We start from the raw sequence: 848,070 nt of genomic DNA, 5'->3' as shown, positions 1-848,070 counted from the left end.
TAGACTAATAGTTAAACCGAGCGCGCAAACTAGACGCTTAAGTAGTATCTATATATCTATTATAGTAAATAATAGGACGACTAGGCGTCTATTCTATTATTAGTAGAATTCGCGTATAATAATAGCGCAAATACTACGCTTAAGATATCGCTATTTCGAGTAGTATACGAGTTTAACTTAGACCTTTCTATAGAAACGTATAAGAGAGACGTAGACGAAGCTCGGGACATACTTCTTCGAAAAGAGATATTAGTAGTAAAGGATACTATAGAGAGGTTAAAGTAGAACTACGAAGAGCTAACTAAGCGCTAGTAATAAGTAAGCGAATCTTAGGCTAAGTACTTTAATTAGAAGTACTAGCCGATAGAATTTAAGGTTAGCGACTTAGTTCTATTATCTATAAAGAACCTCCGGTTAAAGGTACTATCGAAGAAGCTAGCGGACAAATTCGCCGGACTATTTAAAGTTATTAACGTAGTCGGGAAGCAGGCGTACCGCCTAGCCCTACTAACCGGCTCGCAGATTTATAATATCTTCTATATATCTCTCTTAGAACTCTAGCGAAGCGGCAATACGTAGAATACTAGCCTACTACTCGTAGACGAGTAAGGCGAATAGGAAGTCGAGAGGATACTAGAAAGCCGCGTAGAGAAAGGCGTAAAGAAGTACCTAGTTCGATAGCGTAGGTAGCTAGAGGAATACGATACCTAGGAGCCGGTAGAATATATCGGAGATTACGAGGCACTTAACGCATTCGAGGCGTAACGCGAAACTAAGTAGCCTATACGTAAGGCGAAACCGCGGAAGAAATAGTAATACTAGTAGTTAGTAGAATAGCGGAAAATTCTAAGAATTCTAAACGCTAAGTATCGCTAAGATACGAGAACTACTAAGACACGAGAATTTAGAAAACTAAGATATTACGAGAGGAGAGAAAGCATTTATTTATAGTACCTATAGGTATAGCGTATACTACGCGTAATAGAAGTATATAGCCTAGGACCGGCGAGACGTAAGAGTACCGCGAGAGCCTAGTAGAAGAAAAGCGCGAGGCCCGTAGGCTACTCGCCGGCTACGCCTATATCTATAGCCTTATTATCCTCCTTATTATCCTCCTCCTTACTCTCCTTCTTATTATCTACCTCGAGCTTAGAGAGCTCTCTCTCGTCCTAAGTAGACTAGCCGGAGTAGGCGGAGGCGACGGCGAGGTCTAGAGCCTTACTAGAGGCGCTAAGTAGGCGGAGCTTCTATTATACGAATTAGTACTATACGAGAGGAGTAGGCGACTAGTAGGATATAAGATATACCTCGTACTCTAGCTCGAATATACCGTACTAGATAGCGAGACCTATACTTGTCGCTACGAGCTCGTTAGTAGAGAGTATACTAGTAGCTAGCGCCTCGCTAGCTTTCTTCGGCGTAGAGAAGATACCGGCGGACTTGCCCGAGTTGCTCTATAGGCGCTTAAGAGTAGTAGCGATAGCCTCGCCTACGTTATCGAGGCGTCGGCGGAGCTACTAGAGGCGTACGGCGCGCCTGCTTATACGTAGCAGGCGGCGGTAGTAGCGCGCGCGCTACGCCTACTTTATAAGGTCGGGATAGGTAATATAGATATACTTATAGTTAGACCTACTATAGCGAATATAGTTTAGCTACTAACCGAGCTTTATATTACTATTATAGCGCGGCTCGACGGCTAGGTATAAGAAGTTAGCAGACTCGAAGCATACGATACGTATACGAACTACGCGACTTACGGTCTACGAGGTATAGGAGGTAGCGCTAGTTATTATCGTCCTCTGCTTTCGGTAGGTCGTCTACTATACGAGAGAGATAGTTAGCGGCCGGGGCAGCGGGAGCGGCGGCAGCTCTTCTTAGAGGTATATTACTTATAGGTCGCGTACGAGAGTAGTACTAGATAGTTAAGTATATAGTACGAGTTAGATACGAAGAGCTTACTAAATATAGATAGTTAATAAAGAAAACATACGAAGAGTATACGACGAATTTATAGTACGCCGGCGCCTTATAGCGCGAGCGCCGATAGTACGTACTATTAATAAGCCTATTACTACGGAGAGTTACTATATAGTAACTAGCTACGAACTAAGGCTCGACTCGATATTTACGTATATAAGAAGTAGTACGAACGTACTAGATACTATACTAAGACGACGGAAATATATAGTCTCCTCTACGAGCTAAGGTAGCTCTATTAGAGAGAGGAGACAGTTATAAGAGCTAGAGGTATATAGCTCGAAAGGCGTAGCTTGTTAGGCGTTAAGGTATAATAGCTAGTACCGCTTATACTTAGTATAGGATAAAAGCACGTAGAACGTATATAAACGAAGGAGGCAAGAATTATTCTTAATATCTCTAGACAGAGAGTCTAGAGGCGCTTAATATATTGCTATATTCTACTCTTATAAATAGGCGTACCTATCTCGCTATTAGAACGCTCGATCTAATCGTACTCGAGTCCTATCTTTAGGTACTCCTTAAGCTCGTCTAATTCTTACTCCGACTAGTAATATAGTAGATAGAATAGTAGTATAGTTCTAGGCCGTAGGTTAATCGTATACTCTATACTATTAACTAGCTTACTTCTTATTTCCTCTATTAGATTAAGAATATCGTTAAAACGATAGAACTTCTTAGAGATAGGCTTAACCTTATTATCTATCTTACTTAGGCTTACTATAAATACTACTAGTATCTTCTAAAGATCCTTAAAGAACTTATAGGCTTCTCGGACTTCGAACTTACTAAAACGATCGTTACTATATAGCTATTTATCTATAGCGCTACTAGCTAGTATATATTAAGTATATCGCTATAGACGGCCTAAGATTACGTTAGAAGTTAGTATATTATATATATAGAAGATACTATCTATAGATCGCTCCTTACTACTAGAGTCTACGATCTATATATATATATAGTACGTACTATAATAGTAGTCTAATTTACCTATAAAGATAGTAACTAGTAGTAGAGCTATATTCGGCCTTATTAGTAGGTTATACTATAGTATAAAGGCTCTTAATATTATATTAATATCTATAGTATCGTCGAGAAGGAAAGTAGCTAGCTTACTACCTAACTACGTTTCGACTTCTTCTTCTATACGTATCGCTAGTACGCTCTAAACTAGTAGAGAGTTATTACTATCTAGTTTAGTACTAGTAACTCGCGTATTATCTCCGGCGCTTTAGCTTTTTTCGCTCTCTACTCCTTTACTATAGTTACTCTACGAATAGCCGGCTTATTACTATCTTTCTTAGAGTTCGAGTAGTTAGGACTAATATAGCTAACCTCGTTATATATAAAGTACGTAGGTTACTAGCTCTTATCTTTACCTTTATCTCTATATTTACTTTTCGGCTTACTACTATAGGTATTACGTTAGCTACTAGTCGAACCGGAGGCTTCTTTATAAGAAGTATTACTATCGATACGCTTACGCTTAGCCTACTTATTCTTAGTATTACTACGATATAGCTTACGAGGTATAGCCTTCTTAGCTTACTCGAAGTACCTCGCTAGAGTAATAAGGTTAGTACGCTTATTAGGGATAGTATAGTTCTTAATAATATCCTTATATAGTAATAGCTTTAGTTTTATAAGGAACTAGCGTACTAGCTATACCTTAGTATAGTTACCTAACTAAAACTCTAGGTTACTAAAGTCTATTATAAACTATCGTACGCTCTAGCTCTTATTCTAGCGTATATTCTCGTATTCTATAGTTACGAGAAGTATAAAGTTCGCTTAATCCTCGATAATATTATATAGGAATTAATAGAACTAAGACTAGGTATATCCTATAAGTAGAACGCCTAGGTATTTATTATACTATATCTCTTACGCTTCGTCTACGAGGTATATATTACCTATAATTACCTTCTAGTAATCCGTCGGAAACCTCTTTAGTATAGCTATAAAGTTTACTTCGAGAGTATAGATAAATTCGTATACCTCCTTTATAGTTTTACTCTTAAAGAGCTTAGGCGTACGTAGCTTAATAGACTCGTATAAGCTATACTCGTTACTTTCGGAACGTACGCTACTCGTATAACTTATAGACGCGCCGCCTTACTAAAGTATTAGCTATCCGAGGCCTAGCGCTATTATACTTAGCCGTACTAGTAATTTAATTATCTATACTTCTCTTAGTAAGTATTCGTTCTTAGCCTTAAGAGTACGAATCTCTAGCTATTTACGTAACGTATTATTTTTAGCTTAGAGGCGCCTACGTATTATATACGCGTTACTAGCGTCGTCGGTATTATTTATATTCTTATTCTATTTCTTTTTAGCTTATACTATTCCGGATTCTAATATCTCTTCGATATAGTCTAATAGCTATCTATTATTTAGTATATCGTCGTTACGATTAGTCCGCTAGATAGATACGTTTCGCGTAAGTATAATAGGCCTTAATAGATCGCTACTCTCGATAAGATAGAAGAATTATAATTATAAGAGTAGAATATAGTAATATATTAAGCGCCTCTAGACTCTCTATCTAGAGATATTAAGAATAATTCTTACCTTCTTCGTTTATATACGTTCTATATACTTTTATCCTATACTAAGTATAAGTAGTACTAGCCGTTATACCTTAATACCTAATAAGCTATACCTCTCGAGCTATATACTCCTAGCTCTTATATCTTAGTAGCCTATATAGTTATTAGAAATTCTCTTCCTAATAGTCTAGAAATTAATAGATTTAAAGTATTATCTAAGGAAGCCTTTTTAGATATTTAACTCTTAGTATTATACTTTAGAGTTTAGAGTTATAAAGTAGTAGTCTATATAGATTCTAAGTCCTAGCTAGTAGAGATAAGATTAAATAAACTAATAAATAGAAGTAAAGATACTATATTTATTAGATATATTCCTAATACTACTAAAATATAGCTCTTCTAGGAGCCTAATATAAGGGCTATTAAAGCCTATAATACTACTACTTAGTTTAAGTATAAGAAAGGAGGAGATATAGAGCTAAATATTCCTAAGCTTAATTAAGTAAGTAGTATACCTATTAGAAATCTAGTTAGTAGACCTCTAAAGAAGCTAATAGTAGTTATACTTTCTATAGCTACTATATCTATAGCTATAGTAACTAAACCTATAGGTTCTAGCTAAATACTCTTTATATAGTTACTACCTCTACTAAAGAATAAGAAGGAGTACTAGAGGATAGAGAATCTAGAAGAAGAAAACTCTAGAGAACTATAACTCTAGTAGAAGAAAAGTAGAACTACTAAACTACTTAAGCTAAGCTAGGAAGTTAATAAATAAGCTAGTTCTAGTACTAGTAGAAGACTATATTCTAAAGTAAAAGAATCAAATATTATATAGTAGGACCTATAAGGAAATAGAGATTAGAAGAAGAACTAAAACTAAACTTATAGCTAAAAGAGAAGGAGATCTATCTTTAATAAAGAGCTAGGCCTAGAGCTAAAAGCTTATAGTATAGTAATAAGATAAGTACTTTAGAAGAAATAGAGAGAATATAGATAGAAGAAGAAGCCTAGTACTAAGTATTATAAGGTATTTCTTAGCTAAGTCTAAAGCTAAGAATAGAAGTAGATTTAGGAAGCTCTATTAGAAGTTTAGAAGTCTATATTTATAGTAATTACTTCTTAAGTCTCTATATAGAGATAAGAGGTATCTATTCTAAAGTTCTATAAGAAAGTAATTTAGGATTCTAAATAGAAATATATATAGAAGAATATAGTCTAAAAGGAACTAACTATATTAAGAAGTAATAATATCTAGATAGAGATAGTTCTATCTAAAGGAGTAAACCTTATTATATCTAAGTAAGTATTTAATATAAAGAGATTAATTAGTAGAGCTATTAAGAAGTTTAAAGTAAAACTAGTTATAAGAAGTTTCTTTTAGAAGTTTAGAGTTAATTTCTAAGAGACCTTTATACTAATAGTTAGGTATAATACTTTAAGAGTATTTATAGCTATAGTTTATAAGTAGGATCTAGAACTCTACTAAGTAGATATAAATAATATATTTACTAAGAGTAAACTTTAAGAAGAAATCTTTATAATTCTACTACTAGGAGTTAAGATTCTATCTAATATAGTCCTATAAATCCTAAGAAGCTTATATAAACTAAAGTAAGTAGTAAGAGACTAGAATAAACTCTATATCTTAAAGTTAAAATAGATTAGGTTTATATAATTAGAAGTAGACCTATACTTTCTTATTTACTAGGAAAGGAATATTCTAATTCTAACTTATATAGATAATATTCTAATTATAGTACTAAAGCTAGAAGATATACTTTAGTTTAAGAAATAGCTAGATAAAGTATTTAAGATTAAAGATCTTAGAGAACTAGAGAAAATCCTTAGAATAAAGTTAATAAGAGATAAATAAGCTAGAACTTTAAAGCTTAATTAAGAATACTTTATCTTAGAAGAATCTTATAAAGCTAGGAATAACTAAAGAGATAGCTAACCTAACTCTCTTACTAATAGATAGTTATAATAGCCTAAAACTAATAGGCTTATATAATAAGAGAGAAAATAAGATAGAGTACTAAAGCTAAACTAGTATCTAGATATAGCCTATAGTTATAATAAGACTAGATATTACTTTCTCTCTTAGAAGATTAAGCTTATATATCTTAGACTCGACTAAGAGGTATATATAAGCTCTAAAGAAACTAGTAAGATACTTAAAGTTATTCTAAGACTTAGAACTAATATTTAGAAGAAATAGAGGAAGCCTAATAGAATATTTAGACTCTAACTATATAATAGATAAAGTAGATAGAGTCTTAATTCTTAGGAGTATCTTCTTTCTTTATAGAGCTCTAGTTTCTTAAATAAGTAGGAAGTAAAAGTCTATTATAATATTAATAATAGAAGCTAAGTATATAGCTATAAGTATATATATAAAGTAATCTTAGTTCCTAGTAGTACTCTTAAGAGAGATAGACTATATAGAGTTAATAGGAGAATACTTATTCTAACTAACTATAAAAGTATATTCTAATATAGTAAAAGAACTAAAGCTAGTATAAATTATAGAAGATAATTAGATAGCTTTAACTCTTATTAAGAATATATATATCTATAAGAGATCTAAATATATTAATATTATATATAACTATATTAGATATCTCTAGTAGTAGAGGAAGGTTATAGTAGAATATATTCTAATAAAAGAAATAGTTACTAATAGCCTAACTAAACTAAAGAATAGGCTATAGTTTTAGGAGTTTATAAGATAACTCTAGCTTATATAGAGAAAAGTAAAAGGATCTCTACTCTAACTATAGATTAAACTCTAGACTTTAGAATTAGAGATAGATTTAAATATAGAAATATAGGTAGAAGACTATCTAGCCTAAGTAGGAGTATTAGAAAGTATAGTCTAGTTAGATATTCTAAGAGATACTTTAGAGATTAGGATTAGGTAATATAGGTTATATAATACTAGGTTATATAACCTAGCTAATACCTATCTTAGAAGTAAGATATAACCTATAACTAACTAATATAATTAACTCGGTTAGTTCCTACTTATTATCTCTACTTCTACTACGTTATATCTATCCGACGAGTACCTACGAGAATATAATTTAATAATTAATAGTATAGAAGGTATTCTAGGTATTAGTTATAGTATTAGTATTACTAGTTAAGGTATCTTAGAAGCTTATTAGATATAAAGAAATTACTAGACTATCGAAGAGTAGAATTATATTAGTATAGCGCTATAGAACTATTATATTTATAGTAGAATAAGAAGAGCTTTTTATACTATATTATATACTAGAACTATTATAGTTTATAGTTCTAGAGATATATAATTATAGGTATTCTACGAACTCTACTAGCTCTATATTATTATTAATAATCGGCTTATTACTAGCCGCTCTAAATACTCGTTTAGCGTACTATAGAGGTATCTAGTTATAAGCTATAAGAGGCTTATTAAGCTTAGCTAGAACTAGAAGTTAATTAGACGCTATATAATTAGTAATTAAGCTATATAGTTATATATAAGTAAAGTAGTAAAAACATTTACTATTAGAGTTAATTATACTACTATTAACTAGTAGCTTAAAGCTATATAGCTATATTACCTAGTAGTACTAGTCTAGTATATCTTTAAGTAGATAGACGTTAAGGTCTATATATATTAAATTAGTAAGTAGTTAATACTATAATAGTAAGTCGTTATACTAAATTCCTTTAATTCTTCCTTAATACTATCTAATATACTCTTAGATAGTAGTAGCTCTTAGTAGCTAGTATTATAAAGCTAAGAGTAGTAAAATAGCTTATATAGAATATTTAGAATAGAATATAGCCTATTTATTTATTTATAGATAGTATAGTAGTTCTAAATACTAATAAACTTATAAACCTTATACTATATAATTAGTATATATATATCGCTAGAAACGCGATCTTATTAGCTAAGGATCTATTATTAAAGTAGCTAAGATCGTTTAATTTATAGAAGTATATATACTAGTTATTTAGTATAGGTATCTATTAATTCTACTATACTTTAATATACTAATTTATCTTACTAGTACTATATTTAAATATCTTATTAAAAGTTAGGTATACTACTAGTATATCGTCCGGATTCTATAACTATTCGTAGTAGACTTTATAAACTATATAATAGATATTAGTAGCTAGAATTATCTCTATACTACGATCCGATTTAACTATCTATAGTACTATTCGAGTAGTACGTAAAGTATAGACGTATTAAGCGAGAACTAAGATAGCTATATAGCTAGTAATTCCGATATAAATCTATATAATATAGTATAAATAGATATTAATTATAGTATAGATCTAGATATTTTAATACTCGAATTTATAGTATATATCTATTAAGATTATATATAATAGTCTAAAAAAACATAAACAGCAAAGACGACGCAACCGCTAGCGATAGCTAGCAAACTAAAAAGATAGACGGGAGGGCTTCTAGTAATAGCGGCGGAGGAATAGGCAGTTAACTAAGGCCTCCGCCGGCGACGCTAAAGGTTACTCCGAAGGGCGCAACGCGCCCTATAAACCTAGTAACTACTATACTAATATACTAAATATAAATAGATCTAATAGATAGACTTAATAGAGCTAGATAGGTCCTCGAGACCGAAACCTTCTTACTTAAGGACTCTATCCTCTCCGCCTTCCGCGACGCGTACGAAGTCGCGTCTCTACTCCTCCTCCGATCTACTTAGAGCGACCGAATCGACTAGCTTACTAAAGAGGTAAGCAAACTCGCCGCTATAATACGCGTAGCGGCCCTAAAGACTACCCTCCCCGCGACTACCGAAAGAGAATAGGATACGCACTATATACCTACGGTTAGTTACGTAACGACAATCCGAGTACTAGAAGGAAAGGAACGCGAAGCTCTAAAGGAGAGGTCCTATACGGATATTCTTAAGAGTATTAAAACTGCGGGCGGCAACGTAGTCGGGGTCTAGAAAACCCGCGACAGGATAAGAGTGTTCGCTACTAACGAAGCCGGCCTAAAGGAACTAGAAAGAGACGAAAAGTAGATAATAGTTTGTTTTAGAAAGTCGGCAAGAATAGAGAAAGGCAGCTTCTAGCTACTAGTATATAACGTACCGATAACTAGTATATAAATAAACGCGAACGATACGATCGTATAGTTTGTCTAAAGTAATAGGACACTATACTCTAGCTTAGTTATCGAGCGAGTATTCTTCCTAAAAGGTCTAGCCTATAGAGTAGGTAGGAAGACGACGAGCGTAGTTATCGAAGTAAATAATATCGAAACGGCTAGGGAAATCTGCCTATAAAGTATTACCTACGAGGAGTACTTCTAGATAGTCGAACTATACTTCTCGAAGTATAGACCTACGTAATATAGGAAATATATATAATAGAGCTATATCGAGAAGTACTATAAGATAGAAGTAGAGTATAGGAAGTATATAGAGAAACACGAGATAAGTATATATATAGCTAGTAGCAATAAGTATACTAACTACGGAGGGAAATATACGGTATAGTAGTTAGAATACCGAGTAAAATAGATATAGAAGGAGAAGGCATAGAGAGCCTATACTACGCTATATAACCTCCTCGACCGAATAACGATAAAGACAAGCCTAATAATAGAGAATATAGCCCTACTACTACCCCTACTACTACTACCGGTACCTATATACGATACGGGAGATAAGCGCCTAAGGGCAGAGTCTCCGACAGATATAATACTAGCTAGGCAAGAGCTAGAAAGGCTAAGGAATATAGATATTATACGGATAGTAAGGGACTATAGCTAGAGTAAAATTACGAGCTTTATAGGAGGCGACGACTATACTTTCGACGTACGTATCCCTCTCTCTAGCGCGCCCGAAGCCTTACGATACGTAGTATCGACTAGGAACCTAATAGACGATAATATAGCAGACGATAATAAATAATATACCTACCCTAACTATCCTATAGTATAATATAAACTATAGTAGAAACAAGGTAATAATCCTCTTCCTATAGGTACTCGACCTAAAGAGATACTATATAGTTGCTATTTAAGAACCTTAGATTAATCTATCTACGAAACTAATATCCTAAATACCGGAGTACTATTATATTATCTCTAGATCGGGAACCGCGAGAACGTATACGTATATCTCTAAAGAAATCGACCTCTAGATATAGAAAGCTATAATAGTAGAAGACGATATCGTTATAGTTATAGTCGAAATATACTACGAAAGTATAGTAGTCCTTAACTACTATAATCTACCGTAACTAATAGAGAGCTACGAAGAGAGGACGCTCCCGACTATTAGTAGACTCCTTAAGGACAAATAGTAGTTTATAATAGTCGGAGACTTTAACCTATACTACCCGGACTAGTTAGAAGGCAACTCTCGACTATATCGGATAGCGTTAAAGCTAAGAGCTATTATAGAAACTAACGACGCATAACTAGCTATACCTAAGAGACTTATTACCTAGGAATCTCCGAGAAGCCGATAGATACTAGACCTCTTATAAGTTAGTAGAGATATATTCCTTAGCCTCGCCTAGTATAAAGTAGAAGAGGAACTAGATTGCGGCTCCGACTACCGGCCTATAGCTACCGAACTCCTCCTATCTTATAAGTATACCTAATATAAGCTGCGCCTATAATAGAAGAAGGCCGACTAGGAAGGAGTTAGAGAAGGCATAAGAGCGACTACGGACGAAGTTACTACTCGACGCCTAGACTCTACGACGGATATTAACCGGATAGCTATCGACCTAACTATCGCAATTACGCTCGCAATCCGGGCAAAAGTACTAGTCGTAAAACCCTTACTATATACTACTATATAGTAGACTACGGAATGCAGCTACCTTACGAAATAGACCTACTAGGTAAAGCGGGTATAGCGATAGAGCGGAGACGTTCTCGACTACGTCCTATACCGAAAAGCCGAGAATATAAAAAAAAGACAAATTCGACGCGATATAATATAAGTATAGCGAGAGACCGTCCGAGAAATTATAGCCGATAATAGCAAAGTATAGAAACTAGCGAAATAGGCGAGATAACCGAAATAGGCCGCTCTCCTCTAATTCCCTCCTATTCGATCCTAAAGCGGCTATCTATAAAATAGCGATAAGGGCAAAGCGAGAGCCCTAGTAGTATACTTCTTCCTACTACTAGTTAACGTAGACCTAAGCGATATCTAGCTAGTTTAAACCCTAATAATTCTAATCGACTAAGAGATTATAATAGAAGACGTACTTAAGGCAATAAAGCGACTCCCGAAAAACAAGGCACCCGGCTCGGATATAATTCCGAACGAGCTCCTTAAAGCGTATACTAGTACGCTCGCCCTAGCTCTATCTAATATCTTCTCTATATATACGAGACTAGGCTTCTACCCCGAAATATAGAAAGACTTAACTATAGTAGTCCTACGAAAGCCCTAAAAACCGGACTATATAGAGGCTAAGTTATACCGACCGATCGCCCTACTTAATATAATAGTAAAGCTCCTTAAAGCTATTATCGCTCGATATATATTAGCTATCGTAGAAGAAAGAGACCTACTTCTAGTAATATAGATAGGAGCCTAACTAAACCGCTCTACTCTATCTATACTAGAGTTAATAACTAAATAGATCTATATAGTATAGAGCTACTCGAAGCCGAAGGTAGTATTAATACTCTACCTAGATATCTCCGGCGCCTTCGATAAAGTCTCCTACGACTGCCTTATCTATATCCTACGCTAGAAAGACTTCCTACTATAGCTAATAAGCTTCGTTAAGTTATTCCTTATAGACCGTACGATAAGCCTCCGACTCGGTAACGCTATAAGTAGCAAATAAGCGATAATAATAGGAATCCTATAGGGGTCTACTCTATCGCTAATCCTATTCCTATTTTTTGCGTCTAAACTCCTCCTATAACTAGAGAGTAGAGATACGACGAGAATAGAGTTCGTCGACGATATAGGAATACTAGTAGTCGGTACTACGACCGAAGGAAACTATAAAAAGCTAGAACGGGCCTATAAGAAGTATTATATCTAGGCCGAGCGATATAGAGCTAAGTTTGCTCCTAATAAATACTAGCTAATCTACTTTATAAGGAAGAGAAAATAGAACAAAATAGCAAAGGTTACGATCGTAGAGTTTAACGGCGAACTAGTAGAATTACTACGCTTCCTAGGAGTCTAGGTAGACTCGAAGCTTAACTAGAAGGCGAATATAGAGGCTACTATATAAAAGGCAAGGGCGACTACTAAAGCACTATAGGGACTCTCGTAGTCTATATAGGGAGCCGACCTACTCTATATAAGACAAATATATAATATAATTATACGAACTATACTTATATATAGCGGACTAGTATAGGCGATATAATAGCGAGCGAACGTATAACTCTTCGAAGTCGCCTAGAACGTTAACCTACGCCGAATAGCCGGAGCCTACTATACTATACCGGTAGACGCGCTACGCTACGAAATAGGTACCCTACTAATTAAAGACTACCTATACGAAAAGACGTCCTAATATATCTAGAAGATAGAAAACCTAATAGTAACAAAATATATACGGCGTTAGTACTATAAGATTAGAAACTCGTACTGCCGATAATATATAGAAGATCCCCTCTAAATAGGCAATATCTAACTCGGCCGCGATATATAGAGTAAAGCGTAGCCTAACGAAGCCTAGAGTAGATATAATACTCGATACCTCCGGTAGGAGGAAAGCTAGAGAACCGTAGTAGCCTAACGACGGGAGATAGACCTATAGGCGCCCTCTATATAGTATATATAGACGAGAGGAGATAATAACCGATACCGGAAACATAAAGGGCTCTCCTGCCCCGAGAGTACGGCCGTAATACTACTCCGAATAGAGTATATCGGGCTTAATATATACCTATATACGAGGAATATCCTAGAGTTCGATAGCTCGGTATACGAGTACGGAGTAAGACGATAAACGAGGAAACATATCCTACTCTAGTACCCGAATACGGTATAGAGTAGGAACGAGTTTATCCGATTAATAGAGAGTATAAATATATAGACTATACTATTAACTACGAGGAGGATAAAACTAGTAGTATAACGCCTAATAGTACTTAAGTGCCTCTAATAGTTTATATAGGCAGAGGTAGAGCCGACGACGGAGTAGAGACGAGAGAGAGAGATAGGAAAAGAAGAGAGACGGGAAAAGGAGAGAGATAGGAAAAGGAGAGAGAGAAGAGTCTAGATCTAAGGAGAAATAGGTACTCGAGGATCGCTAATCTGCGATCTTATATAACGATAACCCGATACCTAAGGGCGCTATAACGGGCGCGATATATAAAGCGAACGGAAGATAGGTTTTTATATCGCGAGACTTTTCGCCCTCTAGATAAAGATATATAAATAGCTCTACGTAGACCTAGATAGGAGCCGGTTTAGGAATAAAAGACTTTATCTATCTATATAATAGTCTAGGTATAATAATAGCTCTATAGTATTTACGAATACGTTTAGTATACTTATAAAAGCTCTCCGAGTTAAGATTATATATAGTAGTATATATATAGTTACTAGAATCGTTAGTAGTATACTTAGTACTATAGTAGTAGTATAGAGGTTATAAACTATCCGATAATATTATACTTTATCTTTATATATATATATAGATTCTGCCTACTAAACGACTCTACTATAGACCTCTATAGTTCTACTAATAATAATCTAATAATTCTTTCTTTTTTTTCTTTTTATTTAGTATTATATTTATATTTCTATAAACCTATCTCTTTATATATTATACTATAGTAATAGGTACCGATTACGAATCCTTCTAGTTTAAGAATCTCTACTACCTTAGTATTAGTAGTATATATAAAGTTATATAGCTAGATAATATATAGTTATAGCTTCTATTTATTATTAAAATACTAATTAGACTTTTAAGTAGTATAAAGAACGTTCTAGCTTAATATAGTACGGCTAAGAGTGCGTATTAACATCGTAATACTCTTAGTAGCGAGCTTAGAAATAATTATAACTCGAGATATACCTACCTCTATATATTCCTTAATAAAGTTATACTATTAACTATAATTAATAGTATAGCGAGGCATACTATAAGTGTATTACGAGTGCTATAGGGCGTAATAGAGGTGGTAGAGTGCTATAAGAGGTGTTTGTTTTAATCGAAATTCGTAGTGGCAACCACTAAGGTTTCGGCCCCCGTCGCGCAACCCCACGTCGCGCGTCGACGTAATTCGACCACGCTCCATCTCACGAACAACATTCCCTCATGCCTCGTCCGCTGCCTCCGTGGCTCGAACTCATCCCAGCAGCGGAAGGCAACACTGACAGCGCGTCAACAACCACCGAACCTTCACAGACCGAGAACCTTCTTCCGTGGGACACAATGTCCTCCTCCAGCACTCCCATCTCGCCAGAGATGTTTGCCATCGCAATCAAAGACTTACCAGTCGACACTCTCTACGCCAAAGCTGCCGAGCTCCTGAACAGCATGCAACACCTCCGCGACTCCAACGCTCAAATGGCCGAGTTTGCAGATTCTGGTGACGAAGTGTGCAAGGAAGCTATCAGCGAGAACGACGTCGTTATTTCAAGAATGCAGGAGCGGATAGAGCTGTGCAAAGCTGAGGTCGAGGGCAGAGGGATGCGCTGGACGGGCCATGTACAGGCGGCAGAGGAGAAAGAGAATGGCGAAGCAGTGAATGGCACGTTGACAAACGGCCATGCAGAGCAGGATGAGAGTGCTGTGCCAGAGACCAGAGTTCCAAGCGGGCGATTGACGGATGAAGAGTTGAGAAGGCAATTGGAAGCTCAGATGGGCGATGATGGCGAGGACGGAGTGCACCTCTGATCGCCCATTTCCCAGCTCACAAGCCTGAGTCAGGACAAGATGCTGTTTGATCGCAGCAAAGCATGAGAATATTCAGAAGCAAACGTGGGCACGTATCCGTCAGCGTGGTCAAGGCTAGCGGACTACTCACCTCCCCAGAGAGAGCCTCCATCGCGCGAGCAGGGAATCGGGATGGAGCATGCACGCAACCTGACAGCGTTCTACCAAACAGCGAAACTATAACACGGATACCCATGTTCCAACACAGACGTTCGACATCGACGACTCCATAGCAGAATAAGGAAGAGGCTTTGGAGTGGCTGATCCATGGTGAATACACCAAAGGGGAGTCCGAGACACTTGGACAGGTGAATGAGAACATGGCCTGCACTTCGGACTCGCGTTTCGACTATATATTGGACCTTGTGCATCACTTCTATACTTTCGCCCGACTCCACTAACAGTCTCAAGTCGAATGGAGTCAGCACTTCCAATGGCTTCCCCGGCTACAGGACACTCGAGATTTGCGTCGGCAGTCTTCCTTATCACGGAACTGTTCGAGCAAATCTTGAGCCAGGTAGATGCGAAAACCCTACTGCTTGCTCAGCGCGTCGACAAGCACTGGCACGGGATGATTTCCACATCTACACCACTTCAGCAGAAGATGTTCTTTCGACCTGCGACTCGCGAACAACTGCCTACCATTTATGCTGTGGAGCGTCGACTAACCACCATACCCACAAACGCTTCTGGCCTCGGCCTACGACGAAAGTCGTACCTCAACATCCACAAGCTCGCCGATCCCGAGGACAGGGAACAACCAGACCACAAAATCATCGTTTACAACGCGCTCCTATTCGATCGCCAGATCTGGCGACAGCCGGTCCTGCAACCCAAGATTCGCCTTGCCAGAGTCTCCGCCATCAGACCATCCTGGGAGAGAATGCTCCTTACTCAACCTCCGCAGCCAAAACTCGTCTTGGCTTTCGAGAACAGCGATCCCTCAGTCCCTCGAACACGCCACGAGGCCACGCTAGCTGGAGATGTTCTGGTAACCAATGTGCTTATTGCCGCCGAGCGAGATCTCCTACAGGCGTATGGCACAAAGCATTTCGAGGGCTTGCACGAATATGCGACACCAGATCGCAAGGTAGACATGTACCTTGTGGGGAGCGATGTGCCTATTGCTGAGTCGGACGGGCTTGGGCTCAGTGAATTGGAGGCATAGAGGGCGGGCTGCTGAATACCACTGAAGCTGTACCTGATGAAATCGAGACATGGATGCTTGGCCATGGACGACTAGGCGATAAGCACCATCTGCTGGGGCTCACAATCGTGTTGGCACTCAGAGCGTGATTTACCTCTGACGTTGCCGCAGATTGGCATTGTAAGGTCACACGCTGCGATTTGTTCAGAGACGTCATTTCCAGAGACACTGGTAGCAGTGTAATGAATTCAAATATAGTCATCGGCAACAGACCACTGAATTCACCAAACAGGCCCTCTGCCGCGTACTTGGGACCCTGAGGTGCTGCACAAATAGTACGATACCATTCACCCATCCATAATCTTTACAAGAGGCCGGTCGATTGCTCGGCATTGGTGAATGGACCTGAGTGGGGCAGGTGAACAGAGACTGACCTGTGCCTCCACTATGTGTTGGCCCATTGGCACTATATTTCTTACTCTGTCACACCAACACACGAGACTTGGAGCCGACCTCGAGTACCGCATTCGAGCCTTCAACATCATTTCCATAACAAGATACGGCAAGGCAGGTCGGTCAATACACTATGGACCCTTTGCACATAAGGCACTAATTCTCTGCGAAGACGCACACTTCATTCGAGATGGACGCAACACGCCCGACTGCCTCGAAAGTTGCTGAAGATTCGCACAGCTCAGAGGTCTTCTACGTTACCGAACTGTTCGAGCAGATCATGATCCACGTTGACATGAGAACTCTTCTCCTCGCCCAGCGCGTTGATAAGCACTGGAGCACGATAATTTCAACGTCCAAGCCACTTCAACAGAAGTTGTTCTTCCTTCCAGCAACTCGAGCGCAACTCATTGCTCTCAATACAATCGAGCTAGGCCCCATCATCTGGCATCCCGAAGACGACAAATGGTGGCGAGCGACTCAGCCAGAGAATCGCTATAACATCTGCAAGTTCTCGAGCAAGTGCTTCATGACCGGAACGACACACTCTTCGAAACCCTTCCAACTCGCCATCTACAACCCGATCCTCTTCAACATGCCGAAATCAAATAATCCGGTCCTTCAGCACAAGATACGCAGCGAACCAACCTCGACTGTTCGACCCTCTTGGGAGAAAATGCTCATTTTGCAGCCTCCTCAGCCGAAGAAGCTGATGTACTTCGTGGACACTAGATATTCCTCGTGCCAGTACCACGCTGGCGCCCGGAATTTTCTAGCTGAGGGCGACGCCGCATTGCTCGAAGTCCTCAGTCTGGCAGAACAGTGCCTGCAGGAGAAGTACAAGTCAACCCATCCAGAATGCGTCTGCGAGATTGGAGGGCCAGGTCGAAATGCTACTATGCGCCTTTGCGCCGTCGCTGCGTCTCCTGAAGATGTCGAGGAGTTCAAAGTTGGCGAGCTGGACACTTGATTGCATGGTGACAAATGCTTTCGTGGAGCCACCGCATTGTCTGGAGGTGGTTGCTGAGGCATGAGCGAGGGACTGGACAAGATACAGACACACAGCAGCTGACATGGCCTAAGGTCTGCCTCAGAAGCTGACCATTACGGCCACTCAACGTATATTTGCGAGAGCGGTGCGGCTTATGCAAAAATACGCATACAAAACATGAAACCCAGAAGAGTATGTACACACAACCTCAGGATCAGTCCCACAAGTCTGCATAAGAGCGGAGTTGATGATCATGAGCTATCAGTGAATGGATCTGAGCGGGCCGTTCCACAAGATGGGGTAGGTGAATGGGAACAATAACTCGGCTCCCGATGACTTGAGTCTTGACTATAAATTCATTTCAGCTCTCACCACAAGGAACCTTCAGTGCAGCACTTGATCATCCTCGTCCGCCTTGTGTCGCTTTATAAGCTCAGAACTCATTCGAGATGGACGCAGCCACTGCTGCTGCTGTTAATACGACAGCCGAAGAACACACGAACCATGGACCGGTGGTCTTCCACATTACGGAGCTCTTTGAGAAGATCATGTGCAACCTGGACATGAAGACGCTCCTCCTCGCACAGCGCGTCGACAGGCACTGGCGCACCGTCATCTGCGCTTCGAAACCTCTTCAGCAGAAGTTGTTCTTCCAGCCGGCCACTCTCAAGCAAATGCTCTCCCTAAACGCAGTGGAAACTTGCCGGAGCAAATTGATTACCAAGCGCCCAGGTCGACGAGGCAACCACCCCAGCCTCTTCCACAATATCTGCAGTCTCGGTAGTGACAAGTCTCCCGAAGTGGCCATCTACAACCCACTCCTACTCGGCTATCAAGTCGGTCGCTGGCCAAACCTCTCACCCAGCATCCGGCGCACATCAGACTCGACCACCATTCGACCTTCCTGGGAGAACATGTTTCTCGTCCAACCTCCACCGCGCGACGTACACCTGACCTTCAAAGTTGGCACTCCAACAAAATATCGCATGATGAACTACCGAAATGAAGATCTTTCGGCCCTCAGTGTGGTCAAGGCTGCTGAGCGGCGCATTCGAGAGATCAACGAAGCAGATTCTGCCGGATATCGCGTGGATCTGGAACCAGGATTCCGGGTCGAAATGTATCTTGCAGTCGGCACGCTGCGCTTCGAGCAATTGATCAGCCTTGGGCTTGCTGGATTGTGGCATTAGAGAAAGGGCTACGAACCAGAACACCCAATGCAATGCATAGGCACTGAGCCACGGCCCACTGGAATTGTCCAGTGTCTCTGAAATGACACGCTAGCGTGGGCGCACAGAGCGAGATGTGACTCTGAGACTGGCTCAGTCGACGCCGCGAGCACTACATTAAGACTCTGGAAAACTTGATGGAACCACAGGCACGAGTAGCAACACGGAATCAAATGGAAAATCGTCATATGCGCTAGCCCGAACACTCCGCTAAAACAGACATGTACACATCTACACAATGCTCAAACCCCACTAAACTCCCTTTCCCTCAGTACTGATGCCCTTTTCAAAACCGCTCTGCCGTATGTCACATTTCAAATCATACACACAATGAACCTTTCCCCATGCTCTTCCCCCTAGCGCCCTCTACCACCTCCTGGGCACATCTTTCACCTGACCCGTCCATCCAACCCTCAGACTCGTTGGGAACGGGAAATACTGATCCCAATCCTCTGTCAAATACAGATGATAATGCCAGCTCTCAGGCAAAACCTTGCTGTCCCCAGGCACAAATTCCTTCATGACCTTCTTCACGCTGTGCGGCTCACTCTTCTTACCAACGGCCACAGGCATAGGCTTGAGGTTATCGAGTCGCCCGATGACTTTGAGCATTGTCGTGAGAGCTACGCGCGTCATGGGCAGACCGAGACATTGGTGGGGTCCGTGACCGAGGATGAGATAGCTGTCCAGGTCCCGCGTGAGGTCGAGTTTGTCAGGGTTGGGGAAAGCTCGGGCATCGCGAGAGGCGGATTTGAAATTCACCATGATGACATCTCCCTTTTTGATGTTGTGCGTGACTTTGCCTTTGTCGGAGCCTGGGAAGTTCTCGAGACCAGTGTCATCAACGATGGTGGTATCCTTGGTTGCGTATCGGAAAGCGCCAGTCTCACCATAGAGGCGAGCACCTTCCATCAGATAGTGCATGAGGGTATCGTCGGCTTCGGGAGTGTCGAGCTTGGCGAGCCGGTTGATTTCTGCCAAATGCGACTGGCCTTCGGTGAAGAAGTAGTCGAGAGCTTGTCCGAAAAGTTGGCCCTGATTTGGCATCATGCCTCCGACAGTGCCCATAATGTTGCCCCAAACGAGTTCGTCGACATCCATGTCCGGGTTGGCTTTGATGAGCTGAGCGATCATGTGGACGCCGTAGTCGCCGAGTGGTCCGTCGTTGGGTTTAATGGCATCGATGAGGAGTTCAGCAATGCGGCCTGTACGCTTGATGCTCTCCACTTGGAGCTTCATGAGCGCTCCGAGTTGTTGGCAGGCCTCGCGCGCCTTGACGCGCAGAGGGAACGACTTCGGTGGATCTAGGTCGAAGAAGACGCAAATGAAGACCTGGTCGGAAGTCAGCTTCCCGCCTCTGATAGTGCAGCTTTGAAGATCAGCAACTTACCGCAGCCATGATGAGGTACATCTGCGCCTCAGTGAATATCCCTCTGGGAAAGTCTTTGGTCTTCAAAGGCAGGCTGAAGAGCTCAGATCCGAAACGCACATGAGCCATGTTGCTCACATCGCGGATGATATCAACATAATTAGTATCGCCCAGCTTGTACGATTTCTCCTTCAGCAGTTCTGTAGTCTTGTACTCGTAGAAGTCACGAACGGCCTTCAGCCACTTCTCGTTGCCCTTTGGAATCGCGCGTGATGAGCCACCTTGATATACGGCCTTCTCCATAACATTTCTGGACTGGGTATTCTTGGGCCCATCGCCAGCGAGCATGAAGTTCTTGGCTCGTGGGCCCATCAGGAATTCCATTGCTGGACCCCAAGTCACCTTGAATGTTTCTGGATCCTCAGTGACTTGCTTTGCGGATGCGGCACTGAAGAGCACGGTCGGGTGATGACTCTCCTTTGGCTTGTCAAAGTTGTAAATGTGAGCTTTGTTGAGTCCCTTCAGTATGTTGTGCATCTCGTCCGGAACAGTCAGAGGGTAGTGTACGTAGGTCGAAGCTGGATTGAAGCTGTTTGGCAGCGCACGAAGGAAGAGCTTGTAGAACACACAGCCATTGTCGATCGTAAGATCTGACGAAGCTTCTTGATATCCCCAATTGGTGAGCAGTGCAGGCGTATACGAGCTTGTGTAGAATCTGTCGCCGCGGACGAGAGCAACAGCATCGGATAACACACCGCGAGATGTCGTGTACGATGGGCAGAGACCAGAGCCAGGCATTTTGGGATCTTTCGCGTCTTCGACCACGAGACCAGGGTAGAGTTCCACCTATATCACGAGTGGTTAGCTTTTGTTCATGCAGCGATGGCACGTGAAGTTCTGCTTACCTGGTCTGGAGTATCGTAGAGATGCTTCAAGGCATTCTGTACCTCCACGTTCTCTGTGATGGACTCAAAAGTCTCATGCGGCTTCAGATCAAAATGCTTTCGCATCTCATTCAAGGTGGCACATCTCCACGTTCTGGCCTGTTGGATGCCGAGAATTTCGACTGCCTTCATGACGGTAGGGACTTGTCTTGGACCCATGGCATTGGCGCAGTCCTCAATACTACTGGTCAACAGATTGGCGATGTCATCATCGTCGTACCTTCCTGCGAAAGGACCAGCTTTGATGCGCTCCATCTTCTCCTCCTTCAGCGCTGGGAAGTCACGCTCGTTGGGCATCTTGGATTCTGTCGTCTCCTGGATTTCCTTCAGCTTGCCCAAGAACTTGTACATATGCTGTGGCTTTGCTGCATCTGCAGGTGGTACTCCTGGAAACATTTCCCGGAACAATTGCTGTGTCCACAGGTCATCTCGACGAGAGACAGAAGAGTGCCATCTGGAGCGATAGGTGTAAGCAATAGTCACTGTCTCACATGTGGTGGCTTTGGCAGGGCTGAAAGTGTGTTTACCTGTAAACAAGGTTGAAATCTGCTGCACATTGATTACCAGTGGCAACTGGTGGGCCGTCAGGGATATTAATGCGCGGATCGAGTTGCCAGTTGTCGTCGGTTCGATTCAAATTCAGGATAGTCCTAACATAGTCTGTTGTCTTTTGTCAGTAGTCGTTTTCAATGTCATGATTTCCTGGCTTACCGATGAGGATGATGTTAATGTACAGACCACAGGTAATGAGACGAGCCGTCTGGAAGAGGTCGTCGTCACGCTTGTCGAGCTTGTCCTCGCCGTAGCGGGAAATTGTAGGCTTTTTCGGGTCGACGCTGAACCTTCCGTCTTCGTTAATGGCGGCGAGCTGCTCCACAACGTAGTTATGGTATCGATTGAAGCAGATCAGTATTGCTCCGACACCAGGTGGGAAAGTCAAGAGTCGTGTCTCGGAAAAGCAGTCGGGCTTGATCTTGCCATCCTTGAACGTTCGCATACGCTTTTGCTCTTCCCAATTGGACCCATACAATGGAGCCAGGTCGAGGTACGACGATGTGCTGGATTTGTTGTAATCATCGTGATCTGTGCGGAAAATGTCGTGAATGATGATCGAAGCCAAGTAGAAGAGCATCGAGGATATTTTGTTTGGGTGCTGTTCATGCTTGCCTTCTGGGCGGGCCATGAGCGAGTCGAATAGGATAGCAGGATCTGGCAAGACGCCGCCTTGTTTGACTTTGGGCGCCACAGTACGAGCGTAGGGCATGCCGGCCTTTCCAATGTCTGGGTATAAGTAGCTGTTGTTGCTCCCATCTGGCTGACGGAAGAGAAACTCGTCGCTCAAAAGTGTCTTGGGCGGGTGTTCAAGGTCGTCCCACAAGGTTGTGACCATCGTCTCTGTGATCTTCTTTTGCAGGAAGCTGTCAGGCATTTTTGTGGCCACGGCAATCATGCTTTCCATCAGATACTCCTTGTCATTTAGGGGCTGACCGAACTTGGCAGATTTGATAATCTTGAACAAGCCCTCTAGATCGTTGACATCTTGCCTTGGAATGTCGCGAAAGATCTCGGCCACGTCTTTCCATAAGCTGTCCTTCTCTGGCTGCGGCAGGTACGAGCCATCTCCTGTGTGTGTTGGTAGAGGTGCTTTCACTGCATTCAAAAGTGTCTTCATTTGTTGTAATGATTGCCACACACTCGTGCGTGCCTTGTCAAGCGTCGACATTTCTGGCTCTGGCGTGTGGTTGACGCCATTGGTTTCTGTTTGCATATTCGTCAATCGATCGTTCTTAGGCGTAGTAGTTGAGATCGAACTTCGTCTGTCATACCTGCGTCGTGACCCATCTCGGGACTGAGATTTAGTTAGCAAGGCAATCTTTCATGTGATCGAAACATAAAAAGCAGATGGTACAAGGTAGCTCCGAAAACCAGTGCAGGTCTGTCAATGCGATCGATCTCGCTGTCAATGTCCCTCAAAGGCGGCAATGGCTTCCATAGGAGCTGTTCCTTCCTCCTGGTCCGTCGTCCACTTTTCCGTGCCTTTACTGAATTCGTTCCTGGGTCTGGATGCATTGCTTGGCTCTGCGAGCTCTGATGCTGCGTAGCATTGGTAGTTTCGCGTTCGGTCGTTCCAAGAAGCTGCATCTGCTTGTACTGATAGCCGCGCGATTTGAAAGGCTGCCGCATGATCTGCGGATCCCGTTCCAAGGTGCTCAGACCATCGTTCATCTTTAGGTGTTGTAGGTACACGAGACCGGATGCTTATCAACGACTCTGCGTGTTTCGACACGAGCATCATTCCGTACTTGCTTCCATGGCCAAGCATAGCTCCTGCTTCTGTCTTTCGTCCGGTGGCCGGCAGGAGCGTCCAGAAGAGAAATAAGAGAAGACGGGCAACTCACCTATTTGTGATGACGTTGCTATCAAACGTCAATGGCAGGAACGATATACTGGCACGCTAAAGGGAAGGTAATGGTACAATGCGATGACACAAGAGCAACAACCAGTGAGCAGGAAGAGCAGACCGAGCGAGCCAGCGACTCGGGCAGGCGACAGTTTTGTAGAAGGAGCATCTCGACCTGCATATGCTATTTTGACTTTTTGAGCTCTAGCTGAGGCTGAGGCGGTCTTACCGACGCTCCGTCCGCACCCTGGTGCATCCTCCTAAAGGGTCGATGGAAGGGAGAGGGCGCAGAAGCCGTGTGCACTCGCGTTGGTAAAACGTGCGCGTTGTTTGGTCGAGGCCAGGCACTAGCACCTTAGAGCATGCAAGCCACCTCGTGGCCCTGAAGCTGTGGACTCATGGCGTCGCGAGAGCTTCAGCCTTCTCGCTCTCACCGATGGGCGAGCGGTGGGGTCAATGTCGGCGGCGTGGAACGAACATCCGCAGCACGAGCGGTGATTTGCGCGCTGTGCGACTTCAGCTGATCCTTCGTCAACAATGACGATGAAGATGCTTCCACAGGCGTTCGCAGCTTCGCCAAGGCTGGCTGAAGGAGCCGGTGAGAGAGGACAAGTGGGAGTGTGTGAAGGATACGACGGCTTCTCTGCCTACGCCAGCTCCACCTGCTAGCTCCCTGCAGACGTGCACATGTGCGAACTGCATCAGGCGTCGTTACGTTGCCTCGCACGCGGTCTGGACCAGCTCGGCCGAGAAGCAACGGCGCGAGCTCGACGCAGTATACCGGACAGGACAAGCAGTGGCATGCTTGAAGCGAGGCAAGAGGGGCAAGTGAACGCGATGGAAGCAGAGGCATTGATCTGTAGGGGAACACGTGAAGAGCAATGCAAAGTATGGCCATATTGATGTGTCGAGACTCTCATATTGATTCGGGTGGCAGAGGCAGAGGACCGCGGCCCGAGACGAGGCCGGCACGCATGTGCGCGAGGCCAATGCCAGCCTCAGCTCCGTCCATCAATTCTGCAACTTCGCCCACTGACGACATCTTCACCACTTGCCCAACATGGCTTCCAAACCGGTGACGCTGCAGGTCAAGCCCAGAGGTACACTTACCACATCCATGCCGAGGCATTCATCCAACTCACCGGTCCCACAGGCAAGCGAATTCCCAAGCTGCCCAAGGAAACGAGCATCTACGTGCAGGGCAGCACGAGTGACTTGTATCACCGCATCGCGGCCGAAGCCAAGTTCGACATCAATCGTCTTCGCATCACCAAGGAAGATGGTACCTTTGTGCCCAATGAGAAGGGCAAGACCGTCGACAGCTTTGGCCTGAAAGATGGCAGTGTCGTGCAGGTCAAAGATTTGGGTAATGCCCCTCATCCTGCAGAAATAACACCAAACGATGCTGACGACCCCCTTCACAGGCCTCCAAATTGCATGGCGCACCGTCTTCATCATCGAATACCTCGGGCCCCTCCTCATACATCCCATATTCTACTTCCTCCGCCCTCAGATCTACTCCAGCGCACCATCCGAACCTTCGTCCCTTCAGACTCTCTCCGTAGCCCTCATCTCCCTCCACTTCCTCAAACGCGAAATCGAAACCTTCGTGGTGCACCGCTTCAGCAATGCCACCATGCCCGCCCTCAACATCTTCAAAAACTCCGCCCACTACTGGATCCTCGCTGGAGTCTTGATCGCCTACTTCATCTACTCTCCCACTCACCCCACAGCAGGAGAGCTAAATCCTTTGATCGACTATCCGGCTCTTGCAGGATACGTCATTGGCGAGCTAGGCAATCTCAACACGCATCTTGTGCTCCGCAATCTCCGATCTCCAGGTGGTACAGAGCGGGGTGTCCCCAAAGGTCTGGGCTTTAATTGGGTGACATGTCCGAACTACATGTTTGAGGCGCTGGCGTGGGCGAGTATGTGCGTTATCACAAGATCGTGGACGACAGTCGTATTCTCTGCTGTGGCCATCGCAACAATGGGCGCGTGGGCGAAGAAGAAGGAGAGGAGATACAGGAAAGAATTGGGAGCCAAGTACCAGAAGAAGAGGTTCGCCATGATTCCTGGGATCATCTGAAGAGATAGGGTGCTGGAGGAGATATTGAGCGGATCGTTTATATGTTCAAAAGTAAATTTAAGCTACGCTAAAGAGTGTGTGGAGTAAGTGGAGGGCGAAGATCGTGGGCAAACGGGACGAGAGTCCGGTTCCGGAAGGGTTCCAGCTGCTCGAGGAGCAACAGAATAGTAAAAACGTCAAGATCTTGAGGCGATGCCACTCGAAAGCGATGACCGAGACGCGCTCTACTCGCACGAGGAAAGATCGTAAAAGTTCCAGCAGCACAAATAATGGCTCTGAGCTTATGAGATGCTTGGAGTCATTACTCCAAGTAGTTACTGCTCTCGGTCCCATTGCAAACACTACTCGTGGTCCGTTTGGACCTTTGTGAGCTCGGAAGCCGCCCTAGAAGCAGAGATATCAAACAAGGCCGTCAACATCATTACAGTCTACACAGAACACTGCTTACCCCTGGTACATCCCCCTCACAGCGTATACCTGAACCCCTCCAAGCCCTCAATAATTTCCTCTCCCCTATCAGCCCTCTTATTCGCCTTCCAAAATCTCCAATCCAACCACGCCGTGATAATTATTGTGAGTATGCCACAGCCAATTGTCGTCCACATACCCGGTCTGTAATTCGGGGCATCCTGGGACCGGAACACGGTTGATCCGATGATACCACCAACTCCGCCGGCACCGACCATTGTCGCAGAAGAGAAAGCCCGCTTCCATTGACCGCGGATATTGTTGGCTTGGAAGCTCATCATGCAGGGAATGTTGGCTTGTGGGCCGGTGGTGGCGAGGAAGACGCCGAAGTAGCGGACGGCGGGAGTTTTGGCGAAACCGAGCAGGGGAAGGCCGATGAGACCGATGATGGCGTTCATGATAATCTGTTGGAGAAATGGTAAGTTTTCTTGTGCTGGGTATATACGCCATGCCACTTACGAGAGGGCCACGAATGTGGTACTTGTCTCCGACGACGGCACATCCAAACATCCAGATGGCGGCAAGCACGTACGGCGGTGATATAAGGCATCTGGGATTTGTTAGCACTCGTCTCTGCTGCCGCTTGAGGCACAGCCAACGACTTACTCCGACATCGCGAGATCAAATCCCATGGAATCGTGAAGGATGATGGGCAGGAAGTAAGCGATGGCCTGCGAGCAGAGTCAGTATAGGCTTCGACATGATCTGAATCAGGCAGAGAAGTGTGTAAGAGGGAGATTCACATAACCAACCGTCGCAGTCAGCATGAACTGGACCGCAAATCCCCAGACCTTGATATCAAGACCATGGCGAAGATAACTCGAAAGCTTGAATGGCGTAGTAATCGCATCATCACGGTCCTTCTCAATCCGAGCAACGATGTAAGCGGCCTCTTTCTCAGTCAAGAAGGGTCGTACAATAAATCGAGACCTCTTAGCCGCGTTCTCCGGGAAGTCACTTATAAAGAATGCACCCCCAGCCGCCACGAGAACAGTAATCAGCCCTTGGATAATGAAGATCCAACGCCAGCCCGCGATACCAGGTTTTATGCCGAATGGTAGGTGGGGGTTCTTTTTGGTCGGTCCATAGTGCTGACCGTATTTATCTCCAAGATCGCCGAGGCCATCCATTTGTAGGAGACCGTAGCCTAAAATACCAGAAAAGGCAGCAGACAAGTTGCCGATAAGGAAGAACACGGCATTGCGCTTGTGGACTTCGTAGCGTGGGTACCAGCAGGACAATAAATAGGCGCATCCAGGAAAGAAGCCAGCCTCAAAAGCTCCAAGAATGATGCGGAGGGGAATCATCTGCCACCAGTGTATCACGAAGCCGAATGTCATCATAGTGAGTCCCCAGAGCAGGGTGATGAGGGGGAGGAACAGCTTTGGCCCGACTTTGCGGAGGACGACAGTGGCTGGGGGTTGTAGCAAGACGTAGGTGATGAAGAACACCAGTACGATCGTGGAGTAGCGAAATTTGATGAGCTTGAGATCAACGCCCATGCCTCCTACCACAGCAATGCCCAAGTTGGTGCTGTGTTGTCACTCGTTAGCTCTGTGCTCGTCATGTTTCGGTAAGATATGTAAATACCGATCCATCAGCGAGACACAATACATCAAGCCCAGAGTCAAGCATAGTCGCACATCGATGCGCCACATGAGCTTCTTCTTCTCCTCTTCAGTGAAAAGATTGAGGATATCATCATTCGAATCAGGAACAGAGCGTTCAGACTGTTTCCGCTCATACTCAAAGATCTCTTCCTTCTTGTGGTCTGCCATATTGGCGATGCTTGTGAGGCTCGAAAGAGATGCGATAGCCTTGTTCATATAGAAGGATCCTACCTCAGTCCCCCTTCTGGAGAGGGACTGCAGTCCGGACACTCCGACCACAGGGAAGACGCTGCTTGAAAACACTTTCCCATCCTAGTTCGGGCTTGACAGTTGTGACAAGCAAATACAAGGTTGCTTGAACCTAGATTCTCCTCTTATTTTTGGTTTAATCTCCGCCAACGCATACAGCGAGTGGATCATGAGAGACAATGTGGAGTGTCTTTAGACCTCTTGCTGCATGCGATCAAGAGCATACGGAGCATACATTGGCGCGATCTGAAGAATTGATCAACATTAGGTGTCATGTTCCCCGTGTCGCGGTGTGAAATCTGGTGCTTCTGCATATTGGTGATTCCCGTGAAGACTGCATTTTCTCTGCGGTGGGGACATCATCACCTGCGAGGAAGGAGTATGTTATCAATGGCCGGGTGCGGATGGAAGCGATTCCGTGTGAAGAACATGAAGCTGCTGTTACAAAGTTATCGGATGTTGGTAGGGTCTTCAGACACGTTCGGCAGCTCGCTGTATGGTCGAGCCGGGTAGTCTGAGTTTCGCACCTACCATCCTCACGGTATGCGGCCGAGAAGATGAGAAATCAGGTTGCATGGTGGACACCATCAAACATCGCCTTGCGATCGCGTTTTGAAGACGCTTTGAGAGGACGTGTGATTGCCAGAGAAGCAAGAGTGATGCAGTGAGCCCATGCGTCGATCATGAACCCTGGATGTAGACATCTCCGAAGTCGCTACGCCCTGTGATGAAAGCTAAACGTTTAGAAATTCGCAGTCATCACTCTGCACTCATTGCATTCACACTTCCGATCTCGTCCCAGCCTGTTGGCATTGCCCGTCCGAAGTAGTCGCGATGGCAGCACGGGTCTGCAGCAAGCACGTCAGTGCACTGTTGCGTGCTCGAACGTCCACTGGAGTTCCGCGAAGATGCTATGCGTCGGCTGCTACAGCACCTTCCACTCTGCCAGCGGGGCAGAGGCAGGCCATTGAGGTTTGTAGCACACTTTTCCGAAGAAAGAGCGTAACTGACAGCGTAGCAGAGAGAGGCATCGCTCCGCACACCAGATCCAGCCGCCGATTCTCAGACTGCCCGCCTCGTCGAATCTCATGCGCCATTTATGGTCCCCACATATGTCCGACCCCCTCCAGTCTTCCATAAGGGCGAAGGATGCTATATATGGGACATTGAGAACAGGCAGTACTTGGACTTCACTGCCGGTATTGCTGTCAATGCCTTGGGACACTGCGACCCGCAGGTGAGCAAGATTCTGTATGAGCAGTCTAAGACATTGGTGCACAGCTCCAATCTGTACTACAACCCATGGACCGGAGCACTCAGTCAATTGCTGGTTGAGAAGACACGAGAGGGTGGCGGCTTCGACGCTGCGCGAGTCTTTGTGTGCAACTCGGGAAGTGAAGCAAATGAAGCCGCGATCAAGTTTGCGAGGAAGTACGGAAAGAGCGTACAGCCAGATGGCAGCAAGTATGAGTTGGTGAGCTTCCAGGGCTCGTTCCATGGGCGAACAATGGGGTCATTGTCTGCCACCCCCAACCCAAAATACCAGAAGCCGTTCTCCCCAATGATTCCCGGCTTCAAGTACGGCACATACAACGACATTGCAGGCATCAATGACCTTGTGACGGAGAAGACTTGTGGCGTGATCATTGAACCTATTCAAGGCGAGGGAGGTGTCAATGTTGCTACACAAGAGTTCCTTCTGGCTCTGCGCAAACGCTGCACAGAGGTCGGCGCAGTTCTGATCCATGATGAGATCCAATGTGGCCTGTCACGAACAGGTAAGCTTTGGGCCCACGCTGCACTACCGAAGGAGGCGCATCCCGATATTGTCACCACCGCGAAGGCGCTTGGTAACGGCTTCCCCATTGGCGCCACTCTGGTCACAGAAGATGTTTCGAGCAAAATTGTGACAGGAGACCATGGCACAACATACGGTGGAAACCCGCTCGGATGTCGCCTAGCACACAACATTGTCACACGACTCTCCGACCCGGAACTACAGAAAGATGTTCTGAAGAGGGAGGCGCGATTCCGACAGCACTTTGTGCGCATTCACGAAGCTTTCCCGGATGTCGTGCAGGAGGTCAGAGGCCGGGGTCTGATCCTGGGTCTTCAACTGAGTGCTGACCCAACACCTGTGATCACAGCTGCTCGGGAAAGAGGCCTGCTTGTGATTACATGTGGTACAAATACCTTACGTTTCGTCCCTCCTTTAATCATCTCTGATGCCGAGATCGACGAGGGCATGGAGATTCTCGAGAGCGCCATGAACGCCGTCTTCCGTGAACCAGGTCACATTCCCGGCACTGATGGTCAGCAAGAGATGCGCGCATCCAGGTGAGCAGGTCCTACTGGGAATATCGAAGATATAATCCAAGCATCTGCCATGGCTGGGATCGATTCTTGACCGGCGCCGAGGTTACACAAGCACTTCGCCTCGAAGTCAGATTTTCTGCAAGATCGCACGTCACAATCAGTCTGCGGAAATCAGCCAGCTGCCTCAGACATGTGGCCGCTCCTCATGGACCTGAGCCGCAACTCATATTGGCGCCGCAAGTCACTACCTGGAGAAGCCTTCCGCGGCACACGCGATCCTCAGATCCGCCGTTGATCCATCATCACAGCATGCGGCATAAGCAGAGTATGCTCATTGCGCGATACCAAGCGCATGAGCATATTCATCAGCGCTAGGACCGGTATGGATGTCACACGCTCGGTGTTTTGTTATGCGCCGGAAACGTCATCAGGAAGATGTCTGTCCTTTCCACGCAGTTCGAGTGCGATGAGGGTCGTGGTGCCGCGTCGACTGTCATCATGGAATCGAACGTGCTCATTCGAGCGCGAGTTGATTGTAACCAGCGGTCTGTAGTGTATTGTATAGATTCTAGGCCTGGCACGAATCGCCTGTGAAACACCCCGTCTTCTTCGCCGAAAAGTTCTCCCGGCCGGTCGACTTCGTCATCGCCCAGACTCCAAGCCTCAAACGTCTCTTGGTACTCCCATTCACTGTTGCGCCATTGGCTCCCCAACGGAACTAAAACAAAGCAAGCGCCCGAATTAGAAGAGCTGCGGCGTCCGAGGCGTAGTCGTTGAAAGCTCGCAGGATCTCACACAATCGTTTGGGCAACAGAGCACACGATCGATGCAAGCATATCATCCCCAGCGACGTCGAAAGTCCGCGCGGCGAAACTCGTTCAGTTCGGACAACCACCCAACCAGGTACAATCGCAAAACGCCACCGCGGAAGGCGCGAATCGCCGCGAGCAGATCACAGATGAAACCAGTTCGTGTTTAATGCTGAGCCACCCCAAGAGTAAGCTCTGGTCTTGGCCGCTGCCCTTAGCAGTGAACTGATCAAGCCCATCAACTGACATTCCACGCGCTGTCGCATGCCCACTCTCCGCCTTGCTTTTTCCCCTTGCCGTCTCTTAATCCTTCTTTCTTATCCATTTCTCGCTTGCGGTCGGTGATAAACGAATACAACGTCATTTGACCCATATCGCAAAACATCCCAGCTCCAGTCTGCGGAAAGGGACCAGGTGCTATCATAAGCGGACAAGGCAAGAGCTAGACCTGGCAGGACCAGCCTATACCGGCCAACGCGACAAGGCGTGTGCGCGCGCGTGAGACGCAATATCATGATGAACAGGGATACGCTTCGGGGCGCGTCACGCGAAATGGGACATCCTTCGAAGAAACTTATCGCGGCATATGTTTTCGACTGGGTCATTACTGTCGTCTTCGCGGCAGCCGGCGGCTTCCTGTCGTTCGTCCACCCGACCCATCGAGCTTTCTCGCTCTTGAACACCGAAATATCATACCCATACGTGGAGGAAAGCATCCCGGCATGGCTGGTCGGTGTCATCGCAGGGCTTGCCCCAGCGCTCATCATTGCTGTGGTGGCCCTGGTATTTGTGCCTGGACGTGAAGTGCGACGGTTTTCGACGAGGTCGCAGGTACTGAGGTTGAAGCTATGGGAGTTGGAGAAGGGCCTTGCGGGACTATGCTTGTCTCTCGCGGTGGCATTCTTTGTTACGCAGGGAATGAAGAACATGTTTGGAAAACCGAGGCCAAATATGCTGGCGAGGTGCAATCCCAATGTGGAAGAAGTTAGTTCTGCCTATCGAGGCGGATATGGACAAGACATCAGTATGCGCTGGACCATGGTCGACTCGTCCATTTGCCAGGAGACAGACGAGGAGACTCTACAAGACGCCTTCCGATCTTTCCCCAGCGGACATGCGTCTTGGTCCTGGGGCGGACTCCTCTATCTTACTCTCTTCATCTGCAGCAAGTTTGGCATCGGACTACCACATCTACCAGTAGTCTTCTCGTCAACAGAGCAGAGACAATCCCCTACGAACGAACACGAACTCCTTCCCCTCCATGCCAACCGAGCACGCGGCTCCTCGATGGAAACCGAACGCAAGGACGCCGAAGACAGCCCAGGCGAATACGCAGCTCCCCACGCTCTCCATCAACACAATCGCTCCCTTGACAACAACAACTTCACCGCAAACACGAGCTACAGTAACGCCAACCGCAACAACTACCCAACATCCACATCCTCCAATCCCATCAGCGTCCGTAACGCAGCAGCCGCCCCACCAAACTACCTAATTATTCCAGCCCTCACGCCTATCGCCGTCGCAGTCTACATCTGCTCCACGCGCTTCGCCGAATACTACCATTTCGGCTTCGATCTCATTTTCGGCTCCCTAATTGGAATCGTCACCTCCTGGCTCGCGTTCAGATGGTACCATCTTCCAATCTCGAGAGGCCAGGGCTGGGCATGGGGAGCCAGATCCAGAGATCGCGCATTTGCATTCGGTGTGGGAACGAGTGGATGGGTTTCAGATGCTGGTTGGTCGAGTAAACGAGCGAGTCCTGCGGATGTGAGTGCTAATCCTGTTCCTGTTTGAGCACGGCGATTATGAGAGAAAGACGAGAAGATGGTGTGCTTATATTGTATTTGCGAACCTGTGCTGAGTCTTTTGTTCTCTTCGCAGATTGATATTTCGAATCGTGTATAGAGAAGTTGTTGTAACTTCTGTTCTCCTACTCTTCTCCGCATTGAAAATGAGAGGGAGTGGGGAGGCGGAAGTCTCGATTCGATTCGATTCGATTCGATTCTGGTTGTATGATTGATTTAGCGTTGGCGCAAGGTTGAGAATAATCGGACCAAGGGGCGGCGAGGGGGTAGGAGAGAGAAGCGGAAAAGTTGAAGAACGGACAGCGAAACAGGCAGAGGAAACAGTTTCGAGTTGTATTGGCACAGCGGACGATGAGATAATCCCAGTATTGGATATGATGAGGAAGTTATGAATTTCACGTTGAATGTTGGAAACCATTCTCATACTGCACATTCATGCCGTATGCTGACAGCACCATGCTCCTCTTACTTCGCAAGGCAGTGGTGACCAGGAGAAATGTAAACAGCCACTGAGCTCACTGTGCCATTGGAGACATGCTGCCTGTGGCACGGAATTCACCAATGATGCTTCAACGTGATGGTGATGGGAAGTGAGACTGCTTTCTATGTCAAACTTGACATGTCATATATTGTTACAGCTTGTGGCGGGCACCGTCTCTCTCTATACTAAAGAAGACTCTATAAAAAGGGCCAGCCAACGCCCTAGCTCTCGAGTTGAAGTGAGAGATCAGGTGATTTTAGAAACTCTTCATGCCGGCTAGATTTTGTGGTATCCCCTCTTTCTTCATGTTGAACGCCCAAGCGCCTCGCAATGCTTTTATCTTTTGGCCCGCCCCTCCCGGTAATTGAATGCTCTGTCTGTTGAAAAGACAAAACCCCTTTCTGTTCCCAGACGTAAAAAGTGGTATCTTGCAAGTTCCAAAAAATTCACGTGTTGAAGCATCGCTCATAAACATCATAAACATCTCTTTTGATGAGATGTGCCGTCTAGTAGCGGTACATCTCGGTCTTGAATGGACCCTCGATTGGCAGGGACATGTACTCTGCTTGGGCCTCGGTCATCTTGGTGAGCTTGACGTTGACGTGTTCAAGGTGGAGGAGAGCGACCTGCTCGTCGAGGATCTTTGGCAGAACGTAGACGCCGATTGGCATGCGTGGGACGCTGGACTTGACTTGACCCTCCTCTTGGACCTTGATTGGGCCATCGGCCTCGCCTTCGATGGCACGGGCGAACTCGACGTACTTGGTGGCGAACTGGCGGTCGCCAGCCTTGTACAACATGATCTGGGCAAGAACCTGGTTGGTGAAAGAGCAGGACATGACGAAAGAGCTGTGGCCAGTCGCGCAGCCCAAGTTGACGAGACGACCCTCAGCGAGGAGGATGATGTGGCGGCCGTTTGGCATGAGGAAGCGGTCGACCTGAGGCTTGATGCTGACAACCTCCTTGGCGGTCTTCTTCAACCAGGCAACGTCGATCTCAATGTCGAAGTGGCCAATGTTGCAGACGATGGCATCCTCACGCATGGCCTCGAAGTGCTTGCCAACAATGATGTCTCGGCAACCAGTGGTTGTCACGAAGATCTGGGAAATAGGAGCGGCCTCCTCCATGGTGACGACTTGGTATCCAGCCATGGCAGCCTGGAGAGCGTTGATAGGATCGATCTCAGTGACGAGCACACGGGCACCCATGGAGTGGAGAGCCTGAGCACAGCCCTTGCCGACATCACCGAAACCGGCAACGACAGCGATCTTGCCAGCAATCATGACATCGGTGGCACGCTTGATACCATCGACGAGGGACTCTCTGCAGCCGTAGAGGTTGTCAAACTTGCTCTTGGTGACGGAGTCGTTGACGTTGATGGATGGTGCGAGAAGTCCATTTGGCTTGCCCTTGTTCTTGAGCATCTTGTAGAGGTGGTGGACACCAGTGGTGGTCTCCTCGGAGATACCGTAGCAGCCAGTGAGCATCTCTGGGTACTTGGTGTGCACGAGAGCAGTAAGATCACCACCGTCGTCGAGAATCAGGTTGAGAGGCTGACCCGATGGGAAAGACTTCAATTGTTGCTCCAAGCACCACTGGTACTCCTCCTCAGTCTCACCCTTCCATGCGAAGACGGGAGTGCCGCTGGCAGCGATGGCCGCGGCAGCGTGATCTTGAGTGGAGAAGATGTTGCAGGAGGTCCAGGTCAGCTCAGCACCGAGGGCCTTGAGCGTCTCGATGAGCACGGCAGTCTGGATGGCTGTGGGCGATACGTCAGCGCTGCAATGGCACGATGTGTGGCGGCGGACAATACGAAGCGGAGGAACTCACTCATGTGCAAGCAACCGGCAATGCGGGCTCCCTTGAGGGGCTGCTCGGCGGCATACTTCTCACGGGTCTGCATGAGACCTGGCATCTCCTGCTCGGCCAGCTCAATCTCTCGTCGGCCAAAGGCCGCGAGGTTGATGTCTGCAACCTGCACCACCGCCCGTCAGCCATTGTTCTCGCGGGAATGCGGCGTTCCCGAGCCATTGCGTGTGCGTACCTTGAACTTCTGTGCTGGCTCACCCATTTTGACGGTGTTTGAAGGATGTGGAGTGGGATAAGAGGGTAAAAAGTAAAGTGAGTGAAAGATGAAGAGGTGAGGAGGGTTGAGCAGTGAAGCAAAAAAGTTGTTGTTAAGCTCCTGCCCCGCGCCGTTCAGCGAAGGGCAGAGAAGCACGGGCACCAAACGACCCACAGCTCCCGCCTTGCAACTTTCAGGGTCTGCGACGACTCGGCAAATGCACGACACACTCACACCGCAGCTGCCGCCCACGGTGAGCTGGATCAATGTGCTGTGCTGCTACCACAGTACTGCGGCTTCTAGTGCTGCACGCGACGTTTCTCGAAATGTTCTCTGCCTGCGTCGAGCAGTCACTGCCGCAGCCCAGCAGAAAGTTGCTGGCTGGCCTGCTCGCTGTTCGAGCAAAACGCACCGCGGCATCCGCAGCCTACACCTGCTTGCAATTCCCTATCCTAGGATCCTGTCTAGGATCGGGGCATTGCTAGTCGGTCACCGATTTCGCTCTCAACGACCAGCATATCTTCACATTGAGACGTCTACGGCAACCGGTCGGGAGAAGTGCACAGTTGTATTCTTATGGCCATCGTGGGCTGTGAATTGTATATCATTACACGTGCTAGAGCTCATACATCCTCCCACGCTATGCGTTGTACATCGGAGAGAATGAGCTATCAAGAGCTCCATTTCAAGAGAGCCTCCGCCAAAGCAGCTGTAATCAATCAAAGAGTATGCTCGCTGGCTTGCATCAACCCGGTTCCTTGTTCTACATGTGCTGTGCTTGCAGCGCGTCCTCGCGCGCTACAGCAGGTGCGGTCAGATCTCCGCTTTTGCTTTTGGTAGTCTTCTAGAAACGCCATGCTGAACGCCATCATGTGCTGTGAATCATAAAAGTTTTGGCAAGTGCGCTGCAAATGCAGCGGGTGAGGGAATCCGCACATTTTCCTGAATCGGTCATCGTCTCAGTGAATCAGTATATTAGGCACCATGGCTCACGATGGAAGGCTCATGTCTTGCATCATTTCGTCGAGGCCAGCGCCATGGCTCATCAGTGGTGATCCAGAGCCATCATGGTCAGTGGTCGCCTGTTTGCGTCGTGACAATCGTCGATTCGTTACGTCGTCATCTTGGGGCGAGTTGAAGATACTGCGAAAGGCAGGTTCTTCATCGCTCATATTTTCCGCCCCTTCGTGGTTCGTGGGTGACCGTCGCCGGTTCGGACTGGTGTAGAGGCCTTCAGTTTCACGCAAGGCATCTTTCACTTTGCGTTTCAGGCTACTAACATACGGCACAATGTGCCGAAGTGTAGCTGTATCGAAGGGCACTTTCTTGTTTGTTGGGTATATCGAAGACAGCGCAGGCGAGTCCTCTGTGATCCTCCTGGACTGCAGAGCTGCGATGACCTTTTGAGCCACGAGTTCGGAATCTTTTCGGGGCCGGGTCACAATTGTTGTGCCCTGCTTTTGACCGCGTGTTGGCGAGACATCCGCAGAGAGCTGGGGTTGTATCGCCTTCACGTTCGACTTGATCGGTGTGACTTCCTCGAAGGCACTTACATCGAAGCCAGGAGATGAGGGAGGGGTTCGGCGGGGTTCGATAGTGTGTTCCTCGCTTTCTTGGTCTGCAAGCTCGATCATGGCGTCCACCTCTCGCCACGACTGTGCATACGTGCCGGTCAGCATATTCAAGGCCACAGCTCGAATCCGCAGTTCCTTCAGCTCTTCAATCAACAGCCCCCACTCGCGCAGCAAGCTTATGTTGGCTACCACATTCTCTTGCTGTTCGCGAATAGATTTGGGTACGAACATAACATGCCCGCTGTCAATACGCCTCGAGTCGCTCTCGTTGATATCTTGTACAGGTTCGGGGAGTTCGTCGAAGTCGAAGTCATCGTTCCAGTCTTCTGTCACACCTTTGCTCCCGACACCCCATGTGCCAAATTTGTTGGCTACAACGTTACTACGTTTGTTGTCAAAATCAGGTACGACAGGCACACTGTGACTCCGTGCGTGCATCCCGCTGACAGGTCGGCGACCGGCCGGTCTGCTTCCTCTGCTGTCTTGATCCTTCTTTCCATGCACAGTACGAGGTCGGGGAGGAGACTGTTGAGGATGACTCGGACTCGGTTGTGGCTCTGACCAATCAAATAAATTTGGTTTTTCCATTGGCGAGTATCCGTTGCGATATGGCGTGGAATTCGCAGATCTCGAACTGGTGAATCGCAAAGCAGGACCAAAACGAAATGGCAACGTTTGTGTTGTTGTTTGCCCGCCAAAGGAAGGCATGGAGTCATGTCGTTGAATGCCAAGGCCTGGCTCAAGTCCACCGTCGTTGTCGGCATCCCAATCATCATCGTCCATATCGGGCGTTAGGCGCATAGTAGGTGGCGAAGACGAAAAGATGTGAGTCGCTCCAGGGCGTGCTGAAGGCGTTGAAGTAATGCTCTTGTTCCGGAGGGACCTTACTGGGGTGCTGACCACGCTCCCTTCCTCCTCGATAGTGCTGTACCGGGCGTTGTTGTGCTCATGGCCATCACTCAAGAAATCCCGGAGTTTGGTGCTCCGACCAGAGGAGAATGTTGGGGGTGATTCGTCAAATATGGTTTCAATGGGAGGCCCACGTCGTCCCGAACTGCTTCGCGTTGTCCTCGTTGGAATCGAATCGTAGTACACGTCGCTCTGATAGTCAGTGCTGTTGTCACCTAACGAGCGCCGCTCACTTTCCGAGCCGACAGTTGAAGCGATTTCTGAGTAGGTCGCAGAGATTCTTGGCTGCCTGGCCGAAGGCGCGAACGCGCTCTCCGGGGGCAAGCGATGATGATCCGGTGTGCGTGCGCCGGAGCCTGGCGCAGGCGCTGTTTCATCTTCTGAATACGGTGCTTGCGGCAGCTCGCCACCAAGTTGGAGGTCGACCTCGTAGGCGGGATCCGAGGAAGAAGGATGTTCGCTAGAAGATGACGAGTATATGCTGCGCTGCGACGATGTTGGGTCGGTTAAATCGCGGCGTTTGGCAGGGCGTTCCAACTCTGGCTCTATGTTCCTGCTCACGAGACCACCCATTGAAGCTGGCCTGAGTCTGCGGTTCGATCTGGCAGACCACGGTCTGCCATTGCTCGTTGATGGTCGTCGCCACAGTGGTTGTGGCCCTGTCGAGAGGAGGTCACCAATGGAGAAGGATCGTCGGGGAGACGCGCTTTCTTCGAAGAAAGGAACGTAATTGGGAAACGGCGAGGAAGCTGTACTCTGCGCCACGTTGACTTCGGTGGTTGCGTGAAAGGTTTCAAGTTCATCTGCAGCAAAGGGGGCCTCGACAGTAGACACGCGAACTGGTTCCTTTGCGGAGACCAGGGTTGGTGTGTACTTTCGATCAGGAAACATACGACGTACAGGATTCGGGATGCCTGTCGAATTTCGTCGTCTGGTCAATGTCGATTGCTCACGTGTCGCTTCGGGCGAGAAGTATGATCGCCAATGAGAAGCATTACCGGACGGAGAACTGGTACCACGGGATATGGGGCTATCCCAGCCTGAACCTGATAGCCGCTCGTGCAGCGTCGCGGAGCGCTGATGACTTGTAGCTGGCCTTCGAAATATGGGGATCCGCGAATTGGGCGATCCATGAGTGCTGCTGAGCGATGTTGTCCGCTTCACGAGCTTGTTGGCTGCAAGTGGACGTTCGTTCGTTGGTGGTGTGCTGTCCGCAACCATGGGAGTGGACGAGCCGGTGACGGAAGGGGTAATCGACCCATTGGAGTGCGAGATGGCGGCAGAAGGTGGGCGTGATGTCGGAGTGCGACTGGAGTCTCGAGACGAGGATAATGAACTGGACAGTCGGCGGAACCACTTGCTGTTGGCGGCTGATCCTGTTGCAGAGGTATTGGTGTCTGCGGCGACGCCGTGCTCTTCCTGCGTCTGCGGTCGGCGCGAGGATCGATCCATGCCCACGCTGAGGCCGGTGTAGCTGTGCCGCTTGGCTGCTAGTGTCGTGGAGGCGGTGTTGGTGGAGCTGGAGCGCGACCTCCGCCCATGGCTGCGTCGCGCGGGCAGCTCAGCAAACAGGTGCGGGTGGGCGTTGAAGGTCGACACGGCGGTGGCGGTCGCGCTCATGTCGGCAGCAGGCCGCGCCGTGCCTGGAATGCTTGCACTGGCGGGACCATGAGCATGAGCGCGGCGGTCGTTCGCATCGGTGTTGGCGCGCGGGTGGGACTCAGAGGCGGTTAGGACGAAGCCGATGCTCGCAAGGGCGGTGATGGTCGACGTGGCTCCGAGCGTCGAGGCAAATGTTGGCATGCCTCAAGACCGCACGGCCGGCCTGGGGAGGAGGAGAGCGAGGAGGCAGCGAAGGAGGGCGTCGTGGAGCATGTAACCATGTCTCGCATGTTTACTCGGGATGCTTAAGGTCCACCCTGCTGCTGCTGGCACTTAAGCGCATGGCATCTGGTTTCACAACGACAATGAGCGACTGGGACCACGCAGGAACGAGAGAGTGGATGCGATGAGGAGGGGGTGCTTGTTGGCGGAACAGCGCACAACCCTGGCACCAGAGCTGAAAGATCAATGCTAACTAACTAGTTCTCGAGTTGCAACGACATCACTCGTCCTTCCTGAGTTCGCCTATGCTATCCGTGCCGTCCGACTTCCTTCCGGCTCGCCAGCACCGAGAGTCTGCGCTCGCAAGTCGCGATCCCCCTGCACACTGGATGAAGGTTGTCTACTGTACGCACGAAATCTTCCGCTACATATCCTGCTTTGGCTGGCTCAAACTCTACAAGCGGTCGATCCACTCGTCGAACGAACTCGTTCTGACGCTTGGTCCTCGCCACGAAACGGCGGTACTAACGACCATCCTTTGGTACCCAGTTGCAGCCGCGGCCACCTGCAGCTCCCAGTGCGACTGCCTGATGCGGTTGCCGTCGCGGTAGGCCCTCACTGCCGTCAACCGGGTCTTTGGACGACAGCACCGCAGGAGGCGTCTGTCTTGCAGCCGTCACCGCATTGTTCTGCAGCACGAGATGGACAGCGCATGACAGACCGAACATGTCGTCCTCAACTGCTCCGAAGGCCGCTGGGAAAGCTGCCCGCCAAGCACCGGATGGATCATGGAGCTCGTTAGGATCGTCTCCAGAAAACGCCATTCGATGGAGTACTTTGGTGCCAGCCGGCCGACGTCGCACGAGCCGCAGCGTGACCCCGTAGCAATAGCACGGGGTGCCATGTTGAAGCACCGTGAACATTAGGCGTTCCTGGTCAAACTCCAGCGTGTAACTGTTGACAACGGTCCAGCTGTAAGGAAAACCAACAACAGCAAGGAGCAACAACTGTGCAACTCTCGTGGCTCGTACGAAACACAACGCTGAGGTGTATAGCTCGGATCCCTGCTCTTACTACTATTAGACAGAGTGCCTTGCAGTAGATCCGTCTCGCGGGGCGCCAGATTTCGCCCACTGCTCGGCATTATATCCGCTCAATAATCAACGCGCGACGCTTGCAGAGCACAAGATACTGTGTAGTATACCGGCTAATGCCCGTCAACATGTTCTTCGTATAGCGCAATGGGGTTTGCCTGCTGAAGCCAGCAAGGAGCGGCCGCAGGGATGAGCTTTGATGCCCTCTCGCACAGCCCAAAATGTAGGAACTTTGCGCTCCCCAAGGTGTGAACAAGGTTCTTGCAGCGAGAGATTTGGAAAGCGTCATTTCTCGGCCAACATCTCGCAAGTTGACAGAAGACATTATTATTGTCGCTGGTGTATGATGAAGGCCGCAAGCTCGATCGATCATTGGAGCTGCGGCAAGCGTACCAGTACTTGATGGATGAAGAAAGCGTTTCTCGTTTCTGCAGGCAACGGCAGCGGGACCCTCAAAGACCACCACTGCCAACATCTCAAACTCTGCCCCAAGCCTTACCCTCACATCGAGATCTGGAGCAACAGATCGCAATTCACCGGCTGGTACAGCACACGCGCACGGGCATTCCGTTTCGAGGCAGATTTCACATGCAAAGTTGACGTTTCGTCCGCCTCCGGTCAAGTTCGGAAATTATTACTTGCGCTCACGCCCAGCGACACGTCAGGTCCGATAGGCGACAGGTGCTAAGACGCCACTGCCATGCAGTCTGAGATACGGGAGCAGCTCCCGGACATCGATTCCGTGGTGGTCGATTACGCAGCTGGTTATCTAAATCACGCGGCTCGACAGTTCAGTGCAGAGGCCGACCCGTTGGCAGAGGCCGCAGCAGTGATAACGCAGCTTCTGATATCTGCATCTGGAGACCTTTCTGACGAAAACGAGGCCTCCGTCCAGAACTTGGTCCAGAAGTTCGTGTCACGACTCAATAGTCAAAATGGCGTTGACGGCGAGAGGCGACAGCAGGCGCCATCCGCCAAGAGGCTTGATCAAACCATTCAAGTAGCGTCACAACGAGGCGTATCATCTACGCTCGGTCTCACAGGTGGCACTGTCGACCTAGAGTCGGCAAACACTCGCAAGGTGGAGTCTCGTGTTGACAAGAAGAAGCTCGAAAAAGCCGAGCGCAAACTGCGCGCAAAGCAAGACCGTAAAGTCTTCAAGACTGTCGAGTATGAGGCCTCCCGCCTGCTGGACCAGCCAGACGAGCAGCAGTCATACGAAGAGTTCTTCATGGCTGTTAATCCTCTGCAGCTGGGCTCAGATGCGCAATCCAAGAGCAAAGATATCAAGGTCGATGGCATTGACATCTCCATTGGTGGTAAGCGTATCTTATCAGACACAAACCTGACTCTTGCCTATGGCCGTAGATACGGTCTGGTGGGTCAGAATGGTATTGGTAAATCGACATTGCTTAGAGCGCTCAGTAAACGTGAGGTTGGAATTCCAACCCATATTTCTATCCTACACGTCGAGCAAGAAATCACTGGAGATGACACACCCGCTCTGCAGGCCGTTCTGGATGCCGATGTGTGGCGAAAACACCTGCTCAAGGAGCAGGAGAAGATTTCGAAAGAACTTGCCGAACTTGAAGCAGAGCGATCGTCCATGGCGGATACGTCAACCGATGCTGCGCGCCTAGACAAGCAACGCGAGGGTCTAGACATAACGCTCAGCGATGTTCAAGGCAAGCTCGCAGAAATGGAGTCCGATAAAGCTGAATCTCGCGCGGCTAGCATTCTCGCTGGTCTGGGATTCTCGCACGAGAGGCAACAATTCGCCACCAAGACCTTCTCTGGTGGTTGGCGTATGCGTCTGGCGCTGGCACGAGCCCTCTTCTGCGAACCCGACCTTCTGCTGCTCGACGAGCCTTCGAACATGTTGGACGTGCCTTCTATCACGTTCTTGTCAAATTATCTGCAAGGATATCCAAGCACAGTGTTGGTGGTGTCCCACGACAGGGCTTTCCTAAACGAAGTTGCTACCGATATCATTCACCAACATTCAGAGCGCCTGGACTACTACAAAGGCGCGAACTTCGACTCCTTCTATGCAACCAAGGAGGAGAGGCGGAAGACTGCACAGCGAGAGTACGAGAAGCAGATGGCCGAACGTGCTCATCTGCAAGCTTTTATCGACAAGTTCCGTTACAACGCTGCCAAATCTTCTGAAGCTCAATCTCGGATCAAGAAGTTGGAGCGTATGCCCGTGCTTGAAGCGCCAGAGAGTGTCTACACTGTACACTTCAAGTTCCCTGAGGTCGAGAAGCTGTCACCGCCAATCATCCAAATGACTAATGTCACTTTCGGCTACACACCAGACAAAATATTGCTGAGGAACGTCGACCTGGACGTGCAGCTGGATTCACGTATTGGAATTGTTGGACCAAACGGTGCAGGCAAGACAACGGCGCTGAAGCTGCTCATTGGCGCACTCTCGCCCACTTCCGGATTGATCTCACAGAATCCACGCTTACGCATTGGATTCTTCGCTCAGCACCATGTTGATGCCCTTGATCTCAACGCCAGTGCCGTTGGCTTCATGGCCGCAAAGTATCCTGGCAAGTCAGATGAAGAGTATCGTCGCCATCTCGGAGCGTTTGGTATTACTGGCATGACCGGATTGCAGAAGATGGGACTCTTGTCAGGAGGACAAAAGTCAAGAGTGGCATTCGCGTGTATTGGTCTGCAAAACCCACACATCCTGGTACTCGATGAGCCTTCGAATCATCTTGATATCGAAGCAATGGACGCTCTCAGCACGGCATTACGTGAATTCCAAGGAGGTGTGCTGATGGTCAGCCACGGTAAGTTCTTCATTCAGACTGTCATACTCTCGGATCAGTCTGCTAATCGATTGCCAGATGTGACGATGCTTCAGAACGTCTGCACTAGTCTCTGGGTGTGTGACAACGGAACGGTCGAGCATTTTGGTAAGCCGCATAACCACACATACATATATACCATCAACTAACATCTGCACAGACGGTACTGTCAAGGACTACAAGAAGCGCATCTCGGCTCAAGCGGGTGAGGCAGGCGTGGTTGCTCAGCATTAGATGTTCAGATACTGCGCAATTTTACTTGCTTCAGCGAAGTGTAGACCAGGGAGGAATCGCCAGCGCTCAATGGACTTTTGGAACACACGCACGATTTGCATGCACACATACCTATGCTGGTGAAAAGTAGATCATAGAGATTGGGGAGTGAGCAGACACTAGACTAGACATGTTCACAAGCCACACTTGGCGAAATGCTCAAGCCTCACGCCACACAAATTTCCGCAAACCCCGCGCTCCTTACTCGAAAGCTCTTGCGAATTTCTCACAGAGACACCTCCTCCTCTCACCACACCACAAATTCATCACCACTGTGACGACAGGACACAGTCGTCGCGCACACTATCAAAGTGTCGCTCCCTTCGCTTTCACGAATCCTCTTCTTTTCTTCGTCACTCGCAGCCGGTTCTGCTTTCAACAGCTCAGCACGATCTGCGCCGAGAGTCCTTGCACTCTACACACAAACACAAATCCGGACATACGCGAGCAAGAAGAAGAAAATGCCTCCTAAGAAGGAAGTGAAGCAGGAGAAGGTCCTACTTGGGCGACCTGGCAACAGCTTGAAGAGTGGGATCGTATGTACGGCGAATTTGTGCGTGCTCTGCGCGTGCGCTGGGAACATCATTCTGACTAGTGACTCAGGTTGGTCTTGCAAACGTAGGAAAGTCGACGTTCTTCCAGGCAATCACAAAATGCCCATTGGGTAACCCAGCCAACTTCCCATATGCTACCATCGACCCCGAGGAAGCGCGCGTCCTAGTGCCTGACGAGCGCTACGACTGGCTTGTCGACCACTACAAGCCCAAGTCGCGCGTGCCTGCCGATTTGACTGTGTACGATATCGCCGGTCTCACACGTGGTGCGTCGACTGGTGCAGGTCTCGGAAATGCCTTCTTGTCACATATTCGAGCTGTCGACGCATGTTTCCAGGTCGTGCGCTGCTTCGACGATGCAGAGATTATCCACGTGGAGGGCGATGTTGACCCGATCCGAGATCTCGAGATTATCGCTGAAGAGCTTCGGATCAAGGACATCGAGTTCGTTGAGAAGGCATACGAGAACTACCAAAAGCAGACTCGCCGCGGTGGCCAGTCACTTGAAATGAAGAAGCTCAAGGAAGAGCAAGCATGCGTTGAGAAAGTGCTCGAGCACCTTAAGGCGGGCAAAGATGTCCGCAAGGGCGACTGGACTCCAAAAGAGGTTCGTTTCCAATTTCTACCTTCCCCTTCCTTACCCCTCCTTTATGATGAACCAGAGATTCGTCTCTATAATCCCAGCTCTTAGAAGTCTCACCCAACGCTTTCGAGGCATCATGTTAAGAAATCAGATCTGATCGAAGCTTGAACTACACCGTTACTTTGACTAGCTCTTGCTATACAACAGCTGCTGACGAAGAGATGCGCAGGTCGAGGCAATCAACCCACTGTTCCTTTTGACGGCGAAGCCTGTGGTCTTCCTTGTCAACCTGAGTGAGAAAGACTACATTCGCCAGAAGAACAAGCACCTGCCGAAGATTGCAGAGTGGGTCAAAGAGCACGCAACCGGTGATCCTATCATTCCAATCTCAGTTTCCTTCGAGGAGCGTCTATCAAGATTTGAAACGGTAGCAGAGGCAGATGAAGAGGCAAAGAAGCTGGGCACCAAATCTGCATTGCCCAAGATCATCACCACCATGCGCAAAGCGCTTGATCTTGGCTCTTTCTTCACAACTGGAACTGATGAGGTACGGCAATGGACGATCAGAAATGGCACCAAGGCGCCTCGTGCTGCTGGTGTGATTCACGGCGATTTTGAGAAGACCTTCATCCAGGCTATCGTGTACAACTTCAAAACATTAAAGGAGCTGGGCAACGAAGCGGAAGTAAAAGCACAGGGCAAGGTGATGACCAAGGGTAAGGATTATGTCGTCGAGGATGGAGACATCTTGCTATTCAAGGCTGGAGCTGCCAAGTCATAGATGGCTGGGTAAGCTATGCTGTGCCTCCGCAGGGTAGATTACATGCATGTTGATGAATGAAGACCTTGACTCTACGTCGGTCTTAATGAAGAATGCCACCATTTCAAGTGAATCGCAATAATACACTGCCGTCTCACCACATGACCACTACTACATTTCGTCCGGTATGACCACTTTCGCACACGCACCAATCCGCTGTAGCTCTGGCTATCTGTCACATGCGACGCGCGATTAGACTAGGTTTCACTAGTTAGCGCCGTAGTTCGCAGTCCACGTTTGCATCACCTTCGTCTCTGCCATCATTGCGCCATCCTGCTTCACCTGGCAAATACCCCTCCGGTCGATGGAACAGTCTGCGGCGACGACAGCATGAGTGCGAACTCTCATGCACCCACTCAATCCTTTTGTGCGGGCCTTCTTCCGAAGCGCACTGCCTGCGCAATGTCAGCCTATCGGCCACCACATCCTGCTTGTGCCCACGACCGAAGTCCTACTGCGAGCGAAAGATCGCGACACGAATACAACTTATGCTGACCTTGCGGGTACCGAGGAGTTCCTAGCCAGTCATGTGTTGCGCGTACCAGGAGGAGGACCACCGTTGAGCGGAGGCGGCGGCGGCGGAAATGCGCGAGAGAACAAGAACAAGGCGAAACAGTACACCACGATCAATGGACGTACGGTGGTGGTTAAAGATAGCTTTGTGTACAGCAACAAGGGTTTCAAGACGCTCAACCAGGCGCAACTACTGAGCGATGCCATCTACTATCCGGATGCTGCGGATGGGCAGCAGTGGCTGGTGTACTTCATATCCCGACCTCTGATGGGCACATATCAGGCGACACCGATAGTGCCTGCTGTGATCAGCGATGCGCCGAGTAAGGAGCGCAAAAGCGTGCTGGCAGAAGCCTCGGGGACCTCCGGCGCATTAGGGTCAGCGACAGTGTCAACTTCGCCGAAGAAGAAAGAGATTAAAGGCTTTGGGGATTTACTTGTTCAATTCCCCATGATATCGCGACAGATGCAGAACGGGCTGGAGAAGATCATTCGGGAGTTCATAGCGACCAACGACAAGCCACTACCGAAGCCTAGGTCTCGAAGCTCCTCGTTCGGCTCGCAGACATCGCGCCCGTCCATCAGTGATTCTGTGTCTTCACTCAGGTCCTCGCTATCAGGCACAAGCACTGTCCACCCTACCTATCTCGAGCTGGAACCCGAAGAGGAAACGCTCCGGACTGCATTGGAAACGGCCATTGTCGCGGCCATCGACTTGTTCCAAAATGTGGACAAGCAGCAGTTATCGATCCTGGGCGCGAGCACTGAGCTTACTGGGCCGGCTGTCGAGCGTATGATTGAGCGCTATGTGACTGAGCAAGTACACGACCAGAATCTGTTCCCTCGCGTGTGTAGCATCCGACGACCGGACGATTCCGACCTGGAATCGAAGATACGCAAAATGTCCGACATCGACATTGCTCAGGTTGGCATACCTGTCGATGATGGGATGCAGGCAAAGCGAGCACTTGCTGTTCGCCTGACCAAAGGTGTTCAATTGTTCAGAAAAATGGGCGTTGCAAGCAGTCCACAGGAGATGTTGGACATCCTGCTTGAGACGCAAAAAGTCATCACTGCGCCCGACGGAACCGATAGCTCGGGGCCAGAAGATCCTTCTTCATCGACTGTGGCTACTAGTCCCTTGACGATCAATGCCGACGTCCTCGTCTCAATGCTTTTGATTGTGATCATCCGCAGCGGCGTAAGGCACTTGCATTCGCGCCTGTTGTACATGCGGTACTTCATCTTCATTGACGAAGTCGAATGCGGCGAACAAGGTTATGCGCTAGCTACCATGGAAGCAGTATTGGCGCACTTGTCCAGTAGCTCCAATACTTTGAGGAAAGCCAGCAAGAAGAATCGTCTCCTATGGCAAGCCGTCAAAACAGGGGACGTGAAAGCTTTGGCTACTATACTGCAGGTTGACGACCTCCCGGTGCAAAACGACACCACGGACGGCTATCCGACGGCGCTCTCGTCGGATTCGGAAGAGGACGATTCTGCGGATACCTCACTTGATGTGATCGAGTCTATAGAAGGGTCTAGGTCTGACGGCGCTTCTTCAGAGTTTGCAGCAATGAATGGTTCTCTTCAGCACGTCTTCCCCTTCCAGAGACCGCCAACGCCCCCACCCGAGCTCCCGCCGCGCAAAGCAAAGAAACACGTTTCGATGGCATCTCTCCCACGAAGCCACTCAGCATCTTCTGCGTACTCCTCTCGGTCGCACTCCCGACAAAAGAGTGTTGATTCGGATGCTAGTTATAACGTTGGAGGCGACTTATCTGTTGACAAAATTGCGCAAACTCAGGATGCCGACGGCAACTCAGTGCTCATGATGGCAGTTGAGGCTGGCAAGCATGATGCTTTGCGGTTCTTACTGAGTCTGCCGGCACACTTCCGTGCTGATTTCATCCTTCAAGATGCCAATAACGATGGCGCTACTGTTCTCAGTGCAGCGATTCAATCTGGAAATGGAAGTGTGACAGAGGAACTAATACACTACCTGGAGAGCAATGTGTCAGAAGAAGAGCTACGAGGATACATCAGACTACAGGACAACAAGGGCCGATGCGTTGCTCATTATTTATTCCACCAGCCTCACCTGATAAAGCGTTTTGGGAAAAAATTGCCCTGGCGGCTAAAAGACAAGAACGGACAGACACCACTCTTTGCGATGTGCAGATCCTATGACCATGAGAAGTACCACTACATGGTTGAGGAGGCCTTGAAGTTCGCAACCGAAACACAAGGCGACGGCGAGCCTCTGCACCTGGACGACCATGTAGACGCGAAAGGGAACACCTTGATCCACGTCATGAATGATATGCAGCTCACCATGCGACTACTCCGATATTGCGATTCTGATGTCAATGCCGCCAACGACAAGCGCTTCACACCTCTGATGGTTGCCAGTAAATATGGTCGCATAGATTTGGTGCGAGCACTCTTTGGCGATCCACGAGTCGACATGACCTTGAAAGACATTCGCGGGCTTACAGCTGTCGAGCTGGCCAAGGATGACGATGTCAGGAATCGCATTGACGACCTGACGCTGCTGTCCTCGGCGCCAGGCAAGGACGGGCGCACTACGACTGTAGTCAGATCCTTCTTCGTGGAGGATTCCACTGTACGGCTGGTGCTCAAATCGGGCGCACCGAACGCGAATGGTCTCATTACTGTGACTACTTGTCGCAGGACAGTCGCCGACTTTGAAAATCTGTCAAAGTGGCTAACGATCGAGTGCCCTGCTAGCTGGATACCGATGCAGTTCAATCTGACTTCGCCATTTCTAATCCCATCGAAACCTTCCCGAACAGTTCTGAGGGACATACAGATCAGGATGGACAACTTCTTCCGCAATCTTCTGACGCACGGCACCTTTTCGACACACGAGCTTGTGTGGGAGTTCTTTCTGGTGCCAGAACTTGATCCGGAAATGCTTCTGGAGCGGAGCAAGCGCAAAGCTGAAGCACGCGTAGACAACGTCAAAGACGATTTCGAGCCAATATCCGACACGCATGAAGTCGAAAACTTTGTGGAACATGCAAGGGAACAAATCAAGGGTGTTGCCTCCGCCACGAAAAAAGTCATCCGCGAGACCAACAAATATCGCATGCTGAGCAACGACATTTCGGATGCGCAAAACCTGGCCTCATCCGCTTTGTCTACATTGAACTTCCTTCCTGATCAATACCACACTGCCATTGCACGGTACAGCAGACTGCTCATACCTAGCGAAGCCTCGCCTTTCGCAGGTCTGTACTACAATCTACACGCCTTCTACTCTTCCGCAACGGCCATTCAATTCGCCACAAATCGACCGGCGTACCTCATTGGATCCATGCAACAAGCGCAGAGAACAATAGATCGCAGTAAGAACAGCATCTCTCGATCCAATCGCTGGACGCCGAATATCGGTCTCTTTGAAGACGCGAAGAAGGCTGTGGCAATGGAAGCTTGGGACAAAGCCGCCAAAGCTCGGACAGAGCTCGAGACGCTCGGAAGTGAACTGAGATATACGCAGCAGACGATCGCATCGGAGCTAGCTGTCTGGCAAGAAGAGCATGTGAGGAGCGGGAAGGAGATGTTGAGGCGTTTGGCGAGAGACACGATTGTGAAAGAGAAAGCCAAGTTGGAGGGAATGAGAAGGGCGTTGAGGTGTGCTAGGAATGGCTCAGTGTCAGCACCACCAACAGCGCATCCGAACATGGCTTCCTCGTGAGACACGGCGATTAGCTTGCTTCGAGGATATGATCATGGAGTTAGTGCACACTGAGGGAACAAGAGAAAATGACATGCTCAACGCGAGGAATCTCCTCATGTGTCCCAAACGAGGTCTCATATCCTCGCGCCGCCTCACCCTACGTTGTCTAGGCCCATCAATGTTATCCACGCAAAGCCACCAACAAGGTCAAAGTAGCAGTAGCAATTATCACAGCCACAGCAACCAGCCGAACGCTCCTCCCACTTCTCGCCTCGACGAGCTCACCATTAGCTCACCTCATCACCATCATAGTCATCACACTCCTGCATGGCGCTTCCACGTGGCCATCCAAACGCATCCTACCACACCACACCTGGAACACTAACGAATGACCTTCCGCATACGCTCTGCACGCCTCTTTACGCTTTCTCGGCCCGGAAAATCCACAATCGGCGACTACGAGAAAGCTTAAATTTTTGCTCTCTCGTTTGTGGAAGACCCTGGCTAACCACAGGAGCTGAAGCTGGCTAGCGCCTAGTTCTTGTCCTCCTCCGTTGCGAGAAAGGATAAAGGTCGGATGGACTCAGCACCACATTTGTGTACAGCTTCCGAAGGCAGAAAGAATGTATTGATGCGAACGTTGTTGTTGAGTGTCAGTCTGGACACTTTGCAGGAAATGCAGCACCACTTTGACCGTACGAGCAGTTTCTGAGACAAGCTTGAATCTACCTGTTGTCGATCGACGGAACTAGTACCTGAGCTATAGTACCCTGTCTATTCGTTGGTCGTTTGATTGTTATTAGGCAGAACAGTAGTTTCTCGAACTTCTCCGTTTCGCTCGCGTGTGCAGATGGTTGCCGAATATCTTTTTGACGCGAATTGTCGTTACTACTCTTTTCAGGAAATGGTGCACGCATATTTATTCTTCGGCCGGTGAATGGCTTGTCAAGGGTAGAGGGGAGAGGCCGACTTGATCGACAGCTATAAGGACCCTTATTTTCATTTGCTGACACCGTTGCAAGCTAGCTAGCAGGCGCGAGATTCGAAGATAGGGATCCAGATGGTCGGCAGATGGTGTGCTGAGCCGACTATTGTGGCTGAGCTGTGCTCCCGGCTTGATGAAGAAGCAGAAACGTCTGACTGTTCGGAGAAGGTCGTAAGTAATTCGACAAGGGAAGCGGATGTCAATAATCTTTTCTCTTTTTGATGGCCGTGATAGGCGTGTTCGTAAAGCTATGAATTCGTTCATTGCGCTATTCCATACATCCCGGTCCTTCAATTGTCACCCGAAGATGTCTCTCGGCTTCTCCTATATCGTACAATAGATCTCACTTTCTCCCACTTCCTGGTCGAGATGATGCCGTGTTCCGTAGACTGCCAGCCAACCCAGAAAACGCCGCGCTAAAGATACAGTATTGAATCACGAAAACGACAAGTCGAGGTCTGCCTCATCGCCGCTGTTGCCACATCGCGATGACGGTTTTGAGCATCGCGATTATTTGTTCATTCCCAGCATTTGCCTGTGCCACTTGCAGAGGCGTTTCGTACGCTTCATTCCGTACGAACGGGTCAGCGCCATGTCGCAGGAGGACTTTGACCATGCTCGCTGATCCTGTGAGTATGGCACAGTGCAGCGCTGTGCTTCCGTCGGGCATCGTCTGATTGGGGTCTGCCTTGGCGCGCAGGAGCAGCTCAGCAACGTCAGACCGCCCTGAGAATACTGCCCAGCTCAGTGCTGTGGAGCCTATGTGCGAGACTTTGCTGAGGTTCGGCCGGTGTTGTAGTAATAGTGAGATGATCTCTTTGCTCGAATATTTGCAGGCGTACATAGTCGGTGTAACCTTGTAGGCATTGTCGATGTCCACGTCCGCTCCGTGTTCGAGAAGCAGGCTCACAATGTCGAAGCTGTTGCTTCGGCACGCTTGGTGGAGAGGGCTGCTGGCGGATTTCGTAGTGCATGGCGAGATTTCGGCGCCGCTCGCAATGAGGAACTTCACCGCAGCCAGCTGACCATTCGAGGCGGCTCCGGCAAGAGGTGAAAGGTGACCACTCTTGGCAGGCTTGAAGGCCTCAAAAACGCCCGGAACCAGCACGGAAGAGTTGACCGATGCGCCTTGGCTAATTGCGGATCGCATCGCTTGCAAGTCACCAGCACATGCTGCGACGAAGAGAGAATTGGCAATCTGGCTTGGCGTCCTGGCTGGTGATGTAGTAGTGCGTCTTGATGATGTCTGCAACGATGCTGGTGATGTTGTTCCTGGCGAAGCTGGAGGCGACCATTTTGATAATGCAGCTTGAAATGCAGGTACTGCCGGTGCGAGAGAAGACGGTTTGTGTGATCGAACCATTGTCCTTTTGGCATGTGAGGAGCTGGATTGCGGTCAGTACAGCATTTGAACGTCCAGTGTGTTCCACCTACTCTTGCTGAGCTTGCTGCTGCTGTTGTTTCACTTCGCTCTCGAACACACAGGAGTCTTGTCGCTTGAGCGTGTCTGAGTCGTCAGCCGCGCTTCGACGGATGGAGTGCTCGACAAAGCGCTCAAAGGAGCGCATGGTGTCGAAACCTATCTTGAAGGATCGGCAGAGTCAAGATGAATGAATATGGTTCAGGCAGATATGTGAAGTAGGCAGAAGTGCACAGGATATAACTCCCCGATGGCTTGCTGCCCGTTCAAGCCCATTCAAGCCAAGTGGAGCTCAGTAGTTAGCGCAGGTGCCGCCTCAGCTGATATGGGGGTGGTCTGGTCCGTGTAGAGTGAGGAAGGGTATCTAGTCCAAGGCTGGAGGTGGTGCGTTGCTGGTCAGGAGGATATATCACATCGCACGCATACTGGGCAGCAGCAGCGCATGAAGGCATTAAGAACAGATGCGACGCGGGCGTCAACACCACGGCAGGCCGGGCTTACTCACGCATGCTGGAGACGAAGCGGAGCAGCACAGTCATGGCGGTGACGCCAAGCACAGACGTTAGATTGCGCTGCGAGGCCGACCGCGAGCGCCCTCCGCTCTTTGCGCGGCAGCAGCGCCCTCGCGGCCAGCAAAACAGGCGGCCGCGAGCTGGAGAGTTTCGGTGAAGGATCATGCGGGTCTGGCGGCAGCAGCAGCTCCGCCCAGTCGAGGAATGCCACTAGGCAAGGTCGCGGGCGTACAGCGCATGGGTCAGCGCTGCACCCCTGGCGACTCCGTGCGGTCGTGGAGCTCGCGCGTCGCTTACGCTCCCGACGAGGCGGCGGCAGGATGCGCGTGGTGTGAGAGTTGTGTATCAGGAGAGCAGCACGGCAGAGTAGCATTCGGAGGGAGCAGCCCTACGTGATGCACTACTCACCATTCACGTCCTTCTCTCACATGTTGCTGCGAGCCAAGCAAAGGCTCGTGCCGCCCCCGCAGAGTGCCCGCGACCCGCAAGATCTCATCATGCAACTCAGAGCTGTGGAGAGCGCTTCGCTTCACCACCAACTTCCCAATCGCGTTGCACCGCCACACCTCTCTATCCACTTGCCGGACCGCCGCGTTGGTCATACCATTCGACATTATTGCGCGTATCGCTGCGTGACACCGTGCATGCGGACTCCATTCCAGCGCGCACCGGTGGACCTCCTCGCAGACACTGCCACCGGTGAATAGCAAGATGCTGAAGCTGAAAATCGGAGCCGGCACCAAGGCCGCACAACAGGGCGGCGGCGCCAGTGGAAGCGGCGATGGCGACAAGACACCACAGACACCTGGTGCGAGCACACCGGGCGGCGGCGGCATCAAACTGAAGTTGAACTTCTCACATCCTCCGACTCCCGTCGAACCAGGACCATCGTCGCTCAACCCGCCGGCGAGCGCCCCGGCGGAGAAGAAGAAGCGCGCATATACCAAAAAGGCTACTGATGGCGCGCCCAAAAGCAAGAAGCGCGCTCTGGAGGATGACTCTGCCGCCCCGGCTGCCAAACGGAAAATCTCCCTCAAATTGGGAGGACTAGGAGGGCAAGGAGGTTCGGCAGCAGAGGCCTCAGCATCGCCGAAAATCACGCTGGGGCAGAAGAAGACAAAAGCTCAGCCGAGACTGGTCGACATTCGCGCGCGTGGTAAGGTGCCACCGCGGCCGAAAGGTGTCGGATACGATTCTGAGGATTCCGAGACCGAAAAGGACCCCGCTGTCCAGCAAGCATTGATCTTGCGCATGCAGCCCGGACCAGACGCCGAATACATCAGGAATGCGATTGCCGAAGGCAGGATTGGACCATCTTCGAGCGGCGGTGATGCGGAGGTCTCAATCAAGTTCCTCGAGCGCAATTACAGGCGCGCTTACATCAAAGTGCAAGGCAGGATGTACGGGGCAGTATTGGTCGATTTACCATGCATCGTTGAGTCGATGAAGAGCTTTGACAAAAAGGGCTGGTGGAAGGTGGCAGACATCGCACAGATGTTGCTTGTGCTCGGGAGATGCGACACAGAGGAGCAGGTGAAGACGATGCCCCTTCCGAGAGAAGTGAATAAGGAGAACTATCAATACGCACACGGAATCACGCCGCCTATGCATTGGGCTCGGAAACGCCGCTTCCGGAAGAGGCTGAACTACAACGAGGCGATGAATGTCGAAGAAGAGGTTAACAGGCTTTTGCAGGCGGACAAGGAGTGGGAGGAACGGGGAGGCTCAGTCACAAGCGCGAGGATTGGAGACCTCCAGCAACAGCAGCAGCAAGAGCAACACGAGGATGTGGAAATGGGGCAGGCAGACCAACAGAACGGGGGCTACTCATTCGAATTCGGCGATGAAGATGCGGAAGGGGAGGATGCGATAGAAACAGTCGAGCACGACGATATGGAGGAGGGCGATCCAGATCTTGAAGCAGGACTGCAGGCTATGTTCGATGAGAACGAAGACGAAGCCGACGCATCGCAGCTGATTTCCGACTCACCTGCGCCTATTGCAGATCAAGGGGCTTCTATGGCCGCTGCTGCCATGCAGTCAGATATCGATGCTACTCCTGTGGGTACTCCAGCGGCCGAGCAAACGCAGGACGAGCAATCAGACGACGAGGACGAATCGGACGAGGATGAGGATTCTCCTGATGTCGTGGACGAGGATGCTGCAGCGAAGGCAGCAGAACGTGCCCAGCAGCTAGAGGAGGTTGCTGATCTGGAACGTGAGGTGGAGCGGGCAAAATACAAAGTCAACAGCATGTCGAATCAGCTGCTGCAACAACGCGAGAGGAAGAAGTTGGCGGCGCTGGAAGAAGAACTTGCCGTGAAGAAGCAGGTCTTTGGTTTGGATATGGAGGACTGAAAGTCATGCCGCATTGTCTGCAGCTAGAAACGCCTGTCATTATGCAAACGGCATTATGTGACATGCCGTAATGAAAAAGCACCCCGCGGACTTGCCGCGAGGGTAGAGTATCACTTCCCGAACTGTGTTGCTCTTGTCGCCAAGCATGGCATACTGATGCCTCTATTGTCTTTCTGTGCTTTTGCCTTGCTTTTTGCGAAGTCCGAGCGATCCATCATATTCCTAGTGACCGTTCGTCACCCCGTTTGTCACCTTTGTACCAATCACAACCTTCTCCAGTGCCTGCTTCACATCGGCAATCAAGTCATCGGCGTCCTGAAAATACAAGTTAGCACATAGTCAAGCGGATCGATAGCATATCAAAGACAGTACTCACCTCCACACCGCAAGAAATTCGTACGAGATCGTCGAACACTCCCGCAGCCTCTCTCTGCTCCTTTGGAATTCCCATGTGCGTCATGCTCGCGGGGACCTCTACCAAACTCTCCACGCCACCCAGACTCTCCGCCAACGTGAAGATCTGTGTTGCCTCGCAGAATCTGTTCGCGGCTTCGTTTCCACCCTTGATGCGGAACGATAGCATACCACCGCCCATGCCCTCTCGGTGTTGCTTGATTGCCACTTTCCTCTGCTTGTGGCTATCCAACCCAGGATAGTTGACTGCAAGAACATGTGGGCTTGCCTCGAGAGCTTGCGCGACAGCTGTGGCGTTCTTGGTCGCTTCGCGAGCTCGCAAGTGGAGTGTCTTAGCTCCGCGGTGTGCGAGCCAGCAGTCGAATGGACTGGGCACAGCTCCGATGGCATTTTGCAAGAATTTCAGACGCTCGTGGAGAGCGTCAGAGTTGTAGGCTGCCACGCCCATGAGGACGTCTGAGTGGCCATTGATGTATTTTGTTACGCTGTGGACTACGATATCGGCGCCGTGTTCGAGAGGATTTTGAACGTAGGGTGACATGAAGGTGTTGTCGACGACGACCATGATGCCATGTTCGTGGGCGATGGCGGCTACGGCGCGGATGTCGACGAGGGAGAGCGTGGGGTTGGAGGGTGTTTCGATCCAGATCAGTTTGGTTTCTTGTGTGATTAGTTCGGAGATGTCGAGCTCGATGCTGGGGGAGAATGTGACGCGGACACCGTGTGCGGAGGCCACTTTGGTGAAGTAGCGGTGCGTGCCACCGTATACGTCTGAGACGGACACGACATGGCTACCTGCTGCGAGGCTTTGGAGAATGATTGCTGTGGTTGCTGAGCCGGATGCGAATGCTAGCGCGTACTTGGCCTTCTCGAGAGCTGCTATTGACGTCTCGAAGTTCCATCTGTTTGGGTTGGATGATCGTGTGTACTCATGGTCGCCGACTGGCTTGCCAACGGAGGTTTGTGCGAAGGTTGTGCTGAGCGAAATTGGCTCAATGACAGCTCCGGTCACTGGGTCGTGTGGCGAACCTGCGTGAACAGCCAATGTACCAAACTTGTGCACTGGAGACGGAGCTCGCGGTGGCGTCTCAATGGGGCCGTGGCCGTTCAGCTGTGGAACAGTCATTGCGCCTCGTGCTTGTCCTTGGTCGCTTTCGAAGCTGTCGTGGAAAAAGTGTCGCAGAGCCTCAGGGAGCGGTATGCGATTCGAGGGGTCAATGCTAGGAGGACGCGCGGGGTCAGATGTAGGGCGCGTCTTCGGTCGACGTCAGAAATAATTTTTCGAGTCGCTTTGCGCCGGGCTTAAGAGTGTCTCAGCGTGGAGGGCGAAGGAACGCGATTACCAATGTCGAAGGCGAGGGAATGACAATGACATATACGAGTGTTGCGCCTGACCCGGCTATTGGTATTGAACTTCTTTTATTGCGTGCTTTCAAATCACAAATTTAGACTCTGCCCTCCATGCGGTTCACTTTGTCAGGACCATCTTTTGCCGAGGGGCCGGGCCAGTCGGTGTGACACTTCCCTTTCGAGCGCACAGCTCTGTGAACAGAGAGCCGAGAGTATTTTTCGGTACCGTTTCCATACCATACCGTCCAACGGAGAATATACACGGCGGTACCTGGAGCTAGTGTCAGAAAGATGCTGACATTGGTTCATTGTTGGATTGCATCATCCTCATTTGACGTCGACGTGCTCGACCGGCCGCCACAAATGGCGCAATCGACAGGAACAAAAGTACAGCCATTTGTAGAGACATAGAGGAGTGCAGGAACGCAGGAACCGCACATGTGGTTGGTGTGGAAGCCTATGTACCTGGAGAGAGTAGTCCGATAGTTGGGGTGCATGTCACTAAACGGAGGCGCTGTCATCTATGAAGCGTGCTTACGGGCCTCAAATTTGCACTTCCTTTGTTTAAATGGCATGAGCGTCGACATCTCAAGATGTGAACTTCACTCAAGTCGTGGTGAGCGAGAGGCATTAAGGACAAGTCGCAAAGGCCGGAGGCAGGCTTCCACGGTACATTATGAGTTGCCGCAAGTCCGGCCAGACAAAAGATGGTGCACGGAAATACGGTGCCTTCTTGTCAACGGGACCAGGACAGATACGTGACTGAAGAGCATGTGTGCGATACCATGCCGGAGAGGCATTTCTCGTGTGCTCGTCCACGTTACAATAGCTTGCTTCATGCCAATTGAAGATGATCGTGGGAGTAGAGGGTGTGAGGTGCCGGCTAAAGTGGTTTCTTCATTCGACATGGTTGTCAGACACTGGCAAGGAACAGTCGCGCGCCGAGCATCCTCATCAATGCTCTACCAAATTCGGGCCATCGTTGGTGTTCCGTTGGTGTAGTATGTGGCGCTGAGAGTATGGTGGACGCGCCAGAGAGTCTTGGAGTGATAGGCTTTCGGGTGGAGGCTGCGCTATGTCTGGTAAGTTTGGGGCCCTTAAGGCACAGAGCGTGTGCGTGCCATGTGTTTCGAGCAACCAGACTCGCCGGGGAGAGTCTCGACTTCATGTTAGGCGTGCTGCGATGAGCAGGAGGAGGAGGAGCCATGCCAGTTTCCTCGATAGCGCCAAGCCTCGACGCATCATCAGCGAAGTGGCCGAAGATGAAACACGGACATCAAATCACAGCGCTCCACACAAAGGCCGCGTCCCCTGCCTGGGGCCCCTTTCTGCTCAGAGCAACGACCTGCCGCACGCCCGCTGCCAATGCGATAATCGTTTCTGTTATACAACAGACTATTCACGACGTCTCGCATGTGCCACACACAGCAACAACGGCGCGGTTGGCGGTGAGATTGTGCGCAAGTGCAGCCGGGACAGCTGTCGAGCACCTTCCACCTGGTGGATGACATTCGCAGGCCGACTATGCCACCATCTGCCAGGATTCTCCAACTGGCGGCAGCCACTACTCTCGTATTCACCTTCGCCTACTTTCTCCTGACTCCGTCCAGCGTGCACCAGCCACTGAACGTCACGCGATGGCAGAAGACCGCGCCACTGGAGCAAGCCGCCAACCTCACCTTGGACGTCGAGATACTGAAGCAACTGAACGTGCCGCAAAGCTTCAAATTCCAGCGCCACTGTATTAATGCGAGGGAGAAAGACGGCCTGACTCGAACGTCACTCATCGACATCCCGCAGCCTCTCTTCAGCGATGGCGAATTCAAGGAGATCTTGCTGGATGAGAACTTCCAACCCGATCCGCAGTACATGGCGATAATGCCGCCGTGTGATTCTGCAACTGAGATCAACGTCCCCGAATTTCAATCACATGCCGATGGCAACACACGATCACTTATGCTGGGCGTTGCGACCACGATGAAACGCATCGAGGAGAGTCTGCCTACCTTCTCACGCTGGCTGTCGAATACCGGATCGCCTCTTGTTGTTCTCCTGGTCGACCAAACCGATCTGAAGAAAGTGGATCTGGACATTTTGCGGACGAATACCCAGGCCGAAGCCCTGGGCATTGAGCTCATATTCGAGCCGTATCACCACACGTTTCAGGCTGATAGCGAGGGCCTGAAGAATTTCGGACTCGCTACCGTGCTCGATAAGAATCGCCGAGAAGAAACGCAATGGTTCGGCATCATTGATGATGACACTTTCTTCCTTTCACTGCGACGGATGGTGGAGAACCTGGGAAGATATGACCATCACTATCCATGGTATATCGGAGCATTGACCGAAGGCCACACCCGGGTGGCAAAAGAAGGATTCAAGGCATGGGGTGGTGCTGGATTTTTCATTTCACCACCCCTGATGCGAACTTTGGCAGACAATGCTGTCGAGTGCACACGCCTGGATAAATTCTTTGGTGATTTGCTGTGGCGAGACTGTATTCAGGAAGTCACCTCGCCTACCGTCCAACTCACTGAGATGCGTGGCTTGAACCAGATCGACTTGTGGAAAGACTTATCTGGATGGTACGAGGCCGGCTTCAATCCTATCCTGACTGTTCATCACTGGAAGAGCTGGCACTTCTATCCTGTTGCCGTCGGCCACATTGTTGCAGACGTTGCCGGACCAGATGCGTTCCTGCAACGATATAAATTTGGCAACCATACCGTCTTTACGAATGGCTTCAGCATTGCCGAATATCCCTTCGGCTTGCCAGATCTCAACCTTGTGGAGTTGACCATGACCGAAGACGTGAATATCCATCGTCCGCCGGAGCAATTGGAGTTTCATCACAGCTTCGGACATACACGACCTAAGATGGAGCTGGGACGCGATAAGATCCAATGGAAGTTCGAGCACGCGGTGAAGACATCTGCGGGAGTGGTCAGGCAATTCTACACGAAGAGGGAGAACCATGACATTGATGTCAGCATCATTGAGATCGACTGGCGCCACGTAGGATGAAACTGAGCTTTGCACTGATTTCTGCGAAGTCCAAGCTACTCCATCGGTGCGAGCCTGGGGCACTGTGACGAATCGAAGCAGTATACCAGCGCCTGTCTAGGTCATGCCGTGTCTTTGACGCACCGCAAATCGCACCTGGTGGCTTGAAGCCTGTGACCAGAGGCTCGGTGGACGAAACCTCGACACTGTAGTCACTTGGATTGCAGACACATTTCTCGCCCCTTCACTCCCCTATGAGACGAGTGGTGTCACCAAGGACTGGGAAAGATCGGAAGAATATATCCGAGCATTCACAACGCCTGCCTGGCTGACACGCGCCGTGAAGGGAAAAGTGTTCTTGGGAGATTCATTAGAACAGAGATACCCTATTACCGGTTATGATAGCGTTTGTTGCATTTTCAGGAAGCATTTTCAGGCGGGATTGCGTAAGGTGCATAGATTCCTTCCACTTCGTGGCTCCTTTCTCCTTAGCGTTCTCTTCTAGCATTCTATGTCAGTTCACCAAATCGAAAGTATTCAAAAGCATGGGTCATGTTTGATCCGGATGAAGTAAATCACTCAATGAATTGTGCAATTCGCTCCATCTGTCTAGCGCCGATCTACCTGAGCAAGTAGAGATAACCCGCTGCCATTGTCGCTGCCTCTGCTCAGGCATGCCGAAAGAACGCCTTCACCTATGCAGCGCGAATCAACGTCTAACATGTAAAAGCAAACCGAGATCTATCGACGGAGCTCTACCTCTTCCGGCAAGGTATTCCCATTGCCGGGAAAAGGATATCGCGATGCATTCGAAAGTGCAATACTCCGATATACCACTGCCTCGACAAACAAGCCTCCCTCATTAAGCACGATCCTGTCTCCGTCTCAAGTTCCTTGTCCGCTTCATAAGCTTCTTATACTTGTGCTTCTTCATCTTCAACTTTCGCTGGCGCTTGACAGAAATCAGAAGCATGCGATTGAGCCTAGATGCACTGGGAGCATTTCGGATGAAAGATTGTCCCATTGGTCTGGCTGTCATCTTCTCTTGTTGGCGGAGGAAGTATGCTCTCTGGTTGCGCTGCATACGTTCTCGGAAGCCGCTGCGGTTGCTTTCCTGCGCAGGCTCTTCAACTACGGCCTGTGATTCCGGAATGCGGACGATGGGTGATGTAGATGCGGTATATGTCGTCTGCCCTGTCTCGCTGGTAGACTCCGTAAGGAAGATCGTGGTGGCGTAATGCTTCTGTTTTGGTTTGGAGGCCTTCTTCTTCTCCACAGCTTTCACTTCCTCGGGAAAGGGCTGTGGCGGAGGAGGTGCCTCAAATGGCCGAAACTGGGCGACCATCTCGTCCAATGTCTTCAATCGTGGCGGTCCGTCAAGATGCTTCACACCGTCGTGCTGCCCTGACTGTTCCTGCATGACTTCCCATCGCACGCCGTCCTCTTCTGTCTGCCCTGTTTTGATCTCCATGTCCTCGAATTGATGGCGCAGTGCGTACACAACATCTTCTGGCCTTCCTTCTGCTGAATTCCCATTCTCCCATGGATCTCGCGGTTTTCGAGACTCGAATATCCGGTCAAAGGCTTCGGTGCTCGATGGAGGCGGTATTGTGGATCCTAAGGAGAGTGGTCGATGCAACGAGAAGAAGTTGGATACGGAGAATTCTAGATACGAGCGACAAATGTCAGTCCAACCGCATCTCCTAGGGCCCGATTTACTCACCTGGATACTGCATGTGCATTCCAGGCACGGCAGGCAATCCCGCAAACTGATCCTCCTGCTTATCGGGCACTGCGGTAGTCCGCGAACGCTTTGCCCGGGTGACTTTCTTATTCCCTCGCTGCTGCGATGCCGGCTCTGTCATGACCGCCTTCTCCTCCGCGACGGGCTTTGCAGCTGGTGCTGGTTTGCCATCGCTCGCAGCGTTCTCCGGAGGGCATGATGACGCCTTACTGCTGCTGCTGGACGGCCTGCGCTGATGCGGTTGTTGGCGAGCGGCTAAGCACTGTGTCGTTCGCTGAACGGCGGTAGTCGAAGAGCTGCCCGGACTGGCGACTGCAGCGCATGTGCGGTTCGCAGCGCGGGCGAGCGATTTGGAGAACATGGCCTTTGTGGGAGCCTCGGTGGGTGATGCGAGGCTCTTGAAGAGTGCAGATGCACGAGGGGTGTGACGAGCTATTGTTGCGTGATGGGAGTCGGTCAAAGCAGGCACACCACCGAGTCTTGCCGCCGTCTCCACTTCAACCTTCAGCCACCTCGGAGTGCTGCCCACTACAAAGTACAAGGTCAGGCGGAACAAAAGACCGGACTACCTCTCTCACGCTTCACAGCAGTACGAGTACCACAGGCGAACTGCAATGTGACAAGTCATCACATAGGGCACGTAGACACATCTTACGCTCTTGGCTACCTGTTGATCTCGGATATCATCCTTCCCGAACAGATACAGTACACATCACATGCTTCGCGGCTGAACGTATTCCACTGTCTTACCAATATAAAATCAAGCTACAAGAGCTTTCGGCTGATCAGTTAGCTTTAATCATGGCCACATCTATCACAGACGAGAAAAGGCGTGAGTTGCCTTCCCAGGCTACGCTTGACGAAGTGGGCGAGATCAACATCAAAGACAAAGACGGCAAAGAGGTGCCGCTCAAGTCGCTGTACACTGGCAAGCCGGCGAACGAACGGCAACTCATCATCTTCGTTCGACACTTCTTCTGTGGCGTAAGTTGTTATGTCCGTCCCGCAGCGAGGCCTACACCAACACATCTCTAGTCATGTGAACAGTACATCGAAGCGCTCGCGAAAGACTTGCCGCCAGCCAAGCTGTCCGCTGTGAACACGACCCTCACCATCATCGGATCCGGAGAGCCTATTTTGATTGAAGGCTACGCAAAGCGCACTGGATCACCTTTTCCAGTTTACACAGACAACTCAGTCCAGATTTACAAGAAACTTGGCATGGTTAGCACTCTCAAAGGGTCAATGGGAGGTCCTAAGTATACCCACAAGGGGTTCTTCAAGAACACGATCGATTCTATGTGGAATTCTGTCATGTCTGGTCATCCACTTTCGAGTGGGCCACCAGCTCAGAACGGAGGCGAGTTGTTGTTTCAGAACGGAGAGTTGAAATGGTGCTCGAGAATGGTGAGTTTGATCTTCGACATGGGAGAGTCTTGATTGCTGATCGTGGCGCGCAGCGCAATCCTACTGACCACACGGAAGTTGACGAGCTGAAGGAGGTACTTGGCATCACAGAGTGATCGATTGCAGAATACCAGTCGCACAGCACAAGAATACCCTCAATCTGTCGTTCCATGAAATAACCATTTAGCTTCAACGCGCAAGGTTCACTCAAATAGCAGTGCAGGCATGGTACCTCTTACATGCAGACGAGTGTCGTAGGTTTGAACGCGTTTCTCAACATCAGCGCCAGTTCCAACATATCGCCCTCACAACAGACTCGTTCTTTCGTAGACCGCAGCCCGCTACTCAACTGATGGCCAAGACTTGAGATATATATACGCAACGGGTACTCCCGCTTGTTATTGCCATCGTGGCCGAGTGGTCTAAGGCGGTAGATTTAAGTCAGTCCACGACATGAAACTCTACTGGGGAGACCCGCGCGCGTTCGAACCGCGTCGATGTAGGTTATGAAGTAAAGTTGTCCTGCGAAGGACGTCCACTTACGCTTCATTAGGGCATCGTCACATAAGTACGAGATGCAATATCTCTACTAATCTTTTTTGGTTTCCGCAGCATCCTCCTACTTTCTCAGTATGGAAGCCACTCTGAAGGTGGAAGTAGCTACTCGACTTTTGAGGCACAGACCCGCCCTTCATAAAAGATGCCAGAAATGTCGTGGCAGGCAGCATGCCTTTCATTTGCCTCGTGATGCATCTACGGTGGCTCACACCGTCCCCATTCTACTAATCGAATCGAGTACATGTCTGAAAGTTTTGCAGTGCCACTTTCTGCAGGCTGTGAGGTGACACCAAACGTTCCGCCTCGTCAACTCAGCCTCTGGCTGCGGTTTTGTCTTCGGCAAAGGATTGAGGAACATGGTTCGCACTCTGCCTGGCACAGGCAGAGCAGTGTCGAAGTGCGAAACAACGGACGTCCCCTGTACGTTGCTGTTCTCCATTATTGGGTGAAAGTGTGCAGCAACAGGCGGCTAATGCAGGTCTGGAGCGAGGTCTTCACCGGAAAATGACGATGTCATGGAAGGCGCAACGTGAGGCCGCCAGATAATAGCCACTATGTTTTCGCTGACTTCGCCTCAGTATAGCACTCAACTTCATTGACTCCTACACACCGCACTGCCTTGGTAATTGAACATGGTGAAGTATCCTTGCGCTTTCTGCTGTCCTCTCTTCTGCTCCGCTGTGCACGTTTCTTCGTACTTTCATTGCAAGTCCCCAGGCTTGGTCGAGCTTCTGTAGCGAGAGATACGACTTACCCTTCGGCAGAGTGCTGCGCCGTGTTCTGATTGACCTACATCATTGAGGTATTCTAGCTGCCCGCGCAGCGACTAACAGGCCTCTGGATTATCGCCTGCACCGACGCCCGCACGAATTCTCGAGCCGACTCTCTCGAACGACGTTTCCGCCGTTGCTGTCGACGACTGAGCAGGGGATCGCCGCTCTATCCCACCTCTGCCCCTTCATAGCGCTCACTGGCCGCGACAACGCCAACACCGTTGCCATTCTGCCACTGCGATACATTGCCTCTCCCCATTCAAAATGTCCACGAGCCGATAGAAATCAAATCAAGCTGGCTCATCTCTTCTCTTCCGTTCGAGACTGACCCGAACAACACAAGCCGCGACTTTCGAGCAGTCTTATCCGCTGTGACAGCGCGATCCAGAAGGTTCGTGCAGCCCAGCAAGTGGTAACAAGCCAAGGCAACCGCGATCTTCGCAGTATCACAACTGGTCCACGCCATCGCTAGGCCACGGTCGCCTCCTCGTTTGCTCTCCGGCCGTATCGCTTCGAGTCTAGGTCGGCATGCTGAAGAGGAGCGGTACGGTCGCAACAGTATGACGCGAGCCAGTCAGCGCATCTTTCCGGGAATGAACAGTCGCGAGGCCCACTGGCAAATCGACGACACCTCTCAGCAGTGGCAGCTCGATCTCATTCGGGCCCGTGGTGCGTCTCCTGCGGCGTCTCGCATTGCGAAGACGCGCAAGAAGAAGTGCCTGGCGGAGGAAGACCAAGACCCCGCAGGCGCGATGGCCGTCGCGTCCAATCATGACTGGGCAAGTGGGCCGGAGCCGAAGGCGACCAGCCAGCCGCGGGCGCTCAGCCACACGACCTTCAATTATTCGAGCAGTCCCCATCCTGCAACACTCCCACCAAGCACGCAGAGCCGTGAGTCACCTAGTGGCCGTCAGCTGCCTAGCGCATTCAGCACTAATTCGCTGCCAGCATCAGGCGTCATCTGGAGCCCGGAAGTCTGTCAGAGCGCGCCGAGTCTTGGGCTGCTGTATAACACGTGCACTGCCGCACTGCCTCGACCGGGAGTCGCGGCCTTTGCACCGAGTGGGAATCTGTCGGCGTCGGTGCCTCAGGACGGGCGCATTTCATCCGTCGACTTGCACAATTCATCAACAGCGACATCGACGTGGCTGCACGACAACCAGTGGGCAGCAGGCTTCTTTACTGATTCCAGCGGTGTCGACAACTCGCATTCTTTGCCACCCCGTCTGCCGCCCAACCAGGGACCTCCGACCATAAGACTCACTACTGCGACCGCCGCATCCCAGCCTCAGGCCGCGTACCTCTCAGCATCGGCATCGCCACCTGCAGGCCGCGATAATAATCACATTCCGGCCTTTCTCTCACATCCGCATTCGCAAATGTCTCCATACATGGCGAATGAGACGATGGAACCCATCCAGGCGCCCGTGTCGCCCATCAGCCCGCGTCAGTCGCCGCACGACACGACGATGGGCGACCAGCAGCACCAACTGCCTCGAAAACGATCACATTCTGTCATGTCGCAACAGCACGATGCCGCGATAGTAGATGTGTTACATAGCCGCGCGCCTTCAACTCACTCGCAAACGGGCGCGTCGCCGACTGAAGAATTCTCCCCACGAGGCTCACGAGCTTTCAAGCGCGGCGATCCCCCGATGAATACAGAAGGTAAATACATATGCAACTTCTCGGACGATTGTAATGGCCAAGTATTTGAGCGAAAATGCGAATGGAGGTGAGTCTACCCTGTGGTGTCATCTTTGCACTGTATCTGACATGATCATAGTAAGCACATGGACAAGCACGATCGACCATACCGGTGTCCACATCCATCATGTGCCAAACTCCAAGGCTTCACGTACAGTGGCGGGCTGCTACGACATGAGCGAGAAGTTCACAACAAGCACGGCGGACCCAAGGCCCAGCTAGTATGTCCGTTCACGGATTGCAAGCGACATTCCGGAAAGGGCTTTACGAGGAAGGAGAACCTCAACGAACACCTACGGCGAGTGCACAATAATAAGGATGCGAGCTCTCAGCAAGACGCCATCTTGGAGCCAAATGGCAACGAAGTCGTTCCCGGGGCTCTCGATGGCGAAACCCAAGCGAGTACCATGACGACTACTGGCGGCGAAGACCTATCATCTCTTGAGCCGAGTCTGAAGCGAAAACGTTCTAATCCGCCTCAAGATCAGGTGGGATTATCCGCGCTGGACGAGAACAACATGATGCAGGAAATGCATCGATTACGTCAAGAGAACGCATGGCAGGCCGACCGCATTCGACAACTCGAAGCTGCAGCGGCCATGAACGCCGAAAAGACGCAGCGGCTAGAAGAGACTATTAGTCTGTGGGCGCAGCAACAAAGTCAAGCACATGCACAGCACGAGCAGCAGCAACAGCCGGAGCAACCGCTTATGCAACATCATGAGCCAGATCAGCAACAGTTCGCTCCACAGCACGAGGAGTCGCAGAACAATGAGCATCAACAACTCGCCGAGCAGCAGATTGCTGAGCATCACCTCACAGAGCAGCATCTGAGCGATCAACAGCTAGGGGAGCAACAGCTTGGTCAGCATGGTACTGTGGAAGGAGACATGAAAGCGGTATTCGAAGCTGTGCACGCAGAGGGAAGCTAGGAGCTTGCCGCCGCTCATGCAGCACCGTCACTTTTTGTCTACGGCACATTGCAAGGAGATTAGATGCTATTTGAGCTCATTCCGGTATCGAGTCTCTATCTCTATTGGCGGGTTGGCAAGGCCTCGTCGAGAATGAGGCGCAGCGTGCGCTCACCCGGCTTGTGATCGGCGGAGATTGGAGGATGTTTGGGGCAAGAAAAGCTGCTGCCTACTTCACCGACACAGCTTGTATTTTCGTCTTTCGTTATGTTTTGCGCTTCGCTGCTCACAATACCCCACAATCGTAGCGTCATAGAATGTGCTAATACTAAGTTGGTCAATCCAAGACTTTGGATCTTACATTGTGGTTGAGAGGTGACGTTGGAAGTGAAATGATATGCCTCAGGCAGATGAAATCCGAAATTTTTCTGTCATCACGCAGCTTCTCCAATGCTCTGTTCGCTACCCCTGGTGCCGTTGTGCCTCGCGCAAACATTGGAGACATTGCATCTCTGCACAGAATATCTGGTCACTTGTTTATCTGACTCTCTTACAGTGTACCGCATCCGCGTCCTTCACCACGGCAACTCATACCCTTCGCGATGCCAGAATTTGCCCGTCTCTTCGATCCCCTTCTCCTGCACAATAGCCCATAACTTCGTCGCCGCCTCCTCCGGCTGAACAGCCTCTGCGGGTGCCGAAGCCTCAGGCGTCAAATTCGATATCACAATTCCCGGATGCAACAGATCCACCACTATACCTTTCTCTTTCAATTCCACTGCCATGTTTTTACCGATACTGTTTACTGCGGCTTTTGAAGCACGGTAAGCATAATTTCCGCCTGTGCTGTTATCGCCTATGCTTCCGACGCGGGAGCTTACGATTCCAACCTTTGGGTTGGAGGATTGGAGAAGGTTGGGGAGGAGGGCTTGGGTTAGGAGGAGGGGACCGAAGGTGTTGGTTTCGAAAATGCGGGTTAGGATGTCTTTTGTTACGGTGGAGAGTTCGTCGTTGCCGGTTCCGGGGGCCATTACTCCGGCGATGTTGAGGAGGAGGTCTACGGGTTTGTTGACGAGTTGGGCGGCGAAGCCGGAGATTGATTCTGGAGAGCGGACGTCGAGACCTGTTGGTGTGAGTGGTGTGAGAGGCTACTGACTGGCGTCAGTTGGAACGTGGCTCTGCTCACGATGTAGGCGACACTGAAGGGACTGCAGTTGTACTCCCACTTCATGGTCTGCGGCCTGCGTGGACGAGTCAACTTCCCCTCTGCTATCTTGAAGTTGCTTCGTCACTTCGTACATGTACCTCATAGCCCTACCGGTCCTTGTCAGTCGCATGCTCGAGCCGCTGCTCAGCTTGCCTTACCTCGCTGATCAAGATATTGGCAAAGGCATGGCCAATACCTGAGTTAGCTCCTGTCACAACCGCCGTAGGCATCTCGCAGGTATTTTCCGACTGATATAACGAGCAAATGTGCTTGACTAGAGTGGTAGGAAATATGTTCACTTGCTCTTGATTCCGGCATTGATCCTGAGGGGACATCAACGTCATCGCTGCTCGGCCGCATGTGCTGCTGTACGCCTTTCTACAACAGCTGTGGCTCTGGTGCTGGGCATATAAAGTCAGCCGTGCCAAAGCAGAGCTCAACTGCTTTGAAAGCCATGGGCGGCTGGAGCCGATGCTGGTCTGTGTATATGATGAGCAGGAGGAAGTGGCCTGCCGTGTAGGTTGGGCAGCAGCGACCGGCACGTGACGCCCATGGAGCAGCCACGGGAATTGATGAGACTGAGTCATTGCACTGACGGCACTTGCTTAATGCCCGTCAATCCCCCTTGAAGATGAGCGATGTCCCATTCCCGTTTCAACGTTATAGGGAGGCGAGTGGACTAGTGCAGGAGGATTCCGACGACCTTGAGGTTGTTGATCTTTCCCTGCCGACTCATCATTCTCGGTGTCCGAGTTCAGAAGATTGCAATATTCTATAGCGAACAGGCGATCGTTTCAACATTGATGTCCTCACGTGGATCACAAGCTTCTTCGCTGGAAAGACAAAATTTCACTGAACAAGGCCCATCGTCGGCTGATCTCATGGTTAGGAGAGAAGTAGGCACTTCCCTGCACAAAAAGTATCAACTTCAATATAGCCGCGCAGAAACTACTGGCGCTGGCCATAGTACAGGCATTCCTGGGTTTCACCACGACCTACCGGTGCTGCGGTTTGATCTTCACTGGCGCAAGATCTTCGTCCTGACATGAAGATCAGGTGGTCGTGGGGTGTCCCATCTGCAAGTCATCGATTAGCCAATTGCTTCGACTCCTGTCTACGGTATCCACTCTATGCTGGCACAGCGACGTGGTCCGAGTGCAACGCTTCATTTCGCCAGGCATGTCAATGTGCATCACGAGCAAGTATGCGAATCGCCAGTCATGTCAGCCGCGGATAGAAACGTTACGGCGTGGATAGCGAGTCGCCTTGCGGACTACCGACGCATGCGCGGCGCTCTCCACAGACCATGACCGTGGATACCTCTGGATGCAACGACCTCTGAGTGCAAGCGCCTAATCAGAATGGCTCTCGGTCCATGACATGCTTTGCTGATTGGCTTAGCGACCTTCGGTTGCACTCAGAGGTAGTTGCATTCAGAGGTATTCAGGCTTATACTGGCGCGGCATCTTGGAATGCTGCTCGGACAGTTGCCTCGTCTGTACGACTGCCTCTGCGGCAAGCCGAGGCGCTTTGCATGGCAGATATCTCGTTTAGCAATGTGCAACATCGCCTGTTGCTGAGGTAAGTGCAGATGTGTGCTGCGATCCATGGAAGCACTTGCCCGCGATCGACCGGAAAGGAGCCTGCAGAGCAGGAAACGCATACCGCGGAGCAGCAAGCCGATGCATGTTGATAGCGTGAGAAAGGGCATCGATGCCATTTGGGTCGTGTCGCAGGTGATCGAGCAGAATCAGAGTATTTTCTTCCAGCTTCGCATGGCAATAAAGTGTGGTCATGGGACTCTCTCCGCGTTCAGACCACCTGTCCTGGAGTGGTGAAGCTCCGACCAGTTGTCGAGGAAGCTTATCGCAAGAACAGAGCGCAGCGCAGGAATGATTGCGGGTTCGAAGTGCCAGCGCGCTGCTCATGCGATCAAATTGCAAATTTGACATGGAAAGTGTCGGAAGTTTACCGTCTGCATGGATCCAAGCGTCTCGTGGCGTGATGTGACACGATATCGTCGAAGCTGCACGACTTGTCCGCGGTTTCGCTCCCTCGAAGGCAGTGTTGCATCTATTTGCATTGACCGGATGAGACGGCGGCTGCAGCAAGGCAATTTGTAGCACGTAAGCAGCAACAAGTGGTCGCTATTATTGCTGTACACGTTGTCACTGCTGCTATGCATATTGAAAAGGCTATTGAGTTTCTGGCGGCCACGTGCTCGACGCCTCGCTGTGTTGTATGCACGGGTGCAGATTGGTGTCATCGTACACGAAAAATCTCGCGTCGCTGTCAACGTGATCATGCTTTGCGTTGTGCGTCGAGGCGTGCAGAGCGCGTGCCGCCATGAGCACTGTTCCGTCGTCTCGTATGTGACAGAACATTCCATGCATGAGGCCGGTGTATCGTTCGACTCGGAAACTTGACCATGCGCCATGCCACCAAGGTAGGGTCAGATCGAGCTGGCCAACATGCTTCAATGTTGAGCGTTTCGTGCTATGTTTGTCGAGAAACACAACACCGGTGCCGACGCCTCGGATTGTAAAAAACATGACGCCAATCATGCATACCCCAGCAGGACATCGTCTCGTCTGCTTGCATGCCGAATCGCTTGGGATTCGGACATGAAAAAGGTGTGGCTTTCATTGGCGAAGCACGCCTTGAACCACGCGCGCAAAAGCCGCTCCTTCGCGCGTCGCTGCCCGCTGACGCTGCTGTGCTGTGGTGCTTGCGCTCGACGATACCGCCGGCAGTGTGGCTCGGCCAATGGTGAGTCAGACGTCGTCGTTGCGGTCTGCTATACGCCCATGACAAGTCGGCAGTGCAGTGCCGGCCACTACTGAGCAGGCCAGGGATATCAACAAAACCTGCTTTGCTTTTCTTCACCGCCAGGCTCACGGCACGCGTGATTCCTTGGGAGCGTCGTCAAGATCCAGAAATGTTCATTCGTGGTCGATTGGGCCGATGGAAACCTACTTTGGGTGTTTATGCTTCGTCGAGTCCGCGGCGGCACTGTTAGGTTCGCTGACTGTGTGGAGAGCTCCCCTGCACGAGCCGGGGGGCTGACATTTCTACGCTCGAGGGAAGAGTAAGGCATCGTATGGCAGCGACGCTATAGGCAACGCCGCGCTCGCCGCTGGCTACCGGTCCTCGGCGGTCACGTAGCTCGTTTAAGCACGGAAGCGAATGGAATGGATGGCATTGCATCGCATCGTCCGATGAGCATCACAGCATGCTCACGCCGCTCCACCGCTGCAGACAATGCTCCCTGGACGAGCGGCAGCCTCACGTGGGAGTCGGCTCATGTAACGATAAGAAAGGGAGCGGCTCCACTGCAGCGCACATCCTGGGCCGTCAGGATGGTGCGATCACAGGCACTCCGTAACGCCGGCGTTCGTGAGTGAGACTCGAGTCGCCGCAGCAGGCGGAGCTCTACGCGGGGGCGGGCGCGTTGCGTTGACGGTCGGCGTGAACTGCGAGCGACAGCAGCAGCAGCAGCAGAACCAACGGGCACGCATATTAGCCAAGGTGGATTCTACCAGAAAAAGACGAGCTGTCGGCGCAGGAGGAGCACGAGTAGTTCGCACCCAAAAAATAGCTCTCGCGATGCCTTCCCCGGGGTCCGCGTAGCCGGGACTGACACTACTTGCGGCTCGCTCGCTCTGCCAAAACACGGCGAACGACCACGGCCGGCTGCATGCATGGCATGGCCCTCGTGATGCTGCGCGAGGCATTCTTAGCCTGCCAGCGCAGCAGAGCTAGCCCGCTGGTCCTCTCGCAGGTACCAGCAGCAGTGGCAGCAGCAGCAGCAAGCGCTCACGGCCGAAACGCGCCAGCGCGCAGCGCAGCGCTGAGACACGAACGAAACCGTGTTCACGCAGTGCCATCGGCACTTGCACCCAAGATGAAAGGCAGTTTGTTGGGGCGCGCTGCGGGATGATGTCAACGCAACCGGGTCGGGAGCGCTCCTGCTTCCTGCACCGTGCCTGATGAGATTCGGGGTGAATAATGGAGCGTGCCTTGTCAGCGCTGGCGGAGCTTCTGCTGGCTGGCGTGGTGTCGTGCTGCGCGGTGATGCACATGCAACAGATCCGCGCGATTCCTTGCGCTGAGACTCCGACAGGCACGCGCACCGCCGCATCACCAGCCTGCCCGCCTGCCAGACCGACCAGCATCCGCCGTGGATCTGCAGCGACGTTTTGGCTGCACACGATTCGACGGAGCACAAGGTTTTCTCAGCCTTCTGGCGACGATCTCCAGGGTCAGGGAGGAAGCAGTTTTGGTGGCCCTTGAGCCTTGGGCCTGGCAAGCTGGCTAGTTAGTGCCGCTCGCTAGCTTTCTCGTGCTGCGTGCTTGCTCACTGTCTGAACGCAACGATTCACACATCACCGACCGCTTTTCCATCCTCGCCAACCTCACCTCAGTCATTCCTTCTCACCTCCGCCGCTACACATAGACCCCGGGCGCCAGGACGCGACCCAGCGACAGCAGCGCGCCACTCCCACCGCCAGAGAGGACAACACTTTTCGACAGCTGCCGTTACACGACCGCTCTGACACAGGCACGCTGCTGCTGCTCCTGCTGCGCGCGCACCTCATTCCTGCGCACCACGCTCTGATCCGAACTTAAAGCACCCCCACATACTGCTGCGGATTCATTCCCATTGCAATCAGCCCTGCATACTCCTGCTGGCCTGCGGCGCAGTGCACCGCAGACTGTGCCGAGCCCTGTCGTCTTCCTGCCTGGTTGCAGCAAGCGACAGATACAGCACGCCGCTCCGCAATCCTTCTCAGGCAAGCACGACTATACCACCAGGCCGGACCTACCGCGCTGTGCGCACTCAACGACTCCTCATCGCAATCAATTGCCTTGGAACCCGTCCAGAAAGTCAGCGCGCCCTCGCCTCCTCGGTGCTACCCGCAGACTCGGCCCCCATTGAGCGCTCCTGGGTTGGGATTCCATCAAACTTGGCGCCATCTTGCCAGGACGACTGTCTCCCGCTGCGCAATCCCGTCTCGACTCACCGGCTGTGCTCTCTGGTGTGACAGCATATCGTTTGGCGACGCTCTCTATCGCTGGTCACCATGAGCAGGCATTGTCGACTCGAATAACCCACTCCATCACCTACCTGTAACAGCCATGAACCTCTCCTCCGGCACTCGCAGCCAAGATGCCTTCTCGGCACGCACTGCTGCTGGTCCTGGATCCCTCCCTAAGGCGCACGCTACTCCTTCGCATTCTCAGCCGGCGAGAATCAATACAGCTATAGCCTTGACCATTACTCCCTCTTCAGCTGGCATGACTGCTTCGTCTGTCCCGAGTCGGAGCAGCTCTCTGCATCACATCTACTCAGTCAAATCGTATCGCAACGTATCTCAAGACTCTTTGGCTGAGAGCAGAATGTCTCCTCAGACATATCCTTCTCCCTCCTCGGTTCCACGGAGGGCGATGTCAGATCGTGCATTTTCAGAGCGCTCGCCTTCGCCACATACCCGCGTAGGACATCCTGGAGCGATGGCGGAGGCCATGTCTGCGACTGGTCGAGGCGATGGTCTCTTTCGGAGGTTGTCTCGAGGCGCTTCGAACAAGCTTAGACGCCGCGCATCCACCACGCATTCGCTTCGTATGCGGGACCAAAGCGCTGGACCCCTGCTAGTCCGTCGTCGCAGTGACAGCAATGGAGCTTCGGATTTTCAAGATGTGTCGGACCTGGAGCTGGACAGCAACCTGGATGATATGGACGAGTGCCCTCCCTACGTCAAGGATCGGAGCAATGCACTTGGAATCAACGTCGGGCGTCCTACCCTTGTGTCGCACGGTACGGGCAGCACATTCGTGGGTGGGATCGCGCCATCATCCTCTGCAATCCTGGAAAAGGGCACTTGGGTCTGGAAGCACACGCGGCGCAGCAGAAAGCGAATTCAATTGCGACTTGACTCAAGCTCAGCGAGAGTGTGCTGGCACGGCAAGCGACCCGACAAATCCTTCTTCATTGACGATGTCAGAGAGATGCGCGTTGGCGAGGAGTCTCGGAACGCTCGAGACGATATCAAGGTCCCTGCAGACCAGGAAGACCTACTTGTCACTATCGTCTATGCTGTGGCAGAACGATCCAAAGGCCGTAGCATCAAAACCATGCATATCGTGATGCCGGACCACTACATCATGAAACTGTGGACCAATGCGCTCAACATCGTGACGCGGCAGCGCATAGAGGTCATGAACGCATTATCCTCAAATCCGGAGAAGGCAGAGAAAGGGATGGCCTTGGCTTGGAAGCAGGTCATGAGCCAGAAAGACGTCACTCAAGAAGAGCGATTGACTCTTGCAGATGCCATGGCTTTGTGCCGGTCGTTGGAGATCAACTGCTCCGAATCTGCAGTCAAGACACACTTCAAGGCGATCGGTCGTGATGAACATGCAGCACTCACCTATGACCAGTACAAAGATTTTCTCCAGTCCTTCCGGGAGCGAAAGGATGTCACCCACATCTTCAAAAATTGGCAGCTTGGCACCGACCACGACATGGTTCTAGAAACCTTCTTGGAATTCATGCGCTACGAGCAAAAGGCTGATGTTGACAAGGATCGTGCTTACTGGGAAGCTGTCTTCCAAAGGTTTGCACGACCTGGAAACAACCGTCCAACCCTACCTGATGCTGCCCCACAGCTGTACCAAAAGGTGTGGACAACTCAGAGCTTCCAGACGTTCTTGACCTCATCATTCACATCTCCTCTTGCACCACTCGGCGGTGAACCCTTTCTGGACAGACCGCTGAATGAATATTTCATCTCGAGCTCACACAACACCTATCTGCTCGGGCGACAAGTTGCTGGCACATCGAGCGTTGAAGGCTACATCTCTGCGCTGGTCAAAGGCTGTCGCTGCGTCGAGATTGATTGTTGGGACGGCGATGATGGTCGACCCATCGTGACCCACGGACGGACAATGACCAGCAAGATTCCATTCGAAGACTGCGTGTCGGTCGTTGCAAAATATGCCTTCCACAGCTCGCCATACCCATTGGTCGTCTCTCTCGAAGTGCACTGCAACCCCGAACAACAGCTTGTCATGGTGGAGCTGATGCGCAAGTACTTCGGCACCATGATGGTCACTGAGCCAATCTCGAACAACACTGTCAGCCTGCCTTCACCAGAGGAGCTGCGCAACAGGATCTTGATCAAGGTGAAAGCATCGGCGGAAATAGAGCAACTGCAGTCGCTTTCGGAAGCTCCCACTGGTCGCAGCAGAGCACGGAGTCTCACGCAGACTTTCGGCCGCGCGCCGTCTACAGAGACTTCCAGCACAACATCGTCCCCGCTGGTTTCCGGTTCTTCGGCGACGAGTCCGTCTGAAGTCAATGGCGTTTTCACGCCCCGAGGATCGATTCCATCCGGAGTCATCACTCCTAGCAGTTCTGCAGACGACAGCGACGAAGTTCGTCAGCCCGTGGACAGGGCGAAGCGACGGGGCAACAAGACTCGCATCATCCACGAGCTTGGCAAGCTGGGTGTGTACGCGCAGGGCATCAAATTTGGTGCTGGCTTCCAGACGCCCGCCGGCAAAACCTACAACCACATCTATTCCTTCAACGAGAACACATTCGACGATCTATGCACGAAGAAGACGGACAACAAAGCTCTCTTGGAGAAGCACAACGTCAGGCACCTTTTGCGCGTTTACCCGGCTGCCAAGCGCGTGGATTCTTCCAACTTCAACCCATTGTCGGTTTGGCGCCGAGGAGGACAAATGGCTGCTCTCAATTGGCAGACTTACGATGTTCCTCAACAGATCAACGAGGCCATGTTCGCCGGTGGTTTGGATCGCTTGGGATATGTTCTCAAGCCGGACGAGCTCCGACATGCCAAGCATCAGCCCATCTTCGACGCTGTTGACCAAGGTCCCAAGGACCACGAGAAGAGGGGCAAGAAGTGCGTCAAATTGAGTGTCGACATCATCTCCGCGCAACGCTTGCCCCGCCCACGCAATCAAAGCTCGGGAGCCGGCATGAACCCCTACATCGAATTCGAGATGTTCTACGCGGAAGATAAGGAGCGCGTGATAACCAAGTCGGATGGCATCAATGACGCGTCAGTACCAGAGCTGCCTACCGAGAGGCCGCTACCGAGCCGCAGCCGGACAAGAATTGTCGAAGGCAATGGCTTTGACCCGCAGTACCACCAGAACATCACGACTTCGGTCGAGACGAAATTTCCCGGCCTCGTCTTCGTCCGATGGACCGTGTGGAATGCTCCACAAGGCAAAAAGTCGGGCTCCAACGGCGTGCTCCTTGCTGCATATACAGCTAAGCTCAGTAGTCTACAGCAAGGCTACCGACACCTTCCACTCTTCAACCCTCAAGGAGAGCAGTACCGCGACGCGAAGCTCTTCGTCAAGATCAAGACGGAGGCTCCAGTTGCAATTCAGCAACAAGATGACGAAAGCTTGTACTACGGCATTGTGGACCCCACAGCTTCGCCTCGATTCGACTCGTCCCGAGGCGCCTGGCCACGTCGCATTTTCAGTCGAGCTTCGTCACAACGTCGAAAAGACGCCTCCAGCGAAGTTGCGGGACCTTTGTCCCGAACTTCCAGCATGGACCGCGAGTCCTTGCAATGATCAAAGCACGTTTGACACTTTTTAATTCTGCGCGCATTCACGATACCCGTACCACATTCACATATTCGGCGTTCCACGGGCATAATTCGGCAAACACAGCTGGCATGCTGTTGTTCCATGGGCGGCTACATTGAGTTGAGAAAGAATACAGTCTTATACCCCACTTCGCAATTGCATTTGCAGGGCTCATCATCCGCGCATTCTCCACGTCTGGCGTTTCTCTCCCTTCTTGCACCTTCTTCGCACTTGGATCCTCTGTTCGGCTGGCTATCGAACTCTCCGCAAGAAAAAGAAGGGAAAGAATGCAAGGCGATGACGACTCAGACGCCCAAGTTGTGTTTTTTGGTTTTTCATTTGTTGTTTGTCTTCTCCTTCTGAAAGATGTACAACTTGGCACTACAAGAACAAGAAACGACACCGCACAAGGGCTGCGCTCTTCAAGAATGATCTCTGCATCATTTACGTTTTCTGTTGTTTTTCCGTTCTTCCAAACAACTTCTGCACTTCGCTGCGCCACCTCTTTGCGCTGGTCTCAAGGAGGGAAAGGAGGCACGCGTTGCTGTAATTGTATCACGAACCCTTTTGCCGCAAGTTGCAATTGCGGAGGGCGCGCCAAGAGACTACCACCTTTTGTTGTTTTTCATTCGGGTTGGAGACATGAAGGAAATAGAATAGAACTTCTGGAAAGGAGAGGAAAGTGAAGCATAGGAGGTCGACATTCGCTTTTCCACTTTTAGATCAGGCCTTGAGGGCGGACAGTTGGGGGAATTTGGCTTGAGGTACTATCAGCGCCTTGGGTCTTCCCTTCTGCCGCTCACTCAATGGCTACGAGAGAGACTCTTTGTAATTTCATGAAGATTTCTTCTTGGATGACATGGTTTTCCGGTGACTCATTTCCTCATTCTATTCCATCTGTGTCTTCCTTCTGCAAAGATGATCGCGATTCTATGCTATGCTATGCCATCATTGTCACCCCACATCGCGACACGTCACATCTGAACTATGGATTGCATGTTCCATGCTTCGGGCGGATACGGACAGAATGCACGCACAATCACATCGCTTTCTTGCGGTTGAGAAAACGATACGCCGAGTGCAAAGAATGGATTTCGTGGGCGGGTATGAGGTCAGAGCTGCAGTAGTGAAGGATTCAGAGCCTACTTCTCCGTGCAGACATACTAGTGGGGGTTGTTTTCTATTCATAGAGTTCCATTGAGAGCTAACAGATAAAGTGCGGGTACATTAGCTAGTTGGTCACGCGTTCCGAGCAGCAAGGCCAACGCAACTCCTTCTCAGTCTCGACACGGATACGAAGGTGCGAAACCGTCGTCGGCAAATCTCGTGTTCTGGCAGGGCCAAGAGCTGCGACCGTGCGTGATAACGATATGCTCGTACAGGATGCTTTTGTGCAAGAGGGGCTTTGGCGCAAACAGCAGCAGTCTTTCGGCATTCACTTCTTCGCTTTCTTGCCTGCTCCTCCATTCTTGGCCTGGCTTCCCTGAAGCGGCGAGGTCAAAACGTACTCACTGTCATCCAGGTCGACCTCGGCGTTGATGATCCACTGCGCGAACGCGGTCTTGTCGTACACCACGCGACCGTGTGTCTTGATCAGGTCCTCGGCATCGTCGTCTGTAGCATTGTTCTCGCCAAAGAAGATGACACTTTCCTTCGGTGTCGTTGCATGGCCTTTGTTCGCATTGCCTTTCAGGATCTCGGCTGCTCCAGCTTCGTTGGCAAGTTCGACCAATTTGTCCCAGTCTTCGTAGAAAGTGGCGGCTTTCACGGTGAAGAACAAAGTCTTCTGGGCGAAGAGCGAGCGCCGGGTCGCAGGATCCGCTTCGATATCCTTCAGGTCAGCATGGAGGTAGTCATCTGCGTCTAGCAATTCGCCTTCCTTGCGCGAATCGTTGATCCACGAGTCACCAACTACGGTCTTTCCTGCTACCAGTGACTGCAGAACCTTGAGAGTCCTCGGCAGAGCCTTGTCCCTTGTTACGCAGACGTAGTTTGTTCCCTTGCTTGGCGTCTCATCAACACTCTTGATCTTGTTTCTGGTCATCCACGCTTTGGCAGCTGGTGGCAAACCGCTAGCACTGAGCAGAATTTTGGGTGTTCTGCGCACTGTAGCAGATGGCGTGGCTGTTTGTCTCCGTAAGACTTGCTTAGCTGGCGTTGCAGCAGTCGTGGTGGAGCGCAACGATTTTCTCGGCTTCGTCTTCCTCTTGCCGGCTGCAGCAGAAGTAGGTGCGTCAGGACCGTTGACGCGGGAGGCTTTCGGTGGCCTGCCCCTACCACGCTTCTTGAGGGGCTGGTCGGATTGCACGGCAGGAGCGATCTCGTCGTCGCCAGCGTCCGTGCTCTCCTCATCATCGTCTGGCTCCCCGTTGACGCGGGAGGCTTTCGGTGGCCTGCCCCTACCACGCTTCTTGAGGGGCTGGTCGGATTGCACGGCAGGAGCGATCTCGTCGTCGCCAGCGTCCGTGCTCTCCTCATCATCGTCTGGCTCCCCGTTATCCATCAATGCAGCTTTCGGTGGTCTGCCACCCTTCTTTGCTGTAGTGAAAGGTGGTGAGACAGTGGCAGCTTCAGCTTCATCTTCGGCATCGGCCATCTCCACCTCTTCTGCATCTTCATGATGCTCTGTAGATGTCTGAGTCCCCGCTGACTGTCGCGAGGATTGCGTTGGGCTGGGCGCGGGCACTTTAGACTCGTTGGGCTCACCGTTCGCAGTTCGCACAGCTTCGAAAACCGCGTCGAGCTTCTTGGTAGCAGTAGGCGGGGCGCTCGATGTGTCCTCGCCATCATCCTCACTGTCCCTAGCAGCTTTCGGCAATTTGGTTCGATTTCGTCTCGCTTGGGCATCAGAGTCTGCATCTCCTGGGAACTCGTACTGGTCTGCTCGAGCCGTCAACTTGCGCTTGAGACCACGCGAGGCTACCTCAGGTGCAATAGAAGGCGTGCCGTCTTCTGCGTCGTTATCTTGAGGCTCCCCAACCTCGCGCTGCTCGTTCAGACCAAAAGCCTCGTCATCTACTGGAAGTCCTGGAGAGTGCAACGTAGTACTGTTGCTGCGTGTGGCATCGACCGGAGTTTCAAGTGGTTGTGTCGCTTGCGTGTGGAAAGAACTATCTGCTCCGTCACGGCGGTCGACTGCGGTTGACGGCGACGTGTCCTTCGAAGTTGCTCTCTTCTCCAATCGGACGTGCGGCGCGTTCAGATCGTCGCCGTCTGAATCGGTCTCGCTGTCTCGCGCGAAATACTCGTACTTAGCGGGAGGCTTGGTGCTGGGAGTTGCCATCGTGTCAGAACGCCGGGGACTTGGATTCTGGTCGTGTTGACGTGACAGCGCAATCTCGATCTTCACGTTGAGTAATCTGAGGTCGATCGTGTGGCCTGGGCTCAGGAGTATGGATTCGCCTGTCGAGGTGAGCACGTCATTACATCGATTGCGCGTGAAGCCGCAAGGCCAACATGCGGTGCTGCGCTGTGCTCTGGGCAAGAGGCAGCTGACTGTGATCCCAGTCGATTGAGCGGTACTTCGAAGGCGGGAGCTCGATCGTGGTGTCCTGAACGTAAGACTCGAGTTGAATGATTGGGCCGCGGACCTCTGCTGCAGTTAGTCAAGTGAAGTGAAGCAGATTGTGCACGACTCAGTGAGGCGTGCGGCCACGTCGCCTGCAGTCCGGTTGATCTCTGTCTGCTCCCGAAGAGTGATGGCACCGTTTCTGTAACAAATCTGCGTGTATGTGAAAACGGTGGGGTCGTCGTGCAACGAAAGGGTGACAATATCAGGCTGTGAAAGGAGGGTTCCGTACATGCACCGCAGCACTAGTGCCGGCTCTGCCATGGCGAAGACATCTCTGCATGGGAGTGTTGAAGTAGTGCGCCTGCGTTTGCCGCAGCTGGTGCCTGAGACGCGTGAGCGACGCGCCAAGACTTAACGGCTGCAAGTGAAGGAAAGCACGAGGCGCGCATCGAGCGCCCTCGACATTTCCACATTTTCTCAAGTGATGAAGCCATGAGAACAGCTATTTGGAAGCTGCCATATCGGTACGCTGGCCCGAAGTGATGTTCGAGATATCATGAGCTGGTCAATGCTGGTCCGTGCCCCTTCATATTGTTCTTTCTCTGAGACCTCGCAGCATGTCGCTCCTGCACCTCTTCAGATGCTTCCGGGCTCAAACATGCACCGCCTGCCGACCTGCTATCGCTCTTCTCGCTACACGAGCTGCAGTAGCGATCTGCGTCTGCATGTTGCAACGGCTGCCGTTGGACTGGAAGGTGGTCTAGGAACTGCCTAGGCGTGCGGCAAGAAGGCGCTTTCACGGAGCTGCCTCTCACACCTCCCGGCAGCTTCCATCTCAACACCTCAGTCTTCTGGACACCTCATTCCACTTTCCTCGGATTGGCGTTGAGCGGGCGTCGGCCACTTCGACGTGGTATTGTGCCGCGTTCACCTCCCGCAGTGAGTGGAGCGCAGCACTGAACAATTGCAAGCCAAGGCATACCCGCCGCCAACAACGTATTGTCTCAGGCTCAATCGTTCGAGAAGATACAAGAACTCCTCTGTTCCAGCGCAACGGCTCCTGTTTCTCGCTCTTTCATCACAGAACGAACGCGTGGCCCAAGCTGAACGAGAATATACCACTTTTCCCATCGCGCAACCACGTTCTTCTTTATCTGGCTTTCAAGTTGCCTCCAGCAAACTGCAGCTTCTCTGCGCATCCATCCCGGCACTGAACAAAGCACCAGCAAACAGCAATCATGGAGCTCGCTGGCCTGTCACCGAATGCCACGTTCGATCCATACCGCCAGGTCTTCACCATTATGATGCCAGATGGAACGACCGATATCGCCGTCCACATGGAGCACATCTTCCGACTTCAAGACACCACGGTCGACACGGGTATCATCTATGGCGTCCAGCTTGGCATTTCGGCAATCCTGATGCTGATCCTCGCCATCATGACCAGACCGGAGAAGCGTCGCAGCATCATCTTCTTTCTCAATCTTGGCTGCTTGGTGCTCCTGCTCATACGTGCCATCATGATGAGCATTGCACTTCACGGTCCCTTCTACAACTTCTACAACTGGGTCGTTAGCTACTACCACGACATCGATGGCTGGATTCGACTCTCTGTGGCTGCCGAAGTCGTCAACTTCCTGGTCGTTCTTGGTCTCGAGCTCTCGCTTCTGTTCCAAGTTCGAATTGTCTGTGTGACGCTCAAGACACGTTGGCGACTGGTCGTAACAGCAGTGACCACATTTGTCGCGGTAGCAGTATGCGCTGTTCGCTTTGCGACTATGGTCGTCAACGCTAGACTTGGCATCGTGAAGGTCGCCGGTAAGACCGACGCAGAATGGGCCCTGATCGATGCCATGGCTTCAGCTTCGAACATCTGCATCATTGCCAGCATCATCTTCTTCAGCGCCGTCTTCATCGCCAAGCTCGGACACGCTATCTGGCAGCGCCGCTCCATGGGCATGAAGCAGTTTGGGCCGATGCAAATCATCTTCGTCATGGGCTGTCAGACCATGTGCATACCAGGTGAGTGCCGCCAATTGACTGCTTCCGTAACAGATACTGACCTGCATACAGCGATCTTCGGCATTCTCACATACTTCGTATACGGCGCATCACAGATCTACACCTTGATGCCCGTAGTTGTCGGTACCTTCCTCCCACTTTCCAGCATGTGGGCCGCCACCAACACGAACAACATCAACATTGCCGCGCCACACCAAGTCAAGCGCAATCGCGACATCGCTCTCGGACCACGTACACCGGGTCACACTGCAGACAACGAACGCTCACAGAGCGAGAAGGCGCTTGTGTGTGATGATACTTTGATCGGTGACGACTCTCCGAAGAAAGTGATTCACCAGGATGGCACCAGCGTGGACGTGGAGCTGGGAAACGGGCCGGGCTACATCCATGTCGACCGCACCTACAGTGTCAGGTCCGACTAGGAGTCGCGTCACTACCAGGACGCGTCAAAGCATGATGGGGCAAGCATAGCGTCGTCTGAGTTGAGAGTCTTCTGATGGAATGGAAAGAACGCGTCGCGGGTGCGAAGTAAAAGACAGGCGAGCCCAAAACTGCTCATAATCAGCCTTGTTTCCCTTTGTCGATAATGATGGCATCTGGACAGATGTACCAAGCACAGCATACAACAAACGAGGTAAATTTTGGTTCCTGGGTTCGAGGTTGTAATGAGCGATGCGCGGTTGTGATGAAAAGGGCAACGTACATATCTGCTTGATGGACCCGCTGAGCTTGCCAATAATCTTCTCGTTCCCGCGTTCTGTGAGCTAATGTGAGCTGTCGCGTGCATGGCGGCATTTCTCTGGTGAAAGTGGCACGTTGACCAGAGGAGTGTTGCTCGGGAAACGTCCACGAGTGCTGTGATGCGGACTGCCGGGGGTTTTCCAGGTGGTGAGCATGTTCCTTCTCCACCATGCGTGTCTGAGCTCCTCGTCATCTCAGCACATACGTGTAGGTCCAGTGCCTGAGCATTCGAATACCAACTTTGTCTCGCTTTCGCGTACGTCCTGCAGCATTGCCTCTTTGAGCGTATCTCTTTTACCTGCTGCCATTTCCAACACGTACTAACCCACGATGATCGCATTCTCCTCTTTCTTGGTCCCATCATTCGTCTTAGCCCGGTCCGATTCGTGGCATGTCGTTGTGCTCGGAGAGTGTCGAGAGGTATTTGTTCAATTCTTGCACGCGCTCTTTGTGCGTTTTGACGCCTTCGCGTTGGAGTCGTTCCTCGAGCTAAAATGTGTCAGTTATGCGTCTTCTCCATTTATGCACCATGCGAGATGTAGAACGTACTCTTTTCTTCCTCCGCTCTTCATATCTCCGTTGCGCTTCCGTCTTACCGTACGTGGTGATTTCTGTCGCGTCGGGGGATTTGGAGGTATCGTCGGTGTCTGCGAGGGCTTTTTGGAGGGCGGATTGTGAGGTTTCGGAGTCTTTGGTTGCTGTCTTCTCGTTGTTGTCTGCTTCGGTGTTGGGTTTTGAGGATTTCTTCTTTTTCTTTTTCGATTTGTCGATTCCGGATGAGGAGCCTTTGAGCTTGAGCCCACCGCCTATGGCGGAGGAGTAGTCGGAGGAGGGCATTATTCGTGCATGAGTGGGGGATCGCTGCAGGTTCGAGACGACGTGAGAACTTGAGGGTCGATGGAAACTGGAACTAGCTATTTTGGGACGGAAAAGTGGGACTTTGGCGGATTTATTCTACGAATTGCACGCCTTTTTGGCTACTTCGTCTGTATATCAAAGCAGCGCCCAATCACTCGCAAAACACATCATTCGGCCCTCGTGTAATAATCTTCCCGAATCCATAAACATTACTTCTAATAATTTCGCACGTCTCAAGATCATAATCGTGAATCTCCTTGACAACAAGACATCTCAGCACCGGCTCGTCCGGCTGGATGAAGTCTGCTGTGACCGAGCCGTTCGCGTTGACTGAATATCGTGCATTGAGAACTCTGGCATTGATGGCTGTTGCAGCTGACACAAGAACGGCTCGAACGCCGGCGCCGGTGACTCCGAGAGAGACAGGGATAGTTGACTCTGGGCCTAGTTCGGTGTCTCTGAGGGAGGAGATCTAGTTAGATGACGAGGCTAGTAGGAGGGGAATATTTGGGACTCACTTGAGAAACGCGGTTCTGCTTGAGAGAAGAGCTAGTGGAATCTTCGCAGCATCTGCTATTGAATGCGATTCGATGGTTTTCACGAGCTGAGCAGTACCGGCAATGCAACGTTCTGGAGTACAAGGACCATTAGATCTTTGTGGTTCTGCGAGAGGACCTCCGAGGACTACTGTGGCACTCAGAAGCAGGTATGAAAGGATGTGGAGCATTGTTGCAATACTTCCTTCTCTCTTGTGAAAGTAGAGTCCAGAGCCGAAGCGTTTGAGCTGGCTGAATATCAGATTATACTGGTGTTAGAGCATGCGAGGGGTCGGTGGGAATAGCGGCATCAAGGACGACTTGGCCGATCAGCGCTACATTCGTCGTCCTGGAGGTTCTGTCAATGCACCTGGCAAGATCCGTGAGCGCTAGTGATCATTACTTGCGTAGAAGTTTGGTGGCAAGTTCGCTCGTGCTGGATGGGTAACAAGACTCAGCTTGTGCTCTTTGCGCAACACAATCCCTCTTTGTCATGAGAGTGTGAGGGATGCATCACCGGTCAATCGATAGGCTGGGCGACATTATTATTGAGCGCCATCGCCGTCATTCCTATCGATTTGCAATACATCTCCTTGTAGATTGGGTAGTGCGTCGTAGCTCGCGCCTCATGCCGATCAGCACCAAAAGTCGCTATAACCGTCGCAAATCCGCGAATCGAGTTGATCAGGAACTGTAACTACTACAACTTTCTTCTTTTTGGGTGAGCCGATCTTTCGTTCTGGCAAATAGCGTCCTGAGCCCCGCTCCTTGGCTGGTTGTGGAAAAGATATAGCGCGGTGTGGTAGTTAATATGTAGTAGAACGTTGCGCTCGGAGTGTTCGTCAACACCATAGCCGTCGCGATGTCTCCCATCGGCCAGATTTTGGTCTGCGTGCTGGGTTGGGCGCAAGCTGTGCGGAGTCAGAGATGCAATACACTACCACAAAATGAATATGCTCAGGCTTCACCAAGCAGTCAAGGCTTTGACTCTGCGAAACTGCAAGATGCGTTGAACTACGCCTCGGTCATGGGATCGTCTTCGATCAAAGTCTTCCGACACGGCTGTCTTGTTGGCTCAGGACTGCGCGATCCTCTCCTCGAAAGAGTACCAGAACTCAACGCGGGCCAGACCAAGACCGTTATCGCCTTGCTGGCCGGAATTGTGGCAGGTCGAGGTTGGGTCGATATTGATGCGCCCATCGATCAATATGTCGAGCCTGGCTTGGGGGATGCTGCTCACAGGAATCGAACTCTGCGAAACTTCATGAACTTGGTCGCCGGCCAGAGAGTCAACCACGTCACGGGACTCAATCTCTTCGCCGATATTTCTCGCTATCGCGAATACTTCTCCACAGAGCTACTCCGACCTGCTGGAGAGTATTACGAGTTCGATGAGATTACCCCTTCGGTGGTTACTCCTATCTTGGAACGCCAGGTCCAGCTCAACACGGGCACCAACGTAGATTTCCAGGATTTTGCTCAGACGGAGCTGTTCAACAAGCTGGGAATTCCACGCTCAGCTTATTTTTGGCAAAAAGATCGCGCTGGTGACACCACAGGATACTCCGGACTATGGCTTAGGCCACTGGAGTACGGGCGCCTTGGCTTACTGATGCTCAACGAGGGAGCTTTTGGCGGTCGTCAGATTGTGCCCGCCGACTTCATCCGCCAGATGAGGCAGGGCACCACCGCGAACTGCGGGTTTGGTGTCTACGCCTGGCTCAACAGCTGCAAATCTGGCGAGCAACAAGTCAATACGGACTATCTCACCAGGAGGCTGTATCCAGGTGAAGCTTGGGTCCAAAGCGCGCCTTCTGATATGTTCTACAGCCTAGGTCTCGGGACCAACACGTTTGTCATTCCTAGTCTTGACATGGTTGTGAGTCGAGCGGGTTATCAAGAGCTTGATACAATTCCAGGTGCCCTGAACCTGGACTTACACGGCGCGTTCCCTGGCAATGCCGGAGGTCCTGGCGAACATGAGTTCTTCCGCCGCCTGATGGCTGCGGTGACCGACATGCCTGCCGACGTGCGAGCGACGATCCAGAATTCGGGTCCTTATAATCGCCCCGCGGACAACAATGTTGACACCCAGCCCTTCCTGGTACCCCTGGATGCAGCTGTGGGTAGCTACCTTGGAGTCGGGCCCCATGCAGCCGAAGGCTGCAATGCTTTGCGATGCAACGGAGCGGACAATGATGGACTGCTTTACTTGCTGCAAATCCCGCGAACTGGTCTTGGTCTCATCGGACTGGAGCGAAGGCCATCAGGCTAGATGATGTGCTTGATGCAAGCAAGTTAGGTAGTATTTGTATCGTAACATAGGACTCCTCCTAGCGAGCGATTAGTGCATCGCGCAATTTGACCTGACGAGAGGTCGTGGATTGTCTTTCCATCGTGGCATGACATTGCATACCGTAACAGTTTGGTCTTGCAGTCGATCAAGCACTGCACAATGGGATCATGTTAATGCGTGACGATTGCAGTCTGGCGTCGTCGATTTAGCTCACAGACTGCATCTGTCGCTTTCATACCAATACCCGGAACAGGCGTTTGCCTCAATTGCCGGAGAGCACGCGCCTGGTGTGAAATGTCTCAGACTGGTGACACCGTCTCCATAACTGTCATCGTAACAACTGTTCTCAAGCAGTTTGTGGGGAGATCGTTGCGCCCTGCATTCGAAGATCGTTATGTAACGTGGAGTGGTTGTCGCACAAAACGTTGACCGAATGTTGGGCGTGAAAGAGCAATGTCCCAAACAATCACGGTGGATAGATTGTCAAAGGGTCCGGCTTCCAATGGTACCACTGATGAAGTGGAAGTGTGGTCCAGATGATCTTCTGCCCTGCAAGCGAACATTACTGCATAAGTCAAGTCGCTCCAGAACAGGCCACTATGCGCAAAGTGTAGGATCTGAATGCCCCCATCGCGCTCTGATCAGTATCTGTCAATAGCCAAGTTACATCTGTCATCGGGCCCACCGCGCATAGGTCATCGTCATTGCCACGTTCGGCAGCGGTGACACATGAGCGTTTGGAAAGAGTGCAGTGGGCTGGCTTTGTCGGTGCGCTGTCGTGACGTGCAGGTCATCTATCGAAAGACGGCCTGAAGCTTGCGGTCGATATCGATCCTGTGTTGCTGATCATGTCTTTGCGCAGAGTCGCAGAATGCCAAGTTTTGCGGTTCGATGATGCATCGGTGGATCCTCGGCGCGGTCGTCACTTGCGGGGTGGCTGGTAGTTCAGTGGCACAGCACGGCTCGTGCCCTGGCAACGGAGAAGAGCTTCATCGTCACAGCTGCATTTACACGGACGATTGCATTGTTCATCGATCTTGATTGCGCGCTGAACTGGAATCACTCGTGGCACCTCATGCTGTGCACACAGCACTGGGAGTACTGCGGCGCCAACGAAGGGGTTAGGTTGCGGGAATGCCTTCAAACAGTGGGAGATTAGATGTTGTACATAGTGTCGACAGCGCGCCACAGCGGGCAGGAGCCGTCCTTGGCTCACTTCCCGACGTCCAACCATAGGGGAGGAGTAGCGAGATCAATAGTCGGGCATCTTGTCGCAGCGCGGTGTCGTTCGCGCCTGAGTAGTGTGCGCGAAACGACGGCAGCAGGGAGCAAGCAAGCAGCAGCAGCAGCAGGGCTCGCGCCACACGCCGGCCGTTGCCATCTGGAAGTCATGCCTCGGCCGCAAGATTGCGACGCGCCGATGAGCTGCCCGCCGTTTGCGCAGCGCAGAACAGTCGCCGTTCGGGAGCGACGAGAAACATGTTTGCCAACGCAGAAGCGGTCTGCGCAAAGTGAAGTCATGGTGCTCAGTTTGCGCTGGGCCGGCGCTGCAATTCGACATGGTTATCAAGCGACGCGCCTATCAGAGGCGGCGAGGACAGAACGCACGCTGGCTCCAGCGCGAAACACCAGCCCCACGCTACTGACCGCGCTGCAGGAACCTGGCGCGGCATCGCGCGAAGTTGGATTAGACTTTGCGACCAATATGGGAAGCTTCACAACGCTGCTCGTACGGGGCAACCGACTCGCAGGCAACGGCCACGATCGCTGTCCCACCGATATGGCGGCGGAGCGCGAACGCGAGATGGGCGTGTTCCAGGCGCATCGTGCGTCACAAGCCGGGACATGTGAAGCGATCGTGGGCAAGCGCGAAGTGCAGTCACTGCAGCAGCAGAGGCGTGCCCGTGCCTCCCCATGATTAAAGCTCGCCCAACCGCTGTTCCCTGAGCCGACGACTCCTTCCCTCCCTCACCCACCAGCTCACAGCGTTCGCATTCCACGCGCCTCCAGACGTTGCTCTTGGTTCAGATCGCAAACCACATCCATCTCATCGTCGCCGCGCACATCGACTACCACACATCGATCCCAGTAGCATCACTACCACCAGCATCATGAAGGCCGCTTTCACCGTTCTCGCCATTGGCGCCACCCTTGCCGCCGCTCAGGACCTCGCCTCGCTGCCATCGTGTGGGGTATGCTCTTCCATTCCACGCGACTGCGTTGCGCAACGTCGAAGATCAATGGCTGACAGGACAACAGCAAACATGCATCAACAACATGCTGGCGCTGGCTCCATCGCTCGGCTGCCCAGACGCCCAGGCCGACTGCTTGTGCCGCAACGCTGACTTCGGCTTCGGTGTGCGCGACTGTGCCAACCAGGCTTGCGGTGACGCTGCTGCTGCTCAGCAGGTCATCGCCTACGGTACCCAGTACTGCGGTGGTGGGTCCTCCTCAATTTCAATCCTCCACAGCGATCCCCAGCTAACAAACTTTCAGGCGCTCTTGCTGGCGGCGACGACTCCAACGGAGGTGCAGGCGGTGCCGGAGGTGCTGGAGGTGCCAGCGGCTCTGCTTCCGGTTCTGGCGCAACCCCATCTGCCACCGGCAATGGCGACGACAGCGAGGAGGGCGGTGCTGCCGGTGCTGCTGCCATCACCACTTCTGCCTTGACTGCTCTGGTCTCTGCCTCTGACTCGACCTTCGTCACCACCACTGGTTTCACCACCATCTTCGACACTGCCTCAGGCGGTGCTGCGGGCGCCGCTCCAACCGGCACCAACAGCGATGGCCAGACCACCGACTCCGCTGGCAACGTCGTCAGTGCTACTGAGACTCCAACCGTAAGTTGATCCCCCAAGAAATTATCCCCTGAATACACAGACTGACTTGCAAAAGGACGCCATGGGAAGCGCAAGCGCTGCTGCATCCAGCGTGACCGATGCTGCCGGCTCTGCCGCCTCCAGCGCCAGCGACGTTGTCATGTCGGCGACTGACAGTGGCAACGGAGCTGCCATGATGACCGCTGCACCAATGCTTGCCGCTGGTGTTTTGGCCATGCTCGCGCTCTAAGCACATCGCTGACCGATTTCTTTCTTCATCAACATGAGGACGACGAGCGTTATCCGCGCTCTGATTACGACTTTACGATACAGCCGAAGTCGACTTACAGGGGCATTTTGCGAGAGGTTTGGGGCATTGCGGAATGATACCACACTTGGGCATTGAGCGAGCCTTCTGCCTCGCAGTCTTGTATTGAGCATATGCGTCGACGATTCTGACGATATAATATTTTAAGCGTTACTTCGAAGTAGCCATCAATCAAATGGAACAACTTTCGAAGCATTGATTGAGCGTTCCTCCATTGTCACATGTTTTGACTTCCCTGAATGCAACCTGGTGACGTTCACTTCCCCTGAACAGTCCTCATACATGACCACAGCCACCTTGACCGTGTAGTTCAACGTCAACGCCTGAGAACTGCTGACGCAGGCAGTAAATGCCGCCTCGACAATCGCCAGAAGGCTGCTCGAAACATGGAGCAAAGTCGAATCCATTGCAGGTGTTGACCGCGTGCCCAAGCTCCTGAATGGAGCGCCATCGCTTCACAATTGAATCGTGCGCATAAAGGACAGGGCTTGCAATGGCATCCCTCCCTCGTGATGCAGACGGCGATGAGGGCGATAGCGTTCTGAATGAAGTTCAAAAGAACACATACTAGAAGCCCCATACAGACCGCCAGTTCCTTTCATTCATGATTCCGAATGCAATCTGACTCTACTGATACACATGCTTCATCGCCAGCTCCGCGCTCAAATTTCCCAAACTCCCCGCCTGCCTGCCTGCCGCCTAGTTCAGAAAGTGGTTTAGTCACTCAACATGATGGTATTAATACAAAAAAGATTTTTGGGGGGTATCTTCCCATTTTATCCAGATTTAAACGCCAGCGCTCTTCTCTCATCTTTGCTTCTTTCTTTCTGGTTTCTTGTGCTTTTCGCCTCGCTAATCGAAAAGCAGCCAAAGGAGGGATGCTATGCTTTTGGCCCATCAAACTCGTAGATGCCGCCGTTTTTGCTCAAGACTGTTCCCATCGCAGGTATCACTTCTGCTTGAAAGGGTTCAAATGGTATTCTTTCGCCGTCGACGGCGATGAGTCCATCGTCTGAGCCTCCGACTGTTGTACCACCTAGCCATCTCCGAATCCTGGGTCCCAATTTCCGAGACTCTGCAGGCGCCGCGCGCGGGGTGATCCTGTAGGCGAGGATTTTGCTGTATTTTGCATCGGAAAAGTCTATCATCGTCCCGTCTTCGACTTTGAGAAGCATGCTCAGGCAAGTCGAGCGTTTGATGTCGCCGTTGATTGCCATCATGTCCATGCGGCCGTCGGAAGGTAATGCACAGGCGAAGAAGGGGGCATCGGGGGACATGTAGCACATGTTTCCAACATAAAAGTTTCCCAGTTTGGGCATGTCGGTTGTGATGAAGGATGCGGGAAGGGGATCTGTCGCTGTGCCGTATTTGAGCGTTGGGATGCCAAGTTCATCTTCGTTTGTGATGCTTTCGGCTTCGTCATCGTCGTGGAGTGAATTGTGTATATTCTTTGCTTTCGCTGCTTCGTGTTCTTGCCGCGCACTTCGATATCGGTCTTTGATTGCTCGCTTATCGTCCGTGTCGGTCAATACGCTGACCTCCGCAGGATATATCGTCTTGCCGAGCATCCTCACGAGAATGCCCCACGTGAATCGAAAAGCTCCCATCCAACGCAAACTCTCAGTCCCAAGATCCGTATCAGCAATCACGCCGACGGATTGGCTCAGAAAGCTGTATAATTTTCTGTCTCCTTGTGTGATGGCGACGAGATCCAGCGAAGTCCGGATTCCCTTCACAATCTCCAGGGCGGCCAGACTCGGGTAGTTCGTCCCGTTCAAGTTCAAGCTCATAGCATTTCCACTTCCACAGGGTAGCTGCACCACAGCAATCTTCCTCAGTGCCCTTCTCGCATCCCGTCTCTTCGCCAGCCCATTAAACACTTCGTGTGGCAGTCCGTCTCCTGACGCGCATGCCACGACATCAAAAGCATCTATGTCCAGCTTCTCCGCGATCTCCACAGCATGACCTCGATATGTTGTCCGCTCCACATCTATCTCGCAGCCTGCTGCGGCAAATATGGGCTGGATCTCCCTTGACCACAACTTCTCAGCATTTCCTGTTCCTCCGTAAGGGTTGACTAGCACCTTGATTCGCTTCCGCCTCTTGGTATGTACTGGATACGCTCGATCGAGCAGCTTCTGCAACCATGCTCTTGTATGAGCGTACAGACTCTTGTCCGTCACTGCATATGAGATCACACCAACCCGGCACGCTTTCCCTTTTCTCCCTATCGGCTGTGCATAACGTATCGTGACATCAAACGTCGATTCATCGAATTCCGCCCATAGTATATCGTGGAAGGGTATGGCTTTCGTCGTCTTCCCCAAACGAGGTATAAGGCCGCAACATGTCGATGCAGCCCGTCGATGTCGGAGTCCTTCGTCGAGCACGATCAAACTGTCTGTGCCGAGTGTGAGGGTGGCGTCGCGGTCCACGGTCAGCACCAAGGCATCCTGCGAGGATGACGCTGTATCAGAGGCATCGGGATCGTCAAACGGATTACTATCGTCAGCCTGGAGGTGAGTTTTGCGGGAATTGTCGGCCATGATTGTACTGGACTGCGCTGAGCAAGTGGAAGCGCGAGAGTCCGCAAATGGCGTATTGTCAGAGGGACAAGGAAAGGGGAGGATCCGGTGTGCACGAGAACAGGAATGTGGAGAGTTTGTGCTGAGACGTTGCTGACCCTCGCTTGGGGCCAGTTCGTCATCGGGACCCCGGCGCGCCGTGGAACGCGAGGGTTCAGCTCGCATGCCAAGATAATCGCGTGAATAGTGCTTGAATAGAACAAGGCAGGTGAAGAAGTCATGCGGGTATTCTATAGCGTCTGATATTCCATGCTCTGCTCCTACAGCTCGAAGACAGGTCCCACCTGTCGTCCATCTCCAGCCCAGTTTCTTCGATTATCCGCCAGATCCACTCTCCACCCCTTCCACTGATCAAGACCTCGTTTGACATCTTTGATTCTCTCCAGCCGTCGCTTCTGCTCTTCCTCTTGAGCGAGTCTGAAAGCCTCCTCGTCGAATCCGCCATCATCAGACATCAAGCCGAGACTCTCTGCTCTATTCCTAGGCGGTTGATTTCTTTCCCTCCCCGTGAAAGCATTGATGCCCGAATTGATCACATCTTGGAATGTGCTCGTCTGACGGGGAAGAGAGCCCTGCTGTCTATTCGTGCCATCAGGTGTGTACAGATCCACGTCCTTCAATCCGTCGTCGTTCATGCCTGGCTGAAGTTCGGCTCGCTTGTCTCTCCAGACTCCGCGTCGTAGATCAAAGTTCTCGGCCTCCAATGCTCGTAACCGTGCTTGCAGCTGACCCGTCTCGGTTTCTGATTCAGACAATTCGAAATCGTCCAAGTTGTCCGGGCGAACGTGAGAGCTTCTCTTATTTTGACGCTGCAGCTGTGATCGAAGGTCTGCAAGTTCTCGATCTTTGGCCTGTGAGGTGGCATTGGCATCCTTGTGCAACTTTGTCAAGGCTTCGATCTTCTGTTCAAGAGACGTTGCGCGTTTGGCAGCGGCCTCGAGATTGTTGTTGGCAGTGCGAAGATCAGACTCAAGAACGCTGATGCGCTTAGTAAGAGCTTCTGGGTCGTCTTTCGCCGATGCTGTTTCGTCGCTCGGGAACGAGATAGATGCTCGCAGAGCATCAAGTTCCTGCTTGACAGTCTCCGTCTGCGCTTCTGCCACCTTCGCGCGGTCCTCCAAATCCTTTGCTGCAGCATCACGCTCCGATATTGTAGAGTCCAGAGTGGTGATCTGGTTGCGAAGATTGGAAATGTCCAGCTCCAAAGACTGAATTGTCGAGTCCTTCGTCGCAAGTTGCTCGACCAGCTCCGGACTTGCGCTTGACGACGCTCTGCGTGTAGTATTCTTTTGCTCCTTTTGAGCCTGGGTCAGCTGTCTCTGGACAGTGGCCAGCTCAGTCGTCAATCGCTCAGTCTCCTTCGCCTTGCTGCGGAGTTCTGCAACCTCGCCGCTACCCTCACGCAGGCTTTCCAGCTCCTCCTCGGCCTTGCTCAGCTTCTTTGTGTTCTCCTCTTGCTGCTCCTTGAGCGACTTGTTCTCTTTCTCGAGCTCCTCGATCTTGGCCGTCTGCTTCTTGTAGAGCTCTTGAACTTCAGATTGCGCGGCTGATGCCTCCTCTTTGAATGATTTCGTTCGCTCTTTGCGCTTCACCTCTTCGCGGATCTCCTCCTCTTGCGCATCTGCCTCTGCATCCTCGGCGTTGGCTGTGGCATCCGCTTCAGCTGTCTCCTCGCCTGCGTCTTCGGTCTTAGTATCGGCATCGTCTTTCTTGTCGGCCTTCTTCTTGCCGCCTTTCTTGCCCTCCTTGGCTTGCTTCTTCTTCAATTGTTCAAACTAAACCGAGAGTCGCGTTAGTCAATGCGTCGCGAAAGCGCGTTCGTCATGCATACCCGCTTCTTGGCCGCGGCGAGCTTCTCCGCCTTTTCCTTGTCTTCGTCTGCCATATCGACTGCGGTTCTGAAGGGATCGTGATGTACGCGTGTTTGAAGATCAGAGCTCAACAAGAGGAGGGTTGACCTTGGCAAGCCAGCTGTCCAATGTCAATGGCTCGGCGTGAGACCTTCAACGATGATCTCACACCATCAACGCGACCACGACATCAAGATCTCGACATAGCGAAATTTTATATCGCGAGAACAATCAAGGTGCAGTCGGTGCAGGTAAGAGGTAGAGAGTGCGCCAGGCGAGACTGATGGCGGTGGAAGCTGAGAGTCCAAGATGTGGCTACACGCCATCGCGCTTTTGGCTCTGCCCACCAAGGCACCAAGCATACACATCTTGAGTGCTGAGCTGACGTTGAACACGAAAACAGACAGTAGTTATTGTTATTGGTTTTCCAACAATCAGCACGCGCCTCGTCGAGTCCCCCAGCAGAGCCACGCCCCTAGCTGGCCAACGGGATGCTGTAGTCTACCATTCGGCTGCGCAATTGGTAACAAGATGAGTAGCACCAGGACTTGTCCGATAGCGCGCGAGACAAAATCTCATCAGCGGAACCTCGTTCGATCACAAGCAAGTTGTTGAGCAAAGACCGTGACAACTGTGTCAATCAACACAAAGCCCTTCGCACTGCATCAAGATGCCCGCTCTGGCCGTGGCACATTGGCTTCGGCTGTCATATGGCCCGCAGTGCGTCTTGGGACACTTTGCACAAGCAACTGTCAACAGCACATGGCATGTATACGTCTGATGTACCTGGACTAACACATGGTAGGATGTCCTGGGAGGTGAAGAGTGCAAGGGCACGAGTATTCGATTCACATTTCGTTGCTATGCTACTGCACGGTGGACGACATGCACAGCACATCGCTGCCTTCATGTCCTTGCATCAAGTCGCAAGATTCTCTGCCAAAACCCCATGCAAGACCAGCTATCTCCAATTCCTCTCTTGAGCTCGACTCAGAGGCGAACGCTCATTGATCTCGGTCTCCGATGCTTATCGTGCTGGATCAAGTTAGTTTACGATCAATACGATTGAGAAATGGAACTCACGAGGGCAGTTGCAGCCGCAGTAGCAGTTGGCAGTGCCTGCACCCACGACGGATGAGTACGATGGTGTGCAGCATAGCCTCTGAGCCTGATAGCTGTTTCGACACGCACTTGCGCACGCTGTGGTGCTCTGGCACTTCAACCTCCAGTTTCGTGGTGGACAGCTTTGACGAGTATCGAGGTCACTCTCAACGGAGTAGTCGAATGGCGTTGGATTGCCAGAGACCACAGTAAGGGTTGCAAGAACCGTTGCAAGGATGGAGTTGAACAACATCTTTAATGCTGACTTTGGCAGATTGTTGAGCTTTGAAGTGTGGTGTTGCGAGTTGGGCTTTGTCTGGACTGATACAAACCTCTACGGCTACGAGACATCCAGCAGTCTTTTATACCACTTGCTGTATCGTGAATGCGATCTGCATTCTTCCACGCATATCGTGTTCAGACGCTGTGTCGCTGAGATCGATACTTGCAATACTCGACTGTGATGCTGGGCATGAAGTGTGCCTAACCCTCTTGCGGCGGACCAAGCTCCTGGGCATCTAGGCATCTGCAAGCACATGAACCATCCACCACCGCCATTGCATCGGAGGCGCCATAGAAGACTTCCCCGCATCGTGGCCTAGCTATTGAACAAAGAACGAGATACTGTTCGGATAGTTCGACGATCAAGTTCGAGGTGGGATCTGATAATCCGCGTAGTTCCAGGTCAAGACAGTAGCGTGACTGGGCGATTGCCCTAACACCTGGTCGTGATGGAATGGTCATTGGCCCAAGACTATGGCTTGCATACACGAACCCCGCAAGCAAAAGGAACAGTAGCACTATCTGGCCATCATTCCTGCTTTGGCAGGACTACTTGCTTGACAATAAGCTTGATATGCGCCGCTTTGCTCACTGGTGGTTAGGGCCACCTCGACATTCGACTCCATTGGTGATCGAGAGTTCGATCGTCTTTGATCGTCCGGTAACACCTTAGCTAAATGCGAAAGCCCATCTGTACTTACTATACTGGATCTCAGCCAAGCTTCGAATATCTCTCTTGGTACATACTTCGATCTCGCACGTGGCTTTGCGGCGATCAGTTTTGCTTCTACGTGCCACGAGTTCCCATGCATAACGATCGGTGCTTTTCACCGCGGCAGGAGCACAGATTCAGCACATCGACTCTTGAAGGACCGCCGAATCTCTCTATCTAGCATCGTAATACGACCGCGTCGGCCATACTCGCGCTGCGTCTACGCCTAACGCAATGCTGCACGCTGACCTCACTATTCTAGAAACAAGATCTGGAATCTTGAGATTGCGACTCACTCTGTCACGGCGAGGCATTTCGTGTTCTCTGGGCGACTGAAGGAAAAATCATACTGACGTCGGGCCTTTTTTTTTGATAACGGCCTCGAGGAATGTAGTCGTTCTTGCCACCAATTGAGTACCCACCGGCAAGCTCGTATTTTCCTTACAGTGCTGCTGATGGAGAAGCTGGCTTCTTCACTAGTTTGGAAGCGAAAGCAGTGCTAACGAGAGGTGAATACAACCTCACAGCAGAAAGCAAGATGGATGGAGGGGAGGGGTCTTTGATCTCCACTCATGTCTGGGCCCAAGCGAGTCGCAGACCCTCCGACCTCATGTCTGTCCTTTCGCCGAGCTAATATTTTTGCCATTTTACGCCACAACTCTAACATGTCGACCACGACACTTTCAAATGCGAGACTCTGTCGGAGCGGCGTACTCATCGACAACGAGAAGCTCGTAATTTCCACTGAGACAGGCAAGATCCTTCCAAATACTGTTCACGATGAGGGTAACATCATCGACCTTGCAGGAGCCATCATAGCACCTGGTTATCTCGAGCTTCAAACGAATGGCGTGAGAGGCTTTCACTTTACGCACTTTGAAAACAAGACAAAATATGCGGAGAAGCTTGACGAGGCTTCGAGATTTCTGGCTACTACGGGCGTTACTGGGTTCTATCCAACCATTCCGACTGTACCTGTTCAACATTACCACAAGGTAGGAGCGGCTCTCCTCTATGAACATAAGTATTCGCCAGAGGCATAATAGCTCCCCTCAATTGTCGCAGAAACCACATCTCCCAAGTTGGCTTCAGTATCCGTGCGACCGCAGCTCACATCGTCACAGCTTCTTCCAAGTCTCAAGCCTCGCACAGTCAAGAACGGCGCCTCTATACTCGGAGCTCACGTCGAAGGCCCATACCTCCATCCTTCAAAGAAAGGCGCCCACACATCATCACTCTTCCAACCTGCCACAACCCCACCAGAAGAAATCTACGGCCCATCCGGACTGTCCTCCCAGATTATCAAACTCATCACTCTCGCTCCGGAACTCCTCTCCTCAACCCCTCTCATTCGAAACCTCGCCTCAAAAGACATCATTGTCTCCCTCGGCCACTCCTCCGCAACCTACGCTGAAGGCCTCACTGCGCTCACCGCAGGTGCAACGTGTCTTACACACACCTTAAATGCCATGACACCCCTCCATCACCGCGACCCAGGCCTCGCAGGACTCATCACGCTCAGTCCCGATCCCTCATCCCCTCCTCCACCCTATTTCAGTCTAATCCCCGACTCACACCACCTCCATCCCAGCATCGTGGCGCTATTTTACCGCGCCTCTACCCAACACTGCATCCTCATAACCGACAGCATCGAACTCCTCGGTCTTCCCGATGGAACCTATCCCGGGAATTCTCAAATCGACACATCACAGACAAAACTCGGATCCAGAGTCGTCAAAACAGGCACCGATACTTTGATTGGCGGGTGCGCGACACTCGACCTTTGCGTGAGAAATTTGGTAAAGTGGACGGGTTGTACTTTGGCTGAAGCGGTGAGATGCGTTACAGAGAATGTGGCAGGACTGATGCGCGATGAGACGAGAGGGAGATTGGAGGCGGGAAGGAGGGCAGATTTTGTGGTGTTAGATGATGCAGGGAATGTGTTGCAGACGTGGATTGGTGGGAGGAAGATCTGGGACAAGATCAATGGCGAGTAGGAGGAATTGACCAGACGACGGCGGAGATATAATCAAATGATGACTGTAACAACTAACGATATCCTGGCCATTGTTGTGTCCAGTAACATATCTGCTCTACTTCTTGGTCACGCACACGCCGAACTTCGTCGTCCAATTCTGCGTTACGAGTATACATCTCACTATGATGCCAACCTTTTTTGATCAAGTGCACAACAACATCCAATTCAGGGTCGCTCTGCAGCGGCCCACCAGGGCGTCGTTTAGCCGAGACGGACATCTCTCGCCATACGTCCATCTCCCCGGCACTGTAGATAATGCGCCGTGCATTCGTCGGAGACCAACCACCAGTATATGTATTGAATGCTTTGGCGGTACGATGGCCTGATGCTGTATCTTCGGGCTCTTCATTCGGCTCTAGCGGATGGACTATCGTGCATCTCGTCTCAAAGTAGTTGTAGGTTAGGAAGCGACTCACCACCGGAGTTAATAAAGCCCCTACAGGTGGCCCAGTGACATATCCACCCATCATGTCGTTGCATAGAAGCCATTCATACATCTGGCCAGATTCGGGAGGGTCGCTAAGTCGGAAGTATTTGTCGTCCAAACATGTTCCGTCGATACACAAACTAGGGGCAATATGTTTTCGAAATCCTGCAGAGTAAGTCTGAAGAGCCCGAACGGTTTGCTCTGACGATGTAGCCCAGTCTGCCCGGGCTTCTAGTGATTTACCGAGTTGCTCGTATATGTCCTCCAGTTCCTGTTCGTAGTCCAAGCCTTCAATCCAAGCGCAGTAGGTCTCGATTGTCGTGTGATTCTGACCAATATCAATGCTTTCCCAGTCGCCCCAGTGCAAGCTTAGACTGTATATAAAGTCTGGCGTCTTCATCTCAGCAAGTCCAAAGAGTGTCTTGATTGCCTGCAGACTCTCATCGTCCCCGGCTGAGATGACATCGTCTATAAATCGGGTGACGCTGCTCAACAATCTTATACAGCTCTTTGGTCCATGCTCTATTAGAGGCAAAAAGTAAGCCCAGTAAGAGGGAATTGCCTGAAGAATAGGCGAAGCCGAAAGGTATGCCCAGAACGTGCCTGGAAAAATGTTCGCGATCCAGCCAGTCTGTGCTGCTGAATAGCTTCCACCTAATAACAATCAGTTTGGGTTCAAAATTCACAGCGAAACCTACATACCAATTAGAATCCAAGGCACGTCCTCTGCAGTGCTCGGGTCGTTAGTCCACGGAGCGATGAAGTTCTGAGCAAACCGTACCACGTCCTTCAGTGCATTGTCGACAGTTAAGTACTGCAAATTGACCTTGGTAAGGTTGCTGTATGGAAAGCTTGAGCCGAAATAGCGATGCTCGAGGATGATAGTCGCAGCACCAAGGTTTTCGGCAATGACGCCTACCGTTGAGAATTCGGCCTGGGTAATGATCCCATACTTGTCGATAGGAGACTCCCCGGGTAGGAAAACAACGATAGGTGCGCCGGGTCTCCAGAAACTACTATTCCACAGGTACGCCTGGGAGAAAAGCCCTAACCCCGGGTCGGTATGATCAATGAGCTGAGCGAAATTTTCTCGGCCATGAGGAGGTATTGACTTGTGAGATGATGTTGGCCTCAATGGCAGATGGCAAGCATTATTAGATCTGTGATTTTCTGCGAAAGGTACATCGTATGGGATGGGAGTACTCTGTGCTCCTAAGTTGTGTAGAATGGAGACGATGAAGTACGTGAGCATCGTGCTAAGCATCGTGCTGAGGATTGTGCTGAGGATTGTGCTTTTGGTCTGTGTGATGTTCAGACCACGCACGTTGGTAATCACGAGAATCTCTATCACAACGATTGTATCTATATATTGCATGCAATGACGATTACTGTCCAGCCTCAGAGGAGTGCTAGGGAGCCTTACCTTTGAAATATTGACCGACCGTTCCGGCCGACTTCATCCCAAGCATCAGCTCCTCTACTTTAGAGCTTGTTGGCGGCAGCTGGCACATGCCGTGAACGAGTGAAACTAGCTAAGAGGGTCGCCCTTTGAAGCACATTTTGCTTTTGCCACTACAGGAGCGTGGAGACCGCTGTGAGAAGCCACGGTAAACTACAGTGATTTCTTCGTGATACGGTATGAGGGCAACGTTGGTCGTACGCTCGGGTGAGTAAGGATCGGAGATCGCACAGAGAGGCGTAAGTGAAGCAGAGACAAACTTTTGTACGTCACATCATATAGCTTGGCCGTAAGGTCTTGAGATACTGCGCAGTGGTTTCCTGTGATGCTCCGCCCCTGGCTCGCGCAGAAGACGAAGCGAGCACCAATTTTTGAGAGATCTTGAGTCTCCTGGCCACTCAAAAATTTATGTTGCAACATTTGTCTGATGCAGAGAACTGTTTATAGATTATGGTTGGTCGAAATATCGGGATACAGTATTGTGGAGAGCTTACACATTGCCCGAAGCAAGCCTTTGCCTGAGCTTCGGTTGAACTCGCATCCTAATCGTATGCGTTAGCATGTGGATCAAGAGTGGTATCGAGTAAGTGGATCCAAAACTAACGCATCTCTTGACACACGCCTTGACCTCCGTGCCACAGGCAGGAGGGCAGCTCGGTTCACCAGCCGAAGACTCCAGATTGTCGTTAGGGATGTCGTTGGACGCGCGGCGTCTGCAGTTCTGGTATTTGACCTCCACCACAAGGAGACAGGCCGTGCGGTAACGTCCAACTGCTTCGCAGGCAGCTTGGTCAAATATATGGACCGCTCCGCACTGAAGTCTCTGAAATGCATTGTGCCGTTTGACGAGAACATCGAGCGCGGGGATGTTCTCCTCCTTAGCTGTATCGAGGGACGGCGCTCCCGCGCTAAGGGCAATCAGGGTAGCAGAGAGCAAAAATGATAGATGCATCGCGTAGAAGGACAACTGATCGACAGACTTGGTGTTCAGACGAGTTAAACAAGATAGTTCTATTGTGATGATGGGCCGTTAGAGAATGCGTACAGTGAGCAGCCTTTTATATCTCTCATCGGAGGGTGTCGCGACACAATGACAGCTCCTAAGTCGGTGACGAAGACACAAAACTTGCAACCCTATGCGTGATTGAAGTGGCCCACTTGCGGTACGAGGAGTCGGTCCAATTGTTCCCATGTAAGGTAGAGCGGAGACAGCTAGCCTGCATAGAGTTCAATACACCTCGTAGCATATTCACGCAGCGTATGTCGCATCCAGTCCCAACAGATACGGCGACCTTGTAAGTTGGACCGATAGAGACGTGGAGAGCTAGTCTCCGGTTCTAATAGATGCTATAACCTCATACGTAGACCGGTATAGCGGGGAAAGTTGGCCTGTGTAGAGTTCGATACAGCACGTCGCAGGTTCTCGCAGAGTATGCTGTATCCAGTCCCAACACCAGAATTGCTGGGGTAGGCAAAGCTCAATGGATGGGATATACCTACTGCTCCTTTGACAACAGTTAACTTCCAGTCACGGGTTCTGACGCGCCTCGAGGGATACATCGGGACATCCAGACTGTCAAGCATGCTGAAGCAGTGCCACTTCCTACCGTCGCACCTCTTCTGCCGGGAGACACTGATCCGGGGACAGATAAAGGCAACATCGCATTCATTGGTGTCATCAGCCCATGGATCGATCTTGGAATGCCAGATGCCCTTATCGCTTCGGGCTGAACGAGACGGTACCGAATGATGCCTTGATCTGTGCCTGCTGCTTTCGAGGCTTCGGTGCCTTCTTCGGGCTCGTCTTGACGGTCCCATACCATGGATCAATCTCTTGGCCATGTGCCTTGATGTACTCGCCGACCCTCATCGTCAAGTCTGCGTGCTTGCCACCGAAAGGGCCGGGAATGCTGGTGCTGGATCTTGAGCCAGGCTCGAAGCTGGGTGTGGTCATCGCGCTCGACTCTAATGCAGCTTGTACTGCTGGTGAGACTTCAGACGAGGTTAGCGGACCTTGACACCCAGATCCAGTCACTCACGAGTCCGGGCTTTGACACACGCTCGTGCCACGCGAAGTGCTCATCGCTCTGAATCAACCAGAATAGTGACCACCACTTTGCTCTTCGTCGCGTGCTTTCAACATCGCGTAGCCGACCTGGCCGCTGTTGGGACTGTCGTGCGAGGGCAAACTTCATGACTCGATGCTGCACAGTCGGAGCATGCGCCAGCCTTGCCCAACATGCATCGTGTTCTAAAGCATCAGAGCAACCGACAGCAAGGGACAACAGAAAGAACGTTAACTTAAGTTCTTGCCAAGCCTCGATCGAAGAACTTAAGCCAAATACTATAGCTGGGGCTGGTCGGGTGGGAACGTGCCCACCAACCAGGCCACATGCCTGCAAGATGTGGCACACGAGATCGATCCTCACCTCCTCCGCGCCCTTTCAGACTGTGAGGTATTTATCCTTTGCACCCGTCAGGACCATTGAACATGGCTCGTGCACTTGCTCGATTGGGCAAATGCGACCTGTCGCCTGCATATACAGTACGGATTCCAGGAATATTGTATAAACCCTAGGGTTTTCGGGGCTCTTCTGCGAACAAGCTGCCCTAAATCGATTGCCAAAAAGTTTGCAAGTGCCCAGAAAGTGAGATCTACTCTGCTACTCGATTCTCGTATGCAGGTGACAGAATGCACCCGGTTCCAAGGAATGTAAGCTCAAGGCTTACCGGGGCTCTCGTGTGAATAAGTTGCCCTAAGTCGGCTGTCAAAAAGTTTGCAGATGCCCAGAAAGTGAAATATACTCTGCTATCCGGTCCCTGTAGTCTACGCAGGTGACAGTCTGACAGATCGTACAGCGCTGGAGAGGTCCATCGGTGGATCGTCGCTTCCGCATTGTATTATTGTGCTCAACGGCGTGAAAGCTACCGCCATAGAAGAAGAGTGGTTCGTATCTTGAAAAAGCACTGGCGGGACATGAGGCATATCATCAGAAATGTGGAAGAGTTGCTACCGTCCGGCTTCGTGATAATTCGCGTCGTCAGCCTCCAGTTTCGACATCACTTTGTCGCAAAGAGAGAAGGCCGTTGAGGGCTTTCGGACAAGCGAGACTTCATGTCCTTGAAAGTGTTGGTAGACTTCGACTGGCAAGAACTGCTAGGCTGCGTTGGCCTCCAAGCAAGTGCCCCACGGCAGGCTTCCAGTCTACTAGCTCGGCCGCAGCTTACCACTACGCTGCTCACTACTTGCATCTGCCAATTGACTTCGTTCACGTCGCGGATAGTCGTCGGAAGTAACGCGGAATTTGAACACAGTGGACGTGACCACCACAGCGAATGGTTTGATCGTAGCTGGACGCTGCAGGAACTGCTGGCACCGTCGAGATCACACTTGCGAGTAAGTGCGGTAGAAATCATCAGAAATAAGACAGTTCTTCATCAGATCATAACACATTTTCATCTACAGAGGTATATTCATTTATCCTCGTCGAGCCCGAATCGTCAAACGCATTCCGCTTCCTGCTAGCCATTCCCATAATGGTAGCGCAAACTCTTACATCGCTCTTGTGAAGCATCTAGATGAGCTGCTGGAAAGCACGGTTCAATGGAGATCGGAGAGGCTTGACTTCCTTGTAGAAGTCAATGGTGGCGACAGCACGCTTGGCAATGCCCTCTGGAGTGAACTCAAACTTGGCGTAAACCTCCTTGTAAGGACCGGAAGCACCGAATCGGTTGAGACCGAATTGCTCGTGCGAGTACTTCTCCCAGCCAAGAGTGCTCATGACCTCGACGGAAAGAGATGGGATGCCGTCTGGAATGACCTTGAGCTTGTAGTCCTTTGGCTGTGCGTCGAAGACTTCCATGCAAGGCATCGAGACAACACGAGCAGTGACGCCCTTGTTGTCCTTCAGGTACTTGGCGGCCTCCAAACAGAGAGACACCTCGGAACCAGTAGACACGAGAGTGATTTGAGCGCCCTCTGCCTCGACTGCAACGTAACCACCCTTGATGCCGTTCTCGATAGTTGAACCCTCGAGCTGTGGCAGGTTCTGGCGGGTGAGTGCGAGGATGGATGGGGTCTTCTCCGAAGTGAGGGCGACGTAGTATGCAGCAGAAGTCTCGTTTCCGTCAGCTGGACGCCAGACCATCATGTTTGGCAGAGCGCGGAAGTGAGCAAGCGTCTCAATAGGCTGGTGAGTTGGGCCGTCCTCTCCCAGACCAATGGAGTCGTGTGTGGCGATGTAGATCACTCGGTGGTGAGACAGGGCAGAGAGACGAACAGATCCAGCAGCGTATGAAACGAAGTTGAGGAAAGTGCCACCAGCTGGAATGAGAGTACCATAGGCCGCGAGACCGTTCATGATACCAGCCATAGCGTGCTCGCGCACACCATAGCGGAGGTAGCGACCGCTATAGTCACCAATGCCCAGGCTTGGGGGCTGGAAGTCGACGGCGCTCTTCCAGCGGGTGTTGTTGGATCCAGTCAGATCTGCGGAACCAGAGAGAAGCTCTGGTACAGCCTCGTAAATGGCCTCGAGGACGGACTCGGACAACTTTCGCGAGGCGACAGCCTTGTCCGAAGGCTTGTATACTGGGAGCTTGTTCTGCCAGCCGTCTGGGAGCTTGCCAGTCAAACGACGCTTGAGGTCAGCGGCCAGCTCCTTGTGCTCGTTGGAGTACTTCTCGAGCAGCTGGTTCCACTCCTGCTCAGCAGCAGCGCCCTCAGCGGCGTGCTTGTGGTATGCATCATACACCTCTTGTGGGACAGCGAAGCTCTTGCTTGGGTCGAAACCGAACTTCTCCTTGACCTGCTTGCAGTCATCCTCCTTCAACGGGTTTCCGTGCACACCGCCAGTTCCCTGGAGCACGGAGCCGAAGCCGATGGTGGTGGTCAATCGGATCATGGATGGCTTGTCCTTGACCTCCTTGGCCTTCTTGATGGCAGCCTCAATGCCTTCGAGGTCATTGTCGCCGTCCTTGACCCACTGCACGTGCCAGCCGTAGGATTCGAATCGCTTGGTGACATCTTCGGTGAAGGCGCACTTGGTATCACCATCTGTGTCCTGTTAGCTCCGAGAGCGATGCTATTAGTGCCCAAGTAACTCACCAATGGAGATATGGTTGTCGTCGTAAATGGCAATCAGATTGCCGAGCTGCAAGTGACCAGCAGTGGAGGCGGCCTCGCTGGCAATGCCCTCCATGGCACATCCATCGCCGAAGAAGGTGTAGGTGTAGTTGTTGACAAGCTCGTATCCGGGCTTGTTGAAGACGGCGGCGGTGTGAGCCTGGCCAATGGCAAGACCAACAGCGTTGGTGAATCCTTGTCCGAGAGGACCAGTTGTCACCTCAATGCCGGGTGTGTCGGTGGACTCTGGGTGGCCAGGCGTCTTGCTGCCGACCTGGCGGAAAGCCTTCAGGTCGTCGATGGTGACATCGTAGCCGAAGAGGTGCAGCAAAGCATACTGCAGCATGCATCCGTGGCCGTTGGAGAGCACGAAGCGGTCGCGGTTCAGCCACTTGGGGTTCTTTGGGTTGAAGGTCATGAATTTGTTGAACAGCACATGGGCCACTGGGGCCATGCCCATGGGCGCGCCCGGGTGGCCCGAGTTGGCGGCGAACGTGGCATCGACCTGCGCGGATCTCGTTGTCAGCGGTGGTGCTCAATGGCGTCGTCGTGGTGGCGGGCGAAATGTTTCGAAAGTGTTGAGGCGGGCATGGCGGGGCACACTCACGGCCAGCGTCCTAGGAAACACAAGTCAGCTCGAGTCACGGCGGTGCGGGGCGGAACAGCGGACACATACCGGATGGTGTTGATGGCAAGCTCGTCTGTCTTGTTGTAAGGCATCGTTGCGGTGGTGAGTCGAAGACGAGTGGAGGAGAGAGAGTCGGGCTTTCTTGAAAAGAGCTCAAGTTTTGCGCTGATGTAACTTCCCACGCAGGGCGACAGGGTCCCCACTTTGGACGCGATGACTTTGTTGGTGCTCAAGCAGACGCCGACACGGTCTTACAACGGCAATACACTCGCCCCCCTCGGCGGCACTGCTGGCCTCGACACCGCGCCGCCGATGACGATTGGCCTCAGCACACCGCGACCTGCGACAGTGGCCGCCATTGCTGAGCAATCTCGTCGTTTGTGTGTGCACGGCAATTTTTCCTCCTCCACCGGCGCGCGACGGATCATCTCGCCATGACCAATGCTGACGGAGATTTTGCAAAGCACGTGTTTAGCCTTGCTCTCAGGTACCATTGGCACCTCAGTCACTCTCATCCGCCCAAAAAACTCGCTGAGTAGAGCCGCATCGGCTTCAGTGAACTCGGCCCCCATCCGCAGAGCGATCGGCATCTGAGCAGAGGAAACACTACGATGCCATCTTGGCCATCATCGTCAGATTCTGCAATTATGCTATATGTACATCTGGAACTGGAATCTCTATCGTCTACTAATACAGGACCATTGCGGTCTTTCCGCTTGAACGCTGCAAATGAAATGCCACTATGCTTCCATTCATCGTCGGTCATATAATTCGTGGAAATGACTCGCTTGCGGAGTCGCAACAGACACGCTCAAGAACAGATCGTCGCCTTTCCGACTAGGCGTCATCTTAGGCTCCCACAATGGGCTTCCCAACGATTCCGCCGGGCTCTTCACGTTGACTGTTGCGGATTGAGCCCTTCCAGCGCTTGGCGGGTTTGTCGGTCGGCCATAACCCTTCAATGGATTTTGCTGTCCGCGATGAGCGCGATTTTCATTCGGAGCCTGCGTCGCATTCTTCCGTGAGGTCGTATCGTAGGACGAGTTGCTAATGTGAAGGCCTTGTTCCAGATTGTGGGCGGCTGTATCGCCTCTCCGCTTCGCGGCTAAAGTCGAGCCACTCAATGTCGGAGCGTGTCCCGTGGTCCTCTTCACTTCTGTCAGCATGTCTGCTCTACTGTCTGTCCTTTGCGGGTGTCGAACAGGCGCGCCAGAATACACCGGCGATCGAGGAATAGCCTGATTGCTAGGTCTAGGAATTCTGGGATACCGGACATTCGAGATGGGCGACTCCACAACAGGACTCAATCGTTTGTCTTCGTCTTCAGGCGGTGTCGTATCATCCGGATTGGTGCTCTCAAATGAAGTCCGACGCGATATATCTGATGCGATCGAGTCCCTCACAGCTTGTGGCTGATACGAGGGCTGGGTAATGACTATAGCAGCGGGAGCGGGTCGCCGCACTTGGATAGCCTCCTCGATTGGCGTGGAAGAATTGAGGTCCTGAGGCGATGCGCCGCTATCTGCGCTCGCGTAATAGTCCAGCAAGCTTGTCTTGCTTGAGAAGGCACCTGAGTTGGTTCCCAGGCGTTGAAGTTCGCCATGTGGTTGCAGTGCTGGGGGTGGCGGGAGAGGCCAATTGACTGAATTGTGCGTGTCAGGCGTTCGAACAGGCTGCTGGGGAATCTGGATCGACAGAGCTGGCTGTGACATGCCTACTTGTGTTGCTCTGACGGGCTTGTTCTTCATTACCGCTGGATGAGCTGGTAAACCTGGGAACGAGACATCAGGCAGCTTTGGTGTGTGTTCTTCCTCGAAGACCGTGGCAGGAGTGTATATCGCTGGGGCGTACGCTGGCGATTTCGATGGTGGCGGCGGAGGTTGACGACCTGGTCGCTCGGGCAATAATTGCGACAGTGTTCGCATGCTTGTGTTGCTACCTGGACTGTCCGGTAATGCATTGGTCGTGCGGGACATTTTGCTCTGTTTGTGGCCGTACTCCCGCTCTGCTATCGTACCATGACCTGCATAGGGTGACGGCCAGAACGTATGATGCTTTTCCGAAACGGGTCCGGCGTTGTATCCATTCCACTCGTATGATGTGTTGCTTGTGTCCACATTGCCATGCACAAACTGCGAATGGTTTGCCGGCTCCTCGTCAGCAAAATCCCAGCTATGTCTCTGTGTGCTATTCTTTTGTCTTTTGCGTCGACGCATGCAAGATATAACATATATTAGAGCTACAATGAGCGTCACTGCAGAAACAGTACCGATGGCGATGCCTACAGCTTGCCCGCTCGACAGTCCCGAGTCATCTTCAGGACGGGAAGATGCGAAAGCTCCCGCAGTCGCGGCACTAGAAGAGCTGGTCGTCGCTGCCTGTGTTGTCGACGTTCTGACAACGGAAGAAGTTTTTGTTGACGTCGAGGTTGCGGAGGAGGTCCTTTTTGTTGATGTTGATGGGGCCACAGTCAGTGTCGTATGCACGCCTGGAGCAGCGCCATATCGGCCCGAACACAAGTTGAATGCCACCGCCGCGGCTTGCTCAGTTATCTCAACGCCATCGCAGCTTGGTCCTTTTACGCACTTCAGAGCGAGCTCCCCAAGTGAATACTCTGGTTCCGAATTTGAGGTAAAGCTGCATATGCAATCTGCTGCGAGACATCTTAGGTTGAATTGTGTCCGGATGAAGTTGTCTAGACAAGTGCGCGCACATGCAGGCACTGCACTTTGCAGCTCCTTGTCGAGAAGTGACTGTGTTGTGTTCGAATTGCCTTGTCTGTCTGATCGCGGCGCATTCTGGAGTGACGGTGTCGGAAGGCCCCACGGCATAGTGCCCAGTTGCTTCCAAGCATGGAGTCCGGTCCTAACGATTATCGAATGCAATATTACGGCTGTCCAGCAGCCTGAAGAAAGAGATGAAAAGAAAGCAGTACAACTATACCAATGAGATTCGTGCAGTCGTAGCAACAAGCAGCGTCATGGCCGGAGGCCCGTGGACGTGGCTACTATGTTCAATTTGAACGAGACGACTCACCTCGCCAGGCTGTCGTTGCCGCCAGAGACTTCGTCATGGGAGCAACCGTTCGTCATGTAGCCGCCAACAACGCCGCAGCCAGGTATCGAGAAGGATCGCATGCGGTCGTGAGTGGCGACGCATGCTCGAAGACTGGATGGGCGCGTAAATGCGCGCCTGATTGGCGCTACGGAGCCAAGACCGCCGCAACAGTAAAGACGCTGTGACGCGCCATGTTGGTGCAGGATCAAAACATCAGCTCTGAAAAATGATAGGCGATGGGCAAGATCTTCTATAGGTCTGCTGTTGTCCTCAGCGGCATCCGGCAAGGTGTCCAGAGACGCCATAGATCTGCTTGGTATCGTATCGTGCTCAAGCGAATAATCTTGGTGTCCGCTTTCATCCTGCGTTCGCCTTGATTCTTCGCGCCGCTGGCATTGGGTCATATGCTCGCATCGGCCTTTGGAGAGACACTTTGTGTTATTAGCTGACCTGATTCTCACTGCTCACCGTGTTCAAGGATGGGCAAATCCGAATCTTGTCCTTCCATGGCTGTTCTTGATACTAGCCATTGCGAAGATGTGTTCGTTGCGCGATTGTCGCAGACAACAATGCGCAATAGATGCTAGTCGTGCATCGGAACTTCCGAGGCCTCTTGATGGTATGTGTCGGTACAACATGGATACGAATGGAGAGGCAAGTCGAGGAGGGGCGAGATTTGGACCCTGCATGGTGAGCTCATCTGGCTCGGACGTCCAATTTTGTTTGACGGCCGCCGGACGCCGAACAGCCATTGACTCACAAGACTCTTTATTACTGTTGCTATCCTCTCACAACACAGCCCACTCCTTTCCACCTACGAGAGTGCACCCGACTATACGACATCCATCCTCCGTGAACGAGATCAGCCACCATGGCAGAGGGCATCCGACAGGCGTTTGCCCGCGCAAAGAGCGAGGGCCGGGCGGCTTTGGTGACATACACGACTGCTGGCTACCCCACGATAGCAGAGACGGCCAACATCCTGCTGGGGATGGAAGCCGGTGGCGCCGACATCATTGAGCTGGGAACGCCCTTCACCGATCCTATTGCAGACGGACCGACTATTCAGACAGCTAACACCATCGCGTTGGCCAACGGCACAACAACTACTTCATGTCTGAACATTGTCAAAGAGGCCCGCAGCAAGGGTCTGAAGGCCCCGGTCCTGCTCATGGGCTACTACAATCCGCTACTTGCCTATGGCGAAGAGCGTATGCTACAAGACGCCAAAGCTGCTGGCGTCAATGGCTTCATCATGGTGGACCTGCCGCCTGAGGAGGCTGTGAGGTTCCGCCACCATTGCAAGACCTACGGCTTGTCATACGTCCCACTGATCGCACCATCAACGAGTGACAAGCGCATGAAGTTGCTGTGCAGTATCGCAGACTCTTTTATCTACGTTGTGTCGAGAATGGGTGTCACCGGTGCAACTGGCGCCCTTAGCACAGGTCTTCCACAACTCGTTGAGCGCGTGCATCAATACTCGAATGGAGCGCCGGCGGCCGTTGGCTTCGGTGTCAGTACGCGAGAGCACTTCGTCGAGGTGGGTCAGGTGTCGGAGGGTGTCGTTATCGGCAGTCAAATCATCACTACAATCAAGAATGCGCCGAGTGGGCAAGGAGCGAAGGCTGTTGAGGAGTACTGTCACAAGATTACTCAGCGGAGAAACCCTCGCGTTAGCCCAGAAGCGACCAATGGACACAGTATTTCGACCGCTGCGAACACAAATGGTGACGGCAGCGGCTGGATCAAGCAGACAAACGGCGAAGCGCCGAAAGAAATCTCGACTGCAGACCCCACGAAGCAACCCGCGAGCGAGAGCAACCCGGCGAATGGCACAGTGCATGTTGATGGAGTGATAAGAGATTCGGACACTAAGGGTCCCGGCCTCGCTGATCAACTGGAGGCACTGAACACAGAAGAGAAGGACCCAGAGCTTGTTCCTTCGCGATTCGGCCAATTTGGTGGCCAGTACGTGCCCGAGTCGCTCATGGACTGCTTGCGAGAACTGGAACAAGGCTTCAGCGATGCTATCAATGACCCAGAGTTTTGGAAAGAGTTCAGGTCATACTATCCATACATGAGTCGTCCTTCGAGTCTCCACAAGTCAGAACGACTCACGGAGCTAGTACGAGAGGAAAGTCAGCCTGGTCATGGCGCAAATATCTACTTGAAACGTGAAGATCTGAACCACACCGGCTCACACAAGATCAATAACGCGGTCGGGCAAATATTGATCGCCAGACGACTCGGCAAGACAGAGATCATTGCGGAGACAGGTGCTGGCCAGCACGGTGTTGCCACTGCCACCGTCTGCGCTAGATTCGGCATGAAGTGCACAGTCTATATGGGTGCTGAAGATGTACGGAGACAGGCTCTCAATGTCTTCAGGATGAAGCTTCTGGGTGCATCTGTCGTTGCGGTCGAGGCTGGCTCTCGAACGCTTCGCGATGCAGTCAACGAAGCTCTCCGAAAATGGGTTGAGAAGCTCGACACTACACACTACATCATCGGCTCTGCGATCGGTCCTCATCCTTTCCCGACAATGGTGCGGACGTTCCAAAGTGTTATTGGAAATGAAACGAAGGAGCAAATGCAAGAACTGACTGGCCGTCTTCCGGATGCTGTCGTCGCGTGCGTTGGCGGTGGCAGCAACGCCACGGGCATGTTCTACCCATTCTCGAACGACCCGAGCGTGAAGCTTCTCGGCGTTGAAGCGGGTGGTGATGGCGTAGAAACCAAGAAGCACAGTGCCACCCTCACAGGTGGAAAGCCTGGAGTTCTGCACGGTGTGAGAACGTACATTCTGCAGAACGACGAGGGTCAGATCGACGAAACACATTCTGTATCAGCAGGTCTGGACTATCCTGGAGTTGGTCCGGAGCTGTCTGGCTGGAAAGACAGCGAGAGGGCCAAGTTCATCGCTGCCACGGACACAGAAGCTTTCATCGGCTTCAAGGTCCTCTCTGAATTGGAAGGTATCATCCCAGCCTTGGAGACCAGCCACGCCGTCTTTGGCGCCATTCAGCTCGCGAAGACCATGAAGGACGACCAAAACATCGTTATCTGCTTGTCTGGACGCGGTGACAAGGATGTGCAGTCTGTCGCAGAGGAACTCCCGCGCATCGGACCACAGATGGGTTGGGACCTGCGATTCTAGTTCACAACATCCTCTTCATCGCGTTTCTCGCATGCATGAATTATGACCGGCGTTCGGATCGCGGATTGGACAACATCATTGCGCTCTCATGCACTTATGTATAATGACGGCTTCTTCGCTTCAGTCTTGTTGACGATGTAAAAGTTCCATAGACGTCGAAATACGACTGACCGGCTCGATGCCGATGATCAGCTCTTGAAGGCTGAAGAAGTATTTCCCTACTATCCTTGCAAAATGTACACTCTACGAATCACGCTGACCTCTGGCAGCTGACATGTGTCGTAGAGCTTCGACGACTTGCTCCTCAGTGCCTGTAGGCACGAAGAGATGATCGTGATAAAATCCGCTCACTGGATTGACACCTATGCCCAATTTCGACGCCAACTCTGTCGTGATGGCGGCCAAAAACCCCACAGCATCCAGACTAGAGTGGACGTTCAGAGTGATCTGTCGACACTCGAACATGTAGTCGAGCTTCTCGGCAGTTGCCATTGACTTTGGAAGTATGAGGGTCCAGGCTTCCTTCTCTCTGAACAACATCTTCACGCCTAAATCGGATATCTTGAGAATGAAGTCCAGGGCTTGATTCGAATCCAAGGGAAGCTTTGAGAATACGAAAACTTCGTCGTCTAGGGTTGGATTCATCGATTCAATGAGCTTGTCGAGATTTCTTTCGCCTGAGTGGGACATGTTGCAGGTGGCAATCACAATACCGGAATATTCGTCTCTCGTATTGCCAAGAACTCGGTCGGGAAAGGTATGCGGCTGTCCTGATCTCTAGCTCGCTGATATGAAACACATCAAAAACCCAAGACCATCTGGATTGTCCCTAGGCATGGTGTAAGGCTGCTACGCGGATTCCACGCACGTCGTTGGCTGCAGTACTCCACACTTCTACCCCTCCCCAGTGGCTTCTTTAGTCGGGAGCGAGGGGAGCTCCAAGGGCGGTTTGCCCCACACTTGCTAACCATCCAGGCAAGCCACCTCTCGTTGGATCCAGACAACAAATGCATGCAGATCCAGTCAAAGGCAGCACCACACAATGTACGCTAAGTCAATGCCGTGGAGCAATGCTGCATCAATTGGAGCTGCCGAGGTCCTCTCTCCCTCCTGGTCGTCTTATCTCATAGCTCTACCCACATGCTGTGCACGAGTCGAGACGTACGATTAAAAAGACCCATAAGTCTACTTTGCAGTTTCTGGTTCTTTTCTTCGACATACCAATTTTTGTGTAACTGTAATTTAAACAACTCATCAAGACCACAGTAGCTTGGACAGACATACATCCACAATGGCAGCTCCAGAGATCCCAAAGAAATACAAGGCCGTCATCTACGATGAGCCAGGCAAAATCTCCACCAAAGTCGTCGAGCTCGACACACCAGAGCCAGGTCCAGGCGAGGTCCTCGTGAACCTCACACACTCTGGCGTCTGCCATTCTGATCTCGGTGTAAGTTGAACAATACCCCAAAGAGTCTCTCTCTCACGAGAAACTAAACACTATCCAGGTCATGACAAACCGCTGGGCAGGTCTCCCATACCCAACTCAAGCCGGCCAAGTCGGTGGCCACGAGGGAGTCGGCAAAGTCGTCAAACTCGGCCCGGGAGCAGAGAACAGCGCCGTCAAAATCGGAGACCGCGTAGGAATTAAATGGATTTCCGCCATTTGTGATTCTTGCCCAGCTTGTCATGCAGGACACGATGGTGTTTGCTTTAATCAGAAGATCTCAGGGTACTACACTCCAGGAACATTTCAGCAATATGCTCTTGCGCCAGCGAGGTAAGTGTTACTATCTCGTTGAGAAAGGATGCACATACTGATGTTCATTGGTATACAGCTACGTAACACCAATCCCCGAATCCCTCCCCTCGGATGCCGCCGCTCCCATGCTCTGCGCCGGTGTAACAGTCTACTCCGCCCTTCGCAAATCTAGCGCCAAAGCAGGAGACTGGATCGCTATTCTCGGAGCAGGAGGTGGTCTCGGACATTTGGCCACACAAATTGCCTCGCGGGGTATGGGAATCCGAGTCATTGCCATTGATGCCGGCAGCAAGAAAGATTTGGCCAAAGATTGTGGAGCAGAGGTCTTCATTGATCATACGCAAGGTAAGGCGGAAGAGGAGGTTAAAGCTGCGACGGGAGGATTGGGTGTTCAGGCTGTGTTGGTTTTGACTGCTGCTAATGCGGCTTATGCGAGGTGAGTTCTTCTTTTCTTCTTGAGGGGTTTTGGCTGGGAGTGACTGACATTTCTCTTTCTCCTATAGCGGCATGGGCATGCTCAAGTTCGGCGGTACCCTGGTCTGTGTCGGTCTGCCAGAAGGAGACCTCAAGCCCATTGCCACAGCTTTCCCACAGTTCCTCGTTGCCAAGGCACAGAAGATTGTAGGCGTTGCGGTTGGTGATCGTAAGGAGGCGATTGAGACATTGGAGTTTGCGGAGCGAGGAGTGGTGAAGACGCACTTCACTACTGCGAAGCCAGAAGAGTTGACAAGTATCTTTGAGAGAATGGACAAGGGAGAGATTAGTGGACGTGTTGTGCTCGATCTGTCGTGAGTGGAGAGGGAGGATAGGTAGTCTATCTCGCTTTTCGCTTCTCCGGCGGGGTGAGTTCGTAGGACTGCCATGTACATACGAGATTCAACTCGACGGAGGCCGATCATGGTTCCGACTACGACGTAAGCTTCAAAAGTACGTTCATTCATGATTTTATCATAGCCATATCTCTATGTCTGGTGTTGATCCTCTCTAATCACGCTTACCGAACACCTTGTCGTATCCAGTCAAGACATATCTGTATCGGACGGTGTTCTCAGACACAGCCTTCACGGCCTCTGCGCAGCCCGACTCAGAGATATCGACTGTCTGGATCCAGCTCTTGATGTTCTGCTTCGAGGCCAAATCGAACATGGCAAGCATTTCTGGTCGGTTACCAATGTGCGAGGCACCAATGTAGCAACCGTTACCAGCGAAGTCTTGTGCCATCAGCTCTGGAAGAGGGTGGTCGCCAAAGCCGACGTTGTGGAAGCGACCCATGACCTTCAGTGTGCCAAAGTAGTCCTTCAGGTTGAACTTGTGCGTGGCATCGGCGCAGTTGAGGATGAAGTCGAAGGTGAAGGCCAAATCCTTGTGCCAGCCCTCCTCGTTTGTGCAGATGAAGTGCTTAGCTCCCATCTTGAGGGCATCATCCTTCTTGTTCGGGCTGTGGGAGAGGACGTAGACTTCGGCTCCGAGAGCTTGAGCCCAAAGCACAGCGAAGTGACCGAGTCCTCCCAGACCAACGATTGCGACCTTCTTGCCTGGGCCGGCTCCGAGACGTACGAGGGGCGAGTATACTGTCAGACCGGCGCACAGCATCGGGGCTGCAACTGCGCTCTCGATGTTGTCTGGGATCTTGAAGGTGAAGTATTCGTGAGCGCGGATGTGGGAGGCGTAGCCACCTTGCGAGATGGTGCCATCTTTGTATGGAGCACCGTATGTGTCTGAACACAAATCTGTCAGTTCGGCGTCCGCTATCTTGAGGTCGCGATCACTCACCAATTGAGTTAGGGCAGTAGTTCTCCTGGTCTGCCTTGCAGTTGCCACAGGTGAGATCGGCTCCGATCTGAGCACCAACACCTACTCGGTCGCCGACCTTGATAGTCTTGACGTCCTTGCCAACCTTGACGGCCTTTCCAATGACCTGGAGACGCCATTAGTTTTCGTGGGGGACGCGTGTCTTGCTTGCAGTGATAACATACCTCGTGTCCCACACAGATTGGGAGTGGGCAGTCACCCCAGCCTCCGTTGATGGTGTGGACGTCTGATCCGCAGACACCGCAGCACTCAATGGCAATGTCAATGTCGCGGTCCTCAAACGGCTTCAGCTTGAACTCCTTCTTCTCGAAGCTCGTCCAGTTCTTCTGGTCGGCGATCATAAAGCCCTCGGCGGTCTCTGGGTAACCCATATTGGCGGTTGTGTTGGGATGTTTGTTTCCTGTGTCAAATTGAGAAAGTCAAGAGGTTACTCTTTCAACTCTGCAATTGGCAGGCACGCGGCTATAAGACAGCGCGTCCGCGGGAAAAATTGAGCAGAGGTGCAGCTGCCGCCAAGTGACCTCATCAATCGTCAAAGATAGGTGGGCTGGCTCATCGTGATGCCCCCAATTGTTGGAGGCCCTTCCAAATAGCATGGCCCTCAGACTGCTTTTAGAGCCGCCATCTACGATATTCCAGCGACCAGATTCCTCCTGAAGACTTGCCGGGGACGCAGTCAGCCTTACGCTACAGTGTTGCGTGCGATCTACGCCTTCTTCATCAGTGAGATTCGAGCCTCAGCGGCTCGGGTCAACTGTGCCCGGCGGGACCAGCTCCACACCGCGCTCCCCCAAATCTCAGCATCTCTCCACAGGCAGAATGTTGATGAGTCGCAGCAGCAGGCCCAAGACTTCGTCCACTTGTCAGGTGCTCCAGCCTCGCGTTTCGCTGCCCTACAGGGCAAGCGCCATCTGTGTGTCTCACTCCGTCGTTGCCGCCGGGATATCCGTTGTCAGACATCTCTCGTCCTCATCCCATACCATCATCTCACGTTCGCCCTGCACAGCCTTCGCGTGCGACGCTTCTGATCACTCGTGAGCGCCCGTCGTCTTGCTGTATGCGGTGATCCTTCGACATGTCGCACCACGTCGGTACACCGTCCGTGCCGTCTCCCCTCTCTTACCCCTCCACACGTGGTGTCGCGGCTCGAATAAGCTTCCAAAAGGACACGAGGCTTCGCGGAGAGTCCGGAAACGGCAATCCGGCGTGTGTATGTGCTTCTTGCTCGCTGTGATGGCCGGTCAGTAGGAAGACCAGTGTTGGCAAACCTGTCCTTTCTTCTTCTGCTCCCCATCTCAATTCATCCTTCCCTAGTCTGAACCTACCTCACCGGTTATAGATTGATCATCAGTATGTCACAACACGCTACGATTCAAGATAGCTCCCTCGACCATGCTACCGAGAACAAGCCTGCAGCCGAAAGCGGCAAGACGATGAAGGCTGTACGATTTTATGCCAAAGAAGACCTGCGATTCGAAGATATCCCGGAACCCGTCTGCGGTCCAGGTCAGGTCAAAGTCAAACCAGCGTGGTGGTAGGTTGTGCAACTCCAATCCTGTTTGAAGCGAGACTGAGTCGTGTTATAGTGGCATTTGTGGAAGCGATTTGCATGAATACCTAGGTGGCCCTAATCTCTGTCCAGAGGATAAACCACATCCCATTACTGGAGAGACGGTACCATTGACATTTGGCCACGAGTTTGCGGGTGTCATCGAAGAAGTCGGCGAAGGCGTTTCCGACAGGTTCAAGGTTGGTAGCAGAGTAGTAGTGGCGCCAATCATTTTCGACGGCGATTGTGGAGCATGTGCAGAGGGCCTTGTCAATTGCTGCTGGAAGAACGGCTTCATTGGGCTCAGTGGATGGGGAGGTGGTCTGTCCGAGCACATCGTCGTACCCGAGTACACGTTGTACAACTGCCCTGACAACGTCGGACTAGATGTTGCTGGTAAGTGCCGTGCATTGGGGCTTCTCAAAACCGACTGACGTCTTTCACAGCTCTGGTCGAGCCGTTAGCCGTGGGCTGGCATGCCGTGGAGTCATCGCCATTCAAGCGGACCGACTCATGCCTGATTCTAGGAGGAGGCCCGATCGGACTGGCCGTGATCCAAGCACTCAGAGCGCGGGGCTGCGCGCAAATCATTGTTTCAGAAGTCTCTGGTATGCGCAAACAGTTCGCCAAGGATTTCGGTGCTCATGTCGTCTTGGATCCCACAAAGGTATGTTGTCATTTAATGTATACTGCGCGCCGAGCTCCGAGCTGACCGATTCGAACAAAGGACGACATCGTGGCTGAATGTCTCAAATTGACAAATAATCGTGGCGTGGATGTCACCTTCGATGCCGCAGGTGTTCAAGCAGGTCTTGATCAGGCAGTGAACTCGTTGAAAGCACGAGGCACGCACGTCAACATTGCCATTTGGGAGAAACGATGTTCGCTCTTTCCTAACGACCTAGTATTCAAGGAGCGGAAATATTTGGGAGTCGCGACCTACGTCAAAGCAGATTTCCAAGCTGTGATTGATGCATTGTCAGATGGTCGACTGGACAATGCAAAGAAGATGATTACGAAGCGGATAGAGTTGAATGAGGTTCTCGAAGAAGGATTTATGACTCTGATCAACGACAAAGAGCGGCAGGTGAAGGTGTTGGTGAAGGGTAGCGGAGAGATCTGAGAGAGTGTGCCATTGGGGTGCTGCTTGGTAGATATGTTTGAAACGGGAAGTCGGGGGGAAGTCGGATCACGACATGAGATAATGCCATCAAGGTCGGAATTCACATTTGCAGCTGCCCTCGGTCGAGTGATGGCCGAAGTTATGTAGCATTGAAGCATCTCCATACTCAGTCTTGTATTCTGCACAGTATATCTGTATACTCCAGTACTGTAGAGGTGAAGTTGGCAAGAGCAATCGTGATGCGGAATGCCACAGCGTTGGTGGAAAGTAGCAGAGTCCGTGCGGCGCAATCTCCTATAGTTCAGACTGTGAACTGCCAACACACGCGCCGCTCCAATTGCAAGGCAACGTGATCGCGTTAGGCCGAGTGACGGGCACAGGCGCTCTGTGCCTTGGAAATTGAATGAATCGAAGGTGAGGTCGTGCCGTGGTCGAGCGGAAGGTTTCCATCATCGGATGCTACCTGCTCGGTGGAGCGCGTCGAGGTCATCAGCCATTGATCTGCTCGCCGGTGCATGCATGATGCCAGCTCTTCATGTGGACGCGTCGTCACTGACGAGAAGGTGATGTCGTGGGGACTGCAACGTCATCTGCAGCCAGGAACACTTTTTGCAAGGAGTTGCGCTTTCCTGCTGGCAGCTGCAGGTGGGCGTGGCTCAGCGCGCTTAGACTTTGTGGCTGCCTCACCAGATCCGAACACCAGCCAGGAGGATCTCCAGGATCGAGGTGGAAAATGACGAGAGGCAGCGAATCAGCTGTCTTTTCACGCCTCCAAAACAAGTTCAACCCGGGCAATTTCTGGTCTGGGCTAGACTGTGCGCCACAGTGCTGTCTCAAACGGTGACGTCGCGTGGCTCAAGGATCTGCACGGCACATCACCACAAGCACCTACATTTAATCCTCCCAGTCCGCCCAGCCCAGCACTTCCCGCATTCGAGCACCCTTGCCAGCTTCTTGCAACGTCCGTACAGCATACCCAGCATCAGCACTAGCCAGCGACCACCGCCATCATGGGTCTCGTCAAAGGAGGCTTCCTCAGGTTCTTCCAGACCTTCCTCTACGCCCTCGCATTTGCCTGCGCAGCAGTCATCCTCGGCATCTTCAGCTACTTCCTCGCGACCATCGCCGACCGCAATGGCACAATCTTCACATGGGTCAAGGCCGTCGAAGGCATTTCGGGCGCTGCCGTCCTGTACACCATCTGCGCTGTCGTCTTCACTTGCTGTCTAGGCGGCATTTCATTCTTCGCATTCGTCGCGATTGTAAGCTTCACCCGCGTCGCGTCGCGCCCTCCAATTCCATCTAACGGTCGCGCAGGTCCTTGATATCGCTTTCGTCGGTGGCATGATCGCCATCGCTGTCTTGACCAGATATGCTACGGACTCCTGCACCGGCATTGTCACCACTCCGCTTGGCACCTTCCCAGTACTGAGCACTTCTGATGGTTTCGGAGGCGAGGTCACGTACCAAGTCAGCCAGCGCACCGCCTGCCGTCTGCAGAAGGCTTGCTTCGCTGTCGCCGTCATTGGCGCATTCCTCTTCTTGGTCACCGCAGCCATGCAGACCGTCTTGGTCCGCCACCACAAGAAGGAGAAGCGTTATGGACCCAGCCCATCCAACAACTACACTTCAGGCTTCGGCAAGAGGAAGTTCTGGCAGCGCAAGCCAAAGAACGCCACTCGCGACGCTGAGATGGCCGGCGGCGCTGGTGGACTCGCAGTCCCTGCCAACCCAAACAACCGCGCTAGCTACGAGACTGGAACCACGGTGGGCAACAATGCCGCTCTGCACGACAAGGTCGATAACACCACTTATGCCCCACAGCCAGCCACATCCCACTCTGGCTACTACACGCAACCAACTGGCACTGGTGTGAGCAACCCATATGGCACGACTGGCACCGCCACCAACTACTAGGAAGTTCCTGCAATTTGATGACGCATCACACGCTCGCTGGCTAGTTGCCATATCACAGGTCATAGAATATTCGACCGCAGCGGAACCCAACCCTCCAGGATGGGCTTAATGATCGTGTACTACTATAATGATTGGACGCAGCGAAGGAAATGATACCCCATATACATATGCCTTAATCTAATGCAATACAATACGTTCAACCAATATTCATAAGCGCATTCTTTCTTAGGTCATGTTGAATTCCCACCAGTTGCTGTCACGGCATCCTGGCCGCGATTGTGCTAACTTGGCGACATGAGTGCGAACTAAACGGAAGTTCCGAAAAGCCCCTGGGTAATACTCGGAACGGAAAAGGGAAATAATTGAACAGTGAAAGAAGACGATACTCGCTTTATTGGCAACAGTGAACTCAGTATATGACAAAATCCCAGACGCCGAGCTAAAAGAGCAAGCAGTATAAACAATACCTGCAGGAGTTGTAGCCTGCAACAGATCGAAAACTCGCATCTCGCTCAAGTCGGCACGTCATTCCAGAACAGATCAGTCACTCCTCCAACCGTTCTCTTGCTCCTGTATCAATGGCGAAGCGACAACCCGCGGACCTCTTCGTCCATTCTCAACATGCGTCGCGAGGGTCGAATCTTTGTTCAACCTGCTTACTTCCTCCCGCAGGCTATCATCGTCACCCTGCTGTTCGATATCCCGATACATAATCGCAGGTCGCGGAAGATTCGAGCCTCTCGAATTCTCACTCGGTAATCGAATTCCAGAAGGCAACCATGTCGACTCCGAAGCAGCAGCAAAGAACAGAGCAAGCTGGAGGAAATGTTAGCACCTCTTCTCCAACGTCCACAAATCAGAGACAAAAACAACGAAGAGAGAAGAAATAACATACCTTCCACAAAAACACCCCCACAGGCACAACCAACAACATAACAGCCACTTTCCTCTCCTCACTTCTCCAAGGCTCCAAACAAGCCCTCGTCCTCTCCTCAAATCTCACACTACACATCTCTGCTCCCCCGCCTCCATTTCTTCCTTGCCCAGGAAACGGCCACGCCATATCCTTCATACTCGCGAACCCACAACATTCCAACGCATCTTGAATCGCTCGAATATGCCTTCCATCTTTGTTCTTATACAAACTTTGCCAGCGATCATGAAGCGGACACCAGAGGCCTCCGATGGGGGCGATATGGGTTCCGGATAAAGTGGCGAGGACGGTTTCGTAGATGAGGAAGAGGGCGGTGAGGGTTTGGAAGGTTTTGGTGTAGGGAAGATTTTTGGAGGTGGTGGAGGCGGGGAGGAGATCGGTTTTGAGGGCGAGGGAGGATTGGAAGGATATGAGAGTTTCGAGGACGATTCCGGCCAAAGGTGGGAGGGCGAGGGTCAGAGCTGCTTGGACGTTGGGGATGGGGAGGGAGAGGGTGTTGTTGCGGTGGAGCGCGTAGCCGGCGAGGATGGTGAGGAGGAGGAGGTACTGGGTTGGGGGTTTTGATGTTAGTGATGGGGGTTTTGAGAGTGGCTTGTGTTTTGTTTCTCGACTTACGAAGACGCTTAGGGTTGTTATGATTTGGCGGGGCGTGAAACGCGCCATCACACTATGGACTTGTTTTGCTGCTTGTTCTGTCTTCTTCTTGATCAGCCACACGAGACTGTCACCGCGAGGACGAATCCTTGAATGCTTTTGTAGATTGCTTCGTTTGCTCACAGCACAGAGTGAAATCAGTCGATACCTCTCGAAGCTTGAACTCGAATACAATCAGTTCTTGACCAGCAGTTTCAGCATGTGATGATATGTCTCTTCCTTCCTTCCATATGCAGGCCGTAACAGCATGACCTTCTCATCGTCACGCAATCGCACCTGCACGACTCAGAGTCTGAATTGGCGAATGCGGTGAAACAGGTCTATCAGCGGGGTAGAGTATGCATAGCACTGTGGTCACACCCTCTACCTACCTAGATGTTGGTAACGAGTACAAACTGCGCGCCAAAATGCTGTGCGGCAGATTAGCACGAATCTTTATCGATGATGGGATCCGAATCCTTGAACTTGGTGCGGAGTTCGACGCGCCTGGTTGGCTGGATGCAACGGAGGAGGCTCGAAGCTCTCGTGGGAAGAGGTGGGAGCTTCCCTGCTCGAGCTTGTGGAGCGCATGATCAGGAGTAGACTCCGTGGAATGCTGCGTGGAACGGATCGCTTCGATACGATGGCTGCATTTGTGCAGATACCTGGTCTATTAGAGCCACTCCGCTGGTGTACGGCTAACTTGACCTCTATGCACGAGACAGTGCTCTCGCTTCTCGCCGTACTCACGCCAGTAACCAATAGTTCATACACAAGCAATGTCTTTGGAGATGTGCGAACCACGCCAGGTTCATCATTTCGCTTCTCAGCCGCTCGGGACTGATGTCTTCCATCTCAGAGCCGCATCTTCTGCAAACCCTTCTCTGCATATCGCTTTGCATGGGAATCTTTCTGATCACATCATACGTCTTCCCATCTTCTGCTTGCCGACAATTTCGGAGCCCAATTCCTCGAGTGTCCCAAAGCATGAGGTCAGTCAGGTTGACATTGTCACTCAATTTCGGCAGCATGCTTTCCAGCAGACTGTTAATCGGATTCTCCAACTCTGCAGGAATGGCGCCATCGACAACCATATTCGTCTCCACTTCGCTGCGCTTTTCCGCAGAAATTGAAGATTGGCTGTAGGCGCCTCGAATAGCCGTATCGAGTTCTGACATCATCTGTTCGAAGTGCCGGAGTTCGAATGGCATGTCTTTCACTCGCTGAAGGGTCGCGCTGAGCTCTTGTTGTTCCTGAACCGATCGAGCGCGAGGGAGAACAAGCTGTGCTGCGTGTGTGAACTTGATCACCCACATCGTCTGAAAGCGTAACATCACCCGTGAATAGCTGCACAAAAGGAGATGCAGCGCCACGCTTCCTGAAGAGCTTATGAGATTAGAGAAGGCCTGTCTTGGAGCGAGGTCTGCGTTCAGACTACGCTTCGTCTCAACGAGCGTATTGACGATGTAGACCATGAGGTCCACACTCCACTTCACAAGTCCTCGAAGAGAGTGCACTGCATCTGCTGGGATGGTTTTCATATCCTGCCGACTGAGTGTTTGAGCGCAGGCTGTGCCAGCTAGTCGAAGGCTGAGCATGGCAAATGCATACTGGGCCGAAAAATTGCGTTCACCAGTAACTGCGTTGGTGCCGAGCGCCATCTGCGCACTAAGACAGCGTGGCACGAACGGCTCTTTGAGTACGATCATTTGTTGCCTGTTATTCTCTTGGCAGGATATGTCCGGCGTCCTTTGTAGCATCTTTAGAATCATCTTGATGACCATCGACCGGAGTTCAAACTCGGCGTTATTAGGCAAGAGGGCGAGTACTTCGTCCGTGGAAATGTTGTTGAAGCACAGGAATGCATACTGCCTTGCGAGGCACACTGTCGCCGCTTCAATGTACGCCTTATTGTCGCCACCGAGACTATCGTCTGCGACCTGCCATCCGTGTGTAAACGTCATGTTTTGCGTCACGATAGTCTTGTCCGGACGCTGCAAAGCTAGAGCACTACCATCAGGGGAGATGGCAACATTGAGGTTCTGTTCGCCAGGCATATGGTAGAATCCCGTTTGTGAAGCATTGGCCACTGTCTCTGTACTGCCAAAAGATCCCAATCCGGTCATGGTCACGCGATCTCTGAAGTCGACACTGCCGTCGCTGGCCGCAAACACATGGATTGTGTCGAATGCCTGCGAGGCAAAGGCCAAAACCATCTTATTGATCGTGACATCAGCCTGCCGTCTAAGAACTGTTGCCTGGTTCAGTACGTGATGAGCCTTTGCAGCAGCGCCTGGCTTGAGCTTCTTAAAGCTTTCATGTAGAGTAGGTGTATATGACTCTACTGTCCATCGCGAGATTGTGCTGCTGCAGTCTTGATTCTGTGAGCCGTCTAGGGGAAGCACGGCGTGTGTGAAGATAGCCTGAACAGTCGGTAGGGTAGGTGCCTGTTGGGCAGCTTCAGGGACTGCAGGTATAATATCGAGACGAGATAACTTTGCAACATCGACTTGCTGAGCGCGAACCTTCTCGACTGTTGTCAGGTGGTGCACATCCAGTTTCGGCGCCACTTGGGTGTATTGCTGATTCCCTCGACTGAGCTGACTTGCGTTCCAATGAATTGTGATCCGATACAGTCGTAGTTGTGAGCTATGATCGTATGTCACAGCCAGCAGGTCTGCGCCGTCTTCACCTAGAGCGGCATGTGAGATGTAGTCGTCGCTTGACCTTGCCGTGTGAAGCACCACGCTCGTGGACTGCCACCCACTGCCTTCATTCTGAAAGAGAAGAGTGAGCTCAGTTGAGCGACTGATATGTAGCAACGCTTGTCGGCCTTCAGCCGGATGACGGGGTTTCAGAGCATTCTGGTCTCGATGCTTTATTTGCGCTTCCCACTTGTCGCCGTGCTTATGAGCCACATCAAGGTACGGTCCCTGGAATCCCAGTTAGTCGTCTTTCAGTGAATTTCTCAATTCCGCACGTCCGCTCACTTTGAACTCAGCTGGAAATAATGGCAGCCAATGCAGGCCAACCACCACATTCAGCTCATGAGCTGCACCCTTCCGTGATAATTCACCTCCGGCAGCCGGCATCATCTTGCTCAACGCGCCAGTCAGCGTGTGCATGTGCACGACACCGGCACTGTCAATGACTGCAAGCTCTATACCGAGCCCATTGAACTCAACGTGGACGAATTTACGACCCGACGGGGCTTCGATGGTGTGCTTAGAGGGCTCGCTGATGGTCCAGGCACCAGTCTTTCGATGCCGGACCATGGCACGAAAGGCGATATGAGAGCCATCAGGAGTGACTTGGGCTATGCTTCCGGTATTTGACCAAGCCAGCTTTCTACCATGTTGTTAACACCGCACCGCAACGAAGCGTGCTGCTGGGGTCAACTGACTCACGTGCAGCAACCACGGCTCTGCATTTCTGCCACCCGCAAGAACAAAGGTGCTGGCAATGGTGTCGCAGGCATCGCTGCTACGAGATCATTCGCTGCATCGCCAAATAAATCGTCCATATTGGTGTCCATCATGGATGCGTCTGGTATGGCTCCGGAGTCGTCCATGCTGGGCACATCCATGGCTGCGAGTACGAGGCTGAAGCCAGCTCAATCGGGGCTGTTGATGATGGCCTTGAGATGTCTTGTACTACTGGAAAATGAAGACTCTGGACAATGGTCTGCGCGGAGTTACGAAATGGTCAAGCTTGACACCCGGCTGGAGTGTCCGGATGGCCGCAAGGCTGAAACCTCGCCGGATCTGTGCTACGCGCCAAGAACAGTATTCTCAGGAAAGCAGTATCGTCACTCCTGCCACGGTGAATAGAGCCTGCTACGAGACAATTGGATCGACCAGTATTGTCATCAGGAAGCCCGCAGAGTCATTGTCGCATTGCTGCAGCACAGTGTTGTCCTTGTAGAAGACGTGGTCGGCCTCTTGTTTACAATCATAACAATCGGCAGTTCCCGTGTCCAGCACGTCCGGCTACAACTCGACTAACGTCGTTCTACCGTTCCAACCAGCCTTCTTCACGACTCTCACGCGTGCCTCGCCCAACGTCAGCAATCGCGTGCCGGACCTTGCTCACTGGACTCGAGAATATCGCGCGACATCCTTACGATGCGATTGTCGCAGTAGCTGGTGCATTCCATCCCCTGTTCGCGCCGGGCGCATTGCTTCTGCACATCGCATCATACCGACTGCGCCTACCCGCCGACTGCCCCTACACCTTCACCATGGCCGCGTCCTTGAGCGACCCGGGTCCCTCCTCCCCCCTCAGCAGTGCGCCTCCCTCGTCCCGCTCCTCATCGCCTCTCTCGGAACTCTCGCGGAGCCCGTCGCCGCCGTCCGCCGACATCATGGCGCGCGCCCCATATCCCTCACCCCCCGCCAGTCAACAAACCTCGCAGAGCGGTTCGCCTGCGCCAGATGGCGGCATGTCTTCCGATAAAGACGGCCCTCCACCAGCAAAGCGCAGAAGGATATCAGAGAAAACAGAGCGTTCGACCGAGCACTTGGACTTGCGCGGCAGTACAGTGCGTCCCGACCAACAACATCAACTCGACCGCCTCGTCAATGTCCTCCATCGGCGCCAGAAGATTGTGGTCATTGCAGGCGCAGGCATCTCAGTATCAGCAGGCAGTGCGTATACCTCAGTGCGGCAGCGCAATTGACGCGTCCTTTGCTAACAACAACGCGCAGTCCCGGATTTTCGTTCCTCGCAAGGCCTCTTCCGCAGCCTCAAGGAAGAGTACAACCTCAAAGGCTCTGGAAAAGACCTTTTCGACGCGTCCGTGTACAAAGACGACGTGTCGACCTCGTCCTTTCATGACATGGTCAACACCATGTCGCGTCTGACCAAGGATGCCAAGCCTACAGCATTTCACAACATGCTCGCAACCATTGCTCAGGAAGATCGATTGCTTCGATTGTACTCACAAAATGTCGACGGCATCGACACTGGACTCGAGCCATTAAAGACGTCCATACCTTTGGCGAAGGGCCCTGATGGTAAATGGCCGCGCACTGTCCAAGTGCACGGCGGACTCGACAAAATGGTGTGCTCGAAATGTCACGACTTGGCAGACCTTGATCCAAGCTTGTTCGATGGACCTGTCCCGCCAACGTGCCCGCGGTGTGTAGAAGTCAACGACATCAGGGTGGGCGTGGAGGGAAAGCGCAGTCACGGCATTGGCAGAATGCGTCCGAGAATGGTCCTGTACAACGAGCACAATCCGGACGATGAGGCGATTGGAGCGGTCACAAAGGACGATTTGCGGAAACGACCTGATGCGGTTATTGTGGTTGGCACGACACTGAAGGTCCCCGGCGTACGAAGAATTGTGCGCGAAATGTGCGCTACTGTGCGAGACAGAAGAGGCGGCGTCGCGATCTGGATCAACAGCGACCCGCCACCGATCTCCAAGGATCTTGAGGACTGTTGGGACATCATCGTGCAAGGCCCTTGTGACAAAGTGGCTCGACACGCAGCCATGCGCAAGTGGGACGAGCCGGCCATCTCTGAGGAGTATTCGGAGGTCAGCGAGAACGAGGCCAAGAAGACGGCTGCTAAGAGAATGCGCGTGCAACTGCCACCAAGGAACAACGCAAAATTCGCTCCGAAACTGGCCCGACCTTCTGCTTTGCATAGAAACAACAGTTTCAAGCCTCCTGCAATTGGCGAGATGACTCCACAGAAGCCTTTGGAACGTGGTCCTGTTGACTGGAGCCCAATGCCGATGCCACGACTTCCAGTTGTCCAAAGCATCGAGGGCGATTCACAAACGGAGGACAATATCACTGTTATGACGGATCAGGCGGACACACCAATCGACAGTGGGCTTCTAACGCCAACAAAATCATCGCGAGGCTCGCCAGGGAAGAAGGCCATAGCGAAGGCAATCAACTTCCCAAATCTCACTCAACCCGCGAAAAAGCCGCAAGGCGCGAAAGGCGTCAAGAAACCGGTGGTCGCAAAGACCAAGAAGCAGTCTAACGTCAAATATTTCCCGGCAGCGCAGCCAGAACCGAGGGCGGCGAAGCCGGTTGTGAAACCGAAGAAAGCTGGGCTGAAAGGACCGAAAGGCAGGTCGAAACGTCAACCATCTCCCAAGAACACGTTGAAGTCGACATTGGGTGTGAGCAAGACGGCAGCTGATGCAGAACAAACATCCAAGGAGGCGAATGTCCATCAGAGTCCCAGCAAGCTTCGCCAAGTGAGCAACGCATCCTCGGAGCCCATGAATCCTGTTTCACCACAAGATCCTAGGATGAATCCGAGCCCAGTGCATTTGCACGAGCAGTGTGGGAAGCCCGAAAGGCCGATCAATCGCATGAGCATCAGCAGTCTTGTGGACTGACGTTTAAGCCGACGTCTTGAGGGGTTTGCTCGTCGTATATTTGGTATTTGAGAGCATGACATGTGTAGCGTTAATGCATGGCGAGGCGTTCTTTGAACGCAAGACGGAGTCTCTGACCAGAAGTCATGGAGGCTAGAAACCGCTGAGAGACGGCGCGGCATATTGCACGCATTGCTGGATGAATCTATCATGGAGAGTTACGCATAATGATCAGCGCGTCTGTAAGAATACAACGGACGCGTACAGAGTGCCGTGGACGCGACTGCGTTGCTGTGAGGGCATACGTTGTAGAGAGATCAGTCGCAATCACCGCTATACACGAATCGACTGTCTTTCAGTTCATATCTGGGTAGCATCTTCGCAACAATCACTTCTCACACTAACGCTTTTGAGGCCAATGATGAGCTTCCTCCTGCTGAATCTGAGGATGTAGAAAAAAAAATTGATCTTGGTATAGTGCTTGTCATTCCATCTGAAGAAGCCTGAGAATCCAATGCGGCTGAACCTTAAAGCGCGAAAGTCTCCACTTTCAACTTAGCCGCATGCATGATCCCATTGTCCATGCGCTCATGGAGCTTTCACAACATACTCTCCGATTCATCGTTCCACATCATCCAGTATGCGAGGCGGGAATGTGGCAGGCGCAGCGCTAGCGACTGTATGCGGAATCGCTACTGGTACGTACTGGACTACCACGTTGATCTCTAGCGAAACGCGTGAGGCGAGGTTGTCAAGATTGTGATACTGACATGCTATCTCATCGCAGCTTACACAACCTTTGTGCCAGCACTGGAAGAAGAGGCGGAGAGAAAGGCTGGGACATTCGAGGCGCAGCATGGGACTGAAGGTGACAATGCGAGAGAGAAAGATACACAATTGAGCAGGGCCATTCTCAGCGATCTGAAAGAGGCGAAGAAGCAGGCTATTGGGGAGGATCAAGGACGGGGAGGCTTTGCGTGGGGAATAAGGCAGTGGTTTTGGTCTTCTGGTGAGCCTGCGACCAAGACAAATGGAGACGGCAATACTGGAAAAGCAGCATCTGGTGTTACGGAGCGTAAAGAGGAGAATGGCAAGTGAAGCATAGAGAATGCACAAGCTTGCCCGCCTCTGCCACCGGACTGGAAACACGGAAGTCGAATAAGACACAAGATCGCGCTACACAGGCCAAACGACTGCAGCCGCAAATATGTCGTGAAAGGGTATCTGGTTTCTTGCTCTAACGGTACTACTCCGCCCGGCATATTGGCCCAACACCAACGCCCGCGCCCGCGCCCCAGCATTCGACTATGCAAAGTCTTCCTCCTGGCTTTGAATATTGTCCTTGACCTTCAACAGCAGCGTCGTCTTCCACTTGTCCAGCTTTGACATTTGGTCATACTGGAACAGCTTGTCCGCGAACTTCTCCTGGTCGCCTTCCTCCACAGCTTCGGCCAAATCTGCGAGTAGTTGGTGTTCTCGTGTTTGCTCAAAGGCCGGGTCGAGAACGCGGTAGGATTCGATGGCACGTTTCGTAGCGACATTGTCGTTGTTGGCGAGGTGGCAGATTCCGGCTTTGAGGAAGTACTCCTTGACAGACCACTTCATGAGATTGTTGTTGATGGCGGATTTGGAGATGCGCTCGTAGTTGGAAATCGCTGTGAGATAGTCGCCATTGAGGGCTGCGAGGTCTGCGAGCTTGAGGTACAGCTTGTTGGCGAGTCTGTAGCAGTGTTAGTACGAACATTGGTATTGTATGTTTAAGCAGTACGTACTGCTCAGCACCGTCTGTCTCAAACCAGCCTGCTGCAGTCTCGTATGCTTCCTGCGCCCGCTTGTCGTCTCCCAGGTCGATCTCGTACAGCTCCGCCAAGTTCTGCTTATGCGTGGCTGCTCTTCGGAAGTTGCCCTTCGTTGTGTAGTGCTGAATTGCTTGTTCAAGTACCCGCGCCGCATCCTCTGGCTCGTCTTTCTTGTAAGCCTTGTATGCCTCGGTCAAGGTGTTGGCGGCATCATCTGGCTCGTTGAGTTTCTGTTGTTGTATTTGCGCCGCGCGCTCGAACGCTTGCCCCGCTGCTTTGCCATCCTTCTGTAGTCTGAATGCGTTCGCGGCCTGTGTGTACAACTCGGCGGCCTCTTCCAATTTCTGTGTCTTGCCGCCGAAGAAGGAGAAGCCTCCGGAGGCAGCTTGCGCTTGTTTCTCTGCCTGATCACCCACCTGATTAGCCAAAGAGGTGGGATGGCGATACCGAGGGGTCTACCTTTTGCAGCAGCGCTCGTGGGTCTTGTGCCATAGTGAGGGTGCAGTGGTCGAGTTTCAGTAACGAGAGGACACGGCGGAAGCTGAAATCACAGCGATATGGGGTGAAAGATCGGTACCGTCCTGGCCAGCTGGTCTGTCTCGTGTCTGGGTGGTGTTGCCTTCTGTCCTTTGGCTGCGTCACTTTGTCTTGGCGCTGTTGGTGGACGGTGGACCCTTGCAACGCCCCAAGTCGCGTCGTCGCGTCTTTCGACCTCTTCAAATGTGCGTGTCTCTACTCTGCAAACGACAGCTCGCATTTCGACGTTCGAGCATGCTACAAAACATCGATAGACATGCTTACACAGTCAAATGAAGCGGTGGCAAGATTGTGGCGAGGTGGAGGATTCTGAAGACGATGAACTCGAACTGAACCTATCTTCTCCAAGCCCGGAACGACCTATAAAACGCGTGAGGCAGAAAGAAGATGCGGCCGATGCCCAGGACAACTCCGTTGCGCCTTTTGCAATCGAAGATGGCGCCGACGACGAGGACGAGATCGCGTGGCTGCCTGCGAAGGTGGCAAACACCTATGGACGAAAAGGGAAGCTAACACGGCCATCACGACGAACTCGAGCGACCCCGGCGAAAGCCTCAAAGCGCGAAGCTTCGAATTCACCATCGCAAGGTGGGCCGCCATCTTCTGGAGAGCGATCGGACTTCGGGAGCCCAGACTCTGCTCCAGAAGCGGCCGCTCCAAACAGCATTGTAGGACAAATCCCTGCCTCTCAAGGCGAAGCATCCAAAGCCATTCTTGCAACGAGGACGACGCACGAACAGACGCGCACGATCAGTCCACAACCTTCTGCAGCCCCCACGCCAGCTTCGAAGAGGTCTCCGGCTCCGACCAGTCAAAAGGACTCGTCTTCAGTGAGGCCCGCGTCCACGTCGTTGATCTTCGGCGACAACGTCAGCTCGACACAAAACAGCAGTCAAGAAAGTCTTCCCGATGCGCGAGAGCTGTTCGCAGCTGCAAAACCAAGACTCCCATCAGCTGCACCCTCGTCACCTTTGAGTGAACGCGAAGTCTCGCCACCGGCATATTTTGAACAGCGTAATGGGCAGATTGTGGTCAACAAGGCTAAGGCAGTCTCCGGAAGCTTGGAAGATGAGAACGCAGTTCACGATGAGATACTGCGAAACTCCATGCTCGTTCACACACAATCAGAAACGACGACCGGACGACGAAGTCTGCGAGCTCGGAAGGAAATCCAACTGCATCCGTACCTGATCGACAAAGCTAAGTACCAGAGACAGTGCAAGGAGCGTGGTATCAAGCCAGTGCGTCTCATTGACGCAGAAGCGCCGGAGGAGGAAAGCCAAGTGCTCGACAGTAGCCAGCAATCGCCAGTTGAACCACAGTCATCAAGCTCAGGAGGACTGGACGACGCCTTGAACTCACGGCCCAAGGCTTACGTCAGGCTGGCTTCACTCAGAAAAGAGCAATCTGTTGCAGAGTTTGCTACCGAACGTGCGGCCAAGCGAAGAAGGATTAGTCAAGGGAAAGGTCGTTCTGCCAGACTTGATATGCTGGATCCAACACGCTCAACTCTTGGTACTCAACGAGACAGTTTCTCAGTTCCTCCATCCCCTCCGCAAACGTCGAGCGAGACTAGCACTCCAGGACCACTGAGACAGCCTATGCAACAGACAGCTTCTGGTTTTCAGCGTCCTCGTGGATTGAGCCCTGCGCCGCTACCAACGCCACATTTCTCGTCCGAAGTCAAAAAAGGTCAAATCAACGAGAATGCCTCCACAGAATCGGTTTCGAGACCTCGCGGCTCACGCAACCGAACACACAGCCCTGATGCTTTGTCGAGCGCCGAGGAACGGGCGACGTCTGGGTCAGAGGCCGAGTCGGAAAGCGAGGTGCTAGCACGACGATTGCGTCGCGAGCAAAAGCGCATCAGAGGCGTTCTACCTGCTTCGTGGCTGAGGATCGACTTCAAAGCACAAAAACCCAAACCGATTGCACTACTGACAGGGCATCGGGTCAGCTCGACCTCACCTGAGCGCTGGACACCACAGCGCGGTGTTGCGCAGAAGATCACGTCAACTCACCGGAAAGCTAACGATGCCGCTGCCGTGAACATGTTGTCTGATGATGGTGGTGATTCGGATGATTCAATACAGTTCATACGTGCAGAGCCGAAACAGTCGCACTTGGCATTCGATGCAGATCGTCTTACCGTTGCTCCGAGCGAGACCGTCGATGATGATACCATGGAGAGCGATTTTGTAGATGCAATGCTGGCTGGCCGTCCTCGTTCAACTAAAGCCGAAAAAACGAAATCCCGACAGCCACGCATCACCGACAAGTTTCGAAAAAGTGCAGGAAATGCAGACATATTCTCAGGGGAGCGGGAAACGCGCAAGCAAAGCGGTAATGCTCGTGGTATGAGAGGGGGACAAGCGAGGACATCGAAGAAACCACGGCGTGCCACTGTACGGTTGAGCATTGCTGATGCTGCAAGTCCCACAACGTCGTCGGATGCCGGCATGCCACCATTTATTCGTCTTGCAAAGAGGCAGGCAAAGAGGCTCCCTGATCGAGGTCGACATTCGCCATCAAACAAGATCATCCACCTCGCGACCGCCGACGATACTCGCGAGGCTATGTCGGTCCTGCGTTCATGGCAAGACGGCACCCTGGCACCTCGACAAGATGGAGTTCATACGCAGCCTCAAGGAGATCACTCTCATGGCGACGCAGACGCCGGAGATGCATTACCGAGTCCAATGACTGAGCGGCAGCCTCTGAGAGTAGTTTCTGGAAATGCGGACCAGCCGCATGCTTTACCATCCGCTCGGAAAATGGCAACGCGGCGTAATGATGCCCGGAAAACAAGTATGCGCCAAACGCAACGCGCACGCGGCACACCACAAGTCCGGCGACCTTCAGGTAGTGGAGCAGATGTCACTCAACCAACAAGACGAGCAGTTGTGCCTTCACGGCCAGTTGTCTTGCGACCAGTGCAGCTCGAGTCATTACAGCATGATTTTGATGAGCGCCATCGAGCAGCTGTGTTTGAGCGTCGAATGCAGTGCTTGACTGAGAGTGTTGCTATGCGCGGGCGACGACCTCATACTACCGATTTCCAGCTTGCGAAATACTTTGCGCAAGAAGACAGCATATCACCTACAACTGAACACGACAGCCTTGCTGCAGCTGATCATATACCGCTAGCATCGGACGAACAACCAAAAGTTTTGCTCCCGCACAGGCGAAGAAAGCGGCAAGCTCGAAAGCTTGAGGTCGAAGAGCATCAGCATTGGCAAGGCGACGATGCGGTCATTGACTTCGTAGAAGACGTGGTCGAAGTAGAGCCCGTGACTGACATCTCGAAACCTGTGCTCCAAGGACTAGGTGCGTTCGGAACTGGTTATCCTGTTGATTTCGACGTCAAGCAGTTGCCGCCTCGACCCTTGTTTGGACCAGACAGCTTCATTGGGAGTGGTGACTTCTACGATGCGATAAATCTGGCATCTTTAAGCCTAGATTCTCCGCGCAATCACATCAGCGTACACTTGGACCGATCGATCGTTTCATGGTCAGCTTGGAACGAGGAAGTCGCCACATCATTCTCAAGAATACCTGCGGTGATCCGAGAAGCATTGAGTAAATGCCATGCTGGGTCAGCAGGGGCAAGCATTCCTGCAGAGGTGAATGAGTCAATTGCCTACCTTCTGCGCTCTGTTGTACGGTACTGCTCCAAGTGCTTGTACTTCGAGGACCCAGTCGATCGCGATGAATGCGTTCAAAGTCTTCAACGCCTCATTGGGGAGCTGGCGGAAGCCATTGCAGAATGTCATGCCGATGCTGCACTCATGCATGATACATTCTCACTTGTCATGCAGTATCAGGTTGTCTTAGCGGCTCAGGCGGTCCAGATCAATGCCAGACCGAACGTGCATCGGCAAACTGGGCCACCATTACTGGGACTTCTAGAAGGGTCCGCCAAATCTCTCGCAAAGCACGCTTTAGCGGGCAGTTTCGATGTCCTTCGAAACTGGTGCCAGGTAATGCGAACGACCGAAGACTGTATCGAACACTCTGCCGCGACTACGATCATCATCCTCGCCCACACATCGCGTCATCTTGGACATAATTCTACTGTGTGGCAGACGATTGGGGAAGTCCTGGACTCGGACATCCACAGCATGATTAGCGTCAAGGACCTTGACGGAGTCTGGCACAACCTGTTTACTGTGCTTCCTGTATTATACATCGATGCCAGAGGGGTAGTTGAGCGGAATCCTGACTCCATGCCGCTACAAGAAGACTGGACAATTGTTCGCAAATTGCTACAGCGAGTCTTCGAGCTTTACGAGAACACAAGCCACGTTCGGGGCTTCACTGCAAACTCATATTTGCGCACTCTGTTGCATCGCTGTCACAGGCTGGTCGACAAGTGGCCGTGGGCAAAGTGCGAGATGATGCTCTACAGCATCTACGACTTCTTCTCTAAACAAAGTCGAATGCTGCTGAAGAATGAGGAATGCAAAGGCTCGCCACAATTCCTTGAGGAGCTCAATCTTTTGCCGTCACTGGACATTCAGCCCGATGACTTGTCATTTCACATCTTTCTCAAGACACTGGTCAAAGGGCTGGTGGCGATGCGCGAGCGAAGTGTATACAATGATAGGAAGATCGGCTCCAGCATCACATATCGCATGATTCCGACCCATGGGCGCACGTATCCGAAGGAAAAGGACATGCAGCAGAGCGATGTCGATGCCCTTCGCAACCATCATGACCTTCTGTGCACTCTATACTATGCCTCGCCTCCGGGATATCGGCCTGGCGTTGATATACTCAGAAACCTCGTAGACCACGCCAACTGGCATCGCAAAGCATGTCAATTGAACGTCAACGCATGGACTATGCTCACTGTCTTCCAGGCTTCGACTCAGGAACCTGCTGGAAAACTACAGCCCCTGACCGTCTGGTTCTCGGAGATACTGCGACTGACGATCATGCAATACCGGCTCGCCAGATCTGAGGCCGAGCATGACTTCCATCATGCAAGAGGCATGGGAGCAGATATTGGCGAAGCGTTCTTGCACGGTACCATTGCCAACAACCAACTGCAAATTGCAACAACCCTCGCTACTGCCCTCGCTGGACTCAAGAGAGCAGTCAGTGCAGCTTCCAGCGTTGTTGTGATGCAGAAGCTAATGCAAGATACCAACTTCTGGACGATTTTTGAGCTTTTCGATACCTCACAGCGCCGCTTGCTTAGTACAGTGAAGGAAGCCCTGCATGTCATTGACGCCGCCTTTGACACTGCGCATCGACTGGCCGCATCAGGAGAGAGTCAGATCACTAGCAACGACAGTCAAGACTTCGGAGACTTTAGTGCTCTCGATGAACTTGTCGGGGCTGATGAGGCAGATTCGTCATTGCCTGCAACAACCGCCAGAGATCTTCAGGCACACGTCGGCTCTTTCTTGTCAAACATTTTCGGCGCAGACGTGCCCCCTGACGATACGCTTCTGGAGCACGTCGTTCGCATCTGGATTCGCATGGGCAGGGATCTGGTCAGCAATGGCGAAAAGAGCTGGCTGAGTTACGTTGATGACTACTCGCCCAACAGCTGGACACAAATGCGCGACACGAAGCAAAAGCGGAAGTTCACGCCGTACTACATGTCGCGCATTGTAGAGCAGCCGAACGTCGATGATGCCGCGCTCGAAAGCATCATCACAAGCTGGCTGTTGTCCCTCGTAGAACGAGAGGCATTACTCAAGTTTCAGCATAGCTTAACGAGCGCACTCCTGAACCGCTGTGAATCCGAGTTGTTGCTACAGAATCTCCCCTTTGCCAGAGACGTTCGAAGTGGGCGGTATATCATCTCGTTGGAGGACCTACGGCAGCGGCGACTGACTTTGATCTCATCAACCTTAAACAACATGCGGCGTGCTTTAACGCGGGTCAGACACAATGTTCCTACCCAGGCACAATGTGTCCGGACCCGATACACAGAGATGCTTCGTCGCTTGATGCAGACCATGAAACACAATTACCAGGAGTTGCAGGCTAATGGTAGCGCTGATGTCGCAGAGGGCAGCGTACAAGGTGCCTACGTGGAGTTTGTTCAACAGGTGGTCTCATTCTTGCAACAGCACACTGCCGACTTTTGTCCTGTGGACAAGTTCTTCACCGACTCGAGTGCTTTCCCTCTTCCAGCAGCGGATCCGACATATGTGGTCGGCAAGCTCAAGGGCTACGCTCTAAAGCTCGCTGAATCTGGCCCGCGAAGAGAGTTGACAATGTTTATGCAGTCCGTCATCGAACGCGCCGTGGTGGATCGACAACAGCAATATCTCGTCAGTCAGATAGCGACAGCCATGTCTGACGAGCCCGAGACGGGCGACAGCAGTGCGCCAACGCTACGATATGTGCTGCTGACAAGCATATTTCCAGCGTACTTCGATATAGCTCTCAGCTCGCCACCTGGATGGATGCTCTCACTCCCGCTACTGCAGGCTTGCGAACTCGTCGTTCGAGATGTGCTATACAACTTTGATATCGACTCTGACTCCAGCCTGAAAGCTACGGTCGCTACCTTGACAGCTATCTTGCGAAGCTTCAAAGGCCAGTGCGATACTGTCCTTTCACGGAACGACCTCGATGGACAGCCATCGGCTTTATGTGTCATCTCCGCTATCTACTCTGTCTGCTCGGCCGCATTGCCAATCATCACCTGCATTCAAAGGCTTTCATCATATGGCAAAGACCTCCTGAAGCTCATTCGAGCACTGTATGCACAGTGCGATGAGCTCAAGGATCACCTCGAAGGCGCGATGTCACTGGACGAAACGAATAGGACGCATCTAGACACACCGAGTCCGTGCCCCTGGCCTGACACAAAAGCTTTCGCCGAAAGACAAGTCCAAGAGTCCGCAAACTCCTGGTATGTTGCAGAGGGCAAACATTACGTCAGGAGAGGGAATCTTTCCAGAGAGGTGGAGGTACAGCTCGGAAGCGCCGAAGAGGAGGAAGCAGCTATGTTGCAGGCTATCGCTGCTTTCCAAAGGGCTTACGAAGCAACTTTCAGTGGGGGAAGGGTCAGGAGACAACAGATTGCCAGGCAGGATGCAAGTGGACTGGCGGACCTGATTATCTGAACGTCAACTTTGTGTACAGTGTATAGCGTTCCGAGCGATGTGGGAGTGTGAAATGAAATCATTGAGAATGAGTATGTTACACTTGCCCTCAGCAGACGAGTCTCGTGATATGAACGTGAAAGAGCGACATTCAGGCGCATTTGCTGATTCTGATACCCTCACCGTCATCCAGTTGAGCGCTCTGACAAAATCACAGGCAACGGGCAGGTATTGCAGCGTCAGCATTATAGCGCACAGATCACGCGTTGGGTACCTCCTAGGACGGCAATGCATCTTTCGTAATTTCGATAATACTACCATATGGTCTCTATAGACATGCAAGAGCAAATGTACTGTTGAGCCATCGCCTCGTTCTGCCGTCCCCATTCTTGACCGGCGACATGTGCCATCTATCTATTCATCCTCGCAGCCCAGCCATTCATGCTTCTCCGGACGCCCAGAGTCTTTCTCTGCTGCTGCGATAGTGCGCTCTTAGCGGCCAAATTGCTCATGGACGTTGCATGGAGTGTACTCGCAGGCTGGAAAGACTCGGAGTACCCGCCTGCCTTGCTCCCATGTTCTGCTTTCGACGCTGTCGTTGAATAAACCTTGGTATCATGATCCGGTTCAGGCTTTGCAGGTGAACTCGACAAGAAGACGTATGTCTCTTCTTTCTGCACCGCATCATCGTCTTCATCATGGGTACAGTCGTTGTTCTCGTGGTTCTGCCGTTGTCGTCCTCGACCTGTCTGCATCGAAGAAGCAGGTTTGGTGAACATTGGTGTCGAGCGTGGTTTGTGCGTTGGTAGACCGCCTTGCTTGGCGGTCATGAAGCCTGCTGCCGCGGCAGATGTGCTGCGAGTATCCGATATGTTCGAGATCTCACGCAGTGGTTGAGGTCTCGCGCTCGTGGTCGCTGAAGCCGTCGACTTATGAGAGATATCAAGTACAGCATCGCTTTCCTCGACAGAGGCGTTGGACTTTTGTTTCTTCAAAGCAGCCGGTCCAGTGCCAGTGTTGTTGCTATTCGAAAAGAAGCTCGCGATACTGCCTTGGCCAGCGATCTGCCGTTTTCGGCCTTTGGGTACAGCCGCGGATGCTGATGCTGACGTTGAACTCTCGAATTTATCTTGGTGTTGCTTCTGTTCGATTCGCTTTTCGACTTTCCGCAATTGTGCTTGTTCCATGAGTTCGTCATAGCGCGCAGCCACGCTGACAAAACCTTGCTGAACGGGCATTGTTGCTGTTGCAGTGGAGAATCCTTGCTGCACGGATGTCATTGTGTGCGTTTGCGCCGTTACGAACCCGGCATGAGAGAAGGACTGGCCAGGCTTCGCACGGTTCCATTTTGAGAGCTCCTCGGCAGGCTCCTCGCCATTCAGAGGCCAGTAGTTGTCTTCATCACGCTCCAGTGTCTTTCTCACCTCAGCCAGCTTCGCCTCGTCGGGACATTCTTTCCTCAGCGTGATCGATAAACTCGTCAGTGCTGCCGTAGGCAGACTTGGGCCATGCTCTTCGAAGAAACTGCCCACCCCTGAATGGGTGAGGAAAGAGGACATGTCGGTCGTCTCACGCTGGGTGTTCTTAACGGGGCAGCTCAGATATAGCAGAGCCTGCGCTCTCGTCATACCGACATAGAGCAAACGACGCTCCTCATCATTGTCGTCAGCACGTGAGTGTGGTATGGAGCCATTGTAGCATGCAGGAATGAACACCACAGGCCACTCTAAGCCTTTTGCGGCGTGTATGGTCGAGATTGTGATCTGTTGCACCTTTTCATTCTCGTCATCTGCCTTCTTCTCCGCAGATGCTGTCAAAGCGATGTTGTCAAGAAAGCTTGACAGCAGGTCTTGGTCTGTGTCCAGTCGTTGTTCGATATCATCAAGTACTGGCAGGCCGTCCAGCTCGACAACCTGTGCCAGGCTTTCAGGCTTGGTGATCTCCGCTGCTTGTGCCATGAGCTCTTCGACATTGGTCCAGCGTGCCTCGAAGGTCTCCTCCGCCTGGAACTTGTCCCTCAGATATGACTGCAGCTTGATCTTCTGCGAGATCAGATTGATCAGGTCCACCACTGATGGCGCTGCGTCTTTCTCGAGTGTCCACGACTCCACCTTTTTGCGACCACTGAGGATGACATCCACGAAACTTGAAAGTCCTTTCAATGTCTTCTCCATGATCTTAGTCTCCGACTTATGCCGCCCTTGAGCAATGCCCAGTATCAATGACCACAGAGACGTGGCTTTGCTTTGCGCCTCTGCTCGCCACTTCTTGATGGTAGTCTCTCCGATATGTCGCGAAGGCACATTCAAGATTCGTTCCACCGCTTCGCTATTGTCAGGCTGATGAATTACTCGCAGGTAGTCAACTACGAGTTTCACTTCGACGCGATCATAAAATCGTAAACCGCCCACCATGCGATAAGCAAGTCCCGCATTGCCCAGAGCCGTCTCTATGGCCCGCGAGAGCGCTGCTGATCGTAATAAGATGGCATAGTCGCTGAGATCCATCATGTTCCCAGAAATACAACGAGTCCGCTTGATTTCTGACACCAACCAGTCCGCCTCCGCAGTGGCTGATGGCAGTTTCCGCAGCACTGGACGCAAGCCGAAGGTATGTGTTGCCTGCAACTTCTTCGGTGGGCGGCTTTCATCCTGTTCTATGACATTCTGTGCAGCATGCAAGATGGCGCCGGATGATCGATAATTCTCTTCGAGATTGATTGTAAGGGTATCGGGCCATTGCTTTTTCATCCTTGACAAGTTCTTGATCTCGGCAGCTCGAAAGCCATAGATGCTCTGATCAGGATCGCCGACGATCGTGATGACATTATGTCTCTGCGCGAAGAGTGTCATCAGATCATATTGGATGTTGTTCGTGTCTTGGAACTCATCGATCAAGACAGCTTGCACATTCGCCACACATTGCGGGTGGCTTTTGAGCAAGAATGAACATCGTAGCAGAATGTCGTCGTAGTCGAGAAGATTTGAGGCTGCCAGCGTCGCCTCATATTCGTCAAACAGTCGCGTGAATTCTTGCTGATCAACACTTTTCGGCGCGTTCTTCGTCGGCTCGCCTTTGACTTTTCGAGACGAGATTCGACCGAGAGCTGGACCGGGCTCAATTGAGAGTCCAAGCTGCTTGATGAGCCGCTTCAAGATGGCCTTTGTGTCCGAGGTATCCGCGATTCCAAAGTCTTTCGGCAGACCAATGTGTTGTCCGTAGGCATTGAGGTATCGCAACGCCACCGAATGGAAAGTGCCCAGTTTGAGCTGTTTCGCCAACTCTGGTCCGACAAAGCTCGTGATTCGTTCTTTCATCTCACTCGCCGCTTTCACGGTGAATGTGCAGACGATGATGTTCCATGGCTGCAATCCGCGATGCGCGATCAGGTACGCGACGCGTGCTGTGAGAGTCTTCGTCTTGCCCGAGCCCGGCGGTGCCAGCACCTGTAGCACGGAGCTGTCAGAGGCCACGGCATCCTTCTGTGCAGGATTCAGGCCCTGCAGAATGTTGTCCATGACATGGCTTGTCGTGTGGTGGGAGAGATGTTGTTGATGATGCTCGAAGCGCGGACGTCGCGACATTATCGCGTTGACACGTGATTGCCTCGGCCAGAGCTTCCTACCTTCAGCCCTAACTACTCCATGCTCATGATGCTCTGAAGACTGCCAGATTGGACGCTATAGGGCTATACGCACGTCAGCGCATCGATGGAACCACTACTGCTGCGCCAGCAATCTGGAGCCTTTGTCGGTCAAATGTACTGCTCGCTCACTGTATCCACGTCCCTTCACCGTGGACCGTTTGGGGGCGGCAATCGGACGCGAAAAGAGATGGCCCCACCAGGCTCAGCCTCAGGTTCATGCAGGCACGCACCGCCAGTTTGTCCATCTCACTCACTGACGCCCATCGAGTCCGCGCAGACGGCTATCGGTGTGACACCAAGGCTTCGCCTACTCTGTGCGGCCTGGCCATTGCATACTGCGCGGACCGGTCAAGCTGGTCACCACAGCTTCAGTCGCACCCATGCTGTAGCACGGAGAGGATGCTTGCCGGGCATGCAGCAAGCAGCGCCTTCAGAATGTACAAAATGAAGACAATCCTACATGATGCTTCTTCGCAAGACACACCACCTTCCCACCTTCCTCCTTCAGTATTCGCCCAGCAAGTCCGGCAGTCAGCGTAGGAACCTTCAGCGTGGAGTGAACTTCAAGCCACTATCACACTATCGCTGCAGCTTCCAGCCCACACTCGCCTGTCAGCCTCGGCGCCATTTCTGGCCGACCTTAAGAATTGCGTTCAACTCGCCGTCTTATCACAAGATCGAGCAGCAATATCAGAGATAGCGTGACAACGGCAGCAGCGAGTAGCCACGTGCGAAGGCACTAGTTGTGTCGACACGGCTATTCTGGACACCAAGCGAATCTTTGTCGGCCAGTGGAAACCCTATACGGGAGTGTATTGTGAACAAGAAGATATCAAGATCTAGTAAGAATTAAAGGCGTGTTGCGCCTGAGGACGACTCCTTGATGGCTCCGTTACTTTCGAGTGCTCCCGCTGCAATGCCCACCGCTTCGTATGGCGTGCCAGAGACATGGGAATCGACACTCCTACGGGTAGATTCACCCTTCAGCAACAGCTCGATGCTGTTTACAGATTCCGATGCGAGTAATGGACGCGAGTACCTTACACCTGGCAGCTCTTACGTCGCATCAAGCGCATCGCCCGAAGCTTGTGTCCCTGTGAGGCCGCGAAAGTCGATTGTCACAGCCCTGCAGACAGCAAGTGAGCCCACTGCAAAATCAACAGCCTTACGATTCTTCGTGGTCGACGATCCGAAAAAGCTCAAGGACAAGACTCAACTCAAGGCCAATCGCCAGCATGTTATGCATGATTACCTCGACAAGGAACGGCAGAAGCCGACGAGCAAAGACATCCGTATCACCAAATCTGGAAATTCTAGAAAGCGGAAGCGGTCGAGTGTGGCTACAGCAGTGACAACTGATAGCGCTGCACCAAGCAAGGCTAACCCTTGCCCCCACAATACTTCATCTGCAGATCGCACACGCTCAGTACGCAATTCGTGCTCCAGTGATCAAGCACTGCAATCAATAGAGAGCAATGTCGCTGTGTCCCGGGCAGCCCGAATGCCATCAACTCAGCAAGACTTGATGCCAAAGCCGGTCAGGTTCGCCGACGATATAGCACCCCTCATCCGAGGGATCGCAGGTGGCTTCAATAATTCACGGTACCTGCGAGCATCGATGGAGAAGATCCCTGGTCCCAATTCGTATATTGGCAGCAACATACAACCATTTGCATGCTGGCCGACGCTGAACGATCCTTCGCTGAATGTTGAACAGCTCAAATGGAGTTGCAGTCGCAAATTTGGGACTCGCGGGATCAGTCTGCACTGGGTGCCAACGTTGCTCAAATCGCGACACGCATTTTTGAGCACAATCTGCATTTCGGCTTCACATGACGATATCATGATGAGAGGCCAACAAGCGCCGCACGAGCGTCTTCCATATGGCTCTACAGCAAGGCTGAAGGTCAGGTCGGAAGTCCTGGCTCTTATCAACCAGGCCCTAGCAGATCCCGAGACGCAGAGCACAGATGGCACAATCATTGCCATTCTACAGGTTTTAAACAGCGAGATGATGGGCTGTGACGATCAGATCATGCAGATACATCAGAATGGTTTGCACGATCTTGTCGGTCAGAGAGGAGGTCTAAGCAAATTGGGCCTCGATGGACAGCTGGCGAGCATTATCACCATTACGATGTACGTGATTGGTGCACTTCGTGAAACCCAACCACGGCTTGAGTATGTGAAACATGCGAGCCAGCCGCGGACTTCAGTACCTCACGCATCCGGGCAAATACCAGAGTCCCCTTTGTACACTCGGCCGACGGGCTATGAAAGCGTGAAGCGGGCGATACAAGAATCAAGCCCGACATTCGAGCTCCTGCAGCTCCTCCGCCGCCTGACGCATGCTTTCGTCCGAGAAACTACAAGGCTGGTGCCCGACTCGGGATTCAACGCAGAACTCGACAGCGTCTGTTCTCTGCGAGAAAGGATTTTCGCTCTCCCTTCGTCCTGCAAGATCGCCAAGTCCTTCAGTTCGGCGCACACGCGATCACAATATGAGTCGCTGCGGCTCACTGCTCTCGTCTACTCCCATGCTCTGGCGACTAGACTCCCTTTTTCTGCTGCATCAGCTCAACTAAGCCGTGTCTACAATGGTAACACGGGAAGCTGTAATCTCAACTCCGACCACTTACACAACGACGACATTGGAAGCCTAAGCTGGCACACTTTGGTCCAGAAAGCTCTTGTCACATCAAACCTAAGTGACTGCTGGGGCCACATGGCAGGAGTTCTATTCTTCATCACACTGATTGCTGGCGCTTGTGCGAATCCTGATTCGGTGGGTGTCAATTCTCAGAGAGAGCCCGGTGGCGAGGAAGATGAGAGTCGTAAATGGCTGGCTGCGGTCACCATACGATGTAGCATTGTGCTGAGTTTTGAACACGGTGGAGTGGTCTTGGACACGTTGAAAAGACTTGTCGGTATTCAGCAGGTCTTGGGAAGAGCCGTCGGAAAGCCTGGTCTTGTCGAATGCCGTGCAGTGCAATCGAATGCTGCCATGGAGCTCGATCGGAGGGTGTATGGCCCAGCGGAGCCGCCGAGAGTGCAGCAGACGTTTGCAGACTTTGCGATGGATTTCATGAAAGCTGCTGAGTAAGCGCATTGGCCGACGGTGCCATAACCCTGTTAGGTATTACATTCCTGTTATGAAAAGCCTCATCTCGTGGCGCAGATGCTGGATGGAACACTCGAACTCCATCTACACGTGAAGAGTCCCAGGTCAGGCTCGGATTAAGAGTCCATATCCAAACGCGAGACTCTTCAAATACAGCTTTTCTTTGCGCAAGATCTCAGCACTCCAAAGTCGACAATACTGACATTGAACATGTTCGTCGGTCACCTCACTGTTGGAGCATCCGCCTTGGGAGCCATGGGAACATCAAATCGGCTTGGAAGTGGTTGTGGCTGGACAGCGCATACCCCTCGGCACAAGCAAGATTAGGTGAACAACAAGTGAGCAAGATTAGGTGAACGTCAAGCAAGCAAATTGTGTTCAGCAACAAGGTGTATCATACCAGGACAGGGTTCACAGACCGCTGATTTGTACCCAGGTGAGCCTTGAGTCTAGTAGGCCCAAACCAGGTTGGATGCGGCTCGACATGGCACAAAAGCTCAACCGGTGCATTTCCTGAAAGTCCAAGTGCTATTTCCTTTCCGTTGCAGAACGCGCTCTGGTAGCAAAAACCTCGCCCAACATGACCGAAGAAATCGTCTCTTCTGATTACCTGGTGATCGGGGCAGGAGCTATGGGAATGGCTTTTGTAGACACCATGCTCACGGACTCCAAAGCTACTATTACCATCGTGGATCGATACCCTCAGCCTGGTGGACACTGGACTACAGCTTATCCCTTTGTTCGACTGCATCAGCCCTCAAACTTCTATGGTGTGAATTCGAGGGCCCTCGGCATGGACACGATTGACAGAGAAGGTTGGAATGAAGGACTATTCGAACTCGCGTCTGCACACGAACTTTGCGCATATTTCGATCAGGTCATGCACCAGACCTTCTTGCCCTCGGGCAGGGTGGCATACTATCCGAAGTGCGAATATGCTGGCAATGGCAGGTTCAGATCTCTGGTCACTGGCAAGACATATCGAGCGACCGAGTCGACTTGCATTGTTGATGCAACATACATGAAGGTTAAGGTTCCGTCGATGGGTCCGCCACAGTACGGAATCGGTGAAGGAGTCAAACTTGTGACACCCAATACCATGCCAGTGGAGTCCAGACCTTACTCCAACTATACGGTTGTTGGCGCAGGCAAGACGGGCATCGATGCATGCCTTTGGCTACTTGGGATCGGTGTTCAGCCCTCTGCCATTTCGTGGATCATGCCTCGTGATCAATGGCTCGTGGACCGCCGCTACCATCAGGCGGGGGACATTTTCGCAGAGTGGCGTTACTCGCTCGTTCCCAACCAAGCCAAAGCCATCCACGCTGCAACGACTGTTGACGACCTCCTACAGCGACTTTCGGAAGCTGGCCAGCTGATGCGCTTATCAGAGGATGTTTGGCCAACCATGTTCCGTTGTGCTACCGTCTCGCGGAAGGAATTCGCGGCCCTCAAGCAGATCAAACATATCATTCGACAAGGCCGAGTGCTCCAAATTGACCAGGATAAAGTGACACTAGAGCGTGGCTCCTATGCCCCAGACAGAGACACACTTTGGATTGATTGTACTGCCGATGGCCTCGCTCAAAGAGACGCTGTGCCAGTATTCCAGACGAATTTGATAACTCTCCAGTCAGTCCGGTATTGCCAGCAAGTATTTAGTGCTGCTTTCATCGCACATCTTGAAGCAACATACTCCGACACCAAAACGAAGAATTACCTCTCCCGTCCAATTCCTCATCCTAATCATGGCGTTGACTGGATCGCAATATCGCTCTTGAACTATCAGAATACCATGCGGTTGAGCGAGTATCCCGAGACGCTCAAGTGGCTGGCAAACTCCCGCTTAGACTGGTTCAGACATATGGCTCCGCCGTTGCCCAAGATTCCGGAAGAGAGGAAGGCGACAGTGGAGAGGATGAAAGAAGTGCGCGAAGGGATGTGCAGCAAGCTTGAAGCGCTGCTTGATACGATGGCACCCGAGGATGCCGCCAGAGTGAGGAAGCAGGTGTATAACAGTTCAGTCGCATCTCACCAGATCAGCATGCTTTGAGCAGCTTGTCCATCTTCCATAGAGGACCGCGGTCCTGAGGTGATGTATTAGAGTAATACAGTACAGCATTCTTCAGTGGATCTTGAACTACTCCAAGAACATCTGTATCTTGTGCTTCAGAAATGGTGTACTTGCTGACTTTCACGTGGATTATGCCCAGACGTTCTCGGATCGCATAGAAAACAGTAAGTGTTTGAGCGAAATTGCCATCTAATGCAGTATGCTGGCCTCGGTCTAAGAATAATTGGCAGGAAGTCGTCTCTCTTGAGTGCCTCCTATTGTTTGTGTTCTCTGTATGACGCCGCCGATAATTTGTTCTTGAGGTGGTTCATTGCGGCAATGTTTGTTATTTGAAAGGCAAACCTTGTGTTCGCACCAATGGAGGACTTGCCCAGACTCCAAACTCAATGGCGACCACCACCCACGTCACTGACGAACCAGGGTAGCTCACCGAGCTCATTATAAACGGAGCTCTGGCCGCATACCAACAGCATATAGTGTTCTTCAGAAATCCTTCGAGGACCCACAAAAGCATACCATACAACACGATATTGCTATACGCAGTCCATCATGGCCACCATCCGCACCCTCCAACCCCTCCTTCGCAGCGCTCCCCGCCTTGCAACCCGCAACATCGTCCAAGTCCAGCAAGTCCGCTACCTCAACAAATCCACCTCCCCATCCCTCTACGCCGCCCATGCAACCGTCACCGGCGCCCGCAATGGCAAAGTCACAGCCGAGAACCTGCAACTCCAACTCGGCCAGCCCAAAGACCTCGGCGGTAAAGGCGGAGCCACAAATCCAGAAGAGCTCTTCGCAGCAGGCTATGGAGCATGTTTCCAATCTGCTATGAATGCCGTCGCTCCAACGATGGGGATCAAGTTCCCCAGTGATAGTGTGGTTGATACGACGGTGCATTTGATTGGGAGTATGAAGGAGTTGGATTTGGGGATTCGAGTGGACATGAAGGTTAGGGTGAAGGGCATTAGCAAAGAGGAAGTGGAGAAGTTGGTGGAGAAGACGAAGGGCGTTTGTCCTTATTCGAGGGCTACTGAGGGGAATGTTGTGACGAATGTCGAGGTCGTGGTGGAGTAGATGGGCCTCCTTTGCGCGTAGGCGCCACGGCGATCTTGGCTTGTGGCATGTATGATATTTGACATGAGAAAATTGCCACGACACTGGATATGAAATTCCATAGCATTATGGCTGTTCAAGTCACTCTCCTATGCGTAGTCGTCATGCATGTAAAACGCTGGTGTCTTCTACTCCCGGCTATGGACCCAGGCCTTGTCAGGACGGACCTCCTGGACGACCAGCTCTGGCTTTCCAATGCTCAACTTCTGATCGCCATGCAAGTCCAGTGTAGCTCGAGCCATATACTTGGGCAGAGGATCTTTCCCGGCGAGATCCTCTCTCAAGTCGGCACCAATATCTGCGTTTCTGGCAATACGCGCCACGCTGGAAAAGTCTGCTGTGAACGATGCGCCGACACTCAACATTGCCCAGAGTCCACAGATAACGTTCAGCAAGCTGACACCCAACGCAATGCCATACGGTATCCAAAGTTTATGCGCATCGTACGTGTAGACGTTGCCGTGCACACGAAATGTGACATTCTGGGGTGGAGGTGCGTAAGGGGACGAATGGTTGTACCTGTAAATTGATGTTAGAAGAAATTGCAGTGACCAGTGCACAGATTGGACTCACAGCAGAGCATCAGAGCTTGCCATTGAGATTGTTGCATTGAAAAATAATTCTTCGAGCATTTCCGATAAAGGCTTTCGCGACTCTGGCTTGGTTTGCACTGGAGCATAGAGGCTCGCCGCGTCGTCGTAGGCCGGACCAGAAGTAGCGTTGCTGATGTTCGAAGCCGATGGCTGCCAAAGAGCGAGCTTCGAGATCTCGATACTTTCAATCAGGGAAGTAGAGAAGATCTCGGTCGAATAAGCGTGGCCGTCCATGTTAGCGGTGCCAAGTTTGCCAGTGCTGTACTGATAAGCTCCGACGAAAAGCGACATGAAAGATTGATAGATCGCCATGTAAGAGTGGCTCCGCATTCCTGCTGGACTGCGAGTTGGCCCTTCGCAGCCATAGTTGCAAGCATTCAGCACCAGACTGCCGTTGCTGTCGACTTCGAAATTGATGTTATTTATGGCGGGCACGAGTGAGGTCGGTTCGACACTGGACACTTGGATATGTTGCGCTTGGTTCGAGTAGGAGAAATTCAGTGTGTATTTGGCCGCTCCCAGCTGACACCTGAGAAAGACTGCATCCTCCATGTACCATTTAAACAATCCACGGTAGCTTTCACGGTACACCTTGCTGAGATTCCGCCAGGTGAAGCCCTCCCAGTCATCCAGACCTATGGGCTCTCCCGGTTCTTTCAGACTCCATTGTGGCGCTGTGTTGGTTTTGGTATCGAAGTAAGAATACTTCTCCGGGATTGAGCTGTCTCTGGCTCGAGGAACCACACCGAACCAACTGTCAAGTTGTGCGTAGTTACTCCGACCATTCAAATAATCTTGCACATTCAAGTAATATGTCTGGTTAGCATCGGCTTGTGGGAAAGGCAGTTTCCAGTTGCCATTTGGAGACCCCACCCAAGCCAGATATGCGAACATAGCCCTCGTCAGGTAAGGCCCTGTGTCCTGTGAGAAACCATGCGCTGGACCAGACTTTGCGTCGCCGGTCTCATATATAGCTTGTGAGATATTGTCTTCGACAGCTTCCCTCGTCTCTTTGTCAAGCGTAGTACATGAGAGCCTGGGCAGTTCCAAAGTTGACGTCCAGGATGCATTCGTGTCTGGGGGAGTAATTGGAAGGATCTCGCCACCTGCAGCAACGGCGCGAATTATGCGTTGCGTACTTTCTGCAGGACTTCTATACACAAGGCCACTGGTCGTGTTGACGTAATTACCATTATATGGCGTGACACTCCAGAATGCGAGGCTGTCAAAAGCTGGTTGCGGAACGTATACCGATCGCATAGGAGACGGTGTAATCTCCTCAAAGCTGAGTGAAAGCGCAGCTGGTGAGAAGATGGCGGCTAGAGGAAGTAACCTGCGGGATGTGTTAATGTCTGAGTAGATCATTGGCAAAGCGAAAGTGTGGTACCACGCAGTGATGGCCATCAAAGTGAGGCACGGATGCCTCCAATAAGTGGCCACGCAGCCAAGCGAGCGAATGTCATCCAGCGAGGAAAACCACCTGTCCAGCTTTTCGAGAGTGAACGTACCGTTCACCAAGGTAAGGTAGAAAACTTGCATGTATGCGATCGTCGCACAGAGTACCAGACTGGCCTTGAAGACAAAAGCAAAAGCCGTTCCACCGACAGAAATAAGCTGTTGCCGCGATGTCTTCCATCCTGCCATGGTGAACGGCTGTCCTGAGACTTGAGATTTGTGAAGGCTTTGGTAAAATGCATGATGTCCGATCCCTAAGCAGATTCCAAAGAGTAATGAGCCTAGCAGAAGAGCGAACGTGGGCCAATGTGTCCTGCGAGGGTAAGGGCCGGTATGCTGCATGATGGGTAGATGAAAAGACAGAAGGAACTAACGAAAATGCTGCAGTGCAGCTGCGGCAAGACGACCTGCGAGCAAAATGAAAGTGATGAGGCTTGAGAACCGGATCTATCGTGTAAGAGCAGTGTTGTGATCGGCATTATAAGAATATGTCTTCCTTGCAAGGTCTGGCGCTTAGAGTCAACTGCGCCGTACAGCGGCGGCTCGTTAGCTGTGCCGCATGCACATGGTCCTTGAAGTCTCCAAGATTAGCTACATTATTCTACTTGGCGACCCACGCAAACATGATACTCAGCCTATCTGCCATGCTCTCCGGAGGCGAAGAGCTGTCATTAGAATGAGATGGTGCAGTCACGTAGGAGGTAGTGTGGAGCGTGTCGGCTAAATGGTGCATCGCAGGTGAACACTTCGCGCCGGCCTTGACACGATATGGGGCTGGGCGGCAGTTTCAAGTAGTAAAATCATCCGACTGCGGTCGCAGAGTGTTGTGGGTGTGGTCAAAGATGAGGCGAGTGTAGGAACGAAGTGTAGGGACCTCGAGGCTTTCGTGCTTTCGTTTTCGTCCCACAAATTTCAACCTCAGGCATATCTGACTAATCACATAACATGTTATGTTCAATATAGGGAACGGCAAGGAAAGCGGCGAAGAAATGATTCATTGCTGTGTATTCGCAGTATCTAGCTGGCACAGTCCGGGGCCTTCGAGGCTTGGAATCCATTTTATGAACCCACGCTATGCAATAGCACAAGAAGAGATGAGAACCTCGGCGAAATCCATGCTATGCAATTTTGCAACCTGATCACGCAGGCTGAACATGCATTTCTAAACCCAGCCGACGCTATGCAGAAAAGTAGTCATCGTGTCGTCGTCACTGAACGCCTGCTACCATTCTCGCTGAACAAAAGGGTCCCATGAGGTACCAAAAGCGTTAGTGAACCTCGAATTTGGCCACTGCCTAGATACGACCAACGTTTTGAAGGTGTCGACGGACATGAGCGTGACGGAGAGAACGCTTGCGGTACGCAGCGATTTGCTCGCATGTGGTTCCCGCAGCGACCGCTCGCCACACGGTCTCATCTCCAACGTTGACACCGAATTGATTTGCGTGAGAGGCATCGCAAATGATACCGTTGCCAGAGGACGAGCCTTCACTAGGAGCAGAAGTGCTGCCAGTACCAATCGGAGTGTAAGCAGACGCGGTGCCTGCAGCTGGAGCGTTGACTCCAGCACCACTTGATAGAGAGAGCGTTGGGTAGCTGATGGGAGCCGACTCAACTTCTGAAGATGCCATGGTAGAGGTGTCTGCTGATGCTGCGGCAGATGTTGCGACAGAGGTCGCGGCGGATGTTGTGACGGGTGCGGAGTACTGGCCGTTGTTGTAACTGCTCGGAGCACCACCGTAACCAGCGGCAGAAGTAGCTTGGGCAGCGCTTGAAGCAGGTGCACTCGCGCCAGGGCCGCTGCCACCAGCTGGAGCCGTGTAAGCAGCACCATTGTCGCTGACTTCGGACTTGTAGCCCTTGACGTTCTTCGTCATAGCGGCTGCAGATGCTTCGCAGGAGGGACCAGTGGCGGAGGCCGGCTTGGCGCCTTCTCCCGTGATGATGTACTGGCCCGGGAACGGAATGATCTGGTCAGAAGTCTCAACACTGGAACATTCTGACGTCGGCAAGTTGATGATGTAGTGCTCAGGGAGTGAGTCATAGACATCGTTGTTATCAGCACCTCCTGTGACCCGAATTGGGGCGCAGTTCTGATAGATCTCGCGGTTCCCAATCTTGTTGTACCAGGTCCAGGCTAGTGCGAAGTCGCCATTTGGGAATCCCTGAGGAATCTTGAAGGTGAAAGGGTGCGAGCCATCATTGCCTCCGCCAGAAGTTGGACACCCACCCTCAAAGACCTGGATAAGCTTGAAGACCGAGTCTTTGGTGGGTTTAGCATCGAGGGAGATCGCGAGCTGACAAGTGCCACCACCATGAGAAGCACTGCCGTCGAATGAGAGCGTCTGGTTGTCGCCGACCTTCATCTCGTTCATCTCGGACGGCTCGAAATTGTAGGTCTGCCGTTGACACGGGTACTCATTCCTGCTCTGAAGTGGAGAGCTCGTTATGTCCTTCTTGTCGTAAGGAATGGGCGTCGCCATTTTCATGTGTGCGGATACCTGGCCGAGGAGAGCGAGCACCGCAACGGTGGAAGAGAGTGCGTTGGCGAACATCTTGTTCGTTGCTGTCGATTTCGTGCTTCGAGTCTGTTTGGTTGTGTGCTTGCAGTTCTAGACCAGCTAGAAATGCACGCAGTTGCTGTTGAGCTGTAGGTAGCTTGTGGAAGCTGGTGTTTGTTTGCAAGAGAGTGTGTTGAGGCTGTCTGTGCAGACGATTTGTGAGTTGATTCGAGTTTGAATAAGGGAAAGAGAAGAGAAGAGAAGGAGAGTGGTCTGTGGAGCTTAAAAGATGAAGTCGAAGGGTGTCGGAGGGCCTTTCATTCACGATCTATTGTGTCTGTAACACAATGAATGGCTTCTCGTTGTCGACCTTGGACAAAGGATTGGCCGCACAATGGTCGCATTCACGCGTTCTAGGTGGGTCCTGCAGGAAAGTGACGGGCGTCTCTTGAGACTCGAAGCGCTCATTGGCAAAGAGTGTACAGTGCTCGACGCAACTCGATGTTTCACGAACACTAAGCATTTCCCAAGCTTTGTGCCGATATGGAGGTGCGCTAGGGATTCAAACATGAGACGAGACCTGCGATTAGACAGAAGCACAAAGATTTGAAGAGAATGCGCATTGTGCCGCGCTCAAAGTCCCATAGGCGTTGTTGCAGATGTGTTTGTCGGCATGAGGTGCCGAACAGCCAGGCGCTCTCGTCGTGCGGTTGCAGACAAGACGCCCGACCTGAAACACGAGGTACGCGCCGCCTTGCTGCAGTGAAGACCTCGCTTCGGAGTCGCCCGCTCGAATGCCGTCATGCAGTAGTGAATCATGTCAGCGTATGCCCTTGATAGCGTGCGATATGCGATGAATCGATCGAGGCAGAGTGCAGGGTGCTTGTTGATGTGTATGCGTGAAATGCGAAGTGAGATGGAAAGGATAAGATGGATCGAGACGTGTTTCTTAGTCAGCTGGATTAGGGCTTTTCGGCTGTGTGCCGAGAACAACTCCACACGTCTCGAAGAAAGCGCGCTGGACAAGCAACACACGTTGGTCCCTTGCATGTCCGACATCCACAATCAACACCACAACCAACGTACTACCGCACCCAGAACGAACTTATCGTGATCGCCAGACTGATGCGAATTCGATGATGTCCATGTCGCCATAGTCTCCTAACGCGTTGCGCCGCCAGCTTCTTCGCGACTGAGAAACCCGCACCGCTCCACGATCGCGAGTAGAGAAGATGGCCACCGCAGCGGTCAATTCGACGCGTGTGAACGCACCACAGGCGTTTGTCTCGAGTTACGCTCCACGAATACGCACATATGGGAATTCCCTTTTGACGCCTGTGGTGCCACAAACTATCCTTCCGCCAGCACGAACAACGAAACGAGGCACGACCGTTATCAACTACGCCGACGATTTCGAAGATGATAGTATAGAAGACTCAGATGGCCCTTCGCGGCGCGCAACCGGCTTGCGCACCGCGCAGCAACGCAATGTGCCTGATCCTATGGTCGAGAAGGTCAAGGAGCTGGGCAAGGAGATTCACGCGCCAGTAGACGTGCAGGGCATTTGGAGAGATTGGATGGGGAAGCCTAAGCGGACCCTGACTGAGAGGCAAATGCATGTGCAGTCTGCACTGCCGACGACGTTGATACCCATCAAGATCGATTTGGATATTGCGCCTTTCAGGCCCGAAGCCGCGTTACCTACGCCTAACAATGCTAAGGATTTTGGGATTGATGAGAACCTCCCCGCATACAAGGCACCGGAGCCAACACCGCCGTATAGGCTCAAGGACACGTTTTTGTGGAATCTGCACGAAGCTCTAATCACCCCCGACATGTTCGCCAAAACCTTGGTCGATGAGCTGGACTTTCCTGTGATGCGCAAACAGCACATGATTAACGAAATTGCTACTCAGATTCGTATGCAACTGGAAGAGCATGCGCCGACTGCACTTCACCCGCTGTTCCAGCCCGACGCAGGAAATGGACCGGCCACCACCACAAATGCCCCCACACCGTCAATACGACCTGGGCCGTCTCGCGAAGACTCCTCCACGCCGCTGCAAATTGGCACGCCGATCAACAGAAATCTAGACCTCCCTCATATGAACGGCATCGAGCCGTCATCGGACGCGGCCACACCCAACGAAAATGGCAGCTCGACTCCTGCAGTGGCAGTGACAGCGACACCCGTCGCACGCGACTCATTAACATCGTCAGCTATCAACCCTGCGGACTCACATCGCTGCATCATAACACTTTCCATCAACGTCCAAAACAGGCTGTACACGGACAAGTTTGAGTGGTCACTGCTACATCCACCTGGATTTCCTGAGATCTTTGCTCGTCAAACATGTGCTGATATAGGACTTCCGAGTGAATGGGTCCCAACGATGGCACATGCTATCTACGAGGCCAGTCTGCGTTTAAAGAAGGACATGGTGGACAACAACGGCACTCTTGCTGGTGTGGTCGGGAGTGGTGTGGACGGTTGGGGCGTGCTAGAGAATGAAGTCTGCGAGTTTCATGGCACTGGCAAGACTTCGCTCGGGGTCGGCGCAGGCTGGAGATTGGACGAGGATGGTCTTGGCGCTGATTGGGAGCCAAAGATCGAAGTGCTCAGCAAAGACGAGATTGAAAAGCGTGAGGGCGATCGAGAAAGGCAGATCCGGCGGCAGCGACGAGAGACGGCTCGATTTACAACAACTCTCACGTACCAGACACAGAGCAGTGGGCTCAACGACTACTTTTCGGGTGGTCTCGGCGCGTCACAAGCTACGGTTGGCGGCGATGAGGAGCGCATGGGTAGAGGCGCACGATCGAAACAGAAGAGACGGTTTAGGAGTCTGTCTCCGGTTGGTCGCGAGACTCCTGAAGCCGCAGGCTTTGGCGGCACCTCCTATCAACTCACCGAAGGCGAGCGTCAGTATTGGCATTGTTCGCACTGCTGTGTGTGGGGCTCAGCGATTTGGGGTGTTCGCGATGGACCTGCTGGCCCAAGAGTAAGTTTGCTCCCAGCTGCTAAGCTTGATGATTTTCTAACGTGCGCGCAGACGCTGTGCAATAATTGCGGCTTGCTCTACGAACGGGACAAGCGCTTGCCACCCTGGAACGCCCGACTATTCGCACACGAGAAAAATCAAGGCTCCCGCGAAGCTCATATTCCACAATATGCGCAGCCAGCGCAACCTCAACGGCATATGTCTCAATTGCAGTCTGACGTCGCCTCTTTCCCGGTGTCGACGCCTGCGCAAACGCCCGCACGCCCTCGCGATGATAGCATCAACCCCAATTCTCATCTCTACACGGGCGCCTCAACCGGTGGTCAGGGACAGATCAGTGCGAGCACAATGGCAGATATCATCAATTATGCAGAACCTGGGGAAGACCTCGATTGGACCAAGATCACAGAGCCCAGAGAGAGAAAACGATTGCAGAACATTATTAATGGACGCAAGTACCGAGAGAGGAGACTGGCAGCTGAAGGGCACGGAGGAAGTGGTGGCAACTATCCTGGGGCCGCTGGTGTTGGTAGTTACCTCAGTCAGGGCTACGGTCAGCGGCAAAGTCTCCTGGCAGAAAAGGCGGCAGCAGCAGCGAGTGGTACCCCTGGTGCGTCGTGAGCATTCGGCTGAGAGTGGGCAGCGATGTTGTACAACTAGCAGACTTGTAGACTTAGAGCCGCATCACAACTGTTCTGACATGCGATGGGCATGATCGATGAAGAAACATTGACATGCTCAGCATCGCAGTGATCTCCTGCGACATTTTTGATCCTATGCGGCAACAGTTGTCCATACTCCTGGCCGATCACGAGACCACCTGCCGTGCTTCGCTCAGCGCGCACGCCGGCGAAAGCCATCGAACGCAGAAGCCAAGGGCGCCACGACGATCATGGGCATCTCGCAAGGGTCCACAGGTGCATCGTGCGGCAAGAAAGTCGCGGCCACTTTCTTTCCTATTTGGACCTGGATTGAAAGCGCGGTGAATTTCTCTTTCAATGTGCCCACAGATCAAGAATCTTGACTGGGCATCTGTACGAACGAGCGTCGTAAATCTCCTTGAAGCGAGCCCCTGCATATATTCAATAGGCAGATGGCTGATCTGAGGAGCGGGTCGCTTGACGGCCGAACCAGAAAAGCACCGCGACTTGTCCACCACTTTTCTGCGCCACTACAACCACGTCCACGTCTCCCACAGGCTTCTGCTGGGCCGCGGTAGCGTCGTTTTCAACAGAGCAGCTCAATTCGAACAGCAAGACGCAGTTGCTCTATCGAAGAGGGAGTCGATGCGAAGGCGGAGGAGGGTACGCGGACAATGAAGGTGCCCCGACAACTATCCGCCGCCCCATTTGCGCCTGAGGCGGGCGTCCGGCTATTCTTCACATGCCAGACGACCCTGGCGGTATTCAGGAGCCCCGCTCGGCGGCTGCATGATGGCACGTCAAGCTACCAAGGGCCCGTCAGGCACACGCTGATGGTCAGTGGCAGCTGCCGAGAAGGCACACTGCTACGCTGCGCGTTGCTGCTATAAGTGATTGCCGGAGGCCTGCAGGTGAACATTTCCCTCTCCCACGACGCACGCACTGAACACTTCAACCGAAATTGGCGTGATCACCGGCCGACAGATCCCCCTCGTCGACCGCGACTCTCCTTATGCGATCTCCTTGAAATAATGAGATATTGTGCTACCGCTCACACCACAGACAATGTCTTCGCCTCACGCCGTTTCGACAGCCTCCCGACCTGACCGCGTCGACTCGCCGCTCGCCCTCCGACACATCTCCTTCCACTTCGACAGCTCCGAGTCAGAGAAGAGTGCCCTGGCACTCATCGAGCAATATGACCCGAAATGGAAGACCGAGGAGGGACCAGTGGAATTCGTGCGCTTCACAGACGGCATCACAAACACGCTCATGAAGGCAATCAAGCGGCGGCCATGCATGACGGAGCTTGAGATTGACCGCAACGCCATATTGATGCGAGCATATGGCGAGGGCACAGATGTTATCATAGACCGTGAAAGAGAGCTTCGAGCACATAACCTCCTGGCAAATCTCGGCCTCGCGCCTCCTTTGCTCGCACGCTTTGACAATGGTCTGATGTATGCATTCATCCCTGGTCATGTCTGCTCGCACCTGGACCTCGCAAAGCCAGAGATCTCGCGTCAAGTAGCCAAAATGCTTGGTCAGTGGCATTCTCTGCCCATTGGTGCTATCACTTCTACACCCATCCTCGATCGCGAGCCCGAAGCCCAAGAGCACCTTGCGCCTGTCAATGGCAACAGCACACGCCCGTTTCCAAACACGTGGGCGACCATGCGCCAATGGATCGACGTCTTGCCCAAAAGCACCGAAGAGGAGAGAGAGCGCATAAAAATGATTGAAACAGAACTTCAATGGCTAGAGCCAAAGCTCGGCAGTACCAGTTTTGACGGCCGAGAATTCGTGTTCGCACAGTAGGACTCGCCCAGGAATATCTCACAATTTTCTGAACAGCCATATACTAACATATGTCTGGTAGCCACGATCTACTTTGCGGCAACGTGATTGTCGATATTCACTCCGACGCCAAAGAGAAGCCAGTCAGCTTCATCGACTACGAATATGCGACTCCCGGTCCTGCGGCTTTCGATATTGCAAACCATTTCGCAGAGTGGGCAGGTTACGATTGCGACCATGCCTGCGTACCCAACAAATCCCAGAGGCGCGAATTTATCCAGCACTATGTTGCTTCATACCGATACCACTCGATCCCTGAAGGCGATGCGACGATCGAGATTGACTTCCAAAAAGACATCGATACTCTTATGGTGCAGGTCGACTTATTCCGCGGCTTGCCTGGATTTTATGTACGCTCTACTGTCTTCTCCGAAACTGTTCGAACGTTTTTACTGACATTTGTGCTTTTCTACAGTGGGGCATCTGGGCATTGATCCAAGCAGACATCAGCCAAATCGACTTCGACTACGTGAAATACGCAGAAGGCCGCTTCAAAGAATATTGGTCATGGAAAGAAGAAGTTACGGGCGAGCGCAAAAAAGCTGGAAGGGAACAATACGTGCGAGAAAAGAAGTGGCAATCATCTTGAAGGAAGTAATGGTTTGTAATGTTCAATCTGGAGAATCTTGAACATGCAAGAAAGTCGGCAGATGTTCAACCACAATGCCGCAGAGAACTTGATATTGCGCATGAGTCGTTTTTGGGGACTTAGCGGGATAGGCAGGCGCTGGCTGGCTTTGGAAGGAAAGTGTGCGAACTGCATAGCGCGGGAAGTTCTTCTCCCGCGATGACTCTTGGGTCTTTGCAGGAGGGAAGGAGAGCAAAAATCTCATAAAGGAGCACGCGGCTCACAGGACGGGGATTCGGTCACGGACGTGGTGGCACCGGTATCGAGGCGAAGTTTAGTCCGGGACACGCAGGATAGAACACATCGCACAGCGGTATCTGCGCCAAAAAGACGTGTTGTCAAATGCTCACATGCGTCCCTTCTGTCACTTGCAAGTCAAGAAGGAAGAAATAGCAAGTGAGTCATTCATGGTTCAATGTCTGTTTGCGACATTAATTTCCTGTACATACATGTCGAGTCTATTCGACAATGACGACGCAGTGGTCTTCCGGTTCATTCTACACCCTTCATATCAAAACATTTGATACTCTTGCGAGCATTTAATAATCATAAGAATAACGTCTCTTGATCATAAGCTACAGCATTGCATGCTCTCATGCAAGTGCACATTCTCCAAGACTGCACGGGTAACGAGATCCTTTCCTGGATCGTCTGGCGTAGAGCCAGCAAATAAGTGCTTCTTTCGTGCATAGCCTCCGGTGAGCCAGATGAATGGCCAAGGGCAAGCGCTACGATCTGACTTCTTGGGAATTGTAATCTCCAAGACCTTGTGGCGGGAAATCCGCGGGCATGAACGGATTCAGTCTTGCTGGTTCATCGGCGGAGGTAGTTGGCATGGTGGGCTTCGTATAGTGTGGACTCTGAGTGGTTCACATATCTCTTCCACCTCAAGACGCGCCGATCCTCAGCGGCGTGGGGTCATCAGTGCGCAGCCATTCGCCATTGAAAGCGTTGATGAGCCAGTCCCGTAGCTTCTCATAGACCATGACCTGGCCATTGTGGAAGAAGATGCTGTGATCGCTGTCCGGGAAAATGTGTACATCGTAGTTCCTCACGTTTGCAAGATCGAGCTTATCCAAAAGTTGCAAGGTGTTTTGGAAATGTACGTTGTCGTCGCTGACGCCATGCATGACAAGGAAACGGACATTGCTCGACAAGCCGCTCATGTCCGAAATGGTGGCGTTGTCGTAGCCAGATGGGTTGTTCTGTGGCGTGTGCATGTATCGCTCTGTGTAGACCGAGTCGTAGAAGCGCCAATCGGTGACAGGAGCAACAGCCATGCCGTATTTGAAAGTCTCGCCAGCATCGAGTTCGAGACATTTCAATGTCATGAAGCCACCATAACTCCAGCCCCAGATGGCCATTTTGTCGGAGTCAATGTATTTCTTGGCTTTCCACGCTTTCGCGGCGGCGATCTGAGAGTATGCCTCCCAATAACCAATGTTGTCCCGAATTTTGGTCCTTTGCGCTCGGCCCAAGTAACCAGTACCAAATCCATCGAGAGTGACTACAATGTATCCAAGGCTGCTTGCAACAAAAGATTGGAAATCGACAGTGAACTGGCGGTCAACCTGTTGATATCCCGGTCCATTGTAGAGCCAGAAGAGCACTGGGTACTTCTTCTTCTCATCGAAATGTGGTGGACGGCGCTCAATGATGTTCATGTCAAAGCCATCAATATTGATAGTGGAGTATATCTCGATTGGGAGCTCCGTTCTCTTGGCCAGTTCGTTCAGGCGCGTGTTCTCCTCAATTGTGACATCAACAGAGATTTCGTTGTTTGTTGGGGTAGACTGCACTTTCTGCCATGGAATGCCAGGTCCTTTGCAAGTGAGCAACATGAATTTGCTTTCGGCAGAGAAAGAAGCATCATAGTAGCCAATTTCGCCAGTCTTTGTTACAGCGGTAACACTGGATGGGCCTTCGAGCAGCTTCGTGGTGTAAACATGCCGCTGAGTGCTGCCATCTTTCGTGCCAATGAAGTAAACAACGTTGGCCTTCAGGTCAATAGCAGAAGGGGCGCTGACAACCTCCCATGAGCCCTTGGTGAGCATCTTTGGCTCCGGGTTGTCGAGAGGTGTGAAATACGCCAAATGATCGAAATTGTCGTCAATGATGGTGTCGATGTAGCCATCATTGGGTCGTCCATTGGCGGGATCCGCAGGTACATATTTGGTGGTATGACTGACCTCAAACCAGCCACCATCAAGGCCCTGTACGTCCCGCTCGCGCACAGTCTTGCCAGTCCGCGATTCCGCATCGACCAGAATCATCTTGAGCTTGTCGCTCTCCCTGTTTGTCTCGCGGATGAGCACCTTTCCAGTTTCGCCAGCCCAGATAACTTCAGTAATGAGTCGGTCGTCGTCTGGGAAGTCATCCTGAATGGGTACATTGAAGACTTGTCCCTTGGCGACATCGTAAAACAATAGCTCAATTACAGACATGGGGGCGCCGGCCTTGGGATATTTGATATTGCGCACTTCCGGATAGTTCTCCTCACCAGGCGAGGGCTGTTTACCACTTGGCCGGCTGAAGAAGTACTGTACGGGGAATGTAGGAACTTTGCTTTCCTCGGTCTTGAAAAAGGCGACGTATTTGCCGTCGCCACTCCACCAGGTCGCGCCGCCATCTGCGAGTACTTCTTCTTCGTACACCCAATCCGGAATACCGTAGAACAAATCTTTGCCGCCATCGGTCGTGATCTGGTTTACAATGTCCGAATCGAGATGCCGGATGAACATGTTGTTCTCTCGTGTGAACACAACAGCATCGCCAGTCGGGCTCCACGACGCCAGCTGTACGCGTCCAGTGGTATTGGCGGGGTCGAGCGGTTGTCCCTGTTGTTTTTCAACATCGAATATCCAGTACCTCCCAGTGTTGCTGTGTCTCCAATTGCTCTGGTAGTCGCTCTGGACGAGAACTTTCTTGTGGTCGCGGTTCGGCCAGGCCTCGTGAACCATGACTGTTTCGCCTCCCACTTGGAAGACACCCCTTTGCATCAGGGTTTTGGCATTCTGTTTTTGCACCGATACGTCTTGTCCCCTGTACCGCACATCTTCGACAACCAGGTATTGACGTCCATCGGCGCCGCCTCGCTCCAGTAGCAAGCCATCCTCGCCAGCAGGGCCCGGAACCCATCGTATTGAGTGTTGTTGCGGGAACCACGAGCCTGACAGTACTTGCTCCAATGTGACCTTTTTACCATTCCCTGTCGTGCTTGTAGCGTGTGGATCGTGCGGTCGTTCGGCGTGTGTCAATTGCCTGTTCTGACCCAAGAACAGGAACAGCGCTGCGATCCAGCCTACGGCACCTATGGCAACCAGCACGTATAGTATGCGTCGCGCTTTCCGATCGACCGGCTTGACTTTAGTTTGCCAGGCAAGATCCTCCTCGTCACCTCCATCGTCTTCCTCCTTGGTATGCGGCCCATCGGCACACAAGGCTTCTTTGGCTTTGTCGTTCATGTTCTCGAGAACAAACGATGTGGTGCTGGCCGAAGAGCCCGATGGCCGTCCTTCATCGTCTTCGTAGGGGCTCGGCGTGTCTCGCGAGCGGTTCAGCGGCTGCATTTCCTCGCTGGCGACCTCATACTTGGAAGGCGCCATGGCAAGAGAGTTCAATGGAGGTTCAGTTGACGCGCGACATGTGTGTGTCTGAACATGAACAAGCAGCTAGGGGCGTGGCCTTTTAGTCCAGCAGCCGAGCTCAGCACGGAATGAGCAGCGTGTGGTGATGTTGGTGGTGCAATTCACCGAAAGAGCCTCTGGACTACCGTCCCTCGTGTCTCACGCCGCGGGTCACGTAGGAGGTATATCTATAGCAACATCAAGGTTTCTGGGGTCGCGACAGCCTACGTCGCCAAGCTCATCTCGGCCCTCCGTCGAGGTCGAAAATGGTGCACAATAAACACACTGGGAGCAACCTGTCCGCTGCCACGTTGCAGAACAAAGACGGCAGCAGACAACAGCATCCAGGCCACGTCTGACCTGTGCTGCTTCCGAAGTCCGGCATATCTGAGCAATGTCCATCGACCGAACTTGCTCCACCGACCAGGGTTTCTCCACGCCGCGCCCAGGACTCTAGAAGGTGTTCGGAGCTGTGAACGAGCAGCTAATCTCCCGCGACAGCTCTGAACTGCGGGAGAACTACAGTATCAAGGCTACCGCATCGTATACTACAGTCTGCTCCCAGCAGGTAGTCATCGGCGCTTGTCCACTGCCGCTCTGAGAGCGTCGATGACATGCCCTGGGTCTTGAGCGCCAAACACTGCACTTCCAGCCACAATCACGTTCGCGCCTGCATCAGCCGCCGTGTCAATCGTCTTCTCGCTCAATCCACCATCCACCTCGATGTTGAGATCTGGATATCGTGCCCGCAGAGCTTCCACCTTGGGCATCATGTCTGGCATGAACTTTTGGCCTCCGAAGCCTGGCTCAACTGTCATCACGAGGGCCATCTGCACAATGATCAGTGACGATATTCGAAGGGAGCGAATGTAACCCTTCACTCACCTCAGGCACCTCCTCTTTGACGTCGCTGTCGAAGATGTCGTACAGCACATCTACTGGGGTTTTGGGCTTGATGGCAATGCCTGCCCTCATGCCTTGGGCATGTATATATCTAATTAGCTCCTTTGGACTCGTCTTCTGGTCGCTATGCCCTTCCGGAGACTCCGCAGCTGTGGAAGATACGGCGGCCTCGTAGTGGAAGCAGTAGAGATCACAGCCCGCATCCTTGAACGACTTCACCCACTTCTTTGGCTGTGGTGCTGGTCAGCACGACAGCCATCCTACCGTATCACCTAGTGCTCTCTCCAGCATACCTCAGCGATCATCATATGGCAGTCAAATGTTCCCTTGCCCAGTGCCTCTTGCGGCCTATCCACATGCTTTCGGATCATGGTCACTACAGGCGCGCCAAATGTCATATTGGGCACAAAGTGCCCGTCCATGATGTCCACATGCAGCCAGTCTGCGCCCTGGCCGATCGTATCAGAGCATGCCTTGCCCAGAGCGCCAAAGTCTGCGCTCAAAATCGAGGGCGCGATAATGGCTGGCGGGGCCATGCTTCGAATGCGGAACGAGAGGCAGCGAAGTGTAGAGGCTGCTGTCTGCAGGTAGCGCGTGGTCTGGGCAATTTCCAGACAGCTTGTGCTCCCGCAAAGGCGATGTCGTGACAGGCGCGGACTGATGAACAGCAAATATTGTACTGTAGAGGCGCCGGGTGCCAGTCAAGCTTTTGAGCAGAGATGATCGCGTGGGAACGCGGTGCGTCATTTGCAAACGCCGACGAAGAACGTCGCGATTGCATCCGACAACCTAACCCTCAACACTAACCTCCACTTCTTCACTTCCACCTGAACCACGCCCATCGCGTGTCTGCTTCATCTTATGACTGCTAATGAACGCTGCCTAATGGCGCAATTTCACTCTCGTGCTGCGCCGCCAGCGTATGCGGATAATATGCCTTGGCCGCTCGATTGGCTGCCGAAGCGCCCAAGTCCTGTCAGCTTTCGTCCTGGGACACTTCATTCGATGTCGCACGCCGCAACTGCAGACGGCTGTGCCACAGACCTTCCCTCCCGCCGTGGCAGTCGTGGAGACTCATCCTTTTGAGATCCAACCAGGCTCGTGGCCGAGCGTGAGGCTCAAGTGGTAGCGCCAGCCCAGACCACGTCCTGATCGCAGGACCGTGGGTCCATTTAACCGCCCTGCGGAGGATAGAGAGTTGGCTGCGCTGGCGCTTGCTGGTCGACTGCGGCTTGCCACTGAGGTTTGTATACATACGCCGCGGGCCCGACCTGCGTAGGCCTCTGCCTCTGCTCTACTGCACCTGTTTTACGTTCGGGGTGTGTGTCAGCTACTACTCTCTTTTGTGCTTAGTTCCTGTTGTTCCTTCCAGTATACACTTCGTTGATCGAAGACTAGCACACAGTCACCGCAGGTCGGCCTACAATCATTCCAAAATCACACAGCACTCTCACAAGATGACGAACACGACATTTCTTCAGCCCGTTGCTTTCATGCCACCTGCGCCGGCTCGCAAGGTCAACGGCATGCGTAATACAGTAATCGAGGATGAATTCCAGGTCTCAGTCCGCCGAGCGCCCCCACAGAAGCTCCAGGCACGCGTACAAATCGTCTCGCCGATGAGCGATGATTTCCCAACTCCCCGAGCCATCTCCTCATGCACCACTGTCGAGAGCAGCCCGAACCTCAGCAGCTCCGATTCTGAGTCCGACCAGAGCTCTCTCTGGAGCAAGCGTAGCTCAGAGAGCTACGACGAGCTTTACGACATCACCGAAAGCGAGTCGGAAGAAGTGCCAATCAAGCTATCGACCTCAGTAAAGCGAAGGGTGGGCAAGAAGGATCAGAAGAGTCGATTTCCATCCATCGTCATTCCAAGCCCAGGACAGTGGCCGACTATCGAGAAGCTGAAGTCAGCATCGGCTCTGTCACCGCCCCTCAACATCAATCTTTCACCATCGATCCTTGCCCAACTCCAGTCAAGGAATCTGCGAGTGCCAAGCACATCTTCTGCGCCTTCTCTGGACGGAAGCCTGACTTCTGAGGAGCTTGCAGATTCGAGCTGTCCTTCGACTCCTGACATCTCCCTAGCTCCCGAGGATGAGAACACTTGGGAACCTCCAGTCCAGCTCAACCCATCCTCGATCAACCTCCTTCAGCACATCACTCGCGAAGCAGAGTCTCAACATCATGTGGTCCTTGAGATCTCACAAGAGGCCACCGCAGAAATGCGAGAGGTCGTCGATTCACCACCAATCACTGGCCGCTTCAGGATCGACACCCAGAACCTCTGCCCGCCCAGCGAGGAAGACGCAGATGACGAGCTATCTGCACTCTCCGTGCCATCTCCAGGAGGCTTCTTCGCATCGCTCGACTCGACCATGGCCAGGAAGACTTGGGCTGGTGCAGAGCCAACGCCAACCACGAGCACCGCGACAGAGTTCTATGGCGTGCCATTCCGCTCTGCACGCAGCTCTGCTCTGCCCACAAGCACCGCGACCTCATTCTACAATGTTCCATGGTCCGCTCGTCCCGAGGACACCGAAGAGCACGTTGTTTCAATCGCGTCTCCAGCCTCCACGGAAGCTCCAATCACCGCACGCAAGGTCATGTTCTCGCCAACAGATGTCATTAGCGAAGTTGATGAGATCGACGAGACCTACGAGCACACTTTGCAGCAGACGGCCACAGCCAATATCGATCGCACCCAATTGTGGCTCTGTGCCCAGGATGCATATATGGTTGCGATTTGCGAGGAAGACGAAGTCACCAAGTCCTTCGCCGACGTTGAGGACGCTTCACCCAAGACTCCCGAGCAGCCTTCTCCGGTCGCTGATTTTGAGTCGCCAAGCAAGAAGTCTGTCCGCTTCGCTGAGACCAAGGCAGTATCGCCGAAGAGCGGTTTGACAGTTACCGAGGACCGTCGTGTCTCTCCCATCCACGATGGTACATTCTGGGAGGCATGGCGCCACAACAAGCGTTCGCAGCGTGCCCGCGATGTGTTCCAACACCGTCAAGCCCGCGTAGAGGCAGAGCAAGTCCGACGTGTCAGCTTGCCAAAGAACCATGCTGAGCAATTGCAGGGCAAATTCGAAATTGTCGCTGCCGAGAGACCAGCACCTGCGCGACCAGTCTCCAACCTACTTCCTGTAGCGCCAGAGGACAAGAGAACCGAGCTCATTGCGACCGCCGACCGAGAACGCCAGGCACTTGAGCAGATCCAGTCTTCCAACTGGCATCTTGCTGCTCAGCGTGAGGTCAATGGAGGCAAGCTCCTCACCAGCCCAATCGTGTCAAGCTTCAAGAGCCGCAAGGACGTCCGAATCCTCGATCTTGCCGGTCAAGTCAACTGCAGCTGGGCCTGGTCTGTTGCTCAAGAGCACCCAAATGCCGAGGTTTTCACGACTGTTGCATCTGATATCGAAGCCCACGTCTTGTCTCTCGAAGGACCAATCAACCACCACGTCGTCACTTCTCCAAGGCTCTGGGAACTGCCCTTCGCTGATGGACACTTCGATGTCATCTCTGCTCGCAACCTTTACACCCACCTCAAGACCACCTGGCCAAAGGGTTTCGCTGCGGATGAGTGGGACTTGACCCTCCGCGAATGCCTCCGCTGCTTGAAGCCAGGCGGCTACCTCGAGTTTGACCTTCTCGATGCTGAAATGGTCCACACCGATGCCGTCAGCCAGGCCCTCGGCGTCGAATTCGCCTTCAACCTCAAGACCCGTGGCTACGACCCTGCCGCTGGCAAGAGCTTCCTTCCACGTCTGAAGCGTGCTGGATTCTGTGACATCAAGCGTGCTTGGATGGTGCTTCCTGTCGCCGATGTTGTTCCTCGATGGAATGATGCGGGTAAGAGGGCTACCATGTCCAGTACCACCTCCATCGTTGAGCGATCCATCAACACTGATGGCACTGTCATGCAATTCGAGCCCCCGCTCACGGGTAGCACGACCGATGTCCGCGCCATGACTGGTCTCGTTGGCGCGAGGATGTGGGAGCAATGGATGCTCAAGCTCAATGTCGAGATGGGACGTAGCGAGAAGCGTGTTATGGGTGATGTCGCTAAGGCTTTGGAGGAGGGTGGTAAGGGGAATGCGGGATGGAGATCTCTTGTTGGTTGGGCGAGGAAGGAGGAGTTCTAAATGAAGAATGTGAATATGCTTTTATGAGTCAGGAGGACGTTTCTGGAGAATGAGATGGAGAGGAGAGGTGTATAAAGCTTTTTATAATAATGACCGTAACTATCTTTGATGTTTGACCAGCGGCAGATATGCACGCATGCTCTCTCTGGGGTGTCACGCGTTGCCTGCACTGACACAGCTGTGAATGCGAATGTGGTGTTATTGGAACAACCGCAAGCCGTGCTGTCATTTGAGCATGCTGGCGCGCATGCAACCTTATATCTCTGGGTGGGAGGCGCGGGCTGAATCGGTGGATGGATCTGTAGCAAGTGCTGGAAGCACAGCAGAAGGATTTCATCTATGTTCGTAGAGCATCACAGCCAAACTGGCGTCTAACTTCGTGTCTACCCACAAGGTCGACAGCTTCTCAGCTCAACGTCAACCTCACAGGGCGCATCGCGTCGTCTTTGGGCATCCATCGATGGCACTCCAACTTTTGAGAGTGCTTCCGAACTCTATGCCCTTTATGGCATTACTCATTCCATCCAGCTCCGAACGCCGCGCTATGCAGACCCGACCCATGTTCAACATCAATTCCATCACCTCAAACAGTCTCGCCAGGCAAAAGGTTACCCTTGACACCGAACATCTTTCCAGTGACAACGGCGGAGAATCCATCCACTTGTCTGGCGTACTGCTCGACCTGTCTGCCGACCAGCAGCGACTCGAGGCGAGATGGCTCCTGAGGCAGCTTGAAAAGCTTTTGCCATTCATCTTCTGGAAGAGGTGGCTGCTTCTGCTGGACGCGGAGCGCGTTCTCCTGCTTGCGCTTCTGCTGCCATGTTGTGATCTTGGCCTGTTCTCGCGCAAGTGATCGCTGGTAGTACTGTGCGTTGTTGTTCTCGGTCTGGTGCTGCTCTATGCTATCCAAAATCAGATCGCAAGTCTTCTCCAGGAATGGGTCGATGGATAAGTCCAGGCTGTCGAGGTTTGGTGCCAGAGGAGTATCGGAAATCTCTGGATCCCGGGACAGCTCAGCGAGAGACGCTGGGAAGTCCAAGGCGGTCTTCTTCGGTGCCTCCTTCGGTAATTGGTGCAGGAAGCTTGTGAGCAAGTGTGAGTTGTGGATTTGCACTGGAAGCTCGACCAAGATATCCTGGAATCGCAAGTTGGACTTTTGAATGCTGCGGGTGTGTGTCAGTGTTATTTCGCGACAATGCGTGCTGCCAGTCTCACCTTTCTGTAGTGAATTTGCCCTCCTTGTACGCAGCCATGAAGCTGGGCGACAAGCGGTAAGCCTTCAGGCTCAACGACCCTTGGCTGCTGCGTGACACATCGAAGACAAGCGCCACTGTGCGCTCGTCCTGAGCCCGCTGGTAGAAGTATTGGTTCTCCACAAAGTTCTGGTTGATGAAACCACCCATGTTACAGCTGATATACCATCCAACATTTTGCGCATCTGTGTTCACCTCGCGCAGGAATTTAATCATCTCATTCTGGTAGGCGACATTGCTCTTGGCGCGTGGAGCGGCGGCGGCGAGCGAGGCGGCATCCTGCTGGTGATAGGGGTCGTTCGAGGTAGAGGCCTCCGGCACAGCGGCTGGGAAGGGGAACGAGTTCGTCACTTGGATCTGAGAGTTGACGTCGAGGCCAAGCAGGAAACCGGTGCTCGGTGTGGGATACGTCGTAGTCGCGTGTTTGATGATTCGCATGGCCACCAGCGCCTCGATCTGCACCTCCTTGATCGGCGAGTCCTTGTTGAAGTTGATTTCTGCCATGATTGCGGTGGCGGCGGAGCGGTGCGATGGGGTGGTGACTGCTCAACTCGTGGCCGTGTCCGTGTCGTGGCATTTCTTTGAATTTTGGGGTTCACTGGCGGGAGCCGCCGCCAAGACTTCGCGGCCTGAGCCCCACGCGACTTCCCCCGCTAAGGCCGACGACATACTAACTACATCATCTGCCAGTCACGACTATAAACATGCTTCTGTTCAGAGCTTGCGTTCTCGAACTCATCGTTTGCAACCATGTCGTCTAATAAGTCTGCTAACGGGGAGCTGGACCCAAACCAAGGCGGAGACTCGTCGAAGAAGACATATCACAAACAGCCTACTGGCAACGCACTTGAGACTGCAAATGCTCATTCCGCTGAAAAGGAATTGAAGCTGTAAGGACGGCATGACCACAACATCACAGTATTATTCGCTGACTGATATCTGAATTATTCAGTTATGGTAGTTGCTTCTGTCCATTCGTGAGTCGATCACATCGATGCTGTTGAACCTCATCGCTGAACGAGCTTCCGCTCAGGTCCATAGAGTGTGGATTTCTTTGGAGTTCAAGAAACTAGACTATCAATACGTCGAAGTTGACGTCTATCGGAAACCGAAACTACTTCTTGATATTAATCCTCGAGGTCTCGTTCCAGCGCTCCGACATGGCAATTGGGGCAGCTACGAAAGCACAGTCTTGATGGAGTACCTGGAAGATCTAAATCAAGGCCCGGCACTATTATCAAAGGATCCAAAACTTCGCGCACATTCGCGTCTTGTGAGTCTCTCGTGAGCTCAGTGACGCATTGGCAGCACTGACGCGATATCAACGATCCAGTGGTCCGATCACATCAACAGACACATTATCCCGCTATTCTACAAGTATCTCCAAGCTCAAGAACCGGAGAATCAGGTCAAATTCGCCCAGGAATTGACCGAACAGATCGCGAAACTCGTCGAAGCTGCTGATCAGCAAGGCCCATTCTTCTTGGGCCGCACACTGAGTTTTGTCGATGTTCAATTCGCGCCGTGGGTCGTGAGATTGAATAGAGTATTGAAGCCATACCGTGGTTGGCCCGACCCCGAACCCGGTAGTCGATTTGAGGTATGTTTACCGCGATCGGGCATATAATATTCGCAATTCGGAGTCCGCGACGAGCGCTGACGTTCGGCAATCAGAGCTGGGTCCAGGCGATCGAAACAAGTGAACCTATCAAGAACACGACAAGCACCGATGAGCTGTACCTGGATAGTTACGAAAGGTATGCGGAGAACAGACCCAACACGTCTCAGGTTCGAGACGCAATCAATGCGGGTGGTCACCTACCTTGATATACAACCAAGGGCGTAGGGTCTTAGCAGAGAGCCTGTCGTGTGCAGCTGAAGTCGCGTGCGTCAGGTAGAGATATCCTTGTCCACACCCTGTCTCATCTGCAAGCATGATGAGGTGACAATCAGAACATGGCATAGTGTACCAGTCGCAAGTTCGAATATCCTGTTTGCTGTGCTATGTCTCTGGTCAGTGGTCCATGGCCGACGTGAGGCTCACCTGTTCCTTTCTAGTTGTTCACTATGGCGGTAAATTGATCTCCATGGCGTGTGTACTGTACAGTGCTCGTAGCAAGAGACTAGAAGCGAAGGGCCGCGTGCCTCCGTATACTTGAGAATTGGTTCCTCGTGCATGATCCGCTAAAATTGATGCACCATGCTCGTGGCGGTTGATCCCATTCTGGCTATGTGATACACGCAGGCTGTCACCCGCGAACGCCTTATAGCTTGGCCGAAGGCCGGAAGCTGAGCGGGGTCTAGGATTGTTGTAGACACATGTCACTCGTCTCGCCTGCTCCGGCGGCTCAGGTCGTGGGCGCAGCGGGACATGCACAGAGCACTCTTCGTGTTTGGGTGCTAGACAAGACAAGGCGATGACCTCAAAGGGAAGAGCTGCCAGGCATGCTCTGGGGGCCTGTGTGAGATCTGGACGCATACAGCCCCAATACTGCAGCCGTGGAACGGGAGACAGGGCTCTTCTAAAGTGGATATCAAGCTTACCCCCTTGACAAGGCAATTGCGGATTTATCTTGTTCTATCTCGAACCAATTGGCAGCCTTTGCGTGCTCCCTAAGGTCGTGTCTGCCAATCAAACGGCAGCGGAGAGACCTTCTCGAAGGCGCGTTACAAAGGTGTGTGCTTGGAAGTTAAATACGGACCCCTACTCCCGTTCCACGGCTGCAGTATTGGGGCTGTAGGCGGATTTCTCCCACGCGCCTCAGGTTCATAGTAGGGTTTTGGTCGGTGATAGGGCACACCAGGACACATCAGACGCGTCTCCTTACGCGAGATTCAAAGTGAAGAGCAATTTTAGGACCCGCACACGCTGGTTACACGGGACTTGAGGGTATCCATTTATCTCTCGGCTGATGTCGTGGAGGCAAGGGCGCGGCAGCGCACAATGTGGAGAGCTGACGATGGCCCATCGGACAGGAGCTAGTTCCGCGGACGCAAATAGGCGATAAGAGAGCGCGCGCTCGCACAGCTGCGAAATTGAGATGTCATATCGAGCAGCTCCTGTGGTTGAAGATGTCCATCCCGGATGAAGCGGCATTATGCGTGCGGAGCACCGATGCCAACGCTGCCCCTAGCATGGTCTTCAATGCGGCATTGCTGGACGGTCATGAAGAATCTGCCGCCATGATATCTATCGAGGATCAATGCGACAATCAAGATTCATTGCCTTGCGAAGGATCTTTGCTCGAGTAGATACTCATTCCGTGAGGCTTCAGGACGCCACACATGCCTATTATGCCGACAACCTGAATAGCAGCGCAGGTCGACGCTGTGGAACAGTCGCCCATGTGTAGAGCAGAATGGAGGCAGCTCCGATGACGGGCGAGCGTGGGCTTCAGCCACCGCTAAGTACTCGTTACGCAAAGGAGATCGTCAACAAGAGAGTCCCTGCCTTATGTTAGATTTATCGACCCTGATGAGCCTCTGCGTCGGTACACGGGCTTGTGTCCGGCTGTACAGTCCCTCAAATCTGCAGGCGGACTGGCCATGCTTTCGAGTGCTTTCAAGCATTGTTTGTTGTCGTCAGGTACTTCAGATAGTTGCTCCGCAAGCGCGTTTCTTTCGAACACATGAAGTTGGCGAGCGGGATCCAGCACATGACTAGAAAGTGGTATGAACTTTCGGTGTAGTTACCCAGGTGGTCTGACCGTTCGATCAGTCCGTGAACATTTGCCGATGCCGCTGCGATGGGGAAAGGTCAAAACAACACATCCACATGTCCTAGCGCGGCTGCATTTGAGATGTATTGCCTGGATTTAGACTGGAGATCGCATCTGTGAAGACTAGTGAGTACCAGAGTCATTGCATACTGGCGCCATCGAGATAGCGAATCTACTGTATCGCGGGCCCAACAGTCGCGGGTCGCAATTGTCAGCTCCCGGGCGTGTGATTTGCCCAGCGCACCTCACCATGCTATGCGATCGAAGATTCACACGGAGGGGTTCCCGTCGCCAAGGTGCAGGACCGATAGCTACAACTCTATTCGGTCGGAACGAGGAGGCTGATCAGACCAGCGCACATACCGCTGATATGCAGTTGCGCTGGTCCGGGATGTCGTTGGCAGACGTGGCATCGCAGATGGTCGTTGCGGACGAGATGGCATGCGTTTCAGATGGAGGGCGGCGCGAGAGGGAGTTGCTTGCTGCTGCCACGCTGCCAACGAACGTGTTGTCCAGCATGTTGCAGGTCAATTGAGAATGGCGGGGTCGAAGCCGTGCCGCGAACTCTCCTCTGGTGACTTGCATGAGGGAGCTCACAGGTATCACGATGGCAGCAGCCGACGTCCAATCTGCCCGTTTCGGCCGGCGAAAAACTCTGCAGTGCGTGATGATTGCAGGTGCACGACTTCGGTTCCGGGGCGTTCAAGCGTTCGTCATGCTGATCTGAGGCTCTCGTGCGATGACGTCGGGTCGAACGCGCCAGAAGTTGGCCGGGCGGTGGGCTGTGGAGACGCGTCTGTGTCCCCTGTAGGATGCGTTCCTGATCAGGCAGGGGCTACCACGCGCCTGGCAGAGGCTGTCGAGCGGACCTCCGTTCCGTACAGAGCGGGCAGGGCACGATGAAATTGGGAGGCCGCGGGAGGGCGAGCAGATCGTAGATGGACGCACAACGTCGGGATACGCGGAGCAGGCACCGCGGACCACGGCGCAGGTGTGAAGCGGCGCGGTGATCGAAGATGAAGGGACTGATCGAAGGCTGAAGCACGTTTTGCGAACGGCCCGCCTGCAAGCGACCTGCAGAAGGCGGCGCTTGGCTCGATCGGGGACATGGCCAACCCGGCGGGTCGGCTGCCACAGTGCAGACGAGGCGCGCGTGCCTGACCAGGGCCGTCGGTGGCTCAACTCTGGCATCGCGACAACGGCAGCGTTTCGAGTGCGCGCTGCTGGCGGATGGCCTTGCCGGGTGCAGCGCAGGCGACGCGCGCGAGCAATGCCGACGTGGGCAGCGAGTCGTCCGCCTTGCTTGGGGGCAAGCCACCGACACGGTGTCGACAGGATGTGCCCGCTGTGACAGGCGTGTCGGTCGGCGACAGCAGACGTGTCGCAAGCGTCGCAGTCCGCACACGGCCATCCTCGACTGCTATATTGATATGGGAGCCGCGCTGCTCACTAGCCACGCGACGCGCCCACCACGACGACCTCGTTGTGGCAGCACGGCGGCTGTTTTCCTCCTCCTTGCGCGGCCACCTGCATCATGACTTGCGGTAGTTGCCAATCGCAATGCCCAAGACTTCCTAGCGGCGGCCAGGTCGGTATCGAGAGAGAGCGCCTATTATTCTCGGGCAAGCCGTTTCAATAGCGACAGCATACGAACGGCGGTCACAGGATCGTCGCAAGCCACCAGTCAGTGCCTTGGCGCGCCGTGCTGGCAGTGACATCGACACTTTGCACGTCGCGCCCGATCTCGATCGTGAGCATGGGAGCACACTAGACGCCCGGGTGGGTGCCAACTGGGGCGGTGTCTCTGATTTTTCGACGCCGGAGCATTGCAGCGGGACGTCATATCTTCACGGCACAGGACGGGGTATGCGAGGTGCTGCAGCGAGTGCAATGCTGAACGTGTTGCTGCTGGAATATCGCACCGCGTGAAGTCGCAACAGCCTCGCTGTGGCAGTAGAGTTCACGAGCCACAGGTGCAATCGGCGATCGCGTAGGTCTGGCAGGGTCGGCAAGGCTCAAGCTAGGTAGTTAAGGTTAGACGTGCAGGATGCAGGATGTGTGAACATGGAACTGTGCCCGTTACCCACTCTTTTCGTCTCGCTCGCGCAGCTCACCACCACCGACGCGCATAACTTCTGCGCTGCTAAAAGGCACCCTCACATCCAGGGTCCTGCTGTTGCGCTGACCCTCTCTCCAAACATCTCCCATGCTCCCTCGGCGCAGTCTGGGATGATGAACAATTACACTCTCTCGTCTGCTGCCGGTCTCTAACCTTGGTCCCGCTCCCACTGCCTGCATTACTGTACTGTTGTACTCCAAATAGTCTGCCTGCCCTCGAGGGTCCTCCATCCTGCTCTCGCACCACACCCAGACATCCAGAGACCGACCTTGCTGCCGCTGCTGCCCATACCACCACCGCACCAACACCTCTACTGTGCCTGCTCCACCTCGCTGCCAGTACAGTACAGCTCAGTCCCGTCAATACTCCCACGACGACAATCACAGCAACCACCTGGAGCGCTTCGCCAAGGCCTCATCTGCAACACGCGTGCTCACTCGTAGCTGCCCACAACACAGTGCTGTCCGCGGCACTCTAAACCCTCCTGCTCATCCACCCCACCTCACTCTGGACGCTGGCTCACACATGATGGACGGTAGAAATTGCATGTCTATCACATCACTACTCAACGACAGTAGTGACGACAGTTCGTCGAACCATCATCCACACGCCAACGCCAAGATCCAGCTGCCGCCGCTCAACCTCCACTCGCGGGCTTCGTCGAGTTGCGACTCAACACCGAGTCTCTCGCCGCAAACCCCACAGTTGTCGCGCAGCTCGTCAAGCGACTCCCGCGCCTTCTCAACTCCGTCACCGCTCACCCCGGCTTACAATAGCTTTGACCAGGCCCAGCACCTGGCGAAGCACCACCCGCACGCGAGCCATCAATCCCAGCACCACCAACGCTACTACCTGCACAACCACTCACACGCCAAGATGGACGATCACCAGAATGCCTCCATGTATCCGCCAATTCCCGACGCGACCGGGTCCATGCCGCAGGCCTACCCAATGCCACCCCAAATGGCTCCACAGCAGCAGCAACCGCCGCTACAAGCCCTGCCTCCTCAGCCGCAGCAGCAGAACGCCCAGGCCTTCCGCGCATCCAACTCGCCTGCCTCGGAACCCTCACGCCTGAGCACCGCGTCTGCGCAGTCGAATCAGAAGCCGCCGAAGAAGAACCAGTATCCCTGCCCGATGGCGAAGCAGGTGGGATGCAACGACTTCTTCACCACCTCGGGCCACGCAGCGCGACACGCGAAGAAGCACACCGGCAAGAAGGACGCGTTCTGCCCGGAATGTAACAAGGCGTTCACGCGCAAGGACAACATGGAGCAGCATCGAAGAACGCACCAGAACGGTCGAGGTGCCTCTCGCACGAGCACTGACGACTCCAAAGTCAAGAAGCCCAGCAAGACGCCCGCAAAGAAGACCGCCGTGAAGTCCGAGCCTGCACTCGAGGCTGCCGTAGAGCAGCAACTCGCCGAGCAGCAAGCCCAGGCCCAAGCCCAAGCTGCACAGGCACAAGCAGTGCAAGCCATCGAGCAAGCTCAACAAATCCCGCCACCAATGCCCATCGATCAGATGATGCTTCCGGGCTCAGGGCCGTACTTCCTCAACACCATGGACAGCGGGCCAGTGCCTAGTCTGCCCATGGCCATGCCGGACCTGACTACTCGGCCCCCACTCCATCGCGCCAGCCTCGCCTCGTCTCTCGAATATGTACCACCAATCGCACCCATGATCGATCCCGAGACACTGCATTACAGTTACCCGAGTCCGGGTCTCAGCAACGGGCTCAACAGCTTGGCCTTGGCAGCCAGCGAACACCGACGTATGACAGAGAAGACGCAGCAATCGCGCAGCCCCTCTCAAGAAACGCCTGATGAGAGTTCCTCTTAAGTCGGACTTCGCTTTAGTTTTTCGAGTACACTGGATTGTTTTTCAAGCGATATACCCACAGGTTTGGTTTGGTAGGAGTCTTTGACTTCAAGCGGGCAGCTTCAAAATACAGGGACTGTCCTGGTACACGGACGCGCAGGCCGTCGATGGCTGGGAGGATAGCCGAAGTGTCTTACACATGACCTGTGAGACTAATTCTGTTCTGTTACGAATATGAAGATGCAATGCACACGCGCAAAAGCGAGAGAGACTTCGAGGCCAGAAGTACAATCGCCACGAGCAGATGAGATACACTGAGTCTAATGACGAGGCATGATTTGTGGTGGAAATTTTGTAGCTTCATCGAGGTTGCTGGACTTCCTCTTCTAGTTACTACCGCCACGTCAAAAATGACAATTCACATTGTCCTCTCGATACTCTGCTCCACTGTTTCCCAATTTCTGTTATGTCCATCAGCCACCTCCACCATCACCACCTCCACCTCCACATCCACATGTAGAGGAGTCGTGAAGTCAGATTTTTGATGTGAGCTATTTCCAGGGTTCTTTACTCGGAAGCTACCTGCATATGTCCTGCAATGAACCCTGGACCAAGCTATCCAACCACGACCTTAACAAAAATTATTATACCTCTGTAAGCTTCGAGTTTCATTCCCAGTGTGATAGGTGCGACCGCAATACAACTTACGCCTCATCACATAGCTCTTCTGTCTAGGCCCTACTACACACGTTCACATTGCAACACATTTCGTCACTGCCTTACCAGATAGTATGCATCGCGATGCGATCTAGAATTGACATTGTGATGGGCTATCGATCGTCCGTACAGAGTAGAACAAGTAATCTCGAAGACTTCGAAACCGTAACAGAGAAAACCGACAAGTAAGGAGAGTCATTTGATTCACATCGAACGAAGAAGAGGACAGATTAGCATAAGACACACCAACACCGTGCAGTGTGTGCGCGACAGACCAAAACCAACGACGAACAAATCTTAAGCCACAGCGAACCCGAAGCGAAGATCGGCACTAGATCGAAAGATCGCGTGCATGATGTATGTACAAGGGTTCGATTTCTTTGGTTCCGGGGAGCGTTGGAGGGGAACAGACCGACAGAGGGAGCGGAGTGCAAAGAGAGAGAGTCTCTGTGCGTGCGCACGAACAAAGAGTCGTTGGCTTTTGTGTCGCACAATGCAGGAACCCGTAACTCTTTCCCCCGTCTGTGCTTTTGCGCATATGTCATGTCCAATACAACGGCGACTCTTAGGGTTGTAGAAGTTTAATTATTAGAAGAAAGGTAGCATCGTGGAGCATATAGACAGTCGTGCATGTGCATTATTTCCAACCTGGTGATAATTCCCTGACATTAAAATGTGATTGAGCCACAATGCCAACATGCAAGGACTGAGATAAAACCCGCCAGGTTGTTTCGTTGACAACGTAGCAACAAGCTCACAAGCATAAAAAAAGTCAATTGGGGTGATGAACGAGTCGTGGAAAAAAACGTTGATTCGGTTGGTCCCCCTTCTTTTGCTCGGGTGGCTTTTGAGGTTCCATTCTATCTTTTTCTTCAAGGCTTTGCCTCGACCGTTGGCACGGGGAGCGAAGCGGAGGCAGTTGCAAACGAACGTGGCTCGCACGAACCGTGCAGAAACGTTGAAGACCAATCCCTATCTGCCTATCGGCCGCTTGCATCTTTAATCGCGAACATGCCGGTCATCGATGGTTCTGCTGTGTACAAATTTATCGATTTCGCTGGATGTGCATAGACCTGTTTTTTCTGCTTTGATTAGGGAGCGATTCATGTGCTCCTACCACAGCGATGGAGATCACGGTGATGGGAAAGACAGCTACCATGATTCGCAGGACAACAAGTGGCAGGGTGTCTCGAGTATAGTAGAGGTCGTGCTTTGGCCAAGTTTGTGCAACCAGCACAGCTTCAGAGCGCTGGAAGCTGATACATAAGTCTTGCTCGTTGTGTCGCAGGCATCCTGGGCCCAGCGATAGCAGAGAGACGATATCAAGCAGGAGCACGCGAGCTCTCCGAGCTTGTCTTGTGGAAAAGCTGTTACCCATGAGCTTGATCAATGGCCATAGCTCCTCGAGCGTGATCACACGGCAGTATTCGTGGTTGTCGCCAGGACAAGGGTCCCTTCGGGGAGGCGTCCAGCGAGTTGACTTTGGCGAATGCAGCGTTGCTGAATTCAAAGCTCCATGCCCGAGTCGTAGTTCCGCCAACGCCGAGTGCCCTATATCACGTTGCAACACTTGCAACATCGCCAAAAGTTACTGATGTGATAGTACTTATAGGTGAGGATAGCACCTCAGCAGTTGGCAGAGCATCAGCCACCTGGTTGCACTCGCGATGCATTGTCACTAGCGTTTCAACGCTGACTTGATCGAATGTAGTCTGCAGCAGATTTTGTTGCTGCATCCGGGCCTTGGTCTCGGAGAGCTGCTTCGTATCGAGCCTTGAAGCTCTCTTCGAAAGCTTTGTCGACGTCTTCTTGTTCATCGTCCCGAGCGTCGGAATCTTCGTCGTCTTCTTCATCCTCCTCCATGTCCTCCAGATCACTGACTGTTTCTGGCTCGTCTTTCTTGGCATATTTTCCGGTGCCTTTTGCCTTCGAAGATACACTCATGTCTTTCATCATGCGGCTAACTTCCTTGTCTCGGATCTGAGCCTTTTGCTCCTCGGCTTCCTGCCGTCGCCGAGCCAACTCAGGTTTGTAGTCTTTCTCAAATTCCTGTCGCTTGGTCTCAACAGCCTCAAAGAAGTCATCTATGCCATCACCGCTCATGGCTGATACGCCGACCACGGAGAGGTGATTATAGAACTCCTCCAGCACCAAACTCATACTGTTCAGCAAAGGTCCCATGTAGCCACCTCCTTCACGTTGATCCTCCTCCTCGCGCTGCACTGCAGCCTGGAAAGACTCAAAGTCCCTCATCCACTCCACGGCGCCTTCCTCGGACTTGACATCAGTCTTGTTGAACACGAGCACCATGGGTAATTTCGTCTTGTACAGAATGCTGATGGCATACAGCATGTTGGACATGAATGTGCTGGTGTTCTCCGTGCTGCGCGGGGTATCGATGATGTATGCGATGACTGTAGGGAAGCTCGAGGCTAGCGAAGAGAGGAGGATGTTGCCCGAGGCGGACCAAACGAAGACTTCGATCTGGCCCGGCGTATCGACGATGATGTGGCTAGGTAGTGAGAGCGAGGTAGAGGCAGCAGAGGCAGCAGCAGGCGGTAGGCAGCGCTTTTCGAGGATGGCCATGACTTGATCGATCTTTGTGGTGAAGAGGTTCAGGCTGGTCAGGATGCCGCCGTTCGGACCCAAATTGTACTGCTTCATGACCTCCTTGTAGTTGACAGAGTCGCGAATATCAATGTTCGAGTCGAATGGCACACTGCGTACTGCTGGATCGAGGTTGACAACGTATGGCGGCTGCTGCTGTTTCTGCGTCTGGCACTGCGCGTGCAAATGCGCGTTGATGCGCTGCATGAAGGTCGTCTTGCCGGAGCCAGCCATGCCAACACACACAATCGTGCACGGCGTCGCCATATTTGCGCGCGTCTCCTCGCTGATGTTGGATGTGGTATGCAGAATGTAAGTTCAGAAGTCTGCGCATGTGAAGGCGGAACTTTCTGCGGGGACCTGCTTCACTTCGTCATTGCTCGCCAATCGTCTCGATAAATGAAACGCAGGTCCCGAAGCCAACAACTTTTCCACACCTTTCCCTAACCATGGCCGCCAGTCTCGAAGATTTCGAAAAGCAGTTGGCTGCAGGCAAGTCGCGCGACGAGGAAGAAGAGACGCACCGCGAGAGCCGACATCGTCACCACCACCGATCGCATCGTAGCAGACACCACGAAGACGAGGACCGAGAAAGGCGGCATCGCCGCAGAGATGAGGAAGACGAATCGCGAAGGAGCCACAAGAGGCGCCATCGCGACCGCGATCATGGAGATTCGGATAGACACCGAAAAAAGCATCGCAGCCGCTCTCCTCGCGACGACAAGAAAAAGGATCGCGACGAGGTAAAAGTCTTTGACAGCGATGGCGAGGATGCGTGGGTTGAGAAGGAAGCTGCGACCGCTCCGCCCGAGGAAGACATCCTAGATCAGCGCGACCAGAACCAGAGCACCAAAGTACAGCGTGATTCGTGGATGCAGGAGCCATCTGCACTCGACGTGGATTATGTGCAAAGAAAGCGGCCGCAATCACCTCCTAGCCAATTTGTTGGGGCAAAGGACAACCACGACTTCAAGGTCACCGAAACACAGGTCAATCAACACCTTGCAGACTTGCAAAAGGACTTCGATTCGGACGAGGGGGAAGGCGATGCGGGAGCAGTGAAAGATGAGCCTGCTCAGCACGATGTCAACTATACTTTTGGTGATGGCGGAAGCTCATGGCGTATGACGAAGCTGAAAGGAGTATATCGGAAGTCCGAGGAGACTGGGCGAAAAGTGGACGACATTGCCGAGGAGACCTACGGAGATCTACGGCTTTTCGACAATGCTCGCGAAGAAGAGCGCGAAATGGACCGACGGAAGATGTATGGCAAAGAGTACGTGGGATTGCAGAAGCCATCTGGCGAGCTATTCCAGGAGCGGAAGATGCAGGCAGGCATACATCGGGGGTCAAAAGATCAGAATGATTCTGTTCCAGACTTGACACAAGGAGGGATCGCGAGTGAAGTCGAACCGTCTTCCAAGACTGTTCCACTTGATCAGACTGCACTAAACCGGCTGAAGGCGCAAATGGTGAAAGCAAAGCTACGCAATGCTCCAAATGCAGCACAATTAGAGGAGGAGTACAACATTGCAGAAGCGGCGAGTCTCGCCAATCGGGCACAACCTGATGTGATCGTGCTAAATCAAGCCGAGAATCGCATGCTGGCAGGTGGTCGTTCGGGTGAAGTCACAGCTCTATCTGGCAAGCGCGCGCGCGAGCGAGGCACTGTGCAGGAGAATGAGGACATGTCCATTGAAGATATGGTGAAACAGGAAAAGCGTACTCGCGGTATGCAAGGCGGTGAAGGGCGAGCGTTCGCAGAACGCATCGCCAAAGACGGCAAGTTCAAGGACGACCTCGACTATATGGATGACAATGCCACCAATTTGTCCAAGAAGGTGGTCAAGTCAGACACGAATTTACGCAATGCGGCAGTTGGGGATTTCCAGAAGATGCAGAGAATCTTGGAGCATTGTCCGCTGTGCTACCACGAGGAGTCCAACACGCCGCCTGTTGCTCCCGTCGTAAGTTTAGCAACTCGCACTTATCTGACACTGGCCACCGAGCCAGAGCTCGCCAAGTATGGCGCTGTGATTGTTCCACTACAACACCGCCTGAATCTCTTGGAATGCGACGACGATGAGTGGGAAGAGATGAGGAATTTCATGAAGTCGCTTACTCGCTTCTACCATGCTCAGGACAAGAGTGTCATCTTCTACGAAAACGCTGCTTTCATGCATAGCCGGAAAGGTCACGCCGCACTGATCGCAGTACCTCTGCCCCATCACCTTGCTGAGAATGCGCCGGCTTACTTCAAGGAAGCAGTGCTCGCCTCGGATGAGCAATGGAGTCAGCATAAGCCGATTATCGACACGCTCGCTCTCACGCAGAAGCCCGGCTACGGGAAAGCAGCGTTCCGAAGAGCCATGGTCAAGGAGATGCCATATTTCCATGTCTTCTACACGCTCGATGGCGGAATGGGGCACGTCATTGAAGACGAGCGGCGCTGGCCAAAAGGGGATTTGTTTGCAAGAGAAGTCTTAGGGGGCATGCTTGACAAGGGCCCTGAAATCATCAAGAAGCAGGGCAGATGGGAGCGACACGACAGAAGGTTGGACAGCTTCAGGAAACGATGGGATGCCTTCGATTGGACCAAGGTATTGATGGACGCTCAGTAGGTAGCAAGTAACAGACTTGGTCGTGCAAAAGAGCACAACATGAGCTAAGAATACTGAACATGTACACCGCAAGGGCACATGCACGAGATTTTGCAACTTCTCCAGAGTGTTTCCAGGCCATCCGTTGGCTATAGTTAAGGCAATGTGATCTTGTGACCAAGGGCAGCATATCAAGAGACTCCATTCGGTTTGTAGACTTGGATGACCTGTAGTAATCATGTACCCCTCATGCGGTGTTCATTCTCAAAATCTTGTATACTGTTCCGTGTGAAGTCATACCCCAGCTTGGCGGACAGATCAATCCTGGACGCGTTTCGCCAAGAGTGCGTCACGAATGTGAAGCTTGCGACGCGACTTCGTCCTCACTGTCGACATGCGTCTTGGTGTTCAACGCGAACGTGAGGAGCGCACAGCCACACAGCAGCTCGATATTCGCGATCTGCAGCGAAATCGCAGGTGATCCTGTGCGACGTACCACAAGCATTTTTACGCGAACCAGATGTGCAGAGTTCCGCGCAACTTGCTGCGGGATGACGTTTGTATATCATGGCCGCAGGACCACGCACAATCGCACTCTTTGTTCCTTGATTGGAGCGACCGGCAAGCCATTACGCTGCCATTGAGCTCACTCCTCTCCACTGCTGCCTTACATATGCCCCTAGCTCTTTCTTCACCCACCTTCCTGCCCTTTTCATTGACAGCTCCTCTCGACTCTGACTACTAACCGCAGGCGGGCAGGCAGGCAGGAGGTGGCAAGCACAAGATCGTGTGCTCGAGGACACCATGGCGGACCAGCAGCCTCTTCAGCAGCATGCGCCTGGCGGGCACTATTCTGGCCAGAACAAGGTCCCGAACATTAAGCAGTTCGTGGAGAGCTTGGACAAGGACAAGAAGGAGCGGGACAAGCAAATCGATCAGAGGAAAACCCCTGGCGGCGCAGCAGAGGTCAGGCCTCACAAGAACGAGAAGAAGGACCCAGCGAAGGGGAAGACAGTCACAGATCCAACGACCGGCAAGCAGGTCGTCATTGAGGACGTGAACGATGCCTTCAGAGACCGCGCTGTCAATCCACACCTATCGGTTCCTAACGCGAACCTGGGCAAGGATACACCAGTGAAGACCGACCCTTCGCAGACAGGCGCGGAGTACAAGGAGATGCAAGACATTACCGCACCACCTGACCCCATCGCAGAGGGCTCCACGAGCGATGTGCCGATTCACGGCGAAAAGACGAACATTCTGTTCCACCCCACACCGAGCGTCAGCTATGAGGCTATGTTCAAGAAATTGGAAGGGCGTGGTTTGTGGTTGATCGTGGGTGTCTTCTTCGGAATCGTACTTATTGGACGTGTTTTTGGAGGCAGATATATTGGCCTCATCCCTCTGGGAGCCTGCGTGTCGAGCGGCATTTGGCTGTGGATCAAGGAGCTCATTCGATCGGGTAGAGAAGTCGAGTGGGATTCGGAAAAGACTCGCGGCGAGACCGCGACCGCCAATCTTCTGCCTGAGAGTGTGGAATGGATGAACACCCTGCTTGGAATCGTCTGGGGTCTTGTGAATCCCGATATGTTTCAGGCCGTTGCCGACACGCTCGAGGATGTCATGCAAGCTTCAGTGCCGGGTGTTATCGAGAACGTCAGAGTCGCCGAGATCGACCAAGGCAGCAACCCGATCCGTATCCTCAGCTTGCGAGCATTGCCAGACGATCATATGAAGGACATGAAGAAGGCAATCCATGAGGAGAACAAGAAGAACAAGGACCCACAAGAGGCAGCCGCTGATGAAGAAGGCGGTGACTACTACAACCTCGAGATCAGCTTCGCATACCACGCCCTGCCATCCGGCAAAAGGGCTAGCGATCGAGCACGAAACATGCACATGCAACTGGTGTTCTATCTTGGCATTAAAGGGCTCTTTGGGGTCCCTTTGCCCATTTTCGTCGAACTTCAAGAACTTGTGGGAACAGTACGCTTACGACTGGCCATGACACCTGAACCACCATTCCTTAAGACGCTGACCTTCACCCTGATGGGTGTACCTCACGTGTCTGCAGGCTGCATACCGATGGTCCAGAAGGGCGTGAACATCCTCAACCTTCCACTGATCTCAAACTTCGTCAACTATGCTATCGGTGCAGCGGCAAGCATGTACGTCGCGCCAAAGTCTATGTCTTTGGACATGCGTGCAATGTTACAGGGCGACGACATTACCAAGGATGTTCAGGCACTGGGTGTGCTGTGGATCCGCATTCATAAGGCCGTTGGATTGAGCAAGCAAGACAAGCGAGGCTCCAAATGGGGTGGCAGCGACCCGTACATCACGCTTTCGTTCTCCAAGTACGGAAAGCCAATGTACTGCACGAGAGTCATTACCGACGACTTGAACCCGGTCTGGGAAGAGACTACCGCTTTACTGGTGACGCCTGAACTCATCAAGGCTGATGAGAATCTTAGCGTCGAGCTTTGGGACAGTGACCGACACTCTGCTGATGATATCGTTGGCAAGGTCGAATTGAGCATGCAAAAGATGATTCAGCATCCTGGAAAGATGTACCCACAAGTGTCGCAACTCGCAGGTATGGACGAAGGCTCGTCTATGCCAGGAGAGCTGCACTGGGAGGTTGGCTATTTTGGCAAACCTCAGTTCCGTCCTGATCTGCGCACTGATGGTAAGAACAAAGCATTGCCAGAGACTCTGCGTGACAACCCGGAACTTCAGGACGAAAAGGGGGTTACCAATACCGCCACGGATGATGCTGTCGCTCACACACCTCCGGACCCACTGTGGCCAAGTGGCGTGTGCTCAATCATCGTTCATCAGATTGTCAATCTCGAGCTCGAGAATGTGAAGGGCACTCACGGAAGCCGCAACGGGCGCGAGTATGAGCCCGCGAAGTCATATGGCGAATCGACCGAGGAGGAAGGATCAGACCTACCGACATCCTACTGCACGATCCTGTTCAACGATGAGCTCATTTATCGCACGCGAGCCAAGGCGGTCAGCAGTAAGCCCATCTTCAATGCTGGTACAGAACGCTTCATCAGGGATTGGCGCAGCGCCATCGTCACTGTCACTGTGCGGGATCAGCGCAACCGTCAGCACGACCCTATCCTCGGCGTCGTGCCATTGAAACTCTCCGACATCTTGGAGACAAGCAGTCAGGTCACGAGATGGTACCCGCTTGATGGAGGCATTGGATTTGGCCGTATTCGCATCTCACTGCTCTTCCGCTCTGTTGAGACTCGCCTGCCACCGCCGCAACTCGGATGGGATGTTGGCACGTTCCTTTTCTCTTCAGCCAGAATCGCCGCCAAGGATTACACGCATCACGCTCGACTGAAAATGCGCACTGGAGGGTCCCTTGGTAAGATCGGACGCTCTTCCTGCCATGCTGTAAACGAGGGTGGTATGTCTGGCTACTACTGGGATATGGCAGAAGCACAAAAGCACAACCACAATGAGTTGATCCGACTTCCAGTGAAGCACCGCTACAGATCGCCGGTTGTGTTTGAGTTTCACATCGCCAACAAGCGCAAGGCAGACGCATATGCCGTACTTTGGTTGCATGAGCTTGTGGACAACCAAGAAAAGGAGATAGACATCCCCATCTATCAGACTGCTGCATCGTCACGTCTGACACAAAACTACTTCACCGACGAGATGATCGCTGGCGGCAACCTGCCCGGCTTGGAAGACCTGAAGGAGGTTGGGCGCCTGCAATTTGCGGGTATGTTCAAAGCAGGAATGGACGAGTCCCACGAGGCTTTCGTCTTCGACAACAACTCGCGCGAGACCTTCGAATCTTGGGAAGCTTGTCTTGCGGAAGGTGTACGAACGCAAAAGGTTGAGAAGGAATTGCCTGAGCGTGTCCAGACGATGCACGACGAATCCTTAACCAAGGGTCGCGATATCTTGAAAGAGGCATCCGAGGACGAGAAGACGCGATGGCTCACCAAGACCGGCACAGACTGGAGTGGCGCTTTCGGCGACGATCCCGCTAATTACATGGATGAGAATGGCAAGAAGCGACGCGAACCTGGTGTCGATCCACCTTTGCGCGAGGGAGAAGATCCTGATAACGATGGCATCGTCACCGCAGACGAAGAGGAGGAAGACAGCGACTCCGATCTCGGTATTGTCGATGCTACGCATGGAAGCCCTTCGAGTCCTTCTGGGAGACAGTCTATCGGAACCATGGAATCTGGATGGACCGCAGGTACTACAGACACTGCACAGTCACAGAAAGATTTGAACAAACAGAACAAGAAGACAGAAGAACGTAAGCATCGCGGTAGGATGCAATGGAGACCAGCCCGTAATTTGCGATTCGCCAAGAATGAAGGTATTATTGGGATTAGGAAGTTGAAGGGGAAGATTACTGGTGGTCTTGAGGGTCGTCAACCTGGTGTTGTAAGTGTTTTCTGAAATCGATTGATTGATTGTGTCCGGCCCACTAATTTTTGTCACAGGAAACCGAGACGGGAAGCTAGGCATAGTATAATCTGCACAGATTATGGCCGCATGGTTAGCGAGACGGCGCTGGGGTTGTGTGGCATGGGGTTGACAGGACTGGTAGGCTTAGCGATAGGACTACCCGGCATTCTCGCCAGTGTCTCTTACTTGATTCTGTGTTTTAGACGAGAGCAACGACATGCATGAAATGAGAATAGCAAGCAAAATATATGGAAAATTGAAACACAGCGAGAGATATCGAGGAGTGATGAGTTCAATATTGCCAGCTACGTACAGCGTTCTGTCTCCTCGAAAGTCCCATCGAGCCATAAAAGAACGACTTCTGGGACTAGGCCTCGATTTTCGCCAAAATTGCAAACGAGCAACAGATTCCCAGCGTCAACTCCAAAAAAGATGGAGGACACTTTAGGGGTGAACCAACCCAGATCCAGACAAAATAAAGAAACCTCCGAAGAGGTTTCAATTGTCTACAGGGAAAAGGATAACCAGATCGCTTTTCTTTTACTTTTTCCGTACAAGAATCTCGTACTTTTCCCGTAAAAGAAAAAAAAAAAACCGCACAGCATACGCATCTCTTTCTAGTGTTCAACGATCCAATAAAGGTATGTTTCTCGTGAAGAGAGTAATGGGGGTGGTGGGATCGGAACACACGCTCGTTATCAGTCAGCTCAAGACATGTCGGCATCGAACAACAATCCTGCGCAAAATGGCAGCAAGGAAGGTTCAGCAACAACAGTCGGCGAAAGAGCGACCATACGCAAGCAGCTCCCTCTCACGAAGATCGGAAAAGCTACTCATGCCATGCAGCTTGTAATATTAAGCCATGACAACACATGTCCGGCTCATGATTGTGACGCTTGAAACTCCCATTGTCGAAAAGTGCTTCTTGGGGTGTGTTTCGGGACGATTGAATGAAAAAGATTTTCTCAGATGATTCGGCGTTCGAAATGGACCTCGTTGCTGCATCTGCTTTTGGCCGAATGGAGCTGTAACTTTCTGCAGTTCTTGTGCTGCTCTCCCGGGGCAAGCCACGACAGGATGAGACAAGCAAGCAAGAAGGAGAAGAGAAGGTCGATTGGAAAAGATCCAGTACCAGCAAGGGTCGATTGAGCGGAATTCTGGAGGAAATAATTCTTTTTTTCTGATTTCGTTTCGCCGAAGAACACAGCGTTCCCAAGGTATCTTTGCAATGTAGCAGGTCGAACAACAGAGGAGCGGGATGGAATGGCGCGACGAGGGCGACTAACCAAAGTGAAATGCAACGCCTTTGGTGGTGATTCTCTCGCAAGCTTCCAGATTTCGTCGGAAAGATGTCGAAGTTCGTCCAGTGAAAGTGAGAGTGATGTCTCCTTTGAAGCAGGGTATCTTGCATCTTCTGGTATATCTGGTGAGGAAAGAAGTAAAGGGGTTTCAGCACCGCTGCTTTTCTTTTTAAACAAGAAAAAAATAGAACAGGTGCAGAGCACAACTCAAGAACGCTCACAAAAGAAGCGCAGTTTGCGCAAATTCCAATCTGCCTCGAAAGGGAGATTGCATGATGCGCCTGTTGTCCGCGCACAGTTTTGAGGAAAACGTGCAGCAGGACAAACAGAGACCGGAAGCACCCCTCGAGTCTGAGCATATTTAAAGTCTCAAGTCGCAGTCGCAGAGCTCGGATCGTATGCCACACGAATGACGCAGAACCCTCCCGGTCGACAACGGGAGGAGGAAAAGGTCAGGTGTGTGGTTGACACTCACTCATGACAGCGGGTCAACGTCCAGGATCTGCGAATGGATTGCGCTGAGGAGGTTCGAAACTGCTCGAACTAAAGAATGGATTCGATCGCAAGGGTGGTGGCGAGCCGGCAGGAACAGGGGTTGCACGATTCCTGTTGAGCACCGGCATTGGGGCTGGAGTCAAGGTGTAGGACTGGCCATTGTACAAGTTGGCCTGGTGGTTGCCTGGTTGGGTGACGTTGGCAGCTCGCTCATATCGTGGAAACTCTTTGAGTTCGACCTTTTCTGTCCTGGCGGACGATGAGGAGCGCCGAAGTTTCGGGGTGGCCGTGATGCCTGAACCGGTGTCCTCTCCACACATGAGGAAAATTGCCCTGCCTAGGCCCATCAATGCAATGATGACCCAGATGAGAAGGACACAGGTGGAAATGATGGCCTCTTGTCGTATTGCGGATTCAAGAGACCGAATGACGAATCGGACAGCGTCGCTGATCGCATCAGCTGCAGCTCCGTCGGGTCCAGTTGCCAGAATACTGGATTCAGCATCACCAACTTTGGCCATAGTGCCAAGTGAAAATGTGTCGTTCCGCAGTTGCGGGATGTCGATCTTTGCGTGCTCACTGACCCACGTGAGGCCTTTTTGAATGCCCTGAATCTTCAACAGTATCAGGCAATTGAGCACTTCCAAGATCGGATCGTACAAGACGGTGCCTCCGAAAGTTGTGTTGAGGGCGCCAGTCATCTCGTCGACGAACACATTTAAAGTGTTATTGACGGCACCTGTGGTTGTGTTGACCCAACCAAAGACGTCGTTGTTGATATCGGTGTTCGTGTCGTTGATGATCGCATTTGTACCAACAGCCCATTGCTCGCTAGCATTGTTGAGCTGAAAGATGACCTTGTCTGTGAAGCCGACAATCTGGTTTTCCAGTTTCGGTATCTCCTGCTTGAGTGCTTGCAGGAGAATGTATTGACACAGACAAGATAGCAAGCCGGCGATCGCCAGCGATAGGACGAACAGAGCGGGCACGGTGGTTGCGTACGCGACCGACCAGCGTACTAAGGCGCGGCGGCGGGCAGAGAATCTCTTCGAGATCCAGAGGCCAAAACCAGAAGTGTATGGTCGTGAAACAAGATAGACGGCGTCCATAGAGTCATGTGCTTCATCTTTGACGATTTTGGCTCTCTCTTGCATCATGCGCCAACGACGAATTTCGCGCCAAGCCATGGGCGCCATAGCCAATACTGCCAGTGTGATAAGTACGGCGTAGAAGGTCTTCTTTGCTAGGCGCTCGATGTTGACGAGGTCATCAAAGAAGTCATTCACGCCGTTGTTGTCGGAGCAGAATGTGAGCCGCTCCTTGGCGGGCACTGGGAACATTGAGCGATTCATCGTGTACCTTGGCAAGCTATCATTCAGCAGCTTCTTGACCTCCTCAAAGGGAAACCTGATGGCGGTTTGCGTGAGATTGTTGACTTGCGCAAATGTCGGAATAGACTTGTTCAGATTTTGGAGGCCTTGGTCGTAGCCGCTAGGTAGCTGTAGATTGTCCAGTTTCTGGATTGCGTCTTGGAAATTGACGGTCGGAGGCTTGTCGTTGTCTCCAGTAAAGAAATTGCCTATGTCGTTGATTCCGTCCATGAAAGCGTTCATAGCTTTCTGGAAATCTTCGGCGACATCACCGAGCCCCTTTCCCACGTCTTTGGCGGTAGAGTTGAGGAAATCACCCACGTCTTCGGCTACTGAGACAGCGACATGTAGACCGCCGCTGATAGCAAGGGTGATTAGACAGACGTAGGTTTGTGTCAGCATGTTGATGACAAAGACGACGATTTCCTCGACTCCGGTGATGCTGAGAACGAGCATTTGCATCAGTCCGTTGATGGCTTTTTCGATGCCCTCAGCGGTAAGTTCGTTCAAGCCTGAGCTCATGTAGTGTGGCATGCTCGCCATTGCGGAGCCCACATCTTCGACGGAAGTGCAGGCGCTCAGGGCTTGCTTTCGGGCAATGCCAAGATTGTCGTCCACGCTTGCGATGGCGAATATGGTTCGGATTAGTACGAGTAGGAGTAGAATGGTCCAGCGATTGATCCATGTCTGCGAGAGTCTAGCTCGAAGACCGAGGTAAGGTGTCGGGTAAGGTTCGTTTTGTGAGGGAGGTCGTGATGCATCCTGTGCAGCGTAGTAGTCGCGCGACTCATGGTCGCCAGCGGAAAGAGATGGAGGCGCAGGATGTGGTAGTTGCTGTTGGTTCTCTGAGGGTGCCATGGCTGGCGCCAACAGCGAAAGTCGGGTTGGCCTGGAAAGCGGGTTCAGTGTGTGTGATGGTCCGTGATGTCTTCGATCGATGCTGAAGGAACGCAGTAGATACGCGCCAGGCGTAGTGAAGAGAGTGTTGAAGCAGTGAATGCAGGTGCCGCGCTATGCAGGAAATGGTATGGAATAGGAAAGCGATGCAAGATGATGGAGTGGTGGCATAGTATGGAGAGTCGAGGGGCGGTGGCCGCACAATGGCGACCACAATAAAGTCACAATAAAGCAGCGAGGCGACGTACCATTGTCAATGACGGTCATGCGCATTGTAGGTCTTTGTATGGCCGTGTGAATAGGCGTTTCGCTGTTGAACATTCATTGTCGCGCGCGGTCCAAAATTGGAAACGCGCTTGTGTCGCCAGGCACGGGACCTCGTCTGGCGAAAGCTGCCGGCGCTTCGCAGCCAGTCGCGCGACGGGCTGCGAGCTGCGCTGAAGCAGCGTGAGAGGACAGTCCCGTCGGCGGGAGAGTGCAGTGCGACCAGAATGCACCGTGGAAAGATGGCCGTGCCGATGCATCTGGTCGACGTCTGCTTCGACCAGCACTCTCGCCGGGCGCGCTGTCCCACTCGCAGTCGATGGGGGAGTTCTTGCTGGACGCACTCCGCCCAGCAGGAGGAGTGCGTCCAGTGGGCTCGAAGAAGGCGGCGGGCAGCGCGCGGGCTTATGATGTGGTGGTGCTGGGGGCATGCAAGGATGTCTTCCCTGTTTCTTGCATGATCCGGATCCACCGTCGTCGTCGCCACCAGACCAAACATGAACCTCACCTTGCATATGCACGCCATGACGCTCTTCGCACCTACCACGTTCACGTCGTCTTCTCTTCTACTTGCAAAGCGCATCGACTTCGGAAGCAGTCACGTCGGTGATGGAGGAGCGACGCGTCTGGAAGCATCGTGCTTTCCGTTTTGGCGTTGGCGTTGGCGCCGATCCGAGCTGCCTCATCTCACATCATCTCCCGACCTCACCCTGCTCTTCTTCTCGCAACAACCACTCCCTAGGGGCCAACCCAAATATCACTCCTCACGACCGACCATCTCGTCGTTATCAGTCCACTGCTCTCCTTCTCCATCCATCCTCAAGCCGCTGTCCGTTGTCACTGTCTCTACCCCATTCGTACACCCTGCAAATCACAGGGCACTCCCCGGAGCACGTCCTGTCATGGATCTGTTATCTGTTCATCAGCCACGTCGGAGAAATGGCGTGGCTGCAACATCCAAGTGAAGGTGGTGGTTCGATCGACAAGATGATATGCGCCTCATCACATGCTCATCACAGCTTACATCTGGACGCTCGGAAAGCAGTGTATTGTCGCACTCGCGCCGTGCTGGGATGCACGTATCGTCTGCGAATGATCAGAAGCTGGGAATAATTTTCCGAAGCACAGCGCGTGCGTGACAAGTCGAAGACTGAATGAAAGCGAAAGAGTGGCACGCAGGCTTCACTCTCGCACGGCAAACATGCCCACAATCTTGCTTGACTACCTCACTCCATTGATTGACCTTGTAACCATATCTTGCACTCGCCTTTCCACTTCTTCAACCAACATTCCATCGTCCGCTGAGCCGAAGCCGATCACCACTCCCTACCGTCCCATCAGCCGTACCCAGAGCATTACCACCTTGAACTGGGGAGCCGCTCGCTTGCTGGCGCCGTCGTCTAGTCAGACTAACATCGACTTGTTGCGCTTGCGGCGCGCCCATTGCAGCCTACCTGCCTACGGAATTCACTGTTGCCAAACAACAATAACAGGCCATCTTTGGGTTCAGGCAACTCTGCCCCTGAACAACTCGACCCAGCTCACTATTTGCTCTCGAGCAACTTCAAACAACGCGCACATCGTGGCTGATTACGAGGGAAACTTTATGATCGACCTTTCTAAGCCACACCCGGTCTTTTTCTCGCGGGAAAAGCGACAAAAACACGTCGCTGATCCAAAAGTCGCTCATTGTTCGTGGAGAGAAGCGCCCGGAGGGTGACTATCAACGGACCGTGGTGTGGTTGACCAAGTATCACCATCCTGAATCTGGTCCCACCCACAAGCTATCCGCATGGCCCTCAAACTCGACCCCTATTGGCGTTCCGCCGTCGATGAAGCTCGGAAGGAGCGCTCCCAGCGTCCATCTAAGCCTTCCCCGGGTCGTAACACCAGCCATTGCCACATCCCGCGCGGCCCATTCGTTGTTCATCCCACCAGACGCACCGGCTACACCTTTGCGGACGGCCGCTCGGCGGTTCTAAGCATGCCGACCATCTTCAACGCTTTCCACGCACCTCATGAGGCAGTGCATGCCATCTCCAATTGGCCATGCAGGGAGGAGGAAAAATACGAAGGGGATGGACGGATTGCAACAGATATTCTTCACAGACGTTTCCCTGCCGTGCCCCGTGTGCAGGGAAACGTCACCGTGAATTGGCAGCAGAGGAACTTCATCGAGCCGTGTCCTCTCGAGAACTACTGGCGCCCGCTTCCTTCGGAGGTCGATATCTTCATGAGGACACACTACGTTCCGGAAGTAGAGTGCAGTCATGAGCAAGGTGTTCAAGCTGTTGGGCAAGAACTAATGGAGCTACTGGACGATGTGCAAAACAGCGCTCGTAAGGGCTTGAAGCCCACGGCTTCGCCTGCCCGCAGTCCGCTCGACCAGACTGACGGTCCACATTTCGACAGACTGTGCGATCCCGGTCACTTCCATCTCGTACCTCAGACACACGGCCCGCCCAGGCCTCACCAACTCATTAATGGTGTTGCCAACTCCCCGAACGGCAACGACACTGACTCATTGACGGAGACCTTGTTGTGGGCGCAGGCTCAGGGCAACGTACACTCTTCCGCACTCAACCCTGATGACCTCGCTGCCATTGCTGTCCCAGAGGGCTTCATCAGGCGCAATGAAGCTGCTGCATCTGACTGGGACAAGGATGCCCACTTCAGGGCCTATCTAAACACTCCGATCCCGCGAACGAAGCGGGCACCGCCAAGTGATGCCACTTGGGGTTCCGCAGATGCGCGTGCTTGAGCTTCACTTTCGAAGCTATCGAGCAAATGCACAATCACGGGCAAGGCTAGAGTCCTGGCTGCAGCTCTTCCACGGCGGAAGCCTACTTTGACTTTCGGCCATGATGTTTGCAACACAGAAATCTCCTTCTGATACGGGCGATGCCCCCAGACTCCTCTCTAAGTCAACCTTGGCACGCGATGTCACCTGCTTCAAGGTACGAGGTCCGCAAGTGATCACAGGCAATCACGGCAGGTAAGCAACCCCCCTTGCTACCCTGGATTCTACCCGATCTGGAACCACTGACAAGAACTACCGTGCCCTCACTCTTCGTGTGAGCTTTGAAGGCCGGGTCAGGTCTGCCTTGTTGTGTCTCATCTGACACCACCCACCTCATCACTTGAGGAACTACTCCACTCTCTCCTTGAATGCTTCCCGGACGAAGCGTATCAATACTTTATCTTGATTATGTGTTTTACATGATGCGTGAGCAGACCCTGTATTCTGATGCAAGGTAAGGGAGAGAGAGCGACAGAGGGAGGAAGAGAACGCGAGGTTACTTCACACGCGATTCGAGACGTAAAGGACGGAAGCACATCACAGCGGTCAGGTGACAATGAGCTCGTTCGCAGACAAGACCATAGTTCGCAACTCGCTCTTCAGAATCCTAGCATCATGTCTCATGAGTTTTCGATTCGGTTTTCCTACATATTTCCAACGTGAAATTTGTCGTCATACATTCATTCTATTCTTTCGTGCTGACTTCCAGGGGATTTAATGTCCCAACATTATGCTAAGGCGACACTTTCATTTGATCGAAAACTCCAACCCCAGGCTCGTTAAACATCCACCATCCCCGATCTCTTGACAACCTACCGCCTATCCTGCGCTCCAGATAGCTGCTTCTTACCAGCTTGCCATCGCGAAAACACTTCACGCAATGGATGAAACGCGTGGCGTCTCGAAGGCTCTGGACGCTGCATGGTAATCTGCTCGAAAGTCCTGGGCGGAGACACGGGACGAGGGGCAGTGGCAGGAGTAGGGGTGTTTGCTTCCAGTGCATGAAGAGTCGCAAGACGGTGTTGCGCCGTGTTTGGCGAAATGACACGAGGGGCAGGTGTAGGCGCAGGACGGGGCTGTGTGAAAGTCGGGGTCATGGGCGGAGAAGACGATGATGGCCGAGGCTCTGTGTGGAACGCACCAGGTCTTTCCTGGTGCCCCTCGTTTCTGGTGTCGCGTTTTGGGGGCGAGGATTGACGAATGAATGTCGGTGCGGCATCTGGTTGTATGTAAGAATCTGTAGGATTAGGTGTGTAATGGCACGTACGTCTCGGGAGTGGTTTTCGAGCAATGCTGTGGTGCGCAGGTGGTGGAGGAGGCGGCGGTAGAGGTCGATAGGGCTGAGCTGGTAGCTGGGAGATGCGTTGACCCTCGATGTCCGTGGAGTAGATTGAGAAGGACCGCACGGAACCTGCGACTTCGGGATGGTTGTGGTCGAAGTCGCAATTGTCGAATTGGCGCGTGAACCGAGTGTGGCGTGACAATGCTTCTGGAGGTTGTCGAAGCGGCGGTGAAGTCGGCTCGGATCTTGAAGGTGTCGGTGACGATGAAGTCGGCACTGATGCTGGAGGTGTCGGTGGCTCACAAATTTGCTGTGGCATAGGAGAAGGGTCTACTCGGCTCTGCTGTTTGTCAGCTGAACGTGGCAAGTGAATTCTCAGTCCGCGAAGGTATACCGGCAGATCTGTTTCATCTTCTTCTTCGTCAGCATTGATCGTTGGCTTACCTTCCAAGGCAGCTAGCGCTTTTTCGCGCTCATTTCTCTTACGCTCATCATAGGCTTGGACATAGTAGTCTGGGCTATACTCGAACTCAGTAGGACTCAGTGGCTGCTGAGATGGGAGGTAAGGTAGCGTGAACTGCTCAGGCAAAGCTGGCTCTTCTGTAAGGGGCGTCAATGGAGGAGAATCGGCACGTGGTATCGGAGACCTCAGCGACGGCAGGCCATGAGTTCCTGGCATCGACGACTGGTAAGCAATGTAGGGAAGGCGTGTTGCAGGCGCATTTGCCATCGAGTGACCTCGATCAGTCGAGGGTAGCCACTGTGTCTTACCAAGTCCGACCCCTGTCTCGCTTTGAAGACCGTCGAGCATATTGGCGCTCACAACGAATCGACCGCCCCTTCGCTTGGCAATGTTAGAAGGGTTGACCTGTCCTGGAAATTCTGCAGTGAAAGGCGTCTTTTCAGAATCGGTGCGAGGAAGCATTCCTGGTCTGGGCAGAGGAGTGGCGATCGCACTTGCCAACGGAGCTGCCGTATGAACCTCCACGCACGGAGGATGAGCGACATGAACAGTCCTTCTCACTCGTGCTGGGCTTCGCATCTTTGTTTCTGGCCCAATGTGCACAGAGTACACAACTCGTCTCGAGCGTGCCGAGCTTGGAGTTGCAGGTGTGGACGCGGAACTAGCGACGCTTATCCGTACAAATCGTCGCTGTTGAGGGCGTCTCCTGTACGGCGGTCTGTTTGTTAAGCGTCGGATGATTCTCATAAGTGCACGTCTAGTTCGAGCTCTTGGCACGAGTGAAGCCGGCACCACGTGTTCCGTTACAACAAAAGTGTCCGCTGTCAGCTGATCCGGTGACTTACTGGCAACAGTGATGAAGGAATGTCTTGGAGATGGCGTCGAGATATTGACAGTTTGCCGCCTAGCTTCAACGGTCATGGCGGTAGGGTTCATGACCCGGGAAAGGCGACTTGCTCTGTCCGCCTTCATCTTGAATGTCAATAGGATGTGATGGATGTCGATGAAGTGTGGTTGTATTTGGTCGGGCAGATCTACTATGAGCGTTTGCAATATAATCCTGGACCAGCCAGAATTGCAATCACTGAATTGACTCTGAGTAGATCTGTCGAAGTTCTGAGCCGAGGAGTGGCTCGCCGAAGCTCTAAGTAATATCTTCTTGCAACCCATCGTGGCGAGGGGCGCGAACAAAGGAATCCCCTGCTGCTTCCTGGCCCATTGTGATGAGACAAAGACCCGTACTCGACTCAAAGCCGCTAGGCTGCCATTGTATCGAGTTCTGACCATACTGCGCGCCGGACGCTGCATTGATCGTGGCAGAGTGCGACGTCAAGGTGTCGGCACGACTGTGGGGCCATTGTTCGTGAGATGTCGTAGCAGTCGTTTCGGTGCTGAATCCAACGACGGTTTCGCCGTAAACCGTGGCGGCTGAGCGTGAAAATATGCGTTTTACCCCCGCCCAGTCCGATTCCCAATCATTCTTTGGTCCAAGCAGAAGTTCTTCGTGACGTGTTGTCTCATCTCCCAACCCACATACCAGCTGTAACTCCTGCTGATCTCTCATTCACCGGTCTCTTCGCAACACGTCCCTGACTCCTGACCCCTTCTACAACTCTGTCCAGCCCCGTCTCCACCACCACACCACCAACTATCATCTCCCCCAGTACAGCATGTAGCGTCTCGAAGTTGAAAATGAGATCCAATTCGCAGACATTCTCGAACAGTCGATCTAGCGCTTCCACAAAGACCTGGATCAAATCGAGCAATGCTAGCGGAGACTCGGTGTTCGTGGATATGAGGATGAAGTAGAGTGTCGCGTAGTGGCGGTAGGTCACGAGCGATGGAGCGTCATTGTGCTCCGTGGGGTTGGCGGAAGAGGAAGAGGCGGAGGCGGGCGCGAGGAGCGGTGGTAGAGGGAGGAAATTACACGCGCTGTTTGGACGCGCGGAGACGAGGGTGAAGATCTCGGAGATCAAGCGCTGCTGGACTGCTGTATCCTGGAGGTAAGTGTCAGTGGGCAGTTTCAGGCGAGGAACAGGTGAGCTGTATGTACAAGTTGGGTGTAGAACTTCGTCAATCGCGGTTGCCCGTTGTTATTGAAGACCAGCACCGCGTTGATCATTGTGGCGGTGTTGTGTCTGTGCAGAGTCGGAGTCGAAGACGTGCGACTCTTTCACATGCGAGATGCAGCAGCGGGGATGTTGTCATGATGCTTGGCGAGCAGCTGTGAAGCTATTTTGCTTGAACAATCATCCGCTCATATTGCATACATTACATTCATACTCAATACATAGATTGTATGCTCCAATTCATACCCTCGTCACATAATCCGCCTGCAAGCTGATTCATGCTTTCCTTCATTCCTCCATTTCATCCTCATTATAGTTGACCTTGCTCTTTGCCGATCGTCTGCTCGCTGTCCTCGAAACTGCTGGTCTCGATGCTGTCGCTGTCTTTGCTGACTTCCTCATCACAGGCTCATCGTCTTCGTCGTCGAGCTCAGGGGCCTCTTCATCCTCACTACTACTAGGCGTGGGCACCGGCTGTGCCTCCTTCTTCACTTTGGACGTCTTCTTCGCTGCAGCCTTGGCAGCAGCAAGCGCTGCTTTATCCGCGGCTTTGGCTTCTGCTTCTTGCTGCTTGATTGCAGCCTTCTCGGCGTCTGATTTGGCCTTCTTCTTCATTGCAGCTTTGGCTTTCTTGGTTGCGGGCGTAGCCTCTGGATCAGATTCTTCCGATTCCTCCTTGACAGTCTTGCCCTCTCTAGCGGCCTTCTTTTCTGCCTCTCGGGCTGCATACAGAGCTGCTGCCTCTTGCTTCAACTTCTCGGCCTTTTCACTCGGATCCTTCTTCTTGACCTCCTTCTTCTTTGGGCGCAACCATTCTTCCATTGTAGGCGGCCAATATACTCTGCCCTCTGGTCCACCCATGCCAATGTCCTCTTCGGGAATCAACTCTGGTTCTGGCTCATCCTCCTTCTTTTTCTTCCTGTTCATTGCCTGCAATGCCATCTTGTTGTCATCATTGCGAACGTAAGGCAAGATATCATTGAATGTATCGTATCCTGGCAGCTTGAATATCCGCATCAATTCAAACACCGCCTGCTCTTTATCCTTGGCTTCGATCATCAAGTCCATGTCTGGAGCACATGGTGGGAGAGAGGCTACGCGTGGACTATGCTTGCGACGCTGTCGACCTGTAATGGCCTGAGGAGTCGGCTCCGAATAATGCATCTTCTGCTTGATCCCCTTGCGTGTCCAGGTAGCAGTTATCCGAGGGTAGAGATCCATGATATCTTTTGTGCCCTCGCGAATCTGTTCGGCATCAAAAATGATATTGTGGTGGTGGTAGTCCCTTTCCACAAGTTAGCGCCGCTGCTGTACATGAAACAAAGGCGACGCAGACTTACAAGACGAGTGGGATGTTCAACTCCTCGCACACCGGAAGCAGATCATGCACCGACCAGATCACATCGTCGTTCTCCAGCACCAGACGATTCTTAATACTCTGCTTCAGCTTGGCATAGTTTTCTCTGAACCTCTGTAACGTTTCCTCCTTGCCTTCGAAAAGACCTCCCATATGCATAATCATCACAGCGTCTTTGTTCATTTGCTCAGGTAGCTTCAACAGTGACAACAATTCGTCGTGATATTCCAAGTCTCGGAAGGCGTTGTCGATCACAGAAGGTCGCGGACTCCCCAGCTGTGTAAACTGTCCTGGATGTGTTGTCACGCGGTGGCCAAGTTGCGCGATGACTCGTCCAGCTTCTGCGAGCGCTTCTGATGCAAATGGAGCTAGACTGTAGCCATATTCTGGGTGCGATGCAAATGGAAACATCTCCGAGGATAGCCTGAAAAACTTGATGTTATATCGATCGTTCCAGCGAACCATTTTGATGATGTCCTTCACGTTTGCTAGTCCTAGCTCTTCGACGTATCTCTGTCCAAGAGCAACATCTACTGGCTTGCTTTTATCTGGTCGATTCTTGGTCGCATGCTCAGGTTGCGTTGGATCCTGCAGGGGGTGGCGATGCTCAAGTATAGATTGTATGCGACAAGTACGCGAGCTGAACTATGCGGTGAAGTAGAAAGTCAGAAGGCTTTCACGAGGCGATCAGGAACGGGATGCACTTACTATCGGTGGATTTGACATCCTCAGATACGTGTTGAGACAGCAGTATCCTAACCTTCCCTTCCATGGCAATGGTAGGTAATCACTGTTGACCGGAGGTGGGCGAGACAATGCCTCCTTGATCTCTTCAGGATCTGCATCTTCGTCTCCATCCGCCTCAGGATCACCAGCACTCTCTATAGGCTTCTTCTTGGTTGTTGTGGCTGGTGCCTCAACATCTGCTGTTGGCGCCTCGGCGGCAGCTTTCTTAGCTCGACCTTTCTTTGCTGGTGTCTTGAGCTTTGAATGGTCGACATCGCCATCAACAGCATCTTCTACCACTTCCTCTGCAGCCTTTTTCGATTTTCCTCTCTTCTTCGCCACAGGTGCCGGCGCCTCCACTACTTCTGGAGCATCGCTCAGCGGGCTGTCTCCACCTGCGCCATTCGTCTGACCTTTGACAGGACCAGGTACGATATTTGTGTTCACGTCGCTGTCTGGTGAAGCTCGCAAAGCGTCTGGGGCGTCGATAACATCGGCACTTCGATCTGGGTTCGTGATCGCAGAAGTCGCGGCTGTCCGGGACGAAGCTCGTCGTTTGAGAGGCCGTGGTGCTTGCTCACTGCTCGAAAGAGCCTTCGCTGGGTCAATTGATCTCTTCCTTTTTGCTGGTGGCATGATTAAGGATAGATGGCGCTGCCAAAGACGCGTCGAAAGTGCGGTTCGAAAGCTGGAATGTTGTGCTGCTCCTATAGTGCGAGCACGAGCGAGGACGAACATACAGAGACAAACAAAGGGAGATGAGAGGATGGAAGAAATTGATGCATGGCGTTTACACGCCTTCTGGACTCTTACTCGCAGATGCTGCACTGTTCACCTCGATTCAATGAACGCGACTTGGTGATGTCATGGTTGAGATGCAGATCTGATCGGATCTGGATGTGGACCTCGTCCCTGTTGGCACGCGATGAAGACTGACGAATGGCAGATCAAAGATTGGGTAATCATGGAAGATGGCATTTGTTGCGGTTCGGGTGAGAACGAAGCATTTCATATGCATTGAAGCGTGCTTTGTTCTTATCTTCTTGCTCGGAAACATGTTTTGGAGAATGGACGCCCTACATTCTTGGCATCAATGAAGTAGAAACCTTGACACCAGATACTGAGCACGAAACGACTTGTCGCAAGAGTCCTCATAGGAACAAATGACAGCCATTCCTTCCACTGTACAGATATTGAGATTCAATGTGTATATCGGCCAAAGTTCCAGACTGGCCAGCACTGAATCACTACTTTGCCTTAGGGTGCTCCTTCTGAGCTTGCTGTGCTGTCTCTTTCTGCAGTTCCTCCGGGCCTTTGCTATTCTGCTCAGCCTTCACAACGGTCTCCGACGATGATTCAAGTTCCTCGCGCTGCTTTGGGTCCTGTTGCTGTTGCTTCGCTTTCTCAATCTCTTGCGGTGATTGAGGCTTGTCCTCTTTCAGTCGCAGCTGCGGGCTAGAGCTCAAAGGTCGCTGGAATACAATAGATCTTTGCACAGCATTGCGTGCTGGTTGGAGACGAGTGAATGCGCGCATGACTGCTCGTGCGAATTCGTATGAAGGCGAGGTTGGGAGCTGAAGCTGGAAGTAAGTTAGTAAGGTTTAGCTTCGCCTGATGGAGAGCAGGACTGCGTACGAAGTAATAATTTACAGTTGAACTGCGATGTGTGTGTTGCGCGAATGTTTGGAGCTTGCAGAGATAGCTTTCGCAACCGTTTGCATATGAAGAGCTCCCGCGTAGCACCAGCTTCCTCGAAAAGCACATTACCGCGGATACGCTCAGTTGTCATTGTGACGACATAGCGCGCCGAGAAGAGCGGGTCCAGCTCCGATGGCTGAGAGCAACCAAGAACGAATATCGAGAACTCGTCTCGAGAGACACTGGAGAAGTTGTTGATCGACGCGATAGACTGGATATCGTTCATGTTATAGATCCTCGAAAATTTTGTCCAAAATCGGGTCCCGTTCCAGCTTGGGCTTAGGCTTCACCACAGCACTGATCGGGTTACTGCTGGGTGTGCCACGATTTCTTGCCAGTAGGAGGGCAATTAATAAGACGATGAGACCAGCTAGAACTATCCATACAGCACTCCATCGTTGCCGGCTCGTTCTTCGATTCTGCTTCTCACGCGCCTCGTATGCTTCCATCCGATGACGAGCAGCTTCTAATCGATCATTGAGTCGATCTGTCCTCTGTTTGGACTCTTGAAGCTGATCTACCAGCCCATTGATGGTCTTCTCCTGAGGCTCGAATTCTGCAAAGCTGTCGAAAGTAGTCTTCGTGTTCTGCTCGAGCTGAGCCGATTCCTGTTTGAACTTCGCATGCATGCTTTGACTCTCCTCTGCTAGCTGCTGCAAGCTCGAGACGGTGCTCCGGAGCAAAGAAGCCTTCTCGAGTATCGCATAATATGTATCGTCCAGCTGTCTGGTGCTGCTCATGGCCACATCTTCAACCAGTGCCAGGTCGTCACGCAGCACTTTCTCGCGCTTCTCGTTCTCCTTCTTTGCTTTCTCGATGTCTTCGGGCCTGACCTCCCTCTTTTTGGCTAGCTGGGCTTGCTGACGAGTCCATTCATCCACGTCGCGTTGCTGTTGTGATGCTCGATGCTGATGGCTATGCTTGCTGCCTCCGTGTCGTCCTGACTCTGCGCCTTTCTTGTCACGCCGGAGGAGGGAATCAAAGCTGATCGGGGGCTTCAGATCCATGGCAGACTGTACGGTCTCTTTTGCAGCATGCCGATAGCCATGCTTCTCTCCTCCAGTGAAAGCCCTATTGCGCAGGCTGGACGAATGCAACCGGCGGTGGAGGTGCGTGCGCTCATCAGGAGGATCTGTTCGCGATCGCGTCGGTGACATTAGGTCGGCAGTAGCGGTGCGCAACTTGGGCAGTGCCTTGAGCGGGCTCAGGCTTTCCTCATTTTCGTGGGCCATGGTTCCTCAGGAGGCCCAGGGAGTGACATCGTCCGCCGAGAGATTTCGGTTCTTGCCCCGGTCGACCACAAAAAGATGATCAATGCTAGCCTGCTGAACGCGTTGGCATGAACGAGCAGTTTGTCATCGCCTGTATTGGCGACATTCACATGCAGGTCGTTCTGTGACGCCAACTCGGCGTCTGCCTTGGTCGCGCCGACGGAACTTTATCCTTCGAGGCTGGAAGCATGTCCGAACGCCGTTCTCGAGGTCAATGGGGCATGCTCTAGTCGCGAATTATCCAACAACTGAGGACCACAGCGTACGGCCGTACCTGTATGAGGAGCCACGATCTTCCAACTGAGTATGAGCGCCGTTCCCACCGCACGCCGCGTGCTGCATTCTCTGCTCGCATCGCCTCCAGCGGTTCGCTCGGCTGTCGTTCGGCATTGCTACGAAACCAGCATCGTGACGAGATCTTTGGCGACGATATCAGCACGCGAACGCGCGGATGAACGCAGATTTTGCTCCGGCGCTCATTCTCACAACTCCACGGCAGGATATAGAACACCCTCGTATATATCCGGCGCTCGTTTCCAGTCGTCCAGTCCGATTCTTACCTCAGCGACACCACCCGACTCAACACCACCAGACTCTCCGAAGCAGAAATCCCGAGCAGGTCGTTTTCTGTTCACGTCGACACTCTTCATTCTGTCCCTTGTTACCGGCGCCGCAATGGCAGCAGCCCCAAGCCTGGATGCCGTCAATGGCTTCATGAAGCCTCCCACCGACGCCGAGACTCTCCACCTATACGAACCAGATACTCCCACGGCTGCAGAGATCAACGAACACATTGTCAATCACCCTCTCGCACAAAGGCTGCGAGCACAAGAAGGAATGCGCGAGTCAAGACCCCATTTGAAGATCCCACCTGCGATGCGCCCTCACAACCTGACAGGCGGGACATTACTTGGAGATAACAAGATTGAAGTGCCGCCGCTCAACTTCAGCGATGCAGATGCAGAGCTGCCCACTCTGACCCAGATCGCTTATCTAGGGTCAGGGCTGTGTGGGCATCCTGGCATTGTGCACGGAGGGTTGCTGGCTACACTGCTTGATGAGGGATTAGCAAGAGCATGCTTTCCAGCGTTGCCGAATAAAGTTGGAGTCACTGCGAGTCTGAAGATTGACTACCGAGTCCCATGCCCCGGGAACAGTTATGTGGTACTCAAGGCAGAGACAACAAAAGTCGAAGGCCGTAAAGCGTGGGTGAAGGGTTGGATCGAAGTTCTAGGCGAAGAAGATGGAACTGGCACCAAAGTTGTGGAGGCCGAGGCCTTATTTATCGAGCCTAAGCAGGCTAAGCAGATGGCTAGAGTGTACAGCACGCAATAGTGCGGGCCTATGCTTGGGTTGTCCGAGGATTGAACGTTTGAATATCACGCTTCGAAGCGCTTGGGTCACACTTTTCGGGTAGTCGACCCGCTGTCAGCCATAGACATAGAGCATCCAGAAATGCTGCAACGTAATTCCCTGACGAACAGTTTCTCCTTCGCTTATCTTCGACTTGATGTCATGCTGTGTGATCGATTCGGTGCAAAGAACTGTGCGAGTAGACCGGCATTGTCCTTGGGTCAAATTTAGAAGTTCGTGCCCTCAGGAGGCTGTGGTATCTTCTTGTTCTCTGGTGTGCCCATAAATCGGCGGATCTCGATCAGGATCGTCTCCATGGTGAAGTCACGCTTCCACGTGCTTAAAGAGCGTATCGCACTAAGATTGACCTAGGATAATCTCATGAGCATCACTTTCCTTCCCTAGCAGGGCGTATCTACTGACCTTTCCCGTTCGTGCGTCCACGCATGGCAAGTTGATTTTGCTGATGAAAGTGACCTCCGGTGGTTCGTCTGGGTACTTGTCACCACAGACGATCTTCAACGAGTAGATACGATTCTCGTGCACGCTCTGGTTTGATAAGATCAGCCAAGACTATATACGGTAGCACCAGAGATGGAGCATACATGAGGAGGCCCTAGGATTGTGCCATTCCAGTTCGTCATCAAAAGATCATCACCTTCATCGAGACCATATGAGCAAGCCTCTGATCGACTGTCAGATTTTCGTACAAGGTAGAAGGATTTTCCAAAAACAGACCCGCTCCAAGTCCTTTCTCGCCCTTCTCGAGCTCCTCGAGCAGCCTGAAGTTTCGAGGCACCGTCGCCATGTCTGCGCTGTGATATTTGTTGTGGATGGTGGGATGTCGTTTGCACGACGCGCTTGCCTGATCGTCGACTCGAAGCCCCACTATCGCGCTGGCCTCAGGCAGACATGCCGCGGCACATCCATATCCACCTACGCAAGCGAGCGCCAACACTCCTCGTCGCATTGGACTCGACGAAAAGCGGCAGCTAATATGGCAGCTCTCGAAAGCATCAGAGCACGCTTTGAGAGCTTGTCCAAATCCGCGCTCGTCGACGTCAACTTACCAAGATTTTCAGACGTTGACGTTGCAACGCTCATCCGTGACGGCAAGGCTACAGAGATAGGTCGTATCCCAGCCAGGCGGAATTTGTTCTTTGGTATGTCCCACTGGAGTACTGTAACTCACTACAGCTTACTTAGACGCAGGACTTTAAGACGAGCAAGCCAACATTCTCATTGTCCTGAAGACCACAATCAAGGAAAGCGAAGTCCGTGATATACTGCCCTATCTCGACTTGATCTTGGCAGCTCATGCTACGGATGCGGTACCTCAAGGAGGCGGCAATACCGCTTCGGCTTCCGGAAAGCATGATCTCAATTCCAGGACGCTGGCGGCAGATGGTTTCGACGACTTAGTGGTGACAGAAGAGCACACTTACGTGATCTGGAAACAACAATTGCACTTGTCTCGGCCGCGCGCTCGACTGCAGCGACCAGCGATTTACTTCACTGCCAACTTGAGGATCGCAGAGCAGCTTCATAGTGGTTCTCAAAGGCCCAAAGAGCAGTTGTTGAAGCCCTTTGAACCTCTACCAGCGAACGTTCTTGAATCCCTCGCATTCAGTCGGGCGCCAGGAGCGGCAGATATTTACATCTCCGAATCAAGAATCACGAAAGTGGCGCCCAAACCCCCAAACCTCACAGACACTGTCAAGCCAATCAGAGGCGCAAGTAGGCGGGCCTTCCCAGCAGTCCCAGCAGTCTTTACGCGCATTCGATATTCCACATTGCCTGATGCCATTATTGCCAGCCTGCATCTGGAGACTTCACACGTCATCGCTGGCACAACAACAATCCACAAAGCAGATCTTAACGTCACAAATGCGGACGTCAAGGATCTGACCAATGTCGCACTACCACTCGAAGCACGAGGAGCAGACGAGACAGTGCTACTTTATAAGGTCACGCCTCATACACAAGCACATGCAGAACGCAACTCCTTGGCCGAGAGTCCTGTATCAATATCTGTTCGAGCCGAAGCTCTCCTCGACCAAGGCTCAAGAATATCGCTCGAAATCGACTGGCAAGCACATATTGATCTGACACACACATGGCAAAAGCCTCATTACCGCTGGTCCCGTGCTGCGGGTCACTCATCATATCACAAGAAATCACTCTCAGCACATTCGATCACCAGACCCTCCATGGATACGACATCTGGAGCATCGACCGATCGCACAGAACATACATCAAATGGAGGAAGCATCGTCTTCAATTTCCATGCAGCGTCCACAACGTATGAATCTTCCGAATTCAAGATCTCAGTGCACTGCAACAATCGCTCCACGCGTGCGAAGAAGTTCGGACTCATGATGCTACATCCTCGAAGTAGTACCACTACTAAGCCTCGACCAACAACAGGGCATACTACAATCGCCGCAGCCACAATCGATGGCTCAACGACATCCGACCTTCTGGCCAGCTTGTTCAATGCTCCGGCACTGGAGAAGGCTAAACCGCCCGATGTACTCGATCTCAATCCCGACGCCAGGATCGGTCCTCTCCCGCCTGGCGCTTGTTTCGAAACGCACATGCCTTTCAAGGCGCTACGGTCTGGTGTACTAGATTTGGGTGTGCTGAGGATCATAGATCTGGATACGAGACAGACGGTTGATGTAAGGGAACTGCCTGATGTGATTGCTTTAGGCAGGATTGAAAGTGAAAGAGGGTAGCACAGTACGAGGTAACGGCGACTCTGGCAGTCTGCTTGATACGATACTTGAGTGTGGGTTTACAGATTCAATTCAAGCGGGGCGCTGAAATGGAACAGAATTTGAATCACTAGCCACATCTCTGAAATGGTTCCAGTTGTCCATCACTCGAGCTTCTCAACGTGCGGTGGCACTCCATTGAAACGCGGACAGGGAGACGACATTGTCCCAGCTAGGTCCAAAGCGTCTCGACGATTCGATCGAATGTCTCAATGACACTGGGCTCCATGGAATAAGACCTCAAGGGGATGAAACGAGTTGCTTGTTTAGTCGCTCCGTCGCAGCCACGTCGGAGAACTCGTCTGCATGCCCACCTCAAACAGCATTATTGAAGGGCCTCAATCACGCAAAAACGACAGTGCAGCAGTGTGTCTCTACACTGTTCGGCAGATCATGTCCTCGGCATAACATAATTGAGCAGCACGAGAGTGAACAGTTCCCAGAGCGAAAGTCGACAGTTTACAATTCTATCGTGAGCGCGAATTAGAGAACATCGGTCTTACGATCTCGAATGCCACGAGAGAGAACTCGTAAACATTCTCAGGTTCCACACCAGGTGGCTTGAAATTGGAGGTTTGGACGGAGAGGCAATGCAATATGGGTCGTAATTCTTTCTTTCTCTCCTTGTTGAGCTCACTACGTATGCCATTACTTCCAATGACGTATTGTTGAGCGCAACTTAGCAACTGAGTTCTGCCTGAGTGAAGTTTCTGCCTTTGAGTAAAGTTTCTGCCTTACTTAGGCAGCTGGAGCTGGAGCTGGTGCGGCCTGGTCAACAGGCGCAGCAGAAGCTGGGGCCTTGGCGGCCTCTTCAGCGGCAGTCTTGGTCTCGCCATCTTGGGCAAGGTGGGGAAGGTCGCCACGGCGAAGCCACAAGTCGATGAGTGGCTGCATGGGCTCGGTGTCGCGGTCGGTAAGGAGGCTGGAAGCGCGACCGACGTTGATGAAGTGAATGAAGCAGGTGTTAAGCTCGCGGTAGGAGTTGAGGTCCCAGAATTGGAGCCAGTGCGACCAGTACAGGTGAGCGTAGCAGCGGAACATTTGCTTGTACATGTTCTTGATCTCGGCCTCGAAGCGCTGAGGAAACCCAGAGGACTTGCCGAGCCAGTTGTTTGGGTCGTTGCTGAGTTGCTGTGAGGCCGGAACTGGTGGCGCCTGCGTGAATGTGGTGGTTGGGAAGACAGACTCGTCTTGGATCTTGCCAGCGACCCAGGTCTGAATGTGCTTGATGTACGTTGCGGCTGGGAGGTTGATGGGATTGCGGTTGGTGTCAATCCAGGTGTAGGTGGTCCTGCAGCGGCTGTCAGTGAGGTGCGCGACAGCGAGGGAGAGGGAGTACTTGCCCGCCGGCGGACATGGTTGGGCAAGTCTTCTCGTTGCACAGGCCCACTCCACTAGCGCGGTCATCCGTCTGCACAATCTTCACCATGCCGGTCAAGAGACGGTTCTGTTCAACGACTGCAAATGGATGTCAGCTTCGCGGTCAGTGATAGACTGTGATGTCAAGTACGTACTCTGATGTGCCAGCCACTCTCCGGACTCAACGTGCAGCGGGTTTGCGGCTAGAGTCATGAAGTTACCCTTGACGATGAAGCCGGCGTACTCGTCGCGGAAGAAGAATGGAGGCTTCCTGCCAGCCGGCTGTACTTGCTCATTGGTGGTCATGTTGGCTGGTGGTGCGCCACTTGACGAAGGCGTCTGACCTTGCTGAAGGTTTGGTGGGTAGAGTGATGATGGACTGTTCGCTGAAGGCGACGAAATGTTGCCGCGACTTGGTGGCTGACTTGGGCTCGAGCGAGTGGGGTTGGCTTGACGACCCAAGTTGCGACTAGAAGATGCAGAGTCATCGTCAGTAGGTGTACGTGGTCCAACATCGAAACGAAACGAGTTCTCGCCGATGATCAGCATGGAGGGCTTCGGCGGAGACTCTGGCTCCGGGGCGCGGCGTCGCGGTTGCTTGGGGCGATAACACAGGTAGATGGCATCGTCTGGCACGGACAATGGCGGCGGCGTCGATGGCGACGGCGGTGGTTCTGGCTCTGGATCCGACATCTTGGGCTGGACGGCAACTGCAAGCGGATCCGGACAATGTTTCCAACAGGTGTGTGTTGTGGTGAAGCAAAGATGAACACAGCGGCGCGACAAAACAACACCAAAGCTCACATCTTCACTTCTGTTATGGCAGCCTGATGACATGCAGTAATGTAAACACTTCATTGGCGGGGTGCATCGCCTCTGCGTGTGTTTACCATCGACCGTTGAGCAGTTCTTCACTTCGCAGAAGGAAGGTGCCCGGGGTCAATGTGAATTTTGCGTCATGCTTTGGTTTCGGTACTTGAAGCGTGACAACGATGCTCATGCGGACAAAGTAAATCTCCGGATTCCAAGAAAGATCGATTGAGCACGATGGTTGCGAGGTCGTCTGTAGCATTCAAATCCGGCGTCCCGCGAGCATTGATCTTGGTGCGTTGACATGCATCGTCGAGGTCGGCCACGAAATTGCATGTTGGTGACCTTTTCAAATCGACTTGTTCGATGCATGGAGGCGGGCCAGTTTATAGGAAGTGAAGTTGACGAAGATGCCACTTCGGACTGTCAAGCGGGCCATAGTCTGAGCAGATCATGCTCGTGTCCGGATCCCAACCATACAGGTGGACCGAGCAAGGGGCAATGCCTCGAGCAAAGCCAGGCCAGAGAGGGACGACGCATGTTCGAAGAGAAAATGGATCGTACCTTCGTGGGAGTGCCGCCTTCGCTCACTGTGCCTGCCCGCCGAGACTGGAACAAGCGGTATGGAATTGGACGTCGTGCTTGGGGTGATGTCGAGTAGAGGGAGGCAGTAGGAAGGTCCGGATATATCGACCTTGTCCCGCCGCATGCAGGCCCCCGAATTTCGTCCCAGTTTCACCGACTGAAATAGAGGAAAAGCTTATTCACTTACAGGTTGTTCATCCAGGACGACATGTTCCTGACTGCCTGCTGGATCGTCTCGAAAAAGGCCGCCGAGGCCGGGGGGAGAAAAGAAAGAGAAGAAGAGGAAGGGAAGAGGTGGCGGCGGGATGTCTGGTTGTGCGTGTGGCGGCAGACTGGGAAGTGTTGTGGTCTGGGTTCAGGAGAGAGGCCAAACGTTAGCCAGAGACAGCGTGCAGGCAAGAGCGCAAGGGTGTCGCCCAAACAAGGTTGGCGGCCCGCGCGCGCTGCTGCAAGAGGAAGTTCGCGACTCGCTTGGCCTTTGAGGATTGACGAACCTCTCGAGCTGCAATTGTTGTTCGTGTATTCTACCTACCGACCTCCTCACTGGTGAATCCTGGGCAGACTGAGCTCCATTGTCTGCCTCAGTTGGTTCTCACCTCCGCCACCTCCGTCTCCGCCCGCCGCGCCGCCCTCCTTCATCCACCCTCACCTCACTCAACCGACGGACGCGTCGCGAGCTAAAATGTCTGCGGAACAATCGCCTGCTGCCACTGGCATTGCAGATGAGCGAGCCAGCTCGCCCGCTGATGCTGCGGCGAACGGTGTCAATGGCGATACTTCGGACGGCGAGAACAATGCGCAAACATTGAGAGGGAAAGTTGCAGACGACGAAGAGGACGACGCTGGCGATGACCTGTTCGGCGACGAAGATGATGAGGTAGATGCTGGAGATGCAGAAAAGCCAGCGTATGTTTAATGAGCCAATGTCGTCGAGATGAGGACTGACATTCGATAGCCAACGCCAGCTGGATGATGAAGAGCTCGATTCTGGCGACGACATGGGCCGGAATGATCGTGCGCAAAACCAGGACGAGGAAGAGCAGCAGCAATTCGAGGAACATGAAATGCTATCATTGGATCTCGAAGTTGCTCGTCAGCCTGTGCCCGAGCCCAGCGACGGCGAGGTAAGATGGACGGACTAGATGCAACGTAATTGTGCCGCTGACATTTTCCCAGATGTATGTCCTCAAAGTACCCGACTTCATGTCAATAGACCCCGATGCATGGCAGGTCACCACGTTCCAGCCGCCCAAGACCGATCACCACTCCAAGAAGCCCGCTTCTTCGACCTTTTCCGCCTTCAATACCGCGATGACTACGATACGCTGGCGACACTCCCCGTCAGATGCATCACAATTACAATCAAACGCTCGCATCAACAGGTGGTCTGACGGATCTTTAACAATTCAATTGGCCTCTGACCCGAACACACAGTACGAGATTGACGGGAATTCATTGGCACCTCCGCAGCGAAACCCAGTACGGCCCACGCCGGTCAGTGTGACAGGAGGCAATAAGGGAGGCAGAATCGGTCAAGTATCAGGTGAAGGTTACGATCCGAAAAAAGACAGCTTCACATATCTGGTTGCACCCGTCGAAGCTGCAGATTCGCTTCGGGTCACCCACAGGATCACCGCTGGCCTAACAATCAAGCAGAACGAGAGTGGTGAGGATGATGCTATACAGCGTTTGCAAGCTGCTCTTGCCCAAGCAGCAAACGCGACGAAAGTGGGTACCGGTTCAGGGCAGCTTGATGCGGTTGATGTGGATCCAGAGGAGCAGCGGAGGCAGGCAGAGCAAGCGGAACGACAAGCAATGCGAGATCGGAAGAAGCGGGAGAATGCTCAAGAACGTGAACGCTTACGAACGGATCGCGCACTGGGCCGTGCAGGTGTCTCCTCTGGTCGCTATGGTGGACTTAACGTGGGCATGCTGGAAGATGACGAGATGGAAGGTGGACGTGGCCGTTCTGGAGCTGGAAAGCCTCGCGCCAAGCCAAGGCGGCGACGCAACAGCGAGTACAGCGACGACGAAGACTATGGCCACAAGCGATTCACGAATCGGGAGGATGACTACGACCAGGAGGACGACTTTGTCGCTCCAAGCGATGAAGAGGAGGTCATCGAGGATGACGATGACCCAGATGATGGAATCGTCGACGACCGAAGAGAGAGGACGCCAAAGAGAGATCGTCCGCAACCTGAATCGAGTGGAGCCGGAGAGGACGAAGACGCAGAGGGCGAGATTGATGATGATCTGCCACAAGCCAGAGTCAAGCGGCGGCGTGTGGTGGACGACGACGATGAGGACTAGGGCTGCAAAGTGTTGTATACCAAAGCGAGGCGTCCGGTTGGGTAGGAGAACATCTCGCAGCATGGAAACTGTACTACTATAAACTCCGGGGGGGCTGATGTATTCAGGTCCTCGGAAGCCCGAAGCATGAACACCATTTTTGTGCCCTTCCAAAAACTCATCACACATTGCGCAATCGTTGCGGATGCGTATGTGCGGCCGTGAAGTATTCCTTTTCTGCCACCCAGGCGGAATTCAACATCTGCACGTGGCTGCCATGCGATTCCGATTGCCGTACATTCGAGTCGTATTTGCCATGTTCGTAAAGCCACGAAAAGAGGAAGTTGAATACGACTGCCAAGGCTCTGCTGTTAGTAGTGCTGACTGCAACAACTTCGGTGGACATAAATGCCAGGCACGCCCATAGGACCAAGGACTCGACCACATACGTCGTAAGTGACTTCTGCATTCGGTCGAGCAATGGAATGTCACTCTCACATTACGGTGTGTTGATGCTTGCTTGATGGCATTAGTGATGGGGCAGCCCGGGTCGTCATTGAGGGCGTCAGCGGCAAACGGCTGCAGACTTGGCTGTTGTTGCTTAGGAATTCCGTATGCAGCGATGGCGGCATTGTTCTCGTCGGAACCGATGGTGTTGACATATAGGACGGACAGAGTGGGTGTGTACTGTTGCATCACTGTTATTCTCAAGCCACCTTCTCCGTGTCTTTCGCTGCATTGATTCTCCTGAGATTCCGCCACTACGCCATGGCATCCAAGCTCTCTCTTGAAAACAAGGATGCGCCTGACTCTGATCAGGAGAGGCAGTCTTCAGGTGATGAGCTGAACAACGATGAGCTCGCCCGCATTGAGAGACTCGGTCGCCAGAGGCCAGAGCAACTCACATCTATCTGGCAAGAAATCGGGTTCGTCTTCTCGATAACCGTTTCCCAAGCCCTCAACGAATACATGGTCAGCGGGTTCACCATTCTACTACCCACCGTCGCAAGAGAACTCTCGATCGATCCGACTTCGCAGACATGGCCCGCCAGTGTCTTCTCCCTCGTCGTGGCGTCTTTCTTGCTCCCGTTCGGAAGAATAGGGGACATGTACGGAGGATACCCGGTATATATCGGCGGTTGCGTCTGGTACTGCATCTGGGCTTTGATCGCTGGGTTCGCGCAGAACGAGGTCATGCTCAATGTCTGTCGGGCGATACAGGGGCTTGGACCAGCAGCGTACTTGCCAGCGGGGCTGCAGCTTTTAGGAAGCATGTATCGACCTGGTCCTAGGAAGAACTTGGTCTTTGCGATTTATGGCGCAATGGCTGCGATTGGATTCTTTAGTAGGTGATGAAAGTGCAATGAGCTTAGGAGAAGTGCTGACGAACGGTACAGTTGGACTCTTCTTCGCTGGCGTCGCGGGGGAATATGCTAATTGGAGATGGTACTTCTGGATTGGGACAATGCTCGGCGCCGTCGTGGTTGTCGCATCATTGTTCTGTATCCCAAACGACATGGAAGCGCACAAGCTATCCTACGTGAAGATGGACTGGCTTGGGAGTCTCTTCACCATCACGGGATTGGTTCTGGTGGTGTTCGCTATCACTTCCTCCAGCCATGACGGCTGGACCGCTCCATATATCCTGGCCACGTTCCTGCTCGGTCTGGCTTCTCTGGGGATAGCTTTTTGGATTGAGGGGTGGGTGGCAGCACAGCCTTTACTGCCATTCGAGATTTTCACCAAGAAGCATGTCCGTCCATTCATGCTCGGCCTCCTGTTCTCCTACGGCACCTGCGGGATATACCTCCTTTATGCAACACTTTTCTGCATGAACATTCTCGGTGCTTCGCCGATGTAAGTAATGGCTCAGTGTCTGCGAGCAAATCGACTTATTTGCTAACTCGATGTAGGCAACTTGTCGCATGGTATACACCAAGTGCGACCATCGGTATAATATTAGCGATCACGGGCGGCGCATTACTGCATAAAGTGCCGCCAATGATACTTCTGGTCATCACCGGCTGCGCGATTATTATTGAGTCGGTTCTGTTTGCACTCGCTCCGTCCGATGCCTACTATTGGGCCTGGATCTTTGTGCCGATGGTCATGATGACTCTGTCCATTGACATAGTCTTGTAAGTGTATTCATCCATTCTCTGTGAGATCTGTTCTGACTTAGCATTGTAGCACAGTAGCAAATGTCTTCTTCTCGAGCACACTCCGGAGAAGCCAACAAGGTCTGGCTGGATCGCTCTCCAATGTTTTGATGCAGCTTGGAATCGCTGTGCTACTGGGATTTGCGGAGCTCGTCGGATCAGAGACCGCGCATCAGGGTCTGAAGCAGAGTTACCATAATGTGTTTTGGTTCAATCTGGCATGCGGAGCCACGGCGCTTGTAATATTCGTGGCTTTTGTACGAGTGCCCCGACAGAAGAGCGACCTGACTGCTGATGAGAAGGCGCTGAAGTTGGAAGCTGAAGCAGTGTGAGATAGTTCACTTGAATAGCCAGGACTTCGCTTCAGCTCATCGAGCGATGTTTGCAGTCGCTGTTTCCAGTCCAACGCCTGCATGACTACCTGTAAATGGAAGCAGCTGAAAATGCCGACTACGTGTAGACTCCGTTCTAAGTGATCCTTGGCATACGTTGGGGATAGGCGTAGTCGAGACACGTCCACCTCCAAGGCGCAGCAATTGTTATTTTGATCGTAGCGAGTCCGGAGAGGATGACTTCCGCTGAAGTTGAAGCAAGGAGCGAGCCTGATATCGGCAGGGCTGGCAGCCGTGGTGCTTTGTTGCAAAAGACACTGCGGAAAAGCATGGTCAGGCGAATCAGCGGGCAGAGTGCACCGGATCCAAACACGCCGTCCACAAAGCCTCGTCATTTCTGGCCACCAGCACTCGCACCCCTGTTTGGCCGGCAGACGACTCCGCTGCGGCTATGCCGTCCAGGAATCGTAAGACAAATGTATCGTACGTGTGCCTGGTTGATGAATGCCACGCCTTCCGCCCACTTCTCCTCCCCAATTGACACCAAAACAAACCACCAAATTGTCGCGCCCACTGACCTCCGCTCCTCGCGCCCCGTGCACGCGATGGGCCAGCGTGACAATTGACTCAACGATTTGACTTTCTGCATTCAACCTGCACCAGAAACGCGACTGCGACATGGACTCCGCTTGGCGGCAAGGAGGAGCTGCGGGAGGCTGCTTACAGACTCCCACCTTTGGCGGGCCCTTCGACGCAGCACAGAACAACGAGGACTGGGAGGAATGGCTGCGATGGGATCCGGCTGCTGAGCCCACTTCGCCCGACGACACCTTCAACTCCGCTTCATCCAAGAACGACTCACCCCTCCAGGACCCCGTTTTCCCTGCCTTTGGCGGGATCAACGATGAACCTCTGGCGCCACCGCTTATCGTGGGCGACGACAACCTGGGCTTTGGAGACGGCACAGCATTGGACCCCGACTTCGCGCTCTTCGGTGCTGGCGACATCAATACCGGCTTCGACTTCTCCCAAAACACCGGACTAGATGCCTTGTCGAGCATTCCAAAGATTGATACCAATGTCGCCCAATGGACATTACCCTCGAATGCAGCAGTCGATCCTATTGCTTCCCTGGCTGTCGAAAATGCCCAAGTCCCGACTTCCGCGACCTCATTGACCGCCGCGACGCCGAGCTTGCACCAAAGTCCTGGGTCTTCCAATACATCACAGCGGGGACAGAGCATTACCTCCACATCGCCTTTGCCGCCAAAGAAGAAAGGAGGACGCAAGAGGAAGGCTGAAACGCAGCCGGAACCCAGCGGAGGCGATGGTGATGGCGACTCACCCGAGGGGGAGGATCATCCGAACAAGAAGATCACCTCACACAATGTCATTGAGAAGAGATATCGCAACAATCTGAATGACAAGATCATCGAGCTTCGACAAAGTGTGCCCAGCTTGCGTGCTATGGGCCGCTCCAACAAGGGAGACAATTTGGAAGATCTCGAAGGCCTGACCCCTGCACACAAGCTGAACAAGGCGACCATCATGGCCAAAGCTACCGAGTACATCAAGCACCTGGAAAAGCGCAACAAAACGATGGCTGATCAGATGGCTGCGCTGAAGGAGCAGCTGGCGAGAGTCGAAGCTTCCGTTGGCCAGTCGAGGCAAGGAAGCGCTCACAGCAGTCCGATCTCTGAGTCCGACCGATCCCGAGCAACCTCTTCTGCAGGACATGGCGCCTCGCCAAACTTTCTCAATGTGCCTCAGGATCAAACGCGCTTTGGACAGCCCATTGTGCAGCAACAGTATATGCAGGCGCAAGGCCAGCCAACATATGCTCGGCCCCCGAATCCACCCGTTGAGGCGCAAAACCAGCAGCCAATTGCTAAAGGCCATGGTAAAGGCTTCGTGAACAAGGTGATGCTTGGAACGATGGCCGGTGTCATGGCTATGGAAGGGTACAGCGAGCATCAACAGTCCGGCGAAGGTACTTCTGGATTGGCCGCGCTACCTACAGCACTCTTCAAGCGCGGCATGGAAGGTGGCATGTCATCTTCCTCCATGGCAGCCATGTCACGTCAAGCCCTGCTGCCAATGCTCAAGGTCTGCATGGTCGTTGGCACGCTTCTCTACTTGCTTGCTCCGTTACTGAACTTCTCTCCACGACGCAAACAGAAGATGTCTACCACAGTACGCCTTCCCAAGGCTCCCTCGTTGGCTTCACCGGTAGAAGTTCGCCGGCAGGCCTGGCTCACCGCCATTCAAACTGTATGGGTTCCCAAGCACTTCCTTCTAGAAGTTGCCGCAGTGGGTGCCAAAATGTTCCAGCTCAGCCTGCGTAGATTTGTCGGCCCGGAGGTCTTCATGGCACTCACCGGCACCAATAAGGAAGAGGAGGCAGCGCGTGTCAAAGGATGGGACATTGCCATTGATGCACAGCTTGCCGGAGGCGACGCCCAAGTTTCGTACTATCGACTATTACTGACTTTGATGGAGAGCGGTACCCTACCCGACTCACCGGCCAGACTCATGCAAAAGGCCGTCCACTTCCGCGTCTTCTTCTGGGAAGTTGCTAATGCGGGTTATGGCAACATCCTGGGATTCAAGTCCTTCACCGAGAAAGTCGGCCGAATCTACTGGGATTCTGCTCGCCGTCAACAAAAGGAACTGCTTGCTGCCAAAGCCCAAGGCCGTCCCACAGAAGAGGACGACATTGATCTATTGCCGGATCACTTGGCACGGCTCGTCGAGCTGGACTGTGACGAAGTGCTCAGCGACGAGATGATCCAACGTGCGTGGAATCTAGCGTGGAACAAACCCAGTGCACATTCGCTTGATCCCAACGCGGCCAAGGACAATGTGGTCGAGGATCACGCTATCCGCTCGCCCATCGACGCTGTTGCCGCGTGGTATGCGAACACCACCATCGACGACACGCTTGCGGATACACTGACTGACAACGCCTCCACGTTCGACATTGAGTACTACCTTGGTCTTGCCTTGAGCGTGGCGCCGCCAGCGTCTAGCACGCATGTGCGCGCACTAACCGCCAAGGCTGTACTGTCCAACACCAACCGTGCTGCAAACATTGTCGTGGCTTTGGACGCACTGCCCGTCATGTCTCCTACGGGCGGCATGAATCTGGTCAGCCATGCTCCCGCGTCGCCCGATGTTTTCACATCTTTGACGCTGGCTAAGTTGATTTCACTTTCAACTAGCTCGTCACCGAAAGCTGCCCGCGAGCGCGCACTTCGCGCCCTGAACGGCCTTAAGCTTGCTCCTGGCCAGTTTACACTTCTGACGGCCGTTGCTGCTTATCGTCTGCTTCGCACGCTGACCTCCGGCAACACTGCTGCTCGTGCTATGGGCGTGGAAGAGCTTGCTGGCAGCCTTAGGGTCTGGGCAGGAACAACCACCGGTAGGGCTAGCGGACTTGGGCACGTGGGCCGGACTAAGATCGTGAAATTGTGCTTGAGCATTGCGAGGGAAATGGGAGGCTGGGACGAAAAGGACAGCGGATATGCTTCGGCGGATGGTGCTCGCAGTCAGAGCGCCAGTCCGACGCGAGTTTTCACGTAAGCACGTGCAGGTCGTGAAGCAAAATGACATGACAGGGGTTTTGAATTGATCAGTTCTAGCAATTTAGCGAGCTGGAGCATTAGACATGTTCTTCTATAGATGTGCATGAAGCACGTATTTCGACCCTTTTGAACTGTGCTGTTTCATCTTGTTCCCTTCCGCACGTTGTTGATGGCTTGGCTCTCACATGCTCCCGCAACTGCGTCATTCACCGAGGCGCGCGTGATGCCTACCATCAAGCAAGCCGCTCCACCTCCACCTTGAGCATTCATCACATGAGTCTCGCAACTCGTACACCCACTTCCATGTACCTGGAGTAGTGCTCACCTCATCGCCGCCATGGCGGACGACTATGCCAGTCCGATCGCGAACCGCGACGAACCCATTCCCGTGATCCGCATCTCTTCCAACGAAGACGACGGTTACGACTCCTCCGATGCAGAAAGCGAGGTCACGACCCGCAGGCGCGACAGACTGCGGGAACGCGCGAGCCGGAGCACCAGTAGACTGCGTGAGAAATTCGAGAGCGGCGAAGGGGGACGACAAAGTCTCCAAGATCGGCTGTTTGCCAGCGTCCTCTCTCAGATTATCCCATCGGAAGGGCCTCCTACAGACGTCGACGACGATGAGGGCCAACTGCCTAAGAAAAAGGACCGACGGAGTAAGAAGTATGTTGACAAGCCTGAGTTCGGCCCTCGTCTCATGACCTACAACTTCCGCCGCTTCAATGCTCGCATCGGTGTCGTCTTCGTGTTTGAGAACATGCTCATCCGCCTTTTTACATGGCGCCAACCTACTTCAACCCTCTCCTTCCTGGCCATCTACTCCCTTATATGCCTCAAACCACATCTGCTCCCTCTCATACCACTCGGCGTCCTCTTATTCTGGGTTATGATACCCTCCTTCCTCTCTCGACATCCGACCCCTAAGAACGACCCTCGAATCGAACCGAGCTATCGCGGCGCTGCCACCGCCCCTGCGAGCCGCGTCAAACCCGCACCGGACTTTAGTACGGATTTCTGGAGGAATATGAGGGATCTGCAGAATAGCATGGAAGATTTCAGTCGGCTGCATGATGCTGCGAATGAATATATTACGCCGTACACAAACTTCAGCGATGAGTCGATGAGCTCGGGTATCTTTCTCTGGCTCACTGTGCTCAGCTGTGCGGCTTTTGTGGGGAGTGGGCTGGTGCCTTGGAGGGCCATTGCTTTGCTGGGAGGATGGGCTGCGGTGCTCAGTGGACATCCCCAAGCGCAGAAAGTATTGCTGTCGACGAGGAATATGAAGCAGTTGAAACAGCATTTGGAGCTGTTGCAGAGGACGTTGAGGAGTTGGGTTGAGCAGGATATTGTGATTCACGAGCCGCCCGAGTTGAGGCAGGTGGAGGTCTTTGAGTTGCAGAAACATCACACTGAAAGCGACACTTGGGAGCCGTGGCTGTTCAGTCCCTCGCCCTACGATCCGCTTTCCCCAGCACGAATTGCGGGCAATCGGCCGAAAGGCACGCAATTCTTCGAAGATGTACAGCCACCAAACGGGTGGGACTACAAAGAGAAGAAATGGAACCTTGATCTCTTTACGCGAGAATGGGTGGAAGAGCGTATGATTTCAGGAGTGGAAATTGAGACTGAGGGCGAGAGATGGGTCTACGATATTCCTCCCGAAGAAGTGGATCTGCTGGAGCTCCTGGGAAGCCCTGGCAAAGGGAAGAACAAGAGACGAGTCAAGAGTATTCCTAAGAGTGGATGGGAAGAAGGCACGGGTCTGGAGCGGCGAGGTGAATGGAGACGAAGACGCTGGACGAGGCTTGTCACGAAAAAGGTTGCCGAGCCAGCAGATAAGGCGAAGGACTGAGAAGCGAAGAACGTCCACCCACTGGTACTGACCTCTCTGCCGAGTGCGCGGCCAGTGGGCTGGAGGAGCCAATTCGACTGGCCCCAATCGGTCTGCAACCACATGGATCGGCATTATTCGACATATCGGGCCCATACCTCCGACCGCGCGGCATCGAAACAGTCAAGTGTCGAAGCTGTCGCGCCTCGCCAGCGAGGTGAGCGCAGTTCTCGTAATCGTGATTGCGAATCTGCTGAAGGAGCCATTCTCGGCTGGCTATGATTCGGCACGAGCATTCATCCACGCTTCTGTCGGCCTCAACTGTCAACCATTACCAGAGAACCTTCTGCTATCTTGTTCTATCACCAAGTGTTTCTCAAGAAAGCTTAGCGTCGACCTTATCATCGTTCCAGAAGCAACCCCAGACATTGCCCGCGTTTAGCCTGGCGAGGGCATGCACGGCCGGCTGCTTTCCGCTTCGTCCGACCACCTCAGCCTGGCCATTTACATGCTTGTCGGCACGGCTTTCATGCCTCACTTGGAGAGTGTGTCGGAGGGGCGAGGGTTGCGTGCTCTCGCAACTGCAAGGTTCTGTCGCTCCATCCTCATGTCTGGTGAGCGGCAAACATACCATGGGCAGTGTTCGCGAGCGTCGTTGTCGTGATTCAACGAATTCACCAGCGAAAAGATGCACAGACTTGAGATACGGGATGATCTGGAGTTGAAGAGATACCCTCGGAGTCTCATAGGACATACCTCGCTTCACTTCATATCTATTGACGAAACAAACCGAATCGCCATCCGTACAGATCCCTGCAATGCGCAGCTCCCAAGACTAGCTTGGTGGCCTCTAAGCTCACTTAGCTCTAACACGCTACCTTGGCTTCAGACTTTACTTGAATGAGTTGGTCATATCACACACTTGTTGTTCACGCGGCATTCTTCTATCGTTCTAGAAGAGACACCAGCGATTGTCAGCAACTTTCATTAGACTGGATGGTCTCGGGAATATCGAGGTTTGTCGGCTGAGAGGATGGTGTGATTTTGTATAAGACCTGTACCGCGTGCGCGTCTACATGCATGGTTGGTGCTATCTCCTGACATTTATTCCTCTCTCTCCTCGTCTTGCCCTACCTGTTACAGTGTCGGTCGTCGAATCGACCCTCGCCGCACCTCACGTGGTTGACTAGGATTCTATCCTACCTTGGAGCTCTCAGGATCACCCTGGTCGTGTTGCGGTATTTGGGGACTGCTCGGCGTGAAGCACGCCGACCCTGGTCGAAGAGAGGGTCTTGCACATATGCTACTCCCTTAGGCCGTCTGACGTTCGACTTCACCATTCACCTTCTGCGCCCAAGGCTGCTGTTTCACCAGCATGGCGGAGTCTATAGACGGGAAGAAGGAATATAACATCGAGCATGGGCCTGCTCCAGATTATGCTGGAGAGAGGGCTACCGATGTCGCCATCGGAGAGGCGAAAGCACTGTATGGCGATATACAGGATGCTGAGCAATACGGCTACGTACGTTTCACACTCCAACAGTCGAGTTTCCTGTTCGCTGACATCCCTCTCAGGTCGCGAGAGGGCTAAAGTCACGCCATATCCAGTTCATTGCTTTGGGAGGCACAATGTGAGATCATTTCACTCTGTGAGAAAGCTTCACGTACAGCGAAACTGACCTATTACAGCGGTACTGGTCTCTTCCTTGGTATCGGCAAAGCCTTCGCACAGGCGGGACCTCTCTCTGTCTTGCTTGGCTACTCGATAACAGGTATTGCTATCTTTTTCATGATGCAATGTCTTGGTGAAATGGCAACCTGGCTCCCTCTTCCTGGTGCGGTACCTCAGTACGCAGCACGTTACGTCGATCCTGCGATGGGTTTCGCTGTGGGTTGGAACAATTGTAACCACCTTCCGCATTCCTAATACCTTGACAGCCACGCTGACTCCAATAGGGTATTCGAACGCTTTGACACTTTGTGCCGAGATCAGTGCCGCTTCTGTCGTAATCGGTTTCTGGAACGACTCTATCAATCAAGCTGCTTGGATTTCGATCATCCTGGTCGTAATCGTTCTGCTAAATGTATTCGCGGTCAGCATCTATGGAGAAGCGGAGTTCATTTTCGCTTCGATCAAGATTATTACGATTGTTGGACTGCTGCTTCTGGCCCTGATTATCGATCTTGGAGGTGCACCTAACGGAGACCGCCTTGGTTTCAGGTACTGGAGGCATCCGTGGGTGCCGATGAAAGAATACATTTCTACTGGAGATGCTGGACGCTTCTTTGGATTCTTCTCCGTTCTGGCTAATGCGGCTTTCTCGTACGGTGGCGTGGAAATGGTTGCTGTCGCTGCTGGTGAAGCAGAAAACCCCAGGAAGAATATCCCCAAGGCTGTCCGACGTGTCTTCTGGCGCATTCTCTTTTTCTACGTGCTTGGATCTTTGGCCATCGGTGTCATTGTTCCTGCTGACGACGACCGTTTGTTGAGCGGCGGAGCCGGAGCTGCTTCTTCACCTTGGGTCATTGGAATCGTGAGGGCGGGAATTCCTGTTCTGCCTCACATTATCAATGCCGTCATTCTCACCTCAGCCACTTCCTCTGGAAATGCTTTCCTGTACACTGGCTCTCGCTACCTATTTGCCCTAGCACAGAACCGTCAGGCGCCACGGTTCCTTCTCACCTGCACTAGGACCGGAGTTCCGATCTACTGTGTTCTCATCACTGCCTCGATAGGCCTCCTAACCTATATGACCGTCTCAAGTGGTGCAGCCAACGTCTTCGGCTGGTTCCAAACCTTGACTACTATCACGTCCGTCATCACCTGGGTGAACATCTTAATTGCCTACATCGCCTTCAAGAAAGCTCTTGCCGCCCAGGGCGTGGACCGAAATACCCTGGTCTTTAAATCCAAATGGCAACCATACACCGCATACATTCCACTGGCCTTCTTCCTGATCATCATCGTCTTCAACGGCTTTGCTGTTTTCACAAAGGGGAGATGGAGCGTGCAGGACTTCGTGACCGCGTACATTTGTGGTCCGATTTACATCACATTCTTCTTGGTTTGGAAGGTTGTCAAGAGGACCAAATTTGTTAAGAGTTCTGAGGCGGATATCTGGACGGGCAAGGCGGAACTAGATGCGGAGGTCTGGCCTGATCAGACTCCAAGGAATTGGGTCGAGAAGGTGTGGTATTGGATTGCGTAGGAGGGGCGTAGAATAGTGAACGATCTTAGGAGATTGCAGATATGAGTATTCATGATGTGACGTTGATCAAGGTGAAGAGGGACTTCTTTCCCTAAGCTTCCCTTGTTGAGCTGCGCCACCTCGTAGCCAAACTTGACTCCTGGAAGACTGAATCGTGCTCACTCTCAAAAGTGCGTGAATTTGGGTATCATATTAGTCTACAGTCATCCCCAACCAGCTGCATTCCTTCTCATGCTACTGCCGATTCCATCGCCTCCACCCATTCTACGGTTGCCACTTCTTCCTATACAACCGTAATGAATCACCTCGTTATCGGGATAGACTCTCACAGCACTGGCACCAAATCTCTTGTGACACACTTTGCAGTGATCGTCTTCTCCGATCCTCACTCTCCTATTCTTCCCCAGAGGCTTCTCATGTGCGAGGTTATCAGGCCCGAGCAAGAGCGTCCTCTCCGTATTTGCTCGTCTCACGCCCTCGAGCCCACGAACAATCATCTCTTCTCGCAAAATCGAAGTTGCATTTCTAATTCGACCTCGGAAATAGTCTTGGAGCTCCTTGACTGCAAGGTCATCCGGCATGAGATCGAGCGTGCTACTAGCAGGAAGGCGAGCACCGTGCTTGCTCAAGAGATCAAGAGCTTGCGGCCACTGCTTCTCTTCACCCGCTGGGGGCCGCAAGTAGAGCCCGAGCAGGACTGCGAAGATATTGGATCTGTCATCTGTTTCTTTTGGTTCCACTTGGCGAAAGTGCTTCTCATGTTTCGTGCTATTGTCCAGTAGGCAAGCTTCTTGCTCAGCTTTATCTTCGAGGTATACTTTGTTGCAATACTCTTCTGCTTTGGAGAAATCTTTGATTTGAAACACATAAATCGATAATGCTTGCTTATGGTTTCCCATGGCGCTGAGAACGATGGCTCGCGATTCGAAGAAAGTAGAGTCGTCAGTCGGAAGTTGCTGAAACGTCTTACGTTTACTGTAGGACGAACTCTTGAGCAGAAAGGATTCGAGCTTCGATTTTGTTTCGTCGCGATCACTTTCTGCGATGTCCGGCTGCTTAAGCTCGGCGAGGTAAAGATCGATGAGCCGCTGATGGAATTCCCCATCATTGTCGCTGAGCTCGTGTATGATGTGCTCAAGGTACCGCGTCTCCAGCTTCCTATCGCTCTCGGCCAAGAACTCCAGCACCTTCTGGCGTGGTAGGCGCTCCGCATTATCGGTATCAGCGATAAAGATGTCCATTCCTACGTTTGGATTTTCTTCAAGAGGCCATCGTGCGTATTCCAGGATAAGATCTACTAGCTCAGGTGGTAGCTGTTTGAGATAGCCGGCAGTGCGTTCTGGGCCACGCATGGCTTCGGGTATCGTACCCTCTGCCTGACCTTTTCCGAACTTGCTCAGAAGTTCCAATGCTTGACGATGCATCTTCTTCCCATGCAGAAAATCGATGAGCTCGCTGTATCGGTCGCCTTCGTAAAGCGCCGATTGAACGACTTCAGGATCACAGAAGTTGTCGATGCGGAACAGAGAGCCTGCGAGTGTTGGTGTCGTGAGCATGTATACGCGAAATAGTGTTGTATCGACAAGCTGAGCAACTTTCAATAGCTCGCTCGACCAGTCGACCTCTTTACTTGGCGCCGCCAGAATCTCATCTGTAAGCAAATGGCCGAAAGCTGGCTTCCCAGTCTCTGCATCGAAAGTCGGCGGGTCTTCCTTCAGAGTGCCATCATAATTCAGGACATTCTGTACGTGTCGTCTCGTGTCGGCCAGAAACCCTACGAGGCACCTTGCTGCGCGTTTCAGGTCATCGCCTTCCAGTGGCTTGTCTGCCGTACTGCCTGCCTTGGTGCGGACACTCATATTATCAGCATCGTTGCGAGCAGGCGAACGCACTGAAGCGGCGTCTGAGTCTGTCTTCTTGTGGCTCCCAGTGAGCTTGCCAAACATGCCTTTGACTGGAGTGACTGGGATCGGTTTACTGCTCTCCTCTGCCTTGGAATCACCATTCTCAGCAGGTTCCGACTCGCTGGACTCCTCTGTTATTGAGCTGAGGTCGCCTGCAATGCTGCGAGGATACAAGGATATCACGCGTTCGGGCGTCGTACGTGCATCTGTGAAAAGATCGAGCGCAGTGCTATACTTTTGTTGATGGAAGAGCGCAATTCCTTTCAACGTCATGATCTCGCGTATGCGACCAGCCTTGTCATCGATCAATGTGTCTTCCAGAAGTTTCAGTAAGCTTATCGCCTCATCGAAGCGCTGCTTTTCGACTAGCTCTGTGAGCTGCGTTGGATAGGAGAGAGCATTCATTCGCCAGATTGTGCGATCGGAGGCCACCAGGAAACCTTTGCCAGCATGAGCCAAGCTAATGTAAGGTTGTGGAACGTGGAGGATGGTCGCGCCTGGAACACTGATGGTCTGCAGCAGGGACAACGTGTCGGGATTGCGTATTTGCAGCGAACCTTTATCAGGCGGCTGAAGTGCTAAAAGATATGGATAGCTGTAGCCGATCTGTTCTGGCGCAAGAGCCCAGGGCACTTGTCGCTTCTCGAGCGGCTTGCCATCAACGTTGACGAACAGAGTGTTTACGTCCTTGGCCAGAAGCACTTGATCTCCAGACAGGCTGGTGGCCATCGGCTTCGGTACCCAGCTCCCCATGCCCATATATCCCATGCCGCTGCTGCTCACCGCGCCGAAGCGAACGCCTGCAAGTTCACCTGAGCTTGCATCTGTAGCTGAATTGGCGACGCGTTTGCTGATGGGCGTGACCTCTTGCGACAAAATGTCAATTGTGCTGAAGCCTGGGTCCATGCCAGCGACCAGATGTGTGCCGTCTGCCCATATCAAGCTCTTGATGGTCGCTTCCAGACTGATCTCAGCAACATCTGGGACCTGCTCCATGTCCTGCCACGTCCAGCACAGAATCTTGCGTTTGGCCCCAACAGCGAGTCTCGACACCAAGCCCGGAACGTTCGTCTCTGGGTCCTTCACGACATTGCTCGTGACAGCGAAGCATGCTGCTCCCTTGGTGCGCTCCAGGCGCTCCACGAGCTCGTACGTCTGCAAATCGTGCAGCGATACGCACGCGTCGCTCAGACTGACCAGCAGGTTGGCTTCTTTGATGATGGCCAGCTGCTGCACGGGTTTCTTGCTGAACTTCTCCTCCTCGCGCAGCACATCGACCAGCTTGGTCTTGACCGGACTCGGCGGCGCATCTCCGTTGCCGTTGGTGGTATCGGTATTCGCGGACTCGTTCACGAGGAAGACCCGCAGCGCGCCGGTGCTGAGACCGGCCAGAATGCGGTCGCCATACGCCAGCAGCGACTCGACTTTGGCCTTGTCGCGCGATTTGACCTCGTAGATCGGCTGTGCTTGGAATGCCGAGAGCATCCTGTCTCGTTACCGGCAGACCATGATCGGTGCGTTGTGGAGGCGGACTGAGGTGGAAGCTCCAAGTGAAGCTGGTCGTGGTCGGCTTCCCTCTCCACACGTCATGTGCGCGGTGTTCGCGTCTTCAACTCAGCACTTCCATGCCACCACCAACCAACACACTCCTTTGACCACTCCAACGATCATTAGCACATGGAGAACCTCAGTCTCCATGATGCTGGCCCGCCAGGCGGCCCGCAGATGCCACCCGGTCCTCCAGGACCACCACGTATGTGAAGCCTTCCATTGGGCACCTAGTGAGCGCTGTGGACAAATCTAATGCTTTGCAGAGCTTCCACCGCAGATGTTCACGACTGCCGCGCAGCTCTTAGACCTTACCGACAGTGAGTGCGGCCGCGCGACTGCCGCTACATTGTGAAAAAGAACCAAGCGATACTAGCATACGCTTAGAGAAACTCATGATTGCCCTGCGCGATGGCAGAAAACTCATCGGAGTCTTGAGGAGCTGGGATCAATTTGGTATGCTCCAAGAGAAACGTTACAAGTCGGGCGTCATAGCTGATGGGCTGGGACAGGAAACCTGGTGCTGCAAGACACGGTCGAGCGCTTATTCGTGCAGAACCTCTATGCGGACATCGAGCGAGGACTGTTCCTCGTCCGAGGAGAGAACGTCCTTCTGCTTGGAGAGATTGTACGTCAAACACGACTGCACACAGTCTTATGTCAATGGCGCTTGCTGACGGTCTCACAGGATCTGGACAAAGACGATTACATTCCCGAGCCATTCGAGCAAGCTTCAGCAGAAAAGGTCTTCCAACTTAAGAAACAAGAAGAGCAAGATAGGAAGAAGAGTGACAAAATTCGGCAAAAGCGACTGGCCGAATTTGGCTTCGAAGGGGAGAACAGCGGGGAGATCATATTCTAGCATGAGAAGACGTGCTAGTCTGCTACTGCTACGTTACATACTCCTTGAACATTGCAGGAGTCAGTTTCCGAAATCGAAGAATGAGGATTTGTCCTTCCCGGTTGCATTAACGGCCGCGTGCAGACGGCGAGCACCTTACTGTGCGACCTGCACCACGTGAATGCGACATTCGCCCAGTTATGCTTGGCAGTATTGAATGCGAGCCTGAGGACGACGGGGACAAGGTGGCTTTGATAAGTCCAGAGATCACAGACTCAGATATATAGGCAGCCATTGTCACATGAAAGTCATGCGTCGGTGTCACATTCATTAAATCCCGCGAATCGACACTAACTTAGCTCTGAAGCTCGATGCGCGATGCGCTTCACTTCGGGACGTGCACGGCCTGAGCCGTGCGCTAGCGTCATCCGCACCTGCAAACTCACGTCGAAACTTCCTCCCTTCCACATTCACGAGCGCCATCACGAAACATCATCGATCTCGCCTCGATAGCACAAGCAAGCGTTCCCAACACAAGCACACACATGACAAGACCGAATTTCTGCACATGTTCACTTGCGCGGCCGCACGTGAGACGCTAAGCCAAGGAGGCGCGCGACTGCAATTGCGCAGACTCGAGTTGGGTGAGTGCCAAGCGTCCGCAGGTTTCGTGTTATCCCCATCACTAGGCAATAGAATTAGACCGAACCGCTGTGCACTTTGACGTGCCAGAGGTCTTCCTCCCGCTATCGGGCACTATTCACCTGTTTGTTTGCATGGGCCGCGAGTGAATGATCGCGTTTTGCCAAGAAATTGTGGGGCCCGAGCAGTCATTCACCTTCCACAGCACCGAAGTGGAAATCCAGAGTGCGACGGATGTCACCCGACAGGCAACAGCGGCAAACACTGCGGAAGAGCCCGATCGATCTGCTCCACATCGCCGGCAGTCCTTCGCGCTGAGTCAGGCGACCTTGTTTATATGACGGTCGCCCGCCTCCATCACTCGACATTGGTCGCCCGCGACACTAACGTGACCAGAGCCAGCCAACGCCTCGCCTTGCCAGCGTGTGCCTCACTCGACTGACATTACGTGGAAACACGCACAGAGCATTTGGCTGACCTGCTCGGAACAGGCAAAACAGATGGCGGCGACAACCACTAAAGGCGCGGCGAAAGGCCGCCGCAGCACAAGACTCTCAGACTCTTCCAGCAATGACACAATTGATGTGAAGCCGCGCTCTTCTGCTGGAAAGCTCTCGCAAGCTGCTGTCCAGCCGATGCAGCCACAAGCCGAGCCCGACTCGAGCGAGTCAAATGGCGACATCGGAAAGACTCTCTCGCGCGACAAGGGCAAGAGCAAGGTCAGTCAATCCTACTTCCCACACTTACTGCCCGAGCTGACATGAACTACAGGCACCAGTTGGCGAAGATGATGCCATGCCAGACGCTCCTCCACCAGAGCTCGACGTCGGAGATGAAGACGACGAGGTTGAAGAATACGACTTCTCGAACGAGCCTCAGTATGTCGAGGATACTGACGACGAAGATCTCGATGATGATGCGCGCTCTGTCATCACGCTGTCTTCGGAGCCTTCTACCCCCAACGAGCCCGAGTGTCCGATTGAACCTCGCCCTTGGGCACACTTCAGCGAGAAGCAGCGCGAGGTGTGGGAGCTCATGTACTCCAACGTGACTCCGTTCGCAATGAGTGGCAGCTGGGCGGTGACCGAAGAATATCAACGCGAGAAGGATATGGAGATGCTCCGCTATCTGGAAGACCACCCCCTTGACGACTGGGTCATCACCAAGTCGTTGGCACACAGCGCCCACAACCAGCTCTTGGAGCGTATGCGTTGGCGCAATTTCGGCATTCCGATCTACGGTAGAGATAGAGTACCTGTGTGGTCGCCAGATGGGTCTCGTCCTCCACCTCCACAAGCTGGAATGCCGCCATCTCGAGGCGCACGCCCAACACCACCCGGTCCCGTACCAAGCCAACACATTCCAGGGCCACTGTACGGCCAGCTCGTGCCTCATCTGCAACATCCGGGCCCGCACATGCACCCACCCATGCCGCCACAAATGCAACCACCTCAGCAACGCATGGGGCCGGCACCACATCCAAACCGTGGCCAGCTGCCTCCCGGTGTCTTACCCTCGCAACCATACGCGCACCCAATGCCTCCGCAGCATGGGCAACCGGGTCCTCATGCGGTTGGCCCCGCTCAGAATATGCCGTACAGTATACCGCTTGGTACCTACGTTGGACACCCAGTACCATCGACTTACACAGGTCCCCCGATGCGAGTAATCCCATCAGGACCACACATTCCAAAACCCCCTAGGTATATGATGCTTCTAAGACACGCTTTCAGTGCTAACAGTAGAAACAGAAAGCCACGCGAGAAGAAGGAGACCCCTATGGCTGGGACACCACCACCAGCAGCTCCTGTTCCACCGTACCCGGCTCGCACGAAGCCAGAAGAAGCACAGCGACCTATGAAGCGCGCACCTCGTGGTAGCAATAAGGCAGGTAAGCGTCCTCAGCGTCGCCAGGCAGAGGCAGAAGAGTTCCCATGGACGCGACAGATCGACTTCCCAGAGGCAAAGAAGAATGCCACTTGGGATGACACGATCTACGACAGAGCTACTCTGGACGACATGGAAGACACTCGGCGCCACAACATTCACCTTATAGAGGGTGTCGATTCTAGGTTGCAGGAGATGCAGCGTAAGTCTTCCATCACCGTGCAATTGCGAATTGTACTAATTATGAGACTATAGGTCAAGCACGCAATGCGAAGAATGCAAAGAACGCGAAGAAGGCCGCAACGGCCGATGGCGAAACGACCAAGGCTGATACTGAGGCCATCTCAGAGACCGAGGCCAAGCCAAAGGAGCGTAAGAAGCGTGGCTCAGCCAAGACCGACAACGGCGACCCATATCACTCCGGTTGTTTCTCGTGGTCCGACGAGGCATCAGAGACGCTGGGTAAGCAGCTAGGTTACGAGGTCCCAGACGACGCCATCGATGCGGGTATGGACGACAAAGTCAGCAACGAACAGATGGTAAAGCTCAAGATCTACTGGAATCCTGGCAAGAAGGGCGGTCCTGCAGATCTCGAGCAGGCGCGGTTCAGCGTCCGCGATAGCGTGCTCACTCGCAAGCAGCTGTCTAAGACGCTCATCCTTAACCGCCGTGCCGCCGAATGCATCGTCGACTTCTGCCCGGACCTGCTCTGGCGCGGCATCCTCCTCCGTGTCTGCAGCGAGGGCGGCTACGGCAACAAGGATGTCCGTGACCGTTTCTGCTACAACGGTTGCTACTGCGACAAGGCCACCATCACCAAGCGCATCTCCGCGGCTCTCGGTCAGAAGCAAGTCAGCCCCAATAGCAGACGCTATAACCAGGCCGAACTGGAGTGGTACGATGCCAATGTTAAGGACTTTACTTGCTACATCGAATACTTTGGTCGTCGTACTGGTCATCGCAACATGCTCAAGATCCAAATGCAGAGCGAGAAGCGCCGCGCTGCTCTTGAGTGGCAAGTCAAGGTCGACGGAGGTCCGTCTACTGTCGATGAGGCTCCATCTACTGTCGAGGAAGAGGGCAAGGCTGGCCCCAGCAAGCGTCGTAAGCTCGACGCTGAGGGTAGCCATGCTGCTTCTAAGGTGGAGGATACGGAGGAGGGTGAAGAGTACGGCGAGAGCGAGCGCAGCGATGCCGTCTCCGTGCAGGATTCCGATATCCTGGACGAGATGGATGAGACTGAGTAGAATGTGCTGGACGGTGCTACTGCGTGGTGATAAGGTTTGCTAGGTGAAAGGTCGTGCAGCCTGAGCGATCGTGTTTTCTTGTACTCGAGCATGTGTGGAAGCCACACCAGACTGTATTCCGAGGATTCACTGTACTTCGAGTCTGTCCAAAATGACACATTTGAGAGAAAAGTTCCCAATTTTGTGCTTAGCCTTCAGCATTTCGGCGCATTCCGTTGGGCTTTCTGCCTCTTTGTCGGCAGGAAAATCCCGAGTCGAGGTCGCACTGGTTCTGAACGACTTGCATGAAAAGTTGAATCACCCAATTTGTGCTGAGTTCGATTCACTTGAACCGAGACTCAAGTCATATTGCTGATTCGCAGCTGCTCTGTCGGCAAAAGAAGCTCAAATCGAGGTTATACTAATTTTGAATGCCCTGCACAAGAAAGCGATTTCTTTCAATTCTGCTCTGAGAAAGGCCACTCGCAGCCCATTTCCGAGTAAGTTTCCAGTTACAACACGACTTGGTCGACAGAAAAAGCCCGAGTCGGGGTTGTGTTGATCCTGAACGACCTGCACGAAAAGTAAAATTCCCTAATTTGTGATGAGAGCGCTTCACTTGCACCGGGGTTTCAGGTAATTTGGCTGAATAGAAGCTGCTTTGTCGGTAAAAGAAACCTCATACAAACTATGAACGACCTGCACGAGGGAGTAATTTCCTTCAATTCTGCTTCGAGAAAAGATACTTGCGCCGCATCTCCGACTATTTCGCCAATGACAACACCTCTTAATCGGCAAAAGAAGCCCGAGCCAAGGCCGTATTCATTCTGAACGATCTGCATGAGAAGAAAATTTTGTCCTTCATCTTTGTTCCAAAATGGGCCACTTGTGGTGAGTTCCGAACCGTTCTCCGAATTGTGTGGTGCTTTGTTAGAAGAAGGAACTCGAATTGGAGTTATGTGAGTTCTGAGTGATCGGCACTAGAGTGCAATTTCACTTCAAACTTGCAGGGCTTCAGAGCATTCTGCTAATTACAGTGCGTCTCAATGAGTAGAAGAAGTTCGAGTCAAGGTCTCCTTAAATCTGGACGACATATATGAGATGGCAGTTCACATCATCTTTGCTTCGAGGAAACTCACCTGCGTAGCCATTTCGGATTTTCCGCTAATCACGAGGCTTGTTGGGTGGCAGAATGAGCTGGACTTGAAATCATGTTCATCCTGAGTGATATAACATAATAGAAGTGGATGGTTCCAATTTGCGCTTCGAGTAAAGTTACTTCTGTCAGATTCCAGCTGAATCTAGTACCTGCCATGCTCCCTTGACGGCAAAAGAGGATTGAGTCGAGAGGTCTTTAGGTCTGAGTAGCCAAGTATGAGAAGTCAAGTTTCGTAACGTGTGCGTGGAGCAAACCTCCTGCGCATGACTCCGGATTATGTTGTGTTCCACAACGCTCTTGTGTGGGCAGAAGGCGTTTGAATTGAATCTGCGATTATTCCAGAAGCACATTAGCTTGAGATGTTAAATTCGAAGAGTAATACTTTGAAGAGATCGTGTGTGTAGGTGCTCTGATTATTGTACGGGTCATCATGCTGTTTCGTCACCGGAAGGGAGCTCAGTGGACACTGAGTGGAGTCTGAGTGATATTATGCAGGAGACTACCGTACTGTGGCTTGAGCTCGAGTCTCGATAGGTATTTTCTCCCTTTCAATAGTACAAAATTCGGTTTCTCCAGTTTGGTTCTTGCGACCGAAGGGGCCGTGTCTCCAGTCTTCCTACAAGACTCAACAGCCTGGAGATTGGAAATTTCTTGATGCGAGTACAGAGTTATGATAATCAGACTGATGAGGATGGACGCCCAGAAGTAGTAGTACGGTTGGGTGCTTGCCTTGGCGCACATCAGCCTGAGGCATCAAAACACGATATCTCCGACACGCGTGCTGCACCCGCGTCGTTCTGACTTCGACTTCATTCCACTGTCCCCGAATGCTGACGCCACATGGAAGTATCTGGATACCAATGGATGTACAGCTGAAATCGAGCTACAGTGATACAGTGAGCAAAGTGGCAAGAGCAATCGGCGATGGAACTGACCTTCACACCACCATTCCTGAGGCAGGCTTCCTGGTCTTTGATTCACTATCAGCTGGGCTCCGCTGTCCATCATGGAACCTCGCTGTACAGTACAAGCTTTGTGAACTCACTCCAAGGCTCGGAACGTGGCGCCTAGGATGAGGCTGACAGGCTATTGCTTTGCACCTCGTGCCAGCATTGTCCGGATTGTCCGTCGGTGAAGCCGCACGGAGATGTGATCGCACTGCTGGCCTGAGAACACTGGACAAAGGGCGCTGGCGCCGATATGCTGATATTTTACAAGTCCTGCGAGTCAGATGTTCCTCACAGTGTGGACTGTGAGACCGTTGGCGGGTCTGTCATATTCGCGCGGAAAGGAGTCGAGAGCACTGGATGAAGCCTACTACAGTGCCATGCCCGAAATCCGCAGAGCTTTCTACGTTTGCGCGTCATCCATCGATCCAGTTTTGACATCCTTCGCGCCGAAAATGGACCGCCCTGACGCCATGCCCGAGGCATTCGTATACAATTCTACAAACACCTCGACTCTCGATCGTGTAGTCTGCGCTGGCGGGGACTCAATCGCAGTAGGCACCAGGTCCACTTTGATATTGCGATATCAAAGTACTTCTCCACAATCAGTGACCAAACTATGCTGTGCCCGGGCATATTTCACGGCCGGGGCTGTAGCGTCTGGCCCTGGTCGTGCCACGGTGCCAACCGTTCGGGGAAAAGCATGAGGAACTCTCACAAGTCAAATTGGACTTCAGCACCACAGAGATGAGCACGTGCGTCACGCATTAAAGCTTCCTTCGCGCGTGCGAGACACCGAATGGGCAGCCCTCTACGAGCAAGGGCCTATCGCCTAGGTCAAGCCCGACTGTTTCCCACTGTGACAGCTTCTCCATTCTGGTATGGTGCGAGCTTGCCTCTCCAGACTTCAGCTTTACATGCAAAGGGCATGGCTCTCGCGAATCACAGCGCGCAGCTGTGTGATTAAGCTGTCTGCGAAGCGCGGGCTGTCGAATCTCTTGGGAGTCCGCCACTTTCAAGACGCTCTCATACTTCACTTGTAAGAGTGGACTACTAAACATAGTCCATCTTTGTGCCATGTCTGAACAGATCCCACCGGACTGAACGACGGAGTCCGTCAATTATGAGCATAGTATCGATGCGATGGACTGGAGAACGGGCAGCATATTTGATCAGCCGCAGGTGCGGAACGCTGGACAAGCACCAGCTTGTTGATATTTATCACCAAATAGACGAAAGCAGAAAACTTTACAGCCTTGCTTCCCCTCCTCGGCAGCGGCAAATGATTGCTATGCCTGTATACAGCACGATCGCCTTTGGACGGCCTGCACACTACAGATCACGCAAAATTCTGTGACTTTTGCAGCGTGTGGATGACGATGAATAGGCGCGTTGACATTGTCTAGGAAACGCCGCGCTCTGTCAGACGACATCTCAGAGCGAGCTACTCTGAAGTCCCCATTGACCCCATCATAAACTCGTTTGGCACAAGACGAGATGAAGACCTTGTCCTCGCATCTCACGCCACTCAACACTGAAATAGGATCAGTGGGCTTCAATCCGGTGGATTTCTCAGCGAGAGGTTTTGCACAGGCCGGCCGCAGCGCCATCGACAACCTGAAGAGTCCTGTGACGGCCAGAGGCACGCACTTCCCTAGAACACCCAAGACGCCCGCTGCATGCTCGGAAAGAAGATTCTCTGATGATGGAGAGAGGTCGATCAAAGGGCTCGGTCGTCGCAGAACGTCATTATCCATGCACGCTAACGAAGTGGAAGACACCGAAGCGCTCGCGTGCTCGAGCGAGGATGACTCCCCGTCCGGACTCGGAGTGTACCTTGGCAAGATCCGCGAGCAATCGATTGCTGTTCGGTACGCCATGTTCTGTCTGCCTGGTGCCATACTGCTGGCACTTCCGTTGGTCATCACTGGCACTCCTCCGCACGACCAGTCCCGTGCAGATGGCATCCGCTTGCTAGGACTGTTCATCTGGATCGAGATAATTTGGATATCCTTCTGGGTTCGTAATGCTCTTCATATTATGAAGTTAGGCTGCATCTGTCGCTTCTGCTAACAACATATACGTCCAAAAGGTCTGCAGGCTGGTCGCCCACGCAATCCCGTTTCTTATCCAGAGTGTATGCGGCATTGTGGGCAGCGGTATGTGTGGTTTCGTCCGCAGTCTGTATACAGCCGTGTAGCTCACGAGATCAAATCTTCCAGGCATGCGCAAATACTCTCTTGTTCTTGCCGAACTCGAGCTACCGACATCTATGCTCTTATGGGCGCTATGCGCATACTCTACGATCGACGTGATCAGCGTCTTCGACAGAGCTGCATATCTTAACGGCAAGGGGAAATGGATCAAAATTGTCAAGCACATGGGCCAAGCAAGCACCGTTGCTGCAACCATCTTCCTGGTTGAGAAGGTGTCTACACTTCACACAGCCGGCAATCGAGAAACCTCACGCTGACAATCTGAGCAGATCTTTATCCAGATGATCTCTATAGCCTACTATCGAAAGCAATACGGTGAGTGCAATGATGGTTTGAAAAGTCACTGCATTGGCTGAACTCAGATATAACAGCGCGCGATATCCGAGACAGCAAGAGATTGATTCGTCTGCTCGTCTTGCTCTACGATGCCTCGAGACACCTGTTCCCCGACTTCACTCCTGATTTTGCAGAGGAAGATGCAGATTTGCATCGAGCAAATACTTTCGACTTGCGTGCCCAGCGCAAAAAGGATGTCAGCCTCGGGACCAAACTTGCTGGTGGAGTTGTCAGGGCCAAAACTTATGTGGCATCCACATTGGGATCAACCTCTGATGACACTGAGGTTCCAGATGCCCATGTGCCAAATAATTCACACACCATCGTTACCAAGGCTTTGGAAACTCAGCAGTCCTCCGAGGCGTTGGCAAGGAGATTGTTTCTGTCGATATGCGCAGAGGGTCAGGATGCGATACTGAAGTGAGTTGTGAACACGCGTTGCACTCCACTTACCGAGTGTATAGCTGAGTCTATCAGGGAGGATATGCTTCGAGTACTGGGACCGGGGAAAGAAGCTGAAGCCGATGCATTTTTCAACATTCTGGATATCGATGGCAACGGAGACGTCAGTCTTGAAGAGATGACCTTACTGGTAGTCAATTGTGGTCGCGAGCGGAAATATCGTGCAAGCACTATCAAAGATATGTCTTCAGCAATTGGAGTATTGGATAGCATCCTCTGTTGCGTGGTGATAATAGGTATGTCCTCACACGCTCGGTGCGATAGGTTAATGGTGGTAGTGAAGACTGACATGCGATGCAGCTGTCTCGCTCATCTACGCCCTGTTCTTCAGCAAAGCTTTCGCGAGCAAGAGTATTCAGCTGTGGGGGGTTATCAGTGGTCTATCATTTATGATCAGCAATACTGTGCATGAGTTCTTCCAGTGTTGCATCTTTCTCTTTGTGAAACATCCGTGAGTTGTCCCTCCCCGTGATTGTCAGTGTTGCAGTCACTGACTTTTGAGACTCTCGCAGGTACGATGTTGGTGAGTGCATCCAATTCACATGGATATGGGATATCTCTGCTGACCTACAAAGGCGACTGTGTGGTGCTCATGACTAAAGGCGAAAAGCAAGGCCTTGAAAAAATCGTCAAGCACACCAGTCTGTTCTTCACCGTCTTCAAGAAAGTAGACACCGACTCCCTCGTGCAGGTCCCGCGTAAGTGATGCCTGTACGTCGAGCGATTAAACATACTGAGATTGCGCACAACAGACAACCTCGCCAACGACATCTGGATCGAGAATTTCACTCGCAGCCGAGAGATGAAAGAGCGCTTCAGCTGGATTACTTCAGGTACCTGCACCAACATGCAACAACTCCTCACCCTGCGTAAAGAGATGGAGAAATTCGTTCGCGCACCGGAAAACTGCCGCGACTTCTCCCCAGATGTCGATCTTGAGATCTCCGCCCTCATAGACATCCGTAATCTCGAATTACGCATCGAGATCCGCCACAGAGGTGACTGGGCCAACCAAGCGATCCGGCTGCACCGCCGCAACAAGTTTATGGTTGCACTTTGGGATGCCTGTACGAGAGTTGGCCTCGAGCAACCTGGTGGAGTATGGGGTCCTCACAACCCAGTTTTCACGGCCGAATATGGTCTCAAAGAGCAGAGCGAATGTGCAGAAGTCAAGAAGGAGAAGTACAAGGCAGCCCTCGACAAAATGTACCCTGGTGGTATGCAGAACCCTGAACTTGCGCCGCCGGATCAGAAGCCAGAGCAGACTTTGTATACTGGGCTGAAGAAGAGGAATCCTTATCTGCAAATTCCGGATGCTGGAAGAAGGCCCTCGATTTGGTCTCCTATATGAGAGAATGAAAGTTAGTGTACATCATGCGCGGCGCAGGTCTTTCTTGGATTTCCACAACGTTTCACCACGCTCTGCCAGAGTTGCTCTGGGGCCATTTTGTTAAGATGAACTATACAAGGCTCTAGGCTCTGGGCTTTGATGTCGCGAAGGCGCCTCTCCACTGACGAAGTGGTTGGGAGGGGCGTTGATTTACATATGCGCTGACTGTGAAAATCATGACACCTGCCTGATCTAGACAATGCCCAAGTCCCACCAAATCAATTCGCAACCAATAGGACCATTCGCTCCGCAGACCAACTGGGAAGCATGGTAGTACCAATACTTGTGCTAGGTTTGAGTTATGAGGATCTTGTGAAGATGATTTGGTCACGATGGCCACGACCTTGCTGACAGTCGGGCTAACAGCAGCCTTCAAACGAACTCATGGTTTGCCATCCAAAGCCTCGATTCGAGGTCTCTTTCTCCGCTCCCACAAGCATGCAGGTGCGAATCTGACAAGATAAGTCCCAGCGGTCCGAACGCAGACATAAATAAGTCTCGATCTCGTGGGACCTCTGACTCCCTACTGTTTTCCCCGGACACCAACATCAATTGCAACAACTCACAGAACGGACCCGAACGCTTCATCAAGTTCCCGCAAAACATGCTCCTCTTCCCGGCATTGCTTCTGTCAGTCTTGACACTCGCAGTAAGAGGAGCTCTGGGAGACAAATGCCTCGACGACTACAACTCGTGCCTCAATCCATGCCCCCATGTAAACGCCTATCCCAAAAGCTAGCAAATGAATTGTTCTAAATGAACTGCAGACTCCAGGCTTCATAAACAACTGCGAATGGGCATGCGGCAGAATCTATACCTCATGTGTCGGCATAAATTGATCTCAATTGAAATTGTTCAAAGGCTTAGCAAGAGACGATTGACCCTCGCATTGATCAAGGGCACCATGGAGATGGAGTGAAAAATGTATGGTCAATCCACACTTCGAGATTACTCTTAGTTCTCTATTTGATGGAAAATGTAGCAGCATGGAAAGGAGTCCTTCGAAATTTTGATCGCGCATTTTTGCTCCATCGTTCGTGTTGCAGACGTCCCGAGTCACCAATTGCATCTTCCTATTGATACAACATCGAACTAACAACTGTATCGAGATTGAGTTCTTGATGGTAGTAACGTCCAGTTGACTGTCCATGGTCCCGGTATTGAGTCTCTTTCTGCCATTGAGCATGTCGAAACCTGTAGCTTAGGGCTCACAAGCTCCAAATGCCAATACAAATACGACTCTATTCTCACACTGCTTGCATTCCTCAGCAGCAACTCGCCAAATCCTTCGCTCCTACATTCTTTTTATACACACGACCAGAACAACCAAACCCGCCGCCCACCAAACATGCACCTCTATCAATCGTTCTTACTGTCGATCGTGACAATCGTCGCAGCAGCTCCTTAAGGCACCGTCGAGGTTGACCTAGCTGCGGCAATGCAGCTATGTGACGAGGCATACAATGAGTGCTTGGATTTGTGCCAACTTGTAAGTATTCACCCTCATAGCTCGGACCACGCTCGCGCAGTTTCCAGGGTGGTGTGTCAGATGATTGCGATGCCTATTGCGGTTCACAGCCATGCAATCAGTTTGAGTAATGCAACCACGCCTGAGACTGTCGGTGAATACTTCACTATGCGCGATGTTGTGTGCAGGCTAGGCGGTTTCGGATCGAGTCTGGCAATGGAAGTGCATAGCTGAACGGCGTGACGTCTGTAAATCAAGGTCTCAATCGGAGGGTAGAAAAGGCTTCCGGGTTCTTGCATGGGTGAAGGACGCAGTGGTCAAGACAAGTAATGTATTGAACGTATCGAAGTTCAGAAGGGTTTAGTTCATGCTTGCGTAGACGGCGAATGCAGGATTCTCCAAACTGCGGAGGTCGGCGTATGATTAGTCTCTTCGAAAGCGTCTGCCACTCCTGCTCAACATCCGTGCCTTGAACCTTCTCTGTCAACGGAGGCTGACGTTCCATACGAAGACTGAACCCAGAGCACAAGCTTGAATTGAGTCATTAGTAACCTATGCTTTACTGTCTAAAGCCTCGTGTCAGCTCTTGGCCACACTTCGTAGCTTAGGCCTCAAGTGCCTCGAAAACTGATAAAGTCGCTGTCACAATCTCATCAGCACCTCTATCTCTCTCACTCCTTCCACTCTGCACCGAGCCACCGAGTGTACCATCCAACTCGAACGAACACCACGACCGTCCAGTTGATCCCCTCTCAAGACGCGCATTAATCCACTCCTTTTGTTGTCAACTTCGACAATGATCGCAGCAGCTCCTCAAGACCCACCCAATGGTCCAGATCCAATTCAGAAACCTGAAGATTGCAACGCAGTGGTGGACGCTTGCTTCGTCGCTTGTCTTGCCGTAGTAGGTTTCTCCTCCATCTTCAACGAACGAACGACGCCTACTGAAACCGCCTTATAGTATGAGCCCAAAGCTTGCGATCTTGCATGTGATGATGTCTGGCAGGCATGCATTTGGAATGGTGGATCATAGAGCTGGGTCTCGTCTCATCTTTACTGTTCGTGGCAGGTCAAACCAGTTGTAGACAACTGGGAGAGATTTAATTGCAAGCTGGTTGCTGCACTGATGCCTCTCAGCCTCAGTCTCGATTGCGATCAAGATGTAGACTGAATTGATGCTGTCGGTAAGGCTGTCCTTGACTTTGGCAACGATCAAAGTTGCGGTGAGATCAAACAAGTCAAGTGCAGTAGAATGCGCCCGACGAGCTGTTCTTGGAAAGCCTGCTCGGTGTCCACGCATGTACACTTGCCTAAATATTGTGCATGTCGGCTCGTCTTGCAGAACGCCCAAGGGCACGTTACTTGCGCGACCCGGGATCCAAGGGCTTGATATGCTATCGCATAGCCGCAATGTCTTCAATGTCTGGTATTCGGCTCCCCTGCAATCCCACCTCCATTTCCACCTCCCCTAAATCCTCGGACTTGATATTGACAACAGCGGCCTGATCATCCGCCTCCACAACAGTCTCCTCCTCCTTCTTCACCACAACCTCCTCTTTCTTGACCTCAATCTCAACCTCCTTCTTCACCCTCCTCTTCTTCGGACTGCCCGCCACAGCCCCAGGACAAACTCCTCGCACTCCCAAATCACACTCCCCACACCTCCTCCCAATAGGCAAACAAACCGTCTGCCCCAAGCCAACCAACAAGTGATTGATCTCATGCCACTTCTCCTTCGGCAACCAACTCTCCAACTCCAGCCTCGTCTGTTCCGGATTATTCGTCTTATGCCAGCCCCACAAATTCGTAATCCGATGCACATGAACATCTACTCCAATGCCTTCATCTTTGCCCCACGCGGCTGACATGGTCAAATACGCCATTTTGGGACCTACACCTGGAAGAGAAACGAGTCCTCCGATGGAATCAGGGATGTCGCTATTGAATTTCTCTTTCAGGATTACAGCGACTTGTTTGATGAATTTGGTTTTGTTGTTGTGGAAGCCGACTTTGTTGATCATGGAGTTCAGATCCTCGGGCGAGATGTTGAGGAGAGCGTCGAGATTGAAACCCCCGGGTAGGCCTTCTTGGAGATTCTTCATTGCGACGGCTGTTACTGTGTCTTTGGTTTGAGAAGAGAGCATAAGTGCTATCAGAGTTTGAAGACGTTGGTCTATGGGGGAACGATCCTTCTCGGCGAGAGACTCGCAGCCCATTGTATCGACTGGGGCCACAATGTTTTTGCGCATTTCTGATGTGAGGTTGTAGAGTTGCTCCCAGTTTGCGGGTGGCTCGACTTGGACTGTACCATCTTCGCTCTTGATCTTCTTGGAGGGTTGACGTCTGGCTTTGCGTATCCTTTTGACTGGCCCTCCTGCTGCTAACCCGGCTTTGTCGTCCTCCTCTTCATCCTCGTCATCCTCTGGTTTCTCAAGCTTGGGGGCCTTGCGTGGCGATCTGCGGACTTCGGTCGTGGATTGTACGCTTAGCGTGGTCGCAGAAGTCGCGGTATTTCCACGCTTTCTCTTTCGTGCGGAGCCATTCGATGCAGGCTCCGATGCCCCGGGGCTCAGCGTCGCTGGATCGGTGAGCTCGGTGTCGGACGTTGTCGAAGCGGTGCTCGTTTGGTCCGCATCGCCATTGGTGAATCTTCGCAAGGCATGCTGCGCGGCAGCTCTTCTTGGTGGTGTCAGCGCATTGACAATGCGTGCCGTATCTTTGGATATACGTGACGTACGCATCGTGAATTCTGGTGAAGCGAGGTTGTTGCAATAGGAACGATGGTACAGTCCAATGAGGTGCAGCTCAAGGGTAAGCTGCAGGGTCCAAGGAGAGGTGCGATCGAGTTTACTCGTTTTGGCAAGGACTAACTCATTGATCATTGTGAGCTAAGGCTGCACAGCTGGGACTTAAGGCATGGACAGTGAACAGATCAAGTGCTATGTTCCATCTCTATATACGAACACTTGGGGGTATCTCGCAACGCTATGTTCATGTGCTACCAAATATGCTGCCTTCCATGCTCTTCATGTAATGCTCTATCCCAGTGGGTTCGGCTTCTCTTCTATGTCCTTGAACTCTCCTTCTGAGAAAGTCCTATTCAACTTCTTGCTGTCGTCCTCGGCGAGCTCATCGACTTCGCCTATGGTCTCCTCATAATTGCGCTGACTCTTCTGCCAGCCTCTGGTCTGGTCTATCTGAACCGTCGAACCATTCGATTGTGGAACTTTCTCTCGAGATCCATTAATCTCGTTCATACTATTCATTCGCTTGCGGCCACCTGAGTTGATCATCGGGACATCTTCCGGATCCGGGTCTTGTTCGACCGGGTTCGTGCAGCCAACGGGCACACGGCAAATCTTATGGGCCTGGGCATCTGCTGTGCGCCAGACGACTTCACGTACTTCCTTGCCGACCTTTTCGATGGCATCCATAGCCCAAATGACATCCAAATGCTCGTACCCCTCGATGATCTTCTTGTGCACCACTCTAACATGAGGTTCTCTTCCTCTGTCAAAACGGCGGAGCAAACGCCGCCCATCAACGAGATCGTCAGCGCCAGCAACCCAGAGGGCCAAGGGCGGGAATTGGGAATTATACCATGCGAATTTGCCTCTCGTAGCGTCATGGTGCTGATGAGTGAGCTTCTGGCAATGGTAACTTGAGATATTGCGCTGCAATTTTCTTCGCTCCGTAACGTGAGGCTCGCGGTCAACGTAGTACTTTCGAATGATCTCATCGTCTTCTTCATCTTCCTGGTCTTCAAGCCTCGCTTCCTCGCGAGTCGCCAATATGCACTTCTGCTTCGCAAAACATTCTCTGCCGAGCCACCACCGCATGCTTTCAGAGCTCACATACGAAGGAGCAAACTGAAACATACGATCGCGTAGGCCTCTGTCCCACCTTGCGTCAGACCAGCTGAAGAGGTAACTGAAGACGTGGTACCCCATCCACGAATATGGCTTCGCCGGCAAATATTTGTGAGCCTCCATCATGATTGGGATGAACGAATGGATGCCGAAGATCATCCGAAAGAATGCCGGGTTCACTGCTCGCATAATCTTGAAGTAGAACTTGCCGATCAAGGGACCAGCGTATGCAGCAGGGGCAAGAGCGCAGAATACTGAGATCTTCTCGCCAATATCAGGTCGCTGCTCCTTTGCAAGCGCGACGAGCGTTTGAGTGGTTCCTTGGCTGTGCGCGATTAGCGCGAGTTTAGGAAATCCCGTCTCGGCCAACACGCGACTGATGAGAGCGGGCAAGTCCATAATGCCCATTTGTCTTATGTTCCAGCACCACATTCTGGGGTCGCCATAGGAGAGCGAAGTATGTTTCGGATTGAACCCGCAGCGGTTGTTGCCAAGCCAAACATCGTACCCTGATTTGGCCAAGTAGAAAGCAAGTGAATCATCGTCGTTGCAGCAGAAGGCACCAGCGGACTGTAGTAGTCCATGCATCATCAAGACTGGGTATTTCTTGGTACCATTGGAATCGCTGCCGGCTTTGAAGAAACCAGTATCGTCACGATCCGTGTGAAAGACCTCTGGCCCTTGAGGCCCGTGGCTCTGCGACGGAGAAGCCGTGTAGTCTCTGGGGTTTATGATGTGAATAAGCTCAATCAGAAAGCCGTCCTCCGTCTGGACTTCGTGTATTTCGGCATCGAGACCGACACGACGTGCGTAGTAGGCCACGTCAGTAGTAAGTGGATCTGGTCCGCCTTCGGTCGGCACAAACTCACCATCCTGTGGAATGCCCTTCTCACCAGATGGAGTTTGAGAGCATCGCTTGGATTTCAACCACGCCTGCTCGGCCTCTGTTCGTTCCTGCTGCCTCTGCCGTTCCTCTGCGTAAAAAGGTCTCTGCTTCTTGGGATCCTGCAGCATCGCTTTCTTGGTCGTCCCTTCCAGAATTTTTGGGACTGCATCTACAATTGCGCCACACACAATCGCCAGCAAGAAGCAAAGCGATAACACTGCGGAAGTGGCCCGAAAGAACATGCATTGGATCGTCCTCCTTACAGTAGGTGGTCCATACAGTGGCAGGGGCGGAAAGAGCGGATTTGTGGTCGAATTTGGAACAGACTCTCGCAGAGGCGCATCACTTGCCTCGTTTTGCTTTCCACTGTCTCCATCGGCATGTTGTATGCCATGTGTCGTCCCGTCTTTGCCTTCACGCAATGCACTTTCCGGAGGCGAACGCGCCGTCAGCCCTCGAGCCTCGTCTCTCAGTCTGTTGAGTTTCTTCGCCTCTTCGACAGATATTCCCGGCAGTCGTTGGCCTTCCGCTGTCTCCACGACCGGATCGAAAGGTGTAACCCACTTCGCCTCGACAGCCTGTGTGGAAGCGCTATTCTCATCTTCTTGATCAATTCTCAGGATTCCCAGCTTCTCGGCCTGTCGCGCATACGCTATCGCCTTGTCCTTCTTGTATTCGATGCCTCGTTCCGAGATCTCAGAGACTCCATCGGTGGACGTATCCTGGAGCACCATGGTCTAACAACCGGTGCCCACTATCCGACTCTGACGCGTGCGCTTCACAGCGATGGGCGGTTAGAATGGGAGAAGGTGTGTGGTGTGCAGGGAGCATGGGAATAGGAAACGGTGCATAGGAAATTAGTAGAAAGTACCTGTGCTCGTACTTGCTCTGGGGAAAATGGCTCGCAACGTGCTGATCAGGCTGAAGAAGCAGGACTATCAGCTCCGGGCGATTCGAGACATATAAGGTGAGTGGTGGATGGGGGCGTTGGAGGCGAGAGCACGTCTCAACTAATAAGTTGGCCCGTTGTTGACATGCATGTCCGTCTTTTGCGTGAAGAATGACGTACGCGGTCGTCTTGTGAAAGCGCCCCCCCCCCTCCCACACGCGGAGATTGGCTGCGCACATGGCAACAATGGCGCCGCGACCTTTGTGTATCGAAATCTCCTGCGCAGTCCACAACCTTTGTGTATCGAAATCTCCTGGGCGGCGGCGATGATGGCAGTGATGGAGAGCAGCATTGGTCTGCGATGGAGAGGTGAACGACGAGCACCCGCTCCGCGTGCACTGGTGTCAGCGTCAGCCATTCGTCTGCAGGGCCGTCGAAGCATGCATGGCCATGGCAGGTCGACAAGCTTTCGCCCGCGCGCTGGAGGAGGAGGCGCCCGCTGCCTTTTCGTGCCTCACCTGACCTGACCGTGCCCTCGCCGGCCGTCCCGAGGTGTGCTGGAGCTGCCTGCTGCTGATCGTGCTGTCTCGTCTGCGTGAAGAACGCGTCGTCTCGTTCTCATGTCTCGCTCCAATTCTCGCCAATCCATGTCCCCTTCGTAGTAGCTCCAACGCCCGCCGGACCCACCCAAAACACCTCGTGCCGCGCCCAGTGGACCTCGGCAGCCTCCCAACTGGCGTACCCTCGCCGAAGACCCAGCTTCTTTGCTGAGCGATCCCCTTGGTCTGGCAACGTCTCTCTATGCTTGCTCGGCAAGCTTGAGAGCGATTGGTACGTGTCGCTGGCAACAATGGCCTACGACGTGCCCATGCCAGGCTCGCTCAAGCGGAAGCGGCGGAGACGGCTGGACAAGCCGGCCATCTCTGCCAGACTCTACCTCGACAGCGGCCTGAAAGGGGAGGTCGGAGTCATCTCGAGCGATTTGGAGGAGGACCTGTTCCCGGGGGATGGAACAGAACAGGACGGCCAAGTGAATAAGCCTTACCATGCTGCCATCACGCTGTGGACTCCAAATGCCTCGCCCTCCGAATCGAGCTGGACTATCCTGCCCGTCCGGGGCCAAAACCTCAAGGAGAAGCCTTTGCCTGCTTCCACGATTCGCTTTCCTGCCGGCGCGCATGGAACGCAGAGCTTCGTGAGGATCGTCCAAGCTCTAGCGCCGAACAAAACGTTGCGACAGAACAGTGCGGTGGAGGTCAGAGTCAGCGATGTATTACCGATTCCATTGGACACCGTGTTCGTCACAGTCGAGACCGAGGCGATCCAGAAGCTCGAAGATGTGCAAAAGAGATATCGAGGTGGCTTCGCGAACGGTCCTACACAAGCGGCGCGGAAAGCTGGAAAGCGTGCAGTCACCGAAGGGCAAGAAGACGGTTCTTCAGCGGAAGACGCGGATTCCAAGGCAAAATTGTTGGTGAACGAGGCTTTGGGCAACGTGCAAATCGTACACGCCGAAGACTTCTTGCCATTGGCGCTTGCACACCCCGTCACACATACACCGGCTCCTCCTGCACGCATTCTGGCGTGCGAGCCAGTCTCGCAGGGCGTCATATCCGAATCTACCCAGATTGTGATCGTACCTTCCTCAGACAAACGAGCCAGCAACTTCGGCAACAAAGCTGTTCTGAGTCCAAGACTTGATGAAGAGTCAGGCGATGAGAGCGCAGAAGTCTTCTTCTCTGCCCAGGAGGAGAATTCACCCGCAAAGCCAATTGTCATATCCAAGTCCACCACCGATATGTCGAACTCTGAAGACATGTTCGATTCAAGCGCTGAGGAGAGCAATTTGTCTGACGATTCTGACGATATGATTTCCCTTGCGAAGCCGGGGCTTGCCGATGCTCCCTCTGGACTCAGCTCAGCTTTGACTTCTGCCACGCCCCGTCCTTTTGGAGCTCTCAATCGTGGTATCAGCACGCCTGGGTCCGTATTCTCCAACATGACAGCAACCACAATCCGAGGTGGTCAAGCTGTGCGAAACAAAGTCTTCCGGGCACAGGCTTTGCTCGAGCGTTTGCCAACGGAGCTGCTCCACCCAAAGCCTACTGCTGACGAAGATGATGAGGCAAGAGTGTACGTCGAAGCAACGGCTTTGGCTCGTTTAGGGTGCTTTTCAGGCGACTGGGTCAAAATCGAGCCTGCGGAAAGCCACATACTCCCAAGCTTCAGCGCTTTCGGACAATTGGATGATTCTGCATCGCTTGCCCGTCCTGTCAAAGTGTATACGCTCCCTGAGAGCCTGTCAAGGAAGCCAGCCCGGTACCAAGTGAACGTCAGGGGTGGGAGGAGAGATAGCATCTCTTCACTTGTGACAGCGTCAGCGAACGTTGCTACCATACACCTCTCACCAATCCTCTTGGCCAATTTGGGCGATCCAACAAACATCAGCATGACCACTATTGCGGCAAACAAACGCGCAACTCTCAAGAGGCCTATGACGCCGCGACCGCCATCTACCTCCGCTCGTATGCCGCCCACGGCATCCGAGGTCACCCTGCGCAAAGTGGTCACGCCGATTTCAACAGAACGGTCGCTGAACAACGCTCTGTTTGCGAATCTCAAACAGTACTTTGAAGAGAGACAGCGCATCGTCAGGCCAGGTGACTTGCTGGCGGTTCCAATTGACGAGTCATTGGGCCGATCAGTATATGAGGGAGAAGTTGAACAGGACGGGAGCAGCACTGGCGCTCTGCTATCTCACCTTGGACCTCTCAACGACGTTCGGGATCACGGTGGCAGGAGAAATGTCGCGTGGTTCACCATCGAAGGCGTCAGCGTCTCAAATGCAGATGATCAGGATGCGCAAGAGGCCGACGCTTGGGGCGATGCAGCATCAATTGACCCATCCAAGATGACTATGCGGCAATCTGGGGATGATAGACGCAAGTTGCCGTCAGCATCGAGCAATCCATGGCAATACTACCTCGGCGTGCGCAAAGTGCAAGCCAAGTCTGCTTCAGCGAACGCAGTCGGTGGTCTCCCTGAAGCTGTGCAGCCTTACATCTCGCCCCTCCAACGACGTCTTCGAGAGCTGATGGCGGTGTCAATAAGTCCTCGCGCCGTTCACCTAGGAATGCCACCTCTGACAGTGCTTGTCACCTCGACGCAGCGCAACATCGGCAAGGCCAGCACTATTGAGCGCGCTTGTGCTGACCTTGGGATGCACTTCTTTCTGATCGACGCGCACGATATTGTGTCAGAAGGTGGCGCTGGTGTCGACACTCAGGTACAAGGGTTATTGGAGGCTCGATGCGAACGGGCGCTCGATTGTGGAGCAGATCTCACGGCTATTTGCGTCTCTCATCTGGAACAATTAAGTGGTGACAAGGCAGCTGCGTCTTTGAAGAGCGTCTTGGAGACAGCGCGGGTCCTGGTCGCCACCACGACTGATATCGACAAAGTACCAGATTCTGTGCGTGGCCTCTTCACCCACGAAATGGAGATGTCCGCGCCAGATGAGGGCGAGCGAGAAGGTATCCTCAGAGATGTCATTACTGAATCTGGTCTGCCAGTCGCGCCCGAGGTAGACTTGTCATCAATTGCAGTAAAGACTGCGGCTCTGGTGGCAGGAGATTTGGTGGATGTCGTGGACCGCGCGATCGTTGCTAAGTCGGAGCGTCTCGAGACGTTGGCTCACTCCAAAGGCGGCGCTGTGCAAGCACCCATCACTATCAAGGACATTCAGCTTGCCGGCGGTGCTGCTGCCACCTCAGTCATTCCTGCTGATTTTGAGACTGCTGTAGAGCTGGCTCGTAAGAATTTTGCTGACGCAATTGGTGCTCCCAAGATTCCGAACGTCCAGTGGTCAGACGTCGGAGGCCTTACCCATGTCAAGGAGGCTGTCGTTGAGACTATTCAGCTGCCATTGTCCCGGCCTGAGTTATTTGCCAAAGGTCTCAAGAAACGCAGTGGTATCCTGTTCTATGGACCACCGGGTACTGGTAAAACGCTGCTGGCGAAAGCTATCGCTACGGAATTCAGCCTCAACTTCTTCTCTGTTAAAGGACCGGAACTGCTCAACATGTACATCGGAGAATCAGAAGCCAACGTGCGACGCGTCTTTCAGAGAGCTCGTGATGCTCGCCCTTGCTGTGTCTTTTTCGACGAATTGGACTCTGTTGCTCCAAAGCGTGGCAACCAGGGCGATAGCGGTGGTGTCATGGACAGAATCGTGTCCCAATTGCTTGCTGAGCTCGACGGCATGAGCGACGGAGATGAGGGCGGAGGAGGCGTTTTCGTCATTGGTGCGACCAACAGACCTGACCTGCTCGACCAAGCGTTGCTGCGTCCCGGACGTTTTGACAAGATGCTCTATCTTGGCATCAGCGATACTCATGAGAAGCAGGCCACCATTCTGCAAGCGCTGACGAGAAAGTAAGTTCCTTCGAAATTGCAGTGATATAAGCAGGACTGACATGATACCACAGATTCACGCTTGACCCATCGGTCTCGCTACCTCGGGTCGCCGAAGCTCTGCCGTTCACGTTCACCGGAGCTGACTTGTATGCGCTCTGCTCAGACGCGATGCTCAAAGCGGTCACGCGTTCAGCTCGCGAGGTTGATCAGCGCGTAAGTGCTGTAAATGCGGAGAGAGAGACTAGAGGACAAGGCAAAATCTCCGTCGGCTACTACTTCGACCACTATGGAACTGACAAGGATATCAATGTCATGGTCACTGAGGAAGACTTCACCATGGCTCGCAAGGACCTCGTGCCTAGCGTCAGTCTTGATGAGCTGCAGCACTACGAGCGCGTGAGAAGCATGTTCGAGGGCGCTACCAAGAAGCAAGACAATGCTGCTCAGGAAGCGCCATCTGCGCCGCCTCAACCTGGACCAAATGGGACGAGAAATGCTCGCAGTCAAGCTTTGGAAGCCATGAAGCGTGCTCAGCGAGGAAATGGACCGGCCACGAACGGTACTGCTTCATCGGCTGCACAACACAGCGGCTCGAATAATGCTCAACAAGACGACGACGACGACTTTGTCATCCGCACTGATCGTTTAACGCTGAACAGTACGAACAATACTCATCACAATATTGGCAGCCCAACAAAATCTTCGCCGAGCAAGGGCAAGGGCAAAGGAAAATCTCGCGAACCTGTTGTGGATGGCGAGCACCAGCAACGACAAGACCTCCCTGTCAATGGAAATGGGAATGCAGGAGTTGACGAGGATCTCTATGATTGAGCATGTGAAAGGGGGAAGACGAAGGTTTGAAATGAAAAGCAAGCTCAATTAATTCTTGTACATTGTTGCATATTGTAGACAGATGAGAGCAGGTTGAAAGTTGCACTCGCAATTTTGTATAGCATGAAATTCTTAGTCTCATCAATGTCTTTGACAATCTCGCTGCTTTGCTTCCTCGCGCTCTCGCGACTAGGATCTGTCCGCAAAACGCGAGCGATCCGCGGATGCTGACACTGTATACTGTACCAAAGCACACGCGGCTTGTCTCACAGTACACACCACGTAATGCACAATGTTCAGTAGTCCTCGCGCTTTCATCACAGCGAGATACGATTATCTGTAGAGAACCAGCGGGGGAGGACACAAGCCGACTTATACTCCCGCGAGCCGAAAGTTGCATCCGAGCCTCCAATGAGCGAGACAAGTCCGAAGATGACCACCGCCAAGCACGCCCAAAAGAGTCCAATGCAGCCATTTGCGTTCCCCCAGTCTGCGTGAGCTGAGCCAGCCGACCATTTCGAGCTTCGCAATTCGCCGTGCTTTTCCCTCTTTCCCGCTCCGAGCAAGACTAAAACAAGCAATCAAGCTCTAACTTAGGCCCTTGCTTTGTCTTTGGTCACGACTGGCTAGCTCATTCCCCGCAGTTTGGCAATGATGCAGATGGAGCATGCTTGCCCGCTTCTTTTGTGTTTTTGTGCCTGCTGCTGGACGCCCCATGTTGGCGGGTTGTGTGGAGTTGTAGAGTAGTTGGAGACGGGGTCGTTCGAAGTTAATTCGGTGAGCTGGGCTCTCCGGCAGCAGAGACGGGAAGCATGGGTGTGGTGATGTGTATACTTTAAATGTGATTGCGTTGGCCTTGTTCTTCAATATTGTCTGTCTCCTGTTGAGTCTTGCCTGTGAAGCAGTGAATGTTGCTGCTGCTGGATTCTCCTGTCTCTTCTTGAAAGCAGAAAAGAAGAGGCAATTGGGCCGCCGCTGGACCGCTCCACTCATCACCAGAAGGTCTCTTCGCATTGGACCTGGAAGAAGCGGGACTCTCGGCTTCGTATTACTACATCACGACTCCATCGCACATACCCTTTGAAGTTTTGAACTTTACTCCGCTTCACCTCGTCCTCGAGGCCGGAACGACACCATCTCATTTCAGCAGCCTGCGCAGCTGCGCAGAGAGCTTTGGCTCAAGCCACGAGAACAGGACAAGAACAGTGCTTGGACATCCAAAAGGTCGCCCAGCATGTTCCTCTCGTTCCTCTTCACGCCATGGGCGATCCTCGCGCTCCCAGCCCTGTTCTACCTCCTGCCGTACATTCGCAACTGGTCCATTCACGACATCCCAGGTCCGTTCCTGGCAAAATTCACGAACCTCTGGTACATGTACGAATGCCGCAAAACCAGGCGCTACCTCACAGTCTTCAACCTGCACAAAAAGCTAGGCAAATTTGTTCGCGTCCAGCCGGATCACGTCTCCATTGCGGATCCAGAGGCGATCCCGATTGTCTATGGCCACGGAACTGGATTCTTGAAAGCGCAATACTATGATGCGTTTGTGAGTATCCAGCGCGGCTTGTTCAACACCAGGAACCGAGCCGAACATACCCGAAAGCGAAAGACAGTCTCGCATACCTTCAGTGCCAAATCCGTGGGCCAGTTTGAGCAGTACATTCATCATAACTTGGATCTTCTCGCCAAGCGATGGGATGAGCTGAACGAGAAGACCGGACGAGGAGAGTATACGGAATTCGATGCCTTGCACTGGTTCAACTATGTGGCCTTCGATATCATTGGAGATCTCGCTTTCGGTGCTCCGTTTGGCATGCTTGAGAAGGGAGCCGATATTACGGAAGTGCAGTTGACTCCAGATGGGCCTCCAAGCTATTCTCCAGCCATTGAGGTACTGAACCGCAGAGGAGAGGTATCCAATGCTGTGGGATGTTGGCCTTCGATCAAGCCTTATGCGAAGTACCTCCCAGATCCGTTCTTCAGTAAGGGCATGGAGGCGATTGCGAATCTTGCGGGTATTGCTACGGCGCGTGTTAACCAGAGACTGGCTGCTGCTGAGCGAGGCGAGATCGATCGTGTGGATCTTCTTGCCCGACTTATGGAGGGTAAGGACGAGCATGGCAACAAGTTGGGCAAGGCCGAGCTCACTGCTGAGGCTCTTACGCAACTCATCGCTGGGTCGGATACGACTTCCAACACGTCTTGTGCGCTGCTCTACCATTGCCTGACGAAGCCCAATGTGGTCAAGAAGTTGCAAGAGGAGCTGGATGCCGCCCTGCCCTCTGACGACGTCCCCAACTACGAGCAGGTCAAGGACTTGAAGTACCTGGACTGGGTGATCCAAGAGACTCTTCGTATCCATTCGACTTCTAGCCAGGGCCTTCCTCGCGTTGTCCCAGTCGGGGGCGCGACCGTCGCTGGTCGTTTCTGGCCACAGGGTGTTGTGCTCAGTGTACCGGCATATGTAATGCACCACAGCACGGAGATCTGGGGACCTGACGCTGAGGAGTTCCGCCCCGAGCGTTGGGAGAAGGTCACTGAAAAGTATGTGTCCTCCATTCTGCAGTCCCCCGTCCTAACCAAAGCTGACGGTGTTGTGCAGGCAAAAGCTCGCGTTCATCCCCTTCTCTTACGGTCCTCGTGCGTGCGTCGGTAGGAATGTGGTAAGCCTCGATCGATTGTGTGCTGTGGTGGCTGCGACTGACGGTCCGTGTGTAGGCTGAGATGGAGTTGGCATTGATCGTTGCGACTGTCTTCCGCCGATACGAGTTCGATCTCCGTCAGGACAAGCTAGAGACGCGCGAGGGTTTTCTGAGAAAGCCTCTCGCACTGAAGGTGGGCATGCGGCGGCGCAACTGGAAGTAGTGACGGCTAGGCTGTAAGTGAGCGGGCGTCAGTGAGTTGATTCTGTACAGTATGGCGAATTGAGCGCATTGAATCGAAGATTTTACCTGATCATTTCTTTCCTTACCATCTCTAGAACCTACGGGCAAGATTCTGCCCTTTGTCGACGTCCATGGTCATTGACTATGGGTCGTACTGCTTGCTAGGGCAGCAGTGGGGCCCAATGGCTGACAGCCACAGAGAGGCACCTTCCTCGCCGCAGCTGGAGCGTCAGTGCTGCCTGTCCCTGGACTTTTGCTTTGGCTCCGCTCAAAGTTCATCTTCGCACACACACAAACACTTCTTCCATCAACAACATTCGACCAACACATTCGTCCACCATCAGAATATCCATCGCTATGGACACGACCGCCTTCGAGGACACTCCGCCCGACATAGGCAAGGAGCTGAACCTCCATGACCTTCTCGCTCGCCCTGACGACGACATCAACCTGCCCGTCAGTTCTTCCACCAACAACAGCGCCTCACTTTTCTCTACTAACAACCGTCCAGATCTCCGCCGCACTCGCTGCTGTTCGTCTGTTGGCCTATTTGGGCCTTGCTGTCGCTGCCTTGTGTGTGCTCATTGTCGCCTACTGCTTCACGCTGACTTGGCTGGCTCTCCTGTGGCTCCAGACCCATTTGCTGGTCTTTCACACCCAACTGCTGCGACTGACGATCGATACACCGCTGCCTGCACTGCAGCTCCGCCGTACCGAGGAAGCGAAGAACGATGCGCCCGTCACTGACGGACCCTCGACTGAGCCATCGGCCACCGAGACATCCTCGCGGCCCCTTGCCGAAGAGGTTGTCACTGAGAAGGCAACAGAGCCTTTCAACGACCAGGTATTACACAATGCGGCCCACGAGGGATATCACAATGCTGACGTTTATTAGACTGAAGTAGAAGCAAGCGACGAGCAGACTCCCGTGAGCCAGTCCCCAGCGACGGACACCACGGTCGCTCCAGTGGTGGCACCTCGTGCCAACCCATTCAAGGTCGCCGCCGCTCAACTCGACGAAGCACGCAACTTCTCGAGATCGGTCAAGACAGGCACCAAGAGAGAGCGAGGCTTGCGCCAGCAGAGCCTTGCTATCCAGTCCAACCAGGTGAAGCAGCCTACGGGCACGCCTGTCTCCGCTGTCACGACGCCTTCCCAGCTCACCAATGTCACGAACGGTAGCTCTCCGCCAGTCGATTTCGTGCCTCCACACAAGCGGAAGACCATGGAAGCCGAGGCGAGGAGAGCAGCAGCTGCTGCTGCTAAGACCTTGGTTGATCGCGGCAGTGTGTTGGACACTCAGCAGCCTTAGGAGGGCTTCGATGATACCGATACACTTTCAGCACCGAAAATGGACATCGACAACGTCGGTATTGCTGTTGAGAATGATCTGGACGATGCCAAAGACCAGACTGAGGAAACTTCTGTTGAGCCGTCGAATGTCAAAAGCACCCTGATCGCAAATGACCTCTCCAAGCGCCCGCAGACTGGCGAGGAGATCATCACGCCGGACTGCTCATACACAGTATGCAACGATACGAATCGCCAATACGACCACGATGCCCCACATACGATCCAGCCCCTGCCGTACGACCACAGGGCCGCAATGGTTAGCCCGATGGAAGAGATCTTTCAATCTGCCCGCCGCCAGCGGTACCCGAACGCAGCCGTCTACACCGCCGACCCATGGCAACCGCAAGGCCGTGAAGGTCTACTGATTGAGATTGGTCCGCCATTCATTCACATCGACGACACGGCTCAGCACGATTCGCAAGAGTTCAGCTCCTTCAAAGGCAAGCAAACCGTGGCTCGCAACTATGCACCCAATGAGGACACACCGCGCGCGCTCTCTGCGTTTCCTGACGAGCTTTCTTCAACAACACCAACCATAGAAGACAAAGCTACAGACGATGGAGAGTGTGATCACTGGGGTGTGCTGCCGAGGCCAACCAGCACTGTCGTCAACCGTACGCCACCTGGCCTTGGACCAGCTGTTCATGATCGTCAGACCTCATTTGACGCTCTCCTCCTTGGCCCAACACCTCACCTGAAGCAGCCCACAGACGAGAACGACAACGAGAGTCCAGTCACCGAGATTTGGAGCCCACAATCGGACTCCACCGCTTCCAAAGCTGATTCGCCTCACCTTTATCACGACGATGCCATCTCTGGAACACAGTCTGATGATGCGTCTTCATCTGGCTCCTCTGATGAGGACGCGGGCGAGGGGTCTTCCTCGGGCTCCTCTGAGGGTGAGATGGGGAACGGATCTTCCTCTGGGTCGCCTGACGAGGGTGCGTCGGACGAGGCTGCCGCTGGCTCTTCGGATGAGGAGGATCAAGGCGACCTACTTGATCTTTCGTCCAATTCTTCTGAAGTCCAAGATCAGCACGATCTGGGTGAATATGAGCCGCACAGCAGTCAGACTCTGACAATCCAGTCAGCCGCTGCATCTAGCGATGACATCAGACAGCAAGCCAGTGGAGAACGGGAGACAGAGAGTGGCAATATCACGGAGCTGAACAAAAAGGCCGCTGCGAAAGTGAGACGTGAAGCACGTCAACTGCTGAAGCGCAAGTGGGTTGAGCGTGACATTCTCCGAGTGAACCTCATTAGCACTTCCTCGATCGAGAACATACGGCGACTGGAGACTGCCACTGCCGCCTACCTGGATCAGCGCACTGTGCTAGCCGGCCTCATGCCTACCGGTACTCTCAACGAGCTGGACAAGGAGTGGTTTCCTGTCTTCCCGTCTATCGATCTCATGCGTCCAGCGGTCACCCCAGACGGCGCGCAGCAAATGCGACAGGATGTGAAGCGCGGTAAGCAGCGCCCTGATTGGTATCGATGAAGAGATTTTACTGACTAAGAGAACAGAGATGGCTGCCGCCGCTGCGGAAGAAGCCATTCGCAACCCCCCTCCGCCTGAGCCTACCCCTATCGAAAAGGCCACTAAATCAGCTGACAGCGCTCTTAAACTCCACTTGAGCGCTCTCGAGTACTCCCAGACTGTTGATAAGGGCATACCATTCAAGAAGTGGAAGGATACTGCGGACAAGAAGCTCACTCGTGCACACAAGTACTACATGGTCAAGCGTCAGAACTTGATCGATCTTTACGGTGATGCTGGACTGCCGGCCGACGTAGCTGACTTGTATCCATCGCTTGACTGAGCAGGAGAACAGCAAGATACGGATACATGCATCGAAGGGTGCGTGTGTTGTAAAGGCGACTAAGTTGTCATTATCGGGAGCGAGTGGTTAAATAGGCTCGAACCACGATTGCTCCTCGCAACAGATAGGGAAGAAAACTGTATGCTTCTAAGCATCACAAACTATGTTTCACTTTCCAGCCCTTTGCTCAGTGCCGTTGCCCTCTTAGCGGTCTTGCAGAGTCATTTCATGCTTCTGGATACTGCATTGTCTCGTTTTAATTCCAGTCTCAGACGCAATGTCGTGGGTAGGCGTCAATTTGTCAGAACGGCTTCACACTTCTATAGCTTGGTGCCATTTTCTCAAGGTGCCAATCCCGTTTTCACTGGCTTTCTCCTGATGAGAATTTCAGAGCAATGCTGTGCTTCCTGAGTAGCGAAAAGATCCGTTTTGGTTGCTCGATTCTCGATTCATGTCCACATTCGTCGGCACTCAGGTGGGGCCAATTTTAAGAGCGATGAATTGCTGCCAAAGCCTCGGATTTGTGGATCTCGATTCATTTCCATTGTTGTTGCCTTCCAAGAAGATTGATTGTCAGAGCGACGACGTGCTTCCAGGGCTTTGGAATCAGGACTTATTTCCGTATTCGTTGCCCTTCCAGGAGGAACATTTCCAGAGCGATAATGTGCTTCTAAGGAACAAGACCTTCATTTCACGTTCCAAATTCACATTCTTTGCTATTCTATAGAAGCATCTTTTGAAGAGCGATGACAGCCTAGGCACTTTGAGTGAGCCCAGCACCAAGCTAGGTCTTTCCACCGTCAAGCCGCAGAAATCCTCGCCTCTCCATCCTCTCCGATCTCCACGCCGTCGAATAGCCCCCCAGCACCACCAGTGTCCTCCTCTCGACCCCCAGAAACGTTGCCGCCATTATCGCCGTTGGGCACCTCCACCGCCCCCATTGCCAGCACCCCATACCGCTCCAGCAAGCTGACCACACCCCCCAAATGCTCCCGATGACTCTCTTTCCAGGCGCCAACCAATCCTGCCACATCGGCAGCCACAGCGGCATTACCGCCGAGTCCGGACGCGGAGAGCACGGCCCCGGCATTGGTGGCCACGGCATCGAGTGAGGTTTCGAAACGCGAGCCCAGGTCTCGAAGGGTGGACATTACCACCTTCGCTTCAGGGGAGAGTTTTTCGTAGACTCTCTCCATCGCTTCATCTGTTTCAGAGGCTTTCTGCTTTTTGGCACGCGTTGGCTTGGAATTCTTGCCAGCTTGCGGAGATTCGACTTGTGCTGTCTGAGTGAGCGAAGTGCTTTTCCGCTTCTTGCCTGGTCGTTTTGAGCCAGGTTTAGCGATTTCCTGCGCGCTGTTCGGCGATGATGGGATGGCTGGCGAGGTGGTCTGGTTCGGATTGATTGCTGCAGCCACCACTGAGTCCTCTTTCTTGTCAGGTTGCGGAAAAAGGTCCAGCTGGGCTTGGAGTCGCTTCATCTGCTCTTCCTGTTCGGTTTTATCCATGGGCCGGTGCTTCTTGCGTTTTGTCCTCGTAGTCTCTGTAGCCTTGGGCAAGGTCAGTGCCACCTCTTCGCTGCTAGATGGCCGATTGCCTGGTGTCTCTGTATCTCGTGTTGTGTTTCGCAATGGGGATGTGGTGTCATTGTCAACCTCTGATGCCGGTGATGCGTCCTCGTCGTTGTTTCCGTCCTCTACCACGGCATCGCCCTCGTCGTCAAGCTCACCGTCGACCATTGCATTCCCGTCATCTTCACCAACTTCCCTCTGTATCACTGCGCCATCGTCATTGTCAACCTCCAAGCCAGTCTCAGGCAGCGGCGGAGGCAACCCGCTGCCTCCTGTCTCGACGTGCTCTGGTAACCTCTTGCCCCCAATGGATCTATACGATCCCCGGCCGGGCAGTTTCTTCCCGCTCGTGGACAAGTGCTTAGGGAAATTCTCCTCGTGACTTGATGCATGCTCAGGTAGTCCCTTATCGCCAGTGGACGACTGGCCCGGCAGCCGCTTGCCGCCAGTGGTCGCACGTCCAGGTAGTCTCTTGCCGCCAGTGGTTGGACGTCTTGGCACTGTGTTGCCGCCTGCCGGCACATGTTGAGCGAGGCCGTTTGCGGAAGACATGTTGAAGGAGTCCCGGTCTCTGAGTGCCTTTGTGGTTGCCAGGCTGTTGATGTTCGAGTTTAGGTTACGCGCAGTAGCTAGTCGGACTTAAATGTCGCAACGAAGTGAGGTTTTCCAGTCAGCTCTGGCGAGCTCCAAAGTGAGCTTTCATGGGCTACACAGCGCAGGCAGACGCACGCGAGAGCTCACTTCGCCGTCGATCGTTCTGGGTCTCAGTGGTGGCAAGTTCCCTGCAATGGTCGAATGTTCATGACGCCAAGGGTCGTTTCGATGAACGAGACTGATTGAAGGCTTGGAAATGTGCCTCTACTTAGATGATCAATACCGCTGGAAGCAGATCCTTCTGGTCGGGTGGCATTGTTCGTCGTGCAGCAATGTCGACAGGGCTCCGCATCAAGCACGCCCCGTGCAAGTAGCGATGGTGACACATGGCAGTCCGATAACGTGGACGTCATAATGGTCGAGCTTCAGCGTTGCCTACACCAGTCTCTGCCATGACTGACTTGCCATTGACAGAGTGCTGTCTCCATACCGGCTCCGAGTATGCCCGCGCAGAAGATGCCCGCGCTATCTGACACTGATACGGCGCCCAAGGAGAACTCCCGCTCGTCTTCCGAGACATCCTCACGCACGGCAGCGAAGGTGCTGACATAAACCAGACCGCCAAGAAGTCCTTCCCACAGTATGATGGCGAATATGAACCAGACAGTGGGAATGAAAGGCCACAACGCTTGTGCTGTCAGAGCAAGGAGGTTGAGAACTTGAAGCCATGTTGGGATGTACAAGCTCCGAATTCGAATGAAGGGTAATGACGACCGCGAGATGAAGACGCCGAGCTGGTAGATCGTGCCATATGTGGGATAGAACTCTCGATACTCTTTGAATGGCGATTCGTCCAGTCGAAACAGAAGTGTGGGCGCCACGCCTTGGTTGATGGTGTATTCTGCTAGATAGACCAGGAAAAGTGGCAGCATGTACGGGATCACCAGGCTCTGAGCACGAATCAACTTGGACCTGAGATCGGCAAGTCCTTTCGATAGCCAATTCGCGCGGTGACCATATGCTGGCGAAGAAGGCCGGACACCTGGCGGATCCAGCCGACCCGTTTGTGACGTGTCGACATCTGCATCCTCCTCTTCGGCTGCTACGCGCTGGTATTGAGATTCCTTGCGGTGTGTGACCTTGAGCGGGCCTAGGGGTAAGAGCAGGAAGTAGGATCCCAGCATGGCAAAGCCCAAGACGCAGCTGGACAGCAATGTCGCGTGGACGCTGAAGCCCAGGGTCGTGGTTGCCAAAGTGTACGCTCCTGCTCCCACCAGACCTGCTGCTCCCGTGCCCGAGCTCCAGCTTGCCAGACTGAAGGGCCCATAGAAGTGCGTCAAGGCGAGGAAGTTGACTTCCCCCGCGCCTGAACTGATATTGGCCAGCACGATGCCAGCAATCTTGCTACTGATGCTGCCAGCGTCTGTCGTGCTGGGCGACAGCGCGACAGCCAGCATGCCACATGTTGCAAGGCCTACGAAGACGATGATGCGGAGGTGGTATGGGACGAGATGAATGAAGTAGGGCGTTACGATCTTGGTCGCGAGGCCTGGTATGATACAGCTGAGCAGCACGGTGGCTTTGGGGATGGACGGGCCGACGAGGTCGAGCGCGGCGGTTAGGATGATGACATAGAAGATGTTGTTGATCAGGCCTGTGCAGCATTAGCTCTCCGGTATCCCCCATACCGTTGCCGCATGCACATGTGGACTCACCGAACAACCAGAAGGCGATGCACACGCGCGCCGAAGCACCCTCGAACTTTGCCGCCAGACGGGCTTTGGTCAACTGCCACGACGAACTCGGCGCGCCAGGCATCGGGAGCATGTTCGCGCTGCAAAAGCCGCCGTCGACAACGTGCACACCGACAGGAGCGTCGACGGGCGGGTGCGTGAGATGTCCTACTCTCGACAGAAGCCGGCTGCAGCAGCAAACGCGATGAGGTCAGCTGGCGCGAGTGTTCACATGCAATTCTGGGCCAATCCACGATGCCGCCAGCTTCCCGCCCGTCGGCACATTCGCAGGGAGCAAGGGTGCAGCGAGCGAGCGTTTGCCCAGGAACGCCGATCATGGGCGGCCATGGCTGCTCTCCTGCGCTGCGCGCATCCACAACCCACTTCCCCGTCCGCTGTCTCTTTTCCCTGACGACTCGACGACTACTTGCAGCTGCCTCGCGACCGCCCTCTACACACACCACCCCTTCTACGCAACATCCCTTCGACCATGTGGCCGTGTTGAGGTATGCCCCGGACGTGTTGCGGGCACAGCATGCCCTCTTCGCACCATCGCAGTGTAGTCCTCACAAGCCACGCGAGCATACGACGGCGTCAACAACGTGTCGCTTGACACGCTCCCAAGACAAAGAGGCCGACAGGAAAAGGACAGCATGGAACGCACATCGTATGGCCGTCCGGGCGAGCGCCTACCAGGACAACATCCGCCGACGACGTCGTCTTCGAGTCACCCATCGCCGTACATGCCGTCGACCGCTCAACCTCCAATGCAAATCCCATACTCCGACCCTTTTCACGCGAATAGGGATCCGTTCATGCCTGGTGGAGACCGACGAGGCAGTGCAGGACTGTCGTCAAGAGCATGGCAGTTGACGCAAGGTACGTGATACAATGTTCTCAACACAACGCCGGAAGAAGCATGGGCATATGACAGCTGGCCGGCGGAGACGATGCGCAAGCAACTCGCATGTACCAGCTCTGGTACGGTGCTGTCATCAAGTATACTTGCACTCTGCCCGAAACCCTCGATCGCCTCGTGATGCGGTCAGCAGAACCACGGCGAGGCTACACATTCCCGACAGCTCCCTGCTGTGATGATGCCACATCGGTGTGGCCATGACCAAGAGCTGCAGCGAACACCGTTTGGGGAGCAGGGGCACGCGCACCATGCTTTGCCCTAGCGCCGGCAACAGCTCTGCTGCTGGGACAGCTCGCCAGAAGAACTGGGCTGCATGCATCATCACCGCAGAGCTCTCTCAACACCAGCTGCCTGTGCGATGGCAGCCCCCGGGCGACGCGTCTATCGGGCATCAGAAACGTGGAGAGCGGTCTGCCGTTGTGTTTCACACGCACAATACGTTTTCAGGACCGGCTGCATGTTTCGTGGGTGACAACAGAAAACCAAGGCCTGTGTCTGTGTCTCTAGCAGGGTTTCGGGCCACAAGCGAGGAACCAGCCCCACTCATGCAGCTAGCGAACTCAAACAGAGCTATGAGCTCAGACGATCTCGACTCGGCTAACTCTGCGCGTTTTGCGCTTTCCAGGTAATACTTCGCAACAGCACTCACCGCTCGATCACGCACCTCCGCCGCCCCCTCCACCGAGCCAGTCGGCGCACCCCGCCCCTCTGAGTGCCATGCCGATGCCACCGCCCTACGATCAATCGCGAAGACGGTCATTGGGCAATGCGGGGAGCCCGCAGTATGGAGGTGAGCAGAAGCTGTCGTATCTGTCGCAAAACTACGAACTCAGTACTGATCATGCCATATCAGCGCCGCTGGAATCGTTACCACCGCCTCCATCATACCCAACCCGAGCGATGCCACCACCTTCCTCGCCGCAAAACGCCCCTTCGTCTCATCTAACTTCTGCGCCTCGAGGGCCTCCAACTGCGTCACCATTCACTGGTATTCGCGACCTATCGAGCTCACATCATCGCCCTGGAATGTCTATATCGGCCATTCTAGGTGGTAGCGACGAGCACAAGCCGCCCGGTTCGCCCCATGGCTCTGCAAATGGCCCATCTTCGACCCCTCGGCCAATGCAACCCCCATCGCCAGGAAGGGCCAGGTCGTCGAGCATGCGCGAAAGTGGCGATCGCGGAATGAGGCGACACAGCCCGCTGAGAACATTTGGAGAACCTGCACGCATGGGATCAGAGCCACGAAGAGACGGTATTTTTGGCTCTCCACAATTCCGACGCGAGCCGGCGCATGGGTTTAGGGCCTTTCCTCCTCATGCGCAGGAGCCTACACAACATTTAAATGGACATGGCGCGCCTGCAAGGCCGAGCAGTCAGCCAGCTGAAGCGGATCGTTTACGTGGGTTGGAGGAGGCAGCACATCGTGAAAGCATGCTTGGAGGCAGGGCCACGAGTTTTCGACCTCTGGGCGATCCACAGCCCCCTGCACGCAGCGAGCCACCATTTCGGCCGGAGCGACAACCTTACCACAATGGTGTGACCTCGCATCCACAGGAGCGATCAATATTCAACAGCCCGCAAACAGAGCGCGACAGAGGCGCACCTGCTCCACCACGGTATACGCCGTCCGCAGGAGGACCTTTTGGAGGTCCGCCAAGGGAAGACGCAGCTCCCTTGTTTCGACCAGCATATCCGCCTACATCGCACCCAATAGTGGAGCCTTTGAGGGAATCCATTGAAGGGCGGGCGCAAGAGATGCGACGGCAATTTTCACGGCCATCACCACCTCCAGGAGACTTCCAGGGATATGACAGACCACGGAACGGATTCACGGAACGACCCATGACACTTGAAGAGCATCAGAGAATGGAGGCTTTACAACGGGAGCAGCACCGCAAGGAAAGCGAGGGCTCTCTTCGCAAAGGCATTCTCAATATTAGTCCAGAGTTGGATCGGAGAGGACGTAACTCGCCACTCCCGCAAGCTGTCCAGGGCGCACAGCCTAGACACGTGGGTCCCGGCGGTGACAATCCGGGGATTAAGATGGAGTTTGGCCGCATGTTCTCCGGGCTGGGATCTGGTGTCGGCAGTACACCTCACCCCGGACACCCTGCCAATGGAGCCAGCACACCCACACGCATGAGTCCCGCCGCTCGAATGTTGGAAGGGGGCGATCTCAGGCGGAGTGCAGAAGTGGATGTTCACAAGGGCCGAGGCAAGGCCGGTTCTAGGTTGGGTCGTCGCAACAATGGTCGAAGATCGAGAGACGAACTCGAAGAAGCTGAAGGCAGGAACACGCCCGACGCTCAGCGCGGAAACAAAAAGCCGAAGACCGCCGCTCAGAATCATCACCACCATCATCACGTTCACCCACACCACCATCATTACCATCATCACGAAAACGCGGAGGCTAGTAATGGTTCCCATGCTGTCCGGCATCCATCAAACCCACTTCCGCACGTGAATCCGATGGCTAACCAAGCGCATCATCACCACCACCACCACGCACATCCCGTAGGCCACCATCACCACCACCCACCTAAAGCGATGCCGATGCCGCGGAAACCAACATTGACTGTTGACAACAAAAAAGTGCTTGACGAGGCTGCGACCAAGCCACGCAAGCATCTTGGATCGCATCTGTACACGACCGAGCTATCTACTCCGCCTGCCGCGGATACTCCAGCCGATGCCAAGATTAAATACAGTAGCAAGATGAAGCCAATACCGGTGTTCACGGGTCACGAAAATTCCACTTATACTGTTCGTGTTCCACGGTACTATCTGAATTCCGTGGAAGGCGAGTCGAACGGTAATCATAGTCTGGAAGAAATCTGCAAACGGCGGCAACTCTGGGGGACCGAGATCTACACGGACGATTCGGACGTTGTTGCAGCAGTGGTGCACTCCGGCTGGCTGAAAGGTGATTGGGGTGAACTCAATGACGATATACGAGAGCTTTTCGATGAGACCTCAGGACAGACCAACGTAGACGGAATGCCTTTGTCACTGGTGGAACGACCTCCCAAACCGGTCAAGGTCCCAGATGGTCACGATGCTCATATCACTGTACTCATTCTTCCTCCGCTCGACTCGTATGCTGCCACGACTCAACATCATTTGGCATCACGAGAGTGGAAGAAGAAGCACGATGGTATGTCATATATGATACACAGCATAGAATTTGTGGACGAAGGGCCAGCAAATCGCTTCGTAGATCGCAGCGGGGCTGCGAGGAAGAAGAGAATCGCCATGGAAGAGGCTGCACGGAGGGAAGCTGCTGCTGGCCTTCTACTATTTGCCAGTGGCGGGTCAGGTACCGTGCGAGTCGGCGCATAGGATTCGCATGGAGCGATGCGATAAGTGAAGAGTGGCATTGTCTAGACAGGAAGAGGAGTTGCCAACGCCTCTGCAGCAGCCGTGAAGATGCGCGCACGCAAACTTAGCACTCTCCCTCGCGGATGTGGCAGTGCTCACGCGCAACTGTGACGAATTGGTCCAAGGAGAATACTGCTCAGGACGCTTTCATGCAGCGGATCAAAGTACAAGCTCCGCTGCTTACGGGACGAAAGACAGTTCAGTGGACAGCATAGAGTGAAAAGGGACGAGAAGCTCCGCAAGAGAGGAATGACGGCCAACGACTGATGCCGTGGCATTCCTCCATGACCAGCATGACGGCAAGCATGTGTTGTAGAAGATATATTATTATGATAATGAAGATCGGATTGTACAGACTGCTGGTCGTCACTTAGCTGCTCACCTGTCTGCGTCTTGTCAATGACTAATCCCGCCTATCCGCTCTCCAGATACCCTCTCTTTTCCAAACCAACCTTTCATGTTTAGTCACATCCACCAGTATAAAAGATGGAAGCGTGCAGATGTTCAACGAGAGCACTGGAATTGGTCGTCCGAGACCTTGCTGGGATTCATTTGCGTCGCCAGCGGGCACAGCTATACTTTAAACGATGTCGGTCCCTCAGCACGCGGACTTCTTTGCGCCAACATGAGACAACAAAGATAAGCACGACCGAGAAGGGCTTCATACCATTCGAGACGGCAGGGACGTCGAAGGAAATCGAAGCGCAGGACGCTGGGAAGATAGAGCTGGCGGCCGAGAAAGAGCAAGGCGGAGAAGTGGTCATAGAGTCCGCGCTCACTGAGGCTCAAGAGGAAGATTTGGGGAGACCTGCCATCCTACAAGGCGAAGGTGGCGTCATGGCAGTACCGGCGGTTGCAGAGAAAGAAGTTGGAAATGCACAGGAGACCACTGGGCCGACACCTGAGTGGGTTAAGCCAGTGGAACAGAAACAATCTGCTCGCGAGCAGAATGTAAAGCCCCGCAAGAACGGAAAGAGTGAGAAACCGATTTCGGAAGCTAGAAAGGCTCGCAAAGAGAGGAGACTGGCAGAGGGCAAGCTCGATCAAAGCAAAGCGTCACTGCCGTTGAAAAGCAAGGCGGAACAAATTGCGATAACCTCATCTCAGCAAGCAGCACAAGACGAGGAGCACCACGAAGAGGAAAACGAGACTGATCAAGTTCAATCCGTCCTCGCCAAACTCGACAGCGACCTAGAAGGTCCCTCCATCATCGAAGCCCAACAATCGCGCGCTGAAAAATTGGCCGCCAAATCGGCCGATAAGAAACGCAGGTCCCAACAACGCGCAGCACAGAAGTTAGAAAGCGCACGTCGTGCAGTATCCGACGGCGAAGCATCCAAAAAGAAAAAGCTCGAAATCTGGCAACGCGATAAATCTGCCCTCCAAAAGAAATTCGGCGAGAAAGCGTGGGCTCCGCGTAAACGTCTCTCTCCAGATTCTCTCGATGGGATTCGCGCATTACATGCCAGCGATCCTGGAACATACACCACGGAAATGCTCTCCCAACATTTCGAAGTCACGCCGGAAGCGATCCGGAGGATTCTTAAAAGCAAATGGAAACCGACTCCGGAAGAGGTTGAAGAGAGGAGGGAGAGATGGGAGAAGAGAGGCGTGAAGAAGTGGAGGGAGATGAGTGAGGTGCATGGGATGAAGCCGCCGAAGAAATGGAGAGTGTTGCATGGCGTGCCTAACCCGAAATTGGAGGGGAGAAAGAAGTGGGAAGATCCTAATAGTGAGAAGAAGGCGAAGGTCATTAATGAGAAGACGGGAAAGAAGGAGAGGTGGAGGAATTTGGGAAAGACGAGGGACGAGGCGGGAAACGTGAGTTTAGCAGACAGGCTGTAGGATCTTGTCGCAGATCTGAGAGCAGAAGCCAAAGAGCGATTTTGATCGCCAAGCCGTGAACAAGGCTTTCTTCAACCATCACGACCTATCTAAACATCATTCCCACTACTCGGCAAGCCCTCAGTCCCCCTCCCAAGGTCCTCTCCAAACCTCTCCCCCTTGACAAACAACGGCTTACAATCCTGCAACACAAAAATCATCCTCGCCCACTCCGTCTTACTCGGATTCCTCCAAGCATGCATCGTAGCCCTCTGCACCATAACATCCCCCCTCTTCATAACCTGCACCTCTCCCGAATCCAACACACTCTCAATCGTCCCCTCAATCACAATCCCATAATCCACCGACTGCGTCCTATGCATCATACACTCATAATGCGGAGCGAAATCTACATAGCGCAGAACTGTTCCGCCACCGGATACGAGGCCGAGTTTTCCTGAAGAGATTTTCTCTTGGTGGACGGTTACGTCGGCGTCGTTGTTGAGGTCTGCGGGGAATTGGGTGGTGAAGCCTACTGACATGGCGAGTTTGTCATCTTCGAATTTGGCCCAGTTTACGGGGTTGCTGGCGTGGATGATGGCTTTGCCGGTGGTCTGGTCGTGGCCTGTGAGGTAGGTTGTTGGACCTGGAAGATCGGTGGCGAGCTGGTTTGGGGTGGGTTTGCGGTCGTCTGCCATTGTGGGTGTTGATCGTGGGTTGTTGATGTGATGGCTTGAGATCTTTTGAGGCACTTCGAGCTTGTGTATTGCTTTCGGCTTCTCGTGGGAAGGGTTGGCAAGTTTACAATCTTTGGAACTTCTGTGCGAGCACTTGAGTTCTTGACGCGGGTTCGGGATTTGGGGAGCCTTTGAAGCATTGGGGATCAACCGGGAAATGGCTGTTAGGGTGGGGTAGCTCGCTCTTGGGCCGGGAAGGCGGTCGCTCCCCGAATGGCGATCATTGGTGTAACAGCCTAGGTAGGCAGGCTATGTTTCTTGTGCTGACACCATAATGGCCTCTTTGGCTCTAGGCCGCCCAGAGCAGATATCCTGCATAACTTCGGGAATTGACGCTGTTCGCGTCAATCAAGAGGGGTGTGATAGAAAGTCTGATTCTGGGACTTATTGTAGTTTATCTGCTGTATGTGTTTACATTTACGTTTCAATATGGCATTGGCACTGGCGCCAGGTGTCCGTCTTTATCATATTTTGCTTCTGGGTAGACAATTAGCATGAGACCTACCTTTAGCCAGGAGCCACTTACTGAAGAAGGTATAATTCAAAGTGATCGTATCGATATTCCTCATTGTAGGATCTTTGAGGAAGTCTGGATCAATGTAGAAGAAGACCGGCATATCCACGGTCTCTCCCTTGTTCAGACGTTGTTCTTCAAAGCAGAAGCATTGAATCTTGCTAAAGTATGGCGCGACCTGCGCAGGTGTCACACTGTATGTGGCAACTCCAATGATATCCTCATCCTTGCTATTATTGGTGGCTGTGTAGAATGCCAAAGCTGTCTCTCCAGGCAGCACTCTAACTTCCCTCTGCTGGGGTGTGAACTTCCAGGGCAAGATGTCGGATGTCGATCCTGCAAAGGTGATGCGCAGTCGTCGAGAGGATGTGACTGGCGTCAATCTGGATGCCACATCATCGTCGTCGGTGAGTGGCCCCGAATGCGCCGAGGACTTGATCGGCTGTCCTCCCCATCCAGTCTGCTGGCATATCGTCTTGTATAACGGCACGCTGCCGTAGCTGAGCGCGACAGTCCCGAGAATGATCGATAGCGTGTAGTAGAGGGTGTTCGCGTTCTTCTTTTCGAAAGGCTTGCGCATCTGCTCCATGCTAGGAACAGCGCCAGGCCGTGTCGACTGCGCAGACTTCTGGGAGGTCTGTATGCTTCGAGTCGTCTGCGCATTCCATTGCGGTCGTCTGGCAGATCTTGTGCATGACGAGCACAGCCATTGCCCTCGTCGCGTCGCTAGGTCCAGCAAGCTCCTGTATCGTGGAGGCGCCATTGTGTGATGGTGTTGTGTCTCGCTCTGTCAAAAGTTCAAGTCCAGTCGATGATGATGCGCGGGAGTCCGCACTGTCCACTTCTCGGTTCCGCTTTCCTATAGAGGCCTAAACCTTAGTGGTTGCTACTACGTAATCTCGCGACACCTTAGTATTTACTTAGTTTATTCACTATAATAGCAATCACTATTGTCGCTGTCGCATTGTCGTATTAAACAACCTATTTAGCTATCTATTATACGTCTAAATAATAGCGCTTAAGATCTTTATTACTTTACTATTTACTATAACCTCTACTATAAGCTTTCTACTATAGCGCGTTTAATACTATTTTAGCGATACTATTCTATAATTAGTCTATAGCTCGTACTATATACTCGTTATATATATCTAGCTATTTTCTAATATAAATTATTATACTAATAATCTTTTTATAGATATAAATATCTAGTATAATTACTACTACTATTACTAATACGAGCTATCTATAAGAGCTTAGAATTAACTAAGTTTTATAAAATAGAAGATAATACTACTACTAAACTATATATTTAAATCTATCTAGTAGTATACTTATAGTATACTTATTAATTTTTTAGATCTATTACTATCGATAAAGTTCTTCTTACTCTCTACTACTCTAAAACTATAAACTCTTCCGACTTCTAGTTCTATCTATCTAAGAAATAGTAAAGCTAGCTATATAAAGCTATAGTAAAGAATAAGTAGTAAAAGAAAATAGCTAGAAATAACTTTAATAAGTAGTTAGTAGCTAGTAGGATTATAGAGACTAATAAAGGAATAGTAGTACTAAATCTATACTATTAGTACTTATATAAGAAGTATAATATAATATATATAGTATTAAATAAGAATAATAAGACTATCTATATATATTATAAGCGCTATAGTAAAGATAGCTATAAAGCTAGAAGTACTAAGACTAAGAATATAGAAAGTAATAAGAATAGTAGTACTAATAATATCTAGTAGTAACTCGCTATACTAGAGAGTATATTAGCTAAGCTTTAAAAGAAAGTTACTATACTAGAAGCTAATAACGCTATATTAAATAAGAGAGTTACTAGATATAGTAAATAGATTAAAATATATAGTTAGTTAGTTAGTTCTTATACGCCGGTCTACCTCTTTTAACTAGAGTAAGCAGCACGCTCTATAGATATCGGTCGAGGGAAAAGCCTTCGAAAAACCCTCGTATATCCCTTTATTTGCAGCCTACGTAGCCGCTGCCTTCGCTTCTGTTCTCCTTCGGACAATACTAGATATCTAGTAAGTCCTCCTCTTACTAGGCCCTATCCTTCCCCTTCTCTCTCCTCTTATCCTCCTATACCTCTTCTCTTATAAGTAAGAATTAGTCTAGGACCCCTTCTTAGATAAGCTACTTTACTATTATATATAACCCTCTCTTTATATTAGCTAGATCCTTCTAGTTTGTAGATCCCTCTACCTAAAAGAGCAGGTGTCTTCTCTCGTTCTATTTTAGGCAGAATATATATATATGTTTTAGTATCTTATATCCCTGCCTATAGTCGTAGTCTAGTATAAATCCTAGGACTCTCCTTTTAGTAAAGTATTGCCTTATCCTAATATGCTCTGTCCTTAAAAGTATAACTATTATACTCTCTAGTCTAGTAAGTCCTTTATATAGAGTTAGTCTAATAGTAGAGGAGGTAGTAGTTTTCTATACTAGTAGTTGTTCCTCTCCTACTCTTGCCCTTCTCTCTTTCTTATTCCTTTCCTACTTTCTATCCTACTAGTGTTTAGCCTACTATACCTTATAGCCTAGGTATACCTATATCGTTGTTTCTTAGCCTTATACTATCTAGAGGATTTCCTCCTATCTAGTTTAGGTTAGTAGTATAGGTTGCCTAGTTCTCTTTCCTACTTATACTTGCCTTTTAATCTCCCTATACCTGTCTTTAATATACTAGTATATAGGTTAGGTGTCTTGCTTTTTAGATACTTACCTAGCTAGGTCCTAGGTATATAAATAGAGAGGAGCGATATTTGCTTCTCTCTCTAGGACAGCTATTATAACTAATTTATAGGCTCCTATAATATTCCTTAGAGCCTCCCTCTAGATCTTCTTAATAGGTTTAGTAAGGGTCCTATAGTAGCCTTATATACCCTCTAGGTTAGACTAGACTTAGTAGCTAAAAGTAATAGCTAGTCTTACTACTGCTATATAGAGGTACCTTACTTTTTAGAAGGATACTCCCTATATAGACTTATATAGTCTCTAAAGTAATTGTATTTAGTAGGCTCCCTTTTCTGCTACTTATTTAATATATAGGCTCTATTTAAGTTTAGTATCTACCTATACTCCTAGGAGTCTAAGTAATAGTAGTAGTTCTCTATTAAATCCCTAGATTTAGACTATAGCCTTAAGGTTATGCTTCCTACTCCTAGTAAAGTAGATTAGCTAGTATTTCTATAGGGCAAATTCTACTCTATATCTCCTTACCTATTCTTTATATTTCTAGTAGGCTTTCTTAAGTTGCCTATAGTTATCCTCTATTAATATACTATATATAAGGATATTAGAGTTATCTACAAACCTTATTACTAAAGTAGTCCCTTTATATAGTATTAGGAGTAGGGTAGAGGCAAAGAAGAGGAAGAGGATTAGGGATAGGGTAGAACCTTAGGGAATTCCTATATTTTAGGGCCTTAGTTAGTCTATAAAATCTCTAAGCCTTAGGCAGGTAGTCCTATCTTAGAGGAATAATTAGATAAAGCTAATAGTATAGTCTAGGAAGCCTTTTATTCTAATATTATAAAGTAGCTTCTAGTAGGAAACCTTATTAAATGCCTCTAAGATATTAAGGCAGAGTATAGATACTATAGCCCCTAGCTTAGTTTCCTAGATAGTTTTTACTTACTTAGTAATAAGGTCTAGTGCTAAGGTAGTAGACCTACTAGGCCTAGTACCTATTTGTTCTTCTAGGAGGAGCTTCCTTTCTTTAGTCTCCTTAGATATCCTCTTAGTAACTATAGCTTCTAGGACCTTTACTATTATATTAAGTAGGGCAATAGGTCTGTATACTCCTAGCTTTAAGTAGTCTAGCTTCTATAGTTTCCTAAGTACTACTATTATAGAGTGCTTAAAGGCTTTAGAGTAGTATACTATCCTTAGGTATATAGTAAAGAGTTTAGCTAGAATTAGGGAAAGTTGTTCCCTATACTCTTTAAGTAAGAGGTTTAGTATTTAGTTAGGTCCTAGAGCTTTGTTGCTAGGTAGTTTCCTAAGGACTCCTTCTACCTCCTTTAGTTAAACCTTAACCTTTATCTAGAATTAGGGTAGTAGTTAGGTATATTAGATATTACTTAAGTCTACCTCTCTTAGGTCTAGGAAAAAGTGTCTTGCTAGGATTATAGCTTTCCTCTTATTAGTGTCTCTATTATACTCTATATCTTCTAGGCTTAGGAAGTATAGTAGTTAGTACTCTTAGTTAGCTCTCTCTCTAGCCTATTTAGCTATTTTCTAGATTTTCTTAGAGTCCTCTATAACTTCTTTTATTAGTCTCCTCTAAGCTAGGTTCTACTCTCTCCTTATAGCCTTGCTTCTTATATATAATACCTCTAGGTATAGCTTATAGCTCTATTCTGTCTTATAGTTCCTCTATTCTCTTCTCCTTCTCCTTACTAGCTTTATAGCCTCCTTATATTCCTAGGTCTATACTATCTTTATATAGCTTAATAGTCTAGCTATTAGAACTGTCTCCTCTATAATCCTCTAGATAGAAGATTATATTCTATAGGCTAGTATATCTAGGTATTCCTTCGTATTAAGTAGAAGTTAGTTAAGTTAGTTAGTATCTTAGGCTAGGAGGTTATAGATTCTGTCCTAGTTAATAGCTTTCTACTACTTTCTCTAGCTTCTTCCTCTTAGCCTTTAAAGGTTAATATAGAAGGTTGTTCTAAGAGGGATATAGTTAGAGCTATATATCTTTTCTAGGAGGGCTTTATATTCTTAGATTAGGTTTTAGAGGGAGAGGCTAACAAAGACTAGGTCTAGTATTTAGTAGCTAGCTATATATCTTTCCTATATAATTGTCTCTAGCTCTAGGGCTAGCTATAGTTAGGCCTCTATAATTGTTTTAATAAGCTTATCTGCTATAGTATATTAGGTTTAGGTTATATTTCCCCTCTATTTTAGGTAGTAGAGGTTAAAGTCTCCTACTACTATATAGCTTACTTTTATGTCCCCTAGGGTTTGTAATAGTACTTCTTAGAGTATAGAGATAGTCCCTTCTTATCTATAGCTTATTAGCTCTAAGGGGTTATAGTAGTTATAGATAGAGATAGTTTATATAGGTATCTAGACTTAGATAGTTACTAAGTTACCTATATTATAGAAGAGTAGTTTCTAGTTATTAGTTCTAACTTTGTCTAATATAAGTATTACTACCCTTAGGTTCTACTAGGGTAGGAGGATTATAGAGTATCCTTTCTTAGCCTTAGTCCTACTATTTATAGTATTAAGCTATAGTTCTTATAGTACTATTACTATAGCCTTATCTATAGCTTAGCTATCTAGTAGCAGGGTTTAAGTAGTATTTAACCTATTAATATTATATTAGTAGATTGTTAGGGTTTAGCTACTTATAGGATTCTTAGGATTCTTAGGAGAGGAGCTTAATTAGGTTAATATCTATGTCTTCCTAGGGGGTGCTTATAACTCCTTAGGTGTCCTTATTCTCCTATATAGGCGGGAAGTAGAGCTTACTTACTTACCTCCTACTAGCTATTGCTACTACTATAGTACCTAGGGGCCTGCCTTTATATCTAATATCCCTCTATAGAGGCTTAGCTAGTAGGGCTTTCCTCTTAAGGATTAGAGGTTCTATAGTACTATCTCCTTATATTAGGCCTAAGGCTACTTCCTATTACTTTTTAAACTACTCTAAGAATGCTCTTACTTTAGCCTTTATAGTAGCTTTATAGCTATATTAGAGGGAGTATACCTTATAGTCTCCCTTATAGTTATAGTATTTAGTTTTCTTCTCTTTATAGCTATCTGTCCTATACTTCTCTATATAGTTTCTATATATTTGTTCTATAGCTTTATAGTAGGTAGTAATATACCTAAAGCTATTATACTTAAGGTATTATATAATCCTCTGCTATAGGTAGTATAGTTCGACTATATACTATATTAACCTAATTATAATACCTCTCCTATATATTTCCCTTATAGTCTGTCTATCCTATACTGCTATTACTACTAATAAGAAGTTAGTCTCTTCCCTTGCCCTCTAGTTCTTAAGCTAAAAGGCCTTCCTAATTTTAAGCCCTTCTAGGAACTAGGTAAGGTTGTCTTAGTCGAGCTAGACCTAGCTATTTGTATCTTCTAGCTTCTAGGATGTCTTAATGCTATATATAATTACCTAGGTACTTAGTATCTCTACCTAGGCCTCTAGGTATATAGCTTTAAGCTAGGATTAGTCCTTCTCTAGCCTACTTTTCTCTCCTTCTCTATAGAGGATAACTTTAAGGTCTCTACTTAGGAGTTTTTATATAGCTTTAAACTACTATACTCCTAGTTTCCTTCTAAGCTCTTTATAGCTTATCTTCTTTACTATTTCCCTTTCTTCTTAGTTTCCTATCCTTACTAAGATAGTTATAGATACCTAAGGCTAGGGCCTTAGTATTATATATTTAAATTAGGCTGTCTAGGCCTATATTTTAGGAGTAGTAGCAGCGGGTGTTAGGCGGCTCTAGAGGGTTTTCTAGATAGCTTAGAGAGTCTAGGACTCTTCCTAGCGGAGGGCGAGGTAGAGGAGGGCCTATTAGGCCTATTAGAGGAGGAGGAGAGTTAGAGAGGGAGAAAGGGTTGTCTAGATATCGAGGTAACTCTAGATCTGTTCTATAAGTATTTTTAGGTTCTTTTAGATTATTTGTTTTAGAGTATTAGTATTAGTAGTTGTTTTCTAGCCTTATTAGCTAGAGAGAGGTAGTTACGGGCTAATTTAGGCCGCCTAGGAGTTGGAGTCGCAACCTCCTCCTCCTAGGCTCCCTCCTCTACTCGCAGCGTCGCGGTGTCGGTCGGGGGGTATTGTTGCGTATTAGGAGGCCTCGAGGCCTCCCGTCGTCGTCGTCGTCGCCTACTAGGGCGCGTTTATGTTTTAACCTATATAATTAAAATATATAATTAGTAGTTAGAGTAGCTATATAGTAAAGCTAATAGTAAAGCTAAAGATATTTATACTTTATAGAAGAAAGTATAGCCTAATAGTAAGTATAAGGTACCTATAGATTAATAGCGAGTTACTATTTAAATAGTAATACTATAACTATAAGTCGTTTAATCTAATACTCTAGTTTATATCTCTAGAACTATTCTCTTAGCTTTAAATACTATTAAATATAGCTTCTAGCCTTCTTACTAAACTCTAGTATACCTTAAAATAATAGTTCTACCTATAAGTATACTACGCTATAGTATTAAGCTATACTAGTTCTTCTTTATAGAACTCCTAGTAGATATATATATATATACTACTTCTATTCTTTAATACTTAGCTAGTTAATTAGCTCTATTCTTAAGCTCTTAATTAGCTATATTAGATTATTATTTATTAGCCTTCTTTTACTAGTTAGGCTACTTATTAGCTACTTTATTTAGCTCTTAATTAACGCTTTTCTTAGCGTTCTAATTAGCTATATTATTAGTCTCTATATTAGATTACTATATAGTAGGTACTACTAACGCTATAGTAGGTACTATAGTAGGTACTATTATTATATTACTAGTTAAATTAACTATCTTAAGTAGGTTATTATAGTTCGAAACTATCTTTATAAAGAAAAGCTTCTTAATTTTAATAAACGTATTAGTTTTAATAGATAGAATAATAGTACTATATCGACTTATAGGCTCGCTAGTAACTATACTTATACGCTCTTTACGCTTCTTAATTAATCGATTATCTTACTTAATAGTTTAGACGAGAATTCTAAAAATATAACTAGGTTTATTAGCTTAATCTTTAAAGATATATATTACCTTTTTTATCTCCTTATTTTAGTAGATATATAGATTAATCTCGAATAGAATAGAAGTATTCTTATTAAAGTTCTTAATAAATATAATATTATAGAACTCCTTTAGTTCTTATAGTAAATAGTAATAGAGATACTAGAGTTTAATATAGTCTATTAAATTATATTCTTATAGATACTTATCGGATAGATATAATATAGTAGAAGTAGAGATAATAAGTAGGAACTAACTAAGTTAATTATATTAGTTAGTTATAAGTTATATCTTACTTCTAAGATAAGTATTAGCTAAGTTATATAATCTAATATTATATAACCTAAGTTATCTAATTCTAATTCCTAAAGTATCTCTTAGAATATCTAACTAGACTATATTTTCTAATACTTCTACTTAAGCTAGATAGTCTTCTATCTATATTCCTATATTTAAATCTATCTATTATAACTATAAGAACAGGTATATAGATAGAGAGACGAGTAGTCGTACGAGGTATCTAAGAGAGGCGCAGAAGCGCGAGAGACTAAATACTAGAAACAAGGGCGCTAAGCGCTAAGAAGTAAATAGATGCCTTAGGTATTAAGTAAACGGGTTACGTTTCGTAATAGTACTCCTTCTCTAGAAGAAGGAGCTCCTACGATATTTAGAATAGTATACGGCGTAGTCGCAACGTACGTCTATCTATAGTTTATAATAGTAAACGTATTAGTATCTATAGAGACGATGCTGCCGAAGCGCGTAGTAACTAAGCTAAGGTTATTATACGTACTACCGAGCCTAACCTATATCGTACGTATAGTAGTAACCTTCGCGGTGTCGCGTAGAGGCTCTTAAAGCAGTATAGACCTATAAAGCGGTTTACTAGGCTGCCTTAATATTATTACTAGAGACTTATCGTATTAATTTATAGTACTCGGCTCGTTAGAGGGACTATATTAGATTATTAGTACCGCTAGGCTAGTTTCTATCGGACTATTAAGTAATATAGGTAGTTATAGTTTATTAGAATACCTATTATAAAAGGCCGATACTAACTTCTTACTACTAAGGAGGATCTAACTCTATTTTATCTAAGACGACGTACTATCTATCTATAGTACCTTATAGTTAAGCGTACGCTAATAGACTTTCGCGTCGAGCACTTCTTAAACTTCCTATTCCTCTAAACTATCGCTATTACGTTCGACGATAACTAGGTATACGAGTAGAGCCTACTATCCTACTATTCCTCTATAGGTAGGCTATAATAGGCTTATATAAAACATATTATATATCCTTATTCCTTACGTAAGTTTAAGCTTATATACCTAGTGCCCGATCTTCTTAACTATCTTAAATAGGCTAAGCTACTTCGAGTTAAGCTTCTTGCTTAGTCGTTTAGTCTTAATATATCGCGTATCGAGCTAGACTTTATCGCCTAGGCGATACTAAGAGGATAGCGATCGGTGCGCGTTCGAGTATTCGGTCGTTCGCTACTAAAAGAACTAATAAGTAGCTCGAAGTTCTTCTAGAACTGCTTAGAGGAAGTCGTTAATCGTAGTAAGAGTATTAGCGAACTCGTTAGTATTATTAAGCTAAGGTACTTATTATATAGTAACCTATAGACGGAGAGCTGCTACTATAGTTATATTTAGATACCTACTAGTATTAGTAAAGAAAGAAGTTATACCTATACTTACGTTTACGTAGTTATTTAATACGAACTTAGCGTTAGGTAACTAGTCGACCTAGTCGTCCTACTAGTAGTTAATATATACGCGAAGGTACTACTCGAGTATCTAGTTAGTACGCTTAGATTAGCTATTAGTCTTAGAATAGAAAGTAGTAGAGATATTCTATATAATACTAAGCCGTATATAGAGGTAGCGGAAGAACGCGCTAACCTACTATATACTACGGTCCGAAATAATAACCTTAGGCACTCTATATAGTAAAAATACGTAGCGATAGAATAGCTAAGCGGAATAGTCGCTATCTAAGCTATTAGTTAGGATAAAATAGACCTATTTTAAGAGTATATCGGTTACTATTATAATATACTAATAGGTAACCTTATCGATACGGCTTTTAGACCTTAGTAATTCTACGATAAAATCTACTAAAACTTGCTTTTAAATGTCTAGAGGCGTACGTATCGTAGATAGTATTCCTTAGTAGAGAAGTCTCGAAGAGTTACTACGTTTATAGGTATAATAACTTCTAAGGAAGGTAGCTATATCTCTTGCTATAGTCGGCTAATAGTAATACTATCTCTATAGGAGTTTAAAGGTATAGTAGATGCCTTAATAACCGGCCGTAGGACTATCGTAATATAGTTTAACTATATATATTCTTAGATTCTTATAGTCGGGGATATATAGGTTGCTACCTATATATAATTTCCTATCTTAGATCGTATATTCTAATACTATAATCTTCTATTATTTAATCTATTAGTTAGGGGCGCTAGAGTTTAGGTTACTTTAGAGTTAATTAAGGTGTTTCTTAATAGCGTTCGAATCGTAAGCTTCCTATAAGAGATTAGACGTAGTAGTCGTTTCTCCTCCGTCTAGAGATAGTATAGTAATTCCTATATCTTCCGTTCCTACTACTAAGTAGTCGTCGTCCTTAGCGACTAGGTAATTATCGTCGTCGTTCTCTTCGACTACTAGACTATCTACGAGCGGAGTTTCTAGAGGTAGGCTATTACCTAGTATAGGTTCGTTAACTTCGTCGGTCTCTACTTAGACCTACGCTCGTATACGAGTAGCAAGATCTTTATAGTCGTTATAGTTCTAGGCAATTATAATAGCGAACGCTATAACTATATCTTTATTTTCTTCTACTTTCTTAATAATATCGAGATTGCCTAGCTTAAGTATAGTCTAGAACTAGTATTATAGCCTAGAGTCGTTAACGCCCTCTAGTAAATCCTAAGAACGCCGCGTTAAACTATTAGGCTTCTCGCCTTATTTCCCGAGTCGATACGTAATCTTAAAGTTAAACTATAAAAGGAATTTAGCCTATCGCGCTTGTCGGCAGTTTAGCTACTTCGTAGTTATAAACTATTCTAGATTCTTATAATCTAAGAGTACTTTAATATAGTCGATACCTATTAATTCCGGCTACTATTCTTTAAACGTCTTAATTACTACTAAGAGCTCCTTATCGTAGATATCGTAATTATACTCTTCCGGAGTTATCTTCTTAGAGAAGTAAGCGACTAGTCGAAGAATACCGTTAGAGTAGAGTTGCGACAATATACCTATAGTAATATAATCGGAGGCGTCTATTTCGACCTAAGTTAGAAGGCCTAGGATAAAATACGATAGAATTAGTATAGAGGCGAACTTAGCCTTTAGTCTATTAAACGTAGTAGCGTAGGTATCTGTCTATATCTATAACGCTTCTTTCCTAGTTAACTCTATAAGGCATTTAATAGTACCTATAAAGTTATAGATAAATCTCTAGTAGAAGCCTATAAATCCTAGGAATACTAGGATATCTTTAGCGTTCTTTAGTTATTCCTAGTTTAGAATAGCTTCTACTTTAGCTAGGTCTATCTCGATCCTCTCGGCCGTAATAATTAACTCGAGGAACTTAACGCGATATACGTAGAATTCGTATTTATTAATATCGATAGGCAGACCTATATTACTTAGAGCCTAAAGTACCTTAGATATATATTACTTATATAATTCCTCGTCCTTAGAGTAGATAAGGATATTATCGAGATATACGACGACAAATTCGTCTAGGAACTTCCTTAAGATACTATTTAGGTATCGCTAGAAAGTACTAGAGCCGTTATATAGGCCGAATAGTAGGACCTTATACTAGTATAGACTATATCGTATAATAAATACTATTATCTATTTATCTCCTTTCTTTATATAGATATTATTAAATACTATAATAATATCGAGCTTAGTAAACTAACGCGCCTTTACTAATCGGTCTAGTATCTCGTAGATTAATAGTATCGAGTATCTATTCTTAATCGTTAGAGCGTTAAGAGCTCTATAGTTAACGTATACTCTTAGTCCTCTACCTAGCTTACGGACGATTAGTAGAGGCGACGAGGTACTAGATAATAATTCTTTAATTATTCCTTTAGCTAGCTCGTTATTAATATATTTCTTCGTAACTATAAGCTGTTCTAGGCTTATCGCTTAAGCCTTCTTATATAGCGGGTTAGAACTCTCTTATAATTAAATAGCGTAGTTAGAAGGTCTATATTCTAGTATCTTAAAGTCTACTTTATAGCAGAAGACGTATACGAACTAGTAATACGTAGGTAATAGCTTGTCCTTCGGATTAGTTTTGCTACTATTGTTTATAAATTTCTCTATATCGTCGAGGTTTATAGTTCTTAACTCCTCTAGTAGTACTACTATTATTGCTAAGAGGTATTCTTCCCTCTCTCGAAACTCGTATAGCTATATTACGAAGATATCTTCGTTAGTAGGTATACGCTTTGCTATCTTAAGAAAGGCCTACGCGCTAACTCGCTTAATATTACTTATAGATATACTAGAGACGTTAGGCGGGTCGTATAGCTTCCTATCTTTAATAAGGAGTTTATAGACTATACCTCCTTAGTTATAGTTAAGATAATAGTTTAACGAGTTAAAGGCTATTATATCCTCGCCGAACTTTAGTTCCGGGTTATAATTACGGAACTATATTATGCCTAGGACTATATTATAGGTTCTAAGTTCTGTAATATAGTAGTATTCTTCGTCCGTATAGATACCGATAGTTAGGCTAAGGCAAGCTATATATATTATTGTCTTAATATAGCCGTTAGCGAGGCGGAGTCGCTTTAGAGCCTATAGAGCGAATATATCTTTAATTTTATACGCTTTAATAAAAGAGAGTAAAACGAATAAGGATAAAGTACTAGTATTAAGAAGAGTCTTTGCTTTTAGTTTCGTTATACTTATTACTATAGCGTTACTAATATAGCTAGTAAGCACTATATAGTTACTATACTTTAGGTCCTCGAGAGTATAGAGATATTTATTATAGATACCTTCCTTGTTCGTATATTCTTTATTTATTAAGTTTAGGGCCTTAGATACGCGACTTAGTTCTAAGGCTACCTATTTCCCTACTCTAGCGTAGTAGTAATTATAAGAGGTAGGTTATTAGATAGTAGTTAAGCCTATTAACTTATTATACTAAGCTAAGTAGCTTAACTACTATTATATAGGAAATTAGCTATTAGAGTATCTCGATCGATAGAGCCGAATAGGAACTTGCCCTTCGATTTCTCGAAGATATAGTCTCGGAAGTATATATACTATAGGTCGCGGTAGCGAGTATAGAGGTTACTTATAGCGACTTAGGTATAGGTAGCTTTATCGAGTTTACGAAGGCCCTTATACTTTATAGGTATAATATAAGTAGCTTCCTCGATAGTTATAGTAGCGAGGTTACTATAGTCGCGTCGGTTCTAATCGCTACGATTCGAGTTCGAATTCTAACTAGCGTAGTTATAGTTCTAGTTCCTATTATTAGCGTAGCCGTTACTACTCTAGTTCTAACTATTCTTATTATTACTACTATATTAATCTTTGCGTTAGCCGGTAATCGTATAGCTAGCTTCCTAAGTATCCTACTTACGACGAGCTCTACGAACGAACTTCTTATATAGAGTATCGATAAAGTCTTCGAGTGCCTTACGATATTATATAGTAAGTATATTCTATAGCTCGAGAGAGGTATAGTTAAGGACGCTAGCACGGGCGCTTAATCCTAGGTATTTTAGGTAGAAGTCGCTAAAGAGCTAGTTAGAGGCCTATATTAGAGACTTAAGTTCGACCCGGGCTTTAAACTAATCGTTTACGTCGGCGTAGGCGCTATCGAGGCCTTACTATAGATCTTCGGTTAACTACTAGGCGATCGGGTTAAGTAGGTTAATATACTAGTTAACGTAGTCCTAAGGCTAGCCTTCGGTATAGCTCTTAACGTACGAGGCGATCTCTCGGAAAGGAGTTTAGAGGCGGAAGCTAGTAGCTAATTTTGCTATTATATCGCTATACTAGATCTTATAGGTAGGGCCGTCCTTAACGGTATTACCGAAGTTAGTACGACTCTTAAACTTATTAGGATCCTTCTACTTCTTATCGACTTTAGAGTAGAAGTAGATAGAATATTATAAGTAAGTAGTAGAGGCAGCCGATACGCGAGGCACTACGAACTAACTCTACTCTAATACGCGAGGCACTACGAACTAACCTATTAGTACCTATATAGCGGTACCTACTACGTACTAATTTATATTATAGTACGCTCCTATAGTAGAGCCGGCGTATCGTAAGCGTAGTACTACGTCGCCTTCTTTATTATAACCTAGTTAAGCTATAGGCATTATAGTCGTCTAAGTTTAACGAAGTAAGTTAAGTTACGTATTAGTAGCGGAGAGCTATTTTTAGACCTTACTAATCTCGCCTTCTACTTAGTTAAGATCTTTGTTAAGCTATACGATACGCGAGTTTAGTTTATTATAAACCTTATTATTTTCGAGGTTAGCCGCGTCGGCTTACTATATTATCTTTACGAGTTCCTCGTTAATAGCTTCTTTATTAAGATAGTTAGTATAGACGTTATCGTTCTATTTATCCTCTAGCCTTACGAGTTTATTACGAAGCTCCTTAATTTCTACTTATATCTTCTTAAGGTTACCTTCGATACTAGTAGCGTACTTAGTCTTCTTACTTAAGCGCTTCTCGGCTTTCTTAATCTCCTTATATAGGCTATTACGCTCGTAACGTAAGGCTTTATTAGCTTTAAAGTTCTACTTAACTATAAGCTAGAAGAGCTTAGGTCTCTTCTTAACGGCTTCCTTAAACTCCTTAGAGCTATAAATATAAAGCTATTAGTCGTCGAAGTCCGTAGCGCCGGTATCTTAATCGATATTATCTAACTTAGAAGGAAGTAACGTAGAGTTAATATAGCCTCTAAAGTCGACGATCGCGCTATTATCTTAAGTTCGTAGGATATTAATCGAGATAAGAGTATTAGCTATCGCCTTTTTAATTAGTCGAGAGAGCAGGTTATTACGTAGCTTAGATAAACTACCTAATAAGGCCTCTAAGATCGAGGCTTTTCGCTTTAGAGATATAGAGATAAACTCTAGCGCCTTCTTTAGAAGCTCGAAGTCGGGAAGAGTAGAGAAGCTTATAGTACGATCGTACTTATATAGTAAGTCGTAGATTGCGTTATTAGAGCTATAGATCGATCCTAGTAGTATACGACGCTAACTAAGAAGGCCTATACTAAACGTACCTAGAGGTACTTATAGTATAAAGTACGCTCCGGTACCTAGCGTTAGTAGCTAATTCGTACCGAGATAGTTCTTAGAGAGAGTTACGAACGACTCGAGATTAGCGGCTATAAGTAGTATAGTAGTAACTATAGGTAGCAGCTACGATAGCTATAGCTACGACTAGGTTCGGCCTTCGGTATACGTCTATAAGTATTACTATAATATACGCTCGCGGCGCTCGCGCTCGCGAGTCTCTTATTCCTACTCGCTAGCGTCTATTACGTCTTAAGCGTTTTAGACGCGCTAGAGTTTCGATAGGACTTAGTCGGTAATATTATAGTTACTTATAGTAGAGTAGAAAGGTAGAGAGGAAAGCGACTATTATTACTTACTATTACGCGTATAGCGTAAACAAACCTTAAGATAATAGGTAGCTTCTAGTCGTATCTAGATAGTATATATACTTAGCTCTTATATAGGAAGTAGTATTAGGTAAACTCGAGTACCTTCTAGTACTAGAGGAACTCGAGTGCTCTTTGTCGCACTTTAGTTAGAAATACGCTCTTTATCGCGTATATTATTAAGAGTTAATACGCTTGTACTGCGTATTAAGAATAGTACGACTAACTATTATAACTATAAGAACGGGTATATAGATAGAGAGACGAGTAGTCGTACGAGGTATCTAAGAGAGGCGTAGAGGCGCGAGAGACTAAATACTAGAAACGAGAGCGCTAAGCGCTAAGAAGTAAATAGATGCCTTAGGTATTAAGTAAACGGGTTACGTTTCGTAATACTATCTCTAAATTATAATAAGTTATTAGATACTATAGTTATATAGTTAGTATTAGAAAGTATAGTCTAGTTAGATATTCTAAGAGACACTTTAGGGATTAGGATTAGGTAATATAGGTTATATAATACTAGGTTATATAACCTAGCTAATACCTATCTTAGGAGTAAGATATAACCTATAACTAACTAATATAATTAACTCGGTTAGTTCCTACTTATTATCTCTACTTCTACTATATTATACCTATCCGACGAGTACCTACGAGAATACAATTCGATAGTTAGAGCTATATACCTAATCTATTTTAGTTTAACTTCTTAGCCTAGTATTATAGAAAGGTCGTACTTAGGAGCTTATTTTCTCTAGAAGTTTAGTTATTCTATTTTATTTCTTTTCTAGTCTTTTTCTTTTAGACTATATATAGATTCCTAGATCCTAATTACTTATTATATATAGTAAGCTACTTCTTCTATAGTATAATTCCTAGGCTTAGTTTTATATATACTATAGTATTACTAATACTAGAGTATATATCTTTTATTAATTATCCTAAGGTCTAGAGTTTAATCTATAGTTAGAGTAGAGATCTTTCTACCTTTTCTTATATAAGCTAGAGTTATCTTATAAACTTCTAAAACTATAGCCTATTCTTTAGTTTAGTTAGGCTATTAGTAACTATTTCTTTTATTAGAATATATTCTACTATAATCTTTCTCTACTACTAGAGATATCTAATATAGTTATATATAATATTAATATATTTAGATCTCTTATAGGTATATTATAGGTAGGCTCCTCTATAGAGAGTATTTAGTTAGGTAATAAAAGGTAGTATATAAAGATTAGTATTTATTCTATAGAAGGTAGCGAACGAGCTAGCTCTATATACTACTACTAGAACAGAATATCTATATTCTAGTAGTTAGAGCTTAAGCTAGTTTATATAAGGTAGCTACTATACTATACTAATCTAATACTAGTAATCTCTCTTTTCTCGTATAAACTCGCCTAAAAACGTAATAAAATAATACCTCTAATAGTTAATAGCCTTTCTCTAGCTTATAATTAGCCGGTAGCTACTTCTCTATTCTAAATCGTCTTTAATTTACCGAATTCGAATCGCCTTATTAAGTTAATTTATCTCTTAACCTATCCTTAGATACTATACGTTATAGTTCCTTAATTAATAAAGGTTATTAAGGCCTTATTCGGTATTATCTTAGTTATAGTATCGGTAGAGTTCGTAGTTCTATTAATCTAGCGTACCTTATAAACCTCTCTAGCTTTATATATCTGCCTTAGTACTATAATATCGATTATTAAGCGTTTCTCCTTAGTAGTACCGAGCTTAACTATATATTTATAAAGTAAGAGTAAGTTAGTATAGACGATTAATAGTAAGGCTAGTTTATCTAGTTACTATAAGATTATAGATAGGATAGTATTAATACTAAATACTATATTAATATCGTAGCTAATTATTATAGGCAGAGACTAGATTTACTTAAATTACGTAATCGTAACGGGCCGTCCTATCTTAGTACCGGCGTCCGGCCTATATAGATACCTCGTCTCTAGGACCTCTTTCTAGACTCGTACGTAAACTTCCGAATATATAAGGTTACTCCGAACGACTCGTTATACTTTTACGTACTGCTTCGCGTTACTACGGACGTAGTTAATAAGCGCGTATACGTAGAAATTAGAAAATAGAACGCTATACTAAGTTACTACGGACTCGAGTATAGTAGAATAGTAGGAGGAATTAATAATAACTTACTCTAATCTACTTATAAGCCTTTAATATAGCAAATAAGTATAGTAGTAGTAAGGCGCTATAGCGTCGCTCGCGTCTAAGTATTCTACGTAATTCTCTTTTTAACTCTAGAGTCGAGTCGTAGATATTCGACTAAGATAATAGCTCGGGCTCTAGCTACTCTAATCTTACTAAGTATCTTAACTATAAAGGTTATATTTCGAGTAAGCTACCTACTATCGAGAAGATAGTAAAAGAAGAAGAAACTAATATTAAAAGCTATATTAACTTAGTATATTTCGTACGACTCGATAATATCTATAAAGAAGAAGATAGCGAGCTATTTATTATAATCGACTATATTCTTATAGAAAACGAAACGGATAATAGTACTAAGCGACTATTACTATAGATTAAGAAACTCCTAGTAGCCTAGTACTAAGGTCTTAACGTTATAGACTTTATTAAGTTAGTATAATAGGAGCCGATACTTACTTACTCGCTTATCTTTATACTATAGAAGGACTATTAGGATTTAGTTAGCTAGATTAAACTACTATAGTAGGCTAACGACCTTAATAAGAAGAAGCTCGAGTATATTTCGGAGTTATTTCGAGAATAATCTAAGCTACTTACCGCTTCTAAGTTAAGGATTAAAGAACTCGAGAAGCTACTACGTAATAACTTAGACGAGCGTATATCGGAACTAGCTATAAAGATAGAGAAGTACTAAAGCTAGCTTCGGGAAGTTAAGTAGGTACTTATTAAGTCTAAGAGCTAGGTAAAAGAGCTAGAAAAGGCGGTACTATTTACCTAGTAGGATCTTAATAATATTAATAAAGACTACTAGGATTAGATTAAATTACTAAAAGCTAAGGTAGCGTAGCTTAAGAAGAACTCTAACTACGCCTATAGCCGTAGCCGCTATACTTAGTTAGAAGAAGAGATAGAGCGTTTCCGAGAGACTCTCTACTATAGCTATAATAACCTATCTCTATCTAATAACTCTAGTACCGATAATAATAGTAGTTATAGCCGCAGCCGTCGCCGTCCGATAAAGAAGAGTAATAAGAGCTTAAAGAAAAACGACTCTATTAATATTTCTAACGACGAAGAAGTAGTAGTATTAAAGTATCGCTATACTATAACGGGCGATTATAGCCTAGTATAGTACGATCCTACGTAGTCTATTAGAGTTAAAGAATTGTCGCGTAATAAGGTCTAGAAGTTTACTAATAAAGGCGAACCTTTATATAAAGAATAGTAGTTATAAATAGAAAATAAATTCGATAGCGTTATCTTTAAAGACGTCGGTTATACTTTACGCTAGACTTATAACTAGGTTAGAGGAGAGGTTTAGTATTAGCTTAAGCCTATAGTACCTACTAAGATATAGGATAAGGAAAATATAGTAGATAACTTTATCTTAGTATAATATATAATAAAGTATATTAAGGAGAACTAGAGTCTTCGAGACGAGATAGATAAGGCCTATTAAGACTAGTACTTATTAAAGATAGAAGAAAACGAGAAGTTCTCTACCTTCTACTATAAGTATTAGATAGCCTATATCTATATTAAGCTCTTACTAGAAACTAAGATCTACCTATTTTAAGGCAAGCTTAACGATAACTATAATAGCTACCTTACTAGACTAGAGTTCTCGTCTATTATAAGTATAGTTAAGAAGTATTAGAAGATTAAGGTCGACTTAGAGCGTTAGGCTAATACTCGTCTAAAGAAGACTAATAACGATAAGAAGAATACGAAGAAGGATAATAAGAAGAGTAGTAGTAGTTATAGAGGTAGTTACGGCGGAGCTAATAAGACTAGAGGTTCTAATAATAGTAATACTACGCCGAAGCTACTTTAGAAGAATCGACTAGCTATATTTAAGAACTTACTACTACTATCTAAGTTATACTATACTACTCTAATAAAGGAAGGCAAGTACTATAAGTATTAATAGTATAGTTATATAAAGAACTCTAAGGCCTGCCTACTATTCGCTTATACTATACTACGCTAGGATAATAAGAAGCCTAACGCCTCTTCCTTAAATATAACTAAGGATACTAGTATTTCGGGAAATACTTAGTCCGCCCCTTAAGCGTAAGGAGTAGTAGACTAAATAACGAGTTACGAGAAGAGCTACTATTACTAAGAATACTAGTAGTAATCTTACTCCCTAGAATTACTAACTATATAGTAGTAGTAGGTAGAGTAAATAGAAATTATACTATAATATTTCTTAATAATAGTACTAACTCTATATATATAAACTCGTCTTTTATATATAACTCGAAGAATAATATAAGAATCGCGAAGCTAGACAAGCCTCTAGTTATAGGTCTAGCCGATAGTAGTACGTCTTTATATATAATTATAGAATACGCTAAAGTATCTCTTTAGCTAGGTAGTTACGTCGAGAAGGTTCTATACTAGGTAGCTTAGATTAACTATAATATAACGCTTAGAAAGATATAGTACGAAGATTACGACTCGAAGAAGAGATACTAGAATAGAGTAGTTATCTTCGATAATAAGTAATATCTAGAAAGCTATACTAATAGTAAGATAGTACGAGTACTAATAATTAAAGGAGCCCGCCTAGGCAAACTACTAGTAATAGAACTACCTATAGTTAGTATTAAGAATATTAGTTATAACGATACTATCGATATTTAAGAAATCGAGTTATAAGCCTATATAATAATATCTCGATAATAGAGCGCTAAGGTATACCTTATCTATATTAATCTATAAGAAAGCAACTAGTATAAGAGCTTAGCGGATCCGATTACTACGATAATACTAATAGCTTATAGGATAATAGTCCGACGTATACGATCTAGTAATAAGGTCTTTATATACGTAATATATATCGATAATAGTATAGTAGATATTATAGACTAAGGTCCTTTAACTACGAATACGCTATTAGTTTCCGATATAGAAGTATTTATATTAGATAAGGATAAGGACTAGTTACTAGAGAAGCTACCTATAGAATATAGCGACTAGAAGGATATATTCTTAAAGCGTATAGTAGACGAGCTACCTCTATACTATCCGAGTATTAATATAGAGATTAAGTTAAAGGATAACGCTTAACTACCTTTTAAGAGACTATATCTAATATCGAATACTAAGAACGACGTTATAAAGAAGTAGATTAATAAGTAGCTAGAGAAAGGTAATATATAGAAGAGTAACTCTCCTACTACTTCCCTAGTTATTATCGTTAAGAAACCTAGAGGTAGCCTACGAGTATATATAGACTACCGAGTATTAAACGCAATTACGGTAAAGTCTAGGTACTCTATCTCTCTAATATAGGGATTTACTCCTAGACTAGATATAAAGAGAACATTTTTAAGAATAATCTATTTTCCTCTTTTCCTATCTATTACTATATTTCCTATATATATAGCTATTAGATAGCTACTTCTAACTTTAATCTACTTTTTCCTTTAAAGAGGTTTTAGTTCTCTAAAAAGTAATTCTTAGTTAGTTATATATAATAAAGTATAGGAGTTAAGTAGCTATCTTAATAGTATATACTTACTTTTTACTTCTATAGTTAAGTATATAACTTTATTAATATTATTATCCTCTAATAGAGATTAAGATACTTTAGATACTATAGAAAGCTCTATATCTTCTTAAATAGTATATACCTTCTTAGAAAACTTTCTTAAAGTTTATCTCTTCTTAAAAGATTAGACTTTTAAGTTAAGTTTCTTTACTATTTCTTTTAATACTTCTCTATTTAGTAAAGATCTTCTTCTAAATATACTCTCTCTAGGTAGTATTCTTCTCTTCTCTACTCTACTAGCCTATTTTAAGTTAATAGTTCTCTTAGCTTTATTAAGATATAGATACTTAGTAATACTTCTAAAATACTCCTTCTTATAGAGGTAGTATTTTAGCTTTATACTTTAGATCTCTCTACTCTTAGTAAATATTACTATTTCTTATAACTAGTATCTATACTATATTAACTCCTCTACTTTAAAGAGTTAGAGGATTTCTTTAGAGTTTAAGTTCTTTTAAGCTTAGATAGTCTACTTTATACTTTTATACTTAGCTAGAAGTATAAAGAGTAGATACTTAATCCTTATATTAGAAGTTTTATAGTATAACTCTCTCTAGTTAATCTCTATAATCCTCTTTCTAAGATTACTAAAGTAGACCTATAATTTCCTAATTATATTCTCTAGTTCTATTTTAAAAGTTATAAATTCTTAGATAATAGCTATTATATATACCTATTAGACTTTACTATATTTCCTATATAGCTTTATCTAGATATTATATACTCTTATTTTATCTATTACTTTATCTTAGTTATCTATATAAAGACTTTCTATTAGAATATAGATTATCTTTATATTATCCTTCTACTATTTTAGGCTAAACTCTAAAAAGGTAGTACCTTTCCCTTTGCTTAATAAAGCTTTAGATAAAGCCTTAGATAACTTAGCTAGAGTAGGTACTAATAATCTCTTTAAGTCTAAAATTATCTAGAAGATTTCTTTTCCTCTAAGTATATTTTCCTATAGCTTAAACTATAGTTTCTAGTTCTCCCTTATTAGGATTAGTATTCTCCTCCTATCTAACTTACTTATTAAATCTATTTCTATAAAATTAAATAAACAAATCTAAACTCTAGAAATATAAGCCCTTTTAATCTAATTAGTAGCTTCTAGATTTCTGTCTTTTCTAGTTACTAAGACTCTTCTCTCTTAGATAAAGTATCTAAGAACTCTTCTCTCTTATAGGAGTTAGTTAGATTCTTAGGTAGAGAATCTCTAAAAGATCTACTTTCTTAGAAGAGTACTAGTAGCTAGTTCTAAGGTATTAGTAGTACTTAGTACTTAGGCCTAGTCTTATCTACTTAGGTACTATAGTCTAAAGCTAATCCTTTCCTCTTTATACTTCTTTAGTATACTTCTCTTTTAAAGTAGAGTATACCTTACTAGGCTTTTCTCTATCTTACCTACTCTTTAGAGACTTCTAGCTTATAACTAGAATCTTCTAAAGCTTTAAAGTAGTATAGATAGGATATGCCTCTAGTCTCTCTTATACTTTTTTCCTACTTCTCTATCTAGTTAATACTATAGGTCCTATAAGAGGTAATATATATTACTTTAAAGATAAGAAGGCTAACTCTTTCTACTTAGAGCTTCTCTATAAACTCGAGCTTATAACCTATTAATTTATATTCTCGTAGGTACTCGTCTAATAGATATAATATAGTAGAAGTAGAGATAATAAGTAGAAACTAACTAAGTTAATTATATTAGTTAGTTATAAGTTATATCTTACTTCTAAAATAGATATTAGCTAGGTTATATAACCTAGTATTATATAACCTATATTACCTAATCCTAATCTCTAAAGTATTTCTTAGAATATTTAACTAGACTATACTTTCTAATAGATACTAGTATAGAAATAAAGACTATATATATAAACTAGAGTCTCTAAGCTAGTATAATAGCGAAATCCTAGAGCTTTGTTTCGTTGCCTCTCGGCTAAAAAGGTATAATATCCGAGCTTAGTAAGTACGGATAGCTCTAGGTTATAAATCTTTAGTATATTACTACGTAACCTAGGCATTACGTAATATTACGTAACCCGCTCTTATAACTATCCCCTTCCTTAGAAGGCGACGCCCCGGCGCTAAGCCCGGATTACGTACTTAGAGGCCGTAGTATATTACGTAACTAAGAGTGCTTACTAAGTTATATTAACTCTAAAGCGATAGGTAAGGGACTATAGAAGTATATAGGTCGCACGCGTACGGAACCTAGTTACGTAATACGAGTACGTAATAAGGCAAATCTATAAACGTTATCTAGTACTAAGGTATTTAGCTTTAGTACGTATACCGACGCAATTTTAACTCTGCTTTTTAGCTCTAAGCGAGGATCGAACTAAAGACCTCGGATATACTAAGCTACCGACTTCGGCCGAACCTATAGTAGAACTATTAAGCTTAGATATTCTTATAATAGCGAAATCCTAGAGCTTTATTTCGTTACCTCTTAGCTAAAAAGGCATAATATCCGAGCTTAGTAAGTACGGATAGCTCTAGGTTATAAATCTTTAGTATATTACTACGTAACCTAGGCATTACGTAACATTACGTAACCCGCTCTTATAGCTAGTAGATAAGAGGATCGGGCTTCTAAGTAAGTAATTATATAAGAGCTAGAAGTATATAGCTCGAGAGATATAGCTTATTAGACGTTAAGATATAATAGCTAGTACTACTTATACTTAGTATAGAATAAAAGTACGTAGAACGTATATAAACTAAGAAGATAAGAATTATTCTTAATATTTCTAGATAGAGAGTCTAGAGGCGCTTAATATATTACTATATTCTACTCTTATAATTATAATTCTTCTACTTTATTAAGAGTAGCGATCTATTAAGACCTATTATACTTACGCGAAATATATCTACTTAGCAGACTAATTATAATAACGATATACTAAACGATAGATAGCTATTAGACTATATTAAAAAGATATTAGAATCCGGAATAATATAAGCTAAAGAGAAATAGAATAAGGATATAAATAATACTAACGACGCTAGTAATATATATATAATATATAGGCGCCTCTAAGCTAAAAATAATACGTTATATAAATAGCTAGAAATCTATACTCTTAAAGCTAAGAACGAATACTTACTAAGAGAAGTTACTATATCTAGAACGAATAAGCTATAAGTAGCGAAGTATATATTTTAATTATATCTATCTACTAACTACTATCTAAAGGAAGTACTAGCCGCTAAGTATAGCTAGTATAGTAGTAGTAGCTATATAGTTATACTATAATAATTACTTCTCTCTTTATTTTAAAAAAGTATTATTCTCGATATAGTATATATCTTAGTACTAAATACGCGAGAGTATATCTTAGTCTTAAAGCGTAAGCTCTCTTTATATCTTTTAGCTATCTTAATATCTCTAGACTAACTAGCGCTCCTTCTTAGTAGTAGCCTTACGTTTTATAAATCGAGTAGGAGTAGCTATAGTAGTCTCTTCCTAAGCTTCTACTAAGTAGCTCGAGTAGCGCTTAGTCTTCTCGATAGGCGTTTCTATAGAACTATCTATTAAGCTAGTTTTTATTATAGACTTAGCTAAAGTTAGGCCGGTCTTTATTATAGACTTAGCTAAAGAGAATTTAGCGGCCGAGGAGTTAAGCTTAGTTAAGAAAGCTAAGAGTACTAACTTTCTAGTAGTTCTCTAGCTCTAGCTCTTTAGTATCTCGATTATAGTAGGCTTACTCTTCTTTAGCTAGGCCTTAGAGATAGTCTATTAAAGATTATCGGACTTCTTCTTATAGCGAAAAGGCTTAGCTAAAGCTACTATAGAGAGTTAGAGCTCGTCCTCTAAATCTTCTCTAATCTCCGAAGCTAGTAGAGAGTTAATAGTACTATCGGAGTTATTATTAGTAGTATTATCTATTAGGTATAAGAATAAGTATAAGTAGAGCGCCGAGTTATCCTTCTATATCTAAGTAAGAGTCTAGTAGTAGCCGCGGATAGAATATAAGGAAAGAAAAAGGTAGTCTAGATATAAAAATATAGTATACTTAAATTTTAACTTATCTATTAGAAAGTATAGTCTAGTTAGATATTCTAAGAGATACTTTAGAGATTAGAATTAGGTAATATAGGTTATATAATACTAGGTTATATAACCTAGCTAATATCTATTTTAGAAGTAAGATATAACTTATAACTAACTAATATAATTAACTTAGTTAGTTTCTACTTATTATCTCTACTTCTACTATATTATATCTATTAGACGAGTACCTACGAGAATATAAATTAATAGGTTATAAGCTCGAGTTTATAGAGAAGCTCTAAGTAGAAAGAGTTAGCCTTCTTATCTTTAAAGTAATATATATTACCTCTTATAGAACCTATAGTATTAACTAGATAAAGAAGTAGGAAAAGAGTATAAGGGAGACTAGAAGCATATCCTATCTATACTACTTTAAAGCTTTAGAAGATCCTAGTTATAAGCTAGAAGTCTCTAAAAAGTAGATAAAATAGAGAAAAGTCTAGTAAAGTATACTCTACTTTAAAAGAGAAGTATACTAAAGAAGTATAAAGAGGAAAGGATTAGCCTTAGACTATAGTACTTAAGTAGATAAGACTAGGCCTAAGTACTAAGTACTACTAATACCTTAGAACTAGCTAGTAGTACTTTTCTAAGAAAGTAGATCTTTTAGAAATTCTTTATTTAAAAACCTAACTAACTTCTATAAGAGAGAAGAGTCCTTAGATATCTTAGCTAAGAAAGAAGAGTCTTAGTAACTAGAGAAAGCAGAAATCTAGAAGCTACTAATTAGATTAAAAGAGCTTATATTTCTAGAGTTTAGATTTATTTATTTAATTTTATAGAAATAGATTTAATAAGTAAATTAGATAGGAGGAGAATACTAATTCTAATAAGGAAGAACTAGAAACTATAGTTTAAGCTATAGAAGAATATACTTAGAGAAAAAGAAATCTTCTAGATAATCTTAGACTTAAAGAGATTATTAGTACCTACTCTAGCTAAAGCTAAAGTATTTAAAGCTTTATTAAGTAAAGAGAAAGGTACTATATTTTTAGAGTTTAGCTTAAAATAGTAGAAGGATAATATAAAGGCAATCTATATTCTAATAGAAAGTCTTTATATAAATAACTAAGGAAAAAATATAAACGCGCTCTAGTAGGCGATAACGACGATAGTAGAAGGCCTCGAGGCCTTCTAATACGTAATAATACCTCTCGACCGATACTATAATACTATAAGTAGAGAAGGAAGTCTAGAAGGAGGAAGTTACGACTCTAACTCCTAGGTAGTCTAAACCTACTTATAACTACCTCTCTCTAGCTAATAAGGCTAGAAAATAACTACTAATACTAATATTCTAAAACTAATAATCTAAAAGAACCTAAAAATACTTATAGAATAGATCTAGAGTTATTTCGATATCTAGATAACTCTTTCTTTCTCTCTAACTCTTCTTCTTCTCTAATAGGTCTAATAGGCTCTTCTCTACTTCGCTCTCTACTAGGAAGAGTCGTAGACTCTTTAAGCTATCTAGAAAACTCTCTAGAGCTACCTAATACCTACTACTACTACTTTTAAAATATAGGCCTAGATAGCTTAAATTAGATATATAATACTAAGGCTCTAGCTCTAAGTATCTATAACTATCTTAGTAAGGATAGGAAACTAAGAAGAAAGGGAGATAATAAAGAAAATAAACTATAAAGAGCTTAGAAGGAAACTAGGAGTATAGTAGTTTAAGGCTATATAAAAGCTTCTAAGTAGAGACCTTAAAGTTATTCTCTATAGAGAAGAAGAGAAAAGTAGACTAGAGAAGGACTAATTTTAGCTTAAAGCTATATACCTAGAGGCCTAGGTAGAGATACTAAGTACCTAGGTAATTATATATAGTATTAGGATATCCTAGAAGCTAGAGGATATAAATAGCTAGATCTAGCTCGACTAAGATAACTTTACCTAGTTTCTAAATAGGCTTAAAATTAGGAAGGCCTTTTAGCTTAAGAACTAGAGAGTAAGAGAAGAGACTAACTTCTTATTAGTAGTAATAGTAGTATAGGATAGACAAACTATAAGGGAAATATATAGAAGAGGTATTACTATTAGATTAATATAGTATATAGTAGAACTATACTACCTATAGTAGAGGATTATATAATGCCTTAAGTATAATAGCTTTAGGTATATTACTACCTACTATAAGGCTATAGAAGACATATATAGAAACTATATAGAGAAGTATAGGATAGATAGCTATAAGAAGAAGAAAATTAAATACTATAACTATAAGAGAGACTATAAGGTATACTCTCTCTAATATAGCTATAAAGCTACTATAAAGGCTAAAGCAAGAGCATTCTTAGAGTAGTTTAAAAAGCAATAGGAGATAGCCTTAGGCCTAATATAAGGAGATAGTAATATAGAACCTCTAATCCTTAAAAGGAAAGCTCTACTAGCTAAGCCTCTATAGAGGAATATTAGATATAAAGGCAGGCCCCTAGGCACTATAGTAGTAGTAATAGCTAGTAGGAGGCAAGCAAGCAAGCTCTACTTCTCTTCTATATAGAAGAATAAGGATACCTAAAAGGTAATAAGTATCCTCTAGAAAGATATAGATATTAACCTAATTAAGCTTCTTCTCTAAGAATTCTATAAATCCTATAAGTAGCTAAACTCTAATAATCTACTAATATAATATTAATAGGTTAAATACTACCTAAACTCTACTACTAGATAGCTAAGCTATAGAAGAGGCTATAGTAATAGTACTATAAGAACTATAGCTTAATACTATAAATAGTAGAACTAAAGCTAATTTATAGTAGAACTAAAGCTAAGAAAGGATACTCTATAGTCCTCCTACTCTAGTAGAACCTAAAAGTAGTAATACTTATATTAGATAAAGTTAGAACTAATAGCTAAAAACTACTCTTCTATAATATAGATAACTTAGTAACTATCTAAGTCTAGATATCTATAGAAACTATCTCTATTTATAACTACTATAACTTCTTAGAGCTAATAAGCTATAAATAAGAAAGGACTATTTCTATATTCTAAAAAGTACTATTATAAACTCTAGAGGATATAAAAGTAAGCTATATAGTAGTAGGAGACTTTAACTTCTACTACTTAAAATAGAGAGGAAATATAATCTAAACCTAATATACTATAGTAGATAAGCTTATTAAAATAATTATAGAGGCCTAACTATAGCTAGCTCTAGAGCTAGAGATAATTATATAGGAAAGATATATAGCTAGCTACTAAATACTAGACCTAGTCTTTATTAGCCTCTTCTTCTAAAACCTAATCTAAGAATATAAAGCTCTCTTAGAAGAAATATATAGCTCTAACTATATCTCTCTTAGAATAACTCTCTATATTAATCTCTAAGAGCTAAAAGAAAGAAGCTAGAGAAAGTAGTAGAAAGCTACTAACTAGAATAGAATCTAGGACCTTATAGTCTAAAATACTAACTAACTTAACTAACTCCTACTTAATATAAAGGAATACCTAGATATACTAGCCTATAGAATATAATTCTCTATCTAGAGGATTATAGAGGAGATAGTTCTAATAGCTAGACTATTAAGCTATATAAAGATAGTATAGACCTAGGAATATAAGGAAGCTATAAAGCTAGTAAGAAGAAAGAGAAGAGAATAGAGGAACTATAAAATAGAATAGAGCTATAAGCTATATCTTAAAGTATTATATATAAGAAGTAAGGCTATAAGAAGAGAGTAGAACCTAGCTTAGAGGAGACTAATAAAAGAAGTTATAGAGGACTCTAAGAAAATCTAGAAAATAGCTAAATAGACTAGAGAAAGAGCTAACTAAGAGTACTAGCTACTATACTTCCTAAGCCTAGCTAATATAGAGTATAATAGAAATACTAATAAGAGGAAGGCTATAATCCTAGTAAGATACTTCTTCCTAGACCTAAGAGAAGTAGACTTAAGTAATATCTAATATACCTAACTACTACTCTAATTCTAGATAGAGGTTAAGGTTTAACTAAAAGAAGTAGAAGGAGTCCTTAGGAAACTACCTAGTAATAAGGCTCTAGGACCTAACTAAATACTAAATTTCTTACTTAAAGAGTATAGAGAATAAATTTCTCTAATTCTAGCTAAACTCTTTACTATATACCTAAGGATAGTATACTACTTTAAAGCTTTTAAGTACTCTATAATAGTAGTACTTAGGAAACTATAGAAGCTAGACTACTTAAAGCTAGGAGTATATAGACCTATTACTCTACTTAATATAATAGTAAAGGTCCTAGAAGCTATAGTTACTAAGAGAATATCTAAGAAAGCTAAAGAAAGGAAGCTCTTTCTAGAAGAATAAATAGGTACTAGGCCTAGTAAGTCTACTACTTTAGTATTAGACTTTATTACTAAGTAAGTAAAAACTATCTAGGAAACTAAGCTAGGAGCTATAGTATCTATACTCTACCTTAATATTTTAGAGGTATTTAATAAAGTCTTCTACTAGAAGCTACTTTATAATATTAGAATAAAAGGCTTCCTAGACTATACTATTAGCTTTATCTAATTATTCCTCTAAGATAGGACTACCTATCTAAGGCTTAGAGAATTTATAGACTAACTAAAGCTCTAAAATATAGGAATTCTCTAAGGCTCTACTCTATCTCTAATTCTCTTCCTCTTCTTTGCCTCTACTCTACTCCTAATACTCTATAAAGGGACTACTTTAGTAATAGGGTTTATAGATAACTTTAATATCCTTATATATAGTATATTAATAGAGGATAACTATAGGTAACTTAAGAAAGTCTACTAGAAATATAAAGAATAGGTAAGGAGATATAGAGTAGAATTTATACTATAGAAATATTAGCTAATCTACTTTACTAGAAGTAGGAAGTATAACTTTAAAGCTATAGTCTAAATCTAGAGATTTAATAGAGAACTACTACTATTACTTAGACTCCTTAGAGTATAGATAGATACTAAACTTAAATAGAGCCTATATATTAAATAAGTAGTAGAAAAGGGAGCCTACTAAATATAATTACTTTAGAGACTATATAAGTCTATATAGAGAGTATCCTTCTAAAAAGTAAGGTATCTTTATATAGTAGTAGTAAGACTAGCTATTACTTTTAGCTACTAAGTCTAGTCTAACCTAGAGAGTATATAAAGCTACTATAGAAACTTTACTAAACCTATTAAGAAGATCTAGAGAGAGGCCCTAAGGAATATTATAGAAGTATATAAGTTAGTTATAATAGCTATTCTAGAGAAAGAAGCAAATATTACTTCTCTCTATTTATATACCTAGGACCTAGCTAGATAAGTATCTAAAAAGTAAGATATCTAACCTATATACTAGTATATTAAAGATAAGTATAAGAAGATTAAAAGGTAAGTATAAGTAGGAAAGAGAGCTAGGTAACTAGTACTACTAACCTAAACTAGATAGGAGGAAATTCTCTAGATAGTATAAGGCTAAGAAATAATAATATAGATATACTTAGGCTATAAGGTATAGTAGGCTAAATACTAGTAGAATAGAAAGTAGGAAAGGAATAAGAAAGAGAGAAGAGTAAGAGTAGAAGAGGAATAACTACTAGTATAGAAAACTACTATCTTCTCTACTATTAGACTAACTCTATATAAAGAACTTACTAGACTAGAGAGTATAATAGTTATACTCTTAAGGATAGAGTATATTAGAATAAGGCAATATCTTACTAAAAGGAGAGTCCTAGGTTTTATACTAGACTACGAATATAGATAGAGATATAAGATACTAAAATATATATATATATTCTATCTAAAATAGAACGAGAGAAGATACCTACTATTCTAGATAGGAGTATCTATAAACTAGAAGGACCTAGCTAATATAAAGAGAGAGCTATATATAATAGTAAAGTAGCTTATCTAAGAAGAGGTTCTAGACTAATTCTTACTTATAAGAGAAGAGGTATAGAAGGATAAGAGAAGAGAGAAGAGGAAGAATAGAGTCTAGTAAAAGGAGGACTTACTAGATACCTAGTATTATCTAAAGGAAAATAGAAGCGAAGGAAGTAGCTACGTAGACTATAAATAAAGGAATATATAAGAGTTTTTCGAAGGCTTTTCTCTTAACCGAAATCTATAGAGCGTACTATTTACTCTAGTTAAAAGAGGTAGACCGGCGTATAAGAATTATCTATCTATCTATCTATAAATAACTAAGATAAGGTAATAGATAAGATAAGAGTATATAATATCTAGATAAAGCTATATAGGAAATATAGTAAAGTCTAATAGATATATATAATAGCTATTATCTAAGAATTTATAACTTTTAAGATAGAACTAGAGAATATAATTAGGAAATTATAGGTCTACTTTAGTAATCTTAGAAGGAGGATTATAGAAATTAACTAGAGAGAGTTATACTATAAGACTTCTAATATAAGGATTAAGTATCTACTCTTTATACTTCTAGCTAAGTATAAGAGTATAAGATAGACTATCTAAGCTTAGAAGAACTTAGACTCTAAAGAAATCCTCTAACTTCTTAAAGTAGAGAAGTTAATATAGTATAGATACTAGTTATAAGAAATAGTAATATTTACTAAAGAAAGAGAGATCTAAAGTATAAAGCTAAAATACTACTTCTATAAGAAGGAGTATTTTAGAGATATTACTAAGTATCTATACTTTAATAAAGCTAAGAGAACTATTAACTTAAAATAAGCTAGTAGAATAGAGAAGAGAAGAATACTATCTAGAGAGAGTATATTTAGAAAGAGATCTTTACTAGATAGAGAAGTATTAAAAGAAATAGTAAAGAAACTTAATCTAAAAGTCTAATTTCTTAAGAAGAAATAAAGCTTAAGAAAGTTTTCTAAGAAAATATATACTACTTAAGAAGATATAGAGCCTTCTATAGTATTTAAAGTATCTTAATTTCTATTAGAGAATAATAATATTAATAAAGTTATATACTTAACTATAGAAGTAAAAAATAAGTATATACTATTAAAATAGCTACTTAACTCCTATACTTTATTATATATAACTAACTAAGAATTACTTTTTAGAGAACTAAAATCTCTTTAGAGGAAAAAGTAGATTAAAGTTAGAGGTAGCTATCTAATAGCTATATATATAGGAAATATAGTAATAAATAGAAAAAGAGAAAAATAGATTATTCTTAAGAAATATTCTCTTTATATCTAGTCTAGAAGTAAATCTTATTTCTTAGAGCTAATTTAGCTAGTAGTATAGTATTTAACTACTAAAATTTATACTTATTTTATTATCTAGGAAACTAGTTATCTAGATAAAACTATTAGAAGAAGTACTATTTATTAAGAAGATTAATAATATATTATAGAAGCTTATAATATTATACTTTAATTAAAAATAAGAAAATAAAGCCTATACTTTTAAAGCCTAAGAAAAGATCTAGAAGTAGTAGAAGCTTTAGTATAGAAAACTTATATATTTTAGAGAAAGTCTTCTTAGAAACCTATATAAAGTATCTAACTTAAAGGCTTAGATTTCTATTCTAAAGGAATACTAACCTTATAGAGTATATTCCTTAGTAAAAATAAAAAAATATAGAGAGAAAGAAACTAAAAGAAAACTCTAAAAGTTATCTCTAGTTTCTATTAATATCTATAGTTCTTTACTTATTTTAAAATTAGAATATAAATAGTAGCTTAAGATTATTAATAACTTCTTAAGAAAGAAATAGACTTTTCTAATAAAGTCTAGAGAAGATATACTAAGTATTCTTAAAAACTAGAAAGTAAAAGCTAAGCTATAATTAGAAAACTCTTTCTAAATTATAAGGAGTAATAGAGTAAGAGAGCTTCTTACTATACTAAAGTAGTAGGAAAAGGAATATAGAATTTCCTTCTATATAACTAAAGTATATAACTCTATCTAGAATAGAGTAGTTAAGAGGTTAATCTAAATCTCTAAAGACTATATAAGAATAATACTAGAAGATACCTATATATCTATTAAATTCTAGCTAGAAGCCTTAGTAGCCTATATAGTTATTAGAAATTCTCTTTCTAATAGTCTAGAAATTAATAGATTTAAAGTATTACCTAAGAAAGCCTTTTTAGGTATTTAACTCTTAGTATTATACTTTAGAGTTTAGAGTTATAAAGTAGTAGTCTATATAGATCCTAAGTTCTAGCTAGTAGAAATAAGATTAGATAAACTAATAAATAGAAGTAAAAATACTATATTTATTAGGTATATTCCTAATACTACTAAAATATAGCTCTTCTAAGAGTCTAATATAAGAGCTATTAAAGCCTATAATACTACTACTTAGTTTAAGTATAAGAAAGGAGAAGATATAGAGCTAAATATTCCTAAGCTTAATTAAGTAAGTAGTATATCTATTAGAAACTTAGTTAGTAGACCTCTAAAGAAACTAATAGTAGTTATACTTTCTATAGCTACTATATCTATAGCTATAGTAACTAAACCTATAGGTCCTAGCTAAATACTTTTTATATAGTTACTATCTCTACTAAAGAATAAGAAGAAGTACTAGAGAATAGAAGATCTAGAAGAAGAAAACTCTAGAGAACTATAACTCTAGTAGAAGAAAAGTAGAACTACTAAACTACTTAAGCTAAGCTAGGAAGTTAATAGATAAGCTAGTCCTAGTACTAGTAGAAGACTATGTTCTAAAGTAAGAGAATTAAATATTATATAGTAGGACCTATAAGGAAATAGAGATTAGAAAAGGAACTAAAACTAAACTTATAGCTAAAAGAGAAGAAGATCTATCTTAGATAAAGGACTAGGCCTAGAGCTAAAAGCTTATAGTATAGTAATAAAATAAGTACTTTAGAAGAGATAGAGAGAATATAGATAGAAGGAGGAGCCTAGTACTAAGTATTATAAAGTATTTCTAAGCTAAGTCTAAAGCTAAGAATAGAAGTAGATTTAGGAAGCTCTATTAGAGATTTAGAAGTCTATATTTATAGTAATTACTCCTTAAGTCTCTATATAGAAATAAGAGGTACCTATTCTAAAGTCCTATAAAGAGGTAATTTAGAATTCTAAATAGAAATATATATAGAAGGATATAGTCTAAAAGGAACTAACTATATTAAGAAGTAATAATATCTAGATAAAGATTATTCTACCTAAAGGAGTAAACCTTATTATATCTAAGTAGGTATTTAATATAAAGAGATTAATTAGTAGAGCTATTAAGAAGTTTAAAGTAAGACTAGTTATAAGAGGTTTCTTTTAGAAGTTTAGAATTAATTTCTAGAAGACCTTTATACTAATAGTTAGGTATAATACTTTAAGAGTATTTATAGCTATAGTTTATAAAAAGGATCTAGAACTCTACTAAGTAGATATAAATAATATATTTACTAAGAGTAAACTTTAAGAAGAAATCTTTATAATTCTACTACTAGAAGTTAAGATTCTATCTAATATAGTTCTATAAATTCTAAGAAGCTTATATAGACTAAAGTAAGTAGTAAGAGACTAGAATAAACTCTATATTTTAAAGTTAAAACATATTAGGTTTATATAATTAGAAGTAGACCTATACTTTCTTATCTACTAGGAAAGGAATATTCTAATTCTAATCTATATAGATAATATTCTAATTATAGTACTAAAGCTAGAAGATATACTTTAGTTTAAGGAATAGCTAGGTAAGGTATTTAAGATTAAAGATCTTAGAGAACTAGAGAAAATTCTTAGAATAAGGTTAATAAGAGATAGATAAGCTAGAACTTTAAAGCTTAATTAAGAATACTTTATCTAGGAGAACCTTATAAAGCTAGGAATAACTAAGGAGATAGCTAACCTAACTCTTTTACTAATAGATAGTTATAATAGCCTAAAACTAATAGGCTTATATAATAAGAGAGAGAGAACAAAATAGAGTACTAAAGCTAAACTAGTATCTAGATATAGCTTATAGTTATAATAAGACTAGATATTACTTTCTTTTTTAGAAAGTTAAGCTTATATATCTTAGACCTAACTAAGAGGTATATATAAGCTCTAAAGAAACTAGTAAGATACTTAAAGTTATCCTAAAACTTAGAACTAATATTTAGAAGAAATAGAGAAAGCCTAATAGGATATTTAGACTCTAACTATATAGAATAAAACGAGAGGAGAGCGAAATCGCTCCTAACTCGGGACGTAAATATATATAAATTAGAATACTATTTCGCCGCTCGATAGCTCTAATATAACTTAGCGTACGCTACGGCCCGCCGCTCCTTAACTCTCCTAGTTAATAGACCTTCGCGTAGGTAGTAGGCCCTATATATTATCTCGTAGAGCGCGCGCCTCGCTATATCTCTATACCTATACTAATTGCTCCTTCTCTCTTCTATCTCTCTAAGGTATATAAAGGCGCTAGATCGCTATCTCTCGAGTCGCTAGCCGGCCGGACTTACCTATTTATTCGTTATTCCTCCTTATATCTACCGCGCTCCCGTAGTACTCTACTAGTCGGCCTAGGTATAGTTGCTCTACTATAAGGAATCGCGAGACGAATAGCGTATAGTTCTATACCTAACGTAGGCCTTATACGTAGTAGAGTCCTCCTAGCTATAAGCTATATAGCAGAAATCGGCAACGCGCTTTCTTAGGCGGAGCGCTTTAGACGTATAGAAGTAGAGTTCGACGAGGCGGTATATATACGAAAGATTTATACTAAAGGAAGTAAGTAGCTATAGAGCTAGGTAAAGGGATTATAGTATAAGTACGTTACTAGTATAAGTAGATTACGACGTAGTATATAGTGCTCTACTAACCTAACGAACGTAGATATTATTAGATAACTAGGAAAGATGCCCTCGAAACGCTCTAAGTAATACCTATCGCTATCGTCTACTTATTCTTTTACTAGTTACTAGAATAGAGGTACGAGACTTTGCGAAGCGTAAGCACTCTATAGACGTACTAGAACACCTTCTATATTATATAGAAGACTAAGACGGGCTATATTATAATCGACTCTACGATTAAAAGTTAGATATATAGTATATATAGAGTATTAATACTCTTATCCTAGCTCGGTTTCTACCGCTTATATATACTATAGGTCTAGTAGCGTCTAGCGTAGGAGTTCCGATTATAGACGGAGAAGAGACCGAAGCCGATTATACGAGCTAAGGATAAATTTAAACTACTAAAAACATTATAGACCTCGCCTAAGTTTACGCTCGACTACGAACGGTTAAGAGTATAACTCGCTTTAATCCTCTAGCTTATAGGTATTACCGGCAACCGGCTAGGTACGCTCCTAGGACTCCGGTATAAATACTTTAAGCTTACGCTTCTTCGAGATCCTATAAGAAGTAATTAGCTACGGCTTCTAATCGAGCTAACGTTTAAGTATACTAAAGGTTACCTAGGCTTAAAAGACGCGTACGTAGTACCGCTATACTATTATCGGTATTTAAGGATATAATCCGGATTACTAATATATATCTTAGAAATATATTTAGTATTCTAGATATCCCGAGCGAACTCTACCTTCTCCTCTACTCGTAGATACTCCTCTTAAGTCTAGTATTTACCGACGAAGCCTTCGTAGCGCCCGGCCTTATAGGACTAGAAGAGCTTTTCCGTCTTCGAGTCCCTATAGGTCTTAACTAGCTAGAGTTGCCGATTAAGGACTCGAAGACTAGTATACTACTTTTTCGTAGACTAGAGAATACTATATATAGAGTTATAGTCTCCGCTACTACTCCTATAATAGATAATTAGCTACGTAGTAGACTATCTACGCTCGGTAGAATTATAGGATTCGAGTATATAGTAAAACCTTACTACTTCTATAGAGGTAATAGCGAAGCTCTAGATAGTAGTAGTAGGTTCTATTCTAGTATAGAGTAGATTAGTCGCTAAAGGCTTATAGGTCTTATTAGTAACGCGTAGCGGAACCTAATCCTCTAGTATACGAGCTTAGTAGTATTTTAGTATAACTACCTATCTCGTTATATTACCTAAGATATATATACTATCTACTAGAGCCTCGCGCTCTAGACCGAGGTTATAAGAGCTACGAGTAGTATAACTCGTACTATCGATCCGCGCCGACCTCGCGTATTAAACGAGACCTAAGTAGTATAAATTATACGTTACCTAGAAGTAAAGCTACTATATAGAATACGAAAGAGCTTAGTTAAGAAGATCTATACTAAGTATAGAACGTCTTCTAGAGCTCGAGGTACTTAGCTTTATAAAGCTTACTAGAGAATAGACCGATAGTACTAGAATAAAAGAAAAGTAGTATATAAGATTATAATAGCCGATATCCTATAGAGGTATTATAAGTAGCGATCCGCTATAAATATTACGAGTTAGCTCGAACGCTCTCCTATTAAGTATAATAAGAAGACGCTATCGAAAGTCTAGCTATATAGTTAGCTTAGTAAAGAGCAGAATTGCGCTATAAAAGCTCTCTTTACTTTTATAATATCCGATTATATCGAGGAATATCGATAACGTACGAATACTATAAACGTAGTATTAGCGCTAGAAGCTAGAAACCTATCGAATAGAAGATATATTATATAAAGTTAGTATATATTAGTACGTACGATAAAGATATAAGTATAGACCTTCTACGCGAAGTAAAAGCGCTATAAGATCCGTTTCCGATCGAATATACTCCGACGTAATATATATTCTATATCGGTAAGGCAGACCTCTATATCGATAAACGCTTAAAGAAATTCCGTAATCGTAATAGGCTTAAGAGACATTTTTATCGAAAGTACCTATAGTATTATATAAAGGATTAGCCTATTAGCTATCCTTACCTAAGGTACTATAATATAAAACTTACTAACCTAATATATATATAAAACTATACTACGAGGGTTCATAAGACGATTACGTAGATATTGAATATAGGAAGGGCTAAGTTGGTCAAAATCTGCTATAATTGGCATCAAGTGGGGTTCGAAATGCAGTATTGCTAAAACGCTATTACTAAAATGTCGCTCAGCTACTTTCTGGCGACAGTCTTCGAAAATCGCAGAGAACTCGACCGTTCGCGAACATCATGGCATGATATTCGCCGGTGACCGGCGGACAATCTCTGCCAAACGCCTGGTCTCATGTACTCTCTTGTAATTCCGAGTCCAGAAATGGCAGAGGTTCAAGAAGAAACAAGGTCAAGCGCATTTGAGCACTCTTCAAATTTCAGATCGAGTGGCGAGTGAAGTTCCTGGTCACAGGATCGCCCTCCCATTGTGATGTCAAGTGCTTGTAAACTTAAAAGCACGGCAGCTTGGGTTTCTGGAACTGTGCATACCGGTTCTCAGGCTGAACGATTGGGAGAAGTCTGATCCGTCTCCAGCGCAATTTATGCGGCGAGTGTCTCATTCGAGAAAATCTATGTCTAAACTATTGATGCACGCAGTGTATTGGAATAGGCAAATGTCCAGTATACAAACAAGCAACAACAAAGCCTTATCGCTCATGAAGACGTCTATGGATTTGCTAATTACACATCGAAGGGAATAATATAACAGCATTCCCACACCAAAGTTTGAGTCTCCTTCCCTTGCTGATCACAGATCAAAGGAAATGATACAGCAGCATTCCCGCACCAAAGCTTGAGTCTCCTCCGCTTGGAACCAGAAAAGGCAAACCTCGCCGAACTCAAGTCGCCAACGCCTGTGTCATTTGCAGACGTGCAAAAGTCAAGGTGCGCTTCCTGGTCAGAATTGTTGGTCGGCTGATTCAGTGGCCTTAATCCGGTGCTCAGGTCAGCGTGCCATGTGCACTCGCTGTAACGAGCGGGCACTGGCGTTCGAGTACGACGTCAGAGAAGGCATCACGAAACGGCAGCAACCACAGTATGATCTGGTGGACAGGCAGATCAAGCTAGAACACGCGATGGAAATCCTCTCACATCTCATCGATCTTCTCTTCAGGATCGTTGTGTAAATTAAACTTTGTGAAAAGGCATGGGCTCACTGATGGAGAGCAGCGCAACGCCGACGAGTCTCCCTCTGGGGCAGAGACTGGAGTCGTCAAGGCTGAAGCTGGCACGCAGACCACTACGGAAATCATGTGTTCCGTGCGTGTGCTAAGACCTTCAAATGCAAACGGCGTGCATATGTCCTTCTCGAGAGAGATTGGTCTCTATCGCGGCTGCGCAGTCTATCTTGGAGACTTTTCTACTAGCGAGCTGACCGCTAGAAGGTAAAGAGCTACCATAGGCAAACGTAGCATTTTTAAGGTCCTACGAAGCAATCCTGCTCTCAATTTCCCGACAAAACAATTCATTCTCCAGGCGACCTCTGCTGTTAAATAAGGATCTACGGAGAACAGCATTTCGCACAAGGAGGGCAACGGACAAAAAATACTTCAAGAGGCTCGCAAAACGCGGAAGGAGGGGAAAGCTTGTTGCCTTTAGAGTCCGCTTTGTATTCAGCACCTCAAAAATCCTCGGGGTGACGAAGGAAGCCCAAGCGGAGACAGCGAAAGTGATGAGCTATGACTCCGCAAATCCATTAGGAGATGGAAGACATCTAGGCAGCGAGTCTGGCCAGTCAGAGTCGGTTTGTGTTGCAGTCGCGCCGCGCAAATACATTGTGAAGGGAATGCCAGGAAAAAGTGGCCGAGTTCTGGGGGCGGCCAAGGTCGTAGGAACTTCGTTATTGCTAGTAATTGTTTTATGCTTTATTGAACCAACATCAACAACCGTGCTTTGCTTTATTGGAGCAATACTAACGACCGAGCCTGGAGTTCCAAAAGGAATGCCGACAGCCGTATCTTGTTTCATACGGCTGCTATCGCAATTCCTTATGACAATGTCTTTGCTGGAAGGCAACATGCGTAGTCGCGAGAGAATAATCATCGACGACGAATGCCGCCAACTGCGTCAGTATCGGCTATTTCTTAAGGCCGAGCTCGCTGCACTCAAATCGGCTCTGCTCGCGATTGAACCAACCCCTGTTCCTGCAGCCATAAACGAGGCAGAATATCCGCACCTGCGTGTACAACGCACTTCAAGCCGATGCAAACTGGGGAGGTCACCTGGATCAACTTTCGAGGCGCGAGAGGATTGTGGATTTCACGTAGAATACAACACCGAAACTCGGCGAGCTCCACGAAGGCGCCAACGGAAATGCGTCGTCCACTCAGACCACTCAAGATCTATAACGGTCGCTCATCAGCATCATTACAGTAGCCAACTCCTGCGGACCCTTCGCGAGTCGGTGCGACAGAAAGGGAGACATGCCTTTCGCGTGGTTAAAAAAAATTGGCGACTTGTACGCCCTCGAAAGTCAATAATTGGACGATTTGCGAGTGCCAAAGACACAGACAGCACGAACTAGTTCGGGATCATGTTCTCGAGCAGTGAGCGCATCAGATGTGTAACGTTGGCAGTCTGAAAATCCTCACTCTTCCCATCTTGTGTCCAAAAGCTACGTTATAGTCTTGTGAACCATCGCAGCATGGTTTTGTAGATGCATCAGGTTGGCAAGTTTCACATTGAGGCACACATGCTTCCGAGCTGCTTCTCTCCTGGCCACGTGACGTCTTGTCGATCGTGAAGCAACGAGTATATTTTGAGATGTGAGTGATTAACGAAAAGCTTTTTGGTTGCCCGGAAATTCCAGCCCAGCCTAGGCTCCGTTGAGGCTAAGGTCCAGCCAGCACTCGGCCCATAGCCACCAGCCACCCTAATGGAACCGACCAGAAGCCTGTGTTCAGCCTAGACTCTTACGAATCACAAAGGGGACCTGCACAGGCTAAGTAATTTGGGTTAGCTGTTACCGTTCTATGGGGAGTGCATAGATTTTAGGCCATACGAGGTTGCCGGTTTTGACACTACGTATACTGCTTAGCTTGACTTTCAATAGGGCAGGGAACAAGACATACACAGTAATACTTCGTTCCGTCTGTGTCGCGCGATACAAAGCGACACTGATTACCAGGAGGGCCATCTTTGTTCGCTGGGTCTCTGGCGGAAGGCAGACACTGCCAAGAAATCATCAGCACGCTAAAAAGTGAAATCACTTGTGAGCGTCCTAAAAATCTGCGGTACCTACTCTCCAGTAATATGATCTATCAGTATGATTTGGGCAATCTAGTAGACCATAGCCCCTTTCGATACAGTTACCGGCAGAAGCAATAGTAGCAAGTGAAAGGAGGAATATTGAAGCGAGCATGTCTCCGTAGACGTAATAATCTAGACAACTTGTAATTGAGTAGTGTGTCGTAAAAGGTTAGTCTACTAGAACAGGAAATGACGTGCAATAAATATATAGTAGATGTTGATACGTAGCCTAGTAGATCTAGCTACGAGCCCCATATTATAGAAAGTCGCTAGTGAGCTGCTAGACGAAGCTATTGGGGGAGGGAGCAGGGGGAAGGGCCTAAACGGCATGTCTTCCAGCAAGGATAGACGTTGTTATAACTTGCAGGAATTGATCCGGTAGCCGTATGAAACAAGGCACGGCTGTTAGCATTCCTTTTAAAACACGAGCCACGGTCGTTCGTATTGCTTAACTAAGCATAACACGGCTTGCTGCTGTTGCTCAAACAAAGGTTGACACAATTATTAGTAGCAACGTAGTTCCCACGACCTCGACCGCCCTGGTCTCGGCCACTTTCCTTGGCATTTCGTTGGTGAACTTGGGTTAAACTTCCTTGGCGCACCGCCGGAAGCACGAATGAGGAATTCGTGCTGACTGAACACAGGGTCGGTGCCCTGTTGATCGCAAGAGGTAAGCCGTGTTAGTAAGGTTCTTCGTTGCTCGATACGAGCGCATGCGTAGAGGCCTGGACGACTCCAGCAACCCACGTGAAAAGAGAAGCTTCGTTTCTGCACAAAAAATCGTTGTAAGCGTTCGGCAAGGATGGGCTGTTTCGATTTCACGTCTCTAAGTGGCCGTGCAGAGCGCCGGGTTGAGCTGCGAAGGCCAACCACTCCTTGAAGTGTTGGAGTGGTGCAACGGATCTGCTCTTGTCGCGTGCAACAGTCGTCGCAAAGCGAAGACAATCGGAACTAATGGCAGGACGGTAGTCTTTGAGAATGTCATGCATTCAGCGACCGGATAATCATATATTGAGTCATGGTTTCTATATATACACAGACAATACAAGCCAAATTATGCTTCGCACAAAGTCACTTTCCATGTAGACTCTCCCAGCCGCACACGTCACATGCAAACCTCCTTGCCGTCATTCACCAATCCCAATCCCTCGCCATCTCCAATTGTGCAAGATGCATCCTATAATCCTGCGGATCATCAAAATGCTTTTGTGCCCTAATCTGGCCATCCTCCTCCGGCTTGATAGGGTACGGACTATCCACGTCCCAGGTGACATATCCGTCTGGTAGGGCACCGTTGTAAAGAAACTCGCTTACATGCTTTGCGAGGCAGTTCAACATTTCTGCGACGGAGCAATGTCCGAAGGCCTTTACTTCCACTAGGGCATAGTCCTTACAGGCGTCGAAAGCTGATATGGCAGATACAAGTAGACAGATAGGATCATTGGATGTCGAAAGGATGAGCAGAGGATGCGCAGTCTGCACGTCAACTTGCTGTATAAAGTTGTGTGTGCGCAGGATGGTCCACTACTGGCGGAGATAGTAGCCAGAGTTCTCAGTTGGGATGAAGATAACACCGTTGGAGGTCACAAATTTGTCGGCTTCGTCGGCCAATCCGAAACCTCCGTTCTTGCCGTAGGCGATTCAGGTTGCGGTGACAGCGCTGGGCATGCTGCGCCACGATGCACTCAAAGCAATGATAGGATATGTCGAAGCAGAAACTAATAATTAAAGAGTTAATGCTATAGATCTCGTCCACCTTACGTTGCGCTGCAGCTGAGTTCTTTATTTTGGCGTTAATTAACATATAGATAGCGTGCTACTTTTATACGCAATATATCCCTTATTTTATAAGAGATACCTTTAAGCCTAGCGTGCCCGAGTTAGCTACTACCGGGTCGTAGGGATTGCGCGGGAACGGATCGTAAGCTTAGATTACTAATACTATCTTATTTCGTATACTTAGAGCCGAATAGTATAAGAGATAGGTAATAAGCTAATAGTATAAAGAGAGGAAGCTAATAGTATAAGAAGAGAGGAAATAAGCTAATAGTTTTAGAAGAATTAGTTATAAGTACGACCTAACTATCTAATTAGAACTATATATAATAAACTAACGAACTTAACGAACTCTTAAATACTAAGATTAGCTCTTATAAACTTATATCTAAGCTATTAAACTATAATAAGATATCTAACTTCTCTAGGAATTATATTATATAAGTTAGACTATAAATAAAAGCTAGGTACTTTATTCTAAGAAAGGAACGATTAGTTATTTAGTTTTCCTTAGTCTATAGTATTATAGATCTTATAAATTATTATCCTAGATAGGTCTATTAGTACTCCGCCTCTAATTAGAGTTATACTACTAATCTCTATTTACTTCTAGTAAAGTCTATAGATTTATACTTTCTTAATAAATAGTTTATTTACGTCTTCTTCTCTATATACTTATTCTTACTAAATCTAATAATACTATCTTCTCTTAGAGCTAATATTCTATACGCTCTAGTATTATAGGTTATTATAATAGTTATATCTCGATACTATAAGTATCTAGTCTACTTAGACGCTTATAGAACTAAGTCTATTATACTAGTAATACTTTCTAGTTAGACCTAGGACTATTCTAAGCTATTACGCTACTTAGAGCTAATTATAGCTATACTATTTCCTAATACTTTATTTTTAACTCTATTTTAGGTTCCGAGTAAGAAATTATATAAAAGAGTCGTCTATATTAGAAAGATATTTTAAATAAAGTATAAAAATAGAATACTTTCTATCTCGGAGTAAAAGTAGTATAGACTTTTACTTACTAGAACCTTACTATATATTCTATATAAAACACGTCCTACTATAATAAATAATATATTTTAAGTCTATTCTTACTATACTACTTCTAGTTCTATTTAGAGTAGATATACTTATAAGTAACTACTATACTAGAGAGTATATAGAAAAGGTCTATAACGCTTATATAGCTTATAACTCTAATATAAAAGTAAATAGATCTCTAGAAAGTCTACTTTTACTAGCTTTAACTATACTAATATAATATATAGAATAGCTATTACTATACTAGTACCTAAGGACGTTTAATATATATTTAGGCGAACCTAGATAGTAGTAACCTAACTCTATATAGTTATATAAAACGATATAATTATAGCGGTTAGTATAGAACGTTTAGTTAAAGAATTAGTTCGGAGGACTTAAATATTATATAGTTCTTTAAAAACTATCTACGAAGATATATTATTAGATATATAAATAACTCTCTCTAAGAACTATTATAAGTTAGTTACCTCCTTTTAAAACTAGATTAGTAGGATTAGGTAACCTTATTAAGTCTTCTAACTCTAAGTAGGCTACTAAGTCTTATCCTTCGTTCTATTAAAAGCTTAAGCCGAGTATTCTCTTATCTAAGATTACTACTTTAGATAGATATATTATATAGTATTTTAGCTCTTACTATATAGGTTAATTAAAGTTTAATTTAGACGAATAGAATTTACTTACTAAGTAAAAGTACTAGATCTTTATATTAATTTTCGGAATAATATATAATTATACTCCGAAGCGAACGCTTTATATAAGTATAAGCTCTATACTTCTTCGTCTTTAGCGCTATACTTTACGTAAATATAATAAAAATAAGTAATATTACTTACTTAGAATATATCTACTAGCTATAGTTCTACTAGTAGCTTACTATAGAGAGAGAGCTCTCTACTTTAGTACTATATCGGTTATACTTACTATATAGACTATACTATATATACGAGGTCTCTTTAATTATCTAGTCTATTACTAAATATACTATAGATATCGGAAGATATAGCTTAATATATCCTACCTATATTTATAACTATTATAGAACTAGCGATTATAGTAATAGTAGTTAATATTAAATTATATTCTCGTAGGTACTTATCGGATAGGTATAATATAGTAGAAGTAGAGATAATAAGTAGGAACTAACCGAGCTAATTATATTAGTTAGTTATAGGTTATATCTTACTCCTAAGATAGGTATTAGCTAGGTTATATAATCTAGTATTATATAACCTATATTACCTAATCCTAATCTCTAAAGTATCTCTTAGAATATCTAACTAGACTATACTTTCTAATACTTCTACTTAGGCTAGATAGTCTTCTACCTATATTCCTATATTTAAATCTATCTCTAAATTATAATAAGTTATTAGGTGCTATAGTTATATAGTTAGAGCTATATATCTAATCTATCTTAGTTTAACTCCTTAGCCTAGTATCGTATATACTATAGTAATATTAATACTAGAGTATATACCTTTTGTTTCTCTTCTAGGCTTTTCTCTTTTAGACTATATATAGATTCCTAGATCCTAGTTACTTATTATATATAGCAAGCTACTTCTCCTATAGTATAACTCCTAGGCTTAGTTTTATATATACCGTAATATCTCTAATATTATAGTACGTATCTTTTATTAATTATCCTAAGGTCTAGAGTTTAATCTATAGTTAGAGTATAAATCTTTTGCCTTTCTCTATATAAGCTAGAGTTGTCTTATAAACTCCTAAAACTATAGCCTATTCTTTAGTTTAGTTAGGCTATTAGTAACTATCTCTTTTATTAGAATATATTCTACTATAACCTTCCTCTACTACTAGAGATATCTAATATAGTTATATATAATATTAATATATTTAGATCTCTTATAGGTATATATATCCTTAATAAGAGTTAAAGTTACCTAATTATCTCCTATAATTTATACTAGCCTTAGTTCTCTTACTATATTAGAATATACTTTTATAGTTAGTTAGAATAGGTATTCTCCTACTAACTCTATATAGTCTATCTCTCTTAAGAGTACTACTAGGAACTAAGATTGCTTTATATATATATTTATAGCTATATACTTAGCTTCTATTATTAATATTATAATAGACTTTTGCTTCCTACTTATCTAAGAAACTAGAGCTCTATAAAGAAAGAAGATACTCCTAAGAATTAAGACTCTATCTACTTTGTCTATTATATAGTTAGAGTCTAAATATCCTATTAGGCTTTCTCTATTTCTTCTAAATATTAGTTCTAAGTTTTAGGATAACTTTAAGTATCTTACTAGTTTCTTTAGAGCTTATATATACCTCTTAGTTAGGTCTAAGATATATAAGCTTAACTTTCTAAAAAAGAAAGTAATATCTAGTCTTATTATAACTATAAGCTATATCTAGATACTAGTTTAGCTTTAGTACTCTATTTTGTTCTCTCTCTCTTATTATATAAGCCTATTAGTTTTAGGCTATTATAACTATCTATTAGTAAAAGAGTTAGGTTAGCTATCTCCTTAGTTATTCCTAGCTTTATAAGGTTCTCCTAGATAAAGTATTCTTAATTAAGCTTTAAAGTTCTAGCTTATCTATCTCTTATTAACCTTATTCTAAGAATTTTCTCTAGTTCTCTAAGATCTTTAATCTTAAATACCTTACCTAGCTATTCCTTAAACTAAAGTATATCTTCTAGCTTTAGTACTATAATTAGAATATTATCTATATAGATTAGAATTAGAATATTCCTTTCCTAGTAGATAAGAAAGTATAGGTCTACTTCTAATTATATAAACCTAATATGTTTTAACTTTAAAATATAGAGTTTATTCTAGTCTCTTACTACTTACTTTAGTCTATATAAGCTTCTTAGAATTTATAGAACTATATTAGATAGAATCTTAACTTCTAGTAGTAGAATTATAAAGATTTCTTCTTAAAGTTTACTCTTAGTAAATATATTATTTATATCTACTTAGTAGAGTTCTAGATCCTTTTTATAAACTATAGCTATAAATACTCTTAAAGTATTATACCTAACTATTAGTATAAAGGTCTTCTAGAAATTAATTCTAAACTTCTAAAAGAAACCTCTTATAACTAGTCTTACTTTAAACTTCTTAATAGCTCTACTAATTAATCTCTTTATATTAAATACCTACTTAGATATAATAAGGTTTACTCCTTTAGGTAGAATAATCTTTATCTAGATATTATTACTTCTTAATATAGTTAGTTCCTTTTAGACTATATCCTTCTATATATATTTCTATTTAGAATTCTAAATTACCTCTTTATAGGACTTTAGAATAGGTACCTCTTATTTCTATATAGAGACTTAAGGAGTAATTACTATAAATATAGACTTCTAAATCTCTAATAGAGCTTCCTAAATCTACTTCTATTCTTAGCTTTAGACTTAGCTTAGAAATACTTTATAATACTTAGTACTAGGCTCCTCCTTCTATCTATATTCTCTCTATCTCTTCTAAAGTACTTATTTTATTACTATACTATAAGCTTTTAGCTCTAGGCCTAGTCCTTTATCTAAGATAGATCTTCTTCTCTTTTAGCTATAAGTTTAGTTTTAGTTCCTTTTCTAATCTCTATTTCCTTATAGGTCCTACTATATAATATTTAATTCTCTTACTTTAGAACATAGTCTTCTACTAGTACTAGGACTAGCTTATCTATTAACTTCCTAGCTTAGCTTAAGTAGTTTAGTAGTTCTACTTTTCTTCTACTAGAGTTATAGTTCTCTAGAGTTTTCTTCTTCTAGATCTTCTATTCTCTAGTACTTCTTCTTATTCTTTAGTAGAGATAGTAACTATATAAAAAGTATTTAGCTAGGACCTATAGGTTTAGTTACTATAGCTATAGATATAGTAGCTATAGAAAGTATAACTACTATTAGTTTCTTTAGAGGTCTACTAACTAAGTTTCTAATAGATATACTACTTACTTAATTAAGCTTAGGAATATTTAGCTCTATATCTTCTCCTTTCTTATACTTAAACTAAGTAGTAGTATTATAGGCTTTAATAGCTCTTATATTAGACTCTTAGAAGAGCTATATTTTAGTAGTATTAGGAATATACCTAATAAATATAGTATTTTTACTTCTATTTATTAGTTTATCTAATCTTATTTCTACTAGCTAGAACTTAGGATCTATATAGACTACTACTTTATAACTCTAAACTCTAAAGTATAATACTAAGAGTTAAATACCTAAAAAGGCTTTCTTAGGTAATACTTTAAATCTATTAATTTCTAGACTATTAGAAAGAGAATTTCTAATAACTATATAGGCTACTAAGGCTTCTAGCTAGAATTTAATAGATATATAGGTATCTTCTAGTATTATTCTTATATAGTCTTTAGAGATTTAGATTAACCTCTTAACTACTCTATTCTAGATAGAGTTATATACTTTAGTTATATAGAAGGAAATTCTATATTCCTTTTCCTACTACTTTAGTATAGTAAGAAGCTCTCTTACTCTATTACTCCTTATAATTTAGAAAGAGTTTTCTAATTATAGCTTAGCTTTTACTTTCTAGTTTTTAAGAATACTTAGTATATCTTCTCTAGACTTTATTAGAAAAGTCTATTTCTTTCTTAAGAAGTTATTAATAATCTTAAGCTACTATTTATATTCTAATTTTAAAATAAGTAAAGAACTATAGATATTAATAGAAACTAGAGATAACTTTTAGAGTTTTCTTTTAGTTTCTTTCTCTCTATATTTTTTTATTTTTACTAAGGAATATACTCTATAAGGTTAGTATTCCTTTAGAATAGAAATCTAAGCCTTTAAGTTAGATACTTTATATAGGTTTCTAAGAAGACTTTCTCTAAAATATATAAGTTTTCTATACTAAAGCTTCTACTACTTCTAGATCTTTTCTTAGGCTTTAAAAGTATAGGCTTTATTTTCTTATTTTTAATTAAAGTATAATATTATAAGCTTCTATAATATATTATTAATCTTCTTAATAAATAGTACTTCTTCTAATAGTTTTATCTAGATAACTAGTTTCCTAGATAATAAAATAAGTATAAATTTTAGTAGTTAAATACTATACTACTAGCTAAATTAGCTCTAAGAAATAAGATTTACTTCTAGACTAGATATAAAGAGAATATTTCTTAAGAATAATCTATTTTTCTCTTTTTCTATTTATTACTATATTTCCTATATATATAGCTATTAGATAGCTACCTCTAACTTTAATCTACTTTTTCCTCTAAAGAGATTTTAGTTCTCTAAAAAGTAATTCTTAGTTAGTTATATATAATAAAGTATAGGAGTTAAGTAGCTATTTTAATAGTATATACTTATTTTTTACTTCTATAGTTAAGTATATAACTTTATTAATATTATTATTCTCTAATAGAAATTAAGATACTTTAAATACTATAGAAGGCTCTATATCTTCTTAAGTAGTATATATTTTCTTAGAAAACTTTCTTAAGCTTTATTTCTTCTTAAGAAATTAGACTTTTAGATTAAGTTTCTTTACTATTTCTTTTAATACTTCTCTATCTAGTAAAGATCTCTTTCTAAATATACTCTCTCTAGATAGTATTCTTCTCTTCTCTATTCTACTAGCTTATTTTAAGTTAATAGTTCTCTTAGCTTTATTAAAGTATAGATACTTAGTAATATCTCTAAAATACTCCTTCTTATAGAAGTAGTATTTTAGCTTTATACTTTAGATCTCTCTTTCTTTAGTAAATATTACTATTTCTTATAACTAGTATCTATACTATATTAACTTCTCTACTTTAAGAAGTTAGAGGATTTCTTTAGAGTCTAAGTTCTTCTAAGCTTAGATAGTCTATCTTATACTCTTATACTTAGCTAGAAGTATAAAGAGTAGATACTTAATCCTTATATTAGAAGTCTTATAGTATAACTCTCTCTAGTTAATTTCTATAATCCTCCTTCTAAGATTACTAAAGTAGACCTATAATTTCCTAATTATATTCTCTAGTTCTATCTTAAAAGTTATAAATTCTTAGATAATAGCTATTATATATATCTATTAGACTTTACTATATTTCCTATATAGCTTTATCTAGATATTATATACTCTTATCTTATCTATTACCTTATCTTAGTTATTTATAGATAGATAGATAGATAATTCTTATACGCCGGTCTACCTCTTTTAACTAGAGTAAATAGTACGCTCTATAGATTTCGGTTAAGAGAAAAGCCTTCGAAAAACTCTTATATATTCCTTTATTTATAGTCTACGTAGCTACTTCCTTCGCTTCTATTTTCCTTTAGATAATACTAGGTATCTAGTAAGTCCTTCTTTTACTAGACTCTATTCTTCCTCTTCTCTCTTCTCTTATCCTTCTATACCTCTTCTCTTATAAGTAAGAATTAGTCTAGAACCTCTTCTTAGATAAGCTACTTTACTATTATATATAGCTCTCTCTTTATATTAGCTAGGTCCTTCTAGTTTATAGATACTCCTATCTAGAATAGTAGGTATCTTCTCTCGTTCTATTTTAGATAGAATATATATATATATTTTAGTATCTTATATCTCTATCTATATTCGTAGTCTAGTATAAAACCTAGGACTCTCCTTTTAGTAAGATATTGCCTTATTCTAATATACTCTATCCTTAAGAGTATAACTATTATACTCTCTAGTCTAGTAAGTTCTTTATATAGAGTTAGTCTAATAGTAGAGAAGATAGTAGTTTTCTATACTAGTAGTTATTCCTCTTCTACTCTTACTCTTCTCTCTTTCTTATTCCTTTCCTACTTTCTATTCTACTAGTATTTAGCCTACTATACCTTATAGCCTAAGTATATCTATATTATTATTTCTTAGCCTTATACTATCTAGAGAATTTCCTCCTATCTAGTTTAGGTTAGTAGTACTAGTTACCTAGCTCTCTTTCCTACTTATACTTACCTTTTAATCTTCTTATACTTATCTTTAATATACTAGTATATAGGTTAGATATCTTACTTTTTAGATACTTATCTAGCTAGGTCCTAGGTATATAAATAGAGAGAAGTAATATTTGCTTCTTTCTCTAGAATAGCTATTATAACTAACTTATATACTTCTATAATATTCCTTAGGGCCTCTCTCTAGATCTTCTTAATAGGTTTAGTAAAGTTTCTATAGTAGCTTTATATACTCTCTAGGTTAGACTAGACTTAGTAGCTAAAAGTAATAGCTAGTCTTACTACTACTATATAAAGATACCTTACTTTTTAGAAGGATACTCTCTATATAGACTTATATAGTCTCTAAAGTAATTATATTTAGTAGGCTCCCTTTTCTACTACTTATTTAATATATAGGCTCTATTTAAGTTTAGTATCTATCTATACTCTAAGGAGTCTAAGTAATAGTAGTAGTTCTCTATTAAATCTCTAGATTTAGACTATAGCTTTAAAGTTATACTTCCTACTTCTAGTAAAGTAGATTAGCTAATATTTCTATAGTATAAATTCTACTCTATATCTCCTTACCTATTCTTTATATTTCTAGTAGACTTTCTTAAGTTACCTATAGTTATCCTCTATTAATATACTATATATAAGGATATTAAAGTTATCTATAAACCCTATTACTAAAGTAGTCCCTTTATAGAGTATTAGGAGTAGAGTAGAGGCAAAGAAGAGGAAGAGAATTAGAGATAGAGTAGAGCCTTAGAGAATTCCTATATTTTAGAGCTTTAGTTAGTCTATAAATTCTCTAAGCCTTAGATAGGTAGTCCTATCTTAGAGGAATAATTAGATAAAGCTAATAGTATAGTCTAGGAAGCCTTTTATTCTAATATTATAAAGTAGCTTCTAGTAGAAGACTTTATTAAATACCTCTAAAATATTAAGGTAGAGTATAGATACTATAGCTCCTAGCTTAGTTTCCTAGATAGTTTTTACTTACTTAGTAATAAAGTCTAATACTAAAGTAGTAGACTTACTAGGCCTAGTACCTATTTATTCTTCTAGAAAGAGCTTCCTTTCTTTAGCTTTCTTAGATATTCTCTTAGTAACTATAGCTTCTAGGACCTTTACTATTATATTAAGTAGAGTAATAGGTCTATATACTCCTAGCTTTAAGTAGTCTAGCTTCTATAGTTTCCTAAGTACTACTATTATAGAGTACTTAAAAGCTTTAAAGTAGTATACTATCCTTAGGTATATAGTAAAGAGTTTAGCTAGAATTAGAGAAATTTATTCTCTATACTCTTTAAGTAAGAAATTTAGTATTTAGTTAGGTCCTAGAGCCTTATTACTAGGTAGTTTCCTAAGGACTCCTTCTACTTCTTTTAGTTAAACCTTAACCTCTATCTAGAATTAGAGTAGTAGTTAGGTATATTAGATATTACTTAAGTCTACTTCTCTTAGGTCTAGGAAGAAGTATCTTACTAGGATTATAGCCTTCCTCTTATTAGTATTTCTATTATACTCTATATTAGCTAGGCTTAGGAAGTATAGTAGCTAGTACTCTTAGTTAGCTCTTTCTCTAGTCTATTTAGCTATTTTCTAGATTTTCTTAGAGTCCTCTATAACTTCTTTTATTAGTCTCCTCTAAGCTAGGTTCTACTCTCTTCTTATAGCCTTACTTCTTATATATAATACTTTAAGATATAGCTTATAGCTCTATTCTATTTTATAGTTCCTCTATTCTCTTCTCTTTCTTCTTACTAGCTTTATAGCTTCCTTATATTCCTAGGTCTATACTATCTTTATATAGCTTAATAGTCTAGCTATTAGAACTATCTCCTCTATAATCCTCTAGATAGAGAATTATATTCTATAGGCTAGTATATCTAGGTATTCCTTTATATTAAGTAGGAGTTAGTTAAGTTAGTTAGTATTTTAGACTATAAGGTCCTAGATTCTATTCTAGTTAGTAGCTTTCTACTACTTTCTCTAGCTTCTTTCTTTTAGCTCTTAGAGATTAATATAGAGAGTTATTCTAAGAGAGATATAGTTAGAGCTATATATTTCTTCTAAGAGAGCTTTATATTCTTAGATTAGGTTTTAGAAGAAGAGGCTAATAAAGACTAGGTCTAGTATTTAGTAGCTAGCTATATATCTTTCCTATATAATTATCTCTAGCTCTAGAGCTAGCTATAGTTAGGCCTCTATAATTATTTTAATAAGCTTATCTACTATAGTATATTAGGTTTAGATTATATTTCCTCTCTATTTTAAGTAGTAGAAGTTAAAGTCTCCTACTACTATATAGCTTACTTTTATATCCTCTAGAGTTTATAATAGTACTTTTTAGAATATAGAAATAGTCCTTTCTTATTTATAGCTTATTAGCTCTAAGAAGTTATAGTAGTTATAAATAGAGATAGTTTCTATAGATATCTAGACTTAGATAGTTACTAAGTTATCTATATTATAGAAGAGTAGTTTTTAGCTATTAGTTCTAACTTTATCTAATATAAGTATTACTACTTTTAGGTTCTACTAGAGTAGGAGGACTATAGAGTATCCTTTCTTAGCTTTAGTTCTACTATAAATTAGCTTTAGTTCTACTATTTATAGTATTAAGCTATAGTTCTTATAGTACTATTACTATAGCCTCTTCTATAGCTTAGCTATCTAGTAGTAGAGTTTAGGTAGTATTTAACCTATTAATATTATATTAGTAGATTATTAGAGTTTAGCTACTTATAGGATTTATAGAATTCTTAGAGAAGAAGCTTAATTAGGTTAATATCTATATCTTTCTAGAGGATACTTATTACCTTTTAGGTATCCTTATTCTTCTATATAGAAGAGAAGTAGAGCTTGCTTGCTTGCCTCCTACTAGCTATTACTACTACTATAGTGCCTAGGGGCCTGCCTTTATATCTAATATTCCTCTATAGAGGCTTAGCTAGTAGAGCTTTCCTTTTAAGGATTAGAGGTTCTATATTACTATCTCCTTATATTAGGCCTAAGGCTATCTCCTATTGCTTTTTAAACTACTCTAAGAATGCTCTTGCTTTAGCCTTTATAGTAGCTTTATAGCTATATTAGAGAGAGTATACCTTATAGTCTCTCTTATAGTTATAGTATTTAATTTTCTTCTTCTTATAGCTATCTATCCTATACTTCTCTATATAGTTTCTATATATGTCTTCTATAGCCTTATAGTAGGTAGTAATATACCTAAAGCTATTATACTTAAGGCATTATATAATCCTCTACTATAGGTAGTATAGTTCTACTATATACTATATTAATCTAATAGTAATACCTCTTCTATATATTTCCCTTATAGTTTGTCTATCCTATACTACTATTACTACTAATAAGAAGTTAGTCTCTTCTCTTACTCTCTAGTTCTTAAGCTAAAAGGCCTTCCTAATTTTAAGCCTATTTAGAAACTAGGTAAAGTTATCTTAGTCGAGCTAGATCTAGCTATTTATATCCTCTAGCTTCTAGGATATCCTAATACTATATATAATTACCTAGGTACTTAGTATCTCTACCTAGGCCTCTAGGTATATAGCTTTAAGCTAAAATTAGTCCTTCTCTAGTCTACTTTTCTCTTCTTCTCTATAGAGAATAACTTTAAGGTCTCTACTTAGAAGCTTTTATATAGCCTTAAACTACTATACTCCTAGTTTCCTTCTAAGCTCTTTATAGTTTATTTTCTTTATTATCTCCCTTTCTTCTTAGTTTCCTATCCTTACTAAGATAGTTATAGATACTTAGAGCTAGAGCCTTAGTATTATATATCTAATTTAAGCTATCTAGGCCTATATTTTAAAAGTAGTAGTAGTAGGTATTAGGTAGCTCTAGAGAGTTTTCTAGATAGCTTAAAGAGTCTACGACTCTTCCTAGTAGAGAGCGAAGTAGAGAAGAGCCTATTAGACCTATTAGAGAAGAAGAAGAGTTAGAGAGAAAGAAAGAGTTATCTAGATATCGAAATAACTCTAGATCTATTCTATAAGTATTTTTAGGTTCTTTTAGATTATTAGTTTTAGAATATTAGTATTAGTAGTTATTTTCTAGCCTTATTAGCTAGAGAGAGGTAGTTATAAGTAGGTTTAGACTACCTAGGAGTTAGAGTCGTAACTTCCTCCTTCTAGACTTCCTTCTCTACTTATAGTATTATAGTATCGGTCGAGAGGTATTATTACGTATTAGAAGGCCTCGAGGCCTTCTACTATCGTCGTTATCGCCTACTAGAGCGCGTTTATATTTTTTCCTTAGTTATTTATATAAAGACTTTCTATTAGAATATAGATTGCCTTTATATTATCCTTCTACTATTTTAAGCTAAACTCTAAAAATATAGTACCTTTCTCTTTACTTAATAAAGCTTTAAATACTTTAGCTTTAGCTAGAGTAGGTACTAATAATCTCTTTAAGTCTAAGATTATCTAGAAGATTTCTTTTTCTCTAAGTATATTCTTCTATAGCTTAAACTATAGTTTCTAGTTCTTCCTTATTAGAATTAGTATTCTCCTCCTATCTAATTTACTTATTAAATCTATTTCTATAAAATTAAATAAATAAATCTAAACTCTAGAAATATAAGCTCTTTTAATCTAATTAGTAGCTTCTAGATTTCTGCTTTCTCTAGTTACTAAGACTCTTCTTTCTTAGCTAAGATATCTAAGGACTCTTCTCTCTTATAGAAGTTAGTTAGGTTTTTAAATAAAGAATTTCTAAAAGATCTACTTTCTTAGAAAAGTACTACTAGCTAGTTCTAAGGTATTAGTAGTACTTAGTACTTAGGCCTAGTCTTATCTACTTAAGTACTATAGTCTAAGGCTAATCCTTTCCTCTTTATACTTCTTTAGTATACTTCTCTTTTAAAGTAGAGTATACTTTACTAGACTTTTCTCTATTTTATCTACTTTTTAGAGACTTCTAGCTTATAACTAGGATCTTCTAAAGCTTTAAAGTAGTATAGATAGGATATGCTTCTAGTCTCCCTTATACTCTTTTCCTACTTCTTTATCTAGTTAATACTATAGGTTCTATAAGAGGTAATATATATTACTTTAAAGATAAGAAGGCTAACTCTTTCTACTTAGAGCTTCTCTATAAACTCGAGCTTATAACCTATTAATTTATATTCTCGTAGGTACTCGTCTAATAGATATAATATAGTAGAAGTAGAGATAATAAGTAGAAACTAACTAAGTTAATTATATTAGTTAGTTATAAGTTATATCTTACTTCTAAAATAGATATTAGCTAGGTTATATAACCTAGTATTATATAACCTATATTACCTAATTCTAATCTCTAAAGTATCTCTTAGAATATCTAACTAGACTATACTTTCTAATAGATAAGTTAAAATTTAAGTATACTATATTTTTATATCTAGACTACCTTTTTCTTTCCTTATATTCTATCCGCGGCTACTACTAGACTCTTACTTAGATATAGAAGGATAACTCGGCGCTCTACTTATACTTATTCTTATACCTAATAGATAATACTACTAATAATAACTCCGATAGTACTATTAACTCTCTACTAGCTTCGGAGATTAGAGAAGATTTAGAGGACGAGCTCTAACTCTCTATAGTAGCTTTAGCTAAGCCTTTTCGCTATAAGAAGAAGTCCGATAATCTTTAATAGACTATCTCTAAGGCCTAGCTAAAGAAGAGTAAGCCTACTATAATCGAGATACTAAAGAGCTAGAGCTAGAGAACTACTAGAAAGTTAGTACTCTTAGCTTTCTTAACTAAGCTTAACTCCTCGGCCGCTAAATTCTCTTTAGCTAAGTCTATAATAAAGACCGGCCTAACTTTAGCTAAGTCTATAATAAAAACTAGCTTAATAGATAGTTCTATAGAAACGCCTATCGAGAAGACTAAGCGCTACTCGAGCTACTTAGTAGAAGCTTAGGAAGAGACTACTATAGCTACTCCTACTCGATTTATAAAACGTAAGGCTACTACTAAGAAGGAGCGCTAGTTAGTCTAGAGATATTAAGATAGCTAAAAGATATAAAGAGAGCTTACGCTTTAAGACTAAGATATACTCTCGCGTATTTAGTACTAAGATATATACTATATCGAGAATAATACTTTTTTAAAATAAAGAGAGAAGTAATTATTATAGTATAACTATATAGCTACTACTACTATACTAGCTATACTTAGCGGCTAGTACTTCCTTTAGATAGTAGTTAGTAGATAGATATAATTAAAATATATACTTCGCTACTTATAGCTTATTCGTTCTAGATATAGTAACTTCTCTTAGTAAGTATTCGTTCTTAGCTTTAAGAGTATAGATTTCTAGCTATTTATATAACGTATTATTTTTAGCTTAGAGGCGCCTATATATTATATATATATTACTAGCGTCGTTAGTATTATTTATATCCTTATTCTATTTCTCTTTAGCTTATATTATTCCGGATTCTAATATCTTTTTAATATAGTCTAATAGCTATCTATCGTTTAGTATATCGTTATTATAATTAGTCTGCTAAGTAGATATATTTCGCGTAAGTATAATAGGTCTTAATAGATCGCTACTCTTAATAAAGTAGAAGAATTATAATTATAAGAGTAGAATATAGTAATATATTAAGCGCCTCTAGACTCTCTATCTAGAAATATTAAGAATAATTCTTATCTTCTTAGTTTATATACGTTCTACGTACTTTTATTCTATACTAAGTATAAGTAGTACTAGCTATTATATCTTAACGTCTAATAAGCTATATCTCTCGAGCTATATACTTCTAGCTCTTATATAATTACTTACTTAGAAGCCCGATCCTCTTATCTACTAGCTATAAGAGCGGGTTACGTAATGTTACGTAATGCCTAGGTTACGTAGTAATATACTAAAGATTTATAACCTAGAGCTATCCGTACTTACTAAGCTCGGATATTATGCCTTTTTAGCTAAGAGGTAACGAAATAAAGCTCTAGGATTTCGCTATTATAAGAATATCTAAGCTTAATAGTTCTACTATAGGTTCGGCCGAAGTCGGTAGCTTAGTATATCCGAGGTCTTTAGTTCGATCCTCGCTTAGAGCTAAAAAGCAGAGTTAAAATTGCGTCGGTATACGTACTAAAGCTAAATACCTTAGTACTAGATAACGTTTATAGATTTGCCTTATTACGTACTCGTATTACGTAACTAGGTTCCGTACGCGTGCGACCTATATACTTCTATAGTCCCTTACCTATCGCTTTAGAGTTAATATAACTTAGTAAGCACTCTTAGTTACGTAATATACTACGGCCTCTAAGTACGTAATCCGGGCTTAGCGCCGGGGCGTCGCCTTCTAAGGAAGGGGATAGTTATAAGAGCGGGTTACGTAATATTACGTAATGCCTAGGTTACGTAGTAATATACTAAAGATTTATAACCTAGAGCTATCCGTACTTACTAAGCTCGGATATTATACCTTTTTAGCCGAGAGGCAACGAAACAAAGCTCTAGGATTTCGCTATTATACTAGCTTAGAGACTCTAGTTTATATATATAGTCTTTATTTCTATACTAGTATCTATTAGAAAGTATAGTCTAGTTAAATATTCTAAGAAATACTTTAGAGATTAGGATTAGGTAATATAGGTTATATAATACTAGGTTATATAACCTAGCTAATACCTATTTTAGAAGTAAAATATAACTTATAACTAACTAATATAATTAACTTAGTTAGTTTCTACTTATTATCTCTACTTCTACTACGTTATATCTATTCGATAAGTACCTATAAGAATATAATTTAATAGGTTATAAGCTCGGGTTTATAGAGAAGCTCTAAGTAGAAAGAGTTAGCTTTCTTATTCTTAAAGTAATATATATTACTTCTTATAGAACCTATAGTATTAACTAGATAGAGAAGTAGGAAAAGAGTATAAAAGAAACTAGAAGTATATTCTATCTATACTATCTAGAAGCTTTAGAAGATTCTAGTTATAAGCTAGAAGTTTCTAAAGAGTAAGTAAGATAGAGAAAAGTCTAGTAAGATATACTCTACTTTAAAAGAGAAGTATACTAAAGAAGTATAAAAAGGAAAGAATAAGCTTTAGATTCTAGTACCTAAGTAGATAAGACTAGGTCTAAGTACTAAGTACTACTAATACTTTAGAACTAGCTAGTAGTACTCTTCTAAGAAAGTAGATCTTTTAGAGGTTCTCTACCTAAGAACCTAACTAACTCCTATAAGAGAGAAGAGTCCTTAGATACTTTATCTAAGAGAGAAGAGTCTTAGTAACTAGAGAAGGCAGAAATCTAGAAGCTACTAATTAGATTAAAAGAGCTTATATTTCTAGAGTTTAGATTTATTTATTTAATTTTATAGCCTATAAAGTTCTATTATATACCTCTACGTAGTCGTAGGTAGAAATAGATAGCTTCGGCTATACTAGTAAAGTATAGAGCGGCTAGGTATCTATAAAAGTAGAAAGAAGATAATAAAAAAAAGTCTAGAATTTCGACTTAAGAAGATTAGAGAGCTTCTAAGAATATAAAAACGATACTAGTATAGTATAACTACTATAAGATTCTAATACTTAACTATAGAATAGCTCTTCTAGATAGTAAATACTACTATAGATCTAGAGGCTAGAGTAGTAACCTAGGCTCTAAATAGACTAAAGAGAAGAAACTAAGTATACCTAAAGGAAAGCTTTAATAAGAAAGAGTAAAGATAGTAGAAATAGAAGAAAGGAATAGTAGTATCTCTATAGATACTAGAATAATTAGCTACTAGGAGCCTTTTATCTAAATAGAAGACTTTAAGATAGACTAGTTCCTTTACTTTAGAGCTTTCTAGAAACTTTAATTCTAAAAGTAGAGTATCTAATATAAGCTATCTAACTCTATACTATACTTAGAGCTACCTATAAAGATACTTACTATTCTAGATATTCTATAAAAACTAGAATTTCTCTAGATATAGATTATATAACTAGGTACTAAGGAAAGTTAAAATCTAAGTAGAATTTATATAGAGAGATACCTACTCTAGGAACTAATAAGAAAGAGTTAGATATAGGAATAGTATAGATACTAGCGTAGAGACTAAGACTATATATATATACTTAAGTCTCTAAGCTAGTAGATAAGAGGATCGAGCTTCTAAGTACTAATAATATAAGAAATAACTAAAGAGAACTACTATAAAGGATCTAAACTATTAAGATAATATAAATTATTCTAAGGAGAACTAGAAACTATAGAAGTAGTAGGCTATATAGAGCTTACTATAAAATATAAAAATATAAGAAAGTTTTTCTATTAGAGTACTAGTATAAGAGCTTTTCTATCTACGAAAAATATAGAGCGTACTACTTACTCTAGTTAAAAGAGGTAGACTAGTATATAAGAATTATCTATCTATCTATTTAATTTTATAGATAAATAGATAAAGTCTTATATTTTTAAACCGGCTTCTATCTAGGTCTATATAGAGCTATCTATATATCTTTATTTAGAGAGCGAAAAGTCTCGCGATATAAAAACCTATCTTCTATTTACTTTATATATCGCGCCTGTTATAGCGCTCTTAGGTATCGAGTTATCGTTATATATAATCGTAGATTAGCAATCCTCGAGTACCTATTCTCTCTTAGGTCTAGGCTCTTCTTTCTCTTTTCTTTTCCTATCTCTCTCTCTTATCTCTACTCTATCGTCGGCTCTACCTCTACCTATACGAACTATTAGAGGCACTTAAGTACTATTAGGTATTATACTACTAGTTTTATCTCTCTTATAGTTAATAGTATAGTCTATATATTTATACTCTCTATTAATCGGATAAACTCGTTTCTACTCTATACTATATTCGGGTACTAGAGTAGGATATATTTCTCTATTTATCGTCTTACTCCGTACTCGTATACTAGGCTATCGAACTCTAGGATATTCCTCGTATATAGGTATATATTAAGCCCGATATACTCTATTCGGAGTAGTATTACGGCCGTACTCTTAGAGTAGGAGAGCTCTTTATATTTCTAGTATCGGTTATCGTCTCCTCTCGTCTATATATACTATATAGAGGGCGCCTATAGGTCTGTCTCTCGTCGTTAGGCTACTATAGTTCTCTAGCTTTCCTCCTACTAGAGGTATCGAGTATCGTATCTATTCTATACTTCGTTAGGCTATACTTCTTCCTATATATTATAGCCGAGTTAAGTATTACTTATTTAGAGGAGATCTTCTATATATTATTAGTAGTACGAGTTTCTAATCTTATAGTACTAACGCTATATATATTCCGTTACTATTAGGTTTTCTATCTTCTAGATATATTAGGACGTCTTCTCGTATAGGTAGTCTTTAATTAGTAGAGTGCCTATTTCGTAGTATAGCGCGTCTACCGGTATAGTATAGTAGGCTCCGGCGATTCGGCGTAGGTTAACGTTCTAGGCGACTTCGAAGAGTTATACGTTTATTCGCTATTATATTACCTATACTAGTCTGCTATATATAAGTATAGTTCGTATAATTATATTATATATTTGTCTTATATAGAGTAGGTCGGCTCCCTATATAGACTATAAGAGTCTCTATAGTGCCTTAGTAGTCGCTCTTGCCTTTTATATAGTAGCCTCTATATTAGCCTTCTAGTTAAGCTTCGAGTCTACCTAGACCTCTAGGAAGCGTAGTAATTCTACTAGTTCGCTATTAAACTCTACGATCGTAACCTTTGCTATTTTGTTCTATTTTCTCTTCCTTATAAAGTAGATTAGCTAGTATTTATCGGAGATAAACTTAGCTCTATATTGCTCGGCCTAGATATAATACTTCTTATAGGCCTACTCTAGCCTTTTATAGTTTCCCTCGGTCGTAGTACCGACTACTAGTATTCCTATATCGTCGACGAACTCTATCTCCGTCGTCTCTCTACTCTCTAGCTATAGAAGAAGTTCGGACGCAAAAAATAGGAATAGGATTAGCGATAGAGTAGACCTCTATAGGATTTCTATTATTATCGCTTATTTGCTACTTATAGCGTTACCGAGTCGGAGGCTCGTCGTACGGTCTATAAGGAATAACGTAACGAAGTATATTAGCTATAGTAGGAAGCCTTTCTAGCGTAGAATATAGATAAGATAGTCGTATAAGACTTTATCGAAGGCGCCGGAGATATCTAGATAGAGTATTAATACTACCTTCGGCTTCGAGTAGCTCTATACTATATAGATCTATTCGGTTATTAACTCTAGTACGAATAGAGTAGAGTAGTTTAGTCGGGCTTCTATCTATATTACTAGAAGTAGGTCTCTTTCTTCTACGATAGCTAATATACGTCGAGTAATAATAGCTTTAAGAAGCTTTACTATTATATTAAGTAGAGCGATCGGTCGGTATAACTTAGCCTCTATATAGTCTAGTTTTTAGAGCTTTTATAGAACTACTATAGTTAAGTCTTTCTACGTTTTGGAGTAGAAGCCTAGTCTCGTATATATAGAGAAGATATTAAATAGAGCTAGGGCAAGCGTACTAGTATATACTTTAAGGAGCTCGTTTAGGATTGTATCTAGGCCGAGTACCTTGTTTTTCGAGAGTCGTTTTATCGCCTTAAGTACGTCTTCTATTATAATCTTTTAGTCGATAGAGATTATTAGAGTTTAAACTAGCTAGATATCGCTTAGGTCTATATTAACTAGTAGTAGGAAGAAGTATATCGCTAGAGCTCTCGCTTTGCTCTTATTACTATCTTATAGGTAGTCGCTCTAGGATCGAATAGAGAAGAATTAGAGAAGAGTAGCTTATTTCGGTTATCTCGCCTATTTCGCTAGTTTCTATACTTTACTATTATTAGCTATAACTTCTCGGACGGTCTCTTGCTATACTTATATTATATCGCGTCGAATTTGTCTTTTTTTTCGTTCTTAGCCTTTTAGTATAAAATATAGTTAAGGACGTCTCTACTCCTTTACTATACCTACTTTACTCGGTAGGCCTATTTCGTAAGGTAGCTATATTCTATAGTCTACTATATAGTAGCGTATAGTAAGAGTTTTGCGACCGGTACTTTTGCCCGGATTACGAGTATAATCGTAGTAGTTAGATCGATAGCTATTCGGCTAATATCTATTATAGAGTCTAGGCGTCGGGTAGTAATTTCGTCCGTAGTTACTCTTATGCCTTCTCTAACTCCTTCCTAGTCGGCCTTCTTCTATTATAGGCGCGGCTTGCGTTAGGTATACTTATAAGATAGGAGAAGTTTAGTAGCTATAGGCCGGTAGTTAGATCTATAATCTAGTTCCTTTTCTACCTTATACTAGGTAAGACTAAAGAAGATATCTCTACTAACCTATAAGAGATCTAGTATCTATTAGCTTCTCGGAGATTCCTAAGTAATAAGTCTCTTAGATATAGCTAGTTATATATCGTTAGTTTCTATAATAGCTCTTAGCTTAGACGCTATCTAGTATAGTCGAGAGTTACCTTCTAACTAGTCCGAGTAGTATAGGTTAAAGTCTCTAACTATTATAAACTACTATTTATCCTTAAGGAGTCTCCTAATAGTTAGGAGCGTCTCCTCTTTATAGCTCTCTATTAGTTATAGTAGATTATAGTAGTTAAGAACTACTATACTTTTATAGTATATTTCGACTATAACTATAACGATATCGTCTTCTACTATTATAGCTTTCTACGTCTAGAGGTCGATTTCTTTAGAGATATACGTATACGTTCTCGTAGTTCCCGATCCGGAGATAATATAATAGTACCCTAGTATTTAGAATATTAGTTTCGTAGATAGATTAATCTAAGGTTCTTAAATAGCGACTATATAGTATCTCTTCGAGTCGAGTACCTATAAGAAGAGGATTATTACTTTATTTCTACTATAGTTTATATTATACTATAGGATAGTAAGAGTAGATATACTATTTATTATCGTCTGCTATATTATTATCGACTAGGTTTCTAGTCGGTATTATATATCGTAAGGATTTAGGCGCGCTAGAGAGAGGAATATATATATCGAAAGTATAGTCGTCGCTTTCTATAAAGCTTATAATCTTACTCTAGCTATAGTCCCTTACTATCTATATAATATCTGCGTTCCTCGGCCTCTCTAGCTCTCGCCTAGCTAGTATTATATCTATCGGGGACTCCGCTCTTAGTCGCTTATCTCCCGTATCGTATATAAGTGCCGGTAGTAGTAGTAGAGGTAGTAGTAGAGCTATACTTCCTATTATTAGGCTTATTTTCGTTATTATTCGGTCGAGGATATTATATAGCGTAGTATAGGCTCTCTATACCTTCTCTTTCTATATCTATCTTACCTAGTATTCTAACTACTATACTATATATTTCTCTCTATAGTTAGTATACTTATTACTACTAGCTATATATATACTTATCTCGTATTTCTCTATATACTTCCTATACTCTACTTCTATCTTATAGTACTTCTCGATATAGCTCTATTATATATATTTTCTATATTATATAGGTCTATACTTCGAGGAGTATAGTTCGACTATCCGGAAGTACCTCTTATAGGTAATACCTCGTAGATAGATTTCTCTAGCCGTTTCGATATTATTTACTTCGATAACTACGCTCGTCGTCTTCCTATCTACTCTATAGACTAGGCCTTTTAGAAAGAATGCCTATTTAATAACTAAGCTAGAGTATAGTATCCTATTACTTTAGATAAACTATACGATCGTATCGTTCGCGTTTATTTATATACTAGTTATTAGTACGTCGTATACTAGTAGCTAGAAGCTACCTTTCTCTATTCTTACTAACTTTCTAAAGTAAACTATTACCTACTTTTCGTCTTTTTCTAGTTCCTTTAGGCTAGCTTTACTAGTAGCGAATACTCTTACTCTATTATAGGTTTTCTAGACTCCGACTACGTTGCTACTCGCAGTTTTAATACTTTTAAGAATATCTATATAGGACCTCTTCTTTAGAGCTTTACGTTCCTTTCCTTCTAGTACTCGGATTATAGTTACGTAACTAACTACGAGTATATAGTACGTATCCTATTCTCTTTTAATAGTCGTAGAAGAAGTAGTCTTTAGAGTCGCTATACGTATTATAGCAGCGAGTTTACTTACCTCTTTAGTAAGCTAGTCGATTCGGTCGCTCTAAGTAGAGTAGAGGAGGAGTAGAGATACGACTTTATACGCGTCGTAGAAGATAGAGAGGATAGAGTTCTTAAGTAAGGAGGTTTCGGTCTCGAGGACCTATCTAGCTCTATTAAGTCTATCTATTAGGTCTATTTATATCTAGTATATTAGATAGATAGATAATTCTTATACGCCGGTCTACCTCTTTTAACTAGAGTAAGCAGTACGCTCTATAGGTTTCGGTTAAGGGAAAAGCCTTCGAAAAACCCTTATATATCTCTTTATTTATAGCCTACGTAGCCGCTTCCTTCGCTTCTATTTTCCTTCGGATAATACTAGGTATCTAGTAAGTCCTCCTCTTACTAGGCTCTATCCTTCCTTTTCTCTCTTCTCTTTTCCTCCTATATCTCTTCTCTTATAAGTAAGAATTAGTCTAGGACCTCTTCTTAGATAAGCTACCTTACTATTATATATAGCTCTCTCTTTATATTAGCTAGATCCTTCTAGTTTATAGATACCTCTGCCTAGAATAGCTAGTATCTTCTCTCGTTCTATTTTAGGCAGAATATATATATATGTTTTAGTATCTTATAACTCTACCTATATTCGTAGTCTAGTATAAAACCTAGGACTCTCCTTCTAGTAAGGTATTGCCTTATCCTAATATACTCTATCCTTAAGAGTATAACTATTATACTCTCTAGTCTAGTAAGTCCTTTATATAGAGTTAGTCTAATAGTAGAGGAGGTAGTAGTTTTCTATACTAGTAGTTATTCCCCTCCTGCTCTTACTCTTCTCTCTTCCTTATTCCTTTCCTACCTTCTATTCTACTAGTATTTAGCCTACTATGCCTTACTACCTAGGTATGCCTATATCGTTATTTCTTAGCCTTATACTATCTAGAGGATTTCCTCCTATCTAGTTTAGGTTAGTAGTATAGGTTACCTAGCTCTCTTTCCTACTTATACTTGCCTTTTAATCTCCCTATACCTGTCTTTAATATACTAGTATATAGGTTAGGTGTCTTGCTTTTTAGATACTTACCTAGCTAGGTCCTAGGTATATAAATAGAGAGGAGTAATATTTGCTTCTCTCTCTAGAACTATAGTTATAACTAACTTATATACTCCTATAATGTTCCTTAGGGCCTCCCTCTAGATCTTCTTAATAGGTTTAGTAAAGTTCCTATAGTAGCCTTATATACTCTCTAGGTTAGACTAGACTTAGTAGCTAAAAGTAATAGCTAGTCTTACTACTACTATATAGAGATGCTTTACTTTTTAGAAGGATACTCCCTATATAGACTTATATAGTCTCTAAAGTAATTATATTTAGTAGGCTCCCTTTTCTACTACTTATTTAATATATAGACTCTATTTAAGTTTAGTATCTACCTATACTCCGAGGAGTCTAAGTAATAGTAGTAGTTCTCTATTAAATCTCTAGATTTAGACTATAGCTTTAAGGTTATACTTCCTACTTTTAGTAAAGTAGATTAGCTAATATTTCTATAGTATAAATTCTACTCTATATCTTCTTACCTATTCTTTATATTTCTAGTAGGCTTTCTTAAGTTGCCTATAGTTATCCTCTATTAATATACTATATATAAGGATATTAAAGTTATCTATAAACCCTATTACTAAAGTAGTCCCTTTATAGAGTATTAGGAGTAGAGTAGAAGTAAAGAAAAGGAAGAGGATTAGAGATAGAGTAGAGCCTTAGGGAATTCCTATATTTTAGAGCCTTAGTTAGTCTATAAAGTCTCTAAGCCTTAGGTAGGTAGTCCTATCTTAGAGGAATAATTAGATAAAGCTAATAGTATAGTCTAGAAAGCCTTTTATTCTAATATTATAAAGTAGCCTCTAGTAGGAGACCTTATTAAATGCCTCTAAGATATCGAGGTAGAGTATAGATACTATAGCTCCTAGCTTAGTTTCCTAGATAGTTTTTACTTACTTAGTAATAAGGTCTAATACTAAGGTAGTAGACCTATTAGGCCTAGTACCTATTTATTCTTCTAGGAGGAGCTTCCTTTCTTTAGTTTCCTTAGATATCCTCTTAGTAACTATAGCTTCTAGGACCTTTGCTATTATATTAAGTAGGGCAATAGGTCTATATACTTCTAGCTTTAAGTAGTCTAGCTTCTATAGTTTCCTAAGTACTACTATTATAGAGTACTTAAAGGCTTTAGAGTAGTATACTATCCTTAGGTATATAGTAAAGAGTTTAGCTAGGATTAGGGAAAGTTATTCTCTATACTCTTTTAGTAAGAGGTTTAGTATTTAGTTAGGTCCTAGGGCCTTATTACTAAGTAGTTTCCTAAGGACTCCTTCTACTTCCTTTAGTTAAACCTTAACCTCTATCTAGAATTAGAGTAGTAGTTAGGTATATTAGATATTACTTAAGTCTGCCTCTCTTAGGTCTAGGAAGAAGTGTTTTGCTAGGATTATAGCTTTCTTCTTATTAGTATCTCTATTATACTCTATATCGGCTAGGCTTAGAAAGTATAGTAGCTAGTGCCTTTAGTTAGCTCTCTCTCTAGCCTATTTAGCTATTTTCTAGATTTTCTTAGAGTCCTTTATAACTTCTTTTATTAGTTTTCTCTAAGCTAGGTTCTGCTCTTTCCTTATAGCTTTACTTCTTATATATAATGCTTTAAGGTATAGCTTATAGCTCTATTCTATTTTATAGTTTCTCTATTCTCTTCTTCTTCTTCTTACTAGCTTTATAGCCTCTTTATATTCCTAGGTCTATACTATTTTTATATAGCTTAATAGTCTAGCTATTAGAACTATCTCCTCTATAATCCTCTAAATAGAGGATTATATTCTATAGGCTAGTATATCTAGGTATTCTCTTATATTAAGTAGGAGTTAGTTAAGTTAGTTAGTATCTTAGGCTATAAAGTCCTAGATTCTATCCTAGTTAGTAGCTTTCTACTACTTTCTCTAGCTTCTTCCTTTTAGCTCTTAGAAGTTAATATAGAGAGTTATCCTAAGAGAAATATAGTTAGAGCTATATATTTCTTCTAGAAGAGCTTTATATTCTTAGATTAGGTTTTAGAGAGAGAGGCTAATAAAGACTAGGTCTAGTATTTAGTAGCTAGCTATATATCTTTCCTATATAATTATCTCTAGCTCTAGGGCTAGCTATAGTTAGGCCTCTATAATTGTTTTAATAAGCTTATCTACTATAGTATATTAGGTTTAGGTTATATTTCCTCTCTATTTTAGGTAGTAGAGGTTAAAGTCTCCTACTACTATATAGCTTGCTTTTATATCTCCTAGAGTTTATAATAGTGCTTCTTAGAGTATAGAGATAGTCCCTTCTTATCTATAGCTTATTAGCTCTAAGGGGTTATAGTAGTTATAGATAGAGATAGTTCCTATAGGTATCTAGACTTAGATAGTTACTAAGTTACCTATATTATAGAAGAGTAGTTTCTAGCTATTAGTTTTAACTTTATCTAATATAAGTATTGCTACTCTTAGGTTCTACTAGAGTAGAAGGACTATAGAGTATCCTTTCTTAGCTTTAGTCCTACTATTTATAGTATTAAGCTATAGTTCTTATAGTACTATTACTATAGCCTCTTCTATAGCTTAGCTATCTAGTAGTAGAGTTTAGGTAGTATTTAACCTATTAATATTATATTAGTAGATTGTTAGGGTTTAGCTACTTATAGGATTTATAGGATTCTTAGAAGAGGAGCTTAATTAGGTTAATATCTATATCTTCCTAGTAGGTGCTTATTACCTCTTAGGTGTCCTTATTCTCCTATATAAAAGGGAAGTAGAGCTTGCTTGCTTGCCTCCTACTAGCTATTACTACTACTATAGTACCTAGGGGCCTGCCTTTATATCTAATATTCCTCTATAGAGGCTTAGCTAGTAGAGCTTTCCTTTTAAGGATTAGAGGTTCTATATTACTATCTCCTTATATTAGGCCTAAGGCTATCTCCTATTGCTTTTTAAACTACTCTAAGAATGCTCTTGCTTTAGCCTTTATAGTAGCTTTATAGCTATATTAGAGGGAGTATACCTTATAGTCTCCCTTATAGTTATAGTATTTAATTTTCTTCTCCTTATAGCTATCTATCCTATACTTCTCTATATAGTTTCTATATATATCTTCTATAGCCTTATAGTAGGTAGTAATATACCTAAAGCTATTATACTTAAGGCATTATATAATCCTCTACTATAGGTAGTATAGTTCTACTATATACTATATTAATCTAATAGTAATACCTCTCCTATATATTTCTCTTATAGTTTGTCTATCCTATACTACTATAACTACTAATAAGAAGTTAGTCTCTTCCCTTGCTTTCTAATTCTTAAGCTAAAAGGCCTTCCTAATTTTAAGTCTCTCTAGGAACTAGATAAGGTTATCTTAGTCGAGTTAGACCTAGCTATTTATATTCTCTAGCTTCTAGGATATCCTAATACTATATATAATTACTTAAGTGCTTAGTATCTCTACCTAGGCTTCTAGGTATATAGCCTTAAGCTAAGACTAGTCCTTCTCTAGCCTACTTTTCTCTTCTTTTCTATAGAGGATAACTTTAAAGTCTCTACTTAGGAGCTTTTATATAGCCTTAAACTACTATACTCCTAGTTTCCTTCTAAGCTCTTTATAGCTTATCTTCTTTGCTATCTCTTTTTCTTCTTAGTTTCCTATCCTTACTAAGATAGTTATAGATACCTAAGGCTAGAGCTTTAGTATTATATATCTAATTTAGGCTATCTAGGCCTATATTTTAGAGGTAGTAGTAGTAGGTATTAGGCGGCTCTAGAGAGTTTTCTAGATAGCATAAAGAGTCTAGGACTCTTCCCGGCGGAAGGTAAGGTAGAGGAGGGCCTATTAGGCCTATTAGAGAAGGAGGAGAGTTAGAGAGAGAGAAAGAGTTATCTAGATATCGAGGTAACTCTAGATTTGTTCTATAAGTATTTTTAGGTTCTTTTAGATTATTAGTTTTAGAGTATTAGTATTAGTAGTTGTTTTCTAGCCTTATTAGCTAGAGAGAGGTAGTTATAGGCAGATTTAGGCCGCCTAGGAGTTAGAGTCGCAACCTCCTTCTCCTAGGCTCTCTTCTCTACTTATAGCGTCGTAGTATCGGTCGGAGAGTATTATTGCGTATTAGGAGGCCTCGAGGCCTCCCGCCGTCGTCGTCGTCGCCTACTAGGGCGCGTTTATTTTTATTTAGTAGAATTATTATCTAGTATATTAGTATAGTAGTTACTAGGTTTATAGAGCGCGTTATACTCTTCGGAGTAGCCTTTAGCGTTGCTAGTAGAGGTCTTAGTTAACTACCTATTCCTCTACTACTATCGCTAGAGGCCCTCCTATCTATCTCTTTAGTTTACTAGCTATCGCTAGTAGTTACTTCGTTTTTACTATTTATATTTCCTATATTAGAATATCCTATTTAATTTTATAGAAATAGATTTAATAAGTAAATTAAATAAGAGAAGAATACTAACTCTAATAAAGAAGAACTAGAGACTATAGTTTAAGCTATAGGAAAATATACTTAGAAGAAAAGAAATCTTCTAAATAATTTTAGACTTAAAGAAATTATTAGTACCTACTCTAGCTAAAGTATTTAAAGCTTTATTAAGTAAAGAGAAAAGTACTACCTTTTTAGAGTTTAGCTTAAAATAGTAGAAGGATAATATAAAGATAATCTATATTCTAATAGAAAGTCTTTATATAGATAACTAAAATAAAGTAATAGATAAAATAAGAGTATATAATATCTAGATAAAGCTATATAGGAAATATAGTAAAGTCTAATAGATATATATAATAGCTATTATCTAAGAATTTATAATCTTTAAAATAGAACTAGAGAATATAATTAGGAAATTATAAGTCTACTTTAGTAACTTTAAAAGAAGGATTATAGAGATTAACTAGAGGGAGTTATACTATAAGACTTCTAATATAAGGATTAAATATCTACTCTTTATACTTCTAGCTAAGTATAAAAGTATAAGGTAGACTATTTAAGCTTAGAATAACTTAAACTCTAAAGAAATCCTCTAACTCTTTAAAGTAGAGGAGTTAATATAGTATAGATACTAGTTATAAGAAATAGTAATATTTACTAAGAGTAGAGAGATCTAAAGTATAAAGCTAAAATACTACTTCTATAAGAAGAAGTATTTTAGAGATATTACTAAGTATCTATATCTTAATAAAACTAAGAGATCTATTAACCTAAAATAGACTAATAGAATAGAGAAAAGAAGATTACTACCTATAGAGAATACTTTTAGAAGGAGATCTTTACTAGATAGAGAAGTATTAAAAGAAATAGTAAAGAAACTTAATCTAAAAGTCTAATTTCTTAAGAAGAAATAAAGCTTAAGAAAGTTTTCTAAGAAAATATATACTACTTAAGAAGATATAGAGCCTTCTATAGTATTTAAAGTATCTTAATTTCTATTAGAGGATAATAATATTAATAAAGTTATATACTTAACTATAGAAGTAAAAAATAAGTATATACTATTAAAATAGCTACTTAACTCCTATACTTTATTATATATAACTAACTAAGAATTACTTTTTAGAAAACTAAAACCTTTTTAGAGGAAAAAGTAGATTAAAGTTAGAGATAGCTATCTAATAGCTATATATATAGGAAATATAATAATAGATAGAAAAAGAGAAAAACAAATTATTCTTAAGAATATTCTTTTTATATCTAGTCTAGAAGTAAATCTTATTTCTTAGAGCTAATTTAGCTAGTAGTATAGTATTTAACTACTAAAATTTATACTTATTTTATTATCTAGAAAACTAGTTATCTAGATAAAACTATTAGAAGAAGTACTATTTATTAAGGAGATTAATAATATATTATAGATAGATAGATAATTCTTATATACTAGTCTACCTCTTTTAACTAGAGTAAGTAGTACGCTCTATATTTTTCGTAGGTAGAAAAGTCTTTATACTAGTACTCTAGTAGAAAAACTTTCTCTAGTAGAAAAACCTTCTTATATCTTTATATTTTATAGTAAGCTCTATATAGCCTACTACTTCTATAGTTTCTAGTTCTTCTTAGGATAATTTATATTATCTTAATAGTTTAGATCCTTTATAGTAGTTCTTCTTAGTTATTTCCTATATTATTAGTACTTAGGAGCCTAATCCTTTTACTTACTAGCTTAGAGACTTAAGCCTATATATATAGTCTTAGTCTCTACGCTAGTATCTATACTATTCCTATATCTAACTCTTTCTTACTAGTTTCTAGAGTAGGTATCTTCTATATAAATTCTACTTAGATTTTAACTTTCCTTAGTACTTAGTTATATAACTTATATCTAGAGAAATTCTAGTTTTTATAGAATATCTAGAATAGTAAGTATCTTTATAGGTAGCTCTAAGTATAGTATAGAGTTAGATAGCTTATATTAGATACTCTACTTTTAGAATTAAAGTTTCTAGAAAGCTCTAAAGTAAAGGAACTAGTCTATCTTAAAGTCTTCTATTTAGATAAAAGGCTCCTAGTAGCTAATTATTCTAGTATCTATAGAGATACTACTATTCCTTTCTTCTATTTCTACTATCTTTACTTTTTCTTATTAAAGCCTTCCTTTAGATATACTTAGTTCCTTCTTTTTAGTCTATTTAGAGCCTAGGTTACTACTCTAGCCTCTAGACCTATAGTAGTATTTACTACCTAGAAGAGCTATTCTATAGTCGAGTATTAGAATCTTATAGTAGTTATACTATACTAGCGTCGTCTTTATATTCTTAGAAGCTCTCTAATCTTCTTAGGTCGAAATTCTAGACTTTTTTATTACTTTCTTTCTACTTCTATAAATATCTAGCTACTCTATACTTTACTAATATAGCCGAAGCTATCTATTTCTACTTACGACTATATAGAGATATATAATAGGATTTTATAGGCAATAATATATTATAGAAGCTTATAATATTATACTTTAATAAAAAATAAAAGAATAAAGCTTATACTTTTAAAGTCTAAGAAAAGTTCTAAGAATAGTAGAAGCTTTAGTATAGAAGACTTATAGATTTTAGAGAGAGTTTTCTTAGAAACCTATATAAAGTATTTAACTTAAAGGCTTAGATTCCTATTCTAAAGAAATACTAACTTTATAGAGTATATTTCTTAGTAAAAATAAAGAAATATAGAAAAAAAGAAACTAAAAGAAAACTCTAAAAGTTATTTCTAGTTTCTATTAATATTTATAGCTCTTTATTTATTTTAAAATTAGAATATAAATAGTAGCTTAAGATTATTAATAACTTCTTAAAAAAGAAATAGACTTTTCTAATAAAGTCTAGAGAAGATATACTAAGTATCCTTAAAGACTAGAAAGTAAAAGCTAAGCTATAATTAGGAAACTCCTTCTAGATTATAAGGAGTAATAGAGTAAGAGAGCTTCTTACTATACTAAAGTAGTAGGAAAAGGAATATAGAATTTCCTTCTATATAACTAAAGTATATAACTCTATCTAGAATAGAGTAGTTAAGAGGTTAATCTAAATCTCTAAAAACTATATAAGAATAATACTAGAAGATACCTATATATCTATTAAATTCTAGCTAGAAGCCTTAGTAGCCTATATAGTTATTAGAAATTCTCTTTCTAATAGCCTAGAAATTAATAGATTTAAAGTATTACCTAAGAAAGCCTTTTTAGATATTTAACTCTTAGTATTATACTTTAGAGTTTAGAGTTATAAAGTAGTAGTCTATATAGATTCTAAGTTCTAGCTAGTAGAGATAAGATTAAATAAACTAATAAATAGAAGTAAAGATACTATATTTATTAAGTATATTCCTAATACTACTAAAATATAGCTCTTCTAGGAGCCTAATATAAGAGCTATTAAAGCCTATAATACTACTACTTAGTTTAAGTATAAGAAAGGAGGAAATATAGAGCTAAATATTCCTAAGCTTAATTAAGTAAGTAGTATATCTATTAGAAACCTAGTTAGTAGACCTCTAAAGAAGCTAATAGTAGTTATATTTTCTATAGCTACTATATCTATAGCTATAGTAACTAAACTTATAGGTCCTAGCTAAATACTCTTTATATAGTTACTACTTCTACTAAAGGATAAGAAGGAGTACTAGAGAATAGAAAATCTAGAAGAAGAAAACTCTAGAGAACTATAACTCTAGTAGAAGAAAAGTAGAACTACTAAACTACTTAAGCTAAGCTAGGAAGTTAATAGATAAGCTAGTCCTAGTACTAGTAGAAGACTATATTCTAAAGTAAGAGAATTAAATATTATATAATAGGACCTATAAGGAAATAGAGATTAGAAGAGAAACTAAAACTAAACTTATAAATAAAAGAGAAGGAGATCTATTTTAAATAAAGGACTAGGCCTAGAGCTAAAAGCTTATAGTATAGTAATAAGATAAGTACTTTAAAAGAAATAGAGAGAATATAAATAGAAGAAAGAGCCTAGTACTAAGTATTATAAAGTATTTCTAAGCTAAGTTTAAAACTAAGAATAGAAGTAGATTTAAAAAGCTCTATTAGAAGTTTAGAAGTCTATATTTATAGTAATTACTCTTTAAGTCTCTATATAGAGATAAGAAGTATCTATTCTAAAGTTCTATAAGAAGGTAATTTAGAATTCTAAATAGAAATATATATAGAAGAATATAGTCTAAGAGGAACTAACTATATTAAGAAGTAATAATACTTAGATAGAGGCTATTCTATCTAAAGAAGTAAACCTTATTATATCTAAGTAAGTATTTAATATAAAGAGATTAATTAGTAGAGCTATTAAGAAGTTTAAAGTAAAACTAGTTATAAAAAGTTTCTTTTAGAAGTTTAGAGTTAATTTCTAAAAGACCTTTATACTAATAGTTAAGTATAATACTTTAAGAGTATTTATAGCTATAGTTTATAAGAAGGATTTAGAACTCTACTAAGTAGATATAAATAATATATTTACTAAGAGTAAACTTTAAGAAGAAATCTTTATAATACTACTACTAGAAGTTAAAATTCTACCTAATATAGTCCTATAAATCCTAAGAAGCTTATATAGACTAAAGTAAGTAGTAAGAGACTAGAATAAACTCTATATCTTAAAGTTAAAACAGATTAGGTTTATATAATTAGAAGTAGATCTATATCTTCTTATCTACTAGGAAAGGAATATTCTAATTCTAATCTATATAGATAATATTCTAATTATAGTACTAAAGCTAGAAGATATACTTTAGTTTAAGGAATAGCTAGATAAAGTATTTAAAATTAAAGATCTTAGAGAACTAGAGAAAATTCTTAGAATAAGGTTAATAAGAGATAGATAAGCTAGAACTTTAAAGCTTAATTAAGAATACTTTATCTAGAAGAACTTTATAAAGCTAGGAATAACTAAGGATATAGCTAACCTAACTCTCTTACTAATAGATAGTTATAATAGCCTAAAACTAATAGGCTTATATAATAAGAGAGAGAATAAGATAGAGGACTAAAGCTAAACTAGTATCTAGATATAGCCTATAGTTATAATAAGACTAGATATTACTTTCTCTTTTAGAAAGTTAAGCTTATATATCTTAGACCTAACTAAGAGGTATATATAAGCTCTAAAGAAACTAGTAAGGTACCTAAGGTTATCCTAAGACTTAGAACTAATATTTAGAAGAAATAGAGGAAGCCTAATAGGATATTTAGACTCTAACTATATAATAGACAAAGTAGATAGAGTCTTAATTCTTAGGAGTATCTTCTTTCTTTATAGAGCTCTAGTTTCTTAGATAAGTAGGAAGCAAAAGTCTATTATAATATTAATAATAGAAGCTAAGTATATAGCTATAAATATATATATAAAGCAATCTTAGTTCCTAGTAGTACTCTTAAGAGAGATAGACTATATAGAGTTAGTAGGAGAATACCTATTCTAACTAACTATAAAAGTATATTCTAATATAGTAAGAGAACTAAAGCTAGTATAAATTATAGAAGATAATTAGGTAGCTTTAACTCTTATTAAGGATATATATATCTATAAGAGATCTAAATATATTAATATTATATATAACTATATTAGATATCTCTAGTAGTAGAGAAAGGTTATAGTAGAATATATTCTAATAAAAGAGATAGTTATTAATAGTCTAACTAAACTAAAGAATAAGCTATAGTTTTAGGAGTTTATAAAATAACTCTAGCTTATATAAAGAAAAGTAAAAGGATCTCTACTCTAACTATAGATTAAACTCTAGACCTTAGAATAATTAATAAAAGGTAGGCGCTCTAGTATTAGAAATACTATAGTATATATAAAACTAAGCCTAGGAGTTATACTATAGAAGAAGTAGCTTACTATATATAATAAGTAATTAGAATCTAGGAATCTATATATAGTCTAAAAAGGAAAAGCCTAAAAGAGAGATAGAATAGAATAGCTAAACTTCTAGAGAAAATAAGCTTCTAAGTATATCTATTCTATAATACTAGGCTAAGGAGTTAAACTAAAATAGATTAGATATATAGCTCTAACTATATAACTATAGTATCTAATAACTTATTATAATTTAGAAATAGATTTAAATATAGAAATATAAGTAGAAGACTATCTAGTCTAAGTAGAAGTATTAGAAAGTATAGTCTAGTTAGATATTCTAAGAGATACTTTAGAGATTAGAATTAGATAATATAGGTTATATAATACTAGGTTATATAACCTAGCTAATACCTATTTTAGAAGTAAAATATAACTTATAACTAACTAATATAATTAACTCGGTTAGTTCCTACTTATTACCTCTACTTCTACTATATATTATACCTATAATACGAGCCTATCCGACGTCTCTATCTAATACTATACTTTAATACACTAATTTATTTTACTAGTACTATATTTAAATACCTTATTAAAAATTAAGTATACTATTAGTATATCGTCTGAATTCTATAACTATTTATAGTAAGTCTTACGAACTATATAATAGATATTAGTAGCTAGAATTATCTCTATACTACGATCCGATTTAACTATTTATAGTACTATTCGAGTAGTATATAGAGTATAGATATATTAAGCGAGAACTAAGATAGCTATATAGCTAGTAATTCCGATATAAATCTATATAATATAGCGCGAATAGATATTAATTATAGTATAGATCTAGATATTCTAATACTCGAATTTATAGTATATATCTATTAAGATTATATATAATAGTCTAGGCGTAATAATAGCTCTATAGTATTTACGAATATATTTAGTATACTTATAAAGACTTTCTAAGTTAAGATCGTATATAGTAGTATATATATAGTTACTAGAATTATTAGTAGTATACTTAGCGCTATAGTAGTAGTATAGAGGTTATAAACTATCCGATAATATTATACTTTATCTTTATATATATATATATATATATAGATTCTGCCTACTAAACGACTCTACTATAGACCTCTATAGTTCTACTAATAATAATCTAATAATTTTTTCTTCTTTTTCTTTTTATTTAATACTATATTTATACTTCTATAAACCTATTTCTTTATATATTATACTATAGCGATAGGTACTAATTACGAATCCTTCTAGTTTAAGAATCTCTACTATCTTAGTATTAGTAGTATATATAAAGTTATATAGCTAAGTAATATATAGTTATAGCTTCTATTTATTATTAAGATACTAATTAGGCTTTTAAGTAGTATAAAGAACGTTCTAGCTTAATATAGTATAGCTAAGGGTGCGTATTAACATCGTAATACCCTTAGTAGTAAGCTTAGAAATAATTATAACTTAGAGTATATCTATCTCTATATATTCCTTAATAAAGTTATACTATTAACTATAATTAATAGTATAGCGAGGCATGCTATAAGTGTATTACGAGTGCTATAGGGCGTAATAGAGGTAGTAGAGTGCTATAAGATGTGTTTGTTTTAATCGAAATTCGTAGTGGCAACCACTAAGGTTTCGGCCCCCGTCCTTTCCTTTCCTTCCTCTCCACATTTCTTCCATCACATGCAACTCGCTTGCATACTCCCATTCTAGAATTCCATGCATTGCCAACAACGAGACTGCAGTGATGCCTGCGATATGTGGCGTATGTCACGAAGCTGAGTCGAAATATCGGTGTCCAAAATGCGAGACAAGATAGTAGGATCAACTTCCTCATTACAGCTCGAGCATCACTAACAGTTCGGCAGCTGCTCGGTCGCATGTAACAGAATTCACAAGCCGGTACATGAGGACGAAGCGTCTACCAACCCAGCTCTCACTGCTGCAGGACGTCCACAAGATTCGGCAGTTCAGGACAGCAAATCGACAAATCAACAAGATGACAAGTCGAAATCACATGAAAATTCCAAGTTCGACGGCTTCGAGAATGATGCAGAATTTAGACGGCTTTTGACCAGATATCCTTATCTTCGATATCAGATTCAGCTCGTATACGGAATCACGATAGAGCCTGGCCCAGAGGACGCTTACACCTGGGGAAAGCAGAAATGGTTCGACGATGGCAGCGCGCCTCAGCGACCCAAGACATTCAGGGGCCGTGGTGGACGAGGTCGTGGAGGTTTCAGAGGTGGCTATCAGGGCGGACGTGGTAATATCGCGGACGAGCTGCCTGTCGATGAGAGACAACATGGCCCGTGGACGCAAGTGAAAGCTGATAAGCAAGGTCTCGATTTGATCAAAAAGCTGCGAGAAGTGAACCATGTCGAGCTCTCCGAAGGCATGCGCGAATTTACGAAGCTGTGTGCAATCAGATTTGGTGGATGAATTGAATGAAGTGTGAAAAAAGTGTTCCGATACAGAGGAGAACCATTGAGCAAAAAGTGGACCGGCCTCGCTACAAATTGAACGTAGGTCTTCCAGTCGTCCAACAGTCGGGGAATCAGAACCAGTATAGCCCGCGACCCCACTGGATATGCTGTACACTGCACCACGGCTCGATCATGCTGAAGAAAGCGACACAGAATCGTGACTATTCGCAAAAGAGAGACAGCACTGCCATGCCTTGAACGACAGTAGGAAGAGCAAAGGCGAGAGCAAAACTGACAGCTTCACCACGAATCGAACATGGGTCTTCCAGTCACTCCACCCCCGCAGGGGCCGCCCGAAGGCAGGAATGCTACAGCCGGCATGCATGCGCGCCCTGCCGCATGCATCCTAATGGGCACTGGATGTGCTCGCCACTGCACCATGGAGCCATGATCTCATCTAGACCACATATTGGCGAATACATAGGCCCAAAGTAGAAGAGGAGGTGAAGTGCAGTGCTCAGCCTCCAAGATTACCGTCTGGAAGATGAGGGACAAAAGGAAGAGGGTCGACTCGTATGCAAGCCAAAGGGAAAGAAGACTATAGCTACGTTGCCCATTCGTACTATCCTGCTTAATTGCTATGAGGGAGCGATGGACAGCAAAAAAGCAACGCAGCCCCATGACAAACGTTGACCTCGCTACGAATCGAACGTAGATCTTCCACGCGCCCTTGCGGGTCGTTACAACCGGCCGAGCGATGCGGAAAATCCACGAAGAGTGCACGTCCTCACCAGAGCTGGATGTGCTTGACCATTGCACCACGAAGCCATTGTTATGCTTGGCTTCAATGTGAGCGAATTTATAGCTAGTCGGTTATGCTGAGTAAAGAGGAAAAGGTGAGACATGTAGTGATTAAGGAGTCTAAAGGAGATGTCAGAAGTGAGAGGGTCAATATGCTAGTCGAACACAGCACAAGACTTGTCTTCTCCTAACGACGCAAATCATTAGATGCCTTAAATACGTAAAGAGGATGCTAGAAATGACAACACAAATTTCATCTGGTGCAAAAGAGGACGCCCAATGTTCCATTCTAGTAGCTTGGTGATGTAACAAAGGACGCTCACTTCACCTACTCGGTACGAACGGGTGCGGCAGCATAATCAAAAGAGGCAAAAAGATGGCTCCACCACGAATCGAACGTGGGTTTTCCAGTCATCACTCCATCCTTCACAAGGCATGAGTATGGTCCCAACGAATCCCAGGCAGAACCACATTCTCCTCGCAGACTCTCCTTGATACTGGACGTGCTGGCCACTGCACTATAAAGCCGGAAATGGATTCGATGTGAGGGCAGCGAGCAGGATGTATATAGCCGCTTGCTCGAGATACTACTGCGAGGGCAAGAACGTCGGTGACGTTGAAAGATTTTGTGTCTATTGTTACCCTGAGGGATTAGCATACGACGATAACACGATGCAGTGATCAGCGGTAAGGTCTCACAATTGGAGACCGCAGTTGCGAAGGCTATCAGCTCGTAAATGTGGATATACCTGTTACCAGAGTTTATCGAAGTGGACGCCGAACTTCACAGCTTTCCCTCACCAAGGCTCAACCCTCGCCCCCGGCGTCCTAACCTCCATAACCCTCCTCTCCCCACGACCCAAATCATCCACACCCTCCGCATCCTCCCTCTCATCCCTCCTCGCGTCGCCATGCCCATCTGCCTCACCTCTCTTCTTGCCATCCCTCCAAACCCTCCTCCACCCAAACTTCGCCACAGCCCAAACCAACCCCATCGTCGCGCCGCCCACAATCCCCGTAGGCGCGACAACAAAGCCCACACCACTGACCACTGACCCGATAGCAGTAGTAGCCAACGCAGCTGTAATGGCTCCTACAGCTGCATACTTGGCATAACGGACCAGACGCCAGAAGATGAAGATGGTAACGTATCGCAGACTGCGAAGCAAAGCTCGTGTGCGGAATTGAGAGGGCTGATGAGAAGCATTCTTAGGGTCGAAGAGGTATTTGATATTGGATTTTGTGGTTGCCAGGCGAGAGTCTTGAGTCGGTTTCGCGTGGACGTGTTCTCCAGTCGTGGGTGTGGCGTCAGCCATCTTGTCTTGCAGGCTCAAAGGTATTCAATCTTGTCGGTTCTGTTTTCTCCCGTTCTTGGATTCAATGTAATTTATTTGATCATGTTTGTGTTCATGATAATTTGTTTCAAAATATTCGATACAGTGTGAGTAGTGACGACAGAGTGAAGTGATCTACATGTAGCAGATTTCGGGGAAATCACCCGAGGAATGGCCGAGGCCGTGCGAGAGATGCTAGGAGAGACTTGAATCGGTCGAAGATACATTATTTCACTTTCTCTTCTTACATGAACCGTCTGCAATGCGCAACTTGGGGTATAATATAATACATGCTCCAGAAGCTGGCTTGCGCCGCTTTGCCTTCAGACCAAAAGAACGCCTCATCGACTCAAAGAGATTCCAAAACGTTACTTCGTTCTCCATGTCCAGTTCTATCATCCTCGCAGGTTGAAAGAAAACTCACTGGCAGACGCGCTTGTCAGATGATGTGGTTCAGGCCCACCTCGCTCTCTGGCGCGAGTTGGGCTCGCAAGATGGTTCACGCTCGCCGCCGAGCTGTGAATGCCACTTCGACTTGCTGGTCGATGGTAATCAGCTTTGCCAGCAGCGCCTCTTCGCACGTCGCTCTTATCGTATGCGATTTGCTGCCGTCGTTCGCGAGCACTTGTGGAGTCCCATTCCTTTCCGCCAATGTTTGACGATACTGGAGGCGCTTGCCTAAAGCGTCTCCCGGATGAACCGCCGGGTAAAGATCCCTCCTCATCGACAAGGACCACCATCCAAACACCGACAGCGCCAGAATGGCCAAGAAGCGGGGTGCAATGTATCCATCGTGGACGACCTTCTCCTTCACCAGCTTCGTCAGGTCGGGTGAGCCATCTGATTTTGGCTGTCACACCGCGACCTTCACCCAGAGCAGCTGCTAAGTCTGAACGAACGCGGCTGGAGCCGCCAATGCGGTTTAGGAATGGGGATTGCAGGATTCCGGGCACTCGCAATGACGGCGAGGTAAAGAGAATTCGCAATGAGGGAGCAGGTCGGATGAGCAAATACTGTCAGACATGTCAGCTCATGGGCCAAAATCAAATCCCGCTGATTCTTCCAACTTACGTTCTGATACACTCCTTCCAGCTTGCCATTCAGACGCTCCTTCAGAGCCGAAGAGGCGTCGCTGGACATGCTGCGCTTCTTCTCCACCTCTTCCTGGCTAGGGTCTTTGAGTAACAGACGAGGACGATGTATACTCTCGCGATCGCTGTCATCCACGTATTCCTTGTGCATGCGGCCACCAAATTTGCGCACTGTGTCAAGCTCAGCGCCGTTGAACATTTCGCTGAGCTCTTGAAACTCGTCCTTGTGCTCTTCCTCAACTTCTTGGCCTTCGCGTTCGGCTTGCTCCTTTTCTAGTAGATGTACAAGCCCCTCCATTTCGCTGCAGTCCTTGATCAGCCCAGAGACGTCCACTTGGGCGCCAATGTAGTATCGGATTTTTCCGCGGCTGTCCATCAAAGGCGCGGTCATTAGAAGGTTCATGAACGGGCTGCCATCTCGTCGATAATTCACGAAGACCTCGACGTGCTCTTTGCCATTTGCACTCGCAATGGCCAATCTGCGAACTGCATGCGGCGAGGACCTGGGACCTTGCAAAAAACGACAATTCCTGCCGATCACGTAATTCATGCCGTATTGCGTTGTTCTCGTGAATTCCTCTGAGGCGAACACGATAGGATTGTCAGCCCGACTTGGATCTGTGAGGCAAAATACCTCGGCCAGTCCTTCGCTTGCCTCTCTGAGATGCGGAGCCAGTGTGCCAGTGATTCTTCGCTGTATACTGACACTCACGACTTGAGTCCAGATGTGAGCGATGTAAGCAGGGAGATCTTCCTGCACCAGCGATTCAAATGCGCGATTTGCCTTCTCTTCCAGTGTGGCGTTGAGTGTTGGCTTCGAAGGCTCGTCAGTGAAGCTCTGGCCCTTGATTGGTTCCAACGCTTCCGAGATTGCGTTGGCGTAATTGATCGCTCTCAAGGCCTTCAGCGCATCCAGGTAATATATCAATACAGGAATGCTTTGCGGTCGGTGTGAGTTCAAATACCCCGTGAATCTGAGAAGCAGGCGCGGGTCTTCAAAGATAATTCTTAGATGCTCAGCGCTGAACAATTGATCTGCTCGCTTCTCAAGACCGTATTGCTCTTCTTCTTGACCTTCTTCGATAGGTGCCACGAGATCCCACGATCTCGGATCGTCTTCCATCACCGGCTCCAGATACGTGGGATCAGCATTGTCGGGTCCTTTGGTTTGCAGGGGCGGAAGGGTATGAACTGATGTCGCTGCTGTTTCCTGTGAGAACATGGAGCCTGCACTGCTACGTGCCCCAGCATCATAAACCGGCTCGTCTGGGGTGTCGGGCGAAGGTGGGACGACTTCGTGATTTGCATCTTGCCATGTCGCTGGCTTCGCTGGCGTAGGCTGGAATGGCTGTACAATGGTCGATTTGTCATTACTGCTGCTACATCGCAGGGTATCAGCACGGTGTGCCCCTCGTCAGTTACTTGTTACTATACATGCAGGGACATACCTGGTTCTGGTGGGAATATGGATGCCTCGTTTACTGAGCTCAGCTGGCGCGGCGGCCATGCCAGGCGCGTCGTCCATATCGAAGTTTGGCGATTGTGGCAAATCCGTGTCGACGCTGTGAATGCTCTTTGATTGCGCTGCAGTGCCGTCTGACTGAGTCGAGCTCCGTGCCAGCGAACGTCGCGCGTGCCCAGCATCCTGACTGGTGGTGCCATTGGCCAGGTCGTTGAGTACTGCCGGTGAGTAGATGGCAGTGTCAACAGTGTCGACACTGTTCATCTTACTGCGGTCGCGAGAGAGCGATGTGCCGGCCTGCGGGCGATCCTTCTGGTTCTCCTTCTCCATTGCGCGCAGTTCTCGCCGACCGCTGGACGACTGTTGCGGGTACTGTTTCACATACTCGTAAGCGGAACTGAACGCCTTTAGACGAATCTCGCGCGTTGGTTTGAAAGGCATTGGCGCTCGTGCGCGAGCGTTGGAAATCGGTGGTGCGGGGAGTGCGGTCCAAATATGCAGGAACGCAGCAAGAAAGTGATGAGTTATCGCTCGCGCAAGCGGCTGAAATCGATCCCGGACGCGACACAGCTGCTTTGGTGCCCATGCAGCTGCGAGAAGTATATCTCGGACGGCGACTGGGGTGGTGATGAAACTCGATCGGAGCAGTGGAGGATGACGGATGGTGTGTGCGGTAGGGTCGCACAGCAGAAAGTGAAATAGAGTGCCGCGTGGGCTAGTCGAGTCTCGTATAGGCAAGGCTGAGGACAGCGAATATGGTGACGTATCTTACCAATCTGTAGACCGGAGCCATCGTTTCGTGACTCGGCGACTGCGAAGTTGGTCGTTTCAAGGATATCTTGCGGACGAAGCCTCCCAGGCCGATGGCGGAATCGCGTTTGGTGCTGGACGCCTTCGAAGCGCTGCTCTCATTCCGGCCGAGTATTAACGGCAGTGGCAGGACTTGCTGCGTCACCGAGGCGCGCGAGGAGTGCATCGGTCATTCGAGCATGTCCCGTTGGGTCGGTCGGTGGTCCGGTTCGAGGCTGACAGGGCCGATAATGCAGAGCAGCAAGAAAAGATGCGACAAGGTCTCGCGCAACGCCCGCCTGCAGGGTTGGCCATTGCTCTATATCTGGGCGTCTCGTAACCCACGGCGAGTGATCGATCCTCCTTGCTGTTGCGTCCAGCTGCATGGTGGGCGTGCACCGTTGCTCGCGCACGCAGATCTGCGGCCAGAGCACCGCGTTCCTGCGTGGAGCGAGGCGACCGTTGACAGACTAGAGCGGTGGCCTGCGCAAGTGCCACTGCGAGGACGACCATGGCCAGTAGCGACGCGTTCCGCACACGAAGGGAGCAGAACAGAGTTTGGTCCTGCGTTGCTCAGTGGCGGCCGGGCGGCGGCGCACGTCGTCTGGGGAGGTCTTTCCACCCCATTGACTCGTGCGCGCAGCTCCAGCGGGCGCATGGCATTACTCGCCGCACGTTGGGCACATCAGCAGCCGGATGGTATCGAGGGAAGAGGTGAAGTGCTCGCTGCTGCAGCTCCCTTGCGCAACAGCGCGGCCGGTGCAGAAGTACGCGAGGAACAGCCGTGCGATGCGCTGCGATGCGACGCAATGCTGGCTGACGATCCGGCTTGCAGCTAACGAAAATCACCAACCCAGCGTGCACTGTCCATGCCCCAATCAGGTTTCCGGGACGCCTCCAAAAGCCGATGCTCGATGTACGAAGTGCGTTCGACTTCGTTGTGCTTTGTGCAGCACGTTCGAAACTGCCTGGCGCGTGCTCGCGGGCATCTGTCACAGAAAACGTGGACAACAGCTTCCAGCCATCTGCCGCGCAGCTTATCCTGGTACATGGTTGTCTGAATCGTGGGAGCTGGGCGACTGCTCTGCATGCTGCAGTCCGTGCAACAGAGGACAGCATAAGGGGGCCTGGGTCACTGAGAGCACACTACAATTGGCCGCCTCATACGCTATGCTTGTCCTCGGGCTTCACATGCTTGGACAGTCGGACCCTCCCTACTCCGCATATACAGAGAGGTACATCGGAGGCAGGCTCGCGACGAGGCAAGACACCCTCTGTATGCATATCATCCGCATGAAAGGAAATCTCCATTGAACCTTTTTCGAACCTTCCAATTTCCAGGCGTACAAAAAACCGGTTCACCCGCGGCATTCAATCATTTTACTGCTATTGGCGCACTGTCTAATCGTCTGCCATCCTGACGCACGGTGTCACTGGAAAAATGACTTTGTAAGCACGCCGTGCGGCGAGCACAACGTGAAACATGCCGAAACTTTATGGCCGCCATGATATCTAGTCTCGAAGCTGGCTATCGTTTCGGTGTCGGTATCTTGCTTCCTCAACTACATGTCTAACCAGGTCTATCACAGTTGTGCCGTGTCATCTGCGTCCGTCGGGCAACAAGGCTTCCGCTTCAGCTTCAGACCGCTCCCTCGCTGAATCATCGGGTATTGGAGTTTCTTCGACAGGTCCGAAGAGCACAAAGTGTTGCAATATGAAGATGATGTCAAAGACGAGTGAAATATTCGCCAGGCCGAATTTGAGAGGGTTCCCCGTCAAACCACTCCAATCCGATTGAAGGCTACTGTCGATGACCAGTTGTGCAAGGCTGAGGGTGCCACCAGTGAAATCCAGTAACTGCTGTTCGATAGACCATCCTAATGTTGACCTTCTGCGGAAGTTTGACACAACTTGCGGGACGTATTTGAAAATGGTGTACATGAGCTTGATGTACTCCAAACCGTATACCACATCGATCCATGCCCATCCGCGGCCACCCTGGTCGCCACCTTTACTCACAACGATGAGAAATAGAATGGTCAAAGCTAGGAAGCCGCCATATATCAGGCCAAGAGTGACCTTCGTGACATGTCGGTGAATTGTAGCTTTTGGGTTCCAACCCCAGAGTCGAGGCCAGAATTGTGAATATGTCACAAAGCTCATTACCAGAGCAAGCAACCCAAAGGCGAGGTCGTTGAAGCGGACTGTTGGCTCCGGAGACGCAGGATGTCGTGCGGCATACTGGTGGCGGATCGTGGGCGAGTACAGGAAAAGGATGGTGCTGATAGTGTAGCACGAGAATCCAAAGCAGTTGAGCAGAGGGAAATCTGGCATCAATCCATGGGTCGTTTGTCGGCGCCAGTTCAGAACAGCTTGTGGGAAGAACGAGATCGTCCAGGCTGTGAAGTAGACCCAGCCGAAAATCCTAGTCGCCGTTAGAACAGATCAGAGGCGCGATTTATACTTTCGTGTACCAAGAAATGATATGCGCGAAGTGAGTAAGCTCGCCAGATGCCATCTCGTCGTAATGCTGTCCTCGCGCCGCCGACGACTGTGAGAGTGCGTGCGAGACTGTCTACGGAGAGCTCGCTATCGCCTGGTGAAGAGGAGGAAACGCCATATCTCACGCCTGCAGACTAACGCATTCCGTCATCGCCCATGTGTTGAGAAGAACCAGCACGCGTTCTGTGAGCAAGAATCCCGTGACCCCGATGTGGAGACGGTCGGATCCTTGCTCAGTCGTGCCTGGCCTTAGCTCGGGCCGCCTGAAAGTGACTCTCCACTTCATCGCATCTACGCGTATCTCGCTCGCCCATGGGGGAAGGCTATCGCCAATTTCACGAACTCGCCATTCGAACACTCTCCTACGCGTCGATGCCTCGATGATCGCTTTCGACTTGATAGTCGGACCTGTAGCGCCAGCGCATGCGCAGCAGTGGAGCAGCCAACAAGCGGCAGAAGCACGTTCACCCGCGCTTTAGTGACAGCACCAACGACGGCCAAAATGGCGGGCTCCGACACCTCTCCGCGACGCGCTGTTCGCACTCCACGCGCCCTAGCGTCAATCGAGCCCACCACGGAGCCCGCGCAGAAGAAGCAGCGATTGCGCTTCGAGCCAGGAGGACCAGGCGGAGGAGGACGTTACATCGATGAGCAGGGCAACGAGATGACACGCGCCGAAGCCGTCGAGCGCGGCCTCATCTCCAGCGCGCCAAGAAGTCGCTCGAGGAGGCCAGTAGGTGCGAGGCCTAACATAGTCGCCAAAGCGCCCAAGCATCGCACTTCGGCTGCTACAGATGGCCACACCCCTTCGGTAACGCGCCCGTCCATGACCACGAGACCGCGCCGCGAACGACCGGAACGATATGCCCCACCTCCGACCACACCACGCCCCCGATATAGCAATGCTGCAGCTGCGGCAGCTGCCAGCCAGGCTAGCGATGGATACAAGCCGCGAGAAGAGAGGAGTTGGGATGAATTCCACCCAGAGCTTGATCTGGCAGCAGGGCTTATGGTCTTCTCCGCAGACGAGGTAGATGGGAGGACAAGCAAACATGATCCGAAGCTACAGAACTTGAAATTGAACGGACTGGAGGTCAATGGAGACGTAGATATGCAAGACGCCTCAGACGATGAGAGGTCCGGTCGAAATGGCACACCCAACAGACGCAGACCTGGACGGCCACCGAGGAGGCCAGAGTCCATGTTGAGCGGCCTAGGTTCTCCGCCAGCACCACGCATACAGCCACTGGCGACACACAATCCCAAGGAACGTCTTAATCTTCCGAAGCCGTCCTACAGACACTACAACCACTTTCTGCAATACGAGGAAGACCAATTACAAAACAAGGTCAACTACGTGGACCGCACGATGGCTGGTGTGGGATATCAAGAAAGTGATCGGTTCGAGCTGCCTCCGAACGTGCTGATACGCTTGGCCGAGAATCAACATGTGGAAGATGAAGCAGATGTCAGCTTGAGGTTAGCGAGCGATGGACCTGCGGAAGTCGGTTTGGGACATCCAGTTGTTGGCAAGGTGGAATATGACATGGACGAGCAGGATGTGGCTTGGCTGGAAGAGCTCAACGAACACCGCAAAGCCGAGGAGCTGCCAGCGATCAAGCCAGCAATCTTCGAAATCACCATGACTCAGATCGAGAAGGAATACCATGCGCTCGAGAAGCGCATACCTAAGCCTCAGCCCCGGCACGCGCAGACGCATCGACCACGATCCAGTTCGCAAGCTGCAGTGAACGGAGATCCTAATCCCCCGGGAGATGAGCCGGATAGCAAATGCTCGATCTGTGACGATGGGGACTGCGAGAACGCCAATGCGATAATATTCTGTGACGGCTGTGACCTGGCAGTTCATCAGGAATGTTATGGCGTGCCTTTCATCCCGGAGGGGCAGTGGTTCTGTCGGAAGTGCAAGGAGATAGGTCGCGGCACTCCTACCTGCATCTTCTGCCCGAATGTGGACGGTGCCTTCAAACAGACGAGCACGTTACGCTGGAGCCATCTGTTGTGCGCCATCTGGATCCCTGAAGTAAACATTGCTAACATGACTTTTATGGAGCCGATCCAGGATGTCGACAAAGTGCCGAAAGGACGATGGAAATTGAGCTGCTATATTTGCAACCAGAAGATGGGCGCTTGCATTCAGTGCGGGAACAAGAATTGCTATCAGGCATTTCATGTTACTTGCGCTCGTCGGGCGAGATTATTCCTGAAGATGAAATCGCAGACTCAGGGCGGGATTGACACTAGTGCACTTAAAGCCTTTTGCGACAAGCATGTCCCGCAGGAATGGCGGCGCAACAACGACACTGACAATGCTACTATTGAGGCCAAGCGGTGGTACAAGCACGCTTTCAAGGACCGAAAGTGGGCAGATAGCCAGACGGCTGCTCTTGAACTTGGAGCCCCTCCCACACCAGACGGCGGTTTAGGGGGTGATGCGCACGGCACCGAAGACACTATTGCTGTCTCCAAGCGACGCAACAAGAAGGACCAGAAATGCAGTTGGCGTCTTGCTTCGGGCGCGCCGGTTGTGCCTCAGGTAGTCTACACCACAGTCGAAGCGAGTCTTACGCGCTTCACGATTCGCAAGAAGAAGGAATTCGTTGAGAAAGTGTGCCGGTACTGGACACTGAAGCGAGAGGCAAGGCGTGGTGCAGCTCTGCTGAAACGGTTACAGCTGCAACTGGAAGGCTTCTCTAGTATGGAAGTCACACGTCGCAGCTTTGCCGGCATGGGTGCTGCTGGTGGTCCCAGGCTTCAGAGGCGTATCGATTTTGCTGAGATGTTGCAGAAAGACATGAGCTTCCTGAAAGATCTCACCGCTCAGGTCAAGCAACGAGAAGAACTTCGCCTGAGGGAGGTCGAGCTTTTGCGAGAACTGGTCGACACTGTATACTTTCCCATCCCTCCTCTGCTGCGGCCAATACTACTACGAGCACAGAAGTGAGTCGAGCGATGACAAAACTACAAAAGCTGTTTACTGACTAGAACACAGGTTGGACGAGAAGACGCGGTCTTTCCGAACAGGCTTCGACATGCTTGCGCAAAGGCTGCGAGAGCGTTACTACACTTCTGTATCTGACTTCTCCCGTGACCTGTCAAAAATCTTTGCAGAAGCTCTGGCAGCCGTCGGCACTTCTGGAGAGCCAAGTGAGGCTGACATTGAGGCTATTCACAACCAGCTGAATGAAGTCAAGGTCGGCAGTGCTGCACATATGGCTCTGACACAAGAACAAAAGGACCTGAAACGCCTCGCCAAACGAATCGTCAAGGCGGTCAAGGAGCCTTTGGAAGCGGCCATGAAGAAGGAAGCCGAATTGAGAGGCCTCGAACTGGAAGAACAGCTCAGGAAGCTGGACTCGATGGGGATCTTTGCTTCAGCGACATCCAAATCCGGCGACGCAGATGGTGAGGACGAATTTCAAACACCACAGACACATCGTAGGACAGGTTCTGATATTTCGGTTGTGGCAGGTGCTGAAGAGCAAGACAATGTCGACACCGATATGCCAGATGCTGGAGCTGTGGAACAAGAGGTCGAGCCGGCCATCGCCAAGGACAGTATGCTTCCATTCGCCAACGATACCCACACACCAGCTTCGAAAGCTGCCAGCCATGCATCTTCCAACCTCAATATGTCGAGTAAGACTCGCAGCGACAAGCCGACGACCGAACCTTTGTCTCCGCCCATCTCGCGGTCCTCCTCACGCCCGTCAGGCGCACCCGCTTCTGCGAGCGGCGAGTCTAGCAATGCGAATGGCGAGAATCACGATGTCTTCGCTCAAGGCGGTGTTCCGTGGTACCTCGAGCCATTTGATCCCATCGGCACCACGATTCACGAGGAGCGATATACAGGCCGAGCCGTCTTACGTGCCATGTCCGAAGAACTCTCGGACATGGATGAGGATACTCTAGGGGAACTCGCAGGCATGAGCACGGATGCTACGCCGAATGAGAAGGTCAATGGTGGCTCTCATGCAGCGTCTTCATCTGTTTCGGGTTCTGGTACGAGGGCTCGAGCTAATAGCAATAGGAAGAAGAGGCCGAAGCGTTCGCATTGGTCTCGTTGAAGTGAATGCGACGCGGAAGATGAACGAAGGACGAAGGCATAGCGGGAGCCAGCACACACGTATTTGTATATGATAGACCAGGATTGCAAGCAGATGATACTAGCGCTGGAGTTGGAGGGACCTTCTGATGATTTATTTGCGCGGACCTCAGAGTGTGAGATGCTGACTTGCTCAGGAGCGAGAACATGTTTTGGCACAGGATTCTGTATGAGTATACAAGGTTGCTGAGGCAGATAGTTCTGCGGTAGATGGGGGTCACACAGCACCCGATTATCTGTCTGCAAGGCGGTATGCCCCTCATAGCCTCATTCTTGCTCCTTCATCGGCGTATGTCTCCTCAGAGACTCTTACCCAGCTGTTCCCATCTGATACTTGTAGCTTGCACCTCGTTCTTCCTTGTAAACACTTCTGGAGTATTGCAAGCGGCGGACATGCTGCTGAAATCCTCGTTCTTACTCCTCCTCCCCACCTCACGCGTCGCTTCATGGTGGATGTACACCCAATAAGCGCGTATCCTGATGTTCGATTCGATCTTCGTGCCTAGCGTCTTTCTTCCCCCATCATGTCCTCTTCTCCGTGGAAATAGAACCTAGTCTATCTTCGATCACTCAACCGCCCGCCTCCAAATTCGCAACCTGCTTCGCCAGCGTTGCAAAGAAGGGCTGTCCGTTGGCCATCTTGTCTCCTGCAGCTTTCCCGCCTCCTGAGGATGGGGAGCCCGAGGCTGGTTTGTATGGCGCCGCAGCAGGCTTTCTGTTGATCAGTAAGGCTTTGGCGTCTTCGATGTTGAAATTGCTGGTCTGTTGCTGCGCGGGCTGCGGCACTGTAGGTGATGTGCTGTTAACGGGGGATGGGCCGTTCGAAGCAGCGCGTTCTTGCTGTTTGGAGAGCCAGATGTTACGTGGTGGTGGGTTGCTCGTTTCTTGGGGCTTTGGTTGTTGTGCTGGGGGTTGTGTAGGATTGGAGGTCTGGGTCGGTGAGGCTACGGCGCTGGAGCGGTTGCTATTGCTTTGAGGTGCATTGCGCGAGGCAGGATTCTGATTGTTGTTGTTGTTGTTGTTGTTGTTGTTGTTGTTGTTGTTGTTGTTGTTGTTGTTGTTGTTGTTGTTGCGGAAGTTGGCGCTTCGGGTCTGCCACACGCTGTAGGAGACGGTGATGTTAGCTGGTGGTCGTTAGGCTGCGGCTTTGTGGTGTGGACTTGCTTCTGCTGCGGAGCGGACATGCTGGCGGAGGTGCTGTCAATGTGCTTTGTCGGGTTAATATCAGTTGACGGGCTTCCTCGCGTAGTCAAGAGGATGTGTCGAAGTGGTGTTCATGACGCTTTCTGGAAGCTCTGCCTCCAGCGGCGATCGGCAACGGAAGCTAGAGCAAGAGCTCTGACAGGGACGTGCCCTGAGGCATCAGCCAAGCTCATCAGGCTGAGATTCTATCACACCGGCCTTCTCCCCGTCGTGCTTTCACAGCTTCACCCGGACAATTCTCTCGCCCTCATACTGCACTGCTCGGGTCCAGCAAGATGAACGATGCATGGCTGACCGGCGTAAAAGGGAGAAGGAAGACAGCATTACACCGAGTGGTCATTGATTTGATTGTCACTATATCTGAGGGCTGATTTGGTGGCTGCCGCCCACTCCACGCGACCAGACCCGGTGGGCTCAGCTCGCGCCTGCTGGGAGATTGGGAGACTGCTTTTCGGCCAGCCCGTGCGTGCGACGACTTGCCCCGTCATCCATGTTCCTCGAGAAAAGCTCCATGGCTTGTCGGCCAGTCGCTCTGTTTCTTTCGCAACCTGAGTCTGGACATACGGCTTCTCTCACTACCACTGCTGCAAGAACATGCTGCAAAGCGGCCCCTTCACACCACACATCTGCGTGGCTCCGCGCTGCGGGCGGGAGGCTGCATTGTGGCGGAAATATTGGCTGCGAGATGAGTGGATCTGCTGCTCAACCAATCACGCGAAGTGGCGTCTGTCGAAGACAGCGTGCATCCAAATCCACCGCGATGCGCCCTTGCATGATCAGATCCAGCAGCCCGAGATCATTCGATAGTGTAGGAGCTGGAGTGCAGCTGGAGCGCGCCAGCTGAGGAACTCGCCCGCAGAGAGGCTCGATAGGGCACGTCGTTGGGGGAGGACATGGGCCGACAGGGTTCTTGCCAGCGCGATACTATGCGGACCGCAATGGGAAACGCGCAGCCCTGACGACTGTCTCCTGGCATTTCGCGATGGCCGTGAATGCACTTCCAACGAATGAGAGCCCCAATCAGCAGAATGGCGCACAGTCCGCGATGCCTTTTGCTCTTCACACAAAGAGCCTGGCTCGATCCCTGCCGCTGGCGTGCACCACAGCCGCGTGGTATTGATTTTCAGGCGCCCGTAGGCTGCATTAGCTGGTGATAGTGTTATTGCTCCGACCATTTACAGTAACCGAAGATGGTTCATGCGCCCAAGGCGAGCCCTCCGCGCACTTTCATAACAACGGCACTTCGCGACAATCATCATCTCTTTCTGATCGTCGTTTCTTCTGGTCAGCTTCTTCGACAACACCTGTGGACGCGGGCACACCCTCCAGGGATCTGCCCGAACGAAACATCCGGACCGTCGACCGACACACGAGGCTGCAAGGGATCCCATTAAACGCCGTTCTAGGCCTTTTCCGACTCGCGCACGTGTTACACCTATTCCAAGACGCTTGACCTTTTTTTGCGTTCAGACCACAACAATTGATCTTGGTCTGCTCCATTTCTCTTTTCGCAGGACTGGACCTGCAGACTGGACATGCGACGGCAGCACGGCGTATGGAATCCAGTGCGATGACAACGGCCACATGTGCCTTCTCGTCCCGCAGCTCAACTACTTCTCCACTCGCTGCTGTGCAGCCAACATGGCGCGGTCGGCATCAGGAACCGGTCAGGAATGGATTCAATCTGGCACATTGTAACACACAACGAGCTTCAACGATCCGACAAAGACGGCAGCAATCACGAAGCCCTTATCGAATACCAGGAAAAGCAAATCTCGTACAGAAATTTACCGTCTCGTTACTTTTCTGTTTACTCTTGCTATGTCGCGCATCTCATGCCCATCAACTACTGGGCCAGGACGACATTCTTCCAAAGGAGCTGCTCTACGACCGAAGAGCACCGCCACCGCCACCTCGGATGCATCTCGAGGTGAGAGATGAGGCATCCGTGCTAGCATCGACCACCATCCGACCCAGTGGCTCTGCTACGGCTACTGGCGATATACAAGTGGCGACGGAGACTGCAACGACATTGCCCAGACCATTCGATTCGAACTTGGGCAACAACTTCACAACAAGCACCTGCCCCACTTTCTTTGAGCGTTTTCTAAACGACCAAGCTTTCGCATCTTGTTTACCTCTATCATTACTTCTCCAGGTATGTGAGAAAGTATTTCTCAGAGAAAGAGCATCACTAACAACATGCGCCAGACATCCAGTGGCTTCTTCACAGCTTCACGATCTCTCGTACGACTCACGACCATTCTCGACAGCACATGTAACGTCGATTTTCCAACATGCTCGGCCTTGATGGCCAGCTATGCCCAACAAGTCAAGCAGACCGCCAATTGCGGCTCTGACCTCGCCATGGGCAACCCGAGTGTCGTGCAAGCATACAATGGCTTCCTAGCTTACGACACCTTGTACCACGCCGGATGCCTCAACGATGACAGTGGACGTTACTGTTACGCCAACGCCGTCACCAATTCATCATCCCCGACGAGCAGCTACATTTACTACCTTCCCCTTGGCGTTCAACTACCCGGAGGTTCACGGCCCGCTTGCACAACGTGTCTCCAGAACACCATGGCCATTTTCGCTCAGACAGCGAGCAACCATACTCAACCTCTCAACGGGGATTACCATTCTGCTGCGTCACAGATTCAGATGAACTGTGGACCTACTTTTGTTCAAGCCACGGTACAGAATTCTGGCTCCGGATCAATGCAGTCCACACTGCAGCCTCTGGCATTCCTCGTCACTATTTTGACTTTGTTGTTGAGCTTTGTTGGATAAAAAGCAAAGCGGCGGATCGAGCGGAGACGAAACAAAGTTGAGCGGAGAAGATCAAGCGCTGATCTTCCACTGACAAGGGGGAGTGAGAATCGAGATGCATTTGCATGGTATGGTACATGGCAACGACAGACGACTCTTCTACTTTCCATTTCGACCACCGAAAAATTGGATTTTGATATTTAGCGCGGCGTACTGGATCAGAAAGACTCTTCTTCGGCGGAACCGATACTTTCAATCATATTTATTGCATCTAGTGTAAAAAGCGACAGCGCACCGAGACAGATAGGAAAACGAGAGAGAGAGAGAGAGAGACGAAGGCAGCAGAGGATTTGTGTGGATGACAACGGAACACTGCTGTTTCCAAATTTTTGCATATGTGTGCTTACTTGTTCACATCATTCTAGCAACGGCATGACTACTTTCATATAGATCATATGAAGTATTAATAATAAGTATTACTATCTATTGATAACGAAGCTCTCGATGTACCTTTTTCCCTTCGACATCACATCCCTCACATCACAGGCGTCATCTTCGTCACAAACTCTGTCTTTAGTGACGACCGCATCTGCCGTAGGTGCCAGTGGAAAGCCCTAGCTGCCTACCTGCTCGGAGCACAACGAGAGTGCACGCGCGACATGGTACTGTCGCAAAGCTCACACCTATCGAAGTCTACTACTGACCTACTGCACGCCCCATCGAAACACTATTGTAAGCTCTGTGCTAGAAATTATCCACTTCATCCCGGCACCGAACTGCACCGCATCGTTCAAAGCCTCGCCAACTCACATGGCACACGCGCTCGAACAAAAGCTCCGCGGCTGCAACTACGAAGTATAATCCGATACCTAAATTTGACCAACTCTTGCTATATTTCGATGTCCAGATAAACTCACATCAGGAGCTTAATTCTCCGTATCTGGAGGCAAGAAAGCTCATCAGTTTTGGAGAGATAGAAAAACGCAACGAACCAAGATTGGATCGAGTAGTTGATGATATGAGATTTGATGAAGTCTTTCATTCTTTCCTCGATATATATACAAAACTTCCATCTCGAAACTTCCGCACCTTCCCTTTTTCGCCATTTCTCCTCCGACAGTATGCACATGAGAGCTAGAAGTGGTATCTCAGAGATTGGAAATGCAGTCAGAATCAGGGTTACTGAGAATCTCGTTTTCTCCTGCTCCGTTGGGATCGCGGTAATGATGTAATGGATAAGAAACAGCTATCAAGAAAATGCAGATGGGTGATGCATGCCACTCTCCTTTCGCGTCCAGCGATTGTCATCGTCGTCGTGGTAGGGCCCCTGAATGCGCCGTTTTTGATGAGAGATGAAGAAAAAGATAAAAAGAAAAGAGCGAATGCTAATGCTCAGATGCCTTTTTGCTGTGATGCATCGTGGGTCTCATTAAAGTCGTAGTTGTGGTGCTCGTGTGAGGGCACTTCGTAAGGGTTTCAGCGGGTTGCTGATGCGTGAGATCTGTAGTCTCATTTCCCAGGCTCGATGCTCAAAAACAAAACACCACGCCATGCACGTCTGTTGGACTGGTGCCCGCTGACGTTGTCTGTTGCATGCGATGCGATTTTGATTCTTCTTCATTAATGGTAGTAGGAGATTGTGCCGTGTGTGCGGTACCTTTGTCTCCGGCGTGCGTCATGTTGGAAACCAGCTTTGTGAGTTGCAGCGCATCCATTGAAGTCTCCAGAGGGAGAATTTGATCACAACCCTCGAGCATGGAGCTAGAACATTGCGGTTCTGCACTCTGGCCTGCGGAGGCTGAAGACGAGCGTTGAGAAGTTGCTCGTTGTAGCTCGTTCGTTGTACCATTGCTGAAGTTGTGGGCTTTGTAGGTTGGTGGCTGTAGTTCCCACTGCTCAAGGAGCTCCATTCGCCAGTTCAGTTTCATGCGTCGGCCGTCGACGACCATGACATCGCTTGCGCGTGGAGCATCAGCGTTGAGGATGGGCATGCATCTTCGAATATACCTCAGCGTTTGCTGCGGCGTGCGCAAATGCGGAGGCTGCCATTTCCCGTCTTCGTTGAAATTGGTGCTGGGCGTCGCATACATCATATCCGTGCCTAGCAGTGAATTGATAGTGGTGCTCGTTGTCTGCCTCACGTTTGGTGGACGCGTTGCAGCATCCGCAGTACGTCCGCTGGCAGGCGCGGGAGCAGCAAAGTCTTCGCGAATCATCGACAAATCCACTTCGTCTTCTTCGCGCCCAGGCGTAGGCGGCATCGTGGTCTGTGTGTCCATTCGTGGAAGTTCAGGCCGTGTGGGATTCATCGCGGCGAAAGCTGGGTACATTTGCCGGAAGAGACGCTCCTGTTCGGCCAGAAAGCCGGGATCCGCCATGTTGCCGTTGTAATGCGGCCGATTGCGTCTTCTCCTCCGTGGTACAGTGCATTGCCTCGGTATACTTCGCTCGTCGATAGCATACGAAATGTCAATTCCTGCGCTGATGATGTGGACCAGCTGGAAAATGAGCTCCTCGCAACTGTCAGCCAGTAGAATTTGATCCGTCTCCAGCCGCAAACGCATAATTATCTGGGGCACGGGCTTGTACAGGTCCGGGTCTTTTTGCCACGCCCTCCTTCTCGCTGAAGAAGGAATCAAATGCGCAAATCTCGACTGCGGGACCAAAATCATGTGTTCGGTATCAGTCGCCAGTCCGACTTCAGCGTGTTGCAATGTGTAGGATTTGAGCAGCTTCCCAGCCTTTCCGTCCTTGACTCTGTGGAAATTGATCATGGTCCCACGTACCACCACGTAAACTTCGCTCCACTCGCCCTCGCAACACCCATGCAGTGGGTTCATCGACTCCAGGTTCAATAAAACTTTGGCCTCTCCGCCCACCGTGCAAGTGTAGCTGGGCAGCTGTTCTCTGCCATCCTGCGACGTTCGTAACGGTCGCGCAGGAGTTCGTGCAGCGGCGGCGTAGGTTGGTGGTGTGTCGTTCGAGACGTCGCATTTTGTTTGGAAGGTGTTGTAATAGCTTGTCGCTCGCCGCGGTCTTCCTGGCCGAGCTTGTTCAGCAGGCTGATGCTGGTGATCCTGGGTGGTAGCTGGTCTGGCAAGCTCGGCACCGTCCGATGTAACTCTCCTCCGCAGCTCCCCCAGTGTCGACGCCATGGCCATGATTTCCTGTTTTTTTGCGCTCTCACACAAGAAAGGCAAGCGCAGTGGTGAAGTTCGCAGCTTCTAATACCCAAGCCAATGCCTCTCAAGCCCAAATCATGAGGATCTTCAGTCGTCGGTATGTCATCGGCTTCCGACGCTAGAGCTGCCCGAGCTGGATCCGCATCGAGTAATGTCGGCGGTGTTCCCGGTTTGCGATCACAATGATGTCGTCGCTCTTGACTCTGCTTTTGGGCGCCAGATGCGTGCGTTTTGAGAGAAGAAGGCAGTCGTCGGAGATGGGTGTCAGTGTGTATAGACCGTGTCCCGCCGGGCTAAAATCGGTAGGAGCAGATCCAGGTCTGGTGGTCTTAACACAGTGCCGCGTGCGTTAGTGAACGGGTCGCAGATTTGTTGGTGAATATTGGTAGGTTGGATGGTGAGAAGGAGGAGGTGCAGAGAGACATGTACGAGCAGCACAAAGACGCTACCGTCCCCTCTCCGCCGTCCCGCGTGCGCATGTGCACTCGTGGACAGGCGATGATCTAGAAACGCCACGGGCAAAGCCTGCTGAAGACCGGGTCCGTAACGACTCAACTTGGCGCCAATCGCAAGCTAACTGCCACCACGCACCGTCAATCACAAGAACACTGGACCCTGCAGGTCTCGCGAAGCAGCATTCTGCAGGGCCGCGGATTCTGCCTCTCACGTTTGCGCACATCTTCGTCTCCTCGGTCAGCGACGCATTCCTCATCGCACCCAATCCAATCCAATCCTTCCTCGCCTGCTTGCTTCCATCGCGCAAGTCCGCCCACGCTGAGCAACGCAATGCATACTAATCCGCGAGATACATTGGTAGAGTACAAAGCCACCAAGCATCTCACCATCTGGAGCGGTTCTGGAGCCCGTCCGGCTGCAACCCAGTCCTGTCTCATGCACGCCCAGAGACTTGCCGAACCAGCTACCTCGCTTTCCTGTTCGCGCGCGCACGCTCGCCTAACAGAACCTTCCAACGCTCGAGAGTTCGGCCGGACTCACTCACCGCAGCAGCAGCGACACATGGGCAGAGAGCTGCAGCTGCAGTGGTGAGCTGATGCGCTGACATGCCATCCTCTTCACACACATCTCACCTTATCGGCCCAGCGCGCGCGCGGCTGAAAGAAGAAGCTGGCCTGCCTACCTGCCTGCATGCATGCCTTGGATTCGCTGCGATGTATGCATGCGGCTAACTAGTCCTCCGCGTGGATTCTTTTTAGCATCTCACTCGCGTGCATGCTATCGTTGCACATGTTGCACCAACTTCTTGCGCTTACGCAACCGTGATCGCAAGGCCCTCCGCAGCGCCAGTATTCAGCTTGCACCAACAAGCTTACCGTTGGCACCTTTGACCTCTTGTCGCTCGCTACTCCTGTCTTGTCTCTCAACATCGCAGCGGTAAGTAACGGCCGCTCTGAGACAACGCACAAACCAATCGTGACCGGGATGCACCATCGCGACTCACAATCACACGGTTGACGAAGACAGCATCTTCGCTGTCGAGGAAACCAGCCATCTCTGCTGTCATTGTGGAGTTGGCATGTGGTTCACGCGATACCCTGGTCGGCATCACGCGACAGTGATGTAAATGCAATATGAAGCAGAGGCTCATTCTGCGCCACGCACAATGCGCGTGCATACTCGATTTTAACATTTTAATCTCGTCCATGGCATGCAGCGGCATGGGTGATTGCTGAATTCCTTCCCATTGGGATTAGGACACAACCAAGTGATCAAGACGCGATCGTGTCGCTCTCTCCTCATTTCTTACAAGACATCGCCGAGCACTCGTATGCTCCATCGTCCCAAAACGCTCATGGACGCCGTTCCAGAACGCCGCGCTACCTGAGGTTGCCTTATAGCACCTCCGCTTTCAGTATAAGCATTACATTTACAGTAGGTCGTGGTATATCGCACTACGATGGCTCAGGCACCGAAGACTGTGTTCGTCTTCTTCGTTGCTTGCCAACCCCCTCTTGCCGCTGCGCAAGCACCTCCCGAAGCGCCGGATCATCGCGATCCCTGTCAACGTGATGGACACGGACATGTCTAAGACTTGTTAGAATTGTGATCTTGAAAGCCGCGCGAGCCCTGCCTCACCTTTGTAAGTTGTCAGGCCTGGGATATCTGTGCTCGCGGTCGGGACAGAAAGGGCAAATGTAGCCAGGACTGTTATGCACAAGTCCATGCCGAATCATTTCATTTTTGCGTTTGAAGCCTTTGCCACCCTCACTGCGTGGGCAGTCTTTCACGGGGCAGTAGTGCGGTCGATTCTGCGAGTGCACATTTCTGTGCGAGCTATATGGGGTCAGCCTTCGTCCAGAACTACACTAGAATCTAGACACACCTGAGAAGATATTGTGTCTGGAAGGGCATCGCCGTACATCCAGGATAATCGCACTTGAAGCCACCTATCGGGACAATGGTCATTCCCGGAGGTGGCGGCAAAATCGGTCTCTGAACTCCTTCTGTCGGTATAGGTCCTTCGGTTGGCGTCGTCTGCGCGGTGCTGTATCCGTCCGTGCTTGAACTAGTCTGCCCATGACTTTCGCCTGAAGAGGAATTGGTTGGTATTGTTGGTAATGAAGGTATCGGCGGTGGGAAGTTGGGGTTTGCCTCAGTGGCTACTGACGATCGCCTTCGATCTGTGTAATAAGCTGATACGGCATATTGCTTTGGCGATCCGTAATGATGGCTTTCACCGGCACCACTTGTCGGGGACCGTGGCCCGGGAGGATAAAATGCGGTTGGCGATGTCTGTGCACTGTTTGCGTACGGCGGGAAAAAGGGCATCATGGGAGACTTTGATGTGGCGGAGCTGAAAGATTGACTGTGATGATGAGCGGCTTGTGCTACCCGAGAGTCTTGTTGGGTTGCTGCTTCGGCCAGCTCTGTCAGTTGGCCTAGCTGTCCGGTCAACTGCCGGAAGGAAGGCAAGCTCTGACCGGTCGGCGATGCTGCAGTAGTTTCCCTGCTGGGAGACGAAGGCTGCACAATAGGCAGAGTGTTCGCAGTGCCCTCCTCGACTGGTATGGCATGTTTGCGCAATGTGGGAGAGTTGGCAATTGAATCTCGAGAAGCTCGATTTGGCACTTGGTCCAGTGCAGGAGAGGTCCTGAGCTCGAGAGGAACGAGCACATCGCTATCCTGGGACTTTTGCGATGGCAATTGGGGTACGCTATCGGCACTGTTCTGTGCTGAATCGATTCTAGTCCGCTCCACGAGACTTTTCATTTCTTGCTGAGGTTGCGACGCCCGGTCGCTCTCCTGCATCGCGGCAGCAGCAGTGGCCTTCAAGGCATCACTGGTGCTGTTGCTGTGCTTTTCGCCAGCATCATTGTGCGAGCTCAGTTGCTCAGGCAAGTCGGGTCCAGCTTTCACAATATAAGGTCTCCCGGCGGCCGCATTAGATGACGACTTGTCGGACATTGTGTTCCGCGTGGAGAATGGAAGAGAGCGGCCAGGGTTGGTGCCGGAGATGGCCCACTCTGCCGTAGGTGAGGCTCGCAGATCTATACTGCTGCAGACTTCACGGATGTGAGTGAATGCAGGATGAATTGAGACCGGTGCTTCCCGATGGCCTTGGATTTCTCGTGCTGTCACGTCCGGTGCTGTGCAGTGACAAATGATACGCGACTGACTTTCGAATGGGCAGCGAACTCAATCCCAGGATGTGTGCCGCGTCGAGGCACTCGCGGTCGTGTGGGCAACCGGGCTCAAATCAGAAGAAATGGTATCTTCGTAAGCAGTAGGCTAGGAATACCGTTCGTGGTCATACAATATGACTGTCAACGTTCGGAGGCCGAGTTCGAGTCCATCCAGTGCGCTGCAATCGTCCGTAGGTCAGCTTGGGGCTTCCTGTGAACGAGTCAGTACGGTTTGCCGGCTGAACATGCTGGTCGCACAGGCCGGCGCAAGCAATGAAGTTGGGTGATGCGGCTCAAGCTCTGGCGGCAACCACGAGAGCAAGCTGCGAATGCATTAAGGGAAGCGTGCTGGGAGATGTCGGATGGGCCGCGATATGACCCGGCGGCTGAGCAGGTTCTGCGAAGTCGAGTTGTCGAGAACATGTACGGCGCATGGATACCGGGGCTGGTCGACGTACCTAGGCACCATGCCTCTCAGCCGCGATGACGTTGCGTTGTCCCAGTTTGGCGAGTGCGCGGCAGAGCAGGCGGATCCGTCGCAGAAGAATAGGTGTGCTTGCAGCGTGTTGCGCGTGCGATATGTCTCGCCAAATAATGAAGCCTCGTAGCTGCCAAAAGACCAGCAGCTCGGCAGAGATGTCGTGGTGTGGGCCTAGAACGTCCGATCACCACCCGCACCTCCAGCCACGCAGACGTCGTCCGAGCATAAAAGGGAACAGCAAGCAAGCTGTGGGGGCGCTCGATGGGAGCCTCACGTTCTCGCGCGCGGCGATCGAGCACGAAGCAGCGCTGCTGGCGGTCGTCCGCCCGGCGGCCAGGTGAGCGCGATACCGCTGTGGTTGTTTGCGCCGCGTCGCGGAGCGTGTAAGCTGACGGTGGTGACTGGAGAATACGATGTGTTGTACTGTCCTCGAGCGAGTGAGAGCGTGGAAGGTGCCGGGCGTGCGAGGCTGGAGCTAAGCCGCTTTCCGCGTTCGCCATTTTGCGGACAGCACGCTCTGCGGTGCGGAAGCAGGGTTCCCTCCATCGTCACGGCAGCCATGCACACGTCTGCTAGACTGCTCCAGGCAACCTGTGCGAGACAAGTTGCAGTGCGGTGCGTGTGGTATGTTTTGAATGCGACATGAGCCTCCACAGCCGCCATGCACAGATACGTCCAACCACGCGTAGGGCTGATGCAGATGATGATCGATGACGAGCACAGGGACGGCGGTCCAGCCACGATGCGCATTCGAGAACATCTCCTTTGTTTGCTGCTGCCCGTCTAGCATACGCATACCCCACTGATGCTGCTGAGAAGGCGTCTCTGGCTGCCGAGTTGCACATTCCTCATTCGGACTGCTCCCAAGCTCGACTTGCCCTCGCGACACAGCCCCATTCTCCCACTGGCCCTAGGGACCGGTTGTGCGCGGCAGATGATCTCCTCCAAGCGGAAAGCGCCTCCAAACCAAAGCAGCACACCCGCTAAGAAGCGTCCAAAGCCCGACATCCCAGAATATCACACGACTCCTAGTGTCAAGGAGGACGACGGAAGCATTCAATGGCCCGCCCCGCGTTCACAAATCGACAAGGCCCGCAGCATCATCTTAGAATCTGCCGAAGCGAAGAGCAACATCGTGCTCGTGCCGGATAAGGACGCTGATGGCTTATCCGCTGGAGCAATACTGCAGCACACCTTGTTACTATTGGGAGTGTCGCCAGAGAGAATCAAAACTCATTTGTTGACCAAAGGAAATACAGTGCACAGTGATGTTGAAAGGCAGCGCCTCGCCTCCTTCAATCCTGAATATGTCTTTGTCATAGATCAAGGCTCTCGACCTGGGCCTCCAATTGTGGATTCTCCTCACACGGGCCTAGTGATTGACCACCATTTCGCTACTCCCTCCGACTTTCCAGAAGGCTCTAACTACGTGACCGCGTGTCACTCCCCGCCAGTTGCTACATCTGCGCTGTTAACGTACCACATCTGCGAAACGCTACATCCTGAAGTCGCTTCGAAATGTGACTGGCTTTGCGTAGTAGGCACGCATGGCGATCTGGGAACCACATTGAAGTGGTCGCACCCCTTTCCAGACATGAACAGTGCCTTCAAGAAATATAAAAAGAAGGTGCTGAACGACGTGGTGAGCTTGGTAAACGCCCCACGAAGGACAGCAACGTGTAAGTCACAGCGATAGCATGAGTCAACAAGTGACATTGACTGATGTCCTTCACAGATGATGTCAGATCAGCTTGGGAAGCGCTCAGTGGGACTGATGATCCTGCCAGCGTTCTGAAGAACCCCCGCCTCCTCGATGCTCGAGCTGAAGTCAATGCCGAAGTAGAGCGCTGCACCCATGCTGCACCCAAATTCTCGTCTGATGGCAAGGTTGCCGTTTTTCGAATCAAGAGCGAAGCACAGGTCCATCCAGTTATCGCCACTCGATGGGCAGGTCATCTCCAATCAAACAAGCTTGAAATTGTGATGGTTGCGAACGAAGGATATCTGGAAGGCAAAGTGAATTTCAGCTGCCGCATAGCTCGATGTGCACGAGGCAGAGAGAGCCCAGTGAACATCATCGAAATTCTGAAGGCGTATGCCAATCTGCCAGAGATTGTTCCTGTAGAAGGGGGTGCTACCACGGAAGAGCCGCCTTCGGCGGTAACGACGAATCCAACTTTGTTGGAAAGAATGGGGGAGAACTTTGCGCGTGGGCACGTGCAGGCCAGTGGTGGTATCGTCGCAACTGAGGACTTTGAAGAGCTGATGAGACGCATGGAGGTCGGCGTGAAAAAGGCCAATGACAGCAGTCCGAGCAAAAACAAGACGAAGGAAAGTCCTGCGAAGCAAAAGAACACGCTGTTGACGTATTTCAAGAAGGGCTAATGATGAAGGGGAAACTGCCGACAAAGGTTCAATAAGTGCTGAAGGCCAAGTGCAGAGAATGGGCTGTTCTTCCTCATTTGTGCAATATTCGGGGCCTGCGTGCAGCTGCGAGATCAGCTAGTAATTGCACCAAGATCGGCTCGCAATACGCCTTCAAAGCCTCACGTGTACGACAACAGACAGTGGACAGTCGACAGTGGAGTAAACATCGGAGAGAAGAAATGTATATCCATAGCCAAGACCACTGCGACTGCCATACGGACATCGGATATTCGTGAGTTTGCGTGTGCCGGGCCGGGCGTTCTTTCCAAAGTTACCCGAGCTGTGGACTTTCGGACCTATGGTGATCCAGTTTCAGCGCCACCATCGTTGTAGGTTTACCGCATTGACAGCTATGTCTCCACCTCCAGTTCACGCACCCTTGCTGCCACCGACATTTGGGCGATTGATCCTCTCGGATCCGTATCATTGGGTTCTTAATCCCTAGCACTACACATTGATACAGTACTTGACCGGACGCCTCCTCTGGTCGCGCTTCCAGAGCGATTTTGGCTGCTTCAGCACGTCCACTCTTCCCGCGTCATGGCGGCTCAGCAACACGATGTTCGTCCTGACGATCCGTCTGCGGACGTCTCAACAGACAACGACGCGACGATGAAAGCAGCGGACCAGGAGCAGCGTTCTGCTGCTTCTTCGCCTCCAAACTCGGAATCGACAAAGAAGCCAAACATGTTCAAGAAGCTTTGGCAAAAGCTTGATCTCGACGTGCCGACCGTCATGCTGATGTTCAAGGCATCTTTGCCGCCTACAATTGCGGTCGCAATGTATCAGAGCCCCGCAGTCGCGAGAGAATATACCACGCTGGGTTACCTGATCGCTATCACTTCAGTTCTGGGCATGTGCATCATGCCAAGGGCTATGTTTGTGCAAACGATGTGAGTGACGCCGAACTCTTTCTTTGCTGTCTTTTCGCATGGTCAACACGTTACTACGTCCAATTGAAAGGAGCAGAACTTTTATCAATCTCAGCTCGTCCTGTACCGACTACTAACATGTCATTAGCACTCTGAATGTTCTGGGTGTATGCATTGGTGGTGCAATGTGTCTTCTCGCATTGTACTCTGCCATCCAAGCACGATTACACACAACACCAGCGGGTGCTCCCCCGACTGGGTACAATTCGAGCGCTTCTGCTGTGTTGGCAGTGTGGCTCTTCTTCTTTGTCTATCTTGCCAACGTTCTGCGAGCTGCTCTACCTCAGATGCAGTTCCCTGTCATCATTTTCTCAATATTCATTTCGGTGTCAATGACATACGGTAGGAGATATGCCTCCTTAAACGACGAATCATCTAATGCTCTACAGGCACACAGTTCCCTACAATGGACTACGCCCTTAGTTTCATGCAACGGCTCATTCAAACTTTCTTAACAGGCTTCGCTCTGGCAGTGGGAGTCTCATTCTTCGTCTTTCCTATGAGCTCGAGAAAGGTTGTGTTTAAAGAGATGGAAGGATATCTCAAAGGCATGAGTGGTCTATTGAAACTTCAAGGCGCCTACCTTGCAAGCTTGGAAACCTGGGAACCAGAGAATGACAGCGAGAAACCAGGAATGGATAAATACAACGACAGGAAGCAGAAGGGGCCAGCACCATTACTAATGACTGAACCTGGTAGAAAAACGAAGGCAGCTATGCAGAAAATACTCGAGCTACATACGAAGCTGCCCACGGACATCTCCTTCGCGAAGAAGGAAATTGCGATCGGAAAACTTTCGCCAAAGGATATTACCGAGACATGGAAGCGGATGAGGTTCATACTGGTGCCCGTCATTGGGTTGAACTCAGTGCTGGATATCTTGCAGCGACGAGCTGAGGAAGCGGGTTGGGAGAAGTCGAACAACAACGAGGCAGACGAGCGCTCAAAGAGAAGACAAATTGACGATCTACACGAGCTTATGAAGTCTTTGCACGAGCCGTTAGTCACTCAGGGTGCGCATCTCGATTCCGCCTTCCAGCATGTTCTCCATACATTGGAGCTCGCGAAGCCACCCAAGAAGAAGTCCGGTGATGAAGAGAGTGCCGACACTGGACCAATACCCGGAACAGCCACATATGCGGAAGGATTTCGAAAACAACTGGACGAATTCTACCACTCTAAGAAGCATTCCGTCGAAGAATGGTGCCATCAGCATGGATTCGACATTCCGGACGACTTCTTCGAACCTACCTTTGAGCGACCAGAAGAATGGACCGATGATCGTTCTGAGCATGCACGCGAACGAGACCAACGACATCTCTTCTTCGCTCTCTATGTTCACCATCTTCTCCACAAAGCCGGCGAAGCTGCCCTCGAGTTGGTTCTCTTTGCAGACGAGCGCAAAGCGTCTGGCACATTGCAGAGATCCCGCCTTATTGTCCCTGGGCTCAAGACGTTCAAGAAATGGCTTTTCTCTTGCTTCGGCAAAGACGACCTTCACGATGAAAATCTCCTGACAGCTGATGTCTCCACTGGCCGTGCTCTAGATCTAGGAGAATCCTTTGGCAAATCGAAGGATCCAGAACATCTGCCGCCCCGAAACGCTTGGGAGAAGATTGGAGAGACGATCAGATTAATTCCGCGAGCGCTCAGAAGTGATGCCTCGGCTTTTGGATTCCGTGTCGCGTGTGCCACGATGACAGTGGCCATTATCTGCTTCCTGCACGATTCACAAGCATGGTTTCTGAGGCACCGGATCCTGTGGGCGATGATCATGGTGCCAATCAGTATGACAAGGACAGCCGGACAGTCGACATGGTCTTTTGCGCTGAGAATTATGGGGACCGCAATCGCGATGATTGCGGCGTACATCATCTGGTACATCGTGGACGGCAAAACAGCTGGTGTGATCGTTTTCTTGTGGTTCTGGCTGTTCTTGGCCTTTTATATTCTGCTGAAGCAGAAAACACTGCTCATTGCGGGCATCATCTCTGTGAGCTCCGTCGTCACCCATGCGCCAGAGAGACTTGCTAACAATCGGATAGGCTGTTACCGCTATCCTCATCATCGGTTACGAACTCCAGACCCGCGTCGTGGGCATCGAAGCGAGCGAATCCAACGGCCAACCTTACTACGAAACTTACCTCCTCGCCCCTTACCGTCTCGCTACTGTCTGTGGTGGTCTCGCCGTAGCCTACATCTGGACCATCTTCCCCTACCCCGTCAGCGAATCGACTGAACTCCGCAAAGACGTCGGCGCCGCCCTCTACATGCTCGCAAACCTCAACTCCGTCGTGAACGAACTCGTCCGCGCCCGACTCCAGAATATCGCCGGCGACGAAGCCACCAAAGGCACCCGCGCCTTCCACCTCGAAAAAGCGCGTAATTTGGTGTTCACCAAAACTCTGACCCTCCTCACCACCCTCGAACAAAACTCCGCCTTTTCCAAATTCCAAATCCGCGTCGGCGGCCGCTTTCCTCATGAAGAATACACTGGCCTAATATCCAGCGTTCAACGCGTGATGCAATACATTACTCTCATATCCTACGCGTCGCGAACTTTCTCCCACCCGGAAGACAACGAATCCTCCTCACGACATACCGCCTGGTCGCAGGATTTCCGGAAATTACTCACGTCCGTCAACGCCACCTCACACAAGCTCACCTCTCTGCTGTCTCTGCTATCTTCCAGCATCACCGACGCCAGAGCTTTGCCTCCATATTTGGAAATCCCGCAACACGCGAAATATGTGCAACGTATGGAAAAAATTGATAAAGAGATTTTGAGTGTGAGACATATTGATGAGCCAGAATATTCCGCTTTTGCGGTGATTCAGATTTGTGCGCAGTGTATTAATGATGATGTGGTGAAAATTACGAGGTGAGCTTCTTTTCTTTCTTGTGCTAGAACGATCTTTTGGTAGTCGTGATGGTTTGCTGACTTTTGTGCTTTCTCACAGGCATGTCAAGACTTTGGTTGGAGTCATTGATTTTAGCTTCCATGTTAAGGATCGGGAGCCGGAAGGGGACGAGACGTCGATTGATAGTGGTGCGGATGAGAAGAAAAGTGGACAGTAGGTGTTTCTGTTGGATGTAGTGGCAGAATATACTTTTAATTGTTGATCTCGTGTTTGAGAGTCTATTCGAGCCGATGCAATTCACCGTCACGAGGAGCAGGCGTTTCTCACCCATGACTACCTACTGGATGCATACTCTGATATATGCTCTTCCTCGTAATCTTTTGCTCGCACTCGTAAACATGGCGTTCGACCATGTGGCGGCATATGCCGTTTCTATACTGTAGAGTCATCCGCTGTAGTGTCATGAATCGCACCTTCAGATGCTAATCGTAAATCCATCCTCGCAATTTTTAGGTAGTCAAGTCTCCCGCATCATTGAGTCATCAAGCCATCAACCACGTTCAGTCATACGCCTCCGAAGTGGCGTCCACGTGCGACCAGCTGTGTCGCCTTGAGATGGGCCGCCCGTGTTGCAGCTGTTCTTTGCGCTCCTCGAAATCGTTTGCGGCTATCGTTGAGGCTTGACTGGCAGCGGCAGAGTACGACTCCTTCACATTGTGGCCCGCAACTTTGATGTCTTTGAGTTTCTCCGCCCATTCGTCCACGCAGTCAAGTGCCTCTTCTGGAGACTCTCGGTGCGAGAGGAGGAATGCCTGGATCTCAGCGGGTGTGAACAAGTTGGCTTCGACCTTTGCTGCGAATGCCTTGGCCAGCACGTCAATATCTGGCTGCGAATCGAGCACCGTCTCGCTGTCGTCAAATTCTTCATCGAGGTCCGTGTAGATCTGAGTGAAGAGGATGTTGGCAACTTCTTGACTGGCATTTCCCATGAAGATTTTGTGATCGATGCGGCCGGGGCGGACGAGAGCAGGGTCTAGGCTGTTGGCTGAATTAGAGGTCATGATCAGCAGGCGACCTTCTGCAGCGCCGGCGCCGTCAATAACGTTCAAGAGGCCGGAAAGAGTCACGCGTTTCTTCGGGGTTAAAAGGTCACTGCTGGGCTTCACAATGTTTTCGCGTTCAACACCAGCAGAATCGACATCTTCCATGAGGACAACACACTGTGTTGGGAGCTCCGCGAATAGAGTAGCGAGTTTACCGTCATCCATCTCGGTGCTCGTGAAGGAGAGAATATAGAGGTCAAGACCGAAATGGCCGGCGAGCGCTGTGCTGAACGAGGTCTTGCCCGTGCCAGGCGGCCCGTGCAGTAAGATACCTTTGCGCAAAGGGAGACCGCGTTGTGCATACCAATTGCTTGTCTCCGGTGCCAAGTACTTCTCCACGCTCGCAATGATGGCTTTCCTAGTGTCCACCTCCATTGCGACAGTATCGAGAGTCCGTACAGGGCGAGAGATTGGTTGATCCCAGACATCGTTGTCGCAGGAATAGCGCGACACACGATAGATATAGGTGTACGACTCGTCCTTGTTATCGTCTTGGATGTGCTCAAGAAAGTCTCGCAGGGGTCCGTTGTTTCCAGTAAGCGACAGGCAAGAGATTTTCAGATCTGGTTTCGCGGGCAAAGAGCGACCTCTCCGGCCATAGTCATCCGATTCGGCGGGCTTCTCGGCCACTTCTTGATCTTCGAAGCGAAGCCATCGGCCATCGTATTTGAACCAGGAGGTCTGAGCACTTGAAATGTACTTGTATGGCGTTTCTGAGGAGCGTCCGTATGTGCCCTCCCGGACCAATGTGACGGAGCGGCCTTGAAGCGAGGAAGTTTGATCAGCGATCCAGTCCTTGACGTGTTGACGGACGGTATCGCTGCCCTCAACCACAACCTCAGCGAAGAAGAACGACGTGACGTAGTTGATCGCGGTTTGCAGACGCAGAGGTTTCCAGAGATAGAGGTAGGATCCATATCCGAGGAAGGCGATTGGTACCAGCGTGGAAATGGCCTTTGCGAGGAACGGCGACCGCCGTTGAACTATGCGCAAGGCATTTTTGCAAACCTTCTCAGCATTGAGGTCGAAGATCTCTGCAGTCCCGGAGCGAAGGCCTGTGGCCACTTCGAACAAGGAGAGGGACAGGTGGATCGGCATCGGCGTCGACGGGGCAGGCATGGTTGCGACGGTGCTGCCGATGCCGTTCGACTGGGTGCTTGATCACTTATGCCAGAGGATGGCCGTGGAAATGGTAATTTAGAGTGGAGTGGTGGTTACGATCGAGTGTGGAGAGGCTTGTGATAAGGTATTTTCGAAATGCACAAGATGTGCCAGGCAAGCACGCGGCCTCGGGAAGCTTGTGAAAGGCAGGAGTAATAATCGTAGTCGTTGAATGTGGGTCCGGGTCAAGCAAAGGCAGATGTTTGCCTTCAGTTGTATTGCTATGGAGCATGCTGAGGAAGGAGAAGAAGGGATGTAGGAGAATATGGCAGATGGTTGAAAATAGGTTACCTGAGGCGAAGTCTGGCATACGAGCCTTATGCAGGACCGCAGGCAGGCGAGCGAGTGAGCATTGCGGCGTGGTGCTGCAGTGAGTCAGAAATAAACGGTGTACACATGCAGCGGCGTGCGGTGATGTTCAGCTGGCATCGCTGCCTGCCTGCGCCTTCTGAGCTGCTGCGCGTCGGCTGAACCGAAGGGCCGCCCACTGCGGGACGCCGGTCAATCCTGACTGTGATGTGGCTCCATTGAACAGTCAGGGACACAATGCTGCCTGACGCTGCGAATGTTCTTCTTGTCGGCAGAATGGTAGGTCGAAGAGTGCAATGAGGGGAGGACGAGAGGTGGATGGAAAGAGATGCAAGAGTGGTTCCGCGCTCAACCGCCGAGACTTTGATCACCGCCATGTCCTCTGCCAGCGCCGGTGTCCCACCAGACCATCGAAACTCATCATCGACCAGATTCCCGTAGACGTTTCGATGGAACTGTGCACCGCTCTGACTACTGCTCGGCGATGTAAAAAGCTGCTGTCCGCTCTGCTCTGCTCAGTTCGAGAGCGGCAGTAGCCGGCGCTAACTAGTGCAGCTGGAAAGTGTTATGGAAGGTACGAGAAATCGCTGGAGTTTCAGTGGAGGCAGGTGCGCATGGCCGAGCTCCAAACTATTTCTTCACAGCTACACGCACCTCACCTTCTTCTCTGCAACTGAGATACCCCATTGCGCTTCACATTTCCCGCGCTCTTTGATCAAATCACCCTCCACACGACACACACACTTTGACTAGACTGTGAGTCTCTCGACGCCACCGTTGCTATAGGCGATCTAAGCCCGCGCTCGCAGCTCTTGCTGTTTGCTCCCACGAACATCCACTGACCACCACACAAAGACATCCAGCGCACCTCCATCAGTCACATCACACCACCGCGATCATGTCGGGCGAGACGTTCGAGTTCCAGGCGGAGATCTCGCAGCTCCTGTCGCTCATCATCAACACCGTCTACAGCAACAAGGAGATCTTCCTGCGAGAACTCATCTCCAACGCTTCCGATGCCCTCGACAAGATCCGCTACGAGGCTCTCTCAGATCCCTCAAAGCTCGACTCAGCGAAAGACCTGCGCATTGACATCATCCCCGACAAGGAGAACAAGACGCTGACCATCCGCGACACCGGTATCGGCATGACCAAGGCTGACCTCGTCAACAACCTTGGTACCATCGCGCGCTCTGGCACCAAGCAGTTCATGGAGGCCCTCTCAGCAGGTGCCGACGTGTCCATGATTGGCCAGTTCGGTGTTGGTTTCTACTCGGCATATCTCGTTGCCGACCGCGTGACTGTTACATCGAAGCACAACGACGACGAGCAGTACACCTGGGAGTCGAGCGCCGGTGGCACTTTCACCATCTCGCAAGACACCGAGGGCGAGCAGCTCGGCCGTGGTACCCAGATTGTTCTCCACCTCAAGGATGAGCAGACTGACTACCTTGGCGAGAGCAAGATCAAGGAGGTTGTCAAGAAGCACTCCGAGTTCATTTCCTACCCCATCTACCTTCACGTGCTGAAGGAGACCGAGAAGGAGGTCCCAGACGAGGACGCCGAAGAGACGAAGGAGGAAGACTCCGACAACAAGCCAAAAGTCGAGGAGGTCGACGACGAGGAGGAAGAGAAGAAAGAGAAGAAGACCAAGAAGGTCAAGGAGAGCAAGATCGAGGAAGAGGAGCTCAACAAGACCAAGCCAATCTGGACTCGCAACCCACAAGACATCTCACAAGAGGAGTACGGTGCCTTCTACAAGTCGCTCTCCAACGACTGGGAAGACCACCTTGCCGTCAAGCACTTCTCTGTCGAGGGTCAGCTCGAATTCCGCGCCATCCTCTTCGTGCCAAAGCGTGCACCATTCGACCTCTTCGAGACCAAGAAGACCAAGAACAACATCAAGCTCTACGTCCGCCGTGTCTTCATCACCGACGATGCCACCGACCTCATTCCAGAGTGGCTCTCTTTCGTCAAGGGTGTCGTCGATTCTGAGGATCTCCCACTCAACCTGTCCCGTGAGACTCTCCAGCAGAACAAGATCATGAAGGTCATCAAGAAGAACATCGTCAAGAAGACTCTTGAGCTGTTCCAGGAGATTGCCGAGGACAAGGAGAACTTCGACAAGTTCTACACTGCCTTCAGCAAGAACATCAAGCTCGGTATTCACGAGGACAGCCAGAACCGCTCTGCTCTTGCCAAGCTCCTCCGCTACCAGTCCACCAAGTCTGGCGAGGAGACCACCTCTCTCCAGGACTACGTCACCCGCATGCCAGAGCACCAGAAGCAGATGTACTACATCACCGGCGAGTCCATCAAGGCTGTTGAGAAGTCGCCATTCCTCGACGCCCTCAAGGCCAAGAACTTCGAAGTGCTCTTCCTCGTTGACCCTATTGACGAGTACGCCTTCACTCAGCTCAAGGAGTTCGAAGGAAAGAAGCTCGTGGACATCACCAAGGACTTCGAGCTCGAGGAGACTGAGGACGAGAAGAAGAAGCGCGAGGAGGAGGAGAAGGAGTTTGAATCTCTTGCCAAGTCACTCAAGAACGTCCTTGGTGACAAGGTCGAGAAGGTTGTTGTCAGCCACAAGCTCGTCGGTGCTCCTTGCGCCATCCGTACCGGCCAATTCGGTTGGTCTGCCAACATGGAGCGTATCATGAAGGCCCAGGCCCTCCGTGACACCTCCATGTCCAGCTACATGAGCTCCAAGAAGACCTTCGAGATCTCGCCTGCCAACCCAATCATCAAGGAGTTGAAGAAGAAGGTTGAGACAGATGGCGAGAGCGACCGCACTGTCAAGAGCATCACCACTCTTCTCTACGAGACCTCGCTGCTTGTCTCTGGCTTCACTATCGATGAGCCAGCCGACTTCGCCGAGCGCATCCACAAGCTCGTGTCGCTCGGCCTCAACGTCGATGAGGACGTCGAGACCGAGGCAGAGGCTGCCGCACCAGCTCCTACCGAGGGCGCCACCGAGAGCGCCATGGAGGAGGTTGACTAGATGCATAGATGTGTGTATAGTCAATTGTAATGTGTCATGGGTTCACGCGCGAATTGAAGAAGGCATAACGGCTTAGAGACAAAGATCAGGCAAAACGGCGTTTTTTTCTGTGTCCTCTTTTGGGTGATGCACAAAAAGAGGCATTTGGCATGCATCATGGGGAATTTGAGTGACGACTTTTTCTGTATCAACAGTATTAGCAGTTCTGAAATCAGAGACTTGTTAATCTTCTGCTTTGCCTCCACTTTTCCTGTTCTTATAACGTTATCGTGATCATTCAACGCTCTGTATGTGCTGATGATATCGTCTATGCTACAACTTCGCACCTCTATCCTTCCTGATCTCCGTACTATCCACTCTCACGCCCTCATCGTCCTGCTCCTCGACACTCAAATCTGGCATCTTCCTCGGCATGATTCGTCTAGGCTCCGTGCCTTGCACCAACGCATATTTATCAAAATTTGTAACTCCCTCGTGATCGCGAAGGAAATCCTCATCAAGAACGAGTTTCCCATTGACATCTTTCGCAGGCGAGCGAATTATAGCGAGAATCGCATCGGAAAAGATCTCGGGTTTGCGAAGGGCGCTACGGGCTTCGCGTGTGCGGTTCGCTTGGGTTGCGGCGGAGTCGATTGCTGCGGCTGGCCAGATACTGGTTATGGCCATGTTGGATTTCCCTTGTCGTTCGAAGTCGACTGCTAGACCCATTGTGAGGGTTGACATGCCGAATTTGCCCACTGTGATTGTGAAGTCAGCTGGCTTCTGTCTTTTGCTTCGTTTTGTCCTGTCTACTGAAGGAAGAGGGAGGAAGATACTCACTCGCATATGCCGTCTTTCCTTTCACGAATCTTGAATAGATCGGTGGACTCACGACCACGATCCTTCTGTGTGCATTGTCTTTCCCATCATTCCAGACTTTGAGAACTTCTTGAACTACGGCGTATAAACCTTCGGGGTTGATCTTTTGCATTAATTGGAAACGCTTCAGGTCGGTTTTGTCGACTGAACTCCACCAGATTGCACCGGAGTTGTAGACCACGACATCGAGACGTTGCTTCCATGCAAAGGATTTGGTGATGAGGGTTTGGATTTGATCTGGGAAGCGGTTGTCGCAGGCGATTGCGAGGGATTCGTGGCCTAGATTGGAGATCTCGCGGGCGACTGTGGTGATTGTGGAGTCGGAGGAGTTGGGGTCGGGTGGGAAGGGAGCATTGGAGGAGGGAGAAGAGGTCGATTTGGCGGAGACGATTACTATGGTGGAAGATTTAGCCGCGCAGTCGATAGTACTCTTCATTCTTCTCTTACCAGCATATCCATTCTTTGCGAGGTCTATTGCGACTTGTCGTCCTATACCTCTTGAGGCGCCAATCACGAGAGCGACGGGTTGGTTTGGGGCCATGCCTTTGGAGCTTCTCTGCTAGGATCTGTGTCTGTGACGCTGACGAGAGTTTGAGCAATGAAGAGTATGCAGACCTACTGAATGCTGAAAGAGAGAGTGTACTGAACTACTGTCGCAAGCACGTATATGTGTCTGTGAGCTGTAGAGTAATCATGTTGCGAAGCAGAGGTCCGAGGTAGCTGTGGTTTGAACCCTGGGTCGCGGTTGGCTTCGCTGATCAGTAATCAGTAGAAAGAAGTACATGTAATTGGATTCAACCTCTGGAACAGAGTGCCACAGGCCGCAAGGCCATTGAATTCACGCCTCGCGGCTTCGACTCGTGCGTAAGGCATCGCAGTGGCAGGAGACCCATGCAAGCCATCTGCCGCACCATTTCTGGTGTTCCAATAAGCTCCTTCGGCTCGCACTGAAAGGCTCTCGGTGACAATCATACAGCATATATGTACATTTGCAGAAATGGCGAGTCTCTTACTGTCTCGCTTCCTTGTCCATCTTGCCCCCCGTGAGCGACTCAGCAATTCTCCTGATTCTGTCCTTGTTGATACCGCTATATCCAGCCGCATCGTCCATTGCTCTATCCGATGGGGCATTCTTCGCCCTCCTGAGCATATCCTGTACACGAGCTGGCCTCCCTTCTGCCCAAATGGACTTCCCTGTTCCTACACTATCCCACGCGCCCATGCTGGCACCAAATCCGACGGGCTTCTCGGGTGTACCAAATGCCGCATCGACTGCCTTGTCCAGCTGTTGCGGAGTGACGATGAAGTCACGCGCATTCATGTAGAGCGAATGTAGGGCATCCATGCGTTCTTCCTGTCTCCGAAGGAGATCTGCTTCGAGATTTAGACGCTTCCTCTCGAGTCGTTCTTCGCGGGTAGGGTCAGGGATTGGTTTGTTGAAAAGAGCGTCCAGATCGAGGTTGTTGCTTGGTGCTGTCAAGCGTTCGTCTTCGCGTTCGGGCATGTTCAATTGTTTCATTCGTTCTGCTTGCTTGGCTCGCGATCGGGCAGCGACGCGCTGCTCCTCGCTTTGCTGGCGCGCCTTCAAGCTCTTCAGACCTTCGCGCAGATTTTGTCGTCGGAGCTCGCTCATCTTGACTTTCCATTCTTCTCTGCTGCGAGGAGCAACTTTCTTTTCTCGCGCTGGCGGCTTCGTAGCAAGAGCGATCTGCTCGTCTGATGAAAGATCTTTCGGTGTTCCGGCGAAGACATTGCGAGGGACTGGCAGGACTCCTTTCACTGGTGGGTTGTATGGCACGGTTTGCTGTGGTGGCTCAGGAATCTCCACGAAGCGAGGATGTTCAGGGCCGACGGCCAGCTGTCGAGTGGTGGTTGAGAATGGTCGAGCGGTACATTGCGGGCACTTCCACGCTGATAGCGTCGATAATGAGGCCCGGGGCGGCATTGTGGATGATTGTACAGCGCAATGTGAGATGGCTGCTCGATGTGTCTCTGCGGACCCCCGAGCGGGCTTGAGGCTCAACTGAAATCTTGGCAACGCGACCCTCAAAAAGTTTCGCTGCTGCAAAGTCCAGCCACTCTTTCCTTCCACCGCCTCTCACACAATAACTTACACCACCGCCTTGCCCGCGACGCTTTGAGTAAACAGTCGCCATGGGTTCGGGAAAGAAGGAAGCCGCCCGCAAGGAGCGGCAGGGCAAGACCGGCGATGGCATGGCCAACGTCAAGACGAAGGGCGAGAACTTCTACCGTAGCGCGAAGCGGGTCAAGACGCTGAACATGTACAAGGAGGGCAAGGCTGTGCGCAACGCCAAAGGAGACATTGTGCAGGCTGCTTCGTATCAGAGCAAAGAAAAGCCCAGCGCGCGAGTCGAGCCGAACAGGAAATGGTTTACCAACACTCGAGTGATCTCTCAAGATGCGCTTGACAAATTCCGTGGGGCGGTAGAGGCACAGAGTAAAGACCCATACAGCTACTTGCTGAAACAGAACAAGCTTCCAATGAGCTTGATCAACGACAACAAGGACAAAGAACGAAAAGACGGTCTCATACAACACAAGGCCAAGATTCGGATAGAGAGCGAAAAGTTCGGCGACACATTTGGGCCCAAGGCGCAGCGAAAACGACCTCGACTGGCGGTCTCGAATATCGAAGATCTCGCAAATGCATCTGGTAAAGACTTTGATACCTACGAACAACGGTTAGAAGAGGCCCGCTTGTTGTCAGGCGCAGGAGATGTGGAAGCCGATACCGGGTTTACTGGTGGCGAAGACTACAAGAACGGCGAGCTCACAACAGCAAAAGAACCCGTCTTTTCAAAAGGCCAGAGCAAACGAATATGGAACGAACTGTACAAGGTCATCGACAGCTCAGACGTGATCATCCATGTGATCGACTGTCGAGATCCAGAAGGCACTCGGTGTCGCAGTGTGGAAAAGTACATGAGAGAAGAGGCACCTCACAAGCACTTGGTGTTCCTTCTCAACAAGTGCGATCTGGTGCCAACCACAGTCGCGGTAAGTCTGATCATTTCTTCGTATCCCATTCTACACGTGTCCGCCATTGCTCAAGTCAAGGTTTGCTTCCGCCACTCCAGGCAGTTCGATGAAGCAGACCTGTTACAGCGATGGCAGATTGAACCCCAGCTCCACCCGATCCTCTGCCGTTTTGGCATGATCACCTCGGAGCATTTGTGTCTTGTTTGAGTAGCGATCCGGATAGCTTCATGCTTCATTCCCGTGATGGACAGCTTAGTAACGGGACGTACATTAACTCACCTCATCTGCGGAATTCTGGGCGATCGAAAAGTCGGATCAAAAGTACTGACATAGCATTGCTAGGCCAAATGGGTAAAGATCCTTTCCCGCGAATACCCAACTCTTGCTTTCCACGCCAGCATGACAAACTCATTTGGCAAAGGCTCCTTGATTTCTCTACTCCGGCAATTTTCTTCGCTCCACAGCTCCCGCAAACAAATATCCGTGGGTTTCATCGGCTATCCCAACACAGGGAAATCCTCCATCATCAACACACTTCGCAAGAAGAAGGTCTGCACCACAGCGCCTATCCCCGGAGAGACCAAGGTCTGGCAATACATCACTCTTATGAAGCGTATCTACCTTATCGATTGTCCCGGAATCGTGCCACCCAGCATTACCGACACACCCGAAGACATCCTCCTCCGAGGCGTTGTTCGCGTGGAAAACGTTGAAAATCCAGCACAATATATTCCTGCCGTCCTCGGCCGCTGCAAACGACATCATCTCGAACGAACATACCAGATCAAGAACTGGACCGAAGACTCCCGGCCCTTTGAAGAGAAATCCGAGAAGGAGCGAGTGACTGAATCGATTGAGTTCCTGGAAATGCTCGCGCGAAAAGGCGGGCGATTATTGAAAGGAGGTGAGGCTGATATGGATGGTGTGGCAAAGATGGTGTTGAACGACTTCTTGAGAGGCAAGATCCCTTGGTTCAGTGCGCCGCCCAAAGCAGAAGGTGAGGAGGCTTTGGAGAGCAAGAAGGAAGGGAGCAGGGACGAGAAGCTGGGCATCACGCACAAGAGGAAGCTGGGTGAGATGCAGGCGGAGCAGGAGGATGATGAGGATGAAGACGAGGACGGTGAAGATTTTGAGGGATTCGATGAGAATGGGGAAGAGGATGAAGGTGAGGAGAGCGCCGATGAAGGTGGTGCAACAATCCATGCTGGAGACAGTGACAGCGAGGAACATGAAGATGAAGATTCTCCCGATTCATGACGAAAGTAATGATACCCCAAATGCAATGCAGTAATAGCATGACCACGATGGTCTGCGGTTTCCGTCGAATTGTATGTCTGAAGCTGCACTCTATGTCTCTCAAGTGAGATGGCAGCATTAAGAACATCTAAACCGTGTTCGCTGGTGCCCGTTCATGTTGGGAATCTAACTTCACCTGCTCAGCTGCCCGCCAAGCTGACCGTCGGCATTACCTCGCTGAAACACACGTCTTCCCCATTCACAGCACGTCGATGCATCATGTGAACAAGTACAAAACGCTTGAACGTCTGACGCGCAGCACACCGTCGCGCAAGTCTCGCCATGGTTACGCGCACACCACGCCACCACGAAACTGCCGCAGCGCCCTGAAAACGGATCTGCCGATGAAGTCATCGAGCATGAGCTTACCGCCTCAACCTGAACCACAGCACGAGGCGACTTCTTAGCTGTCCTGGCAAAAGCACTTTCCACACTCTTAGCATACTTTTCGTGAAGCTCTCTGACACCTCACTTCCCTTGTTCGCCCCCTCATCCTACAGAGAAATCAGGAATTCTCTTTCACGCACGAGATCGGACGCACTTTGCTGCAACGATCACATTGAGCAGAACGCAAGCTTGCTAGACCTCCGAGAAATCGAACCATCACAATGTCTCAGCAGAACGAGAACGCCCACAAGGGAAACCACCCTTCGTTGGTTGGAGGCCACGCACAGTATGTCAAGGGTTTGGGAGAGGTACGTTCTTCGACATCCATGCAACAGCCACGACAAGCCGGCCTGAAGAAGACGATGCACGAGCGAACAACCTCGCCATGACTCTTCTTCGTCTGATCGCCAGCTATGCTGAAGCGAACACACAAACGAGGTCTTGGTGACTCTGTCGCTCAGCACTGCAGTCACTCTTTACAGCAGTCCTCGTCATCAGTCATCATACAAGACGAAACCTAGCTAACTCGTGCCTCCGCACTTCTAGGCCGGTGTCGCCGCCGTAACCGGCAACTCTGCCTGGCAACGATCCGCCGACCACGACAAATCCGCCGGTGTCGCAGCTATGAAGGCTGCTTCCGCGGAACGCGATCCCAACGCGCAAGGTATGGGTAAAGTCGAAGAGCTTGCGGGTAAAGCCGTTGGATGCGAGGGTATGCAGCAGGAAGGTGCTGCAAGTGCTCAGAGGCGTCAGAGCAACAGCGAGGGTGTGCCCAAGGGGCAGAGCGGAGAGGGAAAGACTTATTATAGCAGAGGCGAGGGTGTTGAGATCTAGAGTCATGTGAGGGAAGGAAATGGGCTATGAGGTGGAAAATGGATATGGAACACGAGTGCTATTTAGCTGTATATGATGTTTATGCTTTCATGAAATGAATACGACTGTAGGCTAGTGTATAAATCATATGCTGCCTCTATGGATTGGAAGTCTACAGGCTCTGGTCTGCTCAGCTCAGCTCATGGTCGATGCGGGAAAGGCGGAGCTCTGAGCGTCGACCTTGAGATACTCTCCTCACAAGCTAGTCTGCTGCGGGCTGCTTGAACCTCACATATCTGTCGCGTCTAGACAGTGACTTGGCAGGAACGGCAGTGCCACAGAACTGGATCTCAAGTCCAAGCCAAAAGATAACTCTGTTTCCTCATGGCGGCAGTACCGGGTCAGGCAGTTAGTAACCTGTACTCCAGCAGATGTCCCGACCGGTTTCTCATGCCTATAGCTGGCTGGCGCAGCTTCCAGTAAACGGATATAGTCCACTTTCCACGAGCTCTTCAACAATCGTGGCTGAGTTACTCCTCGAGCGACAGCTCGTGCAAGTGTTCGCCTATGCTGCGTCACCCAATCCTCTTCTTCTCCTTCCTCCTAACCCAAACTTCCTCTTCCGTTTCCCCAAATCCATTCTCCCCACTCCTAATCTCTACGTCCCACACTCCCAACTTGTAGTTTCCCCGGTCACTCTGTCCAGTATTCACATCAAAACTCCAGCCATGTTTCGGACACTCAATCCCCGCACTAAGCACAATTCCAAAATCTTCAATATCGTATAGACTAGCTCGCGATAGTGGGTAGTTCTGATGCGGACACGAGTGATCTATCGCGTGGATCTTGTCTCGATATCGGAATACGAGGATCTGGGGCTGAATGCCGAGGGTCGTTTGGGCGACGTCGGGAGTCAGCTCTTCTGCGGAGGAAGAGCCTGGACCGGCGAGTTGAAGGATCTTGCAGGGTGTTGTGATGGTGGGGGAGGCGAAGATGTCTTCGGGATCGGCGGGAGGTTTTGTCGAGGAGAGTTTGGTGTTGTGTTTGCCTTCTGTTGGGGTTATGTCTTCGATTGCAGAGGCGTGTCCGACGTAGATCCAGGGATTGGGTGTTGCTTGAGGGGGTGCTCGGTAGGGTTGCATTGTGATGGGAACTGTAGGTGAGTTGGAAGATAAGGGAAAATTAAGAATACTTATGCTGAGCGGGTGATGGCCGTCGGGCTTTGCTTTGGAGAGAGCTCGGTCGACGGGTGTACGTGGCTCGGAGCGTGTCATCTGGAACATACAGGTCTACTGGCCATTGAAGGTAGCAACGCTCTGGGAGGCTTAGATGCGAAGGGTTGGAAGACAAGGTGATCTGCGAAAGGTAAGGTACCTTATCAGTCGAGCAGCTTGGGGTCTTGGCAGATGTGCATCCTCTGTGAAACATTGAAGGGATCCCCGTGCACTACACAAAATGCACCAGGCTACACTACTATGTGATCGCAGTCTTTGGAGGTGGAATATTTCCTGTCCATCAGCTATCCACGCTGCTGAGCCGCTGGACATTCGTTCGAAGAAAGCGAAGAGCATCAAAGCAGATTTACTGCTCCGCCTTGTGATTGATCCATCCTGACTTGAACAATGCCCGAGAGCTGGAGCTCAGGCCGACATGGTATTACATGTGATCGCTGGCTACTATACACATGGCGCTCGACGATTCCATTACTTTACTTCAAGCGAATTTAGCGCCCTTTTCCGCCTCGCTCGTCCTCGAATCCAATCTGCACCGGTGACTCTGGGAACTCCTTCTTGGCCTTCGCTTTGGATCCCTCATCTTTCTGCTCAGTGGCAACGCCGCCAGTGTCATTTGCTCGAGCACTGCCATCTTACATCAGTAGTGGTCGAGATTCTGAGCGTGATATAGAACTCACCTCCTCCCTGCCTTGCTCTCATATGCTTGCACATTTGGTTCGTGGTCTTTCTCCAAGATATGCTTCTTGTTCTCTCTCGGCCCTCCTACATCAGATTTGTGCAAGTCGCCCTTCTCTCCAGTCGAGCCTGCCAACGATGATACCGTAGAGCTGAAAGGTCGCGTTCGGGCTACCGTTCTTGAGACCGTGCTAGCACGTAGGGCACTTGCGCGAGTGGCAGTGCGGTAGAAGGTGAGGAACTCGGATGGTGAAGACATGGCTGTTTTGTGATCGCAGAACACGGCGTGAAGTGGTGAAAGGACAGACGTGCGTGCAGACGTGAAAGACTGTACAGCAGCTTACCAGTTACACAAAGGCCATCGTGATGGGCTCGGTTACGCTGAACATGTGGTTGCTAGGCGCGTGGTGATGAAATCATGACTGCGGGTGCCGCACACTGCGCACATGTGCAACGGCTCGTCATCCAAATGCCGATTGGCTTTTGACTAGCGCCAGATGCAAGTGAGGCTCAAATCTCGCTCGCGCCAACTCATCTGCAAACATCACTCTCACGACCAGACGACAGCCTGCGCGAGACACCATGGCGGCCGCAGTCGAAGACCCCGAGTTCCCATGCTCATTGTACGCCTTCCTTCTCCAGCACGAGCGCACCGCATTTGGCTGAGAGGCGGACAGGACGGTACACATTCCATTCCCTACAAATCGCTTGGCTCTGGCCGCTCTGCGGACACTCTCCGTCGACCAGGAACTATCACCGCTCGTCAAACGACATTTCAGTCTGGTCGAACCAGTCTCCAACATTCAGCGCGATCCCTCAAAGACTCCATTCGAGGCTTCACTATGGGACACGCCGCCCGCACAGTCCACAGAAGCACCGTCGAGCATCGTGAAGAGTGCCAGTAGTCAGGATGATGAAAGAAAGACGGTGTTGAAGACTGAGTATAAGGCTACCACAAATCGCATGTTGCGAGTGTCGGTCAATGGCTTCTTCGAGTCGCTAGGCACTGTCATGCAGACCATGGAAGAGCTTGATCTGGACGTGGTGCACGCGAAGGGACTGGAGAGCCTAGAAGGCGCTCAAGGTGTTGAGCAAGGCTTGACCGGAAGCACTGGTTGAGCAAACGGCACCACCATATCGACTCTGCTGGAGATATGGAAAAGACTTCGTGATGAGATCTGCCTTGGCAATCGCGGATATGGAAGCTACCTTTGCGGCACGATTCCAGCATCCACAAAGCGCCTCATATTTCAGTGTAAGGTCCTGTTTTGCACCGACAACACAGTAAGAGATGAATGTGAGAGCCACGGGAAGATTGAGACGGACAGTCTGCGGCACAGCCAGTGCAAGGTGCCTGCGACTACAACTGCTCTTTGAGACGGACACCAGAGGTCACATCTCATACGTCGCTTCAAATATCACGTCGTGAAATACTGAGCCATCTCGCAGGAATTCCCATTTTGATCGATTTGAATGCCCAGACATTGCCCGCATGCTTATCCGCCGCTTCGGCCAACTTCATGGCCGAGTGGGCCCATGCTATCTTGTTTCTTCCTATTCTCTTTGCGAAAGACTCTAAACGTGTTCTCCGCGAACATGCTGTATGAAAGTTCACGATGCGCCCCGAACTGCTACTCGTCGCCGCCCTCCCAGCCGCATCGGCCGTTTTTGATGCAAGAGAAGCCACCATTTCATCGACTCATCACGCGTTGTTCACGGGCCTGTCAACATGCAGAGAAGTCGTGTCGTCATTCATCACTCGCATAGAATCTTTCAACAACAAGACGAACGCTATATTATCTCTTAACCCGAGGGCTCTGGCTATCGCGGATGCCTTCGATGAACGCTTAAAAGCCAATAATGGCTCGTATGGCGCCTTGTTCTGCATTGCCACACTCCTCAAGGATAATTATGACACGTCAGAAATGCCAACTACAGGTGGCAGCCAGGCTCTCCGAGACTCCCGGCCGACTGAGGATGCACCTGTCGTTAAGGCCTTGAAGAAGGCTGATGCACTTATCCTCGGAAAAGCTAACCTTCACGAACTAGCTCTTGAGGGCCTCAGCGTCTCTTCTCTGGGCGGACAGACTATCAATCCCTATGACAGCACTCGAACGCCTGGTGGTAGCTCAGGTGGAACTGGGGCAGCTGTAGCAGCCAGTTTTGCAGTCTGGGGTACCGGGACAGACACCGTCAACAGCCTACGATCGCCGGCCAGTGCCAATAGCTTGTTCAGCTGCAGACCGACGCGAGGACTGATATCTCGGAGTGGAGTGATACCTATCAGTTACACACAGGACGTGTTAGGACCAATTGGCCGATGCGTGGAAGACGTAGCGACTGCGTTGACTGTGATGGCCGGGACGCCCTATGATGCAGCAGATAATGCCACAGCTCTTGCTCCAGCTGGGATTAAGGGCACTAATTTTGTCGAAGGACTCGCAACTGGATCACTTCAAGGGTTGCGACTGGGGCTCCTTGAGGGTTTCTTTAATCGTACCCCATCTGCCGAGACGGATCCTGTCAATGAAGCGATGGCGAACACCACAGAGAAATTACAAGCTGCAGGCGCAGCAATCGTCTCAATCGCTGATGACATGTACGATACTTCTACGCTCGCAAACCTCGACACACAGCGCTACGAATTTCGCGAACTATTGGACGCCTACCTACAGCGACCTACACTGGAAGGCTCTCATCCGAACACGACTTCAGAACTCTACCAGAGCGGTGATTTCGTCGTTATCCCGGCGCAGTACGAGTATGTCAACACAGCACTTGTTAGCTCGACGGCCAATGCAACATATTCCTCCGGGAACCTCACAAAACCATCATACGACACCATCCTGACCGGGGTCCAGAACCTGACACTCGCACTCAAAAGCACCGTCAAACAGCATAATCTCGATGCAATCATCTACCCCGAGCAGAAGAATCTCGTTGTCAAAATCGGCTCTCCTTCTCAAAGCGGCAGAAATGGAATTTTGGCAGCTCTGACAGGGACTCCCGTGGTCACGGTTCCTGTAGGATTCAGTCCCGCAACGGAAACGGCGCCCGAGGGTGTGCCGATTGGAATGGAAATTCTGGGACTGCCGTGGACAGATAAAGAGTTGTTGAAGATTGCGTGGCAGATCGAGAATAAGCTGGGAAGAGTGAGGAGGAGCCCGATATGGGCGTTGGAGGTGGTTGAGAGCAAGGACTATGAGCGTGTGCCGATTGTTGAACCGAATGTGGATGATGTGGGTCGGGAAGCGTATCCTTTGGGGACTTTGTGAGCTTTTGAGCGTAGGCACGGCTCCACCTGAAGGCACTGATGGCATAAAGCTGTCGCAGCTGTCGAGGCTGGGTTCATGCTCAGATTCGTAGTCTGTGGAGTGCACAGTGCCTGAGGCATGAGCCAAGCATAGCCTAAACAATTATTTCCCCTTCAGGAAGTTTCTTTCACGAGGTGACGGCACGCCATCGAACGCTTCGATCAGCTTCGCGTTACCTCCTACAAGATTCACTTTTGTATTTGGCTTAGTGTTGCACAACTGCATGCTGTCCGTTAGCCGAGCTCGGTGCGGCGGTGAACAGACACAGTTGTTGTGCAAGTGCATGTCTCAACAGTCTCGATTCTCCGCAAGTTGCTGAGCATGCAGAGGCAGCTGAACATGATCATACGCCGGGAAATGCGAAGAAATCGCTGATAGCAGCTTTCATGTTACACTTCGAACAACCTCACGGGTTCTTGTACCTGGGCGAGATCTTCCGCGCGCCATTATTTCGCATCGGTTTCGGTAGCTTGTCCCGGTCAATGTCATTGAGTACTCGCAAATTCAAAGGATGTGAGTTCTTCATCGACTGTGCAAAACCTCGTGTTGGTACTGCACCCAGATACTTGAGCTCCTCTTTCGATCGGTGGGCGTATTCATTCGTCATGCACACGCCGCAGATTGTGCAGAATGTTTTGTTGAGCACGTGGTGACTGAAGCTGTAGCGGCCGATGTTTCCGGACTCGGCTGCGGAGAGCACGACTTGTTTGGCTTGAGGGTATATCCAGATATAAGCATTCTATTCAAAGTGGTCAGCAAGAGCTGATCGAATAGGTGATGTGTGCTGTACCCGGACGCAGACGCTGCATGTGCACTCTGCGATGCGGCTGCTGTAAGTATCATCAAGAGTTTTGCTCATAAGAGCTAGACCGAACCCACCACAATGGCAGGAGCCAGTGTATAATTGCTGTCCTTTGGCTGCAGTTGGGACTTTGCCTTCATATTCTGGCGGTGCGTAGTCACCTCCTTCGGCAGCCCCATCATGTCTTGTGGGGTGTGTCAACACTGCGATTGGCAAGCAATTTGGGCGAGAAATACTCACTGCTGCCTCTTCAGCGCCCAGATGTCAAGATCTTGGAGAACACGAACCTAGCAATTTGAATTAGAATAGACCTGCGCCGCTCGATCCAGTTTTCTTACATTGAGATAAAGGGCATCCCCTGCGGTTTCTTCTGCCATGACAATCGAAGCACAAGTCGAACAGAACTAATCGTTGTCACTATCGCTGCAAGCAGAGCTTGGGATATGAATATGGCACCGACTTTGTGTGCCAGCTTCTCTGGACCAAAGGTATAGCTGCTGAGAGATTTCATATCACCCTTTTCAACTTTCAGATCCTTGCGACTTGAAGGGACCCACAGATAGCCCTTTTGAAAGCAAATGCTACAGTTGCACTCCGTGACTGTTTGAATCCGTGGCAGATCGATCTCGAAGATGAACGCTGTACAATGGCAGTTGCCTCGATATGTTTGGATCGGCGCTTGCCCGGTCTCGCCCATCTTCAGCATTGTGAAAGTCAGGATAGATCCAGTATGATCAGGATAGACAGCGAGGCGGCAAAGAGAGGCGCTGTCTTGACAAGAGAGGCGAACTTGTCGCGTCTTCTCCAGTACCCGGTCCAAACCGGCGCCATTGACGTGGTCGGCCGCGCTAGTCAGTCCAACTGTGTCTCAGAGGAGCAGCGTCTCAGGAACGCGAATGACCTTCCCCTCATTCACGCAAAGATGTTTCGCATATTCCATTGAAGGATACCCTTCTTGTTGCTGTAGCCACACTGCATGAGTGGGGAAGCTTGCTTCTCGTTGACCAACCTCGCATGGTGGTCCAGCACAATCAATAGCACAACGTCTTTGGGCATTGCAATGCTCGCCAACAAGTTGTCTCCGGCAGTTGGCCTACACGCCAGGCTAATAACCGAAAACCTGCATATTACGACGTGCATCTGCAGAAGATCGAGCGTTGCACGCTCGCACGCAGCGTGCTCCGTGGAGGAGAGTACGCGGCACAGTAAACTAACTTTGGTATGCCACTTGCCAAGTCAACTCTCAAAAGTTACTTTGCTGTGCCGCGAACTGGAGCTCCGTGTTCGACCAACGAAAGGCTTTGGAAGCGAGACAGGATAATAAGAACCGCCAGCTGGTGACAAGTTGTAATTTTCGCAATCAAACAAGCTCCTCGACCATGCTGCTTTTCCCCTCGAACACGCTTCACTTCATTACGGTTTTCGCCGCGGTAAGCAGTCTCAACATCGTCCTTGTTGGATCAGTACTGCTTCCTGAAGACGACTCTGGAGGTCTCGGCCCTCAACAGGCGATCAACATCAAGCCTTCGGACCAATGGCAACAGGCCAGATTTCAGAGTCGCGACCGCGTCTGCTTCGACATGCCTCAGCTGTCCTGTTGCGACGGTGCGCAGGGAGAGCCTCAGGACAAGTGTACCGAATGCGATAGCAATCAGCTCACAGCGCATTTCAAGCTCGAGCCGGGCGTTTGAAATAGGCCTGTCGCAGCGAAAGAAAAGGAGGATGGAGAGGCAAACCAGAAAGTTATGTATGCTGATGGTCTCGCTTGGTGGCCGCCCTCACATGCGGCCCCCAGAAAGGCAAATATCATTACCATCGACGGCATCCGATGGTTCAAGATCAATTCGGATGTTCCAGAGGAGCATACTGCGATGCTCGAGGCTTGGTGGACGAAAGAGGGTGCAAGTTATGATGAGTTGCCTGACGAGCTGCTGCAGTATGAGGTCGCATATCCCACATGAGAACTCGGCTCGACAGAGTGCTCTTGGCGAATGAGAGGCAGTAGGCGGAGACTCTCCTGGCGCTGCAAAGGGACCTGGTCTGCAGTCAGTGGTGTCGATGGCAGCCTGCATTTTCTCTCGATCATGCCCACTCAACGAATGGTGACAAGCCTGCAGAGTGGCTCGGATGTTAGCAGATGGACAACTGATCAAGACACGCTTCCTGATGGTCGGCTCTCGGTCTTCCAAGTACTCTGAATTCTGGCCTGGACGCCTGGTTAGACCTGCAATGACAGCATGTTGCAGCAATCAAGAACCAAAGGCTGGAGGAGCCGAAAGCGGCCTGGTCCGGATCTCGCATTAGCCTCGTCAGTAGGATTGTCAGTAGGATCAATAATGCTCAAACCTGTCGCTTGTCTCGAGCTTTGGCGAAGCTGTCACAGCTGTGAGGGTAATGTACATGCACGCCTGACCACGCATCATCGCTCAGAGCACTTGCACATCTCGCGGCGGCAGCGACGGCCGAGCAGTTGACGTGTCGCGCCCCAGAGTATAGATTGCCTTGACGCATCGGCGTGCCAACATACTTGGGTACTGTCGAGAGGCGCGTCAGGCTATCCCAGCGAGACCTCCACCACGCACTTCGACAGCGCTGCTGAATGGAAGCCGCACAGCCATCGGGTAAATGTCTGCACGGCCTCCTGCACAAATCGTGGCAAGCAAGGTTCGATGATCATGCTTTGCGCGTTTCTTCCCGAATGCACAGCGCATATCCAGACTAGGCTCTTGCTCTTTTACCCACGCGGGACGTATGAGAAACGGAATCGGCAGCAGAAATACCTCCCGTTTGCCGTTCGGTCGCCGTTTTCCGCTCGTTGCACGCCGTTGTAGCTGTCCGCCACGGCAAGAACGCGGCGAGTGGCTGGTGGATCGGAGGACGACGTGTATGCAGGTCAAATTGATGATGGAAGCCTGGCACTGCCTGTTGTGAGAATGTCAATCTACCAGTCTGTACCTTCCAATTCATGCTGCGAAAGGGTGTGGAGACGGAGACGGAGGCGGCAGAGACCGACATGCCGGTCTTGGCAAAGATCATCGCCGCAACGTTACGTCGACTGCTTGTCCTGTGTCGCACCAGAGCACACTTCAGCCTGCGGATATGAGGTAACCCTACGCTGTACTCTTGCCACTACCTCGCGCTGCTGCACTGGCCGTATTGCTCCAGGGATGATCTGCCCTTCGTTGAGTTAGCTTAGGGCTGCCAAAGCAACGATTTGCGTCAGACTCCTTCGTCAGCTGGCGATGCTCGAGAAGACTCACACAGAGGCCTTCGCAGGAGTGCAGAGGATGTGGTGTGTGACGCTGACCTACGACTAGTCGACATGTCACCTTCACGTGCGACCACATGCCGTGACGATGGCGCATGCTCGCACGCGTCTCAACTGCCAGGATCACAGATGAATCGACATGCGGTGGTGGGGAACCCCAACAGCTCCATCTGCCTAAGCAGACAATGTTTCGTTCCGATTCGCCAAGACACACGTACGCCCGCCGATCAGGCACCCCATCAAACACTCTAAAGCAGGCTACGCCGTGCTCGTTGGCCAGGGAAGTTTGACTTCGAGCCAAATTATGCTCTGCATAAAATCGGCAACGTAGTGCCCGCCCTGAAAGCATCATGGAATGGTGCGTGTGTCTGGAAAGAAAAAAGTCATATAAAGGATGGCCAGCTCCTCCTATGCTCGATCCTGCCAGAATAAGCATTTTTGAAGTGACAGCCGCACAATGTTGGTCCACGATCTTCCCGTAATTGGGAGTCTGTCTCCAAATGAAATCGCCAAAATATCTGGTTCTTGTGTCCTACTCTACCTCCTCTACCATGTGGCAGCAGCATTCTACACGGCCTATCTGGGACCGCTTCGCAAATATCCAGGTCCGCCACTCCGCGCTCTAACGAACATTCCACTGCTGCGCGCGACTGCACGAGGCGATGAGGATCTTATCAACGTGGAACTTCACAAGAAATACGGGCCGGTGGTCAGAGTCGCGCCAAAGCAGCTATCTTATGCTGGGTAAGTTGTCACACAAAATTTCCTCAGGCTGCTGGGCGCACGCTTACCTGATCTGATTGTGTCTTCAGAGGAGCTCAGGCGTGGAAGGACATCTACGGACACCGCAAGCAAGGCCAAGCCAGCAATGACAAGTACCGACCATTTTATGGTCAAAATTTCAACGGTGTCGATCATTTGATTACTGCTGATGATGCCGACCACACTCGACAACGCAGAGTGGTCTCGCATTCATTCGCGGATCGAACACTGAAGGATCTCGAGCCATTGCTCATGCGCTGGGTCACGAAGATGAAGGACAGACTGGACGGTTACGCGCAGAGCGGAGAGAAGGTCGATCTTCTCAAGTACTACAACTGTGAGTGAATCACATCCAACGCTACAGCTATCCACGAAACAGCTACTGATCAGCATTTTAGGCACGACTTTCGATATCATGGTATGTCTGCGAAAATCTTCGAGCGATGTACAACAATTTTAACAACATCTAGGGTGATTTGACATTCAGCGAAAGTCTGGGCATGCTTGACAATGGCGACTACTCGCCATGGGTCAAGACCATATTCAACGGCATCAAAATCGGTACCAAACTGCGCACTTTCCGGGAATTGAATGCAGTCACAGACTGGATCTTCGAGAGATTTATCTCCAGGAACCCAAAAGTTGCCAAGTCGCGTGCAGAGCACTGGAACTATTCTGCCGAGAGGGTTGCTCGAAGACTTGAGAGGACTCCCGAAACACCAGACTTGTGGACGAAGATCATTGAAAAGGGCGAAGGCGGAAAAGGTCTCACTTACGGAGAGCATGAAAGCAACGCATCATTGTTTATGATAGCCGGAACAGAGGTATGCTCACACGAAGAACGTAGCGACAAGCCCGTCCACTAACTCTAACCTAGACCACCGCCACGCTACTCTCCGGCGCCACCTACAACCTCCTCCGCAACCCAGAATATCTCTCCAAACTCACCAAGGAGATCCGCGAAGCCTTCTCCAGCTACGAAGAAATCAACATCGAATCCGTCCAACGTCTCAAATACCTCCACGCCGTCCTCCAAGAATCCCTCCGAATCTACCCTCCCGTCCCCGCCCGTCTGCCCCGCATAACACCCAAAGGCGGCGCCATCATCTGCGATGGATTCGTCCCCGAAGGAACCCAGATCGGCGTCCATCAACTCTCAACTTACCGCAACGAAGCGAATTTCAAGAGCCCTTATGAGTTCCGACCAGAACGATGGCTTGGAGATCCTGTTTACAAAGACGATGATCTCAATAGTCTTGAGCCATTTTCTTACGGACCTAGAAATTGTCTAGGAAAGAATCTCGCTTGGCATGAGATGAGATTGATTTTGACGACGGTGTTGTATCAGTTTGATTTGAAGCTTTGTGAGGAGAGTGAAGGGTGGAATGAGCAGAAGATTTATATTATTTGGGAGAAGAAGCCGCTTATGGTGGAGTTGAGTCCTGCGAAGAAGGATTGAGATTGAGAATATTGTTTCACGAAGAGCAGAGAGTGTGAGATGAGCGATTGATTGAGCGAAGCGAAAGCATTGGGAAGGGCGCAGCTGCTGTACGAAGACACGCACCAGGGGCAATAGCAATGACCTGACAGAATTAGCCGGCAGAGTCTGCACGGGAATGAATCTTTCGCTACTCCGGGCTGGGCGTTCACAGGACATAGATTGTATCGAATTATGCAAGACACATAACTACCATCGAAGGCCCAGACGCAATTGAAACAAGACATGTGGGGGCCAAGTTACCTAGCGCACATGTATGCACGGCAGCATCATGCCTTAGCTTCATTTCTTGACTTCATATGACATTACAATTTCACTATTCGTATAGTTTTTATGCATCATCCCATCCCATGCGTCTTTCATCTATCGTGCATCAAAGCGTTCAGTAATCTTCAATATCTTTAATATATTTCCACGTCATGCGTTCAGTAATCTTTCAGCGCTCAATAGTATCCTTGGTGTCTGGAAGCATATGCTGCGAGTCGGTCAGTATAAGCACATTCTCCTCTCCGCATCATGATGTCAATCTCACCTTTAATCGCCGGCTCAGTCGTGACTTTCTCCGGATATGTCACAATCGTCAACGCCGCTATCAGAATCGCATTCTCCGTCAACAAGAAGTCTGAGAGGTCAAGGCCAGGACTCAGAAAATTCGTGCATAGCGAATCGAGGCCCGGGATCCGGGAGACTTTGCCAGGACCTTCGTGCGAAAGAGCATCTTTCAACAAAGCGAATCCGATTGCGTTGTATAGTACTCCTTCATGAGTGAAGAAGCTACCTGCTGGTGCTCCGGGGCAGATTTGTTGGACTTCATTATTTGAGACACCGACTCGTCGAGCATCTTTGATGAATGCCGATGCTGCAGTGCCGGCTTGCGGTTGGACGATTTCGTCGAAGAAGCTTGAGTAGACACTCGTTGTTGGGACGTAAGCGGAGTCTCCTCCATTGGCGCGGAGAGTCTTGATGAAGTTCGAACCGGCTTCTTGCTGGAGCACTGCTGGTGGCAGAGGAATGCCTGGTGTGGCGAGAAAGTTGGCATTGATCGTCCCCGCATAGTCGCCAGAGAATGTGATGAAGTCTGTGACTTTAGCTCGTGCCGAAGGCCAGTATTTGAATGCCCACTGTCCATCGATGCTGCCCTGTGACCACGCAGCGACTGAGACCTTTCGCTTGTTGCTGATGCCGTGAATGTAGTTGACTGCGTATGCAACATATTCTGCATGTACTTGTGCGTCACCCAGGAGGAAGCCGGGAATGTTCAGCCATACTGGATCTGCGATGTTCGATCCTTGCAGTAGAGGAATGTAGTTGCCAACGAATGTTGTGTATCCTGTCCCTGAGTTAGACCATATACTGACTGAAAGTTTCGGGCGACGCTTACCTGTTGCACCAGTACCTGGCACGAGGATAATTGGGTTCGGCGCTCCTCTCGCGCCGTACTTGAAGCTTGACGGAATATGGATCGCAGCACGAAGGTCGGCCTCTGACAGAGAGAAGGGTGCGTCCTTCGGGTCGGCTTTGGGAAAGACTTTGATCGATGATCTCCGCAGGTTGACATTTCTGAAGCTGTTCTCTGGACCAATGGCACCCTTCGCGAAATTGAGCAAGTCAGGAACGTTGTCTTTACTCAGACCGGCTGCCGCAAGGCTTCCAGCATAGCCAAAGAGGTTCGATGGCTCTGGTGCTGAAACGAGAATCTCTTTTAAAGCATCCGCGGCAGCTGGAATGCTCACTGGCACTGCAGTAGCGGTGACCAATTGAAAGTCCTCAATAAGTCTGTCGAAGAGCCCGTTCGTTGGAGGATTTCGTAGCGTCTCGTTGACCAAATTGTTCAAATTCTTGACCGCCAGCTCGACTGGATTTTCCGGGAAAGGATTGAGGTCTCCGTCCTGCGCTGTCGGCGTTGGCACGGCCTGTATTTGAGGAAGCAGAGAGGCAGCAAGCCCGAGTAGCACAGTCGAACGCATTTTTGCAACAGTGTGAAGCGTGTGAACCACCGTTTGACAACATGAGCCGGAAGAAAATATGCTGAGGATGCAAGGATGAGATGCACCAAATAGCATTGCCGTAAATTTAACCTTACCTGTCCAAGACTGCTATGAGTTGTTGACACAGATCGTCCACACTAGCACCGGCAGTGCACCCGACGGCGTCTGAAGCTGAGCCGCAACCCTATGACTATGATGCATCGCTCACGCTCTGGAGATACGCCCGCGTCGCAATCAATCCAGCAATGTGAACTCCACTGGGTGTGCTGGTGTGAACTGGTGTGAACTGGTCTCCCCGAGGGTTGGCTGCGTGGCATCAGGTATCACATCAGTTGGTGACCTCGTGGACGCTGCCGCTGTCGCAGAGGGAGGTAGTCCGGAAGCATGTACGTGGACTGCCGCAGCACTCTGTGTCGTGCCACGTTCCAGCACAAATTTCCTGAGCATTGAGAGCTGACTCGCGATGCGTAGCGCTCATCAGCAAGATTGCCGGAGTGTATTGTCTCGAAAAGGCAGTCTGCTTGCTGATGACACTGTCATCGTCAGACTAGCACGCGGTGCGCGAAGCCGCTTACGAGGTGCTTGATTATATTCCTTCCAAAGAGCCGCAAGAAAGCTCAGTCGGATCGGAGGCAGGCCCGCTGTTTAAGATTCACGGCTTGACACGATGCTGCCGATCAAGATCTTGTCTGGTACCGTCTACGCGTGCTTGACACGGTCGGGCGTGTGCACGGATACGGGAATGCTCGACGTGACTGCTGCTGCGCCGGACGTTCCATCTCGCTCGCTCACTTCACCCAAGGCGCGTTTGTGTTGACAGACAATATTTGAAAAGAAGTGAAGTTAGGGGAGAAGGGCGTTGCGGAGATGAGCGACCAGGAAAGTGCTGCTGAGTAAGCCAGCGCTCGGATCTCGCAGTGACGACATCCCTTCCTCGGGTACCACCAACATGCCCAGCTCTACAGACCATCTCAGCTCGACGCGATGATAACGAGAACCAATCTCGCATAGGAAGACAACGCGAAGGTAGGAGGGACGTTTCCGAGTTCGAAAGACTACCGGTTCTCCACTTGCAAGGAATACTACCCACGCCCTACCATTTGACACGAACATCTCACGGGCTCTGCTTCATTGCTTCGAGCTGATCTGGTGAAGCCCAGCATCAGCATCGCCATGTCGAGCTACAGGGTCGCTGTACCGGAGGAGAAGCTGATCACTCTCAAGATCAAGCTTGCTCAGGCAGAATTTCCGGACGAGGCGAGCATCCTCTCTCAGCCACACACTGCTCGGCAACTGACTCAAGGATCAGCTTGAAGGTGCAGAGTGGGACTATGGAGCTCCACTGGCGGACGTGAAGCGTCTTGCAAAGCACTGGCAGAAGAAGTTCGATTGGTACAGACCCCAGAATGTCATGCAATGTCCTCCTACTAACCCAGCGTGCTCACCTGAAGGAGACTGCAAGAAGCAAAGCTCAATGAGTTGCCCAACTACCAGCGAAGCGTGAAAGTTGAAGGCTTTGGCGATATCGACATTCACTACCTTCATCAGCCTTCGGAGAATCCCAATGCTATTCCACTCCTCTTCGTCCACGGATGGTAAGTAGAGCATTGAGAATTGGAAGCCTGAGCTGATCTCCTACAGGCCGGGCAGCTACCTTGAAGTGGTCAAAATGTTGCCTGCTCTGCGAAATGGTAGCAATGGAGTCGCATTCCACGTTGTAGCGCCATCCCTACCAAACTTCGGCTGGTCCCAAGGCATTTCACGAACAGGATTCGGACCTGCGCAGTACGCTGAGACATGCGATCAACTCATGCAGTCACTAGGCTACAACCAATACGTGACTCAGGGCGGCGACTGTAAGGGGACATAAACCATATTATCAGAAGAGTAAGCATACTGACGAATCAAGGGGGCTTCATGATCACCCGGGTGATTGGACTTCGCTATCCACAACGCTGCCTAGCTTCCCACATCAACATGATCCGCGCCAATCCTCCGACTTGGCTCAAGAACCCTATTTTGACTCTACGACATAACCTCACGCCATACAGTCAAACCACGAAGGACGGCTTCGCACGCTCACAGTGGTTCCTCAACGAAGGGTCCGGCTATCGATCGATACAAGCCACCAAGCCGCAGACTCCTGGCTATGGCCTGCATGACTCTCCAATAGCTTTACTTGCCTGGATCTACGAGAAGCTACATGATTGGACCGACAACTACCCCTGGACCGACGACGAGATACTGACCTGGGTCTCGATCTACTACTTCTCCACTGCTGGGCCTGCTGCTTCACTCCGCATATATTACGAAGCGACACATTTGTCCGGCCTCAACAATGTTCATCGAGACAGAACTCATGACTGGATCCCGAATGTGAAGCTAGGCTTGTGCCATAGCCCTCGAGAAATAACGCTTGTCCCGAGCACGTGGGCGAGGACTCTTGGCCCTGTCGTCTACGAGGACTTCAAGAAGAAGGGCGGACACTTTGCAGCTCACGAGATTCCAGAGGAGATCGTGAAGGATCTCATTGCCATGTTCGGCAAGGGTGGGCCATGCTACGGCATCATCAAGACCAAGGCGAAGTTGTAGCTTGCGACGACGTCCAAGGAACGACAACCGACGATGACTTACTGTGTGCACCTACTCAGCAGTAGCGAACGCCATCAACAGAATGGCGTACTTTCTTTGTACCAAAATTGGAACGACACGCCACTAATAATCGGCTTTGTCTGCACACTCACACAATGAACTTGGGGCGCGCAATATAACCATATCGGCTACGCCGCCTCAGAAACCGCTCGCTTCTGCTTTCGCGTCCTTCCTCACAATATTTTCCTTCTCCTTTCCTGTCATTTTAATTTTCCATTCCCTATGTCTTCTACTTCCCTGGAGGAAACCCGCCGCGTGCAGACCGAAGTCGAGACAGCGCTGGCGCTAGTGACTTCGAGCACCACAGACCCGCACGTCGTCCATTTTCTCCGCCGCGTCTACACCAACGAGTCCACCAACAATTCTATCCATCCTCTCCTCGCCTGGAAACAATGGAAGAATATTACCAAAGAGCAATATCTTTCCATCTTGCCTGCATTAGCACTAGCATCGCACATGCTCACCGAGCCCTTGACATCCAATTTCATCAATGCGTTGATCTACTGCCCCACAAGCATAAAATTCGACAACCTAGGAAAACCGCGAAAAGCTTTCAAATGGCTTTGCGAAGATATCGAACAACCACTTCGACCTGCCGCGCAGAGGAGATATGAAGAAGCGCTGGAGAGGCTAGTTCCTCATGTTCGTTTAGCGCCTGTGAAATGGCCACGCAACATCTGCGCCGTGACAGAACCGAAGAAAGCAATAGCTGGATGCGGACCCGGCGTTCAGAGCGAGATTCAATTCTCACTGGAACGAGTAAACGATGTCAACCCCCAATCCAAAAGTCTAGACTCTTTACTACTATGCTACCTCGAACTGGTCCAAATCCTACTACACGAATTAATGCACGCCATCGCTTTCGCGTCCGATGGCGCGAAATATGGTGAGCGATTCTTTTGCGATAATACATATGTCGAGAACGGTTTTTCTTGGGAGGAAGCTGTGCTTGGCGGCATTTTGGAATTGGAAAAAAGGAATTCGCGCGATGTTATTTTGACTCTGAAAGATTTGGATCTGGCTGCGCTGGTCAGTTGCCATACTGCGAGGAATATCAGCTTTCCGGTTACGAGTTGTGAGGGACTGGCTGGGAGGATTATAAGGGAGATTACGACGCAGGAGGTGATGCAGCGCTTTGAGAGCCTGCTTCAACGGTAGAGATGTGGTGATGTGGTTAGGACCGCGAATTTTTATCCAGCACCCAGAAATTGAGATCTTTCAGTAGCGTATGAGTGATGCGTTGCCATTGCTCATTTTCCTACAGTACTTTCAGAAGCTTGTACTTTACCTCTCGGTCAAAGAGTGACGGAACGTGGGCTATCCTTCGTCGCTTGAAAGGTCATTAATTTCGCTTGTGCTTTGTTTCCCGGCCCCAATCTCCTTTGTGCGGAATTCAGATGAACGACAGTCCGCCTTCTCCGGCAGTAATACATGATTCCGTTCATCCGGGAGAATGCGTGGTACATTTCGGATATGTGGGTGTAGAAGCTCTTCTCACAATAGTTTGGGCACATCGCAACGCTGAGAACGCGAGAAGCGCTTAAGTTGTGCTCCAGACATACAGTTCGAGATGTTCTAGTCCGAAGGAAAGGCTGTGAGGATTAGTGAACATCCCACTCATCGATGCTCTGCAGCAGCACGAAGCTGCAATAAGCCCATCACATATACCTCCTCGTGTGCTAGTGGAAGGTAAGGAAGCAAGTTGACAGCACAAGAGTCATGAGCCTGGGTGGGCGGTTCAGTACTTCCACTAGCGTCCTGTACACAAGAGCCAATGTCTGTCACTTTGGTGTGGGGGGTCCAGAGCCAACCACGACACTCTTTGTGAGAGACGATGTTCATTGGCCGGAAGTATGAACAAGCTAACGGAAGACCAGAGCGGCCGCCGGAACCAGGTTTCTATTTGCAAATAACTTTCGGGTCCTGCTCGCTCGAGCGAACGGGACTCTATTGCGTCAGTCGATCAGAAGTTCTTCGTGACTTGTTGAGGGCGAGACAGATGCGCTCTTCTTGGGCTTCGTGATGAATTACCATGCAGGAATGAAGATCACGTTTGTTGGTGCGACCCGGCGGGGATCAGGGCTGCAATGCTAAGAGTTGTGACCGCGAATGTGAAATGTCTGTACACGCCTGACAATGCTGTCTAAATGCTCGCTATGCAGGCGCGTCTAATTATGATTACGAAAGCTGGGCGCTGGTCACCGTATAGGCACTGCCTCCCATTTCGCCTTGAATGGGTTCTCCCTGTCCGATGCAGGAGTATCAGTATACAGGCTCTCTTGACGGTAGAGAGTTGGCTTCGCTTCAGTGCCTCGGTCCCCTCCTCGTTGCAGATATGTTCTGTAGTCGTTCGGGTCATCGTCCCAGTTGGCTCTCTTCACATGTGGAGTCCTTGGAGTCTGCACATAGCCAGTCTGACCCATTGCCGCAAACGGAGTCTGGTGCATTTCGTATTCATCCGGAGGTTCAACTCCGAACTCTTTCCGCCCGAAGTCTTCACCTTCCGGTTTGTACATATGCTTTTTGTTGTAGAAGTAGATGGCGGCTGATAGTCCTCCATAAATAACGGCCATGACGGCCACTGCCACACTGTAGCCCACGATCGAGCTTCCAGCAAAATCGAGGCCGAGGCCACCGTTGATGACACCTAGTATCATGATTGATATGCCGAGGAAGCGGTGAATCTTGCCTAGTACAGTCGGTGTGCCAGAGCGCAGGAAGATGATATGATGACTGAGTCCTAGGCCGATCTGCAGCAGGATTCCAGCGAAAATGAACAACCCGAGAATTTGATGCGCAGACTTGAAGTGCTTCGACTGCGAATTGTTAGCGAGCTTCTATTGGGAATTCAAACGCTCAACGAACCTTGTTGTACAGTTGCGACGCATATACGCCGAGCCCTAAGCCAATGACAACTAGACCAAGGCCGACCACCTGAAATCCTGCATGAAGCGGGGCTCTTCTCAAGAGCCTCAGACTGATGGCTCCGAGGGGGAAGACCAGAAGGAAAGCCAAAGACATGAAAACCGCATGCACAATTTGTGCCCACTCCGAGTCGCGACCAGTGTTGTAGACATTCGAGCTGAAGTAATTCGCAAAAGCCCAGTATGAGTCGCCGACCTGGAGGCCGGGGTCTTGTGGCGCAGGAACTCTTCCATACCATCCAGTGCTGTTAGTTGCGACAGTCATATCAAGCTGGAAAACACCATGAAACTCGTGAATATGCAGAGGTGCATTTAGGTCGTCCGAGTGGAGAGTAACATTCGGGCCGAGAGCGAAGATAAACGGCTGAGTCTTGCTGGTCGTATCGATACTTCCAGTCGCCCACGACGAGCAGTTCCTGCAAACAGCGTGCGAAATCATAATGCCATCTGGGCTCAACGTGTTGGAGAATGGTGCGTAGGTATCGTTGCGCACGTTGTCGATTCGGATGTCCTTTTCCCACTCTGGCTCGGAGTGCCCTTTAGACATGCGCGGACTGTTAATCAGCGTGTGGCCATCGTCGCCGATGTAAGAGATGATCATCCTGGTGTCTTTCATGCTACTCCCGAACCCGACGCCCATCCATGAGTGCGAAGCAGGCGCATTCATGTGGAAATAGACGTCTCCATTCTCGGCCACGTTCAGAGCGAAGACGTAACCCGAACTCGCCAGGACGAAGTAAGCGGCCTTTGCATGGTCGTCGATTCCCGCAGATTTGATCTCGTCCTTGTTGCCGGCCCAGACCAGCTGGAGGGCTACCAGGAAAATCAAGAGGATGCTGTTCATGTTCGCGGTCGTCGAAGAGGCCTGCGGCACGCCACCCGCAGAGTGATCAGCCTGGAGGCGCAGGGACGAGGAAAGAAAGTTGGGAGTTGGGATGTGCCAGCAACGGATGTGCCGCTACAAAGTTCAACTGTAGGCGCGCCGCGTGGGAGAGGACTCGTCATTCCAGCTATTCTCGAGCAGGTTGTGCCATACAGTCAGATTGTAGGCGCCCGCCACGTCGAGCTGCCACTCGCCGCGGGCGTTGTAGTCGCACGCGGGTCCAGGGCTGAGAGGCTATTAAGCGCTGTGGTGGGGTATCTGCATGCAGCTGCGTCCTATCACTGCTCGTCTTCCACCTTTTCACTCCTGCTGGCGGGAGGAGCGGCGATAGGTGCCCGTCTCTCCATGCTGACGAGGTGGGTGGTGCTGCAGAATCCTTGCATCGCGAGGTCGAGCACTAGTGATGGGTTCATCGCCGTGATGGTGGTGGTGGTGGTGGTGTTGTGAACACGCGGAGAAAGCTGGAAGCAGCGGGCGTTCGACCACCACGCGTGCTGACTCAGCCGTTTCCTGCCAACCGAACCTACCTGGCTGGACGAGCACTCTTCCTCTTCCTCTCTCAATCATACACCTCACGACATCAAGACGACCATAATACCCAGCCACGCATTTGAGTCGTGCAGCTCATACCTTTACTGCGTCCAGTCCGCCAACTCGGCATCGGCTCACATGATAGATGATCCTTTGCGCGACAGCGACCTGGTGCAGCTGTGTACTTGAGTATAGATCAAGCACAAGAATAAGTTGACACAGTGTTCCTATATACCCGAAGCAGCCTTGCTCGCGACGGGAGAGATCTTTGCGCATATCAGCGTGTGCCGCTGCCGTATCTCGTTTCGACGAGACATCATGCCTTCTCCATTCTTTCCACGCGATTGGAGCACGACCAACTCCTTCTGGCGAACCTCGCATCCCCGATCCGGCGTCTACACGAGTCCACGCATCAAGTGCATTTTCGCAATCATGGAAGCGGTCCGGACTTCGACGAATCCTTCGGACTTCTTGAAGCGAGAGTCGCCTGGCTCAAACCATTCAGCTCCCCTCGGCCTGCTTGCTCCCTCACAGGATTGCATGGACACTAAATTCAGCCTTGAGCGGCATATATCTTGGCACTTCGCGATGGATGTCGAATCCACTGCATACAAATACTAATTATAGACGTTCCGGAAGTGCTTGACTGTGCTTGACACTCTTCTTCTGTGGAGGCTTTTATGCTTAGCACATTCCAAGATCTCTACCAAAACGATGCCTGCTCTTGAGGCATTCAAACCACAAGCCACGCGATGGAACCCTCCGACTTCGACTGTCTTCACAAGATACCGCAAGGGTTGCCCTCCGCCTCGCGACAGAACGGATCTCGACTTACGGAACATGTTTAGCCGATGCAAGGGCTGACATATTTTCGGCAAGACGATTGGCACTATCGTGAACGGAACCACATAGTCTACCCTGTTGACACGTTCTCGTGTCTGCATGTCGCCAGCGAATCTATCCCGTATTCGCATCTAGACTGTGGCCGGCTCGAGAAAAGACAACGCCACCGTTCATCATTCTCGCTGCAATGCGAACTCACAGATTCCGGAGGCGTTTCCAATACCTGTTTCGTGAACTATGTATCGCTTGCTGGATGGAAGATTGCCCGGAAGAAAGTAGGTGCCTTGCTGCAGAGAACATATAAGAATGGCGACACTGCTATCTGCTCCTCACATAATTCCTTTGCATTCCCTCGAGCAAGCTGAAGCAAGTCAAGATGCTGTTGCCACTTATTGCCCCTGCGCTGTTTGCAGCTTCAGTTGTTGCTGACAGCGTGAACACATATTCGCAACAAGTGTGCAGGACCGCCTTAAAGCCCTTGCAAGGTTCGGGCGGGACAACAACACAATCGACCACCCAATACTTGACCAAGACCGTCACACAGACGATCACTCCAACAGCGACTATCACTCCCACCAGCACCACGCTCACAAAGAAAACCACCACCACAAAGTGGTCCACGCAGACGTTGCCGCAGAGCACAAGCACCTTCTCAACCACTCTTAGTTTCACGATTACCAGCAGTGCCTATACCACCTTGATCAGTACTCTCACGTCTTCCGTGAGCTCGACTACCACAAGCACATTTACAACCACCACCATTCAGCCCTCCCCAGGTTTTGTTGCTATTTCGTCTGCATTGGCTGCCGATGGTCACGCTGCTGCCAAGCGGGCCAGACGAGGCGCCGAAGTAGCGTCCAGCGAACCCGTATCTGGCGAGATTCAAGAGCGTGCGACTCAGCAGAAGATCATCTGTGGTAATGACGGCACGATCAACTACGACCCACCACAATACAAAGGCTCCGTCACTTGCAACAGACGCGTTCAAATCGTAACCACCAAGACTGTCACCACGACCGCGAAGACCACAAAGACAATTCAGGCGCCTCGTGGCACTGTAACACAGGTGAATTCTCCGTTTCCCTCCTATTAAAAATCAATCTAACATCAACTAGACTTCCACATCAACAAAGACCAGCACCACGATCACCCGCCCTCCAGTAGCTTCCACTACCATCACAATTTCAACCACAAGCACTCTAAGCACGACTTTCACAGAGTCATCAACCACAACCACATCCATAACTTCTGTGTCCACCATCTACCAACCTCAACCAACATACTACGCAGCCTGTGGCCCAAGCAACACCGTCTCCTACGTCGACAACACTCGCATCGCCAACATCGCTGCCACCAACCCAGACAACGGCTTCTCTTTCGGTTCAGGTGCGACAAGTGCCTATGAGTGCTGTGTTCAGTGTCTATTGAGCGGCACATGCGGAGCTTCGACTTGGCACCCTGCTGCTGGAGTCTGCTACTTCTTCCCATTCGGCACCAGCGGTACCTGCTCTGCGACTGAAGAGGTCGGGACGTTCGCGAAGGGGAGTGGTAGCGCGACTGTTGGCTTCGTTGTGTCAAACAGTAATTGTGGAGAGATTGAGTTTGCTGGATAGGAATCGATCAAAGAAAAGCTGGACAGATTTTGAGGTCATTAAATCATGAATGCGTATTTGGGTATCTCTAGATATATGAGAAGCGGTCTCCGTGACCTAGTATGCAGAAGCACCGAATGAACATTCGGCTAGAGCCACCAAATCCAAAATGCCTTGTTCTGTTTACTGGGCTTGTAAAAGTCTGTCTAGGCACCGACAGAGCTCGTCTGTTTATTTCTACGATACAGTCAGTAAGGACACTTACTGGCCAAACATGATGCGTGGCCGCTTACCGAGCTTTTTCCCAGTCCTTGAATCTCTTCTGCTGATCGATCTTCCATTGTGGAAGCGGCTCTTCCTTCTTCTTGAGTCTTGAGAAAGGATTCCTGCTCTCTTTAGGCTCTGATGGCTTTGCAGTGCTGGGTGCGATCGAGGCCGGTTTCTCGCTGCCAACTTTGGTGGAGCACTGTGAGAGGCTTGCTGCGTCGGACATCGTATGTTGTTGTTGGTCTTTGAAGGTGAAAGATGTCGTAGTCACGAAACAATTTGGATATGTTTGAATGTCGTGTGTTGCAGTAGAATGGTACCACGATACCTCGATGCGATTCACAGTTCATTCTTATGTAAAGTGGTCGGCAATGATGCTGCGGCGCAGGACAGGCCTGACCACGATCCTCCAAAGCGAATCCTGAGGCTGAATGAACTTTCGTATTCGTAAATGGATGTATGCCTGAAGATCTTTGTGGCTAATGTACTTGATCTTCCTGCGGCACGGCAGTGTATGCAGTGGCTATGTTTCTTGGCGTACGTATCGAAGGATTCGCTGTGTCGCCAACTGAGAACCGCGGCTACCACGACCTTTCAGATCACGCCAATGTCACATAGGGTCAGGCAAGCTTGTTCGATAGGCCAGAGTCTGGCGCTTTCGAAAGATGGACTGTTGACTTCGCGAAGAGCAGGGGTAGAGGACCTTGTAATTCTTCAGCTCATCTATCAAGCATCCACTTGGGCCAATCTGGGCCGGCACCTTGGCAGACCCCATATAGGGCTGTATCATTGCTTTCTTGCGACTGAATCAACCAGCTCTTCAAATATGTCTGGTGTTGTTCAGAAGAATGCGAGATTGTCAATGAAACGCACATCCATGAGGCCCACTACTTGGTCCAAAATGGACATCAACGTCGCACATAAGTCTCTTGAAAAGAGCGTACCAAAAATACCTTATCGCATTGTGTGAAGCCTCCAGCTGCACGTGGAAGGATTTGTGGCTCTGATTCAGCCCTCAGTGCATGATTCATCCTGCGAAAGGAGTTCAGCATATAGATATGAGATCTCACGGCTGACAAGCAATGCAGTCGCACGCGCAATTTTCAAGTCATATCTGAGTTTCGTCTTCTGGAAGGGATCCTTGGGACCACCGTCGCAATGGCACGCACAAAACAATTGTCGGATTTGATCAAGCCCCACGAGTTGAAGGAGACGTACAACCTGACTCCTCATCCGGAAACAGGCCGCATGATCGACAATCACCCAGGTACGAGGACCAAACCGATGAGAGTGCTCGTCCTAGGCGCTTCCCGCACAGGAACCATGTCCATGTACTCGGCCCTCGAAACGCTGGGATACACCCCATACCACATGGCAAAAGCCGTCCAGGCACCAAAGTCGAATCTCAATGTCTGGGCGGAGGGCCTTGAGGCCAAGTATCAAGGCAAAGGCAAGCCCTTTGGGCGAGCGGAGTTTGACAAAATTCTCGGCAACTTCGATGCTTGCTGCGATGTTCCATGCATCGCGTTCGCGGAGGAGCTCATCCAGGCGTATCCGGAAGCAAAGATCGTAATCACTACGCGCGATGCAGAAAAGTGGTTGCACAGCATGCAGACCACCGCAGGGAGAGTCCTCAGCTGGAGATCATGGGAATGGTTGGCTCCATGGGACAAAGCTCTGAGCGAACCTTTCTGGCGCCACGCGAACGCCTTGATGCCTAATTTCTTCGGTACGATGACGGACTGGTCAGTCAATGGTCCTGCCCACAAGCGCTTCATTGAGCATTACGAGCTCGTTCGCCGACTTTCGCCTCCTGAGCGAACGCTCGACCACTACCAGGTCTCGGATGGTTGGGTGCCACTTTGCGGATTCCTAGGTCACGATGTACCGCAGGAGAATTTTCCACGCATGAACGACGCCACGCAGTTCATCATGGCGCACCGAGCCATGTATGTTATAGCGCTTTCCAAATTCGTGCTCAAGATATCGGTTTTTGCCGCCCCTGTACTAGCCATCGGCGCCTTGACACGGTGGAAGCCAGAGCGCTGGCAAAAGTTGTGATAGCTTGTAGCAATATTAACCTGCCAGATCAAGCTTCATAAGCACTTTTTCGCCATTCTCTCTTCTTGCCATTTCTTGCCAGCCATGCTGTTGAAGCACTGCGTACATTCTCTCGAACCTTTTTGGGTAAGTGCATACAGTGATTGACTGAGCATCAGCATTCTGAGCATGCTGTGTCGCCTGTCGCATTAAGAGTGCAAAGACACCGGAACCACGGCTAGCTGGATCAACAGCTGCAAGCCATATGTGTGGCAGCTCAATGCCCAACTCAGGCGCGGTCCGCAAGAGGACAAACACGAAACCTAGTGGAACATCTTGATTCTCCGAATCTGTGACGTACAGCACAGCCGATCCATCTCGACACAGATGTTTCTGCCACTCGGAGAGCTGATTGGACGGCCTGTGTTCGTCCTCTTTTGCCGCGAAAGTTCTTTTCGAGAGTGCGAACACGTGCGTCAATGCCTCATGTGCTGCGTCTTGTGGGCCGAGCTTATGGCAAAAGATTTGCTTGCCATGCATCTTGTTCGACGAGGATCGACGGTAGGTTCTGTTCTGGTGAAGTCGCGTCAACGTGGTGGCAGGAACGTTGAAGTTGAAAGAGTCAACCCGGAAGATCGGGTTGTCATGATGACTCATCAACTCCGTGCCTTCGCTCCAACTCCAAGTTCTTGCACGATACATTCACTTCACCACGCCCCAGTGGCTTCTTGCGCTCTTGGCACCTAGACGATGACATCCAGAGGATCTTAGTTTTCCTTGCTTCACCCAAGCCCTGACTCGCTATCCGCGATGCAGAACATACGCAATGATCCACCCAGCACCTCACCAGGCTCGGCGAACACATTCTCACCTTGATCGAACTACTCGCTTGGCTCTGATGTGAGATCAGTAACCACTTCCGCCAGCCTCGCAGAGCTGGGGAGCCTTGTAGTGTCTCCAGATTTTCTGTCTGCCGTATACAGTAAGTCCTTATCTTCGAAGTGGCAGTGCTCGCGGTATTGCCTCTTCCACCTCTCCCGTAACAGAGCAGCAGCTCAATGTTCCAATCGCTGACAATGCTCAAAGATGAAACCCTCCATGGCACTAATTGAGGAGCTGCGATCCGCGTTGCAGCATTTGCGGACAGGGCTTGTCTCCATCACGAGCTCCGAGACCATTCTGAGAACTGAGGCCCTAACCAATGTGCGTGTAGCGAGGTCGTTCTTGCTTTGCGTACCGCCAACGTGCCACACAATACGATTCATCTCATCCATGCCTGGACTTTGATATCTCCGGGACTCGTGGCTGACACTGATCACGAATCGTCAAGGCTAATACCGCGTGCGACCCAGGGCATCTTGCCAGCATGAGACGCTGCTGGACTGTCCATTGCTGATGTCCGGGTGTCCTTCGGTGTCGGCGTGCAGTACTACTGAGCTGCTTGAAACTCCGTCAGTTTCCTTGCAACCTGGACTAGGACTACAGTATGTTGAGCGTCGAAAGTTCGGTGATCCTCGGTTGATAGGGCCAGTCCGTACCTACACCGCACGCAAAGTCTAGGTGTGGTCGATTGGTCTATGCTCATCAGTGTCTTACTTCAAGCACACCACGGCACGTGGGCTCCTTCACGTTGCCAAGCGATGATGTTGCGCAGCTCGATAACACGTCATTGTGGGAGAAACCTTGTGAGCCGAACAACCGCAGGAATGGGCCGATGCCGACCGCTGTGCATTTATGCAAACATGTACACCACATTCAAAACTGACACGAGCATGAGACAGCTGCGATTCTCGAGCTGTTCGCATTCTTCATAAGCAGGAGTATATTTCTGGACCCCGCTGCCACGCGGACAGAGTGCATTGACCATTGTCGGCTCGAAGTTCATGATCTGACGATAGATTCAACATGGTCGGGGGTCGCTGTTTGCAAGGGCCGATTCCTCGGTAAGCAAACCTTTCCCTGGCTAAGCTCAACGATGAGCTTGGTTATGCACGCGCCCGGCTACGGCCCATACCTGGCGACCCACGGCTTGGGTGCTTCTTCCAGCACTAGAGCCGCCACAGACGAGCATGAAGTCCATCTGATACCATCGAAACTCGGATTTTTGGTGGCGACATGCGCGGCGTTAACAATGCCTCTTGCCGGTTCGCCGACAAGGCTTTTTTTCAATCTAAAGAAAACCCACTCGCATCCCTTGCCTCGAGCATTCCAATTCTATCTTCAATTCTGTGCTGTCGATCTACTAATACCACTACACCCGAGGCACTTCTCGATAAGACTTCTCTTCCTGGACTTGGCCGCCTAGTCACCCAAAAGCAAACAGCCACCCGTCATCGAAAACTTGTTTGGCAATACACTTCGTTTCATCTCCTGCGACCGTACAGAAATCCAGCACACGTCGTCAACTCCTCACTTCGAACCAGGGTCGAGCGCCAGGTGCCGACATCCGAGAGCATCTCCATCCTGTAACAATAATAAGGATTTCTTCCACCGGCGCGCAAATCTTCTGAGAAGGACGAACGACATTGACGACATTCACCTTCACTGTCGGCTAATCGCAACACCCTGCTGCAATTGCGCGATCACGCAGGGGACTGAGATCTCCGCGAGATCTGACAGGGCGGAACCATGGCCGACAAGGACGTGGAAGCAGGGACCCCTCAGCAGATACCACATTTCCGACAAGTACTCTCCAAGTCTGGCACAACATCAGAAGTTCGAGACTGGCAATATGATGGATCAGGAACTGCAGAAGATCCCTATGTCGTCGAGTGGATCGAGAATGACCCGCGAAATCCCATGTTGTACGCAGAAAGCAAAAAATGGGGTCTAACCTTCGTGGTCGCGCTCGTCACCCTTGCAGTGGCCTTTATCTCCAGTGCGTACTCGGGAGGCATTCAGGACATCATCCGCGAATTTCAGTGCAGTCAGATTGTAGCGACTTTGGGAGTGTCGCTATATGTGCTGGGATTTGCGGTCGGACCATTATTGTGAGCCTTTCAGCACATTCTCGACGATTTTGCACTGCGGAGCACTACTAACGTGCTTTCAGATGGGCGCCGCTTTCAGAGATGTATGGACGACAGATCTGGTTCACAGTTACCTACGCCGGTTTGACCGCATTCACTGCAGGTGCAGCTGGATCACAAAATATCTGGACGCTGGTCATTCTACGTTTCTTCGCTGGTGCTATCGGCTCAAGTCCTCTCACGAATGCAGGAGGTGTAATCGCAGATATTTTCCCAGCGAGGCAACGAGGGCTGGCTATGGCTTTGTTCGCAGCAGCGCCATTCATGGGCCCGGTATGTGTTTACCTCGATCATTGCGTGAAGACAAGTACTGACTCTGGTACAGGTCCTCGGACCCATCGTGGGCGGCTTCACCAGCCAGTACGCGGGATGGAGATGGAACCAAGGCGTCATGGCACTTTTCGCTGCTTCACTTTGGATTCTTGGCACGATCCTTGTGCCAGAAACCTACCCACCTGTCCTGCTCCGTGCTCGCGCACAGGAACTGAGCAAGATGACCGGTAAAGTCTACAAAACCAGAGGCGACATCCAAGCAGGCGACACATCGGTCATAGAAGTGTTTAAAACCTCTCTCTCGAGACCATGGATCCTCCTTCTGACCGAACCAATTGTCTTACTGCTCTCCATCTACATGGCTATCATCTACGGAACGCTATACATGTGCTTTGGTGCTTTCCCAATCGTTTTCCAGCAGGGAAGAGGATGGAGCCCTGGGATCGGTGGATTGGCTTTCCTTGGTGTTGCCGTCGGAATGCTTTGCGCGGTGTCGTACTCTGTTTGGGACAACAAAAGATATGCCAGAATTTCCGACGAACATAAGGGATTCGCGCCACCGGAAGCACGTCTGCCAATGGTCATGTTGGGTGGCATCGCAGTTCCAATCGGTCTCTTCTGGTTCGCCTGGACAAATTCTCCCTCCATCCATTTTATGGTCCCTATTATCGCGACTGCACCCTTCGGATTCGGCATGGTTCTTATTTTCCTAGGGCTAATGAACTACCTCATCGATGCCTACACCATCTTCGCCGCATCAGTTCTCGCAGGAAACTCCGTGCTGCGATCCCTTTTCGGAGCCGCGTTCCCACTTTTCACCTCGCAGATGTACGCCAATCTTGGTATCCATTGGGCTTCGAGCGTGCCTGCGTTCCTCGCTTTGGCCTGCGTACCCTTCCCCTTCTTGTTCTACAAATACGGAGCCGCCATCCGCAAGAAGTGCAAGTACTCCGCCGAATCCGACCGATTCATGAAACAAATGGCTGGCCAAGCCTTCAGCGATGACGAAGAAGATGACGAGAAGGACGATGACAGGAGATCTGGTGCCGACATGTCAACAGAATCTGATCCGGAGAAGAACGCAGAGAATACGGATGATACTGCTGTAGAAACAGATCAGGAAGCACAGGGCCCAGCTAAGGAAGAGGTCGAGGAGCCTCGACGAGATTCGATTGATGGAGTTTCGGATACCGAAGAGGATCAACCACGATTCGCGCCGATTACGCAGACAAAGTCCAAGGCCAGTTTGAGGAGCACGAGGAGCCGCGCCAGTCAGAGAGGGCCGGTCGGGTACCAGTTCAGTCCTTTCGACCTGGACCGAATCAACACGAGAGAGAGCTTCAAAGTTGTACACGATGCGAAAGCTGCTTCCCGATCGTCATCCGTTGGGTCTCGAAGGAGCAGAAAGTAATAGTCCTTTTGAGCGGAAGTTTTCGCGATCATTGGAGAAGGGTTCGATGGGGCATAGCGGGCGTTACCAAAAAGATACCACTACAGTACGGGTTGCTATGAGAGCATCAGGACTGGCATATGAGGGCCAGGAAGTTTTGTACAGTAATGTCATGACAACGCATCGTCGACGACGTCACGAGTCGGTTAGATTTTTAATATCATGCACCCGAAAGGTGGTCTTGAGATTCATTTATCAAGGTCTCCCAACGTATCGTACACGATTTGCCTGTGACCATTGCTCCAACTGAGGAAGGTAGCAGCGTATCACCGTGATGCAGCTATGCTTTTGGGGTTGTGACCTCCGATCACTGCTCCGACTGAGAAGAGCACCGATATATTCAAGTTGATGCAACTAGAATTTTGGGCACTTCGCCATGCTGTCTGGCACATTGCAGTTTTTCTTGACTGTTGTGCTATCGCATCCATCTGGCGTGGCGCCATTGGACTTTCTGATACCCCAGCTCAGCACAACAGCCGGCTGACCATTGACAGTTCCGGCGCAAGCTGAGTTGTCCTAGTCAGTAAGAGGCAAAACAAAGGTTTCAGTGAGTATTGTTGCGGGAGTCTTACTCACCCATAAACTGGTTGTTTGCGGCAGCGAGCTTGCGGTAGACGCCATCATCCTCATCGCTGACGAGCCACTCTTCTTGCTGCATGCCCTTCACAGCGGTGATTGTGGTCTGGATGCCGTAGACGGAGCCCTGTGGTGGTGCATTAGCTCATGGTTTCGACGGGCTTCACAGCACAGGCAGAGTGGGAAAAGGGCACTTACTACGTCTGCTGCGAACAGGCCGTAGGAGGTGCCGTCCACATCCACGTTCAGTGCAACGAAGTCGAAGCCATTGGCATCTTTGGCGTTGGTGTTGGTCGTGTAAGCTGGAGTTCCGGAGTTTGATGCGAGTGGCTGGCCGACAAGGACGAGTTCTTCGTTCGTGCCGTTCTTGGTAGCCACAAGAGCCACTGCTCTGGGCTCTCCGACCTCGTCAATGATGCGCATGGTGAGACCGAATTCTCCATTGCTGATGAGCTTGGAAAGAGGCTGGTAGGCAGCTGGCGACTGAGGCGCAGCGAGTGCCACTGCAACAGCAGCAAGCGTGAGGAGGAGGTAGGTCAGCATCGTGAATCAGGTGTTGTGGTTTGTCGTTCGTGTTGGAAGAGGTCGTTGTTATGGTTTGTACACGAGCTGGCAGAGAGAGGTGCGGAGTGAAATGTACTACTGCAATACGACATGCAAGATCGACGCTCACTCTAATTGCACCTGCCACCACATGACGGGCGATCTTGCCTCACTGCCAGTATGCGTCCTCAGTTCGCGGAAGGCGCATACCGGTGTCGCACGAGGCAACTGAAGTGAGCGTCGTGCATGCATATCGCCAGCCATGCCATTTTCCGCACAATGCGGGCAAGTGCGTGAGATCAGCCTGGAAGAGTAGACGTCGACTTCACGCGACGAGTGGTTAGGAGGAGGTGTTGCGACTGCAGCTGCGACAAGGATGGAACTCTAGCGTGATGCCAAGATTTTTCGTAAGGCATCCACTTTCGTGCCTGAAAGTGAAACCAAACCTTCCTCCTTGCCTGCTTCAGCACGACGACACCTTCATCAGTACGGAAAATATTGCATCTATCACTGTGTAGCATGAGACTTTTATGGAAAGCAAGACACTAGGACGACCGACATGCTACTATTCCTTATGCATCAAAAAGAACAGCACCACAAACATGCAGGTCAGGATGAATATTTAGATTTATTGCTATCTGATCTCTCAGGGATACCACCACGCATCAGCATGCTTCAACTCATGCAACCCACTAAGATGCCGTCTCTGAGGCCTCTCCGTCAAAGGATCAACCAAATCCCTCGCCACAGTCTCCGACAAAGTCTCAAAATGCGGCCCTTTATCATGATACGCCACACTCCTCTTTCTCAGCACAGCAGAAGGCTGATCATCGTCCTCAATATCTTCTGTCTGACTCCCTTCTTTCCCCTCCTTTTTCGTCTCCTCCGCAAGCTGCGAAACCCGAATCGCCTGATCAAGTCTCACTCTCAGCCTGCGCTCCGCGCTGGCAATCCTCCCTGCATCCCGGGCGCTCAAACCACCAGCAGCATCCAATGAGCTCGTAAGCTCGGAGCGCTCGGCGAATTCAGGCAGCCTTCCATCAGTCAGGGCATCGAGAGCGGCTTTTCGTGCCATTAATTTGTATTCTTCTTTTGGCTCGGCGTTGTTGTCACTGTCACTGCGGACTTCTGGATGTACGCGAGCTTTGCAAAATCCTACTGAGATGTCTTCGCAGTCGGCGAGTCTTTTGACGTCGACTTCCATGAGAGAGTCGCGTACGATGGTTTCGAGGCGTTTGGCGATTTTGGCGACGTCGTCTAGTGTTGCGGGCGTTGTTTTTGGTTCGTCGCTTTCTGATTGCGTGAGACTATCGAGCGTCCGGGGCTCGAGTCTTCGTGGTTCTAGCCTTCGCGGCTCAATCGCTCGTGGTTCAATTGTTCGTGGTTCAATTCGTGATTCTGCCGCTTGTCGCGGCGATCTGGTATATGCAAGCGTCGCACTCGGTCTTTCGAGGTGTGCCACTCTTGAGTATCTTCGGGTAAGGTAGGTCTTTGGTAGTTCGGCATTGACGCAGTTCAGGCCATTAATTGTTGCTTCGCCAGTTTGCTGCAAGGACTGTTAGTCAATGGCGACATGCATCTTCCCGGAACGACTTACTTGTGTTGCGAAGCTTGATCTGCAGCATACTGGTATGCTGGATAGCCCAGTCGGGCATTCATGATTGGGAGAAGGTGCGAAGCTCTCAATAGGATTGCCTGGAAACACGAACATCAGTATGGTTGCGACCACTTTCTGCTTGAAGTTGACTCACGAGTTCTTCGCACCATCTGTATAGCGACAAGACAGTCTTCCACTCCACCATTGGAGCGGACATCAGCGGGACAACATAGTCCCACGTTCTGATTTCTCGGGCAAGTGAACGTCGGATCATTCAGCTCTGGTAATATGATCGGACTGGCGTGTGATAAGGAAACGAGAGTGAGTGATGCTGAAAGAGCGGATAAGAGGTGCATGGTGCGCACGAAACTGGACATGGTCGGCAAGAACATTAACGAGTAGATGAAAGTATGCAAAAGAAAGACAAAGACATAAAGCGTTGAGCATGAAATAAAAGACTGTGATGAGTAGTGAGGAAAAGCATCAGCAACTGAGCAGTGTTTGCATGCTTCATATACGAATGCTGCTGTTCTGGGCGGCAATAGGCATTTTGGCAAAGCTTGGTTATGCCGTTGACAACGATGATGAGGAGAGTCGGTGTGCCGTATATGTAACAGCTTCTAACGTCGAAGAGGGCATGGTGGAGGTGGCTAAACGTTATGCAAACCAGATGTGAAGCTCCCCTCCAGAGGCTGGGAAATGACCTAGAGCTCACAAAAGTAGCTCTTGCAGGTTTGTCAGGCGTTGAAGGCGTGGGTCTGGAGCGGTGATGGATGAGACGGAGGCCTATCACAGCATCGAGGGTCATCTCGGACGTTGGCACGCGTGCTTCCGGTCGCTCAAACGGGGAGCACGCCAACAGTGAGTCAAGTTCACGAGGTTGAACGGCGAGCACATGTTGCAACTGTGTGGAGAAAGCTGTTGAATGTGTGATATGGGTTCTTTCTGAGTTTTGCATTCTGTCGTGATGGGCAGCTAGAATACAGCAGCTGGATGGAGGTGCGTGTGCGCCTGGCTCATTCTCCTTTCATTTCACCACCTCAGCCAACTCGAGCTCTTCCACGGCATCCCGAGCCGTTACGGTGCATCATCCACTTCCAGTCGGCTTGAGAAGCCGTTGACTCCGGTTCTCAGGAGTCGTTTCCAGATTCCGGATGCACCGGTGATCGACATCCGTCCTGGATAATATTCGATAGGGTCATGTTCTCGCGAGCCCCGAACACCAACCTCAATTGCATCTGCACAACTGATCACTCTCTTCGCCGTGGTATGATCGGTCTTGTCAAAAGGATTATTTCGCTGGTCTGAATGGACAAGCTTCGCTCCACGTATGTTCAGGTTGATCCTTGCCGGTTTGGTTCACCAGCCTGCTTCGAGCGGTCGCGCTGGAAGGCAGCCTCGAGCATGTTGTTACGTGCTTGCAGCTTGTCGTTCTGTGCTCTGAGGGCCAACACTCGTGCTTGTAGCTCAGCGATCTTGCCGCGCTGTCTATCGCGATATGCTCTTTGGCTGTGTTCATTGTCAACATTGTACGGGACCGTCAGGCTCAGATCAGCTTACGATGCTCGGTTTTGCTCTCGTCTTCGCATACGTTTGTTTGCGCCGGCTCCAGTGGCCACGATACCCCCTTGCGCTGTTTCGGATGCTGTGTCGTCAAAAGCGGACATCGGTGTGCTGATTTGCGAAATGTCAAGAAAGTCTTCGTGGTAGAGATTCGGGTCCAGCGTGGAATATGCTTCGGGCGATGATGATCCAGACTGTTCTGAAGGCACGTAGTCGGTCGTCTCACATGTCTAAACACCTTTCTCAGCACCCATGTCGACCGACGAGAGAGGGTCAAATCCTACCCATTGCCAGAAGGGTTGCATTGTGCCTTGTATCTGAGAATTGTGGTACTCTGCGAGAAGGTCGTTCGGCATTTCGGCTGACCACTCGGCATACATCACGTTAGGGTGACTTGTCATCGTGAAATATTTTCGCGCTTTGCCGTTGGTTGGTGATGGTGTCGAGGCTATGCTGAGCCTGTGTTGCTTGTGTTACTGTCGTCTGTGAAAGATGACTGTGACTGACAGGGTAGAGATCTACAGTAATATAGGTACGAGCTGAAAGGTAGACTGATGTTCCCCTCTGTATTGCGAGTGCGAAAGCGCCTCGTGGCTTAATGAGCCAAGTCTTGATAGCGAGCTCGAGATAGCAACGAAACAGCCCTGTGGCAGAGGGTACTTTCCCTGTACGGTATACAGTCTGGACAAGTCAATAGAGTAGGGTGTTCCCAGGACCGTCAGCGTTGCAGCAACTCGGAAACACCGCCAGCTCACCATTGCGACCGCGTGCCGTAAAGAACATTCTACTGCAGTCGGGTTGAAGCCAATTGGCACAGGCTGTGCGACGCAGTGCTGCCAAGCAGCATATGCTCGTTGCTAACCTCGTGGAAGCGTTGTATGGTTGCTTGGCATCCAAGCCATCGGATGTAGGCGATGTTTCTCTCATGAGAGGGCTTCACCAGTAACTTCCGAAAACGGCAGGCGCCACAAGTGCTAGCATCACGTGAAGCAACATTGACCCAGAAGCATGTTGGCCGAAGGATTGAGCCCTGTTGGAAGTCACTTGGAACAAGCCTCCACAAGCCAGAGGCACGAACGGCGTTGAAGTTGTGCTGGTGCACGATCCTGGGGCTTGCGACTTACTGCATCTGCCCGTCGCTTGCTCCGAGCACGCGGTACAGCAAGACGCGCCTGAAACCAATGAGCTCACGCCAACATCGCGTGCGTCAGGAAAGCGTCAAACGTGGAGGGCTTGTGCTGCAAGCCGCACGTGGTTTTTGTACGGCTGGAGTGAGACGTCGTCTCTGTGGGCTGATGAGCGGCCATGCTGGGCAATGCTACGATGGCGGGCCATCCCATATGGTCTAGACTTCAGAAAAGAGGCCTCTTTTGTGCAGGGCTGAGTTCGACCAGTGTCTAAGTTAGCGGCAGGCAGTGCTATGCTGTTAGTTCTCATGCTCTGCGGTCGTCCTCAGGGCTGCGCTTGCCGGTTGAGTCAGGTTGGCCGGGCTATGCTGTACGGCCTGCGGAGTTGACGGCATTGCTGATGTTTGCAACAGGCTCTGGTCGACATGTCGGCGGCACAAGATGCAGCATGTGTCGGGATGCCGTGGATGCATCGATGCATTGGTGGTGGAGCGGGGGCACAGACAAGATTCGAGGAAGCGAGCCCAGGCCCAGACCCAGGCCCAGACCCAGACCCAGACCCAGACAGACCGAAGCGAATAGTGTGAGCCTGAGGCATCAGCCACGGACTCGTTTCGGCTAAACTGTTTCTAGCGAGGCACACTTGATCGCATGGGTTGCCTTGCTCTTTGATCTACGAATCTTCTTCCATCTCACGACGAATATGTATAAACACCGCGAAGTGTTCGCTTCCGGTGGCATGTCCCACTTTATTGGGGGCTACCGTATGCGGCTGAACGCAATGTCGATCAGGCAGGGACCTCAGGCGACCCGCTGGCGGCATGAGGAGCAATCGCGCTTCTCTGCCTGCGTGAATCCGTCCGAGCCAACGAGATAAGCCAACTCGACCATCAGCATGGGCGACTCAGACTCAGAAGCTTCCGCGATCCACTATGAAGACATCAGAGACCCAAAGCTCGATGAGCTTGTGCGGGAAGTCCTCGAGGAATTCCACAGTCCCGGACTGTCAATTGCGATCCTTCATAATGGCAAAGTCAAGGCGAAGGGATATGGCTTCGCTGATCTCGAGGAGAAGATTCCAGTTGAGCCAGAGACACTGTTCTGCTGTGCATCCACAACGAAATCCTTCACTTCTGCTGTAGCAGGAGGTCTCGTAGAATCTCCGGATCATCCGATCACCTGGCAAACACCTCTGGCCGAGCTCATACGAGATGATTTTGTGCTCGACCAAAGGTCTGCTGGTGGGCAATGGGCGACGAGCCATGTGACTATAGAGGACGCTCTCTCGCACCGAACAGGACTGCCAAGACACGACAAGACCTGGATCAATGGAACATGGTCAGACCGCGAGGTTGTGCGATCTCTACGTTTTGTGCGCAACGCAGCTTCTGTCCCTCGAACAATTACTGACCCGTCAATACTAGCTACCGATGCATCACGAACTCAGAGAGAAGTGGGAGTACAGTAATGTGCCTTACACGGCTGTAGCACACGCTGTGGAAACAGTAACTGGGGTTTCTTTCGGAACACTGCTTCGCGACCACATTTTTCATCCACTGGGTATGCTGAACACCACGTACAATCTAGCTGACGCCCAGAAGCTATCTGAGAAGAACGAAAAAGCTCGTCTAGCGAGAGCCCATCTGTGGAATGAAGCAAGCAACCAGTACGAGCGCGTTTCCTGGGACGATGTTCCACCTGAGCATGGCTCTGGTGGGATCATCTCCAATGTCCTCGACTACACTCGTTGGATGCAGCACCTCATGACGACGCCTCAGGACCACAACCATGTCCTGAGCAAGAACGTAGTGGCTGCGCTTCGCAAACCTAGAATGCTGGTCGAGAAGAAGCCGCAACGACCTTGGATCGGACCAGAAGCATATTGCCTGGGACTGTATTCGCAAGTCTATCGTGGGCGTGAAATTCTGTCTCACACCGGCGCTATTGCTGGATACATGGCGAATATGCTCATGGTTCCTCCAACAGCAGCAGAGATCGGACAAGGGAAATCGGGATGGGCCGTAATGCTCTTGCAGAACTCCTACAGTATGGCGTACGACATAATCGTCCAACATCTTTTAGACGATTACCTCCAAACTCCAGAAGCCGAACGTTTCGACACGGCGAAGCACATGCGGCAGGCTCAGAAGGACAAAGAAGCAGAACTAAAGGAAGACGCGATTATCAAGAAGCTATTTGGTGAAAAGGCCATGTCTTCGCATGTCCCGCCCTCGCTACAGGTACAGAGATTTGAAGGCGTGTACCAGCATCCCGCCTATCATGCGTACCGGCTTTCCATGTCGAAACCAGCTCGTGGTGGCACTGAGCCCAACACTACGATGGAGCAACAAAGCCACCAAGAAGAAGCCGGCGTGCCGCTGTACCTCACCCCTGCAGGCAAAGCCTACCTTGATGTTACAGCAACGCTCCATCACGTCTCTGGTGACTACTGGTGGGCACTTCAATGCATGGGACCTAGCACCTGGATAACAGATGAGGCACTGAAAGTTCAATTCGTGATTGGCGCAGATGGAGAAGTCAAAGGCATGCGATTCCAAGCCGAACCCTCGATGCCAGACGAACTGGCTTTCTTTTTAAAGGTCGAGTAAGCTCCTAGCTCTCCATGTGAGCCACATGTAACACTGCAGGTACTTCAGTACCTGACCCAGCCGAACCCTGTGAGCCCACTTGTGCTTTGCGACAATGACGGTGGGAGGTACTAAAATATGGAGTCACGCGATGACTGCATCTTCTGATACATTGGCTGAACTTCGATTGGCCGGAGAATTGCGGCCGCTAATGGATGTTCTCAATCTGCCACCTACGCTCGTCACTCTTCTTTCACCGACTTGCTTCCTTTCTTCACACTTGGACATCGATGCACCCTGCTACACCTGGTCTGCCTAATGTGTCAGGTACACGTGCTCTTACGGAATACAGTATGGAGCGAAGACCACCACGAGTATTCATACAATCCCTGATGCTCAGCTGTGATGCTCAGCCATTGTCTTCGGCATTGGCAAGTTTGAGCGCGACATGACCTCGCACGCTTGCCTGTGATATTCTGGAGAGTGACCACGAAAGCCACAATGTTGTCGCGAACTGCCTGCCATCCATGATACTGTCGCGCAAGTCTCTCCCCCGTACCTGAATAGTGTTACCAGTAAGCACGGAGAAATCGGGAGCATCATCTGAACCTTACCATCCTGCAGGATTTCAGGCGACCAAGACATACACTATTCTTTCCCATATAACCTACAGAACACCATTGACGGCTCAGAAAATTACAGGCACTGCATTCCACCTTCGCAACCTCAATCCCGTGGTTGTCCGCATGAACCGGAATAGAGCGTAACAGCAAGACAGACCACCGAGCTTCCACCCACTAGAGAACTACAGACCGTCTTAAATATGGGCTTGAACATCCTCATCGTAGGAGGAGGCCTAGGCGGTCTCGCCACAGCCGCCTACCTTCGACAAAATCACAAGGTAACGATTCTCGAACGAAATCATCTCGACTTCACGAAAAATGACTACGGCATAAGCGTCATTGCAAATGCCTACAACTTACTCCAAAAAGCCGGAATCGATAACAACAAACTCGACATGGCAGTCATGACAAGAGTCTGGGTCCGCGACTATCAAAACCAAGAGATCTTCACCCAGGACTTCCACACGCGGAAAACAGTCGGGGCACCAAGCGTTCTGACGAAACGGAGTCATTTGCACAAGGAACTCCATCGGCTTGCTACCAGTCCAAGCCTACACGGCAAACCCGCCAAGGTGATCGAAGGCGTCCGAGTCGTAGAAGTAGATACCTCGAATGGCACGGTACGCAGTGCTGAAGGAAAAATCTACACAGCCGACTTCATCATCGGCGCCGACGGCATAAATTCAGTCGTACGGAGTGCCGTAGTCTCCAAATCAGGAGAAGGCAACTTCGAAGCAGAAGCCAAAACTCACGACCTTCTCGCATACATGGCGCAAGTCCCCATCGAAGCCATCGAAGCGACACCGGAACTCGCATATTTCGCCGAACCTGGACATTTCGGGCTAGCCAGCTGGTCCTCGCCAAATGGACGAAGTGACAAGCAAAGAATTCTAGCTTACCATATCAGTCCCCGTGAAGCGCAATTTGTAGGCTACGCAAAAGAAGAAGAATTTGCTGCACAATTTGATGAACAGAAGACGACGATTATCAAAGGTATCCCAGCCACGAGAGTACAAGCGGCATTTACGGATTTCTCTTCAGCATTGACGAATATCTTCTCCCATCATTGCTCCGGCGATGAAACCGTCGAGATCTGGCGAATTCGTGACATTGATCCGCAGGATACATGGCATCGCGGCAGAGTTCTGCTCATTGGCGATGCGGCACATGCTGTCACGCCACATGCTGGGCAAGGTTGCAATAGTGCTTTCGAAGACGCGGAAGCGCTGGGTTTCTTGCTCAAGGATGCTGAGACATTCGAAGACGTCGAAGCAATGATACCAAAATTCTTACAAATCCGAAAGGCGCGCGCTCAGGATATTGCGAGGTCCTCAAGGCATATGGGTGGATTGCTGTCGCCGGAAGAACAAGCTCAAGCGGGAGAGTTTGATCAGATTGAATTCGGGAAGAGGACGTATGGATATAGGGGAGCCGAGGAAGCCTTGAAAGCTAGCGCTACTGCTTAGTTGTTGGCATTGAGATGGGTAGGAACTGAGGTTTCCTTCAATAACTGTGCCCCAATAGCACCTGCTTTCCAAAGATCCACATCTCAGGCTCAAGGGCTGCATCCGCTTGCAATCTAGGCGCGATCATGCGAAGTCAAGGAAGCTGAGCTCTTCCGCTACTGCGACACACCATGCACTCCTTCCGACGCGACGACAGCCTTTGGATTCGATATGCGTGTCATGGTAGACAATCCACTTCCAACTTCCGTTCACAGTCGAATCACTGGACCGCTCCAGAGGAAGTCCGTTCGAGGTCGAATGACTGGTCCTCTCCAGAGCAAGTCCGCTCGAGGTCGAATGACTGGTCCCCTCCGAAGGCTTGAAAATGGCAGCTGATGAAACATGCCCGAAATCGCGTCCTGACGCTGACTTTCAGTCCAAAGACATGTCGCTGTCAACTTCGAAAACGCCTATCAAATATCAGTCACATGTACGTCTAGAATTACGACACAGTAAACTCACGATCAAGAACGGTGGTGGAATCCTGGCCACAGTCGCAGCCGCTGAGATAGTCGTGAAGGAAGACATTTTTCGTTGTTCTGAATTTGGAGGTGTTATGTCATGAGGATGAAGCACCTTCAACTTTGTAAGTCTGAAAGGCATTATGAAATCATTTTTTCCGTCGCACAGAGTGTGACTGCCTTGAATATCTCCCAGTGGGCGCGAAAATTTGGGTCGCCCAAGTGGACCATGAACTCTTTCCAAAATAATCGATCTTTCTTTCCGCTTCGCATTGTCGAATCAGACTTTGAGCAAGAGTAATTGTGATTTGGGAAGGATCCATCGTTGTGTTGGATAAGAAATGCACAGACAGAGTACCGCCTGCTGAGAACTAGATAGAGGACAGGGTAGTGTCGGAGTAAGGTTGGAGTGAAGCAAATACAACTGCGCAAAAAGCGGGTGCTTTGCGTCTGCAAGCTGCTACCGCTATCGCTCTTTCAATTTGGAGTTTGGTCTTTGCGGATCATCGTCATGTTGAGACACATGAAAAGGGTTTGGTAGAAATCCTCCAATGAGTCTTTCATTGTCTGTACAGATGTTAGACCTATGACAAGACACGAAATGGAAGTTCTACCACCTCGACGGAGCCTGACGGTGCAACGCAATCCTAAATTCTGATGCCGTTGGTGAAACAGTGTGCACATGGAGTTGTCATGAGCATGCTGCTATAGTAGGTCTGACACTCGAGAATACGAAAGTGACGTTGAGAACATCAATTGGGAATCGAAACGTCAACATGGTGGTGGTATCATCGATTTTTGTTATTGCCCGACTATCATGAGCTCACTTAGAGCGTGTAGACATTGTCCATTGCCGAGACTGAAACGCCATCCATGCCAAACCATACCCGTACTCGTCGTCTACTTCAATGGGATGAAACGCGAAGAGTGGGTAGCACCGATACCTGGACGACCGTGCTTGACTGGCTTGCTGTTGAGGCTGTTAGCATTTGCATCTCGTGTTGATTGTGGCCGAACGTACTATGAGATGGAGAATTCTCCGAGGTAGTGGCCGACCATCTCTGGCTTGATTTCGACCTGGTTGAACTCCTTTCCAGAGTAGACACCGACGACAGAGCCAATCATCTCTGGGACGATGATCATGTCACGAAGGTGAGTCTTGACGACGTCTGGCTTCTCGTTTGGCTTGGCCTCCTGCTTAGCCTTGCGAAGCTTCTTGATCAGGCCCATAGGCTTGCGCTTGAGACCACGGTTGAACCGTCTGCGGGCACGAGCGTGGACGACATCGCGGAGCTGCTCGGAGGAAAGGTCGAGGAGCCTGTTGCGCATGGCTGTCAGCTGTTGTCCTTGCGCGCTGGTCTCCCACCGCCGACAGGTATGCGCCTCCCACTCACTCGTCAAGATCAATGCCGCGGTAAGAGAACTTGCGGAACGCTCTCTTGCGCTTCAGCTCTGTTGTGACAATTCTGTATTAGCCCGATATCCTATCTTCCAGCACCCCTTCGTGGCCTATCCACAGGGTTTTAACCACTGCGACGTCCGACGGAGGAGCGCCTGATCGTGTCGCGCGATGTGCATACCGGCAGCCTCCTCGGCGTTCTGCGCAAACAATGTCAGCGCTTATTTTCAGGTCAAGTAGCGTGGAAACTTACGTAGTCTGCGTCAGCCATGTTGTCGGTCGGTCGTTTGGCGATGTGGTTGTCGACTGATGTTCAAAGTCCCTCTCCAGACTGGCGAGGAATATCTGGTGTGCCAAGAAGAGGTGGCCGCACGGCGCGGGCCGGGTTTCTCGCCGCACGTGATATGGCTGCGAAACACCACTGCGGCTCACTTGTTGGACGAATGAAGATGTGTTGTACGGCCTGAATCACAATGTCATCCTTGTGCGTATACACCGAAGAATTTGTTGTACCAGACAATATATTCACAAGTCGTCTACTATTCTACAATGAATGCAACGCCGATGTTCAGCGAGCATTGATCCCAAGCCTCTCCAAAATCATGGAAAACTCCGCCCTTAAAAGCATATCGCTATGCAATGCATGAGTGCTGGAAAGGGAGCGAGCCCCAAAACACTCGATTTTCATCCTTCGCCAAAAGTCATTCATTCGTGAAGCCAGCCTGTGGGGCCTTCGGCATCTTAAAAGCGCTTACGAGCAGCAGCACTCTTACTCAATGCCTCAAGCTTCTTCTTGCGCTCCAATTTCTCACGCCTATGCCGCTCTTCCTCCTCAAGAGCTTCCTGGTCTTCCTTTCTGGCGGCTCTCAGAGCCAGCTCTTCCTCTCGAGCCATGTCATCGAAACCGGCGTCCATATCATCAGACTCGTCGGATCCGTAACCTTCTTCATCCTCGTCTTCCGCCTCATCCAGGTCAGACCAGCTGGCGTAGCCACCGTACTTGTCTTGGCCAAGGCCCTTCTTCGCCACAGGTTTCGAAGGCGGTGCTCCTGGTTCTGCTCGCTTCATGGTTCCTTTGTATGATATCTCAGGCACTACGGGTGTCTTCTTCATAGTGCCCTTGTACGCAGGCTCAGGCACAGGCTTCTTCTGTAAAGTTGCTTTGCCGTCCGCAGGGGTACCGCTCCGGCTCCGGTTCGCCACTGTACTTTGTCCACTCCGTTGCCCAGGCTTTTGTTTTGCTTCCTCATGCTGCTTCAAGCGCTCCTTCTTCGTCAATCTCTCCACCGGTTTGTGCTTGATTGTATTTGTTCCTGCAGCTTTAACAGCTTCCTGCGCTGCCTTTGCCTTCTCCAGTAGGGAGGCGAATCCTCGCTTCGGCTTTGCCGCAGAAGATGCGGCGGACGCTGCGGACGCTGTTGCTGGGGCAGATGCACTGGAAGCTGGTTTCGCGGAAACTGCTGATGGTCTGACAGGCTCGCTGGCTTGGGCGGGTCTTGCAGTGCCACGATACGGTGCACTCGTGCTCGGAGTACCGCTCGCCGTTTTCACCGAAGTACCATTCGAGGCTGGCGGCCGCACAGGCACCTTGACCTCAGTCCGCACCGTCTTCGCTGGGGGCGCTGCGAGTTGCTCGTCCGGCTTTCGCTTCACTCCGGCGGTGACATTGTTCGCGATCGGCCGCGATACCGGCCGCGATACTCCGGAAGTCGCAGGTGGGGGCCTAGTGAGTGGTGGCGCTCCTGGTCGGTTCGTAGTCGCTGACGGGTTTGGCGCGGGAGCCTGATTCTGCTTCGAGCCACCGATGGATCCAAGAAGAGATGTGAAGGACTGCAAGTGAGTCAGACAACTGTGCTCTGCGGCCGTTGGAGATATCGCCTACCGTCATTTGCGCAAGGCCCTCAGATGCGCGTTACGATCCGGAGAAGGTATGAAATGGCCAAAAGCGCATGTTCCCAAAGGTTGTGCAAGAGCCGGCGCGCGGGTGTTAGACGTTGTGGGTAGAATGATGTTGGGTACTTTGTTCGTGTTATATGGGCAGCACGCTCTGGGTTGCCGCTTGCGGCGCGGGATCCGCTTAGATAAGATGTCAAGTCTTGGCACTCCACACTGAGGAAAGAATCAAATGGGCGCGACTAGCAAGTTTGACCACCGACCACGACACGACACCCTTCCTTGAGCTTTAAGGATCAGTCTGCACCCAAGTGCTTAAATCGATTGATTCTCTAGTTCTCCCACCACATTCAACAACAGTACGCGCGCCTCCTTCTGCACCAACGACACAGCCGCAGGACATTGACACTAGCACAGACACTTTCAAAATGAAGCACCTGGCAGCATACCTCCTCCTCGGCCTCGGCGGCAACGAGTCTCCTTCCGCCGCAGACATCAAGAGCGTTCTCAGCGCTGTCGGCGTTGAGGCTGACGATGAGCGCCTCAACAAGCTCATCTCTGAGCTCGAGGGCAAGGACATCAACGAGGTGGGTGCAGACACATTAGCCGTATTCGGCGCAAGAGCATTTGAACAACTTGGACTAACAAATATCACAGCTGATCGCCGAGGGTTCGCAAAAGCTCGCATCCGTCCCATCTGGTGGTGCCGCCGCTGGTGGTGCTGCTCCAGCTGCTGGCGGTGCTGCTGGCGGTGCTGCCGAAGCTGCCCCAGAGGCTGCCAAGGAGGAGGAGAAGGAGGAGTCCGACGACGACATGGGATTCGGTCTCTTCGACTAAGCGTCTCGCTCACCTGGCTGTTGTGGAGGGAAAAGTGCAAGAAACGGTGTGGAAACATCTGTCCGAAAGTTTGGAACGATTCATGGCTCCGAGTGCATGCGCTGCGGCCATGTCTACACTCTCACGTCACGCTATAGCATGATGCATAGCGCGAAAATGAATGTGCCTGGCCAGGTCCACATGATTACCGTGCCTGTCGTAGCGCTGAGCTGCCATGATGAACGACGCCCTTTTCGCTTTGCCCCAAAAAGTTATTTGTTTCATGATAAGGTCGCCTTCTCACGTTCATGGGCCATGACATCGTCAAAATGTCCATTGCATGTCTTCCTCTGACTGCTGACGTAGGTTTTCTACTGTCCGTTGACCAACTCGGTGCCAGGTGCATGGTCAATGATTTTACGCCGCTGCAAACGTCCAAATTCGTCGGGTATCTCATGATCTATGCAGACAGTCTTCGCTCACGCATCCCATGCGTTTTTCATATCCAGTACGCCACGCTGAAAAACAGACTATTCCCGAATTGTTGCTGCGAAGGAATGCGTCCGAGTTCGTTCTTCATCTCCCAAAGTCTCTTTGTGTCAGAAACTGCCATGCGCAATGCAAATTACTGCAAAAGAGCCCTGTTTCAAATCAGTAAATAGTGAGGACCCCTTTTGATAAGGATGTGAACTCACCCAAGGTAATCCTCGCGGATGCTACCGATGGCATACATGCTGCCCATCTCTCCGCGAATACCCTTGATGCGTAGCCGCACTTGTGCGCCTCGCTCGATGGTCTGGTCTGAGTTGTCCGTGAAAGAAGGCGTCGAGCCCTCTACTGAGTATTTGAGAGCAGGTGGGATCATCTGCGATCAATGTCAGAGCCAGCACGTGTACAGACATACGCATATCCCGCTTACCGCTTTGCTCACAAACACACTCAACGCGCCCACGTCCACGAAGAATCCATTGTTGACCACGCTCGTCACCTGTCCGTCCACCACTTCACCTCTGAAAGGTCGCCATACGATCGCACGATACGAGAGCGTGTACTTCGCCATTCCCGTGCCCGGCACCAGCACTGGCTCACTGATCTCATCGATCTCGATGATTTGAATGATCATTTCCGTGCCCTCAACCTTCCCCTCCATGTCTTCGTAAAGCCTCTCGCGAATCCTGCTGTCTGCGGTGTTGTCGAAGAAAGACGGATGGAGCGTGCAGTCGCGTGTTCGGTGCGCAACGAAGAACATGTTGGCGGTTCAGGTGAGGGCAATCGGAAGTTCGAATGATCAACCCGCGGTTGCAGAGCGCGCGACCTCGAATACTGTCGAGCCGATTCGAAGATAGGACGCGACCTCGATCGAAGCTTGCCGCAGACTTCACCAGTGGAAGCTTTTGCGCTTAGTCGCACAAGGAGTTTCGGTGAAGGACCAGATCTCTGCGATGAGATGGTGCAGGTAGCAGAAGGAGGGACTCGGTTCGGAGGGGAGGACGGCTCCTTTGTGTGGACGGTGTCGGACAACGCGAGAGAATTGTCAAAGCGGGCATGTGAAGACGAGACGTGAATGCTCCGTCACGTGACGTAACCAAAGTGCTTCACTAAAACTGCCGCTGTTTCATTCACTGCAATCGCTTCGACATTGTGAGAGGAAAGGTTATTCGAAATGATGATGAGATACGCCCGTCCTCTTGCTTTCACAACATCTCATAAGGTCCTGCGACCACATCTTCAGTGTGGTACAAGTATCGACATTAATATACTCATAAATCCCTCACTTTGCAGATATGCATGCCCTTACTCTCACACAGAATGTGCCGGCACACGGAGTATCGCCATGTCGTCGCTAAGATCAGTACTTCCAGCGCTGCTCCCACAACCGAGCTCATATGGCTCAACCCGAAGATCTCTACTGGATAGATCTTGGTGAAATGTCGACCTCAAGCTCTGTCGTTGGTCTGCCGCAAGCTCGCATGGCTGCACAGTACGTTCTTCCACCTGTGGCTGGGCCTTATTTCCGGAACATCCAGAACCGTCAGACACGCCATAGCTGCCTTCCGACTTGCCACGCAGCTGCGCGACGCCGAAACCAGTGTTGAAGCTTTCAGTGAAGGTCTTCAACGCTGACAAGGTGCTATTGCATTGTGTCAGTTGAGGCGGTGTCCGTTCCGAACTTGTCGACTCACCTCGCTGCTATCGCGTAGGCAAGTTCTATCTCCATCCAGATGTTGACGAATGCGCTGTCGAGACCGGCATCGGATTCTCGTCGACTTAAGCGCAAGGTATAGTGACTTCTCGCTACTGAGAAAGCTAGAGTACTACACAAGATTGTCAACACCCTCATGAAATACCCAGGATAGCCTCGCATCACTTACGGAAAACGGACCCAGAAGGCAGTGACAATCATCGCCTTTCGCAACGGTCGCATCTGGAGTCCCCAGACCAAATGTACAGGTAGACCCAGGAGTAGAGCTTCCGTGACGCAGTCAAAGACTGTTATAATCTGCCATCGAATGTGCTATGTCCCGTCAGCTGTCGCTCCGCTTTGACGAGATCGGACAAATTACCTGTGAACTACAAGTCGACTTGTTACTTTCAAATGCCCCTGATGAAGGCCAAAGCCATTAGTACATAGCTGCGTTGTGCATTTTGACTTTCCTGCGCACACCACCACTACGATGGTGGCATTTTTATGATTGCCTTCCAATACTGCATCTAAGGAGACATCGATATACGCACAGTAGTAGCCTGAAGCACTCGAGCAGCCAGCCGTAGCAACAATAATCGAGGCCAAGCCGAACGCAGCAACAATGCCATTGCAAACATGGTAAAGCTTGATTTGAGCAGGAGCCTTTGTGATACGGGTCAGGAAGGCTATCATTGCAACTTTCGACAGATACAACGTAATGAGAAACAGGACCAAGCTAGCGACCGAGGCCTGCATCTGTCAGCATGGTGTCAAACTACGGCTTATTTGGTTTGTACTTGATTCAAATTGCGCAAGTCATCCTGCACGGCGATCCTCGTCCAAGGCTTGCCGAGACCCTTTGCATAGCTCACGTAGCTTGCGCCGATTTGGCCAAGAGAAGTGATTGTGGCCGCTGCGATTATGGCGTCGTCGGAGCCATATGCATGCCTGCGTATCCAAGACCGGATAATGGCGACGCAAGTGGTGAACACTAGACAGATGCTGATCGTGAAGCTCACGGCGTTCTGGTATCCTTCACGGCGTGGCATGCTTCATCAATTGCTTGGGCGAACCAAGGATTGAGACGACCACCTGCTGTTGAGATTGCAAGGCTCCGCACAAAGAACGCAAATGAGAACCGAGCAAGCGGACAGATCTTGGGAGGGGAGAGTGGACCGAAGGTGTGTTCATTGCAGGCTTCTCGAGCTCTTGAGAGAGACAATCGTCAAGGAGATGGATGGGTTTCAGTGTCACAATGTGCGGCCTAGTGCCGTGTAACAGCATGGAGGGCCACTGCAGAAAGCGGCAAACGTTGTGCTGCTCGAGACGGCGGCGAGGTGCATGGCCGCCCATTGCTCGTGGTCTCTCTTGCTAACAACAGAGGTTGGAGTAGAAGGATGTCCTTGGGCCGGGCCTCGAATGTTCATGGAAACGCCAAAAGGCGGATCGGATCTAGACGCTATCAGCAAACAAATGAGTCTGGTGCCATAGAGTGATTGCATAGCTACTACTGCAGTGATGATCTTCGAAAGCAGTAGCTGCAGTTCTGTGCTACTGTGGCCCGCGGGACGATGTCTGTGCTACGTCGCACAGTCCCAGAAACCGACTCCAGCCCAGGCGGTGATACAGGGTTTTATCTGCAAGGGCAGCAGTTACTCCATGCAGACGACCTGTCAAGCGCAAAAAGATGAGGCAATATTAATAAGTGTCTCTGCAATGTGCCGCCCGCGTTACCTCGCACGCCTGTCCGCCTTGTCGTATCTGCGCAAAGAAGCAGGAAAATACGGCCGCCACAATGCCGCTGCAGCTCGGCACTCTGTACAAAGAGTGACGGTCTCGGCAACTCGCTTCCGCCCTCCACAAGAAACGACGGGCCTATGTGTTGTACGAAATGCATGTGGCTAACGGACCTTGCTCGGCATCCAGATTCGTGAATCGACATTCAAGAAGTCCCTGAACTTCCGTCGTTCGTGCCGCTTCCTTTTGCTGTGCTACTTCTTCCTATCATATTCCTTTGATCGAAAGAAGAGCTACAAAATGATGGCACCAGACAGGAAGCCAGAAGATGGAATTTCCGTTCGGAGCATCCATGAAGTCGAGACTGCTGCCGTCGAGAAGAAGGGCGGCACCATAACTGATGGCTATGAAATGTCCAGGATGGGTGAGTCGATAATCTGACTTGGGACGTTGGCTTGGTGCGTGATGGCTGACATTCCATATCGTGCGCAGGTAAGAAACAGGAACTGCGTGTGAGTGACAGCGACCAATGTCTGACTCAAATGCGGCTGACATAGACGGAGCGCAACTTCAAATTCGTTGGTATGTTCGAGAAAAAAACGTCGAGGTCGTAGCGCTCATTGGCTATGCTTTTCAGGAATTGTCGGCTTTGTGACGATATTGCAAGCAACGTGGGAGAACGTGCTTCTCGCGAACTGGTTCGGACTGTATAACGGCGGGTGAGTCTGATCATTGGGTGGCATACACTCCCAAAGATATTCATCTGACACACCCGCTTACCTTCATCATCTACTTGTTAGCACTGCTGGCGTCATTTGGTGCACGATCGCCGTATGGCTGCTGATGCTCTGTATGATCGCGTCACTAGCTGAGATGGCTTCAATGGCGCCGACAGCCGGTGGACAGGTGAGTTTGCGAATGGTCGGCTCCGCATGCGGTATTGCATTATCGACGCTGACTCACGGATAGTATCATTGGTAAATTATCCAGCATCCAAGGCGGGCTGTTTGACGCAATCGAGTTTCGCTAATCTGGCCTCCACGTCCAGGGTATCCGAGTTCGCTCCTCCGTCTTTACAGAAGCCACTCAGTTACGTTGTTGGGTGGTGCTGCTGCCTTGGCTGGATCGCCGGAGTGCCTTCTTGTTGCGTCCAGCTAGCTGGCATGGTGCAAACGATGATTCTTCTGATGCATCCTGAAGCGGACGTATCGCGCTTGTATCAGGCTACGCTGCTGCTTTACTGCTTCCTCGTTCTCTGCGTCGGTTTCAACATCTTCTGCGCCCAGCAATTGCCGCTGGCGGAAGGTATATTGCTATTCGTCCATGTTCTGGGGTTCTTCGTAAGCAAGTTTCCGAGATACTCCTTACCATTCTGACAAAACTCAGGTCTTTCTCTTGGTTTTCTGGATCATGGCTGATCACGCACCGGCCGAACGTGTCTTCGGCGAGTTCCACGACGGCGGAGGTTGGGGTAGCACTGGTCTTTCTTGCCTCGTCGGGTTAGCTACGCCAGTCTGGTGCTTCATTGGACCTGACGCCGGAGCGCACATGTCGGAAGAATTGAAGGATGCATCCCTGCAGCTACCTCGTGCGATGATGTGGGCGACGGTACTGAATGGCATACTCGGCGTCACGATGCTCATCAGTTTCTGTTTCTGCATTCAAGATATTGAAAGACTCGTGAGCATGGATACAGACTTCCCCATCATCGAGGTGTTACTCAATGCCACTGGATCGAGGGCAGCGACCTGTGTGCTCGGCGCAATGTTGGTGGTACTGCTCTTCTTCTCAACCGTAACTACCACAGCTAGTGCTTCGAGACAGGTCTGGGCGTTCTCGAGGGATCAAGTAGGTGCCAAAACAATCAGTGAAGACGCATAACTAAGATTTGCAGGGCTTTCCGTTCTCGAAATGGATCCGCTTCGTGAAGCCCGGGGTGGACATTCCCACTAACGCGATTCTGTGCGTCGGGCTGGTAGCTGCAGTGGTGTGAGTACCGGATGTCTGTGGACAAGAAGAAACCTCCGCTAATCCTGGTGAACAGCTCCGCGACCAACTTCGGCTCGGGTACAGCGTTCAACGCCGTGGTCGGTGTTTCTAATGCTGCCCTCGGCTTCTCGTACATCGTCTCCATTGGTTGCATCCGGCTGAAAAGATTCCGCGGCGAGGAGCTCCTACCGGCACGCTGGTCGCTCGGACGTTATGGTGCTGTGATTAACGACATATCACTCGCATTTCTGGTGATCGTTTTCGTGTTCTCTTTCTTCCCGACAGATGTCATCCACGGCAACGAGCAGTGGGTCGAGAGCTTCAATTGGGCCATCGTAAGTGACTCATTCGCGGCTGACTGATCTGCTTCGATGCTAACTGGGACATCTCTGTTCGCAGGTGATTTTTGGTGCGACTTGCTTGTTGGCTCTGGCATACTACATGCTAGGAGGAGGACGCCAAAAGTACATCTCTCCCGCGTCGCTGGTCAAGCAGGAATAGGTGTGGTGTGGGTGGCTGGCACGTGTGTACGGGCGGCAGACCAAGCCAGATTACGGCATAGAGTGCTCATTTTGATGGATTTGGTGTTTTTCCTCGTGTGTATAGAGATTGTGGGGATGAGAAGTCGTTGGCAAAGCAGGTGAGGGAAAGATTGAGATGGACAGTCGGCAGCAGCCGGCGTTTGCGCCATGCACTTTCCTCTTTGTCATCCAAACCAGAACACGCTTGCCAGGGCAGTGACAGCCAACCACATCTCCATACTGCAACTACTCATGTCATGGAATCCTCAGTCACGTCGCTCACTGCGGATTGACAGTCCATCGCGGCTGATACTCGTCAACGGAAGAACGCGTCTCCGGGTCGTACAACACGGTGTCGCACGCAGCCTGCGCACTGACAGGGATACCATGGATCCGTTCCTGACCTCCAATCTCGCCCTAGGGCATTGCGGCAACCACGATCTTCTCCAATCTGTATCCGCAGCATTTCCTTTTCTACTCTCACAGCATGCTTCCTCTTTCGTTCCAGTCGCTCGTTTGCATAGCTTCGTTCCTTTTGCAGTATTCAGTCTCAGCACAGCGCCAGGGACATCCCAGCCATAATCATTTGCACGCGGCAGTGACACAAAATGGTGGCAAGTACGATGATACGAATAGAAGCCATTCATCCTCCTCCGGTCTAGATTTTGCACCTGGGCCGGGTGGTTGTCCTGCGTCACAGTCTTATCCATCGGGGCAATATTGGCTTCCGAATCTACCTGCAAAGGACGATGGTCGTTCTCCTTTCCTGGTGAATGGCGAAAACTATCGGATTTTCAGAAATGTGAAGGACTATGGGGCAAAGGGAGATGGTCAAACAGACGACACAGACGCTTTCAATCGCGCTGTCTCAGAGTGCGTAGCTCATCAGCGAGCGCGATGACATTCGCTAATGTTAGAGCAGCCAAAGTCGTATGGGAGGTGGAAAGGGCAGAGCAGGCGAGTGCGATGAACAGTACAAGTATCAACAGCAACTAACTGAGTCGTGTAGGTAGCACTGGTCAGCCAGCATTGATCTACATTCCTTCGGGCACCTACATCATATCATCCACAGTCCAGCTATGGATTGGTACACAGATCATTGGCGATGCTCTGGAACCCCCCGTCATCAAAGCCTCGCCTATCATGAGAAATGGCACTCAGCTCATGTCGGCGTTTGATTTTGCCTTGCAAAGTACCACAAATTTCTACATTGGCATTCGCAACATCGTCCTCGACTCGACGGACGTGGCGTCCAACAAGACCATCTTCGGCCTCAACTGGGCTGTGTCACAGGCGACAAATCTGCTGAACGTCAACTTCACCATGCCAAGAGACAGTCAGCATATTGGTATCCATATGGACGGTGGCAGTTCAGGAGGTGGAAGCGGGCTCTTCATGGTATGTGCTTGCAGGACAAGGGCTTTGCACTGGCGACCTTGCTGACGAAGACTTCTTTCAGGGCGACCTGACCTTCTCAGGCGGATTCATTGGACTTGAATACAACAACCAACAAGTAAAGTTATTCACCTTCCGTCGGGATTTGTGCTAACTCAGACATAGTACGCGTTAAGGAATTTGCGATTCGACAACGTGAAAACAGCCATCGCTGTGAAGCACGCTTTCACGGTAACTATGCAAGACATCTACTGCTCCAATGTTGAAATATGTGTCGACGCTGGCGTCAATGACGTTCCAGGGGGCTCCATTAGTCTTCTGGACAGTGTCTGCGATGGATGTGGTGTGATGGTCAATGCAAGTACCTCAGTCATGCTCGAGAACCTGGAAACATACAGTTCCGGCCCGATTCTTCGCGTAGATGGACGCGAGAAATTTATTCGAGATCTTTGGGGCAAGAGTTATGTTCTTGGAAATGCGGACAGAACGAATGGCAGCATGATTTCGGCGACTAACGGCAGCTTGATCCGACCTATTCATCGAGACGGCAGTTTGGTTGACGAGAACGGACGCTATTTCACCAAAACCCAGCCACAATACACAGCTTTGCCACTGTCCGCGTTTGCTTCCGTCAAGGACGCCGGGGCTGCTGGTGACGGCGTCACTGAGTGAGATGCATGCGCTCTTGCCTCCCTAACGGCAATTACTGCTGTACTACAGAACTGACACGTGATAGTGATACTCAGGCTATCCAGCAGGCTCTGCTCGCAAACGCGGACTGTAACAAAGTCACTTTCTTCCCTCATGTATGCTGTCCTGAGCCTACAGCACCGGTTTCAAGATTTGCTGACTGAATGTCGCAATAGGGCGTGTACGTGGTGACCGATACATTATATGGTATGATATCTCAATAACGAGCTGGCCGACATCATGGGCAATCGCTGATATTGTGCTCGCTGACCTATAGTGCCACCTGGCAGTCGCCTCGTTGGCCAAGTGCTGTCGGTGATCACTGCATCCGGAGATCGTTTCGCCAACGAAGGTGACCCTCAGCCCATGTTGCGAGTCGGACAGCCTGGTGAAAGAGGTGTTGCAGAATTTAGCGATCTTCTCTTCTCCGTTGCAGACGTTCTACCTGGTCTCATCGTAGTCGAAGTCAACATGGCCGGAGAGCATCAAGGAGACGTATCTTTTCACAACGTTCGTACGTACAGCCCAAGGCGGATCTATGCTTCACGGACAAGTGATGCTAATGTTTCACTTCGGTGCTGGCAGACTATCGCATTGGCGGAGCGCGAGATTCACTTCTCCAAACCTCGTGCCAGGAAATCAGCAAACCTTGCAAAGCGACCTTCATGATCATGCACCTGAGAGAGACGAGCTCAACCTACATCGAAAACAGTTGGTTGTGGACCGCTGATCACGATTTGGACGATTCCTACAATCAGCAGATTGGCACTGGGAGAGGGCTGTACTCTGTGTCGCAAGGTCCGACCTGGCTAGTTGGTACAGGATCGGAACACCACGTTTTCTACGCGTAAGTCACGACTCTTCTACATGAAAATACATTCTTGCTGATCGGGTTGCATAGATACCAATTCGAGAACGCCAAACATGTCTACGCCGCTCTGATGCAAGTCGAATCACCATACTGGCAGCCATCTCCCCGAGCACCTGCTCCATGGGTACCAGACGCAGCAACCTGGAACGATCCCGACTTCTCCAATTGCCAACAGAATGTTTCTCAGTGCTACATGCAATGGGCTCTCCGCATTCTCGGTGACGAAACCGAGGAGCTGCATCTGTATGGGATGGGATTCTGGGTATTCTTCAGTAAGTTAGATTCCTCAACACTCAGCAATTGACTCCGAAAGATGCGATAACGCTGACTATATGCATAGATGGACCAAACTATGGCGCATGCGCAGGTCCCAACGGTTCCTGTCAAATCAACATCGTGGAGCTAGACGATGAATTGCAAAGCGATAACGACGTTGCGTTGTACAATCTGAGTAAGCCACCTGCTGATGATGTCTTCCGTACCAAAAAGACGAATGGCTGACGTTGCTGGTTCTACCACGTGCAGATACGAAATCTGTGCTGAATATGATTTCTGATTCGAATGGTACGGTTTTGGCCACGCAGGATACAAATAGTGGGAGTTGGGGAGGCGTTATTGTGGCATATCGGGATTTCTGAGTCGGATGTGCGAGCCGTGTTGACACAATGGTGAGTACACGATGCTCAGATGGGTTGCGCAGAGGCAGATGATACTTTGCGATCAATTTTCAAAGGCATCAAACTTGATAGATTGTGGTATTGGAATTGCCGTTGAAGGCAATCTGTGTGTAACTAGCGGATACCTCCGGACTGCCCGCTCCGAGATCCGTTCCATCGTTCGCTCCCTCGTCACCGGACCGCAGTATGCTCCGGATTGAGCAGCCTTGCGCTCGAATCTGTAGTCGACAATACTTTCCGATGTTGAGACAGCTTGTGCTGATTAGTGTTGAGATAAGTACGCGTTAAGTGTCAACCCATGTCCTCAGCCATCGGGCTTGCATTTCAGACTTCTCGAAGACGTGGGAGCGGACGCTGAAAGTGTGGGGAACCTGGCCATTGGATGAAGAAGGGTTTGTATTCTGTGGAGGATACGAGTCGAGCAAGTGATAGTCGATGATTCGGGACGCAAGTAGGTAAAGGTGATTGAGTGTCTGTTCAAGAAGATTGAGCGAGGTTGCTTCACTACTAGAAGGCGCTTGTCAACGATAGCTGTGGACTGAAAAGATCGATGGCACTCAGACGTGTACACCAGTGCAAGATAGCAGGACCAGAAAGGGGAGGAACGCTGCAAAGTATATCTTGGCTGCTTGCACTCATTCACCCAATTGTGCTGCATCGAAGATCGATGTGCCTTGCTCGCCTTACGTGTTTCGAGTCGCGGGAGCGAACTGTTACTGACTTAATGGGTATCCGGCCACAGTAATAAACTGAGATGTCACAGCTTCGCCCAACTCTCAAGGCAGCCCCATCTACAGGAGAACGGTGAGGGACTGCAGCTCGATGCGACGTTGGTGCCCATTTTTTGAATGAAGGCGGGACCGTATAGGCGCCATTGGGAACGATCAGATTCGACGACAGATGGCACTCCGCCTTCCTACCTCCGACCTGCATTCATCATTATTGTGAGAGCAGAATGCTGTAGCTCGCCCTGTGCATGAGACTATTCCGGTTCGACCCGAAATGTATAAGCTACAAGCATCACAGCACATGCATCAGATATACTTTTGCATCCTTTTGATGAAGACGAGCATCGCCGAACTTGAACCTCGGACTTCTTCTGCCATCGCGATGCCGCGTCTTCAGATATCTTGTATGTAAAAGGAGGTGTCCTGGTGACTTTGCCGACGCCAACGTGATGACCGTGCGTGGTTGGCGGTTTGTGATGGCGCGCACGTGTTCGAGGCAGGCAAGCCGTGGTACTGTGAGCAGGATGCCGCGCGTGAGACGTGCGCGCACTTGCTGAGTATGATGGGCCGCTGTCCACGCGAAAAGACGGTGTGAGGCGTGGATATTGCAGCAGGCGAGCTCTGTGGTCGGTGTATGATACTACAGCAGAGGGAGTGAAAGTGATCGACACTGGCCGAGGCAGCGAGGGCGCTGCACTTCCATCTGGTGATGATGATGCTCCGTGGTCGCCGGGCATGAGGACTTCACATGGAGGGAATAAGGAGGCTCGTCATCGGGTGCTTTCGTTTCAGCGCACAATTTCCAACTCGTGGCTGAAGCAGACTTTCACCCTACAGGCGTTAGGTGCGGTGGGTGGACGCCATCTGGCTTGTGCCGCCTGCCCGTGGGCAGCAGAGCAGGAGAGGCATGCACCAGCAGCATGGAGAGCGCTGGACCGTATCTTTCCGAGCGCGCTGAGTGGCCGCTGATGCACACAGCTATGCGCAGCGCTGTCAGATCGGAGGCAGCTCGATCGTGGAGGAGAGGGAGCAGCAGCACCTCAGCGTCTCGACTCTGTTCTGCTGGCCGCTGCTGCTGCTGAGTTCTCGTGCATTTACATTTGCTGTCGATCGTGTGGGCTTGGGGTGCGTGGCCCACCAGCGCCACCTCATCCACTTTATACCTGGCCCAGACTTACATACTTTCAATTCTCTTCATTAATTGTCTGGCGCTGTTGAACCTCTATTGCTCTGCCAGCGAGAGCCATCCTACCCAAATACACGATCTGTTTCGCGGCGACGTTGACTCCTGGAACACGGCCACGCCTAGAGCGAAAACGAGCTCCAGCGCTGCGCTGCACCCTGTTGATCTCACCTGACCATCGTCATCCTCAACGAGCAGCCGCGATTGTTCCATTGGCCTCGCCAGTATCGTCGACCTGTCGTCGTGGAGCTCGCACGCACTGCACACCGCACCGCACACACCATCCGCACACAATCTCCAATCTCCAAGCCCGACGTCGCTGCTCGCACTTCCCCAGTCCAGCCTGGTCGGCTCTCACACCGCGAACCCTCCACGCGCATGAGCACTGCTCCGTCCTTCCACAACGCTTGGGCCCTGTGCCCGCCAACACGACATGTCGTCCTCCCCACCGCCGCAGCGGAACGCACCTCGACGTTTCGCTCCGGAGCCTGTAGAGACGACCACCAGATCCTCCAAGCAGGCCCGCAAGCATTCGCCCGATGACCAGGAGCCGCCCAAGGTCCGACGCTTCGCACCCGAGCCCATTGAGACAAGCACCAAGTCTTCTCGAGATAAGCCTGCCAGCCCTTCGAGTGACGCAAAGCCTGCTGCACGCCGCTTTGCCCCACAGCCCATTGAAACGACGCACAAGAGCAGCAAGGACAAATCCGAATCCAGGCGTAGTGACAGTGGCAGCGGGGTTCACATACGCTTCAAGCCACAGCTTGTAGAGACCAGCTACGGCAGTAATCGGTCGTCTCGCAACAGCAGTCGCAGGACTAGTCAGCACAGCGACGCTGGATCTGGAGCAGCGACCGAACACGCCAAGTCGCGTAAATTCCAGCCCGAAGTGTTATCTTCCGCGAAGCGATCAAGGAGAAAAGGCGACGCCAACGATCAGATCTACCAAGATTACAAGACGGAGGACGGTTTCGTAATACACGCACGGGAGCATCAGCGCCATGCAGGTAAAAAGGTCGGCAACCCTGAGGCTTTCCTCGAGGATGAGAGCAAATTGGCCTCGTCTTCGAGAAGCCGTGAAATTCCACCACATATGAGACGTCCAATATCTCCATTTGATGGCAGTGCACCAGCTCGCCCTGCGGTGCAACCAGAGCGAACGCATTCGTTCCGGTGTCCCGAACTCGACACGATCGAGAGCTCTGAAAGTGAAGGCGACTCGGGCTCGTCCTCACGCAGGTCCTTCAGCCCCGGCCAAGGCTCTCCGATCACCGCATCCGAATCGTCGTATCCACAAGAGTTCTACAAGCATGCTACGCGAATGCGCGAGAGCGTGGATGAGAGCTTCAGCCATTATCTGTTGCAGCTGGAACAAAAGAAGGCCCAGCGTCGCTTGCAAGAGGCAGCGCTCGCGGCTTTCCCCAACTCTGACTTCCACGAACCTGTTCATCACTATGTTAACAGCGAGCAAGACAGCAGTGAGGAGATGGAGATCGAGGATCGGCCAGTGACGTGGGAAGGCTTCGACGAGGAAGAATTCTTCAATCGCGCTGCAATGCGCAGGGAAAGCACGGGCAGAGTTCCGTGGGAACAGCTTGAAATGCAGCGCCACGCGGAGCAATTAGAGCAGGAGCGCAACGCCAACAAAACAACAGAAAAGAAGAAAGAAAACAACAACTCGCCATGGTGGAATCCAGCTGCTGCGCTGTCAATTCATCAGCAGGACAGCGAGTTGACGTCCATGCGCGATCGCGCTCGTCCGCCGATGCTGGGGCGTGACTTGGTGTTCCCGCGATGCCCGTCACCTGAGCCAGCTCGATTTGACGTGACCCAGAGTTGCGAGACACTTCGTAAGCAGATGTGTTATCTCAACGAACAGTCGAATGCAGAATCTTGCAAAGGCGGACTGTGGTGTGCTGCACCTGCGAACAAGACCGAACAGAAATCGTCGCCGAGTAAGAGTCCATCGAAAAGCACAGCTGCAAAAGGTCTCTGGGGTGGTTTCTGCATTAACAAGGAGGACACTTCTTCCAAAGCACTGTCTCCGCCTGCTGGACCTACTGGACTCATGACGCCTGCTCCTCGAGCCGACAACGGCAATCCATTCGAGCAGTCTTTCGCTCAGCGCAATGGAGCGAACATGACATTGGCTCCACCCACGCCACCGGAGAGCGTTGATTTGAACCGTTTGGACGCCATGCTCATGACACAGAAGGAACTCTCCGCTCAGATCGAACGCGAGTATCCAGATTCCTTCGTCACACAGGTGTACAATTACCTCTCGCTCGGATATCCCTCGCTAGCTCGACCTTTTGACGAAGAATTGTCCAAGATCAGCTGCATTCCCGTGTCTGAACTTCGAGAAGACGATGTCAAAGCCAAGCAGAGCCCACGAGGTTACATCCGTCTAGGATCAGATTTCGAAGGCGGTGGTGGACAGGGTCTTACCACACAAGACTGCAAACGCTGGCTGGCCCTGAGATTATACATCCACGAGTGGGCCAAGCAGGAGAAGAATTTTGACAAGACAGATGCGCCAGGTGGAAACTGGGCCACTACGCAACGAAGAGGAAGTTGGGCGATTTAGGCTCTTCAGTTTTGGAAAGCACGACTATTACTTATGCGGCAGAAGCTTTGCATGTTTGTTTGATTGTTTCTGGTTGTGGTTTTCGCACACACACAATGGCGCGGCGTTCTGGGTGGGACTGGGGCGTAAGGCGGCACACTTGACTGGCCGTCCGCTCTTTTAATTTTGCTTTGCTTTATCGTTCATTCATGATAGACGGCCCGCACATTGGAGATCATTTCGAATGGCGGCACAGAAGGGGCATGTATGTGTTACTAGCTAGCATTTTTTCGGTGGCAGAGATGGATGGAGGAAGAGCATGAGCATTGGGGATGAGGAGGCAAAAATGGCCTAGCCTCGATACACAGACTGAGATTGACCAATGCGGAGAAGGGAAGAGGAGGAGTATTATGACCAGCAGATTCATATGACGAGCACAGAATCGAATTATCAATTGCTCGAATCACCTATTTGCACGCATCCGCTCATGCCTATGCCTTTTTCTTCTGCTTGAACGACGCGCTTCGCTTCGTGACTTTGGTCTTACTCTTGTTCTTCGCGCCCTTTGCTCCTCCCAACTTCAGCCCGCTCTTCCCTGACCTCGCACTTGCTCGATGGCCCTCAAACACAAAATTCTCTGGCTTTCTGATGCCCCCTGCCAGGGTCTGGGAAGAGCGCTCTGAAGGCCCTCGGGCAGACGACTTATTCTCATCTCCTCCTTTCCGCAAATTCGCGGCCGCAGCCCGCCCGAGCAGTTTTGCCGATCGTCCCAACTTCGAAGCTTCTTCTCCTGTCAATTTCCGCTGATAACCACTTCCTCCTCGACCCACCGCTTGCTGGGGTCTCAAAGAAGGCCGCCCGCTACCCGCTTTGGCATTCTTTTTGGGTGCCTTGGCTCTGCTAACGCGGAGTTTACGTGGTAGCATGGGAGGGAATTTCTTCTCGTTCAGCAGGAGAGCTGCTTCGACACCGTTTTCGTCTTCGAATTGGACGTATGCAATGCCTTTGCCTACTCGGGTCGTGCTGTCGCGGATGACACGCACGCTCTCGACTTTGCCGCATTTTCCAAAGGTTCGCCAGAGGCCTTCTTCGATGTCGGCGGGTTCTTTACCTCGTTTGCGTTTTTCACGGCCGTCTTCTTCGTTGGCTTCTTGGATGTTAGATTCGTCGTCTACAAAGCCCAGGTTGCCGACGAACACACAGCGTCTGTTGTCGACTTTGGCGGGATGTGCGATGGAGTCGACTCGGAGGTGACGGTCGAGAACGACTGTTCCGTTGAGATGTTGGCATGCCTCACGAGCGAGTGCGGGTGTTGAGTAGACCGCGTAGGCGTTAGTGGATTTGGCAGTGGCATCCATGAGTTCTTTCTTCGCGTATGCAGCTTTCTTTGGTATCGCGGATGCGTACGGGGTCGAGCGGAAGCGGATCGATTCGACCTTCGGTCTTGAGACTCCTTTCTCGCCAGCGATTTTGGGGAAGAATGAGGCAAGGTGGTTCATGAGAGCCTTGCGAGAGGACTTCGAGGAGATGGCAGCGGTAGAAACATTGCCCAGGAATACAGTGCGGTTGGCCTTTTCCAGTTCTACGTCCTTCGCTTCTTCGGTTTCGTGTTTGGGTGGCGCGGATTTGCCTTCGTCGTCGGAGGCAGTCTCGTAATGGTCATCCTCGTCCACAGAGTCGCCGTCTCCTTCCTCTTCACTGTCGTCCGCTTCCTGCTCGGGCGCATCCTGCTGCTCCTCACTCTTCTTAGCACGCTTCGCAGCTCGCTCGGCCGCAAGGCGCTCGGCGTCCTTTTCTTCCTCGCGTGCCAGTCGGTCCATGTACGCATCCTCGATCTGCTCTTCCGCATCCTTTCGTTTGCGCTTGCGCCTGGGCTCGGCAACCTCTTCCACAGCTTCTGAAGCATCCTCAACCTCTACATCTCCATTAAAATCCTCTTCATCATCTTCCATCTCCTCGTCCAGCTCGGAAAGTTCGGCATCGTTGTCATCGTCGGATTCTTCGTCTTCGGCGGCTGGACCCGTCTTCTTCACAGGAATTGTGGCAGTGGCAGGCTTCGATTTCACAGGAGGTTGCTACACTGGTCAGTAAGAAGTTCTCAGAGATTGTATCCTATCACATTGCGCCGTACCTTAACTGCAAAGAGAGACGACAAGGCCGAGTCGACATTTTTCTCGTCTGCAAGCAGGGTAAAGGCCGTCGCAGATTGTTCCTGCTTAGACTTTGTCTTTTTCTCCTTCTTGTCCTTCTTTTCTCGTTTCTCGGCCTTTCGAGCATCTTTGTTCTTGTCTCCTGAAGCCATGATGGGCGAGATTCGAATGGTGTGTAGGATGGTGTAGTCGAGGATGGCAGATATCAAATAAGCTCAAGCTCCGAAAGTTCAAGTTCGTCGATCAAAAGCCGACCGAAGTTGCACGGGCGGTTTCATCACCAGCACCAACTCCGCTCCCCTCTTGTTACCGCACACCATCTGCTACCCTGCCCACCGTACTTACGCCCTATACACTCACAAATTACTTGCGATCGCATGTAGCGCCATCTCGCAGCGAGCGACATTGTCAGACCCGGCCCCCACCTCGTTGGCAACCGCACAGAGCAATGGCGACGCCGCCGGCGCGTCCCAGCCAGAATCTCGACCACAGCTCCACCGCCGCCGGCACCTCTACTCGCGCTCCGCCGTCACCAACGAGATCAGACAATCCTCGCCCATCAATATCACCGTTGAGTGCCAAAGCATCGCCCGTCGCGCTTCGCGATCATGCAGCGCGGGATACTTTGACCCGAGAAGAGGAAGATGGGCTCGACGCTCCCAGTGGGAACCGAGACGATGACGACAACCGTTCCAGCAGTCTCAGCGAGCCGGACGATGATCTGGAGGTTGATGCGCAGCAAAATGGCGTGTCAGAGGCACTAGCGACGAATGAAGAGCTTACGGCGCATCAGTCCTTGGAGGTGGACTCGGAAGCGGAAACTGAAAGACTCGACCAGACACCTCACAAGGCCCGAAAACAGCTGGAAGAGACTGGCAGAACTCCCAGTAAACTCAACCAGGCTGCCGGGCCCGATGATGAATTGTCGGACCCTCCCTCTCCTCTGCCCACTGGGCCGGGTGCCACGTCGAGTACTGGCACTACAGACACCATTGGTGAGTTCAGTGGGCGCCAAAATTGTGTAGTTTTGGGGAAATTATGCGCTGATACCTTTGTGCAGGGAAAAAGCGAAAGCGCTCAGATACCGCCGAGAGTTCGTTGAGCAGTGCCGATTCTGCACTGGCTGAATCGCCGCGAAAACGAAGTCATAGTGTGCCCGACGATAACGCGGGCCAAGAGGACCCAGCGGAAGTGGAAGATGCAGACGGAGATGTAGCTGATGATATACCTGAAGCTGCGGAGCCTGAACATCCAGAGCCTCCGACATCGCCTGTAAAAGGCTCCGGAAAGGCCAAGCGTGGGCCTAAGCCAAAGGGTAAAGGCAAGAAAGACGCGACAAAGGGCATGGGCGTAGAGAGCGTGGAGACGCTAGAACCGACAGCAGAGCAGAGCGCGGAAGCGGCAGCGAAAGCAGAAGAGGAAATGAAGCACAAACCCGCAGCTACGACCGCATTCGAAGAATTGGCGAAGCAATTCGCTGCTTTCCGCGAAAAAATGGTCAGCGAAAAGCTGGCCGCTACCAATGCAGAGCTGGAACTGCTCAACCAAGCAGACAGCAAGCACCCCGAGTACCTGCGACAAGTGGCTTGCATTGATGCTCGAAAAGCGAAGCAAGAGAACGAGGCACATGCTTACTATAGATTCAAGCTTGAGAGCCTTCGCCGAACGACGCTTGGTGAGCGAAGCCAAATACACAGCCAGTACTTTCAGCACACTCGACAGCTGCGCGAAGATGTCATGCAACAGCTGGGCGACGATTGGTACAAGATACAGAACGAACGGCGGCAGAGCAACCAGCAAGAGGATGAGAACTACATCTACAAATTCCCGACAAAGAAGGCGGACCAGATCAAACAGCAAGCGAAATACAACCAAGAAGTGTCTGTGCTGAGCGGCGTCGCCAAATACGTCGGCTTCCCGGCAGCCCCAGACATCACTGGCGCAGATCGTGATATGCTGGAAGACGATTTGAAAGCCATGAAGGTAGGACCGCGTTGTCTGATCGCGCAATGGACCGCAAGCTGACCGAGGAGAAGATATCCCGTCGTGTGCACCAGCCGGCATCGCATCCGAGGCCTGTGTACTTTCCGAATAGGACCGGACTCGTGCAACCTCAAAGTGAACGTCTCGCACACGAGCAGTTCATTGAGCAAAATGCATGGGCGCGCCCTCAAGGGCCAATCCACAGCCATTTAACGCCGAACATCGCACACACTCCTGACTGGGCAGAGCCGAACAACGGACCCAAGCATCTACTTAACAATATTGGTGGAGCTCCTGGCTACACAACACCAATGCCCCAACGGCAATCGCTGGTGGAACACTCTAGCGCCGGCACCGTGCCAGCTAATAGTGATCCTGCAGAGCCCCCCTCCAGCGCTTTGGCAGCACCTCCTACGATAGACAGAAGGCTGCCAGACAACCAACCATCTCCACTCGTTATGAACAAACACAAGCATTACGGGGCCGAATTCACCGGCTTCCGCAACATATCCGGGGCCAGCACCATCGAGGCGCCGGGCTCAGCTGAGAAGGATTACCGAACAGCGGGGGGAGGTCCTCTGAAAGAACATCCTGAATCTCAGCGCACATTTGACACCAGCCAACTGCAACGACAAGTCGCCGAGGTGAGAAGACAACATGAGCCCTATGGCCAGCCTCTTGTACACGCTCAAGATGGCGGGACGTCAGTAACATGACGAGGGATTTTATGAACGCGGTGGCAGAAGATAGCAACGGGTTGAGCAATCCGTCTCACGAATGTGGCGGCATAAAGACAGGCTGGCCAGCGAGCAGGCAGCACTGCACTGTGTACGAATGTAATGAAGATACCCAGCACCACGTGCTCAATGATCTTGTGCACGCCCGTGTAAAGCGTCCTAGTAACCATAACCATGTGAAAATGAAAGTGAATTTCAGACATTGAAGCTGAAGATCACGTGTTGACGTACATGTAAGGCTGGGCTAGCCGCCCTTTAGCGAAACTCAATTTAGCAAGAACCCCTTCCTCGTAGCTGTCGTCGTGTACAGCTGTCTGATAATTCGCTACCATCCTCCTCCTTTCTTCACGTTCCTTATTTTCATTTCTCTTTTCTCATCCGGAACTTCTCGACCCATGCTTGCGCTGCACGGGTGAACCCAAAGACGCCGCATGTCTCAACAACAGCAGCTCCGCCAGCGCGGAGCCAAGGACGCCAAACGACCACTCACGCCGAGCAAGGATCCAGCTACCGTGCTGAACGGCAAAGTTGAAGAGTCATGGGACAGCCTCAAGGGCAAGGCCAACGAAGTGAAGAACAACGATTGGGATCATGGTATTGCATTCACGATCATCACGATCCTTGGGTTCCTCACCAGGTTCTGGGGCATTAGCCATCCAGATCAAGTGGTCTTCGATGAAGTTCACTTTGGCAAGGTGGGTGGAGTTACAGAGCAGAAGTTTGGACGATGGACGCTTTGTCGAGTATTGCGTGCCGTGACACTAACGAGGACAATTAGTTCGCCAGCTACTACCTCCAACGAACCTACTTCTTCGATGTCCACCCGCCCTTCGGCAAGCTGCTGTTCGCATTCGCAGGCTGGCTCGTTGGCTACGATGGCAGCTTCCTCTTTGAAAACATTGGCGATTCGTACATCGACAACCATGTTCCATACGTCGCATACCGAGCAATGCCGGCATTGATGGGAGCACTTACGGTGTCTGTAACATACTTGATCATGTGGGAATCTGGATACAGCCTTCCTGCTTGCATACTGGCTGCTTCGCTCGTGCTATTCGACAATGCACACGTGGGACAGACGAGGCTCATCTTGCTGGATGCCACGCTTGTGCTGTTCATGGCATTGAGTGTGCTTTGCTACATCCGCTTCTACAAGTTGCGCCATGTGCCATTCAGCAGGAAGTGGTGGAAGTGGCTATTGTTGAGCGGTGTCTGCATGAGTTGTGTGATCAGCACCAAGTACGTCGGAGCTTTCACTTTCTTCTCGATCGGTGTGCCGGTCCTGATCGACCTCTGGGATCTGCTGGACATCAACCGCAAGAGGGGTGCGTTGACTCTGCCTGAGTTTGGCAAGCACTTCACAGCGCGTGTCATTGGTCTGGCTGTGGTGCCATTTCTCATGTACTTGTTCTGGTTCCAGGTCCACTTTGCCATCCTCTCACGTTCTGGCCCAGGCGATGATTTCATGACACCCGAATTCCAGGAGACTCTTTCGGACAACCTGATGGCACAGAAGGCCATTGGCATCGACTTTTTCGATGCCATTTCCATGCGTCACAAGGACACGAAGGTATATCTTCACTCGCACACCGATCGCTACCCGCTGCGATACGAGGACGGCCGTGTCTCATCGCAAGGTCAGCAGGTCACTGGCTACCCTCACAACGATACCAACAACCTCTGGCAAATCATTCCAGCCAAGCAGTTGGAAGGCCTCGGGCACCACGTCAAGAACAACGATATTGTGCGTTTCAGACACGTTGTCACAGACACTTGGCTGTTGACGCATGATGTTGCCTCCCCTTACTTCCCGACCAACCAAGAATTCACCACTGTGCCAGTTGACCAGGCCAATGGTGATCGTTTCAATGACACTTTGTTTGAAATCAAGATCGACAATGGCAAGGCTGGCCAGGAATTTAAAACGCTATCCTCGCAATTCAAGCTTATCCACGTTCCCACCAAGGTGGCCATGTGGACTCATACGACGCCCCTTCCGGATTGGGCTTACAAGCAAGCTGAGATCAATGGTAACAAGAATGCGCTCCAAACATCAAATACGTGGTATGTCGAGGACATTCAGGGAATTCCCGCCGACTCGCCTCGTTTGGTGAGAGAGGTCAGGAAGCCTAAGAGCATGCCATTCATGAAGAAGTATCTGGAGCTGCAGCGTGCCATGTTCTACCATAATAACGCGCTCACGTCGTCCCACCCGTACGCATCACAACCCATCCAATGGCCGTTCCTGCTCCGCGGAGTCAGCTTTTGGACTGAAAATGCCACGAAACGACAGATTTACTTCATGGGCAACCCGATTGGCTGGTGGTTCGCATCTGCACTTCTGGCTGTGTTTGCCGGTATCATCTTCGCGGATCAAATGTCTGTCCGCCGTGGCGTGGATGCACTTGACAGACGTGAGTAGCCATCGTCCCATCTTCCCTGATACTCAAAGCTGACATATATTTGCAGGAACACGGTCTCGGCTGTACAACAGCACAGGATTCTTCTTTCTCTTGTGGGCCGCTCACTATCTTCCATTCTTCATTATGGGTCGTCAGCTGTTCCTCCATCACTACTTGCCAGCCCACCTGGCGTCGTGTCTTGTGGCCGGCGCTATTGTTGAATTCATCTTCAACATCGAGCCCCAAGAGATCCAGAATATTGGTTCGGGCAACCCTATTGTGGATGGCAAGAAGGGTAGCAAAGCGCAAGCAGCACAACGAAGCAAGCCAATTCGTGAGCGGATTGCTGGTCAGACTCTCCTGGCTACCTGGGCAGCAAGTGGCATTGTCGTTGCGGTGCTCATCTGGAGTTTCTGGTTCTTCAGTCCGTTGACTTACGGCAAGCCTGGGTTGGAGGTCCCACAAGTGCTTGCGAGGAAGTGGCTCAACTACGATTTCCACTTTGCCAAATAGGCGAGGAGGGACGGGATGTAACGTGTACGATTTCACTAGGGGAGGGTCATGACGGCGCGATTCAGCGGGCGTTCGTTGAGGTTGGAGCAACGGAAGATTCGAATGTTGAGACAGCAGAGCAACGAGACAGAAAGCATTTCGTGCATCTCATAGAGGCCATAGTGTGGAAAAGCCTGATCTTGAGCACAACACAGTTGCCGCCGCCTGACCGGAACTGGGTCCGAGTCAAGCAACACCAAGCAGGGCAGGCCGTCTCAGACAGTGACTGCCACTTTGCCCCGCGACCCTGCGTGAATTGCGTGCCCTCCAAAGTTTTAGCTGCAGATCGAGCAGCGACACTTTTGCAGATTTGCCAAACGCCGCCACGTCAACGATCAGACGAGTGCCCGCAAAAAGACGATCCTTGGTGAGGTCTCGTGCTGCCCTTCCAGAACTTGGACCGCACTGGCCATGCCAGTCGAATCGCTGCGTCCGGCCCACGACCTCGCCCACTCCACCGCCGCGAACAACACCGACGGCGCCTCGTCGTACAGCGCATCCTTCGCCGACGCCTACGACCACGCCTCACAACAGTCCTCATCTCACGGCGGCGCTGCATCGCCCATTGCCCCCGCATACAGTCCCATCACACCCAAGGTGCAGCCGGTGCTTCCGGCGTACAGCGCGCCTGCCTTCGCAAACGCCCATCATGGCGCCGAGTTCACATTTGCTCCGGTGACGGAGCAGCAGCAGCAGCAGCAGCGGAGGACCTCGAGTGGGTCTCCGCATACACAGCAGCAGCATGTGCCAGCCATGGTGCCGGCTCAAGGCCAGACGCTGGCCAAGTCAATAGAAACACAACCGCCGCCCAAGCCAGCTCGAATACCGCCGACTGAGTACATACCGCAACCTGCAAACCTGCCTTTCTCTGCCGAAGACTCTGGCGATGCGATCGCCTTGCGCGCCGCCATTTCCACGCTCCAGATTCAAAAGAAGAAGGCGCAAGACGATATCAAAACACTAGCGACTATCAAACAGCTTGCTTTAGAAGACCCAGCAACCTTCCACAAGGAATTAGCCGCTGGGCGTCTACGCGAGCAGAAACCTAGCCTGCGTGACATTCTTGACAATATGGAGGACGACGATGACGATGAGGAGGAAGTGGTATTGGGAGCAAGTCGCGAAGAGGATCGGGAGGCTTCGCAGAGAACTGTCAGGCTGCCGTCTGAGATCCCAGATTCACAGCCTTCTCAATCCGCTTCGGGTGATATTGATATGGATTCCGGGAACCACACCCCTCCAAAGCAGTTTCCTCGAATACCCGCTCCTCAGAATGTTGTGCGGATGCCACATATCAACTGGGACAAGTACGGCATCGTTGGCCATCCTCTCGATGACCTACACGAACAACAACGAAAATGGCCGGGCACGCTAAGCGGACCCGGCGGGGAGAAAGGACGCGAATATGCCATCGCAGCACCTTACAGCCCATGGGAGGACAAACTGCATGACCAGCAACCTGGTCAGGCACATGTGTCACCGCCCGACGCCCTCGATGGTGGGATACGCAAAGATTCCGGTGCTCCTGTGCCGTCTGCTACGGGCACGATTAGTGAGCATGTTATGGAGACGAGGAGCAGGAATTGATCACTCTCAATGAGATTCTTCCTCCTCACAAACGGCAATTGGTTAAATGCCAAAAGTATGGGATCATGCAGTATGGAAATGAAAATGGAAATGGATACACGACTCAATTGATGAATTATGTGGCGACGACTAGAGATAGCATATCTATGCACTGTGATTAAGTCGTCGACTCTGCTCACCACCTAGATTACATTTCCGTCCGATCGATCTTTGAGCGCCTCACTTCTCACTTTTGACGATATCTGACATATGTGCTGACAATTTATGTTTGTAGGCAAGCACGCCACCGATAGATTTATCAATGGGCGTTGCTCTGCAGTTCTCGTTGCTCGTTCTACGCCCATTCCCACTTCCGGACGCAGCGTGACTCGCAGGCGGGCGGAGCACGCAAAGCCAGGGGACATAGGTGCAGCTCACGACATCGGTTTCAACTGTTATCGATACTGTACGAGGCATTGCCCAAGCACATTTCCCGTCAGAATCTGGTCATCACACAGGGAAGAGTAGGTGAAACAAAGGAAAAGTTCTTCGCATATCTACACTGCATCGTCCCGCTTGCTAAAGCAATCTTGTTGCCCGTATTTCTCTTCTGACTGTGAGCTCAAGCTTGCCTTTTGTACTATACACGACCCCGCCCCGGGGACAAGTCTAGATTTACGAGAAGCTCTTGAGGAAGCTCGTCACAACGTCCTTGAGCTTGCCCTCGAGATCCTTGCTCAATGCACCCTCCTTGTCAATCGACTCCAAAAGACCGCTCTCGTTGGTCTTGAGGTGGTTCAAGAAGTCAGACTCGAACTTCAGGATCTTGTTGACGGGAACGTTGTCGAGGTAACCGTTGACACCAGCGAAGATCAAAGGAACCATCTCGTTGACGGCCATAGGTGTGTACTGCTTCTGCTTGAGCAGCTCGGTGAGACGCTCACCACGCTGCAGGGTCTGCTTGGTGGCGGCATCGAGATCGGAACCGAATTGAGCGAAAGCAGCGACTTCACGGTATTGGGCCAAGAAGAGCTTCAGGGAACCAGCGACTTGCTTCATGGCCTTGAGCTGAGCAGCGGAACCGACACGGGAGACAGAAAGACCGACGTTGATGGCTGGACGGATACCCTTGTAGAAAAGTCTAAGGAGAATATTAGCATTGAACAGGGGCTGGCAAGAAATTTGGGGCGACGCACTCGGACTCCAAGAAGATCTGGCCATCAGTGATGGAAATGACGTTGGTTGGAATGTAAGCGGACACATCACCACCCTGGGTCTCAATCACTGGAAGGGCAGTGAGCGAACCCTCGCCGAAGTGCTTGTTCATCTTGGCGGCACGCTCGAGAAGACGGGAGTGGAGGTAGAAAACGCTGAAGTACGATTAGTTGTCGTGTCTCTGAATTCAGGCGCTTGTTGCACTTACTCGCCAGGGTAGGCCTCACGTCCTGGTGGACGACGGAGAAGCAGAGACATTTGACGGTAGGCGACGGCTTGCTTGCTGTGAATTTGTCAGTAATTATGCCTCGCTGCTAGTGGTTTGAGAGGTAAACTCACGAAAGATCGTCGTAGATGATGACGGCGTGCTTGCCTGCAAACAGAAATCGTCAGCAATTTGTTTACGTCGTAAAAAAAAAGAAATGTCTGAAGATACCGTTATCTCTGAACCATTCACCCATGGAGCAGGCAGAGAAAGGTGCGATGAACTGCAACGGGGCGGCCTCGGAGGCGGTGGCAGCCACGATGATACAGTACTTCATGGCGTCCTGCTCTTCAAGAGTCTGGACGAGTTGAGCGACGGTGGATCGCTTCTGACCGACGGCGACGTAGATACAGTAGAGCTTCTTGGTCTCGTCGTTACCAACGTTCCAGCGCTTCTGGTTCAACATGGCGTCGAGGGCGACGGCAGTTTTTCCGGTCTGACGGTCACCGATGATCAACTCACGCTGACCACGGCCGATTGGCACCATGGCGTCGACAGACTTGAGACCAGTCTGCACTGGCTGGTTGACAGACTTGCGAGGAAGGATACCAGGAGCCTTCATCTGAGCACGGCGGCGGTCCTTGGTCTTGATTGGGCCCTTGCCATCGATTGGGTTACCGAGAGCGTCGACCACGCGGCCGAGAAGCTCAGGACCGACTGGGACGTCGACAATCTCTCCAGTACGCTTGACAGTCTCGCCTTCCTTGACCAATCTGTCGGTACCGAAGAGCACGACACCGACCTGTCCGGCTTCGAGGTTCATGGCCATGCCCTTGACACCAGAGGCGAACCTAGCGCATGTTGTCAGTCCAGCTCACGTGATCTCCACATCTCCATGGTTGGGACATACTCGACCAGCTCCTCAGCCTGGACATTGTTCAAGCCGTAGACACGGGCGATACCGTCACTGTGTGCCCATTAGCATCCTCCTCGCTTCTCGATGGGTCTGCCATTGTTGTCCGCATACCCAACAGTGAGGACTCGGCCAGTCTCGGCGAGACCAGACTCCTCTTGCACGCCACGGATTCTCTGTTCCAGGATGGAGGACACCTCGGTGGGCTGTGCCTTTGATTCTGCGGCATATCCGCGAGCGAAAGCAGTGGCGACGGCTGGGGTTGTTCGTTGCTGCAAGCAAAACACGACATGTTAGCGCGCTGTCCCTGAGAGCCTCGGGCGTACCTGGACGACCCGCGCAGCTCGAATGAAGCTCCAAAACCGCATCCGCATGGTGCAGGAGGGCATTCTCCGACCCATTGAGCCCATCGCTGGTGGTTTCGTGCGGCATTGGAGCTCGTCTGGTGGCGCGAGAGGGCGTACGTACCGCTGCAAATCTGCTGCTGGCGGAAATGGCACCGGCCGCGCGAGCGCTCGACCGGAGCGCGGTTCTGAACATTGTGATGGTGCTCGGGACGCTGCTGATGTGAAGTGCTGCTCCCTCAGCAGATGAAAGATGAAAGTGTGAGCGGAGAGGTGGTTGATGGGTGGACGAGGTTGAAGCTGTGCTCCTCTCACTCAAGTTCTTCCAGCCGGGACATCTCGGCGGACGCTTTGACGCTTGGCATCCGACCGCATCGCTTCCAACAAGCTGACAGCTGCTCAGGCAACTTCACTTCATTTCTTTCTACACTTTACTTCATATTGCCAGGACTGGTTTTGCGAGGCATCTGGCACCTTCCTACAGCTTCAGGTCGACATTTGTGAGCTCATACCGACACCTTTTCGCATCAACGGGCAACAGGCTCGGTTATCTCGGAATCATGGCGCTCAACCTCGAGAAACAGCTACTTTTCGTACGCACAGCTTAACGCAAAGGATGAGATCCGGATACTGATACATGCTGCAGTATGGATCCTATCACCATGATCCGGTATGACTGGCGACTTCATGGACGTTCAACAAGTCATGTGCTCATAGTCGCAGGTCAACGTGGGGATACATATCGTCTTCGTGCCTATCTTGCTCCTGACAGGGTTCCTGTTTGTGAGTTGCAACAAGGCAACGCGCTCGGCTCGACTGACAACCATAGGGCACAAATACACCAGCTCTGCCATTCCCCGACTGGTTGACGATACCCAACTTGCCACCGAACCTAGGGACGATTGCCTGTCTTCTATACTTATCGTTATACATTTTAATGGAGCCTGTCGCAGGCGCCATGCTTGCACCCCTGTTACTTGCCGGAACGGCATATGCGAACCACTTGACTTCAACATACGGGATGCAAGCCAACTACATCGCCATCGGAGTTCATATCGCGTCATGGCTGGTTCAGTTTGTCGGTCATGGCGTGTTTGAGGGTCGAGCTCCGGCACTTCTTGACAACTTAGTGCAGGCGATCTTCCTGGCGCCGTTCTTTGTCTGGCTGGAAATTCTCTTCGCATTTGGCTACCGCCCGGAACTCAAGTCACGCCTCGATTCTGCTATTGAGAAGGAACTCAAGAAGCTCAAAGCACAAAAGGAAGCCAAACAAGCAGGCACGACGAACGGCCATGCCAAGTGATTGTATCGCATACTCGGATCAGATTGTACGAATGTACCAGCATGATTGTAATCAATTTTGAGCGAACGGGGGACCCTGCATGAGATTGACGAGCAGGCAAACAGACTGCTGCGCAATTGTTAACATAGCCTATCGATATGTTTCTACAGACAAGCTGCATAATTCGCGACCTATGACTTCGCACATTATGTGCAGGTTTTACCGTCGCGTTCGGCAGTCGTGGCGGACGGGAAGGATTCGATGAGGTTGGAAGATGCTCTTGCCAATGGAGCCGGATCTTGTGCATTTCCAAGACTCAGTATCGATCGCATCTTGTCTTGATGCTGGCACTGAGCTGCATGCGGAGTTTGGAAACTGCGGTGGGCGAACGAAGTCTCCATGCACACCCGCTGAAGGTGAATCCCAGGGGCCTTGGATTCGCATCAATGGTTGCTGGGGTTACCGTCTATCGTGACTGGTATCCGGAGAGGAGTGCTTGCTGCAGAAGTGGCATTTGAAGTCGGTGTGCCTGCCCTATCGCTCGAAGTCCTTGTGAGTCGCATGCTAGCTCTGAGAAATGCTCCTCTTTGCGCCTTTGCGACACAGCTGTGTACCGCAGAGCAGACCACTGGTGCACGGGAGTGTTAAGCGCATGGCAATGTGTGAATCTCATTGGACTCCTTGAACTTGTCCGCTCTTCTCCATCCTCGGTCTCCAGTCCCGAATGTGCTGATAAGGACCGCCCTCTATCACAATTTCCTTTTCATCTGCTGTCCTCCCAAGCACTGTCCCTTGTAGCCTGCTGTCATCGCCCGATTTGCTGTGCTTCTTCTTGAGCGCAGTGAAGAAGTCATCCTCCTTGACCACGCTCCCGCCAACTCCAATCAACGGCGCAGCACCAGGAACGCTGAGGTCTTTCTCCAGTCCTGCCACCCGCTTAATCTCTCTGTACTGACTTGAATCGTACCACTTGGCGAATTCCTTAACATCTCTCGTGTCTTCCTCCTCACGCTTCCTCTTCTCCGCCGCAACGCGTTTCTCGCCTCCTTTGGGTATTTGCGCCATTTCTGCTAGAGGTACGCGCATGCGCTCTTTCCATGCCTCTTCTGCAGCTCCATCGAGGGGAACTAGTACTCCGCAGTCTGAGAGGGCCATCCGCACGTCTGTGAGCGTCGGAACCGGGTCGTTGTGGCTCGATAGTGCATGTTGCGCAGTCGTGGAGGCTAGCAGTACGAGATGTCTTTCGGCGAGATTCGTTAAGGTATCGAGCACCGATGGCTTCGTGCTGTGGAAGCCAGCGGCGCGCAGAGTGTGAAGGATGACCGGCCGCAGAAGCGCGCGATGCAGATCGTGCGACTGCGACATCTTGTCGAGGGATGTTTTGAACTCTGATCCAGTAGTGTTATCGAGGAATCATGTTGTCGGCGATGCTGTAACTTTCAATCAGGCGGACCGGGTCGCGTCGATGGAATTGCACGCGGCAAGCTCACATTCACTTCGCCAAGTGACGTCGACCTGCCAAAGCACCGCTCCTTCGGGTCAAAAAGGCGGACGCGAGCTACTTTCAAACATAATCTTACATTCTTCCCTCCAAAGATCAGCACATCATGGACAAGATGGATGTAAGTAGCTCGCTCTACACTTCTTACCTATAACTCGAACTGACACTTCTGCCTAGTCCTACAAACTCTACAGTAAAACTACACCGAACAAACGGGCTGAAGCAGTCACTAATCCAACTTTCCTCCAGATGCCGCAACCTCTGGCTACCTTGCGCTGCAGGCTTTGCCATTGCTGGTCAGCCCCAAGCTGATTGTCAATATGCTCGCATCCGAGCCTCGCCTCATCACCGAGGTCGAAACTTATATGCTACGGGCTCTCGGCTTTGCCCTGATAGCGCTCTCTGCATTCACGCTGCTGCTGAGTGGGCTATTGCCTGTCTCACCTCCTTCCACATCGGCGGACAATTCGACAGGCAGCGATAACCCATACGTATGTCGCACCTCGTTTACATAGTCTCTGTGGAACGTGACTCACTTCAAATTTAGGCTTACCCAACAGCCATAACGGCCACAGTCTACCACGGCCTTTCGGCGTTCTATCTGTATACCCAAATTACCTATGGATTCAGCTTTGGGTTTGGAAGTGGCATGGTACTCAGCTCAGCACTCTTTTGTCAGTGATTTGTGAAAGCAATCTACATTGGACTCTCGCTAACTTATACCAGGTTTTGGCGTTTTCACCTGCTTGTTTGGCAATGAACGAAGTAGAGTCAGTAAAACGACAGGAGCGGACAAACGAACATCCAACTTTCCATTCACAAATGCCGAGAGTGCTCGCGAGAAAAAGAAGGAGAGCAAGAGGAAGTCTGTGTCCTCAAGATTCAGGTAAAGCATGCCGCAGCATGGAAGGCTTCATGACTCGTATACAATACAACGAGACAGTCTATATGTCTCCAAAGTTTAGAAATGATCGAAGCCTCTTCCTCGTCTCCATAGCGATGCTTCCAGCGCCAGAGTCCTATTCTGACGCCGCATTGGCAGGTGTGTTCTGCATACTCCTGATTCTCTCTCGCTTTTCATACTCCGCCATCTGCCCGGCTAAGTAGTTATCGTACGGATCGTCCTCCCCATCAAAGCCGCCAGACATACCGGTCGGCGGTGGCGAAGGTGTGCGATGTGCATGAGGTCTGTCTGGTGTCTCTGAGTTCGGTCGATCGTGCGGTACCGGGGCCGGCTTCTTTCGCCATTGGGGCTCTCCCTTCGTCCAGCTCAATTGCTTTGCCGACTCCACGTCTTGAGCCATTTCAACTCGTACTCTCTCTTCCACGTTCCTCATCATCTGCTCTTGTTCCGCTTGCGCCAGTGACGCCTCCATCACGCCCTCGAGCAGGATCTCCTTCAATTCCCACTCTTCGCGCTTCTGCCGCTCCAGCTCGTCCACTTGCTTCTTCAGATCTTCACGCTCCGTCTCAGCCCAATACACCTGTCGCCGTAGCAGGCGCATCAACTGGTCGGCGGAGATGCTGCTTTCCCACGCCGTGAAGTGGATATCAGGCGGATAGTGAATCATGAATCCCGGTTGTCCCGTAATAGGATGATGCGCCGGTATATACGTGATGTTGTCGTTCGGGGGCGATGGGTCCACATAATTTCCGTCCTCATCGACTGTAGGCCCCATATCTTGCGCGGGCTGTGTTTTCGCACCGCCGTTGCTCTTGGCCTTGAATCCTTTGCCTTTGCCTGTCGTTGAAGCAGCCGGGTCGGCAGCAGAGCCCCGCGCTGGTTCTGGCTCGTGGACAGTGCGCATGTGTTTCGCCAGGGCGTCGGATCGAGTAAACGCCTTGTCGCATTCTACCGGCCGAGTTAGTCTCCCATGACAGCTGGACGTGTGAACGAATATACTCACCTGGCAGTTGACAATAGTATGGCTTCTCTTTGGTATGACTTCGCATGTGCGCTTTGAGCGCATATCCGCTGGGATGATTGCTCGTCTTGCGCTGGCACTCTCCCCATTCGCAAACGTACTTGGTCTTCTTTGGACCGCCTGTTGCGCAGTGTGTCCCTTGCACATGCTTCACAAGCTCGTCGTTATTCTCTGCGGATCCAAATGTACAGTCCTTCCAGAGACATTGGGTCTGCGCCTGCTCGCGCAAGGTCCACTCGTTATCATTCGGCGAGCCAGGCGCGCTGCTGTAGCCGTCTGAGGACACACTAATATTGTCGTCATCCTCTTCTGGGTGCGGTGTCGCCGCTTCAAACGTCGCTAACGAGGAAAGCCCAGTCCTGCGACGTTTAGCTGGCGGCTGATCGGCGTCGATGTGCGTGATATCGACACTGGGTCGCGACGATGGTCCGGGTGTACTGAGTCTCTCTTCGGCGTCAGAGTCGACAGACGGGGGATCGGACAGATCGGACGATGCGGGAGAGTCGGCCATGGCGATGAAGGTGTGCAAGATGTCGTCGTGGCTATAGATTTGCTACTTGTGCTGGGGGATGAGGTGGAGTTCAAGGTGAACCCACGTCAAGCTTCCCTGCAGCAGCAAGTGCAACACGCGCGGCCGTTCCCGCTTCTTCACATGCTAATGACCATCACAGCCTGAACAAAATTTCCAACTTACACGCCAACATCCAGAGCCATGGCACAGGCCCCATCGATTGACGTGCTGCTAAATCTGGTGCCAGAACGACCCCAAGTAGTTCAGGACAAGCTGCAGGCCCATCCGGAATTGGCTTCCAAACAAGACCATCATGGCTACAGCCTGGTGCACGCATCTGCGTCATACGGGCATGCTGATTTGCTCAAAGCCTTGATCAAAGACTTCGGCGTTGATCCGAATATCAAGGATGAGGATGGGGAGACGGCCTTGTTCAGCGTGGAGGAAGTGGCAATGGCGAAAGAACTTCTTGAACTTGGCACCGACCGAGCCCTACGCAATAACGACGGGCAAACTGCTGCCGAGAAGCTGGCAGACGACGACGAGCAACCTGAGGTGGCTGCTTATTTGCGAGAGCTCTCAAGCGGGCCTGAAGCACAAGACAGCAATGCTCAACCACATTCTGTGCAAAATGGAGCCGAGGCCCTGCGTCCGCCTCCCTTGCCCGAAGGTCTACAATTGAACATCGGCACCATGGTGCCTGAAGAAGAAGCCGCCGACCCAGAGTTCAGACGACGCATCGAGGAACTAGCCTCTCGAGACGATTTTGACACAGAGGAAGCTCAACGTGAGCTGCGTGAAATTATCGCTGATGCTCTTTCTGGCACTGCCACGGACCCTCAAGCACCGCCCGCATCAAGACGACGCATAGGTTGATGAGCCACATGTGACAAAAGAAGTCTTTATAGACTGTCACGCAAATACATCCTCATGCCTGATGCCAAGACCTGTCCGATCGGGAGAACCCTGGTCTGTCACGCAGCAACGTGCACCAGGACTGACAGCCCCATCACCGCCGTCACTTGCCGAAGTCTGACTTTCTGTCCTGCGGTCTCTCAAACACTGCTTGCTGCCGACCATACAGCTTCAGTTCGCTTAGCTAGGGCCACCTCGCACGGCCATAAACTAGACAAAACACGCGCTCGGTAGAACATCAGCCGAGCTGCATTCATCCCCAGACTGGGGTTTTTGCGGGGTACACGAATGAGAGTAACATGCAATGCCGCTAAGACGGCCTTCGACATGGATAATGAGCGGCAATGTATCACCTCATGCCCTAATCGTGGAGCATGTGGCGAGTGCGTTAGTTGATAAGGCCACTCATGCGAGTGGTCTCGCGAAAGCTGGTTACCAGCACGTGGCACGCGGGCAAGGAATTACACTTCTTCCTAAATCCTTCTCCTCTACGACCTGTCTTCACTTCTGCCCGCGTCTTTCCATGTGTTTCATCGAATATCATCATCATTGACCTCGACCTCAGAACTCTTACGTCGCTATGACAATCTTCAAGAAGCACTCGCTTCGCGCGGGTAACACAACACGGACAAGAGCTTCTGAGCTCACGCTCAAGCAATCGATCTACCCATTGGCATTGGTGACGATTTTGTTCTTTCTATGGCAAGAACCACCGCTGTGTTGCAGATCAGAAACATTACTGACTTGGGGCTTTGTCGAACAGGGGTTTCAGTTACGGGTACGCTACACTGAGACGTCCGCTCATATTCGATGTAGCCACTAACAGCTGAGGCAATTGATAGGCTACTGGACACGCTCAACAAAGTCAGTAGTGAGCATGCCACAAGCTTTCCAAATACTGAACAAAAGGCAGCACTTCCAAAACACACTTGGCATCACAAAGGCACGATCCAGCGGGTAGGTACCTACCTTGCACGGCGCTTGCGATCGTCGTACACAGACTGACAGTCGAACCTGCACTTAGTCTGCAAGCCGCGTATTTTGGAGCGTATCCGCTCGCCTCCCTTGGCCACGCAAATTGGCTTCTGCGCCATTACGGATTCAAGATCGTCTTCATCTGGGGTCTTTTTTTATAGTACGAGAAAGATTCTGATGTTGTCTAGATGCCTCTGACTTGTGGTAGTGGAGTGGGCGCCCTCATTGCATGGCCGTGCATCCTGTATCGATCCTTCGGCGGCTTCTGTGCGGCAACCTTCATCATCGGAAATGGTCTCGGCTCGCTGGAAACGGCTGCAAATCCATACATCACGATTTGTAAGAGCAACGGCTTATGCTCAGGTGGCGGGACAGACTAATACTTCTCATCTCACAGGTGGACCTCCCAGATATTCTGAGCTCAGAATCAACTTTTCGCAGGTATGGAGATTTGAATCGCAAGTCATGCTGCATTCTGAACACGTTCTGATCGAAACAGGCATTCAATGGTATTGGCACCGTCGTAGCTCCAGTCCTGGGATCCTATGTCTTCTTCAAGGTATTCATCAATGAAGTCAATGTCAAGGGAAAGCCACTGATTTGATTTGTCTTGACCATAGGATACTGGAGATAACACAGACTCCCTCAAGAGCGTGCAGTGGGTCTATCTAGCCATCGCTTGCTTCGTCTTCCTGCTCGCGGTAGTGTTCTACTTGTAAGTCCCAGTGTTCGCGCAGATCTTACTGAAAGTTCTTGCTAATGCCTTCCGAAGCTCCCGTAAGTGTAGTGACAGGACCGCAAAGATCGTTCAAAGGAGCATACTTACCTGGTAATACTCCGTTTTAGCATTACCCGAAATTACGGATGCAGACATGGCATTCCAAGCCGAAGAAACCCACGCCAATGCTGCCGTCAAACCATTCTGGCAGCAATATCGCCTGTTCCATGCCGCTTTTGCTCAATTCTGCTACACAGGAGCACAAGTTGCGATCGCGAGCTACTGTATGTCCAAGTGTTCATCTGCCCCGCCCCTCGATACTGATCGAAGCTCCAAAGTCATCAATTATGTTGCCGAAACGACAGACTACAACGACTCCCAAGCAGCCCAGCTACTCGCAGGTGCTCAAGGAGCTTTCACCGCCGGTCGCTTCGCTGGAGTCTTCATCATGAAATATGTCAAAGCTCGCTGGGTCTTCCTAGCTTATCTCAGTTTGTATGTTTCTTGCCTCTTAAATCATCTTGCGAGACCCGACGATCGCTGACGGAACGTACCCAGGGCCATCGTATTCATCTCGCCGTCGATTGGTGTGCACGGAAACGCAGGTCTGTATTCTACTCCCCCTCTTCCCATATCTCTTCAAACTGGTCAACGTGTGAACTTCTGCTGATATCTCACAGGAATTGCAATGCTATACCTTACCCTCTTCTTCGAATCTATCATCTTCCCAACCATCGTCGCGCTGGTAAGTCAGCCCCCACGAACAATGAATAATTATGTGTTTGATAATCCGTAACCAATGCTCACACCTCTTACTCTTAGGGAATGCGTGGCCTAGGAAAATACTCCAAACGCGGCTCTGGTTTCATCGTCGGAGGAGTCGCCGGCGGAGCCGTTGTGCCTCCAGCTCTAGGAGGAGCAGCAGACGCCTCGTCCACCGCCCACGCCATGTCCGTCCCTCTAGCCTTCTTCGTCCTCGCCTGGTCTTACTGCTTCGCCGTAAACTACATTCCAGCATACAGAGATCCCATTGATATGCTCGGCCAAGCAGATATCGGATTGAGAGACAACCCGACCATTAGCGATGAGGAGAAACTCGGGAACAGCGACAGAGAAGCAGAGGTCGGCAAGAACGAGGTCGTGCATCATGAATCGGCCACGCCAGAAGTCACTGAGACGAAGAGGTAAATGAAGAGGAAGGAGAGCAGGCGCACAAATCTGATTGGATGTTCATAACGCCGGCACGATTTCTATTTATATCGCTTGTTATACTCAAAAGCATCAAGTATATGTGTTTGGACATATGACATATAAGCTACGCAAGTTTTATACGTATATTCTCGCTTCACGCACACATGGGGTATTTGTTTTTGATGCGAAAAAAAGTCTGTTTCTGAGACTCCGTCTCCAAGTCGACCTGAGCACCTCCCCATCTTCACTCCATTTTCTTCTACATGCATCTTCGATGCCCCAAAGTCCACATCGACCCCTGAACACCTTGCTAAGTAAGGCAGCACTCAAAAGAAAAGGTGAGAGATATGAACATCCAACCGTCATCTCCAATAGACCTCAGTCATTCCCACACAAGACTGCCCTCGCAGTGTCGGGTTTGTGACATTTGACACTCTCTGCTTCTGCCAGTCGCGGTTATAGCTATGGCACGATCGTATTCAAATCTCAGTCGAATTCTCGTTCTTGGTATCCTTTGTCGTGGAATCTGGAGAGGTTGGTCAGCATATTCCTGAATCGAACTCTATCTCATTCGTTGAACTTACAAATATTCTTCGTAGGTCATGCCACGCCAGACCTTCTCAGTCGTGCCGTCGGGAAGGTGCTTCACCATATAAGGCTTTGGCTCATGGGTCATTTCTGACCAGACCTTGAACAAATGCCTGAAGTAGCAGGTTTGTGCTGCTGGCGTGAAGTATCGATCGCGGAACTTCGCAGCTGCATTGTCTGCGATCCGCTTTGCCTTTTTGTTGTCTGCCAGCAGAGAGTCCATGGCCTGAGGCAGATCCTTCCAATCACTTTCACATCGCACGTAGTTCTGATTGGGTCCGTCTGCCTCGAGCAGATGGTACAGATGTGTTGTATAGGTCAGAGGGTGGATAATGATGGTCGAGTGGCAGCTCAGCAGGTACTTCAGTCGGCCGGACCACGTTGTGCCTTCCGTGTGCACGGCGAATTTATATTTGCAGTGGTCGGGCATGGCTATCCTCCACTTCTCTGCCTCCTCGTCGTTTACATCTTCGGCCACTCTGTGTACATCAGACCAACTCTTGTCCTTGCTCTGCTCAATCAAAGCCACTCTGATCTGCGGATTGAAATCCGTCGTGCCTCTCCAGACCAATTTCGGAATCTTTTTGCTGTAGTCGTTGTAGAAGTCGATTGCCTGGCGTTGGAAATCTCCGTATGCACCAGCTACACGTGGATACGCCCAGAAGTTGAAGTCGGGGATGAGCCAGACTTGCTCCATCGCCTTGTCATGGATATTTCGATTGAAATTCCACACTGTCGTGTTGGGAAAGTCCTCAGTCAAGTCAATAATGTCGTTAATCTTGATGCTGAATTCGATGTTGGGAATGTTCTCCCGCGAGCTAACAATGGCTCGGTGTATGTTGTGTAATGTAGCATGTGATCTCTCCTTCCAGTGCAAGAAGTGGTTCAGGCCTCGCGACTCGATGATGTACAGTTGGCCCTCGTAGATCATGGCCCGCAGGCCTCCATCACCACTCCACTTCAAGCCATAATTCTCCTCTGTCAACTTCCCATCTGGACCCAGGCGGTCCTGCCAATAGGCACGCGATCGGTCAATCTCCTTGTATAAGTCGGGAAAGGCCTGGTCGCACTGAGCGAGTGTAAGGGAGTGGTCGTTGCGATCGCGATCGGCGATGAATTTCCACCCGCTGGTTGAAGTTGTGTCGGAGTAGGATATGGGCGGAATCTGAGCTGAACTGTAGGAGCGCGACTGCCGGAAGAAGAAGAAAATAATGGCAGCCGCTATCGTCGTGGCCAGGAGCGTGCCTCTGCAGGTTCGAAGTGGGGAAGACATGTTGGTGCAGCTGCCATGCGAGCTCTCGTCTGCTTCAGTCGGGAGCTGTGCTGCCTCGCCAGGACGCGCGCACCAGCTCACCGCGCATCAAAGTGCAGGGAGGTAAGGAGAGGGAGAAGTAGAAAGACAGGTGGGAGAAGGAAATGGAGTGCACATGCACGTCGGGAGTCGTAGCGAAGTGGGTGAGCTTCACGTTCCAGAAAAGGAGAGTTGGCGCTCAGCCCTACATACGCAATGCAACGCGTGCTTGCGCAGGGGCGCCGAACTCCACTCCCGCCGACGCCTTTTCCGCGTTCCGTCTTGCTCGTGGGCGTCTTGCACAGTGGTATCGCAGTGAAACCAACCATGCCCACGGATTCATGACACGATGAGCGCGCCCACTTCTACTGCAAAGCCGCCCCCGGTGCTGCCACCCGGGAAGGCCGTCGACATTCTGCAGAACTCGGCCTCGCAGCTCTACGCGAATCTGCATCCGATCCTGCTGCTGTCCATCATCCCAATCGCCTTTGGAAGTCTGGTGTCAGATCCCGTCAACACCCTGCTCGGCCTGGCACCCACCACTCTCGTCCTGCAAGCAATCTACTGCGTCGTCTGTCTCCCACATACCGGACAGACCACAACTGCGAAAGCGAAGCCAGGCCGAAAGACCAAACCTGCGAAACCCGCTCAAGACGTCTGGGCCAAGCTCGTGGTATGCCTTATCCGACTGGCAAGTCCCAGAACACCCTGCTAACAGCCAACAGCCCGCCGTCCTCTCCCTCGTCCTCACCTTCTTCCTCACCGCGCCCCTCCTCTACATCATCCTCATCCTCTTCGGCGCACCACTCGTCTCCCACCTCCCCCACACAGGCCTCCTCTCCCTCCACCTGGCCCTCCTCACAACACCCCAACTCTACTACGTCCACGGCCTCGATACCACCGCATGGCTTCGACTCGCGAGCCTCCAACAACCCTTCGATGAGGTTTATGGCATGTCATTAGGAGCTTGCGCAGGAGCTTGGTTGGGCGCGATTCCTATCCCCTTGGACTGGGATCGCGAATGGCAGAAGTGGCCTGTGACTATCATCTGTGGGATGTATGCGGGTGCAGTGGTAGGGAAATTGGCAGGAGGGTATCTGCTCAAGGGTTTCAAGACGAAAATGTCATGATCGACAATATATCAAAAGGCTTCAATCAAACAGAAAGAAACGTATGTGGACATTCAATACCACAACGTTCTTGGTCAAAGATATTCTTATCTTGCGAGATCAGAACTGTGCACTTAAGGAATTGTTACTGGAGAAACTCCGCAAACGCTTTCATTATGTTTCGTGAAGCGTCCGCCCTCCGCTGTGTGATCTATATGCACTTCAATTCCTTTAAACATTGCCGCTATGCACTATCCTCCCACCTATACCGTACAAACATTTTTGTTTCGTCATTCATGTACATCTGTTCAGATCAAACCCCGCCAAAGCAAGACTAGATTCACCACAACATAGCAGCTCCTATCAACGCTCCGGCAAAGAGTGTGAGGCCGGCGCCGAAATAGCCAGATACCGAGACTGCACCAGATTGCAGTCCCGGCTGTTCCTCAGAACTGCCACCACCATTGGCTTCAGGAGTGCCAGTCTCGGCTCCGACTTCTGCGAAGGACGTAATGGTCGATCGCTGGCCATTGGGTAGAGTCGTCGTACGCACTCGGACCTGGCTGACGGTGCCTCCTCCAGGTTGGTATGTGACAATGGCGACATCGCCGCCGGAGTCAGTTGCTGTGTAAACGCCGCCGGAAGTTGGTCTGTTGTCGTGATTAGTACGACCCCGATTGGAGATTGGCTCGATAACTTACCTAGTCAGCACCACAGAATCGCCTTGACTATCAGTAGTCGTGACGGAATCAGGAGCAGATGTCACTATGCTTCCTCCTGGGGCAACTGTTACTTCCGGAACTGGTGAAGTCGTAACGATCGTCGAACCTTCAGCATCGGTCTGCGTCACAATCGTGGCGGGTTGCTCAGTAGTGGTGACAACTGTCTGACCTTCGTCGTTCGTTGTCGTCTGTTCCACTGCAATCGTCGTTTGAGCGGTAGTCTCGAACGCGGTGGTAGTCACAACGACAGTGCTTTGATCAGCAGTCGCGGTGGTCGTGATGGGGACCAAAACTCCGGTCTGTGTTGTGGCGGGTGCGCTGGTGTCTGGAACTACAATCAAGGATGAGCCCTGCTCTGGAGGAGAAGAAGAAGTCGGAAGTGTCTCGGTTTGCACAGAAGGTAAGGTCGAGGCGGGAGTCGTCTGACCTTCATTGTTGCTGCTCGTGGCCTGCACCGAGCTCACCGTCGACGACAACGTCCGAGTAACAGCACTCGTATCGACAACGACAACGGTAGAAGGCTCCGCTTCCGAAGACTCTACCGATGAGAGAGAAGACGACTGACCTTGCGAGGTGGGAGCTGTGGTAGTAGCTTGTACCGTCTCCGTTTCGACTTCCGTGGTCGTCTCAAGGTCAGTGACAATGACGGAGCTAGTCGTCGCGGAGTCTGTAGATACCGTGGCATTGTCTTGACGCTTGCGCAAGTAGTCTTTGATGGCGGCATCTTGTTTCGCGAGGTCGACTAGCTGAGATGCCAAATTGGCATCCTCGCTGTGTACTGCAGCAATCGCCTCGTGTTCGTCTTCGAAGACACCCTCTTGGTATTTGGGCTGCAAATTGCTCTCGATCGCAGCCTTAAGGGACGACCTGGACACGGACTCGAGATTCTGCTCCCAGCTGGCATCGTTGACTTCAGGCAAGCTGCGAGCGTGCGCGATCGAGGCCAATGGCAGGGCCAAAAAACCGATGGAGCGAACGAACAGCGGCATCTTGGCTGGCTGGAAGCCGGAATGCGCTGCGAAACGAATGTATTTGAGCCCAGCTCAGATAATTAATAAAGCGACTGTGTGCACTGTCAGCAAGCCATGTCTGAGAAGCAACGGAGGTCCGTCGCGATAAGATGGCTCGTTCTGAACGTACCAGCACCCGGGTGGCTGGCCTGAAGGCTGAAGAAGTACGACGACGACGCCGCCGCCTCGGCTGCCAACTTGCCGTGTCGGAGCTCCAATTCTGGTGGGCTGACGAGAGTTTCCCGACCAAGATCTAGAATAGATGCGAACACTTTCCCGCAGTCCTGTTGAGCCTGATGCAGTCTGTACAAGGGCGAGCTGTACAGCAGTGGTGTGAGTACGTGTAGAGCAATGAAGTCGGGAGCCACTTTATCTCCCTGTCGACTTTGCCATCCACCACGCCGACCGGCGTGGATGCGGCGAGGCACGCACGGCAAGACAAGTGGAGAGCACTTGCACACTTGCGCACCCCAGTCAGTCATCGATACGGTGCATTCGATACGAGCATGCCATGCTCAGCATCCTCACAAGCCTTTCTCAGCCGCGAGCAAAAAGAGAAGATCGACAGCCATGCTTGCGACAGCTCCGTGGCCAAACTGCTGATGAGCGTGGCTTCGAAATCCTGCTTCGCTGACGACGTGTCGTGATACCGGACGCCGAACACCCAGTCATGTTTCAAGTCACGAAGCCGTGCCGCAACGGAGCTACGCTTCGCAGCATCCATTCATTCATATGCCTGTAATCGGCGGACGACACGTCAAAGGTACGCATCGAGGTTGACAGATGCTTTTCATGTGCTCGAGCTCGAGCTCACTGCCTTTTTTCTGAAACCTGGTTCCCTGTCTGCTGGGCCCAGAATGACCCACAGCAGATCGGCTGCAACGGGAAGCTGTGGTGTGCCGCCCGGCATGGCGGTCTTGTCTCAGTCGAAGAGCCTCAATACGGGTTCACGGGCTGTGAGCTGACGACTCAGATCACAGAGACAGAACTCGTCCTTCACATTGTAGCAAGTGCATTGCTGTTACTGGGAGGAAGAGCTCTGGTCGTGAGAATACGTCGTACAGCAGCAACTTTGGTACCTTTCGTAGTTCTGCAACAGTGTGCAGAGCTACAGTTGCAGTTGCATTGTCACCGTCTATTTTTATCACCCAAGGTGCCTGCAACCTGTTCACGGCACGGCAACAACTCCAGCCAATCATCATCGACTATGCCATTAAAACAAAAAGAACAAAATCCGTATTCTCAACGTTGGGCTCGTGGGCGCAGTAATGGAATCGATCGCAACCAGGAATAAGTGCTGGAAGTGGTGCTATCGTACGTCATTCTCTTCATCATTATAGACATAGTTTATCAATGAGAACTGGTTCGGCGGAAACAGCGTCCAGCTTCCGTAGATATAAGTGTCCCAGACTCCTCCATCTGCTGAATAGCATCATCGTTTCAACGCAAATACAATCACATCTTTCCGCTGTCGTCAAACGTCAGTCAAAATCAGAGGCGCTGTGAATCGCTACTGGCCGGCTCGTTGTCCGTCTGTGCCTACCGCAGTATCTTGTGGTCTGGCAGTATCTCGCGAACCGTTACCATTTGCACTCGCAGGTTGCGTGATGTCGACAGGATCTGTCGTCTGCTGTTGCGTGCCTATTGCACCTGTCGATTGTGTTGTTGTAGCCCCTGAAGCACTGCGACCTTGTTCAAATGATCGGCCGCGTCCGGAAATTCGATCTTCACTTGGAGTGCCAAGATCCTGCCTGCTTTTGTTTCGCTCGTGACCTCGCTCTGGAGTCCTTGCGCGCTTCTCGACGTCCTTGTCTTTGCGCTCCTGTATCTTGTTGCGCAGCCAGGACATCGGTCCCTTTCGCTCGCGTTCCGAGTCGGAAAAGAGCGTATCAGAAGCAGTAGTAGTCTGTGTGGTCGGGGTGGCGAAGGACTCAGGATCCTCGGAGATAGGGTCGGTAGCAACAGCGGACATGGGCGGGGGCTCCTGGAAGCTTTTACGCGGCTGTGATCCACCACTGCCTATAGTTGATCGAGACATGGCATTTTCTCTCCCTGACATTGCACCCAACGCATTGATGCTGCCAGGTGTTGATGGTTGCTCCAATTTGTTTTGGGTGCGTGAAAATCTCCAGCGGCTCCTTTTCTTCTTCTCCGGTTCTTCGGTGGATGGCATATCATCACCCACCAGATCAGCATCCGATTGGTCAGTATGGGAATGGAAGGAATTCGATGGCGAGAGAGGTGGCTTCAGCACAGTGTCTGGGACATTGCGCTGAGGAGTCCCTTGTGCGGTATTCGCTTCTGGTGGTGACTGCGTATATGATTCTGTGGGCTTTTCTTCAAGCCTTTCCAAGGGAGCCCCAGCATGCTGAACAACTGCTGGCTGCACCGAGGACTTCTGTGTCGCATCTCTCGAGTCTTCATGCAACGAATGGCTTGAAGAGTGTGCGCTTGAAAGAGCAGAGCCAGAGATACGCTTTTTCTGAAGTTTGTTGGGCTTGCGGCCCTCTCCATCGCTCCCTGGAGACTGCTTGAGAATATCGAGAAATTTGCGGCTCGAGACTGACGTTGTCGTAGGAGTATTGGAAGCTGATCGTTCCGCAGTACCAGCCAGGATACCGCCGCTGACAGGCGCCAGTAAAGGTGCAGTATCTTTACGGGGTGTATGATAGTCAGCGGTGCTATCGCCAGCAATGTTTGCCATTGGAGTCGTGGCTTCGCTGGACGACGCAGAAGTCACCTCAGGCGGGGCCGGAAATACTGGCGCCGTCGCAGCGACTGGAGTGTTCTGAACAGAGCTATGGGTCTCCGAGTACGGTTGTTGCTCAGTAGTGCTGTGCAACTGCGGAGTTTGGCCTGAAGCACTATCAGGAGCTCGTGGCGTAGACGGATCCGAAGATTCCCTTTCGCGTGGGAAACGAGGGGATTGTGCGCCACCCACACCCCTTCGTGATGGCACGGTATTACTCCGATTCACACCAGTGGTGGGTGTCCCGGGCGCAGGCGAGTTCGCACTCGGTCCGTTTTCAGATCTTTTGCTATGTTTGCTGGAGACAGACACGTTTCGTCGGATGCTGCCCCATTTTCGAACGCTCTCGGCGGCCACGCTGGAGCTGGAGCTCGATCGTCCAACAGTGGTTTTCGCGCGCGTTGGGGTCGTGGGTGAACCTGCGGGTTTGGTATGTGCACCGCTCTGCACTTCCCGCACAGTCTCAGGATCAGCAGCAGTCCCCTGCATACCGATAAGGAAGCTGTCTTGATTCTCTATCAGGAATATTAGAACGTCTTGGCTGAGGCGGTACTCCTGCGGTGCCATGTCATGCTGCGGATGGTTGAGGATTCCTGGCTGAAAGATTGCTGCAAGATTGGGGGTGGTCATCTTGTTCAAGTCGGACTTGCTAGCGAACACTGCCAGGAGATCAAGAATGTAGAGCAATAGTTGGCGATTCAATGGCGGTAGCTCCGTGATGAGAGCCTGGTACGCTCGGATTGCCGCTTCGTGGTCGAACTCGCCATGGCTCGGACTTTGCGACTCCAGAGCGCCCACGGCCTGCGCCTGGTGGTTTCTCAGAGGATCGCGAAATCGTTGATAGAATTCGAGGGGAATAATGGGCTCTGGCAATTGGTTGAAGTAGCGGCGTAGAATGTTGGCGGCATCGTGCACGGTGTAGCCGGTCCAGTCCAGCCCTTTACCATATCTATCAGGACTGTCAAAAGCTACCTTGAGCTCTTTGATACGCTTCTCGCTGCCCGCCAAGCGGAAAATGCCTTCAACATCGGTGGCTGGGTACGGTGTTAGTATAAGCGGCAGAGAGAGCATGAGGCAGAGGTACCTTTCTCCTTGAGGAACACGCCACACTTGGCTACTACAATGGGCACATAGCCATATATGTAGCTCTGGCCCTCATCGTTGAATAGGCTAATTGCGACATTCGCGTAGCGAATGCTCTGCTGTAGAGGGACGCCGAAGATACCTTGCGGAGCTGCTAGACGGCCTGGTCAGAGGCGAGGACACGCGTGCGATCAGACGTGAAGAGGTGTGGGCAGCACTCATGGTAAAGGTGCTCCCGGGAGACATGAAGCCCACGAGGCAAAGCAAGTGGGTGTGAGATCTCGCCGGGGTTGTCGCATGGGTTGTCAGGCAGGACAAAGGCCATGACGCATGGCTTCTGGGTGCTGCGTACCTTGATCCTGCGGCTTCTTGTCGCTGCGCTTGAAGTTCTTCCACCAGCTGGCCAAGTCCTTCTTCTCCTTGATCGACTCGGCCTGCACAGATCGCGGCGCCGCTCTGGTACCGCCTGCGCCAGCGAGAGCCGTCGACGGACCACTCGTGGTCATGCCTGGCGATGATCAGGGCGGTGTCGCGTCGCCGGCCTACTGCATGCGCGATGCCAGCGGCGTGCACAGAGAGCGTGCGGGCGAGGAGATGGGCGGTGGCAGCTGCGCGTAGTGGCCGGCCAGGCTGGGGGATTGGGGGAGGATGGGGACAACGGGGGCGGGTAATCTCGTTTCGTCGCTGTCGTTGGCGCGGCGGGTGTTTGTGCGCGGTGTCGCGGCGTCCGCAATGCGGGCGGTAATGATGTGGGCTGCAGATAGCGGTGATGCGCAGTCGAGCGGGCAGCAGGTGGCCGGCAGCAGACTGCGCAGCAGCGTGTGGCAGAGTGGGCGGGCGTCTGTTGTGTCTGCTGCCAGGCTCGAGCCGTGCAGGCAGGTCTGTGTCGCAACTCACTCGGTCGCTCGGCGCGCTAGGCTCGTTTAGCAGACCCTCCTCTGGGAAACTTGATGCTGTCTGCGCTGCATGCACAGCAACGAGCCGCCTTCGATTCCACCCCCAAGCCACGCACCCTCGCATCGCCGTTTCATCGTACACAGTAGCAGACGGGGCACCACACACAATGGATAGGTATGCGCATCAGCGCGCTCTCTTTGGAGACCCTCGCTAACGACGGCCAAGTCTCAATGCGGCAGAGCAGCGCGAGCTGCAGACTCGCATCGAACGCAAGCAGATGAAGGACTTTATGAACGTGCGTCATTGCAATTCAATGCACCTTTCGGAATACGCGACTGATATCAACAGATGTACTCGAACCTCGTCCAGCGATGCTTCAACGACTGCGTCAGCGATTTCACATCCAAGAGCCTGTCGAGTAAGGAGGAGGGATGCGTGATGCGATGTGTCGACAAGTTCCTGAAGAGCTCCGAGCGGTTGGGCGAGCGCTTTCAAGAGCAGAATGCGCAGATGCAGCAACAGGGAAGCATGGGCCTGGGAAGATGAGCAGAATTTGAGTCTGCGATTGTACAAGTACTCAATGTGCTGCGAATGGCGACCACAGAGGCGCTGCAATGCACGGCGCCATTCGGGATTGATTCGATGAAGCATATGCTGCTCAGCTCTACCCGCAAAGGCCAGGAAGTGCTACCGGTCTATGTCGGGCGTGTCCCCTGAGAGACAGAGGTCTCGGGAGAGCAGATACGCATGGTCTTCGCAGCATACTGGACAGAACCAGCAAGCATTCAACTCTTGGTCAATAAGCCACGAAGGCTGAGATCGTAAACAACGTCCTCCACCTCCTTCACCTTGTACTTGATCCCGTCACTTCGCTTCCGTAGAGCGTCATTCTTGAGGTTGAGGATCTGGAAGCCAGCGTGGACGTCTTTGATGAATTGACTGATCTGCAGCGGACGCTGGTAGTCTCCGAGCGTGACTGAATTGCGAGCCAGCCGGGACAGCTCTTCGAGGAGCGAGATCAGCGCCAAGAGGTACTCTTCGATCGTCAAGTGGAAGACGTCTCGATCCTTGACGTTCACTGGTACTTGCATGATGCCGCCGACTTCATCGATCGTCAGAAGCTGGCCGCCCTCCGTCTTTCCGAAGCCACCCAGAAAGCCGCATAGCAATATGTTGAATGTCTGCGATCTGTTAGCAGGGCTAGTTGTGAAGCGGCTCGCAGAGTCACTGACCGAGCTCTCAATCTGCTTCTGCCACGCATAATTGAAACGATAGTATGGGTGGTTTGAAGCGACCTGTGCTAATTGCTGAATCGTGACGACTGCATTCTGAATGCTAGACTGTGCTGCTTGCACCACAACGGGCACTACAGGATATCAGCGGCATGTGCAAACCAACATATATATCCTTGCTTACAGTCTTGGGCGGTCGTGGAATGAGCTCTTGAAAGGATGGATTGCGTGTTGCGGTCTTCGAATCAATCAGCACAGGTCCTCTTGAGCCTTTCATCGATCCATCTCACCCTGCTTCTCAAGTGTTTGGACGATTTCTCTTAGTTCCTGTTCACGTGGATTCAGTAGGTGCTCATCGTGGGCTTCATCACAAAATTGTTTACATCTTTGATTGCAGCGTCTGCGTCGATCTTGCGCTGGAGGTCTTCGAAGATGCCGGGCTGAACAGGCCCGTTTCCGGAAGGAGTGGCCATCTCGTCTGAAGTTGTTTTGCGTGAGGACGGTGTTGTTTGTGAATCAAGAACCGGGTTTGTCTTTACTTTGTTGTTCGAAAAGTTGACGCCCTTCATCAATGCTTCAATATTGTAAGCAAACTTTACTTAAGCCGGAATCTAATTAAAGGCCGGCGACACTTCGAAAGCTGCCGGTGCATCAGCATCGACACTCCCTAAATACATGTAGAAGCCGTGAAATTGATGGTGCATGATCGATCATTCTATGACGCTCTGCTCATAGTAAACTCACGAGTCCACCGAATCATCGCCATTAACGTCCATTCACTTGTCCTCCGCGGCTGAAAGCCACGCGAACCGGTCCCGCGCTAGTGGTCAGGGTCCCCCCAGCTCCTGTGATTTCTGGGGACTTGACACCTTGCTCCATCTGCATCAACGCTGCACCAATGCCTCCGCGGTAACATTTTTCGACCGACAGCACGAAAGCTGTCAAGCCGCCGACATGGATGGATTCAAGGATCACGGACTCGACGAGGACAACTTTGGCAGCAGCGGCGCTCTTGCGGCTGTCAAAGCGTTCGATGCCTTCCCGAAGACGAAACCCTCATATCAGGAGCGAACATCGACAGGCGGCATATGGACAGTCACACTGATTGCAGCATCGATTTTGCTTGCATGGAGTGAACTCACTCGGTGGTGGAAGGGGGAGACTGCTCACCTCTTCGCCGTGGAGCAGGGCGTGGGTCACGACTTGCAGATCAACTTGGACGTGGTGGTGAGGATGCATTGTGATGATCTGCACGTCAATGTGCAAGATGCATCCGGCGACCGTATTCTTGCAGGAACGATATTCCAGAAAGACCCAACCATGTGGGCTCAGTGGTCAGGCAATCGGAAGGCTCACGCCCTGGGATCGACGAAGGAGGAGCGACTCGACTTGACGGGCTATCCAGGCTTTGCTGAATACCGGGAAGAAGATGTTCACGATTATGTTGGGAATGTGCGAAGGGGCAAAAAGTTCTCAAAGACACCTAGACTTCCCAGAGGGATAGAGGGGGACAGCTGCCGGATATTTGGCAGTATGCATGGCAACAAGGTGCAAGGCGATTTCCACATCACGGCTAGAGGTCATGGATACATGGAGTTTGGTCAGCATTTAGACCACAGTGGTGAGTGGTCGCGTTCTTGAATATGTGGATGTTGTCGGAACCATTGCTAATTGATCACCAGCCTTCAACTTCAGCCATCGCTTCAACGAAATGTCCTTCGGACCCTACTACCCCTCGTTGACGAACCCACTCGACAACACCTTCGCCACCACCGAGGAGCACTTCTACAAATACCAGTACTACCTATCGGTCGTGCCAACGATATACACCACAGATCCGAAAGCACTGCGGAAGATTGACAAATACCACGAATCTCCAACTTCAGGAGAGGATGGCCTCAATCAGCACTCGAGGAGAAGTACCAGGAACACGGTATTCACAAACCAATACGCAGTCACGGACCAATCACATCCTGTGCCAGAGACCGCGGTACCGGGCGTCTTTGTCAAGTTCACCATTGAGCCAATACAGCTTACCATTGCGGAGACTTGGAGCTCTTTGCCCGCTCTCTTCATCCGAATCGTGAACGTGGTGTCGGGGCTTTTGGTAGCGGGCGGGTGGTGCTTCCAGATTAGCGAGTGGGCGAAGGAAGTATACGGACGCAAGAACAGGCGTGTCGACAGCTTTGGCATGCTGAATGGTAATCACCATAATGAGAAACATGCATTGTAGGTGTCATGGCGGAGATTTGTTGATATGAAAGCTCAAGTTTGGCAAGCCATCTCTCGACGTCTTTTCAGATGTTTTATCCCTACTCGCGACTTTTTACGGCCGAGTCACAGCTTCGGTGACTCGCGATAGGTGCTGTTACCCTACGACCTGCGAGCTTGTTCACAGCTACAGCTGCATCTATTGCTTTCACGGGCTTCTACCAGATGCATTGGCGTTGCCTATGGCGAGCTTGCTTGTACGCGTGCCATATTGATTTGCTATTCCTGCCCTGAGGCACGTCCGATGCTGCGATCACATTCAACGCAGCATCAGCAGAGCGTTGGGACCAACCGGCTTCTGCAGACTCATCCAAGCCTGCTACTTCCAAGGCGAATACAAGAAGTAGTCGTCTTATCTCTTCCAAGAGCCTTGGCTAAGGCGCAATAGCCCTTGTATACAATCAAGGTCCGCATCTGCTGACGCTGCGCCACCGCTTTCACGGCCTCTCGCCATGAATGAGGACAGTTCGGGATCCGCCTCCGGGTCGTCCACACCGGCCCGGAGAGTTCGCGGCTTCTTGTTGGGCGACAAGGTTTGGCGGATACCACTCTGCCTTGGGGCAGCCATAGGCACCAAGTACGCTTCGTTCGAGTCGTCAGACGCGGGGTCAGATCCTAAGTTGACACCGGGCGACCAATTCTCTTTGTCAGAATCAGCGCCACTTCTGCGAACTGTGATTGCTGAGCCCGAATGCTTGAGTTTCGATGGCATGTGTGTGCTGCCTGTCTTGCCCTGAAGCCGACCAGCGGAGGTATGCGATCGCTGTAACGAAGAACGCTTATGTCCAAGCTTTGATCGTTTCGCTGAGTGTCCGTGACTGTCCGCTGGAGCATTACGCTTCGAATTGAGTGGACTTAGTACACTTCGCCCTGACGCTGACCGGAGCAGACCTATTGCACCAGCCGCGGAGCCATGAGAATCCTTCTCGGCCACATTTTCAAGTTCAGAGCGCGCCTCTTTGTCGCACCAGAACTCCCAGGATCGTGAGTCCCGTGAACGCCCATTCGTGGATCGCTTGGTGCCACTCATGGCGGTGGATAGCGCGGGAGTGGGTATGCTAGTTGGCTCGGGCAATAAGATGGATTGCGGCGGACGTGGTGGTGAAGGCGAGGAAGTATCCTTTGTGGTGACTATGGCGTTCCCTTCTGAGTCCATTGACAGGCGGATAGCGCGAGGTCTTTTTGGAGCAGGAGTCTCTTTCGTTACAGGATGGGTTGTGGCATTTTCCGAAAAGCTCCGATGTAACGAGGGTGCACTTCGTTGATTAGCCAGGTAGCCTATGTGCGTTGGCACTCTCGTCAATATGGGTGATGATGTCGAAGTTGTTCTCGATAGAGGTGGTCCTGAGGCGAGCAGCTGGGCTAGCGGCGGCGAGTTGGGAGGTGTTGTAGAGTCCTGGGCCGCGCCTGTGTCCGGTACATCGTATTGGCCTACCGATATGGTGGCAGTCTGATCATATCTCCTGTCCGTTCTGAGATCGTCGCCAAATTGTGGCATGTTTGCGTCTGCGACTAGCGATCCATCCAGGTCGTCGTGGCCAAGACCTGTCGACCTCGCCATATGATATTGCGCGATTTCGTGCGGCAATAGAGGTCGGCCAGACCTTCGTCTGCAGCTTTGCCTGCGGTTTTGGAACCAGATCTGTAGTTTGCATTAGATCGTGATTGTACGCGCACGAGTACTGAATGGTGCTGACCTGGACCTCTTTCTCGGTCAATGCCACTTGCTCGACGAGCTGGAGGCGTGCAGCCTTGTCAGGCTTGGGATCTTTCTTGTACGCAGCTTCAAGTACTGCCTGATCATCAGGGCTATGCGGAGTAGGTCAGTTGAAAGGACATGACAATCACGGTACGAAAAGGCATGCCTGGTTCTCTTCCGCTTCTGACGTGCTTGTCTTTTCTCATCTACACTCGATGACAGATCATCTTGTGAGTTGCTTGGGTGATGGTCAGGGAACTCGTGAGTCTCTTCAGCTGCACTGTTCGCGTGGTCCATCACTGTTGTCTGTTAGGCGTGTTCGTGGGCATTGTTGTCGACGGGCGGAGGTGAGACGCGCTGGAGAACGCGTTCTACGCACAGACGCAGTCTTGGTACTTGCCTGCTGTGGATCTTCGACCAGCCTCCACAAGCCCTTCGTCAAGCTCGCATCCACGAGACCATCTGCGTCAAGCTGTACTTTCATCTGCAAAGGCCAATATCATGCCAACGGCGATCAAGAACGATCTATTGCGGCTTATTCTGCGTTAAAAGCTGGCAGTAAGACGCTGAGTGCAACACGTCTGCCCCGCGCCGGCACGTGACGCTCCCATTCGAAGCTTGCCTCTCGAGCTTCAACACATCCACAATATCCATTGAGACGCGTCCCGTTCACGCTTGATCATCATTAATAACATGATCATTCTACAGCTTTGCCATCGTACGGTCCGCTCATGGCAACGCAAGAGTCACACGATGTGAAATGAGCCTTGAGAAAACCGCGGAGAACTTTGGAGACGCACAAGGAGTCACGCATCACGCGTATAAGTGGTAACGATTCATAGCTCTCGCTCCGCTAATCGACGTTCTAGCAGGTAGTCCACTTTCACCAGAATATGCACTTGCTTCTTCCCCATCCAAGTTCCTCGTTGTCCTTGAGCGATGCCTTCCTCGGCCTCATTTGTACACATTACCCACCTGACGAGCGTTCGACAAGTCTTTGAGCAGTGAGCCGAGAAATCGTGGTCTCAGAGCCAACAGCGTGATGCTATGCTATGCAAGATCTCTCTTGAGCTTTGATTTAAGCCGAGGTCTCTCCAAGGCTATCGAACTGGCCATCATTCGAGACTTGTCCCTCTCGTGGACCGGCACCGCCTGAAGAGGGCACATTCTTCTCCTGTGCTGCATTGAGTGCAACGCGGCCGGGGTCGTTCTTGCCTCCAATATCGGTTGTGAAAGACGCGTTCGGTGCTCCAGAGTCGAACCCTCCCTCTTGAAGGTTCTGGCCCTTGGGTTGAGCTACGCTTTGTGCATAAGAAGTGTGGCCTTGAGCACTGGCGTCGCCAGTAGCAGTAGTTGAGGAGGATGAACCAGTACCTCCGAGTTGAGCGCCGTCGTCTCCTCGAGCTGAAGCTGACGTGGTGGAGTCTAGTTTCGTCGCGTTTGAGGTGTCGGTGGTGTTTGTTGTGGTTGAGTAGCTCGGTTGCGCACTTGGACCTCTTGAGTCGGAGTTCTCTGCGAAACTACCACCGGCATTGACTGACTCGGCAGCGAGAGAGTCGGAGGTCACGGTGCCTGGTGCCTCGTTCTTCGGGTTGTTCTGGGTTGCTGGGTCGGTGGTGACCTGAGACATGTCAGCCACAGGGCAATGCAGGATATCTGAAAGTGTCGTTACTGACCTTCTGACCTGCAGATGAAGACATGATACTGAGATGTGCTTGGTGTGTTTTACGACGAAGTGTGTTGACAAGTGAGTAGCTAAAGGGTATTGTTCTTGATGCTGAACTTCTGTGACAGTTCGAGCTCTTTTCTAGAGCATTGCCTACATTACGCCTCCATGACGCAAACTACAAGCTGCTGAGATGAGACCGCATCGCATAAGGTGTGGAGGGTCCTCCAGTTTCATCACGACAGATCATTCCGCATCCACCAAGCCACCTTCGGATCGCGCGCACGCCACACTTTGCTGCTTGATACTGTTATACCCAGGGTCAGGACCCCACTTCAGGCATAGAAATTCGAGGAAACGATGAGAACGATCTCTGTGAACAATACTATTTTCGGATCTCCAAGAACTGGTCCTTGATATCGGTTATGATACAGTTTTCTGACATTTGTGAAAGGCTCCAACAAGAGACATGGCTCTTCTGCCTCAGCGGCAAGTAAGTATCTCAACGCTATTGTAACAAAGTCCTGACCAGCGCGACTGACGCCGACCAGAAACCTCTAATTCTCAATCGTAACACTCATGACATCGTAGCATAAGCATGGAAGACCACCTGAAGCAGACGAACAAAAGCGACCCGCTTAGTTGGTGTTTGCTGGGTCGCTCTTGTGTGGGTAGCCGTAGTCCTTCCCGGTTGTGTCGGCAAGACCAGCCTTGTTCTTTGAGCCTTGAGCCACCGCATCTGCTGGAAGTCCTCCAAGTCCATCCGCAGCCTGACGTCCGACACCTTGTCCCAAAGTGTTCCTGCCAGTGACATCGCCATCTTCCCGAACAGCGCTACCACCAGTAGCTGGCTCGCGCAGTGCGTCGTTGCCTTGGGAGAAACCTCCGCCAGAGAGGCCGCCAGAGCCAACGTTGACGGTTGACTGGTCGGAGCTGTTGAAGTCGGAGGCGACAGGGGGCTGATCGGGCAGAGGAAGGTTTGCTTGACGTTCAGAAATGACCTCGCTCTTGTTCTTATCTGCGGAGTCGACTACAGACTACGATACAGTCAGTAAACTATTCTTCCAAAATGTTCAAATTTATCGATCGTCGACGTACCTGGAGGCCGGCAGTAAGAGAATCGGCTGGAACATTGCCTCCATGAGCTTTAGACTCGCGAGCCTGCTCCTTCTTGATGTCCTCCTTGGTCAGGTGTGCGGTCTCTGATGTGCCAGACATGATGTGTGTTGGTCGTGTGAGGTTCCTACAACAATCAGTGTTAGTGGTAGCTATCATTGCATTGATATTTCTCTACGCTCACTTTTTGGATGAGTTGATTGAGCAAAGTCGATCAGAATTGCGATCTGTGAGCTGTAGTTGAGTGTGAATTGGTGACTGTACCGCAGCGGAGAAGAAAAGTGTCGAATATATGTGGCATCGCAATGCGGTTTCTGACGACCAGTGATGCAAGAGGTGGGCCAGTCGTTCCCGCTTATTCCTATTCAGGGAAGGTGATCCTGGACGGTACCTGGCCTGGTCGTTGCGTACAGACTGGAGCTCACATGCTTCCGCGCACTGGCAGTGACGCAGGCGTCAGAGCAGTCGGCCCACGACCCACGACACGGACGGAGATCCATCGCCAGGTATCCTCATCGCCGCAGCCATGGCCGAAATGACGACGACGAGGCTCGACGCGGACTCGCAGATGCTGCTGGACCAGCCGCTGCTACGCCTGCCCCACGAGCTGCTCCGCAAGAACCTCAAGGCCGCCCAGCGAAACATCGAGCTGACGAGCAAGAACCTGCAGAAGGATGTACAAACCGCCGCCTCCGCTGCTGCTGGCCAGAAGCCCACGCAGACCCTCGCCTCGCTGGAAGCGACGCTGGCAAAAGCCCAGAGTCTGAAGCGCAAGTTGGAGGCCCTCCATGCCGAGGAACAGCAGATCCACCGCCAACAGCGGGCTCGCATTCAGCACCTCCAGCAGCTTCACGAGATACCCAGTCTTGCAGACGTCAAGTACGACAAGTGGTCACATACTCGGCTGGACCGGCTGCTTGTCGACTACCTGTTGCGGCAAGGCTACACCCAAAGTGCCAAAGAGCTAGCAGCCGAGAAAGACGTGAATGATCTGGTGGACATAGAAGTGTTTGAAGAATGCGGACGCATAGAACACAGTCTGCGTTCAGGTCGCACTCAGGAGTGTCTGGCGTGGTGCAGCGAGAACAAGCAGGCGCTCAAGAAGATTAACAGCAAACTCGAGCTCGAGCTGCGTCTTCAACAATGCATTGAGCTTGCACGGAGTGGGAAACAGGTTGATGCCATTTTTCACGCACGTAAATTCTTGGCTAGCGATCAAGACCCAGCCTTTGGTCTCAAGGCCGCTGGCCTTCTCGCCCATCCCGCAGACACTCCTGTTGAGCCTTACCAGGTAAGTTTCGTTTCACCATCTATCCTTCTGTCCCTTTGCTAATACTTCTGCAGGACATGTACAACTCTGACCGCTACGCTTATCTCGCTGAGCATTTCGTCAGGACTCACCACGAGCTATTCAATTTGCCCACTCACCCACTTATTCACATCGCACTCTCCGCCGGTCTATCAGCACTAAAGACCCCTAGCTGTCACTCACAATTCGCACTGCAAACAAGCGCTAACACCGGTGCACCGGTTTGCCCCATCTGTAGCACTGAGCTCAACGAGCTCGCACGGAGTGTTCCATATGCACATCATACGAAGAGTCACATGGAGGAGGATCCGGTGGTATTGCCAAATGGTCGCGTATTCGGGCGGGAGAGGCTGTACAGGCTCAATGAAAAACTAGGCACGAAGCCGGGGAGGATCAAGGACCCTACCGATATGGAACATGAGTGGGATGAAAAGGAGTTGAAGAAGGTGTACATTTCGTAGGCTCATACTGGTCTCGAGCCGCGTCATATCAATCGATGCATTCTTCCCCCTGGCTATGCTCTGGCAATGGATTCTGTCGCCCTTCGGCTGAAGTAGTGTTTGCAAAGTGGTCCTCCTATGCCCAATGTTGTGTCGAATGTCTGAAAAAGGTCTGATACTGGCCAATCCTTTCCGAATCTCTGCCGCAATACTCGCTGCCATGCCGTCCAATGTCGTGATCGCTACAATCCTTGCTGCTCGTCCTGCTCGTCTCGTACTTGAATAGCTTCGGGATCAATCCATGGTGCAAACTCCTCATAGCCTTCCAGCGATGCAATCGAATACTCTGTGGTCAAATTTGGTGGTGCCAGGCGTGTCTGCTGCTGAATACTGTCTGGTGGTGCTGCTCGGTACAGTGATGGAGTGTACAAATTCGATAGAGGAGGAGTCGCAGCCGGAGAAGAGGTCGTAGAAGGCTCGCTGGCCTCAGAGATCGAGTCGAGATTTGGTTCGTGCTTCGATCTGGACGGCGTGCTGCGGACTGAGGCTGGGGTCGCTCTGGTGCTGTCCAGATCGAGCATTTCTTCGAGAGCGAGGGAGGAGGTCGAGGGGGAGCGGTCCTCTTCTGGTGCTGGGCTGGAGGAGTTCACCTCCTCCACGGAGAGAGAGCGACGGTCTTCTCCGTTCATCATGCCGAATTCCACGCCGCCGCGGCGGGCCCTCGAGTTGGCTCGGCGCCGCGAGTTCCACCAGAGAAGAAGGATGGTGACTGCTGTCACCGCAGATGCGCCAAAGGCGATTCCAATCGCCGCCCCAATGCTCACTCCGCCGCCTGCCGCCGCCGCCACGCCATTGCTGGTTGTACTTACTTGGTCCATTGTTGTTGCAGTGCTGGAGAGCGAGTTGGTCGAGAGTATGGTTTACTTGTGTGGGGGAGCAAAAAGAAAGTTTGGGGTGGTGTCAGGTGGAAGAGTTTTGGAAATGAAGTGAAGCGGGTATTGTGTTGAGAGCTACAAACAGTGGCTTGCATACCGATGTGAAGAAAGGCAAACGGGTATACACATCAGCTTCTGCAAGCTCTCTGACCTACTTCATGCGACACGCGCTGCTATAGCTCCGCATCACGTCGTAATGCGCGTTCGAACTCCGCTCGAAGTGTGCAGCTAATTTCGAAACTGCTTCTCAGCCGTGAAAAATGAAGCCTCGCCCATTACCTTTCCTTACTCGAGCTTCGGCAGCGTCGCAGCAAAATCCTGATAAGTATCCACGACCCACTGACAGAACGTCTCCCACTCGTCATCGAATGTAGCTTTCAGCTGCATCCTCTGGTTGTGGTCGAGACACGAGTGGTCGATGCTCCAGTGCGCGAGCTGCTTCCAGCCGTGGATGTTCATCCTCGGATCACCTACGAGAACCTGGTAGAACTCATATGACAAGGACTTGTTGTCGAGTGAAGGGCCCCTGGGAGACGTTAGAATGGCGCGTTGTCCAACACAGGTGCTGGTACTTACCTGAACAACGACGGATTGTCGGCATTGAGAGTGCAGTGAAGTCCTGCGGCTAGTAGTTCGTAGAACCGATGCTCTCTTATGTTACCGCACAGCCCCAGAAGCTCATTGGAGACGGGACAGAGTTCCAAGCAGATTTGCTCGTCTCTGAATGGCTTGAGTAGTGTCGGGTGCTTCAGCAGAGCGTACCCGTGGCCTATTCGCTTTGCGTTGAGCAGCAACGAGTCGTACAGGTTGCTGTTGTCGGGGTTGTGAGATCCACCCGTATCCAGAAGAGACTCACCCGCGTGGAACATGAACGGTATGCTGATGTCGAGCTCTTTGCACGTGCTGACGAAAGCAAGTAGCAGGTCAGCGTAGAACCCAATGTGGTTCGGTCTGTCTTCAGCGCCTACGAGGTCGAAGCCACAGATCAGGTGTGGGAATCGAAGCTTCAGCCGAATGCAATTTTCCAGCTCAGTCTGCATTCGCTTCCGCGGTATGCTTCTAGGCGTGCAGTAGATAATCTTGATCCCGAATGGAAAGAGGTGCAGTTTATTAGCCGTTCTGAGTTCGGCTTCCTTCTTGGCGAGCTCTTCGCAAATGATTGTCATCTGCGCTGCATGATCAAGCCGTCCTATGCCGTCGTTCGCCGGAATGTCTTTGTCCAGAAGCATTGGTCGCAGTTCCGCGTACATGACCTTGTCTGCGATCATGCTGTCAATGGCATGGCCAATGTACCATCGATACACGTGCTCGTAATTCAGAAGGCCCTTGAACGCTCGGGTGCCTTGATTGAAGCATGCCCAGACACCGTTTGTTGTCTGTCCCGGTCTATAGGCCTTGTCACGCGTGATGATCATCTTGTCTCGTGCCCACTGCTCGGCTGCACCTAGCGAGGCGTCGTCCGGGTCGTAGTTCTCGATGGACACGCCTTTGGGGAAGCGCTCACGGAAGTTGTGCCACAACATCCAAGCGGTGCCTTGCTGCCATCTCGGATGGTCCTTCGTCTTGCAGGTTGGGTCATAGTCCAAGGAAAACAGGTCGCCTTGTGCAGTGTCCTTAGGCAGGACATCGAACACGATCTCGCAGTCATCGAAGTCCTCTGTTTCCAATAATGGTTTGGTGCTCCGGATGAACATAGTGTCTTCGACTACTGTCGATCGAGCGAGTGGTAGCAGGATTTCTGCTGGCAATTCGGCATTGAAGTGCAAATGTAGATGAGCGCCTTTGGGCATCCGCGTCGCAATGTCAAAGACTTTGCTACGATCGATGCGGTCCTTGTTTACCAGAAATCGACCGCCCATGTCGCGAGTTTCTTTCCCCGGTACGGCTTCACCTGGCCGGTTACCGTACAAGTCTTCTGCATATCGCTCGTCCTCTCGGATTGCAATCACAATCGAGTTCGCGGCGACTTCGACCTTACTCGCAGACTTGCGGGCAGGCTCATCCCAGGCGGCATCGCGCTCTTCTGTTAGCAGCTTTTGTTTGTCGACGGCGTAGGCCTCCGATCCTTCAAGCAGCTCAACCTGGCGCGCGAATTGAGCAGTCAAATCGCTCGAGTCACTCGAGCCCATCCCAGCTTCTGTTGGAACACCCCTCCGGAATAGGGAAAGTCTTGAGGATTTCTTTCGTGGTTCCACTACCGGTTCCTTGGACTCGTTGTCGAGTGAGGTCTTGTGTTTGTGTGAAGTGCGGCGAGTGAGCTGCGTCGAGGAATTAAAATTAGCTTACAGGAGACTTGCAGGAACAGTCCAACCCCAAACAAACAACAAAGCAAGCAGGATAAAAGCGGTTACTTACCCTGTCCATGATCTTGCTCGCCATGGCGGTGGAGCAGAGCTAGGGAGGCGCTCGGCAATGCTAGTTCCTCAGCCCAATGGCGGCTAGCACTGTCGCCCGTTATGCGCTGCGATACTGGACGTGAGTGGGATGCTGGCGGCTCGCTCTGACTAGGATGATTGAGGCCGCCGTGGTGGATGTGCGGGCTCAGCTCAAGTTTGAGGCGTCAACTGCGCCTCGCCAGCCGACTTAACAAAGGAGCACAAGCGCCCACATGCACATTCACCCAAGCGGGCGCATTGCGTCACGGGTACTGCCATTCACTCGAGAAGGGTGAATGGCAATGAGGTCAGCAAGTTTGTATAGCAACAGCATGCATGTCTTCATTGATGCAGTTTGGAGACGAAGAGTGCCTTCCCCGAGACAATTCTGCCGCCAAGACCGTGCAGCTGCCTGGATGCCTGGCTGCCGCTCTGATGACAGGAGCTTCCCAGAGACAACAACATTGGACGCTCCCATCTTTTGTATCAAACTGTCGCACCGCATGCGAACCACCGCGAACGAGGCGACTTATGGGCACCAAAGTCTGTGGTAACGAGACATCATGCATGCACTGCGAGCTCTTCGCAAACGCCATGCAGGTGGCGGAACGCCAAAGGCTGAGATTCGTGGCCGCCAGTCTTAGACATCGCGACTTTCACTCGCATCACGTCGACCTGTGATCTTCTTATCCAGCGCCATCTCTCACTTCTCTCTTCTCTTGTAAAAGCACGCAGTCAATCTGCTCTTGTCCTCACACACTGACGTTGGCGTCACACTTTTGATACATCTTCCTCTCAAGACAGACCTGCATCACAGGCAATGGCGGGCAACAACAATGTCACAGTTGCCATGCCTGGCCAACCGAACTGGGAAATCTGGTGGCAATGGTCCAAATTCGACAATTTTCAGCTGGACATTGTCGGCTTCCTCGCCTTACTGGGAGAAGGAGCTGTACTCGCTAACGCACAGGTCTCAGCTCTATCGCGTCTGTCCTTCCTACCAAGATTGATACCGGCACCGCAAGCTCTCATTCGGACTACGCGACCAGTTGAGCTCCCGCGTACGGCCGGCAAGGTCACCGGCGTGCATTCTGGCAACACAAAGCCTCATGTCCATCATGTCGCACATATTCTCCTCCAGACCAATCCACCTATGCCGTCATACACCGTTCGATGTGTAGAGCTCAAGGTCAAAAAGAATGAGAAACGAGAACCAACCTTTCTGGACAAGGCCCTCCGAGGGCAGCCAAATGTTCCTCCTGAGCTCCGAAAGCAGGCTGACGAGCATCCCGAACTTCGCGCTCCGCTTGTCAAGGCAAAAGCTACTGGACCGCAAACCTGGGTGGCTCTAATTGGTTTCCTAGAAGCTGTTATCCTCCTGATTAGCTCCATCGTTTTTGGTGACGGCATGTCGCTCTTGGCTACCATTTCATTATCACTGCTGTCCACTGTGGTCGGTATAAGCAATAAGTGGACTCTGAAATTGCCTACGGCCGCCAGCAATTCGACCAAGGGGGATCTGGTAGTTCGATACCCCAACGGCAGTTTCCTTGTGGTCAAGTGCGAAGAAGTCGTTGCTAGAGCGCTCTATTTCGCTCCTGAGGAGATTGACTACCTCGTCCAAAACCCGATTGCATACCAGATGCTTTCTCTGCTTGGCACAATCCTTCTAATGCTGGGAATCGTATTTCTGGCAAACGCAAAACTGCGTGAGTATTGTCCTCCTCCACTAGCTAGCTGCGATGGCCTCCGAGAACACGTTTACTAATCATGCTGAAATCTTTAGAACTCCAATTTGCCTGGGCGGGAGCGTACGTTCTCATCAACATTTCGCACTGGGTAGCAGCAGCCTTGCCGGAAAGCTGGCACTGGGACGTGTCATGTTTCGAGATCAAGGAACAAGGGGTCCAGGGGGGTTGGAAATCTGACAACTTTACTGTAGCGTTGTGGAAGGCCATCCTGATCACCAAGGCTGTTGAGTGGGTCCCAGCCAACGAGGCAGCACCTAAAACAGGTGTCTGGAGCGATTGGGTGAACAAAGCGGAGGAAGAGGCGTTGAATCATGAGACGCACGATGCTCCCATGGAAGATAGCATCTGGAACCCAAAAGGTGTCGAGACAACCATCTGGGACGGGCCTGATGAAGACGATCAAAGCGCCTGGAATCCAAAGCAGGTTTGGGATGAACTGGCAAAAGAGGCAGCGACAAGAAAAGGTCAAGCAGCAGAACCAAAGGAGCCAGGAATAACAGAAGACTCGGCAACAGACGTGACGGACGTTTGAAGTTTCTGAAAGATCATTGACAGGCGTTTGGTAGCGAAAGGCCAATTTGTACAATATGACACATCATGTATCTGACGTTCGCAATCTGGCTCTGCTGTTCGAGGGTATCAAGCTGTGATAGGGATTCATGCACTGGACTGTAGTGCTTCACTGCATCGGAGTAGGAGCTTTCGATTGCGTCGGCGACTACATGTTCCTTGCAAGTTCGCAATGGCACTTGTAATGATTGCCCGATGGTTGCCACGCCATCCCAGATGTCGCATAAGCGCCCTAAGTTGCCAACCGCCAACAGCTGATTGCACCATCCGCTCATATCGAGCTGATCTCGTATCTGTAACCCGTTCTTCAAGGATTTTTCGATGGCGCCGAAGCTAGCTGGTGGCGTCATCGCAGTTGCTGCTGTCTGTAGCTGCATGAGTGCTGGCAACTGCACCTAGCATCGGCGCCTGATGGCATCGCTTCGAGATTGTAGGTCGAGTTCATGCCTTCGCAGGGATGTAGATTGCCTGGCGTATGAACGACACTTCTGCCACGCAGGTTGCCAAGCTTAACGTAGGATTTTTGTGTAGGTCATCGAGAAGGATCGATGCTTCTCAGGTCAACTCAGCAACAGCGAAGTAGCCCTTGTTCTCCACCACGCCTCTGTTCTTGACCACAGCTGTGTATTTGACAACCCACTGCGGTTGTACTTCCCCAGTGAGACCATCCCCAGCATGTCCATTTGGTTTGTCCTCCACGTGAACGCTCTTGCGTTTACTTCCGGTCTTGGCTTGCTCCGCTAGGATTCTGGCACCTGTGTGACCGGGACCGAGGAGCTCGCGCACAGTGCCCCGAGGCAGAATGTTTGAGCAGTCGTTGTGCACCAGCAGTTCGACACTCTGACTCTTCGCGAGCGCCATGAGCTCTTTGGGCACAGAGCAGCAGTCACGGAGATTGACCTGGTCGACGGTAGGCTTGATTCTCACCTTGTCCAAGAAGGTCTCCAAACGCTCTTTCCCAAACTCGGCCACTCCTAGTTTTGCAACGATGCCCTCGTCGAAGAGCGCTTCCACAGCGTTCCACGCATCGATCTGTCTCTCGAGAGGTTCAGGCTCGGCTTCTATGGGGCCACGGGTGGAGAGTTTTTCAGGGCAATCCTCCTCCTCATCGAAGTATATCCCGGGAAACGAGACGATCAAGAGGTCGATCGATGTGACATGCAGCTCTTTCATGACCAAGTCCAATGCTTCCCGTGTCTGGGCCTCTCGCGAGGCATTGGTGCCACCAGGCAAGTAGAATATTTTCACAGTGATATCGTATTGTTCGCGCTCCTCTTGCAACGCCGACTGCGAGAAGTCCAATGCTGGAACTTGCAGAGCGTTGCCGTCCCGTTTCGTCCATGTGCCGTAGTGTGGAGCGGCACACTGAATATCGCTGCCATTGTCGCCGTTCTTTTGCCCATTGGCTTGGTTGGTCGAGCTGCTGGAAGCGTTCAGATCGGCGCCCGAGTGCTCTGCGAAGTTGGCGCGTAACGACGAGACGAGTTCGGTGTTGGACTTGGACGTGGGCGATCTACGGATCGAGGACCCGACGCCCATGATATTACTGCATGGTCAGCCACAATGGCGACGCAGCGGGCGTCCGAGGTCGACTCACGAGGTGGAAAGAATGAGCTTCATGGCGGGCGTGCAGGTGGACGTGCGAGCGAACGTGCGGGTGGTGGCAGTTGGCGAACACGGCGCAGGCTTTGTCTCTTGGCTGGGCGGGTGTTTGGTCTCCTCCAGCGCAACTCTGCTCCTCAAACACCGTCCGACCAGCAGCAGACACGAAGGAAAATAGCGGCCAAAAGGAAGGGCGTGCAATTGTCAGCGGGACATCATCGACGAAAGTAGTGCCCCGTCGGCAGATACCTTCTCCCGCGCTCAGTCCACTTCCTGGTGGGGCCGACTTTTCGTCCTTTGCCATTTCTCTTCTCCTCCACGTGCCTCGCTGCCACGTCGAGGAAATCATGGCCATTCGGTACGTGCAGCGACCGCGACCACGACTGAGTGCGCCTGGCTGACATGACCCTCGAGATATCTCATTCTGCTGTCACGGCAGGGCAAAGTCGTAGGTTGACCGTTTACTTGCAGTCGAGAGCGTCCGTTGGCGGCATACAGCACAGCATACTAAAGCACTCTGCACTCACAGCGCCTTGCGAAATGGTTCACCACATTGTCACCCAAGGATAAGGCCAAGATCATCAAGGATGTGTCCCAGCTGGTCTTAGCACGCCGCGCTCGCATGTGCAACTTCCTCGAATACAAAGGTAGCACGCTACTCCCTGTGGCGCTCGAGCACGTTGCTGATACGTGATGCTCCAGACACCAAAGTTGTCTACCGCCGATATGCTTCGCTCTTCTTCATCGCCGCCACCGACCCGACAGACAACGAGCTCATCACCCTCGAAATTGTCCACCGATACGTAGAGCAGATGGACAAGTACTACGGAAACGTGTGCGAGCTCGACATCATCTTCAACTTCCAGAAGGCATACTTCATCTTGGATGAGCTACTTCTTGCCGGTGAGATGCAAGAAAGCAGCAAGAAGAATGTGCTGCGGGTGATAGGTGCTCAGGACAGTCTCGAGGATATGGAGGTGAGTTGTGGCGCGACTTCGGGCACGGTTCCTGCTTTGCCATGCCCTCCCTTGCCAGTCAGATGTTCCTGGATCGTCGCCCACTGATGCCTTCGCCCCTAGGTCGAGGACGATGCTGTCACGAAGATCGGTTGAAGAAGTCCACGCCGCACATTTGTATCGCCCACTTGCATGCCCATAGACTCCTCAAGATCCGGCTAACATACGCGCTCGCGTACAGACGAATGAACAGCAAAGTGCAGAAATCGAGAAGTCGCTTAGAGCTGCTGGGCTCATTTAGCTGCCTAGTACTCTTTCAGAGCATTTTGCTTGGGAGTGGGAACAGTACGCTCTCAGTGCGTGGCGTTTGGTCGGCGTTTTACTGGAGACTGGAGATACCCAGATTATATGACGCGATGGCCGACTTCAATCCAGCCTGCCTGTTGTAGGTATAGAGCCAATCAATCTGCACATAGTGCAGAGCAAGCGGCACACCGCATGCATGACAATATAATGATCACTTTCGCGGCAATGCGCCTTGAGCATCTACGCCCGGCTCGCAATCATACTCGTACGATCTCGCCTACTTACATTAACAGCATCGCAGAGCATGTCGAATATCAAGCTGGCAGCAATACTGGTCCCGGGAGTCGAGAATGTAGGTACTCTTTCCATTCCTTCTTGTTGATTCTGTGTGCTAAAATACCTATCGTGATTCAAGTTGGTTAATAATGAAGCGGGCAGAGCGGCGAGGCAGCCATCCACGCTGCCCATCGTGACGAGTGACACCATGTCAATTGATGTGAGCAACGACTGATCTTCTGACACACGGCTGCCCCGTCGTAAGCCAAACGAGGCGTGTCAGCGGAGTTCTAGCTCATTGGTCTGTCGCAAGCCTCGCCAAGCGGATGGGGCTGATGGGGTCCGGATCTCGACATCTCTCATCGGCCGTCACTTCCACAACCCCGACAACGCGCGCAACCACACCGACACCACCACGATTCTTATGGCGACCATTATTGCGTTCTGCGCCTGCTAGACGCATCGAGCGTCTAGTCTACAGTCTCGCGACCGACCGGCTTCCGACTGAGGGAAGTGATATCAGGCACATCCGACATCCAGCTACTCCACTACGACTCACCGGCGGCGCGCATCGACCTGCGCATTAGCTGAGGCTGCAGCGGCTTTAGCAACTGTATATTTGCGAGGCGCATAGGTGCCTTATCGCCCGGCAGTGGTTCTGGGGGCGCGGACGAGGATCAGAAACAGCTTGGAAGAACAGCTTGCGCTTGTGCAACAAGCCGGCAGACACGATGAAGGTGCGTTCCCAGATCACGGCGGGCATAGCGCGCAGCGATGTCGTACAACATGCGGCCCAGTGAGATGATATCGAGGGTCGCAATTTGGATGAATCGCGATGCGCGCTGCGCCGCTATCGGTCCCCCAGCAAGAAATAACAGCTAACCTTCTCGCAGTATCTCCAATTACGAGAACTCGACACGGTCACGAATGCGCTGAACTTCTCCACCCCGGACTGTCACATCGTAGGCGGGTGTGACCTTTATACCACGAAAGCCGCGGGTGGTGATAAGAAGCTGTACAAGAATATTGAGAACAATCTCGAGTCACAGTATGAATCCCTGGTGAGACTCTCCGCTTCGCTAAGCCCGCCATGTTTGCCTTTCGAGAATGGTAAAGGTAATGATAAGGGATCAAGAACTCGAAGAAGTAGGACAGTCGATGCTCCAGAAATCGACCTTTCTCGGGCATCGCCATTTGGCAGTCTATCACAGGGGAACGCACGGAGAACGTTCGCGTACTTGATCGCGACTTTGAATGCTTCACATCCGGACTATGACTTCTCACACCTTCTGAAGCCAGCGGATTTTCGTAAAGAGCGGAGTCTCCGGGCCATCATGCACAATCTGGACAGCACGCTGCAACATCTGCGGCCGAGGCAGACGGTGATATCGAATTACTTGAGCCCTGTTTCTCTGTCGAGCTCAGCTCCCGGGCCAGGAAGTGGGAATGACGTATGGAACCAAAACATGTGGAAGCTCATTGACAAGGAAATGGGCCTACGACAATGTGAGAAATACTCATGGACACCGGACGATGACCCCTTCGATGGGGAGGAAGGCGCCATATGGAGCATGCATTATTTCTTCTTCAACAAGGAGAAGAAACGGGTATGCTACATATACTTACGCGCATTCAGTGTTATCTCGCACAGCCCAGCAGCAATGACTGCTCAGCGGCCTCGGCCGATGAAACGCAAAGTGTCAAGTCTTTCGGTCGGCGAGGGCGCCGGGAAGCGCGCGGCGTTCTGGCTGAGCAATGACATGCTCCAAAGAAGCATCGACACTGTCAGCTTTGGAGAAGATGACGATGACGAAATGGTTATTTCTGAACACGACGATGAAGTTGAGGTGCCGTACATGGACCTGGATGAAATTCGCGATAATCTAATCGACGGCAGATTCAGCTATAACATCGACGAAGACCCCATTTACGAGGCTTACGACGATGACGAGATGGAGTATTGGCCGTCGAGAGAGGTGAGGGGTATGAGCGAAGAAATTGGTGCTGCGATGGAAATTGCATGAATTGTGTTATGATACCACACTGCATGAAGGGGATACTGGCGTTGATCGAGGTTGGGCATTTTGTACATGTTTGTACGGCGGTGATGATGGGGAGTTTTCAATTGTTCAATTGACCTGCACTCCGTACGGTCTCGTATTATAGCAGTCACTTGTCTAGTATGCCGATGACTTCTGCTGAGCTTTCATCTTTTCTCTAAGACCCTTCCCACTTTCCAAATTGTCGCCAATCCTGTACCACCATGCGCAAGATTGCCCGCTCGTTGCTGTTCATGGCCGCGCTCAATGATCTGACACTCGCTTCATCATAAGCTTCCATGGCCTCGATGATGGCGAAAATGCCCGGTCTGACTGCCAATCTAACTCCTTCGGCCGGCGTTGAAGAGAGGACCAACGCACAGTAATGGTGTAGAATGTGCTGGACGAATTGACCGGCATATTTCTGTGCCTCTCGTGATGCATCGACGAGGTTTGTCGCAGTGCTACGTACCCAGATGGGTTTGCAGAAGAGCTCCAGAAGTTTGGCGACGAGTCGACCGTGATAGTCCTGCAAGCGCGCGGAAGCTAAGGAGGTGTCATTCAAGAGGCCGGAAAGTAATGCTTGGAAGACAAGGGTGACCAGATGGAAGCGGCCTTGCAGTTTAGTCCGATATTGGTTGATGAGCACTTTGAGGATCTTGCACACTTTCGGAAAGAACGACTCAATGTGACTTCCTGTTGTCAACAAACTGTGGAGCGACTGGAGTGTCTGCTCTAGGCTGTACTGATTGAGTACGAAGCCTCTGGCTTTGAGAAGCACAGAGATTGTTTGCAGAGTTTCTCCGCGGACACGAAAGTCCTGCGCTTCGAGGAGCGTTCGAAGCAGATAATGCCATACATCGTTCGTGGAGAGGTTCGTTGTTGATTCAAACATTTCTCCACGAACTTTTCGGACTGCGCGGAGGTGCAACTGCGCTATGGCATAATTTTGAGGTGGTCCTGAGGCGATAATTTTTGAGATTTCGTCTGGCCCAAACTTGGTGTCGAGTGCTTCCTCGTAAATTCGAAGTATCGCCCCCGAGCTCCTAGCATCGAGATTTCTCGACAAGATGCTACTGGCTCTTGTCGTAGTCTCAGAGGCAGGATCATATTTGCAGAGCAGTCTGAAGCTCGCCACCAAGACATGATGCGGGCACCTGGACTCTGCTCGCAGGACTCCTTCGGCAGACGCAACGATTCTTGACGCAAACTTCTTGCTCTTGCTACCACTCAGGCTCAGCACAGATTCCGGGAGAACGAGAAGTCCCTCTGCGGTCGCCGAGAAGAGTTCGGAGTTGAAGTCGCGGTCGAGCGTTGATGTGAAGTCTTCCAATGATGTGATCAGAGCGTCCATGAGTGTATTCACGAGACGTTTGTTCCTATGTGCATAAGTGGAGGCATCATCGGCCGATTCTTCGATCAGAGCGATGAGCACGGATACCGCAAGCATTGCTGGACTCGAAGCGGGTTCCGTTTCCGGCGACGCTTTCTCCAGGAGACCAATGGTTTCCACTGCAACAGCAGATAGTTCTTGATAGTCTCTACTCGTTTTCGTGGACATCGTTTGAAATATCGCTCGCATGCTCGGTTGCACGAGAGCAAGAGCCCGAGCAAAGGTCTCGCTATCTCCAAGGACGTTTGCAGCCAACGAGCGACGCACGTAACCAGACAGCTTTGAAGTTGCAGTTGTCACGCTCAAAGCTTCGACCGGATATGCCAGTAATTCCACGATGAGGGCCAAACGAGATGCTGGCGAGACTTCATTATCATGGTCGTGAGCCTCATCAAGGAGCCTTGTAATCACCTTGGTACGTTGGGCTGGAGTCAAAGATGACGGCGAGAATGCCACGACTTGGTGAATGGGCAAGTCCGCAAGGATGGCGCTGAAGTTCTCGGAATGTGGCAAGCTAGCCGAGAGTTGAGACAGCAGGCGTTGAGCGCCTTCGTTTTGCGCAGCGAGCGCTGTTTGTAACACAGTCCCAATTTGCTTCGACGACAGTCCAGTGATCAATTGAGGAAAGTTCACCATCGTAGACGGACGCTCGCAAAGTGCTTCGACAGCCCGCTTCAATGCCTTTGTGCACTGTTTGCTCATGTCGTATGGTTGGGCAAGAGCGCAGACCGTACCAATCAAGACTTGTGCCGCGGAGCTGGAATTCGATGTGCTCTGGCAATCCTCGACTGCTGTCTCGAACAGGTCATTCGCCACCAGATTCTCCAGGACATCCTTCACCGCGGATTGATCATGCTGAGCAGCAATATATGAGGGGGACCAGAGCTCGAGGACTAGTGCGGAAAGCTGCCAGACCTCGTTGAGACAAGGAGCAGATATTTGCTTTTTGTTGGTTTTGACCAAGGTCCCTAGTCTCACGCGGGTTGCGTCAAGTTCTTGCTGCACTTCAACCAAGTGGCTGTTCTTTCGCAGTCCCTGTAGAATCGCTCGAAGAAGAACGAGGTCAGAACGGAGTCGGCTGGCCACATTCTCTCCATTCAGGCTTTCTTGTGCATCGGCCACTTGTTGGAGTAGTGTTGAGTAGCGAGCAAGAGCCGACATCGCTACATCATTAGCGGTAGGCGATGCTAATGCTTCACTCATCTGTGGTACGATGATATGCCAGATTCCAGCAGATTCGTGGTCCTTGGTTTCGACCAGCTGTTGATGCCATAGCTCGAGAAGTTCTGACATCTGTTGTTTCTGGGTGAACGCCTCGATAATTGGGTTGACGATACGATCTCTGATGATTACTGTATCAGCTGTCGAGTTAGACGCTTGCCACGTCGCAATAGCCGTGAACAGTTTTCGAGCGATAGAGGCTTCGGTGAGAGCACCAGCGTTGAAGGCCACAATCTCGGCGATCAAGGTGCGTCCAGAATCTGAAAGGGGTCAGCGAGTATTGCACTGGCCACCACGATTGGCAATGGTGCAGACCTTTGTGTCCAGATGCATCAGCAAGTACACTTGCTGCTAAGTTCGCCAGTTTCTGCGTTGACAACGGCATTTTGCGCAAGCGAATATAACGAAGCATTTCCGCAATGGTCGCAGATTTTTGCTCTTTGCTGTCACTGTCCAACAGATTGAGCAAGGCATCAAACAAAGTCTGTATATAGTCAGCCAACCATGCGACCCAGATGAGCACAGTACAGTTATTTCGGATATGCCAGGACGGGCGCCCGCATCTCAAGCGACTGAGCATAGACTGAACATACCTCGACCCAGGGCGCTTCGCGGCTGCGTAGTCCAGGAGTTGGAGTGGAGACGGCGCACAACGCAATATCCATGAAGACTGGTGCTATCTCGTAGCAATTTACCGAGGAGTCTTTGAATGGCTCGAGGACGTGTTCTAATGACTGCTCAGTCTTGCCCAATGCAGGTCGCTTCTTGTGCCCGTCTTGCTTTTGACGCGTGCTTGTGAATACTGCGCGAGCGGGCAGTACACTATGCTGGGCAATTATCGATTCCAGGGAGCGCAAAGGATTGATGGACGATTCAAGAGCATCTTTAGCTCGTTTGCGCTTCGCTCCAGCAGGTATGTTCTTTCTGAGAAGGACGACCAACTGGCATGCAGGCAGCAAACAATGCTCTGAGAAGGCGGCATCGTCAGACTGTGAGCGCCTACGCAATTCCCAGAGCTGCAGCCCAATTTCCAACAGAGAAATTGCAGTGCCTGTGCGGGAAGCAGAGTCTTCGATTTGCAGAATTGCATAGACGTGCTGATACCAATGACCGGAGACTCTCGCTGCAGCAGCGCCATCCGTCTTCAAGAGTGCTCTGATTGCAGCGCCAGACAACGCTTGGCCCTTCTGTGACAGTAGGCCCCATGTAGCCGCCACGGCCTGTAGAGTCCGTTCCGGGAGGCCTCTTTCCACACATGTTAGCTGTAAGAATTCCTGAAAAGGTCCAGGGCCAAGGACTGATGCGATCTTCTGTGTTGGTAGTAAACGCAGGCACAATGAGAGTAAGTCCCAAGATCCAGCATCGGTTCGTGCTTCCTGTGAGCTTTTCAACTTGTTCACCAGCCAGCGCAGTATCATTTCGGCTCGAGAAGGGTGGTTGCATAGTTGCTGTGCTTCTTCTAGCTGTAGGGGAAGTGTAGATAGCTTGTCCAGCGCCTTGAGGCGATCCAGCGAAGTTGGTTTCTCCATTGCCACGGCTCCCATCCTCGGCCCCAATTGGCCTTAAGGTCGTGTCTTTTGGTGGACTTTTCTGGAGTCGAGATGTTTAAAAGTCGCAAAAGCTCGGGCCAGATGCCGATCGGGCGCCGCCGCCGCGCTAGCTTCCGGCTTTTGGCATTGAGAGCTCGCAAACAACAGGTGCTGCGACAGCGACAGCCTACGCCCATCTGCACCGCACCTCTTCGAACTACCTCGCGAGCCAGCGCCATCTATACGTCGGGCAAGATCGAGACACATCAGCGACCATGGCCGACTCAAGCTCAAGCAGCAACGCCGTTGTTCCACCCCCAGCCCGATCCAACCGACCGATGAGCGAAGCATTGTTGAACGAAAAGGTGAGACAGGAAGAGCGGGAGAACAGGACATAAGGAACGTGGAGTGCTGACAGGAAAGCACAGTGGGACCACTGCTTGAGCACATTGCTGATCCGATCCGGCCTCGGCGCATCTTTTGGCGTCATTTTCTCAGTACTCCTGTTCAAGCGCCGTGCATTCCCAGTATGGGCTGGCCTCGGATTTGGTGCTGGACGGGCCTGGGAGGAGTGTGATAGCGTATGTATAGGAACCCGGGATGAATGGCGCAGTGATTGACCTTTGATCAGAGCTTCAAGCGTGCCACAGCACCATCGCGCGATGGCCTTCGAGTACTGAGGCCTTGAGTATGGGAACACAGTGGACTGCGAAAGATATGGACTTGATATGAGAGACAATGCAGCCGGACACGCTGAGCGGTAATGACCGGGCGCCGCGAGCGTCTCATTCACAGGGTTGATGTTTGCGAGCGTGTCCAAGTAGAACACCTGTATATTTGCTAAGTGTGGACTATGTCCAGTCTTCTAGATGACGCGCTGAACAGGGTCAGCGATTCACACTGTACAGAAACCAAATCGCATGCAATGATCTCGAACGTCCTCAGCTTTTTGAATCAGTAGGAACGTATTTGCATTCGGGGCGTTCTATTTAGGCCAAAGCATGAGCTACACGCCCTCCGCCTTCGGGCGGCAAAAGGCAGCCGCTGCGTCTCCAATGCTGTGATTGAGTCTCATCGCTCGCCTAGCTTCTTCAAGGCTGCAGATCCTTGCTCTTCCCACTCCTGCTTTGATACCCACATATTCTCCTTGTCGGCCATGATGTTCGCAAGGACGGCTCCGCCGAGGAACACCATATGTCGTCTCCTGGGCGGATCTTCGATTCGCACTTTAAACTTGCTCAATCGCTCCGGGTTGCCACCAAGTACTTTTGTGAGCCACAGCTGCTTGATCTCCTTTTCCATTCTCGATGGCAAGCCCGGGTACATGCTGCTTCCTCCGGAAAGAACAATGGCTTTATAAAGTGACGATCGAATGTCCACGTCGGCTGATTGTATCGTGTTGAAGAGGAATTCAGCAATACCAGGCTGTTCAACATCGACCAGATGTGGTTGGAAAAGACATTCCGGAGCCTCGAAGCGCTCACTGCCGACGCGGATAACACGTCCGTCCGGCAAGGTATACGACTCGACAAGAACCGTGGTATCCTCGCTGAGCCGTTGGTCCAGTGCAAGATCATATGATACATAGCACAATTTCTCTTTGATCGCACGAACCGTTTCGAAATCGGCGGTACGGTTCAGCGCATATCCTCGTCGTAGTAGCAGCGAAATCAGATTCCGAGTTACGTCGCGACCTGCAACATCCAGCCTTCGCGTAAGATGATTGAGGACTGTGCTCTCATATACAGGCACAATATGCGTAACACCGTCGCCAGAATCGACAACAACTCCAGATGAGAGTCCTTGTGCGTAGAGGGCCAGCACTGCCTGGATCGCAACATATACACCGCCGAAGTTGTAGCGCTCGAACATGACCTCGCACATTTGCTCTCGGTTCTTGAGCGGATTCATCGGAGGTTCTGTTAACAGGATCTTGCGGCCGGTCGGATCGAGCTGCATCTTCTCAAAGAATGTGTAGTCCCAGAGGTGCTGCATGTCCTCCCACCGCTTTACAATACCGTTCTCCATCTGCGATCACGGTTCAGTCAGCCCTGCGGCGCGCATTTGATTCATGGCCCAGATGCTCATCGTACCGGGTATGTGATTTGTAGCATTGATCTCGCCGCTGCTGCCTCATCTCCACACATTATATCCTTCAGTTGAATGTCGCCAGGTGCCTGCTCTTCTGTTCGCAATATTGGCCGGCCGACGATCGAGGGATATTGGTGGTCCGGGAAGTTCTGTGTATCATTCGCGTCAGTGTGCATCGCCCATCAGAGGTGTTCCGGCCATGCCATACCTGACCGGCGTAGCCAGCCTTGAGGAAGCCCGTACCGCCATCGAGCACTATACTGCGCATTAGTGATGTAGACAGAAGTGCCATGCGCTGTCGCTTACCAATTGGCGCCTCCGCCATGATTGCTGTGGTTTGTATGTGCTGCTTGTGGCGAGGTTTGTAGTGTCAGCCGTGAAGTGACAGCAGCAGCTCGAGTGGGTTGCTGTATGTTCCAAGATGCCTAAATCGCAAGCGGGAAGCAGGTACGGCCCCACACCTTCAAGCGTTTCTGATGACGACTCACGACAATTGGCTTCTGAACACGCGGCAACGAGGATGCAGAGAACGAGAACTTCATTTCAACGGAGAGGCGCGCTACGAGAATTAACAAAGACATTATGTACACAAACCGGTCGAAATTCGCGAGACCATTGCGGCAAGTCTCATCACATCAGCCCTCAGTTCTTGTCGCAGCAACTCAAGCAGTTCACATGTACTCTCCACTGCGGCCATTGGCGGCTGATGGCAACCAGCGCACTTCAATGCCACTCGCCCACACGAGATCAAGCGTGTTAAAAGCATGTTTCGTTCGAAAAGTAGATGAACCGTGCAGCGCTCAGCACCGAACCAGCAGCCTGAGGGGACGAAGCACGATGCCGACCAATTGCCATGCTCGTGAAGCGCAAAGCATGGGACGAGGCGTTGCGCAGTTCGTTGAAGACCTCGTCTACTCATCTTGATCGTAAATGAAATTCGTGAACGAAGCATGTGCCAAAAAAAATTCCGCGTGGTCGTTCGAATCGGCGAGCGGCCATGGCCTAGCTGCTGTCAGGACCACGACTTCACAACTAGGAGAAGACGTAGGTCGCCGTGCCCGAACTTAAAGAGACCTGGAAATATCAAATCAGTATTGAACGCACAATCGATTCAAGCTTAGACACTTACCGTGCATCCAGTAGTTGAGCTGCAAGATGTGCCTGAGCAGTACTGCCCGTTCTCGTATTTGCAGCTGCCGCTGATGCCATCGCCGACGATTTCGACACAGAATTCGAGTTTGGCGTCTGTGGTTGGTGCGTTCTGGAAGATGGACAGCCAAGCAGCTCCATTGCTGTAACCAACCCCGAGATTCATTGGGGCGTAGTTTCCCCATGGCTTATCTGGCGTGCCCCATTGGCACGCGTCCTTCACAGCCACTCCTGCCGGGTTGACGTAGTATTGCGCCGAGGTCTTTCCACCTTGCCATGTGTAGTAATTGTCGGCCTCCGGACAGGTGAGGTTTGAAGTCTGGCCCGGTTGAACGTCAACAGGGACTGTCTCACTCTCCGTACCCGGGTAGTCCGTACGGCACACAGCCACGTTCTTATCGAGTTTGTTCTTGACGAGAATCTGCACCTTGTCCGAGCCTTTCATGCACAGCTTATTGGACATGCCTGGGTTCGTCAAGTGGAGTTTGCCATCCTTGCACAGAATTCCGCCAACGGATTGACCTGTGGCACCTTGAGTAGTAGGCCATTGAGACTTTTGGTATCCAGCTGGGCAAGCATATGAGCAGTAGGCGCCCTCTTCGCAGTTGCCGCCGGAGGTGACCGTCCTGATGTTGTCAATACCGGAACCAGACGAACCTGAGCCCGGGCATTGCACTCCGGTCCAACCTCCCAATCCAACCCATTCCACAGGTACAGCGCCATAGTCCGATGGGAAGGTGTCGCAAGACAACTTGCCATCCGGAAACTCGGCATCGACGCCACTGCTTCCGCCTCCATAGCTGGGTGGGGCTGGTGCAGGCTCTGGTTTTGGTTCTGGTTTTGGCTCTGGTTTTGGCTCTGGTTTTGCCTGTTCGGTGGGCTTCGGAGCTGGAGGAGGTGGCGGTGGTGCGCTTGACAATGGGGCCGGCGCATAGGCTGGGGGCGCGGCATTGGTGAGCCCGCCCTCAGAGAAAACCAATGTGCCATTCCTAATGCCTTCCTGGACTTCATCCTCCTCGATTGGTTGTCCATTCAGCACATAGAGGACCTTCGTGGGCCCTGGCACGGTCACATAATCGGCTTCCGGATGCGCGACAGGGTTGCGCTTCTCCTTGTGCAGGTGCTGATGGTGTCCGTGGTGTTGATGCGCAGGCTGTGCAGTCGACAATGCGACAGCTGCACTGAGCAGCGCGATGGAGAGTTTCATAACTGAGCAACGCTGCCACTGATTGGTGTGCCTGGTCGCGTCGGTCCGGTGGTGGGCTGTGGGTCAGCCAAGTGGTGAGGGCCTGGTCGTCTTTTCTCGTCCCGGCGAAGCCACGGTCAATGCCTCTTTGTTCGAGGTCGAGCGGTCGTGATTCCTGTTGACGATCGCAGCGTTTGGGCCACAACGCACGTCTCGTGGCGGCTGCGTGTGTTATCGGCGAGATCTGGGGCAGATGGCTGGCTGGCGCGCAGCGTGTTGTGGTAAAGAATGTGTCGGCCGGCGCGCGCGTGGTCAATAGCGATTCCAAAGAGCGAATTGGAGCGACGACTCCGGGTGGAATAATGGGCTTTGCGGAGCGAGTGGACTGTCGACGCTTTCACAGCATTTGGCTGGCCTTCTGACGACGATGCGTGCACAAAGACGAGCGGAGGAGAAAGAGAGGGAAGGGCGGTTGAGCGTGGTGCAGCTGCTGGGGCTTGTGCCTGCCTTCATTTCGCTTACCACGAGCTACAACCTTCCACTCATCTGCCAACAACTCTACTTATTTATTAGATTCTCGGCCGGTCCATCACCACCACAGCACTCCTCATCACCTCTCTCGCGCCACGACTCACATCGCGCTCTAGCGGCACACTGGCCGGTTCGCAAGCACATTTGTGCCGCGGCAACAATATGGTTGTGAAGGTGCAAATTGCAAACATGTACTGTTCGCAAACCGACACGGCGGCAACACGTCAATGGTCACATGGCCATCGAGAGATGACATGACACAAAGTTGAGCACAACAGTAGCCAGCAGATCTCGCCTTGCCGCATGCATCCATTTCATGCGCACATCAATGCCCTGTCCCGTTTGCTGTACACCACCACTTGACAAGTGTAACGTTCCACGCATTGGCTGCGGTGGAACACCTTGGCCCTTCCATCTCGTGCCACGCTTGTCAAGGATTGCTCGCCCTGTTCAGAGCCTGCTGAACCTAGTTATCTGTATTATTTGCGCCTTGCCAACATGTCGCGCTGGCAACAGTCGCGCAATAATCGTCCCCATCTCGGAGAATTCATCGAGACGCTAGCTTTGTCACGCTAGTGCAGGTACCGCGATGCATGTACCTCATTCCATGTCTTATAGACATCACAACACATCGCGCATGCCATCTTTCATCATTGAGCGATCATGCTGCCATGATAGTACACAGGTGTACACATGCGCAGATGTCTGCACATCCACTAGGCTTGAATCTACAAGTGCGCGATGCCACGCTAGCAGGACAGATGCTTTTCCTAACGGCAATGCAATTTCTTCCATGAGCCATTGTTGCCGATGCGGACCCTCTCATCGACTTGTGATGTTTCCTGTGATAAATCATCATGTTTCTATAGCCTGTGTCAATAGGCTCATACGTGCAATAATGCGAACCGATAGAGTGGCGGAATACGCACTGGCATGTCGATCCTCCAAGGCTTGTACGCCATTGGCATGCTGAAGGCTTTCCGATCGCGGTCCACGGACAACAAAATGGAAATTTGGAAACGCCTATACCTTGATCTCTCGTCGCGACCGTGTCCCGTGTCTGTCACGCTTCTCGAGAGTGCTTTTTAGCTACACGGCACAAGGTGGAGATCCGAATGTCGAAAGAGCACCCCACCTCCCCAGGCACAGTATGCAGTATTGGCCCAGAATTCGGGTTTGCTTTTCAGTGATAGTTTATAGAGTCAGGCCAGAGCAGCTGACCAAATGCCTCTACATCGTCAGTGCCTCCATAGATGAGTAGAGTAGTCTTGTGTCCGCACGAAGCTCATGAGACGACGTCGGTCGTACGTCTCGTATTGTCGTACACCCTTGCTTTGTTTCAGATATGTCAGCTTGTCACCGATGTGGTCAATGTGCGCTATGGTGAACGTCAGGTTCGCGGAAAGCACATCAATTATGAGCATCGACGTGCAAAGTAGTCATGATATACTCATCAGCATTGCCTGGCGCGCCTGTTGGGTCCCCCAAATGTGCGCCGCCTCCGTTTCCCGCCGAAAGTCCTACTGCGTGTCGGCAGAAATACAGTCGTTCCAATCAGCTGGGAACATGTCAATCCAATGGCCTCGAGACTTGAAGGAGAGTATCGGGACCGGCCGTCGAAAGTTTCTCAACATAAAGAATTTGGTCGCTAGGCTTCGCCTCTCATCGGGAAGCCGATTCACTATCCGAAGCACAGCACGGACAGGTCGCTCGCTTTGCGCAATGCTGCTGGACCTTGAAGACAAATTGGTAGGCCTTGATACACGCTTGTATATGTACACGGATCTGTGGGTGCTTCCCCTCGTTGCAGCCGTCGACCTCGCTTACACCTCCTCGCCAAATTCTGCACGTCCTGCCTTGGAGTTGTAGTACTCGTTCCTGCGTTCTCGTTAGCAACACGATCTCACGTCATCGCCGCTGCGAAAAGCATGCGCATAAGTGCTTTCGGGGGTAACGCGAATGTTCAAGCACTCACTTCTCAGTTGCCCAGTTCATGGACTCATATGCGATAAGCATGGGAATAGCCCAGTACAGGATTTGCCCACGTGTCCGTCGGAAAGTGTTGAAGATGGCTGCTTTGAATGTGCCAGCGAGTGGGTTGGTGCGATTTGCTGAAATTCCGTAGTGTACAATGCCCTTCTGAGGCATTGATCCCAGTGCACCCCATGGTCCAAGGTATCTATAGCGCAGTATTAGCAAGTCTGTACGCCTGCTTGCTTCATCTCCATCGCTGCCACATCCACCTCATCATCTTTTGGGAGACTCACTGGCCTGGCCTCTTCTCACCACCGCCTGCGCGCAGGATCTGGGAGGCACGCATCTCGTCGCACGTCGAGCGGGTACGATTCTGTGTAGTTGTTCGAAGGAAAATCGTCCGAAGGGGTGATGTCGGGTGTCGTGTCGTGAGAATGGCGCTTTCAATGCCAACGTCGGAGGAGAAGGCGGAAGATGGTCAGCACTTTCCAGCAGCCGATGGGTCCGTGCGCCTTCCACACCTCATCACAGAGGAAGTTACTTCGCGAAACGAACTGACAGCATCACGCCCAGCTCTGGTTCATCCTCTCGCCGCTTTCAACTCCATCATGGCCGCCAACGCATTGAACGGCATCTATCGATGGGCGATTCCCACAGCCGCCGCCTTCTCCCTCGCTTCCGCCTCCATTTACGATGTCAAGGGTGGCACTCGAGCCGTCATCTTCGACCGTCTGCGAGGTGTCTCGGATCAAGTCGTGAATGAAGGAACACACTTCCTGGTGCCATGGCTACAAAAAGCGATCACGTTCGATGTACGGACAAAGCCTCGCAATATCAGCACCACAACTGGCAGCAAAGACTTGCAGATGGTGAGCTTGACACTGAGAGTGCTCCACCGTCCTGAGGTGCAGCAGCTGCCCAAAATTTATCAGGTAAGACGCGTCACTATACCGGTGCTAGTCAGAGGCTTTGTCTAAGTTGTTTGCAGAATCTCGGACAAGACTACGACGAGCGTGTGCTTCCTTCGATCGGAAACGAGGTGCTCAAGGCCATCGTGGCCCAATTCGACGCCGCGGAGCTCATTACCCAACGTGAGGCTGTATCAAATCGGATACGAGCTGAGTTGCTCAAGCGTGCCTCGGAGTTCAACATTGCACTCGAGGATGTCAGCATTACACACATGACCTTCGGCCGAGAGTTCACCAAAGCAGTTGAGGAGAAGCAGATCGCACAACAAGAAGCCGAGCGCGCACGTTTCATTGTGGAGAAGGCCGAACAAGAACGACAGGCGAACGTCATTCGCGCAGAGGGTGAATCAGAGGCCGCCGAAGTCATTTCGAAGGCTGTGGCGAAGAGTGGTGATGGTCTGATCCAAATTCGAAGAATCGAAACACAGAAAGATGTGGCGCAGATGCTCGCAAACAACCCGAACGTCACATATCTGCCAGGTGGTGGGCAGGGTGGTCAAGATGGCAGCAAGGGTGGTAACTTTCTGTTGGGACTGAGATCATAAAATGTGCAACGGCGTAGGTGTGCAAGGAAAATGTAGAAACAGCCAGCACTGGTGCGGACTGACGGCACAGTACGGCACGGACGTATGATACTCTTCTCTACTAATGTACAAAATGCATCATTAGCGTACGATCAGACTCTCGCCTCGAGCCAGTCCAAAGTGGTCTCGAGCCATCAGGCATTCTCAAAGGCAGCGTCTCCCCATCGAATTCGATGACCGAATACAGTCCGCCGAAGGGTCTCATCCTGAAATTCACGAGGTCAGGACAGGTACAGCGAACGTACAGGAAACGAATACTTACTCCAGGATCTTCCTCAAACATGACTTTATCCATCTGCTTCTCTAGAATCTTCTCCACGACGAAACCATCGTCACGAGCTAGGTCGAAAAACGCGAGATCTTTTTGCAACAGCCAAGGTCGATATGGCGTGAAGAAGACGAGTGCCTGGGCATCTTTTGACCTCTTCAGCGTCCGTCGAATGCTTTGCAGCAGCTTTCCATGTTCCGAATGGTTGAACAGCAGGTCAGCTAAGATGACAAGGTCGAATCCCAAGCTTCTTTGACCGGGCTCAAGATAGGAGGTAAGGTCAGAGCTATCGCCACCCCAGATATACCCTGTGGCCGCGAGGTTGCTCGCATTTTCTGGCAGCAAGGAACAGTCGCGAATGTTTGCGCGCAGGTTGTCGATCAGTTCAGCGTCTGGGTAATCAGTAACGACTACTTGCTTCGCACCATTGATCGCACAGATCAGGCTTGGTAGTCCAGCTCCAGCGCCAAGCTCAAGAACGGTCTTGTCCTGAACATATTGAGCTCTGTTCATTTCTAGATAGTCCGCTATCGTCCGCCCTCCTTGCCAGAGAAGATGGCCCTGTGTGTGACATCAGTGTCCACGCGCACGCTGTCTTTTGTTGCTGGTCCGTTAGAGATGTGCGTTCTGTGCCCATTTCACCTACCCATAGTGGATTTTGCGAGCTGAGGTGCAATTGGAGGATTTCTCCGCTGAGGGTCCTGTGCGTGACGTCCGCTGGCTTTTCACGCTCCTTGTAGTAACCTTCAGGCTCCTGGAACAAATCCAATGTGTCTTCTTCGTTGTCCGTCTGAGCCATGGTCCATCAAGGTGAGCTCTCCTACACAGCGGCAAAAGTGAAAGTCGAAGAGCCTCGATGCGAGACGTCACAAAGACGGCCCGCGATTTGGAAGAGCGCCGACACTTGCTGCGCTGAAAGGGCCCAGCACCTCCATCACTCAAAATTCACATGCTGAAGTGCTTGCTGAACACGCGCCATGCACTCGCGATCCGCACTCGCGAAGTCAGTCGATGCTCACGAGGCAGACGGGTAAAACTCAGTCCATTGCAACTCTCGTAAGCAAGGTCTGGCACCAGTTGCCGCCCTCGGGCAGTGGCACTCGCCTGGACCCACCTCTCCTGCTTCACCTGCGTGAATGTTCTCAAACTCGCCCGCCAAACTCTCAACCTCCCTCCTCCACACCAAGCCCTACCCGCCGCCGCGGTCCTCCACCCTGGGCGCGCTCCGAGCGGACTACTGACCAGCCCACCGCTTCACCTCACTCTGACCGCCCCCCACGCCCCATTCGTTGCTCAATAAAGACCTTTGCGGGTGTACCCGAAAACTTGCTCATTGAGGCGGACCTCCACTATAAGGTCAGTTTTCACGTTGCGCGGAGCCCTGCATGCTTGTCCCTGGCGATGACGGTACGCCATACTGCTCTTGACGCTGGCCGTAGAGGATAGTTGCTCTGGCAAGCCTTCCGTTCCGTTACGCCATCGACCCCGAAACATGGATCGGGACTTCAATGTCACGACCAACTTCTGTGCCTACATTGCTGACCAGGTTCAGCCTAGACGGAGTACTGTACTCCTACCGACCTCGGTGGCGAGAAGATGGACCAAGAAAAGCCGTTCAAGACCATCGAGGTCGTTGATTTCAAGACGAATCAGACATGTAAAGTGGCCTGTATGTCGTGCATAAGAGGCCACCGTACCACTTCATGCGGAATTCCCGTGTGTCGCACCAAGATCTTCTGGACGGTGAAACGACCAGGACGGCCTTCGAACTCGTGCACATGCCGCTATGGGGCCACGGGCGGTTGCAAATGCGTGGTGGCACGATCAGCATGTCCGCACAAGTCCAAGAAAGGCGAGAAACGCACCGGCGAGTGTCGTTGCGATGAACAAGGGCGGTACTGTTGTCTGCTTGAGCCAGATCACTGGACCGCATTGTTCGCGCTGCAAAAGCCCCACGTCGAGTTCTTCCCCAGTCGAGAGGCTCTCGAGGCCAAGCAAGCAGCAGCTGCCATATCGGTGCAGCACTTTTCACCATCTCCCATGCACACTATCGCAAGCCCCTCAGAGAGGGCCAGTCAAACCAGAACTCCCGGGCCCATTGTTCACACACCTGGATCACACGTCATGACCGCTCCTTATGCCGCCTTCAGCCCGTCCACGCCCTTGACACCAAGATTCGGTCTAATGGGCATCGGCGCGCCGCAAGGCTCTCACGATGTCGGAATCGATGTACTGGCTTGGGACAACAATGCACCCATACCTTCAAGAGAGTTCCAGTCGCCATATGTCGAATCGCAACCGCCTACCAGCTCTTGCTGTCAAACACCTGCTTCCACGATGTCACACACTGCTTCGCCTCTACCAGTACCGGACATTTCGTTTATACAGCCGGAGCCGTTGCACGACATGAACCTGCCTCAACAGTATAATGAAACAGGTCAAATAGGCGACGTGCACGGCACATTACCACCGTCAGTTCTATCATCGACGCAGTCTTCTGCGTATGACTTCGAACGATTACGGGCCGACTATTACCACTACCAATTCCCAAATGCCATATGCCAAAATTGTGGCGTAAGCGGCTGTACTTGCAAGAACTGCCCCCCACCTTTCCAGAATCCAGGAACAGGCAGCTGGGCGCAGTGCTGCAGTCGAAAACATGCCCGAGAACCGACACCCGGAGCTGTTCCCAGTAAGGTGCCGCGCTCCTTCAACTACGATGGCAGCCGTGGGATACATCAGCACGCACAAGCTCAACAATCATCTGGTGGCTGCTGTGATACTTCATCCCAACAGGAACCCAATGGCGAACACGACCCACTACAATTCGGAAACGGCGACGTGATCCCCACTGACTTCGAAGCTTTCAATTTGGATCACGAATTCGTGATGCCAGATGGAAGTGCACCGCTGAATATTGCCGACTATTTGAGCGTCGACCTGGACGCAGAACCACCAGACGATGACCAGAATACCAATGGATGTTGCTGTAGATGACCACCATGAATGCATAATGCATCGAGGAGCGCGATCGCTGATCAGCGCTGACCTCAGAACAAGTCAGGGCATATTGGGCCTGATCAATTGTCCCAAAGCATGGCGTGGAGGGTTTGGTGAACGTTACTGTTTCGGAAGGTACCTATCAGGAACAATACACGGTATTGGCCAAAAGTTCAATGGGAGGGCGGACCATGGCTGTGAAAGCATTTTCGATGCGGCAGGAACGCGTCGTCGCTGTATGACACAAATCACGAAGAGGACTGGACAAAGTTTCGGTACGGCCCAGCATTTATAGATAGATCAAATGTCAAAGAAAAAGACTCTCCTGTTCATGTGCCGTATCAAGATGTTCATTAATGGTCGAGATTTTCCTACGAAAATTACCCTACCCTACCACGCACTCCGCTATGCCTGACTGTGCTACAATCGCCACCTCTCGTCCCTCATTTTTCTGTACAAAGTAGCGACTGTGGCAGCCGCTTGAGTAGTCTTGCCCGTGGGTAGACTAAACCGAGAATAGCAATTCCCTCGTGTTTCTTTTCTTCTTCTTGGTTTTCGGATAATTTGAACATGCGCGCGCGCTCTCACTTCTCACACATACTCTCAGCTGCTGCTATTACCACGTCCTCTGAATGCTGATATCTGGTGCTCTCGGATTTTTGCGGTTCTTCGGGGATATCGATTATTAATTGTTCCTCAGACCAAAGTATAGACCAAGAACCAGGGCCAGGATTGCGACGATTGCCACACAGATGAAGAAGCACCACCATTTGAGTTTTCGTGCCCTTCGCGCGGATTCGATACCCTTGTCGAGTTGGACGTTGCCGGCTTCTGTGTCGTTCTTTACGTTTTGCGTGTGGACTTCGGCTTGCTGGATGGGTTCTTCTTGGAGCACGACTGCAGTGGCCAGGTCCTCCATGAGTTGATTGAGTTCTATCAAAGTCTTCTCGATCTTCTGGATGTCGTTGTGTCGAGCTCGCACGGCGCCGAGAACTGTGTTGGCGGTCGCGGATCGGTTCGTCTTGAGCGCGGTTTGGAAGACTCCCTCATTGCCCCAGTCAGCATTTGCTGCTTCTTGCACCTCCGACTCGGTAGCCTCTGGGTTGACTATTCGGTATTGTCGTGCGATTTGCTCCCGGTAGCGCTTCTCGTAATTGGCCTCTTCTACTCTGTACTCCTGCAGTTGCTTGGTGAAGCTTGTCTTGAGCTGTCCGACCTGAGTGTTCTTCACCTGGTTGTCCTTGCTGCGCGCAGCATCGGTCTCGAGAAATTTGATCTGGTCCTTGATCGAGGTGTTGAGAACTTGGGTTTGAGTGATCATGGACTCGAGCTGGCTCGATGATGTGCTATCGGGCGAGGACAGCGCGCGCTGGTGGAGGGACGCGATTTGGCCCACATGGGTGGTCAGCGTGCGAATATCAGCCTTGACGGCCTCGACGCGCGACAAGAAGTCCGAGTTGGACATGACGGTAGGCCCAGCGGTAACATATTGCACATTCTGACCGGGTTGCGGCGGCTGGCCCGGGATGGACGGCGCAGGACCTGTGCTGTTGTATTGGTCAGTGGATGTATCTTCATGACCGTCGCAACTGACGTCTGTCCGGCGGTGAAGCAGCGGCCGAGGAGTGTAGACGTACCCATAATTCGCATCGGTTGCGTTGCCTGGTCGCGGGTTGCCCGCCTGTATCGGTCGGTCAGCTGTGCCTGTCTGTGTCGCCCTGCCACTCCGCGCCTCCACTCACCACTGCCTGCCCGTCGTACCCGCCGCCGTAGGGGTTTCCCGCCTCGCCTGAGTATGGATTCGAGGCGCCGTAGCTCTGCTGCTCTCCGCCGTACGGGTTGCCGCCGTAGCCGGAGTATTGGTTGTAGTTGCTCATGTCGCCCGCCCGACTGCGCGCTACCGTTTATGATGCTCGGCTGCGATATGCGAAAGGTGCCGCGTGCGCTTTCGAGGTCGGGATGGTGCGCGAGGGTGCGGTGGTGCGTTGAGGTTGACAGTGGCTGGAGTCGCGCGGTAATTGGAGCTTGGGCTTAGGGCGGACTATAATCACGGACGTTCTGCTGGCTGAATAAGACGGATGCATGCACGGCGAAATGATCTCACTTCTCACTTCACGGACGGAGGTCATCCATCGCCACCAGCGGCAGCAGCAGCGGACAGTAGGATGCCGGCGTGCTGACTGTACAATCCGCACTCGACGTTCCAATGCATCCGCTCCTCATGGGACGCATTGGGATGACCCCGGTCACAACCGTTCTCTGTGCCCTCAGGCATCGTGTGACGAACCGGCGTCATCGCAGCGGCGCCGCCAACCGCGGCACACCGAAAGAAGGCGACGAACACTGCTGCTGTTCACATAGGCCATGATGATGAGGCAGTCTACAGGCACGAACTGCTGCAGAAAGTGGAATCCTGCGTCGGCCCAGTGCTGCAAGCTTGTGGCTCCATGCTGCAACGCACGTGGGAAGTGGAGCCTCACGGTCAAGGTCCTGCACGAACTTGTGGTCTGATGCAGCAGAGCGCCAGGAACGTCTGACATGGTCTTTGACTCCAAACCTGCTTCACCATCTTCCGCGATGGCGATCGAGCTGAGATTTCTCGACTATCTTCTACCAAAAAACCACCTTGCGCTGTGCGCCACACTGCCCTCTGTGTCTATTTTACACGTCTACCCTCGATCCTCCACACTCAAGTGCTGTATGCTGTTGTATCATGCTGCGCATCATCAGACCGCTTGTGGTGAGCACGTCGTTGTGAGATATCGTAAATCATGGAACAATATGCTGCTGTTCCGTCTTCAGCTCGCCTCCTCATAGCCCAACATCGTTCAAATCTCGCGACAGACAAGCCATCTCCGCCCTCTTCGCTGCTTCAGCAAGCAGATTGAACCCTTGAAGGAACGGTGCTGTTTCTGGAGCGTCGCCAGAATGTCGTTGGCCAACAAATGTTTTCTGTTGTGAACTCGACTGCGCAGCCAGTGGCGACTGAGCGGCTAGCGGCGCAAAGTAATTTGCGGGCTGCTGTGTTGATGGTGAGGGTAACGGGGCGGACGAGCCTGCCAGACTCATTGCTGGTGAGCGTTGCATAGCTGAAGTAGTGGCGGATGCGACAGACGCGACGGAGGTCGTACTTTGGAACGCCGACGAGCTGGTGGACGCTTGTGAGGTGTGCTGTGGGAACGGAGGTCGCTGGTGGGCGTGCCTGTGTTGCCGCGATTCCATCACTCTGCCCTCCAACAGTCTTTATGAGAGGTGCGACAGTACGACTTCTCGAACGTCTGTCTGTGCGGTGAAATAGCACCCTGGATCAACGGCGTCGAAGGCGATACGATGCTAGATGCCGAGGACGACGTGGAGAAACTGGCCCAATCTATAGCTGTAGTGTGCTGATCCGTGGGAGCTCCGAAGACAGAGTTTGGATACAGCCGGTTGTTTCTCAAAGCGGCAGCCGCAGACAACCGCTTGTTTCGAATGCGGTTTTGGAGGGAGAGAACAAGTTCTTGGAAGCAAGGTGGACGGAAGAGGTAGCACAGGCGTGTCAAGAGGCTCTTGTGGGGGTCAGTTGTGCCGTCTCGCAGTTGCGGAAGAGCCGCCGAGGCACTTGCTCGAAATTGTAGATGCCGGGGCAGGATTGTAGCGACGTGATCGATCTAGTCCAGAAGAGAGGATAGCCTGGCTGCGACGGGAACACGTTTGTCGATGTTATACTGGGGGAGAGTTGGGAGGAAGCAAGTGCAAGTGTGTGGAAGAGGGAGAGTATTTTGCAGGCATTTCTCTGGCGCCTTCAGTTGCCGCGGTCTAGTGTGCCATATATGCAGGCGGGCGCGAGGATGTCACAGACGCTGGAAGCAACATGCCTTCTTTCCCCACGGGCAACAGCACCCGAAACGAGGCAGCTGCAGCAGCAAGAAGGCAATCAAAGCAGTGACGAAGCAAGCTTTGGCCTCCGAGTCGCGGCGACTTGTCCCCGAGGCAGCCATGAACCACGATTAGCCGGCACGCGGACATTATCGCTCCTATCGACTCACGCTCACGATCGACCATATCCGACAGCACAATGCCGGCACGTCCACCACATCGACGACTTGGGGAGTGTGTTCACTAACATCCGCGCGTGCAGCTCATCCTCTTGTCTGGCTATCCGTCCAGCGGCAAAACATATCGCAGCCAGCAGCTCATTGAAGTTTTCAATCGAAAAATATCCGAATCCAGCGAGCCAAGAGTCAAGCGCCTGAAAATCCACCATGTCAATGACGACAGCCTGGGACTTACTCGAGATGTCTACGCTGCTGCACGATCCGAGAAGGATGCTCGCGCGACTCTGTCGTCAGCCATCAAGCGCATCCTGACACGCGATAACATCGTCGTAGCCGATGCAATGAACTATATCAAAGGCTTCCGCTATCAACTCTACTGCGAAGCCAAAGCCGTACAAACGACGAATTGCGTGATTCACGTAGGAACACCGGCAGATAAATGTCGTGAGCTCAATGACCAGGCACTCAAGGATTCGACTGGAGGCTACGCACCAGAAGTCTTCGAGAACTTGGTTTTTCGTTACGAAGAGCCAAACGGCATGAGCAGATGGGATGCTCCCCTGTTCACTATCCCTTTCGAGGATGCCGAGCTGCCATATGATGCAATCTGGGAAGCACTAATCGGGTCGGATGGGAAAGCAAAGGTCGTGCGGCCAAATGCCGCGACGGTGCTAAAGCCAGCGGCCGAGCAAGGATATCTCTATGAGCTCGACAAAACCACCTCGGATGTGATCTCGCTGATTACTAACTGGCAACAAGACCATGTTGGAGAAGGTGGCGGTGAACTACAAGTCCCTGACACGGAGTTGGTAATCAGCTTGCCAATGAACTCCCCATCAGTCCCACAGTTACAACGACTGCGCAGGCAATTCATTGGGTTGAATCGTCAACACAGCTTGAGCAAAGCTCGCATACGCGATTTGTTTGTTGACTATCTCAATGATGCTTTCCAGAGCTGAGATTTAAAAGGGCTATACGATCTCTCGCGCCCGTAGTTATATCGAAACGGATTGCGAAAATTGGCCATGCGCCATAAATCCAACCAGGCCCGCGACGTCCTGTGTGCGAAACGCCATTGAAACCTCCACCAGTCATGCATTAAACAAGATTCCAACCAAGGCATCAAGGGTGTATTAGCGCCTTCAATAACGATGGAAAAGAACACCTCCGGTAACCTCTGGCAGCGGCTCCATGGCACCCACTGATGTCGTCTCCCATCAACATCTCCCTAGGCCGTTAACCATGGGAGTGTCATTTGGGGCTGAAGAACCAAATCCTCCTGATCATCCACGGAATGGCAATACCACCGATCCTGCCAACTCGATCACTCTGCGGGCTGCAAACACGCAGTTCCGGGCCCATAGGAATATCGTTCCAGGCGTGTGCTGATCTCGAACCCAGAAGGCCTCGCGACTGCAGTTCCTGCTCATACGATCGTTGTTCATCAGGCTTGTTGTGCTACAGCTCTTGCTCGGTGCGGTCGAGGAGGAACATAGCATGGGATATCTAGCTTCGCCATCCCTCTTTGTCGTGCAAGATTTTGACACCTCGTTTTTGTCGTGGGGACGCCGAATTGAGGTGCGTAGAGAACGCTCGCGTTTGCCAATGATCTAGGCAGAGCGTACGTGTTTGGAGCTGAGTTTACGTCCTGAAGCTTGCAAGCAAGTTCGGTAACTCGTTGAGTCAGCTGGGCGAGGCGAGTATGTAGTTCGGCGGCACATTGCTCTTGAACGGTGATGAAGTCTGCAATGGTGTTGATTCGCTCCATGATTGACTTGTCAGGAGGAGTGCCATAGACCTCAAAACGATCATCAGGTGTTCGAGGGGATGTGAATGAGCTTGCCGTTGAGCCCGACGATGTGAGGCATGGGGTTGGCGCTGATACTGTCTGTAAAGCCATCATTGCCCGTAGTAGACGTCTGTCTCACGTCTCGAATGCCTTGGGTGCAATGGCTAACACGACGACCAGACTTGCTACTATCAGGGCTGTAGCGACGGCGGACACTATGATGATCGTTCCTCGCGAAGCAGGAAACTTGCCGCGAATCACGTAGTGCTGGCTTTCGAAGTAGCGATGGAAGCCCAGTAGGAGAATCAGAATGGCTAGGAGAGCCCATCAGCATACACATGGTCGAGGTGCAACTGCAAATAAAACTTACAAATGCCCAAGAACGTTGCACCGAGCGGTTTCCCCACAGATCTCAACCTCGTAGTCGTCCCGTTGACGTCGGATCCAGGTTGAATGGCAGTGTTGAGTCGAAAGAGTTGCGCGACAGCAATACCGATAGACGCAAACGATAGAGAAGTTCTCAACCAGGCCAGGAAAGTGCGTTCTAGAGCGAGGTGATCTCGAGCAACACTGCCTTTGTTTTCGAGCTCGACACTACCGTACTTATCAACCAACGTCTTCCACCAGCTCTCGCCAGCCTGCTGAGCTGCTCCAACGCTCGGGTCCTGTAATTGTGCTGAACCGCCCGCAGCACCATCTGAACGACGAGCTCGTGACCTGACTGAGCCATTGTTCATCGTGTGAGAGTCTGGCCCGCCAGTGTGGTTTCTGCTATTCTCCTGAGCATCCTCACTACTTGCCGCCGCGCCCGTTGTCGTGCCATAGCGGATCGCTGTGTTCCTGTAGATTGCAGTTTGCTCATCCGCAGAGGACTCGCCCGAATCCCGTACCGCTCGATTCCGGCGCGTGTCCTGCGAACTGAGCATGTCGGCTGCTGCTTCGGCCGCTGCCATGTCTCTGCTGATTGCTTGCGGGACAAAACAAGGGCGTTGAAGGCGAGGCGCTACTGGCCGTTTTGTCCGAGTGTCCCTGTTCTCTTGCTCCAAAAGAAAAAGCCGTTAATCTCCTATTCTCTGTACCGCTCTTCACATGATAGTGGGCTTGTGGCCGGAAGATGCGAGGTGCTGTCCCGCGCCGGACTCGAGCCCGCCGCGTGGGCTGTGCGTGTGTTTACTGGAGGCTCAAGAGTTTCGGGTCGTGGATCAGCGTCTCGTGGCCACGAATGCGTCGTGGTGAAGGAGTTGGATGATTTAAATCCATGCTGTGCCAATGTCAATGCTACCAGGTCCGACTGAAACCTAAAATCCGATCACTCGATGTTGCGCAGCTGATCCACCCGACTCTTCACGTAACCCCGGACATCCTCAGTTCGGGTCAAGACATGCTACACACGCAGCAATGCGATCAGCAGATCAGGTACCATAGACTGTAGCAAGATGGATTGTTCAAGGCACTTGAGACCAAATGCAGAAGTCTGATCTTCGCAAAAGAATGCTCTACGCAATGCATCTTTATAGTGCTGTCTACATGCTGCACATTCGTGTTCAGATCACTCTTCTTCGTCTGTCCCTTCATCTAAAGCAAGCCAAGCACTTCTACATCTCACCGCCTCCATCCGGACATTCCGCTTACCATCATCGAGGCAGGAGAGGAGCTTCTTGACCACAGGTCGACGATACGGAACAACTGCCTCGCGTTTCAGCTGCTTAGGGACCAGTGTCAAGCATCTCAACGCCTTCGCCCGGACTTTGGCTTCATTCGGAGAGCCATGCGTTGCATCTAGCAGGCGGTTGATCAGTGAGCGAGCATGCTCTGCTACTATCGCAGGGTCGTGCATCAGCACAGATTCGAAGATGACCAGTGTTGAGTACTTGACAGTTTGATCGCCAGCATCTTTCAAATCCATGCACTGGAGCAGAGCCGGCATCAAGTCTCCTAGTGATGACTCGATCACTGAGTATGGAAGCCACTGGAGAATTCCAGACATCGCAATAAGATAGTTAATCTTGGCCGATGCTTCCGCAGCTCGTACACAATCATTGATCGGCTTCACGAGTTGGCTGAATGCTCGCTGTTTGTATAGACCAGATATGATGCAGTGGTTCTCCTTCGAAAGGATGTCGTCCGGTGAGAGCAGAAGTACAAAGTTCCGGGCGAAAGCCTTGTTGGCTTCAGGAAGCGTGCGTAGAAGGGCCTCGATATATCGTGAAGTCAGCGCTCCACATTTGCCCTGCACCATCATTGCTCTCAGAACGGCGAACGATATGCTACTCTTTGTAATGTTAGTATGATCTGAAAGTAAAGCCTCGACATCAATTCCTCCGAGTTGTAGCGACGATTCCAATGTTTTGGGCTCCAAGAACTTGTTGATCAAAAGTGATAGGTGCCGTATCACGGACGCGCGAATTACGAGATCCGGCTCGCCATTCAACAGTAACGCCGCCTGTGTCTGTAGAGTGGTCATAACGTCCTGGGGGTCTATGATCTCCGGTCGAACAGCAGCGTAATAGTAGAGCGCAAAAGGTGCGTAGTCGCGAACACGCTTGGTCGCATCGTCCGGCTCGGATGCTTTGGCTGGCGACAGCCACTCCAGATCTTTATTGTATACTGTCGCTTGGAAATGGGGCGTCTGCTGGCGGAGAATGTGGTTCGTCAAACGTCCAACGATGGCGGCTGTAGAGGTTTCCGCGTCAAGGGCTGAAGCGTCCCTCAGACGCTGGATCATATACTCGGCGTAGTCCGTGTAGTAGTCACTTCTGATGCTACCACTCTCTTCCTTCATTGGACTTCCGTTCGTGAAGCAGTACAGAATGGCCAGTAGTAAGTCCGACGCTTGCTCCTTCGATTCTGGTCGGGACTGCGCAGCCTTAAGCTTGTTCTTGAGTCGCAAGACCACGGTATCAAAGATTTGTTGCTCATGACTTAATTGAGCGAAGGCTTCCAATGCGCTTCGATACGTCGCCCGATCTGGGGCATCATCGGGCATCTCAACCATGAATGCTGGTACTGTTTGGTCACGTATTGCATCGGGTGCGGCAGCAGCGATTTCTACCAATGCAGCGATGGCTTCTGCTCTGATGTTCCCGTGCCCTTCGATCTGTTCATGCAGAACAACATCGTGCACAGCACTTACGGCCAGGCCCAATTGTTCCGGAGAGAGGACTTTTCTCGCGCTGATCAATTGTATGAGACCATTCATGGCAGTTAGACGGAACGAAACTTCCGGTTTTGGGGCTCGTGCAAGGGCATGCAGCATGGCAGTCATTGCTTGATCAAGGAAAGCCTGGAGGCCCTCTACAGAGACCTCGTGTCCCGAAGCCTGCAGATCGGCATGTGCTTGTACCAGACTGTTATATACCTCCAACAAGCCACGTCGTTTCGCAATGGATGTCGAGGACCCGTATAGAGAGAACAAAACAGGCAGTATTCCTTTGGTCACTTTGTCGGCCACGGTAGGATTCGTCCTGGCTATGGCCAAAATGATCCGTCCAGCGCCTTGAGACTGCTTTGTGGGTGCGTCCTCCAGATGCTCATTGCATTCCTTGACGATAGGTTTCAAATAAGCACTAAGAGCATTGTCGATTGGCGCGAGCTTGGCTGCGATGAGTGCCAAAACCTTCAGAGCCTCCTCGGCCAGATCCTCTTCTTGCACATTGATGATCTCAAACTTGAGGGCGTCCCAAAGAGTTACCGAATAGAGGTTGACAGTGTTTGCCGAGTAGGTCACAGAACAAGCCTGTAATGTATGAAGTACATCACGTTTTGTGTTCATTGATGTCGAATCCAACTTGTCCAGTAGCGCAGGGAAAGCATATGGCGAAAAGTCCGAGTTGGCAGCGATACAATCGCGAAGCCGATCCTTGAGGTCCTGAGCTGTAATGCCATAAGGGTCATCGGGCGGTGGCTTGAACGTGATCGGAAAGTAATTGAAGACTGCATCGAACATGTCATGTGCGTAGGCGTGAATGTCCCACTCCGCCATCGGTACTTGCAGAAGCGAGAAGACGATCATGAGGTTTCTGGGATCCTTCTCGCCTTCAAAGTAGGAGATGAATCCTGGCATAAACTCGGGGTCGTCTTCATGTAGTTGTTTCATGCCGGATCGATAATTGGCTAGCAAGCGGTCGATAAGTCGAATTATGGGATATCGTTCGGTCTGTAGTTTGAACTGTCGCAACGGATGTGTATGATCCATGAACGTACGCATCACCTTCTGCGCAGTATCTACGTCCCATTTGCCCAGCGATTCGAGCGCCAGGAGCACCCTTGCAGAAGCGCCAATGCCCTCGAGATCACTTGCGATCCTTCCGAGAACAAAATCAGTGAGCAAGCGACGTTCTTGAAGTGAGAAGACCTTAGGGGGTACTTTCTCGAGGACATCCGCAATATATGCGACTGACTTGGCACGGAGAGCGCCATCGTCCTTGTTGTTGATATACTCCTCAAGACTGGTGATGAGATTGATGAGTTTGAGTTGTTTCTGCTCAAGTTTCTCGGCGCTTCCGGCTGCTATTGCCTGAGCCTCGGCCTTGTTCTTGTCCACCTCGAGGAGGTAGAGTTGTATGTCCGACATTGCAGCATTGCAGAGAGGCGTTGTGAACACAAGCTCACCGAACACGCAGGTTCACTGACATGAAATTCATCACCAGTCGTTCGTCATTTTGAGCTCGCTTAGTGCACGGGCCGAGCCGCAAAAACCGCTACAGCACAGCAGCTGCTGCCGAGTCGTGAATACATATCATGATAGATGGCTCTGACAGCCGTCGTGATTTGCATTTATTGTAGCGAACCTATTACACTATATACAGGGAGGCATCCTGATGCTCTTTCACATCTTACAAAAATTTACACTTCAGATGGATGCTCAGAACCCGAATGGATTTTGCGGAGCTGTACAACGGTCAGCATATGCTCGTGGTGAGCTCATTGTATCGGGACAAACTTACTCGCTTTCGCCAGATTGGCTCTGCCGGTGGGCTGCGGCATTAAAGGTTTCGTACCAGGCTGCACACCGAAGCGTACTGGAGGTGGCGGGCCAGTCTTCTGGGGTACAAGGGGAGCTGCCGGCACTGAAAGTGGCTGCGATGGTCCAAAGACGCCCCCTGTTTGTTGAGGAGGCAATTGCGGCGCAGGCTGCGTTGGCTGAGCACCAAAGCCGTTCATACCAGTGGGCTGGGACAGATTGAATGCAGGCTGGAATCCAGTCTGCTGTGCGGTAAAAGAGTTAGATAGACCTGATGGAACGGGTTGAAAGGGCTGTCGTGGTGGATCGGCAAAAGGTGACCCAGTCTGAGTTCCGTTGACAAGTTGTTGCTGGTAGTTGGGTTGACCCATCCCGTACTGCTGAGCTTGTTGCTGGCCATATTGGTTTTGTGGTTGAAATCCTGTAGGCTGTGGTTGCATTGCTGGATAGTTCTGCTGTAGGGACTGAATACCGCCCTGCTGCTGGTAGTTCGGATTGTACGCTTGCGGTTGGAAAGAGGTGTGCTGCGGCTGCATCTGCTGAAATTGTTGTTGCATGCCTGGACCAGGCGGGGACATTTGTGGCATCATTTGTTGAGGCTGATAACCAGTCAGCTGCGCCTGTAGCGGCGGTGGACCGAACGAGGATTGAATTTGAGGCGGGAATCCAGGCGCTGAGGCCGCGCGAGGAGGTGGCGGCAATCCAATCGTGCCCGGGCCGGTTTGCTGCTGAGGAGCTGCAGGACGTTGTCGTGGTAATGCTGTCTGCTGCGGTTGCAATTGCTGCTGCGGCTGATATCCTGTCTGCAGTGGCTGTTGATACCCTGTCGGCTGTGACTGCAATTGGCGGTTCGCGGGTGCCAAAGCAGCAATTTTGTCGAAAATGGCTTGATTCGCGACTGGCGCTGCAGACGGTGCTGTCTGGGTAGGCTGTTGAGCTGGCGGTGTAGGCGAGGGCTGAGAGGCCGGTGTTGGCTGCAATGGTGGCGCAGATATAGATAAGGAAGCAATGTCGTCGTTTATTAGAGGCTTGGGTGGCTCTGGCGTAGACGCAGCAGGTTTGGCAGCAGGAGCAGCTTTAGTTGGTGTCTGTGCCCGCGGAGGCTTCACATCCCACGCGTCATCATCAAAGCCATTTGTGGATTGGCCACCAGTAGCAGATGTCGATTTTGCATCTGCCAACGGAGTCTTCACACCTGGACTGTCGACCTTTGCCTTGAACGCGCTTTCGTCGACCACATCATTGGTCTGGACTGCTGGCGCAGGTCTTCCCTTGCGCGTGTTGTTCTTGAGGACTCCACCGGGACCGGCAAACAATCCTCCGGCAGCACCATCCTCTTGCGTTGCAGAGGGTCCTCCATCAGCATGTCTGTAGTATTTGTTGTCCAAGAACTTCATCACCCTAAGGATGTCGCCTTCTTTGAGTCCTAACGTCCGCAGTAATTGTTGATTGACCTCAGGAAGAATCTCTGGGCCCATGTTGTCCCGGGAGAAGGAGCCCGCGTAACGCTCACAGATGTGCGGGTCGACGCCGCATTGCAGAAAGAAGTCAAACCAATCATAGTCTGATTTCTTCTGCACACTGGCCCCTGCCGCAGATCGAGAGCCATTAGCTTGCCTCTGCGTGCTCCGGCGTTTGATGTCAGAAAGCGGTTTATCCTCGTCCAGGCTTGCCCCTGTGGCACGCTCAACATACTCCAGGTCCTCGACAGCCATCTTCGCAACCGGAACAGCAATTTTAACGCCATTCAGCTTGTGCAGGTGGATCTTCCCTTCGCGCAAGCCAATGAACTCTGCCTCAACTTTGAACGTGCCGCTGCGATCTGTCCATGTCCGGACTCGACTCTGGTTTGGCTTCGCCTTCGGCTGATCTTTTGAACCTCGTTTGTCGGCTCCACGCATTGATGTACGTCGTGTGTCGCCTGCTAGACTGCTATTCCTCTCGGGCGGAATGACCTCACTCTCGCGTTTCTTGCTCTTCCGTGCTGCTTCCTTTGTGAGTCGTTCCTCTTCCAATCGATTCTGTTCCACAGTACTTCGTGCTGCGTCTAGACCGGTGATTGCCTCTGGTCCTTGCGAGATGATTCCTGTCACTTCCACGTACGAGGACGGCACGACACCTTGCTTGCCGTTCTTCATTCGTCGGACCATCCACCACTCCTCACTTTTGACATCGTCCAGAATCACGACCTCATCTCCAGCGGCTACGGTCACCTCATCGTCTCCCTGGGCCATGAATTCATAGAGCATTTGTCCTTTTTTGAGGCCCGATAGTCCTGTCCCAGCACTGGCTGCTAGAACTTCCCGCAGACCCTCTTGTCGTACCGCGCCAGCCATTTCCCCGAGCGCAGCAACTATCTCCTGTGCAGTATCCTTGGCTCCCGCGTGAAAATCAATGCTCCTGCTCGGCCTCACGAGTTCTACAAACACATGTTTGCCCTCGATGCTGTAATGCGTAAGCTTTTCTGCTGTCCACTCCTTGCTTGGTCCATCTCTGCTCTTTTCGGGACTTATCATGATGATGCCCTTGGCAGGGTTGATGCCGAGTGTGGTAGGCATCTTCTTATTTTTGCCCATGTGTGACACCATTTCATGAATATTGTACAAGTGGAAACCTCGTGGCGACAACGCTTCGTCCCCATAATCATCATGTGATGCAGAACCGGCTCTGTTGTATGACGGTGATGGCTGTGCCCCGGAAGGCTCGGGCGAGAGACGCGTTGCATATTGTGTCTGGAGCGGAACAGGGGACGAAGGAGACGCTGGTGCAATAGTCTGTGAGGGTGGTCGACGGGGCAGTGAGGGCGCAGCTTCTTCGTCGCTTTCATCGGGAGTCAGTTGCGATCGCTGAGGCAGCGGCGGAGAGGCGAGTGAACGATCTGCGGGCGGAGAAGTCGGGTTGCCTCCTGTCCTTTGTGCTATAATTCCCGCGAGCGCTGCAGCTGGATTGCTGGCCGAGGGCTCCGAGGACGGTGGGACGTAATCGGCCTCACCGGGAATGGGTCCATCGTCAGCAACAGGACGCGTTGGCATCGGAGGTGGCGCCAGGGCTCGTGGTTGCGGCGCAGCTGCTGGGGACGGTGGAGCTGGAGCAGGAGCTGAAGTCGAGGCAGCATCCAGACGTTCAATATAGATGGCGGGAGCAAAGCCGTAATTGCCATTGTGGCCCACCAGCGTCCAGTCCGGGTCTGTCTCATCGTATATATTGAGGCGCGTATCCTCCTTGAAGCTTAGCTCCTCGTCCGTCTGTTGTGCATAGTCGTAGAGTGCTTTGGCCTGAGCGATAGGCCGCACCTCCTCAACGTAGTTGTTCGGCACCAGGCCTTCCGGTTCGTCGTCTTCGTCGGATGAGGCCTTCTTCTTGCACTTCCACCAGTCATCATCCTCGCTCTTGTCGAGCACCAAGAGTAGATCGCCATCCTTGATTTCGAGCTCTTCGGCACTCTGCGCAGCGTAGTCGTAGAGCGCGCGGACAACGTCGACAAAGGGCATCTTGCACGCACGGCGCTCGCTCGCGGATAAGACGGTGGTCAACAAGCGGCAGTGGGTGTAGGGAGCTGACGCCTGGAGGTGCTTCGTGAAACAAGGCGCTGCCCTGGTCGGGGGCGGATCCTGGCCGAGGCGGAGCGGAGAGGACAGCGACGACGTCAATGCCCTGCGACGGTGACGGATCGCTGCACCTCACTGCTGCTACAGCTGCTTCTCACGTCGCAAAGAATGAGTTCTATACTTCAGTAGTTCGGCGCGAGGATTGGTCGGCAAAGATGTCACTGAGAACGGCTCGCGCTTGGCAGCATCACCTTCCGCGACTCTTCGGACCGCCAGCTCCACCATCCACGCATGCGAGAAACCGTACGGGTGTGCCCTCGCACAATAGCCAGAATCAGACTCGTCTCTCACCTCAGAATCAATTGTGCTCGTTGGTCACCTTGGAGGTTAATAAGCAGGAAGATCGTTCGGCAGCAACCTTTATCAGACCATTGCAATACTGCATCAAATGGCTTCCAGTGCAGTCTACCCACATCGGCGCTGGAGCTGCCGTGAAGATCTGCGCAAGCTAGTCACGATTGCTACGATGTATAGCGACCGTGAATGCACCAGCCACTTGCGATTATTTCAGCAGACGCCTAAGCAAGCGAGCGAAGTTCACCGCCCTCGACGACTGTCCTCGATAACTTTCAAGCATGACCAGGCCGCTTCTGACGGAGGATCGCAGACAGGTAACTAAGACAGATCTAGCACAACGATCAGACATATGAGTGCAAAAAGCACGCGTCACATGCGTTGCCATTTTGCTACCGCATGTCCGTATACGTAGAGGTAGAAGTTGTTCTCCTCGTGCATCAAGACGCATGGACATGGGAGACACCAATGCGTAACACGTCTCACCACATATGCAGCACATGCATGTGCAGAGTGGGTCACAGTGACGCAAAACATCCCGGAACACGAATGTCAGAACACGACTACAGACCTCACCTCAACTCGTAAGAAGAGTCTGACTCTGTTCATCGACATTCTCAAAGCAAAGCCCAAAGATTTCCTGCTCAAAGTAGCAGTTCTGTCGATTTAAAAAGCGCCCTGATCAATCGACCTTGCAAAGGCCTGAAGATTCTCGCGCAAACTGTACAAGGTATCTCGAATTACATCCGCTCTTCACGCATTACATGTGGGCTTCTTCTGCGCATCACCGCTTCACCTCTCAATCTGCTTAGGCTCCCATCTTACAAAGCCAATGCACCGAGTGCGACAGCACCGAGCATGCCGACCATGGCAGTTGCACGAGCTCCAGCACCGGAGTCGGATGTTGTCGATTGGGTGGCCTGGAGATCACCGTTGCTCGAGGTAGGGGCAGCAGTGCCGGTAGTCCTGCTGTTAGTAGATCCTGCGCACACAGAATGTTAGTTTCACTTCTGGTATAATTAGGACATCGCACATACCGGTAGTCGCCGAGGAGGTCTCAGAGGTCTCAGAGGTCTCAGTTCCGGTCGTGGTCTCGCTCGCGGTCTCGCTGGCGGAGGAGCTCGCGGCAGTGGACACGGAGGATGAGATTGGGGCCGAAGTAGAGCTACCTTCGGTAGGGATAGGACCGACGTTGTCGCTCTCGAGCACGAATTGGGGAGTGTAGTTGGTCACAGATGTGTCCGAGTCGCTCTGAATTTCGATGGCCTAGAAGACAGGTGCAAGGTAAGCATGTATCCCAAACATGCCTCTGCATAGTGATCCAATCTAGCGATGCTACTTACGTAGTTGCTACCACGAACAGCACTTTCGGGGATGGTCCAGTCGTAAGTACCGCTGTTGGGGATGTTCGACGCAATGGTTTCAACAGTGTCCAAGTCATTGTTGGCGCCTGTGCGGAGGATGAGCGAGACGGTGCCCTCGGTACTTGGAGTCCTACACCCAGTCAGCTGGCGCCGCGGATGCATGATGCCTTCCCCGTCATTTACCATGTGAGTGTCAGGGTCTGGCCAGCTACGGCGTTGTATGCCGTGTTCGTGAAGGCATTCGGTCCAGTGGACTGAACTTGCGCGTAGGCAGCGAAGGCGCTAGCGAGCGCAAGCAACAAAGAGCGTGAGATCTGCATGGTGGGTATATGAAATAAGGATACGAAAAGTAGTCGAGGATAGAACTGTTCCCTAAACGAGTGGTAAGAAGGTTGGAGTAGAAGTGTTCGACAGAGCCACGCGACGGAGGATACGAAGTGCTCGAGCAAGAGGGCGGCTCTTCAGCAGTTAAACCCCCTGCGAATTTGCCTAGTGTACACTGGGAGATGGCGACAGCCCATAATGAACAGTAGGAGTTAGTCTGCTGCAGTTGTGGTTGGTGAGAGTAGCGAAGCAGGCGCTTGAGCTAGATCAACCTTATTTCACGTAGGTGCAGCGAGAGTTCTTGCGCACCAATGTTGTGAGGCGCGCATTCCACAAATCTGGGGTCGCAAAATGTGGTGTGCTGAAGTTTGAACATTGCGTCGATACAACACTATATCGTTGAACAACGTGCCGCCCAGGAAAGATTGAATCGCGACTAGGATCGTGGGTCGAAGGTTGCGCAGGGTCGATTGGCCGGAGATGAGTCGCCTTTCCCAATCAGAGATCCCATGAGCGCTCTGCCGCGTCCGTTGCCCAGAATGGAAGGCAATGCCAAGAAGGAATCCACTGCCAGTTTCTGTCTCGATTGTTCGAAAAACATCAGAAGGAACAAGCGAAGATTCGCCACCGCCGGGATGGTGCGAAGAAGGTTGTCGGCGCAGCGAGCACGATTCTGCACCGCGCGTTCCGAGAAGGCCTGGTAACAGGCTGGTGTGAATTTGTGATCCAAGTTCCAACGCTCGTCAGCTCAATGGCGCGCCGCTAGTTGTTCGTTCTGCGCGGTCAAAGCCGGCTGCGCTCGAGAAGACATGGTGTGTAGCTAGAGGGCCTGCTATATGAAGGCCTCGATCCCCACTGCCGGCGACAGTGGAAGGGGAGCGTCCTGAGGCAGGCTGAAACGCGTCCACTGTTGGTAGTGAGCTGGAATTAGCTTCGTGGTGGCGGACTGGGCCGGAGGAGGCGCCCGTTAGTGTTTTCTCATGCCCAACATAGGAATAGCGCAATGCCACATGAGCCATGTCAGCCAAAGCTTGCGCGTCTCCCTGTGTCGCGTGCTCGTCCATCCAGGCAGTCGGCGGCAGGAGCGTCGTCGTTGAGCGCCATTGCGGCGACGGCTGGCAGCGGCGCAGCGTGCAATGGCGGTGGTATGGCTGCGGCCGCTGGTGGCACCGCAGCCGTGGCAGGCCGTTCGAGTCGTACGGGCTGGGTGGAGTGCAGCAACCCCCGGCGGCCATCATCCATGCTGCCAGTGGGCCTCATTTCCGGGGACTGGAAGCGACGACCCAGGGATCTTGGCGATTCGCAACCTCTTCTTCTCCTTCCAGCGTCCCCGTCGGTTTTGTCTTCAACATTCCACGCCGCCGTGACAGCCTTGTGCACCACCCCCTTCGTTTCGTCGCCAGACATCCACTCGTTCCTCAAAACATCGGCCCTCGAGCGCTAGATCACCAACACATTTCTCGATCGCCAGATCCGTACCAACCATCCACCATGTTTGTCAAGTCGATTCTTGTTGGCGCCTTCGCCGCCCTCGCCGCTGCGCAGTCCGCTGCCATCAGCTTCACCAACGTATGTCGGCTCCCGCACACGCTGTCTCGGTTGTCGCTTCCTCTGCACTCTGGGTTCAAGCTCGAATCTCGGGATCCGAGGCGGCCGATGCGAGACAAAGTCTGAGACTACGAGAAAACATGCTGACTTTCTTCCCTGTAGCCTCTGCCGCAAGCTGTGGCCGGTCAATCTGTCGAGCTCACCTGGCAAACCGACGATTCTACCACTCCAGTGACCATTCTCCTGCGCGAGGGCGTGAGTAATATCCAGACCTGAATATTGAATATGCGATCTCTAACGTACCGCAGGATGCAAACGACCTCAAGACCGTCAGCACTCTGACCAGCACTGGTACTGGCGGCAAGTTCACATGGAACGTGGATAGCTCACTTGAGGATGACGACGACTGTAAGTGTGATCTTTGAAGAGGCACCTCTAGAGCGCCAAAACCATGTCTCAGACATCCTCGTATCCTATACTGACAACTCTTCACAGACGCCCTCCAAATCACTCAGGGAAGCAACACCAACTACTTGGGCCCATTCTCCATCTCTGGCGGCAGTGGCACTGGCAGCTCGTCTTCCTCTTCTGCTGAGACTCCAGCTGGCTACTCGACCATCTCTGCTCCTGCCAACAGCACCACCTCGCACACCATCACCGCTGTGCCACCATACGCTACCGGCAACGTCACTATCCCACGCAATACCACCTTGAGCTCTGCCACTCTCACCCGCACCGCCACCACACCAGGCAACACCAACGATGCCGGCTTCCAGGGCTCTCAGACTGGCTCCACCGGCGCACAGTCCACTGGTGGCGCTTCATCTCTGCTTACTGGCGGTAGCGCAGTCGCACTTGTCTTCGGTGCCGTTGCAGCCATCATGGTCTAATTTACCCAAAGCGAAGAATGGCTTCAAAGCCACTCTCAGTAATGTGTCATGGTCGGCGTTCTGCATTCTGGGTTCAAAGAGGCTTATACGAACTCTCACACGATACTTGTCCAAAAATTCAATTAATCGAGCCAATTAATGTTTCCGTTCCACAGCATTAAAGATGTTCACGCTACACACTCGCGTTCCATTCCACGAGCACAGGGGGTCGCAAGCTCACGTCATAGCACCCCTTCACCATTTCCTCCCTTTCAGTGTTATTTGATTTGCCAATAGTTGACCGTAGATGGTCCCATAGCCGTGTAATCGATCCCACGCAGCATGAGAAATGTGTTTCGGAGTGTGCAACGCGGCCAGGAGCCATACCATGTGAGACAACAGTACGAGCGACCACAACAAACCAGTTAACTGGTAGAAAAGCAAAGCCACATTGAAAACTCGCGCGCTTTCCTTACTTCACATGCGCTATATTCTAGCACTACTGGCCTTTTTCATCTTCTTCTCTGTCGCCGATTGAGCAGACAGACCCGCTACATCACTCATATGGGGTAGTCAAAAACAAAACAAAACAAAAACAAAGAGTCACGCTTTCTGTCCCACTCACGGGCAACATGTACACCAGACTCCGATTCTCTTCTCCCCCTCTCGAAACAAATCCAAAGCCACGCGCAGAGAGGGTGACGCAGGCACGCTTCTTCCTCATTGCTCTCTTGATTTTTGTGTTTCTCTGTGCACGCGTGACCCATGTCGGGCCGACTGAATGCCAAATAATCGCCGCGCCGCTGCGTCGACGGCAAACGATTCGTAAGAGTCTGTCCTGTCTTGTTCTGAAGGTCTCAAACAGGTGTGTCCGATTCACTTATTGTGATTTCCAAAGTCTGTATTGATTCTGGCTAGGTTTCGGGCTGTGCTCTGCTGCGACGAGACCTCGCCTATGCCATGCCAACAGGTCGTTGTTGTTGCGGGCCTGCACGACTCGCGCGGTTTGGACTGCCGTGCGACTCGGTGGATGCGTTGGGGTTCGCATATGGAAGTGTTGGTGGTGTCATCGGGTCTCGATCGCTGCCGACATGCCTGACTGAGCTCTCATTCTGCCATGCGCTCTGCTGATATGGATCAGTGTCGACACGCGTGACAACTGGCGCAGATGATGGCGGCGAGGTAGTGCCGTTTTGTGCTGCGACAACATGCCCGCTATTGACTGTGGGCGCCTTTGCACGGTCGCCATAGCGCTTCAGAATCTCTTTCGTCGTGATTTCTGCGTTGTTGCTGAACAGCGAAGAGTCGTTCAAGATCATAGCAAGATCTTCTGGCACCTGTTTGGACGTTAGCATTAGGGACAACAAAGTCCACGGTTCGCAATTGTACATACCTCACACATGCTTTCGTTGCACTCTATCAAGCTGTGCACAGCTTCGATCGACAAGAAACTGTCCTCTACAGGTACGACATCCTTGCCGCTGTGCATGATGTTGGGTGTTATGACCGTTGCGAGGTTGTGGATATCCATCTTGCTGCCACTCTCCTCGTCCACGTGACTGAAGCTTGACACCCAATTCATAAAGGTGAACAAGACCTCCATCGTGTCTCTGTGCGATTTAGGCAGGAGACAGCACGTTAGGTGCAATAGTCGTCGCCGTTTCTCGTTGTCTTCGATGCGCGAGGACGTCGTCCATAGCTTATGGAGCTTGTTTGTCATCAGCGGGTCGGGCAGTTCACGCAAGTACTTTTTGAGCAGCGCTGCAACTTGCACCGGGTTCTCCTTTGTCAGATCAACCTGCACGGCGCCTTTCGCGTCAATCTCTTCCTTGGCGTCGTTAAGTCGCTTGATGTTGCCGTTCTTACGGAAGACGCCCTCCACGGACATGTCCATGGTCTTCATGGCGCTAATACACTCTTGGACGATTGATGGAATCTTCAAAGAGCCAGGGCCAACACCATCAGTACTTTCCTCGTAGTCACGTTCAAGGACCTGCTCCAGAGGAATCCCGAAGATGGCATTCTTGGCAGCCCGAGGTCTCTTCTCTTTACCCTGGAATGCCTTGCCGAATTTGCTCCAGAAGTTCTGCTTCCTGGTCTCGATGAGGTCCAACAGCTCTTCCTGGTTGAAGTGCCCTTCGACCAAGGGCTCCATGGACAGAACTGCGACATGACGGACGATGAAGTACTCAAGTGCTGTCAGTTCTGAGAAGTACTTCTTTGTGCCAGGCGGCCTTGTCTCCAGCTTCTCTTGACCATCTCCTGAAAAGTCGCGGGTATGGCCGTTGACTAGCTTGGGCACGGGGTCCTGTGGAATCATTGGCTGTCTTGCGTATCGGGACGCATTTGGTCGTTGTTCCCTCGTTTGTTGCGCTTGCACAATTCTCGGAATGTCATCGAGAGTCATTGCATCCTGTTTGCCAAACGTGAGTTGAGTGACAGAGTCCCCTTGCGCAGCTCGATCCTCGATAATTTGAAATGTGCTCTTGCGACGATTATCGCCTCCATCTGCCGAACCTGGCCGCATGCCTTCGGGACCATCGATGATTCGAGATGTGCGAGCCTTCTTGGTGGCATTCGAAAGGTGTTTGTCCATTCTGGTGCTTCGTAAGCGCCGTATGTCTCCCATCGTATCCTCATAGCTGGGCTCGCCCTGATTTCTTTGGCCGGGCGACCTGCCAGCATACGATCTCGATCTTGTATTCGAACGTAGTAGCGGAGGCTGTTCCTGGCCATCGAGGCTATGTCCCTCTCGAGAGTCGTATCCGAGCAAATTGGGGTCGTCGCTGGTGTGTGGCAACGCTCCGCTTGTCCTTAACGTGGCGAGGAGCCGTGCGTGCGCGACTCGAAGCAGATGGACATATTGCTGCAAGCGTGATACGGCCACGAAACCACCTGTCGTCGCATCAGAGGGCGCGTGAATCTCACACCACGCCTTCTGCCCTTGCTCGCTCCATCGTGCATTTGCTGTATCGTCGCCAAAATCTTTGTTACATTTGGCACAACTCAGACATTGCGTGTGGATCACGCGATTGTCTCGGCGGAAGCACTTGTCCTCGACAGCCTTATCACAGACTGCGCATGTGTCTGCGCTTTTGTCGACGTAGGCCTCAGCATCAGCCCTTGAATCTCGTTGGCTTTCCGCATCGAGCCTCTCATCAAGTTTGCTGATATCTTTCAAGAAACCCTCCAGTCCTTCTGCGCTGGACGTCTCTCGTTCCAGCTTGAGAGCGCCTGAAAGACATATCCGTATCATGAGCTTTAAGTAGTGTGCCAGACCAGTCACGAGGGAGAGCAGCTCTTGCGTAACACCCAGCCGTCGAACGCCATTGTCCTGATTTTCAGCGAGAAGCTGGAAGAAAGCCACTACTTTCTTGCACAGCAACTTGGCTTCTCTGCTGTAACTCAATCCCGGATGCACGATAGCATCAAATGTGCGCACTGTTTTGTCTGCGCCCGTAGTCGGCCGTACTTGGAGTCTGTGGTCCAGGTCATCGGCTGCTCCGAAGAGTAGGTCAACGTGGGTTATGAACTTTTTGGCAGCGACGACTCCATCCATATATGCACCATTACTGACGTGCAGCAACATGTCGGAAATTCGAGTGGCGGAGCGCTCTTCAAAAGTCGACAAAGTATGCCAAATCCAGTGGACTTTGTACTCCACCGCCTCTTCTTCTGTTCTGACGGTTCGCCGTTGATCTTCGCTTGCATCACCTTCGCTGCTAGATTTGATCTGCCTGTGATGCTCCAGAGTCTGTTCCTCTTCAGAGCCCTTAGGTGGGGGTGCATGCAGGCGCACGTTCCAGTATTTATGTATCATGTAGCACTCGGGATGCCAGTGTTGATTCACTCCATTTCGGAAGATCTCCACAAACTGCTTAAGGATAGCGGTCTGGCATCCGTTACACTTTTGCGCGAATTTGGTCGAGTAGTGGTAATGGCAATACACGTTGCCCTCGTGTTCATAATATGAGTCCTGTGCACCAAAGACCGTGGGGCAAACTGAACACGTGAAGTGCTCGATGTGGTACTTGCGTTCCAGCGCAGTGATGTATGATCCTCGCAAAGCCCCTCCGCAGGCATAGCACAGCAGATCCAGTCTTCGAAAATAGTCGGTCTCACAGAGGGGATACTGATTCGGCGGTTGATCTGGCACGGGAAAGAATTTCGACGCGACAATCTTCCCGCAGTCCTAGTGATCATGTCAGCTATCCAGCATGTCTTCGACAAGCAGCTCTGGGCGTTTCGCGAGACCTACGTGGCATGTGAAGCATTCCAGATGATATGTGTCGCCCAACGCTCGTACAAATTGTCCGGTCAAATGCCTCTGGCATTTCCCACATGTTCGCTGCTGTCCGCTTGGCCTTCGTCCATTTGACTTGGAACGCTCTTTGCTACTATGCTCGTGCGGTCTGTCTAGAGAAGTTCGTGACCTGTCTTGCGGTGCGGGCGCAAGTCCACCCACCGCATTCTGTTCGTGCGGTCGGAGTGCGAGCTCGGTCTGGCCATTTCCTGGTGGGGACGCGTTCTGCCTGCCACTGTTCTCGTCATCATGGGAGCTTTGCTGCTTGCCCGGCGGCCGGTCGTTGTCTGTGGGCACCGCCATGCCTGCGCGAGGCGGCGCTGGCACAAGCGGTCGTTGCGCAGTCCTGCCAACAGTGCGCACACTGCCACGGGGACGCAAGAGGGGTGGCCAGCGCTGTAGATGGCAGGCTGCGCGGGTGATTCAAGCGGCGCTGCAAGTTACGGGGGGCGGTCTCGTAGCAGCGATTGCGGATTCGGTGGTGCACTGGCAAGACGGCGCGACCAGAAGGCTCGTGCGGCGGCCAGCACCGTGCGCGCAGCGGTATTGATCGAGCGGAGCTGTCGTTGAGCACGGGTGTGTGGAGGGTGGCGTGGACGGAGGGCGGTGCTGTGCTAGTGACGGTGATGGTCGATGGAGATGGAGATGGTGAAACCGCTCTAAACTATGCCGACTGGAGACTGACTGACTACACACTGCCATCGCGCCTCTCTGCAAGCCCACATCGCTCCTCACGTTCACACGAACGCTGCATGTGCGAACACTGGCTTCGTGTTTGCCGACCGTGCGATGCGTAAGGTGAATATCTCGCTTTTCCATTCACACAATGCAGCAGCCCTCGACATCCCTCGCCCTCGCCCTCGCAGCTACGAGGCGTCACTGCGGCTGTCACGTGCCTACGTGTCTGAAGTCATTGTCTCCCGCTTGCTGATCCACTAACCTCCAGACACCACGTCCCCACGCTCCCTCACGACCACGCACATCCGCCTTTGCTCAGTACTCGACGTCCCACGCAGTATGGCAGGACCCAGCGCCCCCGCTGCGACCGCGCAGACGTCGCGCCGCCGACCACCTCCAACCGGCGACGAGGAAGCGACCGCGGTGCTCAAACTCGGGAACATGACCAACGAGCAAGCCCTTTCTCCTGCGGAAGTCACACTCATGCTTGAGCGAATCGAGGAACACGGTGAACGCCGCAACCAGACCGAGATTTACTACAAGACCAAGGAATACTGCAGGGCTTTCAGCAGATTCAAGGATGCAAATGCGATCACGCAGGTCAATCAAATCAGTACACAGTTGACGCAGCGAGGCTATGGGATAGTGGAATTCGAGAGGGCGCAACTAGGTGAGTAGAAGCGTAACCGGTCTGCATCATCCGAATTCTCGGGTGTAGAGCGTGGACAGGCTCGCTTTGCGATCGGCCCTTTCAAAAACGGATATATCGCTAACAATGCTCCTTGTTGCAGCAACGCTATGTTGCGATGCTGCCGAAGAAGCTCGCACGCTCATTCCTTCATTGGAGGGCAAGATCAGCGACGATGAGCTCCAGGCGGTTCTCGACGAGATCTCCAAGTTGCGCGATTTCTCGTAAGCGACACGACGAGCATACCCTGGTGATTTAGCGCGGCGTTGAAGGACATATTTTCACACCTGTGGCTTGCAGCTTTGGGACTTCATGGGCAAAATACTCAACTTGCGTTGATCAGAAAGGTGCGGACACGAAAGGCGGACGAGGCCAATGTTATTTGCACGAGACCCGGGCTCTATTTGACCCACTACACTCGATGGCTTCACCAATACAGTCTTCCTTTATCTGACGCTGGTGACTGTCATTCCGCGACTGCTGTGTTTTCGTCGTATGCTCTCCCTCAGAGCAACTACGTATCACGCGATGCCGCTCCCGAGTGTCGAAGAAGCCCCTAAACCAGCCGCCATCTGCGCTCGGATTTTGGAGTGTGAGATTCCGGGGCATGGAGCCCAGAACAGGACACATCATGCAGCGGGAGTTCAATGGTCACCATTCGCCTGTGGCTGATTCTGTACCAGTCGCAGCAGATTACGCATCAGCACGACGATCGTGACTTTTCCGATGGCAGGAACGTAGATCGAAGCTTTCTCTTTGATGTCCGGGTCAAAATTCTACGAGAATGATATATTAGCCAGGCCAGGATAGCAAGAACAGGTGACATACCTTTTCGCTCGAGAAGTTAATGCAAACAGCACCGTCGCGCACAAGATGCGTGGGTACCTTGAACTTTTCTCCCGGCACACCGCTGATAACCACGTCGCTGATGGGTAAGCATTGCTCGAGAGCCCAGCCTGGCATGTCGCGACTCTCGTGCTTCTGCTTCTTCAATCCGGAGCCTCTGCTGAACTGTTGAACGCCAGTAACGTCCACGCTGTAGACTTCAGCTCCGTCGTTCGCAAGCAGTGCTGCAAGTGGTCGTCCAACAACCTCGCTGCGGTTGATGACTGTGATTCGTCTTCCGTGAAGGCGCTTGCCGTAGTCGAGGATATTGTTGTAGATTTGCAGGTACTCGAGAATCTTGACGATCGCGAGCGGCGTACATGGCAGTATCGACTTGCGAGTGTTCTCTGGTGGATCCAGAAATCGAATGTTCTGATACATGTTGCTAATGAGTTGCGGCGAAAGTCCTTCGACGTCCTTGTACAGGCTGACAGTCCATTGCAAAGTGCGATCTCGCATCGTGTCGAAGACAGGGTAGTAGACGATCATACCGTCCACCTTCTGATCCTGGTTGGCGTAGCGTAGTTCATCCTCGAGTGCTTCTCGATCAACTTTGCGCAGCGTGAAATCAACACCACTTACTTTGTATCAGTGTCGTCTGATCGAGTTACATGAATCACACAGAGCCTTACTTTTCTTCGCATGTCTTTTTGGTCCAGTTCGCGTACATCTCCGCAGCCGGATCGTCATTGGCGAGGAAGCCATGCAGGCGAGGAGGCTGCTTGAGCGCCTTGATGCCGCTTGCAACTTCTTCGAGTAGACGTTTGGCGATCGCGCTCGCTAGCACCACTTTGCACGAGGTGCTCGTGTTCGTTGACGCCATGACCTGCAGCTTTGTTCGTTCTTGCGTTAACAAGATGCTGGTAGTTGGCAGATGGGGTGCGAGGGGTTTACGGAGTCAAAAACTAGTGAAAATCTCTGACTGTGGTTGAATCGAAAATTGGCTCACTGTGATTTGATGGCGCTGACTTTCCACGTACACATTCACTCTCGGCTTTCATACATGTGAATGCCGCACTAAGAAAGAAAAGATCGTGCTTTGCGCGATTCGAATCAGAATGCTCGCTCCAGCGAACACCAGCAGCCCACGTGGCGACGCCTTCCCGTCATTCCGGCACTCATATGGCGCTGTGGTGGGCGAAGGCACCAACCAGTGCAATGACATATCCAGGCTTGCGTGGTCGCGAGTGCGAGACGCTCTGGGATGCAGACATTGAAAGCAATGTAGTCAAGCTCTCATGGCTGTAGTGCTCTATGCATCAACGCGTCGCAGGGGAGACGGGATGAAGGTTTGAGCCGGCGACCTCAGACAGTATCTCGTGACGACAGGCGTTGACAGACGTTCAATTCACTCACGCCGAGTGATTGCAAAGCAGATGCAAGGCGCGGAAAGACAACGAAGTCAGCACAGCACGGAACACTCGCTGCAAGTAGCCAACAAGCATGAAATGCATTCCTCCGCCATTGCTAACGAATCCTCTTGACGGATGATCAGCGGTCTGGAAACTGCTTCTACATTCAGCGGGGCATGAAACACCTGGCTTCTGTCACTGCCACGACTGTGAAGCACACGCAACTGAGCCCACTTCCGCAACTCCGCGACCCGGTGCTTCGCCGTACCTCAGTAATACTTCGACTATCAGACCAGGGCAATGCGATCTTGAGAGCTTCTGCACACCATCAAAAACAAACGAGCCGCCCACAAATGATGAGCGTCTACGAAGGATTACTCCATCAGCTTGCCTTCTAGAATACTTCCATTTGAGGTAGCCGTCTCGCAGGCCTTGCTGGAGCGCGTGATCGCTTGCTCGATGGTATTGCATTCGTGGTACTTGGCTACGGTCACACCTCGCTAAGAGGAGCTATCAATGGAACGAGCTCCGGATCCCTGGACGGCCGCTCTGGGTGTGCGTCGTGCAGTGAGACCTTGAATAATGGTACGCAGTCAGACTCGTCCTTCAAGCTCCGTGCCAATCGTTCAAGTCGTCGTGGCCAGGTCTGCTAGAGCCCTGCAACATCGGGGCAGCTAAGTATCGTTGAGCAAGACGTGCTTCCAAATGAGCATGGTAGCACGGCTGGCCTGTCTGTTGTCGTCTATGGTATGCAAAACGTTGCATGGTGTAGCCGTGAGCCTGGACAGCTTTCAGAGCTTGGTCCGGGTCATTAGCCGGCAAGTGGGTGGATGTGCAGGCGACTCTGGTGCAGGCGACGGCGCAGGATGAGCATTCGTGAAGAAGTAGTGGTGCGCCTCACAGGCAAAGGTCGTGGTACATGGCGGTGGAACGAGGCAGCTGCCACGAAAACCAGGGTCCTGGTCACTCTGAACTCAAGAGCATTATATTACTCTCCCTTACGGCGAGGAAGGGAGGTGGGCTAGTCTGCTTCGGTTGTCGAATTCCACGTTGATTCCGTCGGTACATTTCTTTTGGAACAAATAGACCCCGCATGTGCTGCGAATAACGTTGCGCCAATGTATGCGGCAGCGCGAGCGTGAGAGCAGCAACACACCTGGTGCTCCTTGCGGGAGTGTGCCCTTCTCTGTCTTGATAACGAGCGTCGTGCCCACTTCGTCTACTGTTCGTTGCTGCCGACACGCCGGCGCCATCGTCGCGTCGTCATTCGTTGTTCGCTTCGCCTCGCCGACTACACACCCATCCACACGTTCATTGTTCTGCCGATCGGCGGTGCCTGGGACACGACAACACGGTCTCTGGTCGACGCCATGGGCAAGCGGACACTGCGGGCATAGGCGCCATCTCTGCGTGCCCGTGTGCAACTCAGTCGGGACCACGTACGAACCGCAGAGGTGCAATGGCGGAGGATGAGCAGCGGCTCGCTCCTCCGGCGGTGGCGGCGTTGCGAGAGGAGGCCGCACACACAACGGCCGACAAGGGGTCGATGCTGAGGACGATTAGCATGGACATCCGGGAAGAGCGAGAGGACCTCAAGAAGGCTGCTGAGCAGTCGTTGAACGCAATAATTGAGCTGGGTCTGGAAGGCAAGGTGCGCTGGGTCAGTCCGTCATGGCAAGAGGTTGCGGGAAATGCTGCCAGCAGCTTGATTGGCAAGCCGATATCAGAGATTCTGGTGGAAGATCCTGAGGTTTTCGCACGTTGTGTCGAGGCGATGCGCAAGGACGACTCCAAGAGCCACTTCATCCGATTCACCGTCCACACTCCACCCTCACCACCTGTCACAGATGCGCTCTCCGGGGACGAAAAGACGCCTGTGGAGCCCAAGGCCGGTGTTGATTCGATGCCGGATGCCGAACAGGAGGCCACCGAGACGCAGAAGGTCGATACCATGGAGCTCGAGGCACAGGGCATCATGGTGTATGATAGGACCTCGGGTGCGGAGAGTCACACCATGTGGATGGTCAAGCCTGCAGTATCTCGAGAAGTCACTATAGATCTCCCACAGATCCTCGTGGACTCTTTGGGAGTAGGGGCCGAGATGCTTGCGAATTACCTGACGCTGCTCGCTGATGTGGGAGTCCACGATCCTGCGAATCACCCTCCACCACTTCCCGTTCTTTGCCGCATATGTGAACGACAAATCACACCATGGTGGTTCGAGAAGCACACCGAGCTATGTTCTCAGGAGCATCGAGCCGAGATGGAAGTTCAAATGGCGCAGGAATCGCTCAACGAACAGCGCTCGGCCATTGTAAAGGTATTAGATGCGATGGAAGCACAAAGCCGTCTAGCACAGCCCACAATGGCTGAGCCGATCACTTCACCTGGAGGGCCCAAAGCTGAATACAAAGGACTGCCCATTGGGTTGGGCTCGTCGCCTTCTTCAGGACCGTCCTCAGGCCGTGCATCCCCTTCACATCCTGGGCGCTCCCGCGAGCCTTCTGCTAGTGGACTAAGCCACCACCGCGCGCGTTCATTTGCTGTTCGACGACCGCTGGCGCGGATCGTCGAACTCGTACTGGACATCTGTGATACTGCCATGGAGATCAGTACGCCAGCGATCAAGGACACCAGAGGCTATGCAACAGGCGAGCTACGCACTCAGTCTCCCCAGTCAGAAAGCCGAATACAACAAGTGATCCAGACTCCATCGCCAAGTGCTGGTCTTTCTGAGAACGAGCAAGGGTTGGCCCTACTTTGTGACGATACCCACCAGCTTGCCAGAGCCAAAGTAGAAGCCGTTTTTCGCCATCGACGCGTTTTGGAATATTCGGAACGCATCCGGGTAGAGTATGATATTTTGGTACAAGAATGCATCGAAGCGGCTCTGCAGAAGGCTGCACGCATTGCCGCTGGTGAGCTCAGTGACTCTAGCGGAAGTGGTGAAGGGGAGAACTTCGATGAGTCCGAGCATGAAAAGGGCATGGAATCATCATACGAAATGCTTAGCGGTTCTCTTGAGCAGTCTACTGCGGATGAGATGTTCACCATGAGCTCTTACCGGTCTACTGCCAGTCCATCCGCGATGGCGATGGCTCTACGAAATTCTTCGGACCAAGCTCTGCGACAGCGACAGGCTTCCGTCAGCTCTTCTAGAGCTAGCAGTCCCCACGGCGGTGCAACAACGCCTAGATCATCCTACGCTGGTCCTACGGAACCCAATTTTCTACACAAGCGCGGTTCCATAGCGCTTGAGAGTGACACTGGTGCTGAGAGCGACAGCAGCATGCGCTCCTCAATAGCCAGCGGCAGCCATCGACGTGCTCATTCGCCGAGCGCGGAGCTTACACTCGGTCGGGCGGCAAGTTCACGTTCACGCGATCCGAAACGGAAGAGTCTGGTGCTACCAAGTCTACAAAACATCGGCCGCCATCAGTCTCCTGCTAGACAGCCGCCAGCACCATCGTCGCCCTTGCGCATGGCGAAGCCTCGCATTCCCAGCAGTGCTGATAGCCTACCGTCCCCAATCACTTCGCCCATCCTAACCCAAAGTGAATTTAATTCACCGATAATCAGAGCACAGCATCATCACCATAGGCGGCAGTCATCTGCCGCGCTATCAGAGGCATTCGGTCGTCCTGCATCTCCTCGGTTAAGCGCTGTGGTATCAAACCCTCAGCCTCGTGCTGTGCAAACCTCCATCAAGGACTTTGAGATCATCAAGCCAATCAGCAAGGGCGCATTCGGCAGCGTGTACCTCTCGAAGAAGAAATCGACTGGAGATTATTATGCAATCAAGGTACTCAAAAAGGCAGACATGGTGGCCAAGAATCAGGTCACCAACGTCAAGGCTGAACGCGCGATCATGATGTGGCAAGGTGAGAGCGATTTCGTGGCTAAGCTCTACTGGACGTTCTCGAGCAAGGATTACCTCTACCTAGTTATGGAGTACCTCAACGGCGGTGACTGCGCATCTTTGATCAAGGTTTTGGGCGCCCTGCCTGGGGACTGGACTAAAAAGTACATTGGCGAGGTCGTGCTCTGTGTACAACATCTACACAGCAGACAGATTGTCCACCGAGACTTGAAGCCCGACAATCTGTTGATCGACGCGAAGGGACATTTGAAGCTCACCGATTTTGGTTTATCACGCATGGGTCTTATCGGAAGACAAAAACGTGCTATCAATGCGAAGCCCGGAGATGCACCACCAGACCTCCTCAAGGCAGGACCATTCCGCCGCGCACCATCAGTCACGTCCTCTCGCTCCACGTCGTACGATTATCAGGGTACTCATCATTCGCCTGTGCAAACCCCAGCCATGACGCCAGCGTTGGTAGACCACAATCAACCATCATACTTCAGTCTCTACCGAGAGAGCTCGAGGGAGCCTTCTCGGCGAACTTCAGGCCATCGAAGCGATAGCGGCGACAGTGAGGCTCTTGCCACAATGTTTCGCAGATTTTCCGTGGCAGACGGCCGGACACCAATCGAAGAAGAGACTGGAAGTGATGAAGGCGGTGATTCTCCTGACCCATATGCACTGCAGCCGGTGGCAAGCAATTCGAGTCTGCCACGAACAGAAACACCACCACAGCAGCCGTCGACGCAAATGCCACCGCCGATGATGGCGTTGTTCGACCCGGAGGACAGCAACCGCCGTTTCGTGGGCACTCCTGACTACCTCGCACCTGAGACCATTAACGGTGCAGGGCAGGACGAGATGAGTGATTGGTGGTCTTTGGGCTGCATTCTGTTTGAGTGCCTGTACGGCAGACCTCCATTCAATGCGGAAACTCCCGAACAAGTTTTCCAGAACATCTTGAATCGTAACATTAGCTGGCCACCTGAGGATGAAGAAGATCCCGTTTCCGAAGAAGCTAAGGACCTCGTCAACAAGCTCATGTGTCTTGATCCCAAAGAGCGTCTAGGTTCAAACAAAGACGAAAAGTACGCCAATGGCGGCGACGAGATCAAGGCGCACCCCTGGTTTGCTGATATCCACTGGGATACCCTACGCGAGGATGAGGCTTCCTTTATTCCCATGAGTGAGAATCCGGAAGACACCGAATACTTCGATTCGAGGGGAGCTACCATGCAGAATTTTGCGGCAGAATTTGAAGACCAAACAACATCTCCTTCGCAGACTCCAGGGGCCGATTACCCAGACCGTCCGCATGACGCCTTGTCCAGAGTTAGGAGCCAAGTCAATGCTGTCAAGCGGGGCTTAATGCCACTGCACATTCCGCCGCACGTTCGGGATGCACGATCGCGGAGGCTCAGCGAGCCTGTGGTAACCGACGATTTTGGCAACTTCCAGTTCAAGAACCTACCCGTCCTTGAGAAGGCAAACAAAGATGTCATTCAGAAACTGCGTGCAGATGCTATGCAGGCCCAGGCGAAGACTGCAAATGGCGCAAATTCTGCGACACCATCTGCTATGGCCTCTCCGTCTCCTGCACCATCCTTGGAGTCCAGTCCCGTCGTGCCTGGTCCACTCAAACGCACCTTGTCTGCCAACAAAGGTGCTGCTCACCGACCACATTCACCCTCTACTTTCAGCCAAGCCAACTCCTCGCCGAGTCGAGGATCTCAGCCTTCTTCCCCGCTACTGGTATCGTTCTCTGCAGGCCACAACCAAGAACGACGAAAGACCTCCAGTGGGTCGTCTAGTCTCTCGCACAGTGGATCCCTCCAACCAGGGCACCTGCTTGATCAAGCTCCAAGGTTGCCCGTTACATTCAAGGCTAGCCCATCTGTGCCGTCGCCGATTAAGCCAAGCAAAACAAATTCTGTGCACTTGCCAACTCAGCACGACCGTGCTACGTCCTTACACCGGCACTCTGGCATCGGTTCTCCGCGGCAGAGATCGCAAACAGTAGGCTCACAAGACCAGGACGGCGAGCTGTTACCCGAAGTCCTGCCAGCTCATCACCACAAACGAAGAAGTGGCGTGTTCGACGTATCGCCATCGTCATCGGACAATGAGGAGACTCGACAGAAGGCTTTGTTACGTGTCCAGCGCCGGAGGCAAAGTTCTCGTCGCCTCTCGCAGATTAGCCTGACAGACGGACCCTCATTCCGGACCCTTGATGTGCTTGTGTGCGAGGACCACCCAGTCTCGAGGTTGGTCATGGAACGCCTGTTAGAGAAACTACGTTGTCGCACCATCGCAGTGACAAACGGCTCTGAAGCTATGCGGTATGCCATGAGCGAAGTCAAGTTCGACATCATCATGATGGAATACAAACTTCCGCAGGTCAATGGGGCGGATGTCGCCCGCATGATCCGTGACACCAAGAATGCCAATTCACACACGCCCATTGTTGCCGTCACAGGCTACCTCAAGGAGCTACACGCACCCCATTCTTTTGACGCGCTGGTCGAGAAGCCCCCAACGAAAGAGAAACTAGAAGAGGTCATGGGGCGGCTTTGTCACTGGAGGTCTCCTCCCGAAGGTTGGAAGCCAGTTGCGCCACAAGCAATCCCGTCGACTCTGAAGCGACACGATACCGTGGGCACCGAGCATAGCCCAACCACCACCACATCTTCGGGATTTACGGGATTCAACAGCGTCTTCAGCGGCACGCGAGAGAATTCAATTGGCTCTAGCTCTCTCGGGGAGATTGAAGATCCTATTCCCAGCATTCCGCTCATCATATCTCGCCAGCCGACGAACGAGATGGAGCAGAGTGAGCTGGAGCGCAATTTCGGTGGGCTTGGAATCTCTCATAGTCTGAGCCACGACGAAAAGGGCAAACGGCACACCAACCTCTCCACAAGTTTGGAGCACCAGATCTCAGCCCCCGCGGCCCTGGAGACAACAGAGATGGCTACACCCAGGAAAGTGCCGTCGAACGAGGCGATAGCTGCCAAGAAAAAGTCTATGGAGAAGCTTCGTCAGGAATCTGCTGCTGGAGAGAGCGACGCTGGGGACGACGAGGATGAAGAACTGGGAAATGTCAAGATCCGCCAGCGTTCTCCAAAGCGCAACGTCAAGCGGACGTCCAAACTGGGTACTGAAATGATGCGCACCAACAGCCAGGGCTCTGTGGTTTCCAGCGAGGACCTGTTAGCTGCGCAGTCCTCTCAGCCAGCGCATGATACGACCATTTTGGAGGAGTCGACAGCAGATGTGGAGCAAGGTCACATCACGCCACCTTTGATCTTCTCTCCCAACCCTGGGAATCACGTCGAAGAAATTTGTATGCCGGAGGCAGATGCCACGCCAAAACCTACACCTTCGATCGAACCAGAAGAACCGGCGCCAGGCGCCACAGGACCGGAAGCCGCATGAATGAGCGCAAACAGGTCTCGCGGCTTCTGCCACACCGCAACAAATTTGCAGAGTACCATCGCTGTGTTGTATATCTCTTATGTTATTGTTTTGTATTACGACTACGTTACGCAGATCTTGAGCAAGCAGGGTGTTGGGGGCGTTTTCGTTTTGATGCAGAGTCGGGTTGTATTCGACAGGGTAGGCGCGATCTCATTGTGGGCGACTGCTCTTCTCCTTTTAGAGGGCCGTTCAAGAATGACATCCAACGCAGAGGGGTTGGTGTGAAAGAGGAGTCCTTACTACGAGCAGTACCAAAAGCGAGGCAAGGCCGGGAAACTGTAGTATAGAAAGCGCGACAGCGCATGGCAATATCAATCACCACACTTTGCGCATTGTTTGTTCGTACGTGGTTTATGTCTAGCGACACTGTCCGGAGTGTTGATATTGAGAAGAGGTGAAAACAATTCTGCGCATTCTACTATCGATGATGAGCCCTCGCTGTACCAGGGGCGATCCCACCTCCGCGGCAAGATTTGCCTCTACCGATAACTTTTGGCTCCGTGCGCACGACGTTGGCGAGCATCCATCTTTTCTGCATTCCCATCACTCCGAGTCTGTCGCTGCAACCATTCTGACCTTGAGCCATTTCCGTCGCCGGACCCAATAGTACAGATAACGATTTACGATGTTTGCCCTCCGCCGCGTTGCCGCGCGTGCTCTACAATGCCAGCCAACCCGACAGCTTTCCAGTGTCCGATGCACACCATTGTCAACACGCATCGAAGCGAGCAAGCCTTCTCTCATCCGATCATTCCATCAGTCGCAGCGATGGCTCGCTGATGAGGAAGAAAAGAAGGCCGATGTAAGCGCGGCAGAGCAGAGTGAGATCAAGGAGACAGATGAAGACACAAGGAAGTTGGCGCCTGCAGAGGATGGAGTGCAAGAGGTATCGCAAGAAGTCAAGAATGCGACAGCAGCCGCAAAAGACGCCATCTCAAGCGCTGCTGAGACCGTCACGAGCACCGTCGCCAGCGTAGGACGAGCAACAGGAGATCAGTTTCCGGGCGATCGCAGTGTAAAACCAGGCCAATCTGGAAAGATTCTCTACGTTGGCAATCTCTTCTTCGAAGTTCGAGCACAAGATCTCGAGCGTGAGTTTGCTCAATATGGGCAAGTGGTCAACAGCCGCGTTGTCACAGACCAAACTGGCAGGAGCAAGGGCTTTGGTTACATCGAGTTCTCCACGAGCGAGGAGGCCGATAAGGCCATTCGTGAGCTCGATCAAAAGACTTTCCAGGGTCGCCGGATGGCAGTGCAGCATCACGTCCGTCGAGAGTCCAGGAACCCGAGGGAACCAAGGAACGACAGGAACAACAGGAACGACAGGGGCGATAGGAGCACCGTTCGACAAGAACATAGGGAGAACCCTCCTAGCAAGACGCTTTTCATTGGAAACATGTCCTACCAGATGAGTGACCGTGATTTGAATGGTACGTTGTACGCCCGAGCGCACTGTGATGCACGACTCTAACCGGTTTAAACAGATTTGTTTCGAGAGATCAAGAACGTTCTCGACGTGCGCGTAGCGATCGACCGCCGCAGTGGACAGCCTCGCGGCTTTGCCCACGCAGATTTCATCGACGTTGCCAGTGCAGAGAAGGCCAAGGCATACCTGAGCTCAAAGGTCGTCTATGGCAGAGAATTGCGCGTAAACTTCTCACTTCCGAGCAGCAAGACAGAGCAGTCGTAGAGAAAGAGGTGCATCACCACACGTGTATAATAATAGAGCAGGCTGCCCTCGAAGCATTTGAGCGCTTCACGAAAGGCCGAGGAGAGACACAGAGTCGCACAGTGGCGAAAAGAGGAATGCCAGTCGGGCTGGGCACAGAAGGTGCCAGTGACGATGCTGTGATTCCTGATCTCCGGCGATTGGCACGGCGAGAGAAGAGCGGTTCGGGGCGGTCTGCACATTGGAAGACGAGGTGGCTATGCTGTTGGCAGCGTAGGTGAGGATGAATTGTAGCATAGCAAAAGCCGACCGGCTGACTGTACAAATGAACGGCGTGACTCGGCTCTGAAGGTCAAGTCCCCTCCAGCCTCGGCAGCTGATCCATGAAAGCGCATTCCGAATTCATCAGCAACCATCCACGCCCTGGTCGACAACCCCTCACTCCTCGCCAAATGATCTGATTCCGTCTCTCTTGTGCTGTTGCGTTGCTACACCATTCATCACACATATTCGCCACCAAACATGTCGTTCCTCGGCGGTCCCGAATGCAGCACGGGCGCAAACCCGCTGGCCCAGTTCCAGAAACAGACCTCCGCCGACACTTCGCTGCAACGAGATCGCCTCACCTCTCGCGCACCACAACAACTCAACGGCTTCCGCAGTGGCCAGGCGCTTCCCGAAGATGCCGCCTTCCAAGACTTCGCCCAGCAGGGCCCGCACATGGGCGAGATGCTACCCAACGATGCTTTCCACATGGAGCAGTTGAGGCGTGAGGCGGAGCACCTCGAGCGGGTCGGCGGCGGAGGCGGTGGTGGTGGAGGATGGGCCGGCGAGTTCGCGCAGAAGGGACCCGCCTTCTCGCCTGAAGAGTTCGCTCAGCAGAGGGGTGGTGCCTTCAGCCCACAGGACTTTGCTCAGTTCCGGCAAAGCCAGATGACCCCGACTGCGAGGACAGGCAGTCCAAATAGCTCCTACCAGTCGGCTTATCGGCCGCCTATGATGGGTTCTATGTACGGAGGCGGCATGCAGAGGCCCATGATGTATCAGCAGGGTCCCATGTTCAACCAGCCTCCGCAGCAGCAGTATGAGGGCAAGGGCAAAGGCCGCGTGCAAGAGCTGAGCGACACCGATTGGGAAAAGCAGTTCGAGGAGCTATCTACCGCAGACAAGGAAGCCGACCTTGATCAGCTGGATAGGGAAGCTAATGAAGCAATCGAGCGGGAGCTCAACCAGGCTGACAGGTAGGTGGCACTTTCGTTCCCCGTTTTGAGCTTCTACCTGCTCACTATCGAGCAGGTCAGAAACTGGTTGGGGCGACTTTGAAAGCATCATGAACGGAGTGAGGGCTGAGGCTGACGCCAACAGGGATCTACTCGCCGATGAGGAGATCAGCAAGCACCTCGGCGACCAGTATGACGAGTGGAAAGACTTCGATGGCATGAACCACAATTTCGACGCATACCGCGACTTTGGCGATTTCAATGCCGGACCTCCGAACGGCACATACATGTTCGAGGAGAACAATCTGTTCAAGGACGTTCCCAATGCATTTGAAGAGGGGATGAAGATCATGCGCGAAGGTGGCAATTTGAGCATTGCGGCTTTGGCATTTGAAGCTGCTGTACAAAAGGACAACGAATTCGTTGAGGCATGGGTGGCACTTGGCCAAGCACAAGCACAGAACGAGAAAGAGTCGCCTGCGATTCGCGCGTTGGAGCAAGCTATCAAGCTTGATCCGAGCAACCCAGAGGCTCTGATGGGTCTCGCGGTGTCCTACACCAATGAAGGGTACGACACCCTTGCGTATAGGACCTTGGAGCGTTGGGTCGCTGCAAAATATCCCCAACTTGGCGTCACACCTCGTGGGGTGGATGTGGAAGAGGAGATGGGCTTCACAGACCGCCATCAGCTGCACGAGAAAGTAACAAATTACTTCCTCGAAGCCGCCCAACTCAATCCCGAAGGCGGCGATGTGGATGTGGACGTCCAAGTTGGCCTCGGTGTTCTGTTCTACGGCAGTGAGGATTACGACAAAGCTGTCGACTGCTTCACAGCCGCGTTGAACAGTCATCAACACGGGTCAATGAAGCGAGAAGGCGAGGAGCATCTATTGTGGAACCGGCTGGGTGCGACACTCGCAAATAGCAACCGCTCAGAAGAGGCTATCGAGGCATATTCCCGAGCATTGGAGCTACGGCCAAACTTCGTACGAGCACGCTACAACCTTGGAGTATCTTGCATCAATCTTGGAGTCTTGGAAGAAGCTGCGGGTCATCTTCTCGGCGCACTTTCGATGCATCGTGTGCTGGAACAAGAAGGCAGAGAAAAAGCTGCGGAACTCATGAAAGACGGCCATGGCAACGATGTCGACGAACATGCTGTGGACCAAGTCCTGCAACAAAATCAAAGCACGAACCTTTATGATACGTTACGGAGAGTATTCACGCAGATGAACCGACGAGATCTGGCATCTAGAGTCGGACCAGACATGAATCTTGATGAAATGAAGGGCGAAGGATTTGACTTCTAGATGATAATGAGTTGGCTGGTAAAACATGTAGACATTAGCCGCCACTGTGTACAAAACTCACCCTCGTCAGCATAGACTGTCTAGTTTGGAACATCAATTTTCTGCCGCTTGCTTCCTTCTTCTCTCCGTCTACAATACCTTGTCACAGACAGTGATGAACGGACTCGTCACTCCAGAGAGAAATAGTCTCCCTGTCGTGGCATCGTGGATGACCGTCGTGGCACCAGGCAATACCTCCTTGTCGCGATCTTCTAGTGCTTTCAGTGTCTGGTACCCGCCATTGACAGCTGCAGGGTCACTGCCAGCGTCCTTCCAGATCTTAAACACCGTCGTGGAGGCCACTGAGTTCAATGGATTTTCGAATGCTCCTAATGTCTCCAGCGCTTTCGGTATTCCTGCAGCCCAGATATTCCCGTTCTTGTCTTGACTGAGGTTATCGAGCGGATACGGGATAGGAATGAAGGTATCTTTTTCTAGAGGGTTGGGGCCATTGGCTTTGAAAACGTGGATTCCGCCTTCGGTCCAGGCAGAGGGGACGAAAAGGGTGTTGGGGGAGGTTTTGGATGTGGCGAGACCGTTTGGGAAGTGGAAGCTGCCAGAGGATACGATCTTGCACGTTGGGTTTGAGGAACTGGTTGAGAGGTCGCAGTAGCCGATGTTGCCGTTGCCGGTGTATGGGGCTATGGAGTGCCGGAAGCCAGAGGTGGCATCGCCGTGATCGTTGGTGAAGTAGAAGCCAGAGCTATGTTGGGAGAAGGCAATATTATTCGGTGTGGTTATCGCGGAGTGACGATAGGTGTGGACGTGTTTGAGGGAGGTCGAAGTCTGCTTCTTGTCTGTCTGGAAGGCCTCGATGGTCATGTCTGGAGTGTCTTGGAGTTGTTTGGTTGTGGCATCGATGGCTGGCTGGGCGTTGACTAAGAGTAATTCGATACCGCTGGACGTCTCGCGACCAGTAAAGCCAACGAGGTGAAGTCGTCCATCACCATCCACGCCTGGGAAACCTGGGGTAGCAAGTACACGGTATTCGAAACTTTTGCCATCCGGCTTGTCAATATCCATTGCGATGATAGCATCATTGAGAGCTCTTCCTGAGGCATTGAACCGACCGATGCTAGAACGGAACATTATCAGCACGTTTTCCCCGATTGAATTCGAACGTATGACTTACTTCGGCATCCATTCTTTTCGACTGAGAGAATCCGAGCAAGCCAAGAATAACTGCCTCGTCTCTTCGGACAACCACATATCTTCGCATGCCTGAAGTCTTGGATCATGAATTCTTCTACATTGATATTGCGGGAAATCGGATATGGGCTGGACGTGTCGTCCAACGCCGAATAGCACCCATATCACATCTTTGAGGAAGAATTGGTAGGAGAGAGCGCCAATTAAGGCGACTATGGGTCCGTATCTGCTGATCTGCGACATTTCTATGCTGACTGAGATTTCAGCTGTGGTCGGAAACGTGAGTGCAAGTAGTAACAGTCGGCTCGGAAGGAAGATGCGGTAAATTGTGTGGGGCTCAGCAAGCTTGACCGAGGAAGCATCACCTATTGCCTATTTAGGTTTGACGAACTCCTTCTCATGCCTGTTGTCATATTGGTAAGTACAATTCCTCACCTGCATTCGGGGATCGAATAGCAGGGTACAAGTCGCTCTCTGGGCATTTGCAACCCTCCGACGGCTGGTTTAGGGCAGCGTGTTGGCAGGACGGCCCCGAAGGGTTCTCGAGCTTATGTTCCTTGAATCCACGTATGCAGATGACAGACTGTATGAGGCGTGCAGCTATTGCAAGGATGCTCGCCAGCTTTCGCGCCAGATGTTGAGTAATCTTTGGATTTCAACGGAAAATCACCCTACGACGACACTTGACTGAAGTAGTTCCGGTCCGGGTTTTCACACTTGAAGTCTGGCCGTTGATTGCTCAAGACGAGTTGGAGTTATCAGCACAAGAGAAAGCGCCGCCAATCAGGCCGTCCGCGTACGCGTTGACGATCTCCTTCACGACTCCGTATGTCCCACCAACTAGGAAGAAGACACCGAGCGGAATGAACAAAGCGTGAAAGCCGTACGCCATTTTGTGTAGGGCCGATCGCTTGTACCAGTCGCTATGGTCATATAGCCACTAGAAGTGGCGTATAAACGTTAGCACGTTTTCAGACGGAGCCCAATGCATTACCAGAGTACGGTAGAAGAGGGAGTATCCTGCAAGGACAGCACTTACGAGCCAGCCAGGCAGAATCATTACGATGGGAGCAAAGCAGAGAGCGCCTGCTAACGTTAGCGATGATATCTGCATCGGGCCGTGCACTCAGCAAGTCTCTTACCCGCAAGAGCCAGCAAGTAATTGAAGATGGGGATTGCCACGGCTAATAGCCAGGATACGACTCCAAGGCCAATAGTACAACCGAGCCATGTGCCCCAGTGCACCAAAGTGTTCTCTTGCAAATGTCGACTATCTCGCAAGATGCGGACGAAAACGTATTTGGAGGCAATATGGAGGTACAGACACCCACTTATGATCAAGCCAAGGAGTCCGACTCCATAGGCTGGGCAGAATTGTTAGCGCAAACACCTGTTGGGCATGACATTGTTGGCAGATATCACATACCAGCCATCTTCATTGTTTGTCCGGCAGAGCCTAGCGAGGGACTCGCAACCCATTGCCCACACCATCGGTACACGACAAGGGAGAACGCCAGATACGATGCGGTCACAAAGCCCATACACACGTAGACGGCTTTGCGATAGTCTCGCGGATTCTTCCTGAACTTTTGATCAGCTTCACTTACCTCGAGGGGAGACTGGACCACTTCTTACATCTCACTGATCACAGGCAGGAATGCTGAGGTCGCTGTGAGACGCGTTAGCAGAGATCCACTGGTTGTGCCGAGCACACGTACCAGCAGAAGACACGAAGATGGTGCAAGATGCCACCACTCCGGCCGCAAACGTGACTCCAGAGGGAATGGCCTTGAAACCCAGATCGTAGTCCCCGGTGGCAGGCGCTGCTGCTGGTCGATCTTGGATAGTGACAGCCACGACGATGATGAATACGGCAACGAATATGCTGATGAACCCGACCCAAGTCAAGATGCCGATTTGTTGAAACTTGCGGAAAGAGGCTGCGGCGATCACGACGATCGCCGCAATGACTGAGAAGGTCACAGTGCAGGTTCCGTGTCTGGAGAGGGCGTTAAGACCGATTGTGACGCCGAGAATGCCAGACCCGGAGCACAGGATCAGTCTACAGTAGGACGGCGATGTCAGCATGTGCGTTTGTTCGCTTCCTGCGTTGTGAAGCTTGGGAATGGGTGGAGTCGAAAGGGAAGGAATGCTAGTGGTTAAGCTCAACTCACGCAACGATGAAAAGTGCTCCGCACAGTTCGCGTGCCCAGGCACCACCAACTTCTTGTGCCTACGTTGAAGAGAGCAGGTCAGTGGGTGCGTTGAATTCACACGGCTAAAGACTCAGATGCATACCATGTCCGCAATCGAGTGGCATTTTCGATGATTATTTCGAAAGTCGCCTTCGAGAAATCGTCAGCTACCTGCATCATCCGCGATGCACATGGGCTTACGCACCTTGGATGATGGCTGTATACGTGCTATGCCGCCGTCAGCCAAATCACGCAAAGAAGATACATGTACCTCTCTTAACTCACTTGAAAGCGCCCCAACCAATGACATTCAAAGCGCCACCAACGGCACCAAGGCTGACCATTGAGACCGGAATACTGAGGACGCCTGTTGCGAAGATGACTTTTAAGAAGATGACCGACGCTCTCCTAGGAGGATGAATCAGCACTCGGATTTGATGGGAGCATAGGCGACAAACTCACGGCCATCCAACTGTTCGAAAGTTGACCTCGCCATCGGTGCGGAAGACCTCGTTGTCGTCGAATTTGGTATGCTTCTCTGGTTCGGGAAAGCTGGTGTGTTCAATTGCGTCTTTCTCCATGATTAAGCGCACTGAGAAGTTTGATGAACTTCACGAGAGCCACTATCTGGATGTTCGGTCAGCCAAACTATAGGGACAGCAGCTGGAGCTAGTGGGCTGCTTGATGCTGGCGTCCATCACAAGGCGGATATAAATTCAGAAGCTCTGATAGGCGACGCTTGGCCGCACACGGGGTGAGCATGGTTATATCGTCTTGTCATACGAGTTCGAGCGTGGTATCATCCTTCAAGGGTACAATAGATATGCGCCCGCATGATGGACCAGTCGACTGGATGCAATGTGCTGTATACCCCTGCATCTATCCACTATTCGCTAGTGTGCTGGGGCGATTGCTACGCTCATCCCCAATATCTCCTCTGCACAGGCGCATGATGACGTGCAGACGACCCGGCGGCCACATCTCGCACAGCAATTCCAGGAAGCGAACGCGGGCACAGCACTCGCCGCGGGCGCGCCAACGCCTGGCCGAAGGCGTTGTAAGATACGGATGATGTTCGGGGCCACGTGCCCCAGACACGCCGCTACAGATCCTTGTCCTATCGTGCGACCGCCTGGCCGGTCTCCAACCAACACTTCACTTCGTGTGCCCTAAAGCTGTGAAATCTAGTCAAGCCAGCGACCACGCTCTGTTTCCGAAGGCTAAAACAGCTTCGTCTGTCTTCATGCTTGCACACGGCTATCCCGGCCCAGTGCCATGTCGAATGCTGCGAGTAGCGATCCGTTGAGAGAAGCGGACCTGATCGCAACAAGCTCTCCTTGTCCAGCCATGTGGAGTGCGAGACTGTTGCTTTCGAGGTAGTGCCTGGCGTATTCTGCGAGGCCTGGTTGCCTCGTGGAAGCAAAGAAGTACATACGCTGCTCAGGCTTGAGCTTCGCGTTGCCAGTCGCTAGCAAAACACTTCAATGTTGAGCATAATTGAGAGAAAGCGAGCCATTTCTGTTCGTCGAGTGGACACTTGCCTTTCGCCGGGAGCGCGGAGTTCCAAAGCATTCCTTGCCTGGGCTGCAGCAGGCGAGAAGCAAGACTGCAACGCGCGATGCAGAGACAAGTTCCCTGTGAGTAGCCTGACACCTGATTGGGCGTATCGGCTCCTGAGTAGCATTGATTCTGCCACTTTGGAGTTGCCACGCTGCTAATTCCTCTTCCTCAGAGCTCTGGTCGCGGCAGCCGACGGAGCGGTCTCAACCTTTGCAACGGCCGGCTTCCTGCTGGTTCCCGTACCTTTGACCGTGGTGGTTGCTTTCTTGGGCGCCGCGGCTTTTCGAGTTCCAGGCTTTGTCACTATAGTCGTGCCAGCACTGGTGTTGCTAGCCTCGCTCGCTCTCCCCTCCGTGTCGGAGGCGGTCCCAGGTCGTTTCGTTTGTCGACTGGGTGCACGAGCTGCTCGGCTTGCTGTGTTTTGAGCGGATGACATAGGCCGCGCTGTAGTTGGCTTCTCTGCCGGCTTGATCGGTGAGTGTGGCAGTGTACGTGAATTATGGGATTTTGGAGAAAGCACGCCGGCAGGACCAGCATTTCGCGCGCGTGTCGCTTTGGAATTCGCAGTCGCCGTGGTCTTCGTCCTTTTCTTTGGGTTGGGAATATCTAGAGCTTGCTCACTTGGAACATTCTCCTTGTCGTCTGCTGATGCCATTTCATCGCTGTCGAAGGTCAGATCACAGGCCGTGGCCGCGTGCAGAGGTTCAAAACACACCTTTTCCGCTTGATTGATGGCTTCGTCTGTATGGGTGCCGGCTGCACCGCCTGCTTTGGTTGCGACTTTACTGCGATTGGAGCTGACGGGGGAGGAGCAGGCCGTGATTTGGCGTGGTGCTCGTCTATTAGTTCTTGGATGTTGCGTTTTCGCAAAGCTTGTGGGATGCGGTTGACGCGTAGTTCCAAGCGCGCGCGGAGTCCTTGAGCCTGTAGAGCATACTGCGCACGTAATTTGCGTGCTCTCTCAGTGACTATACGCGTCATTAGTGCTGAACACATCGACCGAGTGGAATGCAAGGCGCCTACTCTCGAGCTGAAGGTTGTCCACGAGGGCCTGTTTTTGTGTCTGTGTGATGCCCGGCACCCGGCGCACCGGACTGCGCTGAGGAGTTTGCGCAACTTGGTCCATGTCGATGTCGATGATGATCCGATCCGATGATTCTGTTGTGATAGTCGACTGTGCGTGTGGGCATGTCCTTCGTGGAGATGCAATGTTCAAGCCAGCGTGGTGTAAACAATGACGCGCCGCAGCTCCCCAAGGGCCGATCCGCCGCGTGCGCCGACTGCTGACTGCCACAGCGAGCTCACTGAGGTGCTGCTGCTATCAACGAACATCTACCACTTGATCGCAAAGCACCTCTTCTTCTTTCCACCATCGCCATCGATCACATCGCCGACGTCCAGAACATTTTCTCCCCTCTCACTGCTTCACACTCACAGAAACCGCCAGGATGGGGCTCGAGGCGACGATGATCGTGGTGGACAACAGCGAGAGCAGCAGAAACGGCGACTATGTTCCCTCACGATGGGAAGCGCAGGTCGATGCCACAAATCTCATTTTCCACAACAAGACCAACGCGAACCCCGAATCGTCCGTTGGCCTGATGAGCATGGGCGGCAATGGGCCCGAAGTCCTCACCACCCTCACTACCAACCACGGCAAAGTGCTCGATGGCCTACACCGCACTCGCGTCAAGGGACAGTCACACCTCTACACCGGCATCATGATTGCATCCGTACGTCTCGCTAGGTCGTGAGATGCTGTTCTGTGCTGACCATCCCACCTAGCTCGCACTCAAACACAGGCAGAACAAGTCGCAACGTCAGCGAATCATCGTCTTCACATGTTCACCCATCGCCGACTCATCGAGCACCCTGACCAAACTCGCCAAACGGATGAAGAAGAACAACACCAGCGTTGACATCATCGCGTTCGGCGATCTCACAGACGAGAACCTGGAGAAGCTACGGGCCTTCAACGAAGCTGTGAAATCGAACGACGGCTCACATCTCGAAATCATCCCTCCCGGAGCCGAACTATTGTCAGAAGTCATCAAGAAATCGCCAATTCTGGAGGGTGAAGATGGCGGAGCGGCGACGAATGGAGGAGGCGCAGACGGGGCCGCCGGCAACGATTTCGAATTCGGAGTGGACCCGAATCTGGATCCCGAGCTGGCGCTTGTGCTGAGGATGAGTATGGAGGAGGAGAAAGAGCGGCAAGAGCGAGAGAAGAAGGCGAGAGAAGAGGCAGAGGGAAAGACCAATCTCGAGAGCGTGCCGGAGGATCAAAAGGGCGAGGCGAGCGAGAGCCAGCCTCTGCTGGACAGCAGCGGCGAGCCGAGCGGGTCGAAGAGCAACGACAAGAAGGATGACGACAAGATGGACACTGCATGAGTGTAATCAATGATCGGCGGCACGATACGCACAGGCTGTACTATATCACATAGAAAGCAGAGACGCCACTCGCGTATGCTTACGGTTCATGCGAGCGAGCGGAAGTCCCCGGGTGAAGGTTAGGCGACAGAGATCAGATAGCTCCGACATGAATTCACGAGGATGGCCCACACCGTGAAAGTAGTTCGCAGAAAGGGAAGTCGACGAGAAGATTGCGCGAGCGAACTCGCGAGCAATAGCGATATCTCGATTAGTGATTTACAGAGCTCTGGCGTCGACACGCCATAATGGGCTACTCAAGCTTTGCAGATATCTGTCTAACAGTTCGCTCTGCCAAATCCAAGGTCCGTAGGTGCAGTCGATACCGCTTCGAGCCAACGTCTTCCACGTCGTGATATAAATCTACAAGGTCAGCGGTGCGGGAACGGCGCCAAATGTACTGTCTCCATTCAGGCCAGCGTCCTCGGGTTTCATCGTTCCATTCAGCAGAGGACAGAGCCTTTTGAAAATGTCTATGTCAGCTAGAGTTCTCGCCTCAGATGCACGCAGCATGAAAACAATTCAGAAGCGCCCTCTCAGCAAAAGGCTAGAGGGGCACAAACAAAAGATTACCTGATACAACAATGATCGGCTTTGCCTGCTTCCACCGACTCTCAAAGCTGAAAGTTCGAGAAAGTAGTAGTCGCAAAGTTGGAAACAGCTTTTCCACCATTGGCGTTGGCGGGCTTGCCGCCTTTACGCCCGTGGATGCCATTTCCATCTTCGCCGATCTTGTTGCGATGAGAACAAAAGGGGCATGTGAAAGTGGTGGGAACTAACTTGCGGTTGGTTTTGATATGGCCAACTTGGCCACAATTGGCGCACTTGCGTGCTGTGCCATCCTTACTGCGGCCTTTGCCCTTTTGAGGTGCGTTCTCGGCTCCGTTGTTCGCAGCGGATGTAGAGCCTTCGGCGTCCGCAGCGGGCGACGCTGCGGCTGGCGGCGAGGTGGCTGAGGCGTTTCGTGCCTTGGCCTTCTCGCGAGCCTCTCTGCGGTCTGCATTGCGCTGGATGCGAGCAAGTTCTTTGGCAATGTGCTGACGGGCGAATTCGTCTTTTTCGGCGTCACCGGTCGGAACATAGTTAGTGATACTGTGATCAAAGTTAGCGTCCATAATCAGTACTGGTCGAGGCTGCGATGTCGAGAGATCACTTACTCCGCGTTAGCATATTCCCTCTCCAATACTCGCTTTCTGTACTCTCGTATGACTGCTGGATTGGTGACTGTCTCCGTGATGTCAGGGAGAGGCTGTCCGAATTGATCGAGGCCTTGGCTGCGAGTGATGACCAGAGTCTTGTCGCCGCGACCAGCGCTATGTCCACTAAACTGACTCATATAGTCGTCGTCGTGTCGGCCGGCGAATGCTGCCGGCGTACTCACCGATGAGCGTGGCGTGTGGACACGCCCTATGTTATACTCCGCACTACGGTCAGGTTCGTCGTCCATATCATCATCCGAGATCTCCTCTGTCTTCATTAAGCTCTGTCGTTGCGACTCCCAGATGCGTCGGATGGACTCGTCGTATTGCTCCTGCTGCCTTCGGACATTGTATGAATGCCCTCCGTTATCCTTGCGCTTCTGCTTGTCGAGGCGGTCCTCAACACTTTCACCTTGTGCCTGGAACCCTCCCTTCATACTAGTCTTGACGAAGCTGAAAGCGAGACCTTGACCGGTCGGATCGCCATCTCCGTGCAACTTGAGCATAGCCTTGTTTTGACAAGCGTTGAGGAAGTTCTTGGTGGCGCGCCATGGTGCGAGTTGGAGTTCAATATTTGCTCCTTCGTCAATATCCTTGTCTTCGTCCACGTCCTTGCCTTCGTTAATCCCGAGATCCGTCAGGTGCTGCACACCGACTTGCATAGAGTCCAACAAGCAAACATCCTCAGGCCGGATCCAGCTGCGAAGGGTCTCGGCGTCTGGTACAGGCTGGCCAGGGTGAGGTACCCACACCCCTGTTGACCCATCTCCTTTGTTGGTGACGCGCTCGTATTTCATGAATTCACGCATCTTGCTTCGCGTCTGCGGCATGTCGTGTCCTGGCAAGTGCGGCATCAATGACGCGTTGTCCAATACCTTGTCTCGACGTGTCAAAGACTTGGTGTAAATGCGATACGACAGTGCACGCAGTCGCTTCTTGGCAGCATCGGTGACACGTCGAGAATGCTGTCCAGGTACTTCTGCGAGAGGAAACTGCTGGCCCACCGTGTAGAGGTTCTCGACGTTGCGCAGATAGAAGCGATCACCGCCTTCATATGTGCTGCTGATACCAATGACGAAGTCGGTATGCTTCGGTGTGTGATTGAAGATCGGAGCACGATACATGCCGTTCTGCAGCGTTGGCACAGTCTCACCTTTGTCGACGTGACCGAAATTCGCGAACGGACTCTTGTCCTGAGTCATGAGGACTTGTGCTTCGCCAATCTCCTTTTTCTCTCCACGTTCTTGATCGTCGGCATGCTGTTTGCGATAGTAGTTGATCAAGCGGTTGCCCATGCCAAAATTTGACAGCATCATCGGTGCTTCTTCAGAGTATTCCAGTAGCAGTATTGAAGCAGAGTCACCAAGAGAAAGATCTTCGGCTTTCGCGAAGACTTCTTTGGCGTCACGGCCACGCACGTGCTTCCTCTTGATGTGCTTGATTTTGTGGAATCGGTGCTCACGAGTTGGAGGTTGCTGCCTGAGGTCGAGGTGAGGCCGGTGAAAGGCACGCTTGGCTTTCGTGTCCAGGCTGACTTTGTAGAACGGGAACTGAAGCTTAGCCGCGGGAAAGCTGTGTTCGACAGCCATACTGCCGAGAGTGCTGCGGACTTTATGCTGATGGTTTTCCTTCAAGAGATCGTATGCATGGTCATTGCTAATGTTGTAGCGTTTCGCAAGATCGCGGTTGAAGGCACTGTCACGCTTGCTATCGCCAAGCATGCGCTTGAGCTTTCGCTTTGTCTGCGGTGCGTGCTCATCGATGAGTAGGTTGGGATCATTCAGATCCAGGGCCACGGCCTTGGCGAGTTTTGCAGTCGTTCTTTCGGGATCTTCCAACGGAAGCTGAGGCTCACGTAGAGGATTGGTACTACGAGGCTTGAAGTCGCCCAGCTTTCGCTTTTTCGATGGCCGGCTGCGCTCCTCTCCATCCCAATCACCGTTTGCAAGATCCATTTCGACGTCACTCACAGATCTGTCATCCTCCGAATTCAGGCTCGGAATGTCCCAGTCTTGGCATATCAACGCCAGATCGTGCATCGTGAGCCCCGCAATGCGCTCACCATCCTCGAATTCGTCCAGGGCAAGATCTTCGTCACTGTCGCTGTCGGCCGCGTGCTTGACGTCGGCCTGCACGAGGCTATTGTTGAACGTGCTCTCCTGACCAGACTTGTTCCCGGCGACTAAGCTCTTGAAGCCTCGCTCTTGATCGTGCAGCAGGTCAAGAGATAATTTGGTTGGGACGACCACCTTTGGAGGCTTGAGCGGAACCTTGCCTTTGTACTCGACAGCTCGTGGCGGGAATAGCTGAACGAAGCGGGGTGCTTGCGTTTTTTCATAGTCAGGGTACAGTTGATAGAACGTGACCATGTCGGCTTCTCCTGAGTTCTCATCTGCTTCATCACCAGTAGCCCTCATTTTCGACACTTTGAAGAGTCGCCTCTGCAGTGCGACCTGGGGATCGAGGTCTTCATCCTCATCCTCAGAAGTCATGCTGGTTGGAGACAACCCAGCGTAGCCCTGATCCGCGAAAGGTGGTGGGCTTGCGGAAGATGGACTCAATTGTGAGTAGGAGTTCGCCGACGGATAGGCACCTGTGTGCGTAGGGAGTGCTAGTGTCGACTTGGGCAGAGCCAGCCCGCTCGAGCGAACCTGTGCAATGGTGTGCTGAGAGTGGCGCTCTACCTCCGGCGAAGAAGACATGCGCTCGCCAAAAAGGTCATTACCCTCCTCAGTCTCGCCGAACAGATCTGGCTCGCTCGAGTCGTGGAAGCCGTTGGTATGCCGCGGTTCTGATTGCGCATTGTAGTCCGCGACCTGCTTGAAAAGGTTGCTTTCAAGCTCATCCTCCCTGCCTTCTTCTGGCTGACCCGCGGCCTCCTGCTCTTCTGGCAGATCGTCGTCGCTGATGTCTTCGAAGTCGATGGCATCGTCCGCCTTGTCGGTCTGGTCGAACTCTCTGTCGCCATAGTCCACGCCTCCTCCGTCTTGGTCGCGCAAGAAACTGTTGATGGCCGCATCTTCGTCCATCGGGACGCCGTTCTCGTCCGCAGTGGCGTGCGGCATCTTGCCGATAGTGTCTAGCTGAGGTGAGAGCCTTGCGTTCGGCGAAATGGTGGTCGAGTTGAGGAGACCGCAAGTGCTACCGCGACAGGTCCGCTCGCGTGTGAGCCTGTCCGCTCATGACAGAGCCTTGGAGCGTGAGCGTCGCCGATACTAATGTTCGTCGAGGAGTTGCTGCCTGTTGCGCATGTGCGAGTCGCCGCTGGTTAGCGACAAGCTGGAATGTGAATTGGAAGCAGACGTGAGTTGACGACAGCGGAAGGTTGGCCGCGCATCTGAGAGCAAGCGCAAGCCGAGCCGGGCCGATACCCGTGTGAACCTGCTCTGCCCTAGAACACACTGGCACGTGAAGGTCAGCAGTGCTCGAATGCTGACAGGGCCTGCTGAGTCGTGGCAGTGCTTGTCACCACTGCGACGAGACAATTGTGCAACTCAAAACTGTGTTCACGAGGACCAGACGGCAGCAGTGGCTGATCGGGATGTGGCGCTGTTGGAAAATGCGATATACGGCACCGGGCTAAACCAAGGACGAACTCTAATGTAGAGTCGCATATTAGGTATGGAGCGCACGGGTCCATCTGGAACAGCAATAGCAGCAGGCCCAACGATAGACTCGTCGCTTTCACATTTTGGGCTGCTGCCACGTATATCACATGCTGCCTCTGTTATATTTGTCCACTGACAATTTCCGGCTCACGATGCGTGCTGATGGCAGCTACATCCGGCACTCTCCAGGCATTGCCTGCTTCGATGCTAGCGAGAAATGAAATTATCGATCTTTCGATAGCGCACGCCGAGCTCGTGAAAGAAAACGTTCGCTTATGCAGGTGGATCCCGGATATCTTGGTTGTGGGAAAGGCGACTGCTGCTATACGGTCTCGCAATCGCGCCGTACATGGGCGTGACGCCACCTCAGCCGATACCTCGACAGCTCTGTGTCAGTCGGCGGCCATGTGGACGGGCGGTGGCGCGGACGCGAATGCGGCGATGGGGTGGTCGTCGTGCTGCGCTGGCCCCGCCCCGCCCGCGCTGGCCACGGATCCCTCTCGCACGCCGCCCCAAATGGCCGCGGAGGGAATGTGTCGTGCCATGCTCCCTGCCAGCATTTGCCCGAAAGGTACATTTGCTGTGCAGAAACAGGCAGGCTCACAGGCCACCTGGTCGCCGGGGATGTGTTTGGTACGTCAGAAGTCTAGAAGCTCTGCGCATCTGCCTCCTATCGCACCATCGCACGCACAGATCATGCTTCTGCATTCAGCAGGATCCTCACTATTCTGCTTCGGCTCTAATCTACCCCAAGCGTTATTCGCGAAGACTATTCGGGTGTGCCGTGTGCGAGGTAGATTGTCTCCTAATGCTGCTCCACCGCGTGCCAATCTATTAGCTCTACCTGCCTGTCCCAAAACATAACCCTCTGCGCCTATTAAGTCAAAGCCTGCCCACGGTACGGATTGGCTCTGCTCTCTCGTCCCTTGGCTTGCCGCTAACTAGTCGCTCTATCTACAAGGTACGGTACACAAAACCTTGGGCGCTGCCGTTTCCTCTCTGCATACTGTTCTTCTTACTACTTTGACAGCTACTGCTGCCACCCACTACTGTGCGTCTATCGCCAATCCGCTGCTACTGCTGCTGCTATCCGAGGCCAGCGTGTTTGCACGGTGTTTGCACTGCGACTGACCGAAGGATCGCAGGCCGCTGCTGGAGAGCTCTTTCCCTTCGAGCTTTCTCCACTTTTGGCTATGCTGTAGAAGACGAGCTTATCTCATTGCGTGCGGCACAGCGAGCAGTCGGAATGGAGAAGCCTGCAGAGCCTCGTGCCATCTCAATGGGCCAAGAGATGGCTGCACAGCGCGATGCAGCACCAGCAATACCCCACCGGTCGGTTGACCATGCACGCAGATCGTCTGCGCAGAATGCTACCCAAGAACGACTTCATAACGACATCTGGACCAGCGCCATCTCAAGACTACAGGCACAGGTATCCTACAACACCGGAATGTTGGAATCACATCGACGCCAATTCACTGAAATCGAGGCTGCCGTGGGGAGACTCCATCAGCAGATGAATGAGGTAATGCATGCCGTGAGCGATGTGCAGCGAGATTTGCGTGTTCGACCTGTGGCCGCGGAGCAGCACCAGCGGCATGATTCTGGCGATTTGGAAGTAGTCGCCAAGCAGCTGCAGCGACTCACGAATCGTGTGAATGAGATCGATGGCTTGAACATGCAACTGGATCTAGTCAAGAATCGGATGAAGAGGTTAGAAGACGGCAATGCAGCAATCGCTCAAGGCCAGCAGCGAACTCCTTCTGCAGCCTTCAGAGAAGCAGGACCTCAAGATCCAGCCTCATCCACGCATATTAAGCACCCACATCCGCAACAGCATCACCCACAGCACCATCAGCAACAACAGCAACAACTTCCACTGCAGCCTCCACAGCATACCCAACTGCCGCCAATGCGGACAAACTCAATCGCTTCTCCAGCTGGTGGCCACCCTTCCAGCCTCCCCGCTCAGTCCGCGATAGATGCTCAACATCCACATGGCCCGCGTCCTCCTTCAGCGTCGAGACTTTTCACAGGGGAATCACAGCCGGGTCAGCCACCACCAGGCCCACTATTCAGGCCGACAGAAGCCCTACCACCACCTTCTGCTCTATCTGGTTGGCGACCTGCTGAGCAGCACAGACCTGGCTTATCTCCTACACATAACCTGCCCGAAGCACGTCCAAATACCATGGAGCCAGATATCCATCCCAATAGTGGAACCCAACAAGGAGCCTGGTCCGCCGTGAACGCTAGCACTGCTGTGAAACGATCACCAGAAACCAGGTCTTCAGAATTTGAGGCTTTGAATGGGACAAAGCGTCCAAGACTGGCGCCGCTCATGCCCAATTCTATGCCACACAATATCCATGGAGAGGATGCGTACGGGCCAACTCAGCAGTCGTTCCAATCAGTCAACCAAAGCCCTGCAGATGTGCCTTTCCACTCACGAAGTCGAGCGCCATCGGACGGGTCTCAATCACAGCCCGCAGCGCATCACAATTTTCGATTTATTACTTCCACACAGCAACCTGAACCTCAAGAGCAGTGGAGGACTGAGGTGGGTGGACCTACAGCTCATGGACACCCTACAAGTGGTCGCGGGAGTGGAAGGGGAAGAGGGAGGGGCCGTGGGCGAGGCAGAGGTCGTGGTGGGGCTGCAGCTCACGGCAGTGGCCATGAGACACAAGAGCATGACACACCCGAATGGGAACGAGCAGAGATTGCTACTGGCCGAATGTCACCCAACGGTCACTTTGGCTCTGCTCAATCACATTCCCCCAAGTCTGTGTACAGGAGCACGCCGAGTGGCAGCTTTGTAGGCGAAAGGCCAAGCGATTATCCTGCAACACCAGTCAATCATGGCTCACCCCACGATTCGCACGTTGCACTCCCAGATCAATCTTCTGGAGGTTCGAGCAAGAAAACGAGAACGAAGCCCGTTAGAAACGCAGAAGGGATATTGATCAGAAAGGACGGAAGGCCGGACATGCGAAGCGTGAGCAGTGCCAATAATTTGCGTAAAGTGCATGCGAAGAAGGAGGCCGAGCGAGCAGAGAACGATGGTAAGGTATCTACGATGCTCTCGTTAGGGACATGTACTGATTCGCACGCAGAAGAGCCCAATGGCCGCACCAGGTCAGGCACGCCAACGAGTGCTATTGCAGGCGAAGAAGGGTCCGAAGATCATGGCACCGAAACACCGCAAGAGAGACATCGCGAGCTTATGCACAGAATTCTCTCAGAAGACAGAAGCACACGCGAACGATCAACACCAATGCACGAAATGTCCGCGCCCCAGCCTCTCAAGAGTGAAAGCGACAGCCGGAGCGTGATGGATCAAAAGGAAGAGAACAGACCGGTAGACGTCGTTATGCGAGACTCTGACGCTCCCCAGGTCGAGGAACGCGTGCGACAGGATGCTAAACCATTTGCAGCCCTCGCAGCAGAACATGCTCCGCCCCCTCCACCAGTCACCGAAGAAGCAATTGCTGCATAATCTTACTGCATTCGTAGCGGACCAAGAACGAAATGTATATATTATCCGTCTCACCCGTTCCAGAGCGCTCTACCAGACATAGGTACTGCTATGAATCCTTGCGCCTCCATTTTATTGCTTTGTGAGCCAGGATCCTGCGGTAACAGAAGAGTTACTTGACTGCGAGCAAAGCGAGACCCTTGCGCGCATCCTTGCTGGCTTTTCGGAGACGTTGTTCTTCCACATCTGTCCATTTCACGCTCAGCTCATCCCACTTTTTGACTTTGTATTCTTCTTTGAATTTCTGCTGCAGAGCTTGCATTTCCCGCATCTCCCGGGGATCCGCGGATCCGCTGTACACGATCAGGGCGGTACATGGGGGTAGGTTGTCCCATACTTGGCGAATGTTCTGGACCGACTGTTGGACGGTAGCAGCCAACGAGCCTTCGCCATTGGCCACGGTAGAAGCACGCAGAGCATCGGCGTCGATCAACTTCGACTTATCCCACCAGCCACGAGCGGCTTCGAGTTCGCGCAATCTGCCCCATACGAAATCGCAGCCTCCGGCTGGCTGTGTGTTATCTTCTGGATCACCGTTGACAGCCCGCGTGATGCCAGCGACAACCTCGGAGTCACTCGAACAGCCAATGCTGACATCAGCTTGTCCACCGTACCCGCGACTCGGATCGCCCCAGTCAACCACGGCAGAGCGTCTAGGCTCTTCAGGCCCAGCAGGGTTTGCCTTGTGCTTGCCAGGGCGTGAAGAACGGCCAAGGCGCTTGAAGAGGCTCTCAGAGCTTGCTTCAGATGTGCCCCAGGCCTTGCCGCGCTCACACTTCTGCTTGACAAGGTCCAGACAGGCACGTGCATCCTCTATACTGCTGTGCCCGGTTGAACCGTGCCCTTTTTGGATCTCGCGGGAAAGGTATTTCTGTGCCAACCACTTCAGTGATGATTTCAGGGGTGGCCCACGTGGGTGTGGGAAGATGAGGGTCGTGTCGATGATGTAGGGGTGTGTGATCTGCAGAGCATTCAGGTCGCTGTTCAGCGAGTGGCCGATGAGGATCGTCTGGGGTGTCAAAATGGACAGCAACCTTTGTTGAACTTCGCTCAATGTGGTAGTCACATTTTCCATCATGGCTGGTGTGATACCGGAATAGGCCGTCAAATAATCGGTTATGAGCTGTGCTGGCTTGACAAGCTCGTCAAGAACCACTTGCCCATCCCAATCGAGCAGTGACACCCGCGTCAAACTAAAGACTTGCGGAGTCACACCTTTCGGCGAGGTGATGCACATTTCGCAGTCCATGGCGAGTACCTTCCTGCCTGCGGTCACCGAGCCTTGTTGAATGGAATCTTCGCTCGCCTTCCCAGCAACGAGATCTGGTATGTTCAAGGTGTCGACCCAGCCATCGTCCAGGCCAGTCTTGGCAGTCACACGTTTCGCGGCTTCTCCAGCAGCCTCTGAGCTTCCGGCAAAGTGAGCTGGATGCATAGCGTAACCTTCTTCTGCAAGCTCGCTTGTGGAAGCTAGAAGCTCGGTAATGGGAATGCGCTGATTCTGCCAGTTCTTGCTCGCCGCTGGCGGTTGTGGGCCTTTTGCTTTCTTGTCTTCTTTCGTCTTGACGAGTGGCGTGGTCAGCATCGCTGCCAAAGGCGAATGCATCTTCGCATATCTATCATCGCCGGGCGTTGTGACGGGCCATACATGCTCGAACATATCCTCGAGAGGCTTTAGAGAATCCGGTAGTCGAGGTCCCTGTAGCTTCACAGGGTAATAGTCATCTGGCGTGCTCCTGCCTTTGCCATACCGCACCTCAGTCCAGCCATCATCGTCGCCTTTTTCATCGCCTTCCCGGCGGGTTTCGGGCTCGTCCTTGGCTATCTCCTCTGGCGCATCCTGCTGCGGCTCCAGGGAAATCCTGCCATCGAACATGCCTGTCTCGAGACCTGGGACCATGAGAGCGACCACTTTCTTGACTGCGCTGTGATGCTTAATCGCGAGCCACTGCGGCGCCATGCCGTCCGCAAGTAGATATAAGACAAGGTTCTGAATGTCACTGAGCTTCACAGAAGTGTTCAGACGCATGTTCGATGAGTGCGCGAAAGCAGGATACTTATCCTTTTCCTTTTTGGGCGCCTTTTTGCGTCTCTTGTTCTGGTGCTCCTCGTCCTCTTCATTGGAACGAGTATCTGTCGCATCAAAGACATCCTCAGAGAGGGATCTCGAGTCCGGTCCGTTAAGCGCAGCTTCATCGTTCTTGAGAAGCGCGAGTGTCTGCCCGACTCCCATACGGTCATCGCGTTCAAATTCGCCGCGGGAGCGCTTTCTATGTCGATTCTTCGTACGCGACATGATTGGCAAATACGGGACTTGGTGAAGTTCGTGGTCGTGGCGACAGGCAACTTCGAAAGATTTAGGGTAAGAGCGCGCTCGCTAACTAGCGCGGCCACGATATCCACACTAGGGCCACAGCCAATGCCACAGCATGCACCACACATCCGAGTCCGTTTCACTCTTTTCAAATCTTTCAAGAGGGCATATGGAATAATTTCGCTATGGCATGCTTCTTACAATGACTTGCGTGTATACTTCATTTCTCTCAGCACACATTGACCTGGGCGTTGCCAGTAATTTTGAAGTTTGTGTTCTCACCGCAAGGGGATTCGCGAACAGAATTGTTGTCCACCTTCAAGGTCAGTGAGATATCACGATTGTTTGCAAACTCTGTCCGTGCAGCCAGCCTGACCTCTCCGCCTCCATTGACCGTACCAGCGCGAATATTGACATTGTAGCAATTTTCGATCAAGACTAGGATCACGCATCAGTATTAGCCATGATCGATCCATTTACTCGTCTTGCTTACCTGCATTGTTGCCGTTGCTAGCGAGATCAACGTTGTTGATTTGAGCACCACCAGACTCGGAGACGCAGAAGACACCTCTACCACCGCCACGTGAAACGACTTTGTCGATATAGACGTTGGTGCCGTAGCTGCCGTCAGCACGGCGTCCGTTCTGGTTGGCGAATCGTAGTGTGGCATATCCAGTGCCAGTAGCCACATTGTTACCATCAACGAGACCAACCTGACAAAGATGAGTAAGCTTGACGGGACCTCAACGACAAGGCAACATGATTACTCACGTTCGCATTGCGCGTGTTCTGCAGCAAGAGACCGCATTCGCCAACGTTCTTTGCGATCACGCTGTTGATCGTTAAGCCGTCTATGTTCCACGTCTCTACAGCATGGGATCCGGCGCCTGTGACGGAGATTGTGTCCACTAGCGGTGAGAAGGGATGTCAGCCTACGAGTCTTCGAGCAAAGGAGCTGCACACAGTTGTGCCTGGACAGCATGTGGATACAGGTCCGGTCGTGGAAAGCGTGACGTTGGAATAGAGCTTCACTCACTTTTGACATTGGTGTTGGCCGCTCGATCACGGTCGAACCTGATACCCAGGCCTAGAGTCACGTCAGTTGCAGGCGATGGAGGCCAAATCAAGACCACAACATACCACCGCTCAGGTTTAGAGTGATCTTGCCCAGAACCAGCCCAGACGTTCCAGAGAATCGAAGTCCGAAGTAGGGACTTCCTGTCATCGTCAAGTAGGGTATCTGTACGCCATCAGACACATCCGAAGAACTCGTTGCGACTTGTTACCCACCTGCACTCCAGAAGCGTCTGTCACTTCGATAGCACCACGCCCGCTCCTGTTGGCGACGTTCATTGTTCCACAGACCTCAAACGTCTTTCCACTTGTGATGGTGATGGTGTTGGCTCCGATCGAGCCAGAGGCGATGACAGAAACTCGTTGTCCGCTGGAGATGGCATCTACTGCAGCCTGGACTGCGGCACGATAATCCGCTCCTGAATACACAGTGGTCGATCCCTATGACAGTTCTGTTAACAGAAGACACGAAGACATCGACCATGTACTTACCCTAGCAGCGACATATGCGCCGCTGGAGCCTGTCACCCTGGCGTTAGGTGTGCCTGAACCGCATTGTGCACGGACAATGGACAGCAGGGACAGCAAAATAGAGAGGAAAGGGATGAAGGCTCCCATTGTGAATGCTCAGGATATTTTACAATCACAGAATCGTGCTGTGTCCAACACAGGTCAGAAGTCAGGCTCACTCGCATAGCTATATACTTCTCCAGACCACGCACGGCGTTCGAAGGGTCAGACATCGCTTCCGCAGGATCTCGCATCATTCGAGGAAGATTTTATCTGAGGTTGGACGTAGCACGGTTCGAGTGAAGTAGCTGCTTGGCCTGCATATCAAAGCTCGGGGTGTCTGCTTTAGATTGCAATTGATGTGTTTCGAGGATAGCGACATGCTGCGAGGTGACTGCCCTGCCGGAAGTTTGCCCATTTGGGCAATGCTGGCTGCTCGTAGGCGCATACGTGAAACCTCTTGGCAGTTCTCGGGGGTACATTTTCCGGATGCCAACCACAGCTAAGGAGTGGTTGCAGACTCGTGACTGCCTTGGCATGTTTGCGAGCAGCTATATCTCTTACCTGCCACATTGGACATTAGCTTGAAGCTCGTCATGAGTTTTCCGGTCACCCTTTCGTGGCTTGATATACCGAAGCCCCTCGCGAAGCATTTCCACAACCTGGAGGCCGATGCTGATCGCTATGCTGAACGAGCTGGGCCGAGAAAATATGGGCAGTAATACTCCGGCACCAGCTCGCTAAATTCCAAGCCATTGATTTCCCCAGGACAGCACTGTCTGTCATGACACCGATGAGGTACTTCCCCTCTTTCGCGCATGTTGAATCTGGGGTTAGTGCTGGTAGGGCAGAACCGTACAGCTGTACCTGCACCAATCCTGCTCAAGCACTTGTGGAAGGAAAAGGATGATCTGTAAGAATCGGGCAAATGTCTACCGAGTCGACCCTTCTACACTTTCTAGTAAATGGCGTCGTTGGCCGTCACGCTCCAATGGCTGGCTGAAGCCAGTAAAATACATGTGTTGTGTATGCGCCAGGATTTTGTTAAGCAATTCGTGCGTTGTTTTGCGTATGCCAGACGGGAGTCACGAGGTGATCGTAGATGAAACCTCTGGAAAGTCCCATGGTGAATCTTGATCAATAACGCTTAAGTGGCAGCGGTCAATATGTTCGCTTATGGCTGAGATGAGCATGTCGATTTGGAAATCCTTGGAACCGGCCCGCTGACACTAATGTACGTGCGCGGTCAGGAATGAGAGGAAGTATTGATAGAGAGTGAGATGTCGCGTGAAAGCAGATGACGCGAAGAAGGAGCGAGTGAGCGGAGGAAACGCAGCGCAAAGCCCGACGAAGCTTGATCAGCGCAACACCTCTGGCACACCTCGTCCGTCATCTTTAGAACGACAGCGCTGCATGATTCCCATCATCAGCAGTATTGCGACGACAATCAAAGCTCAATCACCATGAGCTCACCGGCTGCGGCCATCACGCCCGCCATGGCAGCTCTCCGGGCTGCTCGACCAACCCTCTCGCGCCGCTCGATGGCAGTCATCCAGAATTCGAGATACCCGATTGTCTATGCCGCGCAACGCGCCACTTTCTCCACGACACCACAAAATGCGTTGCCTCGCGGGGCAGAGAGCATGTTCGGCGCGGCGACCGGCGGTGGGAGCCCAAGCACATACTTTCAGCGATCGAGCCTGCCCGCCAACACCATAATCAAGTTCGTTCCACAGCAAACAGCATGGATCGTGGAACGTATGGGTCGCTTCAATCGTATCCTTCAACCTGGACTTGCGGTTCTCATGCCAGTGATCGATCGCATAGCATATGTGAAGAGTCTGAAGGAGAATGCTATGGAGATCCCATCTCAAAGTGCCATCACCGCAGACAACGTTACTCTCGGAATCGATGGTGTACTGTACACGCGAGTGATGGACCCATACAAGGCCAGCTATGGTGTGGAGGATGCGGACTACGCCATCTCGCAGCTCGCGCAAACAACGATGCGAAGTGAAATTGGTCAGCTCACTTTGGATCATGTCTTGAAAGAGCGAGCAGCGCTCAACACAAACATTACACAAGCGATCAATGAAGCTGCGGCAGACTGGGGCGTGCGCTGCCTTCGATACGAAATTCGGGATATCCACGCACCAGGACCTGTAGTCGAAGCGATGCACAGGCAGGTCACAGCGGAGCGGAGCAAACGTGCCGAGATTCTGGATTCTGAAGGTCAGAGACAGTCTGCCATCAACATCGCAGAGGGTCGGAAGCAGAGTGTCATCCTGGCATCCGAAGCTATCAAGGCAGAGCAGATCAACGCTGCGTTCGGTGAGGCTGAAGCCATTGAGCTGAAAGCTAGGGCCACAGCCAGAGGTATCGATGCAGTAGCAAAGAGTCTATCTGAGGGCAAGCAGGCAGCGCAGGGCGCCGTATCGCTGTCGGTGGCGGAGAAATATGTGGATGCATTTGGCAAGCTTGCCAAAGAGGGAACTTCGGTTGTAGTTCCAGGAAACGTGGGAGACATTGGCCAGATGATCGCCACGGCGATGTCAGTGTACGGCAGTGTTGGCCAGGCTCAAGCAAAGGCTCAAGCGCAAAAGCTGGTCACTGGAGAGGACAGCGCCACGTCCGCCGGGCAACAGTCGGAACACCGATCGCAGGACAAGGATTCAATCCAGCAGAGTGTGCTGGAGAGCTTTGAAAGCACAAAAGAGCGGCACTGATGCGCTATCTTTGGGAAGATTATGTTTTGCATGCAAGAGCGACTGCATCAGCGTTTTATGGGATTCGAAAAGTGATATGACATGTTCGTCCAACTCAGCAGGCACTAGCAGATGCCAGTGTATAGATATTGTACAATCACAACTTCATTTGTCGTCAGCGTGGTCGACACAAGGAGGCGGATTTGAGTCCAGAATGAACAACAACGTGAATGAAGGTTCAAAGGTGTGAATGGTGGCTTTTGAGGACCTGCATGTGAAGAATCAGAGGGGTTCCGAACAGCTGTGGAATTGGGGGCCACAAAGTTGGGAGAATGAGCAAAGCAAAAGAAGTATGCATAGTGGTGTTGCTACTCGATTACCATCGATCGTCGATGAAGAAGACTTCAAAGTGGACAGCTCAAGCAGGTGTGAAGAGCAGCAGAAACCGCCGTCAGCACATGGTCTGGGTGTCCAGACCGCAAGTTTCCATGCCGATGTTGACCCAGATGAGCGTGATGCTGCTTGTGCTCGTGCGTGTGATGCCTCGTGGGTGTGACGAAACCCTCTCTCCTCCACGGACCTTGCTGGACTCGACGCGCCGTGGACAACGCCATATCTTCAGCAGCACGGTGAATGCACGAGGAGCAGCACGGTGAATGCACGAGGGGCCGCACGAGATGCAGTGGCAGGGCCGCAAGGGAGGAGCGAGCGTGCACAAGTGTGTCGAAGTGGCCCGCGCCTATCCCCATGCAGAGCCGGGCCCCACTTCAGGGTCGTCGCTCCAGACGCCATTTCAAAAGGTAGTCTCAGGTAGTCGCTGCTGCTCACTACGTCGCGCTGCCTCCAGCACTTATACCCAACTCCCGCCGATTGACGCCCTCTCGCCTCCTCGTGCGCTCCCTCTGCAATGCTGGCTGCGCTTCGCCTCCACCGCCACTGATCGCGTCGTTCATTCGCGAGCAGGCATTTATTGAAACGCCTCCACCGCTTCGACCATTGACCCCTTGAGACGGCTCTGCCAAAACCTACTCCTACTCCCTACCGCTCGACCACACATTTGCTGTGCCGATCGGCTCTGATCTGCTTCGGCGTCCAACTCGAAGTATGAAACACCATCCGCTCCTCGATCAACATCCTTACTGACTTGTCCAGCAATCGCTGTCGAGCCTTCACCATGGCGTACAACCAGCAGCAGCCACAGCCGCAGCAGCAGCAACAGCAGCAGGGTGACAGTCGAAACCCAAATCGCCTGCAGCTCAACTTCGGCTTCAACAACGCTCCAAACTTCGCCGCCGAACAAGGCCGTGCCTTCCCGACTACCCCCTCGACGTTCCCCCAACCCTTTCCCAACTCGGCCGGCCAGCAGGAAGTCTGGGGTACGCAACAATCGACCAGCGGCATCAACAGTCAGGGCTATTTCTACAACAACCCCAATGCTGCCTACCAGCAATTTGGTTCCAGCGGCGTTTCACCCGGTGCAGGGTACCGCTCCCCAGGAGGCTTCAATGACGCTACAAATGGTTTGGTTCACCAGTTCCAGCATCAACACCTCGGAGGAGGTAACACGCCTCGCTCTGCCAGTCCCTACGGCAGACAACCGTCTCCTGCGAATCCCTCCCGGCCACGAACTGCTGGTGACCCTCGAGGGTACCAGAGCAGCTACCTGAACGCTCCCATGCCTGCAATGCCGCAGCAAGCGAGCATCTTCGATGACGAGCCCGCCACGAAGAATCCCGACAAGTATTCGTCCGCCATTACCGAGCGTGTCAAGGTGCAGAAGCTACTCACCCAAGAGTTCTTCAAGGAGAATGTGGAAAGAGCACGTGCCCGCAATGAGAGGTATGGGCATACACACACAATGCTACACTTGTGATTCTGACAATGGTTGCAGATCGAAAGACCTGGAGATGGTTTTGAACAATTCAGAGCTGTCTGACAGCCGCAAGGAGAGGGAGAAGAACTCCTTGCGGAAGTCCGAGGCCAACTTCTTGAGGTTCTTGCGAACAAGCGAGAAGCCTCAGAACTACAACACACTTAAAATCATTGGTAAGGGTGCTTTCGGTGAAGTGAGACTCGTGCAAAGAAAGCATGATGGCAAGATTTATGCACTCAAATCGCTCATCAAGCAGGAAATGGTAGGGAGAGTTCGACTCGAGATCAATTGTACAACACTGCTAACATGTTTCTAGCACAAGAAAGATCAGCTTGCCCACGTCCGAGCCGAGCGTGATATCCTGGCCAATGCAGACAGTCCGTGGCTTGTCAAACTTCACACTTCTTTCCAGGACAAAACATTCCTGTACATGTTGATGGAGTTCTTACCAGGTGGTGACTTGATGACAATGCTCATCAAGTACGAAATTTTCTCAGAAGACATTACCCGTTTCTACATGGCCGAAATTACGCTGGCTATCGAGGCTGTGCACAAACTGGGCTTCATTCATCGCGACATCAAGCCAGACAACATCCTGCTGGACCGTGGTGGACACATCAAGCTCACCGATTTCGGTCTGTCCACTGGCTTCTCGAAAGAGCACTCGGCGTCGTATTACCAGCAACTCATGTCACAGACCAAGTCGAAGTCTTTGGCACAAAACCGCAATAGTGTCTCTATTGATCAGATCCAGTTGACCGTCTCGAACCGCAACCAGATCAACACTTGGCGAAAGTCGCGACGGCAGCTCGCCTACTCCACTGTCGGCACTCCAGACTATATTGCACCAGAAATTTTCAGTGGAAAGGGTTACGACTTTGGATGTGATTGGTGGAGTGTCGGAACCATCATGTTTGAGTGCTTGGTCGGGTGGCCGCCGTTCTGCGCAGAGGAGCCGCATGACACATATCGGAAGATCGTAGACTGGCCACGCCATTTGCAATTCCCACCGGATCAACAGCTTGGCCCAGAAGCGGAGCACTTCATTCGCAGCCTGATTTGCGATTCGCAAAACCGACTGGGACGTGTCCATGGCGCACAGGAGCTCAAGGCCCATCCATTCTTCCACGGAGTGAACTGGGATGGCCTTCGCAAGATTCGAGCTCCATTTGAGCCAAAGTTGCAGAGCAACATCGATACCCAGTACTTTCCTATCGACGAGATTCCCCAGGTCGACAATTCTGCTCAGCTTCGCGCCCAGACAGAGGCCATGGGTGGCGACGACTCAACTCTGTCGTTGCCATTCATCGGGTACACATACAAGCGTTTTGATGCATTCAAGGGCAGCTGAGTCGGCGACTAGATTTGCGAGGATGGTACTGCAAGCTCTATTACGGCAGCATTGTAATGAGTATGAGAGACGGACGAGAGATACTTTGCATGTGCGAAGCTACATCATGGATACAGAGAGTAGAGATGGCGCGCACCAATGCGCGGGTCGCATGCTTGCCCGCAATCCGTTAACGATGGTGCGTATCAAGCTATTACTTGCAGATAACAGAAGTGCGAATGCCGCTGTTGGCAGTGGTTGGAGGCTACAAAATTCTAGTTCATCTCCGGCACTCGCAAAGGAGATTTTTCTTGCGTTTGATAGCTCGATGATATCGCACTTCCGTGAAGCAAACACTAGCACGCAGCCGTACGATTTTTTGTGCAAATCGGAGCACGCCAACCATTCTTTGCACGTCGTCCTCTATTTCCACTTTGGCCATTTGGCCATATTCAAATGGCACTAGCCGATCCTGCGTCGTCGTACCAATACGGTCTGCTCATTTCGGTGGCCTCGCGTAGTCTTTTGCTAGTGTAAGCTGCGTTGCGCAGACGCAATTGCTAAGGGCATTGCATATCGCGGTCTCTGCAATGTCTTATGCGCTCTGAAATTATAAATGGGTTCACTGGTCCACCACCGCTCATCTCGCCTCAAACTGAATCATTCTGTAGCATAGGTCAGCATGAACATGTGGAATGTCTGCGCTCTTTCCCGCGCGTCGCATTGTCCGCCCTTCATCCGACTTTTGCGCAAATCTCTCTTGCTGCTGACGTACCTGTTCGTGCGCTCCTTGTACAAGACTCGATATCCGCACTCTTTGCATCGAATCGGGTCGCCTTTCTTCAACACCACTTTGGTGTCGCAGTCTCCGCACAAGTAGTTGACGGGCTTGGAGGTGTCCTCGAAGGTGCTGCCGCCGGTGATGTTGAAGCCGCCTTGCGAGGTGTTGGCGCCGGGGTTGCTCGTGTTCTGGCTGCCACTGAGGGCGGGAGGAGTGTACTGTTCGCGCGACATGGTGGATTGTTCGAGTGAAGTCGATGTGCTGGTCGTCCGAGTGCTTTGTGAAGAGCGGAAGAGGTTCTAGGTTCCGGTCTTAGTCCTAGTCCGCGAGAGGCTTGGCGTTAGCATGTGATGTGCATCTCCGAATGTCGGGACCCTTCGCCCGCTTTATTAATACGAATTGCGATTGGATACCCATGGTGACTTCACTAGCAGTGGCACTTCCTAATCGCCTCTTCTCATACAAATCTTCTACTTTCTCTTTTCCTACTTTACTTACACATGTGTCCCAGCCGAGGCCAGCGAGCAACATGTCGGCCATTCTCTCCGCCGACGACTTGAATGACTTCATTAACCCGGGTGTCGCGTGCATCAAGCCCGTCGAGACTCTTCCCAAACAGCAACCAACCGAGTTCGACAATCCTTACGAAGTAACCACCGAAGAGAAAGTCGATTCGGGCTCCCTACCACCGCCCGCTCAGATCTCTCTAACCGATTGTCTGGCATGCTCGGGGTGCGTCACTAGTGCAGAGGCAATTCTGGTGTCGTTGCAGAGTCATGCAGAGGTGCTCGATACGTTGGACAAATATCCGGAAGCCACGATTCCCACTGCAGGCAACGGAGCTGCGAGTACAGATGGACAAGGCAAGATCTTCATCGCAAGCATCAGCCCTCAGGCACGGGCAAGCCTCGCTGCAACATACGACATATCAGAAAGAGATGCGGGCTACATGATTAGCCAATTGCTCAGCGGACCATTGGGAGTGAGAAGTGGAGGCAAGAACAAATCTGGCTTTTCTTGGGTGATCGATACGAATGCCATGCGGGAGGCAACCCTTGTTGCCGCAGCGGACGAGGTTGATCAGCTGCAGGAAGGCCAGAAGAAACCTGTCATTACATCTGCTTGTCCAGGTTGGATCTGCTATGCTGAGAAGACCCATTCCCATATTTTACCACATCTCAGCAGGCTCAAATCGCCTCAGGCACTGACTGGCGTGCTTGTCAAATCAGTGCTGGCAAAGAAATACGGAATCGATCCGAGCAACGTCTGGCACTTGGCGATCATGCCATGTTTCGACAAGAAACTCGAAGCTTCGCGTAGTGAGCTCACTTCTCACACATGGCATGGTCAGAGTGGCGATGCTGTTCGTGATGTTGATTGCGTTATCACGGCACGGGAGCTACTTATGCTCGCTGAAAGCAGGGACATCAGCTTTCCCGGTCTTCCCAAACATCCCGTCGCAGGTTTGCCATCGTTCCCAGAGCCTAGGCTGAACGAGTTCCTTTTCGGAAGCCAGAGGGGGCAAAAGCGCAAGCGTCAGGACACTGCTGCTATCGGCACATCAGGAGGCTATCTTTGGCACATACTGAAGACGAAGCAAGCTCGTCATGCCGGTTCACAAATCACTGTAAAGCGAGGGCGTAACCAGGATGTCTCCGAGTACAGTATTGTCGATCCTGACGGAACTGCGATCTTCAAAGCTGCTCGTTACTACGGTTTCCGCAATATTCAGAACCTGGTTCGAAAGCTGAAACCGGCGAAGACAAGTCGCCTGCCTGGTGCCACGACAGGTCGTAAAGTTGGAGTGAGCCGTCGTCCTGGAGCCGCGAAAGCTGGTGGTGATTCCGATGATTACGCTTATGTCGAAGTCATGGCGTGCCCTGGTGGTTGCACGAATGGTGGTGGCCAGATCAAGGTGGGGGATGTTGCGATCCTGCGCCAAGTGGGTGGCACAGGCATCGAGAATGGCGGTTCACAAGAGATGCTGCCACAACAACGGGAGTGGCTAGCCAAAGTCGATGAAGCATACTGGAGCGCTGAGTCGAATGACAGTCCTGCGGATGATAGTGAGGTTCGGACTGAAAGTGACGTGGAGCATTCGCCTGCTCGAGACTCTGTCATGTCCGGCGTGGAAGACAATCCAGATATGGTGGATGGCATATACCACGCCCACATTCACGATATTATGAAACACTGGTCAACGATAACTGGCATAGACCTCGACACACTTATGACAACGACCTACAGAGTTGTGGAAAGCGATGTCGGCAAGGATAAACCGGGGGGAGATGTCGAGCGTGTCAATGCTCTCGCCGCCGCTGCCGGTGGCGGATGGTAAAGTCATGTGAATGGATTATGTATTTGATGAAGTACGATCACAATTCAACGCATAGACCGAACGCACTACTCCGGCCTGGGCATGTGACAGCGCTGAGATTGGTCGGATGTGCATTCGAAATCAGACCATCGTGGTCTTAGCCTCCAGATCCCAGCAATCAGACAAGGATCACGCCAAACGACCTTCAGACGTCCACGACTGCTACAATGCTTCTTCAGCCGACGTGCATTGGCATCTGTTGCGTTTCGACGAAGTCAGTCCTGACCCGCCTTTGCCTGTGCCAATCTCAAGCTCGCGTATACTCGATCGACGCCAAGCCCAAACATGGCTCTTCAGAACTTCCCGGACCTCACATTCCACCCCGCCCGACCTCAATCTCTCGATGACGACGAACGAGAACCACTTCGCATTGTAATCGTTGGCGCAGGTCTCTCCGGTCTAGCAGCTGCCATTGCCCTCGCCCGTGAGGGCCACAAAGTCATCGTCTTCGAAAGACAGAAACCTTCGCAACCTGAAAATGACGTTACAGGAATCGTGCTCTCGCCTAATGCGATTCGAATCCTGCAAGAATGGAGGCTGCTTGAAGAAGTCCGCAATATATCGCATGGGATTGTGGCGCATGATGTGAGAAGGTATGACAACCTGGGCGAGAAGATTGCCTCCATTGATCTACAGGCGAGGAAAGAGGATCAGCATTGGTTTGCTATGAGGAAGGAGTTCTTGCAATTACTGCGGGTCAGAGCGAAGGATCGTGGAGTGAGGTTCTATGAGGGCGTGGAAGTACTGCATATTGGCACTGGTGATGAAGTGGACTATGGGAGACCTTCAGTTTCGTTGTCTAATGGAGAGACGATGGAAGCGGACTTTCTAATTGGAGCTGATGGAGCCGGATCAACGGTTCCGAAGACGTTGTTTCCTACGCACAAGTCGAAGGATTTGGGACAAACGATGTGGTCGACGGTCGTGCCTAGCTCGGTACTCGAGGATCCGGAACTGAAGCATTTGAAAGAGAACTATCAGGCTGGTCATGATGTCCTCACGCCAGGACCCGGAAAGAGTGTTCTTGTCTTTCCGCTGCCAAAGAGAGACCTGCTAGCTGTGCAGATCATGATCCAGCAGTCTCCAGTCGAACAAGACTCTAAACAATCATCCGATGGCTGGGTCACAGATCTATCAAATCTCAAAACTCGCTTCCAAGACGCAGATTCTGCCATCTCCAAGATTCTCTCAACGATCAAACACGCCTACAAATGGCAAGCCACCTCATCAGCAAAATTGACCAGCTGGTCAAGTTCAAAAGCCAGAGTCGTACTACTAGGCGACGCAAGTCACTCCATAACCCCTCTCGGGTAAGCAACCCTCCCCTTCCACCCCCCTACTCCGTCCATCCAAAACTAACACCTCACCCCACAGAAACCTCTCCTCAACCCTCTGCCTCGAAGACGCCGCAACCCTCGCCTCCCTCCTCTCAACCGCAACACCAGACCAAAACCTCCGCCACCGCATCACACTCTACGAAAGCCTCCGAATCCCACGAATCAACCGTATCCGCGATTTTGCACAACATCAAATCGAAAATTGGACTTTCACCGATACGGAGCAAATCCGCGTCAGAAATGAACTATGGAATAAGACTGCGCAGTCCTGGTGGAGAGATCTACATCAAATTGCAGAGCCGGAAATGATGGCGGGTTTTGCGTCGCCGGAATTTCAAGCATGGTTGAATCGGTATGATGTATTTGAGGAAGCGAGGAAAGCGAAGATGAGGGCCGCGAGACTTTGAGCATGTAGAGAGTTCTTCAAGCCTGGGGTTTTTATCATTATTGTTGACCGCTTCAATTAGAGTAATTGCCCAACTCTGCTATGATAGGCCAAATGAGTTCTGTGATCCTTCTACAATGCTTTTCCAATGTTATGCCTCAACTGTGAAAATGTGCCAAAAGTGCCAGCCAAAAGCCAAGTTCACCACCTTGGTGCTTTTCTTGTTAACATGTCCCCATCGAAATCTCCTCGATTCCAACGCTTGATGTCACGTCCACAAGCTTCCCACAACTTCTCATTCAATTCTGCTCGTCGCTGTGCTTCTTCTCTCCGAATACTTGACGAGTTCGGACTCCTGTTCTTCAGCACTCCAGCATTTTTCTGAACGGCAGGAGTAATCGTAGCCTTCATGAAGCTACTCTCCAAGAAGCTCGAATCATCAGGCTGTTGATCAGGGGTATGCCGTTTCGATAGCTTAAACGCGACTCTGCGACCCCGATCCGCTCTACGAGGGGAGACTGAGCCGGCTAACGTTAGCGGCTTATCGTTGAGATTCGGAGGAGTGATCATAGGGGCTCCTCTTGACGCAGCGTCCCGGCTGCTCTCGGCTCGATCTAGAGCAGGTCTGAACTGTTTCGTCGGGTTTTTGGAAGGACTCTTGCGAGGACTGGGCGGGTATTCGGGCTCCATGTCCATATCTGTATCATCCACGGACGTGCCGCCCTCGTCTTGTTCCGGCAGAATGAGTTCTCCTAGTGGTACAGGCATACCGTGGGGGCGGCGTGGCGTTCTTACGCCTACGGAAGGTGTCTTTGCAGGTGAGCGAGCTGCATCGTTCTCCTGATCTGCTTCGAGCATTTCCGAATCACGATCGTCCTCATTCTCGTACACAGTCGCTGGTTCTTCTCGCCTCTGTGGTGCAGGTGCTCCAAATACGTCGTCATTCGTACTCTGAACCACGAATGGCCGGCTGGGAGGATTCGCGGCAGGCGGTCTTCGTGCTCTCCTAGCAGGCGCATCTCCTGGTGATGTCTCGGTTCTCCTCAGGCCTCGTACCTTTGCAATAGTCCTTCGGCGTCGTACAGGTTGTTCGGGCCGCATCATAGAATCCTCCACATCTTCCTCTGGCTCACTTGCAGGGGCCGGTTCTTGCCCTCGATTCTGCGCCTCCTTGACGAGATCTGTCAATGATGGTGGGATAGAGGCATGAATACTAGTCATGAGCTCCACCCTTTGCGCGAAGGCGTCATAGTCCTGTTGAATGAGGGCACCTGCCTCAGCATTGAGTGCACTGTCCGGATTCGGTTGAATGAGCAGACATGATATTGTGACCAACACATCCCGTAGGGTGAGCTTGCTGTCCCAGTCGCGCTTCAATGTCTCCACACATATTTGACCCTTCTCATTGACATTCGGGTGGAAGATCTTGGTCCTGAAGTTGGCGGTAGGTGGTTGTTGGGGATAATTGTCGGGTATCGCAAGGTGCAGCTTCCATACGCCTGCGGCAAAGGGAGTATGTGTCGGTCCCGCTAATAGGACGTCGAGCTGCGAGAGGTCGTTGTCGTGCTGTGGATTCGGCGGGAAGAGATAGTTGGTGGGCAGATCGTTGTGGAGCTGCGCGTGATCTGCTGCGAGCCGGCGCAGTGTTTTCGAGTTCTGCGAGACGTGCTGTCAGTGAGAAGTCGGACTGTATTGACCAGTGAGCATACCATATTGCGGTATCTCTTCTTCGCTGTCAATGCTAGTGTCCAAGCGCTGCACGAGCTAAGTCTGTCTGCGCACGCAGGTTTTGTGTTTGGTGCGTATCGTGAGATGTCGCGACGAGGCGAGCTCGAGTGGGGTCCAACGCGACAAAGCGCGCCAGCTTCGCGGCTCACTGCGTCAACGGCGGGAACGGACGGTCTTCTTTGTGCACCGATTCATACAATTATTAACTATGTTGCGAGCCTGAAGCTATATCTGTTTCTCTCGCCTGCTTGTCCATATGCTGTTATCATCATTATCATGACCGGGCTGCTGTCAGCGAGCCCTTGGGATCTCCTCGTGTCTGATCCAACCCGAACTCCAAAAAACCATACAATGCTCAAAACACATCTTCGCTTTGCATATAGCCGACCATTCACGAGTTCACCTTGATCTCGGGAGTCGCAGTGTTCCCGGACGCTTGTGCCTCGCTCTGCTGCTCTGGCGGCTGCACCGGCAGTTGCTTCTCTGGTTTCGGCGTCTGTTCACGTCTAGGCGCCTCAACCGCTCGTGGCTCAACCGCTCGTGGCATCGCACCAAGCTCAGCTCCTCGCCCACTGTCTCCTCTCTTCCTAGATGTGAGGCTGTGCCAAGCGCCAGTCTTGTTTTCTGAGCTGCTGTTGGGTCGGTTGGAGTGGTCTCCCACGCCATCCACCATGCGCGCGAAGATACCGCGCTTCTTGGCAGGTTGCGGTTTCGGGTCATCGATGTTCACGTCCTCAAATTTATCCTCCTCTTGAGTTTGCGGGACTTGCAATGGTCGGTGGAAAGAGTTTGACATGCGTGGCGGTGGTAAGAATGTCCTGCTGTCGAGCGATGCGCGGGGCCTGCTCTCGGGTTGTGGGACGGGGGACCTTGCGGAAATATCCTGATCGAGTGTCAGCAGCGATCAACCCTGGTCGATTGTCTGTGCACGTACGAAAGATCTACGATAAGAGTCGAAGGACTCCCGGGAGATGTTGAACTGCTCACCCTCGTCGAAGGCGCATTTGTGTAGCGACGATGATGTGGTTGATCGCGAAGCCGTGGAGCCCCAGAAGCTCTTCTTCTCAGTGGGCGACGGAGGGACGAAGACGCCAGAGTCATTGATCTCTGCGCTATGCATCAGCGCATGCGAAGTGTATGCCATTCAATGGTTGACCTACCACTCAACTTGTATTCGACGGGATCCTTTGCGTCGGCACTAAACTGCTTGCTACTCGCACTGCTCGCCGGTTTCTCGCCGGGGAGTGGCGTCGGCGAGGGTCGCACGTTCTCGTCCTGCTTGCGGAAGGGATTCTTGATGATAGCCATGGCCGTGGGAGGGATGCGCCGTTATCGCTGCTGGTCTACAATATGGTCGCGCGCAGAAGTGGGACAGTCGAGATGGGAAGTGGGATCGGAGGCGGGCAGAAAGTGGTAGAATAAATCCAAGCAGACCCTGCAGCAAAGAGTGGTTCGGCGAGGACGATGGGTACCACGGTGGGCAGGGCAATGGCCAGCGCTGTAGCGTGTGCACCTCGTGCTTCGGCGGGGACGGAAGCTGCGACGGGCTCGAGGCCACACACAAGTGTGTATATTTGGGCTTCGGTGGTAGGTGTGGGATATGTAATCACAGATCCGGCGGCGTCCGTGGACTCGACAATGCCAGGATCAGAGAGGAGTGGTACAAGAGTATGGCGGTGGTGCTGCTCTCTCGCCCGCTCGGCAGGTCGGGCGTCGACGCTCACATCTTCGTACGCGCGCATGTGACGACATTGAAGCGCTTCCTTCCTGCCCAGCCGAGAAACACTCTCGTCCTCATTCGTCTCCGGCGGATTAGTCTCCCTCGTCGCTGTCGCTACGGCCAAGAGGTACGACGAGACACATGATGTGACGGCCGGCTGCGCGTCCTCGCACACGCCCGTACGGCAGCCCGAGTTCGAAGGAGGTGTTGCTCCCGTTTCAGCATCGGATTTGCGTGCACTGCGAGGCTTGGCCCCCAGTGCACTGTGCACAACGCAACGCCTGAGCCTCGACGGTGGTTTAGCCGCTGAACCACACTGCCACCACCGTTGCCCGACGACATCTACATCCACCGCACCCTCGACACTCCACGTGCCCTTCACTTTCTGCGCCAACCTCGAACGTGTGATCCTGCGCCATGGTGCGCCCACAGCCAATCGGCATTGAGTGAACATTGAGAATTCAACTTCACGTGTTCACCACTTGCCGACACTTTACATATGCCCCCTTCTCACAACACACCTTTCTTGATGGCATGGCACTACCAACCATGTTGCATTCCAAAGTGACCCCTCTGGACGGCTCCAAGAAGCACGCTCAGCCGCTGCCCGGCACGCTGCAGGTCGACAAGCACGCCGCTCACGGCAACGGTGATGCTGAGGCGCAAGTCGAATTGCAACAACCCGTTTCTTCATCAACTGCGGGTGATAGTGAAGTCGATAATGAATCGGAAGGCGGCGATGTTGAGAGCATTCTCGGCGACATACTCGAAAGTGCTGAGATTCAGCCATACATCAATGGTAGCAGAATCATCACCTTAACTCGAGTTCTAAACTGATTACTGTTCGCAGATGGGAGCACGGATATAGATGAGCGCGAGATCGCTGCCCTCCTGGCCTTTTTGCGCGAAAAGGGCCCCGAAGAGTTCTTCAAGGAAACCATCGATGTGAGACAATATCCGCCTCGAGTGCTGGGCATTGCATTCGGGATCGATCCTACTCTGGACATCGAAGATGACCTGTTCCTCCGACTACTTGGCCATGCAGTCGTTCGCTTTTTCCACAAGCGACAGAAGCTCCGGGAGTACAACACCCTTGACGATGCAGCCAGACTAATCAAAGAGAGGAAGAACATCCTGGTCATCACTGGCGCCGGCATATCGACATCGCTGGGCATTCCAGACTTTCGAAGTAAAGGCACAGGCTTCTACGACAAAGTTGCTGCATTGGGTTATAGTGAGCCTCAGGACGTGTTCGATATTGTGGAGTTCGACAACGACCCCAGCCTGTTTTACAAACTAGCAGGAGACATTCTGCCAGACCAAAAGAAAGGCGTCACACCGACTCATGCCTTCCTCAGACTGTTACAGGACAAAGGGCATCTGTTGAGGAATTATACTCAAAACATCGACGATCTCGAGGGCTTGGCTGGGCTCTCTCGAGACAAAATAATGTAAGCAAAGGCTTTGTATTGTCCTTTGTTATCAAACTGACTCGAGCTTAGACAATGCCATGGAAGCTTTGCGACAGCCACATGCCGCAAGTGCAAGACTAAAGTCGATGGAAAGGCGATCTTCTCGGACGTTCGCGCTCAGCGAATCGCACGGTGCAAAAAATGCATTGATGACCTGAAGACGAGACCCGAACCGCAGCTCAAGCCACGGAAGCCCACGAATTTCGATAGTGACGACGAGGACGAAGACGACAGCATTCCGGAGCCTGGTGTCATGAAACCTGATATCACCTTCTTTGGCGAGCAGCTCCCGGATACTTTCTTCGACCGCTTTACAAAGGAAGATGCGAAGCAGACTGATTTAGTCATCGTAATTGGAACTTCGCTCAAAGTTGCACCAGTTTCAGACATGGCCGATTACCTAAATCACTCGATTCCTCATATCTACATCTCATTGGACCCCATCAAGCACATTTCGTTTGATATCCAGCTGCTGGGCAAATGTGACGATGTCGTTGCCGAGCTGTGTCGACGCGCGGGCTGGAATTTGAAGCACGAGTGGGTGTCGAAAATTCCGCCTAATGTCTCACAAGCTGAGGGATCAGAGCACGTTTGGAACATCGTGGCAAAGGATGAGCAACCTCAGGAGAAGCCGAAGCTGGGCGGAAGTACGTCACGGGCAACGACGCCTGCTCGAAATGGCGGCGAGAATGATGGGAAAGCTTCGAAGAAGAGGCCAGCCTCGGTCTCCATGGTCAGCGAACGACCGAAGAAGATTGGAGACGTGGTCGACTTGTCAGGTGATTAGGCTGTACTGGACAGGTTGACTAAGTCTCATGGCTACATTCGCGGCAAGAGTCGTGGTTTGGCAATGTTTTATGAAGTTCAATGATTGGGCATCTTCTAGCGAGGCGCACCTTTGGAAGCGGTGTTTCGGTGTAGTGTACAACTGCATAGTACAGAATTGCAGTCTCATGTTCGTACCAGAAAACTGCACGTCTTTTTTTCTCGGCATTCTTCTGAGTGATGATATAGAGAATTGTCCCCAATATCCAGCATCATCACCAGAAGCGGTGCATTCCATAATGCTCAATCCAGTCAACAGCGTGACCCGCTCTCCAATGTTTTTTCTTTTCCTCGAAAGCCCGCCCGCCGCGTCACGTCTCAACACCAGCAAGCCCCTCCAAAACTTCCTCCGCAAGCCCACCTCTCTTCACAACTGCCTTAATCATAGCATTCATCAACCCTCGACTCACTCCACCCCTCGGTGGTCTCCAAACCGTCGCTCCCGCATCCTTTTCTCTCATCTTCAGCATTTCAGCCGCACTCAGTGTCGTTTCTCCACCACCGACACTAGAACCCTTGTCTTTGTTCGTCGTGGTTGTCGTACTCGGTACTCCAGCAGCCGTCAATCGACTAGGCGGATCGATTGTCCTCAATGCGACTAACCGCATATTCCCCTCGTCTTTCTCATCTTCACTGCCTTGTTGTGGGTCAACCTGTGCAGCCGAAATCGCCACCACGGCATCCGCTACTGCGAGTTCTTCTTTTGAAGGGTCGAAGAGGATGTTTGAGCCTACTGTCATGACAAGGAGTGTGACGGGCGGTTTCGCAACGGGTTTGCCTGTTTTGGGATCTCGCGGGAAGAGGTATTTTGAAGCATCCCAGTCGTCGTTGAAGAGAGGGTCTTCGTCGCCTTGGGAGAGCAGGGCTGGGAGACGGGTGGAGAGGAGGGCGAGGTGGGTTGTGAGGGATAGAAGAGGGAGTGGGTAGGAGAGTGGTTGAGAGAGGAGGAGGATCTACTTACCGTTTTTCGTTAGCTATATCTGTTCTGTTCTCATTTTCATGAAAGGCTCTCTCATAAATGCCGATCTGATCACTTGTCGACTCTGCACTTCGTGAGAGCATTTTGCAAGTTTGGAAGAAAGTGTGTAGAGAAGGGAGAAGGGATATACGCACATCAATATACAACCTCCAATGAAACCTGCTGTTAATAAACAACCGATCCTTCACATCCCCCGAAGCGAGCAAAGCTTCCGTCAACATGGCCGCGAGGAAAACAGGCAAAGCATCATCATCCCTCATATCAGGAATCTGAATCGAAACTTCAACCCACGACTCCTCTCCTCTGCCTCCACCCTTCTCTTCCTCGTCGTCGTCTTCTGTCGTAGCCCCCATGGCAACATCATCCATACTCGGCCTTGTCTGAAACCCCGCTCCTCTACGCTCACTCTTCTCAACTTCCGCTTTTACGCCCACAATCGCTTCCGTGCCGTCCGAAAAGCAAATTCTTGCGCTACCATTGGCGCTCGGCAGGATATCTGTTTCGGCGACGACAGGGCGGAAAGTGGTTGCGGAGCGGCCATCGGGGCGAATGGGTGGGGTTTGAGAGAGCGAGGCATGGAGGTAGGAGAGTTCGGCGGGAGACAGTGCGATGCCTGTGTACGGCGCCATGGTTTTGATCAAGCAGAAGTCAAGAGTTCTGTCATGTAGGTTGCAAGAGTGGTGGTTGTGTTGCAGGCGGCGGAAACGCGCGACGCGTGAAGTTGGAGATGGTCAAAATTTCGGGCGAGCTTCTGCAACTCCAACAGAGCTCGAGCTTCACGCGCAAATGCTCGATGACGTTGTACGGGCAGACGAAAAACTTCACGCAGTACAAAAGTGAGAGCAGATGGCGAATTGCGGAATAAATGGTAGATCAGATATGCTACTATCCTAATCATATGTCGCTTGGGGCCCTATCATAGCGCCACAGTCTACCAAGCGTCCGTTATGGATATGTTCGCTCATGGGGTATATCAGCAGTGTTCGATGAACAATTGCGCTGGAGAACACATGTCATCCGCACAACAAGAAAAACAGATTGACCTCCCCATTCACTTTCCGTCCCCTATTCTCTTCTGTACAATGCCTCCGCGTCCATTCCGTGTAAGATCCAGTCGTCGGAGGCAGATATGATCCTGATGCAAGGGAATATATGCTCATTGGGAGCGGATAAAATTTTGATGATCCAGTGAAGATCCTGTACAAGTATTGATGTTGAAAACGCCGTGTCGCGTCCTCGCAAGCGAGTGTTGTCGCCTTGCCCCAGTTCCGTGCCATAACTCCAGAAATTACCATTGCTAATGCTGATAAATGATGCCGTGCTGGGGCCAGCCAGAGGAGGATGAGAGCCCTGCGCCGATGCTATGCTTGAAGTCAAAAGAAAACAAAGGAGATTGAGAGCAGCAACCGGTGCATTACGACGCCAGATACGTTGGTCAAGGTCGCTGCAGTCCATGGTCACTGTCAATATCGACTACCGAAAGGCAGCCTGTGTGGCATATATGCTGGCGGCGACGCCAGATGCCCAGTCGTTGTCATCATATGGTGGAGTGGGCCATTGAGGGTTTTGTACCGCCTTCTCCTGTTGACGAGCGGCAGGAATGTTCACAGGCTTGGTAGGCGTGTAATCATTCGTGACGAAGTCGACCGTCATTTGGTCTTTGGACGGTGATGGGGTAAGGTAGGGCGCATTGTATGTAGGCTCTGATGTGACATGCGGCAGCAATGGTCGCGCTGGCTGTGTGACGCCGTTGTCGAGTCGCTTCACCGCACGATGGGCAGAGATGAGGGCCTCGTCCAGGAGCTCGTCCTCTTCGCAAGGTGTTTCGTACCTAACGTTGCTCGGCGCAGCCTTGACCGAGCGTCTTGCGCGGGCGGCAGCTGACATGTCGTCCTTGGCATATGGAAGAGAGTGGTGTCTCTTCAAAGCAGGATTGCTCGCCATCTTGGCTGGAACCTTAGGCTGTGCCGGCGCCGCATTTGCCGTCGCATCCAGGCTATACCTTACGTTCTGAAGAGCTCGGTCGAGCTCAGCGAAGTTGGGGTCTGCGGACGCATTTGCAGCACCAGGTGCGGTCGGCTGGACGTCTTGCATAGATTGTCTGTTCGATGTCGATGCCCAAGGAGCGCAACCCACGTTTGCTTCGATGTCTTCTGCGCTAGGTGTGTTCGGCCCACTTGGTTTTCCAGAGAAACGTCTCGCACGTTTTCGGAGGTGCGAGAAGAAGCTTTCTCTTTGGCTACCAGATGGTGATTTGAGACCAGAGGCGCCGTTGAGAGCTCTCTCTGCTTCTTGACGGTGAATCTCAGCATAGTGGTTGCCTTGAGAATTGACAGACAACTGTCTTCCGATTTTCTTTCCTGACCGTTCTTCTGATTGCTCGGTCCGACTCACACTTGCCTGAGCGACTGATGCATCTGGAAGGGGCGAAATTGGTCGGATAGATGGCAGAATGGGAATGGGTGCGGCATTCGAGGCGCCATTTGCCCATGTAGCGCGCTTCGTGGCACTGGGCCGGGCTTGCTTGAGCGTGGCCGTTGGTTCGGCGTGCACTGGTGTTGGGCGAGGCGACGAATTCTGTGCGTACTCGGGCACAGGTGGTGCTGCGGCGTCACGCGGTCCGAGCGACTTCCTAAACCACGAAGATGTCTTCGTAGAAAGTGATGGCAGTCCGTCATCGCCGGCGTTCATGTGGGTAGAAGCCTTGCGTCCCAAAGTCTTCTGAGCGGCTGAGCTCTTAGGTCTCAGGGGATCCACGGCATCATTGAAGAACTCGTGCTCGAGCGCTTGTCTTGATGTTGGGCGAACCTTGGGGTCCCACATCAGGCACCAAGTTACGAGGTGCGCCAGACTGGCCGGCCATTGTGGTGCAGGCAGCACAGTTTCGAGCGAGTGGGGCGCCATCTTCGGGAAGGAGAAGCCCAACTTCTGAGCAAGCTTGATGCCTTCCTTCCACTCACCACCGCCGACTCTCTGTCCGTGCTTGTTCACCCAACTGCCAGGGCTTCCCATGATCTCACAGACTCTCCATACTTGGTCGACTTCGTTTCCACCTGGAAACAGAGGCTTCAATGTGGCAATCTCGACTGCCATCGCACCCACTGCCCAGATATCAACGGGCGCCGAATACTCTCCTGCTCTTAAAAGCACTTCTGGCGCACGGTACCATCGCGTCGACACATATGTCGTGTATGGAACCCGCGAATGCGTTTCTCGTGCAAGTCCGAAATCGGCGATTTTGATGGAGTAGGAGGGTGGTGTTGATGGCGGTGTGACCATCGCCGAATATCGTTTGAAGGTGCTTCCTGAATCGGGTGCGGACGTCGAGACCAAGATATTCTCGGGCTTGATATCACGATGAAAGAAGCTGTGGTCGTGGATGTGTTCGAGACCACACATAATCTGGAAGAGAATACTCTTCACGCTGTGGCAGTCCAGTGGCTTGTGGTCTCTGGCCTTCATCAGTTGATAGAGGTTGCCGTCCATGTACTCCATTGCGATGTGGAGTTTCTTGCTCAATGGATCCAGGAAGATATCATAAGCCGGAACCAGATGAGGATGGCTGGGCAGAGACTTCAAAAAGATGACTTCACGCAGCTCCATGCATTGTGCGAAGCTCTCAAAACTCTTCTTCATAGTCTTGATGGCCACCTGTGACGCCACATTAGTGCATCGAATGATCGACATCATGCAGTGTAACGAACCAAAGTGCCTCGTCGGACGACGTGTGCGCCAGCGCTGCGCGTCCTACCCAGAGCAACGCTCCCGAAGCTGCCATCGCCAATGTCCTTGAGGATTTCGAACTTGTCTTCGAGGCAGACAGCGGCCTGCGAGCCACTTGACCAGCCGCGGTACGACATGTCGTATGCGACGGTCATGATTGCTTTGAAGGTCCCTATTGTAGAGACCGGTGCTCACAAACCAATTCAAGACTGATGCAACATGTAGATTTTTGCAGAAACTGTTCTCGAGACGATAGCTGGAATGTTATTCAGCATTGTGTTTCGAAGGCAGTCATGGCGTGTCAGGATGCAAACGTTGATGGAAGACTTACACTTTGTCGATGGTGGTCGAGGTGTCGGGTGGCAGTGATGGATCGAGGGATCGATGGACCGTCAAGGCCGGTGTGATTATGGATTAAGTCGCGTCGGTAAGTCGACAGTAGTAGTAAGTGGAAATGGGTAGTGATGAGAGAACCAAGGAACTGGTAGTGCTCAGGGTCCGGGACAGGCGTCAAGTGGGATGTAAAGGAGTGTATAGACGGCGATGGCCTCTGGGAAGGTTGATGTCGTTGTGGTCGTGCGCTCGAGAAGGGAGCTCCAGTGCAACGGTTTGGCGGAAGCGCAGCCGAAAGGATGGCGTTCAGTTAGCAGGACGATCCAGAGGATCAGTGCCGAGATAGCGCAGCCCGTGGCTTGACTTGTCGGGCTGACAGTGGGTCCTCTGGAGGGTGATGAGACAGAGGAGGTCGATGCTTTTGCACAGAGCGCGGCAGAAAGGGGAGGCACGCTAGGAGGATGGAGCAGAAGTATGTCTCGAGCCGGCCGGTACGGAGCGTCGCGAGCAAAGTTGGCCAAACGGTTTGGCGGCGAAGGCGAGATTCGACGCAGGTCCAGTGCAGTCCGAGAGCGCACGATGCGGGTGCGCGTGTATTGTCGAGCAGCAGGAGGGCGAGGGGATGCCGGCGAGACAATACAATCCTGCCTTGTGTTAATTAGGCGCGGGATTAAGTGAGACAGCGAGAGCAGGGTGGGCGTAATTGAGGAATAACGAGGCCTGCCGATTCCAGAAGGTCGCGCGCACAGACAGACGTCGCGCGCTGGCGGGAAGACGCGAGGGAGTAGAGCAGACCGCACGCGCAGACGGCAACAGACAGAGAGCGATGCCAGCGCAGCGAGTGCGTGGCCCGGAGCGTAGCGTGCAGGATGATGTGCGCTCTGTTGCGAGGAGGAACAGGTCCCCGTCTGCGGCGTGTCAGTCTGCCAGTCGGCCAGCAGCTGTGCCCCTGACGATGATTTGTCGACGACTTTTTTGGCGAGCTGCCCAATGCGCGGCTGCCGGTGCGCTAGAGGCACACGGCGGGCGTGCGTGCGTGCGGATGTCGCAGGCCCGCAGCGAACAGAAGTCGGCAGCAACACGCTCTGCCTCCGCGACGGTGTGATGTGACGCTGAGTGGAGTGTGATGGCTGCTGCTGCTGTTGTTTCTCGTCGGCGCGGTATGTCGACGCGCCGGGGTGAGGGTTGGCCGCACGTTCTCAGCAACGCCGTCGCAGGCTCCCCCTGCCGTCCGACTGTCTGGCTGGTGATGGCCAGTCTCTGTCTCGCTGATCGTGGCCCCCCAGAGTCATCTCTCGCGCGACACGCCTCTGCTGCTAGGTGGGATGCTGCCGATGCCCAGCCAGGCTCAGCACCGCATCATCAAGCGATCGCGACACTTTCGCGTTTCGCCGCGGCGGAATCACGTATGCACTTTACCCGCCTATCTGTGGTGCTTTGCGGTGCGCGATGAACTGCTGTCGGACAGCTGCTGCTCGGAACGCGGTACGCACGCGCGCCCACCCCACGAGCCAGCCCGGCTGCAGGTACAGCGCGCGACGGGCCATGTCGTGATGATGATGATGGAGCTGGCGATGATGTTGTACCACGTCCACTGCAGCGACGCCTGGCTCAGACTCCAGCAGCAGCACGCGCCGCTCGCCCGCAACATCGCACGCTCTTTTCGTCCTGCCTGCGCTGCGAGTCTCGCCTGTCCAATACGCCGAATTTTGCACGCGGCTGGACGGACTTTCGTGCCGGCTGCTCCCCTGACTATCCCACAATGCCGGCTCGACCTAATTCGTCCTCCCCTGGCACCACTGCCCTGTTTTGTGTCCCAAGTCTCCGCTCGTCGCCAAAAGAACCAGCGGCACGGCGCAACTGTCTCGCACCAGTCCACCATGGTGCGCTCACGGCGCTGCTCTCATCGTGCTGCGCATATGCTGCAGGTGAAGGTGTGCCACCACGGCCACCACTACCTCCTCCTCCATCGACCGACCATGTATCATGTTGATGCAGATGCCGGCCATGCCCGGTCGTGCAGCTGCATCGGCGTCCATTAGATGCGATGCATAGGGACCGCGAGCCTGACTCGCAGAAGCACTGAGATTGCTGCCTTCCTGCCGCACACGGTCACCGAAGCCCATCGTGAAATGAGTGCTCAAATGGCAGTCGCGACCAAATTGCCCACAACAGACCCTGCTTGCCCACCATGCCCACTCCACTTCAAACAACCTCATTGCGGTGTGAAGGTTCACGTTGGCTATGGATCCTGCACAGGACTTGACACGCAGAAACAGCAGCCCTCCACCGTGATTCCATTTGCGCGATGACTTCCCGTGGTTCGCTCCCAACGCCATCTTTGCTTCCCCGGCATCAATCAGAGATTCGTCCCTGGTCTGCCCGGCCCGCCACCGGGGGGAGGTGTTCCCTTTGCGGACGCCTTGCCGCTCTCGTTGCAACCATGAAAGTAACCATGAAAGATCGCCAGGAGTTGCAGACGGAAACAGAAGAGATGACCTCACCGTTGAAGACACGCTCGATCTCTTGTCCGATGCTGTTCACGACGCGACTCGAGACATCCAACTCAAGGTGTGCAATAGCCAGCCTTTACATCGGTTTGCACAGCCAGCTCATCGACCCCCGCATCCCCAGGCTTGAGACGTTATTCTGGAAGCAGTGGCACGATGGTCGAGACGCACCACCTCCAGCTACGATCCCCATGTGACCTTCTCGTGATGCCCTCACTGTGCCCTGATGTTTGTGTTTCTACAGCACGGCCTTCTCGCTGGCAGTTGTGCCCAAAAGGACGAGCTCTCACAAGTGTTGCTAGCGATGTCCTACTTCCCGGCAACTGAGAAGTCGCAGCATTGGCGTGACGCAGACCACGAGGGTTCTCGAGTCTGGATGCTGTGCCGCGGCATGATGGAAAACAACCACGCCAATTACACGATGCTCTGGCTTTCGCGTTGGAGCCAGATGAGCAAGACGACATGGATATTTCGACATGCCGCTAGCTTAGTCGACTTAGCAGCCTCGTGCACACGATATCCCAAGCAACGGTGGTTGCACGCGTGCACTAGAGATCGCCTGCTTGTCTGCTGCTCGATTATGGTCGCTCCACGTAAGACACTGATGTGCCGCGAGCAGCTCATCAAGCTATTGCCTCCGGGGGCACGGTCGGCGGGCCAACATCACACGGTGTCAGACGAGGGCGAAGTAACCCCGGCAAAAGACATGCAAGAACACGCGACGGCGCAACTGCCACGAAGACGATGTCCCAATCCTTGCACTTGATCTTCACTGGACCGACACTACGAGACGAGCTCACCGAACACCGTGTTGGTGGCGGCGGTGTGAGATAGTCGTTCTTCACCGACGAGATCTGCGATTCAGCCAGAGTTGCGGTCAGTACTAGAGCATGAAGCACTGAGAAAATTGCGTCCGAATTTTCGTGACCGCCAAAACATCCTTCCTCACGACAACACCAACTCCTCCGCACGCTGACCGACCACGACCGAGCATGATACTCCCTCTCAAGACATCCAGAGATTTTAGGCTATTTTCCGAACAAGATATGCACGACGGTGTCGAAGATCACACAGCCACTGTACCAAACACCTCGAACCCGGCACTAGGTCTCAGCAGCGACACGATGGCAATTTCTACGCAATCTATCCGATTGCAACGACAACCTCATCGCTGCTCACCCATTCCACCACCTTGAAACTCGAGAGCACGAGCACTCTTCTTTCAGACCCATCATGACCACATCCCGAGTTCATATCGGCAGATCGCCATTGATAATCTCGACTACAAGAATTCGCCTCTAGCGCGTTCTCGAAGCTTTAGACGAGGCAGAACTGACAGGGTCGCCAACAGTGAATCTCCATATCGCATTTCCAGAATAATGCAAATCACCTTCTAGCGACAATCCACAGACTTGCGAAAAAGAGGCCGATACTATACGAATCGTGCGCAGCTGTGCGCACATTCGATCAGTGCTCCGAACCGCACCTTCTCGGCGTTCCCACCGCATCCATTGTACCGGTAACGTTGTCTCGAATATCTAAATTGGTGACTTTCAAGCTCCGGTGCAAGAAGTCCCCTTGTTGTTTCTGCGCACAAATAGTGCGTGGACGAGCACTGGAGCCCGGGCAATGGTGCCCAACACACCAAGAACCTCCGAAACTGCGGACGGCACTTGTCTGCCGGAATCTTCAGACAATGTCCTACCGCACCAAATCCCAAAATATACTCCTTTCCGAAGGTACGACAATAGTGACATTCACACAGACTCACTACGATGTCATCAAGACTCTGCGGGTTCTCAGGTAGGCTAAATGGAGATCCTGCCAACTTTGGCGAACATACGAAACGGCAAGTTTGCAATGTAGACGGTCGCATGGCAACGGAGCTTTCGGTACAATGATTGCGAGAAAGGCGAGCAGCGAGGTATCAGCAGGACGCGGTTTCTCCTGAACTTGATCGCTGTTCCGAAGGAATAGCCAAGTGATAGTGCAACGCGTCTGATGAAGTCTGGCAATTCGCCCGTCGAGTACCCAGCTTCAGAACGAGGCTCTGCGTGTCGCGTTAAGGTCTCCATGTTGGCTAGAGTGGTCTTTGTTGCTGCCATCACCCAGTAGAACAAACGAAGCAGAGGAGAGAAATCAGCACTGATTCAATCGTGGCGAGTAAAAGCTCGGAATGCATTGTAGTATTCGAAAAACCTGATGCTCATGAACATCAACTTCACCTCGCTACCTTCGTCTCTACAAGCTCCTTGTAAATCCGTTTCAACTCAACAACATCCGCTCTCAACTCCTCAACCTCCTCCTCTCGCTCCCCAAGCATCTCAAGAGAAGCCTCATACCTCTTCTTCAAACCATCCAACTCACTACTCATCTCCGTCATCTTCACCTCACTGCTCCGCTTACTCTCCACCTCACGCATCAACTCCACAACTTCATCCCTCGCAGAATCGCGTTGTTGTTGCAATCGCGACAGCTCATCCTTGAAGCTAGCCTTCTCTGACTCCAATTTGCGAACAAGAGAGCTCATGCGCTCGACAAGTTGCACAGATGGACCAGCGCCAGGTCCTGCTGTAGAATTTGAAACGAGGTCCGCGATAGTTCGCTGAGGCGAGGAACTGCCACCCTCGCTGAGACGATCTGGGATTTCGATGGAAGGGGTGGGTGGGATGTCTCCAGGCTGCAGCGAAAGCATGGACTCCCGTCTGCTGATCGAGGGGGACGCGTCGGTTGGGGTGCCCAGACCACCGCGTGCGGAAGTTGTTGTCGAGCTCGGCAGGGCAGATGGGCGGCGATGAGCGCTTGTTGGACGTTGGTGGTCGGTGTGTAATGCGGATAGATCGTGAGATGTGAGTCGTTGTAGCCCCTTGCCGCGAATGTTCGGAAGTTCAGCGAATGGGGCTTTGCGAGAGCTCGAGGTTGTCGGCGACTGTAGAGAACCCAGATGGGGAGAGGTTTGCAGTTCGCGTCGCAATCTGTGCTTTTCTTCTTCCAACCGGTTGGCGAACTCGGCTTCAAGCTGTTTGCGCTGACGCTCCGTATCTGCCTTCGCGTCTGATTGTGAAGTTTCAGCTTGATCCAACTTTTGCTGCAGCGTGCTGAGGCGTTGTTGTTGGACTTCGAGCTCCTGGACAAGGCTCTTGACTCGATCCGTAGCACTCTCGAGCTCCTCTTCAGCCTTCCTTGACTTGGCTCCTGCTTCTCGCGCCTTTTTACGAACTTCGACCTCTCGCTTCGTGGCCTCGTCCTTTTCCCGCTCAAGAGCAGCTACCCTGGCATTAAGAGAGCCTTCTATCGTCTCCCAGTTCCCTTTAGCAAGCGCGTACTGTTGCTGTAGCGTCTCGACCTGTCTGATCAACTTGATATTGCTCTCGCCATCGCCAGCTCCTGGAGTGGCACTGGCCTCCTCTGCCCGCGCACGCATCGCCTCCAGTCGTGATTCGAGGTTCGAGATCTCACTTTTGAATTCGAGCTCCCGTACACCAAACTTCTCCTTCTGTCGCTCAGCTTCCTCGCGAATTTTGCGCATCTCAGATGCGGCTCGGTCCTCCGCTAGCTTCTTTTCAATCTGTGCATCCTCCAGCTCGTTCTGCAGATGTGCTATTGTTCCCTTGTCGGCTTCGGAGGCCTTGTTTGCTGCGTTCTTCTCAGCCCGAGTTGCCCTTTCGTTGGCCTCCTTCAGCTGCGTGGTAAGGTTGCGTATCAGCTCGGCAGCATTTTCGCGATCAGTCCGCAGTTCCTCGACCTGTTTATCAATGGTTGCTATTTGCTTCATCTTGTCGTTCGCTTGGCGTTCAGCTGCCTCTGCCCTCTTCAGTTTCGCCTGCAGTTCCATCTCGGACTTTTCTGCCCGTTCAAGCCTCTTCTTCAGATCAGCGGAAGTCTTATCAGCTTCCTCTGTCTTCGAACGCAGTTTCTTGATAGTTTGGAGGTGCTTCAGCTCTTTCTTGCTCAGCTTCTCGCCTTCATCCATAAGTAGTGCAATCTTCTCGTCTTTGGTGGCCAATTGCTTCTTCAAGCTAGAACTGTCGGTGGACGCATTGGCTTTCTTAGCCGCTGCCACCGTCTCCTTTGCCAGATAGGTCAGTTTTGCCTGGAGAGCATCGATCCGTTCCATAAATGCGTGGATATCGGACTGGTCCTGGGCCTGTGATCCATCCGTGCGTCCGCTCGGCGTATGTACTCCGTTTGCGACTTCCAAAGAAGCCCTCGAGGAGCCATCATCCACTGAAGCCCTAGATCCCTCTGTCGACTGGCGAGCAGGATTGATAGGTAGGTCGGAACTTATCAAAGTTGCTGGTTCTGCAGTTGCTTCTATACCGCCTTCGTCCGTAGTCGTTCCATTGACCTCGTTCTGCTTGTCGGCACTCTGATCCACCTTCGAATCCGCCTGCTCCTCTGTTTGAATCGCTATCTCTGGCACAGGCACAGCCGCGTCGTCTGCGCGCTTCGAATCCACGCTCGCACGCCCATCTTCGTCAACCGCGGGTGTGGATGGCCTGGACGACTTCTGTGCCGTCGCTCTGGCCAATTTCTCTGCCAGGCGATCATTGACTCTCGTCCTTGAAGCGTCTCTCGAAGCTGCAGCGGAGCCATTGGGAGCGAGCTTAATCGAATTGCTGCGCAGTCTTGTGGTAGTGGTGGATGAGGTCGCGGCGGCAGTAGGATTGGTCTTTCCTTGAGCACGGGCTTGCGCAGCTGCTTGGGCCGTCTCGTCGTCGATGAGGATGTTGTCAAGACGCGATTCGAGCGACGAGAGCGTGCCCGCCAGCAGCGATCCCCAGCCCTTCTTCTGCTGCTGCTGGCCGCTCATGGCGCATTGGTGTTGATCAAAGCCAGCTGTTCGAAGAGGACGAAGTGCTTGCGGCTCACGTAGCCAAGCGTGGGACGAACGCGCAACTCATGCCCACCTTCGGATCCTACGAAGACATTCATCTGCATCCGACTAACATCTTGCAGTCACCATGGCGGACTATGGCATGGCGGCGTCCACGCCTCCTCCGCCTCCACCCAAACAGCAGTCGTCGTCAAACACGCCGCAGCCCCGAGGTCCCCCGCTCCCTCCACCACCGCCGGGACACGAGCTGTCTGAGCTAGATGGCAGCCAAACATATCGCCCGCAACCGCAACATCCACAGCAGCAGCAGGGGCCTCCACAGCCATACGTACCTCCCATAGAAGGGCATTGGCTGCCGGAAGTACTCAAGGACAAGTCGTATGTAGTGAACGTCCACACGCCCAAAGGCTCAACTACAAGCATAGGCTGAGCGTTCCAAGTGTCACAGACCTTCAGGATGTCCTCAATACTCCCAGTCTACAATCCGCGCTCCTCGGTAGCCCTCATACAACACATCCAGCCATTCCCGCATCCGAGCAACACCTGACCCCACTGGTTCAAGCCAACATTGCAGCGACTTCTCAATTGATGGAAACGGAAGCTCGGCTGGCAGCATTACGTGAACAAACACAATCTCGTCTACTGGCTCTACGTGCGTTGGAACAACAGCATCGAAGTAAGATATCTGAAACGGAAGCTGCGTTGCGAGACTTCAGTCCCCAAGCTCTATACCAGAGGTTGAATGCGAGCGTACAAGAGCAGGAGCTATTACTGAGGGGCATTGAAGAGAGTTGGCTGGAGGAAGATGGCATAGCCAGTGAGCGAGAAGTCACTGAATTTGTCAGGCGGGCGAAAGATGCTAGGAAGACTGCTTTCATGAGGCGAGAGCGGAAGTCCAGATGGGACGATGGTAGGGTGGGTGGCTGGAGGTGACGATAGCAGGATTCGACAGGATCGATCCACCGTCTGGTCGACTACGACATAAACGATGAGACGAAGACATGACCAATGACGATACAGTCACAAGCGCAAAGCATGCTCCATGAATGAGTGCAGACAGCAAATATGCTACACTTTCCAAAAGAGCAATGCGGCCCATGAGGCTTACTTCGGTCAACACTTCGGCCGATTGAAGTGGATTCCGATAGTGTCGACTATGAGAGAGATCAAACCTCTCTGATAATCTTGTCGCTTTTATTCGCAAAGCCGATAGATGCACCAAGGGTTAAAGGTGCATGCTATTAAGGACTGCTGTTTACCAGCACACGACACTGGGTCGAGCAAGCCTGCTTGCATCCGGTCCTGACCTTTTCAGCACGTTGCTCCATGGCCGAGGAGGGAAGACGCGAGATCAGCCCAACGTGAACGTCAGCTATCGAAAGTCACTATCGATAGCTATCACGATTAGACGAGATGCCATACTTTCACCACCAAGCCCTACCGACACAAAAGACCAGTGGACTCACATTGCGGTTGTACGATGATTTCCAATCATCTCTGGAGCCCATAAGCCCCGGCTCTGGATTCTCTGGTCAAACAAGTCTGCATCGGCAGCATTTCGGAGATCACCGCAGGTTTCAAAAATTTTACCTCTATACTTTTACGAAAATTTCATCACTCCATCAAATAGCTCAAGCAGCATTCGATCCAAGCGGTTCTTTGGCCCAATGGTAAGGCGTCTGACTACGATTCAACGTTATCAGGAGATTCTGGGTTCGATCCCCAGGAGAACCTTCAGGTTGTCCTAGTACCTCAAGTGAACTTGAGACTATCCTTTTTGTTTTTGACACTCTCGCCTATGCTAGCACCTGCGACTCAGCCTGGTAGGTCATTTTCTGTCAGCAACGGCTGAGGCTTCAGTATATCTCCTAGTCGTCGACATATATGCCTTCGAAGTTGGAGTGAACTTTTTTCTTTGGCGCTCACTTCGCTCTAGCACCAGCGAGTAAGCCTGCCTAGCAGGTCAATATGGGCCGACAACTGGTCAGATATGCAACCTGCAAGGGGCAGACAGCATCATTGTCCATGGATATGAAGGACCGTGTTTGCGTTCCAGTGCATTTCCCTCTGGAACATGATCTACGGAATCAAGTTGCAATGGAGACAGACTAAACATTCCCGCTGCACCAATACATGCAGGATCTCGTTCAATTCTTCTTGTTATCTGCTTCAAATAAGTCCTTGAGATTCACCTCTCCAGACCCGCGCTCCAATGGCTTAGGCGTATTCTCACTCTCTTTCCACCCAATCAAGAAAATGATCCTGAAAGAAGCTGGCAGCGCCACTGTCCCATCCTCCTGCTCCTCACCATACAACTCACGATAAATGGCCTCAGTTGCCAGCAGCACCTCCCTCGAGATCGGCCCCGAACTTCTCCTCAACGCAGCATTCCCTTCACCCATAGCCTGCAAATCCGCCATTAAAGCTGAAATATGCGGATAATCCACAATGATATCTTCGACATCTATCGTGAGAAGCTTGAAACCAGCACGATTCAACAAATTCCCCACATCGCGTACGTCTGCCAATGGGGACATATGAGTTCCGATTCCGCCGAGTCGTTCTTGCTCTGCTAGTTGTAGAGAGCCACGGAGCTCGTACAGATTATCTCCGCCAAACATGGCTGCAATGAAAGGCGCGTCGGGTTTCAGACAGTTGTTGATTTGTGTCAGGACAGAGGGTAAATCGTTGACCCAATGTAATGATAACGACGACATGACCATGTCGAAAGTATCCGTTTCGTAGGGGACGTATTCCGGGTTCGTCAACATTTCCCTTCTGATTTCGATGTCCTTGTTGAATGCTTCATCTTTGTCTCTGTGTAGTAGTGTCGGACTACTTTCCGCACAAACAATCTCGTCGATTCTCTTGCTGATCGGTTCTACTGAAGGCTTTGCAGAGTCGGGGTCTGGGTCGGGTCTTGTGAGGATGCGGGCGATGTTGCAGGCATTGGCGCCGAAGTCGAGGACTTTGGGGAAGTTTCTGTTGATATCTAGGATTCGATCGCAGAGGCGGGCGGCGACTTCATCGCGGAGGTAGTCTACTTCGCGGCTGTGTTTTGTGTTTGCTGCTGCTCGTTCTTTCTGTAGCCATTTGGTTCTCGTGTCGAAGACCTCTACTGTTGGGGCACCGGGAGCTTGGATGGCGTAGGCGCGGATTGCGGGAGGCAGCTTCCAGAATGTTTTCCAACTGCGTGCTACAGTAGCATTCTTTGCAAGGAGTGAGCACATGGCTCAATGAGTTTGATTTGTGTCAAGGCATTGTTTGGGAGATTGGCCTTCGAGGATGGAGAGAGTGAGAGAGCTCCGAGCTTCTGCACGTCATAGAGCTAGCTCGAATCCTCTCCCCTCTGATTTTTGCATCTTTGTCTCCCGTCCCTAGATCATCGTCATGATCATCGCCGCCTCGTCCACCACGACAATGCACACCACATGGACCTCTATCTCATCCGCCACGGCGAGACAGTGGATAACGTAGCCGGACTATACGCCGGCGTCACAGATTCCGCCCTCACAAACCATGGCGTAGACCAAATCAAGCGGCTAGGCGAGCACTTCGCCAGCAACAAAGTTGTGTTCACTCACATCTTTGCTTCGCCATTGTCCCGAGCCTTCAAGACTGCACAAGCAATTCAGTCTGCTCAGCCATCCTCCGAGATGCCAGTCGAAATCACGAAAGTGCAGAATTTGATTGAGCAGAATTTTGGCTTCTACGAAAGGAAGACCTTTCAGGCTCGTACCGATGCTAGGAAGACTGGAAGAGAAGCACATCGGGAACGTCATCTCAATGACCCAGGGTTCGTTGATGTGGAGAGCAAAGAGGCCATGGCCAAGCGGGCAGATGATTTTCTGGACCAGCATCTCCTCCCTCTGCTCGGCAAACCTCCTGAACAGAAGCTTGTGGTAGCAGTTGTGTCTCATGGCATGCTGCTATCCCAACTCTGGAAGCGGTTGCTGCTGAAGTTACCACCGAAGAGCGTGACAATCGCTCCCGAGGTGACGGCTGTCAAAGGTCAGATAATTCTTCAGCATTTGGGTGGTTGGTCCAATACAGGCTATCTCGAGCTGGCTCTGAGCAAGACTGAAGCTCCAGAGCCTGCCAATGACGACAGTGCAATTGCGGAGGCTGTTGTTGGAGTGTCCACAGCCGAATCTGATGAAGCAAGCCTCTCCTCTAAAGATACTGCTGTCGAACAGCCGCCCCGGCTAGCTTCAGGCATTGCGCAGCACAAGCTGCTCGTCATCTCGATCGACCGGAAGGACCATCTAATTGGCCTGAAGCGGCAGAGAGGTGGCATTGGTCGATCGAAACATGATGAAGGACAGCAGAAGCTGGATGGCTTTTTCAAACGTCAAAGAACCAGCTGACAGGTGGAATATTCCTGTCAATTTGACCGGGTACTCAAGTCCCATACTCAAGCATGGCAGCAGGATCTCAAGGTACGTTGACCAACATTTTCTACTTCCTTACCATGATGACAATACAATAACACACAGACCTGTTCTGAACTACACTGTGGAACAGCTATTGATCCAACTGCTGTCTGACTGCTACTCACTTCTCGCTTTCGCGCATGATGCAATAGAGAGAGCATTAGCTGACAAGTCTCTCAGATCTACGTGTCCACCGTCGACAGGCCGACGTACGGGAGCGCAATCTCCAGCTTGCCCTGGTCCACGTCAGTCCAGTGCCAGGCACTCTGCAACTCGTGTGCCCTTGGGTGATTCAGGCGGACACACGGGCCCGTGGTGGTTTGCGATGAGCAAAGATCGACCACTCAGTGGTTATATTGCAGTGGAGATGCATCGTCCTGCCCTGATCTTGCCATCAGTGCCTTGTGCAACAAGGCCAGCAGCATGATTACCAGCGCTACCGCGAAGTAAGGCTCAAAGCGCATGCCACTGCTGCCACTGCGTTGCCTGCAGGTGGTCGTGTAGAATTGCGCGTGTGGGCCTCTGTGATGTCTGGCATTGTAGCTGCGGCTATCCGATGCATGATGAAAGAAGTAGCTTGTATGGGTGTGCCAGCCGTGCTTCCAGTGGCTCGCACGACGTTTAGATCAAGCGATCGTAGTATGGTATCCAACGTGGTGGAAAATCTTGGTACGCCCAGCCTCGCTGCAAGGTTTAGTGGCTGGCGGCGGCTGCCGGGTGGATCCTGCCGTCTCCATGTGCAACTCCAGCTTCACTTCCACTTACACTCTATCAATGTTTGCGCATTGCGGCAGAAGCGCGCGGCGAGCGCAGGGGGATATCGTAGCAGAGTAAGATGCGCGTGGTCAGCAGCTCACCGCTGTAGCTTCATGATGGCCTGCGTGCCGCCTCCAGGATCGCACGCGCGACGCCGTCTTTCACACAAACAGGGCCGGGGCATCGCACGGCGGAGAGATGTCGTCTCGACCGAGTGGAAGCCGGCGGGCCCTTGTGCGATGCGGTGCGACGCAAGTGAGCGGTGCGGCGGAAGCGAGGTCGCCGTCGACGCGTGAAGTGCAGCAGTGTCGCGCACACAAACACGCAAGCCAGCCACCGTTTCCACCGTCCAGCCACTTTTATTTCGCACATCACATAGCAGCCTTTTCTCTCTCTCCTACCAACCACAAACCGTCGGCCATCGTCAACGTCTACCATCACCGCCACTCTATCGCTTTCCAGCATTACCGTCGCTTCAGATACCCAAGACCAGTCATCAACATGCGTTACTCCATCGTCGCCAGCGCCTTTGGCCTCTTCTCCGTCGCCGTCGCAGAGGCCACTGGTAAGTCGATCCGTCCACGTTGCAACGCGCAACACCCGCTAACTGTCGCCACCAGTGACCATCACTCAGGTCTCCACCGTCTTCCCGTCCAACTGCGAGGCCAGTGAGTGTGAACCGGACCCCTCTGCCTCTGACTCCACCCCCAATGCCCTCACGGTCCTGGAAATGGCCTCCACGCAAACGTTCCCTTCCACAATAAATGCCCTCTCCGTCCTCCTTAGTGCCCTCACCGTGGAGAATCCCACTTCATATCCTGCCTCCGCGTTCCCCTCGTTTCCCACACCTGGCTCGGTGAGCGCGGGAAGCTCACAGTTGACCTCCACATCCCCTTCATCTCCCACGTCTGGCTCGGTGAGCACGGAAAGCTCACAATTTACCTCAACAGGCCCAACCGGCGCTACCAACCCACCAGGCTACGGCGAGTCGACTACCGTGACCGTTGAGAGCACCAGCGTTGTTCAGTCGACGGCCACAGTCCAGACTTCTGGCTCCACCGAGGTCTCACCAGCTGGCACCTCCGGCACCGGTGTCCCAACTGCTCCAGGTCCAGTCACTTCTGAGACCGCCTCGACCACTGAGGGAGCCCCAGCCCCGTCCACCACTCCTGGCTCTACCGAGTCTGGTCCCGAGTCCACCACCTTGGCCACCTCCGCCAGCGAGTCCGCTTCCAACACCGGCTCCCAGAGCAGCACCGCTCCATCAGCTGCTGCGTCCACCAATGCTCCACCTGCTGCCACTGGTGCAGCCGACATGAAGAAGCCAAGTGTGGTCGGCCTCGCCGCCATCATGGCAGCTTTGGTCTACCTCTAAACAACCAGCCACCACGACGAAAGTTGTTGTTGTCGCACAATCACATCTTCACACTGATTGATTGAGATTACAACAACGCTTTCAACGTTCTTCACGACTCGATGCTTCTTCACACGATTTGCATGAAACACAAACACACTCAGCGTTGGTGCTCAAGGCGTAACAAAGGAATGGGGAAAAATGGACTGATGGTGTACCCCATTACGTGCATGCTTAATTCATGGGGCATTGATGAGCGATGATTTATGTCATGATGGAGCCCGGCGTGGCCCAACAGAAGTGTAATTCTAGCTACCAGTGCATTACGGAATCGAGCGACAGCATTGTCTCGATTACTCACTTTGACTCTTGTTTGTCTGTTCTCTTGTGTTTCACTCCCATCGTTACTTGCAATAGCAGCCCTCGTGAAAAATGCCTATCTGCCTGGTCGTCCCAAACGTTGGCACCTCAGTTGATGCTCTAGTGCTCACAGTAGCTTCAGCAAAACTCTCGCCGTATCTGCTGCTGTTACAATTTTACCTTGCCATTCAAAGTCTATTTTTTCCTGACAGCATAAGGACTTTCGAGATTCAAAGGCGTTCATTCTGCCCTTGTTCAAGCACCTTTTCCAACCTCACAGTACCGTCGTGTCAAAGGACAACTCGAAAAACCATTCCAGTCATTCACACCTTCCCACAAAAATACATTTCAATCATATTCATAAAAACTTCTCAATAATAAATACTGTCGATATCCATTTCAGCCAAGCATTAAACCAGTAAAGCTTGCATCTGTGCTGTCCTGTCCTGTCGTCACAAATCCCCTCTCATCCCATCATCTCATCTCATCTCATATCAAAATATACTCCCCATCAACCCTCGACATCGCCTTCCTCCACCTCAACGCCTGCCCATACCTCCCCGTCCTCCCCGCCTCAGAATCTCTCCTTCTCGCCTTAATCTCCGCAGCCTCCATCGTCCCCCCTCCCATTCCTCCTTGCCCATTATTCCCCAACTCCTTCCACACCTTCTCCAAAACATCCAATCCCGAGATGTTATTCCAAAATCCACTTTCAATCTGCACTTCAATACATCTCGCTCGAATGATATTCCGATGTCCTTCATCGACACATTCCGTTCCAACGATGAAAAGTGGCCAAAGGAGGAATTTATTCACGCAGGATGTGATATCTAATGCTGTGATATGGAAAAGGGCGTTGGAGACGTATTTCTGGAAATTGGGATGAGAAGATGGGAGGAGAGGAGAGCCCAGGCGTTCGGTGTAGAGAAGGGCCGAGTAGCGGAAAGATTCGTTGATGTGGAGGAGATCGCGCTGGCCCAGCTCCATTTCTCGGCTGTCGAGTGGGGGAGTGTTTTGTCGAGATGGTGTGGTGTCCATTTGCCAGGCGTTGAGTCGAGCGCGAATGTCGTTCCATTCGGACCAGAATTCTGCGCGACTGTCGGGGTAGGAATTGTTGGGTGTGGTGAAGATGTTCTCTTCTGGGGAGCCGGCCATTTCGTCGTCTGAAGATATGACTGGTGTGCCCCAGCCATTGCTTTCGAGGCTGTCCGTGTGGAAGGGAGAGTGGTTTCTACTCGTCGATGGCCTCTTGCGCAGAGGCGCGTTATGCCCATTGTGAGTGGGAGGCGGTCGTGGCATATTGTTCTGTGGTCGAACCGGTCGACCTTGGGCGAGAAGACTGAGACGACCGAGTCTGGCGATCAACTTGAATAATCGTCCATCGCATCCTGAGAAGTGTTCCAGCGCTCCCAGGTTAGAAGAGTAATCCAGCATGTCAAGCGACTCGCTCTTGATCTGCGTCTCGCGATCATTGACGGCCGAAGTCATGACATCGAACCAAATGAAGAACATTTCCACCCAACCCGTGAATTCGGACTGGCCACTCGGTGCGCGCAAAGACAGCAGCTTCTGCACACCAGCCAGTTGAGTCTTGAACTTGCTGAATCCGGAATCGCATACATGGAAGAGACACAGAATTAGAAGAGTGGCGATTACAGAGTCGTCCTGGGCGGCGCGCGTGTCAGTGAGCTGCATATTCAGCTGGTCAATCGACATTTGCTTGTAGCACGTCTCTTCTGCAGTGGGCTCGTTGAGCTCCTTCGGTTTCGCGGTCCCATCAAAAGCATCCGTGATTTCCTCTACAAAGCCCCTCCGCCTCGGCGGTGGTTGCTTCCTCATTCGGATGTTGTTTGTCGCCAAAGCGGCAATCGCGTTCTGCAGACCCTCATTTTGCATTGCCAGCTGCAAAATGTGTTTCCTGTACGGATTGTTAGGCCCGTCGAATGCTATCAGGTATGGGCAGATATGTCGGTCGTAATATTCCATCAGACATTGCATTCGAGGACTCAATGTGAAGAAAGGACTGCTCCATCGCGCATCAAAGATGGCGAGCTGCGTCTGATTCGTGTCTTCTTCTTCCTCTGTGAAATTATTGAAATCGATTTGCTCAAAAGGATTTTGCTGAAACATAGATTCCGACATGGGGCTGAATAGGATCTCGTCCTGCTGGAAAGGACTCGTGCTGTAAAGTGGCGTCTCCGTAGGTGTGCTCTGACCAAACGAACCTGCGCTGTTGATGGACTCCATGCTGGAGCTCATGTGGTCACCGAAGGAGCCGACAGAGGAGGAATTGAAATGTGAACTGAGGCTGTCGATTGAACTGCTGAGAGGCTGGCTCGTGTACGATGCAGACGTGCCAGGCGGATACGACTCGCTGTAGCCATTGAGGTCTGATGATAGCGGATAATCCGGAGGCGAGCTGAAGCCATGATCTGGGAACGAGTCGCCCGAGCTGGCAGAGTTGGGTCCATTATCGTACTGTGGTCCAAGTGCAGTGTGTATATGCTGCAGCGAATGGTGCCGCAATGGATTTGGTCGATTCAGTCCGAAGCCATTGATGTTCCAGCCCTGCTGCCCAGCATTGATTGTTGGTAGCGTCGGTTGGAAGCCTGCATGCGTTGTGGAAGGCATGGAGGTGACACCGGCGACATGGTTGTTGTGGAAAGAGGCGGCATTGTTCCTGGGGATGTCCACCGGGCCAGGAGCATTTGGCCTGCTCACGGAACTCTTTCGACGTCTTGTGGTATTGGCTTCGGACGGTCTCACGGTGTCTGCAGCTTCGCCACTGGTGCCCGCGATGGGACACGACAGGCCTCGAAGCTTGCCCCGGCTGGCAACACCAACGCCCCAGGTCAGCGTGGTCTTATACCCTGAGCATTCCTTGCCGATCTGTATACACTGAGCGCAGTAAGGCCTGGTTCGGTCACACTTGACGTTCCTCTTGCGACTGCTCTCCGGTAAGCGTATGCCCATTCAGGTGTCTCTGCAGTCTCCCGTCTGCACTTACCACGTAAAGCAGTCATCGGTGGCACCACTGGCAGCCGTTCGTCTGCGCCGTTTTCGAGCAGGTGGAGCTGTCGTGGCGTCAACCGGGTCGTGAGCCATGCTTATATGTCGTACGAGGAGCGGTGGATGGAGCAACAAGACATTTAACGACTATTCCTTCCGTGACCACAGCGCGCGCTTGAGGGAAGAGGATTCACGATACGAACTGTGGGAGAGAGAGCCTTTGTGGAAGCGGACGGACTTTCTGGCAGGCAGCCCACGCGGGCCACCACGAGCTGCACCTCTGCCATCGCACTAAAGCACCGCGATAGATTGGTAGAGGTACTTAGTAGGCGCGAGGCGAATGGCCGTGCACAGGCTAGTTAAGCAGCGACGCTGCGCTGCGAGATCCGCTCCAGGACAAGCCGCTACATCTCCGGCCGCATGGGCTGCTATTGGCCAGGCCCTGACAGCAGCAGCGTGTTCCTGTCTGCCATCCATCTCCAGCACGACAGAAAGAGGCCTACTTCCGCCTGCCAACACACCTTCACGCGCGCCGCTTGCATCAGCCGACACGGCTCCTGGACGCAGGCGGACAATATCCAAGCGGACGCACCAGCAAGCTCGGGTGTAGGCACGCCATCAAGAGCCAGCGCCCGCCAATGGCAGCTCGCAATTCCGTGGCGATCGCATCCTTTCGTTATCTGGCCGAGGCTTCTGGAATATGTGCCCTGCATGGATGGAAGATAGTGGCAGCGCACCCGACCGACCGCTGCCCCAGCTCGTGCTCTGCGCAGACGTGATGCCTTCATCATCGCCGGCATCTGCTTTTCGCTGTGGAGGGCACCCCCATCGCATCGCGTTCCTCTACTCCGTTTGCCCGCCAGCCCGGCGTTTGCTAGACCGCCGCTGTATGCAAAGACGGCGCCGCCGGGTCGTATCGTTGCAGCACGGGCTTCTCCTCCAGAAGAGGGGCCCCAGCTGTTAGCCTCTCGTCGCAGCGCCACGACACGAAGAACGAGGGCAGTCTGGCTGGGCAAGCGGGCGCCACAGGATCATCAAGGCCATCGCGACGGACTGCTCCTATCGCGAGGTCGTATTTGCATTTTCAGCATCTCCTCCGCTGCTGCAGTACGTACCACCAAGGCCCAGCCCGCGAGTCAAGTGGCCAGGTTCGCACGTGCCCTGCAAGCATCTTTCCCCACGCGACACACATGTGAGTTCAACGTTGTTCGTGTAACCTAACCACCACAACGTTCAGCCCGTCTGTCTCGGCACGTCGGAGCTACAGCAGCGCACACTTCATGACGAGCAACGCGGATATCGTCGCTCATGGTCGGTCTTGAGAGGAGGATTCTGCAGGTACAATGCTACAACACTCGGTCTGTGCAACCTAGGGATGCTGCAGCCGTGGCTGAACTGCTGCGCTCCGCTCTTCCTTCGCTCACAGAGGCACGCCAACGTTAGCATTGTTAAGCTCGAGTATAGCGCGGGTTGCACCCTGATTACACTAACAAGCTTAACCCGCGACTTGACAAACCTGTTTCGAGGACAGCGGTCCGGCGGCTCGGGGACTTGTCGCTGGTTGTTTCGTCGGGGCCCGCGAGCTGGATCGGCATGACTACTCGCCAGGCTGCAATTGATCTACCATCTCCGACATTTGTATTTGCGCAGAAAACCTGGTCAGTCATCGACGTGGCTGATGTCAAGTGCCCAACCGCGGTTCACGCATTAACATCTGCCTCTTCCGCAATGTGGCGGATATGGCTTGAGCCAAGCTGCCCGGTACTCTTCCAGCTTCAACAATTGGCCCATATGGGAAGGGCGTTGCGGAGCATATCGACTTGTGCCGATACTTTTGCGTAAGCGTGGCTGAACGTTGTAAGACGGGGCTTGCCTTGCCCGATCTGCGCTTCACTCCGGCTTAGATTGTTTCGAGCGATACTGTCACATGCAAGCTCCGGTGATATATGCACCCTCCTCTGATATGGGCTCGGCATGAGCACGTCGATAGATCTCTATCTGCTCGCGCAGTGGAGTCAATCAGGCCTGAGATACAGATAATCTGGACTCTTCATCCGCATGACCGAAGATGTGCCAAAGTGCCATGAATACGATAGTACTTGGAATACTGTGATCATTGGACACATTGGGCTCTCAACAAACGCCAATCTACATGCCGTGCCCATTTCTGCATACAGTGTCTGCACATGCATCAACATGCGCAGACATTGTCGTTTACGTATGGACCAGAAAACGCCATTCTTTCTTCAAGCACGTGCTGTATCTTAGAACTTCTCCTGTGCGGGTCGAAGGTCAAGCTCGTGGGTCCTGAATACGAGTTAGCATGTGAAGAAGACGCACCAGCGAATGATGCCATACCAAAGCGTGGGATGCTGATTGTGCAGGTACAAATATGTCTGCCCAACAGCTTCGGCCGCAATATGTTTGCCTGCAAGACATTAGCCTCAGCCCAGTATTCATCACAAAGACCTCGTTCAGAAAGGAATAATGTTGTTCTCACCTGTCCTCGTATCCTCAGAATCCGCATCCACAATCCTTCCATTCGCAATCGCATGTGCGACATGAATCCCCTTGGGACTCATCTCCCTCGCCAAAGCCTGAGCAAGCTGTCTCACACTTGACCTCGAAGCTCCATAGCTCGCGAATTCGGCATTACATCTCAAAGCACCAAGCGTTCCAGTAAAAATGAGCGTTCCCTTCTTCTCGGCTCCTTCAGCAAGAGTCTTTTCGCCGTGGTGCTCGAACATCAATTTGATGGATTCTTGGGAGAAGACCATGGCTCCTATTCACAAATAACAGCGTCAGTATCAACACAAGGTGTCTCGACGTCTTCATATTAAAACTTGTTTGATTCACAGAGGGAGGATAAAAGGTCATAACTCACCACCAACATAAGATTCCAGCGGCGCCATAAACTCCTCAAACGTCTCCTGCATAAAAGGTTTCTTGGAACTATTTTTAATCGAAAAAATCGAAACTCGTAATTTCAAATCTTTGAAAGAGCTATGAGAGCGAATTTCTTGGAATGCTTTTCGTAAGTTCTCGGGTTGAGTATCGGTGGGGAAGGCTTCGACTATGGCGTCGGAGTTGGAGGAGCGGAGAGATTGGATTAGTTCGTCCAAGGCTTCAGGGCGGCGAGCGAGGAGGGCGACGGCCTGGTGGCAGTGATAAGGGTTAGAAGAGGTGGATTTGTACGAAGGGATTTGTTGTTGTTGTTGTTGATGGGGAATACCATGTTGCCTTGAGCTGGGTGCGAAAGGACGCGAGCGATGCCCTATTGAGTGTGTCAGAGAGGAGGTAGTTTGAGAGGTCAGGACAGCCTTACTGCTCCGGTTGCTGGACCAGCTCCTAGCAAGATTGCGAGACCTTTGGGTGCCATGATGGATGATAATCTGAAATGGTGATCTGTACTCTGCTTGGTGTTCAGTATTGAATATATAATGCACAAAGAGCTGAACGTTGCGTAGAGGTGTCGTTACGTCAGGACAGTCCACAAATCCGTCTAAGCGGCTTGCCAAACCCAATTATCAGAAGCAATGAGCTTTGCACAACCAATTCAAATAGAGATCTGCCGACGATCGCGCGTGCTGCACATGAAGAAGCTGATGAAGAAGATGTCGAATTTGAGTATGTGCCTATACATATGCTAGAAGCGAGTTGCAGCTACAATGACATATCAAAAGCTGTGCTGCCTAATAAGCGGCCTCGGGAAATCATCACGGTGTCGTGCGCATATTTCTCTGGTTATTTCATATGGTCATCAGGATTGCTGCTCGCCGGAGCCATTCGTCGTCGCAGCGGCCGCAGTGCCGTTTGCGGGCTTCGGACTGTTCTTGCGACTTTCTTGCTTCGTGGTCGACCGTTTCTCCTCATCGCCGCTGTCATCATAGTTTTCGTCCACGTCCATCTTGCGAGCAGCTGGCTCAAATACTTGAGCCGGCGCAGGCTGGGGTGGCGGAGGAGCGCGATGCTCCTCTTGAGGCGGAGCCGAGGTGCGTGGCGACCTCTGCGTGATTGATTGCATCGAAGGCAACGAAGGAGGGTGGTGCGCAGCTTCGGATGGGTTGTATGCAGAGGTGGGACGTGGCTCCTCCATTCGTCGAAGCTCAGATGGACTTCGGTGTGGTGGCGTGCCCATCTTTGAAGGCGGAGATGGGCGATGCATCTTAATCTCGTCCAGTCTCGACCTGTTTTCCTCACCCATAGGTTTCTTAGCCGCACCTGGATTCGGATCATCTTCCCACTCGCGGTGTCGCTTTGGAGCGGCGCTGCCAGGTCTTTCTTCCCGATCGCGTGCAGCAGCATCGGCAGCACTTTGTGCAGACGTTGGAGGAGGAGCGCCACTGGCGATGCTGGGTGCTGCTGGGTTTGGATGATGCTCAAATGGTGTGCGAGGCCCACCGAATTGACTAGCGCTTGGCGATGGAGCAGGATTGTTGATCAGAGGTCTAATCTCAGGCTGACCCTCACCCTGTCGGCCATATGGTGGCAGAGTGTGAGATGCGCTCGGCGTCGAGACGCCGTTAGTCTGTGGTGGCAATGGTCCATTAGAAGGATGAGACATGAATGGAGGTCTCTGCGGAGGCTGCTCTTGCGCTGATGGGCCGTGATGAGAAGGAGGGCCTTGCTGTTGTTGCTGCTGCGAGCTCTGATGATGCGGACCTCCCGGAAATCCTGCGGGCGTCGATTGCTGACCCTTTGGCGATGGTGAGAGACCTCGGTGAGACGGAGGTGGCGGGCGCTGTGGCTGCTGTTCTTGATACTGGCGAGACGGTGGTGGACTCTGCTGCCTCGCTGGAGCAGGCTGCTGTTGCTGAGCATTGGAAGGAGGACCCTGCTGAGGGCCTTGCTGGGGGCCTTGTTGTGGCCCTTGTTGTTGCTGTTGAGGTGGTAGACGTTCACGTTGGTCGTACGGGTTCAAAGGCTGCGGCTGCATCTGAGGATTTTGCAAATCAGCCAAGCGATTGCCGCCCCAGTTGTTGCCAGCAGCAAGTGGCGGCGGCGCGGGTCCTGGCGGCGGAGCATTCTGTGAGTGGGCTCCCCATTGAGGACCGGGAGGTCCGCCTCCGAGCGCGCCAGGCTGGTAGGCTTGCGGGTGCACGTCCTGCGGCAGTGGCGCGCCGCCTTGGTTGGGCAAACCGTTAGTTGGCTGACCTTTCAGCAGAGCGAGGCGTGCTTTGATGTGTACGTTCGTCGGGTCGAGATCCGCTGCTCGAGTGTAGGCGTCCAAGGCATCACTTGTTTGGTTGTTACACGATTCGTACTGGAGCTAGTCAGTGTGCGAAAGTCTCGCAGTAAAGACGATATTGTACTTACCAAGGTACCCAGGTCGTACCACACCTCAGAGATGTTGGGGTTGAGACGAATTGCACGAGAATACGCGTCCAGCGCGTCTCGGTACTGATTGATCTGGTAGTAGAGAACACCGATCGAGCACCAAAACGTAGGATTGCGACCATCGCGGTAGACTGCCTGTTGATAGGCTTCATAGGCTTTGGGATACTTTTGCTGGGACATGTAACATCTGCCGAGCAGATACCAACTCTGAGCATCATTTTGGTCTGGTGTCAATGTTAGCGTGGACGGCAAGACGATGATGAGACAGTTGACATACCCGAGGCGACCGATTTCTCGAGGTACTCGATAGCTTGCTCTTGACTGGTGAAGCTGCTGCTCTGTTGATGGTGAAGCCAGCCAAGCTGTTGTAATACCTTGGCGTGATTGGGATCGCGTTCGAGGACGCGAGTATACGCCGCCTTTGCCGAATCGTACTGCTCGCTGTTAACGCCTATTCATGCTGTCGGAATGTAAGGAACGTACGTCTTTTTGTTGTTCATGAACGTGACCGATCTGAAACCAGATGTCTTCCTCACTAAGAGGTCGCGGCGGGTCGGTGACGATGTAACGGAAACACTTTTCGCGGTGTTAGTATGTGAGGCTCTCCAACGCAGAGAAATGCTGAAAGCGTACCTCTAAACTTTGCGCAAACTTCTGTTGCTGTTTGTATATGATGCCCAGCCGGAAGTAAATCTCGTTTGCTTTCTCGAAGCCGGGTTCCATGCGCATGACTTGAGAGAACGCCTCCTCTGCGTGCTCCAAGCTACCGTATCGATCATAGAGAATACCGATGCCGTACCACAGCTTGGGCTCCTTAGGATCAGGCAAGTGGTACAATGCTTGTTGATAGGCAGAGTATGCTTGCTGTAGGTCGTCCATCATGAGATAGCAGTGACCTAAGCTAGACCAAACCTCGCCGTTCGTGGGCTCCACCTTGAGAATCTGCCTAAGGTATTCCACAGCAGCTGTGAACTGGTCTTTGGAGCGCAGGATACACGAGATGGCGAGCATAGCTGGCACCGACCACTGGTTGAAGTTCATGGCGCGTTCGTAGGCTTGAGTCGCGCCGTCGAGCTCGCCCATGACCTCTGACAGATTGCCTAGCTGCAGCCATACCGACTCGTTGGTGGCTCGAAGGTATTCCGCGGCCGACTTGCCAGGAGGGATTTGCTGCATGGGCATGGCACCGTTGGGCGGCGGAGGTGGACGCGCAGGGCCTCCGTAATGGTGTTGATGCGACAGTGGCCCCGTCGGCGATTGCTGCGCAGCCATGCTGCAGTGTCGAGAATGGGAGTGTCACTGCTGGAGCGCGAATGTCAATGCATGTGGTGGGTGGAGGGGAGTGTCGTGGGCGTCGAATGCTGTCACGAGCCAGTGACGTTTCCCACGTACCTGCTTCGCGCGCCAGTGACCTCGGAGAAAAGACAGTCTCAGTGGGCGAGAGAAGAGCAGAGACGGAAGAGAAACAATGGCCCGGGGTGGCAGTCGGGCAACAAGAGCGCGAGTGGGCTCGTGGAATAGAGCATGCAGAGGGGAGGGCGCGGACGAGGCAGAGCAGAGCACGAAAGATGGTGGAAAAGGAAGACGACGACGAGCTTCTCCAGTCGCACTCCTGCGCTGGGTAAGGGCTAGAAGGCTGACCAGCACACAACCTACTGGGGTGGTCTGTGGATCTAACGCACAGGTCCGTGATCTTAGCGGAAACAAGCGGTAGTGGCTGTTAGGTTCGCGCGCTTATGCAGTGTCCACGCATACGACATTTCACGGCTAAGGCCCACCTCTTCAACACACTCCCGCATCGTCATTCCTGGACATGCTTGCACGCGCGATTCAGGTGTTGTGGTGGTCGACAGCAGCATGTGTTCTGTCATCACCAGGACCTCACTCCGTCGAGTCGTGCTCCATACTCCCACGACAATGTTGCAGTTGCTATATCTGGCGTAGCCCCGTGGTGAAGAGCATCGAGCGTACCAGAGTTCACGGTCGCCACGCAGCCGAGGCTTTGCTTGGTACGCATCCGATGGCCATGAACGGTCGGCGCGGTCGTGGCAGGCTGCATGATGAAAGGCGGTACCACCTCCTCCCACACGCCTCCCGACCCGCCGGCACACAGCTCGAAGGCTAATGCTGTGCGACACGGAGAAAACGCCAAGAGATACAAAGGATTCTGGTCCAGCGGCGGGACGGTGCGGCATCAGGAGTGTCTTGTCTGCTTCTGTCCGCACAGCATACCATACCAGTGCCACAACATCATCACTGCATGCACCACGCTCACAATCCCCCCTCAGGCACCCCATAGTACATGCAGTGCCCCGAGCGTTTGTGCACCATTGCTGCTCTGGTCCTGATTCGCCGACCCATGCTCGGGGTTCGGGCCATCACTGACAGTCGGCATGCATCGCGAGCGAACGACTGCTGAGAGATGTGATCGACCAGCACGACTCCTGCAAACCAGCAGACGCTGAGGCGAGCAAGCAGATGATAGTTCTGGCGAGAACAGCGCGCGAACGCGTGAGATGGCGGGTGTACAACTGTTGTCTCAGACCGCGACCCCCGCCGGACATTTCAGCGGTCTGACTGGCGCGCCGGTTGGTGGGAGTCTATATTGCGATCCAGAGGGCCCACACACGCATGTGCCGCATGCGAATGCCCGTGCCAGATCTGCGCTATCAGCACGACGACCGTCAGCTGTGGAGAGAAAAAATTGGAGACCTGTGCTCTCCTCGTTTCGGCAGCATCCCGGGTTTATCTCTTCGCCATGTCGCTTGAGAGGTCTTTGACAAAGGCCGGACCTCGCTGTTCACAGCGTTGCTCATGCATCGCATCCTCATGATACTACCGATTGATTGTCGTTCCTACACGCGTCCTGTGCGTGAACACAACCTGGTGATACCCTCTCATCTCGATCATCTATCAAAAGCCTCGAATCTCCAAATATCTCATCTACCTGTCTTCCCTCCACCCTCATCACCATCATCAAACTTCGAGCATAACCCCATCAAACTTCGATCAGCCTCACGGAGATCTTTCCTCTCAAGATCTTCCGACGCGGCTCGCGCCCCGAGTCAGCCTGTCACTGTCAGAGCTTCCCTTCCCTTCCCGCCGGACAATCGCCGCCAAGCTGAAGCAACAAGGTTGAGGGCAATTGACCTGCTTTAACAAGCTTTTCATGGCACGCCGCCCAGCGTTGACGATCTGTGCCGTACCAGCCACAGCCCATATTAATGCGAATCGTGTGCAGAATGGTGTGCTGCCAACTGCTGTTGCCTTCCCACGGTGTCCTCCTTCAACGGTGCGTCATTTGCGTTCCTCTCCTTCCTGCCTTCCGATAGTGGATCAATATAAATCTATCGCACAATCGCGTGTGATAGTCTGTGCGCTATTGGAGTTGGAAAAGCAGATACGCACTTAATTGTGTTTTTGAGGCTCTGCTTGTGCTCTCCTGTGACTATGTCCATCCCGACTTCTGCATTCTCGCTTCCTGCCGCATTTCTGGAATACATGAGCATTGGTAATATGACTTGTCCCGTCAATCTCAATGTGCCGATGGGCATAACGAGCAAGGTCGTGGCCTGCTTCGTTACAGCATTGACAACCGATAGCTGGCCGTATTGGCACCGGCCAAAGCTGCCACACCCCGATCGGGAACCGAGCAACGCAGGAGTTGACTTGCATGAATGACACGGACACACACACATTCTTGTCCTCGTAAATTTGGAAGTATTCTAGGCATCTCACCGCTGGATACGGTCGTCCACCACGTGGAACTCGTTACACAGTTCGATGAGAAACCAGTCATCAAACGTTGCGCTTTCACGGGAACGATCGAACAGTATGCTTTGAACGTAACGCTTCTTCTTTTCTATATGCTTTTATTTCATCGTTCAATAACGCTCTTCAACGGCAGAAGTTTCAGCTCCTAGGCGCGTACTGTAGCCTTGCCGATCGCGATCAAGCGTTTTACACCAACCTGAAGAAAAAAGTTTAGGTCAGCAAGGGTCATGTCGAGATTAAATGATTCATGCAACTTACCATCCAGTGCGTGCCCTCGGTCTCGAGCTTCGCTTGCTGCATTTCGTTGAAACGCGCTTGCGCTTGTTCAAAGTCCTTCTGCTGGATGTGCTGAGCAATTTGTACCATTTGCTGCACGGTATCGGGTTGAAGAAGATCCTCGTTGTTGAGATGGTCGAACAGGATGTTGATGCGCTTCTCCATGTCGTCGACTTGAGGCTTGAAATTTTGCGGTGCCACTGCCTTGACACGCGAAACTTCAGGTGTGAGCAGATCGACAATTGGCTGTGCGCTAGCAGGAATGTGTGAGCGATCACCGCGAGGGTACTTTGGCTGTGCAGGCGCAGCTTGTTGTTGCTGTTGCTGTGGGGCGCCCTGTGGTGGATGCTCTCGCTGAGGCGAAGGAAGCTCTTGGCCGCCGGTATTGGGCGCGGCGCGAGGAGGCCCGTTGGAGGCTTTGGGCGGTCCTCGCGGTGGTCCGCTCGGAGGCGGCCCCACAGGCGCTCTCGGTGGAGGAGGTGCGGCTGCTTGCTGAGGCTGGCCGTACGGCGTCTGCTGAGGTGGTTGTTGTGGCGCGTACGGTCCTTGTGGTGGAGCTTGAGCCTGGTACGGATTAGGCGCCACACTTCTCTGCTGCGGCATCTGCCCTGGCAAAGTAGATGGTTGCGAGCCAGGAGCTGGCGCGTATCTATTTGATGGTGCTGCCGACGACGTTGAAGGTGGAGGCTGATATGGGGAAGCGCCACGCTGGACAGGAGGTACAGATGGAGCTGGTAACGTCGAGCCAAGGTTCTGCGTTGGCGTTTGTGGTGAGTAAACATTAGCGGCAGATGATGGACGGGCGACAGGTGGCTGCATAGGTGGAGAAGTGACACGGGGTGGACCTTCGCCAGCCTTTGGAGGCGGCGGCAAAGGCGGCGTTGGCTTTTGGAAGCTGTACGCCGATGGCGGGCCTGGTGGCGGAGACATTGCGTTTTGTGCTCCTGGGAAAGGTGCAGCCACTGGCTGTGGACCTGGAGTGTTGCGGCGAGGTGTCGGTTGTCGCTCCTTCAGGAAGCCCTCTGGCATGTCATTCCAATCGCCAGTCTTCTTCGCTAGTGCAGCGGGAAGTACTGCTGGTGACGAAGTCCCCGCTCGAGGAGGTGGCGGCAATGCAGACTGAGCCTGAGGCGGCTGGTACCCTCCATATGAAGGCTGGCCATACGGTGCAGAGGGCTGCGCAGGAGTGTAGCCAGATGGAGCATAGGCGTTGTTCGTGGGCGCGTACGGGTTTGCCGGCTGTGGTATGCTCGTATTGTTCGCGACGGGAGCGTATGGAGATGGTGCAGCATTGCGAGCCTGATTAACAAGTGGTGCCGGTGGCTGTGCCTGGACGGGCGCAATTGGCTGTGCTGGCTGGAATGCGTTCAGTGAGGGCTGTGCTCGTCCACCACGCTGCGCTGTAGCAGGTTGTCGGGCTGCAGTAGTTGCTTTCCTAGTTGCTTGCTTGATGCGCTGCTGTGATGTCTCGGCACCGGCAAATTTGGCCGGCAACAGATTCAGATATCGCTCGGCAGCAGTGAGCTGCCCGTGAGAGGCCAGAATCTCGGCATACTCGGCGTAGAGATTGTACAGCGGTGCCAACTTCCAATCGGCAGCTGCTTGCAGCTCTGAATCCCTGAAGTTGGTAACTTTGCGGAATACGGAGACTTTCTCGATGAACGCTTGCAAGCACTTGGCGTGCACAGAGAATCCATTATCAGTCTCAGACTGTTCTTGAGCATCCTTCTCCTGCTCTTCGAGCTCGGCAACCCAGTTGATCACCACCTTCTCAAGCTTCGCTCCAGCAAGATAGCAGAAGGATGCGTCGCGGCGAAGCGTTTTCGGGCCATCATCGCTCTGGAAAGCTTCTTCGAGGCGATCACCCAACGCCTCGCACAGATCGGAGAACTCTTTCTCATCTGCATACGTGCACAGGGTAGCCATGACTTCCTTCCAGTTGCTCAGATCGGCATTGTGAACGACGTCCCACAAGTTCTTGCCAACGATACTCGCGAGGAGTCGCAAGTAATTGGGCCCATTGGCCTGCTTCTTAAGATAGGCCGCTTGTGCCTTGTCGATGCACTTCTGACCACCGCAGACCGCAATCATGAATGCGTCAGACATGCGATCTTCTTTCAGACAAACATCCAAGGCCTTCTCGAAATCACCCAACATCAACGCCTGCGTGATGCTTTTATCGGCTTCAGACTCCGTTCCAGTGTAGACCTTGAATGGATTGTTGATCTTGGCGCCCTTGGAGCCAGCCAAATTCGCAAGGAAATTATCATCAGCCTCACCACTGCCGAAGAAATCATCGTCTTTGTCACCATTTGTCTTATCCTCCGCATCACCATTGACTGCGAGCTTCTCTGTGCCTTCAGTGAGTTCGCTGGTCGCCGGATCCTCGAAGCCCAGATGTTGCCTCAGCTTCTTTCTAGAGCTCCCTGCGTTCAGTGTGTCGATGACCTGCCAGTCAGATTTCTCCTCGTCGGTCTTTGCGTCCTCGAGCTTCGAAGCCAAGATGTTCGTGAGGTCTCCAGAAGCAAGCTTATTCTCGAAATTGGTCGTTGCCTCTCCGATGGAGCTATCCACCTCGAATGTCTCTATCGAGATCTTGCTCTTTCGCGACGCATCTGCGCCTACTCGAATAAGTTTACCGCCAAAGCCAAACGAAACACTGGCAGGACGACCGGCCCATTTGGGCGCTTTGGGCAAAGTAAAGGATATCCCGAGAGGCTGAGACTGTGCCTTGGCAAAGAAGTCTTCGCCGTCGAGATTTTGGTTGGCCGCTCCCTGATCGTCTGATTTCGAATTTGTGCTTTGTGTTGATGTGATCAGTATCTTTCCATCGAACGAGGCACTTGCGATCAGGCTCGGATTATGCGGGTTCCATGCAGTCTGGAACGCCCAGTTCGATCCAGCGGCAAAGTCTCCGTAGCGCTCGCCAGTCTTTGGGTTCCAACAAATAGTTCGGTTGTCCTTGCCGCAGGAGAGAAGCAGGTCTGGATCCTGTATACACCACGACAAGCCCAATACACCTAGCTCGTGGCCCTTCAATGTCCGCTCTGGTGCACTGCTGTTGCGCAAGCTCCACAAGAAGATCAATGGCTCCTGATCACTCGGTGTTGCTGTGGCTAGCTTTGTGCTCTCTTGCGGATCCCATGCCACCGCGCTGACCGCCTTACGGCCCTGATTGTTCAAGGTCAAAATGTCCCGCTTTTGCTTGACGTCCCAGACTGTCACAAAGCCTCCACTGCTACCTGTAGCCAAGATGTGTGCGGTCTTCTCTTGCTTGTTCCAATCCAGGCACTCGATATCGTCTGCTCGAGCTGCCGACGCTCCCAACCTGAATGGGTTGGCCATGTTGTTCAGGTCGTAGATGTAGATCTCGCCTTTAGCACCCACAGACGCCAATAGATTATGTCTGTAGAGATTCCATTGCAGGGCTCGTACGCTTCCAGTGTGCTTCGTAGTGCGTGAGATGAATGCGTCGGAGGATCCATTGCGTAGCTTCTCAGCGTCCCAGAGGTCAACGCTGCCGTTCTCTAAAGCACCCGCGATCACACCAAGAGGGTGGTCGTCGTCAGGTGCACTCCAAGCAATGTCGTTGAAGCCGGAGTCGGTCGTGATGCTGCCAGCTGGCGTTAGCTCGCCGTCACCGTCCAGCTCGTGAAGTCGTAGGTCCCAAAGCTCCAACTTGACCTCGCTCGAGAAGTCATCGCTGACAGCGCCCGTCCTCGTGCCCGTCACCACGAGCGGCGCGGCGCTGCCTGGTAGCCATGCGAAAACGGCGGTGCGCGGGATCTCTCGCAGGCGGACCATGGTGGAGGGGCCGCGATGCTGGTGTTTGAAGTGAAGAGAGAAAGTCTACACGCTTGTCTACAGGCCGTGCATGTGCATTAGAGGACAAGTGAGAAGGAGAAGAGGAGCGAGACTGGTGGAATTGGTAACAGATCTCCTTAAACGCCTGGAGATGTTTATAGATTGATTCCCTTGAACCCTGAGGACAAGTAGTTAGTGCAACCAGATACGTCAGCTTGGCGAGCTTTGCTTCACTCTTTCTCTCCTCCGCTCTTGCACGTGATAAAAATAACTCACATCGAAACCACTCGGCCTGCAGAAATGGCAGACGCAGCGAAACAGACGAAGACAGTCTTTGTGGGCGGGCTCGATCACCAAGTCACGCAGCAGACCCTCCACGACGCCTTCATACCGTTTGGCGAGATCGTCGATGTCTCTCTACCAAAACCTGAACTGCAAGCAAAACCATATCCAAATCAGTTCTCCCAGACATACTAACAAAATTTAGAGCGTCAAATCGAGACCCCCACCGAGGATTCGGCTATGTCGAATTTTCTCTCGCAGAAGATGCCCGCGAAGCAATCGACAACATGGACCAGTCCGAACTATATGGACGAGTAATCAAGGTCAACCAAGCAAAGCCGCAGAAGAACCACGAAGAAGGCCTTGGAAGTCGGACGGCGGTCTGGGAGCAGGCGAGTAGATCACTCGTGTCTTCTCAGAGCGTCATGCTAATGTTTTCCACAGGAAGGCTACGCAGCCAAGTATAACGTCGGAGAAGAAGGCGATGCTGCCTCAGAAGTACAGAACGGCAATGGACCCGCAGATCCAATGCAAGGACTGGAAGGCCTCGCAGAAGCTGGCCCGAGAATGCAATGACCCTCACGCAACGGCATTCACATGTGAAACTTTTAGCGCGGAGTTAAGGCGTTTCGTGAAATTTCTGGTTGGCTCTGTAATTACACTTCGCATGAGCTGGACGACGTTGATTCTAGCCAAAGATCCCCATCCTAGCAAGCTGTCGGGCATTCAATTGTGTCCCAAGCATGCTTTCATATACCGAAATACCTACCCTGATTTCGCGTGCACAGATTTGCTGCTCAAAAAATGACCGTAGGGTATCGTGGTCCTCCTCGTGCATATTCTTTCATTGCAAAAAGTACTTTGTATATTATGCCATCCACAAATTACATTTCTTTCATGTCATGCTCTTACTGGGCTGCGGCAGGAGCGTCGCCTCGTTGGGCAGGTGGTGCCATACGTCGACCCACTGCTGAATGTTAGCACGAGATCTACAAGTTTTTCACTCTTTACTTACTGATGGTCCGGGAGAAGAAACTAATGCCGATCATGAACATCCATGATGGGATTTGTGAGAAGCCCCAAACGAGGTAGCCGAATGGAATGGTCAATCCGTACTGCGCAAGTGGTCCATCAAAGGGATGGAAGAATCCCTCGTACTGCAAGTGAAAGTCAGTCACCGATGCGACCATATGATTCCAGTAGCTAGCTTACCGGCTCAGTCTCCAGGTACTTCTCTTGCAGATGAATCGCTGCAATGTCCGCTGCAGTCACCGTGGTGGTGTTGACCCTGATCGAGCGCACAGTCGAAGCAGGAGTCGATTGATCGGCCAGAGGCTGTGGGAGCTGCAAGTGAAGCACAGTCGGAGGAGAGACAGCCCAGGCGTGGCAGAGAACGCCATCGGTTTCGCAGTTGAGAAGAGCAAGGTTTGGAGGGTTCGGTGAAGCTGCGACCAACGCGACAGATTCGTTGAATGCTGTCTCGGCGCGAGCGCATCGGCCATAGCATGTCTTGTTACCTCCCGTCACAAACACCTCCCAGGTCTGAATTCCAGGAGCAGCTTCCGAAGAACCCGGCTGGATCAACTCCTTGTGGTTGTCCAAGGTCAACCTCTCAACCTTCAAATCTGCCACTTTTGCGGCAGCTGCAGCGACTGGGTCTGGAATGGAAGCTTGTGTTGCCTTCTCCACAGCCGTCGACACCGATGCTGTGGCCTTTGCAAACCACCCTTTGAGTTGGTCGATCATCGGGATTTGCTCCTGCGCAGCAGCGAGTGCTGGCAGCACGAGTATGAGGTTCGAGGCGCGCATTGTGAATTGAAGTATTGATGGGGACGACCGGTGGTGTTGGTGATCGTGTCGATGGTGAACAGCTGTCGATTTTCTCGAGGTCGACAGTGATAAGGAGCTATGGGCAACCCATGTCAACATCCGAACCAAACCAGTAATTTCGATGGCGCATGAGAACAGACGTACTGTAGAGGACGGCGCACCACTTCCTTATATCAACACAGTGGCAAGAATGTAACAAATGACTGTGGTGCCGCAGCGAGTTTGCGCGAGCGTGTTGACGGGGAAAAGTGGAGGGTCTGTGGAACAAATGCAAGGTTGCGCGAGCAGGGTGGCTCGCCCTAAGCCGCGTTGTCTGGACGGCGTCGCTGCCGACAACAAACTTCACCCGTCTCATTGGTGTTCAGCCTGACGAAGGAACTTGGCAACACGTGCTCAAGCCGTGGCCCACAGGCATCAGTCTTGCTGTGAGTGTGATACAGACTGCATCGCAGTCCTGTAAGGTTAGTGTCTGCCCACGAGTGATCCGATTACCGAATGCATCTGAACGCAAAGAGACGGCATCCGCTTGGTTAGGAAAAGAGCATGGCGTCCTCGTATCCATCCTGAAGCCGTGTGTCTGAGAAGGATCATTTCATTAATGCATTGCTGCGTGGTCTGTGTTACTTGGGTGCTGTTGCCCTCCCGACCTGTGTACTGTCCAAACATGCTCTAAACACTCATATCACCAGGAGCTTGATCCCTCTTGCTGACTCCTCCCTCGCGAAAGTTATCCAGGTGGGGTGCAAGCCAGGCGTAGTCTTCCAAAATCTTTTCAAGAATTCAAGAGCGGGATAGAAGTTTCCCCAACCTGTTCCCGCCATAGCGTCGAGAAGGTGCCACTCGCAAAATTTCTGTGCCTCCTCCATGCCTCTTGCTTCTGTTGCGACCACGAAGAGTGGCCACACGAAGTTCTGTTGAATGCCCTCTGGACTCTTGATTCGGTTCAAGCTATCAATGGCTCCTTCTGCGCATTCGTGGCGCAGCAGTAGATCTGCCACAGGATGCAGAGCGACCTGAAATGCGTATAACATTGCTGAGTAGTGGTACATGTCGATCAAGGCGTCAAAGTCGTGTTTTCTCTCTTCCGATGCCAATTGAAATAGCTGGCTGAAGCCTTGGTTTCGTCTTCTTACAGCCTCGAATTCCGCGCGTATTCTGTGTCTGTCTTGTAGCCACTCTGGCACTGGATGGTTGTAATCCTCGAAACGGGCTCGTTCGAAACGAGTAACGTCCTGCACCAGCCTGAAGTATTCAATAAAAATGTCCACATCGTGCGGGTGGACAACATCGTTGGGAATTTGCCGATATCCATCGAACGTGGTACATGAGGCATGTGCGTCGTAAGTGAAAGCATCGACCACAAGGAATCTGTCGTTGTAGTTCAGCATCATGGCTGAATTCGGGGGACTTGTCCACCGATGTGTGATAGCTCGAGCTGCACTCCAATGCACACGCCACAGTGCAGAATCGGAGCGCACCATCTCAAGATTGCACAACGCGAGGATGGCTGCAAGCAATCCACTCGAGTGTCGTTGCTGATCTGGCGCCGCGCCTGAGACTTCGTCCTTCAGATCTTGCGAAAGAAGACGGAGACAGTCGTCTCGCAACTGGGCAGAGCCACACGATCCGTCCGCAAAAATCCATTCAAACCCTGTCTTTGACGAGTATTGCTCAGCCGCCATTGCCAGCAGCGCGAGGAGCAACGGCCTGTACTCGAGTGACAGTGGTAACATTACTGTTCGCCAGTGGTTGTCAGGCCCTTCGACCCATGGAAAAGTGGCAGACACAAAGTGGTCATAGTATTTGAATAGGCGTTGCGCCGCTGGGTCTTCCAGAGGGGACGGGACTTCTCGTTCGCTCAGGTTGATGTTCAGCGCATGTGGATTGTCGAATATTATTCCAGGCGCGTTTTGCTGGGAATCCTCTCGACTGGAGCCCGCAATGGCAGGCGCAGGCGACGCGAGTAGACTCGTGATGTCCACCCGAGCTGGGAATGTTGCCGCATGGCGAATGTGTGGGAGGGGACTCTCGCTACGAGGAGGCGTGGGCGTCTTGACCAGAGGAGCAGCTGGCTGACCGCCGAGCACAGGTATCTTCATGCCACTCAGCTTCCCTCGACTCGCTACGCCCTGGTCCCAGCGTATGCGCAGTCCATAGCCGGGACACTCCAACGACCGGAGGCCGCATTTCTTGCAGGTAGGAATGCTTCTGTCACACTTGATGCGCCTGCGATTGCAATTCCTACAGTCCTTGGCAGCTCGCGGCTCGTTGGGGTCTAGCGAGGCCAATCGCAGACTCATCGTGGGTCCTTCGCACCAGCTCGAACTCGTTTGTACAGAAGCTCATTGCGGTCTCCTTCTCATGGGTCGCAGAGAAGTGCCGCTATCAAGGGCAGGAGTAGCGGCAAGTCGAGAACCTGGAAAGAGGGTTCGGTGCCGGGTCAGGTGCGAATACATCACTTCTGGGCTTCTAGCCGTTTAAGACGGCTTCCAGACGCAGAACCACGAAGCCACCAGTCAGCGACAAGAACGGCAGGGATCAGCTCCGTTTTAGGAAGTTGCAGAGAGAATGCTCGAGCTCTGCAAGATGTGTCTGGACCGCGTGACTAAATTATAGAACTGTAGAACCACTGCCACCGTCAACCACATCTTGCGCTGGCGGGGAGTGGCGGGACTAGACAACTGGTGCCAAGCCGTGCGCCTCGAAAGGAAGATCATGTGGAGGCTGTGAAGGCTGTGAAGCCGATCTACATATCAACTATTCTGCACCCAGAGATGACAAGGATGTACCAGTCGCTCGCCAGTCTTCCAGGCCGCTGACGTCTCTTTCGAGTGGTCGGAAGAGTATGGCGCCGCACGGATGCAGCATGATGCGCTGGAGATAGCCACGCAGTCCTCCACGTTCTCGAGCATAACGCTGAGATCAAGATTCGTACGAGCAATTCAATCTGCGCCCCTTGACTAATTGTCAAGTCTTTGTATGGGAACAAGTCCGAGACGAGCCAACTTAAGTTAGGGCGGATACCTGCTAGAGGCCAAAGGAGGAGGCCCGGCACTCACCGTAGCGAGACATGATAGAGAAGTGAACAAGCCTGGCACAGAATGTAAAAGTTGGTCAGTATAACGATGTCTACTCGCCGCGACGTCTGCTGTTCAGCCTCAGTCATCCTCGTCCTCGTCATCGTTACCTCCGACATCCATCACGCGCTCACTGGCTGACTCCAGTGTGCGTCTGGACCACGCGCGAACCAGCTTATATATGGCATAGGACGCGGTGACGATACCGATGAGTATTGTGATCCAGCTGATCTGCTGGAGACGATCCCTGCCGTTACCCCCAACTGTGTTTCTTCCAAAAGAACTCCGCACATTGAGCCACTGAAAGGGAGAAAGTGTGAATAGGAACTTGGCAAAGCCGACAAGACCTAGCGAAGCGAGACCTTTCAGCATATGCTCAAACCATGTGGTGGGCTCGTCTTCGAAGAGCAGCGAGTCTCGAGGACCTCCTCCAGTAGCGATTGTGGTGTAAGGGTCGATGTAGAGGTTAATGATCGGATCGGCGACAAATCCCAACAAGAAAATTGAGGCCACGAGGATCACGGCCGTCAGGCCCAGCTGAGCAGACGTGCTCGAAATCCAAGCAGACCAGGTCAAGCGCTGCAGCTTATATTTGTAGCGACATGTAGGGCATTCCCAGTAGTTGCGCTGCTGGAGCGGGTCTGCACGTCGCCAGGCGCCCAAGCACTCTTCATGAACATATTTCTGTGAGCCCTTGCACTTGCAAGGCGACAAGAGCCGGCCTCCATCTTCACTCTCGTACGTCACGCGCGGTGGAGGTTGCATTGAGGCGGGGAGTGTCGAATCCGGATCATAGTGGAAAGTGGGCTCAACCTCCTCGAGGCATATTCTGCACTTGCGGGCTCGGTAATGGGTCCGTCTGCGATTTGGCTTCGGCTCTTCGGCGGGCTTCGTTTCGGCCTCTGCGGTATGGTGAGATCCATTCATTGACGGGTCATCAACGCCTGACAATGGTGGCTCAGGCGAAGATTGTTGCTCGAAAGTACCAGGCAAGTCGGCTGGGAACGACCAGCTGGCCCCAGTGGAGTAGGCTGCCATGCCGAATTTTGATCAGTGAGGTTTGTCAATTGAAAGTTGTTGAAGAGGAGCGTGAAGTAGGGACTATCAGCCAGTGTCGCGAGCAAGGTGGATGAAAGGTGTGCACGAGCTCATGGTTGGCGAGCAGACAAAGCAGCGTCGGTGGATGGGCCGTGGTGAGCAGAGAAGCGGAGAGATGTCTTCGCCAAAGACTGCTCAGAAGAGCAGCCGCGCTAAGCCGCTTTTAGTGACGGAAGGTGCAACACGTACCTAGCTGGTCGCCTGCAACACTGAGAGCTTGATGTTTCCATCTCTCACTCTCGCCACGACCACGACCACGAATTTCCATTGCCGCATCCGCACACATACCCACCATCGTCTCCCCTCCATTTGCTCGGACTGACAGCACCCAAACGTCGCGCGCTCTGAACTACCAGCGGCCATCATGGCCGACCGATACTCTTTCTCGCTCACCACCTTCTCGCCCAGGTATGTCAAGTTCGCATCTGCTAACTGCTAATAGCCGCTGCTAACATCTCTACAGTGGAAAACTGGTGCAGATTGGTAAGACACGTCACAAACGCATCGTTCGCTGCACCACTGACTTTGCCCAGAATATGCGCTCAATGCAGTGAACCAAGGTGTCACATCGCTCGGCATCAAAGCTGCCAACGGCGTCGTCCTTGCCACCGAAAAGAAGTCCTCCACACCGCTGATCGATGCCTCATCGTCCTCGAAAGTCTCGCTCATCACGCCCAACATCGGTATGGTCTACTCCGGCATGGGTCCCGACTACCGCGTACTCGTCGACAAGGCGCGCAAAGTCAGTCACACAGGCTACAAGCGGATATACAACGAGTATCCGCCAACGCGGATATTAGTGCAAGACGTGGCGCGCGTGATGCAAGAGGCGACGCAGAGTGGAGGTGTGCGGCCGTACGGCGTGAGCCTGTTGATTGCTGGTTGGGACGATGGGATTCTGCCAGAGCAGGAGCAAGCAGAAGCTGCAGAGGAGATGGATCTGGATGATAAGAAGAAGAAGTCGAGGAAGACAGGCGGTATTCTGAAGGGCGGACCAAGCTTGTACCAAGTCGACCCCAGCGGCAGCTACTTCCCATGGAAGGCCACAGCCATTGGCAAGAGTGCAACAAGCGCAAAGACATTCCTGGAGAAGCGGTACACAGAGGGTCTGGAGCTGGAGGATGCGGTGCACATTGCACTTCTGACACTGAAAGAGACGATCGAAGGCGAGATGAACGGCGACACAGTCGAGATTGGCATCATTGGGGATCCTGCTGACCATCTGCTCGGGTACGAAGGAGTCGAGGGGGCTACCGGCCCACGCTTCAGGACTCTGAGTCCGCAAGAGATCGAAGACTACCTCACCAACCTGTAGAAATGATCGCATAGCATGGATGGCGCTCCAACATCGCGGCACCCCGCCAGCCGTCACGTCTGTATGAAGTAGAAAGATAAACCGATGCTATTCCGGCTCGTACTCATGACATGTTCCAAGCAACCCCGCCTTCCTCCATTCCCAGGATGCTGACATGTAGCGAATAGAGAGAGGTGCGGAGGCAGGAAGAACCGGAAGTTCCAGTATGGATGTGAAAGTCATTTTACACCTATAGCTTCACAATTTGGTTGCAGCAACGCTAACTTCACTATTCACAAGTTGTTTTTTCATTTCCCAAATCTAACATTGTTTAAACCTTGCGCATGTCCACGACGCAGCGAATGCAGTCTCCGGCGTGCATGTCGTGGAAAGCCTCGTTGATGCCGCCGAGTGGCTGTCGGTGTGTGATGAATTCGTCGACCTTGAGCTTGTTGTCCATGTAATCTTGCACGAGTTGACCCATTTGGCTGCGGCCCTTGACACCACCGAAAGCGCATCCTTTCCATACACGGCCAGTGACGAGTTGGAATGCTGTGAGAAGAATTAGCCTCACATTCAGCGAAGTCAGAGAGACTTGACTTACGTCTTGTGGAAATCTCCTGTCCGGCAGCAGCGACACCAATAATAATGCTCTCACCCCAGCCTTTGTGGCAGGCCTCGAGCGCTGATCTCATGACGTGAACGTTTCCTGTGCAGTCGAATGTGTAATCGCATCCGCCATCGGTCATATCAATGAGTCTGCTCTGGATGTTCTCGCCCTCCTTGAGATCCTTGGCTGGGTTCACGAAGTCAGTAGCACCGAACTTCTTTGCCCATTCCTTCTTCGCATCGTTGACATCGACGACAATGATCTTAGAGGAGCCCTGCTTTACGGCACCCTGGATGACGGAGAGACCAACACATCCAGCACCGAAGATTGCAACGTTGGAACCCTTCTCTACACCTCCGCGTCCTGCTGTGATAACAGCTGCACCGTAGCCGGTTGTGATACCGCAGCCCAACAAGCATGTCCTGTCCATTGGCGCATCTGGCGTCACAGCGACGACGGAGATGTCAGCGAGCACGGTGTATTGCGAGAAGGTGGAGCAGCCCATGAAGTGGAGGAGGTCCTTGCCCTTGCACTTGAAGCGTGAAGTGCCGTCAGGCATGACACCCTTTCCTTGAGTTGCGCGAATCTTGCCGCAGAGGTTGGTCTTGCCGGATTTGCAGAATTTGCACTCTTTGCATTCTGGCGTGCTGTGGAGATGTTGTCAGCTCTGGACTCGCAATGTCGAATAGACTTCCATTCCATCGATTGTGGAGCCGTAAGACTTACTACAGGGCAACGACAGTGTCGCCAACCTTCACGTTGGTGACACCCTCGCCGACGCTCTCGACGATACCAGCGCCCTCATGTCCTGCAATGACTGGGAAAGCACCCTCGGGGTCCTTTCCGCTCAGCATGTACGCATCTGTGTGGCACACACCAGTGTAGTAGACTTGTATGCGGACTTCATGAGCTCGTGGAGGCAGAACCTCGATGTCCTCGACCACGAGGTCCTTGCCCGCCTCCCATGCTACAGCGGCTTTGCAAGTGATGGTCTTTCCTGCAGTGTCGGACATGGTGGAAGCTTTGTATTAGTGCTTCGCGGATTGGGTGGATGGGTGGGTGCAGCTGCGGGTTCAGTGTGATACCTTGATGGTCACAGCAGCAGTAAGAGGAGGAGCAAGATGTGGTTTGCAGCAGAAGAGGAGAAGGGGAAAAACTCTTGCCTGTCAATGTAAGTTTGAGTTGCAGTGTCCCTCGCACATTTACCTCTCATGTATGGCGGGGTTCTCTGATGTCAAGAGGGGCTGTTCTGCTTGAACACGGCCTGCGTTTCCGCCTCCAGTCTGCCGGCAATGTCCTCCTCAGAGCTCCGGGGGCCTTGCAAAAGGCCAAGAACAGACCTCCGACCCGTTGCGATCCGCAATCTTGCCGCCTTGCGCTCTTGCAATGCGGGCGCACTTGCCTGTTTCAGCTCGCTCATCCTTGAGCCTGCGCATACACGACAATCACTATGCCTTCCAGCTGCTGTACCTAGCATTGCTTCGCCCGGAAACTTTCGTAGCTTTCAGTACTTTGTCTAGGGCACGCGTAAACATGTGACTGTCCAAGGCAGTGGGGAAGAAAACGTGATCAAATGGTCCTATACACTGTCTACCCCTTCGTGAACGCCTGCTGCTTTGAATATACAACTAACGTTACATGCTCCCTGATGCTATCCTATGGCGCACTCTTCCCAATGCGTCGATGTCGATGCGGACTGTGCACCATCTTCAGTCGAGAAGGCTCATGCGCGCGCCCGTCCATATCCTTCCTCTGCCACCACCATATTGACGCGCTTTGGTTGTCGTAATATCTTGTCCGCGTCCTTGTCATTTCTCATCATCAGCTATCTAGCACTCGGCGTCTTGGCTTGCGCGCGAGTTCATGAGCAGGGCGACAATGAGACCGTACAGACCTGAGCACACACATTAGTATCTGCGCCAACAGCATCGAGCTTGCAGCCAACGTACCCAAAACTTCAGCGAAAATGAGGATCAGGATCATTCCGACGAACAATCTGGGTTGTTGTGCTGTACCACGCACACCGGCATCACCAACGATTCCGATGGCGAACCCAGCGGCCAAACCAGCAAGACCGACAGAGAGACCAGCGCCCAGTTGAATGAAGCCAGTGAACAACGGCGTCTTCTGCGTCAATTCGTTGGAGATCAACACTGACACCACCAACCCGTAGATAGCAATGATACCAGCCATAATGACTGGAATGATGTCTGCATCATAGCGTTAGCCACTTGTTCCATGCTCCAACTCTTGCATTTCGAGGCTCCTGCGTCCAGGGAACTTGTAGGACATACTCTTGACGATCAGGTCAGGTCGGAGGACACCCATAGATGAGATACCCACGCCGGCCTTCGCTGTGCCGTACGCTGCGCCAAAGCAGGTGAACACAATGGCGCTGGTGCAGCCCATGGCACCGAAGAAAGGCTGTGACCATCAAATTAGCATTCCGCCCGATCCCTTCATCATCTGCATCGCCCATTATGTCTCTCGGTACAAGTGTAGGCCGTGGCGAGGACTTTCCAGGTCGATGGCGTAGCGGTGGGAAGTGGTTGGACAAGGAGTGCGATGCTTGCGGTGTAGCGGTTCGTGGCGGCACTTACGGCATAGACTGGACTATACACACGACTTGTCAGCTTCACGGCTACTTGTAATCCAGCATGCAACCTGCTCATCGCCCACGGGGGCTCCTAGCCAGCTTCATGATGCGCGTTTTGCCCCATCATGATTCCCGGAGCGCCTGAAGTCGCTACACTTACCAGAGATCGGTGGCCATCTTGAATGTGTATCTGAAAGGTGCGAAAAGGGATTCAAGTGGTTTCTGAAGATGAAAAAGGTGTTGTGGGCCGCGTGGAGGTGTGTTGCTGCTTGGTCGCTTCGAAGGAGCTGTTTTGGATGATGCTGCTGTCAAGTAGAGCTGGCTACACGTGACTGGCGCCTGAGGCGCTTCGGAACGGACCGATGGTACGACGACACAAAAAAAGGTTACAACTTTCTTGGAGCATCTCGCGAAAATTGTTAGCTACTCGCGAACGTCGACAACATCAGGGCCGTGAACCCATAGCTATTCGGGCGAGCCTTGCGCGACATCAGTACGTTGCACTCTCCATTCGGCGCATCCTAAAAACTTCTGCTAAGAATGCGCAACAGGCACTTCCATCCCAAATTCGACACCTTCAGAAATCCACCCTCCAAGACAAAATGGCCGACCAGAGCGCTGCTTGGCCGATTGCCGATGCTGCACTGAGCCAGGAGTGAGTTATTGGTGCACGCCGATGGACAGCACGTATCGCTAACATTTCAATCAGAATTCTCGACCTTGTCCAGCAAGCCAGCCATGCCCGCCAGCTCAAGAAGGGAGCCAACGAGGCTACGAAGACTCGTATGTGAACAGTTCGTGGTTTTGGCAAGTGCTCATGCTAATTTTTCGACAGTGAACCGTGGTATCAGCGAGATCATCATTCTCGCGGCCGACACTGTAAGTCAAATTCTTACCAAGTCGCGTGATGTCGCTCCTTTCTAACAATTTTCTGCAGACCCCTCTGGCTATCCTGCTCCATCTTCCACTTCTTTGCGAGGACAAGAACACTCCATACGTGTATGTTCCATCCAAGATGGCTCTCGGCCGCGCCTGTGGTGTATCTCGGGCAGTCATCAGCTGCAGCATCACTACCAACGAGGCTTCCGATCTTATGGGACAGATCCGCGCACTCAAGGACAAGGTCGAACGCTTGATGATCTAGGTTGCTATCTTCGATGAAATTTGATGTCGAAGTGAATAGAGTCGCTGGCTTCTGTCAAGTATCACTTGGCTTAGCAAAAGGCATCGCCGGAACAGCCTACTCAGTAACGGGATAGCTTTCTCAACAGGAATTTTGGAGATCGACTCGAAGCCACTTACTGAACGAAGCGTTTTTTCAGTGTCTGGTTGCTACAATGCTCGGCTCATCTCTTTTTGCTAGACACTACTGACCATTTCTCCTTGATAATGATGCAGCGCATTTGTACAGGTCACCAACGAAATCTGCCTCATAGCAACAATGTACGGACCGAATAGGCATCATACGAGTTCGAGATGAAGTGGTCTTGCAAATATCGGGCCTTGCGCCTACCAACCTAAAGGTGAATGCTCACGGATGGAAGTGATGAAGAACGGACTGAACGAAAGACGAAGTTGCGGGAACAGTATTTTCTCGCTCGATATAGTTACCGAACAAACGACGAAACGTTAGCAGTTGCCAGACCACCATCGTGCCAGCCGCCGAAGTTTGAGGCATTGTGCTTTGAGGTCTTGCTCTAGTTTCCCTGCCCTTTCTCAAATAGACCACTCTCATGCGCGGCTGGGCAAGAAGCAGTTGAGAATATTTGCGCGCCATGCTGACCCGCGAAATGACGGTTGTTGCGATCTGGCTGGTCTGGATGCGATGGACAACAGTAGTTAGAGTGCATCGAAATAGGAAATCGCCGTGATCTTCTCCTGCGTTGAGCCAACCGGCTAGCGCCACAACGTGTCGGTACAATATTATCCGACATCTGACCGTTATCAATGCGATTTGCTGAAGATGACAGCGTGTCTTTTTCGCATGCGAGCTGAATGCTCAATGTAGAAGATGCGCAGTTCGCCTTGAGATAGCGTACAGTAGTGTGTAGCGTGGGGATTTGTTGCAGGTGATCACAGACCATCAAATTGCATGGTCATTGGAGCGCGGGTCCGCGCGTACTCGTCGAATTGGACGCCACAGAGGCCAGTCCATCCCTTGACGATAGCTCTCATCGCAGATTGACGAATTATGGCGGATTTCTGCTTTTGCCCGATATTGTCTGCCTCTGTCCCAGAAATTCGCATCCAGCCCAGAACGCCAGTCCTCCGCATGTCTCGGTAATTCAACGGTACGCGCACTCAAAGCGGTCTGAAAAGTGTACTCGCTGGTCGCACAGGACCCCTCGCCAGCACCTGCAATCACCAGAGACAGCTTTCACTCCACCCAGGCCAGCATTCCCTGCCGTGCAGCTGAACGCGACCAGCCCTACACGCACCTGTGGCGTTGAACGAACAGCAGCAACGCATACAGTCAGACAGTCGATCGGTGTCTGGCGTTGCGATACGAGGCGTTATCTGCATACCCGTCCTGCAAAAGGTGGATCTAGGCGAGCATTGGATACATTGCTGAGGCCGGGACCCGCTCAATCTATTTTCCTCATTAGCCATTATTGCGAGGGCCCTCGTTGCAGGTCACCTCCGACACTCCTCAGCCAAAGTGGCTCAGCACTCCAAATCTGCCAGTGGTGCAGAAGCAACCACCGCCGCCCAAGTCTCGAACCATCGACGAAGAACGAGCAATTCATGTCCGCGAGATAATACCCGGCGTGCAAGCGCGTTCTCCGATCACACGGCCGGCGACGCCTTCCTCGAGAAGGACGAGGCGGGCATGTCGCTCGACCGCAGTCCTAGCCCGCGACGAGAGGGCGGCTGGTCCTCCCCTGGCTTGAGCAATCCTCCCTTTGAAGGAAATGGGCGACTGCGCGGCTCGAGTCCGACACCGAACGGCGGCGTATCGTGGGCGACGGCGAAAGAGCGATCGGCCAGAGTCAACGGATACCCGCGCTACCAGAGCACGAATCAAGGCTTCTTTGGGAGATTTGGGCGCAAACTGAGCATGAGCTTGCCTTTCGCACACGGGGGACAGGAAGAGCGAATATCAGGGAAGGACAAATTTGAACGGGGGCGGACAGGAATGCGGTGGACATTGGCAGACCTCCCGAGACGGTGCGGATTACTGATGTCTCGGAGACGGAAGTACATGGCGATGTTGATCATCACCGTGCTGGGATTGCTGGCATTATTTTGGAGTCGTGAGTATTCTGCGCTTCGAGCGGCAGGTAGTTTGTGGCTAACAACATGACAGCTGTTCGATACTGGTATAGGAGGACATCATGGCTAGGAGGAGGGTCAAATTTCGTCATCATACTCGGCGCCAACCAGGGAGGCGGTGTGATGGAGTGGAAGGGAGCTCGAGAATGGGCGATCGAAAGAGACAGTGTTAAGAACAAGAAAAAGTATGCTGCCAAATGGGGCTATGACCTCCACATTGTGGACATGAGCACGAAAAAGCGCTACGCCCACGAATGGAGGGAGAGCTGGGAGAAGGTGGACATTGTGCGAAATGCTATGAAGAAGTATCCCCAGGCTGAGTGGTAAGTTTGGCGACATTGCAAATTGACGGACACGGCTGATAGTTTGTCAGGTTCTGGTGGCTCGATCTTAACACCTTCATTATGGAACCGGAGTACTCGCTACAAAGCCACCTTTTCAACGACCTCGGCGGCACGACATACCGCGACATCAACAAATACAATCCCTTGAAAATCCAACACCCGCCGAACTGCACTTCTGACAAGGCCAGCGAAGGACAGTATGCGAATTACCTGGACGAGGAGTCTTTATCACTGGTTGGGGATGGCAAACCAGAGAGCATTAACTTGGTCCTGTCGCAAGACTGTGGTGGTTTCAATTTGGGCTCCTTCTTCGTCCGCAGAAGTTCATGGACAGATAGAGTGCTCGACATGTGGTGGGATCCAGTTTTCTACGAGCAGCGGCACATGGAATGGGAGCACAAAGAGCAGGACGCTTTCGAGTACATCTACACGAACCAACCCTGGATTCGACCGCATGTAGCCTTTGCGGCGCAACGCAAGGTCAATGCTTTCCCTAATGGAGCCTGCGGCGACGATCGAGGCCTGCCATCGGGCGGCTGCAGAGCGCTCAAGATCGGAGACGATATGAAGGAATGTGGCCTCCAGGGCATACACTATCAAGAGGCGGAGCGGGATTTCCTCGTGAACATGGCAGGCTGCGAGTGGGGTCGCGATTGCTGGGGAGAAATGTACAACTTCCGGCAACTGAGCAACTATCTGAATCGGAACCCCTGGGAGAAGTTCAAGGACGGTATTTCGGATCTATGGACCGGAAGGTCGAAGAAAGAAAAGGCCGAGAAGGAGAAAGCTGCGCAAAATCAGGCGCAGCAGGAGCAAACCGATCAGCAAGGCGATGGCAAGCAATAACTGCCAAAATTACTGATGTCATGATGAAATGACAAGGCCGGCTGCATTTCGAAGCAGATTTCTGTTGTATCTGGATACGTTCAAGCGTTTTTGCATACATTTGGCATGGTGGGCAATTTTGCAAACATGTGCCCTCGGGGACGGCGTTCATCTGCAAATGAGGGGGGCCTACACTACGAGCTCAACATAGAGGAGCGAGCGAGAGACACATGTGATGAATACCTTGGAATGGACAAGTGTACTTGGGACCTTGGTGTCGGAGCCACGCTGCTACGAGGGAGTACCCAGGCTCACTGGTGAACTCGGAAGCAGCAACGCCTTTCATACTTGGCCAGGCTGCCATTGAAGGGGAGAGACGCGTTGGGATCGATGTGTAAAGATAGAGATGTCATATGTGATACCAAGCCTCGGCAAACATATCTTAATTGCTGTTTGACGAGCCAGAAAGCTTCGCAGTCATTGCCATAGTCTCAACTACGAAGATGCGATCGCCCTAAGTTCGAATTCTCTGTACGCCAGAGCGCCCTGCTATGTTCATATCTCGTGAAAGCGTCCCTGAAAACCGCTGGCAAGTAGTTATTCACAGTATAACATCTGTTCGGCGACCTTTAATGACTTTTTCATCCTCGTCTCACATCCACGTCTGCCTAGCTCGCCTGAATCTCCTTCGCTTGCCTCTGCGCCAGTTCACTGTTCTCAGGTGCCTGCCGGTACAACACGATCTCGCTCTGCTTGAAATACCGCCTCGCGTCCTCGTCAATGAGCACCAGAGACAAGTAATATCTCGTGCTGTACTTCTTATTCACATCGCGGAACGTAGGCGTAAGATCGAAGCCGCCTAAGAACAACCGAATGGGTATTGTCTCGCCACGCGAAGGCGATCCATCCATAATCTCAAATCTCACCAACGTCTCCGACTCATTGTATTGATTCGGCGGCACGCCCGTCGTCTCTCTCCTTATGATAGACAATTCCATATGTCGGATCTTTAACCGTACCAGAAGGAAGTAGATCCGCCCCACGATCACGTCTTTCAGATGGTATTTGCTCTTGCTGTACTCGAATTCAATGTGTAGACAATCTTCGATTCCGACGTCCATTTTTATCACGCTGTTCGTCTCGGGTGGTTGGCGATACGAGTAGACCCAGAGATCTTTCTCGCGCACGACGTCTGCCATGCGGCGCGATACTGTCACCCTAAGAAAGTAGCGCAGCTTGACGTTGATGCCGTGGTAGGATTCGTAGGGTTTCTCGACATTCTTGAAGGAGAAGGGAAGTGTGACGGGATGTTGGAGCTCGCCAGGTGCTGCTAGTTCGGTTTGCAGAGAGAGGAACTCGTGGTGGGTGCCGCGGTCCAGAAACATTTCTATCGTGCCAACGAATTGCACTTTGATGCCGGTATGCTCTAGTCGTTTGCCATCTTTGGGTCGTATTGTGACTGCGCCTTTGACAGTCTCTCCATCGAGGTACAGCGGGCACTTCTCGCGGCGGTTCTTGTCGAGTTTGGCGTCAACTGTGGGCCGGTCGTCGGTATTGTCGAGGACGATGTCGATGTCGAGCGGAGTGGAGAAGGAGAACAGCGACATGTTTGGGGTGTTGTTGGTTTCGAGGTCGCGGATCTTCTGAGCTCGCGCTGTTGGCAACAGCTCAAGCCGCAGCCTGCAAGTGACGTGGAGTTGGCCGACACGAACATTGAACCTTACCCACCACGCATTCCTGCACCACGCATCGCCTCCGACCTGCTCGGACCTTGATGGCTTGCTTGTTGTGACTTCACTTCATCTCGCTCACGAGGCGAAGAGCATCAATTGGCGACAGTGCGTACGGCATATCGCTCGTTGACTGATCATGGAGCTGGAGTGGCCCATCTACTGCCCAGTGGCGGCTTTTGAAAATGTCTCTTCGCCCAAACATCACCTTTCCCTGGAGCCATTGGCCTGACAAACCAGATAGCCAGCGTTCATTCCTGCATTGCCGATCCCGACTACGAGACCTTTTGAATCTCCTGCAAAGCAAGAGCCACTCAAGGCACAGCGAAAATGCTCTCCAGAGATGCCTTCGAGTCATTACTCCATGCCGTGGACACATTTATTATAGACGGCGCGCTTGCCACTGAGCTTGAGGCTCGTGGTCACGATTTGAACCATCCTCTCTGGTCTGCGAAGATCCTTCAAGACGACTCAGCCAGCATCGAACAAGTCCATCTTGATTACTTCGCTGCGGGAGCATACATCGCTATCACAGCTTCTTACCAAGCTGCTACCGAGGGCTTGACTAAGCATCTACAGCTGAGCGAAGCTGACGGAAAGGAACTCGTCAAGCGCAGTGTTGAAGTGGCTAGGCAGGCTCGCGACAAAGCTTACACGAGCGTCGTTGGTCGAAACAGGCCGTTACTCATAGCAGGCAGTGTCGGACCATATGGCGCATACCTTTCGGACGGATCTGAGTACACGGGTGCTTATACGTTGACGGCTGAGCAATATATGGATTTCCATCGCCCCAGAATCGCCGCGCTGGTAGACGCCGGTGTTGACCTCCTCGCGATCGAGACGATACCAAACATCGATGAGATCAAAGCGTTACTGGTGCTGCTCGAGAGAGAATTCCCCGCTGCTATTGCATGGCTCGGCTGCACGGTCAAGGATACTGAACACCTCGCGGACGGCACACCCTGGCAAGAGGCAGTCGCCGTGGTGCAGCAGCATTCTGAACAGGTCGTGGCTTTCGGCATCAACTGCGTGCCCATGGCCATTTCTGCAGAAACCCTCGGAAACATACACAAGTTGACGAAGATGCCCCTTATTGCTTATCCAAACTCTGGAGAGGTGTGGGATGCGGTGAGCAAGACCTGGCATGGTCAACGCGCAGAAGACATTCTCAATACGAAAGAGAGAGCTGCTGCTTTGGCGAAACTTTCTGCTGAGCTCGACAGCTGGACAGCGAATGGCGCAAGACTGATAGGCGGTTGCTGTCGGACTGGTCCAGCATACGTGCGAGCTGTGCGGAATCACTTTGAACGACAATGAGCGATCTGTCGGCGCACGTACAACTTGTGGGTGCACGATCGTATGAGAACTGCCACTTTTGCTCGCAATAGGCAGGCTCTGTGATTATCTCCTGCACATTCTTGATAAGTCTGCCAAGGAGTGTTGCATGGCAGGGCCAGCAATAGCTCGAATGTATTTGGAGAGGATTCAGCAGGTACCTGCGCTAGCTGTAGCACGCCATATCATATTCCCCGCCCGATACAGCTACACAACAGCTCAATGATATATAAATAAGATGGCTACAAAGATAACCGAAGCATTCTCCAGAGCAAGCCCCACCATACATCGTCGTCTAATCTATTAATCTCAAAACGACGTTCAGACAGATAGAATTCTACTGTAAATCTTTTGGAGCTCACACACGATGGCAACAGATATCCAAAAGAACCTGGTCTCTAAGAACGAAGAGTATAGCTCATCTTTCACAAAAGGCCATCTCGCGCTCCCACCAGCGAAGAAGTATCTTGTGGGCAAGTTGTACTACAATCTGATCCTTAATCTAATGAAGGCTAATATTGTTCCAATCAGTGACTTGCATGGATGCTCGTATCGATCCCGCTGCAGCCTTTGGTATCGATCTCGGCGATGCACATGTGATTAGGAATGCCGGCGGTACAGCTCTCCATTTTACTCCACAACTCATATGCCATGTCGACTGATGGGAAACCCACGCAGGCAACGCCAAAGACGCCCTCCGATCGATCCTGATCTCTCAACACCTTCTCGGAACACGGGAGATTGTATTGGTCAAACACGTAAGAGTCTTATCCCTCATGATCCCAACCCACGTTTTCCGTGATGAGATACGTCGTGCCCTAGTTGGACTGTCACTAACGTAGTACAACTCTTCCCCAGACTGGCTGCGGCATGCTCACATTCACAAACACCGACGCTCTTTCCCTCGTAGCACAAAACGTTGGAACAGGTGTTTTGGCTGGTACATACGATTTCCAGCCTTTCCCAGATTTGGAGAAAGCCGTCAAAGACGATGTGGAGTGGCTCAGAGGTCATTCTGCTTTGCTAGGAAAGACGATTTCGGGCTGGGTATATGAGGTTGAAACTGGTAAGACGAAGCAGATTTTGTAGGGCGTACGGTCATCTGCTGCTTGCGATGTCTTTTGATTGTTGAAGGATCGTGGACTTCAACACAGCATTATGTGTTTGAGTCCAGATGGGCATTGATCATATCGACATAGTATTATTGATTAATATTGCTCTACATGATCGCTAATATGCATCAAGTCATCATCTCTCGCCGAATCTCGTGGAAGCTATGCGTTGGATCCCATCATATGCTTGCTATGAGTGCCAATATGATGGCGAAGCACCATGAGGGGAGCCATGTCTTATTGATCGTTGTGCTTGTTGCAGAAGATACTGTCGATGTTGTCTCAACCTCTCTCGTGGCTGTGCTTCCTTCATTCCGTGTCGTAGATGTTCTGGCTCTCGCATTCGCCTCGTTCCTCGAATGTGTCTCTCCAATAACGCTCATGATATACCCTGCAACATTTCCGGCTGTGGATGACGCGTCGCTAGGACCTGCAATAAGAAGCGTCTCTCCTGCACTGTTCGTCTTCAGAGCGTATGCCGTTCCACTAATGATTACAGATGAACCGCCAATCGATAATATCGTACCAGGTGCCACCACAAAGCCGCCTGTAGCATCGCCAGTTAGTATATTACCGCCGACAGTGATGGTGGTGTCGGGAACTTCGCTAGAGGTGACCTTCGCCATTGGCACGGTTTGTCCGTTGATAATCGCTGTCATTCCATCTACGCCCAATCGGAGGGTGGTTCCGTCAACAGTTACTGTCCCGCCTGGCTTTAGCATCGTACCATCTATGTCAAATGCGTAGTTAGAGTTAGCGGTGTACACATTGCCACCAGCTGTGATGATAGGCACGGCAACATGCGCTCCTGACCCTTCGAGCTGGGCTGGAATGGCACCGCCAAGCAGTACCACAGAAGGGACTACTGTCCTCCGACCGTCGGCCAGAGTAGACTCGTGGAGAATAGTGTAGACAGTACCATCGTTCCCGACCTGTTGTCCTGGTTTGCCTTTTTCTGCCTCGATAATGGTCTTCATTGTGACAAAGCCGCCTCTGTCCGTTGTTGCCTGTACGACTGTCCTGGCAGGTTGCAAGATAGCCTCGGTGGTTCTCGTCAAAACAGAAGTGGTCCCAGCAGGGTTGATTGTGACTTCAATGATGGTGAAGACCTCGACTGTAGTCTGCACAGGCTGCTGTTGGCCGGCACCCACATTTTGAAGCGTACGTCCAATGCTAGATAGCGCTTTGCCTGATGCTTCAACGTGGGGCTTGAACTGTCTCGTCTCAGTCTCGGTCCCAAGAACGAACGGAGTGTCCAAGTCGCTTTGAGATGGCTGAATGATGGGCGTCTCGGGCGTCGGAGGGCCAATCGTCCAGGTCGTCTCAGATGGTTCATTTCCAGAGACAATTCCCTGATTCGGCAAATTCGTAGGTTGACTATCCGGCAAGGCGGTATGAGTCGTGGTCACTGGTGCCTCGGTGTGCGTGTCCGTTTTGTCAGGCTGAGGCGGAAGAGTGGGCGTAGCAGCAGCTGTGGCAGGCGTGAGGGCAATCGGGGGATCGTACGCTCCGTAGCCATCTAGAACAGTGCATTGCGCATCTTGCCATGCTTGTTGCATGTTCAACAAAGCCTTCGGGATGGCAAGAACAGGATGGCAAGGATCATGCTCCCAGCCGCCTCCAACATCATTCTGCGGGTTTTTCTCAAAGTAGACGTATCCAGATATTGTCGAGCAATTCTGAGCTAAGTCTGCATATTTGAGCGGCGACGGAGGTAATCTAGTTCCCTTTGCATCAGCTAAGCCGGTGATGGTGGAACCTCGCTCGGTTGTCGTGAAGTAGCTATAGTATGTGTATGAGTACTCATTGATAGTCGAAATTTCGCTGGGATGGAAGCCGATCGTGGTATTTTCCCAGATCTCGCCGACTGTGCCGCAGAAGTTTTTCGCATATAGTGATGAGAATGCCATGTACACGGTCGGCGAAGTGAACACCAAGCCATCTTTGCCCATTGCGGTCACGATGACATTGTTGGTTGGCGAGGCTACTGGGTCCGAGGTAGTTGTGGTGATTTGTGCCAGGTCTGGCCACCAGAAGAATTCGATCGTACCAGCCTTCAATTGACAGGTATTGCAGCATGGCGGTTTGGCCCCGCCCTGTTGCCAGGCCATATATGCCTCCTTGGTGAAGGTAATAGTCCTGGTGCTGTAAGACTGCGTCACAATCTTGCCAGTCTGCTCGCCTGTGTCATCGAAGCCTATGTAATCCGTGATAGTCGAGGTTGTAAAAACCCCAGTCGGATTGTAGGTCGCGAAATATTGAGACATCTGCGAGGCGCAGTACGCCGAAGTATTAAAAGCATTTGGACCCGTGGGGCTGATGTCTGTGACGGCCGTGACATTTGCATCTACTCATGATTAACGTTGAATGCCAACACAGACGATTGTGGAATACCACTGCTGCAGTTTCCTCACCTCTTGGCAGCCCGAATCTATGTCCAGCCTCCGTAGCTATAGCCGGACCGACGAATGCTGCAAACCACAGCATATCACAGTCGTTATGACGACAGAGCGAGTGAATGGGCACAGGGACCTACACTGCCATATTCGCGGAAAAGATGGTAGCGAGCGTGGAACGAGCTTAGGAAATTGCGTAGCAATAGAAAGTGAAGAGCCACGAGGCGAAGAGGCTGATGAGTTGCAAGCGATGGCGGTCTCGCGTGCAGTCTTGCAGTGGAGGTCGCAGGGATGTGATTTGCTCTCCAGCATCGCGTGTGGCGGATGGAATAAGCGATACTGCGTTTCTGGCGCTACGCATACCACCGGCACGTGTCGAAGGATCAGTCTTGAAGAGTCCTCTGCAGTTGGCTGCATTGAAAGCTGCGAGCAGGCTTGTCAGCAGCAACGCCATGGCCTCACCCAAGAGAAGTCCTGCCCGGCCAGATCATCCGCTACTATGCTCGTCTGCTTCTGCTGTGTGGAATCTTCAGCTGCCCGCGCATGTGCCTCTGATCCACTCCAGCACAGCAGATCCTCCGCTGAGCTTAGGCGAGTTTTATCACCCATGGCCATATCGACTGTGGCGAGCTGAATCCGGACCAGAAGGACCAAGCACGTGCTGCAAGGCTGGGAGATGTTATGTTTGACCTCCCGACGATGCCTCCATATTCCACCTCGTCGTCCTGCGTGAGCGGAGGCGGCGGAGGCGGCGGGATGGCGTAGAGTGCAGCTCGAAATAGAATTAAGCATGCCATTGAAGCACATCTGGACCCAGATGTACGCCGGAGATCAGGCGACAGGACGCATTCTACCGCGGCTCTTGCAGTTAGACTCGGGGCTAGCGTTGAAGACGTCCACGGGAAAAGCTTCTTGGCTGCTATCATGACCGGCCTGCGATAACATCGTTCGCAGCCATTGATGGACCGCAATGTGCTCAAAGGCAGAGATAGCACCAGGAGTCAAGTTCTTGGAGACAGTCCAAGCGGCCCAGAACTGAATGGGATGGCCAGAAGGGACACCACGTGCAGCAGCATCCGAGAGCCCGGCGGCTGACAGCGGGCAAATTGACGCCGTCGCAGCGCAGAGTAGAATAGAGTTACTACCACCTCGTATTGTCTTGCCTCCTCCACCATGTCCTGTCGCTCGTTAACACCCTCCTGAATGGCATCGCGCGCTGCCACCACCGTCACCGCGTCGAACCTGCGCTCCAAGGCGTGATCTATCCTGGCTGGCCGACGAGGAAACGGAGTCGATAGGGCGCGTGCGATGGCGCGCACGGGAACACTGGCAGCTCTGCTTGCCGTTTCGCTCGCTGACGCATACTCGATCCCCTCATTACTATCGCGGAGCATTCCAGGGCTGGAGAGGTTAGAGAAGAGGCAGAATGACTCGACAACGACGATACCGGCGGCATTGAGCATTGCGGCGGCGCAGAATTGGGATGGCAACGATGGGCCGTGGTCGTCGTTTCCCGTGCAGATTGGTGTGCAGCCGCAGACGGTGCGCCTCATGCCTGGAACATCCGCTACATCCGTCTTGACAGTCTCCCCAGAAGGTTGCCCGGATACATACCCAGAGGATTGTCCGCAGCAAAGAGGAGGCATCTTCGAGATTTCCGAATCTAACACCTGGGTACCCAATAGCATTTACAACGTGGGAGTTGCGAAGAATCTGGGTCTCGATACCGAGGGCACGGCCGGATATGACAGCGTCACTATCGGCTGGCCTGGCGCAGTACAGGCCTCAGCAGAGCACAATGTCGTCTTCAATCTGGACAGTGCCAAATTCTTCGTGGGAATTTTTGGTCTCAACCCACGCCCAACGAACTTCACCACCTCGGCTGGCGTTACTCAGTTCAATAACCCACAGACCTCGTTTGTGCAATCTCTGGTGAACAACAGGACTATTCCGTCGGTATCCTGGGCATACACTGCCGGTAACCAGTACAGGCTGAATGGCAACAATCTGGGCTCGCTCACACTGGGCGGCTATGATGCGAGCAGATTCAACCAGAATCAGAGTCTCAGTCTTCCATTCAATACCGATATCAGCCGCGATCTCCTGGTAAACTTGCGCTCCATCACGACCGATTCTTCGGCCAACGTCCTCCTGCCCCAAGGCAACATCCAAATCTTCCTCGACTCCTCTGTTGCGCAATTGTGGCTACCGCAGTCAGCATGCGATGCATTCGAGGCCGCTTTCAACTTAACATACGACGACTCCACTAATTTCTATCTGGTCAACGAAACGCTCCGCGAACAGCTGCGAAGTGTGAACCCCAACGTCACCTTCACAATAGCTGCAGACTCGACAGCGACTTCGGAAGCAATAGACATTGTCTTTCCGTATGCGGCCTTTGATTTGACGCTGGGATTTCCCAACGTTGTGAAAAGCACGGGATACTTCCCATTGAAGAGGGCGCAGAATTCATCGCAGTACACGCTTGGGCGGACTTTCTTCCAGGAAGCCTACGTGATCGCAGACTACGACCGTTCAAATTTCACCATCGCTCCTTGCGATTGGAATGCAGACCGAATTGCCCAGCAACAGATAGTATCCATCCTTCGTGCAAACAAGACGAGCACCGACGACGACAGCTCATCCAACACCGGTGCCATCGCTGGAGGCGTAGTCGGCGGCGTCGTCGGTCTGGTCGCAATCGCCGGCCTCGTTCTCTTCTTCCTTCGCCGCAAAAAGAAGACCACAGAAAAGCAACGCCTCGCCGAGCTCGATGCGAAATCCGCAGCGGGAGGCACAGCAGGCAGCACACCAGAAGACAAAACCTACTCCCTGGACACCGAAGCCCGACCATTCATCTCCGGCCCCATGGGTGGCGAACTGCAGGGCCAAGAAATCCACCAACTGGACAGCCCTCATAAGATCGATCCGAATAAGATCGGATACTCTGAAATGGAGAACCCGCACGAGTTCTACTCGCCTGTCAAGGGCGTGCCGGCAGAAATGCGAGGCCAGACTCCCATTTACGAAATGGCTGGGAGTGATGTGGGTGAACTCCCCGCTCCGAGGGTAAACATGACGGAGTCGAAATAATGACCAAAAGGATCATCAAATCCAGTCATACTCAATTTTCAATCTCTGTCGAAATATATTTTCATTATGGAGGAGTTTCAGGTGTAAGAAAGGGGGAAAACGGGACATGAATGTACAGCGTGTGGTGTATATGGGAACAAGAACGGTCAAATCCATGGACTTTCGTGTGATTTAGTTTTATATCATCTCTTTATATCTACGTGGCTATCGAATCGATTCCTGTGATAGATCCATGTCGTTCAGCTTGCTCGTAAATGTACTCGCGAGCATCCTGCAACATCAGTGCTTACGCTCCTCGGCATGAAAATTTACTTGCGGTGATATAGCTATTCGTTGAGCGTCAAACATGCATATCATTTGCCACGAGTGGAGGTACAGGATGTTGGACCTGAACAGAAAAGGAATCTCAGAATCCTCAATAACGAGTCTCATTTTCTCAACCGAAAAGCCATCTGGTGCATCACCACCAGAGAAAGCCATTGCCAGTGATTTCTTTCTTTCTACACGCACACACACATACGTTACGACCGTTCGCGATCCCCGCTGTATACCCCTTTCTGCTTTCCAAAAACAAACAACCAAAAGTTCCCAGTAGGATTTATACCTGGGGGGTATTTCGTGCGCCGAGTAAAAGCAAAAGCAGAAACCACAAAGCAGCGCCCATGAAACTACAAGAAGCTTCTCCGCACTTTCGTGACCTTCCGTGTCTTTCTTCACTTCTTTGCAATCATCCTCGTAAAATCAAAAAAGTCAGTCTCAAAGTCCAGTCTGTATCAACGGACTGTGTGTGTTTGTGTTTCCTCGGTTGTATATGCACATTGCTTGCGCGCGTGGCCCGAGCTGTATAACAGTCTTCGTTCGTGCATACGAGATTGTCGTATGCCACGTAAAGTCGAAAGAGGATGTCTTGCCTCCGATCGTCGCGAAAAGAAGTTGGAAAAGCATGGGTTGTTTGCGGATATGTGATTAGGTTTGCACATCGGTGTGTAAGCATTCCAAACGGCGGGATATTGAGATCCGGGCGTGGAAAAGTCGCGTCCACTCCTCTGTGGGTTGGGTCTTTGTGTGTACGGGTCGCCCGAGAACCGGGCAGTGAAGACGTGCTAGACCAGAGGTCGATTCCATCAAAACGGGAAGCAGGACCAGTAGACCAGTGACCATAGTCAGAATATCAGACTTGATTGATCCATAATCGGGTTTGCAGCACTCATGAGCTGCGAACGCCCACCATACTTGAGCCGCCACCACTCGAGAAGGCGGGGGAATTCGCATTCGAAGGGAACTCCTGCAAGAGTGTAAGCTGACGAACTTCACGTCATGAGATAACATATGATGCTTCAGTACGACCCCATACACTGCGCAAGTCTATTGTTCCTCACCCAAAGACCTAGCCGAATATGCACTTGGCCACGAGATTGTGCTTCTCAGCTCTGTGTTTGACTCCGAGTGGATGCGCAGTCTTTACGTGCTAGGGGCTTGGTACGACCCGAAGAGACTGGAACTCACCTTGCGCTTCTGGCGTTTAGAGGAATCCCTCCGCCTCCCATTGTCGTCGAGATCTGTATCGTCTTCGTAACCCTCACCATACCCTTCAAAACTGCTGTCACCGTAGCTACGCTTCTTTCCGGCTCGATCGAGTCGCTGACCATTCCGGGGCGACGATGGCGCAGAGGACCTCATGGCGGTGGCCGGTGCAGTCTTGGCTAGATGCGCGTTAGGAACAGGTCGCTTTGCGTCCTTGGATGCAGCGAGACTTTTCGCCGCCAAGGTGGATTCGTCCAAGCCTAAAGTCTTCTTCCACGCTTCATGTTCGTTCCTTGGTAAGCGTCCCGGTTGGAATTGAAGTGCCGAATCTAGTTTCCCAAGAAGCTCATTTTCCGCGGCAGAATCACCTAATTTCAACTCCTGCCAGGTCTGATCCCACAACGTCTGCCCAGGCGCAGTCTCAAAATTCCAATCCGGATCCACAAGGCCTCGCAGCTCGCCTTGGTTCGGTGCGGCCTTGTTCAGGCCTTCAAGCCCTAGATTTTTGACCTTGCTCGCATAAGACTTCCTGAGCTTGATCTTGTTGCCCGCATCATCTACTCGAGCAACTCGTTTTTGTATTGCTGATAGATCGTACAGCGCCAGAAGGTTCTGACTCGCATGCGGCCGTGAAGGTACGATCGCTGCAAGAGATAAGGGCGTTTAGCATGGCACATATTGCATGTACACCACCCGCTGGGAATACTTACGACTTGTGCGGATTCTGTATAGCTGCGGCACAGCATTCGAAGACGATGTCGCCGCATCATGACCCTCACCTCTTTGTCGCTCGTGATCGCTCCTTCTGTGCCCGTCCCCAGGATTCTCTCGTCGGTCTGTCATCTCCGAATCACCGTCTCCGTCCTTCCTTATGTCGCCATCGTCTTGCGAGGCCGGAGTATGGTGTCCACTGCCACCGTGCTCGCTGTCGCGGTTCGCCATTCGGTTCTGAAAGCCGGCGGTGCTCGGTGGAGACGGGAAATTGCTACCTCCAGGCTGGTGTTGCAGCTGCTGACTCGTCTGCGATTGCGCGGTCCATGAAGGTGACATACGGACGCTGGGTGGAGGGGTGGAGTAGTTGGGCACAAAGGTCTTTGTCGGCTCTGCGGTCGGCCGTGGGCTGGCGGGCGAGTAGGAGTCGAGTCTCTGCCGTTTCGGTGATCGCTCGCCGTCGTGGGCGGACATTGAAGCAGAGCGCACTCCAGCAATCGAGGATGGCGGCGAGGTCAGCGTCGTGGCCGTAGGGGATGCCCGCCTAAGAATGGTTGAAGAGCGTGCACGACCGGCCCAGAAGACGAACGTCGGCTCGCCGAAACGGGCGGGATCAGTATGCGCGGCGCCAGGCGAGCATCGGAAGATCGAGACCAACGGCTTTCCAGGTCCAGGGAGTGTCGGCGCTGGGCGGGGGATCCAGTGGTGATGGGGGCGGTGGTGCTGGTACTGGTGGCCGGATGTCGTCGCTGGAGAAGCGAAGAAGCGCTTGGTGGATCGACGTCGACGGGCGAGTGGCTTGTGCGCCTGCTTGCCGTCAACCGCGTTTCTGCCTTATGACCCTTTGTTCGCGTCAACGTCAACGCGCCTCACTTCCACAGGCAATCTGCATTCACTGTTGACAGAAGGCGACGGAACAATGCGCTGTCGGTGAGTGCGGCGGTGAGCATGTGCAGCAAAAATGGCCGACGAGATTGAGGATGATGGGCCGCATCGAGCAGCTTCGAGCGTGTCTCGAAACGCCACAACAGGCTCGAACCCGTCACACGCATCAGGCTCACGACAAAACGGACAACCACTGCGACAACGTGGACTGGACAGACAGAGTGGCGCTACATCAACGACAAAACCTGGCGTGCAACAACCAAAACCACAAGCACTCCCGAGACGTACCGGTCCAGCGTCTATTATTGTATCTCCAAGGCAGAAGGGAAATCCGATCCTGGACAAGATCAAATCGTTGCCGTGGGAGTATGCAGACATACCAGCAGATTATGTACTAGGGGTCACCACCTGTGCATTGTTCCTCAGTCTGAAATATCACCGGCTGCACCCCGAGTATATCTACACGCGGATCAAGAATCTGCAGGGCAAGTACGCATTACGCATCATCCTGTGCATGGTCGATATCCAGAACCATGAGGAGAGCTTGAAGGAGCTCAGTAAGACCAGTGTGATCAACAATGTCACCATCATCCTGTGCTGGTCCGCCGCCGAAGGAGCACGATATTTGGAATTGTTCAAGACCTACGAGAATGCGGCACCGACGTCTATCAAGCAACATCAGTCCACGTCTTACAGTGATCGCATGGTTGACTTTGTGACCACGCCGAGATCGATCAACAAGACAGATGCTGTCTCACTTGTGTCTCAATTTGGCACAATTCGCACTGCGGTAAATGCACGGCACGAAGAAGTGGCGATGATTGGGGGCTGGGGAGAGAAGAAGGTGCAGCAGTGGACTCAAAGCGTGACTGAGCCATTTCGGATTCAGCGAGCCGGCAAACGAGGACTACAAGTGGAAAACATTCTCGGCACCCAGCCAATATCACGAGCGCCGACATTGTCCAGAGATGTCACGAGGGACGAGGCAATTTCCAGTGCAGCAACTACCCCTGCTCTCAGCCGCACGAATACTGGTCTGGCCGACGCCGATCGCCGCCCGCCTAGTCGGCTCGCAGAACAGATACAAGAGCCCACCGAGGACGAAGAGGCTTTTGCTGCAGCGATGAATGAGGCTATGCTTCCGGTCAAGAAGACTACCGCAACAACGCGAAACGAACCGTCTGAGGTGCCAAAGAAGCGCAAGCAGGACGACGAGGCGCTCAGTGAGGGAGTAATGGCAGCGCTTAACAAGTTGAGGAAGCCCGGCTGAGGGACTCTCATGAAAGGGAGACACAGCTTTCTGTTGAAGCCCGCGTGACACTCCGTTTTATGGATTGGTCTATCAACCTCTTTAACGCGGCAAGCTCAATGGCGAAAATCACGACCAGTCCAATGTCGCCACAAGCCTGCGTGCGAAGCCGACCAGTTTAAGACACAAGTACTCGCCGTTGGCGTGTCCGGGATTTATCGATTCCCGCTCCATACCGACTGCGAGCCCTTTACCGTCACGAGGAAAGTCTTTCGGGAGAGGTCGCGAGTGCCATCTGGCTTGCCTTTGCTCCATCTGTGCGCATAGCCCAACAAAATATGGACAGCAGTTGTTTCCAGCCCCTGGCCCATGCACCTCAGCTCGCACCACCTTCTTGCACATGCTTTTCCACTCACCCGGGCTAAGGTCGATAGAGAACGCGGCCGAGCAATTTAGTCCACCAGTATGCAGATGCAAAGTTGAGCTGTTGAGGTCAGCCAGAGTGAACTTCTTGCTCTCGCCTGCTGCTTGCGCTCGAACGGCCTCGGCATTAATGTGCCCCAGAACCTTGCCGAAACGTTCGACGATGGACATTAACAAAGTACCGACCAACTGTGTATTTTGAATTGCTGATATAAATCGAGAAGGGCACGCCTCGCATTTCAGGACTTCCGATGCGGTCTGCATTGCTTCTCGCAAGGGATGCAGCGAAAACGGAAAGCTGCACCTGTCGTTGTCCATCACTTGAAGATTGTTCAGCGTCAGGTAGAGGGTGCTCAAACAAGCGCAACTGGGCGTAGAGCTTGCTTGCACACTGGTTGGGGCATCGGCTATGCCTGTGAGGGAAGGATCAAGAAGTAGCGAAGTACTTTCGTCTTGAACGCCCACGAGGCTGTTTTGGCCGTTCTCCAGGCTGCTGCTGCGGCTCGATTCCATACCAGCGTCGGGCGTCAGGCCGGGCAAACCTCCATCACTGCCGTGCCCGTTGTGTCCGCCTTCTCCGCTAACATCGGCTGGCCAGCCGTCTCTCAGCCAAGGCTGCAGACTGCCTCCTGGTGTAAAAGCGCTCTCGTAAATGTCCATCTCAGGAATGCTTTGAGCCGTGTTGATTTCCAAAGTACGCTCCCGATTGCGCCTCTTCGTAATTGCGTTGTTCTCTGCGTTCTCCCCATGCCTTTTCTTGGGTCTTCCCATCTGTTTCTGAGCTGAAAACACGCAGGCTATGTTCTCTCGTTCGCATCGTGTACATCGTGGTCGCTCAACCGAGGCGCCTGAGCATTTTAGTTTCTTCGTTCCTGTCCTCGTGTTAGGTGATATGAATAGTTAGCAGCCGTGAGTCGACACACTACACTCATCACATGCGGCTCGACGCTTGACAGGCTGTGCCGCACTGTGTCCGGGAGAGCTTGACGTTTGTCTCGTAGCTTGTGCCTCAGCCATTAGTACAGACTGAAATGAAGATTGTAGAATGCGTGCCGCAGCTGAATCCAAGACGGCTTGAACAAAGCAATGACTTTCAGGTCGATTCTAGAAGTAATAGCAGCGCAAGCATAGGATTGACTTCGCCCAGCTGAGCGGTAGTGTGCACCATAATCTGCTCTCCACCTGCTCCCTCAGACTTGCTTCCGTGCAGCTGCACATGTAGATCCTTGCCTCGCGAATCCTTTGAGGTTCGGGGGAATGCTCTTGGCGTAGATGACACACATGATGCGTCGCATCCGTAGCTAGGTGCTGTCGCATATGGAGCAGATACGTCTACTTGTTTTCGAGAGGTGGGAGTCTGAACACTTCGAGGCGGCTGCAGGATGAGTGGGCGCTGGAAGTGAAACTCTCCCGGAGCTCGGACTTCAGACCCACTGCGGACTTAAGCTTCGAAAGTTTTGAAGATTGAAGCTCGCAGCGACAAATTTGTACGCATTCCCACACACAACATGGCGCAACGAGCGGGACAGAAGCGCAAGGTGATCGAGGTCCCACGGCCTGAGAGCAGTGATGACGAGGGAGATTTCGACGGCGAAGAGCTCAATGGCGCCTTCGATGAGAGCGACAGCGCAGAAGACGACAGCGAGGACGAATTCGACAGTGAAGCAGATATCGAGGACGAGGAGGACGAGGACGCAGAGCTGGACAGCGACGAGATTCCTTCATCGGAGGACGAGGAGGACGTGCGGGATCATATTCGCAATTTGAAATCTCGTGGTGCAAATGCAACGCCAGAAAAGTTGATGGGCACCGGCACCGGCAGAGATATACAGAATCTGTCTGTCTCACCAGATCAGGGCATGAAGCGTCTCGAACTTCAAGATCGCACAAAAACCTCCAATTATCGCATCGAAAAGGACGCCAACGGAAACGAACGCTACGTCTACCAAGAGATCGATCCCGCCTACGACACCGACGATTCAGATGCACCCGTCACCTCGAACACGATTGGAAACATTCCACTGTCATACTACGACGCATATCCACATATTGGGTACGACATAAATGGCAAGAAGATTGCCAGACCGGCCAAGGGCCAAGCACTCGACTCGCTGCTTGAGAGCATAGATCTACCAGAAGGATGGACAGGCCTCACGGATCCGTCCACTGGCAAACCACTCGAGCTGAGCCCGGACGAGTTGGAGACGCTGAAGAAGTTGACACGCAATGAGCAGCCTGGAGATGGATACGATCCATATCCGGACTATGTCGAGTGGTTCACTGGGAAAGGCATGGAGGAAGTTATGCCTCTCTCTGCTGCGCCGGAGCCAAAGCGTAGATTCATTCCATCTATGCATGAGCATAAACGGGTCATGAAGATGGTGAAGGCGATTAAAGAGGGACGGATCAAACCCTTCCGAACACCAGACGAGGAAGAGCGGGAAAGGGAAGAGCAAGAGCTGGAATATGCTTCTTACGATGTGTGGGCGAACGAGGCACCTCGACCTGACCACCCTATGGTATTCCACGTGAATTGCTCCGTTTTCAACGAGTATTGGCTGACTGTCCGCAGAATGTGCCTGCACCGAAATTGCCTCCTCCCGGTTACGAAGAGAGTTATCATCCACCTGCAGAGTATCTACCAGACAAGCAAGAACGTGAAGAGTGGGAGAACACAGACCCCGAGGAACGAAAACGTGACTTCTTGCCTCGAGACCATTCCGCTCTGCGACGCGTTCCTGGCTATGACGAGCTTTTGCACGAGAGAATGAACCGATGTCTCGACCTCTACCTCGCCCCTCGAGTACGACGAAGCAAATTGAACATCGATCCTGAATCGCTGCTGCCCAAATTACCTGACCCTTCAGAGCTCAAGCCGTTCCCAACGACATGCCACAAGACTTTCAGCGGACATGATGGCCAAGTACGGACAGTGGCTGTTGATCCAACTGGTCGTTACATCGCTTCCGGAGGGACAGACGGTACCGTGCGTATCTGGAGCATAGAGAATACTCGTCAAGTCAGGCGCATCAAGCTTTCCCAATCCGAGCCGGTCAACGTGGTCGCGTGGCGGCCTGGTCACAGTGCATTCATTCTCGGAGCATGCTGTGGAGAGACTGTATACTTCATTGTGCCACAACTCGAGGACATAACTGAGGAGGTTGACAATAATGCGCGCGACATTATCGATGCTGGATTCGGATATGAGGCGGCTAATGCTACGAAGACTGTCGATGGCGCACCTAAACCGAAGGCTGCTACCTGGGAACGGCCGCCTCAGAGCTTACAGGACAAGGGAGTCATGCTCACAATCACCTTCAGATCGACACCCAAGACACTGGTGTGGCACCGAAGAGGTGAGTACTTCTCGACAGTGTGTCCGAATTCCAATTCGACTTCGACCTCTGTTGCGATACACACTCTCAGCAAGCATCAAACGCAACACCCTTTCAAGCGACCAAAGGGCTTGGCACAGACCGTGTGCTTCCATCCCTCGCGCCCGCTTTTCTTCCTCGCCACTCGACAACGGATACGTGTGTATGACCTGCAAGCTCAGAAGCTAGAGAAGGAATTGCAGCCTGGAGCACGCTGGATCAGCGACATCTCTTTGCATCCTATGGGCGACAACCTCCTTGTTTCGTCGTACGACAAGCGACTGCTGTGGCACGATCTTGATCTCGGAAGCACGCCATACAAGACTCTGAGATACCACAGCAAAGCCATCCGCAGTGTCAAATTCCACAATTCACACCCTCTGTTTGCAGATGCTTCAGACGATGGAACGCTGCAGGTATTGCATGGCAAAGTGTTTGGCGATTCGATGGAGAACGCTACTGTCGTGCCTCTGAAGATTCTGCGAGGACACAAGATCAAGAAAGACATCGGTGTGCTTGCTGTTGATTGGCATCCAGTGGAGGCTTGGCTGGTCAGTGGAGGCGCCGACGGGACAGTACGCTTGTGGGCATAGATGTGCTTCTGTAAGCTATAAGACTAGATCTGTAATGTCATGGATCGTCATGTCCATAATTTGTTCGTCGTTTGTTCATACTTCAATTCATTGATTTCTGTTGCTGTGAATTGAGTGAACGTGACGCCACAGTGGCTGTGCGTTGGTGGAGACCACTTCGCAGCTTGAACTTCGAACATCAGGACAAACACCGCCACCATCCATCACCACCACTCACTATCTGCCCCAGAACCCGACTGCGCCGATTTCGAAGGAGTGACATCGATTACTGGAATTAACAAAGGAAAGTGAACTTTCTCGCCGATGGCGCCTGTAGGCTCCCAGCTGGCGGCCCTCGAGCAGGCATCTGGCAACGAGAGGGCTCAAGGCTACGCCGAAGTGCTGCAGCAAATCACCACATCCGGCGACGATATCTCAGACAACTTGGTCGCATATGTTCAGAGTATCACGTCCGATGCTGTGGGCGTCATCAACTCCCGGCCACTCCTTTCTGCGTTTGTCGAGCACTTTCGAGCACTGAGCAATGAGATCAAACTCGAAGCTGGGTAGGCATTTCTACATTGGCGCCCCCTCTCCTTACACTGACCTTATTGTACAGTCCGCAAATCGTTCAGATACTCCAGCCGAAAGTGATCTCGTTCGAGCAACAAGACACAGAAATCAAGCTCATCCTCGCAGACGCTTATGAGGCCGACGATGACTTCACCAACTCAGCCAAAACCCTACAGAATATCACACTCGAGTCTTCACAGCGCAGTGTCAGTGACGATGACAAGGCCAAGATCTGGATGCGTATTTGTCGCTGCTACCTCGAGGAAGATGATGCCACGAACGCCACCTCATACCTCAACAAGATCAAGCAGATCTTCTACAACGTCACAGATCAACCGACACGTCTGCAATTCCAGCTTTCGCAAGCTCGTATCTCTGACTCCCAGCGCAGCTTTCTCGACGCTTCCGTAGCGTATTATGCGCTATCGAACGAATCAGTCGTAGACGAGGAGGAGCGCTTGCAAGCTCTTTCGGCTGCAATCACCTGTGCTGTGCTCGCGCCGGCCGGACCACAGCGTGGCAAGCAGCTCGCTAAGATCTACAAAGACGAGCGATCGTCAGATGTACCAGAGTTCGGCATCCTCGAGAAGATTTTCCTGGACCGCTTGCTGTCCCCTGATGAAGTCGCTGCTTTTGCGGCAAACCTGAAGGAGCACCAGCTCGCCAAGACCTCTGATGGCAGCACAGTACTCGACAAAGCCGTGCTGGAGCACAATCTGCTTGCAGTCTCTCGTATCTATGCCAACATCACATTTGAGAATCTCGGCAAGGTCTTGGGCGTGGACGCCGACAGAGCTGAAGTGTATGCTTCGGGCATGATCCAGAGCAATCGTCTTTCGGGATCGATCGATCAGATCGCTGGAGTCATCCACTTCAATAGCAAGGAGCCTACGAACCCCAAGATTGATCTCCGGTTGTGGGACCAGAACGTTCAAGGTTTGGCAGAGTCAGTGGAGAATCTCACGACTATGCTTCAGAGGGAGGAGCCGGCGTGGTACGATCGACAACTCGCAGCTTGAGACACTGCATGCCACAAGAGCTTGAGCGATCAAAGCAGAGCGTTCTCACCTCCACGCAGTGGGGGCGAGGCGGGAGGACAGTGGCGTACTTCGAAGTCAGAGTGTGCTCCACTTCACGGACCTACCGCAAGAGGCTGTCGGTCACAAATGGAGGAGCGGGTTATGCTGCGACGCATGAAGCTTGATGAAACTCGAGTGCAGTGTCTCAAGACTTCTGACTATCACCATGGCTTGTCGTCATGATTTGCAGCCATAGAGGTCGCCAGTGAAAGATTGAGAATGCAGATGGTCATGAGCATATCTAGTTGTTGCCCAAATTATTGGGTTCATGGCACTGGTAGTTTGCTTCACGACACGTTATGATCTATCGTCACTCTTCCACAACCACACCGATCCATTTCTCTGTAAACCTTCGTCTGACAAAGTGCCCCAATAACCCACAAGTCCGAATGGCGTCAAGCGCAATTGCCAGTCCCACATAGTACCATGCGAGTATCGTTTCTTAGCGCGGAAGACTGGCGTGTTATCCGCGTATCCTGCCTGGATCGAACCTCGTATAACAAATGTATCCACACCATCAACACAATTCTCAGCTCTGAGGCACAGCTGATCTTTGACTTGAGCATCTGCGTCTCGTATGAATTGTATGTTCATCATGGGAGGATCCAGCCTTGGTGGCGCCAGAGCGAACGTGCCAAAGTAGCAATAGTAGCCTTTGAATTTGCCTTTGGTCATGTACTCCTCTGTGGCCATGGCAGTGGTATGATTCTGATACCACTCGTCGAATTCATTCTCGAATGGCAAGGGAATATTGTATCGTGTCTCTAGAGGCTGCAACGATATGTCTACGACAGCAGGCGGTGGAATATAAGGCACTCTTGCGGAGTCATTATATGGCCAGGCCGCCAAACGAGTCTTCACAGAGGCTCGTATTTGCAGAATCATCCAGCATAAATTCCAAAGGTGAACTGTCATCGTGTCGCCAGATACCAGGGTTCGTCCTCGTGATGCGCCCAGCGCACGCTCTAGACCGATCATTTGGCCCGAGGCGCCGAGAACTGCCATGGTGAGGCAAAACATGTGCTTGACTCGGAGAACCGCTGGAGGGCTGTCTAGGTAGACTCTCCAGAAACCATCTAGCAGGAAGGGATGTCTGACCAGGAATAGCTCGGGAAGCCAGAGCATTGCGATTTCTTTGCTGCCGTTTACTCGAATATTTGGTGCCAGAGCTGACCACGGCATGTTCGAAAGTGCTGTGCCTTTCTCTGTGGCTTCGACTGGTGGAGCAAGAGTTGACTGCTGTTCTTGCGCATATCGAATTGTCAGTTCATTAGCTATCGCGTATCTCGTCCAGGCTCTGACATCTTTGCCGCAGCGGCGTTGAATAGTGGCGATGTCTAACAGATCTTTCCGCCATTGTAATTGCTGGGATCTCTCCATGATCTCTTTAAATGTCAATACATCGTAGCAAGCTGCTCGAATTTTGTGGCACGTGAGCGCGAGCTGAAGCACCGAATATGCATCGCTGGCCGTTGCGATCTGAGTTATAAGTTCCTGAGGCAAAGTGTCCAGCCGAAGGTCGGCCGCCATGTTTGGAGGTTTAGCTGTAGACAACTCGATCAGCGAAGATGTAGAGGAAGATGACCAACAGTAGCCAGCAGTCAGCCAGGCAACAGGGCGGCACAGGATGTAGAACGCATGTGGCTGTGCGCAGGCGGTGTCTGTCAATGACACTAGCCTTTTTGGGAAGGTGATATATGTTTGCCTGAGGCCTGCACAGTATATTCAAGAGTTATACCTCTTGCCTCGCCGTTTGAATGTATTCCATCAAGATTGATCGCTTCCTTCGTTGGCGCTTGAAGTCTAAGTTGACTCGAGATCGACAGGCGGAAGCGTAGGTTGTTCCGTCGACCATCATTTTGCGGAACGTGATGTCAATGATGGTCATGACGAGTGGTACCTGCATATGATGTTAAGAGGGGCACAAGAGCATTGCTCTCACTTATTGACGTGCTCGAAACTTTCCTCTGGATCATTTCTCACACATTCTTCCTTTACTCACAAAGCGAAAACTATACCTACACAGTAAAATCAGCCCAGCATGCCTCGAATCGTCGCTCCACCTCCACCATCCGGAGAGTTCCAGGTGAAACTCCAGAAGTCATTTGGTGAGTGGATGCTGAACTAGCTCTCCAAAAAAGAGGCGCTCAATGCTGACCTGGTACCAGACACACCAAAGCTCACCGTCGAGGTACTCGGCGAGCCTAATCGATCCGCGGTCGTACGCCAGACTCAGTACGATGGGAATAACAAGTCATCGGAGAAGACTGGAGATGTTCCTGCGTAAGTCCAATTGCTCTTGAATCTCAACAGAAAAGGTACTGACCACGCCCTCAGTGATGACGTGAACGAGCTTCTGCGACTGGTCCAAGACCTTCGAGGGTTCCCTTCGCACCCATCCAAGGATGTGTATGGCGCAGACGTCAAGGTCGAATTCAACACAACCGATATTCAGTGGGCAAATGATGACGAAGATCCGTCTGCCAACGAGATCAACGAGGTTGCTCAAGAGCAGAAGGATGACTTCAAGAGAATTGCAGACAGCATTGAGGCACTAGCGAGGACATTCGCGAAGAACGATTCCGCTGTCTGAGCTGTTGTCTGAGCTGCCCGTGGTGGGAAGCTGGGCGAGGCTACGAACGGATTGCTATAGAATGCATTAGCATTGTCATGAGTATCAATTGAATGGCCAATGAATCCAGAGATCTAAACCTTCTCGAATGCATTTGATATTACTGACGCTCTGCAGTGCTTCCCAGTTATCAATTGTGGCGTTCTCGAAGTCCGAGTCGGAGTTCATGTGACGAAGAAAGCTTCTGATAGCTCCTGCTTGCTGTGGCCAGGCATCAGCTGAAGACTACGTCATTCCTGCGATTGCTACGCAGAATGGTCAGCCGTTCTAGAAACCTGGTACAATATAGCTTGATCGAAAGTCCTACTCTTACTCTCGCATTGCAATCAAACTCACTGCCACGAAAAATACCTCGAACAACACTCAACCACATTACCGACCCGCGACCATCATGCCTCTCGTAGTTCCAGGCCTCCAGTCGACTGATGGCGATAAGACCTCTCAGTGGATGAACAAGCTCGTCGGAAAGAAGATTGGTGACACTTCAAATGAGACAGTTCGTAGAGACGAAGAAAAGATCCCAGGCAATAGAAAGGCTGACAGCTTGTGGTAGACATTCGCGAAGACCGACCTCCCTGAACAGCATCGCATCGTCAAGTCAGGCGACATGATGACCATGGACCACAACCCCAACAGGTAGGCGCTCCCAGTAGTGGGGCGATAACTTTGTAGTCCTGCCGTGCTGAGTTATCTTTCTGCAGGCTGAACGTGCACACCAAGGACGATGGTACCGTGGAGAAAGTCACACATGGTTGAGAGGTTCATGAAGGAGCACTTGGGTTTTCTGGCTGGTGCCGCGCAACGTCAGTGGACCTGTGGCAATTCTGACAGAGGAGGTCCGACATGCAGAAATCCAGTAGTTGAATGAACGCTCCGTGGCCCATTCTACTTCTTTCTGTCCTGAGGATGAGTGGTCTCCCAAGCGCGACTTCCGTCTTGTAGCGAAAGCGGTGCATGCATCCGTGTGTTCCAGACACCTTTTCCATCCTATGTGCGATAGTACTTCTGGTGTATGTGATCTGCAAATGCTCAATGATGCTGTGGCAATGCCCGCACATATGGCGACCTGCTTTGCTCCATGATAAACAATCTCTTCAGCTTCTGGTCTTACTAGCGTCGGAAGCAACGAGGCTCCAAGCAGATGCGGTTTGCAGTGCAGTTGTGAATGAATCTTGTGCGTGTTGGCCACTGGCTTCCATGGCCGTCCATCAGGCGTGACAGGGGTGGGACACGCTCAATGTATTGCATCATCCCCGCTTCTCGACCGGGCCGTACTTTTCAAAACCTCAATTCTGGAGTTAACAAAAGGCAAATCGGCCATTGCGCATTCATAACTTTGAAGGAGAAGAGAAATCGACAGACTCGACTGGCAGATAAGTTGCAAGCATCATCCTTACCTTCAGCTATTGCTCGGCATTGCTCAAGTCGCTCAATCGGGTTACGACGCCATGTCTTCACTCATCAACAAGGCGAAGGAAGTGCTTCAGAAGAAGGATAATGATGTCAAAATTGCTGGCAGCAAAGTCCATGGTATCGGTTATGGCTTGATGGGCCTTACCTGGAGGGAGAATCCTCCAACGCAAGAACAGGCTTTCGCTGCAATGAAAGCAGCGATAGACAATGGCGCGAACTTCTGGAACGCTGGCGAGCTCTATGGAACTCCAGAGCGCAACAGCTTGCACTTGCTGAATGAGTACTTCACGAAATACCCCGAGGATGCGAAGAAGGTTGTCATCAGTGTGAAAGGTGGCCTTGTGCCAGGAGCCCTGAAGCCGGATGGCAGTGTCGAAAACACGAAACGCAGCATTGATGAATGTCTACGAGTTCTGGATGGCAAAAAGAAGCTTGATATCTGGGAGGCTGCTAGAGTTGACCCTGAAACCCCAATCGAGATCACAGTTCGCACAGCCAACGAATACGTGAAGGCTGGAAAGCTCGGCGGCATTTCCTTGTCCGAATGCAGTGCCAATACTATCCGGAGAGCAGCAAAGGTCGCGAAGATCGATGCCGTGGAAGTCGAATTCAGTCTTTGGGCAACTGAAATTCTCGAAAATGGTGTAGCGGAAGCTTGCGCAGAGCTTGACATTCCCATCGTAGCATACAGTCCGCTGGGACGTGGTTTCCTCACAGGCCAGATCAAGAAGCCCGATGATATTCCGGAAGGTGATATGCGCAGACATATGCCGCGCTTCCAGCCGGAGAACTTCGAGCAGAACCTGAAGCTTGTAAAGGAGATCGAAAGCCTGGCTGAACGGAAAGGTGTCAAACCAGGCCAGCTCGCCATCGCCTGGTGTCGTGCTCAGGGCAAGAAGCCTGGCATGCCAGCGATTGTACCGATCCCCGGCGCGACCTCTCCCGAGCGCGTGAAAGAGAACTTAGTTGAGGTCGAACTCAGCGAGGCTGATGTCAAGGAACTCGATAGCCTGATCGCCAGCGTGGAGATAGTGGGTGGTCGTTACGGAGGACACGGCGAGCAGCTGCTCTATGGAGATTCAGCACAGCTGGATGAGTAAAGCCGGAGGGCTGTCTAAGGTGACTGCAACGATAGTCAGATTCATTTCCTTGCCGAAGATGAGGTCAAGTGCGACAGGATAGGAACTACAGTCAGCTCAAGTGTAGTTTTAGTTTGTCGGCATCTGGCTGAAGAGCCACCGTCCTAAGATCGGGACTTTCAACCATACGCATTGCAGAACTCATATTTTAACATCATTCGTCGTGTAGTGAGTACAGTGAAGTGGAAGTGCTTACCTTGAGAGTCAACAGTCAGGCTCAAGGCCAGACTGGGCAGCACTGAAATGCTATCATCTCCATGGGTGGAAGTCCTGGTGAACAGTGTGCATATTGAAACTGCCATCTCTTGTCAAGGTACATTTCACCCAGCAATGTTGGTGATATTGGGCGCCTCGTAGATCTCCAGCTGGCGTGTGCCTTTCCTCAGCAGGAACTCGATGGTTGCAAAATCTTTTCTGTTCGTGTCGATGTGCTTCTCAAACTCTTTTCTGGCAAATCGTTCGAAATTCGCGCGATTCGGCTTGCTTCGGGCAGTGCGTAGGCACTTCCGGTACAGGGATAGAACATCTCGCTGAAGTCCAGATAAACGAGCCATGAGTGATGAGATGGGTGGATGCGTAAGGAGGAGAGTCGATGTCCGGAGAGACTACATGTTGATGTCAATGAAGAAAGTAAAGCAGCCGGCGCCAGCGAAGTGTCATCACGGCAACCGAGCCCGTGCGCGTCGATCAATCAATGGGGAAGGAGCCGCACCACCATGACCATGACATGCGCTGCACCACATACCTCCAGACACGGCGACATCGCATCATGGAGAGGCGAGACTGTCGATGATCGACTATCAGAACAACCAATATGGCTCGCGTCGGCAGTCCCGATGCTGCGAGCATCATGTCCGGCCACTCGCGGTCGGCTACGCTACAATCCGCTCGCATTAACCCCGTCTTCACGCTCGATAATTTCAGCAGCAAGGATTTCATAGTGAAGGACTTCGTTGAATCTCTCTCCGATTCTGCGACTTTGGCGCGACGATCTGCCACGAGTGCAACGACGAGCAATGCGCAAGCCAGCCAGGCATTCGACCCAAAGCCACTCATTCGCACTTTCGAACACGCGCTTAACAAGCTGAAGAATCTTAGTGAGGACTTACAAGAGCGGGAGAATGAGCTCAGCGCGAGTGTGCGCAAAGCTGAGGTACAGCACAACAGCAATATCAGATCGCGAGAGCAGGAACTCGAGCGGGCGATCGGCTCCTTCCACCGCCTGGAGCGGACACTGGACGGCGATGGCGATGCCGGAGGCAATGCTGCAATGCGCATCGGAGAGCGATTGGAAGAGCTTGACAAGCAGAGACAGAGGGCGCAAGATGCCAAGTTCGTACTTCAATGCTGGCTAGAAGTCAGCGAGCGAGGAGACTTGTCGAGTCTGGACGACATGCGCAAGGCGGGTGGTGGAGAGGGCAAGGTGCGATGTGCGCATATTGCACGGCAGCTGCTGAAGATATCACAACGGCTAGATGGGACCACGGAATCGCCCAAGACGAATGGGCTTTCCACGAACGGAGTTAATGGCACCCACGATAACAGCTCATCGGACAGTATACGGAAGAACAACAATGGCGCGAAACCTAGAGAAATTGTTGAGAAGTTCCTTGAGATGCTGGAGAAAGATCTGCTCAAGTCGTTTGATGAGTTCTATCGCAGACAGAACTTTGAAGGAATGCGTGAGTGCGCAGTTGCGCTGCAGGACTTCAGCGATGGCAATTCAGTGATGTCTCTGTTCGTGAATCAGCACCAATTCTTCATCGACAGATCCCAACTCGTTACAGAGGAGCTGACAGTGGACAATGAGACCTGGGACCGCCTAGCGGATCCGGACACGGAACCACCTGGAGTCGAGCCGAGCTTACAATCACTGATAGACGAAGTGAAGGTGGTCGTTCAGGAAGAGAGCTTCATCATTAAGCGCGCATTCCCATATTACGAGGACGTTCTGGCACGATTCATACAGCGAGTTTTCCAACAGTCGATACAGCAACGGCTAGAAATGGTTCTGGAGAAAGCCGACAGCATATCATCGCTTGCCTTCCTTCGATCGCTACAGGCTTCGAGGTCTTATATCGCTGCTCTCGTTGAGGATTTGAAGGCTCATGGACTCACAGAACATCCCGAACCCGTTGCTTCGACTACTGCAGCAGTACTGGACCAACAACTGGACGAATTGTTTGTGCCATACTTTACAGGCACAAGTTACATTGAACGCGAGAAGCGCAATCTTGGAGAGATTTTCGAAGGTCTTTTGTTCAAATTCACACTTTATCATTCACGAAGGCGCAAAGTCCACGTGCAGTCCCATACATACCTTGGTGCCATCTCTGCGCGTAGCAAAGAATTCATCAGCAGCGCCCGAGATGCCTATATGGAACGACTGGATAGCACCGACCTGCCACCAGGTCAGAAAAAGATGTTGCTGCGAGTGGCAGGTTTGCACCACGCAAAGGACAATGCTGGGCCCAACGAGATCGATGTCACCGACGAAGATGGCCAGCTTAGCCTACCGTTCACGAAGCGAATGCTAAAATGGTTGGCAGAGGGGGTGGGTCGTGGCCTCGAGCTAGCCAGTGGCGGCAACGAGACGCCAAAAGAGATCCGCGAGCTATTGCACCTTCTCATCACGCACATGGGCGAGATTTACCTCGAGACGGCATTAGATGCAGCCAACGACTCGGCTGCTGTGGCAGAAGCCAACACGAAGACGGAACCAGACCTGAATTACATTGCTGATCTGCGCACCGCAGTCAGCGTCCTGCATCTCATGCTCACCACGATCCAGATGCTACTTCTGCCCTTGGCTGCGAGCAATCTCACCATCCGCAGAGATCTGGAGAAGCAGACGACAAGTTTCGTCGATAGAATGGAGGGCAAGATCGACACTGTTCTCCAGAAGACCATCGATGCAGCGTTGAATTGGACGCAGAAGCTCCTATCAGGACAAAAGAAGACTGACTATCGCCCGAAGGACGACTTCAATCTTCAGCTTGAGTTTCAGACCGCAACATGCCAGGCAGTCTTTACATTCCTCGGTCGTCTTCACTCCCGGGCCAAGGCTGCTCTGTCAGGAAAAGTTCTTGATTCCTTTTCAATCGAACTGGCTGTCGGACTACGAGGTCTGCTCCTGCAGCATTTCAAGTCCTATCAGATTTCGCAAACCGGCGCGTTGCTGGCCAGCAAGGATATAACGAAGTATATCGAGTTACTGCGTTCGTGGGATCTGCCGAGCTCATTCGATCCGAGCTTCGAAGTGCTCACAGAAGTCGCGAACCTGTTTGTGATAGGACCAGAGGCCCTGAGGGATCGTCTGAGAAACTTTGGAACTGGTGTGGGGGCGCTGCAGGGCGTGGAGAAGGCTGATTTGAGGCCGTATATATTGAGGCGAGAGGATAGCGGTGGCGTAGGTGTGCAGGCTGTGCTGAACGCACTGTAATGACAGTCAGATGAATAGACCATCACCGCCGCATGGCGATGTCATAAGTTTCCTCAATATTGCAGTCAAACATCGAAGTTGATCCGAAGTGGAGCATCTCGGCGATTTCGGATCAAGATGATCAGATAATTCTAGCGGCATTGGCGCACGACTGAACACCTCGCCATAGCGACTGCTGTGCTCGTGCAAATGTCAGAACAAAGCCCACGTGAGAAACAGAAAGCAGTTCCAGTTGAGATCGCCGCACAAAGGTAAAGCTAGCTTCAGAGCTGTTGCAGGCCGTGAGCTGTGTAGATAAAATTTCGCATACTTTGACTTCTGGTCGTACCCCAGCCGAGACCGCAGCTATACCTTTATCTCGCTCCACTTTCACTCTCCACTCTCACTCACTCTTCTTTGCTCATGTGAGGAACAAGTCTCTGCTGCAGTCACGGCCACCATGCAGTCTGTTGCTCGTCCGCTTTGCCGGCAGCTCACACGCCAGGCACGACAACTCCGCGTCCCCAATGCCTCTCGCGCCCTCGTTGCGACTGCTCCGCAGCTGTCGCGACGGAACTATGCCTCGCACCGCTCTGACGGCCGCGATGCTCGCTCTGCCGTTATCAGCGTGCTGAACAACATTGCCTCCAAGCGCGAAGTCCAGCAGTACCTTGCTCAATTCACATCCGTCTCCTCACAGCAGTTCGCAGTCATCAAGGTCGGAGGAGCCATTCTTACGGACTACATCGATGTGCTATGTGCTTCGCTGCGCAACCTCAACCAGATGGGGCTGTACCCTGTCATCATTCATGGTGCAGGTCCCCAGCTGAACAAACTCCTCGAGGAAGCTGGTGTTGAGCCACAATACAATGAGGGCATTCGTATCACGGACGGCAAGACGCTGGGAGTGGCCAGGAAATTGTTCTTGGAGGAGAACTTGAAGCTGGTGGAGGCTTTGGAGTCGTGGGGCGTCAAGGCACGGCCGATCACCAGCGGTGTTCTCATGGCGGACTACAAGGATAAAGAGACGTATCAATTTGTTGGAGAGGTCAACCAGGTCAATGCAAACAGCATCAAGGCTGCGATTGCCGATGGGTATATTCCGGTCTTGACGTGCATGGCTGAGAACGATGAAGGCCAGCTCTTGAACGTCAATGCCGACAAAGCGGCTGCTGAGCTCGCCAAAGCTCTCGTCCCACTCAAGATTGTGTATCTCTCTGAGAAGGGTGGTATTCACGACAAGGAGACTGGTAAGCTGATCGAGGCTATCAACCTGGACGAGGAGTACGACGAGTACATGAAGAAGCCATGGGTCATTCATGGCACACGCAGCAAGATTCGGGACATTAAGACTCTCCTTGACGACCTGCCGCGCAGCTCTTCCGTTGCTATCATTCACCCAGAGAGCTTGGAGCGCGAACTTTTCACCCACTCTGGTGCTGGCACTCTCATCCGCAAGGGAACTAAACTTCACTCAGCATCGTCCTTGAAGGAGTTCTCAAATCTCGGCAAGCTGAAGGACGCACTCGCCCGTGATCGTGAGGGGCCCGATGCCGCCAACGTGGTCGATAGATATGTTGAAATCCTGGAGTCGCGACCCTTCCAGGCATATTTCGATGAGAACATGGAGGCATTGGCAGTTGTGCTTCCGCCTGATGAGGCCCCAAACGCTATGGCACAGCTCGCCACTCTTACCATGACCAGGAATGCATGGCTCTCTAACATAGCTGATAATGTCTTCCAAAACCTGAAGCGCGACTTCCCACGCTTGGCTTGGACCGTCAAGCAGGACGACGAAAATTTGACGTGGTTCAGCGAGAAGGCAGACGGACATCTTGCACGCGACGGTGATGTGAGTTTCAATCCATACCACGGGAGAATAATTTCTTTCTAACTGACCTGGGCCAGGTTCTCTTTTGGTATGGCCTTGGTGGCGCCAACGAGGTTCGCGATCTCATGAGCGAATTCATCAAGCACGGACGTAAGATGTTCGGCGATACCAACCTGGAATCCCACTTGCACCGCTCAAACCCCACTGCGGATCGCATACGTGCTCATGCTGCCAAAATGGCTGGCGGCAGACCTACGGGAGCACGTGCTTTCAGCACAAATGCCAGGCCAAGAAGACATATTCGCACAGATGGTCTGCAGCAGGTGAGGACTTATTCGACGACTAACCCGAATCCACCTCTTGGGATCAAGAACCGTGAAAAGGACTATCCATCGAAAGTCGCGCTCATCGGTGCCCGTGGCTACACTGGAAAGGCACTCATTGACCTGCTCAACAAACATCCAAACTTCGATTTGTGCCATGTCTCGTCTCGTGAATTGAAGGGACAAGAGCTCAAGGGCTACGAGAAGAAGAAGATCATCTACGAGAGCCTGTCACCGGACGATGTTCGCAAGATGGCGGAGAGGAAGGAAATTGATTGCTGGGTCATGGCCCTGCCAAATGGTGTGTGCAAGCCTTACGTTGATGCTATTGAGGAATCTGGTCACCAAGAGGCCGTCATTGTGGATTTGTCTGCCGATTACCGATTCGACTCCAACTGGACCTACGGTCTGCCTGAGCTTGTGCAGCGACACAAGATCGCTTCGGCAACGCGCATTAGCAACCCTGGCTGCTACGCCACAGCAGCACAGCTGGGGATTGCTCCATTGGTACCTCACCTCCCGCCCTTCCCGGCACAACCCACAGTCTTCGGCGTATCTGGCTACTCTGGAGCCGGCACCAAGCCATCTCCAAAGAACGATGTCAATGTTCTGAAGGACAACCTGATCGCCTATTCTTTGACGGATCATATCCATGAGCGCGAGATCTCTTCTCAACTTGGGACAGAAGTGGCTTTTATTCCTCATGTCGCAGTCTGGTTTCAAGGTATCCACCACACTATTTCCATCCCTCTCGCTGAGAAGATGGCTAGCCGAGATGTGCGACAACTCTACCAAGATCGCTTCGACAAGGAGAAGCTGGTCAGGATCACCGGAGAATCGCCTCAGGTCAAGAACATTGCCGGCAAGCATGGCGTGGAGATTGGTGGCTTCGCTGTGCACTCGAGCGGCAAGCGAGCGGTCATTAACGTGACCATTGATAACCTGCTGAAAGGTGCTGCAACACAATGCTTGCAGAACATGAACCTTGCGCTTGGGTACAGCGAGTACGAGGGAATCCCGCTTGACTAAACGGCCACTGCTACCAACCGTCTGTTTGCGGTTCACCGGCGGCATGTTACTGCACGCTTCGACCAGCCGATCTGCAGAGAGACGATTTCGCCTCAGATAAGTCCAAGTCCACGCAAGGCGTCTGGGTGCACAATTATTAGCGGTGTTGCGGGAGTGCGAAGGGTACTCTAATCGAGCTTCGGGCTATCGATGTGATTGTGGATGTCTCAATATCATACCCCGACTAGATAGACCATGTATTTAAAGCTGCCTCCGCGGGTTGTAAGATACTGCTTGTGGCCATTGACATTGAGTAAAGCAATTGATCAATCAAATTTGATGAGACCCCTAAACTGCCCTTTGCATGTGCAATGTCTCCAACTGTCCTTGTTACTAGGGACCACGATTCAATTACGCCGCTCCAACATCTTACTCCTTAAGCTCTCTCAGTCCAAGTGAACCAGTCTGATTGCCGACCAACATGGATCCTTTCGGCGCGGAAGGCGAGCTAGTCAACATTCACACCGCATTTGTGCAAGGCCAATACACTTCAGTGCTTAACGACTTCGATGCCTCGAACTTCTCGGCCGAAAACAACCTACCGATCCAGGTCCTCCAGTACCGAGCTCAATGCGCGCTAGGGCAGTACGCCGAAGTGAAAAAAGCAATCAGCGAGAAAGATGCGAAGCAGACACCCGATCTCGCAGCCGTGCGGATATATGCATCGTACCTCGAGAAGCCCACAGATGCAGCGGTGACGGAAGCAGAAAGTCTGGCAGAAAGTGCAAGCGATAATTTGACTGTACAACTTCTCGCTGGCACTGTTCTCGCAAGAGCAGGCAAGCAGGATCAAGCGCTGCAATTATTATCGAAACATCAGGGTTCGTTGGATGCTGTAGCTCTGATTGTGCAGATCCACTTGCAACAGAATCGTACAGATCTCGCGTTGAAGGAGGCGAAGAGCGCGAGGTCTTTTGCGCAAGATGCGCTGCTGGTGAATCTCGCGGAATCGTGGATCGGAATGCGACAGGGTGGTGAGAACTATCAAAAGGCGTTCTACGTGTTCGAAGAGCTGGCGCAAGCGCCTTCGTCTGCGTCGGCGACGAGTCTGATTGCGCAGGCGGTGTCAGAGCTTCACATGGGGAGGACTGAAGAGGCGGAAGTCGCGCTGGATCAGGCGTTGACGCTAGAGCCTGAGAACAGTGCTGCGATTGCGAACAAGCTGGTTTTGGATACGATTGCTGGAAAGGATACTTCGGAGCTGAGCGCGAAGTTGAAGAGCGTAGATAAGGAGCACGAATTGCTTGCTGAGCTGGACGCAAAGCGGGAGGCTTTCGAGGCTGCTATGGCCAAGTACAACCCTAAGTTCGAGCCTTGAGAACGGACGCATAGGTGGTGACTACTAGTAGACGTACTGGACGCAGAAAAGTACCAACGATTAGACGAATGCACGTCTGGGTATCCTAGAAGATATGAACACTTGGCAGACAAATGTACTGCCACATAACAACTCTTTACAACTCTCTCTTTCAGATCCTGAACTTGGGTAGAAGAAAGACGACCAGGAAACAAGCCACCCAGAGGCCGAATATGAAAGCATACAGCTTGATCCGTCCCCACCACCCTTGCCCTTCACTCATCCTCCTTAGCATTCCCATCCTCCTCTCCGCCGCTTCCATGCCTTGCGCATTCCTATCCAGTCCGCCTTCAGCCCTCCTCAGCACATCCTTTTCCGATTCTAGTGATGCCCCAAACTGCTGCGAGCTTTCCTTCAGCGCTCTCGCCAGTCCTAGTAACCCTTGCGTCAAGGCCTCTTGTTCTGTAGCATTATGCGACATCATCGCTTCTGTTTTCTGCAAGTTGCCCTTTTCGTCCTTTTGCTGCTGTCTTCCACCAAAAAGTTGCTCTCGCGAGGTCGTTGAAGCTGCAGATCGGTTGTCGCCTGCTTGTAATGTGGGCTCCGGTCTTCGAGATCGAAGTTCCTGCTGCTGTTGCTCGTCTATTCGAGGCTCCTGTGTTGTGCCTGTCTCTAGCCCTGATTCTGTCTGTACTGCCGGCGCGTATTTGTTCAGGATGTCTTCTCGTTCGACTTTGCTAGCGTCGTCGTCTTCTTCATCGTCGAACTCCTCATCATCTTCGCTGTCTCCATTTGCGGCGCTTAGTTCTAGGAGTTGTGTATTTAGCTTTTTGATCCAGTCTCGTTTTGCTTGCAGATCGGCTTGTATGGCTTGTCGTTGAGTTTGAACTCGAATTGTAGAGGTCTGCTTTTCGAGAGTGAGGAGCACGGCGCGAGCGTGTTCGATGTTGGCTGCTACGCGATTACGTTCGTATTGGGAGTATCGCAGACAAGGGTCGGTGAGAGATTTGTCGAGGCGTTGAAGAAGGCGATTGAGAGCTATGGGAGAGGCCATGGTCACAGTGTATTGGAGTGTCGGTTGCAAAATGTTACGTAGATGCAAGTCTATCTTTACGTGGTTCCTTCACATGCAAGCTGTCCAGCGCCAAGCTGCGTCACTGCCCACTTCGGACGAGCCCGAGTCAGACACATTGATGTGGGCATGCAAGGGGGCCCGAGATTCTGCACTTCACCTCTACATGAACCAAAGGATCTAGAGACATTATCACGAGCGAATGATCGAACGTCGATGGAGGTCTGCAACGAGCCCCAAGATACAAGTGTGGCCGGTTGCGAGGCCAAGCGTGAGGTCAGAACACCAGTGCACAACTCAAAACTCAAGCGCCCTTCCACGGAGCATAATCGTCTCAGTCGCCTTTGGATCCTACAAACGAACAGACAGCAGAATCATGCGTACCGATTCGTATTGCATCCGGCAAGTCAGCACCGATGTATCGAGAATTGTTCGCCGATTTAGCCGGACTCATCATATGTCGTATCCGCCCTGAACCTTGGCTGGATTCCGCTCCGGGCAGCGAGACGATGCAACTCCGGTCATCAATATTGCAGTCTACCAGGCTTGATTCCAACGAGATCCACAGGTGCTCTTCAGCAACGAGCTGGCACAGGTCTAGATTCATCAGATCAAGAGTCAGCGGCAACTTACAACACGTGGGCTGAGGCTACATCGCCACAGCCGCCTGTGGGAGTACCATGGTAATAGAGTCCTTGGCGCGCTCAAACAGGCTGCAATACTGTGATCAAGTGTCGTGGCTGAGACGCATGGCATGGCATGTGGCCGACACGGCAAAGACCAATTGACTTGACCAGGAAACAGGCTGCGATGTGCCTCTGTGACCACAGCGACGTGCGCTGAGTACTTCTCACAGCATCGTATGGCCTACAGTGGTAGATTATGACTGGAAGAGCATACAGCTATGGGCGCCCTTTTCACAGAATTGTATATAACTATGATTGCAGCATCTCTTCGGAGCTTCCACCGGCCTGGGCGTACCGCAGTATCAACCATCACGCAGCACATTATTGATCTCTTGTGTCAACTTCGACCGTGCGGATTGACTATGAGGGTACCTGCATTCTGCTGATGTCAGCAGCTCCAACATAATGCGATGCCCGCGGAGCTACCAAAGATCTCTGTACCGGAACGATATGAGACACAACGATCATGCGTGTTCGCACCCTTGCAGTGCACACACGTTGAACCGTTTGGTCAGCCGAACTTCTTCTCGAACGCTTGCAGCTTCTGTCCTTCCACGGGATTTTCCAAGGACTACCTGGCTTACGATGGTACGCAAAGTGGTGCATGGTCAGACCAACTGCTACGGTTTTAGACACCTCACGATCGCGGTCCAGGAACACAGAACATCAGTTTATGCTCGCTTGAAGTGGATCGCCTCGGTGAGCTGCAGTGTGAGAGGCGTCGCACGTCAATGGTTCACCTAAAACAATATATTTGCGTTCGACGATAGGCTGAGCTTGGGCTCGATTGGGCTAGATTCGCAGATCTTCGAGCTGGGTGGAAAGCGGGAAGTCATAGATGGATTGCGCTACCACAACCACAACTTGGCCCCTCGTCTTGGTCCCTCGCTTCCGACCCGTATTTCCCCTACACATGAAAAGCAGACCGTACCTGCTTCCTTAGAACTCCAACAACATGTCTATAGGCTGGCATGAAGGCCTTTCTCTGGATTTGCGTCTTTCTCGGCGGGAGCTCTAGTGCACAGAGGGTTAGTCGAGACGATTGGCGTGGTGACCAATTAGGTATTCGACCTCGTATCGAACACAACCACCGAGCGAGCAGTTCAGCGAAAGCAGCGGTCTGTACAGAGTCATGTCGGGAACAGCATCCTCTCAATGTGTCGACTCAGTGTACCATTGACCAAATCTTCACCTCCGACCTCACCAGATGTGTGCAGAAAGAATGCGAAACACTTCAAGAAGTCCTCGACTGGCAAACTTACTATGCCTCCGTTTGTCACCTGAAAGCACGCGACACAGGGCGTATTCAAGTCATTTTCTCCTGGATTTTGTTCGGAATTGCTACTCTCTCTGCTATCGGTCGAATGCTGGCGCGGTCCCAACTGTTGAAAGGACCTGGATTTTGGTGGGACGATTGGATCACTTTATTTTTGGCCGTTATTTCAGTCGAGCTGGCCGCATGCCTGGTATATACGCGAGGTGGATGGGCTGGACGAGATTCCATCGGCATTGTTGATCCCGGAGACATCGAAGAGCTGTTCTTGTGGATGTACATCAGCGTTCCCTTCTACATCATCGGCACTTACGGGGCCAAAATTGTTTGGGTTTTGCTCTACATGCGAATGTAGGTTATGATCATCCTGACTCGCAAATGTTGCTAACCGCGGTACAGGTGGGAATTCAACACGGCTTTCCGTAAGCTATGCTGGGCGACCATCTTCGTTCTGACTGTGTGCTCAATTTCCTTCACGGTTGGCGCCATCATCGTGTACTGGCCATACCATTATTACATCGGAGACTCACCTACCGTTCGCCGATTTCACCTTGGTATTGACTTAATACCCGTGGTATTCAGCGTGGCAGCGATTAATATTGCTTCGGACTTTTTCGTGTTGCTGCTGCCAATCCCGAAGCTTATGTCTTTGACAGGCGTTTCGGTACAGCGAAAAGCTGGGTAAGGCATCAAATTATGACGTATTTGTGGTCACTGGCTGACGGTCCACAGGATATGTGCTGTCTTCGGCTTGGGCTTCATTGTCACAGCGTGCAGCATTGTTCGACTACGATATATCGTGCCACTGCGGAATACAACAAATCCGACGTGGGACTTTGGACTCTTTGGAACTTTTTCCGTAGTCGAAGTTCATCTGGGCATGGTCTCCTGCAACCTGCCAGCACTAGCAGGCTTAGTGAACAGGATGAGGACGCATCGTCGAGCCAAGCGGCATATCGACCAAAGTGGCACTTCCGGCAACTCAAGTTCCACTGGTAGTGCGCCACGAAAGACGCCAAAGCTGACTACTTGGGTAGCGACGAACACGAGTGTCTCGACAGCAGAACAAAGCGACTATGACTATGAACATGAGCTGGCCGCGCCACAGGCGACCGAAGCGAAACCTTCAGGATGAATCGAAGAACAATTGTTTCAGGAACTGAGGCCCACATGAAAGTCATCTCGAAACGAGACACATGTTGGACGGCTGCAATCTGGCAAACACGAACTCGGAGGCATTGGAAATCGGACCCAATTCACGGCTATATCTCCGCATGCATCATAAATGCCGAGCAGAACCGCTCACCGTCAAGGAACTCGTTGAATGCGCCATGGCCATGGCTCTTGCGATGCGAGGCAAGACGCTCCCCGGACGACTCAGCCGTACGCTGTGCCACAACACCGCCCTCCAATCGTCGTCCTGGGGCGACAAAAGCCCCGACCGATCGCCATCTCTAGCACTAACGTCACCGGATACATTTCTGTCATCCATGGCTTTGAGCATTGTCCACAGGTCTGCGTCTCCGCTCAAATCGATCTGGACTTCCATTGTTCCGCAGAAGATCCAAGAGCCCTGCAGAATGATTTCGATGATGCTGCGATTGACCACCAAAGACATGGAATCTACCGTGCCTCCTCAACAAGAGATATATTGCCAAGGCTTCTGAACCGCATGCGGCTCCGCAGGTCATAGATGGAGGTGGAGGTGGATGTGATGCAACGGCCCGCAGATGAAATTGTGTCCTGCAGCCTGATCACGGCGCTACCATAGCTCAGCGAGCCGCATGCAACAGCCTTGACTAGTAGCACAGTCTAGACTTGACCTGGACCAGGAAATGCAGAGCGGAAAGAGCAGAATGGCAATTGTCGGTGCGCGATTTGGAGATTGCTGCCTATAGCACGGGACATGCACCGCAAGCCCGTGCTTCGCAGCAGGAAGAGTTGAGGAGAACCTGGACAATGCATCGCATGCATCGTCCGGCCACACGGAGTTGCCTCCACAGGATTGCAGACAATCGATTTTATAACATCATAGATCACAGATCTTTAAACCTCTTAGACGCCCGTGCTTACGAGACGCTCGATCAGATCTTGACTTTTCTTGCTGCCCAAGGACACCATTTCAATAGGAAGAAGGCAGCTGTTCAGATTTTATCGGTCTTAGTGCAGTGTATCGCTTTCCTCTCATTATGCATTCACCACTACTCGTTCCTAGGTTTCAAATTCTGGGCTCGCAGATACAACTTTGTGTGGAAATAAGTATACATCATAGCTTCATCGCCAATTACGCGTCAAACAAAAGTGCCTCCCAGTACACGCTTCCCACACCCCAAAACACCGTAGCTGGACTAGGACTACTAATCACCTACCCCTATTACTACTCAACGCCAAACTCGATTTCCTCGAATTCTGTCCTCCCTTCGGTCTCCCTTCTAGATCTTGGAGTCGATGTGAGTCGAATGTCGGAATCCTCGGTACAGTTCCAACTTTCGTCGTCTCACTCCATGCGCTCCAGCTATTCCCATCACGGGATTCCATAGTCGGTGGGGGACGAAAAGCCCCTTCGCCTATTTCTCGTACGCTGTGTCGACGTTTCTCTGCGACGAGGAGGTACGTTAGAACACCAATGGCGAGTAGCATAGGAACTCCGAGCCCGGCTCCGACGCCGATGAGTTGGGTTATGGTGTATTTCGCCGCGGGGTTTGCGGGTGTGAGGGTTCCTGTTGCGGTGACTGTGAGGATTGGAAGGGTTTCGGTTGGAGTTGAGGTTGGATCGATGCTTGAGGTTGGGAGGCCGGCTGCGGACATTGCGGTTGCTAGTTGGTCGGCTTTGAGGACGATTTCTTTGAGGTCGGTAACTGGGAAGACGGAGGCTGCTACGCTGCAGTTTGCTGGGGAGATGCCGCAGGTGAATGTGGTTGCTGTACATGGTGTGACGGCGTAGGGATCGCCCATATTTTCTGGTTCATTGTTAGTTCATTGTTTTGCTTTTGAAAATGTATCGATATTGCTTACCTGTTATGCAATATTGTGGGCATGTCTTATCTTTGAATGTCTTGTCTGTACAGCTCATTCTCTTGAGGATTCCTGTGTCGAGACATAGCCCATTGTCCATGCAATATGAGCTGCTAGAGCAACAAGCTGAATAGCCTCCCGTGGCAGCAGCGGCTGTTGCGTTGCATGCGACATCTGTCGATTCTGAGCCATCCGGATAGTAACATTGCGCTGCGGTTGCCGCCAGTGTGAGCGAGGTCGTAAGGCCAGCAAAGATCGTGCCAAGAATAACAGTCCGCATGTTGACTTGGTTCCAGATCACTCCTCAATGTTGATTGGTAATGACGGCCTACCACAAGCCGTTCGTCACGAGTGCATGCCAAAGGATTCAATCGATAGGGTAGGGCGAGCGAGAGCGACGGTTATGAACAGTGCGTCTGGCACAGGAGGCGGAGCAGTCAAAGGCAAAGAAAAATCTATCGCTAAGATAGTGTCTGCGAATAGAATGCAGATCTGCGATAGAGGGAATTGGGTAGACGATATGGTGTCCTTCCAGAAAGTCTACTGCCGGGCACGTACGCAACGGCAGTGCACTTCGCTTCGCACTTCTGACACCTGCAAGGTCTTCCTCACAACCCAAAATGAACCGAATGAGGTCACTGCCGTCCGAGGACTGGGATACCATGGGATTCGAGACATTTCTCTCCTGTGGCGAACGAGTGTCAGTCTGCGGACGTCAGCCCTACCTCTGGCACTCTCGCGCAAGGTGGTGAGAGTGATGCGGTGCATGTATGCAATGGTACCTGAAAGGTCCAGGAGCGTAGTCAGTGCAAGGGTATATATGTCGTGCATATATAAGCGCGTTGTTGTTGGGCAGAAGGCCGTGATGCGCAGGCGCGAACGCGAACGATCCGGATCGCGAGGAAGATGTGAAGTCAAAATCTTGGTTGAACGGCTTGGCTGCGGGTGCTTGACGAGGATAGTCAGGCACACACATAAACTTCCCAGTCCAGGACCCTATTTTACGACTCAGCTTGCCGTCAATCGCACAGCACGGGCCGTGTGCTTGCAGCGACATGCATGTGGTTGTACGAATCGCTCTCCCGAGGTCAATTGCGGTACAATACTACTAAGACGGTCGTTTCCACCTTTCTTCATGAGGTGAGATTGGGCTCTCATGGCAATCGACTCGTCTCGAAATGCTCTTCATCGGTAAGGTCGGCTTGGTCATCGCTTGAGAACGTTGCATCACTGCTCTTGCAAGCTCACTATGACATCTTATGCGATGAATGCAACTCTGGTGCCTCCATTGACAGAGAGCGTCGGTGACAATCTGTGTCGCAACACTTCGGAATCTCTGGGCTCGATGCGGTCAAAGTGTTGCATGAGCCTGGTGGTGACATACATCGCCTGGCTCTGAGCATATTGCTGACCTGGGGAAAGACCGATGCTTAGCTCTGGAGGTGCGACGACGCTCTCGTTCAGCTCCAGTTTCTGCGCCGCCCTAGCAAAGGATGCCCTGGGCTATATGAGACGCGATAAGTGGGGGAAAATCACTCACCTAAGCAGACCCTGGGCCCGCCTCCGAAAGGCAGGTAGGACCAGTACGGTCGCAATGATTCGTTCCATCGTTCTGGACGAAAATCTTCCGCATCAGCTCCGTAGACATCTTTGTCCCGGTGCAAAGACCACAGACTGGGCGTGAAGTTGGTGCCCTTGGGCACAAAGATTGGCTTATCTCCCTGGAGGCCGCCTCCACGAGGAAGTATAGTATCCTTAACGGATCTTTTACCTATGATCGGCAACGATGGATATAGGCGCAGGGCTGAACATTATGTTGTCAGCGAGAACTTTCACGGCATGACGTATGGAGATACTGACTTTCTTTGATACAGTTTCTCATGTATCTCATCTCCTTGAGCTTGACATACGTAGGCGGCTCTCCTTGCAATGCGTCCACTTCGTCACGAAGCTTTTCCCAGACATCGGGCCTGCGAGCCAAGATGTACCACATGTGCGAAAGAACACCAGCTGTTGTGTCTCTACCTGCGAGCAGCACATTCAGTGTCTCATTGTGGATTCTTGTGGCATCTACTTCTTTTTGTTTGGCAAGCTCGTTGATGAATATGTAGCCGGTATCGTCTGAGTCCTGATCTTTGTCTGCAGCAGCGAGCGAGTCCCTATATGCTACAGCTCTGTCAACCCATTGTCGTACGTAGTCCCGAACGTACTTGATCGCGGCGGGCGCCTTCCTATCCGGGCGGAACCAGTATAATTTGCCGAGTCGAACGCGCCAGACTGCATCCTCCATAGCATAGTCGAACGCATCCATAAATTTCTGTGCCTCCTCTGCTTGCTCATCGTCAAGAGAGTTCGTGCTGGTTCCTGTCAGAAACTTGGCCGACGTGTCCATGGTGAACTTGTGAAAGAGCTTTTGCAGGTCCACAGTCTGGCCTCCTGCTGGGATCTTGCGGATCAACTTCACGGTCGTGGATTCGAATGGCTCAACTTGCTCCGAGACTTGAGCTCTATCGAACTGCGGTCGGATGAGAGCCCTTGAGTGGGCCCAAAACGCGCCATCAGTAGTGAAAATCCCATCTCCCAAAAGCTCACCGACGCCTTCTTGCCTTGCATCCCTAGATCCCCAGTCCTCGAAATTCGTCGTCGACATGTACTTTACATTCTCAGGCTCGACGCTGAAAATTACGCCTCTACCGAACCAAGGCTGATAGGAGAAAGTCTTGCCGAATCGCTGGTGCAAAGAGTCAAAGTAAGGAAGTAGTTCCTGCCGTTTTGCAGCGGGGATGACTTTTGTGATGAAACCGAAGCCGAATGGATCTCGAAGCGGATAGTGCGGCGGAGACTCGCACCCATGAGCACGTTTGAAAGCTCTTCGCTGGAAGTACAGCTGAATGCTCGCGGCAATGCTGTATAGAAGATATATTGCGAGGCATGAAAGTCCTGCTCGTAGAACATGATGCATGATGAGAATTTTGTCGCCAAAAAGTTGTCGCAGAGTTTGTGATGCTCTTCAAGTGTTTCCGGTGTAGGCTCGTGGTCGCTAAAGATCGAGCTTGCTGAGGAAGAAGTTGTAAGCTACAAGCGAGCTGTTGTACGCCACGAGCGGAGCCAAGAATTGATGTCACTCTCTCGAATCCTTCGAGATGGATTCCAACATTATGTGGTGTGACCGTCTCATCGTGTTGCCGTGCAGTCTCCACATGAACGCAAAAGTGTCCTTGTGCAGGTTCTGAGAGCATCACAAAGTGCAGCTAGGTGTTGTTGGAGAAGCCCAGCCCCGCATGTAAGCGGCTTTCGTGCATCTGGCCTGTCGCTCGAGAAAGGATATGAGTTGGCTGAGTGAACAACCTTTTCTCGTCCATGTTTCTTGCCTGGCATGGAATCGGATCAGCATTGTCCGCCCAACATCAGCTGTCGGCACACGGCATGACTTGACTGCTCGCGAGAAGAGAAGGATGACCAGGCACGAGACCTATCACGGCACCGTACTGCCACCAATGCTCCCCGTGCCTGGCAATATTGCCTCGCGTTCATTCAACCCAACATGCTCTTCTTCCTCCCTCTCATCCTCACGTCCTCCAGCCTCCTCAACGTACTCTTCGCCCCCTTATACGTCCCTTCGTACGCCTCCAAAACCTTCCCAAACAACCCCTCCTCTTTCGGATGCGTACTCCCAAACGCTCTTTCCAGAACATACAAATCCACAGCCCTCTCTTCCTCCTGCATAGCCTGACTCGCAAGCCCAAAATCAATCAACACAATCTCACCATCCAATGACGACCCATTCTTCTTCTCTGCCTCTCCAGCCTGCTCCGTCGCCGCCTCCTCCTCCCCTCCTCTCCGTATCATCATATTACTAGTCGTCAAATCCCCATGAATAACCCCACAAGCATGTAACTTCCCCACAACCCTCCCAATCCTCCCCAACAACTCCACCAACTCACTCTCCTTGCTCAAATCTCTCTCTTGAATAGCCTGCTTAACGGTCTTGCCCTCGATCCACTCCACAGCCGTCCACCCCTTTTCCCAATCCAATCCCAGCACACTCGGAACCGGCACGCCTTCCTTTCTGCATTTCACCAAAACCCTCGCTTCAGCTGTGATTCTCTGCTTCGTGAGTCGTTTGTCGAGAGTTGGATGTCGCCAGGTTTTCGTGGGGCGGATTTTGAGCGCAACGTGCTGGGAGGGTGAGAGGAAGACGGTTTTGTAGACGAGGGCTTCGGCGCCTTGGGTGATGAGTTCGAAGGATTCGGGGGATGTGGAGAAGGGTGGTGGGAGGGAGGAGAGTCGGGATTGGATTTGATCGGTGGCCGCAGCAGCGGTGGCCATGGTGAGTGAGAGAGAAGTTGAGGAGCTAGTAAAAGTGCATTGGACCGAGAGTGTCATATGGCGTGTTCAAGGTAACTTTTTCGAGATGGAACTCGCCTGTGACGTGGGGTAGCTAGCGAAGTCGGAGCATTCGGAGAGGAGAGTACATTAGCATAACACATTGGCTCTCACGTATCGCATGATTGATAGGTGATTAGTACACACTACATATCGTCCTAATACGCTATTGACATAACTTCGCGCGCCGTGTCAAGCCGCGTGGGTATCGTGATGTTAAAACAAAGGCATCCAGTAGCCCGCTCCCTGAACTCCATGCCACTCTTCCTAGAAAACCAAAGACACCGCCCGCGAATGCCCATGCCGTGCTTCATTACCATTTCTAGGTGAAACAAACTCCATCAGTTGCGCCGTGAAAACAAAACTGCGTTCAATCCTCCCATATCGTGTCCAGGTCGAGATCTACTCGCCTCTCGCCTCCACAAACAGACCAGCGCTTGCGTTCTCGACTGCCTCCTCTGCTGAATCCAAATCCTCGCGGCTGGTCTAGACTGCTGCGTCTTCGCGAATTGTCGTCGTCGTCCTCGGAATTATCCGCACGCTCAGCTGCCAATTTCAGCTTCTCGATCCGCTCTGCCTCAATTGCCTCTTGCTCCATGTCCGGCGCATCCTCAATGGTGTCCAGAGAGCTGATCGAAGGAGATCGGGAGCGCTGCGATGTCGGAGTCGAAGGAAAGCTACTCAGCGAGCTGAAGGACGAGGCGCTCGCGTAGTGGTTCAGCGGAGGCATCGTTTCGTTGAATCGCTGCGGGCCAAGCGCAGGCGAGTTGGATCCTGATGATGTGCTACTGTTTTCGAGGCCGCTTGAAGGTGCCGATGTGGGTGGGACGGCGTTCGTCACAGAGTGCAAGGGACTTGCTGGACGTCGCCGCAACGACGAGGAACGTGCAAAAGGCATTCCGTATGTCGGAAGTGTTTGTCGCGGTGTAAGATCTAGCTCACTGTCTTCCTGAATAGCTTCGATGGCGCCTCCGCCTCTCGCCGACTCTATCCAACTGGGTGATCGTTGTGGGGGGTTCGAAGAGTGTGATGTTTCTTCTGCAGGCCGCAGCGGTGATCGCTGTCGTGCTGGAGACCGCATTGGGCTGCTGGGCGTGAGCGACGCCGGAGCGGGAAGTGTGAGGTCGGGAGCGCGTGCAGCAGAGTGTACGGCGGGACTGGAATGTGCGCGGGTCATGGTTGGAGCGCTCAACGCGGCTCCGCTCGATCGCGAGCGGAGGTGAGTCCTGGAGTAGGGCGAGCGATTGCGTTGAATGTTGGCGAGACGAGCGCTGCTCGCGGTACTGAAGTAGCTCTGCAGCAGGGCAGAAGGTGGAGGGTCCGTTACACTTCGGGTCCCGTCGGGTCGCAGCTTGATCGAGTCTATACTTCCTGGGCGTACGCCGTCCACGGGACTCTCGGGCTCCTCGATGTCATGTTGGTCGTCGTGCGATCGTGTGTTGAACATGTACGTCGACGGCGGAAGGGTATTGATTCTGGCGGCCATTGCCGGAGCCTTGGTGCACGAAGGCGCAAACCCGAGCAGGTTATGAGCGGCTGTCGATCGAGGGCGCGCGGAGGGGCACTTGCAAAGCCAAACCCTTTCGTTTCCTGGGCGGAGATCGAATGACGCGCGATCGCTTCCGGGCACGACGTTTGCTGCCCGCGCTGCTGCTGATGGGGTGGTGGCACGGCAGCGTCGTCGCCGCTCCGTGAAGCAGGCGACGAAGGGAGGGCAGAGGCAGAGGATGGGCGACAGAAGTATCCAGACGGTGCAGTAGCGTGTGGAGAGCAGGAGCCCACTTCGACGCAGCGGTTGTCTGCAAACCCTGGTCGCAGTAGCCACCGGTGCCCCTAGCTCGCGACTCCAGGCCCAATTGTGCCAGGCAGCGGCGGTGCAGCAGACCAGCGGGCTGCGCGTGCTTTTCAGGCAGCGGATTCAGACGTTCAGACGTTGGGCCAACTTGGCTTCTTGTTGTGCCCTCAAACACGCAGCTGACGCGTGCTCATGTTAAACGGCAGCGCAATGACTTCTCCACGCCGCCAGCACGATTACATCCGGCCACCGCAGGTGCACAGATGACTCAACAACAAGGATGCCATTCATCACCCGTCGCAGCACCACAAGCGCCCGCCCGTGTTTGCACAGCGGGCGCCGGAAGGATCTCGAGCACGTGTGAAAGGCGGCCAAGACAGTCGATCGGCCATGGCGAGTGGCAGTAAACGACCGCATGTGTGCATGTAGTGGCGGAGAATAAGACGCGATATGCTTGTCACTCCTGCAAGGCAAGACGTGCATGCAACCAAAGAGAGACTGTGGGAGACTCGACCAGTCTGGATTCGATCAATGCTCCAAACTCTATCCCGCACCACGCTTGGCTCTTGGTCATCACCATCGCTACTGGCAACGTCCACAGGCCTACGGTACTGCACAAATCTGCCCTGACAAATGGACCATGTGCATGCGAACGGTCTGTCTCTCTCTATCCGGACGTCGGAGCTGGTCCAGATACCAGCCCGCTCTCAAGCAGCTGATAAATCCTGCCGCCGCACATGATGATAGTTTCACCACGTCCATTCCGACGCAGGGCATGAGCTCTATGCAGGTGATCTACACATTGGTCACGGATGTCAAGAGCTACCCACTTCCGCATCCAATTCCACCGAGGAAGCTCGCATACAGCTGCCCAATTTGGTTCTCGTCAACGAATGTGGTCCAGATCATCTGCAACCTTATAGGCTTGTAACCTGTCCCTGTGAAGCTGAAACATGACCTGCCTAACCCATCCCATCAACCAACTCGCCCATCAAGGCCCAGTTATTCGTCAATGCGCGTGTGGTAGCACAACCCATCGCGGGGCGCATTTGCACATGCGAAGCGAAACATGGGTTGACTACCCACGTACATCATGGGCGAAGGATATATGATCATTTCCTGTTGCTAGGTTCGGCTAGCGAAACGGCATCAGGAACACATAACAACAACGGCAGCGTGGCATCACGTTCATCGCGATAATGCCTCGTGTGTGGACAGCCGTTTGGCAGTCAGCTCGTATCTGCTGATCCCTTGAAGGGAGGACCTTGAGAGAGAGGAAAGTCTAGGTTCTCATAGCATGTTATGACCATACTAGGATCTCAGGTGGCCCCTCCCTGTCTGCTCTCCACGACGTGAAGCCTGTGGAACCACTTCGAGAATTCTGTGCCACTCACACATCAGCTCCCTTCAAGCCTCAGGCCTTGAGTGCCTCTGCTGACGCAGTTTCGTTCTCCTCGCTCTCGCTGCCATCGTCCGCTCCATCTCCCGACGTCCGACGTCTCCGCTTCCTCGAAGTCGGCGTTCCATATGCCGCTCTCTCTGCTAACGCCCGCGCCGACTCGTCAGAAAGCTGGGAAGGATCGCTTTTAGGTGGAGGAGGCGGCACAAGCTGGGTATCGTTCACGATTGTCCAGCCAGTGATACGCATATCTTTCCACTTCTGTGCCACCTTCACTCGCACCAGATCTCCCGTAGCAATAGCATCTTCCTTCGAGTCGTGGCCGCGGTCACCTCCCATTTGTATCTGTCGATTCAGATACTTTTGCGTGAGCATCTTGAGGCCAAAACGCATGGGTAAGCCTTTCGGATGAGGGTAGAGTACCACCGTGTCGACAATGGTCGGGTGACAGAGCCGCACTGTATTCAGGTCATTGTCGATAGCATGTCCGATTAGAGGCGTTTGCGGTGTGAGGAAGCTGCATAGTAGCTCGCGGGCCTTCGCTGGACTTGCAACGATCGGTAGCTTGGGAGACTCGCCCTCGGCGGAAGCTGGTGACGGGTCATTCATCCATTGCTCGTATGGCACGGCGTTTGTGAAGCTTTCGGGAAAGACACCGGAAAATCTGCTGTTGAGGTCGATGACAGCACCTAGTGGTCTCACAAGCACATCGATCAGCTCTTCGTTGGTCGGCCAAGCTACTGCGGTCAATCGTATGAGCTCGAAGCCGTACGCCGTATAGCCCATTTCGCAATCGAAAGTGACAGCTTGAATGCTGCGCCCTTGGCGATCTCTCGCCGGAGATGGGTTTTCGGGCGTAGTGATGAAAGGCAGAACAGCTGCAAGCCTGGCGGGGCTCTTGGTGTTGAACACGTGCTCAGCATGTGTGGTACATCCAGGAGTGCCAACCTCTTCATCACAACATGGGTAATATGCTGCTCGCACTTCCACACTCGCATCCTTGTTCGCTTTCGTCCTCTGAGGGAATATTTTGCGCCGTGGATGATATCTGCAGGGTCCATTGCCAGTGAGGAGACCTTTATCGTTCCGGTTGGGGAAGACTTGAAAGCGGGCTGAACAGCGATCGCATTCTTCCCAGTTGTGACTCGCTGCAACAGCTGATTTGGCTTCTGCAATCTGTGCTGCGGAGGGTGGTGTGATGATGTAACCGTGTGCTCCCAACGGCTTCTGATCTGCAACAAGCTGCGGCAGAATTAAGGCTTCCTGGTGCAGTGAGAGACCGGTCTCGATCGGTTTCTCAGGCGGCTTTTCAGGAGGCGACTCGGTCTTGACGAACGTGACTTTCAGCTCGGCAACCCATGCCTCGAGTGTCATTTTCTTGTACCCAGCTATGCGCGACTTGATGACGTTTCCGTATACCGCGCCACCTTCGCGGATGAATTTTTCCTCCAGGTCCAGCGCCATGCTTATAAGTTGTTGAGGTGTCAGGGTCAACTTGTCCTTTGATTCACCCAGTGACGTGGCGTTCACCACTAACTGATTGAGTCGAGCCAACTCGGCGTGGAGATACTTGAGGAAGAGCGATCGCTTTGCATGTCCGACAGGATCGCTGCGAACGAGTCGGGGGTTCAAAGACTCAGTCTTTGCCGGCTTGACAAGTGCGGGCGCAGCATGATCATGCCCGCCCTTGTTTGCTGTTGTACCAGCTGAGGTGTTTGGCAGGTCGGAGATTGACGTGACCTTCCGGCTTGTGGGCGGTGGACTGACTGGCTTGGAGAGGCTTTGCGGCGGGGCGGAAGACTGGCCAAGGCCACCTGCCTGAGACACATGCGCACCGCTTTGTGATGCTGCGGCGGGTGGCTTTGCTTTCTGGGCTGCTAATTGACTACGAATCACGTCTGCGCGGCTGGGCGGTTTCTCCTCCAGGCTGTGGTAGGTCACTTTTTGGCGCTTGAGTGGTGGTTCTGCGTCTTGCTCTGCGGCTTGTGCACTCTGCGCAGTGGGCGTGTCGGCGACTGAGGGCTTCGCTGCCGGCGGGTTTGCTGCATGCCCGTATATGCAGTTATGCAGTTTGCATTCTGCGCCTTCGCGTACCTTGGGACACACGATGGTCTTGAAGAGATTGGTGGTGTAGAAGACCATTGTGATGAAGGGAATGCTGGCTACCTTGCTGCCATGAGTTTAGGAGGTATTGCACGCCGGAAGCGGAAGTCCTGTCTGCATTGGGTTGAACTTCAGCATTCACACTGTCGGCTGCGACAGTAGAAGAGTGAGCACGATTACCAAAGGGCCGGCGCAGGTGAACGTGGGCGGGGTGTTTGAGCAAACGGTAGGCGCGTGGGTTGGTGGATGGCGATGAGATTGAACGCGTTGGTGAAAGAAATTACGTCTTTGCTCACCTACCGACGTCAGTAGGCAACGTCTTGCGGTCTGCCAAACCAAGTCGTGCTGCTGATTCGACAAATGGTCACAAATGACAGCGTTGGCGCTGCTATCAAGCGCATGCAAAGCAGCGCGAAGGCAGGAGGCAGTATGGAGTCGTGGAAGGTGAAGGTGCGCCCGCTATCTCCGGATTTGCTCGTGAAGTTCCGTGAACGCCGACTCCCGAACGGCGCGACAGGGGATTCAGATTGTCCGGCGCCGACGACGCGCTGTCGTCATCATTCTTGCCTGTGAAGCAGTGCAGCGCACTTAACGACGATATGTCCAGCGCCACTACATACACACTTGTGCTCGCTGCTCCCTCCGTAGGCTGCCCAAAGTAAGTGCGAAGGGGCGCGTTCTTAGTCCTGCTCTCCTGCCGCGTTCTCCGCCTCCACCATGCATTCGACGACACAAGCCGATCACCTCGCTGTACTCGTCCACGGACTGTGGGGAAAACCCGTTCATCTGGACTTTGTTCGCGACACGCTCCGGGATCAGTGTTCAGAAGACCGCCTACATATCTTGGTTGTCAAGAGCATAACCGACAACAAGACGTACGATGGCATCGAAGTGGGCGGCGAACGCGTCGCGAACGAGATCGAGGAGAAGATTGCGGAGCTAGAAGCAGACGGCACGAGGATACGCAAGATCAGTATCACTGGATATAGTCTAGGCGGCCTGATCTCTCGATATGTGATCGGCGTATTGTACGGCAATGGTCTCTTCGACCGGATACAACCTGTCAATTTCAGCACGTTTGCGACACCACATCTCGGCGTGCGAACCCCAAAGCGAGGAGCCCGATCATACCTGTTCAACGTACTAGGCGCCAAGACATTAAGTACAAGCGGACAGCAAATGTTCCTTGTCGACAGCTTTCGAGATACGAAACGACCTTTGCTATCCGTCATGGCGGACCCCAACTCCGTGTTTATGAAAGGGCTGGGCAAGTTCAAGAACAAGTGGATCTATGCAAATACGATCAACGACCGAAGTGTACCATTCTACACTTCCAATATCTCTCGAACCGATCCATTCGTCGACTTAAATACAATCGAATTACATTATGCCGACGACCAACCGCCTCCAGGCGAAGTGATCCTCGATTCATCCCACCCTGTTTCGACACGCAGAAGTCCATGGGAGGACATGTCTACCTTTGAACGAATACGCACCGCGCCTCGACAAACACTCAAAGCTCTGCCATTCTATTTGGTGTTCTTCACATTACTCCCCATCGCCTTGCCGGCTTTCCTCCTCAATGCCGGCTACCAAACCTACCAATCTGCGCAACGAATCCGACTCCACGAATCAGGGAAAGTCTTCAAACTCGACAAATATCGTGTGAAACTCCTTGAGGAGGCTGAAGCAGCCGCTGACCACGCCTACGAACGTATCGCAAATACATCTCAAGAAGAGTACCTCCCGACGCCGCCTCCGGAACCTGTCAGCGACAAGACTTCTTCCAGCACTGAACAGGAAGACGACGATGTCAAACTCAGCAAAAGAGAGAGCAGAAGGGAGAAAAGCCACGACTTCCCGATCTTAGCTTTGACACAGGACCAATTCGATATGATTGCGAATCTGGATAAATTAGGATTCGACAAGTTCCCCGTGCACATCCAGAAAGTCAGACATACGCATGCGGCGATTGTTGTCAGGACGCAAAAGCCACTTTCTGGGAAAGACAGCTTTTATGAGGGGAAGATTGTAGTGAAGCACTGGGCAGAAAGGTTTGAGGTATGAGAGCATCTGGAGTTGCGTCAGTATCATGGGAAATGAGCACGTCGGAATGAGCAGGCCAGAGTTGCGGAATGAATAGTAGACTTCAAGTCACAGGGGACAACAGGACTGAACGGGGGACTCGCATCGCCTCCACTCACATTGGGAGCAGGAACAGGGCACATGCACAGACTCGAGTCGTAACAGTGCGAAGGGACCTCCCTGCCGTTTATCTTAAGGAGAACGCCAACAGAGGGCACGAAGTTAGAGATAGAAGAGGAAGAGATTAGACCAAATGCGAGCCTAGGTGGCTATCTCATTGGATCATAGAGATCAGCGTAAAGTCATGAAGGCAGCTTGTTTCGTTGCACGAGATGCTCAATTTTTTTTTCTTTTGGTCTAATCAAAAGGCACTCGTCTCAGTCCGCCTCCAGCACCATGCTTACTCATCTCTTGCCGTGCACCAACAGCAGAAGGCACCTTTATCCCACAACAGTCGCCCCAGCTATTCGCCGTATGGACGTGCTTCATTCCATCCACTGTGACTTCAATTTCCCCTACATCCTCATCTCCAACTCTCTCTTCCGCATCTTTGCTCATTTCCTCCGTAGCAGGTAGCAGTGACCCAAACAAGAAGTGTTGTGCCACAGGTAACTTCCCCAACACCTCTGCCAAAAACATCTTCTTCATCCCAGCTTCCACTTTCGCCCAACTCTTCGCCGAGCTGATATCGTCCAGCATGGGACTATGCCACCGAAGGCCTCGGACCGTTTTCGTTGCATTGACCCATTGAATCTGATCGAGGTAGAGGTAGTCTTTCCCGCATTCTTCGAGTATGAGTTGGTTGTGGATTGATAGAGGTCGAATATGTTTGTGTCCGACTAGTTGTGATGCGCCGAAGAGGAAGGGGAGGAATTGGTAGTCGTCTAGACCCCATACTCCGTGAGAGCCGGCAGGCTCGAGATAGTATGCTGTTTGTACATCGCGCATTACGCGAAGGTAGCGGGGAAAGACTAGGAGCGTGAGGGCGGGGAAAGTGTCGTCTCTGAGTACTCCGACCTGGCGGAGGCAGAGGAGCCAGAGGATGAAATTGAGTTCGTGTCCGGAACCGTAGTCTATTCGACTGCCGTTGCCGAAAGCGCTGGCTAGGTATGTGGAAATCTCTTTTTGAGCTTCGCTGTTGTCTACGCCTAGCTTGGTATGCCATGATGGAAGGGATTCGTCGACCGCGGCGAGGAAATCGCGAAATGCTGGGTTGCCGAAGCGAGAGCCAGTGTCGAGAGCCGGATGCTTCTTCAAAAGCTCGTCTGCCTCGTCGAGCACCGCCAGAAGTGCGAGGATCGAAGCATCTTGAGCTGCTTCTGAGGATTGTACACTCCGGATGGTAGTGTTATGGACGGAGTCGGATAGGTGAAAGACGAAGCTGACGATCAAGTCGTGCGTTGGCGAAGCAATGAAGAGTTCATGGTCGCGCTGAGATAGAATGCGCCTTGCCGGCGTCTGGTATTTGTGGCTCTCGAGATTCGCGACCGCAGCAAGTGGAGGTGTTGGTGGAGGTGGGTTGGCGGGGGCTTCGTCTGATGGTTTTGATCGTCGCGGTATGAGTTTGGGCAGCTTTTTCGAGAGATCGGGCGGGTTTGCTGGTATTTGCGAGTCAGATAGTGGGACAGCAGCAGGCATCGTGTTTCGCGTTCAATGTGACTGTGAGTTGAAGGGAAGGAAGAAAGTCCGCTATTGTGCTCGAGTTGTGATATCAGCTTAGCTAAGCATGCTAGCGCGGAAGCTGCATTCAAGCACGCTAGCAGGCTTGGGAGGGTGATGTTCTTGGACACTGTTCTTGAGTGCAGACGAAAATGCACTTCATCCATTGTGAATAATAGAATCGGCCGGTATTGCGAAGTGACCTCAAACAGACCAGCTGCTGGAAACGTGACAAGCTACAAGACTCGACCCTCCAACGACCAATACTCCAAACAATGTCTTCTCCTCACACTTTGCGATCGGACTCATATCCATCCTCAGTGCCATGGAGTAGTTGCCCGCGAGCAGAGATACTCATCTCTTCCACAATTATGTTCCGTTCTTGCCCTCCAGCGCCTGCAGAGTTATCATTTCCATTTCCTAAGTGAGTGCGTTTTCCCTTTGGCATTTTCACATGCGCGAGACTGGTCGATGGCACTAGCTGGTGAGTTGGCGTAGGTAGCACACTCAGGGACCGAACACCCATTTCAGCCCCATCATCGCGCTGAGACCCGTCACTGAATTCCTGTTTGCTCATACCAGCATCGGCCGTAGGAGGATCTGGAGATTCTGGCTCATTCAGCATGGCCGCGATCGAATAGGGTGCAAGTCCAGGCGTATGCAGTCGATCGATCACGTAGCTTTGAGCGATGGCGCTCTCGTGTACGTTACACAGATCAGAGAATCGGAACATTGGCAGAGTGTCGAGTTTGCGGACATTGCTAACATACTCTGGCGTACCAGACCCCACAAATGGTTCGTGAGGAAGTGTTCGTTGACGCGAGAGAGCCCCTGATGGGTTTTCGTGTTGCTGGTCCAAAATACAGCAGAGTGGTCTTGTGGGCACATGAGCTGGCACGGGCGGAGTCAAAGTTGTTGGAGATGTAGGCGGAGTCGGCAGGATAAGAGGGCGTATCAGAATCGCTGCATTGCTGCGTGGCGCAAGCGACATCGAAATATGGGCATTCGCGGACGTTGCGTAGCAGACTGCAATTGGAGCGAGTGGTGGCTCCAATATCGAGCGTTTACGAGGTTGGTCGATCGCGGTCCAGGAGGCTGTGGTTGTGGGCAAGGTCATGGTTGCGTTCGAAAGTAAAGGAAATGTATAATCGAATTGAAGGGAAGGCCTGCTTCCAGGTGAGAAAACGCTGTGGTCTGGACAGGATCAAGGTCAAAGGTGGCAGGCTGGAGCTTTTGTGCGATCGCGGTGAGATTATGTCAAGAGGACGCAAGACAGGAGTAGTTCTGGTCTCACCATTGATAGCAAATTTATCCAATACGGAGCCGATCGTAATCGGCTTCGAGATAATGTCTCAAGCTGTAGCGGCTCATTGACTATACTAAGCCCGGCCGACCTTGAAAGAAAGGATCTGTAGGAGGGTCAGTTTCTGCATTTCTAGAAATGAGCAATGACAACACTTACATCGTTTTGGCCCGGCGCAACTATGTCAGACTCGCTGACTCTCACGCCTCCCACAGTCTCGACATAGGCCATCGGTGCATCACCCATGATCTTTCGATAGACGTCGCCGACTGTTGTGTTCTTCTTGACCAGTACGCAGTCGCGAAACACGGCAGCTCGATCACCTCCTGCCGTACCAGCTTCGCCTGTTCCGAACGTTCCTATGTTCTTCACTGGAAACACGGGCGTGAGACCGAGAACGTCGGCCGCACGGGACAAGACTTGGTTCACCCCTGTCGAGCCAAACCGATACAATACCATATCCTTCATATTCTCGATGCGCTGCTTTAGCTTGTCATCAAGTTCTTTCAGGCCGCCTCCATCTTCTCCGCCGGCTTCTGTCAGATCTTCTCTTGTGTCGATGAACTCTGACCCAGGTATGTAGCGGACGAAGCCTTGTTTGACGAGACGGCGCAGAAATACTTCAGAAATGGCGCTGCAAAGGACGATACGATCTGCTGGTTGCGCTTTTGCGATTTTCGAAATGTTCTTGTCAGCATCTGGGTGATCGATCTTATTCAAGGCCAACACCGTCGGGAATTTCTCGTCGATGAAAGCCTCCACGACCTGCTTGATAGTGTCATCGTCCCAATCTTGAAGAGGGATTTTGAGGTTCATTTTATCCAGTGTACGCGCAACCACCGCTGCGGTGGAGCCATACCCGGAAAACTGGTTCTGCAACGTCTCGACAGCAGTCGCTTTCACAGCCAGATGCCGACGCTTGATTGAGCCCCACCTGGACATAAGGTTGCCCAAGACCCCTGGTGCTCGAGATCAGCATGTGTCTCTGGCAATGACTCTAGGACAACGTCTGTGCAGCGCTTAGGCACTGAACATAGAAGCTCCGCTGTCACACGAACTTACAATTCACAATTTCGGAGCGCAACCATGCAATGTCTTGCGATGGGTCGTATCCTCTCGTTGCTTTGCCTTCGGCATCAGTCGTCCCACTCACATCGACAACGTGAATCAGTGCATCTGCGTGGCGCAGATCATCGAGAAACTTGTTGCCCAGCCCTTTGCCTTCGTGGGCTCCAGGGACAAGGCCGGCCACGTCGAGCAGCTCAATGGGCACACTCCGCGTGCCCTGCTGGCATGCGCCGTAATTGGGCTTGCATCGCAGAGACAGCGGCGGAGGCTGATCTGGTGAAGACGGGCTATTGCCGGGGATTGATGTCCGCGAGCAGGCGCATTGGATGTGTAAGTAGCCGACGGCTCGGTTTGGGTCTATGGTAGTGAAAGGAAAGTTGCCTGTCAGGTGCGATCAACATGCGGGCTTCGGACATGGACCATCGAAGTCGAGGCGCACCCACTTTGGCTGTGGTGTCTGTCAACGAGTTGAGCGTGGTCGACTTTCCGCTCGACGGCTTGCCCACGAGCCCAATGAGCGGGTCGCGAGGCATGGTGCTGCACGGCTGCCGCTCAGCGAGGTGGCTACAGGCGTTGCGGGAGGTGATCGAGCCAGATGCAGCGCGACATGTGTGGTGGTGCTACGACAGCAGACAGATAGCGAAGATTCCCTACGATTAAAGTGGGGCGTTCAGGAACAGCAGAGCTTCTGTCGCGGCGGACAACCGCCTGTCTCACCGGCGAGGACGGCGAACGGCGCAGGGCGCGCGGTGATGGCAGCAGCGGGCGTGCAGGAGGGCGCGCCAGACAGCTGCAGCTGGCCGTGTGGCCCCTCGCGCGCGAGTCGTACGTCGTCGCCGTCGCGCTGGGCAGCGGCGCATCAGGCTCCTGTCGCGTAAAGGAGAGCGATGAGACGGGTTGTTTGGTTCACGCGAAGAAGGTGGCTGCTAGCAAGGGGACCAGCCCAGCCGCGTGAGCAGCAACTCTGAGCGCCCTAAGCGAGCGGGCGTCGCTGCACCACTCTATCGCCGCATACAGCAACGACGTTCTGAATACGTGCTTCTGCATGCCCGCACAGGAGTCGTCGAGGGCGCAGAGCAGAGCAGAGCATTGATCGGCGGTGGGCCATCGGCACTCGGTGCTGTCTGTCGTGCATATCCAGGGGACCTCTACTTCTTGCCTCCACCTCCACCGCCAGCAGAACTGGCTCAGCAACGGCCGCCATCGACCGTCTGCCAACGTCCCTCGCCGCCGACGCCGAGCCTGCGACACCAGGCGGACGATGCATTGAGTGCGGGCACCACGATGCAGCTGCCCTCGAATGACGGCCCGCGGTAGCAGAGTCGAGCAAGCAAGAGGGAGGAAGTAGTTGTGCCATAACACCATATCCATACACGACACGACGACACGACAAACGCCCCTACAACAGCCACCTGCCTCGAGCACGCGGCTTCTACGAACCACCGCCGACGTTCCCGCCGCGTAGCGCACGCACATTGCCGTTCACGACCGCTGTGCACGCTGCAGCTTCGCCATGGATGTGGCTACGCGTTACCAGCCCAGGGTGCGGACGGGCTCGTACCTCGACCAGCAGCGAAATGTCCAGCCCGACGACTCGGGCACTGAGTGTGAGGGAGAACAGCACCACACCTCTGACGCCGCCACTGACGATGAACCAGCCGAGTCGCTAGTCCGCCGCAAATTCCAAAGGACCACGGGCGACGAGTCTAGCAACGAGACCTTTCGCAAGCCCAGCATCCCGGCATCTGCGTCGAGAGCGCAGGCAGAGCAGAAATCGAACTTCACGCATCGCCGGAGGAGCACGTTGCGGGATAATGCTCGTGTGCCCAGCGGGCCAAGAGAGTATCCGGGAAGCCCAGGCAAGAGGTGCGTGTCTCTTCCGTCAGACGTGCGGCATGCTCGTAGTTCTCAGCTGATGATGGTATTAGGGTGTTCAGTGGCAGCAACTCCAGCGTCACTTCCATGACCGGGTCCAGCAACGGATCACGTACCTTCCTCCCGCAAGCGACCTCCGAGCCCTACTTCAGCAGCAAGAACGGCGATGCGCCTCGCTTCAGTTCCGATCGACCTTCCTCGAACCGCTCCAACCAAAGCACCCTCATCGGTCACGACTTCATGCCCACGCTCAATTTCGATGATTTGCAGACGTCTATTGCTAACTATGACGGAAATGAGCCGCTCTTGAGCGACTTTCCCGCTGTAGGAGCTACCAGAACGCTACCTCGAGAACCAAGCAGAAGCAATCTTGCGAGAGATTCTGCCATGTCGGCTACCGAAAGTACCATGGAGAGTGGCACGCCGAGGATGCAACCACGAGAGGAAATTGGCTTAAGAAGAGAAGGGAGTTTGCGTCGAAGATTAAGTGCAGTGGTTGGTGGCAAGCAATCCGCTGGACAGTCTACAACTAGAGACCCGGGTGGGCTGTCTTTGCGCACCAGGCGTCAGAGCACCGCACCTCAGGGACCTCCTCCCTCTGGACCCTTACCACCCACAGCATCCTCGACAAGACCGCCACGGAAGTCGCTCGGACCAGGGGTCATCGCTTCGATGATGGAAGGGAGGAAAGCCAGTCAACCGCTGCCAACTTCTGTGACCGACTCCAACCTGCGATCAAATTTGACCAGGACCAGTAGCCTCAGCAAGAATTCACGGCGCACATCGATGCAAACTCCCGCTTCTGGTGGTGCAGAGCTGCCTCGCGTCTTGACTGCTACCACTCAGGCTCGTGCCAACAAGGTCAAGAGCCTGCAGCCACCACCGCGGCAATACCGGGAGCATGATCCATTTCCCGACAACACTCCCGTCCGCCCAGTATCCAAAGGCCAGGCGAACCGATCACACACGCCCTCTTCCTCGGGCAAGCGTCAGTCGACAGCGTCTGGTAGAGCTTCCGGCCTTGGGGCAAGGACCATCAGCCCAACAGATGCAAGGCGCCTCAAAAGACTGTCGATGATGCAAGCACCGCCTTTGCCAAACCATACCTCCAAGGATCTCCCTCCACCACCTCCCTTTGACGAACATCGACTATCAAAGCCCGAGCTGCCTCGCCTCGTCCAGCAGAGTCCCAGTCTCATCCCGCGGAAAACAAATGTGGCCACGCCAACTTCGGCGAGAGCTTCGCCCGACAACAAATATGGACACGGAGGAGGGGTCAGTTTGAGCGCAAAGTCCAGCTACGCTTCTCTCAATAACTCATCCGGATCTACATCCCGCCTGCCGACTCCCAAGCCACGTGTTGTGCATTCTAGCACTGCGCAGTATGGAGACGAAGAAGATACTGTGCCACCTGTCCCCGCGATTCCCAAGGCATTCGAAAGTCCGAAAGAGACTGACCAGCAATTTTTCACGAATTATGCCAGAACATCACAGTCAAGCTCGCTCAACAAGAACGAGAGCACTTTGGCTGAGGCAGAAGGCCATCAGACAACTAAAAGTCAGACACAGGACACAGACTCTCGTCGGAAGCAGTCGAGCGAATTGTCCCGGGTGCACCAGCGGATGAACACCTTCGATGATATCGAGAAAGCCGCTAACACCTCAGTTGCCACAAGATCTTCGCGACAACAGCTGCCTCTGGCCGACAACGGGGGACGGAAGAATGGCAATTTGCAGCCCTTGCGCTTACCACCTTTGAATCTCACGCCGCTCAATGACCCAACTAAGCAGAAGACAGCTGCTTCTGCCAGAAAAAGCCAAGAGTTGGGTGCTCAAAGCAGTTTGACTGTCAACCAAACGCCTGAACCCAAGCGTGTCACTAAAACGCCTTCCACTCCAATGACAGCCAGCAAAGCGACATTCTATCGTCGCCAGGACGAGGAGTTCGCCAAACAAAAGGCCATCCGCAGCTCGACCTCTCACTTCACACTTCGCGACATGACTCAGTTCGAAGACAATACGGCATTTTTCGACGACACTGACGCCGATGTCATCGGCAATGGCCACGGCGTTCCTATCCCTACTTCCAAGCAGCGGACTGCCATTACGCCTTTCTCTTCTGGGTCCTTGCCCAAGGGATCAAGCGAGTTCATTAGGGCACACCGTACGAGGCCCAGCGGCGACTTCAACGCGGGCGATTTCAGCTTGGGAAAGTTCCAGAATTACCAAGTGCAAGATACTATGCAGCAGAAACCTTTGGGTCCTAGGCCGAGCCGAAGTGGAACTGATGCATCGTATAAGACTGCAGAGACCCCATCCTCGTATGAGAGTCCGACTGTGGAGACTCCAGTGACAGAAACGAAGAAAGAGGGTTCTGGTGGCGGCTTGCGACGAAAACTGTCTCTTGGTTGGCGAAGGAACAACAGCAAGGGTAGCAATCAATTGGACCTCAAATCAAGCCCACAAGATGGAGGCTCTCATGAGAAAGAGAAGGTCTTGGGCAAGCTTCAGAAACGCCAGAGCGAGATGCCGCCACCAAAATTACCCGCGAGTGCTACTTGGACCGGCGATCTACCTGCTGTGCCGGTGAACCATTCTCGACCAAGCCTGGACTCCATTCGCCGAAAGTCAGCAGCCACGTCTCTCAGTGTCGGTTCGAATATGGCTGGAAGCTCAGACTTGAGTGACATTCCATCGATGCCGAAGACCAAGAGCCAGCACAATGAGCAGCCGCAACCGGTCACGGGATCCATTCGATCTACGAGCTGGAGCATCAACGCTGCCAAGTTCTCAAATATCTCAAAGACAGCAACATCGAACACCGGCCGGAGGACGGCGTCTGTGCCCACATTGTCGGCCATCGTCAAGGACAAGGATGATCTTGCGGCTGATGAGGAGATGCGTCGACTCTCACAGAAGAGACGTGATGTTGACACTGCGGCTCGTGAGACCGAAGAGCTGCAGAAGAGAGCGGTAGCGCGCTCGCCCATGTCACCGGAGCGTGTATTGCACGATCGGAACTGCACGCTCAACATTTTTGAGCGTGGCGAGATCATGGATTACGAAAAGGAAGGAGTCTATTTCACAGGCACAAAGTCCGCACGCAAGATTGTCGGGAGCCTCACACCTTCACCGTCGCTTTCCTCCAGCGACAAAGACAAGTTTGGCAATTATGGCTACGATGATGAGCGTGGCGACTACAATATTGTGACTGGCGATCATTTGGCATATCGATACGAAGTGGTGGATGTGCTCGGTAAGGGCAGCTTCGGCCAAGTTGTGCGCTGCGTCGACCACAAGGAAGGAGGCATTGTTGCCATCAAAATCATTCGAAATAAGAAGCGATTCCATCAGCAGGCCCTTGTCGAGGTTAGCATCCTCGGCCGGCTGAGGGAATGGGTAAGCGAAGTCATTCACACTGTTCCAGACATATTGCTGACATTGTTAGGATCCCGATGGCGCACATGCTACCCTCTCGATCACATCATCATTCTACTTCCGATCGCATCTTTGCATCGTCACGCCATGTCTGAGCATCAACCTTTATGAGCTCATTCGAGCACATAACTTTGTGGGGTTCTCTCTGCCGCTCATCCGCCGTTTCGCGCGACAGCTGCTCGCATGCCTGGTACTGCTGCAAAACAAACGCATCATCCACTGTGATCTCAAGCCAGAGAACATCCTCCTCTGCGAAGCGAGAAAGGCCGATTGTCGTGTCATCGATTTTGGCAGCAGCTGTAAGGAAGAAGAAAAGGTATACACCTACATTCAGTCACGTTTCTACCGCAGCCCTGAAGTCATTCTGGGCAGCAGTTATGGACTTGGCATCGACATGTGGTCCCTTGGCTGTATCCTGGCCGAATTATGGACTGGATATCCGCTGTTTCCTGGCGAGAATGAGCAAGAGCAGCTGGCGTGCATCATGGAGATCTTCGGACCACCTGATCGGCATCTCGTCGACAAATGTACGAGAAAGAAATTGTTCTTCGACTCGGTGGGCAAGCCTCGTGTCACTGTTAGCAGCAAGGGCAGACGAAGGCGGCCAAGCTCGAAGACTCTGTCTCAGGCGCTGAAGTCGGACGACGAAGCTTTCTTGGACTTTATTACGCGTTGTCTACGTTGGGATCCGGACCGAAGACTGAAACCACAGGAGGCGATCAACCATCCTTTCATCACAAACCAAGCGATGAATCAGCGACCTGGAATCCCAGAGGAGGCACGCCGCGCGGCGAGGGTTCGATCTACTGCTGCCGTTCCTGCCGGCTCGACGACGAACGGAAGCGGTGTTGCAAGCCCTGTCAAACGAACGCATACGACTGCTGGAGTGAATGGAAGCGCGGCTAACGCATTCGCGCAACAGCAAGTAGCGGCCACACCAGCCAGGGACAGATCGCGACCACTGCCGGAGACGCCTCAGACCGCTGTCCGAAGTGGTGTCTCGTTGACACAGCCCACTCTGGGGTCCCCGTCGAAGCGGGTTCAGACATCGGATCATATTCGAAGGACAAGCACCGTCAATGGACCTGGCATAGGCACGAAGCGATCGAGCAACGGCGCTCCAATCAATAGCGCAACCCCGGCAGCTGCAACGCAACAACGCATGGGGAGTGGAACAGGTGCGAACCTAGCAGCTTTGGCCGCTCGGGAGGCCAATAGTAATGCTGCGACGAGATGGAGGACTTAGCAGGCTCATCCTCCATTCGTGCATCTTTGAGACTACCAAAGCTGCGAGGCAACGCGCAGGAAGCGATTGTACATTTTTGAGATATTGGCGCTGGCTTCGCTACCTAGCCCATGATAATATTCCAGCTTGGAATGAGTGTGAGAAGTGCGAAAAGAGCACTCACTGCGTGGAGCTCCGGCGCCGCATATGGCGTCAAGCATTGAGCGTGCTAGGTCAAAAGTGATAGCCATATTGTAGAACAGGTCACAGAGCGGATACTGAGCCTGTGTGTAATCCTCATGATCGAGATTCTCATCTCATATTCCTCATGCTTGCTTTTCGTCTTTTGTCACCCTCCGACTCACGCCTACTGCACGTTACGTCGATACTGAGTCAATATAGCCGGGGCATTCGACAAAGAAGCGGTCAGAGAGCGTTCATTCAGCTGTCATGATCCGCTCGAAGCAGTTACCGCCTACGATGGTAGCTGCAATAAGGTGTGGCTGACTTGCTTCGTGCATGTGCGGCACGAGAAGGATGGAGGTACGTACTTCGAAACGATTTGTCTCGGCAATGCACTGCGCGTTGACGAGCTGGTGGTTTTACTTCTTGCTGTCGCCACGCGCGCTTGTGGGATGCTGACTACTACTGTGACGAAGTACGTACCTGATGCTGCCGTGCGCCTTTGACCGTGCTGCTACTGTATGCACTTGCTTGGCTGACCATTACTACTAACGTGGTCGCATCACATGCTGTTTCCGGACTTGCCTGTAAAAAAGCTTTTCTTGACCTCCTTCGGTTGTGTCTTCTTGTTTGCTGAGCGATGTTCCTGGATGCTGACGGTCTTGTTGCGCAAGCCTATTGCGCGTTTTCTTTTTTGGCCGTTGCTACACCGTTGTAATGCCGGTCTATGACGAGTTGCTGGGTCCGATGTGAGATGTGTTCATCTTCACCTCATCGAAGATGCCGACCGTGGCTGGGCTGAGACTGGAAGACATGCGTATGTACTTGCGTGCATGTATCAGAGTATGTTTTTCTCACGTGCAGCAGCAGGAGCTACTTCCTCGGATATTTTTCGTTGTGGGCGGGTCAATTGGCAACCAGAACGTCGATCGATGGGCGTATACTTCTTGTAGCGTAGTTCCGCTGCATGGCCTGCGCCTCCATTATTGGAGACATGCAATGCAACAGGGTGATGGGAGAGCTCTGGTGGGTACTGCTGCCATTGTCCATTACTCGATCAATATTGCTCTCTTTGCTGTCGACTGGCCTTCTATGTAGGATGACACCTTGTTGCGAGGAAGCTGCTCCGAGATTCCCCGCCTCTTCCGAAGAGCTCGTGTTTTGGCGTGTCGAGCATGTGAAAATGCCTCGTTACCAATGGACCAGGTTCTCCGGTTGGAGCGACGGCGGCGTGGGAGAGCGGTGGGACCCTTGAAACCCGTGGGTAGGGTCTTGTGGGTCCGCTGCAGGGGAGGGTGCTTAAGCCGGAGATGTTTCCATGCAACGATGAAGACATGTGTTCTTCTGTTGTTGTGGGTTGTGGAGATGTATTGGGTGACGGCAGAGAGCGCATGTGGAGATCGGAAGGACGGCAGCCTGCTAAGGAACCAAGGAGCCACGAAGTCGCTCAGTGGAGGTTAGGGAAGCGTCCGAGATGACATCCCCAACGTTGTGAGGAGTTGCAGATACCCGAGCGGCCATTGAGCGCAGGAAGTTCGGCACGAGCACATCTCAGACACCACCATGTTCTTTCGTACTTGAAGACGGGATTTTGACAATAGGTGGCGAAGTGCATTCAGCGAAGATGGCTTCTATCATTTTCATTTCTAGGTCGTCTGTTCTATATCTCTCTAAGATATATCCGCCAGCCAGCCAGCAGAATGGTAATCTAAATCTAGTTTTCTCGTCCTCACGCAATCAAGCATGCTAGTGGTATCATAGTTTCTTCATGAACTCATCCCAAACGCCATTGCAATGCCCAGCGCCCCAAACCCTATGCCAGTGAGAAGAATAGAAAGAAGGTGGTTGTTCTGCACCTATGCGGCAACAGCAGCCTCAAAAGGGTTCTCCTTGTTTACAGCAGCAGGAGTTGGATCCTGTACTGCAGAGCCGTTGAGTTTGAGCTCGCTGATGTTCAGTGCATCCTTCATCAGCACCTTCTGTTGTCGCTTGTTCTCGCGGTCGATGCCGTGATTCACGGCGTCAAGTACAGTGTTTACAGTAGCTCTGGGGACGAAGCGAGGTTTTGTGCCTGGTTGGTATACACCGGTTTCGACCAGGATTGAATACCACTCATTCGCGGAGTTCTTGTTGTACTCATTGGTGCCTCGGATATCTGATTCAGGAGTGTCGCCCACGAAGTAGACAGTTTCCGGTGCGGCATCGATACCATGGGTGTCTCTCCGCCATTGTTGAAGAAGGCGTGTGGCGAATTCGAAGGTGCCTCCTTGTGGTTTGCCGAAAGCAGTGGTCTTGAGCTCCTTGCCAGTTACAGCCTTGAACATAGCCTCGAGAGAAAGTCGAAGTGCACCCATTCCAAGACGAGTCAAGTCGTGGCTTGCTGACCAAATCACATCGTTGTGGGAGAAAAAGACTGGCGGGCCCTCATCGAAAGTCTCGGATCGAGTGCCAAGGTAGCCACCCTTGGACATGAGAAGGTCCAGAATAATTTGCTGGTCACCAGCCCAATCGCGAGAGTCGGCAAACACGAAGATGGCTTCGATCTTGACTTCGGCAAAGTTGCGGGCTCTTGAGTTGTTGTACTCTTCCTCAGTCAACTTGCGGAATGGTGTCGTATCTGGGTTGTCTTTGATGATGTCCCCGGGTGTCACTACGTCCTTGAATCCGTAGCCCTCGGCGACCTGCCTGCACTTCTCGCCCTCACCGCCAACAACAAGGACAGTGTTGTACTTCTCGGCCATCTCCCGCATTGGCGTGTGGCCGCAGATGAATTGGCCTGGTGAAACCTCAAGTTCGAGCTGCTGGCTTAGTTGAATACAGCGTTCTTGCTCAGTCTTGCCTCCGCCGTTGGTTACGAAGATATATGGAATCTTGATACCATATTCGTTTTTCCCGTTCAGGACTTGCATCGCTTCGATGGCCTCCGGGATAGGTCGACCGCCACGGATAAGCACTCCATCGATATCGAATGCAAAGGCAAATTTGTCAGTGACGGTGGTCTCTGGTGGCGTAGAAGGCCCTGAAAGTGGCGAAGCGGCATCCTCAATTTCGTGCCTCGCCAGTTCGAATGCTAAAGCTGTCTCCTGAGCGTTCGAAGGGGCCATCAAATGCTTGGGCGGCACCACCACGGTGGGTGACCGGAGGTTAAGTGCATTGAGCGTAACATCAGAAGAGCTCACACGGCGAACGGTCCTGCTTGGCCTGCTAGGCAGGGTGACTGTAGGGGCGCCAGACATGATGATTGTGGTTCAGTGTTCTCGATTGCTGTCCAAGATGTTGTTTGGAAGGAAGTGACGAAGAAGAGAGGAGACAAGTGTTGCTCCGATATAAACCCCTCGACGAACACTGTAGAAATATGGAGACTGTGGGATGGTGCGTGGAGAATGTCGAACGGTTGTCGGGAGAGGTCTGGGAGATATATAAAACGCGGACGGATGCGGGCTATGCCACCGACGTGCTGCTCATCGAGGATGATACCGAAGCAGTCAAACTCCTCGATCCATGCGCTGTGGGTCCGCTACGAAATTCTCAGACGTCCGTATTTACTAGTCGTTCAGCTGGTTGCCGCATAAGAGGTTCTCTGGAAGCTGACATGCCGGCGCGCAGGGCGGAACCAGCTCGGGCCATGTCAACTAGGTTTTAGACCGAGCAGGAGGTGCCCTACCAATAAAGCACGCTGTTGCGTGCGAGTGTTTTGGTTTTATCATTCGTCCCTATCGCCGTTGCAGTCCGAGGGATTTCAACGGTGCCAACGAAAAGTCAGCGCGCGGCCCTATTCGTGCCTGCATGGGTCCATGCATATGCTGCCGGTCGGATGACATCACTCTCCACCAGGATGCTTGGCGACCTTGCAACTGTTGAGAGCTTTCGAGTTTGCAAAGAAATTACCGCTCCCGAGACGCTCAATTCTGATTTCCACGCCTCGCCACTTGATGCCTACCTGAGGGTCGATATGTAGCGGCTTGATGTGTGAGATCGATGTGCCCGCGGCAATTGACGATGCCACTCGACTCGCCTCTCTAGCGTTATGGCGCCACCCATCTTCGCCCTCTGGCACATGCAAGAGTGGATAGCGTTGACCATGTGAGCAGAGCCGCGTCGAGCTTAATGCACGCAAAGACGTCAACTGTAGCGTGCTCTTGCCGACGTAGCAGGCGTCTCTCTTCTGTTCTTGAAGCTCTGCTTCTGCGTTCGGCTGCTGATACCAATCAGCGACCACAAATGTATCGCAGATTACAGCGTCACATGCGGCGGCGCTGCATTCACCGTCTGTGCTCAACCACAGATGTCGGCATCCCGTTGCCTGTCCGCCAACGCAGCCGAATATCTGCTATGCGAAAGATAGCGCGCGTAGCTGTCATCCGGCATTGTCGAACATAGCTGGGTGACCTCATTGTGCGTCTCGAGAGGCCATGTAATTGCTCAATGGCACAAATGAATGTTGTCGGGGAAGCTTCATTCGGGAGGCCCCAAGCGTGTTGATGCCACAGCACAGCTACGAATGCAAAGCGTGAGTCGTAGGCTCATCCGCCGAGCATGGATCTCGGACGATGTTCCGATAGCGTCCAACCACGGCGTGTGGAATCTTCTGTTCGGTCGTTCATCTTCAAGAACCACGTCTCTCACATGCATGTACGAAGGTGCAATGCGCGGAGAGTACAGCCGGACAGCGTATTCGGGCTGCCATCGCATAATGTCCCCTGCGCGTAGCGTCAAGATCTCCAAATCCCTCACTCACTCGCAGAGCCACCCATCAGGAACGCATTACCCACGTCACTGCGGTGACCGAAGGTGCATGATGTCGAAAAGGAATAGGTATCGGTGATGACGCCTCGAGCCTCCTATGCTGCTTGATACACCGCACACGTGGAGAGTGAGTGGTCTGAGTCTGAGACTGCAGAGTGGCTGCTTCTTGCACCGAAAGATGCCATTATCTGCATTTGAAGGCGTGGCGTGGGTGATGTTCACGAAGAGGACGTGAGGTTGGAGCGGTGTTGATGACTCTGCCCCTCGCTTGAGTCTTGGCTTCCGCCGCTGCAGCTTTCCGCTCACGCGTTCCACCCTCCACTACTCCACAAGCCTGACACCGCCAATATGGATTGGACTGGTGGAACGCGTCGCCGTTACGCGTCAAATACGAAGAAGAGTGCGGTCCTACAGAAGCAGAAGGCGCACTTTGCCAAAGTACGCGCCAGTGGAGCAGCGCATTCGCCCCACGCGGTGCCAGACTTCATTCGCCAGGCTATGTCAGCGAAAGACAATGCCGAACACCAGCGGCGAGACGAAGGGGTAGGTGAAAGCGGCCGTGGCTCAGTGTCTGCCGGTTCTCAGCAGTCAGCCGCCGACCGATACAGCAACACTTCTAACCAGCATACGACAACAAACAGGACGCGTTTGATCACGCGAAAGAGACTACGCGACAGCGTTACACCTGAAGATCCCGAGGGACTGGCAGGAGCGCTGGCAGCTGATATGACAGATGAGGCCCGCCGGCTTCGTGCCAGCCGCCACCACTTGCTTTCTCGCAGAGATTGGCTCGGACTCGCCGCTGCGAGACCACTAAGGATGAAGTTTCCCAAGAACCGGGACAGTGAGAGGGTCGGAAAGCGACGCAAGGTGAAGAGACCTCGCCATCATGTCCAGGTGGCCCGCCACAAGCCAGTCACGCCTCCCTTCCAGCACCAACAGCACCTCTTCGAGCCCATGATGAGTGGTGCCATACAGAATCACGATATCCACATAAAGATTGGCACAGATGCATTCGCGAGTCAGACTCAGCGCTCTCGAACGGTCCACACTCCTGTCAATACGAGCTTGCGCCATTTGTCCACAGAGTTTGGGCCGCTTTCTGAAGAACCCATGCTCATGGACGAAGAGGACGCGAGCTTTCTCAATGAAATGGAAATTTTCGGCCTTGGAAGTCCTGAGATTGCCACAGCTATCGACGAGCAACGCGCTTACGCACCAGCGGAATGGAGCCAGAGCGAAGGAATTGCAGCAGCTACTAGTGCACAGTATCCACCATCTATGCAGATAAGCGATGAGCAGTCACTGAGGGTAGCACGCCAAGTCGCACCAGTTGTTCCGTATATGACTTTTGATGACACAAACTGGAAAGAGCGTTGGGAAGAACCTAAACACTCGGTTGTGGCAGACCAAGGAACGATGGCTCCAGAGGGCGTGCCCTCGACTTCACGGCCACCATTACGACCGGCAGAATCTCCTTCACATGACTTTGAAGACGGTGGTGTGGAAGAATTGCGCTCGCGGTCAGACGAGAAAGATTGGTCGCCGAAGTCGATATATGCCGAGCCCGATATGCCAACCCGAACATCAATGAAAGCGGTGCTATCGCCCACCTTCCGTCTCTTCCAACCGGCACTGAGTTTGGAACCTCATCAGCACTGGGTCGGAGGCTCGAAACCGGTTGTGGCCTCGTCGGGCGTCGTCCGCAAGATATCACACAGAAATGAGAGGCCACAGCAGATGCTGTTTGATTGTGACGACCTCGTAAATACCAATGCGAACGCAGCTCCCGCGCCACAGATACTTCACTCGATCGTTGATACGAACGACATCACCACACGAGCTTCTGGCCAAAGCAATGAGCTTGACGATGCATTCTGGCGTCGAGCTATTACTGGAACCCGGGCCTCAGACAGCGAGTCGTCGGTTTTCAACAGCAATGCCAATGTGGGGCGCTTGCTGAACGCGGATGCCTCGATCCGCTATGATCAGCTTCCACACGTTGCCCCTGACCATTTACGCTCCGATAGGGTCACTGCAGGAGGCTCAACAGTCGCGGCTCACGCTTTGACAGCTTGCTCTGATTCAACTTCTTCTCCCGACTTCGGTGGCAGAACCTCAATAATTGCACATCCAAATACAGTGCGACCAGACGATGATACCATCGATTGCAATCTCCCATCTGAACAAGGAGAGGAATGCAACAACAACATTCATGCCTCGCCACGGTTGGTCAAGCCTCCGCGTTTCAAGCAGACTCGGCGATCACAGCCCAGAGTGAACCTAGAGCCAAAGCGACTGACAAAATCAACAAAAGCTCCCACAGGAGCCCAGAAGAATTCCGTGTACGATCTACCTAGCACCTTCTGCTGACTTTCCTGGCTCTGCTAAGAGGACGCGGCTTTTCATGTCACATTTCTAATTGACTTGCCATGAAGCAAAGCAGATCTGGTGAGGTATGCAACAGGCCTGGAGTACATGCGAGCAGCTATGGACACTGTAGTGCTAGCTAGGCCAGAATCGGCGCACAACGTGTCTGATGATCCCCCAATGTCCTCAGGCATAGGCGCTTTGGGTTCTCTCCTCGGCCTGCTTCATGCACTCCGCTAATGTTTGTGGATCTCTTGGAATCAACTGCACTTTGAAGTCACGCGGAATCGCGACCAGCGCAGATTTAAGCAGGTTATAATCCACATAATCGGTGTTAGGCGGCTCTTCTGTGGAGGCTACAATCTTGAAGCTCGTGATGATACGCACAAGCGCGGTATAGAGCAGTCTACCAAGCCAAGTTAAGCGCGCGAAGCGATACGATGTCCTCGGGAGAATTTGACTTACCTGCTGGCAATGTACTGTCCCGAGCAAGCGCGAGACCCGGCGCCAAAAGACAAATGCTGTAAGCCACTCGAGTGTCGCTCGCGTGGAGGCGATGTCTCTTCAAGCCATCGCTCCGGATCAAATGTTGCTGCATCTGGCCCGAAGTGTTCAACGTCGTGGTTGCCAGCCTGAGCGTTGATGAGGACCATGGTGCCTTTTGGAATGATCGCGCCTTCCCATTCAATATCTGCGGCTGCCTTTCGCGGCAAACTCATAGATGAAACGGTGTAGTATCTGCCTGCTTCTTTGACTATCGCCTGTAACTCGTGTCAGCGAACGCTTCATTCGATCGACGGTCTCCACTCACGTTGACGTAGGGCGCGTCCTCCGCTTCGAGAGACCGAGTCCATGCATCTTGGATGTCTGGGTAATGACGTTTGATATCCTCGTACGCTCGGTCCTGGAATTGCTGCCCCTCGACCGTGGATAGAGATGCAAGACAGCTGGTCAGGGTGCCTGGGATAGTCTCGAAGCCACCGGACACAAGCGACAGGCAAATAGATGAGACTTCGACGCCGGTAAGCTTGGTCTCTTCGTCTTTCAATATTGCAGCCGAGACACATGGCTTGTCGACGCCCTGTCCTATCATCTCACGCACTTTGTCCTAGTTGGACAATGTCAGCAATGCTCCGTTCTCGCATTGACGGACCTACCAGTAGCTCATTGAGGTACTTATCCCGCCGATCACGCAAAGACTTGCTGCGCTGATTTTTCTCGTTGTTTGGCAAGTACCTCAGCGCTGGGATATAGTCTTGATAATTCTCGGAAGCACTCCTGAGTAAACTGATTGCACTTCCCACCTCCAGAATCTCTCGCAGCATATCATCCCAGACGCTATCCATTCGAATGCCATAGCACAACGTAAGAGTCGTATTCAATGCATATCGCTGCAAGTAAGGACGAATATTCAGAAACGCTTCGCCGCCTTCATTATCCCGAACTATATCTCGCACAATACTGTAAGTTTCGAGGTCCTGCTACCTATCAGTAATGCAATCGGCGACTTTCGAGTGGATTTATGCCATACAAACATCGGCAAGTACGTCTTCATAGCAGGTCTTCCCAAAGTCTGTCCTGCAGCTTTTCGTTTATTCTTACAACTCTCATCCCAAGGCGAACTTCCGATCGTGAAACCTTGGGTGGAAGAAATGACGCCGTGGAAAGTGTAGAGTTTTGGTCGATCGATGAGGGCGGATTGGTGGCCGATTAGCATTCTTTTGCAGTCTTCGAAGCTGTTGACGACTACTGCTCGTGTGTTGCCTAGACGGATCTGGAAGACGGATTGCTTGTATTTTCGCCACCACTTCTGGGAGGTGCATTAGGAGCACTGTTTCGAGGTGAAGCTGCGGTGAATACGCACTTCACAGACAGTGGCGTGGTCGTCGCCGAGTTCGAGGAGATGACCTGTGATGGGCAAGGCGCCTGGGACCTCGAAGAGGCCTTCGATTTTGGGTATGTCCGTTTTGATGGAAAGCTGCGAGAGTGTTAGCATTGAGGTTCTGTCAAGATCATGGGGCCCGACTTGCACGATAGAGCAGACATAGCAGAACGGTACAGCTCACGACTGCAATGACGCTGTGAGTAGAATCCAATGGAGCGAACATAGCAGAGAAAGCCGGCGTCATTTTGGAACGCCAGCTGTGATGCAAGTGATGCTTCTAACTGAGCAGATATCGCAGATATACGTACAGCCGATCTGCATTGGCCTATCTCCGATAGTTTAGGCGGCGCAGCGGAGCTGTTGTAAGCTTGAGGGGGCAAGGAACAAGCTTGTTCTGCATGAAATTTTGTTGCGTTCTGCGATCACTCTATTGTTTTATCTATCAGTGCGTTCTATACTGCTCCCTTGGGCAGATCAAACGAGCCTTTACCAAAGACTGTCTCTCCATAAGGTGCATCATCACTCGCTGCTGAATCTCCATCTGCAATACTCTGCGTGTCATCATCCACCTCGAGCCAAGTGTCGCTGCATGCTGGGATGGGCTTGATTTTGCAGAGTGCCCAGTAGACCGAAGCAGCGACAATGAAACCGCCAAAGAAGTTCAAGTTGTACAAGTAAGTGGCACCAACAGGTACTGTGACGCCCACTGCGCCAATGAAGCCAACCAGGTTGGGCAGAATGCCGGCAATGTAAGCAGTGTACGCTCGCCAACTGACTCCATAGTGATAGTAGTAAGGACTTCCTTTCCGAGCACTGTAGAGATCGCGGGTCTGCAAGTATCCCTTGCGAACGATGTAGTAGTCGGCGCACATGACTCCTGCAATGGAGGACAGGAACACAGAGTATGCCGAAAGGTAGGTCGTGAAGTTGTTGGACGAGGACAGAAGGTGCCAAGGACACATCGCCAAACCGACGACAGCGCAAATGTAAGAACCACGTCTGATATTGATCCATCTCGGAAGCAGAGCGGTCAAATCTGTACCGGCAGAAATGCTGTTGGCAGCAATGTTTGTTCCGAGTTGTGCAAGGGTGAAGGCTGCTGCAATGACAAAGACACCAAAGCGAGTCGCACCTGAGACACCAGGTTCTTCGAGGAACATCTGCAGCAGAGTGAGCGGCGACCACACCGGCTCGTCAACGTTGAAGATGACGGTCGACGAAGAAGAGACGATGATTCCGATAAACGAGGTGACTGCAAAGCCGACGGGGATGGTGAAGAGTTGAGACCAGAGTGCATCCTTCGGTGTTCGAGCGAAACGAGCAAAGTCCGGATCGTTGACGATGAGAGCTGCGAAGTTCGCGATCGCGCTCATGATGCCTTTAACGATAGCCCAACCCAGTGCGCTGCCTTGGAGAGTACTTCCTTGCTTGACGATAGGTCCCAGTCCATCTGCTCGAACCACGGCCCAGATGAAGAACGCGATTCCAGCGATAGGAACGACGATTGCCTTGACAGTGAAGAGGTGACGGATCTTGTGCACAGCCGGATAGAGGAATGGCAAACTTCCAGCCCAGAATAAGAAGTAGCTCACAAAGTCGCGGGTGTTGGTTCCAGACGATGCTGGCATCGTGTCTTTGCGCCCAGTCGTGTCATAGTCGTCCCAGCTGGGCCAGATAGCTCTTATCATGAGATAGACGCATGTCCCGCCGATCCAACCTTGGACGCCATACCAGACGCATGCCATGACTGCTCGATTGAGCACAGGCCACAGGCCGCCCCAAATCCCAAAAGACGACCGGGCGATGACGGGAAAGCTCAGGTGATATTTGGCTCCGATTCTGCCAGTCAGCACGACGAAGCAAGCTGCAATTCCATAGCCGATCCAGACGCAGAGCCAGGACTGCCACCACGACAAGCCATCGACAATGCTCGAGGACGAAATCATCCATGTGTCTATTTGATACGTTGTCAGCGAACCAAGATGGAAATGGGGTGAGCTGGGCTCCGGATAGCATACTGATGTTGAACGAGTCGCTGATCCAGAAGAATATGAAGTTCTTGTGCGTCCATACACGACGCGCTGGCTCTACGGGTTGAAGATCTTCGTTGGCCAACATAAGTTGGGCAGTCGTGAGGCCTGGCGCTGCAGGCACTGCAAGCCTGTCCAGTGTTTTCGAAACGCTAGAATTCTTGAATTTCTCCATGCTGGACGACATATTGCGATGACCACCCGAGGATATTGAGTCCTGAAGCAAAGGTGTTGATTCTGAGCAGCGCCCGTGGTCGTCCGGTGACGAAACAGGGATTTGGCAGCAGGCTCTGCTGGCCACTTGTATCGCGTCACTCATGTGGACGAACAGTAGTTATTATAAAGAATTGCATTTCGCGAGACCCCACAACCGATGGACTGATGTGCAGGCGAAAGGTTTTCGCAACTGCAGATGAATGATGTGAACCCATGTGTCCGGCAGCTTTTCATGGTCATCGCTGTCGATTCCGTTCGTCGTGATGCTTCGTGCTTATCAATAGATAGCACTGAGATAGATAGTCTGATAGTTGCACGTGGGCGGCGCTGGGCGCGGGACTGTCATCCTGGTTTCCATGACTCGATAAGATCGAGCAATCGCGCCGATGGAGCTTGGCTAATGTTCCACTTCGGGTAACCTTAGCCCACTTGCTCCAGCTATTTCCGACAGTGCACATGTACGAGGTTACATGCGCAGAATGCAGACTTCTTCGTCCACAGACGACTTCGCAGACGTGCGGTCTTCCATCGCTCCTCAGTATGGGCACAGCTCAGACTCCGTTGACAGTTTTTGTCGAGCCCTGATCGGACATTCGCCATTTTGCAGGATGCAGACATCTAAGGGTGCGGGCTTGTCCATGCCTCTGCTAACACGGCAATTGAAAGAATTGGCCTATCTGCAGCTGACGCATCGATAGTTGCCACGAAGTCTTCCGAGGGCGACTTATGGCAGAGCTGGGCAAAGACGAGTGTGCCCAATCACCGCAAATTTTCGGATTGATGGCATGCGAGGCGAGCCGTCGATTTGCTCGTGGATCACCGACCTCGACAATGCAGTACGCTGATGATGAACGTCCTCCTCCTCGCCCAAGAAGATCGTATCGTCGGTATGTGATCCCCATTCTGGAGCTTCATGCGCTGCTTCGTTGACATTTTGCCGCGTGTTGGATCACTTCGTCGCAAACGCCGCAGGCATCGTATTGGCAAACATGGGCTGCTCAAGCTGCAGAGGAATAGGCTCAGCGAACAGCTGATCGAACCCATAGTCAGTGGAGCTATCGCCGAACATGAGCAGACTCTCCCAATCCGGTGGAATGGTGCTGAATGCGTTGGTGTTCTCTTGCAGCGGCGGCAAAGTCATCTGAGCCTCCGCCACATTGTCATTGGAGACCTGGATCGACTGGGCGAGTGCAGCGTTCGAGGAGAGGAATTGGGTATAGTTCATATACCAGTCCTTGATCGCCGGTGCGCAATGCATAATTCGAGCTGGGCCGCAACGCTCGTCGAGCGCTCTGATCCGTGAGCCACATGTCGCCAGCCTGTCAGCGTACTCCGGCAGGGCGAGAATACTGGCGTCCAGAATTGTGCCAAGTGTATTTCCTGGCGCAGTAACAGCGATGTACAGCTTTGCCAGAACATAGAGAGCATACGCAGCTCTGGCAGCATACACCAAGCTCGGAGAGGCAACAAGCGATTTCGTGTCGTAATTGATGAAGATGTCCAGAACGGCTTGTACAGCTGCAGTGAGCTCGTACACAGCTGTGATGTGATCTTGAGTGACGACCGGAGTCGGAAAGTCTGTCAGTGACAGCCTTTCTGCCAGATAAGGTGCCGTAAAGCTGTCCTTATTGGTTGCTGTGTGCAGAACTGGTTCATGCATATACGCTGTTGCCACATGTTCCCAGAACATGATCAACGGAGAGCGTAAGCTTTGCGGAACACCCATTTTCCAATTCAGAATCTTGTTTCGACATGTCTGCACTCGATTCCTCGTCGCAGGATCAGCTACGTCGCGATAGAAAGATGTGTTAGTCAGGTCCACCTGTTCAGAGACCTCTTCGCATAGTCGCTCGGCTCTGATATATTGGGCAAGCCACCTATCAGAGTCTGCGTTCAAGGGCGAGTACTGCAACATCAGTCGTGCTTGCTCGTGCTGTTCAGTCCAAGTTGCAGTCATCGGTTTCCTCATGAATATGGCCATAGACACAGACAGTACATGGCAGCCAAGCCAGGCGCGCCAGCCCTCTACCGACTCGTACGATCCCGTATCCGCGCAATCGTCCAAAGTCAGTCCTTTGGCCGGAGGAGCGAGTGGACCGCCTGCGCTGAGACCATTGGCCATGGCAGAAGCGATATCAATGAGCTGATATACGGCTGCGCGACGATGGTGTTTCGGTGAGCGATACCACAAGCAGGCAATCTGAATAGCTTGTATCAATTCAAGCGTCTCCTCTCCGTGCGTGATTGCTCTTGCAGAGAGGGTATTGAGGAGAATTTGAGCTACATCTTCTTGAGTATCAAGCGAAAGAAAGCCGCAACTGGCAGCATATAAGAAAGCCATAAGTAACGTGGGTCGATTCGCTCTCATTTCGGGCAACGAGCAATCCGCTGGCGCTGGCACTGCTGGGAAGAGTGGTGCTATCTCGGTGACATAGCGAGTCAGCGTTCGCTGTTGCAGCTCATAGGAGAGTACCCGATCAAGTCGTTGGATGTCAGAGATGTCTGGATTCTGGGTACCTGGTGAAGATACGCTCGATTGCGGCGTTTCTCCATCGGAGTCTAGTCGTCGCTTCTTCGTCGCTGTTCCAGACGCGCTTGCCATCTGCGCGGGTGTAGGTGACTCATCTTGATTGCTTTGTGAGGCCGTAGCCGGAGAAACGGAAGGTACTTGGATATGCTGACTCTCAAGCAGTCGTGTCAACTGTGCCACTTGTGCTTCAAGTTCGGCGACGCGGTCTTTCTGACGCTTTGGAGCGCTCAAAACGCATTCCTTGTTTAACCGCACGCATCTTTCACATGGCGGTGCTGCATCTTCTGATGCCTGGCCCAGTGAACACCTTGATGCAGATCACATCAGCGCGTGGCAGGCACCACTATTGATCGGGGAGTTCTGATCACGCACCGAATTTTGATCTTTGAGCAAGCCTCACAGGCTCTGCCCCGTTTCTGCGGCATTCGTGCTGACATGGCCGTCGAAAAGTGCGATGTGGCATGACGGAAAAAGCACCGCGAGGCTGTGACAGAATGTCTTGGGTGAGGAAGAGGTGAGTTGATGCTAAGGCTCAGACGTGGAATAGCGCGATTGGGTAGCGAATCAGATGCCGGCAATCATCCCTGTAGACTTGTTGGAAACCTTTCTCTGAGGTTCTTTGAGCAGTACGACTTTGTTTCGAAGTTGAGTTGACTGTACACCTATCTGCAATTCTACCACAAGTGCTGTGGTCGACGCTACGCTGCAACGATACGGCAATGGAACGCGACCCTCAAGCATACCACTTCACAACGTAGTCGCCGAAGGATGCTCATGATGTCAAATACTCCCGCTGGATCGGGGATCCACTCAAGCTAGCCTGAGGACGCCTTTCTCAATAACAGCGCCATGCCCGTGCCTGCTGCGTGACCGCTTTCTGTACATTGCGAATTTCTGCTCCTTCTTTGGTGCCTCGAGAAGCAAGGCGCCTTTGCGTATTCTTGCCGTATGCTCAAACAAAACGTCAGTATGTCTCTTGTCCATGTCGCGCTGAATGATGATAAAATCTGGGTCATCCTGTTCACAAAAGGTGGCAGGCGTCAGTGAATAGGTTACAGTAGTGCGGCAGGGATAATGACTTACGCGATCGTAGTGCCATGGCAACTGGTAGTATTCCAACGTCTTGAGCTCGATGTAGTCCTTGTGCACTTTGGGGTACACCGGAGCGCGTGCCGGTGGATTCCATGCGACCAGAGTCTGCTGTGTGGTCGTTGTCGTTGTTCGTCGGTCTTGGCTCCGCGGGCGAGCGTTCACTTCCTGCTGGAAGTTCTTGGTCTTCTCTTTGTCGACCATAATATCAATCGTCTGCTCCGTGTAGCCCAATGCTCTCAGACGTTCGCGCATTTGCTCTTGGAACGCCTTCTCCTCGTCGGCCTTCTTCTTCTTCTCTTTCTCCTCCTTCTCTTTGCGTTTCCGTTCAAACTCTTCCCATTCGCGCTTCTGTTTCTCTTCCTCCTCTTTCTCGCGCCGTTTGAACTCTTCGTACAGTTCCTTGTCTTTCTGCTTCTTTTCTCGTGCTTCGCGCTCAATCTTTTCCTTGACTGCGCGTTCTGCGTCCTCGGCTCTTTTCTTGGCCTCGCGTTGCTTGCGTTCGTACTCTTCGACTGCGGCCTTCTCAGCGGCGTCTTTCTTTTCGCGTTCTAAGCGTAACCGGCGCTCCCAGTCTTCCTCGATGCGCTTCTTGCGATCCTCGGCTTCGCGCTCCTCGCGTTCTCGTTTTGATTCGGCGGCCAATGCCTCAAGCTTGATCTGATTCCTGAGCTTCTCTTCTTCCAGCCTCCACTGTCTCTCTTGAGAAAGGCGTCGCAATTCTTTGGCTTGCTCGGCTAGCTGGTACTCTGCTAGTCCAGCTGTGTACGATGGCGCATCAGAACGACCTCGCGACCGCGATCGGCCGTAACGATGCTCGATTGCCATGTCTGCCAATTCAGCCGAGAGTAGCCCATCTATACCCTCTGCCAGTCCTCGGCTCGTGCTGCGACCTCGACCTGCAGGAGAGCCACGCGGCGAAGCGCGACGTGAGCTCTCCGCGACTGGGTATGGCACGTACTGCGGCATGACTGGAGGCATAACTGGGTATGGCATAGGCGACGGTGTTCGGCTCTCATTGTCTTGGTACATCTTGTTGTAAACATTGATTTGAGGCATCGGTCTCGCTCCTGTAGATCTGCTTCGGTGTAAACCCCCGCCATATCCTGGGTCCAGGAAGCCTGCGTTGTCGCTTCGCATATGATGTGGTGAGGGCCGTCTCAGCGGACGCCCGTAGATATCGTAGCCGCCGTTGTCGCCGTAATAAGCCATCGAGGCTGTTGATCTTGCTCACGCGCAAGAAGCGATCGTACAGGTAGGACGAAATGTGGCAACAGAAAAAAAGCAGGCCAAATGGTGGGACGAAGCTATGCGTCAGACACAAGGTGTAGACCGGTGAAGGGTGAATAGGCGGCTAGATTGATGACCCGACAGTGCTCTTGCTTGTTTCTTCTGTTCAAATGCGATTGTTCTCGGCTCAAAGCTCGAAGTGCAAAGGAAATGGGTGTGGAAGGAATGCGAAAAGAGACAATGTGAGAGGGAGTAGACACTTAATCAGCTGGATCTCGGCAGATTGTTGCACCAACTCCTCAGCTGCAGGTCGGTTCCTAGGCTGGGTGCTCGTCCGCCTGAAGGAATCGTTGCGCAAATTGGTTTGACCTTTCAGCTGATAGTGGGGGCGAAACGGGCGGGATGGTATGTGGGCAGAAGAGGAGGTAGACCGGGCTGATCGATCCTTTCGGCCAGCGGTGGCAGTAAGTTTGGCCGAACCCTCTCATGTCCGACTTGCGCCTTCTTATGAGTCCTCGTAGCTGCAGGCGCGCACAATGCTAGTCCAGGTGAGACATTGCGGCGTAGTTGTTCGTCTTTCGTGCAAGCGCCCGCCGCAGCAAACCGCAGCTCGCAAGCAAGCGCTCTCCATCGTGAGACAGTCGCGGCGCATGGAACTGGCCGTCGATGCTCCAAAAACCAACAGCGACGACATCGGCCAGATCGCCCAGAAAGTGGTGGCTGTTGTTCGCTGCCGAACTACTGCTGCATGAGGTGTACCGAAGGATTGCGACTTGTGCTATTTCAAGCTTAGCTGGTCAGGGCCCCACAATTTCAGGTGGCCTGACGACCCTCGCTTGCTGCTCTCACTACTTCGCCCTCGCACAAATAGACGTCTGCTGCTTTGTCTTGAGCGCTGACAATTGACTTTTGAGTGGCAAGCATGGCGTCTGCGTGTCTCACTGCGAAGCCAGCACGAGATCGCTGCAGTTTCCTGTCGTGACAAGGGAGCGGGAAAAGAAGAGATTGCGCTAGAGCTCCACTCGTGCGGCTGAATCAATTCACGACTCCATCGAGTAGGTACGGTAGACGGTGTCAAGCGGTCTCAGTGTGGCGGCCATCTCGAATGTGTGGCGCATCGGCGGACATGATGCTCGCGCGAGCATCTTGCAGTGCTTCGCGTTCGCTATCACGCCTCGACCAGTGATACCTTTGATGCCCTGCTCATCTGAGCCAGCCAACATTCGCACTGCATGGGAGTGTCGAGTACGGAGCGTGGGTCCACGATGGCCACATGACTCCGAGCTGCTAGGCATGGAGCCAGAGTTCGCTTCGTCTATCTTTCTTCGCCATTCACAATTCGCTATATGATTTCGAATTCGTAAAAGACATAAGGCTCATAGCCTTGGTCGCCGCCTAGGCCGGCACCCGCCATCTCTTGTTGCATCGCGCTGTCGTCCTGCTGCGGCCGCCCTTTCTTGTCTCGGCTGAGAGCATTGCCACCGAGATCAGAGAACCGATTATCGAGCCCAGTCTTGGCCTTTTTGGAGAGTTTGGGTGTTGTCTGTGTGTAGGGTAAGTATGTTGATGGCCAGGGGCACGAGAGTCAGACTTACCTTGACCAAGCCGCAGACGTATGCCAGCGGAAGACCGTATCTCAACACCGTCTCCACGAAAACTCGCAACGTGAGCACATGGATCCAGCCCATGACTGCATCACTGTATCCTGTGCGTCCTAGCCGTAAAGCCTCGCCCCAAGTCTTCCTCTCTTCCTTCTCTAGCTTCCTCAATTCTGCCTCTTCCGCGTCTCTGCCTCCGTCGGTGAATTTCAACTCGCGCGGCGTCCACCTGTGCTCTCTGCACTTGTGCACGAACTCTGATGCATGTTTCTTGAAAGTCGTCACCACGAATAGCTGGAATTCGTCGTCTTTGGCCAGTAGCTGCGCTGATCGAGGCACGACCATGGGTGCTATCGACTCGTATGTTTTCAGGAAGTCCTTGACAAGCTGCGAAGGCACGGCGATCAAGTGTTGCTGGAGATATTCGGACTGGTCCGGTTGAATCAGAGTGTCTGGGTTCACTACTGCGTTGAGGGACTTTTGGGAGAGGTTGCCGGTCTGAGAGCGCTGTAAGGTGGCCAAATTTGTCTTGGTCTGGTTGTACTGGCTGAATTTTGCCTTCACATCGTTATCCACTGCAGCAATCTCTTTTTGCAGGCTGTCAATCAGTTCAGCAATGGGCTTGTCCGCCCGATATTTGACTTTATTCCACTGGAACGATTGGAGGTAGTTCTCAACCGGCTCTGCAATCTAGTTCAGCATGATATACCATTGAAGCTCAGCTGAGCTGTTTCACATACTGTCATTCACCACCTTTTGTTCCTGCAGCTTCTCCTCATCGCCTTCGAGTAATGATCGCAGCGAGTCTCCGACCTTGTCGACGACGCCTTTGCAACCTTGCTCCAGCTTTGCTAGCTCATCTGCCTGCTGCACCAGCGCGTCTAGAGTCCCGATCTTGAACTCGGGAATGGCAAAGGGGTATGTCGTGCCATTATCTGGGTTCACGGCGGAGCGTAATGTGGTGAGAGCTTCGTCGCGGGAGTTGGCAGGCGAGATTGAGGTCGGCAATGAGACTAGAAAGAAGATCTGAGGAGGCATGTCGGAGGATTGCGGTAGGGAGGAACGGTCGGTCCAGCGAAGTCGATCCTATGCTCACTCGCGTCGAGTGTGAAGCTCTCGCAGAGAGCTCTGGAATAGTCTCAAGCTCGAGGCCCTCGTGACGTTGACAACACAAGGTCGGCGTTCAAACGCCAAGCGTTCAGGCGGCCTGAGCCGCGAGACTAGTTCGGTGCCCGCATCCGTTGACTCTATCGGTATCTGGCACCCATCCAATGGGCAAAACAGAGATCTGTCATATAACAGCGTTCTACTGTGACTACGCCTGCCTTTGACCTCACACATCGCAACTCCTTCCGAAGGTTCGGCCAGGTCAATAACATATCGCGCATGTCCAACCTGTAATCCAAAGAGGGCGACGGACCGAATACAATGGCTGCAAGCCGGACAGCTTCAAGGGCGGTCCTGCCACTACGAAATGCCTTAAGTGCTTCACGCACCACCGGACGAGCTGCAGTGGCCACAGCAGTATCGTCCAGAAGCATCACCACAAAGTCGACTCGCCCACAACATGGCGAAGTAAAAGCCAAGACTTTCTTCACCAGCTCCTTCGTGCAGCAGAAACGAGCTGAAAGTTCGAGTGCTTCACCGGCACCGCAAATGTACACAGAATCAAGCCCAGGACGAACAGCATTGTACGATCTCCACCTGGAACATGACGCCAAAATGGTCCCCTTCGGCGGCTACAGCATGCCAGTGCAGTACTCCGATCTCTCAGTAGGCGAATCCCATGCCTGGACCCGCGAGAAAGCGTCCCTTTTCGACGTGGGCCACATGGTACAATACCATGTCGAGGGACCAGGAGCCGAAGCCTTCCTCGAGAGCCTGACTCCATCAGGCCTCAAAGAGCTCCCAGTAGGCCAGTCCACGCTCTCCACCCTGCTTCTTCCCCAAACGGGCGGCATCGGCGACGACTGCATCATCACACGCCTTGAAGCCGGCCCAAAGCATCTCTTCTACATGGTCACAAACGCCGGCTGTCGAGAGAAAGACTACAATTACCTGTCCTCTGCCATTTCCAACTGGGACAACACCGTAAACCCAGTCGTCTCCCTCCGCCACCTAGAAGCCGACAAACAACCCTACGGCCTGATCGCCCTGCAAGGGCCCCTCTCCGGCGAGATCCTCCAATCCGCTCTCGCACCAAACTGCAAAGTCGACCTCTCGAAATGGTACTTCGGCAACCTAAAATACATAACCCTAAACCTCCCTTCAGGCGAGTCTCTCCCCATCGTCGCATCCCGAGGAGGCTACACAGGCGAAGACGGCTTCGAGCTATCCATCCACCCCTCCCAAACCGTCGAAGTGACAAAATTCCTCCTCGAAACCGGCACACCCGATCGTCTCCGCTTTGCAGGTCTGGGCGCTCGGGATTCGCTGCGATTGGAGGCTGGAATGTGTTTGTACGGGCATGACTTGGACGACACGACTACGCCGGTGGAAGCCGCCCTTAGCTGGGTTATACCGAAATCTCGACGATCTGGCGAGCGAGCGAATTTCAATGGTGCGGAGACGATTGTGCCACAGATTACACCGAAGAAGGAAGGTGGTGTGGGTGTTACACGGCGAAGAGTTGGGTTCGTTGTTGAAGGTGCTCCTGCGCGCGAAGGAGCTGAGGTTATGGATAAAGGTAAGTTTCCTCCTGACTTGCTCAAAAAATTGTTATAGACTGACCCCTGCATCACAGACGGACAAGTCATCGGCCGCATAACCTCAGGCTGCCCCTCACCAACTCTCAAGAAGAACATCGCAATGGGCTACATCAAAGACGGTCAACACAAAGCCGGAACAGAAGTCCAAGTCAAAGTCCGAGGAAAAGCAAGAAAAGCTGTCGTATCGAAAATGCCTTTCGTTCCAGCAAAATATCACAAGGAGGCTCTCTCGCCAGCTTAGGCTGCGATGTGCTGTGTGGCCCGATCTGTCTCCTGCCCGCTATTTAACATGCTAGAATTGAGCACGCCGGCTTCTGGGCCAGAGACTGTGCATACTGTGGGAAGTGTACATAGAAAACAAAAGCTTCATCTGAGCTTCGAATGGGGTATCTCAACGATGCCGATAACAAGAACGCCGAAATGTGAACCTCGTTCCCCTTTTCCTCATTACGCATTATTGCAGGAGTTTGAGCTTCTCTCGATATTTCGCTCTTTCCTGACTTTTCTCCTTGATGCCGCATATGCTTCTGCATCACTGAAAGATATCAGCAGCTTCAGTCAGCCTCCTCATTTCAGCCGCCGTGACCTGTCCTGGTCTGAAGACACCGTCGGCAGTCATTCTCGGCGGAGACTTCGGGCGCACCATGCCCCCTACAACTTCACCGCTTCCACTTCTGTTGCGTGTCTGGACTTTTTTCGTAGGCGAGCATTCGGTTGTAGAAGCGCCTGTTGATGGAGGTGATCCACTCTTTTTCAGTACTCCCTTGGCAGGTTTCGGCCTTGTCCTCGATGGTCGCAGAGATCTCATAGCAAGAGCTGAGCTGGTATCGTAGGTCTTAACTTCGATTGGAGTCTCGAGGTCGTCGACATCGCTGGACTTGGAGACAGACGCATTGGGTGGTAACAGTCTGACAGTAGCACTGCCTGTCGAGAAGTTGCGCTTGTGAGGGGAGTTACTGCTAGGCTCGGCAAGACGGACGGCGACTGCTGCGTCAGACATTGAGCGCTTCTGAAGCTCCAGTGCAGGCTCGTCGTGCAAGCCATCGTGAGAGACATGTATGGCAACGTTGCGCTCACGGTGCAAGGCTGCTTGTCTGAGTGCAGCTGTCATTTTCGGATCGCCTTTGCAGGTATAGTCGTCATCCTCGCTGTCAGATGCGATGGCATTGTCGGCGAGGCTTGCAGAAACGAGCTCCAGCTTTTGTGAGACCTTGACCAGGTCTGCTCCAGCATCCGAAGCGTCCGCAATGGGCGTGTCGATTGCGGAGTAGAGATTCGCTGGCGTTGGTGCAAGTTGTACCTGCTGCATAAGAGCAGCATTTTTCTCGTCAGTCATCGCACGACGTGTTGCGTAACCGAGACGGTTACGTCGAATGGTCATGCTCCGCAACAAACCGTCAGATGCGATATTGTCGTCCTCGCTGTCGGATGCAATAGCATCATCAGCTTGCTCGGGGGCGACGATTTTGACTGCAGGCTCATTGTGAGCCTTTTTGTCGTAGCGATCCAAGGCCACGTGAGTCGACTTTGATCTCTCCTTCCCGCTTTCTCGCGCTACAAGCTGTTGCAAATTGCTCTGCTCGCTTCTGACGCGACGGAAGTTAGTCGTTGTCTTCGGTGGAGGCGGACGAGAGCGTTTCGTCTTTGTGCGCGCTGGAGCAACGACTTGCGGGCCTTGAGGGACTTGGAAGTTCTGCCCAGACTGAGAACTGCACGTCGTGGCTAGGAGGTCATCGTCATTCCAGCGACTGTTTGATGCGCTTGAGCTGCCCATAGATTGCCATGTCTGTCGGCGTTCTGGCTCCGGGCGACTGGAGAGCGTTACGCCATGAACTGCGCGCGACAGCGAGATGGCTGATGTGCTTGTGCGCAGAGCGCTTTCAATCGGCTTCGGCCGCGCGAAGCCTGGTGTCGGAGGCTCCATTGGTGAGAGCGGAGTGCTTGGGATTTCGAAGGAGGAAGTGGTGCTTCTTGCAAGTGAGGATTGTGAAGACGAGCGGCTGGGGATCACGAAACCTCTGGTGATGATGCAGCCATTCTCGTCAACGGTCGTTGATGATCGTCGACTGTCGCTGGAGCCTGAGCACCTGGTTTTTCTTGCTTCGTTGAATAGCCGTTCGCGGTCTCGCGGCATCCTGACGCTGAATCAAAGTGAAGTGGGCAGGCGCGCCTGCTTGGTCAGTGGAATCGAGCCAATACTGTTGTGGGATACGGCGGTAGTTGTGCAAGTGCATAGATGCGATGTTGCGCGCGGTGCGGAGCACGAGATGAAGACAGTGGAACGGATTTGGTGCGCAAGGCCAAGACGGACAATAAGAGTTGCTGTGATTGTCAACTGCTGGTAGGTGCGCCTGCAAACTAGACAGAACTGCAGCAATGGTCAAGTGACAGGGATCATGTTGCACAGACGGGTAAAGGCGAATGTGAAGGTGCTGGTGAAGGCTTCCTCCAACGACGTCTGCGCTCGCCGGCGACCACGTCTCTGCAAACACTTCGCCGCGCTTCTTTCTCACATCTCCGCGCCTGTCTCACGACACAAGACGATTGCAGCAATGTGCTCCCGCACAGCAAACAGCTCTGCGCCGAAAAGCTACGCTTTGCTCCCAGAAAAGTCTTCATTTGCCTCATGCCAATGCATCGTGTTGCCTGGACCATTGGGCAGCGATTCTTATACACGTCCCCTTAAGTCGTCGTGCACCGACCTGTTGGTATCGGGGGAGCATCTCGGGTGTAGACCAGCGCTACGATAGCTTCGAGCAGAGAAGCCCGTGCTGGGCGAGCCAGTCGCACCTGGCCATATTGGCGGATTGTTCGGCAAGTTCGTCATGACCGTGATGGCATCGACGGTTTCAACATGTTGTTATACACCATCGCCAATGCGCGAGTCGGGTTGTCCCAAACGGGCATGAGAAGACGAAGTGAAGTGCACGATGTCAACCAAGGTCTAACAAGTGAAGCCAGGAGATGTGACGAGAAGACGTGCAGACGCACGGGCTTTCATGCCACGCTTATGCGCGGCAGATCAACGGCAAGGATTCGAGCGTGGGCGGCGTGCATGACATCCGCCGAGCCGCCTACTGAGCATGACTTGGATCGCCAGCGAGCGTGATAATACACAACATAACGCGACAATGCAACTAGATTCCCATACAAGCGAGGCGAGCAACAGCGACGATATCTGATACTCAAGCGCGTAAGGCATAGGCCCTCAAAAAAGATGGTATTATTTCGTAGAGGCAACAAAGGAGCTCGAGCCGAAGGCGAGGGTGAGAGAGGCGCAATGCCGCTCGGTATTGGAGTGCTGGCACTATGTATTCTCGTAAATTACGTGCTTAACGCTCTCTCACGCTCCCCAGCAGTCCGAGTCACGCTACGTAGGCGGTTCTGAGAGATCCCTCGCAACCCAATGCAGATGAGATGAGCAGCCATATTGTGTCGTCAGGTGTCTCGGGCGTGCGAGCTTAGCACTGGAGGTTGAACTTGGTCTTGCGGTCGGCAGTCATTGCGCCCCATTTGGTCTCGTCCTTGGCAACGCCGTTGTCACCGATGGACTCTGGCTTCCATGGTCTATCAAACTGTCAGTATCGTACGCCTACGGGTGCGTTGCATGCAGCGAGAACTTACTCGTCGAAGGCCTCGAAGAAGAAAGCGTTGATGCCCCAGTCCAGAGCACCGCAGAAAGCATGCTGGTAGAAAGCCTCTGCATTCTTGGTACCGGCCTCGGCAGCCTCGTAGTCACTTCCACCATCTGTCGGCCAGCCAGTCTCGCCATTCCAGAACTCAATAGCATCGAGCGAACCGGACACTTCCTGGATATGTCCTAGGGCCTGCTGGATGTCATCCAGATACACCTCCTTGGCCTTGTCGCCAGCAGCAGCACCTTGCCAGTACGAGAAACCGTTTGCCATGATCAGATCAACACCTCCATTGATCACAGCATCACCAGTTCCATCTGCCCACTTATTCCACGAGTCCGCTGTTCCAACCTTCACATCTCCACCCAATGCCTCCTTGACATCCAAAATCTTCTCCAACAGCTCCTCTCCAGTAAAATTACCCCTGTAAAGAGTCTCAGACCCAACAGTTACAGCATAGACCTGCTCCTTGAACTTCGTTGCATGGTCCACCAAAGCTCCCTTATCCTTATTGAAGCTCTCCTCCACATCAGGCCAAACGCCCAAAACGACTTTGAAGCCCTTAGCTTTGGCAGCTGGCAGAATTTCTTGTGCGCAGTTGCAGTCCGAGGCGGAGTAGCCGCGCACGAGAGTCGAGCCGGAAGCGGCTTTGATTGCGTCGAAGTCTTGTTCGTAGTCGGTTTGGAATTTGCAGGTGCCGTCGGGGTTCTTGGTGCCGAGGGCGAAGCCGTGCATGCCTTTTTCGACGGCGAGAACGGCAGGCACTGCGGCCAGCGCGAGTGCGGCGAGGGTGGTCCTCATGGTGGTGTTGGTAGTGATGTAGTGTTTCGTTAATTAAGGGAATGTGTGGTTTTGCGCTTCGGACGCTCGCTGTCGCTTCTGTTGTCCGTTCGTTTGCGGAGGGTGTGTGCTTCTTCTCAAAAGAATGGATTTGCACAAACTGTGCTATGCGAAAGATCAAGGGAGTGTGGTCGACAGGACGAAGAAGTGAGTGGACGTTGTAGGTATGAGGTGTGCCGCGCGGTGTGTGGAACGCGCTTCAACCCCTTTCATGTGGCCCACTCATCAGCCACGTTCTGGAAGCCACATCCTGGCAATGCGAAATAGCGATTTACCTCATGACTCTGCTCCGTCTTCTCACCTCCATCTTTCACTGTATGACTTCAGTTCTGGGTCTAGACTGTCTGGAGATCACAGCATGGCGTGATGGCATCTGCAGTACCACTGCTGCGACTGAGTAAGCTGACACCACGGCGATGAGTTGCACAACAGTCCCGAGCTGCCATAGCACGAAACACGAAACACTGGTCTGTGCTAGCGATGAAAGCATTAAAATGGACTTCGAATCATCTAGAGCGATAGCCTGCGCACAGTACAAGTGGCTTTCAGGAGACAGCGAGCTACTCTGCATGTGCGCAATACGCAAGAGCGACACGTGTGTGCTCTGGCTTGGCTGCAAGCCGAGAGCTGAGCTGGAACAGTTGAGTCTCATACATGGTTCCACTCTCCACGAGAGCCAGACTTGCGCATGGGAACCGGCTCATCGAACGCAATAGCTCTACGAATGAGCAGGCAGGCAGAGAGGGTTTTGCGAGATCCAGGGCCGTGGAATACCTCAAAGACACCACTCAGTTCGTAATTCATTTCGGCGATGCTGGTCAAGGCAGGCGGGATTGTGATGCTCGCTGACACGCAAACGTACTTTCCAGTGAAGGCCGCAATCGCTTGCAGAGACTATGAGAAGGTGCCACGATAGCCTCACCCCGAGGGCGACCGCCAGATCAGTTTTCATGTAATGTAGAATGCTGGATCTTACACTTTCGATCCTTCGCGAAACGGCACCACCCTCGAGAATGTGTAGAAGGTCCTCGCCAATGCGTCGCCTTCGTTGGTCTCGTTATTGAGACGTGCAGCAGCGTTTGGAGCGGATTGCTGCGGGCTGCATGAGCCAAGCTTCTGCCTAAGTCGACTGAGTTCGCACGCAACAGCAGCTCACCACAACAACATCAGAGTCATGGAGGGCGGCCTCTCACCGACAGAGGAGCGCCTGCTTCAAACCATCAAGAAACTCAGAGCGCATAACGATGAGCTCATAGCCGAGAATGATGCCTTGCACCTCCGTTGCGAGAGGCAGGAAACTACTATCAAGGACCTCACTGATGCGTCTTCCATTCAGCGATCCGGCCGAGACTCGTCGCACGACTCTTACGCTGTCGTTGCGAGACCTGATTCTGTCGAGCCGCACTCCGACCACGAGCCAGTGGCGCCAGCGACACCAGACGCGCCCCCTTTCAAGGTGATGGCCGAAGTCCTCGTACGACATGACCACCGCCTGACCGATCTCGAACAACGCCTCAAGGCCCAAGAAGTGGAGACCGAGCAAGCAGAAGTTCGCTTCGCTGCCTCTTGCACTGCGCAAGACTTGCAGCGCCGCGTGCTGTCGCTTGAGGCCAGGCCAATTTCAGGAGCCAAAGAAGGTTCAGGGAGCAGCAGCAGCGATCCAGACAGGGAACAGAAGAGAACAATGAGAGCAGTGGTACGTTCTGCACTGAACAGAGAGTATTCGTCTGCTAGTTCTAACAGCGTCTCAGGATCAACTGCGCGAGTTCCAAGACAAGTCCGAAAAGAGAGAAAAGCACTTCCGCGAGATTGATATGGCGGAGACTCGAGAGAGACTGTACCAGCTTTTCAAGATTCTTAGCCGAAACGAGCAAGATGGGCAAGGTAAGGTCGCCGCCAATACGCCAAAAGGACATGACTGACAATTGATACAGTGCGTCGTGCCGGTCCATTCGAAGGCACCTACGACGACTTCCTGGTACTGCGGGATCGCGTGGTGCGCCGTCTTGCAGGCCTTGCCGCGTACGACGAGGAGTTCGAGAACGCCACGAAAGCTGTTTTTCGCTGAAGGCCGGCCGTGACTGCGGCATTGAAGACTAGTACTCAGGTGCAGATGTCGGGTTGGATTGACAGATACATGTCCACGCATTGGCGGCAGTGCCCAGGCAAGCGCAAAAAGGCCAAATTGCCTTGTTCAGTAGGTACACACAGATAAGTGTTCAGACGTTTTGCTTGGCTTCTCATAATTTGCCTTCTGTCGTTCTTGTCTTCCTGCACGTGAAAGTGAACGCGAGGCGAAGGGTGAACGGAAGGCAACGAGTGCATGGCTCCACAAGCAAACAAAGTCGCACAGCTCTTCTGCCGGTCTTCCTCAAGCACTTTCAACAACACACAAACATCAACTCGACTGCGCACCCAACATCCAACTTCCGCGCACTCGCACATCGTCACCACAACCCCTCTCGCACCCGCGCGCACAGCGCAGCACCCGCACAATGGTAAGCTCATCTCAATATCAACTCGAGCGCGCCGACGAAAGTCGCTGACAAGACTCGACAGGATATTCCGTGCCCGCCAGCGCACCTGCGTCCATTGTTCCGCGAAATTGGCGTATGCATGTTTCCTGACTGTCCTCGCTACAGCTTGCCGCCAGACACGCTCAAGGCAGTGGAGAGGGCGCCAGAGAGTGGACAAGTCCAGACAGCAAGCAAGCAGAAGGCAGCCCCCGGCCTGTATCGTGGAGATGCACAGATGGCCGCCAAACACCCCGCCGAACACGGGAAGGAGGTCAAGAAGATAACCGGCTCCCAAAGCGGCGCCGGCATGACACAGATCCAGCCAATCTCACAATGGCCGGGCTTCGCACGCGAACGTGTCGATTGGCACGGTGGCCGTGACCTCGAGCACGACAGACCAGTTGGATGGCAGCCGGATTCCTTTGCAGATCTCAAGTTTTCTCCTCCACAGCCGAACACTGTGCCTCGCAACAAGACTCAAATGCTTCCGGACTTTCCTGGTCCCTTCGTTCTGGAGCAGTCTAACATAGGCAACTCTCAGGCTGACACCTTCACCGACTTCGCTCCTGGAGAGAACGTGGCATCGTCACGTCAACCACATCTACGCAAGCTGCCATCTGTTCCAGCCAAGAATGCTTTCTGCACCGGTGAAGATGCTAGCTGGAGCTCTGGGAACTCCAGCAATCAGTCTGAGGTCGAGTTCACTCCTGAATCCACACCTGAGCAAGAAGACTTCCATGCCATTAGCGCTCCGGCTGAGCCTTTGGAAGTCCAGAATCAGGCCAATTCCGCTCACCACAACTTGAGCTACGATCCGGACAAGCCTGTCTATAAGTTCGTCCCATTTCGCAACGTTCCTCGAATCATCGATGAGGGGACCAGCGAAGACTATCAGCGCTGGCTCGAAGTTTCGAATCGCCTTGGCTGGTCAGGCTCCGCTCGCCATGATACCTCCACCATTGAGGGCAAGCATCGTCCCGGATCCAGACCGGTGCGCAATGATGACAAGACCAATAGCAGCGGCAGCGGCCCAGTGAGGCGTGACGCCATGACTTTTGCGACAGGAGATCTAAGGAAGAAGATCGAGAAGGTAGCAAGATATGTTGCTCGCTCGGGACCAAAGTTTGAGGAAGTGGTGCGCAGCAAGAATCAAGGCACAGACATTGTTTCCTTCCTCGAACCGACCAACACCTATCATACGTACTACAAGTGGCGCGTCGCGCAGTGCAAGGCTGGCAACACCTACGATTTCGAGAGCGAAGAGACCGCTGCAGAGACTGATCCTTGGACCGAGCACATCAATAGTGACGGACGCCAACACTGGTACAATAAGGTGTCACACGATTTCGTATGGGAAAAACCTTTGGCCCTGGTCGCCCGATTCCAGCCACGAAAGGAAATCGGTCAGGGTATTGAGAAGCGAGAGCTCGACTTCTTGGGCGACTGCGTCAAGTTCCTCCCATTTGACGTTCGCTCCAAAGCCATTGCCGTGGTGGACAAGTTGCAGAACATCGCCTATGGCGCTTTGTCTGATGAGCTCCCGGCCGAAAAGGAAGATGATGCTACCCAGAAATTGCAGAAGGTTGAGGCCGCTTTGAAGTTGATTGAGAGCAAGCACGCGGACACTGAATCAGCACTTCTCAAGCGCATTGAAGAGCTGGATAACAAGCAGACCCCTCAAATGCCGGAGGCTACCGCTACTAAGCTTAACACGCTCTACGATAAGCTTGGCCACATTGTTGATCAGGGAGTGCAGCAATTGGGATCCGATCGGAAGTCCGACAAAGATCAGGAGACTATCGTTTCCAAGCTGCAGCAACGCATTGAGAATCTAGAGAACAAGCAGGCTTCTCAAATGTCCGACGATACCGCCGACCGCCTGGGGACATTCAAGCTTGAGGTCCTGGAAACTCATTCAGTGCTTCTCAAGAATATCCAAGGTGTTGATCGTGACATGCACTCGCGAACATCTGAGCTCGCTGCTACTCAAGGCCGCATTTGCGAAGAGGTCGGAGACGTCGTCAATGAGCGAATGAAGGAGTTCCGTGACGAGAGGACGCTAATCGATGATGGGCATAAGGAGATTGTGTCTGCACTCCTTAAGCGCATTGAAGATCTGGAGGAGAAGCAGAGCTCCGAAATTCCTGAGCCGATAACATCTCGTCTGCATGAGTTCTCTAACAAGCTGGAGCATGTCGATGGGCGACTCACCAAGTTCGAATCGGTTCAGGAGGCCATTGATACCAAGAACAGCGACACCTTGACAGAGCTTTGGCAGCGTATGGTGGAGCATGGCAAAGAGTTCCAGTCCGAACGCGAGTCGTTCGTTAAGCACCTGGAGACTACGGAAGCCTTTCAGAAGCGTATCGAGAACGTCGAAACGAAACAAAGCTCTCATGATCTCGATGCTGTTGGTGCTCAATTGCAGGATGTGATTTCGTCCCGGGATGCCGTTCGCGCTCAGATCGCGAAGCTCGAAGCTCAGCAGAAAGAGCAATTCGCCGAAATGAACAAGGAAACTGCAAAGCTCCGCCTGGAAGCCATGGGGTTCCATCTGGATACTACAAAGGCTCTTCAAGCAGCTGAGAAGGTCAAGTTGCAGGACGACAAAGTCCGCTTGCAAACTGACAAGGCACGCCTAGAGGCTGACACGACTCGCTTCGAAGCTGAGAAGAATGGGCAAAACGCAGGCATCAAGACAGGTCCAGAGGCACCGAGACCTCCGCCAGAATTAGCGGGTACCGTTCGAGGTCGGGACCTTCGCGCTCAGCCGCGTGGTAATCCCAATCGCCCAACGTACGCTCGCAGCGCGCCTACCATTCCACCCTTGCCGCTCACTGCGATCGACATCCCCGAGCCACCGTCTATACCGCCCGACTTGCTGTGCTTGAACAAGGTGCCAACTCCAGCAACTGGCATCAAGCCGGCCGCTGGTGGTGGGTGGTGAAGTGTCAAGAGCGAGCTCGCCTAACCGCCGTCGCCTTTGTGATGTGCAACATGCAGATCTTTACAGGAGACGAAGCAGGCAGATGTCACGATACCTCATCTCGTCCGGCTGGAGAGACTCTGCTTCGAAGCTGAATATGTAATGTGGTATTGTCGAATGAGAATACTCTGCATCGGCAGCACGATCAGTTCGAGCGCAACGAGGTGGACGTGACACGTAGTGCTGTAGCTCACTACGGCAGCTCCGGGTTTCATAGACTGCCGTTGAGTACGTAAATCGAAACTTCAAACGCTTTCTAAACGATCGTCTGTACATTTCATGTCATGCGTGGTATCATGGTCACATCATATCTCATCTCCATCTCTTGCTCAGTCCCTCCAGTAAAGAAAGGTCTACTTCCACCCAATCCCCCTCTGCTGCTTCAACAACTTACTATTCATCGTCACAATGGCCCTAATCAAATCCCAATCCCCATCCTTCCCCACCCAATCACAAACCACAATCCCCACCCCCCCATCACCTTGTACTTTCTCCCCCGCCCCATCTGCCCCCTTATCCCCAATATCATGCTTCTCCACCAGGAAACTCGTCACAGCAGGATTCAACTTCGCCGCAATCTTATCGGGCCAACACCCCACTTTCCAAAAATTACTCGCACTCAGAAAATTCACATACAATGGTCCCGCTGGAACAGGATTCGTCGAATCTGTCGTCACGCCCGGAACGGGACAAACAACTTCTGCTGCTCGTTCGAAATGCTCGCAACAGAGACCGATTTTCTTATCGATATTTTCTGTCTCCAAGACTTCACAGAAATCTTGCACGCGGACGTCTCCGTACGTGCAGTCCGGCGTATTGTAAGCCCAATTTTCGGCGTTCAAGCCCCAGCCACGGCCTTGCCATTCGGATTTTATGCGTTCGGAGAGGGCGAAACGTCGCATTATGATGATTTTTCCGCGAACTTCGCCAAGCTTGGGAACTTTCGGGTTCGTGTACCATTTATTTTGGGCTTCAGTGTTTGCGGATCCGGTGTAGTGGTCTCGGAGAATTTGGGAGAGTTGTTGATCGGTTGCTTCACCAGAACCTTCACGTTTGAGAGAGAAGATTACAGTTTCCGAGGGATTTTCTTTGAGGAACTCGCGGACGGTATTGAGGAGGTCGCGGAACTTTTTAGGGCCGGTGAGGGAGATGGGGAAGACGCCGTGGACGAGGTTGAGTTCGTCGTTTTTGCTGTCATCGACGTTTTGGGGTTGGACGCGGATGTCGAAGAAGCGGATGCCGTTGTCGAGTTGTTCGCGCGGGGAGACGGCTTGGCAGCGGACGGACGGGAGAGCTTTGTAGTAGGTTGGGGAGTTGTGGGTTCCGGGGATGGAGAGGGCGGCGAGAGAGGTGTCGTCGTGGAATTCTTTCATCCAGGCTTTGGGGTTGTAGTCTTCGATTATGGCGACGAAGGCGGATTGTTGGAGGTATAGGGCGCGATAGTCGTGCTTGGGATCGGGTGTGAGAGGGGTGAGCTTTTCGGTGAGAGTTGTTCTTGTTGGGACTTCTACGCGCCATCTGCCGCCCATTTCGCCTTCGAGCGTCAGACGGACGATGTCGTTGGCATCTCGCTCGGCGACTTTGATATCGGTCTTGGTGGTGCTGAATGGCTCAAGACGAATGTCCACATCATTATGGGCGAAGCTTTCGGCCTTATCTGGCAATTCGGCTCTTGTAGGCGGATGGCTCTCTCCACCGCCAGTAACATTGCTCATCAAATTCGTGAGGTTCTTCGTCAGAGCTCCCAGGCCAGCACTGGACTTGCGTCGGAAATTGTCGACTGGTCTGGCATTTTCTACAGAGGCACGTCGATCGACGGAAGCACGACGTGAGCCAGGGTTGTCATACCGCTCGACCAGCTTGATGGTGAGCGGCTGGGCGGTCAGGTTGCGGACCGTGATGGGACCTGACATGGTGATCTGTGAGATGGAGCTCCAAAACAGCTTCTCTCGGGGAAGGGAAGTGGTGTATACATACTTCTACCTCTCGCCGCAAAGCCATAGCTCGTTGTCAATGGCTGCCGTTGGCAAAGTGGAGCAGGCGAGCTCTGGCAATGCCATCATTGGTCTTGGCAGCAGACTTCTCGCAGCACGTTCGGCATCCAATGAACTCTATTTGCAACCTCTCTTCACCCCACCACCACCACTCCCGCCGCAGCGAAAACCGCAGAGAAGCAATGAGGCCTCACATGACGCCGAGAATTGATTTACCGCCGAGCGCGATCCACTGATGCGCAAAGAGATCACACATGAAGGCCAAGCACACTTGTCCTCGCAACCAAGCTGCTCCTACAGGTGGAGTACAGCTTGCAGCCAGCTGAAGGCCATATGGGCGCTTAGCTCGTCACAAGGCGTGTTTCCCAGGGCAGCTTCTGCTATGAGGCATTTTCCTTCATCTCCAACTGTCGGCGTGACTTGCTATCAAGCTATGGCGGCTCGACGAGCGGACATGCATCAGTGACATCTCGCCAAGCAAAGCCACCGCACTCTGGCTTAGCATCGACCACAAGACGAGGGACAAGCCTGTCTCTTGTGAGCTAAGTTTGTTTAATCTTGCGCTTTCGTAGTCGAGGTTGCGGGGACGAGCACAGCCTCAAGCTTGGCTGAGGAGAACAAAATCGCTCATCGTGTACCGAAGCAGGTGTGCCCTTGTTACCACCTCGCTCATTTCCGCTTAGGGTCCGGATTGGGAACACGCTGCAGTCATGCGCTGGGTATGGATCGTGCAAAATCTCCAAGTTCAAGTCTAGCCGCGATTGCACAGCCAGCCTTACTGTTCACGAGACTAAGCCAAGCCATGCGTTCTGATTGTGCAAGGGAACAATTCATTGCATGAGAACAATGGAAAATGTGCACAGGTGAACTTCTCAAAAATTTCCTTTGTTCGGCTGACTACGTCCGGACCGCAACTACAATACTAACACCCCAAATCCACAATCTCCACCGCCCAGCGCTCTAGACACATGCTCGGCGACCGCGAACAGCAGCACAATCACTAACCGCAACCCATTGTCTTCAAAACCAGCAATGTAGCGATATAAGAACCCATCCCCCAACCCAAGATCTCAACCCCTCACTCACCACCAGTCACTCACTACGACAACTAGCTAGCCAGTCACCAACACCAACAAACCAACCCAACCAGCCCACCAACCAAACAAGATGTTCGCCACCACCGAAATGTTCGCTGAGAAGAAGGGCAAGTCCGGCCCATACTACACCGACTGCGTTCTTCAGGGCAAGAAGGGTCCTTACTACACCGATTGCGTTCTGCAGGGCAAGAAGGGCCCTTACTACACCGACTGCACTTTGATGTAAGCGGTGATGGAGGAAGCGGTGCGCATCAAGCAATTTCGACAGCCAGCAAGCGGTACTTCGACTCAATTCATCAAGCAACATCGATGGAGGGCATTGCATTTTTGTCGAAAGCGTTGCGAATCTCTGCGCTGTTACAACCAAACTCAATAGCAGCGGGGTGCTTTTCTACTTTTTTTAGATCTGAAGCATATACTTTTATCATTCAAATCGCAACGCAAAGGGTTTTTGTGTGAAAATTTCACGACTTTTCATTTCTCTGGTTCTCTGTCTTTCTCGTCTGCGACCTGGCCTTACCAGGATCCACTGTCGACCTTCGTCGCCTTTGCCTTAGACTTTCCTTTCCCCTTCTTTATGACCTTTCCAGTAACTCGGCTGACCTGCTCGATTTCAGCCCATCCTTCTGGAGCTTTGGTCCAGTCGTCTCTCGTCATAGAAGAGAGCGTCGATGTGGGAAGGTCAGCCATTGCCAGCCTGCTCTGCGTCTCCTTGCTCACTCGCTCCTCCCAGTCTTGATTCCACGCTTCGTGGTCGCGGCAATACCTCCAAATCCTCCCCAGCAATGCCACGTCTTGTGCGCAGTATCTCTGAGCAAGCGAGCTGAGTGGCCTCTCATTACACATCGCGTACCCCTCCGTCTCCTTCACACAATCCACTCTCACCTTGAAGTCCTCCCAAGCGTCCTTCATATCAGGCTCTTCATTCAGAACGAGAGCATTCATTCTCTGCTCTTCCATATAACACTGGGTTGTCTTTCCTCCCAACACCAGAGCGGCCATTCCCCAGTTGTTGATCGAATGGAAGTTTGCTTCGTCGTCTTTGGATATGTTGGCGCAGCGTGTCGCCACCAAGCTGAGAGCGAACAGCTTCGTTCTCTGTCGAGTTTCGGTTCGTGTTGCGGAGTACATGAGTTGTACGTCCACAACTCCACGCATATGGACACCGTAGAGGTGTGCCAGAGCTTCGTTGTCGGTGCGGCAATCGAAGAGGAGTTTCTTGACCTGTGGGTCTTCCAGAAGAGATGCGATAGTCGTGGTTCTCGAGACTCTGCCAGCCGTCTTGAAGGCCACGCTTCCCAGAGTAAAAACGTCGACCAGGAAGCAGACCTTCTTCGGAGCGAGGAAGATTTGGACAATGGAGATGTCGCCGTCTCTCCCCAGACTCACACCCTCCAAATCAACAGCAAGTTGCGGCTCCTTGGCCTCGCATGCTGCCGTTCCCTCGAGACATGCAGTGATCGTGTCAACCATCTCCGCAACACCCTCCTCAGTCTCAACAACCACAATCTCCGTCTCTGGCAAACTCTCCTGTGGTCTCTCCTTAGGCACCTCAACATCCTCCTGTACTGGCCTCTTCTGCTCCTTCAACGCCGTCAAAAGGGCCCCAAATTCCTCTGTCAAGGCATCGAATGAGGCATCGAGATAGAGAGTGGGACGCATGACTCTATACGCCGCCTCTATAATCTTCGAAAGGTTGGTGATAACTCCTTCGACCTTGTTCTTCAAGGTCTGCACTTCGGATTCCTCACTGCTATCACCTTTGATCGAGGCGGCGCAGAGTCCAATTCGACGATTACCGGTGGCCGCGAGGGAGGCACATGCTACAGCGGTGTCGCTGAGAGAAGCTTCGGTTTGGAAGGCCCAAGCTCCAGAAGGGGTGACGAGTTCTTCGGACCAGGTGAAAGGGACTTCGTGGTGTTGTCGGCGAGCGAGCTCTTCTCTGAGTGCCTCCGTAGTCAGTTTGGAGGCGATTTCGGCATCGGTTCGAGTCTCGGAGTCGCGGCTCGAGTCTAGGAGAGGGAGAAAGTTCATGACGTTAGACATGTTGGAGTAAGAAAGGCTTGAAGGAGGGGTGAGAAGTTGATCGAAGGTAGTCTGGTGTGAGTGATCTTGTTGGTTAGTATAGAAGTCGAAGAGTTTTCGTGGCTTATATCCTTTTCGCACCGGTAGCTGCCTGGCCAAGGTGAATTCTCAAGTGGTGAATATAGTCCGAAAGAAGTGAATATAAGGTGAATGTGGCGTACCTCACGTGTCTCCTGAAAACGAAGTGGATCTGTTGTGTTGTGAAAGGCGATCTTGTGAGCTTTGAGAGTTGCACGCTATCGGGGAGGCCTGTAGTATTTAAGCATGTGAGAATTGCCCAGAAATTTTAAGGACAGCCTTTTGAGGCCACCAAAGGGAAACATGGTAGAGAAACATCATGTCCTGAAAGTCTACCACGCAACTTGATGACTGGACGTGTCAGGACGTCGTTCTTCCACATGAGGATCAGCTGCAAGTTCAGAGTTCATGCTGACTTCTGTGATGTTGTCCTTGTTTTCACATGATCGGTCACGCCCAGCCATAGCTGAAGCAACCAGGCTTTCAAGAGAGTCACCCATGTGAAAGTCTTGCAATTCGTGGCCCTCCAATTCTCACATGCAATCCTGCATCTGAAAAGCATTTCCTTTTTTCATTATGTGTCAATCAGCCAAAACTCAACATCTCTGAAGGGCTCCTAATTCACTCACAGCAAGTCTCAACCCCCATCCTAGCAGCCGAACCTCAATGTAATTCACCACATAGTGAAATGACAAGCCAGATGCGTTCCTTGGATAGGGACACAGACAGCAATTTATACTGCACATGACGCGTGCACGCACGTAGAAAACACATGCGAAAGTTTGTCGTTGGTGTTTGTTTCCTTGTGGAAACAACCAAGCATCAAACCACGAGCTATCCTCAGGCAGCAACGACTTCAGACATTTAAACAACAATCGCAATTACGACCAAACAATCAACAACCCACAATCAAAGACTCCCATGTTCTAGTCCACTCAACGTGACGTGATACTCACTCTTTCCATCATGGAGCGCAAAATACAAGATCGAACGAAGGCATAGTAGTTTTTGCATTTCATCGAGAGCCTTTCATCAGTGCTTGCCATCTTCTCTATCTTCTCACTCCGTCTGCATTCTTCGCAGTCAGTAATTCAGTAATAGTAACATCTGATCTATTTCTATGCTCCCATTTCAGGCCGTTTCCGTGTTCCGTTCTGTTCGTTATTTCCAGTGCTATGCCACATCCCACCCAAGTGTATAACTCGTCAACTCCAGCGCACCAAAGCAACCCATAGCCTCTCAACAGATGTATCATCTACCGGAAAGTCTGAGCTCTGCTGCCAGCAAGACTTCTATGTCCATCTGGCGCAGCAGCAGCATTGACATGCGGCACATCGCCCAAGTTGCCACTGCCGCTCACTTGATGGGGCAGCTCCGGAGCAGTCTCCACTGAAACATGACGAGGCCCGTTGGCATTGTCCTCGTCCGTCGTGGTTCTCCAGGCCGCAGGAGAAATTATTCCCGTGCGCGGATCAAGTCGTTGATTCGTACCAGTGGGAGAATTCCTAGCAGCCTCCTCCGGAATCCCCGCCATCGCGATTCCACGCTCCATTTCATCGGCCGCAGCGCCCTCGGCGCTATGCGAGGACCGTCCGAAGAAGCGATTTCGATGCAGACTGCTTCTCGCTCTCAATGACACATCTGTCGATCGTCTTGCCAGACCTCCAGGAACGAAATTGTCGCGAGCACTGGTACGAGCTGACTCCGTGCTTCCACCACGGGCAGAAGCGGCGCGTTCCTGTGAGGCGCGAGCTTCGGAACGTTCTCGTTCGCGCTCACGTGAAGCTTGAATTATCTCCATACGAGGTCGGTCACTGTTGCGGTCTTCGTAGACATCACCAGACAAGTCGCCCATAGCAGCGTAGCTCTTCATGCCCAAGCTGAAATCGACTCGCTTGCTCATGTGAGAAAGAGATTCGCCGCGGGGTCTACCGGTACCACCAGTCTTCATGATCGAGCCACGCGAGCGAGGAGGAAACTGTGAGCCACCAGTTGCGCCACCTTCTGGAGCAACAAATGGTGGATCTTGGTAGCCGCCCTCATTGTTCTCCGAGCCTGCTGGTGGGTTGCCGTAAGGGTTATCTGGTGTCCCGCCATGTCCAGCGCCAGTGGTTCCAACATGTGGAATGTTCGACAAGTACATTGGGAAGCTCTCGCGCATTCCTGGGAAGCGCATGTATGGTCCTTCGATGCCCAATTCTTGCATGGTAACCATCATAGCACAGATAAATTTGTTTCGGCGAGCGAGACGCAATCCTTCGTTCTGCCAGTTCGACTTGTAGAAGAAGACGACGTTCAAGTTCATCGAATGTACTTCCACGATGTCGCGCAGCTCTGTCAGGATGTTCCCTTGGTACTCGCGCTTCTCAGACTTGACGAATTCGAGGAGCTTGGTTCGCAGTCCATCGATCTGATCAAGAGTGGTTCCGAACTTGATGGTAATGCTGACAGCTTCTGCGAGACCTCCGGAACGACGCTGATTCAGGATGAAAAGGGTGTTGAGATAGCTGTTTGGTGCCTGCACAATGTGTCCCTCCATTTTCTTGAACTCGGTGTACAGCAATGCGATCTCCTTGACGAAGTAGTCGTCTCCTCGAAGAAGAGCACCTGTGTTTCCGTAGATGCCAACACGATCGCCGACATCGAAAGGATGCTTGACGAAAACGAAGATGACGGATTGCAAAAATTCCTGAGCGGTTGCGCTGAAAAGCCATGAAAGTGCCAAGACTGCGCTACCAGCCGATGTGAGTACTCCAGCAGCCGAAGTCGAGATGAGGGAAATCAAGACCAGGATGACAATGACGCAGACAATGAACATGAAGACATCGTCAAGCTTGCCCACGACGCTGTCCAAGTCCTTGAGGGACGCAGTGATGCTCTTTCGCTCGCGACCGATTTCGACGCAAACAGCCTCAAGCTCTTCCATGCTGATGTCGCCATTCATGTCCTTGTCGAACATTGTGAAGGCAGCAGTAGCTTCATCATCGTTCTCGAAAGCAGGTCGGAGGTCATCTGCTACGACAGTCTCAATGTCTTCGCGAGCGAAGGTGCGGTAAAGACGACGAGCGAGCACTTGAGCGCCAGTTGTTGAGCTAAGCAGTGTCAGAACGACTTGGTGTGGATGCGTGCTCTTGGTAACAGTTTTGCCAGTGAAATCGCCTGCGACCTTGCCAGCCACGTCGCCAAACTTGCTCAAACCCTGTTTAGCAGCTTGCTTGGCTTCATTGAAGGCCTGGCCAGGAGTTCGAGCGCCACTAGCGGGCTCCGTTCGTTCTTCGAATTCAGCGTCATCCATCTCAATCTTTTCCTTGGAGAACTTGTAGAGCTTTACTAGCGAGCCGATCTGAAATTTGTTGATTTCGATGCGGTCAGCATACGTCCTCAGGTGGAAGCTGATGGCAATGAGTTGAATAATGATTTTTTCCACAAAGTTGAGAATAGCTCCCACCATGAAACTAACAAGAACCTTGTTCATGGTGTTCATCCACGATGCCGTATAGTCGTAGCCATGGTCCCGTTGGTGGCTCTTCATGGTCGGCAAGAAGGAGATTTCGATGGCCAGCCACCAGAAAAATAGTGTTGCCGGAAGCTCGAGCTGCTTGCCCATATCTCGCCACTTTTTGCTGTTGTTGGTAAACAAGCTGGATACCATGCCGATGGGCCAGGGTAGACACTTCGCCAGCATTCTGCCCGCCCAAAGAGTGAGCCAGACAATCTCGAGCCAGATCATGAACCACATCAGGTATACACCGCCCACGGTGGCATCCTTGAACACCAGCGCGCCAAGCAGCAATGGTATCAGTAAAATCAGCGTCACTGGCAGCATGTATGTGAACCAGCGGATCAAAAAGTTGGACTGATGTACTTTTTTCAAAAACTTGCCGACTTTCGTGGTCGGATGTTCGACCGGCTTGTAGACCTGGGTCTTCTCATGTACTGGATTCGTCGCCTCATCAAACTCATCGACGTGTTCTACACGCGTTCGCGATTTGCTTCGATAAGTCTCTCCTCCTTGGCTCTTGACTTTGGAAAGAGCATCCTCTTCTTGACGCGAAATTTGACGTTCGATTTTGAGAAGCGTAAGATCATCATCCAGTCTAGTTGTCTGTTCTCGAGCTTGCGAGGGTGAGGCAATGTTCCGAAGGGGATCTCCGGGCTCGTATTGGGTGTCCAGGGTGAGATGGCTGCCACTTCGTTGTCTGGTGTGAACTCCAAGATGCTCATTGCTGCGGTCCAGACTCTCTTTTTCGTTTTGATATTGATTCCCATTTGCCTCATGGTCTCCAATCATGGTCCCATCGTCCGAGCTATTGGCGCGACCTCCTCGATGTGCAGTGTTGTTGACGTTGTATGAAGGTAATGATTGTCGTTCGATACTATTTCGACCGGGATTGCTCATGTTGTATGATGGTTGTACATATGTCGGCTCCGGCCTCTCGTCCACTGGGGTCGTCATGGTGGCGGTATTGGTAACAGCAAACCAGGAAACGAGTGACCTGGAACGCTGCTCCTAGAAGAAAGAAGTTGGTGTTGGAAGGTGCAGTTGGATCCGACGACTTCCAGCACTTGGTCGTCAGTCGGTTTATCGGGAAGCCGTTTGCCGTCGCCCTCGATTGTTGAGTGGGTCCTTCTGACGTCGCAAGCTCGATATGGATTAAGGTTTGTGCTGTCTGTGAAAATGTATGCACGCCAAGTTGGCTATTCTTGGGACATATGCGTAGGGCTGCGATGTGAGAAAGGTGTTCAGAAGCAAGCGAATGTCGAAGAGTAGATGGAAAGCTGGTTAATGAGGCGGATATCAAGAAAACGAGTGAAGAGTCGCGTTGGGGAGGAGGATTGGTGCACGAACGGAGAAAAGGGTACAGATGAACAGTTTGGCGGAGATCCCTGGACTTCACATGTCTGGACAGAGAAGGCCCAGCAAAAGTCAGGCACACGAATCACAGCGCGGCCACTCAGCACTGATTCTGTCGTGGTTATGCTGCGGGCCCTCGTCACTGTCACAGGGCGATAAGCTGTCCCAGCGTTGTTGTTGATGGGGCTCGCCAAGCGGCCGAAGTTCGAGCGGCGCGGGTGAACAGCGAATTGGCGAATGGATGTCGGCGTGGGAGCTGTGGAATCCACTGATCGTGACGCGGTTTCGATGCTTCGCGTTCTCGAATCTCTGGCCGCGAGTCGGTTCGTCGTGTCTGCTCCACTGCCATCTCCCTCTCGGCACTGCATAAAGCTGGTGTATCTTTGCACAACCCCGGCTGTTGTTGCTTCTGCTGTGCTGCGACAGGACTATGCTCCTTCGTGCTGCTGGACGGACCAAGCATTGCGACAACGTGGACGCCATTCGCGCTTCCCTCGGCCGCTGACGATCACAGCGCTGGGTCCGATCGTTCGCCTTCCCCAACCGACGCACGAATCTTCAGTCTTGCAGGACCGCGGTGTCAGTCGTGCCAGCTGCGTCGGTGGTTGACAGTTGCTGCCAAACATCGTCGACGTCCACATGTCCCGAGTAGAGGTCGAGCGGCAGGCATTGGAAGCGCGCTGCAGGAGATGGTCTCACGGCGATGAAACTGCTGGGGGGCTTCGGCAGGATACTTGAAACAGACGGTCGCGGATAAACACAGCTTCATGCGAATGGGCGCAGATAGATTTTTGATGCTCGGAGACACGGCCGCGGGCCATCTATGGAGAAGCGCTGTCAAGGTAAGAACAATCGCAGTAATAGAGCAGGTACGAATATCGAGCAACAGCAATGCACTCAAGGCGGACCGTAGACGGCCGTTCGGCCCTCCCTCCACGCAGCTGCCTGTGGACTGCCCATCATTCTCTCTGTCGCGAAGTGGTACTGCATCTCCCTCTGCACATCCTCCACGCCCCTCCGGATGAAAGCATTCTTCCCTCGCGTGCGACACAGCGTCGGACACTTGGGCTCATCATCCTCTTCGCCCGCAAAATACATCAGTCTTCCTCCCTCGAACAGATCGTCGAGCAGGATACAATCCACGTCGGCCTGCCCGTTGCTGCGTCTCTTAGAGGTGAGGTCGTGAAGAATGCCCTTCCAATCTCCCTCGGTCACATGCATCTCCTGCAGAACGACCTGCCTCAGCTCCTTCGACTGCCCCAAGAACTGCCGCAGATCCTCTGCTCTTACGAACATTCCTCTCAACCTGGCACCTTCTAACCGCTCTAGCTTGGCCACTTCCAGAACGCGCTGCAGCACCTTCTCATCGCACATGTCGGTTTGATGCAACCTGACGCGCTGCAGTCGATACTGGTGCAAGTCCAGTCTCTCGACACTCTTCTCACACAACTGCAGTATTCTCGCCAGACCCTCGAAATTCTGCTCGTCTGCCGCTTCAGCCCGCAACACTTCAATGTCACGAGGTGTTGCTTCCTCATGGGCGCGAAGGGAGGTATTCATGGGATCAGCTCCATCTTCCATTCTCTCCCGATATCTTCTTCCCTCTCAACAATATTGCGATGACTGATGCTGATTGAGAATGCCTTGAGATTCTCAAAAGACGCTCCCAGTCCTTCCACGATCTCTTCCTCCCCGCCATCGTGACCAGGTACCGCCCGCGAAACATCATCCCTCGCCACCGCACACCTGGGCACCTCACTAAAAACATCCAACTCCTCCAACGGCAGCCGACTCTCTCCCAACGCATAGAGCGTTGTTTCCAACGTCCTTGCGGCCTCCTTCCAGATCAACTTCCAACTTCCTCCCTGCTCAGGCGACAACCTCTTCTCCGCATCCTCTCGATAAACCACAACATCCAAATTCAACTTCTTCAGCATCCCGTTCCTTCCATTCATCCTCAGATTACCCAAAGCTCCACCAAGCAACAACGCCGCTCCCCCGCGCTCAAAAAGCTCATCCTTTTCCTTCCTTCTCCTCTTCAAAGTTTCCAAATCCCTCTCCGCAGACTCCAATTCTTCCTTCGAGCATTCCATCTCGCGAGCAGTAAACATCATGCCCATCCTCTCCACTACCCTTCTACTTTTCTTTTCCAACACCCTTTCCAGCAATAAGGTATTATTGACGACACCCACAAGGACTAAATTTTCGACAGAGCAAGCCAGAGGTCCCGCGTCGCTTGTCGCAGCAATGAAGGCTTGAAGAGCAGATTCAGTGAGATCGACATGTTTGGTTTTGAAGTAAGATTTGAAATGCTCTTGAGTAGTTTTCGAGCTTAGAATTCGGTTCGTGAGACGGACAGAACAGATGTCTGCGAGTGGAAGAAACTTGAGAATTAATTCGATGATTTCGGCTGGTAGGCCGGGGAGAGATGGGGTTGGCGATTGCATTGTTTCTAGGGTGATGGAGCTCATTTTCTGTGCAGTACAGGTAGAGCAATATAAGCGAGGAGGAAGGAACAAGAACTGAAGCGTGAGTTGGACAGCACGAGAGAGGGCGACTTGATATATGCATGCTCGACCCGGAGAAGGATCAATAAGGTTTGTACACAAGCTGTACAAGTGTATCGATATGAGCACAAGGCAGCACTTGCTGCCTAAATCACGCTCGCTGTACAACATGCGGACGACCTCGTGTCCACCTGATTACAGGAACTCCTTCAGAGCTTCTACAAAAGCCTCATGATTCTCCAAGAAAGGCAAATGTCCAGCATTCGGAATCTGTACAAATTTCGTGTTTGGAATTCCAAATTTCTGCATCGCCTCTGGAATTTTTCCATCGCCTTCTCCTGCGATCAATAAACCCGGGGCTTTGATTTCTTGTAATTTTGCTTTCAAATCGAAGTCGCTCAGCGCCAGAGAATTCAATCTAAAGCCTTCGAAGTTTGCATTCGCAGCCATAGGGAGAACTTTCTTTGCGTTTTCTGATTCGGCGTTTGCAGGAGTGAACCAGCGTGAGACAGTGATTTTTGCGAGTTCGGACATTCCTTTTTCGCGAGCGAGTTCGACGCGTTCGGACCAGGCTTGACTGTTGGCTGGAGAGGATGCTACGTTACAGTCGCATGCGACATATTTCTCGAGCATAGAGGGGTGGCGGATTGCGAAGTTTATGGATGTTACGCCGCCCATGCTGACACCGAGGACGGCGTGGATTTTGGGGATGTTGAGGCGTTGGAGGAGGTATTCGAGGTCGTCGGCGAGGATGTCAAAGGTTGTGTCGTTGCTTCGCTCGGCTTGTTGGTTGTAGCCTCGGGGGTTGTAGCGAAGGACACGGTAAGTTTTGCCGTCTTTGGAGGCGGCGCCTGTGATGAGGGATTTGGAGACGTCGTCCCAGATGTGGAGGTCTGTCATTATGGAGTTTACGCAGACGATTACGGGGTCGGCTGGGTTGCCTTCGAGTTGGAACCGGAGTTCTGCTCCGTCGGTGGTTATGACTGATGATGGAGGTTCTTCCAGCGCGTCGAATGTTAGGTGGTGGCTCCAGAGGCGGAGTTCTCTCCAGTGAGTCTTTCCTACGACGCGGTTTCTCCAGTCTGTGTTATTCGCCTCCTTGAAAACGGGTCCTGTTAAATCGGGAACCTGCTCGAAATCGTGCAAGGCGAGATGCTCTACTTGGCCCGAAGGAGGCATACCCCTAATGCCACCCACGACCAATTTGAACCGCCGTGTTCGGATCCATCCAGGAGCTTTCGAGATGATATCGATATGTTCCTCTTCATACCATCTGCAGACATCGTCCCAGTCAGATTCGCTCACAACCAACGAGCCAGCCATCGTCGCTGGAGCAGGGCCTTTGGGAGAGTTTCCGCGAACAGAAACCAGACTGTAAATTTTACGATCCAGAGATTCAAATGTGCTCATCACAGCCTTTTCACGTTTCGATCGCTCTTCTCGTAGACGGCTGTAAATCCGCTCGTGGATCCATTTCAAATCTGAAACGTCGTATACGGCCGACCATTGCGGATTTTGTCCATCGGCAGCAGAATAGCGGTCTCCAGTATCAATGAAAGGTAATCGGAGGCGTAAAGGACCATGTTCTGTGTTGTACCACTCATGGAAAGCCTTTTCGTCCGTATCCTTTCCTGGCTGGATTGCGACTGCGAGATATCCTGGACCTTCCATTTGGCTTCTTTTCTCGCTGGCTTGTGTGTTTGTAGAGGAGAGCGACGCTGCTGAAGAACACTTGACTCACTTGACCTGATTATGGGCGAGCTTCGTCTTCTTCAAGAAGCGGACGGAGCTCTTCGGGACCATGCATCGGCAGCAAGCTGCGGCTAAGAGTATTCCCAAGACTACTGTGGCCTCTTCCTCGGTCGGGACTCTGCCGATGCTTTTCATGATCCTGACCCCCAATTCTCTTGATCACTCTTGTCGAGTCTCAGCATCAGTGAGGAATAGTATGAGACGGTCAAGTTGGAGGAAAGAGAAGAGAGTTCGATAGTGCGGTCTGTCGCTGTCGCACGGAAGTAGGAAGGCGCCGGCGCGTGAGTTTCGTGACTGCCCCGGTGTGGCCTCAGGCCACAAGAATCAGGAAGCCACTTTCGTGGACAGTCGCGTGCCATCGCAATTCTACAACCGTAATGACATCGACTACTGTTGTTGAAGAGCCCGCTCAACATGCCCGTCGACGACCTCCCTGGGGATGAATCGCGATCTACCGCGTTGCGGATGCCATACCGCCGTGCGGACACCGATCTTCTAGAGGGAGAGAGAAGATGACGGCCAGACCGTATACTGGTCTCTCCGAACAACTCTTCAACGACTCAGTTCGTCCTACTCCCACCATGCCGTCAAGCACCATCCCGAATGTCAGTCCCAGTGCTCCATTTCTCCGGCGCATCGACAATAGTGCGAACCTCATCAATCTCTGCCATGCCAGAGACACGTAAAGAGTTGCATGTGCTGGGTAGTAACTTTGTAAGACAAGGCCGAGCAGATGGTGGCTTGCAGGATCTCAAGCGCACGGCGTGCTAAAGTGGGCAAAACTTCGCTGGGCGTGCTGCTGAAGCTCTTCGCTGCCTGATCAGCGTGTCATCGCGAAGTGATGCGGAAGTCCAACGAGACGAACTAAACCGTAGCCATCCGTTAACGAGCCAGGCACCGCACAGCTCTCCTCGCATCCGGGCCGACAACGCACAACATTCGACTGCTTCAAGTCAAGAAGAGTGTCCAACAGATTATTGGTTGCACAAAGCATGGCTTTGGCGCATGATGTCCTCTCGTCGCTCATGCGCCATGTCAGTAGAGTCAGAGCTCGAATTCAACACCCGACCGATTTGCAGATGCATGTGCATCAGCACACGCGACTGTGAGCTCGTGCCCTAGGAGACTGATGCGGTCCGAAATGTGGTCGCGAACTTTCTCGCAAAAGTAGACGAAATCGACCACTGTTGAGCGTGCCGTGCAGCCTGTCGGTTTCAAATTCAGCTGCACTTCCCTCCAATGGCAAACACAAGGTGATGTCTCACCAGGTATATGAGCAAGATACATCCACGCTCAAGCGGTGTGATTGGGCTTCACGGTATCACAACATGGGACGTGACAGCAAGCCCTAAAAGAGCAAGCTTACCTGCTCGCCCAGCCCTGCTCAGCCACTACGAAATTGCAAGGTCCCATGCACAATCAGTAATCTTGATGGAATTCAAGCCAGTCGAACAATCGCAGCGTGACAATTGTGGCACATGAGGCTGCGAATAGCCATTGACTTTTGAAGCTGCAGCCTGTATTGCAGGCTCACTGAAGTGAGCAGCCACAGGACTGCCTTTTTGGCGTATCTCCGAGCGATCATCTTTATCGGCGATGAGCAATACTTCAATTCTCGAGGTAATCAAACAGGCAACGCTCTCGCGGCAGCAGGTTTGGCCCTGGTCGATATCCGCGCGATCCGGGTGTTGTCATTCTGCGTTGATATGGCATTCGATACATCCATTGCGTGGACAATCTAAGGAGATGCAATGAGTATGTCGGTATTCAACTGCCGTACTCGATCAGAACTCAAACAGTTGCTTTCGAAACCGGTCCCGATAACCTGTCCTCGGGGGCAAGAAATTGTATCAGCCTGGCCCAGCATGTCTCCAAGCTTTCGCGCGGGTTCGATCCCATACCATGAGCCTCACACCTGCGAGACGTGAAGGTAAGCACGACTTAGCTCCATCGAGGGGTAACAAGGGTGCTCGATCGAGCTTCCGCACATACAATAGCCATGTGTTGCACCTGGAACCCCGGATCAAAGGGCAAGCACACTGGATCATACTGTCAATTGTTTCTGCTCATTTGCTCCTACGTCCAAGCCTCACGGCTGCTCTCAGCTCCATCTCGCGATCATGGCATCCAGCAGTGGGCTTAGACGACGACCCAACTTAGCGATGCGGTCAGAAGAGGCCTATGTAGCCAACAACGGCAAAGTCTTTCCCTCGGAGAAGCAAGAATCATTAGGATACAAGATCGAAGAGACACCACGAGTAGTGCGGCGAATGGCAATTGACACACCAACCGGCAGACTGATTCATCACGCTTTGGGTCTTTCCTTGCTCTGGTACATTTACTGCCGCGTCAAAGGATGTATTCAGCCTCAAAATGGGTCACCTCTCAGCAGTTGGATCCTTTGGCTCTTTCTAGCGTGTGAATTCATCCCAGCTCCGATCGATTTTATCCAGTACTTCGAGCTTTCTCTTACGCTCTTACCGCCCTATGGACGAAAGGATCCGCCCATGCGCAGGCTACTCGCCGGTCCAGCGCCAATCGTTCACATATTCCTGACGTAAGTCGACGACCTTACAAGATCTTGCAGTCATTGACAGTCGCAGGGTCTGCGGTGAAGATGAAGAGGTGATTATGGACACAGTGGCAGGTGCCGCTGTGCAAGACTATCCAAAGACTTCCTTCCGTGTCTTCGTTCTTGACGATGCGAACAGATCGTCACTCAGAGCCGCAGTGGAATCTTTCAACGTGGAGCATGTGCAGAGAGGGTACCTCCCTGTCGTGTACGAAGCCAGACATAAGGAACCCGGAGTACCGCATTACTACAAATCTGGAAATCTGCATCACGGCATACAACTTTCCCGCGCCAGATATGGTAGCTCTGAATTCATTGCTGGCCTCGACGCTGATCAGATTCCTCAGTCTGACTGGCTGCAACTCACGGTTCCTCATTTGATAGTCGCTCCTGACCTTGCTCTCGTCAGCCCGCCACAGTTCTCGTACAACATGCCGGAAGACGACATACTCGGGCAAGACCACGGATGCTTCCAAAACATCCTTGAGCCATTGAGAGGTCGGAGGAACTGCAGTCAGTGTAATGGCTCAGGGTACATCCTCCGACGCGCCGCTTTGGACTCCATTGGTGGCTGGCCTCTTTGCAACGTGGGAGAAGACCTCATCTGTTCAACACGTCTCTTAGCGCAGGGCTGGTCAAGTGCCTTCATACCCGACCAGATCCAAGCTGGACTAGCTCCTGAATCGTTTCATACGCTGATCGCACAGCGAATGCGTTGGGTAAGTCAGCGAGACATTTGACCAGAACATCGCTGAAGTATCACATTCAGTCTACAGGCGAACTATTGCTCGCAAAGAAATTCAATTATTTCTTACCCTTCCTCAACACAACCAGCATGGCATGGAAGCAGCGAATACATTGGATCGTGCATTCGTTCAAGAACTACGTCTGCTTGCTATTGCTCATCCCTCTTTTCGGCAGCCTCCTCTTGCCTGCCGTGGGCAGTACACTATCGACCACAGTTGATCGTAGGCGGATCCGCATGGCCTACCTCCTCTTCTTCCTGGCCAATAGAGTCTGGCAGCATTTGATGTTCGCCAGGATCGGCACGGGCAACTGGTGGAATATGGAAAGGTACAAACACTGGATCATCCCTTACCAGATCAACTCCGTCATTCAATCGTTCAAAACGGACGTCAAGAAAGCAGAATTCGTGGTGACCGGCAGTTTCCAAGATCCTCTGAATGAGAGGTCGGAGAAGGATCGATTGCCGTTCTGGAGACGGATGCTCGATCCGGTAATTCTCATGCACATAGCCTATGGAACAGCGGCCCTTGCATCTCTGGCGGCGTGGATCACCATCGTGTCGCTGACTCGGGACACTAAGTCTTCGAGTACAGGCTACATTCACACTGGCCTTACATTGCGACTGTTCGAATTTGTTCTCGGAGCACTTGTCCCCGTTCGATATATGGCTTTTCCGCCAAGTGTACCTGCGAGGCAGGAGAGACTCAGCAAAGACAGCAATGGAGTTTACAGACCTAAGAGGGATGCTTGGTTGCGACGTGAAAATGGACCGGTGACATGGAAGGACGCTTTTGATCTGGGTCTGATTTTGTTGGTCGACTGGCTGTGAGGGTTTCATCGAGATCTCTCGATTTTCGAGAGCGACTCCTCCATGACATGATGGATAGACGCATCACGAATCATCGTCACCCACGCTGCCCTTTGACCAGTCATGGGACCACATTCTCTCGAGAGTTGCTGGGAAACCACGATCAATCAAGCGACCAAAGAGCGAAGGATCTTCATGCTGACGGACATACTGGGTCCAATTTCCTGCAAAAATATACATATCGAAGTACATCAGGACCATGATTCAAGCGACATCTCTCTCTACGAGGAGCCGCCGACAACAGTAACGTACACGCAGTAGATGCTGTTGTTATCCTGGTCAAGGCCACCATTCTCGTATCTGGCTCCATTGAACTCGTCCTTCGCGTTCTCAATCCAGTACTCGCAGAAACGCTGGGCCTGATCGTCACTGGTGATCTATAATACCATCATATCAGTAACGTGAACAACAGCAAGCGGTGTTCTGATTAGCTTGACTGTACTTACGGCGCATTGGCATTTGCTGCTCACGCAGTGGTAATCTTGGTATCTCCTCCTGGCTTCGGCCTGAACGGCTTCGTTGGGTGTGATAGACTTGCCGTCTAGCGTTCCGGACACCTGAGAGTTACCTCTGCAGACGCTCTCGCAAGCGTCGTCGGATGTGCACTTTGGAACGATTAGTACTCGAAGAATTGGGCCGGCCTCAGTGTCTGGAATTCGATACGTACTGTGTCATCACGAGCGAAAACATTGCCGGCCAGAGCCAAGCTGGCGCAAGAAAGGATGATGGTAGCGACACGCATGATGATGAGTAATCTGATCAATGAAATTCGGTTCCGTGGGATGCTGGTCTTCGAGATTCGTTTCTGGTCTACAGTTCACATCCGGACAAGTCCAGAAAAGTGCCCCCTCTCTTGTACCCCAAACTCTAAAAACTTCCCCTAGCTCGGCCAGCCGCTCAGCACCTCCTAGTTCGATCTCCTCGGCCAGCATTCCTCGTATTTCACCTCCCAGTAACCTTCCTAGTGCCTCCTACAAGATTGCTATACAGTGTCAGACTCGCGCCAAGCATCTGGATAAGGTTCACCATCCATGTCCATGCCACGCGCCATATCATCGGAAGCCCCCTGTATTAGTACGGACTAAGCATTTGCACTGTAAGCCGACGAGATCCCATTGACTATGTCTCGGACTAATACGTTGCAGCGGCAGGCTCGGACGAGAAAGCAGAAAGAGCCAGAATTCGGACTTGCATGGCGAGAACGTTCCTGCCTTTTCAGCCGTTGTGCTGGTATGCTGTTGCCTGTTTCAAGATGCTGACACCGTATGTTTGCCGGTTTGTCCTCGATGCTGACTGCGCATTATGGGCGATTGAGGACTCAGGATGAAACGACAGGTTTGATGAGTTGGACATGAGGCGGTGGAGGATCCGAGTCGACTGCGATGCTGCCAATGGTTTTATGGAAGGTCTCAGTTGCAGAAGTTCTCGAACTGAACTTGATGAAGCCCTTCGGAGAGAGGACCGACGACACGAGATTCCAAGACAAGCCATTCACAGTACCATGATGGCCGAGATCCAAGCAGTGTGGGCCAAGCAGCAACCCGTGATGGATATTGCCAGCCAAGTCGACCTCTTGTCCTTCAAGCGTCAGGATGCGTACGCGTACGAAGGCGCAGCCACATTTTCAGCTCATCCAAGAGCAGAATCGCTCTGTCCCAGGTTCCTGCTCATCCGTGACACCCTATTCCGCCGAAGAGCATCGACCGTATGGAGCTCTTGCGATGCATTATTGCCACCGGAAAGAGGCATGGTATGAGTCGTGAGAACAGTGTCGTCGGTGGCCTTGACATAAAGCTGAAGTCAAGGCGCTGCAAGAAGTGTCCCGAATGCAGTGTCTCCGAGACACCGCATCTTTCCCATGGGCAACATGAACGTCTAACCAGAAGTCATCCTCATCGGAAGTGTCTGGGCTGACACCAGCAATTGGCCTCTCGGAAATGGGTGTCAAAATCGAGATGCCGCAACGAGGGCGGTGCCGCTTGAACGCTACAAATCAAGCTATTTCATGAGCTCATTATTGATCATGGCATGTGATCAAGTACCGACCCAGGCTCTGGTGGTGCCAGGAAATCGTCTGGTGTCTCTATCGGCATCTGGCGCTCCTCTGCCCATTGCCGCACAGCCTCGAAATTCCTGCAAACGTGCTTTGTGTTAAAGTCCACAAATGGTTCCGGTACAGGCGTATCTTTCGGTTGCCACCACACTTGTCCCAATACTCCAACGTCCACCTGGCACATGAGCTGCTGTCGAACGATGTCTAGACAATGTGCTGTTTTGGATGTCAATTTCAATCGCATATTTGTCACCCGAGAAGAAAGCTACTCACAGACATGCTTTTGCACGACCATCTCATCGTTCACGAAGGCTCCCGTACCCTTGGCCCGGTAGTAATCGATGTTGTAGTACAGAGCCTGGCGTACGAGATTCAAGCAATGCAGGTGATGCAGTCCTTCGAGGTGCGCTGGAAATCCTCCACCATACTTGTCGTTGATCTGGACATGGCCAGGTCGCAGTCCGGTTGACAGGCCAACATCTTTCGGTATTTGCATGCTTCGATCTACCAGCGATGGTTAGTCGCCAAACGTTATCTTTCCACAAGGCACTTGGATCTTACAATCTATCCCAAGAGCTTCCCAGGCTGCATCGGTTTCGTTGTTCCCTTTCAGGCGATATATGTTCTCGTCCATGAAATGGCCTTCGAATTGCGTCTCGTGGAAGGCAATGTCCAAATCTCGAGAAACAGGCGACGGAGCCATGGTTTGCGAAAACAACAGCTCGTTTCCTCGCGTACCCAGAGCCATTCCAATTGCAACACCAGCAGTCAGGCTGACTATTGCTGCAAGGACCACGGCGAAAACAACCCTCCAGCCATCTTTTCGAAGCGGTCGCTGGTTTTGTCGGTTGAGCGGTGTTTGGCTGTCATCGCTATAGTCGTCCTGCGAGGGCCACTCTTCGTTCTTCATCAGCGGAGTGTACGACATTATTGCTGTTTGTGTGTCTCGAAGATGTGATTGACGAAGTCAACAGTCGCAGCAGTGTGATGCATCGAGTTTACGATGCTGACTTTTCCGCGTCGCGACCTGCATGACGCAGTTGTACACCGTAAGGTTGCATTCTAAGAGCTCTACACGAGGTACGGAGGCTAGATCTACGGTGGCGTCCGTGTTTCCCAATTGAGCTTTGCCACGACCAGATGTGATCACCTCACAGCGTGGTAAGTTTAGAACAGCTAACAATATTTTTGGCAGTGACTGAGCACTAGTACAATCATCGTGATGCTTTAGCATCATAGACCGCCAGTGCCCGCATTGTTTTTCGGCAAGCGAGCGACACCAGAGCCGAAATGCCGCATCTAGCTCTGCAGAACTCTTCAGAGTTACACTTTGCGGATACGAATGGAATGGCGGGATACGAATAGCATGACGTCCCAAGACACTGACTAGTGAGTGAGTTCAATGGTAGAGTCGACCTCAGAGACGAGAGGTTACTTGGGAGCTGTGATCAATATCACATAAAAGACGTCTTCTCCCACGCTTCAAACTGAATCATCACACTCATCACTCCACAAGCATCACAACAGCTTTACAATCAACACTCTCACACACAACAACAACACCAATCTATCACCATGAAGTACAGCACCGCTCTCGCTTTCGCCCTCTCGGCCTCTGGTGCTCTCGCTGCCCCTACCACATACGCTGCCCCAGCCGACGATGGCACAAAGCCCTCCCAAAAGGTCTGCACGGCCTACCGTGCATACAGAACATGCCAGGGCCAGCCAAGCGCCAACCAGTCCTTCTGCGCTTCCCAGTTCGCCGGAGCCGCTGAGGTCCAGCCATACGAGGGCTCTGGCAAGACTACCTCAGTGGCCCCAGACGTCTACTTCGCCAACCTCGAGAAGAACTGCCCTGCTGCTCAGCCTACCCCAGCTGACGATGGCACAAAGCCCTCCCAAAAGGTCTGCACGGCCTACCGTGCATACAGAACATGCCAGGGCCAGCCAAGCGCCAACCAGTCCTTCTGCGCTTCCCAGTTCGCCGGAGCCGCCCAGGTCCAGCCATACGAGGGCTCCGGCAAGACTACTTCAGTAGCCCCAGATGTCTACTTCGCCAACCTGCAGAAGAACTGCCCAGCTGCCCAGCCTAAGCCAACATCTTCTGCTGCTCCAGCACCATCCAAGACCCCAGCTGCCCAGCCACCTGCAGACAAGCCAGCTGACAAGGGCTACGGTTCTTACGGTACCTACGAGAAGTACCCAACCCACTACGCAAGTGAGTATTAGTCCATCTCGAACATTTCATGTAACAATTATTAACGACGATCGATTAGGCTACGGAAAGTACGACTACAAGACCTACCAGAACTACGGATCGTACAAGAAGGAGTAGAATTTGAATCGATAACGATTCAACAAGCATGATAGAATATTGACTGGGATTTCTGGCGCATAATTGCATAAAGCGATGCATTGACGATCTTTAACGAGCTTGACGACAAACCGAGCAACGACCCTCATTGGCAAATAGAGTAATGCATAAACAGCATGTATATATAAAAGTAGTGGAAACAGTTTCACAACCTACCTCGATTTCACACATTCCCTTCCCAACAAACCTTTTGAGTTTCTGGATATTCTGAGACATGCGGCTGTAGTGCTCACTCAGCTCGAGTCTTTTTATCATCAATACTAATCACTCAGACCGCTGCTTTGCGGTTTTTATGCAACTCGCAAAACATGTTTGCCGTTAGCCGAGCTATACAGCCAAGTGTGGAATAGTGTTTGCAAGTGAATTCACCACGGATGTGGAGGAAGACTTGGCTTTTCTATTTTTAGCGGACACGATCCAGCCACCTCACTGCTCACATATTCGCCTCCAGCTGCATAATGTATCACTAACCTATCGGAACCCAACAGTGACATCGACATCACATGCGCTGTCATCGCCTCGCCATCAGCAAAACTCTCCGCCGGCGTTGATGTAAGACCTACGACCTGAATCTTTTGGACGACTACAAATTTTAGCTGGCTATTGAATTACTCGAAACGATAACTGTCTTTTCAGGCTTGCAATTTGCCCAACCCAGTCCCAGAGACGCTCCTCATCGTGATCATGAGCCACTTCATGTGGGACACGCGGATCTCCTTAGGCGCGATGGAAATCGCAGTGTTGCCATTCTCAGTTACTTACACCTAAGCACGAGCACAGTCTGCAGGCGACATTCAACATTCTTTGCTCCCAGCTGCAATGCCCATCTCATCTTGTGAGCTCCGGTGTTAAAGCACAGCAGTTACTTCCGGCGTTTCTGACATGGGAACTCACGAGAGAGTTCTTGCTGTGGCAATTGTCATGACAACAAAGCGATTCAAAAGCCGGAGCCATGATATCAATATGGAGCTATGTAGACGAAAGCGTTGCTGCGTACAAGTCTAGTACAATCACATAAGCTGTTCACCAGATCGTTTCGACTCAACTTGGCACTTTAACTATCGGCTACGCAGCCCTCACTGTTCACGGGACCCGCCCAGGAACTTAGTCTATGCCAAAACTTTCCGAAGGGGGCTAACGGGTCGATGAGGCCGATGAGACTAGACTTACGTGAGTGTGTCCAACGACACCACTCTGGCCTCTTACAATATATGCGCGTAGCTTCTACACAGATGAGACATCGTGCAACCTGCGGTTACCCTATAGCAGCATCGCGAGCGCGAAAAGCTCCATTTTTAATGCGCACACAACGATCTCAATAGAACAACTTGTCTTTACAGCTCTTCTCTATCTTTCCCTCAAGCGCTGTGCCAAACGTTCCTCAACCCACAAACCACTCTGTTCTGCGCGACAAACTCTACGCCGCCGAGCCAGCAATACTACTTCTCCCCGCCCCAGTCCCTGCCCCTCCACTCACACTTTGCGCAGCATAGCTCCCAGATGCACTCCTCAAATGATCATATCCCAACCCCCGACTAATCCTCAACCTCTGACTAGGATCCAAAACTTCCTGACAAGACTCAATATCATCAAGTGTGTCATTGAACACATCAGCCGCCATGACAAGCACCATATCGCGATTCCAATTGCCACGTTCCCGCCAGATCAAGTCCATGGCGCGAGCACGAATCTGTTCCATCTGCTCAAGTGAAAGCCCACTACTGCTGTCCACCATGCGCTGCAGAACGATTTGGAATTTCTCCTCGGTGACGATCAGTCGTTCGTCCGCTCGTTGCATCTCGGTCGTGTCTGCATTTGCTTCCTCGTCGTCATTGTTGAGAAGCGCGGAGACGGAGGACACTCGGTTTTTTGGGCGAGGCGGCGGGCCGAGCGCTTGTTGGACCGGCGCAGCTGTCGATGTGGGAGCCGCGTTCGGGTCAGGTCGTGCATGCCCAGTATTGATCGGCGGCGACTCTGTAGAAGGAGGCAGTGTGTTGGGATAATTCTGGCTGCCAGATCCTGAGTCGTATCCAAAGACATGAAAGTTTGGATGATCCCCTGGTCGATCGATGCCATTTGTAGGAAGTGAGAACGGTCCACTGCTGCGATCGCTTGACTTTTCGCCAGAAGTGTGGTTGCTTTGCTGTTGCTGGGGAACAGGCTGTGAAGCGCCATGAGCTTGAGATTGGCCAGTTGCTGGCGTGAACACGGGCGGCTGAGATCCGAGCATGCTCTGCTGCGAAAGCGGCACATTTTGTTCATCATGCTGCACGTCTTGCATCTCCGTGTCTTCTCCTTGACGCTGATTACTCGCATGAGGCGATGGACCGCTGCCATTTGTGCCAGCAAATGGAATAGCGTCCGGGTTGACTCCCGGTACCCTACTCGGCGTGGCGAGCAAGCGACGCTCTGGGAATTGTTGACCTAGCATGATCGGGCCGGAATCTTCGGTAGTCGTCTTTGACGGGTCGCCAACAGGCCCTACAGGAACGTCGATCATCGGTACAGCATCGCCCTTATGGTGCGCTTCTTGAACCTTCGCGAGACGCGCCCGTTCACGTGCCTGCTCGCGTTCAAATACGCCTTCGCACTCGGCGCACAGTGCCGGTTGCTGTTGTTCCAAGGTTCCCATGTCGACTTCGACATTAGCAAGCATTTCATTGGCCTTGAGCAATCTGTCTCCCTCCCCGAATTGCTTGGCATCTTTCGACAAGCGTTTGATATCGGCAAGAAAGTCCTTGGGACGCTTGTAGTAGCCATTGGATAGACGCTTCTCAATCGTGACAATGTCGAGATTGTAATAGAACTTGTCTGTCGCTACTTCTCTCAGCCCGGGCACTCCTTTGTGATCCTTAGCAACTTCAAAAGGCCGGAACAGAGCTTGCTGTTGTCTTTGTTCTTCGGTAAGATCTGTCGTCAAGACTTTTGGATCGGAATCGTCAAAAAGATAAGCAATTTGAGTCTCCTCGATCGGTGGGTTTCTGAACTTCTTGTACTTCAACTTGATCTGTTCCATCACGGGGCCAATGTGAAGCTTGAGGATGTTCAGCGTCTGATGGTCCTTCCGCTTTTGCGCTTTGAGCTCCGCTTTGCTCGGTTCCGCAGCTGTAGCTGTGACTGGCACTGGTGCTTCGGGAAGTACATCAAGCTTGCGCTTCTTGCGTTGATCGGGATCAGGGAGCTGATTCGGTGCTCGGCGGATGAACTCAAGGACGGCATGCCAGTACTCGCGTCGTGCAGACTCATCAGGCCGGTCAAGCTCGTACTGGTCTTTCCTGGAATAGCCAAACAAACTGCGAAGCAACTCTGGGTCTGTCTTCTCGTCATGCGTTGCTTGCTCTAGTATTCCAAGGAGCAAGATGGGGTCGGTTGGTGACAAGCTACGGAGAAGGCCGATAAAAGTCTTCTTCACTGGTTCGGCGACAGTGTCCCACCACACACTCACGTTGGGGATATAGATGACGCTAGGCTTATGGCGTTTCACTTCTTCGAAGAGTTGAACGACTGCAGCTTCGGGAGACTGAGAGCAAGTTAGCACCTTCACCGGCATTTAGTATAGTCACAACTCACCCTAGTGGAATCCTTCATCAAAGTCGCAAGATCGAAATTCTGCACATGTAGACCTTCAAACTTGCTAAGCAAGGCGGCGCCAAGGTACTGTTGACCCATGCCAGCCTTGCCTTTGATCAGAAGCCTAGGTCTGAACACGCGAGAAGATTCAAACTCGCGCTGCATGACTTCCTTTTCGAAGCCATTCTCGTCTTCGCGATCGTCATACATAGCCTCCTCGAGCGCGGTCGCCTTGCGTTTGCGTGGAATGATCTCGTCCAGACGCTGCGAGATCTGCTGCATCGGGCGCCTTAAGAGTGGCTCGATATCTTTCTTCAGCTGCGCCGCGCCTGACGCCGCTGAGCGCTCTGAAGAAGGCACGATCTTGTTGACCGATATCATGAAGTCTTTAGCCAAGACTTTGATTGTGCTGGGGTCGATAAGAAGCTTGCGGTCACTGGAGTAGATCTGAGGATATGTGCCTTGCACAGCGTTCAATGCTGCTTCGGTGCACAGGGCGCGCAGATCAGCGCCTCCATATCCTCGAGTCACTTCGGCAAGCTGATCTTTGAATTCTGGCTTGAGCGGGGGTTCCCATCCCTTGGTATGAATGTCTATGATTTTGCGTCGTCCAGCAACGTCAGGTAGTGGGAAGTAGAACTCGCGATCGAATCTTCCAGGACGGCGAAGGGCAGGATCGACTGAGTCGGGTCGATTCGTTGCTCCAATGACGATGACTTGACCTCTACCGTCCATGCCGTCCATAAGTGCAAGCAGAGTCGCCACAATGGATGCATGAATTTGTTCCTGCTTGCTGGAGCGCACAGGTGCAAGACCATCGATCTCATCGAAGAAGATGATACTGGGCTGATTCTTACGTGCTTCTTCAAACAACAGGCGCAGCTGCTTCTCGGCTTCACCCACCCACTTGCTGAGGGCGTCTGCACCTTTTCGCATGTAAAAGGTGACTTTTTGGCCGTGTGAGCTGACACTCGATGCCAGAGCACGAGCAAGAAGTGTTTTACCCGTGCCAGGAGGGCCATGAAAGAGAACGCCACGAGGAGGCGTGACATGAAAGCGCTGGAAGACTTCTGGGTATAACAGTGGCAAGGCGACCATTTCCTTCAGCTGGTTGATGTGATTGTCGAGGCCTCCAACGCCGTCAAACGTGACGTTGGTATCAACACCGAGAGGATCCGCGTCAGCCAAAGCTTTCTTGTCTTTGACCTTTCCAAGGCCTGGCGGCCCGCCGCCAGCACCTGTCAGGGGGTCGTTGTTGAGTGCTTGAGGCGCAGCTCCAGCGGCGAAAGGCCTCGGGAACGCTGACGTGGGCGTCATACCCACAGCACCACCGAGACCTTGCTGTCCGCCTCGAGGGGCAAACTCATCGTCGCTGCTGTCAGAATCGACTCCGCCAGCTGCGCCGATGCCATCAGGTCCTCCTAACACCGGAAGAGGGCCACCACCGCCACCGAAAGGTCCGTAGGTAGAGAACAAGCTGCGATAGGTATGTCCACCGCCACCTCGGCGATTGCGCTGAGGCGTGGCAGCAGGAAGCGCGGGCGCGTCATCGTCCTCCACGGGTAGCAACAGTTCAGGACGAATAATACGATAGTCTGGTCTGTTGCCGCGACTGCGCAAGTTGGGCTCAAAGTTGATTTCGTTTCCCCCTTCAGCAGCACGCTCGCGGCGTCCTCTTGAGCGACGATTGCGTCTCCTGTCCTCATCGAGCTCGGCAGCTTCGTCGGCGATTTCCTCGACGTCCAGCTCCTCTTCCACAGACGGCTCTCTCCTCGAGCGGCTCCGTCGCGATGCAGATTTGCGAGCGAGTCTTCCGGATCGTCGTCCTTGAGAGCTATCCTCGTTGCTACTGTTCCTGGCACGTCCAGGCTTGAGTAGGTTATCATCAGAGTCAGAAACATCTTGATCCGCATCAGCTTCGCCTTCTGCGTCTGGTTCAAAGTCACTGCTCTGCTCTGCACCCTGTTTTCGGTTACGCAGAGATCTACGCGAAGTGGTCTCCGGCTGGGACTGAGGAGGTGTCGAGGCTTTGCGGCGTGCACGTAGGCTGCGGCCCTTGACGACTGGGCCCTCATCTTCATCGTTGTCGTCCTCGCCAGGCGCATCGGGAGCTGGATCTGGCTGTGAGTTCTGTGATTCCTGCACAACCTGCTCCTCTTCCTCCTCATTAACATATTCCATTCGAATGTCCTCGTCCTTGGTCGTGGAGGTCGGAGATGTCCGGGATACTGCTGGCTCCTCCCCTTCCTCTTGTTTCGCGGCAGCTTGCTCGAGTTCGGCAAAGAAGTGCTGACCTTCTGTAGTTTGGCGTGGGTCGGAGATCGAATCTTCATGCGAGACTTCGAAGATGGCACTCGGCGGCGGCTTCTTGTGCGCGACGCCTTTGCCACCTCGTGTTGGACGTCGTGTGTTTGAGGGCTCCGGCGTGCCGCTCCCAGCTCTAGTGACAACATGGTGGCGCCCCGAATCGGTGAGGGCAATCAGAGGATCCGCATCATCGTGCGATAGACGACTGCTGCGTCGGCCGCCCGCTGAGCCTTGCGTTTGCAGCGATGGTGTGGGTGCGCGCCGGCTACCAGTGCGCGTTCGTATGACTCGACCGCCTTCCATGGTGTGTGCTATCTTCAGACGAACAATGAGCGATGGTTTGGTCAAAGCTGCTCGACGCGCCTGCTTGCTTCGTGCAGGTGTGGGCTGTATCGGGTCGTGATCGCTATCGGCTGGTTCTTCGTCCTCTTCGTCCTCACTCTCCTCATACTTTACTGCCTTCTTCGCGGCAGATCGCACACTTCTTCCCGTTCGCGGATTGCGTTCGATGGGCTTGTCTTCGTCGGTGTTGGTGAAAGAAGCCTCTTCTTCGTCGCTGGCAGCCTCGCTGTCGTCCACAATGTCGTCTGATGAGTCGCCGTAGCGCTCGCGACGGGGTTTGTCGCGTTTGCGCGGCGACCGCTTCTGCGACTTCCGTGACCGTTTCTGTGGGCGTGGCTCGGCCGCGTTGTCGTCGAAGTCCTCGTCGTCTGAGTCGGATCTCGTGGGATCCCAGACTTGCAGCGCTTTTCGTTTCATTCTGCTGCCGCTGCGCGCTACTGCTGCTGGTGCCTGGATGCGGGGAGGGCGGTCGCGTTTCCTCGAGGCATCAGGTCGCGAACGTGGGTACGTTAAGAGGGAGGAACGCCAAGATCAGCCTCCAACAACACGAGTACAACGAGTCGCAGGCAAGAACAAGAGCGATATTGATACAGTGGTGATGTTACTCGATGCACTCGTGCTGTTGTTGCCACTGGGAGGCAGCGGGAGAGGCGATGGGAAAGTGATGGATGCGAGATGGGCCGCAGCCAAGAATGGGAACTTGATAGCGCGTCACGCCTGATCACCGAATCTCACACAAAACACTTCTCGACGACCACGACCAAATAGCATGCTCACCAAGCTGGAAACAGCACCAAATTGATACTGCCGTGGTCGCGGAGTTCCTGCGAAGATGATGAGACTAGTGTTGCGCCGATTTACTCATCGCTACCGACGCTGGCCATGCATACAGTTTTTGAGCATTTCTGGTCAACAGCTCTAGGATCGCTGGCGCCGCGTTCCTGGCAGATGGAGACTGCAAGCTTGAACACTTTATCTCGACGACACCTCTTGGGCTCGCTGCTCCTCCTCGACCGTCTTTCACGTGACCGGATGCGCCCGTGCGTCGCCGTCTTTTCGCCATGGCTCGGAAAGTTCACGACACACGGTGACGCATTCAGATCTCTACACATGCGAGATTGTCCGCAAACCCGGCATGCTTCTCTTTGGATCGTGAGTGTTCTGGCCTGTTGTATCAGCCACATGCCCGAATCTTGGAGAAGATGTTAGTTGATGCACAGTAAGGGAAGGCTTGAGCAGCATCGACTCCACAAGTGCAGAAGCTGAAAACGTCTTCTTCGCAAAGTGGACGGTCAGTGTGGACGTTGCCCGCATCGCGCTCCTTCACAATCTGGTGAAGCTCAAGTGAGGGCTTGGCCGTTGACGAAGTGAGTGGAGTGGAGCACAGCAAGTCAAACGCCGAAGGCAAATGCCTGCAGTTGCTGATTTTGCAGAGGCATGCGGAAGCAGCTTGCGCCGATGCGCTGACTTTGGACACCTCGTCACTACGCGATATCGATATCCTGCTGCTGATTACGATGCCGAGCTGTGGCATTTCTCCGTAGGCCTGCTCGGCATCCGGAAGCCATGGCTTCAGCCTGTCGTGTAGCCGCAGTATGCGGAGTTACTTGCGGAGGTACTCGAGAGAGTCGAGACTCGGCGGCATGCCATAGCAATGGGTGTGGCAGTGGACTGAATTATACTGCTCGATGTTTATGGAGATGCTCTTTCACTTCGCGATTTGCAACAAGTGGAACTCTCGTTCATATCCCCAGTCAGTGACAGCATTGCACAACCCCTGTTGGAGAAGGAATCCGGAGCAACCGTAAGCTTTTTGCCTCACTCTCCTGGGCGCGGGTGGGCGGGCGCGCTGGGGCAGCACGCGAGTTCGTCGTCGTGCAGAGGTACGTACCGGCCACGGGTCAATTTTTTGGTTCACTTCCACTTTCTCCAAAACAGAGCTTGCAAACCTCACTTCTTTCTCATCGCCCATTGCTGCTGTTCGCTCTCTTTTGTTTTCAGCGCACTGTTCAGCCGACATCGAAGATCTCCTTACTCCATTGGGCGTCCCCACACGCAGACCCTGGTCCGTTCGTCGGACTAGCTACGTCGCGACCGCCGGCAATTTTTTAGTCTCACTTGGACTCCGTGTTTCTCAAGTCGACCATCACCAGCGCATTCGCAATCGCAACCACCTTCCGCACCCGAGTCGCACCTGTCACACCTGCAGCGCGCCGAGCTGCAGTGCCACCGGCTCAAAATCATGGAGGACATTAAGGAGAAGGCTGAGAAGATGAAGGAGGGTGTGAAGGAGACCTTACTCGGCGTCGAGGACGAGGTGCAGACCTCCGACCAGACGCGCAGCGAGTTTATGGAACAAGCCAAGAAGGATGAGGCCTCGGGCGAGTACTACATGGGCCAGGAAGAGTTTGTCAATGCCGTCGCACCAGCCGGCGAAGACTACGTGAGTCTCACTACCTCACTGCTCCAACCTCAAAGGCCGCGCCTCGACGCGCCAGTGAGGTGCATCATCTCCACGCGACCTGGACACTGACTTCCGTCTAGCACAAAATCAAGCGCGATCAGTACGCCATCCTCTTCCAGATCGCCGACCGTCAACGCAAGGGTCGCGTCTCCCTCGCTGACTGGACCGTCTTCAACAACTTGCTTAAGAAGCCAGATGCCGAGTACGAGATCGCTTTCCGCCTGTTCGCAGACCCAAGCAGCGGCTTGGTCGACTTCAACACGTTCAAGGATGTTTACGCGAAGAACAAGACTGCCAGCACCATCCCCTTCAACTGGGACAGTGACTGGGCAAAGCTGTATTTGGGTGGAAAGCGACACAGACACTCCATGACATACCCGCAGTTCGCACAGATGCTTCGCGGACTCCAAGGCGAGCGCGTTCGTCAAGCTTTCCTGCACCTCGACAAGAAGGGCGAGGGCTACATCGAGCCCGAAGACTTCCAGCGCATTATCATGGAGACTGCTGCGCACAAGCTCTCGGACCACCTTCTGGTCAACCTCCCCACCCTCTGCAACATCTCCCCAGGATCGAAGATCTCATACGCCAATGTGCGCGCTTTCCAGAACATCCTCCGCGAGATGGACGTTGTCATCATGGTTATTCGCAACGCAGTTCGCAAGTCAAGCGACGGCAAAATCACCCGTGTCGACTTCTTGAACGAGGCCACGCGCGTTACGCGCTTCTCGCAATTCACACCAATGGAGGCAGACATCCTGTTCCACTTCGCGTCGCTCGATCAGCCATCCGGACGTCTCGGCCTGCAAGACTTCGACCGCGTACTCGACCCCAGCTGGCACGCCAAGGGCATTGATCCTGCAGAAGCTGTCTCCGATATCGCACAGAAGGCAGTCGTGAAGTCGACAACTTTCTTCCACGATGTCCTCGTGTCAGCGCATCACTTCGCTCTCGGTTCTATTGCTGGTGCTTTCGGTGCCTTCATGGTGTACCCGATCGATCTGGTCAAGACGCGCATGCAGAATCAGCGCAGCTCGAATGTGGGTCAACTTCTCTACAAGAACAGTCTTGACTGCGCGTCCAAGGTCATTCGCAACGAGGGCGCGCGTGGCTTGTACTCTGGCGTTTTGCCGCAACTCATCGGTGTCGCACCTGAGAAGGCCATCAAGCTCACAGTCAACGACATCGTGCGCGGCAAGTTCACCGACATCAAGACTGGCGACATCAAGTTCTGGCAGGAGATGGTTGCTGGTGGTTCCGCTGGTGGTTGCCAAGTCATCTTCACGAACCCGCTCGAGATTGTCAAGATCCGTCTACAAGTGCAAGGTGAGGCCATACGTGCTGCGGCCCGCGAAGGCGAGCAGCTTAAGAAGCGCACCGCCGTGTGGATCGTCCGCAATCTTGGTCTGACTGGCCTGTACAAGGGCGCGTCGGCTTGCTTGCTGCGCGACATTCCCTTCTCTGCAATTTACTTCCCATCATACGCGCACTTGAAGAAGGACTTCTTCGGCGAGTCGCCAACCAAGAAGCTGGGCATCCTGCAACTGCTCACTGCTGGTGCCATCGCCGGTATGCCAGCTGCGTACTTGACCACACCCGCCGATGTCATCAAGACTCGTCTCCAAGTCGAAGCTCGCAAGGGTGACGCGACTTACCTCAACATTCGCGACTGCGCACGCAAAGTCTTCCGCGATGAAGGTTTCAAGGCTTTCTTCAAGGGCGGTCCAGCTCGTATCCTTCGGTCTTCGCCGCAGTTCGGTTTCACGCTCGCAGCATACGAAGTCCTCCAAGGTCTTATCCCATTCCCGGGCGAACACGATGACAAGACCTCGCCGCGTGGCTCTCTCGAGCCCATCACCGGTGCCTCAGATCGACAGGCACCTCTTCCACACTTGCGTTGCCGTAACGCTCTCAAGATCATCTCGGATCTCGACATTGGATTCGGCAAAGTTCAGGCACCACAGCAAGGCGGCCTCGGCTGGCTGCCCGGCCGTAGCCAGAACTAGTTGACAACGATGACCCAAAGGTATGTATGTTTTCTTCGTGACTCCTGTTTTCCTCGCGTGTGTCTTTCGTAATGCGGCGGCGGCATGGGCATGTCAGATGAGCTGGGCTCAGAAGTCAGGCATTAATGCCAAAGTTTTCGTTGTTACTGAGATTTCTACGACGGAGAAATACTCGAGGAAGAAGATGTACCATTGTGCAGTGTTTATTACGGTTGGGAAGCGATTCAACGCGAAGCATAGCGGGCGGCAGACGGAGTTTGCGGCGTTTTCATAACTGGCGAAAAGGGCATTATCGCCAAGTTTTCACTACTACTTCTGAACAACAGCGATAGAGGGAAGGCATCGTTTAACCAACCAGGGAGCCTGGCAGGTGGGACTAGATGAACGGAAGCAAGCAAGCATGCGGTAGTCTCAGTGGAAATGTTACGATACGAGGGCAAGCAGAGTGGTGCTGAGCCGCTCTGCTTGCGTGTAATTACGAACAGAGAAACGATGAATTTTCGTTTGTGGCTTCACTTCTCATTGCTTATAATGCTCTTTCTCTGCTGATCATGCAGAAACAACGACAAGCTGCATGCCGTTGCCATAATTTGTGCAGAAGCACTGGAAACTAGAGAATGTCTTGGCAACGGCCAACTTCACAACCTCTCCACACCCCCACAGCCTCTTCTCTCCATCACCACAACATGCACCAAGCCCACCTAGCCCTCGCCACAAACATGGCAAAACGGCTCGTCCTCGTGGGGAACTCGCAGGAGATTCCAGATCTCAATCTGTGAATGATGCTTCTCTCTCATCACGAAAATCTCCAAGCCACGCTACCATCCAACCAAATTGCGTTCATGGACCTCGTGGGCACGGAAGCATCCGCTGAGAAGCGGCGCAAGATCCCAAGTTCGACAAGCTCGTCTGCAGGTACGGCTTGCTGGAGCTTCCCATATACCTTCTCGATAGTGGATCTGCATATGCTTCTGCGCGAACACGTTCGCTAGAATGAATGCCGTGGAGCTAGGAAAGTATTGTGGTGCGGGATGATGGCGAGCTGAGGAAGATCTGGTAGAGGCGCTGAAGCATAAGTATTTGCGGTTCCTACCTTTTCGTGCACTTTCTTTCCTGCTAGACTGGACCAAGAAACTATTCAGGTTGACTTGGCAGAGTCTCTCCACGATGTTCTTCACTCGCAAGTTGTTGGCCACCGTGCCGTTCCTCTTGCTCACTGCATCTGCGGCTCCGCAAGATTCTGCGGCAGCTGCAGCTCCACCGAGCAGGCCCGCTGTCAGCTCGACGAACTGCAATGGCAAGACATATGTCTATGAAGAGCTAGCTGGATACGGCTTCGTGGAAGACAACGCGAGAGATCGATTTGGTGATACCATTGGTGGTATCGGGTCGAGTATTGCTGTGGATAGACGGTGAGTGGTCTATCGGGAAGCTTCGTTGTAGATCTGCATGCTGACATCTATTGACTAGGTCTTGGGTCCGTCTTCCAGGCAACCGGTACACCGGACTTCTCTACGCACTGCCAGATCGCGGATGGAACACGGAGGGCACACTGAACTACCAGAACCGCATCCACAAGTTCTTGATCACTTTCCAGCCCAACGCTTCAGCATCAGTCTCGAGCCCTGCGCCACCAAACCTGCAATTCAGGTACCTCGATACTATCCTCCTCACAGATCCTGCTGGCAACCCAGCTGTAGGTCTCGATGGCGGCGCCATGGGACCATACCTCACCTACCCAGGCTATAACTTCTCCTTCCCCTCAGCAAACTACACTGGCGACGGCTTCGGTGGAGCCGGATCAGGTGGCTATCGGCTTGTGATTGACGCCGAAGGCCTTGCACTTGGCAGTGACGGCACTTACTGGATTAGCGACGAGTATGGCGACTACACTTACAACTTCTCTCCTTCTGGCCGCATGATCGGTGCCATCCGTCCCCCAGATGCTTTCATCCCGCAGCGTAACGGAGCTCAATCTTTCAGCTCTGATAACGCCCCACGATACAACCCAGACCTTCGCCCCACTCCACGCAACCCTACTAGCGGCCGGGCCAACAATCAAGGCCTGGAAGGACTGAGCATCAACCCACAAGGCACAAAGCTTTACGCCCTCACACAATCCGCTCTTCGTCAAGACAGCGGCTCTGGCAACCCTTCGACCCGCAATGCCCGCTTTCTCATCTTCGACATCTCAGGTCGTAACCGACGCTCTCCTCGTCTCGAAGCCGAATACGTCGTGCAACTCAACAACGTCCGTCCCGGTGACGCAACCTCCAACGTGGCTCGTCAAAGTGAGATCCACTACATCAGCCCAACACAGTTCCTTGTCCTGGCCCGTGACTCCAACGCCGGCCGCGGAGCAGCAAGCACCACCAGTGTCTACCGCCAGGTCGATGTCTTCGACATCTCTCGCGCGACAAATATCGTTGGAACATACGATTCTACCACAGGCTCCGTTGCTCCTGGTGGCGTGCTTCTACCAAATGTCACTCCCGCCCAGTACTGCTCTTGGTTGGACTATAATGTCAACAGCCAGTTGAATCGATTCGGAGTCAGGAATGGTGGAGATCAGAGCGATGGTTTATTGAATGAGAAGTGGGAGTCTCTGGCTTTGTTGCCCGTGAACCCACTTAACCAGGGATCAGATGGCGAGTTCTACATTCTGTCGTTCTCGGACAATGATTTCATTACCCAGGATGGATACTTGAAAGGCGGAGAGTTCAGGTATAGCGATGCCAGTGGCTTCAGCTTGGAGAACCAGGCTCTGATCTTCAAGGTGAGGATCCCAAGAGGTGAGAGGCCTCTGATCGGATAAATAAAATGTTTTGAACTGCAGATGTTACATGAGTTTGTGTATATATGCTGATGACGACGATGACTTTTACCTAATCCAACTCCTGCACCCAACACCAACAACACCGCGTTGTTTAAGAAGTGACCTGATCCCTCACCCTTCTCAACAACGGCTGACTCTCTCCAACTTCCCCATCCGGTTTCGGATACGGCAAATATCTAAACTCGCCCTTATCGACCTTCGACACACGCCACGTGCCTTCCGACTTCGCATCTTCAAAGAACTCTTGATTCTCCTCGAAACTTCTCCCACCTGTTTCAGGCGAGTATAGATACGTCCAGGTCCCGGCGATCAAGTTGGTGCCGGCGAAAATGAGGTAGATGTAGAAGTAGAGGTTGTTGAAGAGGATCGGGGTTATGAGGGTTATCGTGAAATTTGCGAGGCCCCAGATGATGACTGAAACTGCCGTGCCATGTGCACGCGCCGCAGTAGGGAATATTTCCGTCGGAATAAGCCAGACTGGTGTTAACCACCCAATACCGAAAGCTCCAGTCGCGACGAACAACGCTACGATTCCTGGAATTGCAACGGCGTTGACGTGGATGTGGAGATCTTCGTGGTATCGTGAGAGACCTCCGAACACGGCCAAGAGCAGGAAGCAGAGGGTCATTGTCCCAGAGCCGTAGAGCATCACGGTCCGTCGTCCGAGAGCATCGATGAGAACCCAGGCGAGAGTCATCAGGATGAAGTAGGAAATGAAGTTGGCCATTGTTAGATACTCCGACAACCGTACTCCGTAGCCTAGTTGCTCGAAGATTTGAGGGCCGTAGACGCTGACTGCGCCGTAGCCTGTTAGTGCTTGGTTGACTTGGCCCATGATTGTGATCATCTGGTAAATGTCAGTAACTATGTTCATCCCGAGCAGTGAAAATTATCTCACAGTTGGATGGAATTGCGTATGTCCTGGCGTGAACATCTCCTTGTATCCAACTTTGCTGTCGCTCTCGTCCTTGGAGGCCTGAACAAGCTCATCACATTTCTTTTGCGCATCATCTTCGCCAACGATCTCCTTGAGCGATTTTGTGGCATCTTCTGTTCTGTCATGATGCACAAACCATCTCGGACCTGCATTACGAGAAACGTATGTCAGCGTACGCATCTTGAAAACTTACGAACTTTCCTCTCATCCAAAATCCATAGTACGGACACCACTTACTCTCCGGCAACCAATAAATAAACACCAGCAGCGCCAAAGGATAAACCTGCATCGCAACAATCGGTATCCTCCAAGCCCACTCATTCTCCTTGCCCAAGTACACTGTCAGCGCCAAATTGATCGCAAATGCCATGTTGAGTCCAAAGATATTCGCCTGAAATTCCTGTGCCAAAGCCTTTCCTCTCGAATCATCGGACGATAATTCCGAACTATACACCGGCACAACAGAATCCACACCCCCAACACCCAACCCCATGACAATACGTCCAATATACATGACAATCAGCGGCGCAGGCTGCGAATGCTCGAATCCAAGTCCAGCGATAAACATGATGAAGTTACCAAGAGATGCAGTGGCGAGGGATCCGAAGAGGGCAGGTTTCCGGCCACGGGCGTTCGCGAACCAACTGAAGAGGACGGCGCCGAGGGCACAGCCGAGATAGTAGACTGAGACGATGACACCGACTTGTGGTGAGGATGAGGAGATTCCCATTGTGCGGAGGTAATCGTTGTTGGTGTTGATGAGGGACATCATGCCTTGATCGTAGCCATAGAGGGCGATGGCGGTGGAGGAGAAGGCGACGACCTATGTGAGAAGCAAGTGTTGGTGGACATCGTGGAGGTATGATTTCTGGTCATTGTGGTGCTGTAGGAATTTGTGCAGTTGATGATGGAAACGGGCCCTGCCTATGCTGTTCCCTCTTGCGTATTTCTACGTCTTTCTCACGATACCCTATTCATTGAAATGTGGGGGTAACTTCAGCGGCATGGCGAAGCAAAACCAATACATTTACACTCTCGCGCTCTCACATCAGAGCGAAGGCTGAAGTATCGCAGAAAATGAAGGTAAGAGTAACGGAGAGACCAACCTGCATCTTCTTATCCCCCACCAAATTGCCCAACTTCTTCGCAATCGCCATCTTGGCTAAGCTGGCCTTCCCTTCCTTGCTTCCCCAGTCTTGCCCTTGTCGCTCGCAGATCCGGTCGCACAGACGTTGCAGTCCCTTGTCTTGTCGTCGGAGCCAGGACCGTCCCTCGTCCTGTTCGAAGCTTATAATTCGTCAAGCTTCAGATCTTGTCAGGATGCGAAGTATTTCCGATCGTGGAGTGAACCAGGTCCGCGGGCCAGCTGGGGTACTGTGTCGGTCCAAGCAGAAGTCGTACGCAGGCCACTGGGAACTTGCTGCTTCGAGAGAAGTATCACATGAAAGAGAACCTGGTGACAGCTCTCGTGATAAGAGAAGAGGGAAGCAAAAAAATTCGCTCAGGAAACGTTGGAAGCGAGGTGTGGTGGTGGGTATGTGCACACCCACACACCCAAAGCTGCATAGCTGCATCTCGTGATTGTCGATCGTGGCTCATGACGTACAAAACGCCTCACAATCCATACATGCATGTGTGTCTCGATGTCGTGCATCGAAAGCGCAGCACGCGGCTAAAGAGAAATCTGGTACAGTTCAAGTCATCAAAATGAATTGAGAAGAAAGAGGAAGGAAACAGCAAAATTGCACATCCAAACAAGAGCTTTGCGAATTTTTGCTCGATCCGATCTCTCTGTTTTACATACAGTTCCTTTCTTTCCCGTACACCAGGTGCGAAGAAAGAGGAAGAGCCAGGGTATCATTTTACATGCCCAGAAGCAACGCCTCGTAAAAGAGGAAAAACGCGAACGCCATCGCTTAATCCGCATCAACAACGATAAAACGCGCGCCAAACCAACGAAGCACTTTCGACGTTCAGCAGCGAGTGTTCTTCTTCTTTGTCTCTTCCTTCTTTATCATCCCATTTTTCCCAAGCGCCAACGCTGAGTAGTAGCAATCCTTGCGTGTGATCTTGCTTTCTCCGACCATACTCATCTCCTGCCATCTAAGCAGAAAAGGTCTGCTGTTGTTGTCGTTGCTGGATGTTATCGCCATTCTGCGGCACTGTGAAGAACTCATCAAGCATATCCTTCACAGGCACATCCCAGACCTCCGAAATGGCCTTTCTCTTTCTCGGGCTGAGCTCTCCCACGCTCTTTTGTGGTTCTCCTCCCTCTTCATTAGCCCCTCCCATATTCACATCAGCTTCATCCGACACATTACTGTTATTCATCATCTCTTTGATTTGCATATACATGGGCAGCATCGTCTCCGACACGCCCATACCTTGACCATTGCCCCAAGGGTCCCAGTTGCCCTCGTTCTCGACGCTGATCATGAAGCGCATGGTGTCGCTCTGGCTGACGTCGCTGTTTTGCGAACCATCTGGCGTGAGCTCTGGTGACGAGTCGGTCAGGCCTGGTTCGTCTACGCGCCGCCAGCTTGAGAGATCGCCATCAACGGGTTGCCAATTCTCTCGCGCCATTTCTTCGATGCTCTCCAGGGTCATCTGGTTGCCGAGTATGCCAAAGCTCTCGAAAAGCTCAGTGTCCATATCGTTCAGACCAACATCGAACACGTTGTCGTCTGCAATGATCGGCAGCTCCGTGACTGGCTCGACGGTCGACAGTGGTAGATCGAGCTTCTGTGCCATTGCCTCGCGCATTGTCTGCTCTTTCTCCGCCTCCTTGGCCTGCTCGTTCGCGGCATCGAGTTCAGCCTGCTTCTTGGCGAGTTTCTGCCTGACGGAGGCGGGAACCATCTTCCGGCGAACCTGCTCCAACTCTTGCTTGGTGAGCTCGTCTTCCTTGAGGTCGTTGACAGTGAGACGGGCCTTCGCAGGAGGAGCAGACTTAGCAGTCTGCGCATCTGGTTTCGCATTGGCATTGCCATCTTTGTCAACGTCAAGCGCTTTGGTAGCGTTCTCGAGGAAGAATCCGAGCGGGTCGTCAACGGGCTGGTGCTGAGCCTTGTCATGCTCGTTGAGCTGAGCTTCGGTGTCGAAACCGCGGAGAGAGTGTTCACAAGATGAGTCCTTGCATTTGAATCTCCTCGATTCTGCCTCACGCTCCATGTCAGCTTTGAGCTGTTGCTGCGTCTTCTTGATCTGCTCTGGACTCTGCTGGCCCTTGCCACTGCCAAGTGCAGGACTGGCATTTGCATTCGCTGGAGTGGTCGCTTGCGCTGCAGGCGTGGACACTTGACTGCCAGGTTGGTTGGGCTTGCGTTTCTTTTGCGGTGGAAACTTGAGCTTGTCTTGTGTGAGGCCTGGCTGATCTTGAGCGTACATTGGTACGCCAGGACTCTGCGCTGACCAGTCAAACTTCTTGTCGTCAGTTGGTGCGGGCGGTGCGCGAGCATGAGAAGGCTTGCGCGCGTGTCCCTGTTGCGAGGGCGCAGCTGCCATAGAAGGAGCCTGTGGTTGCTGGTCCTTGCCAGCACCTCCTTTCTGTGCCTGTAGACGGAGTTGCAGCTGTTTGAACTCGTTCATGTAGCCGCTGACGGCCCTCTCCATCTCTTGCAGCTGCTGTTGCGTCAAAGAGTAGTAGTCTCGCATGGTCGCCTGTTCGTCCTTGACATTTTGCTGAAGTAGCAATTTCGCTCGAATGATGTCCCGCAATGGCGCCTCCAGACCCCAGGACATAGCCGTTGGGAATGTCGCCGACATTTGGAAGATCGGCTTGTATAGCCTCTGAAGGGCCGCCTTGACCTTTTCCTGGCTCTGCGGGTCCATGTTGACTGGCGGACCCTTGGGAGTGGTGCTTTGAATCTCCTTCATGATGTTCGTCAGCCTCAGGCTGGCTTCCTGTTGAGACATGGCAGGCGCAGGCGCGGCACCGCCAACGCCACCCTGTGCCTTGCGAAGAGCGTCCATCTGAGCTTGGCGCTTTTGCATGAACGCATTTCTCTGCTCGGGCGGCATCTGCGCGAGCTGCTCGCGTGTCGGCCCTTGCTGTTGGGACTGCGATGCTTGCATTGGTGGCGCTTGCGGAGCCTGCTGCTGCAAGGCTGGATTGCTGACCTCGACGACATCGTCGCTGCCTGGCTTTTGACCTTGCATAGGTCCAGCTTGAGGTGGACGTTGCTGTGCCTGACCGCCATTCGGCATGTTCGCCTGTTGTGGTCGGGGTATTTGTGGAGTTGCACCGGGCGGTTTCTGTCCCTGCTGAGCACGCTGCGCATTTCGCATCTCTGTAATCTTCTGGCGAACAATGATGGTCCTGATCATGTCGTCGTTCATCTGCTGTGTTTTCGGTGCGTGCATGTTACGGAATCTCGCAATCTCATCGGGCGAGATCATACGCATCATCTGCGCTTGCACTTGTGGAGGGACGCCTTGTTGGCCGGGATCACCACCTGCTTGAGGAGCTTGCATCATCGGTGCAGGAGGCACCATCTGAGCCGGCGGAGCTTGCGATGCGCCCATCGAAGGCTGCTGTTGCATGTTGTTGACTTGCGGCTGCTGCTGACCATTTTGTGCTTCTTGTGACCGTCGCTGCTGGGTAATGAAAGCTTGCAAGGCACTGTTAATCTCTTGCGCATTCGCCGAATACCATTGCTGCTGCAACTGTCCAACGCGCTCGATGGTCTGCTGTGGGACCACGGAGCTGTTTTGTACGACGTGTTGCTTCAGATCGCCCCATTTCTGTACCTGTGGCGGCACCGAGATGGAGAGTGCGGTGAGCACTTGACGCGGGAATGGTTTCTGATCCATGATTTGCTGCCTCAGCCTCAAGATCTGTTGCTGCTGCGCGTTGCGCTGCATCATCGCTTGAGGATTCATCTGCATGTTGGGTTGATTCTGAGGCGGTTGCCCGTTGAAGCCGCCCATCGCATTGCCCATTTGCGGCTGCATCATATTCGCGTTTTGCTGGGCATTCTGCTGCGGCATGCCTGGCATGCCCGGCTGATTCATCTGCCCTGGCTGACCCATGCCATTTGGTTGCTTGATGATGTTCATCTTCGCCAGCATCATAGCCATATCGTTTGGTGGCATGCGCACGAGCTTGTCCCTCAATGCAGGAGGCACACGTGACAGGATGTCTTGCAAATTTTGCGGGATCATCTGCTGACCGGGCTGGTTCTGCTGTTGGTTCTGGTTGAGCATATTCTGATGGTGTTGCATGAGCTGGTTTGCGTTCGGTGCCATCGGCTGTTGTCGATTTGGCTGCGGTGTGCCAGGCGTCGCCTGCCCGGGTGGAACCATAGGTCTGTTGAGCATCGACATGGCTGGGCTGGCTGATTGGCCGCCAGCGCCACCATTGAATGCATTCGGCGCGTGCAGTCCGCCAGGCTGCCCGGTCAGCTGGTTCTGTTGTTGCTGCTGTTGCTGTTGCATGCGTGCTGCTTGCATGGCCTGCTGTTGCGCCATCAACTGCTTTTGCATGCGCTCTCGCTGTTGCGCAGTCTGCTGTTGCTGAAAGAAGGCTTGCTGTGGGTTGACGGCGTTGTTCCCACCTTGCCCGCCTTGGTTACCGAGCATCTGTGGATTGATCCCCGGATTACCCATTCCCATGTTGAAGTTGCTGTTATTAGTGCTGGCTGGCACGACCTGCTCGCCGGCATCCTGTAGCTTCATGGCGGTGGCCTGCTGTCCAAGAATGCCAGAAACGTCGAAATTCTGACCACCCGTTTGCGAAGGCGGTCGCTGCTGAGCGTTGTTGTTATTATTGTTGTTGTTCATCTGCATGTTGATGTTGTTGCCGTTTTGCTGCATCCCGGGGTTCTGTTGTGCTCCCATCTGCTGTTTACGCTGGTCGAAGAGCTCCTGGGCCTTCTTCATGCAAAAAGTGAGGACCGGGTCACGCTTTTGCTGTTGGCAAATATTTCTCTGCGCGTCACTCATCTGTGCCAGGAGCTGGGCCCGCATGGTCCGCCTCTGCTCCTCGGGCATCTTTTCGAACATCTGGCGTGCCCGTGCCAAAACTGCCGGGTGTAGCACCTGATTCGGTTGCCCTTGGCCCATGTTTGGCGCCTGCTGCTGCTGGCCGGACTGGTTCATGTTGTTTTGCTGGGGCTGTTGTCCCTGCTGTGATGGCTGACGCCCTTGACTCGACATCTGCAGTGCCGAAGGATCAAGAGTGCCTGTCTGACCTGGCATCGGTGACGGCTGCATTGGACGCGAGAGCTGTGCGGGGAACATGGGGTTGTTCTGGCCGTTCATCTGGTTCTGCTGTTGGCCCATGGCGTTGTTCGGGAAGCCCATGCCGTTCATGCCATTCATGCCGTTCATGGCGTTGACGTTTTGCATGTTCTGCATATTGGGCATGTTGGGCATGCCGCCCATCATGTTGCCGGGCCGCATCATGCCGTTATTGCCACCCATCTGATTCGGCATCATGCCTGCGGCGCCCAGCGGGAGAGTGCCGGCTTGCTGATCGCGCCGCTGGCGGATCTCGCGCATCTTCTGATCCATCCGCTCGACGTACTGTTCCTTGTTGCTTGAATCTTCAAAGGTGCGCGATTCCCATTTCTGTGCGATGGCCAGGCACATGGAGGTGTCGGCGTTGATGAGTCGGAGTTGGCTGACGCTGTGGACGAGTCAGTCATGTGGGTGAGGCCGCGGTGGTGAACGGGAAGTGGTCGAGTGGACGTGGCAGACAAAGAGCGGTCGTGCAAGTGTGGGGTCAAGTGGTGAGTGTGTGGACGGATGGCTGCGTCTGTGACTGGCACACGCCAACAGCACGACCGTGTCTTGCCGCAGTTGGCTGGCTGGTTGGTTGGAGGGATGGAGGGGGAGAAGGGTAGGGTCAGACGAGGGTGCACTTACAGCTGCATTATCCGACTCGCGCGATCTTGTATAGAGTGCGCTTGCTGCCAGGCGCCGATAAATTTCGAGGCGTCGCCGTTCCTCAGTTCTTGCATGATCTTTGCGAAGATCTGCTGCTGCACATTGCCATTCTGCGGGCGCTGCATGCCGCCAGCGCCGCCCATCTGGTTCATGCCGTTCGGCGCCATCATGTTTGGCTGTTCCATCGTTGCTGGACTCGCAGCGCTGCCCGCCGTCAAGGCTCGAGGGCGTGGTCGGAGTCGTCGTCAGTCGGCATTCGGTGGGGGAGGGATTCGTTGCGCGTCGCGGTGTCGAGTGCGAGTGTGTCTGTGCGATGGAGAGTAAAGTGTCGTCTACCGCCTGTAATCGGGCGCGAGGCAGGGCGGGCGTAGAGGGCGGCGGTGCTTGGATGGAGGCAACCAGTGGGTAGTGCGAGAAGGGCGCAGTACACAGCTCGGTCGCACCGGTCACAGGGCGAAGTTGGGTTGCGGTCAAGTCTACGGGCTCGCAGTCGAATGTGTCGTCGCGGTAGTGGAGCCGTAGGTTGTCAGCTTCCCAGCAAGAGCGTCCCCGTGAAATCGAAACAATGCGATGCGGGTGGTGGGTAGGTGATTGTATTGTCGGTATTGTCGATATTGTCGCCGTTCCGCTGCGCCCGCTGTCCACACTCCGTCCCGCAGTAGTGACAGCAGCAGCAGCAGTGACAAGAGCGCAGGCGGGCAACGGACAACGACCGTCCAGGTCTGCTGCCACGACAGGCGCTGCTGCGAGAGGGTGTGTGTTCGTGGTCGGCAAGGTTTGGCGGATGGTGGTTTGGCACTAGTCGAGCCTAGTCGGCGCACCCATGCAGTACGCCCAGCACCACGGCCCGTTGCTTTTGCTGCTCTACAATTGCGACGATGCGGAAGACGGGCGGGACAGTGGACGACGCAGCAAACACACGATCCCGTCGGCCTCGCTGTTCTCGCTTCAGCAGCGCATTCAACGCCGTCCGTCCTCGAGCAGACAGCGTCGAGCAGGTCATGCACGGCTGGCGATCCTGGCAAGCGCTAACGCTGGCTGCCGTTGATGTCCAGCGGGCGTTTATAGAGGCGCCGATGATTCTGGCACATGGAACACGCCCACCTCGCTGCACCGCTGCGACTCAGTCCACGCACTTTGACACACATCCGCCCGCTGGCTGCCGTTCTTCACGCGCACTCTCCGCACCTCGTCACAACCATCACAGCCCGAACTGAACTTCACAGCACAACAGACGGGCGAGTTGGAAAAACGTCACACGTCTCGCCAGAGTCGCGGGTATGCAAGGGTTCGATGGCTTGACCAGGGTTCGCGAAATCATCCCAAGGATATTGCAGCAACCAAGTCAGCTGTCGAATACCCCGTCGCCGCTGCCTCTCAACATGGCACTTTCGTCCCCATCGCACAATCCAATCCCTCCGCACTGAGCACGCCGCCTCGGTGCCCGAAGACTGCACGTCGTTGCAACTGTTCTGCTGTCACTCCTTCACTTCGCATCGTGATGAGGCTGCCCAATTGCGATACTGCGGGGCGGGTGATTGGCTGCACGGCAAATCAGCCCGCTTTGCATAGGCGTACCGTTGGTAAGACGCAGCAACAGAGAGGCATGAGCACGCTCGAAATAGGCATAGACTCCCACTGCCTGACTGACATGTGGTTCGTGGCTGGCCGCTTCTGATCACTATCGACTGCCAGCGATCATATCGAGCGATGCTTGTCGGATGAACTGGAAGTCGGTGGAGCGTCCCGTGCGCCTCCTCCCACAGAACGACGACAACCACAACAAAGAGCGGCCGCTCTCACGTTGCCTTTGGTAGGGTGCTCTAACGATTTCATCTAGCACTATTCTCTCAAGTCAACTTCCCAAGACCTGCGGCTCGTGAACGACTATTCTTGGCATATCCTGAGCACCACCCAGTTTAGAGTGGGCACAGGGTTGACCACAGCGAGAGTGGCTCGCGAGCAGGCATTCCATCTGGCAACATGACTGGTGGTGTCCCACTAAGCTTAAACCACATCCTTCACCCCTTCACAGCTATATTTTTGAACTCCTTCGTGATATTCGTTATGGCCTCCTCCACAGGCAACCGTTCCATCGAACTGGCACCGAAAAAGCCATGTATTCCGTCAACTCTCTCCAACACATATGTTGCGTCTTCAGGCTTCGCAATGGGGCCTCCATGGCACAACACGATTATATCAGGGTTAACCTTGATCGCAGCATCGCGAATACCCTGAATTAGTTTCACGCAGTCGTCTAGACTCTTGCCAGTCTTGGCACCAATGCTGCCTGAACTGGTGAGTCCCATATGCGCGACGAGAACACTGACTTGCTGTTAGCTGATGTCGTTGCTGTCGTTGTCGGTCGAGAAGAAAAGGGAGAACACTAACTCTGCACCCGCTTGCGCCATCTTTGTCGCATCGTCATCATTGAAAACATATGGCGTTGTCAACATGTCCAATTCATGTGCAATCCGAATTGCCTCAACCTCCAAATCGTACCCCATGCCCGTCTCTTCGAGATTCTCGCGAAATGTCCCATCAATTAACCCCACTGTCGGGAAATTCTGAACGCCTTCCTCACACATCTCGTCAGCAAAACTTCACAACTTCACAACCTCCCAAACCACATCAGAGACATCCTTCAAATACATACCCGCAAATCCCAACCCCTTCAACTCCCTCATAAACCTCTCCATATCCTTAAACGGATCGGTCCCGCAAACCCCCGCAATCACAGGCGTATGCTTCACAATCGGCAACACTTCTTTCGCCATATCAACGACGACATCATTGGCATTGGAGTATGGCATCAATCCTGCGAGAGAGCCTCTTCCCGCCATGCGAAATCTTCCGGAATTGTAGATGATGATTAGGTCGCCTCCGCCGGCTTCGATGAATTTGGCGCTGAGGCCGATGCCTGTGGAAAAGATCGGTCAGCTGAGCATTTTGATCGCTTTTTAGGCAATTGATGATATGTGATCTATTTGACGAACCGGCACCTGCACCCACGATGGGTTTTCCATTTTGGATTTGTTCTCGGAAGGCTTCGAGGATAGATTTTCGGTCTGTTGGCGGACTCATGATGACAGTCCTGCAGAAGCAATAACGGCGAGTAGCTTCTTAGGTATGATGGGATTGTGCTTTGCCTTCTTGCAGTAATAACAACGACACGAACTTTGTCGGTCTGGGTTGGAGCTCGAGCAGTGAAGCACTGTGACGCAATGCTTCAAGGTGCATGTGGTCCGGCTTCCTGGTTGCTTTCTCCGCACTTTCGCTCGAGCAGGAGAGACACGACCAGGCAAGAGCGAGCACCATTGGACGAGAATTGGTTGTCGACGAGTCTGAACTGAGAAGCGACTTGCTACTAATAGTTTACCCTTCGCAAAGTTCAAGAACCACAAGATGCCTCACATAGCATTACTGGGAACTTGCGATGTACGATATCGTGTCCATAAGCTGTATGGATACTAATATTGCTGTTAGACAAAACTCGAAGAGCTGTTGTATTTGCGTTCCCAGATTCTCGAGCAAGGCAGTTCAACCAGAATCACATTTGTCGATGTCGGAAGATCACCTACAAAACACGAAGCTATCACTATTACCCAAGATACCTTGACATCAAAATACCAGCCCACAGAAAATCAGCATGTAGCAAGTCTCTCAAGAGGAGACGTGATCAAATATATGATCACATGTGCATCCAACTGGCTTCGCGAAGCATATGAACGAGGCCTCGACGATCCCAAGCAAGCTATTCACGGTATCGTCAGCGCTGGAGGCACAGGCGGAACTTCTCTCGCAGCAGGCGTCATGCGCGAAAATCTCCCAATCGGTCTCCCCAAACTCATCGTCAGCACTGCTGCATCAGGCGACACAGGTCCCATTGTCGGCGAAAGCGATATCACTCTCACCTACTCCGTCGTCGACATTGCAGGCACAAACTCCCTCCTCAAACGCATATTATCCAACGCCGCTGGTTCAATACATGGCATGGCATTAGCATACCAAAAATCACTCCCTCCATACTCCACACCAACAGCAAATTCCAGAAATGCAAAACTCCGCGTCGGCCTCACCATGTTCGGCGTAACAACCCCCTGCGTCGACAAAATCCGCTCCTACCTCGAATCCACCCATCCCATCGAATGCTTTGTCTTCCACTGTACCGGCCACGGCGGCAAAGCGATGGAACGCCTCATCGCACAAGGAGACCTTGACGCAGTTCTCGACATCACCACAACAGAGATCTGCGATCACTTAGCCGGAGGTGTAATGAGCGCTGGACCTCATCGTCTCGAAGCAGCACTAAAAGCCGGAATTCCGTATGTGATTTCGTTAGGAGCGACGGATATGGTGAATTTTGGGCCAAAAGCGACTGTTCCGGAGAGGTATGCGGATAGGTTGTTGTATGAGCATAATCCGACTGTGACGTTGATGCGGACGAGTGGGGAGGAGTGTAGAGCGATTGGGGAGTTTGTTGTGGAGAAGGTGAAAGGATTTGCGAGGAAGAAGGAGAATGTTAAGGTTGTGTTGCCATTGGGAGGTGTGAGTATGATTGCTACGCCTGGAGGACCTTTCTACGATGAGGAAGCTGATAAGGCGATATTCGGCGCTGTGAGGGAGGGCTTCGAAGAAAGTGGGGTGGAAGTCGTGGAGGATGAAAGAGCTATCAACGACGAAGGATTCGCGGTTGATATTGCCAAGAGACTGGTTGGACTGATGCAGTTGTGAGGATTTGTTGTTGATGCTGTATGTCCGGGCCGGAGCTTGTGAAACTTGGAGAGGAAAGCCACACTGACAAAGGGATTTTTCAGCCGCGCGACAAGAAACGCCCGAGAGGCGTTTCGCTTAGAACGCGATTACATAATTTTACTAAATGGCCAAGTCAACGCCACATAAATCCTTCGACGCGGACGATCGTCACCAACCGACGGCCACCGACTGTCACACTGCTGGCCAAGGTGCGTTGTGTCAGCAGCTCGCAGGAGTTCCAAAGCCGAAGGCCGACGAACTCTCTGTGTTGTACCTGCATTGAAAGTGCGGGCGAAGGTCTGAGTGGTGTTCTGGCTACGTTGACGAAAAGGATTGCGCTTGTGGCTTGCAGCTTAGCTCGCAGGAGCTCCATCTTCAGAGGAAGCTGTTGCTTGTCTAAGCCGGAGGAAGCTCAACAGGCCGAGCATAGCTCTAGGAAACCATGATTGATGAGATAGCTTGCAGTCTGGGGGGCTACACGGCAACAACTACAACGTGGAGGGAATATAAGAATGGAGTCCACGCTCGTACCTGGAATCATACTCAGCACAGAAACAACAAGGTCCAACTAAGCTAGCCAGACAACAACATATCAAGACCCCAACCATAAACAATAAGAGCAACAACCACAACCACAACATCTCAACCACCAACACAATGTCTTCCAACTCAGACAAGAAACTCCTCGTCGTCTTCGGCGCAACGGGAAACCAAGGTGGCTCCGTCATCGACCTCGTCCTCTCCACCCCAGATCTGTCCTCTAAATACTCCCTCCGCGGCATAACCCGCTCGACTAGCAGCCCAAAAGCCCAAGCCCTCACCTCCAAAGGCGTAGAGATGGTCTCTGCCGACCTCAACGACCCCTCATCCCTCCAATCCGCCCTCCAAGGCGCCTACGGCGTCTACGGCATAACAGACTTCTGGTCCCTCATGTCCAAAGAGAAAGAAATCACCCAAGGCAAAGCCATCTTCTCCGCAGCCCGATCCTCCGGCGTCAAGCACCTCGTCTTCTCCGCTCTACCATACGCTGAGAAGTTAACAAACGGCCAACTCGCCCACGTCGAACATTTCGACTCCAAAGCGATTGTCAAAGAATACATCGAAGAAAACAAAAAGTCCACCGGAATGATCGCATCGTACTTCATGCCCGCAATGTTTTTGCAAGAAGCCCAAAAGCAAATCCGACCAAATCCTCAGAATAACAATAAACCCACCATTGCTCTCCCCTTCCCAGACGAAAACATCGCGTGGCCTATGATCGACGTCAACGCTGATACAGGAAAATACGTCATGGGACTCTTCGAAGGAGGCTCAAAGGCCGACGGAGTCAGCGTCAATGGAGTGAGCACTTGGACGACTCCGAAGGAGTTCGTGGCGGCTGTGAGTAAGAGTGTTGGCAAAGAAGTCGATTTTGTGCCTTTGCCGAGGGAGGTGTTTGAGGGCTTTTTGCCGGATGCGGTGAAGAAGGAGTTGGGTGAGATGATGGATTTAATTGGGAAATGGAATTATTTTGGGAAGGGACAAGAGAAGGAGCAGGAGGGACATGATGAGTGGTTGGCGAAGGGGACGAAGAAGGTTGGGTTGGAGGAGTGGGTTGGGAAGACGAAGTTTGAGATTTGAGGAATGATGAGTGAGATGTAGTGACTGGGTGCACGAAGTGAAATGTAGAGCGGGAGATTAGCAACAGAAATGGATAACTTACTACTACTACTACTTCTCTGTTTGCCTTCAATCGCTGCATCCGTGCGATCCGAATTGGACAATACTTCAGAAACCTTGAGCTGTTCATTGCAGACACATCCCCGTAAATTTAGTATGGTATATTCACATCTTACATTTCATAACTTCGTCAATCATCGAGAGAAGTCTCTCCATCTCTACAATCACAACCGTGCCTTTACACCCAGCGTCTCAACAGGCCCAGACCTCTCCAAAATCCACTGGCTCACATCCTTCGCGTAAGTCTTCTTGTCCTCTCCGGGCTCAGCATGCAGCTTATGGTACCACCCCTCGTACACCCTCAACTCCTTATCCTCCACATCCTTCAACCCTTTAAACCACTTCTCACAAGCCTCAAAACTCAACACCTCATCCCCAGTCCCAAAACCAATCCACAGCCTCGTCTTCCCTCCCTCCCCTTGTCCGTCCTTCAACACAACCTCTTTGGCCTCCTCCATCAACCTCGCCCTCTCCAACAAATTCGCCAAACACTCCAAAGTCCCCGTATCATGATTCAACTCATCCGCGACCCACTCTTTACAAACTTCCGGATCGCGACAGAGTTTCGACGCGTCGAGTTTCTGTACGATTTGTTGTCGAGGTAGGACTTTACTTACTAGTTTTCCTACGACTTGGGTTACTCTCCAAGGTTTTGCGGCGGGGTGGAGGGCGATGATGGGCGCTTCACATAAGTATCCTCGAATCCGAGCTTTTGTTTCGGGTGCTCCCCAGCCGGGACCGCGGGAGGACGCGTAGTAGAGGACTTCGCCGCCGCCCATGCTGTGTCCCATTAAGAAGAGTGGGATATCGGATTCGGAGGTGACGGAAAGGACATGTTGGATGAAGCTTTCGAGATCGGATAGGATGCGATCGGTGTTTCCCGTGTTACCTCTTTCGGAGGGTGAGGATGCGACGTTTCGACCCCAGCCGCGTTGGTCGTAGGCGTAGACTTTGATGCCTTGGAGGGCGAGACTTGGGAAGAAGTCGCCATAGAAATTGCAGTGGTCGCTGAAGCCGTGGAGGAAGATAAGACGGGCTTTGAGAGGGGTGGTGCTGGAGGACCAGGTGCGTGTGTAAAGGGAGACGTTATCGGAGGTGAGGAATGTGCCTTCGGTGGCGGACACGTCGGGATGTGTGGTGGTCGACATGGTGGCTGTGTTGATGCGAAGCAGAAGGTGAAGAGCGTGTTTGTTCGGAAGTGATAGCGTAGAAGACGTGGTGTGCGCGCATCCTCGGCCAATTGTGGGGCTTTCACATGCAACGCAGGTGTGCAGATGCGAGGCCAGCAAGACATCAATAGCAACGAACACATCTTAATAGAAAGCAATACAAAGCGTATCAATGGTCAAACAATGCGAACACTACAGCGCTCGGTAGCTGTCAAGCGATCTACTGCATCGCTATAAGCACAAATATTGAACCAGCCGATTCTGGAGAAACTGCCACTGCGGCCTTGCGTTTCCACCAATAAAAGCCCATCAACACATAGGAAGCCCCTTTCTGACAGTGAGCACTGCGACACTGGGAGAGCGTATGCTCTTACATATCTGGTAATGGAACACTCCTCGAGCTGATCTACTTTGTCCACATCAGGTCCCACCTGAATGGTAAGCAAAGAGTCGATGGACCCATCGGGCTTCAATTGTAGGTCGTCGAAATCGGAACCGTGCTCTGAAGTTTGGACGTCTCTCGACAGGTAACAACTACCGTGCCGCGAGCCTATCCTGGGGCGCTTGGGAGTCAAAGCTACGATTTTGCCGGTGTTGCAGTCCGTAGTACCAATCATGGCGAATTCTCGCTTGCCCCAGAGAGTGACTGGCGTCACATAACCACGCAAGATGATATCCCCGGCCCGGATCTGACCGTAAGGGTTTCGCGAGTCGATCAAGTCGACCCGTATGGAGATGATGTCGCAAAGGTCCTGTTCTCCTTCTGCTTGAGATGTACAACACACAGGCCCTTCGATCGAAAGCCACGACCAGGTCGGGGCACGATATGGTGCTGCTCTTTTGGTGACAGCATCATCTTGCACTGCCCACAAGAGACAACATGGAAGCAGAGAGCGCCACAATCCCGCCACATATTCGTCATCGAGCTGTTTGGCATACCAGCGTGCTAAGCCTGCAATGGCCATGGTCCAGTCGCTGGCCTTCGTGATGCCACACTTCGAGAAGGTTTGGACAAGGTCATCCCACGCGTTATAACGATAGACAACTGCCAGTTTTCTGAACCATAGAAATTGGTGCATGTGTCCGGGCATGCCACCTGGAAATGTTTCACAGGACATTACCGGTCTGCAAATATGGTAGATCTGATCGGCGCCCAGGACAACTGTTCTTGTGGCTAGTTGAAGTTCTTGCACTACCCAAGCCCTTTTCATAAGTTGGCTTTCAGTGAGATCCTCGACACCTGTGCTGAGGCTGAAGACGATCCAATCTGGCTCAGTCGCGCCCTCATCGTGCCACAAAGCTCGAGTAGACACTGCTCGTACGAGTGACGTATCGCGATTGGACAGAGCAGATTCTGAACCGTCAGCAGCAGCAGCTAGAGCAATGTTGATTTCAGCACCACGGTACACTTCGCACATCGCGCCAGCTTCGTGAAGCCAGTCCGAGACCGAGTCTTGTAGAATGCAGAGCGAATCGATCCACAGATAGCTTATTTTCAAGCAAATTGCGACAGCGACAGCCTCTTGATAGCTATTCGGCAAGTCAGCGATAGCCGTACCGCACTTGAACTGGGAAATGTTTGTTGATTCAAGCTTGGGCAACTTGGCGTCACCCCAGCAATGGGATACGGTGCAGTATGTCAGATCGCCGATAGCCTGCAATTCGACGCCTTCAATGAGCCGTACCAAAGGCGTCGGGAGATCCGAGTACAATCGTAGCAGTCGAGTTGGGCGAAATGAGCGTGCATGCGAGATGCATGCTGTGTGATGATCTTTGCACTTCTGTTGCCATCGGGACAACAACGAGCTCAGCTGTTCACGGTCGAAGTCCACTGGAGGCTTCCAATCTCCGATGGCAGCGGCAATACTGTTTTCCCCCTTGTTAATCACGTTTCTTTGCCAGCCTGGTCCTCGATCACCAAACTGTGGATAAGCACAAAACTGCGCTATGTTGCACTCCCCTATCGAGACCAAATAACCCCCGTCGCTTGTGTTTCCGCAACACCTGATCTCCTTCGATGCAGTCCTGGGGGTCGAGCTCTTCCGAACAATCCGAATGTACCATGAGCACATATAGCACCCACTTTCCGCTGCGCTGCATATCTCTTGCCAGGTTTGATGATGCTTCCAACGGGCTGCGTAATCCCACTGTTTTGTGCCACGAAACGGCTGCTGGCATTTCTCGCATAGAGTAGTCTTGGCCTTGGTTGACATCTCGTTGAAAGTGGTGGATGGTAGAAATCGAGGTCGAAGGAGCAAGATACAGCCTTGTGTGGAGGCGGGCAGTGCAATGCGCGCTCCTGCGACCTCTACCGCTGACCCCAGCGAAGCAGGCAACCGAACTTGACGACTTCATCAAAGACGTTCACGGAAGAGGTCGCGTTTTCGTCGCCATCGCTCTGTAGCTTTGTGCAAATGTAAGCTCGTATTCTCGAGGCATGTATTGCTCTCCTCGAGCTAGAAATTGATTGAGTAGGAGGCACCGCTATCGCATCGATCTTTGCCTTGTGTGGCGTTGTTTCAGAATGTTTCCGAGCCTTCGTCGCACCGCATATACTGTACCTTCATGCAGCGGGGCTTGCGGCCTGCTTCTCATACTCGCTAGGCCTGATTAAGGCCCGAGATCTGTCGCGCTCTGCATCATCCAAATCCCCGCCACCGTTGAGCTTGAGATCATTCTCCCAAGCCGCTTTGACCAGGTCAAAGATTGCCTTTTGCCGCTCTTCGGGAGAGCTAGTGTATGTTGTCGACACAATGCTTTTCAGGTCCGCAAGCGTCAAATATGTCATATCGATGGTAGAAATGATCGAGGTGAAAGTGACCACGTTCTCCGCGTATTGTTGTAGCCGCTTTGATCTCAGGTTGTATGAGTGGATATCGATATCGACGCGTAGCAAAGCACCCGAACTGGTTGCGATGAGAGCGTAAAAGTGCTTCGATGAGACTTGAGCGGAGTCGTTGAGTACGGTAGATAGTGCGTTAGCAATAATATCGGTGAGTCTAGCAAGATCAGTAAGATGATTTCGAAAGTAGGACAAAGTGCCTACGTACCCATCCAGAATCTGACCCTTGACTGTATTGCCTGTCACGCGCTTGATGCCGGAGGCAATCTGATCGTTGCTCGACGATGCATCTGTGACGATGGATTGGGACCGCATCAACTTTTTGAGTATAGGTGCATGGTCGCCAGCTCCTAGTGTTTCAGCTTTGTCCCAGGCGACATCGTCCCGACTCTCACCCAGTGCACGAAGAGCGCTCAATGACTCTATTGCTTGCTGTCCGGAGTCATTTGTGCTGTCGATTGACTTGATTACGTTGGAAAGTGCTGCACCCATGGTGATCGAGCTCTGCAGGATTTTGAAGAAGAATACAGGTGAAGAAGATTGGCGTTCTGAGCTGTTCGCGACTGCGTGTCATATAGCTCGAAGCTGCTGCAAGCTTCACCTGGAGCAGACGAAGCCACAACGCCACTCGCGTGGCATAATGCTAGCTTTGGTATCAGACGCGCGTGCGACCACTGCTATGGCTGGTCAACGCAGTCGCTGTCATGCAAGTCTTGGCTCACCTCGGGCTGTATCTGGTTACTGTCACGATCGAAGTGGTCTAGACGCTGGAGCTAAAGCTTGCGAGGGAGCTCGCCGAGCGTTATTGGAGCGCGTCTGCGATTGTGCAGCAAAGCTGTGGCACCCATAATGTAGCCGTCGTGCTCTAAGACTTCGGAGCTGCCGCGTGGCTGGCCTGGACGTCTCATTAGTGCCTTCACAGGCAGAGTATGGCCTTGTGGTGAATCTGTCAAAGCTGTCCATCAGCATGCCTGTCATCAGTCCTCTATATCGTCCGAAGTGAATTCAGCCAGATCGCGCTGCTCATGTTGTGACTCCAGCTTTGAGTATGGTCAAAAAAAAACCTCTGGCGTGCTCGCCATCGAATGCAAGGCCGGAGAAGAGGATGGGCGGTCTGATGCGGCACTTCTCAATGTCGACCGGCAGTATATCGCGCACGACGTGACTGAGTAGTGACTGACCGCATCACAATCTCCATTGCAAGCTTGAGCCGATTGCGATATGATAGACGTGGTGACTGGGGTACCAGAAGTCCTCTCGAGACATGAGGCGGTCGGCAGGATGCAGTCGTCCAAAATGTCCGGAAGTGGGTCTCGCACGAATCGCGCAACAACGTCTCTTGCCAGCCACCGACTTTCCTGCCGTCGTCTGATCATCAAGCGGAAAAAGAAAGTCCATCACAACCTTTGACATCGCCTAAAGCCATGTCGTGGAGCGTCGTGATTGGATTCAGCGCTAATGAAGAGCAGAAATTCACGAGGTTGGATCGCGCGTTCGCAATGCTTGCTGACATCCTTTTCCCCTCCTCACATCATCTCCCGTCACCGCGCATTTCTATACCGTCTTGCCTCACTTCTCTTTCTTCCCGAAGCGCGCACGCGCGCATACGAATTCAGAAGACATACCTCACCAGCTACAGCATAGCAGAATAGATATCTAAAGCGCCGCCCAACATGGTGACAACACGCAGCGGAGAATCGACCGACGATGGTACCCCCTCGAAGCCCGTAACTCGCTCCTCTGCGACACGCACAACGACGGCATCACCAACACCGCCCGCCTCACCTACAACGCGCTCTCGTGCGACCAAATCACCCGCGCCGACATCCTACTCTCGCACCCTCCGCTCCTCCACATCCTCAGGATCATGGTCCCACACCCCGTCAAACCTCACCCTTCTCTGGCTCGCCATCTCCCTCCCACTCGTAATCTGGGATGCTGGCTACGTTCTTCTCCGCCCCCATAGCATGCCAGGCGGCTACCTCCACAGTCCAATCTGGAAACCTTACGCGCTCTATGCCGAAATCGACTACGTCTACGGTTTTCCCGCGCTAGCGCAGAAGAATGGTTGGACGGCGACACAGACGTGGTTCAATGTTTTTGAGACAATTGGGTATGCGGTTTATTTGTATTGGATTTTCACATTTGGAGTGAGAGATTGGGGCGAGGGAAGAGGTGCGCCTGGGAAGAGGGAGGTGAGAGAGTTGGAGAAAGCTGCTGGTGCTGGGGGCTTTCTGGAGGGATTGGTAGAGAGGAGAGTATTGGATGGGAAGCTGGCGGGACAGGCGGTGGTGTTGGGGTTTAGTGTGGCCAGTTTGACGTTTTTCAAGACGGTCATGTATTGTGAGTCTTCGTCTTTCTTTCCTTCGTTGCTACCGATTCGGGCAGCACAACTCATTTATCCATTTTGTACATGAAGCTAACGTGTATGTTCTTGTAGGGGTCCTCGAGTACTTCAACGAGTTCCAGAACATTGGACACAATGACTGGGGGACTTTGATTCTCATGTGGATCATTCCCAATGGAGCCTGGCTGATCGGACCAAGTTACATGATGTATGTCTTTGGCGCCGAGCTTCTAGAAGGGCTGGAGATTGCTGCAGAAGGGTCGTCGCGAAAGACGAAGTAGCTGCAATAGCATCGTGAACATTTAATGCTTAATGAATTGATCTGGATTCAATGTCTCTTCGCAAAGAGTGGACTGTACGCGCAACTGCAAGTGAAGTAATCGGACAACATTGTGTATACAAATCCCTCGTCTCAACGACGCTTCAATTATTGGTTAGTTACAGCTCTCGAATTTGTACAACGCAGTCACAAAGTGTAGACTGTCCGCATGGATGATGGAAGGCGCCTCACGCCAAGCAAGGCACCTCCCGCAAGAAACAAGGCACTTGCACTTGCACTTGCACTTGCACCTTCCTGTTCCTTCTTCGCAGCTCCACAAGCTCCCCACGAGTTCTCCTCTTTGCCAGTGCCAGTTCCAGTTCCCCAGCCACGCGATCCGATGCATCAGCGATCCTGACGACGAAATCTCTTCTCCGCTTCTAGCAAGATGCGGTCGCCGCTAATACCCTTCCTGATTCCAGAAGCGAAAGCGTGCAATGCAAGATTATTCGCACCTCTGGGCACACGTCGTTTTACTGCGGGATGGACGGGAACGAACAATCAATGGTTCTTTGCTCCTCTCGTGCCTAATAGGATAAATCAGACGTCACGCTGTACGCTGTACAGTCTCTCTGTCATTCACACAGGTAGGACAGGAAGAGTTGGTTCTCTTTGATTCAACTCTACTCATCACTGACTGCTCATCACTATTACTGTTCTGGAAGGTAGACGGAGACGCCACACCAGCGATTCTACTCTGCTGCTCACTGGTCAGGACTGTGCCAAAGGCTGCATAGCGGCTTGGGACACGGCACACCGACGTGCCCGCGACGGTAGAACATCAGGCCACCATGGAGAGACATACTTCTAGTTCGGCCTTTGCGCTGTTCTTGCTTGCAACGAGTGCAGTGCGATGCGTTTTGGCGGCACCGGCAGACACTGGTTCTGCCACCGCTGGAGATACAGCTGCGGAGCTGTTATCTTGTGGGGAGGCGTATTACTATGCATCGAAGGTATTCTCGCCTGTGCTGCATCATGTGTTCGATTTGCAGGACGTGGAGCTTGCGGAATCGCAAAGCTGTCAAAAGGATTCAGAACTGACGAACATTTCATAGTATACGTGCTACGATGGCGACTTCCTGTGTCCGATCCTCAACGGTGAGCCCACGCTGCGATGTGGACCAGACTGCTATCTTCCTGAGAATTACTCTTGCAGCAATGGGAAGTTGGTCTATCCGCCAACCGGTGGCTCAGGACCTGGAACAAACCCAGGCTCGGGAGGAGACGATCATGATGCTTGCACGAAGCCACCTACAACTCAGCAGCTGAGTGATCCGCCGTATGAGAATTACTTCTACTCCGATTGACATTCAGCTACGCAGGTTGTCGTGACAAGTCCGCTCGACACGTCGAATCTTACTGTCATTGGGCCCAGACTTCTAGTTGCATGGCCTGCGGGCAACTCTGGTGCTGTGGCCTTCTTCCGTCCCGCCGATGGAGGTGTCAATGGATCACTATCTATTGGGCTTTCTGGAGTCGATAGTGCAGCAGGTTTTGAGTATCTTCAGGGCGTTTACGAACAGCCTGCACAAGACTCATTGTCTGGCTTACTAATGGTCGGTGTGAGAGCAGTATTCAACTTGAACACTTCCGCAACGCTTTCTGTGGCGATTCTGGGCAGTATCCGCAACATTCGAGACTTCACAGAAGGACCCTCACTCTTGTATCCGATAATTCAGGACGCGATCGAGTACAATCAGATCGAAGACGGCGGTGTCGAGATCTCCCGGCTCTGGCTCGACAACGTTACGACCACTTCCATGTCTTTCACGCCACTTGCTGGAGTGGGAGAAATTACCATCAACAATGGCACGCTGGAAATGCCAGCAGGAAGCTACGATTTCGTAGCAAAGTTCGATTACCCTCAGCTTGAGCAGCTTGACGGCAGTGAAGTTCTGAACGAGCAGTCTCAGGGCTTGATTGAGGAAGAGGGCGCCCGCGTCACTTCTTTGACCTTCTTGTCATACTCCCAAAAGCTGCTAGCTGGCGCATGGAGATTCTTGACATATTTCGGCCGTGACAGCATGATTGCGACCCTGTTGATGCAAGACATACTATCGGAAGGCGAAGGTGGTGCTATCGAAGCTGTGATTGGCGCTGTGCTGGAACGACTCAATCGTACTTCTGGAGTTGTCTGCCACGAAGAGACGATTGGCGACTATGCCACATATCTCAACATCCAGAGAAACGAAACTAGCACTGCGCCCGGCTGCACATACCTAATGGTGGATACCGATTACTTTTTGACGCCACTCATGGAGAACTACTTTCTTAACACCGAGATCGGTCGAGAGCGAACTCAAGGTTTCCTGGCCACCGAGTCAACACTAGACTTTGGAAATGCTGGATTGACGTATGGCGAGCTTGCACTCATCAATGCTAGGGCTGTCATGGAGAAGACTGCAGCATTTGCTCAAGCAGGCGGTCAGACACAGGAGAACCTGATCCACCTGGAAGAAGACGAAGTTGTAGGCCAATGGCGAGACAGCACTTATGGTATCGGTGGAGGTCGCATCCCATACGATGTCAACACTGCTCTCGTACCAGCCGCACTGAGATCCATCTCCGCTCTTTCAGCTGCAGGCTGGTTCCAAGAATATCCCGAATGGGCTGAACTAGCAGCCCAGTACGCTCAAGTGTGGGAGGATAACACTCTCCAATTCTTCGAAGTCGTCGTTCCAGCAGAAGAAGCCCGACAATTGGTGTGCTCCTACACCTCAGCATCAGGCTACGGCTTCCCTTCGCAGTCCGACCTCATCACCTCCGACGTCGTCTACCACGGCCTCGCTCTCGAAGGCAACAACAACCAACCCCTCGTCAAAGTCATGAACACCGACGACTGTTTCCGCCACTTCCTCACCAACACCACAAATCAAACCCAACTCACATCCTTCCTCAACCAATCCGCAACCAACATCCGCACGCCCTTCCCCGTCGGCCTCCTAACACCCGTCTCCCTCGTCGTCGCAAACCCAGCCTACGGCGGTGACCCAGTCTACGCCGCAAATTTCACGAATAATGCCTACCACGGCACAGTAATCTGGTCCTGGCAACTCGCCATGATGGCTGCCGGGTTTCAACGACAATTAGGTCGCTGTACGAATGACGACAACGAAAATACACCAGATTTCTGTTCCAACGAAGCAGTCTACGCAAACGTCAAAGGAGCATATAATGATCTCTGGGATAATATCGAAGCGAACGAACAATATCTAAATTCGGAAGTTTGGAGTTGGATCATTCGCGATGGAGAATTTGTGTTTGAGCCTTTGGGGGCTTTGCCGCCTCCTGCTGGGCAGAATCCTACTGTAAGTCTTGCATCACTTCTGTTCTCCAATGTTTCTGGGACGATTTGCTAACGTTTCGATTGCAGGAGAGTAATATTCGGCAATTGTGGTCTTTGACCTTTATTGCTGTGAAGAGAGATGAAGCATTGAGATAAATGAACGTGATGATAATGAGGAGATGAAGTAGAAGAAGGACAACAATGACTTATGAATCGATACAAGATATGTCAGATCTGGGACACTGAAAGTGCTCCGACAGACCCGAGTACACAATCAGACGACAGTAGCAGTGATGAAACGAAAGATTCTTGAATTTTTTCAAAGTAAAATCCTTTTGCCGGGTATCTCAAAACTACAAAGTCATCACATCGCTCGCCTCGCTCTCCTCCATCCCATCCCATCAATCGTGTATATTTTCAAAAGGGTCGTAATGGTACATAATCTTTTTTGATCAAAACCCAGCAGTCAGTAGTGGCAGCCAGTTCCGTTCGTTCCTTCCCTCCCTCCTTCCGTGTTCCTTCGTCTTTTGATACAACACATCTACAATAGCAATGGCGTCAAACAACCTCCTTTCGTTGCCGAGCAATTCTTTCTATTCCAACAATTGCCTTGCCTTCTTCACTGTTCTTTCATTTTACAACCAACCGCAAAGAAGTTCATAATCAATACGAACTCTCCACACGATAACTCGTCTCATGATGAATAATCATCTGATCCGAATCATCACTTCTCTTCCTTGATCCATAAGGATCAATCTGACTCTTCTTTCTGCTGGCCGCCAAAGAACTCGTCGGCGCATCCCCTCGCACGTGTACACTATACTCCAACGCTCTCTCAGGCCTTAACCTCGGACCCCCACCACTCGGATCGCGATCCGCTTGCGAAGCATAAGATTTATTCATGGAACGTAACTGCACACTCTGGTTCTGTGATCTCGATTCCGATGCTGAAGCAGTCGTATTCCCGTACATTGTCATGAGACCTCGGGACATGAACGCCCAGAGGAAAGAGCGAAGGCAAGGGAAAGAGGCGGAGATGAGGCTGAAGCCGAGGGAGACTTCTTGCCAGGCGATTGTGGGGGCGATGTCGATGGGGTCGTTGGAGTTTGTTTTGAGGAAGTCGAAGTAGGTTGAGGTTGTGGCTATGCTGAAGCCTATGACGATTAGGCGGAACATGTAGACGAAGATTACGATGCGCTTTTTGCTGGCTTTGAGTTGGTTTTTGCTGATGAACCAGATGGGCATGGCGAGGATGATGAGTTCGGTTAGGCCGTCGAAGGCGGTTATGATGGTCCAGCGGGCGGTCTGGTGGGGTGGGGTTAGTGGGATGGTTCGACGTTTGATTGATATTGGCATGTGCATACATTGAAGTCGCAAACCGCATTGACGCTTGGGTTCAAGCTGTCTGCGGGACGACATCCTGCAGAGCTGAGGAGTACTCCGAGAACTCCATATACGATTGTCACGGCGTAGGATACGCCAAAGAAGACGCTTTCCTTGTAGATATCGCCAGCGAAGATTCGGCGTGTGAAGACGAGGATGGAGAGCTTCGCGAGGCAGTGGGCAACGAATCCTGGTATGCGGGACCCGAAATACATCTGTGTAATCACACGTTAGCGAAAGCTCGCATGATCACCGCAGCGATTCTTGGTTCTTTTCTGTATGATTCCCCACACATTATTAAGAATGACGCTGTTTCAAGATCGCAAATCGCATACTTTTGCAGCGACATTGAGCTGATGGCGTGAAATGGCAATGGAAGCCACTCCCACTCCACTTGTAAATGCTTGAAACAAGAAACCCCAATGTACAATGGCGGACAAGTAGCCACCGCTCAGGATGAGATCATCCCACCAGAGCAAATCCCATTTTCCAGTGAAGCGGGCGGCCAGACAGAGCAGACTGTAGATGAGCGAGAGGAAGCTGGCGACCCACAGCCAGGCTCGCGTATCGGTTGCAGTGGCAGTCGCGAAGCCGGAATCCATCGCGCGGATATCGGCTCCAAGGCCCGCATGGACAATGAGAGAGCGCAGTCGCAGGAGCGGTGGCAGGGGTCGATGGGTAGGAGGAAAGGGTGGAGAGTGGTGGAGAGGATGGAGGGTCGGTTAGCAATATCCAGCAATAGTAGCACCACGACCGCCAACGACACGACGTCGACGACGTGAAACGGGACGGTAGCGAGGATGTCAGGAATAATAATGGGATAAGCGAAGGAGCGGGCGGGCGGGCGTTGTCGTCAAGATAGCTGGCAGGTGCGTGAGGTGCTCGTCGCGGTGGTGGGAGTTGGGCGATCCATCCACGCAGCATGCAGGAGGTGCTGCGCTGCAGGTGATTGTCTACTGCTGCTGCTCTCTGCAACTCTGCCCTGCGCTGCTCGCCGCTGCTATCGCTGCTCCCATGCTAACTAGCACTCTGCCTACCACGCTTCCTCACACTCTGCGCCCATTACACTTTCCCCCGGCTCGCCCATCGTGATAGGGTTGATGGCGGACGATGCGCCATTGACGGAAAGTCGTCTTGCGCAGCTCCGGATCTGCAGCGCGACCCGGTGTTCGGCCTCAGCAGAGAGTGGAAATGTCATGTCCAGCGAATGGGAGGAGCGTCGACGGGTGCTTGGCGCAGGCTCTCCATCGGGCCACCTCGGTCGTGTACCTCACTTCTACCACGAACCCCTTCCTGTCACCCTCATCACGCATACGGCAAGGTTCACTGCCGATCCCTCTGGCGATATGGAGCTCAGAGTGCACCCGGCCGCCATCTAGCCTCGCACGCCTGCCGAAGCCTCTTCTGCACTTTGCTGCACTCGCCCCGCGCGCCCTCGAAATCCTGCTCTGCCGCTTCGCAGCCCCGGGCTTATGTGGCGTCTGGTCAAACAATAGGCGCAGCTCGAGCTTACAGTACCACTCCTGCGGTGCGACGAGTGACTGACAGCTGTCCATGCCGTGCGCGGGCGCACAACGGGTCAGACGACGAAGACAATCGTATTATACACGAGGTGGAAATTGTCAGCGACCAAAATTTTATTCAATATCCATGCAGATGAAACGCCGCTAGAAGCGTGCTCACAACAGCTTCCACCAGCAAGATATACTTTGCGCGAGTCGGAAGCGATATGCTCAGAACCAATAATGCGCCATCCCGGATAGGTTGCTACAGATTCCACCATTCGAGAGCCGGCTCGTTCGTGCCAAGCCAGTGCAAGTCGCTAGGCCCATCGTCCCCAAGAGCTGCGCATACAGTAGCCGGTGAGCTAGGAACCCGGTTCACTGCATGTATTTCCAGCTCGCCGGAATGTCATCAGGCTCGAGCACTGTGCAGACTGCAGTAGTGGCCGGCAATGTTACCAGGCGAAGACGCGAACAGCCGCGGCGCCGTTCACGCCTGCAGTAGCAGCACTCGTGCACCGGAAACGTTTCGAAGCCAAGCGCGGCCGTCGAGTCTGCGCAGCGCTGCTCAGGCGTGCTTCCGTGCACCTGCCGCGTGCGGTTTGTCCTGTGGCGAGCTTGGAAGGTGCGCGAGAGGCACGGAGATATCGTGGCAATCCCTGGCATCTGCGTGGCAGCTCTCGCATGGCAGAGGAAGGAGGCCACGGCCGATCGACTATTCAGGTGGGTCGTTCGAAGCTTCCCTCTTTTCGGAAGGAGCGCGCGGTCGACGTTGCATGCTGTGCTGTGCCTTTAGAGCTCGACTTGGTCCCTGCTTGTCGGGTATCGTGAGAGGCGGGACTTTTTGCGATCTCTGTCCACCACCTGTGTTTCTCTTCTTCCTTTGCTTCGCGGATAGCATTGTCTCTCTATCTCTCGTATCCTTTCCCTGCCCGCCTGTCCCGGTCGCGGCGACAGCATTCTTTTCAAGATGCAGAACGTACCGTTGGATAATATGTCAAAGGAACATGCGTTCGCAGAAAGAGATGTGGATCTTGATGCGGACAGCGATGTCCAGCAGGTCCAGGCCAGGAATTACGACCCGCATAATGGTGCGTAGGGAGACAACAATGCAAATGCGACAAGAAGGTGTATTGACTGTCGTGTGCAGACCAGCGGGATATGCGAAGATTGGGCAAGAAGCAAGAGTTGAAGGTAATACGCCTCATCTGGGCGTGCACACATATGGGAAGACCTTCCAGAACTGACATATATCAGCGTCGATTCCGATTCTTCTCCGTCGTTGGCTTCGTCGTCGTCCTTGGTCTCACATGGGAGTTCTCTCTCACCACACTGGTCTTCAATCTGGGCAACGGAGGAACGGCTGGCGCGATATGGCTAGTGCTCGTCGTCTGCTCCTGCATGTTCTTCGTCATGTTGTCAATGGCTGAACTCGCTTCGATGGCGCCTACATCAGGTGGTCAATACCATTGTACGCATATCCTGGAAAGGCAACTTTTCGAGCTTTGGCACTAACTCTCGCAGGGGTATCCGAGTTCTCACCTCCGCATTTGCAACGACCACTATCATACGCTGTCGGATGGCTTTGCGCGCTTGGATGGCAATGCGCTATGCCTACAGTCGCTTATATTGGTGGCCAGCAAGTCCTTGCGCTCATTGTCATTGCGACCGATGGAAGTTACGTGATCCAAGGATGGCACGCGTCGCTCATGACCATGGCATTCGTGTTGTCGGCCATCTCTTTCAACACGTTCGCTATCGGAAAACTCCCGGTTCTCGAAGGTCTTGCCGTTGTCCTCCACGTCTTTGGTTTCTTCGCCTTTGTCGTCATCATGTGGGTGATGGGGCCACGCGCTGACGCCAAACTCACCTTCACCGATTTCACCAACGCCAACGGATGGAGCAGCGTTGGTCTGGCCACGATGATTGGAATGGTCGGCCCCGTTACCACTTACCTTGGAGCTGACAGCGCTGTCCATCTTGCCGAGGAACTGAAGGATGCCAGCTATGTTCTCCCTCGAGCCATGTTTTCCGCGGCCATCATCAACTACATCTCGGGCTTCGTCATGACGGTGACTTTCATGTTCAATCTGGGCGACCTCGACGAGATTCTCGAAGCAACCAGTGGTCAACCGTGGGTTTCCGCAATTTTCGCTATCACTGGATCCAAGGCTGGCACCATCGTCCTGATCGTCGTCATGACAGTCATGGTGAGCACAACCTACCAAATCTTGCCATAACACCTCACTGACTCTGTTCAACAGTACTTCTTCTGCGCCGTCAACCAGGTCACCACCTCCTCCCGACAAGTCTTCGCCTTTGCACGCGACAAGGGCCTCCCCTTCCACCAATTCCTCTCCCGCGTCCGTCCCGACTCCGGTGTTCCAGCAAACTCCGTCTACGTCACCTTGATCTTCACCTGCCTCCTCTCCCTCATCATCATCGGATCCACAGTAGCTTTCAACATCATCCTCTCCGTGTCCGCTACTGGCCTCTTCACATCTTACCTCACAGTCATCGCCACCGTCCTGGCAAAGCGCATCCGAGGCGAGAAATTCCCTGCATCGAAATTCAGTCTTGGGAAATGGGGCGCTTTGGTGAATGTCATCGCCATCTGCTTCTTGATCGTTGCATATATTTTCTTGTTCTTCCCTGCGGCGCCGAGACCGGAGCCTGAGGCTATGAACTGGGCGATTCTTGTGTAAGTCTCTCCTTCTCTCCTCCTTCCTTCCTCATTTTGCTATCGCAGACCGCGGATGCTGATGTGTGATGTTTGCAGATACGGCGTCGTAGTCATCTTCGCTTTCGTATGGTATTTCATTCGCGGACGACACGAGTATGATGGGCCCGTCAGCTATGTGCGGAAGGATGTTCTATAGAATGGACGAGCGAAAATTTGTACCGTTGCTGCTCCGTTATTATTGCTTAGAGTTCCAGGGGTGTGATGGACAATGATAGGATAGGATAGGATAGATGACGAAGTCGCGAAGGATACCCCCTCTGGATGGATCAATTGTACAGATCATTCTCACAGAACCTTTTTTTTTTTCAATTGTCAGGTTTTTGGCGCCGGCCGGATTCCCTTTCAAACATCTTCTTCAAATTTCGAAAAAGTATCGGACTATACCCCCAGATTTGTTCCCGTCTTCTTTGAAGCCCGCTGCTGCTGATCTGGAGCGCAATGTTGGCAAGGAAGTAAGAAATAGCGGATGTTTCTTCATTTATTCGAGCCTCTTGTTCTCTTTACGCTGGAAGGACACGGGAGGTGCGGCGCCGCTCGGAGTTGTCGATCGGTTGAGGGGACGATATACCTTGTTTAGACAGCTCGAAGTATGTACGGTGTGAGATTGCATGGAATGGGAGAACGATGGCCGTTTACATGCCTCTAGCTAGAGCTGTCGGCTGTATATATCGAGCACTAGACATTTCCGGTTTCGAACTTTTGTTCTATTCGATTTGGCTTGTAGACAAGAGTATGTTGAAGGTTGGGCGTTATATAGTATTGATGTTCCCGCCTTGTGATTTTGTAGATAGAGGTGCAATCCTTGTAATAAATCACATTGGCCTAGGCTCTCTACATTCCCGGAGCATCGCCGCGTTTCGCGGTAGGTGGCATGATACTTATTCACGAAAACCTAAAAGCCCGGGAACCTGGGTCCTAAGGGTAAACATAGGTGTGAGGAACGTTAGTAAAATCCTTGCTAGCGCTGATTACCCCTTCGACTAGCGATTCTGCAGTAGAGTGCTTGGTAGTTAGGGTATTTACTGGATATAGTTTAGCTAGAAAACATTATATGAGAAACACCCTATAGCCCTAAGGTAGGACTCCTAGCCTTCATGGCTCGGGAGTACATCGGTAACAGAAGTGAACAAATATGTATGTATGGCATCAATTGCGCAGCCTATGGATCCTAGTAACAAAAATGGACAGGAGGGTGTTGTTCTCAATAGTGAGTATTGATGGAGAGCATCTGTAGCTATCCCGGCCCGATTGTCCTCCATCTTCGGTGCGAGAGGACCATGATTATGCCTTTGCCTCAACAACTACTTCTGAATGGACGAGAAACTGCACGACACCTTGCGGTCCGCTTTAGTCTGAGCTCAGAACGAGCCTACAGGATTCTAGACACGAGGTGACCTCCTAGTCAGCCGGTTTAACCTGTGGTCGATGCCATTAGTAGAATCTGCTTGTTCGTCCTATCGTGGGTTCCTTCACGTTGTCCCTGAGACCTGTCATCTGTGTCATCCATGGAATTTTTCCCTTCGTGCTATCGTAAACCACTCGAAGTTTGTCAGCTGTTCGTCCTGTCTTGGGCCCGCCCTGTCTTGGGCCTGTCCCTTCGTATTTTCTCAGAGACCTTCCATCTGTGCCATCCATAGCACAAAATCTCCATCCACGGCCAACGGGACCACTCGTTTCATCCGAAGCCATCCGGACTCCTGCGCCCATACTTGACAGCAGGACATATAAACCAGACAGATTTTCCTGCATTTCGTCTCGGATCATCCAGCTCCATCGCTCTCAACTATTACTTTGCACTCAACAACATCGGGTACAGTCTTTCCCACCACATCAAACCAGGCAACGAGTCCCTCAGTTCTCTCTCTAACATCAGAAACGTCGCAGCAACGAAAATCTCCCCGATTTCCTCTTTCTCAAAAACGACTCCAGCCATGCAGTTCGCCATCGTAATCGCTGCTGCCCTTCTGGGAGCCGTTCCTGCATTCGCAAAACAAGCAGCCTGGTGTGTTGGTGGTGCCGATGCGGGCCAAGTTCAAAAGGGTTGTACCGACAACGGACTCGCACTGGTATGTATGAACCTGTTGATCTTGTTTACATACCGCTCTGAAGGTAACTGACGCATTCGCCGTAGGCCAAAGATGCAGGAACCTGTTGTCTGTCTACCGCAGACGACTATGACAAGATGACTGATGTCTGCTTCTACCTCGGAGCCAAGCCTACGTACGGTGGTGATTGCGGCTTGTAAGCAGCACTTTGGGTCAGCTGAGGCTCGGGTCAGGCATGGTCATAAGCTGGTGGTCGAGGTGGAGATAGAGGGGTGGAATTAGGAGGGGGCGCAGCGTGGGTAGTATATTAAGATTGCCTGGTACGTACTGGAATTTCACATCACAGTTGATCGTGTGTGCTGCAGCGTCCAATACCAGCAATCGAGTCTGTTGCGTCGCATTGTACTGTTTGAACAATTTCAGTGTCTTGGGCCATAGCGCTGTAGAGCGCGTGTCCGCGTGTTAAGAGGTGCCGCGGATTAAAAGCCCGATATCAAGTTTGTCGGCTTTTCAAAGAACTTGGACCTCTGCTTTTGTGGTTTCCTGGGTATTAGTGCTGGCATTCCCTGCGCAGACCATGAGACAAGTTGGTCTGCTTTTGGGTACAGAGTGTGCTACTGTTACAGTTTCAGGTGGCTCTTGTACACCAAATACAACAACCTAATCTAAAGGGGTACTTGAGCCAAAATACGCGCACGTGTCAGCCACGAAGGTGTTTCGTATTTCGCAAATACTGGATATGCTTGAGCAGATGTCGTGATCAAATTCTGAGCGCATCGGGTCAAGATGTCCGCGGTATGAAGCGTGAAGTGAGATCGAGCATCACGACTGATTGGTCCAAGTTGCTTGTAAATGGATCTGTGTACAGTAGTCCCAATAAAGGACGATATATCTGGTGTTTCGTTCGTGAAGCATCAAGGGCACTGAGACGGCCATACACTGAAGCTGGGACCCCTTCAAAAAGAGCCATGACTTGGCCGGAGCCAGAGCAAGCTGCTACCATGTGAGCTGACTTGTCTTGGCATGTGGGTTTCCTCACCGTGGTTGCAGCAACATCAATTGGGGCCCTTTGAGCCCATCTTACGGGTCTCAAACAGCCTCGAAGTCTTGCAGCCAAGTGTATTGAGCTCCGGTAGCCTCCAATGTGCTCTGATATCCATATATTCAATTGCAGTTGCAAGTCACGTGCGTCACGTGCGAGGACTTATCCTGCTATTTCTCCTGGTTGGCGATATTGTAGGCGCCAGTACTCAGCCTTTCCCGTATGGTCGTATTATCTGGGACCTCTGGACCGCTTGCGAGGTGGCGACGCTTGAAGACGAACCGTGGAGTCGCTCAATCGGTCGTTTCGTACGCTTTCTGGGACTCGAAATCTGCGATTGACGACGTTGCGACGGCGGTGTTGGCCTGGTTTGCGAAAGTGAGGCCGGTGCAGATGGTGACGAGTATCACTTTCATCGTCTCGAGCGTTCCGACGTGATTCTGCATCCAAACATTGGTATATGAGCATGGAGAAAGCAGAGGTTTGTTCGAAGTCGGGATGCGAAGCCGGTCCGACCTGGAGCCAGGGCCGCCTGTCCTCTGGCGGCCACAACGCAATGACGCGAGTAAGTTTCACTTTGCCACTTTGCCACCCGACGCACCTGAACGCCTCAGGCATCACTGCAGTAGAACCTGGGATGCACACGCATCTAACTAAAGAGATCAGGCAGTCAGGTATCAATTTTGCTGACTATTCTCCCCAGTTCACAAACATCTTCCACTCTCATCACTCGACCACTGGCTTGAGCGGTAATACAACTTCCCACCGCAATGTTGCATACTTCAGTCTCGAGGAGCTCACTCTTCCGTCTCTCGCCGAGATTGAGGCTTGGGACGCTGACTACGATGGTCGTTTCCTTCAGGAAGACCAATCTCTCAGGACGTCGGCCGGCGAACCTTGCCCGTTGACCGCCGTCGACCCACGCCTGCTGGACAAGGACGTCTTCCTCCACTGGAACGCAGACCAAAATCTGAATCAAGAAGCATTGCTAGCAGTATACTCTCCGCAGGCCCCGAACCAGCCATTCTCCAACGAGAATGCTTCCTCGCCGTACGTCAAACATGTATTCTGAAATGAGGTTGCTAACAATGTTACAGACCCACGGATGCTGCGCCATCAGCAGATCGCTTCTGCATGCTGTGCGAGAAAGCCTTCAAGTATCCCAAGGACTTCCGACGACATTGGCAGAGCGTTCATGAAAGCAGCTTCGATTACGAGTACAAATGTCCTGTGCAGACTTGCAAGTATCATTTACTAGGCTTTGCTCGGAAGGATAACCGAAAGAGACATGTGAGAAAGAAGCATCCGAATTTTGCTTTGATGTTGGCTTAGGTGTTGATGGTCGCTCTGCTTTTTGGCTCTTGCTTCTCGGTGCGTTCTCACATCGGAATGTTAAGTACTAGACGTCTGGGTGCGACTTCGGCTGCTTCGATTGGCCTATTATGCTCGGAACGACTGGAAGCGGAAAGGTCATATAACGATGCAGGCGCTGTATTGACAATTGATGTAGTGCACGAACTTTCGTTACGTTTTGATCTTCTGCGACAGATAGATCCGTCTTTGCTACATCTTCTTCAGAATACCAGCTTTCTTCTCGCCGAACAACATCCAGCACTCAACAAGCACTGGTGTAAAAAGTAGGACCGCGACTACCTGCCCGAAAGTCCACTGTTGGTCGGCATCACTCGAACCGACTGCTTTGCCAAGCTCGTTCTGGAGTTGAGCAACTCGGATGATTGTCCACAGTAGGCCACAGGCCAGCAAGGGGATCAGTCCAAGACAGCCCAGAGTGATTGACTTCATCCATCTGCCAGCCACCCCTGGCCTAATGACCGAAGCCTGAGATAAAACTACTCGGATGCAGGCACGGCTCCTCTGCAGAATCGACGAAAATGGAGTTGAGATGTAGCTGCCGCTAATCTCTCTGTCAGAATTGGTCCGCGTGCTCACCTGTACATCGCAACCCATCATAACTCTTGTCCGCCATCTTTCATCAACCCAGAGGTCATCTTCTATCTACTCGGTTCCCAACCGTCTGGCATTGATCTCTCTAATCCTCCTTGGACCGCTGCCGTGTCAGAAGCCGCAGTCGTCGAGGCATCGGTCGAAACAGGCTATCCATTCGGAGCTGAAAACGGTCAGGGTGTTGTGAACGCAGACACGTACAACGACAGCTTAGCTGAAGATATGGGTGTGTATATCCGAAATTCTGTACTGCTGCTCCGTTGTTATTTGCTTCGAGTTTCAGTTGTGTGACTGAGAAATGATAGGACATGGAGATGATGATGATGATGATGATGATGATGTCGAAGGATACCCCCGATAGACAATTGCACAGATCTTTCTCTTTCTCACTCTCTGTCTCTCTCTGTGTCTCTCTGTGAGTCTCGTTCGTACGTTAGATCTGTCGCACCTAGATTGAGGCTATGTAAGCGGCTTCCGTGCTTCCCGAGAGATGTCGTACAGTACAGTAACTCAACGCTGACAAAAGTCAAACCCGCGATACCCCCCCCCCAAGTCAGCCGGCCGGGGAAACCTGTCGTCGGTGGTGCCATCATCAGCAGAATCTGCTGTTCGTTCTACAGGATCGTGGTCCTGCTTATGTCAGTGTTGTCTCTCCTCAGTGAATAGGAAATCTCCAACTGTGACCACAATCGCCTTGGCGCGATTCCAAAGTATCGATTACACAGCTGAGATCCACACAGAAATTCCTCCAAAACCGAATATGATCCTCTCGCAGCGGCCTTTTGTGGGAAAACATTGGGCTTTCCGGATAGCGGTGGATGGCTTCGAGACCGTAGCACCACCACAGCCTGTCTTCCGAGATTCAGCAGCACGATTCTATTGCCTGGCTAAGAACTATTTGAGGAATCGTCCAGAACGGATTCTTCTAACTATCGCCACGAGGTTGATACGGTCGGCCTCATGACCCGTATCGTGCGACACGAGTGTTTGTCCGAGCGGTCTGGTCTCTACGGCCTATCTTTGACAGTAGGATATATAAACCATAGACATCCTGCACTCCCGTTTGGAATCAGACCAGCTCTCCATCGCCTTCGAATCAATCAACTATCACTTTGCAAACCAGTCTTCCTCGAGAATCAATAAGAACGACATCAGGTACAGCTCTTCTTTCTTCCTCCTCGCTACTGAAGCAACAAAAAGAAAGCCCCCTTCCCTCCAAACTGTCTCTACTAACATGCATCCATCTCAGCAAACAACAACAAAAATGCACTTCCCCACCATCATCGCCGCCTTCCTCCTCGGAGCCGTTGCTCCTGCCTTGGCCCAACAAGCCGCCTGGTGTCCTGGTGCAGGCAGACAAGAAGTTCAACAGGGCTGCATCGACAATGGAATTAAATTGGTACGTGATATACCTACCTGTTCTTTCAATCCCTTCACCTAACCGCCTTGTCAAACTAACGCATTCCCGCCTCAAAAAGGCCAAAGATGCAGGAGTCTGTTGTGTGACTACCGCAGAAGAACGTACGAAGATGACGAATGTGTGCTATTACATCGGGAAGACTCCTCAGTTTGGAGGTGCTTGCTGGTAAGCGGCAGCGGCAGAAGTCTGATGGCAGTCTAGCTGGGGTGGCTTTGGTGAGCGTGTTCGCACAAGCTCGATGTTGAAATTGGAGAGGTGGGAAGGGGGACGCGCCGGCAGAATGGTTGGGAGTTTCAAAGTACTGTACTACCTCCCTGGTTGGTACATACTAGAACCTCTAGAGTAGAGTTGATCGTTGGCAATCAATTGAGTCTGTTGCGTCGGATTTTGTACTGTCTGTTTCTTCTTACTGAACAATTGTTAATATTGTAGAGTATAGCGCTCGCTGTCGGAGTGTGTGTCTCCACGTGTTAAGAGCTTGCTGGGTAGGCTTATTCTATGGTGAACCTCGCCCACCAAACTGACCTTCTATGATTCGCCAGTTATGGGAGACTTCTGAAGTTCCGATAGATCAACAGAGACCTGAGTCTATCTAAGCTGTTGGGGTTGTGAGGCTGTGTGTTAATTCCAGCTCGTCGATGGCGTATCTGGGCAACATGTTAGTTACGCACGTGGTAAGACGAACTAGGCCGGCAAGCCATACGCCAGCGCAGGCGGTTCGTTCAATTGGAATGGTTTGTTGATCGGCCGCGCTTTCTCGAAACTCAATCGAAGGCCGACTCTTGTCTTGACCTTAGATCGCTTTCTTGATCACCGGGGGGGGGGGGGGGGGGGGGGGGGGGGGGTGACTTTGGTGCCCTTGAACAACAGATAATCCACGACGGCGTACTGCTGCCGTCTGACAGCGGATCGAAGAGCATTCTCAAGTCGACAGTGGCTGTTCTTCCCCAGCTCGGCCCGAGATTTGGCCAATGCCACTTTTCACAGCGGCCAAGTCTCCTGTCTTTGAAGCGTTGCCGAGTTCGTCGTAGAGGACCATCGCCTTGGGAGGCAAGTTGTTGTCGTTGTAGAATTGTGATGGATCGGCTGCGTGCTGCGTAGCTTCGGCGACACATTCTGCCAGTCCTGGGGGCTCTGTTATTGCTTTCGGCTGGTTCATCGTCGTCTGGGCGAGCAACTGAGCCATGTTGTAAGCGTGTGAAAGTTGCTGTTCACTATGGGCGGCACTCGTGTGGTGGTGCGGTGCTTGAGCGTCTTTCACTGTCGTTTCCTAAACGTTCGGGAGAGATATTCTTATCTGGCACGAATGATCGCAGATGCGTGGAAGCTATGCATCTCGTCCGCTCGGGGTGTTGTCCGGAAGCCTCTCTGTCATGAAACTAAATCCGGATTCTAGTCGTTGGTACTGATATCCCGGATTGGTGGCGATCCCCTAAACCTTTGCTTTTGTGGTTTCTTGGACGGTACTGTGGTACAGTAGTACTGTTAATCTTTGTGCAGGTCAATAGGAGTAGATCTTCCCGTCCGCTGCTCTGCGCATTGCTAGCATCCCATCCTTGACTAATGGACAATGCAGCACGATCCGTTTTAACCACGTGTGAAAGTGTGGCACGTGTGCTGGTGGCTGAAGCTAAACAGTCCAAGCCCGGATCTCGACTTCCTTTCCCATGTAACAGCAGCGCTAACACGCCGCAAGTGCGCTGCTGGCTCCGAGGCATCGACGCCATCCCAGGTTTCATCTTGGGATTGAATGCAGCTAGTGTCCTGATAGCGACTAGCTGTAGCGAAATGATACGCATTCCGGGACTGTGGCTGGCTGAGGTAGGCCGCTCTCGTGCTGGGTGAGGGAAAGGTCTCTCATAACCATTTGTGTTCCCTGAAGTGATACTTTACGTCTAGCTCTCATCTTCACCACAGCTTTGGGACATCTTCGGAAGTCGAAATCCATCATGGTACAACTGGGTATCCTCATCGGGCTGGCATTGTCTTGTACTAATGCCTGGGCCACATCCTGCTCCTCAAGTAAGGTCCCAGTGCTGCCCGACAACTCCAGCATTCTAACGAACATGCAGCCGAAAACGCCTTCCTTCTAAAGCTGATAGGCAACGACGCCTCCGTCCAGAAATTCTGCCAATCCCTCCCAGCAAGCAACCGGCTCGACCGCAAAAAGTGTCCGCAAGCACTCAAATCCACACCTTACGCGAAGATCAAAGCATTCTGTGATTGCGTCAAAAGTACCTGCTGTCCGAAGGCTTGCGGTACATTAAGCAAGTGTCCGAAATTACCATGTGGGAACACCTGCGTGGACACGACGAAGGACTCCAAGAACTGCGGTGCTTGCGGAACGAAGGTAGCGTAACCCGGCTTCAGAGATTGGTAGAAAGGGCGTCATGCTGACGAGGGAACAGTGCCCATCTCCGCAGAAGTGCATTGGCAGTAAATGTCAATGCGGGAGTGGTCAACTCTTCTGCAATAACAAATGCGTCGATTCCACCGATCCGAATACTTGTGGCAGTTGCACGAATAAGGTCAGCTTGCCAATCTCCGGGAGTCTTGGTCGGCATCTGGTTGTTCTGACCAATATGTAGTGCGCAGCGGATCAGAAGTGCTCGTCCGGCACTTGCCAATGCGATGATGGTAAAATCTTCTGTGGCGGTCGATGTGTCGATCCAGCCGATCCAAACACGTGTGGCAGTTGCAGCAACAAGGTAAGGGATATTGGGATGGTCTGTTGGAACCAAAGACTCATGATCGAACAGTGTGCATCGGATCAAACATGCAACAGCGGCACTTGCGAATGCGAAGCAGGAAATATTTTCTGCAATGGCCAGTGTGTGAGCAATAACGACCCGAACACTTGCGGAAGTTGCGCAAACATGGTCAGCCTGATCATGAAGACCAAAGTCGAGATTGGCGTTTCACTGACCGCAATTACAGTGCACTGCTCCAAAGACCACCTGCACCAACCAGGCTTGTACATGCCCCTCCGAAACTCCTGTCGATTGCGGCAGCAATTGCGTATGCAGCTCCTCTTCCTCTTCCCTGCGGTAATTCCATTTGAGCTAACAATGACCACAGTGTCCAACCGGTAACACCTGCGGTACCAATGGCGAATGCATCGTCCCATGCAAAGAACTCAACGACTCTTGCACCGCAGATGGGGACTGCTGCAACGGCAATCTCTGCGCCTCAGGAACTTGCCAGGCTCCAGCAACATGCTCAACGCCCCAATTCACATGTCGAACTTCATGCGTACGTTCAAAAATCCCATACATGCAGATTTCACCCACAACTCTCAATATACTAACGACTGGTGGTACAGTGCAATGAAGGCCAAGTCTGTGGTACCAACGGCTTCTGCAGAGCCCCATGTGGCTTTCTACAGCAAGACTGCGGTGATGGTCGTTGTGGACGAGGCGGGCAAGGAGGCTGCAGAACGAATGACGATTGCGTAAGTTGCGACAGATCGATCTCAAAACGCGATCCTTTGTTGCGAGATTCGGAACCTCGAAGCTAACGATTTCAATAGTGCAGTAGAGACTGCTTCAATCCTTTCGCGGCTCAAGGCGGTCAGGGCATTTGCAATTTTTGAGCACAGCACGCACGTACAACTTAAAGGCTTAGCTGAAGATATAGGAGTTCATACAGACTCCCCAACTTGGCAATCTTGCAGATAGAAGTTCGACAATCCGACAAAATCACGTTGGTCTACAACTCTTACAGCTATGAAGTAGCTCGGCATACTATTCTCCCACGCGTCCCGCGCTTCGCGAGGAGGTGGCATGATACTGACAAAAGCCCGAAAACCCGGGTAGCTGGGTCCTAGCTAGGGGGAACGTAGGTGTAAGTAAAGTTCAAAACTCCCTGCTAGCGCTGATGCCCCTTGACTAAGCCATTCTGCAGAGTGCTTGATTCTGCCGCCTTTCTATGCAATCTCTGTCTCCGACTCTATGAAACGATGATTTTCACGAAGGTGATTGAGATATAACGGCATGCCTGATATCACCAGATACATAAACAGTATTACACACACGACAAGAGAACACTGTTTGGCAGCGGTGAGGCATAGGGTGGATACAGAAAGTATTAGCTAAGGTCACTCCTCAATGCAGTTTAGTCAGAAGGTGCTGAACGACGATAAACGACCTTAGCGCTTATGTTCGGCAGGTCGTCGGTAGTGAAGTGAACGCATACACATGGTGTCAGTCGTACAGTAGTATAGCCAATAGATACTAGTCAAAATGGGCAGGCACGTATCGCTTTCAGCTAGAATCTATTGAGAGAGTATCTGGCGGCTATCACGGTCATTACCACCGTCATCGGCGCGAGAGGATACCGCTGTCATGCCGCTTTCTCAATAACCACTACTGCCATGCAAGGAACACATGGGCAAAGTGACGGACACATTGCGACGACACCTACGGCCCGGCGGTGTTCAGAGTCCAGAACGAGCTTCCAGAACGCTAACAAAGAGGTCCATGAGAGTTACTCCGTGAAACCTGGTCGTCCGTGCCATGCCATGCCATCCATCAGGAGAATCTGCTGTACGTCCTGGTCGTCGCGGCCGCTTCGTATTGTCTCTAAGACCTGGCCGTCTGTGCCATTTCCATAGAATCTCCGTTCGTGCCATCGTGCCATGCGTCAGTAGTAGAATCTGCTGTTCGTCCGATCGTGGCCCCTCGTTTTGTCTCTAAGACCTGCCGTCTGTGCCATCCATACATAGAATATGTCCATCCGTGCTATAGCATCGTGCCACTCGTATCGTGTCGTCCGAGGCCATCCGGACTCCGGGGGCGCATCTTGACCGCCAGCAGGACACAGTACATAACTAGACAGATGTACCGACTTTTATTCGAATCATCCAGCTCCATCGCCCTCACAACAATCAACAACATCAGGTACGGCTTTCCAATATCGAACAAACGACGAAGCCCCAATTCTCTAACATTAAACCGTCTCAGCAACAAAACCTCCTCAACTCCTACAACTCCAACCATGCAGTTCGCCGCCATCATCGCTGCCGCCCTTCTGGGAGCCGTTCCCGCATTCGCAGGTCAAAGGGCCTGGTGTGTAGGAGGTGCAAACCCAGCAGACGTTACAAAGGGATGCTCCGACAACGGCATCAAATTGGTGAGTTCTTCGTCCTCCTCCCTCTTCAAGCTCATCACAACACAGAGCCTTTATGTTTTTTTTTTCCTTTTTGTTCCAGGAAAAGAGGTGAACTGACGCAATTTCTTCGCTTCTTTAGCAAGGGGATGCGGGAACCTGTTGCGCAACTACCGCCGAGGAATACAGGAAGATGGCCAATATCTGCTTCTACATTGGAGCCAAGCCTGCTTTCGATGGTGACTGCTAGAGGAGTGACAGTTTCAAGTCGGCTGTGGCTCAGAGTCAGGCATGTTCACAAGTTGGTGCTGAGATTCGGAATTGGAAGGGGAAGATCGAAAGGCGTGGAATTCGAGGGACGACGCAACAGGGTGGTCAATACTAGGTCATAGTTAGTACTATCCTAGCATGTATCGTTCGTTTTCCCCATTTTCGTACCTCTTCGATCTCGCGCTCCCTCTGTTGCCTGTTGTGCCTCGATGCGCCGGAAGGGCGCTCAGCTACGCAGTCGCCCTTCACGCGATACAACAAATATTGAGTCCGCTTACTTCGATTCGTCTTATTGCTATACAATCTTATCCTTATACGTCTGGGCCACGGGTACAGTCGCCTTGAAACTCTCTCGCTTCTCATGTTCTTCCCAGTAAGATTTCAATTCTGGATATTGGGTTTGCCATTCGTGATCGGGGAATCGTACGTTCATGAAACCTAGGACAGCGCAAATTGCCAAGTCGGCGATGCTGAGTTTGGAGCCGTGAACGTAGGGGGAGGAGGGGTCGGGGCGGGACGTGACCCTGTGGAAGCAATTGAGTAAGTCAGTGAGGAGGAACAGCAGGGGCTGACCGCTTGAGAGGAAGATGAAAGAGGATGAACGAACCACTTATTTAGAGCCTTGATTCCGCCAGTCACTTTGCGGGTTTGGCGGGCTGCCCAGGGCTCGGATTGGGTTTCTTTGGAGCGGTTGCGTTCCCAGATGAGGAGGACGAGGGCGTCACAGATTCCTGGATAGAGGGGGAGAAGTGTCAGCTAATCAATGGCAGAGGGGCCTTTTGAGTGCTATGGAGGCAACGTCCAGCTATTACGACATCTGGGAATGGCAAGAGCCGACCAAGAAGATGTGCAGGACGAAGCCGGAGATGAGAAACAACACGAACCATCAGCGACCACTTCGATCTCCTTAACCTGTAATCTCTCCTCATCATCCGCGGGGATCAATTTCGGTTCGCGATCTTTGTGCTTGACTTCAATCCATTCTAGAATAAAAGCGCTTTCGTATACAGATTTGCCTGTGGCATTATCGATGAGGACCGGGAGTTTTTCTAATGGATTGTAGTTGGGTGTTTGGGTATCACTGTCCCATGGGACTTCTGTCTGGAGCTTGAAGGGAATGCCTTTTTCTAGAAGTGAGATGCGGACTTTGCGGGCATAGGGAGATGGGGTGGCGGAGAGGAGGGTATATAGTGGTTTCTCTTGGTCGGCGGAGCCCATAATTTCGGTTCTTGTGAGTTGCCTGCGAAAATGGAGAGAGGTAGGAATGAGATTGATTTGTTAGAAGTTGTGGAATATGAGGTTTTCCTACTCGTGTTACGACACCACCCAGAGAAGCATAGCTGCAATACTCCAGTGAGGGGATGCTATTTGAGATCCGCGTTGCCGTCAAAGCTCGGGACGTTGCTTTTGGAGCATGAAGAGTGACGTTGGAAGGTCCGACATGGAGCTGGGGTGCTCGACAAGAGGGATCGCCAAGGCCGAAATCGAAGCTTCCTCTGCAACGCCTGCGACAATCTACTGTCGCTTCCACCCCTCTGGGTCGCATCGGCGTGTGTAAACATATGACGATGTCTCTCACAGATCTCGTCCGAGTTGTGTCGCCCGACGTTGACGACGAAGAACCCGAGGACATCTTCTCCTTCGCTGCCGGCCTCATCTTCCCCGACGACCTGCGAAACTTCCACGGCGACGACCGCAGTCTGCTCGTCTATAAGAGCGCCCGCTTTGGCGATGTCGAACTTCGCACTGCAGATCCTCGGCAAGAAGATCATCGCCGACTCTTCGCGCAATATCTGTGGAATGCGGGATTAAAAATGGCCGAGATGATCAGCCACGAGTCTGACGAACGCTGGCGTGTACAAGATAAACGAGTCCTCGAACTCGGAGCAGGTGGGACAAACCCTTGTTCAGCATCTCCACCCCTTTCTGCAGACGTGCATTTAGCAAGAACTGGCTGATTGCCAATACGGTAGGTGTTGGATTAGGCGGCATTGTAGCCTGTCTCGCAGGAGCAAGTGATACCGTGATATCTGACTATCCAGCGGACGTGTTACTGGACAACATCCGAAGAAATGTCAAGCACGCGGTTCCCGAGTCTTTAGCAGGTCAATGTGCTGTGCAGGGCTACGCTTGGGGCGATGTGGAGTCGGACTTCGCGAAGCAGAATGCGCATTCCTTTGGTCGAATCATTGCGGCAGATTGCTATTGGATGCCGCATCAGCATGAGAACCTGGTCAAAAGCATGCTACACATGTTGAGCCTTGACCCGGCAGCGAGAGTGCTTGCCATTGCAGGGTTCCATACTGGACGCGCGAAGCTGGCTGGATTCTTCGAGGAGGCTGTTGCACGAGGCCTCGATATCGAGGATATATATGAGGAAGACGCGAAGGGCGTGAGAAGGGAGTGGTCACCGGAGCGGGATGGTGGTAGGGAAGACCATACAGAGCGCAAGCGATGGCTGGTCATTGCTGTGCTCAAGAGGGGGCAGCAATGAGAGATCAATGTTTGGCGAAACATGCAAGACTCCCAAGAGGCCAAAGGTCCGACATGCTGCATCGAGGCAGCACGCAGGACGAAGAAAGTTATGTGCCTGAATATCGCGTTGAGCCCGTACATCCACATGTATCAAGGCATACCCCCTAGCTTCATCTTCAATCGGAAGTACTTTGCAGACTGCACATGATCAATCCAGCGATTCATCGATTCAACGTGCTCTTAAGTGTTTTGTCGTGGCCTCAGGCAGGAATTGATTCCGCACGTCATAGCTCCATCTCCATCCTTGGCTGACCCTCGGCGACCTCACCCACACAGCCTCAGCCGCAGCAGCAGCCTCTGTGTTCTCAAACTCGACCACGATACTTCCCTAACATTCGGCTGCTGGCGGCTCTTGAACTGAGCCTCGGCCTCAAAGATCAGTACGAAAGGACCGCAACCCTCATTTCAGCAGCTCGCAGGCTCGAGCCACTTCCCACGCCCCTCCAACGCGACTACCTGAACGACCTCTTAATATGTTCGAAGACGTGTTCTCGGAAGAATGGAGGAAGCAGTGGACGTACAGAACGCTGCCGGACCTTGAGAATGGAAGCTTGGTGGTGGTAAGTCTCGTGAAAGAGGAGCAACAGAAGTCCCTTCGTCACCTACAACCCACAGACAGCTATAACCTAGAAAGAGCGCACGCAAATGAGTCGCACAAGCAGTAGTACCGCGTAGCTAACTTCAGATACTACAGATCTCCTTCCTGCTCACATCCGCTGTAATCCTCAGCTTCCAAACCCTGATCAACGTCCTCAAAGTCCGCTCGGAGCTCTCATCCTCTCCCTCTTCTCAATCATCTATTCTTCTCTCCACCCGCGAGGCCCTCCTCCACCACTTCTCCAAGCGCCAATTCGCAATCTCAGTCCTCTTCACCCTTCTCGCAACCTGTATCTGGACCGTAGACGTCATCCTCGGCAGCTGGGAGATCTATGATGATGTCTCCAACAAAGACACGCAATACCCCGAAGGCTTCTGGTTCCAACTTGGAATCCGCGTCATGGGAATGATGTGTGTGCTTATCGCCACCATGATCGCTGTGCCGTTGGTGCAGATTGTGGGATTCGGGCTGTGGATGCAATCCAAGATTCGCTCAACCTGCGACGGTAGCGCGGATAATGGCGAAGTCATGATCTCTTCCGCAGCAGTCCGCAAGTTGTTGCCCCAGGCGAGGACCATCGCAACGTACTTGCAGCTGTTCTGGTCTGCTGCATTCTTTTGTATCGTGGCATTCTGGTCGCCGATGGCCCCAAACTTCATCATTCGATCTGTGATTCTGCAGGGCGCTGTTGGGAGCGTCAATGCATGGAGTCATGCGAGCTTCGGGCTGATCTGGAACGGAGAGAAGCTGAGGCAAGAGGTTTTAGAGGAGGATGTGAGGAGATTGGGAGCGCGAGGTATGACAGAGAAGTGTTTGGGAGAGATGAAGAGGCTTTATGTGGATGAGGAGAAGGAGGCGCTGCTGCCAAAGTAGAAGACGGAATGGAAACAGGAGGCGAGATCTGGGTTGATGAGATTGACGACTGGTGAAGAAGAATGACCTACTGCGCTGTGGCGCAACAACTGCGATTGCTATCGCGAATACGATGGGAAGACTGGAACATCGACCCTTGGAGACGCTCTACAGTACACGGCGTAATCCTATTTTCGTAATTCTTTATCCTTTGAATCAGCTCCTTGGCTGTCAGTGAAACTGAGCAGAAGAAGCCATGAATGCAATTTCTTTGCAGTACACGATCTTCACGCGTTCGTATGTCCTTCCTCTCACTTGCTTCAACACTCATAATCGCCTCCTTCGAGCCTTGGAGAAGCTTCGCTTCAGTGCCTGGATGTTTCCATGGCCGACGTTCCTCCGGCCTTCGTGGAGGAGGCCGCCCGTTTCTCGAGTACGGCCACGTCTCACTGGTCTCCAAGTCTGCGCTATTGATGGGCATCACGCTCGCTCCAGCCCAGGTGTGGCCCGGTGCAAAAAGCCCCGCCAATAGCGCTACAGTGTGCATGCGCTGTCTGGCCACCTGAGAGCCTGGAGCCACACACGTCGTGCATTCGTAGACCTCAATCTTTGCTTAAACCTCCTGCGAATCCCACTTTCTTTCGCCCAAGACCTGACTTTGCATCGTTTCGCAATTCACTCGCACGAGCATTTCCAGCTCCCAGCACTGAATTGTCTCCGCGTGGGAGAATCTTGATATCTCTGCCACAGTTTTGCTTCCTTCACAAGTAGTCCTTTTTCTTGCTCGTCCGTGTGTACTGGTTCATATGCCATTCTACATCACCATCTTTGTTCTCCGCCGTACCTTGCCTGATCTCGAACAGCCGCATCGTCATTCGTGGTCCGACCTCTGCCAGTTCCACACTCTGGTACCCTGTCTTGACAAACACATGATGGCGAACTTCGATGCTGTCTTCGATGTTTTTGAATGTGACGACTCGGGATCCGAGCTTGGTGCCGCCTTCGCGGGGAGGGAAGAGGTGTTGAAGGATTTTGACTACGCGCTTTCCGAGTGCAGTAGTAAAGCCTTCGAAGATGAGATGAGGGTAACTTTCGCTGACGGTTCCGCGGGATGCGTTGGGAATATCGTGGCGGAGGACGACGTTGTGTAAGCTGAACGAGGCTGTTGGGCCATGGGGAAAGTGTGAGATTGTGAGCGCGGTCGGTGTGCCTCGATGTTCGTGGAGGAGGATCAGGTCGGAGAGACCGTTGGCTTTGGCACTGCCAACAAGATTGGGCAAGATGGTATTTCCTCTGTTCAGTCGTATGCTCGTGGGAAGAAGAAGCCGGATCTCTTTCGAAAATTGACCTAGTCTGCTGCTGGGATCGCGAGAAGTGGTGACGAGGACTCGCGGCTCGACAACTCCCGAGAGATAGCTATACTCATCGTCCAACTCCAGCTCCTCTTCATTAGTACGATCTGCTCGCGATTCATCGTACTTGTAATCCCGGCGCAGCTCTTTATCGTTGGCGATGCTCGAATCGAGCGGCTTGCCTGATGCCAGTGACGCCTTTAGCTTTGCACGCTTTTCTGAGATTTCGGCATCGCGCAAGGTCAGCGCGCGACGGTACAGATAGTCCCGGCGCTGTCGTGCTTGTCGCCGGATCATGATGGCTGCAGTTGTTGTCCCAGCAAGCCACAGTCGCAGCAAGCGGCGCAAAGAAATAAAGTCTCGATGAAGCAAGGGTCTTCAATCCACTGCCAAGCGCGGATCGACCAGACGCTCTTCCGCCATCGCCAGACTGCTACCTTCTTCCCTTCGCACCAACCACCGTGCGCCGGTCCTTCGCCTTTGCTGACGAGGACGACAACCCCAGCACCCTCTCCCGACGCTCCTTCGCACAACTCCACCCCCTCCGCGCCGGGCCCGCGACCCGTCACACCACCGCCGCGGCCACGATTCCGGCCAACGCTAAATTCCACCAACCCACCAACAACCACCGCCGCAACCGCGATTCTGCCCGTCTGTGCGCCGACACGGCATGGAAGGCACATTCACCAATGTCGCCAATCATCTCGTAGGTGACTCGGCTTCCGCCATCAACGAAGGCGATGACACTTCCACACTGGATGCTGCCCTGAACGGCGGCCCCCGGAGAAGACGAGTGGGCGACGATGACGATGCAGACGTATACGAGGACGACGATCTTGAGTCGCTGGCCAGCCATGCCAACGGCGTGAACGGTCAAGCTGGGCCTGGCCAAGAGGAGCAAGTGGAGCTGCCTGCTCACGCCTGCGCCTACTGTGGCATTCACAACCCGAGCTCAGTTGTCAAGTGTCTGACCTGCTCCAAGTGGTTCTGTTCTGCGCGAGGCAATACCTCCAGCAGCCATATCATCAATCACTTGGTTCGAGCGAGGCACAAGGAGGTTCAGCTGCACCCGTCTTCTCCACTGGGTGACACCACACTTGAGTGCTACAACTGCGGTACGAAAAATGTATTTCTGCTGGGTTTTATTCCGGCGAAGAGCGACACCGTCGTCGTTTTGCTCTGCCGCCAGCCATGTGCCGCACAGCCCAGCAGCAAGGACATGAACTGGGACACCGCGAAGTGGCAACCGTTGATCGAAGATCGATCTTTCCTTTCGTGGCTCGTCAATTCTCCCACCGATCAGGAACAGATGCGTGCTCGTCACCTGCCACCTCAGGTCATTGCTAAACTTGAGGAGCTGTGGAAGGATAACAGCAGTGCAACGATTGAGGATTTGGAAAAGAGCGCGGGCATCGATGATGAGCCAGCACCGGTTCTGCTGCGATACGACGATGCCTACCAATATCAAAATGTCTTCGGCCCGCTGGTCAAGATCGAAGCAGACTATGATCGCAAGCTGAAGGAAGCTCAGAGCCAGGACAACTTGGTCGTGCGCTGGGATTTTGGTTTGAACAACAAGCATCTTGCTTCATTTGTTCTTCCGAAGCTCGAGCTCGGAGATGTCAAGCTTGCGGTAGGAGATGAGATGCGACTTCGATACACCGGCGAGCTACGTCCGCACTGGGAGGGCGTGGGCTATGTCATCAAGATCCCCAACAACCAGTCTGACGAAGTGACGATTGAGCTGAGGTCGCGTGGCGATCACAAATCAGTGCCCACCGAGTGCACACACAACTTCACTGCCGATTACGTTTGGAAAGCAACTTCGTTCGATCGCATGCAACACGCCATGAAGACTTTTGCGATTGACGAGATGTCAGTGTCAGGATACATCTTTCACCGCTTGCTCGGACACGAAGTTGCTGCAGCGCCGATGAAGGTCCAGATGCCTAAGAAGTTCAGCGTCCCCAATCTGCCTGATCTCAACAGTTCGCAAATCCAAGCAGTCAAATCGGTACTGCAGAAGCCACTCAGCCTGATTCAAGGTCCTCCAGGTACCGGAAAGACAGTCACTTCAGCAACTATCATTTACCATCTGTCCAAGATGAACGGTGGACAAGTCCTCGTCTGTGCACCATCCAACGTTGCCGTGGACCAGCTTTGCGAGCGCATACACTTGACTGGCTTGAAGGTCGTTCGTGTAACTGCGAAGTCCCGCGAGGATGTTGAGTCCAATGTTGGCTTCTTGTCTCTTCACCGCCAGGTCGCCATGAACGATACCAATGTTGAACTCAACAAGCTCAATCAACTCAAGTCGGAGCTTGGTGAATTGTCCAGCCAAGATGAGAAGAAGTTCAAGACGCTCACCCGTGCTGCTGAGCGCGAGATTCTCCAAAACGCCGACGTCATCTGCTGTACTTGCGTGGGTGCTGGAGATCCACGTCTGGCAAAGTTCAAGTTCAGAACTGTTCTGATCGATGAGAGCACACAGTCTGCTGAACCCGAGTGCATGATTCCATTGGTTCTTGGATGCAAGCAGGTGGTGCTCGTTGGTGACCACCAACAGCTGGGCCCGGTCATCATGAACAAGAAGGCCGCCAAGGCTGGTCTGAACCAGTCACTCTTCGAGCGTCTGGTCATTCTCGGCTTGTCGCCAATTCGCCTCCAAGTGCAGTACCGTATGCATCCTTGTCTTTCTGAATTCCCATCCAACATGTTCTACGAAGGCTCTCTGCAGAATGGTATTACCATGCAACAGCGCCTCCGCAAGGACGTAGAGTTCCCCTGGCCAGTGGCGGACTCACCAATGATGTTCTGGTCGAACCTGGGTACTGAGGAAATCAGTGCATCAGGAACGTCCTACCTGAATCGCACCGAGGCTTCCAATGTCGAGAAGATCGTCACACGCTTCTTCAAGGCTGGAGTCAAGCCAGATGCGATCGGTATCATCACCCCATACGAAGGCCAGCGCTCCTACGTTGTTCAAAGCATGCAGCAGACAGGCACTTTCAAGAAGGAGCTCTATAAGGAGATCGAAGTTGCCTCCGTCGATGCATTCCAGGGACGAGAAAAGGACTTTATTGTTCTTTCTTGCGTTCGTAGCAATGATCACCAGGGCATTGGTTTCTTGAGCGACCCTCGACGTCTGAACGTTGCTCTGACTCGAGCCAAGTATGGACTCGTCATTCTTGGCAACCCCAAGGTCCTGAGCAAGCATCCGCTGTGGCACTACCTCTTGCTTCACTTCAAGGAGCGGAACTGCTTGGTGGAAGGCCCGCTCAACAACCTCCAAGTCTCACTGTTGCAGTTCAGCCGACCGAAGACTTCCTACAGGGGTCCACAACGCTACCAGATGGCTTATCAGCATGCCAACCACATGGCCGCTGCTACCGGAGCTCGTGTGAATGGTCGTCGTGACGGGCCTCAGGGCGATGGCAGCATCGTCGGTTATATCCCTGATGATGTCTCTTCCATCCACTCCTCGGCACTAGGAGGCGCGGCTCTGCCCAATCAGTTCCCAACCATGTTCCAAGGTTTCCAGGAGTCATGGCCTACTCTCCCTGCTGACCAGCGCCGTCACATGGGCCACGGCAATCACATGCGCGCTCCACCGGAGTCCGTTGCTGGCGAGAGTGTCGCCGCAAGTGAGATTACTGATGTCACCACGAACGGCTCTCTCAAGCCAGGTCAAGGTGGCGTGAGCCTTGCAGGCTTGAGCATTAACGACCTGAACAAGCAAGCTTCGCTGTCTCAGTCTGACAAGCTCCGTCGCTACGTGGAAGGCCAGGGACCACCACAGCCCCCGATAGGAGCTGGCAGAAACCGAGCGGCTTTGGAGGACGACGCGCAGAGCAGCGTCAGCACCGCATTCGCTAGCCAAGTCGGTGGTGGCGGAGGCTACGACTGATTGATGGACGATACCATGGTGTTCGGAGCATGACTACCATACACCTCACGCTTGATGAAAGAATGAATGTGCTACTGTTGTCAGCATCATGAAAAACTGTGTATCTGACAGGATGTCGTCGGACGGTCATTACCCGTTCATGCCGCCTGGATCCTCTTCAACCAAGCACGCCTTCAGATGCCTTTTGTGCACGCCCACTGGTCATTCCAGCAAGAGCAATACGACAATCCCGCCGTCGTCGTCAGTATCGAGCTTCGCATCGTTACTGGTACATACCCTTTGCTCGATGCGACTACATTTGCCAGACCGGCGGCACATCACCATAGCAGCTTCATAATATCGCGTCCTCTCGCGTGCGCACGCGCGTAGCTGCGGTGTCCGAATCAAGCTGTCTGTTTGCTAGCTCTTACTGATGGCCTGCCTGTTGCCAGGTACAAGTATGCGTCCAGGCGGTGAACAACACGACGTCCAACGATCGCTGCAAGTGCAATTTGCTTGGGCAAGAACACGTTGTCTCTCTGCTTTCTGGAACGTGCTGCACTCGCACGCACCAGATCTGAGAACATTGGACAAGATAACATAACTAGCTTTAGTCACTCCTTGAAGAGAACAACCAGAAGAAATCGATATCGAGTTGTGACCTTCGTCGCAGCTTGAGATTCTAGACAATCCTTCCGTTTCCAGAGTTTTGTGTTGGTCGTATCCTCTCCTTGACTAACCGGCTCTTTCTGCTACTCGAATGTGCTGCTTGGTAATCTGATTAGTATACAGATGTATGGTGGAAGCGACATGTCATCGTCATCACATCGCATTCGCGTTGTCGTCACTGCTATGTCAAACTGGAATTGTTTCGAATCGGGCCGCCAGAGCGGGCGTAGGAATGTGGTCTATGATGATGAGAGCACGCGCGGCAACGCGGCATGATTTGTTCGCTGATTTTTGTTGTTGCTGCACACAGCCTGCAGCCCGCGAACGCCCTGCGTGCGGGGAATCAAGCCTTTCCCTTGCATGTGGACACGCGAGGCTTGTTTTGGCATGGCCTGTACACGGTGTACAAGTTGTGTTGTACCCAACAAGTGCCCCAACTGTCACAGCAAATCTGTCGCAGCGGTCGACGGAGAGTGGACTCATTTCACGCACGGCGCAGAAACGATGAGGATGTGTTGCGCTTGTATTTTGGCGCGCGTGGTTCTTCATATTAGTTTCTTTGCATTGAGCTATTACAAATTTACTTTTCGACCGGAGCACGTTGCCGCAGAAGCCACATTTGCGGTGAGATTATAGCTCTGTCGCATGGTCGAGCTATCGAAATATAAAACACAGACAACAGGCATTACTGATCACATTGTGCGTTCGCACGCGAACCTCCTGCTTATCTCTGAGACAAGACAAGACAAGAGACAAGAGACAAGAGACTTCGTCTGCAGGCGCACGACCCGGAGAAACCCAGAAACAGTAATCATCCATGTTCAACGAACGTGCGCGGCCTGCAGCAAGACACGAGACGAGACACATTGTCGGCCACAAAAGCCCGTCCCAGCCGTTGACGTGGACGATTCTGTACCGCTGATCGAGATATTCGCTGCACTTGCCCGCTACAGCAACACTGCAGAGCGGAAGAAGCCAGAAGGATCTCATCTCCACAAAGTCTGTTTACAGGTGAAGTGCCATCAGCTGACATCTTGAAACAACGTGATTGGTGGGATTGACGATTTGAGTTGTGGTCGGGTGCAAAGTTCTTAAATTCAAGCTTATTATCGTTGTCCAGATCTGTAGGTGGTCGTAATCAAGGTTCTGTGATTGGGTGGGTGCTGCGCCGGAGACTCAGTGAGCCGTCCACGGAAGTTGGGTAGTCCGGGCCTGGCCTCGATTCCACGATGTGGAATGTGAGGTTGTTCACAGTGGTGCATTCCTTGGACTGAAGGTCATCTCCCAAAGAGGGCATGAAGGACTATCCACGGCTGAGAGGGGTTTGGCGCTGGGCCATTCATGTGGAAGCCATTGTGCCTGACTAAACGGTTTTGGTAACCGTGTCAGAGGCATTGAGAGTACTTCTATTCGCTGTCCGCCGGTTTCGTGTTTCTTTGTTTTTGAGAATCCGTCTTTTGCTCTCTCACAATCATCTGCAGAATCGTTCAGTCAGTTTCTGTCGTTAACCAAACAAGACAATCAACATGAAGTCTTCCGCCGTCGCTCTCGGCCTTGGTGCCGCTGCTGCCGTCTCTGCTCAGAGACCAGCTGACCAGTCCATTTGCGACTACTACACCACTGCCCTGTTGATGGAGAACAACGCGACCAACCAGCAGACCGTCCTGACTTTGGTTGTCAACACTGCCGTCATTGGCAACTACACCTCCAACCCAGGCTCTCTGGTCGCTGTCCCAGGTATCTTGGCTCCAGGTACCGGCGACTTCGAGGGTGTGAACCTCCTCCCATACTTCAATGGCGAGCTCGTCTCGACCAACGCTGGCGGCATGCCTCGCTCCGTCAACTTCCTCGACGATGGTGGTGCTGCTCCTCTCATGATGAACATGCCAGCCAACGGTACCGACTCTGCTCAATAGTAAGCTCATCACCAAGAGATGCGACTCCTATGTTCCAGCAACTAACATTTGTCATCAGCCGCCTCCTCACCCACCTTTACCAGTACTTCGCCGTTCTCTTGGGCTGCTCCCAATTCGGCAACTCCACCGGCCAGTACGAGGGTGATGTCTCCCAGTACTCCGTGCACAAGTACATGGGTCTCAACAACGCTGAGGTCGGATACTTCATCACCCAAGTTGGTCTTGCCGCCAAGTCCTTCGGTGTCACCGACGACGATGTCACTGCTGTTGGCACCGCCTTGACCAACGCTTTCGGCTACCGATGCGCTCCACCAGCTGCCATCCCACCAACTGCCTCTGCTGAGCTCCAGGCTATCTGCATTGCTGAGGACTGCCCAATCGCCACTGAGAGCGCTACTTGCGACGCCTACGAGGCCGTCATGGAGCCAGCCACTGCCACCATGTCCGCTACTGGCTCCGCTATGCCATCCCAGACCATGGGTGGTGGTATGGGCTCCGGATCTGGTTCTATGCCATCTGCCACTGGAGGTATGCCAGAGCAGTCCACTGGTGGTGCCGGTTCGCTCCTTCCAGTCATGGGAGGTGTTGTCGGTGGTGCCATGGCTGCTGTCCTCGCTTTGTAAGCGATCGTTGTAAAGTAGAAGAGAGGGGATGAGTGGATGTTGAGATTGAAAGATGTCTTGGTAGAGATACCCCCAAAATCATATCAGTGAAAGCAGCGAAATGATTAATGTGTATACTTGATAATGAACATCATGACCACGTTCTTCGTAACACTCTTCTTCGTCTTCAATGAAAGTTCCTGTCTCGTGTTAATCGACTGTTGGGTACTGTTGTTTTCATTTCCGTTCTGTATTGCATCCCGTACATACCGCTCACCTACCATTTCTTGGCACTATGGGAACTGCATCTCTGCTGGCTGCTCGAGCCGGTCAAGTACATATGGAAACAGGACGGCCTGGCAACCCGCCTGTAACTTGAGTGATTAGAGGGTGCTGAAAATGCTTCCAGAAGACAGGCGCCTTTCGTGGCGCCATTGTTGGATTAGAAGGAAAATTCAGGTCGTGAATCGAATAGAGATCTCTGTCTCGACAGGTGAATACAGACCGCATTCACCTTTCTCTGTTCACTATGTTTGGTAGCAGCACGGCGCCGATGTTGTTTCAATGGCTGGGAATTCGTATTTCGTGAGAGACCATGGATGTGTTCGACGATTTCCACCGTTGTGCTTCATGTGTGCAGCCTAATCGCACCTGCCGAACATGTGTCCTTCGCGACCGTTGGCGACAGAACTTCACATCCGCGCGTGCAGGCGACGGTGAGGTAAGTTTTCTTCCGATTCCTTCTTCCCACCCTGTTCATCTTCTTCATCCCCTGCCATCGCCACGCCAGACCAGACCGCCGGGCCTTGCCAGCCGCCAATGGAGCAACGACGACGTGAACTCGCCCACCTCGTTGGGTGGGCGAGGTTTGAACTCGCGGCTAACGATGTCCTCCCAGGTGAACGGCACTTCGCCCACATCTCCAACCTCGCCGCCTACCTCCTCGCCCTCGAGATGGCCGGCGACATCCCCGAGGCAGTGCGCCAACTGCGGGAGCTCCGTCTCCACGAGGCCGACAACGCAACCATGTGTCGCCTCTTCTGCTCCGTCTCGCGCGTCCACGAAGAGATAAAGCGCTACCTGGAGGGCCTGCAGTCGCCACAACAGACCACAGAGCGCGCAATGCCCGAGATCCAGACCATCAACATGCAGATGCGGACGTACCGCGAGAACTTGAGAGAACATGGCCAACAAGCCCGAGAGCTCAATGTCCCAGCCCATCACGGCCAGCACAACCCATTTAAGCTGGAGATCCAAGTCGTCCACACGCAGCTCGAGAGATTCAGGTTTGTATCGCAGTGACCATTACCGACTGTACTCGCTGACGACTTCTGCAGAGACATCTTCACCACCCTCGCAGCAACATTGGAATTGCTGTCGATGACCTTTTGCGAACAGCTGTACCACCCAGCGCTTGCCAGCCTCGAGGACGGAGAGTTGTTGACCGTCAAAGGTGCTCTAGACTTCATGAACATGCGCATGGAAATCCTGTGAGTAGATCGGCGCCGAGAGTCGCGCGCGCCTCAGTCAAACCCCTGACTACCGGCGTCGCGCATTCTCGAATCAACACGTACTAACAATCTCTTCCTCGACCTAGGTATGACACCGCGCAGAACGACAAGGCATGCACGCAGCAGAAGATTGAAGTGTGCGACCACTTGTTCAAGAAGGCTGCCGACGAGCGCGCTGCCCGTCAACAACAAAAGTCTGCAGCGAGCAGCACTACTGCCAAGACGGCCGAGATCACGCACAAGACACCACAGAACTCTGCCGAGCATGAAGCACAGCGAGTCGAGGCACTCCGGACTGAGCTGAAAGAGACACTGCCTGCTCCCAAGACTGCTTATCGTCGCAGACCTCCGGCGCTCAAGCCCGCAACCAGAGACGCGTCGAGAATTCCTACTCCAGACCTAGCAACTCGCGCTCAACAAGACGACGAAGAGTTTCCGGCCGCGAGCCAAGCACCAAGTATTCAATATGGCGCCCCTTCCAACTACTCTGGCATTCTGAGCGCGCCATTGCCACCAGCCAACGCCATGATGTCGTTTAGTGCAGTAGAAGAACAAGTACACAGACGCGGCCAACACAACCGGGCTGCCACGATCGAGCCGAGCAACTACATCGCCGAAGAGGGCATCGCAGGTCCGCCTCAGCTGGGATCCGTTGTCAGAACCAGACGCAGCGGGCAGAGTCGGCCGCGCATCTTCACCGGCTCATTCAACGCGCTGGAGAATGGCATGCAGCAACTGCACCTTGTCGAGAATTACGGCACCACGACCCGCGAAGCGACAGAGCGTACAGGCAGGCATGGACCTATCGTTGTTCGTGACTTTGCGACACCCTCCGGATCAGGCACGCCAGTCACTAGCATTCCACCAAGCCCAGTCACTCTGTCGCACCGTCACGATGCCAGACTTGGCCGCGAGCACGAGAACCAGGATCGTGTCGTTGACCGTCGTCCGCGCCCAGAGCCCCGTCAGCTCGATCGTACTCGCACAGAGACCTTGGGAAACACGGGCACCAGCTTCACTGAATGGTTGGAACAGCCCGGCAGGAACAACAACGACCGGCCACGCAGCAGTTCTAGTGGGCGTCGCAGAGAGCGCACTTTGTAAGCCGAGCAGACGACTAATCCAGCGCAATACCTTCATGGACGGCATATGACTTTAGCCTTGACCACGACACGTGTTGGTTCGACATCCTCTCCAGAGCCATGACCCAGTTTGAGCACAAGAGGGAAAGCAGCGCATGTTATCGCATTGAAAGAAGATGTGGCTTCGAGGGAGGTATCATCCATCCTTGCTTGATCGAACGGCGACCCAGGCTCGGGTAGAACAAATTGGTATTGGGCATGCTGCACACGAAAGACGTGCGACAGAGACACGACGCGCTTGACGATTGCGTGCAGTGAAGAGCTCATAGCAGCAGACTCTTCCGCTCCAGTAAGCGAAGTCAAGGTTATGCAGATCATTTCGCTCAATGCTTTAGCAGCAGAATTAACAGCGTCTTTGATATCGGCATTCTGCTTGATCGTGTCCAGAGTTCCTGCTCGCCACTTGTCATAAGATGAATTTGGCAGGATCGCTGACATTGTCTCCGTGGCTTTCTTGACGCCCTTTCGCCAGACAGGTAGGCCAAAAAGTAATGGATCGTTCCATACCTCCATCAGATAGCAAGCGACCACCGCCTGCAGCGCTGCAAGCTTGTTCGCTGGTTCCCAGTCCCGAAATAGTGGACGCAGATAGTCCAGATGTTTGGACTCTACAACACTTTCCAGGCTGGCGAGCATTTCCTCAGCTGGACGCTCCATTTTCATGCGGCGGAAAGTATTCACGACCCAGTTCTGCATTTCATGATAGAGGTTTTGCATTTCTGCAGTGAAGCTCAAGTCCGGATATTGGCTGTCTACGCGCGTTGACGTTGAGATGCTGCGCTTCAAGCCCAAGAGCTGCCGCTTGATCTCCACGAATGCATCTTGCGCTCTGTCTCTTTCCAGCGCGAGTTTCTTGTTCTGTTGATCCATCTCCGCCCGCCAATCTCCATCGTGCTGTTCCAATTCAGACTCCAGTCTTTCGACATCTTCTTCCAGTGCATTGCACTTGTCCTCTAGTGCCTGTTTCAACTCCGTCTCTTTCTCCAGCAGGTCTTTCAACTTTGCAATCTCCTCGTCTTTGGCTCTGAGGGCTTCGGCGTCGTGCTCGCCATTACGACTTGGGCTCTTGCTCTTTTCGAGTTTGCGCGTGCCTTTCAGGGATCCCTCGCTTTGAGACCGCTCGAAGGTGGCCTTCAAGCTGGCGATCTTTGGCGTGGTCCGCCGCAGACCCTCACGACTGTCCGATCCAGGTGGACTACCCACTGTGCTCTTGTCCTGCAATGGCGTCCTGGGCGGCACTTCCAATACGGTCTCGACTATGGCCTCGGCGCTCGATGCTGGCTGTGTCTCAGCTAGAGGCGGTTCACCCGCTTCCCCAATCTGACCGGCCACGCTCTTCGGCTCCATCTCTTCTACAGCCGTAATGGATCTGCTATTGATTCCTTCAACGGCAGTCATCATATGTATACACTTCAGCGCTTGTCGATCACGGTGATACCGGCATTTTCGACAGCACTGCGAGTGGTGAACTGGAGGTGTTCGCCTATCGACGAGCCCGCCAGTATCTGGTTCTACAATGACGAGCGAAGCTGTTTCAAATTACCCAGGAACAGTGGCCAGATCCAAGAGCCTGTGTGATGAGTGTTCGGCTCCGCCATCTCCGCTGTCATGCATGCGGAATGCCACCATGCACGCGCACAAAACTCAGGAGTGTGGAGGTTGCCAGCAAGCTTTCGACCATTTGGAGGCGGATCTGCACACTAAACCCACAGGCTGAGAGAGCTGATGCGCAATTCTGGCTTCAGGTGGATGCCGCACATCATGTCCAGGCTTCGCCCTGCTCCCCGTCGACTGAAAGGCGTTTCGGGTAATTTCAGACCGGACAGCTGACAGCTTGCGACGAACTGCTCAGGCTGGAAATATATGGATGGTGGCTTCCACAAAAGTCAATGCGGGCTACCAGATTGAGAGGCTGATCCAAAGCCTCGAGCGGGCTTGGTTCCTTATCCACGCGGCAGCTCTACAGGAGGTAGACTGATGGGAGTCTGACTGTGGTCGAATTCGCGCGACGGATGAGATCTACGCAAGCGCGATCCACGGACACGCGGGCAGGATGACGCGCAACGGAAACGGTAGCAGTCACAAAGAAACTCCCATGGCAGCAGCGACAGCTTCGTTGGCAACGCTCACACTGGAAGAGGCCGACCTCTCGGTTCCTGAAATCCCAGACGATACACAGGATAGACTCATCGTGGGTGTTGACTTCGGCACCACTTACTCTGGTGTAGCCGCAGCTTACAGTGTACGTGTTTTAGCGTGTTGACAGCAACAAGGAAGGCAGTGCACAAACCGTTCTTGGGCTCCTGTAACTAACGTATCTTGCCCAATGTCAGGCCACTCCTGACGACATAGACATCATCAAGTCATGGCCTGGGGGCAATGGCATAACATCTGACAAGGTCCCGACCGAGATCGCGTATACCACGACCGATGCACCAGTGAACGGCGAGAATGATGGCGGGCAACAAGATGGCGACAATGTACAGATTCGATGGGGATTTCAGTTCAAGCCGGAGGAGAGTCGTCTTCGCTGCATAAAGCTGTTCCTCGACCGAAACCAGAGACTACCACACTTCGTCAGCCCACTCGAAACGGCAGCACTTCTTCGAAAGAGCGATCGAACAGTCTTCAATGCGGTCACGGACTACCTGACCAAGATCTACGAGCATACGATGGAGACATTGACGAGAAGATATGGTGAAGGGTTCATGAGTTCTACGACAGTGTCGTTCGTCCTTACAGTGCCTGCAGTCTGGTCAGATGCGGCCAAGAACTCAACACTGCAGGCAGCCGAAAAAGCTGGCATGGGCGACAGACACGACTTGCGACTCATATCCGAGCCGGAAGCGGCTGCTGTGTACACACTGAAGAGCATGCAGCCGAGCAGCCTCAAAGTGGGAGAGAACTACATTGTCTGCGATGCAGGGGGAGGTACGGTAGATCTGATAGCATACAAGATCACGCATGCTGCTCCTCTTCGCATTGAGGAAAGTAACGTCGGCTCGGGCGGGCTTTGCGGATCTGCAATGCTGAATTATCGCTTCGAGGATGCGGTGCGACAACGCATCGGGCAAGAGCGCTACGATAACATGCGAGAAAAGAAGCCGAAGACGTGGCAGATGGGTCTCAAGTACTTTGAAGAGTTCATCAAGCGTAACTTTAACGAAGAAGAGCACGGTGAAGTTAATGTGCCATTCCCTGGTCTGCCCGATGATGAAGATGCTGGTCTCGAAAGTGGATTTCTGGTCATGACAGCTGAGCAGGTCAAGAACATCTTTGATCCCATTATCGCGGATTGTATTGAGCTTGTGGAAGGTCAAGTCAATGCTATTCGGGATAACGGTGGCACCGTTTCTGGCATCATCCTTGTGGGAGGCTTCGGGCAGAGCAACTACTTGTACAAGAAGCTCAAGGAGCATTTCAACCAGAATCCGCCACCGCAGTATACCGAGAAACCGACTCATGAGGCTGCGAAGGCGCTGCAGACGGCTGTTGAAGTGCTGCAGCCTTTGCATGCATGGACGGCCGTTGTGAGAGGAGCTGTTATCCGTGGTCTCGAGGGGAGTCTGGTTGAGAAGCGTCAAGCGCGATTCCACTATGGCACAAGCTATGCGACTGTTTACGACGAGAACAAGCATCCCGCCACCGATCGTTACTGGTCGCCGCTATGGGAGAAATGGATGGGTATGTCTTGTTCATCAAATCTAGAGTTGAACGCCTGCTGACTCTGCTGGCCAGTCTCCGATCGCATGCAATGGCACATCGCCAAGGTGAGCAGTGTCGTGCAGTCGAGCATTGCAAAGACGTTACTAACACACTTGTAGGGCACGTCTATTGCCCCCGAGACACCCATATCATTCCACTACACACGCAATTTCCGCCCAGGACAGTCCCTCGTGGTAGAAGACGAGTTGATCGCTTGCGATTTTGACGAAGCTCCAGACGCGTACAACAAGAGTTTGCGCAGTCTCTGTACGCTTACAACAGATCTTTCGGCCGTCCCGCCTGGACTTTTCACGAGATTAACAACAACGAAAGGCGTCGAGTTCATGAACCTGGATTTCGAGCTGCGGATGTACATTGAGACCGGACTGGTGTTTGAATTGAGGGTGGACGGGGTCAAGTATGGGAGTGTACAGGCGGAGTTTCACTGATCATTGGCGATTACCCCTTCTTGCATATGGCCGTTTGGTAATGACATCTGACAATCCATTGAGTTGGCATGTGAAATCGCTGTCACGTGTTTTGGCATTTTCCACTTTACGCGTGGACGCGTTAATGGGTCAGATGGACCCTGGCGCGGAACTTCAACTCCTAGGTTGCCACCTGCCTGCATTGTTCGGCTTGGACAACCACTTCTGCTACAGACATCGCACCCTTTCGCTCATTCGTTGCTAGAACTCAATACACCAAACAGCATGTCGGGCAGAAGAGGCACTGGCCGCGCCATCCGCGGTCCCAACTCCGCACTGACAGACTACCTTGCCGTAGGTCCAGACCACCAATGCGACATAGAAGTGGTATGCTAAATTGTGCTAGGCAAACAACATCTCTGCACAGCAAATCCGCGATGACTTCGAGCGACGACGACGACAACGCGAAGCGGAAACCGCCTCCGAGGAGGCCTCGAATGCGCCAACGCCGACGAGTGCCGACGACGAGGCAGTAGCTGCCGCTGTAGCGGCGGAGGCAGCGGAAGAAGCAGAGAAGGTCGAAAAGAGCAGAAAGCGCAAGCGAGTCACAGAGGAAGCTAAGGAGAAGGCTAAAAAGGCGAAAGCATCTTCGTCGAAGAACGGCAAGAAGAAAGGCAAAAGGGACTATTCGGACGACGATGATAGCGACTTCGATGCGGATTTCGCAAAGGACATGTACAAGAAGTCGCGGCCTGCTCCTGGACAACTCGAGAACTGCGAGCTTTGCAATAAGCGATTCACTGTCACGCCATACAACAAAGAGGGACCTGATGGTGGTCTGCTGTGCACGCCTTGCGGAAAAGAGCTTACGAAGGATCTCAAGAAAGAGAAGAAAGCTGCGGCTCCGAAGCCGGTTGGCAGAAAGCGGCGAAAGATCGAGAGCGATCGTCTTGACGGGTACACGGTTGGTGGAGCGAAGACATTACAGGAACTCTGTATCGCGAAGGCTGTGGAGTTCCACGAAGATGTCGATGATCTCGGACACATGCCTCAACCACTCCTTGAGCGACTCAGCCAGATCTTCTCCAAGAAGCGTGTACTCAAGCCGAAGGCACTGCCGCTCTTTCTCCGACCAGACCTGGATGCCGTCATACTCCACGATGCAGCGTATCTCGAAGAAGAGGACTATCATCAGATCTTTGCCATGGTGCCAAAGATGGAGACGCTCGTGCTGCAGAACTGCTGCCAACTCAAGGACAAGGCTATCGACTACATGCTAGAGCGATGCCAAAACCTGAAGCATATCCAGCTCTACGCGGCTAACCTCGTTTCTAACGGAATGTGGCAACGTCTGGTTCGCGAGCTCGGCGGGAATCTGGAGTCTGTCATGCTCAAGTGGCTCGATGCTGCTTTTGACGACACAGTGGTGCAGGACATGCTGAGATACTGCCCCAATCTCAAGCGCCTGAAGCTGAAGATGTGTCGTCGTATTGGAAACGGTGCTCTTCAAGCCATCGCAGAGATGCCGAAGCTCGAACGTTTGTCCCTCATGATGAGCAGTTCTCTCGATGTCGACATACTTCTCGACCTCGTGCAGAAGCGCGGACCACAACTCCGCACCCTCTCACTCGAGAAAAACTACGAGGTGGACGAAAACATCCTGCAAGCCATTCACGACAACTGCCACCAGTTGACCAAACTGCGCATATCAGAGAATGACTACGCAGTCGATGAATCGTTCGTCGACCTCTTCACCAACTGGTCCAATCCGCCTCTTACCTTTGTCGATTTCAACAGCATGCGAGACGTCGACAACAGCAATCCAGATGGGCCCGAAGCGCCTATCGGTCTGGCCTCCGCCGGCTTCAAAGCTCTCATGGCCCATTCCGGCTCTCACCTGAAACACCTCGACATTTCTTCCTGCCGCCACGTTGAGCTGTCCGCTTTCATGGACGTCTTCAACGGCAGCCAGAACTACCCTGCTCTGGAGTACATCAACGTTAGCTTCTGCAACAGTGTGGATAATGCGGTCATTACTGGTATCTTCCGCAGCTGTCCTAGCCTGAAGAAACTCGTCGCATTCGGGTGCTTCCAGGTTCAGGATGTGGTTGTTCCTCGCACGATTGCTTTGATCGGTGTGCCGAGGGCGCAGGATGCGATTGAGCAGTATGGTGTGGGCATTGATGTCGATGAGGCGGTGGAGAGGATGATTCAGATTGAGGCTGCGGCTTAGAGATGGCCAGAGGAGATGATGGGACTGGTTCCTATGCACTTATTGCTTATTGCTTTCACTTCGACTCGCTCGCGTTCGCAGATGAGACTCGCTTGATTTGAGTGAGCCAATACAAATACAGCCTGGGATTCACAGCCTCGGACGAGTGTAGAATTGCTGGGTCAGAAAGGGAACGTGTACATGAGATGAGATGAAATGGAAGCAAGCAGCAGCAGCAGCAGATATGCATCTTTATAGCTATATGTTAATGAACTCGTAACGTTCTGCGGCTTTTCGCTTCCTTCATTGTGATAGAAAGCTGGTAGGTCAACTGGCTCATATTCAAAGATCTTCAGCACTGAACGCTACCACGGCGAACTGCGCGCAGCTTGACTCGCACAGTGCGACCAATTCGGACTCTGTGATGCCTGGTATACCGAAGATTGTTGATTTGCTGACCCTCGGGCATTGCTTACAATTGAAGTCTCTGCCCTGGCGAGGAATTCCTCAGGAAACTCAATGCATCTCGTACAAATCCCAACACCAGTCCTGTGAACCCCGGATGAATGCTTGCGCCCTTGAACGCCATTTCCCGCAAACCACCACAAAAGACACGCTCCAATTCAATCTTCCAACCCACCAACCTTCCTCCGCCCCCAAACTTCATCCGCATCCTTCTTCCCTAGCGTCTCAGGCACATACCACGCGATGAACCCGCCAAACACAAGCGCAAAAGCCGCAAAAATGAAATACACCTGTCCTGTTCCCATGCGTTCGTTGATCAGAGGGAAGAACTGCGCAACGACAAATGTCGCGATCCAATTGGCTGCCAAAGCCCAGCTTTGTACCGCGCCGACGGCTTCGGAACTCACGAGTTCGGAGGCCAGGATGAAAGGTATGGGACCTAGCCCGAGCCCGAAAGACGCAACGAATAAGATAACGCTGAGTGCAGATAGCAATTTAATGCTGTTCATCATGCCAATCGCGAGCAGGATAGATGAGATTCCCATACCGGTTATCGAGAGGAGAAGACTTCGTTTTCGACCCCACTTATCTGCAAGGGGTGCGCAGGATGTTGTGATGATTATGTTGACCAGGGCCACGAAGACATTTAGGAGGGCGGCGTTGGTGCTGAGTAAGGAGGAAAGGAGCCCTACGCCGTACATTACTATGCTGTTGATTCCGGTGAATTGTTGAGCGACCATTATGGCGATGACGGAAATTACGGCGGGGCGGGTGTCGGGGTGGGTGCTGACTGTGAAGAAGCCGAGGGATTGTTTGGTGGTGGTAGGTTTGTTGGATGCTGGGGAGGATGAGTCGTTGGCGAGGAGGGTGGCTTGTTCGGAGTCGATATCTTCTGGTTGTCCTTCATGGGTGGAGGAGTCGCCGAGGGCTAGGATTTCGTCTTCAATGTCTGCGGAAGGTGCGCGGAGTTTGCGCAGGACGGTCTTTGCTTGGGATGTTTTGCCTGCGTCTGCGAGGTACTTGGGTGATTCTTGGCCTCCGAGGACGAGCCCGACCATTTGCGCAAGAGCAATAGCTCCTCCTACGCCCAGTATGATTCTCCATCCTTGCCCTCTGCTCAGAAAGAGTCCCAGTGCTTGGGTAATGAGGATTCCACAGTTGGTGAGGATTTGTGTGAAAGCACCAAAGAAGCCTCTCTTATCTGGTGGCGAAATCTCACTGATGTATATTGGAACCACGACTGTTGCTCCTCCGGCGCCAACTCCTGCTACCAGACGTCCAAATGCCATGACGCCGATGTTAGGGGCTGCTGCCTCACACAGAGGTCCTACGACGGCGAATGCGCTCAAGTAGATCATGGTCTTGAGCCGTCCATATTTGCCTGTTACAGGACCTGCCGAGAGGGCACCGATCAGTCCTCCAAGAGTGAAGAAGGATGACACGAGGCCGAACTGGGCCGGGCTCATGGGAATACATTGTGGCAGCGAGGTGCTCGACGAGCTCGCACTGAAGGCGTTCTTGAGGCGATCGAAGGTGGAAGCGCTGCTATGCTGTTTGGCGCATGTGATCACTTCTTGCGGTGCGTTGAGCTCTGCGAGGTGGTAGCCGAACAAGAGAGGACCCAGGGCTGCTGTGAGCAGCAGGTAGACGAAGTATGGCGACAGCTCGCCGAGGAGTGCCATGGTGGGCAGGGCGTGTCACTGGGATGTGGGTGAAATGATGTTCATTGCGAGCAGCAAGCTGCGGCTCGGTCATGCACATGCGAGCAACGTGAGACTGGAGCTGGCTGCTGCGGCTCGGCAGTTGGACGCGCTTCGGAACTGATGCGCGTCTCTTCATCGCCCGACATCCATCCATGCCTGGCCGTCGCTGATCCTTCCTGCCATCGCCCGTCCTGCCATGGGAAGAAATGGTTTGCTCTTCCGGCTGACAGGACCGCAGAGCTCCCTGGCCATTGCCATTGCCATCCGCCTGCACGCAGCAGCAGCAGCAGCAGCTGGGCTGGCCGCATCCTGCAAATCCCATCCGCGTTGCGACTGCCAACCAGCGGCTAGCGACAGCTCTCTCCCTACCAGCGCAGGACGCCTGGCGGTCCGCGAGCCCGCTCACTTCACTAAGTTAGGCCATCAGGCTGCATCATCTCTGTATGATCTGCAGCTCCACTGCTGCGTGGCCTCGCGGTGGGTAGCCTCGGCGGTGGTGCCTGGTCGCCAGAGCCCAACACGAAGCCGCTGCAGGTACCTCTGAAGAAAATGACTTCAAACCCGCCGTCCGCCGGCATGGGTCCTCCAGGACCGGCGGCTCCTCCTCCATTGCCTTCCGCGCCTCCGAGCGTAGGGCCGATACAAACGCAAAGCCTCAAAAGGAATGCGCAGGCTGCTTTTGACGGTAAGTGCTCTCGCGGGTGGCATTTCCGTTTGACATCAACGCCACCCCATCGATATCATCGTCAACACTTTGATTCAACAGCGCAGCATCACCATCAAATTGCCATCAAATGACTTTTGACTGTTGACACTGCGTCTGGCTACGTATGGGCTCTTCCAAGCAAAATTGCCAATCGACTGACGTAGGGGCAGATCCAGATACTCCTCCACTCGTGAGGATGAACGCTACCCCATATGCCCCGCAAAGGCACATTAATGATAATTACGATATTGTTGGCTTCATCAGCAGTGGAACATATGGACGAGTATACAAGGCTGTCAACAAGCGAGGCGTCCAACAAGCAAATCCTGCGAAACATCCCGATGGCAGGCCCATCGAAGCGTTCGCCATCAAAAAGTTCAAGCCTGATAAAGAAGGCGAACTACAGTATACCGGCATCTCTCAATCAGCTATACGTGAAATGGCACTATGTACCGAGCTGAGCCATCCGGCATTGATCCATCTGGTCGAGATCATTCTGGAGGCGAAGTGCATCTTCATGGTTTTCGAGTACGCAGAGCACGATCTACTACAGATTATCCACCACCACAGCCTCCTCCCTCGAACTCCAATCCCGGCATCGACACTTCGATCCTGTATGTACCAGATCTTCTCAGGTCTGCTCTACCTGCATCAAAATTGGGTGATTCATCGCGATCTGAAGCCAGCGAACATCATGGTCACATCCTCAGGAGCCATAAAGATTGGAGACTTGGGGCTGGCGCGTCTATTCTGGAAGCCGCTACATGCACTATTCTCTGGCGATAAGGTGGTTGTGACAATATGGTATCGCGCACCTGAGCTTCTGTTAGGCAGCAGACATTACACTCCAGCGATCGATCTCTGGGCCGTAGGGTGCATTTTCGCCGAGCTTCTCAGCCTGAGACCAATTTTTAAAGGAGAGGAAGCCAAGCAAGACTCCAAGAAAGCAGTACCATTTCAACGTAACCAAATGGGAAAGATCGGCGAGATATTAGGACTCCCTAAGAAAACCGAATGGCCCTTGCTGGCTTCCATGCCAGAGTATCCCAACCTTTCAAGTGTCAGCATGCATAACCCAGGTGTAAACCGACCTCTGACACTCGAGAAGTGGTACCGCAATACTTTACAGAACAACCACTACGGGAGCACCTCAGGCGCGCCACCTCCAGATGATTCAGCACTGGACCTGTTGAAGAAGCTACTCGAATACGACCCACTGAAGCGAATGACGGCAGAGCAAGCTCTCAAGCATCCTTACTTCACTGGAGGGTCGAAGCTGCCCTCTTCGAACTGCTTTGAGGGACTAGAAGCGAAGTATCCTGCAAGGAAAGTGAGCACAGAGGCACATGAAATCGGGACGAGTAGTTTGCCGGGTACGAAGAGGACTGGTCTGCAAGATGATCGATTAGGCCCTGCGCAGAAGAAGTTGAGGGATGGGTGAGATCGGTCTAGGTTGTGGGAACCAAGATATGAGAATGTACAGAACCTGAAAAAAGTGCACACACTGGACATTGATTTGGAAGAGCTGCCAGGCCCAAACTCAGACGAGCTTCTTACAGTACTTTTCGATGGGGATTCAGTCTACACGAGCTGCTGCTCATAGTCGACCAGCTGCGAACAACCAACCTTCAACACCGGACTGGACTGTAAACAAGAGTGTCGTTTATCGGCGTTCTGACTGAACTGTGAATTCAGGACCGACAAATACTGCAATATACGCATATTTCGGCCCTGCCGGTCTGCAGCATGTTGGCAAGAATGAAATGCAAAATTGCTCAATCACATCCGCACTATTCCTTGGGAGCTCCTTTCGTCAGCCTCGTGGGGGAGCCAGCGAGCCGTGGTGGCACGGAATCATCTTCGGCCGCACGGCGTTCTCCATGAGCATCACGCCCAGACTCGACACTTTCGAAGCTAAATGTCACCTTTGGCTGCTCACCCTACCTCTCGCAGCAGTGGCTGTGCTAGGTGTACATGCAAGACTAGCAGAAACAACCAATAGGTGGCGCCACAGCTCTACTGGCACAAACTCAACAACGTCGTGCGCTACTTATGCATTGCATTCAGCTTGCCACAAGTGCATAGCCAAGCCACAATTTCGGAATGTGAGCGGGCGTACAGCCATTCTGCGCATTCTCTCTTCGGGCGGTCTTTTGCCAAGTTGCTGGCCAAGAAACCTTGCTGACCTTGAGGTGCAGTGGCTAGCTGAGACTAGGTGAACTCATGCCTGGACGAGTCCACGTAGCTTGCGAGGGGATTGTGGCTACCTGAGAGACTATATGTACAAGCCGAGTACACAGCATACGCGGAGCGAGCTTGCAGTAAGTTGCGACTAAGCGCGCACCAAGTGATGGGCAGTTCCGCAAGGTGGACGATCTACCCATCTTTAGTGTCATGGGCTGACATACATAGAGCGGATTGCTTCGCCTGACCCTCGACGCTTTAGGCTTATAGTCTTTTCCAATCTACTTCAACCTTCACCATGAGCAGCCTTAACGGTCTCGGCCTGCCAGGACTTGCGCCAGACACTGGTTTGAGCGTCACGCCATTGCAGCCTGTGGTTAGGACGGTAGAAAAGGACCTACTGCCTAAAATTGACATTATAAAACCAAAAGAACTCAAATACTATGTGGCAGCATGGAACAGCCTCGTGCCACAGGACGCCACGGACTTCATCGAGCCCGCGGCAAGTGACAGGTACAAGGCGTTGCCTTTTGGAGCTTCAATCTCATTTCTTGCTCTATTGCCTTCTCCAGGGACAGTACTTCCGATTCGGGTCCGTGATGAGATGTCGGAAGTTCAGATTCCTGCGGGTGCACGCCTTTCTGTTCGCTGGGAGGTTATGATGGGAGAGACAAATTCTTCTGGCGTTATTCAGGGCTGCCAATTGGCGAGACCTGGGGCTTCCATTGATGATGTTGGGGCAGCGTATCAGATCGTCGAAGGCAGTCTGTGAGCGGCAATCGACACCGTATACGATTGTGCGAAATTGAACTGACGTGTGAAACTAGGACTGGACAATCGTAGGGGTATCGATTTGTGCCTATCTCGAGAAATCTAGTCCATCTTGCTAAATGTGTATAGGTTCGTACCTTGGCCAAATCCAGCAACGACCAATAATGTCCCGACGGGAGGGAATAGACTCTTTCAAGTTGACCTCATTGTATCGGTCTGGTGGCCCGGGATCGAGATCGAGAAGGGCGCGGCACCAAAGATACGGAAAACCGTGCTGAAATTTGTGGTGCCACCTTGGTCGACGGTCTTCTAACCCGAAGAAAAGAAAGCTGAGGACAAGAAGCCGAATGAGCAGCCTTCCTGGGACAAGACTACACTGACGGATACTGGCACCAAGCTTTTCGAGGGTGTGACACCTTCGACAGTGAATCCAACCCTGTTCTTGCGAAATATGTTCGACATCGCAGCTAGTGACTTTGCCCCGAAGCCAGGCAGTCCTGTGGATATCCTACTCAGGCCGAAAGAAGCTATTTCAAGTGTTCCACGAATCGTACAGAGCGTCGTTGAGCAGACCCCGAGAGTGCAAATTCAAGCGGGACTCGATGTGGCCAACTACTCTAAGGGGCTCTTCCGGTCTCTGCAATCAGTACTTCCTGACGAATTCGCGCATGTCGACCCAAAGGTCACTGCTGTGGGCTTGGACGTTGCGGAAGTCCTGAATAGTGCTCTTTCGATCCCTTTGGCAGCATCCATCAATGGATGTACTACGACTAAGACCATGATACCCAACGCCTACGAAGCTTTGCCCTCTTTCGAGACTGTTGCAGGTCGCATGGGTGGCTTAGCTGGAACTGTTCCAGTCGGAAACCTCATTGGCAAGATCATGGCGAGAACAGACAAGCTCCTATTCGATGCCAATGACAAAAGTGGTCAGCCTTGTAAGGATCGTTTCAAGCAACTCAAGACCACGGCGGATTTCGCAATGTCTCTAATCCCCATCCCTTCGATAACTGCTATGCGCGATGGAAAGACCGAGGACAGTGTCACGATAACCGTGAAGATTCAAGTGGATTTCCAGGTCCCAGGTAGCACGCAACTGATCAAGCTCTATTTGCCAACACCTTCCATCACGCTGGAGATGCCGCAGATTCCTATCCCGCAGATCTTTATGGCCTGGCGACATGCCGAAATGAAGGGCAATGATATTTTCTGGTCGCTCGATCCCTACTGCAATGCAAGAATGGGGACAGCGCAGCAGGTATGTTCACTCTTCATTCCTCAGAGCGAACACATGATACCATGTCAGTCGTGAAATGAGAGAATCGCAGCACTAATCTTTCTCGTTATTGTCTACAGACAACAGAGCACCTCCGAGGCCTCGTCACAATTCTCGAACACACCACTCAAATTCTTCCACTAGATTTCATGCGAACAGTCCCCAATGGCGTGCCAAACTTCGAAATGTGGAGATCCTTGCTAGAAACTGCAAAAGATATCATTCTCGGCTTCAACAGCAAGAACGGACAAACGTATTCTAAATACGGCACTCAAGGTCGCGATCCCATGTGGCCCAGATGCTACAAAATCGACCTGAACGATCATGGCTGGTTAGAGCATAACCAAGAACAACACAAAGACCACGGCGATAGCATCTCAGCGTTCCTCTGGCTCGGTGCTCCTTCTCAAAAGGATAATGACTGGCGTCTTATTCTCACGCACGACGATACTGTGCAAGAGAGAGGTTGCATCTGTCTACCTTTTACTCGACCGCTAGAAGAATACAACCTGACATCGCCGAAAACGAGGCGGAATGTGTGGGCTTTTCGAGCCATGTCTGATAAGAATCTTTCGGTGCAGGATGCGCTTGTGTATAATCCTTACTCTGTGGGCCCGGAAAATGGACGGCTTATCGGCAATGGGACGCAGATTGGGGAAACTGAGAAGTCGCCGGGAACGTGGAATGATCGCATTAGGTCGCTAGTTTGGGTGCCTGGATGGGAGAATACGTTTTGGAGGTTGAATACGAATTTCAAGGGATGATGTTTCTGGCATGCTGGAAGGATGTTGCTGTAGCAGCCTTATTCTCGATTCGAAGAACGAGGCATACCGTCAGCTTTTGTATTGATATCGCAATATCCATCATCAAAATCATCAATCATCACAGCCTCTCATATTCTCGCCTTCAAAGGCGCCAATCCAAAGGTATGCCAAAACTCCCTCGAATCATAACACCTCCCCAGTGTGTCCATACTCCTCGGCAAAGCCTTCACATCCTCCTCCCACATCAACTCGTACACCCATTGTGCCTGCTCGCTCGGCGTCCTATTCACATCCTCATCCGGCTCAGCACCTTCTGCCCATCCAGCGAACAACTCCCACCAATCATACACCACTCCATCCGTCAACATCCATCTCTGTCCTCTCGCTTTATTCCAATTCTTTGACACGGCCAGAATCGCCCTCGCGACATCTACTCCGTGAATCAAGTGTACAGATTTCTTATTCTTGACTTCGTCTTTTGTTTTCGCGACGCGGGAGACCCAATTTCGGGCATCGCGGGGTCCACCGTGGAGGCCTGCGAGGTTGAGGACTGAGCCGGAGAGGGAGAGGAGGGCGTCTTCGGCTGTGGCGCGTTTGTTGGATTTGTCGTAGGGAGATGAACGGGAGACCCAGGTTGAAGATTGGGGGATTTGCCAGATTCCTGTACTGCCTAATTGGATGATTTGAGGTGTTGAAGAGAGGTTGTGTGATTTGGTGTAGCCGTTCACGACGAGTTGGGTTTGGGAGGGGGAGGTGAGTGGAAAGGTTATGAGGACTGTTTTGGCGGTGGGCAGAGACGAGAATTGAGACTTTTCAGAGGTGGACTGTTCTTCGTCGGGGTGGAAGGTCCATTTTATGGTATCATGGTTGGCGACGTCGCGGCCGTCTCGTGTCGTCGCGGCCAAAGTGATTTTGTGGTGTGAGAGGAGCGGGATGAGGAAGGTTGCTGTCCAGCCTGCACCGAGGATGAGGAAGTCGACGTCTTGCATTGTGGTTGCTGTGCTGTTATTGTAAGAGGCTAATGAGCGATAACGAGTGTTGAGTGCTTCCTACTATGTGTTGTGTCGAACACGGTATGCGCGGAGTGTATACAGGTGAGCATCATCGAGAACCAAGCCAATGGAGCTCTGGAGCTTCCCCGACGCCGAGGTGTACCTGCGTCATCCATTAAACATAAGTCCTCACAGCAATCTACTGTCAGATGGTGTCATCCATGGTAGAAGGGCGATCTCCAGCGCGTACGTAAGTACGAGAAATGCTGTGCTAAACGCGATCAATCGAGATCAGCGCAGAGAAGCAGCGTAGAAGTGTGCCCCACGTAACCCACAGAACCTCGTAAACCTACAATTCCAGCATGTTTTTGAGGTAGTGTTTCTCAACTATTACTACATGGATTGTTATAATTCAAACTGCATTGTAATCGCTATATATTAAGCTTGCTAAACTAAAGGTTTAGTGCTACCTTCCTACTTAGTTATCGTATTCTTAATAGTTTAGCTAGATTAGCTTATATACTCGCTACTAGCTTTATAGGCTCTATAAATATAGGCTATAGAGGTAGTGCCTTTAACTCTACTTATTTTAATCGCTTTAGAGCTTTAATTAATTAATTAAAGTATTACTAGAGCTATCTATTAGCTACTTTATTTTCTTTAATATATTATACTTCTATTTTTACTTTAGTAGCTTATTCTTACTTAGTTATATACTAATTAAGCCTTTTATATTCGAGCTAGGAAAAATATAAACGCGCTCTAGTAGATAACGACGACGATAGTAGAAGGCCTCGAGGCCTTCTAATATATAATAATCTCTTTTAACTAATACTATAATACTATAAGTAGAGAAAGGAGCCTAGAAGAAGGAATTTATAACTCTAACTCCTAGGTAGCTTAAATCTACTCGTAACTACCTCTCTCTAGCTAGTAAGGCTAGAAAATAACTACTAATACTAATACTCTAAAACTAATAATCTAAAAGAACTTAAAAATACTTATAGAATAGATCTAGAGCTATCTCGATATCTAGATAACTTTTTCTCTCTCTCTAACTCTTCTTCTTCTCTAATAGACCTAATAGGCCCTTCTCTATCTTACTCTCTACTAGGAAGAGTCCTAGACTCTTTAAGCTATCTAGAAAACTCTCTAGAGCTATCTAATACCTACTACTACTACCTCTAAAATATAAGCCTAGATAGCCTAAATTAAATATATAATACTAAGGCTCTAGCTTTAGATATCTATAACTATCTTAGTAAGAATAAGAAACTAAGAAGAAAGAGAGATAGTAAAGAAAATAAGCTATAAAGAGCTTAGAAGGAAACTAGAAGTATAGTAGTTTAAGGCTATATAAAAGCTTCTAAGTAGAGACTTTAAAGTTATTCTCTATAGAGAAGGAGAGAAAAGTAGGCTAGAGAAGAACTAATCTTAGCTTAAAGCTATATATCTAGAGGCCTAAGTAGAGATACTAAGTACCTAGGTAATTATATATAGTATTAGGATATTCTAGAAGCTAGAGGATATAAATAGCTAGGCCTAGCTCGACTAAGATAACTTTACTTAGTTCCTAGATAGGCTTAAAATTAGGAAGGCCTTTTAGCTTAAGAACTAGAGAGTAAAAGAAGAGACTAACTTCTTATTAGTAGTAATAGTAGTATAGGATAGATAGATTATAAGAGAAATATATAGGAGAGATATTACTATTAGATTAATATAGTATATAGTAGAACTATACTATCTATAGTAGAGGATTATATAATACTTTAAGTATAATAGCTTTAGGTATATTACTACCTACTATAAAGCTATAGAAGAAATATATAGAAACTATATAGAGAAGTATAGAATAGATAGCTATAAGAAGAAGAAAATTAAATACTATAACTATAAGAGAGACTATAAGGTATACTCCTTCTAATATAGCTATAAAGCTACTATAAAGGCTAAAGTAAAAGTATTCTTAGAGTAGTTTAAAAAGCAATAGGAGGCAGCCTTAGGCCTAATATAAAAAGATAGAGCTATAGAACCTATAATTCTTAAAAGGAAAGCTCTACTAGCTAAGTCTCTATAGAGAGATATTAGATATAAAGGCAGGCCTCTAGGTATAATAGTAATAGTAATAGCTAGTAGGAGGTAAGTAAGTAAGCTCTACTTTTCTTCTATATAGAAGAATAAGGATATCTAAAAGGTAATAAGTACCCTCTAGGAAGATATAGATATTAACCTAATTAAGCTTCTTTTCTAAGAATCCTACGAATTCTATAAGTAGCTAAACTCTAATAATCTACTAATATAATATTAATAGGTTAAATACTATCTAAACTCTACTACTAAATAGCCTAGCTATAGAAGAGGCTATAGTAATAGTACTATAAGAACTATAGCTTAATACTATAAATAGTAGAACTAAGGCTAAGAAAGAATACTCTATAGTCCTCCTACTCTAGTAGAACCTAAGAGTAGTAATACTTATATTAGACAAAGTTAGAACTAATAGCTAGAAACTACTCTTCTATAATATAGATAACTTAGTAACTATCTAAGTCTAGATACTTATAGGAACTATCTCTATCTATAACTACTATAATCTCTTAGAGCTAATAAGCTATAGATAAGAAGAGACTATCTCTATACTCTAAGAAGTACTATTATAAACTCTAGAGGATATAAAGGTAAGCTATATAGTAGTAGGAGACTTTAACTTCGACTATCTAAAATAGAAGAGAAATATAACTTAAACTTAATATACTATAGTAGATAAGCTTATTAAAATAATTATAGAGGCCTAACTATAGCTAGCTCTAGAGCTAGAGATAATTATATAGGAAAGATATATAGCTAGCTACTAAATATTAGACCTAGTTTTTATTAGCTTTCCTCTCTAAAACCTAATCTAAGAATATAAAGCTCTCCTAGAAGAGATATATAGCTCTAACTATATCTCTCTTAGAATAACTCTCTATATTAACTTCTAAGAGCTAAGAGAAAGAAGCTAGAGAAAGTAGTAGAAAGCTACTAACTAGGATAGAATCTAGGACCTTATAGCCTAAGATACTAACTAACTTAACTAACTCCTACTTAATATAAAGGAATATCTAGATATACTAGCCTATAGAATATAATCCTCTATCTAGAGAATTATAGAGAAGATAGTTCTAATAGCTAGACTATTAAGCTATATAAAGATAGTATAGACTTAGGAATATAAGGAGACTATAAAGCTAGTAAGAAAAAGAAGTAGAGAATAGAGGAACTATAAAATAGAATAGAGCTATAAGCTATACCTTAAGGTATTATATATAAGAAGTAAAGCTATAAGAAGAGAGCAAAACCTAGCTTAGAAGAGACTAATAAAAGAAGTTATAGAGGACTCTAAGAAAATCTAGAAAATAGCTAAATAAGCTAGAGAGGGAGCTAACTAAGAGTACTAGCTACTATACTTCCTAAGCCTAGCTAATATAGAGCGTAATAGAGATACTAATAAAAGGAAGGCTATAATTCTAGTAAGATACTTCTTTCTAGACCTAAGGGAGGTAGACTTAAGTAATATCTAATATACCTAACTACTACTCTAATTCTAGATAGAAGTTAAAGTTTAACTAAAGGAAGTAGAAGGAGTCCTTAGGAAACTATCTAGTAATAAGGCTCTAGAATCTAACTAAATACTAAACTTCTTACTTAAAGAGTATAGAGTATAACTTTCCCTAATCCTAGCTAAACTCTTTACTATATATCTAAGAATAGTATACTACTCTAAAGCCTTTAAGTACTCTATAATAGTAGTTATAAGAGCTAGGAGTATATAGCTTAAGAGGCGTAGCTTATTAGACGTTAAGGTATAATAGCTAGTACTACTTATACTTAGCGTAGGATAAAAGTATATAGAACGTATATAAACGAAGGAAGCAAGAATTATTCTTAATATCTCTAGATAGAGAGTCTAAGAGCGCTTAATATATTACTATATTCTACTCTTATAATTATAATTCTTCTACCTTATCGAGAGTAGCGATCTATTAAGGCCTATTATACTTATATAAAACGTATCTGCCTAGTAGACTAATCGCGACGACGACGTACCGAACGATAGATAGCTATTAGGCTATATCGAAGAGATATTAGAATCTAGAATAGTATAAGCTAAAAAGGAATAGGACGAGGATATAAATAATACTAACGACGCTAGTAACGCGTATATAATACGTAGGCGCCTCTAAGCTAAAAATAATACGTTACGCGAATAGCTAGAGATCCGTACTCTTAAAGCTAAGAACGAACGCTTACTAAAAGAAGTATAGATAATTAAATTACTAGTATAGCTAAGCGTAATAGCGCTAGGCCTCGGATAGCTAATACTTTAGTAAGGCAGCGCGTCTATAAGTTATACGAGCGGCGTACGTTCCGAAAGCGACGAGTATAGCTTATACGAGTCTATTAAGCTACGTACGCCTAAGCTCTTTAAAAGTAAAACTATAAAGGAGATATACGAATTTATCTATACTCTCGAAGTAAACTTTATAGCTATACTAAAGAGGTTCCCGACGGATTACTAGAAGATAATTACGAGTATTATATACCTCGTAGGCGAAGCGTAAGAGGTATAGTATAATAAATACCTAGGCGTTCTACTTATAGGATATACCTAGTCTCGGTTCTATTAATTCCTATATAATATCGTCGAGGATTAAGCGAACCGTATACTTCTCGTAACTATAGAATACGAGAATATATACTAGAGTAAGAGCTAGAGCATACGATAGTTCGTAATAGACCTTAGTAACCTAGAGTCTTAGTTAGGTAACTATACTAAGGCGTAGCTAGTACGCTAGCTCCTTATAAAACTAAAGCTATCGCTACGTAAGGATATTATTAAGAACTATATTATCTCTAATAGGCGTGCCGACCTTATCGCTCTAGTAAGGCGCCTCGAGTAAGCTAAGAAGGCTATACCTCGTAAGCTATATCGTAGTAATACCGAGAATAAGTAGGCTAAGCGTAAGCGTACTAATAGCGACGCTCCTTATAAAGGAGCCTCCGGTTCGACTAGCGGCTAACGCGATACCTATAGCAGTAAGCTAAAGAGTAAACGTAGAGGTAAAGGCAAGGGTAAGAGTTAGCAACCTACGTACTTCGTATATAACGAGGTTAGCTATATTAGTTCTAACTACTCGAACTCTAAGAAAGATAGTAATAAGCCGGCTATTTATAGAGTAACTATAGTAAAGAAGCGGAGAGCGAAAAAAGCTAAGGCATCGGAGATAACGCGCGAGTTACCGGCGCTAAACTAGATAGCGATAACTCTCTACCGGTTTAGAGCGTACTAGTAACGCGCGTAGAAGGAGAAGTCGAAATATAGTCGGGTAGCAAGCCGGCCGCTTTCCTTCTCGACGATACTACGAATATTAATATAATATTAAGGGCCTTTATACTATAGTATAACCTACTAATAAGGCCGAATGCGGCTCTACCGCTAGTTACTACCTTTATAGGTAAATTAGGGCACTATTATAGTACGTACTATATACGTATACGGATCGTAGACTCTAGTAGTAAGGAGCGATCTATAGGTAGCGTCTTCTATATATATAATATACTAACTCCTAACGTAATCTTAGGCCGTCTATAGTAACGTACTTAGTATATACTAGCTAGTAGCGCTATAGATAAATAGCTATATAGTAACGATTGTTTTAGTAAGTTCGAAGTCCGAGAAGCTTATAAGTTCTTTAAGGATCTTTAGAAGATACTAGTAGTATTTATAGTAAGTCTAAGTAAGATAGGCGATAAGGTTAAGCCTATCTCTAAGGAGTTCTATCGTTTTAACGATATTCTTAATCTAATAGAGGAAATAAGAAGTAAGCTAGTTAATAGTATAGAGTATACGATTAACCTACGGCCTAGAACTATACTACTATTCCGTCTACTATATTACTAGTCGGAGCGAGAATTAGACGAGCTTAAGGAGTATCTAAAGATAGGACTCGAGCACGATTAGATCGAGCGTTCCGATAGCGAGGCGAGTACGCCTATCCTATTCGTACTAAAGAAGAATAGTAAGCTATAGTTATATATCGACTACTATAGGCTAAACGAGATTACTATTAAGAACCGGTATCTACTACCTCTAATTAGTAAGATACTAGATAGGCTTATAGGAGCCGTATAGTTTACGTCCTTAGACTTAGCTAATACGTACTACTATATTCGGATTAAGCTAAGTAACTACTAGAAGACTACGTTTCGTACGCGCTACGGCTATTTCTAGTATAAGGTAATACTCTTCGGCTTAACGAATATACTAGCGACGTTCTAAGTATATATTAACTATACGCTAGTAGAGCTAGTCGATATAAGCTATATAGTATATCTAGACGATATCCTAATCTATAGTAGGATATACGAGGAATATATATAAGACGTATATACTATACTTAAGAGGCTCTATAAGTTTAGACTCTACGTATAGCGTTCTAAGTATAAGTTCTTCTAGAAAAAGGTCGACTTCCTTAGATTCGTAGTAACTACTAGTAGCGTTACGATAGATCTAAGTAGGGTAGCCGCAATCGCCTTATAGCTAACTCTAACTACGCTAATAGAAGTTTAATCCTTCCTTAGATTCGCGAACTTCTACTATCGATTTATCTTCGGATATTCGAGAGTAGTAGTACCTTTAATAGCGCTATTAAAGAGTATAAAGGATAGAAAGAAGCTAGAGCTAATTAAGTAGGAAGCAGCTAAGGAGTAGGCGTTCTATAAGCTAAAGAATCGATTTTAGACTATACTACTACTAAGATACTTTAACTCTATACTACGCCTATAAGTCGAAACCGACGCTTCCGACTTCGTAGTAGCCGGTATCCTAAGCTAACTATTCGAGGCAGAATAGTATCTAATTGCCTTCTTCTTATAGAAGATAATTAATACTAAATATAACTACGAGGTTTACGATAAGGAACTACTTATAGTAGTTAAGGCATTTAAGACGTAGCGACTATATCTCGAAAGCGCTATATATAAGGTTAAGGTACTTATTAATTACGCTAACTTTAGGGGATTTATAGACGTTAAGTAGTTAATAGGTAGATAAGTAAAATAGGTAATATTCCTCGCTCTCTTTAATTTTACTATTAGCTATTAAGCTAGTAAGCTTAACCTAGCCGATACGCTATCTAGATATAGCGACTACGTACGAGAGGCGAAGGAGATAAGTAACCTCCTACTATTACTATAGTAGAAACTCTAGATATAGAGTACTATACTTGCAAGCAGCCTAGTTATTACCCGTATAAAAGCTACTTACTAGGCTTAGTTAGATACCCTAAAGGTAGTTATAGAGGTAGCTAAGAGCGGTAGAGTAGCGCTGCCCGATAGTAGGTATATTATAGTAGCGGCTAACTATTCGGTTCGTCCGTTTAGCTTTGCTCTGCCCTTACGAGTCGCTAGCGCTATTACTATATAAGAGTAGCCGTATACTAATATCTCGGATATAATTATTAGGTATACCGCTATATTAGTATAGCTCGATCCGAAAGCAAAAGTACTATACGAGTAGGCCGAACGCGAAGGCGTAGTAAGCGAGAAATATACTATTAAGAACAGCTATATATACTAGAAAGAGGCTCTATACCTACCGAACGACCTAGTATTATAGACGTAAGTAATCCGTATATACTACGACGATATCCTAGCGAGCTATTTTAGTAAAGATAAGACGGTAGAGTTAGTTAAGCGGAAGTACTAGTAGCCGGAGGTTAGTAACGACGTAAGGTAGTACGTCGAGTAGTATAGTAGCTACTAGAAAGCAAAAGCGAGGCGCTATCGCCTCTATAGCGAGATAGCTACGCTCCTACTATCTAACTATTCTTAGAAGGATTTATCTATAGACTTTATTATAGATCTTCTACCTAGTAAGTAGAATAGCTATATCTTTAACGCGATCCTTATAATTATAGATCGTTACTCGAAGATAGTAACTTTCGTCCGAATAATAAAGCGCTATACTAGCGTAGAGCTTATAGATATCCTACTTAATAAAATAATACGACTACGTAGCGTACTAGCTAGTATCGTAAGCG

General features: G+C 51.0%; 315 protein-coding genes and 3 non-coding genes across 318 annotated transcripts; 157 read left to right on the top strand and 161 right to left on the bottom strand.

Annotated features, from left to right (window-relative positions):
• Positions 1-14,819: 14,819 nt before the first annotated feature.
• Positions 14,820-15,401, top strand: RHO25_000662 (uncharacterized protein; the record flags this gene model as incomplete). Its single annotated transcript, XM_023593271.1, has 1 exon — positions 14,820-15,401. One exon carries the CDS (start codon positions 14,820-14,822, stop codon positions 15,399-15,401), a length of 582 nt encoding a protein of 193 aa, XP_023458379.1.
• A 472-nt stretch (positions 15,402-15,873) lies between these two features.
• Positions 15,874-16,608, top strand: RHO25_000661 (uncharacterized protein; the record flags this gene model as incomplete). Its single annotated transcript, XM_023593270.2, has 1 exon — positions 15,874-16,608. One exon carries the CDS (start codon positions 15,874-15,876, stop codon positions 16,606-16,608), a length of 735 nt encoding a protein of 244 aa, XP_023458378.2.
• Positions 16,609-17,230: 622 nt separating this feature from the next.
• RHO25_000660 (uncharacterized protein) lies at positions 17,231-18,010 on the top strand (the record flags this gene model as incomplete). The annotated part of the gene is made up of 1 exon (XM_023593269.2): positions 17,231-18,010. One exon carries the CDS (start codon positions 17,231-17,233, stop codon positions 18,008-18,010), a length of 780 nt encoding a protein of 259 aa, XP_023458381.1.
• Positions 18,011-18,480: 470 nt separating this feature from the next.
• Positions 18,481-19,221, top strand: RHO25_000659 (uncharacterized protein; the record flags this gene model as incomplete). Its single annotated transcript, XM_023593268.2, has 1 exon — positions 18,481-19,221. One exon carries the CDS (start codon positions 18,481-18,483, stop codon positions 19,219-19,221), a length of 741 nt encoding a protein of 246 aa, XP_023458380.1.
• A 405-nt stretch (positions 19,222-19,626) lies between these two features.
• On the bottom strand, positions 19,627-24,155 carry RHO25_000658 (uncharacterized protein; the record flags this gene model as incomplete). Its single annotated transcript, XM_065602042.1, has 8 exons — positions 19,627-20,592; positions 20,651-21,475; positions 21,535-22,027; positions 22,101-22,233; positions 22,285-23,331; positions 23,400-23,422; positions 23,973-24,028; positions 24,096-24,155. The coding sequence occupies 8 exons, from the start codon at positions 24,153-24,155 to the stop codon at positions 19,627-19,629; spliced, it is 3,603 nt and encodes a 1,200-aa protein (XP_065458114.1).
• An 879-nt stretch (positions 24,156-25,034) lies between these two features.
• Positions 25,035-26,063, top strand: RHO25_000657 (uncharacterized protein; the record flags this gene model as incomplete). Its single annotated transcript, XM_023593266.2, has 3 exons — positions 25,035-25,074; positions 25,128-25,340; positions 25,399-26,063. 3 exons carry the CDS (start codon positions 25,035-25,037, stop codon positions 26,061-26,063), a joined length of 918 nt encoding a protein of 305 aa, XP_023459480.1.
• A 464-nt stretch (positions 26,064-26,527) lies between these two features.
• Positions 26,528-28,309, bottom strand: RHO25_000656 (uncharacterized protein; the record flags this gene model as incomplete). The annotated part of the gene is made up of 5 exons (XM_023593265.1): positions 26,528-26,935; positions 26,991-27,081; positions 27,138-27,202; positions 27,275-28,064; positions 28,122-28,309. The coding sequence occupies 5 exons, from the start codon at positions 28,307-28,309 to the stop codon at positions 26,528-26,530; spliced, it is 1,542 nt and encodes a 513-aa protein (XP_023459487.1).
• Positions 28,310-29,224: 915 nt separating this feature from the next.
• Positions 29,225-30,731, top strand: ARG8 (acetylornithine aminotransferase; the record flags this gene model as incomplete). Its single annotated transcript, XM_023593264.2, has 2 exons — positions 29,225-29,362; positions 29,412-30,731. 2 exons carry the CDS (start codon positions 29,225-29,227, stop codon positions 30,729-30,731), a joined length of 1,458 nt encoding a protein of 485 aa, XP_023459488.1.
• Positions 30,732-32,067: 1,336 nt separating this feature from the next.
• On the top strand, positions 32,068-33,423 carry RHO25_000654 (uncharacterized protein; the record flags this gene model as incomplete). Its single annotated transcript, XM_065602041.1, has 2 exons — positions 32,068-33,285; positions 33,400-33,423. 2 exons carry the CDS (start codon positions 32,068-32,070, stop codon positions 33,421-33,423), a joined length of 1,242 nt encoding a protein of 413 aa, XP_065458113.1.
• Positions 33,424-34,310: 887 nt separating this feature from the next.
• SAH1 (S-adenosyl-L-homocysteine hydrolase) lies at positions 34,311-35,875 on the bottom strand (the record flags this gene model as incomplete). Its single annotated transcript, XM_023593262.2, has 3 exons — positions 34,311-35,563; positions 35,635-35,779; positions 35,849-35,875. The coding sequence occupies 3 exons, from the start codon at positions 35,873-35,875 to the stop codon at positions 34,311-34,313; spliced, it is 1,425 nt and encodes a 474-aa protein (XP_023459486.1).
• A 983-nt stretch (positions 35,876-36,858) lies between these two features.
• Positions 36,859-40,155, bottom strand: RHO25_000652 (uncharacterized protein; the record flags this gene model as incomplete). Its single annotated transcript, XM_065602040.1, has 1 exon — positions 36,859-40,155. One exon carries the CDS (start codon positions 40,153-40,155, stop codon positions 36,859-36,861), a length of 3,297 nt encoding a protein of 1,098 aa, XP_065458112.1.
• A 545-nt stretch (positions 40,156-40,700) lies between these two features.
• Positions 40,701-40,904, bottom strand: RHO25_000651 (uncharacterized protein; the record flags this gene model as incomplete). The annotated part of the gene is made up of 1 exon (XM_065602039.1): positions 40,701-40,904. The coding sequence occupies one exon, from the start codon at positions 40,902-40,904 to the stop codon at positions 40,701-40,703; it is 204 nt and encodes a 67-aa protein (XP_065458111.1).
• A 1,066-nt stretch (positions 40,905-41,970) lies between these two features.
• On the top strand, positions 41,971-44,326 carry RHO25_000650 (uncharacterized protein; the record flags this gene model as incomplete). The annotated part of the gene is made up of 3 exons (XM_023593260.2): positions 41,971-44,074; positions 44,132-44,200; positions 44,253-44,326. The coding sequence occupies 3 exons, from the start codon at positions 41,971-41,973 to the stop codon at positions 44,324-44,326; spliced, it is 2,247 nt and encodes a 748-aa protein (XP_023459484.1).
• Positions 44,327-44,826: 500 nt separating this feature from the next.
• Positions 44,827-46,283, top strand: OLA1 (Obg-like ATPase; the record flags this gene model as incomplete). The annotated part of the gene is made up of 3 exons (XM_023593259.2): positions 44,827-44,901; positions 44,969-45,526; positions 45,732-46,283. The coding sequence occupies 3 exons, from the start codon at positions 44,827-44,829 to the stop codon at positions 46,281-46,283; spliced, it is 1,185 nt and encodes a 394-aa protein (XP_023459481.1).
• Positions 46,284-46,668: 385 nt separating this feature from the next.
• RHO25_000648 (uncharacterized protein) lies at positions 46,669-50,556 on the top strand (the record flags this gene model as incomplete). Its single annotated transcript, XM_023593258.2, has 1 exon — positions 46,669-50,556. One exon carries the CDS (start codon positions 46,669-46,671, stop codon positions 50,554-50,556), a length of 3,888 nt encoding a protein of 1,295 aa, XP_023459482.1.
• Positions 50,557-51,986: 1,430 nt separating this feature from the next.
• RHO25_000647 (uncharacterized protein) lies at positions 51,987-53,091 on the bottom strand (the record flags this gene model as incomplete). The annotated part of the gene is made up of 2 exons (XM_023593257.2): positions 51,987-52,908; positions 52,958-53,091. 2 exons carry the CDS (start codon positions 53,089-53,091, stop codon positions 51,987-51,989), a joined length of 1,056 nt encoding a protein of 351 aa, XP_023458269.1.
• A 1,075-nt stretch (positions 53,092-54,166) lies between these two features.
• Positions 54,167-55,813, top strand: RHO25_000646 (uncharacterized protein; the record flags this gene model as incomplete). The annotated part of the gene is made up of 1 exon (XM_023593256.2): positions 54,167-55,813. The coding sequence occupies one exon, from the start codon at positions 54,167-54,169 to the stop codon at positions 55,811-55,813; it is 1,647 nt and encodes a 548-aa protein (XP_023458268.1).
• A 222-nt stretch (positions 55,814-56,035) lies between these two features.
• Positions 56,036-57,353, bottom strand: CYS3 (cystathionine gamma-lyase cys3; the record flags this gene model as incomplete). The annotated part of the gene is made up of 2 exons (XM_023593255.2): positions 56,036-56,128; positions 56,190-57,353. The coding sequence occupies 2 exons, from the start codon at positions 57,351-57,353 to the stop codon at positions 56,036-56,038; spliced, it is 1,257 nt and encodes a 418-aa protein (XP_023458263.1).
• A 1,748-nt stretch (positions 57,354-59,101) lies between these two features.
• On the top strand, positions 59,102-60,601 carry RHO25_000644 (uncharacterized protein; the record flags this gene model as incomplete). The annotated part of the gene is made up of 1 exon (XM_023593254.2): positions 59,102-60,601. One exon carries the CDS (start codon positions 59,102-59,104, stop codon positions 60,599-60,601), a length of 1,500 nt encoding a protein of 499 aa, XP_023458262.1.
• Positions 60,602-61,442: 841 nt separating this feature from the next.
• On the bottom strand, positions 61,443-62,685 carry RHO25_000643 (mitochondrial 37S ribosomal protein mS38; the record flags this gene model as incomplete). The annotated part of the gene is made up of 2 exons (XM_023593253.2): positions 61,443-62,245; positions 62,304-62,685. 2 exons carry the CDS (start codon positions 62,683-62,685, stop codon positions 61,443-61,445), a joined length of 1,185 nt encoding a protein of 394 aa, XP_023458261.1.
• Positions 62,686-63,125: 440 nt separating this feature from the next.
• Positions 63,126-63,847, top strand: RHO25_000642 (uncharacterized protein; the record flags this gene model as incomplete). Its single annotated transcript, XM_023593252.2, has 3 exons — positions 63,126-63,308; positions 63,360-63,731; positions 63,785-63,847. 3 exons carry the CDS (start codon positions 63,126-63,128, stop codon positions 63,845-63,847), a joined length of 618 nt encoding a protein of 205 aa, XP_023458260.1.
• Positions 63,848-64,134: 287 nt separating this feature from the next.
• On the top strand, positions 64,135-64,237 carry RHO25_000641. The gene has a single exon. It is a non-coding gene; the product is annotated as a tRNA-Leu (tRNA).
• A 1,385-nt stretch (positions 64,238-65,622) lies between these two features.
• On the top strand, positions 65,623-67,701 carry RHO25_000640 (uncharacterized protein; the record flags this gene model as incomplete). The annotated part of the gene is made up of 2 exons (XM_023593251.2): positions 65,623-66,797; positions 66,849-67,701. 2 exons carry the CDS (start codon positions 65,623-65,625, stop codon positions 67,699-67,701), a joined length of 2,028 nt encoding a protein of 675 aa, XP_023458267.2.
• A 554-nt stretch (positions 67,702-68,255) lies between these two features.
• On the bottom strand, positions 68,256-69,117 carry RHO25_000639 (uncharacterized protein; the record flags this gene model as incomplete). The annotated part of the gene is made up of 4 exons (XM_065602038.1): positions 68,256-68,803; positions 68,867-68,921; positions 68,980-68,994; positions 69,046-69,117. The coding sequence occupies 4 exons, from the start codon at positions 69,115-69,117 to the stop codon at positions 68,256-68,258; spliced, it is 690 nt and encodes a 229-aa protein (XP_065458110.1).
• A 4,909-nt stretch (positions 69,118-74,026) lies between these two features.
• RHO25_000638 (uncharacterized protein) lies at positions 74,027-77,506 on the top strand (the record flags this gene model as incomplete). Its single annotated transcript, XM_023593249.2, has 1 exon — positions 74,027-77,506. The coding sequence occupies one exon, from the start codon at positions 74,027-74,029 to the stop codon at positions 77,504-77,506; it is 3,480 nt and encodes a 1,159-aa protein (XP_023458265.1).
• Positions 77,507-78,956: 1,450 nt separating this feature from the next.
• Positions 78,957-80,804, bottom strand: RHO25_000637 (uncharacterized protein; the record flags this gene model as incomplete). Its single annotated transcript, XM_065602037.1, has 1 exon — positions 78,957-80,804. The coding sequence occupies one exon, from the start codon at positions 80,802-80,804 to the stop codon at positions 78,957-78,959; it is 1,848 nt and encodes a 615-aa protein (XP_065458109.1).
• A 1,466-nt stretch (positions 80,805-82,270) lies between these two features.
• Positions 82,271-83,476, top strand: RHO25_000636 (uncharacterized protein; the record flags this gene model as incomplete). Its single annotated transcript, XM_065602036.1, has 2 exons — positions 82,271-83,054; positions 83,106-83,476. 2 exons carry the CDS (start codon positions 82,271-82,273, stop codon positions 83,474-83,476), a joined length of 1,155 nt encoding a protein of 384 aa, XP_065458108.1.
• A 688-nt stretch (positions 83,477-84,164) lies between these two features.
• RHO25_000635 (uncharacterized protein) lies at positions 84,165-84,632 on the bottom strand (the record flags this gene model as incomplete). The annotated part of the gene is made up of 2 exons (XM_065602035.1): positions 84,165-84,284; positions 84,345-84,632. 2 exons carry the CDS (start codon positions 84,630-84,632, stop codon positions 84,165-84,167), a joined length of 408 nt encoding a protein of 135 aa, XP_065458107.1.
• Positions 84,633-84,804: 172 nt separating this feature from the next.
• On the bottom strand, positions 84,805-85,380 carry RHO25_000634 (uncharacterized protein; the record flags this gene model as incomplete). Its single annotated transcript, XM_065602034.1, has 2 exons — positions 84,805-85,111; positions 85,172-85,380. The coding sequence occupies 2 exons, from the start codon at positions 85,378-85,380 to the stop codon at positions 84,805-84,807; spliced, it is 516 nt and encodes a 171-aa protein (XP_065458106.1).
• A 671-nt stretch (positions 85,381-86,051) lies between these two features.
• RHO25_000633 (uncharacterized protein) lies at positions 86,052-87,464 on the top strand (the record flags this gene model as incomplete). The annotated part of the gene is made up of 1 exon (XM_023593245.1): positions 86,052-87,464. One exon carries the CDS (start codon positions 86,052-86,054, stop codon positions 87,462-87,464), a length of 1,413 nt encoding a protein of 470 aa, XP_023459393.1.
• A 1,180-nt stretch (positions 87,465-88,644) lies between these two features.
• RHO25_000632 (uncharacterized protein) lies at positions 88,645-89,403 on the top strand (the record flags this gene model as incomplete). Its single annotated transcript, XM_065602033.1, has 1 exon — positions 88,645-89,403. The coding sequence occupies one exon, from the start codon at positions 88,645-88,647 to the stop codon at positions 89,401-89,403; it is 759 nt and encodes a 252-aa protein (XP_065458105.1).
• A 193-nt stretch (positions 89,404-89,596) lies between these two features.
• RHO25_000631 (uncharacterized protein) lies at positions 89,597-90,554 on the top strand (the record flags this gene model as incomplete). Its single annotated transcript, XM_023593244.2, has 4 exons — positions 89,597-89,677; positions 89,745-89,925; positions 89,982-90,325; positions 90,381-90,554. The coding sequence occupies 4 exons, from the start codon at positions 89,597-89,599 to the stop codon at positions 90,552-90,554; spliced, it is 780 nt and encodes a 259-aa protein (XP_023459394.1).
• A 959-nt stretch (positions 90,555-91,513) lies between these two features.
• Positions 91,514-93,178, bottom strand: RHO25_000630 (uncharacterized protein; the record flags this gene model as incomplete). Its single annotated transcript, XM_023593243.2, has 1 exon — positions 91,514-93,178. The coding sequence occupies one exon, from the start codon at positions 93,176-93,178 to the stop codon at positions 91,514-91,516; it is 1,665 nt and encodes a 554-aa protein (XP_023459395.1).
• A 299-nt stretch (positions 93,179-93,477) lies between these two features.
• RHO25_000629 (uncharacterized protein) lies at positions 93,478-95,102 on the bottom strand (the record flags this gene model as incomplete). Its single annotated transcript, XM_023593242.2, has 2 exons — positions 93,478-94,992; positions 95,049-95,102. 2 exons carry the CDS (start codon positions 95,100-95,102, stop codon positions 93,478-93,480), a joined length of 1,569 nt encoding a protein of 522 aa, XP_023459396.1.
• A 2,725-nt stretch (positions 95,103-97,827) lies between these two features.
• RHO25_000628 (uncharacterized protein) lies at positions 97,828-99,159 on the top strand (the record flags this gene model as incomplete). Its single annotated transcript, XM_023593241.2, has 2 exons — positions 97,828-98,157; positions 98,287-99,159. 2 exons carry the CDS (start codon positions 97,828-97,830, stop codon positions 99,157-99,159), a joined length of 1,203 nt encoding a protein of 400 aa, XP_023459397.1.
• Positions 99,160-99,211: 52 nt separating this feature from the next.
• Positions 99,212-100,879, bottom strand: RHO25_000627 (uncharacterized protein; the record flags this gene model as incomplete). The annotated part of the gene is made up of 2 exons (XM_023593240.1): positions 99,212-100,281; positions 100,330-100,879. The coding sequence occupies 2 exons, from the start codon at positions 100,877-100,879 to the stop codon at positions 99,212-99,214; spliced, it is 1,620 nt and encodes a 539-aa protein (XP_023459398.1).
• Positions 100,880-102,800: 1,921 nt separating this feature from the next.
• RHO25_000626 (uncharacterized protein) lies at positions 102,801-103,040 on the bottom strand (the record flags this gene model as incomplete). Its single annotated transcript, XM_065602032.1, has 1 exon — positions 102,801-103,040. One exon carries the CDS (start codon positions 103,038-103,040, stop codon positions 102,801-102,803), a length of 240 nt encoding a protein of 79 aa, XP_065458104.1.
• A 1,621-nt stretch (positions 103,041-104,661) lies between these two features.
• Positions 104,662-106,931, bottom strand: RHO25_000625 (uncharacterized protein; the record flags this gene model as incomplete). The annotated part of the gene is made up of 4 exons (XM_065602031.1): positions 104,662-106,142; positions 106,194-106,716; positions 106,819-106,828; positions 106,888-106,931. 4 exons carry the CDS (start codon positions 106,929-106,931, stop codon positions 104,662-104,664), a joined length of 2,058 nt encoding a protein of 685 aa, XP_065458103.1.
• A 660-nt stretch (positions 106,932-107,591) lies between these two features.
• RHO25_000624 (uncharacterized protein) lies at positions 107,592-109,055 on the bottom strand (the record flags this gene model as incomplete). The annotated part of the gene is made up of 1 exon (XM_023593238.2): positions 107,592-109,055. The coding sequence occupies one exon, from the start codon at positions 109,053-109,055 to the stop codon at positions 107,592-107,594; it is 1,464 nt and encodes a 487-aa protein (XP_023459400.1).
• Positions 109,056-110,767: 1,712 nt separating this feature from the next.
• On the top strand, positions 110,768-113,056 carry TRP3 (anthranilate synthase / indole-3-glycerol phosphate synthase; the record flags this gene model as incomplete). The annotated part of the gene is made up of 1 exon (XM_023593237.2): positions 110,768-113,056. One exon carries the CDS (start codon positions 110,768-110,770, stop codon positions 113,054-113,056), a length of 2,289 nt encoding a protein of 762 aa, XP_023459477.1.
• Positions 113,057-113,299: 243 nt separating this feature from the next.
• Positions 113,300-113,746, bottom strand: RHO25_000622 (uncharacterized protein; the record flags this gene model as incomplete). The annotated part of the gene is made up of 1 exon (XM_023593236.1): positions 113,300-113,746. The coding sequence occupies one exon, from the start codon at positions 113,744-113,746 to the stop codon at positions 113,300-113,302; it is 447 nt and encodes a 148-aa protein (XP_023459478.1).
• Positions 113,747-114,347: 601 nt separating this feature from the next.
• RHO25_000621 (uncharacterized protein) lies at positions 114,348-115,610 on the top strand (the record flags this gene model as incomplete). The annotated part of the gene is made up of 4 exons (XM_023593235.2): positions 114,348-114,506; positions 114,565-114,836; positions 114,895-115,254; positions 115,322-115,610. The coding sequence occupies 4 exons, from the start codon at positions 114,348-114,350 to the stop codon at positions 115,608-115,610; spliced, it is 1,080 nt and encodes a 359-aa protein (XP_023459592.1).
• Positions 115,611-115,802: 192 nt separating this feature from the next.
• RHO25_000620 (uncharacterized protein) lies at positions 115,803-117,001 on the bottom strand (the record flags this gene model as incomplete). The annotated part of the gene is made up of 3 exons (XM_023593234.2): positions 115,803-116,536; positions 116,592-116,736; positions 116,795-117,001. The coding sequence occupies 3 exons, from the start codon at positions 116,999-117,001 to the stop codon at positions 115,803-115,805; spliced, it is 1,086 nt and encodes a 361-aa protein (XP_023459593.1).
• Positions 117,002-117,982: 981 nt separating this feature from the next.
• Positions 117,983-119,302, top strand: RHO25_000619 (uncharacterized protein; the record flags this gene model as incomplete). Its single annotated transcript, XM_023593233.2, has 4 exons — positions 117,983-118,164; positions 118,217-118,575; positions 118,626-118,846; positions 118,907-119,302. The coding sequence occupies 4 exons, from the start codon at positions 117,983-117,985 to the stop codon at positions 119,300-119,302; spliced, it is 1,158 nt and encodes a 385-aa protein (XP_023459594.1).
• Positions 119,303-120,312: 1,010 nt separating this feature from the next.
• Positions 120,313-121,219, top strand: RHO25_000618 (uncharacterized protein; the record flags this gene model as incomplete). Its single annotated transcript, XM_023593232.2, has 2 exons — positions 120,313-120,564; positions 120,620-121,219. 2 exons carry the CDS (start codon positions 120,313-120,315, stop codon positions 121,217-121,219), a joined length of 852 nt encoding a protein of 283 aa, XP_023459470.1.
• Positions 121,220-121,759: 540 nt separating this feature from the next.
• Positions 121,760-122,816, bottom strand: RHO25_000617 (uncharacterized protein; the record flags this gene model as incomplete). Its single annotated transcript, XM_023593231.1, has 3 exons — positions 121,760-122,035; positions 122,115-122,699; positions 122,769-122,816. The coding sequence occupies 3 exons, from the start codon at positions 122,814-122,816 to the stop codon at positions 121,760-121,762; spliced, it is 909 nt and encodes a 302-aa protein (XP_023459471.1).
• Positions 122,817-123,532: 716 nt separating this feature from the next.
• RHO25_000616 (uncharacterized protein) lies at positions 123,533-126,372 on the bottom strand (the record flags this gene model as incomplete). The annotated part of the gene is made up of 3 exons (XM_023593230.2): positions 123,533-125,719; positions 125,777-126,134; positions 126,194-126,372. 3 exons carry the CDS (start codon positions 126,370-126,372, stop codon positions 123,533-123,535), a joined length of 2,724 nt encoding a protein of 907 aa, XP_023459472.1.
• Positions 126,373-127,026: 654 nt separating this feature from the next.
• On the top strand, positions 127,027-129,150 carry RHO25_000615 (uncharacterized protein; the record flags this gene model as incomplete). Its single annotated transcript, XM_023593229.2, has 2 exons — positions 127,027-127,432; positions 127,493-129,150. The coding sequence occupies 2 exons, from the start codon at positions 127,027-127,029 to the stop codon at positions 129,148-129,150; spliced, it is 2,064 nt and encodes a 687-aa protein (XP_023459473.1).
• A 619-nt stretch (positions 129,151-129,769) lies between these two features.
• RHO25_000614 (uncharacterized protein) lies at positions 129,770-130,227 on the top strand (the record flags this gene model as incomplete). The annotated part of the gene is made up of 2 exons (XM_023593228.2): positions 129,770-129,827; positions 129,917-130,227. 2 exons carry the CDS (start codon positions 129,770-129,772, stop codon positions 130,225-130,227), a joined length of 369 nt encoding a protein of 122 aa, XP_023459474.1.
• A 207-nt stretch (positions 130,228-130,434) lies between these two features.
• RHO25_000613 (uncharacterized protein) lies at positions 130,435-131,420 on the bottom strand (the record flags this gene model as incomplete). The annotated part of the gene is made up of 3 exons (XM_023593227.2): positions 130,435-130,849; positions 130,902-131,332; positions 131,388-131,420. The coding sequence occupies 3 exons, from the start codon at positions 131,418-131,420 to the stop codon at positions 130,435-130,437; spliced, it is 879 nt and encodes a 292-aa protein (XP_023458342.1).
• Positions 131,421-131,737: 317 nt separating this feature from the next.
• On the top strand, positions 131,738-138,556 carry RHO25_000612 (uncharacterized protein; the record flags this gene model as incomplete). The annotated part of the gene is made up of 1 exon (XM_023593226.2): positions 131,738-138,556. The coding sequence occupies one exon, from the start codon at positions 131,738-131,740 to the stop codon at positions 138,554-138,556; it is 6,819 nt and encodes a 2,272-aa protein (XP_023458341.1).
• Positions 138,557-138,945: 389 nt separating this feature from the next.
• RHO25_000611 (uncharacterized protein) lies at positions 138,946-142,053 on the bottom strand (the record flags this gene model as incomplete). The annotated part of the gene is made up of 1 exon (XM_023593225.2): positions 138,946-142,053. The coding sequence occupies one exon, from the start codon at positions 142,051-142,053 to the stop codon at positions 138,946-138,948; it is 3,108 nt and encodes a 1,035-aa protein (XP_023458336.2).
• A 1,044-nt stretch (positions 142,054-143,097) lies between these two features.
• Positions 143,098-145,284, top strand: RHO25_000610 (uncharacterized protein; the record flags this gene model as incomplete). Its single annotated transcript, XM_023593224.2, has 1 exon — positions 143,098-145,284. One exon carries the CDS (start codon positions 143,098-143,100, stop codon positions 145,282-145,284), a length of 2,187 nt encoding a protein of 728 aa, XP_023458335.2.
• A 598-nt stretch (positions 145,285-145,882) lies between these two features.
• RHO25_000609 (uncharacterized protein) lies at positions 145,883-147,355 on the top strand (the record flags this gene model as incomplete). Its single annotated transcript, XM_023593223.1, has 1 exon — positions 145,883-147,355. The coding sequence occupies one exon, from the start codon at positions 145,883-145,885 to the stop codon at positions 147,353-147,355; it is 1,473 nt and encodes a 490-aa protein (XP_023458334.1).
• A 570-nt stretch (positions 147,356-147,925) lies between these two features.
• On the top strand, positions 147,926-148,450 carry RHO25_000608 (uncharacterized protein; the record flags this gene model as incomplete). Its single annotated transcript, XM_023593222.2, has 1 exon — positions 147,926-148,450. One exon carries the CDS (start codon positions 147,926-147,928, stop codon positions 148,448-148,450), a length of 525 nt encoding a protein of 174 aa, XP_023458333.1.
• A 167-nt stretch (positions 148,451-148,617) lies between these two features.
• On the bottom strand, positions 148,618-150,726 carry RHO25_000607 (uncharacterized protein; the record flags this gene model as incomplete). The annotated part of the gene is made up of 3 exons (XM_023593221.2): positions 148,618-149,008; positions 149,063-150,415; positions 150,470-150,726. 3 exons carry the CDS (start codon positions 150,724-150,726, stop codon positions 148,618-148,620), a joined length of 2,001 nt encoding a protein of 666 aa, XP_023458340.2.
• A 1,106-nt stretch (positions 150,727-151,832) lies between these two features.
• On the bottom strand, positions 151,833-153,092 carry RHO25_000606 (uncharacterized protein; the record flags this gene model as incomplete). Its single annotated transcript, XM_023593220.2, has 1 exon — positions 151,833-153,092. One exon carries the CDS (start codon positions 153,090-153,092, stop codon positions 151,833-151,835), a length of 1,260 nt encoding a protein of 419 aa, XP_023458339.1.
• Positions 153,093-154,270: 1,178 nt separating this feature from the next.
• On the top strand, positions 154,271-156,661 carry RHO25_000605 (uncharacterized protein; the record flags this gene model as incomplete). The annotated part of the gene is made up of 2 exons (XM_023593219.2): positions 154,271-156,040; positions 156,092-156,661. The coding sequence occupies 2 exons, from the start codon at positions 154,271-154,273 to the stop codon at positions 156,659-156,661; spliced, it is 2,340 nt and encodes a 779-aa protein (XP_023458338.1).
• A 1,085-nt stretch (positions 156,662-157,746) lies between these two features.
• Positions 157,747-159,127, top strand: RHO25_000604 (uncharacterized protein; the record flags this gene model as incomplete). The annotated part of the gene is made up of 3 exons (XM_023593218.2): positions 157,747-158,495; positions 158,561-158,888; positions 158,954-159,127. 3 exons carry the CDS (start codon positions 157,747-157,749, stop codon positions 159,125-159,127), a joined length of 1,251 nt encoding a protein of 416 aa, XP_023458337.1.
• Positions 159,128-160,053: 926 nt separating this feature from the next.
• RHO25_000603 (uncharacterized protein) lies at positions 160,054-162,771 on the bottom strand (the record flags this gene model as incomplete). The annotated part of the gene is made up of 1 exon (XM_023593217.2): positions 160,054-162,771. One exon carries the CDS (start codon positions 162,769-162,771, stop codon positions 160,054-160,056), a length of 2,718 nt encoding a protein of 905 aa, XP_023459731.1.
• Positions 162,772-163,364: 593 nt separating this feature from the next.
• On the bottom strand, positions 163,365-164,231 carry RHO25_000602 (uncharacterized protein; the record flags this gene model as incomplete). The annotated part of the gene is made up of 3 exons (XM_023593216.2): positions 163,365-163,622; positions 163,678-163,926; positions 163,989-164,231. 3 exons carry the CDS (start codon positions 164,229-164,231, stop codon positions 163,365-163,367), a joined length of 750 nt encoding a protein of 249 aa, XP_023459732.1.
• Positions 164,232-165,152: 921 nt separating this feature from the next.
• RHO25_000601 (uncharacterized protein) lies at positions 165,153-166,012 on the top strand (the record flags this gene model as incomplete). Its single annotated transcript, XM_065602030.1, has 2 exons — positions 165,153-165,887; positions 165,965-166,012. 2 exons carry the CDS (start codon positions 165,153-165,155, stop codon positions 166,010-166,012), a joined length of 783 nt encoding a protein of 260 aa, XP_065458102.1.
• A 642-nt stretch (positions 166,013-166,654) lies between these two features.
• On the top strand, positions 166,655-167,840 carry RHO25_000600 (uncharacterized protein; the record flags this gene model as incomplete). Its single annotated transcript, XM_065602029.1, has 2 exons — positions 166,655-166,726; positions 166,776-167,840. 2 exons carry the CDS (start codon positions 166,655-166,657, stop codon positions 167,838-167,840), a joined length of 1,137 nt encoding a protein of 378 aa, XP_065458101.1.
• A 583-nt stretch (positions 167,841-168,423) lies between these two features.
• On the bottom strand, positions 168,424-169,597 carry RHO25_000599 (uncharacterized protein; the record flags this gene model as incomplete). Its single annotated transcript, XM_023593213.2, has 2 exons — positions 168,424-169,003; positions 169,056-169,597. The coding sequence occupies 2 exons, from the start codon at positions 169,595-169,597 to the stop codon at positions 168,424-168,426; spliced, it is 1,122 nt and encodes a 373-aa protein (XP_023459723.1).
• A 246-nt stretch (positions 169,598-169,843) lies between these two features.
• On the top strand, positions 169,844-170,920 carry RHO25_000598 (uncharacterized protein; the record flags this gene model as incomplete). The annotated part of the gene is made up of 5 exons (XM_023593212.2): positions 169,844-169,983; positions 170,046-170,070; positions 170,127-170,366; positions 170,427-170,693; positions 170,768-170,920. The coding sequence occupies 5 exons, from the start codon at positions 169,844-169,846 to the stop codon at positions 170,918-170,920; spliced, it is 825 nt and encodes a 274-aa protein (XP_023459724.1).
• A 4,887-nt stretch (positions 170,921-175,807) lies between these two features.
• RHO25_000597 (uncharacterized protein) lies at positions 175,808-176,773 on the top strand (the record flags this gene model as incomplete). The annotated part of the gene is made up of 1 exon (XM_023593211.2): positions 175,808-176,773. The coding sequence occupies one exon, from the start codon at positions 175,808-175,810 to the stop codon at positions 176,771-176,773; it is 966 nt and encodes a 321-aa protein (XP_023459729.2).
• Positions 176,774-179,155: 2,382 nt separating this feature from the next.
• RHO25_000596 (uncharacterized protein) lies at positions 179,156-180,343 on the bottom strand (the record flags this gene model as incomplete). Its single annotated transcript, XM_023593210.2, has 1 exon — positions 179,156-180,343. One exon carries the CDS (start codon positions 180,341-180,343, stop codon positions 179,156-179,158), a length of 1,188 nt encoding a protein of 395 aa, XP_023459730.1.
• A 182-nt stretch (positions 180,344-180,525) lies between these two features.
• On the top strand, positions 180,526-182,697 carry RHO25_000595 (uncharacterized protein; the record flags this gene model as incomplete). Its single annotated transcript, XM_023593209.2, has 1 exon — positions 180,526-182,697. The coding sequence occupies one exon, from the start codon at positions 180,526-180,528 to the stop codon at positions 182,695-182,697; it is 2,172 nt and encodes a 723-aa protein (XP_023459727.1).
• Positions 182,698-183,480: 783 nt separating this feature from the next.
• Positions 183,481-187,187, top strand: RHO25_000594 (uncharacterized protein; the record flags this gene model as incomplete). The annotated part of the gene is made up of 2 exons (XM_023593208.2): positions 183,481-187,107; positions 187,167-187,187. 2 exons carry the CDS (start codon positions 183,481-183,483, stop codon positions 187,185-187,187), a joined length of 3,648 nt encoding a protein of 1,215 aa, XP_023459728.1.
• A 1,733-nt stretch (positions 187,188-188,920) lies between these two features.
• RHO25_000593 (uncharacterized protein) lies at positions 188,921-191,155 on the bottom strand (the record flags this gene model as incomplete). The annotated part of the gene is made up of 1 exon (XM_023593207.2): positions 188,921-191,155. The coding sequence occupies one exon, from the start codon at positions 191,153-191,155 to the stop codon at positions 188,921-188,923; it is 2,235 nt and encodes a 744-aa protein (XP_023458949.1).
• A 2,287-nt stretch (positions 191,156-193,442) lies between these two features.
• Positions 193,443-194,219, top strand: RHO25_000592 (uncharacterized protein; the record flags this gene model as incomplete). The annotated part of the gene is made up of 1 exon (XM_023593206.2): positions 193,443-194,219. The coding sequence occupies one exon, from the start codon at positions 193,443-193,445 to the stop codon at positions 194,217-194,219; it is 777 nt and encodes a 258-aa protein (XP_023458608.2).
• Positions 194,220-195,070: 851 nt separating this feature from the next.
• Positions 195,071-196,582, bottom strand: RHO25_000591 (uncharacterized protein; the record flags this gene model as incomplete). The annotated part of the gene is made up of 3 exons (XM_023593205.1): positions 195,071-195,477; positions 195,526-195,880; positions 195,935-196,582. 3 exons carry the CDS (start codon positions 196,580-196,582, stop codon positions 195,071-195,073), a joined length of 1,410 nt encoding a protein of 469 aa, XP_023458615.1.
• Positions 196,583-197,520: 938 nt separating this feature from the next.
• Positions 197,521-198,125, bottom strand: RHO25_000590 (uncharacterized protein; the record flags this gene model as incomplete). The annotated part of the gene is made up of 2 exons (XM_023593203.2): positions 197,521-198,000; positions 198,057-198,125. 2 exons carry the CDS (start codon positions 198,123-198,125, stop codon positions 197,521-197,523), a joined length of 549 nt encoding a protein of 182 aa, XP_023458613.1.
• Positions 198,126-198,360: 235 nt separating this feature from the next.
• Positions 198,361-200,791, bottom strand: MUS18 (UV-damage endonuclease; the record flags this gene model as incomplete). Its single annotated transcript, XM_023593202.2, has 3 exons — positions 198,361-199,357; positions 199,413-200,074; positions 200,138-200,791. The coding sequence occupies 3 exons, from the start codon at positions 200,789-200,791 to the stop codon at positions 198,361-198,363; spliced, it is 2,313 nt and encodes a 770-aa protein (XP_023458617.2).
• Positions 200,792-201,402: 611 nt separating this feature from the next.
• RHO25_000588 (uncharacterized protein) lies at positions 201,403-201,690 on the bottom strand (the record flags this gene model as incomplete). Its single annotated transcript, XM_065602028.1, has 1 exon — positions 201,403-201,690. The coding sequence occupies one exon, from the start codon at positions 201,688-201,690 to the stop codon at positions 201,403-201,405; it is 288 nt and encodes a 95-aa protein (XP_065458100.1).
• Positions 201,691-202,080: 390 nt separating this feature from the next.
• On the bottom strand, positions 202,081-203,085 carry RHO25_000587 (uncharacterized protein; the record flags this gene model as incomplete). The annotated part of the gene is made up of 1 exon (XM_023593200.2): positions 202,081-203,085. The coding sequence occupies one exon, from the start codon at positions 203,083-203,085 to the stop codon at positions 202,081-202,083; it is 1,005 nt and encodes a 334-aa protein (XP_023458610.1).
• Positions 203,086-203,799: 714 nt separating this feature from the next.
• RHO25_000586 (uncharacterized protein) lies at positions 203,800-204,459 on the top strand (the record flags this gene model as incomplete). Its single annotated transcript, XM_023593199.2, has 1 exon — positions 203,800-204,459. One exon carries the CDS (start codon positions 203,800-203,802, stop codon positions 204,457-204,459), a length of 660 nt encoding a protein of 219 aa, XP_023458609.1.
• A 245-nt stretch (positions 204,460-204,704) lies between these two features.
• On the bottom strand, positions 204,705-205,285 carry MMS2 (E2 ubiquitin-conjugating protein mms2; the record flags this gene model as incomplete). The annotated part of the gene is made up of 4 exons (XM_023593198.2): positions 204,705-204,845; positions 204,901-205,026; positions 205,083-205,162; positions 205,216-205,285. The coding sequence occupies 4 exons, from the start codon at positions 205,283-205,285 to the stop codon at positions 204,705-204,707; spliced, it is 417 nt and encodes a 138-aa protein (XP_023458612.1).
• Positions 205,286-205,474: 189 nt separating this feature from the next.
• RHO25_000584 (uncharacterized protein) lies at positions 205,475-207,215 on the top strand (the record flags this gene model as incomplete). Its single annotated transcript, XM_023593197.2, has 2 exons — positions 205,475-205,640; positions 205,699-207,215. The coding sequence occupies 2 exons, from the start codon at positions 205,475-205,477 to the stop codon at positions 207,213-207,215; spliced, it is 1,683 nt and encodes a 560-aa protein (XP_023458611.1).
• A 777-nt stretch (positions 207,216-207,992) lies between these two features.
• On the bottom strand, positions 207,993-210,218 carry RHO25_000583 (uncharacterized protein; the record flags this gene model as incomplete). The annotated part of the gene is made up of 4 exons (XM_023593195.2): positions 207,993-208,545; positions 208,598-208,712; positions 208,769-209,082; positions 210,196-210,218. 4 exons carry the CDS (start codon positions 210,216-210,218, stop codon positions 207,993-207,995), a joined length of 1,005 nt encoding a protein of 334 aa, XP_023459646.1.
• A 472-nt stretch (positions 210,219-210,690) lies between these two features.
• On the top strand, positions 210,691-212,321 carry RHO25_000582 (uncharacterized protein; the record flags this gene model as incomplete). The annotated part of the gene is made up of 3 exons (XM_023593194.2): positions 210,691-210,914; positions 210,964-211,132; positions 211,185-212,321. The coding sequence occupies 3 exons, from the start codon at positions 210,691-210,693 to the stop codon at positions 212,319-212,321; spliced, it is 1,530 nt and encodes a 509-aa protein (XP_023459647.1).
• A 747-nt stretch (positions 212,322-213,068) lies between these two features.
• On the top strand, positions 213,069-214,791 carry RHO25_000581 (uncharacterized protein; the record flags this gene model as incomplete). The annotated part of the gene is made up of 4 exons (XM_023593193.2): positions 213,069-213,645; positions 213,698-214,157; positions 214,214-214,438; positions 214,491-214,791. The coding sequence occupies 4 exons, from the start codon at positions 213,069-213,071 to the stop codon at positions 214,789-214,791; spliced, it is 1,563 nt and encodes a 520-aa protein (XP_023459639.1).
• Positions 214,792-215,469: 678 nt separating this feature from the next.
• Positions 215,470-218,373, top strand: RHO25_000580 (uncharacterized protein; the record flags this gene model as incomplete). The annotated part of the gene is made up of 1 exon (XM_023593192.2): positions 215,470-218,373. The coding sequence occupies one exon, from the start codon at positions 215,470-215,472 to the stop codon at positions 218,371-218,373; it is 2,904 nt and encodes a 967-aa protein (XP_023458275.1).
• A 339-nt stretch (positions 218,374-218,712) lies between these two features.
• Positions 218,713-220,230, top strand: RHO25_000579 (uncharacterized protein; the record flags this gene model as incomplete). Its single annotated transcript, XM_023593191.2, has 1 exon — positions 218,713-220,230. The coding sequence occupies one exon, from the start codon at positions 218,713-218,715 to the stop codon at positions 220,228-220,230; it is 1,518 nt and encodes a 505-aa protein (XP_023458276.1).
• A 1,354-nt stretch (positions 220,231-221,584) lies between these two features.
• On the top strand, positions 221,585-223,418 carry RHO25_000578 (uncharacterized protein; the record flags this gene model as incomplete). The annotated part of the gene is made up of 4 exons (XM_023593190.1): positions 221,585-221,731; positions 221,785-221,840; positions 221,899-222,113; positions 222,166-223,418. The coding sequence occupies 4 exons, from the start codon at positions 221,585-221,587 to the stop codon at positions 223,416-223,418; spliced, it is 1,671 nt and encodes a 556-aa protein (XP_023458277.1).
• Positions 223,419-223,621: 203 nt separating this feature from the next.
• RHO25_000577 (uncharacterized protein) lies at positions 223,622-226,807 on the bottom strand (the record flags this gene model as incomplete). Its single annotated transcript, XM_023593189.2, has 1 exon — positions 223,622-226,807. One exon carries the CDS (start codon positions 226,805-226,807, stop codon positions 223,622-223,624), a length of 3,186 nt encoding a protein of 1,061 aa, XP_023458271.1.
• A 192-nt stretch (positions 226,808-226,999) lies between these two features.
• RHO25_000576 (uncharacterized protein) lies at positions 227,000-227,732 on the top strand (the record flags this gene model as incomplete). Its single annotated transcript, XM_023593188.2, has 5 exons — positions 227,000-227,075; positions 227,137-227,190; positions 227,258-227,326; positions 227,383-227,498; positions 227,559-227,732. 5 exons carry the CDS (start codon positions 227,000-227,002, stop codon positions 227,730-227,732), a joined length of 489 nt encoding a protein of 162 aa, XP_023459636.1.
• A 1,121-nt stretch (positions 227,733-228,853) lies between these two features.
• RHO25_000575 (uncharacterized protein) lies at positions 228,854-231,487 on the top strand (the record flags this gene model as incomplete). Its single annotated transcript, XM_023593187.2, has 4 exons — positions 228,854-229,072; positions 229,125-230,056; positions 230,105-230,442; positions 230,496-231,487. The coding sequence occupies 4 exons, from the start codon at positions 228,854-228,856 to the stop codon at positions 231,485-231,487; spliced, it is 2,481 nt and encodes an 826-aa protein (XP_023458272.1).
• A 3,582-nt stretch (positions 231,488-235,069) lies between these two features.
• On the top strand, positions 235,070-237,937 carry RHO25_000574 (uncharacterized protein; the record flags this gene model as incomplete). Its single annotated transcript, XM_065602027.1, has 10 exons — positions 235,070-235,591; positions 235,665-235,731; positions 235,795-236,000; positions 236,058-236,103; positions 236,160-236,544; positions 236,602-236,822; positions 236,887-237,037; positions 237,099-237,109; positions 237,162-237,284; positions 237,339-237,937. The coding sequence occupies 10 exons, from the start codon at positions 235,070-235,072 to the stop codon at positions 237,935-237,937; spliced, it is 2,331 nt and encodes a 776-aa protein (XP_065458099.1).
• Positions 237,938-240,838: 2,901 nt separating this feature from the next.
• Positions 240,839-242,326, bottom strand: RHO25_000573 (uncharacterized protein; the record flags this gene model as incomplete). The annotated part of the gene is made up of 1 exon (XM_023593185.2): positions 240,839-242,326. One exon carries the CDS (start codon positions 242,324-242,326, stop codon positions 240,839-240,841), a length of 1,488 nt encoding a protein of 495 aa, XP_023458532.2.
• Positions 242,327-242,482: 156 nt separating this feature from the next.
• RHO25_000572 (uncharacterized protein) lies at positions 242,483-244,933 on the bottom strand (the record flags this gene model as incomplete). Its single annotated transcript, XM_023593184.2, has 1 exon — positions 242,483-244,933. One exon carries the CDS (start codon positions 244,931-244,933, stop codon positions 242,483-242,485), a length of 2,451 nt encoding a protein of 816 aa, XP_023458531.1.
• Positions 244,934-245,938: 1,005 nt separating this feature from the next.
• RHO25_000571 (uncharacterized protein) lies at positions 245,939-250,335 on the top strand (the record flags this gene model as incomplete). The annotated part of the gene is made up of 2 exons (XM_023593183.2): positions 245,939-249,522; positions 249,576-250,335. The coding sequence occupies 2 exons, from the start codon at positions 245,939-245,941 to the stop codon at positions 250,333-250,335; spliced, it is 4,344 nt and encodes a 1,447-aa protein (XP_023458530.1).
• A 1,234-nt stretch (positions 250,336-251,569) lies between these two features.
• On the top strand, positions 251,570-253,200 carry RHO25_000570 (uncharacterized protein; the record flags this gene model as incomplete). The annotated part of the gene is made up of 3 exons (XM_023593182.2): positions 251,570-252,879; positions 252,938-252,998; positions 253,054-253,200. The coding sequence occupies 3 exons, from the start codon at positions 251,570-251,572 to the stop codon at positions 253,198-253,200; spliced, it is 1,518 nt and encodes a 505-aa protein (XP_023458543.1).
• A 377-nt stretch (positions 253,201-253,577) lies between these two features.
• Positions 253,578-256,393, top strand: RHO25_000569 (uncharacterized protein; the record flags this gene model as incomplete). Its single annotated transcript, XM_023593181.1, has 5 exons — positions 253,578-253,676; positions 253,732-254,064; positions 254,116-254,506; positions 254,564-256,042; positions 256,098-256,393. 5 exons carry the CDS (start codon positions 253,578-253,580, stop codon positions 256,391-256,393), a joined length of 2,598 nt encoding a protein of 865 aa, XP_023458528.1.
• An 800-nt stretch (positions 256,394-257,193) lies between these two features.
• RHO25_000568 (uncharacterized protein) lies at positions 257,194-258,513 on the bottom strand (the record flags this gene model as incomplete). The annotated part of the gene is made up of 1 exon (XM_023593180.2): positions 257,194-258,513. The coding sequence occupies one exon, from the start codon at positions 258,511-258,513 to the stop codon at positions 257,194-257,196; it is 1,320 nt and encodes a 439-aa protein (XP_023458540.1).
• Positions 258,514-258,980: 467 nt separating this feature from the next.
• Positions 258,981-260,382, bottom strand: RHO25_000567 (uncharacterized protein; the record flags this gene model as incomplete). Its single annotated transcript, XM_023593179.2, has 2 exons — positions 258,981-260,209; positions 260,271-260,382. 2 exons carry the CDS (start codon positions 260,380-260,382, stop codon positions 258,981-258,983), a joined length of 1,341 nt encoding a protein of 446 aa, XP_023458539.1.
• Positions 260,383-260,941: 559 nt separating this feature from the next.
• On the top strand, positions 260,942-264,549 carry RHO25_000566 (uncharacterized protein; the record flags this gene model as incomplete). The annotated part of the gene is made up of 3 exons (XM_023593178.2): positions 260,942-261,167; positions 261,833-261,997; positions 262,061-264,549. The coding sequence occupies 3 exons, from the start codon at positions 260,942-260,944 to the stop codon at positions 264,547-264,549; spliced, it is 2,880 nt and encodes a 959-aa protein (XP_023458538.1).
• A 525-nt stretch (positions 264,550-265,074) lies between these two features.
• RHO25_000565 (uncharacterized protein) lies at positions 265,075-266,433 on the top strand (the record flags this gene model as incomplete). The annotated part of the gene is made up of 1 exon (XM_023593177.2): positions 265,075-266,433. The coding sequence occupies one exon, from the start codon at positions 265,075-265,077 to the stop codon at positions 266,431-266,433; it is 1,359 nt and encodes a 452-aa protein (XP_023458537.1).
• An 89-nt stretch (positions 266,434-266,522) lies between these two features.
• RHO25_000564 (uncharacterized protein) lies at positions 266,523-267,110 on the bottom strand (the record flags this gene model as incomplete). Its single annotated transcript, XM_023593176.2, has 1 exon — positions 266,523-267,110. One exon carries the CDS (start codon positions 267,108-267,110, stop codon positions 266,523-266,525), a length of 588 nt encoding a protein of 195 aa, XP_023458536.1.
• Positions 267,111-267,573: 463 nt separating this feature from the next.
• On the bottom strand, positions 267,574-268,252 carry RHO25_000563 (uncharacterized protein; the record flags this gene model as incomplete). The annotated part of the gene is made up of 2 exons (XM_023593175.2): positions 267,574-267,626; positions 267,676-268,252. 2 exons carry the CDS (start codon positions 268,250-268,252, stop codon positions 267,574-267,576), a joined length of 630 nt encoding a protein of 209 aa, XP_023459868.2.
• A 77,609-nt stretch (positions 268,253-345,861) lies between these two features.
• On the top strand, positions 345,862-346,559 carry RHO25_000562 (uncharacterized protein; the record flags this gene model as incomplete). Its single annotated transcript, XM_023593174.2, has 2 exons — positions 345,862-345,932; positions 345,983-346,559. The coding sequence occupies 2 exons, from the start codon at positions 345,862-345,864 to the stop codon at positions 346,557-346,559; spliced, it is 648 nt and encodes a 215-aa protein (XP_023459869.1).
• A 674-nt stretch (positions 346,560-347,233) lies between these two features.
• Positions 347,234-347,371, bottom strand: RHO25_000561. Its single transcript has one exon. It is a non-coding gene; the product is annotated as a tRNA-Arg (tRNA).
• A 770-nt stretch (positions 347,372-348,141) lies between these two features.
• RHO25_000560 (uncharacterized protein) lies at positions 348,142-348,660 on the bottom strand (the record flags this gene model as incomplete). The annotated part of the gene is made up of 1 exon (XM_023593173.1): positions 348,142-348,660. The coding sequence occupies one exon, from the start codon at positions 348,658-348,660 to the stop codon at positions 348,142-348,144; it is 519 nt and encodes a 172-aa protein (XP_023459866.1).
• Positions 348,661-349,073: 413 nt separating this feature from the next.
• On the bottom strand, positions 349,074-352,207 carry RHO25_000559 (uncharacterized protein; the record flags this gene model as incomplete). The annotated part of the gene is made up of 4 exons (XM_023593172.2): positions 349,074-349,691; positions 349,750-351,148; positions 351,218-351,603; positions 352,004-352,207. The coding sequence occupies 4 exons, from the start codon at positions 352,205-352,207 to the stop codon at positions 349,074-349,076; spliced, it is 2,607 nt and encodes an 868-aa protein (XP_023459867.1).
• A 1,412-nt stretch (positions 352,208-353,619) lies between these two features.
• Positions 353,620-354,538, bottom strand: RHO25_000558 (uncharacterized protein; the record flags this gene model as incomplete). The annotated part of the gene is made up of 2 exons (XM_023593171.2): positions 353,620-354,445; positions 354,495-354,538. The coding sequence occupies 2 exons, from the start codon at positions 354,536-354,538 to the stop codon at positions 353,620-353,622; spliced, it is 870 nt and encodes a 289-aa protein (XP_023459864.1).
• A 486-nt stretch (positions 354,539-355,024) lies between these two features.
• RHO25_000557 (uncharacterized protein) lies at positions 355,025-358,610 on the top strand (the record flags this gene model as incomplete). Its single annotated transcript, XM_023593170.2, has 3 exons — positions 355,025-357,483; positions 357,536-357,948; positions 358,015-358,610. The coding sequence occupies 3 exons, from the start codon at positions 355,025-355,027 to the stop codon at positions 358,608-358,610; spliced, it is 3,468 nt and encodes a 1,155-aa protein (XP_023459865.1).
• A 608-nt stretch (positions 358,611-359,218) lies between these two features.
• On the bottom strand, positions 359,219-359,832 carry RHO25_000556 (uncharacterized protein; the record flags this gene model as incomplete). Its single annotated transcript, XM_065602026.1, has 2 exons — positions 359,219-359,750; positions 359,813-359,832. The coding sequence occupies 2 exons, from the start codon at positions 359,830-359,832 to the stop codon at positions 359,219-359,221; spliced, it is 552 nt and encodes a 183-aa protein (XP_065458098.1).
• A 1,937-nt stretch (positions 359,833-361,769) lies between these two features.
• On the top strand, positions 361,770-362,647 carry RHO25_000555 (uncharacterized protein; the record flags this gene model as incomplete). The annotated part of the gene is made up of 2 exons (XM_023593168.2): positions 361,770-362,009; positions 362,063-362,647. The coding sequence occupies 2 exons, from the start codon at positions 361,770-361,772 to the stop codon at positions 362,645-362,647; spliced, it is 825 nt and encodes a 274-aa protein (XP_023459863.2).
• A 1,508-nt stretch (positions 362,648-364,155) lies between these two features.
• On the bottom strand, positions 364,156-365,787 carry RHO25_000554 (uncharacterized protein; the record flags this gene model as incomplete). The annotated part of the gene is made up of 1 exon (XM_023593167.2): positions 364,156-365,787. One exon carries the CDS (start codon positions 365,785-365,787, stop codon positions 364,156-364,158), a length of 1,632 nt encoding a protein of 543 aa, XP_023459860.1.
• Positions 365,788-367,718: 1,931 nt separating this feature from the next.
• On the bottom strand, positions 367,719-369,231 carry RHO25_000553 (uncharacterized protein; the record flags this gene model as incomplete). Its single annotated transcript, XM_023593166.2, has 3 exons — positions 367,719-367,851; positions 367,903-368,100; positions 368,150-369,231. The coding sequence occupies 3 exons, from the start codon at positions 369,229-369,231 to the stop codon at positions 367,719-367,721; spliced, it is 1,413 nt and encodes a 470-aa protein (XP_023459861.1).
• A 1,504-nt stretch (positions 369,232-370,735) lies between these two features.
• RHO25_000552 (uncharacterized protein) lies at positions 370,736-372,315 on the top strand (the record flags this gene model as incomplete). The annotated part of the gene is made up of 2 exons (XM_023593165.2): positions 370,736-371,609; positions 371,666-372,315. The coding sequence occupies 2 exons, from the start codon at positions 370,736-370,738 to the stop codon at positions 372,313-372,315; spliced, it is 1,524 nt and encodes a 507-aa protein (XP_023458761.1).
• A 582-nt stretch (positions 372,316-372,897) lies between these two features.
• On the top strand, positions 372,898-376,367 carry RHO25_000551 (uncharacterized protein; the record flags this gene model as incomplete). Its single annotated transcript, XM_023593164.2, has 5 exons — positions 372,898-373,250; positions 373,378-373,631; positions 373,679-375,282; positions 375,335-376,170; positions 376,250-376,367. 5 exons carry the CDS (start codon positions 372,898-372,900, stop codon positions 376,365-376,367), a joined length of 3,165 nt encoding a protein of 1,054 aa, XP_023458760.1.
• A 343-nt stretch (positions 376,368-376,710) lies between these two features.
• On the bottom strand, positions 376,711-378,372 carry RHO25_000550 (uncharacterized protein; the record flags this gene model as incomplete). Its single annotated transcript, XM_023593163.2, has 1 exon — positions 376,711-378,372. One exon carries the CDS (start codon positions 378,370-378,372, stop codon positions 376,711-376,713), a length of 1,662 nt encoding a protein of 553 aa, XP_023458753.1.
• A 1,249-nt stretch (positions 378,373-379,621) lies between these two features.
• On the top strand, positions 379,622-381,724 carry HSP90 (Heat shock protein 90; the record flags this gene model as incomplete). The annotated part of the gene is made up of 1 exon (XM_023593162.2): positions 379,622-381,724. The coding sequence occupies one exon, from the start codon at positions 379,622-379,624 to the stop codon at positions 381,722-381,724; it is 2,103 nt and encodes a 700-aa protein (XP_023458752.1).
• A 312-nt stretch (positions 381,725-382,036) lies between these two features.
• RHO25_000548 (uncharacterized protein) lies at positions 382,037-383,123 on the bottom strand (the record flags this gene model as incomplete). The annotated part of the gene is made up of 3 exons (XM_023593161.2): positions 382,037-382,461; positions 382,544-382,975; positions 383,030-383,123. 3 exons carry the CDS (start codon positions 383,121-383,123, stop codon positions 382,037-382,039), a joined length of 951 nt encoding a protein of 316 aa, XP_023458755.1.
• A 468-nt stretch (positions 383,124-383,591) lies between these two features.
• RHO25_000547 (uncharacterized protein) lies at positions 383,592-384,527 on the bottom strand (the record flags this gene model as incomplete). Its single annotated transcript, XM_023593160.2, has 1 exon — positions 383,592-384,527. The coding sequence occupies one exon, from the start codon at positions 384,525-384,527 to the stop codon at positions 383,592-383,594; it is 936 nt and encodes a 311-aa protein (XP_023458754.1).
• Positions 384,528-384,736: 209 nt separating this feature from the next.
• NOG2 (GTPase required for pre-60S ribosomal subunit nuclear export and maturation) lies at positions 384,737-386,839 on the top strand (the record flags this gene model as incomplete). The annotated part of the gene is made up of 2 exons (XM_023593159.2): positions 384,737-385,600; positions 385,925-386,839. The coding sequence occupies 2 exons, from the start codon at positions 384,737-384,739 to the stop codon at positions 386,837-386,839; spliced, it is 1,779 nt and encodes a 592-aa protein (XP_023458757.1).
• Positions 386,840-387,486: 647 nt separating this feature from the next.
• On the top strand, positions 387,487-388,099 carry RHO25_000545 (uncharacterized protein; the record flags this gene model as incomplete). The annotated part of the gene is made up of 2 exons (XM_023593158.2): positions 387,487-387,573; positions 387,812-388,099. 2 exons carry the CDS (start codon positions 387,487-387,489, stop codon positions 388,097-388,099), a joined length of 375 nt encoding a protein of 124 aa, XP_023458756.1.
• A 554-nt stretch (positions 388,100-388,653) lies between these two features.
• RHO25_000544 (uncharacterized protein) lies at positions 388,654-389,220 on the bottom strand (the record flags this gene model as incomplete). The annotated part of the gene is made up of 1 exon (XM_023593157.2): positions 388,654-389,220. The coding sequence occupies one exon, from the start codon at positions 389,218-389,220 to the stop codon at positions 388,654-388,656; it is 567 nt and encodes a 188-aa protein (XP_023458759.1).
• Positions 389,221-389,801: 581 nt separating this feature from the next.
• RHO25_000543 (uncharacterized protein) lies at positions 389,802-390,247 on the bottom strand (the record flags this gene model as incomplete). Its single annotated transcript, XM_023593156.2, has 2 exons — positions 389,802-389,937; positions 389,991-390,247. 2 exons carry the CDS (start codon positions 390,245-390,247, stop codon positions 389,802-389,804), a joined length of 393 nt encoding a protein of 130 aa, XP_023458758.1.
• A 323-nt stretch (positions 390,248-390,570) lies between these two features.
• RHO25_000542 (uncharacterized protein) lies at positions 390,571-391,107 on the top strand (the record flags this gene model as incomplete). The annotated part of the gene is made up of 2 exons (XM_023593155.2): positions 390,571-390,611; positions 390,666-391,107. The coding sequence occupies 2 exons, from the start codon at positions 390,571-390,573 to the stop codon at positions 391,105-391,107; spliced, it is 483 nt and encodes a 160-aa protein (XP_023459786.1).
• Positions 391,108-391,604: 497 nt separating this feature from the next.
• Positions 391,605-393,263, top strand: RHO25_000541 (uncharacterized protein; the record flags this gene model as incomplete). The annotated part of the gene is made up of 1 exon (XM_023593154.2): positions 391,605-393,263. The coding sequence occupies one exon, from the start codon at positions 391,605-391,607 to the stop codon at positions 393,261-393,263; it is 1,659 nt and encodes a 552-aa protein (XP_023459787.1).
• A 445-nt stretch (positions 393,264-393,708) lies between these two features.
• RHO25_000540 (uncharacterized protein) lies at positions 393,709-394,810 on the bottom strand (the record flags this gene model as incomplete). The annotated part of the gene is made up of 5 exons (XM_023593153.1): positions 393,709-394,041; positions 394,093-394,288; positions 394,345-394,391; positions 394,443-394,508; positions 394,565-394,810. 5 exons carry the CDS (start codon positions 394,808-394,810, stop codon positions 393,709-393,711), a joined length of 888 nt encoding a protein of 295 aa, XP_023459788.1.
• Positions 394,811-395,483: 673 nt separating this feature from the next.
• Positions 395,484-395,795, top strand: RHO25_000539 (uncharacterized protein; the record flags this gene model as incomplete). Its single annotated transcript, XM_065602025.1, has 1 exon — positions 395,484-395,795. The coding sequence occupies one exon, from the start codon at positions 395,484-395,486 to the stop codon at positions 395,793-395,795; it is 312 nt and encodes a 103-aa protein (XP_065458097.1).
• A 2,034-nt stretch (positions 395,796-397,829) lies between these two features.
• Positions 397,830-399,593, top strand: RHO25_000538 (uncharacterized protein; the record flags this gene model as incomplete). The annotated part of the gene is made up of 5 exons (XM_023593152.2): positions 397,830-398,116; positions 398,185-398,471; positions 398,533-398,552; positions 398,605-398,958; positions 399,012-399,593. The coding sequence occupies 5 exons, from the start codon at positions 397,830-397,832 to the stop codon at positions 399,591-399,593; spliced, it is 1,530 nt and encodes a 509-aa protein (XP_023459789.1).
• Positions 399,594-400,075: 482 nt separating this feature from the next.
• Positions 400,076-401,599, bottom strand: RHO25_000537 (uncharacterized protein; the record flags this gene model as incomplete). The annotated part of the gene is made up of 3 exons (XM_065602024.1): positions 400,076-400,107; positions 400,165-400,962; positions 401,014-401,599. 3 exons carry the CDS (start codon positions 401,597-401,599, stop codon positions 400,076-400,078), a joined length of 1,416 nt encoding a protein of 471 aa, XP_065458096.1.
• Positions 401,600-402,793: 1,194 nt separating this feature from the next.
• RHO25_000536 (uncharacterized protein) lies at positions 402,794-404,212 on the top strand (the record flags this gene model as incomplete). Its single annotated transcript, XM_023593150.2, has 5 exons — positions 402,794-402,877; positions 402,930-403,012; positions 403,072-403,215; positions 403,262-403,476; positions 403,530-404,212. The coding sequence occupies 5 exons, from the start codon at positions 402,794-402,796 to the stop codon at positions 404,210-404,212; spliced, it is 1,209 nt and encodes a 402-aa protein (XP_023459791.1).
• A 282-nt stretch (positions 404,213-404,494) lies between these two features.
• RHO25_000535 (uncharacterized protein) lies at positions 404,495-405,430 on the top strand (the record flags this gene model as incomplete). Its single annotated transcript, XM_023593149.1, has 1 exon — positions 404,495-405,430. One exon carries the CDS (start codon positions 404,495-404,497, stop codon positions 405,428-405,430), a length of 936 nt encoding a protein of 311 aa, XP_023459792.1.
• A 1,040-nt stretch (positions 405,431-406,470) lies between these two features.
• Positions 406,471-408,040, bottom strand: RHO25_000534 (uncharacterized protein; the record flags this gene model as incomplete). The annotated part of the gene is made up of 2 exons (XM_023593148.2): positions 406,471-407,088; positions 407,138-408,040. The coding sequence occupies 2 exons, from the start codon at positions 408,038-408,040 to the stop codon at positions 406,471-406,473; spliced, it is 1,521 nt and encodes a 506-aa protein (XP_023459793.1).
• Positions 408,041-409,829: 1,789 nt separating this feature from the next.
• On the top strand, positions 409,830-411,066 carry RHO25_000533 (uncharacterized protein; the record flags this gene model as incomplete). Its single annotated transcript, XM_023593147.1, has 2 exons — positions 409,830-410,519; positions 410,569-411,066. The coding sequence occupies 2 exons, from the start codon at positions 409,830-409,832 to the stop codon at positions 411,064-411,066; spliced, it is 1,188 nt and encodes a 395-aa protein (XP_023459794.1).
• A 185-nt stretch (positions 411,067-411,251) lies between these two features.
• RHO25_000532 (uncharacterized protein) lies at positions 411,252-411,538 on the bottom strand (the record flags this gene model as incomplete). Its single annotated transcript, XM_023593146.2, has 2 exons — positions 411,252-411,282; positions 411,339-411,538. 2 exons carry the CDS (start codon positions 411,536-411,538, stop codon positions 411,252-411,254), a joined length of 231 nt encoding a protein of 76 aa, XP_023459795.1.
• Positions 411,539-412,470: 932 nt separating this feature from the next.
• RHO25_000531 (uncharacterized protein) lies at positions 412,471-413,373 on the top strand (the record flags this gene model as incomplete). Its single annotated transcript, XM_023593145.2, has 1 exon — positions 412,471-413,373. One exon carries the CDS (start codon positions 412,471-412,473, stop codon positions 413,371-413,373), a length of 903 nt encoding a protein of 300 aa, XP_023458679.1.
• Positions 413,374-415,980: 2,607 nt separating this feature from the next.
• Positions 415,981-418,065, top strand: RHO25_000530 (uncharacterized protein; the record flags this gene model as incomplete). Its single annotated transcript, XM_023593144.2, has 3 exons — positions 415,981-416,342; positions 416,405-416,654; positions 416,707-418,065. 3 exons carry the CDS (start codon positions 415,981-415,983, stop codon positions 418,063-418,065), a joined length of 1,971 nt encoding a protein of 656 aa, XP_023458678.1.
• Positions 418,066-418,458: 393 nt separating this feature from the next.
• RHO25_000529 (uncharacterized protein) lies at positions 418,459-419,223 on the bottom strand (the record flags this gene model as incomplete). Its single annotated transcript, XM_023593143.2, has 3 exons — positions 418,459-418,610; positions 418,681-418,807; positions 418,879-419,223. 3 exons carry the CDS (start codon positions 419,221-419,223, stop codon positions 418,459-418,461), a joined length of 624 nt encoding a protein of 207 aa, XP_023458683.1.
• Positions 419,224-419,869: 646 nt separating this feature from the next.
• Positions 419,870-420,990, bottom strand: RHO25_000528 (uncharacterized protein; the record flags this gene model as incomplete). Its single annotated transcript, XM_023593142.2, has 3 exons — positions 419,870-420,769; positions 420,821-420,918; positions 420,975-420,990. 3 exons carry the CDS (start codon positions 420,988-420,990, stop codon positions 419,870-419,872), a joined length of 1,014 nt encoding a protein of 337 aa, XP_023458682.2.
• A 1,164-nt stretch (positions 420,991-422,154) lies between these two features.
• On the bottom strand, positions 422,155-422,739 carry RHO25_000527 (uncharacterized protein; the record flags this gene model as incomplete). Its single annotated transcript, XM_065602023.1, has 3 exons — positions 422,155-422,329; positions 422,381-422,613; positions 422,668-422,739. The coding sequence occupies 3 exons, from the start codon at positions 422,737-422,739 to the stop codon at positions 422,155-422,157; spliced, it is 480 nt and encodes a 159-aa protein (XP_065458095.1).
• Positions 422,740-424,405: 1,666 nt separating this feature from the next.
• Positions 424,406-426,119, top strand: RHO25_000526 (uncharacterized protein; the record flags this gene model as incomplete). Its single annotated transcript, XM_023593141.2, has 2 exons — positions 424,406-424,882; positions 424,935-426,119. The coding sequence occupies 2 exons, from the start codon at positions 424,406-424,408 to the stop codon at positions 426,117-426,119; spliced, it is 1,662 nt and encodes a 553-aa protein (XP_023458681.1).
• Positions 426,120-426,921: 802 nt separating this feature from the next.
• Positions 426,922-428,187, top strand: RHO25_000525 (uncharacterized protein; the record flags this gene model as incomplete). The annotated part of the gene is made up of 1 exon (XM_023593140.1): positions 426,922-428,187. One exon carries the CDS (start codon positions 426,922-426,924, stop codon positions 428,185-428,187), a length of 1,266 nt encoding a protein of 421 aa, XP_023458680.1.
• A 1,400-nt stretch (positions 428,188-429,587) lies between these two features.
• On the bottom strand, positions 429,588-430,357 carry RPS15 (40S ribosomal protein uS19; the record flags this gene model as incomplete). The annotated part of the gene is made up of 5 exons (XM_023593139.2): positions 429,588-429,657; positions 429,709-430,005; positions 430,082-430,139; positions 430,268-430,286; positions 430,340-430,357. 5 exons carry the CDS (start codon positions 430,355-430,357, stop codon positions 429,588-429,590), a joined length of 462 nt encoding a protein of 153 aa, XP_023458687.1.
• A 470-nt stretch (positions 430,358-430,827) lies between these two features.
• Positions 430,828-431,974, bottom strand: RHO25_000523 (uncharacterized protein; the record flags this gene model as incomplete). The annotated part of the gene is made up of 2 exons (XM_023593138.2): positions 430,828-431,916; positions 431,969-431,974. The coding sequence occupies 2 exons, from the start codon at positions 431,972-431,974 to the stop codon at positions 430,828-430,830; spliced, it is 1,095 nt and encodes a 364-aa protein (XP_023458686.1).
• Positions 431,975-432,407: 433 nt separating this feature from the next.
• 60S_1 (ribosomal protein P2) lies at positions 432,408-432,816 on the top strand (the record flags this gene model as incomplete). Its single annotated transcript, XM_023593137.2, has 2 exons — positions 432,408-432,566; positions 432,637-432,816. 2 exons carry the CDS (start codon positions 432,408-432,410, stop codon positions 432,814-432,816), a joined length of 339 nt encoding a protein of 112 aa, XP_023458685.1.
• A 604-nt stretch (positions 432,817-433,420) lies between these two features.
• Positions 433,421-434,044, bottom strand: RHO25_000521 (uncharacterized protein; the record flags this gene model as incomplete). The annotated part of the gene is made up of 3 exons (XM_023593136.2): positions 433,421-433,436; positions 433,491-433,660; positions 433,715-434,044. The coding sequence occupies 3 exons, from the start codon at positions 434,042-434,044 to the stop codon at positions 433,421-433,423; spliced, it is 516 nt and encodes a 171-aa protein (XP_023458684.1).
• Positions 434,045-434,595: 551 nt separating this feature from the next.
• RHO25_000520 (uncharacterized protein) lies at positions 434,596-436,029 on the bottom strand (the record flags this gene model as incomplete). Its single annotated transcript, XM_023593135.1, has 6 exons — positions 434,596-434,926; positions 434,979-435,110; positions 435,168-435,310; positions 435,360-435,397; positions 435,532-435,730; positions 435,778-436,029. 6 exons carry the CDS (start codon positions 436,027-436,029, stop codon positions 434,596-434,598), a joined length of 1,095 nt encoding a protein of 364 aa, XP_023458975.1.
• Positions 436,030-437,017: 988 nt separating this feature from the next.
• On the top strand, positions 437,018-437,440 carry RHO25_000519 (uncharacterized protein; the record flags this gene model as incomplete). Its single annotated transcript, XM_065602022.1, has 4 exons — positions 437,018-437,141; positions 437,210-437,229; positions 437,281-437,299; positions 437,355-437,440. 4 exons carry the CDS (start codon positions 437,018-437,020, stop codon positions 437,438-437,440), a joined length of 249 nt encoding a protein of 82 aa, XP_065458094.1.
• Positions 437,441-437,892: 452 nt separating this feature from the next.
• Positions 437,893-439,207, top strand: RHO25_000518 (uncharacterized protein; the record flags this gene model as incomplete). The annotated part of the gene is made up of 5 exons (XM_023593134.2): positions 437,893-438,057; positions 438,104-438,565; positions 438,612-438,706; positions 438,762-439,041; positions 439,106-439,207. 5 exons carry the CDS (start codon positions 437,893-437,895, stop codon positions 439,205-439,207), a joined length of 1,104 nt encoding a protein of 367 aa, XP_023458974.2.
• Positions 439,208-439,714: 507 nt separating this feature from the next.
• RHO25_000517 (uncharacterized protein) lies at positions 439,715-442,821 on the top strand (the record flags this gene model as incomplete). The annotated part of the gene is made up of 12 exons (XM_023593133.2): positions 439,715-440,100; positions 440,150-440,184; positions 440,237-440,625; positions 440,687-440,740; positions 440,788-441,290; positions 441,359-441,428; positions 441,489-441,519; positions 441,590-441,826; positions 441,898-442,159; positions 442,214-442,455; positions 442,524-442,634; positions 442,709-442,821. 12 exons carry the CDS (start codon positions 439,715-439,717, stop codon positions 442,819-442,821), a joined length of 2,433 nt encoding a protein of 810 aa, XP_023458969.1.
• Positions 442,822-445,204: 2,383 nt separating this feature from the next.
• On the top strand, positions 445,205-447,358 carry RHO25_000516 (uncharacterized protein; the record flags this gene model as incomplete). The annotated part of the gene is made up of 1 exon (XM_023593132.2): positions 445,205-447,358. The coding sequence occupies one exon, from the start codon at positions 445,205-445,207 to the stop codon at positions 447,356-447,358; it is 2,154 nt and encodes a 717-aa protein (XP_023458968.1).
• Positions 447,359-447,828: 470 nt separating this feature from the next.
• Positions 447,829-449,639, bottom strand: RHO25_000515 (uncharacterized protein; the record flags this gene model as incomplete). Its single annotated transcript, XM_023593131.2, has 2 exons — positions 447,829-449,412; positions 449,469-449,639. 2 exons carry the CDS (start codon positions 449,637-449,639, stop codon positions 447,829-447,831), a joined length of 1,755 nt encoding a protein of 584 aa, XP_023459135.1.
• Positions 449,640-449,935: 296 nt separating this feature from the next.
• Positions 449,936-452,186, top strand: RHO25_000514 (uncharacterized protein; the record flags this gene model as incomplete). Its single annotated transcript, XM_023593130.2, has 3 exons — positions 449,936-450,482; positions 450,548-451,470; positions 451,524-452,186. The coding sequence occupies 3 exons, from the start codon at positions 449,936-449,938 to the stop codon at positions 452,184-452,186; spliced, it is 2,133 nt and encodes a 710-aa protein (XP_023459134.1).
• Positions 452,187-452,638: 452 nt separating this feature from the next.
• RHO25_000513 (uncharacterized protein) lies at positions 452,639-455,122 on the top strand (the record flags this gene model as incomplete). Its single annotated transcript, XM_023593129.2, has 3 exons — positions 452,639-452,902; positions 452,986-454,621; positions 454,677-455,122. The coding sequence occupies 3 exons, from the start codon at positions 452,639-452,641 to the stop codon at positions 455,120-455,122; spliced, it is 2,346 nt and encodes a 781-aa protein (XP_023458965.1).
• A 450-nt stretch (positions 455,123-455,572) lies between these two features.
• On the top strand, positions 455,573-456,748 carry RHO25_000512 (uncharacterized protein; the record flags this gene model as incomplete). Its single annotated transcript, XM_023593128.2, has 1 exon — positions 455,573-456,748. The coding sequence occupies one exon, from the start codon at positions 455,573-455,575 to the stop codon at positions 456,746-456,748; it is 1,176 nt and encodes a 391-aa protein (XP_023459127.1).
• A 654-nt stretch (positions 456,749-457,402) lies between these two features.
• ATP1 (Alpha subunit of the F1 sector of mitochondrial F1F0 ATP synthase) lies at positions 457,403-459,600 on the bottom strand (the record flags this gene model as incomplete). The annotated part of the gene is made up of 8 exons (XM_023593127.2): positions 457,403-457,868; positions 457,924-458,097; positions 458,151-458,225; positions 458,282-458,315; positions 458,379-458,998; positions 459,058-459,114; positions 459,175-459,332; positions 459,529-459,600. The coding sequence occupies 8 exons, from the start codon at positions 459,598-459,600 to the stop codon at positions 457,403-457,405; spliced, it is 1,656 nt and encodes a 551-aa protein (XP_023458967.1).
• A 364-nt stretch (positions 459,601-459,964) lies between these two features.
• On the top strand, positions 459,965-460,707 carry RHO25_000510 (uncharacterized protein; the record flags this gene model as incomplete). The annotated part of the gene is made up of 4 exons (XM_023593126.2): positions 459,965-459,997; positions 460,051-460,074; positions 460,128-460,187; positions 460,234-460,707. The coding sequence occupies 4 exons, from the start codon at positions 459,965-459,967 to the stop codon at positions 460,705-460,707; spliced, it is 591 nt and encodes a 196-aa protein (XP_023459129.1).
• Positions 460,708-461,355: 648 nt separating this feature from the next.
• Positions 461,356-462,051, bottom strand: RHO25_000509 (uncharacterized protein; the record flags this gene model as incomplete). Its single annotated transcript, XM_023593125.2, has 1 exon — positions 461,356-462,051. The coding sequence occupies one exon, from the start codon at positions 462,049-462,051 to the stop codon at positions 461,356-461,358; it is 696 nt and encodes a 231-aa protein (XP_023458902.1).
• Positions 462,052-462,293: 242 nt separating this feature from the next.
• RHO25_000508 (uncharacterized protein) lies at positions 462,294-463,077 on the top strand (the record flags this gene model as incomplete). Its single annotated transcript, XM_023593124.2, has 5 exons — positions 462,294-462,308; positions 462,365-462,380; positions 462,437-462,678; positions 462,735-462,861; positions 462,914-463,077. 5 exons carry the CDS (start codon positions 462,294-462,296, stop codon positions 463,075-463,077), a joined length of 564 nt encoding a protein of 187 aa, XP_023458903.2.
• Positions 463,078-463,206: 129 nt separating this feature from the next.
• RHO25_000507 (uncharacterized protein) lies at positions 463,207-464,623 on the bottom strand (the record flags this gene model as incomplete). The annotated part of the gene is made up of 2 exons (XM_023593123.2): positions 463,207-464,039; positions 464,095-464,623. 2 exons carry the CDS (start codon positions 464,621-464,623, stop codon positions 463,207-463,209), a joined length of 1,362 nt encoding a protein of 453 aa, XP_023458914.1.
• A 201-nt stretch (positions 464,624-464,824) lies between these two features.
• On the top strand, positions 464,825-465,499 carry RHO25_000506 (uncharacterized protein; the record flags this gene model as incomplete). The annotated part of the gene is made up of 1 exon (XM_023593122.2): positions 464,825-465,499. One exon carries the CDS (start codon positions 464,825-464,827, stop codon positions 465,497-465,499), a length of 675 nt encoding a protein of 224 aa, XP_023460097.1.
• Positions 465,500-466,118: 619 nt separating this feature from the next.
• On the top strand, positions 466,119-468,419 carry RHO25_000505 (uncharacterized protein; the record flags this gene model as incomplete). The annotated part of the gene is made up of 13 exons (XM_065602021.1): positions 466,119-466,217; positions 466,452-466,495; positions 466,563-466,673; positions 466,722-466,852; positions 466,911-466,954; positions 467,013-467,072; positions 467,134-467,228; positions 467,286-467,290; positions 467,360-467,515; positions 467,570-467,726; positions 467,790-467,836; positions 467,912-467,976; positions 468,054-468,419. The coding sequence occupies 13 exons, from the start codon at positions 466,119-466,121 to the stop codon at positions 468,417-468,419; spliced, it is 1,380 nt and encodes a 459-aa protein (XP_065458093.1).
• A 489-nt stretch (positions 468,420-468,908) lies between these two features.
• On the bottom strand, positions 468,909-470,283 carry RHO25_000504 (uncharacterized protein; the record flags this gene model as incomplete). The annotated part of the gene is made up of 2 exons (XM_023593120.2): positions 468,909-468,948; positions 469,007-470,283. 2 exons carry the CDS (start codon positions 470,281-470,283, stop codon positions 468,909-468,911), a joined length of 1,317 nt encoding a protein of 438 aa, XP_023460095.1.
• Positions 470,284-470,650: 367 nt separating this feature from the next.
• RHO25_000503 (uncharacterized protein) lies at positions 470,651-471,431 on the top strand (the record flags this gene model as incomplete). The annotated part of the gene is made up of 2 exons (XM_023593119.2): positions 470,651-470,974; positions 471,027-471,431. 2 exons carry the CDS (start codon positions 470,651-470,653, stop codon positions 471,429-471,431), a joined length of 729 nt encoding a protein of 242 aa, XP_023460100.1.
• A 319-nt stretch (positions 471,432-471,750) lies between these two features.
• RHO25_000502 (uncharacterized protein) lies at positions 471,751-473,121 on the bottom strand (the record flags this gene model as incomplete). The annotated part of the gene is made up of 3 exons (XM_023593117.2): positions 471,751-472,060; positions 472,112-472,463; positions 472,698-473,121. The coding sequence occupies 3 exons, from the start codon at positions 473,119-473,121 to the stop codon at positions 471,751-471,753; spliced, it is 1,086 nt and encodes a 361-aa protein (XP_023460102.1).
• Positions 473,122-474,652: 1,531 nt separating this feature from the next.
• RHO25_000501 (uncharacterized protein) lies at positions 474,653-477,480 on the bottom strand (the record flags this gene model as incomplete). Its single annotated transcript, XM_065602020.1, has 3 exons — positions 474,653-476,925; positions 476,976-477,128; positions 477,327-477,480. 3 exons carry the CDS (start codon positions 477,478-477,480, stop codon positions 474,653-474,655), a joined length of 2,580 nt encoding a protein of 859 aa, XP_065458092.1.
• Positions 477,481-478,037: 557 nt separating this feature from the next.
• TIM9 (protein transporter tim9) lies at positions 478,038-478,417 on the top strand (the record flags this gene model as incomplete). Its single annotated transcript, XM_023593115.2, has 3 exons — positions 478,038-478,045; positions 478,097-478,166; positions 478,220-478,417. 3 exons carry the CDS (start codon positions 478,038-478,040, stop codon positions 478,415-478,417), a joined length of 276 nt encoding a protein of 91 aa, XP_023460099.1.
• A 239-nt stretch (positions 478,418-478,656) lies between these two features.
• On the bottom strand, positions 478,657-479,576 carry RHO25_000499 (uncharacterized protein; the record flags this gene model as incomplete). The annotated part of the gene is made up of 5 exons (XM_023593114.2): positions 478,657-479,052; positions 479,104-479,237; positions 479,288-479,341; positions 479,394-479,430; positions 479,487-479,576. 5 exons carry the CDS (start codon positions 479,574-479,576, stop codon positions 478,657-478,659), a joined length of 711 nt encoding a protein of 236 aa, XP_023459424.1.
• Positions 479,577-480,057: 481 nt separating this feature from the next.
• On the top strand, positions 480,058-481,336 carry RHO25_000498 (uncharacterized protein; the record flags this gene model as incomplete). The annotated part of the gene is made up of 2 exons (XM_023593113.2): positions 480,058-480,724; positions 480,786-481,336. 2 exons carry the CDS (start codon positions 480,058-480,060, stop codon positions 481,334-481,336), a joined length of 1,218 nt encoding a protein of 405 aa, XP_023459423.1.
• Positions 481,337-481,726: 390 nt separating this feature from the next.
• RHO25_000497 (uncharacterized protein) lies at positions 481,727-483,370 on the bottom strand (the record flags this gene model as incomplete). Its single annotated transcript, XM_023593112.2, has 3 exons — positions 481,727-483,016; positions 483,072-483,183; positions 483,240-483,370. 3 exons carry the CDS (start codon positions 483,368-483,370, stop codon positions 481,727-481,729), a joined length of 1,533 nt encoding a protein of 510 aa, XP_023459428.1.
• Positions 483,371-484,151: 781 nt separating this feature from the next.
• On the bottom strand, positions 484,152-484,773 carry RHO25_000496 (uncharacterized protein; the record flags this gene model as incomplete). The annotated part of the gene is made up of 2 exons (XM_023593111.2): positions 484,152-484,694; positions 484,750-484,773. 2 exons carry the CDS (start codon positions 484,771-484,773, stop codon positions 484,152-484,154), a joined length of 567 nt encoding a protein of 188 aa, XP_023459427.1.
• Positions 484,774-485,377: 604 nt separating this feature from the next.
• Positions 485,378-485,957, bottom strand: RHO25_000495 (uncharacterized protein; the record flags this gene model as incomplete). Its single annotated transcript, XM_023593110.2, has 2 exons — positions 485,378-485,776; positions 485,838-485,957. 2 exons carry the CDS (start codon positions 485,955-485,957, stop codon positions 485,378-485,380), a joined length of 519 nt encoding a protein of 172 aa, XP_023459426.2.
• Positions 485,958-486,381: 424 nt separating this feature from the next.
• Positions 486,382-487,625, top strand: RHO25_000494 (uncharacterized protein; the record flags this gene model as incomplete). The annotated part of the gene is made up of 2 exons (XM_023593109.2): positions 486,382-487,146; positions 487,200-487,625. 2 exons carry the CDS (start codon positions 486,382-486,384, stop codon positions 487,623-487,625), a joined length of 1,191 nt encoding a protein of 396 aa, XP_023459425.1.
• A 221-nt stretch (positions 487,626-487,846) lies between these two features.
• Positions 487,847-488,482, bottom strand: RHO25_000493 (uncharacterized protein; the record flags this gene model as incomplete). The annotated part of the gene is made up of 1 exon (XM_023593108.1): positions 487,847-488,482. One exon carries the CDS (start codon positions 488,480-488,482, stop codon positions 487,847-487,849), a length of 636 nt encoding a protein of 211 aa, XP_023459432.1.
• Positions 488,483-488,824: 342 nt separating this feature from the next.
• Positions 488,825-490,918, bottom strand: RHO25_000492 (uncharacterized protein; the record flags this gene model as incomplete). The annotated part of the gene is made up of 3 exons (XM_023593107.2): positions 488,825-489,065; positions 489,116-490,797; positions 490,895-490,918. The coding sequence occupies 3 exons, from the start codon at positions 490,916-490,918 to the stop codon at positions 488,825-488,827; spliced, it is 1,947 nt and encodes a 648-aa protein (XP_023459431.1).
• Positions 490,919-491,734: 816 nt separating this feature from the next.
• On the top strand, positions 491,735-493,197 carry RHO25_000491 (uncharacterized protein; the record flags this gene model as incomplete). Its single annotated transcript, XM_023593106.1, has 2 exons — positions 491,735-492,623; positions 492,701-493,197. 2 exons carry the CDS (start codon positions 491,735-491,737, stop codon positions 493,195-493,197), a joined length of 1,386 nt encoding a protein of 461 aa, XP_023459430.1.
• A 593-nt stretch (positions 493,198-493,790) lies between these two features.
• RHO25_000490 (uncharacterized protein) lies at positions 493,791-494,855 on the bottom strand (the record flags this gene model as incomplete). The annotated part of the gene is made up of 2 exons (XM_023593105.2): positions 493,791-494,781; positions 494,833-494,855. 2 exons carry the CDS (start codon positions 494,853-494,855, stop codon positions 493,791-493,793), a joined length of 1,014 nt encoding a protein of 337 aa, XP_023459429.1.
• Positions 494,856-495,184: 329 nt separating this feature from the next.
• On the top strand, positions 495,185-495,949 carry VAS2 (AP-1 adaptor complex sigma subunit Aps1; the record flags this gene model as incomplete). Its single annotated transcript, XM_023593104.2, has 5 exons — positions 495,185-495,195; positions 495,252-495,285; positions 495,367-495,484; positions 495,540-495,814; positions 495,917-495,949. The coding sequence occupies 5 exons, from the start codon at positions 495,185-495,187 to the stop codon at positions 495,947-495,949; spliced, it is 471 nt and encodes a 156-aa protein (XP_023458207.1).
• Positions 495,950-497,106: 1,157 nt separating this feature from the next.
• Positions 497,107-498,399, top strand: RHO25_000488 (uncharacterized protein; the record flags this gene model as incomplete). Its single annotated transcript, XM_023593102.2, has 2 exons — positions 497,107-497,112; positions 497,269-498,399. 2 exons carry the CDS (start codon positions 497,107-497,109, stop codon positions 498,397-498,399), a joined length of 1,137 nt encoding a protein of 378 aa, XP_023458209.1.
• Positions 498,400-498,592: 193 nt separating this feature from the next.
• Positions 498,593-502,557, bottom strand: RHO25_000487 (uncharacterized protein; the record flags this gene model as incomplete). The annotated part of the gene is made up of 3 exons (XM_023593101.2): positions 498,593-501,288; positions 501,344-501,512; positions 501,622-502,557. 3 exons carry the CDS (start codon positions 502,555-502,557, stop codon positions 498,593-498,595), a joined length of 3,801 nt encoding a protein of 1,266 aa, XP_023458210.2.
• Positions 502,558-502,832: 275 nt separating this feature from the next.
• Positions 502,833-503,245, top strand: MIC10 (Mitochondrial inner membrane organizing system component; the record flags this gene model as incomplete). The annotated part of the gene is made up of 3 exons (XM_023593100.2): positions 502,833-502,922; positions 502,986-503,138; positions 503,189-503,245. The coding sequence occupies 3 exons, from the start codon at positions 502,833-502,835 to the stop codon at positions 503,243-503,245; spliced, it is 300 nt and encodes a 99-aa protein (XP_023458211.1).
• A 383-nt stretch (positions 503,246-503,628) lies between these two features.
• ARP2 (Actin-related protein 2) lies at positions 503,629-504,973 on the bottom strand (the record flags this gene model as incomplete). Its single annotated transcript, XM_023593099.2, has 4 exons — positions 503,629-504,585; positions 504,651-504,797; positions 504,857-504,903; positions 504,955-504,973. The coding sequence occupies 4 exons, from the start codon at positions 504,971-504,973 to the stop codon at positions 503,629-503,631; spliced, it is 1,170 nt and encodes a 389-aa protein (XP_023458212.1).
• A 707-nt stretch (positions 504,974-505,680) lies between these two features.
• RHO25_000484 (uncharacterized protein) lies at positions 505,681-507,004 on the bottom strand (the record flags this gene model as incomplete). Its single annotated transcript, XM_023593098.2, has 2 exons — positions 505,681-505,722; positions 505,778-507,004. 2 exons carry the CDS (start codon positions 507,002-507,004, stop codon positions 505,681-505,683), a joined length of 1,269 nt encoding a protein of 422 aa, XP_023458213.1.
• A 2,333-nt stretch (positions 507,005-509,337) lies between these two features.
• Positions 509,338-509,834, bottom strand: RHO25_000483 (uncharacterized protein; the record flags this gene model as incomplete). The annotated part of the gene is made up of 3 exons (XM_023593097.2): positions 509,338-509,392; positions 509,490-509,693; positions 509,782-509,834. The coding sequence occupies 3 exons, from the start codon at positions 509,832-509,834 to the stop codon at positions 509,338-509,340; spliced, it is 312 nt and encodes a 103-aa protein (XP_023458214.1).
• Positions 509,835-510,096: 262 nt separating this feature from the next.
• On the top strand, positions 510,097-511,001 carry PHB1 (Prohibitin-1, subunit of the prohibitin complex (Phb1p-Phb2p); the record flags this gene model as incomplete). Its single annotated transcript, XM_023593096.2, has 2 exons — positions 510,097-510,420; positions 510,477-511,001. 2 exons carry the CDS (start codon positions 510,097-510,099, stop codon positions 510,999-511,001), a joined length of 849 nt encoding a protein of 282 aa, XP_023458215.1.
• A 173-nt stretch (positions 511,002-511,174) lies between these two features.
• RHO25_000481 (uncharacterized protein) lies at positions 511,175-512,107 on the bottom strand (the record flags this gene model as incomplete). The annotated part of the gene is made up of 3 exons (XM_065602019.1): positions 511,175-511,246; positions 511,303-511,869; positions 511,955-512,107. 3 exons carry the CDS (start codon positions 512,105-512,107, stop codon positions 511,175-511,177), a joined length of 792 nt encoding a protein of 263 aa, XP_065458091.1.
• A 2,886-nt stretch (positions 512,108-514,993) lies between these two features.
• RHO25_000480 (uncharacterized protein) lies at positions 514,994-516,185 on the bottom strand (the record flags this gene model as incomplete). The annotated part of the gene is made up of 3 exons (XM_023593093.2): positions 514,994-515,855; positions 515,946-515,989; positions 516,051-516,185. 3 exons carry the CDS (start codon positions 516,183-516,185, stop codon positions 514,994-514,996), a joined length of 1,041 nt encoding a protein of 346 aa, XP_023459521.1.
• Positions 516,186-518,365: 2,180 nt separating this feature from the next.
• Positions 518,366-519,304, top strand: RHO25_000479 (uncharacterized protein; the record flags this gene model as incomplete). The annotated part of the gene is made up of 2 exons (XM_023593091.2): positions 518,366-518,371; positions 518,429-519,304. 2 exons carry the CDS (start codon positions 518,366-518,368, stop codon positions 519,302-519,304), a joined length of 882 nt encoding a protein of 293 aa, XP_023459513.1.
• A 965-nt stretch (positions 519,305-520,269) lies between these two features.
• On the bottom strand, positions 520,270-521,087 carry RHO25_000478 (uncharacterized protein; the record flags this gene model as incomplete). The annotated part of the gene is made up of 2 exons (XM_023593090.2): positions 520,270-520,448; positions 520,505-521,087. 2 exons carry the CDS (start codon positions 521,085-521,087, stop codon positions 520,270-520,272), a joined length of 762 nt encoding a protein of 253 aa, XP_023459512.1.
• Positions 521,088-521,683: 596 nt separating this feature from the next.
• Positions 521,684-524,707, bottom strand: RHO25_000477 (uncharacterized protein; the record flags this gene model as incomplete). The annotated part of the gene is made up of 1 exon (XM_023593089.2): positions 521,684-524,707. The coding sequence occupies one exon, from the start codon at positions 524,705-524,707 to the stop codon at positions 521,684-521,686; it is 3,024 nt and encodes a 1,007-aa protein (XP_023459515.1).
• Positions 524,708-524,998: 291 nt separating this feature from the next.
• On the bottom strand, positions 524,999-528,588 carry RHO25_000476 (uncharacterized protein; the record flags this gene model as incomplete). Its single annotated transcript, XM_023593088.2, has 2 exons — positions 524,999-525,024; positions 525,081-528,588. 2 exons carry the CDS (start codon positions 528,586-528,588, stop codon positions 524,999-525,001), a joined length of 3,534 nt encoding a protein of 1,177 aa, XP_023459514.1.
• Positions 528,589-529,820: 1,232 nt separating this feature from the next.
• Positions 529,821-530,683, bottom strand: RHO25_000475 (uncharacterized protein; the record flags this gene model as incomplete). Its single annotated transcript, XM_023593087.2, has 4 exons — positions 529,821-529,981; positions 530,037-530,265; positions 530,343-530,493; positions 530,547-530,683. 4 exons carry the CDS (start codon positions 530,681-530,683, stop codon positions 529,821-529,823), a joined length of 678 nt encoding a protein of 225 aa, XP_023459517.1.
• Positions 530,684-532,178: 1,495 nt separating this feature from the next.
• On the top strand, positions 532,179-533,125 carry RHO25_000474 (uncharacterized protein; the record flags this gene model as incomplete). Its single annotated transcript, XM_023593086.2, has 4 exons — positions 532,179-532,256; positions 532,398-532,490; positions 532,544-532,643; positions 532,731-533,125. The coding sequence occupies 4 exons, from the start codon at positions 532,179-532,181 to the stop codon at positions 533,123-533,125; spliced, it is 666 nt and encodes a 221-aa protein (XP_023459516.1).
• Positions 533,126-534,057: 932 nt separating this feature from the next.
• RHO25_000473 (uncharacterized protein) lies at positions 534,058-537,710 on the bottom strand (the record flags this gene model as incomplete). The annotated part of the gene is made up of 3 exons (XM_023593085.2): positions 534,058-534,441; positions 534,498-537,296; positions 537,363-537,710. The coding sequence occupies 3 exons, from the start codon at positions 537,708-537,710 to the stop codon at positions 534,058-534,060; spliced, it is 3,531 nt and encodes a 1,176-aa protein (XP_023459519.1).
• Positions 537,711-538,424: 714 nt separating this feature from the next.
• Positions 538,425-539,001, top strand: RHO25_000472 (uncharacterized protein; the record flags this gene model as incomplete). The annotated part of the gene is made up of 2 exons (XM_023593084.2): positions 538,425-538,755; positions 538,877-539,001. 2 exons carry the CDS (start codon positions 538,425-538,427, stop codon positions 538,999-539,001), a joined length of 456 nt encoding a protein of 151 aa, XP_023459518.1.
• A 416-nt stretch (positions 539,002-539,417) lies between these two features.
• RHO25_000471 (uncharacterized protein) lies at positions 539,418-540,481 on the bottom strand (the record flags this gene model as incomplete). Its single annotated transcript, XM_023593083.2, has 3 exons — positions 539,418-539,549; positions 539,602-540,235; positions 540,291-540,481. The coding sequence occupies 3 exons, from the start codon at positions 540,479-540,481 to the stop codon at positions 539,418-539,420; spliced, it is 957 nt and encodes a 318-aa protein (XP_023458310.1).
• A 1,988-nt stretch (positions 540,482-542,469) lies between these two features.
• Positions 542,470-548,310, top strand: RHO25_000470 (uncharacterized protein; the record flags this gene model as incomplete). The annotated part of the gene is made up of 1 exon (XM_023593082.2): positions 542,470-548,310. The coding sequence occupies one exon, from the start codon at positions 542,470-542,472 to the stop codon at positions 548,308-548,310; it is 5,841 nt and encodes a 1,946-aa protein (XP_023458311.1).
• A 667-nt stretch (positions 548,311-548,977) lies between these two features.
• RHO25_000469 (uncharacterized protein) lies at positions 548,978-550,042 on the top strand (the record flags this gene model as incomplete). Its single annotated transcript, XM_023593081.2, has 2 exons — positions 548,978-549,782; positions 549,837-550,042. 2 exons carry the CDS (start codon positions 548,978-548,980, stop codon positions 550,040-550,042), a joined length of 1,011 nt encoding a protein of 336 aa, XP_023458308.1.
• Positions 550,043-550,543: 501 nt separating this feature from the next.
• Positions 550,544-552,551, top strand: RHO25_000468 (uncharacterized protein; the record flags this gene model as incomplete). Its single annotated transcript, XM_065602018.1, has 2 exons — positions 550,544-551,262; positions 551,318-552,551. The coding sequence occupies 2 exons, from the start codon at positions 550,544-550,546 to the stop codon at positions 552,549-552,551; spliced, it is 1,953 nt and encodes a 650-aa protein (XP_065458090.1).
• A 129-nt stretch (positions 552,552-552,680) lies between these two features.
• On the bottom strand, positions 552,681-553,730 carry RHO25_000467 (uncharacterized protein; the record flags this gene model as incomplete). Its single annotated transcript, XM_023593079.2, has 2 exons — positions 552,681-553,665; positions 553,723-553,730. 2 exons carry the CDS (start codon positions 553,728-553,730, stop codon positions 552,681-552,683), a joined length of 993 nt encoding a protein of 330 aa, XP_023458306.2.
• Positions 553,731-554,478: 748 nt separating this feature from the next.
• On the bottom strand, positions 554,479-556,515 carry RHO25_000466 (uncharacterized protein; the record flags this gene model as incomplete). The annotated part of the gene is made up of 11 exons (XM_023593078.2): positions 554,479-554,679; positions 554,779-554,825; positions 554,882-555,103; positions 555,166-555,320; positions 555,375-555,408; positions 555,458-555,801; positions 555,914-555,972; positions 556,038-556,084; positions 556,140-556,162; positions 556,220-556,342; positions 556,397-556,515. 11 exons carry the CDS (start codon positions 556,513-556,515, stop codon positions 554,479-554,481), a joined length of 1,374 nt encoding a protein of 457 aa, XP_023458307.1.
• A 1,133-nt stretch (positions 556,516-557,648) lies between these two features.
• On the bottom strand, positions 557,649-558,620 carry RHO25_000465 (uncharacterized protein; the record flags this gene model as incomplete). Its single annotated transcript, XM_023593077.2, has 3 exons — positions 557,649-558,156; positions 558,210-558,462; positions 558,518-558,620. The coding sequence occupies 3 exons, from the start codon at positions 558,618-558,620 to the stop codon at positions 557,649-557,651; spliced, it is 864 nt and encodes a 287-aa protein (XP_023458304.1).
• A 322-nt stretch (positions 558,621-558,942) lies between these two features.
• On the top strand, positions 558,943-559,885 carry RHO25_000464 (uncharacterized protein; the record flags this gene model as incomplete). Its single annotated transcript, XM_023593076.2, has 2 exons — positions 558,943-559,227; positions 559,280-559,885. 2 exons carry the CDS (start codon positions 558,943-558,945, stop codon positions 559,883-559,885), a joined length of 891 nt encoding a protein of 296 aa, XP_023458305.1.
• Positions 559,886-560,287: 402 nt separating this feature from the next.
• Positions 560,288-564,188, bottom strand: RHO25_000463 (uncharacterized protein; the record flags this gene model as incomplete). The annotated part of the gene is made up of 3 exons (XM_023593075.2): positions 560,288-560,384; positions 560,705-561,016; positions 561,082-564,188. The coding sequence occupies 3 exons, from the start codon at positions 564,186-564,188 to the stop codon at positions 560,288-560,290; spliced, it is 3,516 nt and encodes a 1,171-aa protein (XP_023458302.1).
• Positions 564,189-565,977: 1,789 nt separating this feature from the next.
• On the top strand, positions 565,978-568,230 carry RHO25_000462 (uncharacterized protein; the record flags this gene model as incomplete). Its single annotated transcript, XM_023593074.2, has 2 exons — positions 565,978-567,796; positions 567,848-568,230. 2 exons carry the CDS (start codon positions 565,978-565,980, stop codon positions 568,228-568,230), a joined length of 2,202 nt encoding a protein of 733 aa, XP_023458303.1.
• Positions 568,231-568,381: 151 nt separating this feature from the next.
• On the bottom strand, positions 568,382-570,565 carry RHO25_000461 (uncharacterized protein; the record flags this gene model as incomplete). Its single annotated transcript, XM_023593073.2, has 1 exon — positions 568,382-570,565. The coding sequence occupies one exon, from the start codon at positions 570,563-570,565 to the stop codon at positions 568,382-568,384; it is 2,184 nt and encodes a 727-aa protein (XP_023459241.1).
• Positions 570,566-570,812: 247 nt separating this feature from the next.
• On the bottom strand, positions 570,813-572,275 carry RHO25_000460 (uncharacterized protein; the record flags this gene model as incomplete). The annotated part of the gene is made up of 7 exons (XM_023593072.2): positions 570,813-571,021; positions 571,077-571,296; positions 571,355-571,491; positions 571,620-571,670; positions 571,724-571,823; positions 571,874-572,098; positions 572,150-572,275. 7 exons carry the CDS (start codon positions 572,273-572,275, stop codon positions 570,813-570,815), a joined length of 1,068 nt encoding a protein of 355 aa, XP_023459240.1.
• Positions 572,276-573,630: 1,355 nt separating this feature from the next.
• Positions 573,631-574,893, top strand: RHO25_000459 (uncharacterized protein; the record flags this gene model as incomplete). The annotated part of the gene is made up of 1 exon (XM_023593071.2): positions 573,631-574,893. One exon carries the CDS (start codon positions 573,631-573,633, stop codon positions 574,891-574,893), a length of 1,263 nt encoding a protein of 420 aa, XP_023458399.1.
• A 1,153-nt stretch (positions 574,894-576,046) lies between these two features.
• Positions 576,047-578,096, top strand: RHO25_000458 (uncharacterized protein; the record flags this gene model as incomplete). The annotated part of the gene is made up of 3 exons (XM_023593070.2): positions 576,047-576,711; positions 576,764-577,007; positions 577,062-578,096. 3 exons carry the CDS (start codon positions 576,047-576,049, stop codon positions 578,094-578,096), a joined length of 1,944 nt encoding a protein of 647 aa, XP_023458398.1.
• Positions 578,097-578,715: 619 nt separating this feature from the next.
• Positions 578,716-579,089, bottom strand: RHO25_000457 (uncharacterized protein; the record flags this gene model as incomplete). The annotated part of the gene is made up of 2 exons (XM_023593069.2): positions 578,716-578,740; positions 578,851-579,089. 2 exons carry the CDS (start codon positions 579,087-579,089, stop codon positions 578,716-578,718), a joined length of 264 nt encoding a protein of 87 aa, XP_023458397.1.
• Positions 579,090-579,385: 296 nt separating this feature from the next.
• Positions 579,386-581,194, top strand: RHO25_000456 (uncharacterized protein; the record flags this gene model as incomplete). The annotated part of the gene is made up of 1 exon (XM_023593068.2): positions 579,386-581,194. The coding sequence occupies one exon, from the start codon at positions 579,386-579,388 to the stop codon at positions 581,192-581,194; it is 1,809 nt and encodes a 602-aa protein (XP_023459236.2).
• A 324-nt stretch (positions 581,195-581,518) lies between these two features.
• On the top strand, positions 581,519-582,977 carry RHO25_000455 (uncharacterized protein; the record flags this gene model as incomplete). The annotated part of the gene is made up of 2 exons (XM_023593067.2): positions 581,519-582,543; positions 582,608-582,977. 2 exons carry the CDS (start codon positions 581,519-581,521, stop codon positions 582,975-582,977), a joined length of 1,395 nt encoding a protein of 464 aa, XP_023458395.1.
• A 179-nt stretch (positions 582,978-583,156) lies between these two features.
• RHO25_000454 (uncharacterized protein) lies at positions 583,157-584,961 on the bottom strand (the record flags this gene model as incomplete). The annotated part of the gene is made up of 3 exons (XM_023593066.2): positions 583,157-584,611; positions 584,665-584,710; positions 584,891-584,961. The coding sequence occupies 3 exons, from the start codon at positions 584,959-584,961 to the stop codon at positions 583,157-583,159; spliced, it is 1,572 nt and encodes a 523-aa protein (XP_023458394.2).
• Positions 584,962-585,074: 113 nt separating this feature from the next.
• Positions 585,075-585,991, bottom strand: RHO25_000453 (uncharacterized protein; the record flags this gene model as incomplete). Its single annotated transcript, XM_023593065.2, has 3 exons — positions 585,075-585,566; positions 585,618-585,790; positions 585,844-585,991. The coding sequence occupies 3 exons, from the start codon at positions 585,989-585,991 to the stop codon at positions 585,075-585,077; spliced, it is 813 nt and encodes a 270-aa protein (XP_023459233.1).
• A 946-nt stretch (positions 585,992-586,937) lies between these two features.
• On the top strand, positions 586,938-588,662 carry RHO25_000452 (uncharacterized protein; the record flags this gene model as incomplete). The annotated part of the gene is made up of 3 exons (XM_023593064.2): positions 586,938-587,202; positions 587,254-587,854; positions 587,906-588,662. 3 exons carry the CDS (start codon positions 586,938-586,940, stop codon positions 588,660-588,662), a joined length of 1,623 nt encoding a protein of 540 aa, XP_023458392.1.
• Positions 588,663-589,011: 349 nt separating this feature from the next.
• RHO25_000451 (uncharacterized protein) lies at positions 589,012-590,308 on the bottom strand (the record flags this gene model as incomplete). Its single annotated transcript, XM_023593063.2, has 2 exons — positions 589,012-589,653; positions 589,814-590,308. 2 exons carry the CDS (start codon positions 590,306-590,308, stop codon positions 589,012-589,014), a joined length of 1,137 nt encoding a protein of 378 aa, XP_023458078.1.
• Positions 590,309-591,152: 844 nt separating this feature from the next.
• On the bottom strand, positions 591,153-593,557 carry RHO25_000450 (uncharacterized protein; the record flags this gene model as incomplete). Its single annotated transcript, XM_023593062.2, has 2 exons — positions 591,153-593,330; positions 593,384-593,557. The coding sequence occupies 2 exons, from the start codon at positions 593,555-593,557 to the stop codon at positions 591,153-591,155; spliced, it is 2,352 nt and encodes a 783-aa protein (XP_023458079.1).
• Positions 593,558-598,466: 4,909 nt separating this feature from the next.
• On the bottom strand, positions 598,467-601,058 carry RHO25_000449 (uncharacterized protein; the record flags this gene model as incomplete). Its single annotated transcript, XM_023593061.2, has 1 exon — positions 598,467-601,058. One exon carries the CDS (start codon positions 601,056-601,058, stop codon positions 598,467-598,469), a length of 2,592 nt encoding a protein of 863 aa, XP_023458139.1.
• Positions 601,059-601,209: 151 nt separating this feature from the next.
• Positions 601,210-602,015, top strand: RHO25_000448 (uncharacterized protein; the record flags this gene model as incomplete). The annotated part of the gene is made up of 2 exons (XM_023593060.2): positions 601,210-601,460; positions 601,523-602,015. 2 exons carry the CDS (start codon positions 601,210-601,212, stop codon positions 602,013-602,015), a joined length of 744 nt encoding a protein of 247 aa, XP_023458140.1.
• Positions 602,016-602,735: 720 nt separating this feature from the next.
• RHO25_000447 lies at positions 602,736-602,816 on the top strand. The gene has a single exon. It is a non-coding gene; the product is annotated as a tRNA-Arg (tRNA).
• A 413-nt stretch (positions 602,817-603,229) lies between these two features.
• On the bottom strand, positions 603,230-604,312 carry RHO25_000446 (uncharacterized protein; the record flags this gene model as incomplete). The annotated part of the gene is made up of 1 exon (XM_023593059.2): positions 603,230-604,312. The coding sequence occupies one exon, from the start codon at positions 604,310-604,312 to the stop codon at positions 603,230-603,232; it is 1,083 nt and encodes a 360-aa protein (XP_023458141.1).
• Positions 604,313-604,513: 201 nt separating this feature from the next.
• Positions 604,514-605,449, top strand: RHO25_000445 (uncharacterized protein; the record flags this gene model as incomplete). The annotated part of the gene is made up of 1 exon (XM_023593058.2): positions 604,514-605,449. One exon carries the CDS (start codon positions 604,514-604,516, stop codon positions 605,447-605,449), a length of 936 nt encoding a protein of 311 aa, XP_023458075.1.
• A 1,323-nt stretch (positions 605,450-606,772) lies between these two features.
• Positions 606,773-607,646, top strand: RHO25_000444 (uncharacterized protein; the record flags this gene model as incomplete). The annotated part of the gene is made up of 3 exons (XM_023593057.2): positions 606,773-606,836; positions 606,892-606,939; positions 607,222-607,646. 3 exons carry the CDS (start codon positions 606,773-606,775, stop codon positions 607,644-607,646), a joined length of 537 nt encoding a protein of 178 aa, XP_023458135.2.
• Positions 607,647-608,474: 828 nt separating this feature from the next.
• RHO25_000443 (uncharacterized protein) lies at positions 608,475-611,090 on the bottom strand (the record flags this gene model as incomplete). Its single annotated transcript, XM_023593056.2, has 2 exons — positions 608,475-610,932; positions 610,993-611,090. The coding sequence occupies 2 exons, from the start codon at positions 611,088-611,090 to the stop codon at positions 608,475-608,477; spliced, it is 2,556 nt and encodes an 851-aa protein (XP_023458068.1).
• A 2,168-nt stretch (positions 611,091-613,258) lies between these two features.
• RHO25_000442 (uncharacterized protein) lies at positions 613,259-614,373 on the bottom strand (the record flags this gene model as incomplete). The annotated part of the gene is made up of 6 exons (XM_023593055.1): positions 613,259-613,301; positions 613,353-613,422; positions 613,495-613,776; positions 613,879-614,149; positions 614,227-614,268; positions 614,320-614,373. The coding sequence occupies 6 exons, from the start codon at positions 614,371-614,373 to the stop codon at positions 613,259-613,261; spliced, it is 762 nt and encodes a 253-aa protein (XP_023458069.1).
• A 381-nt stretch (positions 614,374-614,754) lies between these two features.
• RHO25_000441 (uncharacterized protein) lies at positions 614,755-617,603 on the bottom strand (the record flags this gene model as incomplete). The annotated part of the gene is made up of 5 exons (XM_023593054.2): positions 614,755-616,257; positions 616,311-616,555; positions 616,609-616,765; positions 616,815-616,907; positions 616,965-617,603. 5 exons carry the CDS (start codon positions 617,601-617,603, stop codon positions 614,755-614,757), a joined length of 2,637 nt encoding a protein of 878 aa, XP_023458071.1.
• Positions 617,604-620,250: 2,647 nt separating this feature from the next.
• Positions 620,251-624,185, bottom strand: RHO25_000440 (uncharacterized protein; the record flags this gene model as incomplete). The annotated part of the gene is made up of 2 exons (XM_023593052.2): positions 620,251-620,301; positions 620,364-624,185. 2 exons carry the CDS (start codon positions 624,183-624,185, stop codon positions 620,251-620,253), a joined length of 3,873 nt encoding a protein of 1,290 aa, XP_023459349.1.
• Positions 624,186-624,754: 569 nt separating this feature from the next.
• RHO25_000439 (uncharacterized protein) lies at positions 624,755-625,043 on the top strand (the record flags this gene model as incomplete). The annotated part of the gene is made up of 2 exons (XM_065602017.1): positions 624,755-624,847; positions 624,912-625,043. The coding sequence occupies 2 exons, from the start codon at positions 624,755-624,757 to the stop codon at positions 625,041-625,043; spliced, it is 225 nt and encodes a 74-aa protein (XP_065458089.1).
• A 332-nt stretch (positions 625,044-625,375) lies between these two features.
• RHO25_000438 (uncharacterized protein) lies at positions 625,376-626,276 on the bottom strand (the record flags this gene model as incomplete). Its single annotated transcript, XM_023593051.2, has 3 exons — positions 625,376-625,434; positions 625,483-625,624; positions 625,680-626,276. The coding sequence occupies 3 exons, from the start codon at positions 626,274-626,276 to the stop codon at positions 625,376-625,378; spliced, it is 798 nt and encodes a 265-aa protein (XP_023459348.1).
• Positions 626,277-626,974: 698 nt separating this feature from the next.
• RHO25_000437 (uncharacterized protein) lies at positions 626,975-628,597 on the bottom strand (the record flags this gene model as incomplete). Its single annotated transcript, XM_023593050.2, has 1 exon — positions 626,975-628,597. One exon carries the CDS (start codon positions 628,595-628,597, stop codon positions 626,975-626,977), a length of 1,623 nt encoding a protein of 540 aa, XP_023459355.1.
• An 858-nt stretch (positions 628,598-629,455) lies between these two features.
• Positions 629,456-630,412, bottom strand: RHO25_000436 (uncharacterized protein; the record flags this gene model as incomplete). The annotated part of the gene is made up of 1 exon (XM_023593049.2): positions 629,456-630,412. One exon carries the CDS (start codon positions 630,410-630,412, stop codon positions 629,456-629,458), a length of 957 nt encoding a protein of 318 aa, XP_023459354.1.
• A 424-nt stretch (positions 630,413-630,836) lies between these two features.
• On the top strand, positions 630,837-631,787 carry PCA2 (putative proteasome subunit alpha type-2; the record flags this gene model as incomplete). Its single annotated transcript, XM_023593048.2, has 3 exons — positions 630,837-630,880; positions 630,936-630,955; positions 631,006-631,787. 3 exons carry the CDS (start codon positions 630,837-630,839, stop codon positions 631,785-631,787), a joined length of 846 nt encoding a protein of 281 aa, XP_023459357.1.
• Positions 631,788-632,097: 310 nt separating this feature from the next.
• Positions 632,098-633,389, bottom strand: FLD1 (S-(hydroxymethyl)glutathione dehydrogenase; the record flags this gene model as incomplete). Its single annotated transcript, XM_023593047.2, has 3 exons — positions 632,098-632,318; positions 632,371-633,023; positions 633,103-633,389. 3 exons carry the CDS (start codon positions 633,387-633,389, stop codon positions 632,098-632,100), a joined length of 1,161 nt encoding a protein of 386 aa, XP_023459356.1.
• An 816-nt stretch (positions 633,390-634,205) lies between these two features.
• Positions 634,206-635,149, bottom strand: VMA3_1 (H(+)-transporting V0 sector ATPase subunit c; the record flags this gene model as incomplete). The annotated part of the gene is made up of 5 exons (XM_065602016.1): positions 634,206-634,270; positions 634,326-634,586; positions 634,671-634,800; positions 634,977-634,989; positions 635,133-635,149. 5 exons carry the CDS (start codon positions 635,147-635,149, stop codon positions 634,206-634,208), a joined length of 486 nt encoding a protein of 161 aa, XP_065458088.1.
• A 425-nt stretch (positions 635,150-635,574) lies between these two features.
• SNU13 (RNA binding protein snu13) lies at positions 635,575-636,116 on the top strand (the record flags this gene model as incomplete). The annotated part of the gene is made up of 4 exons (XM_023593045.2): positions 635,575-635,627; positions 635,682-635,755; positions 635,808-635,851; positions 635,910-636,116. 4 exons carry the CDS (start codon positions 635,575-635,577, stop codon positions 636,114-636,116), a joined length of 378 nt encoding a protein of 125 aa, XP_023459350.1.
• Positions 636,117-637,802: 1,686 nt separating this feature from the next.
• On the top strand, positions 637,803-639,435 carry RHO25_000431 (uncharacterized protein; the record flags this gene model as incomplete). Its single annotated transcript, XM_023593044.2, has 3 exons — positions 637,803-638,226; positions 638,280-638,568; positions 638,619-639,435. The coding sequence occupies 3 exons, from the start codon at positions 637,803-637,805 to the stop codon at positions 639,433-639,435; spliced, it is 1,530 nt and encodes a 509-aa protein (XP_023459353.1).
• A 647-nt stretch (positions 639,436-640,082) lies between these two features.
• Positions 640,083-641,021, bottom strand: VPS26 (Vacuolar protein sorting-associated protein 26; the record flags this gene model as incomplete). The annotated part of the gene is made up of 1 exon (XM_023593043.1): positions 640,083-641,021. The coding sequence occupies one exon, from the start codon at positions 641,019-641,021 to the stop codon at positions 640,083-640,085; it is 939 nt and encodes a 312-aa protein (XP_023459352.1).
• Positions 641,022-641,474: 453 nt separating this feature from the next.
• Positions 641,475-642,461, top strand: RHO25_000429 (uncharacterized protein; the record flags this gene model as incomplete). The annotated part of the gene is made up of 1 exon (XM_023593042.2): positions 641,475-642,461. The coding sequence occupies one exon, from the start codon at positions 641,475-641,477 to the stop codon at positions 642,459-642,461; it is 987 nt and encodes a 328-aa protein (XP_023458161.1).
• Positions 642,462-642,846: 385 nt separating this feature from the next.
• On the top strand, positions 642,847-643,568 carry RHO25_000428 (uncharacterized protein; the record flags this gene model as incomplete). Its single annotated transcript, XM_023593041.1, has 4 exons — positions 642,847-642,952; positions 643,011-643,094; positions 643,158-643,237; positions 643,338-643,568. 4 exons carry the CDS (start codon positions 642,847-642,849, stop codon positions 643,566-643,568), a joined length of 501 nt encoding a protein of 166 aa, XP_023458162.1.
• Positions 643,569-643,770: 202 nt separating this feature from the next.
• On the bottom strand, positions 643,771-646,078 carry RHO25_000427 (uncharacterized protein; the record flags this gene model as incomplete). The annotated part of the gene is made up of 2 exons (XM_023593040.2): positions 643,771-645,938; positions 646,006-646,078. The coding sequence occupies 2 exons, from the start codon at positions 646,076-646,078 to the stop codon at positions 643,771-643,773; spliced, it is 2,241 nt and encodes a 746-aa protein (XP_023458155.1).
• Positions 646,079-647,295: 1,217 nt separating this feature from the next.
• Positions 647,296-649,080, top strand: RHO25_000426 (uncharacterized protein; the record flags this gene model as incomplete). The annotated part of the gene is made up of 1 exon (XM_023593039.2): positions 647,296-649,080. One exon carries the CDS (start codon positions 647,296-647,298, stop codon positions 649,078-649,080), a length of 1,785 nt encoding a protein of 594 aa, XP_023458156.1.
• Positions 649,081-650,541: 1,461 nt separating this feature from the next.
• Positions 650,542-651,789, bottom strand: RHO25_000425 (uncharacterized protein; the record flags this gene model as incomplete). Its single annotated transcript, XM_023593038.2, has 2 exons — positions 650,542-651,248; positions 651,315-651,789. 2 exons carry the CDS (start codon positions 651,787-651,789, stop codon positions 650,542-650,544), a joined length of 1,182 nt encoding a protein of 393 aa, XP_023458153.2.
• Positions 651,790-652,276: 487 nt separating this feature from the next.
• RHO25_000424 (uncharacterized protein) lies at positions 652,277-653,470 on the top strand (the record flags this gene model as incomplete). Its single annotated transcript, XM_023593037.2, has 1 exon — positions 652,277-653,470. One exon carries the CDS (start codon positions 652,277-652,279, stop codon positions 653,468-653,470), a length of 1,194 nt encoding a protein of 397 aa, XP_023458154.1.
• Positions 653,471-653,578: 108 nt separating this feature from the next.
• RHO25_000423 (uncharacterized protein) lies at positions 653,579-654,889 on the bottom strand (the record flags this gene model as incomplete). Its single annotated transcript, XM_023593036.2, has 2 exons — positions 653,579-654,744; positions 654,796-654,889. 2 exons carry the CDS (start codon positions 654,887-654,889, stop codon positions 653,579-653,581), a joined length of 1,260 nt encoding a protein of 419 aa, XP_023458159.1.
• Positions 654,890-655,380: 491 nt separating this feature from the next.
• Positions 655,381-657,839, top strand: RHO25_000422 (uncharacterized protein; the record flags this gene model as incomplete). Its single annotated transcript, XM_023593035.2, has 2 exons — positions 655,381-656,391; positions 656,445-657,839. The coding sequence occupies 2 exons, from the start codon at positions 655,381-655,383 to the stop codon at positions 657,837-657,839; spliced, it is 2,406 nt and encodes an 801-aa protein (XP_023458160.1).
• A 303-nt stretch (positions 657,840-658,142) lies between these two features.
• On the top strand, positions 658,143-659,410 carry RHO25_000421 (uncharacterized protein; the record flags this gene model as incomplete). The annotated part of the gene is made up of 2 exons (XM_023593034.2): positions 658,143-658,384; positions 658,438-659,410. The coding sequence occupies 2 exons, from the start codon at positions 658,143-658,145 to the stop codon at positions 659,408-659,410; spliced, it is 1,215 nt and encodes a 404-aa protein (XP_023458157.1).
• A 357-nt stretch (positions 659,411-659,767) lies between these two features.
• RHO25_000420 (uncharacterized protein) lies at positions 659,768-661,000 on the bottom strand (the record flags this gene model as incomplete). Its single annotated transcript, XM_065602015.1, has 1 exon — positions 659,768-661,000. One exon carries the CDS (start codon positions 660,998-661,000, stop codon positions 659,768-659,770), a length of 1,233 nt encoding a protein of 410 aa, XP_065458087.1.
• A 511-nt stretch (positions 661,001-661,511) lies between these two features.
• RHO25_000419 (uncharacterized protein) lies at positions 661,512-662,063 on the top strand (the record flags this gene model as incomplete). The annotated part of the gene is made up of 3 exons (XM_023593033.2): positions 661,512-661,578; positions 661,639-661,753; positions 661,808-662,063. The coding sequence occupies 3 exons, from the start codon at positions 661,512-661,514 to the stop codon at positions 662,061-662,063; spliced, it is 438 nt and encodes a 145-aa protein (XP_023458158.1).
• A 430-nt stretch (positions 662,064-662,493) lies between these two features.
• On the top strand, positions 662,494-662,858 carry RHO25_000418 (uncharacterized protein; the record flags this gene model as incomplete). Its single annotated transcript, XM_023593032.2, has 3 exons — positions 662,494-662,598; positions 662,656-662,738; positions 662,804-662,858. 3 exons carry the CDS (start codon positions 662,494-662,496, stop codon positions 662,856-662,858), a joined length of 243 nt encoding a protein of 80 aa, XP_023459886.1.
• A 692-nt stretch (positions 662,859-663,550) lies between these two features.
• RHO25_000417 (uncharacterized protein) lies at positions 663,551-664,615 on the top strand (the record flags this gene model as incomplete). Its single annotated transcript, XM_023593031.2, has 1 exon — positions 663,551-664,615. The coding sequence occupies one exon, from the start codon at positions 663,551-663,553 to the stop codon at positions 664,613-664,615; it is 1,065 nt and encodes a 354-aa protein (XP_023459887.1).
• A 359-nt stretch (positions 664,616-664,974) lies between these two features.
• On the bottom strand, positions 664,975-665,208 carry RHO25_000416 (uncharacterized protein; the record flags this gene model as incomplete). Its single annotated transcript, XM_023593030.1, has 1 exon — positions 664,975-665,208. The coding sequence occupies one exon, from the start codon at positions 665,206-665,208 to the stop codon at positions 664,975-664,977; it is 234 nt and encodes a 77-aa protein (XP_023459890.1).
• Positions 665,209-665,468: 260 nt separating this feature from the next.
• On the top strand, positions 665,469-668,096 carry RHO25_000415 (uncharacterized protein; the record flags this gene model as incomplete). Its single annotated transcript, XM_023593029.2, has 1 exon — positions 665,469-668,096. One exon carries the CDS (start codon positions 665,469-665,471, stop codon positions 668,094-668,096), a length of 2,628 nt encoding a protein of 875 aa, XP_023459891.1.
• Positions 668,097-668,535: 439 nt separating this feature from the next.
• Positions 668,536-671,258, top strand: ARG6 (Protein arg-6, mitochondrial; the record flags this gene model as incomplete). The annotated part of the gene is made up of 2 exons (XM_023593028.2): positions 668,536-669,927; positions 669,984-671,258. 2 exons carry the CDS (start codon positions 668,536-668,538, stop codon positions 671,256-671,258), a joined length of 2,667 nt encoding a protein of 888 aa, XP_023459888.1.
• Positions 671,259-671,718: 460 nt separating this feature from the next.
• On the top strand, positions 671,719-672,615 carry RHO25_000413 (uncharacterized protein; the record flags this gene model as incomplete). The annotated part of the gene is made up of 1 exon (XM_023593027.2): positions 671,719-672,615. The coding sequence occupies one exon, from the start codon at positions 671,719-671,721 to the stop codon at positions 672,613-672,615; it is 897 nt and encodes a 298-aa protein (XP_023459889.1).
• Positions 672,616-672,766: 151 nt separating this feature from the next.
• On the bottom strand, positions 672,767-673,648 carry RHO25_000412 (uncharacterized protein; the record flags this gene model as incomplete). The annotated part of the gene is made up of 1 exon (XM_023593026.2): positions 672,767-673,648. The coding sequence occupies one exon, from the start codon at positions 673,646-673,648 to the stop codon at positions 672,767-672,769; it is 882 nt and encodes a 293-aa protein (XP_023459894.1).
• Positions 673,649-675,323: 1,675 nt separating this feature from the next.
• Positions 675,324-676,760, top strand: RHO25_000411 (uncharacterized protein; the record flags this gene model as incomplete). Its single annotated transcript, XM_023593025.1, has 3 exons — positions 675,324-675,976; positions 676,025-676,306; positions 676,358-676,760. 3 exons carry the CDS (start codon positions 675,324-675,326, stop codon positions 676,758-676,760), a joined length of 1,338 nt encoding a protein of 445 aa, XP_023459895.1.
• A 1,226-nt stretch (positions 676,761-677,986) lies between these two features.
• On the bottom strand, positions 677,987-678,920 carry RHO25_000410 (uncharacterized protein; the record flags this gene model as incomplete). Its single annotated transcript, XM_023593024.2, has 2 exons — positions 677,987-678,585; positions 678,641-678,920. 2 exons carry the CDS (start codon positions 678,918-678,920, stop codon positions 677,987-677,989), a joined length of 879 nt encoding a protein of 292 aa, XP_023459892.1.
• A 977-nt stretch (positions 678,921-679,897) lies between these two features.
• RHO25_000409 (uncharacterized protein) lies at positions 679,898-681,602 on the bottom strand (the record flags this gene model as incomplete). The annotated part of the gene is made up of 3 exons (XM_023593023.2): positions 679,898-680,052; positions 680,181-680,444; positions 680,501-681,602. The coding sequence occupies 3 exons, from the start codon at positions 681,600-681,602 to the stop codon at positions 679,898-679,900; spliced, it is 1,521 nt and encodes a 506-aa protein (XP_023459893.1).
• A 572-nt stretch (positions 681,603-682,174) lies between these two features.
• On the bottom strand, positions 682,175-682,969 carry RHO25_000408 (uncharacterized protein; the record flags this gene model as incomplete). The annotated part of the gene is made up of 1 exon (XM_023593022.2): positions 682,175-682,969. One exon carries the CDS (start codon positions 682,967-682,969, stop codon positions 682,175-682,177), a length of 795 nt encoding a protein of 264 aa, XP_023458781.2.
• Positions 682,970-683,396: 427 nt separating this feature from the next.
• RHO25_000407 (uncharacterized protein) lies at positions 683,397-684,512 on the bottom strand (the record flags this gene model as incomplete). Its single annotated transcript, XM_023593021.2, has 1 exon — positions 683,397-684,512. The coding sequence occupies one exon, from the start codon at positions 684,510-684,512 to the stop codon at positions 683,397-683,399; it is 1,116 nt and encodes a 371-aa protein (XP_023458780.1).
• Positions 684,513-686,235: 1,723 nt separating this feature from the next.
• RHO25_000406 (uncharacterized protein) lies at positions 686,236-688,362 on the bottom strand (the record flags this gene model as incomplete). The annotated part of the gene is made up of 1 exon (XM_023593020.2): positions 686,236-688,362. The coding sequence occupies one exon, from the start codon at positions 688,360-688,362 to the stop codon at positions 686,236-686,238; it is 2,127 nt and encodes a 708-aa protein (XP_023458777.1).
• A 678-nt stretch (positions 688,363-689,040) lies between these two features.
• Positions 689,041-690,390, top strand: RHO25_000405 (uncharacterized protein; the record flags this gene model as incomplete). The annotated part of the gene is made up of 1 exon (XM_023593019.2): positions 689,041-690,390. One exon carries the CDS (start codon positions 689,041-689,043, stop codon positions 690,388-690,390), a length of 1,350 nt encoding a protein of 449 aa, XP_023458776.1.
• Positions 690,391-690,765: 375 nt separating this feature from the next.
• On the bottom strand, positions 690,766-692,046 carry RHO25_000404 (uncharacterized protein; the record flags this gene model as incomplete). Its single annotated transcript, XM_023593018.2, has 1 exon — positions 690,766-692,046. One exon carries the CDS (start codon positions 692,044-692,046, stop codon positions 690,766-690,768), a length of 1,281 nt encoding a protein of 426 aa, XP_023458779.1.
• Positions 692,047-692,353: 307 nt separating this feature from the next.
• RHO25_000403 (uncharacterized protein) lies at positions 692,354-693,184 on the bottom strand (the record flags this gene model as incomplete). Its single annotated transcript, XM_023593017.2, has 1 exon — positions 692,354-693,184. One exon carries the CDS (start codon positions 693,182-693,184, stop codon positions 692,354-692,356), a length of 831 nt encoding a protein of 276 aa, XP_023458778.1.
• A 262-nt stretch (positions 693,185-693,446) lies between these two features.
• Positions 693,447-694,971, bottom strand: RHO25_000402 (uncharacterized protein; the record flags this gene model as incomplete). Its single annotated transcript, XM_023593016.2, has 4 exons — positions 693,447-693,476; positions 693,530-694,329; positions 694,433-694,819; positions 694,878-694,971. The coding sequence occupies 4 exons, from the start codon at positions 694,969-694,971 to the stop codon at positions 693,447-693,449; spliced, it is 1,311 nt and encodes a 436-aa protein (XP_023458773.1).
• Positions 694,972-695,951: 980 nt separating this feature from the next.
• On the top strand, positions 695,952-700,997 carry RHO25_000401 (uncharacterized protein; the record flags this gene model as incomplete). The annotated part of the gene is made up of 4 exons (XM_023593015.2): positions 695,952-696,045; positions 696,097-696,304; positions 696,367-699,712; positions 699,762-700,997. The coding sequence occupies 4 exons, from the start codon at positions 695,952-695,954 to the stop codon at positions 700,995-700,997; spliced, it is 4,884 nt and encodes a 1,627-aa protein (XP_023458772.1).
• Positions 700,998-703,015: 2,018 nt separating this feature from the next.
• RHO25_000400 (uncharacterized protein) lies at positions 703,016-704,395 on the bottom strand (the record flags this gene model as incomplete). Its single annotated transcript, XM_023593014.2, has 1 exon — positions 703,016-704,395. One exon carries the CDS (start codon positions 704,393-704,395, stop codon positions 703,016-703,018), a length of 1,380 nt encoding a protein of 459 aa, XP_023458775.1.
• Positions 704,396-706,253: 1,858 nt separating this feature from the next.
• RHO25_000399 (uncharacterized protein) lies at positions 706,254-708,278 on the top strand (the record flags this gene model as incomplete). Its single annotated transcript, XM_023593013.1, has 1 exon — positions 706,254-708,278. The coding sequence occupies one exon, from the start codon at positions 706,254-706,256 to the stop codon at positions 708,276-708,278; it is 2,025 nt and encodes a 674-aa protein (XP_023458774.1).
• Positions 708,279-708,461: 183 nt separating this feature from the next.
• Positions 708,462-710,404, bottom strand: RHO25_000398 (uncharacterized protein; the record flags this gene model as incomplete). The annotated part of the gene is made up of 7 exons (XM_023593012.1): positions 708,462-708,681; positions 708,741-709,036; positions 709,087-709,383; positions 709,433-709,753; positions 709,807-710,085; positions 710,140-710,253; positions 710,342-710,404. 7 exons carry the CDS (start codon positions 710,402-710,404, stop codon positions 708,462-708,464), a joined length of 1,590 nt encoding a protein of 529 aa, XP_023460264.1.
• A 208-nt stretch (positions 710,405-710,612) lies between these two features.
• RHO25_000397 (uncharacterized protein) lies at positions 710,613-712,365 on the bottom strand (the record flags this gene model as incomplete). The annotated part of the gene is made up of 2 exons (XM_023593011.2): positions 710,613-712,114; positions 712,179-712,365. 2 exons carry the CDS (start codon positions 712,363-712,365, stop codon positions 710,613-710,615), a joined length of 1,689 nt encoding a protein of 562 aa, XP_023460265.2.
• Positions 712,366-713,355: 990 nt separating this feature from the next.
• On the bottom strand, positions 713,356-715,008 carry RHO25_000396 (uncharacterized protein; the record flags this gene model as incomplete). The annotated part of the gene is made up of 1 exon (XM_023593010.2): positions 713,356-715,008. The coding sequence occupies one exon, from the start codon at positions 715,006-715,008 to the stop codon at positions 713,356-713,358; it is 1,653 nt and encodes a 550-aa protein (XP_023460266.2).
• Positions 715,009-715,746: 738 nt separating this feature from the next.
• Positions 715,747-717,237, bottom strand: RHO25_000395 (uncharacterized protein; the record flags this gene model as incomplete). Its single annotated transcript, XM_023593009.2, has 2 exons — positions 715,747-715,953; positions 716,020-717,237. The coding sequence occupies 2 exons, from the start codon at positions 717,235-717,237 to the stop codon at positions 715,747-715,749; spliced, it is 1,425 nt and encodes a 474-aa protein (XP_023460267.1).
• A 1,360-nt stretch (positions 717,238-718,597) lies between these two features.
• On the bottom strand, positions 718,598-719,891 carry RHO25_000394 (uncharacterized protein; the record flags this gene model as incomplete). The annotated part of the gene is made up of 3 exons (XM_023593008.2): positions 718,598-718,798; positions 718,851-719,536; positions 719,594-719,891. 3 exons carry the CDS (start codon positions 719,889-719,891, stop codon positions 718,598-718,600), a joined length of 1,185 nt encoding a protein of 394 aa, XP_023460268.1.
• Positions 719,892-720,281: 390 nt separating this feature from the next.
• RHO25_000393 (uncharacterized protein) lies at positions 720,282-721,802 on the top strand (the record flags this gene model as incomplete). Its single annotated transcript, XM_023593007.2, has 2 exons — positions 720,282-721,539; positions 721,597-721,802. 2 exons carry the CDS (start codon positions 720,282-720,284, stop codon positions 721,800-721,802), a joined length of 1,464 nt encoding a protein of 487 aa, XP_023460269.1.
• A 291-nt stretch (positions 721,803-722,093) lies between these two features.
• RHO25_000392 (uncharacterized protein) lies at positions 722,094-723,695 on the bottom strand (the record flags this gene model as incomplete). The annotated part of the gene is made up of 1 exon (XM_023593006.1): positions 722,094-723,695. The coding sequence occupies one exon, from the start codon at positions 723,693-723,695 to the stop codon at positions 722,094-722,096; it is 1,602 nt and encodes a 533-aa protein (XP_023460270.1).
• Positions 723,696-725,022: 1,327 nt separating this feature from the next.
• On the bottom strand, positions 725,023-725,997 carry RHO25_000391 (uncharacterized protein; the record flags this gene model as incomplete). The annotated part of the gene is made up of 2 exons (XM_023593005.2): positions 725,023-725,128; positions 725,186-725,997. 2 exons carry the CDS (start codon positions 725,995-725,997, stop codon positions 725,023-725,025), a joined length of 918 nt encoding a protein of 305 aa, XP_023460271.1.
• Positions 725,998-727,210: 1,213 nt separating this feature from the next.
• Positions 727,211-728,104, top strand: RHO25_000390 (uncharacterized protein; the record flags this gene model as incomplete). The annotated part of the gene is made up of 3 exons (XM_023593004.2): positions 727,211-727,732; positions 727,788-727,920; positions 727,971-728,104. 3 exons carry the CDS (start codon positions 727,211-727,213, stop codon positions 728,102-728,104), a joined length of 789 nt encoding a protein of 262 aa, XP_023460272.1.
• Positions 728,105-728,652: 548 nt separating this feature from the next.
• Positions 728,653-731,499, top strand: RHO25_000389 (uncharacterized protein; the record flags this gene model as incomplete). The annotated part of the gene is made up of 1 exon (XM_023593003.2): positions 728,653-731,499. One exon carries the CDS (start codon positions 728,653-728,655, stop codon positions 731,497-731,499), a length of 2,847 nt encoding a protein of 948 aa, XP_023460273.1.
• Positions 731,500-731,891: 392 nt separating this feature from the next.
• RHO25_000388 (uncharacterized protein) lies at positions 731,892-733,451 on the bottom strand (the record flags this gene model as incomplete). The annotated part of the gene is made up of 1 exon (XM_023593002.2): positions 731,892-733,451. The coding sequence occupies one exon, from the start codon at positions 733,449-733,451 to the stop codon at positions 731,892-731,894; it is 1,560 nt and encodes a 519-aa protein (XP_023459147.1).
• Positions 733,452-734,242: 791 nt separating this feature from the next.
• RHO25_000387 (uncharacterized protein) lies at positions 734,243-734,855 on the top strand (the record flags this gene model as incomplete). The annotated part of the gene is made up of 2 exons (XM_065602014.1): positions 734,243-734,251; positions 734,649-734,855. The coding sequence occupies 2 exons, from the start codon at positions 734,243-734,245 to the stop codon at positions 734,853-734,855; spliced, it is 216 nt and encodes a 71-aa protein (XP_065458086.1).
• Positions 734,856-735,145: 290 nt separating this feature from the next.
• RHO25_000386 (uncharacterized protein) lies at positions 735,146-736,675 on the bottom strand (the record flags this gene model as incomplete). The annotated part of the gene is made up of 1 exon (XM_023593001.2): positions 735,146-736,675. One exon carries the CDS (start codon positions 736,673-736,675, stop codon positions 735,146-735,148), a length of 1,530 nt encoding a protein of 509 aa, XP_023459146.1.
• Positions 736,676-737,987: 1,312 nt separating this feature from the next.
• RHO25_000385 (uncharacterized protein) lies at positions 737,988-741,188 on the bottom strand (the record flags this gene model as incomplete). Its single annotated transcript, XM_023593000.2, has 1 exon — positions 737,988-741,188. The coding sequence occupies one exon, from the start codon at positions 741,186-741,188 to the stop codon at positions 737,988-737,990; it is 3,201 nt and encodes a 1,066-aa protein (XP_023459151.1).
• Positions 741,189-742,484: 1,296 nt separating this feature from the next.
• Positions 742,485-742,961, bottom strand: RHO25_000384 (uncharacterized protein; the record flags this gene model as incomplete). Its single annotated transcript, XM_065602013.1, has 1 exon — positions 742,485-742,961. The coding sequence occupies one exon, from the start codon at positions 742,959-742,961 to the stop codon at positions 742,485-742,487; it is 477 nt and encodes a 158-aa protein (XP_065458085.1).
• A 182-nt stretch (positions 742,962-743,143) lies between these two features.
• RHO25_000383 (uncharacterized protein) lies at positions 743,144-743,707 on the bottom strand (the record flags this gene model as incomplete). The annotated part of the gene is made up of 1 exon (XM_065602012.1): positions 743,144-743,707. The coding sequence occupies one exon, from the start codon at positions 743,705-743,707 to the stop codon at positions 743,144-743,146; it is 564 nt and encodes a 187-aa protein (XP_065458084.1).
• Positions 743,708-744,289: 582 nt separating this feature from the next.
• Positions 744,290-745,765, bottom strand: RHO25_000382 (uncharacterized protein; the record flags this gene model as incomplete). The annotated part of the gene is made up of 1 exon (XM_023592999.2): positions 744,290-745,765. One exon carries the CDS (start codon positions 745,763-745,765, stop codon positions 744,290-744,292), a length of 1,476 nt encoding a protein of 491 aa, XP_023459150.1.
• A 2,201-nt stretch (positions 745,766-747,966) lies between these two features.
• Positions 747,967-749,994, top strand: RHO25_000381 (uncharacterized protein; the record flags this gene model as incomplete). Its single annotated transcript, XM_023592998.1, has 3 exons — positions 747,967-748,403; positions 748,450-749,137; positions 749,188-749,994. The coding sequence occupies 3 exons, from the start codon at positions 747,967-747,969 to the stop codon at positions 749,992-749,994; spliced, it is 1,932 nt and encodes a 643-aa protein (XP_023459149.1).
• A 260-nt stretch (positions 749,995-750,254) lies between these two features.
• RHO25_000380 (uncharacterized protein) lies at positions 750,255-750,775 on the bottom strand (the record flags this gene model as incomplete). The annotated part of the gene is made up of 3 exons (XM_023592997.2): positions 750,255-750,410; positions 750,480-750,638; positions 750,701-750,775. 3 exons carry the CDS (start codon positions 750,773-750,775, stop codon positions 750,255-750,257), a joined length of 390 nt encoding a protein of 129 aa, XP_023459148.1.
• Positions 750,776-752,054: 1,279 nt separating this feature from the next.
• Positions 752,055-753,014, bottom strand: RHO25_000379 (uncharacterized protein; the record flags this gene model as incomplete). Its single annotated transcript, XM_023592996.2, has 3 exons — positions 752,055-752,302; positions 752,360-752,590; positions 752,648-753,014. The coding sequence occupies 3 exons, from the start codon at positions 753,012-753,014 to the stop codon at positions 752,055-752,057; spliced, it is 846 nt and encodes a 281-aa protein (XP_023459154.1).
• Positions 753,015-753,661: 647 nt separating this feature from the next.
• On the top strand, positions 753,662-754,421 carry RHO25_000378 (uncharacterized protein; the record flags this gene model as incomplete). The annotated part of the gene is made up of 2 exons (XM_023592995.2): positions 753,662-754,304; positions 754,363-754,421. 2 exons carry the CDS (start codon positions 753,662-753,664, stop codon positions 754,419-754,421), a joined length of 702 nt encoding a protein of 233 aa, XP_023459153.2.
• A 1,456-nt stretch (positions 754,422-755,877) lies between these two features.
• On the bottom strand, positions 755,878-761,096 carry RHO25_000377 (uncharacterized protein; the record flags this gene model as incomplete). The annotated part of the gene is made up of 2 exons (XM_023592994.2): positions 755,878-757,980; positions 758,031-761,096. 2 exons carry the CDS (start codon positions 761,094-761,096, stop codon positions 755,878-755,880), a joined length of 5,169 nt encoding a protein of 1,722 aa, XP_023459152.1.
• A 1,825-nt stretch (positions 761,097-762,921) lies between these two features.
• RHO25_000376 (uncharacterized protein) lies at positions 762,922-765,146 on the top strand (the record flags this gene model as incomplete). Its single annotated transcript, XM_023592993.2, has 2 exons — positions 762,922-763,122; positions 763,224-765,146. 2 exons carry the CDS (start codon positions 762,922-762,924, stop codon positions 765,144-765,146), a joined length of 2,124 nt encoding a protein of 707 aa, XP_023458076.1.
• A 1,167-nt stretch (positions 765,147-766,313) lies between these two features.
• Positions 766,314-767,961, top strand: RHO25_000375 (uncharacterized protein; the record flags this gene model as incomplete). The annotated part of the gene is made up of 2 exons (XM_023592992.2): positions 766,314-766,558; positions 766,617-767,961. 2 exons carry the CDS (start codon positions 766,314-766,316, stop codon positions 767,959-767,961), a joined length of 1,590 nt encoding a protein of 529 aa, XP_023458077.1.
• A 112-nt stretch (positions 767,962-768,073) lies between these two features.
• RHO25_000374 (uncharacterized protein) lies at positions 768,074-770,076 on the bottom strand (the record flags this gene model as incomplete). The annotated part of the gene is made up of 4 exons (XM_023592991.2): positions 768,074-768,829; positions 768,881-769,065; positions 769,157-769,742; positions 770,026-770,076. The coding sequence occupies 4 exons, from the start codon at positions 770,074-770,076 to the stop codon at positions 768,074-768,076; spliced, it is 1,578 nt and encodes a 525-aa protein (XP_023458074.2).
• A 946-nt stretch (positions 770,077-771,022) lies between these two features.
• Positions 771,023-775,992, bottom strand: RHO25_000373 (uncharacterized protein; the record flags this gene model as incomplete). The annotated part of the gene is made up of 2 exons (XM_023592990.2): positions 771,023-775,547; positions 775,787-775,992. 2 exons carry the CDS (start codon positions 775,990-775,992, stop codon positions 771,023-771,025), a joined length of 4,731 nt encoding a protein of 1,576 aa, XP_023458142.1.
• A 1,836-nt stretch (positions 775,993-777,828) lies between these two features.
• On the bottom strand, positions 777,829-778,891 carry RHO25_000372 (uncharacterized protein; the record flags this gene model as incomplete). Its single annotated transcript, XM_023592989.2, has 4 exons — positions 777,829-778,132; positions 778,199-778,382; positions 778,464-778,727; positions 778,804-778,891. The coding sequence occupies 4 exons, from the start codon at positions 778,889-778,891 to the stop codon at positions 777,829-777,831; spliced, it is 840 nt and encodes a 279-aa protein (XP_023458072.1).
• A 321-nt stretch (positions 778,892-779,212) lies between these two features.
• Positions 779,213-780,541, top strand: RHO25_000371 (uncharacterized protein; the record flags this gene model as incomplete). The annotated part of the gene is made up of 2 exons (XM_023592988.2): positions 779,213-779,245; positions 779,294-780,541. The coding sequence occupies 2 exons, from the start codon at positions 779,213-779,215 to the stop codon at positions 780,539-780,541; spliced, it is 1,281 nt and encodes a 426-aa protein (XP_023458073.1).
• Positions 780,542-781,219: 678 nt separating this feature from the next.
• Positions 781,220-782,182, top strand: RHO25_000370 (uncharacterized protein; the record flags this gene model as incomplete). The annotated part of the gene is made up of 1 exon (XM_023592987.2): positions 781,220-782,182. The coding sequence occupies one exon, from the start codon at positions 781,220-781,222 to the stop codon at positions 782,180-782,182; it is 963 nt and encodes a 320-aa protein (XP_023458137.1).
• Positions 782,183-782,445: 263 nt separating this feature from the next.
• Positions 782,446-783,429, bottom strand: RHO25_000369 (uncharacterized protein; the record flags this gene model as incomplete). The annotated part of the gene is made up of 1 exon (XM_023592986.2): positions 782,446-783,429. One exon carries the CDS (start codon positions 783,427-783,429, stop codon positions 782,446-782,448), a length of 984 nt encoding a protein of 327 aa, XP_023458138.1.
• A 197-nt stretch (positions 783,430-783,626) lies between these two features.
• RHO25_000368 (uncharacterized protein) lies at positions 783,627-784,868 on the bottom strand (the record flags this gene model as incomplete). The annotated part of the gene is made up of 1 exon (XM_065602011.1): positions 783,627-784,868. The coding sequence occupies one exon, from the start codon at positions 784,866-784,868 to the stop codon at positions 783,627-783,629; it is 1,242 nt and encodes a 413-aa protein (XP_065458083.1).
• Positions 784,869-786,013: 1,145 nt separating this feature from the next.
• Positions 786,014-786,784, bottom strand: RHO25_000367 (uncharacterized protein; the record flags this gene model as incomplete). Its single annotated transcript, XM_023592985.2, has 2 exons — positions 786,014-786,449; positions 786,501-786,784. The coding sequence occupies 2 exons, from the start codon at positions 786,782-786,784 to the stop codon at positions 786,014-786,016; spliced, it is 720 nt and encodes a 239-aa protein (XP_023458067.1).
• A 1,181-nt stretch (positions 786,785-787,965) lies between these two features.
• Positions 787,966-788,920, top strand: RHO25_000366 (uncharacterized protein; the record flags this gene model as incomplete). The annotated part of the gene is made up of 2 exons (XM_023592984.2): positions 787,966-788,635; positions 788,733-788,920. The coding sequence occupies 2 exons, from the start codon at positions 787,966-787,968 to the stop codon at positions 788,918-788,920; spliced, it is 858 nt and encodes a 285-aa protein (XP_023458136.1).
• Positions 788,921-789,749: 829 nt separating this feature from the next.
• Positions 789,750-792,400, top strand: RHO25_000365 (uncharacterized protein; the record flags this gene model as incomplete). Its single annotated transcript, XM_023592983.1, has 4 exons — positions 789,750-789,911; positions 790,014-790,237; positions 790,334-792,266; positions 792,332-792,400. The coding sequence occupies 4 exons, from the start codon at positions 789,750-789,752 to the stop codon at positions 792,398-792,400; spliced, it is 2,388 nt and encodes a 795-aa protein (XP_023459243.1).
• Positions 792,401-792,907: 507 nt separating this feature from the next.
• On the bottom strand, positions 792,908-794,229 carry RHO25_000364 (uncharacterized protein; the record flags this gene model as incomplete). The annotated part of the gene is made up of 3 exons (XM_023592982.1): positions 792,908-793,549; positions 793,609-793,842; positions 793,963-794,229. 3 exons carry the CDS (start codon positions 794,227-794,229, stop codon positions 792,908-792,910), a joined length of 1,143 nt encoding a protein of 380 aa, XP_023459242.1.
• A 1,870-nt stretch (positions 794,230-796,099) lies between these two features.
• RHO25_000363 (uncharacterized protein) lies at positions 796,100-798,008 on the top strand (the record flags this gene model as incomplete). The annotated part of the gene is made up of 6 exons (XM_023592981.2): positions 796,100-796,220; positions 796,280-796,323; positions 796,387-796,600; positions 796,654-797,339; positions 797,394-797,830; positions 797,909-798,008. 6 exons carry the CDS (start codon positions 796,100-796,102, stop codon positions 798,006-798,008), a joined length of 1,602 nt encoding a protein of 533 aa, XP_023458393.2.
• A 1,795-nt stretch (positions 798,009-799,803) lies between these two features.
• RHO25_000362 (uncharacterized protein) lies at positions 799,804-800,117 on the top strand (the record flags this gene model as incomplete). The annotated part of the gene is made up of 2 exons (XM_065602010.1): positions 799,804-799,938; positions 800,004-800,117. 2 exons carry the CDS (start codon positions 799,804-799,806, stop codon positions 800,115-800,117), a joined length of 249 nt encoding a protein of 82 aa, XP_065458082.1.
• Positions 800,118-801,515: 1,398 nt separating this feature from the next.
• Positions 801,516-802,291, top strand: RHO25_000361 (uncharacterized protein; the record flags this gene model as incomplete). Its single annotated transcript, XM_023592980.2, has 3 exons — positions 801,516-801,524; positions 801,663-802,009; positions 802,057-802,291. 3 exons carry the CDS (start codon positions 801,516-801,518, stop codon positions 802,289-802,291), a joined length of 591 nt encoding a protein of 196 aa, XP_023459232.2.
• Positions 802,292-804,965: 2,674 nt separating this feature from the next.
• On the bottom strand, positions 804,966-805,530 carry RHO25_000360 (uncharacterized protein; the record flags this gene model as incomplete). The annotated part of the gene is made up of 2 exons (XM_065602009.1): positions 804,966-804,991; positions 805,323-805,530. The coding sequence occupies 2 exons, from the start codon at positions 805,528-805,530 to the stop codon at positions 804,966-804,968; spliced, it is 234 nt and encodes a 77-aa protein (XP_065458081.1).
• Positions 805,531-807,450: 1,920 nt separating this feature from the next.
• RHO25_000359 (uncharacterized protein) lies at positions 807,451-807,936 on the top strand (the record flags this gene model as incomplete). Its single annotated transcript, XM_023592979.2, has 3 exons — positions 807,451-807,596; positions 807,667-807,795; positions 807,879-807,936. The coding sequence occupies 3 exons, from the start codon at positions 807,451-807,453 to the stop codon at positions 807,934-807,936; spliced, it is 333 nt and encodes a 110-aa protein (XP_023459235.2).
• A 1,244-nt stretch (positions 807,937-809,180) lies between these two features.
• RHO25_000358 (uncharacterized protein) lies at positions 809,181-809,700 on the top strand (the record flags this gene model as incomplete). Its single annotated transcript, XM_023592978.2, has 3 exons — positions 809,181-809,242; positions 809,306-809,474; positions 809,593-809,700. 3 exons carry the CDS (start codon positions 809,181-809,183, stop codon positions 809,698-809,700), a joined length of 339 nt encoding a protein of 112 aa, XP_023459234.1.
• A 315-nt stretch (positions 809,701-810,015) lies between these two features.
• On the bottom strand, positions 810,016-810,938 carry RHO25_000357 (uncharacterized protein; the record flags this gene model as incomplete). Its single annotated transcript, XM_023592977.1, has 3 exons — positions 810,016-810,244; positions 810,328-810,451; positions 810,605-810,938. The coding sequence occupies 3 exons, from the start codon at positions 810,936-810,938 to the stop codon at positions 810,016-810,018; spliced, it is 687 nt and encodes a 228-aa protein (XP_023459237.1).
• A 344-nt stretch (positions 810,939-811,282) lies between these two features.
• Positions 811,283-812,214, top strand: RHO25_000356 (uncharacterized protein; the record flags this gene model as incomplete). The annotated part of the gene is made up of 2 exons (XM_023592976.2): positions 811,283-811,610; positions 811,694-812,214. 2 exons carry the CDS (start codon positions 811,283-811,285, stop codon positions 812,212-812,214), a joined length of 849 nt encoding a protein of 282 aa, XP_023458396.1.
• Positions 812,215-812,728: 514 nt separating this feature from the next.
• RHO25_000355 (uncharacterized protein) lies at positions 812,729-813,726 on the top strand (the record flags this gene model as incomplete). Its single annotated transcript, XM_023592975.2, has 2 exons — positions 812,729-812,815; positions 812,950-813,726. 2 exons carry the CDS (start codon positions 812,729-812,731, stop codon positions 813,724-813,726), a joined length of 864 nt encoding a protein of 287 aa, XP_023459239.1.
• A 740-nt stretch (positions 813,727-814,466) lies between these two features.
• Positions 814,467-815,354, bottom strand: IMP4 (snoRNA-binding rRNA-processing protein imp4; the record flags this gene model as incomplete). The annotated part of the gene is made up of 1 exon (XM_023592974.2): positions 814,467-815,354. One exon carries the CDS (start codon positions 815,352-815,354, stop codon positions 814,467-814,469), a length of 888 nt encoding a protein of 295 aa, XP_023459238.1.
• Positions 815,355-821,138: 5,784 nt separating this feature from the next.
• RHO25_000353 (uncharacterized protein) lies at positions 821,139-822,151 on the top strand (the record flags this gene model as incomplete). Its single annotated transcript, XM_023592972.2, has 2 exons — positions 821,139-821,527; positions 821,587-822,151. 2 exons carry the CDS (start codon positions 821,139-821,141, stop codon positions 822,149-822,151), a joined length of 954 nt encoding a protein of 317 aa, XP_023458322.1.
• A 798-nt stretch (positions 822,152-822,949) lies between these two features.
• On the top strand, positions 822,950-824,717 carry RHO25_000352 (uncharacterized protein; the record flags this gene model as incomplete). The annotated part of the gene is made up of 4 exons (XM_023592971.2): positions 822,950-823,416; positions 823,468-823,620; positions 823,728-824,605; positions 824,677-824,717. 4 exons carry the CDS (start codon positions 822,950-822,952, stop codon positions 824,715-824,717), a joined length of 1,539 nt encoding a protein of 512 aa, XP_023460090.1.
• Positions 824,718-824,777: 60 nt separating this feature from the next.
• RHO25_000351 (uncharacterized protein) lies at positions 824,778-826,130 on the bottom strand (the record flags this gene model as incomplete). Its single annotated transcript, XM_023592970.2, has 1 exon — positions 824,778-826,130. One exon carries the CDS (start codon positions 826,128-826,130, stop codon positions 824,778-824,780), a length of 1,353 nt encoding a protein of 450 aa, XP_023460091.2.
• A 706-nt stretch (positions 826,131-826,836) lies between these two features.
• Positions 826,837-828,937, top strand: RHO25_000350 (uncharacterized protein; the record flags this gene model as incomplete). The annotated part of the gene is made up of 4 exons (XM_023592969.1): positions 826,837-827,025; positions 827,117-828,467; positions 828,522-828,553; positions 828,608-828,937. 4 exons carry the CDS (start codon positions 826,837-826,839, stop codon positions 828,935-828,937), a joined length of 1,902 nt encoding a protein of 633 aa, XP_023460092.1.
• A 264-nt stretch (positions 828,938-829,201) lies between these two features.
• On the top strand, positions 829,202-831,149 carry RHO25_000349 (uncharacterized protein; the record flags this gene model as incomplete). The annotated part of the gene is made up of 2 exons (XM_023592968.2): positions 829,202-829,270; positions 829,323-831,149. 2 exons carry the CDS (start codon positions 829,202-829,204, stop codon positions 831,147-831,149), a joined length of 1,896 nt encoding a protein of 631 aa, XP_023460093.1.
• Positions 831,150-831,751: 602 nt separating this feature from the next.
• On the bottom strand, positions 831,752-833,275 carry RHO25_000348 (uncharacterized protein; the record flags this gene model as incomplete). Its single annotated transcript, XM_065602008.1, has 1 exon — positions 831,752-833,275. The coding sequence occupies one exon, from the start codon at positions 833,273-833,275 to the stop codon at positions 831,752-831,754; it is 1,524 nt and encodes a 507-aa protein (XP_065458080.1).
• A 597-nt stretch (positions 833,276-833,872) lies between these two features.
• Positions 833,873-835,443, top strand: SSN3 (cyclin-dependent protein kinase; the record flags this gene model as incomplete). Its single annotated transcript, XM_023592966.2, has 2 exons — positions 833,873-833,981; positions 834,173-835,443. 2 exons carry the CDS (start codon positions 833,873-833,875, stop codon positions 835,441-835,443), a joined length of 1,380 nt encoding a protein of 459 aa, XP_023460087.2.
• A 1,041-nt stretch (positions 835,444-836,484) lies between these two features.
• Positions 836,485-838,997, top strand: RHO25_000346 (uncharacterized protein; the record flags this gene model as incomplete). The annotated part of the gene is made up of 4 exons (XM_065602007.1): positions 836,485-836,954; positions 837,087-837,228; positions 837,283-838,215; positions 838,314-838,997. 4 exons carry the CDS (start codon positions 836,485-836,487, stop codon positions 838,995-838,997), a joined length of 2,229 nt encoding a protein of 742 aa, XP_065458079.1.
• A 128-nt stretch (positions 838,998-839,125) lies between these two features.
• RHO25_000345 (uncharacterized protein) lies at positions 839,126-839,986 on the bottom strand (the record flags this gene model as incomplete). Its single annotated transcript, XM_023592964.2, has 1 exon — positions 839,126-839,986. One exon carries the CDS (start codon positions 839,984-839,986, stop codon positions 839,126-839,128), a length of 861 nt encoding a protein of 286 aa, XP_023460089.1.
• Between the last annotated feature and the right edge of the window lie 8,084 nt (positions 839,987-848,070).

Source organism: Cercospora beticola, chromosome 1, assembly GCF_033473495.1.
Source record: "Cercospora beticola chromosome 1, complete sequence".
Classification (NCBI taxonomy): Eukaryota; Fungi; Ascomycota; class Dothideomycetes; order Mycosphaerellales; family Mycosphaerellaceae; genus Cercospora; species Cercospora beticola.
The sequence above is the reverse complement of the archived record's forward strand: the minus strand, read 5'-3'. Positions and strand labels throughout refer to the sequence as shown.